We start from the raw sequence: 1014879 nt of genomic DNA, 5'->3' as shown, positions 1-1014879 counted from the left end.
AATAAGGTGTAAACAACGGGTGTATTATAAGTGCTCGAAGGGGACTGCAGGGTAGCAGATACAGACCCAAGTGCAATGGTTGTCAGGAGGCAGTGTGGGTGTGTGGCTGGGAGGGCAAGGATCTGGGCCCGATATCAGAGGGTAACCAGGTGCCCGATGCCAAAGCAGACAGTTTAGCAGGGGAGAGGAAGAGCGAAGGCAGAAGCAAAGAGGAAGGTCTTGAGGTGCTTCCGGAACCGGAGATGGTTCTCCTCAAGTTTCAGAGAGGCAGGGAGGCTGTTCCAGATGTATGCCCCAGCAGAGGAAAGGGATCTACCCCCAACTTGTTGCTTGGAGAAGCGACTGATCCTGAGGGAGTTGGAGGTGAAGGAGCGAAGAGCTCAAGTAGGAAGGTATTTACAGAGGGAGAGTTCAAGGTATTGCGGAACCAGGCACCAGAAAGCCTTGTGGACAATGCAAAGGGTCTTGAATTTAATCCTTGCAGATGCTGGGAGCCAATGAAGGGATTTCAGGGCTGGAGAGATACGATCGCAGGGCTTGAGGCCAAGGACAAGTCTCACAGTCCTGTTCTGGATGAGCTGCAGAGGGCGGAGAGTGGTTGCAGGCAAATTGACAAAGAGGCTGTTGCAATAGTCTAGCCTAGAGAGAACCAGAGCTCTGGAAACAGTGAGCTAATGGGGGAAGGAGAGGCAAAGAAGAATACCTCTGAGGAGGTGCAGTTGGTAGTTAGACTTTTTTTGAGACGTCAGAGATGTGTGGAGAAAAGGAAAGCGTGGAGTCGAAGATGACCCAGAGGTTCTTAGCCTCGCAAGTGGGAGCAGGGAGAGGGCCAAGGGAGGCCGGCCAGAGAGTGACAGGAAAGGAAGGTGCAGGTGTGCCGATGAGGAGGATTTCTGTCTTACTGGCATTAAGGAAGAGGTTGTTGGCGGCGCACCACACCTGGATTTCAGACACACAGTCAGAGATGAGAGAGGGAGAAGAGGTGGCAGAGGGGAGCCTGAAAACAAGTTGGTTGTCATCCACATAGCACTGAAAGTTTCAGCAGAGAGCAGAAATGCAGTGGGCTAGCGGTGCCAGGTATTGGTTGAAAAGCCAAGGAGAGAGGTTAGACCCCTGGGGAACGCCACAGGTAGAAAGTGAGATAGAGGAAAGGAAGGACCCAAGTTGGACCTAGGAGGGTCGGTTGGAGAGAAAGGGTGTCAGCCAGGCCAGGGCCTGATCAGTGATACCAAGCTTATCACAGAGGCGATTGAGCAGGATGACATGGTTGACCATGTGAAAGGCAGAAGAAAGATCAAGTAGGATGAGGACAGATGGGATATTAGAATGAAGGGTGGAGAGCAGGTCTTCACGGATGTTCAGGAGAGCACTTTCCATGCTTCTGGCAGCTCTGAAGCCAGACTGATGGTCATGGAGACAACCAACAGAATCGGAGTGAAGATTAAGCTGGGAGATGGCCAGCTTTTCCAGGAGTTTGCCCAGGAAAGGAGTGATAGAGATCGGGTGATAGTTAGCCGGGTAATAGGGGTCGGCTATGGGTTTCTTGAGAAGAGGGTGCACAAGAGAGTGCTTCAGAGGGGAGGGGAAGGCTACAGAGTCGAAGGAGTGGTTGCAGAAGTAGGCCAGAGCAGGAGCAAGGGTGTCGATGTGGTCCTTGATGGTTTTGGATGAACAGGAAATAACCTGTTTTGACGATACTTTCATAGATTGGACTTTCTGAAAATCTCTTCAAGGGAGAACAGAGGAAAAAATGAGAAAGAAGGAGGAGAGGCGGCTGCAGGGGGGCCAAAGGTAGCAGAGAGAGAAGCGGGAGGAGGAGGAGAGGACGAGAGGGTGGACAGGATGTCCTGGGTTTTGAGATGAAATGAAAGGCAAAGGCCATGCAGATGGCCTCGGAGGCGACAGGAGAGGTAAAGACTGCAGCAGGGTTGGCCAGCTCCTTGCAGATTTTAAAGAGTACGGCCAAGTTGTTAGATGCCACAAAGATGCAGGCTTGGATGTGGGCTCCCTTCTTTGTGCGGACAAGGAGCTGGTATTGCCTTTGTAGCAGGCGCAGGCCAGTTTGTCAGAGGATGCACAAGAAGCCCGCCATTTCCTCTCAGCCACCCTACACTTGCGTTTAAGGGTAACTAGGTCAGAGTCATACCAAGAGTTGCACTTGGTTTTGGGCTTCAAGCGGATGTTCATGACAGGGGCAAGAACATCAAGAGTATCAGAGATAGAAGAGTAGAGCATGGAAAGGGCTGTGTCAGGATGTGAGTCAGCCAGAGGAGGAGGAGGGGGAGAGAAAGTGGAAGTGGAAGCCTCAACTAACACGCTTCATGGGTCGGATGACCGAGAAGGTACATGGCAGTGTTGGAGTTGGCTTGGCCTGATGGGTAGAGAGGGAGAGATGGGAGGAAATGAGAGAGTGATCACTCCAGGAGAGAGGAGTGGTCAGAGGGATAGAGAGGGGGAGGTCTGAAGAGATCAGAGCATCCAGAGTGGGCCCAGCAGAGTGAGTTGGGCCAGAGGGGAGAATAGAAAGAGAGAGAGAGTCACAGAGGTCGCGAAAGCATCCAGATGGATGTTGAAGTCTCTAAGAACGAGGAGTTGAATAGTTGAGGCCAGGAGGGAGGAAGTGAGGTCCGCCCACTCAGAGAGGAAGGAGGTGATTTGACCAGGTGGCTGATAGATAGTAGCCATGGTAAGTGAGTGGCAAGGAGAGAGAGAAAGCCTCAGACAAGGCATTTGAAAGAGGAGTAGGCCTGCATAGGAATGACAGAGGCAGGAATCCACTCTGGGAAGATCAAGGCTACACTGTAAAGCTCACCTGATTCCCGCAGAGGCGCCGGTCTTGACTGGGTGAATGCCGTATCTTCAAAGGTGATGTGTAACACACGGTTGGCTCTTTGGGCTGGACCTCTGTGCACTGTATGTCTGACTCGAAGAGTAAGATGTCTTAGTTAAGTGAACGCCGAGCTCTCCATCTGCCTCGGGGCAGGGTGCCGTAACCAGTTTCTTCACTGGATAAGGGTGCAGGCCTCTTGACCTCAGAGGACTGCTGTCCGTCGTTAACTGCACAAACGGTAAGTTCTGGGCACTTCAAATGTCTTAAAAGTCTTTTGTAATGATATCTCTTGTTTTGCAGGGTTCCGGCGATGGCGGATGGCGGGCTGATGAGAGTTGAGGATCGCACCCGCGTGAGGAATAGAAGCGCCTGGAAGCACGTAAGTAAGCGCTTGTAGCCTGCTTCACGATGCGCACTAACTGTCCTTTTTATCTTGCAGGTACAAGTTCGGAGCTTTAGAGAAGCTGAAGGGTGCTGGAATACCCACTGGATTCGGCGTGGAAGGAGTAATGGCACGTGAGTAATAAAGTTGCCCAATGTCTTTAAACGCACCTTCTTTTGTCTTTCAGATGCGGGATGCAGCGCCGAAGGCCTCCGGAGCGTGCGAAGAGCTGGTAAGCTTTTGTCTTTCAGATACCGGAATGCAGTGCGAAGACCTCCGGAGCATGCGAAGAGTAGGTAAATCTTTGTCTTTCAGATGCTGGAATGCAGCGCGAGGCGTTGGTGACAAATGATGGACCAGGTAAGAGATGCGCTGCCACTGAAGACCGTAGTGCTAACCTGTTCTTTCTTTGTCTTTACAGGTGCTGCTGAAGACTGGATTCCAGGATGGTAAGCCTTTGTTCCCTTAGGCCCAGGATCAGAAGCAGAAGACACGATGAGCGTTCTGCTGCAGAGAATGCAGAATAACTCAAAGCAAGATTCATCCATCGGGTGTGGTTTAAATAGCCTCCTGTAGTGCTTAGGTATCTCCTTCCACAGCCTTGCCTAGGTGAGAAAAGAGTTCCTGCTTTCCAGAAGAGTTCCAGTGTTCTGAACCTAGGGAGTGGCTCCTGCCCCACCCAACAGGAAAAGTAGTCCCAAACAGAAGAGTTCCAGTGTTCTGAACCTAGGGAGTGGCTCCTGCCCCACCCAACAGGGAAAGTAGTCCCAAACAGAAGAGGATCAGGGGCTCAACTGGCAGGTAAGTAAGCAGCATGGTCTGCTGCAGGTAAGTCCACCCAAGCATTATGAGCCTGGTGCTTCCAGCGCTGGGACTGGGCATCTTTATGAGCCTGGTGCCACTGGCGCCAGGACAGGGTCCAAAAGGTCCCAATTGGGACTGGCTGAGACTCGGAACCGGGGTTATGGGTCTGCTTCCAAGGGAGTCGGGCAAGTCCTGATCTTTTGGAAGCAGAGATCATGACAGCACCCCCCCTCAAGGCCCCTCCCAAACCGGGCTTCTCCGGGGGTTTGGGCTTGTTAGGAAATGTTCGATGAAATCTTTTGATTAGACGAGGGGCGTGGACATATTCTGCAGGTTCCCAGGATCTTTCTTGGGGACCGTTGCCTTTCCAGTCAATCAGGTAAAATAGTTTAGATTTGGAGATCTTGGAATCCAGGATGCTTTTGACTTCAAACTCGAGTTCTCCATCAACTAGAATAGGTTTTGGAGATTTAGTTAGTCGGGTTTGAGGTTGCACGGGTTTTAATAGAGAGACGTGGAAGACCGGATGTATCTTCATGTGAGGGGGCAAGTCCAACTTGACCGCTACTGGATTTACTATGGTAGTGATGGAATAGGGACCAAGGTATCTTGGGTTGAATGTGAGTGGTCCTTTTAGAGGTAGATATTTGGTGGATAACCAGACTTGATCTCCTACTTGATATTGGGGGGCTTCTTTCCGATGTTGGTCTGCTCCTTTCTTGTATTGTTCTTTAGCCCTTTGAAGGTGAGAAACGGCTTCCTTAAAGGCTTGGGTGATTGTAGAATGCAGGTGGTCTACTGCTGGTGTTCCAAGATCTTGGAGTGGATCCAACTCCGAGGTTCGAGGGTGACTACCGTATAAAAGAAAAAACGGGGTCTTCCCAGTTCCCGAGTGGACAGAGTTATTGTAGGCATATTCGGCTATCCAAAGGATATCTTTCCAAGTTTTTTCAGTTTGTTGTAGCATGCAGCGCAAATACTGTTCCAGAGTTTGATTGGTCCTCTCGGTTTTTCCGTCGTTTTGAGGGTGGTGGCTGGTCGAAAGTCTCACATCAATTTGAGCCGATCGACAGCAACTTCGCCAAAAATTAGAAATAAATTGACTACCTCGATCCGAAATGAGAACTGAAGGAAAACCGTGCAGTCGGACGATGTTTTCGAGAAATTCTCGGGCCAGAGTTGCTGCTGCTGGTAAGCCTTTGAGTGGAATGAAATGCGCCATCTTGGAGAATAGGTCCACGATTACTAGGATCGTATTGTATCCGGAGCATGGAGGTAGATCGGTGATGAAGTCCATAGAAAGCGTATGCCAAGGGCGAGGTGGGATGTCAATAGGGCGTAAGAGGCCGGCTGGTTTTTCCTTTTGACTCTTGTTTTGGGCGCATACTCCACAGGACATTATAAAGTCTCTGATATCTTTTTTCCAAGACGGCCACCAGAAGTAGCGCTTGATCTTTTCCGAGGTCTTGGTCATACCGGGATGTCCTTCCATTAAAGAATCATGATAACAAGAGATTACCTTTTTCTGTAAATCTGTGCTGGGCAGGTATAACCGTTCTTGGAAATATAATAGGTTGTCCTTCACCGTAAAGTCCTTTCCCTGCAGATGCCAATTCTCTATGTCTGCTGGAGTTACCAGTAGCCTGGCTTTATCCTTAACTTCCTCTATGGATTGTGTGGCGATTACACCTAGAATTCTTTGTTCGGGAATGATAGGTACAGGTTTAGGATTGATCAAATGTTCTTCCACTCCCATCCGAGAAAGGGCATCAGCTTTACCGTTTTTTGTACCAGGTCGATAGGTAATTATGAAGTCAAACTCGGCAAAGAATAGTGCCCAACGGAGTTGCCTAGAGGATTGAGCTTTTGTGGTTTTCAAATATTGCAGGTTTCGGTGATCTGTAATCACAGTAACGGTGTGTCGGGACCCCAGAAGATAATGCCGCCAAGCCTTAAAGGCGGACTTGATAGCTAGAAGTTCCTTATCAGTAATAGTGTAATTGATTTCAGGAAGCGAGAATTTGCGGGACCAAAATGCCACGGGATGCAACTGATTGGTTACTGGGTCCTTTTGTGATAGAACTGCCCCCATGGCAAGGCTCGAAGCATCAGTTTCAACGATGTAGGGGAGTTCTGGGCGAGGATGTTTTAAGATCGGTGCAGAGATAAATCTAGTCTTCAAATTCTGGAAAGCTTGTTCCGCCTCGGTAGACCATTCAAAACGTTTGTTTTTCTTTAGCAAGGCGGTGATGGACTGGACTATTCGAGAGAATTCGGGGATAAACCTGCGGTAAAAGTTAGCGAAGCCTAACATGCTTTGAACACCTTTTACGGAGGATGGCGATGGCCATTTGAGAATTGCATCGACCTTCTTTGAATCCATACGCACTCCGCTAGGTGATAATATGAATCCCAAGAATTCAACTTCAGTCACGTTGAAAACACAGTTTTCCAACTTAACGAAAAGTTTGTGTTGACGCAATCTCTCGAGGACCATTTTCACGTGTTTCCGATGTTCAGATTCCGATGAAGAATAAACGAGGATGTCGTCAATGTAAACAACAACACACACATCTATGAGCTCTCTGAGGACATTGTTCATAAAATATTGAAAGGCGGCCGGGGCATTGCAAAGTCCGAAGGGCATGACCTGATATTCAAATAGCCCATACTTGTTGCGGAAGGCCGTCTTCCATTCATCGCCCTCTTTTACTCGTACCAAGTGGTAGGCTCCTCTAAGATCCAGCTTTGTATATATGCATGCTTTTCTGACTTGGTCCAGGAGTTCAGGGATCAAAGGTAACGGATATCTATTCTTAACGGTGATCTGGTTCAGGGCGCGATAATCTATACAAGTTCTAAGGTCCCCTTCTTTTTTTGGAACGAAGAACAAAGCTGAGGAAGCAGGGGACTTGGAAGGACGAATAAACCCATTCGCTAGGTATTGGTCCAGGTATTGTCGGAGGTGAAGATTCTCAGGCTCGGTGAGGGCATAAATTCTACTACAAGGAGGAGTAGATCCAGGTATCAGGTCTATCTGGCAGTCATAAGACCTATGAGGAGGTAGAGAGTTAGCGTGATCCTTCCGGAAAACATCTTGGAATTCTAGGTATTCAGGAGGTAACTGGGGAGCCTCCGAGGAAATTGCTGCCAGTGCAACACCAGGTCGAGGGTGACAAGTAGAGACACATTCTGGAAACTGAACCGTTCTTGCTCGCCAATCGATCTGAGGATTGTGCTTCTCTAACCAAGGAATTCCTAGAATAATCTGGAACTGAGGGGCCTTGATCACATCGAACACGATCTTCTCATGGTGTCCATCTTGACTTACTAGCGTCACTTCTTGGGTGGTATGCGTTACTGGTCCGGAGGCTATCTCCGTACCATCCACCGTAGTAATGACGTCCTTTACGGCCTTTGGACAAAGAGTCAGATTCATCCTCAAAACCATTTCATGATCCACATAATTGCTGATGGCACAGCTGTCGACGTAAGCTTCAATCGCATGTAATCGATCCGGATGTTCAGGGCTAATGAGGACCATAGGTATCACGAAATGCGAGGTCACGGAACTGGTTTTAACGCTCGGCAAGAGGACCTCTATTCTTGTCGGGCGAGGTTGTTTCCCTGCTCAGAGTTTGTGACCCTGGTAACTGCAGCTCCTACTGCCTTCTTGGCTGGTTTCACCGGACAGTCTCGAAGAAAGTGCCCCGAGTTTCCGCAATAGAGGCATAATTGCAGCTGTTTTCTCCTTTCCCGCTCCTTTTGTGTTAGTGGTCCTTTCAGGCCCCCTATTTGCATGGGTTCCCCGGAGTCTACTCCTTTGGTAGGAGTTGGTGGTTTGGAAAATACTCGAGCATCAAACTTGGAACGATCGGCCTTCCTGTTCTGCAGTCTGTGGTCAATTTGAACGACTAAGTCAATATAGTCCGAACAGTCTTGCGGGGGATTCACTACTTGGGCTAACACATCTTTGAGCTCTCCACGTAGACCTCTATAAAACAGCGTAATCCTTTTGTCCTCAGGCCATCGAGTTTCCACTATCAGTCTGTTGAAAGACGCAATATAAGCCAAAAGGTCTTGATTACCCTGTCGCAATGAAAGGAGCTCATTGTCCAAGGCCTGCCCCTGTGAATGTCTTGCAAACAGTTTTTCCATACTGAGCTGAAAAGCTTGAAAATCATGGAGAACCGGATCATCTTGATTAACTAGAGGGATCGACCAGTCTGCCGCATTGCCACTGAGGTACGAAAGCACGAAAGCTCCCTTAGCTTGATCAGTTGGAAAGGCTGCTGGCCGGCATAAGAAGTGCAACCGGCACTGATTAATAAATACTGCAAACCTCTTTGGGTCACCAGAAAATCGTTCGGGCGGAGCCAGAGGTACATTCCCAGGTAGGTTGATCTGCACTGGGTTCGTAGAGGATGTTGAAGGAAGATTTGCCCCTGATGCGGGTAACAGAGTTTGTCCGGCTTGTGACTGTAGCAATTGTCTAGCGAGGTTGTCTGTTCGCTCTTTGGAAATAATCAGTTCCCTTCTTAGAGCATTCGTTTCCTGACGGGCTGCATACACTTCTGCTCTTAGTTCCCCAAGTAACTGGGCTAGCTGGTCGGTATCTGAGGTTTCCATAGCGCCTGGGTGGGAGTTTTGCGGTTGGCTTTGCGTTCTGTAACGCTCACCTGATTCCCGCAGAGACGCTGGTCTTGACTGGGTGAATGCCGTATCTTCAAAGGTGATGTGTAACACACGGTTGGCTCTTTGGGCTGGACCTCTGTGCACTGTATGTCTGACTCGAAGAGTAAGATGTCTTAGGTAAGTGAACGCCGAGCTCTCCATCTGCCTCGGGGCAGGGTGCCGTAACCAGTTTCTTCACTGGATAAGGGTGCAGGCCTCTTGACCTCAGAGGACTGCTGTCCGTTGTTAACTGCACAAACGGTAAGTTCTGGGCACTTCAAATGTCTTAAAAGTCTTTTGTAATGATATCTCTTGTTTTGCAGGGTTCCGGCGATGGCGGATGGCGGGCTGATGAGAGTTGAGGATCGAACCCGCGTGAGGAATAGAAGCGCCTGGAAGCACGTAAGTAAGCGCTTGTAGCCTGCTTCACGATGCGCACTAACTGTCCCTTTTATCTTGCAGGTACAAGTTCGGAGCTTTAGAGAAGCTGAAGGGTGCTGGAATACCCACTGGATTCGGCGTGGAAGGAGTAATGGCACGTGAGTAATAAAGTTGCCCGATGTCTTTAAACGTACCTTCTTTTGTCTTTCAGATGCGGGATGCAGCGCCGAAGGCCTCCGGAGCGTGCGAAGAGCTGGTAAGCTTTTGTCTTTCAGATGCCGGAATGCAGTGCGAAGACCTCCGGAGCATGCGAAGAGTAGGTAAGTCTTTGTCTTTCAGATGCCGGAATGCAGTGCGAGGCGTTGGTGACAACCGATGGAGCAGGTAAGAGATGCGCTGCCACTGAAGACCGTAGTGCTAACCTGTTCTTTCTTTGTCTTTACAAGTCCTGCTGAAGACTGGATTCCAGGATGGTAAGCCTTTGTTCCCTTAGGCCCAGGATCAGAAGCAGAAGACACGATGAGCGTTCTGCTGCAGAGAATGCAGAATAACGCAAAGCAAGATTCATCCATCGGGTGTGGTTTAAATAGCCTCCTGTAGTGCTTAGGTGTCTCCTTCCACAGCCTCGCCTAGGTGAGAAAAGAGTTCCTGCTTTCCAGAAGAGTTCCAGTGTTCTGAACCTAGGGAGTGGCTCCTGCCCCACCCAGCAGGGAAAGTAGTCCCAAACAGAAGAGGATCAGGGGCTCAACTGGCAGGTAAGTAAGCAGCATGGTCTGCTGCAGGTAAGTCCACCCAAGCATTATGAGCCCGGCGCTTCCAGCGCTGGGACTGGGCATCTTTATGAGCCTGGTGCCACTGGCGCCAGGACAGGGTCCAAAAGGTCCCAATTGGGACTGGCTGGCACTCGGAACCGGGGTTATGGGTCTGCTTCCAAGGGAGTCGGGCAAGTCCTGATCTTTTGGAAGCAGAGATCATGACATACACCCCCTCCAGAACGGTTGGATCTGGGCACGGAGAGGATCTCACAGTCATCGGGAGGAGAGTGTCAAAGCTTGTGACAATTGACAATGTGACAATTGTGACAAACCTGTGGTGCTCCATGTCGTCTTGCTTGTAAGGCGAGCACGTTGCCCCTGAGCTATCCTCCCGAAATCTTGAGCAATGGTTGTTATATTGGTATTGCCGGGTTTTTAAATACTCTTTTGCTTGGTATTGTTTGTATGCTTTTGTTTGGACTAAAGCTTCACCACAGGGATTTTGGCCCTTCCACCAACTCACAAGCTTGCTTGCACAGTCACTTTGGTTTAATAAGTAAAACATTTGTTGGTTTTGTACGGTTCAGTATTCAGAATTGTAATCACTGCTTCTCTCACTCACACGCGAGTGAAACTGCCTGCCGTGGATAGTGTCAGAGCGATCCGGAGTCACTTGCAAGCTGTGAACTCACAAGGTAAGTCGCTCAATCTAGCTCCGCTTGGTGTTCGCAGGTCTTCTGTCATTGTGGCTCCTCGCGGTCAGGCAAACAGCCTCGTCTGGTCCACCTCCGCTCACGCCACTCGAAATTGGAGCTTCCTCCACTCGGCAGAGGCTCAGGTGCAACCCAGCCACCTAAAGACTTTAACGAGGGTACACTTCCCTTGCTACTTCCTCTTCCTGCTGCGCAACCTCTGCACAACAAGCCTTCCATGGGCAAGCGTCCCGTTCTTACGCTTCCCACTGTGCAACCTCTGCAACAGGAATAGCTTGAGGCAAAGACCCTCACAGGACTTGACACCGCTCTTGGCTGCACAATGGTCCCGGCGTCTTCTCTAGTGCCAGCTTCACTTTCCTCTGCAGCCTGCACTGCTTTCTCCTCTCCTGCTGCTCCTGCTGTTCATGTTCTCCCTCTTCCTGCACCTGAGGGGGCTTTTTATGCCTCTCAGTCTCCCTCAGGTGTAGGTCGTTTACACTAATTAGCTGATTGCTCCCACAGCAATATTCCTCTGCATCCCTTTTCCTCGTCCCAGTACTGAAGAATTATGGGACTTGAAGTCCCTGCCAACCAAGTTAGTTTTCCTAACTTCTTCTACCTTACAATAAGCCATTCCAAGATTGGGGGTTCAGAGAAAATTAAACAAGGGAGTTTCTCCTTCCTCCTGGCCGGTTCCCACCCCATGTGATCCTCCCGCAGAACACCACCCCCAGGGTTGGGATCAGGAAGCATCTGCCTTCCCCTGGCCACACGTGAAGGGTCCCAGGTCAAGATTCTGGGGGGAATCACTACTGATTCATCATACTATATGGACATCCATCGCTGCTGTAAAATCCTTTCCCAGGTTCTTTTTGTCGCCTACAAGGAATCACTCCCCATACTCTGTTACATCCTGCACTCTGTCACATCACACTGCTACACCAACCTCATCTCTTCTCTCCATTTTTACTGTCACAAACTATCCAGGACCATCAGTTTTTACCCTTCTTCATTCTTTCGTCTCTCACTGCAAAAGGCTTAAAAATCTGTGATCTCACTAGCCTCCTTTCCCTCCCACCCCTCAGTACCTTCTCTCCACTATCCCCCATTCACTCAGATTTTTTCTACACTTCCCATCCTCTGCTCTGCCAACCCTTCCTGTGCGCCCACAGACCCCTTCATACCCTAGACCTGGAGCCCCAATCAATGCCTGCGGGCCTTCGCCACCATATTTAAATAAATAAATAAACTTTAAATACATAAAATCCCCTCAACCGTCCTACCAATGAAATGCTAGAAAAACATCACAACTGAAAACACGTCACCATCCACACCGTTGACCAAACAGCAGGAATTCACACAAGGGACCGGCCTCAAACCCCACGGAACGACTGCTGACTACCCATCTCAACCAAACAAAACCACTTTATCACCTAACCAAACCAACACTGAGGCTGCTCGACAGACAAGCAACACTACACCACCGCAAATAGAAAATGCACCACCAGTGCCCCAACAAGGAGCACCCCAACCACAAGAACAACACATAGGTTGAGACCACCACATTCAAGGTGTGGGAGCGACACCCCCACAAAGGGTACTGGGGTCCCCCCAACACACAATGGCAAAGCACACTTGACCAAATGGCAAAAAAACATGTGAGTGCGGGGTCCACCTCCACAGAAACAAACTAATGAGGTACACTACACTCAACAACATTTCTCCAGCCACAACCATGAACGCAAATGGCACGGGCACATAATACCTCCCCAAAGTGCTGTGGTGTGCCATGTGCTGGCAGCTCGCAGCCCAGGTGGCTGGCACTACCCTGCCACACAAAACACAAACAAAACTGTCCAACCCCACAAGGTGGTTTGCCAGGCCACCCAGTGAGCACAACACACACCACATACGCAAGTAACCCCCAGTAAGTCCATGCCCTATCCTCACGTCCATATTCTGAAAGACCTGTGGAGGCAAAAGTTAAACCAACATGCAAGAACAAACCAAATTTCAACTTCCTTCAACTAACAGAGGACATGTCTTTACCAAAATACACCAGACACGTCCCAGACCCACCACAATCCACAACGTACCAATGGACAATTTACACCCAAACAGGCTTCACTTCATATAACACTGTTGATCAATATTCACGGTTCAGCATGGACAGCTCCCTGAAAAATGACAAAGCCCTGATCTAGCTTGTGGAAAACTGCCATATATTGACTTCTTGAATCACCCAGGTCAGCCCCACAACTGAGGCAAAAACCCCAGAGCTCTTCCCAGCGAACAGTCAATTCCTGCTTCCCAGAGACACAGTCAGGATACAGCATAGTTCCATCCACACCATACCCGGAGCAGCTGTCAAGCTGGTGCCTGTGACCCCGACCCCAACACACGTTGGGCCCAACCTCCATCACTGCCAACTTGACTGTTTCAGGTACCAGCTGTTCACTGAGCTGACTGTGCCCACATGGGTCTCCAAACACAGCACCCAGCTGTTCACTATGCTGACAGCACACACACAGCTCTCCTGAAACAACTCCCAGCTCCGGCTCGGATAGCATTCCATGCTGGGCGCCGCACTAGATGTTACCTGCCGCTTTTTCTTTTCAGCAGCATTACCATCAGGACACATCTCCTCCTCTGAGACTCAGTTCAAACCCTTTGAGGCGTGCAGCGGCAAACCGTTGTACAGTGTGTGATGCTGTCCATCCCCTTCAATGGCACATCATTCGACATCCTCAGCCATTAGCCACGTCACAACATCCTCTCTGATTGGCCGCTGAAGCCTCAATGCCATCATTCAAGCCCCAGCCTCCAAACTGCAAGGAGCTCTCAAACACTATCTCAACATTCCAGAGGCAGGCATTCTACAAGCATTCCAGAGCACCCAGGCTCACAACACAGGAACAGGGGAGAAAGCAAGACATAACACATTACCAAAGTGCTGTGGTGTGCCATGTGCTGGCAGCTAGCAGCTCAGGTGGCTGGCACTACCCTGCCACACAAAACACAAACAAAACTGTCCAACCCCACAAGGTGGTTTGCCAGGCCACCCAGTGAGCACAACACACACCACATACACAAGTAACCCCCAGTAAGTCCATGCCCTATTCTCACGTCCATATTCTGAAAGACCTGTGGAGGCAAAAGTTAAATCAACATGCAAGAACAAACCAAATTTCAACTTCCTTCAACTAACAGAGGACATGTCTTTACCAAAATACACCAGACACGTCCCAAATCCACCACAATCCACAACGTACCAATGGACAACTTACACCCAAACAGGCTTCACTTCATATAACACTGTTGATCAATATTCACGGTTCAGCATGGACAGCTCCCTGCAAAATGACAAAGCCCTGATCTAGCTTGTGGAAAACTGCCATATATTGACTTCTTGAATCACCCAGGTCAGCCCCACAACTGAGGCAAAAACCCCAGAGCTCTTCCCAGCGAACAGTCAATTCCTGCTTCCCAGAGACGCAGTCAGGATACAGCATAGTTCCATCCACACCATACCCGGAGCAGCTGTCAAGCTGGTACCTGTGACCCCGACCCCAACACACGTTGGGCCCAACCTCCATCACTGCCAACTTGACTGTTTCAGGTACCAGCTGTTCACTGAGCTGACTGTGCCCACATGGGTCTCCAAACACAGCACCCAGCTGTTCACTATGCTGACAGCACACACACAGCTCTCCTGAAACAACTCCCAGCTCCGGCTCGGATAGCATTCCATGCTGGGCGCCGCACTAGATGTTACCTGCCGCTTTTTCTTTTCAGCAGCATTACCATCAGGACACATCTCCTCCTCTGAGACTCAGTTCAAACCCTTAGAGGCGTGCAGCGGCAAACCGTTGTACAGTGTGTGATGCTGTCCATCCCCTTCAATGGCACATCATTCGACATCCTCAGCCATTAGCCACGTCACAACATCCTCTCTGATTGGCCGCTGAAGCCTCAATGCCATCATTCAAGCCCCAGCCTCCAAACTGCAAGGAGCTCTCAAACACTATCTCAACATTCCAGAGGCAGGCATTCTACAAGCATTCCAGAGCACCCAGGCTCACAACACAGGAACAGGGGAGAAAGCAAGACATAACACATTACACAGAGAAAACAATGAAACAGCTTTCTTCATGATGCACATCTAGGTTTCTCCTAGGAAGAGATGATGTGTCTGATTTTTAAGGGCCCCTTCTTAGGGATTCAAGCTTCCTTGTTTGCATGAAATGTGTTTATAAGCTGCTGAGCCACCTTGAAGACCTTTTATGATCCTTGCTGTGTCACATACGAGGCTGGGCCCTGTCCACTTGAAGACCTCTTTCCAACCAAGTAGTGAAAAGGCAGGGTGGTCCTACATTTGTCAAAGTTGCTGCAGCAGAGCTTTTCTATAAGAAATGATCTGGTCAGCATGAAGCAATCCATTGTTGCACTCTTATGCTCAAGGCTTGCAGAGAGAAAAAAGACATAAATCTGACCTGTATCTAAACTCAAGGTGATCAGCACAGACAAGATGAAGCTGCAACATTTAAGTGAAGAAGAAACATGTGAAATGTTACCACTTCCTGAAACAAGGATATGGAAGTGATAATGGAAAACCTGACTATGAACACAACTAAACAGTTACTGCTCCCTCTAGTGTTCAGTAAGGTGTAGTCACCCTCCAGTAATATTTTGAAATATATAATTTCCCTTCATGTCAATCAAATCAAAAGTGCTACAATTCTACCTTTATGTGACTAGAGTATATTTAGGTAGATGAGGAGTTTCTAGTACAATATAGATGTCATCACAAAGTCCCACTTTGAGTTTACTTATTAGCTGCCTTTTTACTGAATTTTGGGCAGTAATGGGTTAATGAAAGCACATTGTTCAACCTTCCCCATTTCCAAAATGTTCTTCACGTGTGTTTGCATAATTTTCAGGTGAGTTTTGCTGCCGTTCTATATATTAGGGTACCGTTCCGGCCCGTTCCGGGTACTTTTTCATGTGAAAATGTAGTTTTTGGGCTGTAATGGGTTAATGACAGCGTATTGGTGCACCTTTCTCATTTCAAAATGTTCTTCATGTGTGTTTGCATCATTTTCAGGTGCTTTTTGCTGCCATTTTATATGTTAGGGTACCGTTCCGGGTTTATTTTCGTGTGAAAATATAGATTTTGGGCAGTAATGGGTTAATGACAGCACATTGTTCAACCTATCCCATTTCCAAAATGTTCTTCATGTGTGTTTGCATCATTTTCAGGTGAGTTTTGCTGCCATTTTATATATTAGGGTACCGTTCTGGCCGGTTCCGTGTACTTTTTCATGTGAAAATGTAGATTTTGGGCAGTAATGGGTTAATATTGGTGCACCTTTCTCATTTCAAAATGTTCTTCATGTGTGTTTGCATTATTTTCAGGTGATTTTTGCTGCCTTTTTATATGTTAGGGTACCGTTCCGGCCCGTTCTGGGTACTTTTTCGTGTGAAGATGTAGATTTTGGGCAGTAATGGGTTAATGACAACATATTGGTGCACCTTTCTCATTTCAAAATGTTCTTCATGTGTGTTTGCATTATTTTCAGGTGATTTTTGCTGCCTTTTTTTATGTTAGGGTACCGTTCTGGCCGTTCCGGGTACTTTTTCGTGATAAAATGTAGATTTTGGGCAGTAATGGGTTAATGACAACATATTGGTGCACCTTTCTCATTTCAAAATGTTCTTCATGTGTGTTTTCATCATTTTCAGGTGAGTTTCGCTGCCGTTTTATATATTAGGGTAGCGTTCCGGCCCGTTACATGTACTTTTTCGTGATACAATGTAGATTTTGGGCAGTAATGGGTTAATGACAACATATTGGTGCACCTTTCTCATTTCAAAATGTTCTTCATGTGTGTTTACATCATTTTGAGGTGATTTTGGCTGCCTTTTTATATGTTAGGGTACCGTTCCGGCCCGTTCCGGGTACTTTTTCGTGTGAAAATGTAGATTTTGGGCAGTAATGGGTTAATGACAGCATATTGGTGCACCTTTCTCATTTCAACATGTTCTTCATGTGTGTTTGCATCATTTTCAGGTGAGTTTTGCTGCCGTTTTATATATTAGGGTAGCGTTCCGGCCCGTTCCGGGTACTTTTTCGTGTTAAAATGTAGATTTTGGGCAGTAATGGGTTAATGACAGCACATTGTTCATCCTTTGCCATTTCAAAATGTTCTTCATGTGTGTTTGCATCATTTTCAGGTGCTTTTTGCTGCCATTTTATATGTTAGGGTACTGTTCCGGCCCGTTCCAGGTTTTTTTTCGTGTGAAAATATAGATTTTGGGCAGTCATGGGTTAATGACAGCACATTGTTCAACCTATCCCATTTCCAAAATGTTCTTCATGTGTTTTTGCATCATTTTCAGGTGAGTTTTGCTGCCATTTTATAGGTTAGGGTACCGTTCCGGCGCGTTCCAGGTTTTACACACACCCGCATCGTACCGTGTAAAAAGAAATTTCTGCCGCAAGTGAACTGACAAGTAAGTACTTTACCTCCTAACCCCTTTATCATTATAGATAGGGGTCCTCACGAGCAGAGACTTCCTGCCTAAATACTTTGACGGGATCTTAGTTACCCCACTCTGTAGATATACTGCATTGTGACAACGTAGTGAATTACACACCTGTTTTTTTTCAGAAGCCTGTTTAAACATTATGTGCCAGTTCTCGCCTACAGGCCCTGTTACAATAATCTGTTACAAGGTTCCTCTCTAATCAAACCCAAGAGGGGGGCCTGCATTAACAAAAATATTCTGTCTGAATACCATTAAGGTACCGTAGTCCTTTATTATTATCTTTTATAAATGGACTATAATCGAATAATTAGAATGTATAATACATCTAAACCTCTTGGTAATCTCTGTGGTATTTGCTTATCCACAGACCTCGTCAAAGCATTTGTGTGTGAAGTGCCTCCCCAATTCAAAGGATGTACAAAGGTGGTTGTTCACCCAACTAATCAATCATAAAGACACGCATCCTGATACGTCATTTCTTGTAAGTTTTTTTCCTTTTTCATTTTGAAATAAATTCAAAGCAACAATATGTTTAAAAGCTAAAATAAATGATAGAACACTCATTAGTTCCCTCTTTCCCATTTTTCTAGGGAGCTAGACACTGGATGTATCCAGTACTCTTAATCTCAGATGTCCTAAATTACAGCATATGGACAGCAGGTGGGTGTGTTGTTCGACTGTTTAAGAATTGAATGGGTCATCACCTCTGAATAACTAGATAGGAAGCACTTTTTCTCTTTGTTCAAGTTTTTAAAAGAATTTCTTTAATCTTTTATTTACTTTTATAGATCATTGCATCTATTAAAGAGGAACGAAAATAATCTTCTAGAATCATTAATCTATGTCCTGAAGATGGCCTAATACTACAACTTGTGACCTCCCCAGACAAAGGTGGTACACTCTAGAAGGCTGAAACATATGTCGACGAAAAGGGAAACCCAATGTATTTTCCCCATGTCTTCCATGCATATATAACCAACTGTTATGCCTAAAGAAGATTTAAATTCTGATGTACCCCGCTATTGTATGAATGGTATGAATGGTGATCAAATGATCTAATGTTGAAATGTGTTTTTAAACATGTTTTTTATAAAAAATTATTAAAGAGACATTTATTTTGTTAATAAAAAAAACGCAGTGCTCAAATAATTGCCTCGACAGAGGTATTGGTTCTACCTATCAATAAGGTAACCCTCCACACCCTCCCCTGGGGTTCATACAGGATATTTAGAGAGGGGTAGGCACTCTTACAGGTAGTCATCAGGGCAGAAGAAGGGCGGCCCATGGTTCCATTTTTAGCTGGAGCCAAGATAGTTTCATATCCGTCTAGGATTGGAGTTTTTGTTAGCCATGTTTCCTGGAAACACAAGATGTCGTAGGCGGCTAAGTTGACGTCTCCTTTAACTGTCAGATGAAGGAATCCCCTTGTGTTCCAGCAACCTAGCCTTAAGTCAGTGGTGATATAATCGTGTCGTAGATCCTCCTGTCCAGATGGTTCCACAAATTTGGGTTGCTATTTAGAGCGAAGAAGTGTTAATGCTTTCGGGAGCCAGGACCAGAAGCCTTGATCGTTAGATCTAGTTTCACTAGGGACGACCGGCGTGATATTTCTATGTATGTCTTGAGTGTATGTCTTGAGTAATAGTTTTTTTTGTTTCTACGTGATCCTTTTGTTTTGCCAATAGGCAGGAGGATTCTGCCTTTTTTGTTTGCGAACGAGAAGGATTTTGTTCAACTCTTGTAACAGCTGTCAGGTAGGTCTTCGAGTCAGCACATAATTTGTGTTTCGATAGTCGGAGCTTCGCATGGGTGTGTTTAAAGCGAGCACCGACGTCCTCGTTAACTTCAGTGTAAGGTGCCGGGCGATGGTCATGTCTCTGAGCTTGTCAATGGAATTCGTTAATTGTCGTTCGATTGGATAATCATTTACTGGGTGATGTCTTCCTTAGAGGTCTCTCTGATGACAGATTTTGATCTTTGCATTCAGTTAAATAATAATCCGGTTTTAGGATTTCATCTTACTCCCGCCTTAAATGATCTTGATGACATATGCAGGTGACCTGTTGCCTTCCATGACTGTGTTTAAGTCTTCAGTATTGATTTGTTGCAGCTTTGGAATGTAGTGGAACAGTTTCAATACCGATCTTCTATTTAGGGTCACATCATGGTGATTCTCGGGAATTTGTTCTAATTTCAAGATCCACCTGGAGGGGGTTTTCTCCACAACCCTAGGCTCCCAGTATTTCTCTGTTCTCAATCTATATCAAGTATTATAGATTGCTTCTTTATGGCTCACTGAGTCTTTCCTGGATAAAGGTGATTTAAAGGCTGGTGTTGAGGCAGATGGTTTTCTTCACGTTTCTTGTTTAACTGTAGCTCTTGGTTAGAAGTCTTAAGTTTCCGGATGTTCTGTGTGACTGTTTGTTTATATGACTCCTTAAGTCGTTCATGGGGGGCGCTTGGTCCCTGGGTTGTTTCCTTGATCAGTTTGTTTCTTCGTTCCTCCAATGTGAGCAAGGGCGTCGAAGCAAAGACTTTGTGGCTAGGGATGTTTGAGTCACTATGCTTGAGGTCAAACATCACTTTCCTCTGATTTTCTGGGACTACTTTGTTGTTATTGTGCACTTGGACATCTTCATCAAGTTGTTGACTAATATTCATTAGAGATTTGTTCGCCAGGAAGTCATCTGTAGATGTAGGCGAGGAATGTTGGCCTGTGACGGGGGTCGTCCCACCTTGAGGTAGGCATTTAAAGTCCGGTTGGATCATCAGCGAGATCGAAGATGATGGCATGGTTTTAAAATGATTTTCAATGCAGAAATTTACTGGCGTTGCTTTTGAGACTTATTTAGGCCTGGCGCCTGAAGTCTTTTCTTGCGGCTTTTCCGGCCTTATCTTGGAGTTTTCGATTATTTCGTAAGCTTGTCGGCGACCCCGTTTAGTGACTGTTTATTAGCTTGCTGTTGAGCGGACTCATCAACAATGAGTATGAGTCCTTTGTCTTTAGCTGTTGAAGTCAGTTTTATTTTATTTGCTATATTGTTTGTGGCCTCACCAACAGCAAGACCTGTAGGGGACTGGTTTGTTGTAGTCAAGTCAATAAGAGGTACAGGCCTAGTGACTGAGGCCGGTTTTTCTAAGGAAAGATCGACATGCTTTTCCGGTTCCGCTTGGATCTTCTCCATGGTCTGTAGCTGTGCTGTTAAGGCTTCAAGAATTGAGTTTGAGTATTTGGCTCTTTCCTCTTGCACCGTTGTATATCCTTCTAGATAGATTAGCTTAGTGTGGATCATAGCTTGGAGCATTGTGTGATCTTTCATTGTGTCATAGATCGATTCATAAAGCTTAATGAAAGGCGCTAGAGAGATAGTGATAGCCGACATGATGGAGAAAACATCTGTTTTTTTCTGAGTGTCTTTAGTTAATGCTCGAGGCTGTGTTTGAGGTTTGTGCAATTGAAGAGGAGGTAGTGGTGGTCCTAGAATTTCTCTGGGATTCTTTGGTTAAGGGGCAAGTCCAAAGAAAACCTACGGTGGGGGCTCCGAGGTGGATTTGTTTGGGTGGAGTCTACCATGGATTCTGGCTGTGTGAGACCACAGGCCAGTGGTGTAGTTGGAGTCAGAGTCTCTTGGTTATCTGGTTCAGTGGTACCCTTACTTGGGCCCATAGATTTTGGGCCTAGGGCGTTCGGCACCTTGAGTCTTGGTTGGCTTTTAGATCTTTCTCAGTCAACCTGCTTTCTTGAGGAAAAGAATTGATTAACTTCGAGCTGGTCTGGCTATAGGAGGGGCTTCCAATGTTGTTGGGTGCTCCAAAATATTTCCGTCATTGATGGTTTGCTTCTGTGGGTCACTTAGTAAGTTGGATGCTCGCTCCCGGCTTTTTTGTTGCGATGTTGCTATTCTTGATGCAGCTGTTTGAGGCGGGACCGTTGGTAGGGGATCTTTCGATGGCACATCGTTTCCTGGGTCTAAGGGTACCAGGATTTCTAGGAGGGAAGGGGTGCCATCATAGTTTCCTTTAGTCCAGAGTTTGTGCCGTTCATTCCTGATTTTGTTGTAGTCTTGTCATCAGTTCTTCTGAGTTTATGGGCCGGTTGATTGTCTAGGACTGCCTCTAAAATGTCAGCATCCGACAGTTCACTACCGTTGCTGGTAAAATGGTTTGTCTGTTTGTTAAAGAAATTTGCCAGCAGAGTTAGGGGAGATGTTCTCCTTGCACCTTTATTCGAGATTATAGTTTTTTTGTTGTGTGGACAGGTTTTGTTTTTTGATATCCAGTAAGATGAACTTTGTTTTTGTTTAACGTTTTTGGGGGATTCCAAATGTTTGTTTTGCCAAATTGGGTTTCCAGCGTCGGTCTCGTTTCTTAGGGTTGGCTAGAGCTGAGTCTGATGTCCCCAATTGAGCATCTGCTGCGTTCTGTATGAGGTTGTGGTTGCTGGAGGTGGAGCCTCTATCCTCGATGCTCCCCACAGAGGAGGAGCCAGGCTCCGGGTCTGCTGGTTCCAACGTCTCACCCACACGGAGGACAGAAGATCCCTCTGCTGCCGTTGCATGGACCAGCACACGCACCGGAAAGACAACGGGCCCCCCGTCGTAGGCTCCGCTCGAGGACAACTTTTGGGCGGGTGCCTCCATGGGCGGCGTGGTCTCTACGTCGCAGGAGGCGGTGTCGGAGATCTTGCTGGCACAATCGAACTCAGGGCCCTGAACTGAAGCGGACGCTGTGTCCTTCGGCGCCACCTGGGTGAGAGCCTGATTGAAAGAGAGCACCACCGCGACACTGCACACCACGTCAGCGGCCTCCCCCGAGCTCCCTCCGGGGTAGACGGTAAGCAAGCTGAAAGTGGGCTACTGGCCGCGGGAGGTAATGATGGTTGTTTCAGAGTAGAAACTTCTTGTTGGTTAGTCAGAAGTTGATGGGAGGGGGACGTCTACGGTATGACCAAACTCAGAGTGGAGACTGAGGCTCTGTTTTCCGTGTGTTGACTTTACTTTGTAGCTGGGGTACCGGAGTACAGTTTGATGGATCAAGAATAGAATCCATATCAATGTTCGTTTGCAGGCGGGTGCTTGCGAGCAATCTCGCTTCTTCACTGTGAGGAGATGTTTGTCGGGTGGCAGCCTTTGCAGCCAAGCCTGCCATGACTGCAGGACTGCCACTCACTGCCGCTCCGTGCCCGCGCTGCGGAAGCCTGCAGTCTTTGTAGTAGGGTCAAGAATAGGCTCCTCCTTTCAAAATGAGTAGCAGGAAAGACAGACCAACAGAGAGGGTGCTGCAGGACTGCCACTCACCGCCACTCGGCGTCCACTCCGTGGTAGCCTGCAGTCTTTGTAGTAGGGTGAAGAATAGGCTCCTCCTTTCAAAATTAGTAGCAGGAAATATAGACCAACAGAGAGGGTGCTGCAGGACAGCCACTCACCGCCACTCCGTTATCAGAATTGCCAATAAAATCTGGAATGCGGCAAGTTCTCTCCACCAGTGACGGATATGAACGTAACACCAACTCAAAATACGTAAGTATATGCCTAGAAAGGTCATCACTGGGTAACACCATGAGTAACACTGAACAAGAACTCTGTATAGAAGGAATCAGGGTACTGTATCCTTTTCCAATTGCTGTGTCCACAATCAAAATTTGGCATATCCTTATGGTTATAAAGGCTTGAGTGTGCCTCAGTCCAAAGTTAATAAACCTTTCTCACTTTTCTTGTTATCAAGGCTTAAGCATGCCTTAGTCCAAAGTCAATAACCTACTGTGGCTTTCAAGAATGCAGACCTTCTGTTGCTCGGCAACTAGGATTCACAAGGTGTTTGAATGTGTCCTTTTACCCTTTTATTTATATGCTCAATAGGGTGTGTCCAAATTAAGCCACAGTCCAACTAAAAAGTTCTTCACTCTTTCCACTTGTCGGTTTATGCGTCCTTCTTCCTCATCATGGATCTTGTCTGCACGTGCTGTGGTTCTTCCCCGATGTTTGTAGCTTCTTCGTGGTGGGGTGTAAGCAGAGGCATCTCTCTGGTGTAGATTTTGGTGTCTCCCAGGAAGATCCAAGCTCACCTACCCTGCACTTTGACAGCAAATGGCATCACGTCCTCTACAACGAAAGGACCGTGGAATCTGGGTTTGTCCCACTTTTTCCTTGTGTGATTACAAATCAGGACTTTATCTCCTGGGTAGATTCTTGGACATAGAAATTCGGGAGTTTGGATTGTTGAAGCATCTCCTTCTGTGTTCTGTATTGCCTTACACCCTCGTCGCTGCAACTTTCCTGAAATAACAGAAAAACTAGATGTTAAAAAATTCAATTAGTTTTGTAATTGAAGTCCTAATATTTCTGACGTTGGCTGAGCATCACTTCTAACTCAGGATGGAGGCATTAGAGGAGTCTTCATTCATCTCTCTGTCACAATCTTGTGCGGCGTAAGATGGTCGTCAGAACCTGGTTGGTTCCTTAATGCATACAATGTCAGTGATATGCAGTACAACCACCCTTTTTTCAAATTAAGCTTCAACTTAGCTATTCTTTCTTTTAACAGGCCATTGAGCTTTTCTCAGATACTGTTTCTTTGTGGATGATAAGCCGAAGACAACTTGTGTTTTATACCAAGCAGCAAGGTGATCTGCTCGAAAATTGTATTAACAAAGTGAGGTCCATTGCCCAATCTTATTACTTCACACACTCCCCATCTAGGAAACACTTCACGCACCAAAAACTTGGCTGCACAGCTAGAGTCTGGGTGCGTACATGGACCCGCCTCTATCCATCTGGAAAAAGGACATACTACAACTAATAGGTATCTATATCCATTACAAACTTGTATCATGTCGACATAGTCGATATGCAAGTGCTGAAAAGGGTCATTGGGTCTTGGGATGACCCCCCTCACTATGCGCAGTATATGGCCAGCCGTGAATTGCTGGCAAATAATACAATTTACCATAAAAAATGCAACATGCTCCATTAGGTTCAGTACAAACCAATCCTCAGCAATGGTTACAACAAGATTCTCCCTAGTTGTATGCACTGGGTAGTGTAGTTGTTCCAGCGCTACCCTTAATAAGGCTATAGTCATCATTGGATTACCAGTGTTGTCATGTCACCATAATGCTTCAGAGGGGTTTAAAGAACACCCTCTTTGCTTCCACAAGTTCTTTTCCTCTTGCGGTGCCTCCCCTTGGAGCTCCAATAGTTGTGTTTTAGGCATATGATTATATCCCTCGTTCACACTTGTCATCACAGTCATTCTTTCATTCACATCAATAGTTTGGATATTCATCATCCCTATATCTGTATTTGCTATGTGCTTGGCTTCAGCGTCTGCTGCTTGATTTCCACACAAGATAAAATCTGTCCCTTTCATGTGAGCTGCGCATTTAACGACTGCTATGCCCAGCGGACGTTGTAGTGTCTTAATGAGCCTGTCCATAAGACTGCGTGCTGCACTGGTGTGCCGTCTGCCTGGAGGTAGCCACTCCTTTTCCAGCATGCTAATCCTGTGTGTACTGTCGATGTCACACAGGCGGAGTCGCTGCACACAATCACTTACTGGTCTGCATGATTCTCGACTGCGAGTATCAACACCAATAATTTTGCAGCTTGCACTGAATAATGTAATGATAATCGAGTACTAACGAGTATTCAAAATTCTCCATTTGCCAAATGTTTCACTACCGCGGCGCCTGTATATATTTGCCCATCATTTTGATCGATTCGCGAAGAGCTGTCAATGAAGACAATCTTTCCCCCCGCAAGTGCATTCTCTTTTACTCTAGGGAGCTCATCACAGAAATCTTCATAGTTCGCACAATCGTGTGTAGGTTCTCCTTTGGTAATTGGCTCAGCTATAAACATAGCTGGAAGCACTATTTTACATCACACTATTTTAATTGCTGGAGTCAATATGATGACCTCATAGGCAGAAGCTCTTTGAGTAGTGAACGTGCCTTTTGGTTTTTCTAAAATTGCAAATAATGCATGTTCAACAAATAACGTCATGGAGCATCCCATCACTGTTTGTAGCCTTTTCTATGGTGAATGCGGCGGCTGCTCAACTTTGTTTGCATGGAAAGTGACCTCTCATTACTGGGTCAAAAATTCCACTGTAATATGCAAGGGGTTTGTACCCCAATGTGGTACTCTGTGTGAGTACTGCTGTCATAAAAGTACCATCTGTACGCGAGAATAAAAATAATTGCTCTGCATAATTGTGAATCCCTAAAACTGGAGCCATGCAAATGGCTTTTTTCAATTCATCAAACCCTTCTTCCATTGCCTCAGTCCACACGATTTTCTCTTGCGTTGCCTGTGCTTCCTTCAAGGCCTGTAGAGCGGCCTAGTATACGAGCTGTAGTCAAAGACCCATGCTCTGACATATTTACATAGTCCTAGAAAACTCTGCATCTGTTTTATCGTGTGTGTGGCTTCGCTGTTTTTAAAATGGCCTCAGCTCTTTCAGGAGTAACTTTCTTTCCCTCATGTGAAATCAATTGGCCTATGTACAACACTTCGTGTTGGCAATATTGTAACTTTTCCTTGTCAACCTTATATCCTTTGTCAGCAAGTATAATCTTTAGCTGAACAGAATTGCGTCTGCACTCTTCCTCTGTGGTGCTGCAAACTAAAATGTCATCATGTATTGCAACACAACGCTTTCTAAAGCAATATTGCTCAAGTCTATCTGGAGGACTCTATTAAATATTGATGGGGACTCACAGTACCCCTGAGGCAACCTCGTGCTTTTTAATCTTACTTGTCTAAAAGTGAATGAAGTTAAATCTTGTGAGTCTTTGTGCAATAGGATTGAGAAAAATGCATTTTTGAAGTCAATCACTGTGAAATATTGTGCATCAACAGGTATATTACATAGAATTGTAGACAGGTTCGGGACTAGAGGGAACTCGGCCTCTACAATCTTGTTTATTGGGCGAAGGTCTTGGATTAGCCTCCACGACCCCCCTTTCCCCTTTTTCACTGGGTAAATCAAAGTATTACATGGTGACTCTGATGTCACTAAGATACCTTGGTCCATCATGGTGGAAATTGTATTGAAAATGCCTTCATCTGCCTCTCGAGACATGGGATATTGTTGTGCTTCAGGTAAAATCGATCCTGGTTTCAATTTAATCTTCACTTCCCCAACTCCTTTCAGTAAGCCTAAGTCATGGGGGCCAGTGGTCCATAATGAAATTGGCACTTTTGCCATATCTTTATCAAAATATTCAAGATGCTTCTTTGCTAACGTCATTCTCTGCGGGAGCTCTCTTAATCGCTTTGACCCAATAAGTAATGCATAGTTCAATATCATAAAATCATCAGATCTGTCATTTCCAAACAAATCTTCATCAGTGACATCAGTCACTCTGTGGCCTTCCTCAATGGCAATCTTTGTGCTCCATCATCTACCCTTATCATCAGTTGCATCAAGCAAAGCCATATTTCCTCGGACTATAGCTGCTTCTAAGGCTGAGGGGAAAATTTGCCCCTCTTCTTCATCCATAGGTATCTGTGGTCTGAATAGAAATTCATCTGGTATTCTCATGGTTCTGCCTAAAAGACCTGGCAGCCATGTTAACAGAATGCGTATCCAATAATGGAACACTTTGGGTTCTAATGGTATTGCTCTAGGTGCTATTTGTCCTGCGTATGCCCTGATCATTTTGCACACGTTTAAATAGTGCATTCCCCGTGTTGAGCATACTATATCATAGTCTGTAAAGGAAATGGTCATATTAATTTTTGTCATTAGATTTCTCGTCCTAATATGTTGACATGTGTTTGCCTCGAATAAAGCAGTGGCACCTTCATATTACACTCTCCTATGGAGACTGGTAATTCTTCTGTAAAACGAACACGACTTGTTTCTCCTGTAAAGCCCTGAGTATTCATCGCATCACCAGACATTGAAAATGTGCCCTCACGTATACACAAACATGTTGCACCCGTGTACACTAAGAAGGAAAAAGCTTGCCGCCTACTATTACGTCTATCCTTGGCTCCTCACGAGGATTCGGCGTAATAGATAGGACTGAACACATCAGGTCTCCCAGAGAGCTGTCCTATTGCGGGTACAGCCTCACTCCATCACTCGTGAATGGATTTCCTCCATCAACAGTGACACCTCCTATTCTACGCGTCATAGGTTGCTCTGTGTTTGTGTTCTGCTGAAGCTGCATAGGAGATTGCTGCAATTGTCCTTGTGGTTAATTACCTGTCACTTGCTGTGGTTGCAAGCCTTGTTGCACTCTCGACGCTTGCTGCTGCACTGTTTGATCTTGCACAACTCCATTTCCGCTCTTCTGCGAATATGCAGGTGGATTTGGCATTCCTTGTCTTGAAAACTGAGCATTCTGTACCATTCCTTGGCTTCTACACATGCGAGCTATGTGCCCTGCCATTCTACATGTCCAACATACAAGAGGTTGTCTTCCCATCTGCCCATATTGCATGATTGTTTTCATTACCATTTTGCATATTCTGAAACCCTTGTTGTCCATTCTGAAAACTTCCCTGATTATTCTGCCAATACCCTTGATTACCTTGCCAACCTCTTCCTCGATATCCCCTTCCTCTTGGAGTATATCCATTATTTGTCTGATCAAACTGTCTTTGGTTACTTACTTGCAGCATGTGTACTGCTTGCTGCGGGTTTGATCCGCCCACGTTAGTTAACATTGCCCCTTCAATGGCGTACTTGGATTACCTTTTCGGAACTAACTTTGCTTCTTCACCTTTACGTGCATCATCCTTTTTTTGTGATTCTTATCCTGCAGGAGTCTCCAATAATGTTCAATGGTTAACTGAATTTCCGTCCATGGTTTTGCTTCTATCCCCACTCATTTCTTGAGCTGTTTTTGCACCTGCTCTGGCAGCCCTTGGCATAATATATGATAAAATACAGGTATAGACTTCCACCAAGCCTCACGTGTTTCAAGCGCCCATGCGTCTTGAAAATTTTGAATACAAAGCAACGGATCCTCTCCCTCTTCCATTTTTCTTGTCATTATAGGTGCAATATCAGAGGTATCCGGATATAGTACTCGAAGCGCTTTTCAAATTGTTGCTCTACAATTGTTAAACGGTACTCCATCATGTGCGGTGCTGACTGTAGTCACACCAGGGTAACCTGCCTGTGTCCATACATCATCAGCTCTTTCACCAAGTATGGTGATTAGAAGACCTTTAATATCCACTATAGCTAATGTATTCCCTCCTGTCATTTTTCTAACTCATGTATCAATTTTCCAGCGCCGGAAGTTAAATTCGAGAGTTTACATTTTAAGTTTTCCCTGTCCATCTGGGGCCATGGTATATACTGTGGCCTGGCTCCTCCTTTTTCTAACAAAAGGGCACTGTGATGCTCCAAACTCATTCTCATCTCTCATCATTTGTCTATCTACCACTGGAGTAATATTCCGACATTGCCGTCTACCTGGCAATGATCTTAGCCTGCTTACATAGGGCTGGGACTCCCCCCTCTGACCATGGGGTGGCCCCTTATGTCGGTCTGACTGTGTCAGTGGCTCTGATGCCTTGGACATAGGTATCTTTAAATATGACCAGACGGATGTTCGTCTAGATCACATAAATCACTTCTAACCTCCTGGAATAGGTTCCCTTTCTTCGTCTGATACTTCTTGTGCCCAACTCGTACAACTCCTCTCATCATCATCTCCATTTAACGTTAATCTGTCTAAAGACAGCTCCTTCTGTCTCATACTACCTGAAGCTTCCTCTGTGTCATACAACGGAGTACTTTCGAGGCAATCATTTTTTCCCTTCCTTTGTGCTTCTTTCTGGGCTTGCATTGCGTGGTATACTTTATCAATCGTTTCCCCAATGCTTTGCCAGTCAAACTCATCTTCTAGATTTATTCTAGACGTACCTGGTAATGGCTTGGACTCGGGAAAGAAGTCCTCTGTCTTCCCATGCTACCCGTGGATTGGGATCTCTTACTTCCCTTTCCAGATACTCAAGATCGCATGCTCTCTGTCTCCTTTTGCGTTCCATGTTGTCATCGACTTCTCTGCGCTTTCTCGCCTCTTCTCTTATTGTATCTTCATCTTTCTTTTTCATATCCCTTCGTTCATGTGCCCTTCGTTTTTCCACATCTCATCTCTATTCTTTTCTCTCTTCTCCTTTCATGTTCATCAGCTTCTATTCTTTTCTCTTTCAGCTTTTCTTTTTCATCGGCTGTTCTTCTTTTATGATCACACTTTCTTTGCTCTTCTGCTCTCTCGTTTTTTAGCTTGCTCATCTTGATATAACTGTTCTTGTCTATCTTTTCTTCTCGCTCCTTCATTTCTCAATCGTTCCTCCCTCTCTTTGTCTTTTCTATCTTTTTCGTCTTTATCTCCCCTTTGTCTTACATCTTCGATGCCTTTACCATTGAGTTTAAGAACCATTTGTTCTGTACGAGCGCTATCTCATCAGTTTTATCCTTATCGCCGTTCCAACTCTTTATTTCTCACCTATGTCTAGAGATGTACTTGCTTGATCACTTCTCTCCTTATCACGTCTCTCCTTGTCCCTCGGGACTTTGGAGGTTATAGCTTTCTCAGCATCTTTCTCTGGGCCCTCGTCACTACTTTGCGTAGGTGACTCGTATGACAGATTGCTATATCCAGTTGCTGCTTTAAGTTCTAATCTCATCTTTCATTTCAAACGAGCGGGCCGAGCAGAAGGCTCTTCACCCCACCTTTGCATATATTGAGTATCCAATATAATGGAGGCTCCTCCTTCTTCTCGTGTTCATACATTTTCCAAAGCTCTAGACTCGCTAGGCGCTTTTCTAACTTTTTTCCTGTATACAAAGCATGCAAATATGTCATCATATGCTGCAGAACTGATCTCAATAATGATCAGCCTTGTGGCCATGGCATAAACATTTTGTGTGGGGTCCCTTTAACCCATTCTGCACTGTACTGTTTAAGTTTAAGCTTGTGCTTTGGTAGCTGTTTGCAAAGATGCACTAATGGCGTAACTTCTTCCATTTCACATTTTTTACTTCTCTTTTTACTACCACTTCGTTTATGATTTAGTTGCAGTTTTCAATTTTATGTTTCAATCAACATACACTTATGAGCGAGCAGCAATCGTCGCATGCTCCAATCCTGTCACAATGCAACTTTTTACTTTAATCTTGCTAAAAAACAACCATCAAAGTTTAATCTTAAAATAATCACTTTTCACGTCTTAACTTCACGTTTCTTTATTACTTAAAGCATTTCTTTTTTTTACTCTGTCATCACCCCTTGCAACTACATAAAACAAAACAGACAGACTCGACCGGCCACATGTACGTACAACTCACGATCCTCTCTTAGGACTCGTCTTACCGTCTAAATTCTGCTCCGATTGGAACTTAAGCCAATTCCTTTAAGAAAGTATTTAAACTAATCTTGTCTTCTATAAGGGGGTCTGAATTAAACCTTCTGCTAGCACTCTTTAAAGTCTAGGAACAGGGCGTATCCTCATAGCGTGGCTACACCTCACAACTATTTTCCTCATATATTACTTGGCAACACTCAAGTCAATATCTTTTTCCCCATATACATATATATTACGCTCTGTTCTTGCATTATATTTTATCCCGCCTCCCTCCGTTTCTCTCCGTTATTTACTATGCATGCATCTCTTTTGCCACACTCTTTGGTCTTATTCACTCACCGTTCGCATGTTTTTCGTCTTTGGACCCTCGGGATCACCGCCTTTGTTACTGCCTCTTCGAGCCGCTTTCTGATCCGCTTCTCGTAGATGTGGGAGGGGTTCCTATAGAAACTAGGAGTCTCGTCAACCGTCCTTGCTAGGATTATGTCCTATTCTAACCACTATCCACGAGGGGGTTCATGTCCTGTCAGCCGAATGGCAAAGGTCGTGTGATATTGCCAGTAAAGTTACTTATGTCGAAGGCCGATGGTATCTTATCTAACCATCAACCTCTGCTACCAACTGAACTGGAGGCTTCCAGCCCTTTAAGATGAGCAGCAGTACCCTGGAGATGGATGGGATGCAGATTTGAATCAAACATCAATAATTCAGACGACACAAATAGCTTGCCAAAAGTTTGTCTGTTTTAATGCAAGTAATTAAAACAGGGAGTACAAGGAACATCAGCAATCGCTCGATACTCAACTCTCTACATTTCATAAAAAGCTGGGTTCTTAAACCCAAAATTGGTCATAGCTGACGTGCTGACCTGCGTCATTACCAACCTCATCCTACGTGGCAAACTTCTAAAACCTATCAGGAAGCGGGATTGGTTCTAAGTGAATAACTAAGCAGAGGTGTTATATCTGTATAGAGTAACGGAGAGAAATAATTGGATACTTAACATCAGGTAGGGCAACTAAGCCCTCTCTTGAAAATGGCCACTATGAACGTCACTAAATGTACGACGTCCCATTGGCTACACAAACTATAAGACCCCCAACTACGTGGTCCTCTACAATTGGTTGGCTACTAACCCCCGTCAGAAACTTTCCACCTACGTGAGCAGCATGCAGGCTGAACAACCAGGTGCGGGTAAGCTTGCCTTGATACCAGTTCCCACCAATTAAAACTCTAATCCATCATCACCTTAATGGTCGTTGGCCTTGAGTCTGTACTGTTCTCTGAGAATCTTTAAGAAGTATGGGTACTGTCTGGCTCCCATGCGTAGGTGTGATCTTCTCATGCGTCCAACTTCCTTCCATCACGTGACTGGACACCACGATTTGAGCCTGTTTGTGTATTTGATTATATTCTCCAATCCTCTGACGTCTTTTCTTTTCGCTTTCACCTTCTTGAACAGGAGCTTCTGTTCTATCACATTAATTGTATCCAATGTCAGCCAATTCTAGTTCTGATAAGACTTTGGCTTTCTTGGCTCAGCCAACTTCTTAGCTGAAATATATTCTTTTTAATTCAATTGCTTTTGTAACTGCGACACTTAATTGAGGCCTTCCTCGTTTCTCAAGACTGCTTTATACATAGTGGAACATTCATTCTTTATTTAATCCATATGTATCTATGAGGTATTTGTATATGTTGGCGCTTGCCGCAATCTATTCACTAGAAGTATGTGGCCAGCTTCATGATTGCTTTGCTGCTTGTGTTTCATTGCATCTGTACATGTTTAAACTAACTAAATATATTCATCACGTTTGTGGCATATGTTTCTTCATCTTGAATCCAAGATATCACTTATCCTTGGTACTTCTTTGTTCTTTATAAATCTTCTGCCTTTCTGGTCTGGTTATCTTCCTATCTGGGTGTCGATTCACTTTATATGACGTCACCATTCATCCGGTTCATCGAGTTTCTTTGTTTCATCAGGAATCTCGTTCAAATGGTCATCATATTGTCTTGGATGTAGATATGGTTTCCTCAATGTGTACTTCACTTCCCATATTCTTTTAGGTATAGGTATTCTTATGGGTACTGCAGAGTCGTTGCTCTTCTTCCTGCTTTCTTATTGGTGCAGTGTACGTCACATACTTGGTCAACAAGGCTGAAACACGTATATGGGGTTGCTGTTGGTACTCGTGTTCAGAGGAGAATTGTCTAGCATTTCGGTGCTGGACTGCTCCTGGGCAGGACAAAGACTGATTTGCACAGACATTTCTTCTCTGTGAAAGAGACAGTGAGCTAAAGACTTGGTAGAGTCTCTCCCAGGGGCCATCCACCCAAGAACAGGTCATTGGGCTATGTCCATGCTGCTAGAGACTCCCAGACCCCCCTTTGTTTTGCATAAATTAACTTTGGGTCTCACCCTAAGTTACCAGGGTGATCCAGACGTGGACCCCTTGCTCACTGTTCTTAGAGAGGCACAGCTCCACCTCACTGATGATGCCCAACAAGGCTGAAACACGTGTATGGGGTTGTTGTTGGTACTCCTGTTCAGAGGAGAATTGACTAGCATTTCAGTGCTGGACTTCCCCTGGGCAGGACAAAGACTGATATGCATGGAAATGTCTTCTCTGTGAAAGGGACAGTGAGCTAAAGACTTGGTAGAGTCTCTCCCAGGGGCCACCCACCCAAGAACAGGTCATTGGGCTATGTTCGTGCTGGTAGAGAGGCTAGCAGACCACCCGTTGTTTTACGTCACATGCTTTGGCTCATACTTTTCAAGTAATGTAGGCAGGGCCGGTGGAGTGGGGGTACTTGGCTCCTCCTCTACAAGGGGCTACTAGATAACCCCCAGCATTCCACATAAGTTGGTGTGTGCTGGACCTACAAAGAGAAAAGGTAAGTAAAGCAGGGATGTCATTTCACCAAAATGCCAGGGCTAGTGTAAGTGACATCACACAATCCTTGACCTCTGATGACATCAAAGGAAGTGATGTCATTTGACCCCACCACGAAGTGACATTACAGGAAGCGTTGGAACACAACCTTTCACCCATTGACAAAACAGGAAGTGGCATCACATAGCATTGTTTCTGTACAACATGAAAAATATGTTTACAATATCACTTTAAAATGATATACATTTCATACAAGAATGGATCACCATATGTATCGTTAATATCAGCGCGCATAGACCCATTTAGCAAATTACTGTGGATGCAAGCAGATGTCCAAGGCCAAACGATTATGATGTGTTCTTATACACCACTTGCGCTTAGGCGCTTCATATAAAACAAATATACAAACAATATCACCCAACCTGTGTTGGTACTAATTGGGGGTGTACTGAACTTCAGCTTCGAGTAAGTATTCAGCCGAATTCCGGCTGAAAAAAAGCTATTCGGCTCTGGCCGAATAGTTTCTTGCTATTCAGCTCTTGCCGAATACTTTGACATTCTCATTTGAATACAATGCAACATGAACTCAGAAAGGCAAATATAGACTTCAGTTTGCAAAACTGAATAGAATTAGACCAGACAAATTGCTATTACACAGCTGAAGAATATCTTATATTGTAATCTGCTCTTTAGGGCATGTTTTGTTACAGATTCTTAGACAAAAAGGTGCTAATCTTTTATACTTGGCGTGCAACAATACAGGAACATCTTTTCTTTTGGCAATGTTTATATATTCCCTTGCACTATACTGCACTGTCCCTCCCCCCCTTCACATGCACTTGCGCGATCTGAATGACACCTGGCCTAGTAAGATCGCTGTCTCTGCTCCCTTTGTTCCCCCTCCCTTGCCTCGTCCCGCCTTGAAACACTTGTGTGTAGGCGCATTATAAATGCCATATCATATCATAAGCAATGTGCATTTTTTTCAGTTGGAAAAAACAAACTGAAAGAAATGTGCATACTTTCAGTTCCTGTCATGTCACTTCCCAATGCGTACGTCATAGTCCCCCCTTTTCTTTTTTTATGGACTTAAGTCCTGAGTTTAACATTATCTGATATTTTATCAGGAATTATAAATTGCATATTTTTGTGTATTGGCGAGAAAGAGTGGCTAGGATAAGTTAAAAGTGAGCAGCATTTGTTTGGGTGGGGTGAATAGTTGTGAGATGGAGTTCACACATTTCAGATTTCCTCTTGACTCGTGTCCTGCATGAACCATTTTATACATTTATATGTGAACTGCAAAGAAGTTTGTTTCAAAACTCGACCGCATCGACTTTGCAACTTGATAGAAAGGCAGTCCTTTTGCATTTGTGAAGCCTCCTACTTTAACTGGCACTGAATATGCAACAATCTTCTGTACATTTGGTCCCTTCATTTTGGTTAAATCTGCTTTATTTCTGGCTTTTATACTTTAAATAAAGATGCTAGATTATTTACAATGAAGAGCAATAAAAGTATAGAATGCATTTAAAATGGTCCTTCATTTGTTTTTTTAATACGTTTTTTTTTTTTTAAGTTTGGAACATGATTTATTAAATAAAGCAACTATTCGGCTTCATATTCGGCTTCGGCCGAATAGTTGACAAACTTTTCGGTATTCGGCCGAGTACTAAATATGCTATTCGGTACAGCCCTACTACTAATGTATAAAACTCAGCAGGACGAAAGGTTGAGTTGACCATGCCGGGAGCCGAACCTGCAACATGCAGATGACACGCACATTGCAGCAGCGAGCACACAACCCACTGAGCTATCTTGGCAGCTATAGCTATCAGAAAATCAGCCACTCCAGAAACAAAGAGCCACATGCTACTGGCCCAAGGAGCCACATGCTGCTTGCCACAGGCCAGGATCCTCAATTAAAAAAGAAAAACATGTTTTTTCTTTTGTTTTAGGGGTAGCAAGGGAGACCACAGGGGTAGCAAGAGAGACTTCAGGGGTCGCAAAGCAAGAGAGAACCCTGGGGTCGCAGTTGCGACCCCAAAATGACATCCCTGAAGTAAAGTCAATTTCACTTTACTATTCTTGGGAACTGTAGTTCGCACAAGAAAAGGTAGTTAAACCTTATGAGAAATCTAAAAGGATTTCTCTGTGACACTGCTCTGAAAGTGCTGCGTATTACTGTACAAAAAGCAGAGGCCTATGTAGTTTGTCAGACTCCAAAAACAGTGAAAACACAAAATCCAAATCAGGTAAAAACACATGAGAGAGTGAGAAAAAGGTCTCACTCACTCCAGGGTTAGCACAGAAATGAGAAATCTCCCTAACAGCATGTCCACAAGCACATATGTCCATCCCCTCCACTACTAAATTAATTACCCACACGCCGTTCCGTTCTGTGTTGGCCTGTGATTAGCTCTCAAAAGTCAAATCACTCCTCAAAACAGAGACCATGAAAAAGTCATCTTCTGCCACTGCTGCTCACAAGAGCACCTTTCATTACGGCTCTGAAATTTCCATTTCCTGAGCGAACCATATCACTAATTCATTTAGAGATGTAAGTAATAGCTGTAGCCTTCACAAAATCAGCACCTGTCAGTACCTGTTTTGCACCCCACTCTCTCGTCCCTGCTGTTAGCCCTGTTGGATCCTGTCACGGCTCATAAGCAGCCAGAGACAGGGAGTGTGAGGCCCGCGTGGGTAGGCCTCGCTGACACAGCTCCAGCAGGAGCTAATGATACGCAGACACATTGAGCTCGGTTCACTGCCCCAGAACTGCCTCTGCGGGGCGGGAGTGGGGCCTTTATTGGACGCTGTGCGTCACCGCGTAGCGGGACGCAAGGCGGACAGAACATTCCTCCTTTATTTTAACTTGAACCAAATAAACATAACACACTTTTGAAACTCTTAAACCAAACGGGTTCTCCCACTCCTGGAACTGGGCTCTACTGTCCCGTCGGGTGTCTCACCTTCAATGTCCTGCTCACCCATTTCTGGTTCACTCAACAGCTCATGGGTTCCTTCGTCTGTGTCGTCTCTGCCCTGTGTGTTCTCGGGTTCCGCATCATTCGGCATGTGACCATCTTCTTCTTGGGGGTATTCACCATGAGTCCACAGTTTTCTTGGCACTGCTTTTAACCATGACGCATTTCTCGTCACTTGTTTATGTCCTCTTTGTACAGTTATCATCGTTCCTTGTCGTTTGCTGACTGTCCAATGGGCTGCCTCATAGCGGGTGTCCAACTTGGATCTAGACGGATTCCTCATCATGACCACCTGGTCACCCACTCAGTGATCGGATTGTTTGCCCCCTCTTGGCGCTCATGTGTGCGTTGGCTCCAGTCCTTCTTGCTTCTGTCCGCTCGTTGTCGATCGTGTCGGGGCTTCTGCTGGGGTGATGTGGTATGGAGGAATTTATGACAGTGCCAAACATTAGGTCTGCCGGCGGGACGCCAGTCGTGCTGTGAGGTGTGACCCTATAGTTTCGCAGGAACCGATAGAGGTCAACCTGCCAGGGGCTAGCGTTGACCCTCGACAGTCGCAGGACCTTGTTGAGTGTCCTCATAAATCATTCCACATCAGCATTTGCCTGCGGCCATCGTGGCATGATGTGGTGGTAGCGGATGTTGAGCTCTTGGAGGTATTTTTTGAACTCCTCCCCTTGAAAGGGTGGGCCATTGTCGCTCCTGATTCTCGTTGGCAGTCCGTGAGTCGCGAAAATGTTTTCAATCGCGGGGATGACCACCTCAGCTGCCGTGGAGTTGACAATCTCGACCTCTTGGTACCGAGAGTGGTCGTCTATGGCCACTAGTAGGTAGATGCCTTCTTGTAATTTGCAAAAGTCGATGCTTATTGCGTCCCATCTGCCAGACCCTCGAGCTGCCGATTGGATGTGTTCCGGGTCGGCTGGAGCCCCTGTTATTTGGCATGGAAGGCAGGTGCTGATCAGTCTTTCGACTTTGTCGTCTATCTGGGGGAACCATACGCGATGCCTGATTCGGGCTTTTGTTCGTACCATTCCTTGATGGCCCTCGTGTGCTAAAGCCACTATTCTGTTGTGGATGCTTAGGGGGATAATTATTCGGGTTCCCCTGAGTAGTAACCCTTGTTCCGTGATGGACAGGTCTTGCTGGATCGTAAAGATTCCTGTGAGGAAGTTCTTCGCCTCTGCTGTCTTGTTGTGGTTGTTCCTCAGGAATGACCTCCATTCCCCTGATATTATGGTGTCCTTTATCAAGTTGCAACACGGGTCCTATTGTGTTTCCTCCACGATGTCATCCAGGTTGATGGCCCTGGGCCTCATAGTTTGCACTATCTGGCAGATGTGATCCTCCGTCTCTTCTCCCACATGGATTTCCTGGGTTATTGCCGCTCTTGGGTGCCTTGACAGGATGTCTGCCGGGTTTCCACTGCCAGGCTGGTATGCCAGTTCAAAATTGTATTGCTGGAGGTGTAATAGCCATTTGGCGATCCTAGCCGGTGGGTGGGAGGACATGCCCATGAATATGGGCAGCAACGGTTTGTGGTCCGTGTAGGTTGTAATTCTGCCATACAGGTAGATGTGGAAATGGCAACACCCCCATAGCACTGCTATTGCCTCTTTTTCAATGTGGGAATATCGTTGCTCCGTTGGTGTTAGCGCTGCGGAGGCATCTGCAATCGGCCTTTGCTCACCCGCCTTCGTCACCTGTGTGAGGATGGCCCCTAGGCCTACTGGGCTAGCGTCTACATACAGTTCCGTTGGGAGCGTAGTGTCATAGTAGGCCATTGTAGTGTCCACTGACAGTGATGCTTTTATGTGCTCAAAAGCTTCTTGGCAGGCATGTCCCCATTCCCATTTTGTGCTGGCTTTGATGAGTTCTCGAAGGGGTTCCGACAGTGTGGCCAGATTTGGGATAAACCTCCCGCAGTAAGTCGCCATTCCCAAAAAACTGCACCTCAGTTGGCGTGGTGGGTGGGTTAGCGGCTTGGATTTCTGCGACATTCTGGGGGTCCGCTGAGATGCCTGTGCTGCTGAAGATACAGCCAAAGAAGGATATCTCGTTTTTTAGGAATTCACATTTCCCTTTATGAATAGTTAGTCCTGCCCCTTCTAGCCTGTTGAGGAGCATGTGTAGCCTTTTCATGTGTTCTTCTCTGTTGCTGGCATGAATCAAGATATCGTCACTGACATTTAGGACACTTGGTATGCCGCATATTACTTCCTGTATTGTTTGTTGGAAAATCTCGGCGGCCGAGGAGATCCCAAAACTCAGGCGCTTGTACCTTCGCAGGCCAATGTGTGTTGAGAATGTTGTTATATACCGGGAGTCCCTGTGTAGCTTCAACTGGTGATAGCCCGCGTTCAGGTCCACCTTGGAGAATATTTGGGAGGCGCATGTCTATGTAAATTCGAACCTTGCCTGGTTGTTTTGGCTTTTTGGTGACTACCATGGGGGAGACCCATGGTGTGGGTCCCGTCACCTCTTCAATTATGCCGGCTTTCTCCAACGCCCTGAGCTCTTTTTCTACTTGTTCGCACATGTGAAACGGAGTTCTTCTGTGCCGTACTGCTCTTGGTTGGACCGATTCGTCGATGTGGAGTCTGATTGATTTCCCCTTTAGGCATCCTATCCCTTTTTGTAGATTGGGGTATTTCTCCAGGCCCTCTCGCCCTCTTGTGAGTCTGTCACTTCGCAGATGAAGCTCACCAGCCCCAAGTCTTCTGCGGCATCTCCACTCAGGAGGCATTCAATGCCCGCGTTCACCACATAGATTTTGGATTGTAGCACAGTTTCTCCGTGGCTGAGGGTGGTGCGGAACCTGCCTACGACGGGTAGTGGGGTCTTGCACCCGTATGTGAATAGCAATGTGTCCGTCGCCTTTAGGTCCGGTTGTGGCTGGAGTGTTCTGAAAGTGGTCATTGGCATAACATTCACAGATGCCCCAATGTTTATTGTTATTAATACTTGCTGTTTATTGTTATTAATACTTGCTGGAGCATGTGGTTTCCGCCAGTTTCATCCCTCGTTGATTGTTGATTCGTGATCTGGGCTACGGTGGCTGTTGTGAGGGCTGGCTGTAGTTTCTGAAGGGTTGTGCCCATGTGTGCTGCTCTGGCGTGAGCTAATTCCCTCTGGCGACCCAACTCAAGGATTCGGGTTAACGAGATGCCCTTTTCACTCAGTACCATGTTAGCCTCCGTATTGTCATAGAACCATCACTCAGTACCATCCTTCTCAGTTTCTTTGATTGGATGCCGTTGATGAGCTGTCTCCGAATTTCCTTCTCAATGTCTGTGAATTTGCACGATATCGCCAGCTTCCTGAGCCTGGTGTGGTAGGCATCTAAGGTCTCCTCTTCCAGTTGGATGGTAGTACAAAACATGAATGTTTCGTGATCTGGATTGAGCTGTGGGAGAAAATGGGCCGTTAGGGCATCCTTCACTTGCTGGTAAATGTCCTGGCTGTCATCAATTGTCAGAGAATTGAAAGTACGTAGCACTTCATCCCCCACGTTCAGCAATAGGTGTGATCTCATTTTTCTCGCAGTGGTGATGTCCTTACACTCCATTGCCATCTCAAATTTTTGAATCCATAGTTGTCATCTTGGGCCAATAGATGAACGGTCAGTGTATGGGTCAAAGGGATATATCAATACTGAAGAGCCACCTCTTCACTCCCTGTCTCGTAAGCAGCCGGAGACAGGGAGTGTGAGGCCCGCGTGGGTAGGCCTCGCTGACGCAGCTTCAGCGGGAGCTAATGATACGCAGACACATTCAGCTCGGTTCACTGCCCCGGAACTGCCTACGCGGGGCGGTGGTGGGGCGTTTATTGTACGCCTTGCGTCACCACGTAGACATAACAAGCCCCATCCTCTTTCGGTCTGGGGTGGACTGGCAGTTTATCATGTTGGAGTCAGGCGTGGCTTGCTTGCTCGGCTTAGCAGTAAGACGTAAAGCAGCTGAACATTAATGATCCGAACAGGGTAAATTGTGCAGGGATCAGGTTTTAGGCCATGCAGGGACAGAGAGTGTGGTCAACCCCGACTGAATTCACTGCCAACCTAACTAGTCGCCGTCAATTGACAAGTCATTAATGTGCTGATGAAGTCAGGTGCTCTAGGAGGCATTGCCCACACATTTACCAGGTTAGCCCGCAGCCCTAGAAGGTGGGTGCGAAAAGATCTGAAGAGAATGAGGTAGGAGACCATCGGCCCCTATAGTTAGGGTTAGGAATGCATGCAGTAAACATAATCTGTTGATTGTGTGACTCTCCAAACTCTCCTTGAGGCATATTAATTTCAATGCAAAGTTCATGCCCGATCAGTACCCCACTGTGTTAGGATTGCCGTTGCAACTTTGAAAGCTTTAGAGCTATGAGTCACATTTTCTTCAGTTGAGCAACTTCCTGTGCCCACTTCACGTTCTGTTTTATTTCTCTTTTGCAGTGTCGTGGGAAGAAAGCACGTTTCTGGTCCCCTGCTCCCCCAACCAGTGTGCTCAATCCTTTTTAGTGGAACCTTAAGGGTATGTACTCTACCAACTGTGTACTGTCTTTTTACTGTTCATACTGCATAGCCATTGTTATGAAAATTGTCCCTAAGGAATGAAATTCGGTTTATATAAGGCTGCGACCCACGTTTCCCAACTCAGATGTTGCCTCCCGCATTGCACAAGTTCCATGCTAGCCAAGTATCAGCTTTGTTGAGATTAAAAGGGTTTCGACCCTTCCCTGGAAATGTTCGCAGGGGCTCGACCCTCCCCAATAGGGCAGAGACTGGTGTGAGAAAGGAACTTAGACTGGGATGGCAATAGCCTTTTTCCCCATCTCTCTGTTCAGAGCAGTCATTTAGTCAAGACTCTGGCAGAGACAGCAGTGAGTGTCTGCTTGGGATGGGCAAAAATCCTACATAGAGTAAGGGATTGCTTAATGTGTAACTGCTTTCAGGTAAACACCACAAATTAATCTTGTTCACAAATAAACCTATTTTCTTCAACTTTCTGAAGCTATCGAGTCCGTTTCCATGAGGTTTGTTTACACTTTTTGTCAGAACGCCCATTTTATTTACGTTATGTATCCAATCCTTTCAATATAATCACTGCGCACTGTTGACTGGGCACGCATACACGCACAGAGATCCTTTTCTTGAGACCCAGATGCTCCTTCTTCGAGGCTCTCATATGGGAGAGAAAACATTCTCTCCTGAAACGAGAAGCAGGATGACCCTAGGACTCCAACGAAGTAACAGATGTTGCAGCCATGTTATCTTCATATGTGAAATCTGGGGCTGTCTGAATGAGTATATGTGGTTCATGGTTGCAATCACGTGAATGTTAGGGAGGTGTTTAAATGAACACCGGCACCAGTGCGCATTGTGTATTCAGTGAATCGAGCATAAACATCTTGTATCACAGATATATTTGTCAAATATGAAGATCTGTAACCATTCTTATGTTCCAAATATTGGCCCTCATTACAAGTCAGGCGTTGGACCATGGTGCTATTAGCACCATGGTCCATGCCGGATTCCGCCATGGTGGATGGCGGAATTACCGCCCCATTCCAAAGTGAGTGGGGCGGTAATTCCCCATTCACCATTTGCCCTTCCCCATTCCCATTTTTGCCCCATAGGGCATAATGGGGATGGGGAAGGCGCTAATTACGGCACCGTAAATTACGGTGCCGTAATTAGCACCAAGGTCGCTTAGCGCCTTGGACTTTAACGCCTGCAAAAAGCAGGCGTTAAAGTGTGAATCAGGCGTTAAGGGTTAATGGCGCCGACAGCGCTGTTAAACCCTTAACGCCTGACTTGTAATGAGGGCCATTGGCTTTGATTGTAAGCAAGGCAGCCAGAAACCTGTATTGGAGCTATTCATCTTTCTTCCCCTTTACTTTACTGTTATTTCAAAAGAGTACAGTAGGAACACACCAGCTTGTCCATCTTTGAAGTATAACGTTCTGTCAGAAAATTAGTTACATGGCTATTCTGCTTTGCTTAGCAAGGCTGGTGTAATGTTCTCACGATTACCACAATAAATACTAGGATTGAATATTAAAAGACGTTTTACAATATTAGTAAACTTTGAGTCCTTTTTATTAGCTTCTCTTGCAAGGGATATCCCAGTTGCGACTAGTCCATAATGTGTGAGGGGCGTCGACCCACCAGGTATTGGCCCTCTCTTGCCCATTATGGAGGAGCCAGCCCAGTTAAATGCTGAGTGCTCCCTCCACAGTTTTTTTCAGCAGAGGGAGCACTCTGAATTGTCAAAGGGAAACATTGATACAATTCCCCAGCCGCACAAGCTCAATAAGCTCCTGCACCTCCTCGCACATATAGACAGAACAGCCTGAAGTGGGGCATCTGCTCACCTACGCTCAGGCGAATGCACGCATGTGCAGGATCCAGTAAGCTTCCTGTTTCCTGTTCATGCTAGCAGGGGCTGGAGTGCTGGAGAGGAAACTTCAGGACCCGCGCCAGAAGGTACGTTTATTTAAATTGTGTATGGATGCGGGCATGCTTGTGTTGTTAGGTGAATGTATAATGATGGCTGCTGGTGTAAATGAGAGAGCGATTGCTGTGTGTGTATAGTGTGCAAATGTGTTTGTTTGTAGGTTCATTTATTTATTATTTGATATGTGTATGGATGCGTGTATGAGTGAGTGCATGATGATGGGTGCTTGTGTGAATGAGAGAGTGCTTGCTGTGTGAATGTTGTGTTAATGTGTGTGTGTGTTAGTGTGTGTGTGTGTGTGTGCTGGTCTGTAGAGCCGATTTTGGCGAGTGGGGGGAGGAGGTTTGTAACAACAAAGGCATTTTAAAAATGCCTTTGTTGCACAATACCCCTCCCCACCGGCCAAAATCAGCTCTTCTTCTGAGGTGCTGTGGGGCCCAGGGGACAGATATGATATTTATTTACTGGACGTAGTTGATAGATGTCTAGTAAAAAATACCATACCTGCTCCCTGTGGCCCCCCAGACGCCTTGCATACACACATAATCACTTTGATTGTGTGATTGTGTTTGGCGCTGTGTGGTACAGGGGACAGGGATGGCATTTTTTTACTGGACGTCTATCATAGATGTTTAGTAGAAAAGACCACACTTGCTCCCCTGAGCGCCCTGGCGCCTTGTATAGGCACATAATCACTTTGATTGTGTACTTGAGTTTGGCAATGTGGGGCGCAGGGGACAGGGATGGCCATGTTTTACTGGACATCTATCATAGATGTCAAGTCAAAAATACCATGCCTGCCCCCTGGGCACTCCAGATCCTCCCATACACACGTTAATTGTGTGCGTGTGTTAGGTGCTGTGGAGCCCAGGGGTCAGTCATGATATTTATTACTGGACATTTATGATAGATGTCCAGTAAAAAATAACACGCCCGCCCCCTGCACTCCCTGTGCCTGGCATACACCCATAACAACATTGATTGTGAGCGTGTGTGAGGGGCTGGAGACCCAGGGAACAGGCATGTCATTTTCTTTTACTGGGCATCTATGATAGATGTCCAGTAAAAAAATACCATGCCTAGCCCCCTTGCACCTCGCATACACACAATCACATTCCTCATGTGCGGGTGAGGCACTGGGGCCCAGGAGGCAGGCATGGCATTTTTTACTGGGTATGCCCAGTAAAGAATGCCAGCCCAGTCCGCTGGGATTCCTTGCGCCTCACATGCATTGTCATGCCTTACCCCTAAGCCCGCCAGCGCCTCACATGTACACATAGTTGATTATCTGTGTATGTGATGTGCTGGAGGGCAATGGGGGAAGGAATGTAATTTATTAATGGCTAAATATAGCCATGACTGGGCACCCCAGCACCTCGCACACACACAATTAAAGTGTGCTTGTGAGGTACTCGGGCCTCAGGGTGCAGGAATGGCAGTTTTTACTGCGCATCTGTGCCAAGTAAAAATGCAATGGCTGTACTCTGGGACCCTAACTCCTTACATGCATCTGCCAACTGGCAGGCCAGCGCCTCGCACTCAGACATAATCACATTAATCATAAATGTGATTATGACTGAGTGCAAGGTGCCGGTGCACCATTGAGCAGGCATGGCATTTTGTACTGGGCATGGTTGATAAAGCAAGCATGATAAGTGATATTATGTAGCTAGACTGGCATTTTAATGCAGCCAGTGTAGCAATTTCTTATTGTGGTATGACATTCTATATTGGGCAGCTTTGATAAAGCAAGCATGATAAGTGTCAATATGTTGCTAGACTGGCATTTCAATGCAGTCAGTCTAGCCATTTCTTACAGAGGCATGACATTTTGTATTGGGCATTTTGATAAAGCAAGCAGGATCAGTGGTATTATTCTTACTGTTGCATGACATTTTGTATTGGGCATCTTTGATAAAACAAGCATAAGTGTTATTATGTAGCTAGACTGGCATTTCAATGCAGCCAGTCTAGTCATTTCTTATTGTGGTATGACATTTTGTTTTGGGCATCTTTGATAAAGAAAGCATGATAAGTGCTATTATGAAGCAAGACTGACACTGTTATGCAACCAGTCTAGCCATTTATTTTTGTGGTATGCCAATTTCTATACTGGGCATCTTTGATGAAGCAAGCAAGATAAGTGTTATTATGTAGCTCAAGTGGCATTTTAGTGCTGCCAGTTTGGACATGTTTTCATATTTTGATATGTATTTTTAATGGTAGAGCCAACTGGAATATGTTCTTAAGTGGGGATACTGCCATATAACAAACATGGACATGTTTTCATATAGTATTATTTCTGGCATTATGTGCAAAGCAAATATAAGTATGCTCGTACATGGGAATACTAGGGTATAATGGTGCTGTCAGATGGAAATGTATGGGCACAGCCAGTGTGAAAAGGTTTTATACTGGCACATATTGTGGCAAAAGGCATCATGAAAGTGTGTTGGATAAATGCTCCTGTGCACTGTTGGTGACTTGCATCTATTAGATTTTTTCATGAGTTACCCTACAAAGCCAATTGCCAACTGTTTGGCTTTTTACCCAATTTTCCTAAAATGTGTGCTCTAAAAGGCACCATTTTAACCCATTATATAAAGAAATTCACAGGGGGTGAACCCCCCAGAAACTCGCTTGATTAGAGCAGGCTCCCTCGCTATACTCGGTCGCTGTGGCATATCTGGGATAAATATTTACTCCCCTCCAGTTAACAAATTCAACAGCAGCCACTGGAATATACACCATTGTGTCTCTTAAAATGTCTGTCCTTCTTTTTAGAGAGGGTCACACTAAGATTACAAACAATTATCAGTTTCTTCAGAGCAGCAAGGCGATGTTTAATTTGTTGTGCTGTCCACTGGTTGGTAGTGCTGCTGAACCTGAACATACACTATGCAGATCGTGGGGTAGCAAATCATGCTGCTTGGCAATATTAAGTCCTTCCACCATCTCCAGAACTTATGGACAATGATACAGGCTCTCATAATTGCATGCATTGATGGAGGTAACAACCTCCTTTGACGGTTATCAGCAGTATTCCTGGCTCCCCTCAAAGCAGTCCATGATACCGCAACCTGGCTTAGCACCAATTCTAAAAAAAATGCCACGTCACCCACATCCTGCATGCTCTTCACTAGCTCTCTGCCCTTTAAGGATCCTTTCAAAAATTGCCAGTATCACCTACAAAGCACCCACGATCCAGATGCAGGACTATCATTTGGGTATGCTAGGGGTCGCAACTGTAACCCCTACCAACCTCATGTGACCCCTGACACTGCCTCTTTGACCCCTGGGGATGGGCTCAGATTTAAAAAAGAAATCATTTCTATTTGCAGTCACTCTGACTTTAAAAAGAAATTATTGGTGTTGGCTTTCTGTAACGGAAATAATTTCTTGTTGAAGTCAGAGTGACTTAAAAAATAAATAATTGCATTTTGGTAATATGCGATCGCCCCCCCCCCCCGCCCCGGACATGGATGGTTCTGGCTCCTCTGGTCTGCAGCGCATGACAGGATCCAGAGGTGATTCCTTGCATGCGTGCTGGAGCATGGGAGCCAGAGTCATGCCTGCAGAGGAGGGTAACAGATTTTGCAGGGTAATTAAATTAATTCTTTTAGATGTAAAAATGGTTGCCAGACATTTCGTCGAAAAAAATTGGTCGACCAGACAAATGGTCGAACCAATTTGGTCAAAAACCAAATGGTCGAAATTTTTTATTTTTTTATTTTAACCCTTTTTTTTTTTTTTTTTTGGGGGGGTCCCCCCCCAACCCCCTTTTTTTCTCTAAAAACCCCTTTTTTAACTAAACAAAAACCCGAAAAATAAATATATAAATAAAAAAAAAAATTCGACCATTTGGTTTTCGACCAAATTGCGTCGACCAAATTGCAGTCGACCAGTTTTTTTTCGCCGAGTTGACTGGACACCGTAAAAATGTATCTGTATGTATATTATGTAATTTAAGTGTGTGAATGAATGGGTAAATGAGCAAGTGGTGTGTGAATGTGTGTGCTTGTTTTAAATATCTGGGGTACTTACCAGTAATCTTTATTACTCCTAGTCCCACTCTTCCTCATCCCAGTGCTTGCCTATGATTTTGAGCCCCACAGCCGCAGAGAGCAAACACCTGGTAAGAGTGATTGCACCCCTTGCATGCTCCTCCTAGTTAGTCCTCCATTTTCCGTTTCCCCATTCCCCATTCATCTCCATCCCGACCCTCCTCTCTCCACTCCCCCTTCCCGCCCATCCTTTTCCTGATTGGTTGCTGAGGTGCCCATGGGTCTGGAGCACCTGGACTGCACCAGAGAGTTTCTTGCTGCCGCCATTTTGCTAGCCCCATTTATGCTCTGCAGAAGCAGAGAGCAAACACCTGGTAAGAGTGATTTCACGCCTTGCGTGCTCCTTGTAGTTAGCCCTCCATTTTACCTTTAACCATTCCCAATCCACCTCCATCCCGACCCTCCTCTCTCCACTCTCCCTTCCTGCCCATCCTCTTCCTGATTGGTTGCTGAGGTGTTCTGTATTTGTATTTGGTATTTTCCTGATTGCGCCAACTGTGCCCATGTGTCTGGAACACACGGACTGCACCAGAGAGTTTCTCGCTGGCTCCAGATTGCCAGCCCCATTTGTGCCCCACACCACAAAGAGCAAACACTGGGTAAGAGCATTTGCACCCTTTGCATGCTCCTCGTTGTTGCCCACCATTTTCCCTTTCCCCATTTCCTATCCATCTCCATCCTGACCCTCCTCTCTCCACTCTCCCTTCCTGACCGTCCCTTTTCCTGATTGGTTGCTGAAGCACCCACCTGTCCAGAACACCCAGACATCAGAATCCACTCACTTGGGAAGCTCCCACTGCCTGTGTGCCTGTTTGCCGTGGGTGCCTTACAAACAAGTCTAATGCAACCACCAAATAAGGTGGTAGGAATGGGGAGCATGGTCAGTTCTGTGCTTTTTACATCCTGCCACTGCTTTGCTACTTTATTAATTTATTACTACCATGGGATTCCTACCACTGTGTTGAATTTTGCTGCTCTCCAAAGCTAGCCAATGTATTGCATTTAGATGAATTTCGATGGTAGCCAATTTATTGCATTTAGATGAATTTTCTACGGTAGCCAGTGTATTGTATTTAGATGAATTTTCAAGGCTAGTCAATGCAATTGCACTTAGATACATTTCGGGTGTAGCCACTGTATTGAACATAGCTTAACTTTGATGCAATTGTCCACTAAGCCCACTAACTAACCCTGCTAATAAATCTACAATATCCTGCTTACTCACCCATGAACACAGAACAAAACACACCATACATCTACCATAGCAAAAACTTAAAACCAACGCAAACTGCACACACTGCGCATCACCCAACAAGAAACAAAACAAACCACCCACAAATCTCCACATACATACTCATAAACCAAACACCACATAATGACTGCCAACTAAAAACAAGCCAGCACTCAGTAACCATTTTTTCTGGACAGAAGCTACCAACAGCACATCAAAGCTTTCTTACGCTTTTTCCTCTCAATCCCACTAAGTCCTCCCAGACCTTCAGTTCTTTTAAGATCCGATGGTGCTGGGAGAGCCTGAAAATAGCAGTGGTTGATGGAAGAAGTCACAATAACATAACATAACCTATGAAACGCCTTGCCTCATGCATAGGAAGAGGGATGTTGTGGCAATAATGGGCATAGGAGTTGATTTTGAGGGTTGGAGGAGAGTGGGAGGGAGAGGGGACGTGTGGGAAGGGTTGGGCAGGATGGGGGTCCTCTAATACATAAAGGTCCTCAGAGAGATGAGGAAAATATTTTATTTGAAGTGGAACAAATATGAATATGAAAAGAAAAATAAATGTATTCTACAGGTCTACAAAAATAAAATTAAAGGGTTTAAGATAACATTACATGTTAAAGAAAATCAAGCGATCATTAGTGCCTTGTGGAAAAAGGACACTAGACATATCTGGGCAAGTATTCGACAACCGCATATCTCTAGGTGTGAACAGCCAGCTAACACTATTCCAGCGGAAGTCTGGGATAAATACTTCAGTGTTAAATATACATTGCCTGAACGATTTATGAAAATTACCAAAATGCCTTTAACGAATCAGGGGTCATGTGCAATGAAATGGACTAAAGAGGACATAGTGTGGCTATCGTTAAACTATCAAGTTCAAGAGCAGCAGGCCCTGACGGTATCCCGCCATGTATGTATAAAGCAGATCCATTGCTCTGGGCGGGTATCTTAAAGATAAAGTACGACCTGCTCTTTCAAACTCACTCGATTCCAGCATCATGGGTTACCTCGATTATAATACCAGTATTAAAAAAGGGGGACCCATGTAACCCGGCAAATTATAGACCTATATCATTAATGGATACATCTGCAAACGTTTTTGCGATACTTCTTTTGCATGATTTGGAGAAATATATCGAACATCATGGTCTATATTCTAAATGTCAAAATTGTTTTAGGAGAGGGATGGGAACTGCGCTTAATGCGTCTATAATATCTCATTTATTGGCTGAAACAAAAAATAAAGGTGCATGCCTAATTTACATGTCCTATATAGATCTGTCTAATGCCTTTGACTCAGTTGTGCGTAATCTATTATGGGAGAAGCTGGCATCCTTTGGAATATCTGGGCTATTGATTTACTGGCTTATCCAGCTCCACACGAACACTGCCTATAAGATTAGATTGACAGCACAGTGGGCAATGACAAAAGCTATATTTACAGAATTGGGATTGAAACAAGGATGTAACTTGGCTGCCACCTTGTTCAATCTTTACTTATCGGACTTGGAAAAAATGTGGTATGATGCAAAGGTTTTTCCAGCTCGCTTGGGTACCTTGATGCTTCATTTTTTGGGATTTGCCGATGACATAATCCTATTTGACCTCACTCCAGCAGGGCTGCAAACTATAATGCAGATATTCGAAAGCTTTGCCCATGCACATAATTTACAAACTAATGCAAATAAAACAACAATGATGGTATTCAATGCGGGCAAGAAATTTAAACAATATAGATGGAAACTGAACAATGTCTTTTTAACACCCATGGTGGAGACGATATATCTAGGATACTTTGTCCCAAATGCAGCCTCAATTAATCTATGGTATGAAAGACTTAAACTCAAAGCCCAACCTCTTCTCAGCCAAATGAAGCTAATATCTGGTAAGTATTATAGATTCTCTCTCCGCCCCTTGCTAGAGTTTCTGAATTTGAAAGTTGAGCCTGTTATCCTATATACCCTTGATGTGTGTGTCCACGATATGAGTACTCAACTTGATATCCTCCAGGGAAGATTAATGAAAACAGCATTGCGTATTCCCTTGGCAATTCCGAATTGCATTGTGCGAAATGAATTCGGATTGGTGTCTCTATCATGTAGAAGTAAATGGCGCTCACTCTCCAACTATGCAAAAATGTTAGGACCACCCAAGAACTCCTTATATCAGGATTATACAAATATCATTTTAATTGATGGTAATAAATCTGTAATGAAGTACCATATGAAAATGCAACTTCTATTGAAGGAACTTGCAGTCCAACCTGAAGACCTATGCCTTAGACCGGCACACGTAAAGAAAAAATTATTTGAGAGGGATTGGACAAGTACGATGGAGGCAATCTCTGGCTTTTCGACTTATAGGGAATATGCAAAATTTACCAAAAAAAGGGAGAATTTGAGTATGTACATTGCACTGTTTCCATGTCAAATGGTGCAGAGTCAGTATATACGGTTTAAATTGAATCAATTTCCAACAAGGCAAAGGATAAAGTACTGGGGAAATGATCGGTGTAAAACCGTTGAGACAAAGTGTTGTTATCCATTATGCAATGAACCTGCCGAAACTTTAAAGCTTTTCATTCTTGAATGTGTACATTTTAAAGATGATAGAACCAAAACACTGTTGCAGTTTGTAAATGTTGACTTTGAGAATGCAACTAAATTTATCTGGAACTGGATGATGAATGGTCGATTGAAGCCCCTAATCTTCGCATTGGCTAGACTATTGAAAACTGTCGACCTGGAATTAGCTTTGTTTAACTGAATGTGGTAAATGAAATATTAGCAGCATTAGATGGTAAGAGATGAAACATGTAAAAATCATGAAATTTATATTGCATGAAAGATGAAGTTCAACATATTTATTTTTGTTTGTTTATATATATGGTAAAGTAATGATTGTATAATTTTATAGAATTCGATCTGTTGGATATGAAACATTTTATGTATTTATTTTAAATTTTGTAAAGGCTTTTTGTTAGCCACATACAATAAAAATTAAAAAAAAAGGTCATTATTGATAAAGCAGGCATGATGTGTATTAGTGGCGAGACTGGCATTTTGGTACATCCAGTCTAGACATCTCTTACTGTTGCATGACATTTTTACTGCACATCTATAATAAAGTAAGCATGATAAGTGTTATTACCTGTCTAGCCTGGCATTTGGGTGCAGCCAGTATAGCCTTTTCGTACTGTCATAGTATATTCTCTGAGGAAAAAGAACTAGAAGGAATTTTAGTTTGAGGCATGCTCACGCTATGCTCTTATAAAAAGGCTGCATATGGTATTCATATTCTCATAAGGTTTTCATGCATGCTGGGTTTGGTAACTACAATACTAAGGTAAGACCCCCGATACCAGCCTGCACAACCTTTTGAAATCAGTGTAGCATTGTCCTTGCTCACTTTAATGTGATTTGAAAACCATATATTTTCCTTTAGGTGGAAAAGATTTTGACCTTTAGAAGGACAATCGCCTTTATCCAGGTAACCTCTTGTACCATGTCAGTGGTACCCACTAGTTTAGTGATCTAGTCTAATTTAGACATCCCTAATTTCCGCCTAATTAATTTTCAGATATATATATATATATATATATATATATATATATATATATATATATATATATATATAGGCTTCTCTGCCAGGTAAACTTTACTTTTCAATTGCCAATGATAGACATGTGCTTTATTTCACGATTTACAAAGGCATTTCCTAATATGTTGTCATTGCTTTGTTTTGTCTCTGTCACTTCATGATTTGAATCTAATGTGGTATGTACACATTTATTATAAATATTTTTCCATAATTTACTTATTTTTGACTTGCTCTATGTTTGATTTATGTTATTGTTTGATTTATGCTATTGGCTGTCACTATTTGTTAACGCAATATTAGTGTCCAAGGCCTGAAGACGGACTATGTCCGAAATGCATTGGCATATAAGCTTGGGAAACTTGACATCTGGATGCATATTGCCTTTTCATGAAATTAAATAATTGAAAACTCTTCGAATTCCATTTTTTGAATACCTTATGAACACCTTATGAGAATATGAATACCATATGCAGCTTTTTCATAAGAGCCCAGCGTGAGCATACCTCGAACTAGAATTCCTTCTAGTTCTTTTTCCTGTGATTTACGCAAGCTTGTACAAAGTGCCACGACACCCCCGGGCTGTTGTGTGCTCTACAAATTTGAATAAATAAATAAATAAAGGCTTTAAGGCATGCTCTGATTAACTCAGCGATCTTAATAAACATTTACCTTGCATCAGTGGTGGCCACTCTACTCTCCTTTGTTTCTTTCATAGTATTTTTTCTGGACACATAATGAAGTAAGCATCTTAAGTGTGATTATGTGGCTAGACTAGCATTTTGGTGCAGCAAGTCTAGCAATGTCTTACATCTTGGCTTGACATTTTATACTGGGCGTCTCTGATAAAGCAATTATAAGTATAATTACCTGGTTCAACTGGTATTTGGGTGCAGCCACTCTAGTCTTTCCTTACTGTGGAATGGTACATTTTTCTGTTAATCTATGATAAAGTAAGCATGATAAGTGTTATTGTGTGGTTAGATTGGCATTTTGGTCCAACATATCTAGGTATGTCTTACTGTGGCATGGCATCTTTTTACTGTGCATCAACAAGGCTACAGCAAACATGATAAGTGTTATTACGTGTTTAGCCTACATAGTGCAGCCAGTTTTGACATGTTTTATTATTTTGGCATTGCATTTTTAATAGCTAAGAAGTAAGATAGCTTAGCGATTTGAGCGCTCGCTGTTGCAATCTGTGTGATATGCAGGTTGCAGGTTCGAATCCCGGCAAGGCCAACTAAGTCTTTCATTCTTCTGAGGTTGATAAATGAGTACCAACTTGAGTTGGAATGATAATTGTATTCAAATATGTGCTATGTATAGTGCTTTGGCGAAATCGCTATATAAATAACCAATCATTATCGTGAATCAAAGTATTAATGCTCCGGTGCATTGTTGGTGACTTGCATCTGTTGGGTTTTTGGATACTGTAATATCGCAGCAGCTGGCAATGTAGGGGCTCTACTTATCATATAGTGACACTACCTGACACGCAGCTATAACTGGAATAACATGGAAGTAACTGGCCATACAATGCTGAAGTGGCATATCTATGACAGTGCCCTGGCCAAGGTTGATTCTATTGGGTCTAACCCTATCGTATCATGACCCAATGCATGGCATATGAATATGAAGGAAGCACCGTTGTTAAAAAGTGTTTGGTATCTAAAATATCCTTGTCTGCTTTGGTACTAGTTGGTATTTAATTTTGTTTACATTTAGGTACTTTGTTTTACGCGCGCAAGCCACTGATGTCACCACGGTTAAAGAGGAACTGATGCTATCCTAGTTAAAGGTCATGTGACATCACTTCCTGTGATGGCATCAGGCATGTGATATCACTTCCGCTGACGCCAGCATTTAGGTGAATTGATGACCCTGCCCATACGCCCACCTACTTTGCAGACAAGCTTAACACTTGGGTGGTACACGCTCCTCTAGGAGCCAGACCATTGATAGGCTGGAAACTACACTAGCCCACAGTTAAAACCTCAGGACATGGTCCATCTTCTGCTGGCATGCTCTCGGCATACTGGAACACCATCCCGGTAGCAATAAGGGTTGTTCCATGGCTCCTGCAGTTCAGGAAAGTGCTAAAAGCCTGCTCTCCAATAAATTCCTAGGCATGACATAGGTAACTGTGTCCCCTGTTCTGCTGCCATTCCGGACCCATTACCCTCCTGTTTCATGAACTGTTGCACAGCATTCTATTGTTCTCAAGCTAGGTTTACACTATATAAAACAAAAATACATAAATACAATATTCACAATATGTACCAACACTATAAATTAACAGAAAATAGGAGCACATTCAATTGTAGCCCTTGCGGTCTGGTCTTCTGGTCCCTTACAAGGTCTGTCAGACCTCCTGCACCTCCCGCAGAGCCTTTCTGTGTGTGCCTCACTTTATTCTATATGGATACTGTGCCTTCAGTGTGATGCTGACATTCCTGCAGGACACACATGGTGACACATGTTTGTCTCTGAATGCCAGGCCAGGTCCCACTCAGCTGATGCGTCTGTCACTGCTGTTCTCATTCTACTCTTAACCATAAAAATCACAGCATTCTGTAACTTCTTCAAGATATCTGTGTTGCTTCCCTGGGCCGCTGCTCGAGTAAATGCACTTCTGACAACGTGACCTTTGCTTGTGTAGGGGCAGAGAAAGAGAGAGAGAGAGAGAGAGAGAGAGAGAGAGATTGGGAGTGCGAGAGAGAAAGAGAGCATAGACAAAGAGAGCATAAAAGCATGAGAGTGAGAGAGAAAGAGAAAGAGAGAGAGACGGCTAAATATGATGTACTGGGTACAACTAGTAACAAGTTGCATGTCAATACCAAAGACTAGGAGCAGTCTTGCGCTATCACATGGCTAGGCACCAGAGGAGAATATACAGGAAATCTCAAAATGCCCCATGTCAGATGGGATGTGCTTGTACAGTTCTATTACTCTGCATTCTATTTCTTGCTGTCCTGAATTTATAGTGTGAAAATAAAATATAGAGTACTGTTCAAGAATACAGAGTGACATGAGCTAAATGCCAAAGCTTTCACAACACCTTAAACCGGACATGTGACATCTTGAGAGCTTAATTTCTGAATATTTCTGAAAAATTATTTTAATTTGGAGTGACCCTTACAGGGACCGAAATTGAGATTGAATAAGCAGGAGCTAAAATGAGCTGCTGGGCATCCAACATTAATTAATGACCAGGAGCTACCATTGTAGAACCAGGAGCTAGTGCATAGCTTTCTGCAAATCTAACTTCCAAATAAGATGAAAACGTATCATTTTGTCCCTTATTTATGACCCATCACGTTGAAATGTTGGATAAATATATCCTGTCTATTTATAGTTTGTCCCAAATAAATAGAGTTAAATTCATACAGGTGTTTGTTCAGCATCAGTTGGCCCGGGGAGCCACAAGTGACTCTTGGTAGCTGTTGGTGCCAAGCTAACCAGGCACTTCTAGGCTACAAGCATGAGCTAAATAGATCCTAGCTCCCCTCAATTTCGAACTCTGCCCTTAGCCACGCTTCATCTGGACTACTGTGATGTTTGGGACCAACAAGATGGGGTCTGGAGAATATTATCTTAACCAGAACAAAAAGGGACAACTCACTCGCGAACCTGACCCCACTATGACTTGTTTGGGACATGAGTACCATTCTCTGTGACATCCATTACTGCTTTGTCAAAGGCGGTCCCTTAAGACTACGCCGAGCCAGTTCCTCCATGAAGTCTATAAGTCTATAAGTTGACGGTTAGGGTCTCTGTGTTGTGAATTTGATCAAAAGAGTCTCATTTTAAGAAGTACTTTGATACGTTTTGGCAAACTTTCTAATGCCATATTCCTGAGAAGAGGTCAATGAATTGTTTTATAATTGTGGGCTTTGATTGTCATCAGTGGAATAATGTCCAGAGTCTTTGTTGTTGGTTTGTAGAGTCTGTAGAGTCTGAAAGGTGCATTGAGAGAAATGTCTTCACTCCATCTAGGCCACAATGTGCTTCTACCACAACAATGATTTGAGGAGCGTAAGCTCACTACCAGATACCTCATTCAACTGGCAATGTGTATTTTATTTGATCTATTGTATTTACAGAAATGTATATAGCGCTTTTATCCAAAGTGCTTAACAAAAGAGAGGATTTCGGTACAAGCAAGGCACATAAGAGCAAGATCACAAGCCAATACAGCAATAATGTTACATCAAGAGCTAAGAAACAGATTGAAGATGATGGAGTTTTAGATGTAGTTTGAATTGGGAAACATTAGAAGTATAGTGAATTAGAAGAGTAACAGAGTTTCAGATCAGAGAGAAGGTGCGAGCAGTTGAATGGAGCGTAAGCGGGAAGCAGCAAAAGGAGCCCGGAGAGCAGAAAGGCGAAACTGAGAGGCAGAAGGTAAGCCTCTAGAGGGATGCTATAAAGAGACCAAGGAACATAACTACGCGGCAACCAAAGCATGAATACATTTGAAAACTATAGAAATTAAACTCCAGACGTTGCCTAATTGGGAGCCAATGGAGCTTTGCCAGATAGGGAGAAATGCTGGCAGACCAGGGAAGACAAAACAGAATACGAACCAAAGAGTGGAGAATGGAGCGCAGAGGGAGAAGTGCAATATTAGGTAAGCCAACATAGAGGGAACAGTAGTAATAAAGACAGGACAACACTATAGATTGGAGAAGAGTTTTAGTGGAAGAAAAAGGTAATAGAAACCTAATTTTGCTAATATTAATCAAATAAAAATCACACAAATGAACAATGAAAGCAATTTTGGGTTGTAAAGAAAAAGAGGAAGCAAAAATAACACCTAGGTTGCAAGCGCTCGGGACGAATCACAAGCTGGAGAGGAGGAAAAGAAATGGTCAAAGGAGAAGGAATAGATGGCCTAGTCAGAAAATATAAGGTTTCCATCTTTGTTAGACTGAGGCAGAGAAATCTAGAAGCCATCCAGTATGGAACAGCAGAAAGACAAGAAGAAAGGTGAGTGTAAATAGCATTGGTGAAAGAAGGAAAAGAGAGATAGATCTGCGTGTCATCGCCATATAGATATACTTGGTAACCGGAGTCAAGGATCAAATAAGCAAACGGAGAGGTGTACAGACAAAAAAGAAGAGGGCCAAGAACAGAGCCCTGGATTACCCCATATGTGAGAGGAAGCGACTGAGACTAAGGACCTTTCCAAGAGATTGTAAATGAATGTCCAGGCAAGTAGGAGTAAAACCAGCAAAGAGACGAGTCAGAAAGACCAAGCGTAAGGAGTGTTGAAAGAATAATAGGTTGATCCACAGTGTTGAAAGCTGCGCTAAAATCAAGAAGAACGAGAATGGAAGAGAGTTTCAGATGACAATGCAGTCTCAGTAGAAAAACCAGGAAGCCTGATTGAGAAGGGGGAAGAAGATTGTAAGTAGTGAGACAGAGCTAAGTTGCGAGTAAACAAGGTGCTCAAGAATTTTCGAGAGATAGGGGAAGAGAGAGAGAGGCCAGAAATTAGAAGGATAAGCAGGAGTAAGGGAAGTTTTTTTTTAGAAGCGGTATAACAGTCACAGCTTTGAAGCTAGACAGAAATCTAGCAGAAGAAAGGGGCAGATTAAAAAGAGAAGTCAGAAAAGGAATAAACAAAGAAATCATTGATTTGACAAGAAAAGTGTGAAGAGGGTCTGAAGGGGCAGCAGTAGGATGAGAGCGTGAAATGACTGTAGCAATTTCGATCTCAGAATTGGCAGAAAAGGAGAAAGAAGAATGGTCAGGAGGTAACGCTGTGGAAGGGGTAGTTGGAGGCAAAGGCGGACCAAAAGGGGACAGAACAGTAATAAAGAATCTAATCTTCTCAATTGTTGAGAAAAAGAAGGTAGCAAGATCAGAGGCAGTGAGAGACGACAAGCATGAGGGATCGGAAGGTGGGACAAGAAATGTATTCATGGTGGTATGTAAAGGTTTAGGCAAGGAACTTTGAGCTTGAATCAATGATTGAAAATAGTCTACTTTAGCTTCCTTAAGAAGCTGAGAGATTGCAACAGCTCAGAGAATAGAGACAAATTAGTAAGGGACGTACATTTGAGCCAGTGGCATTCAGCTCTTCAAAGTTGGATCCTCAGTAACTAAGGGACTCAGCAAACCAAGGGGGAGGAGGATTCCCTTTGCATTTTAATTTAGACGGGATAAAGAGCATCAAGAGATGAGGTAATGGCATGATGCAGATCATTGACAGTGCAATCAATGCCAAGAGAGGAAGGATCAAAAGACCTAGGAAGATGAGAGGAAATGGAGTTAATAACACAATGATCAAGATTCCGGTAGTCACGATGAAGAAACATAGCAGACAATGGAACAGTAGAAGGAGACAGATGCAAGGAAATTGAAAAAGGTGAAGGGAAATGTTCTGCAGAAGGAAACATTAGGGACTGGATATAGTTGTAGAGGGAACAATCAGCCAAGATAAAGATCCGGTCAAGAACCCCACCCTTGACGTGCATGGGCAGGAAAGAAAGCAAGTTTAAATTATAGGCAAGAGAAGAGAAGACCAGAGGACAATAAGAAGAGTCAACTAAAGGGACATGGATGTTAAAGTCACCAAAGTCAATAAGAGGTGTAGCGAGGTTAGGGAGTATGGAAAGCAAGAGCCAAAGTCACCATAAAAGGACAGAGTTCAGGCCATGATATAAATCAGCCAGGGGTAGTGTGTTTTATCAGATGCTGAGCATAGTGTAACCACAGAGTGAGATTGAATACAAGAGCTGGGAGAAAATACAACTATGTGAATATAGGCCTGCTTCCTTTCATCTTGCGTCAAAGAAAGTTTGCACTGGTGTTGCAGGGAGACCTCTGATGAAGACCTCTGTAGCACTCTGCCTTTAAAAGAAAATATGTGTACAGGTGCAGGCGCTTAATGCTTGCAATGCTGGTCCTACGTCATTGCTGGCCGTTGGTTGGTACGTAACCAGGAGCTGGCCGGGGCACCCGGCTCAAATTGTTCGAGGGAAGTGCTGTCATTGCCCCACCCAGACCGTGAAACGACCTCCAAAGCAGCAGTGTGTAAGCTTGAAGGAAAGGTAAAACAAAAAATTGTTTTAGCTAGTGTGTATGAGTGCATTGCATTGTGTGTGTATGTGTACATGTGTGTGCGTGTAAACGATTTTGAATGAGTATGTGCCCTCATGTGTTTGTGAGAGTGAGATTGACTTTGTGTGTGTGTGCATGTGTTTCTCTGTGCAAGGGTGATGCCTGCATTTGTTTGGTGTGGGGTGCCTGCATTATGAAAATGATATGATAATGCCAGCTTATTTTCTGATTTCAATGTCATCAAAATGCCCTATTAGTAATTCTGGTATATATTGTGCCTGAAGTGACATGAAAGTGATTTAAGGTGACCATATTGACATAGAATATGTCCACATATTCATGAAAGCTATTTACAGTGACCATTACTGATGTAGAATGTGGCTGCATATTCATGAACACGGTTACAGTGGCCATACTGGCATAGTTTAGGTCTTTGGAGCTTCATAAAAGTGATCCCGGTTGTCATACTGGCATAGATTGTGGCCACAGCTTCATGAAATTGATTTACAGTTACCATTACTGGCAAGTCTCAGCTTGTCTTGCAGTGGACGCCTGGATATGTCAAGACAGTTTACTACTGAATAACTCAAAGATTGAAACCTTCCCACCTTTTCATCTGGCTATACTTCCATTGGATGTCAGTTGTCCTACTAACTTCTAATTGCTTCCAACACCATAGTGAAATATGTAGAACAATAACATTTTTATGACAATATTGAATCTGTTTTCCAAATGTATTTCTACAATCTCAGAGTGCTTATATGCATACTTCCACTTCTTTCATTCTCAGCAAAAGAAATGCTAATAAATAGTACCATTGCTTAGACTATTATAATTTGCTGTTGCAGGAGCTTTCCAAAATGCAATCATTTATGTGTAATGCATGCACAGGGAAGCCGCCAGGTGGATCATGGTCCTTTTTACTGTCTTGCTATGCAACATCTGCTTTTAAATATTTACATTGGTTGGCAGTCAATAGGAGAATCACATTTAAATCTCTGTTTGATATTCAAGTTTCTAGAGGTCACACCATTAATTATTGTTACCTTCTAAATTCAAAAAGTATTCCTCAGCCCGTCCCTTACATTCTGATCTTGAGAACTGCTTGGCAAGCCCCGCATTTCGTTGTAAACGTACTGGTGGGATTGCCCTCTCTGTGCAGTGCTTTGAAACACCTAAACCTCTATATTTACAAGTACAATCTGACTTTACAACGTTTAGAAAGGCCGTGCACACCTGGCTTTTTGATTTATAATCCCCATCATGTGGCCTGGACTTTGGCCCTCATTACGACCCTTGCGGAAATCGAAAAACGATGGCGGAAATGCAATACCGCCATCGAATAGCGCTCGGTGCGATCATGACCCGTCACCGTAAAGTACAATGCCATTAGCGACACCGTAGTGAACGCCAACGCTAACTGCACCAAGTACGCGCACGCGCGCCATGCCAAACCGTAATTACCACCATGGCGCAACGGTACGCGAATTCTGACCCTAGCGGACATGCACCTAACGCCATCAAGCATGGCGGAAAGTACCATTCCGCCATGGTGAGAAGTACGGCATCGCGAACCAACCGTAAACGGCCCTACTGAGTGCCTGTACACCACTCCCTGGCCACATTGTACAACTCCTCGTAGGTGCAATGAAGTCACACAATGCAACCAGTGAAATGTACAAGTCATCCATGCCTGCCAACGAACAAATGAATCTAGGGGCTCCAAGTGCCTTGTGAGTGGCCATCCATAATTGCCATGGCACCATTGCCGCACTGATGCAGCACAGGCATGTGAAGGGTCAAGTCCAGCAACATGAACAGAAAAATGAGACAAACAAAAACAGGCCCCCCCATCGACTGACACCAGTGTAAGGCAACATTCAAAGCAGTATCCTGAGTGAGACTGCACCAGCCCTGTACTCCTGCCAGTAAACAAACCAACCATCAGCATAAGCATGTACCACACAAGTTGGCAGAGTGACTGAGCAGCCAGGCTCATCTCAAGAGGGGCCAATGGGAGCTGCAGGGCACAGATGGCACGAATACAGAAGCCATTAAAATGGACATGACCACAGTCTCCCTCCAAGAAACGCACGCAAACACAGGCACCTGTGACCAGCCATATTCTGATAATCACATCATTCCACCAATCCACCTGGCTGACCGGCATCTGTTACACAAAAGCTAATCCCCCGCCCCTGAGCATGACATCATTAAAACAGTCATATTGGCAGCCCCTATCCCTGACCTCACTGGGCTTCGTAGGCAAACGCGCCCAGTACAGTACCACGCAACTATACTCCGAAGCTGGAACCCAATGCAGATCTCCTCACAATACATCGCTCCACAAATAGGAATATGCTACATCACTTGCAAAGAAGAACGCTACACGGTTCATATCAGAATAGAAATTTAATGCACAACAAAATCACCAAGCCCATACAGCCATTAGGTCATGAACTCCAAAATATATTTCATCATTGTGGGCTGCATCCGCAATAAATGACCAGCTTCTTCTTGTGTGACGCCCTGTTCCTTCATGGTACACAGGGGCTACATTCACGTTCAAAAAGGCAACATGGAAGCGCCTAGAACCGCAGGGCCGTCCCATTAGGTAGGCACTAGTCCAGCTGAAAGGCCGAAATGTTGCTCCTAGCCACTAGTACTGCGTAAGGGCATGTGGCCCATTGGCGATCGTCCCATAAGATCGTAATGGTGCTCCACTGATTAACACGAAGCAGCAGGTGTCGGGAGTTAAATCCATCTGCAGGAGTGGCATACAGATGGCAGTGGCAAAAGGGGAGGAGATACCTGTCACCCAAATGAAATGAAAAAGAATAGTATGGGCATCCGAACTTCATTTGAATTACTCACTTCAATGATCACACTAAATCCACAGCCATATGCATGCTAGCCCACTCCAAAGGATTATTTCCACCCAAAAACCACTTGCGAATCATAACTATATATATCGAGGTGAAAACACTATTACAAACGAGTGTTTTTGTGCATGTGTCTGTTAAAACAGAATCCATCAGATGGGATTAGTAACGTGCATAGACACAAGTGTTTGAAGGCGCGTCGAGACAGGGAGGGTTCAACAAGGGCAGATAGACGATGGTCCCACTATGGCAGCACTGCATCACATAACGCAGGGGAGGTGGATAGATTCCAAAAAGCCCTGTACATGGCAAACTCTGTATTAAATCATCTGTCCATGCATCCATACATCATTCCTTCATCCCGTAATGAAAATGCCTGATTTTATACTCACATAACATGTGAAATTTCCATTGAGTCTGTGCGTTATGCAGTCTGCAAAATCCACTGTGCTCCAGCCCGTAATTCCAGTGTTGTGAAGTAACATGTATTTGGGAACGTCCGGCCTCATCGTCCACTATGCTATTGCGCATCCCATACTATTCATATCAATCATTGCATTCTCGCCATGGCCCCTGTCCCAAGGACATTGAACAATAGAACGTTATATTTGCAGTCAGACCTGTGGGCATCTCCTCGCCGCTAGGTGAAAACCGAAAGCGCCGTCCTTCGAATTCCTCATTTGCAACATCACGTCGAAAAGGCATCTGTGACCGCTTGAAATCACAAATTCATCCATCTAGTGCGGCAGTGTGTGAAAATGGCAACTGGCTTCACTCCCAAATGGGACGCCCCGCCTGTCGGTGAACCTCGGTACAGTGTTGCATGAGGGTCCACCGTTAATCGAGTACTACATTCCACTGACCCTTCACAAGTCTGTTCGCGACTGCAAAGATAGTATGTGAAACAATGGGACCATAGCAGAATGAACATATCAACCAATATTACACTGCCATCGGGAACAAATACATGATTGTAATAGCAAGATGCCATTCGTCGAATTGCAGCGTTGTGTGCGGGACGTGCTCGCCCAAAGGGGATTGCAGCTTGCACAGGTGGAATGAATCACCACAGGTGGAGGCTATACAGCCTGAAAACACATAAATTGCACACCCAAACCCCTCCCACAACCACACCCACTCCGAAATGCTACCGGCAGGACTAGCGATGTTGGCCCTGGGGGACCTGATAGCACTGCAAGTACTCCAACTTCAAGAAGAAGACGAACCCCAACTACTACAACAACCGGCCGCACGGAGGAGACGCAGGAGGAGGAGGAGGGCAAGGCAGGGCCAGCAAGGGCCGCCAGCACAGCCACTACCACCACGCAGGCAGCCCGCAATCCCACGCCTCCGAGCACATCCGTTCAACCTCACTGATGAGCAGATCCACACCCTCTACCGTTTGGACCGGGACACCATAACCGCCATTGTGGACATGACACAGGCTGACCTTGTCAGCATGATAGATAGCCCAACCGCCATCCCACCCCTACTGAAGGTGGTGTCTGTACTCCACTTCCTGGCCACAGGCACCTACCAGCACACAGTCGGACAGTTGCATGGCATTTCACAGCCAGTGTTCTCACGGACACTATTGCAAGTGCTCGATGCCCTCCTGAGGCACGCAGACGACTACATCTCTCTACCACGCTCGGAGCAGGAAATTACGAACACAAAAGTGGGATTCCATGCACTTGGCGGCATACCGGGTTGCATTGGTGCCATCGACTGCACCCATGTGGAATTGGTCATCCCACATGCCATGGAGGCCCAGTACCGCAACCGAAAACAATTTCATTCTCTGAATGTACAAATGGTGTGTGACTCCAACAGGATCATTACACATTGTTGTGCCCGATTTCCTGGATCAACCCATGATTCTATGGTCTTGAGGAACTCTACAATACCACGCTACATGGAGCGACACGCAGGGAACAGATCCTGGCTACTCGGTGAGTCTCATTTCAAGCATGATAATGTGGGGTATGTGATGCGGCAATGACCTGGCAGGAAGGGGGGGGGGTGCGTACGTAGCAATGTCATTCCACAAACATCCTTTATTGTCCACATACAGGTGATGCCGGGTATCCACTGAAGAGATGGCTCCTTACACCACTCCGGAACCCACAGGACCAGCATGAGGAGGACTACAACCATGCCCACTCACGTACCCGTGTAGTCATAGAACAGGCATTCGGCCTACTGAAGACTCGTTTCCGCTGCCTCAGCAGGTCTGGCGGGGCACTCCTGTACCGCCATGAGAAGGTTGCAAAGATGGTCATGGCATGTGTCATGCTACACAACATGTGCGTACGTAGAAATGTGCCCATGCCCCCTGACGCAGAACTGCAAGCACCTGAAGATGGTCATGATGAGGGTGGGGATGTGGCAGCACCTCAAGGAGTCTGCGAGGCACAGGAGGGCCGTGACATTCGTCAGCATATCATAGATGCATGCTTCTAGCACTCACGCCTGGTGGCTGATACATGGACACGGGACTTGTGGCACTGTGTGTGTCTGGAACATGCACAATATGGACTGTACGCCTATAATGGCCTCGTACACAAAGATCAATGTCCACACATCTCATCGGATGATCGTGCATTGTTTATGGCATATGTGAAATTATGTTACACACCCCATTGACCCGCCACCCAAGTGAGCCCAACACACCCCCTCCACCCTCCTACCTCCCCCCCGAACACCAGTGTCCAAAGATGCTCATTGTCAGTGGGCAGTCGCTATTGCAAGCCCCCTCTCTGGGTATCAGGGGCACCCCTGCCTGTGGAGCGCAGGTTCCTCCCAGATCTACGTTGGGGGCTGCCCTGGACGGAATTTGCAACGGATGATGTCTCTGCCTGCTCACGTCCATGCATGTCCCTAAGGGTTTGTGAGAGCTCAGTGAGCACACGGCGCACAGCGGCAAGTTCAGCACATACGTCTTTGGACGTCGCATGCAGTTCCCCCCTCAGGCTCTCGGTGCTTCTCTCCATTTGTACTCTCAGGCTCTCGGTGCTTCTCTCCATTTCTACTCTCAGGCTCTCGGTGCTTCTCTCCATTTGTGCCCTTAGTGTCTCTGTACTTCTCTCCATTTCTGCCCTAAGTGTCTCAGTTGATGTTTCTATGGCTGCCTTAGTACCCCCACATTCATCAGCATGGTCCTTGAGGAGCGTGGCCAGATGCTGCTGTTGCACGATCACCTGGTCGAGGGACTGTTGCCTCTGCTGTGCCATGGCCATTTGCGGTGGTGTCACAGAGGGGCTGGTCACCTCATGTTGCCTTGCCACAGGGCTTGTGGGGGATGGCCAGTCGTCGTCTTGTGGGTGCCCCTGCGTGGTATCCTCATGGTGTACGGGATGGAACAGACAGGGGGATTGAGACAGGTCATGGATGGATCTTACTTCGACATCCCCGTTTTCTGTGTCGGAGCATGCTGCCATTAATGCAGTGTCACCTATGGTGCTGCTGCCACCAGAAGCAGTGCCTTCTGTGGCATCCATTGGGGGGACCTGTGGTGGTGCTGTTGTGGGCATGCTGGCTGCTGGGGTGCCTGTTGAAGTTCCCTCCTGTGTGCTGCCACTTGATTTGTGCTGCTGCCGTGTCTTGATCCGTGCAGCTGAGGTGGAGGGTCTTTGGCCGTTGGTCTTGGCCCTCTTTGCAGGTGTGCTGGTAGGGGTGTCCTGGAGCTCGTCATTTGAATCGGACCCTGTGGTGGAGTAAAGGAGGGCGAGCGTTATTAATGGGTCTGTGGAAATTGGAATGGCAATGTATCACATGCATTGGGGTGGTACCTGAGGGTGATTTGGGTTGGGGCCTTGGAGGTGGTTTCATTTTTGTGTGGATTGAGGATGCAGTTGTTTTGCAGCCTGCAGTTAGGGTGTGCCTGCTGCACGTGTAGAGGGTGTTTTTAGGATTTTTAATTATTTATGTATTTAATGTGACTTTTAAAGTGTGCTATCAGGCCTATGTATGTGGACGTTCTCCTGGACATGTGTTACTGTTGCACTATGTGGACACATGGTACTTCACATGATTGGACATTGTGGATTTAGCATTGTTTTATTTGGCCCACCTACCTGATTCTTCGGATGTCTGCACTCCTTTCTCCATCCCTCCGACTCCCTCTATACTCTCCATTCCAATGGTGGAGGCACAGATTTCTTCCCAGGGGGTCAACTTGATGGGTGATTCCGATCCTCCCGCGGTAGCTGTGGCAATGTTACGGTTGGCGGATAGTATGCTCCGTACGCGTATCCGCAAGTCGTCCCATCGCTTTCTGCATTGCTGTGGGTTGCGGGGTGCGGTCCCCACCGCACTTACCCGCTGTGCCACCAGGGCCCATATGGCCTTCATGTTCGCAAGTGCCGTCCCGGTCATTTGCGTCGAGAAGACGACGGCAGCATTCTCCTGGAGGGTCTCTGTGAGCACGGTGAGTTCCTCACGGGAGAAGTGGACCTGCCGCTTGCGGTCGCACGCTTCTTTCGCTACTTTTCCCATTTTTATTGGTTTCACTAGGGTGGATGACGGGTTGGGATGAGTCTCAGGGTAGTATTTTTAATGGTTGTGTGGAAATTGTGTTTTTATAGGTGTACGGCGTGCTGTTTCCCGTTCCGGGACCATGTTTTTACTTCCGTTTCCGTATATTTACGGTCACCGTACTTTCCGATTGCCGCTCATTGCGGTGACCGCTAAGATGGGTGGCGGAATTGCACCTAGGGCGCCGTACGGCGGCGGTGAGGGCCGTTTTGGGGACATTTCCGCCATCGCAGACTTTGCACTTCCGCCATGGCGTGGTGCTCGTGCCCGATGGGTCGGAATTAGCCGCACTTTGCTCCGTCGTGCAATGGCGGAAACGCTATTTACGCTATGGCGGTCAGGTCAGTCACTTTCCGCCAGGGTCGTAATGAGGGCCTTTGTGTTTTACTGTGGGCAATGTGGAAATGTTCTGCTTCAGAGCCTTGATTCCAGTAATGATCTGTGTGCGCTGTGAAATTAAAATAAATGTAAATAGATTGTGGCTACCGCCTCATGAAATAGATTTAAAGTAACCATACTGGCATAGATTGCAGACACAGCTTCATGAAGGGATTTACAGTGGGATTGCTGGCATATATATTGTAGACACAGTTGTATGAAAGTGGCAATGGATAGTGTATGCTGTGGACAAAGGCATAATGCTCCTGTGCTGGGTGCTCCCCTCTGATTGGTGCATACGGTGTTGTCCTCTGGACTACCCGATTGCTGCTCTCCCCGCTCGCTTCTTTATCCAGCCAAGCAGGTGTGAGCAGAACGCCGGCAGTCCAGCTTGCTGCTAAGATCCCAGCACAGTCCACGGGGCCACCTTTCAGTTTTATTTTTTGTTGTTGAATTAGCGCTTCGAGCGCGTTGTTTTCTCCCTCCCTCCTCCCCCTTCAGCCACTTCCTGGTCCCCACTTCCCTCCCGCCACTCTGCCAGCTCACCCCCCCACCCTCCCATTGGGTGTTTACCTGGTCTTAACTGACCCTCCTGGGCAGCCCCCGTGCCCGGCAGTCCCCCCATGGCTAAGGGCCCCTAAGGCAAAGGGCGGCTCCCACGGCTGCGGCTCCTGTGGTGTCTGTAGGTGTCTGCAGGGGACGCCAGTTGCCAGGCAGTCTCCCTGGTCAGTCCCACTAGCCTTCCTGTCTACCCCAACTCAGACTCTTAAACACGACTGTTCTGTCCCCTGTGTTGCTGTAATACGCACTGCTTCTGTATTTAATATTTTTGTGCCCTGCGAAAAACTAGGGCTTTTCTCCCCTTTCAGGATTATCAAACTAGGTGGTTTCTCCACATGTTGCTGTAATGCTGTAATACACACTGCTTCTGTATTTAATATTTTTGTGCGCTGTGAAAAACTAGGGCTTTTCTCCCCTTTCAGGATTCTCAAACTTAGGTGGTTTCTCCACATGTTGCTGTAATGCTGTAATCCACAGTGCTTCTGTATTTAATATTTTTGTGCGCTGTGAAAAACTAGGGCTTTTCTCCTCTTTCAGGATTCTCAAACTTAGGTGATTTCTCCTCATGTTGCTGTAATACGCACTGCTTCTGTATTTAATATTTTTGTGTGCTGTGAAAAACTAGGGCTTTTCTCCTCTTTCAGGATTCTCAAATTTAGGTGGCTTCTCACCGGTTCTAAAGTTGAGCATTCTGAGCTCTTTAACCCTGAGAGTCTGTCTTATTGCGCAACTTGACTGCGACTTGCTATCTTGTCAGCCTTCTCTCGCCAGTGTCTCCCCCTCTCCCACCTACTCTATGGTGCTCTCTGTCTCTCCTATCTGCTCTAACTGCTTCTCTATCGACTATCCTGCTCTCCTCACTAAATCTGGTAGGAAGAAGTTTAAAAAGGACATCCTGGTCTCCAACCCAGGTCTCCCTATCGCTGACACCTACACCAGTGCCTCCTCCAAGGAAACTCTCACTTTTTGTCATGCCTTCACCTGACTTATGGACTCTTCATATATTCTCTGTGCTCTCTCCTTTCTCCTCTTCTCCCATTAATGGTGGCACCCATTGGGACGTCCTCCTGGCCTCCTTCCACTCCTCGAAGGTCATCATTAATGTTTACTCTAATGGGACAGTCCTGGTCCAAGGCTTTCGGGCCAACCTCCACCTCTTTGATAGATGCTTCCCACGCCTCATCAACTTACTTTCTTCTCCTGCTGTCCCCCCTCCTCTTTCCTCGGCTACCTTGTCTTCCCCCTCCCTCTCTGCCCCCTCTCGGGCTCCTTCTACACCTACGCAGGGCTTACCACTGATCTGTACCCCTCCCCGGAAGTCCTTCAAGGATGGCAACCTTCTCTGCATTGCCACTCTTAATTCTCGCTCTGCTGTCAAACATTCCTCAGATATCTGCCGTCTTCTTGAAGAACTTGACCTTGATGTCCTCAGTCTCACTGAGACATGGTTCACGGCCAGTACTGTCACCAGCTTTGACACGCTCCTACCTGACGGCTACAAGATCCTCTCTGAGCCTAGGCCCAACAGATCCGGTGGGGGTGTTGCCCTTATCTTCCCTGAGTGGATTCCTGCCTCCGTCACTCCTATGCAGACCTATCCCTCTTTTGAATGCGTTGTCTGCCGGCTCTCTCTCTAACCCAGCCATTCCCTTACTGTGGCTACTATCTATCGACCACCTGGTCAGATTTCTTCCTTCCTCTGAGGACCTCTCCTCCTCACTCCTGGCCTCAACCACTCAACTCCTCCTTCTTGGAGACTTCAACATCCACCTGGATGCCTCCTGTCCCCCCTCTGGACTCTTTCGCGACCTCTGTGACTCTCTCTCACTCACCATTCTCCCCTCTGGCCCGACCCATTCCGCAGGGCACACTCTCGATGTTCTGATCTCGTCTGACCTCCCCCTCTGATCTCGTCTGACCTCCCCCTCGCTGTACCTCTCTCCACTCCTCTCTCCTGGAGTGATCACTTTCTCCTGTCCTCCCACCTCACCCTCCCTACCCCCCAGGCCAAGCCACCTCCATCACTGCCACCCACCTTCTCAGTCATCTGACCCATGAAGCGCGTGTCAGTTGAGGCTTTCGCCACCACCTTCTCACCCCCTGTCTCCCCTTTGGCTGACTCTCACCCTGACACAGCCCTCTCCATGCTCCACTCTTCTATATCTGATATCCTTGCCCCTGTCATGAGAATCCGCCTGAAGCCCAAAGCCAAGTGTAACTCCTGGTATGACTCAGATCTTGTCATCCTAAAACGCAAGTGCAGGGTGGCCAAGAGGAAATGGCGTGCTTCATGTTCATCCTCTGACAAACTGGCCTGCCGCCTGCTGCAAAGGCAATACCGGCTCTCTGTCCTCACCAAGAAGAGAGCTCATATCCAAGCCTGCATCTCTGCGGCATCTAACAACTCAGCTGAGCTCTTTAAAATCTGCAAGGAACTAGCAGATCCTGCTGCAGTCGCTACCTCTCCTGTACCTTCCCAGGCCCTCTGCACGGCACTGGCTTTTCACTTCATTTCAAAAACACAGGACATCTTGTCCTCACTCTCCTACTATTGCCTCCCTCCCTCCATTCCCTGCTCTTCCTCTGTCCCATCCTCAGTCACCCTCCTCCCTCCTTCTCTGCCTTTCCCCTTTTCTCTGCAGATGAGTTTTCTAGACAAGTCTGATCTATGTTAATGTTAATGTTAAAGGACATTTGTACCGCGCACTATCACCACCGTAGTGGTCCCTTGGTGCTCTGGCGGTTCTGAAAGAGGAGGGGAGGTTGAGTTAGTGGGAGGAAGCAGGAAAAGTGCAAGAGAGCAGTGATGTGCTGTTGGCGGCCTCAGCCCGGTGGGTCCGTTGGCTGGGCCTGGGGTGTTTGCGGCCGGTAGTCGTCGTGTACTGTTGTGCAAGGCTATGTGTGTTTTTATTTTGTTGTTGCAATGTAGTCAAGTTTGTGCGGTTTGTTGTGCTGTAGGTTTTGGTTGTGTTTGGTTTGGAGTTTGAGAGGTGTATGCAGAAAGGGAAATTGTTAGAAGGGTTGGTTAGTTTGCGTCTCTATCCTGAATTGAAGCGTAGTCTCCCCTGTTGCGGCTCTGTCCTGATCTGGGTCTGACTGGCATACAGGTTCCATACTCCTCTAGTCCCCACCTCTAACCTGCTCTCTGATAGCTCCCCTTATCCTCCATTTAGACTCTAGTGGCCAGTGCATCTGCCAATGACATGCTAACATTCACAATTCCATCTAGATGCGACGCAGGCTAGTGTTCACAATTCTATCTAAGTGTGGACATGCAAGTATTGACAGTTCTATCTAAGTGCAGACATGCTAACTTCGCAAATCTATCCAGACGCGACGTAGGCTAATGTTCGCAGTTCTATCTAAGTGTGGACATGCTAGTATTCACAGTTCTATCTAAGTGTGGACATGCTAACTGTTAGGGAGAATTATCTGTTTAGGCTGAGTTTCCTAACCTAGTGAGTCCCCCAGCAGCTTTGCTGGATTTTTGGTGTTTATTTTTTTCTCCTGCCAAGAGTGAGACTCTTTTACCCTCACTCTTGGACATGATTTGAGTGTGACTCTTTGATTCTAGATGTGTTCAACGGGCTATGGGGTCTTTTACTCCATAGGGCTTCAGGTGTTTTTGTGATGTGTTACACAGCACCCTCAGTGCAGTAACACAGGGGTGTCATAGAGACCCCCCAGTATAGACTCCATACCCCGGGACAAACTACTGTCTCCCAGGGCATGTAAAGTCACCATTGACTTTACTAGTCTCAAATTCTGAACAGAACCAGTACAAACCATCATATTGTGGACGTACTGGCCGGGACAATTTGATTTCCCCGGGGTCTGTTAGTCGAGGGGGCACGTCTCCGTCCCCCCTGAACGAGTTTTGGCTGGTGGCAGTGGATACTACTTTTTATATTCGACCGCGAATATATCCCTATGGGATTTCCCATTGTTCGAGGCTACCAACTTTAATTATTTAATTCCTATAGCCTCGAACATACCGCCGGTTTATTTATTTAATATTAAATCCCCGGTTGGTATTTTTTGCCACGACTCGGTTCTAAAATGGCGTTTGTGTTCGCTTCTGTGACTCCAACCCAAGTTGAGCTCTTTGTTCCACTTTTTGTCGGGCTTCTCCACAGAAGTCCTCCAAAGTGGTGCCACTCTGTCTGGGGTACTTAGGAGGGGTGGAGGGGGATTTAGGCACCCTGGACTGAGTTGCCTAGGCAACTCAAGTCGCACTCCGTCCTGAGTGGCCCAAGTGGTGAGCCGGGCCGGCTCACCACTTAGCATGTTTGAGTGACAGCTCGGCTGAGTGAATGGGGGTTTTCTGCATAAAAGCAGGGCTTTGGGGACTGGAACTTCAGAAGTCGCCACAGGACCTAAGAATCCCACAAGGGAGAAGCTGAGCCAACCTGCTACGAGGACACCACCGGTGGAGCCCTGCTGAACCGTCTCACCACTTTTCCCAACGACAGAGGAGATCTCCAGCCCGGAGAGTCTTCTTCCTTCGACTGGTGGGGATAACCAGTCTGCTTCCTTTTTCGCTTCCTGGAGCATCTCGTGGCCGCCTTGCCTGTGCCAAGCACCCCGGCAACCGGGATACCACGTTTTACCACTACCGCAAATCAAAGGGTAGTACCTTTAACCAGAAAACTCTGCGGCTGGTTTCTTCCCTGGCAGAGCAACGACCTTCATCTTTCCTCCACGCCGAGATCTTCTCTTCCTCTGGACGACACCGCGACTTGCAACCGCTACCAGGAACAACTGCCCCCGCTGGAGAATCCTTTCCACACAAGGTACCGTGTTCCGCCTGGCTTCCCTGGCAACCGACTGTACGGGGTAGATTTAGCCCCCGGCTTTTGACCCTGGGTTAGCCTGGGACACCCTGGCTAAACTTTTCTGAGCCTAACTAAAACCTTCCTGAACTCCCTGCAAGACTTTTTAAGCCTGTTGTCATTGTGTGATCTTGGGTGCATTTGTGCCCTGCTCTCTCCAAGAGTGGGCCCGGCCTATGGACTTTGGCTCACAAGTAACTTTTTGACTTTCCTGCCTTGCTTAATAGTTCCTAAGTATTAGTGTGGTGTATTTTCCTACATTCTGCCTTTTTCCCTCCCTTTTTCGTTAACTTATTGGAGTGCCATCTATAGTTAAGCACTCACCTCTGTCTGGAAATAAGTGGTGTTAACTGAGACTTGTCTGATAAGGAATAAGGGATGTATATATAAAAATAGTAACTGTGTTTAGAGTGATTTACAATAATAGTGCTGGAGTGTTTCAATAAGTGTGTTTTTAAATAAATAATGATGTACCTTGATACCAAAGCTCTGGTCAGTGTTTGCTTGTGCTATTGTATCTGAGTGCCTATTGTGTATACTTTGCATACTGCCTAACTCTTCTTGAGGGAAGTCTGACTGCTCAGCCACAGCTAGCAGGTAAATCTGGGTGGTACAGACTGCTACCAAGTGGGTTTACTGCCAACACCTGTAGTCCTAAATCTTTTGCAGTGGTCCCCAAGGGAACTGCACAGGTTTCTGCCTAACACTAACATTCACAATTCCATCTAGATGCAACGCAGGCTAATGTTCCCAGTTCTATCTAAGTGTGAAGATGCTAATATTCACAAATCTATCCAGACGCGGCGTAGGCTAATGTTTCCAGTTTGATCTAAGTGTGGACATGCTAGTATTCACAATTCCATCTAGATGCTACGCAGGCTAATGTTCACAATTCTATCTAAGTGTGGACATGCTAGTATTCACACTTCCATCTAGATGCTACGCAGACCAATGTTCACAATTCTATCTAAGTGTGGGCATGCTAATATTATGGCACTCTATGTTATTTGGAAGTAAGATAGAGTGGCAGGGGTTTTCTGGAGTAGAGTGATTGCTCTACTCCCCACCCCTGTTCCTCCAAAACTATCAATGATCACATCGACTCCCTGGCTCCTGCCCTGGCTGATTTCTGCAATCACTCCTTCGCCACTAGAGTCTTCCCATCCCCACTGAAGCACTCCCTTGTGCACCCTCTTCTTAAGAAACCCTCTGCCGACCCCTCCTGCCCGGCTAACTATCGCCCTATCTCCATCACTCCCTTCCTGGGCAAGCTCCTGGATAAACTGGCCATCTCCCAGCTTAATCTCCACACTGAATCTGTTGGTTGTCTCCATGACCATCAGTCTGGCTTCACAGCTGCCAGAAGCACGGAAACTGCTCTCCTCAACATCTGTGAAGACCTGCTCTCCAACCTTGACTCTAACACCGTGTGTCTCTCATCTTGCTTGATCTCTCTTCTGACTTTGATACTGTCAACCATGCCATCCTGCTCAACTGTCTCCGTGATAACCTGGGAATCATGGGTCAGGCCCTGGAGTGGCTGACCTCTTTCGTCTCCGACCGACCCTCCCAGGTCGAACTTGGGTCCTTCCTCTCCGATATCTTTGTCTCTACCTGTGGTGTACCCCCAGGGGTCTAACCTCTCTCCCTGGCTGTTTAAGCAATACCTGGCACTCTTAGCCCACCGCATCACCCTTCTCTGCCCCAATTTTCAGTGCTATGCAGATGATACCCAGCTCGTTTTCAGGCTACCCTTGGCCTCCTTCTCTCCTTCCCTCATCTCTGTCTGTCTGCTATCCAGGAGTGGTGTGCCGCCAATGACCTCTGCCTCAATGCCAGTGAGACTGAGATTTTACTCATTGGCACACCCACTCCCTCCTTCCCTGCAGCTCTCTGGCCGGCCTCTCTTGGCCCTCTTCCTGCTCCCACCTCCATGGCTAAAAACCTCAGGGTCATCTTCGACTCCACACTCTCCTTCTCTCCTCACATCTCTGACATCTCTAAGAAGTCACACTACCAACTACCCAGAAGCTCACCGTCTCCAGAGCCCTGGTTCTCTCTAAGCTGGACTATTGTAACAGCCTCTATCTAAATCTTCCTGCCTCTACTCTCCACCCTCTGCAACTTATCCAGAACAGGACTGCAAGACTTGTTCTTGGCCTCCAGCCCAGGTATCGTATCTCTCCAGGACTGAAATCTCTGCACTGGCTCTCAGTGGCTGCGAGGATTAAGTTAAAAACCCTCTGCATTGTCCACAAGGCCTCCTGGAGCCGCATTACTTTCAACTCTCTCTTCCCAAATATCTTCCTTCTCGAGCTCTTCGTGCCTCCCTAAAACTTGAGGAGAACCATCTCCGGTTCCGGAAGCACCTCAAAACCTTCCTCTATGCTTCTGTATTCTCTCCCCCTCTCCCCGGCTGAATTCCTGGCTGAAACTGCACTGGTTATCTGGCCACCCGTTCTGATCTCGGGCCCAGGCACACCTGCACTGCCTCCTTGGCAACCCCCGCACCTGGGGACTGTTACACTGTATCCCTATAGTCCCGCACCAGCACTTATGTTGCTCTTACCGTGCACTTGCCACCATCTGGCCTTTTTTGTATTTATCTTATTTATTCTACTATCCCTGTACTGCACTTTCCCCTCTCCCTTCCCCCACGCACCATTCCTTTTTCCCCTTTCCCATGCACTTGCGCGATCTGAATGTCACCTGGCCTAGTAGGATCGTTGTCTGTCTTCCCCTCTGTTCCCCCTGCCTTGCCTCGTCGTGCCTCGAAACACGTGTGTATAGGCACGTTATAAATGCCATATATCATATCATTGATGGAGATATGGCATCTGCTTGATTATTTTCATGTATTACCCAAGAAAAACAATAGTAAATTGCATTGCTTTTACACTATTTTTCTCATAAATGTGTGCAATTCAACAATGTTCTTGGGGGTGTACCGTCCTTAACTGCACTCCTTTAACTATGACCCTCTCTCTATGTTTAATTTTCACCTGCCGCAATTGAACTGGAATTGTTACTGTGCCAGTTGTCCATCAGGAAAGGACCACTTGACCCCCCCTGCCCCCCACCCAGTCAACAAAAGCTGCCTCTGCCACTGGTATGCCCATAATAATGTATGTGTGCCAACTGTCAGGTGCCACAGCTCTCTCTTCTTTTTACAAATAGACAGAAATCCTCTTGAAATCCCAGTAGCCACAGATGCCACTGTTAGTGTCATTAGTGGAAAGGATTACCACACACTCAAAAAGTTCTCTTCACTTTGCCAATCTCATGCTGATATTTAACCATATGGGACCGATTCTCTACATTCATGTCTGGGATTGCTCTCAGCCATGTGTATAGAGATCACAAAGCCAAGCAGCTTTCTATATAATTTATTTCTTTTCACAATTATATCAGTCCACCAAACCCGGAGGCATCTAGGCGCTAGTTAAAGAAAGTGCATATCACACGCAAAGTGCAAGAACACGCATATTCGTTACAGACAACGTGACTGGCAAAGCCTTACCTCATGGTGCAGGGGGCTACTTCAGACCTGTAGACAAGCATAAAAGACAAGATATATGTGTGCCTACACACTGGCAAAGCCTCACCTCATGGTGCTGGGGGCTACTTCATGCCTGTAGACATGCATCAGAGACAAAATAAGTGTGTGAATACAGACTCGCAAAGCCTCATCTCATGGTGAGAGGGACTACATCAGGTTTACTGGAGGGCATAGTAAGAGTTATTTAGGAAGATGCATTACAGTATTGCTGTTGTAAAAAATGCAAAGAACGTATATGAAAGAAAATCGTGACACTAGTTGAACACATCAGCCAAATCACGACGAGGACACAGCGAGTCAATCAGGTGCTATACGTTGCAGCAAGCAGGTGTGGGGAACAAACAAGCATTGGCAGATGCTAAGACAACAAGGTATGAGATGAAGGATCATTTAATACAGAGGGTCCAGACAGGGCATGCTGGCAAAGCTGTGCCCAGTGTGAGTGGGGGCCACATGAGCTATGCACAGGCATCAAACATAGACATTCAGACCAGCAATGCAAATGGAATCTGCCCACATACTGCACCGTCCTAGGACAACCTCACTATCTGATATAGATGAGATGATCACACAACATTTCTCTTTGAAGGTCTAGGTAAGCTAAATAAAATCATCAAATAATGCTGCACATAGATGAAACACTCAATGCGGTACACAACAACATCATCCCCTTCATCAATCTGCAGCACGGTGAAGATTAATTGCATGCTTTCCTGGACTAGGATACCATAGGACCAGAAAAAAGGCCCACTCTATGGGTTTTACTCATTGTACCAATTACAAAGAAAGGGGTTTGAAGGGCACATCTACATCTGGTTTGACACCCAACTAGGCTATACCGGGGCGAACAACACCAGGCCCTGAGATTAACATGCATGATACATCTTCTAAATGGATCAACAGTCTTTTTGAAGATTGATTTTGATGAAGGATACCACAGATTGAAACTGGACCCATCATAACATACATTGCCGGTTTTGCCATCCATGTGGGGTTATTCAGGTACAAATGCCTCAGCTTCAGGGTCTTATTGGCAGCCAAGATATTTAGGAAGAAATCCACAAGATCATACACTGCATATCTCAGTACCTCAACTGCAGTGATGATATTCTAGTATTTGGCACCATGCAGGAAGCCCACAATGAGATGCACGAAGATTCTGCATGGCATTGGAAGGTGCCAACCTATCACTGGATGAAGACAAGTGAGAACCATATAAGCACACTCTGAAATTCTTCAGGTACCTCTTTTTCAAGGAAGGAATGAGGCAAGACCTAGAGAAAGTTCAGGCCCTCACTTTGGCTACCAACACGTAAAATCGATTAGAATTACACACTTTTCACAGAATGGCAAGTTATTGAATCGGGGATATTCAAGAATTTGCATTAATCAGTGACACCTTACACCAGTTCACCAAACAGAACCAGGACTAGGCTCTCACAATAGTTTCTGGTAACCCGAATGTAAAAATGTCCCAGCACATTGCTCAATGGGGCTTATGATTATAAAAATATAATTTGGAGATCAGGCATCACCCGGGAAAGACGGAAATCTAACCACAAGAGCACTTATACATTAATTATATAGAGCACAATGCATGACCTGAGTACTGAAACAAAGTCTGACCCTTCATCTGGGTAGTCACAAAATGTCTTCAATCCGGACAAATCTGCACAGCAAATGGCTCCCTCCACTGTCAACATTGCTGGAAAAGCCTTGAAGATGTTTGGTCTTGTCAGAGATAAAATCTTAATGACCAATTCGGAAATATTACAGGATTGTTATCCCAAATTCCTTGCATCATACAATTGTCAAACTGGCTCATGAAGGGCACCCCAGAATAGTATCTGTTATGGAGAAAAGGTCCCAAAGATGGTGTTGCTGGTGAAAAGGACCTTGAAGAATGATCACATTTGCCTAAGCGTAGCACCTTGTACGTTTTTGTCTGAGCCCCAACCCCTTTAGCAGTTGGCATCTGGGAAGAAGTTGCAGTTGTGTTCTGAGGGCCAGCTCACACTGGTGCTAATGTAATGGTTATATTGGGTGAGTTTCCTAGATATACTGATTTGAAGTTTATCCCATCTTCTTTTATCACATCAGTCATCCTGCTGCCGGAAAAGATATTTGCTGCCTATAGAAACCCAAAGTAATCAAGACTAATAATGAACAGACTTTCAGTGGACATGACTTCCAGTTATTCCTCAAGTACCTAGGTTTGCATCACTGCAGAGTGACTCTGGTGTCACCCCAATCAAATGAGTTGGTGCAATGAATCATGGGTAACCTTAATGTTAACACTTTAAATTTGCTCCATAGGGAAAGGGTTTTCAATTTTTCAAGAAGGGATTATCACAACACCTCACACTGTATGACTGGAAAAGGCCCATCTGAACTGATGTTTGGAAGGACAAGATAGACACGTAGCCAGCATGAAGATATATGTGTATATGTGAGGAGGAGCCCGAGTTTCACACTTGGAGAATTTATTTGTGAAACAGAGACAAACTCGCAAGTCACTGCCTCCTTTCAACCCCCAGCCATTGACAGCCACTGAAATAAATGGTTCTATGGTAACGGCAGAAATAGGTGACATCGCAATCACCAGATATTCCTCTTTATTTAAAAATACCAATGAACAGCATGACACTACTACAGCGGACTAGGCTAATCGGATATTGAGGTCAGTGATGAATTGTCAGAAGAAAACTACATTCTTTGAGATACTGGAACCCTTCTTTCTCACTCTCTGCTACTATCTGCCCACTTTCTTCATTTCCCCCACTCTACCTTTTCTCCTGTCCTTATCTCTTTAGCTCCCTATTCATTTTCCTTTGCCACTAAGCATGGGCCGGATGGTTCCAGCAAAACTGAAACCCAAGGAATTTCCAGAGGATTCAACCCAGTTGAACTTTACAGGGATTTCCTGAGGTTCGATTTAAGAGGTTTGACTTTCATTACATATAAAGATAGATACATAGAAAGTTGGAACTGGCATTTGAAGAGGTTAGTTAGAAAAAGGATTTGTAGGATAGTTAGGTTAGAGTTAAATCAATAACAGGTGCTAGGTAGATTTAGGGAGCTAGGGTGGAATTGTTTTGTGGGTTGGGGATACCTGAATTTTGGGTGTGTGGTGGTGTACATTTTGGGTGGAGGTTAATACAACCCCCATTCATTCTGTAGGAGGCCAAAGCACTGAGAAACCTATGTGCCTTTACTAAGCCGAAGCAAAGCTATACCAGTGAGGATCCCATGTGAATTTACTATGCATATAAAAAGTCCAAAGGACATAGATTCCCATGTGAACTGGGTAGTCAGAGGAGAAGGCCAAAGCAATGAGAACCCTACATGCATTCACTAGGGTGCGGAAAAGGCCATAGCACTGAGAACCCCATATGCATTCTTTGAAGGGAAGTGGTGAGTTAAATTAACCAGCATGAATCTACTGCTTTACCCACACGTGATAGGGGATGAGCTAAGGGTCGGTGAAGAATGCACCTGTTGCATTTTTTTAAATATATTTCAGAAGCAGCTTTTTAAGATGGGGAAGCCAGATTGTACACCGGTCAATCAGTAGCTGCAGAGCTACTCCTCTTAAAAAAATCTGGGGCATCTGTCTCAAAAGCCTCTGGTGCATTAGGAAGAAAACATATTTTGCGTGCAGTGCAGGAGGAGGATTTATGTCACCTGCAACATGACTTAGAAGATATGACGTCAGCTCAGCAACACAGATATAAATCCACATATGAGGACGAAAATTCCCCACCTCTGATTTCCCTGGAAATAGATGACAATGATCAGTGCCATTTTAACCACATTTGGGTCCCTGGGCACGGACATCTTTGGGTGCCCCCCTCCACGAAACCAAAGGAATTAAGTAATCAAGAATATCTTGTTGCATCCCCCTATCCCCTCATCCTGATCACAACCTATAGGTTCAAAATTAGCATGTTTACTCCCTTTAAGTCCCCTTATCCTCTTCATTCTTGCTCTAATCAGAATAATGAACTAGTAGCATTTGAAGGCCAACATTATCAGTGTACAAAGAGGTTACTTCTGTTCTAGTATAGATACAGGATACTTGTTATCAATAGCATCCAGGAAGGTATGCAGCCTGTAGTAAAAATGCGGCCCGCATGTAAAAGGTACATGTAACACAGAATAGATGGAGAACTCACATTAGCTGCCTCACAGAATGCAAAAGTGCTCAAGCATGGATAGAGGAGACCAATTGGAAGGAAGGAGAAATCTACACATACCATGGCATGGATAGTGGATGCAGATAAGCTACCAGGAAGGTGTCTGTATCCAGAGAGACAGGGATAAGAAATGGGATATGGTTTTCAAATAGTGTTGCCATTAGAGATCAAAGGAACAAGTGCTGTGGTGTGCAATATATCACTGCTCACTATTATAATGGAAGCAACACTATAGCGAGTGAACCTATGGGTGAGGCTTTTATGAAGATCACACCCTGCAAAGGAAATCACTCTGAAGGGCTGACAATTGTGAAAAGGTTAGGGACTGCCAATTTTGAGAGGTTAGGCAATACAAGATTAAATGAGATGCCCAGGATCCCACATTGGTTAAGGAGTGGATTTGTGCCAACTCTGCAATTTCTGCACTTGAACACTTTCTTTTCCAGTTCTTATCATGAACTAAAACAATCTCATTTTATAAAACTGACTTGGAAAGTACACATCACTTTACCAACCATGGCCATTTATAAAAACAAAATATTATAGAAGGCTGTTACACAAAATGGGAATGATTCTAACTTCATTCTCTCATCATCAAGGTAAATATATAAATACCAGCATACCAATCGATGTGATTTATTTAACACATTAAATCTGGGGTTTTCTTTCGTATTTTAAAGCTTTAAATACTTCCAAAACAATGGCTTGTGACATTGTCATTTATAAACGTGCATAAAAACCTTTGACTTTTACAAAAAACAGTTTATGCCATCGTTGGAGGTGATTGCCTAGGTTTTACAACACTCCATCTGAACAAACCAATTTCTAGACCTTCACCATATAGATGATATGTTAGTTTTTATAGCAACCCCTATCTGGTGCAAGTTCATTGCAGATAATAGCACCTGTTGTGCTATAAAACCAAATACATATGCAGGTAGGTTTATACACTTCAAACATGGGAAAGGCTCAGCCAGCTTTGCTGGAATGTGCTATTCTAATCTTTCATATGAACACATATCACTGCAATGAGTGCTTGGCACACTGAGCTACCTTCTAAAGGATTGTGCCATTCAATTTATCAATATGCATTTCAACTTTAGCTATTGCACTTGATAAACATAATTCCCACAGGAAGGAAAGAATGCCACAGAGGTATGCAGTTAGGAACACACAAACTATGTATACCACAGTCGACACAGAAGACATTACATGCATAATTGATCAAGGCAGAATGCACTTGTCAAAACAGACAGGCAATGGGCTCAGAACCTCAGCAACATGGCATAAAATATCCTGACACGTGCTATTTAAGTTTGGTGAACAATGGAATCTCACTTCTGTAGATCAGACAGCCTTGTGGGGGCCCTGGGCAAGTGCCCCTTTTTCCCCTTCCATAAAAACGACTCTGACAATGATGATGAAAAAGATTACTCTGCATCCCCTGATTTAAAATCAGCACTCAGACACCTCTTCTTTGAAATCATTTGCCAGCAGGCCATCTTGTCAATGCAAGACGACATGAGGTCCCACAGGGGAGTTTATCTCTGGGAGAAATTAAAGAAGGCTATAATTGTAATTGTTTATTTGTAAGGCGCTTATACACAGGTGAAGTGCTTCAAAGCACATTGGCTCAATCGTTGTGGTTTGCAAATGGGTTTTGGTTTAGCTGATAATGGATTTAGTTTTGTTGCTGCGCTGAGGGAACGAAAAACCATGAAAGAGTTCTGCTTTGTCCATGCCCTCTATCTTGTGGCCAGCCACATAATAAACCAGTACCCAATACAAAATGAGATAAGTGTGGCCCAGAAGATCTGTGCCCACATTAGCCATACCTAAAAGTGCTCATAATATGTTATGAACGCTGCAAGCCCACCTACAGCACTCTTACAACCAGCTGAAAAATACAATATCAAATTCTCCAAATGCTAGAGGATTTGTGAGAACAGTGCAACACTTTGAATGACTATTGCAATAGCAAGAGCCGGTAAATGGATGGTGCACCCTTACCTCAGACACAGTGGAAAATGTTGGACGATGTTTGCACTTTCCTTCAACCATTTGAAGAGACCATGTAGTGTGTTAGCCTGTATGCTACATCACTCAGAATGTTGCTTCCACTGGCCTATCTGCAGTAATTAGAAGTAACCAGCAAAATACATGAGCTGTCTAGCAATACAGAAGCAAGGGAACTGGTTATGAATCTGTACTCCACACTCAGACAGGGTCCATGCATTGTTGGCATGAAGGTGAATATGGAGTACATCCTGGTATTTATTTCATGGCCCACCTTTTGAAGTCAAGGTGGCAACATATAAATGACATGTGCCTGTGAATGTGGAAAATGGTGCAGATTGTCATTCGCAAGAGGACATGCTAGCCATAAGCATAACCATATAAGTATGCACTTACGAGGCATTTAAAATCCCACCTGGAATAAGAAGAACGAGCCAAAGGTTTGGGAACTCCCCCACTGCAAAGAAGTTCCTCTGACAGTGCATGCACACTCGGACTCCACAACTCCTGACACTTGTTCGCTGAACCAAGATGAACTTTCAGAAAGTGGAAAACCATAAGAGGATGTTTGACAGACTCCGCCCATAGTCTGGCTTGCTATGTGCTTCGGTGTCCCCATGACATTTTATCAGGCATACGACAGACCAAATGGTAGATGCATATTTTCTCGACACATGCCATCTGGGTAGTGGTGATGATCTGATGCAATTCTGGCTTGGCAAGAGGTCAGTGTACCTATCTGTACTTATTGAATTAGCTGTAGAAAGCGTGAGTTGCCCCCACCCGGCTAGCCTGAAATGTGAATGGGTTTTTAGCAATTCTGGGACTATTGTATGGGACCACAGAAAATGCATCAATGAGAGGGCTTACTAAATTAACAACCATCTTATTGGCAAACACTGTGGCAGCAGCAAACACTAGTCCCACCACTTGGAAGACCACACAACTGATTGCTCAGATGATGAAGATTAGTGTGCGAGACATCTACAGTCAAATGGATTGTGTGCCATGGGGAAAGGTTATGGAAACTAAGAATACGACAAAAGTGGATGATTGCATTGCAAAAGGGTATTGTTAGTTTTCCCATCATCCTAAATGTATTTGGCTCTTTCAACCACTCTTCGAGTCATCGTGCCAGCTAACACAATTGGAGGTTCTACCACAGTTTATTTGTCTCAACCAATTAGCTGCGATACTAATGCCTTTTTTAGCTCTCTTGCATTGGACTAGGGATGGGCGAAAATCCCGCCGTGAAATGGTATTGGCGAAATATGACAACAATTCTGTTTCGCTTCTGTTTTCTACCATCTCTGCTGCACTTTTGGTATTTAATGTTCTTGCGGTGGAATTTCATTTTTTGCGGAACCATATGAAACCCACAAAAACAACATTTCTGAGAAAAACATCATTTAAAGGGACGAAACACTCTTTTCCCCCCAAAATTTCATTTTTGAGTGAAATTGGTGCGTTGTGCAAAATTTGCCATGTATCTGCCAATTTTCCCGTGAAACAGAACTGGCCATTTTCCTGTACCCCTGCATTGCACAATGTTCACCCTTTTAGTAGCCTCCTGCCCAGTCACCTTGTAGAGTTTGAAGGGTTTTGTTTCTTTTTCCTGCTAAGAGTGAGACTTTTTTTCCCACTCTTAGGCATAATTGCTATGTGTGTTCTAGGCTATTTTTTGTGTTTAATGTCTATGGGGTTTATCTCACCCTCATAGGAACCATCTTTTTACACATGTGTTACACAGCACCATCAGTGCAGTAACATAGGGGTGTTGTAGCGACCCCCAAACATAGACTCCATACCCTGGGACTGACTACTGTCTCTCAGGGCATGTAAAGTCCCCATTGACTTTACTAGTTAATTTTTATGAACTAAACCAGTACAACCCATCTTACTATGGAGGTACTGGGAAGGGTTAATAGTTTTTCCCCTGGTGTTCATTTTCGAGAGGGTACCGTACAGTCCCTCTCTCTGGCTGGTGGCAGTGGTTACTACCGAAAATATTCGACCGCAAATATTTCCCTATGGGATTTTCCCATTGTTCGAGGCTACCACTTTTTCTGACAGCCTCTTTTATACCGCCGGTTTATTTTATTATTAAATTTACTCTGGTAGGTTTTATTTGCCATAACTTTAATATAAATTCTTTCTCGTGTCTTTCTCTAAACTCCTAACCCAGGTCAGGGATCCTTTGTTCGTCCTTTGGAGGGCTTCTGCCAAGAAGCCCTTCTTTCGGTGCCACTGAGTCTGGGGTGGGTCCGTTGTGTGGGAGGGGGAGTAGGACCCCTGGACAGGGTTGCCGCAGCAACCCATGTCGCACACTAACCTGATAGGCTGGAGGGTCTCCCGCCAAAATGAGCACTCCACTGTGTGAGTGACAGCTAGGCTGTATGAATGGGGATCTTTTTGCCTAAAAGCAGGGTCCTGAGGACTGGAAGAGCAAGCCGTCGCCAGTGGAACTACAGAACCGACGAGGAGAGAAGCCAAAGACATCTGCAACTAACTGAACCACCGGTGAAGCCCTGCTGCAGCGTCTCACCACTTTTCTCCACACAACGAGAGATCTTTATCTGAAAGAGCCTTCTTCCTTTGAGCTGGTGGGGCCAACCAGTTTGCCAATCGCCTTCTTGGACCTGCCTTGGTCGAATCGCCAGTGCCCAGCATTTGGAGGTCGGATAGCCAGGCAGCCAGCCACCTGGACCGCGATTTAAAGGAGCGTACCTTTTATTCGTTGGGCAGCACCGCGGCTGGTTTCATCCCTGGGTAGTGCAGTCGCTCGAACCTTCCTCCACGACAAGAGTCCCTCTTCTTCTGCTGGATCACCCGAACTGCAGGAACTACCAGGAACAACCGCCACCGCAGAAGCGTCTTCTTCTTTCTTCCGCCAGGCCTCCATTTTCGTGCGGTAGCTCAAAGGTGTTTTAAATCCTTTACCTACCTGTTGGGATGGTCGCCCCTATCGTTTAACATTGTCTTTCGCCTTCTGCACCCACCTTTTCAAATCGTTAACCAAAGACTTGACTGCAGCTACAAGAACATTTTGCTCCTGGGCCCTTGCCCTGTTCCATTGACTCTGGCACAGGCCTATTGACTCTGGCTAAATTTGTTAGAACTGCCTTCTCTAGATTGCTTCTCAACTAGAACTGTGTTGGTGCACTTATTTCTTATAACCACCTTTTCCTTCCTACTTCGAAAACTAGTGAAGTGCCACTTTGCTCGGTTTTCATATAAGTACACTCTATGCTAATGTACTGCCTTGCCTAACTTGTTCACAAACTTATTGGGAAGTGTTGCTAAGGTGCCTAAGAAGACATTTCGGTATAACTTGTCCCTTCCCTCCCTTGTGAGAAATTGCTAGAGTGCCATTTGTGTTTGGTTTTCACTGTGCCGTTTTGCTTAGTTTTCACTCTTGCTCAAACTTGTCTACAATTTAACTAGGGAGTTGTCTATACTTTTCTTGACTGATTTTAACTTGGTTTATTAACTGTGATTAATGTGTTGAACTAGAAGTGTGTAAAATAAATATATTTGTTTTAATACAAAGCTTTGGTCAGTGTTTCCTTGTGCCTTAGCACTGTAGTCCTATTGTGTAAACCCTGAATACTGCTCATCTCCCTCTTGAGATAAGTCTGACTGCTTAGCCACAGCTACCAACTAAATCTTTGTGGTACTGACTGATACCAAAGGGGATTTATTGCTCATACCTGTAGTCTTAATCTTCTGTAGTGCTCCCTAAGGGAACTGCACAGGATTCTGCCTAACACAGAGGTCACGCAGTGCATGCTGTGTGTGCTGGCATTCCTCATCTATCGGTTTTGCATGTTCTGCCCAAATAGCACCACAAAATGATTTCCACCACCGGCACCGATAGATGTGTACTGCTTGTGGTTTTAAAAAGGACATGCTATCTGATGATATCACTAGGTCAGACTATGCTGTGCAAGACTTGAGGGGTTAGGTAGATGACTCGGGGGCCAGCATGAGTGTCATGTGGCACTCATTTGCAGCCACTTTCCCCACTGTGGGGGGGTGCTGCTTCTGTGGCACGTAATGTGTGCTCCTTGAACTTGACCCAAAGGGAAAAGAGAAAAGTACGAGAGGATTTTCTTTTGTTTCTCTTTACTTAATTTCTAAGGACATAAGGATGAAAAAGAAGCTTAAAGAGGGAGACTAAAGAACACACACCAACAGACACAAGGGGATACAATAGGGAAAACCACATTAACAAGCAAAACCTGAAGCTCAACAAAGCCCCCAATTCATGAGCCTGTCCCTTCCACTACTCACTCGATAGTCAAACAAAACCCACATAGGAAGCAGAAAGCAATCTAGGAATGTTAAAGGCCCTCAAACCCATTTTACTGCTGCTGAGGCCCTTTATTGGATAGTTGAATTCCTTTCTCTCGTGTTTATCGCCGGCCATGACGAATTTAGCAAGAAAAGCTCCCCCTTTTTACAGAGCACATTATGGGAAGTTCGGGCACACCTAGTGACCACCTCCTCGCTTTTTACATGTCTCCCCTTTGCCTCTCTTTCAATATGCTGAATGCAGTTTTGTTTTATAACTCAGTGCCTTTTTTTCATTTTCCTCAACCTGATAAAAAAGATAAAATAACTCTGGTGGGCTGAAAACTGGACACACATAAAGACTAGTAGACATTTTGACATTCCATTCGAGTAACAAGCAGCTTGTGGAACAATGCAGAAGTTTGCAGATATTTGGACTGGACGTCTGGAAATGTAGGAAGACTCAGGAGTATTGTCACGTTCTCCCCACAATACCTACTGATATGTTCTCTTACCAGTCATTCTTACCATCTAAACTGTAGAGAGTTTTCTGGGCAGTTAAATTCGAGTCTAATTGCAGATACATTTTTTTGCATTTCATTGATTGTATTACAAGTCTGTCCTTTATATGTAATGTTTCAATCCCTTCCCGAATATAGTAATTGTTGTGATTTAGATTTATTGCGAAACAACTTCAACCCGTCTATTTAAATAAAAGTAAAAATAAAGGGGCAGATGTCCAATTCTTAGTGTGTGGCATCTGGTCTTAAGTTCACCATAGACTCTGGAATGTGGGAACAGGCAGTCAAGTAAAATGTTTTGAAACGTGAAGGAAACCAAAGAAACCAAGCTGAACCATTCTGATCTGAGTATCCTAGTTTGACAGACACACTAATTTGAGAAGGTTTAAAGTAATGAGTACAACCATATGAGTCATAAGTCGAAGTGCATGGGTATGATCTGATCTGATTAATATGTTTGAGGCTAGTCACCTACCGGGGACCATTGACAACAGTAGAGAGACTGCGGAAGACCGGGTTAATGTTTTAAAGAAAAATATTTATTTATTTATTGTGCCACTAGTCATACATAGACGTTTTTACACAATTCACATGAAGTTAGTAAAACAACAAATAGAGCAATAAAAGGAAAAGAAAATGAGCATCAATTTGTTACATTCTCGTTAAAAGAAAAATCTCTCTATTATAGACAGATTTTTATGAAAATGCATTTTGTTTAACAATTTCAGCAGCTCTATTAATAAGAGGAGTTCCTTACTAGCTGACAATCAGTGCCAGAAATCTTGAGAAATATTTCGCTCTTATGGGAAAGCTGGCTGTGCAAGTTATGAGAAGGTGTCTTACATCTTGGATGTACCTTTCTCCACATAAATCACATTCACCCTCTTTAGGTTGTAGATTTTCCCATATTCTAGTGGTTTCCTTTGTTTTGACCAGATTTAAGCGAAAACGTAAAAGTTCAGTACGCCATTTAGGATCTGGAATTCTTCTTAAATAGGGAAACACATATTTGCTTGAATTCACGCACACAGTGACATTTGGTTGTGCTTTTAAGATCGCACAATGAGGCTCTTGTTGAATTCCAATCGGTTCTCATGAAGGCTTGTTTGACTTTGTTTGGATTTGTGACCAAAATATCACTAGTTACTTTGACCTGCTGAAGGATTTCATCAGCGTCTCTTTGCAATTTAGACAAGAATGAACTATTCTAGGATTTTATATGGTCTCTTAAGTTCTCACACAATGAGTACTTGCATGGATCTATAATTGATCGATATACGAGTAGTAACTTTCAAAGTATGATTGTAGCGATTGAAGTCCTAATTCATATCTAGGGCGTGCTATGGGAAGAGACATGGGAAGTGATAGAGGTTTTTCCATATCCGACCTTCTAGTAGTGCCCAGTTGGATTTGCGTGCGCTTGGATTAATTTCCATCCCATACAGAATCGCTGGTATTACTTTACCCGTATACAATTTTAACAGGGGGAGAAGCGAGAATCTGCGTAAGGTTTGCATTCCTTTTTTTAGTTGACTTATATATTGTGTGGCTTTTATCTCAAGTTCATCAGTCAGATCTTTCAGTGATTGTGTTGTTCTGAGATTAAAGCCTAGATATTTTGTTTTTGTCACAATAGGCAAAATGCACTTATTCAAGTTCCATTTAAATATTTGTCTTTTTTTAGCATGCTTACCAAAGATCAGTATATTTGATTTCATGAGGTTGATTACTAGTTCATTCACTTCTGCATATTGTTCCATGGCCTTTATTAGGTGATGTAACCCAATTGGAAGAGTGATCAATCAAGGCTATATCATCAGCGTACGCTAAGAAGTGGACCGGACTTTGACCTATTTTGGGGGCAATAAGAGTGTGTGCAAGCAGGTGGTCCACCAGATCTGCTAGATAGAGGATAAACATAAATGCAGCCAGGATACTACCTTGTCTTACTCCATTAACGATAGGTATATCAGGTGTAAATTCTCCTTTTATAATTAGTCTAACTTGTGAGATGGTGTGTTGGTGGAGGGCTGGTATGATGGCAAGCAGGCCTTCTGGAATGCCCCATGATCTAAGTTTGTTCCACAATTTCCCCCTGTTTACCAGATTGAAAGCTTTTGTTAGATCAATTAGGGCAATATATGTTGGTTTTAATTTATTGAACTTACTTAGATCTTTTAGAGTGTAAAGAATGAGCCCGTTAAGTGTGGTGCAGAGACCTTTTCGAAAACCTGTTTGGTGTCTGGGAAGGATGGTTTTTCTTTCAGCCCATTTCTCTAGATCTTTTAGGACCAAGCTAGAGAAGATCTTACTGTCACAGTCTAAGAGGGCAATGGCGCGGTAGTTGGAAGGATCTGTTCTATTACCCTTTTTATAAATGAGAATGATGATTGGTTGCCTCCAAGACTTCGGAAGGGACATAGATCGGATAATGTTTTCATACAGATTATTCAAAATGCTAGCCTAAATTGTTGTGTTGGATTTTAGGATAACATTTGTTAGTCCATTTGGGCCAGTGGCCCTAGATCTCGATGCTTTGATGATAAGACACTCTGTCATCCTTAGTCATAGTAAGTTCCCATTTGGTGCTAACTCTGTGAAGGATTTGTTTTTGGTTTCATCAAGTAACTCTACCCATTTGTTGGTGGAAATTATGGATGTTTGTTGCATACTTTGTGATTGAGTTTGGCCATTAATTATCAACCAGAAATTTCTGGGCTGAGTCGGGAGCAAGGCTTGTAACATCATTTGGCCATCAGAGATGTTGCATGTTGTTCTTTGAGTTTGCAACCAATACCGTTATTTATTATTAAGTTTTTTATTTTTATCTATTATGATTCTCTCAGCCAGACCTTCTTTTTTGAGTGCTCTAATGCTTTTTCTGAGTTGTTTTTTTATGTATGTTTCCTCATCAAAGGAATGCAAGTGGGATTTAGTATTGGGCATCTTTTTCGCTTGTGAACAGTCAAGATCCAATAAGAATTCAACAAATCTGCCCGGGGCATATAAATTGGTTATTTCCATTTCCTGTCCTCCTTCTAATATATGGGTACATTTAGAATTCCATTTTTTGCCTTGTTTTATAAAGCTTACTACCTGGTTCCCTTGATTGGACACTTGGAGATGGGTTGAGAAAGATTTAAGGTAAAAATTAGCCTGTAGGGATTTGTGGTCACTATATTTCATGTCGACAACGCTAAACTGTATGCAATAATGGAATAGTTCTACTGACATTAGACCCAACTTTACCATTTGACCATGTGTGTGCTGGAATCAAATCATTACAGATCATTGCACATGTTGCCATTAAGAATGGTTAAGTTCCAATCAGAAAACAGTGTGTCCCACATTTCACCGTGAGGAGACCGGGACTATGCAACTTCTCAAGAATTCACAGAGAATTCACAGAGACATTAGTAGTCATTTGTGGCAACTATCCATTAGCATTGTGCAAGGTATTATTCTTCTTAAAAGGCCTTAAAGAGGTTCCAATTATGGTCCTTTGCTATATGTCCATAAATAAAAGGTGTGACAAACGCCCATCTCTTTGCGTGTCACTTTAGGACCAAATGCTGATGCCCTTTGATATTTTGTCCCAATCCCATTTTTGCCTTGATTATGGGTTTTGCATTTTACTAATCAGGTGGTGGATGCCAGAGGGCTCTGCAGGTCCTGGTAGCCCATGTTGTGGTGACTAGGAGGGCATGGGTATGAGCGCATATCTGCTCACTGTATGGTGGGCGCACAGGTGTTCATCAAGCACATGATTGGAATTACTTTCCCTATTTTGCAAGTACTTGGGCATATGTGGAACACACCAGGATATGTAGCAGGAGATCATAGGAATACCTGGAAATGATTTTTGAGTCCTTGGACAGATCATGCAAGTGCATGACATGTGGTTGGGGAGGATTCCTTAGACCTTGGTGGTTAATGCACAACCTCTTTAACATAAGTATGTATTCTTCTATTAACCAATGGAGGATTTTAGGGCTGCAGTGCAATAAGGTTTTAAGGCTAGGATGAATCTGGCTGCTTTCATAGGGTGTAGCTGGAGTTTGTGGATAAGGTTTTTGCTTAGTTCTAAAAAGATGCCATAAGTGTAGTGTAGTCTTCACAGAACTACTGCTCTGGTCAACTGAACCATTTATATAATTTCAGCATATGCTACGAAGTTCTTGATGACATGAAGAGAGGGTGATATTTTAAGGGATTTTTGTGATACTAGGTTAATCTGCTGAAGAAATGTTACGTTTGTATCAAAGAGTATGTCTTTATTTTACATTTTTCCACTGGCTATGTGGATCTGTCCATCAAGATGGCTATTTGAAAGCAATGGATTCAGGAGAAGGGAAAGAAAATAATCAATGTTTTTGCTGCATTCAGGCAGTAGTTATTATCAAGCATCCAGTCCATTGACCTTTTGTAAGAACCTTTTATTTGAAGGTACAAGTGAATTATTGTTATATGGTGATCAACGGTATATACATTGAATAACAATAGAGAATTGATGGAGTTCTGCGATACCCAACATGTTAATCTAAAAGTTGCAAACTTGATGTCCCCTATTCTTACATGGGTTGACTGGTTTGTACATAGTTGAAAAACCATATCAAGGCACTGCCCTCTATCCTCTCTATGCCCAGGTGGCATGAATAGTTGGGCATTTGATGAAATACCTGGCATTCAAGGAGAAGTAACAGAGAATATGTTGACACAAAGAAATATTTGGAATTCCAGGGCACATGATACCTTACCAGCAAATGATATATTAATATGCTTTTCTACTGTGCCAGGAGGGTATCTGGATATGTGATGATGCAAGGCATATGGTGGGACTGTATGCCTTTAAAATATGTAAACCTGGCATATGGTGTATATTCTTGAGCATATCATTATCAGTGCCTGGGAAGTGGTGCATGTCACTGTTGTTATGATGACAGTACCTTGCATCTGGTGTTTGAACGTAAACAAATCATAGACATGTCTGACATATAATTGCTGGAGATTAGTTGGAGTACCAGGGTATATTACGAATGCAAACTGGGCAAATAAAGGCAACAGATTTAGACTCAGGGTTCATTGGCGTATAGTGCCATTTTCTGGCAAATGGTGCTAGAACTCGGCTATCTATAAGGCACATTTAGTAAGTACTGCCAGCCAAATCTACTTGTTGACATATCTCTCTGTTCCAATGGTCATTCAGCATTGCAGACACTTCCTGCGCTTGGGTCCCTCCCTCCCCCCTGTCAACTCAAAGACAGTGGGGTAGAGGACCCTTCCTTAGAAATCCATATTTAACTTGATGGATGCCAGAATTCTGAATATGTGTTAATACGTTGTGTTATTCAATCCAACACTTGTCCGTAGAGTGAACTGTGACCCAGTTCAGGGTACAAACCAGACCACAGTGTGTGGAAAGAAGAAGGGAAATGGTAAAATCTAAAAAGGAGCAGGGAAAAGTATGAAAATAAAACAGATAGCTCACATCCGTAAGGGGGGATAACATACCACCTGAAAATAATTGCTTGGATGTTTGTAATGTTGTCAGTGTATAATGGTCCCAAAAAGCGTTGAGGCTGTATTTATTGTACACTCCCCTTTACTCTGGTAGGTAATAGTTCAATGTATTTAGATAAATGGAAGTTATGAATGTTTGATAGTCTTGAAACGTGCTCAAGAGTCCCTAAGAGTTGTGGAGACTTCAGACAAGATATTCTTATTGAATATTCCCTCTTCAGAATAGCTTGCGGAAACTGGGACAGAGGAGTTCAAGCAAAAACGTGGCTGTCTTCAGAGTGCATGTTGGGGAACACAAAAGGAGAATGAGACAAAGACACTCCCCCACCCTGAGCCATAAAGGAATGGCCTTCGGCGAGGGAGAGAAAGTAAGTTCCATATTTATAAATTGAAATAGGTCAGACCATTACAAATTTGAGATAGTGGGCCAGAAGTAATAATCCTGCACCACTGACCAATAAAATGTTATGTCTGTCTGGCAGCCCCATCTATTTTTATGTGTACAACAACATGCATGGAATAGTTGACATTTGTATGTACGTGTATGCCACTGCGTTTATGTGTGCATCTATATGTGTCTGTGCATCCATTTATGTACATATGTGGCTTCTTTTTTTTTTTTTATTTATTTGCATTTAGTTCATTTACAAGAAAAATTTCGAGTAGAACCTTTGCAAAAGAAGAAGTTAAAATCCATGTAAAAAAAAAAAAAAAAAAAAGAAAAATTTAAACATTTGAAATTACATTATTTTACATTAGCACACAGTACTTTAAAATACAATTTAAAATACAGGTGCAAGAGAAAATATACCAATCAATTTACCAACTAGGCATTTCATTCTCCACTCAAAATAAGTTCTTTTTCTAGATGCTTACAAAAACTTACTAATTCATAAATTAAGCGGTTGTGAGCTCCTTGCATCATACGAGTCCATAAAAACTCGAGGCAATCCTCAAACCCTATATCAACAAATTTCATAAATCTTGCTGTACGTATTTTGTTAAAATGGGGACAATAGAGTATGAGATGCTTCAATGTTTCGTGTGGTTCATTGCACTCATCAAATCGACATCCCACAGCAAATGTAGTGGCATTTGTTCGCCAGTTCTTTGTTCTGTCTCTGGTATGATAAAGATTAAATCTAAATCGAATATATGCTTTCCTGGTAGTTTCACAGGGGAATAAAGTGATGTGTGCATAGCGAGGAATGCGCTGTTTAACAAAAGCACCATATTCTTCATAAGATTTGTATGTCATAATCCGATCAATAGTTACACACCAGTCTAAATCAAAGAGTTTTTTTTTTGCATGGCACGGGCGAAGATGGACATCATTCACTGTAATATTCACTTCACTTAAAAGTTGTTGCATTTTCAGTTGATAATTATAAAAGGAAGGAAGACAGTGGGTACCAAGCATCTTATTCAAATCCACATATAGTGAATTAGTCGGTGGGTAATTCATTTTTGCAAAATGAGACAACTGTCTCCATTTCCATCTAGACGATAGTGCCACCAACCCCAATTTGTGACGTATGATGGCATTAGGAATGGACATAGGCAAAAACATTGCTGCTTTTAAAAGTGAACCTTGTAAACAATCCAACATATTAGACATATCACACAAACAAATATCTAGTGCATAAAGAATGATACTCTCAGTCTTCAAGGACATGAATTCAATTAATGGAGTTAATGAAAATTTGCAGAACCGGGTATAGATCCTTTTCATTTGCGAAAGGAGTGTCCTGGTTTTGCATTTAATAATGTCTGTCCATACCTTGAAGGAATTCTGATCAGAGAGATGATACCCCAAATAAATAGCGTTATTAATACAAGATATCTGCGTATCCATAATATGCCATCTAAAATTGCCTTTTTTCTGCTTCACTCCAAATTTCATAATGGCAGTCTTTGCCGGGTTGGGGGTCAAATTATGGTCCTTTGCAAATTCTTCAAAAAGTGTTAATTTCGTTTGTAAACCTACAGGAGTAGGGTCAAACAAGATAATATCATCTGCAAAGGCGATCCATTGCAAAGATATACTCCCAACCTTCACAGAAAACAGGTTCATATTTTCCCAGTTTTTATCCAGATCCGCCATGTATAGATTAAACAGGGTTGCTGCAAGGTTGCAGCCCTGTTTTAATCCCAGTGCTGTTCCTATTGGAGCAGTGGTGCCCCCATCCTGTGATATTTTTATTCTATAAGATGTATTGGTGTGCAATTTCATAATCCAATACATTAAATCTTTTGGAATTCCGAAAGCTAACATTTTCATCCACAATAAATTGCGGACAACATTATCAAAGGCCGCACTCATATCAATCATTGCGATATATACCGGATTAGAGTTCTTATTTTTTGCTCCAGCAATAACGTGCGCAAGGATAGTTGCATTTAGAGTGGTACTCATATTCTTTCTGAAACCCGTTTGAAATTTAGAATAAAGACCCTTGGACTCAATAATTTTCTCCAAATCGTGAAGAAGTAGAATCGCAAAGATTTTAGCCTCGGTATCGATTAGAGAAATCGGGCGATAATTTTCAGGGCGGGAAGGATCACCGCTCTTAAATATGGGGACTATGTTTGCAGTTAACCAAGAAAGTGGAATTTTCCCAGAGTTGAAGATGGTTTCAAATTTGGTATTTATAATTTCTGCCCACATGGCAGGGTCCGCTTTATAGAGACAAGAGGGAAGCCCGTCTGGTCCTGCAGCCTTAGAATACGACAGCCTTGAGATTGCCCAAATTATGTTACTAACGCTCCAATTGAACTGAGGGATCCTGGTAGAATCTAGCAATATACCAGGAAGAAATTGGAACTTATAAGGTAGTTGATATTTGGCAGTTATATACGTCTGCCATGTCTGATCAGAAATACAATTCGGCATAGATAACACGGCATTTTTTGGATCAGCTTTTAGAGTACGCCATATAACTCGAGTGTCGTGTGACGTGATAGCACGGATTAGAGTACAATTCTCCTCATTATATCTTGAGATCCGGGCGAATCTTAAGTTTTGTTTGTACTGAGAGGTGATTTGATTCCACCTTTCTCTGAGTCTTTCAGTGCCTAAAACATTATATTTCAATTGTCTTAGGGCTTTGTTTTTTTCCCTTTTCAACAGTTTGCATTTCTGATCGTAAGTATGAGCATGTTTCGCACTACTGCGGTTTTTACAAAATTTGAGCAAAACGGTGTCAACTATTTTGGAGTAATCCCTATCAGATAGTTTTATTCTTAAATTGGCTCCATATTGGTCAACTCGCAGTGTTTCTCGAGATATGTGTTTAACAATCTGATCGCACAAGCCATTGTTCCACCTGATTGAGTGCTGGGGGCGATCAATTTCTACAGCTGTTAGTGAACTATTTGCCCCTAGCGATTGACATTTCAATTTCAATGATGTTATAAGTTGTGCATGATCACCAATCAATATAGGATCTATTACTAATGGGGCCATGTAAGCTATAAGATTACGAGATACAAAAATAAAATCTATCATTGATTTCTTAACTCCTCTTTCCCATGTAGTTTTTGATTTCATATCGTGTGTTGCCAAGAGATCCATGTCCCAATCAGTTAAGAGTTCTCTAAACTTGGCTCCTCTAATGCATGTTAAGGTTGCGAGTTTAGATAGACTAGTTTCATTCACATTTCTACAGTCACTATTAAAATCGCCACCAAGAATGATCTCACAGTTCTGATATATACTAGCGGAGAGTTCCAAGCATGCTTCAAGATCGTCAAACATCTCTTCAATAGTTAAATTGGCAGGGTTCCAATATAGTGAGATGATAATTACTGATGGATATCTGATTGAGGGTATATTAAGATGAACCCCTAGTAAGCTCGGAGAGTTCCAAACTAAATTAGGTTGGACTTTAAATGAAGTATTTATTGCAATCGATAAGCCCCCAGATGGGCGGCCTGATAAATGTCTCTTAGCTAATGAGTTAAAAGTAACATAACCAGGGATAAGTAGAGGTTCTGTTTTCATCGACTCTTGAATTATAATTATAGTTGGTCTTTCATCACTGATAAGATTAAGATGCCAGTTCATTAAATTCACAAAGCCACACGAATTCCAGGATATGATTTTAAGTTCTTTGTGATTAGATAGCTATGTGACTGGTTTTGTAGGTAATGAAGTAGTATTAGAAGACAAAATGGCCAAGAGCATGGGTTCAAGCCAAGGAAGGCCATTTGTTTGAGCTCCAACTTTCAGAATCTCAGCCAAATCAAGTCCAGAGCCCATATTTGTTTTAACAATGGGTACGTTCATATCAGTACAATTTCCATCGATCACTTTTGGTGGATCTAGGAATAAAGCAGCATCATCCTCGGATCCGAAGGTAAGTAATACCAAACCCTCTCTTTTTATTTCCTCCCGATTGGACCAAATAAATTTCATTACTGCCTCAGAACCAAGATAACATAGGGCCCTGAAGTTGTTGATTCTGGCCAGAGAGACTCTGGTAATATCATTGGATTTAACCATTCTCAATTGAGGTATTTTTGAGAAAAGGGAGAAGATAAATGAACGGTTAATACGTTTATCTACCAATTCCTCAGCATTTCCTTCAAATCCTATAATGTATTCCTTCTTCTCGTCTGACTGCAAGGGCCTGTGTGAGATTGGCGCTGAGACAACTGGAATTCCTGCTTCAACAGCAGGATTAATTAATAAATTATTAGGTTGTTTTAATAAGATCTTGCTATGATTGTTTGTATTCTGATTGTCCATATGGAAAGTTTTACTCAGAGCTGCAGAGGCTTCGCCATTTTTATACAAGAAAGGATTGGTATTCATATTTTGTGATAGTGTTCTGCTTTGCGCAGGGCCATGTATGAATATACGATTTGGAGTCAATACATTATCAATTGATCCAGTTTGATCGAAACAGCTGAACTTAGGACTCTCCTTATGAAACACGGCCGATGCCTCAACCAAAGTAGTTCTTTTTCCCGTGCCATTTACTGGAATTACCGACTTAATCATATTCACCTCCTCTTCTATGGAATTAGTTATTTCATCTACCTCTACCTTCCCTATTTTACCAATACCATTTACAGAAACTAAGGGTATATTTTTGGGCTGTTGGGAGATATTGTTCACGGAGAGTTCAGTAGTCACATCCCTCGAACATACTTCACTATAGGTTTTCCTAGTTAATGAAATCGAATTGTCACTACCATGAAGGCCCGGGTGAATAATGTTGTTTTTCATCGTACGACATCTCCCTATAATCGGGAAAAAGTCCCTTAAGTTACTTTTTACTACAGGGCCGATAGCAGGTTCGATTAGAGTTGTTGCACATCCATTGTCCTGATTGTCTAACACCTTTAGAGACATTTCACATAATTTTGATTTGATCAAAGGTTTAGAAATCGTAATTTCCTCAGAAGTGCTATTCACTGGATTAACGATGCCAGATTTAAGATTAGCCATCTGAGGAGGGACGGCACTCGTCATTAGTGACTTGGTAATAATACCGTTTTGACTTACTCCCTCCGATGGATTAGTAACCGGGGTAAGAACATCTTGGCTTTCTTTGGACAGTTGTCCTACATCAATATGATCTTCATCAATTAATTCTATGCTAGGAACCGTGTAAGTATCCTTTCCACGGCCATCATTCTTATGTAATAGTGCTTCCTTCCTACGCTTAGCATATCTCTTAACAGCTCGCAAGTGATTTTTTTTAACTCGACGGGACATAAAAGTAAAAGGTTCCTCAGTACCGCAGTGTTCTGTCGCTGTTTTTTTTTGTGATTCGATTTCTTCAAGGAGAGCAGATGGGCTATCAGGGAACTGCATTAAAGGTTCCATTTTGGAGAAGTGAGTTGTAATTGTGAAATTCAGTGCATCGACTGATGCCTTAATTTCTTTCAAGTCATTGGCCCTCATTACAACTGAGGTGCTAAGTGCACCAACTTTACCACCATGGTGTAAACTACGTTTACACCATGGTGGATGGTGGATTTACCGCCCCATTACAAGGTGAGTGGGGCGGTAAATCCCCATTTCCCATTTTCCCTTCCCCATTCCCATTTTTGCCCCATAGGGCATAATGGGAGTGGGGAAGGCGCTAATTACGGCACCGTAAATTACGGTGCCGTAATTAGCACCAAGGTGCCTTAGCACCATGGAACTTAACGCCTGCAAAAAGCAGGCGTTAAGGTGGGAATCAGGCGTTAAGGGTTAACGGTGGCGTTAACCCTTAACGCCTGAGTTGTAATGAGGGCCATTGTCACACTTACATTTCACAGGTTCAATTAATGCGTCCTGATTGCACTGTTTCAAGCTGTTTACATATGAAACGTACCTCCCTGCCTCTTCATTGCTATGACCTTGTCCACTAATTTCAGATTGAATGGATCTTAGGGTGTCCACTGCAGTGATAAACCCCTCGATTTTATCCATTTTGGAACAAAGATAATGCAAGATGGCCTTAGATTCCTTTAATTCAAGATGAGTGAGCTCATGACCCTTGTCCAGAAGATCTAGAATTTTGGTGATCACCGGAAGAGGGGTTGGGGATTGATTTTCAATTCCGCGCACACTATTCGTACCTACTCCAAGATCCTCAATTGGTACTTTATTTGAAACATTAAATTGATCAGGCGAGAATGAAAGCGTGCGCGGAATTGCTCCATTTAGTACCTCATCCGATACATCATCTTCTATTTTAGCATGATAACTCCTATTAGTATTTCCTGTGGTGCCCAAGTTTGTTGTGCCATATACTAGTGGAGTCATCATACTAATAGTTTGATTGACTTGTGCATTTAATGCAGCCATCTTCTGCAAGGTAGTGCTAAATTGCACTTTGTTAGGGGTACATGAATCCGATCGAATCATACTATCATTCGTATTTACATCTACAATCTCTTTTTCCTCAACCTTTGTTGGGGCATACATGGAAACAGAGGATGTAGCGTGGACTTGGGCTACATGAGTAGAGCAATTACCAGTATCTAAACAAGCCACAGGGACAGTAGGTATATTGTCATCTACCATGTCAATTAATGGCACTTCATGATATGAAGTTCGACCTTTACATACCGTAGAATCAATGCTCGAAGATGTTAAAATATTAGTTATTGCCTCAATGTAACGCCCACTTCGCAGGCCATTGGCCATTGTAAAGAGGAGGTACACCAAATATAAAAATACTTTTACAAAATATCAACTTAAAAGGCAAACACCTTTCCTAATGATGGGTCAGAGAATTAGAACGTGATGTAACAACCTTCTCAAAGCAAGCAAAAAATTCAGCACTGTGCGCTATCACGAAACAATACTTCTCAAGAACTTAGCTCGTGCCAGGTGCCCAGGTCACAGCCAAACAGCACAACAGCGACTCCAGCCCTTACTGCCTCCAGGGCTTAACGCCGCAGGGGTGGTTGTGCCGGCGATTTCAGTGCTGGGTGAAGTCACGTGACCAAACACGTGTCAGAGTACAGCTCCGCCCCCTCCAGGAAGCGGTTACTGCAGCAAGAGCAACGCTCGCAGTGCTGCCAACGGGGTGCGCAGGGTGAGAATGATGAACAGACACAGCACTCCTTGTAAAAGTGAATGAATCCGCCTCACGGGCGGTTGTGCCGGCGATTTCAGTGCTGGGTGAAGTCACGTGACCAAACACGTGTCAGAGTACAGCTCCGCCCCCTCCAGGAAGCGGTTACTGCAGCAAGAGCAACGCTCGCAGTGCTGCCAACGGGGTGCGCAGGGTGAGAATGATGAACAGACACAGCACTCCTTGTAAAAGTGAATGAATCCGCCTCACGGGCGGTTGTGCCGGCGATTTCAGTGCTGGGTGAAGTCACGTGACCAAACACGTGTCAGAGTACAGCTCCGCCCCCTCCAGGAAGTGGTTACTGCAGCAAGAGCAACGCTCGCAGTGCTGCCAACGGGGTGCGCAGGGTGAGAATGATGAACAGACACAGCACTCCTTGTAAAAGTGAATGAATCCGCCTCACGGGCGGTTGTGCCGGCGATTTCAGTGCTGGGTGAAGTCACGTGACCAAACACGTGTCAGAGTACAGCTCCGCCCCCTCCAGGAAGCGGTTACTGCAGCAAGAGCAACGCTCGCAGTGCTGCCAACGGGGTGCGCAGGGTGAGAATGATGAACAGACACAGCACTCCTTGTAAAAGTGAATGAATCCGCCTCACGGGCGGTTGTGCCGGCGATTTCAGTGCTGGGTGAAGTCACGTGACCAAACACGTGTCAGAGAACAGCTCCGCCCCCTCCAGGAAGCGGTTACTGCAGCAAGAGCAACGCTCGCAGTGCTGCCAACGGGGTGCGCAGGGTGAGAATGATGAACAGACACAGCACTCCTTGTAAAAGTGAATGAATGTGGCTTTTTTATATGTGAGTCTTAGTGCACATACATATTTTTGTGAGTCCATGGATGTGTGTGCCAAACTGCATGTTTATGTATATGTAAGTGATTTTGTGCGCATGTGTCTTGGCGAGTATGTGTGTACTGTAGCAATATAGTGACAAATGACTTGTGTCATGCAGGGGTAGAGGGATGAGTAGTGGCTAAACCGCCTACTCAGCCCTCACCCTTCTACAAAACAAGAGTGAACACAATTATAAAGGTAAAACAAACACAATTAAGAAATATACTTACTTCACTTTTTGTGGCAATATGGGCCGAGGGAAGGCTATACTGTCAAGAAGGGTGTGAAAATGAAACAGTTGTGAATTTTAGTCATGCATGAGATTGAGCAATTCATGAAGCCGTGTGATCTTTAGGCACGATAGAATGTAAATAGTAAAATACATTGAAATGTGTACATGTGGTGAGCATATATCAACAAGTATGAAAATATGTTACCGTTCACTTTGCACGTCTGTGCTTCAAGCCAGACTAACTTTGTTATTTTGGCACAACCGGGTAGACTATAATAACTCCTGGTCTGCAATCTCTGGGATGTGTTCCAATAGTTCTTTTTGTTTTGGTAAATAGTACCATATATTCTAATGCACTATAGCAAAGTCCTGAATGACTACAATGAACTACACAGCATCCAGGCAAGGGCAGATGGGAGGGAGATTGTGTGACTAATGGACTTCGAGATAAAATAAATGTGTTGTGCCGTTAGAGTTAACACAAAAGCTTTTTGCCATTAAGAGATTAAAAAAGCAACATTGTGCTTTTGGTAAATAACTGTTCTAAATCTATAAAAGGACAGTTTCTGGGAGTGTGGCGGTTACTGCCGTTTGTGTCCCTGGATGATGCAGCCTGGAGGCAGAGCCGAAGGACCCAGGAACCAGCCGGAACTACTCCCTCCTTGCTGGCCCATGAAGAGGGGAGGGGGATCCCTCAATTATTTCTTCTTGGATTTTGAAGCATCTGAAATTGCATTTTTGGGCTCCAGAGAATCAGAAGGCTTTTCTTTTAGTTTTTTGAGAGAACCTTTTTTCTTTAACTTTATTTAACGTGCTTGACTTTACAACAGGGAGCAAAGAGTATTATATAAACACTCCTTACATAGCATCAACAGGATAAGATCAGACAGAGCGACCACACAAGATCCAGAAAGAAGAACCTGTAAACTTTACAGCATGAAGGTTAATGCCAAAAAAACACTTAGAGGTATACTGACAAGGTCAATGATCAGGGGATGGTAGAGTGTCACTATCTCCCTCAACCGCAACAGTCAGAATGCAGATAGGACCGAAAGGTGACCCAAATGTTCCTGGGCCTACTCGTAGCCGGTTGGATAGTGAACCAACGCTCCTCTAAATCGGAAGCCCATGTAACGGCCTGAAGCCATTGTGCAAAAGTGGGGGCCACAGGGCGCAACCAAAGCAGCAATATACAGCGAGTTGCGAACAACATACAGAGACCAGCTAGCTTCCTGTGGTTACGGCAGGCGCAGGGGAACTCATGAAACAAACAAGTCATTGGGGTTGGTGCAATTGCACAGTCCAGCATCTGGGATATAGCATCACAGACCCCTTCCCAGAAGGCAGCGAGTTTTGGACAAGCCCAGAGAATGTGGATACAACCATCATTGTCGGTGCTGCATCTAGGGCACACAGGGGGCCGATCCCTTGACATATGGTGTATCCTAGCCGGGGTGTAGTCGTATCTGTGTAGCACTTTCAATTGAAACAGCCAGAACCTTGAATAAAAGGAGACTTCCTAAGTACGGCTTAGGATTCCGAGTTCTAGTCAGTTATGACAATTCCCAAGTCCCGAATCCATGCACCCCGGAGCCTGTCCAGTGAACGACCTGCTCTTTCCTGAAGAACGTACAGTCTGGCCACCCCTCCACGCATCAAGGAGCCTTACATAATCACAGATAATAGTGAATCGTCAGGGCGAAGCAAGGGGAATTTCTGCCAGTTGCCTTTGATCGCCCGGTGCAGGCCTGCGTATTGCAGCCATCGAGAGGGACGTCCTATCAGGATTCGGGTAAGTCTCGCCAATCAGTAAAGGATCCTATAGTGTACAGATCCTGTATAACACCAAAGCCTGCTGCCGACTAGTGGTGAACCGTCAAACTATTCATGAGGGGAGTCCCAGGAAGGAAGCTCCACAGGGGGAGTTACCATGGAATGGATGGGCGGTGCCCACCTGCTTCCAAAGTCTGCACCACGCCATCATCGTGGCCCAGGCGGGATTGGTGGGCTCCAATTTCAAACACGAGGAGGGGAGAACCAAAGAAAGGATATCTAGATTCCCAGCTGCCAGGCGCTCCAGTTTGACGTGGGGATGAGATCTGCCCGGCTCAAACTGGAACGCGCCAAAGTGAGCTTGGGCTGCAATCCAGTAACGTTCAAAATTAGGGGCAGAAAACCCTCACTGTGCAAGGGGGGTAGCTAACGTACCCAACTTCAAGCAGACCATACCAGAGTGCCACAGGAAAGTATTGATCGCTAGAGTGTGTGCCTTAAAGAACTCAATCACTGGCCAAAGCGGGACGTTTTGAAATCTATGTAGAGGTTGTGGGATTATCACCATTTTGAGGAGTGCCACCCTGCCGGCCAATGTAATCGGAAGTCTAGCCCAGCTTTCACACTTCTGCATAAGCAAAGTGAGGTAATTTCCATAATTGTGGTCATACAGTGAGGTCCGGTGACGCGTGGCTACAACCCCAAGGTACTTTATCTCTGATTGCGACCAAGTAAACCCTACCAGGTCTCGGGGGCTATGATGGTGTCTTTCAAGGGGAACAGTGGAACAGTGTGGATTTTGTACAGTTAAATTTTAACCCGGATAGTTCACCAAAGAGGATAACGTCATTTATTATCGGTGCCAGGTTCTCCTCAGGGAGTGGATATAAAGCAATGTATCATCTGCATAGAGTGAGATGATATATGGGTCCCCAGTGAGTCTTATACCCCTATGTGCATCCAAGTGGCAGATCCTGTCCGCCTGCGGTTCAATGGCTAATGTAAATATCAGGGGGTAGAAGCGGCAACCTTTCTGGTGCCCCTGCCAATCTCAAACTGGGTGGAACACTGATCCTCCTAACTACAGGGGATGCATAAAGTAATTTCACCCAAGACAGGAAGCAGGGGCCAAAATTACCCTTCTCTAGTACTGCCCACAGGAACCTCCAGGAGACCGAATCGAATGCCTCCTGCCTGTCCAATGTTGCTGCAACAGCCTGTGTCTCCGGATCGATCCGTGCCAGGATATCAAACAAGCGATGCAGATTAAGGGCGGTGGAGCGACCTGGGATAAAACCCGCCTGGTCGGGATGGATGATAAATGACATATACGCGGTTAACCAGAGGGCCATCACCATGGCAAATATCTTGACATCACAATTAATAAGGGAGAGGGGCCAGTATGAGCCGCATTGCATAGCTGGCTTGTCAGGTTTCAGTAATACAGAAATAATTGCCTCGCGGAGTGAGGGGGGAAGTTTCCCAACCAACCGCACGCCTCCTCCAACACGGCCACTAGCCGGGATACCAGGCGCCCCTTCTATCACTTATAAAACTCAGTAGTGAATCCATTGGCCGCGGGAGCCTCCCCGTCGATAGTGAGTCTATTGCTTCTAATATTTCCTGCTGCTGTCAGTTGGCGATCAAGTGCCTCCTTCGTTTCTGTTGACAACACAGAGAGCAGGAGACTGTCAAGAAAGGATTCAATATCTGCCAATGGGGAAGTGTCCACATTTGCATAGAGCGCATCATAGAAAGAGCGAAATTCCTCATTCATTTCTTGACCCCAGAGGGCAAGTGTACCATCTGTTCTATCAATTGCCGGAATATGAGGAGTACCCCCCTCCTGTCGGACAAATCTGGCCAATAGCCGGCCGGGACGCTCCCCCTCACTGTATTGTCTGGCAGTCTGTGGATCATCCAGGAACTTGCGTTCCTGATCTGCATGGGCCTGAAAGGAATCCAATGCAGCCCCCAACATCACCAAGCGTAACAGTGGTCGGAGATGAGGCATATTGCGTTTTCAAGCCGGGCTAGTAGGAGCTTGCTCTCCCCGATGGATTTACGGATCATTCTGAGGATCCCGGCCTCCTTCGCTAAAGCGACTCCACGTATGTAGACTTTGAAAGCCTCCCAAAGATAGACCTGAGTATCTACCCACCCAGTATTGAACTCAAAATAGTCGTCAATACTCGACCCCCGCTCCGATTCAAACACCAGATCTAACAAAGCGTTTGGTTTCCGTCTCCATGTGCGTTTTGACACGCCGCCGCCTGTCCCCCAGCGAGACAGTAACCAGGGAGTGATCCGAAAAGGTCCTAGGCAGAATGGACATCTGCATTATACATCTGATGAGTATGTCGGACACTAGCCATCTATCGATACGAGAATGTGAATCATGCGCCGACGAATAAAAGGAGAAGACACAGGAATTAGGCTGTAGCAGTCTCCATGCGCCAACTACCCTCAGCGAGGCCTGCACCTCTATGATGATCTTAGCAGCTCTAGAAAACTGGCGTACTTTGGTACCAGACCTATCAGGATCATTGCCCACCATGGTTTTAGAATCACTGCCCCACAGAATAGGGATTACAGGGAACCCAGCCAATAAGGAAGAGAGTTGCAAATAAAATTCAGGATCATCAATATTTGGACTGTATACATTAAGTAAAACCACCCCCTGCCCCAGTACAGGGCCGTTTTAAGCATTTTTGGGGCCCGGGGCAGGGACACCTGTGGGTCCCCCCTCCACCAAACAAAAACGAATTAAGGGGTCTGAATATCTGGTCACGCCACCCCCCCCACCCATCATCACGATCATCACACATAGCTTGATGCGATGCCTCGCAAAATAAGCATAGGTTCTCCCCTTCAGTCCCATCACCCTCTTTATTCTTGCTGTAATCAGAATGATAAAGAAGTAGCATTTCAAGGACAACTTTAGCAATCCACAATAAGGGTACTCGTGTTGTAGAATAGGTACAGGACACTTTTCATCACTAGCAGTCACGAGGAAGGTATACTTGCCATACTATGAATGCAGGACACAGATAAAATGAAAAAGGTGCACATAATCCAGAATAGACAACTCGGATTAGCCGCCTCAGATAATGCAAAAGTGCTTAAGCATGGATGCAGGAGATCAATTGGAAGTAAGAAGAAAGCTACACATATAGCATAGATGGTGAATGAAGATTAGAAGCTTCTAAGAAGGTGTCTGAGACTGAGATTAAAAGGGTATATTTTTCAAGTAGTGTTTCCATTGGAGAGCAAAGAAATAAGTGGTTGTGTGCAATATATAAATGCTCACTATTATTATAGGGGAAGTAAGACTAGCCATTGAAAGCAAGTGTGAGGCTTTTTTGAAGACCATACCCTGAGAACAAAATCACTCTGAAGGGTGACATTTTTAAAAGGTAATGGGACTGGTAATTTTAACAGATTAGGAAATATGAGTTGAAATGAGATGAGGATCACACATTGGTTAGGCAGTGATGCTGGGATTCGGGCCCCTTCTGCAAATTCTGCCATTTTCTTTTCCAGTTCTTACCATGAACTAAGACAATGCAATGTTATAGAAGTGACATGGAAAGTACACAAATCGCATGACCCAACATGACCGTTTTTTAAAAACAAATTTTTATAGAAGCGTATTATGCTAAACGGGGATGATTCTAGCTTCATGGTATCCATCAAGGGAAGTATTGAAGTGCTAGCAGTCTAACTGATGTGATCTTAAAAAGATTTTATCTGGATTTCTCTTTTGTATTTTAAAGCTTTAAATACGCTAAAAACAAAGGTTTGTGAAATTGTTATTTATAAATGTGCAGATAAACCTTTGAATTGGACAAAAAAGAGAACTGTTTTTCTGTCAAATAAGCAGAACTTAAAATGTGCTTGCCAGAGGCCTGCAATCTCCGGTAACTTTCTTTTGTGTAGAACCCCTCCCACTCAAATGGCCTATTTAAAAGGAAAGATCAGGTAATGGGCTAAACAATGCCACCAGCATGTGAGAAGGCAAACCTTTTTTCACAGAAGACAGCACAGTACTATCAGTGATATAAGATGATTTGTCCAGGATCACTGTATCATCTGCAAACAAAGCCAGGGCACGAGAATGAATGCCTTGGTTTCACAGTCTTGAATATGGTTACCTTATCACCTCTCTAGACTAAAACCTATGCTCATCATTAGGGTGGCTGCCTAGCTTTCTGAAGAAACCGATTTCTAATTTCTAGACTGTCACCATACTGATGCTTTTTGTTTTTATAGCAACTGCTATCTGGTGCAGTTACATTGCCAATAATAGCACCTGATGTGTTGCAAAACAAAGTACATATGCATGCAGGTTAATTGACGTCAGACATAGGAAAGGCTGAGTCGGCGTCGCTGGAATTGGTTTTGTAATCTTGCATATGAACACAGACATCTCTGCAATGAGTGCTTAACACACTAAGCTATCATCTGAACCATTGCAGCTCTCAAATGTATCAATATGCATTTCAACTTAGGCTGATGCACATGATCAACAGGGTCCCCACAGAAAGGTAAGAATGCTACAGGAGGTGTGCTATAGTGAAAGCGCAAACTATGTATACTACAGTGAACACAGAAAGCATTAAATGATGAATTAATCAGAGCAGAACGTTCTCGTCAACAAAAAACAAGCAATAGGTTTAACCTCAGCAGCATACCATAAAATATACCAATGTGTGCCATTTATGTTTGGTCAACAATGGAAACTGACTTCAAAAGATCATGCAGCCTTGTGGGGCCCCCTCCAAGGTGGGGGCCCGGGGCAAGTGCCCCTTTTGCCCTCCCATAAAGACGTCTCTGCCCCAGTAGTGAGCCATACAATAAGACATGTCGTCCGTGGGGGTATATATGTGTCGCCCTGTGGTCCGTGGGGGTATATATGTGTCCCCCTGTGGGTAAACTTGATGGAGTTATGAACTAGGATCATTACCCTGCGGCTTTGAGTGGAGTAGGTGGTGTAATAGCGCTGGGGACCCCATGTTCTGGCATACCTATCACAACCCCTAGCCAATGCGTGTGTCTCCTGCAAGAAGAGAACCTCAACCTTATGTTGTTCTACATATAGTTGCAACTTGCGATTTTAACAGGATTGCCCAGTCTTCTGACATTCCAGCTCATGCATACTAGGCCTTCATCCGCCATCTAGTCGGTATGCACATATCAACAGGATCACAACCCGGTAACTAAATGTCAGCCAAGATCTGGACCGGGCTGGAATGGGTTGATTAATAGTGTAACTAAATATAAGACACATTTTAACTGGTTTCCACAATCGCAAGTCAAGCATATTTTTAAACTTTAGTTGCTCCCACCACCCCCTCCCCCATGCCCCCTCAATTAAAGGAGTGAAACCCCAATTGAACATCAACCACAACAGCAATAGCAGCACTGCATGGGGGCTGTGTGCTGGCCATTGTCGGCTTCAACACTAACGCAGAACGTAGAGAAGCATAATATGGTGCACATCTCTGAATTATCAAAGTAACACTGCAGGGAACATAAGTGAAACCTGTGCGGACTTCCATCCATTTTATGGGCAAGGCATCACATAGAGGAGGGTCGGGAGGGGTCCGCACAGTGTGGCACCCATGGGGATCTCATGCAGTTAGATGAGCAAGGCCACATTTTAAGGAGAATCAGGAAGGGTACGCACAGAGCCGTGAGGAATAGCAGCTAGCCAGGGAAATGCTCATCAAGGAACCTGAAGGCCTCCTCCGGGATGGTGAAAAAGAAGACCTTGTCCGCATGTTCGATTCTCAGCTTTGCTGGGTATAACATGGAGTATTTAACTCCTAGCTCCCGAAGATGTTTCTTGGCGGACAGAAAAGTCTTGCTCTCCTGTTGGATAGCAACGGCAAAATACGGGTACAAGTGTATCCTGGCAGAGCCAAGTAGTAGCTCGCCCTTGGCTCTGGCCGCTCGAAACAGAGCATCTCTGTCGCGATAGTTTAAAACTCTGGCTATGATAGGCCATGGGGGAGCTCCGGGCTTGGATTTCACAGCCAGGGATCGGTGGGCCTGTTCAATCGCAAACTGAGGAGAGAGTTTAGGGCCGTCCAGCAGAGAGAGAACGATGCGTTCCACATAATCCTCCATGGGGCCATCAATTTTATCTTCGGGAATGCCTATTATGCGCAGGTTATTGCGCCTTGACCTGAACTACATGTCCTCGTTCTTTTACTAACCACCTGGACCTGTCTGGACAGCAATGCCACCTCGGACCTGAGTGTCGTGATGTTATCTTCTGTCAAGCCGACCCTAGATTCCACCTCCGTGACCCGGGTGTCAGTCCTCTCCATCTGGGCTTTCATAGAGCTGATTGTCTCACTCATATTGTCCAGCTTCGTGTGCAGTACTGTGAACCCCTCCCGCATATACTCCATCATCTTTTGAAGTTCTGTGGGTTTGGATGACGCTACGGGGGGGGGACTTCGGCTTTTGGTTGCGCCTCAACATGCATCGGTGTTGACTTGGCAAACATGTTAATAGAGCTCTGCTTCCTGCCTGCCACCTTAGTCATGGCCGCACAAAGTTATATATGAAACTATAAGGGTGCTTCAGTGAGGGGTTGGCACTGGTAAGGGGGAAGAAGAGGTGATCAGGACCTACCCTCAGTATGCGGAGTGAGGGCATCAACCAGTAGGACAGTACAGTTCGATGGGCCAAGAGTCTAGGCGCACCGGAAGAGCAGCGGGGGTGTTAAGTAGAGTATGGTTGTGTGAAGACCACCTGGCAGTGTGGACCCGCAAGCAGCTGACCAAGGGAATCCGAGAATAAGAAGCAGGGGGCAGCTGCAGTGACACCAAGTCCAGAGCAAGGAAGCAGAATGTGCCAAGGGGCTGTGAGGTGGCTGGCGGTTGTGACAGTGAGGTAGATAATGATCCCACTCCCGAGAGGCGGTCAAAGATGGTGCACAAAACCTTTACCCCACAAGCATTCAAGACATGAGCTGGTGAATCATACTCTATGTGACAAGTCAGTACGTACTGACAATACCCAGAGGTCCGGGTTGCACAGGGAGCAACTTCGGGTGGAGAGAGGCAAGTCGACCTTAAAGTGCAGATCGTGCCTTCCAGTGGCACAGGCGTTGCACCTGCTGTGGGAGTTGGGGCCAGAGGAGATAGCAGAAGGATGAAATCCGGGTGGAGGGAGGGCCTTGGCGGTGAGCCAGAGACAGCGCAGTGGGGAGATAGGGGCCACCCGCATGCGTCTCACTCACCGCAGCAGGTAGTCTAGCCGCCGGTCGCTAACCGTGGTAGATGTGGCTCAACCATCATCCGGTGAGCTCCGGAGTTGTTTGCAGGTGGGTTCCCCACCAGGTTGCAGGCCGCTGCTCTGACGACCCAGGGCCCCGCAATGTAGATGGCAAGATGGGCCAGAGCACTGGGTAGAAGAGCTAGTTGTGCACTTAGAGCGCTGGGGGCAGGACCACAAGCACAGCCCAGAGCAGCCAGGCCAGGGAGTAGGTGGCCCGGGGACTGGCACCCAGCAGCAATAATCCATGGGCACAGGTACTGGCAATGCAAAGCCGGCCGCCCCGCATATTTAGGTAGGCAGACGGAAGTTCACGCGCCACAATAGCTGCAATCCAGACTGTCCCGCGGACTAAGCCATGAAAGTGGGCAAAGTTACAGTGTCGAGTCTGGAGCCGCATCGATGTTGGGCCTGGGGGGCCGTGTCTCCAGACACCCTGCCGGTTCCCCAATGGCAGAGGCACGTCAGAGCCGCAGAGTGGTCACTGGATCCAATGCCAGGTAAGGATGTGGCCTCCAGGCACCGGGGCAGAGGCATGCACGGTGCAGGGCACGAATGATGAGGCAAGCAGCCAATGCAGCGGCTCCTCCGCACCGAAACGGAGGCGGGGTCTGGCTGAGCCGTCCCCGGCCTCCCGAGTCCCTAGTTAGAAAGGGCGGGCAGGGCCCTGAAGGCAAGCAGGCCGGGCCACAGTGGGGAGACCCCTCAGGATGTGGAAATGGGGCTGCGAGCAGTCGGGTGCCTAATCCCCGAGCTGCACCAGTTTTAAAGTGTCACAGTGCACACAAATAGGTAGAATGCGCCGTGTGAAGCCGCCAGGCGAACAGAGCTTAACCCTCACACACCCATCTTAACTTGCATGCAACAGCGCCCCCAGAACTTTTATTTTTGACTGAGATGCATAGGGAAGTGCTGCTACCTATGGAAATCAGCTCACCACCCAAGGAACTATTTTATTCAGATTTGGCTATTGTTTGCATCATGATCAAACTCCAATTTACACTAAGGGCCTGATTCACAGAGCGTTTTCCTATGGGATTGCCCCATTATAAAACACTTCTGTGAATCAGGCCTTGAGTCTTTTAAGGCATTTTTACCTTTTTTGCTATTTTTTGCTATGATACCATGATGATTTTGATAGATGGTTTTTACAATTGGATTTGATATTTTTCTGGATGTGTAAGGATTGTCAGACCACAAGCCTTCATCCAGGCTCCAGGCATCCAGCCGTCAGCTCTCCTCTCCCTACTATCAGAGGACTACAGTGAATATGAGAGCCAGTTTAACCCATTTTTAATATCACATTGGGAATGATGAAAGGTATTGAGAAGGCAGTTCATTTTATGAGGCTATGTAGTGATAATTGATGAGGTAGTGAGTTACTATTAAGTAACAAATATGTTTTTGAGATGGTTGATTCGACTTGAGTAGACATATAGGCTACGCAATGATGGCTGTATTTTCATTTATAACATTTTGCATATTGAGTGTGTTATGTGTAGTCACACTAATAGTGGCAATGCTTTTTATTCCTCATTTCTCATAATAAAGAGAATTAGACTTTACAGGGAAGTATGAGAGCATTTATTGAGTGTTCATTATTGAGAATCAAGTCAGAAGCATTTGTGCATATGTATTAAGTGTGGGGCAGCTATTTGAAGTACTGTATATTGTTTTACTGCATATGGTACATGTTTTGATGAGGAAGGGGCTAGTAGAAGGTTAGTAGACCATCAATAAAATGCATGACATTAGTAAATCCTATGTGGATGAGTGAGGGTGGATAGCCCATTGCAGCGGTGTGTTGCCTACTCCATTTTTTGATACACAGGGATAGGTGTATGCTTTGCTCTACCTCTATTCCTACCACAGCTTCTACTGAGGGGTGCCTAACACACTCCCCTTGGGGTGGAGGAAAGTCTCTGTGAGATAGAGCTGATAACTCACGACACAGTAGCAACCCAAAAAAGCAAAGTAAAACAATGCAAAATAAAGGAAAGCCCAGTCAAGGTACTATATAAAATATATATTCTTTAATTAAAAAGGCCATATGCAGTATCAGAGCTAGCAAATCTACTAGCCCACTCACATTGGCGAGGAGATTTTATGAAGGACGAATACCATTTGAATGGTACTCAACCTTGCTAGCAAGTATGGGGAGGTTTGAAACTTTTATTTGACATTTACTGCAAAAGAACTTTATTTGCAATAAATGGCAAATGAAGGTTTCAGTGTGCATGGCTGGCTTTTCAGTGGCAGCATTGTGCAAAATATGAAGTGTGCTTATGCAGACAGGCACCATTTTCCAGAAAACACTGGTAAATATTTTATCTCCAGTCACCATTGGGCGAGTGCATTTCTCTTAGTTCTAGTAAACAAAGGAATTTGCCCTGCAGGTCCAGTGAGATTTTTAGGAATTATGCAAGGCCTGTATATTAATATTAATTAAATAGAAAAACAACTGCAAAAAAACAACTCTGTAGAAAGAACACAGAATATGCACAAATAAAAAGATGCAGCACTCTGGGTAATGAAACATGGGTGAAAAGAAAATCAAAAACCACAATGTTCTTTAAAAATGATAGGTTCATGCATGCGGATTCTATTCTCAAAACGGTTCAGAGTCACAGGTAGGGATAGACTTCTTGCTCTGTGAGCATACACTTTTTTTATACAAAAAGAAAGTCCAGTATTTCAACCGGTGTCACTAAACACTCTTACCCCATCAAAGGTGGAGTCAATTATCACAACATTTTATTTAAATCTAAGGCATTTCATAAAAACCATCATAAAAATGATCATAATACATAAAACATATACAATAGTTAAAACCACACAAGTAAGAACACTGAATAATGTTGCAGTCATTTCTTTAGGATCATACACTCTGATTCCTATGCCACACTATTGATGGCCTATTTCCTATTGGTGTAATGTAAACAACCCGACTTGTACAAGTTTCTGTCCTTAAGATACAATAATGTAGGACATTGTTCAGGGGAAATTGTCTTGTGCCGGAATTAATAATTCTTCTTTAGGGGAGAACCCTGTTAATCAAAAACAATGGACACCCTATTAGTATCTAGTAATCCAGTATTAGTCTTACTCTACATAAAATTAAACCCTCATCCCTAAAATGGTGAACAACAGGTATGACTCTGACTACATACCTCTCTTCCCATTAATGAATCTTGGGCCTGTTCTGTAATTCGCTGCAGATTCCCAATTTCTTCAGGAATTCTTGCGTTTCCTTATTCTCTCTTTTCTATGGTAATGTGTGATACAGGCAAAATTAGTATACGGGCAACATTAGTATGTGGGGACTTTACACAATCCCATTTCTATTCACTAACAATAAACAATATTATAGTCAATCTTACCTATCTCAATGATGGTCTGTAATGCAGTAAGGTAAGCACTCTCAGTCCTGTGTCAAATATTCCACAAAGGACTCTCCCATATCAGTGGTAAGTGGAAACTTTGCACCACCCTTTATGGGTCAATAATCTGAAAAGAGACAGAATCCCTATTTAGTGACCTCTCATCATGGCATAATCTCCCCCAAACATCAAAAAGATAGACCCCGAATGTCGCCAATCTGTATGTTAATATGTTGTAGGAAACGGTGGTCTATAATGAACGCAATCCCTTCCAGAATAATATTGTATGTTGGTTGCGTTATATAGACGACGTTTTCATTATCTGGAAAGGGAATGAAGAGGAAACGGACCATTTTTTACAGTGGCTTAATCAACAAAATAGATACCTGAAGTTTACTAGCAATGTAAGTAATAAGGAAGTTAACTACTTAGATATTTGTATATACCATCAGAACGGGTCTTTATTGGTCCGACCGTATACCAAAGCCACTGACAAAAATGCGTTGTTGCACTTCAGAAGTCATCATGCCCAACATGTTAAGAACAATCTCCCTTTTGGGCAATTTTTGCGACTGAAAAAGAACAGTAGCACCAATGAATCATATGAGGATGGAGCTAATAATTTGATCACTAAATTGGTACATCGAGGCTATCCCACCCCCTTGGTTAAAAAAGCAGCCAAGAGAGCGTTCAACAACAATCGAGAATCTCTCCTTGATCATCAAATTCAGAGAGAAAGAAAGATAAAGGAGACGCCCCTTGTATTTGTTAATACATTCAGCAATTTGTCATATAAAATTAAGGGCATTGTAACAAGGAATTGGAATAAGATCATGACCAAGGAAGTAGGTAGGCCCATTGTAGCTTTCAAAAAAAGCACCACTGTAAGAAATCTGATAATGAGAAATGATGTGAGCATCAAAAAGAAACCTTTGCAACAAACAAACCTATGGGGTCTCCCCCCAGTAGTTGGGCATTTCCCTTGTGGAAACTGTTGTATGTGCACCCAAACAAAGAAAACAGTGAATGTAGATTTGGGTCTGGATAGGATGTGGAACATCAATGAACATACGAATTGAAACACAAATAATGTTATTTATTTGATCGTATGTCCATGCAAACGAATTTACATTGGTAAAACGAACAGGAAATGCAGAATTAGAATGATTGAGCATAGAAGCTGCATTAGAAACAAGGTGGAACAGGCCCCTATGGTCAAGCACTTTATAGAAATGAAACATTCACATAATGACTTTGAATGGTGTATTTTGAAACACATCAAAGGTCAGTCACAGGTGATTATCAATAAAAGATTATTGCATCTAGAACAGAAACTAATTTTTCTGTCCAAAAGTCATATCAAGGGATTGAACGAAGGAGTTGAGTGGCATAATGCCTAGGAGGTGTGCAGAGATTAATTACAAATATTCATTGGTCTCTCTTTTTCCCCCCTCTCCTACGTTCATAATAACTAGACCTTGTAGAGGAAGACTAGGATGTTTGGTCCCTATGACTCCGTATTGTGCGGTGCAGTTGTGTTTTCTGGTGTTACCCCTTGTTTTCTGAATAATGTAATACTAAAGGGTTTGCAATATTATGTAATGCCTATGTGAGTAATGTGACAATTGCTGAGATTATGTTCATTTATCTTTGTCTATGCATTTGTCTTTATCAATGCTTTGTCCCGTGTTTGGATTGTGTAAAAACATAGCTGTTGTAACTCTATGTAATGTCAATGGGAGTAATGTCACAGAGTTTTCTGGGGAGACTGGGGCCACCAATTGTTAAATGGTGTCCATTGTATCTTTTTGAAAGAACGTATGTGAGTCTGATATATGGATTACTGGCATCAATGCATTAATGGATGCATACTAACCAAAAGGAAAAACTCGCACTGAAGTTTGATGTCTTTACCCTTTATTCCCTGAGAGCAATGGACACGCTGTGATGATTATCACTGTTTTGGCGATGGTTCACGGATTTCACACGTGGTGCCTAAATATATGGGATTTTCCGCCGGGATGTGTACGTTCGCGGCGCCGTGACGTCATTGCGTGGTGCGAGTGCGCGATGACGTCACGTCTTGACCCGCTAATCTCGCGCGAGTTCACTAGTGCTGGCGGGTATTTAAAGAGAGGCTTTTTTACCCGCGAATCTATATGCGAATCTCCAGATGCTGATGATGACACAGGAATAGTGGGCAGGAAAAAGTGACATTTTAAAGTAAGTAAGGAAAAGGGCCTCTATCTTTTTGATGTTTGGGGGAGATTATGCCATGATATATGGGGAGATGAGAGGTCACTAAATAGGGATTCTGTCTCTTTTCAGATTATTGACCCATAAAGGGTGGTGGAAAGTTTCTACTTACCACTGATATGGGAGAGTCCTTTGTGGAATATTTGACACAGGACTGAGAGTGCTTACCTTACTGCATTACAGACCATCATTGAGATAGGTAAGATTGACTATAATATTGTTTATTGTTAGTGAATAGAAATGGGATTGTGTAAAGTCCCCACATACTAATTTTGCCCGTATACTAATTTTGCCCGTATCACACATTACCATAGAAAAGAGAGAATAAGGAAACGCCAGAATTCCTGAAGAAATTGGGAATCTGCAGCGAATTACAGAACAGGCCCAAGATTCATTAATGGGAAGAGAGGTATGTAGTCAGATTCATACCTGTTGTTCACCCTCTTAGGGATGAGGGTTTAATTTTATGTAAAGTAAGACTAATACTGGATTACTAGATACTAATAGGGTGTCCATTGTTTTTGATTAACAGGGTTCTCCCCTAAAGAAGAATTATTAATTCCGGCACAAGACAATTTCCCCTGAAGAATGTCCTACATTATTGTATCTTAAGGACAGAAACTTGTACAAGTCGGGTTGTTTACATTACACCAATAGGAAATAGGCCATCAATAGTGTGGCATAGGAATCAGAGTGTATCATCATCATGTATGCGGATTACAGTGATCTAACCAGTCTCCAGGGCACATAAATGGACCGGGGCTGGGGGGCATTTATCCATTAATAGAAATGTTGCTGTTCTTGGTGGTTCGACAACGGTGAATTAGGCTTCTTAACACTGTGCCGATGGTTCAATTCGGGTTTGAATGCAGCAGCCGCACGTCCAGATGACATGCAGTTTTCGAGTCGAGGTCGAACTGAAGGTCAATTGCGGTTCAAAGTGATGCACGAGCAATGCGGATCAGGGAAGGCACCAGGTTGGTGATAGTGTCTTTTCTACATTGTTACAGTGATGTGTTTTTTAATGTTAACAATTCAACTATATATACCACCACTCGTGAATGAATCATACACTCAGACAGTGACACAGAAAGGCCAGCCACCCCAAGCATCCATACACACATCGCCAATTCACCTATCTGTAAACTGTACAACACATATACTTGAAACACACTTAACCGACTGCCTTTGTCACTTGTTTTAATTGAGGTATATTGCCACATTTGGGGCATGTCCTCACCTGTCCTAGTACAGTGCATGCCCCCAGAGTAGGATAATATGGTCACCAAAGACTTTTTTGGGAGCAGGTTTTAAAGATATGGCCAAGGGACCACAGAACCAAGATGGAAACAAGAATGGACATTTTCTGTTTAGCCTCCATCAATAGGCTTCATATATTTCAAAATACTTACATTCGGTAACGCTTTTTTTTAAAGAATGTTAGCAGAGTTTTGACATACAAAAGGATTTCAAGTTGAAATCATGTGTATATGTGTTTCTTTTTGTTCCAATTACACTGCCCGACACACTGATTGACTCATATAAGTGGTTAGCTGGACATAGGGAATGGCAGGCAAGATCAGACCACTGCCCCCCACATAGCTTGACTCTGCCCCATTGCCAGCAGCGTTTGGGGAAAATATGCAAATAGTTGTTGATGCACATTCATGATGGTTGTAAATCTAGTAAAAATTTATTTGAAGATTCAGGCAGCCTACCATAGGTTTAGGGCGCTCTTTTAACAGAGTAATTCACTTTATAAAAGTTACAAGATGCCCACCAGCTCTAAAAATGTGCTAAGTACTGCATCCAAGACCTGTTGCTCTCTTGAACTAGTTTCATATGCAGATTAATTGTAAGGCACATCTCCATGGATTTATGTTTTTCTTGGATTTTACTGTCCTTCAGTTCAAAGGAGTGTATCTACACTTCAACCTTCGTTGGGTAAGAGGTGCTGATTCTCTTGTTGAGCTATCCTATCAGGCTACAAACGGCTGTTTGCTTTTGTCAGGCTGAACGCAACAGGGCATGGTCATGATACTGGAAATCAGGAAAATCCTGAAACAGTCCTTGTCATTGACATTTGTATTCTCAGCTGAGACAGAATGTTCCCTTGGACACAATTGATTGGCCGCATATTGATTGCAGACCTATCACTTTATTTGTAGTCTCGCCTGCTGCTCTGCCAAAAAAAGATAGGAAAAATAACTTGTGGAGAAGTATGTTTCAAATCTTCTTAATTAAAATATGCGTGCACTGTTTCTTACATTAGTGAATGGACACACAACTGCTGGATTGTGAAATCAAAAATGAAGGAGCTGTTCTTTTCTAATCGTTCAGGAGGTTGCATTTGTATTGCTGCCATCTCAATGAGTTGAGTGGCACAGCATATCTGCAGTGCAATGTCTGGTCAAGTTCACCATTTTAATTAGGGATTTATCTAATCTTTTTTCTCATCAAGACAAGCATTTCTAGCGAGAGATAAGAGTGACATGGTGAAATATAACACTCAAGTGCAATACTTCAAGTGTATGTAAATAGTTTCTCTAGTTATTTGGAGAAAGTGTTTTAATAAAAGATGTCGAGATTGATATCTGCCACTTGAGGATACCACATGTAAATACTTCCTGTCTTAGATAGGTTTGTTTTCAGTCTTAAAACCAGGAGCTGTTGGGGGCACTGTGCTTTGTCTATTATTAAAAATACGTTCTGCGAAGGCTGGCATTAGGACTGTATAAAAAATGATCGGTTTGCTTGCATGTGACATTCTTCGGTTCCCTAAAACATGGTAGCTCTATACATCAAGGAAAGGTGCTTACACTCTGTGATAGAATGCTATCTGGCGTGTGTGTGAAAGCCCTAGCATTTTTATTTTTGTTACTAGATAAAATGATTCAGGTACTTCTGATTCTGAATGGGGGGCCTGCTAACCACCATCTTTCATAAATGTCCCATGCCAATTTTTTAGTGCACCTATGTTCCCTTGCACCAGTCTTCTAGCATGAGCAGCTCCTGCTCTTTGGTGGCACAGGACAGGTACAAGGGTCACCTGTGCATTCCCGACAGCTGCTGGGACCACAGCCCCTGCAGACAGAGGTAGAATTGTAACTTCTGCACCTCTGAGCTAAAATATACCAATTGTCTTCCTAATCAGTCTGGTGGCTGCATAATCTCTAGAATGTGCCATACCTCATTATGGTATGATGCCTGATAAGTGTATACAGTTATTAAAACCAGAGAAATTCAATACCATCCAAATATCAATCCTGTGAACCCAGGCCCAGTGAAGGCAAAGTAGATTACTGGCCATCCTGGATATCTCCACTGGTGCCAGTGTCACAATAGCCATTTTACTGCCTCTATTGTTTTCCATGGAGGAAGGGTAACACCTTCCCTCAAGACCAAGGACCTCTTAGCAGGAGGTATCCTGGGAATCACTGCTTTAAAGGCAGCACTGACATAACAAAGCTATCCACACACCAGGGTGCTGCACACCCGAGAGCCTTTGAAATCAACAGACATGGGAAAGGGGTGGAGTTAGAGTCACCAGAGAGGGAAGGTGGGTATGAAAATGGATTTCTGTCAGAGCTCTCTCCCTTCCTGCCCTCTCCATTTCGCACAGTGCAAGGCACTCCGGGTATGATGTCGGAAGTCAAGGGCCACTTATTACCACAACAGTGATTGGACTGCTTACAGTAGGCTTGCTCCCCTGTGACATTTTTGCATTTATAAGGAAGTGGTCTGCCACTCCTTTCTACAATCTGTATTGGACATCAGGAAGAAGGGAAATACACTTTTGGACCCCTATTAGGAGTGCAGTCCATTCCGGAGTCCTCCAACATAGAGGTGAAGACAGAACACATCCAACCCAAATCTCTGCTCCCTAACCACCCCAAGGGCACATGGGATGTGAACTGCTGCTGGACTAAGGCCTCAGCCTCTGCCTGGACCAGGACCTTATCACTTCAGGTGAAGGAACACCTGCAGTTTTCAGCCAAGCTCCGTAGGTTAAAGGACTCACCTTGTTTGAGAGCCCCTGGTTTGGGACTCACAGCACCCAGGAAACCCAAGAGCAGCTTCAATTCTGTTTTGCTACTTGGAGCCGTCTTAGAGCTGCTTTGACCATGCCTGATGTCTTCAAACTACCTTAGGACCCAAGGTGTTGCTTTTGGCACTCTAAGACACCTTTGAACATACTGTTTTCTGCAACTCAAACCTTACAGATGCCAGCTCATCCCATTGCCATGGACCATCTTGAAGAACCTAAACTGCATGCTCGACCTTCGAGGGAGCAACTGATTGAAGAGCCAAGTCAAACTAATGGAAGACATTGAACTCGCCATCACAAATGTCAAACTATAAAGTTAATGTTTCTAAGTCATTGATCTTTCCAATCTTGCCAACATGTCCTAGAGGTCTTCTTGGAGTTGATCAGGATATCTGGGCAGAGAATGGATTTAAATATCTGGGTATTATAGTTTCCAGGAATGTAAATAGCCCTTTACCTCATAATATCGGAATTAAACTTAAAGAGATAACAGCATAAAGCTTGAAGTGGGGAAAGCTGAACCGCACATTGTGGGGAAAGATCAATGCAATTAAGATGACCCTGTTTCCTAAGCTGCTTTATGTCTTCAGTATGCTCACTTTTCGTCTGACAGTTATTTTGTTGCGTGATATGAATAAGGTCTTTCATCACATTTTGTGGGGGATTTGGGGCGAACTAGAATTCCTGGAGACGTAATCATGAAGCCGGTGCACTTAGGAGGTTTTGGTTTTCTTAATGTTGTCTTGTACCATAGGGCCTTTACCTTATGCACCCTACACTTTTGGCTGCAGGATGATGATGCTTGTTGCCCGAACTGTGTCAATATAGAGAGGGCCTCTGTGTATCCAATCCATCTGGACTGCCGCCTTAGCATGGAGAAAAAGTTGGTTGTTGACAAGACCACTCTGTGAGAGATATTGTAACACTCACCTGGTTCCCACGGGGGCGCTGGTCTAGTCTGGATTGCTGTGGCCTCTTCTAGCGTGATGCGCTGGACCCAGAACACCGATTGGACAGGACCTCCAAATCGTGCTTGCCTGGCCCGTAGGAATATCCTTCTGCAGATGAGAAAGGGGATTAACAGTCTGCAGAATAGTGTGCTAGCTCCCCCCTTTCCCCCTCCCCCCTTCGTTCCTCTCTAACTTCCTCCAAACCCCGGTTTAAGCTCACCTTATGGTTTGGAAGGATGAACTCTCCATCCTGCTTCTGGTGCAGGGGCGTGTGTTCGTCCACTGGTACTTCACTGGTTTTCAGAATGGCGCTGGCAAAATCCACTTGACTTTCCTGTGCGATGCGCCGTAAGTATGAAAGTTCAAAGTTCAAGTGAGGCCCCCTTTATGTTGTCTTTCTAACCTGTGATCTGTCCTTTATTTCAGGTGCAGAATGAAGGCGATGTGTCGAGGGGTTAAACTGCCGAGGTGAGTAGTGATGAGGGCGATCCCTCTAAATGTCCTTATCATTCCCCAGAAATGTCTCTTGTCCTTTCCCCATAGGGGCCGGGGTACGGTACCTGCCAACGGGGCGGCGCCGACCCGAAATGTGGAAGAAAAGCCGGTAAGTATTATGGCTGTTAATCTGGCTTTCCTTCTGTGTTCCTTCTGCTCACCTTTTTGATCTTCCTCTCTCCCCTAGGTGCAGAGATGTTGTGTCCGATGCTGACAGCCGCGATGGAGACAGGAGATGTCTCGAGGACAGGTGAGTGAAGCGTGGCGCTGCAGCGAGCAACGCAATGCTTTTAAATGGAAGTCTTTCTTCAGGGATGCTGGCGAGAAGATTCCGGATGCAGGTAAGAAGTTTGAAATAGTCCTTGGTTTTCACCTTTCTCTTCTCTTCCTTCCTTGCAGGTCTTCCAGGTTCGAGGCGGGCGTGGCTGGAGTCCAGGAGCAGGAGCAGACACGGTGAGCGTTAAGCTGCAGGAAGCAGAACAACGCGAAGCATGAGCTGCTGTCTGGGCGTGGCTTAAATAGCCTCCAAAGAAGTCCCAGGTATGTATCCTTCCCCAACTAGGTATGTATCCTTCCTTGGCCACGCCCGAGTGAAAAAATAGTCCCTATGAAATAATAGTCCCTTTCAGGTCTCAGGGAGGCCTGAAGCGTGCAGCATGGTCTGCATCAGGTAAGTGCACAAAACACCTCCCTTTATGAGCCTGGCGCCTATGGCGCCAGGACTGATGTCCAACATGAGCCTGGCGCCAAAGGCGCCAGGACTGAGTCCAAAGAGCCCCTATAAGGGGCCCCTGGGCTTTTACCCGAGGGCATGATGCCTGCTTCCGGGAGTGCTGGGCCTGGCCTGGTGCTCCGGGGATAGGCATCATGACAGATATCTTGAAAGATTGGAAAAAGTGCTGTGATTGCTCTGGAGTCAAATACCTTCTGAGCTCAGAGTCCTCAATCTGGAAAAAGCCAGCATTCGATGTAACAGTCAAACACTGTTATGGCCCTCTTGGCAATCGATGGGTATTTGGAAAGTGGAACAAATCTATGATGGTACTTCGTTACTCAGTTTTGATTTAATTATAAGCTGCGCCTATCAGAAATCCATCGTTACTGTGTGCTTTGTGAGGTGTTTGACCTGTTGTTTGCTCCTCTGAACACGACCTTGCATGCTGTCCCCAATATATGACACTTATCTAGAAGTGCGTCCCTCTCGGCTTCTACTTTATACAAACTTCTTGCGCCGGCAAATGTCACTTCTGCTTCAAAAAAAGGTAGAGAGACATGGGGCCTCATTATGAGTTTGCCGGTCCAGTAACAACGGTGCTAGTAAGGCTACCAGCACCTTTGTTACCGGACCGGCACCCTCAGAGTCTGCGGGCGGCTGGCGTCCCGCCCGCCTGGTCTGGTGGGTGGGGCGGCAGCCTCCCGCAGTCTTTCACGGTAGGACCCGGTGCTACCGTCATCCCCATTTCCATTAAGTCCTTTGGGACTCAAATGGGAATGGGGATTAACGATTTCCCAGTGCCTGACTTCCAGGAACACCGGGTTTGTAATCCCCCGGTGTTTCCGTGAAGTCAGGCGTCGGAAAAAATCACAACTCTGGCGGCAGCCTGCCGGTTTTACCGGCCCGGCTACCGCCACAGTTGTAATGAGGCCCATGGTGTTCAGATTTGAACTTTTGTTCTTTCAGATAGGGAATGGAATCATATTTGGGCAGGTCCTAATAGATATAAAATCGATCTAGATCTACGGTTTACTCAACAACGGGTCGTGCACTGTATCTATTGGACTCCTTCAAAGATGAAGCATTGTGATCTTTTAGATGATGATTCATGTTGGAATTGTAAGTCACATTTTGGTTCTGGTTTACATATGTTTTGGTTTTGTCAAAAAATGTGTGATTTCTTGGAAGCTGTGTTGCAGCGTATAGATCTTGTATTGAATCTTCCGTTCCCTCGAACTGCGTTGTTGTGTGTGTTGGGTCTGTTTCCTGTTAACCTTGGTTTGTCAGTTGACTCCCTCTTTTGAGCATACAGGGCATGGATGGTGGTGAAGTTCCAAATATTAAAATGTTAGAAAAATTTAACTAGGCCTTCTGTTGATGACTGGTTGCATGAGCTTTCTACTCTTTCAAGTAGGGAGTTTGTTACTTATCAGAGATTGGAAAAAACTGACAAATACTCTGCAATTTGGAATGTGTTTAATGAGTTATATACTTACGGACCCCCTTTTTTTTCTCTTTCTTTTTTCTTCGCTTCTCTCTCACTGTTTTCCATTATCTGTCCTTTATTTGTAAATATGACTTGTCTATTTTTAGGATACATTGATTTGGTTATATTTGTCACTTGTTTAGCTTGTATTATACCTGTTGTTCTGCTTTGAAAAATCTAAATAATAAAATTGGAAAGGAAAAAATAAAATCAAAAAAGAAAATGATGACTTCACCCAGTAGAAGCCATTGTTTCACTGGTGACTTGACCACTACTGAACCTTCCGAAGTCAGGCAGCTGCACCATTGAACCAACTCGATGCGACAGCCGCTGGGATCACATCGATTTAAACCATCTCAACATCAGCTCAACTGCATCTAAAACACCAAGAAGTCCAGGTCACTGCTGTCAAACTCCCTAAAGTTAAGAACAAGGTACTGTTAAGATGCCCTGTCCCACTGGCTCTATTTCTGGGACCCTAGTGACTTGTAAACTGCTTTTTTGTCTGAACACCCCAGCTGAAATACCAAGAGTGCCATACAATTCTTCAGTCTGTGTTCTCTGGGTTTTCTGCTAAGTGTAGTGTTTTTTGTTAGCTAGTGGCATTTTTTGCTTTACATATATAAAAATATTGGTGTAACCTATCATCCATAGGAAAAGCAAAGATTCTATGGTGAATAACTTTTGAGCCATAGGACGGATCAGCGCAGCGTTTGATATTTCTATGTTAGGACCCTGTCCCCCCAGCACTGGAAAGTTATGTGCACATCCGTGATACAGTTCAAAAGATATAAAGGGTTTAAAAAGAGATGAATTTATCAAATTACTATTCATTTTCCTATAAGGACATTTTTTAATGTTGGCTCATGCGAATACCCCAAACCGCTGGACGGATTTGCGTCAAATAAGGTCGGGCATGAAGCGCTCGAGGAAATCCTTTTTTGTTTTGGGGCAAATCTGTCCAGTGTTTTTTTTTTTTGGCACAGAACGGGGTGCCCTTGTAGCCAAAATGTTAGTAATATCTCCCATGATGCATTAATGTTGCCAAGCTTTTTCAGTTCTGAAAGTGCGGCATTATGCAATTCAAGAATCAAGTTCCGAATTGACATTGGAAAGTTCCCTAAAATTACATAAAGGGTGTTATTTAGGGTGTTTTGAGGGCATTGAGCATGTGTGCAGGTTGAGTATGGATCATTGGTGAAGGTGTGGCGCTTGGGGATTGCATATTTTTTATTTCCCAAGCGTTTCACCGAGATCAAGCAGCAGCACAAACATGGGAAAAAAATTGAAAACATACTCAAACTATGATACATTGAGATGTGGTCGTTTTAAAAAATATTGTATTCGATCAGAATTGTTATTGTTATTGATGTGAGCTTTTCAAAAACCGTTTTCCCCAGATTTTATCTACTAATTAAATGTTTGTATTTATTTATTATTATACCTCTATTATACCTCTTTGATGGAGTTCAGCCGAACAAAGTATTTTGACTGACTGACTGAGATCTGGTATTCAGTGTAGTTGCTAGCTAGGGCAAGGTGAATATTTCAAGTTAATTTTAGAAGTTTTTTGTGAAAATATATATTAAAAAAACTAAATTAACTTAAAATGCGTAGGAAGGTTGTATTAAGGTGATTTTACGCTCTGCGTTTTTCTTTTGAGATCAAGAACTGTTTTATTTAACTTTGCTTTGTCAATATAAAGTGCGTCACTGAGACGTGTTGATGGCAGAGCCATAGTTACATTGCGTTTTGCTTTGATTGGATGAGGTTTTCATGTGAGCTGAAGATACGCTTCTCGATTCAGTGTTCTCTTCGGAGCGGTTGTCGATGTCAGGCTTTGTACAGAAGTTGTAAAAGGTGATTTTAGGATTGTTTAATGTTTGATTTGTTTGAAGGGATAATGTAAGGGGTATAAACGAGGTAGATTGGTGTTGTCAGCTTTGGGAAATAGGCAGTGGTCACTGAGATAAATCCACACTATTTGCCATGATTTCTCGATTTGTAAAAAGTGACTAACAGAGAGTATACAATGTAAAAAAAGGTGAATCATCAAATGTAAAAAATTAGATTGAGATCTGTTTCATAAAAGTTTATTTTCGGAAAATGTTTGATTGGGTGAGGTTTTCAAATGATCTCAAAGAACGCTTCTCGATTGAGTGTTCTCTTCGGCGGTTCTCAAAATCAGGCTTTGCAAAGTTTATTTTCCCAAAGTAAAAGATGTAGGAGTATTGTTCGAGAGTTGTGATTCTCGATTCAGATTGTATATTGATGGTGTTGTGTTAACTTTGTTATGTTTATATTTATATGAAAAATAGTTCCGGAGGATTGGGCAGTGGTGTAGCATAATCTAAGGTAAGTTTAGCTTGTTTTCTATTACGTCATGGAAGGGGGCATTAGCCAATCAGGATTCTTGAACATGGGTTGTTTTCTCTGATATAAGTTTGGGTTACGAGTAGCCCGAGTGCTGCTGGCCTGTGCCCCTTTCCCCTATGCATCCTACTCTCCCTTCTCCTCCCTCAACTCTTAGCACCTGTGTTGTTTCCTAGGCAGGTGCTAAGGGTGTTTAATTTAAAAAAAAAAAAGAAAAAGTATGACCTTGCGGTGTAGTGCTGTTCCGTGCCATGCTTTACGAAGTCAGTTTCTCTGTTTTTGATGCCACGGTCATGAACAGAGAAATTGATTTCAGAAATTAGGGTATGGCGCCAAAGTGCGCTGCAAGGTAAGTGTCTTTTTTCAATTAAAGACCCTTAGCACTTGGTATGAAACTACATAGGTGTTAATTGAGATATAATCATGGCTGAGAACCGAGACCTCCGGTAATGGTATTGCTGCCTGTGTTAAGGAACCCTTGTTTCGTTTGGGCCTTTAATTTTGGTGGTGGGTGGTTACCAGTATGGTTAGCCCATTGCCATGATCCTTAATGTTAAACCCACCTCTGCAAAGTTTAGATCTGTTTTTAAACTTTTATAGTGTTTCTGAAAAGAACCATTGTGGAGTCAAGGAGGACATGGGAGGGGGAGGCAGTGGACGTAGACAAGATAGGTGAAAAGTACACAATATTTTTAACAATTTATTTTTTGTGTTTTTTAATTAACAGTTAAAAACTCTCAAAAAAACAAAAACAAACTACTGCCAGTGCCCTGCAGTAGGTTGCAGGGCATTGGAACAAAGGCAGATTGCCTGTTGCCGGAAACTACTCCTGAAACGTTCATCTACTTATCGCCAGTGGTATTGAATCAGGTGGTTGACACATTAAGTTGTGCCCAGGTTCTGCACAGAAAATGTGGAGAGTCCTCTCTTGTACACCTTGCCACAAAAAGTGCACTGCCCCTTCTCAACATCTGACAATTGATTGTCTTTAGGCACCTTAAAGTACTACCAGCACAGGGAAGGTTATCTACTCCTGCAGCAGTACTTCTTGTGTGGAGCTGGCTGCTCTACCCACTCAGCGTCTTCCGGGTCTTCTGGGACAGTGACTAGGCCAATCTCTTCATCGCTGGAGGGTGCCTCAGGATGTTGTGTTGCCATCTCCACAAAATAATCAAAAAGAAAAATCAAAAGAAAAAAATGAAAACAAAAAGGATAAGAAAATCCTTAAAAAGCGAATTAAAAACTAAAATGAATGCAAAACAAACCATCAGAAAACAAAGTACAGCAAAGCGCGTACACACATGAAAAAGGTTTGGTGAGGAAAAAGTGCTCTCAGGACAAAAAGGACAGTCAAAGTTTGCACTGTGGCTATCTGAATGTCTTCAAACCAATGCAAAAGTGTAAGGTTTTCTGTGTATATATATATATATATATATGTATATATATGTGATTCACGATCTGTTTGTCTACGAACCGATCAGCTCTCCAATTGAATACCATCCACATTCCCTTAGGCCAATCCGTTTGCAGACTTTTTTGTACTTGTGAATCGCGATTCAAAAATTAAGTAGTGTGTTTTTATTCTTTTTATATTAAGGATTTTTTAATATGTTAAGTGCCAATTTGGTTGTTGTTTAGATCAGGTGTGGCAAATACGTATTTCTACGAATGTTATATGTATGTTTTTCCGTTTATGAATTTTCAGACAAATTTTAGCACTGCTCAAAATGCTGTTTGAATCACGAAGTGAAGCAAAATAGTGCATTTTTCTCTGTTTTTGTTGAACGTTTTAGAAAAAAGAGTGCAATTGTCAAGGTTTTTTGTAGTTTTTACATTCTCCCTTCACATCGAATAAAGTTATTGCAAGATTAAGATGCAGTTTTAATTCCACTGAGTCTATACGCGGTTCTCTAACTGCATTGATTTTTTGTGTATTCTTCCTCGTCTCGGTATCGTCTAAACAATTCGCAACCTTGTGAGTTTGCGCTTCATTTTGTGTGGGGGTATAAACAAGGTACACTTTAAAAACATCATTTTATCGGCTTCTCAATTCATATAGTATGTTCATAATTTTCCTTTTTTGTTAACTTTCGATTTCAAAAGTCAGACATCCAATCTAAACAATATATGAAACTCATGCACATGTGATTGGAAATGAGTTACTAATGAAAATAAGCAATATTTTGAAATGTGTATGTAATTCAGATGTGCTGACAACCGATCTTTTATTTCTACATGGAATGTGCATTCCAATAAAGTATTGGGACAAGTAAGACGGCTGTATGGGTATGAGATCTAGATTCTGGATGAGTGCTTGAATTGGACATAAGAGAAAGCAAGAGTTTCACATATTATGAGTAGTGTTTTCACTACATGTGAACAATGTTCAATTAATACAGTATTTACTTATTTTATAAATACTGTTCATGAATCTATATCTCCTATCAGCATGTCCCACTTCCTCGTCCCAGTACTTTCGTAGATCTCGATCTGAGTATTATTTTTGGAAAATAAATGTTCTTATTTAAGGCTGCGATTAATGTCCAACAAGGGAATAGAGCAGCCTGCAGATCTCACTGGAGCGCATATTCCACGTGCCGAGAAACCCATGCTAAGATGGCCTACAGGGAAGCGTGCATCTCTGTGCCAGCAACTCCAGAAGCACACAAGGTGCGGATTGGCCAGGCAAAACAGAAAGTGAGCCCCCCACCCGAAACTGGATGGGGCAGCGGGCCACGACCAAAGGCCAGGACGCAAAGCTGGTAACAGACATCTCTGTAGCTCTGCTGCGCTTAATGTCCAACAAGGGACAACAGCAGCTTGCAGATTTTACTGGAGCTCATATTCCATGAGCTGAGAAAACCCCTGCTAAAATGGCCGACAGGGAAGTGAGTATCTCCCTGTTGGCAACACCAGAAGCACACCAAGTTGCTGATTGGCCAGACGAAACGGAAAACGAGCCCCCCCACCCGAAGCCGAATGGCATAGCCAGCCACAACCAAAGGCCAGGACACAAGGCTGCTAACCGACCTCTCTGCAGCTCACCATAGACCTAGGCCCACCCGCCGGCGGATGCAGACTCTCACCATGCCAAGAATAACGAATGCCAGCTCAAATTCCCAAGAAATCTTTAGAATCCTCAGAGAGTTAGAAACACTGCCCCCTGCCCCCCCTAGCACTATTTCTAAAGATGAGGCATGGTGCATAGACATCCAGAATGCTATGTGAACAAAAGTTACCTCTCTACAACAGAAAATATAAAATAAACAAGCTTTAAGTTGCGTGACTGCTTGGAGAAAGTGGTTAGTTGGATGTCAGCCAATTGGCTGCATCTGAATGGAAATAAAACCGAGGTACTGGTGGTCGGGCCCCATGTAAGGGACTACCTCTGGAATACACAATATTGGCCTCAGTCACTTGGTCCATGCCCAGCCCCTTGTGCCTATGTAAAGAGTCTGGGAGTGAAGCTCCTCCCAAATGGATCACGCGAAGCCCAGATTTCTGCCATCTGTAGTGCGGGTTTCGGAAGACTGAAAGCTTTGAGGAACTTTCTTCCCCTGCTTCCCTCAGAAAATCGCATTACAGTGGTGACATCTACTATAATGGGCACCCTGGATTACTGTAATGGTATCTACTTGGGACAACCGAAGTACCAGATCCAGCGGCTGCAAGTCCTTCAGAATTCAGCAGCCCGACTGGCGCTTAACGCACCGCGTCTGACTCCCTCTGTTGCTCTTCTACATCGGCTGCATTGGCTGCCAGTGGCAGTGCGGATTGAGTTTAAGATTCTCTGCATTGTCCACTGAGCCGTGCACAATGTCGGTCCTCATAATCTTAAAAGAAACTGGATAGGTATTGTACAGTACGAAATTTGAGTTCAGAATCTGTTACTTCTAATGATTCCTAAATACCATCAAAAGCGTCTGGGTGGCCGATCCTTTTCAGTCCTGGCCTCTAGCTTGTGGAATGCCCTTCCACTATATCTGAGAGCACTGGCTGAGTATTTTCCCTTTAGGAAAGCACTGAAGACTCACTTGTTCTAGTCCCTTTGCTTTCGTTTAGTTTTACCTGAGGCAATTGATTGTGTGAGCTGTTTTCCTCCCAGCGCCGAGATGTCTTTGGGCCATAGTTCACGCTCTTATACATTTTATAATAATAATTATTATTATTATTATTTCCACTTCAACCCCACATGTCCACGAATTACCAACGCGCACCCTCCTTCCACTTCAGAGAAGTGTCTGAAGCAGAAATGGCCAACATACTTAGGAAGCACAAACCCTCTAAATGGGGGGACATCTACCCTGCTAACATCATCAAAGACTGCTCTGAATCCCTATTCCCATTCATCACAAGATGTATCCATGCCTCCTTCTCAACAAGTTAAGTCCCAGCCAGTCTAAAAGAATCATAGGTACTTCCCTTAAAAGAAAAAAAAACTTGTTTGCCCATCAGCACCCAATAACTACAGTCCCATCACAACAGTCCCCTCCCTGCTTAAGATCCTGGAGAGGGCAGCCTACAAGCAATTACAAATCTTCAAACAATACAACCACATTCTGGGGGTGCACCAATCAGTTTTCCGACTAGGTCATTTGATGGAATCAGCATTACTGGATCTAAAAAATCAGTTTGATGGCTTCATAGACGAAGGCAAGCCATCCCTCCTACTTCTCTGGGACCTCTCTTCCGCTTTCTTCTTGGTGGACCACAGCACCCTCTACAACCATCTTATGGCCTCCGCCAACTTCTCCTGTGAAGTCACGACTTGGATAGCCTCTTTCTTGGAAGGCAGATTCATGAGAGTCTTTTCATATACTGCCAGCGCCTCTCCCATCCGCATTCCGCATGGAATTCTCCAAGGCACATGTGTTTCCCCCTTCCTCTATAACATTTTTACCAAACCCCTCTTTGACCACCTGGCATAGCCTACACCAACTATGCCAATGACACTCAAATCCTCCTCCCACTATTAGGCATCTATGACACACTCTCCCTTACCATCAACAGAATATACTCCACTATGCAAGCCTGGATGGCTATGAACTACCTATGCCTCAATGATGACAAGGCGGAGTCACCAGCCATGCTGAAAAAACTCAATGAACAATTCTCAGCCTTCATGAAAGATGGCATCAACATCCCAGTTTTAGCAACTGTAAAGACGCTGGACATCTACCTGGATGCTGCGCTGTCCCTCTCGAGACAGGTGAATATGATTACCTCATTTAATGCAGCCAGACAATACCTCACACCAACCAGCTGCCTCACCATCGCCAGAGCAATCAGAGGAGTGATACTCGACCACTGCAATGTTCTCTTTGCTGCGACATCAAAACAAAACATCAACAAAATGCAGGTAATTCAAAACAATGGCCTTCGCGCAGCACTCAAAATCCCGAGAAAAGATCACATCTCAGCAGCCAGAAAGGAGGCACATTGGCTCCCAATCCCAGAAAGAATTATATTCAACACACTCTCCATCACGCACAAATGTGTTACTAAAACTACCCCGGAATACCTGTTACAGAAAATTGTGAGACCCACATCCACCAGACTGGTGACTGCCATCCACGCCCACCTTTAAAAAAGTTAGAGGAGGGGCTCCATCTTCCCTACAGTTGCAGTAAAACATTGGAATGCTCTACCACCCTTCCGTTATGGCAGAGGAATCTTACTGGCCGTTCCAGAAGGCCCTAAAATCGTGGCTTTTCACTTAATTGACATTTTGGATGGCTGACCACATTCAGGGAAATGTCCTTGCATGTTTGGTTGGCATCCTGCCCGGCACTCTCCACTCTTGCTATTATGTCTATGTGTGTAACTGGTTTCCTTAACAGCGCCCTGATGCCCTCGGGTTTAGGCACTTAACAAATGTAATAAGAAATAAATAGATATTTACAGGTAGTCCTTAAAAGGAGTTCTGTGTTTGTTATATTTAAGGTATATTTGTGTATCAACTCACTCTTCCTCGTCACAGTCCCCCACTAACCATGGTTTGCTATTCTTCATCACAGTCCCCAACTATCCAATCTCACTCTTCCTTTTCAAAGTTTCTATTTCTAACTACCGCACTTCACTCTTCTTTGTCACAGTCCCCAACTACATAACTTTAGTCTTCCTCATCAGTTTGCCAATAACCACACCTCACTCTTTCACGTCACAGTACACCATTACTAATTCTTTCTTATCTAGTGGACACAAAAAAAAGAAATACTTGATAAACCTGATGTTGTGTAGCTCAAGAACAGATACTGATAACAAATGATACGACATTTAGAGTGTGTGGGTCGCTCCTCCATGCTCCACCACCCTCTGCACAACCTTGGGCACACCAGAGATTCCATCTGCTTTCTGCTCACTCATTTCTCCTGAACAGTGGGAGCACGATCGGCAGTGCATTTCTGCTCAGTTGCACCTTTATTGGCGAGTGGGACATTATTCTGTGTGCGGTCTGCTTCAATCATTGTGCGCTGCACCTTTACAATCAGGCCTCAGAGCAGTACCCATTTTGCAAGTTGGTGTTTGTAATGCCCATCCTCTTCCGGAGCACTAGAGTGCCTCAAAGGGTTGCCCTGGAGCCATGTAAACATGGCTACTGATTGGCCCGTTACTCCTTCTTCCCGCCAATGAGACGCTGGCAGGCATGGAAGCCGGCCCCCAACCTGAAGGCTCACACCTCAAGGCCCTGTCTGTTCCTCAATGCAGCCTTTTCTTCTCCTTTATCCAGAGCGCGTGGGTCGCTCCTCCGTACTCCACTACCCTTCGCACAACCTTGGGCGCACTGGAGATTCCATCTGCTTTCTGCTCATTCATTTCTGCTCAGTTGCACCTTCGCTGGTGAGTGGGACGTTATTCTGTGTGCGGTGTGCTTCAATAATTGTGCACCTTTACAATCAGGCCTCGGAGCAGTGCAAGTTGGTGTTTGTAATGGCCGCCATCTTCCTCAGCACTGGAGTGCCTCTGTGACTGAAAGGTCCATGAGATATCTGAGGGTTGCCATGGAGCCATGTAAGCATGGCTTCTGATTGGCCCGTTACTCCTTCTTCCCGCCAATGAGATGCCGGCAGGCGTGGAAGCCGGCTCCCAATCCGACAGCCCACACCTCACAGCCCTGTCTGTTCCTGTCCTGGCCTGGACGTGCCCTGGGCAATATCTCATGGACCTTTCAGTCAACCTGCTTGCACAAAAAATATTCAGGCACAACACTCTGCCGACTGATCTCTTCCCGATCCTTCGCCATCAAGTGAGTTAACTGGCTGCCTCTGCCCCACAGTCTTTTTCTGCCTGCCAAGTCTTCACCTCAATAATGCCCCAAGCTACTCTGTGACTTTGTTTCTCTTCCTGCACTGTTTCCCACTGCATCATCCACTGCATTGTCACGCCTCACCCCTGTGCCCCTCATAGTTGGTTGTTTGTATGAAAATTGTTCTTAGCTGTGCCCTCTTGTTGCCTAGAAAGTGCCTGTAGGTATGAAAATCATTCTTAGCTGCATCCCCTTGATGCCTGCCTGCATGAAAATCGTTCTTAGCTGTGCCCCATTGATGCCTAGAAAGTGCCTGTCTGTTTGAAAATCGTTCTTAGCTGTGCCCCATGGATGCCTAGAAAGTGCCTGTTTGCATGAAAATCGTTCTTAGGTGCGCCCCCTGGATGCCTAGTAATTGCCTGTTTGTATGAAAATCATTTTAGCTGTGCCCCCTGGATGCCTAAAAAGTGCCTGTTTGTATGAAAATGTTTCATACCTGTGCCCCCTGGATGCCTAGAAAGTGCCTGTATGAAAATCGTTCTTAGCTGTGCCCCCTTGTTGCCTAGAAAGTGCCCGTCTGTATGAAAATCATTTTTAGCTGTGCCCCCTGGATGTCTAGAAAGTGCTTGTCTGTATGAAAATCGTTCTTAGCTGTGCCCCCTTGATGCCTAGAAAGTGCCTGTTTGTATCAAAATCGTATTAGCTGTGCCCCCTTGATGTCTAGAAAGTGCCTGTCTGACCAGTTAACCCACTCTTGTCACCCTCCATTCCCTAAACCCAGTGTCCTCACGCCCCACCCTGTATGTATAACTAAGGGGGTTGGTAGCCGCCGGAAAAATTAGACCATTCTCAAATTGTGGAATGTAGTATTGTTTGTAAGAAACTGTAGTGGTGTTGGAATTAATCACCTTAACCCCAGCGTACTAAATATTCAAATTCTCTCCGCATTTTAGAGACATCACTAATGTTGTTAGAATAAATCATAACGACTTTTCTACATCCCTTACTTCAGGGGACATGTGTTTATTTACATGTATTATAAGTAAAAATCAAAGAAACAACATATAAGCATACAAAAAATTATTGACATTACATATAGTCAAGGAATGGAGACATCGTTTGGAACCAGATTTCCCCATATCTAAGTCAAAACATAGGATCTGGAAATGGAAAACAATGCTGGATTTAGTAGTAGATTATTTTCTGTATAAAAACCATTCTTGAAAATCAATTAGCTCCTAATATTCAAAAACAGAAAAAAAGAGAGAAGAAAAACCAACTAGACAAACGTGATTTTTGCTAATATAGTGATCTTCAAGTGAAGCAATGCTGGATTGTAATCCATACAGTAATAACACAACAGATTTATGATGCAATATTAACAAAACAGTAATGGCCAAGATTCAATACATTCAAGGTATGTGGCCTAACTTTTCTATCCCCTAAGGGCTGTTGAATCAGGAAAAGTTCTATTTGTGGTGGAATCTTGCGTATTGATAGGGTGGTTGCCAATCCTTGGTCACGCCCCACCCTGCCACCCCATACAAGTGCCTAGTGATTCAGCCTGGTAAGTGTCCTCATCACCATTGCAGCAAGCTATGTCACTCTCTATCCCTCCTATACTCTCGAACTGCTTCTCTATTTCCCATCCCTCTCCAATCACTACATCTGGCTGGAAGAAACTTAATTAGGACATACTGGGCTCCAACCCAGGCCTTCCTATTGCAGACACTTATTTCATGGCTTCCGCCAGAGAGGCTCTCACTGACATCCTCTTTGTCGTTCCCTCCCCTGACCTATAGACTCAGTACATAGTCACGTTTCTCTCTCCTATCGCTTCTTCTCCCATCAATGGTGGCACCCGCTGGGAGGTCCTCCTCAACCTCTTCGCCATTTCCATGGTCATCATCAATGTTTATCTGAATGGTACTGTCATGGTGCAGGGCCCTCTACCCAACCTTCTTCTCTTTGACAGGCTCTTACCTCACCTCTCAAACCTTACCTCTCCTCATGAACAGGCTCCCTTGCCCACTGCGCCTGCCTCCTCCTCTGTACAGGCTACCCTGCCTGCTGTGCCTTCCTCCTCCTCTGCACAAGTCCCCTTACCTACTGTGCTCTCCTCTTCCTCTGCACAGGCTCCTTGCCTGTTGTGTCCTCCTCCTCCTCAGCACTGACACCCTGGCCCTGTCTTACTGGCCCTCTTCCCCTGTCGGCCTTGCCTCCCCTGCCATCCTCCACTATTCCTCGGGCTCTCCTGCCACCCCCAGGGGGACCACAGTACCCTGCGCCCCCCCCCCCCATCGGACCTTGCAATTCGTGCAAGTCAGACATCTGTGTATTGCCACGGGTGTCTTCTTTTAAGAAATGCATGGGATTCCCTGTTTTCCTTGCGACACCCCAGGACCAAATCTGTAGGTTGGCTCCCAAAACCCTTTGGTGGATAGCAGTAGTTTAGCCTTTTCCCTTTGCAACTAGGTAGGTGCGCCCACACATGTGAGATACTGTTTTCGTCGGGACACCTGTGGGAATGCGGGAAGGTAGGACATGTGGTGTTGGTGGCGTGTTTCGGTGGGTGGTCCGAGGGAAATGTCTGAAAATTGTGTTTCTATTGCCAAATTTCAGACTTTGCCGGGGATTGTGGGTAATACATTATGGTGCGATTTGCGCAAGTCAGACCTCTGTGGATTTCCACTGGTGTCTTCTTTTTGGAAATGCATGGGGTTCCCTGTTTTCCTTGATGGCTGCAACACCCCAGGCCCAAATCTGTAGGTTGGCTCCCCAAACCCTTTGGGGGATAGCAGTGGTTTAGCCTTTTCCCTTTGCGCCCAGGTACGTGCACCCACACATGTGAGGTACCGTTTTTGTTGGGACACCTGTGGGAATACAGGAAGGTAGGACATGTGTTGTTGGTGGCAGTTTTCGGTGGGTGGGCAGAGTGAAATACCCCAAAATTGTGGGTTTTTTTGCCAAATTTCTGACTTTGCCAGGGATTGTGGGTAAAAAATTCTGGGGCGATTCACGCAATCAGACCTCCCTGTTCTCCTTAGTTTCTTCGACACCCGAGGCCCGAATCTGTAGGTTGTCCATATGAGCAAATGTTACTCTCACCTGGTATCCACGGGGACGCCACTCACCCCTGGTTGGATGATATGCGCCTCGAACCCTCTCCCCGATCCCTGGGTAGTGCCTACGATGGAAGTTGAGCCTGAAATACAGGAGGGCTGGATTCAAGAATTAACTGTCTCTGGTAGGGTGTCTTCCCACCTCCCTTGGATTCAAAACCTTCTGTTGGCCCTCTCCTCACCTTAATTCCTTAGAAGGCGTGCTCTTTGTCCTGCTCTTCGTGGCAGGGATGCGTAGTCTCGTGTGGGCGTGAGCGACCAAGTTGCTTCACTGGTGCGAGCCCTTTTGATTGTCTTTAAGGTAGGTCTTGCTGCTTTGCAGTCTTTGTATTCTATTCTGTTCTTTCCTTCCTTCCTCTTATTGTTATTAATGTCTTATTTCTTCTCTTTAGGTGTGCAAAGAGATTTCTGCGTTTTCTTGCGGGTTGGAGCTGAGCACAAGATGGTAAATGAAGGCGTGGTGTGCGCGATGCTGTCCAGTAAGTGACCAGCTGTGTTGCCTTGTATATGCTAAACTGTGACTTTCCCCTTCCTTCGTAGGCCGCGGTGCTCTTCGCCGGTTGCAGGGATGTTCCAGAATGATGCTGAACAAGATGCGACTAATCCGGTAAGAATCTTGTGATTTTCGTTGTTAATGTGGAAGCGTGAGTATGCACTCTCTAATGCTGTTCTTCTCTCTCCCCTTTTCAGGTTGCTGCGTCCCGGGAAGCATGCAGTGCCCCGATGATGGAGTTCGCCGGATCGAATGTCTCCAGGTAAGCAGAATCAGGAGCTGACGATGGGCTGAAGACAGGATGCTACTCACAGGTAAGATTCCAATAACGATGTTCTTTTTCTCTCTGCAGGCACGCGGTTCCAAGAATAGCTGGCATCAAACAATACTGGAGACCCAACTGGACACGGTGAGCGTTACGCTGCAAACAGCAAAATAACGCAAAGCGTGTTCTGATGTTTGGGTGTGGTTTATATAGTTTTCAGGTAAAGTAGTCCAGGTAAAGTAGTCCCAGGCCAGCCACACCCTAAACACTGTACCGCATAGCTCAGTTCTTGGGAACTGAGCTATGCGAGTGCCTCCATGTTGACTGAAGCCCCCATGAAAGTAGTTCCAAGTAAAATAGTCCCAACCTAAAGGTGTTCTCCATAGTGATTATGAGCCTGGTGCCAAAGGCGCCAGGACTGACTCCAAGAGAGTCACTGGTGAGATTTTAAGGCCTTTAAGTCCATAATGGAACCCCGAAACCTGGCCTTACATGGCAGGCTGACTTGCCAGTGGGGGTCAGGGGTGGGGATCATGACAGCAAAATTCCCCAAAATCTGCTCTGCCGGAACACTTGGGGTTACCAGTGGTTTAGCCTTTTCCCTTTGCGCTCGGGTAGGTGCACCCACACGTGAGGTACATATTTTCTCGGGACACCTGTGGAAATGTGGGAAGGTAGGACATATTTTGTTGGCTGCGTGTTTCGGTGTGTTTGCAGAGAAAAATGTCGCAAAATTGTGGGGTTTTGTTGCCAAATTTCGGACTTTGCCGGGTATTATGGGTAATAAATTATGGGGCGAGACATGCAAGTAAGACCTCTGTGGATTCCCACGGGTGTCTTCTTTTCGGAAATGCATGGGGTTCCTTGTTTTCCTTGGTGGCTTCGACACCCTAGGCCCAAATCTGTAGGTTGTCCACATGAGCAAAATTCCTCAAAATCTGCTCTGCCGAAAACCTTGGGGTTAACAGTGGTTTACCCTTTTCCCTTTGCGCCCAGGTAGGTGCACCCACACATGTGAGGTACTGTTTTCATCGGGACACCTCTGGAAACGCAGCAAGGTAGGACATGTGTTGTTGGTGGCGTATTTCGGTGGGTGGGCAGAGTGAAATGTCTGAAAATTGAGTGTTTGTTGCCAAATTTTGGACTTTGCCAGGGATTGTGGGTAATACATTCTGGGGCGATTCGCGCAAGTGAATCTCGGTGGATTTCCACGGGTGTCTTCTTTTTGGAAATGCATGGGGTTCCCTGTTTTCCTTGGTGACTTCGACACCCTAGGCCCAAATCTGAAGGTTGTTCACATGGGCAAAATTCCTCAAAATCTGCTCTGCCGAAAGACTTGTGGTTACCAGTAGTTTAGCCTTTTCCCTTTGCGCCCAGGTAGGTGCAACCACACATGTGAGGTACCCAGGGGTGTTGCTAGCTCTGGAAAAGATTCGGGACTACACTAATGTCGGGATTGTCGGGACTCGGGGCTAGCTAGCCTTTTGGTTGTAGACCCTGAGATTCTATCCAGGGCTACAACCAAAAGACCCGGGGCTATAGCCTCCTAAGCCCCACCCTAGCAACGGCTCTGGAGGTACTGTTTTTGTTGGGACACCTGTGGGAACGCAGGAAGGTATGACATTTGTTGTGTTTACGTGGTTTTCATAACGTTTCATCACATTTGCTGTTGCACACAACCCTTTAATTTCCCAAATGTGACCTACGTTTAGTCACTGCTTTGGACACTATACACTTTTATAACCTACACAAGTCACCCACCATTTAAAAGGTCTGCCTGTGCTCTTTCAAAAAATGTATGCTTGCCCTTCCTCACCTCATTTGTTTTCCTTATTTACACATGCTAAGTACGTCTGGTTAGGCTGTAAGCATAAAAATACTGTGTACCATGGCTCCGTTTTCGGGTTGTGGTATTGCTTGTTTTGTGAAACATTACAAAAAATGTGTGATTTCCTAACTGAAAGAGTCGGGGCATGTAGCGAAGCTTTGTTTTTCTCAAAATTCACAGAGCCATTGCCTTACCGGGCCAACAATGTCCACCACATACCTTTTCTTTCAGTCATTTTCACGGTTTTTCCACAAACTATGGAATTATTCCTTGCTTAGTTGTTGCCTGACCTGCGCAAATCACCCCTTCCTAAACTTAGAATTTTCTCTACTTTTCAGAAACGTATGCCTTTCTGTCTCACCATTCAGCTTTCCTACCCTTCTCTTCCATTCCATCCACGCATGTCCTGTTGGACAAAAAAGGCCTACCTCTCACAAAACAGCTGGTTAGCATATCAAAATATGTTTCTTTGGTTTCCACTCAACCTGTTCTTGAAAGCCTGGAAATTGGGAAATTCAGCACAGCAAACCATTTGTTCCTAGCACTTACATGGAAAAAAACACAGGTTTCTTTGTGCATCATTTTATTGGAATTTTCTGAAAAAACACATTTTCTCCCTTTTTGGTTATTTCCTCTGACCCCCCTAAAGCAAACTAGGATTCCTTGGTGGCATTACGACCGCCTACATATGGGAAGAAAAGGGGCAATATTTGGCCGAGATATCTCATGTAACAAAAAAGTTACAAGGGATTGAACGGCGATATACCAAAATCACTGAAAAAGGCCTTGGCACGGGGGCAGGAGGAACACATGGCAGTTAAGGGGTTATACAAGCAAAAGTATGAGTCATCTTTGTGCAATTTGAGGGTTGGGTAACATGAATCACGGTGCAACAGAACCCATGTTAGTTTTTGCCACACATTTATCATTTAATGCAACTGACATCTATCCCGAGATTGTATTATTTGATAACCCTTTTCTGATACAGCATAAAGTAAAATCATTTAGGGTGGTCATTGATTCTGTGCTCTCCATGGAATGACGTGTTAATGTCATTAGTAGCTCAGTTAATTATTATCTAATCATTTTAATTCAATTGAGACCTATGTTGTCAGAAACACATGATGCCATCTTAGGAGCAAAATTTGACTAGTGGAACTCCCGCTTTGTGGGCATCTCATAAAATGCTGCTTACAAGTACTGCAAAACATTACACCCAGAAACATGTCCCACACAGCTAGGTGGAATCGCATGTCTTCTGTGTTAAAGAAACCTAATAACAAGTTTTAATAGCCAAAAATAAGGGGGTCAGCAAAGAACTCTGCTGCTCGAGAACGTTCAGATGAAAAGTTATACAAGCAGGTTATAAGGCAACACATTGTCATAACTAAGTCTTACATACAGTAAAAACCTGCATGGCTGGTTGGTGAGACCCTATACATGGGCGGCCCCCTCCAGGGGATGCCAGGCTGTAATTGGCCCCAGCCCCGTCCATCCATCTTCCATCACGAGGGGTCAGCTGGGCTCATCTCTCCAGGGAATGAAGGTCACGTTCCTAAATATCTTCCTTCTCGAGCTCTTCGCTCATCCGCCTCCAACTCCCTCAGGGTCAGTCGCTTCTCCAAGCAACGAGTTGGTGGTAGATCTCTATCTTCGGCTGGGGCCTCCCTCTGGAACAGCCTCCCTGCCTCTCTGAAACTTGAAGAGAACCATCTCCGGTTCTGGAAGCACCTCAAGACCTTCCTCTTTGCTTCTGCTTTTTCTCCTCCTCTCGCCTGCTGAACTCCTGACTGAAACTGCACTCGTCACCTGGCTACCCTGTGATCTCGGGCCTAGGTCCCCTCCCCCGCCAGTTGCACACCTGCACTGCCTCCCGGGCAACACCTGCACTTGGGTGCTGTTTCTGTATCCCTACAGTCCCCTACCAGCTCTTGACACTTGATGTCTGCTCTTACCCCTGCACTTGCCACTAGCGGGCCGCACTTTTTTACCTATTGTTCTTATTTATTTTAATAATTTTATTTTACTTTATTTATTTTACTGTTGAAGCTATGTATTGCACTGCCCCTTCCTCTCCACACTTTTCCCTTTCCCCCTCCTCTGCACTTGCGCGATCTCAATGTCACCTGGCCTAGTAAGATCGTTGTCTTTGTCTTCCCTCTGTTCCCCTCACTTGTCTCGTCGCGCCATGATACACGTGTATAGGTGCGTTATAAATGCCATATCATATCATTAGTTACTATTTGTTAGGCAGAATTATATGCAGTACCCTTTGGGAACACCACACACAATTAAGACTACAAGTGACAGTACAAATTCACCTTTGGTACAAGCTGTACTACACAGTAAAGTGGTAGTGATGGCTGAGCAGCCAGACTTTTCTCAAGAGCAAGTGAGCAGGATCAATAGTTACACAAAGGACAGCAATTACTATGATTCAAACAAACACTGACTCAAGGTTTCTGAGTAAAAGAATATACATTTATTTACACATCAGTTATAAAACATTTCACTAAAGTAAAGCAGTTGGAAAATCACACTCTTAATACACCACACCACTCCCAATAGATTCTGGACAAGTTAAGGTCAAAATGAAGTGTGAGCAAAATGGCACTCCAATGATTTAAAAAGGAGGGAAAAGCAAAGTTAGAATAAAATTGAGCAGCGCCAACAGGTAAGTAAGCAGGGCAATCTAGAAAGAGGAACTACAGTGATGGAATCAAATTAAAAAGGCTTAGAGCCAAAGTCAATAGGACAAAAGTCTTTTGCTCAAGATGACACAGTTCAGGGTAGTTTGCGGTTAAGTCTTTGCCAAGAGTTCCGGACGAAGTTGGTCGATAGAAAAGTTAGTTTAAAGAGTTGAGAAGGATTAGCCCTCGGATTGGCGAAAGGTTTCACACACCTTCACTGCGCCTAGACGAACAACCGGATTTGCACAGTACCTTTAAATGGAGAAGAAGCTGTAGCTGAGGCGGACGTTCCTGGCAGGTCCTGCAGGCTCACGGTTCCTGAAGCGACTGTCGGACTGAAATGAAGTAGGAAGACTGGAGGGTCCTGCACTGCCCAGGGAAGAAACCAGCAGCAGAGCAAAGCAACAAATAAAAGGTGCGCTCCTTAAAACCCAAGCAAGGTCCGACCTTCCTGGCTATCCCGTTCACTGTAGCTCTGTACAGCAAATATGACCAGAGGAGGGAGTCCTGACTTGCAGTTTGGGTGAACTGGTTGGTCCCACCAGCTCAGGGGAAGACGATTCCTGGTAGATCCTCTCTATCATTAGAGTCTGAAGATTCGGACCTGCAGCAGAGCTTCACCGGGTGGTTCAGTCATGGTAGTGGTCCTCTTCTGTCACTCCTCGTCAGTTCTTTTGTTCCAGTGGCAACTCTGCCTTTCCAGTCCCAGGGACCTGCTTTTTATGCAGTTTTCCCACATTCACACAGCCTGGCTGTCAATCACACAGCAGGGTGGCTGTTCCGGCGGGACAGTCACCTAGCCAATCAAACAGGAGTGCGACTTGGGTTACCAAGGGAACCCATGGCAGGGGTCCTAAAACCCCTCCCTCACATCCTGCCTACCCAGACTTTCAGGTGCCTAAGGAGGGCTTCTGGCAGAAGCCTGCAAAAGGACGGTGAACAAAGGAACCAAACCTAGTTTGGCACGCGGAGTAAAACACGAGAACGACATTTTCAAAAAGAAATGGCGAATAAACCCAGCCGGAACCGTATAAAAAAGTATATGGTCTAGCGGGTTTAAGTTGAGGCTACCAAGATAGCCTACAACAAAACCAAGTTTATTTAAAATAACCGCAGTAGGAAAAATAGGGTAGTTACCACTGCCACCAGCCAAGTCTTAATGAAAAGGGAGCGAAACAGTGCTCCAAGAGAAACAGACAAAAAGGGATAAGTATTAACCCTTTCCAGTACTATATGTAGGATAGTTTGTACTGGGTCTGTGGATTTAAAGAGACTAATAAAGTCAATGGCAACTTTACATGTTCTGGGAGACAGTAGTCCCAGAAAATGGAGACTGAGTTGGAAAGTCTAAAAGACAACCCTGTGTTACCGCACTGAAGGTGCTGTGTAACACACAGTAAAATGATGATGCCTGTGGAGTGTGTGAGGCTCCACAGTCTATGAACACAAAAACAAATGTTACACACTGTAACGCTCACCTGATTCCCGCAGAGGCGCCGGTCTTGACTGGGTGAATGCCGTATCTTCAAAGGTGATGTGTAACACACGGTTGGCTCTTTGGGCTGGACCTCTGTGCACTGTATGTCTGACTCGAAGAGTAAGATGTCTGCAGATAGAAAATATGGGATTAATGAACTGGGGTTATTGGGTGCCTCTCTCGTCTTCCCTTTCTCTTCTCCTGTAGAACCCCAAAGGTTAACACCCTCACCTTAGGTAAGTGAACGCCAAGCTCTCCATCTGCCTTCGGGGCAGGGTGCCGTAACCAGTTTCTTCACTGGATAAGGGTGCAGGCCTCTTGACCTCAGAGGACTGCTGTCCGTCGTTAACTGCACGAACGGTAAGTTCTGGGCACTTCAAATGTCTTAAAAGTCTTTTGTAATGATATCTCTTGTTTTGCAGGGTTCCGGCGATGGCGGATGGCGGGCTGATGAGAGTTGAGGATCGAACCCGCGTGAGGAATAGAAGCGCCTGGAAGCACGTAAGTAAGCGCTTGTAGCCTGCTTCACGATGCGCACTAACTGTCCCTTTTATCTTGCAGGTACAAGTTCGGAGCTTTAGAGAAGCTGAAGGGTGCTGGAATACCCACTGGATTCGGCGTGGGAAGGAGTAATGGCACGTCAGTAATAAAGTTGCCCAATGTCTTTAAACGCATCTTCTTTTGTCTTTCAGATGCGGGATGCAGCGCCGAAGGCCTCCGGAGCGTGCGAAGAGCTGGTAAGCTTTTGTCTTTCAGATGCCGGAATGCAGTGCGAAGACCTCCGGAGCATGCAAAGAGTAGGTAAGCCTTTGTCTTTCAGATGCCGGAATGCAGCGCGAGGCGTTGGTGACAGCCGATGGACCAGGTAAGAGATGCGCTGCCACTGAAGACCGTAGTGCTAACCTGTTCTTTCTTTGTCTTTACAGGTGCTGCTGAAGACTGGATTCCAGGATGGTAAGCCTTTGTTCCCTTAGGACCAGGATCAGAAGCAGAAGACACGATGAGCGTTCTGCTGCAGAGAATGCAGAATAACGCAAAGCAAGATTCATCCATCGGGTGTGGTTTAAGTAGCCTCCTGTAGTGCTTAGGTGTCTCCTTCCACAGCCACGCCTAGGTAAGAAAAGAGTTCCTGCTTTCCAGAAGAGTTCCAGTGTTCTGAACCTAGGGAGTGGCTCCTGCTCCACCCAACAGGAAAAGTTGTCCCAAACAGAAGAGGATCAGGGGTTCAACTGGCAGGTAAGTAAGCAGCATGGTCTGCTGCAGGTAAGTCCACCCAAGCATTATGAGCCCGGCGCTTCCAGCGCTGGGACTGGGCATCTTTATGAGCCTGGTGCCACTGGCGCCAGGACAGGGTCCAAAAGGTCCCAATTGGGACTGGCTGGCACTCGGAACCGGGGTTATGGGTCTGCTTCCAAGGGAGTCGGGCAAGTCCTGATCTTTTGGAAGCAGAGATCATGACAGCATGACACACACACACACACAGCAATACACATGTAAGAGTGGGAAAAAAGGCTCACACTCTTACCAGGTGAAAAAGATACATCCTAGAAATCCAGCAAAGCTGCTGAGGGACTCAGTAGGTAAGGGAATAAGCCATTCTGGAGAATTCTCCCTAACACTATTGTAAGACAATGCTACTCTATCATTATGGCATGCACCTGGGAAACTCGGGGACTGGCACAGGGGGAGGCTCAGGATCATGCTGACCCAGACATTCTTCACTCAGTTCATATTGCACTCTTCGCACCCAAGGTTGACAGCCCTTGCTTTGGACTATAATGTATTCCTCCATGTACCTCGTATTACAAAGTAAGTCATTATGAAATAATGTGAAATGGTCTTATTCTTTCAGATCTTTTATGACCACTGTGTTTATTGTTGGTGGTCTGAGGTCACCTACTATTGTGGAATTCAGGGGCCTTGGACTGGGTCAGTTGTGGTTGTCATAACTCTGGGTGGGCTGGGTGGGGGTTGGAGGTCTGCCTTTGGCATGACTGTGATGAATGTGCACCATGAGGCGCCTGGTGCTGTCTTGCAGCCTTGCAGGGTGCATTAGTTTTTGGGATGACAAGTATTCACAACAGTTAAGGAACAAAGGGAAGTTTCTGTGGAAATTAGCAGAGTAGGTTCTTCTACCATCAGGGCTTGGGCCTGTATTTACTGCAGGACCGAATGTATCTACAATAACTACAAGGATGGTGCTTATTTTTATGCGTGCACTAAGTCGATACATTTGTATGTTATGTAATATTGTGTTTGTGCAGGGTTTCTCAGCACGCCCCCTGATCCTTGGTACAGCGCAAGCGTATCTATGGATTTCCCCTCATACTAAAATGCTTAGGGGGTGGGAGAGGTTAATTTCCTTCCCAACACATGGATTGATTTTAAATTGCTGACCATCATTCATAAAGTTTATTTTGAAGTGATTCCAACTTACCTAAGAAAACACGTCAAATTACATACCTTCAGCCATACACAGAGAGCCAGAAATTGACTTACCATAGATATCTTAAATGTATCTGCGAATGGCAGGAAGCCAGCAGAACTTTGTTGCTTTCTCTTCCAGCCCATGAGGTGGCTTGCGACTTATTGTAGGCCTTTCAGCTAATCAGTGTTCATTAGTGAAATGAAGTTCAGTAATGCCCTTTGAATCAAGTGACAATACACTTCTCAATAATCATCCATTGATCCGTATCTGTAATTCCCACTCTCCCTCGCATTTCATGATGTCTTGAATAGGACAGCGCCTTGTCTACGATTACTAATGGGTTTTAGCAGCGGTTAGTTATCTGCTTTTGACATGTTAACACTACTGGATCATCTCACAGTAATCACAAAATGTCATACAATCATTTCTGGAATTAAAATGTAGTTTGTTTTCTTTACACTTTTGAGTGAACAAGCCAGAAGACCTTTTTGTAAGCTGCAAACATTGGCCATACTTTTCAAACTAAAACATGTCAAATCACTCAGAAGCGGAAACACTCCCAAATATGTGAATTGCACAGGTCATTGATGCACTAGGGCAGGAATCCAATGCATAAAAAAGATTGTTTTTTATTGGTTTCTTTCTTTAAAAAAACGTCCATCGGTGCTAGGTAACATTGAAAAGGAGGTATTTATTTTTTGTTATTGGCCCCCATTAGGACCCTGGCGTTAAGGGGTTAACTGCGCCGTAAAAGGTTGCAGCGCCGTTAACCCCTTAACGCCTTACTATGAGGTCCCTTTGTGGCTCCCGACCTTAACGGCTGGTCTGGACCAGCCGTTAAAGTAGGGACCCGCAAAGGGACCTTGAAGGTAATTACGGTACCGCAATTTGCGGTACCATAATTACCGCCTTCCCCATTCCCATTGAGCCCTATGGGGCAAAAATGGGAATGGGGAAGGGCCAATGGTGAATGGGGAATTACCGCCCCGTCAACCTTGGAATGGGGTGGTAATTCCCCATTTCACCATGGCGGAGTCGTAAGTTACCGGCAATAACCATGGCGCTAATAGCGCCATTGGTTAACGCTGGGGTCCTACTGAGGGCCATTGTCTTTCTTATAGCAGCATATGCTGTGTCGCACTATTTATTGTCCTACAATCACCAATACACGGCTTTCTTTATTTCTCTACCTGGTATATGTATGGGTGATTGGGCAAATCATGGTAATACTTGGCAAACAGTGTGAGTACCTGGACATTGGATGACAAAGCTTTGTGTAGGGTAGCAGTATCTTTAAATATTATGGTTGCCATGTGTTGTGCATACCTGGAATATATATGTATGAACGTATGAATCTGAGATATATTCACAAAATGAATCTGGCTAGCAAGCAACAAACCACTGTGCAAGACATGGGGAAGCTACAGAGAGAGTGAAGGACAGGCAGGGAAAGAGGATTGGTTGGGAGAACAGGGGGGTAGGTGCTGTCATGGGGTTAATGGGCAATGAAGTGTTCCTTGAAGGACAGGCTCTTCAATTCCTTCATGAAGTGCAGAAGAAAAGGGACATATGTGATGTGCATTGTTATTTTATTTCAGTGTGGCCGGTACATAGCAGAGGAAGGTCTGGTTTGTGGGTTTCTTCGTTCTTTCATCTTGTAGATTCTAGTTTAGTGATGCTGTTACTTTTGTTGATGTGGAGGCCTCCAGAGATGTTATTTTCATTCGGATAGGATGGAACTGCTATTGTCTTCTATGTTATCCAGGTCATCTTGAAGGTTATGCAGACATGAAGGGGAAATGAGTATAGATTACTATTATTATTTATTTTTATAATGGGCGGCACGCCCAAAGGCCTCAGTATGGAGGAAGACAGAAGCCTGATCGAACAAGAAGAAGGGAGATCAAGCGAGGAAACAGGCAGACAAGGGAAGAAAAACGAATCATTGAAATTAAAAAGGTGTGTTTTTTAATGCTCTGTTGATGCAAGAGACACATGGAAGATTCAAATTTGACGGTGAAGAGAGTTCCATAAAGTTGGAGCATACACTTGAAAACAAGTGCCACCAAAATTGTTCAGATTGTGTCTAGTTACAAAATGTTTACTGCCCTACTGGACGGAAGAGTACTGTTAGGCAGAATCATATAAAGTACCCTTTGGGAACACCACACACAATTAAGACTACAAGTGACAGTACAAATTCACCTTTGGTACAAGCCTGTACTGCACAGTAAAGTGGTAGTGATGGCTGAGCAGCCAGACTTATCTCAAGAGTATAGTGAGCAGTACCAATAGTTACACAAAGGACAGCAGTTACTACGGTTCAAACAAACACTGACTCAACGTTTCTGAGTAAAAGAATATACATTTATTTACACATCAGTTGTAAAACAATTCACCAAAGTAAAGCAGTAGAAAAATCACACTCTTAATATACTAAACCCTACCCAATAGATTCTGGACAAGTTAAGCTCAAAATGAAGTGTTTCTTGAGGTCATTAGATTTAGCCAGGCAGTGCCTCTCACTTCCGCTGGCAGCCTGTGATCTTCTGATGACTTATTTGCACCTTGTTTGCTGCAAGTTGCATTGAGGTCTTTGCAAATTAGAAGATGTGCCACTTGGTGTTCTACATATGCGTTGTCAATTGCATTTTCAATCATCACAAGGAAGCTATTGTTTGAAATCGCTTGAGGGTTCCAATATGTGTTCATAATGATAACTGGAATAGATGAATATTTCCCTGTTTCCCTATTGAGATGGTTCCAGGTCACTAGGGCTATCAGAAGGAATAGGTTTTCTGTCAGGATTCTTTCCAAATGTATTCCACTGTTTGAACGAATTGCCAGGAGCAGACCAGAAGACGGACGTCCCTTGTCCCCTTTTTTGGCCGATAAAGTTGCCAATTCGAAGCCATCCAGCCAAGTTTCCTGGAAACAAAGAATGTCGAACGAGCCCAAGGCGACATCTCCAGGGACCATCAAGTGTTAAAAGCATCGCGTGTCCCAAGAACCCAGCCTCAGGGCCATAGGCAATGAGATTTGATCTTGATGTTTACGGCTTGCGAGTTGCTATTTTCTTAGACGAGCTGTTAAAGCCTTAGTAATCCATGCCCAAAGTTGTTGCATGGGAGCAATTTTGTCTTTTTCCTTTGTGTTTGTACTTTGCTAGAAGGGGTCCTGGATAATGGTTCTTTTTATTTTTGCCAGTGAGCGCTTGGAAATCTTCCCGTCTCAAGTGTGTCCTTGAAAGTTAAAGTGTCTATTTTCTCAGGACTACGTCTGGATTTGTCCAGAGATATAGTAGATCTAATTTTCAAGTCTCTTTTCATTTTTCTAGTTGTTGATTTCACATCATTTTTTTCCAGGGTGCCATTTACCACAGTATATTTCCTTGATCCACGTTGTTTACTGTCATCTTCTGTGTTGTCTGTGTAATTTGCTTTGCATTTGCGAGTCTTTGATAGTTGTGTGCTACCTTTGCATTTGGCCAAAGGTGTCGAAGTATGGAAAGTTCCTGTTAATTCTACTAAGTCATAGCCCAACCTTAGAAGTTTGCCAGATTAAGCTCTTAGCATGCTTTCCACATACACTAGTTATGGGAGAAGAATGGAATTAAGTCCAAATCTGAACAGAAAATCCCCTTGTCACATGACTAAATATGTTGGACCTATCCAATAAGGGAATGTTTTCACTGGGCGTGTTAACCTCTAAAGGGATTTAATTTAGCCGCTACATATGCCCAAACCCACCTGAAATAGGGAGAGCTCTGGAATTCTGGATAGTCTGCAGGTGGGGAAATAAATAAATGCTGATGTGGAGTAATACCTTGAGATGATGGGGAGACTCACTATGATGGCCTTATCCAGAGGAAACCTGGGGAACAACTTTGCCTAAATAGGACCAGACTCCCTGAGAAGAATTTCTAAACAGACCCTCAGAGGCATTGCTGACTGGATGGAGTTCCTGTAGCTGTTAGATGTCATGCCAATACAGTGCTTTTAAAAGACACACCCAAATGTGAGTATAAAAACCCCTGGTAGCAATCAAAGATCTTTTGGAGAAATTCTTTACCAGCTAAACCAGTGAATAGGGTGGGATGTGGAAAGTCACAGGTGTATTTTAAAACTGGAATTGTTAACTGGTGTACAACATTTTATAGTTTACAGAGGATTATTAAACGTTTGACCTATAAAAAACATAGTTAAATAAAGAGAGAAATGACAAGTACATACAGACCATGCTAGTGTGATGAGAGGAGGTTTAGTTTGTTCATTTCCATTCCCCAAAAATGAATCCAATTTAAATGAGTATTTAAATCGTTCAGATAACATTTCCCTGAAAAGAACAGACCCTTCATTAAGTGGACTCTGTTTGCCAAGGAGGAGTGGGAGTTAGTTTCTATACCTTCAAAAAATATGTTCATGTTTATATCAATTTGTACGGGACTGATATGTTGTGCTCTCTAAAAATGAATGCACAGTTCCTGAAAAACAACCCTAAAGATTACTTGTGCAACACATTAAACTGCATATTTCACATGTAAGCTGACACTGGAAACCAACAGAAACCTATACTTGTAGTTGATCACCATGTAAATGAGAATTTTAGTAGAGGTCAATGCATATGCTGTAGATTTTCTATGACACCAATACTTGTACATGGTGTAAGAGAAACTCTAGCTAAATGTGGTCAATTAGAAGCAACAAGCGGCTATATAGAAAGTACTTCCCCTATTGATGTCTAGAAATATTTATATATATTTGATTTATATGAATAGATATTTGTGTGTTTTGTAAACTAGTGAGAAAAAGCAGACAGGTCGAGTTTCTTCTGTTTCAAGCTGCCTTTGATCGTATAACATTATTGGTGACTTCCCCAGCATAATGTTAGAGGACAAAATTTCGTTTTGGTTTGCTATTTAAATAAAACTGAATATTAAGCCAAAATACAACTTGTTTCTTCTCCCAGAATTCTGGGGTAGGATTGTGTAAAAGGGGGTGTTAGATCAGGGATGCCACTTTGGCAGAATTATTCTATAAATCAATAAATCCTCTAATGGTATCCAGACCTCAGTCTGCAGAAGAAAAAGGAACAGGAACAATATAAGTGGAGGGGACGAGGGAGTAGGTATGAAACGGAGGAAGGGAAGGATGCAACTCGGGAAAGAATGTTTGGTAGTTTGGGTGCATGCAGGTCCTGGTATGTGTAACATAGATTCCTAATGCTGAAAATAATATGTCCTAATGCTGATGTAAACTTTCAATTCGTAAGGTACTAGCCTCACTTGCCCCCATTTGTGAATGAAGTACAGGGCATGATGTGAACAAACACATAAAAAAACAACTTCATATTTAACAAATGTATAGGCTACATATAGCACTACAATTTCGCACCAATGACATCCATGTGCTGTATAAGAGATATTTGACATTGACAATAAGGGCTTTGTTTTTTAATACATATTTAAATTACAAGGAAAGGTTGACCAGATTCGCTATATATTAAATAACCTATTAAAAGTACTCATTCACATTCCACAAGGAAGCAGTTAAACCAGTAACATAACCATACCAATTTAGCCCTAATTGCTTTTTCTCTGTTTGATCCTGGTCCTGTATACTTGGTGTAGTCTAAAACACGCATCCTGTGCCAATATTTCAGTGGGAGGACAGGCTGCTTAAGAGTGGTGAATTCAAAGTGCTTCCAACAATAAAATCAAAAGCAGTTAGCTGCTCCTATGCGTGTCTGAGATTACTATTCAAGTTTTTACTAGGGCGATGAAACATGAACGCTCTTGAGTAAAATCTTAGAGGAATTTGTGAAAAAAGACATGTGCATTGTAAAGCAAATGGCATGTTCCAAATCTGACTGGTGTTTTTACTTTGAAAAAGGGTATTATAAGTCCCCCTATAAGGGAGGTACATCACTCAAGATGTTTTGACCTAATCTGTTGCATTTTTTGGGAATCCTGAGACTCATTGTGCTGCATTTTATTCCTTCTTTTTCTTAATTCTGGATAATTAAAGTTGTGTCAATAGGATCATCTATCATTCGTGGGCAGGGATTATCTGAAAATAGAAGGGGTTGGGTGCTTTGAAAGGAGAAATCCCCTTCAAGAGTAAATAAAATTGACAGGTTTATCTCCAAGTACACACATAATTGTTTAAACCCTCATCCCCCATCCCACTCTGCAGCCCTCAAATTAGCATCTCACCCCAGCAGCAGTCATGGTGCTCAGTAATGGGATCTGTGGGATTCAGTCTTTCAAACCCACCAGCATCCCCAAGGTAACAGGTTTGCAGAGTCCCAGCTGCTGAAGATCTCCTTTCTGATGCCACTAAACTATATTACCTAATGCCACCACTGAGAAGAAACATTCTAAAGCCATCAAGATAACAGACACATGAATAAGTGGTGGTTTCCTTCTTTCATACAAGTTGAAGGTGCACCCAACAGCATGCTGCTTTCCTAGCCCTCTTCGCCTCAACCCCACCCTCTGGCTGCAGAGGCAGTATTGGCTGGAATTCCTTGTGGGTGATGGCATTTTTCACCCAGTCCTGCTCTATCATCGGAGCGAAATGCAAGTAGATGTGGGAGAGACAGCTCAAACTTTTATCCAGAACCCAGTCTAACTCTAGTACAGAGCCAAGGGGCACTGGGGGCTGAGCCGAGACCTGTTGAGACACTCATGGTCATCACAACTGCTTCTCGCCTACAGTAAATAAAATAAATTCATATGAAAAGCTTACCTGGTCTGTGGCAGGCAGCGTCTGGCTGACATCTCCTGTGCCCTCCCAGTATGGATTCAGGTTCTGGGAGGTAATCTTTCTGATGCCTGTGCGTACCCTTCCTCGCTTGCCTACTCACAAGAATGTAGGTGAGCAGGAGTCACGCTATAGGTGTATCAATTGAAAAAATAGTTTTGCCTTTTCCCACTCTGGACTATTCTCCATATCAGAAGGGACCTGCTCTTAGCAACACATTGGGCATCATTACGGGTCTGGCGGTAACCGTGCCAGTGCTACCTGCAGGTTGCCACTGGACCTGTAATGATTTACCGGCACCTGACTTCCTGGTAACACCGGGGGATTACAACACCAGCGGTCCGGAAAGCCAGGCGCTGGTAAATTGTAACTCCCCATTCCCGACTCTATGGGAATGGGGAACACTGAAGCACTGACACCATTATTAACGGTGCCGGTGCTTCCCTGACGGTCTGCCTACCGTGGCAGCTGTGTCTGGCAGGGTTAGACATTTTGGGTACAGCGGCTCTGGCAGGCAGAACTATAGTAGGCCAGTCCAGAAACAATGGTGCTGGTAAGCTTATCAGCACCGTTGTTTCCGGACTGGCATACTTATAATGAGGCCCATTGTAATCAGTAGACTTCTTTGGTTTCGTGCATGGGAATAATTTTGTCATGATTTTGTATTTCAGGGAATTACCCTGAGCACTGCTTGGGTGCCTGTTTCTATGTGCTCTTTGTTGAGAGCACCTGTGTATAGAGGGAAGCTTTGTGTGCCTGCCATGCACGGATGCTTTGGCCATGACTGTAATGGGCTCCTGGAGACCATGAAAATGGCAGCAGTGCGCGGTTGAAATCACAACACAGAACATATAAACATTAGTTGGAGAGGTGTAGCGTTCTGATGTTTGATGACAATTGGAGGTTGTTCATTTGCTATGTATGTGTGACTTAGTTGCTATGTGTATTGTGTATTTGAATATAGAAATTGAGCATGTTAGTGCAGGAAGCAGTCAGTGGAGGTCTTGCTGGGTATTTGGGCATCTGTTTGGTTCGGCCTTATCTATATCAGACACTCTAGTAGGGTTGGTGGTTTAGGACTTTTCACATCTTCCAAACCTTATTTATTTATTTTATTTATTTGCATTTTTAAAGCGCTCACACAGCCCGGGGGCATTGAGGCGCTGTTACAGATTTTTTGTTGTTGTTGTTGTCTGTCTTAGTTGCATATTTATGATGTGCATAAATACCCAGAGGTTTCCAAGCACGGACCTGGGGATCGAACCTGTGTTGCTTCGTGTCATCTTGCTTCCAAGGTGAGCACGTTGCCACTGAGCTATCCTCCCAGGAGCTATCTCCTACTCCCCTATCTCCTGCTTGTTCTTCCTCTTTTGAACACACTATCTCCACAACCACTCCCTATGGCGTTAATATTATATCTCTCTATCAGCCACCTGGTCCTGCTGGTCAATTTACAGACCATCTCTCCGAACTAATTGACTCCCTTCCTCCACATCATCAACTCGTTGTCACTGGTGACTGTAACCTCCTCTCTCTCTCTCCACACCTCTATCCACTGACTTTAGATCTCTTCTCCTTAACCAGTTGCTCTCCACTGTCCACTCTCTGCCCACCCATACATATGGAAACTCCCTTGTCTGTATCCTCATCTCCTCTTAACTCTCCATCTTTAATATCTCCAGCGCTCATTCTCCCTCTGATCATTCCATTGTTTTTGCCTCAATCTCCACTCCAACTTCCACCCCACTCTCTCCATCTACCACTTCCATTACCAAGCACAAGTTTCCCTCCTCCAGATTCCCTATCTAACTATATGATTTACACCACTGTGCCCTCAAATGCAAGATTCACCGATCCATCCACTGATAAAGCCTTCACTAACTTTAAGACTCCTCTTAATGCTCCCTTCTCCTCTCATGTCCCTCTTACTACATTCACCCCTAAACCCTCCCCTCCACAGCCTTGGGCAGAAACAATAAGGAAAATCATTTCCATTTGGCAAAGATCTAGAGACTCCTTGGATCTCCAACTCTACCTGACTGCTCTTCACAACGACTCCTCTGCTCTCGACTTTGCCAAATATTACTTCTATCTCTGAGTGTAAAAAATTAGGGGTGAGGCGGGCACTCTAGTTCCCAGCTTAGATACCTGCTGCAATTTACTGTGTTCTTCTCCTCCAAGCGCTGTCATGTCTCTCACAATCATCAGGGAGGCAGTCTTTTCAGGTGTTGCTATTTAGTCGCCATTTTGTTCTCAAAGGATTCTGGTAGCTGTAGTTATTCTGGTTACCAGGAACCAACTCCTCCATTAGCACAATGCGAATCCCATGGTGAGGGGAGGGGGGAAAACCAACTCCTCCATTAGCACAATGCGAATCCCATGGTGAGGGTAGGGGGGAAAACCATCAATATGGCTCTCCTAAGTGGGGCATGGTGACCCCGGTGCCGCTGCCTCTGGAGCCCGGAACTCCCTGACCAATATGTTAAAATGTACGGGTGAGGCGCACACTCTAGTTCCCAGCTTAGATACCTGTTGCAATTTACCGTGTTCTTCTCCTCCAAGCGCTTTCATGTCTCTCACAATCACCAGGGAGGCAGTCTTTTCACCCCTACTTCTTAAATACTTTTTTACATATGACTTCTATCTCTATCTCATTTTGCCTCATTCCTCTGAACCTCCAAAAATCCCTCCGCTCAATTCCCTCACCTCCTAAACACGCCTCCATCTCCTCTGCTCTTTCTAGTAATGATATTGCTCCCTCATATGCTTCAAAACATTTGAAATACCCAAGCAAATTATGTTATATCCCCCCACCTGCTAACTTTTCTTCACCACCTCTACCCTCCTCTCCTATGACAATGTATTCCTTTGTCCCCACTAACCCTAATGAGATTCTTTAATTTCTCCTCAGGGTTAATCATGTGTGCGCCCCATCGACACTCTATCCTCACACATAGTGAAACACATAGCTGCCAGTGTAGCTCTATATCTTTACCTAGTGTCACCAGAGCGCTAGGCCCCTATTAAGTATCACTTATAAGTAATAATGCAGCTCATACAAAAGCTACATTGTTCATGACCAAATATAATAAACAACAAATCCACATAAACTGGATGTGTGCCAGTTAAAAGTTCTTTTAATAGGTAGCCGGATAGCCAACGCGCATTTCGACCTGACACCACAGGTCTTCTTCAGGGATAACAGAACCAATTATCATTCAACCAAAACATTACTGTAGAAGAGGGCCCAATGCTCTCCCTTGGGTCTTGGAATCTCTGGATCAGGAAAGGCATTCTGAAGACCAAGTATGGAAGCAGGTAAAAACTCAGGCTGGATTTCAAAAGGCATCTTTGTTCTTTCAGGGTACAGCACGGCAGAATACACCAGTCATCATACATCAGGACTCCAACTGATATCTAACAAGCTCTGAATTATGCCTCCTTATATTCAGTTTGCAGCTGGCACAGTCCTCCATTTCATGATGCAGTTCAGATCATAGGTTTAGGCACTCAAAGACAAGCCCCTTCCCCTTCTAGAGTTGGTTGACTGAACTGTCACTCATCAAGTTCCTATGTCATACCTATGCATGCAACTAATTAAAATTGTGTGTGATACACTTGACCTTTACAATGAATCCTTTTAAGTATCAAGAGAGAACATTACTGATGTCAACCCTGAGATATTTTTAGCAAGCAGCACCATGCCTCCCTGTCACAGGAGCCAAGTATGGGCTTCAACTGTGTGCCTTCTCCGTGAACCCAGCACTGTTGCTTATTGACCAGATGTCTTTACTGTTGCTGCCTTGCCTTGAACACCAAGTGCGTCACTATCAAATAATTGCTGATAAGTCTGAAGAAACTGTCTGGATTTGTCCTTGCCTCAATGAACTGCTATGAGGTAATCATGTCATTATTTCAGCATGATTTTACAGAAATCCACTATTTGTATGCCCAGCACCCTTTTAGAGTTATTCATAACTCAGTTCCTATTTAATTTCAAGCTTAGAAATTTGGTAGCTATGATAAATGTATAGTATTCAACATACCATCTTGCTGGGCATGGCATTCTGACCCCACAAAAGAGATCGCCCTCAAAGCGCTTTTCTGAAAGGCACTACATTTCTGGTTTTCACATCATTAGAGTCATTGATCAACCTGACAGGTTATCTACAATTGGTTTGAGAGGGGTTGGGTCTTCCTCCTATACATTCAGTTGAGGGGTGGGGTGGGACCTACCCTCTGTACATTACAGTGATCAAACATAGACCTATATGTAATTTAATAATCAATACATTACCCAACAATGGTATGTTCACATTTCACAATAATTGTTGTGTTAAAACATGGATTCAGAAACCAAGACATCGACAAACCAGCGTGGAATCAAGAGGTTGTTGGAAAAGACAGAACATACATAAAGAGCTTCTTAAACAGAACCAACAAAACGGGGACTCACCCAGTAGACAGTCCTAAATTATGTCAAACAATTTTTGAATTACATCTCCATATCAATTTGAGGCTAGTGCTTGCAAAGGCTAGTCACTAAGGATAAACCAAAGAAGAAGTCTAGAGTATGCTGACAATAAATTTATTGTTGAAAGCACAGTTCTTAATGAATCAGAATTTTTATACTTTTGACAAAAATGAATAAAAGCAATTGGAAGAAATTGAAGAAAAACATAAGACATAACATTCATCATGAATACATAAAGTACAAAAGAACAACATATTCATCAAATCGCAAACGTGGTTTGTTCAAGAGCATTTAATGAGAAGAATAAAACAATCCTTGCAGGATACCAATTGTTCCTACAGCATGGGGCCTACCAGGGTGTATGAAAAATTACCCTGGTGGGTGTAGAGAAAAAATTAAATTAGCTAAATTCTGCAGATAAACATGCAAATTTAGCTAATTGAATTTTTTCTCTACAGTGGTTTTTACTTGATATTGGGGGGCTTCCTTCCGATGTTGGTCTGCTCCTTTCTTGTATTGTTCTTTAGCCCTTTGAAGGTGAGAAACGGCTTCCTTAAAGGCTTGGGTGATTGTAGAATGCAGGTGGTCTACTGCTGGTGTTCCAAGATCTTGGAGTGGATCCAACTCCGAGGTTCGAGGGTGACTACCGTATAAAAGAAAAAACGGGGTCTTCCCAGTTCCCGAGTGGACAGAGTTATTGTAGGCATATTCGGCTATCCAAAGGATATCTTTCCAAGTTTTTTCAGTTTGTTGTAGCATGCAGCGCAAATACTGTTCCAGAGTTTGATTGGTCCTCTCGGTTTGTCCGTCGGTTTGAGGGTGGTGGCTGGTCGAAAGTCTCACATCAATTTGAGCCGACCGACAGCAACTTCGCCAAAAATGAGAAATAAATTGACTACCTCGATCCGAAATGAGAACCGAAGGAAAACCATGCAGTCGGACGATGTTTTCGAGGAATTCTCTGGCCAGAGTTGTTGCTGTTGGTAAGCTACTAGGATCGTATTGTATCCGGAGCATGGAGGTAGATCGGTGATGAAGTCCATAGAAAGCGTATGCCAAGGGCGAGGTGGGATGTCAATAGGGCGTAAGAGGCCGGCTGGTTTTTCCTTTTGACTCTTGTTTTGGGCGCATACTCCACAGGACATTATAAAGTCTCTGATATCTTTTTTCCAAGACGGCCACCAGAAGTAGCGCTTGATCTTTTCCGAGGTCTTGGTCATACCGGGATGTCCTTCCATTAAAGAATCGTGATAACAAGAGATTACCTTTTTCTGTAAATCTGTGCTGGGCAGGTATAACCGTTCTTGGAAATATAATAGGTTGTCCTTCACCGTAAAGTCCTTTCCCTGCAGATGCCAATTCTGTATGTCTGCTGGAGTTACCAGTAGCCTGGCTTTATCCTTAACTTCCTCTATAGATTGTGTGGCGATTACACCTAGAATTCTTTTTCGGGAATGATAGGTACAGGTTTAGGATTGATCAAATGTTCTTCCACTCCCATTCGAGAAAGGGCATCAGCTTTACTGTTTTTTGTACCAGGTCGATAGGTAATTATGAAGTCAAACTCGGCAAAGAATAGTGCCCAACGGAGTTGCCTAGAGGATTGAGCTTTTGCGGTTTTCAAATATTGCAGGTTTCGGTGATCTGTAATCACAGTAACGGTGTGTCTGGCCCCCAGAAGATAATGCTGCCAAGCCTTAAAGGCGGACTTGATAGCTAGAAGTTCCTTATCAGTAATAGTGTAATTGATTTCAGGAGGCGAGAATTTGCGGGACCAAAATGCCACGGGATGCAACTGATTGGTTACTGGGTCCTTTTGTGATAGAACTGCCCCCATGGCAAGGCTCGAAGCATCAGTTTCAACGATGTAGGGGAGTTCTGGGCGAGGATGTTTTGAGATCGGTGCAGAGATAAATCTAGTCTTCAAATTCTGGAAAGCTTGTTCCGCCTCGGTAGACCATTCAAAACGTTTGTTTTTCTTTAACAAGGCGGTGATGGGCTGGACTATTCGAGAGAATTCGGGGATAAACCTGCGGTAAAAGTTAGCGAAGCCTAACATGCTTTGAACAACTTTTACGGAGGATGGCGATGGCCATTTGAGAATTGCATCAACCTTCTTTGAATCCATACGCACTCCGCTAGGTGATAATATGAATCCCAAGAATTCAACTTCAGTCACGTTGAAAACACATTTTTCCAACTTAGCGAAAAGTTTGTGTTGACGCAATCTCTCGAGGACCATTTTCACGTGTTTCCGATGTTCAGTTTCCGATGAAGAATAAACGAGGATGTCGTCAATGTAAACAACAACACACACATCTATGAGCTCTCTGAGGACATCGTTCATAAAATATTGAAAGTTGGCCGGGGCATTGCAAAGTCCGAAGGGCATGACCTGATATTCGAATAGCCCATACTTGGTGCGGAAGGCCGTCTTCCATTCATCGCCCTCTTTTACTCGTACCAAGTGGTAGGCTCCTCTAAGATCCAGCTTTGTATATATGCATGCTTTTCTGACTTGGTCCAGGAGTTCAGGGATCAAAGGTAACGGATATCTATTCTTAACGGTGATCTGGTTCAGGGCGCGATAATCTATACAAGTTCTAAGGTCCCCTTCTTTTTTTGGAACGAAGAACAAAGCTGAGGAAGCAGGGGACTTGGAAGGACGAATAAACCCATTCGCTAGGTATTGATCCAGGTATTGTCGGAGGTGAAGATTCTCAGGCTCGGTGAGGGCATAAATTCTACTACAAGGAGGAGTAGATCCAGGTATCAGGTCTATCTGGCAGTCATAAGACCTATGAGGAGGTAGAGAGTTAGCCTGATCCTTCCGGAAAACATCTTGGAATTCTAGGTATTCAGGAGGTAACTGGGGAGCCTCCGAGGAAATTGCTGCCAGTGCAACACCAGGTCGAGGGTGACAAGTAGAGACACATTCTGGAAACTGAACCGTTCTTGCTCGCCAATCGATCTGAGGATTGTGCTTCTCTAACCAAGGAATTCCTAGAATAATCTGGAACTGAGGGGCCTTGATCACATCGAACACGATCTTCTCATGGTGTCCATCTTGACTTACTAGCGTCACTTCTTGGGTGGTATGCATTACTGGTCCGGAGGCTATCTCCGTACCATCCACCGTAGTAATAACGTCCTTTACAGCCTTTGGACAAAGAGTCAGATTCATCCTCAAAACCATTTCATGATCCACATAATTGCCGATGGAACCGCTGTCGACGTAAGCTTCAATCGCATGTAATCGATCCGGATGTTCAGGGCTAATGAGGACCATAGGTATCACGAAATGCGAGGTCACGGAACTGGTTTTAACGCTCGGCAAGAGGACCTCTATTCTTGTCGGGCGAGGTCGTTTCCCTGCTCAGAGTTTGTGACCCTGGTAACTGCAGCTCCTACTGCCTTCTTGGCTGGTTTCACCGGACAGTCTCGAAGAAAGTGCCCCGAGTTTCCGCAATAGAGGCATAATTGCAGCTGTTTTCTCCTTTCCCGCTCCTTTTGTGTTAGTGGTCCTTTCAGGCCCCCTATTTGCATGGGTTCCCCGGAGTCTACTCCTTTGGTAGGAGTTGGTGGTTTGGAAAATACTCGAGCATCAAACTTGGAACGATCGGCCTTCCTGTTCTGCAGTCTGTGGTCAATTTGAACGACTAAGTCAATATAGTCCGAACAGTCTTGCGGGGGATTCACTACTTGGGCTAACACATCTTTGAGCTCTCCACGTAGACCTCTATAAAACAGCGTAATCCTTTTGTCCTCAGGCCATCGAGTTTCCACTATCAGTCTGTTGAAAGACGCAATATAAGCCAAAAGGTCTTGATTACCCTGTCGCAATGAGAGGAGCTCATTGTCCAAGGCCTGCCCCTGTGAATGTCTTGCAAACAGTTTTTCCATACTGAGCTGAAAAGCTTGAAAATCATGGAGAACCGGATCATCTTGATTAACTAGAGGGATCGACCAGTTTGCCGCATTGCCACTAAGGTACGAAAGCACGAAAGCTACCTTAGCTTGATCAGTTGGAAAGGCTGCTGGCCGGCATAAGAAGTGCAACCGGCACTGATTAATAAATACTGCAAACCTCTTTGGGTCACCAGAAAATCGTTCGGGCGGAGCCAGAGGTACATTCCCAGGTAGGTTGATCTGCACTGGGTTCGTAGAGGATGTTGAAGGAAGATTTGCCCCTGATGCGGGTAACGGAGTTTGTCCGGCTTGTGACTGTAGCAATTGTCTAGCGAGATCGTCTGTTCGCTCCTTGGAAATAATCAGTTCCCTTCTTAGTGCATTCGTTTCCTGACGGGCTGCATGCACTTCTGCTCTTAGTTCCCCAAGTAACTGGGATAGCTGGTTGGTATCCGAGGTTTCCATAGCGCCTGGGTGGGAGTTTTACGGTAGGCTTTGCGTTCTGTAACGCTCACCTGATTCCCGCAGAGGCGCCGGTCTTGACTGGGTGAATACCGTATCTTCAAAGGTGATGTGTAACACATGGTTGGCTCTTTGGGCTGGACCTCTGTGCACTGTATGTCTGACTCGAAGAGTAAGATGTCTGCAGACAGAAAATATGGGATTAATGAACTGGGGTTATTGGGTGCCTCTCTCCACTTCCCTTTCTCTTCTCCTGTAGAACCCCAAAGGTTAACGCCCTCACCTTAGGTAAGTGAACGCCGAGCTCTCCATCTGCCTCGGGGCAGGGTGCCGTAACCAGTTTCTTCACTGGATAAGGGTGCAGGCCTCTTGACCTCAGAGGACTGCTATCCGTCGTTAACTGCACGAACGGTAAGTTCTGGGCACTTCAAATGTCTTAAAAGTCTTTTGTAATGATATCTCTTGTTTTGCAGGGTTCCGGCGATGGCGGATGGCGGGCTGATGAGAGTTGAGGATCGAACCCGCGTGAGGAATAGAAGCGCCTGGAAGCACGTAAGTAAGCGCTTGTAGCCTGCTTCACGATGCGCACTAACTGTCCCTTTTATCTTGCAGGTACAAGTTCGGAGCTTTAGAGAAGCTGAAGGGTGCTGGAATACCCACTGGATTCAGCGTGGGAAGGAGTAATGGCACGTGAGTAATAAGGTTGCCCAATGTCTTTAAACGCACCTTCTTTTGTCTTTCAGATGCGGGATGCTGCGCCGAAGGCCTCCGGAGCGTGCGAAGAGCTGGTAAGCTTTTGTCTTTCAGATGCCGGAATGCAGTGCGAAGACCTCCGGAGCATGCGAAGAGTAGGTAAGCCTTTGTCTTTCAGATGCCGGAATGCAGCGCGAGGCGTTGGTGACAGCCGATGGACCAGGTAAGAGATGCGATGCCACTGAAGACCGTAGTGCTAACCTGTTCTTTCTTTGTCTTTACAGGTGCTGCTGAAGACTGGATTCCAGGATGGTAAGCCTTTGTTCCATTAGGCCCAGGATCAGAAGCAGAAGACACAATGAGCGTTCTGCTGCAGAGGATGCAGAATAACGCAAAGCAAGGTTCATCCACCGGGTGTGGTTTAAATAGCCTCCTGTAGTGCGTAGGTGTCTCCTTCCACAGCCTCGCCTAGGTAAGAAAAGAGTTCCTGCTTTCCAGAAGAGTTCCAGTGTTCTGAACCTAGGGAGTGGCTCCTGCCCCACCCAATAGGAAAAGTAGTCCCAAACAGAAGAGGATCAGGGGCTCAACTGGCAGGTAAGTAAGCAGCATGGTCTGCTGCAGGTAAATCCACCCAAGCATTATGAGCCCGGCGCTTCCAGCGCTGGGACTGGGCATCTTTATGAGCCTTGTGCCACTGGCGCCAGGACAGGGTCCAAAAGGTCCCAATTGGGACTGGCTGGCACTCGGAACCGGGGTTATGGGTCTGCTTCCAAGGGAGTCGGGCAAGTCCTGATCTTTTGGAAGCAGAGATCATGACAGAGTCCTTCAGACCTCAATAGTCATGTAGGCATCATATATTTCCAGCTTATCCTGTAATTATATGTTGCAAAACATCGCAGGTATGCCCCACCCCATGGGGGCTAATAGTACTATCACCCCATTGATGTTACCTTAAACCAGGATCCTAGGTGCTGATAAATCGGATTTTTGTAATTCCAATGTGTACCAAGTGATCTAGCTGAGCTAGCCAATCATGCAATAATTATCCTGTGAATAGATCATAGTATGCCTAATAAGCTATCATGGAACCAATAAATGTCCACTAAATGGATAACCATCACCTATTTCACACAACATAATACTAATGTCCCTTACCTTAAACTTTCAGGCTAAGCTAATAGAACAGGTCTAGTGTTGTATTATACAGAGCCACATTTCTGAAAAGCTGAAAGACAATAAACATGACAGATCGTTCTCTTAAATCAGCTACTTCTTCTATAATATGAAATGAGAGTTACACTAGTAGCCAAATACATTCAGGAAATCGTTAAACAGATAGACCATTTTCAGAATGTACCGATTACCATATGACTTGGATATCACCACACAAGCAAAACCTTATTAAAATTGATCAACCTTCTAACACCAAAATCGGGCAAACTTGAGGTCACATAATTCTACTTACTAATAGAATGGAGCCAATGCTCTCCAACACCCGCAAATACAGGCCATGCGACATTCTGCATTCCATCGTCGCCACCATTTTCCTTGTGCTCCTATACTTATGTTGTCAGTGATGTCAGACGCCAAGTATCCAACGTCACAATCTATTTCCGTACCAAAATAAACAACGCTACATACGTGTGCACACCCATTCACGCTCAGTGACACAAATGATAATGCGCTCCTGCTTAAACCTCTTATGTCCACTATACATATTTTTCTCACTAGTACCAATGTGTACTCAATTAAGTAAAAACTTCAAAGCATTTCAACACTCACGTGCATCTCATAACTATACCCACAAGTATTATTAAGTTACAGTTCCTGGTCAGTCAAAAATAACAATCTAGCATCATGTATTCCAAGGTTCTGTAGCTCGGTGGTTTGCTAAAACCAGCAGCATAAAAGCAGAAGATTGTCACCTATTTAATCTCTTGGCTTGCAAGTAGTATTACTTAAAATATAGACTAATGTCAATAACAGTGTGCACTCCAAAAATGACACATTATGTATACCTGAAACCCCTCTTTGCGGCACACAAATAAGAAACATTTTGTAAAAGGTACACTCCCTTATTCAACCCACACCGTCTAAGAAATGGGCTTTAAGGTTGCAGTAGTGGTGGACGCATACCATAACATATCTTCTGTATAATATTTTAGAGAAACCAAATATAACATTTGCGAAAGGCACACAGAATTAAACTAACTGATATGTTTTGCTTCAAACATGACCACCTTATAACTGTATATTGTTTCAAAATCCAAATGGCAGCCCCAAGGCATTTTAATATACATCTCTAGTCATGTATTATTTCACATAGTCATTGATTAGTTATGCAATATATTGATACACGTTCATGTGGATGTGTCTACATCCAGATATCCATGTTCTATCGCAAATTCTTTTTCATGTCAGAAGGTACATGCAGAAATTATAGACATAATGTTGTTTAATGTATATTCCTACTATTACACAACAATGGCCAAAATACCGACCATATTTCACCAGGCTGTGTTTACATCTCTCAACGGTGATTATAAAAAATGCCCCCATCCCGAGATCAGAGTTAAGGCCTTTAAGCACAGTCCGATATTTGCAAATGGTTTTCGCCTCCATCTGTCTCAGTACTTTTTCTCTGTCTCCCCCTCTGGGGTCTTTCTTTACAGTTTTCACACCAATGATCCATACATCCGCCTTGTTTTCCATTTGGTTACTCTCCCGTCAATGAATAGAAACGGGCAACCTGGGATCGTCTTTGTTCAGGGTACTCAGATGTTCCCTCATACGTATCCTGAGTTCCCGAATTGTACTACCAATGTACTATTGTCCGCAGACACATAGTGTAAACCTCATATTTGGTTATGCAATTGATAAAGTCAGAAATGTTCAATTCCTCTTTGATATTGATCTTAACACTCTTACATTCCTGTGTGTATTGGCACATGCTACACGATCCACATTTTTGAAATCCTTTTAGGTTATTATGTAGCCAAATGAGATGGACTCAATTGGTTCCTTAGGGTAGGTGCTTGAGTATATCCAAACGGTGGTTTGTCTTTAATGTAAGATTGTAAATATGGATCAAGTGTAAGAATGTGCCAATGCATGTGGAAAATTGGGTATCATTTTTGTTGCTCTCAGCAAAGTATTTGGTAATCATTCTGACCACTTGAAAATCTGACATTTTCTTTGTTTTGGTTTGAAGTAGGCCTCTACCACTGAGACCAGCACTTTTCCTTTTAGCTGTTACAAGTGTTTCTCTTTGGTACCCACATTCACTAAAGCAGCCGTCCCTTACAGTGCATTCCCTTTCAAATTCTAATGGTTCCCTGCAATTTCATCTCGCCCTAATGTATTTACTGAGTGGTATATTTGTAATCACAGTGGGTTTATGACAGCTGCTTGCCAACAGTACAGTGTTGGCCTCCTTAGGTTTTCTAAAGATTTTGGACATGGGTTTACCATCTTTTGAGTATAAATGTACATCAAAGAATCAATTTCAGTTGGATGCACATTGCCTGTAAACTGAATGCCAAAATCATTTTCATTTAACAAACTAACAAATTGCATCAGGTATGGTTCATTACCTTGCCAGATCCAGAAAAAACATCAATGGACCTGGTCCAACGTTTTATGTGCGATGTATAGGCGTGGTCTGAGTATACATAAGTGTCTTCAAAGTACCCCATAAAGAGGTTGACCAAAGGGGGTGTATAATTAGCCCCCATGGCCACCCCTCTGGTTTGTTTGTATGTATTGTTATTGAACAAGAATGCATTCTTCTGTAAAGTGAAATCAACCATTTCTTTCAACATTGCTACATGCATAGAATAAGATGCAGATCTGCTGGCAACAGTATATTCAATGGTCTTTAGAGCTAATTTATTCTGCTACTGGCATCCTCATCCTTAAGGAACCTTGGCTAGATCCTTACTGTCCTGCCAACTTTCATCCTGTCTCTCTTATTCCTCACTAATCCAAAAATCTAAGAGCGTGTAGTTTTCAACTGACTCACTGAGTTCCTGGATATACACAACCCCTTGGATCCTCTTCAATCTGTCTTGTCTTCTGACCTCTGCACACTACTGAGTCAGCTCTCCCCAATGTCAGCGACTGCATCTCTTCAGCTTGTCATGCTAACCATTCATTTATTCATATTCTTCTTGACCTCTGCTGCCTTTGATACCGTCAGCCATTCTGACCTTCTCTCAATTCTATCTCTCCTAGGCATCAGGGACAAGGCCCTTGCTTGGTTTGCTTCATATCACACCCCAAACATTTGCAAGTGTCCTGGAGCAGCCTTAAATCTCCCCTCACCCGATCTTACTGTTGGTGTTCCCCAAAGGTCAGTACTGGCTCCACTTCTCTTCACTCTCTATACCTCTGTTCTTGGCTCCTTGATCGCCTCCTTTTGCTTCTCCTATCAACTCTTTGCTTATGACACTCAGACCTTCTTCTCCTTTCCTTCCTTAATTGATGAGCTATGGTAAATAAATTCAAGCTGTCTGCCATCAAATACTGGATGGCATCTCACTCGCTCATGCTCAACTCCACTAAGACTGAAGTTCTCTAATTCCCATCCAAACAGGCTGTCTGTTACTCTGTCCCTCTTCTGTTCTTCTCTCCTGACTACCTTCCCTACTCTACTTCTCCTCGAAATCTTGCTGTCGTCTTCGACCCATCTCACACTTTCTCACTCTTCAATCCAAATATACCACTGTGACTTAATCTCTTCAACATCAGAAAAATAAGGCATTTTCTACCGTTCAACACTGCTAAGCACCTAATCTCCTCCTTAGCATTCTCTCGATCTGACTACTGTGCCACTCTATGGCCTTCCCAATATTCTTTTTTTAACTTTGCTGTTCGTACAATCTTCAACCTTCACTGCTTCACCGCTTCACCTCCATTTTACACATCTGGTACACCAGGGAAATAGCCCTGAGCCTCAAACATTCGTTAATCTGAGCTTTATGAGGTTTATTTATAATTGGAAATCCAAGATAAATCAAATTATCCACTCTGGCCAATTTATCCTTCCCAAGCATTCATTTAAAATTAGTATTTTTTTCCTAGCAGTTAATTGCATTATCTGTTTTCCCTGAGTTGATTATTAATGAATTAACCTTTGAAAATTCAGAAAATGCATTGATCCATCTTTGCAGCCTGATTGGCGTACAATCAAATAATAAGAATTTGTCGGCATATGCAAGCCATATAAACTTAAAGGCATACAGTTTAGGTGAAACAAAAGCATCCTGATTTATGGACTCATTGATATTCGATACAAAGAACTTGCACACACAGGGTGCCTATATGCAACCTCAGTCCTGTTTGTGTCACAATTTGCTGCATTAATGTTCCTTCATGATCAAGCCTAACCTGTCTATTTAAATGCTCATGCAGGCCAATGATCTGTCTCAACAGCCCAATCGGGATAGGCCATTTGTAAAGCTTTGTCCATAAATAATTTCTATTTACTGTGTCAAAGGCAGAGGACAAGTCTATAGAAGCCACACAAATAGAATCATATTTCTGTGTCCATGCAAGCACTTGCAGACACTTCTGGACAAAGACATTCAAATTCGTGCCATGTTGCTTTCTAAAACGAGTTTGCCATTTTTTTATTCTACCTGCACTCATCGCCCAACTCTCAATATGGATTCAGAGCAAGGATGAGAACACCTTACTATCAACATCCAAGATGGTGATAGGGCGATCGTTTTTTGGGTCAGTCCTAGGCCCCCGCTTGTAAATTGGAATTATATAGGATGTCCTCCATGAGGTTGTGAATCTCCCCAGACTATTTTCCTAAACAATACCATTGATATGATATGATTTATTTATATAGCGCCTATACACAATGTGTTTCAAAGCGCTTCCAGTCAAGAGCTGGACCAAGGGAAAATACAACGACATTCTTACAGGTCATGAACGGTAAGGATGTGAAATTAACTATCGCACTCGGCCTGATGACATTTCAGATAGTGCCGGAGGGGGAGGGGGGAACAAGTAAGGGGATGGTGGAGGAGACAGACGAGGTTGCTATCATACTAGGTCCAGGGACAATTCTGATAGAGTAAGTGCATAGAAGAAAGTAAAGGGAGGAGATAGGGAAAGGGAGGTAACTGCAGCTAGCCCCACTGGCACAGTCACAAGAAACTAATAATTCTTCCAGTCCGTTGACAGGAATTTGACTCTTATGAGACAAGACTCAACAGATTGTGAGGACTCGTCAGATCCAGGCTCTGAGTTCATGGATGGAGACGAGGACACAGACGACAGTGAGAGTGACAGCAACAACAGAAGCACTCCCACCTTGCGCAACCCATCTAGAAGGGTAATTTGCAGACAGTCGAGATGGATTGAAGAAATGGGATAGATTCCCAGGTTTGTTTGTTAAGTAAGGGGGAGATGTAATGTCCCCTTTCCATGTCCACCCAGGACAAGTACTCCTCCCATCCCCTTTCCATTATGGTGGGTGCAGCCCACCATATATATGCAGAGGCGGGGTTGCTGCAAGTTTTAGTTTGCAGTTAGAGAATAAAGAAGATAATAGACCAAACAACTGGATCGCCTTAGAAAGAATGTTTGACAACTTATTTGGACCATGTGCCTTAGAGTTACTCAGTTTCTGAATTATTTCTTGAGTTACATCTTAATTAAACTCTAACCTCCACTCATCACTGTCTTCCGGAACTGGTTTTAACGCTCGGCAAGAGGACCTCTATTCTTGTCGGGCGAGGTTGTTTCCCTGCTCAGAGTTTGTGACCCTGGTAACTGCAGCTCCTACTGCCTTCTTGGCTGGTTTCACCGGACAGTCTCGAAGAAAGTGCCCCGAGTTTCCGCAATAGAGGCATAATTGCAGCCGTTTTCTCCTTTCCCGCTCCTTTTGTGTTAGTGGTCCTTTCAGGCCCCCTATTTGCATGGGTTCCCGGAGTCTACTCCTTTGGTAGGAGTTGGTGGTTTGGAAAATACTCGAGCATCAAACTTGGAACGATCGGCCTTCCTGTTCTGCAGTCTGTGGTCAATTTGAACGACTAAGTCAATATAGTCCGAACAGTCTTGCGGGGGATTCACTACTTGGGCTAACACATCTTTGAGCTCTCCACGTAGACCTCTATAAAACAGCGTAATCCTTTTGTCCTCAGGCCATCGAGTTTCCACTATCAGTCTGTTGAAAGACGCAATATAAGCCAAAAGGTCTTGATTACCCTGTCGCAATGAGAGGAGCTCATTGTCCAAGGCCTGCCCCTGTGAATGTCTTGCAAACAGTTTTTCCATACTGAGCTGAAAAGCTTGAAAATCATGGAGAACCGGATCATCTTGATTAACTAGAGGGATCGACCAGTCTGCCGCATTGCCACTAAGGTACGAAAGCACGAAAGCTACCTTAGCTTGATCAGTTGGAAAGGCTGCTGGCCGGCATAAGAAGTGGAACCGGCACTGATTAATAAATACTGCAAACCTCTTTGGGTCACCAGAAAATCGTTCGGGCGGAGCCAGAGGTACATTCCCAGGTAGGTTGATCTGCACTGGGTTCGTAGAGGATGTTGAAGGAAGATTTGCCCCTGATGCGGGTAACGGAGTTTGTCCGGCTTGTGACTGTAGCAATTGTCTAGCGAGATCGTCTGTTCGCTCCTTGGAAATAATCAGTTCCCTTCTTAGTGCATTCGTTTCCTGACGGGCTGCATGCTCTTCTGCTCTTAGTTCCCCAAGTAACTGGGATAGCTGGTTGGTATCCGAGGTTTCCATAGCGCCTGGGTGGGAGTTTTGCGGTAGGCTTTGCGTTCTGTAACGCTCACCTGATTCCCGCAGAGGCGCCGGTCTTGACTGGGTGAATACCGTATCTTCAAAGGTGATGTGTAACACACGATTGGCTCTTTGGGCTGGACCTCTGTGCACTGTATGTCTGACTCGAAGAGTAAGATGTCTGCAGACAGAAAATATGGGATTAATGAACTGGGGTTATTGGGTGCCTCTCTCCACTTCCCTTTCTCTTCTCCTGTAGAACCCCAAAGGTTAACGCCCTCACCTTAGGTAAGTGAACGCCGAGCTCTCCATCTGCCTCGGGGCAGGGTGCCGTAACCAGTTTCTTCACTGGATAAGGGTGCAGGCCTCTTGACCTCAGAGGACTGCTATCCGTCGTTAACTGCACGAACGGTAAGTTCTGGGCACTTCAAATGTCTTAAAAGTCTTTTGTAATGATATCTCTTGTTTTGCAGGGTTCCGGCGATGGCAGATGGCGGGCTGATGAGAGTTGAGGATCGAACCCGCGTGAGGAATAGAAGCGCCTGGAAGCACGTAAGTAAGCGCTTGTAGCCTGCTTCACGATGCGCACTAACTGTCCCTTTTATCTTGCAGGTACAAGTTCGGAGCTTTAGAGAAGCTGAAGGGTGCTGGAATACCCACTGGATTCAGCGTGGGAAGGAGTAATGGCACGTGAGTAATAAGGTTGCCCAATATCTTTAAATGCACCTTCTTTTGTCTTTCAGATGCGGGATGCTGCGCCGAAGGCCTCCGGAGCGTGCGAAGAGCTGGTAAGCTTTTGTCTTTCAGATGCCGGAATGCAGTGCGAAGACCTCCGGAGCATGCGAAGAGTAGGTAAGCCTTTGTCTTTCAGATGCCGGAATGCAGCGCGAGGCGTTGGTGACAGCCGATGGACCAGGTAAGAGATGCGATGCCACTGAAGACCGTAGTGCTAACCTGTTCTTTCTTTGTCTTTACAGGTGCTGCTGAAGACTGGATTCCAGGATGGAAAGCCTTTGTTCCATTAGGCCCAGGATCAGAAGCAGAAGACACAATGAGCGTTCTGCTGCAGAGGATGCAGAATAACGCAAAGCAAGATTCATCCATCGGGTGTGGTTTAAATAGCCTCCTGTAGTGCTTAGGTGTCTCCTTCCACAGCCTCGCCTAGGTAAGAAAAGAGTTCCTGCTTTCCAGAAGAGTTCCAGTGTTCTGAACCTAGGGAGTGGCTCCTGCCCCACCCAATAGGAAAAGTAGTCCCAAACAGAAGAGGATCAGGGGCTCAACTGGCAGGTAAGTAAGCAGCATGGTCTGCTGCAGGTAAATCCACCCAAGCATTATGAGCCCGGCGCTTCCAGCGCTGGGACTGGGCATCTTTATGAGCCTGGTGCCACTGGCGCCAGGACAGGGTCCAAAAGGTCCCAATTGGGACTGGCTGGCACTCGGAACCGGGGTTATGGGTCTGCTTCCAAGGGAGTCGGGCAAGTCCTGATCTTTTGGAAGCAGAGATCATGACAGAGTCCTTCAGACCTCAATAGTCATGTAGGCATCATATATTTCCAGCTTATCCTGTAATTATATGTTGCAAAACATCGCAGGTATGCCCCACCCCATGGGGGCTAATAGTACTATCACCCCATTGATGTTACCTTAAACCAGGATCCTAGGTGCTGATAAATCGGATTTTTGTAATTCCAATGTGTACCAAGTGATCTAGCTGAGCTAGCCAATCATGCAATAATTATCCTGTGAATAGATCATAGTATGCCTAATAAGCTATCATGGAACCAATAAATGTCCACTAAATGGATAACCATCACCTATTTCACACAACATAATACTAATGTCCCTTACCTTAAACTTTCAGGCTAAGCTAATAGAACAGGTCTAGTGTTGTATTATACAGAGCCACATTTCTGAAAAGCTGAAAGACAATAAACATGACAGATCGTTCTCTTAAATCAGCTACTTCTTCTATAATATGAAATGAGAGTTACACTAGTAGCCAAATACATTCAGGAAATCGTTAAACAGATAGACCATTTTCAGAATGTACCGATTACCATATGACTTGGATATCACCACACAAGCAAAACCTTATTAAAATTGATCAACCTTCTAACACCAAAATCGGGCAAACTTGAGGTCACATAATTCTACTTACTAATAGAATGGAGCCAATGCTCTCCAACACCCGCAAATACAGGCCATGCGACATTCTGCATTCCATCGTCGCCACCATTTTCCTTGTGCTCCTATACTTATGTTGTCAGTGATGTCAGACGCCAAGTATCCAACCTCACAATCTATTTCCGTACCAAAATAAACAACGCTACATACGTGTGCACACCCATTCACGCTCAGTGACACAAATGATAATGCGCTCCTGCTTAAACCTCTTATGTCCACTATACATATTTTTCTCACTAGTACCAATGTGTACTCAATTAAGTAAAAACTTCAAAGCATTTCAACACTCACGTGCTTCTCATAACTATACCCACAAGTATTATTAAGTTACAGTTCCTGGTCAGTCAAAAATAACAATCTAGCATCATGTATTCCAAGGTTCTGTAGCTCGGTGGTTTGCTAAAACCAGCAGCATAAAAGCAGAAGATTGTCACCTATTTAATCTCTTGGCTTGCAAGTAGTATTACTTAAAATATAGACTAATGTCAATAACAGTGTGCACTCCAAAAATGACACATTATGTATACCTGAAACCCCTCTTTGCGGCACACAAATAAGAAACATTTTGTAAAAGGTACACTCCCTTATTCAACCCACACCGTCTAAGAAATGGGCTTTAAGGTTGCAGTAGTGGTGGACGCATCCCATAACCTATCGTCTGTATGATATTTTAGAGAAACCAAATATAACATTTGCGAAAGGCACACAGAATTAAACTAACTGATATGTTTTGCTTCAAACATGACCACCTTATAACTGTATATTGTTTCAAAATCCAAATGGCTGCCCCAAGGCATTTTAATATACATCTCTAGTCATGTATTATTTCACATAGTCATTGATTAGTTATGCAATATATTGATACACGTTCATGTGGATGTATCTACATCCAGATATCCATGTTCTATCGCAAATTCTTTTTCATGTCAGAAGGTACATGCAGAAACTGTAGACATAATGTTGCTTAATGTCTATTTCTACTATTACAGAACAATGGCCAAAACACCGACTGTATTTCACCAGGCTGTGTTTACATCTCTCAACCGTGATTATAAAAAATGCCCCCATTCCGAGATCAGAGTTAAGGCCTTTAAGCACAGTCCGATATTTGCAAATGGTTTTCGCCTCCATCTGTCTCAGTACTTTTTCTCTGTCTCCCCCTCTGGGGTCTTTCTTTACAGTTTTCACACCAATGATCCATACATCCGCCTTGTTGTCCATTTGGTTACTCTCCCGTCAATGAATAGAAACGGGCAACCTGGGATCGTCTTTGTTCAGGGTACTCAGATGTTCCCTTATACGTATCCTGAGTTCCCGAATTGTACTACCAATGTACTATTGTCCGCAGACACATAGTGTAAACCTCATATTTGGTTCTGCAATTGATAAAGTCAGAAATGTTCAATTCCTCTTTGATAATGATCTTAACACTCTTACATTCCTGTGTGTATTGGCACATGCTACACGATCCACATTTTTTAAATCCTTTTAGGTTATTATGTAGCCAAATGAGATGGACTCAATTGGTTCCTTAGGGTAGGTGCTTGAGTATATCCAAACAGTGGTTTGTCTTTAATGTAAGATTGTAAATATGGATCAAGTGTAAGAATGTGCCAATGCATGTGGAAACTTTGGTATCATTTTTTTGCTCTCAGCAAAGTATTTGGTAATCATTCTGACCACTTGAAAATCTGACATTTTCTTTGTTTTGGTTTGAAGTAGGCTTCTACCACTGAGACTAGCACTTTTCCTTTTAGCTGTTACAAGTGTTTCTCTTTGGTACCCACATTCACTAAAGCAGCCGTCCCTTACAGTGCATTCCCTTTCAAATTCTAATGGTTCCATGCAATTTCTTCTCGCCCTAATGTATTTACTGAGTGGTATATTTTTAATCACACTGGGTTTATGACAGCTGCTTGCCAACAGTACAGTGTTGGCCTCCGTAGGTTTTCTAAAGGTTTTGGACATGGGTTTACCATCTTTTGAGTATAAATGTACATCAAAGAATCAATTTCAGTTGGCTGTACGTTGCCTGTAAACTGAACGCCAAAATCATTTTCATTTAACAAACTAACAAATTGCATCAGGTTTGGTTCATTACCTTGCCAGATCCCGAAAAAAACATCAATGGACCTGGTCCAACGTTTTATGGGCGATGTATAGAAGTGGTCTGAGTATACATAAGTGTCCTCAAAGTACCCCATAAAGAGGTTGACCAAAGGGGGTGTATAATTAGCCCCCATGGCCACCCCTCAGGTTTGTTTGTATGTATTGTTATTGAACAAGAATGTATTATTCTGTAAAGTGAAATCAACCATTTCTTTCAACATTGCTACATGCATAGAATAAGATGCAGATCTTCTGGCAACAGTATATTCAATGGTCTTTAGAGCTAATTTATTCTGCTACTGTCATCCTCATCCTTAAGGAACCTTGGCTAGATCCTTACTGTCCTGCCAACTTTCATCCTGTCTCTCTTCTTCCTCACTAATCCAAAAATCTAAGAGCGTGTAGTTTTCAACTGACTCACTGAGTTCCTGGATATACACAACCCCTTGGATCCTCTTCAATCTGTCTTGTCTTCCGACCTCTGCACACTACTGAGTCAGCTCTCCTCAATGTCAGCGACTGCATCTCTTCAGCTTGTCATGCTAACCATTCATTTATTCTTATTCTTCTTGACCTCTGCTGCCTTTGATACTGTCAGCCATTCTGACCTTCTCTCAATTCTATCTCTCCTAGGCATCAGGGACAAGACCCTTGCTTGGTTTGCTTCATATCACACCCCAAACATTTGCAAGTGTCCTGGAGCAGCCTTAAATCTCCCCTCACCCGATCTTACTGTTGGTGTTCCCCAAAGGTCAGTACTGGGTCCACTTCTCTTCACTCTCTATACCTCTGTTCTTGGCTCCTTGATCGCCTCCTTTGGCTTCTCCTATCAACTCTTTGCTTATGACACTCAGATCTTCTTCTCCTTTCCTTCCTTAATTGATGAGCTACGGTAAATAAATTCAAGCTGTCTGCCATCAAATACTGGATGGCATCTCACTCGCTCATGCTCAACTCCACTAAGACTGAAGTTCTCTAATTCCCATCCAAACAGGCTATCATCTGTTACTCTGTCCCTCTTCTGTTCTTCTCTCCTGACTACCTTCCCTACTCTGCTTCTCCTCAAAATCTTGCTGTCGTCTTCGACCCATCTCACACTTTCTCACTCTTCGTATCCAAATATACCACTGTGACTTAATCTCTTCAATATCAGAAAAATAAGGCATCTTCTACCGTTCAACACTGCTAAGCACCTAATCTCCTCCTTAGCATTCTCTCGATCTGACTACTGTGCCACTCTACTCTATGGCCTTCCCAATATTCTTTTTTTAACTTTGCTGTTTGTACACTCTTCAACCTTCACTGCTTCACCACTTCACCTCCATTTTACACATCTGGTACACCAGGGAAATAGCCCTGAGCCTCAAACATTCCTTAATCTGAGCTTTATGAGGTTTATTTATAATTGGAAATCCAAGATAAATCAAATTATCCACTCTGGCCAATTTATCCTTCCCAAGCATTCATTTAAAATTAGTAATTCTTTCCTAGCAGTTAATTGCATTATCTGTTTTCCCTGAGTTGATTATTAATGAATTAACCTTTGAAAATTCAGAAAATGCATTGATCCATCTTTGCAGCCTGAATGGCGTACAATCAAATAATAAGAATTTGTCGGCATATGCGAGCCATATTACGAGTCGGGCGGTACAGGGTTAACGGCACCGGTAAAGGTGTCGGTGCCGTCAACCCCGTACCGCCCAATTCTGAGTTCCCCTCGCGGGACCCGCTCTGCATGTCTGGTCTCACCAGACGTGCAGAGCGGGTCCCGCGGGGGGAAGAGGGAGCAAACAACGGGGCAACTCGTAATGGCCCGTTGTTTGCTCCCTCTCCCATTCCCATTCAGCCCTATGGGGGCTGAAATGGGAATGGGGAAGGACCGGGTCCGTGTCCTTGGAGGGAGGAATTACCGGGCCTTCTGAACTCCGAATGGCCCGGTAATTCCTCATTCTGTGGACCCAGACCCAGACGCGATTTTGGCGGCAGCTATGCCGCCAATAGCGGCATGGCTACCGCCGAGGTCGTAATGAGGCCCAGTGTGTCAACTTTTCGTGTCCAAGCAAAATTCTTTTTGCTTGCATGGAATTTTAATTCCATTTAGGCAAGAGAGTGAATTCATGATCGTAACTGAGTATATCATCTTTTTTGTGGCCGGAGAAAATATTTGTTGCATTGGAGGTACTAGGAGATTGCATTCAATGGGCCTCATTAAGAGTTTGGAGGTAGCCATGCCCTTAACAAGGGCATGGCTGCCCCCAAACTCGGGTCCGGCTCCGGGTCCCAAGAACGGGGAATTACCGGGCCATTCTGACCTTGGAAGGCCAAGTAAATCCCCCTGCGCGGGACCCAGAGCCGGTACGTCCCCATTCCCAGTTGAGCCCCCATAGGGCTCAATGGGAATGAAGAGGATGGTAGCAGCGGTACCGTTCATAATGGTACCGTTGCTACCATCCAGTTTTGCTTGGGGTGCTGCTCTGCACGCCTGGTCTGACCAGGCGTGCAGCGCGGCACCCACGAGCAAAACTTGTAATGTTGCGGTATGGCAACAACGGCACCGGTAGCACTACCAGCGGCGTTGTTGCCTTACCTCAACAAACGTAATGAGGCCCAATGTCTGTAACTAAGTATGACATCTTTTTGCTGCTAGACCACATACCCAATGCTTGCACAGTTGTGAAACAATCATAGAATACATTTTAGGCAATTGTGTGCATTTAGAGGTTTAACTGAGCACCTTGGGCCTCATTCCGAGTATGGCGGTAAGGGATAGCGGCCACCGCTAACGAGAGCGGTGGCAGTAATCCCTTACCGCCATACTCCGAGTTCCCTTAGCGCCATGGTGCTTTTAACACCTGCTTTTAGCAGGCGTTAAATACCATGGCGCTAAGGGACCTTGATGTTAATTACGCCACCGTAATTTACGGTGGCGTAATTGACGCCTTCCCCACTCCCATTATGCCCTATGGGGCAAGAATGGGAATGGGGAAGGGTAAATGGGGATTGGGGAATTACCGCCCCGCCAACCTTGGAATGGGGCGGTAATTCCGCCAACCACCAAGGCGCTGCCGGTCCGGGTACGGCGTCAACCAAGGCGTTAATAGCGCCATTGGTTAGCGCCGTACTCGGAATGAGGCCCCTTGTCTTTTTGTGGCCAAAGTAAATGGTTGTTGCTTGCATTGGAAATGCCTTGTTTTTTGTGGGCAGAAAATATACTTGTTACTTGTGAAGTTACAAATTAAAAAATTAGGATGCTGTATTGGCAAGGGAGGGCATTTACTATCTGTAACTGATTTCGTCATCTTTTTGTTGCTAAAGAAACGAATTCCTGCTTGTGTAGAAACGTTCTTTGGATGATGCTATAAATCAGTGTGATTGGAAAGAGGATCGCCTGGATTGCCAACCCGTCTGGAGCCCTTAAATGAGCAAGGGGAGGCACATGGCCAGAGGGAGTTTTATAGTTTCCATAGCAGATGCTGTGTGTCGCGAGGAGACCAGAATTGTGCATGATGCATTACAGGCATCAACATCACTGTTGCATTGAGCAGCAGGTGGTGTGCAAGAGGTTTTAGAGCATGCACAGGTATTGCCACTGTAGGGGGATGAGGAGGTTCAGTCCCCTATTCCTGGTGAGAAAGGGGAGAGGTTCAAACCTCATCTACCGGCAAGCGATGACAAACAACACACAGAACGAGGGAGGAGAAACAACACGCCATATAGAGGAGTGTGATGAGCCATGAGAAACAGCAATTAGCAGAGGAGCTTGAAGAGCCAGGAAACACAGCACACAATTTCGAGGAGCTGATGGAGCAGCTGAAACAACATAGAAATTAGAAGAGCTGGATATGGGCTCTTTATGATCTCCCCCTCCATGCAGATCCAATGAGTATGAGAATAATGATTATGTTGAGCTAAGGATTATAACTCACCTGAGTCAAAGAATAGTGTCCTCATGCCGAGGAGGAGGCCAATAATGCAGAGTTAGAGAGATGGGGGAAGACAAAGCTACTCTTCCATGTGAGTACAATGTCTTTCAAACACAACCTGTAAAATGTATAAGTGCAAGATCCAGCAAGATCTTGGCACCTGCACTCTGAGCAAGAAAACTGCAAGCCATTGGAAGACTAGGACCAACACGGGTACCACATGGGCCTGATCACGACTTTGGCAGTAACGCCGGCGGTATAACCGCCGGCGGTATTAGCCCTACCGCTGAACTCCCCGGCGCTGATAGCGCCGGATCACGAGTTCGGCGGTAATGTAATTCCCCATTCCCCATTGAGCCCATTCGGGAATGCCCCATTCCCCATTGGGCTCAATGGGGAAAATGTGCGCTCTTACCGCTGGCGGATTTCCCGCCGGCAGTAATAGCGCGAATTTACAGCGGATTTCCCCCCAGCTCAGAGCTGAGTCCTGATTTGGCGGACCCTTAAATCCGGCAGTAATAGCGCTACCGCCGGATTTAAGGCTTACCGCCAAAGTCGTGATCACGCCCAATTATTGTTGTCTTCTGTCCAATGTGATTCAGCACCATGCAGAAAGTGGGATGAACACACACGATCTCAACCGCATCTCTCCCCCAGCAGCCAATCACAATATTACCTGCAGCCGATACTGTCACCCCAGAATGATTGCTGCTCTACTAACATTGTACTGAATGCCAAGCCCCACTCTGCTTCCTGCATGATCCTACAACTTCCCTAAGCTACAGGTCAGTGTAATGAAGATGTTCGAGATTACACAAACAGATCACGGGTCGCCAGGGAGAATGTGCATTCTCAATGCTAACATGGAAGTCATGATTTTAATTATAAATGGGATGGTTCTTAATTGGCCATAATTTCTCGCTCATTTATGTTTAAGATTTTGAGACCATATGTCCTCTTTGCTTTTAATTAATTCTTGATCTAAAAAATGGTTCTTGATCTGTAGAGTTTACTATTAATCGATAAACGTGTATGATTTAGGTGTACAGTTGATTTTTTTTAATCTTTTATGTTCTTGATAATGCATAAACCCCTTGATGTCTTCGGGTTTAGTGCGCTTTACCAAATGCAAAACATGCATTAATAAATTAAATAAAAAGTTTTGCACAAGCAAAATTATACACAAAAAATAATTGTGTGTGTGGGTCCCTTGCCACATTCTTTTGTGAAACCCTTGTTTTTAGTCAGTTCATGAGTGAAGTGCATAAAATTACTTTACTATGATGAGGTCTTCTTGTGTAGTGTGGCAATCAGCTTGTGGGCCAGAAAATCCACTTCACTATAGACATTTCATCCAGTAGACAGAGCATTCACTTTCAGGACATGACCACACATGTGTGAAATTCCCTTGCCATGTCAGTTGCCAGGGGTCTGGATCCCTAAGGAAGGAATTACACCATTACTGCTCCCCCATCACAGCGACCTCCGAAGGTTTCGACTTTTTATTTTTATATCTATCCCCTTTACACCACATATATATGTGTGGGGAGTAATGGTATATAATGCAAGTAGGGGGTCTGTGGGAGGTCTCCCCCCACATACATACAAACATTCTCCTAGCAGGCACCTCAGCAAAAAACCTAAACCGGCTCCAGACTGTACAAAACAATGCGTTCAGAGAGGCCCTCAACATCCCCAAGAGAGATCACATCACTCAAGCCAGAAGAGATGCCCACTGGCAGCCAGTCTAGGAGATAATTACTTTTAAGACTCTCACCTTAACCCACAAATGCCTCAGCCTCTCTGCCCCCTCCTACCTTTCCGAAACCATCAACTGAGACATCTCCGCAAGCCCCAGAAGGTCACAGCACACTTACCAACAACGCATACCGCCCATCAAAAGGGCCAAAGCAGGAGGTATAGGTTTCCCCTACCTAGCTCCCAAACTTTGGAATGCCCTGCCCAAATTCCTTCGAGCTGAAACCTCCCTCACTACTTTCCGCAAAGGCCTCAAGACTACATTATTTAAGTGACTCAACCGCTGCTACCAACTGAACTCCCCTGATATTGACTGTAACTAAGTTTGCATAATTTAACAGACTGTAACTGAATCTGTTTTCCATGCTGTTTTTGCCTGTAACAGTTTTTCGCTCCACTGTTCATGTAACAGCGCCACAATGCCTCAGGGCTGCTGTGCGCTATATAAATGTTAATAAGTAAATAAATACATATGTGGTGTAAAGGGGGTCAAAATAAAAAAAAGCCGGCAATTTCGGAGTTGCAGTGATGAGGGCCGCGGTATTTGTAAAGATCCCCTAAGTAATCGTAGATGACTGCAAGTGCAGGAGGACTGGTGCTGGGACACTTTGTATTTGCGAGGATTTGAAGGCAGAGGCCATAGGGGATTGGCATCTAGGAAGAGATGCATTTGGTGGACTTCTAATGGCTAAGGCCACAACGCCAATAGCTCAGATTTGTTGCTGTCGACAATGGGTTCAATATCTAATCTGCCCTTTGAATTGGCAAGATCATGCATGTTGCAGGCATTGCGCAAGTCTGTAATGCATTTCATTAGCAATTGCCAGCCTGTGAAGAACATTTATTTATTTATTGTGCATTTGTAAGGCGTTTATACAGCAAGTCAATTGTGTTTCAAAGTGCCCACGGGGCAACAGGGAGGGAACATGGGAATGAAATGTGAATATAACAATGAAAGAGAGAGGCGGTCCTAGTAGACCTTGTGAGCATTCAGAACATGTAAGTGAAGAGAGAGAAGGGATGAGAGGGGTTAAGTGCTAGGAGTACCATGGGGGGAGGTGCTAGGGTGGGGAAAGCAGCTAAGTGACTTGGTGAGAATGGTCAACTGCCAATAAATAAGTAAGTGCGGGCCTGTGGTAGCACAGGCCAGTGGGTGCCGAGGCAAGTGCTGGGAGCGGGTGGAAGCTGAGATGATTGGGTGTGTGAGGCCAGGACCCAGGTGGACACAGAAGGGTCCTGGTCACCAAACTCAGAAACTGTGGGATTTAGCAGAAGAGGGAGGAAGGGAAGGAGGAGGTAAACAGGAAGGTCTTGAGAAGCTTCCAGAATTTGAGCAGATCCGGCTGAAGACAAAGAGGGAGGGGGAGGCTGTTCCATAGGAGAGAGCAAGCCAGCCGAGGAAAGAGAACAACCACCTGCTCACTGCTTAGTGAAGTGCTTGAGACACAGAAAATTGGTGCCGTAGGAGTGTAAAGATCTGGAGGGAGAGTATTTAGTGAGAGTCAGGAAGACATTAGCAAATAATGAAGTGTATTTTGTAACCATTCAGCTGGAATGTGAACATCCCTAAGAGATTGAAGCACTGTTCTGGTTACAATTACATATCCAGTTTGGTGCTGCCCATTTTAAAACCCAATGGTACTTATCGTTTTTATTGTGGAGTTTACAATTTTGAATGCATATTCAAGCCTCGGGAGAACAGCTCCGGAGCAACACGCTCGCCTTGGAAGCAAGACGACGTGGAGCAACACAGGTTAGATCCACGGTCCACGCTTAGAAACCTCTGGGTATTAAGCACATTATAAATAACCAATTACATTGTAAGACAGAGGCAGTCCAAAAACAACACAGTTCTGGACTTCTAGCCAATTTACACAGGTGCAAATATAAAACAAACCTTGATCTAGGCAATGGGTATTTCACACAACCTTTAAGTGTAGAAAGCCAGAAATATACTGCATTCACTTTTAAGGGAACGCATTTCCAATTCACTAGAATAATGCAGCGGTATAAGAATTCGCCCAGCACATTCTCAAGTGGAATACAGAGTTTGCTGGCAGACATTCCTAACTGTTGGCAATATGTAGATGACATTTACATCACGCATGAGAATCTCAATGAACACTTGCAACAAGTAGACGTAGTCATTCACACATTGGCTGCAAAAGGGTATCTGATTAATTTCAAGAAATCAAGAATAACTCCTCGTGAGGTTACCTTCTAAGGATGCACTCTTACAGATGAGGGCAGAGGCTTGTCAGCAGATTTTCTTGAGAAGTGTGCCAGGATACAGCCTCCTAACACACTCAGACAATTGCAAGCAATTTTAGGGCTTTTGAATTTTGGCAGATCTTATGTGTCTAAATTTTGCTGAGCTAGTGAAAACATTGTATGCTTTGATAAAACCAAATTTCAAAGCAGCTGATTGGTTGCCAGAACACACTCACATTCTGCACCATGTGTACTCATTAATGACTCAAAATGTTCCTTTGCAAGACGGAAATACAGAAGAACACGTAGTAATAAACCTGTTGGTGGGAAATAATGCTTTCACATACACAGTTTGAAATCTAGGGGAGACTGAACCAATTGCATATAAGTCACATGTATATTCCACACCTGAATTAAGATTTACACCTGAGGAAAAGATTCTTTCTTCAGTTTAGATGATTATTCAGAAATAGAAGTTGTTGGCGGCAAATAGAACTATACACATAAATACACCTTTAGCTCAACTTGAGGCTACCACAAAATCTAGCGTGCCCAATGCAAAGGCATTACATACTAGATGGATTCAATGGTCAGCATCTCAACATGCTCCAGATGTAAAGTATCATTATAAAGCAGAATTGCAAAGAATAAGTGGATTGACTTGGACAATGGATACAGAGCCATACACCACACTTCCTGACATGCCATTGTTTGATTGTTTCCAAATAATTTACTGGGATGGCTCTGCCATACCAGCTGTTGGAACACATTCCAAATATGCTGCTGCATGTGCAGCAGTGGTAGGACATTTTACACATGAAGAAGAATTTATATGTACTGATAATGTAACAAAGCATCTGGGAGACATGTCTGCCCAGACTGCTGAATTGCATGGAGTGCTGCTTGCATTGTGCTTCGCAGACTCGGAGAAGCCCACACTAGTAGTCTCAGATTCAGATTACATTGTCAGGGCTTATAACACTGATTTGCATTTGTGCATTCAAAATAACTTTTGAGACATTAGGCATAAAACTGTTGCTTCCAGTCAACTCTGGAAACTAGTCTGGGACCTTAAACATACTTACCCTTTGCTATGGGTGATTCACACAATACCACATGCTAAAGGGCACATTCATAGCACTGGCAATGCATTAGCAGATAAATATGCCAAAAAGCACACAGTGAGAAAAACGATAACAGCCATACCTCGCTCAGCAACTGAAATGGATGAGGAAATAAAAGAAGCTTGTTTGGGTATTATACCAAGGCCGAAAGGTTTCCCAAGTAATTAGATTGATAACATTGAGAATAATAAAGCAGTAGTCACAGTTCCTATGGAAAAAGGGGAACCTATTCAAAGTTGAATCCCTAATAGAGCAGACAGGGAAAAGCTAATAGCAGCCACACATGCTGTACTTGCAGCTACCCATGTTGGGGTTACTGCAACTGCACAGCTGCTCCTTGACAGGTATTGGTGGCCAGGATTAAGGCAACAGGTTAAAGTATACATAGCAAACTGTGACACATGTCTGAAGACAAATGTGGACCACAGCAAAAAACCTAAAGAGGCACCATTAAGAAAGGCAACCTCACCTTTTGAGATTCAATATGTGGATCATTTAGGCCCACTACCAGCAATAAATACATAAAAATATATTCTAGTAATAGTGGATTCTTGAATTAGGTTCACCTGGATGATTCTTCAAAAGAGAGAAGACTGCAAATCAGTCATACAGGCACTCTAGAGTGTAGTAGCCATGGCAGAAACTCAAACGCTCCAAGCTGATAATGGTGCAGCTTTCACAGGGTGGGCCTTGAGAAAGGCATTAGAGGATTGGGGATCAGAGCGGCACTTTTCTAAACCTGTATTATCCAGAAATGAAATGGGCTCATAGGAAGGGCAAACCACTGAATAATGTTGTGCCTGACTAAATGCATCCTTTCGAGGGGGTAACGGGTAGACCATGTGCATCTAGTTAGCAGAAGCTTAAATAATTCACCAAGCCAGTCTCTATGCAACGGTAAGACTGCACTTGAACTCTTGTTTGGGAGGAAAATGTTTATGCCTGCTCTGCGCACTCCCCCCAGCCCCCTCTCTAGGCAAGAGCAACTTCTGGCGACAATGCTGTTGAGGGAATCCCTCCAGGTGGAAGCTGCTGAGGCCAGTCCTGAGACCACTCTCAAAGCAGGAGATTGGGTACTGGAGAAGATCCATGATAAGACTCTGCTTGATCCGTCCTACAGACCAGCAGTAAAAGTAATCAGATTGAAAGGTTCCAAAACTGCTTTCCTGCCTGCAGTACCACCCAAGAGAGGCACCAGACAAGTTTCTGTGGATCACCTGAACCCCGCTCCAGATGGTTACTGCAAGGTTTCCATGCAATCTTCCTCTTCCAGTTGAGGATTCCGCAGAAGAAGAAGAGATGGAGATCTGACAAATGATGATGATTGGCGTTCAAGAGGAGGAAGAATATGCCACTCGACTACAACAGAAAGCCTTTCTGGTTGGTAAAGTAATGAAAGAATTATTTTGGACAGGCTTTCTGAAACAGTGTTATATAATGCTGGCAGTATACTCCCTTCTACTGTGGCTGAGCCTCGCTGTGTTTCTCATCTCACTGACTTCGGGGCATTTTTTGAGCAAGGTTTCCACTCCACCTGCAAGCAAAGAAGTTGTTCCAAATCCTTTAAGGTGTTCACACATGTTAGAGAAAAGAGTGGTCCCAGAGCAAGGAACTCCAGCCTCAATACAAATGTTTCCTCTAACCATGGGTCATGTGTGTATGCCATCATTTAAGACGTTAAATGGCCTAGTCAAGCAGCTGCAAGTTCACAATTCTTCTGTGTTTGATGAATCCAGACTGTTTGCACCCAGTAATCCTGTGTCCAGAACATATAGAGAACTGTTAAGAACTAGGCTTCAGATATTTGCGCAAAATGTATTGTTTGATGTTTTTGATGATGTTGAGGATCTCCAGGAGATGGGGTCCCATGTGTGTAATGTGTGATATTACAATGCCTTTTTACTTGACAAACGTGAGCCCATCCTGTGGCCCAAGCACACTTTCTGGGAACATTGTGCAGTGCCTTTCCAAACCGATAGTCCTGAATTCCAAGTACAGTTCCCATATATTTCACTGAGACCATACCAAGCAGGGGATTACATTTTTTTAAATCAGTATAAATTCCCTCCAGAGCCAAATGATGCACAGCACATGTATGTTGCATATTCAGTTATTTTTGACAGAGAATACTTTTCAAACATGACTGAACAAATATGGCAGGAAACTGTCCCTCTGTGGTCTACGTGGGGTCAGCAGATATGGCAAATCAAAGGTGCTCACACGTTAGACATGGCATGTAGATTCCCACATTTGATGTATTTTATAAATTATACGCAGTTCCAGACCACTTGCAGTAATAGGAACTTGAGCTTCTACCCTGACTGAAAGAGGGAAGAAGGTGAATTCTGGGGTGCGGCCTATTGAGAAGAAAAAGAACGCAATGGCACCAAGCATATTACCTATGCATTAGGGAGTCACGATTATAGGCGGTTCAAGCAAATTAATGCAATAAAAGAAAAGCAGGAACCAGTGTGGGTCCATATAGGGCTTGGAATTCTATAACACTTCCCTGACACAAGCTATATCCATAGATAAGCTGTGCCAATGGATGCTTTCGCGGCTGCACCTGAGTGAGGTGATGCAATCTCTAGACAACTTCATAAAAATAGGAGAATTGCACAGCTATCATGCAGTCAGCTACTATTCTGAGGTGCACGCAGAGTGGGCGTGTCAGGAGATCAGCTACCTGCACCACCTCTGACCCTAGAGTACCTTCTGAGGTGGGACAAGCATCAATAACAGGTAAAACTTACACTTGGTCACAAGCAATAATGCAAATCCTACAGACAGAAAGTGAGGCAGTAAGACTAGGATTTCATGCATCAGATTCTAATGATCAAGCGCTAGAGCAGGGCTTCTATACACTAAGAGATGTCATTACAGATACAGTGGGATTGGTGCAGAATTACCTGTCTATGATTAGAAGCGACCAAGAAGCTGCAGTAAGTCTTTCTGTGGTAACAGATTTTCTGGACACTCTTACCAGAGGAGTCCCAGATTGGAATGTAATTTCTTTGCCAGAACAAATAAATGCACTTAACTTGTCCAAGGTTGCAATACCCCAGGCAATGTCAGTCTCTACGTTCTTGTTGCTTAGTGTACTTACAAAAGGTCTTGCAGCATCATCTGCCTGGGTACCAGGCTTGACTAATTGGATTTTGCATGGTCTGTTAAATATTCCCCTTCAGACGACACCTTCCATTGTATGTCAGGAACTGCATTCCTGGGGTAATGTGCACTTGGTTAATGACACTTGGATCAGTGCCTTATTCACATGAATGTGTGTCATTTTCAGGTCCTGAAATAACACTGTACTCATTACGTGAATGCAAAGTCTCCACTCGCATAGTTTGAGCGCATGCTGCGCAAGTGAACTCCTGTGACAGTAACACTAAATGCACACTTCATGTTAAACCAGTTGCATTTTTCAACAGTCAAGTACACAGCTTATTTAATGGCTCAAATCTGGCACAATTCATTGAGTCCTGTTGTCATGTTGCAATTGGGGTTCCAACCCTGGTTACTGAGAGTACACAAGTTAAGTGCTGTGGGTTTATTCTGAATCCGCCCAGGCCATCACAATTCAAATTCCTACACTGGCCTAGTCTCAAATTAAGACTACAATTGCCAAAATTGAGCTTGCATATGACATGCCTGCAAAACATGCGTCTAAGAGTGTTCAGCAGTGAAGAGTCTTATCTTGAAGCACACTCCGCAGTGGTCAAACAGATTGCATCTCTACAAGCCTCCGAAGATACAATGGAAGAGACCATGCACTCTTTAATCGACAGCTCATAGTTAACTGGCATGAATACTGGTTTTTCTGTAGTTACTATGATTGCCACAAAATATCTCAAAAAGGGCTGACCACGCTGGACACATTCATTAAAACACAGACTTATTAGCCAATTAGTTCATTTTGTGGACTTCTGCTAATACATGGACTTTCTCTTTGTGCTGCTGTAGACACTGAACTTTGTCCGTGCACAGAGACGTGGGTGGCATCCAGAGATTCTTCCTTCAAGTGTTCTACTGTGATTTCCTTGAACCCCCCAAAAGCCACGGTTCGCCATGGGAGCATGTCAATGAAAAGGAAACTGCTCAGAGAACGACGAAAGCAACGACTATGTCCAGATGTCTCCCGTGAGACCAACACACCAGCAAGTAAAACAGCTGAGCCTCCAGTCGCAAAGCCTAAGTCAAGCCAGACACAGGATGAAACATGCCTACTCTCAAACCCTGGGGCCCAGGGAGTTTCCACAGTCGAGACAATTGATGGATACCTGTGGTTCGAGGAGTGCATGGCAAAATAAGCCAATCCCCAAGTCTTTGCAGAAATCTGACATGCAAAGCTTGTTTCCTTCACCACTTTGCTTCCTAACGCACATCAAAAGAAGATTAGCAACAAACCCTAAGTTAAGAAAGCCTGAAATGTTGTTGAATCCGCCACTACTGGCATCACAATCAGGGTCCACAGAACTGAAAATATACTGCATTAAAACTCAAGGTATACGTTTGAGCACACAGCCTATATACGTATTGGATGACCTCCACTTGCAAATCACTGTGGGTAACAGAGGCACTCACATTTTGGTCTACCTAAAGGAGCACCAATTTAAACTGTGGACGTTTTACACATGTGGTTATGAGCTGAAGATCACATGTTCTAAAGTGCATTGGGTCAGAAAGTCAGGAGCCAAGCTATGCTGGTTGTTAATTTCTAATGGATTCTCAAAGAATCCCTTGTCTTACATTGAAACTATTGGCAGTACGGAGTTTGAATTAACCTAAATACCTCACATTAAATACATGCATTCATTCATGTATTCCTTGCTAGTTCCAGTAACAGTATATTGGATGTATTCATGTATGCTTGTGTTAGCCATAACCGCTGTTTAAAGTGTGATGCATTTGTTCATTTGATTTTTTCTAGCACCTACAATATGTTTCCAGGCGCTCATGCATTCATCAAGCAACTTGTTTACTTGTGCATTTAGTAATCATTACTCACCATTGCTAGGATGTGTATGCTTTATTTTTGCCACCAACATAGGCGGCCTGTTTTGCAAATATAGCTCCTACAAGTTTTTAATGATGGCTTCACAGTGCTACAAACCTCTGCTCTATGACAACTGTCTTGAGGGGGGTGACATGAACTAAGACTAATTTAAGTGTAAGACAGCTTTTCATATCTTACACGACCTGAAGCCATTGTAGCCATGAAAGGTGTTCTTCAAACATACAGCACACTTTAACATAAAAGGTTTGTGTCTGACACTTGCTGAACAAATATTCGTAGGCTCTGCAAGATTAGCCAATGTCCATGAAATGGTGCTTTCCTGTTCTGGCAGGTTGGCCGACGACAAATGACAGCTAACAGCCTTTTTTTAGCTTCACACCGTTAGGTGTTAGCTTTGAATTCACACCAATAGGTGTTATCTGAGAGCAGCCTTTTAACCTCACACGGGTAAAGTGTTATACCTGATAAGGATTCAAGAACAGGAAATTGACAGACATGAAGCATCTTTCACATTTGCAAAGTTAAAGCCCATAGGACACCATACAAAGCACTGGCTAACAAGTGAGAGAGATGTCTCTTGACAACAGACAGCTGACTAATATAGCATGTAGAAGCTTACCATGCGTAATGTTGCAGAACTTCACGAATGCCATAGAGTACAGTGAAGGCATTTACCAAACGGGTGCAGAGATCTCACTTTGAGGTGCAAAAACCCACCTAATGTAGTTCAACATAGGAGGCCTACCTCGAACTAACACAGTGACATGCTAGCTCTAACCCTCACTGTTCCAATCAGTGGATATGACGAACGCACACGTGCAGGGCCACCATGTTACTTGATACATATATTGCCCAGCACAAAAAGGGAAAACAGGAAGCACAGCAGACCAGCCAGTCCATTGAAGCTGGATGGGCGGAGGAGTGCAGAGCAGCGGCAGCATAGGAGCAAGGCAGCCAGTTCCAGCTAAGCGGAACTCATCAACTCAAGAAGGAGCTGTTTCATTTGAAGCACACTCCGCTCTAAAATGTGAGTGACAAGTGGAAGCTTGCTGAGTGCATGGAGACTGATGGCGTATACTCTATTCTAGTATAGTACAGTATTGCGTACTATGGTTTAGTATAGTTTTGCATAGCTTAAAGTAGTAGTGCACTCAAAAATATTATTGTCCCAAGCGTTCGGGCATGTGTATTTAAGCATACGTTGATCGCTTGTAAAAACTTTTCCTATGCACCTTACCGTGGTTTTCCTCACTTTCATATATGCAAAATCAGGCAGCAGGACGTGGCCATTTTGTGCTAATCTTATCCGTTGCTGCATTGCCCTAAGCTCAAGTGCCCTTTCGGCACTAAATCATAGTCCCCGCCCCTGAAGCTGTCATCACCATTCCTAGCGATATTCTCTGCCTGTCTCCGTGATGCTACTGTGCAGCGTAGCCAAACGCAGCCAATCATCACCTACGTCCAGATGTCAGTTGATGCAGAACCCGGAATATCAACACACATCCTTTCACAGAACAGCACGTCCCAATTCTGAATACAAAACACTATCTTTAATGGAAACCGCAATAATCTGCAGTTTAGAATGTGCTTTTATTTCAGAATAAACGCTCAGAGAACATCCGCCAATTTCCATATTCAACCAAATGTTTTGTTTCTTTCTTTGTTCTCGATACACAAATGTTTATCGTGAGTCACAGTGTTCCTTTCGATATAAGCCCATTGGATGGAGGCACTGTGATTTGCAAGGCTTCGGCATCAGCTTGTTGCTACACCACCGTAAACGATGTCAAGGTACTCCTTATTGCTGGTACCGTGAAAGGGCTTATGGGCCCGGGGCGATCATCCCAAAACAGCATGATGGTCATCCAACCATTGAGGTATATAATCAACTGCCGGCTGAAGAAGCCATCAATTGGTATCTGGAAATGATGACATTCGTAGTAGGGCAGGATGTGGCTGTGTAGAAAACATAACAGAAATGTGTCTCAGTAGCCGTTCTTTATTCTATTCTAATTGATCCATTACTTATGCACCGTGTGAAAACTAAGGATGAACACAAGCGAGAAACAATGCAAACACAGAGAAAACAACGGGCAATGTTGGAGTCAACGGTGTGATTGAGAGGTTAGTGCTATGCAGTGTGTTTAGCTCGCAATGGGAGGCCGATGCAGAAGTTGACGGAAGAATTCGAATAACACATAGACAGCATTTTAACATAACATTAGCCTAGAATTGGGCGTTGGTGGAACCTGTGCGAACATAGACGTGGACTCCATGCATTTCGGTGCTGGACTGCCCACCTGCCTGGGACAAATACATGTACACACCAGTTGTTTCTGAGTCACCTCACCAGTTCCCAAAAACGACAAGCCATTAGCCAGCCAGCCATACCGGTCATAAAATGAAACCTTGACTCCTTTGTCTACAAATTCGTCTACAGTAAAACGTACATCATAATCAGCATTTCCATTCTCTTGGCGTAACGCGGAGTGTCTGTTCAGATCAACGATTTTTCATAAAATGAAATGAAATGTTAATTTGTCCAGTTATCGAATGCTGACCCTTATCATATTTGACGTTTTTACATACCTCATCCCATTCCTTTCCTTACGAATCCTTCCTTTATTTCCAAGGACAAAAAAACAATACTGGCTTATGCCTAGCTTGCTTTTGGTAAATGGAAGAGACAAATAACATCGGCAGGATGCAAGGGAGTAGACAGCTCAAGACATTGACCTTGAGGCCCACGGCATCGATTCCCATGTGCACCACTGTAGCATTCGAAATATTTATGAAAAACAAACAAATTGTTTGCTGGCATACACCAATGCCACGTTAGATTTCCAGAGATTTACTCATTTTCTGAAAACACTCAGAATTCCAAATCCACCTGTCAGCTGAGCAGGTTTCCAGTTTTCTTCTAGCGAGTTCCATGCACAGGGAGCACCAACAGCCCCCACCTTTGCAAATGCTGCGCACAGCGAACAGTGACTGCCCCCCCACCTTTTTACTCCGGTGCCTGTGTCAGACTAGCCTATTTGTCACGGCTGGTCCACCGCAAAGTGTTATAATTCAAACAGTGTATTGGGAGATCTTGGAAGAGCAATACCCCTGTACCGCCCACCCCTGCAATCATTTGGAAATGGAATGTGTTTGATATAATGTTTTACAGGGCGGCATAGTTATCGATATTCTGAATCTCTCTGAATGTTTTATTCTTCTCAATGCCACTCTCCTGGTCTCATTCCCTTATGGATGTGTGCAGTTATTATTATTATATTTTGTATTTTGGGGACCCTGTGCCTTCAGACCCTACCCCCACACCACCTCAAATTCACCTCCCATATACCTAATATGGAGTGCTCAAACAGGCACCTCTTGCAACACAAATTGACAAACAGGGTACATCTGGAAAGACATTGTTTGTATGCTTTATTTGGACAATTTATACTTTTGATAGCTTTGAAATTCAAGTTACATATGTTTTCCATTGTACATGTATAATGTATCAAAATTGTTGAACATATAAATAGCTGATAATCATTTGTATCGGGAAGCAAACTGTTCCACAAGTCCTGCTTTCGGTGTACAGGGCACGTTTGCAATGTTTTATGGCAATGTATGGGCCTCATTACAACCCTGGCGTTGGACCATGGTGCTATTAGCACCATGGGCCATGCCGGATTCTGCCATGGTGGATGGCGGATTTACTGCCCCATTCCAAGGTTGGCGGGGCGGTAAATCCCCATTCACCATGGCACCTTCCCCATTCCCATTTTTGGCCCATAGGGCGCAATGGGAATGGGGAAGGCGCTAATTACGGCACCGTAAATTACGGTGCCGTAATTAGCACCAAGGTCCCTTAGCGGGTTGGACTTTAACGCCTGCAAAAGCAGGCGTTAAAGTGTGAATCGGGCGTTAAGGGTTTAACGGCGCTGCAGCCTTTTACGGCGCTGCTAACCCCTTAATGCCAGGGTTGTAATGAGGCTGTGTCCTAGGAACCAAACCACGAACAATTCTATGAGTATGCATCGTCAACACAGTCAAAATCAGATCTTTCACGAAATTGAATTCCATTTCCTGGTATATTGGCTTGACCACCCAGATTTTGGTTCTTTTCCAAAGGCCATTTCGTATCGAAGCATCCCAAATTTTCCAGCAGTTCTAGATTGTTGTCTGCCTATGTTCTCGTTATGCGCTAATAACGCAAGTAGTGTGCGAGATTCCATACCCTGTATACCGTAATGCAATCCCCTGGGCCGGTACTTTAGGCACATATTGTGGAACACCCCCAAATCTCCTGTGTGACAGAATTCTGTGAGTCCCTTCAGATCTCTTGATAGAGTTTTATCAAACACGATCTTCTCAAGAGCTTTGTGTGCAGGTGAAGATGGAACCAACCACTTCTTCTTGCGTTCCTGCTCCTCCGATTTAGGTCCATGTTCGCATTTGTGAAACTTTTGGTTTTCTGTCCATGAGTGAACGTTGGAGCAGTGGCGCATCAATGAGCGCCATTTTTAAATTAGAATTTCTACAGACCCATTACAAGTTTTGGAGCTCCACCAAAGGTGGTTGCTGAAAGACTGGGACCACTGCAAAATATTTTCAGAACCCTTTTTTATACCAGCAGCTGTGTTTTTTTATTGATTGATTTAGCTACGTGCCCGACATCAAATTGATGCCAAATGTTTGGAAATTGCTCGCGCATGACCTTGCAATTGAAACATGTCTGTCGGTGGCTATGAGGTCTATTTGCCTTCCCCTCGATTGGAGATATTGCAGGGATTTTTATAAAACCATATTTCTCCATGGCCACTGAGGATTTTTATTCGGACACCTGCATGACCACAGAACTCACTATTTTTTACTGTCCATGTCCTGAAAGTGGTATGTGCAGTACTTTGCCAAAAAAAAAAAACGGCGCTGTCACACTGTCCATCGCCAGCTAGCCTGAACTGTTTGCCAGAGAATGTCCGTTCAATTGACATTCATTCAATTTTCCAAGCTTCACTGATTGCAGGGAATAAAAATTCACGTTGAAATTTAAAATACTGCGTTTTAGCGAGGAACTGAAGTCCCACAAATGTACAGAAACTGGACAACTTACTAAAGCTCTAACCACTGAAAAGCAAAGCTGCTGTACACAGTAGATTTCCAGCTGGCACTTTGCCCAGCATCGTTTGAGCAGACCATGAAATGGTGCATGGAGCAGGGCACAGGAGACTTTGATTTTCACGTTTGTGCCTTGTGATACACGAGTAACATACACCAATGGCTTCCCGCATTCTACCCTCCTCAATGGATGGGCACAATTCAGCATCAGTATAATCTGTACTAGGCAGCTGTCAAATACAATGTATTTGTGCTCCTTTACTAGACTACCGTCCTGCGTCAATGTGGTTTCTAACTGATGGACATATCCGGCGAACTGCCCACACTGAAGTCGAGATCTTTGGCAAGGTCCTCGGTCAATTCCGTTGAAGCTTCAGTCTCTGTTATATCATCTTGTGTTAATTGTTCACGAATTTAAGAAACCACCAATGGCGGGTGTAGATTGTGTGATGGGGTCAGTGAGTAATTCAAGAGCATCTTCCCTATATTCAGTGTCATCTTCATCTTGTCCATTTGTCACATTGTAGCAATGGTCCAACAACACATTGCTTGCTTTGCCGGTCACATTCCATTCATTTTCTGGAAATTGGGCATAAGCATCTTTAGTCTGCTTATTGACTGGAACACGCTGCACCTCAAATAGTAGTTGATCCATGGTGAGATCTGTTTGACAAGCAGCATCCTTGGTTTGATATGTTGTCTGTGTGCTCATAGTTCTTATGCTTCTGGGCCTCTAGGAGATGGGTTGTAAAAATAAGTAAATCCAACATGTTGTATATAACACTTTAAATAAAAAATACATGTTATGAAGAAAACACCAGCACAAAACACTTTTCGCAACGAATGTGTCTGTAACTTGCCCTGGTTTTCTTGTATTTCTGTGCAATCATCTTCATCGTCTGTGCAAGCGTCTTTTTCGGTGTGACGACCGCCCCTGCAAGCTGGTCCACCATCTCTGATCCATGTGCCTCCTCTTCTAATTCACCTCCTTGTATACATCCCTTAAATCGAATATTCATGTTTAAAAAACAAAAACAACGTATTTGGAATCAAATTCTTTCAATGCACAAGTCGCTTACATACATACAGTCGTAAACAGTGTACGTCATTTAATCTAAATGGACATTTTGAATTTCGCCTGATTGATGGCTAGTGCACTCGATCAGAGATCGCCAATCCAAAGCTAACTTATTCTAATGTTGCACTGAAGCATTTGGCATTGCATTCTGCATACCTCAGACTCGGGAACAGCTCCAAAGGATGATGTAACTGTTGTCGAGGTACCATCATCACCCTGTAACACAGTACTTGTTTTAGAATGGATGAAAACAGCAAAATTGAACAGAGACTATTGGATGCAGACATGTGGTAAATATATATGAAAATGCAAAATTGATACTCTATGTAAACAAATGGCGGGATACATAAACTATTTCATATTATTTAGAATTCCATGTATAATACATTCGTGTTATCATAAAAGTACCTGATAGGCGCTCAAAGTGGTTGTGGACTCCGGGAAAGAAAAGGATGCAGAATCTAGCTCCTTCATTTTCAGTGAATTGCCACGAAGATATAAAGTGAAAATTAGATTTGCATTAGATATGTGGGAAGATCCAACTGTCAATAATATGAACTTCTGCAAGTCTGTATGGCTCACCATTGGTATACTTGAATTTTTGGTGTTGTCGTCAGTATCGAGGCTCTGTGCTTCAGCCAATATGCTCTTGTAAAAGAATTGAAATGTGAAACAACCGATTACGATAAGATTATGCTTATTTCCAAGTGCACTATTGCATAGTCATCTCTGATGCTCATAAAACCAGGGACAGATGTTTAGCAAAATGTGATATATTTCTAAAGCAATACAATCTGGTAAATATGCAAAGTTTAGTAAGAAACAATTACACCAAAAGCACAAATCCGCTCATGTAGTTATCTGTTCGGTACCCCAAGGCCTATAGCTAATTCATCATCTACAGCTAATTCATCATCGTGAACTCACCTAGTCCCGCGTGTACATCAATAGAGTTGGAATTGCATTCGGAAGCAATTTATGAGAGGTTCTGAGTCAACGCTTCTTTGTGTACTGCGATGGGTTGTACATATCCGGGGCAAAGTGATTGCTGCATACGCAGTATTTATTGCCCTTTAAGTCCATCGAGACTGCCAGCTCGTCTGGCGCAAATCCACAATATCTGACCCATTCTCTTAATAGATCTATATTTTTCGGGAATGTATGCATTATTGTGCCCTCAGGTTTGGAATGGGTCTTAGAACGGCAGTGGGCAACCATACACGCAGACATTTGGCCTCATTACACGGATGGCGGAGAACCATGGCGCTATTAGCGCCATGGTTCATGCTGGTAAAACACTGGCACCGCCTTGGCGGAAAGGGGAATTAACGCCCCATTCCAAGGTTGGCGGGGCGGTAATTCCCCCTTCCACCATTGCCCTTCCCCATTCCCATTTTTGGCCCATAGGGCTCAATGGGAATGGGGAAGGCGCTAATTATGGTACCGCAAATTGCGGTACCGTAATTAGCTCCCTGGGTCCCTTTGCGGGTTGTTTTTTAATGCCTGCAAAAAGCAGGCGTTAAATCCCCCAACCCGCAAAGGGACCTCGTAGTAAGGCGGTAAGGATTTACCGGTACTGGTATTTTACCGGTACCGGTAAATCCTTACCGCCATCCGTGTAATCAGGCCCATTGTTGAAAAACATGTTAAAAAAAAGTACATATGGTTACAATGATGTTTTACACGAATGCGTGATTGTGATGGAATTATATCATAATGTTTCTATGCAATGTTTGTTTTGGTCACAGAAGCAAAACCTGTGTAGGGTAGTCGACTATACAATAGGGTAACTTTCATACAGAATTGATTGAGGTGACGTCAATCGTAACATGTTAGTCGTCCGTTCAATGTACTTTCTTGCATCAAAACAGAAAAATTCTTATAGACATGGCCAGCTAAGGATGCAGTTCTATCCCAAATGACAATGTTGACACTTTCTATATACCGAGAACAGAACCAATTAAATAGAAGACAATGGTAAAGGCAATGAGATGAATGAACATTACACTACTGGGTACATTTGTTCGAAATAGATAGAATTTTACAGAGATCAAAAAGAGACGATCAGGTGACCGGACATACGTTGACTAGCAATCAATGAGATTCAGCAAGCCAGGTAGTTAGTAGCAGGAGACAAGGTAGCGCGATCCAGAGTTGACTTCCAGTGCTCATAGATGCTCACAGGTAGCACTATCACGAGTTGACTTCCAGTGCTCACAGATGTTGGCAGGGTAAATATCTAGGGGTTTAAAAAGAATTAGAAAAGCGGGTGTGTATGTGAATGAGTGACGTGTTTATGGCATGGTCTTACGCGGATTGAAGGGGCGCGGTCGGCATCAAGGCAACAGGCCTGCAGACACTGAGTCTCGGGATGCCCTGAGTACAATGGCCGCTTTGCGGAAGATAACTTTGAAGTGTGGAAGGTGTAGCGCAGCTCGGACGTTCCCATCCTGCCAGCACCCTCGGGAGGGCAGGGCCAAAGGTGCAAACTGCCATTGATACTGGAGGGGGGATGGATGCCCAAGAGGCATGGGGAAATGAGCCGGCAAAAACTGCTGAATGGAGGCGACACACTTATGTGGACTGAAGGGGCGCGGTCTGCATCAACGCAACAGACCTGCAGACACTAGGTCTAGGGATGCCCTGACTACAATGCCCGCTTTGCGGAAGATAACTTTGAAGTGTGGAAGGTGTAGCACAGCTCGTACGTTCCCATCCTGCCAGCACCCTCGGGAGGGTAGGGCCACAGGTGCAAACTGCCATTGATACTGGAGGGGGGATGGATGCCCAAGAGGCATGGGGAAAGTGGCCGGAAAAAACTGCTGAATGGAGGCGACACACCTATAAGTACTTCCTGCCAGTGTAACGAAGGAGGGGTGTTTTGCCTCATCACTGGTGCCAGAAGAGAAATCCTGGCAACAATAGAAGAGGGCATACTGCAGGACCCGGTCCGAATCCATTTTGTATAAACCTCTGACTCCATTTTGGATAGGCCGCGTTCAGATTAATGTGAAGCCTCCTCTCCCCTTTTGCAGCGCCGTGAACAGCGAACACAGCCGGCCTCCACCTTTTACTCCCCCTGAGCCTGTGCCAGACAAACTCATTTCACATGGATGTACTGGCTTGAATTGTTGCTAGCAAACAGTGTTTTCCACTGAGTTCATCTGCCTTGTGTGTGACCGGGCCAAATGCTGCTCTGCAACCCATCCATCTTCACAAAGCTGCTGTTGAGCCTTTCACCCTGTCCTGTGGAAGTTATCGCATTGTTGCTCCATGTGCCCATATATTCTCACTTTGATGTAGCAGAAGCGTGAGCCTTATCCACTGACCGTCCTAGAGTGCCCCCAATATAACCTATCCACAAGTCCTCATATATTTTGCTAAGACCAACACGCGTCACTTCACTCGTTCTTGCCTGATGGCACCAGTACATATAAATCTCAAATGTAATCCTCTAATCACGCACCAGGAAAGTAAGACCATTGCACCCCTTACGCCCACAAAGGCCTGGAAATGAAACGTGTTTATATGTAGTTACAATTTATAGGTATCCCCACATTCTAGGGGTTGTACACGATTTTCATTATTCATTGTGTGTCAGAAAATGTTATGTAGTTTGGAAAGTCAGGATTGACCAACACCCGCGGAATTGACCTGACCTTCACATCGGCCAGATGAGCGCGGCCGACCCACGTGCAGCAGAGTTCTCTGTGTGCTGACTTTACATAAAGCCTTTATACTTCTCTCAACCACTCTCCCAGTCTCATTCCCTTCTGGATGTGTCCATTTACTAAAGCTTATATTTGTATTTTGGGGACTATGTACACTCACCAGCCCTGCCAAGACAAGTTAGCGTGTCCTTGATTCACAGAACATTGAAACAACTATTCATTAAAATTTCACATTTTATTTTATTTGGTTGCTGATGTTGAAGTCACATATGTACTAAGCATTGTACACTTCGGGTTACTGCACAGTGTGGGAGAATCCCCTGTACTGTCCGCTGTCGCTGGGGAATTTGGCGCAAATGGCTCCAATGACACAGGCCAGTATTTTTCGTCGAACGCGGTGTCCAAGCCTCCCAAAAAGCCACCATGTAAACGAACGATAGGCCACCATCCTGTACCACCCGTGGAAGAGAAACATAGAAGCTGTAACTTTATGTGAACATGATAAGTGTACAAACCTTAGTTGAACATGCAAACTTGTATTCTATGGCATAGTAGCCAGAACAAATGTAACTTCATGGATCAATGAACATGGGCGTCAAAGTGTGGACACATCACATAAATGAACACCCATGCAATCCATAACGTTTGGGGGACATAGAAATATTGTTTCTTGGTTCTACATGAAAGACACATAAAATGACCACTCTGATTTGAGCAGAGCGCGAGAGAACTATTGAATTGCCAGACTACATTCATTTGGCAGTGATAGATCAAAGTTACCACAGTATAGGAGACATCCATGTCCTAAGTTACATCACATCTAGAGCACACTTCCTCATTACTTGGATTGCCAGGGCGAACTGTTGCTCGAAGTTCGTGCATAAGCACCATCATAATCCTCAACACGGACCTTGTGAGGCAGGCTGCCCTGAAGTCATGCAGCTTGGTAACGCATAGCGGTGGTGTGTCTTCTTCCGATATGTAGGCCAAGCATCCACAGTTTTCTCAGCAGCAGCAGTTCTCCACCTCGGTTGGCATGACCCCGTACCGATTGCAGGTACACCAGATGGAGACGTCGTCCATGCGACTAGGCTCAGGCTCTTGATCGCGGGATTCGTCTTCCTAACTGTCGTCTGAAGCCCCTTCATTTCCACATCTTTCTCTTTCCACTAATTCTGCCTCGGAATACTCTGGCTCATACTAGTAGGGCATTATTGATGCCATGATGCGACAAAATTAAAATCGATAGTAAAGCTGGCACTAGTATCTGTTCACATGGGCTACGAGCAAGGAGGATAGCTGAAAAGAGCAAAAACGAGTCACAGTTTATTCGAAAAAAGACTGTGAAACGACTGAACAAGCAACGCTGATGTTGTCTGATGAGAACCGGTCTGTTTATACTTCTTGAGGAAAGAAGCGTCCTGCCATTTCCATGGAGACATGCCATTAGCAGAGAACGTTGACACGAGACATGCATTTGCATTGTGAAATGGTCAGTTCGCATCGAGTGATGTCAGCTTCAGGAGCGGGGACTATGATTTAGTGCCAAAAGGGCACCTGAGCTTAGGGCGATGCAGCAACAGAGAAGATTAGCACAAAATGGCTGCGCTTTGCTGCCTGATTTCGAATATGCAAAAGTGAGAAAAACCACAGTAAGGTGCATAGGAAAAGTTTTTACGATCGATCAACGTATGCTTAAATACACATGCCCGAACGCTTGAGACAATAATATTTTTGAGTGCACTACTCCTTTAATGAGAGATAAAGGTTAGCCATGCTGTTAAACTAAAACCACCACTTGTTCCAGTACTTACACATTCAAACATCCTCTTTGCTCACATGGCAATCTTGTTCATAGGTGTGATGTTATGTTATGTTATATCTGCTTTTGCTTTATATTGTTTAATGAAAATAAGATAGGGGGTCATATTAAATGCATTAACATGATAACTCCTGTGTCAAGTGTATGATTTAGAGTAATGCCTCAGAGTGGTATCTCTTTGAGTCTAAGAACTTTACAATTCCTGACTGTATATGTGTAATCATGTTGATAACCATATGAACCGAGGCATGCCTGTTTTTTAGCGCTGAGACACAGCCTAGGGTAATTTTTGACATGAATGACTGGTGGCTAGGGTTCTGTTTTCACAACCTCAAACAAGGTGGAGATAAGAGGCACATGGTCACGCCCAATCATAGGTAATCAAGACAGTTTGGTTTTCCCTGAAGCTTGAGAGGGATGTGCTCGCAACCTTGTGTGTGGGTTCCTCCATAGCCGTAATGAAGATAACATGGAATACCTCCTGTCCTCATTTCTCCACCCACTTTCCAAATCGTAGAGGCTGATTTTCAGTCACATGAAAACTTTAAGAACCCATCAAAACAAGATATTTTCAGTGTGTGCAAGGAGACACTGATGCAGTGTCTGGAAAAAGGTACTTAAAGAAGGGCGTCAGGACGAAACTGCAACAACCTCCATGATCAGCCCACCACCACCAAAGAGGTAAAGGCTTTGTCTTCATCATCTAAGAATACACCAACTGAGCAGTATTCTGTGATCACTACTGATTATAGTGAAATGATGCAGATAGAGAGCCTGTTGGATACACTCCTCACTCAATTACTAATCATAAATGTGAATGGGCAACACCAGCTCTCGTGGTCTGTTCTCGGCTTTCAGCGGCTCTGCCACGCTGGTTTCTTCCTGCATGTCGGCTCCCGCCTTGACCACTCAGTTGGCTCCCTTCCTTCCACCAGACGTCGGGTTTCCCAGCCTTCAGGTGAGTTTTGGCTATTTTCTGCCTTTTCGGTTGCCAACTTCCCTTGGCAGGCACCAAGGTCTGCAGCACGTCCTCTCTGTTCAACTTCGCTTCTAAGCTCAATCCTCCTCTGGGGCAGGACTGACCCTGATGAAAGTTCTTTGTCGGTTTTTATGGTAAGGCGACTCTCGAATCTCATATAGCTGGTATGTTTGTCTTGGTATGTTTGTCTTGGTTCCGCATAGGGCATAGATACAAAAGTCACTTGTAAGCCCCCCCGGTTTTTATGGTAAGTCGACTCTCAAATCTCATATAGCTGATATGTTTGTCCTGGTATGTTTGTCTTGGTTCCGCATGGGGCATAGATACACAAGTCACTTGTAAACCCTCCCTGTCGACATATTGTGTTGGGAACAGGCTCCTTGTTAGAACCTTTGTCCAAATTTGCAGACAAATATCTCAAACCCTTTGTTTTGAATATGTACTCATTTGTTCAGGATACAACTGAGATTATTAACTTAATCGAGGAATTTCCTTTTGATAATAAGCTCCAATTGTTGGTGAGGCTTGATATTGTCTTGTTGTATACGTGCATTAGTCAAGGTGCCACCTTGTCAGTACTTGAGGAATTGTTAGTGGCCAAACTATCGTATGAAACCACACCGAATAGTTTTATATTGTGGTGTGCAGAAATGGCCCTTACAGAGAACCATATTCAGTGGCCAATTTGGATGTTGAATCCTTTGAATTATCAGTAATTTACAATGAAACCAATCTCTTTTTGCCTAACCTCCATTTATGGAGGCGTTACATCGACGACATCCTGATTATTTGGGATGGGGACTCTGAGACTTTCCAAAGTTTTTTTACAATGGATTAATGAACAGAACATCTTCTTGAAATTTACACCTCTGTGTAGTCCAACTGAAATTAGTTTTTTGGATATTACTATCTGGGCGGGTGCATCTAAGAATGTATTACGAGTGAAACTGTTAAAAACGGATAGGAACTCCTTGAGCTTGTTTAACAGCTGCCATCCTCGGCACACAAGAGAAAATCTTCCCATAGGCCAATTCTTAAGATTGAAGTGTAATAGCTCTGTTAAAGAGACTTTTGAGTCTGAAGCGGCAGCCTTATGCTCTAAATTGAAATGAAGGGGATATCCTAATTGTATTGTTAAGAAGGCTTGTAAACGGGTGGGAAATAACAATAGGCCCTTTTAGAGTATGTCAAATAAGGTCAATGGTATTATTAAAAAGAATTGGCATATTTTCAATGGCTGTGAATGTCCTTTAGATTCACCATTATGTGCATTTAAACGTGGTGCCAACCTAAATGATCTTTTGATATAAACTGATATTTCAAGACCTGACCAGTTACAATTGCTATTACTGAATCCTGGGGGATATCAAAACTGGTGGGGTATATAGTATGTGTAGCAGTTGTAGTTCCACTAATAGAACAAACAAGGTGAATTTAGGTCTCGAGATGTTGGACACAACAACAATTCACTAATTGTAATTCATGTATTACAGAACATAGGAGCTATATACAGCACCTTTAATGTTGCACTTTAATGCTATGGGGCATTCATATAACTCTTTGAGATGGACTGTGTTACTTACTGCAGGTTACACCTTTCGGTACCACACCTGAGGATAAAAGAAGACTATATGAAAAAGAACAGCGCCTGATCTTCTTATGTAATACAATTGAGTGCAGACTCAATGAGACTATTGATTGGTTAAATCTTTGGTAGTCTACTATTGATGGTACCGTACTGTGTAGATTAAATTTAAAAGAACTAATATGTCAATTGACAGTGTATGTGCTTAAAAATAATGAGTAATGCATTGTGGCACGTAGATATTTCGTCTAGCTGGGGTTCACAGGGTATGAAACTGAAACCGTGCATGAGTTGCCCCTTTTAAAATGATTTACAGTGTTAATATCATTGAAGTGTGAATACAGACAGACTACGTAATTAGGAATCCTGGCATCTCATCATAGAGAGCGTGAGTGTTAAATTAATTAGAGGATTACATGCGCGACAAACTACTGAACAAATGCACTTTTGTATTTAGTTATTCTGTTTTGCAGTAATTGGTTGCTGTACAGAATAGAAACTGCAAATGATGTGTCTCTTCCAAAATAGCCGACAGTTTGTGAAGCGAGTACCATAGAGGTCGATACACGGGTAGATTTTCTAGTGTGGAGACGTGTCGTCTCGTTCCCCAAAACACGAGTTTTATAAATCTAAAATGGCGTTGGTTCGTCGTAAGCCCTGTGATAAGAATCCAAGTAGGAGACAGTACGGATCGTAAATGCAACTTTGTCCAATATTTTGAGGTAAATAAAAAAGCCACGTTACTGTGTGGGTGCTTTTTTGATAGGGGACGTATAGGTCATTCAAGTACGTTAATGTATCTGCCTTCTATTTTTTATTGGTATTGGTGTGGTTTGTATCAAAACAACTAACAGCATGCATTCAACGATAAAATAAGGGCAGACTTGTGGAGAAGAAACCACGAGATGCAGTTTTAACTGCGATTTACAGTGGGTGTTTATCGACCGCCGGTTTACTGTTGACCTTGGATTATGTAACATACATTGGTAACGGTTCTCAAGAAGAGTACGATTTTGTATAGAGTTGCAAGCAGATTTTTTTATGCCTATACTAATTGCTATATCGAATGCGGCTGTGTGTTTCCCACATCAGTTATAACCACATCTTGGCTATTTCAGCACCACCAAGAGTGGTTTATTTAAATAATATGATGATATTGTTTGTGAGAATCTTTAGAACAAACGCAACTTCAGTTACACTACATTTATAGATTTTGAATGTTTGCTTATAAGATTGGTTTTAAAGAGATTTTTTGGCTCACTTCCCTTTCCCTTGGTGTTTTCTGCCTTTTTTGCTTACAGATCACTACCTACTTATAAGGCCCTCTAACCCACCGCTTGTGTGTAATCACTTAAAGATTTAGCGGTAAGTTCCCATAAAGTCATTTGGTTTCTTTTGGAGGAACTCTTATAAATGATATAAACAGCATTAATTACAGCTGTTTATACTGTTTGCCCAAGTTGTTTTTTATTTACAAACAATCACCTCTGGAACTTTCTACGCTGGACATCCAGTTGTGATTTGTTGAATGTCGAGAACAATCTGTCGTTACACATGATTTTCCCTTGAAGAAGTTCTGATAATGGTTTTTGATTTAGGCAAGAATGAAACATGTTGGGTGTTGAGTTACTGTCAAATTCGGCAGTACGTTAGAACTGGACATGTATGTCGATTTAGGACCTGGATATAGGTACCCGGTAAAAGTATGATGTTTTGTTGCTAGATTAATGTATGTTTAAATCAACTGAATACTAGCAGATGTTAACGTCATAGTAAGGGCAATTAGAACCCTGCTAATGTTCTCATTATTAAATGAATTTATTTGGGTATTATACGCAATATTGCAGCAGTCACTTTAACAAAATCGTTGTGATAAATGCAAGTGGTTGTTTTATGTGTTTTTAGAAAAAGAAGAATGTAATAAATAAAGAAGTTTTTTTTAACTAAATAGGCTGTTGAAATAATGAAATTGTTTGTATTTTTAACACTGTAATTTAGATTTGATACACATTAGGAGTATGACTCACTCTGAAGATGACTAGCGTTAAGTGAGTTCTTGTATTAACAAGAGGTAGTCTACCTGGTTAGTCCTTAGGAAACAATAGTGAGGTGTTGGGATCCTTTATGAATAGTTGTGGTGTCTTTAAGGGTCAGATCCCAGCATCTTTAAATACCCTTGGTCCCTCTAAAGTTGATTCGGTTCCACATATGAATTGATTGATATTTTATTTCTATTGCGCTCGTACACAGGTGTTACAGAGCGCAACAAGGCAAGGGACGGGAACAGGGGAGAACAAAACAGCGATCTTACTAGGCCCAGTGACATTGAGAACGCGCAAGTGCATGGGAGAGGGGGAGGGGAAAAGTGCATGGAAGGGGGAGAAGTGGAAAGTGCGAAGCAGAGGAGAAACAGATAAATAACAATAAATAAATAATAAAGGCAACAAACAGTGGTAAATCAGCCAGCAATTTGCAAGTGCTAGGTTTAAGGCAGCAGACAGGGCAGGTCTGATAAGTGCAGGAAGCAAAAGGGGGAGTCTGTAACGGTACAGATACAGACCCCAGTGCAAGGGGTGGCCCGGAGGCAGTGCGGGAGGGTGGCAGGATGAGCAGGTACGAGGGTGGCAAGATGAGCAGGTGCCTGGGCCCGAAGGACAGAGGGTGGCCAGGTGCACGGTGCCAAGAGAGAAGAGATCAGCAGGGGAGAGGGGGGGGGAGAAGGCAGAAGAAAAGAGGAAGGTCTTGAGGTGCTTCCGGAACCGGAGATGATTCTCCTCAGGTTTTAGAGTGGCAGGGAGGCTGTTCCGGAGGGAGGCCCCAGCTGAAGACAGAGATCTACCCCCAGCTCGTTTCTTAGAGAAACGACTGACCCTGAGGGAGTTGGAGGTAGAGGAGCGAAGAGCTCGAGAGGGGAGGTATTTGCGGAGGGAAAGCTGAAGGTATTTTGGACCCAGGCCCCAGAAACCCTTGTGGACAATGCAGAAGGTTTTAATTTTAATCCTTGCATCCACTGGGAGCCAGTGGAGAGATTTCAGAGCTGGAGAGATACGATCCCAGGGCTTGAGGCCAAGGACAAGTCTCGCAGTTCTGTTCTGGATTAGTTGTAGAGGGTGGAGAGTAGAGGCAGGTAGATTTAGAAAGAGTCTGTTACAATAGTCCAATCTAGAGAGAACCAGAGCTTGGGATACCATGAGCTTCTGGGGGAAGGAGAGGAAAGGCGGAGTACCTCTGAGGAGGTGCAGTCGGAAATGTGACTTTTTAGAGACCTCTGAGATGTGGACGTAGAAGGAAAGGGTGGAGTCAAAGATGACCCCGAGGTTCTTAGCCTCGCAGGTGGGGGTAGGAGGAGGGCCAAGGGAGGCCAGCCAGAGAGTGAGGGGAAAGGATGGGGCTCTTCATAGCCCTGCTCTTCTTTGTGTTACTGCTTGTGGAGCCATCCACTTCCAATATTTCCTCACTGTTCCTCGACACAGTATTGTCTATGTGATAGACAGGGTTATTATGCATGCATCAACTAACAGAAGAAAGTGGAGACATAGAGGGTGGAGATGCTTGAGCCCTATCTGTGTTGTGGAGTGGATAATGTAGGGCAGAATGGTAGTTGACATACAGCGTTCTCACTTGGTAGTGTTCTCTTCTCCCGCAGAGGGGGCCCCTCCCATGGGAGCCTCCCACTGAGCACCACCCCCAGGGGTACTATCAGGTAGAGGCCTAACCTCCCTGGCCCCATGGGAAGGGCCTCCTCTGGGGGAGAAATGGCGACATCAAGGGATTCGTCACACACCCTTCTCCTAATGTCGCTGGTTTTCTCATTTTCGATGGGATATCGGGACACATAATCAACATTTCCTTGATCCTTTCCCTTACTATGCTCAACAGGGAAGTAGAAGGGTTGAACATCCAGGATCTAGCCCATTACATGGGGGTTTACGGATGCTTAACCAAGTGAGAGGTGCGTGATCAGTGATCAAACTGAATCGTCTTCCTGTAAGGTGATATTTCAGGTATCCCACTGCCCACTTGATGGCTAAAACCTCTAACTCGTTGGCAGCATAATTGCGTTCCTGAAAAACAGTTTTCGGGAAATATACAGTACAGGATGCTCAATACATTCATATTCTTGTGTTAGTACTGCTCCGAGTCCAACTTTAGAAGCATCCATTTGTAGAAGGAATTCTTTCACGTAATTAGGGACTTTTAGCATAGGTTCACTACATCAGATGGCTATTATGGTGCTAAAGCAGGCCTGATCTTCTTTTTGCCATTTTAGATTCTGAGGTTCAGTATTCTTTAGTTTATCCGTTAAAGGGGCAATGAGGGTGGCATAGTTGGAGGTAAACCTTCTGTAGTATCCCACCAACCATAAAGGCCCTTAAATCCCATTTCGTTTTTGGTATTGGGGTTTAATGGTCAGCCCAGACTTTTTTTGTTTGCAGTTGGACTAAGCCATTTGCTATGAAGAACACCAGATAACATACTGCAGACTGTGTGAGATGGCACTTTTTGTGGTTTACAGTGAGACCTGCTTGTCTCAACACCTGAATTACCTTATGCAGGTGGATGATATGTTCCCCCCAGGTTTTACTGTTTATAACAATATCGTTCAAATAGGTGCCACAAAACTCTGAGAAGGGACAAAGGACTCTGGAAAGTTGCTGGGGCTCCATGAAGTCCAAAAGGCAGGACTTTGAAATGAAATACATCTCTAGGGGTGGAAAAAGCTGTCTTCTCTCGTCCGCTGGATTTAACAGCACCTGCCAATAGCGTTTTATAAAGTCAATGCTGAATCTCCACAACTGTTCTGGTCTAGCCACCAGGACTATTGGCGATGACCAGGGACTTTGAGAAGGTTCGATGATATCTGAAGACCGCATATTTTTCACCTCCTGAATGACTATTTCTTTCTGGATTTCAGGAATCCTGTGAGCTTTTAAATTAATGATCTTTCCTGGAGAAGTACAGATGTAATGGAAGACCTTTTGCACTCTTCCTGGTTCATCAGCTCATTAGATAGTGTACATCTTTTTTTTAAAACAAGGGGCAGTCTGATGGTATGAGTCCATGGTTCTCGGATTCTTCTGATAGTAGACTGGCCATTACAACTGAGGTGGTTTTACGGGGTTTTCTCTCCATTCGTTTGAACAATTGAAACTGGTATATCTGGGTCTTATTTCAATGTTCAGGTTGGGCAATATGGTAGTTACATAGTCCTACTTGTTCTACCACTTCGTATGGCTCATATCAACAGGATAGGATTTTATTATCTAAAGTGGCAAGCAACACAAAAACCTTCTGTTCAATAGAAAAAGAACAGGCTATCGATTTATTTTTGTCATAGTGAGTTTTTCATTGTCCCTGTGTTCTAGACAAATGGGAATGAACAGTATCCCTCATTAAGGTCATATGTTCGCTGCTCATTTGCGCTGTTTGGTACAATGGTACAATAGACCCTTCCCTTTCCTCCCATGTTTCTCTTAACTTATCAAATATGTCTCGCAGTCTCTTCCGTGTAGCAGTTCAAATGGGGAGAGTCTTAGGGAGGACTGTGGGGCTTTTCAGATTGCAAAAATGGCCCATGCGATCATTATGTCCCAATTTTTACCATCCACATCCGTGTGTTTTCTTAGGAGGCTGAAAGGGCCTTATTAACTAGTTCTACTAAGCCATCTGTCTGGGCATGGTATACGGATGTCTGTAGTTTTCGCATTTGAAGAATTTGTTTTACCTTGCCCGGGATCCTGCTAATAAATTTAGAGCCTTGATCTGTCAGAACTTCCTTTGGGAAGCCTACCCAGGATAGGGAAGGAATAAGGTGTTTTAATATCTGTTGGGCTATGTTGTTGCACATAGGAAAAGCCTCTGGGTACCGGGTGGCGTAATCAAGGATGTATTTGTTCCCCAGTCTATCTGGTTCAAGTGTTCCTGTAACATCCATACCGATTCTAGAGGAAGGTATGTCTATGATAGGTAAGGGTTGCAATGGAGCTGAGGAAGGACGATTTGGGGGTGGTTTTCTGACAGATGGAACAGAACACAATAACATTTTTCACATCAGCATACACCCCTGACTAGTAAAACCTATTCACCACTTGGCTTTGTGTCTTAGTGTTTCCCGGGTGTCCGGAGGTAAGATGAGTGGGCAACCTCTCATACCACTCTGCAGCAACGTCCCGGAATAACAATTTGGTACTGAGGAACTCCCTATGAGCTATTATCTCCTCTATACAATATCCCTTGTCTGATTGAAAAGAATGGGCCTTCTTTCCCTCTACCCTGTTTCTCAGGGAGCACATTTAAGAATGCTTTGGATGAGATGGGATCGTTCCTCTGCGCGAATGCTATATCAGGGATGATCTCAGTATATTCTGTGCTAGATGTCTTGGGAGGTTCAGGGTCTTTATTGGCCTCTCCAAATCCCTTTGCACACTTTCGATGTGTTATTCCACCTTGACATCGAGGAGTGTGGGAAAGAATGTTCTTTCCAGGACCCCTTGGGCAATCTTTTCAATTGCCTTGATATGATGTGGGTATTTGCCATTATTATTAATTGATACCTTCACATCCCCTCTATAATCAGGATCTACCATGCCAGCCATTATGTCTAGCCCATACCTCCAGACCAAACCTTATTTAGAAAATAACCCGATATATGTTCCTGGAGGCGCAATAAGTATCAGGTCAGTTGGAACAAGTTCTCTCTGTCCAGGATCTACTGTTATATCCCATTACTGGAGATGTCAAATCCTATAGACTCGGGAGTGACGATGGTAGGGATAGAGGATCGGTCACTAAGTCTAGTGAACTTAAGGGTTCCCCAGTCTTTATCAGTAGGCTAGATCCCAATTCCTGACACCATATGCAAGGGTGCAGAAGTAGACCCCAGACACAAAGGTGGCATGCTTGTTGGCATAAACTTTTCTTTAACAGAAAATAAAGAAGAACCCTATCTGTCCCTATATCTAAGAGGGGTTTCCCTGCCTCATACAAAACTAAGGATTTTTGATTGATTTCGATTTTATTTGCTTGTATAGCGCGCTGAACCCTGAGGTAGCTAGGTGCTTGGCTTAAAGGAAGTGTTACAGACATGTTATACATCATGAGGGGAAAAAAAAGGTGCATGAGTAAATACAGAAATGGTACAATGGTGAAAGGGCTAGATACAATAAATAGTAGGAGTTCATTGAGTGCTAGAATTTACAGGTCGCACTCATCGAGAGGTACAGTGGTATACAATTTACATATTTACATATTTACAAAGATAAACAGGTAGAGTGGTTGTAAGTTAGGAATTGGCAGTCAGAGAGAGGAGCCAGGATTTCACTTTGAATCTTAACGCTAGGCAGGAATGTTCATCTCTGAGCGCCGGGGGCAGGGAGTTCCATGTTTTCGCTGCTAGAACAGGGAAGCTGATTCCCTTTGATTTTTGGAGTCTGAATTTGGGAATGCTCAAGCAGTGGGCATATTTGGTTAAGGTGGTCCTTGAAGTGTTGTTCCATGCAAATTTGTCGGACAGATATTTGGTGGCAGTACTGTTGAGACATTTGTGTGTGATCATGAGTGTTCTGAAGGTGATTCTGTCCTTTATGGGTAACCATTTGGCCAACTGTCTGGCCTGGGAGATGTGGTCGAAACGTGGGATATTGAGAGCAGCTCTAAGAGCGTTATTTTGCAATATTTTGAGCTTTTGGATGTTTTGTTTGCTGGTGCCTAGATAGAGGGAGTTGCAGTAGTCGATTTTAGAAAGTATAAGGGCTCTGGCCAGTGTGATGCAGCTTTGTGTAGACAGGAATGGTCTGCAGGCAGTTATTAGCTTAGCGGTGTAGGCCTATGAAGAGGCTGTGGAGTTTACTTGTCTTGATAGGGACATGTGGAATCGAGATAGACCCCTAAAGTTTTGACATTGTTGGATACCTTGATAACATTTCCATCTATATTGAAGGAGATGTATTGTGGGTTAGGTTTGTTGAGGCGTTGTCTGGATCCAATGGGTAGAAGCTCTGTTTTGTCGTCAAGACACAAACCATGCTTGGCCATCCAGTCTTGTATTTTGCTGTAGATTTCATTGAGGCGGGATGAATCGGTCTCGTATGTGCCAGAGAGTGTGATGAGGATCTTAGTATCATCAGCGTAGTTGGTGTATGGGACATTCATGTCATGTAGAAGGTCGAATAACATCTTGGTAAAGATGTTATAGAGAGTGGGGGAGACACAGGAGCCTTGGGGAACTGTGCATGTTATGGGCGAAGGGCCTGCTGATGCTGTGTCTGAAAAGACCCTCATGGATCTTTCAGATAGGAAGGTTTGGATCCATTTGGCTGCGTTGCAGGGAAAAGGAAGCTGAGGAGGTTAGGTGCGAGGTTAAGATGCTGTGGTCAACTAAGTCGAAGGCCACAGAGAGGTCCCAGAGTAGGAGTAGGGAAGGGTGGCCTTTGTCTTTTGCCTCATCCATTTGGATCTTCAGATCGAGCAGGGCTGTCTCCATGCCATGTCTTGGTCTGGAGCCAGACTGACGGAGGCCTAGAAGGTTGTGGGATTCAAGGTGGTTCTGAATTTGAATATATGCAGCTTTATCAAGGATTTTTAGCAGGAATGGAACGGTGGTGATGGGGCAGTAATTTGTGGGAATGTTGGGGTCTAGAGTGGGTTTCTCAATCACAGGTTTGATCCAGGCATCTTTGAGATTCTTGGGAACAGTACATGAGGCAAAGGAGGAGTTGATCAATGATGTGATGAAGGGGGCAAAGTATTTGGCTCCTTCTTTGAGGATGGAAGCTGGGCAGATATCTCCTTCACATTTGGAGGGTTTGAGACTGGAAATTATGGATTCAACCTGTGTAGTGGTGACCAGAGAGAATTGAAAGAGGTTAGTGTTGTTAGAGCGTTCATTGTGGTAGGCAATGGTGGTGCCTTTGGCAGCTAGGAGAGTTCTCTTTAGTTTCAATTTTGGTTTGGAGTAGCGTTATTTTGTCCAAAAGTGCCTTCTTGATGTTAGCACACCATGAGGCATCTTTGTGACCCGTGGACTGTGAAGGAGTGGAGGATTCCAATTCCCTGAGGATTGTGAAGAGTTCATTCACATTCGAGCTGGCATTTTGGATTCTGTTGTTAAATTTATCGCTTTTTGTTTTGATGATGGCTGTTTTGTAATTGGTTGCGGCTGTTTTGAAGACGGACATGTTTTGGGGAGTAGGGTCCTTAATCCATTTAGATTCTAGTGATCTTTTAGCTTTCCTCAGTGCTTTTAATTCTGGGGTGAACCATTTGTTTATGTGGCTAGGTTGTTTGGCTTTCCTGGTTTTGAGGGGAGCTATTTGGTCAAGTGCTAGCAGAAGGTTTTTGTTGAACACGTTGACTAGTGTTTCTGGGTCTGAATTGAATCACTGTCAGAGATGGGATTGATGATGGGCTAAATGAGAGGCCGGAGAGTCTCCAAGGTGATGGACTTATTGTTTCTACTAATGGATGCGGGTGATTTAGCCTGCGGGGTCTGGGTAAGAGGGGAGGCTTCTAGTTCAAAGTGAATGATGTGGTGGTCTGACCAGGCATAAGGGTTATTAGATAGTATGTTAGGTTGCAGTTTAGGTGAGCGACCCAATTGAGGCTTCTACCTTTGCAATGGGTGGGCTCAGATATGAGTTGGTTGAATCCTAGGTTGAGAAGGGATTGTTCTATCGTTACGGCGTGATAGTCTAATGGGTCTTTGTATCCAATGTTTAGATCTCCTAGGAGTAAGATTTTGGAGGAGTGTTTAGTTTGGTGTGAGAGTACTTTAGCCTTGTCTTCTTCAAAGGTTGAGGTTAAGCCTCGCGGCTTGCTAGATCAAGTGTATTAGTATTGTGCTTTGGGAGGAGATGGGCAGTTTTGGGGACATGAGCTCCCCTGAGGGAAGGGCAGCAAGGTGAATTCTCGTAGGCCTAGTTGTGATTTGGAAATGATGGAAATACCTCCCCCTTTGCTAGTAGTCCTGTCTGTTCTCACAATGTTATAGTTTTCTGGTATAGCAAGCATGAGGTGAGGACCAGCTGCTGCATGGAGCCACGTTTCTGTGATAGCAAGGAGATCTAGGTTGTTGGCTAGTATGAGGTCTGCTATTTCCAAAGCGTGTGCTATGAGGGATCTGGCATTTATGAGGGCACATTTCAGATTAGATATTGGGGGTTGTGGAGGGTTTTGGGAGGGGTATGGCTTGAGTGGAGGCGTGCAGTGTTTGTCGAGTTGCTTGTTGTGGGTGAAGAGTGAGGAGCTTGGAGTGTTGGGTTTAGTGAAGTGTGGTGAGTTGCGGTATCCTAGCAGGTGGTTTCTGTGAATGGTGTTGGGCAAATTGTGTGTGATGTGGAGGGCGGCTGGGTAGTGTGGTGAGGTGGTGGGAGAATGTATGTCTGTCTTTAGGTCTATAGGGAATGTGGAGGCGATACTGTGGAGGAGGACATATAGAGTGAGGATGATGTCAGGTGCCATGGGGGTGCTATGCCGTGGGGGTGGTGCACTGGGGTTAGGTAGCATACAGTTAGTTGGCACCCTGTGCACAATAGAGTATACGTAGGTAAGCGATTCCAGTCTAAGACTTAGTTTCGTAAGAGGGTGTATTTGCTTCTGGGGACTGAATCAATAAAGGCAGTTTTGAAGTACTTCACCTATGTAGGCTATTTTGCTTTCAGTGGCTTGCGTGTTATGGCAACACAAACAGGGTGCATGACAAATATAGGCTATATTGCTTTCAATAGGGTACATGTCAAATGCAGGCTATTTCAACCTATGGCAACACAAACAGGGTGCATGACAAATATAGGCTATTTTGCTTTCAATAGGGTACGTGTCAAATGCAGACTATTTCAACCTATGGCAACCCAAACAGGGTGCATGACAAATATAGGCTATTTTGCTTTCAATAGGGTACGTGTCAAATGCAGGCTATTTCAACCTATGGCAACACAAACAGGGTGCATGACAAATATAGGCTATTTTGCTTTCAATAGGGTACGTGTGAAATGCAGGCTATTTCAACCTATGGCAACACAAACAGGGTGCATGACAAATATAGGCTATTTTGCTTTCATTCGAGTACGTGTTAAATGCAAGCTGTTTCCCTATGTGGCAGATCTAGTGAGGCAGTTCTGGGTACATGTGATTTGCTCGCATTAGAGTACAATAAGTAATGCGTTGCATCCGACTGTCGGGTCGTGTCATAGGTTGGTGAAACGTTCTGTTTGACTTACGGTTGGGATGGGAGGTCGATTCTGAGGGGGACAAAGCAAGCGAGCAGGAGAATGAAGCGTCTGGTTGTTTTCTGACGAGCGTCAGGCAAGTAGTGATGACGCTGCAAGAGGGGTTTTGGACTTATGATACTTATGGCTGGGTCGAGGGTATGACTGAGAGCCCCCTCGCGGCTCCGATGCGGCCCAAGACAGGCAGTAGCCTTATTATATGGGCCTTAGTATGGAGGGCCGGCTCTCGCCATCCGGCGATGATGCTGAGTTTAAGAGGAGGAGCAGGGCCACTGATTTGGCAAGGCTGCTCTCTGCGTTGCTAGGCAGCGAAATAAACAAAAATAGCGGTGGCCATTTTCAGTGCGCTGGTCTTGCGGATCACAATGGCGGCGGCAGCTTACCGAAGGGTGCCACCATGTAGATGCTGGTGCTGGATGCTGTTAACCAGACAGCAGAATGCTGTGGGTGCTGAGCAGGGATTGATCAGGAGTTGGCTGTGCAGAGTATAGCGCTGCCGGTTCTCTCTGGGACTTGACTCCGGTATGCAGCATGGGCCAGTGAAGCATGAGAAGGTTCCTGCCCTCCCAAGAAGAAGGTACGAACGAAATGGGTGCTTAAGACAGGCCGTAGCCTTATTATACGGGCCTTATTATGGAGGGCCGGCTCTCGCTATCCGGCGATGACGCTGAGCTTAAGAGGAAGAGCAGGGCCACTGTTTGGGCATGGCTGCTCCCAGCGTTGCTAGGCAGTGAAATAAACAAAAATAGCGGCGCCCAATTTCAGTGCGCTAGTCACGTGGATCTCAATGTCAGCGGTAGCTTACCGAAGGGTGCCACCATGTAGATGCTGGTGCTGGATGCTGTTATGCAGACAGCGGAATGCTGTGGATGCTGAGCAGGGATTGATCAGGGGTCGGCTGTGCAGGGTAAGCGTTGCCGGTTCCGTCTGGGACTTGGCTCCGGTATGCAGCGTGGGCCATTGAAGCATGAGAGGGCTCCTGCCCTCCCACGAAGAAGACAGGCTGTAGCCTTATTATACGGGGTTTAGTATGGAGGGCTGGCTTTCGCCATCCGGCGATGACGCTGAGCTTAAGAGGAGGAGTAGGGCCACTGATTGGGCAAGGCTACTCTCAGCATTGCTAGGCAGCGAAATAAACAAAAATAGCAGCGGCCATTTTCAGTGCGCTAGTCTCATGGATCTCAATGTCAGCGCAGCTTACCGAAGGGTGCCACAATGTAGATGCTGGATGCTGTTATGCAGACAGCGGAATGCCTCAACGTGGCTACATGAAAATCATCAACCAGTTGACATAAAGAGCTTTACACAATTCCCTTTGTGTTTCAGGTCAAGTGGGTCAATTTACCTGGGGACTAATTCGGGCTGCGCCAAAGTGGTGAAGAATGCAGTGCTGATGCAGGGATAAGCATTGGTGACGGATATCTGGTGGGCCTGCAGATCCAAAACATATGTCCAGCTTCCACCTGACTGGAGTGGAGTTTGCACTCTCGTCACTTTGCACAGCCCCGCACTAGTGGTGCCTCGAAAAAGCACTGCCACTAAGATCGCACTGCAGGGCGAAATGGTGCAGCAAAATGAGCAGCAAAACATGCTGCTAGAAATAATGAGGAAAAGGAAACAAGAACGTAATTACTTCTCAAAAAGAGTGTATAGAACTTGGCTGCAATCCCAGATGCGAACCGCTTGTTCTCTAGAGCTGCCACGTTCTTTACTTCATTGGTGCGTCCACAAGTGCAGGCTGCAGCAAATTCGAAATGGCTGCAGCTGACGCGGTATGAGTTACTGCAGCTGGCTAACTGAAGAGCAACAGGTTTTAATGCAATTAAGGAGGGGATGATGGCTTTGCGCTTGGTGGCCCTTCAAAATTGCGTTGTTTTAGACCTCCTAACTGCCATCCCAAAGTTGTTTGGCAGCTATCATTCACCCTGGCTGCCACATTTTGTTGAAAACCCACCAATCCTTCGGCACTACACAGCATAAACCCTCCCTCCCATGTGTCCCCATACCACACTGCTCCCTCTTTTCTCATCAGTTTCCTTGAATGACACCAGGGGACACTTTGCCCTTATTTAATTGTGCACTGCAATCTTTTATGGTCTTTTATTTGCAATTCCCCCCTTTCAGGACCTTCTGTCGCACATTCTATTACCTTGTACCGAGTTTACTCTTTTTCCATCATTTTTGTTAGTTTCACCAAATTATTTTTGTATACCTACTCCCCTTCATCCACCCACTGCACTACTACTTTCTTCCTCTGAAATACACTTCTAGTTTTGCAGAGTGACAGGTGCATTAGGCATACTGCTTCCTCAGAAAACCTTGGGCACTCTTACTATGTGTGGAATGAGAGATCACACATAGCAAGTGCCGTTTTCTCTCTCTCTTCCCACACACATCATTTCATTGTACCAGATATTTCCAGTCAATGAATTGTGCTCTTTTTCAATGCCATGGTGAAAGCCCTCCCCATTCATCACATTACTTTTTCCCTGTTTCTTTTTCATTCATTTGTATTTCACTTTTTTCTTTAAAAATCAAATAAAGCAACAATATTAATACTGCACTAAAATATCATCACGCTCCAAAAAATTTAACATTTCTTTTTCTTTGCTACACCTTTTTCATTAAACACTTCTTCGCCACCCTTTTTTGCAGTTTTTTTAAAACATCTAATGGCTGTAAAAATAATTGAAAGAAAGTTCAGAGATACTTTCCCTTATGTTGTGCTTTGGGTGGTGGTGCTCTTGTCTTCACGAACATCGGTGATATGAACACATCCCCACTGAACTTCTACCTTGACTGCCATTCGTGTTGAATAGATGATGGTGTGTGGGCCTCCATCCACTTTCGAATTTGTTTTTTTACCAGAACTTTGCCTCCTGGATAAAGAAGTGCTGCTTCCGGGAACTATCCTTTTTCCTCACCAGATTGTCCCGTTTGTGCTTTTGGCTTTAACTACAATGATATATATCGATGGGATTTGGTAAATTCTTTGAGATACATATCAAATTCCCCCCAGAATAGAAGCAGAAGACTGTGCATCGGAGATTGTACGCGAAGGTAGGATTGGTGCATGCGTTCTCTGCCCTGTAACAATCTTGTGAGGTGTGAGGTGGTGGTCTCCTCCAGGCATATTTCTCAGCGCAAACAAAGCAAGAGGCAAGCAGTGCACCTATAACTTTTCAAGAATTTGCGCAAGCTTTACCAATCGCACCTTAAGCAGTCCATTCATTTTTTCTACCAAGCCTTTGGCTTGAGAATGGTAAACCGTACATAGTTTATGCTTTATCGCCAGGAGTTTTGTCATTTCCTTTATCAAATCATTAGCAAAGGGCTGACTATTGTCAGAACGAATTTCATCCGGAATTCCCAACCTCGGGAGCACCTTCTCACCAGAAATGTGGCTGCAGAGTGGGTGTCATTATGGGCATAGGGGCCAGCCTCAAGCCAATGTGAGAATGGACACACAAGTACAAGCATGTACTTATAAGAAGCACATCTCTCTTGCATATCAACATAATCAATCTGCAAGTGCCAGAAGGGGTCTTCCGGTTGCGGCAATGTTCCCTGTATAACTCTGAATGTCTGACCTGGCAGAAATCTCTGGAAGGTCAAACATGTTATTTACAGACTCTGCAACCTGCTCATACAACTTTGGCACAAACCAGCCTTCACATATCCCTGCAGCCACACACTCTTTCGATACGTAGGCAGGTTAGTGAAGCTGCTCCAATGCCAATTATAACAATTTTCTAGGCATAACAACCTTCACTGTGCTATCATGTCATCAGACCAAATCAGTAAAGAACATCCTCTTAGTATCCACAATTCCTTTACAGCATCTGATGCTTCTACCTGCAATGCCATTATCTGCAATATTGGGGTTGTATTAAAGTTTTCTGGCAAAGCATATTTTTCTTTGCTCACTTTTAATACTGCTCTTAGAGGTATTTTTTTATTTTCACCAGGGTACAGCAAATGCGAATCCTCTGGCAGATATGCTGCTTCTTTTGCTTCTCTGTCTGCTCTTTCATTTCCTATTGAGATAAAGTTGTGCCCTCCTGTGTGGGCTTTACTTTTTATTAGTGCTAACTCTACTGGGATGGGTAACATTTCTATTAGTCTACTCAGTAATCATGCATGCTGAAATGGCATGCCATCACTTCTTTTAAACCCTCTCCTTTCACATCTTGCTAACCCTGAGTGCACTGTGGAAGTCACATAGGCCGAATCAGAAAGAAGGTTCACTGCCTGGCCCTCTGACATGTTTAGTGCCTCAATCAAGTCCACCAGCTCTGCTGCCTGTGCTGAGTAATGGTTTGGCAGGTGCATCTGTGAGTACACTACCAGCTCTTCCCCTTTGTGTACACCTTGTCTATGTACCACCACTGCACAACCTGAATGCTTTTGCCCTGTGGTCTGGTAAATGCTGGAACTTCTGTCAATGAAAATCATGCCCCCCTTCTGTCACTTCTTCCTTAACCAGGGGTTTACCTTCACTGCTGTCTGTTTGCTATGCAGTCATGTACATAATCCCATTCATCTATTTTCTCTGCAATTAACTCTGCTAGGATAACGGTCCTGTATTTCACCACCTCTATTGCTGGGTTTGATAGTGTTACCTCATATCCTGAAGATCTCGGAGTTGTCAGTGTTGATTTAGTTTTTTCTAGTATTGCAAATAATGCATGTTCCACGTACAAAATCACTGGGCACCCCATAGTTCTGTGGAAGCCGGCTTGATTGCAAATGCAGCCGCAGCAAGTGCCTGCTCACATGGGAAATGTCCCTGCATCACTGCATCTAGTGATCCACTGTAATATGCAATTGGCTTGCGTACTTGTCCCTTTTTCTGTGTCAGTACTGCTGTCATTACTTATCCATCAGCATTTGAGAACAAGTGAAACCTTTCTCTGTAATTGGGTGTAGCTAGCAATGGTGCATGTGCCAACGCGAGTTTTAGCTCATTAAAGCTTTCGCCCCTTTTGAGCTGTCCATTTTATGTGCGTCTTACTTTTCTGTGCTTCTTTCAGTGCTTGCAACAATGGCCTAGTGTATGTGGAATAATCAAAAACCCATGCTCTGCAGTAATTGCACAAGCCCAAAAATTGCTACATTTCTTTTGGTTGTGTTTTGTGTATGGCTTCTAGTCTTTCTAGCGTTATTTCTCTCCCATATGCTGACACAATCTGACCCAAGTGCAACACTTCTTTTTGACGGTATTGTAATTTCTCTGTCCACTGTTTATCCTTTGTCTGCTAGCAAGGTCAGTAGTGTCACTGAGTCCCTTCTACACTCTTCTGTTGTGCTGCACAACAATAAGTCATCAATGTACTGTATTACTGTGAGTGCAACCTGCAAATTGCTCAAGTACACCTGTATTACTCTGTTAAAGATGCTAGGTTCTTCGCAGTACCCGTGAGGCATTCTAGTGTGTTTGAATCTGGTCCCACGATACGTAAAAGCAGTGAGATACCTGGAGTCTGGATGTAGTGCAATGGAGAAAAGGCATTTTTTAAAATCCACTACTGTGAAATAGTGTGCCTCTGCAGGAATGTTGCAAGAAATCATTGCAGGTTTTGGGACCAATGGATATTCTGCCTCAATAATATCATTCAGAGGGCATACATCCTGTATGAAATGCCATGCCCCTCCTTTTGCTTTGTTAATCAGATAGCTAGCTGTGTTGCAAGGTGATGAACTCCCCTGTATCATGCCTTGCTGCCTATATATACCTCATGAGTGGGTACTGTTTTACTCGTGGCAATAGTGCTCCTTCTTTTAACTTGATGTGTACTGCCCCAGCCCCTTTAAGTATTCCTATATCATGGGATCCTGTTGGCCACAAGCTTTTGGGCACCTTTTCTAATTCTTCCTGCAGATATTGTGCCTTCTTTTTTGTTATCTGAGTCATCTGGGGTACTTCCCTTTTTTACGTGTACTGGACAAGGTATGCTCAGCTCGCACACTACCTCTTTTTGTCTTTTGTTGCAAACAACTCTGTCACTTACTCCAGTCAATATCAGTGTGGGATCAATGCATAAAAAGGATAGGGAGTGAAGACAAAATAAACCAAGGCCACTTCCATGTTGTGTTCATCAGTAGCACCCAGTATAATCATGTATTTCCTTCCACTACTTCCTCCAGGTACAGTAGTGTGTGTGTCTGATCTAACAGAGGAGGAACACTGTGGCCTGAATAAGAATTCCTTGGACAGCTGAAACACCTTCCCTTAAATCCCTGGCAACCATCCCATCAATACGTGTACCCCATCAGAAACACCTCTGTGTGTGGGTATCCCTCTCATTGTGCTGTGTGCATAGTATGCCTGGATCAGTACTGCCACCCGAGCTGGATACATTCCAGATGTGGTGCAGCCCATCTCCTTCTCTGAGAATGAAATTGTGGCATTTAATTTGCTGAGTAGGTCCCTCTCCAAAATGTTAATGAGAGGGCCTTTTGAAGACAGCAGCAGTGCTACAATGTGCAATGCCCTATTGTGAGGGGTACATCTTTTGTTAGAGGGACTTTCAAAATTATCACAGAAAAGCCTTGTGTGTCCAAACCTTTGTTAGATAATGCACATCCTTCTTCCTTGATGCATGATCTGGTTGCCCCAGTACCTTTAGGGAAGGAAAATCCCCTATGTCCTATCTGAACTCCCTCTGGTTCCTCCCAGGGTCTTCAGTTACTGCTAGAACACAACAGACTTGCACTCCATGTGGGCATCCCTATTGGGAAAATATGTTTGTGGATGACGTAAATGGGTTACCACCCACCATTGTCACTCCTGTGTACTGAGGCACTGTATTCTGTACCAATATTGTTACTCCTTCTTGTATCTGTGTCTGCACTGTCGCCGAAAGTACATTAATTGTACCTGGAGCTCATGCCGTTTCCCCACCTTGTACCTGCCCTTGGCCCTGGGTGGGTACACCCTGTGCTTGTGTGGGCTGTATCTGTAGTTGCTGTTGCTGTGGCATTACTTGCATCTGCTGGGAGTGTGTTGTATGTATGTCTGCTGTTTTTGCCCTACCTGTGTGATAAGTGGGCATGTGCGTGCAAAATGTCAAAGATTCCCACATGTGAAACACCGTACTCCAAAAGGTGGTGTCATCCCCCTGTATCCCATTCCCCTTGCATAATATCCTAACCCCGACTGATACTGTCCCATGTACCCATTTACTCTGCCAGCATGCATGACCCCTGGCTGCTGCATGTTTATGAATGCAGGTTGTTGCTGCATATGTACCGTTCCCCACTGCTGATTGGGTGGTATCTGAGTGTAACCTCCTTACTGCATTACTGTTGCCACTGGGAGCCCCCTTGCTGGTCTTGTGGAACGACAACTGGCCTGTGAGTACTGCTCCCTCGATATGTATTTTGGCAATTTTTTTCTGAACCAATTTATTTTCTGCCTTTGTTGCATTATCGGTTGTTTCCTTATCCTTCTCCTGCTTCCTTTTGCAATAGTGTACAATTGTAACCTGTATTTCAGGGCACCCTTTTGCCTCAACTCCCACCATTTTTTTTTTTAAAGAAGTCTGCACACCTGCAGGGGTATTTATTTCATCCCATGACTGTTCATTTTCCTGTGTCCACATTTCTTGTATGGGTCATACTTATTCCGCTGTATCCTCATCATGCTTCATTTTATGAGCTAATATTGAGCCCATATCTGATGTATCTGATACAGCTCCCTCAGAGTCTTCCATACATGTGCTTGATAATTGTTAAAGGGTGCTTCATCGTGTATATTGGAACTGAATTTTACCCGCCATATCCAGCCTGTTGCCATATTTTGTCACTTTCCCCTACCAACACTGCCAATAAACTCTTTATATCCCCTATGGGCAATGGGATTCACGCTGTCTCTTTTTCAAAAACATAAATCCATCTGCTTGCCCCTGCCATTAAGGAAGGTAAACTAAACTTTAAACCAGATTGTCCCTATCCATTGTCTGCCATGGTATGTAGTGAACCTCGACCCTCGCTTTCTGGAAGAAAAGGGGCATTTGTGTGTGCGCTCTGCGTTTATTACCGTATTGTGGTCATTTGGCCACCGCTATTCTCATTTTCCTGCTCCGAAGTCTATTTCCTGCAGTCTCTTCTCTTCCCTCGTCTTCTCTCTCACTACTCCTTTCCTGTCTGTCAAATTGCATGGGTGTAGTTCATCATCCCCATGATCGCTGTCACCACTGTCTTCCCAGTCTGATCTGGTGTGCCCTTCTTCTGACGTATAAGTTTCGCTATTGTCCGAGTCATGTCCCCAATTGTCTATTTTAAACTTTATCCATCCTGCTGCCCACCCCTCTTTGCTGGCTCCCTTCCCGTGTTCTTTTCCTTTTTCCTATATCTCCCTTTCCATGGCTTTTTCTGCTTCCTTGAACAAACCATCAAGTTGCTGCTGTGCGCTCTTTTTAATGTAATTTAAGTATTTCCATCTGCCCTTCTCGTCCTTGCTAATTGTGCTCGTATTACCCTCCTCTTTCCTTTTTATGTGTTCCTTCCTTGTCTTGAGGCACTCGTTTAGGATTCGTATTACCTGCAGCTGGTTCTAATAATGGGCATATCGTATAGGGAGGGGGCGGTGCACTTCCGCGCTCCTCCTCTCCTTTCCCTTTCTGTCACTTTTTCTTTTTCTTTGTACAATTTCCAAAGCCCTAAAATGTCCTGCCTCTTTTTAAGCTTTGCACCTTTGTATGTAGCCGACAAGAATACATACTGTCAATATCTTGATCGAACGTTCCCTCCCCTGGACATTCTTTATTACACTTTCCCACTGTGTCATGCACCCATTCAAAATGGTACTTGATTATTTTATCATGATATTGGGGCATTTTTCTGCACATGTGATTAAGTGGATGATCCATCCAATAGGATGTCATTGACCCTGCCTTAATCCTTTTAATCAAAATATTATTTTCTCCCTTTTTCTTCTTTTCCTTCACAGTTTTAAAACCTTTAAACTCTCACTCTTTCTTCAATCAGTCCCATTTTTTCAATGTTATACTTACCACTTCACTCTAATGCCCTATTTTCATTGCAATCAATGCTTCCACACACTGCCCTTCTCCAAAGGCCTACCTTGTTATAGCGTATTAGTACAAAAATGGCCTTCTCCCCAGGCCCACCACCTTAACAACAATGCCTTAGGTTAGTACGTTAGAAAAAGCAGTTACTCCTTCCCTCAATCCACTGCATCATTAACTCGCATCACGCAGCTTTGTAGCTATTTACAAGTTAGCTCGGCTCTGGTGCGACCGTGTTTTCCACAGCCACATAAAACAAATAATATCACAACTTTTTGCAACTCAAAGACAAACCGTTGCTGTTTACTGAACATGCGCACAAATTGTCAACCCCTTTCCCAAACACGAAAAGAAAAATGTATTCAACTATACCAATTGCCTGCACTATGTGCAACTCTTTTCTAACAAGGTCCGCCACTCCGCAACCCTCGGCTCTAGTGCAGATGTGCCACTGTCCACCTGCTCCCTATTGGGAATGTAGACCTAACATCTAAGGCTACTACGTAAATGGCCCTCCGCCACTAATGAATCCCTCCCACCCCTTGTGCTTTCATGCATGGGTACACTTACGTATCCTTCTAGGAGATTGTTCACTTCTCTCGACCTCAAAGTCTACCTTTAAAGGCCAGCCCTCAGTCGGAGTGAACGCAGCGCCAGACCAGGTGGTCCTTTGGGAACTTGTGTCAACGGAGCTCCTCAGATTCAAGCTATTTGCACTGGCCAACAGACACTGTCCCGCACGCTGCACTCTGCTGGAGCACGGCTTGAATCTCCACGCCCGGTTGAAAGGCTGAGATATCTCGCTGGGGCCTCCAAAAATGTGTCTGGGGTCTTCTCGAAACTCACAAAGAAAAATTGCAAAAGTATTCATTATTTATTCATTTAATTCTTTATTTGTTTTGGTTAAAAAAATGTCAAGCTTTTCAAAATACAAAAGAAATTCAAAATCTCAATGTACCTTTTTTAAAAACTTTTTTTTAAACAATAAATGAGTTAATTTCATACCAATTTCAATACATATAAATCAAGAAATTATTGAAATCCTCTCAAAACAAGTGGGCTTCATAAAACTTTCTAAAAATCCCCCTAAAGGAACCCTGGATATCTGGTCTCACTTAGACTCTCTCAACAATAGCAATCTATCTCAAACCCTTTATTATAAAAACTGTCCTTCCTGAGTTTTGTTAGAGCCACACATTCTGTGAACCGATTCTCTAAGGTTTCAATGTTTGAGCCGTCATTACAAAAGCGACATATACTGTTTTGGTCATGCTCCTTTGCCCTTATTGCTAGCACTCTTTTCGTAGGCCATAGATCAAACCGAATACGTAGTAAAGCATTTCGATAATCAGGGTCAGGAAACGTAAATAAATATTTTGGAAGTTATTTCCTCAGTTTGGGAATAAAGCAGCCAATTTTCATAATCCTGTATTTCTGACATGACTCCCGGAGGTTTATCCATTCTTGTTTGTACAATTTTAACTTGGCCCCAACAGGATTTTCTAACAATAGCTTTTCCTGAATAACCGCTTTTTCCAAAATTGATAAACAGTAATTCTTCCAAACTTTAAAAAAGTTATCATAACTGGCAGAAGTCGCTACTGCTAATATTAGAATCAAGGTATTAGATTAGTATCTTATTTAGTAGATCTTTCTTATAAGGTAGTTCGCCTATACTACTATTCTTTGACCACTTCTAACGTCTCCTTTCCAATCTTCCATTTATATTTTGTTGATTGCGGTCTTTTGGTAGATGAAAAAATCAAAATATTCGATTTCACAGAGTTAATTATAAGTTGGTTTTCTACCACATACATTTTTAAGGCTTCTAACTGCCTTTGCAAAACTATCTGTGTCTGATCAATGACAAATAAGTCATTGGCAAAGAGTAGGCTTGAAATCCTTGTGTCTCCTATTTTAGGGGCAAATGCGTGTGCAATATCTAAGGCTCTGCCTAGATCATGTATTTAAAAGTTAAAGAGCGTCGCAGCTAAAGCACATACCTGTCTCAGGCCTCGGAATGTTGGTATTTCTTCAGTTAAGAGCACATCCTGTTTTCGTTTTACTTTAACCAAGGTTTTTTTATACAGCTGTTGGATCAAATATAGAAGGGCAGGGGGCATTCCACGTTCTTTTTTTTATTTTTTTTTTATTGTTGTTTTGATCAGTAAAACCTGACCTTTCAACAAGAGAAAATAATCATGACATTACAAACTTTTAAAATGTAAAATTATACATCCATTTTTCCAATCATTGATACAGAGTTAAAAAAAAAAAAGGAGTAATTATACAATTGTTAAGCTCACTATTAACATGTTGCATATTAATTATTACTCAATCAGAACAAGGCTCATTCTCCAGCATAAGATACATGTAATCATCACAACTAAGCTGTTTCAATAGCATCTATTTCTGGCAACTTGATTTCTAAAGCATTTAGAAAATTTACAAGTGCGTACCTCAGTTGTTTTGAGTGGCCTTGGAATAACATTGACCATAATTCATCATGCATCACTATGGGCTTGTTAATCAAATGCTTAAAATACATTATTCTAGATGGTAAAAGGGTGACGCATTCAATCACTAGATGTTTCATTGTTTCTACCCCTTGGTGACAAAATCGACAAGTTTGAGCTAATATCTTCTTCCATCTAAACAAAATTTCTCTTGTGGGCCAGATATTCAATCTAAAACGCAAAAAGTCAGTGCGATGTTTAGGGTGTGGTGATTGGTTTAGATATTTTTCTATATGTCCCTGTTTTTTTAAGGCAAAAGGATTTGACCCAAATTTAATTATTTTCAAGCACGCTTCACGGGTTTTGATCCAATCTGATTCCCATAATTTATCTTTCGCTTTGTTGGGGTTTTCAATGAGTAAGGCTTCCGAGATGTCAGTGCCTGTCAATATTTTTGAGACATTAGCCCGCCATTTCTTTGGAAAGTGCTCCTCTGCTGCTAATAGGTAGTTAGATATAATATCGAGTAACCCATTAGTGCTCTCTTTCATGATGCACTTTCTAAACAAAAGGCATAATTTCCCTTTAAATGCAGCGTAGAGTGATATAAGACCTAATTCATATCTAATGATTGAAATAGACTCAGAATTAGGGAGCATAAGCGCTCTTTTCCAAAACTTGCTTTCGTAGTTAGCCCAGTATTTATATGTTAAACATATCTCCACTTCAGATCCATATAAGATGGTGGGCACAAATTTTTGCTTATAATATATAACCAATGGTTTAATAGTAAATTTGCAATATTTTGCCCGAATTAGTTGGAGTTGAGATAATGCGTTCTGAAGCTTCGATTGTAAAAGGTGATCTTGTGTTTTATCCGAAAATCTACTAAAGACACAAATTCCCAAGTAGATATAGGAATTTACAAGCTGCAGATTAGTGCCCTGTAGTTGCCAACGACACTGGCTCTGACCATTATTGCTGCCGAATTGCATTACCTGGGTTTTATTGGTATTGATACTAATGCAATTTCGTTCCGCATATATATCCAAGGCACTTAGCATATTACATAGGCCGGAGGGTGTCTTGGATACTAACACCATGTCGTCGGCGTACAAGAGCCAAGGAATAGCTACACCTTGTAGTTTAGGAGAATCAACAATCAAACCTTCAATACATAAACCAAAATCTAATAGAAAAATATTAAACAAGGCTGACGCCAATAAACATCCTTGTTTCAATCCCCTCGTAGTTTGTATGGGCTCAGACAACAGACCCTCGTTATTCGGGCAAATTGAAATGGATGTATTTGAATGTAACTGTATAATCCATTTAAATATGTTCCATGGACACCCTGCATCCATTAGTTTCTTGAATAATAGTTCCCTCGGGACTCAATCGAAAGCTGCCTTGAAATCAACAAAGGCCATGTAAATTGCTAGGTTGCGTTGCATATTCAAATGGATAATGGCTTTCAGAGTTATCAAATTAACAGCAGTACCGAGTCCACGGACAAAACCTGTTTGAAAGGAATCTCGCAGGCACAGTTGATCTAACCAGCGGTTAAATTCACCCAGGATCAATCGGGCAAAATTTTTTCCATGGCAGTCCAGCAACGCAATAGGTCTATACGAGGCTGGATCCGTTCTGTCTCCTTTCTTAAAAATCGGAAGAATAATTGATGTTTGCCAATTCGGCGGCACCAGGCAAGTAAGCATAATGTGATTAAACATGTCAAACAAAATATCTGCCCATAGATGTTTATACTGTTTGATCGTGACATTGTGTAATCCATCCGGTCCAGCTGCTCTAGACTCACTCAATTTGGATATAAGAAACAATATATCCTCACGATCAAAGTTGACAATATGATTAGCCACACTGCCGTCCCATGTTAGACCAAGATCAGTAAAGGGTGAAGTATATATAATGCCATAAAACTCATTCCAAGATTCATGCGAAATGGAGTTAACCTGTAGTGAATGTTGAATTTTCAACCCAGTATTATTTAATAATGCCCATATACCTGCTGATGACTTAAGGATGATTTGTTTTAACATGGCCTCCCCATCATATTGATATTGGGTCGCACGCCGATTTCTAATGCAGATTTTATACGCCCTTTTTAATTGTTTAATCTGATCTTGGTTAGCTACTGGGACGTCAGCGTGCCTATTTAACAGATCTTTGATATGCCTTCTTAGTTCACATTTCTTGCGTTTTACTTCTAGATCAAAGGCATGTTGATGTAACTGAGTAGAACCTTTATAACGGGACCTCTGATTTGCAAAACGCTGGATGGCATGTATGTAACAACCGCTAAGACAGTCAGCGTCGTCAGCGTATTGTGCCAACAAGGTATCTCTAAGCTGATGCAATTTCCACTTGGACCAATGTACACGATTACCAACATTATTGAGCCGTAAATTTGCCACATTCATATTTAAAGGAAGTGGTTTTGTTTTAGGCCATTCATATGTTAGTTGTAACCAACTATGATCACTGAAGTGGGTCTGCTTAATAGAAAATTTAGATATATTGTTCAGAAATTTGGCATTAACAAAGATATAATCCAACGTTGCAAAGCAGTGGAAATTGTGCCAAGTAGTTTTAGGGGGAACATCTCCAGATATTGATCCATTGACCATTAAAAAATTACGGTCAGCCATTAAAGTTAGCCAACGACATTCATCAGATAAGGGGCACCATTGTTTTGGAGCAAAAAGATGCAAGTTTAAATCCCCCATTATGAGTGTGTTGGTAATGGTCACATCCAATGAAAGTTGGTCAAGGATCCTTCTGATAGTATCGAAGAATTCATTTGAAGAAATATGTTTTTTCCCCCAATAGATATTTACCAAGGCACAAAAACTGTTGTCAACGCAAATTTTTACATATTGAAAACATGGTGGAAAAGTCTTATGCCAAATAATTTCTATATTCTTATCCTTGCGGAAGGCCATAAAGAGCCCTGCCATCGGACGACCTTTAACTGCCTTCACCGCTGGAACCATCAAGATGTTGTATGTGTCCCAGGTTGGAACATTACGAAGCCATGTTTCCTGAAACACTAGGATATCAAATTGTGAGAGGTCCTTGTTTTCATTATTAAGAAAATGTTTATGCCCTCTTGTGTTCCAGGAAAGTAGACTAACTGAGTCGAACTTCTGAACTAGTTATGAGCCCACATGATCCCTACTGCGGGACCAAGCATTATGCATAGGCCCCATCTCTGATGTCTTAGAGGCCATCTTTTCACCATATATGCGATTTTTAGAATGATCATCATTTAATTGTGCCTGATCCTCATGGGATACATCTTGTGTCACTATAAAGCCCAAGTTGTAAAAGGCAGTACGAGCCAGCCATAATGTGTTTAGTTCCACTCTTGACTGCACAAATAAACGTGCTTCTGTGAGGTCGCGATCGTTGGTAAACTCGACCAAACTAATGTCAGCTGATGTAATGTCTTCAAGAGCGGCAATATCGGCACAAATATTCAATATGCTGGCTCGATTGAGATCATATGTAGGAAAGGGGTGGCCACGACATCTTATCAGAAGACGGTAATGATTTTTAAATTGAGCATTACCAATGTGCCTGGATGATCTAGATATGAGCTCGCTCTGTTGTCTCGTACTGGAGGCTATAGAACCCCTAGATCCTACCTCCATGGGTTTGCGCAAGGGTATGTTCTGTGCTTTCATCGGTCCCTTTATTAAAGGATCAATGTTAGGTAGACCCTTTTGAGAATTCTGAGTGTTAAGATCAGATGTATTTGGTGAACCTTGTTTTAATAACTTACTAGATTCATTTTCACTAGCATACCTTTCAAAGGATGCACGAATCTCCTCTCGTAGATCCTGTAAAAGGTCAACAGAGTGCTGTATCTGAATTTTTCCCCTCACCTCTTGTAAGTCAGTGGAATTAGTTTGTTCAATCTTGCTCTTGTTAGCTGAAGCACTGTAACGCTGTACGAGAGCCTCACTGGCTTTAATCTGCTTGTCAAAGGAGGCTCTTAATTCTGCTCGTACTTCTTGAATAATGTCAATAGGTGTTCTTGACAAGTTTACAGCCACTGTGGAGTCAAGTATACAAGCAGTACCTGTGTCTATGGCCTGCATCCCTTCTTTGGTGGCTAGTGGGTGGAGACCTTCAGTGGAAACAGATTGAGTCAAGGACTCCACTCTTGGAGACCGAATACTATGATGTATTTGATTAGTAGTTGAAGAATCTACTACTTCGAACAAATCATCTAATGGTTGATACTTTAAAGTTTCCTGTCTAGGGGACTGAATTTCAGTATCATCATATAATTTTCGCTTTTTTCTGGCCGATACTGCCAACTTAATGACTTTCTTCGCTTTTATCTTTGTGTTTGTGGTGCAAGATGATTGAGACTTTTTAGTTGCTGGTTCACCTAAGGTGCAACCCAAAGTTGCTACAGGCGGATTTTTAGAGTTACCAAACAACGGGGCAAATGATACACCCAACACTTTTGGGGTTATCCCATTTTTCATTACAGAGGCTGGAAGCGAAGAGGGTTCTTGTACAATGGGCAATGTGATTTGACCTTCCAATATGGACTCGGACGAAATGCCCGTGGGAAAATGAGATCTAACATCAAGAGTGGTGTTGGAGAATGATTGTTTAGATGTCAAGTTTGATGACAACACAACAGACTCTATGCATGGATTTGTCTGTATAGATTGACTAATCATTTTATGAATACTAGGCCTGGGGAACAAAGTGCGTGCCTTTTGTTCTTCCTTCAAGAGCATGTGTAACATATGCAGTTCACTATTTTGCGAACGCATCTTTTCATCAAGGGTTTCATACAATTTAGCCAAGGATAAGAGAGCGGTATTCATGGCACCCAATGTATTATTTAGTGCCGGAGCCTCGGGAAAGGAGAATCTATTTTCTTTGTATGGTATCTGGCTATCGCGAATAAAGTAAGGATGACTATGGTCGGGTTCTGAAAATCTGGTGCGCCTAGGTGTAGGAGCTACAAAGGAAGTATTGGATATTGGAGATGGCGATTTATCAAATAACACCGGTGATTTATATAAGTCAGGATTTTTAGACTCTGTTGGTGGAAGAGAGTTTGACTTATGGGCCAGATCATAACACCCGCTTGTTTGAGACTGTAAGTTTTCAGTTAGTTGAATCAAATCGCCCGTATTTGAACAAATATAAAGAACATCATGGGATTTGAGTTCATGAGGGCTAGACGCCAGGATGGAAGCCAATGTATCATCTCCAAACTCCCCCACCGTTGTTAATTTGGCGGACTCAGTACGTAATATGCGCTGTGCTTCAACATAGCACAGAGGCACCAGGGGGGGGAACATTTAGAGATTGAACATTCGCAATAACCGCAACAGGCATAGATGGTTGTGTAGTATCTATTTCGCCTGCTGAATAAGCCATAGAGATTGTGGCGTCGGCCACCTCTAATCCTAAATGAGGTAGCTGACCAATTGCAGTACCAGCAATATGGTCCGGCACATCCTGTTCAGAGCAAATTGGGCTTGTGACCAAGTTGCTCTCAGGATCTTTTAAAGCCACATCTGCGGGTGAATGAACTTCAGCCACAGCTGTAGGGACAACTGTCGCCTCAACCATGTTAGCGCAATTAACATGAGGATCCGGGACCAGGTCAGTCACCGGGATAGTGGGAGTCGGCGGCTGAATGTTACGCTGAATGCGTAACGTTTGCTTTCCTGAACCAATAACTCCTGATGTATAGAATGATCGAATGTCCACATTAAGTGAGGTTGCTCGGAGCCTCTCTTTTTGTTCTTTGGACCGTGTACTTAAGAGGACCTTGTCTGTTCGAGAGGGCAATGGATTGTAAATATTAACAAATAATTCAGGCATGCCAGATGTCAATGAATTAATCTGGCGTGCCATGAAAGTAATAATGAAAACTAAATTAAGAGAAAATGAAAAATAATAAAAATTTAAGAAAAAGACCTACAACAAACAAAAATAAAGAGAAGAAAACTTACAAGACCACCCGCACCCGCTTTCCCCCTAGACAGCGAGACAGCAATACACTTTAGCAATTCACTTTGCTATTTGCGCGCGCATTCACGCATGCGCGAGGTTTTTAAACAAAACTCGTGGGATAGGTGGGATCGGGGAGCTACACAGGAAACAAAAAACATAAAAGGAATGATGTCACTAACAGTCCACAAATCAGGGCCTCAGAATGTAGCCCAAAGTCCAAAGTCCAAGGCTTCTCCTACCCAATGAGAGCAATCCGATGGATCCATCAGGGCGAGGTCAGCACAATGCAACGGGACAGAGGATTCGTCCGGCGAAAACTTCTGGCAACCCGGCAAGCCCCAGCGAGACAGCAATACACTTTAGCAATTCACTTTGCTATTTGCGCACGCATTCGCGCATGCGCAAGGTTTTTAAACAAAACTCGTGGGATAGGTGGGATCGGGGAGCTACACAGGAAACAAAAAACACAAAAGGAATGATGTCACTAACAGTCCATAAATCAGGGCCTCAGAATGTAGCCCAAAGTCCAAAGTCCAGAGCTGCTCCTACCCAATGAGAGCAATCCAATGGATCCAACAGGGCGAGGTCAGCACAATGCACCGGGACAGAGGATTCGTCTGGCGAAAACTTCTGGCAACCCGGCAAGCCCCAGCGAGACAGCAATACACTTTAGCAATTCACTTTGCTATTCACGCGCGCATTCGCGCATGCGCAAGTTTTTTAAACAAAACTCGTGGGATAGGTGGGATCGGGGAGCCAATGAGAGCAATCCGATGGATCCAACAGGGTGAGGTCAGCACAATGCAGCGGGACAGAGGATTCGCCCGGCGAAAACTTCTGGCAACCCTGCAAGCCCCAGCGAGACAGCAATACACTTTAGCAATTCACTTTGCTATTCCACGTTCTCTAGTTTTTTTCCACAGTATATTACTCGAGATTAGGTCCAAAGCCTGTATAAAATCAACAAACGCCATATAAATATTCTGGTGACATTTCAAGGCTTGCTCTTTTTGATCTGTGATAGTCATCAGGTTCACACCAATACCTACGCCTGCTATGAAACCCGACTGGCAAAAGTCCATTATGCCCTCATTCTTTAACCATTCTGTCAACCTTAGCAGGATCAGACGTACAATGATTTTGCCTGGAATATCAAGAAGGGCAATAGGTTGATAGTTGATTGGGTCGTTCCTATTGCCCTTCTTAAACAGAGGTATGATGACCGAAGTCAGCCAGAATATTGGGATAACACCGGTCAAAAGTATTTTCTGGAATATCAGAAGCAAAAGCCTTGCCCATTCCTCGGGATTAGCTTTTAAAATATCATTTGTCAACCCATCTGGCCCTTGGGCCCTCGATGAACTCAAACTCTTGACCAGAGTTACAATGTCATCATAATCTATCGTAACTATATTCAGATTTGCACTATCTTTCTTCAACAGGCAAACATCATCATCACTTTTAGCAAACACTCTTGAGAAATGCCTTACCCAAGTTTTCTCATTAATAGTATTTAAAATAGTAGAGGCGGTGGCATCCACGGGAGAAGATTTCAATAGCCTCCATATTTCAGAACTAGATTTGAACGTTAAGGCTTTCAACATTTTCTCTCCTTGAACCGATTTTGCTCTTTCTCTGTGATGACGTAGACTATTTTTGTATTTAGTACGAAGATTTCTTAAATACTCAATCAGGTTATCAGGTTTGGCACAAATATGCCTCCTTGTCAACGTTCTTCTTTCGGTTTTTAAAATTTTGGACAACAGGATCATAAATGGATTCATGTGTTATTTGAACCCGACTACCAGTCTTATGGACCAGTTGTATTATTTTCAGAAAATCTATATAGGTCAGCTAGTGGGTCTGCACACTTTTTTTCCAAATCTCTAGGTAAGAATTTTTCCAATTTCCTTAGATTAAATGGATTCCATCTAATTCGATTGCTCCTATGAAGCTCTAGAGGTGTTTTATAGAACTCATTCTTTCTTTCAGAAGATATACACCATGAAATCTCGAGCATGTTGTGGTCGCTAGATATTTTAGGAAGAACAGCAAAATGGTTTACTCTAATTAATGCATTGTCTGAGACAAACGCATAATCCAGAGTTGCTTTTGAGGATTCTCTGGACCATGTAGGTTTAGGCAGAGTATCCTTTTCTGAAGAACCATTTAATACTTTAAATCTTCTCATTTGTATTAGGTCCAGTCATGATTTGGCTCGTGGTGATAGGTTATTGCTATTCACTCCAATACATTTAAAATTTAAATCCCCTACTATTAGTGTCATACCTATTACAACATACTAGGCTATTAAATCAAGCATATCCATTGTTAATTGGAGGAAAAGAGTATCTGATAGCATCACATGATTCCAATATAAGTTTAATATCGCTATTTGAGATGTTATAGCATTATCTTTATCTCTAAATATTCGTCTTTGACAATTGTAAACATGGATGTGGTGAGGCCCAAGCCATCAACATACTATTCGTATCCAGCTTAGCAGCAGTCAATAGACCTGCAGATGGTCTCCCCTTTCCAGAATGGACTGCCGGGATCCAAACCAGTTCATAACCAGGTAGAAGCGGTTCGTTAACAACCAGGTTTCATTTAAAGCAATGATGTCTGCATTTTCAAAAGGACTATTGGATGGTTTCAGCAAATGTTTATAACCTCAGGTATTCCAGTTTACCAATTTAATTGATGTTAATTAATATAACTTTTGACATTCATGTTTGACTTGCTTATTGGTATCATGAAATGCCTTGGTCAACCACTCCCACCCTGAAAAATTGTCCGGGGAGTGATCTGATTCAAAATGCACTATTCTAGCTAGATTATCTGAGTCGCTGCTACAGTTTATGTACATACCATCTTTTTAATTATAATTAAATTCCTTTTTGAGCTGAACATTTTCTCTTCTAGCCGCAGTAATCTGCTTTATCTGTAAATGGAAACCTGCTTCAGCTAAAGTTTGTTTTTCCTTCCATATTAAATCTTTTTTTTTCTTTTTTTTAAACAATTTTATTGATTTTATTACAAACAAACAACTTACAACAAAACTGATTTTTTGGGAATCTTAAAGACTCTATATCGCAGGATCTAATTAACTGCAGTTTCGGAAAGGTTTTGAATACAGTCATCAGCGTGGTTCTGTTAGTGAAGGGGTCTCCTCTGTGCCGCCCACCCATTGTCACAATCAAATCATCAGAGGATTTTAAGGTTTATTACTCAAATTATTTTTTCAATCGGTAAGTCAGGGATAAGTGTGTTTTCTTGGGATTTTTTCGCTAGATTTTTTTTGGCCAAAGTGCCATCTACCTTTCTCATCTAAAGTGAGGAACTGGCTTTCGTCATACTCGCAGTGGCTACTAATCCTGCCCCTGCACCTTGTGCCTCCTCACGCTTCCGCTGCTTCCAACTCTTGGCCCCCCTCCACTGGAACTCCCTACCTCTCCCTATCCGCTCCACCCCCACCTACCCATCTTTCCACTCCTCCCTGAAAGCCCTTCTTCTCCACTCTCCCCTCTGACTCTCCTTCCCTACCTCTCCCCCACAAAACCCTTCCCCCTTCCCCTTCCCCCCTCCCTCTCCCTCCTCCCGATGCCCTTATATTGGATGCTGTAACCACCCGTGGGTGTCAAGACCATCTGGGAATACCCCCCCTCCTTTTGAGTAAATTGTTCTATGTACTGTACCACTGGTTTGTTTCAAGTTTGTAAATATGCTTCTTTCTTTTGTACTGTTGTCATACTGTAAAGTGCTTTGGAGTAAAGCGCTATATAAACTCAATAAACATAATCTTAAGGTCATCCAAGGCCTATGAATTAGTTCTTATTTGTTCACCCTCTACAAGGCACTCTTCTTCATCATGTTGTGGGGGAAGGGACGATATTGAGTATGCAGAGAAATTCATTAGTGCTTCTTAATCCGTTGGTTCAATACTATTAATTACTTTTTTTGTCTCTTTGTTGTTTAAATCAATTTCTGTAAAATGTTCTAACTGCTTCTGGGCTTTCTTTATTTTTTGCTTGGATATCTTATTTTGATCATGTACAGGGGTTGATAATTGATCTATACATTGTTTAGCAGTATTAGATCTATTTTGTTTAGCCACCAATTGTTTTTTAGTTTTTGTTTGCATATTTTTCATTTCAAGCATTTTTGATTTCCTTTTGCGCACCTTCCGAGCTTTGAAAACTTCAAAGAAGGGTTCATCATCTTTTACAGCCTCACTCACATTTACAACGCTTGCATCCGATATGACCTCTTTAGACTCAAGCGTTTATGTGAAGTTTTGCTTTGACTCAAACCCTGACTCAGGTCATCTTCTACAATTAACGGTAGTGTGCTCGAAACATCAGTCAACATCCTAGCCTCATCAGTTTGCTGACCCACGTCCCTTAAAAGTTCTGAATTAACCTTGGTGTCTCGAATGTTACTTAATTAACTTTTCACGTTTGTTTTTGATAGATTTCTTTCTGAGATTATTGCATGCGCTAACCAGTCAATCTTTGCGCATAACAATTTGCCTACGTCTTCTTGAACTGACATCTTAGCAGCAAGTATTTCATAAAGTTTTGTCACTGCAAATAAGCAATTATTTATGGCATTCAAAGTGGCTTCCTGAGAAACCAAGATAGTAGGTCTTAAACCAAAAGACTGCCTCGTGTGGGCTTTGCAAAAGACTCAGGCGAGGATGTGGACACGTCTATCGTTGAATTTGCCCAGTTTTGGCCAAGAATTGGAGATTGTGAGAGATTTAGCTCATTTCTTATAGGCTGTCTATCAATTTGGGTTTCAAACACTATACTCTCTTCAATTGCTTGAGTGATAGCCTGTTGGGTTTGGTATTTTTTTTTGTTAACAATTTCCTCAGTTTGCTCTGCTAATGATAGCTGGTTTGCACTATCATAGTTCTGGCTCAGGGCTTGGTATAGTACCCGTGAGTACAACATGGGTCGTTCTGTGATATCTGCAGCATGGAATAGAGCCTTTGTTGATGGAAAAGAATCAATTATATTAGAGGCTAAGCTTTTATCCCCAGAATTTCCAATTTGCATCTTTAAGCTTGGTGAGCAATTTTCATTGGCCTTTGGTTCATTAATTTCATTATTCCAGCTATTATGTGTGTTTACAGCCAATATTTCTTCGTCAATAATGATAGCATTTATAGCTGGAGCATGCTCTTTTCTAAGCGACTCTGGATGATTCTCGGGGTTACAAATACAGTAATTCTTAGGCATAACAACATTATCAAGATTTTGATTTTTTGTGGAGGCATGCCTGCTCCATAAGCGCCTAACGTCCATCGTTGGAGTTTTGGAACGCTTTTTCCCATGTTTCATAGCACTTTGCAAATTATTTACCTTCCGTATTGTGGTATCCCACACGTGGACCTCCTTACCCTCGCAGGTGTACCCACATTAATAAATGATGCGGACACAAGGAGCTGGGGTGCAACACGTCTTCTCTTTATTGTATAACTAACTGAACTCCCGCCCGTGGCGGTGACTCCTCCTCCTCCTGTCACGTGGGGCGCAGCCCACTCAATAACACTCACAGAGAGAGGACTGTTCCTCTCTATGATAACTGGTGACGACACCACACCCTCCCGTCACTAAACAGTCAGTTGCGTTCTCAGCCCATTTCTTCAATGAGGCGAGTGGGCTTTCTCCTGATTCTCTGTGGACGGTGATCCATGTTTGGGGAGACTGTCATCTGCTCTTCGGACGTCACGTCATCTCCAGAGTCTTCTCTGTCTCCCTCATAAGGGGCGTCCCATTGGGAGAAGGTATCACACATGCTCGATCTTCTGGATGGATGAAAACTAGGCATCCTTCGGAAGTGCGACGAGTTTCGCGTTATGGACCGGTGATGCCCTTCAGCCGTGATGAGAGACCCTTTTCTTCTTGTGATGATGAGGGGCTCCTCACTGAACGGCGTCACATTCTTACGCTGTTGCTGCTGTCGGACCACTACCATGTCCCCTGGCGCCAGGTCACTCTCTCTGGCTCTGTTCTTGCGGTCAGCTGCTTCCTTCATGTGTTCTTTCATGAGGGAATCTCTAGTTCTCATCTCCGCGTCCCTTTCGTACTGTCCTTCATGGTCGGGTGCGTGCGGTAGTCGTGTTTTGATTATTCGCCCAAACATCACCTCCGAAGGTGACTTCCCCGTGGTGCTGTGTGGGGTGTTCCTGTAATCACGCATGAGTTGGTACAGCAATTTTTCAACAGGCTCGCCTGTGAGGCGTGCGATCTGAGTTGTGCGTTTGATGTTGCTCATGAACCTTTCCACGGTTCCATTTGCTTGAGGCCACAAAGGTGTTACTTTGCGATGTCGGAATCCCATGTATTCTGAGAATCTTCGAAAGTCTTGTCCCGTGAAAGGTGGTCCGTTATCGGACTTTACAACCTTCGGTATGCCATAGATTGCGAACATCCGATCGAGGGCCGGGATGGTGTGATGTGCAGCGGTGGACGGGATGATCTGTAGGTCTGGATATCTCGAGTATTCGTCTATGGCTACCAGGATGTATTCACCCCCTTCCATGGGCCCAAAATGGTCGACGGCTATCTCCTCCCATGTTCCTTCGGGTAGTTCGGTCATTCTTAGGGGTTCTGGGACGGTGTGTGGCTTCACAATGGCACAGGTGGGACAGTGTTGTAGCAGTTCTTCCACTGAGACGTCAAGTTGGGGAAACCATAGCTTTTGCCTCAACATCCTTTTGGTGGATACGATTCCCCTGTGTCCTTCATGAGCTAGTTCTAGCACTTTCTGTCGCAGGGCTCGTGGTATTACCAATTTTGTCCCTTTTAGTAATAGTCCTTCCTCTGACTTCGCAAGTTCTTCCTTAACGGCCAGCAGACACGTGATGTCAACCTTTACGTCTTCACTCATTGTTTCTCGAATCTGTTTTGCGTGTTTCCATCGTCCTGTCTCCAGGCACCTCAAAATGGTTTGTATTCCCTGATCCAGGTTGGACTCTCTCGTTATCTGGTCCATGTCAAGTCCTTGAGGTGCGTTACTGTGAATAACATATCTGATGTACTGATCAGCAATGGACGTTTCGGGTTCGCTCTTGTCCTTGGGGTGCCGGGAAAGGAAGTCCGCGGGGTTTTGGTCTTTCCCTGGGCGGTGTATGATGGTGAATCGGTAGTCCTGTAGCCTGAGTGCCCACCTGGCTATCCTTGGTGGCATTTTCGCTTGTGGGTTGCCATAAATGAAAGTGAGCGCTTGGTGGTCGGTCACAACAGTGAAAGGCTTCCCATATAAGAAAAGGTGGAAGTGTTCGCACGCCCAGACGACTGCCAGTCCTTCCTTTTCTGCTTGAGAATAGGCTTGTTCGGTTTTTGATAGGCTCCTACTAGCATATGACACTATGTGTTTCCCACCTCCTTCTCTGTCATCTAGTTGTGTGAGAATGGCACCTAATCCAACGGGACTGGCGTCCACGACAAGTTCTGTTGCCTTCTTGGGATCGAAATACGCCAGGTATCTGGCATCCGAGATGCGGTCTTTTATGATCTGGAATGCTTCTTGGCATTTGGCGGACCACACAAACTCAGTGTTTGCTTTCGTCAGAGCTCTGAGGGGTTCACTGATGGACGCAAAGTCGCATATGTACCTCATGCAGTAGCTTGCGAGCCCCAAGAATGACCTGAGGTCCGATGATGTTGCTGGTGGTTCAGCTTCCCTGAGCGCACTGACCTTCTCAGGGTCAGGTGTCATGCCCTTCTCTGAGAATATGTGTCCGAAGAATCTGAGTGTCTTTCTACGGAATTCGCATTTTTCTTTGTTGAGTGTTAGTCGGGCTTCCTCTAGAGCCATGCAGACTCTCATCAGAGTGTCGTCGTGTTGTTCCTGAGTTTGGCCAAACACTAGAATGTCATCGCTGTAATTCAAGCAGTTGGGCACATGCTTGATGACGTTGTGGATCTCTTCTTGAAAGATTTCGGCCGCCGAGGACACTCCAAAGCTGAGACGCTTGTAGCGGAACAAACCCAGGTGAGTTACGAAAGTCGTTATGTATCGCGAGTTCTTGCTGAGCTCCAGCTGATGATATCCTTTGTTTAGGTCTAACTTCGAGAATATTGTCGCCCCATTCAGGAGATGCACCATGTCCGTTATCCGGGGAGCTTGATGTCGTTCTCTTAGGATGGCTTCATTTGGCCTTCTCATGTCCACGCATATCCTAATGTCCTGAGAATCTCTTTTGGGCACCGGCACAATAGGAGAAACCCATGGTGTGGGGCCTTCCGCGGGCTCAATGATGTCAGCTTCCAGTAGCTTGGTTAGTTCGTTTTCAACTTGCTGTTGAATGTTGATGGGGATGCCCCTGTAATGTTGGGCTACGGGAGTGACGTCGGGGTCGATGTGAAGTTCGATCTGCTTTCCCTTTAGTTTTCCTAAACCTTTGAACAGTGCCGGGAATATCTGATCTATGCTTGCCGTCGGATCTAGGTACTTGTGCACCATGAGGCGGTATAGTATGTGGATGAGTCCCATCTCTAGGGCTGACCGATAGCTCAAGATGCATCCGCTTTCAGTGGCGGCTTCCAGCACGTGCATGGGGATGTTTTTCTTATGTTCTTTGTATTGGCATGATGCCATGAAGAACCCTTTGCAGGCAAGGGGTGTTTTTGAGCCGTAAGGATAAATGAGGGCTCGGGCTGGCTGTAAACGAGGAGCATTCGGTATGCTTTGGTATACCTCTTCGCTTATCACATTCACAGTTGCTCCCGTATCTATTAGGAATTCTGCAGCTGTTTGGTTTATCCGTATTCTTAGCATCGGGCTGTGTTTCTTTGCCGTGTCGTTTCCAAGGGCATATAGATATCCCTTGCTCCGCGGTGCTTCTTGTGGTGTTTCTGGTCTGCGGGATCTTTCTTCCGAGGATGCGCTTGACGCACTTTCTGATTGTGACTGTTCTATGAGGCATCTCACATATCTTCTCGGTCGTCTCCTCGCTTTTGGCTGGGTGGTTTTGCTCCCTCTCCATTCCCTCCTTTCTTGTCTTCTTTCTGGTTGGTCGTCATGAAAACGGCGCCGTCCTTGTTCGTGGGAGTGGTGTGCTGCCCTGTTATAGTGAGCGGGTTGGTGCTGTCCTGGTTCCATCGAGGGCTTTCCATTTCTGCCGGCCCCTTTCATTTTGCTGCGAAATATCAGGCATACGGACTGGTAGTGGTTGTCGCCACCACATGCGGAGCATGTCTGTCCCATGGCTGGACATGTCCCTTCGTGTGGGTATTCATGACCGCACCGGTAGCAGAACGGGTCTTGAGTGGTTCTCGTCGTGCCCTCCAGCTTGTTAATGCTTTCTTGTTTGCCGTGCGTGATCTTTATGTCGTCCAGGCCTTCCACCTGCGCTGCTAGGGCGGCGTCGGATCTCGCAAGGCGCAGGATTTCTTCTAGGTTTCTCGGCTGTTGTAGTAGTCGCTTCCGAAAGTCCGCGCTTTCACACCCTACTATGATTTGCGACCTGAGGGCCTCTTCATTTGAGTAATTGTTGAAGTCACAGTGCTTCATCTTCGATCTCAGCCTCATGACGAATGCGTCTATGGATTCTCCTTTGTTTTGTTTGGTGGTGTGGAACACATGCCGTTCGTAGTCAACGTTTGTGTGAGGTGTGAAATATTCAGTGAGCGCTGTCTTTAGCTTGACATAGGTGTCTATGGTGTCTTCCGGCATCTCCTCAAGGATGTCACGTACATTGGAACCAACCGCATGATTTAAAAGGTTTAGTTTCTGTTCGTCCTCCAGTGGTCCCGCGGCCTTAAGGCATACTTCAAAGTCTCTCAACCATCTTCTCCACCTTGACCCGAGGGCGCTTGTCTCTGTGAGGTCAAAATTCGCTGGTAGTTGAGCTAGCAGGCTGTCCGTCATTTTTCTGTGCTGGGACGTTGAGGATCCCTCCTCTTGTGCTGGTGTCACTGGGATTGTGAGCGACACCCTACGGGCTGGAGTCGCTGTGGTGGTGGGTGACTCCTCTTCTGATCCGCTCATGAGCTTGATCTGGACTTGCCTGTCGTTACCACGTGCAGTGGCTTCTGACCGCCACTAGGGGGAGGCACTGTGTTGGGAGATCTGTTCGAGTGCGGTGGCGTCTGACCGCCACTAGGGGGGGGGCACTGTTGTTGGGAGAACTGCTCTCCTTGTACCAGATGGGTGCGGATGGCTGTGTGTGGTTCTACAAGGCTTCGTGTGTGTGCCTTCTGAAAACGTAGTTGGCGTCGGGGCTCTTGCTTACCCTTATTGCAGGTGTTAGGAGTGGGCACACTGTGTCCGATGCCGTTGGCGGGAGGCCACACACTCCTCAACCGCCCGGTGGTGCAGATGCGGGGAGTCACGGCTCCACCCGCGCCTCGATGCGCTCGCTCTTCGTTGCCGTTGGCGGGAGGCTACACACTCCTCGACCGCCCGGTGGTGCAAATGCGGGGAGTCACGGCTCCACCCGCGCCTCGATGCGCACGCTCTTGCCGTTGGCGGGAGAGGGATCTTCCAATTCTCCCGCCCGGATTGAGCGTATCACGGGGAGCTGCGGCTCCTGTTCCGCCCGTGGGGTAAGCGCTCCGGCGCCTATCATCAACACGGGGAGCTGCGGCACTTGCTCCACCCGCGGAGTGGGCGCTTCGTGGCCACTTCTCGCTGGGCTCACCCGCTCCGGTCCACAATCTTCAGGGTGCCGGAGGGCGAAGTCATCCAGGCGTCCTTCGCTATGACCAGAGGCGGCGGGCACGGCGGGTGCGTGTCCGCCTCGTCGCCAGATGTGGTATCCCACACGTGGACCTCCTTACCCTCGCAGGTGTACCCACATTAATAAATGATGCGGACACAAGGAGCTGGGGTGCAACACGTCTTCTCTTTATTGTATAACTAACTGAACTCCCGCCCGTGGCGGTGACTCCTCCTCCTCCTGTCACGTGGGGCGCAGCCCACTCAATAACACTCACAGAGAGAGGACTGTTCCTCTCTATGATAACTGGTGACGACACCACACGTATATCCAAATCAGTTAGGCCTTCTTTGTCCATTCTAGTCAAATTCGTTGCATGCAGGAGCATTGTTGACGTTAGTTTATACATATTATTCTAGGTTTTTAGCAGGATAGAATTTATATTACACAAAGTGTAATGACAAAATGTACGTACTGATATAGGGGTGTAATGTCACAAGGAGTCGCCGTCAGCTGTAAGCTAGCTAGCCACCAAGCCAGCAAACAGCCAAACAGCCAAACAGCACTCGTCCTCAGCAGTCACACGATTGCTCGAGTGTGCCTGCACTGCGTGAAAAGGCGCTTTCAAAGACCCGCCCCTAAATCTAGAACTTTTATATACTACAAGAAAATTAGGAGGAATACATTTGCGACATGAACAAATCTCCCCACACAAAGCTGATCGTTGTTCGCAATTTGAACCCTTAGAGAAAAGCATACATTATGTTCTTTGACTGGGTCCACAAACCTTCCTACACCACCCGCAATTGCCCACTGTCACATCACAATCCAACCCCCATTTCACACAGCATAGTGTTCATTCATTGAAACATTTGAGACAACAAGAGGAACTTTAATCATCTGCCCTGGTCGCCTCATCCTCGTTCACACGAACAGCGTTTCCCGCCATGACACTGTCAGAGCCTTGAACCACGGACACACTGCTATACAAATGTTGCATATCAGGGACACTCTAGCCCTTTTCCCAGACAAAATGTACTAAAGGGCAATTTAGAACCGCTGCGGTTCTTCCCGGCACCATTAGAAAATCGTATTTTAAAAGTAATTCTTGAATTATAAAATGTTTGTGCATTAATAGCCTGCTGGCGAAACCTGTGAGCTCTAATCGATGACCTCTAAAAATAACAACCCTTGTTTACTTCATATACTGCTAGCCTGGCATCACAGAATCAGCAATGGGTTACCAGCAACTGCGACTTTGTCGCACATTAAGAAGCTTACACACGTTTTCTGCAAAAGCAAGCTAGCTTTTAAGGCCTATTTACTGCGTTTCTTACTGCCACTAAATTGAATTATACTTACCTGCGCCCCAGCACTTCTACAATAGTTTTATTATGTGTTTTATTTCCATTGAGAAGGAGCCCCCTCACCTTTTATCGTGCAACTCTTGCAGCTGAAAAGTGCGTTTCATTTTACTGCGTTGAACTTGCATCTTTATTACAGTTTCCTGAAAGTGTTTAAATTCCTTTGCGACAAACTCCATTTCTTGGTGCCAACTAGACATTTGGCCTCATCACGAGTCTGGCGCTAACCCTTAAATGCGGTGGTAATGTTATTACCGCCGCATTTAAGGTTCTGCCAAATCACGGGTTTGGCTGCATTTACCCCCAGCTCTGAGCTGAGGGTAAATGTGCCGGGAATTTGACGATTTTTGGCGCAATTACCATGCGGTAATACCGCTGACGGTAGTTGTGCTGAAAATTCCTCATTGGGTCCAGTGGAGAATGGGGAATTCCCGAATGGGCCCAATGGGCAATTACCATTCCACCAAACCTGTGATCCACTGCTAATAGCGCCGGGGGTTTGGTGGTAACACTATTACTCTTGGCCCCCCTCCACTGGAACTCCCTTCCTCTCCCTATCCACTCCACCCCCACCTACCCATCTTTCCACTCCTCCCTGAAAGCCCTTCTTCTCCACTCTCCCCCCTGACTCTCCTTCCCTACCTCTCCCCCACAAAACCCTTCCCCGTTCCCCTTCCCCCCTCCCTCTCCCTCCTCCCGATGCCCTTATATTGGATGCTGTAACCACCCGTGGGTGTCAAGACCATCTGGGAATACCCCCCCTCTCCTTTTGAGTAAATTGTTCTATGTACTGTACCACTGGTTTGTTTCAAGTTTGTAAATATGCTTCTTTCTTTTGTACTGTTGTCATACTGTAAAGTGCTTTGGAGTAAAGCGCTATATAAACTCAATAAACATAATCGTAAGGTCATCCAAGGCCTATGAATTAGTTCTTATTTGTTCACCCTCTACAAGGCACTCTTCTTCATCATGTTGTGGGGGAAGGGACGATATTGAGTATGCAGAGAAATTCATTAGTGCTTCTTCATCCGTTGGTTCAATACTATTAATTACTTTTTTTGTCTCTTTGTTGTTTAAATCAATTTCTGTAAAATGTTCTAACTGCTTCTGGGCTTTCTTTATTTTTTGCTTGGATATCTTATTTTGATCATGTACAGGGGTTGATAATTGATCTATACATTTTTTAGCAGTATTAGATCTATTTTGTTTAGCCACCAATTGTTTTTTAGTTTTTGTTTGCATATTTTTCATTTCAAGCATTTTTGATTTCCTTTTGCGCACCTTCCGAGCTTTGAAAACTTCAAAGAAGGGTTCATCATCTTTTACAGCCTCACTCACATTTACAACGCTTGCATCCGATATGACTCCTTTAGACTCAAGCGTTTATGTGAAGTTTTGCTTTGACTCAAACCCTGACTCAGGTCATCTTCTACAATTAACGGTAGTGTGCTCGAAACATCAGTCAACATCCTAGCCTCATCAGTTTGCTGACCCACGTCCCTTAAAAGTTCTGAATTAACCTTGGTGTCTCGAATGTTACTTAATTAACTTTTCACGTTTGTTTTTGATAGATTTCTTTCTGAGATTATTGCATGCGCTAACCAGTCAATCTTTGCGCATAACAATTTGCCTACGTCTTCTTGAACTGACATCTTAGCAGCAAGTATTTCATAAAGTTTTGTCACTGCAAATAAGCAATTATTTATGGCATTCAAAGTGGCTTCCTGAGAAACCAAGATAGTAGGTCTTAAACCAAAAGACTGCCTCGTGTGGGCTTTGCAAAAGACTCAGGCGAGGATGTGGACACGTCTATCGTTGAATTTGCCCAGTTTTGGCCAAGAATTGGAGATTGTGAGAGATTTAGCTCATTTCTTATAGGCTGTCTATCAATTTGGGTTTCAAACACTATACTCTCTTCAATTGCTTGAGTGATAGCCTGTTGGGTTTGGTATTTTTTTTTGTTAACAATTTCCTCAGTTTGCTCTCCTAATGATAGCTGGTTTGCACTATCATAGTTCTGGCTCAGGGCTTGGTATAGTACCCGTGAGTACAACATGGGTCGTTCTGTGATATCTGCAGCATGGAATAGAGCCTTTGTTGATGGAAAAGAATCAATTATATTAGAGGCTAAGCTTTTATCCCCAGAATTTCCAATTTGCATCTTTAAGCTTGGTGAGCAATTTTCATTGGCCTTTGGTTCATTAATTTCATTATTCCAGCTATTATGTGTGTTTACAGCCAATATTTCTTCGTCAATAATGATAGCATTTATAGCTGGAGCATGCTCTTTTCTAAGCGACTCTGGATGATTCTCGGGGTTACAAATACAGTAATTCTTAGGCATAACAACATTATCAAGATTTTGATTTTTTGTGGAGGCATTCCTGCTCCATAAGCGCCTAACGTCCATCGTTGGAGTTTTGGAACGCTTTTTCCCATGTTTCATAGCACTTTGCAAATTATTTACCTTCCGTATATCCAAATCAGTTAGGCCTTCTTTGTCCATTCTAGTCAAATTCGTTGCATGCAGCAGCATTGTTGACGTTAGTTTATACATATTATTCTAGGTTTTTAGCAGGATAGAATTTATATTACACAAAGTGTAATGACAAAATGTACGTACTGATATAGGGGTGTAATGTCACAAGGAGTCGCCGTCAGCTGTAAGCTAGCTAGCCACCAAGCCAGCAAACAGCCAAACAGCCAAACAGCACTCGTCCTCAGCAGTCACACGATTGCTCGAGTGTGCCTGCACTGCGTGAAAAGGCGCTTTCAAAGACCCGCCCCTAAATCTAGAACTTTTATATACTACAAGAAAATTAGGAGGAATACATTTGCGACATGAACAAATCTCCCCACACAAAGCTGATCGTTGTTCGCAATTTGAACCCTTAGAGAAAAGCATACATTATGTTCTTTGACTGGGTCCACAAACCTTCCTACACCACCCGCAATTGCCCACTGTCACATCACAATCCAACCCCCATTTCACACAGCATAGTGTTCATTCATTGAAACATTTGAGACAACAAGAGGAACTTTAATCATCTGCCCTGGTCGCCTCATCCTCGTTCACACGAACAGCGTTTCCCGCCATGACACTGTCAGAGCCTTGAACCACGGACACACTGCTATACAAATGTTGCATATCAGGGACACTCTAGCCCTTTTCCCAGACAAAATGTACTAAAGGGCAATTTAGAACCGCTGCGGTTCTTCCCGGAACCATTAGAAAATCGTATTTTAAAAGTAATTCTTGAATTATAAAATGTTTATGCATTAATAGCCTGCTGGCGAAACCTGTGAGCTCTAATCGATGACCTCTAAAAATAACAACCCTTGTTTACTTCATATACTGCTAGCCTGGCATCACAGAATCAGCAATGGGTTACCAGCAACTGCGACTTTGTCGCACATTAAGAAGCTAACACACGTTTTCTGCAAAAGCAAGCTAGCTTTTAAGGCCTATTTACTGCGTTTCTTACTGCCACTAAATTGAATTATACTTACCTGCGCCCCAGCACTTCTACAATAGTTTTATTATGTGTTTTATTTCCATTGAGAAGGAGCCCCCTCACCTTTTATCGTGCAACTCTTGCAGCTGAAAAGTGCGTTTCATTTTACTGCGTTGAACTTGCATCTTTATTACAGTTTCCTGAAAGTGTTTAAATTCCTTTGCGACAAACTCCATTTCTTGGTGCCAACTAGACATTTGGCCTCATCACGAGTCTGGCGCTAACCCTTAAATGCGGTGGTAATGTTATTACCGCCGCATTTAAGGTTCTGCCAAATCACGGGTTTGGCTGCATTTACCCCCAGCTCTGAGCTGAGGGTAAATGTGCCGGGAATTTGACGATTTTTGGCGCAATTACCATGCGGTAATACCGCTGACGGTAGTTGTGCTGAAAATTCCTCATTGGGTCCAGTGGAGAATGGGGAATTCCCGAATGGGCCCAATGGGCAATTACCATTCCACCAAACCTGTGATCCACTGCTAATAGCGCCGGGGGTTTGGTGGTAACACTATTAGCCCTGGCGGTTTACCGGCAGTAATACCATTGGTTTACCGCCCAACTCGTGATGAGGCCCACTGTGTAAACCTTTGCGGTGGAACCGAGATCCTCAGAGCGCTAAATAACTGACAGAAGCGAATTAATATTTGCACGACTCGGGAACAATTTTTATTATCCAAATTGTAAATTTAAAACTCAGATTTGTATTATTATTGATTAGTACTGGTTTTTAACTATGTTTGACATGTCTATTGTGTTGTTTCTTACAGCCACTAAATGCAATTATACTTACCTGCGCCCCAGCACTTCTACATTAGTTTTATTATGTGTTTTATTTCATAACCATTGAGAAGGAGCCCCCTCACCTTTTATCGTGCAACTCTTGCAGATGAAAAGTGCGTTTCATATTACTGCGTTGAACTTGCATCTTTATTACAGTTTCCTGAACGTGTTTAAATTCCTTTGCGACAAACTCCATTTCTTGGTGCCAACTAGACATTTGGCCTCATCACGAGTCTGGCGGTAACCCTTAAATGCAGTGGTAATGTTATTACCGCCGCATTTAAGGTTCTGCCAAATCACGGGTTTGGCTGCATTTACCTCCAGCTCTGAGCTGGGGGTAAATATGCCGCGAATTGGCCGATTTGTGGCACGATTACCATGCAGTAATACCACCAACGGTAGTTGCACTGAAAATTCCCCATTGGGTCCAATGGGGAATGAGGAATTCCCGAATGGGCCCAGTGGGGAATTACTGTTCCGCCAAACCCATGATCCGCTGCCAATAGCGCAGGGGGGTTTGGTGGTAACGCTATTAGCGGTAATAACACTGGGTTACCGCCCAACTCGTGATGAGGCCCACTGTGTAAGAAAGGGTCGACCGTCTGATGAATTTGAATGGCCTTTGCGGTGGAACTCAGATCCCCAGAGCACTACATAACTGGCAGAAGCGAATTAATATTTGCACGACTCGGGAACAATTTTTATGATCCAAATTGTGAATTTAAAGCTCAGATTTGTATTATTATTGATTAGTACTGGTTTTTAACTATGTTTGACATGTCTTTTGTGTCTTTTATTGATGTGCATTGTATTTGTCGACTTATATGGAATTTTATCTGAAATAAAGTACAAACGAACGAATACAATTTAGTACAAGGTCGGGGGGCAGCTCAAGTGTGCCATGGCGTCTGGGTTAATGAGGAAGCCTATTGTCTCAACAAAAGCAGGGTTGGTCCCACCAAAGTTCTTTGATCGCATCTGGAACAGGAGGGTGTACATCACGTGATGGTCCTAAATTTATGAGCTTATCAATAAGAACCCACCAATCACACAATTGGGTTAGGCAGTGATGATGTAGGGGATCATGCATTATGGAAATGTGGGTAACTTAGATGTGGCCAATTGGTCAAGGAACTATAGGGGGATTACCATGCTCTATAGGTGGTAGCCATTGAGGGTGGGGGGATTATGTTGTACTCATTATTATGCATAGTAATGTTAATCTGCGGGTTTTCTGCTATAATAGGTGTAACGTCTTGAGATAAGATGAGCTCTCTGTCAGTTTGGTTCTACAGAACCGTCTGGGACCCTTTTTGCATGTAATAAAGCTTGTTTTCCTTGCAAAGAGGTGCAGTGGTTATTTTGGTCACTTGGATTGGTTTTATTCTATGTGTTTTGGGCTGCCATCATTTCAAACATTTTACCCCTTTTACCTCCCTCACTCTTGGGCTGCTCTGCTTGCTTAGCTTATCCTACATAGGTAGTAGAAGTGGCTGGAGATAAGAGTTGCCCAGATCTATGTGTCAAGAAGGATACAAGGGATTCTAGTCCACTAAAGTCTTATAAGACCTAAGTCCACCAAGCAAATGATTTGTTGGGAAAGGGGTGCTTTCAGCTGGAAATTAGCAGTCAGTCCATAGGTAAAATCGACATAGTATGTGGGTTTGGGGGTAGATTGATGACTGCTGGTAGTGGCGCGCCTGCTGCAAAATAAAGAGAAAAACAGGCTGATAAAGAGAGAGAGAAAGAGTGAGACAGAGGAACAGACAGGGAGCATAACAAAAGAGGCACCCACAAATATAGGCACACAAACCAAGAGAGACACAGTCAGAGAAAGACACATAACAAAGACTAGTAGACAGTGAAGGAATGACATATAGAGACCAACATGCACACACAGAAGAAGCCAGAATCAAAGAGAAACATAGGCTGAGGGAGAGCCACAGATTGAGAGAGCGACACCATGGGAAAGAGAGAAACTGAGTCAGAAAAGGGATGCAATGGCTTAACTGCTTCTCATGATCACTGGAAAAAGATTCTTTCCTTGGAGTTGCGTGTTCTGCTTGATACTCATACAAGGTTGAACTGAGCTTCCTGTAGGGAAAGGCCGCAAAAAGGGGAAGACATGCCTGCGAAGAACGAACCCTAGGACGGTTTGTATGATGGCAAATAAACAAACAAGGAGAACAAACATCTTCCTGCAGAAATGTGGGATCAATAAAAAGACACACAAGGCCTTTCCCCTTTACAGCCCTTTAAGTACAGCCTGCCCTGCTGAATTTTCCTGTTGAAAAAATCCTTGTCTGGAAATTGCATTGTTTTTTCCCTTTCTGCTTATGAAGACAGAATGTTGCGAATGCAGTCAGTACCAGTAGTTATTGACTGCACTCTTCACATTTTGATTGGCTGAGAGGAGATCTGTAATCTCTATGTGCTACCTGTGTTAGTTGTATTTAGTAGACACTGACATGGGTCATATCTGGATCATTTCAGCACAGTGTTCTTAGTGTGGCATACCTCTACGCCAAAGCAATCTCTTAAACATACAGACATGTAAATGCTAATATTGTGATCAGTCACTAATAACGAAGCAATGACACTTATCAAGTGTCCGTTGAGTGCTCTTTGTCTCTGGCCATCAGCCATTGCAGTATTACCTTTCTGGCAGATTCACTTTTCTACACAAACAAACACTGTCTGAACCATTGTGAAAATATGTTTTCATTTCACCAAGGCACCCCCCCTCCAATGTAACACCCCCTAGTATACAATTCCACCCCACAACTCTATGACAAGAAACAAGCTGCATTTAGAAGTGAAACCATCATTTATTTAGCTCAATTCAAACCAAGGTGGTACCCAAACCTTATGCTGTGGAAGTTACCACAGTAACTTACAGGTAGAGTAGAGGGGGCTATTCTACAGTAAAATTCTCACTAGTTCACAAAACACATCAATCATTCCCATGAACCAATTACTGTTATGTTTCATCGTTAATTCTAAATAATTCAACATAAATTCTAAGCAGCACATTATATTTGAATGTTTTCATTGCTGCTTTTCGGCCAATGTGTTTAAATACCTTGCATAGCATATATATATACAAATGTATGTTAATGAATCACAGATTCTTAAAACACTTCATTTTATCCAATGTCAATAACAAGTAGTGGTGTTAGAGAAAGGTTACATGATCATCAACATTACTATGAATCACATTTGGTGTGAATAACCCCCATGTCTAGATGTGGTGTTGTGGGTTTCTAGCATGTGCATAAAAGTGAAATACAAGTTATGGTGGGTTGCATCCAAATCTACAGGCTTCGGTTCAGGGAAGCTGTGCTATCCATTTAGAACACACAGCATATGTATTAATAACCCCTAAATAGGAATACACTTTTCAGATTTTCTGACCGTATAATAGGTATGCCCCTACTTCACTTCTCAGTTTGGGTCATACTATAGTGGAGATCTCTCGTTTCAGCAGAGTGCGATAGGCAAGGTTTGAATGTTCATTTAACATTGCAGCATTTTAACTGGAATTGAAATGGCCTGGCTCAACTCCCTTTCACCCCAATACTATTTTTAAATGACTAGCACTGACAGATCTATATTTATAAATTCTCTGTTTGGCTATGGTGCATTGGCCACAGTTTCAAAGCCCCACTTCTTGACTATACGCATGAAAAAATGGGATTACATTTACTTGGCTATGATTTAGGGCCTCATTACGAGTTGGGCAGTATTCTGGTGGCAAATCTGTCAGAATACTGCCAAACGGAATTACTGGTACCGCCACTTGGTCTGGCATATTTACTGACGGATTAAAAGTGGTAGTCCCCATTCATTTGGAGTCCATTTGGAGTCATAGGACTCAATGGGGGATTTCAGTGGAATTACCGTGGCAGGAATATTGCCACTGGTAATTTTGCTGATTTGGCCGATTTTCCAGCTGGAGGTAAATCACACACTTCAGGGCCAAACTCTTAGTATGGCAGAGAACCATACTTTTAATGTGCCCCTCTCTGTGCTGCGAAGAAATGCCATTTGTGCGCATCGATGAGTGCTCAATGAGCGCAGTTAGGCTCCTTTGGCCTCTGGTGTCTGGCAGAACTGTATCTGAGAGCTATTATTGGTTGTTTGGACTTCTTACTGAAACAACTACTGAGTCGCGACTTTGGCCACGCCCCTTTTCCACCAAAAAACGTTTTGAACTGGCACGTGTGCATTGAGGACTGCTCAACGAGTGCAGTTAGGCAGTTGGGCAGGGGCCGGGGCATGTGCGGTATGCTGTGGAATATTCTCTTTTGCTTATTTGTTTAAATTGTATGCACCTCCGTTAGATTGAAAGAGAAAGCCCACAGAAATGTAAAGGGAGGCGGCTTGATGGACAGTAATTGACTCAGTGGGTAGATTATACACGGTTATTGTGTTCAGAAGATGTCTTATGCTTATACACTGAAAACGGCAATGCCTAACAACGTATCATCCCAGGCGCCATCTGATGTAGCAACTACTGCAGTAATAACAAGTGGGAAGGACGGATGTGCCGATAGGTGCTCGCATCCAAGCCATCATGAGAGTTTGAAATCCTTAAGTTCTGACATCAGGAGCTACTGGGTTAAACGAATAATGGCGGGGAGTGGGGAGAGTGCAGTCATTACAAAGCCGGTCCATTTAAATCCCGGCACCCTCCCCCTCCCCCCCGATGCAAGGGGCTCCTGACGGATTTTACGGAAATCTCTGTCTCTGTTATGCTCACGGAGCTCCAGCGGGCTGGCAGCCATATCATCTCTGGTAGACCTACAGTGGATCCCCAGAACCGCCAAACGACATTCGCCTTGGTACATGGACAGAAGGGATTAATCCCATACACTTTGGGAGAGATGCTGGGCCAATCTGGTGACAACAATGTAACAGAAATTACTTCACCCGTGGCTCTCCTGGAAAATCTGAATGGGTTAGAAGGGTGGGTGGAGGTACTAGGCAAAAGTCATTTTTGGAAGGCGTGCTGGTAGAAGAGACGCAACAATTACCGCCATTCTCACCCGTACCATTGAAACTATCACAGTCACCTATACTTTGCCCGACTCCCTAAAAACATCCTCATGTTCCTCAGTATCTTACATTAATCCAACGCTGCAGAGATCTATGGGGCAGGCTCAAGGGCAGGCTTCCATGATCGAGGTCACACTAACAGCTATGAATACCGCCTTAATGGCTTTAGCAAAACTTTATGAAACGATAGATTGTAAAATAGCGGCACAGGGAGACCTTTTAACTGCATTAACAGTGAAAATAATGTTAATTGAAGCTCTGTCTGATCGGGGAGAAGTAATACCCTTGGATCTGATTGAAAATCCAAAAGCAAAAAGGGTGACCTCTATTATGGATGGTGCTCCGGTGAGATTGAATCAGGATGTACAATGCCCCATTCTTTTTGTGACAATGGAGTCAATGAAGATAAGGTTACCACCTAAGTTAATCATGAAATAGCAAACCTGAAACCAACAGGGTCAATGGGCAAGAACTTCAGGTCGAAATAGGGATTACCGGTTCTTCATTGCAGGAGCCTGTATATGACATTTTCTCTAAAGAAAAAGAGGGAGTGTAATGTTAAAAAAAATCAAAAAAAAATCAAAGATCCCTCTCGAGATCAACTTTTTTCGAATCAAGAAAATGTATGAGAAATCTGACTACTCCGCCGAAGGAAATGTCAAACCAAGGGTCAGGAAAAAAAGTATGTTGAAAGGCAAAACCAAAAAGAACAGGAAAATAAAGCCCCAAAAAGTGACAATAGCGGAAGCTAATCTATGTGAGGGCCTTGCCCATAACCGGAAGCTATAGACGAAATACTAGAGGAAATAGACCTACTCAATCTTATTGTCCATTCTGATGTAGTAGAAATTGCGGGCATGAAACAACTATGTAGAGTGGAGGGGGGTCACCCCAGGCAGGATGAAATGGAAAATTCGAATAATTCTTCCATGATGGGTGAATTTCTGACGTTAGAAGAGAGAAGAAATAGACTGTTAAGAAACCGAAAACAACAACAAAGTCCCATGGCGATATCTGGTCAGATAGCAAGATAATAGGTCGCCAAAGGAACCATCGGGTATATATTTACAAACTTCATGGTCAGACAAACAGACAGAATGATAGAGGGCGTAAGGCAGGTAAAATCTGGGATGTACCTCCTGCAGCGAGTAATCAAAAGGAGGAGGATATTTATCCCTCTCCACAAGGGAGGAAACATTATTGCAGCCTGATACTAGAGTGTAGGGGCGGTTCATATGAGGAATTTGTCCTGAATAGGGCGAGTATAATGAATATATTTTCTGACATACAGTCTCTGGAGGAGGTGCAGTCGTCGGACATTGCCCAGGTCGAATTCCTAAGTGACTATGACCTGGTCAAGGTAAGACTGGCGGTACAGTCCCTACTGGTCACTAAAGTATAACTGAAGGTTAAAAGGGATTTTCTTGAACTGGGTTTCACATTGAGCGAATAGAGGACACAGTTCTCAGCTGACGTTAGAAGATGGGACGACCTGTCTCCTGTGCAGGCTGAGAAAAGGGCCTTTAGGCCTTGAGGGAGGATAGGGAGCACACAGGGAGCAGTGTTGATAGCATCTAGACCAGTTGAGTTCTTGGAGCAGGAGGACTGCAAGTACTCCATGGTGTTTGAGAGCCATCTAAGGAACAACAGACATCCTCAAAAGTAAACGCTAAAGAACTCAGACTCTTGACCCTGGAAGCTGGTGACATGGAATACTAGGGATTTGAAACATTTGCTGAAGGATGAAGGTAACCCTCTACGAAATTTAGATATAGTCATGCTACAAGAAACTTGGTTGGTGAATCCTCTGGTTTGGGAGGGTTATGCAGTCCTACTTCTGCTGGTGATAAAGCAGAAGAAAGGTAGGACGGCAGCTGAATTATTAACATCATCTAACAAAGACAGAGGCTTCAGCCTACAACGCGGGGACTCCCCAAATCCCTTTACTCAGCTCACAAAACTAACATGTCCAACTAGTCAATTTGCCTTGTTAAATGTGCACTGTAACCATGTATCAATTTCAGATGACTTGTTCTTACAGGGGTTAGAGGATATGTTAGACAGGATACATCAAGATCCAAATATCACTGCAACTATAATAGAGGGAGATTTAAACACAAAATGTTTACCTGAAAATACAGCTAAACTTACGGATTCTGCTCTACGATGGCTGGCACTTATGGACAGTAGGGAACTTGTTATGTTGAATGGGGCCCTAAAGGGTGATATACCATACAAGCCGACTTAGAGTAGATAGGGCAGTTGTCCACTATTGATTATATCTTCATACAGAGAAGTATGCTCATGTCAATTAAGGAGTTCAAAGTCTTTTCCTGCAGACCCATAGTGACCATGGGCTGCTATTTCTGAGTTGGGATGGGCCCAGGATGGCCCGGCAACCCACCTACCATGGCTTTTGTGGGGAACTGACAGGGGCAGGAATAAGTTCAAATAGACTCTGGCTTCCTTAGGGAATTTAGAGGCTTGTTTATAACAAGAGGGGCCTTGGCTAAATTCAGATATGGTAAAGTTGAATGGTCTTTATGTAGTGGTGTACAGTCTTTTCACTCAGCAGACAGATTTTGCCCAGCGGCCACTATTTAAGCATAGACATGTTTTCGATATGAAAATAAGAGAGAGGAAAGCTCGGTTAAAGAGGGACGTGAAGGCAATTTCCCACTTAAACTTAACCAGGAGGTTAGTGGAAACCAGGAAATGTAAACTTGTTTACAAGAACTGGTTGAAATCACATCATGCCTTCATGTACCAACAGGATGGGGAAGTGATGCTACGCTCTCTGCAATCTAAGAATAGTGTGCATATGTGGACATTACTGAATAAAGCAAGTAGTATCCTCCAAGGGTCTTTCAAAATAAATCCAATCCAACCGGTAGTATGGGTAAAATACATTCAGGAGCTGTATGCGCCATATCATCTTGGAACTGGGCAGGTTAATTATGGCTGGCTAAAATAGGGGGAAAAAAGTTAGTGTTTGACTTGAACAACATATCATTTCAAATACAAAAGCTGAGTTTGTCCAGGGCGCCGGGGCAAGAATCTTCTATACCATTTTTGCCCAGGTCCTATATCAGAAGGAAATCCCTCACTGTTGGAAGAAGTCAATTATTATACCGATATTTAAGAAGGGTTTGTTTGTTTTATTCACTTATAATGCGCACCAGACCCGAAGGTAACCGGACGAAGCAGTACAGAAAATGCAAAGCTTAAGTTACAAGGAAAGGGTCATGAGTTACATACAGAATACCAAATACAATATATTACAGGTAGGCTGTTTACAAAACATATACAACAATATATTACAATTGCAGTTTACAAAACAGGCAAAATGAGTACAAAGTACCATAAGGACATTCTATGTATAGGTATTAAATGGACATTAGCTCATCGGCCAGGTGGGCAGAATGAGGAGGTCGTGAGGGAAGAGAGAGCAGGATAGTGATGTGTCTATGCTCGGGTCTCGTGGGGAGGGGTTGGCGCCAGAGGGCTAGTCATTGGCAGACCTCAGCAGATTAATGTAGTTGGGTGATCGAGAGTGTCCACAAAATTACAGTCGAATTGCGTTACTGGACACTGCAGGCAAGATTTGTGCCCGTCTGCTTCTCAGAGATATTACTGGCTGGATACAGGGGAACACTCTGGGGGATAAGTTGCAGTCTGGCTTTGTTCCAGTTTTGGGAACCTCAATAAATCTGCGTGGTCTTTCCCTGGTTAAGAAGAGAGCTATTAGGGAAGCAACCCATCTACATGGCTTTTATTGATTTTTCAAAATGGCCTTTGACTCAATTTGCAGAGAGGCATTATTATTGAAGATGAAAGAGGCTGGCAGCCCAGCATATTCTTGCATTAGTATCGCAATTGTATTCAAATACTTCTATTCAGATTAGGCTGACACAACAAGGTCTTTTATCCCAATCAATTTCAACATTTCGAGGCTTGAAACAAGCCTGTATTATGGCACCCGCCCTTTTTAACTTCTTTTTAGCAGACATTAGATCTTACTTAAAAGATGTCAGTGCTTATCCGCTGACATTGGGGACTGAGCCTTTGCTTTGGCTCCTTTATGCGGATGACATGATTTTCTGGATAAGATGCCGATGGGCCTCCACAACTCTTTGGGGGCTTTCGAAAAGCACGCTATTCAGAATAATCTATCAATAAATGTGGACAAAACTAACATCCATTTTTTGTTCCAAAGGGTCAGAAGGGACGCTTGTTTAAGTGTTGTCTTTAAAATAGTTCTTTGAACCTTGTGAAAGAATAATGGTACCTGGGAATGAGTACTAATAGTTGTAATTAAGAGCTACCCTATAAAACAGATCTGAGAAGGAACATTTCTGTGGCGGTTTCACCGGCAGCAATAATTCATATGAAATATGGAAATGTTTCCTGTAAACCGCTACTTATCTTTTACAAGCAAAAGGTGGTCCCAATTTTAAAATACGGATCAGAAACAAAGTTGGTAGAAGTGAAGGCAACCCCCGACACTCTCACAAAAGAGAGAATACAACCCGTTAGGGAAGAAAGGCCCAAGCCGATCTTGTAAGGAGTGGGTGAGGAGTGGTTTACTGTGGTTGCTGTCTGGTTTCCATTGCTGTGATCAACTGGAGGAGCTTACGGTGAGCACAACAGACTCAAGTGTTTAAAATTGCCATTACCGCGTGGAGCGGGTGAGGAGTGGTTTACTGTGGTTGACTGAGGTTGGCCGAAGTGACCAGTGTCTTTATTCTCCTTCTTCTGTGTTTGAAGAAGGTGAGATAAAACATTGTACTGTTTCTTGGCATGTGCGAGTTAAACCTACGCATGTAATGAAACAAAATGTGCGTAGTAACAGTACACGTATGGGGAAACGAGGCCGTAGCCCCCAACATGGGATAAAAATAATGGCCCGGTTCTGGAAGAGGCTAAAACTACCCCCCTTGACCTCCTCCATCATGATAGATCAGCATAAATCTCTCACGTTGATGCGGGTGCTTTCCCACAGTTTAACCTCAGAGTGTGCGAGAAGCTAACAAACTCCCGATCAGTGGAGGCAGAACAGGGACTCGTGCTGGCATCAGAGAAATTACATGGTAGAGCGATCCCTCGGAATCGCCCTACAAGAGGCCCATTTGATTAAGTCATTTTTGACCAAACAAAAGCAGCTCAGCAGAGATCGAGGTGCTATAAAGAAAAATCAAAATTTATCAGAGAGAGAACAGAGAGCTGTCTTGACACTGCTCACGACCATCTATAATAATTGGATTCGCCTGCATAAGAACTCCATGCAGCTTGGTTAACTATGTTTAAAATACTCCACTAATTCTGGGCTCACTATTGCCGAGGCATGGCGGACCAGCCAATGGTTGAATTAAAACCCATTACAGAAACAGTGTGGCTTGTCCACATCAAATAATCTTTTTATGATGACAATCTGCAGGTAGAACCGCTGATTAACCGTGGCGGGTCAATTGAAATTGACCTTTGACACTTTAGGCATAAACATAATAATCAAGCACATGCAGTCATCCAGAGCGCCTGGGCCCAATGGAGTCCCAATACTGTTTATAAAACAAATCCGGATTATTGATCCCAGGTGCTAGAATGCGGCTTTAGGGAACTAAAACGCATTTGTAGTTTTCCTAAAGGATGGACAAAATCGGACCTGGTTCCCATTCACAAATAAGGAGACCGATTAGACCCCTCGAATTTTAGACTTTTGGCAATGTTATACTCCTGTGCAAAGATATTTGCCTCCTTATTGTTGAATAAGTTACAATTTTGGGCAGAAACAAACCTTTGACTAAATAAATACCAAACAGGGTTTAGGAAGTTGCACTGCACAGTATTGAGCTTGCGTATTGCAATATTTTACTGCTGAGATGACTTCTAGAAAGAGAAACTTATATCTGTGCTACATGGCCTTCTCCAGAGCATTTGATACCATTTCTAGACCGTTGCTATGGGAAAAACTTAGAAATTGGGGCATTGACCCCTCCCTGCTATGGTTTATTATGGCATTTTATCAGGACACTAGTGTGTCAATTCGACCAGTTCCTTGGTAATTTTTAATGCTGCTCTGTGTGTGTGGAAAAAATCATGAATAAGGATAGATAATGGCTTAAAGGACTTAACTGCATTTTAATGGCTATTTAAAGACAAATTGATGCATTTAAGATGACTTGTTCTGGAAATGTGTAACTGCATGAATATATTAACCATAAATTGGCACATTACTATAATGGTCACCTCATTTTAATGTTTTTATGTGGATAGAAATTTTAAGGATTAATTGATTGTTTAGCTATTGTACTGTATTTCATGATTTTATGATGATTTGTATGTGTGCTTAACGTTGTATTTTAACTAAATGCACAATAATATTTTTTTTAAAAAGTAAGGTTAACAAGTTTTAATCTCACACGCAGATGATCCCCAAATCTTTATTTGACACTATATGGCAACATTTCGAGGTGGTGTGCAACAGAACACCACTGCTTTGGCGTTTGCTCGTATTTTTGCATGTGCAGGTCAAATCATATTCATCATTCAAAGTTCGTGGTGAGCTCCCCACTGTTTGTAGGGAATGGTGTCATATATTGTCTACAGAACGTGTTGCATTGCATTTCACAGGCTCCATATTTCTAGTTTAAGGTGTTCGGTAAAGCACATTATGTTTTAAAGCAGGAAAGTACCACACTTTGTGTTTATTGTTGTAAAAAGTACATCATATATAAACACAACAAGGCAACATCTCAGCATTTTGCACCCTAATTTCGCCAGTCAACTGAAATCCCAGACACTCGACAAGATTCTGCATTGCTAACCCCTACTCTGTGTCTAATCTCTTGTCTGTCCCACTGTAGTCTATCAAAATGAGCTTGTTTCTAATCATTAGTCACCAAATTCACTGAACATTTTCAACACTCTTACACCCTCTCATTTTGATGCATAATTCATTAAAAAGCACAATCAAATGTAAGGAGTAATGTAGGTAGCAGAGCTCTGAAGTATGTGAATGTGATAATGCTTTTTTGGAAGTGCCTGTTTCTAATATGGTACTGAATAAACCATAGCATTTTATTATGAAATGGGCATACATAAGTCTTTTTGTATGTTGCTGATAATTATTAATATCGCTCTTGAGAACAATCTAAGAGACACTTTCTTTTCCTTGACAGGCGCTTGGACACAATGGCATCACCAATAGGCAATGGAATGTGTGTAATTACACAATACAATCCATCTGGAAATGCGTACCCAGCAGAACAGAGTGCACAAATGGTGCAGACAGCCGGATTTCTTTGGAGATTCATAAAGGGGGAACCGAAGGCCCTTGGTGTAAGTTCTGTTCTCAGAAAACGAGTTACTACCTCAAAAACATGAATAGGGAGTATTGCAGATGGTGGAACATGTGATGTTATACATTTTACATGTAGAAAATACTTAAAAGATTTGCAGACATATAACGACCATATGTAGAATGGTACTGAAAAAACTGAATTATGTAAATTACATAATGTAGTAATGTACACAGTCCAAAACGTTCACTCCATTGCCAATGTGTGTGTTCCAGGTTTATATTGGCCATATACCAAAATGGTGAAAGCCCCTCTAATGGGAATACAGAAGACTTAATAACCTGGTCTCTCAGGTTATGCCCACAGAAGAGGGTCTACAGTGCCCTTTTAGCTCGCTATCTGTGCTGTGCCAAAGGAGAACTATTAATTTGCATATCAGTATGTTCCCTCCAAGAAGGACAGTTCGGCACTAAAATGCAAGGTTATTCTCCTCAGAACAAGAGTTCCAACAAAAACCTCAGGCACGTGTTTCTACACAATTGGGCATACTCAGCACACAAGATATAGCATCTCTCTGAACACAGAAAGCAACTGGTCCACATGTGGATTACACATACTAATTTAAAGTTAGTCCCCACATGTTCAAACATTCGCCAAAAGTATGAGAACCCATTTATTGACAACCGATAAGGCCGTTAACCTGTTCTGTCGGTTGGTGCCCATACAATCATGTTTTAGTTTGGTGACATTGCAGAGGAGAATAACCATTTGCATATCGGTCTGCTCTCACCCACAAGGACAGTCCAGCCCTTAATGATCAGATTCCTTCTTAGAGATTCTGAAAGGGTGAACGAAAGGCCAAGGGAGTACATACATTCTGATTTCAGAAAATGGGTTGCTCCCTCGGAAATATGAGCACAGAATAATGTAGATGGTGGGACTTGCGATCTTGTCTATGCTGTATTCAAACACTAATATGTACCACATCCTGTAGGCAATTAATACTGTAGAATACACTTTGCCACAACATTTTCATCCCCATCTCCACATACATCACAACAAGTTACAGCATCCAACACAAGGGCCTCTATGGGAAAACTACTGGGGTGGCTCACTATTTTCCACAAAACCTCATGGACATGCATCATCCATGTGTGCACCGCACATGAATATATGGAACTCCTCACTTTCCACTTCACACTCACCTACACCCAAACAGCTACCTTGCACCTGATTACCTAGAACCTGCAAAGCCTTTATTGAGGAAATGACAGACCTCACCACAATAGTATCCATCAACAATGCAACTAACATTTTCCACATAGATCCAACATCCCAAACGTGCGAGAAAATACAAGTTAACAAAGCCCCTATAGCATGAGACAGGAACCACACAGAAGGCCAGGCACCTAGCCAATATGCAAAACACACAGGCCTTAGGTGAGGCAGACAAAGGGATAGATACATTTCTGAGAACCTCCTATGATGAAATGTAGACAGCAACATACAGCACACACACATACACTTAGAATATCGCTCAAGTAGAATAATGGAAAAAATGACAAGCAATAGAGCATTAGGCCTAAACACGCACAAGTAAGCAGGATAAAGACACAGGGCCTCATTCCGAGTTTGGAGGTAGCCATGGTGCTATTTGCGCCATGGCTGCCTCCAAAATCGTGTCCAGGTCCGGTCTGGTGGATAGGGGACTTACCGGGACATTCCGCCCTAGGCGGACCCGGTAAGTCCCCATTCCAAATGCCATTCCCCATTCCCATTTGAGCCCCCATAGGGCTCAATGGGAAGGGGGAAGGTGCTAATAACGGGCCCACTAATTGCAGGCCCTTTATTAGCTCCAAGGTCCCTTAACGGGTCCCGTAAAGAACGTGTGGTCAGATCACACATCCTTTACGGTTCCCGCTAAGGGACCTTGGAATTGGGCGGTAAGGGATTACCGGCACCGGTCTCCTTACCGGTGCCCGTTATCCCTTAGTGCCCACCTCGGAATGAGGCCCACAGTGTGCACTCCAAAGAGCAATAAGAGCTTTTGTTAGAAATACTGAAGATAGTAATCACAAAAACATATTATAAGCCAATCTGACATTCATTAGTTGTATAACATATAGAGTAGGCCTCACGGCAAAAGCAGCTTCATAGGCTATTAAGAATTAATAGGCCCCAGAAATACATGGATTATTCCACACAGCAAAACACATCCAGCTTGGTACATCTTAGGAAGACACACATACAAGGTCAGTGCACTCGGACAGGGTGTAAAGCTGCGCTGCGATTTGTCAGAACACAGAGGCACAGCTCATTCCCAGGCTTCGAACGGGAAAGCAGTGATTCAATCAAATATTGTAATATTGAGCAGACCCCATGAGGGAAGATGTAAGAGCTCCACACGGATTGGCTAGGAATAGGAGGTACAGCAATTTCTGAGGCGTGGAACAAGTGAAACATATAACAAACAATGTCCCTACCCAATGTTTTAGAGACTAAGAAGACGAAGGCCACAGCCCGGTGAGAACGAGGTAATGAGCAGAAGTGTGCACAAGACAAAGTCGTTTAGGGTAAAGGCACACACTGCCATCTGTAGGAAAACATCCACCAAAGAGTGGGATCACGAATACCGAGCAACATGAGCACCCCAACCAAGAAAGAGACAGGCATTCATGATTACAGAAGAGTGGAGTTCATTAAGTATTATATGGAATATAATAAGGAATACATAAGACACCCTGACACCCATTAAATTATATGTGTCCATAAGTATTAGGACAACTCATGCACACTCGCACATAAATACACAATTTAGATGTGCACAAGGTCCCATAGCAAAAGACCAGAAGCACATCCCATGAGCTCATGCAGAGGAGGAGGTTTGAGAAGGGCAATATGTTTCCAATGAGAAGTCGCAGTATTAACTGTCAGTTGAACAGTCACAATGGTGGGAACGGAAAGTTGGTGTCAACTTTTGGGTCCCACGAGAAAGGATGTGAAGTATTCTTTTTGTTACCACACTGTTCACACCTCACAAAGTTATTGGTCAATTGTGGTGGAAGCAACCCACCCAGGAACACTCAAGACGGAACAACCAATGATCAACTGAGTTATATGTTGTAACATGCCAACCTGTCTACTGTCCAATTAAAACTGTGAGAAACTAGACAACCCCATTGTTAGACCATAAAATCATCACAGAAACAAAAGAAAGGCAACACACCCGAGCTGCTTGTTACCAACTCTCACACAGCCATACTCCCTGCTGTACCACTCAAATCTTCCTCATTAAGGCCAAGCCAAACCAACCAAGACAACCACTTCTCTTTCACGAATGTTGTCAGGCAGAATCCTGGGCAGTGCCCTTATGGACCACTACACAAGGTTTAGACTACAGGTGGTAGTACAATTTCACCTTTGGTACAAGCCTGTACTAGACAGTTAGAGTGGTAGCAGTAGCGGAGCAGCCAGGCTTATCTCAAGAGCAAATGAGCAGTAGTAGAGATTACACAAAGGACTATAATCACTGTGACTCAAGTAAACACTGACTCAAGGTTTCTGGTTGAAAGGTAAAAGTACATTTATTTTTAGACCATCTGTTCACAAAACACTTCACTTCTATTAAATTAAAACCACACTTCAAATACACTACAAACAACCAATTCCCCTTGTGCAGCGCAATTCAAGGTAAGTACCTTTGGATTTGACAGACCGGTGTTGTGAAACAAAGACATTACTGGGGGTTATCACGCGATCACTTTTTGACAGTAATGACAGTTCGGTCTTACGAAAGAGAAGCGTACCCGCGAGCAGAAATGTTACCGTAGTCAAACACACTTAGCACATTAATTAACACAAGAGAGTTGGGGATAAAAATCATAGGCAATACTTTTGTCAAGGCAAATAGAATGTAGAGACACTTTCTAAAACGTAGATAAAAGTCAATAAGCCTCCGCCAGTGTCAATGGGACAGGGATCCTGTTGTCGAGGATCACAAGGTTAGAACAGTTCACGATTTGAGATTGCCAGGAGTACTTAGATATTTTCAAAAGGGAAGCAAAAGTTATAAGAGGGAAGGAAGATAAGGACAAGCCTTTGGTGAGGAGAAAGGGGTTCACCCTAGTTCCTTGAAGTCAGACACAGTGCCTTATTCGTATGAAGAAGAGCTGGTGCCACGGCAGTTGTTCCTGGTAGTTCCTGCAGACTCACGTTTCCTGAAGCTTCAGTCGTGGGGACAAGAAGGACGACGTCTGGAGTGATCTGCACTACCCAGGGATGAAGCCAGCAGCAGCAATGCAACGGTGAATAAAAGGTGCGCTCCTTTAAAACAGGAGAGGCTCTTCAGATGGCTATCCGGACCACTACAGCTGTGTGCAGCGATTCCGACCAAGAAGGGGATCCTCTGCCTGTGGAAGGTGAGCTGGTTGATCCCATCAGGCTCAAGGGAAGAAGACTCCGGACTGGATATTCTCTTGTCGTTGAAGGGTAGATAGCTCAGGATGGCAGCAGGGCTTCACCGGAACTCAGGAGTTGCAGCAGCCGTCTTCTTCTCCGCATCTCTTCGGTTCTTTGCAATTCCAGTGGCAACTCTGACTTCCAGCTCAAGAGTCCTGCCTTTAATGCCAAAATCCCCCATTCACACAGCCTGGCTGTCAATCACTCAGCAGGGGGGTTGTCCGGCCCGGACAACCACCTAAGCCAATCAAGACAAAGTGCGACTTGGGTCTCCAAGGAGACCCTGTGCAGGGGGTGACTACACCTCTCCCTCACATTCAGCCCACCTAGACACCCAGACACTAAAGAAGGGCTTCTGGACAGAAGCCCGCCAAAGGTCGGCGAACAAAGGAGGCAAACCTGGTTTGCCGCGCAAAGTAAAACACAAGAAGGACTTTAACAAAATAAAATGGCGATAAAACCCAACTGGTGCCGAAATAAAATGTATTTGGTCAAGCGGGTTTAAGTTTGAGGCTAATATAATAGCCTGAAACAGTACCACGTTTATATAGTATAATCGCGGTACAAAAGTTAGGGTAGATACCACTGCCACCGGCCAAGTCTTAGTGTTAAGAGAGCAAAATAAAGCTCAGAGAGGCACAGACAAAAAGGGATCGGAACTGACCCTTTCCAATACTCCATGTAAGATGGGGTGTACTGGGTCTGTAGTTTTAAATGGCTTCATAAAGTAAATGGCAACTTTACCTGTTTCTGAGGGACAGTAGTCAGCCCCAGAAAAATGGAGCCAGAAGGAAGTCTCAAAGACAACCCTGTGTCACTGCACGGAAGGTGCTGTGTAACACACACACACACATGTGGGGCTCGTGGAGTGGTGTAGCTCCAGAGTCCCAGATCACCCAAACAGTAGAAATACACATGGCAAAACACATGTAAGAGTGGGAAACAAGGCTCACCCTCTTACCAGGTGGAAAAAATAAACACCAAAAATCCAGCAAATCTGCTGAGGGACTCACTAGTTGTGGGAAATTAGCCATAAATGAGAATTCTCCCTAACAAATGTCTCCATGAATGCACTGGAAGTAAACCTTATCACCTTGGTCTCCATGTCCTTGGACAACGTTGATGCCAGCTCAGCACAATCACACACTTAGTTAAGGTGTGCACCACTGAAACTTTGTCTCAACATACATAAACCATCCACACTTTAGTACACACAGGAACTCATCGTGATCAAGTTGACCATCTATGTAAAAGAAAGGTTCTGGACAAAATCCAATCAACGTGAAGATCTCATCATCGTGAGAACCTTCTGATCAGCATGCATGATGCGCATCACAAAAGAAAAAGAAAACACTACACAATAACCATCATTAACGCATCCAACAAGAGCAGTGATATCGTTCAAAATTAAATCTTAATTGATTTTTGAAAGTGAAAAAGTCAGACAAATCACAAAAAGAACCATTAGACATTGACAACAATAATATCACCACTTACCTCGTATCCTGGGCCACCAACACTCCCACTTCATTTCCTTGCCTTTCCCCCCTCCCTCTTCTAGGTACAGTATCTTACATCACCAGTGGTATGGACTCAAGAAAAGCACAGGGGCAACGCGCTAGTCTTGGAAGCAAGACCACGTAGAGCAACAGAGGTTTGAATCACGGATCCGCTCTTAGAAACCAAACTCAGGTACGGTATTAAGCACGTTATAAAAAAACAATTAAATAGAAATAGATAAATAAAATTGTCAGGGAATGTACAGTGACATCTAACCAAACACTTTCCATTATTTTCTAGAAAAGGGGAGCCACCATTCCTCTATGCTGCATCTGGATTCATCCAGCAAGTACGTGAGATATTCCATAGTATATAAGTCTCTAGACCTATGAAGCCATTCCCTCTTTGTGGGGACTGAAGCCCTTTTCCACTGCTGTGCAATGCAAATCTTGGCAGCTATTACCAGTGTATGGGACATGTGGTTTCGGTGTAGCTCATCCTCCTCATCTTCCCCCAAACCCAGTAATATCTGCAAGGGGGAGACAATCCTACAAATCCCATCCAGCTCCCACACCCAGCACATAACATTAGTACCTGCATCTTATCACACTCCCATCACATGTGCCAGAAATCTGCTCTTTTGTGATTACACTTCTAGCAATTCGGTTTTACTCCCGGATATATCCTAGCCAATTTTTGACGAGGAACATGCCACCTATGTAGATGTTTAGTCACCTTCCATCTATACTGCAAGGATACGACACCTTGGGAAACCTTCTAGCACATATCAGCCCGTAGTGACTCCCAAATTTCTCTACCCAAGTCTCTCCCCATCCAGCCGTGTTTTCACAGCGCTAACCTTTCATGCACATAATAGTCTCAAATAGTCCCCCATGTTGTCTGTGTGTGTTCGTTATGTGTGGTTTGTGTTCATGATTAGGTTTCATCCAGTGCTGAATTACAGGGTAAATTTGAATAAAGAACGGCTCCTAAAATATATTTTTATTCTGTTATCTACACAGATATATTGTTCTGTTCTGCGAATGCCATAGTTTCCAGCTACCATGGGATGGATTCTTCAATCAACAATGGCAGATATGCCAAAACTGATCTTTTAGCATTACCGTCATGTGGGACCGATATGCCCCTTAGCGGTACCAGTGACAAGGAGCAACCTGTCATCATTTATGGTGTAGCAAGAAGCTCATGCCATAGCGTTGCGATTGAAGGTGCGTCGAAGCTGCATCTTCTCCCAAAGGGAACACCATGTGCATCATTAGAAAGCTTTGCTGGTGTAACCGAAGGACACACAACAATTGGACGTTGATCACAATCAGCGTATCATGATAATGTGGTTTTGTGAGCATTATTTGATGAATAAAAGCACTTGCTATAGTGCAGATTAATTATGTTTTCTTTAAAAATATTTGCAAATCCGATTTGGAACACGCTATGAGAGGATGTGTGTGTTGATCTTCCGGATTCTGCTTTAACTGACGTTATGGCATGGGTGATGACTTGGCGCGTTTGGCTATGCTGCCCACTAACGTCATGAAAAAAGGTAGAGCATATCGTTTGGAAAAGTGATGTCAGCTTCAGGGGCAGGCGATCTGTATTCTTGCCGTAAGCGCCCTTGATGTTAATGCAATGGCTCAACGGATAAGATTAGCACAAGATGGCAGTGCCCAACACGTTGTTTTCGCATGTGTAAAAGTGAGGAAAACTAAGGTAAGATGCATAGGGAAACTTTTTACGATTGATTACAGTATGCTTAAAAACACATGCCTGAACGCTCGGGACAGTACAATTTTTGAGCGCACTTCCCCTTTAAGTCCCTCCACCTACTTTGGCGACGAAACATTAATTTTCCAAAACCTTTGTGCCTCTGTCACTTTCTTTTGTAACCCCGGTTGAGCAAAGGCCTTCTTAAATTTGTCCTTAATCTGCTGTTGGCCCTCAGATGCCAGTTGTGGAGACTGCCCCTGTAGCTCATGCAGCACTGACTCCAGCAAGTCACCCTGCTTCACATCATATCATGCACACCAACTTCAAAAGAAAGGGCAAACGGATTTCTTCATTGGTATCGTATTCAGTCAGATGAAGCCGGGACACTAAGGGTCTGCATTTTTGCCTTTTATCCAGGGTATGCAATGACAGGTCCTGAAATAACTTAATGGAGGATACTTCCTGTTCAAATGTCTCTCCTGGTCCTCAAGACATCCTCCTTGTCCTTGTAATGTTGGCACTTGGCCACCACTGACTTGGGACCCAAACCTGGCCCAGCTTCTCGATGAATCCTGTCAAAGTGAATCGTCCTGTTGTCATCACCATCCAGTAATACCCTGAGCATATCTCCCACACATCTTCTTAGGACTGCAGGAGACTCTGTCATCCTGCAGCAGCCCCCACAACCGTATGTTATTCTGACACTCCCTGTTTTTAATGTCATAGATCTTACTTCTCACTCTCAATTCCAACTCCTTTAGCCACACATCCATGATCTCTGCAGAGAGCAGATTATTTGCAAGGGCTTCAAGCCTGTCTTCCGCCTTCTCCACTCTCTCCTTGATCATCAACATTGAGGATTGTACCTCAGCTCGAAAGGCCTTGATTTCAGTCAGGACTCCCTGAATATCATTTTGCAAGGCTTCAAGAACCCCTGTCTGGCACTCCACAGTCATGCTGATGGTGTCCTTCGAGGTCAACTTTCCAAGATGAGGAACAGCTGTGTTTTACACACACACACAGCATCCACGTGACCTCTGCAGATGTTGGGGAGCAGGTCCAAGCCACTGCGCAGCCCGGGGCCTTGGCACTCAAACAGAGCGGATCAGGGTCAGGATGTGGCACTCCACCTCCTCTTTAGCACCCCTATCTGTGCAGCATCCCTCAAGTTCAGCCTGCCAACTACCCCTCACTCCACAGGCCTGTGGGATCTCCACACTCAGGTATGGGGTGGTGGATGAGGGACGGCTAGCGTGCGGTAGGAATCCACACGTTTCACTGGGTAAATCAGTATCCCTCTTTCCCCACACATGTTCAAGGTTCCACAGTCCCCTCGCTCCACACCGTAGAGTACACTGGGTCCAGAGCGTCACTTTGCTGTCCATCTTCATGCACCGTTCAACTAGCAAGGCCCCATAGGCCACATCTATTAGGGGTGGGGAATTCAGGGAACACAAGGCCGGTAGTCATCCATGCCTCAGTGCTGCCTCCACTACTCACTGCGATCCCCAGGCACCAACTCAACCACCACCCGAGTGAAACAGGCACTGGGTAGCTCGGGTCTGTGGGGTAACTAAACCACTGCAGGGTTCATGCAGCTATCTTCATCTGTGGGGTGGTATGAGAGCCAGCCGCCGCGTGGAAATCCACCTGATGAACTGGGTACTCAAGCAGCCCCCTCTCCACACACACCATACCTGCTCAGGCTGCCACGGTCCACTAGCCCCTTATCACCCAGGCCACAGAGTCCAGAACCCCATTCCTCTGCCCTCCTTCATTGCACGTTTCAGCCAGCAAGATCCCACAAGAGACACATCTTCGGGCCGGGGTTGGGCTCAAAGGAGCACAATGCCAGCAGTCATCTATGAGTGAGCCGTTCATGCAGCCATCTTCATCCACAATCCTTAGTGGTCTCCAGAGATACTTTTCAAGTCATGAAGTACTTCTTAACCTGCTACCGGACAATGCAATACTACACCCCACTAACAAATTTAAAATCATCAACAGCTTCTTCACAGACAAAATAGACAGGATTTGGCAACCCATATTCAGTGCAAGTACTCCAGAAGACCTGACCAGCACACTTAGAGCCTTCAAACTCACTATTTACAAAGAGGACATTCTCCCATTCTGTGCTGTGAAGATCAAGGTGATACACTCCCATTACTTCCCAAATGAACTAACAATAGGACAGATCCTCCCATGCTGTAGAAACCCACATTCAGCCTGAATAACCTGGCAAGCTATTACTGCATCCTGCATCTCTCCTCAGCAAAGTGATTGAGAAGAATGTTGCCATAAAGTTCCAGGAATGGATTACTCAGCACAATCTCCTACAGGACTACCAGTCCAGTCTCTGACCATGAAGCAGCACAGAGACTGCCACGATCCAAGTTTTCGATTACACTCTACACATCCTGGTAAAGGGGACACCTGCTTACTCGTCTTTATCAACCTTTCTGCTGGCTATGATACCATTGATCTTCAAGTACACAAAGCCCTCCTTGACTTCCTTTCCACAAGCATGAGATTCTATATAACCGTCTTGCAATGATTCACCTCATACCACTCCAACAGAGACCAATTTGTCTGGATGCGGCCCAACAGACCCCACTCTGTCCATTAACTTGCAGAGTTCCATAAGGCTCCATCTTGTCTAATGTCACCATAAAACCTGTACATGTAACCTGTGAGACAACTCTTTGCCACCACCAACATCAAGATACACCTATACACATATGACACACAGCTTCACCTAAAGATCAATTGCATCAATGACATACATTGTCTCAAGCACTGGCCGTCCCCCATCCAAGCCTGAATGTCAAGCCTGAAGTTCTGCTCTACAAAGACTGAATTAATTTGCCTATGAAAGTGCCTGAACAATATCAAACACCACAGAACATGAGAAGACAGACATAGAGCTGAAGATTAAGGTTGGGAAAAGTAGTGTCAAGGGACTTGAAACTACCATAGGGCACTTACCTATGGAGCCTTTGTTCATCCCAGTCTAAGCCAATACACCAACATCACAGACACCTCTAAAACTCAATGTGAGATGGGGTAAAGCTTGCCAATATACAGAAGGGTGAAAATCATACATTGTATACTGCTGAACATACTAAGATAATACCAGAGAGAAACAACTCCTTAGGGTTGTCTGAAACCGACAAAGAACAACTTATAAATAGTGTTTAAATGGGAATAATTGGTAACACAAAGACTGAAAAATAAAAGATAACAAGCAGGAAAAAATACCATAACCCTACTCACCCCAGATCATGTTTCTGACACCAAAGTGAAATTGTCAAAATGCCTAAATCCTGTAAAAGGGGTGTGAACTATGCAAAGTCTGTAAGCTGGAAAGCAGGGGGAGGGTGGAACTGTGCATGGTCTTTAATGCCAGGCTACAATTACGTTCGTATCTTATCCTGTTTCCGACTGTAGGAGGGCGAGACTCTATCCACACTTCAGAAGGACGTAATGTCTATAGAATGTGTCACAACACATCTTTATAATACATGCAGTTACTGAAAACAAGGAAGGTACATAGCATGCTCCTTTGCTCGAATGTACGCAGTGATGTTTCTGAAACATAAAAAGCATTAAGCTGCATTTCACGTTTGATGCCTACAATGTAAAAAGTGACGTTTTAACACATGCAGCAAATGAAAATATGGAAGCCAGAAATGTATGTAATATTTAATGGCTGCAGTTTGCCACATGACATATTTGAACATGGACAAAAGTTAATTGCAAATTAATGTAGCAAATTAGGAATGTCTTGGTCCCAAAGGAGCAGCATTGCCGGAATCACTGCCAAACCGGAACTTAATTTTAGCAATACTAATTAGGACCTCATTATGAGTTTGGCACTGATTCAGTGGTAAATCCGCTGCAGTTCCATGAAACTCGATTAGCATTACTTCCACATGGTCTCTTGGAGTTGCCACAGTATTACAAGTGGTTGTAGGGTGGTGCAGTTCCCCATCTATGGAGTGCATAGTGCTCCATGGGTATTTTTGGTGAATTTACCATTGGCTGAATAACAACATGGTAAATCTGCCGAGTTTGAGGTTAAGTGGAGGATTTACCTCCAGCAACAATCAACAAACACCTGTAATTTCGTAGTGCGTGAAAAAACGATGGTAATTTCGTCACCACCAAAAAACTTGTAATGAAGTCTATATTAAGCCATGAAAGGGGTAGTTCGATCAGAAATGTTATTGTCCCAATCGATCGGACATGTATTTTTGATCATAGATCGATTCATCTTAAAAAAAAATCCTATGCATCTTACGTTAGTTTTCCTCACTTTTATACATGCAAAAAGCTTTTTATTTAATCATTTATTGTATTATGTACACGTCTTTACCAAACTATATTTAAATTATACTTTAACATGCCATGTTCTTTACATGTGTCCTTGCAATTTAATATATATTTTGTCCCAATTAATCTTGTTTTTGCACAAATGTTTTTTCTTTTTTTGCTTGTTTTTAGTTGACGTTGGGCCTCATTATAAGCTTGCCGGTCTGGTAGCAACGGTGCCGGTAAGCTAGCGGCACTGTTTCTACCAGACCGGCAAGCTAAGAGTTCTGCGGGCGGGCCCCCTCCCGCCCACAAGGTCTGTTTCGGCGAGCGGACTGGCACCCGCCCGCAGACACTGACGGTAGCACCGGCACCATTCTGAAAGGTGCCAGTGCTACCGTCCTCTCCATTCCCATGAGAATGGGGCGTAAAATATTCCGGCACCCGGCATAGGGGAATTACCTGGTCCGGCGGGGCTGGAATGCCCCGGTAGATCCCCATTGCCGGGTGTCTGAAAAAAATTACTCCGTAGGCAGCCGTGCCGTTTTTACCCGCACGGCTACTGCCGGACTCATAATGGGGCCCATTGAATTTTGTGTAAAACTTATTTTCATTAATGAATACAAACAAAAGTATTTCTATTTATCTAACTTTTCATCTTTTACAATATTCAGGAACCATGGCCACTATTCAGCCCTACATATGCAGGCCTGAATAGTCGGAAGAGGAAATCACTGAAAGAGAAAAAAGGCGAGACCATGGGGAATCAGATGCTAGTCGTGACGATAAATCACCGGAGCCTGAACCCAGTCGCATGTAAGACGTTTCCACCTGGTGTACCTGCTATAGTTGTGAGCTTATGCCAAGTGTGTTGGAGACCTGCTGCTGCCAACATTATTGAAGAAGACACACCGCTGCTATGTGTTACCGAGCTGTATGACTTCAGGGCAGCCTTCCTTACAAGATTTTTGTTGCGAATGATGATGGTCCTTATGCACGAACTTTGATCTACAGTTCAGCCGTGTAATCCAAGTAACAACTAAAATCACTGAATATATGTTGTGTGTTTGACAACCGAGATGGCTAACATTTCATGTTGTTCACCTATATCATTGTAATTTATATGGGTCCGTGACGAAAGCATTTTTCTTTACATTGAATACATTTCTTTTTCTAATCTCAAACCCTAATATTCAGCTTTACCATCAAAGTCCAAGCAATTAGCTTTTTTTCAATTGGAAGTAAAAAAAAAAAATGGCTTCAACTGTCTTCCAAACTGTTTTTCATCAAATGGGTGTTACCGTTTTCAATTGATCCCCACTTGATATATCAAGCACTGTTGGTATTTTCCACGAAAATTTACTTTTTAAAGCATCACAGTGTGAGAGACGGGCCTCAACGACCGGTGGGGGGTGTCTGTACTTCCGCTCCTTATATGGTGGAGGAGAGGCACAGGAGACCCCAGCCAAGATTCTCTATTCGGTAGCAATGGTCGAGCAATCACGGCCTAGCTTCTCAGGAGGTGATGCAGGCTGGTTCTTAAGTACAGTGTATCCCCAAGCCCCCACAAAGGAATATCCACACTCTGTATTGGTTAGAACACAGTCTTTATATAATCAATAGTTAAGGTTATGTACATTCATCATGATAACTCACTTTGTACTCCGGCAAAATCTACAATGACAAATATTTACAATCCTAAAGTGGTACCACCCTAGATCTCATTGAAGTGCATGAACAATACTGTACAATGCCACACAGACCAATAGAGTGAAACCAGCAATAGAGAGAGGAGAGAGAATAAGAGGGTTGAGCAATAGGCAGGATACTGGCCCCTACCACTGGGCACAGTTCTGTGTGGAGATCCCCCCACCTGGGCAACCTGTAAAGAAAGATATAGCACCAGCCCAGTCCATATATTGCTCTGCAAGTCTTATTCTCTCCTATAATGTTTTTACCCCCCCAATGTACCTGGTGGAGTCGAGCTCCTCGAAGGCGTCGACAAACGTCGAGGGACTCGCTGTTCGTCGACGGGGAATCGACGGCCCTTCTTGAATGCCTTCCCTTTCAAGCGGGAGGCACGGGGCGTCAAACGTCCATCGACAAACGAGGTAGAACGATGTCGAAGAGGCGGCAGCTTCGTCCGAGCGGTGCTCGTCGGCGTCGAGACATCGGCGTCCTGCAAGGCGGAGGTGTGCGGGGCACCTCGATGACAATAGTTCTGGACCGCAAAGATTGTAGAGACGGAAACCCAACAAGGGCGTCGAATCGTCCAAGTCTTTGAGGTCGTCGGGTGGCGGGAAACCCACCGGCAGGTTACTCCTCGGCGCGTTGGTCGTCCTCGACTTTCTCCGGCAGGATAAGCGGTCGACGAAGTGGTCGAGAGAGTCCTTCGATTGAATGTTCTTAGGCAAAGGAGCAGACGGCTCCGGTCGTCGGCGGCACGGCGTCAAGTGGTTCCCACGGCTGGGCAACACAACTTCGACGGGCCTCCAGCGGTTTCACAAACCTGCGAACCCTGGTCGACGGCAATGGACTTCGACGGCGTCGATGTCCGGGTGCTTCACTTCCATCTCCTCAGCGGTCCCGTCTCGGGTCGACAACCTTTCAGGGGTCTGTCTTCCAGGGCGCTTCAGCGAAGATGGAGCGGTGCTCGATGGTCCCTCGGAGCACGGGAAGAGGGCGCCTTACCAGGTCCTCTCTCGGGTCAGCCCTCGACGATCTCGTCAGCCTTCAGATCGGTCGAAGCAAATGCCACAGCAAGTCTTCTTCTTCCAGCTGGACGTCAAGGATCAGCAGTTCCAGTTACTCGTAGAGTGGAGACTCAGCTCCCTGGCTGCTTCAGGAGCACCAAGGTCCCTTCTGAACCAATGGTTCCTTCTGAACACTGAACACTTTCCAGTGGTGAGAGGTCCCCAGATATACTATCCTCACTCTCATCCACGCTGCTGGCACACACTCAGCAGCCAATCATAGTGCAGGGCATTCATGCAGTCAGTCAGCCAATCAGGCACACAGTGCATTCAGGCCACACTCCTCCCTTCCAGACACTCACAACAAGAAATGTGGATTGGGACAAGTACCCAGCCATTCAACACTACACACTGCATTCAGGCCAGTTTCGGGCAGGGCTGTCTCAGTCTTTGTCTCTCATGCCAGAAACCAGACAACCACAACAAGGAGTGTATATTGGTCACACACTCCATTCACCCAGGTCCCACCCACAGGAGGTACCCACAACATACAGTCACTGGGAAGGCTCCAGCCAGTCTAGCTGGGCCTTCACAACAACACCATATATGGAACTTCCACCCAACAGCCAGTCAGGGGGAAGGGACAGAGACAGGGCTTCCCAGGACTTTGGGAAAACAAGATAACAGGCAATAGAAAGCAAGAGGCCACAGGGGCCATCTTGTTTCCTATCAGGAATCAACAGATCCCAATGGCAGGGCCGGGGTATCCCAAAATGGAGGACACCCAGAGCACCTGTCAATTTCAGCACGGAGCTGCCACCCGCCCATACCCTGCTCTGGGGCCACCCACAGGTGCCCAAAAACATACACTAGGGGCACAGGGTTGTACCCCTACCCATGGGTGCCATAAGGGTATCCCATGGGTCTGTTTACCAAACCAAAAGAGAGAGCTGCACTGCCAGGAGTCCCACATGGACTCCGGGGCAGAAAACATAACAGAACACACGGTAAAAACAGAGAAAGGACAAGGATTCAGAGGCCCTGTCCCTCAGATGCATTTCCAGCATCACACACAGTGCCTTACATTTAAAAAGGTATTTGAAATACATGCAATTATTGGGTTCATTTAAGTAAACTATTTCTGTATCTCTTTCACAGGTTGTAGAGGCTTGTGGCCTATCATGCGTTTACATGGTGGATTCATGAAAGACTTGGATTCCGTGTTCGATGAGTGATACCTGTCTGTGTGGTTCGTGCCATTCTTGACTAATTCCCAAGTGACTCTGGACAATACTGCGGATTTATGCAGGCAGTACCTAGACCGCAGCAGTACAATTTGTAGTTTGTCATTGCAACCCACTTTACAAAAACTAATAAAAGAAATAAAAAACTGATTGTATATGAAAAATTGTTGCAAATTATTTGTAACTACACACCACATACAGAAATATAAGAGAATATGTGAAATATTGGTGTTCTTGAACAAGTTTACTGGCCTATTGCACTCCCCTCCTCCACATCCATCCGCCCTCTGGTATCAATGGCAGTTCTCACCTCGCAAGGGGGCTGGCTGCGTGGGAACGCGCAAGGTGCTGAATACAATGTACACCTCAAAGAGCTCTTTGGCACGGGGACCATTGACCACATGGACTCCCCAGACCCAGTGTCTCCAGACTCCCTTTTGAAGGCTTTGTCCTTGTCATCTACATATCTATGTGTCCTTTGACTAGTTTACGGGCTTATTGCGCTCCCTTCATTCACACCCATCCATCTGCCCTCCACTATAAATGACAATTTGCATCTTTGGCTCGGGCTGCCAAGGGGGCTTCAATGTCAGGATGGAAGCGGTCCGAATTTGTCATAGAGGCCTGGTGGTTGTGAACGAACACATCACACACACACACCCACTTCTGTAAACCTTTATAAACACTGTGGAAGTTACCAAGAAAACATCTCTGAAATTGACTAGGGATGTCGACCATCTATCCACTTTTTTCCTTGCTTGCTGAATCGTCTCATCTGTTCTTCAAAATAATGGTTAGCCGACTTTTACCGTTGTTTCCTTTTGTGTCAATGTTATGTGCTCTGCCACTTTCTATTGCTTTATACTCAATGTACACCCTATTCTCAATTTAATACATGTAAAAAGTCTACACCATTAGCAACCGTCCTATGTATTTGTATCTCTCTAACTAGCTCATCGCCCACTTGATGCATCAATATGTAAATAAGAGACAGAGCTACATGTACAGGTGCTAGTCACAAAATAATTTATTTGACCTACAGAAGGGACCTGACACATATAAAAAATTACCACACAATTTTTAATAATAAATCTCTAAGTTAAAAAACATGATTAAATTCAGCGGTCCACAATACAAAGATTTCAAAACTTCACAAGAAAAACATAGGAATACGTAATAGGCAATCAATTGCTAACTAAAACAAATTCAAGAAAATAATTGTATACACTTCGGGCAATCTGTTGTGCATCAAAATCCATTTGGATTAATATGCCATTTTTATAACATCTCTGTTTTCAATCCAGAGGGTTGTCTCGACATGTTTCTGTTCACAAACATAAATAACGAACATTCATCAGGAGAAAACAGTTTCAACGGAAAACCTAGTTCTTATAGATTCACAGACTTGATCTGAGTCAATTTCATAGCACCTGTAGGTTAAAAATATAAAAACAAAGTGTAAGCTGATGAATAGCTAATGTAATTTGTAGAGTTCCAATTAAATGAAATAGAGACCCAAAATAGGTGGATTACCTTATGGTATACTCGTGGGGGCTCACAACTTCAAAAAAGTTCAGTTGAAAGTAGGAAGGAGAATCAGTCCTACAAAGTATTAGAATATAAGAAAAGCAGCTCAGTCAATTTAAACTGAAAAGCAATATCCGTGCTCACAATACTAAAGCTGAACGCATAGACAACAACACCACCACACGGTGAAGTGCTGGCGCTCAGGAGTCTCTAGAAAAATCACTAACCTGCGGTTGGACTGGGAGGCAGGTGAAGAGAGGCCAGGCTCAGGAAAAAGTATCCAGTGTCCTCTCGAAGTATGGCGCTACACAAATATTAAGTAGGCCTAACAGCGACCCCGATAGGTGTGCTGCAAAAAGATGGGATCACAGGCTTAACACTAGAAACATCAGGGACTAGCCCACCAGGTGAATCAACAGATGGATAAGGGAAGAAAAAGTACAATAATTAAAGTGCAAACACTAAAGGTGATGGAAAATGCCACAATTTTACACAAAATAGCACAAAGCATGGTGCCGACAAATGCAGAAAGCGTGTAAGCCACTGCCTTCCACAGGGGTGCCTACAGCGTTAGGAATACCTCGATTAGAGAGTGCCGCAAGTGAGGAAGCCAGATAACAGGTACCAATAGACCATGCAAGTATAGAATGCAGAAAATTGCCAAAAAAAATTTAAAAAATGAAACAAGCGATATCCCATGGACCACAAAGTGGAGGGGGACACCATTGAAGTAAATGCCAGTGTTTAAATCGACCCCAGTACAGCCAGAAAGAGAGAAACCGAGGGTTAGAGACACGTACCTGTTATGAAAAAGCCACGGTACAAAGGTACTGAAACAGCCACAGAAACAGGAGTTAGGTATTCAAACTGCGGCGTAAACTTTGCGTTCCAGTAATGCAAGGATGCAAAGATTCAAGAATGCAGCTCTGGGGAAACATGGAACGAAAATCTGTCAGGTCTCACAGAAGCGTATGTGCTAGTGGAGCTAGAATGAATCGATCGACTGAAGGATCAGGCATACATCAGTGCCGCGGACCAGTTCGGAAATGTGCAGAGTCACGCGAAAGAAGCTGCGTTAGCTGGAGAAGGGCCGCTAAGGCAGAGTGAAGCAGTGTACGTGTTGGCATGGAAACGGCATAGTCCGTTTTCCATGTCATGGCTACGGGCGGCGATACACACTTAGTACGGAGTAGGAGGCGAAAAGGAGCGGCCATATTGGAAAGGCAGGAGGGGCTCTGTCAATAGGTAAACACCAAGACTAACCTGGTCTAAGGACCATAGGAACAGCCCTCGCAACACAGGGAAATAGACTAAGTAGAGGTGCAAAAGTGAAAGCAGGCGCAATCATCCTAATCAGGAAAAGATTGGTACAATATTCGAAAAAGAATTAGAAAAATATTTGGAAAAATTCTTGGAAAAATTCCCTGGGCTGGAGGATGGTAGAGTGCTTACCACGTGGGCACGGTGCTGAAGAGAGCACAATATGCGCGTACACTGGGCACAAGTAAAAAGAGATTGAAATGAAGTGCCCCAGTGAAGGGACAGTGCGTAGACACTAGAGCGCTGGGATGTTGTAACCATGAGGGTCGGCCAAAATAGTCACACAAGGACTCTCAACCAGGAGAACGTTATTAGGAGCAAGGAGTAGGGTCAATATTACTAGAATAAGCACTAAGGCGAGCATAGAGTAACCCCTAAGAGGACAGGCGGCCCATAGGGAAGGATAGCAGATAAATCACCCTCTATTCCCAATGGACGCAGGCAGCGGCAAGGCCCGTAAACAAAGATCCTACCTGTAGGGATATTAAGGAAAGAGCCGAAAAAGGGTTCAAGGCTGTATTTTATGCCATTCAACTGAATCGTTCAAGCCTGTGACACCACTATGTAGCATATAGATCAATTTTCGTTCACATTTAAACAGCTTTTTTTCAAGAGATTGCAAATTGCCCCCTTTCAAAGATATTAAAACAGTCCACGTAAAGTATCGTGATTATGTTTCGCAGAACAAAAATGCTCGACCAGAGGCGCATTCTCAATTTTGTTTTTTATACAACTACGGTGCTCCATTATGCGGGTTTTGACTTTCCGATTGGTTTTACCCACATATAGCAATCCACATTTGCATGTAATGAGATATACCACAAACTCAGTATTGCAGTTGGTAAGGTTTTTCCGGGTCCAGGGTTTGGGGCAACCTATATCGATTTCTTTACTCCTAGAAGTGAGTTTGCAAACCCCACAAGAACCATAAGGATAATGTCCCGTGGCTTCAGGCAGGCCCCACAAGGTGGTGTGTTTGGGATCCGGGGTGGTGATGTATTTCAATTTGCTGTTGCTCACTCTATTCCCTACAGTTGTACTTTTTTATAGGCAAAAATAGGGAGTAGTAGAGGTTGGGAAGACGTGTTAAAGATTTTCCAATGCTTCTTAATAATGTTTGTAATCTTAAGACTCTTTTCCGTGAAGGTGCTCACACAGACTATTCGTTCCTCTTTTTCTTTGGCCGGTTTGTGTTCCAAAAGAGCTTCTCTGTTATTATTAAAAGCCCTTTTGGCGGCTTTCTTAACTAGCTGTTTTGGATAGCCTCTTTGTCTTAATTTGTTAGTTAGAGCGCCACCCTCTATCTCATATGTATCTTTATCTGAACTGTTCCGTTTTAAGCGTAAAAATTGGCCAAAAGGCAAATTATCACGCAAATGTTTAACGTGATGACTAGAATAGTCTAGTAACGAGTTTATGGTAGGGTTTTACTTTTAATAAACCATTCTGAGAGAAGATAGATCTAGATAATTGGTTGATACCTCGCTAGCTGTCATTGTGAATTGAAGATGAGGGTTCAGAGTATTCAACCAAATAAAGAAATTATCAGCAGTGGTCCGTGCCCCTTCCCATACCAAAAGAATGTCATCCATGTAGCGACACCACTTTTTAATGTTCTTAGTAAAGGGGTTGTTAGTGCTATATATGTGTGATTTTCAAAAGTTTCCACATACAGGTTGCCACACTAGGGGCCATTGTCGCGCCCATGGCGGTCCCTTCGATCTGCTGAAAAAAGGTCCCATTAAACTCAAAATATGTCCATTTAAGGGCTAGCTCTATACACCAAACAATGATAGAGGTGGGGACAGGATCCTGATCCTCACGTGTAAGTAGTATCTCTTCAATTGTGTCCAATGAGGCCTGTTGCAGTATGTTGGCATAGAGGGAGATGATGTCAAATCCTAATAATAACGAGTTGGAAGGGTCAAATTCCAGATTCTCAAAAATGTTGATAACGTCCCTGGAGTCTTTGAGGTATGAATGCATTTTCTGTACATAGATTTGGAGGTAGTGATCGGCAAATGTAGAAAGTGGTTCAAGTACAGAGTTTATCCCAGCCTCTATAGGTCATCCAGGTGGATTGATCAGGGTTTTGTGTATTTTGGGCAAAGTATAGAAAGTTGGAATACTCTGGTTTCTATTATTCAAAAAATCTGCCTCTTGTTTCAAAATCCACTCTCTATCTTTGGCTTTAGAGATCTTTTCTGAAATTAGCTGTTGTAGTTCTTTAGTAGGGTCCTCCTGGAGTTGATGATAGTAGTGTGTGTTGCTGAGTTGTTTATCACACTCCTTGATGTAATCGGTGCGGCTCAAGATCACAATACCTCCGCCTTTATCAGCTTTCTTAATGATGATGGTAGGATTAGTAGAAAGTGAATTCAGTGCTCGTTGTTCATCTTTGGTTAGGTTTTGAAATGGTCTCTGAAGGTTAGCTTCAATGGCGGCAATGTCAGCACAGACCTTCTTTTCAAAGATAAGAGATTCAGGGGAGAAGCTGTGAGTAGGTGGTTAGAAAGTGGAAGGGTTCCGTAAACCAGTACAATTGGTGGGTCCAATACCAGATGACTCTGTCTCCGATGCAAAAAATTCCCTTAGATGGATCTTTCTCATGAGTTTGTTAAACTCAATGCGAAATTCGAAAGGGTCGTGTTCTTTGGTGATCACGTATCCAAGTCCTTTATTAAGAACTTTTTGTTCGACATCTGTCAAGGTATAGTTGGATAAGTTTATCAAAAGCGATTCCCGCTCCGGGTCTGCTTTGCCCCTTCGTCCCAGTTGTTTCGGTTTTGGGCCTGGTATAAAAAACGGCCTTGATTGCCTCTCCTTCCTCCATTGCCTTGGCGTCTCATAGGTTGTCATCTGCCTCTCTTGTTGCCCAGTTTGGTTCCTGCTGATGTTCCTTCCCCTGGGTCATCAGGATCGCTGTTGTCGTTGCTAGTACTGTACGATGCATACATCACTTCTAACTTTCAGTGTTATGCGGATAACACTCAGCTCTCTTTCAGGCTCCCCTCAGGCTCCTACCTCTATCATTCCTGAGTGTCTATCCGCGATTCGGGATTGGTGCGCCTCAAACGATCTCTGCCTTATTGCCAGTAAGACTCAGATCCTTCTCATTGAGACCCCTGCTTCTGCTTTCCATCTCTCAATAGCCACCCTCCTTGGGCTTTCTACCTTTGCCTTCTTGTGATGCAAAAAACCTAGGTGTCATCTTCGAATCAACTCTCTCCTTCTCTCCCCTCATCCTCGTCTGTTTGTTTGCACCTTCCAGCAGGTGAGTGGTGAGTGCTGCGTGCGTCTTGTTGTGCCCTTTCCGCCCCCATTCTGTTAAAAAGTAAAATCTCTGAGCCCCCAGGCCCCGGTTTCCATCCTTTTTACCTGCATTTGGTTAGAAAAGTTAAACTTCTGAGCCCCCAGGCCCTCGTTTCCAGCCACTTTGCACGCATTTTGTGCTACAAAAGTTCAACTTCTGAGCCCGAGACCCCCATTTCCCCCAGCTGCATCTCCCTTCCGGATTCCCGCCCACTGCCCCTGATTGGGCCCAGCTGACCGTGTAGCCTGAGTCTAGTGACTCTTACCGTCATCCTCACCTGTTTGTTTGCACCTTCCAGCAGGTGAGTGCTGCGTGCGTCTTGTTGTGCCCTTTCCACCCGCATTCTGTTAAAAAGTAAAATCTTTGAGCCCCCAGACCCTGGTCTCCATCCACTTTTGCACGCATTTGTTATCCACTTTGCTCGCTATTTTGTGCAACAAAAGTTATACTTCTGACGCCCCAGCCCCCCGTTTCCATCCTCTTTTGCCTGCATTTGTTATCCACTTTGCACGATTTTTGTGCAACAAAAGTCAACTTCTGAGCCCCCAGGCCCTCGTTTCCATCCACTTTCCATGCATTTTGTGCTACAAAAGTTAAGCTTCTGAGCCCCAATTCCCCGGTTTCCATCCATTTTGCCTGCATTTGGTTAAAAAACATTAAACTTCTGAGCCCCCAGGCCCCCGTTTCCCCTGGCTGCATCTCCCTTCCGGATTCGCGCCCACTACCCCTGATTGGGCCCAGCTGACTGTGTAGTCTGAGTCTAGTGACTCGTACCATCATCCTCGCCTGTTTGTTTGCACCTTCCAGCAGGTGAGTGCTGCGTGCGTCTTGTTGTGCCCTTTTCGCCCGCATTCTGTTAAAAAGTAAAATCTGTGAGCCCTCAGGCCCCGGTTTCAATCCACTTTTGCACGCATTTTTTATCCACTTTGCACGCTTTTTGTGCATCAAAAGTCAACTTCGGGGCCCCCGGACTCCCGATTACATCCAATTTTGCCCGCATTTGTTTAAAAACAGTTAAACTTCTGAGCCCCCAGGCCCTCGTTTCCAGCCACTTTGCACTCATTTTGTGCAACAAAAGTCAACTTCTGAGCCCCCATGGCCCCGGTTTCCATCCACTTTTGCACGCATTTGTTATCCACTTTGCACGCTATTTTGTGCAACAAAAGTTATGCTTCTGAGCCCCCAGACCCCCGTTTCCATCCACTTTTGCCCGCATTTGTTATGCACTTTGCACACCTTTTGTGCAACAAAAGTTAAACTTCTGAGCCCCCAGGCACCTGTTTCTCTCGGCTGCATCTCCCTTCCGGATTCCTGCCCACTGACCCTGATTGGGCCCAGCTGACCGTGTTGTCTGAGTCTAGTGACTCGTACCATCATCCTCGCCTGTTTGTTTGCACCTTCCAGCAGGTGAGTGCTGCGTGCGTCTTGTTGTGCCCTTTCCGCCGCAGATCCGCACTGCCCCCTCTGTGCACCCACCCTCTTCCCGCTCGCACATCCCGATCCCTGTGTCCCGCCTCCCCCTGCCCGTGATTGGTCCATTCTCCCATTACAGAAGGGCTACTGCCCCCGCCGCACCACGCTAACCTTATTTGTTTTTTTTGAGGCAGGAGAGTGTTGGTGGGCCAAGAGCCTCCTGGGCCTTCCTTTGCCGCCAATTCTCCCCCAGACCTGCGCTGCCCCCTCTGTGCACCCACCCTCTCCCCGCTCGCACTTCCCGATCCCTGTGTGTCCTGCCTCCCCCACCCGCCCCTGTCCCTGACTGGCCATCACCCAGACAAAATGGCCACCCCAGGGCAGCCCTCGTGGCTAAGGGCCCCGAGGCAAAGGGCGGCTCCTACTTTGGCAGCTACAGAAAGTTTCAGCAGGTGTCAGCAAGTGAAGCCAGCAGCGGACAAACACCAACAAAACTGTAAGTGTGGCATTGGTGGGGTGTAGAGCAATAACTCTACTCCAGAAAACTCCTGCCACTCTACCTTACCTTCCCATAATGTAAACTGCCAAATAATTACACCATGCACACCTAGAGAGATCCGAGCACCAACCTAATTCAATGATGGGCTGTAAATGTTGTCCTGCAAAACTTTGTAAAATACATGCAATAATAACTAGTGCCACTCCCAGAGACAATAGTGAAAATTAGCCAGATTGAGACGGGTGTAACAATGTTAGCATGTCCCACTCTTAGCTTGAATTGTGAATAATAGCATGCATCACACTTAGACGGAATTGTGAATGTTGGCATATGCCTCTCCTAGATAGAATTGTGACTGGTAGTATGTCCCTAACCTGGGTGCATTGTGAATGATGGCATTGTCCCACTCTTGGTTGGAGTTGCGAAGGATAGCATGTACCACATTTAGGCACAATTGTGATAAATAGGATGTGCCCTAATAGCGTCACTGTGTTAATGTTGAATCTACAAAGTAAGCCTCATTAGCATGACTGGGTTAAAGTTGAACTTAGAAAGTGTGCCCTAATAGCGTCACTGTGACAAAGTTGAACTTAGAAATTGTTCCTAATAGCGTCACTGTGGTAAAGTTGATCTTAGAAAGTGTTCCTAATAGTGTGACTGTGGTAAAGTTGAACTTAGAAAGTGTGCCCTAATAGAGCCACTGTGGTAAAGTTGAACTTAGAAAGTGTGCCCTAATAGCGTCACTGTGGTAAAGTTGAACTTAGAAAGTGTTCCTAATAGCGTCACTGTGGTAAAGTTGAACTTAGAAAGTGTGCCCTAATAACGTCACTGTGGTAAAGTTGAACTTAGAAAGTGCTCCTATTAGCATCACTGTGTTAATGTTGAATTTAGACGGTATTCCCTACATCGAGTGTGCCCTAATAGCGTCACTGTGGTAAAGTTGAATCTAGAAAGTGTGCCTAATAGCGTCACTGTGTTAAAGTTGAACTTAGAAAGTGTTCTTAATAGCGTCACTGTGTTAAACTTGAACTCAAAAAGTGCTTTAATAGCGTCACTGTGGTAAAGTTGAACTTAGAAAGTGTGCCCTAATAGTGTCACTGGGCCTCATTACGAGGCGGGCGGTAAGGGATTACGGCACCGGTAAGGGCACCGGTGCCGGTAATCCCTTACCGCCCTACTACGTGTTCCCTTTGTGGGTCCTCCCTTAACGCCTGGTTTTTCCAGGCGTTAAGGACGGGATCTGCAAAGGGACTCTGGAGCTAATAAAGGTACCGCAATTTGCAGTACCGTTATTAGTGCCTTCCCCATTCCCATTGAGCCCTATGGGGGCTCAAATGGGGAAGGGCCCTGGTGAATGGGGAATTACCGGTCCCGCCAACCTTGGAATAGACCGGTAATTGCTCCATTCACCAGGGCGGAGTCGGAACGAGTTTGGAGGCAGCCATGGCACTAATAGCGCCATGGCTACCTCCAACCTCGCAATGCGGCCCACTGTGTTAAAGTTTAACTTAGAAAGTGTGCCTAATAGTGTCACATTGGTAAAGTTGAACTTAGAAAGTGTTCCTAATAGTGTCACTGTGGTAAAGTTGAACTTAGAAAGTGTACCTTAATAGAGTCACTGTGGTAAAGCTGAACTTAGAAAGTACGCCCTAGTAGCGTCACTGTGTTAATGTTGAATCTAGAAAGTACACCCTAATAGCGTCACTGTGTTAATGTTGAATCTACAAAGTATGCCCACTAGCACGACCGGGTTAAAGTTGAACGTAGAAAGTGTTCCTAATAGTGTCACTGTGGTAAAGTTGACTTAGAAAGTGTTCCTAATAGTGTCACTGTGGTAAAGTTGAACTTAGAAAGTGTGCCCTAATAGCGTCACTGTGGTAAAGTTGAACTTAGAAAGTGCTCCTATTAGTATCACTGTGTTAATGTTGAATTTCGAGGGTATTCCCTACATTGAGTGTGCCCTAATAGCGTCACTGTGGTAAAGTTGAATCTAGAAAGTGTGCCTAGTAGCGTCACTGTGTTAATGTTGAATCTAGAAAGTACACTCTAATAGCTTCACTGTGCTAATGTAGAATCTACAAAGTATGCCCCACTTGCACGAACGGGTTAAAGTTGAACGTAGAAAGTGTTCCTAATAGTGTCACTGTGGTAAAGTTGAACTTAGAAAGTGTACCCTAATAGAGTCACTGTGGTAAAGCTGAACTTAGAAAGTACGCCCTAGTAGCGTCACTGTGTTAATGTTGAATCTAGAAAGTACACCCTAATAGTGTCACTGTGTTAATGTTGAATCTAGAAAGTACACTGTAATAGCTTCACTGTGCTAATGTAGAATCTACAAAGTATGCCCCAATTGCACGAACGGGTTAAAGTTGAACGTAGAAAGTGTTCCTAATAGTGTCACTGTGGTAAAGGTGAACTTAGAAAGTGTGCCCTAATAGCGCCACTGTGGTAAAGTTGAATCTAGAAAGTGTGCCTAACAGCGTCACTGTGTTAAAGTTGAACTTAGAAAGTGTTCCCTAACAGCGTCACTGTGTTAAAGTTGAACTTAGAAAGTGTGCCTTATAGCGTCACTGTGTTAAAGTTGAATTTAGAAAGTGTTCCTAATAGCGGCACTGTGGCAAAGTCGAACTTAGAAAGTGTGCCCTAGTAGAGTCACTGTGGTAAAGTTGAACTTAGAAAGTGTGCCCTAATAGCGTCACTGTGTTAAAGTTGAACTTAGAAAGTGTTCTTAATAGCGTCACTGTGGTAAAGTTGAACTTAGAAAGTGTTCCTAATAGCGTCACTGTGTTAAAGTTGAACTCCAAAAATGTGCCTAATAGTTTCACTGTGGTAAAGTTGAACTTAGAAAGTGTTCCTCATAGCGTCACTGTGTTAAAGTTGAACTTAGAAAGTGTTCTTAATAGCGTCACTGTGTTAAACTTGAACTTATAAAGTGTGCCTAATAGCGTCACTGTGGTAAAGTTGAACTTAGAAAGTGTTCCTAATAGCGTCACTGTGTTAAAGTTGAACTCAAAAAGTGCTTTAATAGCGTCACTGTGGTAAAGTTGAACTTAGAAAGTGTGCCCTAATAGTGTCACAGGGCCTCATTACGAGGCGGGCGGTAAGGGATTACGGCACCGGTAAGGGCACCGGTGCCGGTAATCCCTTACCGCCCTACTACGTGTTCCCTTTGTGGGTCCTCCCTTAACGCCTGTTTTTTCCAGGCGTTAAGGACGGTACCCGCAAAGGGACTCTGGAGCTAATAAAGGTACCGCAATTTGCGGTACCGTTATTAGTGCCTTCCCCATTCCCATTGAGCCCTATGGGGGCTCAAATGGGGAAGGGCCCTGGTGAATGGGGAATTACAGGTCCCGCCAACCTTGGAATGGACCGGTAATTGCTCCATTCAACAGGGCGGAGTCGGAACGAGTTTGGAGGCAGCCATGGCGCTAACAGCACCATAGCTACCTCCAACCTCATAATGCGGCCCACTGTGTTAAAGTTGAACTTAGAAAGTGTGCCTAATAGTGTCACTTTAGTAAAGTTGAACTTAGAAAGTGTTCCTAATAGTGTCACTGTGGTAAAGTTGAACTTAGAAAGTGTGCCCTAATAGAGCCACTGTGGTAAAGGTGAACTTAGAAAGTGTGCCCTAATAGCGCCACTGTGGTAAAGTTGAATCGAGAAAGTGTGCCTAACAGCGTCACTGTGTTAAAGTTGAACTTAGAAAGTGTTCCCTAACAGCGTCACTGTGTTAAAGTTGAACTTAGAAAGTGTGCCTTATAGCGTCACTGTGGTAAAGTTGAACTTAGAAAGTGTGCCTAATAACGTCACTGTGTTAAAGTTGAACTTAGAAAGTGTTCCTAATAGCGTCACGGTGGTAAAGTTGAACTTAGAAAGTGTTCCTAATAGCGGCACTGTGGCAAAGTCGAACTTAGAAAGTGTGCCCTAGTAGAGTCACTGTGGTAAAGTTGAACTTAGAAAGTGTGCCCTAATAGCGTCACTGTGTTAAAGTTGAACTTAGAAAGTGGGCCCTAATAGCGTCACTGTGTTAAAGTTGAACTTAGAAAGTGTTCTTAATAGCGTCACTGTGGTAAACTTGAACTTATAAAGTGTGCCTAATAGCGTCACTGTGGTAAAGTTGAATCTAGAAAGTGTGCCTAATAGCGTCACTGTGTTAAAGTTGAACTTAGAAAGTGTGCCCTAATAGCGTCACTGTGTTAAAGTTGAACTTAGAAAGTGTTCTTAATAGCGTCACTGTGGTAAACTTGAACTTATAAAGTGTGCCTAATAGCGTCACTGTGGTAAAGTTGAACTTAGAAAGTGTTCCTAATAGCGTCACTGTGTTAAAGTTGAACTCAAAAAGTGCTTTAATAGCGTCACTGTGGTAAAGTTGAACTTAGAAAGTGTGCCCTAATAGTGTCACAGGGCCTCATTATGAGGCGGGCGGTAAGGGATTACGGCACCGGTAAGGGCACCGGTGCCGGTAATCCCTTACCGCCGTACTACGTGTTCCCTTTGTGGGTCCTCCCTTAACGCCTGTTTTTTCCAGGCGTTAAGGACGGTACCCGCAAAGGGACTCTGGAGCTAATAAAGGTACCGCAATTTGCGGTACTGTTATTAGTGCCTTCCCCATTCCCATTGAGCCCGATGGGGGCTCAAATGGGGAAGGGCCCTGGTGAATGGGGAATTACAGGTCCCGCCAACCTTGGAATGGACCGGTAATTGCTCCATTCAACAGGGCGGAGTCGGAACGAGTTTGGAGGCAGCCATGGCGCTAATAGCGCCATGGCTACCTCCAACCTCGTAATGCGGCCCACTGTGTTAAAGTTGAACTTAGAAAGTGTGCCTAGTAGTGTCACTTTGGTAAAGTTGAATTTAGAAAGTGTTCCTAATAGTGTCACTGTGGTAAAGTTGAACTTAGAAAGTGTACCCTAATAGAGTCACTATGGTAAAGCTGAACTTAGAAAGTACGCCCTAGTAGCGTCACTGTGTTAATGTTGAATCTAGAAAGTACACCCTAATAGTGTCACTGTGTTAATGTTGAATCTAGAAAGTACACTCTAATAGCTTCACTGTGCTAATGTAAAATCTACAAAGTATGCCCCACTTGCACGAACGGGTTAAAGTTGAACGTAGAAAGTGTTCCTAATCGTGTCACTATGGTAAAGTTGAACTTAGAAAGTGTACCCTAATAGAGTCACTGTGGTAAAGCTGAACTTAGAAAGTACGCCCTAGTAGCGTCACTGTGTTAATGTTGAATCTAGAAAGTACACCCTAATAGTGTCACTGTGTTAATGTTGAATCTAGAAAGTACACCCTAATAGCTTCACTGTGCTAATGTAGAATCTACAAAGTATGCCCCAGTTGCACGAACGGGATAAAGTTGCACGTAGAAAGTGTTCCTAATAGTGTCACTGTGGTAAAGGTGAACTTAGAAAGTGTGCCCTAATAGCGCCACTGTGGTAAAGTTGAATCTAGAAAGTGTGCCTAACAGCGTCACTGTGTTAAAGTTGAACTTAGAAAGTGTTCCCTAACAGCGTCACTGTGTTAAAGTTGAACTTAGAAAGTGTGCCTTATAGCGTCACTGTGTTAAAGTTGAATTTAGAAAGTGTTCCTAATAGCGGCACTGTGGCAAAGTCGAACTTAGAAAGTGTGCCCTAGTAGAGTCACTGTGGTAAAGTTGAACTTAGAAAGTGTTCTTAATAGCGTCACTGTGGTAAAGTTGAACTTAGAAAGTGTTCCTAATAGCGTCACTGTGTTAAAGTTGAACTCCAAAAATGTGCCTAATAGTTTCACTGAGGTAAAGCTGAACTTAGAAAGTGTTCCTAATAACGTCACTGTGTTAAAGGTGAACTTAGAAAATGTGCCTAATAGTGTCACTGTGTTAAAGTTGAACTTAGAAAGTGTTCCTAATAGCGTCACTGTGTTAAAGTTGAATTTAGAAAGTGTTCCTAATAACGTCACTGTGTTAAAGGTGAACTTAGAAAATGTGCCTAATAGTGTCACTGTGTTAAAGTTGAACTTAGAAAGTGTTCCTAATAGCGTCACTGTGTTAAAGTTGAACTCAAAAAATGTGCCCTAATAGCGTCACTGTGTTAAAGTTGAACTTAGAAAGTGTGCTCTAATAGCATCACTGTGTTAAAGTTGAACTTAGAAAGTGTTCCTAATAGCGTCACTGTGTTAAAGTTGAATTTAGAAAGTGTGCCTAATAGTGTCACTGTGGTAAAGTTGAACTTAGAAAGTGTTCCTAATAGCGTCACTATGTTAAAGTTGAATTTAGAAAGTGTGCCTAATAGCGTCACTGTGTTAAAGTTAAACTTAGAAAGTGTGCCATAATAGCGTCACTGTAGTAAAGTTGAACTTGTGTGCCCTAATAGCGTCACTGTGGTAAAGTTGAACTTAGAAAGTGTTCCTAATAGCGTCACTGTGGTAAAGTTGAATTTAGAAAGTGTTCATATTAGCATCACTGTGTTAATGTTGAATTTAGAGGGTATTCCCTACATCATTGAGTGTGCCCTAATAGCGTCACTGTGGTAAAGTTGAACTTAGAAAGTGTGCCCTAATATCGTCACTGTGTTAAAGTTGAATCTAGAAAGTGAGCCTAATAGCGTTGCTGTGTTAAAAGTTGAACTTAGAAAGTGTGCCTAGTAGCATCACTGTGTTAAAGTTGAACTTACAAAGTACGCCCTAATAGTGTCACTGTGTTAATGTTGAATCTAGAAAGTACACCCTAATAGCGTCCCTGAGTTAATGTTGAATCTAGAAAGTACACCCTAATAGCGTAACTGTGTTAATGTAGAATCTACAAAGTATGCCCCACTAGCACGACCGGGTTAAAGTTGAACGTAGAAAGTGTTCCTAATAGTGTCACTGTGGTAAAGTTGAACTTAGAAAGTGTGCCCTAATAGAGCCACTGTGGTAAAGGTGAACTTAGAAAGTGTGCCCTAATAACGCGACTGTGGTAAAGTTGAATCTAGAAAGTGTGCCTAACAGCGTCACTGTGTTAAAGTTGAACTTAGAAAGTGTTCCCTAACAGCGTCACTGTGTTAAAGTTGAACTTAGAAAGTGTGCCTTATAGCGTCACTGTGTTAAAGTTGAATTTAGAAAGTGTTCCTAATAGCGGCACTGTGGCAAAGTCGAACTTAGAAAGTGTGCCCTAGTAGAGTCACTGTGGTAAAGTTGAACTTAGAAAGTGTTCTTAATAGCGTCACTGTGGTAAAGTTGAACTTAGAAAGTGTTCCTAATAGCGTCACTGTGTTAAAGTTGAACTCCAAAAATATGCCTAATAGTTTCACTGAGGTAAAGCTGAACTTAGAAAGTGTTCCTAATAACGTCAATGTGGTAAAGTTGAACTTAGAAAGTGTTCCTAATAGCGTCACTGTGTTAAAGTTGAACTCAAAAAATGTACCCTAATAGCGTCACTGTGTTAAAGTTGAACTTAGAAAGTGTGCTCTAATAGCATCACTGTGTTAAAGTTGAACTTAGAAAGTGTTCCTAATAGCGTCACTGTGTTAAAGTTGAATTTAGAAAGTGTGCCTAATAGTGTCACTGTGGTAAAGTTGAACTTAGAAAGTGTTCCTAATAGCGTCACTATGTTAAAGTTGAATTTAGAAAGTGTGCCTAATAGCGTCACTGTGTTAAAGTTAAACTTAGAAAGTGTGCCATAATAGCGTCACTGTAGTAAAGTTGAACTTGTGTGCCCTAATAGCGTCACTGTGGTAAAGTTGAACTTAGAAAGTGTTCCTAATAGCGTCACTGTGGTAAAGTTGAATTTAGAAAGTGTTCATATTAGCATCACTGTGTTAATGTTGAATTTAGAGGGTATTCCCTACATCATTGAGTGTGCCCTAATAGCGTCACTGTGGTAAAGTTGAACTTAGAAAGTGTGCCCTAATATCGTCACTGTGTTAAAGTTGAATCTAGAAAGTGAGCCTAATAGCGTTGCTGTGTTAAAAGTTGAACTTAGAAAGTGTGCCTAGTAGCATCACTGTGTTAAAGTTGAACTTACAAAGTACGCCCTAATAGTGTCACTGTGTTAATGTTGAATCTAGAAAGTACACCCTAATAGCGTCCCTGAGTTAATGTTGAATCTAGAAAGTACACCCTAATAGCGTAACTGTGTTAATGTAGAATCTACAAAGTATGCCCCACTAGCACGACCAGGTTAAAGTTGAACGTAGAAAGTGTTCCTAATAGTGTCACTGTGGTAAAGTTGAACTTAGAAAGTGTGCCCTAATAGAGCCACTGTGGTAAAGGTGAACTTAGAAAGTGTGCCCTAATAGCGCGACTGTGGTAAAGTTGAATCTAGAAAGTGTGCCTAACAGCGTCACTGTGTTAAAGTTGAACTTAGAAAGTGTTCCCTAACAGCGTCACTGTGTTAAAGTTGAACTTAGAAAGTGTGCCTTATAGCGTCACTGTGGTAAAGTTGAACTTAGAAAGTGTGCCTAATAACGCCACTGCGTTAAAGTTGAACTTAGAAAGTGTTCCTAATAGCATCACTGTGGTAAAGTTGAACTTAGAAAGTGTTCCTAATAGCGGCACTGTGGCAAAGTCGAACTTAGAAAGTGTGCCCTCGTAGAGTCACTGTGGTAAAGTTGAACTTAGAAAGTGTGCCCTAATAGCGTCACTGTGTTAAAGTTGAACTTAGAAAGTGTTCTTAATAGCGTCACTTTGGTAAAGTTGAACTTAGAAAGTGTTCCTAATAGCGTCACTGTGTTAAAGTTGAACTTAGAAAATGTGCCCTAATAGCGTCACTGTGTTAAAGTTGAACTTAGAAAGTGTGCCCTAATAGCATCACTGTGTTAAAGTTGAACTTAGAAAGTGTTCCCAATAGCGTCACTGTGTTAAAGTTGAATTTAGCAAGTGTACTTAATAGCGTCAATGTGGTAAAGTTGAACTTAGAAAGTGTTCCTAATAGAGTCACTGTGTTAAAGTTGAACTCAAAAAATGTGCCCTAATAGCATCACTGTGTTAAAGTTGAACTTAGAAAGTGTGCTCTAATAGCATCACTGTGTTAAAGTTGAACTTAGAAAGTGTTCCTAATAGCGTCACTGTGTTAAAGTTGAATTTAGAAAGTGTGCCTAATAGTGTCACTGTGGTAAAGTTGAACTTAGAAAGTGTTCCTAATAGCGTCACTGTGTTAAATTTGAATTTAGAAAGTGTGCCTAATAGCGTCACTGTGTTAAAGTTGAACTTAGAAAGTGTGCCCTAATAGCGTCACTGTGGTAAAGTTGAACTTGTGTGCCCTAATAGCATCACTGTGGTAAAGTTGATCTTAGAAAGTGTTCCTAATAGCGTCACTGTGGTAAAGTTGAACTTAGAAAGTGTACCCTAATAGCATCACTGTGGTAAAGTTGAACTTAGAAAGTGTTCCTAATAGCGTCACTGTGGTAAAGTTGAACTTAGAAAGTGTTCATATTAGCATCACTGTGTTAATGTTGAATTTAGAGGGTATTCCCTACATCATTGATTGTGCCCTAATAGCGTCACTGTGGTGAAGTTGAACTTAGAAAGTGTACCCTAATAGCGTCATTGTGTTAAAGTTGAATCTAGAAAGTGTACCCTAATAGCGTCACTGTGTTAAAGTTGAATCTAGAAAGTGAGCCTAATAGCGTCGCTGTGTTAAAAGTTGAACTTAGAAAGTGTGCCTAGTAGCATCACTGTGTTAAAGTTGAACTTACAAAGTACGCCCTAATAGCGTCACTGTGTTAATGTTGAATCTAGAAAGTACACCCTAATAGCGTCCCTGTGTTAATGTTGAATCTAGAAAGTACACCCTAATAGCTTAACTGTGTTAATGTAGAATCTACAAAGTATGCCCCACTAGCACGACCGGGTTAAAGTTGAACTTGGAAAGTGCGCCCTAATAGCGTCACTGTTTAAAGTTGAACTTAGAAAGTGTGCCCCAATAGCGTCACTGTGTTAAAGTTAAACTTAGAAGTTTGTTTATTTGTTTTGTTTGTTTTATTCACTTTTTGTGCTCGCCAGACCTAGGGGTAGCAGGGCGCAGTGGCAAGGAAATGCGAAACTTACAAGGTTACATCATAGCAAAATGAACATTAGAAATTACATTAGGGTCACACAAATAATTACAAAATATGCAGGTTCAAATAGGTCAATCAGAATTGCAATTGTATAGAGTGAAGGTCTAGTGATTAATACCAGTAGGAGGTAGGTAAAACCGGTCAACTGAGGTCAGTCGAGGTAAGGAAATGAATGACTTTTTTCCTGAAACAAAGGTCGGGCAGGTCCGCTCTAAGGTCTTGTGGTAGTGAGTTCCAGGTTGTAGCAGCCCTTACCGGGAAGCTATTTCCTCCAATAGTAGTGAGTCTAAAGTTCGGTATTGTCAAGCAATTAGAATTGCCAACTCTAGTAGGTCTAAGAGATGTTCTCCTGTGGAATTTGTCAGTCAGGTAACTAGGGGCAGAGTTATTAAGGGCTTTGTGGGTCAGGGATAGCATCTTGAGTTTTATTTTGTTCTCCGTGGTCAACCAGTTGTGATGGCGTCTGGCGGAAGAGATATGGGACCTTTTATTAATGCCTAGTGCTGCTCTCAGGGCATTATTTTGTAATGTTTGTAGTCTTTGGGTTATTTTTTTTATTAGCTCCAGAGTATAGAGCATTACATTAACCAATCCTGGAGAGAATTAAGGCTCTAGCCAGGATTAGGCAACTCTTTTTGGAAAGGGATGGTTTACCAGCTCTTATCAGTTTGCACATGTAGGCCGTGGAGGAGGCAAGGGATTTTAGCTGTTTATCAAGTGATAGGGTAGAATCAAGATAGAATCCCAGGGTTTTTACATCCTTGGATACTTGGATGATGTTCCCATCTATGTTGAAGGAGTAGAATTCCTGTCCTAGTTTTTTTATATTGGCTTGGGTACCCAGGATAATCAACTCTGTCTTATCATCATTTAGACAAAGGCTGTGAGTGGCCATCCATGCCTGGATGATAAGGTATACCTTGTTCACCAATTCCGTGTCTTTAGCATGATCCCCAGAAAGCGGGAGGAGGATCTGTGTATCATCTGCATAATTAGTGTAGGTGATACCAAGATGGTCCAGATCATCAAACAGGGGCTTGGTGAAGATATTGTATAGAGTTGGGGATACACAAGAGCCCTGGGGAACACCACAAGAGATAGGGGTGGGATCTGCCACTGCTGAGGGGGAGAAGACTCATCGATCTCTCGCTCAGGAATGACTTGATCCATCCAATGGCTTCCGAAGAGAAATTGGCGGCGGAGTCCAGGTGACTGCAGAGGACTTTGTGATCCACCAAATCAAAGGCAGCTGAGAGGTCCAGGAGTAGTAGGGGTACTGTTCTCCCTTTGTCTCTCAGCTCATCAATTTGAGACTTCAAGTCAATGAGGGCAGTTTCTGTTCCGTGTAGGGGATGGAAGCCCGATTGTCTTTCTCCTAATAGGTTATGTAATTCTAGGTGCATTTGAATTTGGTTGTATGCGGCTTTGTCCAGAATCTTAAGAAGAAACGGTACCGTAGTAATAGGGCAGTAATTAGTAGGGATGAGGGGGTCTAATGTCTGCTTTTGAAGGAGAGGGAGTACCCAGGACTGTTTAAGCTTGGCAGGGATGGTGCCTGAGGCGAAGGAGGCGTTAATCAATTTGGCGATAAAGGGAGATAATTCTCTGGCAGCGTCTTTTATTAACTGTGCTGGGCAAATGTCACCTTTACAATTTGATGGTTTAAGCGACAGGATAACTTTTTCTACTTCCAAGGTGGTCATTTTGGAGAAGTGGAAGGTATTACTGTGCGCCAGTGGGTTATTGGTGTGAGGCATTTTAGGCAAATCCTGAATTTTTAGTACTTCTTTTTTTTGCTGGATTTTATTTTGGAGTGTAATAATTTTATTTGCTAAGGCTTGCTGGATGTCCGTGCACCAAGGTTTGTCCTTAGTACAGGTGTCCTGAATGGCAATGGGAGACTCGAGTTCCTTTAGAATGGAAAAAAGCTCTTTCATGCTGGAATTAGATTTAGCTATGCGGTCATCATATGAGTTACGTTATGCCTGGCAAACTTCTTTTTTGTACAGTGAGGAGAGAGTGGATAGTTTAGCTTTGTTATCGACTGATGGGCAGAGCCTCCAGGTGGTTTCGCTCTTTCTTTTCAGAATGCATAAATCTCTTAGCTGTGGAGTAAACCATTTGTTTAGATGAGCTTTCGGTTTGCTTGGTCTAAGTTTGAGAGGAGCCACTTTATCTAGGGTCGTGAGCATGATAGTATTAAATTCTTGCACTAGGATGCTAGGGTTTAGATTAGCTGATAGAGCGTTAAGGGTTGGTAATATAGCTGGGATCACTTTCTCTACAGTGATACATTTTTTATTTCTGGTTAAGCAAGGTGGCGCTAGTGGAAGGGCCGTAGGGTTAGGTCTGGCGGTAGCTAGGTTAAAGGACACCAGGGAATGGTCTGTCCAGGGTAAGGGCATTATAGATGAAATAGTGGCTGTACAGTTGCAGTCAGCTATCCAATCTAATGTTCTTCCCTTCAGGTGGGTAGGCTTATCAACTCTTTGAGTTAGGCCAAGTGCGTGAATAGTGTTGGCTACCAATGTAGCATTGGTATCTGTGGTGTCATGGAGACCTAAATTAAAGTCCCCAAGAAGGATTGATTGAGAACAAGGTTTGAGGTTATTTGTAAGTAGGTTATGGAGATCCTCTTCAAAGGTGCCTATAGGGCAAGGGGGTCTATATAAGAGGTGATTGATGAGTGTTTGATTATTATTTAGTCAGAGTTTGGCAGATAGGGTCTCACAAGATTGAATCGATTGGGTGGGTACTAATCTGAGTGAAAGGCTTGTTTTAGAGATTATAGCGATGCCGCCACCTCTAGCACCTTCTCGGTCGTGTCTAACTATCGTGTAGCCATCAGGGATGGCTAGCATGAGCGAAGGTCCTGCTGCATTGTGTAGCCAGGCCTCAGTGATAGCGAGAAAGTCAAGGTTGCCTTCTGTAATTATGTCGGCAATGTCTAGGGCATGGGCGACAAGCGATCTCACGTCAATAGTTGGGGTCTTAGTGACCTCTATGGCTTGAGGAGGTAGAATAGTAGACATATTGGGTGTTTTTGACTTATTGTTCTGAGTTAGGCAGTTATAGGAATTAGGTTGTGAAGGTTGTCTAGTACGACGAGGTTTACAGACCTGCTTGAGGTTAGTTTTAATGTTGGTAGAGGGCAGAGATCTGCGGAGGGGTTCATGCAGTTTAGATAGTCTAGCACGGAGTCTGAAGTTTCTGCTAGGTGCATCACATGGGTGAGCTATCGCGGTGGCTGTCTCAAGGGGCTCATAACTCGGACGTAAATATTGGTCAGCAGAGTTGTCGTTCAGGTGTACTACAGACGTCAAAAGTGGCAAGGAGTTAGGTACGTTAACATCTGGCATGATGAGTAAATGTAGGATAGTCCTCAGTAGGGTTGTGTAAATGGCTGGTAGATACATAATTGTATAGTGGTGACCTATCTAGAATACCACATTAGTAACCGGTACATGTGCAGGCGATCAATGACTCAAAGGTAATTACTCAAATATGGTCGACTAGGTAAGTACATGTGCAGGCAACCAATGACTCAAAGGCAATTACTCAAATATGGTTGACTAGGTAAGTACATGTGCAGGCGATCAATGATTCAAAGGCAATTACTCAAATATGGTCGACTAGGTAAGTACATGTGCAGGCAACCAATGACTCAAAGGCAATTACTCACATATGGTCCACTAGATAAGTACATGTGCAGGCAATCAATGACTCAAAGGCACTTATTCAAATATGGTCGACTAGGTAAGTACATGTGCAGGCGATCAATGACTCAAAGGTAATTACTCAAATATGGTTGACTAGGTAAGTACATGTGCAGGCAACCAATGACTCAAAGGCAATTACTCAAATATGGTTGACTAGGTAAGTACATATGCAGGCGATCAATGATTCAAAGGCAATTACTCAAATATGGTCGACTAGGTAAGTACATGTGCAGGCAATCAATGACTCAAAGGCAATTACTCAAATATGGTCCACTAGATAAGTACATGTGCAGGCAATCAATGACTCAAAGGCACTTATTCAAATATGGTCGACTAGGTAAGTACATGTGCAGGCAATCAATGACTCAAAGGCAATACTCAAGTATGGCTGACTGGGTAAGTACATATGCAGGTAATCAATGACTCAAGTCAATCCAGTATGGCCTTCTAGGTGAGTACAGGCACTCAGTGACTCAAAGGCAATTGCTCAGGTATGGCCGACTAGGTAAGTACATATGAAATCAATGATTCAGAGGCAATACTCGAATACAGTACAATTGTCACGTAATGGTTGGGTGGCTGCCGTGACCAAAGTGGTGTGGGCCAGTGGCGGTAGGTGTGTAGGGCGACAGCCAGGTGGTAGGGTTTATCGCCTAGGGGTGAGAGTTAGCCAACTTGGGGATCAGTGGGTGTGCGTATTATGCTGGTGGTGGGCTTCCCCGTTGACCTCAGGCGCTGGAAGGCAATAGTGAGTGGTCCTGGGGCAGCGGGTCCTCCATGCTGGTGCTCTCCTGTGTGGGCCAGGGGGACTGGCAGAGGCAGAATCGGCACGAAACAGGCACAAACAGGTGTTGGCCTTACCTCCTGTGGGCCTTAGAGTGAGTGGGCCGGCTTCGCCTGTCGGCGGCCAATGGGGGAAGAGATGGGCCCGGTGGCCAATCAGATGGCTGCAAAAGGCCTAGTTAGGCAGAGGGGCTTCGGGCATCAAACGGGCGGCCTTCTTGGAGTTAGCAGGTATCTCGTGTACCTTAATGGTGGCAGGGGCTACCTGAAGCTTTCTGGGTGATCCTCATGGAGAAGTATGCCCTAATAGCGTCACTATATTAGAGTTGAAATAAGATGGTATTCCCAACATCATTGAATGTGCCCTATAGCGTCACTGTGTTAAAAGCAGAATTTAGAAGGTATTCCCAACATCATTGCCCAGTCGCATACACTTTAACGATTACCACAATATCACACTACTACGCATACTCTCTCCTATACACCACCATTCAATTAGAACACAGCAGTACTATGCCACATTCGGTAAAGCTGTTCTCATACTAACATGACTCATCAAACTACCCATCATCCTAATAAAACACAGCTAGCTAGCACATACCGGCTAGCTTTGGCGTCTCCTCAGGCCTACCGCAGCCAGAACTCAGTCTGGATGTCCACCCTCCAGACTGAACACATTCAACTGATCTCCTCAGCACCACACCTAACGCTAAGAAGCAGCTATCGTGCAACAACCACACCAGCTGCACACATATCTGGTGCGCCCACGCACTTTACGACTCTCTCTCTCTCAACTGACTTGAACTGCGGTTCCCGAGGGCGTTCAACCTACCAGCGCCTTGAGATCATAGCAATGATACATAACGCGCTATACAAATGCAAAATAACCTAACATAACAGAGCATGTCAAGAAGGACCACTCCCAGCTGCACCTCCTCAGAGGTCTTCTACCTTTTCTCACTTTACCCCAGAAGCTCACTGTCTCGAGTGCCTTGGTCCTCTCCAGGCGCGACTACTGCAACAGCCTCTTTCTCAATCTGCAGACCTCTACTCTTTGCCCTCTGCAACTAATCCATAACAGGGCTGCTAGACATATTCTTTGCCTCAAGTCCAGGCACTGCATCTTTCCATCCCTGAATTTTCTTCACTGGCTCCTGGTGACTATAAGAATCAAGTTGAAGACCCTCTTCATCGTCCACAATCCTTCCTGGGGCCCCATTTCTTTGCCTTCCTTGCTAGCCTACCTGTCTGATGCACCGACTGGTTGCTTGGCTACCCTCAGAGTCTCACTGGGTAACAGGCCCCTCCATGACCAGTGTTCCTTGCACTGTCTCTGGGCCTAACATGCACTTATGGGCTGTAACTGTAACCCCTACAGCCCCCCTGCCTCCTTGCACTTACCCAGAGCCACTCTGCTCTGACTGAACATACCCAGAGCCATGCTGCCCTGATCCCACTTCCCCTACCTTCTCCCTTGCACTTCTCCCTCTGCATTCCACCTACACTTCATGTTGTTGCACTTACACGATCCGAGTGACATATGGGCTTGTCTTGTCTTCCCACTATCTTCCCTACCTTGTCTTATGGCTTCTGTAAACAATTTCAAAATGTTGTTTTTCAGCTTGGTTTTGTGGTCGGCAAATCAGAATCGAATGTTCCAAGGAAAATATTGCAAAAAAGGATAAATAAATATATATTTTTTAATCTAAATCAGTTGTTTATGAAGTATTGTGTTGATTTTACATTTTATTTAAACTGTTTTTATTGGTTTTACAACATATAACTTATAACAATCCCTTCTTCCTCCCCATTGCCCATCCTCCCTCCCTCCCCCGGGGTCTTCCGTGCGCCCTCCGTGCTGTCCGAGGCGTTCCTTCACCCGTTAAACATGTCCAAAATCCTTATTTTATGTGGACACCACTGCTCCATATAGTCGCTCTGAAGGTAATCAAGGGTTGCTCCCCAGTCTTCCCCGAATTTTTGGTGGGTTCCTTGTATGTTATTCGCTCCATGGTTATATGTGCCCATACTTATCCAGTCGTGGGCTACGGGCGGGTTCTTTTGTTTCCATTTTTGGGCTATTTCTAGCCACGTGCCTATCAATAGGCCCATAAAGTTCCGTTTCTGCGTTCTGGTTAGTTGTTTGTCTTTGGGGTCCCATAGCCCGCATAGCATACTTCCTCCTCTATTGTTTGCAGTGATGGGAACATAAGTTTCACATGTGATCGGACATCTCCCCAGTATTTCTGTAGATTCGGGCATTCCCACCAGACGTGTCGCCAGTACCCTTCCCCACCACACTCCCTCCAGCATTTGTTCTGGGAGTTCCGAAAGATTTGATGGAGTCTCTCAGATGTATAGTGCCATTGTACCAGGATTTTCATCCACATTTCTTTTGTCTTTACTGCCTTTGTTAATTTTGTTATCATCGCCTATATGTGTTCCCATTGTATTCTGGGGATCGTTTTCTGTAGGGTCTTCTCTCATCTTTTGATATATGTCCATTTTATTTCTTCCCAGGATGAATTTTTATATTTGTAGGTGTTTGACACAAACTTATTCGTTCCGGTGTGCGTCATTATGTATTGTTCGAACAGAGTTAGCTCCCTTGTTGCAGCTTCTCTGATTCTGGGTGTGCTTAGCCAATGGGACAGTTGGTCTTATTTGTATCTGTCTTTGGTGTTCAGATTCAGCAGCATCGTGCTTTCCTCGAACTACCTTATCTTTTGATCCTGGTACAGATCCCCGACCATTTTACATCCAGCCTCTTCCCACTTCTGGAATGCAATTTTTTCCATTCCCAGTGGGAATTCGGGATTTTTGAATAGGAGCATGAAGGGGGCCGGATCTTTAGTTAGTTAGTGTTCCTTTCTGTGTCGCTTGATCCCAGATCTCTAGCGTTGCTTTCATTATTTCACTGATTTGTGTATTCGGGTGTCTATATTTCTTCCCTAGCCAGAGCAGATGTCTGGTGGGCGTTGTCGCCACTGCTCTATCTTGTGCCGCCCTTATTTTCTGGGAGTTGTCCGGTATCCATTCCTTCAATACCCATATCTGAGCTGCTTCGTAGTATTTCTTGAAATGTGGGAGCGCGCAGCCTCCTTCGTTCCTTGGGGCCGTGAGCACTGCTGATGATACCGTCAGGGTTTTCCCTTGCCAAACGTAGGCCATTATAATTTGCGTTAGAGTTTTGAAGAATGTTGGTGGAATCCTCATCAGTATTGCTTGGAAGAGATATAATAATTTTGGAAGAATGGTCATTTTGATAGCCGTTATCCTCCCCCACCATGATATCGTTCGGGGGTTCCATCTGGACAGGTCTCGTTTTATATGCTGTAGTAGTTTGGGGTAATTTTGTGCGTATAGGTCTTGTATTTTCCCTGTCATGGTGATTCCCAAGTATTTAACCCCTGTTTTTGCTATCTTCAGTTGCAGGTCTGTTGCTGCCTTAGGTATTTGCGTTGTGTCTCCTGCCAGTATTAGGACTTCAGATTTCTGCTTATTAATTTTTAATACTGACACTAAGCCAAATGTTTCAATCTCTTGCATGAGGATTGGGAGGGATATCTCTGGTTCCCCTAGTGTTACCAGCATGTCATCAGCATAGGCTGCGATTTTGTGAGTTTGACCTGCCATTTCTATGCCCTTTATTCCTTGTTTGTCCCTTATTCGCGCAAGTAATGCAAGAATATTGCATATAATAAGGGCGACAGCAGGCACCCCTGTTTCATTCCCTCCTGATTGTGATTTTGTTGGTTAGGGTTCCATTCATGGCCACTCTAATATTTGGGGTGTTATAATTTGCCTTTACCATCTTTATAAAGTTGTCTCCTACTCCCATTTTCCTCAGAGTTTGGAAGAGGACGACCATTCTACTCGGTCAACCGCTTTTTCTGCGTCCAAGGCCAAAACTATCACAGGGGTCTGTGTTATAACTGTTTTCTCTACCAGATGGATGACCCTCCTAACATTGTTGTGTGTTTGTCTCTCTTGGACAAATCCGGATTGATCTTAATGGATCAACCTGGGGAGTACCTGATTTAGCCTAGAAGCCAATATTTTAGTGTACAATTTCGCATCTTGATTTATGAGGGCTATCGGTCTGTATGAACTGGAGGCTTGTGGATCTTTCCCTTGTTTGTGGATTACCAACATCTTTGCCTCATTCATGGATTGGGTGATATTCCCACTCTCCCTAAAGGAGTTGAATAGTGTTGTTAGAACCGGAGCCAGTGTATCCCTGTATGTCTTATAGAATTGTGCGGTCAAGCCGTCTGTTACGCTCACCTGGTATCCACGGGGATGCCATCCAGCTGCGGGGACTCTGGTGCCCTTCTCAGTCGCTCCCTGGTATAATCAGCGGGGAAGTTCTGCCTGGAAAACAGGTGGGCAATGTTCAAGACTGAGCAACTGGGGTAAGAGCCTCCCATCACCCTGTATGCCCGCAGCCCCTCCCCGGACCTTTCCTCACCTAGTTACTTCACTGATGCTGCCCTTTAGAGTCTTTCAGGTAGGTCTTATTACTGTTATACTGCAAGCCTTTCTTGGATTCAATAATGTCTTTTCTCTCTCCTTAGGTTCGCGGAAGTTCGCTGAGGAACGTTGGCTGAATTTGGACTCACCGGCAGGTGATGGTGTTTCGAGAGCGCCTTGATGATGTAAGTAGGCGCTATGCACAGCGCTATGATGCCTTGCCTTCGCTAACCTGTTGTCTTTTGTTCCCGTAGGTTGCGGTGCTCACCCGGAGCAAGAAGAAGTCCCAAGGTGGTTCTGGTCGATGGGCGACTTGAGAGGTAAGCTGCCGGCACAATTGTAAATGTCTAATGTCTTGTTTCTCTCCTTTTGCAGATCCGACGGTCTGGGGGGCTCGCTGTTCATTGGATGCTGTTGGCAGGAGCAGAGGGCAGCTAGCGGTGGAATCACAGGTAATCTGCTGCTAATAACATGAGCGTCACGTTGCGGGATTGCAAAGTACGCTAAGCGTGTTCTCCAAGTCGGGTGTGGTTTAAATAGCATCAAGAAAGTAGTCCGGGTAAAATAGTCCCCAGGCTACCACACCCAAAACACTATACCGCATAGCTTGGTTCCAAAGAGCCAAGCTATGTGGATGCCTCCATGTTGACTGGCATTGAAATAAAGTAGTCCCCAAGCACAAGTCTCCATTAAGTATGAGCCTGGCACCAAAGGCGCCAGGACTGGCCCCAAGAGGGCCTAGGCAAAGGATGACTAAGCTTGTTGGGGGCCCGAGCCGAGACCCCTCGTGGCCTATGGGCCTGCTGGGGGGGTTCCAGGAAGTGGGTTGTGACAGCACCCCCGCCACCCCCCCCCCCAAGGCCCCTCTCAAGGTGTTCCTTCTGTCCGGCCCTGGTTTAGTTGGAAAGTTGCGATGATATGTTCTGATCAGACGTGGTGCATGAATGTTTTCACAGTGTTCCCAGGATCTGTCTTGGGGTCCAAATCCTTTCCAATCGACTAGGTAGTATAACCTTCCCCTCGAATACTTGGAATCCAAGATGCTTCTGACTTCGAATTCTGGTTCTCCATCAATAATTATGGGTTTTGGTGGTGTCCCAATCTGTGTACCGGGCTGCATCGGTTTTAATAGAGACATGAAATTCTGGGTGAATCTGTAGGTTCGGTGGTAAGTCTAGTTTGACGGCCGCTGGATTGATAATTGCCTTGATGGTGTAAGGTCCTAAGTATCTGGGTTGAAAAGTCTGGGTTCCCTTGATGGGTACAAACTTGGCAGCCAGCCAAACCTTGTCTCCTACCTGATAGACTGGGGCCTTTTTCTGGTGTTGGTCGGCAAATTGCTTTTGTTTTTCTTTGGCGAAAATAAGATGTTCTTTGGCCTTTTTGAAAGCCTGAGTGATGTTGGTGTGAACAGTACTGCTGGAATTCCCAAATTTGTTGGGGCATCTAGTTCTGAGGTACGTGGGTGTCTACCATAAAGGGTATAAAAGGGTGTTTGTCCGGTACTGGAGTGCAAGGAGTTGTTTTATGCGTACTCGGCTAGCCATAAAAATCTTTCCAGTCTCTTAGTTCATGGTGTAACATGCACCGTAGGTATTGTTTGAGGGTCTGGTTGGTCCTCTCGGTTTGACCGTCCGTTTGAGGGTGATGGCTAGTGGATAGCCTGATGTCAATTTGTGCCATTGCACAACATTTTTTCCAGAAGTTGGAGATTAACTGGCTACCTCGATCGGAGATCAGGACTGATGGGAAGCCATGTAGTTTTACAATACCATCCAGGAACACTTTGGCTAGAGTGGGTGCGTCAGGGAGGCCTTTGAGTGGAAAAATGTGCGCCATCTTTGAGAACAAGTCCACGACTACCAGGATGGTGCTAAACCCTTAACTGGGAGGTAGGTCAGTGATGAAGTCGAGGGAAAGAGTGTGCCAGGGAGTGGGAGGAATATCTAAAAGGTTGCAGAAGACCGGATGGTTTTTGTTTTTGCGACTTATTTTGCGCACAGGCTCCGCAGGACTGAACATATTGGATGACATCCTTATGCCAGGCAGCCTCCAGAAGTTCTGTTCTACCTTGACTAGAGTCTTGGTGATTCCTGGGTGCCCTTCGATCAAGGAATCATGATAACTAGCAACCATTTGTTGTTGTAAGTCTTTGGTGGGTACGTACAAACGATCCTTAAAAAAGGGTAAGTGATCTTTAATGGAATATTGTTCTCCTTGCGCTTGCCATGCGAGGGAGGCATCTGGGTTCATGGTTTGTTGAATCTTCTCTCTCAGCTCAATTTGGGTTAAGGCCATAGTGAAGCCCAAGAGCTTGTCTTCTGGTATGATGGGGACTGGATCTGGGGGTGCATACACCAAGTCATCAGTGCCTGTACGAGAGAGTGCGTCAGCTTTTCCATTCTTGACCCATGGTCGAAAAGTGATGACATAGTCGTATTCGGCGAAGAAAAGGGCCCACCACAATTGGCGTGAAGACTGGGCTTTAGCTGTCTTAAGGTATTGCAGGTTTCGGTGGTCTGTGATAACTGTAATGGTGTGTCTGGCCCCCAGAATGTAGTGCCGCCAGGCCTTAAAGGCGGATTTGATCGCAAAGAGTTTTTTGTCCGTAATGGCATAATTCATCTCCGGGGGAGAACATTTCTTCGACCAAAAGGCCACTGGATGTAGCTGGCCTGTTACTGGATCTCTTTGCGAGAGGACAGCTCCCATCGCTAAGCTGGAAGCGTCTGTTTCCACGATATAAGGAAGAACGGGGCGAGGATGTCGCAGGATTGGCGCGGAGGTGAACCTTTTCTTGAGTTCCTGAAAAGCCTTCTCTGATTCTTCGGTCCAGGCAAATTTCTTGTTATTTTTTCTTAGCAATATGGTGATCGGGTGTACGACCTGTGAGAAGTCTGGTATGAACCGGCGATAGAAGTTTGCAAAGCCCAACATGCTCTGTACCCCTTTTATGACGTTGGTGATGGCCATTTCAAAACGGCGTCCACTTTATGCAGGTCCATTCTGATGCCTCCTGGAGTAAGAATAAAACCCAGAAACTCAACTTCGGTGACGTGAAAAAAGCACTTCTCCAGCTTTGCATATGAACAATGTTCCCGGAGCTTGGAGAGGGCTTAACGGGCGTGCTTGATGTGATCCTGTTTTGAAGTTGAGTACACTAAGATATCATCTATGTACACTAGGGCGCAGGCATCAATTAACTCTCTCAAAACGTCATTCATAAAATACTGAAACGCTGCAGGAGCGTTGCATAACCCAAAGGGCATGACTTGATATTCGAACAAACCATATTTGGTGCGGAAAGCAGTTTTCCATTCGTCTCTGCTTCTGACCCGCACCAGGTGGTAGGCTCCTCGAAGGTCCAGTTTGGTGTAAATTTGGGCATCTTTGACCTGGTCCAGCATTTCTGGGATGAGCAGCAAGGGGTAACGTTTCTTTACAGTGATCTGGTTTAATGCGCGGTAGTCAATACAGGTTCTTAGGTCCCCTTCTTTTTTCGGTACGACGAACAAAGGACTAGCTGCAGGGGACTTGGATGGGCGGATGAATCCATTTACGAGGTACTGGTCTAAATAAGCCTTCAGATGAAGGTTTTCGGGTTCCTTGAGGGCATAGATTCTGGCCCGCAAGGAACCTGAGCACCGGGAACAAGGTCGATCTGGCAGTCATAGGGCCTGTGCGACGGCAGCGTGTTTGCTTGGTCCTTCTGGAATACATCCTGGAAATCTTGTTATTCCTCAGGCAAGGTACTAGTTACTCCCAAAGTTGCCACTTCAGGGGTCGTAGAGATACTGAAAGCAGGTTTCTGTTCTTGGTAATAACAGGCTGGAGAGCAGTCGCTGGGAAAGGTTAATTTTCCTGCCTGCCAGTCAATCAAAGGGTTGTGAGCAACTAACCATGGCATCCCTAGTATGAGCCGGAATTGAGGTGCCTTGATGAGATTGAACGAAATAAATTCCCGATGTCCGTCCTGGCACAGCAAGGTTATCTCGGCTGTGCGCTGGGTTACGGGTCCGGAAGCGATTTCTGTCCCATCCACCGTGGTTACCTTGTCTGTAGTCTGCTTGGAACACAGGGGAAGCCCCATCTCTGCAGCTAGGTTCTGATCTATGTAATTCCCAACTGCTCCGCTGTCGATGTATGCTTCAATGGCATGCATTCTTGACGACCGTTGGTTATTAATTAAGATCACCGGAATTGCAAAGTGTGAGGTCGGTGGCTCTTTTCCCTCACTCGACAAACTGACCTCTACGTTTGCCGAGTTGGGCAGTTTCCTCACTGACACTCCTTCCCTTCATCTTTTTCCGTGGCTCCAACAATCTTCCTCAGAGGTTTCACTGGGCAGTCCTTCAGGAAATGCCCTGACTTTCCGCAGTACAGACATAGTTGTTGTCTCCTTTTCTCTCGCTCTTGTTTTGTTAGTGGGGGTCGTACCCCTCTGATTTGCATGGGCTCCACAGTATTTTCTTGCACCCGAGTTACATTGTCTCTAGGCCTAACGTACACTGGCCGAGGGTCCATTTTAGAATGGTCTGCTTTTCGGTCTTGCAACCGGTGGTCCAGTTGCACAACCAAGTCTATGAATTCAGAACAATCTCTGGGAGGATTAACCACTTGAGCTAGAACGTCTTTTAATTCACCTTGTAAGCCCCGATGAAACAACGTGGTTCTTTTGTTTTCAGGCCACCTAGCCTCAGCAACCAATCGCTTGAGAGTAGCGATGTACGTTAACAAATCCTGATTCCCCTGTCGGAGGGAAAGGAGTTCATTGTCTACAGCTTGTTCTCGGGTATGGCGAGCAAAGAGTTTTTCCATTTCCCTCTGAAATTCTCCAAAGTTATGTAATAAAGGGTTATCATGGGACACCAATGGTACAGACCAATCTGCGGCGCTGCCACTTAGGTATGATAAAACAAAGGCTACCCGGCTTGGTCATTTGGGGATGCTCCCGGCCTGCAAAGAAAATTAAGGCGACATTGATTCATGAAAGCTGCGTATTTTCGTGGATCACCAGCAAACCTCTCCGGTGGTGCCAAAGGAACTGCACCTGGTAACACAACTTGTACCGGAGTAGAGACAGTGGATGACATGCTGGGATTTTGCATGGGTGGGTTGTTCCCAGGTAGAGGCATCTGACCCGCTTGTGATTGCAAGACTTGCCTGCTGATATCTTCGGTATGCTCTTTAGTCACCAATAAGTCTCTCCGGAGAGCGTTAGTCTCCTGTCTGGCAGAGTGAACCTCGGCACGAAGTTCTCCCAACAATTGGGCCAAATGGTCTAATTCTGATGTTTCCATGGCGCCCAGGGTGATTGGTTTGGCAGGCTTTGCGTTCTGTTACGCTCACCTGGTATCTACGGGGACGCCAACCAGCTGCAGGGACTCTGGTGCCCTTCTCAGCTGCTCCCTAGTATAATCAGCGGGGAAGTTCTGCCTGGAAAACAGGTGGGCAATGTTCAAGACTGAGCCTCCCAACACCCCGTATGCTCGCAGCCCCTCCCCGGACCTTTCCTCACCTTGTTATGGATTTTGGCGTGCTCTCCGTCCTGCCTTCTTGGCAGGGGCGCGTCGTCCTTTGTGGGCGAGTGCGATCTAGTTACTTCACTGATGCTGCCCTTTAGAGTCTTTCAGGTAGGTCTTATTACTGTTGTACTGTAAGCCTTTCTTGGATTCAATAATGTCTTTTCTCTCTCCTTAGGTTCGCGGAAGTTCGCTGAGGAGCGTTGGCTGAATTTGGACTCACCGGCAGGTGATGGTGTTTCAAGAGAGCCTTGATGCGGTAAGTAGGCGCTATGCGCAGCGCTATGATGCCTTGCCTTCGCTAACCTGTTGTCTTTTGTTCCCGTAGGTTCCGGTGCTCACCCGGAGCAAGAAGAAGTCCCAAGGCGGTGCTGGTCGATGGGCGACTTGAGAGGTAAGCTGCCGGCACAACTGTAAATGTCTAATGTCTTGTTTCTCTCCTTTTGCAGATCCGACGGTCCGGGAGGCTCGCTGTTCCTTGGATGCTGTTGGCAGGAGCAGAGGGCAGCTAGCGGCGGAATCACAGGTAAGCTGCTGCTAATAACGATGTCCCTTTTTGTTTTTTCAGGTGCTGTTCTTCCGAGGTTCGCAGATGCTGCTGAAGACGGTGAGTGTCACGTTGCAGGATTACAAAGTAACGCGAAGCGTGTTCTCCAAGTCGGGTGTGGTTTAAATAGCATCAAGAAAGTAGTCCGGGTAAAATAGTCCCTAGGCTACCACACCCAAAACCCTATACCGCATAGCTTGGTTCCAAAGAGCCAAGCTATGTGGATGCCTCCATGTTGACTGGCATTGAAATAAAGTAGTCCCCAAGCACAAGTCTCCATTAGGTATGAGCCTGGCGCCAAAGGCGCCAGGACTGGCCCCAAGAGGGCCTAGGAAAAGGATGCCTAAGCTTGTTGGGGACCCGAGCTGAGACCCCTCCTGGCCCATGGACCTGCCGGGGGGGTTCCAGGAAGTGTGTCGTGACACCGTCTGGGCCTGGGGCCTTGTTCATAGGGAGTTCTTTGATTGCTATTTGGACTTCCTCCTGCGTTATGTCTTCCTCCATTATTTGTCTTTCAGGTTCCAACAAGGCCGGGAGATTTTTAGGGAGAATTCTCATACATGGTTGATTTCCCTTACCTAAAGAGTCCCCCAGGAGCTTTGCTGGATTTCTAGGATTTATTTTCACCTGGTAAGAGTGTGAGCCTTTTTTCTTACATGTGTTTTGCTATGTGTATTTCTACTTTCTGTGTGATCTTGGGCACTGGAGCCTCACCTACTCCATGTGCACCTTCAATGCAGTGACAGAGGGTTGTCTTTTTGAGACTTCCCCCCTTACTCCATTTTCTGGGGCTGACTACTGTTCCCCAGAAACAGGTAAAGTTGCAATTAACTTTACATAGTCACTTTAAACCACAGACCCAGTACACCCCATCTTACATGGAGTATTGGAAAGGGTTAACTCTTATCCCTTTTTGTCTGTGCCTCTTGGAGCCTTGTTTTGCTCCCTTAACATAAGACTTGGCTGGTGGCAGTGGTATCTACCCTAACTTTTCTACCGCAGTTATCTTACATAACGTGGTAATCTTTTATGCTTTTATATTAGCCTCAAACATAAAACCTGCTTGACCATATATGTTTTATTTCGGCTCCGGCTGGGTTTCGTTGGCATTTCTTTTTGTTAAAGTCTTTCTCGTGCTTTTCTCTGCGCGCCAAACCGGGGATGACTCCTTTGTTCGCCGTCTTTTCGCGGGCTTCTGCACAGAAGCCCGCCTTAAGGCGCCTGATAGTCTAGGTAGGCAGGATGTGAGGGAGGGATCTTCAGACCCCTGCCATGGGTTCCCTTGGAAACCCAAGTCGCACTCTTGTCTGATTGGCTAAGGGGACTGGCCTTGCCAGGCCAGCCACCCTGCTGTGTGATTGACAGCCAGGCTGTATGAATGGGGGAAAACTGCATAAAAGCAGGTCTCTGGGACTGGAAGAGCAGAGTCGCCACTGGAATGAAAGAACCAACGAGGAACTGGAAGAAGCGGACCCCAACGACTGAACCGCCCGGTGAAGCCCTGCTGCAGGTCCGAATCTCCGAATCTGACGACAGAGAAGATCCTCCAGGAAACTTCTTCCCTTGAGCTGGTGAGACCAACCAGTTCACCCAAACTACAAGCCAGGACCCCTCCTCTGGTCGAATTCGCTGTACAGAGCTACAGTGGGCCGGATAGCCAGGAAGGTCGGACCCTGCTTGGGTTTTAAGGAGCGCACCTTTTATTCGTTGTTTAGCGCTGCTGGTTTCTTCCCTGGTTAGTGCAGGACCCTCCAGTCTTCCTACTTCTGATCAGTCCGACAGTCGCTTCAGGAACCGTGAGCCTGCAGGAACTACCAGGAACTTCTGCCTCAGCTACAGCCCCCTCTCCGTTTTAAGGTACTGTGCAAATCCGGTTGTGCGTTTCGCTCAGCCATGGTGAAAGTGTTTGAAATCTTTCTCCAATCCGAGGGCTTGTCCTTCTCTTCTCTTTGAACTAACTTTTCTACCAACCAACCTCGTCCGGAATCTGTGCCACGAACATTACCGGGAACTACCCTGAACTGTGTGATCTTGAGCAAAAGACTTTTGACCAATTGACTTTGGCCCCAAGCCTTTTCTAGCTTATCTCCTCACTGTAGTCTCTCTTGTTCAACTGCTCAGAATACTTACCTGTTGGTTTTGCCTTTCTTTCCCTTTTAATTTGCTGGAGTGCCATTTTGCTTCCACTTCATTTTGTGAGCTTAACTTGACTGGAATTTAAGGGAAGTGGTGTGGTGTATTTATGATTGTGATTTTGACCTTGCTTAGAATAGTAAAATGTTATACAACTGTGGAGTAAATAAATATACTCCACTAAGCCCGAGCGCGCAAAGGGCATCGACTATCCTGCTGTTGTGCTGTGGCTGCTTCTACTGTTGGGAGGAGTGAGGAGAACAAGAACGAGGAGAGCGAGGAGCGGCGCATTGAAGGAGAGGGAAGTGCGGTCCTAGTTCCGCCCTTAGCCCGCCCCCGGGCACCGCCTCCAGGAAGTGCCATAAAGGTTCTTCCCAAGCACCCTTGCGGCGCTAAGCCCGAGCGCGCAAAGGGCATCGACTATCCTGCTGTTGTGCTGTTTGGCTGCTGGGCTGCGTAAGCAAGTATTACACTATAAAAGCCAACTGCTACGACAGGCAGAGCTGAGGAAATAAAAACCCACACCGAGGAGCTGCACTACAAGATGAAATCTACGGCTGTGCACATGGACTCATCAGGAACAGCTGTGCGCACTCGCCTGCAGGTAAGGCAAAAATTTACATCACTCCCAGAGGCAAATGGTAGCCCGGAGTGTGTACAGAACATGCCGTCATTGAAACAATCTCGTCTACCCTTTTGCCCCAAGAAGCGGGAAAGCTCATCTACGGGGGCCACTACGATCGATATAGGTAGTGGAAAAAGGTTGAGTATGGCTACAGAAGACCCCGTGCGATTAGTTCCAAAAACACCTGCTCTACCTAAGGCTTGTACAGCTTCCACTCTCGAAGCACCTATAAGCCACTCCCCCCCCTCCCCTGAAACATCGAACCTGTATGAGGAGGGCGCCGATCAGGCTAAGAATTTAGAGCTAACTCCCGGTGAAGGCTATCTGAGCAAAATGACCAAAACTGTGTCCCCAGGAGACAAAGGAAAAAGTTTAATTGAAGTTAATCAGACGGTAGGAGTGCCATCCGAGAAAGGTCCAGCTCTCTCGGCTAATCCGAGCCTTTAAAAGAAGACGGATACACAAGACCTACCTAGAAACTCTGATAATTGGAGAGACTCACGTGGTCCGATTTCACCTGTAATTTCCCCAAGAAAAGAAATTGACTCTGTAAACATGCCAATTTTTGAGGTAGCCAATTATGGAATTGCACCTATACGGAACATGTGTGAAAGCATTCTGGACGAAAATACTAGTCGGGACGCGGCTTTGGCCTCCCCTACTTTGACTTTAATGGATACTACAAACAGATCTTTATTGTGTGAGTCTACCGAGGAAAAGGAGGATCAAGAGTTCACAAATGATTTAGAACTATGGGAGAAAACTTCGCTGGAATCAAATAAGGAAACAGAGGAAAAAAAAGCAGCACCTAAGAGAGATGGAGGAATCCACAACGATAAGCGAAATCTTCCAGCCATACAGGGAAGAGAACAGATGTCAGTGGCCCAAGGACAAGAGCCCCCAAAATAACACCCAGCAGAGGATTACTGCCCTGTTACCTAATGACCCAACGGCCCATCAATCTCCTCCTTGGAACCTCCATAAAGATATACCGGAGACACCCTACCCTAAAGGGACGCTCCCCCCAAAGGCCAGACTAGAAAAGAAAACCCTGTGGAATTTTGGAAGCGAAACTCCGCTAAAAACTACAGGCACTGAAGGAACGACTATGTTGCCTCTAGCTAAACTGAGCAACTCAAATTTAGCTAGCAAAATCATGCAAGACCTCACCCTTTTGACGGGGAAAATTGAGAGAGAAAAAAGGAGGAGTTTCTCGATAATAAGCGAGAAAATGGCTGAACTTGAAAAGGACCAAACCAAAGGGAGTGCCGTGGAGTTGGAGGTTGTGGGGGCCGAGCTCCTCGTAACAAAAACCCAAAGAGACCCCAGGCCACTGACCCAATCACAAAGATCTCTCGAAGACAGACTCCTAAGCTCAAAACCGCAAGGCCATTTTGTAGAACCTCAAGTGACGACAAAGATAACTCAGACGCCTGTGCTGGATGGCCAAGAGCAGTGTTGCAAAACTCTTACGAAAGACCAAACTATACAGCTAATAAAAGACACGTACCAAATGGACAGAGAAAAGGATATGAATCACCTTCAGCAAATGATCATGACCTCGCTGAACATCACACTGGCTCCATACCTAAAATTGTATGAGATGATAAATGACTCTGTGAAAGAAATGACTGCTACTAACATACAAATTAAAGAGGCAAATATACAAACAGATCTGTCCCTGAGGAACTTGAATGTACGAATGGACAAAGAAGCCGAAAAATCGCTCACATGGCAAAATCGCCTCACGGATCTGGCAAGGAGAGATGCCAATGATAAGTCCCTATTGATGGAGGCGGTTCTGGAAGACTGCAAGTGGATGCGAAACCAATGTAAACAGAGAAAAGAGGAGACAAGCTCGGTTGAAAATCCGCGTCGAGGCAAAGGACCCATGAAACTAAGTCAAAACAAGCCACATCAACCTTTGCAAACTGAGCAAATGACCGAAGAGGTAATATTGATCTCTCCTGGCTGTAAGGGGACGGGAACTCCTGACTCTAAACTTCAACCAAAAAAAACAAACTTTGCCATCTTTAGAGGTGGGGCATCCAAGGATCTGCTCTCAGACAAGAAAAATGAACTGAAGGATAAACCTAACGAAAATAGTAAAAAAACTAAAAATGAAGGATTAAAATGGAAGACAAATGGCTCTAGGGCATTCTTAAGGAATCTAAGAACGCCTCCAAGAAGAGAAAACTCCCAACAGGCAAAGAAGCCGAGGAGAGAACTGGCAATGAGAGACACGAACATTTTGATGGATACTGATGCTAAGGTTGTGGGAGGGGGGATCCACCCCACTCCCGCCCCGAAGGCCAATGTCGATGAAGCAGACCAACGAGCAGATCTAAGTGATCTGATTGACATGATGGAAGAATATAGGGAGGATGAAGAATGGCAATGCATCAGCCCATCAGAATGGGAAACTCTGGACAACTGGGAGATGGTGGAGAGGAGCTCTAATCCCTCTAATTGTAAGATTCCCCAACGAGATACCCGCCGATTATCTTAAAGGAGACAAAAAGCCGACCGGACCCACTTGAAATGGAAAAATTCAGTGAGGCTGATGACAACTTTGCTAACTTCAAAACCCTAGAGCAAAAAAGATTAGAGCTGGCTGCTAAAGAAAGGAGGGTACAATTTCAACTCGAAAACTCTCACCGAAAACAGGATGGAAAGAACAGAATTAAAGAAACACAGAAGAGCAATAAAGGAACGAAAGCGTCCGCCCCTCCCCTGAGGCCAGCTCCATCAAAAGAATGCCGTTTGAAATTAGAGACGACACTAAATGGACCAAGAAGGGCTTTGCTCAATAGGAGATACATCGTCTCGCTTTGTAACCAAACATCAGCTCTACGCACGATATCTACCGAGGACATCAAAGTTGTGGAATTCCCAAGAGAACTAAGAATGGACCAAGTTATATTGCATCTCAACTCAAATGATATTAAGCAGAAATTTCTGAAAGCAACTGACATCCTAAAAAAAAAGGGATTCCGCCTGACAGAATTGGAGGATGATATTAAGCATGACAATAGCAATATATCCTCAAAGGATAGAAGAAAAGGAAATAATGAGCCCTCATCCCGTACCGAAGAAGAGTCTAGGGGGAAAAGGTGGGAAAATAAGGGTCAAGTAAATGAAGGAAATAATAGGAAGATTCCAAAAGAAACCTTAAAAGAAAGCAACAAGAACCCTGAAACCTATTTACACAGCATCAAAGGAAATGTCGATTACTTAAAATCTTTGAGGTTCACGGTTGATAATTCACAAAACCCAAGGAAGGATACAATAACGAAAAACAAATTTGAAAATAAATCAAATGTTTGGACCCCTACGTCAAATGACCATAACTCAAAAAAGAAACAATAGAATAAGGAAACTGGGCTTGGATCCGTTCGCTGTGCCTCATGGAACACCAGAGGATTCCATCACCTGTTCTCGACGGAAAGCGCTTTCTTGACCAAATATGATCTCATTTGTATCCAAGAATCATGGCTGTGTGATCCTCCAATATGCGAAGGATTTGAAGTCTATTTCAATCCGGCAAAGAAGGGGCTGAGAGGTCGACCGTTTGCTGGCCTAATGGTACTAAAAAAGATCGATAGCAACTTACAAATACTCAAGCACGAAATTCCAAATCCTTACGTCCAAATATTGAAAATTACCTCTACAACAGAAAATCAGGAGGAGCCGACTAAATTGCTATTGATTAACACATACTGGAGGGAAAACATGCCAAACCCAGGGTCATACTTAAAATCAATCACGAACGCTATTGACAAGTCCATGACGGAGGAAGATGATCAGCTTATACTGCTGAATGGTGATTTAAACATCAAGCTCCTAGACAAAGGGGCAAAATTAAAGAGATTGAAAATCTCACAGGAAAAGAAAGCCAATGGATGACGGAAATGGGCATACGGGATATGATGATGTTAAATAGCCAAACAAAGGGTGACCTATTGGGGGCTGATACTTGGCATAGTGGAAAATTGAGAGCCTGCTTGGACTACTGTTTTGTGGGAAGAGATACGCTGGCCTGGATAAACTCGTTTCGAGTCATCAAGCAAGCAAATAGTGATCACTCTCTTCTGGAAACTGAACTTGTATGGGATTCAAGAACTCTCCCTAAGGGAGAAAAGGTGATGGAAACTGAGATATCATGGGGAAGAAACAGACTGCGACTGAAAGATCAGATCATACCTACACTGGTGAAAAACTTCCAGGAAGCTGTAGAAAAGGGAGAGGAGGTGGTCGATTACAAATGGCTGTTCAAAGCCTATGAGGTTCAGTATGATCCATCTAAGCTGAAGCAGATAAAAAAGAAACAAGCCTTCAATGAATTTGTAGTCGCCAGACGAAAAAGATACAGAGCCGACCTTAGGCGTATTAAAAAATCCCATAGCCTGGACAAACGCGATCTGGAAAGGAAATGTCGTCAAACTTACAAGAATTGGTTAAAATCAACCAGATATCAACGAACTCAAAGTGACGCAGAACACATGATGGCAGCCTTAGCAGCAAATAACACAAAAAGTACCTGGGATCTAATCAACAACAGAGACTCTAATCAGTCGGCCATAGGTATTAACCAAGTCTCCGAGAAAAACTGGTTCGACCATTACTCTGCCCTGTTTAAAGGAAAAACCGAGACAAAGATTATTGGAAAAAGACCAGGAAACGCTGCGTGGTCATTGAACTTTGATAAAGAAGACATTCAAATGCTGATTAAAAAATTAAGCTCTTCCAGGGCTGCCGGCCCAGACGGCATTTCCAATAAAATGCTGAAAGCAAGCATGGAAGGTTGGTCTGACCTAATTTACGCACTCTTCAAGCAAGTAGTGAGAACCAAACAAATACCAAGTTCATGGACGGAGGCCTACATCGTGCCTATTTTTAAAAAAGGTGACCGCGGCAATCCTAGAAATTACAGGCCGATTGCGCTACTTGACTCCATTGGCAAGCTTTTTGCATCCAATCTCCTACGTGATTTAAAGAATTGGGCAGTTCAAGCCGGAATTCTAGACGAGAGACAGACTGCCTTCGTGAGTGGAGTGGGCACTAGTCTTAACCTGTTCCTGATCAATATATTAAAAGCGAAGGCCTTAAAAGGGAAAACACCAATATACCTGGCCTTTATAGATCTAGAACAGGCGTTTGATGGAATAAATAGAGAACGGCTATGGGCCAAACTGAGCAATTGGGGATGCCCTGTGGACCTATTGGAGGCAATCCAGGCACTATACACCGATACCTCAATTCAAGTTCAGATCAATGCAGATGGTGGTCTATCAAGGAGGATCAAGACATCTCGAGGTATTAAGCAGGGATGTGCCCTCGCCCCTTTTCTCTTCATACTTTATATGGCTGACATGAAATCCTCACAAGATCGGATCCGGGCTTTCCCTCCGAAGGTAAATGGCATAGAAATACCATGGATGCTATACGCGGATGACGCAGTGCTTTTAGACCAGACGCCGATAGGTCTTCAGCGCAGGATCGAGGCCTTCAATGAATATCTGAAAGCCAATGATATGAAAATAAATGCAAAAAAATCTATGATTTTGACCTTGAAATCAGCCTGTGGAAATAAATCGGCAGGGAAAATACCGTCTTGGTCATTAGATAAAGAAAAATTGGCAGTGGTCGATACTACGATCTACCTCGGGATAAGAATTAATAGAAGCAAGAATGAGCGGGATCACTATACTCTGATCCGAGAAAAACTAAAAAGTCTGGTTAATCAAGGGCTACTTGTACACCGCAGATATGGAAAATTTTCTCTATTGCCGATTATAACCTTCTATAAGCAAAAGGTAATAGCAGTAATCACATATGGAGCCGAGGCACTTTTAGCCCTAAGATGGGAGGTCTGGAACCACTGCGAAGCCTATTTTTGGCGAAAGATCTTACGCCTACCAAATTCGCTACCTTTGGATCTTATAAGAATGGAATTAAGACTGCAATCTATTTCTTCAATTACAACGTGGAAATCATTATCACTCTATAGAAAGTGCATTTTAGACAATCCGCCTGTACCATTCAGAATCCTAGCAAAACCAGGCGTTTTCTATTGTGACTCAATTCTTCAAGACTGGAAAAAGAGCTGTGAAGAAATCTTAAAACACCTGACAATTTCCGATGACACTCTGAAAAATAATCCAGAAAAGGCTAAAAGAATAAATCGGGAAAAAGATTGGGAGGAAACTCAGGAAAAGAAATTAGCACGTGATCTATGTCACAACATCATCTGGGAACGCAAAGTTCTGAATCTGCTACCGCCATATCTGATGAAATTTCCCTCTCAGCACTATCGAGATCTGCTTATGCGCTGTAGATTTAACATCTGGCAGTCGAGAGAAATAAGGTGGCGTAGAAGGCAAATTGACAAATCACAAGCATACTGTAGATTCTGCAGAAAGAAGGGCCAACTGGAAACTATAAGGCATGTTATGCTAAATTGTCCAAACCTGAAATTGATTCGTCTGATGTATATGGGAAATTATACAAGTCTGATCACGGAGGAGAACGAAGAAGAGTATTGGGAAAGGCTCATCACAGCTGAGAAAGTGGGCCGTACCTTGGACGCAATGAAATTTGTTGAATCCTTGAACCTGGAGTGGGAGGAGGGAGAGTCGGAGGTGGACGCCTCCTAAACAGTTGGTGAATCTGGCCTAGGGGTGATCATTCAGAGACCCTTTGAACCCTCTGAACTCTACCCTATTTTTGGGGGGCCTCCACCTCTTAGAGGAGGGATTGCTAAAGGAATGTTAAAGGTTTAACTTTGTCTAACCAATAAAACAAAAAATAAATAAATAAATAAATATATATTCTTTTACTTAGAAACCTTGAGTCAGTGTTTGCCTGAATCATAGTAATTGCTGTCCTTTGTGTAACTATTTGTACTGCTCACTTACTCTTGAGATAAGTCTGGCTGCTCTGCTACTGCTACCACTATAACTGTGTAGTACAGGCTTTTACCAAAGGTGAAATCGTACTGTCACATGTATTCTTAATTGTGTGTAGTGTTCCCAAAGGGTACTGCATATAATTCTGCCTAACAGTGGTGTACAGCGGTGAGGATAAAAGTATAGTAATTACACTTAGAGTGCTGCTATTACCTTGGATCAACTAAACACAAGGCTAATATCACTAAAAAGCAACCATAATCATGTCTGATATGGAAAGCCACAGTTGGGAGACCCTCCTGAGTTACACTGCTGATTACTTAAGAAACTTGTGTAAAGAAAGGAAACTCTGCCAAAGGCAAAAAGATTGAATTAATTGAAAAGTTGTTAAAGAGTCAAAGTCTAGGGAGTGGGTCTGAAATACCTGACTCTCTAGCAAATGTGGAAAGAGAGGATGATACCATGTCTATTAATGAGGAGTTGGAAGAGGAAGATGTGTCTCTTAATGTAGTCCACCCTGGCCCCTTGCCTGCTCAGCAACCTCAACCCTTGTCCACTGGGACCCCCACAGGTCCTACACTCAGTCCTGAATCCATTGCTCTAGAGAAAATGAGGCTTGAGCTGGAATTCAAACGTTTAAATGCTCAAACTGAACAAAAACACCAAGAACCTAAGCTCAGAGAAATGGAGTTGAATCATGAACTTGAAATGAAAAGATTGTCTCTTGAAAATGCTTCTCTCCCAGAGTCTTCTAGGTCTTCCAGTCCTAAGAGACCCCGTATGCCTATAGAAATTGTGGGTATGTATGAGGTTAAGCTTGATATTTTAGATTGTTTGGCAATGTTTGAATATAACCATGGTATTCAGGGTCTCACAGGGAATCAATTGCTTCCCTGGCTCTTCTCTAGGCTACCCACTGTTGCATCTGATATTGTAATGGAGTTGGGGGAGGTGGATAGGATGGATTATGAGTGTGTGAAGCTAGCTTTAATTGCTAGATTCGGGAAGACCCCTTCCCAGTACCTTACGAGGTTTAGGACTCTCAAAAAACATGATGGCACCCCTTGGGCTACCTGGGTATGTGAATGTTTGCAAAACTTAGATGGTTGGATTAAGGGTTACAGAGTAAACACTTATGAAGGAATGAGACATCTTGTTATGTTGGAGTCTATTTTTGATGTCTGCTCTCCTGAGCTCAGACAGCACTTGGCTGATTCTGAGGAGATAGATCAAAATAAGATAGCTAAGGCTGCTGACTTGTGGGTTGCCAACAAGGCTACTCACACGGATTCTGGAGCTACTCAGAAAAAGGATGAGGGGAAACAACCAAAGAAAGACAACAAAGAGAATTCTAATACCTCCAATCCAAAAGAGGGCCACAAACAGCAACATAAGGGTAAACAACAAGGGAAACCAAATCAGGCTAGTGCACCATCTGGACCCAAACCAGATGGAGGTCAGAACAAACCCCCATTCATCAAAACATTTGGGAAATGTTATGTTTGTGGGTCAACTGACCATGTGAAAGGGGATCCCAGATGTAAGGGTAAACCTTCAGGGGTCCACACTGTCTCCTTAGCCTTCTCCCGAGAGGAAGAAGTAACTATGGCAAGTGGAAATGTTCACCTGTTGGCTGATGAACCCATGAGAGTCTCCGCCAGTGTTTCTTTAGTATCCCTGGGCTTGTGGGAACAACAGAATTTAGATGTCTATAATTCCATCCCAGATAATACTAAAGAGTATTATAAAGATAGTGTTCTTGTGAATGGTCAGGAAACCCCTCCCACCAGAGACACTGGAGCCAGCATAACTATGGTGGATGAATCATTTTTCAAGGTGGAGGATGTTGCTAAGGCACCCACACACCTCACCAAGTTAGCTGGAGGCCCTGTGCAAATGCTTCCCCAGTTACCAGCTCTCATCCAGTGTAATGATATGACTGTCAAGTGTGCAGAGTGAAGTGCCTGGGAGAGTCCTGTTGGGTAATGACCTTAAAACTCTCTGAGTTGTGTCAAGCACCCCAGGCCTCCCATTAAGAGGAAACAGGAGCTCATAAGGTCTGCAAGGGAGAGAATCTTGAGAGGCTCTCCAGAGGAGATGATGGAAGAAAATATCACTCCCACTCCACAGGAGTTGCTCACTGCCATTTCTAGAAAAAACAGAGGCAAAGGGGAAACCCAAGACCTCCAGGAAAAGGTCAGACAGCACCCCTGTGCTACCAACAAGGACATCACCAAGATTGTCCAAAGTCACTCCTGTGACTACTCCACCTGCTGAGGCAGAGTGTGTGGGGCAACCTTGTGTGGTTGAACAAGCATCTGAAGAGTCAGATCTGGAAGAAGACACTGTCTTAGTTGGTTAGTTGGAGATCTTGACCCTGTTGAACATCCTGAGCTGCAGTCTTTACAGGCAGAAGGTGGACCCAACAGCGCAGACTTTAGCAAAGGACAGAGAGAGTGTCCTACTCTTGAAAGTCTTCGAAAGCAGGCTGCTGACCAACTTGATGGGCAAGAAGTTGGAAAGCACAGGTTAAGCTGGGAAGATGGCCTCTTCTACAGTGAACCAACTGAGTCGACCCCTGGGGACTGAAAAAGAATTGTAGTGCCCCTTGCTAACGGACTCCAGTTTCTACAGTTAGCCCACGAGATACCTTTGGCTGGTCACTTGAGTTTCAAGAAGACCAAGGAAAGGCTCTCTTGCTACTTCTACTGGCCTAAGGTGGGTTCAGAAGTGGACAAATTCTGTAGGAGCTGTCAAACTTGCCAAACCTCTGGCAAGAGTGGAGCCATGAATGTGGCACCCTTGGTGCCTCTCCCAGTGGTGGGAGTTTCTTTTGAGAGGGTGGGCATTGACATTGTCGGTCCCCTTGAAACTCCCACATCTTCAGGGAACAGGTTTATCCTTGTTGTAGTAGACCATGCTACAAGATACCAAGAAGCCATACCTATGTGAACTGTTACGGCTCAGGCTGTGGCTAAGGCTCTACTTGGTATTTTTAACAGAGTAGGGTTTCCTAAGGAAGTGATATCCGACAGGGGTTCCAATTTTATGTCCTACTACATGCAAGCCATGTGGAAAAACTGTGGTGTCACTTACAAGTTCTCTACAGCCTACCACCACAGACAAATAGACCGGTAGAGAGGTTTAATCGTACTATGAAGAGCATGATAGGTGCTTTAGAAGAAATCCTTAGGAAAAAGTGGGACCTTCTACTACCATGCCTTCCCTTTGCATATAGAGAAGCCCCTCAGGAGGGAGTTGGTTAAAGTCCCTTTGAGCTTCTCTATGGCCATCCAGTCAGAGGTCCATTGGCCCTGATCAAGGAGGGGTTGGAGAGTGCTCCTTCCCCCAAGCCAGTTAGAGTGATTGACTATGTGATAGGTCTCCGGAGGAGAATGTCCCACATGATGGCAGAAGCAAGTGATAACTTGAAAGCAGGTGAGGCTCTGGTCAAACATTGGCATGACCAGAAGGCCAACATGGTTGAGTTTTCTCAATACCAGCTTGTACTAGTTATGGTACCAATAAGGCAGAGGGCCTTGCAGGACAAGTGGATAGGACCCTTCAAGGTTGTGGGCAAACTTGGAGAGGTAAACTATCTGGTGAACTTAGGCAGACCTAAGGAGGCTCCCAGAGTATTTCACACCAACCGTTTAAAAGCTTCTGTCTCGAGACCGGATGTAGGAGCTTTGCTTCTAGCTTCAGCTCAAGAGGAAGAGGAGAGTGAACCTCTACCTGACCTCCTCAGAGGCCAACCTTTAGATGAACAGATAGAAGGAGTTAATCTCTCTTCTCAGCTGACTTCTGAACAACAGGAGTGCAAAGTTCTGTTGAATCAGTTTGCCTCCCTTTTTTCTCTATCACCTTGAGAGTAGTTCGAAGTTCTGGGTCCGTGTCCATGTCTGCAACTGTTCCTGGGCCTCTGCATATTGTTGTGCTTCTTCATCGAGGTTTTGCGTTATTTTTTCTAGGGTGTCTGTCCTTTCCCCCAGACTAGATATCTCAGTTTTGAGTTCTTGCACTACTGTTTTCATGTCCGTTTTCATTGTCTCAAATTGGGATTGCATTGTTGCCATAAACTGGGATTGGAATTCCCCAAACTAGGTTTTCATATCTTCCCTTGTTGCCATGTCGTTGGACTCAATTCCCGCTCCCTCTTTGGCTGTGTGTGCCTCTTGACTCTTCTTCCTCGTGGAGGCTGAGGGGGTTGCCGCTTCCACACCCCACAGCTGTGGCAGGCACTGGTCCAACTTCTTCTGAGGTATTTGTGGGGTGGCTTGCGCAAGTTTCCCACTAGATTTGGACATAGATGCAGGTAAATTTATTTCCACGTGGCCCTGTGCCTCGATGTGTCCACCCCTGAGAGAAGCTCTGAATCTGTGTGCCACCGTTGTTTTTGTGGGGTTCTTTGCCTCCCCATCATACTGTCTCGACCATCCCAGGTGGCGGGTTCTTCCTATGTTATGGGTCTCTGTGAATCCTGACTGCGTTTGAATTGGATTTACCTGGTGCTTCTGCTCATCTTCTTTGCCGGGTGGTTATGGCTAGTGTTTCTTTGCATGTTGTGTGCTCTGTTGGGGCGTTTGGCTTCGATCTTGGACAGTTTAACTCTCCTCCTTTCTGGCGGTATCCGAGGGCCCCGAAGTATTTCAGCACCTTTGGGTTGTATGGATTTTTTGGGCTTGCCGATTCTGCTTCCCATTATGGTTTCCGGCCCCGTTCGTAGCAGTTCCTCGTCCTGCTGCCCCCTTTGTGCCCGATTTCCCCCCTGGATCTCTGGTCTGCTCAGTTCTGTTTTTTTTTAATTCCAGTTGTTCTCCCTCCTGTCCGTGGAGGGGCATGCGTGATGGAGGATGGCGGGGAGGGGCAGCGATGGAGAACACACTGTCCCACTTACCCCTGCTCCTTGCTTCGTATGTATTCACGGGGGGAGGGGGATTGAGCCTGCTGGGCTTCTCCTTAGCCCATATGCGGGTTATAATCCTCTTCTTTCTGCCTCCCCCTCGATCCGGGCCTCTGCAGTATCGTACCTTGTTCCTCCGAGCGGGCCTGTCTGTAGTGCCACTCCGGTTGCTTCCTGCGCGATCCCGTGGTGTTGGCTGGATCCAGATCGGGTTGGGGCCCTCTCCTCTCCGGCTCTCAATCTGTGCCCTGTGTTTCCTCCGCTGTCCTGGAGGGTGTCGGGTCCCAGCTGCCCGGGCCGCCCCTCACTGCCGCACTCCGATGGTGTCTCGTAACGGAGCTGCGGCTCGCGGCTGTTTTCGTTGTGTGGAGCTCCGCGTCCTAAATTGCCCGCAGTCTGATGTCGGCTGGGGCTTCTGCCTTTTCGCGGGTGCCCGCTCTCTGCCGGCAGCAACGTGAAGCGACGGGCACTTCTCCCTTCCTCTCTCCCCAGAGCCTTCCTGTCCCCTGTATCAGCTTCTTCCCAACCGTCCATGTATTGACAACGGCCGCGACGGGGGTCTTCTCCCCCGCGTGTCCCCGGCGTCTAGGTGAATATTTTCTCAGCTGCTCCGGGGTTCACGAAGGACGCAGCTTTTCTCCACTCTACTGTGCTGTCTGCGCGCCACAGTGTCGGCTTTATTGGGGTGCTTTATTGTCGCGGCCTGGAGGGGAGAGGACAGAGCGCGCTCAGGTACGTCCTCCCTGCATCGCCGCCATCTTGGAATTCCTTGATTTTACATTTTGAGGGTGTAATTCCTATAAAATGTATGTGTACAAAATAATTAAGCATGTTCCTTTTCATCCATTTGAGACGTAGGAAGAAGAGGAGCATGACAACAACTTAAACTGATGAAGTGGCTTGGCAAACTGATGCCAATTGGGAGCAGCTACTTTTTGAAGCTCAGCATGGTCCAATCAAAATTCAGAGATGTGATACAGATGTCCAGTGTCCAGCGTTTGAATGGAATGTCATCGGTGACCCATGTCAGGTAATCATGGATCGTTGTTACAGCAAAAAAGGCTCAAGGAAGATACAGAATTAACATACGAGTGTTGAGAACGTATCCACCACCATGGAATCACAAACCACGGTATAGCAGAGCGATTGGCTGTTACGGGAGCCAAAATACATTGTATTTGACTGCTGCCTGACTCAGATTATGAAAATGATGGATGTGATCAAAAATGACATAGGATGGTTTGGGGGGAGCCATTGGTGAACTTTACTCGTGTAATTAGAGGCACAAACCTAAAGGTCAAGGGTAGCTGTGTACACAACCATTACACATTTGCATGGTCTGCTCAACCTATACTTGGAAAAGTACCTGATGGAAATGTACTTTGTTCAGCTGCTTTGCTGTTTAGCGGATCAACGTTCAGCAAACTTTCAAGTTGCTGTACATTTGTAGGACTTGAGTTCCTTAAAAAAGCCAATACTACAGCTATCAGAAGAAATGCTTGTACCCGTCGATTTACTAGGCATGGACGCAGCAAGAAATTTCTTTGGAAAATGCTTTACGTGGAAAAAGGCTCAGGCTTGCGGGTGATGGACAGTGTGACAGTCCTGGTCTTTCAGCTAAATACTGCACTTACCACTTCCAAGACATGGAAACAAAAGAAATAGTGAGTTCAGTCGTCGTGCAAGTGTCTGAATGTACATCTTAGGTTGCAATGGAAAAATATGGGTTTATTAAATTCATTGAACGTCTGCAGTCCAGAGGAATGCAAATAGGCCTGATAACCACTGACGGGCACGTGGCAATATCCAAGCTCATGCGAGAGCAGTTCCCACACATACAGCATTGGTGGGATGTATGGCATGTTGCAAAATCAATTTCTAAAAAAGCCATGGCCTTCAGCCATGACCAGTGGCCGAGCCCACTGTATATTATACAACACTACCAGGCCTTCAGCCATTTAAAACACTACCAAGTCACATGGCCAGTGATTTTTCACTCCTGACCTCACTGTAGCTGTAGAAATATCCTTTTTCATTTACTTTTTTACCGTAACCGCAGCTATAATAGCAATGTACTATATAAAGCTGTGTAAAGATAGTTTTGAATAACCGTGATTATCAGGAAAAACAGCAAAAACAAAATATGTTTTGCTGGATCCCCCACTTACTCACCAACTGCCCCTCTCAAGGCAATGTACCCCACTCCCACAAACTCCCATTTGTCTCCATGCCCCCTCAAACATTAGTTCTGTGTGATGCACTTTCATTGCCTGATCTGGTTTTGTCTGGAAGCTGTGATTATCGGACCGAATAACCGCGACTACACGAAAAGGTTTGTGCTGCAAACTCAGTGCCTCGGCCACCCCCAACTCCCAAATTTCACATGGTGCTCTCCCTCCCCCACCTCTATCATGATGCCATTTTAAGTCTACAAATGACATTTTTCTGCTTTTCATTCCGATATTCATGGGTACAGCTGCAGCTACCTCTCAAATCGGAAAAAAAGATAGCAGCCTTTTTACTGCAATGCAGCATGGGAGATATCTCTATTTTTCAGGGAATATTAAAAAAGCTAATGGTCAGAATAACTCCAAACCACAAAAGGATTGCAAGTCAACACTTTGTACCCAAGTTGTTTCTGGCCTGGTCCAAATCCATCCTGGGGTTTTTGCTATACGCTTTACCAAAAATGGACTGTTTTTGTCTATGGGAAAATGATTCGGTACTAGGGGAAAAAAGGGCTTTTTTTGTTTTCCTATTTAGGGGGGCCAGCGACAAACTTCTCTTATGTTTCAGCCAAATTCATCATCCGAGTCAAAAATGATTAGCAATTCATGTTTTCGATTTCCTATGGTACTCAGTAGTGATCTTAATTATAGGGTGGTGATTGGTGCCCTATAATATATATATGTATTTCTGAGGCTTGTGTAATCTGCTTAGATCACATGCTGTGCACAGGCCTACATCTAGTGGAAGCTGCGAAGTATTACAGTTGTTGTTTTTCGAAATTCGAAAACAGACGTCGCAAGAGCGTACCAGTAATACTATCCCTAGTGTGACGTCCACTGTGCCCATGGTCCCTCGCATGTCGAGGTACCTCAGATTGTTTTTTTCTGCCATCGTAGACGGACGCTATTTCGCAGAGTTCTCCTTTCGGCTTATCGCCATTGATTTATACAAATTACTGATTGTTTTTCTTACTATCCTTTATAATCTTAATCGTCGACTATCAAGATTATCCGACAGCGCTGAAGAAACGACCGTTTAAGACTCCCGTCGATGGATCCGTCTGGCTTTGAAAGGCCACTTTGGGCTTCTGCCGACACAGTAGGCAGCGAGGGGGGAGGACATTCAAGAATGTATATGCCCCTTTTCGTACATTATACTCGCCCAGCTGCCGTATCATTCCGTTATGGATCCCTTTTAAATTTTGCCTTAAGTGCAACAAAAAGTTCCTGTGGGTCAACAAGCACCTTGTGTGCAAACTTTGTCTCCCTTGGGACCAGATTGAAGGGACCTGTCAAGCGAATAACTCTTCAAACCCAAGATGTTGAAGGACCGCTTAACCAAATGCTGGGCCCACCACGCCATGCAGGTCGAGGCCACCATGGATGTGGAGGAGACTTTCAGCGACGGCAGCAACACTGCATTATCCAACGGCGAAACTCCGGTTTCCCAAGCGCAGGCCCTCGACCCCATCAGACAGGCTGGTGGCCTTGTTACCGGGACAACAGCCGGCGGCAGGAATGCTCTCACAACCCCTTCCACTAAGCACACAACCCACGGCCGAGACTCGACACGTGTGTCGAACAAAGGCCAACGCACAACGTCTACGGAGCGGTCCGTAGAAGATCGAGATCGCCACATGGCAGGCCTCGACTGTCGAAAGACAGAACAGACGTTGTGAGCAAAACCATTCCCGAATGTTGCACGTCAGCAGACGAGACTTCGGATCAGCCAGTAATCAAAATTCAACGTTCTTCGTCGAAAACGGTAAAAAAAACCTATACAGGCGGGACTAGCCCATTTGGTAAAAAAAGCACGTCCCAGAGGGTCTAGTTAAAGGTAGGGAGTCCAAAAAGAAGTCTTCTAAGACCCCTCATAGGGAAAGGTCCCAGGAGGATAGGTCCCCTCACAAGATTAAGGACCCATAGGCACACAATTCCATGTCTTCAGCTCTAAAGAAAAAGAACCAGCTTTCATCTCAAGTCCCATGCACTCCACAAGATCAGGCACTTCCAGTTGACCCTATGTCCATTCCTAGCTCTGCCAAATGGTCATGTGAGGATATTGATAGGGTCATGAGGAGGAAGACCTTCATGGAAAACCTTTATGAAAAATACCCTAATTATTTCAACAGTTTTCAGTCCACCCGACCCACAACAGCAGCCTCTGGTTCTCAGATCCCTGAACCCCCTTCTAAAAGGTCTCGCCCCAATACCATAGTGCAAGAACCCCCAGTCATTGACCTGTATGACCCGGACACTGACAATGAGGTCCTCTATGCATATGAAAAAGACAGCAGACCCTTGGGGATGATGATGAGGTTGACCCAGATCCAGACATGTATAACATGGATTCTCCCGTCAATCAGGATCCTCCTGTGATGGATTCACCTATAGATAACCAGCCACTAGTAAATGACGGGCTTGTCAAGGCGGCTGAGTATTTCCAAATACCAACGCAGGAAACTCAACAGGACAAGGATTTTGTTGACAATATTTTGGGGGATAAGAAGGCTGTTACTCAATTCATCCCCCTCCTGCACTCTATTCAGCGAAAGATACAACCCTTGCTGGAAACACCTAATCAGACGCGAGCAGTTAACCCCCACATAGAAAAGCTTTTCAGACCTGGCCCATCAGACCCCCTATACATCAGGGGACAGCTCAAGCCTGACTCTCTTGTTGTTACAACAACTACCAGGAAGAGAGCTGGCACACCCCCGGTCTCCTCTGAGGCACCTCCGGACAAGTAGAGTAAGAAGCTGTATACGATGGGGAGGAAAGTGGCCTCTTCCGCTGCCTTTCAGGCTAGGATAGCTAATAACTCCACCCTTTTAGCTAGTTATAACTTCCATAAATGCGATGAGGTCTCAGCTTTGTTATCATCAGCCCCTGAACCCCTCAAGACACAATTGGCCCTTGTGGCATCAGAAGGAATGTCAGTTTCAAGCTGCTTGTTAAAAAGTAATGTTGATGCCGCAGACAAATCCGGCAGAATCATAGCAGAGGGAACCATTATTGAACGTCACGCTTGGTTACGCCAATATGGCTTCAAGCAGGAGACGCAAGCCACTCTGCTCAATATGCCCAATTTACTCTTTGGAAAGGCCGTTGGGGACGCCTTGAAAACTAAAAAAGAGGAATATGATACACTGAAGTCATTGGGCCAGCTGACCAACAAACCCACTGGCCAGAGGGGTAACAGTAATTTTTGTCACTCACGCAGACAAAATTCCCAGAGGGGTTCAAGCTACAATCAAAATCAGGGAACATCCTGAAGGAATAATCAAGGCCAGGCCTCTCAAAGTTACCAGAGAGGTCCACGCAGATCCCGCTTCAGGTACCCTCCCATGCCTCACCAGTAGGAGGGCGCGTTTTCCAACTTCACCCAAGCATGGGAGGGAATCACCTCAGACAGATGGATGCTGTCCACTGTGGTGGGCAGGTATTGTATAGAGCTCCTCGAGCGACCTCGGAACCATCCCCAGCGCCAGAAAACCCACTCCAAAAAAGACCAACGTATCCTCCTCGAGGAAATCGCCACGCTGCTCCAAAAGGACACCATAGAAATTGCCCCGGCCAACCAGGTAAACAAGGTTATTTATTCAACCTACTTCCTTGTGCCAAAGAAAGATCTAACAATGCGCCCAGTATTAGATTTAAGTCCCGCAAACAAATATGTCAAGCCACAAAAGTTCTGCATGACTACGCTACAAGAGGTAATCCCTCTGCTAAAAAGGGGGGACTACATGGCAACACTGGCTATGAAAGATGCCTATTTTCATATTTCAATGTTCCCATCGGACACAAGATTCTTGCGTTTCAAGATAGCGCCAGCACTACCAATTCAAAGTGCTGCCCTTCGGAATAGCATCTGCTCCAAGGGTATTATGTAAGGGTTTTCCCTTCAACAGATTTTCTCTTGTCCACCAGAAAATAATAAATTGGATGAGGTTTTAAGGCCTTTGACCTGGCCCTAACTGGAAGGCTGACTTGCCAGTGTGGGCCAGGGGCAAGGGTCATGACAGCACTCCTCCACAAGGCCCCTCTCACGGTGGCACTTCTGCCTGGTCCTGGTTTGGCTGCGTAATCCTGATGGAACTTTTTAATTAAGCGAGGTGAATGGATGTATTCACTAGGTTCCCATGATCTGTCTTGAGGGCCGTATCCCTTCCAATCAACTAAGTAGTATAGTTTGGATCTGGTGTATTTTGAGTCTAGGATATCCTTTACTTCAAACTCTGGTTCTCCGTCAACTAATACTGGTTTTGTTTGTGTTGTAACCCGAGTACCGGGTTGTACCGGTTTCAGGAGTGATACGTGAAACACAGGATGAATCTGCATAGTGGGTGGTAGGGCTAATTTAACTGCCACTGGATTTATTTTGGATTCAATAGAATAAGGTCCCAGATATCAGGGACAAAAGGTCTGAGTCCCTTTTATGGGCACATATTTGGATGCTAACCAGACCTTGTCACCAATTTGATAGTTGGGGGCTTTACTACGATGTTGGTCAGCAAATTTCTTTTGTCTGTTCTTGGCTTGGAGTAAATGTTCTGCTGCTTCTTTGAAGGCCTGGGAATAGTCGTATGTAGGGTTTTAACCACTGGCATTTCCAAAGGGGTTGGGAGATCCAATTCTGAAGTATGTGGATGTCTACTATATATGGTGTAGAAAGGGGTTTGTCCAGTGCTGGTGTGTAATGAATTATTATAGGCATATTCAGCTATCGATAACAACTCCTTCCAATTTCTTTCCGCTTGATGTAACATGCAACGTAAGTATTGCTCGAGGGTTTGGTTTGTTCTTTCTGTTTGGCCATCTGTTTGAGGATGGTGACTTGTGGATAGTCGAATGTCAATTTGGCCAATTGAACAGCATTTCCTCCAGAAGTTGGATACAAACTGACTACCTCGATCTGAGATCAAGACCGATGGAAAGCCATGTAGCTGTACGATTTCCTCCAGCAATACTTTTGCTAAATTGGATGCATTTGGAAGACCCTTAAAAGGAATAAAGTGTTCCATTTCAGAGAACAAGTCTACAACTACTAAGATGGTGTTGAATCCTTGACTGGGAGGTAGATCTGTAATGAAATCAAGGGACAGTGTGTGCCATGGTGCAGGAGGAATTTACAATGGTTGGAGAAGACCAGCTGGTTTCTGCTTTTGGGACTTGTTTTGTGCACACACACTGCAAGATTGGATAAATTGTATGATGTCTTTACGCCATGTGGGCCACCAATAGTTTGGTTTTACTTTAGCTAGAGTTTTGGCAATTCCAGGATGATCTTCAATCAGGGAATCGTGATAACCCGAAATAACCTGCTCTTGTAAATCTTTACTTGGCAAGTATAGACGGTTCCTAAAATATGGTAACTGGTCTTTAATGGTGTAATGTTCTCCTTGAGTACACCACTCTTGTGAGAAAGTGGGATCCATTAAGAGTTGGATCTTGTTTTGGAGTTCACCCTGTGTCAATGTTGTCGTAAAACCCAGGAGTTTGTCTTCTGGAATGATGGCTACTGGATCTGGAGTTATGTATACCTTTTCATCAACACCCATGCGGGACAAGGCGTCAGCCTTTCCGTTTCGAACTCCTGGCCGGTAGGTGATCACATAGTCATATTCAGCGAAGAAAAGAGCCCACCGCAGTTGACGGGATGATTGAGCCTTTGCTGTTTTTAGGTATTGCAGGTTTCGATGATCATTTATGACCGTGACAGTATGTCTAGCACCAAGGAGATAGTGTCGCCATGACTTGAAAGCTGATTTTATAGCCAAGAGTTCTTTGTCTGTGATAGCATAGTTGAGTTCGGGAGGTGAGCATTTTCGTGACCAGAAGGCCACAGGGTGTAACTGGCCAGTTGCTGAGTCCCTTTGCGAGAGAACAGCTCCCATAGCCATGCTATAGGTATCTGTTTCAACTATATAAGAGAGGTCTGGGCGAGGATGCCGTAGAACTTGAGCAGAAGTGAATTTTTACTTAAGTTCTTGAAAGGCCTTTTCTGCTTCTTCGGTCCAATGGAACTTTTTATTGTTTTTTCTCAATAGTGATGTAATTGGATGCACTATTTGGGAAAAATCTGGGATGAAAAGTTTGCAAAGCCCAACATACACTGGATTCCTTTAAATGAAGTTGGTGACGGGCAGTTAAGAATGGCATCTACCTTGTGCCTATCCATTCTGATATCTTTTGGTGTGAGGATAAAACCGAGGAACTCCACTTCGGTGACATGAAAAGAGCATTTTTCGAGTTTAGCATACAGTTTATGTTGGCGGAGTTTAGTAAGGACGGAGCGGACATGCCTGACATGGTCTTCTTTTGTAGCAGAATACACTAAGATGTCATCAATGTAAACCAGGGCGCAATCGGCGATGAACTCCCGCAAAACATAATTAATAAAGTACTAGAATGCAGCGGGAGCGTTGCAAAGTCCAAAAGGCATTACCTGGTATTCATACAAGCCGTATTTGCTACGAAAGGTGGTTTTCCATTCGTCTCCTTTCTTCACTCAAACAAGATGGTACGCCGCCGTAAGTTCCAGTTTGGTATAGATTTGGGCGTCTTTGACTTGATCCAATAATTTGGGAATAAGGGGCAGTGGATAACGTTTTTTTACTGTGATCTGGTTTAATGCGCGATAGTCGATGCAAGTCCTCAAATCTCCTTCCTGCTTAGGTACGAAGAATAAGGGACTGGCTGTCGGTGATTTAGACAGGCGGATAAATCCATTTGCCAGGTACTGATCAAGATAAGATTTCCAAATGGAGGTTTTCTGGTTCAGTAAGTGCATAGATTCGGCCACATGGAATTTGCGCACCAGGTATGAGGTTGATCTGACAATCGTAGGGCCTGTGCAGTGGTAGAGTATTTGCTTGTTCTTTCTGGAACACGTCTTGAAAATCTTGGTATTCATTTGGTAGAGTACTAGTCACACCTAGTACAATTGCCGCCATACTGGGAGTAGCAGATGTACATAAGTCTGTTTTCCCCTTTTCTTTGTAATAACAGGTGCAAGCACAATCATCGGAAAAGGCCAACTTCTTGGCATGCCAATCTATTAGAGGGTTGTGAGCTACCAACCACGGCATCCCTAAGATTAGTTGAAACTGAGGAGCTTTGATGAGATCGAATGCGATAGATTCTCGGTGTACATCCTGGCACAGTAGGGTTAGTGCTGCTGTAAATTGGGTTACTGGTCCGGAAGCTATTTATGTCCCATCAACAGTAGTAACTTTTTCAGTAGTCGATTTAGAGCATAAGGGAAGCCCCATCTCTGCTGCCAGATCTTGGTCTACATAATTCCCAACTGCTCCGCTGTCTATGTATGCTTCGACAACATGCATCCGAGACGGTTGTTGGTGATTGATCAAAATTACTGGTAATGCAAAGTGTGAGGTCTGTGGCTCGTCCTTCTCGCTCGACAAGCGGACCTTGCCGGGCTTGGTAGTTTTCCGACTCCTTGTTATTATCTTCCTTCTCTGTGGCTCCAACAGTTCTCCTTGGTGGTTTCACTGGACATTCTTTGAGGAAGTGGCCTGATTTTCCGCAATATAAGCATAATTTCTGTTGCCTTCTATTGTCTCGTTCAGTTTTAGTTAAAGGGGGCTGAACACCTCCGATTTGCATGGGTTCTACCGTGTTTCCCAATGTACATGGAACATTATCCTTTGACCGGACATGCACAGCTCGAGTGTCTAACCTTATCCGGTCCGCTTTTCGGTCTTGTAATCTGTGATCTAATTGCACCACAAGGTTGATGAATTCTGATGAATTCTGCACAGTCTTTAGGTGGGTTAACCACTTGAGCAAGGACATCCTTTAGTTCCCCTCGTAAACCCTGATGAACTAGTGTGGTCCTTTTTTCCTCAGGCCACCCAGCTTCAACGACTGGTCTGTTAAATGTTGCTATATATGTAAGCAAGTCTTGACTTCCTTGACGGAGTGACAAAAGTTTGTTATCTAATGCTTGACCTTGGGTATGACGAGCAAAGCGTTTTTCCATTTCCATCTGAAAACCCCCAAAGTCATGTAACAACGGGGCATCCTGACTTACCAATGGTACCGACCAATCCGCAGCACTGCCGCTCAGATATGACAAAACAAAAGCAACCCGCGCTTGGTCGTTAGGAAAAGCCCCAGGTCTGCAAAGGAAATGAAGACGACACTGGTTCATGAACGTTGCATACTTCTTGGGGTCATGGGGCAAGGGTCATGACAGGATCTGCCAGGAACTTCTGCCACAGCTCCAGCATTCTTCTTCTTCTAAGGTACTGTTCAAACCCGGTTGTTCGTTCTATCCGACCGCAGTGAAAGTGTTTTAAATCTTTCGCCAATCCGAGGACTTGTCCTTCTCTACTCTTTTAAGTAAATTTTCTTCAGACTAACTTAGTTTCGAACTCTTGGCAAAGACTTAAACGTGAACTACTCTGAACTGTGTGATCATCTGCAAAGACTCTGAAAAATTAACATTGGCCCAGGCCTATTGATTTGAATCCTCATTGTATTAAGCCTTTTCTAGATTGCCCTGCCTACTTACTTGTTGGTGCTGCTTGATTTTGAATAACTTTGTCTTTCCCTCCCTTTTTAACCCACCCCCACAAATATTTTATTTAAAAAGGTTTGTTTTTAGTAAAAAATTGAAAAAACAATACAGTCACTTCTTCCTCGAAAACATTAGATTCAGTCACTTCTATGGTATCGTCCTACCTTCCTAAGGATGGGTCCTTATCACTTGGGACAATAACTCACGATAACGACTCCTCCCTCAGGGTATAAGGCTATATTATAGATGATAATGGGAAAATTCTAACTGACCCTTTGGGTATTTTGTACTCGTGTATCCATTATTACAGTACATTGAATAGCCAGCGCAACCCCAAAACTGCTGGAGACATAGGTTTATTCCTTAAAGATCCACTTTTAGAAGAGTAATTGTTACCAACATTTTAACTGCAGCAGGCAGCCATAATGAATGAATCGGGAAATCTGGAATGCCATTAAAGGGATAGCAACAGGCAAAGCTCCTAGGGAAGGTTGAATTTCTTGGGAGGTTTATAAATCTATATGGCCTGTCCTGGGGAAGCACCCAATTTAGGTCATTCAAAATATTTCAAAGGAGGGACACCTCTGCCAAGTGGCAACTATTGTGCACTGGAATATTACCCGAGTAGGACAAAGATCCTATATGTCATGCATTCTGTAGAACTTTCATATCGCTTAATATTGAGAGTTAAACTCTTGCTTCTACTGTAGCCCAAATTGTTACAGATTTGGTGGTTGTTGAAGAAAATTGGTTCATTCCGAGGCTTAGTACTACCAAACAAATGAAATAGGCCTAAGATTTGATCGATATAGCTGCTTCAAGAGATAACACAAGTGACCCTTATCTTCTTGGATGCTGAGGAAGGGTTTCATAGGGTGTTTTAAGCAAGCAGCGATAAGAAGAATGACATTTCCAGCAGAGTTTTATGTTGCTGTTTAGTGCTTTGTCTGAGGCCCCTAGAGCTAAAGTAGGTATAGATTGTGATTTGTGAGGGACATCATTATTGCTACGAAGGCGTCTCCTTTCAACACTTCTTTTTGTCCTATTTTTGGAACGACTTGCAGCTCTAAACAGAAACAGTTCAGAGAGTCCTCCTTGTATCACAGTACATTTTAGAGATTTTAAATTTACATTAAATGCAGATGATACATGGTTACATCAGAGCTGCCTCAATCCTTCTCTGCAATTTATCACTTAGTCTACAATCTTCGGCTACACGTGTGGGTATACACTTTATGTCAATAAAAAACAACTAATGGCCTGAAATAAGGATGATAATAATATAGAAATTTAAAAGACGATTACTTATCTACGGGTATACATAAAGGAATGTTCATCAGATAACTAAACCATTGAAGGCATAGTAAATGTTCTCTATTTTTATGCTGTGACAAAAAATGGTTTAAAAAAATAAGTATGATATAAATTGGGTGTCAGCTGACCCAACACATCTGCTTCACTGAACAGAAAAATAAGCTAATACTAGTGCACAGAGCAAAGGATGCAGCAATTTGATTTTGAATGTTTCTCTTGTTGTTTTTCTGATCTTCTCTTCCTCTCTCTTCTGTTCACAGGTGGTGCAGATTATGATCGGGATCATGAATATTTTGTTAGGCGGTATTCTGGTTGCCACGGGATATCCACCCATTGCTATTATATGTGGTGTCGTATTTTGGGGGGGCATCCTTGTAAGTATGTCTCTTTAAATCATCATTTAAGTAAATCATTAAACAAGGAATCATTAAAGAAGACATTACTTTTTATGGACAATTTCACTTTTTCCTTTGTCGTTATCTGTATTTGGCAGAGCATATTCCTATTGCATTAGAGTTAGGTAAAAAATAATAAAAAGCCAAATCAAAAGATAACTGATTGTTCTTCCACCTAAAAGATAAAAAAAATGCTATCATGTCCTTATATTGCTCAACAAAACAGGTGATGGTTGGAAGGTTCAGAATTAATCTTTATCTCTCGCTTCACTCTGGGCACCCCTACATACCATCGTTCTTCAGCCTGCTAAGCCATTACAGAAAGGGGAAAGACCAGTTGCAAATCAGGGTTGGTTCCACCCCAAAAGGGGCATTCAGACCAAACTTCTTGGTCACATCTCTTCTGCACCAGACCACAAGCAACTCCAGACATGTTTCGGCCTCATTGGCATCATCAGTGAGGTGTAGCTTTGGTCTCTAGGCCCAGCAGGCTTGCCACCCATGTCTGGGTATACCCGTCCAACTCTGACAATAGGACAAAAAATAGGTTATGGCTGAAAGTTTTAGAATTAATCTTAACTTCTGGCATCACTCTGGGCAACCCTCCAGACCATTGTACTTCAGCCTGCCAAGCCATTACAGAAAGGAGAAATACCATTTGCAAATCAGGCCTGGACCCACCCCAAAAGAGGCAGTCCAGACCAAACTGCTTGGTCACATTCCTTCTGCATGAGATTGCAAGCGACCCCAGATATGCTTCTGCCTCATTAGGCATAATAAGTGATGTATAGCTTGGGTCTCTAGGCCCAACAGGCTCAGAACCCACATATGGGTAGAGCTGTCCCACTTGGGTTGACTATCTTGTCCTCATACCATCATGAAAATTTGAAACTGTGCATACCGAATAGAAACATTAGTCTGCAATGAGCATCAATTGACAGACACATGCATATAAATATGGTGTGTTCAAATATTCCCATTATAAAATTACATATAACGATTGGTTTTCCAGACTAGTTGCGAACCCTACCCAGACAGATTGTTGGGAAGGGGGGAACCCCGTCCCACCCCCCTAGGGGCTTTATAGTGAGGCGAGATGCATTTGAATCACTGTGATGGGCCAGGGGGGAGGGGAGCAGTGAAATCAATATAATCAACCCACATAGTGTAGCGCAGGGCGCAAGCAACATTATTATTTTGCGTAGATATTAGTAATAATAGGTACCAGGTAAGGCCAGCGCAGCAAATGTGGCATTGCATGCATTAGGCCCACATTGCGAGACAAGGGAAATCTCCAACTATGCCCGAGCTCCCATGAAGATAGCCCACACCCCAACCGCCACAACGCCTATTCATTGTTCTAACAGTGTTGTAAAGATGTGTTTTTTACTCAAGAGGAATGTGCCCTACAAGGCCGTGATCACAGACCGGCACCTGGTCTGCATGTTATGTCACACTGGCCAAAGTATAACCCGGCCCATCCCCAGGCGACCGCAAGTTATAGCTCATATAACTGACTAAACCTCAAGACCCCTGAATTCCATGGCACGAGGTGCCCTTTGACCACCAGCCCCAAGTAACAACGTCCCGGGAGGATAGCTCAGCGGCAGCGTGCGCGTCTTGGAAGCAAGACGACAGGAAGCAACAACAGGTTCGATCCCCGGGTCCGCGCTTAGAAACCTCTGGGTGTTTAAGCGCGTTATAAATACGTAACTAAGACAAAAAAGAAACACAATTACGCAACTAAGAAAAACAAACAATTCCTGTAACAGCGACTCGATGCCTGCGGGCTGTGTGAGCGCTTTATAAATGTTAAATAAATAAATAAATAAATAACAAGTCCTGGAATGTTCAAAGAGGATGGACAGGGCACGCCATTGTAGCGAGGTGCTGGGAGGGATAAATTATAGTTTAAAATAAGGGTGGGGACCTTGGAGCCGGATGGCGCAGAATGGAGTGAGTGAAATGTGTGTGTGAAGGTTAAAGTGTCCCAGAACCTTCTTTGTGCTCTACTTGAGGCCTGCCAGGTGCACAGTATAGTGATAAAACTGCATTATGTCAGAAGTGTAGTTCATTTGTTCTTTGACCTTCGAACGTGAGAAGATCATCACTACAGCACCCACGTGATGGAAGACGGATGGATTGGGCTGGAACCAATGGCCTGGCATCTCTTATGGAGCTGGTGGATCATGTATAGGCACCCACCAACCAGCCGTCTGGGATGTTACTATGTGTATTGCATCATGTATGATGGTGTTTCACTTTATAAGATTCTGCTTGTACTCCTTTTTGGCAGAACGTTCTTAGCAGCAGAGTTCTTTGCTTTTGCTCTCATCTGTGTGTGAGATTAAAACTTGTCATCCTTACAAGATCGACTTGGGGCTTTCTTCCCGAGCGGGTTGTATTCTCTCTGATGTGATCATTCAGGGACTTGCCTTCAATTTGTGACCACAGCGTGATCCCAGCGCCCCCTGTATTTGCGGAGGCCTCGAGGTGGATTCTCCAGAAGGAGCCACACCCACCTACAGCGACTGGTTCCGAGTGGTTTAGCAGGAGCCATTTTAAGAGAAATCCTCTCTGCTCTTTGAAGCAGGGCGCAGCTGCGAGGAGAGTGTGGGTCTGTGTTGGAACCCTGTGATGGAGGAGTTCGGGTGAACACGCACATGTGAGTAGACTCTTGTAAGCGATAACAAGTAGGGGACAGATGAATGGGGAAGTGTGAGATGTGTGAGCACATGGAGAGCGAGGTTGTTGGTGTGACGTGGGTGAGGTTTGTGTTATTTTTTGTTTGTACTGTGAAGAGATTATTTCAAAGAGATTTTTTCGGTAAGGCATTATAAGGTAAGGCAAAACTAAGGTGGGGAGCCCCTCCTCGGAAGGGGAGGGGAGTTGGTACCACAAGACAGTATATTTTTTAAAGGAGGAATATAGAAATAAAACTAATAATTATAATAGGCCTGGAATAAGTAGTGATTGTTATTTTAGCTTGTTATTCTGTTGTATTGTATTCATGTTTTGTTGGGTAAAGAACAGGCCCTCGAAGGGGCAGTAATTGTGTATGTTGCAGTGTGGTCTGGCATTGGATGGTTTCACAGAGTGGTATATGTGTGCAAGGAAAGGGGACATAAAAGGGTGGGGATTGATGTTCATTCTTTTTGGTTACAAGCAAGCAGCAGCGTTCGTGGCAAGTTAGCTGGACTTTGCGGGGTCAGTAAGAGATAGACATTACTAGCATGGGGGAGGATTACAAAATAGAGCACATGTATAAGGCCCTACCACTGTATCGTGACAGGGTGGATAAATATCATAAGCATGGCCAGGGCAGGGCTCACACAATAAGAGTATTTTGGAACACATGTCCACATTTTTAGTAGCTAAGTATAAGGGGAAGCAGCTCCAGAAGAGAGGCATATGTTCGAAGACACAGAGGACCAAGGGGATGGAGGAGAGGTGCAGAGACAGAGAGATGGAAGGTGCAGGAAAGGAGAAGGAGAGGGCGGGGAAACAGCAGAGCGTGGGCGATTATATCCCTTGACATCGTGTCCTGCAGAAGAGTACTCAAACCCAATCTATGTACCCATTGCTATAGGGACCCCTCCTGCTATGGTAGGGGCCCCTTCAGCACCAGTAACATCACAGGCTACCGCTCCCACACCACCATGCGCACACCCGCTTGAAATATCGGTATCCGCGTATGTCAGGTCAAGAGATTTTGAGAACAGGTTGGCAGAGTTGTTAACAGAATTGTACAGGATACAAGAATCCTCAAGAGAGGTGAGAGATGTACGGGCACCGGAAGATGGATTAGGAGAATGGAGATCAGGAGATTTATTGCTTAGAATGAATTGGGGAGGAATAAAAAATGTATGTGTCGTAAAGGAAGGAGGCAGGGTAAGTGGATGTATTTTGGAGCAGATACGATGGTGGGAGATATCGAGAGGGAGGATGATAGTGACTCGTTCACTGAGGACCAGGGTGAAGAAGAAAGGGACAAAGTGGCGGCTGAGAGTACCCCCCGAGCAGGAGGCATATGGGGGAGGAGCAGGTTGAGGAATAGAACCGACCGGATTGCGACAGTAAGAAAAAGGGGAAGTGTAAAGAAGGGCATGAGAAGTGGGGTAAAGATGCAGATTCCCCCAATACATAAGGGGGTGGGGAGAACACAGTATGTGCACTGGCTCCAGATGGATAAGAATAATTTAATTAAGTCCCTCCCACAGCTCACAGCAGGAGCAAGCAAGTGGGTATACAAATTTGAAAAGCAAACAGCAGGGGTGCCCTTGGCAAAAGGGGATCTTAAGAGCTTGATTGTTGCTATAATCAGAGACCAGGCTGGGGACGTATGGGTTAAAGCTGGGTATCCAGGAATAACCTTGGGGATGAAGAACATGATGAGCACTTTTTAACGCAATTGGGGCCTGAGTGTGGGGTGCGTTACAGAGGTCTTTCCCGGATACCCCCGATTTGCAGTCCCTAGTGCAGTGTATAATGGGGGATGATGAGGATCCAGCTAAATTCATTCTTAAATTACAAGAGATGTGGAGAGCTGAGACGGGAGGACTGTGGGATCACTCAATATCCTTCTTCTACTTTATTGTAAAAAGAGGGTTGCCAAATGAAGTGCAGAATGCTTTACATAAAATTGTATGTATCCAGGCAAAGGGGTGGCCGAAATACAGAGTATAATAGTGCATCATTGCAAAAGGATTAAGGAACTGGAGAGGGAAACAGCTCAAAGGAGTCAGGTGGAGGAAGCGAACTGGTAGAAAAGAAATTGGCAAAAGTTGTCGCCCAAGCCCCTGTTTCGACGCCAGTACAGGTGGAGCCGACAGAAAGCACCCAGCAGGTCGTGAGCGCCACTATTGCCGCATTCTGGGCTGAAGGAAGACAAGGACAGTGGGGCGGGGGACAACAGTATCCCGGCCCACAGTGGCAACAAGGAGGACCGCATCGAGGAATAGCGAGATTTCGAGGACCAAGAGGAGGTGGTTTTGGACCCAGGGTCAAGGATATCAGAACCAAGGGTATCCACAGGGGCAACACCAAACACATAACCAGCAGCCTCAAGCATCTGACATGCAAGTGCAGCATCTGCCACAGCAACAGCAGGGTGGTGCTGCCCTCTTGAGCAGAGTACCAAGTGGGGCTACTGCTCCCTTTAGAGGAGCAGCAGGGATGGGGCAATCCCTTCTCGTTCCCTGGAACAAACACATATCTTGATTAGGACAGCCCACAGAGAGCACTCGCATGTCCGGTATTGTCAACGACCATCCACCCTGAAGAGGAACATTTTTATGGTGGAATCGGGTGCAACAAAATCATGTATCATGGAGGGAAATGTTCCCTTATCAGGAACATATCTTGATGGGCAGGGATTCTCTGAGTCTATTTCCAAGGTTCCATACACTGAGGAGCTGGACTTAAAGGTGGGAGGCAACGTAGTTGGGGTGCCCTTACTATATTCTGAACGTTCCCCTGTTAATTGACTAGGTAGGGACCTGCTCAGCAAATTAAACCTGACAATATCATTTACAGATAGTGGTATAGTTTGCTCCACGCATGGGGTGTGCAGTATGAGAGTGATGTTGATAACACACACAATGACAAGGGAGGTGGTGGTTGGCGTGACTCCCATGGAACCTGATATGTTCATTTATGGTGTTACTGTGCTCATGGAGATGGTGCCCCAGATTGCCAAACAGTGTTGGCGAGTGCCCACAGATTTTATTTTTCGTCCAGCAGTGTCACATGAGGTGGTGGTGGGAACAATATTGTCGCTGGATTTTCAGGTATTGCTGATTTGCGACAAAAGGGTTGTTGTGTTAGGAATTGACAGGGACTGGTGTGAGTGGCTCACAGTGCTCTGTGTAGATCCAATGGTACAGCTAAAGGAAATGACAGATGACGAGTTGTTTGAGAATAACAACAAAGATGGAGAGATAATATTAGAGATCTGTATCCCCTGTGACATAATGGTACAGTACCAAAGGGTGCAGTACCCCAATATTAACTCCACCCTATTTTTTGACAAAGACACATGCTTCTACAGCTGTGGATCACAAATCCACATGATGTTGGATTACTGAAAGACATGACCCCTCAGCTTATAACACTAAAGCCAGTTGCGGTGCTGCCCAGGGTAAGACAATATCCATTATCAAGAGAGGCAGAGGAGGGTATTAGAAAAACAATAAAGGTCTTATTGGACATGGGGATCATTGTGCCATCGACATCTCTGTGTAATACAGTGATATACCCTGTAAAGAAATCAACAGGGGGCAATTAGAGAATGATCCAAGATTTTGCGCCCCCACAATGACGTGGTGCAAAAATAATTTCCAGCTGTTCTGAATCCTGCGACAATTTTTTGCAGCATCCCCAAAGAGGCCAAACACTTCACTGTAGCGGATTTGAAAAATACATTCTTTTCAATACCACTCCATCCTGAGTCGAGGTACCTCACAGCATTTACACAGGGCCAGCTGCGGTTACCAGAGAGGTACTGTGAGAGCCCAGGTATTTTTAACAGGATATTGCATGCTGATTTAGGGAACATTCAGAAGCCTAGCACGATTATCCAGCACATGGACAACCTGCTAATGTGTAGTGACAGTGAACTGCACTGCCGAAGGGACTCCATTGCACTTCTACATTTGCTGGCCTGTAAGGGGTACACGGTCGACAAGGCCAAGTTGCAATGTTGTCAACAGGTGGTGCTCTATCTGGGGCTGTTTATATCTGCGAATGGTAAAAGAATACTACCCGATAGGGCAGCATCAGTACACGACACCCCCTGACCCACTTTAGTTAAAGAAATGCAGAGGTTTCTGGGCCTGTGCAACTACTGTAAGGAATAGATCTTTGATTACGCAGCATACACGAGGTACGCAGCATACACAAGCCCACTCTTGCAGGCTCTTAATGAAGCACAAAAAACAAAGGACCATAAGTTACAGTGGACAGCAGACATGATCAAACAATTCAACGATTTAAAAGAAGTCAATAGTTCGGCGCCAGTACTGGCCACCCCAGATTACACACAGGAATTTGACTTGTTTTCACATTCAGATGGCCAGCTTATGACAGCAGTACTGACTCGGAAGAGCACAATGGGCCATAAGCCATTGTCCTATTATAGCAGTACTTTGGATGCAGTGATGCAAGGGCAGTTCACGTGTGAACAAGCTTTAGCAGCTGCTGCTTTTGCGATAGAGACAACTTCTACAATTGTAATGGGTTGTTCAGTTACGTTGTACGTGGAACATTCTTTGTTGGCCATTCTAGAAAGGTCCAAATCTACTCTGACTACACAAAGATCTTCAGCGTATGAGGTTATCATCTCTAAACCCCATATTCATCTGGTTAAATGCAAAACAGTGAGCCCTGACACCTTTTTAACAGACATGCCTACTGCAGAGGACTTAACGATCCACAACTGTGCCCCATATGAGGGGGAGGAGGATGACATCCCCAAAGTATGGTACTGTGCATTAACAGAGGCTGAGATACTTTTCGTTAATGGGTCTTCCACAATAGATCAACAGAACTGGCAAAGACGGACAGGGGCAGCAGTGGTACGACTTGAGGAAGGAAAGTACAAGATGGTGGTCATGAAAAGGTTTCCCATGCATTATTCTGCACAGGCAGCGGAACTCATAGTGCTCATTGAATCATTGACAGCGTCCAAAGGGTGCTATGTCAGAATATATTCAGACTCTGCATACTTCACAACAACAGTGTACGCCAGTCTATCCTTCTGGAAGGAGGGGGGTTTCGGAGGGCGGATGGATCCCCAGTGCAACATGCGGTACTGTTAGAAATACTGATATAATTATTGTCCCAGCCATCTGCTGTGGCAGTCGTCAAATGCGCCGCCCACACTAACGGGACAGACAAAATATCTATGGGGAATGCAGCTGCCGATGCGGCAGCCAAAATGGCAGCGTATCTGCCAAATGAAATAGCCACTGAATACGTTGCGACAGCCCCACCGGTAAGCGAACATCCAACACCTTACACAGCACGGCCCGTCTCCCAGATTATCGAGCTACAAAGAAGGGCACCTGAAAAGGAGAAAAAGCTGTGGCCACGGAGAGGTTGCAAGCAATCCCGACAGATCCGTTATGGAGGCAAGAGAGCCCCAGGAAGACAGTAATGCCCCAGGAGCTGTTAGCCATAAACTTTGAACAGTTATACTACCCATCGCACAGCTTGAAGCAGCACATAGCAGCAGATATACAGGAGGACTGGTGTATACCAATTATCTAGGAAAGCATTACAGAAATGGTCGTACATTGCACCACATGTCGAAGTTTCAGTACTGGGATGACACTACGGATGTTACGGGGCACCTTGCCCCGCCCTACTGGGCCGTTCCGCTAATTACACATAGATTACGCTGACATGGGTGAGCACTGTAAAGGCTCTATTTACCTCATTGTAGTGGTTTGCCCTTTCACAAGTTGGGTGGAATCAGGGCCGTGTGCACATCCGGATGCCGTGTGTGCTGCCAGATTTTTAGTATGTGAGGTTTTCCCTCGATGGTGTGTGTGCGAGGTTCTAAGGTCAGACAACGGCACACTTTTTTCAATACATTATTTTAGCATGTCACAGCACTACTCGGCATTAAGCACAGGATGTGTTCAATTTACCACCACATGCCAACGGCATTGTGGAGAGGATCAATGGGCTCTTCGAAAGTACTGGGTGCACTGTTTGCCCCTGGCCCTCTTCAGTTTCTGCACATCACCATTTGTCACCTCACGAAGTGGTCACTGATCGGCATATGCACACCCCTATATCCCCTATAAGACAAGCTTCAGACACACATAGGGCAGCAGCAGTGCTAGGCAATGAGTTTAAAGATTATTTGACCACTCTAACTAGGGCAATTAAATATGTTTCCCGACAGAGTGCACCTCTCAGGATTGAGACAACAGAAACACTGGATGTCGTGACTACTGCAGCGATAGATCCCGAGCATATGAACACACAACCGCTGCTACCTGGGAACTTCATATACGTCCGCAATTTTGTGCGCAGGTGGAATAACCCTCGGTGCCAGGGGCCCTAAGAGTTGGTGTTTTGTACTCCCCTCACAGTGAAAGTGAAGGAATTGCACTATTGGGTCCAACTCTTTGACATTCGTAGGGCACCTCCAGATAGTACACTGGTACACCAGTTATTTTAAAAGGAAAATACTTGTAACCCATCTACCTCACCGGCATGTCCAGGTGTAATACGTGTGTGGTAGCACCCTCCAGTGGCATGCCGATGCTTAGCTGCTAGCTCCGTATCTTTCTTTTTTTAGGAGCACTTTATTTTTCTTTCTTCTCTCTTTCATTTCTTTCTTCTCTCTCTCTCTCTCTTTTCCTCTTTCTTTGTGTAAAAGATATGTCTTGTGTGTCTCTCCTTTTTTGCTGCTTGTGTTCTCATTTCAGGAAAGTAGAAGATGGACGGGACTAATGTAAATAATGTGTTAAGTAGGGACCCAAGGTGTAGATGCACGAATGAGAAAATATGGACTTATGTTTATTATTTTGGGTTGACCATTATCGCAGGTCTGTGTGTGATATGGGAATAGAGTCTTACCTGTAACTCCATTTCTCCAGCATTGGTATCTTTCATGGATTCACATGCTTAGAATATTCCCCGTCGTCAGGCTGGGAATCCTCGGTAAGTTATATAGACATTTTCCATAGGAAAAAATGCCAACACTTTTGTGTCCTATCTACGTCGTTTTGGGCCGCGCACGCCGGCGCCACTAGGACGTAGTGGTATATATAGCTCCGCCCTCGCGGCTCCCTCAGATTTCAGCCCCCAAAGTAGTATGGGGGGATCTCTGGTTTGCATGCTCAGGGGAGGCCGGAGGGCGCATGAGAATCCATGAAAGATACCAATGCTGGAGAAATGGAGTTACAGGTAAGGAACTATTCCCTTCTCCAGCATTGGATCTTTCATGGATTCACATGCTTAGAATAGATTGTATAGCAGTATCCCCCTACATTGGAGGCGTGTATGCAAACCAACATCACAACTAGCACAGTGCCCACTTACTATGGCAACACATTACATTACAGCATGTTCACTGCACAAGCACAGTGCCCACTTACTATGGTAACACATTACATTAAAGCATGCTCACTGAAAAAGACACGACACTTGAAAGCCTAGTTGCCGAAGGATGCAACCCCACTTGGGGCTTACCTTATTGGAACAGGTGACGTAGTACTGCCCGCCCCATCTGTGTATCTTCAGCATGTTGCTGTGCGAGACAGTAATGTCGGGTAAACGTATGTGGTACTGACCAGGAAGCCGCCTGGCACATATCCCCCAGCGGAATTCTGGACCACAAAGCTGTAGACGACGATGTAGATCTTGTCGAATGGGCCCTTGGACGCTTTTCTAGCGGCTTTCCGGCCTTGGAATGACAATAAGAAATGGCCGAAGACACCCATCTGGATAGTCCTTGTTTTGAAATCGCTTTACCCCTCGCTGCAGGACCATAAGCTACGAAGAGTTGTCTCGTGTCTCTGAAGCTTTGAGTGTGATGGAGATAAAATTTCAAAGCTCTTTTCACGTCCAATGTATGGAGAGTCTTCTCTGCCACTGAAGACGGTGTTGGAAAGAATGTAGGCAACACTATAGCAGCGTGTTTATGGAACATGGAAGGTACTTTAGGTATGAAATGCGGGTTAGTGGCCAGCACGACTTTATTACTGAAAAACCTCAAATACGGAGGGTCGATCACTAGAGCTTGTATTTCCGACATCATTATTGCTACGAAGGCGTCTCCTTTCAACACTTCTTTTTGTCCTATTTTTGGAACGACTTGCAGCTCTAAACAGAAACAGTTCAGAGAGTCCTCCTTGTATCACAGTACATTTTAGAGATTTTAAATTTACATTAAATGCAGATGATACATGGTTACATCAGAGCTGCCTCAATCCTTCTCTGCAATTTATCACTTAGTCTACAATCTTCGGCTACACGTGTGGGTATACACTTTATGTCAATAAAAAACAACTAATGGCCTGAAATAAGGATGATAATAATATAGAAATTTAAAAGACGATTACTTATCTACGGGTATACATAAAGGAATGTTCATCAGATAACTAAACCATTGAAGGCATAGTAAATGTTCTCTATTTTTATGCTGTGACAAAAAATGGTTTAAAAAAATAAGTATGATATAAATTGGGTGTCAGCTGACCCAACACATCTGCTTCACTGAACAGAAAAATAAGCTAATACTAGTGCACAGAGCAAAGGATGCAGCAATTTGATTTTGAATGTTTCTCTTGTTGTTTTTCTGATCTTCTCTTCCTCTCTCTTCTGTTCACAGGTGGTGCAGATTATGATCGGGATCATGAATATTTTGTTAGGCGGTATTCTGGTTGCCACGGGATATCCACCCATTGCTATTATATGTGGTGTCGTATTTTGGGGGGGCATCCTTGTAAGTATGTCTCTTTAAATCATCATTTAAGTAAATCATTAAACAAGGAATCATTAAAGAAGACATTACTTTTTATGGACAATTTCACTTTTTCCTTTGTCGTTATCTGTATTTGGCAGAGCATATTCCTATTGCATTAGAGTTAGGTAAAAAATAATAAAAAGCCAAATCAAAAGATAACTGATTGTTCTTCCACCTAAAAGATAAAAAAAATGCTATCATGTCCTTATATTGCTCAACAAAACAGGTGATGGTTGGAAGGTTCAGAATTAATCTTTATCTCTCGCTTCACTCTGGGCACCCCTACATACCATCGTTCTTCAGCCTGCTAAGCCATTACAGAAAGGGGAAAGACCAGTTGCAAATCAGGGTTGGTTCCACCCCAAAAGGGGCATTCAGACCAAACTTCTTGGTCACATCTCTTCTGCACCAGACCACAAGCAACTCCAGACATGTTTCGGCCTCATTGGCATCATCAGTGAGGTGTAGCTTTGGTCTCTAGGCCCAGCAGGCTTGCCACCCATGTCTGGGTATACCCGTCCAACTCTGACAATAGGACAAAAAATAGGTTATGGCTGAAAGTTTTAGAATTAATCTTAACTTCTGGCATCACTCTGGGCAACCCTCCAGACCATTGTACTTCAGCCTGCCAAGCCATTACAGAAAGGAGAAATACCATTTGCAAATCAGGCCTGGACCCACCCCAAAAGAGGCAGTCCAGACCAAACTGCTTGGTCACATTCCTTCTGCATGAGATTGCAAGCGACCCCAGATATGCTTCTGCCTCATTAGGCATAATAAGTGATGTATAGCTTGGGTCTCTAGGCCCAACAGGCTCAGAACCCACATATGGGTAGAGCTGTCCCACTTGGGTTGACTATCTTGTCCTCATACCATCATGAAAATTTGAAACTGTGCATACCGAATAGAAACATTAGTCTGCAATGAGCATCAATTGACAGACACATGCATATAAATATGGTGTGTTCAAATATTCCCATTATAAAATTACATATAACGATTGGTTTTCCAGACTAGTTGCGAACCCTACCCAGACAGATTGTTGGGAAGGGGGGAACCCCGTCCCACCCCCCTAGGGGCTTTATAGTGAGGCGAGATGCATTTGAATCACTGTGATGGGCCAGGGGGGAGGGGAGCAGTGAAATCAATATAATCAACCCACATAGTGTAGCGCAGGGCGCAAGCAACATTATTATTTTGCGTAGATATTAGTAATAATAGGTACCAGGTAAGGCCAGCGCAGCAAATGTGGCATTGCATGCATTAGGCCCACATTGCGAGACAAGGGAAATCTCCAACTATGCCCGAGCTCCCATGAAGATAGCCCACACCCCAACCGCCACAACGCCTATTCATTGTTCTAACAGTGTTGTAAAGATGTGTTTTTTACTCAAGAGGAATGTGCCCTACAAGGCCGTGATCACAGACCGGCACCTGGTCTGCATGTTATGTCACACTGGCCAAAGTATAACCCGGCCCATCCCCAGGCGACCGCAAGTTATAGCTCATATAACTGACTAAACCTCAAGACCCCTGAATTCCATGGCACGAGGTGCCCTTTGACCACCAGCCCCAAGTAACAACGTCCCGGGAGGATAGCTCAGCGGCAGCGTGCGCGTCTTGGAAGCAAGACGACAGGAAGCAACAACAGGTTCGATCCCCGGGTCCGCGCTTAGAAACCTCTGGGTGTTTAAGCGCGTTATAAATACGTAACTAAGACAAAAAAGAAACACAATTACGCAACTAAGAAAAACAAACAATTCCTGTAACAGCGACTCGATGCCTGCGGGCTGTGTGAGCGCTTTATAAATGTTAAATAAATAAATAAATAAATAACAAGTCCTGGAATGTTCAAAGAGGATGGACAGGGCACGCCATTGTAGCGAGGTGCTGGGAGGGATAAATTATAGTTTAAAATAAGGGTGGGGACCTTGGAGCCGGATGGCGCAGAATGGAGTGAGTGAAATGTGTGTGTGAAGGTTAAAGTGTCCCAGAACCTTCTTTGTGCTCTACTTGAGGCCTGCCAGGTGCACAGTATAGTGATAAAACTGCATTATGTCAGAAGTGTAGTTCATTTGTTCTTTGACCTTCGAACGTGAGAAGATCATCACTACAGCACCCACGTGATGGAAGACGGATGGATTGGGCTGGAACCAATGGCCTGGCATCTCTTATGGAGCTGGTGGATCATGTATAGGCACCCACCAACCAGCCGTCTGGGATGTTACTATGTGTATTGCATCATGTATGATGGTGTTTCACTTTATAAGATTCTGCTTGTACTCCTTTTTGGCAGAACGTTCTTAGCAGCAGAGTTCTTTGCTTTTGCTCTCATCTGTGTGTGAGATTAAAACTTGTCATCCTTACAAGATCGACTTGGGGCTTTCTTCCCGAGCGGGTTGTATTCTCTCTGATGTGATCATTCAGGGACTTGCCTTCAATTTGTGACCACAGCGTGATCCCAGCGCCCCCTGTATTTGCGGAGGCCTCGAGGTGGATTCTCCAGAAGGAGCCACACCCACCTACAGCGACTGGTTCCGAGTGGTTTAGCAGGAGCCATTTTAAGAGAAATCCTCTCTGCTCTTTGAAGCAGGGCGCAGCTGCGAGGAGAGTGTGGGTCTGTGTTGGAACCCTGTGATGGAGGAGTTCGGGTGAACACGCACATGTGAGTAGACTCTTGTAAGCGATAACAAGTAGGGGACAGATGAATGGGGAAGTGTGAGATGTGTGAGCACATGGAGAGCGAGGTTGTTGGTGTGACGTGGGTGAGGTTTGTGTTATTTTTTGTTTGTACTGTGAAGAGATTATTTCAAAGAGATTTTTTCGGTAAGGCATTATAAGGTAAGGCAAAACTAAGGTGGGGAGCCCCTCCTCGGAAGGGGAGGGGAGTTGGTACCACAAGACAGTATATTTTTTAAAGGAGGAATATAGAAATAAAACTAATAATTATAATAGGCCTGGAATAAGTAGTGATTGTTATTTTAGCTTGTTATTCTGTTGTATTGTATTCATGTTTTGTTGGGTAAAGAACAGGCCCTCGAAGGGGCAGTAATTGTGTATGTTGCAGTGTGGTCTGGCATTGGATGGTTTCACAGAGTGGTATATGTGTGCAAGGAAAGGGGACATAAAAGGGTGGGGATTGATGTTCATTCTTTTTGGTTACAAGCAAGCAGCAGCGTTCGTGGCAAGTTAGCTGGACTTTGCGGGGTCAGTAAGAGATAGACATTACTAGCATGGGGGAGGATTACAAAATAGAGCACATGTATAAGGCCCTACCACTGTATCGTGACAGGGTGGATAAATATCATAAGCATGGCCAGGGCAGGGCTCACACAATAAGAGTATTTTGGAACACATGTCCACATTTTTAGTAGCTAAGTATAAGGGGAAGCAGCTCCAGAAGAGAGGCATATGTTCGAAGACACAGAGGACCAAGGGGATGGAGGAGAGGTGCAGAGACAGAGAGATGGAAGGTGCAGGAAAGGAGAAGGAGAGGGCGGGGAAACAGCAGAGCGTGGGCGATTATATCCCTTGACATCGTGTCCTGCAGAAGAGTACTCAAACCCAATCTATGTACCCATTGCTATAGGGACCCCTCCTGCTATGGTAGGGGCCCCTTCAGCACCAGTAACATCACAGGCTACCGCTCCCACACCACCATGCGCACACCCGCTTGAAATATCGGTATCCGCGTATGTCAGGTCAAGAGATTTTGAGAACAGGTTGGCAGAGTTGTTAACAGAATTGTACAGGATACAAGAATCCTCAAGAGAGGTGAGAGATGTACGGGCACCGGAAGATGGATTAGGAGAATGGAGATCAGGAGATTTATTGCTTAGAATGAATTGGGGAGGAATAAAAAATGTATGTGTCGTAAAGGAAGGAGGCAGGGTAAGTGGATGTATTTTGGAGCAGATACGATGGTGGGAGATATCGAGAGGGAGGATGATAGTGACTCGTTCACTGAGGACCAGGGTGAAGAAGAAAGGGACAAAGTGGCGGCTGAGAGTACCCCCCGAGCAGGAGGCATATGGGGGAGGAGCAGGTTGAGGAATAGAACCGACCGGATTGCGACAGTAAGAAAAAGGGGAAGTGTAAAGAAGGGCATGAGAAGTGGGGTAAAGATGCAGATTCCCCCAATACATAAGGGGGTGGGGAGAACACAGTATGTGCACTGGCTCCAGATGGATAAGAATAATTTAATTAAGTCCCTCCCACAGCTCACAGCAGGAGCAAGCAAGTGGGTATACAAATTTGAAAAGCAAACAGCAGGGGTGCCCTTGGCAAAAGGGGATCTTAAGAGCTTGATTGTTGCTATAATCAGAGACCAGGCTGGGGACGTATGGGTTAAAGCTGGGTATCCAGGAATAACCTTGGGGATGAAGAACATGATGAGCACTTTTTAACGCAATTGGGGCCTGAGTGTGGGGTGCGTTACAGAGGTCTTTCCCGGATACCCCCGATTTGCAGTCCCTAGTGCAGTGTATAATGGGGGATGATGAGGATCCAGCTAAATTCATTCTTAAATTACAAGAGATGTGGAGAGCTGAGACGGGAGGACTGTGGGATCACTCAATATCCTTCTTCTACTTTATTGTAAAAAGAGGGTTGCCAAATGAAGTGCAGAATGCTTTACATAAAATTGTATGTATCCAGGCAAAGGGGTGGCCGAAATACAGAGTATAATAGTGCATCATTGCAAAAGGATTAAGGAACTGGAGAGGGAAACAGCTCAAAGGAGTCAGGTGGAGGAAGCGAACTGGTAGAAAAGAAATTGGCAAAAGTTGTCGCCCAAGCCCCTGTTTCGACGCCAGTACAGGTGGAGCCGACAGAAAGCACCCAGCAGGTCGTGAGCGCCACTATTGCCGCATTCTGGGCTGAAGGAAGACAAGGACAGTGGGGCGGGGGACAACAGTATCCCGGCCCACAGTGGCAACAAGGAGGACCGCATCGAGGAATAGCGAGATTTCGAGGACCAAGAGGAGGTGGTTTTGGACCCAGGGTCAAGGATATCAGAACCAAGGGTATCCACAGGGGCAACACCAAACACATAACCAGCAGCCTCAAGCATCTGACATGCAAGTGCAGCATCTGCCACAGCAACAGCAGGGTGGTGCTGCCCTCTTGAGCAGAGTACCAAGTGGGGCTACTGCTCCCTTTAGAGGAGCAGCAGGGATGGGGCAATCCCTTCTCGTTCCCTGGAACAAACACATATCTTGATTAGGACAGCCCACAGAGAGCACTCGCATGTCCGGTATTGTCAACGACCATCCACCCTGAAGAGGAACATTTTTATGGTGGAATCGGGTGCAACAAAATCATGTATCATGGAGGGAAATGTTCCCTTATCAGGAACATATCTTGATGGGCAGGGATTCTCTGAGTCTATTTCCAAGGTTCCATACACTGAGGAGCTGGACTTAAAGGTGGGAGGCAACGTAGTTGGGGTGCCCTTACTATATTCTGAACGTTCCCCTGTTAATTGACTAGGTAGGGACCTGCTCAGCAAATTAAACCTGACAATATCATTTACAGATAGTGGTATAGTTTGCTCCACGCATGGGGTGTGCAGTATGAGAGTGATGTTGATAACACACACAATGACAAGGGAGGTGGTGGTTGGCGTGACTCCCATGGAACCTGATATGTTCATTTATGGTGTTACTGTGCTCATGGAGATGGTGCCCCAGATTGCCAAACAGTGTTGGCGAGTGCCCACAGATTTTATTTTTCGTCCAGCAGTGTCACATGAGGTGGTGGTGGGAACAATATTGTCGCTGGATTTTCAGGTATTGCTGATTTGCGACAAAAGGGTTGTTGTGTTAGGAATTGACAGGGACTGGTGTGAGTGGCTCACAGTGCTCTGTGTAGATCCAATGGTACAGCTAAAGGAAATGACAGATGACGAGTTGTTTGAGAATAACAACAAAGATGGAGAGATAATATTAGAGATCTGTATCCCCTGTGACATAATGGTACAGTACCAAAGGGTGCAGTACCCCAATATTAACTCCACCCTATTTTTTGACAAAGACACATGCTTCTACAGCTGTGGATCACAAATCCACATGATGTTGGATTACTGAAAGACATGACCCCTCAGCTTATAACACTAAAGCCAGTTGCGGTGCTGCCCAGGGTAAGACAATATCCATTATCAAGAGAGGCAGAGGAGGGTATTAGAAAAACAATAAAGGTCTTATTGGACATGGGGATCATTGTGCCATCGACATCTCTGTGTAATACAGTGATATACCCTGTAAAGAAATCAACAGGGGGCAATTAGAGAATGATCCAAGATTTTGCGCCCCCACAATGACGTGGTGCAAAAATAATTTCCAGCTGTTCTGAATCCTGCGACAATTTTTTGCAGCATCCCCAAAGAGGCCAAACACTTCACTGTAGCGGATTTGAAAAATACATTCTTTTCAATACCACTCCATCCTGAGTCGAGGTACCTCACAGCATTTACACAGGGCCAGCTGCGGTTACCAGAGAGGTACTGTGAGAGCCCAGGTATTTTTAACAGGATATTGCATGCTGATTTAGGGAACATTCAGAAGCCTAGCACGATTATCCAGCACATGGACAACCTGCTAATGTGTAGTGACAGTGAACTGCACTGCCGAAGGGACTCCATTGCACTTCTACATTTGCTGGCCTGTAAGGGGTACACGGTCGACAAGGCCAAGTTGCAATGTTGTCAACAGGTGGTGCTCTATCTGGGGCTGTTTATATCTGCGAATGGTAAAAGAATACTACCCGATAGGGCAGCATCAGTACACGACACCCCCTGACCCACTTTAGTTAAAGAAATGCAGAGGTTTCTGGGCCTGTGCAACTACTGTAAGGAATAGATCTTTGATTACGCAGCATACACGAGGTACGCAGCATACACAAGCCCACTCTTGCAGGCTCTTAATGAAGCACAAAAAACAAAGGACCATAAGTTACAGTGGACAGCAGACATGATCAAACAATTCAACGATTTAAAAGAAGTCAATAGTTCGGCGCCAGTACTGGCCACCCCAGATTACACACAGGAATTTGACTTGTTTTCACATTCAGATGGCCAGCTTATGACAGCAGTACTGACTCGGAAGAGCACAATGGGCCATAAGCCATTGTCCTATTATAGCAGTACTTTGGATGCAGTGATGCAAGGGCAGTTCACGTGTGAACAAGCTTTAGCAGCTGCTGCTTTTGCGATAGAGACAACTTCTACAATTGTAATGGGTTGTTCAGTTACGTTGTACGTGGAACATTCTTTGTTGGCCATTCTAGAAAGGTCCAAATCTACTCTGACTACACAAAGATCTTCAGCGTATGAGGTTATCATCTCTAAACCCCATATTCATCTGGTTAAATGCAAAACAGTGAGCCCTGACACCTTTTTAACAGACATGCCTACTGCAGAGGACTTAACGATCCACAACTGTGCCCCATATGAGGGGGAGGAGGATGACATCCCCAAAGTATGGTACTGTGCATTAACAGAGGCTGAGATACTTTTCGTTAATGGGTCTTCCACAATAGATCAACAGAACTGGCAAAGACGGACAGGGGCAGCAGTGGTACGACTTGAGGAAGGAAAGTACAAGATGGTGGTCATGAAAAGGTTTCCCATGCATTATTCTGCACAGGCAGCGGAACTCATAGTGCTCATTGAATCATTGACAGCGTCCAAAGGGTGCTATGTCAGAATATATTCAGACTCTGCATACTTCACAACAACAGTGTACGCCAGTCTATCCTTCTGGAAGGAGGGGGGTTTCGGAGGGCGGATGGATCCCCAGTGCAACATGCGGTACTGTTAGAAATACTGATATAATTATTGTCCCAGCCATCTGCTGTGGCAGTCGTCAAATGCGCCGCCCACACTAACGGGACAGACAAAATATCTATGGGGAATGCAGCTGCCGATGCGGCAGCCAAAATGGCAGCGTATCTGCCAAATGAAATAGCCACTGAATACGTTGCGACAGCCCCACCGGTAAGCGAACATCCAACACCTTACACAGCACGGCCCGTCTCCCAGATTATCGAGCTACAAAGAAGGGCACCTGAAAAGGAGAAAAAGCTGTGGCCACGGAGAGGTTGCAAGCAATCCCGACAGATCCGTTATGGAGGCAAGAGAGCCCCAGGAAGACAGTAATGCCCCAGGAGCTGTTAGCCATAAACTTTGAACAGTTATACTACCCATCGCACAGCTTGAAGCAGCACATAGCAGCAGATATACAGGAGGACTGGTGTATACCAATTATCTAGGAAAGCATTACAGAAATGGTCGTACATTGCACCACATGTCGAAGTTTCAGTACTGGGATGACACTACGGATGTTACGGGGCACCTTGCCCCGCCCTACTGGGCCGTTCCGCTAATTACACATAGATTACGCTGACATGGGTGAGCACTGTAAAGGCTCTATTTACCTCATTGTAGTGGTTTGCCCTTTCACAAGTTGGGTGGAATCAGGGCCGTGTGCACATCCGGATGCCGTGTGTGCTGCCAGATTTTTAGTATGTGAGGTTTTCCCTCGATGGTGTGTGTGCGAGGTTCTAAGGTCAGACAACGGCACACTTTTTTCAATACATTATTTTAGCATGTCACAGCACTACTCGGCATTAAGCACAGGATGTGTTCAATTTACCACCACATGCCAACGGCATTGTGGAGAGGATCAATGGGCTCTTCGAAAGTACTGGGTGCACTGTTTGCCCCTGGCCCTCTTCAGTTTCTGCACATCACCATTTGTCACCTCACGAAGTGGTCACTGATCGGCATATGCACACCCCTATATCCCCTATAAGACAAGCTTCAGACACACATAGGGCAGCAGCAGTGCTAGGCAATGAGTTTAAAGATTATTTGACCACTCTAACTAGGGCAATTAAATATGTTTCCCGACAGAGTGCACCTCTCAGGATTGAGACAACAGAAACACTGGATGTCGTGACTACTGCAGCGATAGATCCCGAGCATATGAACACACAACCGCTGCTACCTGGGAACTTCATATACGTCCGCAATTTTGTGCGCAGGTGGAATAACCCTCGGTGCCAGGGGCCCTAAGAGTTGGTGTTTTGTACTCCCCTCACAGTGAAAGTGAAGGAATTGCACTATTGGGTCCAACTCTTTGACATTCGTAGGGCACCTCCAGATAGTACACTGGTACACCAGTTATTTTAAAAGGAAAATACTTGTAACCCATCTACCTCACCGGCATGTCCAGGTGTAATACGTGTGTGGTAGCACCCTCCAGTGGCATGCCGATGCTTAGCTGCTAGCTCCGTATCTTTCTTTTTTTAGGAGCACTTTATTTTTCTTTCTTCTCTCTTTCATTTCTTTCTTCTCTCTCTCTCTCTCTTTTCCTCTTTCTTTGTGTAAAAGATATGTCTTGTGTGTCTCTCCTTTTTTGCTGCTTGTGTTCTCATTTCAGGAAAGTAGAAGATGGACGGGACTAATGTAAATAATGTGTTAAGTAGGGACCCAAGGTGTAGATGCACGAATGAGAAAATATGGACTTATGTTTATTATTTTGGGTTGACCATTATCGCAGGTCTGTGTGTGATATGGGAATAGAGTCTTACCTGTAACTCCATTTCTCCAGCATTGGTATCTTTCATGGATTCACATGCTTAGAATATTCCCCGTCGTCAGGCTGGGAATCCTCGGTAAGTTATATAGACATTTTCCATAGGAAAAAATGCCAACACTTTTGTGTCCTATCTACGTCGTTTTGGGCCGCGCACGCCGGCGCCACTAGGACGTAGTGGTATATATAGCTCCGCCCTCGCGGCTCCCTCAGATTTCAGCCCCCAAAGTAGTATGGGGGGATCTCTGGTTTGCATGCTCAGGGGAGGCCGGAGGGCGCATGAGAATCCATGAAAGATACCAATGCTGGAGAAATGGAGTTACAGGTAAGGAACTATTCCCTTCTCCAGCATTGGATCTTTCATGGATTCACATGCTTAGAATAGATTGTATAGCAGTATCCCCCTACATTGGAGGCGTGTATGCAAACCAACATCACAACTAGCACAGTGCCCACTTACTATGGCAACACATTACATTACAGCATGTTCACTGCACAAGCACAGTGCCCACTTACTATGGTAACACATTACATTAAAGCATGCTCACTGAAAAAGACACGACACTTGAAAGCCTAGTTGCCGAAGGATGCAACCCCACTTGGGGCTTACCTTATTGGAACAGGTGACGTAGTACTGCCCGCCCCATCTGTGTATCTTCAGCATGTTGCTGTGCGAGACAGTAATGTCGGGTAAACGTATGTGGTACTGACCAGGAAGCCGCCTGGCACATATCCCCCAGCGGAATTCTGGACCACAAAGCTGTAGACGACGATGTAGATCTTGTCGAATGGGCCCTTGGACGCTTTTCTAGCGGCTTTCCGGCCTTGGAATGACAATAAGAAATGGCCGAAGACACCCATCTGGATAGTCCTTGTTTTGAAATCGCTTTACCCCTCGCTGCAGGACCATAAGCTACGAAGAGTTGTCTCGTGTCTCTGAAGCTTTGAGTGTGATGGAGATAAAATTTCAAAGCTCTTTTCACGTCCAATGTATGGAGAGTCTTCTCTGCCACTGAAGACGGTGTTGGAAAGAATGTAGGCAACACTATAGCAGCGTGTTTATGGAACATGGAAGGTACTTTAGGTATGAAATGCGGGTTAGTGGCCAGCACGACTTTATTACTGAAAAACCTCAAATACGGAGGGTCGATCACTAGAGCTTGTATTTCCGACAGGCGACGAGCAGAAGTAATGGGCAGCAGGAAAGCCAATTTCCAAGACAAAACTTTTAATGATGTCGATGACATTGGTTCAAAAGGGGGTTTCATCAGGGCTGCCAGGACCAGGTTCAGACTCCAGATCGGAGGAAAGGTTAGAAACAACCCTTTAAGGAAGTGTTTAACTAGGCGGTCACTGAACAGTGGAGTAGAATGTCTCTTCCGAGTAAATCTCGAGATGGCAGCCAGATGCACCTTTATGGATGAGACGGATAACCCGTTATTTGCCAGGAGCAACAAGTATGGTAGGAGTTGTTCCGGTGTGATTGCCCGCGGGACCAGACCTGGTTGACCTGCGCACCATATGCAGAACCTTTTCCATTTGTATGTGCATGAAGTGTTCGTGGAAGGTGCCCTTGCGCTTGCAAAATACGACGGCAATCCGCCGGAATCGCTAACTCGACAAACTCGGCGAAATCAGGAGCCAGGCCGTCAGACTGAGGTTGTCCGTGTCGTGATGCCAAACGGTCCCTTTCTCCTGAGACAGAAGGTTGGGGATCTTCTGGAACCTCTTTGGTTCTGCCGCTGAGAGGTGAAGTAGAACCACACTGGAGACAGTCCCCTCACTAGCCAATCGTCCAAATAAGGGTACACATGGTGACCTTCCTTTCTTAACCAGGCTGCTATTGGAGCCAGACATTTGGTGAACGTCCTGGGGGACGATTTTAGGCCGAACGGGAGGACCTTGAACTGATAGTGGGTTCGTCCGACGACGAACCGCAGAAATCTGTTGTTCCGTCGACGCATCGGGATATGGAAGTATGCGTCCTGAAGGTCTAGCGACGACAAATAATCTCCGGGTTGTATCGATCGGTTCACCTCCTGAAGCGTTAGCATTTTGAATTTTAAATTCTTGAGCAGTTTGTTGAGCACTCATTGATCCAGAATGGGACGCCATTTTCCATTTGGTTTCTTGACGACAAACTACCGGGAGTACACTCCCTGTCCTTTTTCTGCCACCAGGACCAGTTCTATAGCCCCTTTCTGCAGCATAAGCGCCACCTCCTGTAGTAGTATTTGAAGGTGGGGCTGGGCCGAGGACACCGGTGGAATATGTGGTGGCTTGTCCTTGAACTGTAGAGAATGTCCCAGATGAATCGTGTCCAAAACCCATCGGTCTGTTGTTATGCGCTCCCACCCGTCGATGCAACGAGACACTCGGCTCCCCAGGACGCCTTGAAGCATGTCATTGTTGGCTCTTGGTTTGTTTATCTTTCGTCGACGAAGGGTAGGCACCCCGCCGTCTGGAGGTTTGGTAATCTCTGCCTCTATGAGAAGATTGGGCCGCACACCTGTAACCTTGGGACGAGTAGGAGGGTCTGCTGAAACCTCGGTCTCTAGATGACCCAAACCGGGAGTTACCAGAGGCCCCTCTGAAAGGACGAAAGGAACAAAAATTCCTACCACTCTGGAGGGCTCCGAGTGACCGTGCCGTGTCAGTATCCTCTTTCATGCCCTTCAAGGCCTCATCAACTTTTTCACCGAACAGTTGCTCCCCTTCACACGGCATATCCAAGACTTTATATTGCACCTCCGGTCTGAACGTAGTGCACTTGAGCCAGGCTTGTCTACGTAGAACTACGCCATTATTGATTTGCTTAAAACCGGACTCGGCTAGGTCGATGGCAATGTTTATAGCATGGTTGGAGGCCTCCTCTCCTTCCTGCACTAGCAACATTGCGGACTTTCTATGTTCCTCGGGCAAATGCACCAAGATAGGAGCCAGTCGGTGCCACATTTCCCTGTCATACCTAGACATAATCGCCAAGGAGTTGGCTGCTTTAACTGTAGTAGCGCCGACGGACAGCACCTTTTTGCCGAAAGCGTCCTAGCCTCATTGTCTGGAGGGGTCGTGCATTTTTGTTGAGACCTGGCCTTTCTCGCCACCACCGCCGATACCACCGACTCTGGTGAAGGTTGAGACGTCAGGCACTTGGGAGTTGATTCCGGAGCCTTGAACTTCTTCTCCAAACGACCTTTCACTGCCGGTTCAGAGAACGGGTGCCGCATGGTCTTCAGGCCCTCTTGCCAGACATGATCCAAAATCGGGATGGCGAATATGGATTTCCTTCTCTTGCCCATATGATCAAAAGAAAACAATCCTTTTTCTCCTCTTCATGGACTAGGCCAAACTCCGAACACGCCTTACTCATCATGGCATGGAATGCACCCACGTCATCAGGTGGCGATGGCTGTGCCGGGCTTCTCGGAGCTTCCATCTCCGCTTCAGAGTCCCAAGTTGGGTCCCTTGAGGGGGATAGTGAAATGTCTGAACCTGATCCCTCACGGTCAGAGTCCTGTAGTTCTCCTTCTTCTTGCAGGGTAGGGCATTCCGGCGCGTAGGAAGCGGCCGTAATCCTGGTCGCCGAGCGAGGAGCCGGGCCCGGCTCGTCGACGACAGCCGTAGACTGTCTCCGTATCGGGGCCCCAGGCTGGGGTATTTGTGTGTCCAAACGCTGTAATAGTTTTTGTAGCGTTTTTAGCACCTCCAGGGACAGAACCGCCTGGGGGTTCAGTAATGACGAGGTAGTAGGGATGGAACCCACACCCAAGAGCGACATCGCGCTGGTCAGCTGCAGACCCAGGTCGATTGGGCGCGCGACCGTGTCGCGTTCCTCGTCAGCCGACGAGATGGAGAAAGTCACCTCTGGTTGAAGCAGGGCCTCCGGCGGGACGGGATCGAAAACCTCTGGTTGCCATCCCTTCGACAGGACCACCGTCGACGATATGTTTCCTACCGCCGCAGTCTGACATGCGGGAGGAGCCGCTGGTGACGCAGGCGTCGACGAGACGGTCGTCGGCGAAGCCAGTGGCGCAGGGCCTTGAGGTGTTCCCGCCGCTTTTGGGGCCGACTTGCTGGCCGCGGCCTCTCGACTGAAGGTAGACTTATGACGGTCTCCTGAGGAGGATTTAGATGGTTCCTTTCTCTCCTTTTTAGATGAGGAGGAAGAAGACGACGCCTTGTGTGAAGAGGAGGAGGCCTTCGAATGTTTCTCCGAATGTTTCTCCGAGGGTCGTCTTTTGGCCGACTCCGAGGTTCATTTTTCGGCAGCACGTGCCTTCTTCGTCGGGGGTTCCGACTTACTTTTTTGAGGCCGTGGAGCCCACCTCCGATGCCGGGTACGCACCCGCTCCATCATTGAGCCAATCGACCAGGCGTCTTTTTCGATCTTTGAGGGTTTTTTGGGAGAAACCCTGACAGATTTCGCAAGTATCCGCCGTGTGGTGAGGATGAAGGCAGTAAATGCAGTCCATATGACCATCCCCTTCGTACACCTTCTTAAGGCCGCACGTAGCACACGGACGAAACAACGCCTTTCCAGACATTCTCTTAAGAAGAACAAACAGATATGCAAGGTAATCCCACCACTTTGGAAGACGGTTGAAATGTGAGGGAGCCGCGGGGGCGGAGCTATATATACCACTACGTCCTAGAGGCGCCGGCGTGCGCGGCACAAAACGACATAGATAGGACACAAAAGTGTCGGAATTGTTTCCTATGGAAAATGTCTATATAACTTACCAAGGATTCCCAGCCTGACGACTGGGAATATTCTAAGCATGTGAATCCATGAAAGATCCAATGCTGGAGAATGACAGTATTATTGGGATTGTATTGGGGAGAGGATGTTATAGGAGAGGTCCTATAAAGGGGGGAATGGGATTGTATATTATCCAAACGGGAAAATACACATACATGTTAATAATATTAGCAGAGCTACATATATTAGTAATAATGCGAACACTAATCATAACAATGTAAATGGATATAGCAAACACACCACAACAGTGGGGGTAACAGTGAAAAGGTTGTTTTCAGCAAGGAGGAGATTGTCTACCATTACGAAGCAACATAATGGTATTTCTGAGAGCACTGTTAAAGCTGCCATCCCTGAAAGCATGTATAGAATAATGAAAAGGGAGTTACGAAAAAAGTATGATGCATATCAAGCGCTGGGTTTGGATGTGATTGGGGATATCCGCCATCCCGAGTTTACCAACTCATGGTATTCCGACATGAGTGGTATGGGAAGAAACACTGTGAATGGAAGCTGTTATGTGTGTTCACTCATTCCACACACGTTAGGGGTTCCCAAGGTGTGCTATGCAGCATAATAGGAACAGCAAGTAGTGGGCCCAGATCTTGTGCAGTGCAGCAGCGATTTAAAAGACATCAAGTGTATGGAGCTGCCATATTTGATGGTGAAAGGGTGTAAACATGTCAATAATAACTGGCAGGACACCACAATGCCTTGCTTGGTAGAAGGACTTTTAACATACAGCAAGGATGATGTAATAGCACAGGTGGACAATTTCTGTGCACAAATCTGGACAGAGCATATCATAAAGCTGACATGGATTGCAACAATGGAAAAGCCGGTGTGAGAACACAAGGAAGAAGATTATAGAATTTGTTTCTGCAGCAACGGTACAGCCTTTGTTGGCTCGAACGAATGTTCCAATAAGACTCTCCTGATAACAGACCTGAAGAAGGGAATAGCAGCGATGATGCATTACAACTGGGTCCGTGGCCAAAAAGCTTACTTGCACTTCCCACCATCATGGAGGGGCTGTTGTTTGCTGGCCACACTGCACTCAGCACTATTAGTAATCCCAGAAGAACATCTGAAGGGGGAGCACTGCCTGCTGAGGGGCAACTAATCTCCCACAGTCGAAAATGTAGATAAGGGGTGGTTGTCCACACAAGAGCTCCACGTCCTGCCAGGAAATGGACAGTTCCAACAACCAAAGAGGATGAAAAGATCGAATTACATATCTAAAGATTCTTCTAGATTGCTCGCTGAAATACCAGAAAAATACAAGCTCTTCAGCTAGGCAGAATCCTTTTTTTGCATCTTTACTTTTGCCGGGAGTGCAGGCTGTAGCAAATGCCAAATGGTTGCGGATCGTGAGATGGGCCAGCTCGCGAACGATACAGAGAACGGGTTCAATGTGATCAAGGTTGAGTTGCGTGCATTGAGACTCATGACGATGCAAAACCGATATGTGTTGGACATGTTAACAGCAATGGAAGGTGGGGTTTGCAAAAAGTGTGGCGATTCCTGCTGCGCAATCATGCCTCCAAAGGATGGGGAGAATGCATAATTATTCCACATCATCACAGCGGTCCATGGCCTGGGTGTTTGCCTGAAGAAGGAGGGAGGAGTAGAGTACAATGATTGGTTTACCTTGGCATTTAGCTGGGCCCCGTCGTGGCTTGAAGCGACTATGAAGTTGTTAATGCCCATCATCTTGTTCATCCATGTAATTTTTTGCACCTGTCAACTGGTCCTTCGATGCTGTGCCAATGTGGCACCTAATAGCGCAAGAATTATGGTATCAATTGGGGTTTCAAAAGCACCTTGCAAGACAAAAGATATTGAAGTACAGAATGATATCCTGCAAAGTGGCCCTGAGTATGAAATGCTCCCCATCCCATACAGAGATGAATTTGACCATCTATACCACACTATCATTTCTCCGGTCAGTATGCAGGGTGTGGGTACCGATAAAGGGAACACAGCCATATGTGGAAGCAGAGGGGTATTAAAGATTTTGTTACTGTAGAAGTAACTAAAGAGGGGAATGTTGGGAAGGAGGCAGCCCCGTCCCACCCCCATAGGCACTGTGATAGGCCAGGGGGACGGTGAAATCAATATAATGAAATATAATCAACCCACATAGTGTAGCGCAGGGTGCGAGCAACATTACTATTTTGCATAGATATTAGTAATCATAGGTAGAAGGTAAGGCCAGCGCAACAAATGCAGCATTGCATGCATTAGGCCCAAATTGCGAGACAAGGGAAATCTCCAGCTATGCCCAAGCACCCATGAGGACAGCCCACACCCCCAACTGCCACAATGCCTATTCATTGTTCCAACAGTGTTGTAAAGATGTGGTTTTTACTCAAGAGGAAGGTGCCCTACAAGGCTGTGATCACAGACCGGCGCCTGGTATGCATGTTATTTCACACTGGCCAAAGCATGATCCGGACCACCCCCAGGCAAACACGAGTTATAGCCATATAACTGACTAAACCTCAGACCCCTAAATTCCATGGCACCAAGAGCCCTTTGACCACCAACCCCAAAGTAACAAGTCCTGAAATGTTCAAAGAGAACAGACAGGGCACATTGTTAAAGAGACAATCACGTGATTTGTACTGCGAAATGCTGGGAGGGATAAATTATAGTTAAAAATGAGGGTGGAGACCTTGAAGCCGGATGGCGTGGAAGGGAGTGAGTGAAATGTGTGTGTGAAGGTTATGTCCCGGAACCTCCTTTGTGCTCGTCCTGAGGCCTTCCAGGTGCACAGTATAGTGATAAAACTGCATTATGTTATAAGTGTAGTTAATTTGTTCTTTGACCTTCGGCGGATCATGTATAAGCGCCCACCAACCAGCCGCGCGGGATGTTACTATATGTATTATGTCATGTATGACGATGTTTTACTTTACAAGATTCTGCTTGTTCTCCTTGTTGGCAGAACGTTCTTAGCAGCAGAGTTCTTTGCTGTTGCTCTCATCTGCGTGTGAGATTAACACTTGTTATCCTTACAAGATCAACCAGTGGCACTACGAGTCTTTTTTTAAAAGACTGCCAATTTTCTGGTTTAAGAATGTTTTCTTAAGCTTTCATTAAACTAGAAAGGTTGTGCTGCAGTCTCGAAAATGCCTTTTTTATAAAGGAAGCAGCTTTTAACGTTACGTCACTGGTACCCTATTCTAACTCCTCTATTGAAGGGCTAAAGCTGTGCTTTTGAGAGCAGAATGGTCTCGCAGTGCCAGCCCTACATTTCTCATGGTTGCTAAGGCTGTTGTCAAGCAGTAAATCAGGTACATTCTAAAGTCATGGCTTTGATGCCAGATGCAACATTAGTACTTTATCAGAATATGGTGCTTTTAAAGATAATGTTCATTCTTCATGAATGAACACTTTCTTGTTTTTGCATGCACCTCAGAATCGGTCCCTGAGTGATTTACTGAGTGAGGCACTACCTCACTGGTGCCCTATTTTAACTCCTCTTATTGAAGGGCTAAAGCTGTGCTTTGAGAGCAGAATCCACTCACAGTGCCAGCCTTGCATTTCTCATGGTCGCTAAGGCTGTTGTCAAGCAGTAAATCAGGTACATTCTAAAGTCATGGCTTTGATGCCAGACACCACATTAGCACTTTATCAGAATATGGTGCTTTTAAAGATAGTGTTCATCCTTCATGAATGAACACTTTATTGTTTTTGCATGCACCTCAGAATCGGGCCCTGAGTGATTTTTAAAAAACGAGAACACTAGATGGTCTTTTTGCGAAGAGGACATGTTAAAAGACTTCACAACAGGACTCAACTATTAATGGTGTATTTTAATATCAGACTTTGTAAATATCCAATTTTTCATTGTTGAGTTACAGTTTAAGGGGCAATTGTTCCAGGGTTATGTAATTCAACATGTAATGGGAATCGTTGGAGGAGAAACTGCATGCTATATTTTAAGGAGAACCGGATAGCTTTAAACTTAACATGCATCTCTGATGAGAAAGAACTCCTCCTGGACAAGGGTTTGCTATTCCTCCAACCAACTCATGCCATAATCCTTTTGAAGTCACAAATCGAGTTCCACAATGTGGCTAATAATTATGGAAAATGAATTACATCTGTTACTTAGCACTCTGACACTGTCTCCCCAGTCATAGCAGCGCTATGTAAAACATCACCACCTTTGCCTCCTCTTGTTGTTGGTGACTGCGACTGCCAATTGTTGGCTGAAGGTTTCCATGTGCAATACAAAGGTTTGAATATTAAGTTATCCAGTCTGCATACAGAAGTAGCAGAAGACATAACAGGAGGAGTTGGCCAGTGAATCTCAGGGAAGGGAGCGGCTGCTCCCTCTAGGAGTCATTTTATAGTATATCGTAATTGCATTCAGAGGACAACCAACACTTGCACTTAGGTGCTGCTTGTCCCCTGCACGCCATTTGAAACATTTGCAAAGGAGAGCGTAGTTGTGAAGAGTAAAGCAAGGTAAAATCGCGTTTACTCCTCAAATGTATGCTCCATGCTTTGAAAAAAATCTATAGTGAGAAAATTAGCCTTTACAGTCAGTGTTTTATAAAGTATATCTATGTAATCCTCCTGCCTTTTACCAGGTGTAAAAGCGAAACATATTCCATAGAAATCCATTGGATTTATGCCTGCATGAAAATGTCATGCAGGCGTAAAACTGAGTGCACTTCCAAGACGGAGGAGGAAGTCAAAGCAGAGATACAAACTCTGCTTTGTACCCCCTTTAACGCATTGAAAGGGCACAACAATGCCCTGGAGTGTAAAAGTAAGACGTAAATGGCTCGAGTCAAGACTTGCTTTTTATGCCTTACATTTTCACTTCACATCATTGAAAACGACCCCCTTTCTCCGTTACTGAGAAAGTCTATGGATTATGGGCTCTGCACTCCTTGAACACTGTCCGGCAAGATACAGTATTGTGCGTGCCAGTGAGTGGTAGTGTTGCCACTTTTGGTAGAGAAACAAAAGGATGCCCACTTCAGATTCCAGTGTCCTATGATGCACTGGGATCCACAAGGACACTGGGATCCACAAGTGAGGGTATGTGCCTATGGATGCCATCGCTGTCAGAAATGATAGCCGCAGTCGCTGGTAGCAATGATGGCTTATTGTTCTTCAAAAATTATAGTTACACCCTCTGCAGGATGAGGACTTCATGCCATGAAGAAACAATGGACTGAGCTTTTGCTTAAATTATAGTTGCACTCACTGACAAAACTTAAGATACGACTCACGGCTAAAATAATAAATTGATCGATATCATTCCATTGATAACACTGCAGAAATTATTGCCACAGTCCTTGGCAGGAAAGGTCGCTGCTCTGAAGGCAAATGTGATGTCAACACTCATGGAATGATTGTTTCATGTTTACACGAACATGTTAAAAACAGTCTTTTGCGTAGATCTTGCAGCACCCTTTAGCACCAACCCTGGCAACCTTAGCACTCCTGGACATACATGTTGGCCAAACTCTGAGGCTCTCATGGTGACTGCCCTGCAGGCCATTGCTGATGGCTAAACTCATCAGCAGAAATGATAGCTACACTTCGAGACACATTATTTACACACTCCTTAGCGTAAAAAAGGACGCACTGACTTAAATGCATGCTCTATTTCCAGTCCCTAACAATTACTTTGTTTAAAGTCTTTTATTATGGCAAGAATTTCTTAAAGAAAGTATGTGTTTTGGCTTTAATGTGTTTTCCCTTACTGTCACTAATTAGGACAGTGCTCATAAAATGTAATAATGACTGCACTACCAGGCATACCCCATAACATGACACTCGAACTCTAATGATGCCTCTACTTCTGGCAATTCCCATGGTCAGACCATCTGCCCTAGCTCCTTCTTTTTCAAAGGCACCTATTCTAACCTAGTTATAGGCACAGTATTTGCAAAGGATCTCTGGGGCTTGGTTAAGGAGCAATTCTCAGGAACTGCATTACCCATATCAACTTGCAGGCATAGTCACAGACCAATGAACAAATGGGTGAGCTTAGCTTTCGACCCTGTGGCCCTGACAATTCCGAAAAGTAGCATCACTCTCAGGCCCAAGGTCACCAAATGAAGAAGAAACATTCTGCACTCAAGCAAAGTTGCATTCAACAGCAACATTTCAGAACAAATAGACCTATGTACAACAGCTCATAGTGCCAAAATGTCATACTACACACACAAAACAGCCTTGACACACCAGATGCAGAAAGCACTGTTCTAGCTCTTAAGGAAATCCTGCAATCCATGATACAGAAGCAACAATGTAATTTCCCCACAGGCACCCTGTGACCATTCTTCAATGTCTTACCCACACAACCAGATTCATCAACTGATCAGCCCGAATTAATCAATCCCTCTCATACAACGATAATCCTCTTTGCTCTTACCTCTCCAGCAGATACACCGATACAGCATCCCTCTGTCTGAGTCACCCAGACATTTCTATTAATATTATTATTAATAATAATACGGTATTTATGGAGCGCAGACCTACCTTTGGGAAGCAACGGGCGCTTTACAATCATAGGGGGAAGATTAAGGTTAGGGAGCATTGAAATAAGGGAGTGGGAATCTAAAAACAGGGGAAGGAGGGCAATAGTCAGCAATGGATCTACAAGTAACATGGGGAGGACACAGTGGGGATCAGTAATACCCAGTATCAGGTAAGGTGGGGAGTGGATGGTATATGGACCTAGGTGTTAGAGAGGGGCCATTCCTTGAAGAGGAGGTTCTTGAGACACAGCTATAGAAGAACTACTCGACCTTGTGAAAGGTAGTAGGTGAGCCCTGTCACCTGATAACTAAGACCTCCATTTTGTGTCTATGGAAATACAAAGAATCCCTCCTCCTGCAACAGACTTGTTCTCCCTATTCAGTGCATCTCTGCAGCATGGACTGGTGGCCAGCAACTGCAGGATTGCTTATATTAAACTCCTTCTCAGGACATCCACCATAGACTCAAATGTACACAAGAGATTTTGATAATTTTCCAATATCCCTTCACCTGAGAAAGTGCTTGAGCTTTTCGCTTCGACGAAACATCGGCTACATTGGATCCAGCTCTTTGCTTTATCCACCCCTGATAGATTACTTGCCCATGAGGCACAGTGGGATAGTGCTAAAATCCATGTGGGGTGTTTGAGTGCCTCGCTAACAATCACACTGCTCTGAATCTCCAAAATGATATACAGCTGTTCAGCCTTGTGGATCACTCTAGCCAGAGCAACTGGCTGGGGGATGGCAGCATCCTTAGAATCACACTCAATAAGCTATCCTCCATCCTGCCTTATAGATGTTAATTCATACATATGCCACATAATCTTACGCCCCATCCCCTTTCCTCCATACTGCATAGGCGTCCCTTCCAAGGGACAGGAGACGGAACCTTTTTCACCAGTAAGACCCTTCTTCCCCTTTAAATTTAGAGGTGCACAGGGATGCGGCCCTGTCTCCGCCCTCTGGCGCCACACCTCAGTCCCCTTTTCCGCGTTGACGGGAACGGCCCGAATTCACCAGCACTGCTGGGTTTGGTTTCGGCCATGTAATTCCACATGCGGATACTTCTTCTTCTGTCTTTTTATCATTCAGGTACTTGGTCCTCAGGCGTCGCGTTCCTCCCCGGCGCATGTCGACTTCTACAGGGTTCAGCAAGTGTCCATCCTGCGAAGGGCTCTTTCCATTCAGACCCCCATGCCCACTAACTACGTTGCCTTGGCCCCGACCACGGCTGGCAAACTTGTATCACGTGCAACGCGCTTTCCTCTAGGTCTCTGAAGAACAGACTAGCCAGGTGGAGGGAGCTCTTCCAGAGATCGCCTCCAGAGGACCTAAAGGACTTTGTCTGCCATCGATCCAGGCCCAAGGTAGGGCCACTCTTCTCCATCGGACCCCGCAAGGGAGACTCCTTCCAAGGACTCGCCCGCGCAGGAGAGACCGCTCAGGTTCTCGCACCAGCACTTGTACCGATGCTACTTCAGCAACCGGCCGACAGGTCGAGGTGTCAGTGGATCCTCCCGGTGACAGAGTTGAGGGACCGGAAGGTTTGTTTATTGGGTCTGCACCCGAGGGGCCATGCCCTAGTACTGGCAACATGTCAGAGGGGGCGCCTAAATGCGGTTCTATCGGCGGATCCGCCGAGGGTGAAACACCTACCAGGTCTCGGCTTGAGGAGCAGGGTAGGCCTCATGATCCACACTCAAGAGTCCTGGAACGAATGTCAAGGTGGGACTAGTGTCAACCAGGTACGTGGCCTGCAGCCTATCCTTCATTTGCCCAGGGCAGGTTTCCACTGCATACATATGGGCAGGGCATGCAACGGCTACAGCAGCCTCCTGCTACGCCATCAATATCACCTACAACCCCGCCGGCCTGCATGGACAGGTTCTTTGAAAGTTTCTCGGGCCCATGCAATCTCCTCGGATGGGGGTCATCCTCAGGGAGACCATCAGGGACGTGCTCCCGCCAATGGCTCCGATGCCGCAGGCTCCAGCCCAGGCGCCCCTGGCCCCTGTGCTGCCTCCGACACCCACTCCAGGCCCCCAACCGATAGTGCAGGGGGTTCCGTACCAGCCTCTGCCACAGCCTCTGGCTCCGTTCTCCACACCTCAGCCTCCGGCTCCCAACACCCCATCACCGGTACCAGATCCCCTGGACTCCCAGGTGGACACAGATGAGGAAGAATACCCCGACACACCATCATCAGCCAAGGCCTTCCACGAACGTCTTGCAGGGCTGGCAGCGTACTTGGGCCTTCCTCAACCTGAGGTCGAGCAACCAGCAGAGGGGGTCCTCGCAGTAGTCCTCACACTACACCCTTTTGCAAGGACTGGAATCCCGATGCAGAAGGACGTTGTCGCCTTGGCCAAGAAGGGTTGATTCAAGCCCCACTCTATCCAGCCGGTGAATCGACGCCTGGACTCCAAGTACAGGCAGATGGAAGGGGATACGCTCTTGCTAGCGGCCCATCCTCAGCTGCACTACTCGGTGACAGCTGCACTCCTCAGTGATTCCTGCAGCATCACTATACTCCAAGACTCTATCGTCCTCGGCCTCCATGTCTGCGGCGCTGCTAGGCAAGAAGGAGAAGATCTTGGAGGCGTACGGGAATAAGCTGTAGTCCAACGCATCCTTGCATCTTCGTCAAGCCAACGGGGTTGCCATGATGCAGCCTTTAACCAGAGGTTGTGGCTGGAAATTGCGGATTTCCTCCCAGAACCTGCGGTGCAGAGCTAATCACGTTTCAAGGCAGGACTGGCTGAAGCCAAGATGGTGGTGCAGGACATCATGGAGTCCACCATGGCCCACATTGATACTTCTGGCCGGGCCATCTGCATTGTCACGGACATGAGAAGAACTGCCTGGCTCCATGCTACTAAATTCAACCCGGACATCCAGGAACGTATCTTAGACTTGCCATTTCGAAGGGGGGGGACCTCTTCCACTCCACTACGGACGAGGAGCTGGATAAAAAGAAAAACAGCTTGCAGACGGCCAAGTCTTTATCCATCCTGACAAAGAGCATGCCCAAATCGCGCACCCAGTCGCAGCAGCGCTCAGACAAGGGGCGTACGTATGGAGGGTTCTGCAGCTTCCAGGAGCAGAGGTCCAAACAAATAGGGGGAGTAAGGACTTTTTCCAGTCCCCCTCCTCTGCAATAGCCTTTGAGGGAAAGAAGTCATGACACGCCCCTCCGGGTCCATGTGTCTCGAGTGGGTGGCAGGCTTGCTCTCCAAGCACATTTCTGGTGCCAGAAGTTTACGCACCCCTGGATCCTCTCCATAGTATCCATGGGGTACCGCCTACCCAACCCAGCCTCTCCTCCCTCTTTCCCTCCACTCCCACAGATTGGGACAGCAACTCTTTTGGCAGAGATCGGGTCGCTCATCGAGAGCCAGGCAGTGGAGGAAGTCCCAGCCTCCCAGCGAGGTTTGGGCTTCTACTCCAGGATTTTCACCATTCAGAAAAGACGTGGCTGCCCTGAGAGTTGTGCTGGACCTTTCCACCCTCAATCTCTCCCTACCTCTACAAAAATTGAAGATGGTTACGCCAGCTTTTATAGCAGAGACATTGTGCAAGGGAGACTGGTTGTGCTCCCTGTATCTGAAAGACGCGTACTTACACGTCCCGATTTGGCAGCCTCATCATTCCTTTCTACGCTTTAGGATCATGGGCTACCATTTCCAATACAAGGTGCTCCCTTTCGGCCTAAAACTCGGCCCCCAGGGTGTTTACCAGATTGATGAATACATTGGCGGCCCTCCTCAGGGCTCAGGGCCTCCACATCTACCCATACCTAGACGACTGGATCATCAGGGTGACATCTCCAGAGGCGGTGCACCATATTTCCCACGCTCTTATGAACACGCTGCACGATCTGGGCTTTTCGCTCAATCTCAAGAAGTTGCAGCTACAGCCTACGCAGAGACTGACCTTCTTGGGCCTCATATTGGACACTTGCTCCGAGAGAATATTTCCTTCAGAGGACAAGATCACAGCCATCAAGAGGGCAACTACTCACTTTCTCAGCAGAGACGTGACATCGGCCTGGTGGTACCAACACCTACTGGGTCTCATGGCAGCGGTCCTATTGGCCATCCCCCACACGAGACTCATGATGAGGAGGATGCAGCTGCATTTCACGGCATCATGGAGCCAGGAGCGGGGTTCTCAGGCCGAGATGATCAACGTCCTACATCTCTTCACCCGGACCTCACCTGGTGGTCCAGGGACTGCAACCTGCGGGTGGGCAACCCTTTCCGGCAACCTCCCCCGCAGGTCACCATTACTACGGACTCCTCTCTCGAGGGCTGGGGGCCACCCTGGACAACCACTGCATGCACTGCACCTGGACTCGGCAGGAGCAGGAGTTCCACATCAATTGGCTGGAACTGAAGGCCATCTGGCTAGCACTCAGAGCCTTCCTGCCGCTTATTGGGGCAAGGTTGTCCTCATTCAGACAGACAACTCGACCAGCATGTACTATGTCAACAAACAGGGAGGTACCAGATCCCCTCCGCTGTGCAGACTGGCACTCAGAATATGGGAATGGGCCCCGGAAAACAACATCTACCTCAGGGCAGTCCACCTTCCGGGGGAATCCAACCTGGAGGCGGACAGGCTCAGCAGGTTGGGAGCAGACAATTACGAGTGGCAACTAAATGACCTTGTGCTGCAGGAGATCTTCAGCAGCTGGGGACACCCCCAGGTGGGCCTCTTTGGCACAACAAGAAGTGCCAACAGTTCGCCTCCTGGCAGTGGCAGGGCCCCGGCTCCATGGGCGACGCATTTCAGATCAGATTCAGTGGAACGGCATCACAGCATACGCCTTTCCGCCCACATCGCTGACACACAGAGTGATATGCAGGATCAAGGAGTCTCGCCACCTCAGCATCATATTAATAGCTCCATGGTGGCCAGCCAGGCCATGGTTCTCAAAGCTGCTCAGCCTCTCGGAGAGACCACCTATTCACGTTTCGACATGCCCAGCACATCTTTTGGCACAGCAGGGGGGGCAGGGTCATCCACCCCGCACCACAGAAACTAGTTCTCACTGCGTGGTTCCTGAGCAAGTCACGCTAGGGCAGCTCAGCCTCTCGCCGGCTAATCTAGAGATCATCCAGGGCGCAAGGAGCAAGACTACCAGGGCCCAGTATAAGAGCAAATGGACCAGGTTCTGCCATTGGGCAGACTCTTAGAATATTGACCCCCTTGCATGTACATTGGACAACGTGCTCTCCTTCTCGGCACACCTCGCCCACTCAGGCGTGCAGGTTGACACTTGCCGCACGTACCTAGCAGCCATCGGGGCTAACAGGAACTCAGAGGAAGAGATCTTCTCTTCTAACCCTATTGTCAAGAAGCCAGACTCTACCCACTTATCAAGAGGCCACACCCGGTAAGGGACCTCAATATAGTCTTGGGTGCCCTGGCTCACAAACCATTCGAGCCCATGGCGTCCGCGGACATCAGGCTGGTCACCATTAAGACGGCCTTGCTAGTCGGCCTCACCTCGGCTCGCAGAGTCAGTGAAATCCAGGCGCTGGTCGCCTCAGAATCGTATATTACATTTCACAAGGATAAAGTAGTCCTGTGGACACACCCAGCATTCCTGCCTAAGGTGCTCTCTGCTTTCCATCTAAACGAGGAAATAGTGCTGCCTATGTTTTTTGCTGAACGTAAAGACGAGGCACAGAGAGTTCTGCACTGTCTTGATGTAAAGCATACCCTGAAATTCTACTTGGACAGGACCAAGGGCTTCCGCAAGTCGGATGCCCTATTAATCACCTTCAGAGGTTCAAGACTGGGTTACTAAGGCCTCCATAGCCTGGTAAATGGTCTCGGCCATCAAAGAAGCATACGAGGGACCGCATAAGCCACTTACGGCCAACATGCACGCCCTCACAATCAGAGCCAAGGCAACAGCCATCGCATTCCAGCGGCATGTCCCCTGGCAAGTCATAAGCAGGGCGGCCACCTGGGCCACCCCTTTGGCTTTCTGCAAGCAGTATTGTTTGGACGCCGGCTCTAGATCAGACGCAGCTTTTGGAAAGGCGGTTCTTAGAAACCTGTTTGCTTAATGAGGGTCTCCTCTCCACCCTGCGGCTACATTCAGTTGTAATCGCCCATGCAGTATGGAGGAAAGGGGACGGGACGTAAGAGTAATTATGAGTTATTCACCTAGTGACTAACGTACTCTTAGTCCCCTTTCCTCCATACGTCCCACCATCCTCCCCCTTATAAAACTGGTGTCATTAGGCAATGGTATTCTATTGTCGACGTGTCTATGGGGACTGAGGTGTGGCGCTGGAGGGTGGAGAAAGGGCAGCACATGCACCCAGGGCCGCACCCCTGTGCACCTCTAAATTTAAAGGGGAAGAAGGTTTTTCTGGTGAAAAAGGTTCTGTCTCCCATGAACCACATGCTGCTCCGTCACGCAGACTGCCTCAGAAAAAGATTAAAAAGATGGTGGTTAGATTGTTTCCTCTCCTTCATTTGAGAGACTGCATTTCATCAGCTCCGCACACATTATACTGGCTGTCTGTCATCCAAAGGCTGCATGTCTGAATAGCAGAAAGAGCCTTCTATGGCAGTGAAGGGCATGTTCATGATAGACAAATGAGTTCATCCTCACCCCTGCCCAGGCTTTGCCCAGCAGAAATGATGGGCATGCTATCTTTTATGGGGAAAAAAACATACAGCTAGTAAATATTTCACTGTCTTTGCTGCTGGGGTTTGGATCTCACGCCCACTGGAAAGCTGCAAAATTCCTGAGCACTGGAACTTCCAGAAGATCTTAAAAACATGAATCTACCCAAATGAGGTAATACAACCTGCAACATAACACACCCACAAATCCCACTACACCATCCAACCCTGAATAGTATTTTCTACTTCATATTATCTGTGCATCTCACTTCAGTTAACCTCACCCCAAGCACACACAAACAACACCACAATTTCATGGCACCCACCAGTGTCAGTGCATTACCGCACATCCACCCATCCAATCCCAGAGTGTGCATTATCACCTGTGAACCTCACATTTCACGCACTTCACCATTGATACAACAGACTAACATCACTGCAGACGTTTCCTGCTTTGAGATCATTCCCATCACTCTCTTCTACTTAAATCGCCTCATTAACACCTGCACTCATCATAACACTCTGCGTAATCACACAGCGCGGTAGACACACCTAACAGAATACTCTCTTGCACCTGCAACTAACCGCAATTACACATCAACCTCATGACATCTTCTGTCCATGTACCAACTACGACCTTAACATATTACAAAAGTGTCTTACATCACAACCTAGCCACGCATCAACCTCATTCCGTACCCTACACCATATATGATATACTTCATGGTTGCAAACCAGCTACACCCCACGACCAAATACTACTACACACACACTAACTTCAAACCTCCTCGCACACTGCTTCATTAATCCATCCCTCCCTTTAGTATGAATTCCTAAACACATCCATACCAGAATATGCATACGTGTACCATACTGTGCAAACACCTTGACATACCAAAGCTAACCAACCAAGCTAAACAACTCTAGTATCAGTTTATTATTAATTACATGAACCCTCCCACTCCCATTTTATTTATCAAACATAATTATATCCTGGCAATTTATGCTCATGAGCCTGGTCTTCACGGCCAATGTTCTGCATTTGACTTTGCTTCTTACTGTACCTCAAGAACTGATGTACTCGGCTCTTTCTTTTCCCCTACTTCTCATATACACACTTAACCCTCATCTCACTTCGTCTTTCTCCTCTTTTACTTTTCTTACTGAGACTGATCTCAATCTACTAGCGCAACTTGGCAATTCTACTTAGACTTCTTGCAATTCTCTCTCAACAGCACTTATTTCCTCATTGTTTTCTTTATTACTTACTTGTCAAGCCTCTTAAGGTTTCCTTTGTTTTTTTTGTATATACCCCCTCTCGCTTAAGCATATGCTAGTCTTGTCTATTCTCAATAAACCTTCTCCTCACCCAACTCATCCCTGCTGGGGAAACACACCTTACACTTAACTACACAGTACATCAACATTAATTTAAAAAAGAAGAAAATATTACAATATACATAACTATACATTAACATTCATAATCCAACATTAAAACAGCATCAAAAATATAAAATATAAAATGAGTCCCTCACTTCATAAAAAATTCTGTTTTTGCTTTATTTAATTCATCCATTAGATAGAAAATTAATTCCTAATAAAAACGCATTGGGCTTTTTAAATGTATCCATTTGATATAAGATTAGTTCTTTTTAGTACCCAGCGAGGGGGGGTGTGGAGGCCTCCCAGCCAATGGGTAGGTTCAGAGTGGGGGCGTTACCAGATGGTAATCCTGTGCCCTGAGCCTCCTCAGGGCTGGAGGCCAGAATCTCCCCCACCGGGGAATGAAGTAATTGGCAACCCCTTCCCCACCCTCCCCTCCCCCACCCCCCTTTACCTCATATTTCCCTGCATCCCCCTCCTGCCTCACTTACCTTATTCATTCTGGTCCGGATCAGGAGCGGACGCGCTGGGGACACTTCTGTCTGTGGCACGTCCTCTCCTGATCTGTGACACACACCCCCATGGAAAGGGAGAAGGGACTATATGTAGTGCCTTCTTATGTTCTCTGGCAGCCATTTATTCCTTTACTCTTGTCCAATCTTTTTGATGGATGCCATTGCAAGGGAGAACAGACGTCATTTTCCATTCCACAGTGGCCATTTTCTCCCCCTTTTTTCAGTTGTGAAATGCCAGAGTGTCTCGCAACTGAAGAAAGAAGCTTTTAGTATCCCGGGGGAGGCCACTTAAATTCAGCATAATGTAATTCTCCTCCATAACACATGAACATTCCCATCACATGTCAAGTGGAGCCTTATGGCACCCCTCCCTGTCTCTATTGTTTCCACATTTATTGGGGAAAAAAAAAATAAATAGCGTCCATGTAGTTATCGTTAAGTTGGTGTTTTCATAGGAAGAGCATTTTTTGGGTGGCTTATAACTTCGCTCCCTCTGGACGAATCCTCACCAAACTTTGAAAAAAGTATATGGCCCACTCTGATTTTTTTTTGCAAAGCTTGGAGAGGTTTGGTCCGGGGGGGCAAAGTTCTAGGGGCGGGGGTCCCAAAACTTTTGTTTTTTCCCATAGACATAATGGGAAAGAACTTTGCGCAGGCCTCAGCCCAAACCGCTGGACGGATTTACACCAAATTTGCAGCAGGAGCGGGGGCTTGGTCCCGATAGCGTGCTTTTGCAAATTTGGTGTAAATCCGTCCAGTCGTTTTTTTTTAAATGACCAAAATGTAAGACAAAATAATTAGTGATATCTCGGTTTGCTTCGCGGACGGACTTCCCGGATTGCTCCGCGGACAGTGACCTTATTGGCCGAGCGGCTTGCGCGATGTCTGCGGACATCTGACGTGTTTGCTGATTGGACGGCGTGGTGCGTGAAGCGCGTCAGATTTTCTGTGGCGCCCGCCATCTTGCATTCGCGGACGACCGCGGACAGCGCGGTGAAACTTGGATTAAAAATTGTATTTAGTGGAGTGTGTTGGTGTGTTAGAGTGTTTGGGGAGGGTGGGGGAGTATGAGATAGGTTCAATGTTCTGTTTTTTTATGTGTTAGACACTTTTGTTGTGTTCTATTTTTCTGTGGACAACACGGCTGCTCTGAAATGTTCGTAAATAAACAGAATGGATTCAGTGTCAAGTTGAAAGTGTTCTAAGAATGCTCGTGGGGTCCTGGAATGTTCGCAGGGGGTGTCCTGAAGACTTTGTCTGTATTGTTCGTTGTCAAGCTGAAAGTGTTCTAAGAACACCCGCGGTGTCCTGAAATGTTCGTACACAAAGAAAATGGGGGTGTTCTGAGGATGTTGTCCTTATTGTTCGCTGGCAAGTTGAATGTGTTCTAAGAACACTTGCGGTGTCCTGCAATGTTTGAAAATAATCAAAATGGGGGTCTTCTGAGGACGTTCTCCGTATTGTGTGCCTGCTTAGCTGTATCCAATGAGGGAATGGCACAGAGAATGAAGTGGAAATGGTAGAAGGGCTGTCTAAGAGTTATGCGGTCTGCGGACATGGCGTGCTACATCCGGGGTTTTCCAGCAAATCCAGCATGGAAAGAAGACTGTAGGGATCAGCCAATCAGATGTTGAGGTTGTGGATTTGTGTTCAAAGAGACTGTGGGCCTCATTACAACCCTGGCGTTGGACCATGGTGCTATTAGCACCATGGTCCATGCCGGATTCTGCCATGGTGGATAGCGGATTTACCACCCCATTCCAAGGTTGGCGGGGCGGTAAATCCCCATTCACCATGGCCCCTTCCCCATTCCCATTTTTGGCCCATAGGGCTCAATGGGAATGGGGAAGGCGCTAATTACGGCACCATAAATTACGGTGCCGTAATTAGCACCAAGGTCCCTTAGCGGGTTGGACTTTAACGCCTGCAAAAAGCAGGCGTTAAAGTGTGAATCGGGCGTTAAGGGTTTAACGGCGCTGCAGCCTTTTACGGCGCCGTTAACCCCTTAATGCCAGGGTTGTAATGAGGCCCTGTGTGTAGTGAAGATGGCAGAAGTGGAGAAAGTCAGGGTGTTGGTGCTCGGAGATATGTTTGTGCATGGTTTACAACAGTATGCTCAATGCAGGCATGTTGCAAAGAATTTTGATGTTAAAGGAGTGGAGGTCGTGTGGAGCACTGTGCCTGATTGCAATGTACAGGGAATTGTACAAGTTTGTGAAGATATGGGCAGGATCAACAGTCCCCATGTGGTAGTTTTGCACTATGGTGCTTTCCGTTTGGGCTATGTCAGTGCCCCTACTTTGTTGGTAGATTTGGAACACTTGGTTCAAGCAGTAATGAACATCCTTCCAAATGCCAAAGTCTTTTGTTCTGGATTAGTACCTAGGGCAATATGGGACAATAGTTCTGTTTTTTGTCCTCAGCAAAACAATGCTAGGTGTGTAATCAACCGAGGCATGTGTGCTTTCATGCTTAGAGCTGGTATGTTCTTCTGTAAGAATGAGAATATTGATTCCAGTAATGCTGTTTATTTTAAAGAAGATGGCATTTCCTTATCTTTTATGGGAAATGCCATTCTGTTTTGGAATGTAAGGGTTGCTTTGGAGAAGGTTATGTGAAGATTTTAGGAGTAAAGTAAAAATAAAAAAAGAAAATACAAAATAACAGGTGTCTGTCAAGCATCTGCAAAAAAACCCCCAAAAAAACGGCTCTTTTCAGAGCCAACCTCAAAGGGGAAATGGGGCACACTATTTAAATTTACATTCACCAAGCTCAGATTTTCTATATGTCCGCGGACATGGCGGTAGTCTGCGGACATCGAAATCACTAGCTAGGGGTTCAGTATTTTCTGTGTTACATGTTTATAAAGTCAGGGATATTATGGTTAAGTTGTGCTACTAAAAACATGAAATTGAGTGAAAAAACGTTGTTAAAAGGGACGTTATGGTTAAGTTGCGCTACTAAAAACCTATGAAATTCAGTGAAAAAACCTTGTTAAAAGGGACGTTATGGTTAAGTTGCGCTACTAAAAACCTATGAAATTCAGTGAAAAAACTTTGTTAAAAGGGACGTTACGGTTCAAAGTAAAACCGAAAACCCCCTGAAATTCGGCAGTTATGGTAAAATAAGCAACCATAACTCGCGCCACCGTGCACTGCTAACACTAACACCCAGGACATCAAAGATGACATCACAAATGTCATTGATGACATCACTGATGACATCACATGGCTGGCTCTCCCTTTTTTCCTTTTCTGACATATCTAAGCCACATAGTTTTCTTCAGTAACAGTCAGGAAGTAAAAATTGAAAAGGTACTATATTTGTAGACTTAGGGTCAAGTCATATCATATGAAACATATATATAGCGGAAGACACAGGCTTGAAAGAGAGCAATCCTTTCTGTGCATGAAGATAATCAGTTAGGTTATGAACTCTTTCTGCTACTACTTCTGCTTTTTTCCTTAATTCTCTGTCTCTGTATATACTCATATTTGTATGTGTTGTTGTCTCTTTGTGTTTTGTCTGTATTAAGTGTAATTATGTATTAAGTGGGTTTTATTAGCTACTTATTACATGTTTCACAGTACGCAAAACTCTAATAAGAAAGCAGTTATCATTTCATTATTCTACATGGCAAGATTATGAATATTGCACCTTCATTATGTATACTGCACACACTGCCTAAGTTTCTGCATGAGTTGCTTAGTATACTGGATAGAACTTCATAATAGAATGCTATTTATATCAATGCATTGCTTAATGCACTAATTAGCTCATGATATTTATTCAAATGATCCTTCACACTTTTTGGTCAACATTATAAGAATCCCTCCTACAGAGTTTTCATGAAAAGTAAATGCACATATGATGTCACCATAACGTCCTTTTAACAAAGTTTTTTTTACTGAATTTGATAGGTTTTTAGTAGCACAACTTAACCATAACGTCCCTTTTAACAAAGTTTTTTCACTGATATATATATATATATACATATATATATATATATACATATATATATATATATATATATATATATATATATATATATATATATGGTTAAGTTGCGCTACTAAAAACCTATCCAATTCAGTAAAAAAACTTTCTTGCAGGGACATTATGGTTCCAAGTAAAACCGAAAAACCCTTGAAATTCGCCAGTTATGGTACGCTAAGCAACCATAACTCGCGCCACCACCGTGCACTGCTAAAACTAACACCCAGGACATCAAAGATGACATCACAAATGTCATTGATGACATCACTGATGACATCATATGTCTGGCTCCCTCTATTTTCCTTTACTGACATATCTAGGCCAGTAACAGTCAGGAACTAAAAACTCATAATGTCATTATTCATATTCAAGTACTATATTTGTAGAGTTATTTTTCAAATATGTTCTTACAGTAATTCACTTGGATTTCACTCACAGTATATGAAACATATACATAGGGGAAAACACAGATTTGGAAAACAGCAATGGTTTCTATGTATGAAGATAATCAGTAAAGTTATCAACACTTTCTTATAGTTCTGCTTTTTTTTAAAATAACTTTACTTTCCTGGATATGCTCATATGTGTATACATTGTATGCACACTACTTTCCTTAGGGTCCTGTCACATTATATGATAGTTATACATAGCGAAGTAGTAGCTTTGAAGCACAGCGATCATTTCTGTGTATAAAGTTAAACAGTTGAGATATGAAGATTGGCTGGTAATACTGTTGTTTACTTAATTTTCCCTGTATATGCTCATATTTGTATGTGTTGTTGTTATTTGTGTTTTGTTTTGAATAATGCAATTATGTAGTAAGTGGGTTTTATTAGCTAGTTATCAAATGTTGCCTAGTAGACAAAACTGAAGCATGTATCATTTTACTATTCAACATGGTAAGATTAATAATATTCCACATCCATCATGTATGTTGCACACAATGCCTATGTTTCTACATGAGTAGCTTAGTATACTAGAAAGAACCTGATAATGGAATGGTATTCGCATGAATGCATTACTTAATGCACTACGTACCTCATGAAATTTATTCCAATAACTCTGCACACTTTTTGATCAACATTACTATAAGAATCCCTTGTACAGACTTTTTATGAAAATAAATGCACATTTGATGTCATCATTGATGTCATCAAAGACATTTGTGATGTCATCTTTGATGTCCTGGGTGTTAGTTTTAGCAGTGCACGGTGGTGGCGCAAGTTATGGTTGCTTAGCGTACCATAACTGGCGAATTTCAAGGGTTTTTCGGTTTTACTTGGAACAGTAGACCTAGACTTAATTTTCCCTGTATATGCTCATATTTGTATGTGTTGTTGTTATTTGTGTTTCGTTTTGAATAATGCAATTATTTAGTAAGTGGGTTTTATTAGCTAGTTATCAAATGCTGCCTAGTAGACAAAACTGAAGCATGTATCATTTTACTATTCAACATGGTAAGATTAATAATATTCCACATCCATCATGTATGTTGCACACAATGCCTATGTTTCTACATGAGTAGCTTAGTATACTAGAAAGAACCTGATAATGGAATGGTATTCGCATGAATGCATTACTTAATGCACTACGTACCTCATGAAATTTATTCCAATAACTCTGCACACTTTTTGATCAACATTACTATAAGAATCCCTTGTACAGACTTTTTATGAAAATAAATGCACATTTGATGTCATCATTGATGTCATCAATGACATTTGTGATGTCATCTTTGATGTCCTGGGTGTTAGTTTTAGCAGTGCACGGTGGTGGCGCAAGTTATGGTTGCTTAGCGTACCATAACTGGCGAATTTCAAGGGTTTTTCGGTTTTACTTGGAATGATAACGTCCCTGTAACAACATTTTTTTACTCAATTGGATAGGTTTTTAGTAGCGCAACTTAACCATAACGTCCCTTTAACAAAGTTTGTTTACTGAATTTCATAGGTTTTTAGTAGTGCAACTTAACCATAACATCTCTTTAAAAAAGTGTTTTTACTGAATATACATTTTCATAGTGTAAATGTGATAGATGTGTAGATGTGTAATAGGGTTCCTTTACTTTATGTACAAATAACTTAGAACATACCAAACACCCCGCCAATGACTTTGATGTCCGCGGACGGTCACGGACGACATCAACACTACCCAAACATGCAGGGGGTATCTGAAATTGTTCTATCATACCATATAAACAGTACGCAAGTTGAAAAAGCAGCACATATACACATTATATATGCAGTGGAACCTACATATTTAACACATCAACTAGCCATTGAAATATGATATGTAATAAAATGGATTATACCATAAAAAAGACATACCTCCAACATAATTACCTCACAGAAACTGCACAGCTAGAAGCAACAGTAGACCTAGACAACACATCGAATACAATTTACCAGAAACTAGTAAGTAAACTTCATTTTTTGTATAGATAGCTCTGCTTTGTGTGTGAGGTACAGTATAATTAATATATTTTTGTTTTTCACGCAGAAATGTGCAGTACTTTGGAGTGGTTGGAATAAAATTTTCCACATGGGGAAATGTCTGAAGACAGTGATAATAATGGTAGACACTTGTCTATTCAAGGAAATTAATAATCATTACCTAATGTGTACTTAATATTTATATGTTTATTTTTTGCAGACCATACAAACATTGAAAATGTGACTCCAAAAGATACAATGGAAAAGACTCTCGAACACATTGAACAGAAAGTAGACATGCTAAAGGAAAATTTCAGTGGTGTGAAACAGTTAGTAGAAGACCACATCAAAGAAAAAAATAATTACCATTGTCCCACCTGTACCTGTGCCCCCTCTCCATGTCCCAGTGAAGTATCCCCAAACCGTGAACAACAAAATAGACGTTTTGATGAGACCTCCATCCCTTCATCCCCTCCCATCCATCCTCTCCAAAACCCTAAATCCCTGTTTTTATATCGGTTTATGCTTCCTCCTCTCTTTCATAATTTGTATATATGTATATAATTAAACAATTGTTATGTTTCTTGTAAAGAAATTCTTTGTGTCTCATTTTTTTTTAAAAAGCAATTAAAATGTCTGCGGACAGCGCGCCTTTCCGGCCTGTCCGTAATTAACAAAATGTAGATGTCCTAAGGACACTACACCTCTCTGTACCATTCACAACCAAGATGGAACTGTTCTTAGAACACACCAGCTGTCCGGGATGTCCGTAAATCAACAAATAGAAGTGTCCTAAGGACACTATACCTCTCCGCGCCGTTTGCAACCAAGATGAAACTGTTCTTAGAACACACCAGGTGTCTGGGTTGTCCGTAAATGAATAAAATGGAAGTGTCCTAAGGACACTATACCTGTCCGTACCGTTCGCAACCAAGATGGAACTGTCTGTAGAACAGGCGCGGTGTGCGGGATGTCCGTAGTCAAACAAAATGGAGGTGTCCTAAGGACACCATACCTGGCCGTACAGTCTGCAGAACATCTACGCACATGCACACCATACCCGTAAATCCTGCGAACATTGCGCCTGTCCGTAACTGTCCGTCTCACTTGTGTCGCACTTTTAATTCGTTTCAGGACCCGAACACTGTCTGTAGAACACCCGCGTGCATGCGCATGACCGCTCTTGCGCATTTGCTGGCCTACGGACACCTGTTCCCTTTGCGGACATGTTCCCGACGTCATCATGTGACCGCACCCACGCTGAGCGTGTGTCCTAATTTGCGGACTCTGTCCAGATGCCCAACATTTTAAAAGAACTTATTCAGCCAATACAAAATATTTTACTATAAAAAATCACCATTTCTCATGTCCCAGACAATGGCCCTGGCTTTCCACATATTTTTTTGTAACATTTTGAACACTTTTGAGTGTTTGATATGGTCGCAAGGCACACCCCTCCACCCCTATAAAAGGCCACACCCCCAAGCTGATCTTCATTGTTCTTGTGGCTATTTCAGATTGACTTTTGCGGCCTTTAGTGCTCTAGCTGAGATTACCTCATCAACCCTAATGGCATCTATGGCTGCTGTTGCTACATCAGCCTTAGCACCACCCCCAAACCCTCCACCACCACCACCTCCCCAAGGGCCTGCAGAGGGGAACACACGTGAGGATGTGGAGAACGAGGATGAAGAGGAACAAGAGAATGAGGTGGAGGAACTCCCTACTACCAGCACTTGCCGGGAGTCTTGGGTGTGGTGGTTGTTTACCGTTTATGGTTACGTACCAAAAGCACGTGCGGAGACGGTCACCTGTAACAAGTGCAAATTGGTGCTGAGTCGTGGGAAAAGTGGTTCGTACAGCTTTGGTACGACATCCATGAAGCGACATGTAACTTTGTTCCACTGTGCGGACATTCGCAAGGTCGTACCTTGTGAAGAACGTAGTAGGTTGAGTTCCTACAGAGCATCCTCCGTTTCCGATCCTCTCACCACAAGAGACATTCCTGTGGGAGAGCGCATCGATCCAGCTTCTTCACAGGCCATTTGCGATGCTGTTGACCCTTACCATTCGAGGGTCACAAGATTGTGTATGTACTGCGATGCAGTACTCTGCATATGGGAGAGTCTTCTAAGTGCTTTCGAGACTACGGTCACGGACCACCAGAAGACCTGCTACCTACCTATATAAGGCCCACCCTACATCTTCCTCTCTCCACCTGCCCTTTCTTTTCCCCGTGGTTGGTGTCCCTTCCTTACCCTCCTTTCCCCTCCTCTCCTAGTGTGTCGTGTACATTGTGTGTAAAAAAGCCAAACAAAGTATAAAAGAACAAAAATCTGCAAAGAAAAAGGCTCTTTTCAGAGCCGCCTTTCTCAGTTTAAAAATAGAACTACCAAATAAACAGTGCAGGCCCCTAAGCATTTTTTAAAAGTCCGCGGACAGTCCCAGAAAAGATACAATTTTGAGGTGCTGCCCTAGCAAAACCAATGCACTTTTCTTTGGGAGTAAGTGGTGGCTCTGAAAAGAGCCTTCTGGTGGCGTTTTGTGTGTTTGAAAATCTTGGATTCGTCAACATCTAATGCATAATAAATGACTATAATTCCAAGAAAGTTTGCAATGCATTTTGTACATTTCTAAGAAAAATCTGATTGCCAGCATATGTAAGATGGACTCCATCTCTGCGAAAAATGAATGTGCTACGAAACATAATATTTTCATTGTGGAAAGAGGACATGCCAACATTTCTTAGAAAGGCACAAACAGCCTTATTGACATTGCGCTTCGCTTTCTCCATTTGTGGACCAAATGAAGAAGAACGCAGCCACATTTGTCTTTGCGCAATACGAGAAAAAATTACTTGGGAATTTGAAACATGTCCATGACCTTCTCAAGTCCTTCTTTCATTGCAAATTGCAAAGAAATTCCAGACACATGTCCTAAACTGTTCCCTCCACAATTAATTATAATTATGTCAGGATGACGCTCTGTCTGTAAAGTAGCACAGAGAGGTAACAAGTCCAGCCACTTCATTCCATGCACTCCATGGCAGTAAACTTCCACATGAGGAAATCCAAGATCTGCAGATACACCACAAAGGTCTGCATGCGCCTCCAACCAATGTATCCATGAGTCTCTCAAAATCCAGATAATCTGTTTTCGAGAACACACAGCCATAGCTATCTGTTCTTCGCTCAGGAAAAAGACGTCCTCACTCACAAGACAATTCATAGAATTTCGCACAAAAGTGGCGCACACGCGGATGGCGCAGTGTTCCCGTGCGATACACTGCGCCAGCCGCGTGCAAAAAAATCCATTGCATCGCACAGCGTATTCATGGATTTTAGCCTCCAAAACCAGCCATGGCGCAGAGTGGGACAGCGACCCTGCAGCAGCGCCAGTTACGCCCCCAAGAACGCCCTCGTGCAAGGAAAAGCCATCAAAATTCCCAATTAATCGCAAATGTCTGCGCTAACCCTGGACCAGTTCACAGGGCTGCCAAACAGCAAACGCCAAGCGGGGAACGTGTATTTCAGTGGTTCGCAGGAAGTTTCACACGCGAATGTCCTGGGTACGTGTACATCAGGGGTGCGCATGAAGTAATACACGCAAATCCATCAGGGCACGTGTATTGCAGGGGTGCGCGAGAAATATCACACGCACATTCAGCAGGGTATGTGTATTTCCGGGGTGCGCGGGAAGTATCACACGCGATTCCATCAGGGCACGTGTATTTCAGGGGTGTGCGGGGAGTACTACACGTGAATTGGCCGTGTGGGTCCTCCCAGGTGTTCCCTTTACACCCTCCACGGCCCCTGCAGGCAGCCCACACCACAGGGGACTACCCTGTACCCCTGCTCATGTCCCGCAGGCAGCCCATCCACCATGGGCATGCCCCCCAGCCAACCCACATGTCACCTTGCACCACTGATCAACAACACATGTCTCCCAGCACCCTCAGCCCCCAGCACTGTGGGGCACCTGCCAGCAGGCCCCCACACATGTCCAACTCATGTCCCCCCTGCACCCCCACCCCCCAGCCCTGTGGTGCACCCTCCACCAGGCCCCCACTCATGTCTCCCAGCACCCCCACACCCCCGCAGTGCAGGGCACCCTCCACCAGGCCCCACTCATGTCCAACTCATGTCCCCCTGCACCCCCACCCCCCTGCATCCAGGGCCACCCTCCACCAGGCCCCCACACATGTCCAACTCATGTCCCCCTGCACCCCCACCCCTCCCAGCATCCAGGGGCACCCTCCACCAGGCCCCCACTCCTGTCTCCCTGCACCCCCACCCCCCAGCATCCAGGGGCACCCTCCACCAGGCCCCCTCTCCTGTCTACCACCCCCCACCCCCCAGCAGTGAGATTCGCCTGGGTACGTGTATTTCAGGGGTGCGCGTGTAGTCTGACACGCAAATTCATCAGGGTACATGTATTATGGGTCCGCATGAACTTCCACACGCGATATAAGCAGGGTACGTGTATTACAGGGTTCGCGGGAAGTTCCACACGCAATTGCCCTGGGTACGTGTATTCCGGGGTTGCTTGGGAAGTTCCACACGCGATTGCCCTGGGTACGTGTATTTCGGGTTGCTTGGGAAGTTCCACACGCGATTGCCCTGGGTACGTGTATTTCGGGGTGCACGGGAAGTTCCACACGCGATTGCCCTGTGTACGTGTATTTCGGGGTGCACGGGAAGTCCCACACGCGATTTCAGCAGGGTACGTGTATTCCAAGGTGCGCGGGAAATTCCACACGCGATTGTCCGTGGTGCGTGTATTTCTGGTTGCGCGTGAAGTGTCACACGCGATATCAGCAGGGTACGTGTATTCCAAGGTGCGCGGGAAGTTCCACACGTGATTGTCCGTGGTGCGTGTATTTCTGGTTGCGTGAAGTTTCACACTCGATTTCAGCAGGGTACGTGTATTCTAAGGTGCGCGGGAAATTCCACACGCGAATCCAGCAGCCTACGTGTATTCCGGGGGTGCTGTGGAGTCCTACACGTGAATCGGCCGTGTGGGTCCTCCCAGCTGTTCACTCTACACCCTCCACGGCCCCTGCAGGCGACCCACACCACAGGGGACTACCCTGCACATGTCCCGCAGACAGCCCATCCACCATGGCCATGCCCCCCAGCCAATCCACATGTCACCTTGCACCACTGCCCACCAACACATGTCTCCCAGCTCCCCCACCCCCCCAGCACTGTGGGGCACCCTCCACCAGGCCCCCACTCATGTCCAACTCATGTCCCCCTGCACCCCCACCCCCCAGCACTGTGGGGAACCCTCCACCAGGCCCCCACTCATGTCCAACTCATGTCCCCCTGCACCCCCACCCCCCAGCACTGTGGTGCACCCTCCACCAGGCCCCCACTCATGTCCCCCTGCTCCCCCATCCCCCAGCACTGTGGGGCACCCTCCACCAGGCCCCCACTCATGTCCCCCTGCACCCCCACCCCCCAGCACTGTAGGGCACCCTCCACCAGGCCCCCACTCCTGTTCCCCTGCACCCCCACCCCCAGCACTGTGGGGCACCCTCCACCAGGCCCCCACTCATGTCCAACTCATGTCCCCCTGCACCATCACCCCCCTGCATCCAGGGGCACCCTCCACCAGGCCCCACTCATGTCCAACCATGTCCCCCTGCACCCCCACCCCCCCAGCACTGTGGGGCACCCTCCACCAGGCCCCCACCCATGTCCAACTCATGTCCCCCTGCACCCCCACCCCCCCTGCATCCAGAGGCACCCTCCACCAGGCCCCACTCATGTCCAACTCATGTCCCCCTGCACCCCCACCCCGCAGCACTGTGGGGCACCCTCCACGAGTTCCCCACTCCTGTCCACCTGCACCCCCACCCCCCAGCACTGTGGGGCACCCTCCACCAGGCCCCCACTCATGTCCAACTCATGTCCCCCTGCACCCCCACCCCCCAGCACTGTAGGGCACCCTCCACCAGGCCCCCACTCCTGTCCCCCTGCACCCCCACCCCCCAGCACTGTAGGGCACCCTCCACCAGGCCCCCACTCCTGTCCCTCTGCACCCCCATCCCCCAGCACTGTAGGGCACCCTCCACCAGGCCCCCACTCCTGTCTCCCAGCACCGCCACCCCCCAGCAGTCAGGGGCACCTGCCAGCAGGCCCCCACACATGTCCCCCAGCCAACACGTCATCACAATTTAGATCCCTGGCCCTTATGGGCAGCCTCCACATGCCAAACACCCACCCAAGTATTGCATCCACCCACTTAGAAATGCCAATTACATGATGCAACCCCAATGGCAAGTATGTAAATGAACACATGTCCCTCACATACACACAATGGGTGTAAGTGAATGTCAAAACCCATATCATGACATGCATGAAACCAATGAGATGATACTACACATTGAAGTATGATGAAAAAATATGTATTAAAAGCAACATAAATGGAATCAAAAATAAACAAACGAAAATGGGAATTTAAAATAAAAAGCAGCATCTCCGTAAAATAATGTAAAACCACAAATCATAATCCAAAGGAAAGGTGTCCAAAGTCACAGTTCACAAAAGTAAATCCAATGGAAAATTAAAACCAAAAACCATTGCTCCATGGGTAAAATCAAAATATTTAAAAAAAAAAATCCCAACAGTCAACTATATACAGATAAACAATCCAGGGTCCATGATCCCAACAGCAGAAATGAAACCTATCTAATAACACTACCTAATAAATAAAAACTATATAAAATGTGCTCCATTGTCCAAAAGGTCCAAAAAATATAAAAAAGCAAAGGAAATCTAACACTAACTTCAGAACTATTTACAAGGGCAGCGGGCCAGTCCGACGGCTCACTTCGGGATGTTCCGGGCCAGGGCATCATCGAACTCCTGCTCAATGTCCCGGAGGCGGTCCTCCTCCATGGCCCCGAGGGTCCGCAGGGCCGACGAGATGTTCACCTCCAACTCCCTGTGGATTGCCTCGAGGCACTCGGCCCGCCTCAGGGCCCTCTGCATGGAGTTCTCCGCCCTGACCATCGTGAGCCGTGCCTCTTCCGCCCGCTGCCACTCCGCATCTATGGCGTGGCCCAACCTCTGCCACACGGAAGACACTTCCCGTCCTGGGTCCTCCTGCCCTCCGGCCGATGCCTGCCCCTCCGATGTCGAAGGCCCCGAGCCTTCTTGGCTCCCACCTCGTTGCTGCTGCTGCTGTGCCTGTGCCCGTGCCCTGGCTCCTGCTGCCTGCACATCCTCCACCGGCTGGGGTGCAGTCGCTGATGTGGCCACCCCTGCTGGACGTCCGACTCCCGACTGTGGCAGGGATGCCTCCTCCACCAGCCTGGCCGCACCATCAGAGGCAGCTCCACAGGGCACCCAGGTGACAAATGGGTGGGAAGATGGCACGGAGGACGACTGGCGCATAGGGTGTTCAGTTGAGGAGGAGGTCGGAGCAAGCTGCAGCAAACGGAGGAATCCGGCCTGGTTGACCTGTCCCGGTAGGCTGACGCAGTCAATGAGCCATTCGAGATGACATGCAGTCTCCTCATGAAAAGACTGCAGGTCACCTCGCATGGCCCGTTGACGCAACGCCACACCAGTCAGGACAGGCTCAACCCGTACCTGGATAGCCACGTCCGCAGGCAGAGGAAGGCCAGTTGTTGTGAGCTCATCCCCTGCCTGAAAACGGGTCTGGACGTAGGCATCCCTGCTGGTGCAAGATGATGCAGTGACAGGATCAGGGACAGGATTGCACACAGGCACCTCCGCGGCAGCCTGTGCTGCCTCCTGTCCCTGGTCCTGCACTGCAACACTAGCACCAGTGGAATCCCCACCTCCAGACCCCGTCTCTGTCGCTTGCACGGCCTCCTCCTCCACCAAACACCCCACCAACCTGGATGACTCCGTGCCATCTTCCTCCGTTGGGCCCTGTGGGGTCCCAGCTGCCCCTTCTGCTGCCGAGGAGTCCAACTCCGACCTCAGCCTCTTGGACCTCCCCCCGGCAGCTGCGGCCTGGGACGTGGCACCAGACTCCTCACTCCCCGACGAGATCACAACCTGGGAGGGGAGCCGGGCCTTGCGTCTCCGGCTGGCGGTGCGATCCCCTCCGCTGTACTCCACAGCACCTTCTCCGCCCTCTTCATCAGTTGACGCTGCAGACAGGGAGAAATAAAACACAGGCATCAGGGCACTGTATAATGGACACATACACACATGACAGTTGTAAATGAGTGGCATTGGCAAACCTCAGACATGGCATCACAATCGCCAACACACATGTCATTCCAACTCGCACACATGAGCCATACCACAGCCATATCGCAACAGCCAGCACCATCCATACACATACAACAGCATGAGCAGGCAAAGGTGAGCCAGACATCACATGCAACACCGGGAGTGCACTACACATGCACACACTTGCATGCATGTGCACACCTCTGCCAACTGTCGCAGTGTTCAGATTGGCATCCATGTCACATCTGCCAATCAGGCTTCCACATCCCGCTGTCACATGCATCCATGTTGCATCACTGTTGCACCCTTGTCAAATACACACACATTCACATGTACACAGTGCTGATACAAGCAGCTGAAAACAACATCCATGTGTGACATCACGAACATGCCTACTTACATACACATTCATCCAAACATGTGTGCCCACACAACTGCATTTGGCATGCAAGCCTAAACACACAAGAACCATCCATGTCTCACACATGACAGCCCTCGCATGTGTTAGCCTCACGGCCCTGTACACCCCCCCATACTTGGCCCCATAAAAACTAATGTGCAACCTGCACACTACTGGCACATCACCACACGCACAGCTCACAATCATGATGCATGTACACTTACCGCTCGACTCCAGACAGGTCTGCCTCTCAAGTACCTGGACGTGGAGCGCTGGGGATATGCGTTCCAGGACCCTCATCTGATCGTCCGACAAGTGGCCCCGGCGCCCCTTAGCATCTGCTGCCTTCAAGAGGCGCCAGGCCTTGTTGAGGGTCCTGGACCTGAAGTCCTCCCAGCGCTTCTTGACATGATGGACTAGTCGGACTGCCACCCCCTCCGCATTGATGGCTGTCACAATGTCCGTCCAGATCTGAGTCCGTACTTCCTTGTCGGTGCGCAAACTTCCGAAGAGGGCATCATACTGCCCCAGGACTTGCTCCACCAGGACACCAACTTCGGTGGCAGTGAAGCTGGTGCCCCTCTGCCTCTCTGGCCGGGGGTTGTCAGTGGTGCCAGATGTTGCAGTGCCCGACATGACAACCCCAGAGGCAGGAGTGGGTGGGCAACTGGGTCCTGGGGCTGGTCTGTGGAGCGATGGAATCCCAGTCGGGAGTCTTCGGTTCCAGCAGGGGTGGTCACAGCAACAGCACCCCTAGCTGATGTGCAGGCAGAAAATGGCAGGGCACGTGGGCAGCAGGCAATCGGGCAGCAGCAGATGGCAGGTGGGAGCGTGCTCAGGGCTCTGGGGGGCAGTAATTCGGCCTTCTGGGCAGGATCGTGGTCTTCTGTGTGCTTACGCGTGGCCAGCTTGATACAGAGTGATTTGGCACGTAAAAATCCAGCACGTCTGCGTGTAATTCGAGGAAAGGGCCTTAGAGCGTAAGCGCGTCAGCACACGTACGCAAATTCATTAGCCCAAAGGCCACCAGCGCGTATGCGCGTCTGTGACGTGCGTGCGCGGGCGTTTCCCTGTACACAGGTGAATGTTACACGTCCAATGGCTGCACCTCAGAGTGTCAGCCTCAGAGTGTCAGCTCGTGTAATTGGAGGAAGGGGAGTGACGCTGGAGGTGTGGGCAGGTTTAAAAGGTACGTGTAGAACGCCATTTCCTTGTACGTGCTTTTCGTGAAGAGCGAGTGGGTGAAATCTGTACTTCTTGTCGGTTCACACGCGATTTACTTCACAGCATTCCAAGTTCGTACTCCCTGTTACCTCTGACAGCTTTTTCTCTTTTTGTCTTTTTCCTGGGCCTGTTTCCTCAAACAGCATTCACTTCTCCTGTTGTCCTGTCTCCTCAGACAGCGTACAATTCTTCTTTTGGCGGGGGTGCTGCCAACGCGCACACGTGTGTATTTTTCACGCGTTATTTCCTGGCAGACGGTGAGTCGCGCACGTATTTGACATCTGTGCTTGCCCCGTGTGTTGCCTACCCCTTCAGAGGTCAGTCTAGGCTGCGTGTGACACGCATACATTCATTTTTGTGTTTCTGGGTGCCACAGCGTAGTGCAGGTTTATTTTTCCACGCACGTGGTCTAGGAGGGGTTGCGTGCACATTATCTCCCTTTTTCGGGGTGCCTATGCGTTGCGTGACCCGTCATCTTCCCCCAGGGGTCACATACAGCCTTGCTAGAGCACTAGGGTACGAATTCCATCTAGTACCCTACCCCTTTGACCCCCAATTGCCCAGGACAATAGTTTACTGCAACTCCCATACGCACAACTACATCAGTGCCATGGTTGGGAGGCGAGCACGCGGTAAGGGTGGCAAAGGTGGATGAGCCACAAGAGGTGGCCATGGTGGATACGGTAGGGGACGTGGCCGGGACTTGCAGGGTGCCCCTAGCCCCCCATGTGTGGTTGACCAGTCAGGGACACCCATGCCCCCCCTGGTTGAGGGTAACGTGGCTGACACCATCCCTGCTCAGCCCTTGTTGGACCAGCCCATTGTGGCAACAGGCCTGACACAGGGTGACTCCATGGCTGACTTCCAGGTCAGCAGGTCTAGGCCACATGTGGCAGTGCACGTTGGTGTCACCAGCCCACGTGGCTCAGGGGCAGCTATGTCATCTGCTGCCATGAGTAGGCAGGATGGGGAGGCTGCAGGGGCAGCTGTGGCTCCATCCACCCCAGCTCAGAGTCTCCCAGCCAGGACAGTGTCGGTCCTAGTCCATCCTGCTGACGTTCCCCCTGACGACATCACACTTCAGCTAATGCCTGCACCAAGTCCCATGGTGAGTGTTCATTCCCACACTCCTGGTCCACAGTCCACCGGGGCTCCTGCCCCTAGTGTCCAGAGCGGCGTAGGACACTCAGTATCACCCCCACCTTCCAAGCGGAAGAGGAAGAGTGCTCGTCCAGTACAGGCTGATGCCCCAGACACAGCTACACACTCCGGCCCACCAAGGAAGCCCAGCTTCAATCAGGCTGAATTTGATGCACTTGTGGAGCATGTGTCCGCAGATGACAGCAAAATGGTGATTACTGCAGGATGCAAGACCACACCTGCACAACGTCAGGCACACTGGCAGACCATCGCGGAACTCATACGTGCCCTTGGATTCGTGAGGCGCACAGCTAATGATTGCTACAAGCGCTGGAATGACCTGAAGCGCAGGGCAAAGAAAAAGCTGGCCTCAAGTCATGCCGCAACTCTAGTGACTGGAGGTGGGTCTCCAGCAGAGGACATAGAACTCACTCCACATAAGTATGTTGCTGGGACCTACGTCACAGAGGAACAGATCCAAGGCGTGGGAGACCTGCCAGATTACGAGGCATTGTCCGGTGAGTGCACATGCATGTGTGTGTCATCCATGTGCATGGTGTGTGTGTGAGTGCTTCTGATTGAGTGCCAGGTGAGGTGGTGTGTGCCTGAGTGGTTTGGGTCACCCATGTGCTTCATCCAATACATTCTGCGCACCAGGATTTGGGTGTTGCAGTATCCCTTCTGGCAACAGTAGACATTCAGCCCAACCTCACGCCAGTTGCACTTGAAGTGTCATCTTGCCACAACATAGTTGCATGTTATTCTGTGTTCATTCAGGCTGATTGTCTGCATTCCCCTTCTTTCACTAGGCATTTCTCAGTCCTATTGTCACATGTGTGACATGGCTACGGTACATGCCATCTGTGTGATGGCATGTGTCATGTATGTGTATTGGACATGCCAACCACAGGCCAATGTGTGATGGCACTGCTAGCCAGCATGCAGCAAATGTGTTGGTCTTCCATCTTGGTGTCATCAATGTGTGCCATTTGCCTCCCCTTCACACACAGTGACAGTGCATGCATGGGAGGGATATAGTCATGTGGGACATGTGTCAATGAAGTACTGTTTCTGTTGCTTCTCAGCCCTAATTGTGTGCCATGGTGCTAATACCTGTTCCCATTTCTTTTCTTTCATGTCTTTTCAGGGGATGACGCACTTGATACTGCTGGGGTTGGGGAGATGGTGCAGACCCAGGAGGGGTCTCAGGCCCGACCGGGCACCAGTGAGGGACGTGGTGTGGTGGTGGGTGAGAACCCACACTTGCTGCAGACCATCATCTCTAGGGGTGTCTCTGGGTGCACCTCCCCCGAGCTCTATTCAGGTGTCGATTCGGATGATGAGACCTACGTGCAGTCGCAGGTAAGTGTTTCTGGAAGGGATTCTGTACTGTCCAACCCACCTGCACCAGTGGTAGAACCCTCAATGGGGATGTCAGTGTCGGTAGGTCCGCCTTTGGTGGTTACGGATGCAGGGTCACACTCCGCTACATCTGATCCTGTTCTTGGGCCAGAAGATCAGAGTGGGAATGCAGTCCTGCAGCCTCAGGCAGTGCCAGCACAGCAAGGCGCAGTTCGCCTTGCCCCAGACAGGTGTGGTGCCCGCCGACGCGGTGGCCGTATGCCTGGCAATACTGCATGGGAGCAATCCATATACGGTATGGCAAACCAACAGGCAGCATCAACTGAGATGATGGCTCAGGCCATGGATAGGGTGGCCACTTCCATTGTCCCCCAAGAAAGGCTGATTGAACAACTACAGCAGGCAACAGACTCCATTAGCCAGTCACCTAGGGAGGACATGTTGGCGTCCAACAGGGACAGGCGGGCGGCACTGGAGACTCTGCGGGAAGCCACTTCTATTGAGTCCCAGGGCCACAGGGAAGCCCTGATGGTGGAACTCCGTCAGCTCAGGGTAACTCTGGTTGAGCTTGAGGCTTCAGCTAACACGAGGACAGAACAGCGGCTGGAGCGTCTCACACGTACGCTCTCAGCTGAGATGCAGGCAACTAGGGAGGAGGTCCGGGCCTCCCGTGAGTTGTTGCATGGGGACCTCCGCACAATTATCCTCCAGAACCAGACCTTCCACACCCGCATGCTTGCAGCCATGGAGGACCAGACTAGGGCTTTGCGTGGGCTGCCTCCCATAGTGCCACCACCTCCTGATGCAGCTGCAGAGGGTGAGGAGAGCGACAGCAGCGATTCTCCCACAATAGGGTAGCCGTGCAGGCCATGAGCCCATGGAGGTGTTTTTTTTTTCGCAAGATCCACACAGGTGGGTTTTGGTGTGCACCCTGTCCTCGGACCTCCTGGGTGGCCTCCCCACCCCCCCGGCCCCATTCATGGCCATTTTTGATTTTTGATTTTTGTTTTTGATTTTTGATTTCTGATTTTTTGGACAGTGTGTTGCCTTGTGTGGCTCCCGTGGGCATATGCTGTATTGTGGCTGGGCACATGCAGGCTTGTCCTAAATTTGGGTCAGATGCTTGGGTTTGTGTGACACACACCCCTCCTGCTTCCCGTTTCCATGGGCTTGCAAAGGGTGTGCCCAAGTGACATTGACTTACACTGTGACGTTGGACTCCCATTTGATGTGTGGGCAGTCTGTAGTCAATATTGTGTATACTTTCCTAGTGCACATTGTTGTTGCATTGTACACTGCATGGTGTATTGATATGTGCCTGTGCATCCATCTCATCCTCCTAATTTGCAGGTCCATTTGTCATGTCTTCACAAGGCGGTCTACTTTGGAACTGGAGTCCATGTTGTAAGCAGTGCACCTACACTTTTGAGTGGCGCTAACACTGTACAGTTGGAAGTTTTCGAAGTGCTGGCATTATCAGGTAGTGAGGCTACCAATTTTTTAAGTCCGTACTGTCATGTTTATGGTAGGTTGGAGGTTGTGTAGGTGATTAGTATTATTGGTAAATATTTGGTAATGTGTGTTGTTGGTCCTGCATTACTGTGAGCATTTCATGTGTGTCCAGTCTACATTAGGGACACTGTAGTTTGTGACACTTGGGTCATGTTGTGGGGATTAATTTGTTTGCTCTCACATAGCATGACATGCCATGGTGTGTTGTGTGGCCGTGCCGGGGAGGGGTTGGGTGACATGGCACTGTTCTCATGTTGTATTTTGCAAGTGGGTATTCATTTTTGCAGCATGGAAGTGTGTCTTTTGATGACACTGCATTGGTGGTGTTTGTGTAGGCAGGGATGCACACATTGTGACACTTCCAGATGAACAATCTCAGGCTGCTATGGTTCTGACAGTTGACTGTCCCTTAATTCATCATAATTGTCAGATTGAGTCATCATTGATTGTCAGATGGTATGTGCCAGGGCTCTGTGCACTCCACAGTGGTGTGATTTCTATGTGAAGTAATTAGCCACCAGCTGCGTACGGGCTGCCTCACCCTGTGCCCTTTCCCCTCCCATGCGCAGCGGGCGTGCATGTGGTTGGGGATGTGGGGGCACCACCTTGTCCACAGCCAGGCCCCGGTGTGTTGCAACATTGTGCAGGATACATGCTGCCACTATGATCCTGCACACTACTGGGGGAGCGTATAACAGCTGCCCGCCAGAACGGTCAAGGGAGCGAAAGCGTGACTTGAGCACTCCGAATGTGCGCTCCACTATGCCCCGTGTTGCAATATGGGCTGTGTTGTATCTTACCTCTGGAGGCGTGATGGGGTTCCGAATTGGCGTCATCATGTGGGTGCTCAGAGGGTACGCACTGTCCCCTGGGGAGGTGGTGATGGGGATCATTAGTGGGGTATTGACATTACTCTGTATCTGTCATGCATGCGTGTGCTGTGACATTTATACTCACCAAGCAGCCATGCATCGCCATGCCGCCCAGCTTCCATGTCTCGGTTTAGGGTTGACATCCTGTAAATGAAGCTGTCGTGGGTGGACCCTGGATAGTTGGCATATACTGAGGTGATGATTCCCTTGGAATCACATACTACCTGGACGTTGATGGAATGCCAGTGCTTGCGGTTTCTGTAGATGTGCTCAGATGCCCTGGGGGGACGTAGAGCCACATGGATGCAATCAATGGCACCTAGCACTTTGGGGAATTGTGCCACCCTGTAGAAATCCTGGCCGACAGCATGCCTTTCTGCAGGTGTTCTGGGCAGGTGCAGGTGTTCTGTGCCTGCGGACTGATGGGCGTGCAGTGATGATAGCCAACACCTGGTGTAGGCATCGTGACTGCGTGGCCTTTGACACCCCCCCACTATGGCACTTGTCCGCTGAAATGATCCGGTAGCCAAGAAGTGCAGTACATTGAGAACTTTCTCCAGGGGGCTGTGTGCTTGGGAGCACAGGGTGGGTGATGTGAGGTCATCCTCCCACTCACTGACCAGGTCGAGTATTATGTGTGGTGGAAACCTGTACCTCCCATACACCTGGTCATCAGGCATACCAAATAGGCTGGTTCTGGGTTTGAAGATTCTGGCCCTGACTATCCTTCTCCTCCTCCTGCGGTATCCCAAGGCCACTGCTGCTAGGAACGGTATATTCATCCTGGCGTCTGAGCTTGTTTGTTGTTTGCGCACTCTTTTATGCTGCGCGGGATGTGCGCCTGCTTCATGCTGGCGTACGTGTTTCCGGATTGGACCTTTTTTTTTTGCGCGTTGTAGGCGACTGTGTAAATCTTCTCGCCCACCCCAGGAACACACGTAACACGCTTTCCCAGGCCCAGTCGCGAGTAGATATTCCCGCCCACCCCTGAAATACACATACCCTGCAAATTCGTGTGTGGAACTTCCTGCGCACCCCGAAATACACGTGCCCAGGGCAATCGCGTGTGGAACTTCCCGCGAACCCCGTAATACACGTACCCTGCTGATATCGCGTGTGGAGGTTCACGCGGACCCATAATACACGTACCCTGATGAAATTGCGTGTAAGACTACCTGCGCACCCCTGGAATAGACGTACCCAGGCAAATCGCACTGCTGGGGGGTGGGGGGCGTTGGGAAACATGAGTGGGGGCCTGGTGGAGGGTGCCCCACAGTGCTGGCGGTGGGGGTGCAGGGGGACATGAGTTGGACATGAGTGGGGGCCTGGTGGAGGGTGCCCTACAGTGCTGGGGGTGGGGGTGCAGGGGGACAGGAGTGGGGGCCTGGTGGAGGGTGCCCTGCACTGCTGGGGGGTAGGGGTGCTGGGAGACATGCATTGGTGGACAGTAGTGCAAGGTGACATGTGGGTTGGCTGGGGGGCATGGCCATGGTGGATGGGCTGCCTGCGGGACATGTGCAGGGGTGCAGGGTAGTCCCTTGTGGTGTGGGCCGCCTGCAGGGGCCGTGGAGGGTGTAGAGGGTATAGAGGGAACAGCTGGGAGGACCCACACAGCCAATTCACGTGTGGGACTCCCCGGCACCCCCGAAATACACATAGGCTGCTGGATTCGCGTGTGGAACTTCACGCACACACCGAAATACACGTACCCTGCAAATTCCCATGTGGAACTTCCCGCACACCCCGGAATACACGTGCCCAGGCCAATCGCGTGTGGAACTTCCCGCGAACCCCGCAATACACACACACGATATTTTTCACACAGCGGGTGTCCGTGTTTGTCGGTACCCCTTTGCACCTCATTTGTCCTAGAGGGCCACAGTATGGATCATTCATCATAGCTGTATATGGCTGCTTTTTGTTAGCGCACATTTTGGCGCACATTTATTTCAGGCGCAGGGACGCTACCGCCTGCTTTCTTGTGGCGTACTTGTTTGGCTCTGTGCGCGTCTTTGACCGTGCGCTTGTTTGCCCTATTCGATTCCATGAATACGAGTTGGAGGCGAGCGTGTTGGCGTTCCGCGCACTTGCCTCCTGTACTTCCCCCGTGACGCCCATATTTTCACGCGTTGTTCCCCATTCCGAGTGTTACGCCCCGTGTTACGCCTACTTTTGTAATATGCGCCACGCTATGTGCGATTTCGCAGCGGCCGTGGGGCATGCCGTTGGATGGCCTGTGCACCGGCGTGCGCCGCGCACTTTTCCAGCGCACATCCAATAGATTTCTCGCGCACGACTTCCATGAATCGATGTGCGCTGGTTTCCCTGCGATTTTCGCACTTTTACTGCGAATCGCGCGTTTTGGCATCTCTGCACTGGAATTTTCGGCGCACTTTAATTCCATGAATCTGCCTGTGAATCTCTCTGTACACAACACACCCACTAAACTTTACTGACCAATCCCTAGCTCCGCTCATTCTCATTTGCATGCCTCTCCACCCCAGAATCCCCATATGTAATACGCGCTGTCCGCAGACTACTGCCATGGCCGCGGACATGTAGAAGATCTGAATGTGGCGAATGTCCATTTAAATAGTGTTCCCCATTTCCCCTTTAAGATGGGCTCTGAAAAGAGCCGTTTTTTTTGTTTTCTTTGCAGATGCCTGACAGACACCTGTTATTTTGGGTTTTTTTGGGGGGGGTTTTCTTCTTATTTTACATCTAAAATCTTCACATAACCTGTTCCAAAGCAACCCTTCCATTCCAAAAGAACATGGCATTTCCCAAAAAAAGATAACACCATCTGCTTCAAAATAAGCCGCATTACTCAAAACAATATTCTCTTTGTTACAGAAAAACATACCAGCTCTTAGCATGAAAGCACACATGCCTCGACTGGTTGCACACCTAGCAATGTTTTGCTGAGGACAAAAAACAGAAGTGTTGTCCCATATTGCTCTAGGTAGTAATCCAGAAAAAAATACGCATTTGGAAGGATGTTGATTACTGCTTCAACCAACTGTTCCAAATCTGCCAACAAAGTAGGGGAACTCACATAGCCCAAATGGAAAGCACCATAGTGCAAAACTACCACATGGGGACTGTTCATCCTACGCATATCTCTGCAAACTTGGAGAATTTCCTTTACATTGCAGTCAGTCACAGCGCTCCACACCACCTCCACTCCTCTAACATCGAAATTGATTGCCACATGCCTACTTTGAGAATACTGCTGTAAACCATGGACAAACATATCGCCGAACACAAACACCCTGACTTTCTCCACCTCTGCCATCTTCACTACACACACTCTCTTTCTACACAAATCTAATTGGCTGATCCCCACAGTCCCCTTTCCATGCTGGATTTGCTCGAAAACCCTCTATGCAGCACGCCCTACCTGCGGAATGGCGGGGGGTCCGCGCAGTTCGTAACTCTTAGCCAGCCCTTCAACACTTTCCACATCACTCTCGATTCCATTCCCTCATTGGATACAACTATGCAGTCACACAACCATCCACCAATCACATCCAAGACCTCTACATTTAACTCCATCATCCGAGTTCTGCACTTCAATTGTACTGTTGATCACTCTGAATACAAGTCTCATATCATCGGAAACCTACAACTACAAAAACTACTGTACAAGTCTCGAGGATTTCTACTTACAGCTCCATGCATATCCACATGCATGATTACAAAGTACACGGATGCATATTTTATTCGGAGTACATGTACAACTCTTATGATTCCATATAAACAGAGTAATGCCACTAAATCTGCATAGCCAATACATACATGTCAATGCTCCCGATTTAAGCACGAGACTCGATTTTTCATTGAAAAATGTCACCATTTTTTACTGTCTCCCGCCTAAATTAATGCTAATCCCAATGCAATCGTATGCGAAAAATAAATGTTCCCGATTGCTCTGGTGAAATCACCCTCTCAGGTACTCCCGATTGTTTGCATGTCTAGTTACAATATGAAATTATTCAAATTTTTCCCATCTACTATAATGAACTATCACTTCCAAACCTCTCTCCTATCTACAACATAGCTGTAAAAAAACAAGTGAATTTCATGAACTTAAAATTCTACTCATTTGCGAAGCATGTTGAACTAATATACTGTAAATAACATATAAAGGCTGCACATAGTCAAATGAAATGCATGCATACACTATGTTCAGATATCAAACAAGAATACTGCCACAAAAACATAAAAATCAACGTGTACATTAACATGTGCTATAAACACACAAAATTACTAACTTCTTCCTTTTACAATTGCAGTGAAGACCACTCTCCTGTAAATCAGCAGCATCGAAACTACAAACAACATATCTGAAGAAACCTGCTCAATCCACAAAAAAAGTAACTACAATACTACCTTTATATTCTTAATGTTCCTCAAAGACACTGGGCCTCATTACGACCCAGGCGGTCCGGAAATAGCGGTGGCGGTAAATCCGCCGCCACCGTTGTTTCCGGACCGCCTGAGTCCGACCCCTGCAGGCGGGAGGTGATGTTCCCGCCAGGTCTGACCTGCAGGCGGACGAGGAAACACCGGCAGCATTACGAGATGCTGCCGGTGTTTCCATGATCCCCATTCCCATCGAGTCCCATAGTTTCTTCTCTCAGAATGCATGTCTCTCCGTCTTTGCATTCTGGTTGACTGTTATTCTTTTTTCAACTGAGTCTAGGCGCCCCTAGCATGACTTCGACTAGCATGCACACACTCCGCGCACGTGCACCTACTATGCGCCTTTTAATTTTGGCATACGTGTACCTTTAATACACTATTGCCTACTGTGAGCAACTCAAACGAGTTTTAATTCCATGGATCGGTCATTTTTATCAGAATACAGGTATCCTTGCCATTGCATTCTGTTCACCGTCCTGTATAATCACTCATAATCACTCATGTTACTTAGACTAGTCTATCATGGCGCACGTTTTTCCACTTAATTTTGCTGTGATTTGCCCGTACACGGGCGTTTTCGCTGTTGCTTTCCCTCCCTGGTCCAAGTTGACCCAGGACACAGAGGGTCGTCGTTTGGCTCCAGTCCCTCGCATAGCAGTGAACGCGCTGGTGAGTCAATGCTGACAATTTGCACATGAACCCTACCTGCGAGCAGCACTTTTTCGATCATTCCTTGCTACTTCGGATGATCGCAGAGATAGCCCACTTAACTGGTTAATTGACCCCTTGTTGTTTTCTTTGTTTCCTTCACGCAATTCTACTCCTGGAACATTGCCCGTGCTACAGCAATACAATAATTTACAGATACGTTTTTCGTGCAACTGCAAAGTAATGGTATGTCAATTTATAATTTCATATGACTTTTATGTGTTAATTTAGCCAGTCAGGTTCTTTTTAACATAGACATCCCTTCTCTGTTTTTCAGGGAGCCTACGTCTAATTAACCTAAACATTTAGTCTCAACCACTGGTAAGCAGGGTCCAATTTTTTCTCTTGTGCAGTAAAATTACAGACCCAGGCGGTAAGTTACCGCCTGGGTCGTACCCTTACCACCATGGTGTAAACTAGGTTTACACCATGGTGGATGGCGGATTTACCGCCCCATTCCAAGGTGAGTGGGGCGGTAAATCCCCATTTCCCATTTTACCCTTCCCCATTCCCATTTTTGCCCCATAGGGCATAATGGGAGTGGGGAAGGCACTAATTACGCCACCGTAAATTACGGTGGCGTAATTAGCACCAACGTCCCTTAGCGCCATGGATTTTAACGCCTGCAAAAAGCAGGCGTTAAACTCACCATGGCACAAAGGGACCTCGGAATCAGGCGTTAAGGATCGGCTCTGTTTTTCAGGGAGCCCACGTCTAATTAACCTAAACATTTAGTCTCAACCACTGGTAAGCGGGGTCCAATTTTTTCTCTTGTGCAGTAAAATTACAGACTTTGTATTACTGAATTCAATTATTTCCAATTTATCTCCTAGCACAACCATTTTACTTTTGCCTTTTCTCCAGTACCTAGACTTTATACAAGCCAAGATTAAGGTAAAATTATACTAGTCTGTGGCTCTACACATGTATCTCTGGCTGATCACCATGAGCATCCCCCCTACTTTTACTTAATAATTTTGTTTCTTTTCTTCCCCCCCCTGTTTCTCTAATGTGTTATGTTTTCTCCCACCGAATTGCGCATCTTATGTTAATTTTATTTCTCTTGTCTGAACTGGGTTGAATTGAAATGTGCATTCGGTGTATTTGTCTATTATCATAACTTATACTTCTGTTTGGTATACCCTAACTGCCTTACTTGCCCTGGGTCTGGGTTCTTGTCTGTTTTATTATTGAACCACGCTCGATATATGTTTTTGCTTTACAAATACGTCTTATAATTTTGTACAAGCAGCCTCAGTAGAAGAGCTGGAAGCTTGAAACACGTGTCAGGCTGCAACAGCACCGATTAAAACCACTTAATTAATCTGCAATATGCTTGCTATTTTATGTGTGTGCGCAGTTTGAGAGCAAACCCATTCTTCTCTTAATTCCTGTTTCCAGTGGGTAATTGGCAGGTTCCCACTCTTGCTCTCAGCCGCAGCCCTTCCACAGCCACAGAAGTTGCCATCCATGCGCTGTACCCTGCCGGCCCTTCTCTGCCATTTTTTCCCTTTTAGGTGGAATATGTATTCCACATTTTGTCTAAATCTGGGATCTTCAGAATACATTCGTAATGAGCGGTATTCTGATGCTGTTATCTGAGTGGGTCTATCATCGTACCTTCCTCCTTTGCCAGTAGGAAATAGTAGAGGAAAAGCACGTGCTTCTATAAGTTTTTCCCTTATGCTCATTGGTGGACTTTTGTTTTGTCACATTTGGTACGTTTCTAGAGCATCATCTATGCTGTCATTAGAGTGCAATGGATGAATTGTATAATGGTCTAAAATATTGGATACTGCAGCAGTATCCAGAAGTTCAGATTGACTAGTTTCTGGTGACTCTTGAATTATTTCAGTTGTTTCCCTTAAGCTTTCTTCAATATTTATTTCTTTATAGTATTCATTATTGTCTTTCAGATATTGCAAGGCTTGTCTAACTTTATGTAAGTCCACAAGTTGTTGCCACATTTTTTTGTCTTTTGTTGGTACACCATTTACTAAGACAATTAAAGATTGCTCTATTGGATGTTGCACTCCTAGAGTGTGCACATTCTCTGTCAGATCTAATGGTAAATAAACTACTTTGCCACAAATGCCTTTCACCAATTCAGAGGGAGGTACTTTTGCTGTTTTTGGTTGAAGGCGTATTATTGCTCGAAACGGGTGTACTGTTTGAATTATGATGCTCTCATACAAATTGAGTTGTTGCAGGGGTTTTGGTAGTGGGTATAATTCCAAGTTATTTGTGATAGCATGTGAAGGAGTTTGGTTGTTGTCAAGTTGTGTAGTGCAGTAACTGCAAACTAAAGGGTTCACTTATTTCGTATTTGTTTTCTGCTAAAAGGTAGAGAGCTAATTCAAACTATTTGGAATCTTCATTGTCTTCTATTTTGTATGTTACGTCTATAGTTTTTGTGTTACTTTTGTAAAAAGTTCTGCGGCAACACACACACACATGGTTTGGTACTTTTTTTGTATGTGTGTAGTAGAAGGTTGCCATGTGCAGAATTGTTGCTAGTCTGTTCTAAAGCTATTGCATTTTGTAAGTGGCTTTCACTTCCAAAATATTTTCTCTGGATACGGTCGATTTCTTCTTGTAGGTATTTGGGTGTACCATGCAGAATTGGCTAGTTCTAAAGCAGGACTTTTAGCATAGTACAGTTTATACACTAGATTTCTTACATTTGAATGATGTGTTGATAACTTGCCCCCATTGCAACTCCAATAAGTTGTCTATAGTAGGTGTTATTAAAAAGAAATACATTGTTGGAAAGAGCAACAGTTAGTAAGTCTTTGATCATTTCAATATGTTCGAAAAACGAAGCTGAATGGGCACGAAAGATGAAGTCAATACTACTAATTGCTTGCTGGTGGTTGATGGATGTATAAAGGGCTTTTACATCAAGTGTAACCAAGACAAGATTGGGTAACATAGGTAGTCGATCAAGTATCTGTTACCCTTATTGGAGTTGCAATGGGGGCAAGTTATGCCCCTGCTTTAGCTAACATTTTTATGCATAACTATGAACAACAAGTTGTTTTTTCTAACCAACTATTCACACCACATATTCATATGTGGAAACGTTACATTGATGATGTGCTTTTGGTTTGGAATGGTTCCATTGAGTATTTGAATTAATTTGTTGCTTACCTTAATTCCAACAACTGGGGCATTCAATTCACACACACACATAGCTTCACATGCGTACCATTTTTAGACCTTACTATCAGTATCTCAGACAATCAGTTTGTAACTAAAACTTTTAGAAAATCCACATCCGTGAATGCAGTTCTGCATGCCACTAGTTGCCATAGGAAAACTGTAGTTTCCAACATACCCAAGGGCGAATTCATTCGGGCACGTCGGAACTGTCCGTTGACGAATGACTTTGACCAGGAATGTTCATTGATACGCCAAAGGTTTTTAGCCAGAGGGTATGATTTACGTTCAGTGGCAAAAGCAGAACATGATGTACGTGACATGAAGAGATGCGATCTACTCACACCGAAAGTACGGAATGAGAATGTTCACTCACAGAAACTTAAATTTATTACCAGATTTAACTCAGATAGTTCAGTGTTTTACAATATAATCAAACGACATTGGCACATCCTACAACTCGATCGTGATATTACCCCCTGGGTGGACAATTTACCAAGTTTTATTTATACCAAGGCAAACAACCTTAAGAATATACTTTCTCCCTCATTTATGTCAATCCCACCCAAGCAACATACTTGGTTACACCAACCTCCATGTCCTGGCTTTCACAAATGTGGGGGTTGCTCTATGTGTTCCCATGCACTTGATACCACCTCTATTGACTTCGGACATTTAGGTACACACAAGATTGTGTCTTTTATTAATTGCAATTCAAAGTTTTGCATTTACTGTATTAAATGTGTTTGTGGCCTTTACTACATTGGTAGTACCATACGCCCGTTGAAAATTCGCATCAGGGAACATTTGTATTCAATTGCTCAATCTGATTCCAAATACCCCTTAGCCTTGCACTGGCAAACAGCCCACCAAATGGACAACAGGGCAATGATTCAATTTGCTGGGATCATGAAGGTGTCCCTCCCACAACGTGGGGGCAACCAGATACTGAAACTCAGGCAATTAGAAGCCCGTTTGATTTGCCAATATCGGACTGTAGAGTTTGGCCTGAACACAGACCATGAACTATCTGTCTTTTTGTAATTGTATGTTGTTCAAAAGTCATTTTACATGTGCATTTTAGGTTTCTTTCACATGTTATGTCCAACAGGTATTGTTCATTTATATTGACGTGAGTGGTGATCAGCCGATGTTTACATGCGGTTCTCTAAGACCTATCACGAGCTCTCGCTCTCTTGCTTAGCAAGTAATTTTTACACCGAACTTCTTTCGGGTCATTACCCAATTAATTGGCTATGCTCTTGCAAGCTCTATCTGTCCCATTTTCTTTCTTTATATAATATCCAATTTAATTTACCTCAGACGTCCGCCTCATTTACGGTCTTTGCTAGCACTTGGCACATGTGTATCTATAATACACTACTGCCATCTGTGCGCAGCCTTTTTGAATTTAAATTTCACTAGATTAGTTTCTTCTCTCAGAATGCATGTCTCTCCGTCTTTGCATTCTGGTTGACTAAATTTCTTTTTTCAACTGAGTCTAGGCGCCCCTCGCATGACTTCGACTAGAACGCACACACTCCGCACACGTGCACCTACTATGCGCCTTTTAATTTTGGCATACGTGTACCTTTAATACACTATTGCCTACTGTGAGCAACTCAAACGAGTTTTAATTCCATGGATCGGTCATTTTTATCAGAATACAGGTTTCCTTGCCATTGCATTCTGTTCGCCGTCCTGTATAATCACTCATGTTACCTAGACTAGTCTATCATGGCGCACGTTTTTCCACTTAATTTTGCTGTGATTTGCCCGTGCACGGGCGTTTTCGCTGTTGCTTCCCTTCCTGGTCCAAGTTAACCCAGGACACAGAGGGTCGTCGTTTGGCTCCAGTCCCTCGCATAGCAGTGAACGCGCAGGTGAGTCAATGCTGACAATTTGCACATGAACCCTACCTGCGAGCAGCACTTTTTCGATCATTCCTTGCTACTTCGGATGATCGCAGAAATAGCCCACTTACCTGGTTAATTGACCCCTTGTTGTTTTCTTTGTTTCCTTCACACAATTCTACTCCTGGAACATTGCACGTGCTACAGCAATAAAATAATTTACAGATACGTTTTTCGTGCAACTGCAAAGTAATGGTATGTCAATTTATAATTTCATATGACTTTTATGTGTTAATTTAGCCAGTCAGGTTCTTTTTAACATAGGCATGCCTTCTCTGTTTTTCAGGGAGCCCACGTCTAATTAACCTAAACATTTAGTCTCAACCACTGGTAAGCGGGGTCCAATTTTTTCTAGTAAAATTACAGACTTTGTATTACTGAATTCAATTATTTCCAACTTATCTCCTAGCACAACCATTTTACTTTTGCCTTTTCTCAAGTACCTAGACTTTATACACGCCAAGATTAAGGTAAAATTATACTAGTCTGTGGCTCTACACATGTATCTCTGGCTGATCACCATGAGCATCCCCCCTTCTTTTACTTAATAATTTTGTTTCTTTTCTCCCCCCCCTCTGTTTCTCTAATGTGTTATGTTTTCTCCCACCGAATTGCGCATCTTATGTTAATTTTATTTCTCTTGTCTGAACTGGGTTGAATTGAAATGTGCATTCAGTGTATTTGTCTATTATCATAACTTATACTTCTGTTTGGTATACCCTAACTGGCTTACTTGCCCTGGGTCTGGGTTCTTGTCTGTTTTATTATTGAACCACGCTCGATATATGTTTTTGCTTTACAAATACGTCTTATAATTTTGTACAAGCAGCCTCAGTAGAAGAGCTGGAAGCTCGAAACACGTACCAGGCTGCAACGGCACTGATTAAAACCACTTAATTAATCTGCAATATGCTTGCTATTTTATGTGTGTGCGCAGTTTGAGAACAAACCCATTCTTCCCTTAATACATATTCCACCTACTCTTGAGTTGCACACATATTGAAATCGGGAACCCACTTTCAAAATATGTCAGCTACGCAATTAATACAAAAAGTGCAAGCAAAAGATGAGGTTTTACAATCAAGCATAACAAATCTGTTTGCAAACATGCGTGGTACGAAAGAATACTGGTTCCGACGTCACAGAGATGTACGTTGTATGATCAGAAACCTTGGACCACCCACTTGGTTTGTTATATTAAGTTGTGCAGAATATGCATGGGAAGATTTACATGATTTTCTACGCATATCGAAAAAACAACAAAACAAACATAGATATACTAACACCTGGAGAACTTTGCTCTCTAGATCCTGTTATTGTTTCAAGATATTTCCACCATTGTTTCATTGCTATGCTACACTTTCTTTGTAATAAAACTGTTCCTCCCCTCGGAGAAGTGCAACACTTCTTATGGAGAAAAGAATACAAAGCCAGAGGAGCACCACTTATCCACATGCTTTTATGGATTAAAGGTACTCCTAAATTTGGCCAGGACAGTGATGCCACTTTTTTGGAGTTCATCCAAAAATATGTCCCTTGTGAAATCCCTTCACAAACGAGACATAGTGACCTTCATGCACAAATTGTACAATTTCAAAGACATAAATGTGGCAAATATTGTCATCGCAAATACAAAAACAAACGGAAATACTGCACCAAATGCTGCTTTGATTTCCCTAGACCAGTTACAGAAACAGTGAAGTGAACAACTTCATGTCTTCAGTTAGACATAGTGTTAAAGGTAAATCATCTAAGAACATGTATTACATGAAAAGAACAGAAGAATCAAAATATATCAATGATTACAATGCAATCATTGCCCTCTTATGGAATGCAAACATAGATGTGCAGTACATTGCAGACACTTCCACTGCAGTTGCACAATATGTTACAGCCTACTTAACAAAAGCAGAAAAAAGAGAGCTTCAAGACCTCTGGAATGACCTATTATCAGACAAAACACTATTTCAGAAATTGTACAGCTTAGGCATAAAAATGCTCTCTCATAGAGAATGTGACGCCTATGAAGCTGCAGATCATTTAACCGGTACTGCTTTGTATGGAAAATCTGAAAATATAGTATGGCTAAGTCTTGGTCCTGCTAAATCTAGAAAAAAGAGTTCTAAAATCATATGAGGACATAGAAACAATAGCCAAAAATGATCCCAACAGCCAAAACATTTTGAAAAACAATTTTACTAGCTACATACTACCCGAACAGGAGTACCACTTTGGAAATCATGTGTCTATACCACGTAGCCCAAAACTTTGCATTCAAAAATAATATAAAACCTGATGAAAACAAAAGTAGATATAGAGCGACAGATTGTGAAGGCAGTTTAGTGAAACTTACCAAACGAAGCTTAATTAATCTTGTCAAATTGTCATTAAAAACTCCTCAACAGAAAGAACTATATAACATGTCCCTGCTACAACTTTTTAAACCGTGGAGAAAAGAAGAAGAGATACTAGATAACTATGACTGCTATGAAGACGCTTTCAAAGCAAATGAAAGCACTATCACCAACGTGAACTTTACGCAGTACAAAACAATGTTGCACAATGAACAGCAATACGAAGAAGAACTCCTGGCCCAACTAGATAAGGACACTTCCGACAGTAGTCAACCTTCTGTAACAGGAAGCCAAGAACCACTGGTACAGCCTCTAATAGCAAATGAGGCAGAATTAGCTATGACAGAAGTAGAAAACACCATGTGTCACTATGAAGAGGATACAGAAGACTTAACTGTACTACAATCAAAACTTAACAAAGACCAGCGCACCATTTTTGAAGAAGTAACAAAAGAAATTGCACATGGTGTACAACACGAAAATAAAGAATGTACCTGCCAAAATTACAAACCTAACTGCTATACGTCAGTGGTGAAGCTGGTTCAGGCAAAACATTCTTAATCAAAATCATCAGCAAGTTCCTTCAACAATTGACAAACAACAAACTGTCAGCTGTTGTAACTGCCCCCACAGGTTTAGCTGCCTACAACGTAGGCGGTGTCACTTTACACCGATTACTACTCCTTCCAGTAGAACACCAAAACAAATTAGACTATTACAAACTTTCTACAGAAGCTGCAATGGAACTACGCAGAGTATTAAAACAAATGAAAATGCTACTAATAGATGAAGTGAGCATGGTCTCCAACCTAATGTTGTCTTTGATTCACCTCAGATTGCAAGAAGTACTTAAAACAAACTACGAAGAACTCTTTGAAGGAAAACACATTATTGTTTTCGGAGAACTTCTTCAATTGACACCAGTGAAATGTGAACCTATTTTTAAAACCTTAGGACACAAACTCTGCCGTAAAACTGTTGGCAGCATAGGAAATGTCAACCTTTGGCAACATTTCCAATACAGAGAATTAACAGAAAACATGCGCCAATCTGCAGACCTCACTTACGCCAACATTTTAAAAAGTATTAGAGTTGGTGTACTATCTCAAGAAGCACAAGCAATATTGAAAACCCGATACATGCATGCACCTTATGGCGATAACGCATGTGCTACTGATGTTATGGAACAATTAGCGCACAAAAATGGCAATTGTATGGCCTTAATGCCAACTCTTGCAAGCTGTTCCAAATTCAATGAAACAATGTTGAAAAAAGAAATGCAACCAATAATTGAAATTTGCTCCACAGACAAACTGGACGTACATGGTATGACACTACCCATGTGTCAACAAGCCACAACAAGATTAAATACCTTAGAAACTTCTATCTCCAACACAGCTGGGTTGGAGAAAATATTAAAATTATCCTTAAACTGTAGAGTAATGCTTAAACGTAACCTTGACGCGGAGCAAGGACTAAATGGAGCACTGGGTACAGTTGTTGGCTTTCAAACATACCCACGTGACAACAACATTCAGTTTGTCAATATTCTCTTTGACAAACTTTCAGAAGTAAAAAGGATAGGGCGCTCAACAGCTCGATTCCTTCTCTTCAAGACTGTACGCAGAGAACAATTTTCTCTAACTCTTGCATATGCAGTCAACATTCATAAATCCCAAGGTTCTTACCCTAGACAAAGCATTGATAGATATTGGTAACACAGTCTTTAAAGAAGGCATGAGCTACGTAGCACTATCATGCTTACGTACACTTGAGGGTCTATTTCTAATCAACTTTGATCCAAGTAAAGTAAACGCTGATATTCCTTGCATTTTAGAATACAATAGAGTACGTTCACTATACACCCCCCATCTAAAATCATATCCTCTTACACAAAAAGGAAAACGTTGTTAAAGAAAATTAATTCAAACTGAAATGCAACAATTACCACAACCAAAGAAGAACCTACATCCTGGCCACAGCCACCACAGTATATCAAAACCATGGTGGCTTATAACTTCACTGCTTATAGCATATGACACCCATAGTGGCTTATAACTTCAGTACTTATAACTTTGGTCTCGGCCATGCACCCAAGACTCTACGTCCTGCCCACAACCACCGCAGTATATTAAACCCATGGTGGCTTATAACTTCAGTGCTTATAACTTTGGTCTTCGGCCATGCACCCAAGACTCTAGGTCCTGGACACAACTACTGCAGCATATCACACCCATTGTGGCTTATAACTTCAGTACTTATAACTTTGGTCTTCGGCCATGCACCCAAGACTCTAGGTCCTGGCCACAACCATCGCAGCATATCACACCCATTGTGTCTTATAACTTCAGTACTTATAACTTTGGCCTTTCGGCCATGCACTCAAGACTCTAGGCCCTCCCCACAACCACCTGATAGATATTCGATTCTATGGGTGTATCTATGGCTGTGATATGCTGCGGTGGTTGTGGCCAGGGCCTAGAGACTACGCTTATAACTTCACTACTTATAACTTTGGTCTACGTCCTGGCCACAACCACCACAGTATATTAAAACCATGGTGGCTTATAACTTCACTGCTTATAGCATATCACACCCATAGTGGCTTATTATAACTTCAGTACTTATAACTTTTTTTATTTTTATTGTTTATGGTTTAAAAAAAACCTTTACAAAATGACAGGTACAATATATATATATATATTTTTTTACATTCACCTTACAATAACATAATAATTACATTTAAAAGCACATATAAAATTCATTTCTATCAAATTCACACATCACAATAAATAGAAAACCCACTATAACATCACATATAAAAGAAAACAAGATTAGGAAAAAAAACAAAGAAAATATATTTTTTTTTCAAACATTGACTTAATCATTCATAATTTGAAATGCAAAACTCAATATAACCTATTGCAGAAGAAAACAATACGCGCTAAGTCTTAGTACCACTCAGAACCCGAAATACAATAAAACTAGGTGGAAAACCCTGGAGAAGTGTCTAGATTATACAACCAAGCCGACCGCAATGGTCGTCCCCTCTTTAAGCACATTATATTTCATGGACAATGCAGACTCAAGAGGAACCAAAAAAGTAATTAAGGACAATATCAGTCGTTGGCTTGAACCCCACATCAACCTTTGCCACAAGGACTCTTTCCAAGTTACAGAATCATTATACAAGTAAGCTCCAAATGACAGTTTTCGTTGTACTTCAAAAAATGAACAAAATAGGGTCAAGTGTTTTAAAGTTTCCAATAGATTGCCATGGCAGAAACGACAGCTACCGATCAAACTATCAGAGCTATCATATGACCACAATTTCAACCTTTCGTTGGTAATTAATTGGTTGCATTTGAACCTTAAGTAGGTCTTTCTTGCAATATTGCACGGAAATATTTCCAAGTAACACGCTCGGTCACCAAATTTCCTAATGAATTTCGCGTATTCATAATACATTTTACTTTTACTAATGGGGTCAACCAGAATACACCAAAAGTATAGTTGAACTTTCTTTTTGCATGCAGGAATTCCCAATATTAAGTCCCCCTTATCATTCAGGGTTTCTGTTAAAAGATTGTCCATGTGATCCTTAAACTTAACCATGGACGGGGGTGACCTTCTTTCAATAATTTTGCTAGGTCTTCATATAAACTCTTTTTTGGAGGTGTTAAGATTTTAACATAATTATTTATTTGTCGCCAATGCCATTTGACTGACAGGGGTAGAATGCCTATTTCATGGCATATCAGCATGTTAGGAGAGGACAATGCCAGCCCTAGAACCTGTTTCCACATCTTACCCTGTGCACAATCAAGAAACTCTTCTATCCCATAGGTGCAGATGTCAAGTGCATATAAAAGTATAGGTTCAACTTTTAATAAATAAAACTGAATAGTGGGCAATAAAGAAAATCTACTATACCTATGGTATACAATCCTCATCTGTGAGGTGAGAGATTTGAATTTGTTATTAATCAATTCCTTCCACATCCCTATAGAGTATACAGCTGAAAGTTGATAACCTAAATAACGAATAGCGTTAACTTTTGGTATAATGGTCTCATTGAGACACCAGGTAAATCTAGCAGTTCTTTTCTTTCCATCAGCAATTGCAATGATGTAGGATTTAGACGGGTTCACTTGGAGATTATTTCTGTGGGCATAGGAAAAAAATGCCGAAAGTTTTGCCTGAATACCAAACAGAGTTCTGTCCATAAGCAAAAGATCATCGGTAAAGGCAAGCCAATTGATAACCAGACTACCCAGCTTTACTGGAAATATCACCAAGTCCACCCATGCGGATTCTAAATCAGCTAAGTATAAGTTAAAAAGGACAGCTGCTAAGTTGCAGCCCTGTTTCAGGCCAATTTGTGTGGGTATTTTATCTGTCATTGTTCCAACCTTAGACAATCGAATACGATATGTCGTATTCTGATGTAGAAGTGCAATCATGGCAACAAGATATCTCGGGAACCCATAGGTGATCATCTTATTCCAAAGCACAGCTCGAATAATTGAGTCAAAATCAGAGGTTAAGTCTAGGGCAGCCATGTATATCAGACCGGACCGTTCAGATTTAGTTTGGGCATGAAGGTGTGCTAGAATGAAGGCATTAAGCGAACACCCTAACTGCTTACGAAAACCCACCTGGAAACGAGACAGCACATCCAATTGGACAATATTTTCCTGGATGGATTCTAATAGCAAGTAAGAAAAAATCTTTGCTGAAACATCCATCAGGGTAATAGGCCTGAAATGATTCGGGTCATCCCAACTCCCTTTCTTATAAATAGGGATGATGTTTGACGAACACCAGCTGGATGGAATAGAACCAGAAAGATAAATACTGTCAAATTTGTTCTCTAAGATCCTGGCCCAAAAGGGCGGGTTCAGCTTAATCAAGCATGGAGGGATACCATCCGGGCCTGGTGCTCGAGAGCACTTTATTTTACCAATCGCCCGAATAATGTCATCATATACCCAGGGTGAGGATTTTAGGATCAAACTCTTATAATTAGGGTCTACAATATCGGCAAAACTCCTTGGAAGTTCATATTTTGCTTGAATCTAAGTGGACCAGGCTGTAGCAGAGACCGCAGCTTCATTCAAGGTCCCACCCATACCCGTCAAGACTCTCGGAGCCGACCATATATTACAAGAGTCATAATTCAAAAGATGGCGAAGCATGGTCTGATTATCTGCAATCATAATTTCATGTTTCATGTCCTTCAACCTATTTCGGTATCTTTGAGCAATTTTTAATTTAAGCATCGAGTAAGCAACACCAACTAAATGAGGTGGTCCTAAGTCACGAATGGTTCGACGCTTTTCTTTGCGAAGCTCTGCCACACGTGCATTATAGGTATGCCGATGAGTCGGTGGGGAAGAATGCAATGGGGCTAAAGACATCAAGTTACCAACATGAATCTGGAGTCTAGAAGTGTTAATCCAATCAGCCAAAAGGCAATCCGGACCAGCTCTAGTGTCAGGAAAGTAAATCATAGTATCATCACTTAAAGAGGCCATCATTCTCAAGCATAATTTGTTATTCCACCGTACACTGATATGAGGGCGATCGGGAATAACCAAGGTTAAGGCCGGATCACATGCAAAATACTTGATCCCAAAATTTAGAGTGAGAACTAAGGCCATATGGTCACCTAGAAGTGGGTTACGTATGATCAACTTATCAACATATGCTAACAGTGGACTAGAAACAAAGAAATAGTCAATCAGCGAGGACGCTGCACCACGAGACCAGGTATAATTGAATGAATCAAAGTTGGGAGGTACCATTTGGATATCCCAGGAAAGGAGATGATCGACCCACCGCTTCCCTAGCTTTCTTGAAGGGGTAGCAAAACAAGTGGTACCGTAAGTGGAGAATTCAATGCATAACTCATTAAAGTCGCCTCCCATGATTACAAAGATTCCTGGATCTTCGGATATGGCATCTACCAGGACTGCATCCAATGTGTCAAATAACTCGCACAATGTACAGTTAATTTTATTCCAGTATAGGCAAATTACCAACAGTGTGCAAGCAGCATCACCTATGTGACTTACTTTAACTGCTAATATTGAATAATCGGAAAAAAAAAAGTTTTGAAGAGAGCCTACTTGATTTATCTATAAGGACCGCAAGACCACCAGAAGGGCGGCCATGCGAGCCTTTTAAAGCAGGCTGTACATAGGTAAAATAACCTGGCACATCAAAATGTGACAGATACATGGTTTCTTGAATGAGAATAATCACGGGGCGCAACTCTATGTCAAGATGTGAAAACCAAAGCCTGAAGTTCTTTAGGCCACAGGCATTCCAAGACATTAGAGTCAGCCCCCTACCCTTACTCTATTTATTACCCATGTTCTGGGAGATAGTAGGTTGAACACCCTGGGCATTCAATTTGGAGCTAGAGAACGCTGTTGCAAAGGTCATAAATCGTCTAAACAACTCATCACTAAGAGGGGCAGGGAGGTAACCTTCAATCCCACCCATTTGTGCCATAGGTCTTGCCAGCGGTTTTTCGACAAATATTTTAGCTAGCTCCTCGTTCAAGAATATAAATGGGGTTAAGCCTATTAGTTCAAAATCAGTGCGTTGGGCCCAAATCATCTTCATGATAATATGGGAGTGATACCCACAGATCATCCTATTATTATCATTGGGGGATAGTCTAACCCAATCAATATCATCAGATCTTATGGTTCTCAATGCAGGAATTGCCTGAAAGGCCTTGAGAATGGCTGATCTATTAAGGCTCATCTTCCCATTAGAGACATCATGGCATTCCCAGCCCATGATGGACGGCATCTCGTGCGAAAGAAGGGGACCCTCATCCTCTGTGAATGAGGTGTCATAGGTATTTAGATTTTTTCCTTGAACAACCCCCTCTTTTGAACGGTATGAATCGGAAGATTGGTTCGAAGGCTGAGGAACCAGATCACCCACCTGTGATTCAAGTACATTCTTCTTTTCTGGTGCAGCCACTTTCGTGCTACCCTTGGGGAGTAGAGTGGGTGGTCTAACCCCATCCCCGCTCTTAATGGTGTGCGAGGCTTTTTTGATTGATATGGTAGGGTAATAATTCAGCAAATTCAGCTGTTTCATATTCACATATTCTGGTATGCCCTCTTGAGGAATGTTTTTTGCAGTAACTGGGGTGACCAGTTTCTTACAGGCATTCTTACCGTCCTCCGAGTCACGGTTCCCGTAGCACTTCGATGCCCCATGAGTGGGCTTAGATACCGCCAGGTACAATAACTCCTTTGATTCAGGGTTAAGTTGCTCAAAATCAATAGCTTCTTCATCAATGGTAATAGGATTATGCAAATTCCCAGGGTCAGTGGAGGTTGGATTTGCTTTCAGAAAATCCTTTTTATTTTTTTTTATGGCAGCACATCGATTTTTTTCCTGGTGGAATTTCCTTTTTTGGATTCTGGCAGCCATTTTTCTTTGTTTTCTAGTCATAGGGGCGTTCGGTAGTATCTGGGGGTCAGTAGAAAGGGGCTGATTAGCCGAAGCAGGACCATTAATTTTAGATTCTTCATCAAGGTCAATTAGATTTGTTAGGTCGGACGGGCTAGAGATCAAGTCATTGCCATCCGATTTACTAGATCCCATACAATCAGGTATGGGGTCAAGAGCCTCAACAGCTGTCAGCCCCTTGGTCAACAAGTGAATAGCCAAAGCATTCTCTGAGATCGCATGCATCTGCTGATATATCATTGAGTCAAGATTTGATATATCACTATTTTTGGGTACAGCAGTAATGGCAGCAAACAGTGGTTTAACCGCACCGGACATTCTCGGGTCAGCTAGTGTTTGTGTAGCCTGATGAACACCAATTGGCCGAGGCTCTACAGACTCTGCGTTAGGTAGAGTTTGGGTCATTTGATCTAAATTATGAATATCCAGTTTCCTTTTTTGGCAAGTTAAAGTAGCAACAGCGTCACAGGCAAATAAGAAGCCTTCAATTTTACTGATTTTAGACAAGATATCGACTAGAATGCCTTTTAAAATACCTATTCCGTCGTGGGTCTGTTCGTGCCCCTTATCCAATAGGTTTAAGAGTCTAGTCATTACCGGGAAATCAGCAGCCATAGATTCAGCATCAGTGACCTGTAAATCAGTGTGAATACCCATTTCGGCATGTCTAGCCCCCGGGTTGTGAGATGATGAAAACATTGCAATTTCATGGTCAGATAGTGATAACACCCCCGTCTGGACATGGTTTGCTTTATTGTCAGTAGGAGAACTGGATTTAACATTGACATAATCTTTCCCGCGGAAGAGTTTTATGTGGAATAGAGGACCTTACCCTCTCCATTGGCAAATAACCCTCCGCAGAGTGAAAAAGATGAACGTTCTCCATACCATATCTTGTTTGGGTAACAGGCGTAGAAGGGCCCATAGAAAACCTCATACGTTTCCCCAAGACAGCCTCAATACCAGGGGCTATCATAGATACATCAGCAAACTTGGGCCCAATCACGGGACATCCCGAAGTAGCAGGTAATATTGCCTCATTGTAGGGTAAGTGTGGGATAATAGGCAGATCACTCACCACAGCCCCCACACTTTTATTCAGGTCTTCAATTTTAAATGTAGGAATATTCTCCTGAACCTCAAAAGAACCCTGCCTCCCTGCCATAATCAACGGGTGGACAATAGGGACGCTCTCTGACAGAATGGTACAATTAAGGGCTGTAACACAAGGTGAGCGGGGCAACCCTTCACATAGGGATCTCCCAGCCGAGGTCAGCCCCATACTCATACTAACAGATGATGTAGCCCCTCCATTACCGTCAAGTGCAAGCCTAACTGGATTATCGCAAGGTTCCAAGGGAGAATCACAAGATTTCCACCCACTACGCAGGCCATTCACCATACCTTAAGGGTTGCCCTGGCTACACTATGACGAATTTAGGAACAGTGTATGAGCCTTAGTGTAGAAGCAATATCTATTAAGCAATAAAATGCAGGCTCAATGAATAATACCTTGATATCAGCCCAGCCCGTGTCCCGTCTAACAGTCCAACAGTCTGTGCACTTCCAATGCACTTCCGGGATGCGCACGCGGATGCGCGTGCACCCGGCCTAAGAGGACTGTTTAGAATCGTCAGGGGGCATGGCCAGCACCGAACCAATCACCGAGCCTATAGGGAAAAGAAGGAGAAAAAAAACTTAGTTCAAATGTCGGAGCTTGGTACACACTCCTCTTCCAACAGCAGCCAAACACAACAGCACCGGCGCGGTGCGCAGCACAATACAAGTCCCAAAAATCACCTGTGGTGAAAGAAAATCCTAAACACCAGTTTAGCACAAGACGCGTTTCCCCGCACGCGTGGCTTCCTCTTGCCGACTAGCGCAGGGGAGATGAATAGTCCTGAGTCCACGAGGCAAACAACAGGAAAAGTCCAATGCGGGCAGATGAAGCAAGCGGGCAGTACAACAGTCTGTGCACTTCCAATGCACTTCCGGGATACTTATAACTTTGGTCTTGGGTGCATGGCCTTTGGCCATATACCCAAGACTCTACGTCCTGCCCACAACCACCGCAGTATATGAAACCCATGGTGGCTTATAACTTCAGTGCTTATAACTTTGGTGTTGGATGCATGGCCTTCGGCCATGCACCCAAGACTCTAGGTCCTGGCCACAACCACCGCAGCATATCACACCCATTGTGGCTTATAACTTCACTACTTATAACTTTGGTATTGGGTACATGGCCTTCGGCCATGCACCCAAGACTCTAGGCCCTCCCCACAACCACCTGATAGATATTCGATTCTATGGGTGTATCTATGGCTGTGATATGATGCGGTGGTTGTGGCCAGGGCCTAGAGTCTTGGGTATCTGGCCTACAGCCTATGGCCTGCGGCCATGCACCCAAGACTCTAGGGCTTGGCCACAACCACCGCAACATATCACACCCATGGTGGCTTATAACTCATTATCACACCCATAGAATCAAACATTTTAACTGCATCATATACTCAATTTGCACCCAAGACACTAGGCCCTTCCCACAACACCCTGATAGATATTCGATTCTATTGGTGTCATCTATGGTTGTGATATGCTGCGGTGGTTGTGGCCAGGGTGTAGAATCTTGGGTGTATGGCCTACGGCCTGCGACAATGCACCCACAACTCTACGGCCTGGCCACAACCACCGCAGCATATCACAACCATGGTGGCGTATAACTCATTATCACACCCATAGAATCAAACATTTTAACTGCGGCATATACTCAATTTTAAAGTCCGCTGACACCACGCGTTTCCTTAGAATAGTTTCAACTTGTCTGCGTGCAGCACGGACGGCAATACTATCCTTAGGACACCCCTCATTTTCAGTAATTACGAACATCCCGGACAGCGCGGGCATGGCTAATACATCGGTAGCGCCTGCCACCTAAACAAATGCAGTATTTCACCCATCTCTTCCTCCCTAAACCTCCCCAAGCACTCTTACACACCAAAACACTCCCAAAACTACATTTCGCCTCTGTTCGCCTCCGCACTGTCGCCGGATCCAAGATGCCCGGCGCATCGGAACAATCTGATGCACATCACGCCTCACTCCAGCCAATCGGCGGACACGTCGCATATCCGCGGACATGACGCCAGCCCATTACCCAATCGGTGTCCTGCCCGCGGAGCGAACAGGGAAGTGTCTCTGCGGAGCGGACATAGATATCACTAATTTTTTTAGACCTACTTTTTGGTCGTTTTAAAGAAAACTACTGACCAGATTGTCACCATTTACAAAAGCACACTTTCGGGACCAAGCCCCTGCTCCTGCCACAAATTTGGTGAAAATCCGTCCAGCGGTTTGGGCTGTAGGCATGCGCAAAGTTTTTCCCCCATTCAGTCTATGGGAAAAAAGACGTTTTGGGACCCCCCTTATAACTTTTCCCCCCCTGGACCAAAGTTTGCAAAAATTCAGAGTGGGCCATAAACTTTTTTTGCAAAGTTTGGTGAGGATTCGTCCAGGGGAAGCGGAGTTATAAGCCGGCCAAAAAGTGCTCTTCCTATGGAAACAGCAACTTAACCATAACTACACAGCCACTACCATGGCTGTGTAATATATATATATATATAAAGGAGGAAAGATGAACCGCACTCCCGCAAGCCAGGCATAGATTGCAAAACTCCAAAAATTCTGGATGTAAACAAAAAAAGCACACTCTGTGTATAATACGGATACCTTTAATGTTCAACAAGAAAAAATATACTTGTACACATAAACATGTGGTACAAAAATGCAACAAAACACAGACAAACAGAGGCAGGACGCCATGGTATGCGACCTGCAAACAACGTGTTTCGCGCTACACTGAGCGCTTGATCACGACTGGGGAAAGAAAAAAGACTGGTTAAAATGCACACAGTGGAAAACAGTCCTATTACTCTGTTAGTTACAATGACAAGTCATAGCTGAGGATTGAAAAGCAGGCGGCCATGATGGAAAGGGGTAAAAGTGCATGACATAATATAGTTGAATGCATGGGCGAGCTAAACGCAGCCAGTGTTGGAAATCAGCACAGCACAAATAATAAAATAACAGATTAAACGCATAGTGCACAGTGATGGTCGGATTCTGCATGGAGTTAGAAATCAACGACCCCCACGTATGTTCTGATGTGCAGATGTAAGTGCGTAGTCTTTGGATATAGATGGTCTAGTGCTCAAAATAACAACATTGCATAAATACAACTGAACATGCACATAATGAAATATAGAATCTCAAGTTGGCAACCAGGACAAAACAATACATGAAGGGTGAAAGTTGGATACTAAAAAAACATACCATCTCATGCAAGGCATATACATTATCATAGAGTTGTACAAAATATATGACGGGTGCCAACAACCACAATAAAACCTTTGTTATTAAAAGGAGACATAATGCTAAAATGCAAGTGCATGGATCACAGTAAGCTAATTATCATGGAAGGTAATACAGTACTAAAACCAACATGCAGCAAACAGCAAATCCCAAATATAGCATTGCTAAAATTAACACATATATATATAAACAGTTGTAGCAAAAAATTAAAAACTGTATATATAGATAATAAAACTTCAATCCCTAATCATATAGAGAAGCCAAGATTTCAATGTCCAGCAACCTCAAAAGACCACCCAGCCTCGGCTACTGACACATACAGAGGTGGACGTTAATGTGTTTTATGATAAAGGCAAGTGTTATGTGTTGTGTAAAGTGCAAGTGCAAGTAATATTACCAAAGAAAGTGCATACATAGCAAGACAACAATGTGTCTATCAAGCCTCATAGTGGCGAAGCCACAGTAAAGTGCGAGTGCAAAGGCAGCAAGAACAGGTCATATTCCCAATATAGCAGCAAGTAAAGTGCAAGTGCAAAAGCAACAAGAACAGGTAATATTCCAATATAGCAGCAAGACACCAAAGTGTCCATCAAGCCTCATATTGGTAATATCGTATGAACACAATAACACGCTAAGCCAATGATAACATTAGATGAATCAATTGATAAAATGGGCAAAGCCAGCTTCAAAGAGCAGAAACACAACACAATAAGCATACACCACCAGAGAAAGGGGATATACAAAGGACTGCAGATAAAACCCAAAGTGGGACCACAATTATGTGCAAAAACAATCCCCATGAATTGCAGAGTGCATGGCCAAATCAAAATTAGAAACAGCTCATATTTAAACAGATGAAAGAAAATTTAGACAAAACATCTCAAAACTAAAGAAACTAGAGAGAAACAAGAAATGAAAGTCCAACTGGACATGCAGATCAAAACAATAAGGAACAAGAAACAACAGAGAAGGGAGACAATTCAAGAGTGGTAAAAGAATGCCAAGGATGAAGGGCCTAAGTGCCCAGAAAAGTGTATAACTCCTCATCGATATTGTGACCCCTTGGGTACTTAGTGTCGAAATCCAGAATAAATCTGGTTTCTAGCTGTCTCAATTTCAAGATCCGGTCACCACCCCTGGGATGAGCAGGCACATGCGCCACTGCAAAAAAAGTTAACAGTTTAAGATCATTCTGGTGTTCCAGTTTAAAATGCTTGGCCATTGGATATGCCGGATCAGAGTTCTTAATGGCTCTCAAGTGTTGCAACATTCTCAACTTCAATTTGCATGTGGTGCTCCCAACATACCATCTCATGCATGGGAATGAGAGCACATATACAACAAAGGTGGTATCACAGTTGATCGAGAATTTTATCTTCTGCTGGATTTTAGTCACTGGATGTATAAATGATTTTTGTGCAGTGGCATGTGCACAAACTTTGCACTTCATGCATTTTGTGAACCCAAAGGTGGAGACAGGGAGCCAAGTCGTAGATGACAAGTTTTTGCCACCTGGCGATAACAAACTGGACACTAGTTTATCTCTTAGGGAGGGCACACGTTTGTATGTAAGAGTAGGACGATTAGCCAGTATAGGCCTAAGATCATTGTCTAGAGTGAGCACATACCAATGTTTCTCAATGATTTTCCGAATGTTATTTGAGGCAGTATCAAACGTAATGATCAATCTCGGGTCATCATTGATTTTGGTTTTGGGAGTGGTGTCATACAGCAATTTGTCTCTGGACATTTCACGTGCTCAGATATATGCCATTTTGTTGTTTTTCTTATTATATCCTTGTTTCACAAAGTTAGCAGCTGTCAGTGCACAGTGGTCGTCAAAACACGTAATATTAGTACAGTTACGGCGGTACCGGATAAATTCACCATATGGAATAGATTTCTTACATGCCGGAGGATGACAACTATTGGCATGAAGTGGCAAACCGTTATTGGTAGGTTTTTTGTGGAGTGCCATATAAAAACCTGTACTGTCCAGTGTGACAATGACATCCAAATAGACAATCTCAGAATGGCTGTGACATTCAGTAAAGCAAAGGTTGACCTTGTTGTTATTAATGCTTTTGACAAAAGATAACCACTCATTTTCTGAACCCTTCCAAATAACAAACACATCATCGATGTACCGCCACCAAGAAACAATCTGTGTTGGAAAACAAGATGAAAGCAAGTCAGAAAGAAAAGTAGCTTCCCACCACCCCATCGTAAGGTTAGCATAAGATGGTGCGAAGGTATTTCCCATGGCAGTCCCTCTGACCTGCCGATAGAAAGACCCTTCAAAGAGAAAGACATTGTTTTGTAGACAGAACAAAAGCATATCTATAATCATAGAACTGTGCCCAAGATAGTTCAGAGAGCGAGTGTCCAAATAATATTTGCATGCATTAACACCGACAGTGTGGTTAATCGAGGTATATAAAGAAACCACGTCTAGTGTAGCCAAAATTAAACCCTCTTCCCAAGGTGTGTTAGTGATATGTTGAAGAAAATCCTTAGTATCCCTCAGGTAGGATGGCAACACTGATACGAATAGAAACAAAGTTTCGTCAATGAATTGGGCCAAATGTTCCAACAGTGAGCCACATAAAGTAACAATTGGCCTGCCTGGATTTATGTATCTTCGGAAGGAAATTACTGGTAGGTATGGTGTAACATGCAGGGGTAAGAAACTTAATTAGATCATCCTCCATTAAATCTTCTCGCCCATTTGGTAAACAAGGCAATAAGTTCTGTTCTTATTTCTTCAAAGGGGTCCTTGGAGAGCTTACTATAACACAGATGATCATGTAATTGCTGATGTGCCTCTGCCACATATTTAGTTCTATCCTGGATAACAATGTTTGAGCCTTTATCGGCTGGCTTAATGACAATATTCGATAGTTCTTGAAGTTCATTGATAGCCAAACGCTGTGCAGCAGTGAGGTTCTGCTTAGAAATACTGTTTTTTTGACGCAGTTTTCTGAAATCACTGATACAAAGGTCTTGAAATTCCTCAATGGATCCCCCCACGGGAAATTGATGGTTGAATCTCGATTTGTTCTTTAATTTTGTACGTATGTCCCAATTAGGATTAATATCGAAATCAAAGAGATCAACCTTCGTGGGGTCAAATTTATCATCATCGAGGCATGCCAGATCCATGAGTGAAGGAATATCCGAAATGAGAAGATCAGTACCTCCAGTGCGGGGTGTAGAATATTTAGGAGTGATTGAATTGATGGCAAAAAACATTTTTAGTTTAATTTTTCGCAGAAATTTGTCAAAGTCTATGCGTGCTTGTACATAGTTGTAGGTCATTGTTGGACAAAAGGTGAGCCCTAGAGACAAGAGCGAGGTTTGAGGTTTAGTAAGGACGAGAGATTAATAATTTGGCAGCACTTCATGTTGTTGGTTATTGATTTTTTGCCCCAGAGCGCGTTGATCTGCCCTGTTGCTGCCCCTTTAGACCGGTTCCCACGTCAGCCTCGGCGAATAACTTTCTTGCCTGTGATTTCTGTCCTTTTCCTTTTCCTGTTGGTTTGCCACGACCTCTGCCTCTTTTTTGATATTTTTTGATATATATATATATTCAGTAAAAGAAAGTTGTTAAAAGGACGTTATGGTTTACAAGTAAAATTCAAAACCCCCTGAAATTCGCCAGTTATGGTAAGCTAAGCAACCATAACTCGCGCCACCACCGTGCACGGCTCAGACTAACACCCAGGATTTCGTCATTCTTCACTTTTTCAGACGGTTGCTCATTCGTCTCCGAAAGTGCCAAGCAAATCTGTTCCACCAATTTTAGGGCACTCACTGTCTGCCCAAGTTTATCAACCATCATTAGACGCTCCCACCATTCTTCCTCGACTATTGCCTCCAATGGCATCGAGGTGGTCTTCAAGTAAATGTTCCTTATTTTTTTGAATCTCGGGCAGGAAAGTGACAGATGCCTCATAGTTTCTAGGATTTCCGGTTTTCTGCAGAAGCGGCAACCTGCCTCTTGAGCGGTGAGTTGTTTCCTGAGGTACTGCACTTCTCTTGACAGCAATAAATTGAGTCTGCATCGCATCAGGAGGTTGCAATAGTGGGCTGACGGAAATCTTGTAAGATATGGAGGGGGATGATTTAGTTGTTTCTTTTCCCAAATTATATTATGACAATAGATATTTTGCGCCTTATGCAGGTCCGTATCAATCCAGTCCTTCTCGCAAAGCAGTTTCTTGACCTTTTCTGGGTTGTCTTTGAGAGTCTCTGTTAGGATATTTTTTTGTTGTAGTATGTCTTTACATTTCTGTCTCCACTTACATAGGAGTTTCTCAGGCTTGTTGTTTCCTGGATTTGCCAATATCTCAAATGGCATAGGTGGTGAGTCCAATACACATTTGCGATAGAGGGAGATGGTTTTCATAGTACTATCAAGGCCATAGATTGTAGCCTTAACTCATGTCTGATTGTTTCAGTTTTTAGGCAGTTTGGTAGTCATAGTATTTTATGCCAGAAATAGGCCTCCAGCTTCCCCCATTCTGTCCAGGAGAGATTTAGGCAGGTCTCAGCACCATGGGTCAAAATGGGTACAACCTTTTGTTTCTTTTCTTCCTTGCCCCTAGGGCAGATTGCATAACCAGGATCATCGACTTGTCGGCATTGATTTTCATATTATTTATATCAAGATAGTTTTTGAATTCCGCAATTCGGCGCTGAAGTCCGATTGCCGTTAGGTCGATGAAAACAATATCGTCCGCGTAGAGAATCCAAGCGACTTCTGTCCCTTCGAGTTTTGGTGGAAAGTCTCAGACTTTTTCCTTGGACTCTTTTATGTCTGCCAGATACAGTATAAACAGAAAAGGAGCAAGCGCACAGCCTTGTTTAATGCCCTTGGACGTCAGGATTTTATCCGTTGTATCCCCTCCTTTTGAGACAATTATTTTTATTGAAGTACCCGAGTAAAGTGTTTTTATTGCTTCCAAGAGATCCCCAGGGCATTGCCAGTTTTCAAGTTTGGTCCATAGTTGTTGTCTGCTAACTGCATCAAAGGCCTGTTCGAGGTCCATAAATCCTAGGTAGATATTTCCTTTTGTTTCGAGGGCTCGCAATTTTAGGAGGTTCAGTAGAAAAATGTTCAGCGAAGTACCCACTCCAGTTAGAAACGCCATCTGGCGCTTGTCCAGAATTTCTGCCTTAATAGCCCATTTTTTCAAGTTTCCTAGTAGGATTGAGGTGAATATCTTACCTATTGAGTCTAAAAGGGCAATCGGCCTGTAGTTTCTTGGGTTTGTCCGATCGCCTTTCTTAAATATTGGGACTATCAGGGCTTCCTTCCATGATTGCGGGATATTTCTAGTTTTCAAGATCTGTTGAAACAAAGGCAGAATGAAATCCACCCATGCTTCCCTGTTTTGTTTCAGCATATGGTTCGAAATGCTGTCAGGGCCGGCCGCTCTGGAAGAGCTCAGGTGTTTAATTCGAAATAGGATGTTGTCTCTATCGATCTCAATCATCCATGGTGATGCTGTGAGCTTTTTCGTTGGAAGTTTGGTATTTTTGCCCGCTCTAAATAAAGCCGTAAAATGCTTCACCCAGTCTTCCTTTGAGACATGGCTGGTAGTTAGCGCGATCTGGAAGTCATTGCCCTTATTTATGATTTCCCAAAGTGATCTTGTATTGGCGGTACTTATTGCGGCAAGCATGTGTTCTGCGTCAGCCTGGGCTCTCCGGATCTTAGAGGATTTTAGCCAAATCTTGTACCTTTGTTTACATTTCTTGCCTCGGTATTAGGCAAGTTTCTTCCAGATAATCTTCTTAGCTCAGCACGCAGTTCTCGTCATCTTTTTTTTTTTTTAATTCGTCTTTTTATTCGTTTTTGAAATAAAAGTTTGACAATCATATACAAGCATTTGCAACCGAACGGTCAGGTACAAAAAAAATAATATCACATCGATAGCAAAACAGTGTATAAAACGTTTGGGATCTGATGCACATTGCATAAACTTTGAGTAGGTTCATCAAACCCAACTACCCCTTCCCTCCCCCGTACCCCCCTTGCACATAGTACCGTCTGAAGGGCTGGCAGAGACCAGTATCTATTTCCGAACCAATATTAACTACCTGACATCAGGTACATAGACATATTAGAACTTGCAAGTTTAGCCTAGCAGCGAGATTCAGCCATCAACCAAAATGCCTCCAAACATTGTAACGCTTTGCACACATTTTTTATATCACATATTTAGCCCGAAATTCCGACCATGCATTCTCCACTGAGGTGCGACCTCCGTGTAGGACCGCTGTGAGGTTGTCCATTCTATATATATTCAAGGAAACACTCAGCCATTCAGTCTTATTAGGGAGCCTTGCTCTTTTCCACACCATGGTAAGGCACGCTCGAGCGGCCAGGAGTAATCCCATAATCATTTTAGGTGCTTTCTTAATTGTGTCTTCTGTTTCAACCAAGCCAAACAAGATCAGAAGTGGGTGTACCTCTCTGTCATCATCATCCAGCTCCTTGATCCAGCTGAGGACCTCCGTCCAGTAGGCTTGGACCGCCTCACACCCCCACCACATATGCCAATAATCGGCCCGTTTTTCGCAACCCCTCCAGCAATGTGGGCTTATTCCTTGGTACATTTTGGCCAACCGGACCGGGACATATAGCCATCTGTATAACAACTTGACGGCATGCAATTTATATTGGCAGGATATGGAAGATTTTGCTGTCCTTCTACAAATTTGGAGCCATAGCTTTTGCGAAATCTGCCTTCCCATGTCTGATTCCCACCTGTTCCTCAGTGTGTGTGATGGTGTGATATCAACCTCAATCAAAGCTGAGTACATTGCACTTATCAAGCCCTTTGAACTCGTACATGTGTTGAGAATGCTTTCAAACGGGGTGAGATCCCTTTGTAGTTGTTCCTTGCATACCGCCCTTGTCATCACCCCCTTGAGTCTGAGATATAGGAAAACCGAGAGTGGGCCTATGTGGAGCGCCTCCTGTAAGTCCTGAATTGTAATAAAGGCACCATCTCTCCAGAGTTGACCAGCCCTCTCTAATTCCACATCGTACCATGTCTCGAAGCTCCCTGGGTCTGGGGTAGCGTCTCAAATCCCCGGTGACCATACGTGTCCAAGTGGAGATGGCCAAGTTGTTACTCCCACCATTTTCTTGCCTGGTGTCCAGATTGCCCATATTGTTCCAATAATAGGGTGGTTTTTAACACTATTTCACAATTGGGGCCCCGGAACCCATAGCCATTCGCTTAGAATGAATGGCCGGAGATGGTAGTTGTCTAGGGCTATCCACTGTGGCTCTGACTTTTGCCTGATGTGCGGGACAAGGACACGTAGTTGGGCTGCCCTGTTATATGCTTCTATATCCGGGAGGCCCACTGCCGCGTTGTCCTTCCGGAGCTTTAGCAAGGATCTGGGGACTCTCGGCTTCTGGCCCTGCCACAGGAAGGCTGAGAGGGTTTTTCTCATGCTCGTAAAGTATTCTTTGGGCATTTGAATGGGGAGCATTTGGAACAGATTAAGTATTTTAGGGAGAATCACCATTTTTATTGCATTTAGTCGGCCCAACAGGAGATGATGAGTCTAGACCACCTTTGGATGTCCTTTTGGAGAGAGAGCGATAGTGGGGGAAATTTAGCCTCATAAAGGGAGTCAAGGTCTTGGGTCACATTAATGCCCAGATAACGAAGCGTGGTGAGGCTGACCTTTACTCCTAAGGGAGTGAATCGGTCTGCCTCAGACTCTCCACTTTTGTCAAGTGGAAGGAGGATCGACTTTCCGGTGTTGATTTTAAGGCCAGCAAGTTCCCCATATTCTTCGATGATACGGATCGCGGCCGAGACAGAACTTAGGGGGTCAGTTAGGTGCAGTAGTATATCATCCGCATAGAGGCCTAGTTTGTATTCGCAATCTCCTACCACAATGCCTTTTACTTTAGTATCCTGCCTCAATCTCTATGCCAACGGCTCAAGAGAGAGCACGAATAGTATTGCTGACAGTGGACAACCCTGCCTCGTTCCCCTTTCCAAAGGGAACCATCGCGAATAGCCCCCGTTTACTGTCACTGACGTTGTGGGAGATGTGTACAGAGCCGTAATGGCACGGCGTAACTTTGGCCCCAACCTGTTCCAGACTAGTACTCTTTCTAAGAAGCCCCAGGCAACCCTGTCAAAGGCCTTCTCAGCATCTAGTGAAAGAAGAGATGGGTCCCCTCCCATTCCCTGCGCCTCGTAAATAAGGTGTAAAGTTTTCCTCATGGTGTCTGCACCCTGTCTCCCGATGACAAAGCCAACCTGGTCGGAGAGAATTCATCGTGGTAAGTATGTTTCGAGTCGGGCTGCAATGACTCTCGCGTATATTTTAGCATCTATATTCAGAAGAGAGATGGGGCGGTAGGAACTACAACGTGTGGGATCTCTCCCTTCCTTCGGAATGACAGCGAGAAGGGCGGGGGCGCCTGGCCTGTTTTGAAAATGTGATTCAATAAGGATGCAAGGAAGGGGGCGATGAGTGTAGAGAAAGCCTTGTAGAATCCGGGTGTGAAACCATCGTCTCCCGGGCCCTTCCCAGTAGTTAGACCTTTTATGGCCTCTGTGACTTCTTCTTCAGTGACTGGCGTGTCTAAGGATTCGGCTTCTGTGGGTGTGAGTGTGGGGATCCTAACTTCTCTAAGGTAAGTGTCAATGCTTCCTAGGGGAGGGGGTGTGTCGCATGTGTATATATCCCCATAAAAGTAGGCCAATGCCTCCTGTACCCCCTCAGGAGACGTGACGATCGTGTCTGTGTGAGGGTGCCATCAGCCCTTTCAATACGATCTACCCATCTTTCAGCTTTCTGTGCCCAAAGACGAGCCGCCAGAAGAGCATCTGCTTTATCGCCCTTTTCATAGTATTTTTGTTTTAAATATCGTAGGGTTCGGGCTGTTTTACCAACCATGAGTAGTCGGAGCTCTTCCCTGAGCCGTCTGGCTTCGGCCATGTGTTTGGGTCTCTCACACGGGGAAGATTGTACTAATTTCTGGGCTATGTGGAGCTTTTCCCTGATGTTTTTTTTCTATCAGTGCATGTTCTCTCTTTTTTGGGCCCCTTCCCTAATGAGTACCCCCCTCCAGGTGGCCTTAGCAGCTTCCCATACGTGTACCTTCCCGACCTTCCCCGTGTCATTGGTAACAAAAAATTGTTCAATCTCAGTTTCAAGGGTTTCCTTGAAGACCGAGTCAGTCCATAGGGAATCGTTGCACCTCCATTTGGAGTTTCGAGGGGTCAAGTCGTCCCAGCACATATCGACCACGACCATGTCATGATCTGACCACGCGGTGGGATGAATATTTGCCGCACTAAGTATCCGCAGGAGGCCGTCCTTAAGGAAGATATAATCAATATGCGTAAGAAGGTCGTGGGGGAGGGAGTGGAAGGTGAAGCATCTATCTGCTGGGTGCAGGTGACGCCAACTGTCAGTGAGACCATATAGGTCAAGGGTAAGTTTAATTTCAGCTACATCTTGAGAGGTGGATGGGTTATGCGCATCTCCCCTGGTTTGTCTATCCATCGACCTGTCCATCCAGGTGTTAGTCACCCCCAAGAGCTATGTGTCCCTGTGCCATGGTGAAGACTTTCTCCGTAATCTTGTGGAGGAACCTATTCTGCCCCTGGGTAGGTGCATAAAGTGTAGCCAGTGTGAAAATTGTGCCGCGAATGTTCCCAACCACCACGAGAGCCCTTCCCTCGTTATCCGTCCACGTGTCAAGAGTCGCCATCCGGAGACTTTTGCGAATAAGAATCCCTACTCCCCCTTTTTTTGTGATATTGGAGCACCAGAAAGAAGGGCCCACCTCACGAGATGGAATAAGTTTCTCCTCCCCTCTGCGGTATCTTGTCTCTTGGAGAAACAGGATGTCTATGTTCGACCGCCTAAATTCCCTGGCCACCATGTAACGTTTTGTGGGGGAGTTCAGTCCCTTTACATTCAGTGTGCATATGCGTAGCGTATTGTTAGTGGATGCGAATGCGGGAGACATCACAGAGTTTATGTGAATATTTCAATGGTTGAATCGCCTGCTTCATGGCCCTTGACTTGATTGATAGGACGGGGCATGATCCGTCTTTCTCAGATTGGGACCCAACATGTCCTAGGGAGGCCAGTGCGTGACCCGCCCAGTACGCCTTCAGTTCCTTCGTAAACTTGCATCGTGTTCTTCCGCCCCCCAGGTTTGTCTTCCATTGTACTACGTATCGATCCATCCCACCCACCCACCCCTTCCCTCCCCCCCATGCAGTCGGTGTCCGGTCCTTCCAGGTTAACATCACCCAGTCGGCCTCGGACCACCAATGGGAACCGCAAAACAAGCGGTCCTATCAACGTATAAACCAATATAACAGTGAGCTCCCAACTTTGCACTCATAACATTCATCAAAACCAACTTGTAAATACGACTTCCAGCCTCGATCTTGGGCATCTGTCCAGTGTCTAACAGTAAGACAAGTGTTCGACCCTTATGCCGGGCATATCAGTGGCCACACCGGGAGTCAGATCGACATCAAGTGAGCTAAGTTACTCCACCCATTGTGAGGCGACACTCATGCTCCCGGGCCTCACCTTGTTATCACCTCAGTGTTTCTTTTGCGTTATGTGGCATGATGTGAGAATCCATGCCTCCGATTAATGTTCCATATCCTGGGAATTGTTCATCCTATGGAATTTTCTGGATCCTTGGATTCTTCTCCACCTCGGGCCCTTGGTGTGCCACTCACCCTCCTCCTTTTTGGACTCCGCAGGGAGGAACCCTGCCGCTGAGGACCTAATAGGTCCGCTATACAGTCGGTGATGTCCCTCTCCGAGCCGAGTCTCATCGCCGAGCCTTCCCATTCAAAGGTGAGGGAGAACGGGTAACCCCATCTGTATCTAACGCCTTTGTTCTTTAGCATCTTCGTGATCGGGGAACACTTCTTCCTCAGTGCCAGCGTGAGTGATGATAAATCCTGGTAGAGTGAAATATTGGAGTCTTCGAGTGAAAGTTGTGTGGTATTCCTGGCCTTCTCCAGGATTCTTACTCTGTCAGCATAATTGTGAAATCGGGCCAGTACCAACCTCGGGCCTCCCGGCCTACCCCCAGCTCTGTGAATATGGTCTATTCTGGGTTCATCCACCGAATCATCCTTGAAGAGGAGCTTTACAATCTTGTGTAGGGTCTGCTTTAGATTGAATTCAGTTTCACCTTCTCTCTCGGGAACACCAAAGACCCTTATGTTGTTGCAGCATTCCCTATTTTCAAGATCATCAACCTTGAGGCGTATTTCTTCCTCTTTATGTTCTCTGCGATGCAGTGATCCATTTGCGCCTCCAATGTGTTCAGAGAGGTTTGATTATGCTCAACCTGGCCTAGCCTGCCATCCATTTTGTCCATCCTTTGTGTAATTTTGTCTATTTTGCTGCGAATGTCCGCTCTCATGCCTCTCATCTCGGTGAGTAGATCAGCGACATCCGCCTTGGTAGCCACTGCATCGGACCCCGCCGTCAACATTTTGGACTCAGTGGAAGATTTCGAAGGTTCGATGGCTGGCGTGAACCTGTATTTTGCGAGTTTACCCTTAGGGTTCATGGAGGACGGGTTGCAGGTGGATGAGGGCTACGCCACCGGGGTGGTCATTCGAGTGTAATACTCTTGTGCGTGTGGGCTGTTATCCCACGTTGGCCAGGGGAGGCATCGAGGCGAAGAACTTTTGTGACTGACGAGCGGCTTTCCACATGAGATCAGGCACCACTTGACTCCTTCTTGTATCTTGTTTCGTTTTATTCTGGTGGGGGTTCGTCCGTGGCGTAGTGTAACTGAAAACTCTGAAGATATGTCTCCAGGAAGAGGGGCAGCTAGGCACGGGCAGGGTACGGCCCTCCTGGATTCGCCACGTGCGCTAAAACCATTCCAGGTGGAAGGCCGGCGAGCTTGGGAGCGTGTATGTGTGGTCAGAGGAGGGCACACGCCCTGACAAGCAGGGGCCCAACCCTCAAGCCTTCATCGCCCGAGCAGGTTCCGTAAGCGCCCCTTATCGCAAGGTGACCGTAGTTTGTTCCTCCGAATATTCAGGCCGGAATTCCCATCCTCCAGAACCCCACCCCAGCTGTGAGCGGCCTGTGCGCCTTGCTGATTTTTCCTTCTCGGGGGGGGGAGTGGAAGGTGGCCCCTCAATATCGGATCACTTATGTTCAAGGCTCGAGGAGACACACGCCCCAGGTATGGGGGCCCAACCCTCAGTCCTGGTGACCATCCGATATGCCGGTGGATTTGGTGCAAGATCTGTTAGTGTGGCAGGGTTGAGGCACTTACTAGGCGGTGCCCCGCGTATGTTGATCCAAATGCATAGTGGGGGGGTATCCTCGCCCTCGGGTGCCTTTAGACTCCTATTTCTCGTTCTGAACGGGACAGTCTCTTGCCTGGTGGAGTCCTTCAGACAGGGGGTGAGGGACGACCGCCTACCTTATCTCGTCGGGGGGGGCCATTCCGGGTCCCGCACGGGGAGAGGGCTCATCACGCAGTGCCCGACCCACACCGACGGGCCGCGACACGAGTGGGGCCGAGCGAGGCTCCCTCAGCCGTGTAGGGGCCGCTGCGCAGATCTGCTCTCCCCTCAAGCGTGTGTTCAGGCGCGGGGGTGCGCTTTCTGTTTGTTGCTGCGCACGTCGTGGACAGGGCCTCAGAACGTATGTTGTTTTCTCGGCGAAGACTCCTCCGATTTTCTTTGGGTTTTTCCCCAGATGGGGGGGTCGCCTTCGGACGTGTCCTGCTCCGTAACCGGCTCTGGGGGGGGTCGTAAAAGTGGGGGCTCAGAGCCACTTTTGGGACCTCAGGTGCGGAGCTCACACGAAGAGCAGTCTCCTCCGTGCACCCCCTGGTGGCCGATCTTCTCTTCATCTTTTAACCAGATCTTCATTATAGCCATGTTTTCTCACCACTGTCACAGAATTATTCGATTGTCTCTTGATTTCATATTCCTTCAAAAGCCATCTATATTCCATTGATTTTTCAAAAGGTTTGATATTATCTTCTAGATGTTGGGTGAGTTTTGGGATAGCTAAGGCTTTATTTCTGAGTCTGTTAGTGCTCCGCGATAGTTCAAATGGGCACATAGTTTGTTGGCTTGAGTCCTTGGCTTTCCAGCGGAGTTCCACTTCCAATAGTCCATGGTCACTGGTTAGCTGTTTTTTAAGAGTGAATAATTGAATCCACTTAAGTGTGTTACTTGCCACAAAGCAGTAGTCCAGCAGGCACTACTTTGTAGTAGTCCAGGCAGGTGCTACTTTGATTACCAAACCAGGTGTCTGCATCTGGGATGTCACCCTGCGTCTGCCCGTTAAGCATTACCATTTCTCTAATAGTCATTTCAGTGATCCATCTGTTTTCCCATGGTTCCAGGATTGTTCTTTGCTTCATTCTCCCTTTTTTATCAAGGAGCTTTAGATTCAAATCTCCACAGACTAGAATCAACTGATTTGGGTCTTCCAGCATAGAGTCGTCAATAACTTCCATAATATCTGAGTGGTATTTCTCCGTTTCACACTCTTCACTACTCCGGTAGGTGTTAATAAGGAGAAGTCTGATCTCATCACTCCCTCTATTTTCTCCCTCTATTTTTAACCAATTTCAGCACCTGAGTGAATGGATTAGGGGTTTGATGCATTCGGACCTGCAGTTCGCTATCCTCTTTGATTAAGGTCATGAGACCCGCGCAAGGTCTTCCCAGAGGTCCTTTCAATGCGGGATTGATATAAATTTGATATCCTTCGCATATCAGCCTTTTTATCACCCATGATTCCTGCAGGCAGATAATTTCAAAATCTCTCAGAAAGTCACATTCCCCGGAGTAGACATGACTAAAAACCATGGTGTTCCAGGAGGCCAGGAGAGATCTTGCTTCAATGCCATCCTTCAGACTCTATTGCTTCTTTTTTTCCCACGGGGTGTCAGGCTTTCTTGAGGTCTTTTCATCTCGGACTTTTTTAGAGGGATTAGTTCCTGGTTGATTCCCTTTAGATCTCGAGTTGTCGACAGTGGACCTTAGTTTTGTCAAGGTGGTGTCGGCAGCTTTCTGTTGGTCATCTCACCCAGAGCACTTACCAGATGAATTATTCATCTGTAGTTGGGTTTTATCAGCGGGCCGGTCATGTCGGGTGCGAGAATACTCCTTTTCTCTGTATCTTCCTTCACCATCCTCGATGTTCTTGAGACTAAAGCCCAGGTCCTACAACTTGTCCTTTGTTTTCATCACCATATCCATTATTTTCTGCGATCTAAAGTGAATGGTTATAAGATCCATTCTGTGCTCATCTGTGAATTCAATGATCGCTATATCGTCAGGTTCTAGGCTCCCTGAAGCAATCACCTGGTGAAGCAGAATGATTGTGTTTTTCCTATTAAGGAGAATCTTCTTATGATCTTTTGTAGATCTTTCTAATTTCACTTGAAATGTTTTTATGGTTTTTTCCTTCAAGTGGTCTGACCGGGACGGTCTCTCTTTGACCCCTTTTGGAGTTCTCTCTGGTTCCTTCTCTTTTGACTTCTCAGTCTTATAAGTTCATCTGTTATCAGTTTTTCTCTCATGTCGTCTTTGAGTTCTTCGATGCTACAAATTTCTCAGGAGATCCTGTTTTTTTTTTATACGAGTCATCCTGTTCTTTTGTAAGCGAGAAATATTCATTTTCCTTCCGGGTAGGTCTTCTTTCTGGTTGATGCTGATATTTGCTTTGCAGTGTTCTTTTGTCGTCAAGTTCCCGCAGGAGATCATTTAGTTTTCCCTCCAACACGGTGGCAGTTTTTTGCCATACCCCAGTGTCTTACGGTCGTACCTCCATTTTTCTTCCTCCTCCAATGTGTATTTTACCTTAGTTGTTTTCTCCTTAGTATCTTCCTGATTCGAGCATTCATCTATTACTTGCCAGTCCGTCAGGCTGATGTTCTCCCAGGATTCCTCTTCCTGATTGGTTTTGATTATTTCAATCAGGCCACTTAGGCAATCCGATGAATCTAAGTCTACTACTGAGCCTTGTTCCTTCTGCTTACGGGTCCGCTCTTCAGAAGTGCCCTGTAGGGAATGGTCATACGATTTTTTACTGAGTTTTATTTCTCGTCTCACTTTTTTGCTGGTGGAAGCCTTTCATCCTGGGTTGGATTGTGTAAATTCCTTAGAAAAGCCCGAGAGCCATTTGCTTTGCGTTTAACAGATTGTTTTTTTGTTTTCTTTTGAGGAGGTATCAGGATCGGTGGCAGTAGGATTGGTTCAGCTATCCCTTTAGCGGGGTGCATCAATTGGTTTGGGTCTTGGAACAATGAGTAACTTGGTTTAGGTTTGTTTACATCCATTTTCGCATTGCAGGCTTTCTTTCCTTCCCTCAAACCTCCCAGGCCTTTCCCTAGGATCATTCGCCCCCCCTTATGTTTAGGGGGGGTCTTCATTGTTGGAGGCTTAGAGAGGGACTTGCCTTGCTGGGTAGCTGATGTATTACTGCATAGGGAGGCCTTTGCTTCAGTAGATTTCCTAATCCACTTATGATTTTCCAAAATGGCCTCCATGAGTAGTTGCTTGTCGTTCGACTCCTGTCTTGCCAGATCGCACAGACGATTTTGCCACCTGCAAGAGTTATCAGATTCCTTTTCGGTTCGGGCATCCAATTTGGTCACAAAACATGTTAGTTCGTTTATCTGCTCCTTTATGTGCAGGTTTGATGCATGTACCGAATTCAGTGAATCATTAATATTCTCATATAACTTTAGAAATGGAGCAATTGCGATGTTAAGGACTGACATCACTACATTTTGATTGTAGATTAAGTCATCCATTCTTCCTTTGCTACAAAGTTCACAGATTTTTTTTAAGGTGGATTCATCAATCATCAACGGGGGAGCATCTTTGTCCCCGTTGGACACATATTGTCTTATAGATTCCTCTGATTTTCTCGCTTCCTCATCTGGTTGGTTTGCCTCTTGGGTAGTTATAGTCAAAGGGTAGAGGCTAGAGGGAGGTTCCTCATCAAGGGCTGCAATTTTATCCATGATGAATGAAAGACTTCTCCTTTTTTCCGACATTATACTCCCTGTGAGATTCGAGATATCTTGAATCAATTTATTGGCCAGGCAAGCATTAGATGGTAAAGGTGTTCCTAGCCCCGGGGGCCCCCTCGATGAAACAGGGGATATAGAGACCATCAATGTTGGTGCTGAGATCATGGCATCGGATGGGTAGTGGGCTACGTTCTGGCAAGCTTCTTCACAGAAGTCCTGTTGAGCCACCATTGGCTCCACCCACATCTTATTCTGTTCCTTTGTCAGGTCAATACAATGGGGAGGTCCTCCCCGTCCTGGGCCTTGCTACGATCCAAGAGATCTTTACACTCTTCCTCAGATATAATTCCTCCTTGATCCAATTGAGCATTTGAGATTGGCTGGTTCGATCTTGGTGGCTCTACATCAAAAATGGGAAGATTCGATGATGGCGTAAGCCCCAATACAACTAGTTTCGGAATGATTTCCTGTTCTTCTGGAGTCATTACAACTAGTTTCGTCCTTAAGTCCTGCGATACCTCAGTTTGAATTTTAGATTGTAGCATTTTGGGGGGGTGGATCACTGATGGCAATTGGATCAATCCTCCCTTTCAAATTAAATAGTTTTTGGGGGGGACTTACCATTGTAAAGCCTTCCTGGTTGTTACCTGGCTGCTCCCCCAGCCTTGGTGGGGAGGTAGTATCCTCCATCAAGGAGTTTCCCATCGCGTCCAGTATGATGGCAGGAGAGGACGACTGACTGGCCTCCCAACATGTGACTGATATGGCGGGCGGGGGTCACTTTCCATAGTGGTTTGATCTGTTGGTTTCAGCCCCTCCCCTTGTTTCAAGAACAATCCTGCAGTCAATGTGGGCAGTTCACCCCGGGGTTGCACCTCTTCCATAGCCTTAGAGCTGTCCATCAGAGGTGAATTGTCCAAGTTCCCCAATCAGATCGGGGGCCAAGCAACCCCCTCCTTTTCCAGGCATTTGTTGGCAAACGGCAGACAGGATTGTTTTAAGTACAAGGGGGCTTTTAGACTAGGTCTAAGGACGGGCGACTTCATAGTCGAAGGAGCAGGGCAGGAGGCTAGGCGCTGCCTTACCTGTTGCCTGGTCTTGATTCTGGTCTCAGTCTCGGCAGCCGTCAGGTTGCTCATTTCGTGCGGGCTTGTACCCGTAGTGCAGCTCCTCTTGATGATAAGATAAAGCGGGGAATAGCAAACACTTCACACTCACTAGCGCCGGCGCCCCTGGCAACACCGACAACACGACTTGCGCCCCACTTCCGCTCCGCTGACGCAGTAGTGGGTGCTTTTGAGTGTTGGTCTGTTTCACCTCAGACTTCACTCCTGTAAAAACGTCCGAAAATAGAGTCAGTTTTCTGACTTTGCAGCACAGCAAAAAGTAGAGGCAGCAGCAAGGGGGTCCTGCACCAGCACCGACAACAGCACGTGTGCACCATTATTTGGAGGGGAAATAGTTGAAATTCAGCATTTTATTCTCTAGTCTCTTACCTATATGATGGACAAAACAATTGAACACTATTATTTTCTTCCAAATATCTGGGAAGCAACAAAGAACTGCTAATTGGAGGAAATGAATTTGCGTGACATTACAAAAAAAGTTGGTAATTCTAGAATGGCCACTGAAGGAGTATCAGCTTGAGAGAGCAGCTCCTGTCCTCCACCCTATCAACCATCTGAAGCCTAGCTGAAATGTAAAGTAAAAAGAAGATAGAGACCCTGGATAACCCCCTTTCTAAAAAAACCTAAGCAGATCAATGAAGATCCAGAAGAGGATACACTAAGCAAGTGATGTGAAGGGTGTCAAGGCTACATTGACTGACTTGTCTGGGAAGATCAGCAGTTTGGAGACTCACATGGTGGATGTGGAAGGTAGGACATCTGGTTTGGAAAGGGAAGCTTCTGGAAGCTACAGAGCATATAAAGAGCTGCAAGAAGGGATGTCCGGAGTCCAAGTGAAAAACATGAATTTAGAAATAAAGGCTAGAAGCAACAACATTCGCCTGATTGGCATTTCTCAGAGGCCGGAACCCAACCTGATTGCTTTGGTTGTTAACATTTTACAAGGAAGCTTACCTGGATGTGGTATACAAATGAGCGACTTGGATGTAACATTTAGAGCAGGCAAACAAGAAGCTGGGAAAACAAGGCAAATAATCATCAAGTTTGTGAAGACCTCCATGAAGGAAAATGTACTGCACCTTGCTCGACAGGAGTCTCATTAGGAGTTTGGAGGTAACCATGGCACTAATAGCGCCGTGGCTGCCTCCAAACCCTTACCGACTCCGCCCTGGTGAATGGAGCTATTACCGCCCCATTCCAAGGTTGGCAGGGCGGTGATTCCCCATTCACCAGGGCCCTTCCCCATTCCCATTTGAGCCCCCAGAGGGCTCAATGGGAATGGGGAAGGCGCTAATAACGGTACCGCAAATTGCGGTGCCGTTATTAGCTCCAAAGTCCCTTTGCGGGTCCTGTCCTTAACTCCTGGTAAAACCAGGCGTTAAGGGAGGACCCGCAAAGGGAACTCGTAGTAGGGCGGTAAAGGATTACCGGTACCGGTGCCCTTAACGGTACCAGTAATCCCTTACCGCCCAGGTCATAATGAGGCCCAAGGGAACTTGATTCATATCTACCCTGACTTTCCAAAGGATGTTGCAATTTAAAGGAAGGCATTTGGGGATGCAGGCCTATGGCACACGAGATTATAAGGCGAAGGTAATTGTTCCCCTGTCGTCAGGCCACATACAGGCTTACATATATTGCTTGATCTTTGAATGTTTTTCATCTGTGTTGCAACGCAACAACCCAAATGCTGTATTAGTTATGACTGTACTTATGTGGAGGGACATGATGTGAGTCATTTGTTTCATTCCCATTGGATACAGGACATTTTCAAAAGGTATGGTTATGCATGGAGGTAGTGTGTTGTACAGTTGATATGAAGTCTGATGCACAATTCATGTTTGTGTACCTGATCATTATTGCATGCCTTTCTTTATCATTTGGATACAATTTGAATCATATTAAACAATATTATATTATATTATATTGGAGTATATGATGTAATTGGAGGATGCATTGAACTGGTTTACCTTATAGAGTGAATCCCTGAACATCCCAACCTGCATGTGACAAGAAATTGGACGCATGGTGGAACGATTGCGCACATTCGCCCATACACTCACTGACAGATGCAATCCAACATTCAGGCCCAGATATGGTGGTTGTCAATGCACACACATTATATAGTGGCACACCCAGACACACAACTAGGTGATTATTATTATCGTCACCCGGTTGTTTGGCATCTGATGATTTTACGTGCTTCACCCTTCTGTTGTGGTGTTGGAATACTGCCTTTATGGGGGCCTGGGTGTAAGTTGTGTTGATATTACTGTTGTTATCCATCATTCCATTGGTTTAGGAGAAATTGTTTGGGTGGATGTGATGGGGTGAACTGGTGAAGCTGCAGAGGTTTTGCGAGCCTGGATAATCAATTTGGTTTGCATGTGGAGTTGGACTAAGTGACACTTGTGAGTGTATTTGACCAATACTTTCGGGCTGCCTATAGCAGGAAATCCATATGGTAGCCCTATCTGGCTTATTGTTTTTTCTTTTTATGGGAGACTTGCTCGCCCTTGATTGTGCATTTATGCAGTTACCTTTTGGAGGGTCTTGAGCACAGAATTATATGAGGGGTGATTGTGTCTCTTTCTGCATAATGCCGTCCTTGTGAGAAGGGGCTCCTGAAGAGGTGGTGCTTTCACTGTTCTGAGTGGCACAGACACACAATGTTTTTGGTAACCGCTTTATCTACATGGACATTTCCTTTTATGCGCTCCTTTATGGGTTGCCCTGGTACTAACAATCCTTTGTTGGGGATTGGAATTGAGTGAGTCAGTTATTTATTTATTAGTGTACGCATTAAATGAGGCAAGCGCAAAACAGTAAAGCTCTGCTGAACCTTCTAGGACGATTGCAATGACCTCAAATCCTCTCTCAGTATGGGTCGGTTTGACCTAAATTCTGTCAATCTCAGACCAAGCCTCATTGCTATGGGGGAATGATGTCTGGGGTATCATCAATTTATTGAACAACCATACGTGTAGACCGGGTGCACTCATTTTTTCGCTACTAGCTTTACGCTCTTTACCTCCGAACATTGGGTTGTCTGCTTATGCTCTTTAGTAAGGCTTGGAGCGAGATTCTTGCAATTTTGAAACCATAAGTTCTAGTTGAACCACGGGTGTGCTTTGTTGATAACCACTGATGTACTCTACATGTTACAATAGATATACCTTGTAGATAGGTTGATGCCTCAACTCTGATTCCAGTTCACAATATGTAGATGTCATTACTTGGGAACTGGAGACGTGTAAAGGGCACAAGTTCTTTTCGCACAATGGTGTCAGCTGTTATATATATTTATAGAGTGGGGCCGGGGGCTGGGGTTGGTGGTTTTCTTTGTGCAGTTGTTACTGAGAATATGTATTTATTGTATTTGGCTCAGTGTTACATCCGACTGGTGTGCCATCTATTTGTAACTAGTGCCAGAGTTATCTGGTTAACTCATGCCCGCGTGGGGTTTGGGTTCTTACCTTTCCATTTTCCTTTTTCTGATCTTTCTTTTCTTCTCACTGTTCTTTATTGATCACACTGTTTTTTTACTCTAATTAAGATTGGCAGCATGTACTATAGATCTGTAAATCACCTTATATTGTTTCATGGAATGTGAATGGTATAAAGACTGTTGTGAAACAAACAAAAGTTTTATCTTATTTGAAATCCACGTCTTGCGACATTGCGTTCCTCCAAGAGACACACCTGGACGATAAAGAAGCTGAGAAACTCCAACGGGGGTGGGTAGGCAAAACCTTTTTTTCAAACTATCGGACCCGCAAAAGAGGCTTTTCAATACTAATTAAGAAAAACCTGCCCCTGACAGTTCTCTCCAGCAAAGCAGACAAAGAAGGAAGAATTATTTGTGTTTTGGTTCAAGTACAAGATACAACAATGTTGTTATGCAAGGTGTATGCACCCAACTCGGATGATCCCCTTTTTTCCACGAGCTTGCGTAATTGCTTCAAAGCTATAATGTTGGCGAAATCGTGTTGGCTGGTGATTTTAACCAAGTGTTGGATCCGGCGTTGGACCGCTCAAATGAAGACTGTTCACATGTCCCGAAGAAGAGTAAGATGTCTTTTGAAAGTCTGATAAATGAGTTCCATCTGGCGGACATATGGCGCTTGGAGCACCCGTCTGAAAGAGACTATAGCTTCCACTCATCATGCCATAATACCTATTACCGTATTGACTTGTTTCTGACTTTGGGGCGGGTAACATCAAGCTGTTTTGATTCAAGTACCGGGCTCATTGCTATATCAGACCATGCACCTGTGTCCCTACGTCTTTCCTTGCAACATACTCTGGTCAAATCATCAAGATGGAGAATGAATTCAATTATTCTGCTAAACGAACAGATTAAAGATGAAATTGTGGAAGAAATTGAAGACTTCAATCGAATTAATAGGACAGATGATGTCGCAGTCTCTACAGTCTGGGAAGCAATGAAATGTTTCATTCATGGTGTGCTGATGTCTAAAACTGGCAAACATAAGAGGATGAAGGCTAAAGAAATTCAGAACTTGCCTGCAGAAGCTAAGCGTCTGTACAATCAATTTGCTTCAAGCCGTGGCAAAAGGACTAGGTTTCAAATGAGGAAGGCAAAATATGAGTTAAATAAATTAATATCAGAACAGGTAGTTCAGGCAGAGGATAAACTATTTCGAGAATGGGGAGAAAGCTGGTCAATGCAATTAGAACTCTAAATTATGTCTTGAAAACACAACAAAGACAAATAAATGCACTGTTCCACAACTTTTATGAAAAACTCTATAGATCAGATCTGACCTGCAAGATAGATGCAATAGAAAATGTCCTAAATTCATAGGAAATTTCTAAACTGACAAGTGATCAAATGGCCAGTCTTGAAGGGAGAATGGTAGTTGAAGATATTCGTCTGGCCATCTCCAAACTTACTGTGGGCAAGTGCCAGGCTTGGATGGATTGCCTGTAGAGTTTTATAAGATTCTACCTGACACGGCTCTGCAACTTCTTTATGATGTTTATAACAACGCTTTTGAGAATGAATCCTTGCCAGACACGATGCGGCACACTCTGATAACAGTCTTAAAGAAAAAAGGTAGATCCCTTACAAGATGTGGAAATTATAGGCCAATCAGTTTAATTAATACTGACTGCAAGATTCTGGCAAAGTCCTTAGCTATGAGATTGGAACCAGTGATACCTTCGCTAATTCATGGGAACCAAGTCGGCTTTATCAATGGAAGAGCTGTGGCTGATAATCTGAGATGCCTGCTATTAACAATTGAACATGGACATAGACAACTGAATGCCGCTGCAGTGGTATCGCTGGACGCTGAGAAGGCATTTGATCGCGTGGAGTGGGCCTTCCTGTTCTCATGCTTAGACAAAATGAGATTTGACCAGGATTTCAAGCGCTGGGTGCGGCTGTTATACACAAATCCATCTGCAAGCGTACTTACAAATGGCCTTATTTCGGACGCTTTCCGGCTTCATAGGGGTACCAAACAAGGTTGCCCACTCTCACCATTGTTATTCATCTTGTCGATGGAGCCATTGGCAGTGCTACTGCGAGCTGATGACAGTCTTCCAACAATAATTGGGAAGGATCATGAAAATGTACTCTGGCTCTATGCAGATGATCTACTGGTGGCCCTGCAGGATCCAGCAATCTGCATACCTCACCTAATTTGAGATATCCAACAATTCTCCTTAGTGTCTGGTTATAAGGTGAATTGGGATAAGTCTGAAATCCTCCCAGTGAACAATATTTGCTTGTGACACACCTGTGCTCAATTCCTGTTCACCTGGTGTCCAGAAAGGATGAAATATCTGCGTATTTGGATAAGTCCAGAAGTGACAAAGTTGGCAAAAATAAATCTTACAATGATTTTACCGAAACTTCAATCAGACCTAGATAGGTAGGGACTCTTAAAACTATCCACATGGGCGAAGATCAATTGTATAAAAATGAACTTAGCACCATGGGTAAATTATATCTTATCAATGCTTCCCATCAAAGTACCTTAGACACCTTTTCAAGGAAATTGACAGGATGATGCAAAAGTTAATCTGGGATGGGAAGCCACCAATACTCGCGTTGTGGAAAATGCAGCTTCCCTTAAAGCAAGGGGGAAACAGTTTACCAAACTTCACTGACTATCATCTGGCATTCACGACTGGACATTTATGCAAGGTCATCGAAACAGATGGAGATCAAGCAGCAAGTATAGCATTGGCGAGAAGTGCATTATCACAGTTAGATCTGAAGACCCTAGTGACAACGAGGAAAAGTTCCTCTAAAGGGATAAATCCACTGACTGCTTTCTTGCATGAAGGCTGGCGAAATATATCTAATTGCATGGGTACTGAGCCTCACTTATTCCCTGATGCTTCGATCTGGCTCAACCCAGCTTTAAAATCACAGGGAAAGTCCTATTTTGGCCAGGGTGGTTTCTAACGGGAATAAAATACATTAAAGATCTGGTTGAAGATTACAAATGGATATCGTTTGCACAATTAGGCCGCTCATTTAACATGTCTGATTGCACTTACGCGGAATATAGAAAATTGAAGAACACTATTGCTGCAAGTGTAGACGTATCTCAATTGGCAACTCAAAGTATAGCTTGGTCAGGTTTACAGACTTGCAGAAGTGCATTTCATCCCGCTATAACTATGTATGGAATCTTAAAGGCTTGTCGTAAAGGAGACCCGAGGTTGCCGACCATCTGGGCTGAAGAACTAGGGGAAGTCATTCATCAGGGTTGCTGGCAGCGATGCTGTAGTCATACACGCCTAGTGAGTATTGACTGGGGCCTAAGACCTTCGCAAACCAAGCTACTTTTTAGGTCTTACTGGACGCCAGTATGATTATTTAAGAGACAACTTATGGAGAATGAACAATGTTGGAAGTGCAAAAATGCAAGGGGCACCCTCTGTCATTTTATCTGGTTTTGTCTAAAGACTAAGGCATTTTGGGAGGGGGTCTGTGAAAGGTTGGGTTTTATCCTGTGTTGTACAATCCCAATGACTGTCACTCTACTGGTACTGGGGGATGTATCTCTAGTAGAAGATGTTCCATTCAACAAGAAAATCTGGCTTCTCTGAGCTTGCATGATTGCGAAAGAAATTATATGAAGATCCTGGAAATCGTCTAGCTCCTTTTGTATCGATGACTGGGTGGAGGAGCTGCTCACCGTCTCCACCTATGAGAAAGCTATCTACAAGCAGGCAGGAGACATTGATACATTTTGGAACATATGGGGGAGCTTCCTTGATGTATATGGCTAATGTATACGTAAAAGTCTTGTTTTCTGTATAGACCATTGCTATCATATATATAGGATTATATGATGTTTTAGCTGGTTCATGCTTTGTGCTGTTGAATTTGCTTATGTTTTCTATCTGTAACTTTCTAATGACTCTCTTTCTCCCTTTCCTTTTTCTGTCTTCTCTTCTTTCCCTTGACTTCATTAATTAGAATTTATTAGCTTATTTATTATTGTTGTTGACCAGTTGTGTTGTTTAATCCATTTATGTTCCACTGTTGGATATTAGACTGGTTATTGTAATATTTTATTTGAATATGTTACAAAATAAAAAATAAGACAATTTAATTATAGCAAATTATACTATGTATTGGTTAATTTTGAATTGTTCTTGTATATGCCAGTCATTTTTGTACTGAATAACTACATGTTTATAAAATCAACTAATCAAATATTTTGCATTAAATGTATTTGAATTAATTGAAAGAAAATAATTGGTAATTGTGTTTTTAAACATTTTTATTTTGCCTTCAAAAGAGCAGTGTATATTTGTTTTTTACATTCCCTGGCCAGTGTAGTCAGCGTGACTGAACGTTCTAGTTTAGACTGTGCTGCTTGTGGACAGGGACTGCCAAATCAGTGAACATAAAGGACAGCATTTGGGATCAGAGCAATAATGCAAAATTAATGAAGTAAGTTCTCTTCGCCACATGATCCTAGGGCAAATCATATAAGCATACTTGTTAAACTTGGATTTCATAACATAAAAGTGTTGATTAACTCTTCTGTAAAGCACAAATATATGCCTGGACTCAGCTTGATGCAATACCTACTGAAGGTAGGCGGGCACTGCGTCACTCTAATGTTGGTCTTAGGCCTCTGTAGAATGGAACATCTCCTAGACCATCAACAGGCTTCATCGTCACCCTCTGGAGTGACGCCTGTGCGTACCGCAGGATTTGTGTCACAGCGATGGTGTTGCAGAGCCAGTAGGGCACCAGAAAAAAGGGTAAGCACACTGAATAGTGCAGTTAAATGGAAAGGAAGCAAGGTTACTGGCCAATTCCGGTTCTGATCTTACATTTATCACAATAGTAAGCACATACAAGAAAGATAGCAGGCAAATTTCAAAGTGAGAACAGTAGATTTTGAATTAAGGTTTTATGGAGGCTCGCTAGTCAAGCTATTAGGAATAACAACCACGCCTTATTGAATTCATGCTGGGCATACATCTGAACCCCAGCAACAAAGACCAAGTACTAAACATGGACGGCCAACTGTTGCAAGACATAGTCGACCACCATAAAGAGCTGTGGTCCTGGTGTTTTTTTACATGGCCCACTGGCATGGCCATCACCACTAGACCAGGTGGGTCCTTCCCTTCTCCTATCACAGTCCTGCTGAAAGAGAGGAGTATTAGACAACCTCCTTCCATATATGTTACACAATTAAACAATTAAACAGGAGATAGTTTACAGGTTTGAGTTTCTGCTTCAATAATGCACACCACATGTAGGGGAGTTTTTAAACCCTTGTTGGTAATTATATTAAAAAATGTTGATCTGTCAAACATCCCACAGCTTATTACCTTCAGCCCTCAACATCTAAATATCCTTCTACTGCCTCTTGATATCATGGTTAAGGGATAAGCCTCTTGGGTAACCCCATGTGCATGGTGGGCATAAAACAGCCCTAATCCACTACCTCCCTAGACTTCCAGACATCCCATATTTGTCACCATCCTAAATTATCATAACAAACATTTTCTGACCAAACTGCTAATGGCAGCTGTGGTCTTCCCTGACTTTAGTTGAATTGTTTCCCTAAGAGGCCTCTTCCCGTAGTCGTCATCATCTAGATATGTTTCTCTTCCCTCTGACACAGTAGTTTATGTCCCTTGAATGCTCCAGCTTGTCTGTAGGCCATATGTGACATTGCCCTTGGTCTTGCACAGGTGGCCGCAAGGGTTTCCATCTGTGGCAAGCAACCGCAACCCAGGAATTTCGTTTGCGGTGGTGACATAACTGTTTTCCTCTGTGGCAGTGTCATGACTGTTTTCCTCCCTAGTGGTATTGTGTTCATGCAGCCCCTCTGCTCCTATGGAGGGACTTGAAAAGGTGGGCAGGCACTGGCAAGTCTTTAGTCAACCTTTGGCTAGGCTCGCCTACCTGGGTAGTGACACTAGTGTGCACAGAAGACTGTTCTCACATGTCGGAAAAAGTACAATCCACAAAATCAAAGTCACTTAAGGAGTCATAACAGTGACATATGAACTTTCCTCGGTACTAGTCAATGAACGTCAAGCTCTTAAAGACTTGCTGCTCAAACTTCAAAAATAAGGTGTCATTGAGCTATTGGAGGCCTCTGAACATCTAAGCCCCATCATACTTATTAAAATAAACATCTACTTTCACTCACCAAAGAAAGGATTTGTGGAGCGTATTGGCGGCCACAAATGGACTCTGATGTAGACAATTCCATAGTGCATTGCCAAGAGTGTGACACAAGTGGCAAAAGACTGAAACTGAGCCATTTCTAGACATAGAAACACTACCCTCACACTGGCAAAAGTTTCTCTTGATTGATTGGGCCCATTACTGGAGTTTCTTCTTTCTATTTCATGAGAGGCATATGTGCCACTTTGGCCCTGATAGCTTTGTGGTTGCCTGACATAAGGGAAGACACATCCATTCCCATACAGCCATCCTGTGGAGAGTGAGGGACAAACAAAACAAGAGAAAGATGCAATATGACAAGCAAAACGCTGTTCAAATGTCTTGACATAAAAGAGGAAACAACCTTTTTCTAACTTAAGACAGAAAAGTTGGGAACATAGCAAGAGTAGCACTTTACAATAGAAAAAACAAAGAACAAAAGGGTCTACGTGAGCATGTATATCCCCAATTGTGCCCTTCAGTCTCAAAGGATATCCATGACACACACATATTGCTCAGAAATCCAGTGACATTCACTTGGAACACTCAAGGACTGAGAATGACACCAGCGCCTGTGATGTATCAAAGCACGCAGCGAAAAGGATTGTTGGTGAATAATGAACTTCTATAACTCTCACCACAACCCAGGTCTGGGAGATCCTGTGACCATGCGTATCGATGGCATACGATCTAGTAACAATTAAGTTTATGACACTGACATAAAGTCACATGTCGTGGATGGGGATTTTTACTTAAAACTAGTTGATTGTGCAACGGAACAACAGGTAGCCAAGAGGAGAATCTATCCCTGGGTATCCCACTTCCAGTTATGTCAGGTGTGAATTCAAACCCTCTGCGTAGACCTTTTTGCTCTAGGCTGATGGAGCTTGGTTTTAAATCTCTAAACGTCATTCAGACACTGGGGAGAATGACCTACTGTAATATGAGATCCAGATCCACCATTGACTATTTTTGGTAGAAGTGTATATTTGGTCCCGGTTGAAGAATTTGCAATCAAGTGCAGATTAGAGTGCAACCATGATCCACTAATATTAACGTTGCAGGTTAGTGGCAATGATCCGGGAAATGACACAACTCAATCCTCAACAGAAAAGATGGCAGTTCTCAAGTGAGAATTGGTCGATAATGATTCGATGTCATCACATATTATTACACATTCTTTGAATGATATAGAATGTGCATTAGATTTGGCGTCTTAACCAGAAAAACATATTTGCACTGGAGAATATTATGAGGACAGCTTCTTGTGATTTTGTTAACTGCAGCATGACTAATGGCCAGTGGTTAAAGCGTGAGTCCTGGTTTGACAAAAGATGCAAGAAGATTCTCCTCACTACATTAAAAATCTGATCTGGGAGGAATCTCAAATAGTTTGGGCAAGACAAAACTATAAAAATGCTGTGAAGGAGATGAAATTAGAACTACAAGGAGAAAGCTGGTCCTTCTTAAAACAGGCTGCTGTCTCTGACAATTCCAGGGAATTTTGGAAGGTTGTCAAGGCATGGACCAGTCAACGTTTTTGTTGTTGTTCAAGGTGTAGTTATTGGCTCAGGGGACTGGTTAGAACATTATGTTGCATTACAATACCTGAGAATCAATACAATTCATTAGGATAGTAATAAAAGTACCCATGCTTCCTTTAAGGAGGGACAAACGCAGAATGTTTGGCCTTTACCTTAACCGAAAATGAAGATGCTTTGGTCAACCTTGCAAATGAGAAGGCTGCAGGCTCAGATGCAATCATGATTGAATTATTTAAATATGAGATAAAGATCTGGGCTGTAATTTTTACAGTATTGTTTAATGTGTTTCATTCTGCACAAATATTCCCTCTTAGTACGAAGGATGATATAATAGTTCAATTGTTCAAGAAAGCAGATCAACACAATCATAATTGTTAATGGGCAATCTCACTTCTTGATACATCAGCAAAAGTGTTTGTCACAGTGTTATACCCTACAGTATTAGACTGGCCAAGAGAGCAAAATGCTCTATCTAATTTCCAATGAGAGTTCTATGAGGGAAAGGGGACTGTGGACCAAGTCCTTAATCTAATACTGATCCTCAATAAGTAAGTGTATGGTTATAAATCTGGAATCTATCTAGGTTTCATGAACCTCGCTCATGCATTTGACTGTGTTAATCACAACAAGTTGTTGATCACTCTGCGTGAGACAGGAATGCCTGTCTCACTATTATTACCGCTAATTTAAATGCATAGGGGTCTTTCAGCATGAGTTGGCTATAGTCAGAGGGGGGACTTAACCCCACATTTTCCTGAGTTATGGGATGACGACTGGGCTGTGTGCTGGCCCCATTACGTTTTGATCTTCAAGTCAGCTCTTCAATTGTGAACTTTTGCAAATGGACAATTGATACACCACAAATGGGGATCACAATATTTCTGCACTGGCTTGTGGTCTTAAATGTGAGGACCCATAAAGCCCTCCAAGTCCTCGTAAAGGGATATAAGGATTATATGAACCAGAGAGATCTTAAACTAAATGTGGCCAAATCAAAGGTAATGTGTTTGAGTAAGTATAGACACTCACTATGTCCCAAAGTGGTTACTGGTGGAAATCTTGAACAGGCAAGTTAATACTATGTCCCAAAATGGTTACTGGTGGAAATCTTGAACAGGCAAGTTAATTTATTTATCTAGGAGTAACCATAAGTGCGGACCTAAAATGGAACATGCCCATTAGAAATCAGGCCACAAAGTAAATGGACCGACCAAGATATGCTCAGTGTCTTCCATAACTTCTATGAAGTGTTACTTAGGGCCAGACCACTGCAAGGTGAGCAGGCTAAACACTCCCTATTAGAGAATGTCCCTCTGTACCAACTGTCCACCAGTGCCAGGGAACAAATTAATATACCATTTACACTTGAGGATATCATGACCGTAATTAAAGAATTCCTGAAAGGTAAGACTCAGGGACCTGACGGGCTAACAACAGAGTTTTACCCAGAATACAGTGCTGTGCTGGCCCCTCGTCTCCTACGGGTCTGGTTTGAATCACTAGAGAACTTGGTCCTACCTCCGTGAAGCCACAATGATGATACTCCTCAAGCCCGATAAACCTATCAATCTTTGCGGGTCATACAGACCCCTGTCAATCATGAATGTCGATACAAAGATTTTTGTGAAGGTACTAGCGAACCGCGTACTCCCTCTGATGCCTCAACAGGTACAAAGTGATCAAACAGGCTTTATTTCAGGGAGATCAATGACACTTAACAATCATCGCTTGTTCAACATTATGGCAGGACTAGCACCGGAGGCTCCTGCGGCAGCAGTAACCTTCGATGCGCAGAAAGCATTTGACATGATGTCATGGGAGAATCTATTCACTCTATTGGGGAAGATGAGACTTGGCACCACCATGATCAGTTACATCAAACTCCTGCATGCCCACGCAGTGGCAAGAGTCCTGGTGAATTCCCAAGTCTCTGAACAGTTCCCTTGTAACAGAGGCACCCGACAGGGCTGCCCACTGTCACCACTATCATTTGCCCTTACCAATTAACTGATGGCAGACTTAATCAGGCAACACCATAGGCACCGGGGAATGCAGTTGACGGGACCCCCAGAAATAATTTCCCTCTATGTAGATGACGTACCACTTTATGTCAGAGACCCACAAGTGAATCTTGATCCAATGATGCGCGATATTACACATGTTGGAGAGTACTTAGGCTTTGTGGTGCACTACACCACATCTGACATCTTCCCGTTAAGAGCCATCACAGGGGAAACACAGAGGGACTTCCCCCTGAGATGGGCACTTGATCAGATCAAATATCTGGGGGTCAATTATATCAAGGAAGAAGAGCACACTCTTTCATTATAACTATGCTGCTCACGAGCGTTATGTGGGGGAAAAAATAAGTAGGTAGAAACTGGCGCACATATCGCTAGCAGGTAGATTGGCCATAGTTAAAATGATATTTCTCCCCAAATTAATATAAATCTTTACCAATGTCTTTTTGTGTTTGTTCGTGGTTACATTTGTAGCAACGTTAGAAAGGGAAAAGACAATGGGCCTCATTACGACCCAGGCGGTAAGGGGTTAACGGCAGCGTTAACAGCGCCGACCCTTACCGCCTGAGTACGAGGTCCCTTAGCGCCATGGCGCTTTTAACACCTGCTTTTAGCAGGTGTTAAAATCCATGGCGCTAAGGGACCATGGAGTTAATTACGCCACCGTAATTTACGGTGGCGTAATTAACGCCTTCCCCACTCCCATTATGCCCTATGGGGCAAAAATGGGAATGGGGAAGGGTAAATGGGGATTGGGGACTTACCGCCCCGCCAAGGTCGGAATGGGGCGGTAAGTCCGCCAACCACCATGGCGTAAACGTAGTTTACGCCATGGTGGTAAAGTCACGGCCCAGGCGGTAACTTACCGCCTGGGTCGTAATGAGGCCCAATGGCCCTCATTACACTGGCGGTAACCCATGGTGCTATTAGCACCATGGTTGCTGCCGGTGTTGTAACGAGTCCGCCAATGTTCAATGGGGAATTACCACCCCATTCCATGGTTGGCGGGGCGGTAATTCCCCATTGAACATTGGCCCTTCCCCATTCCCATTTTTGCCCCATAGGGCTCAATGGGACTGGGGAAGGCGGTAATTACAGTACCGCAAATTGAGGTACCGTAATTACCTCGAAGGTCCCTTTGCGGGTCCCTACTTTAACGGCTGGTCCAGACCAGCCGTTCAGGTCGGGTACCGTAAAGGGACCTCGTAATTAGGCGCTAAGTGGTTAACGGTGCCGCAGCCTTTAACGGTGCTGTAAACCCCTTAGCGCCAGGGTCGTGATGACCCCAATGTTATTGTACTATTGGTTACTGCGCACTCATGCGGTTTTCAACGGTTTATACGGTAATGCATTTACTCTACAAACACATATAGTAAAGTCACTTAAAGAGAGGAAAATGGTTAGTTAGTGTAACATAAGCTTAGTTCAAGGTTTTACAGACGGTTTCTTCGTCTAGTCAGTCCTTTAAGTCCAAGAACGCACCCGTAGCTAAAGGCAGTTCAGAGAGGGCTTGAAGTCTTGACAAGCAGTGAATTACAAAGCGTTCCTGTGGATTTCTTCCAGTTTCTAGTGTTATTGAAGCAGCAAGTTAACAACTAACAAGGGAGACCTTAAGACGGACTTGAGATGGGGACACAAGCAGCGGCGTGGGTCTGAGGTGAGAGAGGTTTGCCCTGGACACCTCTACTTGCACTCCAACGCTCTGGAGCGACTTCTTGGAATCAGGTAAGCAATACCTTTTCCCCCAAAGTACCTTAAGGTAGAAGGAAATGTTCGTGCTGGATGCTCCGAGATGTCGCATCTCTGGACCTGACCTCCAAATTCTTTGGTCTGACTGAAGACAGGACAATGGACAGGATCTTATTTCTTTATTATTTTTATTTTTTATTTGAATTTGGCTTAAAAAAACATTTACCAAATCCTACATTTTTCTTCAATATTATGATATGTAAGAACTGCATTTTTCAGTAACAGTCCATTAAAACGTGTGGTAGAACAAAGATTTTCCTACCACAGTTATTCTTTCTTTACGATCTTTAAACTGTCAATTAAGATAACAATTTCTGTATCAACAAGGACAACCAGTGATCAGCCAATATTGATGGTTGCTCATTGACACAATTTCCCAGTATTTTAGTCCCCAATTCTGATAATGCTGGGCAAAATAATACTAGATGCTTTGGGGATTCCATAAAGTCATTACACTTGCAGTCTGCAGATCAAATCGGTCCGACTCATTTTTGTCCTCACTCCCCAGATTTCTCCTGTTGGATATAAGTACAGACGAAAACGCATGAACTGTGAGCGGTAATATCTGCTTGGAAATTTTGACAGGTATTTAGGTAGTGTATTGAGTGTGCGAGTTTCAGGAACAGCTTTCCCATACAGTTTGTAAACCTGTCTTTCTTGCTGCGTCCTAATCCAATCTTGGGACCACAAGTTATGTTTAACCCTTGTGGGATTGTTGATCAAGGTTTCCTCTGACGTTTCCAGGTCTACTAAAATTGACGTGCAAATACACTTCCATTCTCGCAGAGTACTTTCCGAGCCCTCAGAAAGGGCTTCTTGCAGTAATTTAAAGCCTAATTTAGGCTTGGGAAGTATGCATTTACGGAATAGGTCCAGGGACTTCCAAACTACCATCGTGTACATTGAAGTTAAAACAATCTCCATCCTTATTGCTTGGATTGGTGTACCTCTAGGTAAGTCAAGCACCCTCTTCCAGAATAAGCCTTCCAAGACCAGCCAAACTTCCGCCGGAAATGCAAAGAAAGCCTCCGCTCCATAAGTAAGGATTGGCACCACCTTCATGTGGTAGAATGCTATCACTGGAGTAATGGAGAATTCACAATATCTTTTCAAGATTACCCGTGCCTGAGTGGCTAACTTCTTGCCCTTGCTTCGTAGTATGGCCTCTCTTGGTGCATATTTTACACTGACATTCAGGCACATTCCCAAATAGATAAGGGAGTTTACTATGGTGAGCTTCTCATTGTTCAAGAACCAAGAATGTTTACTGCCATTACTGCTGCTTGTGAAATCCAGTGTCCGTATTCTTGATTTCTTAGCATTGACCTTAAGGCCATTCTCTCGAACATAATCTTGGAGTGCATCTAACTGTTTTTGGAGACCAATAAGTGTTTGATCTATTAAAACATAGAGCAATCTGTCCAATGGCTGTCCAGCTAGTTTTGGTGGAAAGCTTCTCACTTTATTGAAAGTTTTTTGAACATCTGAGATGAACAGGTTGAATAATGATGGAGCGAGTGAACAGCCTTGTTTCAGTCCCTTCTTTGTAGTTATTGGCTCGGAGAGGAGTCCACTCCTGTCCAATCTGACTCTTAAAGATGTCCCAGAGTAAAGGTCTTTTGTAGCTTTGATTCCATCTTTAGGGCACTCCCAAACTTTTAGCTTGTCCCACAGCTTTGCACGATGAACAGCTTTTATACTAGGTAGATTTTGACGTCTTTCTTCTCCTTTGCTCGTGCTTTTAGGATATTAATCAGGAAGACATTTAAGGCTGTACACACTCCTTTGATGAAACCTGATTGCCTCTTATCGAAGTTCTCAGATTTCATGCTCCAGCTTGAAAGGGCCTTTAAGATCAATGTGGCAAAGATCTTCCCTGCCACGTCCAGGAGGGCAATAGGCCGGTAGTTATTGGGAACTGAGCTATCTCACTTTTTTAATATTGGCACCACGATTGAAGATTTCCACAACAAAGGAACTCTTCTTGATTTTTTTATGTACTCCAACAATTCCCACAGAAAAGATGCCCAAAGCTCCAGATTCTCTTTTTTAGCATTACATGTGTCATTCCGTCAGGCCCCGGGACCCCCAAGTTGCTTGCTTTCTTAATCAGGTCAAGGATATCTTCTTTGTCGGTTGAAAAGGTCCATACTTCGCATCTCAGCACACAATCTCTCTTTGCCAGTTCATTAGTTGTAAAAAGCGAGGAAAAGTGATCCACCCAGTCACTGGCAGAAACAGCATTTGTCATTAATGCCCCCTGAGGCGCATTTAACAAATTAATCATTTGCCTGATTTTTCTAGTATTTTTGGACGTAATGTTTTTCAGCATATTTTCTGCATCTTGCTGCAGCAACCAGTTTTTACGAGATCTCACCCAATGCAATGGTTTTGTTTTAATGTTTTGATGGAAGACAGCACATCCTTTGGCACCGTCCTTTTAAGGGCCTTCAATCTGGAATTCAGGATCTTTTTTCTCCTTGCCATTTCCTCATCGTAGGTGTGCCGACAAGAGAAAGTTCTTTTAGGATCTGATTTCTTGAATTCAACAAAATCCATCAACAATTTAGGGTAATCTGAGGCTTGTTCTATTGGCACCACAATTGACTGATGGAATTGTGCCATGAACCTGTTGGTTAGCTGTTCTATTTTCTGGGTACATGATCAATCTGTTTCCCCCAGGTGCCACTCCCAACGTCGTAGAATACATTTCTGTCAGCCTCGAGGTCAGGGCTGAGCAGGTAAGCTTCAATATGTTGTGATCACTCAACTTTGTATCCAGCACTTCCAAGGACTTAACTTGGGTGTGCATGTTGCGTGACACAAAGATGTAATCTGAGATTTTTTCTTCCTGACCATTTACCATGTAATTTTTGTAGCGGTGTCACCCTTGTTATATCCATTCAATATATTGATGTTTCTTAAGAGCAAGTCCTCTCGCCACCCCAATCCTCTATTTTCAGCAGGAGTAGCGGATTGATCTGTGTTCTTTATTAAAGAGTTGTTTTGATCAAAACAATGAATGTTCAGATCACTGCATAGTATTATAAAGGGGTCGGGCCATAATTCCATGGACCTATCCAAAGGTCCATAATTGTGGCCGGGAACTGAAGTGCCTCTGGAGCTGACATGTTCCAGTAACGGTTAAACACTATCAGTATCTTAGATCTTAAAAAGTCTACCCCACTCACTTCGGAAGCTGGATATAGGGGCAGGGGTTTTCCATTGTCAATACCTTCAGGTTTGCTACATGTTTTAGTGATATTAGTAGAGCTGACATTGGTCTACCTTTCAAACCTTTCACTGCAGGATTGAGATAAATGGTGTATCCTGCCAATATAGGCACTTTCCTCAGTCACGTTTCTTGCAAACTGATCATGTCATAAGAATCGTAAATTAAGTCACCCTTTCCAAATAAATGCATGAAGCCTCTTGAATTCCAGCTTCCAACAGTAAACACTTTGGGTTCTGCTTTCTTGCACAGTTATGATCTGTTGCTTTTAGTGGCCAACGTCTCTGCGAGCCAATTCCAGTTGTCTTGTTCTGTGATAGCGATCTTTTCCTCTTTACTGGACAATCTGGAATGATTTCCTGGCTGCCATCCATTTTGATGGTAAAAGTGGGTTCTCTTTTTTCAAGCCTCCACTTCTGTTGGATATCCCCTTTTTGGTGATCTCTTTCCTTCTACCGACCGGGTCCACAGTTGTTACTTCATGTCGTGTTTTGGAACCATCTTTCCCTGCTACTACTTTTGAAGCAATCTCCCTCAGGTCGAAACGCATCGGTAACAAATGCAGTGCTTCCTTCAGTAATTGCTCTGAGACAAAGTTAGATGTTAGATAAATAATCAGCATGTCAAGTCTCTCTTCTTCTGGGAAGTCAATTAATTTTAGGTCATTAGTTATCAATCTAAGTTTTGGAATGTGATGTATTAATCGTAAAACATTTGCTCGATTCAATGTTAGACCATCTTCGATATGGAAAATCCTCTTCAAAAGTAGACAGGACCCTTTGGCCGGGGCTTCTCTAGGCCTCACATTTTGGACTTGCTTTGGACTTCCCTGTTCGTTATGCTTGGTATGATTTTCATCTCTAGATTGTTCACATCCATGCAAGAGTGCCTGTCTACTTTGTTCAAGAGTTCTGAAGGGAGAATGCTGGTGCTTCTTACGTGCCGAGTCGTGAGCCATGTAGCAGACTTCAGTACAGGATGTCGCCAAAGTCTTGTTGAAAGTACTTCTGTTACTATTTATATATGCAATCGGCCTAGCAAAAGTTTCATGTCTTGCAACCCACACTCTGATTTATAGCACGTAATGCTTCTAGTCAGTGACTTTACTGCGTTCACCTGGGAGGATGGGACCACTGTTTTTGAAGTTTCTCTACATCACTGGTTTCTTCCTGATAAACCTCATTGTCCGCCCAACCTGAAGTCACAATTATACTTTGACTGGCGTAGCTCAAGGGCGTCCGGCCACCCTTCTGCACGAACACCTTTCTTTTGTTTTCCAGAATTCAAAAAGGGGATGACATGATAGGTATTTATAACGCGCTAAATACCTTGAGGTTTCTAAGCGCTGACTCGCGGATCGAACCTGTGTTGCTCCGTGTCGTCTTGCTTCCAAGGTGAGCATGTTGCCACTGAGCTATCCTCCCGAGACATGCTACACTTGCGGTCAGTCTCGGTCTGAGTTCTTTAGGTTTAGGCATCTAGACCATGATATAACATACTTAGCTACCTATTCAGGTTCTTCACCATTTGCTGAAGTTGGCATCTGTATGTCTCTCAATCGCTGGTTTATGGTTACCTGAATCCAGCTCTTCATCATTTGCTTAATTGAAGTACGAACAGCCTCGGGAGTCCTGCTGTGGGTGTTCTCTGTCAATAGAAAAGGGCGATTATTAGCCTCAGTATCTTTTTTTTTTTACTTTGGTTTTATTCGCATTTTCTTAATATAACAAACGGGTTCATTATGAGTACAGATTAAACACCGTCAACAATCCCTTGAACCCAACCCCTTCCCCCCCTCCTCCCCCCACCCCAACCCCGTCCCGCCCCCCCCACTGAATTGTTCAATCGAAAACTGTAACCGCGAGAGCTTTCATATGACCACTTCTTCTCGTTGCCTGAGAGCTGGACTGTTCGTTCACATCCGTGTGGCTGTATTTCCTTTGCTGTCCCCGGGACCGTGGGTCTCACAGTTCACCTTGGATTCCACTCATTCCATTTCCTGTCCCTCCCACTACTGAGTGACCACGTGGTGTCAATGGGGGCGTCCCAACCCCATGCCTGATGGACACCGTACCAATTCGCTTGGAAAGTGCCAGACTCATTATTGACCATCGCCGTCAGTTTGTCCATGAGGAACATGTTCTTCAATTTTTTCAACCAGTCCGCCTTAGAGGGGTTTGCGGGCTCTTCCATCTCTGCGCCAGGGCCACCCTACCCGCCCGCAACATTGTTTCCCACACTCTTGGGTACCTGTGTATTTCCGCTTCCTCCGGGGAGAGGCCCAACAGCATCGTTAACGGTTTGTGTGGGAGTAGTTCTTCGGTGACCTCTGCAATCCACCCCCTTACGTTCTCCCAAAACATCTGAACCCTTGGGCAGTACCACCACATGTGGCCCCTCGTTCCCACCTGGCTGCATCCCCTTGGGCATCTGGGTAACACCCCTGGGATCATCTATGACAGTTTCACTGTGTCCCTATGCCACCCCTGGAGGATCTTGAAATTGTGTTCCATGACTGACGTGAATAGGTTCCCATGGAATGCTATTTTAAATATCCTGGACCATGCATCTTCTGAAAGGACTTCCCCGGCCAGGTCATTCCAAAACCCACGAAATCCCCTCCTCCCCTCTAAGTTCTCGGTATTCAATATTTTGTACATCTTGGACACTGCCCCCTTCCTTGTTGTCGCCGTGTCCAATAATTTCTCAAAGGGGGTCAGCTGTCTCCGCAGGAACATTTGCCCCGCCCATTCCATCCCCATGTCCGACCAGGACTGAGCATTCTTGAACCCCCTACTACCGAGACCGAGTGGGCGACCCCAGAGTGAGGACATCGGGGAGGGCCATGAGGTAAGGTGTGAGGTCTGGGGCCCCTCTTTCCAGATTGACCAGAGTACTTCCAAGGTTGGATGGGCCTTCAGTCTGCTCGGGATGAACCTGCGCAGCATCCACAAAAGGTCACATACTTTCAGAGGGTGGGCATCCATGTCTTCTAGGTAGGACCAGTAGGTACCCATCCCCTCTTTCATATGTTCCAGTAGTACACGCAACTGGGCGGCCCAGTAATAGAGAAGGAAGTCCGGTAGCCCGAAACCCCCCTCCTCCCTGGGTAAAGTCAGAGTAGCTCTCCCTATCCTCGGGGTCTTTTCCTGCCATACGAACTCTCGTACTGCCCTCTGTAGATGTCGGAAGGTTTGGTTAGGAACCCCAGCCGGGAGAGCCGTGAAGAGGTACAGCAGTCTCGGCAGGATATTCATTTTTACCGCCGTCATACGACCACACCAGGACAGGATCATCCCACCCCATCTCCTAAGGTCTGATGCAATGCCTGCCATTGCGGGACCATAGTTAATTGGGGCCAGCTTGGAAAGGTCTCTAGAGAGGAGAACACCCAAGTATCGAATGGAGTCTTTCCCCACTACAATCCCCTTATACCTATCCAAGGGGTCCAGTCTCGGGTCCCGAACCCTCGTAGGGAGTAGCACTGATTTTGACATGTTTATTTTTAACCCAGAGAACTGCCCAAAGGCTGTCATCAAGGATAGGAGAGGGGGAAGCGAGGAGCCGGGGTCCACCAAGTATGCCAGGATGTCATCAGTGAACAGGGAGAGCTTAAACTCCACTTCAACTCTTTTAATCCCCTTAATATCAGGGTGGGCTCTCACTGCTATGGCTAGGGGTTCCATCGTTAGGACATATATCAGAGGGGAAAGTGGGCATCCCTGCCTTGTCCCCCGCGAGAGGGGGAATGGTTCCAACAACTCTCCGTTCACCTGTACCCTTGCCGTTGGAGCTCTGTATAATGCTGACACCCAGTTATTTATGTGTACCCCAAAGCCCATTTTTTGGAGGAGGAGTTCCATATATCTCCACTCGACCCTGTCAAAAGCTTTGTCAGATTCTAGAGAAAGCAGGCTTACCTCGAGATCTGACTCTTAGGCATAGTGGATCAGGTCTATCGTCTTTCTGATATTGTCCGAGCCTTGCCTGCCCCCTATAAATCCCACTTGATCATCATGAACCAGCCTTGGCATTATCCCTTCCATTCGTCTCCCCACCACCTTGGTCAGGATCTTAAAGTCTATATTAAGAAGAGATATTGTGCGGTAGGAGGAGCATTCCGTCGGATCTTTACCCTCTTTGGGCAGACCCACTGTGATGGCCCTCATCATGGTATCTGGTAGGATTCCCCCCTCTAACACCGCATTGAACACCTTCTCCAGGTGTGGAGAAAGAGTGGACTGAAACCTCTTATAAAAGTATACTGAGAATCCATCCTCTACAGGAGACGTCCCCACCTTCATCCTACTAATCGCCTGTTCCACCTCTTCTTCTGTCACTAGTCCCTCCAAACCTTCTGCCATTTCCCCTGTCAAGGCTGGAACCTGGATGGAATTCAGGAACCCCTCAATCTGGGCATCGTCCCCGTCATATTGTGATGAGTATAATTGTTTATAATATCGGCGGAAGGCCGATCCTATGTTTGGGGTATCATAACCCATAGACCCCCGTTCATTCCTCACCACCTTTACCATCCTACTTCTCTGGACTTCCCTCAGCTTCCAGGCTAGAATCCTATCTGCTCTACCTCCCTTCTCATAATATTTTTGTTTCACCAGTTGCAGACTCTTCTCAGTCTTGTGCAATAGGAGGTCTTTCAACTGGAGTTTGTAGTCTTCCAAGGAGGCCATCTGCTCTCTCTCTAGGGGCTCCTCTGGGGGACCTCCCGGCTGGAATTGGGCTATCTTTACCCTCAAAGACCTCTCCTGGGCTTCCCTCTCCCTTTTTTTTGGGCTCCCATCTTAATGAGGACTCCCCGCATGGTCGCCTTCAAGGCGTCCCACAGTGTGTGTGTGCCCACCTCGCCAGTGTCATTTAGTTCAAAGTATTCTGTTATGGCGTCTAACACCTCCTGCGCCAAGATTTTATCTTTCAACAGGGAGTTGTTGCATTTCCAGCGCCCTCTACGGTCACCCCGCCAACTCCCCGCTATGTTGACACAGACCAGGTCATGGTCGGACCAGGGAACTGGGTCGACCCTATGGCCAGAAACATATGGACGTAGGGGCTCGTCGACTAGGATGTAGTCTATCCGGAAGTATGATGCATGAATTGCAGAGTAGTATGTAAATGAGGGGGCTCCGGTCCTGGGGTTTGGGATTGTGTCTACCAGGCCCAGTTCCGCATTGCCCTTCTGGAAGGTTCGAGCCATGGCTTCGTCCGCGACCCTGGTGCATTGGGGCCCCATGCATTTCCTATCAGTGTCCGGGTCCAAGACCATATTGAAATCCCCTCCCACTACCATCATACCATGAACAAAGAGTTTATGTCCCTCATTTCGTCCCAAAATTGCGCCTGGCCCCCGTTCGGGCTATACACAACCACAAGGGTAAGAGGGGAGCCCCGCAATGAGTCCTTCACCAACAGATATCGGCCCTCCGGGTCTTTCAACATGGCCTCCTTTTCAAAACCGACATCCCTTGCCATCAGTATGGCCACCCCCCTTTGTTTGGTCTTGTGCGATGCGCTAAATACCTCTCCGATCCCCCCCCCACATTTTTGGTTCCTTCCCCTGGGCCCAGTGTGTCTCTTGTAGAAAGAGCAGGTCAGGTTTGGCCCTTCTAAATTCCCTGCAAACCAAGGACCTCTTGGTTGGGCTATTCAAACCCCGCACCTTAAGGGAGCCCACTCCCAGGGCAGACAGGTTTTCGGCCATTATCTAGGTCTACTTGTCTCTCTGTCAGCCTCCACACAGCACTGCTCTCTCCCAGATCCGATTGAATAATGCTCTGCCCCCTGTTACCCCCCCTCGATCCCCCCAGGTGGGCCTCAAACGTTTCCCCAACTGCCCCCTGAGCCCCATTTCAAATATAACAACCCCAACTTTTCCCGTACCCCTCCCTCCCCCCTTGTCCAGCCAAATAGTTCCACCATTACTGGTAATTGGCCGGACCACCAGCCTGCCGCCTTCTGCTAGGCTGTTGTCGGAGTTCGTTCCTCCTTGAGCCCCCCTTCAAGTCGCACCCCCAGAGGTCCCCATATACTTGCTGTTCAAGGGGACCCTGTGTGTTGTTGGACCCCACGATCTTTGGATCCTACTCGCTTTTGGGCCGGACTGGCTCACTCATCTTCAGTCCGGGTCTTTGCGCTCTATGTCCTTCGTTGGAGACGGCGAGTTTAATTTTCTGTATTTCCTTGAGTTTGTCTTCTTTCTCCTGTCTCCCTGTGGCCTGTGGCCGCCAGCACCTTCTGCGGCCATCCCCGTGGGTTCCCTCCGGGGGGTCGGTTCCTTCACGTATTCTCGGATGGCTTCCCTTATGTCGTCTTCCGTGACCAGGGTCGTCCGCTGGCCCATATACTTAAAGGTGAGGGAGAAGGGGTAGCCCCATCTGTAGCGCACTCCCTTCTCCTTTAGCAGCTGCGTTAGGGGGCAGCACATTCTGCGTTTGGCCAGTGTGTATGAAGTGAGGTCTTGGAAGATGGACACCTGATCGTTATTGTATGTGATCTCCCGCGCCTTTCTGGCCTCTTCTAACATCTTTGCCATTGCCATTTCCGTGAAGTAATGGAACCGGACCAAGCTGGACCGGGGGCCCCCCGCTCTGCCCCCTGCTCTGTGCACCCTATTGAACGTTGGTTCGGTTATCATCTCATCCGTGAAAAGAAGGGTAATGATTTCTCTCACCACCCTGGCCAGGTCTGTCCCCGTTTCTCCGTCCGTCTCCGGAACCCCAAAGAATCTGAGGTTGTTCCTCCGTTCCCTATTTTCCAAATCATCCATTTTCCTGGCCCTTTCCTCATCCCTCTTCTCCAAGGTGGATACTCTCAAGTTCATTTGCATCTCTTGGGTCACAGAGGACGATTGGTTAGTTTCTAGCTGTAGCAGTCTGTCCTCAACCTTGTCCACCCTTTGGTCCATTTTTTCCATTTTTTGGGCAATGTCCGAACGCATGTCTCTGATTTCAAGCAGGACTGAGGCAAAACCCTTTTCCATTGCTGTGGTGGAAAGTGATGGGGTCTCCGACTGGGCCATCCCACTCTCTCGTTCCACGTCGCGGTTCTCGCACCTTGCCTCCCGGAATCGGTATTCCTGTAGAGTTTTATGCCAGCTCATCTGGCCACCCCTGCGTTCTCCGTGGACTCTGTCACTGGGGTGAGCGCCCATTCCTTTCCAAACTTCTTTGCCTCAGAAGGAATGTCCCTCGGCGGGCACTCACCCCACCAGTCCCGGGTGGGGGCCACACACCCTGGCTGCTCCCCCCGAGTTCCTCCGGGCCCTCCCTGCACTCCCAGGGAGAGGGGACGCGGTCGCGGTCGCTGGGTTCCTCGTGGGCAGAGCCACGGGGTGGCCGCTCAGGGGGTTCCTGTAGTAGGGCCTCCTGGCCTTTTTTCAGTTGCCAATGTCCCCCCATTCACCCGGCAGGCGGGCACACGCCCCGGGCATGGGCTTGGGGGCCACCACCTACGCGGGGTCTGGACGCCGGGCCTCCGCCCTTTCACTTCATGTCCCGCGTCGATTGCGGCATTCTCTCCTTGCTGAGTGCCCCAGGGAGGGGGTAGACCGCGGCCCCAGTGGCCGGGGGGCCGCGCCACAGAACCCCCCGGGCTGGGCTAGAGCCCCGCAGGCCCCAAGTGTCCACCGGTGTCATGGAGAATGACAAACAGGCTCCCCCCCCTCAGAGTGCGGGCCGCCCGAGAGGGCCAGCGAGCCCAGGCCTTTGATGTTTCTGCCCAGGGGGGCCCGTCGATGGAGGCAGCGGGTTGGGGCTTCGGCACCCACCACGCTCTGGTCTGAGTCCGGGTTCCGAGGCCGAGTGGGGGATGGGGGCCTCCGGAGCAAGTCTCTTCCGGGGGGAGGGGCTCCTGCCTCGCTCTGGCAATGCTCCTTCCCGTCACGGGTCTCCGTAGCCGGGTTCTCCACTGCTCCTCCGGCGTCGGTTCGGGAGGGGCTGGGAAGGAGGAATAGCTTCTCCAGTGGGCACATGCGGCCTCAGTGTTCCGCAACGCTCCACGTGTCCTGGGGCAGCTCTACTCACACGCGGCTCCCCTCTCGAGGGGACGGTCATGTATTCCGTCCCCCAGGGGACTACAGACGCCGCTCTTTCGACCCGAGGGGGCCCTGGGGGTTCACCGCCTCCGCCGTCTACACTTTTCCTGGTGGGGAGGTCCGGGGGGGCTCAATCCCTCGCAACAGCCCAGCTTTGGCGGGAGCGCTGCACTTAGGCTGCCATAGCCTGTGCGCCCCCTGGTGGCTCAGCTTCAGTATCTTTAATGTCTGACATTGTATAGATGGATATGTCCCTTAGATCATCTGCTACATCAATGCTTGAGGTTAAATGGTTTGGTTGTGACTCATCATGATGCATACTTTTTGTGTGAGTTTGAGGTCTTTCCTGGCCTTCTTTGATTGTGTTCCCTTTTCCAAAATTAAAGGTCTAGCATTGCTTTGTAGTGTCAAATTTCCTACGAACAATCTACTCTCATTCGATCTGGACTTATGTGGAGTTTTAAAATTCTTCGTTTTTTTCTGAGCGGCCACCAGATTTTTCCTTCAGGGTTTCTGCTTTTTTAGTGACTATGAAATACTCTTTTACTGATTTAGTTAGCTCCTTAGGTGCAATGCCAGTTTCATCCGATGTACCCTTTGCAAGGACACCATTTATTACCATTTCTTGTTCCTGGTCCAACAAGCTGTTTACTCCCAAGTCCTCCACAATCTCTCCATCATCGCTATCACTCTTATTGCCCTCCTCAGCGTTGTCCATTTCCATCTGATTTACGTTGTCTTTCGTATTTGTGGTCACTATTAAACATTCTTTCTCACTAGCAGCACAAATTGGGTGGTTTGTCTTCTTCCTACCCAGTGGTTTTGCTTCTTCTTTATCTCAGTGAGTGAATGTACTCGATTCCCTTAGGCAGCTTTGATCTCAGCAGGCTATATAGGCTTGATGACTTTGCCATGTTTTTCTCTATTTGGAAATCCGAAGTTGCTAATGATCTTTGGAGTCTTCTTTTGTTTTTTTCGTCAATGATAGGGTCCAAGATGCTATGCAATATGTTTGTGACCTGCGCTGTCGTCTTATCCAATTGTCCTGTGTGGCTGTTCTAAAAACTTCGACAAACAGTATTTGTGAGTGTACCATCGCAATAACAGTTGTTTGATCTCTCAGTTGGTCGTTAAGATTTTCATATAATTGCATGAATGGCGCCATGGTGATCGTTATGGCCGCTATCATGTTGGCGTCAATACTTGGTTTTTGGTAGCAGGTATCCTTTGCTTGCTTAAAGTCCTGGGCAGGTTGCCAATTTATAGACTTTAATTTTATTAGGTCACCCAAGTCATCTTCACAGGAGGAGTCCAAGTCTGAGTGCCCAGACTTTGAAGTTAGCTTGCTCTTTTGTTGTTTTCCTTTTGTGATCTTCTCTGAGATTGGTTAGCGGGGAGCATAGACTTCTCCAATGTGCTGTTTAGATCTGTTTTTTAGCAGATAGGCTGCCTCCTGTCTTGGATCTAGTCTTTTTCTAGCTTCAGTAGTGCAATCTCAGTTTTCCAGAGATTCCCTCATCTCAGCTCTATCCCCTGTAACAGATGGAAAAGGTAATACCCTCGATCCCACCGTATTCAGTACCTCGCCCATGCTCCCACTTGAGACATGAAAGTCAACACTTAGGTCTTGTCCTACTTTTTGTTCAGAGCCCCTTTCATCATTAAGCCGTATGTCGGCATCCAGAAGAGTTTTGTCCTGGGCAGATGCTCCTGACTGTTTTTTGTGCTTTCCGAGAGCACACAGTCCGGGACCTCTCCCTTGTCCTCCTTTTGTTGGTTTCGCTGGGCTGTCGAGTCTAAGGTTGTATCAAGGGCAGATTTCCAGTAATGAAAACGTTGATTTGCAAACATATTACTCGAAGTCAGTCCATTCGGATGTCAAATTGACTTTGATAATGAATGATGAATCTGGTTTGTTTTTTCAATGTTTTTGAGCCCAGAGTTGTTCATCCTCATCATTCTGAAAATGGGTTTCCTTGCGGGGGTATGTGACCTCCTCTTGTACTACTTACTACACACTCCAAGTGGAGTTGTTCCACCAACCGTCCTATTAGTCCCTCCGGCTGTGCTTTCATTCCTGGACTTTTGAAGCTTGGAACACCCATTGAATTGTCAGTAATGGGTTTATTCACGTCCTCTCTTTGTTTTGCAAGAATGCCAAAGTGGGCGAGGGAGGGAGATTCTGAGTCAAACCATGTAGGTTCAGCCGTTTGTCATCTAATGGAGTGCAAGCTTTTAGAGTTGTGTCAGAGTTGTGTTTTGGCACTGACTTCAGAACGGCAATGGAGCTAGAGGTAGGGTTCACAGCTGTGCTGACTTTGTGTGCTGCTGTGAACGGAGTCTCCATATCAATGTCAGTGTCATTTCCTTTATTCTTATAGTTATCTTTGATGTTGCTGAAGATGTTAATGTTGGTATGGGCAATTTGGCAAGGAGTCGAGCCTCCGATCTCACCCTCATCTACCACCACCTCCTCCGACCCCGTCTCTTTCAGGTTATCAATATACTGCATTGAACTTGCAGTGATTTCAACTTCTATGTTGAACGGGCATACATCTGTGCGTGATTTCTCATGCTGTCTCCCCGTCTAGTGATTTTAGCTGCTTCTGGGTAAATGTCACTGATACAGGCAGTAGCGCTTGGGAGCTCCTTCCCCGCACTCACCTTACTATTTCAGTGCCGCTGCTCTCCCACTGGTGCCTCCAGCGTCAGCAGCACTTCAGACAGGGGTACTTCTTCTGTTGACGGAAACATGTTCTGGGCACCATGTCCTTCAGGTTGGCTGCCACGACTCGTGGCTCCTCCACTCATCACACTCGCCACAACTGCTAGAGACTGCAAAATCTCGGCGAAAACTTTGCGAATACTCCGCGTTGCAGCAAGGCCCTGTGGTTGTGCCTTTTAAATAATTTAAAGTAAAGTAAAGGTTTTTAGGTTTAAAGCTCTTCCTTCCCTTCAATGGAAATAGCAGACAGACCAACGGGGAGACTGCCAGAGACTGCAAAAATGCAGCGAACGCTCTGCATTGCGGCAATGTTTTTAGGTTGAAAGCTCCTCCTTCCCTTCAATGGAAACAGCAGACAGACCAACAGGGAAACTGCAAAAACTTGGCAGAAACTCCACCAGATGGGATCTCTTTGCAGCAGTCTCGAGGGAGGACGTGTAGTATGACTTTCAGCAACTTCTGGGGTCACTCTGCGGTTTTGGTGCCTTTTCTGCAGCACCAACAAAGGACACGGATTGCCCAGTCAATCTTCTTTGATTCCTGCAGTCCCGCACTTTGTTGAGGGGTTCTGCGGGAGTTAGATCAGATCTCTGGAGTGTTCTTATGAGTTCAGCAAAGATTTGGACGGATTCAGCTTTTCCTTAGCGATGCACTCAAAATGGGCAGCAATTATTTTGGTATTGGGGTTCCGCAGATCAGGAAACACCTCGGACCTCGGGAGATGGCTTGTTTCAAAGTTCATCTTGGGATTGGTTGTTCGCAAAAGCCAAAGGAAAGGAATCGTCCTCGTCGGAGCTCCTCTGTCGCACAGAAAACGGGGCCAGGACAGCAGTGGCTGTTTCACAGTGTTGCAAAGGGTCTGTAGGCATCTTCTTCAGTTACTTCAGCTGCCAGTGGTCGACTTGCTTTTCACTCCGGAAGCCTCACCGTTTATATAGTTCCAGCACACACTCCTCTGCAATCTCTCTCAGCATTTTACAGAAAGGGGCGTTTGGCTGTCCAATCAGGACAGCCAGACCCCCTGTGGGAGCTGGACCGATTCAGGCACTCTGACAGACAAAGGGCAGGGGGTGGAAAACTCCTCCCCCCACTTCCTGCCTGCCCAGACACCCTGGAGCCTATGCAGGGATACCCCAGGGTTCCCATCAAAGGTAAATACACAATAGTTGGTAGAACACGTCCACTGCCACCAGCCATAACTTGGTGACTAAAAAAGTCACAGGAGCAGAGAGAAGGGGGATACTAGGTATCCCTTTGGCACTCCACTGAAGGTGGTGTGTGCCAATCTCTCAGACTATAGAGTTTTGGGAGGGATACTAACTATCTATCTATCCTTAAGAACTAAAGTTACTTGAGGATATAGAAAAAGAATGTTGAAGGAGGACCCCAAGGGTCCCCAGCAGCACTGCCAATTGGAGCTGTGTGCTGCAGTTGTAAAAAAAAAACAGTTGCCTTTAAGAGCTATGGAGCAGAGAGACTCCATAGTATAGGTAGAGTACAGAGAATAGAGTTCCAAAAGACTGAGCCCACAAGAATGAATGAGAGGAAAAGGGCTCCACTCATTCAGTATTGAAAGAAAAAGGTCCAGAAGTCCAGCAAAAAAGTGCTGGGGGTCTCACTAGGAGAGGGGATGAAGCATACAAATGATAAATCTCCCTAACAGAGGTAGGTCCATTAGCAGCCTGCTCCTGATATGTGGACTTTTCCATTATATTTATGTTTTCAGGTAATACTATGATCTCAAGGCGACGGGACTTCGTATACACTCTGGGATAGAGAAACTGCTTCTGGGTACAAAGGTAAAACTATACAAATTAACCACCCTGTTTAAAATGGTATATGGTTACTGAACTATCCTGCCTGGGAGGTAAATAATGCGATAACGCTGAAATCAGGTGACACTCTGTAGTTACATAAAAGGAACCTTTAGTTGAAGCAGCAGTTAGAGGAATGTAGAAGCAGGAGACCTGCATACAGCAAACCTACCGGATCATGCATATCTTTAAATCTACACCAGCTGACTCTCTCAGAATGATCTCACCACGCACTGCTGATGTCATACCACCAACATTCTACATTCACTCAGCAGGCAGATACAGATGGGATACTACAGTTGCTTTTAACTAATATTTGTGCAAAAAAGACATCAGTGATAGTGGATCTTTTTATACTATAAATGTGCATGTCGTGGGAAGGCCCTTTGATACACACCCTCGATGTAAGGGGTTGCTCTGCTTGCTTGTTGTTGTAACTCGGCTAGATGAGTTTTCAAAATACTGTCTGTTCAACCTTTATATGTTGGGAGAAATACAAAGCCATCATCACCGCCTAGTGCTCTGAATGCAGAATATATGATCAGTTCGGTTAAGTGAAAACCTTGAGCATATTTATGAAACAAATGTTTTACAAATCATTTTTTCTTCCTCCATTAGTTCATAATCTCTGGAAGTCTGTCCATCTCAGCAGAGAAGAAAGTAACTGACTGTCTGGTGAGTATTGCTTGATAAAACTGGCAGAATTGTCTCTCATTTAGCCACTCTGATGTGTAGCAGTTTTATTGAGAACAACGGATTTCCCCTTATTATTACTGATCATGTGGCAGAAGGTGGGTACATACAATAAAACAAACCTGAAACGTGTAGTGATGACAAGTTATTTTCCTCGTAGTTTATTTTTTTGTAAAGATGAATTTGTGTCTGTGTACTATGTTCCATATGAGATGAAGGGGGAGATGTGAAGATAAGCTGCAAATAATTTCTTCTTATCAAGGTTCAGAGCGTGGTAGGAATCCTGCATGACCACTATAGCAAATGAGATATTACTACTATTATTATTACCAATTGTAATTCTATACTATTTATTACTATTTTTAGTACTAGTATGTACCCAAGTCCTGGGACTGTGGAAATGAGTGGTGACCTGCTTTTTTAATCTCAGATTTCCATTACGTACTTCAGCTAAATGCTATCAATGCATCATGTATGTAGTGTATCCTTCACTGTAGCCTATTTTGTTTTCCTCTCAATATCCGTACAACTGTCCCACAATAGACTATCCTTATAAATGTATCAGTTATGTTGCACCTCCCACTATATTCCCTTGTAGACTGCCCCATTGCTTCTCAGGTAGGCCGCATTATATAAAACCCAGCACACAGACACATGCATACACATTCTGGTGACATTTGTTCAACACACATCTTGCTGTGTAGAAGTGGTGACGTGTGGAAAGTAAGGGAACAGTGTGAACTGCCAAGATGGCTAAGGGGCAGAAAGCAACCTCAAACCATATTCTTTCATCATTATGATGTCACAGTGCTGGTTCATCTACATATAATTAAAAGCCATAAGTATTATTTCTTAATGTCATGATTGTTTAATTCAGGCCAGTGGTAGTGAAGCAATGACAGTTATTTTTTTACTGTATCCAAGGCTACGCAAGAGAAAATGGTATTACTGTGGAGATAAGGGGAACATAGGAAGATAATCAAAAAGGAAACATAGACTTCCTTAAGAGGTTCTTCAAAATAGTAGTTAAGGTAATAGATTCAATTATCTTCCATCCAAAGGATAAAAAGATGTGTTAACTAGACATGCGCGCTTTAGGAAGGCAAATAATGTGTGGGAAGTGCAACATAGCGAGGATGTTTCGACGTGTTATATGTTTAGGGGCAGATGTATCACTTTCTTTTTATAGGTAGACATGTTTGTTTATGGAGAGAATTACAAAAGGATATAATAGTACAACTGTTTGGATGAATGTTGGTTGGCAGTCTCTGTATATGTGATTGGGTTCATGTGAGGGTGTGTTTTGTATATGTGGGTACGCTTGTGTGGATAAGAAAAGATGGATGGATATAGCTGTGTAGATAGACTGTGTGGATTGAGGAAAGTAATTTGATTTATCGATGAGTGGGTAGATGAATGTATGGGTACTACTTACTGGACGCTGTATAGGTGACAATGGATGCAAGGGATACTACTAGTGCTGGGTACTTCTCCTCCTGGGATCTCTGAAAAACCTGTCCTGATGTCCAAGTGCACAGGTTGCGCCACCTACCTTGCCATCATTAGGGAGGTGCATCTTTTGATGAGAGGAACAGATGGGCTTACTGTATCCGTCTTTTGCTCTGATGACAGGTCTGTCTGGTCTATGCTCCACTTTCTCTGTCTCTGTCCAGCTACATATTTGTCATGATGCCTACCCCCGGGCATCAGGACCAAGCCCGTCAGCTCCGGGAGCGGGCATCCAGATGCTTATTAAAACCACAACAGCCCCGGCTGGGGGCTGTTTGGGTTCAGTCCTGGCGCCTTAGGCACCAGGCTCATAGACTTTACTTACCTGATGCAGACCATGCTGCTAGTGAGTCCAAGCCAACGTGAGGCCTGGGTGGGACTATTTTGCTACAGGGACTATTTTTTACTCGGGCGTGGTTCTAGGGAACTTCTTACCTGGAACTACTTTGGAGGCTATTTAAACCACGCCCGATCAGCAACACACGCTTCGCGTTATTCTGCATCCAGCAGCGTAACGCTCACCGTGCCTGCAAGTCAGCTTCCAGACCTCTGCCACACCCGTCCTGAATCCGGAGCTCCTAGAGAAGAAGGAAAGTAAAGGCAAGGTTAGAAAACAAACTTTATTCCAGTTTCTCACCTGATTCCGGAACCATCACATCTCAGCACCTGGAAAGGACATTCTTTCTACACGCGTCGCATCGCCAGCTGCAGCGCCGCGCCATACTCACCAGTCCTCACAGCACCTTTCGATCCGGCGCTGCCTCTATCTTTTCTTCGACCGGCTCCAACATCTGGGGACAAAAGAAACAACCAGGTGAGCCGAGAGATCCAACCAATACAATCTCTCTTCCCACCATAGACTTACTTGATTTACCACCAGAGGCATTATTCTTTATCTCTTCACAATCTTCAAACGCCGCATCTGAAAACGGAGAGAAAACAACACGTTAAACAGATGCCTCATTTACCGGAAAGCATCGGGTAATACAGACTCTTACCTGAACGCCATTTACCACCACGAGACTTTTCTCAAACTCCACTGCAAGATAGGAAAGGAATGGGACACAAGTGAACATCGGACATATTGAACTTTATGTACTCTATACTTACTGATCTTCGCCAGGAATCTCAGAGTCAACTCTCGTCCAGAACTCCCCAACGCCTTTTAACCAGTGAAGCAACTGGTGTCTACGCGCCCCTGCAATCCACGCAGGATGGAGAGCTCATCTTTCAAGAATATAAGGTGAGAGTACTGGAAGGGGATTTCGGAGGTGGTTAGTGGGGAGAGCATGGAGGTGCCATCTCTAGAATCCACGGGTGGCTAAATTCCTCTCTCCACTTGCAGGAGAATCATTCTACGGGTCAAGCTGACGAGATTAGGATGGCCAGTCCAGTCTGTCATCTCTGCACTACGCATCACGTTGGTGGAGGCCGCAGCAGTCCGGGTCCGACCGACGCCCCTGTGGGAGCCAGGTGAGCGTAACAATATTGCTGTTCTGGAAAACACCACTCACTGCTCACCCAATCATTCAAACAGCACCCTTCAAGAAAATCTGGGATCTGCATTGACAATCACTATTGACCAATAACAAATAAGCCGAGGAAGGATCCAATCAGTAAACAGCATATTTCACAAGAAGCAGAAATAGCAACCAATCACTGTTGGTGCATATATTTTAAAAAATGCTGAGTAGCTGTGTCGTTTTGTGATGAACAGAAAAAGGAGACGAAGGTAGCCACACAGCAGGAGCAGTTTTACAGCATAACCACTCTCAGCTATTTAGTTTTACAATACCCTAAACTAAATACACAGGTGTTAGTGTGTGGAGTAGCTTATGTTGCAGTGATTATATTGGCCCCACCTGCCTCTTCCCTAGCTCCACCAGTGCATCTATGTGCCCTTTAAAACAAGGTTTCCCTGCTGAGGAGCTCATGTTGCACTGAGCCGTAACATGAATGGAAGGCGTAGTAAAAGCCTTGAGTAAGGCTTTAACGCCTTGCATTCACGCCACGGCTCATTTTCATTCATTTGGTGACAAAGAGGAGTGGTGGAATGCAACTGTTCATTTCCGCCGCCTCCCTTCCTCTCTGCCATACAAATGCTCTAGCATCTGCTTGGATTATCATGCCTGTGCAAATGCTGGCGATCCATATGGGGTCCGCCCGCTTTATACACCAGCTTAAAGCAGGCAACACCATAGGAATCCATTGTACACGCTGCCTGCCATGCTCACATGGCAGAACTCGTGTACAATGAAACCCTACCCAACTTTCTCGCATGTCAGGCAGGGTTAAATTGTAACCGTGAGTGTCGCTTGCCATGGAAGTATGGCAAGTGGCACTTGAAATGAAAGTTAAACGCTGCCCATGCCAGGAAGCATTTACTCACTTTGCACAGGGGAATGCAAAAGGGCAACCCAAAAGGCGGTGTACACATGTGTATGCTGCCTTTTGCCCTTCACTTTTGCACGATGCCGTGCAAATGACGAAGATTTGGCAACAGGGAGCTGTTTACGTTGCAGTGCAAGCGTAACGGCTGCCCGTTGTCAAAAGACACTTTAAAAATAAAATTAGCTTATATTTGTACCTTTTTAGTAATCAAGACATCTAGGTGTACTCCTAGATGCTGACATTTGCTCGTCTAACAAGTTGACACAGTAGTAAAGTAATACCTTTTCCTACAGCTCCTTCCCATGCACTTACGCGTTCTCAATGTCACTGGGCCTGGTAAGATCGTTGTTTTTCTCCTCCCTTGTTTCCCCTCCCTTGTTTGGTCGCTCTCTGAAACACTTGTGTATGAGCACGATATAAATAAAATATCAATATCAATTAAGACATTTCTGGCATTCCTCTTACCAGGTAGCCACACCCATGATAAACGTGTGAGTAGGCAGAACCTAATGCACTCTACTCATGCCTCGTGAGTACCAAACAACAGATACAAGGTGCAGAACACAGTAGGGGGCCACGCCTTTGACCTATAAATGCCAGCCTGTTTTGACCCAACTGAGAAACCAAAACTAGCATTAAGTGGAAACAGGAATCAACCTCAACACCCTGTGTCTTAATGACGAATACATAAATGACACCACCCACGCTCTGTTTCACTCACAACATTCTCTCCAGCTCAAAAACATTTGCTCAACTACCAATGCTAGCAGTGCTGATAAGATATATGCGCTTAGAACATTGTATTTTGCTCTGCACATGCGCCCTAGTCAGGTACAGTTAAATTTGCTTGTTTTTTTTTAGAACACATTGTTGGCTAAAGCACATTAAGAATGTTCCATAATCCACCTCAGAGACTAATTTACCACGGATAGTAATAATATGATCATTCAGATAATCACTCGGCAGAAGCCCAACGCATAGAAGTCAATCTCATTGAACATGGGTCTCGCTGCATTGCTGCTGTCCTGACACCCTTCAATAATTTGTGCCATTCCAATCAAAGTAACGTTTGCGCCCACTTTCTCCTCCTCAGGGACAGTGGTTGCTGGTTTTGTGAGCCATTTGGTTCCTCTCTGGGTTGGCCTTGAACTAAAGACGAAAGGGAAACAAATCAAAGAGTAGCTTGTTCATTTATTTGGCTTTGTTACCGGCCCGGCAAAGCCCTCTTCCACTTCAATTGAACTGTTTTCTTGTAATTTGCCCCTGCCCTTCACTCAACTAATCCTGACATCTCCTGTCCCTCCATTGCTGTTTTCATCCAGCTATCGCCTCATTTATTTGGATGTTGTTACTTGTCCACCAATAATCATCCGCTCTAGGTAACAATGTGAACCACCCATCCCTATCACCCTCAGCTGCCTTCTCTGGGGCCTTTGCAATTGCCATATGGCCTGTCTCTTGTCCCCTCATCTTTGAATACATCGGTAACATCCTGAAACGTGTGTGTTGCTGACCACCGTCAGCCAGGGGTGGCCATGTATCCTCAATTCTAAAATGTAATGTATTAGGGGATTCCCACTTCCCTAGAAAACTCTGACAATATAAAGTTGTCAATAGAGAAAGACTCAAAATCATTCCTCCACACTCAACATTAGGGGAAATAACATCGGCAGAAATTAGGGATGTATATGCCATGTCCTCACTATTTACTGAAAATAATATCTGCAAAGCCATCATTCATATGGCAAGAGGCAAGGCACCAGGTCCAAATATGAAGGCAGTGGAAATCTTCAAACACACCAGCAATTGGTGGACTAGGTCGTCAATGGCAGTCTTTTCTTTCTAAGTCAGAAATGGGACCTAACCCGTGTCCTGGTCAAATTCCAACATTATTCCTTTATATAAGAAAGACCCCGTCCATGAGATCTCGGCATATAGACCGATTTGTCTGATAGATATTGACTGTAATATCTTCTTTCATGTCATCCTGTCTTAACTAAACAGGTGGATTGCGGGGAATAGCATTTTAAAATGGGTGCAGGGTGCTTTCAGAAGTGGGCTATCAACTATAGACCAGGTCTTTGTCCTTGGGCACATAGCCAATACATATGCTCTAGCCAAGAAGTCGCCTATCTATGCAGCATTCTGGACTTCTCATTGTCCTTCGATCTGGTCATCAGAGAGAGGGTAGGGGTCACACCTCCAGAGCTGAGAATAAATAGCACACTCCTGCACATCATCAGGGCTTCTATTTTAGAACAAATGTGCAGATCAGATAATACTGCCCAGGTGGTCAACCTACAGAAAAAATGCCCACAAAAAGAGGATTTGAACAGGGTTGCCTGTTAGCACCAGTCCTCTTCTGTTTATATATCACTGACCTGCCAAATGTGTGGAGGAATCCTCTAAAGCCACACCTGCAATATGTTGCAAGCCACTGCCAATGTTATTATATGCAGACTATTCGATCCTTTTGTCCAGGACACCAGTGACAGACTATTGCAAGGAGCACCATTTAATTTTAAACAAAGGTCAATCAAAAGTCATGATTATTGACAATTTTAAAATGGATGGTGATCCAATAGAGGTTATAAATTGTTTCAACTGCCTCAGGATCTGTATCTCCTCAAATATGGCCTGGAAAGTACAAGTAGAGATGGCAACTAGGAAAGCAGTAGCAGCAGGGAAGGCCATAAAAAAACGAGTCATTAAATACATGGATAATTTCGCAGCTGAAATTGAAACAGTTTTCAGAGGGACATTTTGCAGAGTAGTGACCTGTGGTGCGGAGATCTGGGATCTGGACAGAAATGTCAAGTAGGCATAAGTGAACACCATTTCTGGAAACATGTACTGTACGTACCCCAAGGTTTACTAAATGCCATTCCTCATGCTGAGGTTGGTTCCCAAAGTCAACAACAAAGGGTGGGGAACTACCCAGCAAATACCGCTGACTGTAAAATCAGCCGACGCTATTACAGTTGGCCACACGAGGCACAAACCCAGCTGCATAACAAGTCCATGTCCAGCACTTATAATGCCGGAAACACATAGGCAAATGAACACAGGTGCCTGAAATGAAGCCACGGGTGATCCCAATACAAAAGGCACACCCCTACCCCAAACACGGTTTTCCACACCAAGCTGCCATTGACCACTGTGAGCTGGGACAGGCAGTTGCTCATGCTGCTTCTGGAAACAGAGAGGCAGGAGGAGCAGGTCAGGGAACTGAGAGCATGGGGAGGAGGAGGAGGAGAAGGAGAAGAGCACAAGCAAGGTGTTCACAGGCCCTCACCCTGGACCCTCACTGACACCCAGTTGGTGACACTGTACCACCTGAACAGGGAGACCATCACAGAGCTGCTCACAACAATCCAGGATGACATAGGGAGCAGGGTTAACATCCGTACAGCTATGCTCCCAATGCCAAAGCTAGTGTTAGTATTACAATTTCTAGCTACAGGCACGTGGCCATGATGCACAGCATGGCACAGCCCATATTCTTTGCAGTGTTGGACCAGGTGCCAGGAGATGGATGTCCTCCTGCGTCATGTGCAACACCACATCACACTGCCACCACCCCAGCCCAGGTGTATGCCATGAAGACACGGTTCTCTGACATAGCACACATGCAAAATGTGATAGCCCTGGACCGCACCCATGTGGCATTGGTGGCACCTGTGGCCCACAAAGCAGTGTACAGAAACTGCAAACACTACCACTCCCTCAATGTGCAGGTGACTTGTGACCCCGACCTCATCATCACACACTGCTGTGCCCGCTACCTAGGTTCCACCCACGATTCCATGGTGCTATGGAACAGCACACTCCCAGGATACATGGAGAGGCACTGTGGACTACGGACGTGGATTGTGGGTGAATACAGGTTGCCGCATGCATGCGCTGTGCTGCACCTGACCAAATGAGGGGGTGGTTGTGGACGTGAAACCGACACAAAGCATTGCGTGATAAATGTCTGCAAGAGTTTGACCTGGCCACCTCCAATACCAGCGTCACAGTACACCCCAGGGAGCATGCATGTGTTGCACCCAACATGAGGGATGAGCCCATGTACACATATATTAGGATTTGTAAACACCAACATGGCTACAGCTATCAGAATGCAACAGGCAAAAACAACAACGACGACTAAAAAAAGTGCCACATAGAACCTCGCAAAAGAAACTCTGCCAGTACCACTGACATGCACCCATGTACACCTACCCCCAATGGGGAACCACTGTACCCAGAGGCGTACAGATTGCCCATAGTCAACCCACTATGCCCAATGCACCAGAGCAATACACCCACACAGGAATACCACCATATCGTCATCACATGTCACCGACAGACACAGCACGTAACACCAGCTTGTAGGGCACAGGGCACCTGAGCATCACACGAATGACACAGTATGCACGGATATTTGACAGACACATTCCATGGATTGATGCTGCATATACCTCAGGACGATGTCCATCACCATGATACTGTAAAAGTCCACCGCCCCACGTTACACAGTGTTTAATGGCAGTGTCTCTCCCCATGCAGGTGACTCTGGATATCCGCATCTGCCTTGGCTTATGACCCCTGTCAGGGATCTCGAAACACTGCAAGAGACAGCGTACAACCAATCACACAGCTGGACCTGCATATGCATTGAGCGCACCTTAGGCCTGCTAAAGACACGTTTCTGCTGCTTTTATCGCATTGGGGTGGGGCACTGATGTACGCGCCTGAAAAAGTTAGCCGAATTGTGCCACTGTTGCATGTTGCACAATATCTGCATGCAACGAAATGTACTGCTACCCCCTGATGTAGACATGCCACCCCCAGAGGATGCGCATGCTAATCATGATGCAGGGGCTGCAGTACGCATCAACAGAGATAATGTTAGGGATGGCAGAGTTGCCCCCCAGGCTGTCATGGACAATTTTTTCTAACACATCTACGTGGCACAAGACATTTACCACTGAGCGAAACACACCATTGTGAATAAACACGGCTTTGACACAATCAGCGATGTCCTCCCATTTGATGCAGTTGAACAGATTTATTGCTACCAACTCCCCAGCACACTATCCCCCCTCCCACCACCAACTCCCCAGCACACTATCCCCCTTGTCCCTCCCACCACCAACTCCCCAGCATGGCCACTCATGGCGGCCAGTGTCCCGGAGTCATTCATATTCTGGGCCTCTTCCCACCCCTGCCTGCCCATGATGACTATGCACGAAGAAGGCGCTGGGACTGTCTTTTGAATGCCCTGCTGTGAACCCTACGTGGGTTTTGTCGAGGTGGATGGGATAGAGCCTGTTACTAGGTTCTGCTGCCGCTGCAACTCATTGCCCTGCCGGATGTCTTCCCCTACGGCAGAGACACCCTCCATCATCTCCCAGACATGTTGTGCATAGTGTGTCATCTTGGCCATGTTCCGCCCATTTGACGCACAGCCCTGCAGGTGGCCCTCTGGATACTCTCCCTGATGGCCTGCAGTTGGTCAGAGTGAGTATGCACAATGGCCTCCATCTCACGCTGTCTGCACTCCATGTCATCCAGCCTTTGCAGCACCACGTTGCGTGACAGACTACGCTGTCAGGGAGGTGGGATCTGCACTGGGCTAGGACTGTATGCGGGTGAGCCATAGGATGGAGTGTCCTCATCGGGCTCTGATGTTGCTTGAAGCTGGTGGCATCCAGGGCTTCCTGGGGAGTGTAGACCTTGGCCAGGCGCATACTCTGGGCAGGTGTCCCCCTGTGGCTCCACAGTGGCACTGGCAGCAGTTGTCGGCTCTGTGTCCGTGCATACGGCTGCAGTGTAGGTACAGCTTGCCGTGCACTGCTACTGGTGGCTGCTGGTGATCATGCAGGGCCTGCGGTGCCACCTGCAGGCTTGGCCTTGCTGGCTTGCACGGCGGTCCATGCGCCAAGGTGAGAATCGTGTGCACCTTTGTGGGGTTGTTAGACCAGAAACGACCCTATAGTATTTATAATATGTTGGTCAGAAACCAATCGCATCATGTGACAAACATCGCGATCAAAGAATCGTCAATGTAACCAAAGGGTGTCCATTTTGTATAATGCCGGCCATTTGCTTTTTTCCTTTCTGTCAAAACGCTTTGCAAATGTATTCTATGCCACGGCCTGAATGCTGAAATACTAACACAGACAGGAATGTCAAACTATGCAGAAATACATTGTTTTTCTCTCTCACTAAGTCCTTGAAGCTGAGCAGAAGCCACATCTAATCAGTGGTCCAGGTGCCAGCCTGTCTTGCAAACGCTGTAGTAAAAGGCAGTTAAACCATAAATTATATTCTCCTAGCGATGCTCCTTCACGATGAGTGGTATTTTCTGCTTCATAACTGTCTGAACCTTAGCTCATGAACCGAGACACACAGATAACTTACTAAGGAATGTTTCTGTGCTAAGAACATTATATCTTTGCCGAGCTAAGAGCTCTATGTTCCCCATAACAGAAAGCTGTCTCTGCTGCCTTTGCTAGAATAGCTATGTTTAGACTGAATGAAGACTTGTCATAACATGTCATAATTGTCATGATTGTCAATCACCGAACACACGTCGTGAGGCGTTGGGACCCAGTCGGCTGACTGAGAATACTTTGAAATAAACCAGACTTATTTGGAAATCGAACCTCGTGTCTGACGTGTCACTATAGTGTATGGTTATTGTGCCTTAGTTTCCATATGCGGTCTTTATGGCCTAGCAGGGTGGTGGTGGCAGACTTTGAGGGCCTTGGAGAGCCACTCCTTGATGGGCCTGCAACGTCCTCCTCCAAGGCCTCTGGCAATGCGTGAGTGCCTGTAGGGGACAAAGGAAGTGTTGTCAGGTATTGTTCACCCACGTGTGTTGGCATGCAAGACACAATTGCAATGGTACAGAGTGTGACCCCACACATATGGGCAGAATGGCATGGTTACCCATGGGTGGATGCATGTGGGCCCACTGTCATGTGGTTGCCTGTTGGGTGTGAGACCCATGGCCTGTGTTTGTGTAGGGCAGGGCCGGCTTATGTCTGACAGGCATTCATGTGGACCGTCATGGCCCCACATCCCCTCCCTGGGTGGCACTGACATGATGGAGTTGGGGGAGTGTGAAGTGGGAAAATGGAACACAAGGCTCCCACCAATCCCCTCACACCCCTGGCCTAGAGGATCACGGCCCAGGCACCCGCCACGAGAGGAGTTTGCCCATCTACCAGACGACCAACTACCCTGGTACAAGAACATACGGATGTGCCCACCAGCCTGTCCTGCCCATGCCGACAACTGCGGCATGGATGAACTCGACTGAACCATGCAACAGTAAATGAACACATCGTTAGAGATGCCATGACGACCTAGCCACAGGTCAGCACACCCGTGCAAACATGCACACTGGACACTCCCACACCAATCCACACGAAGAACATATTCAGTGCTATGACGCAGGTGACGGACATACTCACTGACGCGCATCTTTATTATTTTTCACATAGGCTTTTCAAAATGCAGAAACGCAAGACGCACAATGAACTCATCTAAAATGCTTGCTCACGCTTCTCCTAAACCCATGCATTATAACGAGAAATATAACGAAGACACGATACTGGGGATAAAGCAATATGATACCATAACCTAAAGCGCTGTGTATCAAACGTTTCCACCTATGCACCAGGCCCAAGTAGGCCGCAAGCAAGAGCTTCCATGAACATTGAATGAGCAAGAGTACAGTTGCTGACCCTGCAGAATGAGCCCGGCGATAGCAGACAGTCAAGGGCACAATGTTGCAAACTCGTATGCCGCAAGCCGACACCGAGGTCACACCTGCAATTAAAACCAGGCCCACAGTGGAAAATACAATATTAATTGTGCAGAATTCTGCCTCGACCACGGTCCCACCTCACGTGACCGAGCCAAACCTGACAGGGTGCCAGGCCCAGGAGGAGGGAGGCACCGGACCTCCCCCGTTTCAAGACACAGGCAGATACAATTAAGTGATTCAATGGACATCTGCGGCGGTGGGAGTAGTCGGCCTTCCAGCATATGAATAAATCTTCACATTGTCTGCACATACCCATAGTGAAACATTGTTGCAAATGACAGGTGCACCGCGAGCTGGGGGGGCTCGCGTGTGGACCAATCAGAACATGGGGCTCTTATCACTGACGCCATTAACATTGACCAATCCTCAGAGGTCTTCATGTAACAATTTTCATGTATCAATTTGAAGGGACAACCCAAGTATACCACCTGACTAACCCTCGACCACTAACAATGCTCTCTATACGTATGCTATACTAACCCTACCACTCGAGGAGCCAATCCAGAGTGGCGGTAGGCTTTTGCTAAATTTTCCCAGGGGACGCAAGTAGCGCGTCATACTAAGATAAAAAGGGCCTGCGAGCCCATCGACAGAGAGAGTGTCAGGACGGACGCGTACGATCCTTGACCCGTCCCTGCCGTTTTGTTTAATAAACAGCAGAATCACCTTGCTTCTTGCGTGTGTCTCATACTCATTTTTTGGGATATACGGGAGGAGTTGGGGCCTCCCTGCCCGGAGGTCCGCGGACGGCCCAGCCGACCCCGGGAGAATTTCCCCCCGACAAGTGGCTTATTCCATGGCACTGTCACAGATCAATGGGGCAATGCTGCGCTGCCAGCAGGGCTGTACTGTGGTGCACAGTGATTGGCAAGCTGTGCACATGTCTGTGTGTGTGACATGTACTTCCCTGTGGCTTGTCTGCTGTGCGCTCATGGGGTAGACTTACTGGGACAGCTTCTTGCTGCAGTGACTGCTGCATGGTGTCATGGTCCTTCACGCACATCATTCATGCTGGCACATAGTGCGCCATTAGGGATGTGGTGCGCATGGCATATGTTTTGATCACTTGTCTGACCTTCCTGCTGCTGTGACGCTTAGGAGTGCCCTTGGTTCCATGCCCCATGGCTGATGTGGAGGGTGGCTGATGTGCCAACCCTTCAATCTGTCCTGTCGGCATGCTCAGCTTCAGGATATGCTGACTTGTGTCCCTGTTCACTGGGGCTTCTTATGCTGGGTTGTCATTTATGCTTGCATTTTGGGGGGGTCATCTGCCTCCTGTCTGTTGACTTCCGCCTCCACCGTGCCGACTCCATCTATCCCCTCGCTCCAGCACCGTGCTGCATTTCTCCTCCCAGGCGGTGAGTGCCAGTGGCTCAACAGTGCCTTCTCCTGTCGCCAAGGTCTCACGGCCATGTTGGGACAGCAGTCCCTGCACCTGTACCCTCAGGTTGTTCCACCCTTTGCAGCTGTCCTCACCATCACTGGGTACACATGCTACTGCTGACACCTTCTGGGCAATGGTGTTCCATATTGCTGTATGCCGCTGCCACTGGTCTTCCTCTGCCTGCTTCCGTACAGCTGCTCACAGTGTGAGGACCACAAGCTCCTCCTCATTAAATGTTGGCTTTCTCAGCAGATGTTCATACTCTTGTTAAGTAAGCTTCTAGCCTCTGGCTGGGGTAAAGAAATACTGTCCCATCAGCAAGTGTCTATATTTCCTTCCGAGGTTTTAAGTCTGTTAAATGTATCATACCACATTTTAGGTATTATTACTATTTCAAGCTTTCAGACCTCCAATAAATCCCTAATCCCAATGATTCTAGGAACTTGGGTATAAAACCCAACCCTGCTCAGCAGGCTGGGGTATTGTCTTCTGGCAATGGGGCATTGCATTTGGAGGGATTATTTTGTGGAACTGAAACTTTGTGTGGTATAGCCAGAGTACACTGAGGAGAAGGGGAAGGGAGCCTTTGGGTTTTGTTCCCATGGGTAAAGAAAGGGGTGAAAAAACTTGGCAATGTCATATAGGGTTGCCACCCCAAACCCCGCCCCAAACGTCCAACATTGCCCACCAAAATCACCCAAATATTTTTTTTCTTTTTTCATGTTGCTTTCTATTTATTTCTAATAGCTAACTACATCACTATCAAAGTCAACGTCAAATGGATTGTGTTATCGAGGTTTCTGCAAATATTAAAACAATAAACATGAAAATATTGTATGCATAAAATCATTAATATACTCCTAAAGCACTATAATACACTTCAGCTTAACAGGTTAAAGCATAATGGCTATTATTACTCAGTTTCTTAGGTATCAAACAACCTATTGGTCAGTAACTCGGATAGCAATTTAAATGGCAGCTCCAAAAGTGCCTGTTGTGCAAGCACTAGACTTTAATATTCTTAAGCTCCTCCACCCTGTAATATGTGTTTGAAAAGACTTCCTTCTTAAAGTCAGCAATTTGGTCATGCACCTTAGGTCAAAATAGACAAATTACATATACGAGTATATGTGTATGTTGGGGTAGGAGAGTAGGAGGTGGGGTGTGAAGGTGAGTGGGTGGTCACGAGGGTAAGGGGAACTTAGGGGAGCCCATTAAAAAACTAAAGGAAATGGTGGGATACAGGTCAGCTAAAAGTGCACAACGAAAGCGCAAACCTTTAAAAAAAATCTGTGCAAACACGTACAACCCTCGACCCTATTTAGATGTGATTTTCCATGCTCTTCCCAAAAGAAAAAGCATCAAGCTAAAGTGACTAATTAGATGATTACCTTGGCTCATTGATTTCCTTGGCTTATAGCAGCCCATCCTGAACCCCCAGAATCTAGGATCTGTACTGAAGAAATCATGTGACAATTGATAATTCTACTTTTCTATCTCTGTTTTTTCTGCATCCAACATTCCACCTCTTCAGACATGGTCAATGTGTTTGTACAATCTTCTGGTTTCCTAAGTGAAACAACCTGTCCTCCTCTCTTAGTGTGTATGGGGGGGATTGCTACAGGAGACTTTTAATGGTAGGGCTGTGGGAATCGTGGCTAGAGTGGTTGAATACACAGAATCTGATGGTGCCATATGGCTATTATTCCTTGTTTGCAGCCAGATTCCGCAAATTATAAAAAAAGGGTTTCCTTACCACTCATCCCTGCATCTTTTATCAGGGTGTCTCATCCTGGATTCTGTAAAATCATGATGGAGTTCCTTCAGTTTCTAGTTCAATCTGCCGATTTCCATCTTTTTTCCTCGCACTATGCAATAGTATCCATTACTGAATTGCACAATGGCATACAATTGAACCAATACTGCTTTCTGCATCTTTGCTTTATCAAAATCATGTCATACTTGTGCAGTCATGAATATCTAGGGTCTGAATAGCTTCAAACCCTTTCATAACGCAGCTGTTTTAGAGGCTCACAGTACTTTTTGTTATTCTTTGGACTTTCAGTGTGCATAAATGCAGCAAGCATTCTCCCTTAGTTATGTAATACTATATCCGTATCCATCTCAGGTACAGGACTACCTGCCTTGATGACATACTTACCAATACATTTCCACACTTTTTCTCTTCTTCCCTGATGGTCGAAGTAGTAACAGAGTCTGAAATGTCTAATGAACAGTCTGTTGTCTGTTCTCTCTCTCTCAAGGGCATTGACATCTGAATACCAGTATTAGCAGGGCGGATACATATATGGGAAAAATGTCACTTACACACAGCCGAGCTGGTTTTGCTCGGCACAGAGGCTCCTTGGCAGGTCTCTACCCTCATTTCTACTAAGTCTGGGATCAGGCTTCGCTGATCAAGCAGGGTCCTTCCCGCTCTGCCTGCTGCCTCTTCTCCCGGCACCAAGTGCCCCAACTACTGGACCAGACTAGAGTGGGTGGACAATCACCTCTCTAGAGCAACTGCTGACATCCCACTGTTTCGAAGGATATACAAGGAAGGTGATACAAGTGCAGGAAACATGGACCAGAAGGTCAAGAAACATGGGAGAGAGAAAGATGCAACCAGAGGTAGAGAGAGAAAGACAGACACAGAGAGCGAGATTGGGAAGGGATCAAGAAACTGTTAGGCAGAATCATGTGCAGTGCCCTTAGGGACCACTACACACAATTAAGACTACAGGTGGCAAAACAAGTTTTACCTTTGGTACAAGCCCGTACTACTATGTTAGAGTGGTAGCAGTAGCGGAGCAGCCAGGCTTATCTCAAGAGTATATGAGCAGTATCAGAGATTACACAAAGGGACCACAATTACTGTGACTCAAGCAAACACTGACTCAAGTTTTAGGTAAAAAATATAAGTACATTTATTTTTAAAACATTTGTTATCAACACGACACTTCTATTTATTCAAAAACCACACGTAAAATATACTACAACTAACCAATTCACTTTGTACAGTATTATTTGAGGTAAGTACCCTGTGTTTGAATGGACCGGTGTTACGAAACAGAACACGTTACCGTGAATACAATTGCAATCACTTGTCTACTAGATAAACGCGTATCCGCGGCAAGAAATGCTACCGGGGCATAAACACACTTAGCACCCGAGATACCCAGAGCGAGTTGGGGGCAAAAATCACAGGCAATATGATAGTTAGGCAGACAGAATCGAAGAAGACACTTAGACAGGAATTCAAGAGTCAAAGGGCCGGAGCCAAAGTCAAATGACACCGGTTGCCTGTTGTCGAGGATCACACAGTCGGACAATTCGAGATTCAACGTTGCCAAGAGTACTTTGATATTGTCAATGTTCAGAAGAAAAAGGTATAAGAAGGAGGGAAAAGTAAGGACAAGCCTTAAAGTAGAGAAATAGGGATTTCACCCACAATTCTTCAAACAGGACACAGTACCTTTCTCAAAGAACGAAGCTGGTGCCACGGCATTTGTTCCTGTTGGTTTCCTGCAGACCCACGCTTTCCTGCAGCTTCAGCACGAAGAAGGATGATGAGGGGGTCCGCACCACACAGGGATGAGGCCGGCAGCAGCGAGAATGAATAAAAGGTGCGCTCCTTAAAAACAGGAGAGGGTCTTCAGGTGGCTGTCCGGACCACTACAGCAGTGTGCAGCGATTTCAACCACGAAGGCAACCTCTGGCTGACGAAGATGAGCTGGTTATTCCCACCCGGCTCAAGGGAAGAAGACTCCGGTCTGGATCTCCTCTTAGTCGTTGGAGGGTAGATAGTTCAGGACTGCAGCAGGGCTTCACCGGTACGGGGTAGTTGCAGCAGTCGACCTCTCCTCCACTTCTCTTCGGTTCCTTGTAGTTCCAGTGGCGACTCTGACTTCCAGCCCAAGAGACCTGCCTTTTATGCGCAAAACCCTCATTCACACAGCCTGGCTGTCAATCACCCAGCAGGGGGCTTGTCCACCCTGGCCAATCATGACAAAGTGCGACTTGGGTTTCCTAGGATACCGTGTGCAGGGGGTGACTACACCCCTCCCTCACATTCAGCCCACCTAGACACCCAGGCGCCTTGAGGAGGGCTTCTAGGTAGAAGCCTGCCAAAAGACAGTGAACAAAGAAGGCAAACCTAGTTTGCCGCACAAAGTAAAACACAAGAAGGAGTTTAACAAAAAGAAATGGCGAATAAACTGCACCAGAGCCAAACGAAAAAGGATTTGGTCAAGCGGGTTTAAGTTTGAGGCTAACACATAGCCTACAATATTACCACGGTTATAGAAGATAACCGCGGTAGAAATTTAGGGTAGATACCGCTGCCACCAGCCATGTCTAAATGTTAAAAGAGCGAAACAATGCTCTAGGAGGTACAGATAAAAAGAGTTAAGAGTTAACCCTTCCAGCACTCCATGTAAGATGGTGTGTACTGGATCTGTGGTTAAATTTGACTAAGTAAAGTTAATGGTAACTTTACCCTTTTCTGGGGGACAGTATTCACCTCAGAAAAGGAGTCGGTGGGAGTCTGAACGACAACCGTGTGCCACTGCACAGAAGGTGCTTTGTGACACATACAAAGAAGGGGGCTACTGAAGTGGTGTACTCCAGGGCTCATAACCTTAAAAACAGGTAAACACATAACAAAATACAAGTAAGAGTGGGGGAAAAGCTCACACTCTTACCAAGTGGAAAGAAATAACTCCAGAGATCCAGCAAAGCTGCTGAGAGACTCACTAGTTAAGGGAAATTAGCCATAGAATGAGAATTCTCCCTAACAGAAACAAAAGGGAAGAGGGTCATGATCGAAGGGGAGGTAGGCAAAACTAATGAATGATGACTGTAAAACGACTCATCACCTCTGGTATTGCTCTGTGCAACCCTCCAGACCATAGTTATTCAGCCTGCCATGCCAAAGCACAAGGGTAAAGACTATATTCAAATAAGGCCTGGTCTCAAAAGGGCATGTCCAGTCCATACTGCTAGGTCACAGTCCCTCTTCATGAGATCTTAAGCAACATTGGACATATTTCTGTCTCACTGGGCATCATCAGTGAAGTGTAGCTTGTGTCTCTAGGTATAAAATCCTGAGGATCCATGTCTGGGCACAACCATCCCTCTCAGGGTGACAAAAGCTAAATTGAAGAGTGATGTCTGGAAGGTTTGAATTTATCATAACCTTTTTATTTGCACTTGACATCACTCCAGACAATTGTTTTCCAGTCAGCCAAGCCATCACAGAAGGGGCGAGGCTATATATATTTGTTTTCTGTTTTAAATGTATTCCTGTGTTTTGGCTATCATGAACTCTTACACAATTTTATTAAAACAGATGTTTTATAATACATAATAAGATTAAAAATAAATCAAACATAAACCAATTCAACACAATCATCACCATGTTTAAAATTCTAATCATATAAGAGATTCTATTCATACAATTCTAATCATATCATTTTTTGTCTCCTAAAAAAGAGACATTAAAATAGTACAAAAACAATTACTCAGTGCACTTTAATGCTGCTAATGATAAAGAAACCCACGAACCATTTAGAATCTGAGCCCAGAAATGTTTTTGATTATAACACCTTTTATTCAATAAAAATCTATTAAAGTGCTTGTGCCTAATGAGATGAGATGAAGGGCATTTCATAACTAGGTGCTCAAACATCTCCAATTGATTCTCATCCTTACATAATATACAGCATCTCAATCTTTTCTCTAGCCCCGTTCTAGCTCCCTCCACTTCCATAGGTGGAAGGAGATTAAACTGAAATCTTTGGAATGTTGCCCTCCACTTAGGACATGCCCCCCCCCCCGAGGGATGAGACGGACCCAGACACAGTGGTGACGACGGGCACTGGCATGGACGACGACGGCGGGTTGGGGGACCTCCCGTCTCCACCTCCCTGATCCTCCCCTCCTGACCAAATCGGCTTGTTTCACGCCATGATTTCCAGGGCTTCAGAGCTCTTCCAGCTCGTTCCAGAAAAGAAGAAGGAGGGCTTCCTATATCAACGCTGCGAGGTGAAGAGAAAGACTGTCCTTTCGGTCCCACTGCTGGATGACATCTGGGACGAGGGCTTGTCTCTCATGAAGAACCCTTCCACGGCCGTGGCGAAGAAGGACCGTTATGAGAAGAAGTATAGGGTGCCAGACTTCGCTAGGGTCCCCAAGCTGGCCCTTCCACGTCCAAGCAGGATTGAACCGGCCGTGGCGTCGGGTCCCCACCAGTGCACCCCGGTGGGAGGCCGCCTGGTGAAATTCGTCGGCGTGTGGAAGACCATCTCCACTGACTGATGGGTACTGGATGCTCTCGCCCACGACACACCCTGGAGTTTCAAATGAAGTGTCCCACCATACCACTGGTGGCCTGGCAGGAGAATCACATCCCTCAGCTGCTGCTGGAGGTACGGACCATACTAAAGAAAGGCGCGATAGAGCTTGTCCCAAAGAGGCTCCGGGGCTCCAGAGTGTGCTCAAGGTACTTCCTTGTGAAAAAGAAGACCGGAGGCTAAAGGACCATCTTCAGAACATGCTCGGACAGCTCCAAGAGGGAGACTTTCTGTCATCGCTGGACTTGGAGGGTGCTTACTTCCACATACCTATCCACAAGGGACACTGCAAGTTTCTGCGCTTCATGGTGCAAGGGAAGCATTACCAGTTCAAGGCTCTTCCCTTTGGACTGAAGTTGGCTCCAAGGGTTTTCACCAAGTGCCTGGCGCCGGTGGCGGAGCGGCTGTGTCTTCAGGGGATCCACGTCTACCCGTATTTGGAAGACTGGCTCCTCTGGGCCAGCTCGAGGGATATCGCCGTTGATCACACGGCAAGGACCATCCGCCACCTTGCGGAACTGGGGTTCTCAGTGAACTATGCAAAGTCCTGCTTGATTCCATCACATGACGCACTGTTTCTGGGGTCCCGACTCAACACGGTGTCATGCCTGGTGGCTCCTTCGGAGGAAAGGATAGCGGCCATCTTGGGCATGGTGCAACGGCTGTTAGCACTGAAGATCGCCACAGTGAGGACCATCAAGTCCCTGCTCAGCATGATGGCGTCATGCATCTAGCTCGTCCGACTCTGCAGGCTACGGATGCGTCCACTACAGGATTTCTGTAACGCTCACCTGATTCCCACGGAGGCGCCGGTCTTGGCAGGATGGTGTCTGTGACTCGAAAAGTGAAGTGCAGGACTCGATTGGCTTCCGGGGCTGAGCCTCTTCGCACTGTGTGTCTAACTCGAAGAGTGAGATATCTGCAGGTGAAAGAATATGGGGTTAATGATCTGGGGTTGTCGGGTATCTCTCTCCCTTTCCCTTCCTCGCTTTTCCGTGGAGCCCCAAGGTCAACGTGCTCACCTTAGATAGGTGAATGTTGGACTCTCCATCTGCGTCTGGTGCAGGGTGCCGTTGCCAGTTCCTTCACTGGGTGAAACATAGGCCTCTTAACCTCAGAGGATTGCTACCGTCGTTAACTGCACGAACGGTGAGTTTCCGGACACCTTTTAAGTCCTTACAGTCTTTAGGTGCGTGGGCACATTAATGTGGAACAGGGCTCTGTATAATGCTTTTTCTATTTGTCTTGCAGGGCTCTTGAGGTAGAAGATGGTGTGAAGAAAGCCGAAGTTCGAGCCAGAGTCTTGGAATGACGCGCTTGGAAATGCGTAAGTAAATGCCGGTTGCCTGCTTTTCAAAAGCTCTCTAACTGTCTCTTTTCCCTTGCAGTTGTGAGTTTGGGTGTTGAAGAGACGCTGGAAACGCCGGAGTATTTGCAGGCGCCCTATTGTGGCGGGCGCGATGGCGCGTAAGTAAAATACCTGTCTAATGTCTCTTCTTTTGTCTTTCAGGTGCAGGATTGCAGCGTTGAAGAAAACCGGAATTCGCGGAGTACCGGTAAGTAATTCCACACAGGAATAACTATGCTTTTGTCTTCACAGGCGGAGGAGCAGCGTGAAGAGATGGCAGCTGCCGATGGATCAGGTGAGGAAAGCGCTGTGCGTGAAGGTTGCCATGCTAACCTGTTGTTTCTTGTCTTTGCAGGTGCTACTGAAGGCTGGATACAGGAATGGTAAGCGTTTGTTCTTGCAGGTTCAGGATCGGAAAGAAGAAAACTGGAACAGACACGGTGAGCGTTCTGCTGCGTATGCAGAATAACGCGAAGCACGTTTCATCAATCGGGTGTGGTTTAAATAGCCTTGGAGTGATGAGGCGTCTTCCTCCACGGCCTCGCCTAGGTAAGAAAAGAGTTCCTGTTCCAGAAGAGTTCCAGTGTTGTATCCAGGGAGTGGAGCTTGCCCCACCCAGGTAAGAAAGTAATCCCGGCTCACAGAGGATTCCTATGTGGCTGGTAAGTAAGCAGCATGGTCTGCTGCAGGTAAGTCCACCCAAGCATCTTCATACAAATTATGAGCCCGGCGCTTCCAGTGCCGGGACCAGTGACTTTGATGAGCCTGGTGCCACCGGCGCCAGGACAAGGTCCAAAAGGTCCCAGTGGGGACCGGCTGGTGCCTAGGATGAAGGTTAGGGGCCTGCTTCCAAGGACGTTGGGCTGGTCCTAGCTCCTTGGAAGCAGTGATCATGACAATTTCCTCGATGGCCGTTGGATACAAGTGTCTGGAAACTTCCTAGACAAAATCACGCTCGACGAGAGCTTCCGTCGGGCGATAAGGTGGTGGGGAGTTTGTGCACATCTGTCCGGAGGTGTGGATTTCCAGACCTCACCGCACTAGGAGACGGTCACGATGGACGCCTCTATGGACGGTTGGGGAGCTCACACCGGAAGTCTTCACACAAGAGCCCTTTGGCTACCGGAGGAGAAGACATTGCACATCAACGTGCTGGAGCTGCGAGCTGTGTTTTGGGCCTTCAAGTCCTTCCTTCCATCCCTCAAGGGCAAGGTGGTGCGGGTCTTCACAGACAATACCACCACAATGTTTTACATCAGGAAACAGGGGGGCAACAGACCCCCAGCACTTTCCAAAGAAGCACAGGACTTATTGCACTGGGCCATAGCCCAGGGGATGTTTCTCATCCCATTTCATCTGGCAGGGTGAAGAACACCATCGCAGACTCTCTCAGCATGGAGCTGCACTCTTGCCATGAATGGGAGCTTCGGCAGGGCCAAGTGGACCTCCTGTTCCGCAGATGGGGCAATGCCCAGATCGATCTATTTGCAACGGCGACGAACACCAAGTACCAGAGGTTCGCCAGCAGGTTTCCCCAGCCGGGGAGTATGGGGGACGCGTTCTCATTCCCATGGGACGGCCTGTTTCTGTATGCGTTCCCTCCGTTGCTTCTTCGACTCATCAGTCAACTCAGACTGTCCAGGTGCAGGATGATCTTCGTCTCACCAGTGTGGCTGAGACAGATATGGTACCCGGACCTTCTCAGCATGTCAGCGTCCCATCCAGTCAAGTTTCCAGTGGTTGCAGATCTTCTCGCCAGGGAAGGAGGCGCAATTCTGCACCACGACCCAGGATCGCTGAACCTGAAGGCCTGGCTCCTGCAGCGTTACAGTTCGGTGGATACGATCTCCCTGCAGACTGCAAGGAGGTGCTTGCCAAGGCCAGGGCTTCGTCTACACTAAAATGCTAAGGACATAAGTGGAAGAGGTTTGCCGTTTGGTGCCGTGCACAGAAGGTCGACCCTCTACGGGTCATGGCTCTGCAGGTGCTGCCGTATTTGCTGTTGCTGGCCAATGCAGGACTGGCCCATGCCTCCATCAAAGTTAATCTGGTGGCTATCTCCCGCTGTACCAGATCTCCGGGACGGTCGTCGTTGTGGTCGCACCGTCTGGTCAAGGAGTTCTTCAAAGGACTGTTCTGTTCATTCCCGCTGGTGAAGGCTCCGGGCCCAGCGTGGGAACTCAATGTGGTGCTGACTAGGCTCACGGGCCCACCATTCGAACCTATGCATTCAGATATGCTGAAGTTTTTGTCGTGGAAGACAGCGTTCCTTGTGGCCATCACCTCTGCACTACGAGTGGGAGGGATTCAGGCCCTGTCCTGTAAGCCACCTTACTTGACTTTTCACGGCACAAGGGTGGTGTTGTGGACGCACCCCTCTTCATGCCCAAGGTGCCATCAGACTTTCATCTAAACGAGCCATTGGTGTTACCTGTGTTTTTTTTCCGATGGCTGAAAGGACTTTGCACTCTCTGGATGTGGCTAGAGTGCTGAAGTTCTATGTGGATTGCAACATCGCAACTTTTTGTGAACTTTGGCCCTCTCCAAGGCTTCCATTTCCAGGTGGTTCTCCGACTGCATCACCCATTGTCACTGGTTGGCGAACCGACCGTTGCCTGGCCGTCCGAGAGCCCATTCGACCAGAGCGATCACTGCTACTACGGCGTTCCTGTCTGGTGTGCCCCTGATGAACATCTGCAGGGCTGCAATGTGGAGGTCAACGCACACCTTCACGAGATTCTACTGCGTCGACAGGGATTCCAGTGAGGAGTCCAGAGTCGGCCAAGCAGTGCTGCGCAACCTGTTCGCTTCAACGTGAGCCTGGTGAGGAGGTAAGAGATGCTTCTGTTGAGCCTTGCCCACTCCGTGGTTGTGCATGTCTGTACTGCTATATATTCTTTATTCATGAGCATGTGAATCCATGCTAGACCCCATGCTGGAGAAGGAACAAGTTACTTACCTGTAACTGTTGTTCTCCAGCATGGGTCTGGCATGGATTCACATGCGAACCCTCCCTCCTACCCCTCTGCGGCTCTTCTCTTGGTCCTACTGCCACTTTACGTGCTACCAAATCTGAAGATGGCTGCCAGAGGAGGGGCTTAGGTAGAGGGCAGTCATTAACTGGGGGAAGTATGACCCAGAGCTCAGTGTTAGGCCTTGGGGAACACTGCAAGAAGATTAAGACTACAGGAGTAAGCAGTAAACCCAATTGGTAGCAGTCTGCACCACCCAGATTTACTTGGTAGCTGTGGCTGAGCAGTCAGACTTCTCTCAAGATGAGTAGGGCAGTATACAGAGGATACACAATAGGGCTAAAAACACAGTAGAGCAAGCAAACACTGACCAGAGCTTGGTATCAAAAGTACATCATTATTTATTTAAAACACACTTTAGGAAATACACTAAGCACTATAGATCAAAGCAAGTTCAAACACAATCAGAACAGTATACACACCTCCCTTAATAATTATTAGACAAGTCTAGGTCAAAACACCACTATTTGTAAAAACAGATGTGAGCGCGTAACTTAAATGGCACTCCAATAATTACGTTAAAGGGAGAGAAAAGGCAGGTCATGAAAATAAAACATTTCCCAACACTTTTCTAAGACCACAGCAAGTTAGTGAAGGCAGAGTCTACTGTAGAGCCAAAGTTCATAGGCCAGGCCCACTTTAAATGGAGCAAGGTGGAATGTGCCCAAGATCACACAGTTTAAAATGCACTAAAGTCTTTGCAAAAATGTTCAAAAGAGGTTGGTTTGATGCGAAAGGTAAAGTTAGAAGGTCTGGGGGCCAACCCAGTTGGAAAGCCAAGGATTTATGGGTCACCTTTAGCAAACCGTGGAAAGGGAGGCCAGGTGGAACACAGTACCTTTAAAAGTGAGGAAGCTCCAGCGGTGGCAGTTGTTCCTGGCAGCGGGTGCAGTTCATGGTTTCGACCAGGGGAAGAGAAGATCTTGTCGAGGAGGAAACTTGGAGTCGTTCTGTTAAAAGGTGCGTTCCTTTTATTCGCGGTCACAGTGGTGAAGCTTGGCTATCCGGCCGCCGGGGTGCTTGGCACTGGCGATTCGACCAAGGGACGTCCTGGAAGGCGAATGGTGAACTGGTTGTTCCCACCAGCTCAAAGGGAGAAGACTCTTACAGCAGAAGATCTTCTCTTGTCGTCGCGGAAGTGGTGAGGTCGTTGCAGCAGGGCTCCACCGGTGGTGTCGTCGTTGCAGATGGCTCAGCTTCTCCCCTCTTCGAATTTCTTAGGTCCTGTGGCGACATCTGAAGTTCCAGTGCCAAAAGCCCTGCGTTTATGCAGAAAAACCCCCATTCAACAGCCTAGCTGTCACTCATACATGCAAAGTGGTGAGCCGGGCGGCTCACCACTGGGCCAATCAGAATAGAGTGCGACTTGGGTTGCTAAGGCAACGCAGTCCAGGGTGCCAATTCCCCCACCCACACATCCAGTGGAACCCAGACAGAGTGGCACCAATTGGAGGGCTTCTGTGGAGAAGCCCGCCAAAAAGTGGAACAAAAGGCCCGACCTTGGTTGGAGTTACAGAGACGGCCACAAACGCCATTTTGGAAAAGAGTTCTTGCGAAAAGACCCAAACGGTGATTTTATATTAAATAAATAAACCGGCGGTATCTTTAACATTGCACTAAAAAAGAGGTGCGTTTACAATCAATGGGAAAATCCCATAGGAAATATTCCGGTGGAATATTTCGCGTGGTAACCACTGCCACCAGCCAGAAACTCGACAAGGGGGGACTGGACAGTGCCCCCTTGGAAACAGACCCAGGGGCAATCTAATTAACCCCTTCCAGTACTTCCACAATATGATGGTTTGTACTGGTTCTGTTCACAATTTTGGACTAGTAAAGCCAATGGTGACTTTACATGCCCTGGGAGAAAGTAGTCAGCCCCAGGGTATGGAGTCTATGTTTGGGGGTCACAATGACACTCCGGTGTTACTGCACTGAGGGTGCTGTGTAACACATACACTAAAACAGATGATACCCTATGGAGTAAAAGACCCCATAGCCCAAAAGCACACAATATGTCAAAGACATAACTCAAATCATGCCTAAGAGTGGGAGGAAAAGAGTCTCACTCTTAGCAGGAGAAAAAAACAAACCCCAAAAATCCAGCAAAGCTGCTGGGGGACTCACTAGGTTTGGGAAATTAGCCTTATAAGAGAATTCTCCCTAACACTCAGTGATTGGGTGTTAGGAGAAAGACAGTTCAGAAATGAAACTGAAACTGTTTTTTTCTTTACCGCGAATACCCCGCCTGACGACGGGGAATATTCATGAGCATGTGAATCCATGCCAGACCCATGCTGGAGAACAACAGTTACAGGTAAGTAACTTGTTCCTTTTCCAGCCAGTCATTAAAGCTCTAGACATTCAATCTACAAAACAGTAATCTTTCCGGTGGCTCATGTATTTTCTTGAGGAAGGCCAATAATTTCCTTTTCATTCAGGCCAACATGGGGAGAAGCCCAAGTTCAAATCTAATAAGTGGAACTGGAGCACAATTGAGCAGTCCCATGATCTTTCTCAATAGGCAACCTTCAAGCACCCGCCAGTCCTTATCTTGATATTCAAATAGTAGATCTATATCATAAAGTAATGTCAGTATCACCTTGGGTCTATAATAATTAATCTGTGGAGACAAGAATATAGGTACATTTGCTTGGTCCCACCACAAAAGGGGCAGTCCAGCCTGAACTACTGCTAGGTGAAATCACCTCTGCATGATATAAATAAATGATATGGTGAGTCATTTATAACACGCCTGTACACAAGTGTTTCAGGAGACCACAAGCAACTCCTGACATATTTGAGCAACAAGGTGAGGAAGGGTCATGAAACAAATTGGCAAGAAAGGACGGGTGGGGGGGGGTGTTAAGAAGGATTTCTGAACTCTGACCTGGAAGGGCAGAGGTTCAGAAGGCCAACCTAGTTTCTTGGAACAGGGTAACCTCTGGACAAGCCAGACCAATCAGGGTAGCTATGGCAGGCGGTCAAGACTAAGTCTCAGGAGGGGTGAGGGTGACTGAAAGACCTCAATAAGCACACAAAGCAAGGACACTTACAAATTACTCCAGACAGGTGTTATATTATATATTGGAGAAGATCTTAGTGATAATTAGCCAGATCCTGATGATCTTCCTTGTTGAAAATGGGGATACAAATGGACTGTGTCCAATGAAGTCGGCACCTTATGTGTGGCATAAATAGAGTCAAAGTAAGGTTTGAGCCAGGCTGCCCACCCAGTTGTGTCCTTTTTAATCAAAAAGGGAGGGAGCCCGTCTGGACCCGGAGCCCTTGGGGGCTTAAGTTTGTTAATAGCCCATATTATATCCTCTGTCGTACAAGGACATGGGTCATAACTCCCGATGTTGTCATGGTCGAACAGGGAGGTATTGGAATCCAACGAAAGATTGAATTTACCCACAACAAAAGAGACCCATGTATTTTCTGGTATTACATCAGCCTCAAATGAGGACATAGCATACCCTTTGGGATTGATTGTCTTCCAGAATTGTCTGTTGTCACCTTTCCAGGGCATCCTCAACATGTGTTAATTATCTTTTAGATGGAGTTTGTGTCTTAGGCTTTCACAAGATTCTTATGTCATTGACATTCACGCCTTTTAAGACTAACAAACTCCCCTGCAGATGCGGCTCTTTGGATTCCTGATTCTACTATCAAACAAATGGGCATAAGGTCCCTTAACTCACCCCTCTCTTTCAGAAGTAACCCTGCGTATACATTCCCCAATACACAGGTCCAGTGGCCTATGAGCCACAGACACCCTGGGATCCCCATATTGATCTTCTCTGGCGTGGCTGACCTCTTTCCTTTCCAATCGACCCTCCCAGGTCCAACTTGGGTCCTTCCTCTCTGACATATTTTTCTCCACCTGTGGTGTTCCCCAGGGATCTAATCTCTCTCCCTTGCTGTTCAACCAGTATCTGGCACTCCTTGCCCACCGCATCGCCGCTCTCTGCCCCTACTTTCAGTGCTATGCGGACGACACCCAACTCATTTTCAGGCTACCCTCGGCCTCCTCCTCTCCTTCCCTCATCTCTGACTGTCTGTCTGCCATCCAGGAATGGTGTGCCGCCAATGACCTCTGCCTTAATGCTAGTAAGACTGAGATTATACTCATCGGCACACCCACTCCCTCCTTCCCTGTAGCTCTCTGGCCAGCCTCTCTTGGCCCTCCTCCTGCTCCTACCTGCAAGGCAAAAAACCTCGGGGTCATCTTCGACTCCACACTCTCCTTCTCTCCTTCTCTCCTCATATATCTGACATCTCTAAGAAGTCACACTACCAGCTGCACCTCCTCAGAGGTATTCTTCCCTTCCTCTCCTTCCCCCAGAAGCTCACTGTCTCCCGAGCCCTGGTTCTCTCGAAGCTGGACTACTGTAACAGCCTCTATCTTAATCTGCCTGCCTCCACTCTCCGCCCCCTGCAACTCATCCAGAACAGAACTGAACTGCGAGACTTGTCCTTGGCCTGAAGCCCAGGGACCGTATCTCTCCAGGATTGAAATCTCTACACTGGCTCCTAGTGGCTGCAAGGATTAAGTTCAAACCCTCTGCATTGTCCACAAGGCCTTCTGGGGCCTAAATACCTTCAACTCTTCCTAAATATCTTCCTTCCCGAGCCCTTCGCTCATCCATCTCCAACTCCCTCAGGGTCAGCCGCTTCTCGAAGCAACGAGCTGGGGGTAGATCTCTCGCCGTGGCAGGGGCCTCCCTCTGGAACAGCCTTCCTGCCTCCCTGAAACTTGAGGAGAACCATCTCCGGTTCAGGAAGCACCTCAAAACCTTCCTCTTTGCTTCTGCTTTCTCTCTCCCTTTCCCCTGCTAAATTCTCGACTGAATCTGCATCTAATCTGCAACTGGGCCACACTCACCGACCTCGGTCCTGGGCCCAGCCACTCTCCTCTTGCACTGCCTCCCTGGCAACCCCTGCACTGAGGGACTGTTTCTGTATCCTTACAGCCCCCCCCCCTTTCCCAGCACTTGTCTGCACTTACCTTGCACTTGCCAGCAGCTGGCCCTATTTATTTACTTTATTCTACTTACTTGAACTTCCCCCTCCCCTTCCCCTTGCACTTTTCCCTTCCCCCTTCCCCTGCGCGGTCTGAATGACACCTGGCCTAGTAGGATCGTTGTCTGTCTTCCCCTTGTTCCCCCCTCCCTGCCTCGTCGCGCCTTGAAACACTTGTGTATAGGCGCGTTACAAATGCCATATCATATCATATCATATCATATCTGCTACAGTGGGCACTAGGCAGTAAGTAGTTCCTGAGTTTGTTGTACATTTTACAATACTGCATCATAAATGGTTAGCCTATGGACAGCAGAACTATGCCCTGAATCATGCATGTGGCTTAAGGCAGCAGAACTATCCCCCTAATTCACATATACTTGAGTCCCTAAAGGGCCTTCATGCCCCAAGAAGGTAGAAAATGATCAGTGAACCAAAATGAGCAAAACTTGACAAAACCATGTATGTTTTCATAGATTTTGGAACTAGAGTTAAAACTACAGAAAACATTTTTTTGACACTCATCCCAGATATCATGCAAATTGTATAAAGTGTAGATATTAGAGTACAAATAAGTCAACCCCACCTTTCCCCATAAAGGCATCTCCTCTCCCCTTCTTTGGCCTTTTGTAGCATACTTTCATAAATAAACTTCTTAAAGATAGAAAAATAATTTAAACCAAAGAAGCAGAAACAATAATTGAAATGAAGTAAGAAATCAACCGTATTTAAGAACAGACCAACGCAGCTCAAAAATAAACCAGTTGCAACAACGTGTGCCCTCGTGTGTGCCCGTTTGTGTTGCAGATTCGCTAACATTAACTTTGTGAGTTTTTGTTAATTCTCAGTGTTTCTAGTATGAGAACTACTGATATTAGGAGCAAGACATTTGGCACATAAATTTACTTTATAATGAAGATTTAAAATGTCAACATCTTCGGTTTGTGAGATATGTGTATCCTTCAAAATAAATACACCCCCCCTTTCCACGTCTCAACTGGATTTTTGGAAAATGGTAAGACACGTGTTTCTCTATTTTTGAAGAAGAATCTAAATGACATTTTTCAAGTCTGTAACATCTTTGGTTTTTGAGATATAGGTAATTCACCCCCCCTTTTCACCATTTTAGGGATGGAATTTCCAAAAACCCTTCCTTAGTGGGTGCCTACATCATGAAAACTGTCACACTCACCTGGGTCTCTGCAGGAGCGATGAAGCCTTCTAGACCCTTCCCTGCTTCCTTGGGACCCCAAGCGTTGGACCGAAGACCACCTGCCAATAAAGAGGTAAGATGCTTAATCTGCCAAGATCTGGACCCTGAGCCCTCCTTTTCGTCCCCCTGTAGTGTGCTGTGGTGGTAAGGAGTATGGCTCACCTTAGGGATTAATTAGACAAACTCTCCATCCTGAACAAGGCAGGGGCGCTATGTCTCTGAAGCCCACGGATCAGTTACTCCACTTGATCCTGGGTCTGGTATCACTGTTCTGTCACTCACTGAATTTCTTCACCCAGCGGGATTTCTGGCGTCCTGTTGCAGGTAAGTTCGAGTTTCCAGTTGCTTCACTGGATCCGGTGCTGTTCCCAGTCCGTAGATTTGTGAGTATCTGAAGGTAAGTGTTCGAGGTGACTCTGAGCGGCCCTAGTTTTAGGTTATGGGGAGTTTTACATGCCAGCGCGCGTGAGAAAAAGAGTTGCTGATGCAAGTCTAATCCTTGTTCTCTCTCCACAGGTTTCTCAGAAGAGTTCACTGAGAGAAGGAAGCTCGCGAAAACTCACAATGCGGCTCTGTATTCACCCAGGAGTTCAGGTAAGTTGTGCTGCAGCTTGCATGCGAGCTTGCGCGGGCGAAGCAGGAGTCGGATCAAAGCGCAAGCACTTACGGGTATTGTCTTTCCTTTTCTCTTAGGTGCAGAGTTCAGGAGCATGCGTGCAGCGGTTCCGTAGCTGGAAGCAGATCGAGGTAGCTGAAGTTCAAGGTGTCCCACTCGAGGGCCGGAGTGAGCAGGATCGCTGTGAGTGTGTTGCTTGAAGCTACAGATGCAACACGAAACACGGGTCTGCCTTTGGGCATGGCTTTTAAAGCCAACCACGCCCGGAGGCTAGAGCGTGCTGCAAGATGTAATGAAGGGTTGCCAGAGGCCATATTGGATGTACAGGAAGTGTGGTTGAACCAATCAGGCTCATCTAAGGGGGCCGGGGCCAGTTGTAAGGTGACCCTTATTGAGAGAGAGTGGAATGGGAGCAGTGGATGCCTGCAGTGCATGTCTAGTGTGCCAGGTCCCAACCCATCTTGCCCCTGCCTGTTCCCCAGTATATATGACAAAAACAATGTACCGTTCACATTTAAAGTTCCTAGGTTAAACGGGTTGAGCTGGGTGTTGATGAGTCCGTCAGTCAGGCTTTTATATATATAGATATAGATAGAAACAGTTCTCATATGATAGAAAGTAAAAAAGGGAATACAAATAAATGATTAAAACTAAATTGGACACCAAGCATATATACACATTAAACAAATCAGAACAATACAATTGAGCTCCATTGTCAGAGTCACCCAAGGATTGCAGAGTAGTTAAAAAATCAACCCTATTCCTTCCCCGGGCTATAGCAATTTAAACAAAATTAAATTAATATAAAGACAAAGCACCAGTGTAAATTAAAAGCTAAATAAACCAATGTGTTCCCAAAACATATTGACCAAACCATTTAGAATCCTCCCGACTGTGGCACCAAAGAGATATTTACACTTTTAGGTGGGCTAGCAAACATACACCAATCCTCAGGTGTGCATGTTTGTCTTTTAATTTCATAGGTGAATACATTTTCTAATTCGGGAGGTGGAATTTTTCGACTTTGTCAACATACCCGTTTTCTTGTGTTTACGGCACTGCTGACTTATTAATGTGATTTCGTTACCTATTGAGTTCTGGGATTATTAAATTTGTATTTAATTATTTGTATGGTCCCAACACACCTAAAGTACAAATACAAATGTACACAATTACAAATACGATAACTACAGAGAAAGTTTGAGTATCCTAAGTACATTTACAACACAACATCCAATTAATGAGTTAACTCCATGTTTCAGATCCGGTAAACAGTCATCATTTTGTCTTTATAAAACTGAACTTTAACCTAACAAAAATTACGAACACAATGCTCAAAAAATCATCAAGCTATTATTCTGAAAAATGTATAATTATGTTGCTGATGTATAATTGCTACCACTCTTAAACCTTCAGATACAACTTAAGTCATAGGTTGTTCATTCAAATCCCAGCCATACTGCATCGTATTGCAGCAGTCCACTAATTAGCGTATGTCCCTATGAGTCCCTAGGGCCCCTGGTAAGAGCTGTGTTTAAGCTCTCTTAGAAAGGCTGGGGGAGGGATTGAATCCACTAGGTCATGACCTTTGTATCTTTCACAAGTTCAACAGCATCTAGAAGGTTCTTTGGTGATTTGATGATTCAGTCTCAGGTTTAAAGCAGCGAGCTGGCTCAATGAGAGTGGATCACGGCCGCCTGTATCAACAAACATGGACATCTTGATGCTTCAACAACATTTTTGTAAGATGTGAAAGATCTGGTTCAGGTCTCTCAATGCACAGAGTCAGCTTGATGGGGTTTGATTGGTGGGGATGGCTTGGCAGACACAACAGCTCATGTGGGGCTAGGTGCTCAGAAGGCAATCAGGTGTTTGAAGTGTTGGCATCTAGATCGTTGGTTCAATAGTGGCGCAAAGGGTCTAACCTGCCTACAAGGCTCCAGCTAAAATGAGAATCAGGAGTTCTAGAGGTAAATCCCCTGAGCTTAATAGAGTACTGGGTGTCTTTAAGGGAAGCTTTCTGGAGCTTGAGCTTTCTTCTGAACCAACTTCACAGGGTGAATGTATGTTTCCTACAGGTCACTGTCTTCCAGCTGTGTAATGAGTACTCAGGTGTCCTGGTCAAAGGGTGAAAGTATCCTCAGTGTAGCCAGGTTCCAAATTGTTGATCATTCTCTTATGATTCGACACTGGCATCTTTGGGTATTTCCTGTTTAGCGCTAGATTGGCATTGGTCCTATCTTTGGGCTTGCTCCTCTTCAGTTTTCTGGCCTCGTTCTTTATCCTCATCTATGTATTGTTCTCTTGGTGTCCCTCAGGGCTCAGTATTGGGTCCCTTGCTTATTACTTTATACACAACCTCCTTGCGGCCTTAATCAGCCAGTTTGAGTTTTACACCCATTTATATGCTGATGATACTCAAATCTTCTTTTCGTTTCCTTCCTTTAATGATTCGTTACATGATCAGCTTTCATCCTATCTTTCTTATCTTTCTTCTGTTAAATCTTGGAAGTCGGCTCATTTTCTTAAACTCAGCCCTCCTCTTTATCTTCCTCTTTGTGATCACGCACATAATCTTGGCTTTATTTTTTATTCTGTTCTCTCCTTTCTTGACCAAATCCTTTCAGTAGTTTTCAGTTGTTAAGTATTCAAAACATTTGTGATCTTTTGACTTTCTCCTCTACCAAACTTCTGATTCAAACTCGAAATCTTTCTCGACTGAACTACTGGTGTTCAATATTTTGGACTACAGAATTATGCACATATTACTTATCATTCCAGTTGATATTATTCTGTTCGGATCTTTTTTAACTTGGGTTATTCAGTGAATATTTCTCCCTATGTACCCAAATGAAATGGCTTCCTATTTCTGCTCGTTTTCAGTTCCACTTTCTTTGCCTTGTTTTCAAGTGTCTTCATTTTCATGCTACTATCTGTCAGATCTTATTTCATTATATCACCCTTCTCTTTCCATGAGTCCTGCTGCTCATTTTCTTCTTAATGTTCCTTGCCCTCTTTGCTCCCCTTCCTGTTCTCGTTCTTTTGAGCATCTTGCACCAAAATTATGCAATGCTCTCCCATTGGATGTATGTCTTCCCCCACATTGCTTTTGAACTTATTGCACCCAAAGGATGGGAATGCTCTCCCTTTGGATGTATGTCGTTCTCCCACATTGTTTATCTTCAAACATCGCTTAAAGCTAAATTTACTATCTCTAGCTTTTGCATCTTAAATTGACCTATTTTGCTGGTAGTCTATATTTGTGCCTGTTTCACATTTACATTTATTTTGTGCCAACCTTTTTTGATTCTTGTAAAGCACTTTGGGTAAAAGCGCTATATGAAAATCAAAGAACTTAAATAAATACAATTATTTCAGTGAAATCTCTTATGTAGCTCATGTATGGCAAGCAGAGAATCATCTGTCTCTTTCATTTGATTGATTCTATGGAAGGAGACTTTGAGCTGTTTGCAACAAAAATCACAAGACTGGTGGGTTCACACTTCATTCATAGTAAAAGCAAAGACGGAATGTTTTGCTACTAAGCCTGCTGACGGTAGATGACTTCTCAGAGGTGTCAAAACTCCTTTAATTTCCAGACGCCTCAACCCCCAATGGAGTTACTTTGGGGCATAGCAAACCATGGAAGAAGTTCTCCACATACTGGAAGGAAACCTTCTAGGTCCCATCTCCCAGACTGCACTGGCTCAGCCCATGTTCTGCCTCCTGGAGAACAAAATGGTTTCTGCCTGTAATTACCTCTCATAGCTTGATCAAACTCTTCCGAAGGCTTGATTGAGATGTTTCTAGTTGACCCCAAACAACCTCTCCGAAGGTGAGTGAGGGGTAAAAGTCCCACTTGAGACTCACAGAGGGTTTCCTGGCAGGCACTGAAACCAAATTATATATTCTACACATGCGTAAGAGAGGAATGCTGTCAGCAAATGTTTCTTTCATCTGATCAGCCAATGAGTGTGAGGTTTGTAACTTAAAATCACTAGATTTCGCTATACCATTATTTCTTTTCACACCACAATATTCTTCTTCATCAGAGTAATGATTTATGTTTATATTTGCTGGCATCCAATTTGCAGGATTCAAGGTCATGGCCACCAAATGTAAGACAAGACTGGAAATGGCAAAGGAATTTAACGTATGGTTTTATGAATTGAAATAAAACCATATTAGTGCCAGGCAAATTCAGGATTTAGCAGAATTTCTTGAGCAAAAATGCATCTCTTTGATTTCCCTTATGTCATGTAGAGAAGAAAGATAACATGAGTAACTGCTACACAGTCTCTTCATGTGCACATGTGACACACATGTAACTTTGTGCGTGAAATGTGGCCAACTTATATTTGAACTGCTGTTGTGACTTTGGCCTGTGCACATATATCTTATATATGGATGCCAGTGATTCTGTTAGGTGCTCACTGGGCTTAGACTCAACTGGTGTGTAACCACTGACACCACGCGTTAGCCATAAAAGTGTTCCTGTTTAGCAGATCATGCTTAACTGAAACGAAACCACCTTCTGTTTGTTTAGAAAGTAGAACACCACAGATGACATTCTTTCACAATGACTCAGTAAGAACCTGCAGCAAATCTGCCTGCATTTGATAGTGGATGATGTCACACCCAGCATAACACACAATATGCCAGATCTGCTAAGCTGAAACGTATTAAGCAACAGGCTAGCTGCAAAAAGTCATATGCAATACCATGGGCAGATTCCAAGACTCCATCAGCCAACTCAATGGGAGGTCACAGAAGGGTAAAGTGATAATGTGCAAGGGTGGATGCCCATAGGGACCGCTAGGGTAGTGTTGCCTTACATTTTTTCTGGACCCTCAACGCCCCTAAAGGTAAACCAGCAACACTGAAAAGTTAGTTGCATTTTGGGGCTCGTGATTTTAATTTGCAACAATCTTTCATTATTTTCAAATGCAAAGACTTGAGGTATCACATATGCCTTGCACAGCATTTTACATTTATGAAGGATGGTGAATAGCTCAGTGGCAATGCGCTTGTCTTGGTAAGCAAGATGACGCAGAACAACACAGGTTCGAATCGCGGACCCGCGCTTACAATCCTTTTTGGTATTAAGCGGGTTACATGAGTGATAACACCGCCTTCAGGGGGACAGGAAAATCTGGTGGATGAAAGATAATGAAGGCCTCTTTGCCCTTCCTTCTGTGGCCCTGTCTCAGGCTGGGGACGGAGTCAGAACGCTGACTCTGCCTGATCCAAGAACATGAAGGATAAAAGGTGAAGGACCTCTCTTAAACCTTGACTCTCTTCCTCAAACCTGGTGATACCTGGAGGAAGCCCACTCCTCAGGGAGGATCACTGCTGTGGCCTAAATATGTTAATATTAAAGGAAATGTTGCATGTACATGATTTGTGGGTACATGTGTTCCTGTGAGAATGTGCACGAGAGAGAATTATTGGAAAAGGGTGCATGCGTGTGAATGGCAGTGTATCTGCTTGAGTAAGCATGCATGTTTGTGTGTTGTATGAGTGTGCTTGTGAATTAGAAAGCAGTGTGAATGTTCTTGGTTCACATGTAATTGAGAATGCAGGGAATAGTCTGAGTGCATGTGTGTATAATTGATTGATAGATGCTGTATTGAGCATGACTGCTTGTGTGGAAGGTGGGCGTTAAGAATATATGTGTGCATGGAAGGCTGAGGGGCATTGGTACATGCAGTCAGGAAGTATCAAGGACATTCTTTCCTACTATTGAATGGCATTTGCATTCTATAAAGGCTTTAAGGGCAAAGCCAGCATGTTAAATGTTATTACAAGGGTGCATTGCAGCAGGCAAAAACATGTTTTCTTAGTGTGGCATGGCATTTTATGCTGTTGTTAAGGACAAAGCCAACATGATGAGTGCCCAAACATTATTTGGGGTTGGCATGTGCACAGCTAGCAATTACATATTTTTTTACTTTAACATGGCATTTTATATTGGTGTTAAGGGCAAAGCCAACATGGTAAGTGTTCCAACAGTGATCGGGTGTATATTCGTGCAACCAGCAAAGACATGTTTTCTTAATGTTGGCATGTAAAATGTGTGCAGCTAGCAAAGACATGTTTTTCTTACTGTGGAAAGGCAATTCATACTGATGTTAAGGGGAATGCCAGCATGATGAGCGTTTTTACAAGGGGGTAGGAAGCATTTTAGCAGCTAGCAAAGGCATGTTTTCCTATTGTGGCTTGTTATTTTTCCTTGCATTAAGGGCAAAGCCAACATGATAAGTGTTCTTACATGGCCATACTGCCTACATTTGTGCAACCAGTCTGGGCTGGTTTTCCTATTGTGTAATAGCCATTTTAATTAGCATTAAAGGCAAATCCAACATGATGAGTGTCCATTTATATAGGGGTGTATTTGTGCAGCCAACAAGGGCGTGTTTTCTCACTATTGCATGACATTTATTACCGGCATTAAGGGCAAAACTATCAGGAGTATGTATGCGGATAATGGCATATATTGGCATAGCCAGCAAGAACTTGTTATCTTATAGTATCATTACTGGCATTATAGCCAAAGCAGACACAAATATATTTTAATACTGTCATATATTAGTGAAGCCAGCATGGACGAGCATGGGCAGAGTCAGAATTAAAACATATTTTTGGGCATGTATGGGCAGTCAGAATTAAAATATATTTTTGGGCATGTATGGGCAGTCAAAATTAAAATATATTTGTTTTCATTTGCAGAGTGGTGACTTGTATGTCATACTTTTATGCAAAAACTATAGGAGGAAAATATACTTTCAGATGCCTTAAAAGGGCCACATTTTAATTGATACCAATCAGTGTTTGAAATTAAATATTTAATACATCAGATACATCTTACATTCAATATACAATACATCACAAGAGCGATCCCCGTAAGAATTTTCCAAGACATATTAGGTGCGCTTTACAAATGTCAAAATAAATAAATAAATATGGAATCAAACTGAACCTCTATTTAAGACCATCAGACTCTGAAATACATTTAAACCAGAAAACGACCCTTTTACTGCAGACCTAAAACACGCCCAGAGTGAATAGCTTTAGAGAGACAAAACTATCTATGCGAAATATAGACCATATTTAAAAATACACACGACCCTTCATCTTTTTGACATGTGTTTCCATTTTCAAACATCATTGTACATTCTTTCATTTCTCGGGTATACCGCTTCTCTAGCATGCTCTGCTCCGTACGTGCACATGCTTCAGTCCTCTAGAACCATCAATAGCTGGCCCATCTTCGTGGAGGTTTATAGTGATTTTTTCATCATTAAATATTTAAATTAATTTAATCTCTGGGGATCCATGTGGCATATACAAAATGTAATGCAGAGAAATAATATCTTAGCAAGTGAATACATTCTATGCAATATTGTTTCAATTTATTTTAAAGTGAAAAACATCCCATTTTACTATCATATAAACAAAACTCATACCTTACACCACAAGATGCTTAGATAAACTTTCTAGGGACAACTGTGTTTTCATGAATGTAAAGCTCCTTAGAAGTATCTAAAAGGAGTAATGAGAGCAGACTACCTCAACAGTTCAAGTTGCCGGAGATGTTATTCAAGCAATTACATTGAGCACAAATGGTGTTTGTGAAAGCAGAAACAAATACATGTATGCCCAAAGGAAATACCTTTGTGGAGACATATCAGTGGTTGCACTAACAGTGTTGATAGGATGTCCTGTTGGCAATTTATATTTTCTTATCTACAAAAAGACTCAGTGTGAAGCTTAATACGCATTGGTTTCCAACATATTCATCCATTCACAACAGGAAATGCCTGTCCCTAACTCTCTCAAAATGTTACCTTATTTGTATGGCTGCATATCATGTCCCACCCTGAAACGTGTGGCTTTCGAGACACAAGAAAATGCCTATTTTAACCCAAATGTTGGGAAAACTCTAAGGTTTAACATGGCTCCCTGACAGGAATTACGTCAGAATGTACTATGGATACATTATGTTAGCAGGAGAAAACGTCTTTCGGTGCATGCTTGCTGTTTCTAGCGAAACTGAAAGAAAAGCATGACCATCCGCTCTGATCCAAAAGGTATGTAATGAGCGCAATACGTCTCAGCAGGAATAACATCCGTCCGTGTGCGCATGCGTACAAAGAACAAGGCCCTTTATTGCCCGATAAAAGGGAATTGACAACATTAGGCTGGTTCCGAAAAAACGAATCAACTTGCTCGCACAAAACTGTCACCTAAAAAAGGATCACACGTCAAACAACAGGAGACTGCAGACAAGATGAAGAAATCTCCCAAAGTGGATATAGCTCTGAGATCTCATCGCCTGATTTGCCAGGAGATAAAACTCAAAGCATTGCTGAACGTCTGTTATTCAGTGATATGTTGAATTAGCAAAACCCATTTTTTATTTTCTGAAATCCTGAACCATTCCATATTTTCATTTAGACCTAGAACACGACTTTCAGTCAAACAAATGTATCTTTGTTCCTGTTCAGCTAGGTCGACTTCCAGGGTATTTTTTATATGCTCACACATCACACATTTGACACAAGGATGGTATCCGATCACAGGTTGGAGCCCCAAGGTGTCAATTACAGCCTGATCTTTCTTTGCTTGTGGCTGAATGTCATTCCTCATTACAAGATGTCTGATGGTGGCACTGTTCTAGTACGCAAAGAGTGGAACCTCCAATTTTTTATTGGGTTTTAAAAGAAATTCTGCAGTTATTATATATAATCTTCATTTTATTTGATAGATTGGTGAATGTATTGACAAAGCCTAACTTGCTGTCTTTATCTCAGTTGGCTTTGGGCTCTAGGTGAGCTTCCCTTCTCTCTTCGCTACACCTTTAACCTGCTGGAAAGGGTGCCCTTGTCTAGTCAACTTGTCATTGAGGCAATTAGCCTCTTCAATGAATGCATCCTTTATGCTACTATTCTTATAAAGTTTAAAGATTGTCCAAAAGGAACATTTTCGTTAACATGCCTAGCATGATGGCTCTCATAATGTAGCAATGCATTCCTGCCTGTCGGTTTGTGAAATTGTTTGTTTTGCAGACACCCATTTTGCATATAGATCATGAGAACCAAAAAAACTAATTTCCACATTATTGACTGTGTGAATTTAAAATAGCGATTTCTAGAATGAATTCACTCTAGTAACACCATTGCACTAGATCTTGCTCCTTTGCAAAATGATAATGATGTCATCAATATACCTTTTCCATTGAATGATGTTCTCTCTGAAGTGGTTGGAATCTGAAAAGATCTCAATGCCCCTCAAACTTGTCAACATATACATTTGCTAAATGGGGGGCCATCGTAACACCCATTGCCGTGCCCTCACATTCCTGGTATAAATTCCCCATGAATTGGAAATAATTATATTGTAATGCCATCACCACACACCAGAAAATGAAAGAATTGGGAACAGGGTGGTCATCTTTCCTTAGCCACAGTTTCTCTTCAGTTAGTTTTAGTGTGGCGGCTTGTGGGATTTTGGTGTACAGGGATTCTGTGTCCGAACTGATGAACCAGTTTTCACTGGAATCAAACTTGTGACCTTCTAGAAATATTGTGGCACTAGTTGTATCCCTTAAGTACATGTTCATGTCAGCCACCAAAGGTTGAAGGTAGACATCAGCACATTTCGACAGCGGTTCAAGTATAGAAGATATCCCCAAAGCTATCAGTCTCCTTGGTGGATTATCCAGTATTTTATGAGGAGAAAGCAAAAGAAAGGAAATGGATAAGTCCTGAAGAAGTTGATTTTCTGGTCAGAAAGGATTATATAGTCCTTTTTTCTACATACACCCGTAAATACATACAAATCTGATTAATCCACCAGGGAGACCGATTGTTTCATGGATATCTTCTATACTTGAACCTCTATCAAAATGTGTGAAAAAGATGAACAGTTGTGTGTATGTTTAAATGTGGTCTATATTTTGTTGAGGATTGTGTTCTCTCTTCATCACTTTGGGGGCAATGCCAGAGTTTTAGCACTGCACCACTAGGGAGTTTTTTTGTTTAAATAGATATCAGAGTCTGTTGTTCTTAAAGAGTGGTTGGGTTTGATTCCATGTGTCTTGAGAAATTCTTACGTGGGATTGATTTTGTGGTTTATTATATATTAAATGTAAGATGTATCCAATGTATTAAATATTGAGTTTCCAACATTTATTGGTATACATTAAAATGTGGCCCTTGAGGGCACCTAAATGTGTATTTTACTCCTACGTTTTTTGCATAAAGGTACATTTGTTAGTCAGGAGTAACAAGCTAACTAACGCAACAGTGTGAGGATGACGTGGTAAAGTTTGCTTCGTGGAATACAGGTGGGCCTTCACATCTGTTTAATAACCAAAATTCCACCTTAAACAATTACGACATCATTTTGTTGCAAGAAACTTGGCAGACTATGTCCCCAATTTGGCACGAACGTATTATGCATTTTACCCCTGCCTTTCAAGGGGACAAAGGCCGCCCTATGGCGGGTTTGATCACGAGTATTAAAACTAGCTCCGAGCTTAAAATTATAGCCACTTATTCACTGCATCCCTTTATGCAATTGACTATAATTTCCATTTGTTCCGCCCTGTATGCGTTGGTTAACATCTACTGGAACTGGCAGGGGATTGATGATCTGAAATTTTTTAATGATGTTGCTTGTCTGCTAGACTATGTTACCATGCTCCCAGATGTGGTCCATACGGTGTAGCTGGGGATCTTAATTTGCACCTGTTTTCACCTGGTAAAGCTGGTGAATCTGTCAGACAAACTCAATGGAAACATACAATGTCTTCACGTGGCCTAATCATGCTTAATGGATCATACATGGGTGATAGTCCGCCAAATTTTACTTGGCACCGTGGGCAGGCCCGAGCCATCATTGACTATGTGTATGTTGATTCCAAATTGATGTCACAAGTAAATAACTTTCAGACAGTTCCAGTTTCAGACAGTGATCACCACATATTAGCCAGTTCCTGGCATAGTCCCTCAAGAGGTTCAGTAAATCTGTTGACAAAGTACCCTGGGACTGTGCGGGCCAACACTCAGGCAAATCGGATAAGGTGGTCCGAAGAAAGCTTAACTCAATTCGCTAACTCGCTTACATCTGCATTTGCCCACTCTTGACTAACTGGGGAAGGTTCAAATGTGTGTTACTTTGATCTTATGCAGAAAAATCTAGTAAATAAGCGGAATCCTCATAAACCCTTAGAAGTGAAAAGACACACGTTCAATGTACAGGTCAAAAACTAAATAAGTGAATATCGAGCACTGAGACGGAAAGATGCACGGTTGCCAGTTAAGTTCAGAACAGCTGCTTTGGTTAAAGCAAAGACAAACTATAGAAATTGGGTGCGGAAACATCATGCCATACTTTGGCAAAAGGATGGGGAACACATGCTTAAACTAATGTGTAAACAAAATACTGCGCAAATTTGGGCAACTCTCAACGAAGTTGTTAGCACTCCTCAAACGTTAATCCAGGGCCATAATATATCTGAATTGGCCTGGATAAAGCATTTTAGGACAATGTATGCCTCACCAGTTCCTGTCCCTATAGGACAGGAGGAGGTCCGGGTCCCAAAATTCCATCTTGAGATACTAAGAACGGATATACGCTATTACATTTCCTCAATAAGCCAATCCAGAGCCCCAGGTCCCGATGGGTTATCAAATAAGACCTTTAAACTTAACATTGATCTATGGACTGAGATATTGTTCCAAATTTTTCAACACATTAATGTTACGCAAATGATTCCCAATTCTTGGAAGCATTCAATTATTATTCCACTGTTCAAAAAAGGCGATTGTAGTCAACCACAAAGTTACAGACCAATAGCCATGTTGGATGCTCCGGGCAAACTTTACAGTCGCTTTATACCACAACAGTTGAATGAATGGACAAAGCTTGCAGGTAAAAGAGATCCCTTTCAGGCGGGCTTTGTCTCGGGGTTGGGAACTTCCCCTAATATGCTCCTCCTTAATCTAATTAAGAGCAAGTATGCTGGACGCAAACAACATTTATACATAGCGTTCGTTGACTTTAGTAACATTTTCGACTCTGTTGATCACCAGTTGCTGTTCAAAACACTTGAGCAATATGGCTGTCCCGAATCCATACTTGCTCTTATTAAATTACTGCACACAGATACCTCCCTCCAAGTCAGATTGTCTTTGGATGGCACACTGTCTGCATCGATTCCAACTCATTGAGGACTTAAACAGGGGTGTATCCTGGCCTCAACAATATTCAACTTGTTTTTGTTAGATATAGGTATGAAATTCGCAGACGCTATCTCTGATGCTCCTAAATAGGGCTCACAGAAAATCATCTTGTTTTTTATACGCGGATGACCTTGTATTATTGTCTTGCTCTCCGTATGGGTTGCAAAATCTGTTGGATAAACTTCAAGCCTATGTGTGTGAGAATCATCTCACTATTAACCTTGCCAAAACACAAACAGTAACTTGCATATCTAGTGTTAAAAAGAGGACTTCTAGTACAAATGGACTATTCAAGATCAGGAGGTAGTCAAAGTCTCTCAATACAAATATTTGGGTCTCCCATTCACAAAGTGGCAAAATGAGCATATTTATTTGGCACTTTTGGATGCAAAAGTGCGCTCATTAACTTCTCAAGCAAACATTTTGCTGTACAGATATGGGAAATTTACGTTAAATCACATTTTAAGTTTTTATCAACAGAAAGTGGTCCCCATTATCATCTATGGAGCTGAAACAAGAACTCCAAAAGAGAGATCGTTTTGGGATCATTACGAATCCCTGTTTTGGAAAACTGTTTTAAAGCTTCCTAAATGTACCCCATTACCTTTGATTCGGCATGAATTGGAAACCGTGTCATTGCATAGTCAAGTAGCATGGAAGTTTTGCTCTCTGTACAGAAAATGTATTATAAGTGCCAATGTTCCAAATGTGTTGGGTATCGTTGCAAATCACATACTTACTCCTTGTATTGTTTTTGCTAAAAAATGGAATAACTATGTGTTAGAGGCCTTATCTAGTGCTGACATCTCTTTTGAACTTCTATTATTGAATCCAAACAAAGCTAAACTGAAACTTTACCAGGCAGATTGGATATACACCCGCAGTCAATGCTTGGTCTATGTGGATAGTGATTCCATAATGCGGTCTCATAGAAAACTATGCACTATGGAATCTTATCTAGTGAAATGGCCGTCTAACTACATTAGATCACAAATGTTGCGCATTCGACTGAATCTGTGTGCCACAAGACAGATTCTAGGAAGAAGACGGATCATCCCTAAAGACGAAACATACTGCCATTATTGCAAGGATGTTTGTCAAATTGAAACATTGTGTCATTTGGTTGTTGATTGTCCAGCCCTGATGGTAATTCGGGACAACTGTTTAAGATGTGTAGTCCTCTCTCACTACTTCGACCTAGTGAGGAAATTTGGGCCTATCTTCTAAAACCTCCATTCAAATAGCACTGGTCCAATTTGTTAATGCAGTCATTCCTTCTTGATCATTGTGAGTTTCAAACTGGTGTTATTTTAAATCATGTGACCAAGTTAGATCATGACTGTGGGGTAAGGAAGAGGTAACCTGTCTGCTAGCAGGAGGTCAGAGAGTATAGTTGTTTTGCTTTTGCTTCGTTGTATATAGTTGCATGTGTTTTATGTTGAATGTGAGAAATGTTTATGGTGCTGAACATTGAAATACGCACTGATGAATTTCTTTTAAATTGTTAAAATAGAAAATTCTTGTTGTAATGTAAAGATTTTGTAAGGTTGAAATCTTCAACCAACCAAAATAAAAAAATAAAAAAAAATAAGGAGGGTCTGAAACCTCACATTGTCCAATTATTTGACTTTGATGCCATTACAACAGTACTGAGGCATGCAGGGGGATGCCCAAGAGATGAACGGGGTAATGGGGGTTAAGTTAGGCACAAACTTCCTCATGAGCTACCTGTATTGCTTGGCCAAACCCCTCAAACTGGTGGTTGGGTGGACCAGCTGAGTGGCAGGGCCTGGTCACGTCACCAGCAGCTTACTCAATGCTGTTTGCCTGGAGCTGGCCTAGAGTCCTTAATTAGATGCCTGGAAGGTGGGAAAACTGCTAGGTGTTTCGTTTTCTGGTCAACCTTTGGTTCACCTGAATATCAAATCAGGTTATCAGTTAGAAGCACCACAATCTATCAACAGAATAAAATGTATATTGTTGACATATTTAAAGGAGGCCATCTGTAGGGCGACACAATGAAATGGAGAGAGAGTGCCTGACGAAGCAATTTTCGGATGAAGTAGTAATTGAATGGAAGGGACCACCTACGTGCACTTGGGGTCCCTCCCTGCAACTGTACACATTTGGATGGTGTATTGTAAAACAAAGTGTTAAAATAGAGGGAATCGCTTCAACATCTTTATTTTACACTTTGTTTGGTAAAAAGTGTAAAGGCTGCCTGCCATTTATGCATGGCTGAAAGCAGGTGTTAACACAGGCAGATTTCAGAGGACTTTTAGGGAGAATTCTCCAGAATGGCTAATTTCCCTTACCTGTTGAGTCCCTCGGCAGCTTTGCTGGATTTCTAGGGTTTAATCTTTTTACCTGGTAAGAGTGTGAGCTTTTTTCCCACTCTTACATGTGTTTTGCTGTCTGTTGTACATTTTATGCTCATGGGCTATGGAATCTCACCCAGTCCATAGGCATCATCTTTTTACTGTGTGTCACACAGCACCTTCGGTGAAGTGACACAGGGTTGTCTTTTCAGACTTCCCACTTTAAACTCCATTTTCTGGGACTGACTACTGTCTCCCAGAACATGTAAAGTTGCCATTGACTTTACTAGTCTTTTTAAATTTACATACCCAGTACAAACTATCTTCCAACAGAGTACTGGAGGGGTTAATAGTTATCCCCTTTTGTCTGATTCTCATGGGACATTTTTATGTTCCCCTTTCTCTAAGATTTGGCTGGTGGCAGTGGTATCTACCATTTTTATTCTACCGCAAGCTTTGAAAATAGCCTCGGTAACGTTAGAGGCTATGGTGGTAGCTTCAAACTCTAACCCGCTGGACCCCTTTTATTTTTATTTGGTTCCGGTTGGGTTGATTTGCCATTTCTTGTTGTAAAGGTCTTTCTCGTGTTTCACCAGGTTTGGTTCCTTTGTTCGCCGTCCTTTTCTGTTAGGCAGAATCCTGTGCAGTTCCCTTAGGGAGCACTACAGAAGATTAAGACTAAAGGTATGGGCAATAAATCCCCTTTGGTATCAGTCTGTACCACAAAGATTTAGTTGGTAGCTGTGGCTAAGCAGTCATACTTATCTCAAGAGGGAGATGAGCATTATTCAGGGTTTACACAATAGGACTACAATGCTAGGGTACAAGGAAACACTGACCAAAGCTTCGTATTAAAAAGAATATATATATATATTTATTACAAACTTCCAGTTCAACACATTAATCAAAGTTATAAAAGCAAGTTAAAATCAGTCAAGAAAAGTATACACATCTCCCTAGTTAAATTGTAGACAAGTTTGAGCAAGAGTGAAAACTGAGCAAAACGGCATAGTGAAAACCAAACACAAATGGCACTCTATCAATTCCTCACAAGGGAGGGAAAACACAAGTTATACAGAAATATCTTCTTACACACCCTATCAACACTTCCCATAAGTTTGTGAACAAGTTTAGGCAAGGCAGCACTTTAGTTTGTATAATACTTAAATGAAAACCGAGCAAAATGGAACTTCACAAGTTTTAAAAGTGGGAAGAAGAAGGTGGTTATAAGAAGTGGGTGCACCAACACAGTTCTAGTTGAGAAGCAATCTAGAGAAGGCAGTTCTAACAAATTCAACCAGAGTCAATAGGCCTGTGCCAGAGTCAGTGGTACAGGGCAAAGAGCCCAGGAGCAAAATGTTCTTGTAGCTGCAGTCAAGTCTTTGTTAAACGATTCTAAAAGGTGGATGCAGAAGGTGAAAGACAATGTTAGAGGATAGGGGCGGCCAATCCAACAGGTAGGTAAAGGATTTAAAACACCTTTAGGGCTACTAACGAAAAAGGGCGGCCTGGCGGAACAAAGTACCTTAAAATGAAGAAGAGACTCCTGCGGTGGTGGTTGTTCCTGGCAGTTCCTGCAGTTTGGGAGATCCAGCAGACGAAGAGAGGCTCTCGTCGTGGAGGAAGGTTCGAGTTACTGCACTGCCCAGGGATGAAACCAGCCGCGGTACTGCCCAACGAATTAAAGGTACGCTCCTTTAAATCGCAGTCCAGGTGGACGGGTGCCTGGATTTCCGGTCTCCGAGTACAGGGTACTGGCGATTCGACCAAGGCAGATCCAGGAGGGCGATTGGCAAACTGGAGCTCAAGGGAAGAAGGCTCTTGCAGATGAAGATCTTCTCTCGTCGTGTGGAGAAAAGTGGTGAGACGCTGCAGCAGGGCTTCACCGGTGGTTCAGTTGTTGCAGATGTCTTTGGCTTCTCTCCTCTTTGGCTTCTTAGTTCCAGTGGCGACGTCTTGCTCTTCCAGTCCTCAGGACCCTGCTTTTATGCAAAAAGATCCCCATTCATACAGCCTAGCTGTCACTCACACAGTGGAGTGGTCATCCTGGCGGGAGACCCTGCAGTCTATCAGGGCAGAGTGCGACATGGGTTGCTGAGGCAACCCTGTCCAGGGGTCCTACTCCCCCTCCCACACAATGGTTCCACCCCAGACTCAGTGGCGCTGAAAGGAGGTCTTCTTGGCGGAAGCCCGCCAAAAGGATGAACAAAGGATCCCCGATCTGGGCTAGGAGTTTAGAGAAAGACAATAATTTATATAAAAGTTCTGGCAAATAATACCTACTGGAGTAAAGTTAATATAAAAATAAACCAGCGGTATGCTAGAGGCTGTCAGTAAATGTGGTAGCCTTGAACAATGGGAAAATCCCATAGGGAAATATTTGCGGTCGAATATTTTTGGTAGTAACCACTGCCACCACCCAGAAACTTTTGAGAGAGGGACTGTACGGTACCCTCTCGAAAATGAACATAAGGGAAAAACTATTAACCCTTGCCAGTACCTCCATAGTAAGATGGGTTGTACTGGTTTTGTTCATAAAGATTGACTAGTAAAGTCAATGGGGACTTTACATGCCCTGGGAGACAGTAGTCAGTCCCAGGGTATGGAGTCTATGTTTGGGGGTCACTACGACACCCCTGTGTCACTGCACGGAGGGTGCTGTGTAACACATGTGGCTAAAGATGGTTCCAATGGGGGTGAGATAAACCCCATAGACATTAAACACAAAAAATAGCCTAGAACACACATAGCAAATATGCCCAAGAGTGGGAAAAAGAGTCACATTCTTAGCAGGAGAAGAAAACAAACCCTTCAAATCCAGCAAAGCTGCTGGGGGACTCTATAGGTAAGGGAAATTAGCCATGGAATGAGAATTCTCCCCAACAGGCTCCTGCACATAAGCCCTCCTTAGGCACCTGAGTGTCTGGGTGGACAGGATGTGAGGGAGTTGTTTGAGGCCCCCTGCACAGGGTCTTCTTGGAGACCCAATTCGCACTCTAGTTTGATTGGCTAGGTGGCTGTCCTGGCAGGACAGCCACCATGATGTGTGATTGACAACCAGGCTGTGTGAATGGGGGATTTGGTGCATAAAAAGCCAGTCTCTGGGACTGGAAGGCAGAGTCGCCACTGGATCGAGAGAACTGAAGAGAAGCTGAAGGAAGACGACTGCTGCAACTACTGGACATCCTGGTAAAGCCCTGCTGCAGGTGCGAATCACCCGAAACTTCAACGACAGAGAAGATCTACAAGGAATCTTCTTCCCTTGAGCTTGATGGGACCAACCAGCTCACCAAACACCAAATGCCGGCGTCCCTCTCCTGGTCGAATTTGCTGTGCATCGCTGCAGTGAACTGGATAGCCAGGAGGAACAGAACCTGTTTTGGTTTTAGGGAGCACACCTTTTATTCAAAGTTTTGCTCCGCTGCTGGCTTCTTACCTGGGCAGTGCAGGACCCTCCAGACGTCCTCCTTCTTGACACCACAACAGTCTCTTCAAGAACCGTGAGCCTGCAGGAACTGCCAGGAACAACTGCCTCAGCTACAGCATTCTTCTCCATTTAAGGGACTGTGCAAATCCGGTCATTCGTTCCGGCTGACCGCAGTGAAAGTGCTTGAAATCTTTTACCTCTTCGAATGGCTTGTCCTTCTCTTCTCCTTTGAATAACTTTCCAATGACCAACTTCGTTTTGAACTCTTGGAAAAGACTTAACCGCAAACTACTCTGAACTGTGTGATCCTCTGCAAAGACTCTGAACCATTAACATTGGCCCAGGCCTATTCATTTGAATCCTAGTTGTAGTAGCCTTTTCTAGATTGCCCTGCCTATAAGCTGTTTGTGTTGTTGATTTTGAATAACCTTGTCTTTCCTCCCTTTTAAATTGCTAAAGTGCTATTTTGCTCACACTTCATTTTGAGCTTAACTTGTCCAGAATTGATTGGGTGTTGTGTAGTATATTAAGACTGTGATGTTCTGCTGCTTTATGATAGTGAACTGTTTTATAACTGACGGTGTAAATAAATGCATATTCTTTTACTCAGAAACCTTGAATCAGAGTTTGCTTGAATCATAGTAATTGTTGTCCTTTGTGTAACTTCTTGTACTGATCACTTTACTCTTGAGATAAGTCTGGCTGCTCACCCATCGCTACCACTTTACTGTGTAGTACAGGCTTGTACCAAAGGTGAAATTGTACTTACACTTGTAGTATTAATTGTATGTGGTGTTCCCACAGGGTATTGCATATGATTCTGCCTAACAAGGACTCCATTAGTTTCATGCATGCATGAAAGTATTATGTTAGCATAAAACCAAACCTTTGTGCAGGAAATGTTTATCCTGCTCCATATCCTGGCGACTCGAAAAGGAGCCACGTGCAATTTAAAGAGTCAATTATGCCTATTATTACCACCAGAGACCTGCACATCAGTAGTTCAGTACAGGGAGTGTGCTTACAGTGCCAGCTCAAGCAGAATGAATTCTGAAATATCTGAATATCAGAAAAAATAATAATATATGGAAACAAACACAATAAAACAGTAGCATGTGCTTTTGTGATTGCACTTGCATGGACTTTGCGTCCATGCAAGTGCAATTAGCACTGGGACAAAAGCTGCCCTACCTCAAAAGCCATATTGTATCAATGCATTCTTGCGTAAGGGACAGGGACGGTAAATATTGCCTTGGTGCAAAAATGCATTGAAATAATATGGTTTCATGTTGAAGTAGAACAATTATTGCCATAGTGCAAATTGCATGTGCACCGGCGCACATTTTCTGTAGTACCACCCGCAGGGTAGTATTATCTGGGCGATATTGCAGATATATTTGTACCGGTGCAAGTGCAATTAGCAATATGGCATAACATATTCTTTCAATCTTTCGATACATTTTTGCACCAGGGCAATGTTTGCTATTGTCCTAGCATCAGTGCCTAACTTGCTTACAATAACATGTTTTTGAACTAGGGGAATTTTTGCCTTTGTGCTAATTGCACTTCCACGGATGCAAACTTTCTGTCATATGGCCCCTGCAATTTTAGAGTAATTGAGAAAATGTACAAACTATGTGGAACACCATGAATCTCGGGAGGACAGCTCAGGGGCAACGCGCTTGCCTTGGAAGGAAGACGACGCGGTGCAACCCCCGGGTCCGCGTTATAAATAACCAATTACAATGTATACCTGTCATCCCGTTCGGTAGGTTTCTGTACGTTCATTTTGCTTTCCTGCTTTGTTTTACCTCCAAGCTTGTCTCCACATGGCTGTCCATTTCAATTGAAAGGAAACGTGTTTGCCAGTCTTCACCCACCTACCCGACTGGCGTTGTTGCCACATTTAAGTCCAACGCTACCATGCACCCTCATGTAACATTTCCCATTTCTGTGTTTTTCCAGGTGAAAGGAAGTTTGGCAATGAATGTCATCAGTGCCGTTGCCTCAGGAATTGAATTCATCTTCTGCATTATCGATTTAATAATATCAAGAGATGTATATCGAAGTAACTGCTCTTATTCATATTACAACTATTACTGCGTGCAAACTGCTTTTCTGGTAAATAAGCTTATTGTTTTGCGTATTCTGAGCTTTGTTTTGTACCATCTAACTCTTTCGGCCATATTATTGTATCTTTTGTTCCAAATCCTTCTCCTCGCTCAGTGTCCATGTGACATTCTGTCCTGGCCTTTCCTTGCAACCAATACTATGGGCCTGATTTACAAGGCGTTTTTCATTGGGGGTTTCCCATTGAAATTCGCTTTTAAAAATCAGGCCCATTGTCTGCCTCTAGCGTCACCTTGTGTGCACTTGATGGAAAACGGTATTTAGCAGCCAGGCTTTGGCTCTGACTGCGGAAGAATTGTATTCTGAGGTGGGAGGAGCGCAGGCTGCTCTTTTCACTACGTCTTCAGCCAAATATCTTTGAAAAGCAACAGCAATTAAGTGCACATATAGAGAAATGGGGCCTATGCGAGTAGGCTGTCTTGATTTACTCTGTATGGGGCTACAATGATATTCTGTAATGTATAATGAGGCGGTATGACCCGCAGCGGCTTCACTCAGGCCCTGAATTTTGGCATCAGTGTCGTTCTTGGTAGGGGCAGCCCGCCGCCACGGGTTATATTGCCATTAACACCTGTGTAGTTCCCTGTGTGGGTGCTAATAGTGTTAAATGTATTTTTTTTTAAACAAAGAAACTTAACTTGCTGCACGGCCAGGTGCCACGCCATAGGTTTCCAAGTCTATTTTCAGTGTTGTGACGTCATCAAAAAATGAAACAGACATGGAAAAAGAGGGGAAAATACCGTGCAGCACTGCACCCCTCCGGAACATACGTTTCTTTTTTATTTTTTCACTAGGGGCTGTTTTTGGAATTGGGTGAGATAATCCTCATAAAGGCACTGTGATCAATTTACATCCCAAGGATGCACAGAGAATGTTTTGTAAATGCTCCAACTGCAAAGGTCACATTTCTCCTTCAACAGTTGATGAGATGATTCATGGTATTCAGTTAGTTTTTCTATTTGCATCCCCTAAGGCACGCCACCTGTGAGTAATTATAATTATTATAATTGTTCTTTTATAACATGCTTAATACCTGAGATCGGTTTCTAAATGCGAAACCGGAATTCAAACCTTTTTTACTATGCTTGTCTTGCTTCCAAGACAAACATGTTGCCCCTGAGCTATCCTCCCGGCCCTCCTGAGATTGGTTAAGGATAGGATAAAAGGGGTGCCTACCATCTAATTATAGCTCTTTATAAGCAGCAAATCATTTCCAATGTTTAAAGCTCCAATAAGCCATTAGGGTTCATGTAGCTTTAGGGGTCTCTACCTCCTTTTCGTCTTCAGATGTTTTGGACTACAATTCCCATCAGCCCTGCAATCCTGGCCAATGTTGAGGGATTCTGGGAGTTGTAGTCCAGATGTTCAGGGGAGCCACATGTTGCAAACCCTTGCTTTAGGGATAAAGAGATAAAATGTCTCTCCTTTCTAAGTTTGAATGCTTTAGCGACCAAATGAGTTTCACATTCTTCATGCCCATGACGTGATCTTACCTCTTCTCTTGGTTCCATTGGTTGAGAATGCATCTTGACGTTTTCCACAGTGATTTACACCCTGCAAGAGGACCTGCATAATGAGGATTGCTACTGTCCATGATATTTCTGCCATGCAGAAATTAGTGGCAAGGTAGTCGTCTTCCAAACACGACATAACCATGATGACTTAAGAGTACGGAACTTCTTCCTCTCACTGAGGACTGACATTTCAATGTAGAATCCAGACAGATTATTAGAACATTTTGTAGCCTGATTCTTGCAACAGTAATCACTAGTCAGGGAGTATTTGACTAAGATGTAAATCTTAGAATTGCAGCAGTGTATTGTGTATACAATCCATGGCATTTTCTGTCATCTGTTCATTGATTGAGTCCGTGGTCTGCCAAAATCTATATACAATATTTATTTATTCTGCAGTATTTACGTTTCAGCGCCTTTCCACTTTTTGTTGGGTTTGGACATCATGTGACTTTGCACCTTATTCCTCATGACTCTGAAGTTCTGAAGAGTGGCCTTTGAAAAGTGACTCAGTGGTTATAAGTCATCAGCATAACCCTTGCAACATGAGGGTTGTGTATGTCACTGAAAAGCAAGGGGATCTCTTTGAAAAGAAAGATGACCTTACCATCAATGAACTCACTAACCGTTGTCTTTTTAGGCACACAGTTGGCCAGGTTTCTGTTTGCCTACAGGCAACAATCTTCAGACAGTTTATCATTCCCTGCTGCTGCAGGCTTGTTGGGCCTGACCATATATATTGTGTGGCTGGTTTGCTATAGTTCACCTCAGCCCTTCATGACTGTATCTGAAGTCATTAGTGCCCCATGGCCTGCATGTGGGCCTGTGCATTGTTGGACCATTCATGTATTAGCAATGTTGCTCAATGCACATATCATAAACATCTGGATATCATCTGGCATATGGCGCAGAGTTTTTATTGATCTGATGACAACTAAATTCATTTTTGTTCTGATGTCTCCCCTAGACATGATTTCTTTCCATTATAACATACTTGGATGATGTCGCCACCACATTAAAAGGAAATAAGCTGTTAATCAAACTGAACATAGGGCTCCTAATCATATGTTTTGAGAGCTGCCTGTGATTTGGCCTCAGAGAAGTTGCTATTATTTATTAGTACCCGGCGAGGGCGCAATCAGAATGAAAGAGCCATTCTAATTGGCCCTTGCCGAGTCATTACCAGGCCGGGAATCCCTCCATCGGGATTCCACGGCCTTTGTCTCCGGCGGGGGCATGGCAGCCCCCCGGCTAATGAGGAGGCTCGAAGCGGGGCCATCCCCGCTCCGAGCCTCCCCGCGGCTGAGAGGCAACCTTCGCCCCCCGCCGGGGACTCGGGTAAGTCTTATTTTTTTATTTTTTTATTCCCTGCCCTCCCTAAACTTACCTTCTTGTTCCTTTGTCCCCGGCGGGGGACGAGGGAAGCCTCCAGCCGTGTGGAGACTCGGAGCGGGGCCATCCCCGCTCCGCGCCTCCACACAGCTGGGGGCTTCCCTCGTCCCCCGCCGTGGACGCATGGAGGTTATTTCTTTTTCCACCGTCCCACTCCCGCCCTCCCAACCACACTTACCTTCGTTTTGATCCTTTTTCGGGAGCTGAGGCACTGGGAACACTTGTGTTCCTAGCACGTCCGCTGGTGGGCTAAGGCTGAATTTGTTGCATCTTGAGCTGGGCAGATCAGCTGGGCTCATCAGGGAGGGGCGGGAGGTCATGCCATGTCCACATGGTTATCAATCTAACTAAGCTAATCTTCACACTCTTGATGGGCATGCACGATTTAATACATAACATGAAATGGAACATAGTAAATTGACATCCGTGAATCAACATTAAGGGGGCTCATTTTTTGGCCTAGACCTCGGGGGCATTTTGTCCAGGTGCCTTATCTTTATGGGTTGTCTCAAGGTATATTTGTCACACGCTTCTTGGATCAAAAAGGGTGTCCCATTTGTTAGTACGTGGAGAATATATGGTTGCACTAGATTAGTTATATGGGGGGCAATGCAGGGTGGCCCACGGACAGGGGTCCCACAACTGCTACATCACGTGCGGTTCATGCACGCAATAACTCTTGGCAGTGGGGGCTGTTGGAACTGGGGCAGGTTTGTGTTGAATGAGCATAATCATGCATATCACCAGAATGAAGGGGGGTCTAGGTGACCCTTCCTCCCTTGCAATGAGAATCCTGCCTTAGTAATTGCCCATACCATCTAAATAAAAATGGAATCTTCATTTTCTAATCATGATATCAGAATCTAGGAATGTAAACCCATGTTAACCTTGCTTCTCCCTTACACAATCATTTCCTGCTAGTTTGAGTCCTATATTTATATATTTGTTTATTGTGATATGGTTTTAAAATGTAAACCCTTCATGAGCAATCAATTATCAGATAAAATAAATACATAATTTAAAACATCCTTAAAAGGAAGATTAGAACGAAATCCATACTAAATTACATATTAGACACTAATCACAATAAAATACTTCAACCATTCAAATACACCACTTTCTCACATCGGCCCAAAATGCTTCATCCATAAAAAGTGACATGTACAACCTCAATCCTTGTAAAATGTCTCTGGATCTACAAATACCAATCCAAATAATAAGGAAATATAACACGAGGAGCGGGCATTACCAGTCGGTTAATGCCCCTGGGGCCATAGTTAGTTTAACAGAGCCTGGGGGGCATTACTCTGAGGGTTATATTGCCATTAGTACCCTGGCACGTTGTACCAGGGTACTAATTGCAATATTTCTTGAGTCAAGAAACGGCACTGCAACCGTTTCTCGACTCCAGAAAAAAAAGCACAAAAATGTTGCCAGGGATTGGGGAGAAGGAACTACATGTAGTCTCTTCTTCCTTTCCATGGCGGCCATTAAAATCAATGTAAAAAAAATAAACAAAAAAAAATGGCCGCAATGGAAGGGGTGACAGGACTAGACGTATTCCCTTCTCCCTTTTCATGTCGGCCACTCGCAGAAAGTCCTACAGAGCGGTGGTGCTCGGAGCCTTCTGGGCAAGGTAATGTCCGGGTGAGGGCCAATGAGCTTGCTTTTTACAAGCTCAATTACCCTCGCTGGGTACTAATGTATAATAAGCCTAACATTCATAATCACAGGAATACCAAAGATATACATGCAAGCTATCTAAAATAATACCCACCAAAGCAGACTTTGTATGATCTGCAGGAGGAACATCAAGAGACTATATCATATTATCATAAACCAGTTGAGGTCTCAACTTTGCCCTGTACTTTGGTACTTGAGAACTATAAATCACCAAAGTTTGTCTCAATGCAAACTATAGGCAGCTACCTTAATCTACTCTCATATCGCCATTGTTTCTTCTAATAAAATACAAAACCTCTGTTATAAAGGTAACCAACAGTATGGTCAGAGATAATTTCCTACCACTCAATAATCTCACCCAGAGTGCCTCAGATATTACTCCAGCACCAGAATAGATACATCTCTCAAAGTATTTCTTTCTACTTTCTGTAAGAGCAGTACAATCTATTGCCAAGTTCCTCGAAGTTTCTTCATATTTCATTTTTCATAGCCTACAATTACGCAAAAGCTGGGGGATGTTTCTATGCAAACCTATTACTTCTATTGCATGAAGAAGGTTTAATCGAAATCTTAATTAACAGTTCCTAAGGGATGGAGACAGGAGTTTGTTTTATGAAGGCCATGTGTGATCTCTGTGTGGACGAATATTTAGTATGCTCTTTGTATAATTAGCGACTGAGCTAAGATACCCCAATTCTCTATAATATCCAGCTCTTTAGTTTTCTTTTTGGCTAATTTTGCGTATTCCCGGGCTAATCTTACCTCTAAATTGGCTGGTTCAAGGTATCCTTCACATCATGACATATACTCCTGCAGTAGCACTTCATTTCCTTGCTTGGCTATCATTTCCCCTTCATATCACATAACCTAAAATAGAGGTTTAACTTCCATTTTATCACTGAAGTCCAAGAACGAAGGCCCCACTCAAGCCTAATTACTGCAAACAGGAGTGACACTAGAAATCCCAAAACAGATTGCCAAATCTTGTTAACCATTTCCAATTACCAGATTCCATTAACTCCAGCCCATATAGGATACTAAGAGTTAGTTAAAGGTTGAAGGGAACAGCAACAATATTTTTCCAGCAGAACTTTCATTTGTGCTATAAAATAACTCACTTTTTAAGTGAGTTTATCTTTAAGGAAAGTAATACTTTTCCTATTTGCGATTAATAAAACCTAGATATGTAAAGAAATTTACTTCCTCAATGTTTACTTCATTAACATATAATTCAAAGTCCTTATATTGCTTTTGTCTCTTAAAATTAATAATCTTAGTGTTTGAGGAATTTATTTCCAAATTATTTTATTTTGCAAAACTCACAAAATAATCCAGGCTATGTTGATGGCCTTTTGGCATGGTATCTAATAAAATGACATTGTCAATGTAGGCTAGCCAGCCAATTGACAGGGTTCCTATTTTATCAAGTGAGTAGATTGGACTTTGAGAGCACCTCCTTTATATCACACATATACAGATTGAGGAGACAGGGTGCGAGGCTGCACCCCTGTCTGAAACCTGAACAGCAGCATACTTCTTTTCATAATGAACCTTCTGAGTCCTGTCTCATTTGTAAGGTACTATCTGTGTGAAACTTAATTAAAATATGAAACAAGTCCAACAGACTGTACCATGATACTAAATTTCCTGCAGAGTCTATTCCTGACAACCCTTTCAAAGGCTGCCGATATATGAAGACATGTGGAATATTAAGCACTTCTTAGTTATTAGTGCTTTACACTGGCATAATTTGCACACTAGGCCAATCAACGATTTCCCCATGTTCTTACGAAAGCCTGTTGATAAATACTGAGTCTTCCTGTTCCAACAGGCCAATTAGCATATACCTGTAAACTTATTTCAGCCTGCAGACCTTTTCTGACCCCCCCCAATAGCATCACTTTAGCCAGAACCCTCATCATGTCCAAGATAGAGAAGCAGATTCATGGAATTAATGTGCACTGAAATTTTCGTGCAAGCGTGCGAATCGCAGTGCAAGTGCGAAAATCGCAACGAAACCCGCGCACAGCAATTCATGGAAGTCTGTGTGCGTGTAAATCCCTGGATGTGCGCTAAAATTCTGCGTGGTGCACGCTAGCACCCATGTCTCCAAACAGCGTGCGCTAACCGCACAGCGAAAGTGCACATAGCGCAGCGCACACAACAAAAGTAGGCGGAACAGTGGGGCGTAACACGTGGAATGGAGAACAACGTGTGAAAATGTGGGCGTCACGGGGGAAGTACAGGAGACAAATGCGCGGAACGCCCACATGCGCCTCTACAACACGTATTCATGGAATCGAACGGGGCTAATGCGTGTGCCAAAAAAGATGCGCTAATCCGGAAACATGTATGCCAGCAGGAAGCAGCAGTGGTCGTGGGATACTGCAGGAGGAGGAGGAGGATAGTCATGCCCAGAACGTTTACACCCAGAACCAGCCTTTTTGGGATGCCTGATGACCAGGTGTATGGGAGGTACAGGTTTCCACCTCACATAATACTCGACCTGGTGAGTGAGTGGGAGGATGACCTCACATCACCCACCCTGTGCTCCCAAGCACTCAGCCCCCTGGAGAAGGTCCTCATTGTACTGCACTTTGAGCAGACAAGTGCTATAGTGGGGGGGGGTGTCACAGGCCACGCAGTCACGCTGCCTACACCAGGTGTTGGCCATCATGACTGCACGCCCATCAGCCCGCAAGCACATATACCTGCCCAGAACACCTGCAGAAAAGCAGGCTGCGGTCCAGGATTTCTATGGGGTGGCACAATTCCCTAAAGTGCTAGGTGCCATTGATTGCACCCATGTGGCTCTACATTCCCCCAGGGCATCTGTGCACATCTATAGAAACTGCAAGCACTGGCATTCCATCAACTTGCAGGTAGTATGTGATGCCAAGGGAATCATCACCTCAGTATATGCCAACTATCCAGGGTCCACCCACGACAGTTTCATTTACAGAATGTCAACCCTAAACCGGGACCTAGAAGCTGGGCGGCATGGCGATACATGGCTGCTTGGTGAGTATAAATGCCACTGCACATGCATGCATGTCAGATACTGAGTAATGTCACAACCCCACTAATGATACCCATCACCACCTCCCCAGGGGACAGTACCTACCCTCTGAGCACCCACATGATGACGCCAATTCGGAACCCCACCACGCCACCCGAGGTAAGATACAACACAGCCCATATTGCAACCCGGGGCATAGTGGAGCGCACATTCAGAGTGCTCAAGTCACGCTTTCGCTCCCTTGACCGCTCTGGTGGGCAGCTGTTATATGCTCCCCCAGTAGTGTGCAGGATCAAAGTCAGCATGTGTCCTGCACAACGTTGCAACATGCCGGGGCCTGCCGGTGGACATGGTGGTATCCCCACATCCCCAACCACATGCACCCCCGCTGCGCATGGGAGGGGAAAGGGCACGTGGTGAGGCAGCCCGTATGCAGCTGGTGGCTAATTACTTCACATAAAATCACACCCCTGTGGAGTGCACACAGCCCTGGCGCATACCAGCTGACAATCTATGATGATGACATAAGGGACTCTCAACTGTCACAACCCTACCATCCTGAGATTGGTCACCTGGAAGTGTTACATTGTGTGCATCCCTACCTACCCAAACACCACCAATGCTGTGTCATCAAAAGACATACATCTATGCTGCGAAATTCATTACCCCCTTGCTAAATACAACATGAGAACAGCGCCATGTCACCCAACCCCTCCCCAGCTCCACCACCAAACACACCATGGCATGTCATGCAATGTGAAAGCAAACAAAGCAATGCACAAGACCTGACACAAGTGTCACAAAGTACACTGTCCCTAATGGAAACTGCCCACACACAATATGCTCCCAGTAGTGTATAACTAACAGCACACATTACCAAATACTTACCACCAACACAATGCTGCAACATACCATGGAAAAATGCAAAAACATGACAGTACAAAGTTCAAGTAGTGGTAGTCTTACAACCTGAATACGTCAGCACATCGACCCCTTACAACTGTAGAGTGTTGCTGCCACGCAAATGTCTCAGTGTACTGCATACAACATGAACTGCATCTGCAAAGTAGACGGCCTTGTGAAGACATGAGGAAGGAACCTGCAGAATAGGAGGAAGACATGGATGCCCAAGCACATATCAATACACCATGCAGTGTACAATACAACAACAATATCCACTAGGGATGTCTACACAGTATTGACTACAGACTGCCCACACAGTTCATGGGAGCCCAACGTCACTGTGTAATTCACTATCACTTGGTCACACCCTTTGCAAGCCCATGGAAATGGGAAGCAGGAGGGGTGTGTGTCTCACGAACACAAGCATCTAACCCAAACTCAGGACAAGCCTGCATGTGCCCAGCCGGAATACAGCGGATGCCCACGGGAGCCACACAAGGCAACACACTGTAAAAAAAAAAAATCAAAAATCAAAAATGGCCATGTGTGGGCCAGGGGCGGTGGGGGAGGCCACCCAGGAGGTTCGAGGACAGGGTGAACACCAACACCCACCTGCGTGGATGTTGCGGAAAAAAATACCTCCTTGGGCTCATGGCCTGCACGGCTATGCCATTGTGGGGGAACTGCTGTCGCTCTGCTCATCCTCTGCTGCTGCATCAGGAGGCGGTGGCACTATGGGTGGCAGCCCACGCAAAGCTCTGGTATGGTCCTCCATGGCAGCAAGCATGCGGGTCTGGAAGGTCTGATTCTGGAGGATTAAAGTGCGGAGATCCCCATGCAGCACATCACGGGTTGCCTGCATTTCAGCACGCATGGCCTCGCGTGATGCCCGGATCTCCTCACGTGTTGCATGCAGCTCAGCTGAGAGCGAACGTGTGAGCTGCTCCAGCTGCTGTTCTGCCCTAACATTTCGGGAAGCCTCAAGTTCAAGCAGACCCTGCCTGAGGTTATGGAGTTCTACCCTCAGGGCTTCCCTGTGGCCCTGGGACTGTATTTATATGGATTCGCGCAGAGTCTCCAGTGCCGCCCGTCTGTCCCTGTTGGACGCCAACATGTCTTCCCTGTGTGATTGGCAAATGGAGTCTGTTGCCTGCTGTTGTTGCTCCATCTGCCTTTCAGGGGGGATAATGGAAGTGGCCACCCTCTTCATTGCCTGAGCCATCATTTCTACTGATGCTGCCTGTTGGGTTGCCATACCGTACATGGAGTTTTCCCATACAGTATTGCCTGGTGGCGCATGGCCACCGCGTCGACGGGCACCACACCTGTTTGGGGCAAGGCGATCTGCACCTTGCTGTGCTGTCACTGCCTGAGGCATGCAGGTCTGCATTCCCCCTCTGATCTGCTGGCCCAGGAACAGGATCAGATGCTGTGGAGTGTGACCCTGCATCTGTAACCGCCAAAGGCGGACCTACCAACACTGACATTCCCATAGAGGGTTCTACCCCTGTTCCAGGTGGGTTGGACAGAACAGAATCCCTGCCAGAAACACTTACCTGCAACTGCACATAAGTCTCATCATCCGACTCAGCACCTGAATAGAGGTCTGGGGAGGTGCCCCCAGAGGCCCCCCTGGACAGTATGGTCTGCAGTAACATTGGGTTTTCATCCACCACCACACCACGTCCCCCAATGGGCCCGGTCGTGCCTGAGATTCCTCCTGGGTCTGCACCATCTCCTCAACCTCAACAGCACCAAGTGCGTCATCACCTGCAAAAACATGAAAGACAACAAATGGAAACAGGCATGAGCAGCATAGCACACACATAGGCCGTGACAAGCCAGAGATCCAGTACATGAATTACACATGTCCCACATGACTATAACCCTGCCATGCATGCACTGTCAAAGAGTTGGAAGTGGAGTCAAAAAGGCAGACACTGGGGAGAGCAAGATGGATATGCAACACATTTGAAGCATGTTGGGTAGCACTGGCATCACACATCAGGCTGTGAGTGGCATGTCCAATACACATACATGACACATGCCACCACACAGATGTCAAGTAGCATAGCCATGGTAAATTACAAAACTACAGCAATATGTCAGTGAATGAGTACTGTCACACATCCATGTCACATCGACATAATGCGAAGATTGATGCTGAATAGTGTTGCAAAATATGTGCCACACACTGAAACACATCCAGTGTCCAATAACACAGTCATTGTGGGCTGATCAATGATTGGTCACTTTAACATTACAGGAAACATCTGTCATCTTCCACATGCAAACAGGCCCTAATAAAACATTTCTGCAGCCCAATACTCCATCGGCCCGAATGGTGTAATCATTAACATAACCAGGTAAAAATAGTGGCCCAGTGTGGGCTGTAAACAATGACCGAAGCATATCACATATGTTGCAATAGGGCAGAATATGGGAGAGTGGAAACAATCAGACTGAATGAACACTTACAAAATCTGAACAATGTAGTTGCAAGATGACAGTTCAAGGTAAAGTGCACTAATGTGGGCCTAATTGGCAACTGTGGGCAGAAGGGATACAGTCATACCCAAATCTAAGGCACGTGAATGTATGGGAGGAAGCAAATGGGTGACCCATAACACTCAGGAGTACACACCCTCACCTGGCACTCAATTAACATACACATCACCCAAACAACATACACATGGATTACACACACACACACACGCATAGGCACTCACCAGACAATGCATCGTAATCAGGTAGATCTCTCACACCTTGGATAAGTTCCTCTGTGACGAAGGTCCCAGCAACAGACTCATGTTCAGTGAGTTTGTTGTCCTCTTGTGGAGACCCACCGCCAGTCACCAGAGTAGCGGCATGATTTGAGGCCAGCTTGTTCTTTGCTCTGCGTTTCAGGTCATTCCACCACTTGTAGCAATCATCAGCTGTGCGCCTCACAAATCCAAGGGCACTTATGCGGTCCGCGATGGTCTGCCAGTGTGCCCTTCTTTGACCAGGTGTGGTCTTGCACCCTGCAGTCACCAACATTTCGCGGCTATGTGCCGACACATAGCTCACAAGTGCATCAAGTTCCGGGTCATTAAAGCTAGGCTTCCTTGACATGCCGGAGTGTGTAGCCGTGTCTGGGGTCTCAGCCTGTTGTGCCAGAGCACCCTTATTCCTCTTTTTCAAAGGTGGAGCGGAGCCTGAGTGGCTTGCGCCGCTCTGGTCAGTAGGGGCAGAAGCCCCGGTGGACTGGGTAGTAGGAGTGTGCGAATGCACAATGACCATAGGCCTTGGTGCAGGCATTGGCAGAAAGAAGTGTGATGTTGGCAGAACGTCAGTTTGATGGACCTGGACCGACACTGTCCTGGCTGGGAGACTCAGAGCTGGGGTGGATGGAGCTGCAGCTGCCCCTGCAGCCTCCCCACCCTACCTACTTGGGGCAGCAGATGACATAGCTGCCCCAGATCCACGGGGCTTGGTGACACCAACTTGCACCGCCACACGTGGCCTAGACTTGCTGACCTGGAAGTCAGCCTGGGAGTCATCCTGTGCCTGGTCAGGTGCCACAATGGGCTGGTCCAACATGGGCTGAGTTGGGATGGTGTCAGCTACGTTTCCCTCAACCATGGGGGGGCATGGGTGTCCCTGATTGGTCCTCCACACATGGGGGTCTAGGGGCACCCTGCAAATCCCGGCCACGTCCCCTACCACGCCCACCACGGCCACCTTTTGAAGGTCGGCCACCTTTTGCCTCCCTTACCGCTTGGTCGCCTCCCAACCATGGCACTGATGTTGTTGTGCGTATGGGAGTAGCAGTAAACTATTGTCCTGGGCAATTGGGGGTGAAAGGGGTAGGGTACTAGATGGAATTTGTACCCTAGTGTTCTAACAAAGCTGTCTGTGACCCCTCGGGGAAGATGACGGTCACGCAACGCACAGGCAGCCCAAAATCAAAAGATAACGTGCACGCAACCCCTCGTAGACCACGTGCGTGAAAAAATGAACCCGCACTACGCTGTGGCACCCAGAAGCACAAAAATAAGCGTACGCGTAATACACGCAGCCTACAATGACCTCTGAAGGGGTACGCGACACACGGGGCAAGCACAGTTGGTAAATACGTGCGCGACTCACCGTCTGCCTGAAAAAAGAATGTGAAAAAGCAACACCCCCGCCAAAAGAAGAATTGTACGCTGTCTGAGGAGACAGGACAAAAGGAGAAGTGAACGCTGTATGTGGAAACAGGTCCAACCAGAAAAAAAGAACGCTGTCAGAGGTAACAGGGAGTACGAACTTGAAACGCTGTGAAGTAATCGCGTGTGAACCGACAAGAAGTACAGAATTCACCCACTCGCTCTCCACGAAAAGCATGTACAAATAAATGGCGTCCTACACGTGCCTTTTAAACCGGCCCACATGTAAAATGTCACTTACGCGTGTACGCGCTAATCTCCTTTACTCCAATTACACAAGTTGACACTCGGACGTGCAGTTCTTGGACGTGTACACATGCACCCGTGCTGAGGGAAAGGCACGCGTGTCACGTCACAGACACGTAGGCCCTTTCCTCGGATTACACGCATTCACACGCAAACGTGCAGTTTTTTCACGTGCCATGAAACACTTAGCCCACGAGGGAAACGCCCGCGCGTGTCACGTCACAGACGCGCTTATGCGCTAAGGACCTTTGGTCCAATGAAAACACATACGTGTGCTGACGCGCTTACGCGCTAAGGGCCTTTCCTCGAATTACACAATGACGTGCAATTTATTCACGTGCCAAATCATTCCGTATCAAGCTGGCCATGCGAAAACACACGGAAGACCACGCCCCTGCCCTGAAGGCCATTTTCCTGCCCCCCAGAGCCCCGAGCACGCTCCCACCTGCCATCTGCTGCTGCCTGACTGCCTGCTGCCCATGTGCCCTGCTATTTGGTGCCTGCGCATCAGCCATCTGCAAGGGTCCAGTTGCTGTGTCCACCCCGGCTGGAACAGAAGACTCCCGACTGGGATACCATCGCTCCACAGCGCAGCCCCAGGACCCAGTTGCCCACCCATGCCTGCCTCGTGGGTTGCCATGTCGGGGCAAACACCATCTGAGACCACTGGCGACCCCCCAGCCAGAGAGGCAGAGGGCCACCAGCTTCAGTCAGAAGGAAGTTGGTGTCCTGGTGGAGCATGTCCTGGGGCATTATGATGCCCTCTTCAGAACATCACGCGCCAACAAGAAAGGACGGCGGAGGATCTGGGATGACGTAGTGGTTTCCATCAACGCGGAGGTGGTGGCAACCCGCGACATCAAGCACGTCAAGAAGCGCTGGGAGGACTTCAGGTCCAGGACCCTCATAAAGGCCCGGCTGAATGAATGCGTAGAGCATGAAGCAGTCAGGAGTGCATGCCTGGGGCAGTCAAGAGTGCATGCCTGGGGCAGTCAAAGTGCATGCGTGAAGCAGAGAAGAGGGCATGCGTAGTGCGGACAAGTGGACAGTCGTGTGGCAGACAAGAGCGCATGCGCGGAGCAGACTAGACCGCGCAGGGCGGACCAGAGTGTATTTGGACCTGACTGGGGTGCATAGAATGGATAGCTGTTCATGGTACGGACTGGAACGCATAAATATTGTGTGACGTATATAGTATGGTTTAGAATGCAAAGAACGTTTGAAAGAGCATATAACTCATCATATCACACCACCATGTTTACTCTCTCCTTTACATCATCACTCTAGAACACAGAGATACTATGACACCATTCGGCATAACTGTTCTCATACCAACATCCGCCGGTCACCCCACATCATTCTAAGTTGACACTGCTGGTCTCACACCCCCCAGCCAGGCGTTCTCCTCAGGTCTAACGCAGTCGTTCTGGATAAAACCTGCCTGAACTAACACATTCTCCTGACCTCTCAACCACCACACCTACCACTAAGAAGCAGCTACTACACGCATATCGCACAAGCTGTGCACCTACCCGGTGCTCACATGCACGTTTTGACTCTCTCTACTCGCTCTACTGATTTGAACTTCGGTTCCCAAGGGCGTTCAACCTACCAGCGCCTTCAGACCATACCAATGGTATATAAGGCGCTATATAAATGCAAAATAACATAACATAACATGAGTAACATCCAGATGAGGGTACTGGAACACGTAGGCCCAGCGCTCCACGCCCAGATCCTGCGGAGGCATAACCGTCTGGAGTTGAGCGGTAAGTGGCCAAGCATTGGTGTGTGAGACAGGGCATGTTGCAGTGTGCTGGTAGTCTGATACTTGCCTGTATGTGTGACATAGGCCATGTATGGATGTGTGTGTGCAGGGACATCATGGTCATGCATGTGAGAGACCAGTAATGTGTGAACCACATGGTTGGTGCATGAGTTACAATGCAACATGGCGAGCTGTATACGGAATGCACACATGAAAACACGCCAGTCTCTGTTCTTGGACATAGAGGGGTGCTGATGTCATGTACATGTATGGTGCACATGTGTGTGTGTGTCTGAGAAGTGTGTGTGTGACTTTGAAACGCCATGGATGCATGTGACTTTGAATGCAACATCTTGGTTAACAGAGGCCCTTGTACATGGATGCTGATGTTGATTGCAGGCTCCGGGAATGTTTCTGCATGTGTGTTGCGTGCATTCACCCATGTGTTGTGGAGGGACAGGATGGAAGTGACATTTGCCAGTGCCACTCATGTGTTTTTGCTTCCTGTGTAGGGAAATGTTGTACTTTACCCTGATGCTTGTGTTCTATGTCTCCCTCTACGCAACGTCAAGTGAAGAAGAGGGCGGAGATGGCGCTGTGGAGCCAAGCGGCGGGGATGCCTCCACCGGGCGGCGACGCAAGGCCCAGCCACCCTCCCAGAAATTTCCATCATCCGGGAGCGAGGGGGCTGGTGCTACGTCTGCCACTACGGCTGTAGCGGAAGGGCCCACAGGGGCTTCCAATGGCGGAAGACGGTGCAGAGACATCCAGGTTGGTGGTCTCCACAGAGGAGGAGGAGCCCGCTACTGAGCCACACATGGGGCCTGGTGAGGGTAGTACCATTGGTGCAAGTGGTGCAGTTCAGGGCCAGGGTCAGGAGGCAGCACAGGTCACCGCGGAGGGGCCTGTGCATGTCGCTGTCCTTGACCCTGTGACTGCACCACCATGCACCAGCAGGGATGCCCCGTCCCAGGCCCGTCCGCAGGTAGGGGAAAGTGCCATGTCATCTGCCTCTCCACTACCTGCAGATGAGGGGTCCCACGACCATATGGGCTCCGTCCTGGTTGGTGTTGCGTTGCGCACGCGTGTCATTCGTGATGACGTGCGTTCTTCCTGGGTGGAGAACGCACGCCATCACGAAGAGCAGCGTCGTGACGTGGCACTGCTGGGAGGGGCCCTGGTCGGTGAGTTCCTACATGTGTCGCACACTCTGGCCGACCTCTCCTCCTCTGTGGAGACTATGCGCCAGTCGTTCTCCCCACCGTCTTCCGGCCCAGATTCCACTAGGGCCCCCTGTGGACCTGGCCCAACCAACACAGCCAGCTTGGTGGAGCTCACATCCCTGCCACAGTCGGGAGTCGGCGGTCCAGCAGGGGTGGAAACCACAACTGGAGACCAGCTGATGGAGGATGTGCAGGCACCATCGGACAGGGCACATCGACAGCAGCAGCAGCAGCAGGAGCAGGCTCTAGGTGGGAGCAATGATGGCTCGGGGCCATCAACATCGGAGGGGCAGGCATCGGCCGGAGGGCAGGAGGACCCAGGAATGGGAGTGTCTTCCATGTGGCAGCGGTTGGGCCAACAGATAGGTGGGGAGCGGCGGCGGGCGGAAGAGGCGCGGCTCACCATGGTCAGGGCGGAGTTCTCCATGCGTCGGGCGTTGAGGCGGGCAGAGTGCCTCGAGGCAACTCGCAGGGAGTTGGAACAGGCCATGAGTGCCTCCCTGCGAGACCTCGGGGCCAGGACAGATGCCCGCCTCCGGCAAATAGACATGGAGTTCGATGATGTCTTGGCCGATAACATCACGCAGTGAGCCGCAGGACTTGCCCGCCGACATTGTAAATAGTTTGTAGTGTTAGGTTTCCTTCTCGTTTTTCTTTATTTTGGGGCTTTCGGACTATGCCCCACACTTTTGTATATATGTTTTTTGTTAGGTAGGTTATTAGATAGGTTTAATTTATTTTGTTGGGCTCATGGACCCTTGAAAATGGATTGTACATAGTTGGACGTTGGATTTATTTGGACTTTTTTATTTCATTTCACCATGGATGAATGGATTTTCCTTTTTGCGTTTAATTTGGATTTGGTTTGGTGGACAGAGACTTTTGGAAATTTTTCTTTTGGATCACTTTGGATTTCTTCTGCATTTCATTAGTTTTTTATTGGACTTGCATTTCATTTCATGGTTGCCATTATTTTATGCTTTCATTTCTTTACATTGATTTTCATATTAATATGTTTTGATATTTTACTTCAATGTGTGGGATTCGCTCATTGGGCTCATGCATGTCAAAAAGTGGGTTTACTTGTTGAATGGCAACCTGTGTGTGTGTGTGTGTGTGTGTGACAGACATGTGTTGATGTACATAGTTGACTTTTGGTTTGTGTCATGAGATCGGCATGTCACTGCTGGGGGGGTGAGTGGGTGGGGGGACATGAGTGGGACATGAGTGGGGGAAATGAGTGGGGGCCTGCTGGCAGGTGCCCCTGACTGCTGGGGGGTGGGGGTGCAGGGGGACATGAGTGGGGGCCTGCTGGCAGGTGCCCCTGACTGCTGTGGGGTGGGGGTGCAGGGGGACATGAGTGGGGGCCTGCTGGCAGGTGCCCCTGACTGCTGGGGGTGGGGGTGCAGGGGGACATGAGTGGGGGCCTGCTGGCAGGTGCCCCTGACTGCTGGGGGGTGGGGGTGCAGGGGGACATGAGTGGTACATGAGTTGGGGCCTGCTGGCAGGTGCCCCTGACTGCTGGGGGGTGGGGGTGCAGGGGGACATGAGTGGGGGCCTGCTGGCAGGTGCCCCTGACTGCTGGGGGGTGGGGGTGCAGGGGGACATGAGTGGGGGCCTGCTGGCAGGTGCCTCTGACTGCTGGGGGTGGGGGTGCTGGGGGACATGAGTTGCTGATCAGTAGTACAAGGTGACATGTGGCTTGGCTGGGGGGCATGCCCATGGTGGATGGGCTGCCTGCGGGACAGGACCAGGGGTGCAGGGTAGTCCCCTGTGGTGTGGGCTGCCTGCAGGGGCAGTGGAGGTTGTAGAGGGAACACCTGGGAGGACCCACACTGCCAATTCACGGGTAGGACTCCCCGCGCACCCCCGAAATTCACGTAACCCACTCTGACAGCAAAATCGTGTGTGAAACTTCCCGCGCATCCCAGTTATACACATACCCCACTCGCACAGGGCCAATCGCGTGTGAAACTTCCCGCGCACCCCCAGAATTACACGTACCCCACTCGAACAGGGCCAATCGCGTATGAAACTTCCCGCGCACCCCCAAATTTCACGTACCCCGCTCCGATCGCATGTGAAACTTCCTGCGCACCCCAGGAATACACACACCCCACTCGCACAGGGCCTATCGCGTGTGAAACTTCCTGCGCACCCCAGGAATACATGTACCCCACTCGCACAGGGCCAATCGCGTGTGAAACTTCCCGCGAACCCCAGTAATACACAGACCCCACTCGCACAGGGCCAATTGCGTGTGAAACTTCCCGCGCACCCCAGGAATACACGTACCCCACTCGCACAGGGCCAATCGCGTGTGTAACTTCCTGCGCACCCCAGTTATACACGTAGCCCACTCGCACAGGGCCAATCGCGTGTGAAACTTCCCGTGCACCCCCGATTTACACGTACCCCGCTCTGATCACGTGTGAAACCTCCCGCGCACCCCAGGAATACACGTACCCCACTCGCACAGGGCCAATCGCGTGTGAAACTTCCCACGCACCCCCGATTTACACGTACCCCGCTTCGATTGCGTGTGAAACCTCCCGCGCACCCCAGGAATACACGTACCCCACTCGCACAGGGCCAATCACATGTGAAACTTCCCGCGCACCCAAGAATTACACATACCCTGCTACGATCGCGTGTGAAACCTCCTGCACACCACAGGAATACACGCACCAGACTTGCACAGGGCCTATCACGTGTGAAACTTCCCGCGCACCCCTGAGTTACACGTACCCCGCTCCGATCGCATGTGAAACTTCCCGCCCACACCTGAAATACACGTACCACGCTCCGATCGCGTGTGAAACTTCCCGCGAACCCCAGTAATACACGTTCCCCGCTTGCCGTGTACTGTGTGACGGCCCTGTATACTGGTACAGGGTTAGCGCAGCCCTTTGCACTGGATTGGGGATTTTGATGGCTTTTCCTTGCGCGAGGGGCGTTCTTGGGGGCATAACTGGCGCCACTGTGCGCCACGGCTGGTTTTGGTAGCTAAAATCCATGAATACGCTGTGCGCGGAAATGGATTTTAGCACACGCGGCTGGCGCAGAGATTTGCACGCACACACTGTGCGCCAGCTGCGTGTGCCACTTGTGCGCTAAATTCTATTAATTACCCTCAGAGTATTGTAGTGCCCTTTATTTGGGGACAAGCCAGTCTAACTTCAACAAATCGCAAATTACTCAGAACAATGCTATCAGAGCGGCATTAAACATTCACAGAAACCAACATATTTCCAAATTCAGAACCAATCTACATTGGCTCCCTGTCAAACAGAGAATTTAATTGAAAACACTTGCCATAACTCACAAGTGCCTGGCCAACAAGGCCCCCCTTTACCTATCCAAACGCCTTTCTCTCCACACATCTACCCGACCTCAAAGAATTGCTCAGGCACACATCTTATATCTGCCCAGATTCAAACTTCAAAAAGCTGGGGGTGTGAGCTTCCCTGTCTTGGCTTCCAAGCTCTGGAACTCTCTCCCCACTGCCATCAGATCTGAGCCCTCCTTCAACTCCTTTAAGCAGAAAACCAAATCATGGCTGTCCGCTCTAATCTGATTCATTCTCTTGATTTCTGTCATGGCCTTAGAGTTCTCTGCCTCCAGCCATAGTTCTCTGGCTCCACTACCCTATTGTAAATTATGCCTTGTTTAACTTATGCTGCCTTAATGATAACTCGCTCTTGATTGTATGATTATGTAACACGTTGATCCAAGTTCACTTATTACTGTATGTACCTGCAACTGTTTACAGCTTGATCCAAGCTCACGTTCTATTGTATATGTATGTAACTGTGTTCTGTACGTTTTTCGTGCCCTGATGCCTCTGGGCCTGGCACGCTCTACAAATAAATAAAATGCAAAATACAAATACATATAAGTCAGATCTTTCAAAGCAAATGCTGTATTGCCTCTGTAGTTTTATAAATTCATAAAATAGGCCTGTAACTGAGGGGGGAGGCTCTATCTCCATTGATGTAGATGCAACCAATTATGGGTTTATGCTTGTATTAAGGAACTATCCAGTTAGAGTGTATACAATCATCACAATTCTACACCACAGTGTAGTATCAGCCTTTAGAGTAACACTTGGTACACCAACTGGGCCATAGGCCCTTGCATTTTTCAAACACCCTCAACCCGCCATGTAAATCATCACTATTTAAGTTCAAAGCCCAATTCTGCAAACTATGAGGCTATAGAAAGGATATCTCGTCAGAAGTTTGGGAATAGAGTTGCAAGAAATGATCAACCCAAACGCACTATTGAATACAATTTGCTTCAGTATAAGGCTGTTTTCCAATATCATTGTCTAGCAAGTCCCAAATGCGTCTAGGTTCCTTTTGGAAGAGCAGGTTAATCATGTGTTTGCCTGCTTTTACACAGTCATTTATTTTGTACATTGTCCGCTGGTTCTTATTTATTTTAATTTAATTGTGTAGCTCATGTATCTACACCCCTCTTAATGCTGCTTTTATTTCCCTTTTGTGATTCCTGATTATTATATCGATGGGGTGCCTATGGGCCGCCAGAAAGGGTTTTTGATTCCAACACCTAGGTTAAGGAAACCAATTTAGCCAATCTCTTAGTGTATAGTTAAAATGTGTGGGCAATGTGTGGGCAAACATTTCCATAACTTTTCTTTCCAATTATCCCACTTTTCATAAATATAATTATACATTTGGGTTATAGTTGTAGGATACCATTTCAACCTGGTACTTTCATTATTCACAACCAAATTGCTGAACATACTATCAATACATATTTCCCTTTTAAAACACCTCCCGAGTTAAAGCTTTCACAAATGGAAAAGAGGAAAATAAAATAGATTGTTGAGTGATATCAATCTAGACCACATCTGCTGACTAGGACAATCTCCCGATACATTTCCATTTGTTTTCAACAGGTTCCTATTCTTGAATATTTGTAATATGTCTGCATGCCAGTGAGAAAACAGGTTTATATTTTTGTCATAATGTTTCTTAGCATATGAAAATTTGAAGTGGATTTTACCTGTTTTATCATGTGTTCACAAAAGAGGACCTGTTTGTACCTCCGAGTCAAAGATGGGAATCACAGAAGAGGGACATGATCAAGAGAAATGGTCAGTTTAAGGAATTGGCCTTTGCAAAGTGGGGGAAGTTAGATGAAGGCCAATGGTTTGCCATGTGTTTGAAAGGAGTGGTTGTGGAAACCTACTTTCATCTTCTTTGAAACATAGTATTCAACAACAGCTTTCAGTTTATACAACTGGCTCTTTCAGAGAACTATAAATCCACAGATAATATATACAATTGTAGATGTGTAGGTGTCAACGTATGGATTTTCTGAGCCCAGGGTTTCTGAGAGTTTGCATGCTGGTTTGCTCATATAGTTATGTTATCAAAGACAATTAAGAGTGAAATTGCAGTTGTCTCCGGTGTCAGTAAGAGAATTGAGGAAGAAACTATAATTTGCCTGATATGTCCTCAGCTGCAATGTTGTATTGTGTATACCTACAACCCCCGAACCAGCAGGGAAATGGGCGAAAAGAGTCAGGTGGGAATCATAGAAACCCTTATTAAAAACACCTGCCCTCCCATCTCACCTCAGCCTCCAGGTTTCTCTCTTGCCTAGAAATATAACAAAGCCCAGCCCCTCTTGGGTGTCTCCCTTGACTTCATCAAGGTTTTTCCCCTCGTTCTGCAGCCGCTGCCCTGGACTTGCAGATGTCCCTGAGAAAATCAAGAAAAGTGTCGCATAGTTCTCATTCAATGATGCTGGTAACACGCGATGGGCAACAGTGGCTCTCTAATATGCCTGCAATATTACAATCCACTCAATCATGTGTCTTCTCATCCGTTCTTTGTAGATAATGCTGACAGGTGTTTTGGTTCTTCTTCTCATTCTGTCTCTACTGGAAATGTGTATCTCAATTGCCACCTCTGCGTTTGGATGCAAAGCGGTCTGTCATGCAGGTTCAGAAGCATCACAGGTAAATATTCATATGCTGATGGCAGTTCTTATATTCCAGTCTTTGCTTCCTACCCATATTAATTTAAGATCAAGTCTGGTAGTCTGGGGATATGACTCACTGTTTGTTCTAGGGTTTACTGAAGATTGCAAAATAAAGTATAACCCCAAAAAAGCAGGTTTTGCCAGAGGGAAAACAGATAATATATATATTTTGTGATTTCAGAAGCAGTGATGGCTGATGTGAAAGACAAACTAGGATTCATTGTGGTGCCCACGACAGCGAGATTAAGATGCTTGAAGACATGTTGTTGTTGCTTTGTAAAGCAATAGACAGGGAAATTGAACTCAATATAGTATTATTAACTAAAGAGGAGAAGTATTTAAACTTTAGGAGTTTGGCATGATGATCTGCTATGGCGGGGATGTTTACGTATGTGTATAATTTGTGAAAATGTCTGCCATGTGATCAGCATGTAAAATATAAAAGTAAAACTGTACAACTGTGAGCTACCTCAGATTCATAGGTTATGTAATGTTATTTCATATGTGTGTACTGCCTACACAGCGCTTCGAAGGCTCTTCAGAAGACTTGTCTGTGCAATCTTGAAAATAAAGAGCATTACATTGCATGTGAGCAATAATTAGAATTTAGCGACTATTCAATTGCTAGCAGATATTACTAGTTTAAAGACAAGCAGTGTGTTCAGACACAGAGAGGACAGCTATGCCAGTTGCTATGTGACAGCTGGACCGAATTTTTCCTGGGACTCAACTGTATTCTATGAGTTGAAGTGCAAAAGGCGGATGTGTGCTGTTGCATCTGTACCTTGCACCTAAATCTGGTTAAAACCAAGTACTAACAAAGGCAAGCATTTTGCCTTTTGTTTTGGTATGATGAAATATACCGTAAGAGGTCTTATATAGTGCCCATCCGGCCCTATTGGTGTCCTCACTGCTCATGGTTCTATAAAGAAAAAAAGGGTTGTGGGGGATCATTAGTGGGACCGTTGTTGATGGGTGCAGGTCGGAAGTATCCAGTTAATGAGTGCCAATCTGATTTCTATGGGTTTGGCAGAGTATATTATCCATGGGGAAGAGCCCAAGATCTGATCGACAACAGTGCATTGGGCCTTGTTAGCCACTGATATGAGAGAGTGCGACAGGGGGCACTTAGTTTTAGCTTGGTTAGTGTTGCTGTGCTAATGGCTAGGCGTTTGGTGGACGTCTGTGAGGATTTTGTGTGTGTAATGTAAAGTGATAGGAGACCTTAGAGCGGGGTTGGTTAGTCAGAGGAAGGTGGGAGTAGACCTTACAAGACCATTGAAGTGTGTGTCTAGTTGCCATATGCCAGTACCAGGATTTATGAATTTGTACATGTCAGGTTAAGCTTTTAATCTTGTGGTGATGGGAGATATAACACCCCATCAGCGGATGCAATAGTCATGTTTGCTTTCTGGATGTTATAATCACTCACACAACCGAGGGCCCTCGATGTGTGAGCATACTAACTGAACCACAAACATTCAGAAGCAGACCATTCCAAGATGGTTGCTGGGAAAAAGCCCTCTAAGATTAGCTTGTGTAGAGCATTCCCCTTCCCATTTTGTATTCACTTCTAGGAGGAAAGAAGAAGACACAAGTTCAACAGAGGGAACAGAGAATGGGAGACATGAGGATGGCACTGGGGATTGGTGCAGATGCACATCCAGAAATCAGAAACGTTATAGAACACTGGGGAATGTTCTCACATTCATATACACCTGGTTTGCTGGTTCACACATGCCTAGTAACAGACACTGCCTCTTCCCATGTGACAAGTAAGAAGTAAGTGAGAGGTACTTTTCGATTCTGTCAGGTGTGATGGGGCACATTTCTTATTAGTGTATCTAGTGAGCATGGACCCAGCTACAAGAAGCAACAGAGCACTTTTGAAATCATACGGATAAGGATACAGTGAGTTAAGCAGAGATACAAGGGAGCGTGGAGCTAACAACAGCGTGTGGGGGGCAATTTGGCAGCAAGGGTCTTAGAAACAGCCAGTGGAGGAAACAGGGGAGCAGATCATCCAGTCTCAGTTTGGGTGGGGATTGGGATTTAAGGGGATGTCCATGTTAAGGAGGATCCATTCCTTGAAGTAGAGGATCTTGAGCTCATTCCTGAAATGTAGAAGTGAGGGTGGATAATTGGATGTTGACAGAGAGAAGGTTCGAGTTTCTAAGGCCGTGGACAGAGAGGGCCTGTCTTCTGGTTCTTTCTTATTTGCACAAAGTCTGTACATGTCCTTACCTTTGGTGGATCATAAGCCTCAAGAGACGCTGTGTTTTCAGTGAGGTAGCATGAGGACTTCAGGGTGACAGCCTTGTAGGTGATGCAGCAAGATTTGAAATTGATACTTGCTTGCAGCAGGAGCCACTGCAGTTTGATGAGGATCATGTAGATTTGGTTAATTTGCATGGTCCTTTGGTGAAACATGCTGCAGCATGTAGGACACATCTCAGGGTTGCCAGGGTAGTTGCTGGAATCCTTCCATAAGGGCATTGCCACCATCCAGATGGGAGTGGACCAAAGTTTAGAAAGCAGATCTGAATTTGTTTTCTGAGATGAAGAGCTTGATTTTTCACAGGAGAGAAACTTGGCACCAAGCTGTCTGTATCTTGCTCGCTATGTGCTGTTTGAAGGAGAGGTGTCTGTCGATGGTGAACACAAGAGACTTGCCGCAGGTGGCCAGCTTGTTTCTGAAGCCATCAAGGTTCATAGTGGAGAGCCAGGTCTGTTATGTTCAGTGTTGTTGGTCAGTAGTAGGAATTCGTGCTTGGAGGAGTTGAGCTTCAGGTAAGCACTGGACAGTAAGGATTGGATCATCGTGAGGTAGTTTTTGAGTATGTGGATGTCCGTGATGGAGGATCTCTTGAGGTAGAGCTGCCTGTCATCTGCGTATTGGTGGATTTGAATGTTGTGTGGAGAAATGAGGGCTCTAAGTGGTTTCATGTAAAGATTGAAGATCACAGGGGAAAGGATGGATGCTTGCCAGGTGATGGGTAGAGTTGGTGATCTGGAGGAATACATTTGGATGAATTGATGGTGGTTAGAAAGGTTGGAATTGGACCAGCTGAGGACAATATTGTTGATGCCTTTGCAGCAATGTAGAACATCAGTGACTGTCTTAGTGTCTACTGTGTCGAATGCTGCTCACAGGTCAAAGAGAAGCAGGTGGCAAAGAGTCCACCATTGAGAATTTTAAGGGCATCATTGTTCTCCTCGATGGTAGTAATTTTTTTGTGATGCATCTGAAGCCAGATTGGTAGACCTGAAGGAGGTTGTTGGCATCAATATGTTGGAGGAGGTGTGTGGCTACTGCTTTCTGAAGGATATTACCTAGGAAGTGAAGATGGTGATGGGGCGGTAGTTGCAGAGGTTGTCAGGATCCAGTGTTGATTTCTTGAGAAGCAGGAGGATTTGTCCAGTCTTAAGGGTCGAGGGGAAGGTACCTTGATTTTGGAAGCTTTTGACATTTCACAGGTAAGGGGGAGTGCTTCAGTCGGAAGGATCTTGAGTACGAAGGCAGGGAGTATGTCATCCATGTACAATATGGCCTTGAGGGATGCTAGTGTGGTAGAGGGGTCTTTCATAGTGAGTGTCTTGAAAGTTGTCCAGTTAGTTGTGGTTTTGTGAGGTGGGCTGTGTAGTGTGCTGTCAGTTGTGGCATTGGAGTCTATGTGTTGGTGGTTCATGCTGATCAGAGTTGATGGCTGTGGATGGCAGTGGATTTTTTTGGTGGATTGGCATACAGGTGGATTGGGCAGAAGGTTGATGCAGTGCTTGATGGTTTGGAAGAGGACTCTGCTTTTGTTGTTTCCCTTTGCAATGGTGTATTGGTAGTAGTTGGAATTGGAAGTGTTGATCAGTCGTCTTTCTGTAACACAGGTCTTTTCTTGTTGTCTGATGGTTCTTTAGTTGAAGTTGAGTTCTTTAGTGTACCAGGGGGTTGAACGTTTCGGCATGAGGGTGCATTATTTCATTGGGGCATGGAGGTTGTTGTGGATGTGGGGGTGGTGTTGAGTTCTTGGAGAAGCGAGTGGCAGTCCTGGTTTGTTTGATGTAAATTGGCACATATAAAGTGGAGGTTGGTGAGGTCTTCCATGAAAGCCTCCTCTGGGAAGTTCTAGAATGAACTGAAGCCTTCTGAGGAAGAGACGGAGCTGCACACCTGCTACAGTAGATCCTTTGGTGGAGCTGAAGGTCCAGCACTCCCTGTGAAACTGCTGATGGTGTGCAGCAGCACTCATTGCCCAGTCTGCTACAGCCTGTTACTAATCGCTACAAGTGACAACTATAAGAGCATGTTCACTTCAGAGACCTGTCATGAGGAGGGAGGAACAGAACACTCGGAGTACAACAGCTTTTGTTCAGATTTAAACATAGGGATGTGTTTGATAGTAAAAAAGTTGTAAAACAAACCGATCAAACGTCACTGGCAGACCAGATGATCTGAACCATCAAGAAGGGTTCTCCCTCAACCAGCAGTGGGCATGGCCCACAGAACACTTGGTCCAGGGGTTTATATGGACAACTTCAAAATAGGTGAAAGTTTTACTTGGAATTTAATCTTTCTTTGCTGCTCATAACATTTGTTTCCACATGTTCCTAATTGATTGCTATTATCAAACATGTTATAGTCTACAAGATGCTTTCAGAAATGTTAAGTTGTTTTCAGGGACTTACACCCGATGAAATTGTTCTCATAAGGCCAGCTCTACCATGTCTGTAAGTAGGAATGACATTGAGCATATGGCGCTACCAGTCCAAGTAGGGGTTGAATACTGTGCTTTAAAAAAATGATACCAAGAGCCAATAAAAGTATTGTGAAATGGTATGAAGTGTACTCCATAAATAAATCTGTCTACACTTACATCGACAACTATTGGTATCACACTGGAAAGGAATTTCATTTACAGAACATCTCCCTCCGGCGCTCAACTGTAAGTAAAGTGAGAGCACGAGCATAGCATAAGTTTAAAGGAAACAATTAGGACAAGGAAGTGCAATGGCAGAGTGGCCATAGTGTGTCCCCAATACTTACATTTTTAGGAAATAATTAGAGCGAAGGAGCCATGGTGGAGTGCATCCCGCCGATGGAGGATGTAGTGCTCTCATGTCGGTCCTTCTTAAATACCGAAAAGGCTTGGTGACGCATAACGGTGCATGCGCAGCAGCCCAGTGCTGCATGCGCATTCGCCTGACGCTGGGCTGAAGCGGCAGCCATTTGGAAAAAGTGCGTCGTAGTTCTGACGCCACACCCGTACATGCGTGGTGGCGCCAGAACAAAGTAAACATCATGACGTTATACCGCGCATGCGCGGTAAGATTAGCAGCGTATAGATGAAGTTTAAAATCTAATAATGCTAAAAACTAAGCAAGAAGATCAAGTGAATAGATGATGTAGTGTCACGCTTACACGGAAAGGTGCTAATAAAGTAAAAATACCTATACTTTTAAGGACCAGGGAAGAGGAACTATGAAGAACTGAGTGAGTCTATTATTCAAATAATGCCAACTACTGGGTATAAATTTGGAACAAATAGAAATAGAAAAGGATAAACAGGGATAAACAAGTGGTACAGTGACCACATTAAAACCACTGGATCAAAAATAGAAAAAAATACAAAAAATAAATAAAGGTTTCATTCTAAAAGTCTGTCAGTCATGTATATTCGAACCTGATCAGTACTGGTTTTGTCCTGTCCCTATAGGGACGTACAATCTTTTAGATGCAAATGTGCATACATGGAGAGAACGATAAAAAGGTACATCAGATCAATTAAAGCGCAACTTGATGCAACCTAAAGTAGAGGAAGTTAACACAGGTTACAACAAATCATAACATCAGGTTGGAAACATATAGAGCATGGCAATGTTGTCCATGCCAATTAGGTGCTTTATAAGAAAGGGCCCAGGTAGTAGTCCTCGTTCATACCAAGCGGGGACAGTGAGTCAAGGCAGTGAATCCAAAAGAGTTCTCTCTGGGATAACAATTTCTGTAGGTCACCTCCTCTAGGGAGTGGGTGTTTAACCTCAAGTATTACCATTCTCATTTGTGCCACTGTGTGCTGGTGATCTCTAAAGTGTCTGTATACTGGTGATTTTATATTTTTAGTACGGATGTTAGATTTGTGCTCTGTCCATCTTTCTTTAGATTTTCTGGTGGATTTCCCAACATAATATTTTCCACAAGGACAGCGTAGAGCATAAATCACATTTTTAGAATCACAAGTTGCATATTGTCTCAGTGGAATCTTCTTGCCAGTGTTACCATGTCGAATGTGATCACCTTTTATCACATTGGAGCAGTGCTGGCAATTGAGGCATGGGTAAGTACCGTTTTTAGGTTTGTTCAGAGCATTTTGATTAGTGGGTTTGAGTTTTTTTGCTTTAATCAGTTTATCGCGAAAGTTTCTGCCTCTCTTGTATGCCAGCATCAGTGGTTCTGGAAAGAGGTGGTTCAGTTGGGGGTCTGTTTTGATGATATCCCAGTTTTTATATATTATCCTCTTTATTTGAAAGCTTTGGCTAGAGTATTTCAATGAGTGGATTAAGCTTGTTTTTTCATTTTGACTTTTGGGTCCAGGAGGTCCTCACGGCTCTGTAGTTCTGTTCTGAGTATGGCTTTGTCAATAAGGTCCCCTGGGAAGCATCTGTCTTTAAATCTGGATTTCTTGATGGTATATTCCTCCTGCAGTTTATCAACTTCTGAAGTGATTCTTTTAACTCTGAGGAGTTGGCTGTAGTTTAGGTTTTCCTTTAAATGTTTAGGATGAAAACTTTGAAAATGCAGGCTGCTATTAACATCTGTCAGTTTCCTGTAGATCTGTGTCTTCAGACCCTCATTGGTGATCTCGATGGTGACATCTAAAAAATTCTACTTATATCAATAGTAAACTTGATTCTGTCATTGCAATTGTTAAGGTATTCCCAAAATAGCAGAAGTTCTGATTCCGTACCTTTCCATATAACAAACAAATCTTCAATGTAACTGAACCAACTTTTGATTTTATCTTTCCAAATTGCATTGTCCAGGACATGGGTGTGTTAAAAAAATACATAAATATGTTGGCATAGGAGGGTGCCACAGATGACCCCATTGAAGTACCCGAGGTTTGCAGAAAGAATTGTCCATTAAATCTGAAGTAATTGTTAAAGAGGATAATGTTTATAAGTTCTATGGCAAAAACTTTATGGATATTAACTTCATCATGCTTTAATAGGAACCATTCCAGACCGTCAATTCCTTGGTTATGTGGGATTGAAGTATAAAGACTACTCACATCTATTGTAAAGAGTAGTAAATTAGGTTCATCCATGTTCAAATGTTTTATATTCTGTAAAATGTGAGTAGTGTCCTTTAAGTAGGTTTCTGTTTTTTGAACCAAGGGTTGCAGTGCTGTGTCAAGATACACAGCCAGGGGATGGAAAATGCTTTCTGTTCCTGTGACGATAGGTCTCAGTGGTGGGTCAGTTCTATTCTTATGAATTTTTGGGAGGCCATAGAACACAGGGGTTACCGGATTGTTGTTGATAAAAAATGTACTTGTGTTTTCAGATATCCAGTCCGAATTTTCAGCTTTTTCAATGTTTTTTTTGATAGTTTCCTTGATTTTGTTGATAGGGTCGTTGTCCATTTTGAGGTAAGTGTCCTGATCCAATAGTAGTTTTAAGCAATCTTCATTGTAAAACGAGGTGTCCATAATCACCAGAGCACCGCCTTTGTCTGCTTTTTTGATGGCAATGCTATTATCCTCAGCTAGATCTTTAATAATTTTAAGCTGGTGTTTCTTGATATTTTGTTTGCTTGAGGTGGTGAATTTAAGGCATTTGAGAGCTCTAGTAGTCTTAATTTTGAACAGGTTTGTTAGAGGGTGATTAACTTGTGGATGAAAGTGACTTTTGTTTTTCATTTCAAGATATGGACATTTATCCTTTTCAACCGTTTCTGTCGTCAGATTATCAAAAAATTATGCTTTCTATTCTTGTAGATACAAGTACAAACTAAGATGTACTCTTTTCTATTTTTTTTAGAAATTTGAAGAATTGTTATATTGCCCCTGAAGAAGAGTGTGAACTCGAAATGCGTTGTGCTTTACTTTGTACAATAAATGACTATGTTCTTTTGATTTAAAAATTCAGAGATGGTATTTCTTATAACTATCTTACAAATTGAATTGTTTATTACTAAAGAAACTATATCAAATTGTCTATATGAATCTTTGACCACTTCATCAAATATTTGATCTGTTGTTCAGATACTAGAAAGTGTGCAGGGGACGGGAGTTCCTAAAATTCTTTTAGGAACAACCACTTCTTTCTTTGATATCCAACCTAGATGCCAAGGTTGAGCCTTTCTCCCCCGCACCTCAAAAACCCTGTAAAATATCCTCCGAAACTCTTTAGGTCCTTACTAATATCTTTCTCTAGAAATCCACTCAATACAGGTGTGCCCTGGTGTTTTCTTGCACTTCTTATTGAGCATATGGCCTTAGGAACGTGCATATGGAATGGATGGGATCACACCAGAGTAATTGTGAGTCCAAATAACGGAAAATGGTAAACTACTCTTTCATTAACAGTTATCTAACACAGTAAGGTTACAATGAACATCAACGGACGGACGCTCAGTCTCTCAATGATCTCTACACAAAATATGTTTTTTATATGAAAAATATGTCAGAGTGATGTCATACTATGTGGCAATAGTAAAAAACCTATCAAGTGTCGGGATTGGTTAAGGGAGATATCTAAGTATACTTTTCTATAAGAGCTTGGATTGTTATTGGTTGTTCGTTATTAGGTGAACAACTTATGGCTACCTCTAAAAACATGTAATTTCAGGAACATTAGCTACACCATTTCTCCTTGGTTTTTAAACTATAAGGTCCTTCGTTATATGGACTAATACAATTGGTTGGCACGCTTGTGTCATGTCTGGAACATTCAGTTCATTTAGCAGCATGTAACCCCAGACCCAGGTGCAAGGAGATAGGACATGAAACTGCCCCATCACCCAATTAGCCCAGGATCTCTCATCGCCCATACCTTCGGCCATGAAATTGTCTTTGTACTTGGTCTTGTAGAGAATTCTCATCTTTGGGAATGCACGGGAGTGAGGGCACTCGCTATTGTGTCTGGGGCTCCAAGCTATACTCAGTGTTCTTTCTTTGTACCTTAACAAGCGAAGATTCATCCTCTGCACGCTCGTTCCTTTCCAGAATAGATAGCTGACCTTGGTTGTTTCAGTCTTGACTCCAGGTCAGACAGCCTCACCTTGCAGCTCTGTGAGCCTATTATTGTTGCTGCAACACAGTTTTCCATTCCAACTTCATGGGCTCTGGCTTACTAAATTCATGGTACTAAAGTCCAGTTTCTGTACAATGGCGGCTTTGCCTGCATTCTATTCACTACTTATAGCTAGCTTCTATGAGGAATTAATCTATCTTGCTTTTCAGCATCTGTACATGTAGTGAAGTGTCAAAATGTTGGTTATTGCATAGGTTTCTTCTTGTCTATGTCCATAGTTCATTTGACTACTTGCGCCATGGTTTGTCTTCTAGGACTTATACCGTGTCATACTTTTTTATCTTGAGACATCAAGCACACTTCTTTATGATGTCATCAATTCATTTGTTAGCTTATTTTGATACTCCTTCAGGTTTTTCCTCCTGTAGATTATCATTATGTCGGGTACATTTTGGTAGGGTTGTCTCAATGGGTATCTTCTTTCAAACACTTGCTGCAGTATTGGTATTATGGCTGGTGTTAGGCATGGCACAATCTCATTTCTCCAATATACGGGAGGTAGAGGGGTGGGATCATCTGCAGATGTACACAGTTGCTCCTCTATATTGCCCCCTCTGGTCGAGTCCTTTACCACCTCCTCCATTCTCTCAGGGTTCTTGTATTTTCTCTTGAAGAATTGTCTCTTTGGTGTCCATATCTTCATCACCCCCCTCATGGTGCCTGCTTTTTCAATGTGTTTGTCCACGCTCCAGGTCATGTAATTACATTGTCCATTTGGGGTACAGTACATCCTTCGTCCCATGTATTTTTTATGATCCTTTGGATGCCAGAACTTTGTTCCCTCAGGTGCTACAATGCGGCCATTATGTAATCTCTGATGGTGTCATCAGTTAGTTTCTTTGCTTCTGGGTCATCCTTGGCATCAGTCATGATCTTCATTCCTACTGCTTTTTTGGCAGTTTTCTTACATTGTGCAATTATTATCCTTATCATACAGAATCCACATATGATTATCACCAATATTACTCCAGGGAACTTGAACATGTTTGCCATCAGGTAAGGAATCCATGAGAACAGAAAGGCGCACCAACTGTCATCTTTAATGCTGATGTCTCGTCCACTATTTTTATGTATTGATCTGTCAACATCGTTATGGCCTCTGTCTATGTCCTGTTCTCTCCGTCATGAGATAGTATGAATGTTCAACATTATGGCCCGATCTTGGTGCAAACACCTTCGTCCATTGCTGTGATCATGTCAAGGACATACCTGTTCTGGAGGGTCATCAGCCTTATGGCCCTCAATTCTTCTTTTATTGTGTTAAATCCCTTTATGGTGGCATTGATTATTTGCAGCAGCTCCCATTGGTAATTTGTAACCATCTGGCGTTTACAGCAGTCTGGATTCCAAGCATGAACATAGATGTGAAGAACACTGCAGTTTTACATCAGGAATATCATCAAAAGCTGCTTTTGATTTTGCTGAGACGTAATTTAATGTCTTCTTTGCCAGAGTTCTATTGATCTTCTTCTTTTCTTAGGTGACCATCTACCTTTGGGAACTCTTCAATCTTCAGGTCACTTTGTGGGATCATTAATGCTGGAACATGGATGCATACAAGAGAGCACACTCCACCCCAATTCCTGGGTAACTTCATATATGCTCTAGATCCACAGGCCCAATACCTTTCCTTTAGGCCATCCATCCCTCTCTTCATTCCTGGAACGTCCATGGTGCTTTTACACCCCTTATTATGTCTGACATAATTATTTCCCTTGCTTTGAAAGCACATAGTCGCATTTGTTAACAGGCCTATGGATACTGGCCCAGCTTCTTCCTCCACACATGTCAGTAGTTTAGAGTATTTAGACCATGACTTAAAGCACTCATTGTTCACTTTCTGCACTCCTTGCACTGCTTCTGTTCTTAGTAGATGAGCTGCACATGACATCATTCCATCTTCCCATACTTTACTGGTATGTACTCGCCCATAGATCAGCAGCTGTGACCATTCCCAGCATCCAGGCATTCCAGTTTTCTCTGTCATGTCAGAACAGTTCATTCTCTTCATTTCTTCAACAATCATCTTGTCCTGGCCTGCAGCAGGATACACAAGCATCCTGTCAGTCCATCCAGGTTCCATCTCCATTTGTGTTGTTTTGATATAATCATCCTGGTATGGAAACAATCGTCTTGATCTCCATCACAATGTCGCCCAGCTGCCTTGGAACTGTTCTCTAATAGTACATGCTGTTAGATGACTGAGGCATTTTGCATCTTGCGCCGGCAGATCATCTGAAATAAAGGTTTTGACAGTATTCATGGCATAGGGGATGAGAGAGCAGACATAGCAATTTTCATCAGATGCTCTTTCCCCCATCTTTTTCATGTGCTGATACCACATATTATTCCCCAAGTGATCTGCATTATCAATGTAAGTATCTTCTTCTCCATCTCTCTTATATCGTTTAACATGCTCAAACTGATTAACATAATTATCATCATTTGTACCTGCCCTGGGAAGAATCATAGATGAACTTTTTTTAATTCGATCAGTAGGAAAATATATTTTCAGAAATGTTAGCTACAGAAAGATAACGAGAATGCACATGCATATGTATATTACGCATAAAAGTCTGGAGAACAATTTGTTGTGCCATCCCAAAGCTTGCTGAGCTAGTGCTCTCTCTATAATCACATTACCCTCTTCTTGAATCATTTTTACTCCAAGTATTCAATTTCGCATCTGTAATTGTGCAATTTGCTCAATGATTGCTGTCAATAGTCTCCTTATCACTGGACTATTCTTGGGGTCATGTAAAAAGGTGTGAATATTAATGTCACTCCTAACAAGGGCATGGTAGGACTGAAGTATGAACTCAAATAGCAACCACGAGACTGTTTATGTTAGTGCCAACAGGTATCATGTATTTTATCAATTAAAATCGATATCCTCCATGAAATTAATCTGGATATTGATCTCTCTTCCAATTTCTAATCAAGAACTGACGTTTAGGCATAATACTGATGTATTATTCATTTCTTCAATACATTTCTAAAAGTTTGTTTCACCCTCTGGAATTACTCCGCAAGTCTTTGCACTTCCTGCTAAAATATATAAGGATATAAGGAGTGTCCATTGAATTCCAGTCCAATAGAAATGTGTGCTAATCACTTGCTGCTTTATCGTCCTTCTTCTTGGTCATCGATCGAGTCTGCACGTGTGGACATTCTTCTTCTTGTCTTGCTACTAGGTCAGCAACCGTTGGAGGGAGGCCAAGCTCGTCTTCCCGATACCTTAACTGCAGAAGGGGAGACTTCCTCAACAATAAAGGGGTCATTGAACCTGGGTTCGGGACACCTTCTACTGAAGTTCTTTATAAGTATCAGGTCACCAACATATAACTTTGGTGGTGGCAACAGTTCACTAGGATTGGTCGCTATATTGTCCTCTTTTGTGTTCCTAGACCTCTCCCTACGATCTTGACTTGATCTGAAATGAAAGAAATACTGTTAGTCATACATGTCAAATAATAGTGCATTTCTTCACCTAAAGTCTTCGCTAAACTCTGGGCATCACTCTAGAACCTAGATGGAGGTGTAAGAGGCGTCTCATATGACGCCCAGTCACTAACTCGTGTGGGGTGAGGTAGTGGTCATAGCCTGGCTGATTCCGATTGAATATAGCCATCCCTTTTTTAAAGGCAATTTAATCTTGGCAGTCCTCTCTTTGAGGAGGCCATTGAGTCTCTCACATACAACCTTTGCTTGTGGGTGATATGCAGAAGAAAACATGTGCTTTATATTTAATAGAAGCCCTATTTGTTCGAATAGTTCATTAACAAAATGTGGCCCATTATCAGATCTTAGTACTTTGCACACACCCCACCACGGGAAAGCTTTGTACACTAAAATCTTTGCTGCGCAAGGGGCTTCAGGGTGTGCACACCGACCAGCTTCGATCCACCTAGAGAAGGGACACACCACCACAAATAGATATCTGTAACCATTACATGTCTGCGGCATACCGATGTAGTCGATATGTAAATGATGAAACAGACCATTCGGTCGAGGTATTACTCCTCTAATTGTTCTTAGTGTATACCCGGTAGTAAACTATTGACACACAATGCAATTCACAAAGAACTGTGCAACGTGTTCCCACAAATTAAGAATGAACTAGTCTTCTGCAACAGTGGCAGCAAGACTTTCTCTCGTTATATGCGCGCGGTCATGCAGTTGTTTGAGTGCGACTTTCAATAATGCAGTTGGCATTACTGGCTTTCCAGTGCTTTCCTGTTGCCATAAAGCTTCTGTGGGGGATAAAGAACACCCCCTTCGCTTCCATAGATCTTGCTCTTCCTGTGGTGCTCTTCCCTGAATTTCTATTAGTTCGGTAATTGACAGCATATTAAACCCTTCTCGTATTAACATGGCTCTAGTTAAATTTTCTTTGATATCTTCAGTATCAAAACTCGAAATATCTGAAGAATATGTAACCCTTTTAGCTTCTATGTTTGTGGCTTCATTTCCATGAGAGATAAAATCTGTTTAGTATGGGCTGCAGATGTTATGACCGCTATGGCCACTGGGAGTTGTAATACCTTGATGAGCCTGGCCAATAAGGACGCATGCTGTACTGGAGAGCCGTCCATGCTAAGATAGCTCCTCCTTTTCCAACGTGACAGCCCTGCATGTACGGTTGACGTCACATAGGTGGAGTCACTGTACACCGTCACTTCCTGGCCTTCATGTTTCTCGAGTCAGACAATAAGCGCTACTAATTCTGCTGCTTACGCCGAAAGGTGAGACGTTAGTCTTGCACTTGCCACTACCACAAATTCACCATTTAATCTGTGTCTTAATGCTACAGATCCTGAATGCCTCTCCCCATGAGTTTGGTCAATTTTCGAAGAACAATCAATAAAAAGAATCTCCCCTCCTGCCAAAGCATTTTCTTTCACACATTCAACATAATTTGCACAGTCATGCACATGATCACCTTCTTTTACAGGTTCAGCCTCAAACGTTTCTGGGTTCACTATTTTACATCTTACGATTTTAATTGCTGGATTGGAGATCATTACTTTATTTTATTTTTTCATTTTTATTTATGTAGGGCCAGCATGGTGGAGGTGTTGATTATTTGAAGAGTATAGTCTTCAGCTGTTTCCTGAAGGATTGGATATTACTTTCCAGTCTGATACTGCAAGGTAATTTATTCCAATCGGAAGTTGCCATGCTAGGAAATGCTCGTCCTAGGCCTGTGGACTTACCAGGGAAGCTATATTTAAGTAATCCTTGTTTTGTGGATCTTAAACTCCGGCTCGGCTCATACCAGCTGAATTCCTTCATAAACTGAAGCTATTTGGGATGTTAACGTGCCCTTGGGTTTCTCTAAAATGGTACATAAGGCATGCTCCACGTAAAGAGTCATGGAACAGCCCATGACAATACTTGTGGACTTCTCAATTGCAAATATGACAGCTGCTAAAGATTGTTTGCAGGAGAAATGTCCTCTCATAACTGGGTCTAAAATCCAGCAGTAATATGCCAAAGGTGTGTAACCCAATGTTGTCCTTTGTGTAAGCACTGCTGTCATTACAGCCCCATTTGTGCATGAGAATTAATACAATTCCTCGCAATAGTTGGGAATCCCTAAAACTGGAGCTATACAAATTGCTTTTTTCAACTCCTCAAATCCTTCCTCCATTTCTTCAGTCCATTCGATCTTTTCCTTACCAACTTGTGCTTTCTTTAATAGTGGCAAAAGTGGCCTGGTATATCTGCAGTAATTGCACACGCCCAGAAACTGCTGCATCTGTCTCACTTTGTTTGAATTTGGTGTCACTTTCTTCCCTTCATGTGAAATTAACTCACCTATGTACAACACCACTTCCTGGCAATACTGTAATTTCTCCTTGTCCACCTTATGTCCTTTGTCTGATAAAATAGCCATTAGTTCGATGTAGTCTCGCCTACGCTCTCTTGTACTGCAAATCCATATGTCATCTACGTATTGTATCACTGCACTCTTAAGATCGATATTACCTAAATCCATCTGTAGGACCCTATTAAAGATCGAGCCCTTGAGGAAGGCAAGTATGTTTTAGTCTAATGTAAAGGAAATCAGATCTTGTGAGTCCTTATGCAACGGAATGGAGAAAAACACATTTTTCAAATCGATCACTGTGAAATACTGAGCTTCCACTGGGATGCTGCACAATATTGTTGCAGGATTAGGAAATAAAGGAAACTCTGCCTCTACAATCTTTTTAAGAGGGCGCAAATCCTGGATAAATCTCCACGACTCACCTTAGATTTTTTTAATCGGATACATTGCCGTATTGCACAATGACTCCGATGGCACTAGGATCCCCTGATTCATCAGTGCTGAAATAGTCTTGACTATACCTTCATCAGCTTCTCGGGACATGGGGTACTGTTCCGCTTGGGGTATAATTGCTCCTGGTTTAAGCTTTATTCTAACCTCCCCTAGTCCCTTCAATAAACCTACATCATAGGGGCTACATCCAAAGGACACTTGGCATCTTTAGAGGGCTTTCTGGAAAAATGCTGGTTGCTGCGGCATTATCGCCATTCATTGTGGGATTACTCTCTTCTCGATCCTTATCCAGTATGTAATGCTCATAAAAAACACCACTTCATCATCGATAAGTTCTTCTCTGAACATGTCTTCATCTGTTATGTCACACACTCTGTCTTCCCAAAATGTTAACTGGTGTCTGTCATGAATATAACAAAGGTACGGACATGTCACATTCCCCTATGGAGACCGGTAATTTATAATTAAAAGGAACTAAATCCGTCGCACCAGAGAACCCTTGAGCATTCATGGCAATACCTGACATCAGGTATTTCTCCTCCCATATACACGAACGAGTTTCCCCAGTGTCTACAAGAAAAGAAAAAGATGTACCCCCGATCGTCAGATCAACCCTTGGTTCCTCTTGGGGGTCTGGTGTCACAGATAGTACTGAACCCATTGTCACCCTGTGACTTGTCCTATTGAGTGTACAAGCTCATTCCAATCCCCGTGAAAGGTGTCTTCCTACCACAGTGACACCTCCATTCTAGGCTTCAGAACTTGTCCTGTGTTCGCATATTGTTGTGTCTGCCCACATGCTTTTTGCAACTGCCCATGCAGTGGGTGCATTTGTACTTGTCCCTGCTGTTGTACCTGCTGTACAGCGCTTGTGCCTGATAGGATGTGTAATCCTGGGCAAAGCTCGCTCTTGTTTGTGTGCAATATGGTGGTGTCCCCGCTCTTGAAAACTTGCCATTTTGTACACTCCCTCAGCTCCTGCACACGTGCGCAATATGCCCTGGTATTCCAAGGTTATTTTGAAATCCACCTTGGTTGTTCTAAAATCCACCTCCTCTTCCCCTAAAACCATACCTCTGCCTCGTGGCGCAAACCCATACCCACATTCATCCATCCCAAAGCCTTCTCTGCTTGTCAATACTGCCCCTTATATGGCAAGTTTTGGCAATTTTTTCTGAACTAATTTGGCTTCCGCAATTTTTCTATTTTCATCCTTCTTTTTGTTCTTCTCTTGTAATAACCGACAGTGATGTACTATAGTCAACTGTAGCACCACCCATGCCTTCGCTTCAATCCCCACTTGTTTTTTCGTCTGTCTTTGTACTGGTCCTGGTAACCCCTGACATAAAATATGATAAAATAGTGCCACTGTCTTATCCCACAGTTCACGAGTTTCAAGCTGCAATTTCTCCTGAATATCCTGAATATAAGCAATAGGGTCTTCATCTTCCTTCATTTTTTTTACGTGCCATAATTGCACCCATATCCGATGTGTTGGAATACTGTACTCTGAGAGCCCGCCAAACTCCTTCTGTACTACAATTATTAAATGGCGCTCCATCATGGGCTGTGTTTTGTGCAGTCACACTTGAGTACCTCACTCTCCTCCATATGTCATCAGCCCTCTCCCTAAGAATGGCTGCTAGGAAACCTTTTATGTCTCCTATGGCCAGCATGTTTCCTCCTGTCATTTTCTCTAATTTGTATATCCATTTTCCCAGCCCCTGAAGTGAAACTAGGGAGATTGCATTTTAAGTTATCCTTATCCATCTGTGGCCATGGAATGTATTGCGGTCTTGCAGCCGCTTTCTCTAGCAAGGGGAACTGTGTGAACCCCATCCCATAGTTGTATCCCACTATTAGTCTGTCTAATCGTCCCTATCCGCCTTCTTGCTGGTAGCAACCTTAACCTGCTTACATGTGGTGGAGACTCTCCCTTCTCACTATATGATCATCTTGGGGAAACTCAGGGTATGCTATCGGATCTGGCATCCTTTCTTTAGGATGTTCCAGATCTGACCATCTTACTTCTTTATCCATCTATTGGCTACTCAGGGGGCCGCACACACCCTCTCCTTCTGCTTCACGACCTGACCCTCTGTCCTCGTCTGACATTTCTAGACCCCAACTAGTGTGACTATCATCCTCCTCGCCTTTATCTAGATATATTCTGCTCAAAGACAGTGCTCGGCGTTCATCACTAAACATGTGTTCCTCCTCAATTTGTGGTTGCGGTATCACGGATCGATTAGTGCTCCCTCGAGTTCCATACTCGCTATCCCGTCTTAATTGCTGATAGATCTTATTGATCCTTTCCCCAATGCCTTCTGCATCATATCTTTCTTCTTACAGCGTTGCTCTAGGTGTTTCTGGCATTATCTCCTTTATTGGGAGAATCTCTCCCACTCTATCCCATCATATTTCTACACTGCCTCATGTGTTCCTAGAGGATGAGACTGGCATGCAGACCTCGCTGCCTCCAATTCTGTTCTCGCATCCCATCTAGCTTTTTCCTCCTCCTGCCTTTGTTCTTCCCTCCTTACTCCTTGTCTTCGTTCCTCTTCTTCTCTCATTCTCTGTAACCTTTCCTCCTTCACTCTTTGTGCTACTTTCTCCTCTCTGTTTCTTTCCTTTCTGTCCCTTTCTTTTATCTCTCTCTGTCTACAGTCGTACTTTCTTTGTTCCTCTGCCCGTTTCTCATCTTTTTCTTGTTCCTTCCTGAATATCTGTTCCCGTCGATCCCTGCTTTTCCTTCCTTGCTCATCCTCCCTCAATCCCTTTTCTCATTCCCTGTCCTTCTTTTCTTGCTCATCCTTATCTTCTCTTTGCCTAACTTCCTTGATGCTTTTCCCATCTAACTTAAGTAGTATCTGTCCTCCCATCCACTCATTCTGTACGAGCGTTACCGCATCAGCCCTGTCCTTTTCTCCCTTCCATCGCTTAATTTCTCGATCTATGTCTGTTGATAAATTCAACCTGTCACCTATTTCTTTCTTTTCTCATATAAACATGCAATCATCTTCCTTTCTCGTACTCTCTTCTGGACTGTCATCACTACTGTAAGCGGGGTGTTCATATGTCGGGTTACCATACCCCGCCGCTGCTTTTAGTTCCGTTAATGGATAGACTCCTATTTCCTTTGTAGTTACGCTCTTAATCTCAGACAAGGTAAGAGTAGCTGAGGGTTCAATGCCCTCCCCCTTATGCTGATTAAGCATCCACGCCTCCGGTGACGGGTCCTCCTTTTCCTCTTGTTACATCTTCCGAAGTTCTAAAATTGTCAGTCTTTTCTCTAATTTCTTTCCTGTGTACACAGCGTGCACGTATGTGGTCATGTGTTGCAATACTGCTTTTGACAATGATCCCCTTTGTGACCATAGCATGAACATTTTATACGCGTTGCCCTTTACCCATTCTGCAATGTAATGTTTAAGCTTGGGCGCATGTTTTGGCAGTGTCTTACAAAGATGCATGAGAGGAGTGTCCTCCATTATGACAAGTCTTAATTGATTGTCGATATTTACCAGATCGTTAAATAAACTTTTTATTTCAACTCAAATCGCCACTTATCGTGTTTTAACACAACAAATATGAGCAAGCACCATCAATCACCACTCAATCCTCTTTTGTTTCACTAATATATCTGTCTTTTGATTTGCACCAATCGCTTACTACATCTTTACTGCAAACACTGTTACTTTCAACTTTTCGTTGTTCTATTACTTCTTGATATTTTGTCACAACAAATAATATTTAAAATAACCACCCATTACACATTAATAACCCCTGTGATTACCTTCCCTTCATTATTAATCATTTATAATAAGGGGTATATTTCTCCCGCCTCTACTTATTTTACCCTATACAGGGTTTAAGATATAACCTTTCACGGTCCTGACTGTGTATTTTCTCTTTTATCACTGCTCCCGTTGGAGTTTGAGATGTCTTCTTCCAATTCCCTGGAACTAGGATTTTAGGCGCTATCTTTATCTACACAAAATTTCCCGTTACTCAAAATATCACAATCCCGCCCCTTTATATTGCCATTTCCATTAGTCTACTTACATTCGTTAATTGACTTGAGGCCTTCGGTATCAGGGATTTTTTCAAAGAGGGCCCTGCCCACTTCTCAATTCTTCTTCAAGTTTATTTCTATCAGCCGCTCTCCACAGGAAACACTGCGATCTTCCAGCTAATGGTGGAGGATGCCTGATCGTCCGGAATGTTCGAGCAGAACTCTTTTGGATCTTGAAACCATCCGCACTGCTACCACATGAGCATATGACCCTTAAGAAGGTGCATATGGATTGGATGTGATCACACCAGAGTAATTCTGAGTCCAATTAATTAAACCAACTAAGGAAGATGGGAAAGTACTGTTTTATTATTATCTAAAACAGGTAGGTTACAACGAACATCAACGGACATACGCTCAGTCTCTCAATGATCTCAAAATATGGTTTTCATATGAAAAATACATCAGAGCGACATCATACTACATGGCAATAGTAAAAAACCTATCAAGGGTCGGGATTGGTTAAGGGAGACATCTAAGTATACTTTTCTATAGGAGCTAGGATTGTTTTGGTTATTCGTTATCAGGTGAACAACGTATGCCTACTTCTAAAAACATGTAATTTCAGAAACATTAGAAAAACAGTTTCTCCTTGGTTTTTAAACTATAAGGTCCTTCGTTATATGGACTAATACAATTGGTTGGCACGTTTGTGCCATGTCTGGACCATTCAATTCATTTAGCAGCATGTAAGCCCAGACGAAGGTGCAAGGAGATAGGGCATGAAACTACCCCACCACCCAATTAGCCCAGCATCTCTAATCGCCCATGCCTTCTGCCATGACATTTTCTTTGTACTTGGCCTTGTAGAGAATTCTCATCTTTGGGAATGCACAAGAGTGAGGGCACTCACTATCGTGCCTGGGATTCCAAGTTCGAACTCTATTTTTCCCCCTGGACTCACGTGACAGGAGACCATGATCTGGTCCATTTTGTAGCTTTTAAATGCTCTAAATGAACTAAAACTTGGCATCCTTTGTGTACTTTATTTGCACCTTAACAAGGGAAGATTCACCCGCTGCATGCTGGCTCCTTTCCAGAATAGATAGTTGACACTGGTTGTTTCAGTCTTGACTCCAGGCCAGACAGCCTCGCCACGCAGCTCGATTAGCCTATTATTCTTGCTGCGATACAGTTTTCCATTCCCGCTTCATGGGTTCTGGCCTACTAAATTCATGATACCAAAGTCCAGTTTCTGTACAAAGGCGGCTTTGCCTGCATTCTGTTCACTACTTATGGCTGGATTCTATGATGACTTCATCTATCTTGTGTTTAGTCTGTACATGTATTGAACTTCTGTTTTCATCAACATATTGGTTATTGCGTAGGTTTCTTGTCTACAATGATAGTTTATTTGACCTCTTGTGTCATCATTTGTCCTCTGGTACTCATACCTTGTTATACTTTTTTATCTTGAGACATCGTGCACACTTCTTTATGACATCATCAATTAATTTGTTTGCTTCTTTTCATACTACTTTAGATTTTTCCTCCTGTAGGTTATCATCACACCAAGGGTAAATTCGGTAGGATTGTCTCAATGGGTATCTTCTTTTAAACACTTGCTGCGGTATGGAGGTAGGGCGGATCACCTGCAGATGTACACAGTTGCTCCTCTACAACATCTTCAGAATGATTCCAATTAATGCAATTCGATCCATTAAAGCTTTGGTTTGCCTCCTATTTAATAATAGTGCCACTCTTGTAGCATCAATAGTTCCATCAAGTGGTCGCTCTCATCCCAGGTCAATATTGCATAGTGAAAACATTGAAATGAGTCGGTTGTGTTCATAAATGTATAGTCAATAATAGCTGACCTTCTGAACCCTCACTCTGGGTTCTCGACTGTTATATCAGAGGGTGTGTGACCAGTAACCGAAAGACATACATTATATGTATTATGTTATTTCATATTTTCTTTGCTTCTTGTCACCATGTGAAAGCTGCAGCAGAGTTATTAACTAATTGTGAAATAGTATGACGTTGTAGTTATTTACTACGCTGGCACAATTTTAGAAGGCGTCCATTGCACCAAGAGTCTAGTTTGCTTCACCCGTTTCTTGTAAAGCCATCAGGCAAGAATATGCAATGAATGTGTGAGCGTACTTCGAAAAGCACTCACTTGCACTTTTGCTAGATTTCTCTGCAATTCCATGGATGGAATACTTGAACACCCAATGAGTGCACCAATCCAGCATGACAGCTATTTATCGCCCGCAGAAGCCAGAGATGAGGAGTCCTTTTTCACTCTCTGGGAAGCCAAACCCAGAGTAGCAGCTGGACCTTATTTCTAAGCCACTATATCTTGTTTCGCATCCTGCTGTCACTCTCACGTCACACTCATCTTTCACGATGCTTAACATTATTTTGCATTCCTCCTTTCAATCTTGTTTTCACAATCTGACTTTACCCCCCTCACACCATCCATCCATTAGGGTGACCAGACGTCGCAGTTTTGCAGGTACTGTCCTGGGATTTGATGCTCTCCACCTCATTCCAACGATTTTTGTAAATTGTAAAAACCATATCCAGGTTTTGCAGAAATAGACGGGTCTGCGTGATAATGAAAAACTAAAAAATTCTGGAAGATGTTCTATCGTAGATGATGATTGCTCAACCCTGCCCCCTTGTGACCATTAAGGAACATTCTTCCAAACAGCTTTACTGAGTAATTGGAGAGCAATGGATGGGGTCTCTTGCTGTGCATGACCTGCATTTTTCCTTTCAGTAGATGATTTGAAAGGAAATAAGGAGACGCTTTAAAGGAAATCTAAATCGATTTTCACAATGCCCTGCACGCTGGCTGCATATCAGCAAAAGCATTTTTTAACACAACAAATTAATTAAATTAAAAAAATATGTTTATTTAAGTTAAGTCTAAGAAACAAAAAGGTGTTGCTTTTAGCAAATGCGTATCAAGGCAATCTATGTTTGGCTATTTCGGACGTGTCCTACTGGTCTTGATGTTCAGAAAGAAAGCAATTGCTGCAATGTGGTGCATATCGAAAGATATTTAGATTGACTACTGGTTTATTGTAGGCAGCAACGGCTAATTGTACATGCTAGGGGAACATTTGTCCATGTTATTTGGAGTTATAAGATGCTTACAGTGAGAAATGGAAATTATTGTGTAATCAACTCGTTCAGTGGGGTCACATGGTGCTCTCTCTATGCGTTCTGAAACATTTTTTATGTTTTTATATAGTGCTTTGTGTAGGATTCTTTCAGTTGCCAAGCACACTATTAAAATTTACTATTAATAACTTAATAGCACCTAAAGTCCTTCTAATTTAGATGCTTACATTTTAGTATCTCCTTGGTGTTGATGGCACACCTGTGGTGTAGTGCCACTTTTGTGTCAACAGTCAATGGCAAACTGTTGTCCTACTTCTATGTTGGTGATGTGTCCTGCTTTTTCATTTTGAAAATATGGCTTCCCTACCCTCCTTACATCTCGTGTTCTGTTCATTCCATTCTGCCAATCGCGTTATACATTCCACATGTAGTTTTGGTTGCTATGGGGACTTAGGGACAGCCGGAAGTGGAGAGGGGGAAGCAGAATTTGGTTGTTGGTGCCGAGGTTGTTTTACTTATGAAAATACTTGTATCTCCTTCAGTAAGACTGCAGACTCTTGGACTCTTTTATAGTGGCGATGAGCTCGACATTCAGCAGCCAGAACAGCCCTGGGTGCTGGTATCATTAGAGGAACACAGGGGTATCATACTCTGTCCCTTCATCTCGTATCTGATGAGATGCCTCCCCTGAACTCCCAGAGGAAGGTTACTCACTGCTTCCATGGATCCACCACTCTGATTGCCCTAGCCTGCAGACCCTCTCTGATCCAGGGACTGCAGATTCAGAATGTAGGCCCCACTCCAAGTTATTCACACTGCCTTCAAGTGGCCGGGCATACTTATGGTCTAAGTCACTTAAATGCATATTGCTTACCAGCCAACGTTACAAGCCTTTTGCGATCAACAAGAACCTGAAACAAGGGAGGGATCTGCCCTCGGAGACATGTAAATGAGGGTGACCTTTTGAATTTACGTGACCTGAATTTCTCACTAATGAAATGACCCCACATTAAATATAGAATAGGAATACATCTAAAAAAACACAGTTCACTGACACCTGTTTTGGGGTTTGTCACAGTAAAAAGAAAAACATACCTAACATTCTGGGTCCTGCTTTGTTTTTGCACTGACCTGGTGAACCACAGTCAAGTGAAAGGACTGTAAAGAAGGATTTTGTTAGGACATTTTGGGTGTGCATGGATGTAATATCTCCATTGATCGGAGTCATGCTTTATTGTTCCATTGTCTGGGGCAAGAGGGAGAGGCTATTTTTAAAAGAGTTTTGGAGCTTTCTGCTCATGAACCAGATGGACCCATTGCTTTTTTAGCATTAATCTTGCTGTCGGATAAACAATTTTTGGTGAAAGAGAACAAAACATTAGCTAAATACTACTTTGGCACATGTAAACAGAGCAAAGGAGAAATGAGAGAAAAAATTCATCATAGCCAATGTGACCTTGGACATTGTCAAGATGAGCACCCCAGGAACCAGCTGATTATTAAGTGTGCAAGGCGCGGAGCCATTTGGAGAGAAAATGACCCTTCTCTCGAAGAAGTGAGTGAAATTGCCAAGATGATTGATCACATGATTGAGACTTATATTAAGGAGTTAAAACCCATGCCTGTGACATACAAAGCTGTTGGAGAGGTTAACGTTGTATCAAAAGCATACATGGACAACAACAATTGCAAACAAATGTGGAGTTAGGAAAAGACCGGACTAAACCAAGAAACCCAGATTCATGGAAGATTCTCAAAGTTTAGTTCCCAGAAAACGCTTCAATAGCAGTAACAAAGCAGAGAGTTTAGAAAAAAAGAACAATCTTGCAAGAAGATATCTCTAAGTCAGGTTATGCTCAACCAAACTTAAATGAAGAAATCCACTCAGTCAGGGCAGTAAATGGCTCCACTGAAATAGTCAAACCTCACATGTCAATGAAGCGCAATCGCACTGAAAAAAACATGTTTATTGATAGTGATTGTACGTTGATGAATGGGCAAAGTTTAAATAATGTACACTCAAAGAAACCCAGGTCATTGCAAATGCCTATTTTGAAGGACCCATTTGGGTAAATTCTCTGCTGATTTTGGGTTTAAAGATTTTATATACTGTGGGAATGTGCATGTGAGAAGAAAAGGGGAACATTTGCTCTCTTGCAGTGATCAGACCTGTGGAGAGATTTCCACTTCTGAGGATAAATTAACTAATTTCAGAGATTTCGGGAGCCGTCTGAAATCTCTGATGGTGTCATCAGTTAGTTTCTTTGCTTCTGGTTCATCCTTGGCATCAGTCATGATATTCATTCCTGCTGCTTTTTTGGCAGTTTTCTTACATTGTGCAATTATTATCCTTATCATACAGAATCCACATATGATTATCACCAATATTACTCCAGGAAACTTGAACATGTTTGCCATCCAGTAAGGAATCCATGAGAACAGGAAGGCGCACCAACTGTCATCTTCAATGCTGATGTCTCGTCCACTATTTTTATGTATTGATCTGTCAACATCGTTATGGCCTCTGTCAATGTCCTGTTCTCTCCGTCATGAGATAGTATGAATGTTCAACATGATGGCCCGATCTTGGTGCAAACACCTTCGTCCATAGCTGTGATCATGCCAAGGAGGGTCATCAGCCTTATGGCCCTCAATTCTTCTTTTATTGTGTTAAATCCCTTTATGGTGGCATTGATTATTTGCAGCAGCTCCCATTGGTAATTTGTAACCATCTGGCGTTTACAGCAGTCTGGATTCCAAGCATGAACATAGATGTGAAGAACACTGCAGTTTTACATCAGGAATATCATTAAAAGCTGCTTTTGATTTTGCTAAGAAGTAATTTGATGTCTTCTTTGCCAGAGTTCTATTGACTTTCTTCTTTTCTTAGGTGACCATCTACCTTTGGGAACTCTTCAATCTTCAGGTCACTTTGTGGGATCATTAATGCTGGAACATGGATGCATACACAAGAGCACACTCCACCCCAATTCCTGGGTAACTTCATATATGCTCTAGATCCACAGGCCCAATAGCTTTCCTTTAGGCCATCCATCCCTCTCTTCATTCCTGGAACGTCCATGGTGTTTTTACACCCCTTATTATGTCTGACATAATTATTTCCCTTGCTTTGAAAGCACATAGTCGCATTTGTTAACAGGCCTATGGATACTGGCCCAGCTTCATCCTCCACACATGTCAGTAGTTTAGAGTATTTAGACCATGACTTCAAGCACTCATTGTTCACTTTCTGCACTCCCTGCACTGCTTCTGTTCTTAGTAGATGAGCTGCACATGACATCATTCCATCTTCCCATACTTTACTGGTATGTACTCGCCCATAGATCAGCAGCTGTGACCATTCCCAGCATCCAGGCATTCCAGTTTTCTCTGTCATGTCAGAACAGTTCATTCTCTTCATTTCTTCAACAATCATCTTGTCCTGGCCTGCAGCAGGATACACAAGCATCCTGTCAGTCCATCCAGGTTCCATCACCATTTGTGTTGTTTTGATATAATCATCCTGGTATGGAAACAATCGTCTTGATCTCCATCACAACATCGCCCAGCTGCCTTGGAACTGTTCTCTAATAGTACATATTGTTAGATGACTGAGGCATTTTGCATCTTCCGCCGGCAGATCATCTGAAATAAAGGTTTTGACAGTATTCATGGCATAGGGGATGAGAGAGCAGATATAGCAATTTTCATCAGATGCTCTTTCCCCCATCTTTTTCATGTGCTGATACCACATATTATTCCCCAAGTGATCTGCATTATGAATGTAAGTATCTTCTTCTCCATCTCTCTTATATCGTTTAACATGCTCAAACTGATTAACATAATTATCATCATTTGTACCTGCACTGGGAAGAATCATAGATGAACTTTTTTCAATTCGATCAGTAGGAAAATACATTTTCAGAAATGTTAGCTACAGAAAGATAACGAGAATGCACATGCATATGTATATTACGCATAAAAGTCTGGAGAACAATTTGTTGTGCCATCCCAACGCTTGCTGAGCTAGTGCTCTCTCTATAATCACATTACCCTCTTCTTGAATTATTTTTACTCCAAGTATTCAATTTTGCATCTGTAATCTTGCAATTTGCTCAATGATTGCTGACAATAGTCTCCTTATCACTGGACTATTCTTGGGGTCATGTAAAAAGGTGTGAATATTAATGTCACTCCTAACAAGGGCAGGGTAGGACTGAAGTATGAACTCAAAAATAGCAACCACGAGACTGTTTATGTTAGTGCCAACAGGTATCATGTATTTTATCAATTAAAATCGATATCCTCCATGAAATTAATCTGGATATTGATCTCTCTTCCAATTTCTAATCAAGAACTGACGTTTAGGCATAATACTGATGTATTATTCATTTCTTCAATACATTTCTAAAAGTTTGTTTCACCCTCTGGAATTACTGCGCAAGTCTTTGCACTTCCTGCTAAAATATATAAGGAGTGTCCATTGAATTCCAGTCCAATAGAAATGTGGGCTAATCACTTGCTGCTTTTTCATCCTTCTTCTTGGTCATCGATCGAGTCTGCACGCGTGGACAATCTTCTTCTTGTCTTGCTACTAGGTCAGCAACCGTTGGAGGGAGGGTCTCACCTTTATAAACCTTCCCTTCACATAGATGCAGCCAAGCTCGTCTTCCCGATACCTTAACTGCAGAAGGGGAGACTTCCTCAACAATAAAGGGGTCATTGAACCTGGGTTTGGGACACCTTCTACTGAAGTTCTTTATAAGTATCAGGTCACCAACATATAACTTTGGTGGTGGCAACAGTTCACTTGGATTGGTCGCTGGATTGTCCTCTTTTGTGTTCCTAGACCTCTCCCTACGATCTTGACTTGATCTGAAATGAAAGAAATACTGTTAGTCATACATGTCAAATAATAGTGCATTTCTTCACCTAAAGTCTTTGCTACACTCTGGGCATCACTCCAGAACCTAGATGGAGGTGTAAGAGGCGTTCTCAAATGACGCCCAGTCACTAACTCGTGTGGGGTGAGGTAGTGGTCATAACCTGGCTGATTCCGATGCAATATAGCCATCCTTTTTTAAAGGCAATTTAATCTTGGCAGTCCTCTCTTTGAGGAGGCCATTGAGTCTCTCACTTATAACCTTCTCTTGTGGGTGATATGCAGAAGTAAACATGTGCTTTATATTTAATAGAAGCCCTATTTGTTCGAATAGTTCATTAACAAAATGTGGTCCATTATCAGATCTTAGTACTTTGCACACACCCCACCATGGGAAAGCTTTGTACACTAAAATCTTTGCTGCGCAAGGGGCGTCAGGGTGTGCACACCGACCAGCTTCGATCCACCTAGAGAAGGGACACACCACCACAAATAGATATCTGTAACCATTACATGTCTGCGGCATATCGATGTAGTCGATATGTAAATGATGAAACAGACCATTCGGTCGAGGTATTACTCCTCTAATTGTTCTTAGTGTATACCCGGTAGTAAACTATTGACACACAATGCAATTCACAAAGAACTGGCAACGTGTTCCCGCAAATTAGGAATGAACTAGTCTTCTGCAACAGTGGCAGCAAGACTTTCTCACGTTATATGCGCGCGGTCATGCAGTTGTTTGAGTGCGACTTTCAATAATGCAGTTGGCATTACTGGCTTTCCAGTGCTTTCCTGTTGCCATAAAGCTTCTGTGGGGAATAAAGAACACCCCCTTCGCTTCCATAGATCTTGCTCTTCCTGTGGTGCTCTTCCCTGAATCTCTATTAGTTTGGTAATTGAAATCATATTAAACCCTTCTCGTATTAACATGGCTCTAGTTAAATTTTCTTTGATATCTTCAGTATCAAAACTGGAAATATCTGAAGAATATGTAACCCTTTTAGCTTCTATGTTTGTGGCTTCATTTCCATGAGAGATAAAATCTGTTTAGTATGGGCTGCAGATGTTATGACCGCTATGGCCACTGGGAGTTGTAATACCTTGATGAGCCTGGCCAATAAGGACGCATGTTGTACTGGAGAGCCGTCCATGCTAAGATAGCTCCTCCTTTTCCAACGTGACGGCCCTGCATGTACGGTTGACGTCACATAGGTGGAGTCACTGTACACCGTCACTTCCTGTCCTTCATGTTTCTCGAGTCAGACAATAAGCGCTACTAATTCTGCTGCTTGCGCTGAAAGGTGAGACGTTAGTCTTGCACTTGCCACTACCTCAAATTCACCATTTAATCTGTGTCTTAATGCTACAGATCCTGAATGCCTCTCCCCACGAGTCTGGTCAATTTTCGAAGAACAATCAATAAAAAGAATCTCCCCTCCTGCCAAAGCATTTTCTTTCACACATTCAACATAATTTGCACAGTCATGCACATAATCACCTTCTTTTACAGGTTCAGCCTCAAACGTTCTGGGTTCACTATTTTACATCTTACGATTTTAATTGCTGGATTGGAGATCATTACTTAATTTTATTTTTTTACTTTTATTGATGTATTTATAACGCGCCGAAAGCTCGCAAGCATCAGGGCACGACAGAGACACAAAGACGGAGAGTTCACAGGACAATACAAATAGAAAGGCAAAAGAAGAAAAAAGAAAGGAGCATTACAAGAGGGCCAGCATGGTGGAGGTGTTGATTATTTGAAGAGTATAGTCTTCAGCTGTTTCCTGAAGGATTGGATATTACTTTCCAGTCTGATACTGCAAGGTAATTTATTCCAATGGGAAGTTGCCATGCTAGGAAATGCTCGTCCTAGGCCTTTGGATTTACCAGGGAAGCTATATTTAAGTAATCCTTGTTTTGTGGATCTTAAACTCCAGCTCGGCTCATACCAGCTGAATTCCTTCATAAACTGAAGCTATTTGGGGTGTTAACGTGCCCTTGGGTTTCTCTAAAATGGTACATAAGGCATGCTCCACGTAAAGAGTCATAGAACAGCCCATGACAATACTTGTGGACTTCTCAATTGCAAATATGACAGCTGCTAAAGATTGTTCGCAGGGGAAATGTCCTCTTATAACTGGGTCTAAAATCCTGCAGTAATATGCTAAAGGTTTGTAACCCAATGTTGTCCTTTGTGTAAGCACTGCTGTCATTACAGCCCCATTTGTGCATGAGAATTAATACAATTCCTCGTAATAGTTGGGAATCCCTAAAACTGGAGCTATACAAATTGCTTTTTTCAACTCCTCAAATCCTTCCTCCATTTCTTCAGTCCATTCTATCTTTGCCTTACCAACTTGTGCTTTCTTTAATGGTGGCAAAAGTGGCCTGGTATATCTGCAGTAATTGCACAAGCCCAGAAACTGCTGCATCTGTCTCACTTTGTTTGGTTTTGGTGTCACTTTCTTCCCTTCATGTGACATTAACTCACCTATGTACAACACCACTTCCTGGCAATACTGTAATTTCTCCTTGTCCACCTTATGTCCTTTGTCTGCTAAAATAGTCATTAGTTGGATGGGGTCCTGCCTACGCTCTCTTGTACTGCAAATCCATATGTCATCTACGTATTGTATCACTGCACTCTTAAGATCGATATTACCTAAATCCATCTGTAGGACCCTATTAAAGATCGAGCCCTTGAGGAAGACGAGTATGTTGTAGTCTAATATAAAGGAAATCAGATCTTGTGAGTCCTTATGCAATGGAATGGAGAAAAACACATTTTTCAAATCGATCACTGTGAAATACTGAGCTTCCACTGGGATGCTGCACAATATTGTTGCAGGATTAGGAAATAAAGGAAACTCTGCCTCTACAATCTTTTTAAGAGGGCGCAAATCCTGGATAAATCTCCACGACTCACCTTAGATTTTTTTAATCGGATACATTGCCGTATTGCACAATGACTCCGATGGCACTAGGATCCCCTGATTCATCAGTGCTGAAATAGTTTTGACTATACCTTCATCAGCTTCTCGGGACATGGGGTACTGTTCCGCTTGGGGTATAATTGCTCCTGGTTTAAGCTTTATTCTAACCTCCCCTAGTCCCTTCAATAAACCTACATCATAGGGGCCCATAGTCCAAAGGACACTTGGCATCTTTAAAGGGCTTTCTGGAAAAATGCTGGTTGCTGCCGCATTATCGCCATTCACTGTCTTCTCGATCCTTATCCAGTATGTAATGCTCATAAAGAACACCACTACATCATCGATAAGTTCTTCTCTGAACATGTCTTCATCTGTTATGTCACTCAATCTGTACCCCTCTTCAATAGCTATCACTAGTCTCCATGATCTACCTTTGTCATCCACCCCTTCAAGCATTGCTATCTTGCCTCTTACTCTAGTTGCTTCCCACTCTATAGGAATAGTCTGCCCATCTTGCTCATCCATAGGTATTCATGGTCTAAATATAAACTCACCAGGTATCCTCACAATCTTCCCTACCAGCCCAGGTAGCCATGTAAACAAAATACTTACTACATATAGAAAAACCGCTGGATCTACCGGGAAGCCTCGCGGAGCCACTTGCCCTGTGAACGCCAGTATGAACTCTCTGATGTTCAAATAGTGTATTCCTGCAGTGGAGCACACTGTTCCTTAATCAGTAAATGAAATCATCAAATTAAGTTTTGTCATTAAATGTCTTCCCAAAATGTTAACTGGTGTCTGTCATGAATATAACAAAGGTACGGACATGTCACATTCCCCTATGGAGACCGGTAATTTATAACTAAAAGGAACTAAATCCGTCGCTCCAGAGAACCCTTGAGCATTCATGGCAATACCTGACATCAGGTATTTCTCCTCCCATATACACGAACGAGTTGCCCCAGTGTCTACATGAAAAGAAAAAGGTATACCCTCTATCGTCAGATCAACCCTTGGTTCCTCTTGGGGGTCTGGTGTCACAGATAGTACTGAACCCATTGTCACCCTGTGACTTGTCCTATTGAGTGTACAAGCTCATTCCAATCCCCGTGAAAGGTGTCCTCGTACCACAGTGACACCTCCATTCTAGGCTTCCGAACTTGTCCTGTGTTTGCATATTGTTGTGTCTGCCCAGGTGCTTTTTGCGACTGCCCATGCAGTGGGTGCATTTGTACTTGTCCCTGCTGTTGTACCTGCTGTACAGCGCTTGTGCCTGATAGGATGTGTAATCCTGGGCAAAGCTCGCTCTTGTTTGTGTGCAATATGGTGGTGTCCCCGCTCTTGAAAACTTGCCATTTTGTACACTCCCTCAGCTCCTGCACACGTGCGCAATATGCCCTGGTATTCCAAGGTTATTTTGAAATCCACCTTGGTTGTTCTAAAATACACCTCCTCTTCCCCTAAAACCCATACCTCTGCCTCGTGGTGCAAACCCATACCCACATTGATCCATCCCAAAGCCTTCTCTGCTTGTCAATGCTGCCCCTTATATGGCAAGTTTTGGCAATTTTTTCTGAACTAATTTGGCTTCCACAATTTTTCTATTTTCATCCTTCTTTTTGTTCTTCTCTTGTAATAACCGACAGTGATGTACTATAGTCAACTGTAGCACCACCCATGCCTTCGCTTCAATCCCCACTTGTTTTTTTGTCTGTCTTTGTACTGGTCCTGGTAACCCCTGACATAAAATATGATAAAATAGTGCCACTGTCTTTTCCCACAGTTCACAAGTTTCAAGCTGCAATTTCTCCTGACTATCCTGAATATAAGCAATAGGGTCTTCATCTTCCTTCATTTTACGTGTCATAATTGCACCCATATCCGATGTGTTGGAATACTGTACTCTGAGAGCCCGCCAAACTCCTTCTGTACTACAATTATTAAATGGCGCTCCATCATGGTCTGTGTTTTGCGCAGTCACACTTGAGTACCTCACTCTCCTCCATATGTCATCAGCCCTCTCCCTAAGAATGGCTGCCAGGAAACCTTTTATGTCTCCTATGGCCAGCATGTTTCCTCCTGTCATTTTCTCTAATTTGTATATCCATTTTCCCAGCCCCTGAATTGAAACCAGGGAGATTGCATTTTAAGTTATCCTTATCCATCTGTGGCCATGGAATGTATTGCGGTCTTGCAGCCGCTTTCTCTAGCAAGGGGAACTGTGTGAACCTCATCCCATAGTCGTATCCCACTATTAGTCTGTCTAATCGTCCCTATCCGCCTTCTTGCTGGTAGCAACCTTAACCTGCTTACATATGTTGGAGACTCGTCTTTCTCACTATATGATCATCTTGGGGAAACTCAGGGTATGCTATCGGATCTGGCGTCCTTTCTTTAGGATGTTCCAGATCTGACCATCTTACTTCTTTATCCATCTATTGGCTACTCAGGGGGCCGCACACACCCTCTCCTTCTGCTTCACGACCTGACCCTCTGTCCTCGTCTGACATTTCTAGACCCCAACTAGTGTGACTATCATCCTCCTCGCCTTTATCTAGATATATTTTGCTCAAAGACAGTGCTCGGCATTCATCACTAAACATGTGTTCCTCCTCAATTTGTGGTTGCGGTATCACGGATCGATTAGTGCTCCCTCGAGTTCCATACTCGCTATGCCATCTTAATTGCTGATAGATCTTATTGATCCTTTCCCCAATACCTTCTGCATCATATCTTTCTTCTTACAGCGTTGCTCTAGGTGTTTCTGGCATTATCTCCTTTATTGGGAGAATCTCTCCCACTCTATCCCATCGTATTTCTACACTGCCTCATGTGTTCCTAGAGGATGAGACTGGCATCCAGACCTTGCTGCCTCCTATTCTGTTCTATTTCATCATCTACTTCCCATCGCTTTCTCGCATCCCATCTAGCTTTTTCCTCCTCCTGCCTTTGTTCTTCCCTCCTTACTCCTTGCCTTCGTTCCTCTTCTTCTCTCATTCTCTGTAACCTTTCCTCCTTCACTCTTTGTGCTACTTTCTCCTCTCTGTTTCTTTCCTTTCTGTCCCTTTCTTTTATCTCTTTCTGTCTACAGTCGTACTTTCTTTGTTCCTCTGCCCGTTTTTCATCTTTTTCTTGTTCCTTCCTGTATATCTGTTCCCGTCGATCCCTGCTTTTCCTTCCTTGCTCATCCTCCCTCAATCTCTTTTCTCATTCCCTGTCCTTCTTTTCTTGCTCATCCTTATCTTCTCTTTGCCTAACTTCCTTGATGCTTTTCCCATCTAACTTAAGTAGTATCTGTCCTCCCAACCACTCATTCTGTACGAGCGTTACCGCATCAGCCCTGTCCTTTTCTCCCTTCCATCGCTTAATTTCTCGATCTATGTCTGTTGATAAATTCAACCTGTCACCTATTTCTTTCTTTTCTCTTATAAACATGCAATCATCTTCCTTTCTCGTACTCTCTTCTGGACTGTCATCACTACTGTAAGCGGGGTGTTCATATGTCGGGTTACCATACCCCGCCGCTGCTTTTAGTTCCATTAATGGATAGACTCCTATTTCCTTTGTAGTTACGCTCTTAATCTCAGACAAGGTAAGAGTAGCTGAGGGTTCAATGCCCTCCCCCTTATGCTGATTAAGCATCCACGCCTCCGGTGACGGGTCCTCCTTTTCCTCTTGTTACATCTTCCAAAGTTCTAAAATTGGCAGTCTTTTCTCCAATTTCTTTCCTGTGTACACAGCGTGCACGTATGTGGTCATGTGTTGCAATACTGCTTTTGACAATGATCCCCTTTGTGACCATATCTTGAACATTTTATCCATGTTGCCCTTTACCCATTCTGCAATGTAATGTTTAAGCTTGGGCGCATGTTTTGGCAGTGTCTTACAAAGATGCATGAGAGGAGTGTCCTCCATTATGACAAGTCTTAATTGACTGTCGATATTTACCAGATTGTTAAATAAACGTTTTATTTCAACTCAAATCGCCACTTATCGTGTTTTAACACAACCAATATGAGCAAGCACCATCAATCACCACTCAATCCTCTTTTGTTTCACTAATATATCTGTCTTTTGATTTGCACCAATCGCTTACTACATCTTTACTGCAAACACTGTTACTTTCAACTTTTTGTTGTTCTATTACTTCTTGATATTTTGTCACAACAAATAATATTTAAAATAACCACCCTTTACACATTAATAACCACTGTGATCACCTTCCCTTCATTATTAATCATTTATAATAAGGGGTATATTTCTCCCGCCTCTACGTATTTTACCCTATACAGGGTTTAAGACATAACCTTTCACGGTCCTGACCGTGTATTTTCTCTTTTATCACTGCTCCCGTTGGAGTTTGAGATGTCTTCTTCCAATTCCCTTGAACTAGGATTTTAGGCGCTATCTTTATCTACACAAAAAATCCCGTTACTCAAAATATCACATTCCCGCCCCTTTATATTGCCATTTCCATTAGTCTACTTACATTTGTTAATTGACTTGAGGCCTTCGGTATCGACTCTTCCTTCAATCCATCCACTTTGCCTTCCGGCCGCAGAGCGACCGTGTAAACTGAGCAGGGATTTTTTCAAAGAGGGCCCTGCCCACTTCTCAATTCTTCTTGCAAGTTTATTTCTATCAGCCGCTCTCCACAGGAAACACTGCGATCTTCCAGCTAATGGTGGAGGATGCCTGATCGTCCGAAATGTTCGAGCAGAACTCTTTTGGATCTTGAAACCATCCGCACTGCTACCACGTGAGCATATGGCCCTTAAGAAGGTGCATATGGATTGGATGTGATCACACCAGAGTAATTCTGAGTCCAATTAATTAAACCAACTCAGGAAGATGGGAAAGTACTGTTTTATTATTATCTAAAACAGGTAGGTTACAGCGAACATCAACGGACATACGCTCAGTCTCTCAATGATCTCAAAATATGTTTTTTATATGAAAAATACATCAGAGCGACATCATACTACATGGCAATAGTAAAAAACCTATCAAGGGTCGGGATTGGTTAAGGGAGACATCTAAGTATACTTTTCTATAGGAGCTAGGATTGTTATTGGTTATTCTTTATCAGGTGAACAACGTATGCCTACTTCTAAAAACATGTAATTTCAGAAACATTAGATAAACAGTTTCTCCTTGGTTTTTAAACTATAAGGTCCTTCGTTATATGGACTAATAAAATTGGTTGGCACGTTTGTGCCATGTCTGGACCATTCAGTTCATTTAGCAGCATGTAAGCCCAGACGAAGGTGCAAGGAGATAGGGCATGAAACTACCCCACCACCCAATTAGCCCAGCATCTCTAATCGCCCATGCCTTCTGCCATGACATTTTCTTTGTACTTGGCCTTGTAGAGAATTCTCATCTTTGGGAATGCACGGGAGTGAGGGCACTCACTATCGTGCCTGGGATTCCAAGTTCGAACTCTATTTTTCTCCTTGGCTCATGTGACAGGAGACCATGATCTGGTCCATTTTGCAGCTTTTAAATGCTCTAAATGAACTAAAACTTGGCATCCTTTTTGTACTTTATTTGCACCTTTAACAAGGGAAGATTCACCCGCTGCATGCTGGCTCCTTTCCAGAATAGATAGTTGACACTGGTTGTTTCAGTCTTGACTCCAGGCCAGACAGCCTCGCCACGTAGCTCCATGAGCCTATTATTCTTGCTGCAACACAGTTTTCCATTCCCGCTTCATGGGTTCTGGCCTACTAAATTCATGATACCAATGTCCAGTTTCTGTACAATGGCGGCTTTGCCTGCATTCTATTCACTACTTATAGCTGGATTCTATGATGACTTCATCTATCTTGTGTTACGTCTGTACATGTATTGAACTTCTGTTTTCGTCAACATATTGGTTATTGCGTAGGTTGCTTGTCTACAATGATAGTTTATTTGACCTCTTGTGTCATCATTTGTCCTCTGGTACTCATACCTTGTTATACGTTTTTATCTTGTGACATTGTGCACACTTCTTTATGACGTCATCAATTCATTTGTTTGCCTCTTTTCATACTACTTTAGATTTTTCCTCCTGTAGGTTATCATCACACCGAGGGTAAATTCGGTAGGATTGTCTCAATGGGTATCTTCTTTCAAACACTTGCTGCGGTATGGAGGTAGGGCGGATCACCTGCAGATGTACACAGTTGCTCCTCTACAACATCTTCAGAATGATTCCAATTAATGCAATTCGATCCATTAAAGCTTTGGTTTGCCTCCTATTTAATAATAGTGCCACTCTTGTAGCATCAATAGTTCCATCAAGTGGTCGCTCTCATCCCAGGTCAATATTGCATAGTGAAAACATTGAAATGAGTCGGTTGTGTTCATAAATGTATAGTCAATAATAGCTGACCTTCTGAACCCTCACTCTGGGTTCTCGACTGTTATATCAGAGGGTGTGTGACCAGTAACCGAAAGACATACATTATTTGTATTATGTTATTTCATATTTTCTTTGCTTCTTGTCACCATGTGATAGCTGCAGCAGAGTTATTAACGAATTGTGAAATAGTATGACGTTGTAGTTATTTACTACGCTGGCACAATTTTAGAAGGCGTCCATTGCACCAAGAGTCTAGTTTGCTTCACCCATGTCTTGTAAAGCCATCAGGCAAGAATATGCAATGAATGTGTGAGCGCACTTCGAAAAGCACTCACTTGCACTTTTGCTAGCTTTCTCTGCAATTCCATGGATGGAATACTTGAACACCCAATGAGTGCACCAATCCAGCATGACAGGCTATTTATCGCCCGCAGAAGCCAGAGATGAGGAGTCCTTTTTCACTCTCTGGGAAGCCAAACCCAGAGTAGCAGCTGGACCTTATTTCTAAGCCACTATATCTTGTTTCGCATCCTGCTGTCACTCTCACGTCACACTCATCTTTCACGATGCTTAACATTATTTTGTATTCCTCCTTTCAATCTTGTTTTCACAATCTGACTTTACCCCCCTCACACCATCCATCCATTAGGGTGACCAGACGTCGCAGTTTTGCAGGTACTGTCCTGGGATTTGATGCTCTCCACCTCATTCCAACAATTATTTTTAATGTAAAAACCATATCCAGGTTTTGCAGAAATAGACGGGTCTGCGTGAAAATGAAAAAACTAAAACATTCTGGAAGATGTTCTATCGTAGATGATGATTGCTCAACCCTGTCCCCTTGTGACCATTAAGGAACATTCTTCCAAACAGCTTTACTGAGTCATTGGAGAGCAATGGATGGGGTCTCTTGCTGTGCATGACCTGCATTTTACCTTTCAGTAGATGATTTGAAAGGAAATAAGGAGACGCTCTAAAGGAAATCTAAATCGATTTTCACAATGCCCTGCATGCTGGCTGCATATCAGCCAATGCATTTTTTAACACAACAAATTAATTAAATTGAAAAAAGATGTTTTTTTAAGTTAAGTCTAAGAAACAAAAAGGTGTTGCTTTTAGCAAATGCGTATCAAGGCAATCTATGTTTGGCTATTTCTGACGTGTCCTACTGGTCTTGATTTTCAGAAAGAAAGCAATTGCTGCAGTGTGGTGCATATCGAAAGATATTTAGATTGACTACTGGTTTATTGTATCCAGCAACGGCTAATTGTAGATGCTAGGGGAACATTTGTCCATGTTATTTGGAGTTATAAGATGCTTACAGTGAGAAATGGAAATTATTGTGTAATCAACTCGTTCAGTGGGGTCACATGGTGCTCTCTCTATCCGTTCTGAATTTTTTTAATGTTTTTATATAGTGCTTTGTGTAGGATTCTTTCAGTTGCCAAGCACACTATTAAAATGTACTATTAATAACTTAATAGCACCTAGAGTCCTTCTAATTTAGATGCTTACATTTTAGTATCTCCTTGGTGTTGATGGCACACCTGTGGTGTAGTGCCACTTTTGTGTCAACAGTCAATGGCAAACTGTTGTCCTACTTTTATGTTGGTGATGTGTCCCGCTTTTTCATTTTGAAAATATGGCTGCCCTACCCTCCTTACATCTCGTGTTCTGTTCATTCCATTCTGCCAATCGCGTTATACATTCCACATGTAGTTTTGGTTGCTATGGGGACTTAGAGACAGCCGGAAGTGGAGAGGAGGAAGCAGAATTTGGTTGTTGGTGCCGAGGTTGTTTTACTTATGAAGATACTTGTAGCTCCTTCAGTAAGACTGCAGACTCTTGGACTCTTTTATAGTGGTGATGAGCTCGACATTCAGCAGCCAGAACAGCCCTGGGTGCTGGTATCATTACGGGAACACAGGGGTATCATACTCTGTCCCTTCATCTGGTATCTGATGAGATGCCTCCCCTGAACTCCCAGAGGAAGGTTACTCACTGCTTCCATGGATCCACCACTCTGATTGCCCTAGCCTGCAGACCCTCTGTGATCCAGGGACTGCAGATTCAGAATGTAGGCCCCACTCCAAGTTATTCACACTGCCTTCAAGTGGCCGGGCATGCTTTTGGTCTAAGTCACTTAAATGCATATTGCTTACCAGCCAACGTTACAAGCCTTTTGAGATCAACAAGAACCTGAAACAAGGGAGGGATCTGCCCTCTGAGACATGTAAATGAGGGTGACCTTTTGAATTTACGTGACCTGAATTTCTCACTAATGAAATGACCCCACATTAAATATAGAATAGGAATACATCTAAAAAAACACAGTTCACTGACACCTGTTTTGGGGTTTGTCACAGTAAAAAGGAAAACATACCTAACATTCTGTGTCCTGCTTTGTTTTTGCACTGACCTGGTGAACCCACAGTCAAGTGAAAGGACTGTAAAGAAGGATTTTGTTAGGACATTTTGGGTGTGCATGGATGTAATATCTCCAATGATCGGAGTCATGCTTTATTGTTCCATTGTCTGGGGCAAGAGGGAGAGGCTATTTTTAAAAGAGTTTTGGAGCTTTCTGCTCATGAACCAGATGGACCCATCGCCTTTTTAGCATTAATCTTGCTGTCGGATAAACCATTTTTGGTGAAAGAGAACAAAACATTAGCTAAAACTACTTTGGCACATGTAAACAGAGCAAAGGAGAAATGAGAGAAAAAATTCATCATAGCCAATGTGACTTTGGACATTGTCAAGATGAGCACCTCAGGAACCAGCTGATTATTAAGTGTGCAAGGCGCGGAGCCATTTGGAGAGAAAATGACCCTTCTCTCGAAGAAGTGAGTGAAATTGCCAAGATGATTGATCACATGATTGAGACTTATATTAAGGAGTTAAAACCTATGCCTGTGACATACAAAGCTGTTGGAGAGATTAACATTGTATCAAAAGCATACATGGACAACAACAATTGCAAACAAATGTGGAGTTCGGAAAAGACCGGACTAAACCAAGAAACCCAGATTCATGGAAGATTCTCAAAGTTTAGTTCCCAGAAAACGCTTCAATAGCAGTAACAAAGCAGAGAGTTTAGAAAAAAAGAACAATCTTGCAAGAAGATATCTCTAAGTCAGGTTATGCTCAACCAAACTTAAATGAAGAAATCCACTCAGTCAGGGCAGTAAATGGCTCCACTGAAAGAGTCAAACCTCACATGTCAATGAAGCGCAATCGCACTGAAAAAAACATGTTTATTGATAGTGATTGTACGTTGATGAATGGGCAAAGTTTAAATAATGTACACTCAAAGAAACCCAGGTCATTGCAAATGCCTATTTTGAAGGACCCATAGGCATTTGGGTAAATTCTCTGCTGATTTTGGGTTTAAAGATTTTATATACTGTGGGAATGTGCATGTGAGAATAAAAGGGGAACATTTGCTCTCTTGCAGTGATCAGACCTGTGGAGAGATTTCCACTTCTGAGGATAAATTAAATCATTTCAGAGATTTCGGGAGCCGTTATGAATTCTCTCCATGATCTTAAGTCAGCGTACCTTTGGATCTGTAACCACGTAGCCAATGTTGAAGTAATTTGGGCCACCAGACACAGATCAGGACTGGTAAATTAGTTACAGGTAAGTTTATTAGTTACTTCGTAGAGAAATACACTGGGACATCCACCCAGCCCAGCTCAGGACGTCCAACTGACTCCCGTAGAACCCAGCACTACAGATCACCACCAACACTCCACATTCCCAAGCAGTGACATCACAGTCCCAGTGACATCACCCACAACACTGCTCACTTCCCAGTGAACACACACACCAAGTTATAACAAATGTCTATACTCTGACTTAATTTGCTTACAAAGGATAACTAAGGAAGCCGGATTTGAGTGGATACACATGGATTTCAAAAGGCTTCTCAGTTTTTTTTTTTGTCAAAAATATTGCGATCAAACTGATTAAGGTGAGTTCTACTATCAGTTGGTTTAACATTGTGAAATCATCTGTGTTTTGTTAGGAAAGGTCATAGTATTTCAATTAGTAATACTTAACTCATATTCGTCCAGGTACTTGTTCAATTCCTCTGTGTCATTATTCCTTTGGGTGGCTATTGCATTCTCAGGAAGTGAGAGCTCAGAACCCATTTTTGTAAAACATGCATTGGCACTATTGAGATTACAAGCCTTCCAAGAGATGCGATTATCACTTGTATTTGTGTTAAGGTTGCCAATGAGGTCTAGTACTTGTCTATGAGAACTAGAGGCACATGTCATGGTCAGTGGAAGGTGGTCACTCTCATCCCTACAATCTATTCTTAAGCCCAAGATCAGGGAGAAAAAGTGAGCCTAGATGAAGCAATAATCAAGTATAGAGGCACTGGAGTCGGTAACTCTGGTGTAAAACGCCACAGTCAAGGTTAGGCTTGACTGAAAGGGTACGTTGACTGACCCGTTACCCACGTTCAGCAGAATGAAATAGGACTGCATCCTAGCCACGTTTCTATTCAACTTTTATATGGCTGATCTATCCTTACATTCAGCCACCGCACACTTATATCTACCTAGAGATTGCACTACACAAATTTCATGGCTAACCTATGCAAATGATGTATTGCTAATAAAACTATCTCCTAGGTGTTTGCAAGCACTGTTAACTCAGCTATGGAACTATTGCAAGGCACACCTTATCATTAACCCAGAAAAAACCTAAGTTATAACATTTGTGCCAAGAAGGAGGAGGTCCACCCCTAAATACACCTGGACCCTGAACGGAATGACCATTGAGTGTGTTTCCCAATACAAGTATCTTGGTGTCATCATTGACCAATACCTTAAGTGGGATACACACTTGGAGACAAACGCCAACAGTTAGGAACATAACACACTTTGCAATACAGCATGACGGATTTTCTGACTTCTTTAATAACTATATGCAAATCGAAAATAGTTGCTAAACCTATGTGCTGGGTCGTACTCTGGGGTGGGAAGAGAGAGAGAAAGCGTTGCAAAAACTTGAGGGCTTCTACATCAAATCCATCATGACTTTTCCCACCAGACCTCCGGCGGAATTCCTTTTGGGTGAAATTAGCATTTGCACAGTGATGTCTCAGAAACTACTCCAGAGACTTATTCATCACTGGAAGTTTAACATCTTTGCATACAGGAGCAGCTGAGATGGCAAGCAATTGCAAGAAAGCCATTTGTAAGGACATTTTGACAGAGGGATGCACATGGGGTCAGCATTTGAATCTCAATCCATCAAGCATTGCTAGGTCCAAATAAATATAAAAGGTAATTGAAGGAAGTCATCATTAAAATGGATAGAGAGCAAAATTGGATTCATTCAGCCTCTAAATCGACCTCTAGAGATAACATTGGCTACTGCTCTGCTCCCCCTCAACCGGCACTATATTTAAAAGAATTTCCCAACTTATACTTTCGCTCAGAACACAAGAGAGTGAAATGTAATTTAATTGACAGACTAGATGTCATTGGGGCCAAGTCTTCTGTGATAAGGGAAGAACGAACCAGTAGGTTGTGTAAGACTGGAGAAGTAGAGACAGTTAAACACTTACTTTGCTCCTGCAGGACACTAACTGAACTAAAACTAAAAGCACTACCTGCAAAGGGGAGGTCTTCATGATCTAAGATGCAGATACCTTATGGATGTATTATCTCAAAAGGCAACCAGATTCCCCTTATTTACCATCTTACCAGACTTTGGTTAACTATCAAATGCTTACTAAAAGAGAAAGACGGTCCGCTACTCGTCCCGTTAATCAATATAACAGGATATTGGTCTTAGTCTCGTTTGGCTTAAAAGGGTTGTTTTTATTCATTTAACTTTGATATGTATGCTTTAGCTTGAAGGGATTTTTTATTAGGGTAATCATCATATTTTTGGGATAAAAAGCCAACTGTTTGGCAGTATTATAATAAAAAAATAGCATTTAATTTTCACGTTGCCAGTCTCCTCGAGAAGCAACAGATACTAAAGGCCTAAACTACGGTCCACTTAATGTCATTAGTTACTCCTGAGTTAGCAGTGCCAACATTTGTAGTCTATCTAAACCCAAAACACCAATAGCATTGCTCTGCTGGCAGCGACTAATCTGTCAGTAGGCTCCTTTTGAAGGAATTTGATTTGTCCACACATGATGGGGTGAATTCACATTGGTCACTGCTATGCATCGATGTGCACATGGTGGGAAGCGGTAATGGCCGCTGCCTTAAGATAACACATGGGGGCTGCCATTACACAGATCCCTACCCTCTCTACCTGCCCTTTGCAAATGTAAGAGCGGGCTGAATCTGAGATACACGAAGAAGCCCTGCACGGAGCGGAGAAATGTACAGATTGGATTTCCTGCCCTCGTTCACGCTCCATGCAGAGAATCCAAACGAAATGGCATGGATGTGGCAAAACATGCTGTTCTGCATGATTTCCTGCATCTGTGCACATTTCCGTGCTTATGAAAATGAGCACCTACGGTTTTACCCTTTCTCCACTGTTAGCGAAGTAACAAAAATAACTCCTTCATGAAATTAGTATTTCTTCATTAAAAAAAGATCAGACCAAAGGCCAATAATGACCAGTGTTCAATAAAGACCTAATACCAAACCATTCTAGGGTGATACACTTTCAGTAAAATTGCACATGAGAATGAGAGTGCCCTTTACATACACCAACATGTAGTCTATGCTTTTATTCTGCAAGGTAACCAACTGGGGCCTGTTTAAGAGGTCTTCTTCAGAAGGGTCAAATAATCATACCAGCACACTACAGAAGGGTTAACTCTCTACTGGTTGAATCCTCCTGAGACAGAGTTGCTGTTTTCCTGACATTTGTTTATTTAGTTTCTCACTATGGTCATTTGTGCAACCTAAGATATCAAAGCAGGTCTCCAAAAATGTCTTAAAAGCTACAATTAAAGATAGGCAAAACCATACCAATACATATTTACATGCAAAGCTTATGCCAGTTCCCTTAAAATATCTCTAAGCACTTAAAATATGTTCCACATTACAGGTATGGGCTACCGCCCTAGAGGGCACCTGGATTTCCCAATTTAGCTTATGGCAACTGTGTTTCTGCCTACGCGACTGCACCTTGTATCTTCCAATGACGTATGTGGCCAATGTCCTGATATCAGGTAATATTATCCCCATATATATGGTCGCTGTAAATAATATCGCCGGGAAAAGGTTGCAGCGATATTATATGGGTGACCATATATATGGGGACAGGGGCAAAACATGTTCCATGCAATAATGTCGCCACAAAAAACAGCAATTTTTCGGTGATATTTTTGCATGGCGAGATTTTTGTGGCGACATTATTACATGGAACCAATTTCCTTCATGCTGATCACCTTGTTGAACACAGACAATGTGATAGACCATGGAAAAGACCCCATTATGACCACTTTACAGCAAGATACACCAAGCACACAGCTTTCACATTCGTCCTTAGAGTAGGCGAGGCCATGCTGGGAGACTATGCACCATTTGTGGATATCTTTCCTTTGGAATGTGGACACAGCACTCTTGCAAATGTAGCTAGCTACTAGGCGCAGAAAAGCTGGCACCTGATTCAGTCCTGTGTCACCAAATTACCTTTCCAGTCCTTGGCACCTTCCTCGCAGCAGGGTGATAGGATTTTCCAGTTGGAATGGTGTTGAAGCTGTTAACTGGATGGGACACCATTTCTTACTCAGTACTGCAGGACCCCTCTTCATTGTACTCCTTAGGTGAGCACTGCTTGTTTGTGAAGAGACCCTTGTGTCACCAACATTTGGTAAAGACTTTTGATGCCAGTGAAAAGGAAGTGCCAGGCATCATCCGCACTCCAGCCACCCCCTTTGAAGTGCCAGGAACGTTCACGCCAAAATATGTGACATATGGAGAACAGATAAAACAGCAGAGAGCCGCAGTTGGGCTCTGCCCATTGCCTATCGGAATAACAGCACCTATTGAAGTACTGACACCTAAGCAAACCTGGACAGTAAGGTACCCACTGAGAAATCCATATCTACAGACACGACAAAAGGACGTTTGTCAGAATGGAATACCAAAAGAAGATACTAAAAGAAGACGACTGGTGACGTCATGAGAAATCGGACTGACGCACATATAGAATATATAATGACCTAAGAATGCTGATAGAGACGAAATACCATGGATAAGTGACATCTTGAGCCTAAGGTGAAACAGTTGATTTCAAGCTGAAGAAACGTATACCATAGGCCTGATGAAGACATTAAGTCAGTTAAACGTGTAGATACGCATGAAACCGCAAGAAGCAAAGAAATCATGAAGCTTGCTTACGCTAAGTAGTGAAATAGATTGCGGCAAGCGCCAACTGGCAGAATTAAATCAAATACATGAAATTGCATGAAGAAGAGGCCGATTTCACAGTGTCCTAGTTACGTGGAAAGGCAGGCAGAAAGGGATGAGACTTTCACACCTATGCATGGAGCCTTGTTGTACCCATACTCCTTAACTTTCTCAGACCAAGAAGCAGACTCAAGGCCAAACTACAAAGCAGTAATTGAAACACAGCCACTGAGGTGATGAATGGCTGTAACATAAATTGAAGGGAAGCTGGGGTGCAGACTTACTCCCTGCACCTGGCTAATTAGTCTGCATTCCAGCATTGATGATTCCAAAAGGTGACCTGAATATTGACAGTTTCCCGAAAGCAGATGCTCATATGAGGTAGAAGAGATCTGTGGAACTGATGAGCCGAATAAAGAGAGAAAACTACTTCTCTGCCAAGTCAGAAGAAGCCTTTCATGAAATCCCATATGAACACAGGTTGTTCAGATTGACCTCATCAGTACTCATGACAATCCTGATGCCAAGAGTTCAAGATGGAGCCAATATTAAATGGTTGCAGATAAGCAGAAGTTACTGCAGACCATCATCACAACAATAAAGGGATTCAATGCAATCAAAGAAGAGTCAAGAGCAATTTGACTAATGACTCTCCAGAACAAATATGTCCTTGACATGATCACAGCTATGGACGGAGGTGTTTGTGCAAAAATCGGAGAATCATGTTGCACATTTACACCATCTCATGATGACGAAAATTGAACCTTAACAGAAGCCATAGGTATGCTGACAAAACTACAGAATCATATGATTGATGAAGCCGACGAAGTTGATGACAGTTGGTTTGGATCACTGTTTTCATGGGTTCTACAATGGATGACCGATGCATTCAAGTTCCTGGGAGCCCTGTTGGTGATGATATTGCTTGGATTCTCTGTTATCAAGATAATAATCTCTCAGTGCCAGAAAACTTTAAAAAAAGGCCATAGGAATGAAAATCATGATTGAGATCGAGTCAGGATGGAAACGAAGCACTTGACTGACGAAGAAATAAGAGACTTTGTGAAGGCCAGCAGTTATGCACCAGAAGGAACAAAGTTTCGGTATCCAAAGAAACATAGAAAATACGTGGGAAAATAGATCTATTGCAATCCAAGTGGAGAATGTCAACTAATGACATGGAACAAAGACGAGCACGTAAGAACAGCAGGATGTTTAAAGGGAGTAATAAAGATATGGACCCTAAAGGAACAGTTCTGCAGACCTAGATGTCTAGATCCAGAGGATGACAGAAAAGTAAATACAGACAAAGAAGTAAGAGTGGTTGATGAATCGCCCAGAGGGGGGAGTGAAGAGGAAGTGCCAGGCATCATCCGCACTCCAGCCACCCCCTTCGAAGGGCCAGGAACGTTCACACCAAAATATGTGACGTATGGAGAACAGATAAATCAGCAGAGAGCCGCGGTTGGGCTCTGCCCAGTGCCTATCGGAATAACAGCACCTATTGAAATACCGACACCTAAGCACGACAGTAAGGTACCCACTGAGAAATCCATATCTACAGACATGACAAAAGGACGTTTGTCAGAATGGAATACCCGAAGAAACCAAGAAGATACTAAAAGAAGACGACTGGTGATGTCATGAGAAATTGGACTGACCTAAGAATGCTGTATAATGACCTAGGAATGCTGGTAAAGAGACGAAATACCATGGATAAGTGACATCTTGAGCCTAAGGTAAAACAGTTGATTTCAAGATGAAGAAACGTATGCCATAGGCCCGATGAAGACATTAAGTCAGTTAAACGTGTGCATATGCAAGAAACCACAAGAAGCAAAGAAATTGTGAAGCTTGCTTATGCTTAGTAGTGAAATAGATTGCGGCAAGCGCCAACAATGCATATATCTACCTCAAAAGCACTTTATAGATGAGTGAAAATCCACTACGCACATGAGCAGAATTGAATAGAGATTACTAAAGGTCTAAAGAGGAGAGGGCTGCAGCAAACAAATCAAGAATTAAAGACGGAGAGAAACCCAACTGAAGGTAACCATGCAAAGAAGCCAAGGTCGTATCAGGCTGGAATAGGCTAGCAATGCCTACAATTAAAGAGAAAAAAACAGAGTCTCCTGTTCAGCAAGGTCGAGAAAAGCCTGCAGATGGTAGATGACTGGCAGAATTAAATCAAATACACGCAATTGCATGAAGAAGAGCCCGATTTCACAGTGAACAAGAAGCAGACTCAAGGCCAAACTACAAAGCAGTAATTGACACATGGCCACTGAGGTGATGAATGGCTGTAACATACATTCAAGGGAAGCTGGGGTGCAGATTTACTCCCTGCACTTGGCTAATTATTCTGCTTGCTGCTAAGCGCAAGTGGAAAAGAATGTGTGGGATCGATGCCAACCCAATCATAGTGGACCATGTAATCTAGGGTCCTATAGAGAGTAGAGCCAATGGGACTTTGTACTTTTTGTGACATTTACAGTAGCCAGTTTGAAGGAAGGGCTTAGGTGCCCCACCTGACATTATTACCCAATCCCCTCTCCCCGTTATCATATACAGATATAGTACCCATGTTAAAGTTACCTTCCTATAACCAATCAAGTTGCATGTTAGGTTTTTAAGATTACACGTCAATGATGACAAGTTTTTGGTATAAATTATGTTTTTTTCTGAAATTAATTGGAGTTTAAGTGAGAAGGAAGATCGGTCAGTTGCTGATGTTCATTGAACTCCCTAATATTTGTACTTCTTTTGCCAAACTATTGAGTTGTCATTATTATGAATGAGAGTATGAATCTGCATCCCCATCTATCTCGAGGGTGCTGCTACTCATCTTACAGGGCTGTTTGGAGACCCCCAGTCTCATGGGCCGGCTGGGCTACATCCAGTTCACCAGTGTCCCAGCTCACATTTTGTAAAGCTATAAGTGTCTTTGCCCAAGACGAAAATGCACAAGATGGCCCAAAGACTATCACCATGGTAAAGATGAATAAGAGTCTTTTTTATTTTTTATTTATTGTGCTTCTAGTCATATTGTGACTTTTTACGCAGATGTTATTATCAACTAATCATAGAAAACAGTAAAACAAATAATATGCAATACTTCATCAAATTACAAAGTGATTAAGCAAAGGGTGATGACAAGCTAAAAGTTCACATCTCACTAGATCTGTTCACAGAGCAATTTTTATAAGCGATAGTTCATTAAGTAATTTCAGTAACCTGATTGATAAGAAGACTTTCTTACAGCCGAAAGCCTGTGCCAGAAATCTTGAGTGTTAAGCCACTCTGTATGGTGCACTAATCTTGCAAAACATTTCTCTCTTATTGTTATAGTGGCTGAGCAAGTTATTAGGAAATGTCTAATATCTTGGGCATGTCCTTCGCCACATAGGTCACATCCACCTTCTTTTTTGTCTAAGATGTGCCAGATTCTCAAGGTCTCGTTTGTTTTCACTAAATTCAATCGAAGGCGTAGTAATTCGGCACGCCATTTGGGGTTGGGAAATCTTAAATGTGGCAAGATGCATTTGCTTGATTTTTAACAAACACTACATTTGTTAGAACTTTTTAGGTCACTGAGTAGAGCTCTGGTTGTAATCCAATCAGTTCTTAGGAGAGCATGCTTTGCTTTGTCGATACATGAGTATAAGCCTAATTCATACCTGAGGCGTGCAATGGGGAGGGTCATTGGCAAACATAGAGTTTTTTCCATATTTGACCTTCAATTGTCGGCCAATTCAGTTTGTGAGCAAGATTGCAGGAATCACTTTCCCTTTATAAAACTTTAGTAAGGGTACTAACGAAAATCTGCAAAGACTTTTCTGAATCGTTTTTTGTTGACTTATGTATTGAGTGACTTGAGGTTCTAAGTCAACCTTAGATCTTTCATCGATTGTAGTTCTGAGATTGGAGCACAGATATTTAATTTTTTTTACAACTGGAATAATCTGGGCATTCATATGCCAGTTTAGAACTTTTCTTTTTTTTTTAATGGTGGCTAAATATCATTATATGAGACTAAGGGGCTGATTCATGGAATTATTTGCACCGAAAAACACGGATTTGTGCGCCATTCTGCCTGCAAATCCCTGTCTAACAAACGGGATTTGCGGGCAGAATGGCGCACACATCCCCGTTTTTCGGCGCAAATAAGTCCATGAATCAGCCCCTTAGTGGGATTGATTATTAATTAATTTATCTTTGGATATTGTTCCATGGCATTGAGCAGGTATTGAGCAGGTATTGTAGACCCACAGGGGTATGATCTATCAAGGCAACAATGTCAACTTATTTGAAGAAATGCACACAGGTGTTACCAATTCTGGAGCATAGAAGTGAATGAGCTGATAGAAAGTTTGCCAAATCTGCTAAATAGAGATTGAAAACATATGCAGCTAATATGCACCCTTGTCTTACCCCCTTTGTAGAGGATATTTCTGGAGAAAGGTCACCTCTAAGATTAAATCTAACACGCAAAGTTGTGTGTTGATGAAGGCCAACTGTGATTGCAAGCAGACCCTCAGGAATACCCCAGCATCTTAATTTGGAACACAATTGGACTCTATTCACCAGAAGGCTTTAATAAGGTCAATGAATGCAACATATGTAGGATTTGATTTAGATCGAGAACTTTGATTGTCTAATGTAGAGAGGATCAGGCCATTAAGAATGGTAGATAGGCCTTGCCGAAAGCCGGTCTGTTTTTTAGCGAGAATGTTTTTGCTATCAACCCACTTCACTAGGTATTTAAACACTAACCCTGAGAAGATGTTGCATTTGCAATCTAGGATGGCTATTGGGCGGTAGTTACATGGATCCTTTCTGTCCCCCTTTTTATAAATCGGTATAACAATTGCTCGTTTCCATGACGCAGGTAATGTTTGATTTTTTTATGATGTTTGCAAAGGGGCCGCCAAGAATGCTGGACCAAGTTGGGGCATCTAATGTTAAGATCATGTTTGTTAGACCATTGGGGCCGGCACCTCTGGATCATGAAGAATTCATAATTAGAGACTCTAAGGGCCTCATTATGAGACCGCAGGTAGCTGTGTCGGTAAAAAAGGCATGGCTGCCGCCAAAGTCATTTTTTGTTCTGGCACCCAGCAGTGGGGACTTACTGGGGCATTACAGCCCCGGCAGTCCCGGTAATTCCCTATTGCCGGGTGCCAGAAAAAATTACTCCCCATTCCCATTCGAGTCCCATTGGACTCAATGGGAATGGGAAGGACGGATGCACAGGCACCATTCGTGAATGGTGCCGGTGCATCCATCCAGGTCTGCCAGCGGGTGCCGTTCCGTAAGAACTGGTAGTTTGCTGGTCCGGTAACAACGGTGCCAGTAGCTTACCAGCATTGTTGTTACTGGACCAGCAACCTTGTAATGAGGCCGTATGTCATTTTTAGATATATTAAGTGACCAAGTGGTAATGTCTCTACTAGTGGGTACTGCGAGCATTGGATGTTTGGGAGGTTTCTCTGAAATACTTTACCCACAAGTGACCGGCGATAGGGCATGATTGTTGCATCCCTTGTGATTGAGTTTGGCTGTTAATTATTAGCCAGATGTTTCTAGCTTGTGTAGGAAAAAGACCTTTTAGCAATATTTGGCCATCGGGAATATTTTGCGTTTGTATTTGTATTATTTGTATTTATTTATTTATAACGCGCAAACAAAGGTTACAGATATGCAGGTATAACAGAGAATCATAAACATTTACACATGGGATCCGATATGCAGGTATAACAAAGAATCATTATATACATTTACAAGAGGATCTTATATACATTATATACATGCGTTAGTCTCTGCATGCGTGACCAGTGACAGTAATTATTGCTAGGTTCTTTTTGTTTTCGTTCCAAGTTTTTTTGATCTTGACTTTCTTTTTTTTTAAGGGCTCGAAGGAGCTGATATTTTTATGTAGGTAGACTCATCAAAATTGTGGAGGTTGGACTTGAATTTGGATTTATTTTTGGGTTGGGGTAGTCTAGATCCCAGAGAAATTGAACATATCTACCAGGAACACTTAGGTGATTTATTGCAGCTTCATGGCCAGATTCGAATATGTTGCTTAATTTTGAATTGAGTTCTTTCCCTTGTTTGACAAAACTCACTGCCCGATGCCCTTGACTAGATATTTGAAGATGATTCAAGTACATAGTAAGAAGCTATCGATCGTAAACTTTGCCTGCAATCATCTGTGATCGCTATGTTTCATGTATACCACATTGAATTGGGAGCATTAATTATTAATTATATTGACACAATTATGTAATAAATAGTCGACACAGCATTTCCATTTGACCATGTGGATACTGTGACCACTTAATTACTCACATTCTCATTCAGAATCATCATATTCCAGTCAGAGAACCAAGAGTCCCACAATTATCCATTGATCTTTTTAGAGTTTAGTTTTGCTCTTTGTCTTACAGCAGGGGAAAAATATTCATTAAATTCGCCTCCCATTATGACGAGATCATCATAATGAAAAATATATATTTTAGTCATGCTTAATGACAGATATTCAAGAACTGACAGGATACTCTTATTTGATGCATTCCAGTATATGTTGATTAGAATCAAACCTCTTTGAGTTTCGCCCCATTTGATTATGCATCTAATGACCAAAACTCCTGGAATATCTTGACCTATGCAGTTAACATCTTGTGGAATTGCCATAGCATTTTGGTGCTGGACTGCCCATGTGGGTGGGACAAAGACTGATATGCAAACGGATATTTCCCATCTGTGAAAGGTACAGTGAGCAAAAAGCAGATGGCTGCGAACTCTCAATGTGGTTTACAACCACTGAACAGGTTATCATGCCTTGTTCTTCCGAGAGAGGGGCGCCTGCTACCTTTGTTGAATTCTTTGAAGGAACTTGGGGTTGGTCACCCTAGGTTACCTGGGGGCAACCAGACGTGGACTCCCTGCTCACTGTGCTTAGAGAGGCTCAGCTTCACCTCACTGATGATGCCCAACAAGGCTGAAACACGTGTATGGGGTTGCTGGTGGTACTCTTGTTCAGAGAGGAATTGCCATAGCATTTCGGTGCTGGACTGCCCATGTGGGTGGGACAACGACTGATATGCAAATGGATATTTCCCATCTGTGAAAGGTACAGTGAGCAAAAAGCAGATGGCTGCGAACTCTCAATGTGGTTTACAACCACTGAACAGGTTATCATGCCTTGTTCTTCAGAGAGAGGGACGCATGCTACCTTTGTTGAATTCTTTGAAGGAACTTGGGGTTGGTCACCCTAGGTTACCTGGGGGCAACAAGACGTGGACTCCCTGCTGACTGTGCTTAGAGAGGCTCAACCTCACCTCACTGATGATGCCCAACAAGGCTGAAACACGTGTATGGGGTTGCTGGTGGTACTCTTGTTCAGAGAGGAATTGCCATAGCATTTCGGTGCTGGACTGCCCATGTGGGTGGGACAAAAACTGATATGCAAATGGATATTTCCCATCTGTGAAAGGTACAGTGAGCAAAAAGCAGATGGCTGCGAACTCTCAATGTGGTTTACAACCACTGAACAGGTTATCATGCCTTGTTCTTCCGAGAGAGGGGCGCCTGCTACCTTTGTTGAACATCTTGTGCTGTATTATTGCAGATAGCTATTAACAGACCCCCAGACGTTCTGCCTCTATTAGGACAGGTGGGGAGTTGATTTATTGTTGTAAAGCCGTCCAGTTGGACATTGTGCATGAGCCACGTTTCTTGATGAAAGATGAAATATTTTTCTTTGAAGATCATCTTGCTCGTGTCGATGTCTTCAAAGGAAGAGTGACCTCTTGTGTTCCAAATTAGGATTGAGAAGTCAGCTTTTTTTTGTCTTCCTTACAGCAGGTCTTCATTTGTATTGAGCCTTTGTAGCACTTCGGACAGAATGTCTGGAAGGAGAATCCACAATTTTGATTTCTCATTGGACAATATGGTTTTAGTTTCATTTTTCGATTCCAGGTCTTTTGGAATTATGATCCTGTGGCTGATATTTGTTGCTTTGATTTGATTTATCGGCTCACATCGATCCCGGTTGACTGAAGTTGATACCTCAGAGGCTTTTGAGATTGTAGAAGATTTACTGTTTTCAATATGCTCAGTTTCTTCATTGCCTATACCATTTTATTGGGTTTCATTTAGAAAAATTGGCGCTGTGAGCAGCGGCTTTTGCGGAATTGTCTGCCATTCTCCTGTTTGGCAGCCAGAACTGATCTTCAGCATCGATTCAGCTTGTTGAGGTGTAGTTGATTTCACTTCTATACATTCAGGGGAGTCGTCGCTACAACTATTTTTCTTTTACTTCCCCTGAGCTGCTGAGGTGTCAGATGTATGTGCAGCACTACTTTTGGGTGGATGGCATTCAGATTTAGAGATTTTGTTCAGAACTTTGATAACATTGTTTTTACTTGATTTCCTTTGTTTCTTCTGCTTTAATTGTACACAACGCTTGGTTGTGTTATACTTATCTTCCTCTGATATCTTCAGATTTTTCCTATGTCCTTTTTTCTTTTTTTCCCTCTTGATGATTTTTTATAGTGGGCTGTACTTCAGATTTATCTTGGTTCAAAATCCTCTGTCAATTTCTCCACATCATCATTTGCGAATGTAGGAGAATGGGCAGACCTGTTGCTCTGAGATCTACCAGTTTCGGTTTGGTCCAGTTCTTGATCATCCACCATTTGTGCCAGTTGCTGAGAGTGATGTGCTGTCCCCATAAAAGTATTCATTCATATCCACCAAAGTGGTTTCCTTTAGTTATTGTTCAATTTCTGGAAGTTCAAAAGTGTTTTTTTTGTCCTTCGATGTGTTTTCATTCTGGCCTTTTTGTGTGTTGAGTTCCTTTTTAGCTCATTAAGTCAGTTTGTATTATCTTTACTGAATGCATACAAAAAGTCTATCAGATTTTTTATTTGAACATTGAGCGCGGTTGTTAGACCTACCAAGGAGGATTCACATCTCCCTACTTCCTTAGAGACTTGCCTGAGAATGCCAGAGTAGATGTGTACCTCGTTTTTCAAAGAGTCAAACACGTTAACTAGGGAGTTCAAGACGAAGCTTAGCACTTTCAAGGTGGTTTCCTGTGACAGATCTGTTGTTATGTTACTTTCCGGGGGAGTATTACTCTGCTGTGAGATGGGAGGTTTCTCTCTAATATGTGTGCTTCCACTGGATGGAGCGAACTGAATGTTGTGTGGGGTCATCGGATTGTGGTAGGTTTGCCCACCTTCAGTTTGTTCCTAATGCTACAGAGGTGGGTTTCTTTGTAGGTCCCAAGGCTTTTTGGCAGGTGCATTCTCATTTGCGGGAGGTTCCAAATCCTCTACCGCATCAAATTGTCGTTCTAATCTTAATCCTGTTATATATACAGGATATAGTTATATTAACTATATCCTGTTAATGCATCAAGACTCTGCGATAGATGTTTGCCTCCTGCCAGTTCACATATTGTTAGTTTCATTTTTGAGGTTAATAGAGTTTGTTGAGTTCGGAGTTACTAAAGTAACTGACATGGCTTGCTGGTTTGGTATACTACATTGGTTGCTCTGAATCTCTCCAGATGGATCGAACTCAGGTGCTCTCAAGTCGTCTTTCATGGAAGCGCTTCTTAAATTGTACATGGTAACTGCATACGCTTTGCATTGTGTTGCTTTCATCAACATAGTTCAATGTGCCAGTCTCTTATCTTTCAATTTCTGTTATCAGTTTTCAGGTCATTCTAGTATATCTGTTAATGACTATCAAAACAAAACTAACAATAATCCCAATTTTTGTAGCCCATGATTGCAGTGCAGTATTCCAGCTCTCAAGACCCAAGGTTCCATCCAACCCAGAATGCAGGGCTACTACTTGGCCAAGGCATGCCTACGGCACAAGGAGTGCCAGCGGGACTCGGCGTGCCACCATCTTACAACTTGTCAATGGCACAAGGGTTTCCAAGTGCACCAAAGGCGGCAAGGGCACCAACACCAATGGCAGAAACACCACCATCATACTACAAGAATGTGAACGATGTTGCTCATTTTCCCTGAACTGAGGGGAATTAACCATGCCTAGACATGGAAATGTGATGCTAACTGCTAACAAAAGGAATGCTCTATATAAATGATGGTTGATTTGCAAAGCACATATGTATGACACGTATTTCAATAATTAGGCAAGCTTCTTCTTGAATGATGCTTTAAGTACATTGCTTTTTGTCTGAAAACAAATAAGGGTACCAAAAAAAGTTCTCATTTTTCATCATTTTACAAATTAACAAAATATTTGATGTAGGGATTTAAATAAGGGAAATACTATCCCAAAAGGAAAGTTGCCATTTTTGGGTGATGTGACTAGAATTTAATAAAAATACCTGCATCTTCTTGGCTGAGCTAAGCTATGGTTGTTCTGTTGTCTCACGTTTAAATAAAAGTATATTATTTGGAGATGTTTGATTCCGTTTGTTAATCACCATGTTATGCTATTGAAATATACTTGAAATAGGTGGTATGGTACTGTGAAGATACCGTGTTTAAAACATGAAATAAAGAAATAAAAGTATAGAAGTGCATGTCTTCTTATTTCACACAGGTATTCATTGTACAGAACAGAAACGGTGACGAAATTAGTGACCAACAGAGTTACAAAAAAAGACAATGCTCCTGTAAACCTAATTCTGTCGGGATGTTTGTGCATTGGGGACCAAGCATCTACACAGGCATCGTCACCAGCTTACCAGATATCCAGCAAACGTGTGTGCAGGGCAAGAACGCCATCTTGGCTGAGCTACTGGATCCCAATAGAGTGAATGACGTGTGCAACCACCCCATCCTCAGACTCTCAAAATCAGAATATATGGTTAAATGTTACAAAAATGACAATGCTAGTGTTGTGAAGAATGACATGAGCACCAAGCCCAGTGTGCAATTTGTACTTGAGTGTTTCAAGAAATGGAACCCTGGTACCGCAGGCATATTTGTCAAATATAAAGATCCAATTTGATTTGTATGTTCCCAAAATGCTATTTGATTTTGCACAGACATATTTCGAAGGAATGCCAGATTATCCATCATGGAATGGTAACCTTCTATCACAAAATATCACATATAGTTATTATAAGTTTTGATGCTTTACTCTGTTTACTAAGCTACCATTATTATTACGATTAAAATATATGCTTGAAGTGATCATTAGAAATGAACATTTCAACCCTTTAAAAAGGCCCAGTCAGCAATGCTAGTACAATGATATCATTTCCCATTTTTGCATAGTCCATTTAGCAAAGAGCACCGCACCCCTGACCCCACTAAAGATATCTGTGTTCTTCCTCGTGCATCTGTCAGCAACAGCTGGGTTGGGTCTTGCAGTGGCACACCTGACATCGAAACTCTTTCCTACAGTGAAAGAAACCAGAAGATAGAGTGGGACAAGAGAGAGGGGGAGGGAAAAGGAGCACAGAGAGAGAGAGAGTGAATGCAAGAGAGAAGGGCAGCATTAGATTGCTGCCTGATGCATTGGATACAGCTAGTGTGTTTATACATCAGAAACTTTCAATCAGTTACATAGAGTGCATATTATATAGTTACATACTAAGGCATGAGTTTTACACCATAGATCGATACCTAGGTTGGATTGGTAAATTAGCACCATGCCCCCCATTGCATCTATTAGTACCCTATAAATGTATTATCAATCTGTAGAATGTGTCACACTTCACATTTTGGTACAAAATACTTTTTACACAGCAAAGTGCCTCGAGTAGTTAGCATAAATTGTGATTGTATGATGTCTCTAGTTTATTGTATAATCAGCCGCATATTGTCCATCATGTGGATCATTTGCTGATTTCTCTAATCTGATTACGCACAGGTGCACGCATGAGGTAGAACCAAACATGATGGCAATTCCGTCCGAGCTGTCGTCTCCCAACGTTTGGGGGGGGGGGCAGGAATCCTAGTCACAACGAGAAGGTGACAGGGGCCCATACAGGTCTATTCAAAGAATCCACTTCCTGTGGTCGGTGGAATATCTACCCCTCTTCCTTCCTACTAGGTAACTAGGCGCATATGAGCCGTCAAAGTTGCATGCCCCGCCTTACATTTCAGGAAGTCATTCAAAGAATCCACTTCCTGTGGTTTGTGGAATATCTACCCATCGTCCTTCCTACTAGGCTCATATGAGCCATCTTAGTTGCATGCCCCTCATTGCAGTTCAGGAAGTCATTCAAAGAATCCACTTCCTGTGGTCGGTGGAATATCTACCCATCGTCCTTCCTACTAGGTAACTAGGCATATATGAGCCGTCAAAGTTGCATGCCCTCCTTGCATTTCAGGAAGTCTTCCTGGGAATTCATACTTGCGTGCAGGAAAAGGGCCAATAAGGTTAAGTTGACTAAAATGGGCCTCTTAGTGCCTGGGAGGGTCAAAGCAACACATGTCTGCCAGTGCATGGCTAGAAGTAAGGAAGACGTAATCTGATCAGAATATGCCCCCCATACAGCCCGTCCTCTGCTGCTAATGGCTGAGAAAATGTTTTCAAGCTGTTGTGCCCAGCCCTGCAAAGAATACATTGAAAAAGTAGACTTTCAATGTAATGTTAATTACAGGGAGCGACTGCAGACCTAACAGGTACGGGTCTGTGGCCTTCTCTGTGTGACTTTGATTGTTTTGTGGTAGGGATTTAAATAAGGTAGGGTAATCCAAGTAGCCCCAAGTTTGTGCTTTTTTACATCCCTATCACAAAGCAAGCAGTAATGCTGGTCGCCATGTGCTCACACGGAAGCGGGCAATGCAATGAATCCATGTGGGTGGATTCTGCTGCCATTTTACAGGGGATAAATGCAGGCACAATATATTGCGGTTCAATCCTCTACAGTGGCATCAAAATTAGATGTGGTGCAGATGCTGATGGATTTCATGCAAGGAGCAGGACGATGGAGCAGGGGTAACAGGCAAACAACTATGTTCCATGCCCCAGCTGTGTGCGTGAAATCCCACCCACCCTAACAGAATTTGTGGTCCCATCTGTTAATTCTGCTCAGGTTCATACAACACTCTAAACAAAATGAGTATTTGGTTGTGAGCTCTGTCCTGAAAGATTGATCATGATTTAGGTTCATCTGCGGAAAGTGGCTTTTTGACAGTTCCTGAAAGATTCTTGCACATGCTCTGCCCAAGAGCCCAAACAGAGAGTATTAATAAAAAGCTGGACTATGGGCAGTCCTGCCGGGTTCTGTGCCTTTTTACAACATTCCCACAAAACAAGCTTTAATGCACAGCTAGTTATTGGTTGTATATTTTTAGAGAATGTTTTACAGACATTTCCATTTACACAGATATCGTTGTGAAACGGTTAATTACCCTTAAACACTGTTATCATGGCCTAAAACCAAATCAGCATTAAGGAAGGATTTACATGGGAAGCTATAATTCCTAATCCAAAACCAGAAATATCATGATTAATATTTACAATAACAAAGTAATCATGTTCAAGCCAAATATGACAGCATGCTAACATTAGCAACAATTTTGCCAGATCTACTGAAGGTCACATATGGTCAACTCTCTCCAAGCACACGCAAGCTGGCATTACTAGCCTCCTATTGAGAACTCACTCAACCAGGAAGCCTATGACCAAGGAAAACTCCTGCACTTTAAAAATAAGCATTGGCAATGCCAACAGTTTGGGCTTTTGTGTAGGCATAGGGAAGGCACTTGGCAGGCACAGCCATAGTGGTTTTAACTGCCCATGGATGGTAATAGGTGCTAAATGGTGCGAGTACCTGGGCATCTATTAGCAGTGCCTGGCAAATGCCTAACACACAGATGCCAAAGGTGTTGGCTTTCACAATGCTTGTTTTTAACAGGACTTCAGTGACAGACACGGAGACTGCTTATAAATCGAGTGGCTGAAGGCAATCTGGTTAAGACATTTTTATTACACCAGTAGCAGGTTTACAACTACAATTAAGTCATTAACTCTCAGAAGACTGCTTTGAAAAAACACTGCCTGGCACTTGAGTGCAAAGTTTGATGGTAAGGCTTGAGTCATTTTGTATGTGTTATTAATATAACAACAATCTACAAACAATTTACAGACAATAAAACAATCCCATCATAATCCAATTCATCATGAAAATTCATGCATTAATTATCCTAAAAGCAAACATTTAATTTAAAATTAGGCAAACAAATAAAACCACAACCACCCAATTTCAGTTTTTTAAAATTCACAGATAATGACAATTACAAAATTAAATAAGATGACACATTTTCAAAAACCTAACACCAGTAAGAGGTAGTGTACATCATGTCCCCTCATTTTGCGGAATATAAAATATAAAATCCGTAAATATAAGAGTGCAGGACACAGCAATAAAACATTATATACATTCTCCCTAGTATACACATCATTACAATATCTTCAATGTGCCAATTCCAATGCAATACCCCTTAGGTTTGTGAAAGGTAATTGAGGTATTTTGGGCCAGGAGGGCCAGGAACTGCGTGGGAATTGGCCATAGGAATATGCATGGCCATGGGCTGTCAATGTGTGGGCAAATAACCAAACAACACCTACAGACCCTGTGTCCCTCCTCATATGTCATTCCTCCCTATCTGTACTCTAATGCAATCGTTTCGGCTTATAGGTGTGAGTGGACATTGGATCATGTGATCCAACAAAAACCGTATTTGGAGCAATAAATAAATCATTGTTTGAATATCAACGCCTGATTGTTCCTTGCTGAAAATTGGCGAATTGGGGGAGAAAACATGTCTGAATTTCAACATGTGCCTTCCCCGTGGGGAGCCCGAGAGCCCCAAATGGGAAAGCAGATTTAAGCAGAAACACAATGCGGTTGTGTTTGAAAACGCTGCGGTTTTTCTTTCTAAGTTTCTCACCACAGCGTTTTCAAACACAATAACGTTGTATTTATGTTTGCGGTAGCTTCAACAGCTACCGCAAACATAAATACAATGTTTTTAAAGCTGCAGTTTTATTTCTAAGTTTTCCGGGCTCCACCAGCCCGGAAAACTTAGAAAAGAAACCGCAGCTAGTGCTTATTTAAAAAAAATAATAATAATGGCACTTACCGAGATTCAGCTGCAGCTTTTTTGCCTGTAGTCTCCGGTCCGTGTCCTCCGAGTCCCGGCCCCAATGAAGGAAAAGCCACCCAGTGGTAGCTTTTGTTTACTAGAGCTGGCTGGATTTTCTTTCATTAGTGCTGCAAAAGCCAGCACAGGCGGGCATCCATTTCACAAAATGGATGCACCCATGTGCTTGCTTTTCCAATTTTTGAGCTTGAATTGCTCAAAATTTTACATAGGAGTATATTTGTTTTATTATCGCCCATCTTTTTGGGCAATAAACATTTTTGGGTGAACCATTCCTTTAAGATAAACAGACAAATGTCCCATTCTATGGGGGAAATCTAAGGAAAGAGGAAGATTTTCAGAAGCTCTCAAGTCTCAATCGAAAGACTTTAAAGAAACTCCTATTGGGATAAAACAGCACAGTTGAAACCCCAAACACACATGTTACCAAGACCACTCCAATTTCAAACTAATTTGAAATCTAAACATGGACCAAGCTATCTAGATGAATGCAAATATTTAATCAGTAGGCATGTTTATATCTAATCAATGAATTTGAATTGAATTTTCTGTTATAAATCCCTCCTGATGAGCCAATAGATTTGGTGAAACACGTGCAGAGGGTACTACTATTTAAGAACAATTTTTAGAGGATCATTTTTGGAATGAAAAAGCCTCATGATACAACAAACATGATTTTTGGAACATCATTTAACCTATAGTTAGCGTTAACTTCAGGTGCGCTACAAGGTGACTTGAAAATTCTGTTCTTCATAATATGGGGGAAATCTAGCGTACTCCTGGTACAGTGAATAATTTGACAACGATTCAAGCGTCATTCTCCAATCATCCCTAAACAATTTAGATTTAACCGCTTCCATATTGCCCGTTAGCTCCAATTCTGTAGAGCCAATTCTCTCCAACCGATTAAGCATTTTTGCCCTGTACAAGTTGACTGAGGGCACAGTGCAATTATCCATAATCTGATGCAGGTCTGTATATAAAGTTGGGTGGCGATTAAGAAACTTGAAGTAGGTCAATAGCTGTCTCCAATATAAGCTAGTCTGTAAGGAGATCAGATTCAGCTCATGTCGAATAATTACATTTGTGACTGAGGGATCGGGACTCAAAACCTTTTTCCAAAGGGAACCCTGCTTGATATCCAGACAAGGCCCACATTTATGGTGGCCATGTCTAGTGCATACAGCAACACAGGCTCAGTCTTGCCCAAGTAGTATTTAAAGCAGGAAGAACGGAAAATGCACAGTTTCCTAAGAATGCGCTTCATGTGGGATAGTAAGGGAGACATCTTACTATCTTCCCTTTAGTGTTGCTTTCCACATCTCAATTGACATTGTGTTCGATAAGTTGTAACCCAAATATCGAATAGAGGCCACCCTCTCAACCATTTCTGTCAAGGACCATCGCAAAACCTTGGGCTTTTTCTTTTTAGAAAAGATGACCAACTTCAATTTCGCCCCATTCGTCACAAAGTTATTCAATAAGGTATAGGAATAGAAGATTTTAAGTTTCCGTTGGAGGCCTTGAGAGTCCTATCAAAAAGGATATTGTGCCCAAAGGCCAACAAATGGATTCTTAGGTGACCCAACTTGATCGGTATCAAATCGTTGCAGCCCCACAGGTCCTCAACATCACTAATGAACCTGAATGGGCTTAGAAAAATCCCCTTCCTTATTCAGACAGATTCTCAGTGTTGAGCTGTGATGCAGAGAAGCAATAAGCTGTACAAGCTTGCGAGGAACACCCAGCCTCAGAAGCTTATCCCACAGTCGCTGTCACACAAAACAATCAAATTCTGATGACAAATCCAGGGAGGCCATATAGATATTTCCCTCCTGGGAGGCCTTAACACTGAGTAGCAGATGTTTAACTAAAGACTCATTCAGACGTGTGCCCATCTGTTGCCGAAAACCCACCTAGAAACGGGATAGGATATTCACTTTACTTAGGAAGATATTGAGATCTCTGAGCAGCAGAATGGAAAAGACCTTGCAAGAGGAATCAATCAGGGAGATTGGCCGGATACTTGGGGTCACCCTTCTTAAAAATCGAGATAATAGTGGATTGTGCTCAAGAGGTTGGTGCTATATTTTTGGCATATATTAGCGCCAAAATGAAGTTTAAGGAAGTGTCGGGTCCTTTTTGATAAAAAATAGTGGCAATCCATGAGGACCCAGTGCCTTAGAGGGTTTACATTTGTTGATAGCCCAGACTTAGTCCTCTACAGCCCAGGGGCAAGGACCATCATACACTGGATTGCCTAACTAATTTTGGTTCTTTGATTGTAAAATATATCATGCAGTGATCACTGACATGAGGATCATGTAGAAAGAAGTTGGAACACCTAGATTTAAGAGGGGTGGAGACAAAAAAGTAATCGATTCATGATGTTAAAGTAGCCCTATGCCATATAAAGAAATCCCTGGCGTGCTTAACTTCTAATTGTTGCATGTCCCAAATAGACATGAAGTTATCCAACACAAGGCCCCTCGTAGGTTTTTTTGTGGTCAGTTTTGGGATACAAGAGAGGAGATTGAGTTCCTGAACCTTGGCACAATGGGCATTAAAGTTCCCCCCACCCCACAATCATATCATGCTGACAGCCTGGAGTCAAATGTCTGAGTTAAAAAAGAGTGAAAAACAGAAATAGATTGTTTGGCTGGATTCCAATACATGTTAACTGGCAAAACATCACTGATTCCCTTCGGAAAACAGGCATGCCACGCTAGAATACCCTCACCAGCAAACCACAAGGAAGGTGTGATTTGCAACCCAGTGTATAGTGCAATAGCAATGCCTCCACTGGGTCTCCCCTTTGCCCCACACGTTGCCTGACATGAAAAAGTGTAATACCCCTCCAGAACAAATGATCCCATATACATTGTTTCTTGTATGAACAAGATATTAAAATTACGCAACTCAAGGGAGTGCTGCCACGTGTACCAGAAATTATTCATCCCACATGTGTTCCACGGGTTACATGTGATTTTATCGAATACAAAATAACTAATCCCATTACAACTAATACTGTGACAATGAATTCCAAAATAACAAATTCCTTTTTTATTGTTTTTTTTGGGGGGGATCCAATGCCTCCTTTTCTTATTCCTAATACTTTCCCCCAACCCCAAAACAACTATTCCCACTCCCAACCCCGTTTTTAGTTTTTTTCCAAATTTGTTATTTTAGAATTAGTTATTTTCGATTTGATGTAACTGGATTAGTTATTTTGTGATTCATTATAATAACTGCATACCGTTCCACGATAGAATCTTGATTCCCCCATTGCTAGGGCTGATTAATTTCAGCCGTAAGGAATACAAAGTTTTAAATGCACGACTGGATCCAGGACCAAAATCTGTGCCTCTTTCGTCTTTGTAATAAGTGGCAACTCTGCTTAAATGGTGGCTAATACACGTGAGGTCATATCATCCAAAATAGCTGGCAATTTCGGTGCAGTAACAGGTGGTGATAAAAATATCTTAGCTGCCTCAGTAGACTGAAGTACGAATAAGTCATAACCCAATCATTGAAAGATGTCCCTCAGTGACCAAACCAGATTGGAAACAATCTCAGAGAAAAAATGTGAGGCCATACGGTTATTAGTGCCATAGAAAGAGAAATAAATTCAATATGCCCAGAGTGTAAAGACCTCAGTGGGGGAATTTGAGTGAATAGGTCCAATACCCTGGTCCTCTTCAGCCGCATGGAGCCATGTCTCTGTTTATTCACCTCCCAGCCAATGATCTTAGAGGTACACGCCACATTGGGATCCATCGAAGGCAACTGAACCCATGACGGATCCGTCAGGCTCGTGTACGAGGGGCATGATGCGGGACAGTTTTGATCTATGCCTCCCTGTGGAGTATCACCATTCAAACCCACTGCTCTAGTTGCTGGAGTAATAGATTGGTCCTGATTGTCAGTCGGGTTGGCATAAACCAGAGGCAGCTGAGGCCCATGTGGCACTGTTGCCATGTGCAGATTGTTGATCTTAGGATTTCTGCTATGTGTTATCCAAAAGGAGATAATTTTAGACTGATGAGCTCTTCTCAATGCCTCAGTCAAATTCAAAGCAGAAAGAGCTGTTTTCCCCTCTGTAAGCGCTGCTTGGTCATTAACTGTGGATTACCCACTGGGCTAGTAGGCCGATCAACCATTGTTGGCACAAATTTGACCTGGCTGTTCTTAACCAATTTGTTCTGCCTCAGTGTCACCCCCTCCCTGGTCGTGGTTGTTGGGCCATTGACATGCACATTGAGGTCAATGATGCCAATGGCAGACAGCTGACTTGCATGTTTTTGGGAGGCACTAGCGGGTCTGGGTTTAGGTGGAGGTTGATTTTTAGATTCTTTCCCTTTATAAGCTATCCTCTTTTTTTTCCTAGTCAGATGGTTGTAGCAGGGAGGAAACAAATAGTCCTTTGCCGAGCCTTGAAAAGAGCCCCCAGCCACGTTGCTATCCTCCCCCACTGCTGCAGTCTCTGTGGGAATTCTGCATGCGCCCCTGGCTGCATTAAGCCTCCAATGCACTACACCAACAGCGTTGGAGAATTGGGTGACTCGTGGTATCCAGACCTGGTGTGCCCATGCAATCTGTCACCAATATAGGGATGCTTGGGACAGGTTTATTCAGCCTAGTTGTATCGACCCTCCCTGGTTTGGGGGCCAAGGGATGAAAATCACAATTGCCAATATCTCGACTAGAAAGCCCCCTCAGATATCCCTCCACAAGATAATTTTTCATTTATGATATGATGTGGCTTTTATAACGCGCCTATACAAAAGTGTTTCAAGGTGCGAAACTGCACTTATTGAATTCAAAGTGTTGGTGTTGGACCTTAACGCACTGGAGACCAGTTCTTGTTGGTCATATCGATAATATTTGAAGACAATTTCCCCCAAATAGGCTGTTCTCTAGCCCTATACGTCTCCAGTGGAGGAGGTTTATTCCAAAAGTCTCCCGCCGGAGATGAAGAGAGCGGAGAATGCAGGACCTCTCGCACCACAGATCTATTGTCTGCCTGCACATCTGCTGTCTGTGAAGCCATGTTTTTTCTTATATCAGATATCATCAGCTGGCGCCTTAGTATCTCTTCCCTCCTCCCCAATAGGTAGCCCCCTAGATTGAAAGCCTTGGTGAACAAATACAGGAAATGTTCTCACAAACTTAGGATGGATATCAAGAGATATATCATGGTTATTAATGTCACTCACAGTACCTTCCTGACAACCTATAGATTGCTGAGCCTCTGAGTCCTGGTGGATATCCACTTCTGGGAGATTATTGGTCTCCACTTTCCCTTGCCCCCCATAACCCTTTTACAGATCATAGGAGTAGGGACAAGCAGTTTGGTCAGTTCGCACAAGACAGCAATTCCAAATTTGTGGTCTCTTTTACAACGCCCCTTCTCTCCGCTGTTAAATTTAAAATAGAGTCATCAGACAGGTTTACAGGAGAGTTACCATAAACATTGGTGTCCAGCACTTCATGTCCCAAATTAGTGTCCACATATTTCAACTCCACCACCTTGGCTAGTGGGTCTTTAAACCTAAAGGAATGTACCTGGTGGGAGCCAAAAACAAAGGCATCTGCCATAGAAGTTTGTCGATAAAGACTAGGTGGAGCAGAATGTGGGAAAATCTGAAAATCACCCTGTGATTTCCAGGTAGAGGGTGGAAAAGCAGCATGAAATCGCACCTGTTTGCAAATAGGAGCTGCCAGGAGTTTGTGCAGATTTTCGGAGGAATGGGTCTTTGTAGAAGCCTGAGCCCGAGGATGTTTTGGGATGCCAACCCCACCTCTGCTACCTCCATCATCTTTGTCCTGTTATCAGCAATCCCCAGTATTGAAATTGGAACTTCTTCCTCCCATCGCATCAACACACCCACCCACGAAAAAGGCTGTATATTAGATTGGATAGCCGACATTAACTGCGTTTGCAGACATCATATCTAATACCCCTTCACCATGGTCCGACCACAACACCTTAATCTTCTCCACCACCACAACCTCCAAGCGCACCAAAATGCCCTCACCTACACCACCATCTAGAAGCATAAAAAACATCAATCGTGACAATATACTACCCCTCCTAGCACCATTAACTAACTTTGCTTACCGGGAAGATGACCCATCACCAGTAGTCACACTCTTCAATAAAACCATGCTAACAGCAATGGATACAGCCGCACCTCTGAAATCTAAGAATATGAAACCTAAAGCTCACACCAACACATGGATTACCACAGAATTACAAACATTGCGAGCAACCAAAAGGCCCGCCGAATGCAACTTGCGAAAATCACCAACATCTACAAACAAAACCACCTTCCAAATGTCAGCTGATAACTAGAAGAAAGCTATGACTGAAGCAAAAAGCAATCTCTACAACATGAGAATCCAGAATGCTCAATCACGGCCCAGGGAACTATTCGCCATCCTCCGCAAGCTCGAATCACCCGCCCCTGACCACTCCATCAAAGACCAACTTTGGTGCACCAATGTTCAAAAAGCTCTAGTAGACAAAATCACCCTCCTGCAAAATAAAATAGAAATCAAAAAATCCAAACTTAACCTTGTCCCGAACTGTCAACCTATACCTGAGACTCAAGAACCACCCATGTCCAATACATTCTCGTTTAGTCCTGTGTCTACTACAGAAACTGTCAACATCATCAAAGGACTAAAACCTTCCAAATGCAAAGGAGACCTCTGCCCTGCCACTCTAATAAAAGAATGCACACACGAGCTAGCTCCCCTATCACTGTCATCATCAACAGCGCATTCTCCGCCAGCGCTATACCCAACGACCTAAAGGAAGCTTGGGTACTACGCTGCTAAAAAAAACACATTGGACCCCAACATCCCAACACATTTTTTACCTATCAGCACAGTACCATTTTTGTTAAAAATCCTTGACCGCGCAGCGTACCTGCAAATCGAACAATTCTTGAAAGCTAACAAACTACTAGGATTAAGACAGTCAGGGTTCAGACCTGGCCATGGCACAGAGACAGCCTTCCTGGATCTAAAAATACAAATGGACCAATTAATAGATAGAGGAGACCTCAGCATCCTTCTCCTATTAGACCTCCCTGCTGCCTTTGACCTGGTAAACCACAAAATCCTATGTCATCACCTTGAAACAACCATCCATTTCTCATCTGAAGCCATCAAATGGATAAACTTATTTCTCTCCAACTGCACAACGAGAGTCTTCTCTCCCACATCAGCAGTCCCCCCCTAACCAAGTAACATGCAGTGTTCCACAAGGTTCATGTGTATCACCAACACTGTACAACGCCTTCACGAAACTTGTATTTGACAAATTCGACAATATGGGCATCACATACACTAATTACGCGGATGGAACGCAAATTCTAATTCCAATTACTGGCTGCCATGATACAGACACCCAAAACCTCAATGAAATATACCCTGCCATCCAGGCCTGGATGGCACAAAACGAATTATGCCTTAATGATGACAAGACAGAGTTAATCCTAATATGAAACAAATCTAAATTAGATAATTTCCCAAAACAATATGATTCCTTCAATATCGATGGCAACACAATAAAGGTCGCTCAAGAAATAAAAACATTAGGGGTCTATATCGACTCATCCCTCTCCCTTACCAGACAGGTCAATGCTATTGTATCATCTGCAGCCTGCATGTCCAAACTTATCAGATCCAGCAGACCGTTCCTATCTACTGACAATAGCATCACACTAGCAAGAGCTGTGATCCTCTCGAGGATAGACTACTGCAACTCACTGTTCGCAGGCACCAGTACTAGAAACATCAAACTTCAAGTAGTACATAGCAATGCCATCAGAGCAGCATTGAACATACCTAAGAATGAGCACATCACATCCACCAGACGGCTTATACACTGGCTCCCTGTCTACGACAGGATCAAATTCAAAATTCACAGACTGACCCACAAATGCCTTACCAACAAGGCTCCAATCTATCTCAGCAACCAAATCACCAGAACCCAATCCAACAGACCCAATCGCTCTCTATATTCTAACCTTATCACCACCCCAAGATTTAAGAGAATGAAAGCTGGAGGGTCCAGCTTCCCGGTAGTGGCAGCTAATCTATGGAACTCCCTACCACCTCACCTCAGAAATGACCCATCCCTGTGGTCATTCCGAAAAAGTCTGAAAACCAGACTATTCAGCTTAGACTTGCAAAAATAATACACTAGCTACAGATGATCCTGCCCCAGGAGGTATTCATCAAGCACCATGAACCACACAGGCACAGAAACTTCATTACTGTAACCCACTAATCAATGTTCCTTCACTACAATAACCTGCTAATTACTGTTACCTGCAACCCTGCTAATGACTGTTACCCGCAAACCAATTATAACTGTCTTGATGAATGTAACTGTATTCAGTAGCATGCATGATGCGCCATCCTGTAACACGTATGTTGTAATACCATGCAACCACCACCTTAAGTATTGACAATGTAACCATTATCTTAAGTACTGTTGCGCCTTGATGCCTCTGGGCTAAGCGCGCCTTATAAATGCCAAATAAATAAGTAAGGGGGACTTGTCCATGGGATTTGTTCCATTGCCCACAGGATTAAGCCGCTGCGCACTAGTGTCGCAGTATTGATGTACATTGTGTAGTATAGGCTTTGGTGACTGCAAAAAGCCATTAACTGGATAAGAAGGAAATTAAGGTCTGCCCAAGAATAGCACAGCCCCGGACCTCAGTGTGCGCTGTGACATAGTGGGGAGCACAAAAAAGAAACTGACTTGAAAGTCTTCCGCCCGCAAATATTTGCAATGTGGCCAAAATGTCACAAGCTAAGGCTGCGTAGGTTTCACAGTCAGCTGACTGAAAGGCAATATGCCCACAGTCATCAGCCCTCTCAAGATTGTATGCTGTTAAGGTATCCAAGATGTATTTTACTGCTGTAAGATCCCCCAGGATAGACTGACTCCAAGGCGTTCACCCACAGTCGTCAGCCATCATATTACAGTACTTTCAATCCAATGAAGATTTATTCCAAGAGAGTACATTAACGCCTTGCCCACACAAAATTCGGAGATAACAGGTATTAACAGTAGTAGACGGCTTACCATAATTCGGGTTCGTTTTTGGCTGCAGCAAACAAACCTCTTAGTTCCGGTGTTTGGATGTCCCAGTCTCCTTGGTTCCCGACTCAGGGTCGCACAGTCTGCACAGACTGCAGTGACTGCCTCTCCGCCACCTCTCCTCGCCATTCCACGGGAGGAAGAGGTTTTGTTGTTTTGGCAGCTTCTCCTCATCAGAAACACTGCAAACAGACTTTTGTAGTCTGTGCTTCTTACATTTTTCTGAACACATCGACATACCAATAAAGTATTTGGGTCTACAGTGAATTATGCCACTATTATAACTTCATCCCAGAACATTGAAACACACACACTATCAAATTTTTTGTCATTCACCCACCACTCACTGACCCACAGCACATAAATACATCTGACACACACTTCACACATGCAAAATACACATCACATTTAAAAAAAGAAAAAGACTTGTTACCTGTTTTTCCAGCTTCGGTCCGTCACTCCAGGCCACCCTCGGTTCCTCTGTGCTGCTCACAAACAAGAACCATGAAGCTTCCTGTTTCCTGTATATAACCCTACTGAGTGCTTCCTTCTCGTGCTGCAAGCCCCAGCCCAGCCTTCACCCTGATGGGTGAGGACTGGGCCGGGCCCCCCAGACCTGGTGTGGCGGAACCCTTGCTACTCCAGTGCCCAGGAGCTTCCATTAAAAAAAATATTTTTTTTAATACAGGGTAGGAAAGGAGACCGCAGGGGTCGCAACTGTGACCCCTGATGCCCCCCAAATGACATCCCTGAATGTTTCTGAGTTTGTAAATCCATTGGAGACTGCTTTGTTTGTGATGCAGGTGGTTTTAAAGAGAATCCTTGCAGGAGGGGAAGGAGAGCCTGTGGAGATCATGTAGGATGGGCGTGATGTGGTCGTATCTATAGGCACCCATGATACGACGGGCTGCGCCATGGCAGGTAGCTTTGAGGGGAGCTAGGTATATGGCTGGGAGCCTGGCAAGAAGGTTGTTACCCCTGTCAATGTGTGAGATGACCAGTGCCTGGAGTACTGTACGGAAGTTAGCTGGGGGATGAAGGGTTTGATTTTCCCAAGTGTGGAGATTTGGAGCCAGGCAGTTTGGGCTTTTTAGGCCACAAGTGTTTGGAGTGAGAGAGACCGCAGTTGACAAGCAAGCCTAGGCATTCAGTCGGTCAGCTTTGGGGTGAATCTGATATGATATGATAGGTTATTTATAACACGCTTAATACCCAAAGGTTTCTAAGTGTGGACCCGGGGATCAAACCTGTGTTGTTCCGTGTCATCTTCCTTCCAAGGCAAGCATGTTGCCCCTGAGCTATCTTCATGTTGTCGAGCCAGATTTGGACGATCTGTTGTTTTGAGGGGGGCTGATAAGGACAAACTCAGCTTTATTGGGATTGAGTTTTAGGTAGGTGGATGACATCCAGGTATGGATGGTGTCCTTGCAGCAGCAGAGATGAGAGATGTCTTGAGGGATCAGTCACCAGCCGCGTGTCATCAGCGTACTGATGGGTGGTGATGCTGGGTTCATTTAAGAGGTTTCCCCGGAGCTCCATATAAAGGTTGAAGATAATGGGTGAGAGAATGGAGCCCTGCGGCACGCCACAAGATACCAGTAGGTGTTTGGACCTGAACTGACCCATTTGGATGGCTTAGAATCTGTTGGCGAGGTATGAGGAGAACCAGCCATCGACTTTTCCTGTGAGGCCCATTCTGCTGGTGAAGATTGAGATGAGGCTGGGGTGGTCGACTGTGTCCAACACTGCTGAAAGGTCGAGACAGGAGTCATCTCTGTCTGGAGGATGTAGTGCGTCATCTATCACCCAAATTGTGGCATTTTCCTTGAACCCTGATTGGTAGTTGCTGAGTTGGTCAATTTTGGCTAACAATTGATTGGCTACAGCCTTTTCGATGAGTTTCCCTATGAAAGGGAGGCCTGTGATGAGACTGTAGTTTTCTAGGTCATCATGATCGAGTGAGGACTTTTTCAAGAGGGGGCGAATAAGCCCTAGTTTTAGAGAGTCGCTTAAGGAGCCTTCAGTGAGAGAGGCATCGACGATATTAAGAAGTGTGCAGAGGGCGCGGCCTTGGAGCTGTTTGATGATGGAGACTGGTAGGGTGTGGGTTTGAGGGATGCTATGGTGTCAGAGAGGTCCTTAATGGTTAGCAGGGTGAAGTCTGATCAGTGGGGGAGTTGCCGGTGCAGGGTGGGAGATGCTCCTTGAAGTCCTTTGCAGAGACGATAAAGTCCCTGATTTGGGCAATTTTTCAAGGAACAAGCTGTTAATGTTATTGCATTTCACCTGCAAAACCGGGACCTTGGGGTCCTGGGTAAGACTGGCACAGTGTCTGACAATGTCAAAGAGGTTTCTGCTCCTGTCCGGGGCATCCTCAATTATGGGGGCTTAATAAGCTGATTTGGCATCAATAATCAGCTTTTTGCACGAGGTTCTCAGGGTTTTGAGTGAGAGAGACTCCGGATGGCAATGTTTACACCATCATTTTTCCACTAGCCTGATTGCCCGTTTTTTGGCCCTGAGGTCAGGAGTGTACCAAGGGGTGGATGGTCTAACCTTGATCTGTGTGGTTAGTGGGGCATAGGTGTTAACCAGGTCAGTGGCAGCAAGAGAGAAGGCTTCAAGTAGGTCCGAAGCATGTCCAGTGGAGGGGACCGTAGCCAGAGCTGGCTCAAGGAGGTCCACAGGGAAGTGTTTGAAGTGAAGTGGCGGGTGATCTCAGGGCATTAGTCTGTCCCTTATGGGGCTGTTTGTATTGTTGCAGGTTCAGAAGGATTGCCAAGTGGCCGGCACAAAAGAGGAGTACCAGAGAGGTGAAGACGAGGTTGAGCGTGTGCCCTCCTGTATGGGTTGGAGAGAGGATGATTTGTTGGAGGTTGCATGAGTTAGCTAATGCGTAGAGTGGGTCACGTAGGTGTTTAAAGTGTGGGGTCTCCAGGATGTTGAAGTCCCAGAGGAGGTGGCATTACTAGAACATCCTGATGGGCATGTGTAACATACTGTGTTATAGATTGGACACCTGGGGGCATCCAAATAACACTGAAGGGTGATGGATGAAAGGTTTGAATCCACTATTGTCATGGCAATGATCTGGCCATTATTTTCTAGCATGCCAAATATTGCCGAAGGATCATATGAAAGTAGATTTTATCCCATTCCAAAAGTGGCAGTCCAGCCCAAACTGCTGGGTCCCATTCCTTCTGCACGTGTCCACAAGCAACTCCAGACATGTTGCAAGCTGATTGACCATCATCAGAGAGGTGTAGCTTGGGTGTTTAGACCCACCAGGTTCAGGATCCACAGTTGGACATACTCCTTTCACTCAGTTTTGGTGTGAACGGCTAAAACATTTTGAATCAATTACATTCACAAGCATTGTTTTTGGAAACCCTTGAGACCATCTATTTTCAGCCTTCAAAGCCATTACAGAAGGGGAAAGACCATATGCAAATCAGACTTTTCCTCACCAAAAAGGGGAAGTCCACCCTAGTTCATATCCCTTCTAGACAAGACTAATAACAACCTCAGACATTTTTCAGATGTATTGGGCATGCCAGTGAGGAGTAACTTGGGTCTCAAGGCCAAGCAGGCTAGAGACTCTTGTTTAGGTATACCCGTCCCATTCGGGTGACTTTAAACAAAACTGAAATGTGATAGCTGGGTGATTGTGAATCAAAACCATTGGTTTTGCTCAGGGCAAAACATCCAGACCCTTGTTTTTCATCCTGCTAAGCCATAACATAAGGGAAAGACCATATGCAAATCAGTCTTTGTCCCACCACAAAAAGCAATCAAGGACTGTTAGAACACGTCTCTTCTGCTCGAGGCCCCAAGCAAACCCATACATGTTTCAGGCTCATTGGCAATCAGCAGTGTAAGGACATTCAAACAATTGTAGTAGATGGTGCATGCGTCCACCACTTACCACATGAGTAACTGAGGACACTCCAGACAACCTCACTGCATTCTAGCCACAAACTCAGCCACTTCAATTTTCTGGGCAATCGCGGGGGGATCCTAGGGCACAGTTTCGGAATTAAAGAAATCCCAGTCCACAGACATGTGTGGTGCACGTTACCAAAACACCTGCTTCTCACTCCTTGCTGAACCAAAAATCATGTAGAACCATACAATCCTTTCACCCAAAGGCCATTACATCTGTCAAGCTACCATCACTCTCTTAATATCACAGGATACCGGGATGAGCGCAACACCAGAGTCACCTATGCCCAAACAATGGGACTGAATACCATATGTAATGCCACTGTCAAGCCTGTCACATCGGAGAACGGGGTAAATTAACCCCCTGAACACCCCAAGAAATAAACCTGAATTGAAGACAAACAATCATGAATTGAAGACAAATGCTCATGCCACCATATCCCCAATTTACACAGGGGGCTGGTGAAGCAAGTATCATCACCCTCATCTCTAAAGTCTTTAAATGCCACCAATCCAGACTACTACTGACAGATCCCTGTCCCCTTGGCTGTTGTATACTTACATCAAGCCCTTCACCCCCTTATTCAATTTCCACATACATTCCAACACTATGTAGATGATATCCAAATTGCCTTTAATATGGATTCCTCCCATTAAATTATTTCAAAAAGCCCCCCAACTCAGTCAATCATCTACGTCTCATTTGCAGCAAAACAGATGTTCCCTTTATTAGCTCTTCTCCTCTGACTACTGTTAGAATGGATTTCTAAACTCTGCTCAGAACAGAAATGTAGGAGGCCACCCTTGTTAGTGAAACAGGGTACACTTCTGGGAAGTTAGCAGGACAATTCAAGGTAACTAGGAGAGCACCCAAGGCTAAGTCTCCGAAGTAGTGGGGGTGATCTGAGATCTTGAATAAGCACCACAGTAGGACGGCAAAAATTACCCTTAGACAGTAGTATATTAAAAATATACAATGTATTAGGCCCATTCAAGGGCGTATTCTCAGAAGACAAGCTCTATGAAAACACTTTAAAATGATTCAACAGCACTCCTGATGTAGTTAACTTACTGTGTTGCTAATGTACATATGTCTACTGTAAATTCTGTATTGCATGTAATTACTGTATCCTATGTAACTAAGATTTTGGGCCTCATTACGACCCAGGCGGTAAGGGGTTTACGGCAGCGTAAACAGCGCCGACCCTTACCGCCTGAGTACGAGGTCCCTTTAGCAGGTGTTAAAATCCATGGCGCTAAGGGACCATGGAGTTAATTACGCCACCGTAATTTACGGTGGCGTAATTAACGCCTTCCCCACTCCCATTATGCCCTATGGGGCAAAAATGGGAATGGGGAAGGGTAAATGGGGATTGGGGACTTACCGCCCCGCCAAGGTCGGAATGGGGCGGTAAGTCCGCCAACCACCATGGCGTAAATGTAGTTTACGCCATGGTGGTAAAGTCACGGCCCAGGCGGTAACTTACCGCCTGGGTCGTAATGAGGCCCTTTATCTGTAACAAGCGCCACGATGCCCACGGGCTGACGTGCGCTCTACACATCCGAATAAATAAATAAATAAATAGTTGTTTAATGCTAACCAGAAATATCTTGCACTCTACCGTGCTGTGATTGTTTATTGAACGCACCTACTTCCGCTCTTTCTTGTTCTAGTGTATTACCCTGCTATGTACCCTCATCACCTTGCCATTTTAAATAACTCTGCTCTAATATGGTGCATTGTAAGACAACAATAAAGAAATGTGCCCACAGATATCAATGGTGTGGTGACCTCTTTCTGGTGTATGATTGTCTGTGAGAGTTTTAATCTGTATCTGGTATCAATGTGTCTGTGAGGGAGGAATTTTGTGTTGTAGTGTACTGGTCAGTAAGGACCTGGCATCTTTTCCAGCTGTGGGGGACTAGTGCCACTAGTCTGTTTGATATTTGGAAAACTGTGATTACAGGGCACCAGGGGAGCCCTTTTGTCAGGTGAGGGTCACTGTGTGGAACAGCATCAGAAGGTGTTGTTGACCTGTGTGGATTGTAGGTGTGCAGAGTGCCTGGGTGGCAGTAGTCTGTGGAGGTAGTGTCCTGCGAGCTGCAGTGTGTGGGGAGCCGGTGAACTGTAGTAACTGTGAGGAGTAGGCACGTTTGAGAGTCTCTGCTGTTGGGCAAATTCATGAGGCGGATGGAATAAGGTGGATGACAGATGGGGTTTAGAGGATGACTCTTGGAGCAGGTAGGACTATTTGAAGGTGCCCATGGTTGTGGTTTGTGGAATAAAGACTGACATTGTGACAGCAATGTAAGGGCTTACAAGTGAATACATTGTGGTTTTGTGATGTTTAGCCCCATAGCCAATGAAGCAGGGGTGGAGGGAAACAAGCAAGTTCTTTTTGGCTATAGTAATGTGTTCATCCAGTCTTAATGAGGTGTCTGTCTTGCTAATGCTATGCAGGGTGATCATTTTTTTGGGTGGGTTGGTTGTGGGCAAAGGATCTAAACACTGTTATGAATGGTTAGGAGTCCATTTCAGGAAACCTTTATGGGTGGAACGTAATAGTCATGGATGCATATTGTTACTGTACCATTAATGTGTTGTGCTTATGTAACCCTTCGTAAAGTATAGTTGGTGCAACCTGCAGGTGGAATAGCAGTAGATGGACTAAACCTTTTCTGTGACTACCCCAGTTTTTTTCTAGGATTAGGGGCTGGGCCCAAAAGAACTGGTGCCCCTTATTCGGACCTGTGCCTCCAACAATAGTGATAATGAGGGGCATGCTCACCGATTCCCCACCTATAATTGAAAGCGTAAACAACTATCTAATTAAATTCTTCAATGCATACAGTTGGAGTAAAGAAAACCTCTAATAAAGCAGTTTAAGTGAAACTTCTTTAACACCTCTTTCAGATCCTTTATATAGATGAATAGATAAAACATTGTATACTCCCAACTGCAGTACAATAAAACAGTCAATGAATAAAAGTCATGTTTAAAATAAGATGCAGTTCCTAAATAAAACCTAGCACTAAATAAGCAACACAAGCTAATTCTGAAATATAAATAAGAAAGCAGTGCTAGAATAATAAAACAGTCAATTCCAATTTATGTTACAAAATATTTCAAGGTGAGTCCCAAAAAAACTGTGCACAAAACATGTGAATACTAATATATCCAGCAACAATTAGCTTCTTATTCTTTTTCTGTAGCTTAATTCCTTTACCTAGTCCCTCCTTCACATGCAGTTTTGCTTAAAGTCACTTACTCAATCCCAGCACCTTTTTTGACTTGGCAATGCTTTGCTAGACCTCAGAATTCACTCTAGTTTTAAGATTCACTACTAACTGAATGTAGCTGTAGACTTCCAAAAAGAAAACACTATAATAAAAAACATACCATAAAGTTGTAAAATCCAAAGGAAACGTTAAAGTGCCGCCGGGCCCAAAATAATTGTAAAGGGTTATGTATCTTTACTGCAATACCTTCTCCTCGTTGTACAGCAATATTGGGGTTGCTAGGGACATGGTGGGAGCTTCGAGTAGGATTCCCCCCTTCAGGTGCTCTTTTCGTACAACCAACAGGGTGGAGTGCAGCTTTGCTAGCGAACAGTAGCCCCTCAAGAAGGCGGGAGGTTCAAGTATGCTTGCTGGCTGCAAATCCAATAACAGTCCATCAGCGCAGCAGTACCTTTCTTGAGGACGAGTACTACGACAGTTTGGTTACAGTGTTTATTCGAGCCAACAGAGATTGTTAAACTGAAATAACAAAGTTCATATGATTTCTGTTGGTGCACTTTCACTGGTCTCTCGAGGGCTGCAATACATATTCATTTTTTTATGTGTTCTGTCCATGTTAACTCGCATGTTTGCTCCACGAGTGTTGCAGTTTTCTCAGATAACCCTAGAAGTCCTTCGGCCCTGCATGCATGTGTTGTTTCTTGGGCCGTTGTTGACATATCTCGCCCCTTTGATTACTAGTTGTGGTTCCTTCAGGCAGTTGGGGTTATTGGAACTGGTCATGCATTTTTGGGGCTCAGAATCGATGAGTTCTAGATGAATGTTGCATGCCTGGAAAGTGCTGTTGATCCTACATAGCGCAAGATGAAATAGGCATTGGGTCTCTATCATGGGTACTTCTTGCGGAACTAAGACCTTGGGTGCCCCAGATGAGTGCGCTATTAAGGAACAGATGTAACAACTCCCATTACTCGCTCATCTTCCCATTGCACTGATGTCAGAGCACCAACTGTTAGAGTGTTCAGGATGACGAATATCTGTCACTGCATTTAGTCCTAAGCAATGATATCCATCATATTCACGTTGTCGCACTTGCCGTTTCTTTCTGCTACTACGCACTGCATGCCTTTTCATTATTGTCCTTCTACTGCTGGTCATATTTACATTACTGCTCCCATTACACAAAGAGTTTTTTACATTCGGTATTAGTATTTAAAATATTTTACTAATACATATAGTGGTTTGGGAGTTGCTACTATTTGTGATGGTGACATTATTCATTGATCCAATGTTCATCAAAATGGTTGTTTTTGAAATATTGAATTGTTCACTGTCATTCCTCCTTTCATTTGTGTTTAGGTTTGGGCTAGGACCTGTCATTATGACAGGGGAGGAGGTTGGGAGGAATTTAATCACCACAAGGCTTCTAGGGGCGACCTCAGCAATAGTGGATGGTACTTCAGATACATTGGAAGGAAGCATAGTGACATTAAAATGTACTTCTGTACCTGTTAAAAGTGATCCGTTGACATTGGAAGGTATACTCATATTCCATATTCTTGTAGTCTCCTCCCCCTTCTTTTAGATGGCCCACCCAGATAAAAGACATTCCCCAATAAATTCCCAGTGCAAACATCATTACAGTAAACAAAATGGCCGTAAAATGAAGACCGCAATTATAACTATACATCTTAGTGCTACTGATGCTAGTTCTATATTAATTTGAAAAATCTCTTTCTATCATTACTTGATGAATATCTCAGTGGTGTCATCTCCATCATTGTTGCACCTGTAGATTTTGTAGAAGAAAAACGGGGAGGGGAAGGAAAAGCTAAGTGGTGGGGAAGTGAAAGAGAGAGAGAGAGTTTTAATTTACCTAGCTCGTGCTCTAAAAGCAATGCATGTACTCTGTATCTTTTCACATGCACTAATATGGACAGCATAGAGCTACATTATTGAGGTAGTTGTTTGTTGTTCACTGTGGACACTTGGTGTTGCGTCAGGTGATGCCCTGCAAATGTCTGAAAGGTGTATCCAGTACCCTAGCCCCTTCATCTTTACCCCAAAGGGGGGTGGAATACACAATCTCGTAGGGTCCATGGAACCTGGGTTTGTTCCATTTTCACACAAACCTCCTAACATAGACCATTTCTCCCTGTAACAGTGGTTGCAAGGGTGTAACATCGGGTTGTGGTTCAGTTGATGCTTGTGCATCTTGTGTGTGTGGTGGAGCCGTTTGTTTTGCAATACTTTTTATTGCACATGTCAGTTGGGACAGGTATTGTTTGAATTCTTCCCCTAGAATTGCAGCTGATGCTCTTTGTACTGGTGACAGGGGTGTTTGCATGCATCGGCCAGACAGTATTTAGTGGGGGAACTGGTGGTGGTCCTTACTGGGCTCTGTGCGCAGATTAAACAGGGCCATGGGCAGGCAATACACACAATTTTTCTTCAGGGTATTGCATAGCTTGGATTGTCTGCTTTTAAGTAGGCCGTTGCTCCTCTCCACGACGCCATTTGCTTGTGGGTGGAAAATTGAACACATACAATGTTTTATTCCTAACAGGGCTGTTATTTCTTTGTCCAGCTCATTGAAAAAATGGGTGCCATCATCTGATCTCAAAACGTCACATAATCCCCAATGGAGGAATACCTCTCTGATGAGAAATGTTGTGGCACGCTTGGCATCTGGGTTGGCACACAGGCCAGCCTCAACCTTCCTCGAGAATGGGCATACCACCACAATTTGATATTGTGCCCTATTGCATCATCATCCCATGTTTGCATAGTCAATGTGCAGCTCACGGAAAGGGCCGACAGGGAGGGGCAATGTTCCTCTCAGCATTCTCAGCGTCATGCCTGTACTAAATACTTGACACGTTGTGCATTGGACCACCATCGTTGCTAGGTACTCTTGTAAATTGTGAATAAATCAATCCTCCTGGATGTCTGTTGCAATGTGCTGTTTCGAGCTGTGGGATGGGAAGTGCAATTGCTTTAACACTGTGAACAGTAACTCCATGGGCATTACCACCTTCCCTGTGCTCTGTTGTCTCCATAAGAGATCGGTGGGTGATTGCACGCACCCATGTTTGAGTCATATTTCCTTTTCTTCGGGGGTACCCTATGCTGTATCTCAATAATCTGCACAATAGGGAGAGCCATTTATGCATCTGTGTCTGGCCTGGTGTTTACAGTGGTCACAAGGTATTCTGCTGATGTTGGTACTGAGAGGTATGCTTCATCCTTTGCTGCAGCATCGGCGGCTGCGTTTCCCAGTGAGATTTCGTCTGTATTGTGTGTATGTTCTGGGCATTTGACACCCGCCACCACAGAGGGCTCTGGAAATCAATGTGTTAAGCAGGGCAGCAGGCTGTACTGGTGAGCCATCTGCTCTTCTGAACCCCCTCCTTTTCCAGCACGAAAGACCTGCATTCACCGTGGTGGTGACGTAGGCAGAGTCTGAATAGATGGTAACATAGCACCCTTTAGAGGCTTGCATGGCTTCTATTAGCGCTACTTGTTCAGCTGCTTGTGCGGAATAATGCAGGGGTAGTCTTTTCATGACTAGTGTTTCATATTCCGCCTCTTCCAGGCATCCCACTGCTGCCCCAACATATCTTACCCCTGTTCCCTGGTCAATTGATGCTGACCAGTCAATAAAGAGCACCTCTCCCTCTTCTATCTTTGGCTTTGGGGATATCATCACATTCCCCTTCTTATGCTGTACAATCATGCTGCTGCAAGTCTTCAGCCGTGCATGGCTAAGTGAGGAAACTGGAAGGATTTACTGTCTTGCATCTTACGACATGGATGTGGGGGCTAGACAGTATGATCTCATATGCTGATGCCTTTTGTATTGTGAGTGTAGACTTGGAGTGGTCTAGTATTGCAAAAATGTAGTGTTCCACGTAAAACCTTACTGAGCACCCCATAACAATTGTGGTGCTCTTTTCAATAGCAAAGGCTGCAGCAGCAAGAGCTTGTTCAGATGCAAATTGTCCTTGCATGACGAAATGAAACGTGCCACTGTAATATGCTAGTGGTTTATGGCCCATTGTGCTCTTTTGTGTGAGTACTGCTGTCATGAGTGTGCCATTTGAGTGGGAGAAGATGTAAAAATTCATGTGTGTAATCTGGGGTGCTGTTGAAATTAATTCTTTTAAGTCATTGAAACTAGCGATCATCTCTGAGGTCCATTCAATTTTGTTGCTCTCTCTCTGTGCCTCCTTAAGGCCCTGTAGGAGCGGCCTTGTGTATGCTGCATAGTCTAAGATCCAAGCCCTACAATAGTTGCACAATCCTAAGAATTTTTGCATTTCCTTCGCTGTGGGTGTACTGGGAGTGGCACGTACTGTAGCTGCCCTGTCAGGAATTATCCGTTTTCCATCTTTGGAAATCAGTTGCCCTAGGTAAAGCACTTTGAGTTGACAGTACTGGAGTTTCGCCTTATCAACCTTGTACCCTTTTCTCGCTAACAACTGTAGTAATGCAATGGAGTCCCTTTGACAGCTTTGCTCGCTGTTGCTGTAGACCAGTACGTCATCTACGTATTGAATTATCATGCCTGGTACATGGATGTTCCCTAGATCTTCCTGTAATATTCTATTAAAAATACTGGGTCTCTCACAGTATCCTTGGGGCAAGCGACGGTGTTCATAGTGTTTCCTGCCAAGGGTAAATGCTGTTAGGTACTGTGAGTCTGGATGGAGGGGTACTGAGAAGAATGTATTCTTCAAATCAACCACAGTGAAATGGGTAGCCTCCTTGGGAATGCTACACAAAATTGATGCCCGGTTGGGAACAAGTAGAAACTCTTTCTGTACAATATCATTAAGAGGTCGCAAATCCTGGATCATCCTCCAACTGCCCCGTTGCCTTTTCAATGGGGTATATGGCCGTATTGCATGGTGAGGTAGAGGGCACTATGATCCCTTGATGCAATAGGACCTGCAGTGTTTCATGAACTCCCTTCTCTACCTCGCTGGACAGTAGGTATTTGACCCGCGGGGGTATCGCTCCTTGTTTGAGTGTTATCTTTACAGGGGTCACTTCTTGCAACATCTCTACATCACGCAGGTTGCTTGACCATAGACGTGTAGGGACATATTGCAAATCTGTCTCGCTGAATTGGGCATGGTCCACTAACAACAGCAATGAGGGTCCTTTGCACTTTTCTGTACTGTACCATTCTTTCACACGGTATAAAAATCTTGAGTATTATTTCCCCATCATTATTGCCATCCTCAAAAAGCTCTTCATCAGACAATTCTCTCAGGGGCACATTGGGATTGATACACCATACAGTGTGCCATTGGCACCCGTGGGGGTAAGTGCCCAGAACTACAATCCTTTTAGCAGACACAAGAAGCATTCCAAGTCTAGTGATAAGATAGTGCCAGCCACCAGCTCGGGGAGCACTACAGGTCGGACAATGAAGTCAGTGGGTACTCTCCATTCTTTTCATGTAATCTGGGGGACCACTCGGGCCAGTACCTTGATGCCATAAACAAACATGTTGGGATTGACAGGGATGCCTCTCACTACCACTTCACTGGCCACTGCATGTATTACTAGCATTGCTCTTAGAGAGCACATGCCAGGCATGGCACAGACAATCCCTCTGTCTGTAAAAGAGATTGGGCCTCATTACGACCCAGGCGGTAAGGGGTTTACGGCAGCGTAAACAGCGCCGACCCTTACCGCCTGATTCCGAGGTCCCTTAGCGCCATGGAGGATTTAACACCTGCTTTTAGCAGGTGTTAAAATCCATGGCGCTAAGGGACCTTGTTGTTAATTACGCCACCGTAATTTAGGGTGGCGTAATTAACGCCTTCCCCACTTCCATTATGCCCTATGGGGCAAAAATGGGAATGGGGAAGGGTAAATGGGGATTGGGGACTTACCGCCCCGCCAACCTCGGAATGGGGCGGTAAGTCCGCCAACCACCATGGCGTAAACATAGTTTACGCCATGGTGGTAAAGGTACGACCCAGGCGGTAACTTACCGCCTGGGTCGTAATGAGGCCCATTGTCATGTTCAATTTGCTAAGCAGATCCCTACCGAGCAAGTTGACAGGAGAACTTTCCGACTAGAGGAGGGGAGCTCGTACAACCTTCCCTCCCACTTTGACGTCTAGATCGTTTGTTTAAGGAACCATCAAAACAGCCCCAGAGAATCCCTGCGTGTCGAGAGTCTTTCCTGATAGCGGGAAGTTTCCTTCACTAATGCACAAGTCCACCATGAAGATTAATTGTTTATTCCCTATCTCTGCCCCCACCAGTGGTGGATCCTCTTCTGGATGTAAGGTCATTGACAGGACTGGACATGCAAGTGCTCTCTGTGGGATGTCCTAGTCAGGGTATGTATCTGTCCCCCTACCACTGTTGCTCCTTGATATGGGGCCGCTGCTCCGTTGGGTGCAGTAGCAAAAGGGTATCTGCTCTCGGCAGGTTGCTGGTTCGGGCGGGACTGGTGTGGCTGCATTGCTTGCTGCTGGTGTGGTGAGTGGTAAGGGCCGGGGTTTGGGGAGGTAACTGCATGTAGGCCTGGTGAATCTTGTATGGAATTGTTACGCTCACCTGACTCCCACGGAGGCGCTGGCCTGGTTCGCACTGCTGTGACCTCTTCTAAGGTGATGCGCAGGGTTCGGAAGACGGACTGGACCGGGCCCCCAAATCTGGCTTGTCTGGCTCGCAGAAGTATCCTTCTGTAGGCGAAAATAGGGGCTTAACTGTCTGCGGGGTAATGCAATCGGCCTCCCACTTTCCCCTCGCACCCTCCTTGAAACCCTTCTGTGATTCCTCGTAGCGTCTCACCTTAGGGTCTGGAAGGACGAGCTCTCCATCCTGCTTCTGATGCAGGGGCGCGTTGGTATCCAGTTACTTCACTGGATTTTCGGATTGGTGAGAACCAAACTTGCTTGGCTTCAGGTAAGTTTTTTGATAAGAGGTTCCCCTTGTGTCCATGCATTAATGTACTAATGCTAGTGTCTTTTTCCCCATAGGGGCCGGGGTACGGAATGCCGGGGAACAGGCATCGTCCCGAGATGAGAGGTGAAATCCTTGTAGAAATCAGGTAAGTCTTTAATGAGCGTTTTTTGGTAATGTCTTTTCATTCGCTCATTAACGCTGATGTCTCTTTTTCCCCTTAGGGGCCGGGGTCCGGAAATGCCAGGATGCGGCGCGGACCCGAAATGAAGAGGGAATGAATCAACAGGCAAGTCTTAACATGGAGATTTAGCTTTCCTTATTCCCTTCTCTCTCTCACCTTTTGTTCTGGTCTTTTTCTCCCTAGGCGCTGGGGCGTGACTGCGAATCCGGATGATCACTGCTAAACATGGAGGCGCCCTGTAAAGGTGAGTGGAATGCGGCGCTGCAGCGATCGACGCAATGAGCTTTTAAATAAAAGTCTTCTTTTTCAGGATTGTTGGTGAGATGTCTCCGGGATGCGGGTTTAGCAGGTAAGGACTTTTCTTTCTTCTGTTCTCTTCTTCTCTTCCTTTGCAGGTGATCCAGGATGCTGGCAGGCGTGGCAGAAGTCAGGATGCAGGAGCAGACACGGTGAGCGTCCAGCTGCTAGATGCAGAACAACGTGAAGCATGTGTGGCTGTTCGGGTGGGGTTTAAATAGCCTTGGAAGAAGTTCCAGGTATGTATCCTTCCTCCAATCAGGTATGTATCCTTCCCCGACCACGCCCGGATGGTAAATTAGTCCCACAGGTAAAGTAGTTCCTTTCAGGCCTCAAGGAGGCCGGGATCCTGCAGCATGGTCTGCACCAGGTAAGTGCACCCAAGCACTCCCATAATGAGCCTGGCGCCTATGGCGCCAGGAATGATGTCTTTTATGAGCCTGGCGCCATAGGCGCCAGGACACTGTCCAAAGGGCCCCTATATGGGGTTGCTGGGTCCTTCCTTGGGGACTGGATGTCCGCTTTCGGGGACGCAGGGCTTGAACCGGCTCCCCGGGAGCGGGCATCATGACAGCACTCCCCCCCAAGGCCCCTACCAAGGTTGTTTCCTCCGGGGGTTTTGGTTTGTCTGGGAAGAATCGGTGGAATTTCCTGACTAATCGAGGTGCATGCACATGGTCGCTGGGTTCCCACGACCTCTCCTGAGGTCCGTACCCCTTCCAATCAATTAGGTAGAACAGTTTTGACCTAAACATTTTTGAGTCTAAAATATTCTTCACTTCGAATTCGGGCTCCCCATCTATTAGAATAGATTCTGGAGGTTTGAGTAGTCGGGTTCCGGGTACCACTGGTTTCAGAAGTGACACATGAAAAACAGGGTGAATTCGCATACTCGCTGGTAAATCAAGTTTAACAGCCACTGGGTTAATTATTGCCGTAATAGAATAAGGTCCCAGATATTTTGGGTTAAAAGTTCGAGGCCCTTTGAGTGGTAAATGTCTGGTAGCTAACCACACTTGATCCCCAATCTGATACGGAGGTGCTTCACTCCGATGTAGATCAGCATTCTTCTTGTATTTTCTCTTGGCTTGTTGTAAATGCGTAGTTGCCTCCTTGAAGGCTTGGGTAATTGTAGAATGCAGATGTTCTACTGCAGGCCTTCCGAGGTTCTGAGGTGAGTCAAGGTTTGAGGTTAGAGGGTGATGCCCAAAGAAAGTATAAAAAGGACTGTGGCCAGTTCTGGAGTGTACCGAATTATTATATGCGTATTCGGCTATCCAAAGATGTCTTTCCAGTTGCTTTCAGATTGCTGTAACATACACCGTAAGTACTGCTCAAGGGTCTGATTTGTCCTCTCGGTCTGACCATCGGTCTGAGGGTGGTGACTGGTCGATAATCTTACGTCGATCTGCGCCATTTGACAACATTTGTGCCAGAAGTGGGAAATGAATTGGCTTCCCGGTCAGAGATTAGTATAGATGGGAATCCATGTAGCCGAACAATATTTTCAAGGAATTCTTTGGCTAGGACAGAAGCTGAAGGTAAACCTTTCAAAGGAATAAAGTGGGCCATTTTGGAAAACAAATCCACAATTACCAGAATAGTATTGTACCCAGAACAAGGAGGCAGGCCCGTAATAAAATCCATTGATAGGGTGTGCCAGGGTGCTGGCGGTATGTCTAAAGGTTGAAGGAGACCGGCTGGTCTTTTCTTTTGACTTTTATTTTGGGCGCAAACACCACAGGACATCACAAAAGATTTAACATCTTTTCGCCAAGAGGACCACCAAAATTGTCGTTTCACCTTTTCCTCTGTCTTGGCAATACCGGGGTGTCCCTCTATTAATGTATCATGATAACCGGAAATAACTAGTTCGTGTAATTCCTTATGTGGCAGGAATAAGCGTCCTTGGAAATAAGGTAAACCATTATCTATGGTAAAGTCAGATCCCTTTTGAATCCAATCCTGTAAGGTTGTAGGGTCCAGGAGTTGTTTCACTCTGGCTTGAATGTCTTCAAGCGTCTGTAACGAAGTCATGCCTAGAATCCTCTGTTCGGGAATTATTGGTACTGGTTCTGAGTTTTATCAGATTCTCCCATTCCAATTCGGGATAAGGCATCTGCTTTGCCATTCTTGCAGCCAGGTCGATAGGTAATCACGAAATCAAGTTCAGCGAAAAACAAAGCCCATCGGAGCTGCCGTGATGACTGAGCCTTGGCGGTTTTCAAATACTGTAAATTCCGGTGATCAGTGATCACTGTGATGGTATGTTGAGCGCCAAGCAGATAATGCCGCCAGGCTTTAAAAGCGGACTTAATGGCTAACAGTTCTTTGTCTGTGATTGCATAATTAATCTCGGGTGCCGAGAATTTTCTGGACCAAAATGCTACGGGATGCAGTTGGTTGGTTTCGGGATCTCTTTGGAACAGGACAGCTCCCATGGCTAGTGCATCAGTCTCAATGACATAAGGGAGATCTGGACGCGGGTGTTTCAATATAGGTGCGGAGGTAAACTTAGCTTTTAAATATTGAAAGGCCTGCTCGGCTTCTTCAGACCATTCAAAACGTTTATTTTTCCTCAAGAATGCAGTAATGGGTTGTACCACGCGTGAAAATTCCGGGATAAACCTGCGATAGAAATTGGCAAAGCCGAGCATGCCTTGAACCCCTTTTACAGAGCTAGGTGATGGCCATTTGAAGATGGCATCCACTTTTCTTGAGTCCATTCGGACTCCTTTGGGTGTCAGGATGAAACCTAGAAACTCGACTTCTGTGGCATGGAAAAGACATTTCTCCAATTTAGCAAATAGTTTGTGTTGGCACAGTTTTTCAAGTACTGCCCTGACGTGTTTTCTGTGATCAGATTCCGAAGAGGAGTACACCAGAATGTCATCGATATATACGACAACACAAACATCGATGAGTCCCCGAAGGACATCATTCATGAAGTATTGAAAGGCAGCCGGCGCGTTACACAATCCGAAAGGCATCACCTGGTACTCGAATAATCCGTATTTAGTACGGAAGGCAGTTTTCCATTCGTCGCCTTCTTTAACTCGTACCAGATGATAAGCCCCCCGGAGATCTAACTTGGTGTATATGCAAGCGTCCTTCACCTGGTCAAGGAGTTCAGGGATCAGAGGCAGAGGATAACGGTTTTTAACCGTTATCTGGTTCAATGCGCGGTAATCAATACAAGTTCTAAGGTTGCCTTCTTTTTTGGGCACGAAGAACAAAGCCGAGGATGCCGGGGACTTTGACGGGCGAATAAAACCATTAGCTAGGTATTGATCCAAATATTGTCTGAAATGCAGGTTCTCAGGTTCGGTAAGGGCATAAATCCTGCTACAAGGGGGTTGTGCACCGGGCACCAGATCGATTTGGCAATCGTACGATCTGTGAGGAGGTAACGTGTTGGCCTGTTCCTTTTGGAAGACGTCCTGAAAGTCTTGGTATTCTGGAGGTAGTTGCATGGAGGCAGAGGTTACAGATGCTAGATTAATCTTCAGGTTTTCTGGGTAGCAGGTTTGTGTACAATCCGGGAAGGTTATTCTCTTAGCTCGCCAATCAATTCGAGGATTATGTGTCTCTAACCAAGGGATTCCAAGAATAACCTGAAACTGTGGAGCCCTGATTACATCAAACACAACACCCTCCCGATGGCCATCGGGACCAATAAGAGTCACCTCAGTAGTGTAATGTGTTACCGGTCCAGAGGCAATTTCAGTTCCATCGACTGTGGTGATGACATCTTTGCTGGTTTTAGGACAGAGAGGGAGGTTAATCCTAGAGACCAATTCAAGATCCACATAGTTTCCAATAGCCCCACTATCGATGTATGCCTTTATTGCATGCAACCGCTTAGGCTATTCTAGATCTACGAGAACCATTGGCACAATGAAATGCGAGGTCTGAGAGTTAGTTTTCAAGCTCGGCACGCGGACCCTACACTTGTCGGGCGGAGTCATTTCCCGAAACTGAGTCTTCATGGTTTTTATCAGCGGCTCCTACCGCCTTTCGGGGCGGATTTGCCGGGCAATCTCCTAGAAAGTGTCCAGAATTCCCACAATAAAGACATCATTTTAACTGCCGCCTCCTTTCACGTTCCTTTTGAGTTAAGGGTCCTTTAACCCCTACAATTTGCATAGGCTCAGAGACATCAACTCCCTTGGGATTAGCATGGGTCTTGACCAACACCCGGGTCTCAAACCTGCACCGATCTGCTTTTCTGTTTTGAAGTCTGTGGTCCAATTGGACCACTAAGTCTATTTACTCTGTGCATTCTTGGGGCGGATTTACAACTTGGGCCAAGACATCTTTAAGTTCTCCGCGTAGGCCTCGATAAAACAACGTGACTCTTTTATCCTCTGGCCTCCCCGTTTCCACAATTAGTCTATTAAAGGTTGCAATATAGGATAGGAGGTCCTGATTGCCCTGTCGCAGGGATAGAAGTTCGTCATCCAGAGCCTGCCCCTGAGAGTGTCGAGCAAATAACCTTTCCATGCTTGCTTGAAACCTTTGAAAATCACGGAGAATCGGGTCATCTTGAGTAACCAGTGGAACTGACCAATCAGCAGCGCAGCCGCTGAGAAATGACAATACAAAGGCTACCTTGGTCTGATCATTAGGGAAGGCCCCAGGTCTGCATAGGAAGTGCAAACGACACTGATTCATGAATACGGCGAATCGTTTGGGGTCCCCAGCAAAGCATTCGGGTGGGGCCAGCGGCATGTTTCCAGGTAGATTAATCTGCACAGGGTTACTGGAAACCACAGGAGCGGGGTTCCCTCCGGAACCGGGTAGAGGAGTTTGCCCAGCTGACCTTGCAAAAGCTGTCTGGCCAGGTCATCAGTTCTTTCCTTTCATATTATTAATTCCCTCCTGAGGGCATTAGTCTCTTGGCGAGCGGCTTGTACTTCGGCCCGTAATTCCCCCAGTAATTGGGCCAACTGATCAGTCTCAGAACTTACCATAGCGCCTGGGTGGGAATTTGTAGGAAGGCTTCGCGTTCTGTTACGCTCACCTGACTCCCACGGAGGTGCTGGCCTGGTTCACGCTGCTGTGACCTCTTCTAAGGTGATGCGCAGGGTTCGGAAGACGGACTGGACCGGGCCCCCAAATCTGGCTTGTCTGGCTCGCAGAAGTATCCTTTTGTAGGCGAAAATAGGGGATTAACTGTCTGCGGGGTAATGCAATCGGCCTCCCACTTTCCCCTATCACCCTCCTTGAAACCCTTCTGTGATTCCTCGTAGCGTCTCACCTTAGGGTCTGGAAGGACGAGCTCTCCATCACGCTTCTGATGCAGGGGCGCGTTGGTATCCAGTTACTTCACTGGATTTTCGGATTGGTGAGAACCAAACTTGCTTGGCTTCAAATAAGTTTTTTGATAAGAGGTTCCCCTTGTGTCCATGCATTAATGTACTAATGCTAGTGTATTTTTCCCCATAGGGGCCGGGGTACGGAAGGCCGGGGAACAGGCACCGACCCGAGATGAGAGGTGAAATCCTTGTAGAAATCAGGTAAGTCTTTAATGAGCGTTTTTTGGTAATGTCTTTTCATTCGCTCATTAACGCTGATGTCTCTTTTTCCCCTTAGGGGCCGGGGTCCGGAAATGCCAGGATGCGGCGCGGACCCGAAATGAAGAGGGAATGAATCAACAGGTAAGTCTTAACATGGAGATTTATCTTTCCTTATTCCCTTCTCTCTCTCACCTTTTGTTCTGGTCTTTTTCTCCCTAGGCGCTGGGGCGTGACTGCGAATCCGGATGATCGCTGTTGAACATGGAGGCGCCCTGTAAAGGTGAGTGGAATGCGGCGCTGCAGCGATCGACACGATGAGCTTTTAAATAAAAGTCTTCCTCTTCAGGATTGTCGGCGAGATGTCTCCGGGATGCGGGTTTAGCAGGTAAGGACTTTTCCTTCTTCTGTTCTCTTCTTCTCTTCCTTTGCAGGTGATCCAGGATGCTGGCAGGCGTGGCAGAAGTCAGGATGCAGGAGCAGACACGGTGAGCGTCCAGCTGCTAGATGCAGAACAACGCGAAGCACGTGTGGCTGTTCGGGTGGGGTTTAAATAGCCTTGGAAGAAGTTCCAGGTATGTATCCTTCCTCCAATCAGGTATGTATCCTTCCCCGACCACGCCCGGATGGTATATTAGTCCCACAGGTAAAGTAGTTCCTTTAAGGCCTCAAGAAGGCCGGGATCCTGCAGCATGGTCTGCATCAGGTAAGTGCACCCAAGCACTCCCATAATGAGCCTGGCGCCTATGGCGCCAGGACTGATGTCTTTTATGAGCCTGGCGCCATAGGCGCCAGGACACTGTCCAAAGGGCCCCTATATGGGGTTGCTGGGTCCTTCCTTGGGGACTGGATGTCCGCTCTTGGGGACGCAGGGCTTGAACCGGCTCCCCGGGAGCGGGCATCATGACAGGAATTGATGACATTCCCTGAGCTGGCCCTTGAGGGCTACCTGGGTGGGCATACTCATACTGTTGTTGGTTATAGTTCTAATTCCCTCCCTGCCTGCTGCGACATTCTCTTGAAAAGTGCCCCCACCTCCCACACGACCAGCACTGTCCCGGTCCGCCACCCCTTTGTCCTTGTCCTCCAAATGCCACTCCTCTAGACCCTCAAAACCCAACCTTGACCTCGTTGTTGCCCTTCTTGCCACTGGGGTCCTGCAAAGTGCTAGTTTCCTCCCCGCTGTCCTTGTCCGCCGTCAGCCCCAACCGCAGCTATCCTTGCCTGGGTCGCAATGGAGGTGTATCCTTCCTCTACCATCTGCTGTAGGGGCAGCCCTGTCGAAACTACCTTCACTAGTATATTTTAGACTAGTTTTGCTTCCTCCACCTGCCTCCTCTGGACCGTTTCCTTCCCTCGCTCTTTGATCCTCCTACAATGGTGAACTATGATACTTTGAATCTCGGGCAAGCCCTTTGCTTCCACCCCCGTTATCTTGTCAAGCGCTTTCTGCACTTCTCTGGAGAATCCCCTTTTTACAATGAAATAAAACAATGAAGGTGATTGATCCCAGACGCTGCCCATTTATGCTCTCCACATCTCTTGAAGCCTAAGAATATATTGCGCAACATCTTCCTCATCCCCTTTGTGCATTGCATTATTGATTGAAAATCTGGGGTGTCTACGAATGTGTGTCGCAACACATCCCATACGCACGCTCTGATCTTGTTGAATGATGCGCCATCATGGGCATTGTTACTTAGTGTTACTCCTGGGTACCCAGCTTTAACCCACACTGTCATTGCTTGATCACCCACTGTGGCTACCAAGAGACTCTTAACGTTCCCTATTGCTAAGGGTACCCCTACTGTGTTTTTCTCAAATACATAAATCCATTTTCCCGCCCCCGTTGTCAGTGGTGGAATTGCCTTGAGGAGGTTATTTTTGTCCATTTGTGCCCAGGGTACAGACTATGGTCGCCCTGTGCTCTTGTGTATTAGGGGCATTTGCAGTTTCGCCTTTCCTTTTCCACCCTTAATTGCACCTCCCCTTTTCCGTGCGAGTGCTATTCTACCAAATCTTTCCTTTTATCTTCTGTCCCATACACTCTCTAGTCTTGGTGTGGCCTGGGGTGCCTGCTCGGCCCCTCCCTCTCCATCTTCTTCCGTGTCATCAAAGTCGCTCCAGCATTCCTCAGCCCTCCTCAGGGGCCCTACATTCTCATATCCGAAGCTGTCTGTCTCTCTGTCCCACTTTACATGGATGGTTCTTATCGGCGCACTGTCTATTCTGAACAGGAAGTCGCCTGACTTCCATTTGTCCCTGGGTGGCTGTTGGGGTGGTCCCGCAGGCAACATTGGGACCTCTGTCACCCTCGTAGCTTCACAGGCTGCCCGTAGTCTTGTCAGGTAAGTGCATGTTGAGGCTAATGCTACCTCTCGGTCTCTTGTGCTCACCCCTGTCTGGATCCCTACCTCTGGGGGTGAGACGTATGGTGTGGTGGTGCCGTACCTGGGCTGGCCACTTTAGTGCCTGCCAACACATAGGTCAGGTTTGTATACCCTTCTGCTGGGCGCGTTGCTAGCAGGTACATTCCCTTTTTCGTTTCCCCATTCTTTCCAATCTCCTCTACATTCGCTTTTCTGTCACTGTCAGATGTTGCCCCATCCCCTTTCGGGACCTCTGTCTTTTCAAACACTCTCCAGAGGTCTATCTAATATTTCCCTCCTATTTTGCAATGGTCAGGTATATGGACATATGGTCCAGGGCGCATCTGTCAAAAGACCCATGCTCTGACCAGGAGTGGGGCATTCCTTCTCCTTTAGTCTCAGTCACCCATTTATTGTGGTACTTTTTGATTTTCTTTTTTTTTTTTAAACTTTGTTTATTGCCAGAAAGTTAAGTCAGGCACAGTACAGACTACACGGCAGCAACCAATCAATTTTGCATCACCAACATCATCACTAAACGACTAGGCACATCTTCATCGGAAAAGAACAGTTAGTGACTTGGAATGGATCAGATTGGGCGAATAGGAGGGATAATTACATTTTCATGGCGTAGCGGGCCGTGTCTGGGAAGGGGTAGCCGGCCATTCCACAGCATCTCTATTGTTCAGGTAACTACAGAATTCTGTCCATATATTTTTGGGTCGTGATGTGGTTGGCAGGGATCCAATGTATTCCTCTTCGCACATTTGTATCCATGTAAGGGCTTTGAGCCACATCGCAAAGGTGGTGGGGTTGCGGCGCTTCCAGCATTACAATATGCACTTTTTAGCAACAATGGCGCTCACATTCAAAAATGTAGACATTTTCTTCGCACTCCCCCCCCCCTAGATACCAAACAATGGGGCAAGTGGGTCCATATCGACCGGGGACTCTATTATTTCGGAGAGGGCCTCAGCCACGGCTACCCAGAATGTGTTGATCATAGGGCAGGCCCAGAACATGTGGATATGGTCTGCTTCGGGACATTTGCATTTAGGGCATACATGAGATAGGGAACCCGTGAATTTCGCCACTCTATAAGGTGTATAGTAGAGCCTGTTGAGGAACTTGAATTGTATGCAGCGGAATCTAGCGCTGAGGGAGACCATGCGCATATGTACACACATTTTACCCCATAGACCATCGGTTATTTCCATTTCGAGCTCCCTAGCCCATGCCTCTCGAGGTTTGAGGGACCCAGACACTGTTCCTCCCAGCTGCATCGTATACAAATTGGATAGCACCCCCTTGGAGCCTGCGGAGTTTGCTATGTACCGGAGTGTGGGTGATTCTGGGGGCTCGTCTGGATATGAGGGCCACATAGCCCGGACTGCAGCTCGAAGCCTGTAGTACTGTAGCATCTCAAGCCGGGAGTTAGTGTGCTCTGGGCACCATGTTTGAGGGGTGATGAACTTACCACCTGGGAAGAGATCAGTCAGGCCCCGATAGCCGAGATGTTCCCAGTGTCGCGAGAGATGCTGGTCTTGAGTGGGGGAGAGTCCAGGAAACTGCCACAGGGGAAGCCACTTATAGTACGGGTTGCATTCTTGTTCGTAGTACAGAATAGCATTCCACGCCCTTATCGTGGTGGTCACTGGGTCTGCATGGGCGTCCGTTTGGAGCGTGCGGTGCAACAATAGGGTCATGATGTTGGTCCCTCCCCCTGCCATTTTCTCGAGTTTTACATGTGGAGGTGGGTTCTGGAATGCGTACCAGTGAGAGGCTTGTTGGGCCTGCGCCGCGTTCCAGTACAGTCGTAGGTCTGGAGCAGCGAACCCCCCTTTGTCATATGGTGCAGTCATGTGTTGCCACTTCATGCAGACCGACCCCGAATGCCAGAGAAAGTGGGCGCATTCTGAGTGGAGCCTCTTAAAGTATTGCTTCCCGGGCCAGATTGGAACATTAGTGAAGACGTAAAGGAGTTTGGGAACCACTATCATCTTAATCAGGGAAAGTTTGGCTGCCAAGGATAACGGCAAGTGTCGCCACTTGGAGAATTTGGATATAATGAGCTGAGACGCAGCCTCATAATTGTCCTTTAGTAGGGACGGTTTGGTTAGTGACACCTGAACCCCGAGATATCTGATTCCATCCGGGGACCAACGCAGGGGTACTCGCATGTTGGTTGTCGTGTTGCTGCGGTCAGAGGGAAAATTTCCGATTTAGAGTAGTTTATTGTAAACCCAGAGTACCTGCCTATTTTAGTGATGTCGCGGATGATCGGGTCCAGAAATGTGGAGGGGTTTCTGATATAGAGGAGGACATCATCCGCATAGAGTGAGATGACTTTGGGGGTGTCAATCAACTGGATGCCTTTATTGAAGTGGCGCCCTCTAACATGGTCGGCCATGGGCTTGATGGCGAGCGCAAAGAGGAGGGGGGAAAATGGGCAGCCCTGACGGGTCCCACGGTGTAGTCTGAAGAGGGAGGAGGGAACAGAGTTTACAAGGACCCTAGCTAATGGATCTGTATATAAGAGCTTTATGTAAGAGAGCATGTTTGGGCCTACACCCATCTTCTCTAGCACTGCCCACAGATATTGCCACGAGACCATATCAAAGGCCTTTTGGGCATCTATAGTTACCGCTACAGCATCGGCGTTCGGGTCAATCCTGGCCATCACATTAAATAGGCGACGGATGTTGAGTGTCGTGGACCTACCGGGGATGAACCCACTCTGGTCCAGCTAAACCATGTGGGTCATGAAGGGGAGAAACCTATTTGCAATTATCTTGGCATAGATTTTCATGTCAGTATTAATGAGGGATAGGGGTTTATAGGACCCATACTCCTCCGGGGGTTTTCCAGGTTTGGGGAGAACTGTTATCAAGGCTTCCCTTTAGGAGGGGGGGAGGATGTGTGCTCGAAGCGCCTCAGTCCAGACCCCATGCAGCACTGGTGCCAGAGCAGCCACATGCTCCTGGTAAAACTCAGAGGTGAGTCCGTCCGGGCCAGGAGCCTTGTTTTTGGGGAGATCTGATATCACCTGGACTATCTCCTCTAGAGTGAACGGGGCTTCCAGACGCTCTCTGGTGTCCTGGGAAATAATAGTCAAGGAGGTCATCCAAGTCCTGATCCGAGTGTCCAGGCTGGGGACCATATAGATTAGCATAAAAATTAGCAAATATGTCAAGGATGGACCGGTCAGACCACTGCCTCAGTCCTTGCTCATCCATGATGCAATCAATCCGAGTCCTGCCACCTACCGTTCGGACCAGCATAGCCAGTGTTCTACCCGGTCTGTCCCCCTCTCCATACCTACGGGCAGCTACAGGACGAGCAAGGTATTGCACCTCCCTCATAGCATGTGACTCGAACTGTTCCAGCTCGGCTCTAATCCCTGCTAGGGTCGCCGGGGACAGAGTGGCAAGATATTCCCGTTCAAGGGCTTTGAGCTTAACGTCTGAGATATTTAGGGCCTGTCTTACAGCTTTCAGGACACCTGCTTCTTTGGAGATGCACATCCCCCTGATGTAAACCTTGAATACCTCCCACCTGACCCCCTCCGTTGTGTCAGCCGTACTGTTTACCTCAAAGAATGTGGTAATGTCCGCTAATATTTCGGCTTTGAATACTATGTCCGCCAGGACAGCAGACTTAAAGCGCCAGGCGGGTCGTGTTGGCCCTGTGTTACCAATCTGGATCTGCAGTAGTACAGGGGAATGATCAGATAGCGTGCGCGCAAGGATCCTGACGTCAGAGACTCTACCCACTAAACCACCAGAGAGCAAGAACAGATCAATTAGCGAGGAGCTATCATGTACTGTGGAATAGAAAGTATAGTCCCTATCGTGGGGGTGGAGAGTCCTCCATATGTCGTTTAAATTTTCGAGAGTTCATGTGTATGCGGAGTCGCCCAGCAGCACTCGTAGTGGCTCTGCGGGAGGTTGTCGTTCTGTCTAGTACATTGCCGATTATCAGATTCATGTCTCCCCACCATATGATGGGGATATCTATATATCTTATTAGAATGAATGAAGGCCACATTGTCGAAATATTCGGGGGAGTCGGTATTGGGCGCATATAAGTTGACCAGTAGGTAGTCTTCATGATCTAAGGTACAGTGTAGGATGACATATCTGCCTTCTGTGTCAATGTAGGACGTGTGGAGCGTGAAGTTTAAGGACTTATGGATAAGAGTCAGGACTCCTCTAGCTTGAGTGGAGTATTGAGTATAGTATCTATTGGGACCCCAGGAATGTGCTATATTGGACGATAAGTGTTTCAGAGCATGTGTCTCCTGTAATAGGAGGACCTTGACCCCATGCCTTTGCGCATAGGCCGCAATCCTGCGAGACTTTGTAAAATTTGTCAGCCCCCTAAGATTCCATGACATTATTTTGACCGCCATGTTACTAACTTACGGAACATCCCAAGTAAAGCATCTGTCGTTGATTCCCGCCGTGTTTGCTGCACCGGCATAAGGGTGCCACCCCTTAGACCTAGTCTCAACTACTCTGCCATTTTGTGTATAACCTACCCCAACTTCCGCACCCCCCACCCTCACAGCCCTGTCCCAACCAGCAGTGTTTGAAAACCCACCCATACATTGATAAACCGCGCACCTTCCCCAACTCGGTCGCGCAGGGGAACTCGCCCAACCGGGGCCAAAACACAAACATTTAGGCTCAGAAGAGAATGCAGCTGCAGTGGGGGCTGCCGCTGCCGTTCTGCCCACATGTGCTAGGATCAACTTCAATAATATCATATAGACTGGAAATCAGCTGATGAACAAACGGTTGCAAAGAGAGGATAGTAGAACACATAGATCGCAAAGGGAAGACCCTCATGGTTTAGAGCAGCAAAGTCATAGGGTGCACCTCCAAGGCTAGTGTTCAACAGTGCTGTTCAGTTTTGCGGAGTTCAGGCCCAGTGGGTGGTGCTATAGTTAAGTGAGCCAGCATGCGTCTCTGTCAGTAAATTATGCCCTCGCTGCAGTTTTTGCTGGCCCCCAAAGTGTCCGTCACGGAACAGAGAGGGGGGAGCCCAGAGCCTGGCAGGGAGGCCAACAGTCATTACACCACCACCTCTGGGGTCTGCTACAGGAGTCTGAGGATTCAGATATTAGTCGTCCTCCATACGTTCCTCAGGAGGATCAGCCAGTGATATCTGCGCCTCGATGAACTTGACGGCCTCATCCGGAACCGTGAAAAAGTAGTGTTTGTTGCGGTGGGTGAATTTGAGGCGAGCAGGGAAAAGCATTGCATACTCGATTTTACGCTCTTTCAACTGTTTATTCACCCCATTGAATTGTCGTCTCTCCGCTTGCACTGCCACTGAAAAATCCGGGAAAATCCTGATGACTTGTGAATCCATTCTAAGTTCCCCTTTCTCCCTGGCCAATCGGAGGGTATGGTCCCTGTCCTTATAGCTCAGTAGTTTGGCGATTATTGGTCTAGGGAAATCTCCAGGTTTAGGCCGGTGTGCCAGGGAGCGGTGAGCCCTTTCCACGGAGAAGAATGGTGAGAGTGCTGAGTTGTCTAGGAGGTCTCTAATGAGTTGTTCGACCGTGACTTCCATTCGACCTTTCAGGGCCGATTCGGGAACCCCCACAATGCGGACATTATTTCTACGAGACCTCGATTCAAGGTCATCGCACTTAGCTTTGACCTGCTTCATGTCACGGACGAGGTCTGAGACTGTGTTTTGCAGGGTATGAACGTTATCTTCATTGGTCCCTATCCTTTGCTCCGCCTCAGTGATTCTGGCCCCATGTTGATCAATCTTCGTTCTCAGGGAGGCCACGTTCCAGCTTTTCGTGGAAGGCAGCAAAGTGTTTGGCCATGGATTCCATCATCGTGGCGAGGTCTGGTTGAGGGGGGTCTGGACTGCATTCTTCCTCCTCCTGTGGCACAGAGGATGATGCCTGGTCTTCCCTGGGCGCTATCTTGGCGAACCTGTCCATGGCGCCCACTTTACCGTTGGGCCGCGTCTTGCTGGGCATTGCAGAGGAGGGAATTAGCGCCTGCGTGGCTAGGATCGGTGGTGGCCACAGGACAGTTCCACGATGGTGGGGTGGCAGTCAAGCCGCGACCAAAGCCCGTGCGTCACCCAAGCACAGCAGGCGCGGTGTTGTGGAGCCAGGGTGTAGAGGCCAGTTGGTAACGAGGCAATGGTGGCGGAGCTGCAGTTGGGGATGAGGTAGGAGGGGCCCGCTAGGTTTGCGTTCTGCTTAGCTCTCCGAGTGTGGTTGGGCGCCCTGAGCAATGTGCCGCTAGTAAGGCAAGAAGGGGCTTCTTTCTAGTTCTCTCAATGCAGGTTGATTGGGTTGGGAGTCGCAGCCCGGGAGTTGCAGCCGGCCCTGGGGACCAGTGAGGCGGCAGGCACACGAGGATGACCCCTCTCCAGGGGATGACAATGAGAGTCTATGACCAGGGGAAAGCCTGTGGATGGCTGAGGAGCCCCAGCCTGCGGTGCAGGGAAGTGCAGGGGGCCCCCGCTCACATAGAGGGTAGGTGACACAGATCAGGCGCAGACACCCACCTCACAGCCTTCAGGGCGGCCGGACCCGTGTCCTCCACGATACTTGGCTCCTCCACCGGGGGTTGGGGCCTGCCCTCTCGAGGTCAGGCCCAGATCCGGGGCCAATGCGGCATAGGCGCGCGGGCAGCCAGCGCGGAGCGCCACCGCCGCCTCAGAGGGGGCTCCCGTATACCGCCTTGGGCCAGTCACTTCTACGGGGCAGCGCTGGGAGGCCTCCGGATGGATCCGGCCGTCCAGAGCCACAGCGGGCCGCCGAGGGGGCAGCGCCCGCGCCTCGGAGGTGGTGATGGGTGCCCGCGCCGTGCGGCGGGAGATCAAGGCCGGGACATGAGCAGGATGGTGGCTGCAACAGGCGAGGGCCAGCTCTTCAGGGCTCCCGCTAGGGAATGTCTTCAGCAGGCGATGAGGCAGCGAAGGTTGCCCGCATCCAGCGTCCTCGCAGGGCCAGCGAGAGCAGCGTGTCTGGCGGGGGTGAGCAGTCTCCACCAGGGCTCGCAGGGAGGCCGCGAGGTGCCACAGGGCCCAAGTTCCGCCACACCGTCCCCAAGCTCCGTTTTCAATCCGGATTGTTACCACGCAATGGTAAGCAGATTAACGCTGATGTCCAACAGATTCCGGCAGGCAGAGACGGAGCTCTCTGGCTAGGCAGCCATTTTCTTCGGCTGCTCAACAGCGCCCCCCGTATTTTTGGATTTTCTCACAGTACAGGGGCAAGGCTTTACATATATGGTCTAGAGGTGTGTCTGTCCCCATGGCCATGTCCGGAGGGTGTTTTGAGTCGGGGCTATACTTGTACTACTATGTTGCAGTCAAAACAGAAATGTGTCCAGACTAGGTAAAACATATGCACCTTAATCGTGTCTCTAATACCAGTCAATACTGTCAATAATCTCACAGATAAATCATCAATTTACTTTTCTCCCCCCGTGTTCACCACCATAGCTTTTCCATACACTCCCTACACGCTCCCCTGATACGCTCGCACACGTGACACATGCCCATTCTGGTCCTCCTCCGTGCACGTTAAAATACACCAAAAAAATGAACTAAAATAACAAGCTAAAATAACAACCACCACTTCTCCCGAGCTCCCTAATTATACAGAGCTCCTATATTTCTCCTTATATTTGTTTCCGTGCACTGGTTGAAACAGGGCACTGTGGCGCCACCGGCCCCCCCTTACTTTGGGGGACTCTTGTATTCCTTTTTCCATATCCTTAATATCCTTAAAAAAAGTACATCAAAAATCGCAATAAAAAACGTCCACAATCTACAAACCACAATACACTCTCACTTTCATTCACTGCGTGTTCACCCTTTCCACACTGCTCTACACAGCCAACCCTACTTTGTTATCTCTTGAAGGCTATACTCACGTGTTTACGTTCTTCCGAAAGCCTCCGTTCACGGGGGATCCACAGCAGGCCTGGGTCTCTCCCTGGGGTCGCACCCTGCTCCAATGAGAAGGCAGGATGTCTGCAAAGAGGGCACCCACAAGGCCCCTCAGCATACACGTTTTGGAACTGGTCACCGTAGGTGAGCACAGCCCTTCTGAATAGGCAACCTGGATAACCCTGCAGGTACGGGGACAATGGAATCACGTCACAGTGGTCACCAAATGAAGGCAAGTCCATTTTTACGCACAGTCCAGAATAAAGACAACCCTCTAGGGAAATAGCATTGCAAGGATAAGAAGTTTTAAGTGTACACAATACAAATATCAGCAAAGGACTCTGCTGCTCGAGAGTGCTCTGATTAATGAAACGACAAACTGTAGCTTAAAATGTCATGTGGCGTCATCGTATGCAGTACGAACTGGTGTTACTGATTGGATAGGCAGTTTAGTTAGGCTTGCTCCATAGGTGATGCCAGGCTACAAGCGGTTAGTTCTGTTGCTGTCGATCAGGATCCACGTGTGTCAGCTGGGCTCATCTTAGTCTTGGGTGAAGGTCAGGCTATTCGTATAATACAAAGTTACATCTGAACTAACACGCTAAGCTCCCTATTCCATCACTGTGGCATGCAACTGGGCAGCAGGGGAAATGGTGCAAGGGGGAAGGAAGGATAAAATAAGTCAGGATGACCCACACATTCAGGGCTTCATTGATACCTCACTTCCCACACTCAAGGTCTCCACACTGGGTTTGATCTTTAATGTATCCCTCCCTGTACCTCGTGCTACAAAGGTTGTATTTTGTGTTGGAAGAAACACATCTGCGTATGCTTGGATCTTTTATGGACGTTTGATTTGTGTTAGGACAGGAGGGTCGCTGATTTATCAGGGAATGCAGAGGTGTGGGATCGAGTCAGTGGTGAGGGCCTAACTTTGGACTCACTGGGTGGTGGTTTGTGGGTTATATTTTGGGTTTATACCTAACTTTGTTGTATTTTTTATTATGGTGGTAAAGAGTGGTAATTATATGGTGGTAGTATCACTTGTGGTAATTTGTTGGGGTATTTCCTTTTACAGTGGTGAGACTAACTTCAGAATATTGCCTAACAGTTGTTTCTACCAGGGCCACTCACCATAACAGTCTACTGCACTTGATACACTCCGTGTGGGTAACTTATACCTTCTCTTCTCGCAGTATTTTATATACAATACTGCAATATGTCCTTGTGGCTGAGTTTCAAAATCATGAAACAAACAAATTGAAATACTGCACATTCATTCACTTTCTAGCTAGATAGTTCACAGCAATTATTTCTCTTTGGGATATTTCTAGTCGCGTGCCTGCCTCTTTGTGTAGGTCAAATAAAATGACTGACTGCCACAAAAATGCACCAGAACACCAAGTGACGTTATAATGTGTTGTTTTATCGTAACAGTTAAATGTAGCATTTACACATGACAACAGTTATGCATACATCAGGTTTTACAGTGCGAGAGTATTACATGATCAATGGCACATTTCGAAAATAAAATAAGCTGTGACCAGTCTTACAATCCGACCTTGAAAGCGAGGAACCTGGCAAGAGATGCACTTTGAGGCAAGAGAGAGCAAAACAGCAATGACATTCATATAATTTTGAAATTGCATGCACTTTGAACATCGAAAGCACCTACAATGGAATGCCCTATTTCCCTGGCTAAGTGACCGACAGGCAATCCAACACCCCTCTCTTTAGACCAATATTTACCCTGATATGCTGGTGATATTTCTGGCTCAGTTGAACATGGGAATCCCCATCAGACTTTTTCTCCTGTCTCCTGATGGGAATCCCCATCAGACTTTTTCTCCTGTCTCCCTTAGGGTCAGCCACTCAGATAAGGGGCCTCATTAAGAGGTTGGAGGTAACCATGGAGCTATTAGCTCCATGGCTGCCTCCATACCCTTACCGACACCGCCCTGGTGAATGGAGCAATTACTGGCCCATTCCAAGGTTGGCGGGACCGGTAATTCCCCATTCACCAGGGCCCTTCCCCATTCCCATTTGAGCCCCGATAGGGCTCAATGGGAATGGGGAAGGCGCTAATAACGGTACCACAAATTGCAGTACCGTTATTAGCTCCAGAGTCCCTTTGGTAAAACCAGGCAGCCTTAGCGGGACCCACAAAGGGACCTCGTAGTAGGGCGGTAAGGAATTACCGGCACTGGTGCCCCTACCGGTGCCAGTAATCCCTTACCACCCGCCTCATAATGAGGCCCAAGGGCTGCTAAGGCACCAGGCAGCTTGCAAGCACTGAGCACTGTTCCCCAGTCAGCCCCTTATTCCACCGTCTCTCTCAGTGCAGTGTCCAAGGATGTCTGAACCGACTACACCCACTCACAGCCTTTTTAATAGGTTCTTCTGTCACTCAAGGGAAATCCTTCCCCTTGCTGATCAACCCACTGAAACCACATGATTCCATTGTTAGAGAGCAAGAAGATACACCTCTTTTTGAATTTGCTGCTCACACAATGGCCTTTTTAGAATAACAGAACTTCGCATTTGTATAACTTACTGCACAAAACTCAGTCTGAATTCCATTTTACAAAGCACCATGCATTTTCCAAAACTTTCCAGGTTATTTCCACATAGACTAATTTGTACTATATTTACTAAGGGACATGTTACATGTTACTTGGAATGGATCAGTATGTTAATATATTAGTATTAGTTTTAATGCAATTCAGTCAATTGATATATCATCCTGAAATAATGTGCAATTTAAAGCATGTGCTCTGTATTTCTGTCTGAAACTCACACTGCAGCTACATGAGCTACATGTGCAGTACCACACTACAATGATAAGCCCCTACCATTCAGAGCCCCTGCAATTCAGAGCCCCCAGCTACAACTCCTACATGTGAGAGGCCTAGTGGCAGTTTAGTGAAGATGGATGGACATGCTACGGCGCTGGGGTTGTCTCATGATCTTGCAGGCGCATTCCTTTCAAAGAAACTACATTTTTGCAACAGTGAAGGAACAAGGGGGAAGTGAACTTCCATGAGAACTGGCTGTGCTGTTTCTTAATGAACTGGGTTCATGGAGTTTGGCGGGTGCAGCGATTATACAAGCCTGTGCTTTTTGGCCTACTACAAAATGGAATTCGGTTCTATGTGTTTTTTAGCACCGCGCACCTGCTATTGGTGCTATATTGCTTCTATATTGTGTTTATTTAGTGGTTTTCACCCCCCTACTACATTTAATCGCCTCATATGGGGTTCGCCTCATCTGAAAGCGCCTACGGGGGTGGGATATACTCATTTCCATCGCAACATTATAGCAGGCCTGGTGGGGCTGGCTCAGGTGCTGGATTATTTTGTCTCTGGCATAGGCAACACTGTACATTCACAGAGCTGTTCATGCAGCTTCTGTTGGTAGATGTTCTTCTGTTTTTAATGAGGTTAATGGTGCCAAGGCTGTTTCCTTCTACAATGATTATTTGTTATTTATAATACTGAAGAGGTTTCTAATTCGAACCTGCGTTGCGCTGTTTTGATCCAAGGCGAGCATGTTGCCACTGAGCCATACTACCCATTTGGCTAGGTGCCTGTAAGGGATAGGCTCTAGTTGCAGCTGAGGATGTGCAGAGGCCAACAGCACTTTGGCCTCTCCCTTTTTATGGCCTTTTTTGTCTTAGAAGGCCTGACGAAGCTGGCACAGAATGGCATTCGAATGCCACAAAGTTCAGGGAGGTTGGACTAAATTCCTTGTAATGATTACTCTTTAAGTGTCCAGACTTCCATTGTTTTCTTTCATTACAGTTTCTTTTGCTCTACAAGAAAGAGTCTGGCTTTGGTTGATACCATGGATCTCAAGGGCCAGGCTTGTACAGGGAACTTCTTTTACGGAGCCATGCACAGGGAATCCTTCACTTTATTGCAGTTACTTTCAGGTATAATATACTACTGAGGGGTTGCTGTTGCTAGCATACAATACGTTATGCAGGCAGGGAACCCAGGCTGTGTGTGGCTCTATTTATTTAAGGAAACGATAACCATCAGCAGGGAACAATCAAAATGCAAACGCTGTTTTATTTTGTAATATAAATAGTGTAAGGCACAATCCACCTCTCTCCAATGTCCTGTTTTCTCTCTTCTTTCACCCTTGGTGGGGGTTCTTTTCAAATGCAAGAATGTTGGCAGGGGGGCTTGACACAACTCTGCAGTCGAACAGTTAATGCAACCTGGAAGTTCAAGTGGGGCACGAGTCGGTCATGGGACCTGAATATGGGCTAGAGTTGTATAATGTGTATTTTCACTCACACTCTGACACCAAACACTGTGCAATTCGGCCAGGAAGATCAACAGACTCTTAGAGGAACGCAGTGTGCGACCGATTTCCTTTCCCTCTGAATGTTAACGCTTGACCCAGACTACTGGGCCTGTGTTCAGGTCCCGGTTTAGGTGGTGCTGCTGCTGCTGTGTGAAAGGCAGCTCACTTGAGACCATGGTCACTAGGGTCTGACTGATGTAGATTCTTACCGACCTTAGTACAGGCCTTTGAGGTACGGATAACATTGATTTATTTATTTTGCTTACTGCCTCAACAGAGCAGGACTCCAGCAGTGCTGAGGACCATGCATCAGTAAGGAGTGCCCCCAATTTACTCTGTCTAGTCTAATACATGCACTGACTGGGCTAGTGGTAAGGATAACGACACAGGGACGTCATTTGGGAGTTGCCAGGGGTCGCATCTGGGACCCCTGTGGTCTCCCTTGCTACTCCTAAAAATAAAATATTTAAAAACAATTTTTGTAAATGTTTTAAATATGTTTAGGTGTAAGCTCCTGGGCTGTGACCAGCGCCATGTGGCTTTGTTTCTGGGGGTGGGGGGCTAGCGTTCTTGTTCAGGCCAAGTGTAATTCGTGGATCGGTGACCCTAAATAAGAAAGAATAGGAATACCAAATAATGTGTCTTTCTGGAATTCTATACGATAATTGCTAGACTTATTAAAGGTTTATTGCAGGCACACTTCAGGGGGTGAGTCACCGATTTGGTCTGTTCTTAAACACCTCAACTCAGCCTTTCATCCTTCTGAGGTCGATAAATGAGTACCAACACAGGTTGGGTGATAGTGTATGTTTTTGTGTTCTATATAAAGCGCTTAAGCGTAAGTGCCATATAATAACATTGACTTTGGTCGTCTGCTTGCATTTACAGTAATTTGGTAATATGCACCTATAAACACTGATATTAACGATACATATGGTGATCCATTCTTGTATGAAATTATAGTGATATCGTAACCATATTTTTGTAGTGTACTTATGAACAATGCCATTGATGCCAATGCCTGTTTTGTCAAGGGGTGAAATGTCGTGTTCCATTGCTTCCTGTGATGTCACTGTGGGGTGGCGTCACATGGCATCACTTCCTGTGATGTCATCGGTGGTCAAGGATCACGTGCTGTCACTTCCGCTACCCCTGGTATTTTGGCGAAATGTCCCTGAATGGCTAAGTAAAAAAATTAAAGCAGTGGGAGGATCCTATGGACGGGTGAGAGAAGGCAGGCTTCACTTTCTCTCTGATGGTTCCTATGTGCAGATTTTGATGGCATCATAGCTTTTTGCTGTACAGTTGATCAGGGCAGTGGGGCTCACTGGGATCTTGGACTGAGAGAATACCCCGCCGCCCCCTTCTCTGAGTGACACTTCTTTTGACTCACTGGATTGCCTTGGGAATAACCGCCCTCCTCTTCATAATTTATTTCTTCTCTATATGGATAGGCAGCAGAGACACTGTAGACTTCTCACTTGCATGCGCTCCTACCTGGCACAATGGCAGCGTTGTGACCAAAACCGCTAAGACAGGGCTCGTCTTCATGCTCAGCATTGGAATGAAGGCCAGTGTGGGGCCTTTTACTGGTGCAAGCCAATATGCAGGGTACAATAATGGCCTAATACAGGCCTTTATAGGGGAGGAAACTGGACTACTCTCAGCAGTCCACCGAGGCACACAGTCCTCCCCCAGGGATAGAACAGGCCTTATTGCTCCTGACAGATTCTCCCAGGGTAGCAATCCTGCCCACTCTTACATCCTCTCCGAACTCCCGCTGAAGAACACAGGCTTTTCCTGACAGGCAGCCAGTGGGCAGCACCAACCGATGCTGTTCCCAGAGGGGTAAGAACGGGAGTCACACATGTACATCAGATTGTACCCTGAGTCACCGTTTTGGAACATACCAAGCCCAGCCACTATGTGGGTGGCCAATCAGGTAAGTAATGTGGAAATCTAAAATGGTGTCAGTTTAGATGTTTGTCCTCTAGGAGTAAGTAATAGCTGTGCACAATGAACACGTCATTCGAAGCAGCTTATGTCAGGGAACAGTTACATTGAAAAACATTGCCAAAGCAGCTCATTACAATATAATGCATTGCATTACATTTTACGTTAAATTCACAAAAAGTGTGAACATAAAAGTGTTACATAAAACACATTTAATGACACCACTCTACACAACCTATTGATCCCTGATTTTTCAAGGGGCTAAGACTAGGTATTTGGTTTCCTGCATGGTCGGGTGTGCATTATAGGATATTGTTTTGCTTCGCTTTTGGGTGGAGTCCCTGAAGTTCTGGGAATGTTGTAGATTAAGTAGGTAGGTTTTTGAGATTATATTTAGAAATGTTCTTTTGCTGTTTAGGGGAACAGAAATGTTCCAAGTTATTCTCCCAGTTTCCTGGGTGCATGGCACATGTGTGTGTGCTTATGTGTGTGTGAGAGACACACATAGAGAGAAAGACATATAATGCAGGGCCTGCGGTAGCTGGCCTGTAGATATGGTTAAGTTGCTCAACCCATAGGAAGAGCACTTTTTGGGTGGCTTATAGTTTTGCCCCCCCTGGATGAAGCCTCATGAAACTTTGCAGACAAAGTATATGGCCTCATCAGATTGATTCTGCAAAGTCTAGTGAGGTTTTTTTTAAGGGGGGCCAAAGTTATAAGGAGGTCCCAAAATGTGTGGTTTTTTTCCATAGACGCAATGGAAAACAGCTGGACGGATCTTCGCCAAATTTGCAGCAGGAGCGGCGGCTTAGTCCCAGAAGCGTGCTTTTGTAAATTTGGTGTAAATCTGTCCAGTAGTTTTTTTTTTAAACGCCCAAAAAGTAGGTAAAAAGAAATTTGTGATGTCTTGCTTCGGTCCGTGGACTCACTTCCCTTTCCGGTCCGCGGACGGGCCTCTGATTGGCTCAGGGGGTGGCGTGATGTCCGAGGACATCCAACGCGCCCGCTGATTTGATGGTGAAATGCGTGCAGTGCGTCAGATTTTTGGAAACGCCCCCCCCTGAGGGGGTAAAAACGTATTGAAAAGCACAACATTGCACTTGTCAAACTAATGAATCAATCTGTGGGGATCTGAGGGGTGATGAGGATGGGATGGGATATGGCCTTAAAAAGCCAAAAAATGGGCGTTGTTCTTTTCTGATTTTCACAAACAGTCCGAGGCAGTCCTCTAATGTTCGCAAACATCTGAGATGTTCGAGGGCATCTATACTTATTTCTGCATTACAGGGTTGCTGAAAAGCAGTTTTTGGATGGCTTATAACTTTGACGCCACTGAATGGAACTGCATGAATTTTGGGAATTTAATTCTAGACCTACCTCTGAATGGTTATGCAAAGTGTGGTGCTGTTTAGAGGCGGGGCCCAAATATTTTAAAGGCTTATAAATGTGGTGATATTTGACAAATCTGCACAACTGTTTGAAAAATGATTGTAGACCTAGATATGAATGGTTTTGCAAAGTTTGGTGGGATTTTGTCAAGAGGGGGAACATTTAGAGGGAGTTCTCAACATTTTTTATATGACTTATATGACTTATAACTTTGTTGCCGTTTGATGAATGTGGACACAACTTTTCAGAATGGATTTTTTCAAGTGGGGCTAAGTTATATGACTATTGTATGTATGTACATTTTGACACTTTTGAAAAAAATAAAACATGGGCGGATTTGCAGCAAACACGTGTAAGGCGCATTGGCAATTTTTTTTAAAGTCTCATAATGTAGGTACATCAAATGGTGATATACCTTTGGTGACTGAGGTATATCATGTGGCCATGGACAGTGGCCAGTTTGTTCGGGTCATGCCATGACCTGGACAATCTGGCTACTGGCCATGACCACGAGGGACCAGCAATGGGCTTAAAGTGGGCATGGCCACCAGGGACCGGCTATGTGATAACGGTTTTTCGAAATTGGGATAATTTTGAATGGGAAAAAAAAATCTGCTTGTGGGTACAGGTTAAAGTGCTGGAATAATTGCAGCAAATATGCACGAGGAGGGTCAGCAAGAACTTGAAAGCATGGTTTTGCAAATATGTTCTGTGTTTTACTTTTTTTTAAGTGCAAAATGTAAGTACACATCACAGTGATATAGCATTGGTGTCTGGCTAATGGGTCTGGCCGTGAGCAAGGAGAAATGTGTACTGTAATTTGCTTATTGGGGCATGCAGCATGGCCAAAGCAATAGGTTTGAATGTGAAAAAATATTCTGCTTGCGGTTACAGCCTGAAGTGGTGGACTGGATTACAACAACCATGCGTGGTGAGCATTAGCACGGACCTGAAAACATGTTTTTGGAAATATGTCTTGTGTTTTATTTTTCGAAAGTGTAAAAATCTAAGTAGAAAAATTAGTGATATACATTAGGTGTCTGGGTAGTGGGTCTGGCCCTCGGCAAATGCAAATATGTACTCTGATTTTCTTATTGGGGAATGCGACATGGCCGAAGCCTATGCACCATAGATTTGGAGACTGGCCATGGCTGCAAGCCATTAATTACATTGTTAGGGTATAGTGGACACTGAGCTAGGATGCAGGGCGGTGCAGTGAATAATAGGGGTAGTTTGCTTTGGCTGGGGTCCAGGTGGAACCTTATGCCGTCGGCAATTGAACAATGATTTTCATCCCCAGCATGCACTGCTGCTAACGACACACATAAGCATGTGTTGCAAAAAATATGTTTCTTAAAGGAGGTTTATAGTTCTTTCATATATATGAAAAGAGGAATTATTAATAGCTTATATACAGTGATGTAAAACCATGAAACATTTTCACTTATAAAAGCCTATTAAATTGACAGAACAAACTTTGTTAAAAGGATGTTACAGTTAAAATGCCTCTGCATTGTCCACAAGGATTTCTGGGGCCTGGGTCCTAAATACCTTTAGTTATCCCTCTGCAAATACCTCCCCTCTCGAGCTCTTCGCTTCTCTACCTCTAACTCCCTCAGGGTCAGTCACTTTTCAAAGAAATGAGCTTGGGGTAGATCTCTGTGTTCGGCTTGGCCCTCCCTCTGGAACAGCCTGCCTGCCACTCTAAAACTTGAGGAGAACCATCCCCGGTTCCGGAAGCACCTCAAGACCTTTCTCTTTGCTTCTGCCTTCGCTCCCCCTCTTCCCTGCTGACCTGTTCTCTCTTGGTTCCGTGCACTTGGCCACCCTCTGTCCTCCGGGCCCAGGCACCTGCTCACCCTGCCACCCTCTCGCACTGCCTCCGGGCCACCCCTTGCACTGGGGTCTGTATCTGTACCCACACAGTCACCCCCCTTTTTCTTCCTGCACTTATCAGACCTACCCTGTCTGCTCCCTAAACCCGGCACTTGCCAATTGATGGCTGCACTACCATGGTTTGTTGCCTTTATTATTTATTTATTTATAATTATTTATCTGTTTCTCCTTTGCTCCGCACTTCCCACTTCTCCCCCTTCCATGCACTTTTCCCCTCCCCCTCTCCCATGCACTCTTGCTTTCTCAATGTCACTGGGCCTAGTAAGATCGTTGTTTTCTATACCCCTGTTCCCCTCCCTTGCCTTGTCGCGCTCTGAAACACTTGTGTAAGAGCGCGATAGAAATAAAATATCAATATCAATATCACCCTTGGGACTCCTCTGCTCCAGCAGTTAGACAGTGGCGTATCATCTTGGCACCCCTTGGGTTTTCCCTCCTGGGTTCTCATGAGCACTTGCCCATCCGTACTGCCCCTTCTATTTATGCACTTCTCTCACTGCACAATGCATATGTGCATTTATAGGAGCATTGTGTACAATTTATTTGTATAAGTAAGGGAAATGCAGATGCAAAAGATTTGTAGACGATTGTTAAGTGGCAGTTGGTGTGTTGAAGCTTAATATGGTCATAAGGTTATATGTACAGTTTTTGGAAGTAACTGGTGGATGGATGTGTTACTGTTTGAAAACAGGCATTGAGGGCGTGTTACAAATATAAAATTAAAAATGGTAGAAGGGCTGGCATGTGCGATGGTGTGCACGTGCCATCTGGGTCTTTTAATGATCTATGGCCTGGAAACGGGGCTGTGGAGGCCGTGGATAGTTATAAAAGTCCATTGATTATGGTCTTTGTTGTATATTAGAGAAATGTATTTGGGACAGAAAATTGTCCTTTTATATTTTTCTCTAGTACACAATTGTCCATTAGCACCCTGGGTGGGGGAGCCAGCCCTCTGGCGACTAGGAACGCGGGCTTGACAGCATTCCAAGCCGCCTAATGGCTGGCTCTTCCTGCTGCCATCTTCTCCCCGTCTCCACCCTCCGCCCCATTTTTTTTTCACCCCCAACCATCCCTACTTACCTTATTTCAGCTGCAATGGGTGCCGCTGTAGGAAGGAAATCCCTTTTTTTTAGCAACCCGGTTACCGTTTTGGCAACCCGGGGTGCTTATGGCCTTCATCCTGCGTTGCAGGGGCTGAAACGGGGAATTACGTCCCAGAGCTCTTATTATCTGCCCTCGCTTCGCTTGGGCCGTTATCCCCCAACCCAGCCCCTGGAACAAGGGGTGGACACCACATTATTTCCATTAGCATAGCACAAAATGCTAATGGAAATGTTTATTGAGAAATGTAAAGTAGAAGGAGTCTATAAGACTTTTTTAGTTCTATATCTTTACTTTAAGAACCACCTTTTTATTGCTGGAGAGGTCATAAAGTAAGGTGGGGAGGGAAATGAGGGAACAGACACCAACTACTAATGTGTAGGGGAAGGTGGACAGTGGAAGATGTTGCGCATATGTTACATCTAAGGTAGGGGTTAGTGTTCCTCATGCTCTCTGATTACAGCTTCAAAAGCACTTCGAAATTGCTCCCCCCTGCAGAGTGGTGTCTTGCAGTATATACAGAGCACTGTTGTCTTCAAAAGATATGGATCAACAGCCTCTTTTATCGCTTGCAAGGTAGCTGGTGGAATTTTGTGTCCCACAGAAGTAGGCTGTGTGGTTACAGTATTGGTTGAGGAAGATGAGATGGAGGAAGACAGCCTACTACTTTCTAAGAAAGGAACAACTTTTCCATGAGCATTGGAGTTGTTGGATTTGGTGTGACGGACCATGGAGGTGATCCTTTAGGAGTACAGTCCAGGTAGTCTGCGACTGAGTACAGTGTGTGGCCTTCAGTCGTGTCCACTCTTTATTATAGGGTATATATAAAGGGTACCTGCTGAGACTTGATCCTCCAGGTTAGCTAATGGCAATATAAAATATAACAATGTGTTGTTTTAGTATGAATATAAAATGTATGTTTTAGAATAAACAAATAAGTCTAAATACCATTAAATAGTTCAACGACTTGGGTGTGACATAAAAAGCCTTGGTTATTGTTACATTTTATATTGCCACTGTATATTGTATACACTACCAGCCACTAGCCATGGCCTACAGCATAGTACTGGCCAGTGGTTAGGGCTTTAGGGCGTTCCCACCATTTATTCTAACATTTAAATGGGCCACTAGCCATGGTCTTCGGCACAATACTGGCCAGTGGCTTCATCCTTCGGCCATGTCCTCTGCATATTCTAAAATACTAATGTGCCAATAGCTATGGCCTTCGGCCGTGCCCACTGTAAATTTTAAAACAGTAGCAAACCACTAGGTATGGCTTTCAGCAGTCCCCACTATATATTTTACAACACTAACCGCCCACTAGCTGTAGCCTTTGGTGATGGCCAGTGAACACAGCCTTCATCATGGCCAACTCGACATCCTAAATTGCTATTAAGATAATCAAAGTTTTTTCATGGGCTAACTTATACATTATGTTATGTCTAATGCCATTATTGATGTAATTTCTTAGATACAGTGTAATTAGTCACCAGTGATTGCATCAGTGAAGTTATATGTGATGTCATCAGTGATCTCATAGAGCATGTAATTAGTGATGACATCTGTGATGTCATCATTGTGGTCATAGGCTGCACAAAAGGGGGTGCGAAGTTGAGGTGGCTTTAACTGAATTTCAGTGGTATGGTGTGTTAATGTCTCACCTTAAGGTCCATGCAACTAAAGTTTTTTCCTTGAATTTCAAGGGTTTTGTTATTTCATAGACAAAATAGCATTGGACCATTTTTTTAGGCAATGTGCAGTGAGATTAAATAATTTGCCAAGGACCACACACTTCGGTTAAGCAGCATGCTGCAAGCCCCTTGTTTTATGGACGGTCTCTTGGTGACTGTTGTGATACAACGCACAACCCCAACTAACCGCATTTGATCAGCACAGAAAAGGGGAAAAAATGACCTGCTACAAATGAAGTTCAATTAACCTTCCACTTAGAAAGTATTGCGAAAGACAAACTAGCATTGGACTTTAAAAAAAGTAATGAACACCAAAAAAATAACCTGAGAGAGGAAATATTCCAATAAATGTGCTGGCAAAGTATAAAAGGACCTCACCTTTTAAAACCCACAATATGTCATTAAATATTCCCATGAAAATAAAATCTCAATACAAAATAAGAGCGTGTGGTCGTGTGGGTAAGTGTCTGCACTGGGACCATGACAACCTAGGGAAAATCCTGGTAGCTAAATAGCTTGCTTGTCAACCTAAAAAAAACCCAAGGGGTTGCGTCCAATCTGTAAAAAGGTTACGCTGTCCACCCACATGTGTCCTTTACTTGTGGCCTGAATAGCAATCACAATCAGTGGCAAATAACTGCACCAGTATCCAGGATTGCAAACTCTATTGCCACATCATGGGAAAAATACTTATGACTTACTTGCCCTCTCAAAATGTCCCCTCCTCACCCCCATGTCTGGTTTTCAAAAATACTCTGCTTTATAAAGATAACTTGAAAAGTACAGATGCCATAGTGCCACTCAAATACATAAATCCTTATAGAACTATTTTTGGCAAAAAGTATACTCCCTGCATCTTGACTGGGAGACTACAAATACCAGAATGTATCTCAGCAAAAGGCCAAACAATAGTTTCTTCAGAGCTCTCAGACAGCACTGGGAACATAGAAGATATTTAAACCATATTGGGGCATATTATAAATCTATAACAACAGGTCATTCTCGTTTGATGAAGAGAAAGTCATTAAAGTGTTACAGTAACGTTGCACTAAGACTACACTCAATATATCTTAAAATAGAACTTTACAGGACTACCTACCAAACATATATCTACATTTGTCTTTTTTTAAAAAACATTTTCTTCATGCTTGTGGCTATGGAACAGGCACCCAGGGCCCATGGAAATTCATTGTAGACGCAGCTACCATGGACAATGTGATTGGGTAAACTGCAGGCAGGGTTAATCGTTTCAACGACTGGAGGACATCTCTGTGGTGTGAGAAACGAAAAGGTGTCTCGCCCGCTGTCCTCAGAGACTTTTCATCCAGGTGGCCAGGACACAGCCAATACTTTTGGATCCAGTTCCTGGGGTTGGACCAGTGCAGGAGGATCACCTGGGTGAGGGGTCTTCAGGGAGTGGGGGTGAGGCAGCTGATGGTGAGACGCAGTATTCTCCCCTTTTTTGTGCAATCAACCCCTCCTATTTTTTAGGGTCCTATGTCCCGCCCCCCCTTTATGCACAAACACTAGGCCTAGGAAGAGTGAGACTGAGAGTAACAAGACTAACTCTTATACATCGTACTGGACATGTCCCGCTAATCGGGTCAGGCAAAGTCAGGCACTTGACTTCAAGTGCATACACCTGATTCCAATTAGTTCTACTCACATGGATAAAAGACAGAACATAGAGACACACTCTGAGCAAGGTAGAACACAAGTACGAGCAGAACTTCTGGGGCGAAGGCGAACCTACTGGAAAAGAGCGATGGGCCAAGGGATGAGAGCAGCAGGGCGAAAAACCCCAAGAGTTCCGTACAGGAGGTCAGTGCCTCCACAAGGCCACAAAAGATACGTGGAGAAGGCCAGAGAAAATCGGAAAAAGCAAGAAAGAACCGCACACAGCCGGTGAGTTAGCAAGCAACCTGAGATACCGGTGTATGCTAAGAAAGATTAAGGTTTGCAACAATATATTGCAAGTGAAGGCTGCATGCGTGTGGATGAGACGTGAGGAAAAGCAGACTTCGAGTGAACTTTAAGATAAAGAAAGCTGTGGAATATGCGATACTGAATAACGGAGTGGTCTGGCGAAAAGGAGTAGCCCACTTGAAAGTCTCAGTAAAAGGTGCATTGTTTAAAGTGATAAAAGTGAACAAACTGTAAAAGTGAAAGTCAATGAGAGAAGGGGAGAGGAAAAGTTGAACATTAAATTCTGTCTTGAAGTGATTCTGCGGTGGTCTGAAAAGGAAGCCCACACATTCAAAAGTCTTTGACAACCGAAAAAGCGGTCTGAGCCCGATTAATGGAGACCCGAAGTGTAAAAAGCTTCGGGAGGGGAGCCCCGCCAAGTGTTGTTGAACTCTGAAAGGTCTGAACCCGCCAGATGGGGACCAACGTTGAACTGTGCAAGGTCTGTGCCCGGCACGGGGGCCCAACATTGAACTCTTGTTTCTCTTGAAGAGGTTTGAGCCCGACAGAGGGGCACCGGTGTGAACTTTTTGTTTTGTTATTTGGGCAAGACTGGAACAAGTGCTTTTAACGTGGAAGACCAGGCGGGCCTCGATCCACTTTCTGAACTGTTTCAGTGTTAAAGCCCGATCCAGTGTCTCATCCTGCCTATAGAGACTGCCTTATTCAATGCTGTCTAAACATGGGGAGGAGAGCTGATTCAGCCACATTTTGGCTTTGTCGAACACTGATTTTTCTATTATATACATATCTCCTTTACACACTTTTTTGTCCAAAGAGTTAGGGCAGGCATTAGGTTTTATTAGCATAGTCCATTTTGATTTGACAGACACGAATAAGACTGTTTTTCCTTATTATTTAATGGTTGAGACAAATCCCATTCTAGTTGTAGTGCAAAGTAGGAGTTTTTCCAAACCCATGAAGTTAATCCACGTTAATATACCATAAACAAATGTGTTTTGTTTAAACACGCTGCATTATTCATCTATTTATACAGTCTGTGCTTTTTATATAAAGGGCCGTTTTGGGCGAGAGGGAAGGAAGAGTGTGGAAATGGGTATTATAGAACATTAGGGTTTGATACATATATCAATAGGTTAAAAAAAGGGCACCCTTTTTTTTTAATTTTCCTTTTAGTTTTTATAACTTACATTTTTGACAAAAAGGGAGACAAAAAAATGCCACATAAGAAAGATGCCTACTGGTGGCAGTGAACCTGCTGTTTACATATGATTCTTACCCATCCACGTAGGGTGGCATCTCCTGCCACAACCCAATTGTGACATACGCAACACATAACTTTGCAGCAGTGGAGGAGGTTCAGTAGTAGTCCTTGGGGTACGAGCTGAGGATGCATTTGTTTCTGGTGATGATGTAGCCAGAAGGACAGAAGATGTTGTAGCGACAGAGGTGGAGGTGTTTCCTAGACACCGCTGTACGGACTGGGGTGCGTGTGCCTTTTGTTTATGTTTAAAATGAGCTAGCCAGTATGTTTCATCGACATCATCCCAGTGAACTCTCACAAGGTGCTAAATTAGCACCGAAGTCTCCAGACTTTGAGACAGTGCTGACGCTGGACCACTCTGCAGTGTTTTTGTGCACAAAATGCACATGACATCCTCTACCTCCTTCCTTCTATGATTGTTGTTGCACCATACAATATATCCAGCTGTCCGCTGTTGTCTTCATTGCACACTGCTACTCGCAGGGAGGTAAAGCAGTAGAGACCCAAACCACCTCCTCATCACTGCTGTGTTCAGACTACATGTTGAAAAAGGGTGGAAAATGAAATAATTAAAAAAAGATACCACAAAAAAAGACTTTGCCACTTCAAATGAAAAAACTATTTAAAAAAAGAAATTAAAAAATGAAATGATTAATGTATACAAACTACCAAACACAAGAAACTGGAATGAGGTTTAGGAGTAAGGGAGGTCAATGAACAAACTATTTAAAAATAAATACAATAAAATAACACATGTATACAAACCACAAAACACAAGACAAAGGAAAGATGTTTAGGAGTGATGGAGGGCAAAATGGGATTTGAGAAATAAAGTCTGCACCGTGTGCACAGTTGTTGGATGATTACACAAATGTGTCAGGAACCAAGATCCAAAAAGCAATGAGGAAAAATAATGGGGCTTTCTGAAAGATATAGACAGTATCCGTGGCTTTGTCCACAAACCAACCACTATGTGCATTTCGTAGCCAAGGTTATGACAAATTTGCACTTGCAGCATTGGCCATTCAGAATGCACGCTGCGGGAGTGTGGGTACGCATGACATATATATATATACGGATTAACAAATCAGCCAATGATAGCACAAGATGCTTTGACATGGCTACATCCACTGTGTACAACGAAATCTCTTCAAAATTGACCAATCCAGCGAGGTGGTTCATTGATGCGGCTACGCGCATTCGTGCATTGCGGGCTGACCAATCGGATTGCACTCACTATATAGCCACGCCAAGGACCTGGCCCAATCAGGCAGCGTGTTTTATTGACATTGTTGCACCCACGCCGTAATCTGCGTGTGCAAAATTGACCAGTGACATGACATACAACTGCATCAACAGCCACATCCAATCATTTGTCGAGTTTCGTAGCTATGTCTATGATGATAACCTGAATGTGCAAAATTAACCAATCAGAGAGTGCAGTTCATTGACGTGGCTATGCCCATGCCATATGACGAAATCCACACGTGCAGAATTAACCAATCAGAAAGTGCGCTTTGGCTGTGTGTGTGTACACATGACATATATCCACGTCAGCAAATCAGCCAATGACAGCACAAGATGCTTAGATGCGCTACACCCATTCCATATGACGAGATCCGTGAGTTTGAAATTCATCAATCAGAACATGCAAGATTTCGTAATCACGGATATTCAACACACTCAAAGCAAGTCACATAATATTTGTCATTGCTTTCAGTCCCCTCTTGTTATTTGTTCTGTTTGAATATTCTTTGTTTTATTTTATTTTTTAAACATTTTTTTATTTTTTGTGGCATTGAACTTTTTGTGTTGCCATTTTTGTTGCTTTATATTTTCCTCCCCTGTCACACTTTTAACAGCATATCTGACCCAACTGGCAGCAGTGTGGCCGATGTAGACTGGGTTCCGAATCTGTCCCAACCATGTGAGAGGGCTACAAGAATGAAGACTATATCAGACAGCTGGAGGAACTTTCATGTAAAGGCACACTGTTGCAGAAAAGAGACTGAGGAGGTGCAATGCACCTTACGCCAGAAGATGCTATGATGGGGCCCTTCAAATGTTCCACGACAGAGCTTGGGGATATCTGTGCTTATTAATCATCTAGTAGGGGTCCACTGAGATGATGTTGACGATGCATACAGGCAAGCCCATCAGCACCACAAGATCTGGATGCATGGGTCTCCTTCATTATATCGGTGAGTAACTGCATCAGCACCTGCATCCATCATTGCAACACCTCGAACCAATATAGAAGCCACATCTTCCCCTGCTGATACCTCACATCTACCTGCTGCCATTCTACTGGCACCCAATTTATCAGTTATGAAAATCATGTGCAAGATAAGCCGCAAATCGGTTTCCATTGGAGGTGCCACAATAGAGGATTGGCAAAAGAGCATGTGTGAACATTAGATTCATTGCAATCCCTAGAATTCTTTTTAAAGTGCCAATTTGTACCCCCCATTTTTGCAAAATACAGAAATAGTAAGAAAAAAAACAAATACAAAAATAAAGATATGTTCCTTTTTGTTTTAATTCCCTTTGTTACATCTTTTATCCTAATGTTTTTTCCTTCCCTGTTTCACCCCGCTCACTTCATCCCCCTTTTAAGGGCCACCCACTAAGTTATAAAAATATATGAAATGAAACACAGACTCCAAAATTAGATCACAGCATATTATGTAATCTATTTTATTCAGTTTGAATCACAGCAATTTATGTTATAAAATGTGTCTTCGTAGCCAGGCTATAGTTCTGTGATAGCTGTGGCTACAAAACAAATAGAAACCTTGGCCTGAAGTGCGCCATGCAGATAGCCACGACTGGATTTGCCGCCTTGTGATCGACGCTCTCCTAGCCGCAGTTACAAATTTATATTAAAAAAAGAAAATTACTTAAGTGTATATATATGTGCGTATTCTGTAGTACTTGTAAGTTGGATTTTGAAATATAAATAGTGTAAGAGAAAGTGGGAATAGGGTACAGAAGCATGAATAGATTCTGAAATTGTAGAATGGGTGGATAGGGGTCAGAAAGGTGTTAATAGACAGGTTAGGGTTATAAAGGGTTTGAATATGGGAAGAGGCGATAGGAGTACAATGAGGGTGGACAAAGTGTCAGTAGGATGAGTGGGTGGGGGTAATCAGGGTTAGATAAGCTGGGTGAGGATAAATAGGGGGAGTATGGTGGGTGTTTGCAGTAGAGAGTGTGGGGTAGTGAGAGCTCCTTGTGAAAAAAGGGGTAAATAGATTTAATAGCAGTAAGATGATTGGGTAGGGGTCAGGAGGTTGGGGGTATTCTGAGCAGGCTAGAGAGAGTGGGGGTAAGCAGTATGAATGAGGGAAGAGACAGTAAAGGTGCAATGGTGGTAGAAAAGGTGTCAGTAGGATCAGTGGGTAGGGATAGTGAAGATTAGGTAACATGGGGTAAGGATATAGAGGAGAGAGTATGGTGGGTGGTTGGGGTAGAGAGGGTAGGGGCAGGCTTGGTGGATGTAGAGAGGTAGGATATGTTTTATATTTTCCTCCGCTGTCAGACTTTTAACATCATGTCTAACAGAAGTGGTTTGAGGATGAGTGGTTTGAGTTCCAAATCTGAAACTCACTACAGAAGAGTCCTACAGGAATTAAGACTTGTCCAGACAGGGATGAACTGGGTAGGGTATAGAGGGTGTGGATATGGTATATTTATAAGGGATGACACAGTAGAAGTACAATAAGGGTAGTAAAAGTGTCAGTATGATGAGTGAGTGGGTGGGTGTACTCAGGGCTAGATAAAATGGGTGGGGATAAACAGGGAGAGTATGGTGGGTGGTTGCAGTAGAGAGGAAGGGGTAGGTTGAGTAAACATAGAGAAGGTGGGATATTAAACAGCAACATAGGTAGAAAAACTACCCAAGGCCACAGTGATAAATCCACAGTGATTAGTTATGTCAGAATTTGCGCTGAAACGATGTGGCCCTTCAACTGTTCCACCACAGAGCTCGGGTACATCTGCCCTTATCAATCATCTACTACATGTTCACTAGAATAATGTTGAAATTACATACAGGAAGGCCCATGAGTACCGCAAGCTGAGGATGCATGGGCCTCGTTCATTACGTTGGGGAGTATCTGTACCTCCTCCATCACCAATATTGGCAAGTAAAACTTGGTGAGAGCAGGTGTACTATGTTGCCACTGCATATAATCTCAAAGCAGTGCTTATACAATAGTGTATCTTTATGTATAGAGAAATGTGCTAATTTTTAGGATAGCTATTTATGAGAGCATCAGAATATATGAACAAGGATGGCTATATTTAATAGCAACTCAGTATAACAATGACAATGCATAGGTGTATGAACAGCAGTAACATATTTTTAACTCGGCAAAGTTAAAAAGAATGCACTTTCTCAACATTTATATGTTACAATTAACTGCCACTTGATATGAGAAGAGGAAAATAGTGGCAATATATGCCAACTGATAGCAGTGGTTAATACAGATGATACACACAACACTGGTAATACACCTTTTAATATGTGAATGTTTACTAACACTTACTTTCACATCGGCCACACGGTATACAAGCATTTCGTCGAATGATTTTACATCGTGGGACTTTTCATCGCCAACCCTTTCATTGCCAAAAAATTTTTTTTACAAACTTTTTTATGGGGGGTGTTTGGTGCGGTTTGGGGTATGATTATTTAAGTAAGGGGGGTTTGGGGGCGGCGAAGCCCCCCCATAAATAAAAAAAAGAATAAAAAAGGAGTTTTTGGCGATGAAAGGGTGGCGATGAAAAGTCCCACGATGTAAAATCATTCGGCGAAATAACGTAGAACCCGGCCACACACTCAGCATGTGCATAGAGTGAGATCTGCAATCAGAATGAGAAAAGTTTACAAAATGGTGGCTTTTGTACTTTCCAAAATCTATAGCTCAAATACAGAACTATATAGTAAGCAAGGTACTAAAATGGCCGACACATTTTCACTGCAACCTATCACAGGCAAGTACACAATTACAACAATAAAACCAACCAATTGCAAACACTGAAACCCATACAAAACGTTTTTTTCCCCAACCCTCTTTTTATCGAACCGGCTATGCAACCCGCAGCTATAAATACCCCCTCATAGGTGCTGATACACGTACATATTTTACTAACTCAAAACCTGTAAAAATTCAAATGAGACAAGGGTAGAGGTGAGAACATGGAATCAAAAATACATTTAAAATTGTGTGGTCTAACATCCACAGAATAATATGATTATTGCACAGAAATGTATGGCTTGAAACCCACGTCTATTTACACAGCAGTGCTTACAGTAGCAGCCAATCAACTGAAGCAACACGTTAACGTAGCTATGTGCGTCTGTCTGCATGCTTTATACCTGCAGCTATAGCAACTTCTAGTTGTGTGTCTTTGTTTTTTAGCCATGGCTATCTGAATAAACTGTGAGAAAAAAATACTTTCTTGCCCTCCCAAGCCTTCACCAAGTACCCTCAACATCAATACCAACTCCCCCCACTCCCCTGATGTCCTCCTGCACATTCCTCCTATAACACTTGTTTCTGTGACACACTTGCCATCAAAAGGTCGGGTAGCCACAGCTATGCAAACCGGAAAAATACACGTACCATTGACCTGTATATAGTCACGATTACACAGGACTCATCAGATAGCTGCGACGACAGGTGCCGCGCAGTGATTGGTGCTTATGTAGCTGCGGGTATGCCCTCCAGCCATTGCTGCGATTAACCGCGCGTGCGGTTCACCCAATTGCATTGCTTATTACGTAGCTGCGACTATTAATTAATACAAATATTATAATAATTTAGATATGTATATATGTGTGTGTATTCAGTATTCCTTCTAAATTGTATTGTGGGATATATCCAGTATACAAGATGGTGGAATAATGGTGCAGAAATATGAATCGATTCTGTAGTGTTAGAGTAGGTGGATAGGGGTCAAGAGGGTGAGATATGCTGGCTAAGGATACAGAAGGTGTGGGTATGGTGTATGGATGGGAAAAGAGATGGTTTGGATATTATTGTGGCACAAAAGATGTAAGTAGGGTGAGTAGGTGGGGGTATGCTGGGTGGTTTGCCATGGCTAATGGGCACCCCTTCGACCGTGCCCACAGTCAATTTTAGATCACTTCCAGACCACTAGCCATGGCCTTCGCCCAATGTATTTTTTAAATCACTAGCAGACCACTGGCCATGGCTAATGGGCACCCTTTTGACCGTGCCCACTGTCCATTTTAGAACACTACCAGACCACTAGCCATGGGCTTTGGCCATCACTATATTTTTTAAATCACTAGCAGTCCACTAGCCATGGCCTTTGGCCACAGCCCGTGGGCACTGCCTTTTCCTGTGCACAATGTCAATTTGTGAACATTACCAGACCACTACCCATGACCTTTGGCCCTGGGGAGTGGGCCCGGCCTGTGGCCGTGCACCTTGTACTTTATAAATCACTACCTCATCACTAGCCATGGCCTTCGGCCGTTTCCAATGTCCATTTTAGAACACTACCAGCCCACTAGATATGACCTTCGGATATGGCCATGGATAGTGGAAACAGCCTCCGTCCGTGCCCACTCTATATTTTAAAACATTTGTACATTCCCATTAATCTCCCCTATAATACTATATCCCCCATAATGCCATTTTCTATGGTATTGTGAATCCCTTCTCTTCTAATAAATATATGCTCTTGGGCTTTGTAACGGGAATGCACCAAGTTAAGCCAGTCCTGAGTTCCCCAATGCGTAACATTCAGAGATCTTCTTTACCTAAAGTTTTTTCATTGAATTTTAAGGGTTTTGTCATTACATAGATTTTTTCCACTGCACTAGCCATGGCCTTCGGCTGTGCCCACTATATATTTTAAAACACTTGCAACCCATCGCTCAAAGACTGATTTTGACCTATTTTGGCATCAGTATTGCAATTTATAAAAGATGCCAGGCTTTGTGAACTCACCATTTTTTGAGGTAATGCACAGTGAGATTAAATTATTTTCCAAGGATCACACACTTTAGTTAAGCAGCGTGCTACACACCACTTGTTTTATGGCTGGTCTCTTGGTGACTGTTGTGATACATTGCACAACCCCAACTAACCACATACCCAGGTACTTTTTCTCCCATAGCGAAAATCAAAAGCTGGCACCCATGAATATACGCACAGTAAGTGAACATATATCTTAAAGTGAAATACACATATGTATTTCAATTGACCTTCCCCTTAGAAGAAAGAGTGCAAGACAAAATAGCATTGGACTTTTTTTTTAAAAAATTTTTTATTTGTATTAATTGTATTACAATTTTTACAAAAGAAGAAGACCAAAGTTCCATATTGGGTGCTCTTCATCTTCACTTAAAATCCAACGTTCTTTCTTGTATGGGCTCCGGGTGTCTTTTCCCCATAAAAAGAGTCCAAATTAACTATCCAATTATCCAAACCAATGTTTTTCATAAATGAGGTTACAGCGATCACCTAATGTGTTTTTTCATCGCTCATCAGGAAGGACCACCATGCTTCTTCATCTAGCGTTTTAAATGTTCTCATGATTTTTCCCAGATAGGCTTCTCTGGCAGTCTGTGTGCCACTACAGATCAACAGTAGATGTCGCAAAGTTCCTATTTGATTAATGTTTTTGCAAAAGCGACAATCGTTTGTGATGGATTTGTCTCTAATGGCCATTATTTTTCTGGTTTTCAGCAGGTTTAGGCGCATTCGCATGAAGGTCCTGCTCAGCTATTTGTTAGGACATTTTTTCAGGTACCCTCTTACTTCATTAACCTACTTTCGATCAGTAGATACCTTCACAGCAAGTGTATAGGACGCCACCTCTTCTAAGGTTTTACTCCAGTCTAGGTCTGTTAACTTCTTTATTGTTTTGCAAGGATTAATTATGAGCTCCTCTTCTGATGAGCATATTTCTTCCAGTAAGAGGGTGTTGTCCGAAGCCCATTGGACATTTAAAAAGTAATGAACACCAGAAAAATAACTTTAAAGAGGAAATGTTCCAATACATATGCTGGCAAAGCATAAAAGGTGTTCAACTTTTAAAACTAGCAATCTGTAGTGAAATGTTCCCTGGAAAACAAAATACAAATACGATACACATGATTGTGGTTTTGTGGTTAAGCCATGCTGCTCTAAGTGGTCTTGTAACTTGGGCTCAATTATTAGGCAACATGGCCTGAGGGGGCTGGTCCCTTCCTTGCTTTGAAGCTAAGTAAGGTCAGTCCCGGTTACTGCATGGATGAGAGTTCCGGATGCCTGTTGGCCATGGCCAGTGACTTTTCATCTCTGACATCACTCTTGCTGTAAAAATATATATATATATATTATTTTTTCGCTTTTATTCTGTAATTGCGGCTATGAACAACAAATACCCTTGGTTATACCCTCCGTTATTATTTTGTAGTCCTTATACCCGCGGTTATCGGGAAAAAAATGGTGAAACCCAAAACTGCTTCTCTGCCCTCCCAGACCCTCACCAAGGGCCCCCTCAAGTGAGCATGCTCCCCACCCGCTGATAGCCCCCATCCCCTGCCCTCACTTATTCCCCTATAGCACTCACTGTTTCTGTGATGCAGTTTGCTATTAAATGTCGGCTATTTGTGGCTATTCTGTCCGATAGCCGAAGCTACAGAAAAGCTTTGTGTCACAAACTGAGTCCCTACACATCCTCCAACTCCCAAATGTAACTTGGGGTCCTATTACCTCTACCCTAAAGGCATTTCCCTTATTTTTCACCTGGAATGAAATTTTCCTGCTTTTTGTTTTCAGCTAACTGAGATTATAGGCACGGCTGTTTCTCGCATTGAGAGCAAAAAAAAGATGTCTGATGTTTCATTTATAATCAGCCGGTTTCTTAGCAATTTACTTTAGATATAGCTAACTATTTTGGAGAAGGGGGGAACCCCCTTCTCCAGTAAATTCTAAAAAAAAGTACTGTACGGAATAACCCCCAACCACAAAAGAATTGTGAGTGAACTCTTCGTGCCCAAGCTATTTTGGACCGGATCCAAATCTGCAGAGCTGTTTTGACTGTGTGAGCTGGCAAAACGTGACCTTTTTTGTCTGTGGGAAAATGAATTTTGAAAAGTTTTTTTATTTCTTAATAACTTTTTTATTTTTCAAAGAATCTTTCTAAAATGTTCCAGTCTGGGGTGGAGCCTGTGTCAAACTTTTTTTGTGTACACATTTTCAGCCAAATGCGTCACACGAGTCAAAAGTTATTGGCAATTAATTTTTTCGATTTTCTATGTAACTCCGTTTTAACTTAACTCTAGGATGGCGACGAGAGAGAGATAGCGAGCGAGAGAGAGATGGAGACCGATGAATGATGTGCTTGGCAGTTGTATATATTAGTGAGGCTTGCATGGCTGTTACAAGGCTGTTGTGGGGAAAACGATATACTGGATATGTGTACATGCTAATGGGGCCTGTGCTTGCATCATACATGCTGTGGTGGCAGGCATACAAATGTCAGTACAGGGACAATACTAGTGTGTATGTGTATTTTGTGAATTTAAGTAGGCATGTGAGTGCACGGAATTTGCAAAGGAATTTGCATCCTAATTGAATGCACGCTCACACACTCCTTCGTATAGAGCAATATGTGTTAAAAGCACTTGATTTCCACCACTTTGAGGGAAGGTAAAAAGTGCTAGGGGTGTTCTGGGAAAAATGTTTGCAGGACGTTGGTGATCAGGCAGTGGCTTTAGTGTCAAGGTGGTTGGGCGATTGACATGACACACCACCGGGGCAGAGGAGTAATTTGCGCTAGGGCAGCTTGATCAAATGCAGGCACACCCACAACTTAGTATAGCACAATAGGAGTCACATGCATTTTAATGCAGTCCATTAGCACCACTTTGATGTAAGGTGGAAAGTACTTTGTGTCGGCTCATGGAAAATTGATTTTAGGGTTTGGTGATCAATGTGATATAATCCCATGTGTGAGACTTGGGGATTCGACTGGGGCAAACCTAGCACATCATGTCACTCTCTGTTCCATGATGTGGGGGCCCCCGGGAGATACAAAGAGAATCCCCCAGAGTCCCCAGTCCATCATCAGTCTGAAAAGTATGCCGCAATGCTTGGACTCTGAAACTGCTGCTAGGGACTATAGGTTTGAAGAAACAATAGTACCCCCAGAAAGGTGGTTCTCTTAATTGACACCCTTTAGGAAATAAAGTACACGTGGAAAAGGAAGCCCTAACTTTCACTCATTCACAGGGAGGCAGGCTATTTCTCTTTTTAGATATAAGGCTGGGTAACCCAAATGTACATAGTCTGCCTCTGCCAAGTGCAGATTCCTAGCTATGTACCCACCTTGGAGTTCAAATAATCCCTTCCTACATGGGGAAACAGACCCTGTGGCAATTCATGGCAAATCCAAGTCTTCCTTTGTACAGGCAGATCCTGGGTGATACCAAGGCAGGAGTTGTACTATAGAGAGGGAATTAACAGAGAATGAATACTCCCCAACATGAATGGACGGCAGTGATAACACAAGGCTGGGAAACCACAATCAGGGCAACTCACAATGCTCATGCACCGAAGATAGAGACAGGGATGGCAAAGCGACAAGTATACTGAATGGGCACCTGTCTGCCCGCTTGCAGTGCAGAGCTTCCATTGCTTAATTGCTGGGATTCAGCAGTTCACCACCAGCTGCACAACACTGAAATCATTCCCAGACTATATTATTCCAAGATGGAGCCCAGGGAAGATGGAGCTATTGCGAGCAGACCTGTGCAGGTCTCCAATCGCACATCAAACACAAGACGAGCACAAGTCACAATGCTTTTGTGACAAAATGACTTCTTCCCTGCAGGAGTACAAGGATAAGCAGTGCCTAAGCAGCCCCCAAACTGATACAAATCAAGGGTAATTCTTTTTTTAAATGTATTTATGAGGTGATATAACTTACAGTAAGCCTTTCACCTTCCCAAAAAAGACTTCACAAAATGTATAAAATAACAAAATGACAACATAGCAAAAAGAAGAGGGAAGGGGAAAGGAATAAGAGCAAGAAGAAGAAGAGTAAAGCAATAGGAAAGAAACAGCATTTCCCTTTTCTTCACTATTCCTTCAAGTTTTTGCTAGAACTGCCTAGATCGCATCAATACATTTAAACACTTAAACACTTTCTCCAAGTAGGCAGTCAGAGCAATAATCATGGATATCCTTTCCCCTTGCATCAGAATGATCCACCATTCATCAGGACTGATCGTCTTAATGTCCCCAAAGAAGGCCCCCAGTAGCTGAGATTTAAGCAGTGTCACAGCCTCACAGGACAGAACCAGATGTTTTAGGGTTTCTTTCTCAGTCTTTATTTTACATAGTCTACAGTTGGCACTCCTTTTGCAGCTCTTGTCCAGTGATGACAAAACCTCTAGTGTAGGGTACAGGTTCAAACGAAATCTCATATATTTAATTCTTATGAGACTACTTGGACACCTTGACAGGTATCTGGGGAGTATGTTGTAAGGTCTGCAAACTGAGATTCCTTGTGAACAGAGTTTAAACCGGCTGGATATTTCTTGTGTCAAGATCCAATCTTGTATCCAGATTTTGGCCTTTTTCTGAATCAGGATTAGTCAATAATTGTTCTTCATTTGTTTCTAGACTTTCCAAAATGTTGATGCATGCACTTCTCCATTCCTGCAGGCCTTGATCACAACCAACCTCGAGTGTCCCTTTTAGTATGCCAAAATCTCTTACTGGGGCTGCTGATATGCACTTTTCGAAACAGTGCTCGAATTTTCCATGTAGCCTACGCACACATAGAGATTAGTCTCAACTCCTATCTCAACACTGAGATAGCGACACAGTTTGGGAGGTTCAATACTTTTTTCCAGAGCAAACTTTCTAGAAAAGACCAATTTCTTTTGGGAAGTGCCAGGAAAGCTTCAGCGCTGAATGTCACCATTGGGACTACCTTCATTTTATAGAAGGTCATCACTGGAACATGGTGATTTTGCCAGATTTTTTTAATCATTCTTCCTTGAGTAGCCGAGGAAATAAAAGCAAATGCTTTTATTTTGTTTCTCAACATGGTTTCCTGAGTGATATCCCCAAGGCCTATGTTTATGCACCTCCCAAGGTAGATGATGGAGTTCACTCCCAACAGCCTTTCATTATTTAGATGCCACATTTTTCCAATCAAGTTCTTACCCTTTGCGGATTGTATAATCAGAATCCTTGATTTCTTTGCGTTAACTTTTAGACCATTATCCTGTACGTAGGTATTTAGTGCGTTCAATTGCCGCTGTAGGCCCACAGGTGTTTGGTGAATTAAGATCAGGTAATCCGCGTAAAATAAATGGTCAATCCGCACTCGGTCAATATTTGGGGGGAAGCTTCTCACTTTTCTCAAAGCAGCCGGTAGATCATATAAGAACAGATTAAGCAAGGCTGGAGCCGGCAGACAGCCCTGTTTTAGTCCTCTTGATGTTGGTATCGAGCGTGACAGCGAGCCCCTTTGAGCCAACCTTATCTGAAGCTTTGTGTCAGTGTATAGGTCTTTAATGGTTTCCAGTATGTCCCATGGGCACCCCCATTTATCCAATTTGGACCAAAGATGATGTCTGTTTATTAAGTCAAAAGCCTGAACTAGGTCGATGAAGGCCAAATAATTCTTAGTTAATCGTGAGGTTGATTAAGAACATATTCAGTGATGTGCTCATTCCATTGACAAAACCTGACTGCCAGATATCGAAATGAACAGCCCTGATTGTCCATGCTTCCAGGCCTCCCAGGACCAGTTTGGCAAACACCTTTCCCACCACGTCCAAGAGGGCGATCGCTGGTAATTGCTGGGATCCACCTTATCATCCTTCTTAAATATTGGTACCACTATAGATGTCTTCCAGGAAGCCGGAACCTGCTTTAACCTTTTGATCCTTTCAAAATGTACCCCCAAAAACTTGGCCCACAGTTCAGGTTCCTCCTTAAGCATGGCGTTTGTCAACCCATCTGGTCCTGGGGCCCTCGAGCTGCTGGCCTTTTTAATAAGCATCAACATCTCCTCTTCGTCTATGCAGAATGCCATTCAGAGTTTGGACTCATGACTCCTCAGCACACCTCTACCTCTATCACGTTGAACACTTTCGTGAAGTGGTAAATCCACTCATTCTTTGCCGCTCTATTACATTGTAATGCCTATAAAGGGGTGTTTATTGAGTTTAGTAGTTTCCCGAAGTCTCCCATTTGCTTACTCGAGATTTTCCTCAACATTTCCTCTGCGTCTTCCTGCAAAGTTTTGAATTTACGTGGTTTGGCCTCGTTTTTATATTGTTGTTTCCTAGTTTTTACCTGGTCAGCACTGATAGAGCAATTCCGTGCTTTTAATTTCTTTAGATCTCGTCTCAGTCGTCACCTCTCCTCTACTAGTTGTAAATCGTAGCAAAGTTTGTATGCAAAGGTGGCTTTTGCCCCTTCACTTTGTTTTAGGATATAGCACGATGTTGCAGTCAATCCCTTCTTGTTTGATTTAATATATTTAACCTGTTTAGTCAACCTCTTTATTTTTATAGCATTCATTTTTAGCCGGTTTTGGCCTTGCGTGATGGCGACCGTGCAGGGATAGCTTTCTACTGAAGGTTGGATCCTTCTAGTACATGTCAGCTTGACTATGTTGTGGTCACTAAGTGATGACAACATTACTACAAGGGTGGACAACCAAGGTGTACATTTCCTCACACATAGAAATAATCCAAAACCTTCTTCAAGCCACTGCGCTTCCATGTTGGTAGAGCTGGAATGTCTCCCCTGGTCTGACCATTTAACAAGTAAAGGTCTCGCTGCTCTGCCTTTTCTGCCCATCGTAAGCCCTTTTTGTTCTGCATCTGTCAGGTTTTCTTTTTTTGTCTGGGCCGGAGCTGTGATGATCCTTCAAGATTGACAAGTTAAAGTCCCTGCATATGAGGATTATTGGCTCAACAAGTGTTTCCACCAGCATATCCACCAGCTCCATGATCCCCTTAATGAAAGCAGAGTTGCCAATTCCTGCAGTTACGTTATGTTATAGGTATTTGTGTAAGCGCACGTTCAGCCAAAGGCATTTTGGCGCTGAAGGAGGTGAGAGACATGCTATTAGGAGGATGATTAGAAAAGCAAATTCCGGCGGAAGATAAGGTAATCATTGGTATCACGTAAGGGAAGAGGTAGAGTATTCCAGGCTTGAGCGGCGGGCACCGAAAAAGCACGACCTCCGGGCCCATCTGAAGCTAGGTACGGCCACCCGTCGGGCAGTTTGGGAGCATCGGGTGCGTGCAGGAAGATACGGGGGGAACTTCACTTGCAGATATTCTGCTCCCACCCCATAGAAGGACCGATGGACAATACACATGGATTTAAACAAAATCCGCTGGGCAACAGGGAGCCAGTGTAGTTTTCTCTGCAAGGGAGTCATATGGGCTCCAAAGGGAGGGTGAATGATGGATCATGCAGCTGCGTTTTGGAGTAGCTGCAGCAGCCTAATAAGATGTTGCACACAATCAACCCTTAGGGTTGTTCATCCTTAGCCCAAAACACTTGATCTGTGCAACTTGAGTGTAGCTATTTTGGTTCCATGTTTCTACAAAGTTACATTTCTCTATTTTTTATTAGCATTAGTAGGCCCAATGCCGATCTTCCCTTAGGTCCCTTCATGGCCGAGTTCAAAAGGGCAGTGAAACCACCCAGGACCAGTGGTTTCCTTAGCCAAGTTTCCTGTAGGCAAATGATCTCAAAGTTGTCCCAGATAATCTCCTCCCTGCCAAACAAGTGAGCAAAGCCCCTAGTGTTCCTCTTGCTTGATAATTGCTGATGGGGTAGTGAGGCTCCTTTCTTTTTGGCGACCAAAGCTTCAGCCAACCATTCCCAAGATTCTTTATGTTCCAAGACACGTTCTTTGTCCTTATATAAGGTTATTTCCCTTTCTGCCACATAGGAATTGCCCACTGTGATGCGGAGAGGAGACTTGTCCACATCCCCCCAATTGTCAGGTTAGTTTGTCTTTCTTGTGCTTTTTTCCAATTTGAGGGCTGATTTAAACTCCATTTCGTTGTTTAGTTTCCTCACCTCGCAACCTTTTATGGTCTCCTCCCTGGACTCTGGGTTTTTCAACAGGGCGAATCCCAATGATGAGAAGACCAGGGCCACCTCCAATATTGCTTCCGTATTTAGATTGTCTTCCAGATGTACCACAACTTTATCCAGTCTCTCCTCGTATGGGAATTGCACCTTTGCGATATCATTTGTTGTAACCATTCTCCGTTTTGGTATCCATTGCAGCATTCTTAGGACATTTCCTCTGTTATTGGCAAGGGTTATTGGCAATGACTTGATACCGGTCCCTGATATGTCATTTACCAATTCTAGAACGCACAGAATTAGCAGTGTACTGTTAGCACACACCTAATTAAAGTGGGACCACACCTAATTGAAGTGGGACATTCAAGAGAATATTAGGGTGAGCGTTACAAGACAAATTATTTCGTAGATTGAAATAAATATTAATTGAATAACATTGCTAACTGTTTGGATTAATTGATGCATCCAGCTTTCAAACATAACGGCTGTCACCTGAGAGACTGAAGTAATATGAAATAATGCTAATTTTTAGATGTGACACTTTGGTCACTATGCACTATTTAGGTGATTTGGAAATGTATGTTATGCTATTTATTAAAGGGTAGATTGCGAAACAGAGTTTTGAAACAATCTTTGTTTATGAAATGAAATGATGTTTGGGGGTTCTTCTATTCTGCCTTTCTGTAACTAAGCTTTAGTTGCTAATCCAATGAGGAGTATACTTATTTTGTTTTATACTTATTGATTCTTAATTTGTTCTGCCCCCCTTTTCTTTTTTGTCTCCTCTTCACTGCTCGGTACACAATTGGATAATAATTAATTTGTTGTTATGGTAAATGTCATGTATTTGGCAATGGGTTGTTATGCACTTTTTGCTTTCATATGTTTATTGTAATTTGATTGAAACATTGATCAAGGTTGCTGAATTGGGTTTTGCCTTGAAAAGGACCATGTTGGTCGAACCACGTGTTGGCAAATTATAGCAACTAACAAGTGTGCAATGTGGAGCAACAGACAATTATTGATTAAAATAGACAACATATACAAGCAATTTGGTTTATTGTATGCTGTGATAACTTTAGCATTGAATACTAGTCTTACATACTTGGGAAGAAGCACATTAGATGAAGGCACAATTAGGTTAAATCTGTGCATTTTTTAGGCATGGGGTTGTCTCATAGGTGCCAGAATCTGCAGCTCTTTATCTTATATTCAGAACTAGAGCTATTTATAATTAACCTGAGCGCCCAAAATTACCTGGGTTAGTCCCCACCCTCTTGTCTATTTTTATCTAGTTTGCCTTGGACTGCGGTTACAAAGCCCTCCACGAAAACCATTTTTGAGTGTAACATAGCTGTCACAGTGGTATGATCTTTTAGTTGATCGTTAATTGCCTCATATCAGTTTATAAATGGTGCCATGACTATTGACAATGCAGCCACGGTGCTGGCATTTATAGGCGATCCGCCATCATCTGTTTTATCCTGAACACCCAACTCCTTTAGGTCTTCTTGCTTCGATATATCGAGGCATGAGGCGGGGGAATGCACCAGAAGAGGCACATCAGCTGAACATTTGTTTTCCATATCAATCTGACGCCGCTTTCTCCCCTCCATTCCACCCTGGGATTGCAATGTTTTGTTATTATCGCTCCTCCTGAGCAGACATACTGAAGGCTTTAAAGCTTTTTTAAGCATCGGGCCCTTGAGTGGTCTCACTAATTGTTGGCTAGTATTTTTTGGGAGTTCTCTTCCATAACCTGTTTTTGGGAGTTCTCTTCCATAACCTGTTTCACTGGGCCTGTCTGTAGCCCAGTCTGTTTCACGGGGGTACCCGCTTGTTTCTCAGACTATCAATCTGGTTCTGGTTCTCTCCAAGTTCGTCCAGTGGGGTATTAATTAGCATGGATTTCCATGCAGTGCCTTTGTTCAGTGAGTTAACACTAGATTGGTCATTATTTTCCTCTGATGTCCTTTCCAATTGATTCCAAATTGCTAGCAGAGTTGCATCCTCTACCTCCTCGATTCCCATTCTTTTCTAGGGCATTGCTGTTTTAGGGGCCTTTGTATCCTTCGATCTTAAATTATTGTAATGAAATATTTGCATGCCCAAAACCTCACTTATTCCAAAATTCATTGGTTTCAGTACGTTGTTCCTTCAGAGCGGGCAGGTTTTATCAGGTGCGATGCCCCCCATATTTCTGTCACACAATGGCTTTGTAAAAGGTTCATTCGAGGCATGGGCTTTCCTGTAGCCTCTTCAGTTGCTCTTTAGCATATGAGTGGCCCCAGCTGTTCCTGGGCATCCTGGGCTTTTAGCTAAAAAGTTACATAAATGTGCCATTATCTCCAGTTTGTCCGGCTTTAACAAGTCTGTTGTGGCAATTAAACCATCAATTGGATCCAAATCCAATGATTGAAGTACTGAGGGTGACTCCAATAGGTATTCTGATGGAACAGTCAACTCGGCTGTGCACATCCTTTGTCGTTTTGCGAGATTACCTTTGGGGACTTCCCGCGATGGCCCCTCCAAGTTCTCAACACTCTCTCTCGCTTTGAGCTGCGGGCCCAAGAGACGCTTGGTCTAGATCTTGAAGGCCGCCAACCCCCTGTGAGCAGACCTGCACAGGCGATAAGGAGAGTGGGGATTTAAGGACCCGTATTTCTCTCTATAGGAGGCTGTTGAAGCTGTGACCAGAACTTCCACCACAAACGGCACTGGGGGCGTGTGAGTTGTGCATACAAGCGCAATCTGAACTGTTCATCACAACCACTATTCTGTCCACTATCGGTCACCAGTTCATTTACATTGTTCAATGCACTCATCCCACAGGTCCCAGGTCAGATTTTCATTTCAGACCTTTTTAGGAGCTGCAAGTTCTCATGCGGGTCTTCCATCACGGTCGGCGGCACACGCTCAGGTGAACCTGGTGACCATTCCTGACACCTGTGCTCCCGCAGCTGCCTTTCAGCGAACAGCTGAGAACTGCTCTCACTCTGCTCTCACTCGCAAGAGTAATCCCAATCATAAAGGTAAAACAGGCACAGTTAAGAGATGTACCTCCTTTGCCATTTGTGGTAGCGTGGGTCAAGGGAAGCTAAACTCTCAAGACAGGTGTGAATGAGATTCATTAGCATCCCAATGAGAAAATATAAGAGTCCAAAATAATGTGAATGCCCAATTCGAGGTTCTATACAAATATAAAATACTTTAACTAAAAAGACACCATCTGCAAAAATAACTAACTAGAAAATCACTACACAAAACCCACCCCTCAGGAAAGAACACAGAATATGCACAAATAGAAATATGTAACACTCTAGGTAATGAATAGGGGGTGAAATGCAAATAATAATTACAATGTTATTTAAAAGGATAAGGTTTTGTAGCAGAAATAGGTTTAAGTGACCTTACCCCTCTCTAGGGCCTACAACTGAACAGTTATAGGGGGCAGTTATAAGTTAATAATACCTTTCTGAGATTCTTGGCGGTTTGACTGCATCAAGCTAGGCTTCTTGGTGCTGTGCGAGCCGATCGAGCCACATTGGGGTGCAGCAGATCTGTAACCACTAGCGGGGAGTCAGCGTTGTTTGTTTGGAACGTTTGCTAAGAGCAGTTCAAGAGCAGTGTGCGGGCGAGGCTGCTCGATTTGGTTCACCAGGGTCGGTTTGAATAGCTGGTCCAATTTGAATTACTGTAACTGCTGTTTGGGGTTGACGTGTGACACTACAGCTATTCAAGATGAGGTCCGGTGATGGTTCGAAGCTGTGATCCTGATGATCTGATGTGCGGTCTGACAAGGAGGCGCCTGATGTTGAGGTGGTTTGAGTCATTTGGTAACCACTGGGATGGGTCGATTCGTGACGAGATGCTTCCAGCGGTTGAAGAAGGAGTCTGACAAATGAGCAGTTGGTTCGAGCCGAACAGATGACAGGCTCTGCTTGGGACACTACATCATCAAACGGAAGCTTGCTGTGGTTCAAAGAGATGCTCAATGAAGAGCGGATCGTGAGCGCAACCAGGGTCGGTTCGACTGTTGTGTGTGACAGCCAAGATCCTGGTGACTGGATACACAGTTCAAGTCCGGCGGTTCGAACGTTGCAGGTGCAGCTTCTTGTTTGAGCCAAGTTAACGACATGCTCTGCTAGTGTATTGCGGCAGAGAATTGGTTTGAAAGATGCAACACAGTGGTTTGCAGATCAGGCGAGTGCCAATGCAGCACCAAAAGGGCATGTTGCTTCAAATGAGTCAAACGACATTTCACCCAAAAGTGCTTTGTTCTAAAGGCTGTGGAGGGGACAGGAAGGAAAGATGAAGGCAGAGAGAAACAAGATGTTGGAACTTTCCACCGGCTGTAAGGAGCTCTGTTTTCAGTAACCACACCCCCTTCCCTTCTCAATAGACTCAAAGGCCATCTTTGTATGCAGCACCCTGGTGTGAGGCTTCTCCTTTTTTGACTGGGTGAGCCCTTTGATTCTTTTTTTTTATCATAAAGCAATACAATGTAATTTATTATTCACCAAGGAGGACATAATTAAGCCACTTGCTCCTCCACCAGTTCTCACTCCACCTAGCACGCACCTAAACTCCTGTGAAAGTTTAAAAAATCTTTATTTTTAACTTTTATGTCAACACAGTACAACTACACACCCGCATTAGGGTGAACTTAACTTGCACCAAATCCCACTCGTCCCGCCCCCCCCAACCCCCGACATCCTGCTCCAAAGTTCAGTGCACATTGTGTTGCGTATTGCAACGCCCCAGTTCAATGTCTCAGTGAGGTTGAGGTATTAAGCTAGATAAACTGCCGAATATGGCCTCCTCCTCTAACTGACGATTTCTGGGGGGGACGGGGCATCCTCTGCTTCATTCATCAGAAAGGTTACCAGGGGGACCCAGATGTCCGGCGGGCGGGCATGAAGGGGCAACAGTTTAATGAAGTCTGTTTCAACATCTTGGCAGTACAGAATGTCTTTACGCCAAGCAGCGACCGCGGGGGGGGGGGCCCACGACCCCAGGCCATGGCAATCCGCCTCCGAGCAAGAGTCAACAGCAGGCCAGCCAATTTTCTTATTGGTGCTGACATGAACCTCGTCATACCGAGCAGGGCTGCTGTCTGGGCGGGCTGCACGGTTTCTCCCACGATCGTGGCTGTTGTCTCCATAACTTGGCTCCAGAATAGGGACAGTTTGGGGCAGTCCCATGCGAGGTGCACAAAGTCTGCCGAGGGTGAACCACATCTTTCACATTTTGCAGATGCCTCAGGGTGTTTTTTTCGCTGGCGTGTAGTAGGTTTGGTGAAGGAAATTAAAATGGATTAGCTTAAAGCGGGAGTTGAGAGCTATCTTCTGCGTTTGTCTCAGAATGAAGGTGCAGTCTTCCTCAGGGATGAATGTACGTAGGGACTTTTCCCATCTGGTTTTTGCACGGGAGTCGCTGGTGGTCGTGTCGGTGATAATAGATTTGTAGATCTGCGATACCAGTCTGCCTTCTCCCTGTGCTTGTATTGTGTTATGGAGTAACTGCCAGGTTTGTGGTTGCTTTGGAAAGTCAGGTAGACTTGCTTGCAGAGTGTATCGAGTTCTAAAGTAGATGAAAATGTCAAGTGTGGTATTGCCGCCCCTCTGTCTGGCCTTTTGTGGGGTTATGAAACTGTCCTCAATGAAGAAATCTCCCAGGGAGTTTATGTGGAGCTTTTCAACCCATTGGTGGTAAACTTTCTCGGATGTCAGCGGCACCCCTGGTATGAATTTCGCAGGAAGAAGGGGTGAGTACCGCGTTTGCACTCCATATTTTTGGGTGAGTTTTTTCCAAATCTTGTACGTCACAAGCATCACATTCATGGTGTTATTGGGGACCGGTGTCTGGCCGAATATAACAGCACTCAACAGGTTGGGTGTCGCCAGGGCCCGTTCCACTTGCACGTGGGGTCTGATTGGTTGTGTGGCGTACCAATGACTGAGGAACTGTGCTTGTGCCACCCAGAAGTATTTCTCCAGATCTGGAAGGGCTAGTCCACCGCTTGACACCGGAAGACATAGGGCCTCATTACGAGTCAGGCGTTAAGGGGTTAACGGCGCCGTAAACGGCGCCGACCCTTAACGCCTGATTACATGGTCCCTTAGCGCCATGGTGATTTTAACGCCTGCTTTTTGCAGGCGTTAAAATCCATGGCGCTAAGGGACCATGGTGCTAATTACGCCACCGTAATTTACGGTGCTGTAATTAGCGCCTTCCCCTCTCCCATTATGCCCTATGGGGCAAAAATGGGAATGGGGAAGGGTAAAATGGGAAATGGGGATTTACCGCCCCACTCACCTTAGAATGGGGCGGTAAATCCGCCATCCACCATGGTGTAAACATAGTTTACACCATGGTGGTAAGGGTACGACCCAGGCGGTAACTTACCGCCTGGGTCGTAATGAGGCCCATAGTGTTGAATGCGCCACTCTGGCCGTTTTACCCGCCCATATTAATTCAAGAACCAAGCTTTTCAATCTTTTCAGATACGATTGTGGCAGCAGTATGGGAATGTTCGTGAATAAGTACAGTAGTTTCGGTAGTATCACCATCTTGACTAGGGAGGCTCTTCCCCAGAGAGTCAATGGCAGAGACTTCCATCGTGCCACTTTTTCTTGCAAGAATTTGGTGACTTCTTCGCAATTGTCTCGGAACACCTCTTGGTGAGTCAGTGCCAACTGAATCCCTAGGTACCAGACCTTGGATCTTTTCCATGTGAACTGAAAGTCGTCTGCAAACGCCCTGGTCGATGGGGTCAATGGGAATATGATGGATTTTGACTGGTTGATTTTTAAACCTGAGGCTGCTCCGAATTTAATGACTTCTCTCATTATTGGATTTAGATTTTCTTCGAGGTCGCGCACAAACAGCGCTATTTCATCTGCGTATAGAGATGTGATGAGCTTGTGTGGTCCTATGTTAAGTCCTCTCTGTTGCCTCAGTTCCCTGAGGTTGGACGCCAAGGGCTCCATTATTAGGGCAAAAATCAGCGCCGAAAGTGGGAAACCCTGTCTTGTTCCGTGTTGTAATTCCACGGGGGCCGAATTCGCTGTTCTCACAATGATGTTAGCCTGTGGATTGGTGTAGAGCAGGGACACTAGCTTGATGAATCGGGCACCCAGTCCCATCCTGGTGAGCACTGCGAACAGGAAGGGCAACTCCACCGAATCAAATGCCTTCTCGTCATCGAGAAGAGCCGCGACTGCCTGCTGAGCGGGATCCAGTGCTGCGATAACGCTGAACATTCTTCTGATTCCAAAGGTTGTGTTGCGGCCCGGAATGAACCCTGCCTGATCTGCCAGGACCAAGGCGGGCATTAGTGGCATCAACCTGTTCCCAAGTATCTTTGCTAGAATTTTATTGTCAAGGTTAAGCAAGGAGATGGGACGATAGGATGCACAGTCATCTGGAGGCTTGCCGGGTTTGTGTAAAAGGATGATGTTAGCAGCACAGAGGGATAGGGGAAGTGTCTTCTTTTCAAGTGCCTCCTCATATACTGCCACTAGGAGGGGGGCAAGGGTATTAGCGAATGCTTTGTGAGATTTCCCCGTTAGGCCATCTGGTCCAGGTGCTTTGGAGTTCAGAAGGGTCTGATGACTTCTATGATCTCCTCTGGCGTGATCATTTCATTGAGTGGTTCCCGCAGATGGCTCTCGACCCAGTACAGCTCTGTATCTTCAAGATACTCCAGTAGAGAATTTGAGTCACTTTTATGCTTTATGCTGTAAAGGTCTTGGTAGAAGAGCCTGAATTCCTCAGCCATTCCTTCGTCTGTGTGGATCATCTTACCTTGTTTGGAACAAATGCCTTCTATAGGGGGTAGCTTGTTATCTGCTCTTATCAGGTTTGCCAGAAGGGCGCCGGGTTTTTGGCCTTCACCATACTGCCTGATTTGGTTGTTACGGGCTAGAAATTTTAATTCTCGTTACGCTGTGGTATTAAAGATCTGAAGTTCCTCTTTCGGGGCCGCTTTTATTTTGGGGTCGCCTGTACTTATGATTTGTCGTTCCACGTCCTTAAGGTGCCTTTCGCTGGTTGCCAGCTCACGCCTGATGAGTTTTAGATTACCATTCTCCTTAGCGAGGCAGATCCCCCTAGTGAAACATTTCAGCGTTTCCCAGACTGTGCCGGGGGAGGAGACCGACCCTGTGTTCACTTCCAGGAACGTGGCGATTTCTTCTCTCAGCTCGGCTGCAAATACCTCATCTCGCATGGATCCGTTTTTGAAGCGCCAGCGCTGGAATGGGGATTTAAAATTGGCTGGATTGAGATTGAGGCTTATCGGGGATTGATCGGATAACGTTCTTGGGAGGATACAGCAAGAGTCGCTCACCAGCGGACCCCGTGCAGAGATGAAAAAGTAGTCGATCCTGGAGCTCGTGTTATGTACTGCCGAATGAAAGGTGTATTCTTGCCGCTCTCCATTAGCTGCTCTCCATGCGTCCTTCAGATCGAATGCCCTGCAAATTTCTTTTATTTGAAAACAGGCTTTGGGCATGTCAGGGCCGAGGGGCACGGGTCGTGATCGGGCGTGAACAAATGGCGCGTGTCCAAACTAATAACTTTAAAACTTTTCCCATAGCACGGACAACCCCCAACTTGTCCGTCGGGATCCCCCCAACTTGAATGTGGGAACAAATGCTGTGCTAGGGGCGCTTGGGGCTTCCCCAACGCCTCTGCCCTGCCGTGTTTACTATATTGCGCTTGTTCCGGTTGGCTCCTAGTGATTGACTGGGGTGATTGCTGGGTGCTGTTTCTTTATGGAGGATTCCTGGGGTTTCTTTCTCTCTGGGGACGGAGGTGATGAGGATGTTGATCAGGGCAACCGTTCTGGTCTAGGAACGTGTGGGCTTCTTCCGGGGACTGGACTTGTGTTTTACTCTGAGCCGTGCCGGGAACAGCATTGAGTAGACCAGCTGGTTGTCTCAAAGACTTTGCCTGACGTTGGTGAAAGCTCTTCTCTGTGCTTGGACAGCGGCCGAGAAGTTGGGGTAGAAGTTGATTTTGTCCCCGTCGTGGAGCAGTTCTCCCTTCTCCCTGGCTAGGCGGAGAATGGCGTCCCGGTCTCTGTAATTTAGTAATCTCACAATAATGGGTCTGGACGGGGCACCAGGGGCTGGTCTGGCAACGGAGTCCTGTGCGCTCTCTCTATCATAAACAGTTGTAAGAACGCTTCTCGGCCAAAGAGAGAGATGCAAAGTGATTCAACATAATCTTCCATCTTCGTCTGGGGTTCATGTTCTCTTACTCCAATGATTCGGATATTGTTTCGTCTGGAACGGCCTTCTAACTCTTCGCACTTGGCCATGGTTGTGGTCATTTGGCTTTCAAGTCTGGCTACCTTGCTCGATAGGGCCGTTGCGCCGTCGTCCAGGTCGGAGACCCGCTGTTCAACCTCTGTTAATCGCTCCGTGTGGGTATCGATGCAGTGTTGCTCATGGGTCTGACACATATGTGATAACAATTTGGGGTGGCTGTTAATAATTATGAGAAATACCATCCACAATACCTTATCTCAGGAATGGCTTATTTGTAAAGCTTAACATGCCACCAGGATCGCAACTCTCATAGCTATGTAGTTTTTGGAACAGGGGTGCATGTCTTAAATGTAGCCCCTGCACTGCAGTGACTTTGCTGTCACAGCAGCTGTCAAATGGGCATCTGTGACCACTGAACCTGTTCTGTACCACTAGAGAACAGGCAATGCAAATCAAGATTCTGATCCAGCAGGGCACAGATGTACATTATCTGTGCCCTGCTGGATCAGTATCTTTCTCTGCAGTGCCTGTTCTCAAGATCAGATTTGCAGATTTCTCTTCCTGAGATGAAATTACCCATACCATTTTATTTGTTTAATAAAAATTAAAAAAGGCGGAGCTTCTACACCCCAGCCAAATGGAAATCCATCACAGCTTGCTTGCAGGAACTCATCAGCTGTTAGTCGTTATTGACTTAAACAACCCATGTATTTCTTCATTGGTGTATAAATGGGGGAAGAAAAACAAAGGAGTGTGGTGGTCAGGAGTTGGAGGCGAGAGGGCTTAGGCAGCGCATGGGTGAGAAAGAAAACGGAAAGCAAAATAAAAGGAAACAGAGGTAATCAAGACGGAGTAGGTAATCAGTTTGAAGGAGCAGACCATCATGCTAGAAATGAGGAGAGGATATGACAAAGGAGAGGAATATTCAGGAAGGAGGGAGGAGACAATCAAGGGAGAAGGGAGAAAATAAGAGGGGAGGACATGACAAAGGAGGAGAAAGAAGCAGTTTGGAGTAGGGGGGAAATCAACAACAGAGAGAGGAGGAGAGGATGTTATACAAGAGGGAAGTGCAATTTGAATAAGGGAAATAACTAGCAGAAGAGAGAGGTGGAGGATTAGCAAAGCAGGAAGAGGAGTTGCGGAAGATGAAAGTTGAAATAAGATGGGTAGGTGGAAAGAAGGGGAGAAGATAGAGAATAGAGTATTGTGACATATCAAGGAGGAGAAGTGAGATGAATACCGGATGAAGGTCTTCAAAGAGCCTAACATCAATCTTGCAGAAGAGAAAGTGATAAGTGGGAAATATTAGATCACTTAGTCTGGCTGTTTGGCTGATTGACTCTTCATCAGAGAAAGTGAGTGTCCCTTTCCCAGATGTTAACTGTTCATACCCACTCGGAAATTCACTGGGAGGATCCAGAAACTGATGCTCAACTGACTCAACAGACTACCTGGAAGGAGAACCATGTGTGCATGTACTCAATTACAGAATAATATACAGAATCAAGTAACAAATGAAATGAAAGTTCCTGAAGTTTTCAGTCACATGGATAACCCATCCATGATGACACAAGTTAGGAGGGGAAAGTAGCTTTTCACTCCGTCCCATTCTTACAAAAAATTCTTGACAGAGTGGCCTATCTACAAATCCAGGATTACCTCGAGACAAACCATTTATTAGGAACTCACCAATCTGGCTTCCGACCACAACACGGGACAGAAACGGCCCTTGTTGATCTCAAGTGCCAGATAGACGAACTCAAAGATAAAGGTAAGGCTGCCATTCTTCTTCTCCTTGACCTCTCCGCTGCCTTTGACCTGGTTGACCACAAAATCCTGTGCAACCATTTGTCATCGGCAGCACACTTCTCCCACTCTGCGGTCACATGGATCCAATCCTTCCTGGACAATAGGACCATGCGGGTCTTCTCAGCCCTAGCAGCGGCCGACCCTATCCCCATTACTTGTGGTGTCCCACAAGGATTTTGTGTCTCACCTACTTTGTATAATATATTTACAAAGCCCCTATTCAACAAGCTGGACCATCTGGGTGTCACCTACACGAATTACGCAGATGACACCCAGATACTCCTCACACTATCCGGTAATTACAACTCGGACGCCAACTGGATCAATGAAGTCTTCTCCATCATTCAGCCATGGATGGCCACACATGGCCTTTGCCTGAATGTTGACAAGACCGAACTGCTCCTTGTCGGCTCACCCAACACCATCCGGAAACTCTGTCCCAGCTACACCAGCTTCACCATTGACGGCAACACCATCCCCATCGCCAAGAGTGTAAAAACCCTTGGTTTCTACCTAGACACGAATACCAACCTAGCCAAACAAATTAATATGACTGCCTCAGCCACTGCCTACACTGGTAAACTAATTAGGGCCTGCAGACCGCTGATCTCCCCCAACAACTGCCTCACTTTAGCCAGAGCACTCATTCAATCCAAACTGGATTACTGTAATAGCCTTTATGTAGGCACCAATAAAACGGTAATCAATAAATTGCAAGTTCTACAAAATAACGCACTCTGTGCCGCCCTAAATATTCCCAGAAGAGAACATATCTCCGCTACAAGAATCTCATGCAAATGGCTCTCCATCCAACAAAAAATAGACCTAAAAACCATATGCCTCACCTACAAAGCTCTTAACCACCTAGCCCCGCCCTATCTCACTAACAAATTTACATTAAGACAGAATACCAGAACCACTAGATCCTCTAATACATTACAGCTGACGGTGCCCAAATACTCCCTCAAAAGAGCTGGTGGATCCAGCTTCCCAGCTCTAGCCTCACAACTATGGAACACCATTCCACTGGATATCAAATCCACACCCACCTTCCAATCCTTCAGAACTAAGGTCATCTCTTGGTTACTCAACAAATAACCAACCATTTATGTATGCATACCTAATGTACGAATGTATCCTTTATTATGTTTGCCTATTATTATCTATGCACTAACTGCTTTCTTGTTAACTATACATATGCCTCATTACTGTACTATTGTTCCCTACTGTTGCCTGTAACTTGATGTTCAAAGCGCACATATACCCCTGGGTCAGTAGCGCTATACAAATAAATAAACAAACAAACAAACAAACAAACAAACTCTAGATTCAATAGCCACAGACCTTGACCATGATGTGCAAGATGAGGATAGAAAAATGAAACTATCAGAAGACCTGAACCTCAATCCAACATCAACATCCACTCGCTCAGCTGGAAACCTGGGTTAAGACCCTAGCAGTAGCAAGACAATACTGGAAATAAATACTGTGGTAGTTGGTGTCTAGTCACCTGAATGTCATTAACAAAAAGAAAGGTGGTGGCTCAGTCCATGACAGGAACCTCACCCAGCATTGGCAGTGCTGCAAATGTACTGCAACCGAGAGGATCCCAGGGCATTTTTCACTAATTTCTAAAGAATTGTTGAGACTACTAAATGGGAAAGAGGCCACTGGGTAAAATGCATAACCCTCTTGACCACAGTGTTGCAGGCCACTAATCATGTGTTAAGTCCAGATGGACAAGACACCAAGAACTGAGAACTAAAGAAAGGAATTCTTAAGGGCACAGACATGAATCCGAATACAATCTTCAGTGTCTCAGAAACCTTTGAGTACAACCTGTGGAGACACTGAGGCAGTTATGTTATAAAATATGATACAAACCATGACCCCCTTTCTTCCAAACACCATGTACACCAGTTGCATCAATCAAGCTGGGAACTAGTAGGGCAAGCAGCGATGGGAGATCAGAGTGTTTTCAAATCCTAGCCGTTCCACTCGATTTGCTATGATCCCAAAAAGAGAGACTGAATCCATAGTCTTACCAATTTGGACCCTTCTGAAAACACCACCAAAGGGTGCACTTTATCAGAGTCCACTATCCAGGGGCACAGGAGGGGTGGGTGGAAATGGGGGATGCCTTTTCACTAGTAGCATAGCCCAACAAGCAGTCAAATGTTAGGGCAATATGGCCTTTAGTTGCCTGGACACAGAAGAACTGACGGATACTGGAAATAAAGGGAATAAAGGGGTTTCTGCATGTTCCAATGCTGAAAACAACACAGAAGCCCACTACACGGGCGTGGCAGGACACAGAAAATTCTGGTCCATATTCTGTTCCATATATTCATTTATAAACATTATCCGGTGAAGAGGAGCGAGACAACTTTTACAGAACATGTGCTGATGGATTGATTGATCTGTAATTGAACTGGTAAAACATCTGTGGACAGTGAAGATATGCCACAGAGCTCTGCTTTAAAAAGTATATTCTGGTTCCAATCTTGCACTGAGAACCAAGATATATCTGGTCTAGGCATCACAGGTATAGTTAAGATACCTGCAAAACCTGTATGTCAAATGGGCAAAAAGGACTGCAGTGATGACCTGTTTAACATCGAGAACAGGTTAAGCTGATGTCTGATACAGCGATGAACACCATCCCTTCAGCAGCTCTTTTGGGGAGTGCTGTTACTGCTGGTAGGTGGCAGATCTATATTATGGACTGGAAAGCCCCCCCTCCCCCTGTTTTCTGCACTTATCAGACTCTCCCTGTCAGTTGCCTTAAACCTAGCACTTGCCACTTGCTGGCTGCACTACCACTGTCTGTTGCTTTTATTATTTATTTATTTGTGTTTTATTTATTTTTATTCCTTTTGCTAAGCACTTTCCACCTCTCCCCCCCTCCCATGCACTATTCCCTTTTCACTCTACCATTAACTTGCACGTTCTCAATGTCACTGGGCCTAGTAAGATCACTGTTTTGTTCTCCCTTGTTCCTCTCCCTTGCCTCGTCACGCTCTGAAACACTTGTGGACGAGCGCGATACAAATAAAATATCAATATCAATACTATATAAAAAGCTGCCTGATTACTGACATATGACACCTGTGCTTTAAAATTCTACCCTCACTTGAATCTTTTTTCTTTGAGACCCAGTCCATTCCACCAAACTACAATGAGCAATGTGTGGGGCAGAGCCCTAATTACCTCAGCCCAAATCGGGTCCACCACCTGAGGAATGAGTCCACGTTTTGTACAGAAAGCAAGGTTTATTGTACAAATGATCTAGGGAGCAGTTAAATGGTACTATCGGACCAACCTAACCCAAGTCTCAATGAACTACATCAATTGATACTTTTTTATACTTTTTAATGAAAGTTGAAACACTCCCAGATATTTTATTACACCCACCCCTCAAACATGATTGGACAAAACATTTACAAAGAAGTTCCATCTTTTCCCAATTAATTCTCTTTCATTGGTCATCGACAATCTTTCCTGCCATCTTTGTCCGCCTTTGCTGGGGATTGGTCCGTGGTAGGTTGTGACATCATGGCATAATAAACATTTGCATACAACATAATTCATTACTTAGTAACAACTGGCCTAGAGCCTTTTAACCTTAAGTGTGACTGCACATGGCCCGGTCAGATATTTTAGCAATACGAGAAAGGGCTGACCAAACAGGTTCTCTTTGAACTACTGAATGTGATCTCATCCACCCCAGCCTCCTGGATCCTTTTAAGACATTATGCCTCATTACAAGTGACCCAGTCCGGAAATACATTTACCGGCACGCTTTATGGACCGGGTCACTGCGAGTCTGCCGCTAGGGGCAATGAACTACCGGCATGCCTGACCTGCCAGGATTTCAGGCCCCTACCGGTAGTTTTTTCACTGAAGCACCAGCAGTGTTTCTAACAGTGCCAGTGCTTCAATGTTCCCATCCCCATGGAGTCCTATGCGACTCCATGGGAATGGGAACTTATCATACCGCCGCCTCTTGCAGAACTGGGATGTCAGGCGGTGGCAACGGTAATACAGGGTTGACGGCAAACTGATGGTAGCACCAGCGGTTTACTGCCAATCTCGTAATCACGGTCATTCTAGTTCATGCAACCAACACTCCAGAACGTACAGCCTCTAGTTTCCTCCTGAGAAAAACAATTGAACACTGCACCCCATTGTTATTGCCGGCCAAAGCAAATGTTCAAACGCCTCTGTGCGCCTTCAATCCAATGGGCAAGATTACATCCGTTGCTTGCAGAACTGGCAAACAATAAATCTGCGTCCTGCTTGATAGCTGACCTTCTAATGGATGACTCATTCTTCCTCTGTCAACCCCCAAGCACGCAAAAAACGGAATCTCCCAGCAACTTAAAATGTATCATGCAACTGCTAACCGCAAAGTCTGAATAAACTCACAAGACCCCACCAAATGCAGATTTATATAAACTTCCTCCTTATTAAAACTGTTTTTATATGTTTACCTGTGAGTATGTCTTATAAATATTATTCCTTATCGACTGCGGGATCTCAGAACAGGCCCCCCTCTGCATGCGCATTGAAACCCTCTCCTTTTCCCAGTTCCATGTACTTCAGAGCACCCCGTCTGTTGATCGAGTTCATGTTTCTTGTGCGGTTTTAACATTGTATTATTCTACGCGTGTGCAAATCATATATGTATCTATTCTATAAAAAAATTAACACTAAAAGTAACCCATCCCATCCATAATTAACTACACTCAAAACATATGAAATTGCAATATCGCACGCGTTCACCGCCACCCCAGTCATCAATACGGCACGTGCAACATGCATCCCTTGTAATCATGGGGACCCTTCCTAACCACCCCAACACATGCTTAACATGTTAACATGTGTTTTTTTGTATTTGTAAAGAATACACACAGAACAAATGCATTCTTTTTTTGTTCGTTTTAAATACCTCATTTGAAAATAGCACACATCATACTAATTGAATATGGTTAAAGCAGGTACATATTTATAGATTTCATGGATCAAACATGTTGCATTTATCAAGTAAATTCTAATGCCTTTAGCCCATCACGTGTCTCACTCCAAATTACCAAGCTGTAATCTTACTTATATTGAATGTATAGGCCCTGAAGAGACTCCTTATTATTATTGAAACATGTGTTGGTCTAAAGACATTAAAATGTAAATGATGCAAGGCAACATGTTTGCTCCATGAAATATATAAAGATTTACACACCTAAACCATATTGAGTTAAATTGAGTATATTGTATATTGAGTTAGTACGATGCATATTATTTTGAAATGAATTTGTTGAATGTGCATTCTACACAAATACATTTGAAACCCTAAACTGTATGAATATGTACGTTGAGGATCAGTCGCATTTGTGCAGATTGCTGACAAATACAGAAGATTAAATATATATATATTTTTAAATGTGTGCAATGAATCTCTGAACTCCATCTATGTGGGTTGTTATGTTTTTACATGTTTTAAAAATGTTTTGATGTTTGAAAATTGTGGGCTATTTTTTAAATCAAAGGAAGGATCAAATGAAAATAAAATAACAGAGATTATTTTGTTTGAGCCAAAACATCTTTTGTGTTACACTACTCGCATTCCACTGCCACCTTGCATTTTTGGCAAACAAATGACCTTTGTCCCTAAGCTTAAGAATTTGTGCATCCTATGGCAGTCAATTTTAGGTTGTTAGTCTATATTCTACTCATCACGCTTGCTACAGCATGCTCTTCCATTTGTAGCCCCAACAAATCACACTGTGGTAACTCCAGGCTGTATTATAGGAATGGCACGCGTACTGGCATCCCTGCAAAACAAATTCTCTGCCTGGAGATAGCACAAAACGCAGCAGTTCGATCTATTTTTAAAGTCTCAAAAGCATCACCAGTATCTTCTTTGTGGAGGATGCTGGATTGGTTACCTGTTAGATAGAGGATTAATTTCAAGGTCCTCTGTCTGGCTTTCAAATGTCTGAATGGCCTCACCCTGGCCTACCTGTCCAAAAAGATGGTACAATATCGTCAAACTCCCTCGCTTCGTTTATCTTACAAGAATTCTTTGGTGATCCCTGCTTCTCGGTTTGTTCACTGAGGGGACAGGCGCTTCTCGATATATGGCTCTCGGTTATAGAATTCTTTACCTGTTTCCATTCAATGCCTGAAGTCATTGGAGGTCATTACGACCTTGGCAGAAAGGGGTAAACAGCGCCGGTAAAGGTGCTGGAGCTGTCAACCCCTTACCGCCTCATTACGAGTTCTGCTTGCGAGATCCGCTAAGGACGCCTGGTTTTACCAAGTGGCCTTACCGGGTTACACGAGCAGCCGAGCATGCTAACAACGGGCCCGTTATTAACGGGCCCGTTGTTAGCCTGCTCCCCATTCCCCTTTAGCCCTATGGGGGCTCGAATGGGAATGTGGATGTACTGGGTCCGGGTTCCTTGAATGAGGAATTACTGGGCCCTCCAAGGTCGGAATGGCCCGGTAATTCCTCATTCAAGGAGCACGGACCCGGTACCCGGTAAGGAGGTAGCCATGCCGCTAATAGCGGCATGGTTACCTCCTACCTCGTAATGACCCCCATTGACTGCATATCTAGAAGGCTTTCAAAACCTACCTCTTTTTGTAAGGGAATTGTGTATTAGTGGATTAGTATACATTTCCTATAGATTAACAGTTGTTCACCGGTATTTTCATCCTCCCTGCAACATTCTGCACTTAGATGCAGCTAAGCCTGTCTGGAGCTTGATAGAAATACCTCAAATTAAATAAATCAAATAAATGAAACATAAAATGCCCCCCCCACCACAAACAAACATAAATGTATTGACAGTTCCGTGTATTGCCATGCAACAACAACAAAATCAGCATTTGCAATTTTAGCCAGGAAGATGCTTCAAAGAATGTTTAAGACCACTAACCAATCTTGCCTCTACAACCATTCTTCATGGCTAATATTCTGTCCACAACCTACACAATATGTCCCGAGTGCTGGGCAATATTGTCCATGTACTAGCCATCTGGGACACTGGTTCCAGAAACCCGCACCCCCTTGGATGCTGCGTGTGAGTGTGTCTGGGCCTTCTGGTATTGTTATGATACCGTAGGAGTAGGACCTTGTTTAATGGAAGGACATAGTTTTGCTTACAACAATTACATTCTTTAGCAGTGTCCTGTAAGCAGTCAGCCCCAGCCATCTCCCTTGTTTGGGTTGAAGGCGTGGAAACCATCAAACACTTCCATGTGATAGCATTGGATGTGTTTCAGGAGAACCTTTATATCCACTGAATAGGTGGACAAACCTTGGCTGCTCCTGACTGGCCCCCTACACAAAGTCCACTGGATTGTTCAGGTTTATGCCTTTCATGGTAAAGCCCCTGCAGCTATCTTAAAACAGTCCCAGGCCTTGGGGCATGATCGCATCCTCATCTCCTCCATGTACCTCTGAAGGGGCTCCAGTACCTTGCACACTTATTATACGTAGTGCCTCCTGCCCCAAGCCCTTCATTACTGACTGTGCCACCATCTCCTCCATCACCCTCAAAGCTGAATACTACTCCTCCCACTTTCCTTCACCACCACTCTCAACCACATGCTTCTCTCCCTTACTCTCATCCCACCCTTCATATGTCTCACTATCACCATCACTCCCACAATCACTCACAGATGCACCATCATCACCAGACCCACCACTAGTACTAGAAACAAGGAGGCAGATGGTCTGTGTGCCTCTTCAAATCCAATAGGTAATATAGCTGTGCCTTCACCTCTTCAGATTCAAGATAGGTGGACAACAGTTTCATGGTTTTCTATGCCCCTGCATCAAGATCACTGTACTCACTGATGGGCGGCACTGCATATTCAGCTCAAACCCTGCGCATCTCTCAACCAAAACACAACAAAATATTTCCCTATCAAAATATGTCCCTAACAAAATTAAACAAAAACGAATTTCATACAACACATAGGGCCTCATTACACGGTTGACGGTAACCTGCCGGTGCCACCAGCGGGTTGCTGCCAACCCTGTAACACTGTTTCTCCCGCCTTACTTCCCGGTGCCACTGGGACATTACCAGTCCTGGCAGGCCGGGAAGTCTGGCGACGGAAAATATTAGTCTCCATTCCCCATGAGCCCAAATGATTTTGTTTGTTTGAAAATTGGTGCTGAGTACTCGTGAGCAGCACACATCTCAAAAATTGGAAGCCCTGCCAGATATCACACCATGCTCTTAACAGAGCAATACTTGCTCCATGAATAGCCATGTTTTCCCTGCATTTCATATGCTACAACTAGTCGATCTATAAAATATATCCTATAATAATTGTGCAGTGCTAATATGTGTCATATCAGTCAAACTCTACACCTGGTTTTGTTTCTTGCCTACAGCTTTCTTTGAGAGTCTGCCAGACTTAAGCAGGCTTTCCCATAATCTGCACCTGGTTATCTATATGACTCTGTCTGCTCAGTTGAGCTCCATGTTTGCTGTGTGAAATGTGAATAAACCTTGTGATGGATTACTATTCCATGGGAAATGTGGAGCAACATGATATGGCAACATGTGCCCTAGATAAAACCTTGCGACTTCCTTTACCAGACTGATGGAGCCAATAAGAGCCACCATATCTCTAGATGTCCAAGGCACCAAAGTCCAATCTCCCAGGGAGTGGGACCCCAAAAGATGTTCCCATAGCTGAAAGGAAACAGAATAATTAAAGATTCTAAGGACCCCACAGGAGTCGCCTCAGCAGAAGCCACAGAAGGCCACTCGGTCACAAAGGAGAGTGTTAAATGCAGGCTTCCACAAATATTGACATCATTCACGTCCCTCCTGTTAATGGGGGTCGTTCAGGGGTAAAGATGCAGAGAGGCGCAGAGATAAATTGGGGCAGAATGGAACCTTAAACAGAGAACCTCAAACAAATGAATCCCGCTGGCGGACTTAATTGCCATTGGCATTTAAAAAATGAGTTCTGGCATGCATCTCAATAAAGGCATCCTCTCTATGCCTGATGCAGCACGCATCAACAGCATTCGACCGCTCTAAAGTCACGGCACTCCTTATGCCTTTGACCACCTATACAAGTCATACATAGGGTTGGAACAAATGGTCCCACTTTGCTCATAGGATATATATGTATGCCCTAAATTGGGGGACGGTGGTAAAAAGGGGCCAATCTGTGTGCACCTCAAGTCTCCAAGTCTCAGGCAAGGTGGCCAAAACATTTTCTGTGGTCCATGGTGCAGCGAGGATTGAGTGCAAGCATCTACCACATTGCCTGAATCCGTTTTGTAGGAGCATCTTGGCGAGAGAGACATGAGTTGCCAAATCATTACAGATGGGCAGGAATAGTTATCACAGTGCTGGCTCCGCAGAGCAGGCATCAAGCAGTATTGTCAAAGTTTCTCATACAGAGCCCAGCACAGAATACCAACATAGGAAAGGTTCATTTATAGTGTAAATGTGCTCCAGGCTACAAGCGCCTTCTCTTGACAAATAGTTTGAGAGCAACTTAAAAATACTTGGAATACCAAGTGACCATTTAAAGATCCCACAATGCATCAGTGTTAACACATCACAAAAGTACAAGCACAGAGCTAAAGGTAAACATTCCAACACAAAATGAATCAACAGAGAAAAAAACAACAGTCTAAAACTTAAAGTACTTGAAGAAGATCACGTGTTAAAAACAATATACGATAAAAGAAAGTCACGTTACGCCGGATTTTGGAAGTTAATCCTCCACTTCAATGTCAAACTCAGGATTCACCCGTGCTGCAATGCAGTAAAAATGGTTATAATGTTGTTATATTTATAAGGCTTATATTTTTTTATTGCAGTGAAAAATGTACCTTAAAATTGGCAGGTGCAATGTAGTATTAGCTTTTCGCAAAAGGTTGGAGCTCATGTGATTTGGCAACGAAACGGTATTACTAACACATTTGATTTTGCCTCCTTTTAATGTAAATATAATTAATTGTTGACAGTGTAGAGGAACAGCTATGGTTGATATTCATATTTATATCTCGAAAAAATACAATGACTTTGCTTTCTATTTCTGCTACTCCACTTAGAAGGCTTACACTTTTAGTTGCCTTAAAATACTGTCTTAAAATGACTGACAGAAAGGCTAAAATGTAGACTTATCTTTTCTCAGGAAAATGGAACTCATGTGACTTCCTGTCTCTGCATTCCTATAAAGAAAAGGCTGCACTATGCCCGGTTTTGGCAACGTTTGTCTCAGCACTCCACTAGTGAGAGCAAGGTGAGGTTTTCTTACTTAACTAAGATGATATTCTTACAGTTCAGGAAGAGCATACATATCAAGAGACCCACAATCTTATTGTTGTTTTGCAGTTTATTTGAGCAGAGTAAAGTGATCGTCTGTAACCCAGACCTTTAATATATTTGAGCAAAAAATCACTTGAATACCTATTTCAGGTACATATTAAAGTCCCCAACTATCTCTCAACACCACAGCATTTATATGTATCAGAGTACCGTTCTCTGGTACACATGCATATGCACTGCCTAAAATGTGCCATTTTTTCACAGGCAGAGCAATGCAAAACAAATAAGATATTGGTTTCATATCTTTAACCTAAACCAATGAAACTATTTTAAAATCCAGGTCCTAGGTTCACTACTATATCATTAATTTTATTAATGCCCCATACATCCTCCATTGACCATATGAGTACAGATATTCTGATTTTCAAAAGTAATTTTTATTTACTGAACTCATTGAAAGCCATGCATGACAATAATGGAATTTGAACCTGACATATACTCCTAATACTATATATATGCTTTACATCTTAAGGCATCAGGCTGCATTACTCCTGTAGAATGATCTGCAGTCGGTGTCAATGAGGACAGAGATTTGTGGGTAGATCCCTATCCTCTGCAGGTGGCTCCCTCTGGAACAGTTTACCTGCCTCTTTCCATCTTGAGCCGGACCTCCTTAAGTTCCAGAAACGTCCTCTTCTCCTCCTCTTACTCTCTCCCTCTCCCCTGCTAACCACCTTCTCTTCTCTCCTACTTCCTTCTTTCGTTCTCTTCCCCAACCTGCTCAGTTTGCCGACTGGTCACCTGGTGCACCTCCAGAGCCTCACAGGTCCCAGGCTCCCACTCCAGTCCTGCACTTGCCTCCGGGCCTCTGCACTCCACCTTGTACTACTGTACTTGGATTACCTTCCATGAGGGTGGCAACCACTCTGTACTTAACCCAGGCCCCTGCTGGACTGGGCGCACTCATCCCCCTCCCCCTCCTTCGCACTTCATGTCTGCTCACTTGCATGACCTTGAATGTACTAGGCTTAGCATGTTTGTCTGTCCTGTCCTCCTCTGTCTCCCCTCCCTAGCTTGGTTGTGCCTAATGTACTCATGCATAGGCGCACTGAATACCAAACTTTTTGTCTTTGTATGTCCTTCTCCCTATGCCCTCCCTTCAATCCCCACTCTTTGTCACACACTTATACCAGTTGAAATGCCTCTGACCTAGTATGCTAGTTATTGTTGTAGATCATTCAGAATGATCAAGGCCTAAGAATGATGATGATATCCCCTTGTCCCCTTCGCGCCTTGAAGCACTTTGAAGCACTTCACTTGTGTATAAGCGCTTTACAAATAAACAATGACAATTACAATTACCTGAACCTCCAGACTGACACAAGAAGCCGTTAATACTGCACATCAGGACCCCTCTCTGGTACACAAAATCCCAAAGTACTCTCACTTTCTGTCAGCCCTGGCATTGAACCCTTTGTGTATATTCAATGTTCTATGGCAACAACACCGCTCAACATCTTACTGGCATGCCTTCTAGTATGGCAAGCATCCCTCTGCAGTTCTCTCACAGAGAGTAGTAGGGCCGAGCTCAGGCCACACTCGTGCATGACCTGCTTACGCTAGCTTGCAGAGCATCCACCTGCACCTCACTTCAGTGCTATGCTTGCACATTACGGGTTTGGTGGTATTTCATCTGGAAATACCATCAAACTTATTTAGAGTCATGTATAGTAATGCATAGCCTGTTCTTTCCCATGTTGGGGTTCCCAGACTCCACAGGGGGAATGCAATAACACAGCATGGGTAATGCTCATGCACAAACACCCTGCTCCCTGTTTCCTCCGATAAATTTGCCGCGTTTGCAAAATGAAATAGATTAACTTACACATAAATGAAACCACTTAAATCAAACCAAGTGAAAAAGCATAAGTAATAATTATAATAATAAGAAGAAGAAGAAGAAGAATAACCACAACACACAAAACAATACTGAAAAGGAACCCTAGGTCTCAAGGAGAAAATATTAAATCTCATATCTAAATATCTGTCGTGGCCGAATTGGCAAACCTTTCCCTTTAATTCATTTATTAAGTGTTTTTGTGCAGTGCTTTTATTCCTTTACACCCACCACAGAGAGCGCAGAATAAGTGAGAGTGTGAGGACATGGCAAAGATATTAGCCATTCGGTTGAGATGTGCCAAGCCGAAATGCAGGTAGGTCACAATACAGTCATGCTGAAGTGCAGTCATGTTTGTAGAGTAGTGGAAGGGTGCCTCTTAGAAGTTGTGCATAATGAAATACAGTTTTGGCGGCAAAAAGGTTACTTGGTGAACAAAGGACAGCTTGGCCTCAAGTATTTCATATTGGGCTGAACAGATAGCAGCAGAGGGATAATGGAGCTAAGCCAGCTGAAAGGAAGGCCTATTGGGGTGATGAGACAAAGCAAAAGGATGTATGTCTTCAATGCACTGAGATAGTATTTGCTCGTGTTGTTCCTGTGTGACACATTGATACCCTCCATGTCCCACATGTTCCTGGACCCCTGGACGCCCTTATGGATTTTCCTCACACACGCCAGACAACTCTTGTCCGTACCTTTTTGAAAAACATAGTTTTGTCCCTTCTCATCCACCGTGGTATGTGCTTGGAAGTGCCACGACCAATCTGGCTTTGCTCCTAAGACATTTGGGGAGGACAAGTGATTTTGGGATGGTCAATGACCCTAATGACCTCTCACTCCAAAATCCACTTCACTTCGTTTGAGAATGCCTGCCGTTTGGCTTCTGGCGAGCTATACGTGTGAAGTTGTACTGATTTTGTGGATGCTGCCTTGATATGGTTTACATATTCTTTCACATGTACTGGCTTATCCGCAAAGACGTTGGTGAAGTGAGTCTGGTAGCCATGCAGGTTGTTCATTTGGATTGCTTACAATGTATCCTGTATTACTTTCTGTAGGGTGGTCGTTAACCTGAGCATGGGCTAAATCTTTGTACTGACTATCACGGCAGACGTAATGGGTATTTATATTCCTTAAACCAGTTGTTGCAATAGACTTGGGAGTTCTTCTGGTGGTCTCCTTGCTGTAATCAATAGTGAAGGTCACTCCGGACCTTTGTGACCCAGGATGGTCCATGCACTTGCAAAACAATTTGTCAGTGGTAGGAGGTAAAACCAGCAACCGGTATCCCAGTTTGAACATCCTCAGTTAGGCCTGGCGATCATACATGCACTTCTGCCTATCTTTACTAGCTTGTTAATGTTGGTTAAGGTGCTGATAGATAGCTTGAAGTTTGCTTTAATTGTATAGTTGGCTATGATTCAAAGTATGAGAAATGTGGTTTTCTATAAATACCATTGAACCTTGTGTTTGGATTAACCCAATTTAATGAAGAACCATTTTAAGGCTTTTCTTCCCTATTTCTTTAAGCCAATCTACTTCACAGCTCTGTATATACTCTCTAACTCAGTGCATGCATTTGATGTATTCACTGTATTAAAGTATTATACTTTTTTCTGATGCCTCACAGATCCCCCTAAAACGTGTTTCCTGGCTTCTCACCCACAGCTACTATGTATGAGCGAGGGGCCGCCAAAGGAAATGAACACAGGCGTCTAAGAGATTCCTTCCAATATGAGGGAAGTGGCATGAACAGAAATAGAGTGTAACAACGTAACCCACTGAATGTTCATACTGAGATATTCATATAAACATACATTTTACCTACTATGCAGACAATAATTTATGATGTTGGCACAGGAACAATTAGGAGGGGTTATTCAGAAATTCTTTAGAAAAGTATTTAGCACATAACTGCTGTGTATATGGGACTTTATTCACTATGAACAAAAGAGGCCCACCACTTAAGAAGTGAGTACACGGTTGTACATAAAGCAATTTTATTGTATAATTCTCTGTGGAGCAATTAGATGGTGTTGCAGGACCAAACTAACCAAAGTCTCAACAAACCACATCAGTTAAAATCTTTTATACAGTTTTGCAACAGTTAAAAACTCCCAAATACTTTATTGCAATCCACCCCAAAAAATGATTCAACAAAACCCTCTTCAAAGAAATCCAATTTATTTCCCCAATTTCTATGTTTTCATTGGCCAGTTTTATCTTAATAATTATCTTCAGATCATATCCATAACACACCTATTCTTATGATTTGACCGTAGTAGGTCATGATGTAAACACAGGGTTAAACATTGGTATTGAAACATAATTAATTACTAGCAATAACTGGCCTAAGCCTTTTAAACCCTAACTCTTGATTTGCACATGTCTCGCATGAATTTTCCTCGCGATGTGAGGAAGGCTTGTGAATTATTTCTCCCACTGAAATCGTGAATAGTGAATGATTTCTCCCAGATAGTGATGCTGTCTCATTCCCCAGGTCACTGTTCCATTGAAACTTTCCAATCTACAAAAGCTTCCACTTCATCGCGCAATTGAAACTATTGAATAGTTTTAGGCACTGGCTTACCCTGTACTTTACTACTGACCAAAATAAATAACGAAACTCCTTCTGTCACGCTCTCAGGCAGTAGGAAATTACATCTGCTATCTACGATACTTATCAGACCATAAAAACTCACAGCTATTTTCTAAAGCTGTACTGACTGCAAAGGTTGAAGTTACTCATTCACTGCCCTTCTGACAACCTGGCAAGGTTAGTTTAAAAGGCAAAGTACGTTTTGCAAAAGGGGTTCCAACTGCAGTGTTCCTGCATGAATTTCTGATGTATATTATTGTACATGCATAATTTTACATTTGGTGGGTTAAACATTTTATCTTTCTGCGTGCATGCAAGCTAATATGTATCAATTTCTAGACCAACAAGAATACTAAAGTAACATATCGTATCCATGATTAGCTACACTTTGAATCCTATGAAATTGCAACATAGCACCCAGCTCGCTGCCACCCTGAGTTAATCATACGGTGCGTGCAAGATGAAGCACTCATAATTAAGGGGACCTTTCCTGACCACCCCAACATTCCCCCCTTTGGTTAATACTTTAACTAACAAATCATAACCATGTTCTTGGGGAACAACCCTACGACCACCGCTCACCCTGGTCTCAATTTGGGCATACTCCTCCGCCAAAGAAACCCAACTCATCCCCCACCATTCCTGCAATCTACCCACTGCTCCACACAAGCATGCCATTTTGGTTGAGGTCACTGTCAGATCCCAGTCGCATGCAGAGGTAGCACACACTCCTACCTCCCCCCAGAGGTCTCTTGGGGCCTGCACTAGTGAATACACATAGCAGCCACAACCCCTGTGGGGAAAGAGGGTTAGGGTCTGGGGATTGGATGGGTAGAGGGATGTAGGGTAACTGGGTAAAGGGTTAGGTAGAGGATATGGATGGGGAAGGGGTGTTAGGGATAGAGATGCTCCTTAGCTTGTGCTTCTGCTTGCTGTTGCCTCGATGCCTACACATGCATACTGCACCATACACTCATGCACACTGTGAACTCAATGGTGGCCCCAGACAATAATCACAACGAACCTCACACTGTAATGATACCAGTAAAACTCTGCCCAGTTACTTCACTAGGCATTATATTATCCTAGTTAATTCACCAGACTGTACTGATCCCGTTGCCTCACTGGGTATAGTTGGCCAGGTCATGTACCTCTCGGTTGTTAGCTTGCACTAATATTCCATAACACATCATATGTTATAGTACAATAGCATTATAATTTGCACTTAGCTTTGTGGCTTGTTGCCTCCATTCTACAGGCATGTTTGGTGCGGTACAGAGACTGGAGCAGGCTGTGGGCGCTAAGCCGTTGTCTAAGGGGCTACAGAAAACAAAATGATTAGGCTGTGGAGGACCAGTGCTGTAGTGAGGGCCTTCTTTGAGCATTGAAAGCTCTCTTCAGCCGCCACATCCCACCCGAATGATGTCCCTTTACGCAGCAGTCGAGTAATGGATATGACATTGTCTGCAAAGTCCTGGATGAACCGGGGATAGAAATTTGTGAATCATAGCACTGTTTGTACTTCTTTTACTGATTACAGCAATGGCCAATCCATAATAGCTTGTACTTTCGTGCTGTCAATTCTGACTCCCTCTGGTGATAGGCTGAACCCCAGGAACTCTACGGTGGTGCATTGTAAAGCACACTTCTCCAGTTTATCATACAAGTGATATTCCCAGAGACGTTTTAACACCACCTTGACGTGCTAGGTATGCTGTTCCATTGAAGAGGATTAAATCAAGAAATCATCTATGTACACAACAGCAAACACGTCCAGGTACCCTCGAAGGACTTTGTCCAGGAAGTCCTGGAAGGCAGCGTGTGTGTGTTGCAGAGAGCGAATGGCATGACTTGATACTCGTACAATCCAAATTTAATTCTGAAGGCAGTCTTCCATTCATCTCCATCACACATATGCACCAGATGGTATGCACCCCATAGGTCCAGTTTTGTGAAACTGTAGCCCCCTGAACGTGATCTAATAACACCAGGATGAACGGTAGTGGGTACCTGTTCTTAAATGTAATTCTGTTGACAGCCCGGTAGTCAATGCAGGTACGTAGATCTCCTGTCTTCTTTGGTCAAAAGAACAACAGTGAGGATACAGTGGTGGTCCAATGGCAGATGAAGACATTTTGCAGATTACTATCTATTTAGTCCTTCAGGTACTTGTTTTCTGCCTAAGTTAGGGCATAAATCCGACTACACGGCAGAGCAGCTCCTGGCTCCAAGTCGATGCAGCAATCAAAGGAGCGATGAGGTAGTTGGACTCAGCAGCCGCTTTACTGAAGACGTCCCTGAATCCTCATACTCAGGTGGTAGTGCAGTCGCACAGCTGCTGGTGACTCATACTGGTTCTGTCAAGGCTTTGGTTTCCTCTCCATGCTTTCTGGTACCGGGCATGGTGGATAGGTACATTGTTCCTTGAGCCCAGTGGGTTGCGGGATTATGCAGACGTAGCCAGGGCAATCCGAGTATCAAATGGAACTGTGGAGAGCTATGACATCTAAACTGATAATTTCGCTATGTCCCTGGGCATCCAGAATAACCTCTTCTGTCTGGTGTGTAATGAGTCTGATACGATGGGGTGACCCGTCTAAGGATTGTACCGCTTCTTGGTGCTCTTTTCGGCGCATCAGCAGCTCAAGTTCCAGTACATATTTTTTGTCTATGGAGTTGCCCGTGGCCCCTCAGTCCACCATGGATGGTACTGGAATTTTTCTGTTATGGTGACGCAGCCACCCAAACAGGGTGACATACGAGTTTACGGATTGCGTTGTACTAGCAGAATGATGCACTAGGGTGTTCTCAGTCCGTGGGCTTGGCAGTTCCACCCTAACTATTGACAAGCATTGGAGTTTCCTGTTCCCTTGGGCTTGTTCATGCAGTCGCTCCCAAAGTGCCTGGCCTTGCCACAGTATAGGCATATCTTTTCACGCTGTCGCTTTTCCTTCTCTTCCTTGGTTAACGGTCCCCTAAGCGTCCCGATCTCCATTGGCTCACTGTGCGCTGCTGTCTTCTCGGTTCCTTTTGCCGATCGCTGGTAATCTAACCATGCAGGAACATGCCTGGACTCCCATCGTCTCTTGTCTTGCTTCCGTTCACTTTGGCGATGATCCAAGCACAGGGCTAGATCTATCATTGCTGGGAAACCGTGTGGTTGTGGATCCACTTGTGCTATAAGGTCTTCTAGCTCCTCACAGAGGCCTTGGTAGAACAGCACAAGTCTCTTGTCATGGGTCCATTCTGTTTCCACCACTAGCCCATTGAAAATGGTGACATAAATCTTAGGGAGAATTCTCAAGAATGTGCTAATTTCCCTTATATTTTGAGACCCCCAACAAATTTGCTGGATTTCTAGGATTTGATTTTTTACCTGGGAAGAGTGTGTTTTACTTTTGTGTTCTTTGGTTATGGAGTTTTAAAACAACTCCACAGGCATCATCATTTTCTTCACCTTCAGTGCAGTGGCACAGGGATGTCTTTCAGACTTCCCAAGGTTTAAATACCTTCTCTGGGACTGACTACTGTCTCCCAGAGCATGTAAACTTACATTGACTTTACTAGTCTCTTGAAATGTACAGACCCAGCACACACTATCTTCCTATAGAGTGCTGGAGGGGTTGCCTAGCATCCCCTCAGTTAAAACACTCATGTAACAGTCAAATGTTACCCTTTCCTACTTGAAATGGCTGGTGGCAGTGGTTTACCTGTCTTCTAACTTCCTCCCGCTCTTTATCTCTTTTCTGCCTTAGTAGCACTACCTCTTAGCGATCCTTTCTTTTTTCCCATTCTTGCACGTCTACCACTCTTCTCAGTCTATCCTCTATCCTAGCAGGAAGAGGCCTAACTTCTTCTTCCTCTCTAATTTTCAATCCTTCCTCTGCTCTTCTGACTACACGCCTCACTCTTTCTTGCTCCTGCACCCTTAATAAATCTGCCAAATTAACAGTCGGGGGAGTTATCCCCTTCCCGCTCTCCGTTTTCTACCTCTCTGTAGCCCTAACCATTGAAGGAGTTATCCTTCCACTTTCCTCAAAATCCCAGTTCTTAGAAATGTTTACTGATAGAGGTGTTACCCGTGTCCGTCTTGCAACCACTGGAGTAGCCTCTTGGAAAAAAGGAAAAAAGGTGGTATGAACTCAGGGTCTGTGTACCCCTCTGCGGGCAATGAAGGATAGCACCCATATGAGGGAATTCCTGCACCCTCCTTATTCGGAAGGTATCTATGGTTGGACTTACCCTAAGATAACACCACACCCCACCTTCAGGTAAGGGCTCAAGCCAACCAGACCGGCAAACTAAAGTGGATCAGAACATGCCTCACACTGTGCGTGTGGGGTAAGGTAACCCCTCACACCTCTAAAATAACAAACTAGGTCAAAAATATATACAGAGGGCTTACAACACAGAAAAGTTCAACCACTCTATCAAAAACAACCACTTTTCCAATCCATGCAGCCTCCATTAATTTCACGTCCACACTCCAAGTCTACCATTACCAAAAAACCCTTAAATCAAAGAAACAACCCATTTTTTACACCTATTTCCCCCTTGCTTTACACCCGAAACGTACACTCACGTGAACGCAATGTGCTCCCATGTCCTGCAGACCTCTTTTTCACTGTGCATGGAAGACTGTTCCTGGTCGTGAGGTGGCACAGCTGCGAGGTGTGGACAAAAGACCCCCAACATCTCAGAATGTCTGGGCTCACCTTAACCCAAACAGGCCCACCACTTAAGAAATGAGTACACAGTTGTATGCAGTTGTACATAAAGCAAGTTTATTGTACACTTATCTGGGGAGCAGTTAGATGGTGTTGCAGGACCAAACTAACCTTAGTCTCAACACACCACTTCAGTTCACATGTTTTATTCAGTTTTACAACAGTTAAACCACTCCCAAATACTTTATTGTAATCCACCCCCAAACATGATTGGACAAAACCCTCTTCAAAGAAATCCCATCTTTTCCTAATTCCTACCTTTTCTTTGTCCGGTTTTATCTTAATAATTATCTTTGGATCATATTCATAACACACCTCATCTTATGATTCCCTCTTCTTATGATTCGCCGTAGTAGACCATGACATCAACACATGGTTAAACATTGGTATTGAAACATATTTCATTACTCGCAATAACTGGCCTAAGCCGAATGAACCCTAACACTTGATTTGCACAAGGCTTGCATGAATATTCCCCCCCGATATGAGGAAGGCTGGGTGAATGAAGTCTCTTCATTACTGATGCTATCTCTTTCTTCAGGTTACCGTTCCATTGAAACTTTCCAATCTACAAAAGCTCCCACTACACCGCACAATTGAAACTATTGAATCATTTTAGGCACTGGCTTACCCCGCATTTTACTACTGACCAAAATAAATAACAAAACTCCTTCTGTCATGCTCTCAGACAGCAGGAGATTACATCTACTATCTACGATACTTAATAGACCATAAAAAGTTATGGCTGTTTTCTACAGTTGTTCTGACCGCAAAGGTTGAAGTTACTCAGTCACCTGCCTTCTGAAAACCTTGCAAGCTTAGTTTAAAAGTGAAAGTACAATTTGCAAAAGGGGTCCCAACTACTGTGTTCCTGCATGAATTCCCCATGTATTTACATTATTGTACATGTATGTTTTTACATTTGGTGGGTTTAACATTTTATCTTTCATGCGGGCATGCAAGCTAATGTTTATCTATTTCTAGACCAAGAGGAGCACTAAAGTAACATATCCCTTCCATAATTAACTACACTTTGATACCTATGAAATTGCAACATGGCACCCTGCTCGCTGCCACCCCCACTTAGTCATACTTTGCATGCAAAATGAACCCCTCTTAATCATGAGGACTTTTCCTGACCACTCCAACACTGCAGTTATTTGTAAGTGCTCCCATAGACACAGGTGATTTTGTAGATGTGTCCACAACTCCCATTGTTCAGCCGCTACCATTGACCCAAGCAAGAAGGGTTTCTAGAGGGCACAACATCTGAGACACTACACTGGGTTTCTAACTGCTCCTTCAGTGACACCAGCTGCAGGATCTGCATTGTACTTTTTCTTTTATTGCCCAGTGTTTCTGCCTCATTGTGGCAATGTTGCGAGGGAGCGGAAGTTGACTTGAGCAGATGCCTTATCTGGCCAGGAAAGCATGATTTGGCTTCTCTCTGACCATTTGAAGATGCCTGCAATCCATGGACTTTGGCACAGCACTGCTGGTAGTAAGGGTCAAGTTCTAAAAAAGGAAAATGGGTGTAGATTTATTAACATACACAATGGGATGTGACATCACCAGAAATTAGCATATCAAGGTGAAATATGCACATTTCATTCAATTGGCTTTGCATAGCCATACAAATTGCACAGGACGAATAGCATTTGCCTTTCATAAAATCAACACACACAAAAAACCAAGAGAGGATATTTTCGTGTAATAGTGTTGTGAAAGGTGTGCATGTTTTAAACTCCAAGAATCAATAACATAGTTCTGCCTTGGACATGCAGTCCCGAGATGTGATATTTCACCTTAAATTGTATGCTATTGTTCATCAGCTTATTTGGTACAGTGGTGAAGAGCCCAGCCTGCGAACATGGTGATGGTAGTTCAAATCACAAGGACAGTGTAAATTCATAAGTTAAAAAAAAAAACAGTCAGTGCTTCTGGCTTTACACACAGTCTCTAAAATACCCACGGGAAGGCGTACCCTCGACTTGAGCCCATGTGTTTGGAAGAGTAGAGCTTCCTCACTATTCCTCTTCAGTTCAGTGCCTTTTTCTGAATTTTGGGACTCATCCCCACATTACGTTTCATATTGTGCAGAAACTTGGGTTAATTAGGAATCTCCGTGCTGAGGTGTCCCTCAGCTCTCATTCCCATGGCTGTATCCATTCAAACCTCTGCCGGCCAAACAAGCAGTAGTGGCCACACATTTATACCTTTAGCCATCTTCCTAAGATTTCTCCTCAGGTGTGGTGTTGAGGTTACATTGAGATGACATTCACAGACATGCTATAGCAATGAAGCCTACATAGACGCATGTGATAGGGGGAAACAATGGCTCTTTGTGAGGTTTACGGCATTGCAGGGATTCCCCTCCCATAAGCGCTCATCAGGGAAAAGACAATAAGCCAGTGAGGGGCAAAGGGAAAACGCAGAAAACTCATTCCACGGGCACAGCCTAGGACTTTCGGACTCACTTTCAGACTGACAGTCTTGAAATAATGTAAACACAAGTGATTTACAACAACAAATATGCCAATTGAAAACTGCACATTTGTGAATAAAGAGAAATGCCCTTGTGAGTAATCTACAATGTTTCCAGGTGTAATCATGCTTACTCCCAGAAAATAGCTTTGTGAATTGGCCCTTAAGATGGCTACCTTAAGCTGCTTGTCACAAGGAAAGAATTTGTTCCCTTTATATATAGGATGGCAGAGTCTTTCTATAATATGAGGTCCCTTGCACTGGTAAAAGCAATGTTTCAGGAAAGAGAGTCATTCAATATACTGATAACATATTCCGAATGAATGGTGTAGACCTGGGAACATCCCAATTTACATCCATTCCAGCATTTGTCCGTCTAGCTATAACCCCTCAGATCAAATAACTAGAACAGAGGTGAGAACAAATAATAGCTGTAGGCTGACAGGGCTAAGACTTTAAGCAGATTTAATGTTGCATAAGTAGCTATAAGCATTAGATGGAAAACACTGATATTATTGTGGCAATATAAATCCTTATCTTAGTGGCTGCTTTGAAAAACAACCACACATTATGCAGTAAAAGGATACTTAAATGAAGACGTCCTCATCCTCCTTCCTGAATACCACCCTGTTTTCACAGTCATTTTTGTGGTGATTTATTCAGTTAATATTTGACTGCCGCTCATTAAAACTGGTTGAAAAAGTGTACAATGTGTCAATGCTGTTGAATGTCCATATGGGGCCCTACATTATTTTCCAAAGGAAATTTGAAAATGAAAGCCTCTATGTTTGTTCCCATATACATGATGAGACTGGGTCCTGAACAGAGTTAATCTACTTAATTAACGCAGCAGACCTTTCATGCAGCAAGCTTGATGGATAATCCTCATCCAGTTAATTATTCAAGGATCAAATGTTGTCCCTTCCAGCTCACAGTACTAAAGGGTATGTCATGTTCTCTGTCGAAATTCAGGATGACATTAAAAGGGCCAACAGCACAATTTAATCACTTTTAATTCAGGTTCATTGTTATTTTACTTACCTTGAAGCTGATTTTCATACTGAAACTTCTGCAGCCCATTTCACATTGAGCTGAAGTATTATTATTAACATCATTACAAAGAGCTACCTTATGCAGAACACATCGTGCTTTATAGACTAAAATGTTCATGCTGGGAATTATATGTGCTAGCCAAGATACGTTACACTACAGAGGGGCTGATTCATAAAGAAGTTACCAGGAGTAACTCTGACTTAACCTTCACTTGCACCTAGACAGGACCCATAAAAGAAGTTAAGATGGGTATAAGTACTGCTGATATGTTCCTGATTACTCTGAGCAATTCCCGACTAAGTAAGAGTGAGTCATAGTAAACTATTTTGTTAATCAAAGTGGCTCTCTCCCGGTGTAAGTCAACGGCAAGTCAAAGTGACTAATGGTAACTTTGTGAATTGGCCACAGTCATAATATAGATATTTCAGTTGCAATGCCCAACTGTACTGCATACTTGCCATATCCTTTACTTCAGTAAAGGGGCTACTGATTTTATATTCACATTTCCCTCCCTTGCATTTGCTGTCCTTTTGAGAGCTATTCAATTCCATAACTGATCCATGGCCTTGTACAGAAATGATCACCCCTGCCCCCTGCACATTACCATTGTAGCTACACCTGGGTGAGGCTACAATAAAGTAATCTGGTTATAAAGTTCACTTTATTTACATAGACATCAAACCAAGACAGTAGCCAAGCAAACCTTTGGTTTGGCTAATACTTGCTTGGCCATCAGCACTGTAGTTTCCATCATAATATTATTTGCTACTTCCAGAAACGGGTAATAATTCCTAGTTAGTCCATACGTTGAACCAATGTAAGCAGGACATACAATATCTTTACCATGTGTCTCCCATATACAGGTTCAGCCTCATCTCACACTTTCGTGTAATTTGGACAAACATTGAGAAGTAATTTAACCCCACCATCTGGTCTCTTAAGTCCAGAAATTCGTGCATATCGTCGAATTCATAATTGAATCCATCCAGGGAATTTCCTCTGGAAACATAAAGTTTGGAAAAACCTCATACTGTTCCTCAGCCTAAATCAACTAGTTACGTCAGTTTACCTCCTTGCTTGTTAATTGCTTACCTTGTAGTTGATTTCATTTCAAAGACCTTCCCATCATTCTTACTTCTTCCTCGCGCTAACCCCATTTCATCTTCTTGAAGCAACTACTTTTGGGTTTTCTGCTAATACTGCCATTATTCCCCATTCCTCTCTGCCAACACTGCTCAGCTGCTGTGTTGCTGCTCTCCATCTTCTCCCTCTTTATCCTGGATGATTCTATCTTTCATGCACTTCTTTTCTCATGCCTTTCTAGTTGATTAATTGTCCGTCCTACCTCCCCAATAGTTCACCAGGTTACTCGAGGATGTCCTCCATATTGTCTCTACCTTTTCGTTCATCTTTGGATGTCCATTCCCATCTTCTGCGTGTAGCTAAAGTTCATCCTTGTGAGATCCCTTCACTTAATCACACAAGAGTGATCATAAATGCTAACTTCCCAATATATAAACTCTGTTTTTCTTCTTGCCCATCCCCTCCTCTTCCTTGGGTGATTTACCCTGATCCTCTACTTTGCCTTCACTCCCTTCCCCTACCTTTCTTTAGAACATGGTCATAGCCCGCGTCTCTGCGGCATCTAACAACTCGGCCGAACTCTTTAAAATCTGCAATGAACTGGCCAATCCTGCTGCAGTCTCTACCTCTCCTGTCCCTTCCCAGGCCCTCTGCAAAGCCCTGGCTTCTCATTTAATCTCTAAAACTCAGGACATCCTGTCCTCTCTCTCTTCCTCTCCCCCTCCTCCCTCGACTCCCTGCTCTTCCTCTGGCCCTTCTTCAGCTGCCTCTCCTCCCTCCTTCTCTGCCTTTCCCCTGTTCTCCCCGGATGAGTTTTTTAGACAAGTCTGATCTATGAAAGTCTCATCAAAACAGGTTCATCACTGTTCCTCCAAAGCTATCAAGGACCACATTGACTCCCTGGCTCCTGCTCTGGTCGAGTTCTGCAAACACTCCTTCACCACAGGTGTCTTCCCATCCCCCCTGAAGCACTCCCTTGTGCACCCTCTTCTTAAGAAACCCTCTGCTGACCCGTCCTGCCCGGCTAACTATCGGTCACACTCCATCACTCCTTTCCTGGGCAAACTCCTAGAAAAGCTGGCCATCCCCCAGCTCAATCTCCACACTGAATCTGTTGGTTGTCTTCATGATCATCAGTCTGGCTTCTGAGCTGCCAGAAGCACAGAAACTGCTCTCCTGAACATCCGTGAAGACCTGCTCTCCAACCTCGATTCCAACACCACCTGTGTCCTCATCAGGCTTGATCTCTCCTCTGCCTTTGAAACGGTCAACCACGCCATCCTGCTCAACCGTCTCTGTGATGACCTGGGTATCACTGGTCAGGCCCTGGCATGGCTGGCTTCTTTCCTCTCTGATCGACCCTCCCAGGTCCAACTTGGGTCCTTCCTCTCCTCTCTCTCTATCTCTACCTGTGGTGTTCCCCAGATGTCTAACCTCTCTCCATGGCTGTTCAACCAATACCTGGCACTTCTTGCCCAATGCATTGCCGCTCTCTACCCTAACTTCCAGTGCTACGCGGATGACACTCAGCTCATTTTCAGGCTACCCTCAGCTACATCTTCTCCTTCACTCATCTCTGACTGTCTGTCTGCTATCCAGGAGTGGTGTGCCGCCAATTATCTCTGCCTTAATGCCAGTGAGACTGAGATTCACCTCATCAGCACACCCGCTTCCCCCTTTCCTGCCACTCTCTTGCTGGCCTCTCTTGGCCCTCTTTCTGCTCCCACCTGCAAGGCTTAAAACCTTGGGGTCATCTTCGACTCCACACTCTCCTTCTCTCCTCACATCTCTGATGTCTCTAAGAAGTCACACTACCAGCTGCACCTCCTCAGAGGTATTCTTCCTTTCCTCTCCTTCCCCCAGAAGCTCACTGTCTCCAGAGCTCTGGTTCTCTCTAGGCTGGACTATTGCAACAGCCTCTTTCTAAATCTGCCCGCTTCTACTCTCTGCCCTCCGCAACTCATCCAGAATAGGACTGCAAGACTTTGTCCTTCGCCTCAAGCCCAGGGATCGTATCTCTCCAGGACTGAAATCTCTGCACTGGCTCCCAGTGGCTGTGAGGATTAAGTTAAAAACCCTCTGCATTGTCCACAAAGCCTTCTGGACCTTGGGGCCTCAATACCTTCAACTATCTCTTCCTAAATATCTTCCTTCTCTTGCTCTTCGCTCATCTGCCTCCAACTGCTTCAGGGTCAGTCGCTTCTCCAAGCAACAAGTTGGTGGTAGATCTCTCTCTTTGGCTGGGGCCTCCCTCTGGAACAGCCTCCCTGCCTCCCTGAAACTTGAGGAGAACCATCTGTGGTTCCGGAAGCACCTTAAAACCTTCCTCTTTGCTTCTGCTTTCTCTCCCCCTCTCCCCTGCTGAATTCCTGGCTTAAACTGAAACTGCACTGGTTCCTGGCCACCCTTCTGATCTCAGGCCCACGCCACGCCAATTGCACACCTGCACTGCCTCCCTGGCAACCCCCTCACCTGTGGACTGTTTTCTGTATCCCCACAGTCCCCTACCAGCACTTATCTCTGAACTTACATTGCACTTGCCACCAGCTGGCCGTATTTTTTTATTTATCTTATTTATTCTATTATCCCATGTACTGCAATTTCCCTGCACCCTTCCCCCCGCACTTTTCCCCTTACCGCTTCCCATGCACTTGTGCGATCTGAATGACACCTGGCCTAGTAAGATTGTTGTCTGTCTTCCCTCTGTTGCCCCTCCCTTGCCTCGTCGCGCCTCAAAACACCTGTGTATAGGCGCCTTATAAATGCCATATCATATCATATCATTCTGTTTCTGGTTTTCTTACCCTTTTTTCTTTTCTCCTGACACTGGCATGTCTCTTTTACTTTGAATTTCTCTTGCTGCCTATTCTTTTTCTTGAGTGTGATTCTTTATTACCATCCTCAATAGTATATTCTCTTTTTTTATCCTTCCCCTTACCTCATAGATTTGAGACACGTGCTCTCTGCTCATAATATATCCCCCTGCCTTTTCCCGTATTCCTGTCTTTCTGCAGAAAGTCCTGTGTACCTCAGATCAATTGTAACTATCGTTTCCGGGGCTTTGTCTGCCTCCCTCCAAAGTTGCGTCGTTGCCATGCATGGATAATGTTGCCAGTCTCTTTGTGGGATCCTGCTTTTCAAAGCTTAGGCATCTTACCCTTCTGGTTCTCCCCACCTTTCTTTATATGTCCCCTTCCTCGTCTTACCCTCCATCTATACAAATGGGGAACAGGCATTTGATTTCTCCATCAAGTCTACATCTTCCCGATCTCAGGTTTGTCTAGCTAAGCTACCCAATCTCTTTATTGCTGCTTGTTGAGAATATCAAGTGTGGTTGTGCAGGAATGAGGTGTCACACACATTTGAAAGTCTCTATTTGAGATTAAGTATTATTGATTTTGTGATCAAAATGTGTAAAATGAGTTGGGGTATGCCAGGCCATCGGCAAACTTTTAGACAGAGTAGTGCGTATTTGTGATCAAGAGAAAGGTCTCTCAGGTATAAACGCTAAGGTTCGGGAGGACTGAACACCATAAACACAATAGCAAACCGTGGCCTAACGCGCCATTCCAAATATGTATTACTGAGCTAGCATATTGGTGAGAGATATTTAGCCCTGTTGAACTTGCCTATTGTAATAGCGTATGGTGTATAGTTTCTGAGTTAGGCTATGGTTGCCTAATGAATCCAGTAATGCCCATTCAGACCGACATTGTTACAGGCCTGATCCCTCATTGTCTGTAAGGCCAGACACCACAAACACAACATGGATCCTGCCTATAGTAGATGAGAGGCCGACTGAAGCAAACAGATCACATGAATACATGTGCTTGAGATGGGGGAGGGCAGTTATACTTTCAGGCCTCATATGCTGTCTCTAACTGAGTGCTTGACCTAGCTTGATGTGTTCCTGCACGCTTGAGAAGCTTGCTGATGCACAGTCTATCCTCAGTCAATCACTTTCTCACCTCTCTGTGTTCTTTTCAGTGCTTGTCAGACTCAGTGCTTCTCATGCTATTGCTTGCATCATCCACCCTGATGCAAGATCAGACAATTCGACACATTGGTGCAGGGTATATGAATTAATGCCAGGTGGTGTGCAGTTGCCGTCTATGTAGGAGTGGCTTGCTGGAAATCCCTTAAGTGCCAAGGACGAGGTATCTCGTCCTTGGGATTACTTCCCTGGTGCCAAGGACGAGATAGATCGTCCTTGGCACTTAAGGGGTTAATGAAGGAGAAAAGGTTAGAAGACTTTGAATGGTGAAATACCGAAATCACCAGAAAAGGCCTTGGCACTGGGGGGAAAACCCATGGGAGTTAAAAAAAGATATTTAATTCTTTACCAATGACTTCAGTACATATGTAACCCTATGCACAAATTCCGGCTCAGTGTGGGCAGTCAGTCCGGCGTACAATCTGACAGATAACCACTCAGCTTGCCTTTTCCTAGTGATGTTGTGAGTGACACACAAACATATTTATGTCAAACCATTTGCAGGGGGACTTAACACCAAATATGACGGTGTCTCTTGGATTCTGAAATACAATTTCCAATTTGCAAAGATCCTGGGATGACACTTCCCTGGTCAGCCAGCCTCATTAACAGATCAAATAATGTATTTGATGTAATATCTCCAACCATCCGATTAAAAAGTTTGATTACTGGAGATTTTGATCTGTGGGTTAATGTTTCAATTAAAAGTAGTCACAGTCCATTGTAAGCATAGGAATAGTGAAATACAATTCACATATTGGCAGAAAAATACTTAAACGTTTACCTGTGCAGCAACATTTGAACATAATTTAGGTTCAGAAAGTACTACATATTCCATCCAGCAATAAAATAATATCTACCTGCTTTTGCTGTAATTCGAGCAGCCCAAGGGAGAATGAATCAGGCCAAACAACAGTACCAAGTGAAGGGTGCTTCATAAATTGTGGAAGACATGCAATGGGTGTATATGTTACTCCAGCAAAACAAAAGAGGTGGGTAACTCTCCAGACCATCGTTCTTTGCCTGCCAAGCCATTACAGAAGGGGAAAGATTATGCACAAATCAGGCTTGGTACCACGCCAACAGGGGCAGTCCAGCACAAACCGCTTGGTGACATCCCTTCTGCACGACGCCACACGCATCCCCAGACATGTTTTGGCCTCATCAGGAGTAGCTTGGGTCTCCCGGCCCAGCAGGCACAGGACCCATCTCTTGGCATACCCGTCCCCCTGAGGGGGATTATAGCAAAAAAAAAGAGGTGATGGCTGCCAGGTTTAGAATGAGTCTTAACCTCTGGCATTGCTCTGGGCAGCCATCCAAACCATTGTTCTTCAGCTTCCAAGCCATTACAAAAGGGGAAAGACCATATGTAAATCAGGGTTGGTACCAATACCATTTTGCCAAACTTACTTTGCTTGGTCCCATCCACATCCTCTACTACTCTGTTAAAAATGAGCAATAATCACTGCACTTCTAAATACAATGCTTATGGCACAAATACTAAGCCAACTAACAACCAGGGACATATACACAGTTCTGTGGTCATTTTTATGCATGCAAAATGCTCTTTGATTTTCTGAAATGCCGCCAGACAACCTCAGTGGTGCTATGTGCCTCCATCTGTTGTGGGGCCGGCGGCAGTCACGCTGCCGGCCTCATTGTTGCTGGGTGGCCCAGCACCATGCTGGTTTGCCAGGGTCACACGGTCTTACAGAGGTGGTGCAGGGCAGGGCCCTGAGAGGCTGTGGGATACAGTCTGTGTGCCGGAGCACCATGGATGCCTGGAGCATCCATGATATGTGTGCCTGGGCTGGATCCGGGGCACCAGGCTGGTCTGGGGGAGCCCAGACCAGCAAGGACCTGCAGGGCTGTGGTCACACAGCATGGGGCCTGCAGGCCAGGGCCGCAGGACCGTAATCACACAGTGTAGGCATGCCAGCCCACAATAAGAGACCGACACAGGTATTCCATAGTTAGTCTGCAGCCGTTCTGCTGCACGTGCCTGCAGGGGCTCCTTTTATTAGCTTGGACCATTACACAGTCATGGCCCTACTTAAAGGGGCAATACACGTGGAAGGGGCACATCCCCTTAAAGGGGCAATACACATGGGAGGGTCATACATAAAACTCCTCCTTGTTCATAATGAAGAAAACAAACGTTGCCGAGACATACATGAATTCCCCCCTTACAGAACAACAAAATACTTATTTTAGAAATTGCAGGGTAGACAGATAATAGGATATGCCACTGACACATACATAGCTACCTCAGGTAGTTACCGACATAACACATACTAACCCATTCTAAACAGACTCAGCAGGTGACAGTTGTGGTCGGTGAACTGGTGGTGGAATCTAGGCAGTTCTACCACAGTTTACAAAACCCTTTATTAACCTGGGGTTCGGAACTGCAACTACTGAGAAAGACTCCATGTTTGGCGGCCGACACGATATGCACACCTAGTAACTGCGGGATCACAGCTTCACATTATTGTTCCTTACTGAGACTACTTTAAGTATGTAGCTACTATGCAGGTTCACAGCATCAAAACACACGTTTACTGAGTCCTTTTTAAGCAATTGCAGGACTGTAGGAGACCGGTTTGTTTTCCATCAGTGTCCGATCAGGAGTCACTTCCCGGGTCTAGGTCCATTGATGGTACAGTTCATGGATGGCAAAGCAACACCTGGTGGGTAACAGGGACTACATCAGCATAGTCCCTTGATGTTCGGAGCAGGGCAGCGAGACACAGATCACAGGGCGTCCAGGTTGCTCCATGTGCTGTTGATAGGACACAGCGTGACAGGACATCATTTACCCCCTTCTTCGGTGATGTTCCCCCAGTCCGGAGTGTCTCTTTCCTCTAGGGGCGCAGGAGGGCACACAAGCACTTATGATGAGCTGCAACCCATACCTTGCCCGTTGCACTGCTCCTTGGCGTTCGGGGGGCAGGGCTGCATGGTTTGGGCAGACACAGGTTGTTGGCTGAGCTCAGGGGGTCTGGCAGGTATCTCCCCCAAGCCCACGTTAGCCTGGTCCTTCGATGGCATGGCATGCAAGGCGACATTAGTGGGAGGCAGTCAGGGTGTCATTAGTGGCAGGCAGTCAGGGCCACTCGTAGGACAGGCAGGTAGGGTGACTGTAGCGTCCCGTTGTTTGGGCCACCTGCAGGACAGGCAGGGGGACGCTAGCGGCAGGCAGTCCAAGAACCTTCGTGGCATGGTGTCGAGGCCACTTGCAGGGCAGGCAGGTTGACCGTGGTGGCACAGTGTTGGGGGTCGCTTGCTGCCTAGGTCTCTCCCTCCTCCAGGCAGGAGATGTTCCCCTTCTCTCCCCCAGGTAGGCGTCTACGCACTCGAGGCACTTGTGCAGGGAGGTGATTACAGGTGCAGTGCCGGTGCACTGTGCAGTACTTCACACCAATGCTTGTGAGCCTGGGGACTATTGGGCCTCCTTTGCCATTCTACATGGAACACTGCATTCTTTTTTTTTTCCATTGCCCTGACGTGGGGCTCCTCGGATTCTCTGCAGGGCCCAGGATCTTTAGAGGGCCATCCTCTTTACTTGAATCCACTCCGGGAGGGAGCACGCATTGTTTTCCCTTCTGCTCCTGCCCGAGCACAGTAGCACTCACCGCCAGCGGCCCGGGGTCTTGCACGGGTGACTTCCTCTTTTCTTTGCTCCCAGCTGGAGCACTTCTTTTGATGTCACCGCTGAGCTCGGGATCACTGTGGGGGCTCCGGCGGCGGCACAATAGCAAACCGTGCTGCCACCTGCAGGGGGGGTACCTGTCATTTGCTCTGGACCGGAGCATGAGGTCTTCTGCTGGGCTGCAGCCCAGGACTTTGATGCGGGCTGCTGGCACAGCTGACAAACATTGCCGGTGCCGTTTGCTTTCCCCAGCGGGAGGTTGTTTCGTTGCGGACGGGGGCGCTCCATTCTTTCTTCCCCCACAGCGGCAGGTGCTGCAGGGAGTGTCGCAGGCTGTCTCCTTCCCTGTAGCATGGCGGGGGCTGCAACATCTCCTCTTCTTTGGCCACATGCTGGCTCCCTCTTTGCGGCTGTGGCCGCACCATTTTCCTCCCCCCACAGCTGATGATGCCGCGGGGGGTTTCAGGCTGGCTCTCTCCCTGGCCGCACGAGCACCCTCATTGCAGAGGGCCGTGGCCAGGGAGGATTGCAGGCAGGGCTCCTCTGCCCCTTGTCTTCTCCGTCCTCTTACGGGAGGCAAACGCCACGCTTCAATTGTTCCTCCACTCGGGGGTAGGGGGCCACTCTGCACACTGTTTTTCTTTGTGGTGGAATGCCGTGGGTGGCCGGGGCAGCAAAAACTCTCCCACGCTGGGAGGTGTCATTTATTTGTGTGGCAGCGGGCGCTCCATTGCTTCTCCCCTGGGGGCACCCCTACTTTTCTTTTGCAGCGGAAGCCGCGGTGGGGCATCTTACACTTCTTCTTGCGGGCGGAGGTTTGCAGACATGCTTGGATCCCGGCCACACGAGCACCCTCCTTCCGGGGCGAAGTCATGCCGGGGCATCCCCGCTGTCGTGGCCTGCCGCTCCTCCTCCACTCTCCCTCCTCTTCTTTCCCACGGAGGAAGAAAAAAAACACAAAAGGAGGGAGAAGGACGGAGCGGAGACATCACAGGGCTCGCCTTCTCGTCGCCATTGTTGTGGGGCCGGCGACGGTCATGCTGCTGGCCTCATTGGTGCTAGGGGGCCCAGCACCATGCTAGTTTGCCGGGGTCACCCGGCCTTACAGAGGTGGTGCAGGGCAGGGCTCTGAGAGGCTGTGGGGCACAGCCTGGGTGCCAGAGCACCATGGATGCCTGGAGCATCCAGGAAGGTGGGTGCCTGGGCTGGACCCAGGGCACCAGGCTGGTCTGGGGAGCCCAGACCAGCGTGGACCTAAAGGGCTGTGGTCACACAGCATGGGGCCTGCAGGCCAGGGCCGCAGGACCGTGATCACACGGTGTAGGCCTGCGGACCCACAATGAGAGACGGACACAGGTATTCCATAGTTGGAGTCTGCAGCCATTCTGCTGCACGTGCTTGCAGGGGCTCCTTTTATTAGTTTGGGCCATGACACAGTCATGGCCCATCTTAAAGGGGCAATACACGTGGGAGGGACGCATCCCCTTAAAGGGGCAATACACATGGGAGGGTCATACATAACACCATCCTTTTTGGCATATGGGTGTTTTGAAATAGCGCAATAGGCTTTAATCATGTGGTTTTTTTAGCAAGATAATAGTGATTGGTTATTTATAACGTGCTTAACACCAAGAGGCTTCTAAGCACGGAACCGAGGATTGAACCTGTGTTGCTCTGCATCGTCTTGCTTCTAAGACAGTGGCGCTCATTACACGGAAGGCGGCCTTGGCGGAAAGGGGATTTACCGCCCCATTCCAAGGTTGGAGGGGCGGTAAATCCCCCTTCCGCCATTGCCCTTCCCCATTCCCATTTCTGCCCCATAGGGCTCTATGGGAATGGGGAAGGCGCTAATTACGGCACCGCAATTTTGCGGTGCCGTAATTAGCTCCGAGGTCCCTTAGCGGGTTGGTACTTAACGCCTGCAAGAAGCAGGCGTTAATTCCTCCAACCCGCAAAGGGACCTCGTAGTACGGCGGTAAGGGTTAACGGTCACCGTTGCCATTAACGGTGACCGTTAACCCTTACCGCCGTCCGTGTAATGAGGCCCAGTGTGTTGCTCCTGAGCTATCCAGCAGAGACAGATATCTTTTGTATTATCACTAGATTATATAGTGGAAGTGGTCTTTAGAAAAGAACGTTGTGAAATTGTACACAATGGGCTTCATTACGAGTTTGGAGGTAGCCATGCCCTTAATAAGGGCATGGCTACACCTAAACTCGGGTCCGGCACCGGGTCCCGCGAAAGGGGAAACCGGGCCATTCCGACCTTGGAGGGCCCAGTAATTTTCCTTTCGCGGGACCCGGTGCCGGTACGTCCCCATTGCCATTTGAGCCCCCATAGGGCTCAATGGGAATGGGGAGGATGGTAGCAGCGGTACCGTTAATAATGGTACCATTGCTACCATCCTGATCTGCTCGCGGGTGCTGTTCTGCACGTCTGGTCTGACCAGGCGTGCAGAGCGGCCCCCACGAGTAGAACTCGTAATGTGGCGGCAAGGTAACAACGCCTTACCGCCACAGTTATAATGAGGCCCAATGTTATTTCACAATGTTAGTACAGTGAACTGCTTTCTTTTCTAACGGCTTTTTCAGAGAAAAAAACATAGCCCGCTCAGTTCAAGTTTTAAGTGTTTTGTCTCTGGTTGCGCTGATGTCAGCAAAAGCTGGGGTGGCTCTGACAAACAGAAACCCAGGAAGCTGACAACACAAACCCTGCTCTGAGAGAGAGAGAGAGAGAGAGAGAGAGAGAGAGCGAGAGACAGACACACAGAGACACAATGCAAGTGAGAAAGTGAGTGTGACAGAGAGAAATGAGAGAGAATACATTGAGACAGAGGAAGAAAGAGATAGGAGAGAGAAAAAGAGACCAGAGAGAGAGAGAGAGAGAGAGAGAGAGAGAGAGAGAGAGAGATGAGGGAAGGAGAGTGTTATTTGTTCGGAAAGATTCTTGAAGTTCTTGAAGTCCGTTTGGAGGACTGTAGGAGGTCCTTAAAGTTGCATTTCCCCTTCAAATTGCCATAGGACATGTTTGCTCTCATCTATGGAATACAATTCTGGATGGATTTGTATCTGGGCCAATTTGAGTGCTTTGTTCGGTTTAGTGAAACTCTGTACATTAAAAAAAAGAGCATTTTGACTTATGTATATTTTGGCAGCTAAATCTGCAGATCCACCATATTAAATTGAAATGATGAGGCAAAGGAAATGAAATCTGATTGGTAGGTTCACGATCTACAGCTATTTAATAAATCAACTGCAAAAGGCACCCACTAGACCTACCCTTCCTTCTTGCGGCTATAACAAACTTACGGTACGCAGCCACAAGTTAAAAAACTTTGGGGGTACTTGTTTTCATGTCTATGCCCCAACACTGTGGAACTCTCTCCCTCCTTACATCTGTAATCTCCTCTGCCTCACCAGCTTCAAGAAAGCACTAAAAACATACCTCTTTAATTCTAATGACTAGGTTTATCCCCGTTCTGCCTTAACTCTTCTGTTTTTTTCCTGATTCTGCTCCTTCTTTATTATGTGCTGAGTATTAAATAATAATAATAATATCTGTCGATACTCTCGGATCCACTACGTCAGAATGGGGTTGCCATTTAATTGGCTGATGATCCCATGGTGGATCCGCTGATTCAATGAATCACTGATCCAGCACTGCAAAAAGCAACCCCTGTGGCATGCTTTCACCCGAGACTGGGACAGAATATGCCCCAAAGGGGTGGAATATGCCCTTTTTATGCAAACAAGATGATTTAGATCGTGGGATCCAAGAGCAGGTAAGTATGCTGGAAACGTATGATAAAGCGTGATATGGCAACCCCAGTGTGAGTGAGATTATGCCCTAGAGTGGCTTAATAGGGATGTTTTTGGTAACTGACCGTTTCCGGGCCCACAGAGCCATGGACCCTGGAGCAATGCAGTGCACAGCAAAAAATGAAAAGGGTCATATTGTGTGGTAGTGCAGGCGCTGGCTGATGCTGATCTTTCTCTTGATGTTCTCACCCAGAATCCGATCAGGGCGTAAACCAAATTATTACAACTAGATTGGGCTAAAACGAAAGAGAAATGTTTGGGTTATCGTGACTTCAGGAATAGCCCATTTTCGCATAAAAGATTCTGCACCTTAGAACCATATTTACAAAGATCTCCCTCTTTGTCACATCGCTCAGATGTTATGCGATTGAGATTTAATATATGTTAACTAAAGACATTCAAGCCAAACGAAAATGCATCCAACCACATGAAAATGTATGTCGGTTTTGCCAAATCACAGACCAGCTGGAAACATTACAACATTTATTGATCAATTGCAAACATTTGACTGCGAACCGCTTACAATACTTAAAAACACTTGTTCAAGAGTATGGGAATCTATCACCTGAATTGTTATGGCAATTCATATTCTGTGGAAACATAACCTCCCTTAGACTTGGGACAACTAGATTCCTGCATGCCCTGAAACTAGAAGAAATGAGACTGACAGCGGTTTAATGGGAATGTAGTCCTCTTCAGCATGACAGCTAAGCGAGTTTTGTAGGCGACACGTCAGCAGTCTGGTTTTCTTTTTAATAATGACTGGCGATGAGGTACAATGAATTATCTGCTGGCTTGTGGTCTCATAGATATAGACAGGAATGGAGCTTACCCTATTGTGGATTGGTACATTCTTGATGAATTTTTATGTAGTATGAAAAATGGGTAAATTAATTATGTCACTTCAATCTTGTAATGAATTGTATTTTAGATTATTTTTTAAAACAAATGTTTGTTTTTAGACTATTTTCTCTATTTCCTGTTTTATATGGGATTTAATGTGTTAATTATTGTAAAGTTGATGTATGTCATCTAAATCAAGAAAAAAAAAGAAAAAAAAAGAACACGGTCATACTTAAGTGTGGCCTGGGGAATGGGTGAAGGATCTAGAAAGTTACTATACAGATTTAGGAGTCTCCAATTGGCTCTGCTAACTAAGAAATTAATACCCAGTTAATATTGGATCACCGCCAACTATACTGAGGTTGAAATATTAAGTAGGGTTGTGTGTTACTTTACTTGTATTGCTTTATTTCGACAAGATGGTCATAAAAGCAGTTTAAGAAAAGTAAAAAAAACACATTAGTTACATCGTCACAATCGCTTAGCTCATAATTACTCCACTAAAATTACACAATCAGTGCTTTACCTTAAAACCAAATAAAAACAGGTCAACATTATACAGACAACAGCAGCGTGTACAGAAAGATGTCTTTACCCCATAGCACTATTCAGCAACTCAGCCTTCCTCATATACATTTCTCTTGCCCAGCTCAGATAGGTTTTAGTGGCAATCACAAGCTCCTTATCTGAGGCATCCAGGCAAATTGTTATAGCACCAACTAGGGACCTACATCCACGGCTTAGGAACAGGGGCTTCAGGGAGCGCTTCCTCAGAAGCATGGTGGCCGGACAGAGTAACAAATGGTGTTGTACTGTCTCTTCAGACTCAACACAAAGGATACCTGACGCGGAAACAGCAATATTCCATATATGCCGAAATACAGCAGGCAAGATTCCAATACGGAACTTTAAATATAATGCTCTTTCCCACCTGGGCGAAACATAGTCTAGGTATTCTTCGGAGCCCATCTGCGTCTTTATTGAAAGATATCCGGCCAGCTGCTCAGAAGCCCTGGATCTTCCCCAGATGTCCTCCTGCGCCTTTGCCCGTGCTGCGCTCTTGATTTCTTCCTTTGCAACCAGTGTGATGATTGAGGGATTTGAACAGCAATCCTCCATACCCAGCAAACCCAGATATCCTTTCACATGGGCAGCCAACTTTAAGGAGCTGCCCCCCTGCTGGGACAAAACATCTGTAACTGCCTCTTTGTATGTACGAAGGTGAGGATTAGACCTCAGGTGATCCCAGTAAAGGACCGGCCGTAACTTACAGATCATCGGAAACCCCTCCAATCCAGTTTCCAAAAGCACTGGGATGTTCGGAGCCCCAGTGGACAACCCAAGGATATTCTTCAGAAATGTTGTCTCAGCCACTGCAAGGGACTTGGTCTCCACGTGCCCCAGAGGTCTACCCCCAAACAATGGTGCCTGGCATGCCCCATTCCCATGTTCGTTGGTGAATCTAGTGAGGGCACAGCTATATCTAGCCAAGGTGAGGTTGGCCTTCTTAACCTGCATTTTCCAACTGCCTGATGCCATAACTCTCAGGCCTAGATAATCATAGAACTGAACCTGCTCAATTGCACCCCCATCTAGAAAGAGAGATAAGGGCTTGTGCTTCTTCTTAGAATTGGCATTGAAGATCATAGGCTTGGTTTTTGTGATATTCAAGGCAAGCCCATTCTTCTTTGCGAAAACACAAACATTTCCAGTTGTTTGTACACACCAGCCAGTGTGAGAGAGAGGAGCACAGCATCATCAGCAATCAACAATGCAGGAAACTTGTCGCCTGCTAGCAAAGGGGCATTGGTCTGTGCGGTCAACAACCTCTTCAAAACTTCATTAATGAAAATGCAGAACAGCCTCAGTGCCAACAGACATCTCTGGTGGACTCCCTTCTGTATAGCAATACTACAGAAAGTGCTTCCCTCTTGGCTCCAGCGGACCACCGGCGAGTTCCCTGTGTAAAGACTCTGAATTGCTGAAAACAGAGCCACAGGGATCCCAAGCTCCTCCAAGACCTTTCACAAACGTGCCCGTGGGACCGTATCAAAAGCCGTGCGGAGGTCCACAAACACAGCATAGACGTGGACCTTTCGCAGAACAGAATACTTTTCACAGATCATGCACAGCCGAAGACTTTGGTCTATCGTGCTCAGGCCCTCACAAAATCCCGCCTGACAATGATCAATTAGACCAGAGCTCAAAACCCACTCATCCAAGTGGAATAAAAGTGCCCTGCAAACGTCTTCCCCCCACCATCCAGCTAGAAAATCGGTCTAAAGTTGACCTGGTCATTGAGCGCACCCTTTTTAAGTATTGGGACTATTTCAGCCCCAGTCCAAAACCCCGGAACCATGGTGCTGGCCAACACAGCGTTCTATAACTTGGTCAAATAGGGCACCCATATTGAAGACTCATTCCTGAAAAAATCTATCAGGACTCTATCTGGGCCCGGGGCGTTGTCCCGCTTCGGACGCGCCAACACGGGCTTCACCTGGTCCTCTGTGAGCGTTATGGGAGATAGGGGTAGAGCCGGGACCAGAACAAAGCAATCGCCAGCAGTGCAGAACTCCATCGAAGTCCCGGGGTCATCGCAGTAAAGGGTACCATAAAAATCTGCCCATACTGATTCCGGAATTTATACATACAGCTGGGTTTGGCTCCCCCATTGTAGACCCCCAATCTTGGACCAATGTCCCCTAGAATCCCACGGTAATTGCTTCCAGGAGATCCCCCCATAGCTCCTCGTGCCAGCCCCTTTTTATTTCGCTCAACAACGTGCGGTAAGCAGATCTTGCCTGTCTAACCACAATGCATGTCAGGGGCCCTTTACACTTAGAAGCAGCTATAAGGCACCCCTTGGCTTTCCGACACTCCCTGTCGTACCGTTGTGTATTGCTTATTCTCCTCCTGTATCTTCCTTTTTTGTGATCCTGCCCCACCCTGTGCGCATCCCTAATTGTGTGCGACAAGGCTGTGCTTCTCTCTCTCTTTCCTCAGGCCCTTCTCATCCCCCCTACCTCCTTCGCACCCTCTATAGTGCTTGCTGTTTCTCCCATCTTCTCTAACCGCTACTCTATCTCCTATCCTATCCCTCTCACTAAGTCTGGAAGGAAGAATTTCAAGAGGGACATCCTGGTTGCCAACCCTGGCCTCCCTATTGCTGATACCTACCTCAGTGGCTTCTCCAGACAGACCCTTACCGACATCCTCTTTGTCGTTCCCTCTGCAGCCCTATGGACCAATCATAAGGTTTCTTTTCTCTTCCCTTTTTCCTCCTCTCCAATTAATGGTGGTACTCGGTGTGAGGCCCTCCTGTCTCCCTTCCACTCCTCCAAGAACATCATGAATGTCTACCTGAATGGCACCATCTTGGTCCAGGACCCTCATCCCAATCTCCTCCTTTACGATAGGCGTTTCCCACATCTTATCAATGTCCTTCCTTCGTGTGCTACTCCTACATACACCCCTCTGGCTCCTCCGCCACCTCTCTCTTCCGCCACCTCTCTGGCACCCTCCCCATTTCTCTGACTACTCTGCCACACCCTTCCTCTGCCACGTCTCTGGCAACCTTGCCACCCTCTCTGTCTACTCTGTCATCTCCTTCTTCCTCCTCTGCCCACTCTCCGGACCCTCTACCACCTACGCAGAGCATACCTCATGCCTGTACCCCTCCACTGAAAGTGTTTGAATGTGGCAATCTGCTCCAAGTCACTACTCTCAACACTCGCTCTACTGTCAAACAGTCCTCCGACATCTGCCAACTCCTCGAAGAACTTTATCTGGATGTCCTCAGTCTCACCAAGACATGGTTCACGGCCAGCTCTGTCACATGTTTTGACACTCTCCTCCCTGTTGGCTACAAGATCTTCTCCGAACCCAGAACTAATTGTCCAGGAGGTGAAGTAGCCCTGAACTTCCTGCAGTCGTTCTCTGCCTCTGTCATTGTTACGCAGGCCTACTCCTCCTTCGAATGCCTGGTCTGCAGGCTCTCTATCTTACCTGGCCTCTTTCTTACTGTGGCCACCACTTACAGGCCACCTGGCAGGTCACCCTCTTCCTCTCTCAGTGGACTGATCTCTCCTCCTCTCTCCTTGTCTCTACCTTTTGACTTCTCCCCGGAGACCTCAACATCCACCTGGATGTTTCTTACCCCTCCTTGTGGCTCTTTTGCAATCTCTCATACTCTCTCTCTCGTTCTATTTTACCCTCTGGCCCCACACACTCTGCAGGGCACAGCCTGGACGTTCTCATCTCTTCAGACATCCCCCTCTCTAACCCTCTCACCACTCCTCTCTTTTGGACTGACCACTTTCTTCTCTCCTCCCACCTGATGCTCTCTGTCCCCACAGTGAAGCAAACCCCTGCACTGCCACCCATCTTCTCTGTCATCCGGGCCATGAAGCATGTGTCACCTCCACTTTCTCTCCTCCTCCTGTGCCTGTGGCAGACTCACACTCTGATACAGGCCTCTCTAACCTGCATCTCTCTATCTCTAACACTATTGGTGTCCATGCCCCTGTCATGACGATCCATTTGAAGCCCACCTCCATGTGCAACTCTGGGTATGACTCCGACCTAGCGACCCTTAAATGCAAGTGCAGGGTGGTTGAGAGGAAGTGGAGGGCATCAGGTGCAGCCTCTGACAAACTGGCCTGCCGCCTGCTCCAATGGCAATACAGACTCTCTGTCCTGTCCAAGAAGAGAGTCTACACCCAAGCCCGCATCTCTGCAGCCTCTAATAACACGGCTAACCTCTTCAAAATTTGCAAGAAGCTGGCCAGTCCTGCTGCAGTCTCACTTCACCACTAAAACTCAGGGCGTCCTGTCTTCTCCTCTTCCTCCACCTCTACCTCTTTCTGCCCCTCTCTAGCAGCCTCTCCCTCTCCTCCTCCTTTCTCCTTTTACCCATGTGTTCAGTCCCGACGATGTTTCTAGACAAGTCCAATCCATGAACGTTTCACCTAAGCAGATGCTCCCCTGCTCCTCCAGAACCATCAAGGAACACATTGACACCCTTGCTCCAGCCTTGTTGATTTCTGCAATCATTCTTTTGCCACTGGAACTTTCCCCTCTGCCCTAACACACTCTCTTGTGTATCCCCTACTTAAGAAGCCTTGTGCAGATCATTCCTCTCTGGCAAACTACCGCCTGATCTCTATCACTCCTTTCCCGGGCAAATTCCTGAAAAACTGGCCATCTCCCAGCGTACTCTCCATACTCAATCTGTTGATTGTCTCCATGACCATCAGTCTGCCTTTAGAGCAGCCAGAAGCGCATAAACTGCTCTCATTTATTTTATTTTATTTATTTGCATTTATAAAGTGCACTGGCAGCTCAGAGGCATCGAGGCGTTGTTAAAAGAAAATGACTTAGTTACAGGTTGCAAACATTGCTACTGTTTACATGAGGCATAGCGGTTACATGAGTTGTATAGTATATAGGTGAACATAGTTATTTGAGTAGGATACAGTGATACATGCAGGAGGGCTCAACGCATTTAGAGTCCTGTGAGTATTTTCAGATGAACGGTCGTGTTTTGACTTCTTTTCAGAAGGCTAAGTGGGATGAGATTCCTCTGAGGTTGGAAGAGAGTTCCACTGGGTTGCGGCGATGAAACGGAAGCTGGACCCTCCCGTTTGCTTTTATGGCTTTCGGCACTGAGAGTAGGTTGGTGTATGGGGTTCTAATTGATCTTTTAGTGAGTGGTCTGGTGAATCTTTAAGACAGGTATTGAGGTGCTGCGTGGTGGATGCATTTGTGGGTGAGGGCTAGTGTGTTCTCAATAAGATGCGTTCTTTAACAGGTAACCAAAGGGCTTGTTTCCTGCCACTTGAGATGTGTTCCCTTCTGGGGATACCAATGGCAGCCCGGAGTGCATTATTTTGTATGATTTGTAATTTTTCTATGTTATTGGTGGAGGTCCCGACCAGGAGGGCGTTGCAGTAATCGAGGCGTGCCCCAATTATAGCTCTGGCCATAGTTAGGCAGTTTTGCTTTGAAAGGAAGGGTCTGGCTGCAGTGAGGAGTTTGGAGTGGTAGGCCACTGAAGAGGCTATGACATTTACTTGCCTTGTCATAGAGAGGTTGGAGTCTAGATAGACTCCCAAGGTTTTTACAGGCTGGGAGACTGGGATTGGTATGTTGTCTATGGTAAAGACATTGTATTGGTTGTTGAGTTTGTTGTGTTTCTGGTGACCCTGTTAGGAGTAGTTCTGTCTTGTCTCCATTTAGACAGAGCCAGTCCCGTGCCATCCACGTTTGGATTGTGGATTAGGTGGAGTTTAGGGTTTTAGAGTCAATCTCGTAGTCACCCGAGAGTGCTAGGAGCACCTGTGTATCATCGGCGTAATTTGTATATGTGATGCCTAATGAGTCGAGGATGCTGACCAGTGTCCTGGTAAAAATGTTGTACAAGGTCGTGAGATGCGTGAACCCTGGTGGGACACCACAGTGGATGGTGCAATGGTGCACCCTGGCTAGGTCTGAGAAGACTCTCATAGCTCTACCTTGAAGAATGTGGTGATCCATGCTGTAGCGTTGGGTGAGAAGTGTGCGGACATTGAGAGGTGTTAGCACAAGGTTTCATGGTGGATGAGATTCAAGGCCACCGAGAGGTCGAGGAGGAGTAGTAGGCTGGTTTGCCTGAGTCTCTAATGTCGTCCATTTGGTTCTTTGGGTCTAATAAGACTCTTTTGGTTCCATGACCTAGGCGGAAGCCAGACTGGTGGAGAACGAAAAGGCTGTTACCTTTGAGAAACTGTTGGACTTGCAGGTAGGCTTCTTTGTCTAGAATCTTCAGGAGAAAGGGAACAGTGATGATGAGCCTGTAGTTACATGGTGCGGTTGGGTCTAGTACGGGTTTCTTTAAGAAGGGGCGGACCCATGCTTCCTTGAGGGAGGTCGGGACAAGCCCAGTTGAAAATGAGGCGTTGATAAAGACGGTGAGTAAGGATCCAAGGGTGGAGGCGCATTCTTTAATGAGCGTAGCTGGGTATATGTCCCCTTTGCAGTTAGATGGTTTGATGGAGTTCATGAGTATAATGACTTCCTATTCGATGACTTATTTAAAGGAGAAAAGAGGTGAGTTTTCAGACGTGTCGACCGGGATGTGCGGTGCTTGGTGGTTGAGTGAGTGTTGGTTGGCTTGGATTTTATTGTGTAGCGTGTCAATCTTGGATGCTATTGCACCAGGCTTCATCTTTTGTGATGGGTTGGGGGAGGGGAGTAGGTGTTTCTAGCTCTCTGAAAATGGAGAAGATCTCTTTGGTATTAGAATTGGCTGAGTCTGTCCTGGTGTTAATTGAGGTGGCTTTGGCTTTGATGATGGCCAGTTTGTATTCTTTTGCAATTTTGTTGAACTCGCTTTTAGTGGAGTCCTAAAGGTTGGCTTTGCAGGTGGAGAGTGCTTCCCTTTTTTTCTAGGAGATCAGGGGTGAACCAGACTTTACAGTGCTTGGTGCGTTTTGCTTTCCCTAGGGTGAGTGAGGCTAGGGTGTCTATAGCTTGTGCGATGAGGGAGTTGAATGTCTGTACTAGAGATTCAGGGTCATTTGAAAAGGGCGGCCTGAGGGTGGGAACTGTGAGGTGGGGTAAGAGTCCCTTTAGTGAGTTGATGTGCGCCTCTTGGAAGAGCTGACCGGAGGGGGGTCGTGGGTTTGTGGTCTGGGTTAGCTGTGGGGATATCGAAGAGAATTACATGGTGGTCAGTCCAGGGCAAGGGTTTGTTTGACTGGATGGCGACAGGGCAGTTGTGGTGGGCTATACAATCGAGGGTGAGACCCTTGATGTGGGTGGGGTCAGAGATACCTTGTTTGAACCCTACGGTTCCTAATGCTCTGTCTAGTGTGTTGGCTGGAGGGTCTTTCAGGTCATTTAGGCCATGGTTGAAGTTTCCTAGGAGGTTGACCTTGGAAGATTCTTTAAGTTGTCTGTGAGAAGGTGAGTGAGGGTGGCTTGAAAGTCTGTTACAGGTCCCGGGGGCATTAGATGATGTGAAGGGTGATGATGCAGCTAGGGGAGGGGTTGAGTTTGAGGAGTAGGGGGTTGCTGTTGTTTTCTGTTGATTTATCTATCTTTCTGATGGGGATTGAGTCTTTTGCTATGAGGGCGACTCCCCCGCCTTTGGAGTGAGGGTGATTCTGCCAATAAATGTTGTACCCAGTGGGGAGGGCGAGTGATAGTGCCGGGCCAGATGTTTCATGGAGCCATGTTTCACTGATTGCCAGGAGATCGAGGTTATCAGAGGTGATGAGATCTTGAATGTTAAGTGTGTGGGCTGGGAGAGACTCGGTAATGATGAGGGCGCAACTGAGCAGTAGGGGAGGTGTTGTGCTAGAGGTGGTTGTGTGGGGGATTAGGTCTAATCGTGGCGGTCGAGAGTGCAGATGTATGCAAAGATTGGTTGGGTATGGGAGGTTTCCTAGGTATAAGTGGTTGCCTGAGGGTGCATGTGCTTTAACCGGCAGGTCAATGTGCGGAACCCCAGGCAATGAATCAAGCAATTCACTAGGTAGTTCATTCATATGGCTGATCAAGGGCATCTGAACTTCAGGCAATGTCCCGTGCTTTTTAGTGGGTGAGTGTTGCACTGCCGAAGTTTCAGTAGCCTTACTGGTATTGCTAGTATTAGCTTTTTGGTGGTTTGGGGCGAGAGGTGATTGGTGTCTAAATAGAGGTGATTGCTTACTTTCCTTAGTGGGTAGGGTAAGTGGAGGAGCCATCTCTGAGTACAAGTGAGTTCAAAATGCTAGTTGTTTGTTCCGCCGAGAGGTGGTGCATGGGGCAGAGTAGGACGCAGGATGTTTACGGTGGTCTTCAGGTAAGTCCAGGGTGGTTTCATCAGGGGAATGCAGCGGTAAAAAAGGAGGTGTTTTAGGTAGGAAGTGTGTTGGAGGGATGTTGTGTGGATCATTGTGTACAGGGGCCATTTGTAGTCTGTGTTGACTATGTGTCATGATGCCTACCCCCGGAGCACCAGGCCAGGCCCAGCACCCCCGGAAGCAGGCATCATGCCCTCGGGTAAAAGCCCAGCGGCCCCTTATAGGGGCTCTTTGGACTCAGTCCTGGCGCCTTTGGCGCCAGGCTCATGTTGGACATCAGTCCTGGCGCCATAGGCGCCAGGCTCATAAAGGGAGGTGTTTTGTGCACTTACCTGATGCAGACCATGCTGCACGCTTCAGGCCTCCCTGAGACCTGAAAGGGACTATTTTTTCATAGGGACTATTTTTTCACTCGGGCGTGGCCAGGGAAGGATACATACCTAGTTGGGGAAGGATGCATACCTGGGACTTCTTTGGTGGCTATTTAAGCCACGCCCAGACAGCAGCTCATGCTTCGCGTTGTTCTGCTTCCTGCAGCTTAACGCTCACCGTGTCTGCTCCTGCTCCTGGACTCCAGCCACGCCCGCCTCGAACCTGGAAGACCTGCAAGGAAGGAAGAGAAGAGAAAGGTGAAAACCAAGGACTATTTCAAACTTCTTACCTGCATCCGGAATCTTCTCGCCAGCATCCCTGAAGAAAGACTTCCATTTAAAAGCATTGCGTTGCTCGCTGCAGCGCCACGCTTCACTCACCTGTCCTCGAGACATCTCCCGACTCGATCGCGGCTGTCAGCATCGGACGCCACATCTCTGCACCTAGGGGAGAGAGGAAGAAACAAAAGGTGAGCAGAAGGAACACAGAAGGAAAGCCTGATTAACAGCATAATACTTACCGGCTTTTCTTCCACATTTCGGGTCGGTGCCGCCCCGTTGGCAGGTACCGTACCCCAGCCCCTATGGGGAAAGGACAAGAGACATTTCTGGGGAATGATAAGGACATTTAGAGGGATCGCCCTCATCACTACTCACCTCGGCAGTTTAACCCCTCGACGCATCGCCTTCATTCTGCACCTGAAATAAAGGACAGATCACAGGTTAGAAAGACAACATAAAGGGGGCCTCACTTGAACTTTGAACTTTCATACTTACGGCTCATCGCTCAGGAAAGTCAAGTGGATTTTGCCAGCGCCATTCTGAAAACCAGTGAAGTAACTGGACGAACGCGCGCCCATGTACCAGAAGCAGGATGGAGAGTTCATCCTTCCAAACCATAACAAGGATATTCCTATGGGCCAGGCAAGCACGATTTGGAGGTCCTGTCCAATCGGTGTTCCGGGTCCTGCGCATCACGCTAGAAGAGGCCACAGCAATCCAGACTAGACCAGCGCCCCCGTGGGAACCAGGTGAGCGTTACACTATGGGAGGCTAAGGCGCAATGTCTAGGTGCAAAACATGCTAGGGTTAGTTGTAAGATAGGCTAGGGCACAATATCTAGGTGCACAACAGGCTAGGGCACATTGTCTGAAAGCAAAACAGGGTAGGGCCCAGTATCTAGGTGCAAAACAGGCTAGGTGCAAAACAGGCTAGGTGCAAAACAGTCTGGGGCACAGTATCTCGATGCAAGATAGGCTAGGGCACAATATTTAGATGTAGAGATCAGGTAAGGGTGTAATATCTAAATGCATAAATCAGGCTAGGGTATGATGTCAGAAGCATACATCGGATAAGGGGCTGCACAGTAGCTAGAGTGTATAAATCAGACAATGGGAGAGGTTTAACAGGTGAGGCTTATATGTTGGATTTAGGTGCAGTGTCCATGGAGGACATCACATAATGTCTTTAGTAGGTAGTCTGCACAAGGTAATGCAACAATGAACAATGCATGACTAGAAGGGTAGATTCCCTATTGTACAGGGGCATTGGTGAATCATTTTCTATAACAGGGTAATCATGACACAATCGAGTCACCTTGAAGTAGAGTAGTGAGTCAGATAGTGATAGACAACAGGAACAGGTGCTGAGATGTTGAGTGTTCCGTGCGGACGATGAAGGAGATAGCAGAGCAGTGCACTTGAGGCACTATTGCACGTATAAGATACCGAACAGTTAGCAGGATTTCTTGGGCATAGGAGGTAATTGCCAGGCAAGTTGTTTGCAGTGCACATAGCTCCCAGTGTCAGAAGGTGCTCTAGTGGGGGTTAAGAACAGGGGTGATCACCTCGGTCTGTGGCAAGGCTAATGAGTGAGTGGGGAGTACAGGTGGTGAGGGATGCAGCAAGTGAGAAGTCGCTGAATTGGGATGAATAGCATAGTCATATACTAGCGAGGTTATTGATAAAGGGTGGCAAGGGCCGCACAACGTAGGACACAGTGATTACCTTAAAATCATTGAGGGGTTTGCAGTAGGTTGTTCCCCAGTCTCCCGGTCAACACGGACAGGCACAGGCAGGGGCCTTGAGTGTGGGCCTTTGGTGGGGCCCCTTTGGTGGGGGCCAGCGTTCGCCCTGCAAGCTCCCGGATTGGCTGCTTTGGTTGTGAGGCCAACCAATCAAAGCAACTTAATGTTACAACAAGGAAGTGGATTGGCTACAAGTGGCGCGGCAGCCATCTGCAGATTGTAAAACAAACAGCTGTGAAGACCTGATCTCTAAACTCGACTCTAGTCTTCCTTCTGTCCTCATCCTCCTTGACCTTTCCTCTTCTTTTGACACGGTCAACCATGTCATCCTGATCAATCGTCTCTGTGACAACCTGGGCATCACGGATCAGGCCCTAACCTGGTTGACCTCCTTCCTCTTTGATCTACCCTCCCAGGTCCAACTGGGGTCCTTTCTCTCCACCATCTCTCTCTCTCCACATGTGGTGTTCCCCAGGGATCTAATCTCTGACCCTGGTTCTTCAACCTTTACTTGGTACCTCTGGCCCACCTCATCTCTACATTCTCTCCTAACTTTCAGTGTTATGCAGATGACACTCGGCTCTCCTTCAGGCTCCCCTTTGCCTCCTCTCCTCTCTCGCTCATTCCTGACTATCTATCCATAATTCAGGAATGGTGTGCCTCCAATGATCTCTGCCTTAATGCCAGTAAGACCCAGTTTCTTCTCATTGGGACCCCTGCACCCACTTTCCCTTCTTCGCTCTGGCCGCCCTCCTTGGGCCCTCCACCTTTGCTCACCATCTCCAGAGCCCTTTTCTCTCTAGGCTGGACTACTACAACAACCACTTTTTAAATCTTCCTTCCTCTACTCTTCGCCATCTGCACATAATCCAGAAGAGGACTGCAAGACTTGTCCTTGGTCGCAAACCCAGGGGTCGTAGCTCTCCAGCCCTGAAATCTCTGCATTGCCTGCCAGTGGCTGCAAGGCTCATGTTCAAGACCCTCTGCATTGCCCACAAGGCTTTCTGCAGCTGGGGACCACACTACATCCAAGCCCTCTGCTCATCCACCTCCAACTCTCTGAGGTTGAGACGCTTTTCCAGTCAGAGAGAGCTGATGTCCCCCTCTGGAACAGCCTCCCTGCCTCTCTTAAACTTGAGCAGGACCACCTCAGGTACCAGAAGCAACTCAAGACCTTTCTTTTCGCTTCTGCTTTCTTTCTCTCTCTCCCCTGCTGATGTTCTTGTCTGCTGCAGTAACTGGTTACCTGGCCTCCCTCTGAACCTTATGAGGACCAGTCTCCTTCATGACCAGTAGCCCCATTCACTGCCTCTGGGCCTACCGCGCACTAGGGACTGTATCTGCAACCGTACAGTCCCCTGCCTCCTTGCACATACTTGGAGCTGGCCACTGGGGACTGTTCTCTGTATCCCTACAGTCCTACCACAAGCACTTGACACCTGATGCCTGCACTTATCCTTTTCCCTTGCACTTGCAACCAGCTCGCCATACTTTATTTTGTTATTTATTCTATTGTCCCATGTATTGCACTGTCCCCTTCGCCTCCCCCCGTACTTTCCCCTCCCCATGCACTTGCGTGATTTGAATGACACCTGGCCTAGTAGGATCGTTGTCTGTCTTCCCTCTGTTCCCCCTCCCTTGCCTCATTGCGCCTTGAAACACTTGTGTATAGGTGCGTTATAAATGCCATATCATATCACTACAGTGGCACTTACTTGAGCTTTGTTTATTGCACTCTCCCCTTCCCTCCCCCTGGCCCTTCTCTCTCCCTTCCCCTTACATGATCTGAATGACAAAAGGCCTAGTAAGATCGTTTGTTTTGTTCCCCTTTGTCCCCCCCTTCCTTGTATTCTCGCGCCTAGAAACACTTGTGTACCAGCGCGTTATAAATGGCTTATCATATCATATCATACCAAGTACACAGCACCAATAATTACCGTCTGATATTGGTAGATTTTCCAGAACTCTAAAAAAGTGGATCTCTATTTCATATAACATCTTTTGGATGATCTTTCCCCTCAAAGAACTTTAAGATAGGAAGTAAGGAACATTTTCCAAATCAGGTATCTAACCGGATTGACTGGTAGCCAATGCTGTGACCTGTGCATGCAAGCACTCTCTAATTTGGGATCTGTGAGGTTTGGAAATAATGTGGAAATCAAGGTAGATAAAACTCTTGACTCTTTTGAGAAATTCATTTTGTACAGACCATTTGAAAGTGGACATGTGCTTTTTTAAAGTACAGTGCATGACTTTTGTTTTGCTAGAATTAATTTTGAGGAAGTGGTCAATTGCAAAAGTATTAAAAGCAGATAAAAGACGTTTAAGACCAATCTCGGTGCAATCAAATATTAAAAGGTTGTCAGCATAACTTAGCCAGACGATTTTCAGACTGTTAAGTTTAGGCGAGGCCAGTGCTGCAGGCATGAGGTCATCTCCAATATCTGACATAAATAGATTAAAAAGACAGGGGGCCAGAGCGCACCCTTGTCTAATGCCCCTGGATGTCCGAATTTTGGTGGACAGACTACCCCCAGCACTTAGCCTCACGCGGACTACGATTTGTTCATGGAGACCAAAAATTTGACGCAGTAGTCCCTCAGGTAGGCTACAATTTTGCAATTTAGCCCAAGGTTAATTTCAATCTATTGTATCAAACGCTGCATACAGGTCAATAGTGGCGACAAAAATGGAATTGTGTTTTCTAGACCAGGTTAAGATTTGAACACATTCTGTATTACACCATTTAAGTTGGTATTCATTCGCCTACGAAAAAAAGCCTATCTGCCATTTTTGTAGTTGTCCAGACTCAGCTGCCCACGACTCAAGGCGACCCAGAATAAGAAAGGCAAAAACCTTACTGTTTGCATCCAATATACATATTAGTGCATAGTTTTTAGAATCTCACCTTGGGCCCTTTTTATATATCAAACTATAAGTGCCACCTGCCATGATTAAGAAATTGATAATGCACCAGAATATGCTCAAATAAAATGGATAAAATAATTGACCTCTCCCGTTTGGCTCTTTTAAACAATGCCTTAAATAGTGCTGCTCAACAGACGATAACGAGACAGCTCATTCTTTGCAGATGCACTTGAGTAATGGGTCATCCATTTGGATTCAGAAACCGGGTTGGTTTAAGCTTGGGCTGAATAGTAACATCAACATTGATCCTCCCCCAAAATGCTGCATAGTTTGTAGTCTTCAACATTGCCAACAATGTTCTCGCCATCTCTTTGATACAGAACTATTCTGTGGCCCCCTCAACCAATTTTTGTAATATGACTTTGCCTTGCTTATGTTGACTAAAATGGATGATAAAGGCAGATCTTTTTTGCCTTTTATTACTTATTACTGTTGTTTTCTGTCAGTAACCCCTTGGGCGAAAACATGAATGGGTTTGGGCGTAGTCCTATTATTCATGGGTTGATGACTGAGGATGAAGCTCAAGAATTCATCCAAATAGGGTTCAAATGCATCAACAGATAAGGAGTCTATTTTCCATTTTAAAGAAGAATCTTCGAGACAAAATACAACCGCCTCATTTACCGCTTAATATTTTTGGGATTCTGTGATATTTTATTGCACGCTGGATTTATCAAGAGATCACGAGGCCCGTCTAGACTCACACTCGCGACCCTATGGTCAATTGGTCAATCTCTGCAAACAGCATACAATGGTCTGTTAAGGTAGTAGATTCTATGTTCAAATAGTTACATCGTTTAAGTACCCAATTTAACGAAAATGTGTGATCTATCGTGGAGAACTGAATTCTGTTGCTCCATGAATAGTTGTGAAGGACATCTCCTGGGACGGAACCATTGAAAACTTTAAGCCCTAAACCATTCAGAGCTCACATTTTTCTTTAGGTCAAGTTCTATGCAGCTGGCATCACAATCTCCTAATACAATCGGAGAGCCACCACTGAATTATTTACACCAATCATTCACAAAGGTGATTAATTTATTCAATGCGACATCTAACTCAGCAACCCCCTTGTGCCAATAAACATTTATAAACATAAAATCTTGCTTCAGCATGCCTTCTTTTACCATGACGTGTGAGGCTAGAGAGCCTCGCAAGATAACTGTCACACTTACAATTGTTAACCCAGGGCTACATTTTATTAGGGTAAGTAATCCCCCCGAGGGATGACCCCCAAGGTCCATTCTGTGCTGATTGAAAGTGGGAGACAAATTAGATTACATTGGTAAAATAATTTCCTAATGCACAATTGTTTAATAGCTTTCGATGGCCCCTAGTGTTCCAGGACAGGAATAAGAGTTCATTTAATTTGGACTACAACTGATCACCCTTTTTCCAGATTGTAAAAACACTCCCGTTAACCACAACCAGCCTTGATCTTGACCATATTAGCAGCATTGCTCTGTAGCAGGCTAACATCCCTCCCCATCTTACCTCTACAATCCGCTGAGACCAAAATCTTGCTAAGCAGGGGGGATGACACCTTGGTCGGGTTGACATTCCTATTTTCCGCACCAGAATACATGGAGACATCGAAACCCAATTGCTTCAAGCAATGTGCTTCTTTCATAATAGTATCTATCACAAGTTTTTATTTAATGAACATTATGGCCCGCTCATTTTGATACAAGTCTATAAAGTCGATGCTATTGATATCTACTGAGGAGAAAGCCTGAAGGTTAGGAACTTCACTCATGAGCCACATTATATTTGATCTGCTCAATAGGATATCACAGTTCTCTGGTAGTAAGCTGTTAACACAGATTTTGAATGGGCCTCTTGTCGACCAAGGTGACCCATCATCATTTCCAGTCGTAAGACCGTGAGGGCCCACTCTTGCAGTCAGCAGCAGTGGTTCCCAATCACGCATCCTGTGTGGACATTTAGAATCTTTCAAAACACTCAGAGGTACTCTCTGATGCTGTATTTTATTGCTTTCCAAGAAGCCCTGATAGTTATGTATTTCACAATCAGAACATGACCAGAGGAATTAAAAGCTGTGGATGCAGAAAAAACTAGTTAATTGGTCGGGGTTCAATCTATTCCGAGTTAGAGATCCCACCTGTCATTGCAAAACCGATGCAATTTCTGACTGTTGTATTTCACTGGCATACATTGGAATCTTAGATCTATCCACTACCAAATTCACTTTTACAGGCCTTCCTGGATGGAGCATATTAGGGCATTCTTCGGTAAGCTCACATTTACCCCCAGGAACTCCTTTATCTTACTTTGCATCCCAACATGCTCAAATTTAAATAGTTACTCCAGCATGGTAGAATTGAATTTAGATTCAGTTTTCAGGCCTTCATATAAGGAGATCAAATCACATAGTACTTATTTCATACAGTAATCCCTCTTGTCCTTCCATGGTGTATTCACAAATTTGAGTGTCCACCCTTTTAAGTAGGGCAAAGTGTAGAGGAATATGAAGTAATTGAGTAATCAGGGTCATGTGTTGACATGTTCAACATATCAGGTATTTGATTAAGAGAGTCATACTCTAAGGAAGGAGGACCCTGATAGTCTGCAACACTTAAGAGCACTTCGTCTGAAGGTGGACAGGTGAAGTTGGATTCAGTGACTGTAGCAGTTGGAAGGTGGATTTGGTGACTGCGGTTCAGTTGGCTTCACTTGCACTGGCAATGTTTCTTGATATTTTAACATCTTCTGTGATCCTGAGCATATTGTACATGCAAAAAAAGTTGGATAACAATGGATAACAATGTACTGTCAGTTTAACTAATTATAAGGTTTTCCTCAGAGTTTTCTATGTGAAATCGCAGCCAAAGGGAAGCAACCACTGTGTCATTTCAGGCTCTCTCCCTGTCTACGTGATCCCAAAACTGACTCTCATGCCTAGTCGCTGGTATAGTTATACAAAGCAGATTCTAATTCTGTTTTTGATGAGGTGATTGGTAACCAAACGGGTACTTGACAGAGATTTTCCTGCATTGTGCCAAAGTAATTTTGGATGTCTTGAGACCTTGTGGTTTTATGCGTAATGTTTTCTACAGGCATTACGTCAATAGATGACTCCCTGACCATAGCAAGATCACCACACTGTGAGCCACAAGTACTAGTTACCGTTCTCCTGGCAGGCGGTTTCTTAAGAATGGCAGCGACTAACAGTTGATTTACCAGGAACTTACTAGAAGAATTCTTGGAGGCCTTTTCCTTAGATTTATTTTTTTGTTTCTTTGTGTGGGGTCACTTTCTTTCTTGTGTTAGCTCTGGTTTTCAACCCAGTGCCCTTTGATGGGGAATCATCAGGGGTTGCTGGATCCACACATATTATATCCTCCTTGGTACTCTCCCTTTCCAGCACAGATGCTGACACTGCCCACACAACTTCTGAGACATCTACCTCCATCACACTCACTTACTCATTTGAGTCGGGTAGATTTAGGTTCGAAAGGAGCTATTGGATTGGGTTCTCGATAAATTTCACTGCTAATCAGCTTGATACGGATAAGAACAATGTCAACACGCTCCCCTAAGTGAGCAATATCATCTCCATTCCCAAACTGGCCCATTCTTTTTTGTGTACCCTTGCCACCACCAGGCTTTCCTGGATTGAGCATACTAGGGCCTTATTGGGTAAGCTCACATTCACCCCACATGAACTTCTTTATTTTACTTTGCATCCTAACATGCTCAAATTTAAATAGTGATTCCAGCATGGTAGAATTAATTTTAGATTCAGTTTCCAGGCCTTCATATAAGGAGACCAAATCACATAGTACTTGTTTCAGACAGTAATCCCTTTTCTCCTTCTGTGGCGTATTCACAAATGTTAGTGTCCACCCTTTTAAGTTGGGTAGACAAGTGTCTTGGTGGAACTGGGCATGGTGTAGAGGAATACGAAGTAATTGAGGAATCAGAGTCATGCGTTAACATGCTCAACATATCAGGTATTTGATCAAGAGAACATATCAGGTATTTGATCAAGAGAGTCATACTATAAGGAAGGAGGACCCTGATAGTCTGCAACACTTAAGAGCACTTTTTCCGAAGGTGGACAGGTGGAAGTTGGATTCAGTGACTGCGGCAGTTGGAAGGTGGATTTGGTGTCTGCAGTTCAGTTGGCCTCGCTTGTACTAGCAATGTTTCTTGATTTTTTAACATCTTCTGTGATTTTGCCTCACTGAGCTTATTGTACATGCAAAAAAAGTTGGATAACAATGTACTGTCAGCTTAATTAATGACAAGGTTTTCCTCAGAATCTTCTATGTGAAATCGAAGCCAAATGGAAGGTACCACTCTGTCATTTTGTCTCTCTGCCTGGCCGTGTGATCCCAAGACTGACTCTCATCTACATTTATTAATCAATTAACAAGGATCAGGGAAAAATAGGATGGTCATTAACAAATGGTCTTTAGTGTAGGCCAGCCTCTAGCTCAATCCAGAATGGCAACGAGAGTTAAGACAGTCTTACTGGCAAAGTCCTGCTCGCTTTCCGCTGCAAATTGCTGTAAAGTGCTCTTTGTCTCCGCGTGCTCTGGTGAAATAAATACTGCTGAGCAGGGCTGAAGACACACCCACCAAGGCAATCAGCAAGAACAGGTACGGTCTGTGCAAGGCTCCTCTGCTGCAAAGTGCTCTTGGCCTCCACCGCTCTTCATGCTCAATGCAAATCAATGCAAAGATGCTTTCTCTTTGCTGTGAGTGCTGTAGCCCTATCTCAGATACAGCTGACGTTAGACCATGGTTCGCAGTGCCCATACAATGGTCTAATGGACATATGTTTGATCGTGCGTATTCTGTGAAGACATAGCTATTTAATAAAGAATGGGAAATGAGAGCAAGTTTTACTGTGCCATTTCTATTTCCATAAAAATATTGCAAATGTAAAATCCCTGCAATCACTCATTCTGAAATTGCACAGTGAAATTCAAATGTGATTTGAAATGGGGAAGGTGGTGTGATGAATCTGATGAAGTCGTCACTGATCTCCCCACGGTAGCCTTCTCCCATGTGGCCATGGGGCAGCAGCCGCTACCTGATCCTGACCCCAGGGGCGGCTTTGCGAGGGAAAATCACATGGGAGGAGATAGCCTCTCGGGAGAGGTCATGGCTCCATTGAGTGAGATATGCTATCCCTCATATTCCCTTGAAAATAACCTCCCCATGTCTGAAACCCTCATAGCATATTGTCATGCATCTGTTGCTTTTCCTATAAAGATTATGGAAACCCCTTCCATTAAATCTATGGACCAACCTTGCCAATCTGATGAAATCCCCTTTTTCAGTTCTACTTGTTAATCAAACACAATTAACTTGTCATCATAGCTTTTTGAAAATGCTTATTTGAATTCCAGAAATCAGTTGTCAATATTAGACTTTGATTCCCAGAATCCTCAGAATATTGGGATGAGAAAGAGGGAATGGAGCAAATGAGACAGCAATCAAAATGTGTGCTATAGTCTTTTCTGGCACACACCTGTGCCTGGGAATGTAAGCAACTCAATCCAGGAATGAAGGTCAGCTGCTGTGGCGACCGGCGAGAAAAGACTGCACCTCTCTGCAAGGGGCAGAGAATCGAGGAGCTGAGACAGGTGTGGGACCAGGAGGCTCACCAACAGAGAAAGAAGCTGCTGAGCCAGAAGTAGCTGTGGGAATACCAGGAGCCAGCAAGTGACACCTGGGCATTCGCGGGTGAAGGAAAGCAGTGTTTCCTTTACCGGAGCCAAGAGAAAATCAGGGGTGCCAAGTGGAAGCCACACAGGGCCGATGAACGAAGGAAAGGCAGCTGTGAGAAGAAGGCATACCGGAATCCTTTGTCCACAGACCGTAAGAGAACTCACCACCAGGAGAGACTGGTGAGTCCACCCAGAAGCAGAAGGTACACAGGGTGTATCAGACAGCATGCCGAGTGTGAACAATGGCAAAGGGCTTACATGAGAATGAGATAAAGAATGGACATATTGAAAGTAGAGACCTTAAGTCTCAAGCAACCCCTCTTCTAATGTGTCAATGTACACAGTGCAAATACTTACATAGCAATAAGACGATAACATATCAAAGGGATACGTTATCCAACGTAAAATATAAGCAACTTTAGGAGCAGGAAAAGACCCTGAGTGAATCAGAAGTCCTAGCTGGAGAGTACACCAGGCAATATCAAGTGTGTTAAACCAGAGTTCCTGGCAGGAGAGTATACCAGGCAATATCAAGTGTGTGAAACCAGAAGTCCTGGCAGGAGAGTATTCCAGGCAATTGAGAAGGCTTGTGTTAAGCAAGAAAGCAGAAACCACATCACCTGAGACAGAAAAATACAAGGCGTCAGGAAAGGAAACCAAAATTGTAAAACCTGAAAGTATTTGTGTACATGTTTGGTAGTTGGCCAGGAGAGGCCCGAATAACTATTGTGAACAAATCACCTTTGTTTAGATAATTTTTCCTTTATAGCAAAGATGAGTCCAGGGGAAAGGAACTACCCTCTGGAACCAAGAATCTTCTTACATGAAAAACCTTTTTTTGAATCATCGTTCCTTTATGAACACTTTTTCCCAACCTTTCAAAGTTAAAGACATTTCCCTTTTCAACTTTTAGTTTAGTTTATAGTGTGAGGGTCAGAATGGAACTTTGGACTCAGGACAGTTTTGTTTTTGACATCCTGACATGGACAGATCCTTTGTTTTTGTTTAGGTAGGAAATTCTTCTTAGAGCAGGATCAAATAGGCCTTTTCCCAACCCCTTTTATTTTTAATAAAAGTCCTTAACTACAAACATGGCAATCTTCTGTCTGGCTTTCATTTCTGACTCCTCATATATGGTGGCAGAAATGGGATTCTGACTCAGCTGACACAAACTGGGGAAAACATCAGAATTCCACAGTAGTTGTGCTACAGATATCTTAAATGGTACTTACTGTCCATCAACTCCAAGAAGAGGATTTAATCTATGAAACTCCCGCTGATGAAATTATCCTGAATTTCAAGCAAAGAATCTTGAATAAATTTCACTTCTGTATTAGAGACCAACGGCTCCTTTATCGAGGCCACCCTTTATTAGATACCCTTAAACTATCAGACTATGATATAAAGCCAGACAGTAAACTCAATCTAGTAATCAAAGCAGAGATAGACCTTCCCCAATAACATAATTAGGGGCTTTATCACGAGTTGGCTGTTATTCAGGCCTTAAATCTGCCGGGCGGTTTTAGGATTGCCGCCAGGACCTGTGGCTGTAATCCCGCCACATCATGAGTATGCGGGCACGTGCACCCGCCCCTGATGGTAACGCTAATATCGCCCAATGGATACATAATCCGGAAATGGCCTTATGGGCTGAAAAACCAGTGAAAATAGCGCTACCGCCATGAACGGCAAAAGCGTGTGCTATTAGCGCATGCTAATAGCGCCGGCGGGAAACATGTCATTGCCACAATGGGAAACCCAGCAGTGGCCATTTTGGAAATCACAATCCATCAAATATCAGAGCTCCTGCCATCCATCCACACATTCTGAGGAGCAAATATGTCACATGAGTGGGCAAGGGGTAAGGCGGCCCAAGATCACCTCAGGAAACCCAAGTTCCTGGAGGGAGAATTGATGTGCCTTGTGGAGGAAGTGGTAGCACATCATGCTGAGCTCTATGGGGCCAAACAAAAAATGACCTCCTCACAACGGCACAACCAGATCTGGCTGCCAGAAGGTGTCAGCGGTAGGGGACTGCAGAAAGCAGTGGAATGACTTGCGGGTACAGTCAATACTTTTCAAGCAACGAACAGACTGCCAGATCACAGGGGGAGGCTCACCACCACCACTGGACCTGACACTGTGGAAGGAGTCTGCAGTACGGTCATCGATATGGAGGGGATATAGGGAGTAGGAGGAGCCTAGGCTGGCGCTGGCGCTCAGGAGGCAGAAGGTGAGTGAACCCCCCAATGGAAATGTGACACCAAAATGCCAACCACAGCAACCCCCAGTGCAAATACCCAGGAGCCGGAATTGTGACTGGGGACAGTATGTGGGAGCCAACACAGGCACCTATGGCAGCACACATGTGCCAGTGCACCTATGCCACCCATGTGAGGCTGAGCAGTCGGGAGAGAAGACAAGGGACACATCCAACCACCATGCACCATTCAGCCATTTTGGGGGCACATTAGTACCCCATTGACAGCTGGCTGTGTGAAGTACCAGCGACCCCAAACCCCATCATCAAGAGCAACAGTCCATCTGGCCCTGTGCATCAGATGCATGCGAGACAAGCACTGTCTAGGCCACCAATGTACCCCTGCCATGCCACCACAGCAAACCCACATGCCCAAGTGCCCCCCCTCCAGCACCAGGCCCCATATTTCCCAATCCAAATCCCCAATCTGCTATCAGATGCAAGCAGGCCAGGCCCATGCGTTAGTCCAAATTCACTGTGCCACACTCCCCCCGTAACTACTGCCATGAATGCCAAAACACGTGAAAGAATGTGTCCTAATGCCATCCTCTATGTCCCCTACAGGCACACAGCATCACCTGAGGCATCAGGGGAAGATGAAGAAGTGGGGCTGTCCACCCATGCACCCACTTGCACTACCACCAGCACCACCACCCTGCATAGGGGCCATTAAGGCATGCCAAGGTGCAAGACGCACCCCACTTCTTTCCACCACAGCAAGGGCACACACAGTGTAGGAGGACAGCCCACCAGGGGCACACCAAGTGCAGGAAACCAGCCCACCAGGGGCACACTTGCACCTAATGTCCACACCATCGTGGCTGAACTGGAGGAGGCTGAGGACACAGCCCCGATTACCTCCACCCTGGAGGAGGAGGGGCGAGCAGCCCCAGCAGGGATGACCAGAATGGGGCTGCTGCCCCAACACAAGTTGACAACCAGCCCCAGCCATCGCAAACACCACCCGAGAGCCCAGCCCATGTTGACGAGTGCAGTCCAAGCCTACAGGGCCCGGCACAGAGGCGACGCACCCACACCCCTGAGTCAGATGTAGACACCAGTTCCTATGGGTCCCCAGCCTCAAGGCGACATACCCCTCCCCTACACACCAGACTGCAGCCTTGGGCACTGTAATGGAGGTAGAGGGTGAGGGAGCTCTGCAAGGGGCTCTCTGCCTTCACAGAGCAGATGCTGTAGTCAAATGCCCTCCACTGCCAGCAACTGGAGATGGCAGCCTCAATTCCATCATCCTTCATCACCCCCATGGAGGAATCCCCACAGGGAACGCCTAGGCAGAGGTCCCAGCACCAGCTGTGTTAGAGCTCCCCAGATGCCGGGGGTCGCGGGAAGAGGGCACCGCCATCTTGAATGGATTGTGTACTGTTGACCTGTGTGCACATCACATGGACACATCGTTGAGTGGTGGAGGGGAAACTGTGTGCTGGAGTGTTGGTGGTGGGTGGGGGTTAGGAGGGACTGTGTGCTGGGGTATTGGTGCTGGGTGGTGGAGGGGGAACTATGTGCTGTCGTGTTGGTGGTGAGTGGGGGTATGGGGGCGGGGTTAGTACAAGTCACATTAAAGCCTGTTGAACTCAGAATAATGCTAGGACATTCATGATTGTGTACTTGTGCTCTTTATTCAATATGTGCAGGTCGTGTACTGGGTCAGGTCACTGTGCTAAAAGTAATAGTCTATCAGTGCCTGTCGGGCCAGTCTCCCTTCCCTCACCTCATCCCTGTGTGTGTCAGCTCTGGCCGCATGGTCATCTTCCTCATCTTCCCCTGGTGTTGCCTGTCAGCGTTGGAGGGTAGGGGCACATTTCACCTGAGGCAAATGTTGTGGAGCATTGCACATACCTAGACAATGTTGCCTACTTTGTCTGGGGAATACATCATGCCCCCCCCCCGAGTGCAATCTAGGCACCTGAATCACACCTTTAAGAGTTCAAAGGTGCATTCTTTGTAGGTGCCTGTCGGCTGTGGTCATGGTTGTAGGCGTTGTCATGTGGTGTTTGTGGGTCACACACAAGGGGCGCATCGGTCACGGCAGCTGTGAGTATCTGGAGTCACATGCATGGGGTGGAATAAAGACATCAGTCATTTGTCTCATGCATGGGTCTGCAGTCTCAATATATTTGGCCATTATGAGACATGGGCATTACTGTGTGCATCAGGGCCATGCAATGTCTATGTGTGATGGGTGTGCTTCCTTTGTATATCATGCCATGCATTACTTGTCCTGGACATGTACCCTGTGTTGTTCTGGTGACTGTTCTATGGCGGGTGAGGGTTTACTGCATATGGGGTGCCAGCTGTGGCACGGTGGACATGCTGTTAAGTGCTGTTGTGTGGATCTGAGCTGCAGCACATTGAAGGTGCATTGTGGTTGATGTGGTCTGATGTGTTAGTGTGCTGGCAGTGCTGTGTGTCCATCACCATGTGTGGTAGATGTGTGCATGCACCCTTGGATGCCCCTGTAAATGGTGCCGGTGCTGCACAGGTGCTGCCAGTGCCTCCTCTTGACATGCAATGCTTCCTGTGCCTAACGCCCCTTTTTTAGTTCTGTGATTCAACGTGCATGTTTGGCTGGGTGTCTCCTCACCACCCTCCAGATCCGATGTCCCCTGTGTCGCTCAATTTATCCCGGCAGGGTTCTGATCGGGTGGAGCGGTATTCGTGGCGCTAATACTGTGAATGCTGGATTTGAGGTCTACCGCCCAACTCGTGATGAAGCCCTTAGAATACCTCCCCAGGTCCCTATTAGAAAAGAAAATCTAGGGGAGTGTCCTCCACAGAAAGAAGCACCTCAGGCAGTAGAGGAAGAGGTATTCTCTTTTTCAACCTCATTTCTGTAGTTTTGAACAGGACATTGCTTTTGTTGAAGAGGAGGTTGCCAATGTAATCCCTGAGATAACAGAACATTTTGAGGTGGCTACTATAGAAAATCTGTTTACACAGTTAACTGCCCGCATTCTTTTTGTTTTAGGTGGGCCTGCTTCTAAAAGGCAGATTAGATTTATGAAACAAAAAAGGGGGTGAACCAGGCTACCGCTCCCTTAGGCGTCAACAAGAAGGACACACAGATGGGAACCGGGGTAGAGGACTGGACCTGCCAAAGGCCTTGTCTAGATATAGAGCACAAGCACCCCCCAGAATAATGGCCATCCCTCAGAACTGCCAGATGTCCACAAACAGGACCCCTAAATCCATCAGAAATTTGCTGACTAGTGTGGTCTTCGAGAGGCCTCGGAGAAGTTCTGGGGAGGGGCAGCTGATAAGGGGGGAGAAAGGAGTGAAATAACCTGTGATTTGTGATACGAGGAGTATGAAGTGATGCCAACAAACTTAAGTCGCATGCCAAGGAGACATAATGGGGGCACTCGCATGTCTGGGATCAACAGAAGTGTTTCTATATTCTAGAGGGCCAATTTAACCTCAGACGAATCCACTGAGCTCATGTTAATGACCGGGCGCACACAATGTTGTTAGGCAGAATCACATGCAGTACCCTTTGGGACCACTACATGCAATTAAGACTACAAGTGTCGGTACAATTTCACCTTTGGTACAAGCCTGTACTACACAGTATTGTGGTAGCAGTGGCTGAGCAGCTAGAGTTATCTTACAGTAAAGTGAGCAGTACAAGAGGTTACACAATTACAGTGATTCAAATAACCAGTTACTCAAGGTTTCTTGGTAAAAGAAAATACATTTATTTACACAGTTGTTTAGAAAACATTACACTAGCAAGAGCAGCTCAATATCATATACTAATATACTACGAACACACAACCAATAAGTTATTGAACAAGTTCAGCTCCCCTGAAGTGGAAGCAAAATGGCACTTCAATTACTTTTAAAATAGATAAAAAGACTAGGTTAATAAAGGGCACACATACTTTCATAGGCAGGGCAAAGGGTTTCAGTTCACTACAACCAGCAATTCAATTCAATAGGCCTGGGCCAAAGTCACTAGTTCAGAGTCTTGCATAGGATAGCACAGTTCTGGTAGTTTAGATGTTAGTTTAGGGAAGGACAAACCTTCAAAGTTGGGAAAGTTTTACAAACTTTCACCGTGGCCGAAAAAATTTCCTGACCGCATTTAAAGTGAAGAAGAGCTGTAGCTGAGGCAGTTGTTCCTGGTAGTTCCTGCAGATCTTGCTGTTCCTGAGCTTCAGTCATGGGGACAAGAAGGAGGACGTCGGAAGGTTCCTGCACTGCCCAGGGAAGAGGCCACAAGCTTGGCAAAACCTCGGTTTAAGATGTGAGTGCCTTAAATACCGCAAACTGGTATCCTTCCCATTGGCTATCCGGTTTTCCACAGCACTCTGCAGAAAATTCAACCAGTATGGGGACGTGTCCAGGTGGCTTACGAGTTGGTTGTTTCTGTGATGTTGGGCATGTGCATATGCGGGAGCCCAACATTAGGGGCAGGCCTGTTAGGGCCGTATGGCGCAGCGCGTCGCTGCGCAAGAACAGACACAGCCGTTCGTTAGGTTGCATAAACCCAGACTGGCGTTCTTACGCCAGTTCAGGTGGTTCCTTTATTTCCGCTTCCTTTTCCATGTCACCTGACCGGCTATTCCCCGGCACGTGACACCACATTCCTCCCCAACTTGGAATGCTTTTCCCCACACTTAACAACAACATATCACAACAGGTGTAGTCTATTCTAGTCTCTCGGATTTCTCCAGGGCAAGCTCACTTGCTGGTATATACCGTCTACCACTTATCCTGGCAGACGGGATTATTGTTTAGGCCTCTCCCTCAGATGGTATCGGGTATGGCTTCTCTCTGGCTCATCCGTTTGAGGGCTCACGGGTTGGGCTTCATCTTCTTGCCGGTTGGGTGTCATTGATTACCTTGGCACTTTGTGGGGTCCGGGTGTCCGTGGGCCTTGCGGTCGGCATGGCGATCTTTTTCCTTCTCTCGCGGTTCTTGGGCTTTCTCCCATAGCTCATGTGGTACTTTTCTGAAGTGGGAGATGTTCCTCGTCACTGTTTCACTTCCTCTGGTGGCAGTGATCATGCTGTGATTCGCGGTACTGACTGTCCAGGGTTGAAATTCGAAGTTGAGGGACATCTTCTTGGGGGTGGATCGGTTCTTGACGATGACTGTGTCTCCGGGTATTAGCTCCCGGTGGCTGACTCCTTTTCATTTCGTCTCGCCCTTTTTGCATTTATGGTTGGGAGGTCTGGCTCTGGCGCTACCCATCTGGGGTGTATGGGAAGTTCTGCCTCTATGGGTACTCCAAACCTGAGTGCCGCTGGCCTGATTCCTGTCGAGGAGTGCGGGGTCTGCCTGTGCGTCCTCAGAAAACGATACACTGCTTTCAGCCAGGAATGCAATACACTGCTTTCAGCCAGGAATGTCCCCTTTTCCTTTGCAATGCGGATAACCTTGATGAGCGACCCCATGAATCATTCAGCATCAGCATTTGCCTGTGGCCATCCTGGGGTGATCCGCTTGTGTCTTATGTTGAGATATTTGAAAAATTGGCGTAGTTCTTGGCTGATGAAAGGCGGGCCGTTGTCACTTTTGATTTTCGATGGGATCCCATGTATTGCAAATATCTTCTCCAATGCGAGAGTCATGGTCTCGGTATTGGTGGATGCCACGTGTTCGACTTCGGGATATCTGCTGAATTCGTCGATTAGGACGAGTAAGTAGCCTTCTCCAGCAATGGTGCAGTAATCGATACTGACAGCTTCCCACCTTTCGTTGCTTCTCGGGGTGCCGATAAAGGGTTCTGGGTTCTCGGCTCTCCGGGTGGCTTGGCAGGCTGCGCAGGGTCCTACCAGCTCCATCAATCGCTGCTGCATGTTGGGTAACCACTTCCTGGATTTTAGGTAGGCTGTTTTCACGATACCTTGATGGCCACTGTGGGCTAGTTTGAGAGCTCTTTCTTCTAGTGATGCAGGCAGCACGATGCAGTGGCCTTTGAGTATCACCCCTTCGGGGGCTACAGTCAGTTTGTGGCAGATCCCGAACAGTGACTGAAGTTTTACTGGGGCGGCTGCAGTGCGTTGAGCCATGGAGGTAAGGAAGTTCTTCCAATTCCCTGATTGGATGGTGGTTATGGTGTGGGTTAGAATAGTGTCCATATCAGTCTCGTTGGCTATCTCTTGCAGGGTCAGGGCCTGCGGTCAGGTACAGGCTACCATGTGGCACAGATGTTCATCCGTCTCCATCGCGTGGTGCTCTTCCTGGTCTGTGGCGAGCCGTGGGTGTCGAGACAGGTAGTCTGATGGGTTGTATGTCCCTGGTCATTATTCTACCTCTATTTTGTAGGGCTGGAGTTGTAGCATCCACTTTTCTATGCGTGCTGGTGGATGGGGTGCTGATCCCTTGAAGATTGAGATAAGTGGTTTGTGGTCCGAGAATAATTTTGATTGTTTTCCCAGCAGGTAGACTTTGAAGTGTCTGCATCCCCACAGGACTGCGAGGGCCTCTTTCTCTATGTGTGCGTAATTCTGTTCCATTTTGGTTAACGCACGACTGGCAAAAGCAATTGGGTGGATTTTACCATCGGTGTCAGTCTGGGTGAGCACGGCTCCTAGGCCGACTGGGCTGGTGTCGACTAGGAGTTCCGTATGTCTCTCTATGTTGAAAAAGGCCATGGTTGTGGAGGCAGATAGAGTGTCATTGATCTGTTGAAATGCTTGTTGGTGGGCAGGCGACCATTCCCACTTTTGGTCCTTCTTAGTTAGTTCGCGGAGGGGACTTACAATGGTTGCGATGTCTGGAATGAATCTCGCACAGTACGTTGCCATTCCCATGAAGCTCCTTACTTATGTGGCTGATAGCGGGGGCCTGGTGTTTTTGATGTATCCGAAGAAGCATAGCTCTTCCTTTCCAAACTCACACTTTTTTTCGGCGTTCAGGATTAGTCCGGCTTCCTCTAGCCTGCGTAGGACCGCCTTGAGGCGCTTGAAGTGTTCATCTTCATTGGATACATACACGATGATGTCATCGCTGATGTTGGTTGTCCCTTCCAGCCCAGTGAGGGCCTTCCGAATTTCATGCTGGAATACTTCAGCAGCTGATGATATTCCGAAGTTTAGTCGCTTGTAGCGTCGCAGGTGGGAGAAGAATGTGGTGATGTATCTCGACTCCCTGGCTAGCTTGAGTTGATGGTAGCCGGGCCTGAGGTCGAGTTTGCTGAATATGGTTGCCCCCGTTAGGTCTACAATGAGTTTGTCTATGGTCGGTGTGATGTGGCATTCCCACCCTATGGCTGCATTGGGGAGCCTCATGTCAATACAGATCCATACTGCGTTGGGTTGCTTGGGTTTCTTCTCGACTACCATGGAGGATGCCCATGTGGTTTGCCCTGATGTCTTTTCTATGATGCCCGCTTTTTCTAGTTTGTCCAGTTCTTTTTCCACGGCTTCCCTCATGTGGAATGGTACTCGGCGATGGCGTACTGCCTTTGGTTCGATGGTGGGGTCAATGAGGAGTTTGATGGATCTGCCCCTTAGGCAGCCGATGCCTTGGAATACCTTGTGATGTTGTTCTTGTACGTCGTCAATCTACTTGTGTTGGATGCTGAAGGCAAAGTGGATTAGTTTCAGCTTCTCTGCCGTTGTGCAGCTTTGTAGTGTTTCGCAACCGGCGTCGACAATGTAGACTCGTGCTCAGCACATGGTGTTGTTGTGGGAGAAGTCAGATTTGAAACGACCCTTGCACTGGCAGAGGTTTCTTGCAGCCGTATGGATATAGCCTGATTTTCCTTACTTGGGGTTTGGGCTTCGGGTGAAATTTGTTGAACGCTGATGCTAGCATTTCATTGACGGTGTCTATTACCACGCGCAGTGGTTCTCCGTCGGAGATGACCGTGCACGATGGTCTCTTTCATTGTCTGTATCGTTGCGGCTCTACTGCTGAGATGAGGTGCACGCGGTGCAATCGTTTGCTGGCTTTCTTTCTTTTGTCGCTGTCCCTTCTGTCGGGGGATGCGCTGTCCTCGCTGTCTTCACTTTTGCTGGTGTCTGGTGACCTCTGGGTGTGATCTACTGCCCTTGCCCTTCCCTTCTTGCTTGGTTGCTGATGTGTTTCTCGGGAGGGCAAATTTCTTTCAGCGTTCTTGCGTCTGCCGCGGTGTTTGCTCTCGGTCACTTCTGTTTGGCGGATTTAGGCAGACTGCTGCATAGTGATTAAGGCGGTTGCATTTGCGGCATGTTGATCCCAATGCAGGGCAAGACTCTCCCGTGTGCCATGGGCTGCCGCACCATTTACACGCATTGTCTCTCCCTTGCGGCGCTTGTGGCTTGGGGGCGTTTCCTCTTCGCTCACCGTGTTCTCGTGCATTCTGGTGCCTTGATATGGCTGCAACGTCATCCGTTGGTTTCAGATTATCGAGCAGGAGTCTTTGGATAGCTGCTTCAATTACCACCACCTGGTCTTCTGTTTATTCACGAAGGTGCGCCATTTCTAGGATTCAGGAGAGGCGTACATTTCTCTCTGACAAGAGGGCCATCCTCCTCAGTTTTTCAGATGAGATTCCGTTTATAATCTGGAGGCGAATGGTGAATTCTTCGTTGGGGAACTCACAGCCGACTGCCATTTCGCGTAGGCGTGGGTTGAATTTATCCACAGTCCCGTTTTCCCGCTGTCTGGCCCTGCAGAAATGGAAGCGTTCATAGTCAGGATTGAGATCAGGCCTGAACATGTTAGTGAGTGCGTTCTTTTCAGCGTCTTAGTTGTTTGCATCTCAGCGGTCTGGGATTGCGTTGAACAGGCGTAACGCTGCTGCTCTGATGTTGAGCAGGAGGAATGTGCGTTTCTTCTTTGCTATTGTGATCTCCCTTGCGTCGAGGTGCATTTCGAATTGCTGCAGCCAGATCTCCTAGCGAATAGCTGCCCCCATGGTGAGAGGGTCAAAAGGAGGCATGAGGGTGGTTAGCGCTGGGTCAGGGTGATCTGGGATGGCATTCCTCCCTGCGGACGGGCTCGCGCTGGCTCTCGAGGGGCTCGTCTCTGCGCTGGACATGGTTAGCGTAGTGGTGTTTCCACTCGTGGGAATTGGGAGATATGTGGTGCTCTTCCTTGGGGGGGTGCACTATGTGATCCCAGGCTAATTTGATCCCACTCACCGGTGTACAGGGTTGATGTTTTGAGTGTTTGCCAATGTCCTTTCGGTAAGTGCAGCACTATCCCCCTGGCCTGTGCTAGCTGCAGCACTGTCTTCCTGGCCTGTGGTGTTTGTGGAATTTTGTTACTTGCCGTGGTTGTGATTACTGGCATGTCCACGCTTCATACGGAACGTTGCTGAGAGCGCGCGGGGCTCTTTTCTGGTCCTTGTCGCCAGTGTGATGTTGGGCGTGTGCATATGCGGGAGCCCAACATTAGGTGCAGGCCTTTTAGGGCCGCATGGCGCAGCGCGTCTCTGCGCAAGAACAGACACAGCCGCTCGTTAGGTTGCATAAACCTGGACTGGCGTTCTTACGCCAGTTCCGGTGGTTCCTTTATTTCCGCTTTCTTTTCCATGTCACTGACCGGCTATTCCCCGGCACGTGACATCACAGTTCCCACCAAACTCAAGGGAAGAAGTTAACCTTGAAGGGCTTCTCTATCGATGGAGTTTCAGGCAATTCGGACCTGCGGCAGGGCTTCACCAGTGGACCAGGAGTTGCAGCAGTCGTCTTCCTTCAGCTTGTCTTCGTTTCTTTCGTTGCAATGGTCGACTCTGCTTTCCAGGTCCCAGAAGCCTGGTTTTAAACAGGTTTCCCCCCTTCATTACAGCCTGGCTGTCACTCACACAGCAGGGTGGCTGTCCTTTCCAGACAGCCAGCCCACCAATCATGCCAGAGTGCATTCAGGTCTCCTAGGAGACTAAGCACAGGGAGTTTTGGGCACCTCCCTCACATCCTGTCCACCCAAGACACTCAGGTGCCAGAGGAGGGCTTCAGCACTGAAGGCCAACGAACAAATCGACCAAAACTGGTTTGGCATGCAGAGTTGGACACTAGAAGGACCTTTCCTAAAAGAAATGGCAAAAAAAATCGACCAGAGTCTGTTTTTACAGATAGGTCTTGGGCGCCATATTGGAAAACATGGCTGACCCGATTTTTAGCTACCGGTGTTCACGGTCGGGAAACATCATGGTAGTTTTTTTAAAACCACTGTAACCAGCCATTTACAGTAGGACAGGGTAACATCTGACTGTTACATGAGCGTTCAGACTCAGGGGATGCTAGGCAACCCCTCGAGCACTCTATAGTAAGATAGTGTGTGCTGGGTCTGTAAATTTAAAAAGACTAGTAAAGTCAATTTAACTTTACAGGCTCTGGGAGACAGTAGTCAGTCCCAGAGAAGGTATTTAAACCTTGGGAAGTCTGAAAGACATCCCTGTACCACTGCACTGAACTGCTGTGTGACACATGAGAAAAAGATGATGCCTATGGAGTTGTTTTAAAACTCCATAACCAAAGAACACAAAGTAAAACACACATCGAAATACATGGGAGAGTGGGAAAAAAAGGCTCACACTCTTCCCAGGTAAAAAATCTAATCCTAGAAATCCAGCAAAGTTTTCTGGGGTCTCAATAGGTAAGGGAAATTGGCACATTTTGAGAATTCTCCCTAACACTCGTCCCCCCCAGACTAAGGGACAGGAGGATTTAATCCACTCCTGGATGAATCTCCTTACTCCAGTCAGTCAAACATCCTGGAGAGACCATCAGCATTTTGGTGGTGACACCCAGACCTGTGTTCAATAATGAAATTAAACCCTTGCAGGCTGATTGAGCATCTTAGTAGTTTAGGGTTTTCCCCTTTCATTTGCACCAACCACCTCAAGGGTTGGTGGTCAGTCTGAATCACAAAAGTAGATCCTTACAAGTATGGTCTAAACTTCTTCAGTGACCACACACTAGCAAAGCACTCACGCTCAATGGTTGCCCACCTTATTTCTGGTTCCTTCAGGTGCTCCCTACCTTTCTCATCCAGCTGACTCAGAACTGCACCTATACCTTGAAGCATATGTTTGCACAATGAAGGTTTGGTTGCAGTTAGGAGCTCCTAGGACTGGAGCTTGACTAAGGGCTTTCTTTAGGCCTTCAAATGCTTGAGTGCACTCCTCATTCCACCTGATCTTCTAAGGAAATTTGGGTGAGGAGACTACATTCAAGGGAGAAGCTATGGTCCCATAGTTCTCTATGACGCTCCTATCGTAACCAGTGAGGCCTAGGAAGGCTCTCACCTGGGTTTGAGTAGTAGGGGTGGCCCTGTTTTGTACAGCTTGTACCTTGCTATGCAATGGCCTGATTTCACCTCTTCCTACCTCATGTCCAAGGTAGACCACTTCACTCTGACCAATTTTACACTTAGTCGCCTTTATGGTCAGATGGGCCTGCTCAAGAGCCTGCAAAACATATCCTAAGTGGTCCACATGTTCTTTCCAAGTAGGGCTGAACACTGCAATGTCATCCAAGTATGCCATGCAGAAGTCCTCCATCCCATTCAGAACCTGGTTAACAATCCTTTGGAATGTTGTAGATGCATTCTTTAGTCCAGAAGGCATTACCTTAAACTGGTAGAGGCCTGCTGGGGTTGGGAATGCAGTTTTCTCCTTGGCATGGTCTGTCAGTGCTATTTGCCTGAAGTGAGATCAAATGTACTGAGGTACTTGGCTGAACCAAGTTTGTCCACTAGTTCATCTGTCCTTGGTAAAGGGTGGGCATCAGTCTTTGTGACTGCATTAAGAGCTCTATAGTCCACACAGAATCTATTTGGCCCTAGTACAACTGGACTAGACCATGGACTGGTAGAGGGCTCTATTACCCCGAGATCAAGCATCTTGTTGACCTCCTCATTAATGTGGGATGTTACATGATCTGACATCCTGTAACCTCTTCTCTTAACAGGTAAACAGTCAGCAGTGAAGATATCATGCTGGCCCCAAGGGGTCAAGCCTGGTGATAGTGAAAACAGGGAGGCAAACTGATTTAACAGAAACTTGTACTCCTCCTGTTGTTCAGGTGTCAAATCAGAAGAGAGATTAACTCCTTCTATTTTGTCATCTAAAGGCTGTCCTTTGAGTAGGTCAGGTAGATGTTCACTCTCCTCCTCCTCTTGAGCTGAAGCTAGAAGCAAAGCTCCTACATCTGGTCTTGAGACATAAGCTTTTAGATGGTTGGTGTGAAAGACTCTGGGAGCCTCCTTAGGATTGCTTAAGTCCACCAGATAGTTGACCTCTCCAAGTTTTCCCACAACTTTGAATGGTCCTATCCATTTGTCCTGTAAGGCCCTCTGCCTTGTAGGTACCCTAACTACAACTAGCTGGTCTTGAATAAACTCAACCATGTTGGCCTTCTGGTAATGCCAGTGTTTCACCAAAGCGTGCCCTGCTTTCAAGTTATTTGATGCTTCTGCTTTCATGTGTGACATTCTCCTCTGGAGACCTATCACACAGTCAGTGACTCTCACTGGCTTGGGGGAAGGAGCACTCTCCAACCCCTCCTTTATTAGGGCCAAGGGGCCTCTAACTGGATGGCCATAAAGAAGTTCGAAGGGATTAAATCCAACTCCCTCCTGGGGGACTTCCTTATAAACAAAGAGAAGGCATGGCAGCAGAAAGTCCCACTTTCTTCTAAGGGGTTCCCCTAAAGGACCTATCATGGTCTTCATTGTATGATTAAACCTCTCTACCAATCCATTTGTCTGAGGATGGTAGGCAGTTGAGAACTTGTAAGTTACTCCACAGTTTTTCCACAGGGCCTGCATGAAGTGGGACATAACATTGGATCTCCTGTCAGAGATAACTTCCTTAGGAAAACCTACCCTGGTAAAAATACCAAGGTAGGCCTCAGCAACAGCCTGAGCCGTAACAGTTCTCATAGGTATTGCTTCAGGATACCTAGAAGCATGGTCTACTACAACCGGGATAAACCTGTTTCCTGAAGATGTTCGAGGGTCTGAGGGACCAACAATGTCGATTCCTACGCTCTCAAAAGGGACTCCCACTACTGGGAGAGGCACCAAGGGTGCCACATTCTTGGCTCCACGCTTGCCAGAGGTTTGGCAAGTGTGACAGTGCCTACAAAACTTATCTACATCAGACCCCAACTTAGGCCAGTAGAAATATAAGGAGAGCCTTTCCTTGGCCTTCTTGAAACTAAAGTGACCAGCCAAACGTATCTCATGGGCTAACTGTAGGAACTGGAGTCTGCTTTCCAGAGGCACTACAAGTCTTCTGTAGTCCCCTGGGATAGACAAAGTCAGTTCAATGTAGAATAGGCCAACTTCCCAGTACGACCTATGCTCCCCTGGCTCTTGCCCATCCAGCTGGGAAGCTGCCTGTTGGTGAAGACCTTCAAGAGTAGGGCACTCTCTTTGCCCTCTGCTGAAGTCTGCCCTACAGGGTCCACCTTCTGCCAGTAAAGACTGCAGCTCAAGATGGTCTGCAGGATCCAGATCTCCAACAGGAGCAAGGTCCTCTTCCAGCTCTGATTCCCCAGCAGCTGATTCAACCACACTACGTTGTTCCACACACTCAGCCTCAGCTGGTGGAGGATTCACAGGTGTAATTTTTGACAGTCCCCTAGGGGATGTCCTTGTTGGTAGCACGAGAGTGCTGGCTGGTTTCTTTCTGGAGGTTTTACGTTTCCCCTTTTCCTCCTTCTTCTTTGAGATTGCAGTCAGTAAGTCCTGTGGACTGGGAGTTATAGTTTCCTCTATAATCTCCTCTTGAGAGCCCTTTAAGGTACTCTCTCTGGCCTTCCTAGTCTGCTTCTGTTTCCTTTTGCTGGGAGGCATGGGACTGCTTGATACAACTCCAAGAGTGTTTAAGTCATTCCCCAACAGGACTCGCAGAGGTACTTCACTCTGCACACCTACAGGTATCTTGACAGTTATGTCATTGCACTGGATGAGAGCTAGAAACTAGGGAAGCATTTGCACCAGGCCTCCAACAAGCTTAGTAAGGTATTTGGGTGCCTTAGCAACATCCTCTACCTTGGAAAAAGATTCATCAACTGCCTGCAGGACTCGGGATCGGGCGGTCCGGAATTAACAGTGGCAGCGGGTTTACTGCCACTGTTAATTCCGGACCGCCCGACCTGTAATGAGGACCCCTGTCTTTATAATACTCTTTAGTATTGTCTGGAATGGAATTGTAGACATCTAAGTTCTGTTGTTCCCATAGTCCCAGGCATACTAAAGAAGCACTGGCTGAGACTTTCATGGGTTCCTCAGCCAGTAAGTGAAAGTTTCCACTTGCCATTGGTACTTCATCCTCTCGGGAGAGGGCTAAGGATACAGTGTGGACCCCTGAAGGTTTACCCTTACATCTGGAATCCCCTTTCACATGGTCAGACGAAGATTTGCTTTATAATGACTTGTTTTCCTTGAAATAACCCAGAGAGCTCTGTGGCAGTTGGTTTCTTTAGCATCCTTGTCACCTTTTTCCTTTTTGTATACAAAATAAATGTGTTTTCTTTTCAAAAAGGTGCACCAAGCCTTTTTTCTTAGAGGATTGTTTTTTTCTCTGTCTGGTCATCTGGAGGTCTGCCTTTGGTGACCTTGAAGTGATCCGAGCCTCTCTGCAGTGACAGAGGATTCCTGACCGCACATCTGGCAGAGCTTAGCCCACCTACAGAGATCAGTCCGCTGTGCACAAATTGGAGAAGTTTACAGGAGCTGTGTTGCCTGTATTCCTGTCTACTCTTTGGAGCCCGAATTGTGCAGGCAGTTGATGGGACCTCACAAAGGGAGAGCACCTATATGTAAGTGCACCATTTCTGGTGGAAATGTGAGTGTTGGAGAGTGTTGAAAAGAGTGGTAACGTGGTGAGAGTGGTGTAATTATGGAGTGGAAAGACCACATAGGATTTTGTATTTTGACCTTTTTTTAGTATTATTATATGTAGTAAGGAGGAAAATTGAGTTACGGGATCCTTCCCGATTGGTGGAAGAAGACAGCCTGTATGACTAAGAAGAAAAGAGGAATAAGGGTAGAGGCTCTATGCATTGAGTGGGCCTTGGATTTCTCTGCCTGATTTAAAGGGGGTGTGAGAATGAAAAGTAGTTTTTTGATATTTTTATTGTGGTGGTGTGGACAGAGGAGGGGTCCGGTTGTGTTGTGTGTGAATATTGTAGTGGCATCAAGTGAGGGTGCGGATGTTGTGTTTGAGGGACTATGGGATGTAGTGCTAAGAGATAAGAGTGAGGTGTGTGCGTGTGGAGTTTGGCAAAGGGGAATGGAGGGATATTGGAAACAGGAAAGGGGTGAGGTAACGGACATCAAGGCACTGCTGGTTTGGAGCCCGAATAAGTAAGGCATTGTATACCATTTTAATAGGGGCGGCTGAAATGGAGCCAGCGAACCCCATTGCACAGCTCTCCCATTGTTTAGGGCGAAGATTAGGAAGTACCACAGGAATATGTGGCCAAGATGGGAAGTGGCATGTTTAAACCATGGCCTGAACACGGAACAAATGACAAAGACATTCTGGGTCATATGTACACATTCCTAGCAGTAAAATATAAAGGGTAGAAATTAAAGAATAGAAACGAAGAATTGGAGTCATGGAAGATGGTAGAGGATTTAAAAGATGCCCCCCTGGCCTGCGAAGACGGAGGGTGGACCACCCTTGTCATGTGTCCTGACCCCAAATGGGGTGCAAGTGGATCTAGGTCACCTGGCCTAAGCTCCACCCACAAGGTGCCTTTCAGGTGGCTGCTCTCTTTCCCCACTTAGCAAGCCCTGCCTACCTGGTGCCTTACTGGTTGCTGCTCTTTTTCCCTACATAAGGAGTCCTCCAGCCTCTTTTCCTTTGCAGATGGGGAGCAGGTGCAAGTGGATCTTGGTCACCTGGCCTAAGCCACATCCACCTGGCACCCTCCAGGTTTCTGCTCTTTTTCCCCACTTAGCAAGCCCTGCCCACCTGGCGCCTTCCTGGTTGCTGCTCTTATTCCCTACTTAAGGAGCCTTCCAGCCTCTTTTCCTTTGCAGATGGGGAGCAGGTGCAAGTGGATCTAGCTCACCTGGCCTAAGCCCTGCCCACTTGGCGCCTTCCAGGTTGCCGCTCTTTTTCCCTACTTAAGGAGCCCTCCGGCCTCTTTTCCTTTGCAGATGGGGAGCAGGTGCAAGTGGATCTAGCTCACCTGGCCTACGCCCCGCCCACCTGGCGCCTTCCAGGTTGCCGCTCTTTTTCTCTACTTAAGGAACCCTCCAGCCTCTTTTCCTTTGCAGATGGGGAGCAGGTGCCACCTGGCCTAAGCATCACCCACCTTCTTAGCCCTGCCTCTTCCTTCCTGCTCTTAACTCTTACATCAAGCGTGTCTCTCGCTCATGCGTCCGAAGTGAAGGGCTGACGAAGAAAAGGGCAATTCCTGTTTGTATCCTGGGCTGACAAAGAAAAGGGCAATTCCTGTGTGGATCTGGGCAGACGAAGAAAAGAGCAATTACTGTTTGGACCTTGGCTGACGAAGAAAAGGGCAATTCCTGTTTGGACCTGGTCAGGCGAAGAAAAGGGCAATTCCTGTTTGGACCTATTTGGACCAGGAGGACCCAGGGACCGACCCCCTGCTCAGACAGCAGGTAAGCATGAAACAACATGTGTTCACTCCCTCTGTCCCCACAGTCCATCCCCACCCCCTCTTGTCCCCTCATGATGTTCTCTTGTGTCCCCCCCCTTCTCGCACACAGGTGTTGCCTGTTTTGCTTGATTCTTCTACCCTGCTCCCCTCCCCAGCTTACTTCTGCAGGAGTCTGTCCTGATACATTCTGGTTTCACTATCACCGTCTTGTGGCCCATGCTGGATTTGACTTTTATGGAATTCATTGATTCATGGTGCGTCACCCTTTCTCAACTCTCATGCTGAACTTCCTTTGCATCTTGTACTCATGGTGGCCCTGAATCATGCTGTTCCCATCTTCATCTTGTATCCTGTCTTGCAACATTATGTGTTACTACTGACTTCTGTAATTTTACTCGCTCTCCCCTCTTGCTTCTCCACTCTTTTTGACTGGTTGCTCTCTGTTCTCTCCTCCTCTCCCTTTCTCCCTTTCTCCCTTTTCCCTTTCTCCTCCCCTCACTTTCTTCTATGGACTTACCCTATCAGAATTGTCCCTGGACCTAGCATGATAGCAACCTCGTCTGTCTCCTCCACCCTCCCCTTACTTGTTTGTCCCCCCCAGTACTATCTAAAATGTCGTCAGGCCTAGTACAATTGTCACTTGTTTTGTTCCTCCCCTCCCTTTCTGCACCCCTCTCCCTCACCTTTTTTTTCCTCTGACTCTACCAGTAATGTGGTCAGGCCTAGGACGGTAGTCGCCTGTCTGTTTCCATTTCCTTCCCACTCTACCCCTCCCTTCCTTATCTATGCCTCATCTCTTGCACTATCTGAAATGTCATCAGGCTGAGTACAATAGTTAAATTCACATCCTTACTGTTCATGGCCTGTAAGAATGTCATTGTATTTTCCCTTGTTCCCTCCCTTGCCTTGAAGCGCTTTGAAACACATTGGCGCTATATAAATAAAATATAATTTATCATATATCATATATACCACACCTTCCCACATCAGTCACAACACAAACAGCACAACCCCCCATTGTGATGTTATCCCATACGTGCAGTGCCAGGGTACTGAAGCCGCTCAAGCTCAAGAACAGAGGGGCTTAGAGCAGAAGCCACAGAAAGAGTTAGGAGAAGCTTTAAGCAGGACAGAGGAAGAGTTAGTGAGATTGAAGTTGGAAAGAGGGGATGAGCAAAGGGCACCCATTGGGATAGACGATTGGAGAGCGGGAGACATTTTGTTTACGATTGACAGTAAAGCAATTAATGATTTATACCTTGAGAAGGGAAGTAAGGGTCAGCAATCTGAAGGTCCATGTGGGGGAAGGCTCTGGGTGGGGAGTTTGGATTATGGTTTGGTGCGGTCCGGCGACAATATGGGAGCAGGGGAGGAGGAATCAGACACGATAACCTAGTTGGGAGATGAAAAGGTCTGGCCCTTGATATCGCCGTGGGTAAAAGGTTTGTGGGGGCCTAGATTAAGGAACTGCTATGGGCGCATGGCGCTCGTGAAGAGAAAGCAGCTGGGCAAAAAGGTGACAAAGATGGTGGGGGCACAGTTTCCGTTGTTGCACAAAGCACCAGGGAGGGTACAGTATGTACTGTGGCCACACATGGATAGGAATTATAAGCACTACCGCCCCTCACAACTGGAGTGGGAAAGTGCATTTATGCAGATGACAGGCATTACCCTGGCTGTGGGTGATATAAAGAGCTTGTTTGTCACAATATTGAGAGACCAGGCAGAAGACATTTGGGCTAAAGCAGCGCATCCTGGGGTGTGATGATTAGGGGATGACAACCACAATGGTGCATATTATGATAAAATCAGGGCCCAGGTGTGGATGGCGCTGCAGCGCACATACCCTGATGCACTAGATCTCCAGTCAATAATCCAATGTACTATGCAGGATGACAAGGACTCATCTCAGTGTATCCTGTAAATACAAGAGATGCAGAGGGCTGAATGGGTGAACCATGGGATTGGTCGATTGCATTTTTCTATTTTGTGGTTAAGAAAGTACTCCCCAAGGAGGTGCAGAAAACACTCAATAAGATAGTGGGGATTGAAGCGAAGGGGTGGTTGGAGAAACACTCTATAATTGTACACCATTGTAAGAGATTGAAAGAGATGAACAAGGAAACAGAGGGTGCAAACAGAGGAAGCAAAATTAGTTTAAAAATGTTAGTAAAACTGTCAGTGGACCGCAAGAAGTGGATACGACTGGAACGGCGGGTATCAGTCACAGTATGAGGGATGGTCCCTGGTAGGGTATCCCAGGGGGACAAGGGGATTTGGAGGACCCTGGGAGAAAGAGGTGGTTTTGGTGGGATGTGCCCAAGAAGGGGGAACATGGGGGAAAGTTGGACATGTGGGAGGATGAGTCATTTCTCACAGGAGTGTAGGAGAAGGCAGGCGGCTGCATACAACCAGCAAATGCCCCCATGTGTACAAGGCGCCTGCCCCATTTCCACAGCCTATTGCTGCCCCACCACAATCTCCACAGTTGCAAGCGCCAGCACCCAGGATGCAATAAACCCAGCATAGCCACCGGTCCCTCTAGTACCCAACAATAATGCAGTGCCTCATGGCATGATAAGAAGCTATCAGAAGCCAGTGTATTCAGAGGTAATCCTTTCGTCTTTCCATGGACGAATACTTACCCAGATTAGGACAGCTCACAGGGAACCTGAGTGTGCCCTTTCCTGTCAGTCACTGCCAACCCAGAAGAAGAACCATTGGTGGGCGTTGAGATAGGAAGTAACCATTCATTTTCATGGTAGACACAGGTGTAACAAAATCATGTATACAAAAAAAGCATTTCCCTTTGTCAGGTGAGGTAATGACACACCAGGTTTATCTGAGAATTAATATAAATTCCGCTCCCAGAAGGAACTGCCTATGAAGGTAGGTAGCAGTGTGGTACATTGTTGTTTTCAACTGCATTCTCTGTAAACTGGTTGGGGAGAGATGTGCTGAGTAAGTTAAACATGGCAATTTCTTTCACTGGGGAAAGGTAGGGTGTTCCATCCCAGGAATATGCTATTTAAAGGAAAAGTGCGTTCAGAAATCTGATGGGCTTAAAATATGGGCAATAAAACAAAAACATAATAAACATCTTTTTAATTAAAGTTCCTATGTAAAATGTTTAACAAATAATTGTTAAACCCCTTTAAAATCAGGCACTAGGATGTGTCAATTTTGTGAAATGGACAAGCCTCCTTTGCTTGAGTTAATCTCTGCCCTTGCGGCACTAATGCAACAAAAGCCACCTGCTGGTAGCTTTTATTACAGCAGCGGCTTTTGCTTCATTAGTGAGACGTGGAGAGCAGAGAAGTGCTTTTATAAATACCATGTTGGACATTTGTACCTTGCACTATCACCACCGGAGTGGTCCCCAGGCGCTCTGGTGGATCTGAAAGGGAAAGAGGGTGGGATGGGTTAGTAGGACTGAGCGGGAGAAGAGCAAGAGACCTGTGATGTGCTGTTGGCAGAATCAGTTCGTTTAACACTGTTCGCTGAGCTTAAGTGTGCTTTTCGGTGGGTTGCCATCATGTGCTGTTGTGCGAGGCTATGTGTGGTTTGTTTCGTTGTTGTGGTGTAGTAATATGCGGTTTGTTGTGCTTAGAGATATGGTTTTGTTTGGTTTGAGTATGAGAGGTATATGCAGAGGGGTTAGGTTTTTAGTAGGGTTGGTTAATGGCATCACTATCTAGATGTGGCACATGTTAAACTTCCAATTCGAACTAGAAGTGACGCCTGTTAATCTTCACAATTCTATCTAGATGTGACACATGCCAATCTTCATTATTCTATCTAGATGTGACACATGATTACTCTACAATTCTATCTGAATGTGACAGAAGCTTATCTTCAGTTCTATCTAGTTGTGATGCATGCTATTCTTCATAATTATATCTAGATGTGATGCAAGATTATCTTCACAATTCGATCTAGTTGCGATGCTTGCTGATCTAGACAATTCTGTGTGGATGTGGTGCATGTTAATCAATTCACAAAACTCTCCTATCCCTGCATGCTCAAATGCAAACTGTGGGTGACCAACACAATTTGCATGATGCAACGTGTGGTTACCTTACACAATGAGGCTGGTTGCAGGATGGTTACCTTTTACAAGTGTGGTAAATGCTGACTATGGCTGATAGAAACAGGGAGGCAGAGTGGCTGTGGGGAGTAGGATAAATGGTGATGCTGCAGGTGAGTAGTAGAGGGGTTATCCAGAATGGCTAGCTAACATATTGGCTTTAGTGCAGGATATGATCAGCAAGCAATTGCAGGCCATGTGCATCATACTAAAGCTGTGGCAGTCCATAGGGAAGCAGCATTGGTTGTTCTCCCTTCCTGGACCAGATGTGAGATATTGCTAACTGGCACAGTTAAGACACAGTTCACCTAGATGAGAGAGGTGGCTAAGTTACACAGTTTGCCTAGGTGTGGTGGGCTAACACAGTGTGTCTGTATGCAAGCTTTAAGGTGAAGTAGCAGTAAAAAGAGAGGTGGGGCAGTTTAGTGGGGTCACCCCCTGCTGCGCACCCTATCTGCACCACACTTACCTTATCAGTCACAGCTGGTTGACGGCTGCTGGCTTCTTGCTTCTCTGGCTGACACCGGCAGACACAATCTGGAGCTGCTTCTGCAGGATGTTGCCCTTTGCCTCAGGTCCTTAGTCGAGTGGCTGCACGGGTAGGGGCTGACCTAGTGGAGACTGTGATATTCCAGAAACTGTGCAATCAGGGGTGGGGTAATGGGGAAACGGGTTCAGCTGGCGGAAAGAGACGTGCACATCATCGCCCACGAGATGCAGATGGAATGGGCTGCACACACTTCCACAAGTGCCTACAAGGCACACAGGTGCTTTGTGGGTCTTCCAGCAACTGGGCTAGTATCTGAGAAGACACCCATTGGCACCTTTTTCAACAACCTATCTCCTTTTTGGTGGCATTGCTTGTTAATTATTGCTTTTTGCCCCAGCTACATTACCCAAAGTGCCTACATCATCTATATTCTGTATATTCTGTGTTTTTCCCAAAGGTGTGTTTCTTTTTTAGTGTTTCTATAGTTGTGTTATTGGTGTTTTTAATCAAAGTGTTTCTCTTTTTCTAGAACCTTGGACAGACATAGCTTTGTTTTGGACTGTTTTAATATTGCTGATTGGTTTGCAACTGCTATCACATTCACACCCCAATTTAGAATATAGCTTCCCAAAAGCCTGCATTACCACAAAAGGTAAGGGATGTTTACCTCTTGACTGTGCCTGTTTCACAATGATTGGGTTCAGTGTTGGTTTGTAGTAGTGTGAGGCTGCTGCTGTCTACTACTTGACCACTTTTCTGAGCAGCTTATTAGTCAATCAGGTGTTCTCTTGTGAAGTGGAATTTACCCATTATTTGATGTCATATCTGTGTTAACTCTCTTTGCGAATGGGCTGCTCACTGCTTCTCCAAGCTTAGGTCTTAGGCAGTGCCACTCAGTTTTAGGATGCATTCCAATTACTATACGACAAAACATTAAAAAGGCAAGGCTTATGAAGTAACAATTTGGACCATGCCAACCCTGGATCAGGGGGTGGGGGGTACTGAAAGGGAATAGAGCACCAGAGCCATTGATGGTTCGATCACAGATTTGATGGTGGTGGAGCAGGCAAACTCTAAAGAGACCACTTCTTCCTTGCAGTGGTACTGTATGTAAGGTGGCCTGGCATTCCTCCTACTAACAACTTGGTGATCATGCTGATACTCTGTGATAAATGTAAGCTTTACAAATAACAGGCAAGCCCATGCAGCAAGAGGACTTAATGGTCAGATCACCATGCATAGCGGACTTCATCAATGCAAAGGTTTTAGCACTAGGTATGGACATTTACCCTGAAACCCATCACAAAGACAGCCATGTCTTTCTGATCGGGTTTAATGCCCTCCACTCAGAGTTATAGATCTGATATACATTGGGATCAACAAAATCATCATCATCTTCTTATAAATTAGCTGTACCTCAGACAAGATTCTCAATAAGGTAGCAATGGATGAGCCAAGGCCTAGCTTCTCGGGAGGTGATGCGGGCTGGTTCTTAAGTACAGTGTAGTCCCCAAGCACCCACAAAGGAATGTCTGCACACTGTATCAGTTAAAATATTAATATTCAAGTTTATATACAATATCACAATAACGCACTTTGTACTCAGTTATCTATAATGGCAAATATATACAGTTCTACATGGTACATCAATTACTATTAGATCTCTTTAAAGTGCATCAACAGTACGGTTAAATGGCACACAAATCAAGCCGTAAAGGAAACCAACAGTGGAGGAAAGAGGAAAGCAGTTGATATGAACAATTGGCAGAAATACTGGTCACTACCATTAAACACAGCTCTGTGTGGAGATCCCCCCACCTGGGCAACCTGTAGAATAAAGATACAAGCCCAGTCCATATATTGTTCACAAGAGACTTCCCCAAAGTACCTGGCGTTGTAGCGTTCCTCGTCGGTGAATCAACGGCCCTTCTTGAGTGCCCTCCCTTTAAGGCAGGAGTCACGGGTCGTCGAACGTCCGACGCAGAACAGGCTGAGCTACGACGGTGAAGTGGCAGCTTCGTTCATAAAGGTGCTCGTTGACGGGGAAGCGTAAACGTCCTGCAACGAAGAGGCATGCGGGGCCCCTCGGTGTCTGGAGTTTGAAGAAATGTGGCCCAGAAAGTGCGTCGAGTCGGCGGCGTCTCTGTGGTCTTTGGGTGGTGGTTAAACCCACTGGTGGATGCTCCTTGGTGCGTCGACGGTCAGGCCTTCTTCAGCAGGATACAGCGGTGACGATGCAGACAAGTGCATCCTTGGATTTGAACGTTCTTAGGCAAACGGGAGCACGGCAGCTCCTGTCGCTGATGGCGGTCGTCGGCAGTGCCGGACAACAGTCCGGGCGCTTCTCCTTGGGAATCCACAGCATTCCCCGTCTCGGGTCGGCAGCCTAGAATGTATGTCTACCTGGGAGCTTTGGCAAAGATCAGCTAGTGCACAATGGTCCCTCGTAGCTCGGGAAGAGGGCGCCTTGGTCCTCTCTGGGTCAGTCCTTGGAGACACAGCAGCTTTCAGATTGTGAAGGAGAGCAACAGCAATTCTTCTCGTCCAGCAGGCCGTCAAGGTCAGCTTCAGTTACTCCAGTTACTCGTCGTAGTAGACTTCAGCTTCTGAACACGATTCCTAGCAGTGAGAGGTCCCCAGATATACTGTTGATCTCCCATTCATTCCGCTGGATCATACTCAAGCATCCAATCACGGCGAAGGACATTCAGGCAAGCAGGCAGCCAATCAGGCAAAAAGTGAATTCAGGCCATTTACTTCTCTCCAGACACTCACAACAAGTTATGTTTATTGGGACAAGTACCCAGCCATTCAACACTCCACACTGCATTCATACCGGTTCCGGGCAGGGCTGTCTCAGTCATTGTGTCACACACCAGATACGAGACACTGACAACATAGAATGCGTATTCGTCACACACTCCATTCACCCAGGTCCCACCCACAGGCGTACCCACAACACAACGGTTGTTGGGAAGTCTCCAGCCAGTCTGGTCAGCACATCCCCACACTACCATATACAGAACTTCCACCCAACAGCCAATCAGGGGGAAGGGACAGAGTCAGGGCTTCCCAGGACTTCGGGAAGATCAAGATAACAGGCGATGGAAGGCAAGAGGCCATGGGGGCCATGTTGTCTCCATCAGGAATCTACCGATTTCAATGACAGGGCCTGGGTATCCCAAAATGGAGGACGCTCAGGGCAACCGTCAATTCAGCACGGAGCTGCCCCCAGCCCGTACCCTGCTCTGTGGGCCACCCACAGGTGCCCAAAACATACACTAGGGGCACAGGGTTGCACTCCTACCCATGGGTATCCCATGGGTCTGTTCACCAAAACCAAAAGAGAGAGCTGCACCACCAGGAGTCCCACATGAACTCCTGCATGGAAAACACGACAGAACACACGATAAAAAGCAGTAAAGGACAACGATACGGAGGCCCTGTCCCTCCGATGCATTTCCAGCATCACACCTCTAACCTCTGAAAAACCTCCCCTCTTTCTGTTCCACTCCACAATTGGACCATACGTGTTGGGCCACTCTCCCTGCTCCTCCTATGTATTAATTATCAGTCTGGTACACCTGAAGTGTTGCAAGGCAACACTTGGTAAGCTCGTGCGTCTGTGTGGTGCAGAAGTCCCTTAAAGTTGATTCCTCAATACCTTCCCAGAAGCCCCACCCAATGCCTAGGTAAAGTTCTCTGCTGGTTTTCCAGCCCTTCTGGTGTGAGGCACCAGTGCTCTATTATTTCGGGTCATTAGGGTGTGAGTGTCTTCATTTATTTCCCCTGTTCTGGGGATCACATTTGTAGCAGTTTGTAGCAGTTTGTGCACAACTGCAACGATTCTACCTGATTCTCAAGCTTTAAGACCACCTTGTGTAGCCTATCCTGTTTCACATCATTCTTCAATGTTCTTTTCTCAATTTTAAAATAACATCTTAGGGAAAATAATTCAGACATCCTGCTGTCTCAGCGTGTTATTTGTGTGCATGCCATTGGCTGGAATTCATGGTTCTCTTCAGATCGGATTTTAACAACTCGCCTTCCAACTCTTACTGCACCTCATTGGCAAAGATCATCACTCCCTTGTACTGATGTCGCTGCAGAGAGTGGGAGCAGGTAGATATCTCCGAAATTTGGTAGGCGTAATGTGTTACTTTTCTTTTCCACAACTCGATTTGGTGACGAAAAGAAAAGGTCAAAACGTTTCTCTGTAACCTGATGGGAGGTACCTTTCTTTTAGACACTCCTTCCAATTTCAGGACATCTGCTCCATTGTTAATGTCACTCCACTTCTTACTGTGTGTCTCCACCAGTTCCAGCACCAGCTGAATTTGTGGATGCCCCACTACTGCCTAACCCAACAATGGATCTGTTTGCTGAACATGCCTGCACCCTCAATGACTCTAGCCTTCATATTCCCAACCAGAAGGGCGAGTGTTGTCTTGGCCTCTGCTTGCTGCCCACAGAAAATACAACAGGTACTTTGGAAATTTTCCCCTGCTTGCTGTGCTTCATAGGTCACTCTCATCTCTTGCTTCCACTGCCAAACCATTCTAGTTGAAACTCCACTAGAGGTACTGGGCCTTCAGCACTGGCATCCTAGGAGATGGGAGGTGAGCCACTAAGGCACTGGAAGCCAACATTGTGAATGGGCTTTAATACCACTCCAGTGTGGGTGGAGCTGGAGAGGGGGATGGAGAAACACATCACTCACACTATCACATTTCACTCTGTCCTTAGATGGCGTGATGTCCAGAGCACTCAATCAGACTCTCCAAGTTACCATTCATGGCAGGCCAAAAACATAAAGTGTGGTGTCAGTACAATCTAATAAATCAAGCCGCACCCTTATTTGGCTTGGACTGAGCATGCAAAGACCAACACCACCAAAGGCACATGTCTCTGCTCATTACTAACAAGTGGCGGATGAGCATCTGATGCGATTGAGTGCGTAACAGATGAGCCTGGGAGCGGGTGAACGCACGAAACAAATGAATGAATGGACCAGAGCGCATGATTAGCGTACTCCTCCATGCTAGATGGAGGAGTACGCTATACGGAAGAATTCGCCGACCCGATGAATTAGTGCATAAGAGCAGATGAGAAACAAAACACATCGCACGGACCGGACCGGACCCCCCTGAACTGCGTAATGTGCAGACTTTGATGTGAAATGCAAGGAATCGTTGTAAGAGCATACTTCATTTCACACCCCACGCTTACTCTCTCCTTACACCACCACTCAAGTAGAACACAGAGATACTATGACACCATTCGGTATATCTGTTCTCATATCAACATCCGCCGCTCACTCCCCATCACTCTAAGTAAACATTGCTGGTTTCTCACCCCCAGCCAAGCGTTCCCGTCAGGCCTAACGCTGCCTCACTCGGACTGGATAATCTCCTGCCAGATCGAACACATACTCCTGATTCCTCAACCACCACACCTATCGCCAGGAAGCAGCTACCACAGAAATTCCGCACCAGCTGCACACATACCTGGTGCGCACACGCACCTTTGACCCTCTCTAATCTCTCCACTGACCCGAACCTCGGTTCCCAAGGGCGTTCAACCTACCAGCGCCTTCAGACCATACCAATGGTATATAAGGCGCTATATAAATGCAAAAAAATAACAATAATCTCTGAAAACACCACATTTCTCTCCAACATATCCATCAGCGTAACATACTCTCCTTATTTCTACTCCATTCAAGACACAGCCTGCTTTAAAAGCTTGCAGCACATTCTTTCTCTCAAGATGCCAGAAAAGATACTAGTCCCATTCAGGAACAGACGCATCCACATCATGCTTAAAGCATTGCACACACAGAAGACCCAACCAAAGAAAGAAGAAACAACCACCATCAAGCATCTGCCCACCCAAATACTCAGATAGAACATTACATTAGAACAATTGTAAATAAACAAATATCGAGAAATCAGGATAATACACCACAGATCACACGCTTTCTCACCAAAAAAAATCTGCCTATAAGTTTCACTCTAATCAATAAAACAAATCCAGCTACAAAAAGAACCTGCTCAGCCTCATCGAAGTTAAATGCAGTGTAATCCAGAAAACCCATTTACTCTGGTTTTAGCCAACAGAAACAGTCTTTATGGGGCAACATGATATAAGTGAATAAAAACATGGAAGCAATTCTGTACTCCTTAAACATTCATTAACAGTGCCCACACATGCATTCTGACACACCCTGTATGGAGTTATCTGCAACAAAAACATCACAACTGTGGCACTCATAATACTTGTACTGTGGGAAGATTACCTCACTATCTTGTTCAACATATTCACCTAGTTACACTATTTCCAAAACATATCAAGTCTTCCCTGACATTGATCAGACCACAGAAGAGAATGAAACTAGCCTTGCTTCTCACCAAACTAGAAACGTTTACATGCCAGCAGAATTCAGCAAAAAGACAAAAACACCACATGGACAGGCCCACTACCTCCATTAATAGATCTCACACATTCTCAATGTACTGGCCCTAGAGGAGCTTTTCAAATGCTCTGAAAAAACAATCCCCTGTGTTCTTCACACCAAACTCACAATCTCAAGAAGGACAACAGGAGACCAGAGCAAATCTTGAGAGAAAAATAATTGCTCACAGACAAAATGATCTGCTACTGAAAACTCTAGATTTACAGCGGAGGAATGATAAAGCAAAAGAAATCTCACTATGCATAGACCACGTGGATTCTGCACAACATGACCCGAAAGAAATATTGAAAATTAGGAAAGAATTAGAAGTCCCTCTAACCTTTAACCTGCAACACCTCATCAACCCCATTCCATTAACTCTTCAATCAATCTCCTTACAATTCTAAGAAAAGACAGATCCAAGAATCCTTTGAGAGAAGAGACCCAACTACATATCAAACTGGGCAATGGAGCCAGCACATAGTAAAACCTCCATACTAACAATAGGGTGTTCCCCCATTTCTTGATGGAATACTACATGAGCACAGTCAAGGTCAGAAACCCAGCAAGATCCTTCAAAGGCTTATTCATATTAAACATCTACGCTGCCATTACCCATCCACTTGGGCTTGCCCACTCTTCCAAAAACTTGTCAACTCATCAGTAATGCAATTACCCTGCAGTTCCTTCCTGCTCCAATCTGGCAGCGGCGATCGAGGAGCAGCTGAACAGCTGATCGCTGCTCAGGATTCCAACAAGAGAACTCCTGGCCCATGATCCATGGCCCCCATGTTGGTAAGGCCCCCACCCGGAATTGGGGTGTGTGCTCCACCTTTTCGCTCTACAATTGCACAATTATGGATATAACAACAAAAATCAGATGCAATCATTTTTAAAGCATTTTTATTTCTCTACACATGCTGCATCCGCATGCTCTGTTTGCGAAGCTGATGTGTAATACAAATTTTGGCCTTCTAATATGGGCGCTCCCTTGTGCTGCAAGCCCCTCTATTGTTGTGCCTGGCCTGCTCCTGCTCCCATTGGCTAGCCTTTCCATCATTAGCCAATCAATCTAACCGGGAGGCAGGAGCCAGCCTGTCTGCTCTAAGGCCTGCATTGAAGGCCCTGTCTGTCCCTGTCCAAACTTGTACATGCCCCATTCTGTGATTTCCGTTGTACTCCAATATATTAATCATCTTCTTGCACATCGCTGCTGTAGTTAATGACTCTAAGAGCCAGCCCATCAGATGACCTCAGCGACATCCCCAGACCTGTCCTGTTCCTCTGAGTCTCACTAGTCATCAACTAAGATAAGGCCTTATGCCTATCAGTGACATAATGTCTATTGACTTTATCTTTTGTGATTTTTGTTCACTCTTCTGTTGCCTTTCTACTAACTGAAAATGTTATATCCTGCACATTGTTCTAACTCTGTGTCACATCTACACCATATTAATGTTTGACTACTTCACCCTTGGCTGTACTTTCCTTCAGATGCCCCCATATGATCTCTGTGTCTGTTACACCCTCCATCACTTATTCTTGCTTACACTAAGCCCTACTTTGCTGGCTGCCCTAAGACCTCACTGTAATTCCCTCCTACCAGCTTACCTATAGCATGTGTCCCACTTGCTCCCAACCCACCTGCAACTGCTTGTTTAATTTATCATACCTACTTGCAACTGCAAATTTTGATGTAGCACCACGTACCATGAGGTGAGGCTTTCCAAATTGTGTATCCTAAAGTAAGTTGCATTTTACCTACTGGTAACTGTACATTTTGACGTAGCACCCCGTACCATGAGTTGAGGCCTTCTGAAGTGTGTTCCTAAAATTAAGTTGCATTTTACCTACTTGTAATGGCACATTTTGATGCAGCACCCTGTACCATGAGGTGAAGCTTTCCAAAGTGTGTTCCTAAATTAAATTGCATCTTATCTACTTGCAACTGCATATTTTGATGTAGCACCCCATACCATGAGGCAAGGCTTTCCAAAGTGTGTTCCTAAATTAAATCCCATTTTACCTACTTGTAAATGCATATCTTGATGTAGCACCCCGCACCATGAGGTGAGGCTTTCCAAAGTGTGTTCCTAAAGTTAAGTCGCATCTTACCTACTTGTAACTGCATATCTTGATGTAGCACCCTGCACCATGAGGTGAGGCTTTACAAAGTGTGTTCCTTTAATATGTTGTTTCTACCCTCTGTAACTACATACTTGATGTAGCATGCTATGACTGTAACCTGTTATCATTTTAAGAAACAAATGTAACCAATCTCTTAAATTAAAAGCGCCTAGATACCTCTGGTCTTTGTGTGCTATACAAATGACAAAATAAATATATAAATAAGTAAATAAATACATACATCTCAAAAACCACTTAAATGAAGCGTTTACTATAGACAACTACAGCTAAAACCAATGATGTTGTGAGTTACCACCCCACCTCCAACACACCCTTCACTGCAACAATCCTTGAAAAATGAATCTACAATTACCAGGATCCCATGGAAACCAACAACATCTTTCACAAATAACTGCACAAAGCTATGAGCGGAATGGAATCCACCCTTCCAGCCATGTGGGACAAACTAAAAAGACAACGGCAACAGAAACGCACCAGGTGCACTCTTCTGTCTGGACAGTTCTGCATCCTTCAACGCTGTCAGCAAACACATCAGATTACATTTAACCAGGCTATGTTGGATCACGTTTTTGTCTTGGGATAGGAAAGAGACTGTGCACATGACCTCCTTTAGCTCACAGCCCCACAACATTACCTGAGGTGTACACCAACGATGCAGCATGTTACCACTACTTTACAACATCTACATGACCTCCACTGATGGAAATCATCAGCAACTCGGGCCTCACATGTTTCAAATTAGGGGAAGATACTCAAATTATCTACAAACTCAGCCTTATTGGAACCATACTTTAAACTGGTCCTTGGCAGCTGCCTCTCACATAGATGAAGATAAATGTACTAAAACGCAACCCAAACAAAATGGAATTTATAATGTATGGCACCACAAAAACCAGCTTCTAATCAATCGTTCCCCTAAAAAGATGGGACGCCACTCACCAACAACAGCAATGATTAAGAACCTCAGATTCTATAGCACCCTTAACATCGAAACCACAAGTTAAAGCCATAACAAGATGCTACTTCATTCAACTTTGAACCATACACACATCATGCCATACCTGACATTCCCACACAGAATCAAGGCAATCATTGACCAAGTATTTTGTAGGCTTGAGTATACTAACAGCCTCTTTCGAGGCCTCCTAACATATTGACTCAACTGCCTATACGTCTAGGCTCCACCTAAGACCATAAAAATAGAATCACCCAACTCTTCAAGCACTCAACGGGCTCCCGGGTCAAAGACAGGTTAATGTATAAAACCTTCTGTATCACCCACAAGGCCTTCAAGGGCAGAGGCTTTGAGTCTTCGAAGAAGAAATGTATCCAATACAAGTTGTTCAAAATGCTTAGTTCCAGCAAAGGGACTTTGGTAGCATTGTTATGCTTTACCTGGATACACCAAGCAGGCTCTTCCTTCCCTTTCCTGTCAATTATGCCAGGGAGCTCAATGCCCAGGTGGCTGATGTAGATCACCTGTTCTTAAGGCAATCTCATAATACCCGGCTGTTTGCAGGTCTGCAACACACAAATTAACACTGCACCCCTTAATGACCGAACCAATTCGAACCTCACAACTTACTAGCCAATGAATGCTGGACTCAAAGAATCATCAAAACCACTGCATGGACATGTAACTCCTGCAGCTCAGACCACTCGGACTTTAACAACGTAATAGCATCATCACCTGGGACCTAAAAACCAACCAAAGCACCAACCTCGTAAACCATGATGAAATAGAGATGGGCCCCATTTTGATTAGCCTTTCTGGCACGTGCAAATATACTTCTACACAATATTCAAACCATGAATACCTTTGAGATCAAAACAGTCGAGGTAGTCTATCTAACATTGTCTCCCACTCTAGCATAAGGCACTGGCACAATTCTACAAACTGCATCAAATGAAACCCATAACAGTGAGAACAACTCATACTGATGGACAACAACACAAAAGGACCTCAGCTCTTAGCCAGATGGCTGAGCGGAACCCTACCAGTTCAGCCTTGTCTTAACCCTTATAACAGGACTCCTCAAGAGCCCCCAAATTACCTCACCCCTTCCCCAACTAGGACACTTTGGAAACTGCTAGCTCCCATATATTACACACAACGACCCTGATTAACATGGTGACTCCATGCCTGCTACCACCACCCTACTATCTTAACTGCAGTGGAGCATCTCAGATCTCAGTGCATGTCCTGCTACGTCTTTAACTCAATCACATATCCCACACCACCTGCAGACTGGCACCTCTCCCCATGTCCCGGCACTGTCAACTCAGAGATGTTGGCCTTTCCTCTGCAGATAAGGCATATAGCCATGTGTCATGACCACAATCCAAGTAGATCCATACTGGCACTTAAGACTCTGGTACTTCCAGCTTGGGCTCATCAACACCATAGGTGTTCCCCCTGCCTATATCTCTAACCCACTAACACCACACCTTTCCTTTTTTTGAAGTACCACACTTTATGAGGCTGCCAATAAGTACCATAGGTCGGCAATACAATACCACATCACATTGCATTACAGATACTGGCCACAGCCCAGACAGCTTGCAAAACATTTGGAACACAGAAAGTCTGGTCCCTTCAGATCTACACACCTAAACATTGGATCAAAACAATCTTGTGCTGCCTCAACTGCTCATAGGCACCCATTCCCTAATCAACTGTCTGTAGTAGATCCCAAAGCATCAAGAGACCATAACAATGGCAGTTGTTGTGCTTTATGAGATGACATAATATAAGAGACAAATAGAAGAGCTTATTTTCTTTGATGGTCACCCACGCCCCTATTTTGCACATTATGTGCACTGCATGACTCTATGGTTCTGATCTTTGTGCTTTTTATTAAATGGTCCAACACCTGTAGCCTGGGCCTTTTTACTGCATGGTTTCTCCACCAGTGTCCCCAGCTCCATTAGTACTGGCAGGCATCTCTCCTCTGCCTCCTCTACTCCCCTCTCAGACTTGAGCCGGACCACCTTAAGTTCCAGAAACTCCTCAAAAGTCTGCTTTTCTCTACCTCTTTTCCCCTTCCCCTTCCTTGCTAATCATCCCACTGCCACGGAGACTGGTGGCCTAGTCTGCATGAATCGCACAGGTTACCAGGCTTTACAACCAGTCGACACCAGCACTCCCCGGCCCCACTCAGCACTGCCCTCTGCCTGGTGGCTGTGCATCCCACCCTGGGATTCGTCTGCCCTAGCACTTAGCCTAAGGCCCTCCCTTAGCCCCCTTGGCACTTCCTTCTGGGCCCCACTAGCACTTGTCCATGCCTTGCTCCTTCCCCCTTGCCCTCTCCCCATCCCTCTCCTGCACTTCTCCTCACTGCAGTTGTACGTCCGAATGCCACAAGACCGATTAGGACCACGATTGTATATTTACTGTTTTTTGCCAATGTTATTTTTCCCCTTGTTCCATCCCCATTGTGCCTTGTGGCACCTTGAAACACCATTCGGTTGTATAGGCACCTAACAAATGCTCAATAAATAAATATATAAATACATTCATATGTGGATTTTTTAAAGTCTTACAGCCCATATGTTGGGTTCTCTGAACTTGTTTTCATCAAACCATGTGCCCAATTAAATGCAATGAAGCTCCAAGAGCCAACAGCTGTGTGAAACCATGCAAGTTTACAGCAAGCTTTTTGCATAAGAGGTCTCCTTTTATTTTCAAATGTAACAAATCATCACCTCTCTTGAATTCTGAAAGTATACATTTTTCAATCAAGTTTGTCAACTTCACACATTTTAATTCAGTTTGGGGTCCTTTGCTTGCATTTGGCATTTAACTTGGTAGAATAAAACAGATCCACGTGTTAGCAATACTCAACAGCCCTTCGTTAATGTGCACCAATATAGTTATTATACATCAACGCTAATGTCTTTTTAATACTCCTCACTGGCTTAATTCATCAAAAGCTGCAATTTAGTTTTAAAAAATTCTGGTTCTGTCGTTCACTTTAAAATATTTAATTGCATTTGACTGATTCATTTTTCTATATCTGTTGAGACTGCTTCTGGTTTGAAAAACGCATACTTTGTTATAATTGACAAACGTTTCTCTCTTAGGTAGTATTGTGAAGTGAAAGAACCTGTAGTGCCCGATGACTAACTTTAAATTATGAAATATTTTCTATGAGAAAGAAGTGACCTTGTCCTACCGCCTGGTGGCAGTCGTGGACCATATGAACCCTAGAACATTCCCGAGACTTGACGCACAGGCAAGGGCGCACAAAGGGGCATTAATGCCAAAACGTTGAGTTACTCGACGTTTGATCCTGGCATGTGTGTCTTGGTTAAGATGAAAAACACCCTTCTCTATAATGTTCCCCCTTTCTGAAACGTGGACACAGAGCTAAAAAAAAAATATATATATACATTATTTAAACAAAATTTGAACCTTATTTTCACACAATTGCTGATTGTGATTTATGTAAAGTGCAGAAAATCTTAACCCATATATTGTGCGGTCATGCAGGGAAGTGGTTTTGATGTTCTGATTTGGAGTCTGACATGGAGTCAGATCTATGTAAAGGTTTCCCCATGCTGTTTGCATACCAACAAAATCATTGAAAACAGAGCACCCGCCTTCCACTTTTTATTATACTTCGGTTCCTGGTTCTATGCACACAATCAGGCCTGCCCCTCGATGCAAAATATGTGATTGGATTGGATATTAAAATCAGCTTGAGCTCATAAGCTTTCACGCTAGTAGATGCTGTGAAAACTCAATAATGATTAGATGCATATTTCTATAATTAAGTCTATGCAACTGTTTGGCCATATTGAAAAAAAATAATAATTGTGAAGGCTCAGAAGGCTCATTCTTTTTTTAGTACGCTCCGAGCACAGCTCAAAACGGTAATTAGCATAATGTATTCTAAGAATTCAGTTTAGACATTCAGAAATGCAAATGCATGTTTTTCAAAATCACAGTCCATTGTAAACAATGCATTTCTCTTAGTCATCATTGTATGTACTTGTACAGGTATAATGGTCAGCTGATGAAAACGGCATGCACTGCTTTGATGCTTCGAACAATGGGGAATGTGAAGTGTGATAGAATCTGACACAAACACTGCGCAACAGAACTGGGATTGTGTTATTTCGAATGTAAAGCTGCATCACTTGAGATTTACATTCAATAATGTGCGCTAATCATAATATACGAATCTTCAAATCTATCTAGAATATTTCAAGACTTAAATAAAATCAATGTAAATCTGTACATCTGTTGGAGTGCTACGTGATTTCCTGAAACTTAGCTGGCCGATCCCTGGCCATGAGTATCCTCCTCCCAAACCCTGTTTGGTGAATCAATCCATTCTCCTGTGCACGCCCCTCTGATGAACTGATGAACCCATATGCATGAATACTGTAGGCCGAACCCCGACCCTCACACGAAATGATTTATCTCACAACAGTTTGTCAAGTGTTGGCAATAAAAGGCCATAGGATTTTATTGTACAGATATGGTTATGCAGATACACAAATAATCACATATCATACTAATATCATACTTTTGGGCACCGGGTCCCGAGGTAACCCCGTCTGGCCCGTGCCAACTTCTCATGTCCCACGACCTGTTGTGGACACCGTACAGTGCCCTGTACTTCTTTTCCTTTGTTCTTCTCCCTTATTAGTAGGGTGGGAGGGTTTTGTGGTAAAGAAGCAAAGTTCGGAAGATGCGGAGTGAACAGCGAACCTCCTGTCAGTTTGGGTCTCCGTTCAGGGTCCACAAACAGATTGTGTTTTCTTAGAGCATTCTGCTCTTATTTATAAGACCCAGGGAAGCCCTGGGTCTTTGATGTGTATAGTAGTGGGGGCTGTGCGCCAGCCCCCAGCCAGATAGCCGACATGTCTGCCCCCCTGAGGAAGGGGCAGGTCTTTGAACCTGGCCCTGCGTGCCTGTTGGTTTTCCGTAGGTGCTTAGCACCTTGTTGTTTGGAGGAAGGGCGAGGCGCATGTTCGCACCTCACCCTTCCTCGGCATTGTGTGAGAGAGACAACGTGTCTCTGCGCTTGTGGGTAGAGGAGCAGGTGTGGGGGCGGGAGCTGCCCCTCTCCTAGCCTGCCAAATGGTAACATCATTTACTCTGCCTCGGCTTGGGCGGCCCTGCGTCATTGCCCACAATGTGTTTAATCTAATCTGCTACCTGCTGATATCTGAAACATGTGGTATCTATCTGTGATCTTTTCCAAACTCTATCCTGCTCTTCCATTGCAGCTTCACCCAAATGTGTATATTAATTATTAATGGAGGGATTGCCCCCTCATACTACCCTGCATGTACCCCTCCAGACACATCCTCCCCCTTTGTCCTTGAATTCATGGTTTTACCCCTGTATCCCACTTGACCCATACTGCATGGCCATGCTGTGACAGAATGCCATCTTACAAGGGCACGAAAGCCCTACCTTGTTTGGTTGTTGAAACACTTGTGTATAGGCGTGTTACAAATGCCATATCATATCATATCATTATTAATATAACATGATGCAGGTAATTATGTTTCTGAAAGGGAGGTCTGCTAAACAGAACACTCTTTCAAAATGTTCCATGCAAAACTATAGTGCACACAAGTGTCTTGATGTAACCAGTTTACTAACATGACAACACCAGCTCTGTTGTGGCTCGGAACAAGTTCGAAGGTCACCTGGGTAGTCTTGACAGATGATGTGATGCAAAGTCGATGCAGGCAGAGGTAGCAATCTAAATTATGCACCTCTGATCTAAATTATAATACTTGTCTACCTTAATCAGTCTGGTGACAAGTACATCCCTAAATGTAAATTGTAGAGGAGCAGCTGTGTACATCTGCAGGCGATCCCGCCCCCTTACCTATTCGGTATTGGAGACATGAGATTGTGCAGTGCCTGACACCAGCCATAATACCAATATCGCAGCAAGTGTTTGAAAGAAGATACCCGTTGAGACAACCCTACCAAATGTACCCTTGACGGGATGACAACCGACAGGAGGAAGACCCTGAAGGAGTATAAAAAGAAGCTAAATGGGTCAATTAATGACATCATAAAGAAGTGTTCATGATGTCTCAAAATAAAGAAGTATGACAAATTATGAGTCTTAACAATGACGCAAGAGGACAAATGAGCTATCAACGTAGACAAGAAGAAGACTACAGAGTAAATAAGATTTTGCAGAAAACAGAAGTTCAACACTTGTACATATGCTGAAACGCAAGCTAGATTAAGTCATCATAGAGGCCAGCTATAAGTAGTAAATAGAATGCACGCGAAGCAGCCATTATAAAGAGCTGTGCATTGGTATCATGATATAAGTAAGCCAGAAAACCATGAAGGAAGATGGAAAGTTGTGTTGCAGCGTAATAGCAGGCTTGTGGAGCTGTGTGGCGAGGCTGCCTGGCCCAAAGTCAAGACTGAAGAAACCAAGGTCAGCTATCTATTCTGAAAAGGAGCGAGCATGCAGAGGATTAATCCTCTCTTATTAGGGTGCAAGAAAGAATACCAAGGATGCCAAGTTTTAATTCATTTACAGCATTTCAAACCTACAAAATGGACCAGATCATGTTCGCCTGTCACATGAGCCGTGGATGGAACTAGAGTTCGAACTTGGAGTCCCAAACACGATAGCGAGTGCCCTCACTCCTGTGCATTCCCAAGGATGAGAATACTCTACAAGGCCAAGTGCAAAGATAATTTTATGGCAGAAGGAATGGCAAATGAGAGATGCAGGGCTAATTGGGTGGTGAGGTAGTGTCATGTCCTATCTCCCTGCACCTGGTTCTGGGCTTACGTGCTGCTAAATTAACCGAATGTTTCAGAGATGGGACAAGCGTGCCAGCCAATTATATCAGTCCTATCAGTCCATATAACAAAGGACCTTATAGTTTGTAGGACCAATAAGAAACTATTTATCTAATGTTTCTGAAATTATATGTTTTTAAAGGTCGGCATACATTGTCCTCTTGATAGTGGACAGCCAGTAACAATCCCAGCTCCTATACAATTGTATATCTAGATGTTTCCCTTAACCAATCCTGACCCTTGATAGATTTTCTCACTATTGCCAGGTAGTATGACATCACTCTGACGCATTATCACTATAAGAATTGTATTGTTTGTGAAGATCATTGAGAGACTGAGCGTACGTCCGTTGATGTTGGTTGTAACCTCCCTGTTTTAGGGAATTGTTCATAAAACAGCACGTTGACATCTTCCTGAGTTAGTTCTGTTATTTGGACTCAGAAGTACTCTGGTGTAATCCCATCCATTCCATATGCACGTTCCTAAGTCGCAAATTGCGGGCCCGTTATTAGCTCCATGGTCCCTTAACGGGTCCCGCTAAGGCCGGCTGGTAAAACCAGCCGGCCCTGCTGGGGCCTGCTAAGGGACCTCGTTATATGGCAGTAGGGGGTTAACGGCACCAGCATCCTTACCGGCAGGGTCGGACTGGGACAAGAAATAGGCCCGGACACCCAAAAAAAGTGGTCCACCCCTCGCCTCAAAAAAAGTGGCCCTCAGAACCATCATCCGTGAATCGCGTCAATTCACGACTATACCGAAAATGCTAATAATGGAGGGTTCATGTGTCTGTTGCACGTTATGTTTTGTGTAAACGCTTGAGAAAGTGATAGCATTCCTTTTTGTTCTTTTTTTTTAAAACAACATCATCACATAGCTAAATACTTATTTTGCAGAACCAGATTCAAACCATGTCTATTCGTTGCCACCAGGAATGAAAATAGAGTTGCATTTAATAAGCAGTACAGCCAAATGATGACACTGGAAAGTACCTTGCCTGTTGCATGTATGCTCAAATATTACATTTCAACACAACTCATAAAAAAGCATAACTTTGCATACAGTTCTGTGATGGGTCCACAGCTTCGAGGCGCAGGAGTGGCATGAACCACCTTCCCACTGCGATTTTGGGAACTGCTGCAAGTCGATGCTTATACATGGCTCTGCATCCCCAGCAGGGAAGGAGGGTTAGGGTGACGATGGTTGGATAGGAAGGGGGAAGTAGGTAAACTGGAATGAGTTTTAGGGAGAGTTTATTGATAGGGTGGGGATGTTAGGGTAAGGTTTTAACCCCTGTGCACGCTTGCAGCGAGCTGTTACACTCATAGAAACACACATCCCTGCTTCTGACTCTACACACATATACAATATCGTCTATAGCAGTATACAAAGGCACAGCAACATAATAAACACACATGAGGTAGTGCAACACTTAGCTTAGGTTGTCTCCAGAGTGTCCCTTGTTGCCAGCTATTTTGCTCTGCCAGAATGTGTCGTAGTAGCTGTTCAAATGGTGCAAGAGAGTGCTACAATTAGTGCACATATCAAACACTGCCACATGTGGCTGTTCAGTTACGGCTAGTAGTTTTGACTATTGTTGCTGAATCAATATTGTTTAAATTGCGCAATTTGCATTACGTTTCATCATAAAATCCCCCCTTGGGTACTATTCAGTCTGACACAAAAGGAATTAATTGCTATTTGCAACTGGTCCACATTTTTCGTTGGTACCCGAGCGAATTGTATGCCCAGCCAGCCCAGTCTGACCCTAGACCCTGTATAGTCATAGGGGTCATTAGGAGTTTGGAGGTAGCCATGGTGCTATTAGCGCCATGGCTGCCTCCAAACTCGTGTCTGGGTCCGGGTTCCCCTGAATGGGGACTTACTGGGTCATTTCAACCTTGGAGGACCCGGTAAATCCCCATTCAAAAGGGCTCAATGGGAATGGGGAGGGAGCTAATAACGGGCCTGTTATTAGCTCCCCGGTACCTTAGCGGCTCCCGCTAAGGACGGCTGGTTTTACCAGCCGGCCTTAGTGGGACCCACTAAGGGACCTTGTAATGCGGAGGTAAGGGGTTACCTACACCGGCATCCTTACCGGAGCCGTTAACCCCTTACTGCCGCACTTGTAATGACCCCCATATTGTGTCTAGTAGTCTAGAAGCAAAGGCACGTGCTTGGCATGTCATTTTGATGTCTTGCAGGTGTGTGGCCCAGGTGTCAGTGACATAGAGGGTGCATGGCATAGCATTGTTTTTACGGAACAAGTTGCTAATTTGAAATTTGTCAATAAAGATAATCAATGCTTGGCCTGATACATGAGGGAACATGACTAACAAAGTGGATCCCAACTAATGGGCACAATGAAAACTATCTCAGTTGTGAGGTTACTTGCTCTGATGAAATATGTAACTGCCGACCTACCTAATGTAAGTATGTGGTCAGCTGAACTCACAAGCCATTTTATCAGTGGCAAGAAATTAGGTTTCAAGAGGTGCTGCAGGGAGATTTGACTATAACTTATTCCGTTGTATCTGTAGCGCTAATCGTACTATAATAAAGTGGACTGGATCGACTGCTCACATATGACATTGAACGCCTTTGCTTATAGCATTTGTATAATTATGGTATGCACTGATTTTGTTTTTCGCCATTACAATTATGGTGCTGCAAGCGAGAGAAAAAAGGTCACGTAAGCACGGCTGAATAGATTACGGAAACATGTATGGTTGTAGGTTTATCACTGTTGGAAACATAGATGCAGTTTATTACTGTGCTTTATGCAAAGAAAATATGCCGGATGTTAAAAAAAATACAAAAACAAGCAGACCACTTTATAAGTAACGAGGGACTTGAAATGCACACAGATAAGCAGAACAGTATCACGTCATAAATGTACGGATGTTTTCGGGGGATTCCTGAAGAGGACCTTGCTTTCGCAACCCATTTGTCATGAATTGCTGTGTGCTGGGCAAACCTTAACTAACAATAGGGGGAAAGCAACGAAAATGCTATTTGTGCACCAGCGCTTTGATGCACACTGCCGGACCTGACAAGAGCAACACACATAGGGGAGTCCCCCAAATGAACCATTCAACAATTGATTTAATGTCCCAGTCTTAGCTCATACTGGGTCCCATTCCATAGGCTATTTAAATCACCACACAGAATGTTACACACAGTGCTACGTATTTGTCATTTTATATAAAATGTTTATAATTTATTTCATAGGCCATTGGTCCTACGTTGACAAAATAAAACAAACCACATACCAATATATTTCATTATGAAAGATGCATATATACACCTAATAGCATTTATGTGATTTAATCATAAAACCAAGGGTGACACTGAAAACATTCTATGATCAGGAGGAGAGTGGGCACAAACACTATATTCCTGGCCCTATCTGGTTAATAAGTAACAGATATCCTCCATGGAGCAGTGTCACCTATTTCATGTTGTAAAATTGATTATACATGGCAAAATAAATTATGCATGACCGAAAAAAACACATCCCAGGTCTACGTCCATTGTGGCGTTGTTGAACCATGTAGCATAACTCGATGACGCAGAGTAATGCAAGGGATGTTTCGGCAGGGCATCAATTATACTGCCTTCATCAGGACCCCAAAGGAAATGGAGCTCTGTAGATGTGATAGATAATAATATTACTGTCATATAAAACATATTAAATACCCAGCACCCCAAAAAATGCAGCTGCTGGAAAGGTAATATGTGAATACGTGAGGAAAAAAGAGAGATCCTCCACCAACAAAACACCAAACGACTGTGTGTAAACAGAAGTCCGCACCTAGCCAGGGTGGTGACATCTACATAAAAACAGCCTCCACTTGAACGTATCATTCACTATCCCCTACCCCGTCACCGGGCAGAAGGGGGGCAGTGAAAAGATAAACGATCAATGAAAACAGTAAGAAGGGAAATAAAAAGACACATTGATATTAAACCCCCAAATGGCTGTGTGTGGTGGTACTGTGTCCAAGAACCGGCATGCCAAGTGCCCCAAACAAGCTGGGCCCAAAACTATAAAGTCCGCAGTGCCCGTAGCAGAGTACATAAAGGGCTATATAGGCCCTCAACTTACTTTAAGGGATAGAACGATCCTCCAAGAAAAGATTTTCGCTGTCACAAAAGCGGCAAGCAGAAGGAAAAGCTTCTGGCCCTGCAAATATGGAAACAAAATAACCCCCTCCAATGAAACCTATTCAAAAGGAGATAGCAACAAGGAAAGCCATACCTATCACCCCCTTTGCATCTATAAGGGGCCTCACAGTTGCTCACCTTAGTAGAAGGGCTGGGTATGTCAGAAGAAATTATCCCTCTAATATCCCTTGTTGGTGGAGGATCTCTCTTTTTTCCTCACGTATTCACATATTACCTTTCCAGCAGCTGCATTTTTTGGGGTGCTGGGTATTTAATATGTTTTTATATGACAGTAATATTATTATCTATCACATCTACAGAGCTCCATTTCCCTTGGGGTCCTGATGAAGGCAGTATAATTGATGCCCTGCCGAAACGTCCCTTGCATTACTCTGCGTCATCGAGTTATGCTACATGGTTCAACAACGCCACCATGGACGTAGAACTGGGATGTGTTTTTTTCGGTCATGCATAATTTATTTTGCCATGTATAATCAATTTTACAACATGAAATAGGTGACCCTGCTCCATGGAGGATATCTGTAACTTATTAGCCAGATAGGGCCAGGGAGATAGTGTTTGTGCCCACTCTCCTCCTGATCATAGAATGTTTTCAGTGTCGCCCTTGGTTTTATGATTAAATCACATAAATGCTATTAGGTGTATATATGCATCTTTCATATTGACATATATTTGTATGTTGTTTGTTTTATTTTGTCAATGTAGGACCAATGGCCTATGAAATAAATTATAAACATTTTATATAAAATGACAAATACGTAGCACTGTGTGTAACATTCTGTGTGGTGATTTAAATAGCCTATGGAATGGGACCCAGTATGAGCTAAGACTGGGACATTAAATCAATTGTTGAATGGTTCATTAGGGGGACTCCCCTATGTGTGTTGATTTCGTTACTCATTTGTCCCCTGTATGCTTTTGAGTATTTATCCCTTGTGTGGCAAGACCTGACAAGAGTTCTGCACTAGCACCTGGGAAAGCATGGGTGGGGGGGAGAGAAACACTCTGATGCTATGCTTCTGTGGAGCAAACTGTCACACAGTCTGGCACACCAATACATGGCGCGCTAACATACTTGTCAAACTGCTCAGTGTGTGCTTCAAGCACTGAAGCTTTGCAAACTTCACAGCTATGCGAAGTCCCACCAGAATAACTGGTTTTGTAAACCATCAATAGTTGAGGTGGGTGTTACTATATAAAGGGTAATGCTAAGTGGCGCATGCCCCCTCTCACCCCACACACAAACAAACATATCTTCTATGACTCACTCACCAAACGGGTAGCCCTTGCTGGATGGGATTACAGATGGGATGAGCCTCCCCGGTTTAAGTTTTAGGTTTAAATCCTAAAACAACTGCAATCCTGGTGTGTGTGTGTGTGTCCGAGGATGCGTGACATTCCTGGAATTCCAGAGAAGGTTGAGGGATTAATAGAAAGGAGAGGCATAGAGGATACCCACATATGCTACAATCTGAAGCCATGGGCTGGGGGAGAGACTTCTTCTTTGGACACCAAGGGCAATCCGGGAATGCAAAAGACTGCTCCTCCATGTGACCTTGGGCATGCCCTCCCACCGGCTCTTCTGCGTCCAAGGCTGCTCGGCGGGCCCTATAGCGGTGTGTGCCTGTGGGCCACGGCCAGCAGTGGGTCACTGGCCCAGGAGTCCAGACCGGCTGCACCACGGGCCGGCACAGACTGCAGGCAGGCACTACAGCTGCCGGCGCCAGGCACCTGCTGAGCCACGCTGGGGGCAAAGTTGAACAAAGTCAAGTGACAGTGATGTACTGCCTCTGGGTCCGTGTGTGCGCCCAAATTAAAATGCCCAGGCCCAGGCATCACCTCACCCCACCCTCACTGACTGGAGAGGTGTCGCTGACCCACCTCTCTCTCCCCTCAGTTCTCCTCTTTAACTGTCGCGCTGTGTGCTGCCTGGAAATCTACGGCTCCAGCCCCCAGGGCATTCAGACAACAAAGTTGCTTTCAACTTTGCATGTGTGTGCAACAACAATTTGTTGTTTACACAGTGCACCTGCAAAGTTGAAAGCAACTTGCAGCACAGTGTCTGTGCAGTGTGCGAGGTCAAGCTCAGCCCACACTAGTAGCCCAGGGTGCCGGCTGCGCTGTTAGAATTCACAGCCTGGAGCGGCCTGACTAGCGCCAGCCACGATGCCAGTGGCGGCGGCAGATGCCAGTGCCAGGCCACTGAGACAGGCCAGCGAGCACAGCCCCTCCTTTATAATTCATCAAAGCAAGGTAACCAACGTGTGTATTACCTTACTTTGATGAATGCTGCAGGTCTGCAGCCAATCAATCCCAATCCACTGCAGTGCGAGCTGGCTCGGGCCCGGCAGCCAAAGTAACTTACGTTACTTAAAGTAACATAAGTTACAAAACCAATAAAAACCAGGATTGCACACAAAATAAAACGGCCCAGGGTGGCTTGTTATAAAACCGGCCCACTGGTGCACAAAAGCTTTCGGCCGATTGGCCGGTAGGCCAGTCCAGCCAGCTTACCGGTGCCGTTAACCCGCTACTGCCAGGGTCGGAATGACCCCCTAAATGCTTTGTGGACGTTTTTGCCTCCATTGTGAATTTCAGGTGTTTAAGAACAGACTAATCAGTGACTCACACCTTGAAGTGTTCTTGAAATAAACCTTTAACCAGTTATTGTATAGGATTCCAGAAAGACCAATTATTTGTTATTCCTATTCTCTCTTATTTAGGGTCACTGCTCAAAGTGTTGCATGTGTGGAACCCCCTGTTTTTTTAAGAGGCCTGAACAAGAAAACCAGCCTTTCCAGAAAGAAAGAGCCACATCGTGCTAGCCGCAGCCCACGAGCTTCAATTTATTTTGTGAGAAAAAATATTATATATATATATATATATATATATATATATATATATATATATTTTTTTTTTTTAAATATATATATTTTAGGGGTATTAAGGGAGACCACAAGGGTCGCAGGTGCTACCAAATGATGTCCCTGTGCATATAGAATGTCGAAAATTCTTGCAGTGGACTCATATGTCAGTTTTGACTATTAGGTGGTGCTGTAAAGCCACCTGCAAGCCAAAACTACTGGCATAGGAATATAAGCTAGGAGAGTATGACATGTATGATATGCGAGAAAGGAGGCATAGTCTATAGGTGTTATTTGGCTACGTCCTCACCTAGTTCCCACTCATGTGCCTGTTAAGGGCAATGACTTTTTCATCCATCCCATCTGGCTACCACCGCAACAGTCTCCTATGTAGGGGTGATTGGTCCATAATTGGCAACGGGGCATCGACCCACCAATTTTAAAGGAGCCTCCGCCAAGCTGGCCCAGAAAAAACAATGAGCGATTCCTACACTGCAAAAAGCAGCTGAGGGAGCACTCCTGGGCGGGCTTGAACTGTCAATGGGAAATGCGATTACCCTTTGACAGTTCATACACCAGTGGCAATTCCCAATGGGCAATGAAAGGCATGGGGCGTTTTGCTTCTGCAGCCTTGCATGGCCCATTGTGGATACAGGCTGGGGTATTGCAGCTCTTAATGCATGAGGGTTGCTCCTGCGCCTCCACGCACGCACAGATCTGTTGGATGTCCTCCAGCGGATGTTCAGGTTCAGGTGCGCTTGTGCTGGAACCAGGAAGCATTCCCTACTTCCTGGTTCCTGTTCATGTGACGTAGGAGCAGGGGTGCATTACAGGACCTGCAGGAGCACATTCACGACTGGGCTGTAGGTAAGAAATATAAAAGTACCTGTGGATGCATGAATGATAGTGTATGTTGTGTGGGTGCACATGTGGATGAGAGAATGCATGTGTATGTGTGCAAGCATGAATGTGTTTGTATGGGTGCATGAAAGATGCTCTCTCCCCACATCAGACAGCCACTCACAGGCCTCTGATGTAGAGGTGCAGGGGCAGGGGATCCCCCAAATCAGATTCCCGCTCACCAGTACAATGAACAGCATTCTCTGTGCTGTTGAGTGAGTCTTTGATTTTGGGATGAATCAAATTAGAAACCTGCACACCTGCACAGTGAGTGTTGCTTAACGTGCTGGTGAGTGGGCCTTTGATTTGATTCATCAAAGCAGAGACCCGCTCACCAGCATGGTGAGCAGCGCTCTCAGTGCTGGTGAAGGGACCTTTTATTTAGTGCATCAGAGCAGAGACCTGGTCATCAACATGGTGAGTGGCGCTCTCTGTGCTGGTGATTGGGCCTTTGATTTGGGAATGAATTAGAGGCCCACACACCAGCATAGTTTGTGGCGCTCACCATGCTGTTGACCGGGCCTTTGATTTGGGGGCAACCCCTTCCGCTGAACCACCAAATCAGAGCTGGCCTCTTACGCAGTGACAGGGGATGCATTTTTTACTGGGCACCAATATTAAAGCAAACATTATTCAATGTTTGCTTTCAAAATGAAGCACAGTAGAAAAATGCCATTCCAGAGGCATAAATTGCAACCTTACTGGCTGCAGCAATGAAGTCCAGTTTAGCCACGTACCAACACTTATCATCTTTGCATGATAAGTATTTTTACGTGGCTACAGTGAAATGCATTACAGCAGCTAGTCTGATTACATTTTCTGCTTCTGGCAAGGCATTTTTTACTGGCCATTTATGATAAAGCAAGCATGATAAGTGTTATTATGTGGCTAGACTGGCATTTTGGTGCAGCGAGTCTAGCCATATCTTACTGTGGCATGGAACTTTTATTGCGCATCCAGGAAAAAACAAACATTTGAAGGCAAAGCCAACAGGAACATGTTCTTATGTGCAAGTGCATGTACTGGCATATATTGATTGAGCCAGCTTGAACGTGTTTTCCTATATTATCAGTACTGGCATTATGTACAAGGCAAACATGAGTGTATTCTTATATGGGAACACTGACATGGGTAGCTGCAGCCAGCATGGAACTGTATGGGCTCAGCCAGTGTGAATATGGTTTTTATTCTGGCATTTATTGTGGGGAAAGGCATCATGAAAATGCCTTGAGAAATGCACCTGTATACTGTTAGTGACTTTCATCTATGGGATATTTCATGTGTTACCCTACAAAACCGATTGCAAGCTGTCTTGCTTTTTTAAAATATTTTTTTTTACAGATAAGTGTCTTGTACAATGCACCATTTTCACTCATTATTCAGAATCATTTCTCGGGGAGAGAATCCCCTGAACACACTTGGTTTGGGCTCCCTTGCTACGGTATGTCGCTCACACGTTGATGTGAAAAATATTTACACAGGTCCAAATAAATAATTCACCAGCCACCACTGAAACTATCTGCTGCTGTGGACCTGCCATTTTTATTGTTAAGCAGTCTTCTGAAAAGTAATGGATTATTAGCATCTGTATAACAGCTCTTGCTGCTCAAAAAGGTGTGCCGTCAAATGCTTGATCTATAAGAATTTTTTTTTTTTTGTTTTTTTTTTTGTTTTAATTGTGTTACAATTTTTACAAAAATATGGCATGAGTAGTCTTCATACATCATACATCAAGCGTCCGGATTCCTTTTAATAAGCTTAGGCTTGAGGAAATTCCTCCTGCTCGAGCTTCAAGGATTTAAGGAAGAGTGTTACTCCTATAACACATCTGATATTGTTCCCGTTCGTCAGGAGTGTCCAGAGGTTTTCCTCGTCGAGGGTGAGGTGGTTTTCCAATGGATCTGCAAGGTATTTGTCTCTTTTTGTTTTGAGCCCGGAACATTCCATTAGCAGGTGTTTTGAGCTTTCTATGGCATTTATAGATTGACAGAAGCGGCAGGAACTCGATGGTACTTGGTTGCGAATTGCCAAAATTTCGTTGGTTTTTATTTGGTTCAGCTTGAATCTTAGAAACAGACGACTTAGGTTCTTGTCTGGAAACCTCAGTAGGTAGCCACGCGTAGCATTTAGCTTCATTGGAGCAGTTGGTAGTTTTGCTGTGATGGAATACGACCAAGCCACTTCTTGAGTGTGAATCCAGTCTGCTTCTAAAAGTTTTTGCGACACTCGATTTGGATTGTGTATGAGTGTCTCAACAGGAAGATCCAATTCTTCCAACATTTTCCGGTTGAATTGTTCCCAGTTTACAAGCGTCCGATTATTTCCCTCGGAAAGTTCTTTCCGTATGAGGTCCAGTACTCTGGCTTCTGGATTATTTATTACCTTACGGTATAACATCAGGGTGGCTCTCAATTTTATTGCCAGCAGTGAGGAAGTACATAGCTCTCGTCTTATTAGTGCAATTGGAGTAGATTGGGCTAAACCAAGGACCCTTCGCCAAAAGAAAGCTTCCAATTTCTCCCAGATGGTGTTCGGAGCTAGCAGCATTGCGTCCATCCCATAGATGAGGGCCTGAACAACCTTGGCTTTGTAAAATCTCACGATAGGTACAATCGAAAAACGGCCGTGTTTCTTGTCCACGGCCTTGGCTTGGGCTGTGAGATTTTTTAGCTTTGCCCAGAGTGTTTCAAGCATAGTTTTTTCCTCTTTATCGTTACTGATTGTGATCCCAAGGTATTTAAAGGCTTCCACTCTTTCCAGCTTCCTTCCGTCACAATGCCAGGTAAACTTGGAATTCCACTTTAAGGATCTGCCCAGGATGAGCACTTTAGTCTTTGCAGTATTTAGGCGTAAGTTGTTTTCCGACATATATGTTACCATATTGTCCAATTGTCGTTGGAGGCCTATAGGAGTTAAATCCATCAGGATGATATCATCCGCGTACAGTAGTCGATCTATCTTCTCCCCTCCCATTGTCGGGGGAAAATGTCTGATCGTGAGGGTGGAATCTTCGTAATCGGCGATATAAGAGTTGTACAGCGATGGGGCCAAAGGACAGCCCTGCTTGACTCCTCGTGCTGTTTCAATTTCTTCCGAGAGTCGACCATCTGCACTCAAACAAACTCGGATTGATGTCCCTTGATGTAGAGCCTTGATTGGGTTTAGGATTGACTCCGGACAGCCTTTAGATTCCAATTTCACCCAAAGGCGCTCCCTATCTACCTGGTCAAACGCTTGTACCAGGTCGATAAAAACGATATAGATTGGATTGCCACTTTGAAGAGCCTTTCCCTTTAGGACACTCATGAGTAGGATGTTCGTTGAAGTTCCAGAGTTTCTAATGAAACCATTCTGGAATGGGTCCATTGCTTTTGACGAACGCGTCCACTCTTGGAACGCATCTAGGGCCAGGGACGCAAAAACTTTCCCCATTACGTCCAAGAGGGCGATGGGCCTGTATTGGTTCGGGTCGTCGGTCGCACCTCTCTTGTAGATGGGCACAATGTTGGCTATTCGCCATGTTGGTGGTATTGCTCTTTTTCTGTTACAATTAGCGAAGAGCTCACTCATGATGTTGGCCCAGCACTCAGGATTTTTTTTCAGTTCCAGATTACTGATCCCGTCGGGTCCAGGAGCCCTCGAGTTGTTTAATTTCTTTAATTTGTCTAAGATAGACTCTTTATCATCAGGAATAGACCATGGGCTTGTCTTTTTGTGACGGTCGCTCTTAGAAATTTCAGTTACGTTCACTGCATTAATGGGTGCGAATAATTTTGAAAAATGGTCGATCCAGCGCGCCTCACCCACATTGTTCTGGATACTCTCATTGGTGTTCTTTTGTGTTCCTTTGATCAAGTTCCAGAACTCTTTAGGCTTCTTGCCACAGATGGTTGACAGCATTTGCTGAGAATCGTTCAGGTACAGCTGGTAACGGTGATTTTGAAGCCAGCTTCTGTAGTGCCGGGCCGATTTTAGCCACTTTTCGTTGTTCTCTGAGGATGGAGTTCTTTGTGCTAATCTTTTAAGTCTTCTGAGTTCCTTCCTTTTCACTACCAGATCTTTATTATAAGCATGGGGATAAGATTGATCTTTCTTCTCCGCCGATGCTTTTACTGGGTCCATTAGAAACCTGGTTAGTAGGGGTGTGTAGTCCAGGTCAAACTCTTTTCTTTTTGACGCTTTAGATCTTGGAATTTGAGAGCCAACAAATTGGGCTTCCAGTTCCCGTATACCCTTTGCAGATATTTTGACTCGCTTGCCTTTTTCTGTTGTCTCCAATGGCAGATTCTTCAGAGTCGTTTGGGGTTTGGCGGCCCATACTTCTGTCACCAAGAGATTATGGTCACTAAAAGTTGTTGGCCTTATTGTAAAGGAGCAGATCTCTGGCAAGATATCTCTCGAGACGAATATATGGTCTATCGTTCCTTTTTGTTCGTCTCGTTGCCATGAAGGAATTGCCAGATTTGCCTTATTTCGCTGCCAGTGCAGGTTGTGCATATCTCGTTCGGCCATGATCTTGTCAAGAAAAATGCCTCTCTCCCGCGCGGGAGACTTTAGTTTTGGCGATGTAGAATGGTTGCCAATTCCTTCACATATGGCGTTGAAATCCCCGCCTATAATGGTACTATGGTCGTTCCATATCTTCTGTGCTTCCTCAAAAGCATTTTGAAGTTCATTAATGAAGTCTTCGTTGGTTGTTGCCTGAGGGTTCCAGTAGACGTTGACCAAAAGAATCAAACTTTCCTTTTGATTCAGTGTGTAGGGTTTTCTTGTAAGAAGCAAGGCTTGTATCCAGTAAGGAGTTTTTAGTATTTTAAAAATGTCCAGGCCTGATCCTGCTTTGATGGCGGTAATGAGGCCTGCTGATGGTCTTCCCGATTCACCTTTTCTAGCACACGTGAATGCTATGTCGTAACCATCTAGTTGGGGTTTAGTAGTTAACCAGGTCTCCTGGAGGCAGAGTGCATCAAAATTTCCCAGATTAACGTCGGTTTCTCTTGTTAAATGTGCAAAGCCTCTCGTATTCCAACTGCCAAGTCTTAGTGGATGTGGCGATGGAGTTTGTGTCTTCCGTACTTTTGGCTTTCCCAAGCACATAAAGATCTTCATTCCCCTCAATCGTTGCTAGTGGTTTTTTCGATTTGAAGCTTCAGCTCTGTGCCATGTCCAAGATTCCACTTCATTTGAACTTAGTCTACCATCATTGTTGGGAGACCGGTTATTACCGTTAGATTGTAGGGGTTGTTTGTTTCGATGAGTGTTTTGTTCCCGGTGCGCGTCTTTTTGTGGAATTATCTCGGGTCTTTTTCTCTCTTTTTGATTATCCACTCCAGTTCTTAGATTGGGTGGACTACGATTCATCCAACCTGGCTGTACGTGAGGCATTTTGCTGATGTATCTAGTGCTCATTTGCGGGGTGGCCTTTATATTTCTCTTGTCTCTTTCAGTTCGTGTGAATAAATCCTTTTTTACGTGAACCTGTTTGGGGTCAGTTAGTTCAAATCCCATTGATAGTAGATTTTCGGATTCTCTCAGTATGTATCGTTTAGTATTTTCCGAGTGGAGATGTATATAAGAATAATCAGTTCTCCCGATGGTGCTTGGTTCTACTATCCACAGGTCTTTATTTTCAATCTGCTTCAGACTTGTGATTTGGGTCAAAATTTTTAAAATATTTGATCTGTTCATAGTTATATCCTCTTGCTTTGAGTTGATGTTTTTCAGTCTTAACATATGGGCGGTTAGGATTTGTTTTGCTGCTTTTTTCCGTTCTTGGTCTTGTTCTAATGTGCTTTCTCCTTTTTTTTTCTGGTTCACCTCAGTAATGTATTGGAGGTAAGAGTCTGAGGTCTTTTTTTTGTTATCGTGGCTAAGTTTACGAGCCTTTTTCCGCTCTCCTTTATCCGCCTGACCTCGAGTGTGAGCCGGAGTAGACCAGATTTTGTTTTCCTTCCATATATTTGTAACGTGTCTACATCTCTCGTTTGATCTTTGTTCTTTCTGGATGTTAGGCCTTGAACTCGAAGTGGATGTGGAGTCAACTTTTTGCGGTCTTTGATTTTTCACTGTTACTTCTATTGGTGAGTCAGGAATTTCGTACATAAAGACCTTGTGTGGTGGTTCATTTTTGGGAGAGTCCATGATCGCTCTGTGTACCTTTCTCTTTGACGATTTTGTTGGGTAATTTTCGGATCCTGTCTTATCCACAGTCACAAGACTCCCATCCGACTGCTCCAAAACCATAAGAACTGGCTCTTTTTCCTTTGCACAGTTAGATCGCTTTTCACTCTCATCAGTAGTTCGAGTAGCTGTTTTCTTCACTGCTTTCTTTGCAAGACCGTTTTTCCTAACGGCAACCTTTAGCTGCTTCAGAGGTATTTGAGAAACCAAAGAAGTAGTTGGTCTATTCCCTTCCTTCTTCGAAGTTTGATTAACAATTGATTTTTGTTGCGAGAATATTCCAAATGTAAAGTTCTTTGGCTTTGCAGTGGTGTCTTTACTGGGGTTCCCGACTTTGTCCCCAGTCTGGATGTAGGAAAAGGGATTAGCTGTTTCTTGGTTTGCCCCCATCGTGACTGCTTCGTTTTCCGTCACCATATGATTCTCTCCTTCGTCAAGAATAGCTATAATAGCGTCCAGTGGCTCACCGCCTTGTTCGATGTTAAAAGTGTTGGTGACTCTATCATCATGTGCCAATGACCCAACCGTTTCGTCCTGTCTGATAGAGGGGGCTATCTGATCTGTGTTGGGATTTTGTGATTGTTTGTTCTCTGGTTCTTCAACTGGCGGATGGGATCCATAGACAATACCGCGGCGACAGGTTTCAACCTGTCCTTTTTTTTGCGTGCTTCTTTCCATTTCAGGGTTTTGGGCCCCCATAATGTAGCCTTCCAAATATTGCAATTTAGATTGCATTACGGAAAGCATAAACATCTGGTCCCGAAGCGTGTCATTTATAGTCTCGTACATCTTTGTGAATGGCGCCATTGCTATCGTCACTGACGACATTAATGTTGATTGATCCATACTTTGCTGCACGAGGTTTAGTGAATGTGACTGTGACTGTTGAGTTTCCTCGAGACTCCGCGTCACAGATCGTGCGCGATGTAGTAGAATTGTTTTTCCCCTGTTGATCTCATGTTCCTTTGGGGAAACAATTGGGCCTCGCTCAGCTGGAGGCGGCACTGCTCCGGCGTCCATCGCTAGCTTCTCATCTGCCTGTGGTCTCTTGTTCTTAGCGCTTTTTGGGTCCGTGTCTCGTGGTTCTTTAGTAAAGCTGCCTTCTATAATTGTGGTTTCATGTGAATATGTATTAGACTCTAGGGTCAAGATCTCTTCTTCAATTCTCTCCTTTTCTGTCCTTAGTTCAGCCTCCAGTGAGGCTTGGGAGCTTGTTTCAGTGGTCTTTCCCATTGATTCACTCAATTCAGTCATCTTCTTGTGATTATTAGAGTAGTGCCATCTTAGAGGAGTAAAGGACCCTCCTTGTGCTTTGGCTGATAGACTGATCGGTGGATCTGGACTTGCAGTGGCCTCTGCTATAAGGCACTCAGGTCTTAGTATATTTGTTTCTGCTTCACCTAGACTCTCAAGGATTTCACAGTCTGACAGCTCATGACCTTGATTTAGATTTAGCTCCAGTTTCGTTCTAAAAAAATCGTTCATGGCTGCCACTTTGCAGCCTTTGATGGGACTAGCTTTTGGCCCCCGTTTCTTTTTTGGTAGAGCTTTCGGTCTTGGAGTCGTTCTACTTCTCACTTTGTTATAATTATGTCGGTGCGGTTTACAGATCGTCGTTAAGGATATGATATCCAGGCTCTCGTTATCCGTTCCCGTTTTTTCTTGTTTCTTTTTCGATTGGGTTTTCATTTGGAAATAAGCAACGGTCGGTTTTACCAGGGTCTTAGTTGCAGTACCCGATTCCGTGATGGTTTCAATGTCCTCGGTATTTCCATCCACTGAGTAATCGAAAACCGCCGGATTTCGGTGTGCAGTTTTACAATTGGATGCGTCTCTAGATTTTTCATTGGCCCCGGATAGCATCAGCCGGGGTTCCTTTAAATTGCACTCTTGATTTTCTGGTGCTGATGCAGTATGGATTTGCGCAGCACATAAAGATTTCGTTGCAGGCCCCAACAGCTTAGACGTAGCATCTTGGTCATTGCCTCTAGTGTTTGGGTGTTCTGAAAACTCGTCGTCGGTGACCGCTGCCGTCCTTGGACGTTGTCCCACATATGTCTCAGATTGATCTTTTTCTCCCTTGGGGCTATTGCAGTTCGCATCAGCAGTAGGCAATACATCGCGAGCTGTACGATTTCTAGCAGTCTGGTTCTCCTCCCCCTCTCGGCGCACACGTGCGGATCAGGGGGGCGACATTGTTGGTACAATAATTCTTCTCCGCTGAGTCTCTGCTAGCGAGTTGCCTCTCAAGTCCATCAAAAGCGAAGGCCTGCCTTGTTCCATTTCCAGTGTGAGGCAGGGCGCTTCGTCGCAGGAATTGTCCAGCAAGAGTCTCGCGGTCTTGGGTTTAGGTGTCACAGGAGGCTCGGCTTGATCAGACGAGATAGTGCGCTTCGGCACCCGCTTGAGAGCAGTGCTCTTCTCTCCACGCTTCCGAAGAGGTCCTCTTCCAGGACAGGTCTCCTTCAGAGGTCTAAGCACCCGATGATTTGTTGCAGTCTCCACCTCCAAAATCGAACAGGTAAGGGGAGGGGAAGGCGGTGAAAGAATAAGGGAAGTAGGTAGGGTAACGGGAAAACAGGTTTCGTGAAGGGGAGACTTTTCCAGCATGGGAGGCGGGGAGAGTGAGCGGGCAGCGGGGAGGGCTAAAAAGTCACAGGCTGAAGGATCCTTTACGGGACCCTCCGCTCCCCGCAAGTGATAGATAGAGGGTGGCGTACCTGATTGAGGTGAGTCCACCATTGTAGCTGGCTGTTCATTCACAATGTTCGTTGCGAGTGTAGTCCTCTCAGGCTCACCTGTACACGAATGTGTATCCATATCGGTAGCTTTTCCCTTAGTCCACGCTCAGACCGCGGTCTGCCGCTGTCTGCAACCTCACTCTGCTGCTCACTCCGCGGCCGCTCCGCGGGTGGGAGGCCCCTTTGTAGACAGGTATGCTGGGAAAAAGTGGAGAAACAGCAGAAAGACTCCGGTCTGCCGCTGTCTGCAACCTCACTCTGCTGCTCACTCCGCGGCCGCTCCGCGGGTGGGAGGCCCCTTTGTAGACAGGTATGCTGGGAAAAAGTGGAGAAACAGCAGAAAGACTCCGGTCTGCCGCTGTCTGCAACCTCACTCTGCTGCTCACTCCGCGGCCGCTCCGCGGGTGGGAGGCCCCTTTGTAGACAGGTATGCTGGGAAAAAGTGGAGAAACAGCAGAAAGACTCCGGTCTGCCGCTGTCTGCAACCTCACTCTGCTGCTCACTCCGACTCTATAAGAAATGTCCTCTTGCAACCAGTATAAACTTCATAATCCTCCAATGCTCATTTAATGGCACTTGCTGCTCCTCTTGTTTAGCGACCCGCATGGCAGCAACACGTCTTAATGGAATATGCAACTACTGGGTACATGTGTGGGCTTGCTGTATCCACATAGACATCCTATTTAATGTTGATTGCTTAGTTGAGCCATGGCCATGGCCCACATATAGATTTCTCTGATTCTTTTCCTGATTGTTTCTAAAGGAGTAGCTAAATCGTATTTTACCAAAATGCTAAACCACCTAATTTTGGAGAGCGGAAATACATGACAAGTGGCTTTTCAATGAACACCAATTTACTTTGTATTCTGGGACGTGTACTTTAGTTGTCCTCAAAAGAAGCATGTGCCAACTCTCAGAATGTGAATCAGTGTTATCTATAATGTCAGGACTTGTGCAAGATGCCACATTGCGTAAATGGCATAGGTCCACTTGTCAGTTGTCAGCTACATTGTATTTTATCTATTTCTTTATTGTATTTCATTGAGGCAGATGGATGTCAGGAAATGGCAAACACAGTAAACAGTAACATAGGATAGTGGCAAGCTATGTGTAAGGTAGCTGTACAATAAGCAATGTTGGACTGAGTAAATAAGACTGGGAAATGGAGCAGTGGTGTGGGAACATAAAACAGAGGTGTAAATCTTAAAAAGTGCCTAGGATCAATAATAATGCACTAACAATTTACATTAGAGTGCTCCTAGGTGATGAGGCTACAGGAAGTTGGTTAGGCGGTCAAACTTGGTAAGGAGAGGGAGTACCGAAGGCCCTTTTAGATGGTAGCAGACAGAGTTTAGGTTTTGTAATGGCAAGGTCCCGCATTGGAATGCATTGATGTCAGGACGGGAGAGAGGATTCCATTGGAGCGGGGCTAGTAAAGAAAGGGACTGCAAGCAGGAACAGGCATAGGGGAAAGCAGGGGGTTGCTATGTTGCAGTGGGTAAAGGTGCAGAGAATTCTGGTATGGGAGGAAAGATAGAGACAGTTGGTATTTTTATTATTATTAATAGGGCATTCATTGAGTGTGGAACTAGCTTTAGGAAGCAATGGAGCACTTTACAAGTCATGGGGAAAGGACACAGTGAGGGAAGCAGGGATACAAGGGAGCAGGGAGCTAACAATGGGGGAGGAGAAGGAGAGACAATTTGGCAACAAGGGATCTACAAGCAAGTAGGGAAGGAAACAGGAGGAGCAGATCACCCAATTAAGTTAGGTGAGGAGTAGAATGTGTGGACCCAGTTCTTAAGGAGAAGCCATTCCTTGAAGTGGTGGGTCTTGTGCTCCTTCCTGAAATGTAGAAGCGAGTGCATCCGTGTTAGTGAGGTGGAGGTTCGAAATTTTGGGGGTGTAGCTAGAGAAGGCCTGTATTCTGGTTCTTTACTTTCCTGCACCAGTGGAATTCAAGTCTGCCCATGTCCTTAATACTGGTGGATCATAGGCCTCCGGAGATGCTGATGTTCTCAGTGAGGTAGCTTTGGCACTTCAGGGTGACAGCCTTGTTGATGATGCAGCAGGATTAGAAGATAATACGTACTTGCATCAGGAGCAAGTGCAGTTCATTGAGTGTCGAGGTGGTGTGGTCTAATTTGCATAATCTTGAGTCGTGCTGCAGCTTATAGAACACTTTTCAGGGGTGCCAGGGTAGTCGCGGTAAGGCATTCCTTAAGGGCACTGTTGCCATCCATGTGAGAGATGACCAAGGGTTGGACAGCAAATCTGAACAGCTTGATTTTCCACAGCAGAAAAAGTTGGTTTTTGTCCATATCGAAAATAAAGGACTTTGTGCAGATGGCCAGCAGGGTTGTGAAGCCCTCGAGGTTCATAGCAGAGAGCCAGGCCTGGATGTCAGCGTTTTTGGTGTTGTTGATCAGCAGAAGGAATTCAGTCTTGGAAGGGTTCAGCTTCAGGTAAGCACTGTACTTACAGGGCTGGATCAATGTGAGGCAGATCTTGAGTCTGGCAATGTTTTCAGTGGAGGATATCTTGCAGTCGAGCTGCATCTCGTCTGCATATTGGTGGATATGGACATTGTGTGAAGCCAGGAGGGTAGGAATACAAAGAGCAATCGATTTGGTTTAGCGATCCATCCATCTTGGTGTTTGCATGTAGAGGTGGGAGAGGATCTGGGTAGATTGCAAAGTATTCATGTAAAAAAGTTGCGATCTTTGTTTAGGGGAGTGAAAGAGTAGAGGGGGATACCAAGGAGAGAAGGCATACACAGCAGCAAAATGTTCTGGTGACTAGAGTAGAAATTAGATTTTTTGTAGAGTGGTGGGTGTGGGGCACGTGTGCTTTTTTAACGTTAAAGAGGTTCAGCTGGGCTGCAGTAGCAGAGCTAATTAACTGGAAGAGTTTCAGGTCACCTATCAAACAGAACCATGAGTGAATGTGTGGTGCGGTGGTTCAAAGGAAAGTTAATAGGGCAAAAGAGTGTGGGGTTGGTGACATGGTCAGGTAGATCAATGACTTCTATCTTGGAGGAGTTGGAAATGAGGCAATGTAGAGCAATCCAGTGTCAAATTGCAGAGGTGAAGGAGGAGAAAGAGAAGAATATATGGACATCATCATCACTTACTCTCTGCAAACAAGGTTATGTTATGTTCTGTTAGCCTATGTCTAAGACACTATTCAGTCTTAATCACTGTGTGATCCCACTTCTGAATTATACAGGTCCGTCTCCAATAATGTTATCTGCATCGGCTCTACCAATGACAAATTCAATGTTGCTACGGTAAAGCCATTTCCAAAATCCTCATTTTAAAAATGTACCCCAATGTTGCTCACCAAGACAGGACATAACAAATAGCCATTATACCACGTCTTCTCTCAAGCTTCTCAGTGACTGCTGAGAAAATTCTGAAGCATGTGTCCTCATATAGTTCTTTTATAGTAAAATCAGCTCACCCAAACTGCAAATAAGTTTCTGAAGCACAGTGAATCCCATGTACTGTGAATATTTGGCTGCTTCGAGGTTTGACTTAAACTCTACCCTTTTTATGTGGCCAAAGATAGTTGCCAAAATTATGCATTGTTCATTATAGTCATCATGAGACCAGCTGCCTTTTTCCTGTCTTTAATAATACTATTCTCTTCTGGGGGAAACGAGATTGGAGGGTTAGACTTTTATGACACTGAATCTAGCCCCCTGCTGTCATTAAATACTGTCTTTCAAGCCTTTATCAGGCTTTATGACATCATTGCTCTGGAAGTAAAAGTAAACACCATCACCTTGGACAAGATACATAAAAGACTTGGAGAAGGGGGCACCATTCATCCTCAGGACCGAGGTTCGGGGGCCAGTCAGGGGGCAAACCAGTAGGGAACAAGTTCCTGTGGGTTCCTCAGCCTCCCATCCCGACCCGAAGTCTGCCCTGATAGTTGGTGAACAGGGCTCTGGGGACATACTCCCCAGGATGGACGGCTCAACACATATCCCCCTCAAGGAAGAGCAGATGTGAACAAGAAGAAATAAAACAATATGAAGATTCGGGGTAAAGACCGCAACAGGGGCTCTAGAAAAATCCTAAGAACAGACCAAAGGGAGGCTCCAAAAACAAACATGGCATCACCTCCCTAGCAGAGGCAGAAGGGTCAGCCATGGCGCCCTCTTCTATCACCCCAGTCGTGGTGAAGGATCCTGCCCAATACGGCATCAAAGCTTTACAGCAGAAGTCCAATGGAGGCACTGATCTTGAGGCAAACTCGGTAACAAGGATGGCGACCCTTCATAAAGCTACCAATCCAGTTAAGGAAGGTCTGCCACATTTGAAGAGAATAACAGCGACGGCCCGGTGCAACCAGCGGCCTCAAGTCCAGAGCTTGGTGAAAGTGTTGGCTGTAGCTCAAGGCCCTCAGTGTCCTGTTGAAACCCGGGAGTAGATGAGCTGGGAAGAAGGGAAAAACAAGCACCAGGGGGTACCCGGGCAGAAACGGGGAATTGGACCTATTGTTTTTGAATCCGTCTTCGAGGGGGAAGACAATATCCCCATAATTAGGTGCTTTATTCTGACCCTGCTGAGTGTTATTCCAGGCCTAAGGTCTATATCCTCAGCAGACATATGATTTGTGCATTTGTTCAATTGCCAAACGGTAGGAAAATGTGCAGTCTTCTTCCACTCCAAATTGTTTGAAGAGGTAGTAAGTAGTTGCCAAGAAGAGCTCCTGCTTCTTGGTTTCGAAACTTACTATCCGAATGTGGAGGACGCAGAGGAATTTGTCAGAGGAAAGGTGAACCTGACTTTAAAATGCTTCTTTGAAAATTAACCTACGGGGCAGGTTGGCTAGAATAATAACACTCGTGGATGGGGGTGGATAACCAAATCGCTCATTAATCTGCTCAATAGCAAGGCTGGGGTTCTGATCAATCCCCCGTGACAATCTGCAGATGGAATTCCAGTGGACACAAGTCGTTCCCATGCACTGACTCAAATACTTTGTTTAAGGTGGCAGATATTATTTTTCTACAGGAGACATGGTTTCCTCCTAATTAACATCTACTTTATTCACAAAGTAGTGTTTTTCAAAGAGTGGCCGATGAAATTGAAAATGTCATACTGGAATGAGAGAAAGATTTTGAAGAAGGCCAGGGTACATCTGCTACACTTCCTACTTCATGTGGTGTTGTTGAAGGACTTTCACTTATCCAATCTGCTAATATCTACCTAAATATTTCTTTTTGGTTGTAGCCACGCCCCCTACACGTGACACGCTGTAAAATCACATGAGTGCGCGCAACAACATGCGCGCACCTTCGGAGAGTACCAAGAGAGTACGGACTGCTGACCTGCCAGCCCTGCTGCTACCGCGTCCTGGATATTTCTTCAACTCTAGCTTCACAAGACCAATCTTGCCACCAGGGTACATCTGCTACACTTCCTACTTCATGTGGTCTACATGTGACATGCTATAAAATCACGTGAGCGCGCGCACCAGTGCAGAGTACCAAGAGAGTACTGACTGTTGACCACTGCTCCGTGGGGCTTTTGGGGCCACATTCATGTCTGCAGTTTGTTTGAAATAGACATAATTCCATGTTTGTTTACACAATACCTTCTTGCTGCAATCTGACTTTTGAAGCATGAATTTTATGTATCGCTTGGCTTCGGGTATGCCTAACCCGGCACCTGTCCCCATGCTTAAACATGCTATTACATCACCGAAGACCACAGTGCAAGCTGCCCACCCCTGCGCCCAACTACTCCAGCGTAGTTGTTATGCCACTGTGGACATTAGAAACTTTCTAGCTTCGAAACAAAATGTAGAGATACCTCTAATCCTGAGACCGGCCACCTTCACAATAGCAGACTTAACACTGCCCACCTCCATGCTGAGCTCTCGACCAGCTTCTTCCAGCAATCCCCCGTACACTCTATCGACCCTTACAATGCAGAATTGCTCAACCACAGGTGAAGGCGAACAAGAGTCTGAAACCTATCATGCACCGAATTTCACTACTGAATCCTCTTCGACTATTCAAGCATGTGCAATCATGCACAATATAGATTCCTCAGCTATTCCACCACTATATTCCCAAATTGTAAAAGGTAATAATAAGTATATTTTGCCAGATTTTGATGTAAAAACCATAGATTGGCAGTCACCATCTAATCCGAATCAATCTACACAGCTTCTGGTTGCGCATACAGAAGTGGTACAAGATCATTCGGCTCAATTGCTCCCTACAACAGAGCAACAGTCGAGACTCTCCCAGTCCCCAATTTTCTTCACCAATGAACAATCGGTTCAAATGTATCTGCATCTGATTCCGAGTCTTCCTTAGTTGCCTCCTTCACCAAACCCATACCAAGACCATTGTTTGGGTTTCCCCAGCCATCTCTTTCATCACTCAAGCCGACTCTCACAGCCATAAATGCGAGTATTTTATTGTAACAAAGTTGCATGAATTACTACAACACCAGTCAATGTCACACTCCAATTTATTGCAAACCCTAACAGCTAAAATGTATTGGGTAGCCTGGAAGCTTGCGGATAATTTGAAACCGGATAATTCAAATGCCCTCAATGTTACCAAGAGCATAACCAAGCCTGGGCACATAACCGAGATGATGCCGTAGATGGGAACGGAAAGCAATTTAATCATTGAAATTCATTGCCCGAGTCTATGATCCCGGTGACTCCTTCTCTGCTCCCCCCGCATCCAGATGGAGAGGGAAGCCCTGCGATACCTGAATTACTAGAAATCACTAACAGTGAACTCCCATTATACAATGTATTTCGGACAAAACAACAAAGCAAGAAAAAATGAAAGAACAGAAATAGAAAAAGAAATGTACTCTTATATCGATTAATGAGACCCCAAAAAGAAGTCTCCAAATTTGGTTATGCAATTTAAAAAATGAGAGGTCCAAAACAAAGAAGTTTATAAATAATATAAAGAGCGCGACTCAAGCTGAGCCTTCATCTCTAGACGATCTTACAATAGATGAAGTACAATCCATTTAAAGTGGGAGAATGGGAGAAAACTCTCCCCCCAATCTCCTCGCGCCCCTGGCCTAGAGGATCGAGACCCAGACACCCGCCACAAGATGAATTTGCTTATCTACCAGACGACCAAATACCTTGGGTCAGGAACATACGGATGTGCCCACCAGCCTGCCCGCCAGCCTGCCCTGCTCAAGCCGACACCTGCGGCATGGATGAACTCGACTAAGCCCTTCAACAATAAGGAAATACATCGTTAGAGATGCCATGACAACCTAGCCAACTGTCAAGACCACCCGTACAACCATGCACACTGGACACCCCCAAACCAATCCACACGAAGAACATGATCAGTGCTATGACGTAGGTGACGGACACACCCACTGACGCGCATCTTTATTATTTTTCACATAGGTTCTCCGAAATGCAGAAACGCAAGACGCACAAAGCACTCGTTTACATGCTTGCTGATGCTTCTCCCGACCCTTGCATTGCAATGAAAATACAACAAAGACATGATACTGCCTGTGAAGCAATGTGACACCGCAACTTAAGTGCAGTGCATTAAACAACCCCACCGATGCGCCAGGCCCTAGTAGGCCGCAAGCAAGAGCCTCCATGAACACTGGGTGAGCAAGAGTACAATTGCTGACCCTGCAGAACGAGCCCAGCGAGAAATGATAGCCAAGGGAGCGATGTTGAAACTCGTATGCTTCCAGCCGACGCCAAGGTCGCACCTGTAAGCAAAGCCAGACACGCAGAGGCAAATACAACTTTAAATGTGCAGAATTCTGCCTCAGCCACGGTCTCTCCTCACGTGACCAAGCCACACCTGACAGGGTGCCAGACCCACGAGGGAGAAGTCGCCTGGGTCCCACGTCTGGGACACAGGCTGCAACAATGAAATGACCCAATAGACACCTACAGCGATGGGAATGGTCTGCTCTCAGGCATATGAGCAAATCCACGCATTGTCTGCACGAACACATAGTTACAAATTGTTGCAAATGACAGGTACACCGCGAGCTGGGAACAACGATGGTCCCAGGCTGGGGGGCTCGCGAGTGGACCAATCAGAACATGGGGCACTCATCACTGACACCACTAACATTAGCCAATCATTAGGGGTCTTCGTGTAACAATTTTCAAGTATCTAATAGAAGGAACAACCCAAGTGTACCACCTGACTGACCCTTAACCACTAACAGCGTTCTCTATACGTATGCTATACTAACCCTACCACTCGAGGAACCAATCCAGAGTGGCGATAGGTTTTTTGCTAACTTTCCCAGGTGACGCAAGTAGCGTGTCATACTGAGGCAAAAAGGGGCCTGCGAGCACCACAAATTTCGAGAGTCTGGACGGACGCGTAAGATCCTAGACCCATCCCTGCCGTTATTCAATAAACAGCAGAACCACCTTGCTTCTTGTGTGTGTCTCATACTCATTTTTTGGGATACGCGGGAGGAGTTGGGGCCTCCCAGCCCAGAGGTCCGCGGAAGGCTCAGCCGACCCCGGGAAAAACTCCCCGACACATTGATCAAGTTCCAACGACTCCTGACCCTATGCTCCCTTATACAGATCATCCGGCATTATCTAAAGGTAAGGGTGTGCCGTACTGTTAATAATAATGATTGTTTACTGCCTATAAATCACACCCATTCTGAGGCTGATGTTGAACTTATCTGTGTACTCAACATCATCTTGACCAATAATGGAAATTGTTCATCAGATTTTGCGTGGTCCAAAAGATACAATGAACAAACCCAAACAAGTCTTTTGTGTTAATATGGATATAAAATCTCCACCTTTTCAAACTTTAGAGCAGAAGAGGGTGGCTTCTCTGGGAAAGAGCTCCTCCCACAACTTAAAATCAAATAATGCTCATGAATCCCTCACTTCAGTACTTATTTTGAATCAAGCACATATAATGTCTAACGAGTTAGCTAATAAGCCACCAGATGCTTGTTAAACAGAACCCATTACACTGAACTCAGAAATGTTAATGATAACGATGCTGGATAGACTTTACTCAGATCCATATCCTAATATATCTACTCTTCTGACTATTCTACACTGTACTCCAGACCTTGAACATATTGGATCTGAAGACATACACTCACTAAAATTCCCTGATCCAATGAAATTGGACAAAGTCGAGTTAAACATCCCCTCGAAAATTGTAAAAAATCTGATATGGCAGAAAAGATACGTCCTCCAACAAAATGGACTAATCATAGAAGCCAGCAAACCACTATTACCTATAAATATACTTGAAGTCCACCAAGCAGGACCACATGGGCCATACCTACCAGACAGCAAACGTTTAGAGCAAAGATGCTGTAATTATAGAGGCGAAAAACAACTAAACTTATAACCTACAGCTGCTCCAATTCAACCGAAATCCAGATGGACATGGATATCTGGAGGAACTCAATCCACCAAGAATTTCCCGATAGAGTAGCGTCAGAACTCTAACTCCAATCCTTTACACTCTTTCTCATTAGCTGTGTGGAACACAAGAAGGTTTTCACATCGGCTCTGCGCGAAGGCAAAGTTTCTAATTGCCTATGATGCTATGTTACAGGAAACTTGTCTCACCTCAGAACCGACAAGGCCGAACCACCAAATAGCCTGGGTACCGGCATCCAAAGCTGCTAGAGGTCGCCCAGCCGCCGGCCAGTTAATTGCAACTAGAATTGATGCACACATTAATTTAGAAGAATGGCAGTCCCCGGATGCAGGCATTCAGCTAGTCAAATTAACATGAAAAAATGCTCATCATCCATTTTATCCAAAAACAGCACTTATTAATATATACTGGAACTCTCTGTCCTCTGACGAAGAGCAGTTCATCAATAAAATAGTCACTATTAGATCTAATTCTTTTAGACCCTCTTGTCACCACCAATACTATAGCTGGGGACTTCAGTGTAAATTGTCTTCCAACAAGCAGTAACAAATATATGTTGCATGCTGTTACCTGGAACTCGTGTATGGAGATAAGAGAATTTGTAATGTTAAATGGTTTGACCCCTCAAGATACACCGCCAGCTCCCACGTGGTCTAGAGGTTTGTCTACCTCTATACTAGACTATGTTTTCATATCTGATAGCGCGAATAACCAAAATGCATCCTTTAAATTAATTTCAAATACAACTAGTGACCATCAGATATTAGAAACATGATAGATATCTCATAATACTGAACCCTCACAATATTATACCCATCCAGTTGACCTTGACCTTAGTGGTAATCGATTGCAGTGGTACCCTGGTAACTTAGCCACATTGCTACACAAGATAGCTAAAGCTTATACTGAAACAGAGATAACCACACATCCCAATTACACTGAATATATGAACATAATTATACAGAATACGAATGATCCCTCCGGTACAATATTTAAACATAAATATAATTTCCTCCCAGCTATTGTGGATCTCAAGAAAAAACTGCGACAATCAATGATATCACTCTCACCAATTACTAATGCTGTCCAAAGATCAAGACTAAAAACAATTTATAGAAACAAAATCAGACAAATTATAGCAATGCAAAAGCAAGAAGACACAGAAACAATGCTAAGCGCGATAATGATGAAATCTGCCTCACAAATCTGGCGTCTAATTAATAATGATCACTCAAACGATAATCATTCATTAGAATTAACCTCTATTGATGAAGAACACTGGATCAAACATTTCAGCGAACTGCTCAATAAACATACCATAGCAAAATCACATTTTTTCTTCTCCGCTAACGATCTAAACCATATCACCTTCGATACCTTTGATATTATTCTCCTGATTAAGAGCTTAAGCTCTTCTAGAGCCCCTGGCCCAGACAATTTATCCAAAGCAATACTAAAAGATTATCCTGTACAGTGGGCAAATATCCAAGAAATTATTTTTATTTTATTTTTTTCCAATTTATTTTATTAGGTTTTGAAAAAACACAATACACAAAATTTACCTTTCAGTTGAAACGTACCAGGACTCGGAATGTAGAACCTTTCCCTCCCCTCCCACCAACATTACAACATGAAATTATGAACCAAGTTTTCATATATCCCCCCCTTTCTCCTGAAACATTGACCTCTCACATTGATAAGCTCCTTGTTTGTGTCCTCTATACTAGCGTGCATAGTCTTGGTGAGCACTTTCAGAGTTAGTAACTATTTACTCTGTAGCAGTAAAATAAATGGTGTTGTTCCCTGGTGGCTTTCGGGTGGTTGTTCTCTCCGGTGGGGTCCTTACCATATATTTAGAGTTATACACACAAGAGTAGACCAGCTATCATGCCCCCTCAGAAGGTTCACGTGAGTTTATATCAATGCACTCATTCACAAAGTCATTCCACAGTATTTCATATTATGCAGCCTTCCCGTGAAGGGATGCTGTGATTCTCTCCATTACACATATATTTGTGGCAACTGTGACCCATTCTTTCTTACTCGGGAGGGATTCAGCTTTCCTCCTAATCACTAGACAGGCCCTCCAAAAGGAGCAGGGCTATTATTCCAGTTAACCTTCTCATCTCACCTACACATTCTTCTAAACCAAATAGAATTAAAAGGGGTGATACCTCTCGGATGATCCCATCAACCTGCTTAATCCATCCCAGAACTTCGTCCCAGTACGCCCTCACCCGGGGGCACTGCCACCACATATGCCAGTAGTTGGCCTTTTCCCCACATTGACGCCAGCACATGGGACTAGCAGACTGAAACATTTTGGACAGCCTATCAGGGTCATAATGCCACCTGTGGAGGAGTTTGATGGCATGCAGTTTGTATTGCGCCGCTATGGATGTCTGCGAGGCCCCCTGCAGATCTTCGCCCATACTTCTGGGTCTAGTTCCAATTTAAAGTCCCGCTCCCACTTTTCCCTTAGTTGGGCAGTGGACCCCTTCCCTGCCTCTATCAAAGCTTTATACATGGCCGAAATCAAATTCTTTGTTTGCGTCGTGGTATTAAGTAATTTCTCAAATGGGGTGAGGTCTTGCTGTATCCTCTCCTTCCATTCACTCCTCATGAGTACCCCCTTAAGTTGCAGGAAGGAAAAAACTGATAATGGGTGTATCCCCAGAGACTCCTCTAGTTCGGTGATCGTTAGGAAGTGTCTGCCTCTCCAGAGTTGTCCCACCCTTTCGAGTCCCGACTCGAACCATGTCTGGAACCGGTCGAGGTTAGGGATCTCCTCACGAATTCCCGGTGCCCATATATGACTCAGAGGGGACAGCCACGTGGTTATTCTCACATATCCACCCCTTCTCTCCATATGTCCATTAACGTACCGAGTATTTGGTGATTCTGGAGCCTTCTGAGCAATTTATCTCTCGGGACCCATAGTCACTCTGAGACGGTGGCCGGTGCTAGGTTATGATTATCAAGATGTACCCATCATGTACCCAGATGTACCATCTTGGAAGTCTGTTCGCCCTCTCAGATGGGGGATCATGACCCTTAACTGGATGGCCTGACAATATTTTTTGAGGTCGGGAAGACCCACTCCCCCTTTTTCCTTGGGCAAGACAAGGGTGTCGTAGGCTATCCTTGCCTTTTTCCCATGCCATAAGAACTATAGGATGGCTCTTTTGGTTTCTCTGTAGAATGTCTCTGGGAGTTGCAGGGGAAGCATTTGGAACAGATAGAGAAATCTCGTGAGGCACACCATCTTGACTGCATTGAGCCTTCCGATCCATGAGATTGTGAGGTCCTGCCACTTATTTAAATCTGCATGGAAACCGGCTATAAGGCTGGGGAAGTTGGCTTCATATAGTGTGTTCAAGTTCTGTGTTAAGTTTATCCCTTAGATCCCTATTTCAAGGCCAAGAGTGATCAACCTGTTGGTGGTTTCTGGGTTAGGATCTTGTAGTGAGAATACTATTGATTTGGATCTATTAATTTTGAAACCCTAAAGTGCTCCATTGGTATCAACGTCATGGGGTTCGGTATATGTAGGAGGATATCATCAGCATAAAGAGCAACCTTACATTCCTTGCAACTTACCTGTAGGCCCTCAACCGGCTGATCCATTCTAAGCATTTGAGCGAGGGGCTCCAGGGAGAGTGCGAACAGTATCGCCGAAAGGGGACAGCCCTGTCTTGTGCCTCTCTCCAGATGGAACCATCTAGAGTACTCTGAGTTGGCAACCACTGATGTGATGTATAAACCGCTTTGACCCCTTTCCTAAAAGTTTGACCAAGTCCCACCTTTTCTAGCACTGCCTCTAGGAAATCCCATTCCACTCTGTCAAACGCTTTCTCCGCGTCCACTGATAGGAGAGCAGGGTCCCCCGCCATTTTTGCAGACTCATGAATTAAGTGTAGTGTCTTACGCATGGTGTCAGCTCCCTGCCTCCCTAAGATGAATCCCACCTGATCAGAGTGTATTAGTCGAGGCGCATGGACTTCAAGTCTGGCAGCCAGTACATGGTAGGATCCACACTGGGCAGGGTTTCTGTCTTCCTTGGGGATCACCGAAGTGAGGGCCTCCGAGAAGAAGTCCGGAGCTACCCCCGTCAGAAGTATATCATGAAATATATCTACTATAAAAGGGAGTAGAGAGCATATGAACGTCTTATAGAAGCTGGCAGTATATCCGTCATTGCCAGGTGCTTTCCCCATCGGTAGCCTCTTGATCACCTTCTCAATCTCCTCACTTGTAATTGGGTAATCTAATAATTCCATGCCCTTGTGGAGGAGCCGTGGCATGTCCACCCCTTGTAAATATCGGCTTGTCACATTTCCAATTCGTATAAACTCTCATAGAACTCTGCCAACGTCTCTATGATTTCCTTTGGGGATGTTGCCAACACAACCTCCTCTCTCTCTATGCTGTTAATTCGCTGGTTCTGCAAGTTGCCCTCTTAGTCTAGCCGCAAGTAGAGCATCTGCTTTGTCTCCCTTTTCGTAGTGTTTTTGTTTAAGGAACTGTAATTTGCAAATAATCTGGGCTTCCTCCAAGAGCCGGAGCTCTTCTCTTTTCTGCCTAGCTTTGGCTACCTTTTCTGCATGGCCCTCATTAGAATCACAGGCAGCAGCGTCCAACTGTGTAATCTTCTCTCTCAGCCCATTCTCTAACAGCGCCCTTTCTCGCTTCTTACTTGCTCCTTGCCGAATCAGTATCCCCCTCCATGTTGCCTTGCTAGCCTCCCACACCGTTCTTTTGGGTACTTCTCCTGTATCGTTGAGCTCAAAGTATTCCTCTATCCCTTTTCTCATTTCCTCACGAAAGACATGGTCTTTCCATAGAGTCTCATTACAGTGCCATTTCGCCCCTTTATGTGGTAAAGTTAGCAGATTTGCCTCGACAGTGACCATATCGTGATCTGATCAGGAAATTTGAACTATTTCAGAAGCAGTCGCAACTTGACCCACTCCCTCAGAGAGGTATAGGTAGTCTGTTCTGGTGAACGTGGAATGGGATGCTGAATAAAAAGTGTATCCCAACTCGTTGGGGTGTAATGCTAGTCAGATGTCCTGTAGCCCAATTTTCTCATCATCTCAACAACTCCTGCTAGGCCACCATCTGTGGGTTCACGTGATTCTGGATTACCAGACTTTCTGTCTAACTCACAGTCTGCACATAAGTTAAAGTCCCCCCTAATATTATGTAGCCCGTGGCCTCCAGCATTATCTTTGGAATTGTACGCTGTAAGAACCTAGATTGCCCCGTATTTGGAGAATAGATTGTCGCAAATGTGCAGATTCTATTGCATACTTTCCCCACAATCACGAGAGCTCTCCCCTCCGTGTTCACCCATACCCAGGCTCCCTCCAGCTTCAACCCCTTCTTCACTAGTATCCCCACTCCCGCTCTCTGCAGAGGGCCGGAGCCCCAGTATTCCATTCCCAATCTGGGGTGCAGGACCCTGCATTCTTCGGCCCTTATGTACTTAGTCCCTTGGAGGAAGAGTACATCCAATCGGGCCCTCTTGAACTCCATGCAGACAAGTGATCGGTTCGAGGGCGAATTCAGGCCCTTTACATTGAGCGTACCCACTCGGAAAGGCTCACCCTTTCAGGGCTTCAGGTGTTGTCGCCATTTCTTATTTCTTGCATGTACCATTCACTCCATGAACCTATGCCACTATCCCTTTCACCGTTCCTCGTTGCCCACTACCCAACTCTGGGGCGGTCTGTTTCAGTTCCCTCCTCCCCCCTCAACTTTCCCCCTCCCCCACCCTTCCCTTTCGGTGTCCAATCCCACCGGGTCATCTATACCAGGCCGGTCTCGGACCACCAGTGAAGACCGCCTTTCTTACAGCCCCATTTCATAACATTCAACTTAACCTTAAGCCCCAACTCCCCCCGTCAATCTCATAACAAATGAAGCCTATTAGAGAGTACCTCGCCCCTAGCGCTATAGGTTGTGACCTGGACAATCACACTCCTCCTTCAAGATTGCACCCCTCCAACAGCGTTTCACAAGGTTGCACATGTCTATGGTCAGGTCTCACCTAGCTGCGGAATGGGCGCCTCATCAATCTTGACGTGCCTCCTCCAGTGTTTCATGTTTGCCTCTCCAAAGGCGTCAGATATTTTGTCAGCACGTATCTTTGTGCACAAATTCTCGCGCTCAGAGCACATATTGTGGTATTCTATTTAGTGTTCCATGTCCGGTGATGTATTCAACCTTCTGAATTTCCTCGATCCGGGTATTCGTCTCCGTCTTGGGCCTTTGATTCGCCATTCCTATCATCTGTCCTTCTTCCTTCATGGTTTACTTCCCCTCCTTGTTCGCCTGGCAGGTCAGTTGTAGAGGTCTGGATATCTCTTTCTGATTTGAGTCTAATCGTGCTCCCTTCCTATTCAAATGTTAGTGAGAAGCGATATCCCCACCGATTTATCGGATGCCCTTCTCCTTCAGCCATTTAGTGAGCAGGACACATTTTCTTCTCATTGCCAGTGTGAGAGTCGACAAATCTTGGTAGATCGATACCCTTGCTGTGCCCAAGGTGATCTGTGTGCTACTCTTGGCCTTCTCCAGCACCCTGGCTTTATCTGTATAGTTGTGGAACTGTGCCAAGACCGACTTCGGTCCGCCCACAGTACCTCCAGCTCTGTGTATACAATCTATTTTGGGCTCATCCATGGAGTCGTCTTCGAACAGGAGTTTCATACATTTATGTAGGGCTCTGTTCAGGTCTAAGTCCGTTTTGCCTTCCTGTTCTGGAATGCCAAAAATATGTATGTTGTTACGTCGCTCTCGATTCTCTAAATCATCAATTTGTAGGCAGAACTCCTCCTCTCTAGCTTCAATGTCTGTGATTCTCTGGTCCATTTGAGATTCCAGTGTGCCAAGAGAGGTTTGGTTATGTTTGACCTCCTCAAGTCTCTCTTCCACCTTGTCTATTCTTTGCGTTATTTTGTCAACCTTTCCGCCTATGTCAGCTCTCATGCTTTTCATTTCATTCAGTAGATCTGCGACTTCCACCTTGGTCGCGGCCGCATCTGCTCCTGGATTCGCCATTCCAAGGTCTGAGGAGCTGGCCGTGTCAGAGCCATGTTGGCAGAACTTGTATGGTGCGAGTTTCTCCCTGATGTCCATACGACCGGGATACTGGGCACTTCAATTGGCTGTTCTTGTGCTGTTATGTCTTCCTTCTTCGTGTGTTGTCTCGGGGAGTGTGTAGACTCCCCAATTGGAGAAGAGGGCACATGCCCCAAGAATGGGGGCCCAACCTTCCCGTGGATGAGGCATCAAGTTCAGAGAATCGTATGAGGTGTTCCGTGTCCTGGCAGACTTCGGTATTGTGTTCGGTGTTGGGGCATAGAGGTCGGCACATGCGCGCAGGGGCCCAACTCTCTCACGCCTTACTGTGGACGGGATTGGATTGGATGTACACAGATGCTAGGGTCTTTCCACTTTTTCAGTTTTTCTGGCGTTCAGCTCCATTTCTCCAAGTGGAGCTGCAGTATACCTGGGTCCACTGTGATCATTAGAATCTGTTCATACCCCAGGGGACAGGCTGTACTTCTTTTAGGTATACCAGTAGGTGGTTTTCGCTATACTGCGGTATAGGATGAAGTGTCAGGGTGTGTGGGAGTCACCTGTTTGTTGCCCCAACGCTGCCACTGTAATTGCATGCGGGATCAGGGACGTCTGCTCCCTTGTGTCACTCCTCCCCTATGCTCTGAACAGTACCTCAGAGCGTGTTTCTACGTGGCCCGCCGTGTCTCCAGATGCTTTCAGGTGTTTTCAGAATGATTCCAGCAATTAAGTTGGTTTCAAAGCACTCAAAGTGCATGCGTAAATTCTGCCCCTTAGTTTGCGTATTATGGTATTCTTGTTATCTGCCAGGCATACAAGGTCCTCATTAATATGCACGTGCCCTCACCAGTACTGGGTGGGTAACCTGTGGCACTTGTTACTTTAATTAGTTCCGTGGGCGGGGGAACACATCATAGTTCTTGAGACGTATGAGGAGTCTTTTTTGTGGAAGTGAGGCTAGGCAGGTCTCCCCAAGCTCCGGTACTTTTCGCCTCCTTGGTGGGACTTCCTTGAATCTCACCTCCTCCGTCCTCTGCCCGCCCGCATGACTTGTGGCTGAACAGCGTATGGTGGGGAGGGTAGGTCGCTGTGTGGGCCATGCTGCACAATGTCAGGGGCCTTAGGGTGTCAAGCGGATTGGAACGAGAATGGGTCCTAAGGCACCATTATGGTGGTGTTCCCCTCTCCAGGCGGGGAGGGATCTATAAACCGGCAGACGCGACTGTTACAATTGGTAGTGAGCGCCGGGTCCCTGGAGGCCACACTGTGAGTCCGAAGCCTCGGAAAGTCGAGTCCTCTGGAGGCAGGTCCGCGGGGACACACCGGCGGGAACCAGTGGAGAGAGGCGCCCTCTGCGGAAGTCGGAGGCAGAGTGTTGTTTCACCGGTTTACCGCCTCGGGGCCCTCACTTCGCCAAGCTGTATTTAGTATGTTCCTTGTTCCCTTTAATCAGCTCAGGTCTCGGGGAGGTCCGCTGTCTTCCGTTGTCCTGCGGGGGCAGGGCAGTGACTTCCAGGGGGAGCACTATTCCAGCGACAGGGAAATCCCAAACATTGTAGAAACCTCTGATGGTGATCTGATGACGACGGCCCAGCTTCGATCCACTGGCACGCACCGAACCTTTGTGTCTGTGGCGCAGTCTGATGGCAGAGGGAGAATTGCAGTTTTCTCGATGAATTCAGCCCCAATTTTCTTTGGGTTTTTTCTCAGGTGCTGGGGGGCACATTCAGACGGCAGGTTCCACTGATTGCAATGCTGGGGGGGATCCCTCAGTGGGGGCTCAAGCTGCTTTTTGGGGCTGCAGAGCAGAGCTCACACAGAACAGATGCCCATCTGTGTGCCCCCTGGTGGCCAGTTAGAGATTATTTTTAAACAAATAATCCGCAGGTATAATTCCACCTTCATGGCAAGAAGCAATTGTAATCCCAATATTCAAAAAGGGGGATAGAAGCAACCCAAATAATGATAGGCTGATAGCTCTCACAGATGTACCGGGTAACATTTTCCCCAGATTAATACTCTGTGACTTAACTAAATGGCTAGTCTTTAATAATCTCTTAGATAAATTCCAATCAGGATTCATAAAAGGAGTCAGAACTGTTTTAAACTTATTGTTAGTATCAGCAATCAAAAGACAAGCAATTAGAACCAAACAGCCAGTTTGTATTGCCCTAATTGATTTTAAACAGGCATTTGATTCGATATCCCATGAAATACTATGTCCCAAACTTCTGATTGCTAAATTAACCCCATATATGATTTATTTTATGCATCAATTTTATTCAAATACATCTATTAAAATCAAACTTACAACTGATGGTCTTTTATCAAAATCTATTTTAACCTCTGTCGGTCTTAAACAAGGTTGTATTTTTGTGTCAATTTTATTTAATTTTTAATTTAATAATTTGAGCACTACATTTGAATCAATTAGGTAATTCCCACCGAAACTAGGGTCAACCGAGATTCCATTCCTCTTGTACGCTGATGATTTAGTTATTTTCGATAAAACCCCAATTGGATTACAAAGAAAGTTAACAGCTTTAGGAGCATATGCTGATGCCAATTTTCTAACAATAAATACTTACAAATCCAATGTATTAGTATTTCATCATCATCTACCCAAGTCGTGATACAAATTTAAATGGTCCCTTTCCAGAGCTCCACTTACTCAAACTACGCAATATAAGTATCTAGGAATTAATATTAACACACACCCCTCCGACCAGCCATACAAAAGTGAGCTGAAAACAAGAATGAGATTACTTACAACGCAAGGGAAAACCCTTATGCGCAAATATGGCAAGTTCTCCTACCAACCAGCGCTAACCTTTTATAAGCAGAAAGTGATTCCGGTAATCAACTACGGAGCCCAAACAAAATGTCCTATTGATTCCCCTAGATGGTATATCTTAGAAGATATATATTGGAAAAGTATCCTATCTTCCCCTGTCTACTCCTATTTCAATTATTAGATATGAGTTAGGACTAATCTCATTAGATGCATGTGTATTGTGGCAAATAGTCGCGGCATACAGAACATGTTTTATGTGCCTCAATTCGACCCACAATCTGCTACCATCATTAAAAAATGTACTTGAAACCTTGGCATCTGGTCCTTTAAAGACATGGAAAGTACGCTGCCAAACAATCTTTTAATGTTTTGAATTGTGTAATTTAGTGAAAGGTTTCTATTCAAACCACATCATAATAAATAAATACAATTTCAATATATTGTTGAAGTGTACATGGAAATATTGTTTTTATCAGTTATGGCAAGTTCATTTGAATATCTGGAAGATAACTGTCCCCCCCAGGGACAATACTATTGAAAGACGGTGGCATTGGTAAGTAAATATAGTCTAAATGTTAGAGATGTGTTAAGTGCTTTGGTTGGTAAGTATAACATTACCTTGTACGTCTGTTGTAACTTATTAGACAATTATAACACTTGAAATGTAGGCTCTGTGTTTTGTAAAGGTTGTAGTATAATATTTGAGTGCTGATGCCTCAACAGTAAGCCTTTGGAAAGAGATATATGTTACTTTCAAGTACAACTAGGTCATGGTTACCTTATTTGCCATTGTACTAAACTAGCATGGTTAGGTGCATACCATCAGGATTTATTTAGTGCTGGATGATCTTTTCCATTTGTTGGTTGTAGATTTAGACATAAAACTGGGACATGTTTTACACACTATACAGCACATTTGATGAGTAGAATAGTTTCTAGATCTGTTTTAATAAAGGAAACAATTGAAAATGAAACAATTGTTCAATAAACAAGTGGTTAATGTCCATTGTTTTCTGTTATTAATAAATACATTTAGTGCAACTGTGAAGATGGTTGGGAACGATGAACAGGAGGGAGATCATCAAAGTCAAGTGAAAGCAATCAAGGAGAGAGTGGAGAAATCAAAGATAGTGTTAAAAATGTGTATCTTGATTTCAAATAAAATTCTCAATTTGTTGATACAAGTCATTGTCCATGATGTACATGTGAGGATGTTCCTCAATCATATAATAATGGCAATTTGGATTTACCGAGGTTTGATGAATAATTTCTCCCTTCAAAAATTAAATTCCTCATCGTCAAGTAACATGGTTTATAAACTTTGAAGAGTTTGAAAGAGTGGTCTGTGGAGAATATATAGGTGGTATGAGGCCTTTACATTTCTCAAGCAATTTGAGATTTCATTTATGCATTTTTTACAAATGGGTCATTAAGAACCAGGTGATGTACCTATTCTACGCCAGAACACTGCAGTGTTACTACTAAATGCAGACCTAAAACATAGGGTTACAAGTCAAATTTACAATTAAATAATTTGGAATAGAATTGTTTGTTAAAGGTTCAAAGGGCATTTAGATCCCTTAGGAATTAATTGCATTATTGTCAGCATGAAAATGGCATGCTAGAAGTAATGTAACAACCCTTTGAATTTTTCATCCAAGGATGGTAAAGCTATAGGACATGTAAAGTGTGTCATGTTCTGCCAACTTTGAAAAATGCGATCAAATCCTACGGTTTTGTGAAACTGGCCCAGAAAGAGAAATGCGACTTTCGCTGCAATAGGTTGGAAATGTAAAATGAGGTACTATTGTATTGTCAAGGCATAAATTAGTTTTCAAAAATTGATTAGCAGAATTTGCTAATTAAAATATTTTTGATTAGCAAATAAACTTATTTGATTAGCAATTTTGTACTCCTATTTTCAATGTCACCCAAAGTTAGTTTTACCCCGAGTCAAACAATTAGCAAGAATACAGCATTTCTATGTACCTCTCAAGTAATACTTTAGTGCAATGAGTGTCTGTAAAATGTAAAGGTTCACTGCATGAATGGACCACATAAATAGACCTGATTTAAAAAAAGCTCTGATTTTTTTTCAGTTCAAGGCTCTATGCAGCTGGGTCATGCAGCAGTCAGTGGTGCATAGTGCAGTGTCCATCAAATTGTCAACAAGACATCAATAAAGATGCAATTGTGAGTGTGTCATTTTTATTTTATTATCAAGTTTCATTTAGCTAGTGTTCTGGGATTTAACAGTCACAAGCAACTCCCCAAGATGAAGACAGCAGCTACAAGGAGTTTGTGACAAATTGGGGACATTAGTTATCTTATTCTGCAGAACCAAATGTCCAGATGCCAGTCTCGTGGTCTGCCCAGGTCAGTGAGGTCCTGATGCAGCACCTACCAGTTACTAGTGCCGTAAAGTCTCATGCATCTGAGAGACAAATGGGCCCAGCAAGTTAACATACCCATCCATTTTTGGTCTGGCTTATTGCAAGTCAACAAAAAGTTAGATGATTTCAAAGATCAAAATAAATAATCTAAAGAGGGAGTGCCATCAGACACCTAAAAGCCAATAGAAAAATCATCAGGGTGCCCAAGAGGTCGGAAATCTCTTCTCTAAACCTATGGCACACAGGCACCACATTTTGTGACTCCGTGGCATTGTGGGAAGAATTGAGTGGCAAGTTAGCAGCAAATTGTGCAATGTAATGCCCATCAGGCCACCAACACTGCCGAAGGATAAATAATGCACATTTCTATTCTTGCCAGCACACTGGTGTGGCTGGGTTGGGTCAAATGATTTGCCCAGGATCACCCAGTTTGGTTAAGCAGTGAAGCCAGAATTTGCCAGTAATTTAAGCAACTTGCCACATACCTTCCAAGCTCCAATTAGTACACACATTTGTTTTGGTTCAAGAACTACAAATGGTTCTTTATTTGCAAATAACACAAATCACTTGAAGCAACCACCTTTGGGGGAGTATTTGCAATACCCTGAATACAGCCCGGCCACCCTCACCAATAACACATCCTGCTTGCAGAAGGCCTTTGAATAGTCTACAATTAAAAAGATATTTCTAGAACAAAAGGTTGGGCTAGGCTTTGCTTACCTCTCAGGCACGTTGTTATCAAGTCACAGTGGGATGGTCCTCTCTGCCTAATATTCCTTTACACTCAGACCAATTCCTACAAAATAGGCAAAAAGCAACTCATTACCCACAACAATGCACACTCACTCTGGGGGGGGGCTCGAAAGTCAACAGGGCCCCTCAGCACCCGCTATGGAGTGAAAATATTTCTCCCACCCGAACAGGTCAGAGAAATAAATGCTAGCGCAGCCACTTGCTAACACCCAGCCCAGCAATCAGGGACAGCGTTGGGGCCTTTCGCCTTTACAAACAAAAGAGGACTCGAGCCTCTGGGGGGAGGGAGTCCAGCAACTTCCCCCATGTTTCCAGTCCGCAAAGCACAGCAAAAAAAGTCAGAATTTTCGTTCAAGGGCTTTTAATATGCACTTTGCAATGCTCACATTAAAGTTATGGCCAGTGTAAAGCTTCCTACTGGCTCTGGCTGCCTGCCTCGTGATAAATTCGGCAGCTAATCTCCATGCACCATTGCAGGCTCGGACTGGCCTATAGGGCAATACGCCCATGGCTTAACCAAAAACGCAAAATGCTTGTGTGGGCCCATTTTTTGGATCAAAGTGGGCCACCTTTTTTGCCAATGTGGGCCAGTTTGATGCGTTACTGGACTATATTGTGACTAATAGTTTTGACCAGTGTTGTTAAATAAATATTCACTAAAATGTACAATTTGCATCACATTTGATCAGATACCTACCCCTTCGGTTATTCAAACAGCCTCACAAAAGGAATGAATTCCCATTTGCTACTGTGGAGCACGTTTTAGTTGGTGCCCGAGACAATTATTCTATGCCCCAGTCTGACCCTGCCCCACTTTCCACCCTCAGCAGTGGGGGGCTGAGGGAGGCACACATCTTGAGCCGGGCCCATTGCTGCTCACAGAAACATTTTTCAAAGGCCTTCTGTGAGCAGGCTGCGTTATTACTGCGAGTGCTGGATGTTAGAGAGTGGTGGCAATAATATTTCTCCCGCCCTCACTTGTTCAAAAATAAAACACAGCACATTTGCAAAACCATGCTTTCAAATTCTTGCCAATGCTCCTTGTACAAGTTTTCTGGAAATCCACCCATGTTTTATTTTTTCAAAAGTGTCAAATGTATGCACATACAATAGTCATATAACCTAGCCGCCACTTGAAAAAATACATTCAGACTCTATGAAAACATTTATATCTAGATCTAAAATTTTTTTGCAAACATTTGTTGTTGCACACCTATGTATAGATTCATCAAATGGCACCCCATTTGTAAGTCTTTAAAATAATTTGGAACCCCCCTATATGTTGCCCCCTCTTGACAGAATCACACCAAACTTTGCAAAAACATTTAAATCTAGATCTATGATCTATTTACAAACCTTTGTGTTGATTGTCAAATGGCACCACATTTATAAGCCTTTAAAATAATTTGTGACCCCCCCTCTAATTGTGCCCCCTCTTTACACAATACCACCAAACTTCACAAAAGCATGTATACCTAAATCGATTACGAGTTCCCCAACTTAAGTGTAGATGCGTCAAATGGCACCTCATTTACAAGTCTTTATATTATTTTGTGACCCCTCCTCTAATTATGCCCCCTCTTGACAGAATCCCAACAAACTTTGCAGACTCATTCTGAATCAGGAGGTAGGGAGTGGGTTCTAGTAAATGAATGCTCCTGTGCTGAGCTCTGTGTATTTGTAGTTATTTTTCCGTTGTTCTTTGCAAGGCCACAGGGAGGAAGGGGCAAACCCAATGCCCCTTGCAGAAATGTTGTACAAAGAGGTCCTGGTTACCTTGCAGTTAGACGTGATATATTAGGCCCTTGTAAATAATGAGGATCTCACGCAGGTTGCTGTGTTTAAATATGTGATTTTATTGTCCATGATAAAGACCCTTTGGGGTTGAAACACATGTCGGTTGACCACCCTCTTTCTAACTATGTGTCCACATCATGGACAATAAAATCACATATTAAAACACAGCAACCTGCGTGAGATCCTCATTATTTACAAAGGTCTAATATATCACGTCTAACTGCAAGGTAACCAGGACCTCATTCGGAATCAGGGCAGGAATATAAGTGCACCATTTCATGCAGTTTAATTAAGTGGCGCCAAAGTTATAAGACACCCAAGAACTGCTTTTCACCAACCCTGTAATGCAGAGGTGCCCAAGAACTTCACAGGGCTGTTCGCGAGTGATTGCAGGCTTTTGCAGCAAAAAACACCTGTTTTTTGCTTCTTGCAGCCATATCCCATCCCATCATCACCCCTCACTTCCCCAGAGATTATTTGATAAGTTTGACAAGTGCAATGTTGTGTTTTTTAATATGTTTTTACTGCGATATCCACGGACACCGGCCGCTGTCCGCGAATCCAAGATGCTGTGCATTTCCAAAAATCTGATGCACTTCACGCTTATCACCATCCAATCAGCGGGAGCGTCCGATGTCCGCGGACACCACGTTGCCCTCTAAGCCCATCAGAGTCCTGTCCGCGGACCGAACAGGGAAATGGGTCAGCGGTTTTTGGACTTACATTTTGATTGTTTTTAAAAAAAACTACTGGATGGATTTACACCAAAATAACAAAAGCATGCTTTCAGGACCAAGCCGCCACCCCTGCCGCAAATTTGTTGAAAATGCGTCCAGCAGTTTGGGCTGTAGTAGTGAGCAAAGTTTTTCGCCATTCAGTCTATAGAAAAAAAAGAAATGTTGGGACCCCCCTATAACTTTGCCCCCCCTTGACTAAACTTTGCCAAAATATTCAGAGCGGGTCATATACTTTTTTTGCAAAGTTTGATGAGGATTCATCCAGGGGGAGCGAAGTTATAAGCCGCCCAAAAGGTGCTCTTCCTATGGGTTTAGCAACTTAACCATAACTACTGGCCCGCTACCGCAGGCCCAGTAATATATATATATATATATATATATATACACATATATATAAATATATCAAGAAAAAAAGAGGAGCGGGTGAACCGCACTCCCGCGGGCCAATGGCGGATGCCAAACTCCAAAAGAATTGACAAAACAGACACCATGTAATAAATACAGATGTAAAGTTTTAATGGTTAAAAGGAAAAAAGGTTGCGCAAAAAAAATTGAAATGCACAAAAGGCAGCAGCACAAAAACACAGACAGAGGCAGGATGCTGGGTGCACGACCTGCAGACAACGTGTTTCGCGCTACACTGAGCGCTTGATCCAGGGGGAGCGAAGTTATAAGCCTCCCAAAAGGTGCTCTTCATATGGGTTTAGCAACTTAACCATAACTACTGGCCCACTACCGCAGGCCCAGTAAAATATATATATATATATATATATATATATATATATATATATATATATATATATATATATATATTCAGTGAAAAACCTTAGTTAAAGAGACATTAAGGTGAAAATGTAACAGGGTTTACCCCAAAATATTGGAAAAAAAGACTGAATGCACAAGTAGTGTGCATTCGTCCTGGTACAAAAGATTGAATCCCATAATGCTGAAAAGGGGGGCGGGAGTTGCCGGGGTGTCTCCTGCTCCCCTAATTTAGTATTATGGGTTGCAGGGATTGCGTGGCTGTCCCCTGCATACATTAGATGCCCAGCGGGGGACAAAGAACCAAAATCCAAAAAGCTTGAATTACTAAATGAGAACAAGTGGGCTTTGCAATTTTGTAATTCAAGTTTTTGCATTGGTTTTTTTAACGTAGATCACAACAAACTACTTGAAATTCGGCAGACAATTCAGGCAAAGCCACCTTAACTACTGTTGCACAGTGTATGGCAATGATGATGATATCACAAATTACATCACAGATGACATCACTGATGATATCACTGGTGACATCACTAATTATACCATATATGACATCACTGATTACACCACTGAAGGCTTCAATGATGACATAAGACATGAGACCGCTCATGTATGTCAAAATATTGCTGTCACTTGTTAATATGTATTGGATTTGTGCTGCTTTTTTATAGTATTTAAAGTATGCATTATTGAGTAGATGTTAGTTAGCATAAATGACATTGCATTTTAGATAATTTAAAATCTAACTATTGCAATTTAAATCTTGAAAAGTAAGTAATGTTTATAAATTGTGCATATATTTGTTATTTGTTAAATTACATGTTACTAAATATTTTAATTGTATTTCTTGTTTGAGTTATTCAGTGTATGTTTTATTAGTATGTGCACTATATTTTTTATATTATGTTTGAAATGTATTTATTTATATATTTGTAAATGTAAAATGTATTTTGTATTTTTTAATGTACATTAGATTATTTATGAAATGTTTATGTACCATTGTGTTATTTTAAATGTATGTTTAAGTGCATTTTTTAATAGGTTGAGTGTTTTTTTTATTTTGTAATACAACTGTTGTAGTGGATTATATGGATAGATATTGTAATGTATGTTTTTAATTATATATGTTTTCTATTAGAAAGGGATTTTGCAATTTGTTTTAAAAGTTTTTGATAAAAGTACATTATACTTACTTTTTAATAATTTTATGTAATTTTGAATGACTTTTTAATATGCATTTGATTTTAAGATTTTTTAAAGTATTGTATATTGCACATATTTGGGTGCGTTAAGGTTACCATGATATTTGATTTAAATGTAATTATTTTTTATAAATGTATTGATAATATTTAAATTATGTTGTTACCTTAATGTTATTATTTCAAATGTTTGTAAACTATGCTTTTTTTCATTTAACTTTAATTATTTTGTAAACATTTATATTTCAAATAATTTCCTGTGTTTTCTAGGTTGTGTAATTGATTGTGAAATATATGCAAGTTCAATTTAATTATATTATATTATATATTTAATAAAAATATATGTTAAATGTTATTGTTGGAATTGTGTTATTTTGATGTACTTTTGTAAAATTGAAATTATTTACATATATGTGAAATATATGTGAAAATGGAAAAATTATTTTTGATTTTTGTGACAGCCACCACATCACCCCTTAAAGCCGTCCCTTACATCCAATTTTAAAAAGAACATTTGAAAAAGCGTCCAATTGGAAATACCACATTTAAAAATGTTAAAATTTGAATTAGTTTATTTATGTTTATTAGCTTTTAGAAAAATACCAATTAAAAGTGCATGTACTTATAATAAGAACATTTGACGTACTTGTTCAAATATGTTTTTGGTATGAATGTGAAAATCGTCAGAATCTGAGGAAGTATATAAAAGTAGACTTACATGTTATTAATATAAAAATCATACATGTTTTGTTTGTTTATTTGTTTGTTTATTATATTTCTATAGCGCTCCAGACCCGGGAGTATAAGGGCGCTTAGTACAAGTTACAATGCACAGTACATGGTAATAATCAGTAATAGTAGTGGAACAACAAGTATACATGATTTATGTACATATATATATATATATATGCAGAATATACAGACAGTAGAGGTAATAGCAACCAATAATGACAGAAATGAGCCATGTACAATATATACAGTTTATAGCTAAGGTCTAACTTGAAGGTTGACATTTTGTCAGAAGCCACCCAATGGCCAGCTTCCTGAACGATTGGAAGGATTTGGACGCCTTAATATTCAGAGGCAGGGTGTTCCAGAGTTGGGAGGCGAGGACAGAGAAGCTCGAACCTCCGGCTCTTTTAGAGGTATATCTAGGTACTGTGAGACATAGGGTGTCAGAGGATCTCGTAGTTCTAGGGGAAGATTTCAGAGTAAATTTGTTAGTAAGGTAGGGAGGGGCTAGCTGGTTGAGTGCTTTGTAGGTGAAGCAGAGGGTTTTTAGATAGATTTTATGTTGGATGGTGAGCCATTTGCATGATGTTCTGGAGGCCGAGATGTGCTCATGCCTGGGAATGTTTAGTGCTGCCCGTAGCGCATTATTTTGAAGGACTTGGAGTTTACTAATTATTGCGTGATTGGCACCTAGGTAGAGGCTATTTTTATGTAAAATATGTTTTTTAAATTATTATGCTTTAAAATGGATTGAATTAAAATATTTTGTTTTTGTTGTGATTTTTTTATGCACTTTTGTCAAATTGAAATTATTTATGTGTGTCAAAATGGAAATATAATTTTTATGACGGCCGCCACATCACCCCTTAACTCTGTCCCTGACCTCCAGTTTGAATAAGAAACTTTGAAAAAGAGTCCAATTGAAATACCAACTTTCACATTTACAATTACAGTGTATTTGTGTATAATAGCTATTAGGAAAATACCAATTAAAGGTTCTTGTACTTATAAGAATACTAGTATGTTCTTGTTCAATTTACTGTAGATATTGCTATGACAATCGCCAGAAAATGAGGAAGTATGTAAAAGTAGACATATATGTTATTCATATTTTTAAAAAACTATATTTGTTTGTATTGTTTATGTTGGTACTTTTAAATGTTTTAAAATAGTGAAAACTGTTTGTGTTGTTAATATGATTTCTAAACCTTTAAGCACAATTAAAAACTATATTATATGTTGTGTACCTTTTTAATGTTAATGGTTCATATTTTTAAATTGGTCTAAAATGTATACTATTGCGTTCATATGATTTGGTATGACCTAATGTTTACTTTTTAAGCATGTGTTAATTGATGATATTTTAATATATTTTAATATTTGCTGATGAGTAGCTGCATTTGTTTCTCCAACTGCATTTATTGTTTCAGCCTAAAAAGGAATAAGCACACCCAGGATCAATAGTTGGTCAATTTGGAAGTGACACACAATCACCAACTTGATATGTTTTAGGAACTTTAGAAGGCAGAGGTTGTTTTATTTCTACACTTTCAGTAACAATATGTTTCCTTTTAGTATTTGCTTTTTGTGTTGTAGTAACTACAGCTGAACTGTTTACTTTTTTTATTGAAGATTGTCCCATACTTTAATTTTCATGAACATTTCTAAAATATATTTCCTCATGTTTATTTCACATACATGCTAACATTGCAGCGTTTCTTAAATTATATTTCTGAGGGTTACCCCTTTTTAATTAATATTTTCAGTTGGTGCAAATTACTTCAGTTACGTTTCACACATCATCTGGGGCAGGAGTTTGAAAGTAGTCCAAATCCAAGATCTTAATTTTCCAAATGGAAAGATTCCAAAGGTAGTCATATTTCTCGGATGTTGATTTTTGTTTTTACTATTAGTAGTGATTGAAATGCTCTGACTACTGTCAGTACTACAAGTATTTACTTGTGATATTTGTGCAGTTTTTGAGGTTTTTAAAATACTACTACTTAAAAGTGATGAAGTTTTAAGTGTTGTTTTGCTGATGTTATACTATTTGTTATTGGGATATTATTTATTGTAGTTTTAGTTGTATCCAAAATGTTATTTTTAGAAGCAGAAGTAGCAGAAGTGCTAAGATTGTTTTGTTGGGTTTAATAAAACGTAGTCTGCACTGTTAAAATGGTATTAGTTGTAGTAGTACTCTGGGTAGTAATAGGCAATATATTTGCATTCACTTTTTGGATTTGTGGACATTTAACAATTGGAATTGTAGTATGTTTATCATTAGGTGAGGTATGATTTGTTTTTGTGGTGCCATAGCACATTTAATTATTAAAGCAGTGCTAGAAATATTAATAGGCACTAAAGGTTGTATTTGTATTTTGACAGGCAAAGTTTGTACTGTTGAAATACATTTTGTCCTATTTTGAGTGCTTTTTATTAATTTGTATTTGTCAACATCAGGTGATTCGCATGGTGATTTTAATTCATGAGATGTGGTACAGGTAGCCTCATTGTTAACACTGGGAATACTTAAAAGTGTAATACCTATTTCTGTGTTTTTTGTACATTCTTCAAGGACTTGTGGAAATAGATGGTGAGATTTGAATGGGTGCAATAAATGTTGGTGTTTATGTTGTAAATTGTTCTTTCTAAAATACATTTTGGACTACTTCTTGTATAATATTAGCAATAGTTGGGGCAGTTGGAATGTTGTCAGTTGTAATGTTTATTTGAACTTCCTTTTGGCTATTCATATGTGCGCTTTTATATTGTTTTTTGTTTCTATTCTTTTTTTTAACAATCTTTGCAGTGTTTTTCTTATGTTTTCTCTTTTCTTTTCAGGCTTTCTTTTCATCCTTGTGTTTTGTTGCTGAAATAAAATAACAGTGTATACAATGATTATTACAAGATTTTAGATTGTATTTTACATTTTTTAATTTAATATACATTTGTGTTTGTGTTGCTTGTAATAAACATCAATTGTATTAATATTTTCTATGGTTTTTATAATAAATTATACTTACAAGATGTATGATGATGTTTGCGTTTTTTTGTCTTGTTCCTATCTTCTTTTAAAGATGATGTTTCACCTATACTAAAGAAGACATGTTAAAATATGACATTTTGTGCTAGTATAATATCCTAATGCCTCTATTCGTATTGACATTTTGTACATTGTACTATTAATATTGTGTTAGTTGCTTTATGTGTTTTATCATTTATTTAGGCATTTGAATGAAGAGGCACTAATTTGATGGATTGCAGTGTCTAGTGGCTAGACGAGCCGCAAATACTTTTGTTAAACATATATTTATTTATTTATTTATTTATTTTATTTATTACAGTTGTTAGACGCCCAGACCCTGAGGTATCACGGCGTAGTTGCAGGCAATTTGGTTATTACAATGTTTGCAGTTAGACAGTGGATAGTAAAACGGTGAATACAGTACATGGTAATATCAGGGTACATACAGAGCAGGTTGGCATAGATGCAGTTTGGTTGGGCTAGCTGGGTCTGTTAGAATTGATCGAATAGCCAGGTTTTAAGTGATTTTTTGAAACACTGGAAGGATTCATCATTCTTGATATTTGTCGGGAGAGCATTCCAGTGTCTGGGGGCCAGGACCTTGGAGCTGCTGCCCCCTGCTCTCATGCTTTTGTAGCGTGGGATTTCAATGAGTGAGTAATAGCTAAATCTGAGAGTTCTGGTGGAGGATTTTTTCATGACTGTGTTGTTGATGTATTTAGGGGCTTTGTTGGCGATGCATTTATGTGTAATGCAAAGAGTTTTGAATATGATTCTCGCTTTGATGGGTAACCAGTGATTTTGTTGGAGATGTGGTTGGTCTTTTTTATTCATAGTGCTGCATGTAGGGCTTTGTTCTGCATAAATTGGAGTTTGGGGAGGTTAGTATTGGACATGCCTAAGAGGAGTTCATTGCAGTAGTCCAACATTGAGAGTATTAAGGTTCTCGCTAGGGTGACGCAGTTTGTAGGCCTGAGGAATTTGCGACTTAGAGAAAGGAGCTTGGCAGTGTAGGAGGTGGCTGAGGAATGGGCATTTACTTTTTTTGACAGTGTTAGATTGCCGTCTCAGTAGACCCCAAGAGTTTCAACCTGTTTGAGTACTGGGATCGTGGTGCCATCAATGTTGAATGATGCAAAGTCAGACTGCAGGGAGTTGATTTTGGTTGAAGACCCAACTATAAGCAGCTCTGTTTTTTCATCATTAAGACAGAGGCTGTTATGGGCCATCCAATTTTGAATTAATGCATAGATTTGATTGATAAGCAGTGTATCCTGCTCATGGTTGCCTGTAAGTGGGATGAGGATCTGGGTGTCATCTGCGAAGTTGGTGTAGATGACACCCATATCATCAAGGGCTGCGAATAGCAATTTAATGTAGGCATTATAAAGGGTGGGTGATAGGCAGGATCCTTGGGGAACGCCTATGGGTACTGGGATGGGGTCAGCTGACTCTTTGCCGATAGACACTCTTGATGTCCTGTCAGATAAGAAGGATTCGACCCATTTGGTGGCATCCTTTGAGAAATAAAAATCGTTAGATAGAGTGCCGCAGAGTTTGTCGTGGTCAACTAAATCGAATGTGGCAGAGAGATCTAACAGCATTAGAAGACAGTTTGCCTGCTTACCTAGTGGCATCCATTTGGATTTTCAAGTTGAGAACTGCAGTTTCAGTGCTGTGGTTTGGGCGAAAACCTGATTGTCGGGCACCCAGCAGTTGGTGTTGTTCTAGATGGTTTTGGATTTGGGTATATGCTATTTTATCTATTATTTTCAATAGGAATGGGACCGTTGTTATTGGTCGGTAATTTATGGGGATAGATGGGTCTAATAGGCCAAACACAATTACTGTTGTAGGCAGAGTAATTGAGCTGATAAGTTCGTGGGAGATCTCAAATCGGATTTTGCGCACATGTGACGGTGGCTGGTGACCTTAACATGCAAATGGAGCCTCTATTAGATCTGGGTGACCTTTGGGATGATCAAGACTCAGCATGGAATATCCCGCTAGTAAATGCCCAGAGTCTGACAAAGGCACATAAACTGGCTATAGAGATGGCCTGCTCGTTTTATGCACTGAAGTTAAGAGCATGTAATGGCCGGCTCCCTAAAGGCCAACCTGCAGGAAAACCTTTTTTTCTGTCTGAATAGTTTTACACTTATTGATTACATTTTTGTCTTAGCTAGAGACTGAAAATGGGTGAGAGAATTTAAGATTCTGGAAAGGCGGGACAGTGATCACACGGCTCTGGTCACCACTCTGGCCTGGGGGTGTCTCTGCCAATAGACCAGGTAGCAAACCAAACTCAAGCTATTTTGGTGGTGGGCCATGCCCACAGAGCTGTCAACACGAAGCCGGGGCTTTATAATGCCATACTCCCACATATTCAATCTATTTGCAGCGAGGGAGCTGCTGATATTGAAACAATTAGCAAATTTAAGATCTTAATAGATGCTATTCTGCCCTTTTTAACAATCTATAAATGAATGGTCAAAAGGAGAGCTTTACCCCTATCTCCCTGGTATGGCCAAGCATGTGTCAAAGCTTAAACCAATCTGCTAGCCTGCATGTCAGCGGGTTTGGCATTAAACAGGACCAACTACGGGATCACAGATCTGTATATAAAATACTAATCAAAAGTAAGAAGGTAGAGTATCTCAAACACGAGTGAATGTGCTTAGAGACTGCCTTGGACAAGGGGGATAGCACTGCATTTTGGAAACTTGTCTCTGGTATTGAAATAGACACTGGTAGGGAACTAGAGTGTGACAACATCCCAGACAGATGAGTTAAGTATTGTACAACTCTCTATGGAGGGGCCAAAAGATGATGCATTGTTGGGTGGCAACATGCCCCACCTGGGGATAGACGGTGTGGCCATGGCCATAAGGTCACAAAGAGGGGGCCAGGCCCTGACAGAGTTCCAGCCAATATGTTCAAGGATGAATTGGCAATATGGGCACCCCTTTTGTGGAGGCTGTTTTTGGCGTGTATGAATACAGTTTCCATTCTGGAAATATGGTGCCAGGCTGCAAATGTCCCAATATTTAAAAAGGGTGAGAAAGATCTTCACACCAATTATGTAGTGAAGCCACCTGATTCTATTTTAATGAATGCTGGTGGTAACATCATTGGCTGTGAAAGAGGATCAGACATATGTTTTCATGTTAAAAGTGATCTGATATGTATAGCAGGATTATTCCCAGCAACCCAAACTATGTTTTTGTGTTTGGCAGCAAGTACAGTGTGGATGCAGGGAATTGTAAATTAAAGGAAACTGAATTGGGCTGGCACAACTGTAAAAAACTTTAAAAGTAACATTGACACTATTTTTCAGATGGATGGATGGAGTACATTTGACTGATGAGGGTATTCATTTATTTTTAGTCAATGTTCTTTAAGACCTACATTATGTTTCCCATTAATGTGCTCCTTTACTTTTGTCTTTTATTTATACCATATACATTTTTGTTAATAAATTGTGATGTGTTTCCTTGGCTAAATTATGTTTTTATTTGAATATGCTGTGTCTGGTTAGGGTAATGTTGGGAGAATATTGTTCCTGGAATTATGTGTTTTCTTGCTTGAGTGTACATTGGAATGTGTATGCTGAGGGGGTTCAGGGTATGTTTTGAATATGTATGAAACGCATATTTTTCTTTTATTTTTATTGTTTAAAGTGCAGACCTAGCTCGAGAGCAGCAGAGCACTGTACCGAGTGTGGATAGCCCACATTTGGGCTATCATCTTTTAACAGTAGCACAGCACTGTGAGGTCTGTGCATCAATATGCGTGTCCATTGGAATTAGTCCTTGGCCAGTTGTTGTTGAAAGAGCTATGTTTTGAGAGATTTGCGAAATTGGAGAATTGTGGGGGAATTCCGAGCCAACACCGGGATTGAGTTCCATAGTGTGGGTGCATGACAAGAGAATGATTGTTTGAGGGTCCTTCCTTTGCGGACGAGTTGTGATTCAGGGTGGTCGGTCGATTTGTGCCACCAGGTATGTGGAGCTTAGACGCCAGGTACACTGGTGTGCTACTTGTGACTGCTGTGTAGATGACACATGCAGTCTTGAGCAGTATCTTGGCTTCGAATGGAAGCCAATGTAGTTTGTGCAGGATGGGTGTAATTTGGTCAAATTTCCATGCTCCTTTAATAAGCGTGGTGGACTGCTTTTAGGGGAGCCAAGGGAGCAGCTGTCAGGAGAGAATTTCCCCATCGACATGCGAGACCACAAGGGCCTGCACTATGGTCCAGAAGTTCTGCGGCGTGATGAAGGGTATGATTTTTCAAAGGGTAGAAATTCTGAGCCAGGCTATTTGAGCCTTCTTAGTTATTTGTTTCTGGAATGACAGGGTGCTGTCAATGGGGAAGCCTCAAGTTTGTGGATCAAATCCTTCAAGGCGCATATCATTGACCCATTGGTGGACAAATAGTTTTTTAGCAGGTGGACCGATGAGGATGAATTCAGTCTTGGATGGGTTTAGTTTGAGGTAGGCAGTCGATATCCATGACTAGATGACGGAAAGGTAAGCGCGGAGTCGAACAACGCCCTGTGCACTATTTGCTCTCATGTACAACTGAGTATCGTCTGTGTATTGGTGGCTGGCTATAAACGGATCTTTGAGGAGCATGCCCAAAGGATCCATATAAAGGTTATAAGGAATTGGTGAGAGGATGGTGCCTTGGAGGACTCCACAGGAGACCTGGAGTCCATTAGAACGCCACAAGTTCATTTGAACAGCATGTGGCAGGTGTCTGCCTGAAAGGTGAGGAGGTAAACCAATTCAGAATAGTGCCTGAGAATCCCATCTTGTCAGCAGAGAGGGAGAGAAGGATGCGGTGGTTGACAGTGTGGAATACATCCGAGAGGTCATGGAGGACGTGGAGGCATGAGTAACCTTTATCTATGATTTGGAGGGCATCATCCACCAACTGGTTGTTGACTGTCTCGATGCTACACTTGGGGCAGAACCCTGTCATTTAGGAGGCAGAGTTGTTCAATTCTGTTGAGTAGTTGTGTAGCAACAATTTTTACCAAGATTTTGCCAATAAACCGGAGGTTCTGCACAGTAATGCAGTATTTGCCTGTTGATGCAGTAATGTGAACATATTTGAAAATTAAAGTCTTGGTTATACCCACTGTCACTCCCCATGTGACCCCTCCTCCTTTTTAAGTTCCCCCTCACTTAAACTATGTAAATCCCTTTAGACCTTCTCCATTATTTAATTTCCCTCGCTCTTTCCCATGACATACTTGTTTTCAACTGCATATTTTATTGTTCCCTGCTAATAATAGGACAGAATTCACCTAAGCACAAATCTCACTCCACAAAATGATACCCTGTAAGTTTCCTCTAGCACTTCTTGCCCAAGAACAGGAAGCTGCTGCTGCAGCTGCCACACAGCAGAGGAGGCCGTGGATGAGAGGGTATTTTGCCATAAGATCTCCCTCTTTGGTATGTCAGATGAGGAGTTCTTGCAACAGTATTGCTTCCCTTCTCATTTGATCATGAACTGCTGCAGGAGAGGGGGAGACCTCCAACTCACTACTGCACGTTCTCATGCCATCAGGCCTTCTGTCACATCGGTCTGTCATTCCTGCACCAGTCGTGGAACAGCAGTTCACGTGATATGAGTGACAGTGATTTTTTTTCTGTACAATTCAGGACAATGTGGAGGGACTGGTGAGTTGTGCATGTGAAGGGGTCAAGATGGATGTGCATTTTTAAATGGCAAGATGCTGGTGTGGGGCAGGTGGTGGAGGAAGAGGAGGAAGAGTAGTAGGAAGAGAAAGATGGTAATCAGAGGTGCGCTGTGGTGGCTGATTTCTGGTCTGCCCATATCTTTATTTGGGTGTCATCTCACCCTGAGATGCCTGCTATGTCTGCGCTTGGGTGCCTCCCAAGTCAGCCTGCAGGAATCCTGCGGTACACAATGTGGGCTGCCTCTGCCTGTGCAACCATCTCTGCCCACACAGATGCCATTGTGTGCATCAGCCTGTTGTCATCTCGTCCTTTAATATGTCTCTCGCTATCATGACAGCCTGAGTCAAGATGCACATGCTGGTGATGGGTCTGTGCACATAACCCCGCAGAGACTCACAAACCTAGATGGTCTGCTCAGCATGCTTACCCTCGTCCCTAAGTGTCTGAACAACTTTTCCCTGCTGTGCCTGGAGGATGTTCACCCAGTCTGATTGGCTCCTCCTGGATAAACCTTTGGCTGAGGTGGAATTTGGTCTGCCTGGGGTGGGTGGCAGCGCAGTATGCATGTCTGAGGGGTGGGCGGGGCAAAGGGTTGAGAGTGGGGACCTGTAGGAGTGATCTTCATTACTTGGTCACTCCTCTGCATCCAGATGGATCTGTCAGGATGAGGGCCAGGATTTGCTCTACCTTAGGAGTCAGTCGCACTTTGTGGGCCAGTCGGTTGCCTCTCAGGGCATCGGCGAGGGGAATAATGAAATGTTTCAACTTTATCCTGCACTTATTGTCCCCTCACTTCTTCTTCCCATCCTCCACACTGTTTGACTCCATCCCAGGGCATTGATGTCTTATGCAACCCTTTCCCAGAGGATAAGGGTGTAGTAGTATCCTAGTGTTTTGATAAAGATTTCCAAATATCTCTGTACATATCCTTCCAACTCCTCTTTTCCACAAAGGTTGGGGGGTGTCCATCATGCTGGCTAACATGGTCTCAGAGGTGAATAAGCACAATGTTGTAGTGACTTATATTATGTGGACATGGGGTAGGTGAAAGTGCTTGCAGCTGATAGTGATGGGTGTGTTTTTCTGGCTTGTTGAGCATGTTGCAGGTGTCGAAATAAATGCATTAAAGAGACTGATGTATGTACCACAGGCAGTTTGCACCCTTGATAGTTTACATGTGTCAGCCTACTGTAATTATGATAGTTATGTATCTAATAATGGCTTGTCATTTGGTTGCTAGTCTCAATGAATGAGGTGCAGACGATGTGCCCCTAAAAAGAGGACCTCATAGCTCTAGTTAGCTGTTCATTGAATGAGGTGTAATACTTTTTTTATACTAGCTATCTGCATGCATGTTAACATATTTGACATTATTGGCCTGTTTCACCTGTGGAATCTGATTGGATTTGGATTCTGGTGTATGTAAAAAGATTGCTTCATAGCCCAAATTATCCACCAGGCCGGTAGAAACAATTGGATTCTATTTCAATAGAGCTTCATTTTACAAACACAAACATACACTTAAATTGCACACAAGTGCTATCAGTTTACACTGCACACTCAATACAAAATGGAATTGGTTTTATGGAAACTAAGTCTCACTTTGCACTCAATTGTACTGTAGAACACAGTGCATTTTATCTTACACTGCTCGTGTCTCTTTTAAAAGAGCATCCCCTTTTTGATCCCAGACCAACTACTCCAGGGAATGATCATTGGCAGGATTAAAAACCAGTCTGGGTTTACTTTGGGGATTTATGTACTTACTTTAAATGTCGTTTCTCATTTTTGGAAGTGGCTTGGGGCCTCTCAGATTGGAATCAATCCCTGGACAAGTCCCCCAAGCTGATCTGCACAGGTTTCCATATGGACTGCTCATCTCCTCAGAATAGGTATCATGCTTTCTGCAGTGATGCTTTCTGCAGTGATGATAAGTGTGTGAAGGTGCACTCCCTATCATATAAACACATAATAGGTAGTATTAAGGAAATGCTACGTGTGATTCACATTTTGTTATTTATGGCCTCTACTGACCTTGTGGTATATTTTATGTTGAACAGATCCCCAGGAAGGCTAACGAACACTAAAATGAACACGAGAACAATTTTCAAACTAATAATGCAAAGTCACCTGTTACAAGACACTTTGTCGAACATAGACACTCAGTTGCCCAACTGAGATGCGTAATCCTTGAGGTACTACACAGAGCACCTATCCTTAACAATATCCTCCTGAGCTATAGTTGATGGATCAATTGGAATCGCTATTCCCAAATGGTATGAATGAAGATTTTTGTTCGGACCATACCGCTAGAACATCGTCTGTCTTGATTATAACATGGCTGCACTATGAAGCCAATTTACTCCTAAGTAACCTAATTAAAATTACTGTCAGTTAACTGTGAGGTACACATGATATTACAATTACTTCGGACTTGAGCTCTAATTAATTTCCATATCATAACAACTTAGATTTGGCTTTTGGTAGTTCTTACTCTTTGGAAAAGTTTCTACAATTGTATACTGGTTCGATGCAAAATCATGTTGTTACCTGATTTCACGCCCGTTCTGAAATACTTAAGTAACCACATAAATGATTGTTCTTTTACAACTTTGTGTCCATTCTTTTTTACCTAGTTCATTGTATAAGGACTCTTTAAATCTAAATGTCCCTATTGTTGTTCTGTGAGATCGTTGCTACCAATTTGCATCTGATCACTCTTTATAATTTAATTTGATGATCTACTATATCTTTAGACATATAATGTGTGTTAATTTCTCTATATACCAAATTAAGATTATGTTTGATTTATAGTTACTTCTTCAGTACTTTAACTTCATTTCATGTACTGCCATAAAATGTAAAGATGCAATATTAATTTGATTGCCATATTCGATTTCTAATTTTCCCATGAGGTAATTTAGAGCTATTATCTTGTTATTGCTACACACGCTACTTGACATTTGTTAGTAGTCCTGAGCTTTAATTTATTCTATTAAATACATGATGTCGCCTTGTCTTTAATATGTCCACTATTGAAGTTCTATACAACTACGTGCTGACGTTGTGACGTCATTATGTCATCATATCATTGAAGTATTTACACTATTTAAATAGTGGCCATATTGATTTCATGTCGTTTTGGAGTACCGCCGTCCTGCCGGATTAGCTTTTTTGATATCCATAGAAAATACTTGTGAGAGTCTCTTAAACTGGTAATGTTTATCTATTATTGGCATCTCTGCACTCTATTAGGGTATCAATACAAGCTGATATCTTCTTTACATTGAATTATTCTCCTTTCAAGATTTAAAAACCATCACAAGGAAATGACATTCGAAACAGGCTTTTGCTCGACAAGTTATTAAGGTAAACACAACTTTTTAGTAGTTGGTTTTATACTACTCCATGGGTTGTGCCTACACTTCTCTTTCATCTACATGCTTACTATACTGGTTGACATCTTGAATTTATGAGACAATCCTGAAACCTTGGTCCATTTTACTCAATATAGAAGGTATGTGATACTTACTCTCCTGTGTTTAACTTACCGCAGTATAAATAAAAACATTATATGGGTTAATGTGAGTGCACCCTTTGTCATACATTATCTTTCAGACTAGTTGGTGAAACAACCATGTGAATAAATATTTGATGGGTGGCTAAAAGAACAATGTATTTACCACACTCTTTGGTAATTGTATATTTATGAATAGATAACTATTTAGTAACAAAAAGAGGGAAAGGTGGGCACCACCAGTTAGTTAACTTCTTAATGTTCATATTAGGTACCTGTATAGTGTTAAGTTGTGTGAGGAGCACTGCAGAAACAACCTGAGCACAAGGGAAATAAATACTATCTTTAGTTTTTTAGAGTCTAAACTCTAGAAATCTGTCTGCTCACAATCTGCTCAAATCAGCTGCAAATGTAACTTACAGTTTGTCCACCTTATCCTGGTCTATAATATTACGCATCAGACCATTATTTATAAAAAAGTGCACATCAGTTTAATATTCCCAAATGAGAAAGAATGTTAATATATAATATGGGTATGCCCATGCATGTTGGACAATTTCCGTCTTCACGGCAAACCCCACATGTAATCCCCTCCTAGTACATCAACATGTATTCCCCCTATGGGACTTGATACAATTGTCCAAGAAGACTGTGATATACACAAGACACATCCCCACCTCCCTCATCCTTCCACCCCACACAGAGTCCTACAATCACACACACTTTCATACATCTTTGTAAAATAGGTGACCAGACGGCCCTAGAAAGTACTGGGATGTGGAAGAGTGTGGATTACCTCTGTGAATCACCTAAAGAAATTGGGATGAAGAAGAATGCAAGAAACCCACTTGAGAGTAAGAACATCAATACTGAGACGAGGAGGAGGCACAGAGTAATGTGGAGTGACCCACGGAACCAACATGAGCGATCCAGACAATGTGGAAAAAAACAGGTACACTCCAAGCATTAAAAGGGAAGAGGGACTTTACAACCTGTCAGGTTCTCTTTTCAGGAGCCGGGAAGTTCAAATGTGGCTGAAGCAACAGAGACACCAGGAGTGCAGTAGCAGAGGTACTGGGCCGCAGGCAGAGGCATCTCTAGTAGACCTGCCATAGACTAACCAGAGAAGGAGGCAGAAAGCAGGACAACCAGCCGATGTGGGGAGCTGGTGTGGGCAGAGAACTGCAAGCGCACTGTCCCGAAGTTGAGGAACGCAACAAGGAAACAGTGGTTTCTGGCGCAGTCACAAGAGGCCCAAGAGGGAGAGAGAAGCCCACAAACTCCCAGAGGTCACCGGTAAGAAGCCTGGAGCGGACCGGATAACCAGGATGGTTGGTGGGAACCCTGAGAGGCAGCGAGTTCTAGAATGCCCAAGGGGTAACAAACTGCCTCCAAAGCCATTTTCATAGTCACAGTACCTGGCAGGAGAGTATACCAGGTCAAGAGAAGAGAATATCAAAGTTCTGGACCTGCACCCATTTATGAGGAATTGCCTCCTAATCCATCTTTATAGTCACATTACATGGCAGGTAGTGAATCAGGTGGGTTGTGATCATTAAGAAATCCTGAGTAATACCAATGGAGGAAAGATACCATGTGGCATTTTGAACTGTGTAAACATGAAAGAGGCCAGGGGAACAAACATGCCCGCTGACATTTTGAACTGTGAAAGCCTGAGAGAAGACAGGGGAAGAAGCATATCCCTTGATGTTGTAAAAGTATCTGGGATCCATACACAATAACCCATTGTGAAGCGGTCTGGGACCCGCATATTAGAAACCCGTGTCAAGGTGTCTGGGACCTGCATAAAGAGAGCCAAGAGAAGGGAGTCATTCTCTTGGCTTTGGGAGAAACCGAAAGAGAACAATGGGAAGGAAGTAATTTCCCCTAGTGCTTGTGAACATTGTGACAAAGGCCAAGAGAAGGGGATCATTCTCTTGGCATTGCGAGAAGCCAAAAGAGAACCAGGGAAGGGAGTCATTCCAAGCTAAATTCTGAGAAGAGCAGACCGGGCCATCCGGCCAGGTAAACTGACCAACAGGGTGACAACCATGGAAACAATGAGTCTTAATTCACGCCCAACCCAAAACCGCCAGCAGGCAGCAACCACCAACAACATAGCCTTGGTAAAGACCCTGAGAGGTCAAAAGACGTATCAGCTGATCGCCAAATCCATGCAGATAAAATGCATGCAACCCATTGCAATCAAAGAGCCTAAGAGTAAACATGATTTTCCAATTCTTTCTGAGCACAAGGTAGCCGTGAACATTATTTGGTCTGGTCATTCCCTTAAATAGTTGTAAAATGTGGGTGGTATCCCAGATGTAGGTAGTTGTTTTTTGGACAATAGGCTACCAAAATGACATAGGCGAGTGCTATGGTGGCTCTCATAGATGTTCCTGACACTTGGCGATAATATTGGTCCTTGTCCCGGAAATATACATTTTCGGAAATTAATTGGAGCAAACTCTGAATAACTTCTTCAGATGCACCAATGTGTCTCTCCTTTAGTAAAAAACATTCTACTTCTTCAATTCCTAAATCATGCAGAATAGACGTATATCAACATTTTACATCTATTGTGAACATTGTGGTCTGGTCCATGTGCCATTCCCTTAACGAGTCGTAAAATGTGGGTGGTAGCCTGGATGTAGGTAGTTATTGGGACAATAGGTTACAAAAAAAGTCTATGGGCCTCATTACACGGAAGGCGGTGATCCAGGGTGCTATTAGCACCCTGGACCATGCCGGTAAATTACCGGCACCGCCTTGGCGGTAAGGGGATTTACCGCCCCATTCCAAGGTCGGTGGGGCGGTAAATCCCCCTTCCGCCATTGCCCTTCCCCATTCCCATTTCTGCCCCATAGGGCTCTATGGGAATGGGGAAGGCGCTAATTACGGCACCGCAATTTTGCGGTGCCGTAATTAGCTCCGAGGTCCCTTAGCGTGTTGGTTTTTAACGCCTGCAAAAAACAGGCGTTAAAGCACTAACCCGCTAAGGGACCTCGTAGTACGGCGGTAAGGGTTAACGGTCACCGTTGCCATTAACGGTGACCGTTAACCCTTACCGCCGTCCGTGTAATGAGGCCCTATGTATTTGCCCAATGGCTGAAGTAGCCCATTAGTTGCTGCTACAATGGGCCTTCCAGGTGGTTCTGTAGGATGTTTATGAAACTTAGGTAATGTTGTGGGGTGAAAATACAGCCCCATGGTGACAGAGATTGAGCAGCCATGGAAGGCCCTATTAACAGAATGAAGCTAGTTGATGCTGATACTTATGGAAAGATGCAGGCCAGTTCAAAACTTTAACTTCCGACATAAGGCCTAGAGAAGGAACATAAATGTGCCTCCCTCAACTTCAAAATGGAAAGGCACTCAGCTGAAGGAGAGTGTGCCTCCGAACTGTAATATTGCTAACTGTGTCCAATGGATTCCAAAAGACATGTGGTGCTGCAGATGCTGACTTTGAGTAAACTGGGAAAAGGCACATTTTGACAAATTCAAAACTGCAGCAGTACACATGGGAAAAGATACATTGAAATGTGGTGCATTTGAAAAATGCAAAGGAGGAATTGTGCCTTACATTAAAAAACTGAAGCCAAGCGACATTTTTCAGATAAAGACACTTAGGGGTAATTCATAGAATTCAGCGTACAAGTGGCGCACACGGCTGTCGCACAATGTGCGCGTGCGACTTTCTGCGCCAGCCGTGTGCGCTAAAATCCATGCCTGCGCACAGCGTATTCATGGATTTTAGCTTCCAAAACCAGCCGTGGCGCAGAGTGGAGCAGCGACCCTGCAGCAGCGCCAGTTACGCCCCCAACCCCTCCCCGTGCGCCATGCACAGAGCATAATTCCTGTACATGGCGCCCAGGCCCCCAACCACGAAAACGCCTGTTAAACTCCCCGCGCACCCCTCCGAATACACGTACCCGGCTGCACGGGGAGTCTCACACGCGATTAGACGGGGTACGTGTATAACTGGGGTTCGCGGGAAGTTTCACATGCGATTGGAGCGGGGTATGTGCATTTCGGGGGTGCGCGAGAAGTTTCACATGCGTTTGGAGCAGGGTACGTGTATTTCGGGGGTGCGCGGGCAGTTTCACACGCGATAGGCCCTGTGTGAGTGGGGTACATGTATTTTGGGGGTACGCGGGAAGTTTCACACGTGATTGGAGCAGGGTACGTGTATTTCGGGGGTGCGTGGGAAGTTTCACACGCGATAGGCCCTGTGCGAGTGGGGTACGTGCATTTCGGGGGTACGCAGGAAGTTTCACACGCGATAGGCCCTGTGCGAGTGGGGTACGTGTATTTCGGGGTACACGGGAAGTTTCACACGTGATTGGAGCGGGGTATGTGTATTTTGGGGGTTCGCGGGAAGTTTCACACGCGATAGGCCCTGTGCGAGTGGGATACGTGTATTTCGGGGGTGCGCGGGAAGTTTGAAACGCGATAGGTCCTGTGCGAGTGGGGTACGTGTATTACTGGGGTTCGTGGGAAGTTTCACATGCGATAGGCCCTGTGCTAGTGGGGTATGTGTATTTCGGGGGTGTGTGGGTAGTTTCACACGCGATAGGCCCTGTGCGAGTGGGGTACGTGTATTACTGGGGTTTGCGGGAAGTTTCACACGCGATAGGCCCTGTGCGAGTGGGGTACGTGTATTTCAGGGGTTCGCAGGAAGTTTCACACGCGATAGACCCTGTGCAGTGGGGTACGTGTATTCCGGGGGTGCGTGAGAAGTTTCACATGCAATTTCGCTGTCAGAGCGGGGTACGTGTATCCAGTGGGGTGCGCGTGGAGTCCCACATGTGAATTAGCACTGTAGGTCTTCCCAGGTGTCCCCTATACCCCCTCGATGGCCCCTGCAGGCAGCCCACACCACAGGGGACTACCCTGCACCCCTGGTCATGTGCCGCAGGCAGTCCATCCACCATGGGTATGCCCCCCAGCCATGCCACATGTCAACTTGCACTAGTGATCACCAACTCATGTCCCCCAGCACCCCCACCCCCCAGCAGTCAGGGGCACCTGTCAGCAGGCCCCCACACATGTCCCCCAGCACCCCCACCCCCCAACATTCAGGGGCACCTGCCAGCAGGCCCCCACACATGTCCCCCAGCACGGCCACCCCCCAGCAGTCAGGGGCACCTGCCAGCAGGCCCCCACACATGTCCCCCAGCACCCCCACCCCCCAGCATTTAGGGGCACCTGTCATCAGGCCCCAATCATGTCCCCCAGCACCCCCACCCCCCAGCAGTCGGGGGCACCTGCCAGCAGGCCCCCACACATGTCCCCCAGCACCCCCACCCCCCAGCAGTCAGGGGCACCTGCCAGCAGGCCCCCACACATGTCCCCCAGCTCCCCCACCCCTCAGCAGTCAGGGGCACCTGCCAGCAGGCCCCCACACATGTCCCCCAGCACCCACACCCCCCAGCATTCAGGGGCACCTGCCAGCAGGCCCCCACACATGTCCCCCAGCAGTCAGGGTCACCTGCCAGCAGGCCCCCACACGTGTCCCCCCCACCCTCACCCCCCAGCACCCCCACCCCCCAGCAGTCAGGGGCACCTGCCAGCAGGCCCTCACACATGTCCCCCAGCACCCCCACCCCCCAGCAGTCAAGGGCACCTGCCAGCAGGACCCCACTCATGACCCACACATGTCCCCCAGCACCCCCACCTCCCCGTATTCAGGGGCACCTGCCAGCTGGCCCCCACTCATGTCCCCCTGCCCCTATGTCATGACAATCCTCAATCATGGGCCTTATGGGCAGCCACATCACACCCCACGCCACCCCAGCCCAAAGACACAACCAAGTATTGCATCCACCCACATAGAAATGCCCATTACATGATAAAACCCGAATGGCAATTATGTAAATGAACACATGTCCGTCACACACACGCAATGGGTGCAAGTGAATGTGAAAACCCACATCATGACATGCATGAAATCAATGAGAGAATACCACACATCGAAGTATGAAACAAAAATGTATTGAACCCAAAATGAATGTAGTGAAAAGAAAACAAACAATAATGTGAAGAAGAAATAAAACGCAGCATGTCCGGAAAATAATCAAAAATATGAAATCAGAATCCAAAGAAATCCAAATGAAAATGTGTCGAAAGTCTCAGTCCAACAAAGCAAATCCAAGGGAAAAAAATATGTGAAATCCATTGCTCCATGGTGAAATGAAAAAAAAAAGACAAATTCACTGTTCAACTATATACAAATCACCAATCCAGGGTCCATGAGCCCAACAAATTAAATGAAACCTACAAAAAAGACTACCTAATAAAGAACTATATACAAAAACGTGGTGCATTGTCCAAGCGCCCCAAAATAAACAAAAACAGGAAGGAAACCTAACACTATCTAACTATATACAATGGCGGCGGGCAAGTCCTGCGGCTCACTCTGTGCTGTCCCGGGCCAGGGCAACATCGAACTCCATGTCGATGTCCCAGAGGTGGGCCTCTGCCCTGGCCCCGAGGTCTCGCAGGGAGGCACTCATGGCCTGTTCCAACTCCCTGCGAATTGCCCCGAGACACTCTGCCCGCCTCAACGCCCGACGCATGGAGAACTCCGCCCTGACCATGGTGAGCCGCCACTCTGCTTCTATCCGCTGGCCCAACCGCTGCCACACGGAAGACACTCCCATTCCTGGGCCCTCCTGCCCTCTGGCCGATGCCTGCTCCTCCTCCTCTGTGGAGACCACCAACCTGGATGTCTCCGTGCGGGTTCACCCGGCCCTTCCGCCACAGCCGTAGTGGCAGACGCGGCACCAGCCCCCTTGCTCCCGGATGATGGCAAGTCCTGGGAGGGTGGCTGGACCTTGCGTCGCCGCCCGGTGGAGGCATCCCCGCCGCTTGGCTCCACAGCGCCGTCTCTGCCCTCTTCTTCACTTCACGCTGCGTAGAGGGAGACATAGAACACAAGCATCAGGGTACAGTACAAAATTCCCCTAGACAGGAAGCAATAACACATGAGTTGCAGTGTCTAACGTCACTTCCATCCTGTCCCTCCACAACACATGGGTGAATGCACGCAACACACATGCATGAACAGGCACGGCGCCTGCAATCAATATCAGCATCCATGTACAAGGGCCTCTATTAACCAAAATCTTGCCTTCAAACTCACATGCATCATGGCTCACACTGATCCCATGCACACACATCACTGGAGGGGCATGCATCATGCCTTGCCCAACACAGACACAGTGGATAGACACAGTGCATACAACGGTGACCGCACTGCATGAGTGAATGTACACATCATCACAGACTTGTGTCATGAATCCATGGCTTACCTAAGTCACCCACACACTTTTCAGACAGCAGCACCCATCCCTCACACCCCCACCATATGCAAGAACAGACACTGGCATGCTTTCATGTGTGCATTTGCCATACAGCTACCCATGTTGCATTGTAACTCATGCACCAACCATGTGGTTCACACATTACTGGTCTCACATGCATGACCATGATGTCCCTGCACACACACATCCATACATGGCCTATGTCACACATACAGGCAAGTATCAGACTACCAGCACACTGCAACATGCCCTGTCTCACACAACAATGCTCGGCCACTTACCGCTCAACTCCAGACGGGTCTTCCTCTGCAGGATCTGGGCATGGAGCGCTGGGCCTACGCGTTCCAGGACCCTCATCTGGATGTCACTCATGCTGACCCTGCCCCCTCCGCGAGGCGCCGGGCATCGTGGAGGGTCCTGGACCTCAAGTCCTCCCAGCGCTTCTTGACGTGCTTGATGTCACGGGTAGACACCCCCTCCGCGTTTATGGCAAACACTACGTCGTCCCAGATCCTCTCCCGTCCTTCCTTGTTGGCGTGTGATGTTCCGAAGAGGGCATCAAAATGCCCCAGGACATGCTCCACCAGGACACCAACATCCTTCACACTGAAGCTGGTGGCCCTCTGCCTCTCTGGCTGGGGGTCGCCAGTGGTCTCAGATGGTGTTTGCCCCGACATGGCGACCCCCGAGGCAGGCGTGGGTGGGCAACTGGGTCCTGGGGCTGGGCTGTGGAGCGATGGTATCCCAGTCGGGAGTCTTCTGTTCCAGCAGGGGTGGACACAGCAACTGGAACCCTGGCTGACGTGCAGGCACCAAATAGCAGGGCACGTGGGCAGCAGGCATGCAGGCAGCAGCAGATGGCAGGTGGGAGCGTGCTCGGGGCTCTGGGGGGCAGTAATTTGGCCTTTTGGGCAGGAGCATGGTCTTCCGTTTGTTGTTGCGTGGCCAGCTTGGTACAGAGTGATTTGGCACGTGAAAAAATTGCACATCAGCGTGTAATTGGAGGAAAGGCCCTTAGTGCGTAAGTGCGTCAGCACACGTATGCGAGTTCATTGGACCAAAGGCCCTTAGCGCTTAAGCGCTTCTGTGATGTTATGCGCGCGGGTGTTTCCCTCGTGATGTGGGCATAGCGGTTCAGCGCGCGTGAAAAAACTGCATGTCCGCGTGTGAATGCGTGTAATCCGAGGAAAGGGCCTACACGCGTAAGTGACGTGATGCATGCGGGCGTTTCCCTCAGCACGGGTGAAAGGTGAGCGGGCCTGCAGTTCGTTGTACGTGCCTTTCGTGGAGACGTACGTGTGTTCCTGCTTCGTGTTGTTTCACGCGCCATCACAACTTCACAGCTATCAAGGACGTATCTCCTCTTTTGGCGGGGGTATTGGCTACGCATGTTTTTCTGCATCGCGCTAGTCAGACAGTGAGTCGCGCATGCTATTTTTCCCACTGCGGGTGCCCCTGTGTATCGCACCCGTTTTCAAGGTCATAGTAGCCTGCATGTCCCAAGCGTACGTGTTTTTCGTGTTACTGGGTGCCACCGCGTACTGTGGGAGGTTGATTCCACGCACGTAGGCTGCAGGGTTGCTTGCGCTGTTTTACTGCAGTTTTGGGGTGCCTGAGCATTGCGTGACCCGTCACTACATCACCGGGGCAACATACATCCTTGCATGTGCAGGGGGGCTGTTAACATCTTGCATCCCATCCCCTTCACCCCAATTGCCCAGGTCAATTGTGGTGTACACCTCCCATTGACACTACTCCTTCTGTGCCGGCACTACTACATCCGTGCCATGGTTGGGCAGCCACCAAAGGTGAGGGGCGCCTCAGCTGGGCCTTCTCCTTGTGGCGGGCGTGGTCGGGGACGTGGCCGGGGTGACCAGGGAGTAGGGGGACTCCAGGGTGTCCAGGGTGGCCGCAGAGGGGGAAGAGGCAGGGGTGCGCCACTTGAGCACAATGTTGTGCCATGTGTCGGTGCAGTCATGCCACCACCCCCTGTGGTTCTGGGAGATGCAGCTTCTGCATCTGGCACTGGCGCCCGTGTGACCCGGCAGTCCGTTCCATCGACTGCCACAGGCCCAAGGGTAGTGGTAGCAGCAGCTGTGGACACCACCACCCAGGCTCAGGGTCTGCCAGCGCAGGCTGCGTTGGCACTTGAAGAGCCCTTGGAAGATTTCCAACAGGCCAGGAGGGAAACCGTAGTGGCACGCAGGGCTGCCCTGACCAAGACATGTGTCCCTGGGGCAGTTATGTCATCTGCTGCCCCGAACAGCCGGGTGTTGGCAAGTGCAGGGACAGATGCACCCAACAACACCCCGGTTGTGAGTCAGCCAACCAGGACAGTTGCGGTCAATGACCCTGCCACAGCGGATGTTGCTGCGCAGGGTCCATTTGAGGGCACCCAGCTGCCACTGACACAAGTCAGGCCTTGGTCGTCCCTCCACCTGCCACTCCCTTGGCTCAATCCACCGAACCCACTGGCCATACTGATCAGGGCGGCATTAGCCAGCCAGGGCCTGCGCCACAATCCAAGAGGAGGAAGGTTGCACCTGCAGCCCAGGCTGGGACCCCACACACAGCCACGACCTCCTGCACATCGAGGAAGAAGCCTTTCTGCAAACAGGAACTGGACTTCCTCGTGGACTACGTGCGGGACTACAGCCGTGACATGCTAGTGGGTGCTAATTGTCAGGCTGCCCACCGTGATACCCACTGGAAGCAAGTTGCGGAACATGTGAATGCATTCTGCCATGAGGTGCGCACGGCGCAAGAGTGCAAAAAGCGTTGGAATGACCTCAAACGCAGCGCTAAGGCTAAGCGTGCCTCAAATGACAACTTGACTCTGGTGACTGGCAGTGGGCCTGCACCAGAGGAGGAAGACCTCACTCCGCATGAGTCACTCGTTGCAGAGTTCATACCATCTGAATCGGTCGAAGGAGTGGGAGAGATGCCAGACTTTGATGCCCAGTCCAGTGAGTGTTGATGCGTGTTTGTCGAGGACGTGTATGTTTTACTTGTGTGATGTGTTGTGCATGACTGCCACTACATGTCACGTGTACATGGTTCTGATGTACAAGTAATGCAATGCTTCCCTGATGCATGTCTACTCTGCTGGATGGTGGACATGTGGAGCAGACGGGGATTGTCCGCATCACCACTATTGCACCCTACTCACATGCTCGTTACCAGCATGCCCCTCCGGTCCATGTTCCAGCTCACTGGCACTTCTGCATGTCTGCATGACTGCCACTACATGTCACGTGTACATGGTTCTGATGTGCAAGTAATGCAATGCTTCCCTGATGCATGTCTACTCTGCTGGATGGTGGACATGTGGAGCAGACGGGGATTGTCCGCATCACCACTATTGCACCCTACTCACATGCTGGTTACCAGCATGCCCCTCCGGTCCATGTTCCAGCTCACTGGCACTTCTGCATGAAGCGTGGGGTGACCTTCCTCTCAGCCCAGGAACTATGAATAGCATGATTGACGTGCATGTGTCCTCTGCCTGCAAGAGGGTACTCAATGTAGGCATGGTCCCGCTCTGCACCCCAATTCCACCTTAGCACTGGTCTGCTACAATATTGCTGTTGGGTACTTCCCTGTTCATGCCTCCTGTGTACATGCTAACATCCAGCGGCCAATCTGCCAGACATATGCTGTGTGGTACATCCTTAGTACTTGATGCAGGGTGTCTCACTTGGACTGTGCAGAGGTCAGATGCCCCGCAGGGACATGAAGGCCCATTCATGCTCCATGTGCATTCCACGCATGCCCCTATGTGTCCATGACTGGATGATCACTGTAATACAAGTCCTGGATGATGTACATTGCATGGCATTTCATCTGCCTTCCCATGTCAACTGTGGCTCAGCACTGCGTTGCACACATGTTTAGGGTCTGACAATCTGTGTGGGTCACAGGACTCAGCCTGTTTAATGGCCAATGACTCTGTCCAACTGGTGTATTGTCTTCTTCACACGTGGGTGTACTTCAGAGGTTTCATCATGTGTCCTGCTTACTGTCCCATCATCATTTGCTGTGTTGTCAGTTGACTCACATGATGCTGTTGATGGTAGTCAACACTGTCTGTCAATATACAGGTCTATGGTCAGCCTTTTGATACCATGCTAGGCATCCCTGCTTTTGCACTTGGGGGGAGGGGTGGTTTACTTGTAGACATGCTACCCATAGAATGCACATTGCATGTGATGCCTGAAGTTGACCTTGCACTGCCTTCACATTTTCTGACACACACCATGAAGTCCTTGTACATGTAGATAGTGAGTAACATACATATTTGCTGCACTGCATAGACCCACTTCAGTGCAAACTGCCACCTTTCCACAGGTCTAATCACAGAAGCAATTTCAAGTTGACCCAGCATGCATGCCATGTTCTATTTTGTGTGTCACATGTCTGCCTGATGTGTTTGGTGTTGGTGTGTGTGTGTGTTGTGTGCTTCCAACATGTGTAGTGACCTTTTTTCTCTCTATTTTTCAGGTGATGACGCAATGGAGCCGGAGAATGGTGTTGTCATGCCAGGCAAAGGGTTGTTATCACTACATCAACCCAGCACAAGTGGGGGTCGTGGGGTGGTAGGCCACCAAAACCCCCAAGTGCTACAGTCCATCTTGTCTCTGGCTGCCTATGAGTCCAGCCCTGATGAACACTCTGACGACCATGTCCAGTTGGATGAGCATCAGGGGTGAGTGATTCTGATGTGGACACTCCTCTGTCCGCGACACCTGCACTAAGGGGTCAGACAGTCTTGAAACCTCCGCCCGTGGTGGATCGGGACGCAGGGTCACCCTCCACACCAGTCACTGATGTGCCTGGGACATCACGTCGACGGGGGCATGTAGTCGTGCAGCCGCGGGCGGTGCCAACACAACGAGGACACCCGGTCCTTGGGTCCCGCAGGGGTCAAGCCCAGCAACGCGGTCACTGCGCGCAACCGCAGTATACTGAGTTGGAGCAAGACATGACTGCCAATTCTGAACGGCAGGGGGCAGCAATGGAGAACATCGCTGAGAGCATGGAGCCTGTGGCCCGATCCGTGCTCCCCCCTGCTAGGCAGGTGCTTGTCCAGCAGCAGATGGCACGGTCCATGGCCCGCTCGCTCAGGCTGGGCATGGCAGCCTCAGACAGGGCACGCCAGGCTGAAATGTCTCTGCGTCAAGCAATTGCTGCTCACGCAGAGGCACACATGAAGGCCCTGAGGGAGGAGTATGCTTCGGTCAGATCCACTCTGGGTGTCCTTCTGATGTCCTGAGGGAGTGGGCAGAGGAGAGGTTTGCACAGCTTGAGCGTACCATCTCGGCTGAGCTACATGCTTGAAGGGAGGTGCAGCGGTTGTCCAGCCAGGCCTTGCAGGAGGAACTCCGTGTTACACATGCTACCTTGCAAGAGGAAGCACGTGTATCATGGGAGGTTCTGCATGCAGACCTACGTGTCATCGCCACACAGAACCAGGCTCACCCGTCCGGCAGACTTGCTGCCGATGAGGGGAAAGCTGCGGCTAGGCGTGGAAGAGCCAGACTCGGACGACAATCTATTTCCCACATAGGTCGGGCTGTGCAGGCGTTGAGCCCATGGAGGTTTTTTTTTTTCCTCAGCATCATCGCATGTGGGTGTTGGGCAGCACCCTGTACCTCCCCCCTCCTGGGTGCCTCCCTCCCCCCGGGTCGTATGTGGCCATTTTTGATTTTTCTTTTAGTTTAGTCAGTTAAGTTTCTGTTTGATAGTTAGTTTAAATAGGTAATGTAGGTTTTTCATAGTTAGTGTAATTAGTTAATATAGTTTAAAATTGCTTGTCTATTGTGCTTTCATGTGACAGTGTGGTCCTTTGTGGCTTTTGAAAGCATCCACTGTCTGTTCCAGCTGGGCCCTTCAAGCTTGTCTTGTGTATGTGTTTGCTGCTTGGGGTCCTTGACTCACATATGCCACTCCTGCTTCCCTTATCCATGGGCTCGCAAGGATGGTTCGGTGTAACAGCCTATTACACAAGGGCTTTGGACTGTCATATATGTGGCATGTCTGCTGCTGTGGAACTTGTGTTAACACCCCTAGTGGGGATGATTGGGGTGTAATTGACCACTGTTCTTCTTTTGCTAGATGGGGTGTTTCATGATTCATGTGTACATTCATTGCTATCCATTGTGTAGTATGTTTCTTATCTTTACTGTACATGTGCTTGTTGCAATTCATGCCGTAGATAGTGTGTTCCACACTTCGGCTGTGAAAGACGGACTGATGGTGTGATTTCTGATGTACGTCTCTGACAAGGTCCAGTCATGAAATGCCTGAAGAGACACACACAGATGAATCTAAAGCATTAATCATGTGTTTCAATGCCTTTCTGCAGGGGGATGAGCCTCCAGACCACCTTTGCCAGCAGACATGGGCCATTGGATGTCTTGAATCTGGACACGTTTTGGTGGTGCCACCATGCGCATGTGTGCGCAAGCAGAGGCACAGGGATTGCGATCATACATCCGAAAACTGCTGACGTGTTTCAAGGGACTCCAGGCAAGGTGAGCAGCACAGGGGGGTCACAACACAGCAAACCTTCCACCAGGCCAGTTGCACATGCATGCTTAGTAGCAGCACTGACGGTGAGCTTGGACAAATATTGGTGTTGAAGCGCACAAAACAGTTCAGATGTGTTAGTGGACTGATGGCTAGTTGATGGAAAAGTTGTCTGGGGCACCTGCAGGGGCAGTGGCACATACCCTCCGGTCCACCATGGTCCATTGAGGCACTTGTATTAGCCATGTAGCGTTCCGAGACATGGAAAGAAGCAGCTCACAGGGACAAACAGCAAGGGACAGACTCGGGTGCAGTGCATTTCATTTCCAAGTAGAATTTGAAACATGCACTGCCTACTTTATTTTGGTCATGGTGGTACACAACTTGTTCTGAAGTCATACCTTGCTATATGCATCTGTCTGCTTACCCAGGGAACATTGCATGTTGTGTGAATCGTGACACATTGGTGTTCCATTTGCCACGCACCCACCGGAGCCTGACTTACTGCATTGACTGTTTATGAACCATCACAGGGGTAATGTTACGTTTGGGTACGAAGCATCCACACAAGATTGTCTGTTTGTAGAGTAGTCTGTTACTTTGGGGCATATTTGGTGGTGTGTTTGTGTGTTTTGGGCACGCACAGATTATTAACTGTGGCTCTCTTTGCAGCATTCAACTGCTCCTGTTAACGGACCTGAGAGTGCGCAGGCAGGAGGCCAGCACTCACCCCAGAGATAAGTTTCTCTTTGACTTCCATTTGAGTAATTTGCTGCTATGTGCATGATGAACATGTTTGGTCAAATTGTGTATGTGTTAATGTGAGTACTACATTTTTGTGCATTCCCTACTTTTCCGTGTCAATCGTACTCCCCTCTCCTGCCCCTCATTCCGGTTATCCAGTATGCCAATGCCTGTCCCCACTGCATATCCCTAACCCTCCTTCCCCACCAGGGTCTCAGAGGCCTGTGTGAGTTTGACCTTGCAGGCACCCAGACCACGGTGGGGGTGGTTGGTTCGTGCCATTCCTGCGCCTGTACACGGGAGCTGTGACAGTACACATCCGTTCGTGGCGCATCATTCTATGTTATGTACCACACATGATACACATCCTGTTGTGACATTGTTTTACTGTGCTACCTTGGTTGTTGACATCATTGTGGTAGTACTTGGCCTTTGTGGCGTACTGCTACTTCAAGTCATCTACTGGAGGCTGTTCTGGTTTGTTTTACTGCCTGCAGGCTATTTGCTTGGCTTCTGTGTTGGCCTGCTTTGAGTTCTCTTGGATTCGGTGCTTTTGCAAATCAAGGTGGACTCTGAGGGTGCTGGCAACTTTTTACACACAAGGTGGGAGATGGTGACAAAGGGGAAGGGTGATCCTGTGGCCAGGTGAAATTCAGGGATGAAGGCTGAATAACCCAGGTGCAGTTGTTCAGTGGGTCGTGGTGATTTGTGAGGGAGGGGGGTGTTTTGTTGTTGATAGTTGCCTTGCCCTGCAGTGTGATGGGCACCCTAACATTGTAATTGTGGTATCCTATGTACATGATGTATTCTGCTGATCAATGCCTGTTCATGTGTTTATCTTTCAGGTGTGAGGGGATAGTTGTGGGTTGTCATGCTGGGGTATACACATTGTGAATGTTCACATGTGATGTGTAGAGGACACTGATGGTCACTTGATTGCACATGCATATGTTGAGTGCATGTCCCTACTGACCCACACACTCGCACTATAATCCACTACATGTACAACCACCCTTCCATGTCCACGTGTACACTCTGTTTGCCTTCTGGTGCCCACTGTGTCCCTGCAGCACATGTTCTATGGCCAATTGTGGATCCTGTACATGCCTAATTTGCTTTTTGATGTAGTTTGTCCCTTAGATGTGATGCTCAGGGTGTGCATCACACACAATGGCTGTTCACTGTGCTGTGCGCTGAGCAGTGTGTTGCAGGAGGTGGATATGGCACACAGAAGCTGCAGTGTTGATTTTGCAATGCACATTGTGCATGTAGACAGGCATTCATTGTTATATTACAACTACAACTTTTGGAATGCATTTGGGTATGACTTATTTTGGGTGGGAAGTTATTGGTCAGTCATTTCATCTGATTCCATGTCAGGCATCATTGTCTGATGCCAATTTACATTTTTCACATAGCAATGTGTACCTTATTGGTACTGTGTTGGTGTATGGCTATTGCTTGCCATGTCATGTTGTGGTTTGGGAGGGTTTGAGTGACATACCAGTGATAGTCATGGCCTGTTTTGCAGGTCTGTGTGATTCACACCTTGCATGTGTGCCTTTTGGTCACACGGGATTGGTTGTGTTTAAGTAGCTAGGGATGCACACAATGTGGGAATTCCATGGCAACAATCTCAGGGTGGTAAGGTTGTGACAGTTGACTGTCTCTTTGTCATCATCGATTGTCACCTGGTATGTGCCAGGCCTGTCTGCACTCCTCAGGGTTGGGAGTTTAGGTGAAAAATGTGGCCACAAGCTGGCTCCGGGCTTCCTCGCCACGTGCCCTATCCCCTCCCATGGGCAGCGCCTGTGCCTGTGGTTGGGGATCTGGGTGCATCACCATGTCCACCGGTACGCCCTGCCGTGTTGCAACATTGTGCAGGACACATGCTGCCACAATGATCCTGCACACTACTGGGGGTGCATAGAGTAGCTGCCCGCCAGAGCGGTCAAGGGAGCGGAAGCGTGACTTGATCACTCCGAATGTGCGCTCCACTATGGCCCTGGTTGCAATATGGGCCGCGTTGTATCTTACCTGGGGTGGTTTGGTGGGGTTCCGGATTGGCGTCATCATGTGGTTGCTCAGAGGGTAGGCACTGTCCCCTGGAGAGGTGACAATGGTTGTGATTATTGGGGTTTGTGTATTTGTGTGTGTCTGTGACATGCATGCATGTGCACGGGCATTTGTACTCACCTAGGAGCCATGTGTCGCCATGCTGCCCCGCTTCCAGGGCCCGGCTCAGGGCGGACATTCTGTATATGAAACTGTCATGGGTGGAGCCAGTGTAGTTTGCATAGACAGAGGTGATGATTCCCTTTGCATCGCATACCACCTGTACATTGATGGAATGCCAGTGCTTGCGGTTTCGGTAGATGTGCTCAGTGGCCCTAGGTGGACGTAGGGCCACATGGGTGCAATCTATGGCACCGAGCACTTTGGGGAAGTGTGCCACCCTGTAAAAGTCCTGGACAACGGCCTGCCTTTCTGCGGGTGTTCCGGGCATGTATATGCGCCTGCGGACTGAGGGGCACGCTGTCATGATTGCCAAGACCTGGTGTAGGCAGCGTGACTGCGTGGCCTGTGAGACCCCACCCGACTATGGCAGTAGTCCGCTGAAAAGACCCAGTGGCCAAAAAATGCAGGACATTGAGCACCTTCTCCAAGGGGCTCAATGCTTGGGAGCAGAGGGTGGGGGATGTAAGGTCATCTTCCCACTCCCTGACCAGGTCTAGGATGATACGGGGTGGAAACCTATACCTGCCATAGACCTGGTCGTCAGGCATCCCAAAAAGGCTTGTCCGTGGTGAAAAAATGCGTGCCCTGGCTATTCTCCTCCTCCTGCGGTGTCCCACGATCAGTGCTGTGACAAATGGGGCATTCATCTCAGCTGTATGTACGTGTTTGTTGTTTGCGCACACTTTTATACTGTGTATAGATAAGACAGCCAGCAGTCAGGCCTCCCCATTAACTGTGCATTAACTCCGAACAGAAACCTTTGAAGACACTTAATGGCAGGGTGGAATAACATGAGCTAAGCAGATGTTCAGGTCACATGTGACCGGGGAGAAATGAAACTCAGGGGTGTTGGTGGGAATATGAAACTATGATCTCCCATATTTATGCATTGCTATTGATTAACATTGGACTTAATAACCGGAGAACCGTGCGTCGCAGTGAGCTCATCCAAGACTCACATTAAAGATCACAGAATGCCTGTCAGTTAATTAATTGTAATCTATAGAATGAGAGTTAGGAAGACAACTGTGATCCTGAACTTCTCATAATTCAGAGGAATTTGAAAGTCTGTGAACTGATAGAATGCAAAATTAATGGTTTAATAGTGAAGTGGCATATTTTTCAGTTATCTGAAAAAAGAAGGTAGTTGCCATGTTGTGAGATTTTTTAGAAAACAACAGAAGGTAAAAACCTGTCATTTTTTTTTTTTTTTTTTTTTTTGTTTTTATAATCTGAAAGATTTTTTAACAAAGGTTTCAAAGGTTTCAGGGTGGTTAGACTTTAAAATTTCAGAGCGTCAGGAGCATCTAGAAGTAGAAAAGGGAAATGTCCTGCATGTTTGGTGGTCATGTTGATGGAACTTGTCGTGCGGTCTGCAGCGGAAGAAGCACGTTTAAGATGTAGGTCATGATATTTATTGTTGCAAGCTGCCATGACTGTTTGTCACCGTCTATCAGTTTGTTCCAGTACGATTCCTCATCTTGCAAGGTGAAGTTTGTGAAAATTTCTTTCAGATAAGTGCGGCGGATGTCCGTCGTTATCGGGCAAGACAGAAGAAGGTGACGTATTGTTTCCTTGGCTGTGTTACAGAGCCGGCAGTTGCTGGTAGAGGATAAGTGTCTGATCGCTAAGATTTCATTTGTTTCCAGAAGGTTAAGTCGAGTTCTTAAGTAGTAGATTCTCGCAGCCCTAGTTGGGAATAGTTTCAGGTATGGTTGGACAGAGTCAAGTTTCTTGCAAAACGCTGGAAGGTGGTTAGTGAGTTTATATCGGGTAGCAGAATCGATGGTGGTAATCCAGTCCAGTTCCTTGATTTTTTTGGTGACTCTGACTGGGTTGCAGATGAGGTCCTCCGTGCTGCAGGCAACTGAGTCTAAGATGGATAAAATTTTTGTTTCCCAACGAATTAGCATTTGGCAGGTTCCGAGACGAAGTTCTTCACTTATCAACTTGTAGGCGTATAAAGCGTCTTTCTGGATGCACTTCCGATAGAGCAAGACACTGCTGCAATCGACAATTGATTTTAATGATGAAAGAGTAAGTTCACGTCTGATCAGTATTATTGGCGTGGATTTAGGGAGACCTAGGACTGTTCTCCAAAAGGTTGCTTCCAGGTTTTGCCACGGATCTTGGGAGAGGCTTGGCATTGCGTTGACGCCGTATGTCAAAGATGGTATAACTTTCTTTTTATAGAAGTCTCGTACTGGTATAATCGAGAATCTGCCGAATTTAATGTCAATGGCTTTTCCTTGTATAGCTAGTTTTGTGGCTTTTCCCTGTAGTGTCTCTTTCATCGCGTTGTCTCTTTGTGAACTGTCTAGGATGACCCCTAGGTATTTGAAGGTCAAAACTTTCTCGACAGTTGTTGAGCCTAGTTTTAAGGGTGGAATGGGTTTCTTTTTCGTAGATTTCTCTATGACCATCATTTTGGTTTTTGCTTGGTTGATTTCCAGATTGTTTACCGTCATGTATTGTTGTAGGTTTGTGAGTTGGCGTTGTAGGCCTATTGGGGTATTGTCTAGAAGAATCAAATCGTCGGCATATAGGAGATGACTGATCTGATCGCCTCCGAGTTTAGGAGGGAAGGCTCGAATCTCTTTTTCTGTGTCTTGGAAGTCGCCTAAGTAGGACCAAAACAGAGCTGGGGCCAGGGGGCAGCCCTGTTTGACTCCTCTGGCTGTTGTTATCTCATCTGTTAGCAGTCCTTGTTTGTTCAGGCGTACCCGCATAGAAGTGTTAGCATGTAGGGCTTTGATGGGGTTTAGTATGTCTGGCGGACATTTCCATTGGACCAGTTTCATCCATAGTCTTTCCCGATCCACCTTATCGAAAGCCTGGGTTAAATCAACAAAGGCGATGTATAGGCGTGGGCGTCCCTCGATGATTTTACTTTTCAAGGTACTCAATATTAATATGTTGGCGTTTGTACCCAGGTTTTTTTTAAAGCCGGTTTGTAAGTTGTCCTGACAGGGGGCTTCGTTCGCCCATGCTGTAAAATGGTTTAACAGTAGGGACCCAAACAACTTTCCTATCGAATCAAGAAGAGCGATCGGTCGGTAGCTGGTAGGGTCTGACCTGTTTCCCTTCTTGAAGATGGGTACCACGTTCGCACGTTTCCACGTTGGGGGAATAGATTTTGTGGTGGAGCAGCGTCTGTCATTTTGAAATAATGCATCTTCCTCCTCTGCCATTATCCATAATACAGACCTCTAAACTCCTTGCCCTATCAGCTGCCCGTAGGCGAATTAGAGGAAGGGGGAGAAAGAGAGATGTCCAATCCATAGCATGGGAATATTCATAATATGTAAGTGTCATCAGGGCTATATAATACCAATTTGCAATGTAAAAGGGTAGAGAGACAGAAGGGAAAAAAGAGAGGAGAGCATACTGACAACAACAGAGAGGAGAGAGAAGGAAGGCTGACACCCAGGAGACCCTCGGACACTTGCTGGGTACTTTTGCCTGGAAGCTGGGAGTCCTATTTGAGAGAGAGGCCTACAATCTGACTGTAGGGACCTTGCTGTGAATAGAAACCAGAGGTGTGAGCTGCCTACCTATTCCTGAATGATGGTCTGAAATTCGGCTGGCTTCTTGAGCTAAGAACCGAGATCTCCCATTTAAGTAGATATATCCCAAAGTTATCAATTGTGTGGGGAGCTACCTTCCTTAATCCCTTTCCATTAGTGGCTGGGGGGCAACACTGGATAGACCCTGACCATATTTGACTAAAAAGATAACTTAATTAATTCCTCATTAAAAAAAACCCTGTCCATTTAAATGGAATTGTGTTGGGAACTACCTTCCCTAATGCTGTCAATTTAATTGTGGGTTGGGGGGTAAAACTGTGTAGACTTTAGCACATTTAATTCAAGTTAATTCACTCAATTCCCATATAGAAAAGATCACGGGATGAGTTTTGTTAGTATTCAAAACGAACACATTTCATACCCAGTGTGTTATATCCATCATAGCCAATAAAGTATTTGGGTGACTCTACCTTTCTGAAACCCCGGACTTCCTTACAGAATGGGGGTGTTCATAATCCCAAAATAAGTAACCGTAAAACTCTGCCTTTCAAGTGAATGTAGAGTGTGCAAAACAAAATTTCCCATGTATCCACTTGCATCCCAAATTAGAATTCCAAGTCCCTCCAGACTGTTCAAATAAAGAGCCCACAACGATTTGTCCATTGAGTTCCTTTCCCAAACTTTGCCTTTCAAATAAAAAACCCAAAACGATGTTCCCATTGAGTTTCTTCCCCAAACCTTGCCTTTCAAATAAAAAGCCCAAAACTATTTTCTCATAGGCCCTGATTCATGGATTGTTTGCGCTGAAAAAAGGGGATGTGCGCACCATTTTGCCCGCAAATCCCTGTTTAACAAATGGGGATTTGCGGGCAGAATAGCGCACAAATACTGTTTTTGTCGGTGCAAATAAACCATGAATCAGGGCCATAGAGTTAATTTCCCAAACTTTGCCTTTCAAATAAATAGGCCGGAACAATTTTCCCATTGAGTTCCTTTCCCAAACCTTGCCTCTCAAATAATAAGGCCGAAACGATTTTCCAATTGAATTCCTTTCCCAAACCTTACCTTTCAAATAAAAAGGCCAAAAGGATTTTCCCATTGAGTTCCTTTCTCAAACCTTGCCTTTCAAATAAAAGGCCCAAAACGATGTTCCCATTGCGTTCCATTCCCAAATCCAAAATTATTTTCCTACTGCATTCTTTGTTCCTTGCCTTCCAACTAAGGGGTCATATATAACCGATGCCTGGGGCTGGAGGTTTCTGGGAGAGAAGAGCATTGTGATAACCCAAGCAATCACTGTGGGTTGTTTAAAATGTCATACTTGTTAATGTGCATAGATATCCTATGTGTGTTTTGATTTTGAGTTTGTATTCAACCTGTGTTTGTTGTAGCAACTGAAAGTCTATTAAAAAATACATGTCAGTAAATTGATGCCAATAATTTGCATTTGTGATTATTGTGTTGTGTCACGGAGCTGGTGGCTGGTGCTTTTGTGTTGTGTGTTAGTTAGTGAAGCAATTTAAATAAATATACACTGTTATTTATATACACCGGCCTGGTTTCTAGCTTGTTGGTGATACAGAGGGTATCTGCTGTATGGTGTTATACAGGTTGGAGGCCTAACCACATTTGAATCTGCTAAGCACTTTGTAGTGTGACACCTTGATCGGGGGGAAAGGAACTCCCTGAGTTGAGAGTGACTGTCCAATAAACCATGACAATGTGTAAGAGTGAGTGATGTTGGGATGTTGAGTGTACAAACATTTATTGGTGCTGTGGTTGGTCCAGTCCTCTTCCTCTGTCATGTTAAGTATTTCAGTTAAATTCAACATAATTAACTGAGTAGGGTCCGATGCCAATTTGGCATATGGGGCAACATCCATTAACTGTCTCTCAAACTCTCTGCCAGAATCAATGGCATTCATAAGAATTAAGGCCCCTTACTTGTCAGCTGGGGAGATGGTAAGACTGCTATCGCTATATAGACTCTTAATATGATAAATACCAATTTGTTGGTTGAAGATTAGAGAGTTTAGGATGTTTATAAGAAATATTCTCTAAATCTCACAAAACTTGTTTATGAAAAATGTCAATTGATGTAACATTAATGGGGGCCATAAACAGGCTTTTAGTCTTAAACTCTTGCATCCCATCCACTGAATTGTCCAAACTCATGTCTTTGCTAATGTCTGTATTCTCAACAAAAAATATCCTTAAGTTTCAATTTCAAAATGAACCGGAAAAGTTCTATCTTGGTCACGAAAAGAGATGTGCTATGCGTAGGAACAAAGTTCAACCCCTTTTGTAGTATCTTAGCTTCTTCTCTGCTCAACTCTCTGTTTCATAAATGAATGACTAGATTCTTCTCAGCTGTAGACAAGTTGTCACCCTTGCATTTCCTCTACCTCCTTCACGTTCTTTTCTGCCCATGTCTTTCCTAAAAAAGTCACACATGAAGTATAAGCTTGTGCTGTAGAGACCTGTACTGTGTGCCTGTGCCTCGGCACCTCTGTTGTCAGTTGTTCTTATCTGAGTGTCGAATTCACCTGCCAGGTCTGAATTGTAACTCAATACATTCGAGGGGCTACTTCATTAAGTGTCTCTCTGTTGTGGTCTGAATTTCTTCATCCATGTATATACCTCATCATTGAGGTAGTCATAGGTGTCACGTTTAAACTTCCTTACCTTCTTGGTTTTTAACTCACTGTTGTACCCCTCTAGTCTATGATGATGTTCAATAAAATGGCATCCAACTCTTCCTTGCCTAATGACTCACAATGTTCTTTCTGTATTTCTTCAATGTCAAGAGTGATGGATTCCAAATTTTTAGAAAGCTCCTGTATTGTTAACAATATTAAATCAAGGGAACTTTTGTTGAGAATCTGCTCCCATTTCTTAACACACTCTTGATTCTCTTTACATAACGTTGGTCATAATTGAATTTGAGGTCTCTCAGGATCCATTGGTTCTTATAATATCTACCCAGAGTTTTTGCAAGCAATTCATTATTGATCTCCTTATGTACAAGGTGTTCTAATGGTTTGATCCGTTTGGATGAATTAACCAGTGTCGTAGATGTAGATATGGCTGTGTCTTTGATTAAATTAAGGATTGTGTCAGCGTCCTCAGAAGAGAAACCTAATGTTTCTGCCCTTTTATTAGTCAGATGTTCAATATATTTAAAGGACATGTTTAGAGGATGTGTCTCCACCTATGATGTGCTCCGCAAGAACTAATAACAAAGAGGGGAAAATCTGGGAACCACCAGTGTTACAGTGCGCTATGCCCATGCCACCCCACCACATACCTTTTAACTCCTGGCGATTGTATCCCAGGTGGTGCGGGTGGGCGCCGCGGCTTCTGGGGTTGTATTGTTGCCTGCAATATTGGGAGGCACCAGTGAAGTGTCCTGAGAGTGTGCTTCATTCTGCCAGATGTTTCCGGGGTCCAGGGCGCGTCGTGTCTATGTCATGACATGGCTTTCAAGGCTCGGGTCACTTGACCCTTTCCCAGCTTGCAACAACTACTGCCGGTGAATTAGATGCTATTTAAGGCAGCCTGCCCCTCAACCCAGTGCGTCTTATGGTTCCCATGGTCAGGCCTGCTTCTTTGTTGCTCCATGGTCTTTTGGGATCCTTCCCTTGCTCTCTTGTCAGCCAGCTTGGTTCCCATTCTGCTTCTTGTTAACCAGCAAACTCTTCTCAACCTGCTCTGTTTGCCTTTTCACTACTTGTTGTTTCCAGTCTGCTGTTCCTCCTTCCTGGCCCCTGTTTCTCTTTTCCACTCTGTGTCTTTCTTGTCTGTCAGTGTGTGGCTCCTCTGTCAGACCATCATCATTAACCAGAACTTCCCAGTCCATTGGGACCCCTGTGGTTCTGCTGTCTTTGCACCACGTTGAATCTGGGAGGCAGCTTAGCCTGTGGTGTGGGGGATCCAGTCTCTGACCCTACCCAGGTTAACCTCTGCTTGTAACAGAAGGGGGCTGGGTCACCTGCCTGCATAGTCCCTGGTTCATCCTGAACGATTCGCAACCCAGTCCCTCCAAGAAGAAAGGGAAAGGAAGGATCATCAGAGCCAGGACCTGGTATGCAATGCCCCAGTGATCAAGCCCTTAAGAAAATAAGACACCAAAGATCCAGACAGAAAATGGAGACATTACAAGAGCTGCGGGATGAAATGCAGGCTCTACGCTTGGAGGTTGTTTCATTAAAATAAGTAAACATCAGTCTTTGTGCAGCTATTGCTCATGACGCTGCAGCAACAGCTTCCGAAAGCACTGTAGCTCATTCTTCCTCGATAAAATTCGATGGGGACCCAAGGAAGTTAACTGAATTTTTAAACCATTGTAAGGTACAGTTCCTGTTCAGGCTGGCTCTCTTTGCCCATGTCAAAGCGTGGATAAGTTACACCCTGAGCAACCTGAAGGGGAACCGCATTCGCCTGGGCTGTGGCCTACGTGTCCGCAAACAGTCCTATACTTAATAGCTTTCAAGACTTTGAAAAGGCATTTCTTGACACGTACCAATCTCCAAACCAGATCTCAAAAACCCAGAATCAATTAATGGAGATCAAACAGGGCTCCCAGGAACTGCTCATGTACATCAGACGTTTTCACCAGTTGGCTACTGATGCTCAATGGCCGGTCGCGACACAACAAACCCTGTTCAAACATGGACTACGTGAAGAACTGAAGGAAAGGATGAGCTTGTGCATCATGTGGAACCAGAGGACCTCAATGCTTTGATTGAATTGATTCTTCGCATAGAGCATCGCCTCACAGAAAGAACGGGAGAAAGAAGACAAATACAGCAACATCTCCCACCGATCCAACCCATCCAGCCTTAGTCTCTGATTGCCTCTGCTGAGCCCCAAGCAGAACCTATGCATTTAGGGGTAGCTGGGTCCCTTGACTGAGGAAGAAAAGAAAAGAAGAAGAACAAACTGACTATGTCTATACTGTGGTGGCCCTGGGCATTTTTTAGGATCCTGTCTGATATGTCCACACAGGGTGGCGGAAAACTAGTCGGCTTGCTGTCTGATGGGCAGACAACAGCAAGCCCATCTGGTTCCTCATCTCATCCCAATGCCAACCAGGGGCTAATGCCTACATCTCGTTTCCTAGTCCTGGAAATTCAATTGTTCAATGTTGAGACACACCAGGGGATCACTACCACAGCCTTGTTTAACTCAGGAGCCTCTAATAACTCCATGGACCGGGAATAGGCAACCCTACATGGTATACCATTGATAGAGAAGGCATGTCCAGCAGCAGTTTCCCTAATTGATGGGTCCTTGATCTCTTTAGGTCCTGTTAACCTTCACTAAGTGCCTGTTGATGTACTAATTAACCAGCACCAGGAATGGATCATTTCAACATCCTGCAAACCCTGTCATATCCACTGGTCTTTGGTCTCCCCTGGTTAACCTATCATAATCCATACATTAACTGGGACACAAAAACCATAATGTTCCGATCTGATACATGCACTACCCAGTATTGTGTTAAGCAGACCGGGGATACATGTGTGTTCTCTACGTTGCTTGATTCCACCAGTGCTGTACCCAATGCTTGTGCCATTCATGGAGTCCCTGCTGTATATTAAGGGTTCAAGAGAGTCTTCACCGAACCCAAAAACATCCCCCTTCCTCTGCACCGACCATTTGACTGCTCCATTACACTCCTGCCGACAAGGACATTCCTCATGCAAGAATGTACTCCTTATCGCCGCGTGAACGGCAGGAACTCCAGCACTACTTAAAGGATTTTCTCCAGAAAGGATATATTTTTCCTTCCCAGTCTCCAGCCGGCACACCCCCATTCTTCGTACCCAAGAAGGATGGCACTTTTAGGCCCTGTGTGAACTATAAAGAATTGAACAGCATCACCGTGAAGGATCAGTATCCCCTGACTCTTATCAGGGACATTCAAGAATCCCTGAAGGGTGTCTGCTACTTTACGAAACTGGATTTGAGGGGTGCCTATCATCTAGTCCAGATTAAGAGTGGCGATGAATGGAAGACGCCATTCAAAACTCCCCAGGGACACCTTGAATACCGGGTGATGCCGTTTGGGCTCTGTAATGCGCCCTCGGTCTTCCAGTGGTTTATGGACACTATCTTCTCTGACCTCATAGGAATAACCATGTGGCCGTACCTTGATGATATTCTCATCTTCTCTTCCATGCTCGAGGAACACCAGAAACATGTGGCTCAGGTTCTACAGGGCTTGGAGTCCAATCATTTGTATGCCAATCCCTCCAAATGCATGTATCATCAGTACAAGGTCGACTTCCCAGGACACACCAGAAGAATACATGGTATACAGATGGATGACAGCAAGATCCAAGCCATGAAGGACTGACTGTCAGGGCTGGGGCAGGTCCGAGGGTAAATGCCCTTATAGTTAGCCTGGGGGGCGGGCAAGCAACCAGAAAGCACCACACCAGGTACTTCAGGCGTGTTCTCCACCCTTTCCGTAGAACCGGGGTCCAGGGATGGAGAACAGCCCGAAGACTTCATTTCCCAGCAGGCCGCTCACCGCTTGGGCCTGCTCGGAGGAGGACTGCCACGCCCCTGACCACGCCCGCATCAACGCGCATGCGCGAGCCGCGCCCGTGGGGAGCCGCTCGCAATCCTGACCGGCGTCCGAGAAAGACGTGTTTTCAGGAGCTCCGGAGGCAAGCTTACGCGGGGCGATTTCGCCTGACGCCTGCAAAACCCCAGGCCCCGCGTACAAGGCAGAGATAAGTACCCAGCCTTAATCTGTATTACTTACCCGAGGCACGCAGTGAAACGGCGCTGAGGCTCATCAGCTCACCAGCCCACCGCGAGCCGGAGCGCATAAAACGCCTGCAGGGAACGCTGGCAGTTAAACGTTCCTAACCATGCATGAGAACTAACACCAACCGCATGTTTTATTTAATTAACAGTGAAGTCGCATGACTCCGGACCGGCGCTTCTCGCCGTACAGGGTACTCAGAAAACTAATTAATCAAGCGTACTGCGCGCACTGTTACTGACTCAAGTTTTGCTCTTGCAGAGAGACAGGAACTCTGGGAGAAGTTCGTGGCCAAATCAGCACGAAAAGGGCAGAAAACTCATGCACCAATCGAAGCTAAGTATTTATTTGTTTTGGGCAAAACCTCATCGGCACTGCATGCTATGAATGCAGGATTGGGAGGGCAGTTAGGCACTAGCTACAGAAATTGCATGAAGTAATGCAGCCTTGAAATACCGCATGGTGTAATGTGGATAAACTGCAGCTAAAGTGTTTCTTGTAATGTACTGGTTAGGGGCTCCAGTACAAAGGCCCGAGGTGAACCAAGGTGTTCAGTTAAGAGTGTGAGGTGAGAGTAGGAGTGCGTGGGCGGAGTTTTCAAAGGAGTCGAGGAGCATGTAACCCGACATCCCCCTTCCTATCCAGAACCTCTACCCAACCCTTTTTCCGGTGTTCCTACAATTCCCCTACCTATCCAACCAACGGACCCTAACCCTCTTTCCCCGAAGGGTCAAAGTTTCCTGCGTTGTCTATCTCCAGGTGCTGCGACCTAACGGGGAGGGAGGCGTTCTAGCTGCGTTTGTGCTGCCTCTACGCCTGGAAGGAGCAAGTCTGACAGAATTGCGAGCCCAAGTATATTAGAGGCGCCCAGGCAGCACAACCATGGCGGAAGTGGTAGCGCTACTCCAAGAACTAAAAGCGGAGCTGGCGGCAACAAGGCAGGATTATCAGACCCTGGCGGGACAGGTACATACCTTAACGGTGCAGAATCAGGCCCAGACCACTCCCTTACCCAGAGCCCCTCCACCAGTCCCCGTACAGGTACAGGTAGCTACTGAACCATCTCTACCCTTGGCAGCTCCGGAACGATACCATGGAGACCCCCAGAACTTCAATCAGTTCATTATGCAGTGTCAGTTGCATTTTTTAACAAAACCCGTTGTGTTCAGGACAGCTCAGGCTCGTACGGCATTCGTGATCTCCTATCTCACCGGGGATGCCGCTTCATGGGCCACGCCTCTAGTCCGCAAGGATGATGCCTTGCTCTACAGCTGGGAACATTTCTTGGAGGAGTTTGGTAGGATATTCAATCGTAGGGCCGCTTCATTGCTCAAGGATAAGGAGTTGACAACACTACGACAAGGAAACAAAGATCTAGTCACTTATGTTACCACATTTAATCGACTAGCTATGGAAACGGATTGGCCACAGGAGAAAAGGATGGCTTTATTTTATCAGGGTCTTAGGGAGGAACTGAAGGATCTGGTAGCTCAGGTGGACCCCCAACCAGACGATTGCTCAACTATGATTGACCTCGTTCTTCGTTTAGATCAGAGACAAAATGAACGGAGACAGGATCGACGCCGTTGGGAAAACAAACCAATGGTGAGATTGGATCAACAGAAGCCCATTCGGGTGTCAGACAAGGGGACTGATGAACCAATGCAAATAGGGTCCATTCGGGGACCTCTCTCTAAGGAAGAGAGGGAAAAGAGGAGAAAGGAGAAATTATGCTTATATTGCGGAAAAGCTGGCCATTTTGTACGAGAATGTCCCAACAAACCATCCAAGGGTGGGGCGTCGGGAAACGCGCTAGCTCGCCCATGAGGGTGGCAGGAGCGAGCAACATGGAAAACACCCCACACGTGCTGGCAAACGTGCGCACAAATCAGATCACCCATGTGACCCTAGAAGGATGTCTACAATGGCAAGGAAAGTGTGTTTCGGTGACCTTGATGGTAGATTCCGGCGCCACAGGAAACTTCGTGGATGTGCAGATGGCCAAGAGGTTGGGCCTCCCGGTAAGCGCAAAGACAGTTCCTGAGGAAGTGAAGTCAGTAGATGGTTCACCTTTGGTCTCAGGGCCGGTTACCCAGCAGACGATACCTTTGCTGCTGGAATGCAGCACAATGCATCAGGAAACGCTCAGTTTTGACGTCATCGCAGCCCCACAGTTTGGCTTCATACTGGGGCTCACTTGATTGAGGCTCCACAACCCATCCGTCGATTGGAATGCCGGCACAGTCCAGTTCAACTCCGGTTATTGTCAGACACACTGTCATATAGACCCACCAAAGCCCTTGACCCATTACGTGGGAAGCAGTGAGGTAACAGGTTTGCCAGCAGAGTACGAGGAGTACAGGGATGTTTTTAGCAAGGCAGCAGCTGAAACTTTGCCTCCGCACCGGCCTTTTGATTGTCGGATTGACCTAGAAGCAGGCGCAGTGCTACCCTGCAGTCGGATATACGCCCTCACCGAAGCCGAAAACAAGTATTTAAAAGAATACATAGAATCTAACTTGGCCAATGGTTTCATCAGGCACTCCACATCTCCGGTTTCTTCCCCCTTATTCTTCGTCCCCAAAAAGACCGGGGACCTAAGAACTTGTATAGACTACAGGGCGATAAACAAAATAACCACCAAAAATCGTTATCCCCTGCCCCTGATACCCGTGCTGTTGGACCAGGTACGTGGATCTACTGTCTATACCAAATTGGACCTCAGGGGGGCCTACCACCTAGTGAGAGTACGAAAAGGGGATGAATGGAAAACGGCCTTTCGGACCAAGTTTGGTCTCTATGAATATCAAGTTATGCCGTTTGGGTTGTGCAATGCACCAGCAGCTTTTCAGCATTTCCTGGACGAAGTTTTGCGTGGGTATCTGGATGTGTTTGCCATAGTCTACATCGATGACATCTTGATTTATTCTCAAAACTTGGAAGAACATCGAAAACACGTGCGAGCAGTACTCCAAAGGTTACGTGAACATCACCTCTACGCCAAGCTCGAGAAGTGTGAATTTCATCAGACTACTATCGAGTTCCTTGGATTCGTTCTGTCACCACAGGGGGTCACAATGGGCAGGAAAAAAGTGCAATCTATCATAGACTGGCCATCCCCGAAATCAGTCAAGGACATCCAATCAGTTCTCGGCTTTGCAAACTTCTATCGCCGCTTCATAGATGGCTTCGCAAAAAAGGTGCAGCCCATTACCAGACTTCTCCGGAAAGGAGTTCCGTTCTCATGGGATGCGAAGGCTGCTGAGGGATTTGAGGCACTCAAGAAAGCGTTTGTCACCGCTCCAGTACTAAAGCACCCGGACCCGAGTAAACCATACGTCATCGAGACCGACGCTTCTAGCTATGCAGTGGGGGCGATCTTGTCACAAAGAGACGAAAACGGGCAATTACACCCAGTCGCCTACTACTCGCGGATGTTACTCCCAGCGGAGCAAAATTACGCCATCGCCGACAAAGAATTGTTGGCAGTGAAAACAGCGTTCGATGAGTGGCGTCATTATCTTTTGGGGGCCCAGCACACCGTGACTATCTACAGCGACCACCGAAATCTGCAGTTCTTAAAATCAGCCAAAGCCCTTAGTCCCAGACAACTCCGATGGGCAATGCAATTCTCGGAATATGACTTTGTGATAACGTACCGTCCAGGAGCAGAAAATCGAAAAGCGGACATACTCTCAAGATACCCAGAACCAAGCATAGACCCATCAGAGACAAGAAAAGAAGAACCCAGACCCATGGTGGACCCAGGTCGGGTAATTGGGAGTGTAACAGTCGATTCAATGTTTGACAATATCAGGGCAGCTATGTCGGCTCAACAACTGGCTCAATGGGAGATGCAAAATGAAGACCAGTCGGTGAAAGAAGGACTACCGTTCTACAAAACCGCACTATATCTACCAACAATACCATTACGTCAACAGGCAATACAATGGTGCCACGATTCCCCGTTTGTAGGCCATCCCGGTACAGTCAAGACCATAGAACTAGTGAGACGTCATTTTTGGTGGCCAACCATTTGTAACGACGTCCGGCAATACATAATCGCATGTGAAGTGTGTCTCAGAAACAAATCTGATCGCCAAAAACCAACTGGACTCCTACAACCACTACCAACGCCACCTACCCCATGGCATACTGTTTCGATGGATTTGATCGTTGAACTACCTCAGAGTAACGGCTTTACAGCGGTTTTGGTTGTGGTAGACTATCTAACCAAGATGGCGCACTTCATACCCTGCAAAGGAACCCCATCAGCAAGTACACTGGCCAGTCTGTTTTCACAACAGGTGATTCGTTTGCATGGATTACCGTACGGAATTGTTTCAGACCGAGGCTCGCAATTCTGTCAGACTTGCTCCTTCCAGGCGTAGAGGCAGCACAAACGCAGCTAGAACGCCTCCCTCCCCGTTAGGTCGCAGCACCTGGAGATAGACAACACAGGAAACTTTGACCCTTCGGGGAAAGAGGGTTAGGGTCCGTTGGTTGGATAGGTAGGGGAATTGTAGGAACACCGGAAAAAGGGTTGGGTAGAGGTTCTGGATAGGAAGGGGGATGTCGGGTTACATGCTCCTCGACTCCTCCGCCAATTTCATCTCCAATACCCTAGTAAACCAGGGCCTGCAGGAGGGAGGGGGAGTACTGTCAGGGCTGGGGCAGGTCCGAGGGTAAATGCCCTTATAGTTAGCCTGGGGGGCGGGCAAGCAACCAGAAAGCACCACACCAGGTACTTCAGGCGTGTTCTCCACCCTTTCCGTAGAACCGGGGTCCAGGGATGGAGAACAGCCCGAAGACTTCATTTCCCAGCAGGCCGCTCACCGCTTGGGCCTGCTCGGAGGAGGACTGCCACGCCCCTGACCACGCCCGCATCAACGCGCATGCGCGAGCCGCGCCCGTGGGGAGCCGCTCGCAATCCTGACCGGCGTCCGAGAAAGACGTGTTTTCAGGAGCTCCGGAGGCAAGCTTACGCGGGGCGATTTCGCCTGACGCCTGCAAAACCCCAGGCCCCGCGTACAAGGCAGAGATAAGTACCCAGCCTTAATCTGTATTACTTACCCGAGGCACGCAGTGAAACGGCGCTGAGGCTCATCAGCTCACCAGCCCACCGCGAGCCGGAGCGCATAAAACGCCTGCAGGGAACGCTGGCAGTTAAACGTTCCTAACCATGCATGAGAACTAACACCGACCGCATGTTTTATTTAATTAACAGTGAAGTCGCATGACTCCGGACCGGCGCTTCTCGCCGTACAGGGTACTCAGAAAACTAATTAATCAAGCGTACTGCGCGCACTGTTACTGACTCAAGTTTTGCTCTTGCAGAGAGACAGGAACTCTGGGAGAAGTTCGTGGCCAAATCAGCACGAAAAGGGCAGAAAACTCATGCACCAATCGAAGCTAAGTATTTATTTGTTTTGGGCAAAACCTCATCGGCACTGCATGCTATGAATGCAGGATTGGGAGGGCAGTTAGGCACTAGCTACAGAAATTGCATGAAGTAATGCAGCCTTGAAATACCGCATGGTGTAATGTGGATAAACTGCAGCTAAAGTGTTTCTTGTAATGTACTGGTTAGGGGCTCCAGTACAAAGGCCCGAGGTGAACCAAGGTGTTCAGTTAAGAGTGTGAGGTGAGAGTAGGAGTGCGTGGGCGGAGTTTTCAAAGGAGTCGAGGAGCATGTAACCCGACATCCCCCTTCCTATCCAGAACCTCTACCCAACCCTTTTTCCGGTGTTCCTACAATTCCCCTACCTATCCAACCAACGGACCCTAACCCTCTTTCCCCGAAGGGTCAAAGTTTCCTGCGTTGTCTATCTCCAGGTGCTGCGACCTAACGGGGAGGGAGGCGTTCTAGCTGCGTTTGTGCTGCCTCTACGCCTGGAAGGAGCAAGTCTGACACTGACAAAGTCCAAACAACCGCAAGGCAGCACAAAGTTTCCTGGGTTTTGCGAACTACTATCGGGATTTCATTGCCGACTTTACTCGATTGTGCTTGGACATAACTCAGGTACTACGCACCACCAAGTTTTTCACTGGGGTCGTCGGCTGAACTGGCCTCCCAGAAGATGAAGAAAGCCTTCGTGTCTGCTCCTGTACTTCGTCATCCCGATGATTCGGCCCCTTTCTTCATCGAATCCGATGCATCTGACAAAGCAATTGGGCCAATATTAATGTAAACCGATGTCAAGTCCTTGGATGAACATCCTATCGCCTGCTACTCTTGCAAATGAACCCCTAGCTAGGTCAAGTATTCTGTGATTAAGGAGTTGTTGGCCATCAAAGGAGCGTTCGAACAATGGAGACATCATATCCAGGGAGCACAACACACCTTGACTGTCTGTACAGATAACCAAAACCTTTAACATCTGCAATCCTTACCATGTCATAACAATCAACAAGATCGGTGGACCTTCTTCTTCTCCCAATATGACTTTGTCCTTACCCTCATTCCTGGCTCCTCCAATATACGTGCTGACGCCTTGTCCAGATCTCCAAAGCTATGCCTGGAGAGTACCCCGCAACCATTCTGCACCATAAGCATTTCGGGGCCACATGTGTTCGCTCTGCCACTACCATAGATCCTGCAGTACCAAACCTTTTGAACCAACAGGACGTGCATTCCAAGGATGGCCTGGTGTTCTACCATAAGCGATTGTATATACCCACTCCTGGGCTACGAAAGCAAATCCTTTTTGAATGTCACAATGCACTCCAAGCAGGAAATGGGGGTATCAAAACTACTATGGAACTGGTATCCCACACCTTTTTGTGGCTAGGGTTAAACAGACATGTTACATGATATGTGGAGTCCTGTCCAGTGTGTGCTCAGTTGGAAACATCTTGCCAGAAAGCTATTGGCCTGCTGCAACCCACCGAGGAACCACCCAGACCCTGGCACACCAGTGCTGTAGATTTCATTGTAGAACTCCCGAAATCAGATAACAGTACCTGCATAATGGTGGTCTTCGATTGTTTTCTTAAGTTAGCCCACTTTTTACCCTTAACAGGACTGCCTACTGCCATTCAAATGGCCAATCAGCTCCTTTACGAGATCTGTCGCCTACATGGTTTGCCTTCCAAGATCATCTCAGACTGTGGGTCACAGTTCATCGCTCGATTTCAGACACAGCTTTGCAAGCATCTGGAGATACAAAGGGGACTTAGTTCTGGCTATCATCCCCAGACTACTGGCTAGACAGAGAAGACCATTCAGATGCTTGAACAATACCTCTGATGCTATGCCAATGCAATGCAGAATAATTGGTCCTCTTGTTTAGATCTGTCCGAAAACGCCTACAATTCTTGGCATTCATCAATCCGGAATGTACCCTTTTTGTCACTTTTGGTCAGCATCCCTCTCCGTCCCCCATGGAATCCGTTACGGATAGCCTGGTACCCTAAGCAGATTCCATGATACGACACATTCAGCAGAAGCATCTGCTTACAGATTCCGTTCTGGAGGTCACCAAGGCCTATGCCAAGTAGCAGGTGGATAAACACTGACGTCTGGAAACATCATACAAGAGAGGAGACCAGGTATGGTTGTCATCAAGGAACTTGCCCTTTACGAAACCTGCCTGTCAAATTGGCTCCCAAGTATTGGGGCCCTTTTATGGTCCTGAAGAAGTTGTCGTCAGTGGCCTACAAACTTCAACTGCCTGCTACGTGGTGTGTACACCCTGTTTTACACATCTCTCTATGGAAGCCTTTCGTGCCTGATACTTACAGACACATGCCTGCCCGGCCTGCTCCAGTGGACATCAGTGGTTCTCCTGAATAGGTGGACCGATCCATCTGCGATTCCTGTTTCCGCAGTGCTCGTCTGTATTTTCTTATTGACTGGGAAGGCTACGCCCCTGCGGATTGTACCTGTGAGCCAGCATCCCAAGTCCATGCTCCTCGCCTGGTTTGGTTGTTTCACCTTCGTTTTCCCTCGAAGCTGGCTTTCCTGAGGACCCCCAGAGGGGAGCGGAGTGTTACATTGAGCTATGACCGCAGCTCGCACCATGTAGCTGTGAACTCCTGGTGATTGTATCCCAGGTGGTGCGGGAGGGTGCCACAGCTTCTGGGGGTCGCCCTGTTGCCTGCGATCACGGTAGGCACCAGCGAAATGTTGAACAAGTGCTCTTTGTTCTGTCAGATGTTTCTGCGGTCTGGGCCACATCGTGCGTACGTCATGACACAGCCTTCAAGGATCAGGTCACCTGACCACTTTCCTGGTCTGCAGCATCTTGGTTGCGTGGTAACTACTACTGCTGGTGAATTAGACGCTATTTAAGGGGAATCATCCAAAAAGACCGATATCAAAAGTCTGCATGGGAGATTTGGCCACATTTCGGCCATTCAAAAATATCGAACAGCCGAAAAGTTCGAACAAATCCCCCATTCAGTGGCGGGGTCTGCGGGAGTGTCCCCTGCACCCTTGCTCAGTATATTGTGAATGGGGTTTGCGGGGGTGTCCCCCGCAGACAGTCCTGAAAAAAAAAGAAAGGGACCTGCGGCGGGACACAGCGAGTTGGCAGCAAGGTAAGTAGGGGGGTGGAGGTGCGGGTGGGGGTATTCATGGGGCAGGCCCAAGTCGTAAATGTTCAGGGGAGAAAAGACTGAAGGTTATTTCAGAAAAATTATCTTTGGTCTTTTCTCCCCCGAACGTTTCCGTCTCAGGGTTTCAACCCCAATCCATTTAAGGAAGTCTGTCCCTCAACCCAGTGCGTATTATCGCTCCCATGGTCAGGTCTGATTCTTTGTCTCTCTGTGGTCTTTTGGGATCCTTCCCTTGCTCTCTTGTCAGCCAGCTTGGTTCCCATTCTGCTTCTTGTTAACCAGCAAACTCTTCACAACCTGCTCTGTTTGCCCTTTCACTACTTGTTCCTTCCAGTCTGCCTTTCCTCCTTCTTGGTCCTGTTTCTCTTTTTCCACTCTGCGCCTTTCTTGTCTATCAGTGTATGGCTCCTCTGTCAGACCATCATCATTGATCAGAACTTCCCGGTCCAGAGGGACCCCTGTGGTTCTGGTGCCTTTGCACCACGTTAAATTCAGCTTAGCCTGTGGTGTGGGGGAACCGGTCCCCGACCCTGTCCAGGTTAACATCTGCTTGGGACGTAAGGGGGCTGGGTCTCCTGTCTGCATAGATGCCTGTTCATCCTGGACGATTTGCGACATGGTGCCTCCAAGAAGAAAGGGAAAGGATCATCAAAGCCACGACCTGGTAAACAGGACCCCAGTGATCAAGCCCTTAACAACCAGAGTGTTAAATTCTTAATATCAATATTAGGTACTTATATAGTGTTAAGTTGTATGAGGAGCACTGCGGAAAAAAAACATGGACACAGGAAATAAAATACTATCTTTAATTTTCTAGTCTAAACTCTAGAAATCTGTGTGCTCACAGTCTGCACAAATGAGCTGCAAATGTAACTTAAGGTTTGTTCACTTTATCCTGGTGTATAATAATATTACACACCAGACCATTATTTATAAAAAGTGCACAACATTTCAATTTTCCCAATTGAGGAAGGCTGTTAACATATATTATGGGTATGCGTATGCATTTCGGACAATGTCTGTCTTCACGACAAACCCAATATGTAATCGCCTCCTAATCAATCAACATGCATTTATCCCCAATACACAGACCAATACCAAAATGAATTCAATGATTAGACACCAATTTAAAAGAGAAAAGGAAAAACACAACAAAGACGTGATTACACTCTTCCATACATAATGTATATGTATGTCTACAATTTTTAGAACTTAACTCGCCCATAGCCCTCGAAGCGCATATAGTAACAAAAAAGAGGTAACATAGACGGAATTCGATAGAGCAGGAAAAGCTGGACCAATATCTGACTTAATCAGGGGCAAGGTTAAAGGAAAGAGTTTTAACACCCTTCTTAAAGGTGGTGAGTGAATATGCCTGGCTAAAATGCGGGGGTAACTTATTCCAAGCCGCTGGTGCTTGAAGATGTAACGTGGAGCCACCAAATCAAGTATGCTTGAATATTGGCTGTGCAAGTTTAATCTAATCATCTGATTAATAATGGTGTGTATTTTTTCACTTGAACCTGTCAGGATCATGTACTGCAGGGTCATATACTGCATACCGCATTTGTTATTTGTGTGGCATTTGAGAACACAGCAACTGCCCATTGAATCACACAATGATGCATTTTAATCTTGTCAATTTTCAATTTATTTCTTAGAACACAGCTGTTATTCAGTTAGCTGAATCATCAATCTTTCAGATTCGGGCCTCTTTGAACTTTTGAAGATAGAATCCCATTTTAAACGGATGCTCCTTGCATCTTCTGCTTTCCTTGGTATTGGCAAAAGCCCAGGCTTTAGATGTAATGAACTCCAAGGCCCTTGGAATGGTTATAGTTTGTGGTGTTTTTGCATTTGTTGATTACTATCTCTCAGGTATGCGATGATTATCTGCACCTCGCAGATAACCCCTTTGACATAGTAATGAGAAGAAGGTAGAATTCATATGAAAAATGCATAATTATTTGCTGGTGCCTCTCTCACTTAAACTTTCATTTTCCCATGACTGAGCCAACCAGCTCCTTTGGCAATTTTTGGAATTCAGTTTGTCCAAGGGAAACAGTCTTGGATTCCATTTACTTTAATTTATTTTTATTTTATTGTTCATTCATAACACGCGAATGCAGGATCAGGATTTGAATCCGTGTTGCACCACGCTATCTTGCTTTCAAGACAAATACGTTGCACCTGAGCTATCCTTCCAACAATGGGCAAGTAGTATGTGTTACAAGGCTCCCGTTTCCTCTGGCGCCCCCGTGAGCTCGCCACCACACAGACACACACTGGGCACGTGCATACGGTTCGGGCCCCCCGGTCGCTCTGCGGTGGCCGGGAACGTCCGCTTTATTTATACCACACGCGGTGGAGTGGCATCACTCCGCAGTGTGTGTACGTCCTTAAAGGGGCAGACACCACAGTATGATCCATGCAATTTTGATTTGTTTTATTACAGAGTGCAAATAAAATCCAGAAATTCGGTTGGACCCGGGTTTCCATGTTACACCTGTGACCAAATTAATCATGAACGCTGCCTGTCCTATGGAATCTGGCTGATTTTTTTCTGATGCAAAAACATACGAACCCTACGCATCTACACCTAAATCAAAATCACATGCTGGTGGAAATATTGTTGGATTTGTTTATCATCGGGATAGAAGAATCAGAAATTATGATCTGTGCCCCTGCAATGACAAATATGTCCAGCAGAATTGTTATGGTAAGTAAAAACATACATGAATCGTTTCACTGCATTATTTGATGATGATTTTCACACACTGCACACAAGCTACTCACAGCTGAAAAAGACAACAATTATGTTTAGTTCAGGAAGGAGAGTCTACCTTGTTATGCATTTTTAACTGGAGATAATTTGTAGTTTATATTTGCATTTATTGTGATTTATAAAAATGCTCTTGCCAACGCGTTTTACACACGAACATGGCCAATACAATATAAAATGATTAATGACAATTATAATGGCACAGTAATTAGGATATCAGAGAGAGAAAATTTGATTTCAATTGAGAGTAAAAGAAGGGCCTGAGCGGATGTCAAGAGGGAGAGCGTTCCAAGTTTAAGGGCCATTTGTGAACATCTCTGAAAACGTGTTTGGCCACAATGCCGTTAAGCTAAGAAAATGAGCTTGAGAGCAGAGGGTAGATGAGTTAAATAATAAGAAATCAATAAATAGAGATAGAAGGGACCAAGGGCCTCATTACACGTTGTGCGGTAAAAATAGGAATTTACCGGCATGGCGTAATTAGCGTGTCCGCCCTCGCAAGAGGCCGCCAATTGCCTGTCATTACGAGTTCGCGGGCACGAGCATAGCGCCATGCCGGTAATGATCCTACCGCCATGCCGCAAAAGTCCCCAAAAAGTCCCTTAACGGCATCGTCGAAAGGGCTGTTAGCACTTCCGACCTGCCGCCACATGCAAATAGCGGTCACCGCAATTAGCGGACATCAGCATTAGCTGTCACCGCTAATAGCGGTGAACGTTATTTTGCGGAACCGGAAATAGCGTCATCGCACAGGAACGGGAAACAGCACGGCGGCCATCTTTAAAAACACAATCCATTGCCATCCTTCTTATCCAGGACACCTTACCAGGAAACACGTTCGGAAATCCTTCCAGGACACTGTAAAGATGCCCAAGGCCGTGAAAAAATCGTCAGAGCGGCAACGCAAGGAGAAATTCAGCAAGGAGGAGCTCATAATGCTCACTCGGACACTAGCAGAAAATGCACAGGTGGTCTTCTGCAACGACATGCGGCGGGAGACCATCCTGAAGAAGAAGGCCATCTGGGAAGAGGCAGCCCACAAGGTCAGCACGGTATGCACCACCACCCACACAATTAAAGACTGCCGAAAGAGGTGGGACAACCTCCGGCTACGTGTGTAAACAGCAACCTGGCTACGGGCACAGGAGGAGGCAGCGAATCGCCGATTAAGCTCAGTGAGTGGGAGGAGACCTGTGCATCGATAATCGGCGTGGAATCCATCGAGGGAGTTGGACAAATGGAGCATGGCGTGGCCATTTCGTCTGATGGAGGTGAGTGTATGCATCAAACAATGCACAGTGAAGTGTGATGGTCCCCCCAATCATGTGTCCATATGAATGCTGTGGATCCAGCCACAAACAAACATGCATGCATCACCACATGCCCGTTCAACACAGAGCCATTCATGCATGACCCACCCAACATCCCCATTACCTGCATCCACACTAAAGAGCCCTAAATGCATAGAACGGCATGACGTATTCATTCAGCATAAGGCAGGTCGACCCATAAATGATGATTTTCCCCATTTCTCGCCCGTACAGGATCACACACAGAAACTGAGGAGGCACGCATTTCCACACCTGCTCCCACATCCAGCAAAAAACCCAGGAGGGATGCCACAGGGGACACCGCCACATCCTTAAGGGCAGCCAGGAGGAGTGACCATGACCACAGGGACAAAGGCAGCAGGAGCACCAGTTGCACGCAGCCACAGGCCATGCCTGCTGCCGTCGTGGCACCCACGGGAGTGTGTCTCCCAGCAAGTGAAGGCAGCATTGAGGGAATGCACTCTGCTGCCACCAGCTCAATGGGTGAGGCAGCAGCCACTGCCCCACTTTCGGTTGAGGAGGAAGCACCTGGCATTGAGGATCTAAGCCAGAGCCCCAGACCAACACGCCCCTTACTGGCAAGCCTGAGGTTGTCATCAGGTCTGGGAAGCCAAGGAGAATCACCCACCCCCACCCTTGAAGGGCCATGGAGCCCCCAGGTATTCTCACCTGATGCAAGTGCCATGGATCCAGGCACATCAGCCATCCCACCAGCACCCACCATGCGACATGACCTAACATCCATATTTCAGAGGCAGACCGAGATGACTGGTCTAGTTGGGCAGCATGTGGCTGAGACAGGCCGCCTGAGGGAGGACATCGGTACATTTGCACAGCAGACGAGGGAGGCCATGGAGGCATGCACCAACAGAATCTGCAATGAAATGGCCCAACTCAGGCAGGCCATGAACCGCATAGCAGATGCAGTTGAGCGCCGATGCTCACTCCCAACCCAGGATGAACCGGGCCCCACCTCCTCTGGGAGTTCACGGCAAAGTAGCCCCCTACGCCGGTCTCTGCGCAACCTGCGGCGCACCACTTCACAACCACCAGATGACGGAGCAGGCACTGGCAATTAGGGCCAGCAAGGACTGGGTGCCACATGTGGAGAAGGACACATTCACGCCATGAGGCTCACATGGGGGTGTAGTGGGGGGAGGGGGGTAAGGGTGATTTTGGGAGTGTTGTGGGGGGGAGGGGGATAAGGATGATTTTGGGAGTGTTGTGGGGGGAGGGGGGTAAGGGTGATTTTGGGAGTGTTGTGGGGGAGGGGGGTAAGGATGTTTTCACAGTTGGGGCCCTGAACTTATTGTTGTCTTTTGTTCACAATACACTGTTTGAAAGTTTACACTGGCTTGGTATTCATCATTGTGTGTGTGTACTGTATTGGGGAGATGGTTCTTTGTGGGACTGACCACATGCATCAGGGCAGTAATACCCATCTTTATCCATTACAGTCATACCTTGTATGACATGCAATCTGATGCATCAGATGCTGAAGCACATTGTGTCCTGCCTGGTCATTGCCACTTGCATGTCCCTGCGGGCCTTTTGAGCTATCCTCATCACCATCCACATCATCCTCATCTTGTGCTTGCATGTCAGGTGGCATAGTCACATTCCGCCTGATGTAATTTCAGTCCCGCAACACACATGCCATGGTTTACTTCGGCACTTTGTCATGGCCGTACAGGTGGGCTTCACCCAGCACGCTTAGGGACCGGTGCTGTGTGTTGTAGAGGCCGGATGCCTGCTCTATCACAGTGCAGGAACGGCTATGTGCAATTTTCTTGTCCTCTTCCTGCTGGTTCTGTGGTATTTCTGGGTGCCCTGCTGGTGCTTGCTGCGCCTGTCTTGCCCTACTCCTACTCCTACTCCTCCTGCGTCTCCTCTGTGCTTCGTGTTGTTGATGGTGCCGCACTACAATCACATCCTCCAGCCCATGTAATGCGGGCAGTATTGGAAGCATTTTTGTGTGGGAAGGGGTGTGGGAAGGGGTCTGGTGTGCCTTTTGTGCTGCCACAGTCTCCATCCCCTACACCTGTGCTCGATGTGTCCACCTGTGGCAGGTGGACTGCTCAGGTCTCTTAACGGGTGGTTTGCGATGCCGGTATTAGCGCCATGGCGGTAGGGTGTTTTGGGGTCTTTACCATGCCGCTATTACCATGTCCGCCTACCTTGTGATGGGATGCTATTATCGACATGCCGCAATTTCTCCGACCTGGGGGTCGCGCGCCCACGGACTTGCCGCTATTAGTGCCACCGTACTTAAGGATGGCGCTAATAGAGGCAAGTCCGGGTCGTAATTGGATAGGAAATTTAGCGTTACCAGTATTCACTTACCGGTAACGTTATTTCCTTACCGCCGTCCATGTAATGAGGCCCTTGCAAGTCTATGAAGGCATTAATAAACAATGCAGAGAAAATTGAACAGACGCTGCGAGTCAAAGGGTGACCAGGAGATAGAAAGAAGGGAGGCAGAGATAGAAGTACAAGGAGAAAGAAGACAAAGAAGCTGGGTGGCAGAGTTAGAGAATAACAAGCGAGTTGATTGGCTGGAAGTCCATAAAGAAGAGTAAAGCAATAATCAAGCCCAGAAGAAATAAAGGGAGAAAGTAGAAGCTTGGTAGCATACAAGGAAAGAAATGGACAAGCTTTACGAATATTTTTCGAATGGTAGTTGCAGGCAGTGTTAGAAATATAGGTAAAAAATGAAAGAGATGAATCAAACATAGGAAAGGGAAAAGAGTGGAGGGGAAAAGGAAGGAAGTAGGGGGAACAAGACAAGGAAGAGAGGCAGGAAAAAAGCAAGTTCAGTTTTAGTACTAGTGATATGGAGAAAATGAGAATTCATCCAGGCCTGCACAGCGAGAAGACGACCAGAAAGAGAAGAATAAGTCTTGTCAAAGAAAGCAAATGAAAGAATAATGTGTGAAGCATCAGCAGAGAAATTACAGGATAAATCATAGGGAGAGCTAAGAGAAGAGAGAAGAATTGTTTAATAAGAGAAAAGAAGAGGACCCTGAATTTTGAAGGAAATGTTAAGTGTGCAGTTGTGAATTAATTGATAAATGGCATCTCTGTATTGTGGTGGCATTGTGTGGGTGATGTACAATTGCAGTGCGATGGGTGTGTGTAAATAAAGTCTAAAATGATGCTGTTTATTGATCTGGAGGCTGTTTGTAATTGTTGATGTGTGTTCTATTCCTTCTGTGATTGATCTGGAGGCTGTTTAGTTAATGTGGATGCATGTGCTCTTCGGGTATGTGATGTGCATGAGCTGGATGCTGTTTATTTATGTGGACTCAGAGTCACCTTTGTGGATGAATATCCTCTTGCAATATATGCGTCGGATAATGCTATCGAGTAAGGTGATGTATTGTTTTAATATCTTTATAACGGCAGTGGCTTTGGTGTTTCCTTTGTAAGATGTAAGATGTGTGATACTGCATCTGGTGAAGTTGTTTGCATCGTGGTGGAATGGTGTCTTAGTGATGTCATGTATTGTTGGTAACTGAAATGTTGAGGACTAGTGAGATGTATGTATGGTCTAGTGAGATGTATATATAGTCTAGTGAATTAACGTTCTTTAACGTTCTTTAAGCAATATACACCAAGGAAGGGGGCTTTATCAGATGTTAATTGCCCAGGTTACAGGCCCATCAAATCAAGGCCCTTTTTGGACATCCCAGCACTGTTACGGGTGTGCTAAGTCCCCCTGTCCCCCGACCCCCCTTTAGGGTGTCTATAGATGTGAGTATCCCGAGAGGAGTAAGGCAAATGGGTGACCCAAAGTAGAACCCTGAAATGTTCCTGGGAAAGACAAGCACTGCTAGTATTTAAAGATGCAGAGTGGGAGCGAGGATGAGGCATGAGAAGACGTCAGAGAGTGGAGCATAAGATGAGGACAGTGCATGGAAGGAGCAAGAGTGGGGAGGGCTTTGCAGTGGACAGAGAACATTGAGAGAGTTATCAGGTGCAGGGGTGGTGACAAGAGACGTGCTGACATACGAGGCTTACGCAGAGAAGGCAGGAGTGCAGAAAGTGGTTGCCGTTCTGCAACGTCAGAGATGACAATCGAACTCCCAAGATAAGGCCCGTGAAGAGCCAATGGGAGGGCGGGAAGGGTGAGATGAGGCACTAACATAATCTGCAATTTACTTCGAACTGAGTTTTGTAACCAACAAATTAAGAATGTGCCGATTTGTAACTGCGACTAAACAGTGATGTATACCATTTAACAATTTTTCATTAATTCAATGTTATATTGAAATGCAAATTCTGCAATTTTATATTGTTGGACTTAACGGCAAATAAACTGTAGCTTCCTAGATTGAACATTTAACAATTTAGTTAGAGTATATTTTTACGAAAAGTAGTTTTCTGTTTCATTCAGGATATTTTATGTTTGCAACATATTTAATTTGATTTTCATTCCAATTACAGGAGATGTCACTAAACAGATTAACCTTGCAACATTTTCCATCTATCCTAGGATGTTGGTCAGGAGAATAACATTTTACAGTACAATTGCAATACTTGAGCTTCACCCAAAAATAATAGAATTCTGTGCCACACCATAACCTTTCCAGTGTTCTGAAAATGGATTTGTAAGCCAGCCTGCGTCTTCCATTTATAGCTTCAGTAACGTGGGTGGAAGAGGTGAAAAGTACAAGCAGTGATAATGCAGAGTACTGCAATGACCTCTCACCCCTGAAATATTGAAATTAGCAATCGGTTTTGTGCAAGCATAGCTTTTCGTTATAGCAATGACGTGTCCACTCAAAACAGTTCGTATGAAATTCATGGCAGGTGTTGAAATACATGTCAGAAGGGAAATTGTTTTCATTTAAAAAAAAAGAAAAGAAAAAGTAGCACCTTACATTTCCACAAGTAATAAAGGAACCCAGTTGCACCGAGCTGAGGAGATTGTAATGCAAGCTTGAGCAGCTTTCAATACAACTATCACATCAATCGAATGCACGCCTTAGAGTTGTCAAGTTCATTTCTGTATCCAAACACTGACAGACAAAATATCTACCATGGTGACTTTGTGAGTTCTGCCTGTATTACAACCTTCTGTGGCTCTAAGGCCGTTTCAGTTTTTTGTTTTTTTATTAACCTTTGTTGCTTTTAGGTACATTTACTTACAAATTGGTGACAACTTCTTCAATATGTAATAAACTGATTATTACTCATACCCAGGGTTGGCTGGGGCATAAAGACAGACAAGTCATGAAAAAAGACAGACATGAATGATAAAATGGCCAACAATCACACATTACAATGTGTCACCTTTCACAACAGACTGTTTGAGTACTACCAAAGAGGGTGTTTTGGGTAGATTATCTTGCAAATAATGCATTTGAAAGCATAGTTGCATTGCAAAAGTGGTTCAAACTAGTCTAGTAACTTATGAAAATAGCTCAACGCTCAAGATTCGCCTGGAGTGCCTGACCCTGCCTGGACTTTGTTGGTCCCGCCCCCTGCCACCGGAAGTGTACTTAATCCACTTCCTGCGCGCATTTGCGCGCGCATATTAAGTACGCGCTATAAGTAGCGCTGTTTGCTGGCCATCCTTGCTGCTCAACGCTCAAGATTCGCCTGGAGTGCCTGACCCTGCCTGGACTTTGTTGGTCCCGCCCCCTGCCACCGGAAGTGTACTTAGTCCACTTCCTGCGCGCATTTGCGCGCGCGCATTAAGTACGCGCTATAAGTAGCGCTGTTTGCTGGCCATCCTTGCTGCTCAACGCTCAAGATTCGCCTGGAGTGCCTGACCCTGCCTGGACTTTGGTACATACTCAACCTGCCTTCTTCATTGACATTATACTCTTTACCTCAAGTATATTCTACTTATATATGTTCATTTTTCTTATTATTTTAGTTGGTCCCGCCCCCTGCCACCGGAAGTGTACTTAATCCACTTCCTGCGCGCATTTGCGCGCGCGCATTAAGTACGCGCTATAAGTAGTGCTGTTTGCTGTTCGCTGCTTCGTAGTGAGGTGAGGCTACCCCTAATGGCCCACATCACTCTTTAGGTTTCCCACCTGCTTTGTGATGCATATATAGTTTAACACCCTTTTTGCTCTATGTAATGTGCTAACCCAGTTGTGGCTGGCCTTGCTCCTCATACGATTGCTCGCCTCAAATACCTAAAGAGAAAGTTATTTGATTATCTTGGTCTACCCCGATCTCTACCTCCTGTAAGGCTATTGCCGTAAAAATGGCAAATGGATTAAGAAGCATCAAGGGCAAACTCACAGCTCCCCTTCCGCTCTCAGTAACCTCCATTGATGCTCTGGTATGCCCGGGAACAACCTCTTACATTGAATCATCTGCCCTGCAAGCTCTAGAGACTACATCCATTCAAAAGGCGCCGTGCACTCTCCGCTCTGCGGAACATGTTGTGCAAATAAACGCTCACAATAACTCACCACCTTCACTACTCTCTTCGCCTCCGGTTTCTCCGGTGCCTTCACTCTCCTCTCCCTCAATCAGTCCTGAAGTACGAAAGGCTATCGATGACTTTAAAAGCTGCTCTGAGTCCCCCCTGGTTTCCGGGACTGAGCAATGCCAATTCGATCTTACCTTGGCGAAAATGGAGGCTTTGGACAAGGCTGTTTGTCGTTCGATTGGCTCCCTAACACCGATAGTCTCTAATTGCGTAAAAAATCGCATGGCTCTCCAATCTCATGCGCCTCACTATCCCAAAACTTGCTTGGATATGAGTGCTGGTTTGGCCAATGTTATTAATAAAAAACTCTCTTTTCCGCACATAATGCTCACACCTGAATCCACTGTCTTAGATAACAAAGCGGACCCTTCCTCAGTACCGCCTGCTGATTATCAAACCAGGAACTCCTGTGAGGAGAACCAATCTCAATAATCTCCCTACTCGTTTCCAGTGATTATCCGTATCTTAGATCTCTTGGATAAAGGTCATGATTTGACCCATCTTGCACTGAGGGAGATAAAGTCAACGCAATCACTGATATCTTCAAAGATGGATCGGATCGAAGGCTTCATTGTTGCAGCCGAAACGCTTAAAAATTTCCACAATGTATGTCCTACGACCCATCCACCTGTTATTAACTCACTTATGAAAAATAAAAGCATTCAGTGCTGCCTAGACGGGACTCCCGTTCCGCCTGTTACACCCTTGCAAACACCACTAGATTCTGCCTCGTGCAAATGTCACAATTCTTCCTGCGACATGAAATCTACCATAGAGAAAATGAATACGCTAATAGCTCTACTTTCATCTGAAGTTCCAACATCTTTGAATGGCTCTGACAGCCCCTCTGTTCTTCTGACAGCTCTCGAAGATATGCAATCTGAACCTCCGGTTCCTGCTTCCAGTGGTATTGATGCTGGTTTCATGTCGCGGAGAGCTAAGAAACTTCATCAAAGAGCTGTCAAAAGAAATGCTAAAAGAAAGAAGAACACTTACATAAAAAAATCCAATCCTGTAATTGATTCAAATATTAAGATCGCTGTTGAACCATCAATTGTTGGGGATCATATTGACCTGAATCAACTTTCGAAAGAAAGTCAAGCTGCCCTATGCCCATCCATACCATCAGATACGTCTGCAAGTCCTGTGGCAGTTCATTCTTGTGAGATGACTGGGCTACCTGCTAGAATTCCCCCAACTGTTGACGCTAGAGTGACCACTCCTGATATTAATCGAGTCGAAAAACAGCAAATTGACTCCATTGAAACATCCATCCTAAAACGCAAAACGAAAAATAATAACGCAAAACCAATTAATTCACTGCTCGAAGGTCAAGTATCATCACCACTAGTAGGAACCAAATCTAACCTGGCTACCTACTTCCCGGTCTGCGGGAGGAATCGTACCACCCGACATGATGAAATCGCACTTGCTGATCGTCCATCTAGTTCCATTCCCAGAACATATAGTGAAGTATGTGCATCATTCTCTGGAACTAAGGGAAATGTCAACACTAGTAATCCTAGGAACGATGTCAAGGCTCGGGACATTGCACCAAACACCTCCAGTTTATCATCTTTCATCACTAGTAACCCAATGAATGATGTCGAGGATCGGGACAATGCACCAAACGCCTCCAGTTCACCACCTGTGCAATTAATACCTGCACGCTCTACTAACTTACAATCTAGCAGCGTTAAGGTGATATTACCTGCACTTAATCAAGCGAGCAATGATTCTAATCACTATCCTATCCTGCACGACAATAATGATCTCCCCAGTCGATCTAGCCCTGGGATGTTCGGTAACGGACTAGGAAAGGTAAAATCGTTGGCTCCTCAACCTGCTATGGAACCTTCTATGCTGTCTTCGAACGATCAGCCACAATGCTCTATTCCTCCATCTCTCGTCCCTACCCGCACCTTGAAACAGGACTTTCTAACAGATAACTGCAACTCTGATTTTCGTACTAATACCATGTTATCCCATCATGAAATCTTAGACATTCTTAGGAAAGAACTCCATGAAAGATCATCGCAACCTAATTCTGCCAATGTAATTTCTCATCAAGATCGACCTATGATCTCTCACCATGGCCCCTACAGAGAAATCGCCTTTGATCCCCTCCCAATATCCCGTGCCCAGTCAACTGTCACTAATGAACAAATCATCCTAGAAAAGCACCACCTATTAGGATTTGAGGGGAAAAGCGATTTACTTGGTAAGAACCGGATTAATCGTGCCTTTATCTTGGCACTATTCAATCGCATCCCACAACTACGGATGTTTAAATCGGCAGATATTCTGAGAGTGTCATTAGCCACGGATAACAATTATCGTGCCGTTATCCAACTAGCTTCAGAGGCTGTAAAGCAATATCTATGGTCCAATAAGGAGGGTATCTATGAAGAAGGCCTCACTTTGAACTTATTGGAAAATGAACAAGAGGCTACCAAATTTATTGAATTTAAATGTCCTCAAGCCTTGAGCCCGCAATTACACGCTCCATCGCAGGCTCAGAATCATGGTGCAGCCAATGATGTAATCACTGAGCTTCTGCTTAAAGTAGGCATTTCTCACGACCTCCCATGGCTCGTCCCCATGCTTAATTCCCTTTTAAGAACTACGGACTGCTCCCCCATTTCATAGCCGTCCTCCAAAACTCGACTCTCTTTTCAATCGTGGAATTCTTGTGGCTACATTAACCTTATGAAATGGCACTCAACTCTTGATTGCCTTAGTCGTCCATCAATACTCATGTTTCAGGAGACTATGCGAACCACTTCCATTACTTTGCCAGATTAGTCAACGTATTATATTCCTGCTATGCGAGCTCCTATCGGTCGTCCATCTGGAGGTATTATGATAGCTATAGACAACGCTCTCATATTTAACTCAAAAATTGTCTGGCGCGATAATAATCTTCTTGCAATATTACTGGAAACTAACAGCTATAATTATCGCCATTTAATTGTCATGACCATTTATTGGAATCCGTCTACTACCCCAATTGATGTGATGATTGAGGCAGTTGAGAACTGTTTAGAATTTGTAACTCACGAATACGATAATATTGAAATCAACCTCGGTGGTGATTTTAACTGCGATTGTAGAACCCCCAATGAATCTGGTCGATCTCCTAGAAACCCACTTTCGAAAACTAGAGGTAATACATGGAGGACCTTTTTAAAAGATTGGGATCTAGATCTTATTCCACCAGCTGACCCGTCAAATTGGACCACATGGTCAAGGGATGGAAAAAGGTCTACAATTGACTTCATATTTGTTAGCCACAATTTGCTTCTACGATCATCTCCACTAAGTATCTCCATGTTGCCTTTCGGTGACCACACTGTACTATCAGGCAACTTGAAATTCGACATTCCCATTACTGGAGTTGACTATGCTACGGCATTGTGCGAAGTAGATCGTCCTACGACTTCTATCAGATGGTCTATGAATCTGTGTAAGCAATTTACTCAATTTGTAAAGTCAACTATTGCACGCTGGAACACCTCGGAACGAATACCCACGACTGTACTTGAGCAGCGATATGTCGAAATAACGCATGCTGCCCTAACACACTTTAGCAAAAAGAAAAAAACCGATACTACAAATCGTCATTTCTTTGACCCTCTATGCAAAGTACAGAAGCGGGAGAAAAACAGGGCTCTTAGAGCTTTGAAAAAATCGACTGGCCTTTCGCGTGAACGATATCTCGCGCGGCGTAACTCGATTGTGTCAGCATACAAACGTAGTTTGAAGCAGATAAGATTAATAAGACACAATGAAATAAATTGCAAACTTGTTAGAGCCATTGTATCTCATGATACCCAAACTATATGGCGAACGATCAAGACCCATACCTCGCAAGTATCGTTTACTATGCCGAATGTTATATCGGAAGCTACCTGGTATGAATATATCAGTCACAAATTCAAGATTCCCATGCGATTTTTGAACATAACATCGTCTGCTCTAAGATATTATGACCTGCCACGGTTGGCTTGGACTATCGCTGACATTAAGCGGGCGATATCTAATCTTAATTATTCTAAATCATCTGGCCCTGATGGCCTGCCTCCTTGTCTATACAAAGATGACCCGGATATGTGGGCTTGTATCTTACACACTAAGTTTCAATATATCCTTAATACAGGAGTTATTCCTGTCTCATGGCTAACTGCCAATATCATTCCGATCTTCAAAAAAGGAGATGCAACGTTACCGCAGAATTATCAACCTATTGCCTTAATCGACACTGCGGCCAAACTATTCGCCTCCCTCCTTCTTCATGACTTGGAGAATCACATCGAAGTACTTGGACTATACTCCAAATACCAAACTGGCTTTAGGAAAGGTATGTCTACCTCGCTTAACGCCATGATGATGGCATTTTCCATCGCAGAAGCTAAGAAACTTACATCCAATCCTGTTTACATTGCTCTCATCGACATGTCCTCAGCCTTCGACACAGTGATTCGGGACTTACTATGGGCAAAACTTATTCATATGGGCATTCCTTCTGTCTTTATCTATTGGCTCAAAGCCTTACACACTAACACCTCTTACAGAATTAAGCTCACTTCAGAGGGACATATTACTAAACCTATCAGCACAGAGGTAGGCCTAAAGCAAGGCTGTAACCTCGCTGCTACCCTCTTTAATTTATACCTCTCCGATCTCGATAAAGGTTGGGATGCAAAAAATCTCTTTTCTGTTAAAATCGGCTTGATCCGGCTCAAATGGCTTGCCTTTGCAGATGATATTATCTTATTTGACCCCACTCCATCAGGACTTCAACTCAAACTACGGCTATTTGAGGAATTTGCATTAGCACACAATTTGACCCCCAACCCTGCCAAAACAGCAGTAATGCAATTTGGTGTTCGGAAGCGAACTGGCAAGTCGCAATGGCACATCATGCAGACTCCTATCCCTCTCATTACGGAAACGATTTATCTGGGCTATTACTTAACAGAGAAAAATTCTACCCTAATGTGGACTGACCTACTTAAAAAAAAGATCAGACCCCTGATATCACAATTGAAGGTAATTTACGCGAAATACTGTAAGTTTTCTCTAACTCCCCTCATCGAATTTCTAACTCTAAAAATTGAAAGTGTAATTCTGTACTCTCTCGACATATGTATGGGTGAGATGGGCCAAATTCTGGATCAATTGCAAGGAACTGCTCTGAAACGTGCCATGTCGCTTCCGTTATCCATACCCAATGCAATCTTGAGGCATGAGTTAGGTTTAGTCGCTCTTTCCACTCGATGGAAATGGCGACTTCTAACCAATTACGCTAAGATTGAGCATCCTAGAGCGAACTCCTTATATGTTGAGTTGAATCGTACCATTAACCTGCTGCCCACATCCTCTATGACTCTTTATGTGACAAAAATGGCTGCTATACTTAGGACGGCCAACATCACTGTGGATGACGTTCATTACAGACCAGGATATGCCAAAAAAAACTGTTTGAACTCGATTGGTGTACCTCTCTTGACAGCATGAGATCATACAAACTTTACAAGGAATATCACTTGTTCACACGCAAACGTATCCCCAGATACGATTATATTGAGCTCTTTCCCTGTAATTCTACCCGGAAGATGTTTCTCTGGTTTAAATTTAATTTGTTCCATACCAAAGAAAGAGTAGTAAAATGGGTTGGGCATAAGTTGTATGCGTCGAGCCCTCATTGCAGATTTCCTACGTGCACTGCATCCATTGAAACATTAAAACATTTGATTTTATATTGTCCCCATTTTAAGAATCAAAGAACGATTTTATTCATGGAATTTGTAGATATCAATTTTACTGATTGCCTGCCTTTCCTTTGGGCTAGATTGATGCAAGGCAACCACAAACCGCTCATATATGCTTTAACGAAATTATGTAATGTAATTGTAAGAGAATTGGAAAAAGATTGCTATATGAATATTTCTTGAATCATGCATTCGCTTTTCTCTACCTTTTGCAAACCTGTATATGATCGATGATCCATGCCCATTTTAATGAGGAGATATTTTTATCTTCTATTTTCTTTAATTCCCCTTTCTTTTCTCTCCTTCATCTAGCAATATGTCATAGGAACTCTTGGTCTGTAATTTTATTTGAAGGATGGTCTCTTTTTTATCCCTTTTCTATGCTTACATACTGTAATGCTCGATGTCCGAAGGTATCTTATGTTTTGTCTCTCTCAATATATTGGACTGTATTTCTCTCTATTTTGTAAAGACTCTCCTACCTCCCAGGAGCGTCAAACACAAATAAACAAATAAAAAAAAAAAAATAGCCCACTCTGGCCAACATTCTGGCCAAAGCTTCTAGCCCATTCTAGAAACAAGTGCTTGCACTTCGTCTATTGCTATATAGGACAATCCAATCCTGGACCTAGCAATGCCAACAGAGATAAAAATAGGTACTGCTCTTTCTCTGGATCATTTGTAATCGAACAAATGATAAACCAATATTTTTATAATAGTACAAATAATTTACAAGTATAACTTTAACCTATTTTCTTCCAATGCACAGTTGAATCTACTACAAGTTTGAACATTTTCAATGCAATGAGTGGACTTCAACCAGCAAACTTGCCATGGGTAAACCCATGCTCCAGTCTCTGAGCTACAACATATTCATTTGGAAAGCATAGCTTTTTGCATTATAACATAGGTGTCAAAGGTCTAAAGGATGAAGATGCACCTGTGAACCAGCAATGCGATTGAGATTAACATAGGCACTGGTCTCACTCTCTCTGAGTAATTTGTAATGGAAATAATCATTAAAAATATTTGTATAACAGGAAAAATAATTATCAAAACTTTACCAAATTGCTGCCAATGCACAGCTGAGCAGAGCAGCTGGATTCTAATGAGTGGACTTGAACCTGCAACATTTCAATTCATAAACCTATGATCTTACCTCTGAGCTACTGGATATCCCTTCAGAAAGCATATCTTTTTGAATTATGACATAGCTGTCAAAGGTGTAATGGCTGTAGATTCCTCTGGGAACAAGCAATGCTGTTTGGGATAAACACAGGTTCTTCTCACTCTCTCTAAATCATTTGTAATGGAATAATGAGGAAAACACATTTTTTTATAAGGGTCAACACTCCCAGTCCTGGACTGTTGTAGGTTGGGGCTGCTGATTAGTGGTATTTGATGCCGGGAAATGTGCAACATTATATAAATACAATTGTTTAATAATTGTTTAATCATGTTTTAATAAGTTTTGACTTGTAACATTGAAAGTGTTTTTAGCACACAAATTACATGATTGTAGCAGGAGACTTCCTAGCAATGAAACCTACCTGCCTCTAGTTTATTTGATGCTTTGAGGAGCGGTGGGGTGGGCTGAACTCGACCGGTACAATTGTACTGTGGAGATGAGATTGAGCATAGAAACTGCATCTCCCATGTGGAGTACCGTCACACGTTGATTGTGACACATACTTTGGGCAACACAGGCCTTAACTGGCCTGCGTCAGTGCAAAGTGCAGACGTGAGACCTATTTAGCCCTGTTTGTGGCCGGTGCGATGGTCAGCGGGTGACCCTACCTGTTTGGTGCCAGTTTCAGCACTATACATACACGGATGCCCTCTGGTCAGTTTATTGCGTATTATTATTGGATCTGGTTTGTCTGCCCGCAGTGCAACTGCTCGGGCCGCTGTTTTGACTGTTTAATAAAAACAGGGGCCCGAGCAATTTTTGTTCCCCGCTGCCAATGTTAAGGATGCAGTGAACACCAAAGCATCCCCAAGCCCCCCAAATACCGAACATGGGGAGCGGGGGACAGCCCTGCAGCCCCTGCTTCTCATGTTCGGTATTTTTGTATTCAACACCCAATTAGATCAAAACAGCCATATGGACAGGTTACCTTATTATTTAGGTTTGCTTTTGTCATTACCAGGGATCACGTTAGTGACGTGTCTGGTATTAAGTATGATGGAAATATGTCACAAAGTTTGAGAGGCCAGACTGGTTCCCTCTAAAAAAATAATGGCCCTAATTCTACAGATTTGCGGTCTCCTCTACGTGTTTCCCTAAAGTCTGCCTTGCTGATCTTTTTTTTTAAACTGAAACTTGGTTCAATGATACCTCTCATTCCTTTTTACTCTAGCAACAAAATGTGGTGCTTTCTGGCTGAAAATCTAGCCCGTACCAAAAGCATGTGCTGGCACTTCAGACCCTATTGCCCTTTAGACCAATACGAGCCTACCTCCATCCCCATCATCCCTCCACATCACACCAGGCCTCACCAGTGCCATCCATCTTCCAGTTTCGGGAGGATAGCTTGCCTTGGAAGCAAGACAACACGGAACACCACAGGTTAGATCCCCGGGTCCGTGCTTAGAAACCTCTGGGTATTAAGTGTGTTATAAATCACATATATCATATCATTTGAGATCATGCATCTTCTGATAGGAAGCTTGACCACAACTCTTTAAATGACCTGTTCTTTTGCTGCCTTTTCATCACAACAGTCTCAATAAGAGAAGTGGTGAGTAGGTCCTGTACCCAACTTTTGTTAGGGTGTTGTTTTAGTTCCATTTTCTTAGTGTTTTTCTTTTGGCCGACATTGCTGCTGTGAACAACCCTTATTTCTGTGGGTGTGGCAACATAACTACAAGCCTATTTGTAGGCCTACAACTTGGTGTATTGCCTCTGTAACCTTCCTCCGAAAGCTGTCAATGCTGCTGAGTTCCCATATCATACATTACATGGTCTCTCTCCCATGGTTACATCCCCAGCAAGTGTGTGTGTGTCACTCGTTCATCATGTATACATTCTCTCAGGTGTCCGGGTCACTCTGTTCAATAATTTAATCCATAACACTCCTTCCTACCAGTGCAGTGATGTCAACTGTAAATTCTCACATATATCCTTCAGTGTTATATCATCAAATGTCATTCCGATGTGACCACCCCCTAAGCAGTTTAGCATCGCCCCTGAGCTCTCTGCAACAGGCCAAACACTTCTGATGCCAAATATACCTGCTTCCAAAGATCGCTCAAATCAACCAATCAGTGTATTTTCTGGAGTTCCCCTATCCGACATGCTCACCGCTCTCCCAAAAGCAGATCTGAGAGCCTGATAGTCACCATAAGTGCAACCTTCAAGCCCTTTAGTTTCTCAAAGAGGATCAATTTTCCTGCATCTATGAGGTCCCCTATTGATCTTATTCTATTCAGGTACCAGGCAGACAAAAGGAGAGTTATCTGAGACAACCAGACTTCTGGGTTGAGCCACACTGAGGCCCTCTGATTATGTATAGATCAAAGACGATCATTCTTGACATCTCTCACCAACACTGTCTCAAATGTTCCGTCTACACAGATGGTTTCTCTCTGTTTTGTCTCACATTCATCAATAATGCCATTGGCTTCGAGGGTCACCTATGCTTCTGCCCATCTGTTACCCTTGTCTGCTAAGAAATCCAGGGTTTGTTCTGTATTAAATGACTAAATGATATCTGGCAAAGTTGGGAACATTCATATCCCCTCTGCCCTTTGGCAGCTGTCATTTCCATAAAGCTAACGGCTAGATTTTTTTTTTGGGCCAGAGGAATCCCTGTATCTCTCTGTTAAGTGTCTCAAGGACCTTCTTCCAAAGACAAAGTGGGAGCATTGCCAAAATGTACTTTATCCTTGGAATCACTGCCTGTGACGAATTGCCATTTGGCATTGGTGTAGACAACCTGGCTTTTTAAAAACATTTATTTACTTAATAAAATTATGCGGGTAATTCCATATCTGAAACGGAGATCTGCTGATTATATTCCCCTTTCATAAGCTCCATTCCAAAAGCATAGTGTGTACCTGGGTCCTGTGGCATCAGTATCCTGATTTGCAGCGCCTGCCCTACCAGCGACAAAGAGCAGGTTCAGAGGTCACAGGTGCCCGTTTGACAGCTGCGGTGACAGGCAAGTCACTGCAGTGCAGGGCCTGAAGTTAAGATATGCACCCCGGCTCCGAAACCCTACAATTATCAGTCTACCACCTGGTGGTAGATTAATTTTTAAATATAAGCCATACCTGAGTTAGTATAAGGTGGATGTATGCTCATAACTATTACAGCCACATCCAATTTGATATCACACTTGTGTCAGCTCCTGTGTGCCAGCTCGGCTGTGGAAGATGAAGTGTATTCTGGCCAGGCGGCCAGTGTCTGCCAAATGACAGGACAGTAACCTGAATGACCATGCCTCTTCTTTGATCTCTTCGTGAAGGCTACCTTCAGTACAATCACATGTAGGCTTTTGCCTTTAAAAAAATGGGTCTTACACTACTTCTTTGATTCATCTTTGGACTCCAACCTTCCAAGAAGATTTCATTGGACCTCTGTCGGGACAGTTGAACTACCACTGAGGCAAAGAGTGTCCAAGGCAGAGGCAGAGGTAAGCTCTGTTTGCTAACCATCCCCAGGGACCAGAAGGGGTGAACTGCTGCTGGAACAAGCACCTGACTCTCTGCCAGTCACTGCAGTGCCCAGGACCTTACCGTGCTGAAGGACACCTGAAGTTGAGTGCCAATCTCACCCGTGTTTGGGAGCATGAGAAAAAGGCTCATCTTGTTCCATAGCTCCCGGATTGGGACTCACAGTACCCTGAGAGCCAAGACAGCTATAATGCTACTTTTATGCCAGTGAACTGCTTGGAACTATGTTTTCAAGAACCGTTCAATGCATTCAATCTACCAGGACCCTCCAGTGCTGGCTTTTGCACTCTCCCGATCTTCACATTGCTCACTCAGTGACAGGAAATCTGGTTCAGTGCGACCAAACTGATAAAAACTGTCAAAAATGTACTATTGACTATTATCTGCCCCCTTTGTCCAGTTCTGGGCCCTACAGACTGGCTAGTTCACCATTTCCATGTTTGCACTCAAGAAATATGTCCTTTTTAAAGAAATTGTGTTTTTGACTTGCCTTACACCCCTGCTGCATTACTCAGAGTTCTGCATTGTGCTATACTTGCTTATTCTCTCTTCCTTCCTCAGGGTTGGGTTTTGTGTTTTTTTCAATTTAGTTACTTTGTAGATGGTGTATTTAATTAAGGTGATTGGACATTTCCTTTATTGTGGACTGTTATGCTTTGCTGTTTGGGTTGCTACTGGATCACCTTCAGATATGATATGATATGATATGATAAGTTATTTATAACGCGCTTAATACCCAGAGGTTTCTAAGCGCAGACCCAGGGATCGAACCTGTGGTGCTCCGTGTCGTCTTGCTTCCAAGGCGAGCATGTTGCCTACTGAGCTATCCTCCCGAGACTTGATCCCTCTTAAGAGCATAACCTTCCCTCAGCCGACTGTACCACAAAAGGCAAAGGAGGTATATCTCTGTGCCTGTTTTATCTTTATGATTGTGTTGGCTCTTGTAGATGTGTGAAGTATTGTTGCCCCTCCTTATCCTTATACTCCTGCAGAGCAGGATTCACTTCTTCACACAGTCCTCTTTTGGGCATTCACTTTTTTCCCCCACAGCAACAACTTCAAAGCTGGCCATTCAGGTCTGTTTTAAGGTTAGCAACTACATGCAATATGTGCTCCCTGATTATTTGTGTGTGGTCTTGAGTAATCCAGATGCCAAGACAGTTTATATTTTTCGAAAGAACACTGTCTGAAGCCGAACCCTGAACACGTCCCCTTCTGATTAGTTAAAACATGTAAAAGTTATTGAGAAAGCAAAATAACAGGGCAAAAACGGCTCAACAAAATTAATAAGAACCAACTTGGGCACAAAGAGTTGACTCGATTTCTAAGATGGGTTCTGGCATTGTTCCATCCAGTAGTTTTTAAAATATTTGATGGGGAAGGGTGTGCACCCTTCTCCCAAAATTATAGCTATATCTCCCAGGGTGCGTTGCAGCAGAGAGGCTGAGAAGCTTTTCAGAAATGAAAAAGCAGCAATTTTTCCCCAGAATTCTATAACTAATAACTTTTGACTTGCTGGGTGGATTTGGATGAAATTTTCAAAACCAAACGTTTGTGAAGGGCGTTCCCACCCCAAAACTTGAGGGAACAATACCATAATAGATCAAAATGTTATCAAGAAAACAAAATCCATCCAGTTTTCTGTCCATTCATTTGCCCATGGAGAAAAAGTGCAGTTTTTGAACTGTCATAGTGAGAAAACCACGAAGCAGATTTGGGCAAGATAAGAAATATCTTGGGCACAAAGTGTTGACTTAATTTCCATGATTGGCTTGAGGGTAATCCATCTAGTAGTTTTTAAAATATTCGACAGAGAACGGGCAGCCCCCTGCTCCTTAAAAGCTTTATATCGGTCTTGGTGCTTTGCAGCGGGGAAGCTGAGCGAAGCTAATAACTTTTGAATTGCTGGATGGATTTTTATGACAATTCTTAAACAAACAGTTTGTCAAGGGCCCCCCAAACTGGAAATGTTGCAAACAATTAGTTAAAAAATGAAAACGCTATTTAGAAAACATAAAAACACAGTTTTCATACTACTCCCATTAATTTTCCCATAGAGAAAAAGTGCAACTGTAGCGCAAAAACTGCTGGGCAGATTTTGGCCAATTTTTGGAATTAACTCATCCATGACATTACAGAGTCTAATATTGTTCTCGACATCAGAAAGAGACTCAACATTTTTCTGTTTATGCAGTCACTCCGAGGGGAACACTGATTGTTTTCAACAACAGTGCTTACATGGCCTTCCCGCAGGCGCTATATAAATAGCAATAGCAACAGGTCAGGAGCAACATCAGGCTAGAGGTCAGGAGTGGGAAACAAGACACCATGTGAAGTTCGGGATTTGGGGCGTGGGTTGGGGAGCCATTTACAGGTAGACATTTTTCTGTTTACCTGGGGAAGGCTGCATGAATCTCACGAGATGCGCTCTGAACAAAATGTGCATTACACAAAGCAATGAGTTTTCTGTATTTAGAGCCATTGTTCTCATTGGATTATCAGGCATTCTATCATCTGCCAGTGTATGGATCAGTTTCCTCATGTTTGTTGCCTCATATCAGATCCTCACAGCCCCTTGCCGGTTCAGGTTCGCTACCCTAGGTAGTATTTCTTCTAACCTTCTCGCCATGGATTTTGCCAATATTTAACAATTGGGTTGATGCCACTTACTGGTCCTGAACTTCCAGGTAGCGTTACTGCTTTCTTTTTTCAAAAGGTCTGCTATGTGAGTGATAGGGGTTAATAGAAAAGGGCTAGGGAGGCAAAAAGCAATTGAGTGGAAAGAGGGGACCTGTAGAAAAGAAGGAGGATACATGTTGAGTGCCTGTGAGGACGTGGAAGAAAAGGCTTTCTTTGTTGCAACGTCTTCATCATACAAAGAACCATTTGTTGCTTCCAAAGTTGTTGGTTTCCAAATATGTTGATTTCCAAATATGTTGGTCCTCCAGTAAACCTTTGTTCTACGGGCTGCAACTGATTTTGTTGAGTTTGAGTAAAGCAAACCTGATAAAAACATACTGACATTCTTTAATGGCTGAAGAAAGGCCATTTAATTGAGAGCCAAATGATTGCAAAAATAAAGGAACCAACTTTAGACAAAGGGCCTCATCACGAGTTAGGCGGTATCTTTATTTGCGTTAGTACCCACTTGTCTGGCGGTATTACCGCTGGCCGTAATTGCACCAAAAATAGGCATTTTTTGGCGAGTTTAACCCCATCACTGAGCTGGGGGTAAACTTGCTTGCCTTGAGATTTCGTCAGAGCGGACAATGCAGCGGTAACCCTGTTACCACCGCATTTAAGGGCTACTGCCCAATTCGTGATGAGGCTAAAATAATGTTTGCATGCAATAACGAAAGTTTGTTTTGTGCTTTGCTGTGTCTACTTATTACTTTTAAGAACATTCATTACAAGTTAATACAACTGATTTGGTTTATGTACTGCCTTGATTTAATATTGTTTGGAGGGGTTGTAGTGCAGGTTTCCCAGGATAGGGGTGCATTCTAGTGTTTCACCCTGAGCACTTTGTTGTCTAGAGACTGACCTGCGGACACTTCTCCCTGAGTCACCCATTATTTTTTCTTCATATTTCGGTACTCCTGTGGACCACAGCTAAATAAATATCTGGTTACATGATACCATACTTTAACACTTTGAAACATTTCTTAAATTATACATGACCTGTATTGCTCCAAAAAACATTTACTTACAGTGCTACAAAAACTACAGCGATTGGATTTTTTACCATTGAAAACATGAAACAACTGTAATTTTTAGAAAGCAAATATTAATGACAGAGACAGGCTTTGTTGTCCATAGTTCTTTTAGGAATGTCACAAAAAAAGATGCTGTCGGCAGTCAGATAAGTTGCATGACGACAGAGAAAGTTGCATGCTGCCAGAAAACAGGTCTTTTAGTTTTCCTGTTTATCTTTGATACAGTTCACATGCAAAGTGCAAAAAGAAAATAGATTCCCTGTCACATAAATGTATTTTCTGTGTGCACACAGTAAGATATTGTTTGGCCTCTTTTCTCTTGCACATAAATCATCACACTAACTCTATTTTCAGCAAAGTTGTTTGCTACAGACCATGAAAGAAGAATGCTCAGTTTTTTAATTTTTTTTATTAATATTGTACATTTTAGTTTAAAAAAACTTTTTACACCATCATAACAATTACATTCCATCAACATTAATTCATATCATAAATACCAAAAAGATAAACCTCTATCATATATACAAAGATAATGATTGTTTTCTAATTACGAAAATCACATAAACACATTTCAGATAAAGCATGCTAGAAAAGAACAATCACTCGTCCTTTCCCAACAAAAGCATTACAATAATATCAACAATTTACATAATAATTTCGATATAATCAGCAATTTCTAGAAAGAAAAAAATATATAATCATTTTTTACCTGTATATAAATGGAATCCCAGAAATAACATTCCTAGCTGGCCATTGCTTTCCAGTTATCTGCCTCCAACTAAGCAAGGCTTCATTGATATCTATATCCTTATCAGGACCCATTTAATTAGCCATTCTCTTCAGCAACATAATCAACCTCAACTATATCTGGAGCCAATAGATTCCACAACTGTAATTCAATTATCGCAATAAAGCCACAATGTTTTAACATAAAAGAATTGTTTGGATTCATCATACACTTTAACCATTTAAGACTGTCTTGCTAAAGACATACATCTAACAGTGGTATCTCCCAAATGTGCTATCCTTGTTTCTTCAAAGAATGGACAATATTACCAAATATTTTAAGGTTTCCGGTGCTGTTCACTTAAGCAGAATCTACAGCTGACTGACGCACTTTTAATCCAATGCCGGATACGTTCAAGCGCGTGAAGCTGGTTCATTCTAAACCGCATGTATAGAACACAGATTTCATCACACGGAAAGCAAAGAATGTATCTCAGCCTGGGGAGTCTTTTATGAGTATAACTCCCAAATTCCCTATATAACCGGTGAGTACCAATATCATCCATGGATAAACACCAATCATATTAATACTGTTTTTTTTTTTGATATGCCGGATGTAGACAGAGATCTTCTTCTTTGGTAATACCTATGTTAGACAAGATCTCCTCCATTCTTTTTTGAAATGTGACCACCGACCGAGGATTGGACTTGGTGATCATAGAAGCAAACTCCTGATAGTGGGAATTTTGAGGAGGGTTTACCATTTTTACATAGGAGTTAAATTGTCTCCACTGGAATCGCACTGCTAGGCTAGATAATCCCAGTTCAATCCTAATACAGGAATTGGGAATTGATTTAGCCAACCCCAATACCTTCTTCCAGATTGATCCTTGTACTGACTGCTCACCGTTTGGTTAGTTCACAGACAAATATTTGATCAAAATAACATGTTTTTAATGGCAGATAAGTACACAGGCACGTCTCTCAAAAAAGTTGTAAAATTCATCTGTATTGGGCCCTTTGTGATGAGGGGCCCTGGTGCAGATTAACCTTTTGCTCTATGGTTAAATTCCCTTTCCTTGTTCCATAGTATGAGACTCATACCATTTGTGCCTACTATAGAGGATTGTGTAAAAGGAGCTTGGCGGTCTGGCTGCAAACCTCCAGGGAAAACAGAGGCACTGTCAATGATAGGAGTGCAGTATACCCTTGAGGAACAACCCTTGCATGAACATCCTTGGTCAGGCACCCTAAATGATGTCACATATTTTAACTTTCCCCCTGTTCCAAGGATTCTACTCCTCATTTAATACATCTAGCGTTCCGTCCACCTTGAAGGAGGTCTGGATAACACCTATTTTGAAGAAACCCACTCTGGACCCCAAAGACGTTAACAGCTGTCGACCAATCACTAATGCTTCTTTTCTTTTGAATATCTTACACAAGGTTGCATACTTACAGCTTCAAGACATTATAAACTTCTCAGCATTTGTCAATCATGGTTTCAAGCCAAGCATGGCACAGAAATGGCCTTCATTGACCTACATAACAACTTATCTGAAAAAGTTGAGAAGGATAAGCTTGCATTTCCGGTCCTGCTTGAATTGTCATCCACTTTTGATCTGGTTGACCACTCTCTCCTCCTCGACGGGATTAGACACCTTGTCAAATGTTTGGACTCTGCTATTGAATGGCTTGACTCATTTCTTGGTCCAAGAACAGCTCCTGTTGCTATTGGGAACTTTCAAGCCCCACCAGAGCTTTTCTCCTCTCTTTCGCCTATCTTATTCAACATTTATACCCGTCCATTGCTTGACATGCTTGATAGTGCTGGTATTGGCTACACTAATTATACAGACGATACTCCACTGGTCTTGGAACTAGAGGCAGACTACACCACTGACCTCTCCTCTGTTAAACATCTTCGCCATCATTCAAACTTGCATGACTTTTAAGTAACTAGCATTGAACAGTGAGAAAACAGAGCTTTTGATTGTCGGCTCATCCAAGAGAATCAAAAAATATGACACTCGGTACTCACATTTTTTAATATCAAATTGTCTTATTCCAGTTAGCCGGCATGTAAAAACACTTGCCGTTATTTTAGACTCTGGTATAAACATGAGTCAACATGTTGCCCATGTTAAATCTTGCTGTTCCTACACTAACAAGCTCTTGAGGCAGATTAAACCATATCTTTCCTCTGAGCACATTGTCTCATTGGCAACTGCACTCATTAACTCTCACCTAGATTATTGTAATGGTCTTCTTTCTGGCATCTCCATGAAGAACATTCATAATCTTCAGGTAACTTAAAATAATACTGTCTGGACAATTTGCAATCTGGGCATGAAGGACCATGTTACTCAATCACAAGAGAACCTCCATTGGCTCCCTGTATATCATCGGATTTCTCACAAAATTCTCACTCTCTCATATAAATGTCAGACTAACTAACTCCTCAGTTACTTATCCAATATGGTGTCTAAGGCTCCAGTTCCTCGTATACTGAGATTAATGGACTACGCCAGGCTCTTTGTCCCTCGTTGAAGATTAAGAACTTTGTAGTCGTTGTTTTCCGTCCAAGCCTTTGCAACTCTTTAGTGGAGTCCTTTCGCAACTTTTCCTCTCTCACTGGATTCAAGAAAGGCATTAAGACATTCTTCTTCAACTCTAATATTTAGATTGTTTGTTTGCATGCTGCTGCTGCTTCCTCGTTAATAACCTCTGATTGTGTCTGACATTCCTTCGAATTTTCCTTTGTTTCCTCCGCCGTGCTGCTCTCTACAAGAATTTAAAAACATAACGTAGCATAACATCCCATGACATGTACCCCAGAATTCCATGGTGTGTGCCCTACCACTCCAACACCATCAAATGACACTGCCAGCACTCTTATGACTTCTTCCCCTTCACGCTTTACCAATAATCCCAGTGCCCCCATTCTCCCCCTGACGCAATGCCCACCCTACTTGACTGTTGCGCACCTTATTATTTCCCTCATGACACCACTCATGGCAACATGGTCAATGGAAGCTTCACCAAAAGCACTGCAACCTTGTACTAGACATTTTCAACCAAGTAACACCCACTCTCCTTTCAAATCCTTTTTCTGGTTGCTCACCAGGTGCTTGCTTTGTAGGAGGCTAATACATGGCTCTATATTACATCAACCATCACTCCAAGTCGAGGGCACTTCATTTTACATCGACCATGAGACAGCACACACTGTAACATCATAATGTTAATAAAATGTGGCACGCATTTCAATAAAGCAGTCTTTTTTTACATTCTTGTAGTAATTCAAATGTTTGATTGTTGGTAGAAATATTGCTGTCAAGGGCTTTTGCTCACTGGACAGGCAATCTAAACGTGTCCAACGTCTTGCAAGGGATGACGCATGAACTGGGCCAACAAGCTTTGAAACAAATTGATTCCCCAAATGTAGATGAGCTTCAAGACCATAGTATCAATGGGTAAACAAAAATAGCAAAATAAAATGTAAAAAGTCAACCACTCAAAAAGGCATTAAAGGAGGTGAGTTTCAAACCCATCTCCCTTTGCTGCTTCCTTTTTCTAGGCAAGCATCCCAACCACGTTACAGCCAAAGGCCTAACTTAGGCCAGTAGAAGCATACATAAGCTTAAGTAAATCCTGGCACATCAGCATACAATCACTGTGCCTTCACCCAAAACCTTGGACATGGGGTTTTATTTGTTTATTTATGTATTTATTGTATTTGTACATTTATATAAGCACACAAAGTCCATGGGCATCTAGGTGCTGGCTACAGGAATAAACAGATTAAACAAAAAAGGGGGAAGGGGAAAGGTGGAACAGTAATTGAATAGGTGGGTTTTAATCTTTTTTCTGAACATTTTGGGTGGGAGATCGTTCCTGAAGACAGGTGCCCGGATGGGGAAGCTGGAGCCCCCAGACCTTTACAGTTAAATCTCGGTGTGAAGAGGCGGTACGACGTCCTTTCATCGACACCCGGTTTCTCGATGGGTGTTTTTACAAAGAGTTTTTGCAGAAAAAACTAATCAAGTTTTTTTTGGGGGGTGGGAAAGGGCGTATAAAGCGTTGGGGGGTCGGGAATAACAAAAAATATGTAGGGGAAGAAGGTTGGGTGGAACCCCCCATAAATAATACAAAAACAAATGTAAATTATTTTTTAGGCAAAAAGTCTTTGTAAAAACACCCGTCGAAAAAACGGGTGTCGATGAAATGACATAGAACCAAAGAGGCAATGCTTAAAGGTCGATCTCAGGGGCTGACTGAGGAAAGCTTATTGATTTTCTGAGTGAGGTAGGCAGGGGCATCGTTCGCCAGGCATCAGTGGGCAATGGACAGAATCTTGAAGTTGATTCTTTCCTAAACCGGGAGCCAATGGGCAGATTTCCTGGCTTCTGTGATGTGATCATGTTTGCCAATGTCAAGCACTGCCCGGCAGGCATTGTTCTGTATTACCTGTAACTTATTCAAGTTTTTTTCCAATGTGCCACTGAGATGGGAGTTACAGTAGCCAAGTTTTGGACCGACGAGAGCACGGGCTATCTCGAGTCGGTTCTTAGCAGACAAGAAAGGTTTGCAGGGATTAATGAGCTTGGTGGCCTAGTCAAGGTACATACCCAGAGTTGGTTAAAGATTTTTTTGCATGCCCAGGATAAGGTAAGATTCAGGGAATTCCTGGATTTGAAGGTAGGCAACCCAGTCAATTTTCAAAAGGAAGGGAATGATGGAAATGGGTCAGTATTTGGTCAGGAATGCTGTGGCAAGGGATGGCTTTTTCGGCAGAGGGTAGATCCAGGATTCTTTCAGAGAGGGTGGGACAATGCAAGTGTCAAAGGATGTGTTAATGATGCAGAGATGAGAGGGAGAAGTGGTTCCACATATTATTTTATCGTGGAGGCTGTGAAAATGTCTCCTATGCATCATGAGGGCTTGAGGTCCTTGATGATGTTAGCAAGGGCAGAGACACTGATGGGGTTGAACTGGAAGAGGGGGATGTCGTTGGGTGCTTCATGAAGAGGGGCAGCAGGGATGGTGGCTGGCATTTGAGATAATTTGGCTAGTATCTTGGCTTGCAGCTGAGAGATTTTACCAGTGAGGTGTATTGGACCGAGTTCCACTATGCACTGTCTTTTAGGATGGATACTGTAGGGGTGAAGGGGGTCTCAAGCTCTCAGAGGATGGTTAAAGGTCTGCGTGAGCTAGAGGACGCCTTGGAGATTCTGTCATTGTAGGGGGCAGCTTTGGTGGCATGAATGGTGCATTTGTAGAGGAGGGAGATTTTAGAGAGGTGGGCTTTGCTGTTTGCAGATGGGTCTTTATTCCATGCAGCTTCAGCCACTCCTTTTTTGGCTCAGAGGTCTCGAAGATCTGGGGTGAACCATGGGTCTCGGTGTAGAGCATTTTTGGTTTTTCAGACTTTAAGAGGGGCCAGAAAATCAATGGTGTTCTTTAATAAGTTATTGGGCCTCATTACGACCCAGGCAGTAAGTTACCGCCTGGGTCGTACCTTTACCACCATGGCGTAAACTGCGTTTACGCCATGGTGGTTGGCGGATTTACCGCCCCATTCCGAGGTTGGCGGGGCGGTAAGTCCCCAATCCCCATTTACCTTTCCCCATTACCATTTTTGCCCCATAGGGCATAATGGGAGTGGGGAAGGCGTTAATTACGCCACCGTAAATTAAGGTGGCGTAATTAACAACAAGGTCCCTTAGCGCCATGGATTTTAACACCTGCTAAAAGCAGGTGTTAAATCCTCCATGGCGCTAAGGGACCTCGGAATCTGGCGGTAAGGGTCGGCACTGTTTACGCCGCCGTAAACCCCTTACCGCCTGGGTCCTAATGAGGCCAATTGTAGTGGTGTACTAGAACATCTGCGTCTTGGACCACAGGAAGGGGGAGGTTGAAGAGAGGGATGATCTGAGCACTATTCAAGTTACGGTGCTGCGGGCTAGAATAGTAGCTGGGGTGGTCGCTGGTGAGGCCAGGAGTAGTTTGCATCTGGTGGGGCTAGGAGTGGTATAGGTTATAGAATGATGGTAGGATGATGGTAGGACCACAGGCAAGGTAGGTTGGAGAGGACAGTGGTGTTCCATCTTCCGTTGATGCTTCCATCTAGTGCTACATCATTAAATGTGTGGCGAGGTGCTGTTAGTTCCTCTTGAGGCCTATTGGTGATGAGAACAAAATAAATAAAATAAGCAGAGATCAAATGCAGAAGAAAATGCTCTTATATTGGGGAAAATGTCATAGGCAATTATGGTGCCTCCTCCCTGTCACTTTCATAGTATCATGAAACGTAATTTCATTCGCCTTCCCACACACACACACACTCCCAAATATGCCTTTATAAATGTTCAGGCACACCATTAGCCCTTGAATGCCATCACGCATGTGGGCACTACTTAGGTATATCTCGGTGTGGAAGTCTGCACACACAAGATACATGAAGCACTAGTGAAAGCAAAGTACATGCTGCCATGATATGCATTTTGCTCCAATATATGCTCATATTTATCAAGCAACACACAGGCAGTCAGTGACATAGTCACCCATCAACAACTGACACTACAACAGGGATGCACATGAGTTCCACTAGGACAGGCAGAGGATGGTCACAGGCAGAGGATGGTCCAGCACATGGTACTGCCTGGCAAGAATAAACTATGGAGGGGTCCCCAAGACAAACCACAAACTCCTATTGCAATGTACCATCATCAGCACACATGGACTTCAGTCACATGCTATCATGCATATGTTTTTGAAAGATCACAATCTATTATTGCCATTCCATGGATGTTTCTTTCAGCGCTAACCAGCCAGAAGACCTCACCATGTGTCTCCTCCCTCCACAGCTCATCCTCACTCTCACTAGAGTTTGAATGGGCAAGTGGCCTGGGCAGCTCCGACAAGCTACTCTAGCAAACCTCATCAATATCACCCTTGGCTCTATGCCACACCCATGGACCACACACACACACCCTCTCATGTTGATCAATGCTCGCTCAGTAGTCACTCACGCTGCAGAGATCACTGACCTCATCTCGTGCAACAACCGTGATGCCATGTTCATCACTGAAACATGGTTTTCCCCATACTCCCAACATGTTTTCGACATCCTTCTACCCAAAGGCTACTGCATCCAACATGCCGACCGACCAGAAAGGGCAGGAGATAGATTGGCAATCTCCTGCAGGAGTGATTGCCCGTGCTCCATCATCCCCTCTCCCAGAACAAGCTTGTTTGAATCACTGACCTGTTGGTTCTCTTTATCGCACAAGGAATCCATCACCTTCCACCTCATCTACAGACCACCTGACATGAGTGACTCTTTCATTGCCGGCATCTCCAACCTATTCTCCTCTGTCAAATTATCACACTCTAATAATGTCTTTCTCAGAGATTTTAACATCCCAAAGTCAGAGACTGACAACCACACTCAAACCATGCTTTTTGCACTGAGCGGTTCCATGGGCCTTAAGCAAATTGTGCTCTCCCCCATGCACAACAAAGGCAACACCCTAGACTTAGTCTTCAAATCATCCCTCCACATCACCTATGCAGATCTATCCCACTTGACTGGTCTGACCATTCCGCCATCACATTATTGGTCATCCACTCAAGTACAGCCCCCAAAGGTCTGGCTAAATGCCCCCTCACTCAACGCTGCTTATTCAAAACCGTCCCGGTCAATGAGCTAGAAGAACACTTTACAGACTTTCCCACCAGAGGGAATGCCTTGGGTCTCTTACAATTATTCAACAACTCTGCTATGAAACTGGTGGACACTCATGGCCCCCCTAAAAACCAGCCGGACTAAGACCAAACCATCCACCATTTGGTGTATCCCCAAGCTAGCCGCCAACAAATGTTCAATCAGAGCCCTAGCGGTAGCGCAAAAAACATAACCCGCGAGAACTCACCATATTCATATCTCTCTGCGCCAACCCCAGGAGTCTAATTACAGAGTCCAAAGCTGCTTACTATTCCACCACCATTGCGGCTGCCTCCAACAGGAGCAAATTCCTCATTGAAGTAGTAAAGCATTGTACCAAACCCTCACCCGACCCCGAGCTACCAGCAACTCAGGAAAGATGAGATGGGATCAACACATTTTTTATTGAAAAAAATGACAAAATCCAATCAACCACTGACAGTATTAGGGCCCCTTGCACCCTGGCACATACACTGCCCCTCAGTGCTGAATTCTCTCTTCCTTCTCCACTTGATATACAAAAAATTGTTGCCTCCCTCTAACCTACTTCTTACTCTGATGATATAGGGCCTCATCATAGCCCTTAAATACGGCGGTAACATTATTTCTGCTGCATTTAAGGGCTGGAACAATCACAAGTTGGGTGGAAAGTTGACGTTTTACCTCAAGCTTTTTGCTGGAGGTAAAAATCTCCACCTTATTCTCCTAATAGAACCCTAGCGATAATGCTATTTGCATCTGTGGTATCCGAGGGCAATTACCACCAGGATACTGCCAAGCCTGTGATGAAGCCCATAATTGATGGGCCCAGCAATCAACACGCTCCTCAGCATCATTAATGCCCCCCTCACAGAAGGGTAATTCCCAGACACCCTCAGGACTGGTCTCAAATGACCTCTTTTGAAAAAAACAACCCTTATACCAGACAACCTTGCCAACTACCGCCCCATTATGAACCTCTTGTTTATTGGCAAAATCTTGGAAAAAGTAGTTGCTACACAACTACTTACCAGAATCGAACAACTTTGCCTCTTAAATGAGTAGCAGTCAAGGATAATCCAGGTTGTGGATGACGCCCTCCAAATCATGAATAAGGCTGACTCATGCCTCCACGTCATCCCTGACCTCTTGACTGCATTTCACACTGTGGACCACTGCATCCTTCTCTCCCTCTTTGCCGACAGGATGGGATTCTCCGGCACAGCCCTGAATTGGTTTACCTCCTACATCTCAGGCAGACACCAGGCTGTCCAGATGAACTTGTTGCGCTCTAACTGACTTCAGGTCTCCTGCGGAGTCCCCCAAGGATACATCCTCTCACCAATACTTTTTAACCTTTACATGGAGCCTTTGGGCACCCTCCTGAAAGATCCCAATATAGGCATTCACCAATATGTGGATGATACTCAGTTGTAGATAAGAGTAAATAGCATGCAGGACATCATTCTTTCTGCAATTACCTAGTCATCATCAAATCCTGGGTGTTGACTGCATACCTCAAACTAAACCCATCCAAGACTGAATGTGTCCTCACTGGTCTGTCCGCTAAAAAACAACTTGTCCAACAATGTCCACAACTCTCGGACTCTGAAAAATCCTTAGATTTAACCAATGTCAGCAGCCTGTCCTTCCAATAACACATAGCCAAGAAGACCAAGGACCAATTCAAATGGATGTACATACCAATGCACAGACCTCAACTCAGAGTACAACGCTACTGTTAAAAGATGCTAGTCCAAATGGGCTACCAACACTCTGTAAAATGCTCTGCTGATCTCGAGCTAGGTCTGAGCTTTAAATAATAAAATAAGTCATACTGATTGTCTCAAACGTCCAAGTGGACACAGATTCTAGTTGAGGGAAGGGTCATAGGCTATCACTTCCTAAATAGAGGAATCAACTGTGCATCAGCGGTGGAGTGAATGGCGGACATTGTCATCAAAGACACATGGCCAAAGTTGTGGATGTTGTGTTATGTTTCTCTGCTTTTGTACTGCGCCAAATCACCACCGCAGTAGATGCACTGATTCTTGTCTGTGGTATATTGTGCCCCCCCACCTGGGGAAGCCTGACTGCAGTCTGCTGGGAAGGAGAGCCAGAGTGAAGTGAGAGGGAGGGTAAGTAGGGAAGGAGTTTGCAGATGCAGGGACCAGGGAGGGATACCAAGGAAGTCAGGAAGGGGGAAATGCTTTTCATTAGTGTGGATTTTTTTTTTTAGATTTATTTATTCTTTTTCCAAAAACCTTTAGCTGAACCAAGTATAAATAATAACCCGCTTATTATCCCTTCTCAAATCAACATACCAGGAAACTTCCCCAACGAACAGGTTCTCTTACCCAGAAAGTTGCTTAAATCTAAACGCTCCTCTTAAGTAAAAACTGGAGCTTATCTATACTCATGTCATAAAGAAGGCACCCATTGCTTAGCTTAATTTAATTTATCCTGTACATTGTCAGCATTCAGTGCTCTGATATCCCAGACAAATCTCCAATAGCTACTGTGCAGGTACACTATGTTGGGTACATATCTGGTATAAGTACACATTTGTTAGCACGGTTTCTCAAGTGAATGCTCCTGCGTTTTCACCACACACACTATGGTGAAGTATAATCCCAAATTCAACTGCCTCACTATTTCAAGTGGGCTGGCCATATGCTCGCCATAAGCATTAGGTATTCACAAGTCGGCTATCAGTCTCTTCGCCACCACAAAGCACAGTAGCAGACAAATATCCACTTGTCCTTCCCTTTCTGCCTAACAACCCCAATAGACATACTTCAGACACACATTAATCATCACCATTCCTCACTTTTCCCAGTATCTCATTACTTCATTCCAAAATATAGCGATGTTAGGGCATGTCCACATCACCACATCACACGCTTGCCTGATCTCTATGGCACCTAGGACAATCCCCTGAGTTACTTGTGTTAATCCTCTGTCAAATCATCAGTGTAACATATGTTCTATGTAGTACATTGAACTGAGTTAGGGGGAATATTGCGTAGCGGGCTCACCTTCCTAACCTCAGCAGACTTTTATAAATCAGAACCAACTATCTTACTTGGCTTTTCAATGCTGCCCTGTCATCCGATAGTGTGCCCCAAACATGAACCAATGACAAAATTGGCCCACTTTATAAGACGTGTGTCAGGGAGGACCTGGGCAATTATCGGCCCATCTCCTTGCTGGATGCTGGGGGTAAGTTGTTTGCCAAAGCCTAACTCATGCACCTAGAATCCTGGATAGAGGATACAAATCAAATTCATCATCTACAGGCTGGGTTTCAATCGGGTGTAAGCACAATTGATCAGAGCTTGAGATTAAGTACTATGTGACAAATATGTGACATTGAGAGGTATGAACTCGTATGTAATTTTCATTGAACTCAAGACAGCGTTCAGCAGGGTACTAAGGGTTAGGTTGTAGAATATTCTGCCAGATATGGACATACCAGATGGAGTGCGCCAGGGGTGCGTTCTCGGGCTGAAACCTTTCTGCCTCTTTATTAATGGGAGAATTTCAAAATTGGTTGAATTGCAGTGTGATGCCCCAGCATTGGCTAGGGAAAGATGTCCTATTTTAATCTTTGCTGACGATGCAGCACTTATTTCTTTAACTCCAACTGGTTCAAAGCAGTGCTGAAAATGGGTTGACAATTAACATAAAGAAGACTAGAGCTAAAGTATTCAAGAAAACTAACTCTAAAGGGAAAAATAAATTGAGCTTAAAGCTTAATGAGGAGCATGTTGAGCATGTTGAGCAAGTCAAAGTGTCCGACTACCTAGGTGTTAGGTTTATAAAAATTGTATTGCTAAATTTGCCCATAATTTTGGAAATGGGGCTGTCTGTGGGGAAGAAGTAATTGCAGCCAGCTCTCCTAAGAACAGCGACGTAGGACACAGCTTGTCCTCAGTGACAAGCGGTTTTATGCAACCGATGCTAACCGCCGGAGATCCCTACAATTGAAACGCCACGGCAGCCGTGTCCGATTTGCGACCAGGATGCCTCGAGCCCAACAAGACATTGCGACCTCGAGCATTTGCAGATACGCGAATACCAAACCCTCATCAAGGTGAGAGATCCACTATTAACTATGGATACATCAAAATACACACACAGTCTGCTAATCTCTGATCGACCTTGTAAACCTTTGCTACTATGCACAGTGACTGTAGCCCTTTGTCATTACAGCGCCAATGCGAACGCACTGATGCTCTCTGGGTACTAGGACCAAAGCAAGATCTGAACGTCCCTGCACCGCTACCATGCGTGTATGAAAAACTGCAAGGTAGGACTTCACTTCGCATTACACATGCCGGTTGTCCAATTGATCGCTGAATGCGAGACATTGAACCATTATAAAAAATACTTCTCACTGTTCCCCTTGTTTAGTTCGATTTCCTAATACACAATATCCATCCGAAAGGGAGAATAACAGATGACTATAGGGGAACCTTCCTCCTACACTACACCAACAGGTGCATCTTACGCCACGCTACACTACCCACCCGCGGAAGGCAATCCATGAGATACATGCGAGGTGGGTACCCTTGCATTTCTTTAAGCATTTACACAGTAGGTTCCTGTTGTAATATTGGATTTTAATCCTAGATGGCTTACTTTAGCGACAGTAAAAGCATATCCTTATGCTTTTCTCCTAACTAGGCACCATGAAGGACACACACAAGAGTCCCAAAAACCACTAACCTCAGTTTGTTCGCCCTCAAGAAACCAAAGCAGGTAGCCATTCACCCACAACGGTTTCCAGCTCATACTTTGAGCATCAATAGATAAACAGCAACAATAGCTTACTCTATCTATGTTTGTGTTATATCTGACAGGTTAGGAATATGTGTTAGAAAAACTACGTGTGAACACTTGCAAACACCTTAGCGTATTTGACGCTCTTTTAAATTGCTGGGTGATGTACTCCTGAAGAATGTTCGACATTTATGTACTTAAGAACTGAAACATGTTGAGACTATAACCTGTGAAATGAATACACAGTGTCAAGAGATCAATATGAGCACTAGGCTCATGTATGCCTTCTGGTTCTTCTTTATTACGAACTACAAGACAACCATGTTATAAAGTTGACTTACATTTCTTGTATGTTTTGTTACCCAGGCCACCGCTGTGGAAATTATAAACGACAGGACTAGTGAATAGCACCTGGTTTTTGTGTATTAGAAAATGAATTATTGTATTGATGATTACATTGTTTTTAATAATAGTGAAAGTTCTATTTGCATAATATTGTCAGTCCTCTAATCTGCCAGACCTGTCTCTATCTCATGATTGTTAAAAACTAACCCTACCCGGAAATAGATAGAGATAGAGACCGCACTCAGTTATTTGCTTTATGAGTGCACCTCAGGGTTCCTCCCTAATATTCTGATACCAAGGAGGACGCCTGCAAAAAGTGATGATGATTTAGGGCTGAGGGGAAGACTATAATCAGCTAACTTGAATGAGCTTTGGAACAGGGCATCCATTCACTCAATGGTCAGTAGATGGTACACATAATACAGACATTTCATTCACAGAATTAAAAAGAATACAAAAAAGTAATTGAGCTCCATTCATATTCGGTAAATCATTTTTACAAATAATTATCAATAGCTCCATCTTAAACTCTTAGTCTAAAATTATTAAATCAAGAAGTCTCCAAAATGTAACAGACTAAAGGTACATTAAGCAAGGCTTAAAACAGTATTGCGGGTCCGCATTGTGTAAAGTGCTTTCTTTTTCATAGCGGGGAAAGTGTTTTAATCTGTAGCTTGCTGTAGCTCGGATAAAAAAACCTAATAAAGTGCAGTTCAGTTTCTGCGTTATCAGGGTAACATAGTTAAAAGGACTCCCCATAAGCTCTTCCTCTACATTTACACGTTGCAGCATTCAAATGCAATAGACTAAGCCTGAACCTGGTCAGGCGTGAACGAGATAGCAGGTTCTTATTCCACAATAGTACCCCGGCGAGAGTATTCTGATTGGCTCTCGCCAGGTCCCTACTCGGCCGGGAATCCCTCTGTGGGGATTCCACAGCCTTTGTCCCCGGCGGGAGGTGTGGCAGCCCCTCATCCAATGAGGAGGCTCGAAGTGGGGCCATCCCCGCTCCGAGCCTCCCCGCGGCTGAGAGGCTGCCTTCGCCCCCCGCCGGGGACCCGGGTAAGTCTTTATTAATTTTTTTTATTTTTCCCTTCCCTCCCCCCCACCCACCCCCCCAACTTACCTTCTTGATCCTGCGTCCCCGGCGGGGGACGAGGGAAGCCTTCAGCCGTGTGGAGACTCGGAGCGGGGCCATCCCCGCTCTGCTCCTCCACACGGCTGGGGGCTTCCCTCGTCCCCCGCCGGGGACGCAGGTACTTTTTTATTTGTTTTCCCCCGACCCACTCCCGCCTTTTTCGGGAGCGGACGCGCTGGGAACACTTGTGTTCCCAGCGCGTCCGCTCCCGATGGCCGCCATGGAAAGGGAAAACGGACTCCGTTTTCCCTTTCCATGGCGGCGGCCATTTTCTTGGTCGTTTTATTTTTCTCTCCCAATATGCTGCAGCGTTGAAATGCCGCAGCGTTTCGGGACATAAAAAAATAGCTTTCAGTACCCCGGTCACGCACATTTTGCGGGCTGGGATACTAATAGCAAAAGAACCCTCGCGGCGGGGTCATTACCGACTCTGGTAATGCCCCGGGGCCTTCGGTAAGGCCCTCGCTTCGCTCGGGTTCTACTGCTTACATAGATAACACTCTGGACCGAATGTGGATTTAAGTGGCAGGTGCAAGGGGTTTGAGGATTTTCTCATCTCATTATACTTTCTTTGTGATTCATGAACTTTATTATAGTGCAGCTTTAAAGACTATTTCGTCTGTGTGTGTTCAAGAGCCACGCCTTTAGGCCAAGTTTGATTGCAAGCCTTATGTACAGTTTAGCCAATTAATTTAGTGCCCAAAATTGTTGTTTGACAGATCTTAAAAAACACCATGGAGCTCATGAGACTTTTACATGTGTTTGCTGTAAGCCCCATTTTCATTTATTTGTATGTCTGAGAGGAGAGGCAGATCATAGCTTACGATTGCGTCACTCCCTTGCTCTCCGCCATACAAATATTCCAGCATTTTTGCTGTTATAGATTTTCATGCTGGTGCAAATGGTGGGAATCCCTATGGAGTCTGTTGGCTTTTTGCACCAACAAAAAGCAGGCAGATTCCATTGGGATCCATAGTAAACTCTCCCTGCCAGGCGTACATGGCAGGCAGAGTTTACTCAAATTGCACGACGAAGTGCAAAATGGAGGGCAAAAGGTGACCTACATGCTCGTACACTGCCTATTGCCCTCCCCTTTTGCACTCTGCTGTTCAAATGACGAATATTTGGTGGTGGGGACCTGGCTATGCTAAAGTGTGAAGGTAACAGATCCCCAAGCTTTTGTTAATTTGTGTTTCCTTGGGTTGTGTCCTTGTAATATGATTCATTTATGATTTATGAAATGTGCTCTTTCGATGAACTGTTAAACGTGTGTGTGCTATTGTTGATAAGAAATAGCCAAGTTTCTATCAAATCAAAATCAATACAATATTTTATTTAAAAGAATACAGTTCATAAACAAGTGGCATGCGTTATTACAAATCTGGAGGTAACCAAGAACGATAAGTTTACCGACCATGCATGAAGGAAATATTTGTAGTCCGATTGCGCACTGAATAACCCAGCACCCAAACACGCCGGCAGGAGGCCACAAGTGCAAAGCACTCTGGTGGTACAGAAACGATGTGTGGCGTTTCTCAGCAGTAGGAATGTTCTATTGCTTCCCAGAGAGGTTTACAGGTTACAAATGCCAAACATTCATTCACACATAGGGAGCAGCAGGTGTGAGAGCATTGCCCGTGCCAAAGTGGATTGTTGGAGTGGGGAGAAGGGTGAGGGGCTTCGGAGGAGGCTGGACCGGAGAAGATGGCATACCTCGTGGCTGAACAATGGTTGATTGGGGTTGCCCTCCTCGCAGGAAGAACTAGAAAAGGGCTAAGAACACCACCACCAGCATTCAGGGGAGGCAAAATAGCAGCAGCATTAGGCAGGCCTGGGTCTCTGCTGGGTGTGGATATCTATTTTGTTACCTAAATAACGAGCAGTGTTCAGTGCACAGTACACCCCCTTGTTTGGGACATAAAAGAACCCCACTAAAGATGCAAAGCCCCACTTCCATGGCTGGCTCTGCTGGCTGTGGTGCAGAGAAATGGTGAGGTGCCGTAGGCAAATGTAAGTGGGGCTGGTATGTTGACGGTGCAGCGAGAGCACAAGGGTGGTGGCAGAGTGCTTCATTGTAAGCAGGCTGGAGTGGGTGCGTGAGAAGCGGCCACTTTACTCTGAACCTGGGTTTACATCGTTAGATTCAACAGTGTTTTGAACAACCTGAATGGCTGCCACCCCTACAGGGTGCTAAGTAGGCAATAATGCCACATTCCAAGGGCCACTACTGGTAGGTAACAGTTCATGGCCCAATTAAAAGCCCAGACTAAAACAAGGGCCTTGAAAGAGTGCCAAAGGATGTTACTACCCAATTATTGTCTCAGAAGGGGGGAATTTGTGCTATTAGAACTCCCATAGATGCTGATGTTCTAAGAGCAGATGAAGTGTTAAAAATTCAGAGCGTGGCAAGCTCGCGCATCAGCTACACATTGCTAATTTAAAAAAAAACACTGTGGAACCTGAGCACGGGTTGAATTCAGTCCTCTTCCAGGTCCATTGCCAATTTCTAGTAGAGGCGGGCCTGGTAGTGTGATGTTGATGGAGCATGACGGTTTTCAGCCGCAGCTGAGGGCGAGGATCAAGGGGCAGTCGGAGAGACATATTGGCAAAAAAGTACAGAGCCGGTGGGGTGTGTGGCAGAGGGTGGAGGTTGCAAGGAACAGTAAGGGTGCTCGGACTGAGCATACACGTCACAGCCTGGGAGACACAAATGCCCACGTTTCAGGGCAGCTGATTAGCTAGCCAATGTTCCCAGAGTTATTAATGTTAATACCCCACAAGGGCCCAGACTGTTGCATAAACAGAAACAACAATGACAAATGTTTTACCCCGCGTGCCTGGGACCTTGGGGGTAAATACTGCCACAATACCTGAAATTTAGGATGCATGCATATGTCAATTTAGCAAAACTGCATAATTTGTCTTTCTCTTACATATATCTACATCCTAAGGGCATACAAAGGATTACCGTAATTTAAATTATACATAGTATAGCGTTTAGCATGCTTATACATCATTTAAATATAATGTTTAATAGAAAAAAAGGAACCTATGTGGTAAGGCATGCGGTCTTGTGAAGGTGAGATCCTGGTAATTTGCTCAGATAACAAATCTGATTCGAAGGGGAATATTGCAGGTTTTTCCGTGTTCTAAAGTGTTATACACACTCTGTTCTAAAATAGTATAGGTTGAATCAAGGGATCAGTCTCCATCATAAGTACACCGCCTCTAAAACTATTTTAAAATAATTTGTTATAAAAATGGAAATACCAGATGCCATATCAAATATTACTATGAGGAAATGCTACCTGGCAAGGGTGTAAACGCCCTGGATATTATGTTTTTTACTATGCCAACCATAACCTCTTTATTAAGCTCCAGCCAAAAGCATAGTGACTCATGTTCCTTGCTGCATCCAACTCCTTCTCTGAAGCCCATGCTCTTCAGTGCGTAAGAGCAGGTTCCAAGGTTACAGGTGACCTCTTGAGAGTTGATGTAAGATCCAAGTCACTGCAGCATGTGTGTGTTTAAATCTGCACCTACGTTCCAAAACGACATAGTTATGATGAAATATCATCATAGTGGTGGTTAAATCTTTAAACATAAGGAATAGCTGAGCTGGGGGTATTGTAGCTTGTAATGCACATTATTATAAAGCCACATCTGATGTCTATCACATATATGTCCACTCGTGGAAAAGGCTGTGTGTAGTCTCGCTAGACTGTCAGTCTCTGCTACAAACAGAAGGACAATATCCAGTGGGAGCTGATGCTCTTTTCATTTGTGAGGTCAGGCAACATCTCTCTCTAGCAGGACAACCCTCAGTAAGAGCTGTCCTGGGAAAGAGGAATGAAAAGGCACACCTTAAATGAAAGGACTAGCCTCACACTAGGGTGATGCATAGCAAAAGGCCTTAGATGCTATTGATCTGAGAAGAGGATGGGTTTATTGTAGTCAAAGAGAGCTCAGCACAATTGGGGAAGGATTCCACCACCTTGCGTTCCTCTGCATCTTTCCTTCCTTCCTGTCTCCTATACCTCCTTTAGCACAAAGCACTCTGGATAGGTTATGTTATCTTATACAGCATTTGTACTGCTCCCTTCACTACCGTAGTGGTCTTTCTGCACTTACACCTTGTCCAAAATCAGATCTTATTGTGACCTCACACAGGGTTCTACCAGATCTTGGTCTGAGGGTAGGAAAAGGTGGGGATGGAATAAACTGGATTAGGGGATAGGACAAACATGATTCTGGAGAAGGTAATAAAGAGGGAGAGGAAAATAAGACACATTGATTTTGTGGGTGAAAGAATAAGGGAAAGGGTGGTGGGGCATGATTGATTGTGTGGCTTCATGTATGATAACTGATGGTCGTTATCAGTTGAAGTTCATAGGTAATGTGTTGTTCGATTTATAGAGATGGCATAATCTGGCCCAGTTAAGTCTGGGAACTAGATCAAGTTGGTGTTGGTGTTGTGATGGACCTGAGAGGGGCCCAAGAAGGCCCTTCTATTGTGAGGGATTTTACCAGCTTGTTTGTACCACCACCCATGTTGCAGGGCAGAGTACTGGCTTTGCCAAGCCAGCTGAATAAGGAATCAGCACCAAGTGGTAGGAGGCATAAAGGTGAATGCCTCGGGAGACATGAGGAGAGTGCAGGAAGGGGGGAAGATAGTCAGTCCAGTGATATTCATTTGACATGCCTATCTCTAAGTTAAGGGTTGATCAGCTAGAGGTACTTGTAGCTAGCCAATTATGGTGTGTTTAAACGTAGAATGTCTATCACACCGAGATAATATCAGTAGTATGTGCCTGCTCTGTGTGTTAGGAGGAGCCTAGTATTTGCATGGCATGATGCAACCATGCAATGATTACTTTTCACAAGGGTAGGGACTGGACCCTTTAAAGTAGACTTATTTTCATCCAGTCCCATTTGAGTATTGCCATCTGGCAAAGGTGTAGAAGCCCTAGCTCTTTTGATTTTGATTAATTAATACAATGCTGTTTGCAATTCCATCTCAGAAAAGGGGGGCCTGCTAATCAGACCCCCTTTAAAAAGTTCCATGCCAAAATGGAGACTGTTTGACAGCTGCCATTACAGCCAATTCACTGCAGTGCAGAGGCTGCATTTAATGCATTTAAATGTACCCCGATGTCCCAACAACATATAATTATGAGAGCTACCATCCTTTTGGCAGTTGTAAACTTTAAATATAAGCCACACATGAGTTTAAGGTATGGTGGCTAGTATTTCACAAGTAATCCACATCTAATTGACATGAACCATGTGTAAACACTGTTATCCCAAGCCATCTGTGGTTGGACTGCCTCTATTCCGTCCAGACTGGTTGTCTCTGCTGCACCAAGCAGGACTTTTGTAGCGTGGTTGCCTCTTTCATCCTTTCTGGGGTCAGGTAACACATATCTCCAGCAAGACAACCCCTCAGCAGGAATTTTCCTGGGAAACCAAAAACAAAGGGCACACCCTACACAAGGACCTTTGATGCTGTGTGCAAGGGATAGGGGGCATGGTTAGTGTAGAGAGAGGGGGTTCAGCACAAGTAGGTAAGGGTTCTCTCATATTACTTCTCTATGCACCTCACTATCCTACCTGTCGCCTCCACTTCCTTTAGTACAAAGCACTTTGGGTATGAGGTCAAAAGGCAAAGATCACTTGTCTCAAGGACAGGGATTGGACCATTTAAAGAAGGCACTTTTGTCCAATCACCTATATTTTTGACCAATTGCCTATATAAGAGGGGGTCTTCCACTTCTTCCCTGATTTATCTTTGGACTTAAAGACTCGAAGAATTTGTTTGGACCTGGTTGGGAGAGCTGCCTTTCCAGAGTCCTCCAGTTGTGAGTTGAAGGCAGGCGTTTGAAAGTTATAGAGCCTTGATTGGACATACCTTTATTTTGGACTTTTGCACTTTGCTGTTTGGGTCACTACTGTTTCAAATTCAGACCCCTCTTAAGAGTACAACCTGCCCTCTGCCTACTTTATCACAAAAGGTGAAGGCGGTATATCTCTTAACTGTGCCTGTTTCACATTAATGATTGTAATCACACTATCTTTGTAGAAGTTTGAGCTCTGAGTAGATGGTTTAACCACTACCTTTCCTTTCCTTATACTCCTGTAGGGCTGAAGTTGTTTTGTCAAACACATGGGGCCATATGCCCTATAAAAGAGTGGGTCCCCCACCCTTTATTTGATTTACTTTTGGACCATCCAGGACATAAGGAAAAATTAATCTTGACCCTGTTGGGAGAGCAGTCCTATCCAAAACTCTCTGCCAGGCGTTCCAATGCAGGGAAATTCTCTGCTGGACCTGCCTCTCTGCCAGCTACACTGGTATACTGTCACAACCTCTGCCCTTATTGCCCAAGCCCCCACCAACTCAGAGACACGTCCACACACACATGCCCCAAGGATCTCTCATTGGACTATCAGGTCCCCCCAACATCTCTTCAGCACAACTTATAAGAAAGGATCTAGCTGGACCAGAGCATGGCATTCCTGGATCCAATTACATCAGTCATGGCTCACTCAACATGGAGAGAAAACAACCCAGAAGTGTATTGAGAGCAGCAGTCTAGTTTCTGCTTAATCCCTGGGTGTGGCTGGCTATTTAAGCCACACCCAGGCATACGGCCACGCTTAGTGTTACTCTGCCTAGAGGCAGCGGAACGCTCACCGTGTTCTCAGAAGCCTGCAGCAATACTTGGGAATCCCGCGACCAGTTCAATTTGCTCGGAAGAGGGAGCCCCTCTTTCATCAGCAGAGCCTCGTAGAGTCTATACTTACCTGCTTCTGCTGCGCGACGGCCCTGGCTCCTCCCCGTCGATTCTGCTACCCAGCTGCTGCAGACCTCGGGTCCGCGACTACTCCACAGCTCCCCGTTACCGCGGCTTGTCTCTTCCTGCACCCGCTCGTCCACGAGCGGCGCTCCGCCCCAAATCCTGGAAGAGGAAGAAAGAAAAGCACACGGTAAGGTTGCGTGTGCAATAAGACATCAGTCAGTAAAAAGCAAGGCAAGAAAGAAAGGCAAGAAGCCTACCAGAAAACAAAGGACATTGGCAAACAGGGAAAGAAGCAAGAAAGAAAGGCAAGAAGCCTGTCAGAAAACAAAGGACATTGGTAAACAAGGCAAGAAGCAAGAAATAAAAGTAGAGAAGCCTGTAGAAAGGCAAAGTCAGTAGTAAGCAAGATGGAAGCAAGAAGATATAACAAGACAAAAGCCAGCAAACAGGCAAGAAATGTGTGCAGTGAATCAACACTCTCAATAGCGCAGCAGCACACTCCAAGCCACAGCAGGTCTGGGCTGGACTACACATCAGTGAAGTAACTGATGATATTGGACTATTGCGCCCCTGCTGATGATTGAAAGCAGGACGCAGAGTCTACCTTCCAACTACTGAAGAAGCAGTCATCCTAGAGGGCATTCAAGTAAAAGGTACCGAACAGAGGTTCCTGATACTCCCGCAGAGCTAAGGTGAGCGTAACAGAATGCGAAGCCAGCTTTGAAACCTCTGCCCGGGTATCATGGAGACTTCCGATACTGACCAGTTAGCACAGTTGTTAGGGGAATTGTGGGCAGAATCCATGCCGCTCGGCAGGAAACAAACGCATTGCGGAGAGAGATAGTCGTTAATAGGGACCGAACTGAGGCGTTAGCACGACAAATGCTACAGCACCAAGCCGGGCAGGCCCCATTACCAAGCAGCCAGCCTTCTGTCGCACCATCAACAGCCCCGGTGCAGGTCGTCCTTCCAGGGGCTGTACCGCTAGCCCCACCTGAACGGTTTTCTGGAGACCCTAACAAATTCGCAGTTTTCATGAACCAGTGCTGCCTGCATTTTTTTGTGGACCGGGGGCGTTTCCCAATGAGCTGTTACGAGTTGCCTTCATTTTGTCTTATCTGGGGGGAAGTGCAGCGGACTGGTCCATTCCTCTGGTGAATTGGGATGACCCATTGTTACATAATTTCGCGGGTTTTCAACGGGAGCTAGAGAAGTTGTTTGCCTGACACACTAGGGGCCAGACTCTGGACAATGAGCTCCTGTTGCTACGAGAAGTAAATCAGGTCTACTGACCTACATAGCCACGTTTAATAGACTAGTGGCAGAGACCAACTGGCCTGAAGAAAAGAGGACCACCCTCTTTCATTGGGGGCTGCGAGGGGAATTAAAGGACGTTCTTACCCAAGCCATGAATCCTCTCGATGATTGTGCAGACTTCATTGATCTTTGGGTGCGCTTGATCATAGAATGCAGGACCGAAAGGCTGACCGAGCCCGATCGGAAGGAAGAACAATGTTTGTGTGTCCATGGGAGCCACAACTGCGCCAGCCAGAGAGCCAACCAGAACCTATGAAAATCGGCGGAGTACGGGACCCCTTAACCAAAGCCGAACAGGAAAAAAGCCGACAGCAACAGCTGTGTTTATTTTGCGCCAAGGCAGGACATTTCCAACGGGATTGTCCGGTGAAACCACCCAGAAGGACACTAGGAGCACTGGATACAAAACAACCCAAGTCCGACTTGGAAAACTCCAACGCCCAGCAAATGTAGAGGTCCATTTGTCAAGCCAGGAGAAGGACTCACAGACCTCTCATCTCACTGCCCCAGTGATCCTGATTAGCCAGCCGCAGCCCTCTCGCATGCATTCTCTCGAGGCATACATCGACAGTGGGGCAGTAGGCAACTACATTGATCAGGGCCTAGCGGGCCAAATAGGTCTCCTCACACATCCAAAAGCAATGTCGGAAAACGTCCCGGCAGTAGATGGTACCCAGCTATCCTCTGGACCGGTAACCCACTGCATTGAAGTCGTAACACTCCTTTGCCAGGATGGCCACAGAGAAGATATCGCCTTTGACCTAATAAGCGCTCCTGGGGATTCCGTGGTTAGAGGTCCATAACCCGCGAATTGATTGGCGAGCGAGGATGTTAACCTTCTCAGAAGAGTGCTCTTATTCCTGTTACAAAATCATGGTTATGCAGAAAGAGCCAAGACAATGTATCTCAAGGAAGAAAGACGTGCCCGGTCTACTAGGTGTTCTGCCTTCAGCATATGCCGATTACCAGGACGTATTCCAGAAAGAGCAGGTCAACACGCTGCCACCACATCGGCCATATGATTGGCAGATAGACCTTATCCCTGGCACCCAGGTCCCATGCAGCCATATTTACGCGCTGACCGAACAGGTGAACACCCACCTGAAGGCTTATCTAGAGCAGTACCTGGCAAATGGTTTTATCCGGCCATCCAAGTCTCCAGCAGCCTCACCTCTCTTCTTCGTTCCAAAGAAAGAGAGGGACCTCAGAGCCTGCATTGATTATCGGCTGCTGAATCAGATTACCATCAAAAACCGATACCCCTTGCCGCTCATTCCAGAGTGTTGGACCAGGTGAAGGACGCACGGATCTATACCAAGCTGGACCTACGAGGGGCGTATCACCTGGTGCGGGTCAAAAGTGGGGATGAGCAGAAGACAGCATTACGGACAAAATACGGTCTTTATGAGTACCAGGTGATGCCCTTCGGACTATTTAATTCCCTGGCTGCTTTTCAGAACTTTATGAACGATGTGCTAAGGGATTTACTAGACGTCTGTGTCAAGGTATACATCATTGAAATCCTGGTGTATTCCACCTCCGAACAGAAGCACGTCAACCATGTGCGGGCCATCCTAGACAGGCTTAGAAGCCATTGACTCTATGCAAAACTAGAGAAATGTTCTTTTCATGTGTCTGAAGTAGCGTTCTTAGGATTCATCCTTACCCCTCAAGGAATCAGAATGGACAACATGAAAGTGGACGCAATCTTGAATTGGCCGTCCCCCACTTCCATCAAGGGAATCCAGAGCTTCCTTGGCTTTGCACATTTCTATCATCGTTTCATACCGGGCTTCTCTCAAATTGGTCATCTGATCACCTCCCTTTTATGAAAGAACAAGCGCTTTGACTGGCCAGCAGAGGCAGAAACCGCTTTCCAAGCCTTGAAATTAAAATTCACCTCAGCCCCGATCTTACGCCACCCGAGACACAACCTTCCCTACATAGTTGAAACTGATGCCTCCAGTACCGCTATGGGTGCAGTCCTCTCACAGAAAGAAGGTGACACCGGTCAGTTACATCCGGGCGCATTCTTGTCCAAGAAGTTTACCCCAGCTGAAATAAACTATGAGATCACTGATAAAGAAATCCTTGCAATCAAAGCCGCCTTCAAATGGAGACATTATCTCTTAGGAGCCCGACACACGGCCACCGTTATCACAGACCATCGCAATTTGCAATACCTGAAGACAGCAAAATCTCAATCGTCTCGTCAGCTCCAATGGGCGTTAGTTTTTACGGAGTACGACTATGTTATTAAATATCATCCGGGGGTGCGCAACGGTAAGGCCGATGCCCTGTCGCGGCTGGGCGATGAAGACAACACATATGCGAAAACCGAACAAATTACCATAATACCTGAAAGCAAGATTCTTGGAGCCGCAACAACCGCACCACTGGACGATCTGAAGACCGATATATTGCACTACATGAGTAAAGAGTAACTTCAAACATGGGTCACCAAGAGCAGTCAACACACACTGAGTAATGGTCTACCATGTTTTAGAAAACGGATATACCTTCCGACAGCAGCCCAACGAGAGAGGGTCATTATTACCTATCACAACACTTTACTAGAAGGACATCCTGGGATAGCCAAGACCTTGGCCTGCTATGCTCACCTGGTTCCCACAGGGGCATCGGTCGGACCCGGACAGCTGCTGTCTCCACCAACGTGATGCGTAGTGCCGAGATGATTGTCTGGACTGGCCCGCCGAATCTCGTCTGTTTGATCCGTAGAAGTATTCTCCTGCAGGTGGAGAAAGGGATTTAGCCACCCGTGGATTTTAGTGATGGCCCCCTCCCACTGTTCTCGTTCTCCCCTCTTGTCACCTCCGATATCCCCTTTTAGTAACCTCACCTTATGTTTTTAAATGATGAGCTCTCCATCCTGCATGGCATGCAGGGGCGCGTAGATACCAGTTACTTCACTTGTTTGAAGGTGCTGGAGGAGTTCCGGATGAATATTGACTCCGGGGTTTATAAAGTTCAAAGAGTTCAATATGTCCGATGATCATTCTTATTCCATTCCCTTGTTGAATTGCAACTGGTTCAAAAGAATATTGCCTGGAGGCAGCTGATGGCGTTCAGGTAAGAGTCTGTATTACCCAACACTGTCCGGTAAAAGTTGCATGAGTTTAACTTGCTGTTTTCTCCCTTTATAGGTGCGGCAAATGAAGATGAGGCGTATTAAAGAGTAATGCCTCCGGTGGTAAATCAGGTAAGCCTATGGTGGTAAGAGATTGTATTTGTCGGCTCTTTTAGCTCACCTTGTTGTTTCTTTTGTTTTCCCCCAGGTGCTGGAGTTCGGCGAAGAAAATGATGGAGGCAGCGCCGGATCAAAAAATGCTGTGAGGACTGGTGAGTATGGTGCGGCGCTGCAGCTGGCGATGCGATGCTGCGATGCGATGCGTGCAGAAATAATGTCCTTTTCAAGTTCGAAGACGTGATGGATCCGGAATCAGGTAAGGATTGAAATAAGGTCGGTGTTCTAACCTTTCCTTCTTGTTTTCTCTTTTGCTAGGAGCTCTGGATTCGAGACGGGCGTGGCTGAAGACTGGATGCTGACTGCAGGCACGGTGAGCGTTACACTGCTGGATGCAGAATAATGCGAAGCGTGTGTTGCTGATCGGGCATGGTTTAAATAGCCTCCAAAGTAGTTCCAGGTAAGAAGTTCCCCAGAACCACACCCGAGTAAAAAATAGTCCCTGTAACAAAATAGTCCCATCGAAGCCTCACGTTGGCTTGGATTCAGTTGCAGCATGGTCTGCATGAGGTAAGTAATGTCTATGAGCCTGGCGCCTATGGCGCCAGGACTGATTTCTATTATGAGCCTGGTGCCTAAGGTGCCAGGACTGAACCCACACAGCCCCTAGCCAGGGCTGCTGGGGTTTTAATAAATATCTGGATGCCTGCTCCCGGGGCTGATGGGCTTGGTCCAGATGCCCGGGGGTAGGCATCATGACATGGCCAAAATTCGAAGAACCTATTGTTGGCCCACTTGGCGAAAAGACGTTATTCATTTTGTGCTCTCATGTGGCGTCTGCACGCAAAACAAATCTCAAAAACAGAAACCAGTGGGCCTCTTACATCCGTTAGCTGTTCCACCCACAGCTTGGCATACTTTGTCCCTTGATTTCAATACTGACCTTCCCCCCTGTAATGGCTACCATACAATACTGGTTGTTGTAGATCTGTTCTCGAAGATGGCCCACTTCATTCCCCTGAAAGGACTACCCACAGCACTCACCATGGCAAATGTCTTCCTGGAACAGATAGTCAGGCTACATGGTTTCCCAACCATTTTACTATCAGACCGAGGCAGTCAATTTGTCTCTAAATTCTGGCGGAAATGTTGCGAATTGGCACAGGTGGATATACGTCTATCAACCAGTCACCATCCACAAACCGATGGCCAAAAGGAACGCACTAATCAGACGCTTGAGCAGTACCTCAGATGCCTGCTTCACCAATCAGAGAAAACTTGGAAGGATGTCATATGGATCGCGGAATATGCTTACAACAACTTGCAGCATTCCACTACTGGGCAAAGCCGATTTTACATTCTGTACGGGCAACATCCACGAACGTCAGTTCTCGATCCACCAGAAGAGCTGGAAATGCCAGCAGTAAAGACTCTGCATACAACCATCAAACAAGCATTTAAGGAGGCCACAGAACAAATGGCAAAAGCCAAAGAAAGACAGAAGAATTTTGCAGATCAACGCCGAAAGGCAGCACCGAAATATCAAGTTGGAGATGCTGTATGGTTAGCCTCCAAACATATTCCAATGAAGGGCCCCCGAACATCTCGTCCAAGGTACTTAGGCCCATACATCATCGAGTCAATCATCAATCCGGTGGCAGTAAAATTAACCCTACCGGCAAGTATGCGAATCCACCCAGTGTTCCATGTTTCCCTCCTGAAACCTGTTCAGCCTAACACACGGTTACAAGCACCCCCAACACCTACAATCATGGATAGGGAACTAGAATATGAAGTCAGACAGATACTAGACTCCAAGATTGTTAAGTCCAGACTGTATTATTTAATTGAGTGGAAAGGATATGGCCCGCAAGATGCATCCTGAGAACCTAGTGAACATGTCCACGCTCCTTGGCCGATTAGGCGGTTCCATTCACACATCCAACCAAACATGGGCCTGGGGTTTCCAACCTGAGGGGGGACTTAGGAGGGAGTACTGTCACAACCTCTGCCCTTATTGCCCCTGCCCCTACCAACTCTGAGACACGTCCACACACACATGCCCCAAGGATCTCTCATTGGACTATTAGGTCCCCCCAACATCTCCTCAGCACAAGTTATAAGAAAGGATCTAGCTGGACCAGAGCATGGCATTCCTGGATCCAATTACATCAGTCATCGCTCACTCAACATGGAGAGAAAACAATCCAGAAGCATATTGAGAGCAGCAGTCTAGTTTCTGCTTAATCCCTGGGTGTGGCTGGCTATTTAAGCCACACCGAGGCATACAGCCAGGCTTCGCGTTACTCCGACTAGAGGCAGCGGAATGCTCACTGTGTTCTCAGAAGCCAGCAGCAACACTTGGGAATCCCATGACCAGTTCAACGTGCCTGGAAGAGGGAGCACCTCTTTCATCAGCAGAGCCTCGTAGAGTCTATACTTACCTGCTTCTGCTCCGCAATGGCCCTGGCTCCTCCCCGTCGATTCCGCTACCCAGTTGCTGCGGCCCTCGGGTCCGCAACTACTCCACAGCTCCCAGCTACCGCGGCTCGTCTGTTCCTGCACCCGCTCGTCCACGAGCGGCGCTCCACCCCGAATCCTGCAAGAGGAAGAAAAAAAGCACATGGTAAGGTTGCGTGTGCAATAAGACCTCAGTCAGTAAAAAGCAAGGCAAAAAAGAAAGGCAAGAAGCCTACCAGAAAACAAAGGACATTGGCAAACAGGGAAAGAAGCAAGAAAGAAAGGCAAGGAGCCTGTCAGAAAACAAAGGACACTGGCAAACAAGGCAAGAAGCAAGAAAGAAAGGCAGAGAATTCTGTGGAAAGGCAAAGTCAGTAGTAAGCAAGACGGAAGCAAGGAGATATAACAAGACAAAAGCCAGCAAACAGGCAAGAAATGTGTGCAGTGAATCAACACTCTCAATAGCACAGCAGCACACTCCAAGCCACAGCAGGTCTGGGCTGGACTACACATCAGTGAAGTAACTGATGATATTGAACTATTGCGCCCCTGCTGAGGATTGAAATCAGGACGGAGAGTCCACCTTCCAACTACTGAAGATGCAGTCATCCTACAGGGCAGTCAAGAAAAAGGTACAGAACGGAGGTTCCTGATACTCCCGCAGAGCTAAGGTGAGCATAACATATACATGACCTCACTGGAGGTGAAAGATCCCTGCATGTGTCTGCCAGCCTTCCCCTTGTTTTGAGAACAAGAACACGATTTCATCTTGTCCCTGAGCCCCTAAATTGTGACTCAGAGCATTATGATAACCAAAACAACCAGGATCCCTGTTTTTCACCATCAAATCAATTTGAGCCATGTTTGAACCTCATATGATACCCTTCAAACCAACAGGAACCAATGGTTTTGGTTTTGGCACTTTCTCCACCTTTGAACCACTTCTGTTGCACCATTGTACCTGTTTCCTCAGCATCATACCAGGTAGAATTAGACCTGTTTGTCATGAACAACCAGTTTACATTTGCAGACATTTGTGAACCGCCACCACTCAAACATCTCACAGGGCCACAGCTCAAAACCACTGGACCTCGACTCGAACCACCGCAGCATCTCATCACATATTGACCGAAAGCAGCAGTTACCAATTTCTTGAACTGACTCGACCTTCAGCCGAATCTTGGTGAGCCATCTGAACTGCAACGCTGGACCACCGGCTTCGGACTGCACTGAATACCTGCTTCAAACTGATTCGAGGCTAGCTGGTCGCATGGACTCGCCACATCCGAACCTAGTTCGACCTGCACCCACAAGACCTCAAAGAATGGTTTGACACTGTTGATCTCTGTAATCTTGCATTCAGATACTTTGAAGTGACCCTGTCCCCCTTATCCACCTTTCGGGACTCTAGAGACTGGTTATGTCCCTTTTGCATCTTTTTTCTACAAGACATTTCCTTTTTGAACTCCTTGTTGAATTTCTTGCCTGTTGTTCCTCCCACATTTCTATGTCTTTCTTTACAGGAGTGGGTTTTTGATAGTGTTTTAGATAGTTGAGTGTCCAATTGATGTGTGTAATTAAAGCATATATATATAAATATATATATTTATAGAGCCTTGGTTGGACATTCTCTTATTTTGGAACTGTTGTATTATTGCTGTTTGAGTTGCAACTGGTTCACATTCACACCCCCTTCTGAGAGCATAGTCTTTCCCTGGCCCACTTTACTGCAAAATGAGAAGGAAGTATATCTCTTGGCTGTCTGTTTTACCTTTATGATTGGGATTACCGTTGGTTTGTAGTATTGTGGGAGCTAAGTAAGCGGTTTATCTACTACTCATCTTTGTACTCCTGTAGAGCAGAAGACATTTCTTCACAATTACTGCATGTGATATAAATATTACTAAATACATTGATTTTCACCTCACATACAAAATGTTTACACATGAAAATATGTATTTTGGTTAAAGTTGTGGCTATACACGCATTTCTGCAACAATTCACATCACTGCTGCCTCATAGAACGCAAATGTGGATAAGACTCATTTTTATTTTTTATTTTATTGTTTCATTGTCTTATTTTATTGTATCATAGAGTTAAATAAATAACTTTTAATACATTGCAGCAGAAAAAAAAACATTTCACATAAGCAGAACATCCCGCCAGCTAGATGAAACTAGCTCATTTGGAGAAAAATGGAGCAAAGATTGTCCCCCTAAAGCACACTGATCCTACAAAAACGCATTGCTTATTTTTTAATGTAGCTCGTATTGGAAACTAAATAAAATGTTGCTTAAATACAAAAGAGAAAAGGCGTTGCCTTATAACAACACCTAACGAGAGATGTGGAAATACCCCCAAAACTGTTTGAGATTTGACACTCACCAGAAACATTCATGCAAGCAGGCCCAAAAGGAAGGGGGTTGTAATCAACTTTAATTGGAATAACAGAATGAAAGCCCTTTTGTATTCAACTGAACCAAAGAGCAAATGGGTGAGAAAGATATTCAACAAACTGAACTGGAAAAGTGAAAAGATTGAAAAAAATCATGGTGTGATTCATTGGGAAGTTGCCATGCTTTCAGAGTCCATGTTAGGACCAAGATTCACTTGTGAATGATAAAATAATATATTATTTGTTTTCAAAGATTGTATCTTAAAATGTAGTTCATTTAACTCATGAGAAACAATGTTAAAAGAACAATCCGAGCCATTCATTCTATTAGTTTGTATAATCCTGCAATCTGTTGAAGTGGGAGAATGGGAGAAAAAGCTCCCCCCAATCTCCTCGCGACCATGGCCTAGAGGATCGCGGCCCAGACACCCACCACAAGATGAATTTGTCTATTTACCAGACGACCAAATACCCTGGTTCAAGAACATAAGGATATGCCCACCAGCCTGCCCTACTGAAGCCAACACCTGCGGCATGGATGAACTCGACTAAGACCTCAACAACAAGCACCCACATCGTTAGAGATGCCATAACGACCTAGCCAACTGCCAAGAACACACGTGCCACCATGTACACTGGTCACTCACGCACCAACCCACACAAAGAATATATTTAGTGCTATGACGTAGGTGACGGATACACCCACTGACGCGCATCTTTATTATTTTTCACATAGGGTTTTCCGTAATGCAGAAACGCAAGACGCATAAAGCACTCGCGTATACGCTTGCTGACGCTTCTCCCACCCCTCGCATCGTGATGAGACTATAACAAAGACGTAATACTGCCTATGAAGCCATGTCAAACTGCAACACAGGTGCCGTGCACTACACATCCCCACCCATGAACCAGGCCCAAGTAGGCCGCAAGCAAGAACCGCCATGAACACTGAATGAGCGAGAGTACAAGTGCTGATCACGCAGAACGAGCGAAGCGAGAGCTCACAGCCAAGGGGGCGATGTTGCAACTCGTATGCTACCAGCCGGCGCCAAGGCCACACCTGTAAGCAAAGCCAAGCACACAGAAGCAAAATACAACTTTAAATGTGCAGAATTCCGCCCCAGCCACGGTCTCTCCACACGTGACCAAGTCAACCTGACAAGGTGCCAGACCCACGAGGAAGAAGTCACCTGGGTCCCACGTCTGGGACACAGGTTGCAACAATGAGATGACCAGATGGACACCTACAGCGATGGGACTGGCTTGCTCTCAAGCCTATGAGCAAATCCGCACATTGTCTGCACGAACACATAGTTACACATTGTTGCTAGTGACAGGTACACCGCAAGCTGGGAACAACGATGGTCCCAGACTGAGGGGCTCGCGGGAGGACCAATCAGAACATGGGGGCACTCATCACTGATGCCACTAACATTAGCCAATCATCAAGGGTCTTCGTGTAACAATTTTCAACTATCTAATAGAAGGGACAACCCAAGTATACCACCTGACTCATCCTCAACCACTAATATTGCTCTCTATATGTATGCTATACTAACCCTACCACTCGAGGAACCAATCCGGAGTGACAATAGGTTTTTTGCTAACTTTCCCAGGTGACGCAAGTAGCGTGTCATACTGCGGCAAAAAGGGGCTGCGAGCCCAACGAATTTTGAGAGTCTGGACGGACTCGTACGATCCTAGACCCATCCCTGCCGTTGTTTTAATAAACAGCAGAACCGCCTTGCTTCTTGTGTGTGTCTCATACTCATATTTGGGGAACACGGGAGGAGTTGGGGCCTCCCAGCCCGGAGGTCCGCGGACGGCTCAGCCGACCCCGGGATAATCACCCTGACAAGTTGGAGGCACTGCTGAGATCTGTTTACGATCTACCTTTTCATTTTTCCAAGGCCTCTCATTGCGAGGAGGCCCGGCGGCGCGGGCCCCCTCTGCCGCTGCCCCCTTTTTGAGGACTACAGGACCATCGCGGAACTGCGAGAAGACCGGACAGCGCAATCCAGATATTGGCCCTCGGGAGCCGGTTGAGAAGTATCCCGCCCGCGGTTGGCGAGTGTCCAGATGTGGTCCAGATGAGGGGAGGTTGCAAGCCGCTTGGAGGGGTGCACGCAGTCGAGCGGCCCCGCATCAAGAGAACTTGGTGAGTATGTCACACCCAACAAGCAATGTGAGATTGTGAGGGAGGGGGGAGGAGTGCAATAAGGGCGGTGGGAGGTGTTACTAAGGTGTGCGGCGAAGATTTGATCAATTAGTGTTGACGGTGAAGTGAATGGTAGCAGGACAGGCGCGAGAGCCGTCCGCTACCACGTCACGGAGAAGGGTGGGTGGAGCAAGAAAGCACCACGTGCGGTTGCTCGTAGACACTGATTGGCCTAGGTTGTGGCCACCTGTAAGGGGGGTGTGTGTGTGGCTTCCTACGAATTGGCGGTTATTGATCAATGAGTAGGTGAGGATCCCTATTGATCGAGCAGTGAAACTCGATAGATAGATGACGTTTTCCTGTAGGTGGTAGCTAACTTGTTGCCTAGTATGGAAGATAATTGGCTGGTTAAGCCCTCCCATTGAGGGGCGTATCACACGCGAGGCGACGCAGCGTGCGCAGTCCGATTATATTGTTGGTTACCTTGTTCCAGGTTAACAAGAGGACAGCTGTGGGGTTAACGGGGACAAACAGTAAAAACTTATTGCGAGCTTTCTGAAGTGTAAAAGATCTTACCAGTAGTTTTTGGAAGAGGTCGGTGACGTCACCCGTAGGGCTTTCATAGGATACCTTGACCACACAGCATTGTTGAAGGGTGGTGGGGAAGTGAATAGAGGGTAGGGGGTGCGCACAGAGGTTGTCGGCCACCCCAAATACGGGACAGGTGGAGAGGGGGAAGTGACCGTGCACGGAGAACGCCGGCCACGCCGAGTGAGGTAGGAGGAGGAGGGGAGGAGAAAAGTGGGACGGCTGTATAAGCACGTCACACAGGGCACGCAGCCGCAGGGGGCTTTGTGCGCCGTGGCCGCAGGGGGCCGTAATGGTATTAAGGAAGAAAAGCAAATACAGGAAAAGACAGCATATTTGCAATTGTTATATTTGACTGTTTTTCTTTTAGCGGACGGTCGCAAGTCCCCAAACTACGGGGCCAGGTAATGACAACTATACTGAAGGGAGCTAACAACACAGTGTAACCATGTAATACGGGTTAGGATCGGGAGGGTGGGGGAATACCCTCACTACCCCACTCCAGTATATGTGTAAAACACTATCGCCCCAAAGGGAAAAACTGATCAAATACAGCATAGAATGGACACAAGGGACAGACAACAAAATGACGACACCTGGCCGCCTAACGGCAGTTTCGACCTGTACGTCCAACATTCACTACTGACACATATACATAACACATACAAGGGGAAGAAGTTGGCGCATCACGTGGAGGTGTTTAACTTATGGAGGATGTTCCAGGGGTCCCGACCAGGACCAACCCGGATGTTCACTGTGGAGGAAACGAAGGAGGGGAGGCGGTAAGGCAACAACTAACGGCGGCTGAGGGATATTCGAACCCCGCGTACAGCCCACCACCATATACAGCTACAGGTAGCTACACAGGGGGGGAGGAGGTGACAAGTACGGTAGGCCCAACTTATATGAAGATGCATGCAAAGGAAGGGAAGAATAGTGAAGAACCAATCCCAACCATAGGACACGACAAGTGGGTAGCCGCGGAGGTGCTGTTAAAATTGCGAGGGACACTAACGGGAGAGGAAAAGGAGATAGTACGGAGACTGAACCAGGACAATGAGGGTAGCAGTGAAATAAGAGATGAGGAAGATAAAAGGAGAGAAGGGGAGCTGTTACGAGCAGAGGAGGAGATGTTGGAGGAACGATTGGCAGAATTAAGGAATGAGCAAAACGCCCTGATCAAACAGCTTGAGAAAGAGGAACGAGGGAGAAGGAGGGAAAGGAAGGAAAGTAAGGATGAGTTCGAAAAAATGAGGGAACAAACTGAAGAACGGAAGCGGGAAGCTGAAAGGATGAAGGCGATAGCAGAAAGGGTATCTCGAGCAGCACAGCGTGACAGGAAAATAGAGGAAGAAGAGAAAGAAAAGGAAATGGAAATATGGAAGAAGAAAATACTATCAGAAAGCACCAAGAAATACGAGGAAGGTAAAGTAATAGGAAACATATTAGAAAGGGAGAGAGAGAGATGGGAAAGGAGGAGAGAGGAAGAAAGGATATTAGAGAAGGTGAGTAGTGAGGTGATGGAGGAATTAAAAAAGAAAAGAGAGGAAATAGGTGGTGAAATAGTGGAGAAGAGAGAAGGGGAAAGAAGAGAGAGGAAAGGGGAGAGTGCGGTAAGGACATATGTACGTCGGGATGCAGAAGTAGCCACAACATCAGCGCAAAGGGGAGCAATTGGTAAAGGAGAAGAGGAAGGAACGGATTTAATAGACTTAAAAACAGTGACGATTAGGGGGAAAAGGACAGATTGGGGGTTATCGCTCCTGGATGAATTTTGCAGCGAAGAAGAAGAAGGAATGGGGGGAGAAGGAAGAAGCGGCGATAGGGAAAGCTTAGACAAATTGTACATCACCTGCACCAACCGGAATCACCATGGGCATGCAGAAGGAAGGAAGAAGTGGGGGGAAGTGAGGAGAAAGAACGAGAAGTGGCGGGAAGGCAAACACGTGCAGCTACACCCGCATCATTCCGGCCAACATGTCCGCCCACACCCGCTCCTGAACACACCCCCAGGCTTAGAGATCTCCCTGGACATAGGCAGGAAGAACGGACGCACACACCCACATGAGATAAAGAAAATAATAAGAGAAGGGGAAGAAATTAAGGGGAAGCTACAACGAGCAGCGGTAATATGGACATGACAGATGATCTAGATGACACAGAAGAAGAAGAGGGGTATACAGACTCCACACCGCGACAACTGGGGGGACAGATGGGACACAATCTAATGCCGCTATTGGAGAGGGGAGGGGTTAGACCACAATACGTCCCTTGGAAACATGCCGATAAGGAAAATATAAAGTGGAGGCTCCCATCACTAAGTGGAGGAGCGGGAAAATGGATATATGAGAGGGAAAAGCACACTGCAGGACAGAAACTAGCAGTAGGAGACGTGAAGGGTCTATTAATATCAATATTAGGGGATGCGGCAGATGACATCTGGAAGAGAGCGGGTTTCCCCGGGGTCACAATAACAAACACATCACATGACGGGGCGCCATTTGCGAATTGCAGGCATGCATTATGGCAAGCTCTGAGGGTACAATACCCAGACACCTCAGATATAGGAGCAATTACGTCATGCAAGATGCGTGAGAACGAAGATCCTGTTGATTATATCCAGGAGATTCAGGAGAAGTGACGTATGGAAACTAGAGAGCAATGAGACAAGACACCGGCAATATTTTATCACATACTAATACAAGGGCTCCCGGAGATAGTACAAAACAATTGAAGAAAGTAGTGGGGATGGAAGCCAAGGCCTGGCCGGAAATACAATTGACAATAGTACACCATTGTAGGATGTGGTAAGAAAAGATGAAACAAAAGGAAGAAGAAAGAAATGCGGAAGAGGCTAAATTAGTGCAGAAAAAACTGACTAAATACACCATAGAAGGAGCACTAATAACTACACCAACAACAATGACACCAAACCCCACACAAGTAGTGGCCGCACAGGATCCCTCACAACTACAAATAGCACCACTTACACAATCACCACGACTTATAACACAACAGCTGCCACCACCCCCACCATACACGTCTAACCTAGGAGGAGGGTACATGTACCAGGAAATGGATATTATAATAACCTCAGGGGAAGGGGAGGAATGATGAGGGGGGGATATGGCCAACCTGCACAACAGCAAGGTGGAGGATTCCAGAGTTTCTACCCCACTGGGCAACCAGGGTACCAAGATAATGCAGGAAGTTTCCCATGGCGACCAGGGAACCACCTGTATGTTGGGTTTGTGGGATGTTAGGACACATGTCACGTACATTGAGAATGAGACCCTCCCCACTAGCATGGGGGGAACAAGGACAACAAGGGCCTATGAGGGAGCAGCAGGTTTACCAACAACCACAGGGGCTACAACAGAGCAGCACACAGCAGCAATTAGCAACACAACAAGAGCTGCAGACATATTCACTACCGCAACAACAGGTGGCAGTAACACAACAACACCAAGTGCAGCCAGTGCAGCAGCCCACTCAAATACAGGACCATAAGTTAACCTCCACCGATACACAGCTACAGCAAACACAATTGGGAAGGGTGACTATCCTGGGACACAACCCTTACACAGGAAGTGGTCAGTCATTATACCCACAATAGGACAGCCCACAGACGTCCTTGGTGTGTCCCATCCTGTCGATAACACCTAATAGTGCAGAGGAACCACGCATTGAGGTAACGATAGGTGACAAAAAATTATCATTCCTTGTTGACACTGGGGCAACCAGGTCTTTCATAAGGGAGGGTAGATTTAAAATGTCAGGTGAGGCCATGAACACCCAAGGATTTTCTGAGGCTAGGGGGTTGGTTACCTTTACTGATAACATCTCCTTATCTATTGGAGATTATGACATGTCTGTCCCGCTCCTGTATTCAAGGGAGTCGCCAGTGAACATACTTGGGAGGGACATAATGAGCAGATTAAATATGACAATCTCCTTCACGGAGGATGGCATAATTTGCTCTACACCAGGAATAAACATGCTTACTGCAAGCGTACTGTGGCCAGACAGTAGCTCGGGCTGAGCCAGTGGATGGCGAACTGTTCCAGTACGGAACAGACATGGCATTCACCTGGATGCCAGGAATAGAAGGAAAGATCTGGAGGAGGCCAGCAGCATAGCATATTTGTTCAGGCCTGAGACACCAGCCAATGAACCAGAAGGGAAGGTGATTTCGGTAAGCATCAAGAGTATTATAGCAACTGCTGATTATATCGCAGTACATGCCCAAGACCGGGAAGGGAGAGCATGGAGGGCAGTGATAGCCCTGGCTGAGGGATGCAGGCCCACCCAGGTGTCCGATGAAGAGCTCTTTTCAGAAGAAAGGGAAGAAGGGGAGATGGTATTTATGATGAGTGTAGATATATGGCTAAGAGTGACATATAAGCAAGTGGCACAGAAAATGGCCATGGCACTTGAGGCACCCGCATGTACCCCAGTTCCATTCTACGAGGAAGAAATGGCTAAAGTTCCAGCATCACTGTGGACCACCAGTCCCTATGACGTGGGCTGCATAAAGAGTATCGGGGGAGTAAGAATAAAGCTGAAGAAGGGTGCAATACTACCTAGAGTGAAACAATACCCACTATCAAAAGAGGCAGATGAGGGCATATATGAAACCATAACGGCCCTGATAAATAATGGCATATTGGTACCATCAGAATCACCATGTAACACTGCCGTGTACCCAGTGCGCAAGGCTAAAGGAGGGTCTTGGCGCTTTATGCAGGACCTCAGACCCTTGAATAACATTGTAGGAGCAGAATACCCCATAGCAGCAAACCCAGCCACAATATTATGTGGAATTGCGGCAGAGGCCTCACGGTTCACCGTGATTGACCTCAAAAATGCCTTTTTCTCAATACCTCTGCACCCAGATTCACAAGACTTGACAAGCTTCACATACAGGAACACAAAATGGAAACACACCAGGTTATCACAAGGGTACTGCGAGTCACCCTCAATTTTCAACAGAGTAATACAGATGGACTTGGGAAACATTGAATTAGAAAGTACGGTGCTGCAATATGTTGACGATATAATAATTTGCAGCACAAGCGAGAAAAGGTGCAGGGAGGACTCAATGAAAATGCTGACAGTGTTGGCTGAAAAGGGTTACAAGGTAGACAAAGAAAAGTTACAGTACTGTCAGGAACAGGTACTATACATTGGTCAACTACTATCCCAACACAGAAGAAAGATTGCACCACAAAGAGCACAAGCTATATCCAACACGCCACTACCACAAACGGTGAGGGAGCTGCAGTAGTTCCTGGGATTATGCAACTACTGAAGAGCATGGGTTTTTGACTACAGCTCATACATAGGACCCCTACTGGAGGCATTGAGAGAAGCACACAAAGGGGAGAAAACATTGGGATGGACAAGGGAAATGAAGGAGGCATTTGACGAGTTGAAGCATGCCATATCCACTGTTCCGGTACTAGCCACCCCAGATTATGAACGACAGTTCTTTATCTTTTCGCATTGCGACTCAGCAGTAATGAAAGCAGTATTGACTCAGAAAACCAGCATGGGACACAAGCCAATAGCGTTCTACAGCGGTTACTTGGATCCTGTCATGCTAGGACATTTCCCTTGCGAACAGAGTCTCGCCGCAGCTGCATTTGCGGTAGAGAAATCATCATCGATTACAATGGGGTGCCCAACCACACTATTTGTGGAGCATGCGCTATTTGCAATATTGAATAAGCCTAAGTCCACACTAACCACACAGAGGGCGTCAGGTTATGAGATCATCTTGTCTAGACCCGAACTGTCACATGTCAGATGCAGTATAGTTAACCCAGCCAGATTTATAGCGGAAGTTATTGAGGAAGGTGATTATGCTCACGATTGTACACAGACTACCGAAACGTACTCATGCACTAGAAAAGTTGAAGAGGATGCACTTAAGGGTGGGGAGATTTTGTACAGTGATGGGTCATCAACAATAGACCAAAGTGATGGGATAAGAAGAACTGGGGCAGCAGTTGTAAAAATGACAGAAGATTTGATGTATGTCCCGGTGAAATGCGTGGAGTTACCACAGCATTATTCAGCTCAAGCAGCAGAATTGGTTGCACTGATCTTGGCGTTGAAGGAAAGCGTTGACAAAAGAGTTACTATATATTCTGATAGCACATATGTCACGTCAACCGTCCACTCGGGGCTGATAAAATGGCAGAGAAGAGGGTTTAGGAGAGCTGATGGCACCCCAGTGCAACATGCTCTCTTGTTAGCAGAATTAATTGAAGTAATTAATGATCCCCAAGAGATAGCTTTGGTTAAATGCCCGGCACACACTAATGGAGACGACCATATCTCGAAAGGGAATGAAACAGTAGACGCACATGCCAAGCATGCAGCATACTTTGGTGAAGCATGGAACCCCCCAGAGTCAGAGAGAGGGAGAGGGAGGGGGATGGCAAAACAGATGATGATGAAAGAAGGGTACACCCATCTCCCCGCAACACAGATAATGGAATTACAGGCAGCCGCACCAATGGCAGAAAAGGAACTATGGATAAAAAGAGGATGTACGATGTCCCCAACTGAGGCACTGTGGCGTCAAAATAACACTTGAAAGGTGGTCATGCCGTTGGCACTGTTGAACACCGCCCTGGCCCAGCTCCATCACCCAGCACATACAGGAAAGGAAGTAATTGCAGCACGAATTAGGGAAGATTGGTTCTGCCCCGAGTTAAATTCTCATGTAACAGATTTCATAAGCAATTGCCTCACATGCCAAAAGTTTACGGCCGGTCACACGCTGCAATTGATAAAAGGTACTATACCCTGGCCAGAGGGACCCTTCCTACACATTCATATTGACTACGTTGATATGATCAATGTATGTCAAGGACATAGGTATATGAGAGGTTTTCCCCAGGTGGGGTGTGTGCGAAGTGCTGAGGTCAGATAACGGCCCACACTTTGCTAATGAAATGTTTCAGCACATTACGTCCTTGCTGGGTATTAAGCATACATTTGCATGTGCATATCACCCGCAGGCCAACGGTATATGTGAACGCCTGAATGGCCTATTGAAAGAAGAAATCACAAAAATTCAGCAGACGACCAAGAAGAGCTGGTTGTACTGTCTTCCGCTAGCTCTATTTGAGCTAAGGAATAGGCCAGGGTCTGATCACCACCTCACTCCCCACGAGGTGGTGACAGGACGTCAAATGCGCCTTCCTCTAACGCCTACATCAACAGCATTCACAGACCATGAAAACACTGCAACTGTTCTTGGTGACAAAATGTATCAATATGTGTCTTCTTTGATTAGTAGTGTAGCGTTTGTATCTCAGCAGCTCGAGCGCACGCGGGACGGGTCGAAGAGTTCTCAACAAGAAGACACCAACAAGGAACTGGGAAAGGAAGGACTATGCACTATTGCTAAAGGTGACCATGTGCTACTCCGCAACTTTAATAGAAAGGGAACGGCCCACGCTTTACTGGTCCTCATTTGGTAGAGGAGGTAGCTACCAGAGCGGTGAAATTGCAGGATAAGCGTGCCCGGAATCACCTACACGACGTGAAAATCTACAAACTCCAGACCCGCCCTAGCGTTAACGACAGGGCCATTGGAAGAGCAACGGCATCAACAGCATCGGCTACAGAGAAGGAGACATCGACCACAGCTGATGACAGTAGTGTCACTACACCTGATCACCCCCCAGATTCCCCAGAGGCAACTACTGAGATAAACATTGGACGCTTACCCACAGCCCATCCCATGGTCACGAGATCACAAAGTAAACAAACTTCTGCCAATTGAGCCCCAACCCCGTCCCCTCTAAGGTCACCCCCGATTGAAGGACGTTGTATAACAAACTTGGGTATTGCACACACACACACATATAAAACACTTGTATGTTTTCTCTTTTTCTTCTCTCGCAAATGCAGGTACCATGTATAATTGTATTGTTAAGAAAATAAGTAACTAACAGTGTAATCTGCCCAGGAGTAGATGCTGCCCACGGATGATAACACCCCTGAAGCCCTATCACACCCATTCGTATATCATATAAAAGACCAAAGTACCTAAAAAGAAGGAGGGTACGCGTATATTACACCGCATTTGTTTTGGCCATAGAACAATCATTTCCCCACATTCGCGATTACTTACCGGCTCTAAGAGATAGATCACTAAGATCAGCGTGGGAACAGCTCTTCGCCTGGGCACTGAACGATTACTTGATAGGGAGAGCTTAATAACAACGACTAACAATAATAATAAGCGTATTGAGGATTTTCAGGCAGGCACCTTTAACGTTGCAAGAATAAGCTGCCGGACTGCAGCAAGGTAAGAGCAAAATGCCGGTGAGACTAGCTCTTGTAATAAAAATGATAGGAGTATTGGTCATCACTGGTCTGTTGGCTGCCTCTGTATGGCAGAAAAGTTATGCTATCAATATTATGGCTGCACCCAAAACTAACATGCCCCCTCCCATGGCTGCAACAGGTATGACGTCAGGTGGTACTAGCAACCCTACGCATAAGGGAAGTAGAGTTAAACGGAGCACATATACAGATAACAAGGGTATTGATAATTACATAACAGATTCAGCACACGTCTCAAACAACATGTGGTACCAGCACATGACCCAAATTGGTAAGCAGACAACAGAAGATAGCTGTTATGTGTGCTCATGAGCGCTTCACGAACATTCGTCGCCACAGAAATACAGGAAAAGACGGCGCGATGTATAGTATATCTGGCACTATTTCAAACGAGAGGACGATTTCAAGGAACGGTGGTGAGAATGCAGTGGGAAACAAGAGACACATACCCATACGAAAACAATTTCCTCAAGTCATATTTGAGTTACCATAAGAGCAGGTTACACGCTGAAGCGTTCAGATACATGACAAGTGGCCCTGAAAAGGGAGAAACGAAGAAAATAACACTACAATACCTACCATGTGATTGGTACGCCACTGAAGTTCCTGCTATACAAGGATGTTGGGAAAGGCCACTGATAACAATAACAGGGTAGGTATACATGAATAACGAATGGGAAATAGGAGTGGTCGGTAGCAACATGATAACAAGAGAAAATATTACCACCATACAGGAACACAACGACAGATGTTGGACGACATGGGACAACTACGTACCCATGCTGACATGGATGGAGAAGGATGAAGACCCAATAAGCATACTACCGCTGACCGCGCCCAAGTTATGCTACCAACACAGAGGAGATGTGGAGGTGGGATATAACACCAACTGTGGAAGTGTGTTAGAATTACCAGAGGGGGGTGCTGGAACGGCAGTGGTAATGGATCACTATTGGGCCTGCGGAGATAAGGCATATCACACCCTGCCCCTGTTGTGGAATGGTATATGCACAATGTTACACATCAACGTACCATCACTAGTGGTGCCCCAAAAAAATGTCAACATGGCCAATTTCCCCAAAATGGATGAAGGGAACAAGAGGAAGAGGAGATCCGTACAATCACAGGAGGGAGAGAACAACAACAATAATGTCCTAACAAGGATAAAGAGACAAGGAGAACCCCTGACAGGAAACTACCTGTGGGGAAGGTCGGAAACAGCACTCACTTCTATTCCACCAGAACATAGATTATTCAGCAGGGCTGCAATGTTCTTCTCGTCAATAATACACCCAGGACTGCAAGCTTATGCAAACGCTAAATGGCTCCAGATCACCCGATGGGAACTAATGATGACGATTAATTCAACAGTAAACGGATTCAATGCCATAAAAGAGGAACTGCGAGCGGTAAGAATGGTAGCACTACAGAACAGATATGTACTGGATCTTCTCACAGCAATGGAAGGAGGAGTTTGTGCAAAAATAGGACAATCATGCTGCACATTTATTCCTGCTAGCGATGCAGATAATGGTACATTTACCGAAGCAGTATCACAACTGGCCCAGATGCACTCCAAGATGATGGAAGAAAGGAAAGAAGTAAAGAAGGATGATAGCTGGTTTTCATTGTTATGGTCATGGATGCCATCATGGCTGTCGGACGGGCTGAAGATAATAGTTGGATGCATAATACTGGCTGCAGCTGTATTGATTGTAATAAGGTTTTGGAAGGCCAGGAAGGTACGCACTACAGACGAAATGATCGAAATGGTTGGCATGCACCCCTTGATGCCAACTGACGATGACCACCACACCGACGTGATAATAAAGGAAAGAGAGAAACTGCGCAAACAGATCATCACCAATCACTTAGACCCACCATCCGTAAAGCTTGAGAACCCAAAAAACCAGAGGAGCTATATCGGAAGATGGGTATACTGCAAACCGGGAGGGAGCTGTGTATATATGTACTGGTCATTTGAAGACCATGTCAACCACTAGGGACACCTGGGAGGAGTGACCGAAATATGGAGAGTAAAAGGAGATAAAGAAAAAGATATGTTTGTGGTCGACAAGTCGAACAGAGGGGGGACTGAAGTGGGAGAATGGGAGAAAAAGCTCCCCCCAATCTCTTTGCGACCATGGCCTAGAGGATCGCGGCCCAGACACCCACCACGAGATGAATGTGTCTATTTACCAGACGACCAAATACCCTGGTTCAAGAACATAAGGATATGCCCACCAGCCTGCCCTACTCAAGCCGACACCTGCGGCATGGATGAACTCGAATAAGACCTCAACAACAAGCACCCACATCGTTAGAGATGCCATAATGACCTAGCCAACTGCCAAGAACACATGTGCCACCATGCACACTGGTCACTCACGCACCAACCCACACGAAGAATATATTCAGTGATATGATGTAGGTGACGGATACACCCACTGAAGCGCATCTTTATTATTTTTCACATAGGGTTTTCCGTAATGCAGAAACGCAAGACGCATAAAGCACTCGCGTATATGCTTGCTGACGCTTCTCCCACCCCTCGCATCGTGATGAGAATATAACGAAGACGTAATACTGCCTATGAAGCCATGTCAAACCGCAACATAGGTGCCGTGCACTACACATCCCCACCCATGAACCAGGCCCAAGTAGGCCGCAAGCAAGAACCACCATGAACACTGAATGAGCAAGAGTACAAGTGCTGATCGTGCAGAACAAGCCCAGTGAGAGCTCACAGCCAAGGGGGCGATGTTGCAACTCGTATGCTACCAGCCGGCGCCAACGTCACACCTGTAAGCAAAGCCAAGCACACAGAAGCAAAATACAACTTTAAATGTGCAGAATTCCGCCCCAGCCACAGTCTCTCCACACGTGACCAAGCCAACCTGACAAGGTGCCAGACCCACGAGGAAGAAGTCGCCTGGGTCCCACGTCTGGGACATAGGTTGCAACAATGAGATGACCAGATGGACACTTACAGCGATGGGAATGGCCTGCTCTCAAGCCTCTGAGCAAATCTGCACATTGTCTGCACGAGCACATAGTTACACATTGTTGCTAGTGACAGGTACACCGCGAGCTGGGAACAACGATGGTCCCAGACTGGGGGGCTCGCGGGAGGACCAATCAGAACATGGGGGCACTCATCACTGACGCCACTAACATTAGCCAATCATCAGGGGTCTTCGTGTAACAATTTTCAACTATCTAATAGAAGGGACAACCCAAGTATACCAGCTGACTCATCCTCAACCACTAATATTGCTCTCTATATGTATGCTATACTAACCCTACCACTCGAGGAACCAATCCGGAGTGGCAATAGGCTTTTTGCTAACTTTCCCAGGTGACGCAAGTAGCGTGTCATACTGCGGCAAAAAGGGCCTGCGAGCCCAACGAATTTTGAGAGTCTGGACGGACACGTACGATCCTAGACCCATCCCTGCCGTTGTTTGAATAAACAGCAGAACCGCCTTGCTTCTTGTGTGTGTCTCATACTCATTTTTGGGGAACACGGGAGGAGTTGGGGCCTCCCAGCCCGGAGGTCCGCAGACAGCTCAGCCGACCCCGGGATAATCACCCCGACAAGTTGGAGGCACTGCTGAGATGTTCAATTTGAAATGGTTCCCGCATTTGCTAGCAAAAACAGTGATCATGTTTGTTGTGATCCTTACTGTTGTATTGTGCCTGTCTGAAGTGAGGTAGCTTGTGATGTCAGGAGGAATGTTTATGAGTGGATGAGGGAATGTTATGAGTCAGTGTTCTGTGTTGTGGCAGTTACAGCTGGCTGGCCCTGGGTGATGGGAGCCAGTGTTTGTCCTAGTTAATGTCCTTTATGTCCTCATGTGGAACTGTAACTATTAAGCTGGAATAAACTTACATGAAGTTAATCCTAAAAAGCCTGCAACCTGCTTTTTAACACACCTTCACTGGCGGGTATTACATGTGTATTGGTAATTGCTGCACTGCCCTACAGGCCAAACCAATCCTGCTCCTTCCTAAAGGTGCTGTCCCCACCCCATCTCTTTGGAATCCCCTATATCCCTTCCTTCCACATTAGCCCTTTGGAGACACTTGCAATCAGGTGCTATACAAAATAACAATAACATAACATTAAAATAAAACTATACCTCAGGTGAGTGACCGGTTTATATGAAATCGCCAGGGGGATGAATCTCTTTCTCCACCTCATCCATGATATTTCGAGCAGTTTGTAAGAAGCTTCCAGTTTGTTCTTGGTGAAGAGAAGTGTTTTAATAGGAAAGACTTCAGATGCACAGTAAATTCAATCAATTGTACATCAGTTGAGCAGTGCAATCTTAGGGACTTTAGGAACAACAAAACCTTCGCATATCACGACATGAAAACATGTAATTGGTCCTGGAATCAAATGGGGGGACTACTGATGCAATGTGGTGTGCCACAACCATGTGCGTGCTAGCGTCCTGACACAAAGAAAAACAGCTGCACGTTGCTGTGAAATAGCATCATTTCAGCAATCAAGCCCCCACTTAGTATTTGAATGTTCAGAAGTGACCCCAGACAGATAACTTTCAGGCATGGCACTTTCTGGCGGTGGCAGCTACTTCTTTTGGAAAGTAATGCTTCAGTTGCCATGACTACCGGGCAGCGATTCGGCCGTTGCATTGAAAGGGATTGCATTTGCAACTGTAATTTTTGCTGAAAAGCTAACAGTCATTTTTCCATAATTTAATAGGACAGCTTGAAATGGAAGCAGCAGCAGCATCTAATGCAACAGGTGGTGAAACACGCCCAGGGCGCTTTCACAGGCAGCGTTAGGACCATCCATATAATTACAGACACGAGGAAGAAGAAAGTAGAGGCCTTCATTTGTAAATGTCAGCCTTTATTTGGAATACATGTTCTGATCCTATTAAAAGGAATTGCAGGAGGCGAGGTGGGTCTGCTAAGGAGAACATCTCCTTTTGTTTACAATTAAGTCGTGTTGGAAATACTGCAGCCAGGCACTCAGCCGAAATATACATTTTCTGTAAACATGTTTGCACTTGTGTCATATGTAACACATTCAACAACCAACGTTCAGCTTCTCTTCATAATGACTCACTAAACAGGCAACTCCACATGTGTGCACATATATCATCTATAAAGAGCCTTATCTCATTGAATTGGACAAAGTGCTGTACATTCATCCGAATCGTTGATTTTCCAAGCATTCAGCATTCTCTGCAGACTTCTGGAATACACAGTGCGCTGTTTCACTGACATAAGGAAGTTCCCTCATGTACTTGAGCACCATCCCTATGCAAACAAGCAGAGACAATGCCAACAGATTCGGCTTTTGTGTAGTCATGGGAAAGGCACTAACTAGGCACTGCCATAGCGGTATTAACTGCCCATCAATAATAGCTGGTGCAAAATGGTGAGAGGACATGGGGATCTATTTGCAGTGACTGACAATGCCTAATACTTATACACAAGCCAAAACTGTTGGCTTTGCCAATGGCTGTTTTTGACAGGACTTCAAAGAAGAGCACCCATAGTACTCATAATACTTATGAATAAAGTGGCTGAAGCCAGACCTTGTTAACACATTTCTATTACACCAGTAGCACCTTTACGACTCCAGTTAAGTCATTGGGCCTCATTCCGAGTATGGCGGTAAGGGATAGCGGCCACCGGTAACGAGACCGGTGGCGGTAATCCCTTACCGCCATACTCCGAGTTCCCTTTGCGCCCTCGCCCTTAACGCCTGCTTTGAGCAGGTGTTAAAGTCGAGGGCGCAAAGGGGCCTCCAAGCCAATAACGGTGACCGTAATGAACGGTCACCGTTATTTGCATCTTCCCCATTCCCATTGAGCCCTATGGGGGCTCATTTGGGAATGGGGAAGAGCCTTGGTGAATGGGGAATTACTGCCCCGCCAACCTTGGAATGGGGCGGTAATTCCGCCATCCACCAAGGCGCTGCCGGTCCGGGTACGGCATCAACCAAGGCGTTAATAGCGCCATTGGTTAGCGCCGTACTCGGAATGAGGCCCATTAACTATTAGAAGTCTGGTTTGTAAAAAAACACTGGCAGACACTTGGAATACAAAGTTTGATTGTAAGTCTTGTATAAAGCAAGCCAACGAGTGTCCCTGAGGAGGTGTTGTGGGTGAGGAGGAGAAGGAACTGGGTGGGAATGGTAATAGGGATTAGCATCGCCATGGGTAGTCAATGGGTGAGCAAATAACCAAAGAACACCTACAAGCGTTGTGTCCCTCTTCATATGCCATTTCTCCCTAGGCATACTCTAATGCAGTGGTCTTCAAACTTTTTTGGCCTGGGACTCCCTGAGCAAAATGTGGGCAGCCCGGGAACCCCCAAAAATGCCAAATGGACAGTAAGTCCAAATAGCTATGAACTATCACGTGCCGTCACTGCACCCGGCTCCCAGTATAATCCCTGGGCTCCCCTGCCTGCTCCCATCACAGTCTCTGGACTCCCTCATCCCACTCCTAGCCCAGTTCCTGGGCTCTCCCCACCCCGCCCCACAACAGACCCTGGGCTCTCCCCATCCTACTCCCACCACTATCCCATGCCTCCCCCCCATCTTGCTCTCATCACAGTCCCTGGGCACCCTCCATCCAGCTCCCAACACAGTCCCAGGGCCCGCAGCGGCTGGTGAATTTTTTAAGTGGAGGGGCATAAATATTTTTCCCATATATGCCATGGTAACCGAGCGTAGTGAGGGAGCCCGAACCAATCAAGGGAAGTTGGAGGGGTTCTCCCCACAGCAATTATTTTTAAAGAATGGGGTAACATGCTGCATTTTAGAGCAGACTTTTTTAAAAAGAATTGGTTACAAAGCCAAACAGTTTGCAATTGGCACTGGAGGGGCCCAGGAGGCAGGCATGATATTATTTACCAGATATTGGTGACAGCTGCTGTATTTCTCTATGATCCATCTATGTTCTAAAAACTCAGAATGTCACTAACACGTAGTATTCTAAGAAACAATTCCCCAAGATTAATAGAATTTAAAAAGGCTGAAAGGAATGTTTCACAAATGCACAGGATATGATGACCCTTTTACCCAATGAGAACATTATTAAATATACTTTTCAAACAGCCACAGCTATTTAGTAGGGGTTGGAATATATCAGGAATCCGATACGGGCTGCTGAATCCAAACACTGCAGGTCGCCTGCGTGCTAGCCGTAATACTGCGAGTCTGTCGGAGTCTCAGCTGCATCATATTGAGACTCAGTTCGTAAATATACCTCTGTTTCTACTTTGCAGCTGAGCAAGTATCCCTCGGAGAGCGGGAATGGTGGCATATTTGAAGGATTTTATCAAAGTCGGTGGAAGACACATGCTTGAAGTCAGAAAGCAGGATCTAAGCACTAACAATGGTGATTGCAAAAAATAGCATTCACATCTCCAGTGTAGATTCTAAACTCCCCCCAAAATTGCATTAAAAAAATTGCATCTAAAAACAAAATGAGTTTTAAAAAAAGTGTTTATTTTAATTAAATTCAGACTGTGGGTGTGCAACCCCCTGGACATGAGGTTGCGGCCCCCAGGGTCCGCGGCCCATAGTTTGAATACCACAGTTCTAAAGATAAAGTTTCGACTAATAGCCCAATAAAAGAAGGAAATCCGCAACTGGCCTAGCACATGTTCCAATTAATGAACAAGCACCAAGTTAAAGGGCCAAATGTTAGGGAGAATTCTCATGATATGGCTAATTTCCCTCACCTAGTGAGTCCCCCAGCAGCTTTGCTGGATTTCTGGAGTTTATTTTATTTTTTCCACTTGGTAAGAGTGTGAGCCTTTTGCCCACTTTTACCAGTGTTTTGCCAGGTGTATTTCAACTGCTTGTGTGTTCTTGGGCTCTGGAGCACACCACTCCATGAGCCCCAGTTTTGTGTGTGTTACACAGCACCTTCAGTGCAGTAACACAGGGTTGTCTTTGAGACTTCCCTCTGACTCCATTTTCTGGGGCTGACTACCGTCCCCCAGAAATAGGTAAAGTTGCCATTAACTTTACATATGGCCTCATTACAACCCAGGCGGTAAGTTCCCTGCTTTACCACCATGGTGTAAACTCCGTTTAGACCATGGTGGATGGCGGATTTACCGCCCCATTCCAAGGTGAGTGGGGCGGTAAATCCCCATTCCCCATTTACCCTTCCCCATTCCCATTTTTGCCCCATAGGGCATAATGGGAGTGGGGAAGGCGCTAATTACGGCACCGTAAATTACGGTGCCATAATTAGCACCAAGGTGGGTTAGCGCCTTGCATTTTAACGGCTGCTAAAAGCAGGCGTTAAAATGGTAATCAGGCAATAAGGGTTAACGACGCCGACGGCGCCGTTAAACCCTTAACGCCTGGGTTGTAATGAGGCCCAAGTCACCTTTAAAAACTACAGACCCAGTACACCCCATCTTACATGGAGTATTGGAAAGGGTTAATTCCTATCCCTTTTCGTCTGTGCCTCCTAGAGCTTTGTTTTGCTCTTTTAACATTTAGACTTGGCTGGTGGCAGTGGTATCTACCCTAACTTTTCTACTGCAATTATACTATATAAACGTGGTATTGTTCCAGGCTATTATATTAGCTTCGAACATAAACCCGCTTAACCAAATACTCTTTCTTTTGGCTCCGATAGGGTTTATTCGCCATTTCTTTTTGTTAAAGTCCTTCTTGTGTTTTACTTTGCGCGGCAAACCAGGTTTGCCTTCTTTGTTCACCGTCTTTTGGCAGGCAGAAGCCCTCCTCTTGGCGCCTGGGTGTCTAGGTCAGCTGAATGTGAGGGAGGGATGTAGTCACCCACTCCACAGAGTATCTAGGAAACACAAGTCACACTTTGCCATGATTGGCTGGGGTGGTTGTCTGGGCCGGACAACCCCCCTGCTGCTTGATTGACAGCCAGGCTGTGTGAATGGGGGATTTTCGCATAAAATGCTGGTCTCTTGGGCTGGAAGTCAGAGTTGCCACTGAAACTACAAGGAACCGAAGAGAAGCGGAGAAGAAGACGGCTGCTGCAACTACCAAGTCCTGGTGAAGCCCTGCTGCAGTACTGAGCTATCTACCCTTCGATGACCAGAGAAGATCCAGCCCGGAGTCTTATTCCCTTGAGCCTGGTGGGGTCAACCAGCTCATCTTCCACAGCCAGAGGATCCTCTTCATGGTCGAAATCGCTGCACACCGCTGTAGTGGTCCGGATAGCCATCTGAAGAACCTCTCCTGTTTTAAAGGAGCGTACCTTTTATTCACCGTCGCTGCTGCTGGCCTCATCCCTGGTAGTGCAGCTCACTCTAGACGTGCTCCTTCTTCTCCCCACGACTGAAGAGCCAGGAACTGTGAGTCTGCAGGAGACTACCAGGAACAACTGCCATAGCACCAGCTTCATCCGAGAATAAGGTACTGTGTCCGACTTGGAGGAACTAGGGTGAATCTGTCATGGGTACCAGGCAGGTAGTTGGGGCAACCTGGGTGGAGGCTTGGCAGGCCTGGCATAGGCACACAATGAACCCATAACAAATCCGTCCTTTCATTCCTTCCTAGTGTTTGTAGTAACTTCCTGGTTACCACTTCCTGTTGTCAAACAGGATGTGCATGATAACTCATGAGCTCTCTAGTGTTTGGGTGTGGCAGGCTATATAAGCCACACTCACATTCTTCCAGTGCTTCATGTTACTTACTGTGAGCTGTATCAGCAACACACTGCCGTGCTCTGGATCATCCTGTTTCTACTTACCTGCTCCGGATCATTCTGCTTCTGCTTACCTGCTCCAGGTCATCCTACTTCTGCTTACCCGCTCCGGATCATTCAGCTTCAGTTTACCTGGTTCTTACTCCACGCGGCAGATATCTCCAGTCAAGAGGGGACTTCTACACGGGCACCTGTGAGAACAAAGAAGAACAGCGCTAACACGCGCACATCAGTAACACTCCGCATGCTCACCGAATCTTCCTGTGACGCTGGAATCCAGGTTAATTGCACAAACGCACAAACCCCTGTAAGAAAGAAGAGACATGATTCATTGCGCTCACTCCAATAATGCGGACACTTATTTCACTGTGCTCTTTCTCTCTCTCTACGCGGTGCATACTTACCAAAAGCCTCCATGCAAACCTACCTAACCACCAATTCTCCAGTAGCGCTGAACCCGGACTCGAGCTGGTAATACCACATAATTTCTCCTGCAAGGGAAAGGGAGAGACATTACCAGGCGCGCTCGAATTGAAGGCGCTGCGCAAACCTACCAGCAGATAACTTCTTCATGCAGCACTACTCACCCACAAAAATACCGGCAAACAAAGACAATACGGACAATTTTGGACACTCAACATTCTCCACGCAACATTCACTTGTGGGAAGGACTTTCTAGCCAGTGAAGAAACTGGCGCCTTGAACTCTCGGCCTCGCTGTGAAGGCATAAAACAGCGTTTGGCATCTGAACTCAGCCTACAGACATTGGGCCTCATTATGACACTGGCGCTAATGGGTTAACAGTGCCGTAAAAGGCTGCGGTGCCGTTAACCCATTAGCGCCTGATTACGAGGTCTCTTTGCGGGACACGACCTTAACGGCTGGTCTACACCAGCCGTTAAAGTAGGGACCCGCAAAGGGACCTTGGTGCTAAGTACGGTACCGCAATTTGCGGTACCGTACTTAGCGCCTTCCCCATTCCCATTGGGCCTATGGGGCAAAAATGGAAATCGGGAAGGGCCATGGAGAAAGGGGGAATTACCGCCCCACCAACCTTGTAATGGGGTGGTAATTCCCCCTTTCTCCATGGCGGAGTCGGTAAGTTACCGGCATGGACCAATGTGCTATCAGCACCATGGTTTTCCGCCTGGGTCGTAATGAGGCCCATTGGCACCAATCACATGAGTGAATTGCGCCCCTGCAAATGCAGGATGGAGTGCACACCCTACTAAAGATCAAGATAAGCCCATAGGTGCACACAGTAAAGAGAAGGGAAGGGCCCAGGGGAATCGGGTGAATTCAGGTCTGAGTGTACACCTTGTATTTGACAGGTATTCCTCCGGGTGAAACAGGTGAAGTGAAGGCTCGTGGTCAAGGGAGGCTCGTCCATCGCTCCTGCAGAGACACAGGTGAGTGTGACAGAACACAAAGCCATCCTCAATACCTCTGTCCGAGCGATGGAAACCTCTGAGGTAGACCAGCTTTCCCTATTGTTAGGTGAACTACGGGCCGAGGTGCATGCAGCCCGCTCAGACACAAATGCCTTAAGGCGCGAACTGGTAGTCAACAGGGACAAAACAGACAATTTGGCAAGACAGCTCATACAGACTCAAGCTGGTCTTACACCCCTACCAGGTGGAGTTCCTCAGGGGCAGACTACCATGGCACCTGTAGCCACACCCGTTCAGCTATTTCTTCCAGGCAACATCCCTTTAGCACCCCCGGAACGCTGCTCTGGGGATCCCAAGAAATTTGGAGCATTCATGAATCAATGCCGGCTACATTTCATATGCAAACCAGACACCTTTCTGAACGACCAAGTTAAAGTAGCTTTTGTCCTCTCCTATTTATGAGGGCACGCGGCGGACTGGTCTGTCCCGTTAGTGCTTATGGACGACCATTTACTGAGAAATTACCCAGGTTTTCAGCGTGAACTGGAAAAACTATTTGCCCATCGGACTCGAGATCAGGCCCTGGATGATGAGCTACTCTCTCTGTGACAGAGTGGTCAGGATCTTATCCAGTGGCGGCTGCTATCGTAGGGCGGCCGGGCGCCGCCCCCCCCAGAAAAAAAAAAGAAGCTTGAAGAGATTCAATCAGAGCTTCTCTGATTGAATCTCTTTTAGCTTCTAGTCGTGCTGCATTTCCTTTGCCAACAGCATGGGGGCGCTGTGGCAAGGAAACAAATATACCATAGGACGGGCAGCCCGGCTTTCACAGCGGGGCGTGTCCCAATTTAGTAAAAATTGTTCTATAGTAGAGTACGTGGAGCTCGTAGCTCCACGTACTCTACGTAGCCCTCAGAATTAGAAGCCTGGCGGGGCGCTTCAGGGGTGGCCCGCCATTAGAAAATGTGTGCAAACAGCGCACTTTGGTTTCCCAATCCCTCCCCTGCCATGGATACAGTAATGCCATTGGCTGGCAAACAGCCAATGACATTACTGTATCTATGACTGGCGGCGCAGGGTGCGTACGTGCGCCTGCGCCGCCTTCACACGTCTGGGTCTGTTTCTCTTTCTAAATCTCCCGACGACGCAACGTCGGACACGAGTGCTGCTGCTCTGCACCAGGCTAGCCGCCACGCCAGCCTAGAGCCCAGCGGCGCCGCAGATCTGGTAAGTACACCCCCCATCCCCCATGTTTGTTTGTTCTGTTTGGGCCCGGGGAGTCGGGGAGTGTGTTTTACTTACGCTGTCTGTCCCCTCCCCGGGCCCAAACTATCGTGACCGTCCACCACGGGCAGGCCAGGCCCAGTCAACACTGAACGACGTGTAGGCCATGGCCTACACGTCGTTCAGTGTTGGCTGCCAGTGCCGAGCTGACTGCCAGTCAAGTCGAGCCCCCACCAAGGCAGGGGCAGCCCTGGGGCCTTTTACCCCCCGTCCGTGCCGGCACTGCCGTGGGCCGTGGCCCAACTTGCCTTGGGCCACGCGGCCGGACCGGGCAAGGCAGGGCAGGCGTGCGCTGCTGCCTGCTGCGGCCCGCATCGCATCTGCTAATAGTGCGCCGTTTTATATTTTCAGCATTTTTGGACAAAGAATACAGAAAATATAAAACGAGAAATGGCACACGTCACCAGGGAGAGCCCTGGCAGGGAGAGGGCCTCTCCCTGCCAGGGCTCTCCCTCGTGGTGACTTGTGCCGTTTCTCGTTTTATATTTTCGGCATTTTTTGTCAAAAAATGCCGAAAATATAAAACGGTGCACAATTAGCAGATGCAGTGGTCGCGGGGGCTGCGGCTCGTGTGAGTAGCTTGCTTACATCTGTGCAGACTGCAGTGCAGATCAGGCTGCCTGACGCAGGTTCCAATGAGTCCCGGCAGGACCAAACTCGGCCTTTCATCCTTCCCAGGTCGATAAATGATGCCACTCAGTGAGTCTCCAGTGGGCGATCTACAAGTTGGCAATGGGTCAAAGAGGCAAGTGATCACTGTCTGGCGGTTAGGTGCATATGCAGAGGCTGTTCTGGCCGCTTCAAGCTTCAGCGTGAATGTTGTGATAGAAAATCCAATCAAAGCCAAAACAATGTTGTTCGAAAATGACTGGATGCAGATGATTGCCACTGCCAGTATGAGATCTCATGCACTGTATAAGAACCACTGGGAGGTCTGCCGACGTATTTCATATGGTATGATAGGTTATGATATGATAGGTTATTTATTACGCGCTTAATACCCAGAGATTTCTAAGTGTGCTACCGGGGATCGAACCTGTTTGCTCCGTGGCGTCTTGCTTCCAAGGCGAGCACGTTGGGGATTTAACAAAATATCCCAGTCCATATTGGTGGATGCAATTTCTCAGTTTCAGAATGAATGTTATACAAACTGTGGAAATTGCAAATATCTGTTCTGGCAAGACACTGCCTAGTGTATGCTCTCTGCGCCAGGTGAGGGACAGTGTGCAGACTAGAAAGCACATTGTAATGGAATGCACTGCACTTGTTTGTTTGTTTGTTTGTTTATTTATTTGTATAGCGCTCTTGACCCAGGGGTATATGTGCGCTTTGAACATCAGGTTACAGGTAACAGAAGGGGACAATAGTACAGTAGTAGTAAGGCATAAGAAGGTTGACAGGAAGGCAGTTAGTGCATAGATAATAATAGGCAAATAACATAGGAAACATTTGAACATTAGGTATGCATACATACATAGTTGGTAGGTTATTTGTTGAGTAACCAAGTGATGACCTTAGTTCTGAAGGGTTGGAAAGTGGGTGTAGATTTGATATCCAGTGGAATAGTGTTCCAAAGTTGTGATGCCAGAGCTGGGAAGCTGGATCCACCGGCTCTTTTGAGGGAGTATTTGGGCACTGTTAGTTGCAGTGTGTTAGACGATCTGGTAGTTCTAGGGTTCTGTCTTAATGTAAATTTGTTAGAGAGATAGGCTGGGGCAAGATGGTTAAGAGCTTTGTATGTAAGGCATATGGTTTTCAGGTCTATTTTTTGTTGGATGGATAGCCATTTGCATGCAGTTCTAGTGGCGGAGATGCGTTCTCTTCTGGGGAGATTTAGGGCGGCACGGAGTGCGTTGTTTTGTAGGACTTGTAATTTATTGATTACTGTTTTGTTGGCACCTACATAGAGGCTATTACAGTAGTCAAGTTTGGATTGAATGAGTGCTCTGGCTAAAATGAGGCAGTTGTTAGGGGAGATCAATGGTCTGCAGGCCCTAATTAATTTACCAGTGTAGGCAGTGGCTGAGGCAGTCATATTAATTTGTTTAGCTAGGTTGGTATTCGTGTCTAGATAGAAACCGAGGGTTTTTACGCTCTTGGCGATGGGTATGGTGTTACCGTCAATAGTAAAGCTAGTGTAGCCGGGACAGAGTTTTCGGATGGTGTTAGGTGAGCCGACAAGAAGCAGTTCGGTCTTATCATCATTCAGGCACAGGCCATGTGTGGCCATCCATGCCTGAATGATGGAGAAGACTTCATTGATCCATTTGGCGTCCACGTTGTAATTACCTGATAAAGTGAGGAGTATCTGGGTGTCATCTGCGTAGTTCGTGTAGGTGACACCCAGATTGTCCAGCTTATCGAATAGGGGCTTTGTGAATATATTGTACAGAGTGGGTGAGACTCAGGATCCTTGTGGGACACCGCAGGTGATGGGGATGGGGTCAGCCGCTGCTAGGGGAGAGAAGACCCGCATGGTCCTATTGTCCAGGAAAGATTGGATCCATGTGACCGCAGAGTGGGAGAAGTGTGCTGCCGATGACAAATGGTTGCACAGGATTTTATGGTCGACCAGGTCAAAGGCAGCGGAAAGGTCAAAGAGAAGAAGGATGGCAGCCTTGCCTTTATCTTTGAGTTCGTCTATCTGGCACTTGAGATCAACAAGGGCCGTTTCTGTCCCGTGTTGTGGTCGAAAGCCAGATTGGCGAGTTCCTAGTAAATGATTTGCCTCAAGGTAGTCCTGGATTTGTAAATAGGCCACTCTATCCAGAATTTTTAGTAAGAATGGGACGGTGGTAATGGGTCTATAATTCGTGGGGATGTCAGGGTCGAGAGTAGTTTTTTTTAGTAGAGGTAGGACCCAGGATTGTTTCAGATTACTGGGGACCAAGTTATTGGAGAAAGACAGGTTTATTAGTTTAGTGATGAATGGGGAGAGATCCCTAGCTGCATCTTTTATGATCTGTGCGGGGCAGCTGTACCCCTTGCAGTTCGAGGGTTTCAAGGATGCTATGATTTTCTGAACCTCTGGTATGGATACCTTTTTGAAGGTGAAGCCTGAGCTAGTGTCAGTAAGTGGAGGCGGAATGGGACTGGAGGTAGGATCAAGAGTGAGTTGTTGTCGTTTGTTGTCAATTTTAGTTTGGAGCCATGAGATTTTGTTAGCTAGGGCATTCTGTATCCCTGTGCACCAAGGTTTATCCTTGGTGCAAGAGTCAGTGGGAGCAATGGGGTTTTCTAATTCCTTTAGTATGTTAAAGAGCTCCTTAGTACTGGAGCTTGCCTGGGAGATCCTAGTGGTGAGAGATTCTTTCTTGGCGCGTGTAATCTCATTTTTGTAGAGAGTGGAGATATTGGTGAGATTAGTTCTGTTATTTACAGAAGGCACTGATTTCCATAGTGCTTCGAGTTTGTTTTTTTGTTGACGGAGAGTTTTGAGCTCCGGGGTTTACCATGTGTTCAGGTGCGCTTTAGGTTTCCCTTTACGCAGTTTCAGTGGGGCAATGATGTCGATGGCTTTGGCCATGAAATCGTTGTAGAAGTTGACCAATTGGTTCAAGTCCGTTGTAGCAGGTAGTGCGTTCAAAGTAGGGATCACCAAAGGTATTAAGGCTTCCGCTGTGATGTTGCTCTTTTTCCTGGTTGAGCAGGCAGGTGCAATGGGCCTTTTATGCACTAAATTGCTGGTATTAATGTCAAATGGGAGGAGGTAATGGTCGGTCCAGATGAGTTGTGTGGGATCTTTCACAGTGATGTTGCAGTTAAGGGCAGTTATCCAGTCAAGGATTCTGCCCTTCGAGTGGGTGGGTTTGGAGCAGAGTTGTTGGAGGCCATGCTCCTCTAATGCCATGGCCAGGGCAATGGCTGGGGTGTCGAGAGGGTCGTTAAACCCAAGATTAAAGTCTCCAAGTATAATCATTTGTGCTGATGGTTTGGAACTTTCAGCAACTAGTGAGTTGATGTCTTCCTCAAATGAGCCAGGTGGGCCCGGGGGTCGGTAAATTAAATGCAGCGTGATAGTGTTTTTAGGGGACGTTTGTAATTTGATTGCGAGATGCTCACAGGATTTGAGTGGAGGAGAGGAAGCTAGTCTGATGTCAAGCGTGGACTTAAAAATAATGGCTACACCGCCTCCTCGAGCGTTCGGTCTATCTGCTCTAAGGATGGTGTAGTTATCAGGTATGGCTAGGGTGAGAGATGGTCCTGCAGCATCGTGCAGCCAGGTTTCGGTTACAGCAAGGAAGTCCAGGTTGTTTGTTAGAATAATGTCTGCGACTTCTATGGAGTGGGCGACTAATGATCTAACATTTAGGAGAGCTCCTTTAGGAATAGGAGGGATAGCGTTGATAGGTGTTACAGTATGAGGGTTGGTCTTATTAGGTGATTTGGCTGGGCCTTTGCTAGATCTGTGGTGGGTTCTGTCGCCTAGTCTAATGTTCCGATCGGAAGGGATGAAGGTAGTGGTTGGAGAGATGGTTGGGTTAGCCATTGTGGAGGTGCTGTAGTCGAGAGTGGGGCATGATGCTCTCGTGTCAGTGGGGGTCCACTTGTGGACAGCTGAGTGCGTAATAGCTGGGACCTCCGGGGAGTGTGCATGGCTATGGGTAGGATAGGCGGATTTTGGTTCAGGGAGGAAGGCCGGTGTGGTGGGCAGGAATGGTGTGGGGCAGGTGATCGGGTGATGTCTTGGGCAGGCAGGTCTGACTAGACCATTGTTGTAGGCTAAGTAACTATTGCCAGTGCAATGTATGTTGCTTTGCATGACACAGAAGGGGAACATGATCGCGGTCAGGCAAAGTAGCGTGGTGGGGCGAGGGTAATGTACAGAGGAGTGGCGAGTAGGGGGCATTGGTGATATAGGTGGGGCATAACACAATGCAAATGTGGTCTGGAGGCGACCATAGGGCACAACACAATGCAAATGTGGTCTGGAGGCGACCATAGGGCACAACACAATGCACAATGCAAATGAGGTCTGGGGGCGATCATGGGGCACAACACAGTGCAAATGAGGTCAGAAGGCACACAACACAGTGCAAATGAGGTCAGAAGGCACACAACACAGTGCAAATGAGGTCTGGAGGCGACCATAGGGCACAACACAGTGCAAATGAGGTCTGGAGGCGACCATAGGGCACAACACAATGCACAATGCAAATGAGTTCTGGGGGCGACCATAGGGCACAACACAGTGCAATTGAGGTCAGAAGGCACACAACACAGTGCAAATGAGGTCAGAAGGCACACAACACAGTGCAAATGTGGTCTGGAGGCGACCATAGGGCACAACACAATGCACATGAGGTCTGGAGGCGACCATAGGGCACAACACAATGCAAATGAGGTCTGGAGGCGACCATAGGGCACAACACAATGCAAATGAGGTCTGGAGGCGACCATAGGGCACAACACAATGCAAATAAGGTCTGGAGGCGACCATAGGGCACAACACAATGAAAATGAGGTCTGGAGGAGACCATAGGGCACAACACAATGCAAATGTGGTCTCGAGGCGACCATAGGGCACAACACAATGCACAATGCAAATGAGGTCTGGGGGCGACCATAGGGCACAACACAATGCAAATGAGGTCTGGAGGCGACCATAGGGCACAACACAATGCAAATGAGGTCTGGAGGCGACCATAGGGCACAACACAATGCAAATGAGGTCTGGAGGCGACCATAGGGCACAACACAATGCAAATGTGGTCTGGAGGCGACCATAGGGCACAACACAATGTAAATGTGGTCTGCACAATGCAAATGAGGTCTGGCGGCGACCATAGGGCACAACACAATGCAAATGTGGTCTGGAGGCGACCATAGGGCACAACACAATGCAAATGCAATTGTGAGGGCAGGTAGGTTGTGGGCTCGGCGGAGCGTTGATGTAGCAGGCACAGTGTTACCTTGGCCGGTGAATGCGGTGGAGCAGGGGGTCTGGCAGACGGCAGAGTCGGCAGTTAACAGGCAGAGAACAGGCTCCAGCCTTGTTCCCGTGGGCCTTGGAAGGAGGTGGCCGGCTTCGCCTGCCGGCGTCCAATGGCAGGGGTTGTGGACGCTGTAGACAATCAGGCAGGGCAAGGCTACTGATGTGTGCCTGGTAAGGCACAGAGTGAAGCAGGCCTGAAAGCGGCGGCCTTCTTGGAAGGGGGTACCTCGTGTGCCTCGGTGCAGGATACGGGGCAAAACGTGCTATGGCAGGTGCAGGGCAGGTGCAGGTTGCCTGGGTCCTTAATGGGGCAACTCAGAGCACTTGTGAGCATTTATGTAGCAATTTTGCTAAATCGAACTTGGATGGATTAAAAATGAGCGCAATGTGGCAGCGCTTACCGGGTAGCAGCAGCTGATCCTGGATGGCTTCCTGGCCCGGCCCGCTGCTCCTGCAGTGTCAGGGCCTTGAGGGATGAGCTCCTGCTCATCAGATGGAGTCCACAGCAACTCCCAGGCAGAGAACAGGCTCCTCTTAATGATGCAGGGTGACACTGGTCAGCAGATTCGTGCATGATGTTACATGGAGCTCAAGTAAAGACTTCTGGTATAGGGTCATAAGCAGCCACAAAACTTCCCCGTTGATTCCTTTGATAATAATGTTAGGCTCGGATTGATAATCATTAAAGAAAACTGAATGTTCGGGAAAGCAGAGGAAAGGGAAATTAAAGAGTAATATGTTTTTATTATGGAAATGTTGAATTACATTTTTAGTATTTTGTTGCTTATTTTCTCCTTTTTTCTTTTTACAACATGATGAAGCAGTATTTATAAGTGGCTAAAAAAGGAGCACCACGCAACTTTGAGAAACTGAAGCAATGGCAACTCAGCGAGGCAGACAGCCATTAAAGGTAGGACAAATGTCGCATTAATTAAGTGGTTAAAAACGAAAGTAATATTTTAGCTTAGTTCCCCCTTTCAGAAAATGCCTAAAATCCCACCTTAGTAAGAGGATGAGCGCATGTGAATGCCAGTAACAGCATGACAAACATATATTTCCATCATTACTGACTATATAATGAATTTCTTTATGCATACACCATAGTACCAGCTATTCTCAATACAAGCTGCTGTAAAATACACCATCACACTTGCACACGTAAGAATAGTGTAGCACCATTAATATGTAAAACCGAATGCTTTTTTCATATTTCGGTGGGTTTTTTGGACAGTAAATTGCACATTTTGTAGGCCATTTTTCCAAAATCCCCCTTGGGGGGGGGATTGGGCTCGCGCGCTGCGCGCGCTTGCTACTGAATTCGCCCTGGAAAATGTACGCCCCACCAGCTTTCAAACTCACCAGCCGCCACTGATCTTATCTCATATGTCGCCACATTCAATCGCTTAATAGCCGAATCAGGTTGGCCAGAGGAGAAATGAATAACATTATTTTATTGAGGACTGAGATGAGATGTCTTGGTGCAAGTAGTTAAACCTCCTGAAGATTGCAGTGAATACATCGACCTAAATATGCAACTAGACCACCGGTTGCAGGATTGCAAGGCCGACCGAACCAGATCAGAGCATAGACCAGTGTATGTCCAAACAAAGGAAGCATCCCATCGACAGGCCTCAGAAATACACTCAGAGCCTATGCAATTCTGTGTTCTCAGGGGACCACTCACCAAGGCGGAGAGAGAACAGAGGCGTCAGGAAAAACTTTGCTTATACTGCGGCCAATGTGGTCACTTCCTCCGGAACTGCATGATTAAACCCCCATGGAAGACAGTGGGGGTACTAGATAACACAGGGGAAGACACAGGTGCGGTAGCGGAAAACTCCAACGCCTGGCAGATGTAGAGGTCAGTCTGTCGAGCCAGGAGCGGAGTACTCAGATCTCACATTTCAGTATTCCTGTGGTTATGGTAGACCCTTCACAGCCCACCCGAATGCATGCCCTCAAGGCTTTCATAGACAGTGGGGCTATTGGGAACTACCTGGACATAAACACAGCAAAGACCTTGGGATTAGCATTCCACCGTAAGGACACTGCAGAAACCGTGACAGCTGTGGATGGCACACAACTCCTTTCAGTGCCAGTAACACAGTGTACTTCCACCATCACCTTAATCTGCCAAGATGGCCAAAGAGAAAGCATTAGATTCGACCTTATTGTTGCACCCCAGTTCCAGCTGATTCTTGGGATACAGTGGCTAGAGACGCACAACCCAAAGATAGATTGGAAAGCTTGAACCTTACTCTTTTCCACCAAATACACCTCTTGTTACGACATCAAAGGGATCAAAGGAAGCCCATTGTTAGCTTCACAGTAAAAGATAGCAGGTTTAGGCTTGGTGGGCACTTTACCAGAGGAATACCAGGAGTTCCAGGATGTGTTCGCAAAGGAGCAAGCTTATTCACTGGCACCACATCGAGTTTACGACTGCCAGATCAACCTGCAACCAGGGGCAAAGATACCGTGCAGCCGCATTTATGCATTAACCGAGGAAGAAAACACTCATCTACGGACCTACTTGGATCAATACCCGGGCAATGGCTTCATTAGACCATCTAAGTCACCAGCCGCCTCGCCACTCTTCTTCGTACCGAAGAAAGAGGGGGACTTAAGAACGCGTATTGATTACCGGGCCCTAAATCAACTCACCATAAAAAATAAGTACCCGTTACCTCTGATACCAGTACTCATAGACCAGGTGAGACAAGCGAAGATTTTCACCAAACTAGACTTACGGGGCGCATATCACCTGGTATACATGAAGAAAGGGGACGAGTGGAAGACTGCGTTCAATACTGTTATGATGCCTACCCCCGGGGAACCAGACCAGGTCCAGCAACCCAGGAAGCAGGCATCAAGTTACTTTGAGCAAGCCCAAAAACCCCTGCTAGGGGCTGTTTGGGTGCGGTCCTGGCGCCTCTGGCGCCAGGCTCGTATGGAGAGTCAGTCTTGGCGCCATAGGCGCCAGGCTCATAGAATAGAACTTGGGGGTGGGGGTATTTACGCTTGACCCCACGGGTGGTTAATTCCCTTTCTCCATTTACAGAAGAATATTCCTACGGGCCAAGCAAACGAAGCTAGGTGGGCCAGTCCAGTCCGTCATCTCGGCCCTATGCGTCACATTGGTGGAGACCGCAGCTGTCCAGTTCCGATCGACGCCTCTGTGGAAGCCAGGTGAGCGTAACAGAACGCGAAGCCTACCCACAAATTCCCACCCGGGCGTTATGGATACCTCAGAGACTGACCAATTGGCCCAATTACTAGGGGAACTGAGGGCTGAAGTGCATTCCGCCCGTCAAGAACCAATGCTCTTAGGAGAGAACTGATTTTGTCAAAGGAGCGAACTGATGACCTTGCTAGGCAACTATTGCAAAGCTAGGCTGGACAAGCACCCCTACCTAGTTCCGGGGGAAATCCAGCTCCTGTGTTATCGAGTAACCCTGTGCAAATAAATCTACCAGGAAATATTCCATTAGCTCCACCCGAATGCTTTGCCGGAGATCCCAAAAGGTTTGCTGTGTTTATGAACCAATGCCGCTTGAACTTTTTATGCAGACCTGGAGCCTTCCCAAACGATCAAGCCAAGGTAGCCTTTGTATTGTCATATCTAAGCGGCAGTGCAGCTGATTGGTCAATTCCACTAGTTACTCAGGATGACCCAATTCTTCGGGATTTTCAGGGCTTTCAAACTAGCATGGAAAGACTATTTGCCCGGCACTCCCAAGGACAGGCCCTGGATAACAAACTTTTGTCCCTACGACAGGGTAACCAGGACCTTCTATCCTACATCGCGACCTTTAATAGGTTGATAGTGGAAACTGAATGGCCTGAGGTAAAACAAATCACGTTATTTCATCAAGGGCTTCGAGGAGAACTCAAGGATGTCTTGGCTCAAGTCGTGAACCCACCTCAAGATTGCGCTGAATATATAGACTTAGTGGTCCAGTTAGATCACAGACTTCAGAACAGAAAGGCTGATCGAGCCAAGTTTGAGAATCGGGTGTTGGTCAAAACCCACGCTAACCCCAAAGGAGCAGATGCTTCAGAACCCATGCAAATCGGAGGGGTTAAAGGACCCTTAACCCAGAAGGAAAGAGAAAGGAGATGGCAAATGCAATTGTGTCATTACTGTGGAACCCCTGGGCATTTTCTACGGGATTGCCCTGTAAAACCACCCAAGAAGGTGGTAGGATCTGCTGATAAAAGCCATATGGAGTCAGACTCGGGAAACAACCACGCCTGACAAGCGTAGAGGTCCGCTTGCCGACCTTGAAGAAGGATACTCAGACCTCGCATTTCATCATACCAATGGTCCTCGTAGATCCAGGGCAGCCATCGCGTATGCATGCAGTAAGAGCATACATTGATAGCCGGGCCATGGGAAACTATGTGGACTATGAACTGGCTTCCAGGATGAATCTACCTCTCTGCCAAAAAACCACCTCAGATGTCATCACCACAGTCGATGAAACTGAAATTGCCTCTGGGCCTGTAACTCATTCCACTGCAGAGATGACACTATTGGGTCAGGATGGGCATCGAGAGACTATTGTGTTTGATCTAATCAAAGCCCCGCAGTTCCAAATAATACTGGGGATACCTTGGTTGGAAACACATAATCCTTGTATTGATTGGCGAGAGAAGAGAATAACCTTCCCGGATTGTGCACAAACCTGTTACCCAAAGAAAAATCAGAACGCAGGCCTGGCCACAGTAACCACAGCAGTCATGCAACTACCTGCAGAATACCAAGAATTCCAGGATGTCTTCCAGAAGGAACAGGCAAACACCTTACCTCCTCACAGATCGTACGATTGTCAAATCGATCTCATACCCGGTGCACAACCCCCCTGTAGCAGGATCTATGCCCTTACGGAACCTGAGAACCCTCACCTACGACAATACTTAGACCAGTACCTTGCCAATGGCTTTATTCGCCCATCCAAATACCCTGTATCTTCAGCTTTGTTCTTCGTGCCCAAAAAGGAAGGTGACCTCAGAACATGCATGGACTACCACGCATTGAACCAGATAACTGTTAAGAACCGATACCCATTGTCTCTGATCCCTGAACTACTAGACCAAGTGAAGGACGCTTGTATATATACTAAATTAGATCTCCGGGGGGCATACCATCTGGTACGTGTAAAAGAGGGCGACGAATGGAAGACTGCTTTCGGCACTAAGTATGGGTTATTCGAATACCAGGTGATGCCTTTCAGGTTGTGCAATGCACCAGCAGCCTTCCAATACTTCATGAACAATGTCCTTTGTGAACTCATTGACGTTTGTGTTGTCGTGTATATCGATGATATTCTAGTACACTCCTCTTCAGAATCTGTCCATGTGACGCACGTCCGAGCAGTCCTTGAGAAATTGTGCCAGCACAAACTATATGCAAAACTAGAAAAATGCGTTTTTCAGGCTACAGAAGTTGAATTCCTTGGGTTTATCCTGACCCCAAAGGGAGTCCGAATGGACTCACGAAAGGTGGACTCAATCCTTAAGTGGCCATCACCAAGTTCAGTTAAAGGAGTACAAAGCATGCTCGGCTTTGCCAATTTCTACCGCAGATTCATCCCAATTTTTTCACATGTCGTACATCCCATCACAGCACTCTTGCGAAAAAATTAACGTGGACTGAAGAAGCTGAAAAAGCCTTCCAAGAGCTGAAAGCGAAATTCACGTCTGCACCTGTGTTAAAGCACCCGCGCCCTGAACTCCCATACATAGTGAAAACTGATGCATCCAGTCTAGCCATGGGAGTTGTCCTGTGTCAAAAGGACCCTGAAACTGGCCAGCTTCACCCAGTAGCATTTTGTTCCAGAAAATTCTCGGCACCCGAGTTAAACTATGCGGTTACCGACAAGGAGTTATTAGCCATTAAATCCGCCTTCAAGGCTTGGCAGCACTATCTTCTCGGTGGCAGGCATACCATTACTACTGTGATCACTGATCACCAGAATTTACAGTATTTAAAAACAGCCAAAGCCCAATCGTCACATCAACTCCGATGGGCATTGTTCTTTGCCGAGTTTGATTTTGTGATAACCTATCGACCAGGTTGTAACAATGGTAAAGCAGACGCCTTACCCCGAATAGGGATGGGAGAGGCAGAAGTAAACCCAGAACCAGAACCCATAATTTCTGAACAAAGTGTTCTTGGCATGACTACTCTACAGACACTAGAGGACATTCAGGTAAAGATCCAGCAACTCTTTGATCCTACAGCCCTGGAGGACTGGGTAAAGAAAGGCCCAGACTACTATGTCACCAATGATCTGCCTTATTACCAAGGGCAGCTATTTCTGCAACAGAAAGAACTACAAGAGCTAGTCATTTCCCGTTATCATGATACCCTAATGGAGGGGCACCCAGGTATTGCAAAAACTGAAGCTAAAATTAAAAGACAATTCTGGTGCCCCACCTGGTGAAAGGATATTAGATCATTTGTGATGTCTTGTGGCATTTGCGTCCAAAACAAAAGTCAAAAGAAAAAACAAGCCGGACTCTTACAACCTTTAGACATTCCGCCTACACCATGGCACACCTTATTGTTAGACTTTATTACCGATCTACCTCCTTGTAATGGGGTTAACACCATTCTAGTTATTGTGAATCTCTTTTCCAAGATGGCCCACTTTATTCCTTTAAAAGGACTACCTTCAGCCTCAATTCTGGCCAAAGAATTCCTCGAAAACATTGTTCGCATACATGGATTTCCGTCCGTGTTGGTCTCTGACCAGGGCAGTCAATTCATTTCACATTTTTGGAAGAAATGTTGTCAATTGGCGCAAATCGACGTGAGATTATCAACCAGTCACCACCCCCAGACCGATGGTCAAACGGAGAGGACCAACCAGACTCTTGAACAATACCTGCGTTGTATGTTACAGCAGACTGAGAGTAATTGGAAGGACATTCTTTGGATCGCCGAATATGCATACAATTATTCAGTACATTCTGGAACTGGACAAAGCCCCTTTTGTACCCTATATGGGCACCACCCTCGAACCTCAGACCTTGACTCATCCCAACACTTAGAAATGCCTGCAGTGGACCATTAACACGCTACAATTACACAAGCCTTTAAGGAGGCAACTGCACATTTAAAACAGGCGAAGGAGAAATACAAGAAAGATGCTGATCGGCATAGAAGTGATACTCCACAGTACCAGATAGGGGACCAAGTATGCTTGGCCACTAAACACATACCTCTCAAGGGAACGCAGACCTTTAATCCTAGATATTTGGGACCTTACTCTATTAAGGCCATTATCAACCCGGTGGCCGTCAAGTTGGACTTACCTGCTAATATGCAAATTCACCCCGTCTTTCATGTGTCAGTTTTGAAGCCAGTGCATCCTGGGACAAGACTAACCAAGCCACCAGACCCCATCCTTATAGACGGGGAACCCGAATTTGAAGTTAAGAACATCGTGGACTGCAAGATGGTGAAATCAAAACTTTTTTATTTAATCGACTGGAAGGGTTAAGGACCACAGGAAAGGTCTTGGGAACCTAGTGACCATGTGCATGCAACTCGATTGGTGAAAAGATTCCACCAAAATTTCCCAGACAAACCAAAACCACGGGAAGAACGACTTTAGGAGGGGCCTTGGGGGGGAGTGCTGTCATGATGCCTACCCCCGCGAAACCAGACCAGGACTAGCAAACCCGGAAGCAGGCATCAAGTTACTTTGAGCAAGCCCAAAAACCCCTGCTAGGGGCTGTTTGGGTGCGGTCCTGCTGTCTATGGCGCCAGGCTCATATGAAGAGTCAGTCAGTTCATAGAATAGAACTTACCTGATGCAGACCATGCTGCAAGCTTACCTAATGCAGACCATGCTGCAGAGCTCCAAGCCAAATGAGGCTTGGAAGGGACTATTTTACCTAGGGACTATTTTTTACTCGGGTGGGGCTGGGGAGGAATACTTACCTGAGACTACTTTGGAGGCTATTTAAACCACGCCCGAAGAGCAGCACACGCTTCGCGTTATTCTGCATCCAGCAGCGTAACGCTCACCGTGTCTGCAAGCCTGCATCCAGTCTTCTGCCACGCCCGCCTCAAGTCTGCAGCTCCTAGAAAAAGGGAGGAACAGAAGGAGAAGAGGTTAGAATAAGAGCAAAACCTTCGATCATTACCTGAATGTCGGATCCACCGCGCTTCGAGCTGGAAGAAAGAAGCATTTTACACACGCCGCCTCGCCTGCTGCAGCGCCGCGCTGAACTCACCAGCCTTCGCAGCATCCTCACGAACCACCGCATCCTTCTGCACGTTCCCGCCGCACTCTGGCACCTAAGGGGAACACAAGAACAGCAAAGGTGAGCCAAGGGAATAAACAGAGGCAATAGTAACTACCCCAATAGACTAACCTGATTACCGCCGGGGGTACTATTCCTCTTCACGGGTCGGCGCAGTCTCCATTGCATCCTCGCCGTACCCCGGCCCCTAAGGGGAACAAAAGGACAACAAGGTGAGACGAAGGGACAAACAAGGGGAACTCTTCTCACCACAATAGACTTACCTAATTTTACTGCCGGAGGCATTATTCCCCGAACTTCATATTTTCTCTCCACATCTGAATAAGGGAGCAAGCCACAGGTTACATTCTGGCCTTATTTTATTGAACTGCGTAGGATAAGCCAAATCCTTACCTGAACTTCGTCAGCTACCACGAGGAACTCTTCGCTGGGGTCAAGCTGCAAACTGCATGGAATCGGACAAGAGTGAAAGTCAGACATGTGAACTCTTACGAACCACATACTTTTCGGAGTCAATATTGCTCTGGAACTCACCAATTCCTACGAGCCAGTGAAGCAACTGGTTATCAACGCGCCCCTGCGCTCAATGCAGGATGGAGAGCTCATCTTTTCAAACCATCAGGTGAGACTATAAGAGGGGACATCAAAGGTGATCTGTGGGGAGAACAGTGGGGGTTGGGGGGATTTACGCTCAACCCCACGGGTGGTTAATTCCCTTTCTCCATTTACAGAAGAATATTCCTATGGGCCAAGCAAACAAAGCTAGGTGGGCCAGTCCAGTCCGTCATCTCGGCACTACGCGTCACATTGGTGGAGACCGTAGCTGTCCATTTCCGATCGATGCCTCTGTGGGAGCTAGGTGAGCATAACACATAACCGCTATGGCTTGTACGAATATCAGGTCATGCCCTTTGGGCTTTGCAATGCCCCGGCTGCGTTCCACCATTTTATGAATGATGTGTTATGGGAACTCCTCGATGTCTGCGCAGTCGTCTACATCGATGACATTCTGATCTACTCCACCAAACCCAAGAGCACGTAACCCACGTGCGAGCTGTACTCCGCAAACTGCGTGAAAACCAACTGTACGCAAAGCTAGAAAAATGCTCTTTCCACGTCACCGAGGTGGAGTTTCTGGGATATGTACTGACACCACAGGGGATCAAGATGGACAATAGAAAAGTGGAGGCAATCCTCACTTGGTCCTCACCCACATCTGTAAAGGGAATACAGAGTTTCCTAGTGTTTGCAAACTTTTATCGATGCTTCATACCAGGATTCTCACATATTGTACATCCAATAACGTCCTTTTTGAGCAAACATCGAAAGATCGAATGGAGACCAACGGTGGAAGAAGCTTTCCGAGCTCTCAGGGAAAAATTCACCTCAGCCCCAATTCTGCAACACCCACAGCCCGATTTACCATACATCCTGGAAACAGACGCTTCAAGAATTGCCATGGGGGCCGTATTGTCTCAACAAAATCCTGAAACCGGATGCCTTCACCCCATTGCTTTTTGGTCAATGAAATTTTCCCCAGCAGCATTAATCTATGCAATTCCTGAGAAAGAACTCCTAGCAATAAAAAGCGCACTGTGTGAATGGCGATATTACTTACTAGGAGCAAAACAGATCATCGGAACTTGCAATACATACACTCAGTAAAAGCTCAGTCTTCTAGGCAGCTTCGTTGGGCCCTATCCTTAATGGAATATGACTTTGAAATCACCTACCACCCCGTAGTTAAGAACGGGAAAGTGGATGCGTTATCCTGCATTGGCACAGGAGAGGAAGTCTACAATGCCCCTAACCCGTTGGAGATCATACCCTGCCATAAAATTCTCTGCCTCTGCATTGGCCCATCTCCGTTAAATACTCTGCAGGAAACAATAAAAGAAAATATGTCTGAAGAAGACCTACTGGCTTGGGACACGAAGGGAGATCAGTTCACCATTCAAGACAAATGATCATACTTCCAAAAATCCCTCTATGTTCCATCTAAGGATCTGCAACAAGCAATCATATCAGACTACCACAACTTGCTGTTAGAAGCCCATCCGGGTATAGCCAAAACCATGAAGAAAGTAAGCAAATCTTATTGGTGGCCAACTTGGCGAGAAGATATTGCCACCTACATAGGCACATGTGAGGTGTGTGCATAATACAAAACATCCAGACAAAAACCAGCCGGCCTCCTTCAGCCAATCACCATTCCCCCAGCGCCCTGGCACACAGTATCAATGGACTTTGTCACTGATCTACCTCCTAACTCAGGTTATAATACCATCCTCGTAGTAGTGGACCTCTTCTCCAAAATGGCCCATTTCACAGCTCTAAAAGGTATTCCCTCAGCTCAGACCCTGGCGCAGGTTTTTCTAGACCGAATCATCAAGTTACATGGATATCCTACCATAATCGTTTCTGACAGAGGCAGCAATTTGTATCTCGTTTTTGGAAAAAATGTTGTGCCATGGCAAGAGTAGAAGTCCGTCTGTCTTCTAGTCACCACCCTCAAACGGACGGCCAAACCGAGCGCACGAACCAGCCCATGGAACAGTATTTGCACTGTCTACTACACCAAACAAGCCAAAGCTGGACAGAAATTCTATGGATGGCAGAGTATGCCTACAACAACTCAACACATTCATCAACCCAAGCAACAGAATCTACATGCCAGCATCATGAAAGCAGCCAGAGAAGCCAGCAGGAACCTACAGCAAGCCAAAGAAACACAGAAAAGAAACGCTGATCGCCATCGACGAAAAGCCCAGGATTATCAAGTGGGAGACTCGGTCTGGCTGGCAACTAGACACATTGCTTTAAAGGGTTCCAAGAAATTTCAGCCTAGATACATCGGCCCTTATACAATAGAAAAAGTAATTAATCCAGCAGCCATGAGTCTGGCGTTACCTCAACATATGTGTATACATCCTGTATTTCACGTGTCACTATTAAAACCAGCACACCCAGGAACCCGAACTTCCACACATCCGCACACATACAAGTGGGTGAAGAAGCACCACAATATGAAGTAAAGAACATATTAGATTCCAAACAAGTACGAAAAACCCTATATTATTTAATTGACTGGAAGGGGTATGGACCCTAGGAAAGATCATGAGAATCCAGCACGCACGTGCATCCCCCCCGATTGGCCCGGAAATTCCATCGGGACCATCCTGAGAAACCAAAGCCCTCATACACACCATTGGGAAGGGTCTTGAGGGGGAAGACTGTCATGGGTATCAGGCAGGTAGTTGGGGCAAGCTGGGTGGAGGCTTGGCAGGTCTGGCATAGGCACATAAAGAACCCATAACGAATCCCTCCTTTCATTCCTTCCTAGTGTTTGTAGTAACTTCCAGGTTACCACTTCCTGTTGCCAAACAGGAAGTGCATGATAACTCATGAGCTCACTAGTGTTTGGGTGCGGCTGGCTATATAAGCCACACCCAAGATTCTTCCAGTGCTTCGTGTTGCTTACTGTGAGCTGAATCAGCAACACACTTGCCGTGCTCTGGATCATCCTGTTTCTGCTTACCTGCTCCGGATCATCCTGCTTCTGCTTACCTGCTCCGGATGATCCTGCTTCTGCGTACCTGCTCCGATCATCCTACTTCTGCTTACCCGCTCCGGATCATTCAGCTTCAGCTTACCTGGTCCTTACTCCATGCCGCAGCTATCTCCAGTCAAGAGGGGACTTCTACACCAGCACCTGTAAGAACAAAGAAGAACAGCACAAACACGCACACATCAGTAACGCTGCGCATACTCACCGAATCTCCCGCAACGCTGGAATCCAGGTTAGTTGCACGGGCGCACAAACCCCTGTAAGAAAGAAGAGACATTATTCATTGCGCTCGCTCCAATAACACGGACACTTATTTCACTGCGCTCTCTCTCTCTCTACGCGGTGCATTCTTACCAAAAACCTCCATGCAAACTTACCTAACCCCCAAGTCTCCAGTAGCACTGAACCCGGACTCGAGGCGCTAATACCTCATAATTTCTCCTGCAAGGGAAAGGGAGAGACATTACCAGGCGCGCTAGAATTGAAGGCGCTGCGCAAACCTACCAGCAGCTAGCTTCCACACGCACTGCTACTCACCCACAAAAATACCAGCAAACAAAGACAATACGTACAATTTTGGACACTCAACATTCTCCTTGCAACGTTCACTTGTGGGAAGGACTTTCTAGCCAGTGAAGAAACTGGCCCCTTGAACTCTTGGCCTCACTGTGAAGGCATAAAACAGCGTTTGGCATCTGAACTCAGCCTACAGACATTGGCACCAATCACATGAGTGAATCGTGCCCCTGCAAATGTAGGATGGAGTGCACACCCTACTAAAGATCAAGGTAAGCCCATAGGGGGACATCACAGCACACAGTAAAGAGAAGGGAAGGGCCCAGGGGAATCGGGTGAATTCAGGTCTGAGTGTACACCTTGTATTTGACAGGTATTCCTCCGGGTGAAACAGGGGAAGTGAAGACTCGGGGTCAAGGGAGGCTCGTCCATCGCTCCTGCAGAGACACAGGTGAGTGTGACAGAATCCCTTTGCTCCTCATCCAAGGCTCGTCCTTGTCTTTTCTCCTTCTTATAACTTTTGCTTCCTTTTTGACAATATCCAAGTACTCCCCTCCATCCTTGAATCTTGAACTATCTGACTGTGTGATCCTCGACAACAGGAGCCCTGTTCCACCTAACACTGGCGCAGGCCTATTGACTTTTATCTTTGGGTTAGAAAGTGTTCTCCGATTCTGTCTGCCTTGACAAAAGTATTGCTGATGATTTTTGCCCCCAACTCTCTTTTGGTAGCTTAGGTGCTAAGTGTGGTTTTACCCCAGTAACATTTCGTCCCGCGGGTACACGTATCTTTAGTAAGACCGAACTGTCGTTACTGTCAAAAAGTGATTGCATTCCCGATAACGTCTTTTGTTTCACAACACCTGTCCAGAAAATCATAAGGTACTTACCTTGAGTTATTTCATCCAAAGTGAATTGGTTGTGTGTAGTGTATTTTACATGTGGTTCTAATTTTAATAGAGGTGAAGTGTTTTGCAAACAAATGGTCAAAAATAAATGTACTTTTACTTTTTAACCAAAAACCTTGAGTCAGTGTTTGCTTGAGTCACAGTAATTGTGGTTCCTTTGTGTAATCTCTACTACTGCTCATTTGCTCTTGAGATAAGTCTGGCTGCTCCGCTACTGCTACCACTTTAACAGTGTAGTACGGGCTTGTACCAAAGGTGAACTTGTATTGCCACTTGTAGTCAGAATTGTGTGTAGTGGTCTCTAAGGGCACTGCACAGGATTCTGCCTAACACCAATTGCACACACACGTCTGGGTCAAAATGTGGATTCCCTTCAGTTGGCAATATTCATACAACAGAAGCTGGCCTCACAAATTGGTTTTGCCCAGACGTGGGTGTCGTGCCTGCTGGGCCTAGAGACCCAAGCTACTCCTCACTGATGAGGCCCAACAAGGGTGAAACATGTTTGGGGATGCTTGTTGTCTCATGCAGAAGGAATGTGACTAGCAGTTTGGGGTGGAACCAAGCCTGATTTGCATATGGTCTTTACCCTTCTGTAATGGCTTGGCAGATTTTCGCAACCCCTGTTGCAGACGCTTATTCAGAGGAAAGCATGAGAGATGCCATGCTGTTACACATTCCTTGGTGAAAAAGAGATGTCAATATTAAACATGCATTTGCAGGGAATTTGTGTTTAGGTTTTCCTTTTATGTTATCACACTTTTTACAGGGAGTTCTCCCTGGCAGACCTTTTTGCACCTCTACATCTTCCCACAACGTTACACTCGAGACACCCTCATTTACATTAAAGTGCCTTTCTCTAAAATGTCCAATTTGACTTCTCCTCTCCATTCTCTTCCTACACAACTTCAATCTGCATTCCCACCCCGACTGCATAGGACCTCCGAACTTGACAACCACTACCCCCCTTAAGTTTACCACCACCGTTCCTTTAGATATGCTTGCAGCCACTGTGAAAATATTTGGATTTGGTGATAACCTACTACTGCTCACACCTATTTAATACTAACCGTATAGCTGTTGGATAGACCTAGAGTACAGAAATAGGGAACATCCGGGCCAATTTCACCTAATGAGAGGCACAAGACAGGGTTGTTCCCTAACTCCGCCGTTATTTGCAGTAGTCATGGAGCCACTTTCGCGGATGACTAGAGACAGAATGCAGGGAAAAGTGATTGTGAGAAACAGAGTTAAATCCATCGGGCCTCATTACGACCCAGGCGGTAAGTTACCGCCTGGGTCGTACCTTTACCACCATGGCGTAAACTACGTTTACGCCATGGTGGTTGGCGGACTTACCGCCCCATTCCGAGGTTGGCGGGGCCGTAAGTCCCCATTAACCCATTTACCCTTCCCCATTCCCATTTTTGCCCCATAGGGCATAATGGGAGTGGGGAAGGCATTAATTACGCCACCGTAAATTACGGTGGCGTAATTAACAACAAGGTCCCTTAGCGCCATGGATTTTAACACCTGCTAAAAGCAGGTGTTAAATCCTCCATGGCGCTAAGGGACCTCGGAATCAGGCGGTAAGGGTCGGCGCTGTTTACGCCGCCGTAAACCCCTTACCGCCTGGGTCCTAATGAGGCCCATAGTCTTCATCTATGTAGATGATATTTTACTATGTATTAGATACCCACAACACACCATCTGCCAGAGGTAATTGGCAGAGTAGATCAGTTGAGGTCCGGGTTTAAAAGTAAACTGGGTTTATAAGAGCGCCCACATTACCTTGATATAAGCACCACTTTGGAATTGGCATCTGATGTCAAATATCTAGCTATGCAAAACAGGGGGGTTCTGGGAGTCTCTTTACCGGCCTCAGTCGAAGGGGGAGTCTCAACCAGATTTTTTAGCTCACTATTCCTTTCACAGAAGAGAGGTATCCACAACAATTCTGTCTTTGTCCTGCGCAAGGGCAGTCCAGCACAGAAATGCTAGGCAATTCTCTTCTGAACAAGAGTACCAACAGCAACTCCAGGCACATGTTTTGGCCTGAATTGGCCTCATCTTGTGTTCTGCTAAAGTCACCCCGAGTGGAACGGGTATGCCCAGATGTGGGTCCCATTCCTGCTGGGCCTGGAGACACAAGCTACTCCTCACTGATGAGGCCCAACAAGGCTGAAACATGTTTGGGGATGCTTGTGGTCTCGTGCAGAAGGGATGTGACTTAGCAGTTTGTCCTGGACTGTCCCTTTTGGGGTGGGACCAAGCCTGATTTGCATATGGTCTTTCCCCTTCTGTAATGGCTTGGCAGTTGAAAAACAATGGTCTGGAGGGTTGCCCAGAGCAATGCCAGTGGTTAAGATTGATTCTAAACCTTTCAGCCATCACCTCTTTTGTTTTGCTAAAGTCACCTTGAGTGGGATGGGCAGTCCCAGACGTGGCTCCTGTGCCTGCTGGGCCTAGTGACCCAATCTATTCCTCACTGATGAGGCCCAACAAGGCTGAAACATGTTTGGGGATGCTTGTGGTCTCGTGCAGAAGGGATGTCACTTAGCAGTTTGGGCTGGATTGCCCCTTTTGGGGTGGGGCCAAGCCTGGTTTGCATATGGTCTTTCCTCTTCTGCAATGGCTTGGCAGGCGAAGAAAGATGGTCTGGAGGGTTGCCCAGAGCAATGCCAGTGGTTGAGATTGCTTCTAAACCTTCCAGCCATCAATTCATGTGTTTTGCTAAAAATCCAGCTACAACAGAGTAACAAGCACACAACAAAGCACAATCTGGCATAATCTGTTTACTATATTGGTGCTCTTTGAAAAGAAAGTAGATGCATGGATTAAATTGTCAATAACCATGAAGGGTACAATTGCACTAGCAAAGATAATTATGGTTCATAATTTCTATATGGTATGGTATATACAAGCATGCCTTTTGTCCCCCAGAATTATGATGGACCCTTTCATAAGGGCAGGGGGAACAGGTTGCTTGCTAGTGCTGGATGTATACCTGTGTTTCAGCATGCAGCACAATGCAGTGACACATGGCCACCTACAAACATTTGTAATGAGCGCATTTAATCACAGCATGTTGAACATCATCATGACTCCATTTAAAAAGATCATACTAGTTGAGCAGTCAGAGTTGAGAGCTTTAACTCAACCAATGATCATTGAACCCTCCATTTGTACAACTGAATGGTTGTTGAACATATGTAAATGATATATCGTAATATTTTTCATTTGATTTGTTTATTGTTATATATTAGCCTACCAGGCTTTTCATAACAAATTCCATACATATTATCATTACCTCAATCCACTGAAACAATACAAATCTATCTTATACAACAAGGAGGAACTTTAAATCAATTTATCCCAGCACACACCATTCACCCTATTAAAAACAGTACATATAAATTGAATGAAATACCCATCTCCTAACCATTCAGCAAAGCGTATGCCCAACAGTAGCAGTGCTCCCCTTGTTTATCATTTCCACCATCTGTTTTATCAACAACCACAGCTGCATCAGATGGTATATCAGTTGGGCGTAATCCCCTTTTATAAAAGCAGACCACTGAGATCACGTGCCAAATTACCAAGTGATGTAATACCAACAGTCCGAAACAATCTTATATCTTAAAATTTTAATTTCATTTAAGAGTTGATTGAGTTCTTAGAAATATTAGAAGGAGCAGGAGACATATCATTGATTTTTTAATTTTAAATGAACATTAATTTAGTACCTAAAAATGATACGCTGATCACAGGCTGACATTACAAAATTATCTTTCAATTTACAATGACGAGCAGAGAGCTCTCAGAAATGTTCAATAATCATAATTGTACATTTATTAGCGATGTTTAACCATCACGTTCAAGTACCTCTTATTAACTTGTGAGGAAGAAGTGCAGGATGGAGATTTAAAGCAACTGTTGGGAGGATTGAGTAGGTGTAGGCTTTGATAAGAGCAGTAGGTGAAATTAGGAGGATCCGGTGTTAACGTTGAAATAATCCCACCTCTGGCTGCATCCTAACCAGAGACCTGCCCGTGTTCACAGTTCACTCTCTGCTCCCAGTATGTTGAAAAAAGATGCAGAGTGGAGTCATATCCTGGTACCAGAATACATAAATTATACGGAGGGCTGCAAAACAGGCAAAGTGTGCCAAACTGAATTTTAAAATATTTTTACCTATGGTGTTACAATTCTTTGTCAAAATTACACACACAGTGAAGTGGTGAATTGTAGGCTATTACAAATCCATTATAATGTACATACTATACTCATTATTCTGTTTGAATGAAAAACAGCCCAGTGACTCTTCTTGCTGATAAAAACCTTCTACCGAACATTATACAAAAAGTACATGCCTCAAAATCTCAGTACATTACTTTATGTGCACACATGAGTACCAATAGAGCTACCTTTCAATAATAATTATATGCACTGTCTACTCTTCCATTGCTGCATCACAGAATGACTTGTTGGGGAGATGTTGGACCCCCACCAGGGCTTCTGGGGGGCCAGGGTATGGCAGGCCCCAACACCTCCCATTTTGCCCAAGAAGGAAATGCAGCAGAGTCCAAAAAAGAAGTAGCATATTCCAAACTGTTTTATTTCTGGGCAGCAAAAAAAACACACACAGGGCTTCATGCACAGAGAAACTCCAGGCACCGTCTCCCCCGGGGCTGGCTTGCAAGCCAGCTTTGTAACACACTGCAGGCTGACATCACAAAATTGGACCAGCTCCTAGAAACCTATCTCATCCTGAGATTGGCTGCTAAGTGATAGGTGACCTATAGTGCCCTTACAAGGAAGCCTGATCATTGGACATTTGGACCTTGGTGTCAGTGGGTGGCTTGGCTGCTCCTCCCTCATTACCTAATTCTAAAATTGTTGCATTGTGAATTTGTTCTCATTAGTTTTAGCTGAACAGGCTTTTTGCCCCTGGGCCCTCGGCATTCATTGGACAGAGCTGAGCCATTCTTGTTACAATTATGTTTCAAATTATGTCTAGAGCTTGCAAAAATGTATTTCGTTCCCAGAGAAAACACACTGGGCCCTGGGTGTGCTGCTCTGAAATACTCGTATTTGTGAAGAATTAAAAATGCTTGTCTGCCAGATTTCACTATCGTTCAAAGAAAGGAATCTTATCTTACTGCAAGGCCTTGAGCTGCTCCTGGGTTTGCGAGGCGTTGCTAAAGTGAGCATGAATCCCCACTGCGGCTGGTGATCAGTGAGACAAGTGTACTTGGCTGTAATTTTCCAGAAGCATGGCTTTACACTGTGCCATTTGATTAGGTTAATTCATATGAGCATCGACAAGTCTTTAAACAGGAATTCTTGTGCTTTGTAGATTCTGGTATTGCTGCATTGAGGCTAATGTAGCATGTAGGTTGCAGTGTTGTTGAAGTGGGTGTCTTTCAGCATATTTGTCACCCATGGGCGCACTGGGGCTTGGTGCAAAATGATAAGTGCATTCCTTATTCTTCCTGCTGTTCTATCTGTTGATGTGCTTGGGGTGAGGGGGCAGGGGTTTGATCGCGATTTTGCCTCTTCAGACTGAAATCAAGGCACGGAATACTCATAGGTCACTGTGCGAAAGGTTCTTATATTATGTTCGAGATTCTTATGGCGCACAGACTGGCATCTGGGTAGTGGAAAACCACCGTTCTTCGCCTGCCAAGCCATTACAAAAGGGGAAAGACCATATGCAAATCAGGCTTGGTCACACCCCCAAAGGGGTAGTCCAGCCCAAACTGCTAGGTCACATCCCTTCTGCACGAGACCACAAGCATCCGCAGGCATGTTTCAGCCTTGTTGGGCGTCATCAGTGAGGAGTAGCTTGGGTCTCTATATGGGTACCTTTATGGGTACCAGGCACACAGCACACGACAGAATGTCGGAATTTGAGTGGAGCAAAGAGGAACAATCTCTTGACCTCTCTGCCAGCTTTAAGGCTTTAAGGAGGTGCTGGGAAATTCGCTGGTCAATGCAGTGCCACAAGGGGTTAGACCCCTTCAAGAGAGACTAGAGACTCTAGAGGCTTTACTGAATCATCCAAAATATAGCACCAAAGGGACTGAAGGCACGCCCACCGGACCCTCAGATTCAGGGTGTAAGGGGAGTAACAAGGGCTGCAAGAGGAAATCCTTTGATGACCCCCAGGACTCAGCAGATGGGGCGAAAGAGAAGGCCCCGGAGGTAACCGACGCCTTCGAAAAGCTGAAAGAAGATTATATGCAGCACCAGGCAGTGCCAAACCTCACAACCCCCACTCCTGGGGAAGACAATGAAGGAGAGGGAGACCCAGGCTTGGAAGAGGAGCCAGTAGAAGGAGACCTTTCCTCACACGAGGCAGAGGAGCCAGTCAAGGAAGAATGGGCGAAGCCCAGCGGGAGAAAGAGAGCCCGCAAGGAGAAACACTTAGAGGAGGATCAAGAGAACATGTTCGATCCGGATAGCTTCGGCCGAGGGCAAGGCTTTACGCCAGGTAAGGACAACTGCCTACCCTCCAGTAGGGGGGAGAACAAGTATGTTTTGGAGGAATTGGCATGCGCTTTCCAGGATGCCTGCATTTTGCAAACCATAAGAGGTCTGCAGCTAGAGTATGCAGCCACCAGTGCAAGAGCGCAGACCCCATCAACAGCCGTTAGCAGTAGCAGAGCAGGTATGCCTAGATGGTGAGCTATCTCAATTAGCACAGAAAGGGGCCATAGAGAGGTGCACAAGTACCCCCAACTTTGTTAGCAACATGTTCCTCATGCACAGAAAGGAGAAAGTATGGCCTGTGATACATCTGAAAGAGCTGCACGGATGGATAGTGTACCATCACTTCAAGATGGAAGGAATACATCAGCTCAGAGATTGCCTGAGAGCGGGGGATTGGCTGATGAGGTTAGATCTGAAAAATGCCTAAATGACGATCCCAGTACAGAATCACTTCAGAGCGTTTCTAGCTTTTTGCTAGAAGCAGTTCTGGCAATTCAGGACTATGCCCTTCGGGCTTGCATCAGCGCCCTAGGCCTTCACCAAATTGATGAAACCAATGGCAGCTAGAGAAAGGAGAAAGGTATAAGATTGATCATATACCTAGACGACCTTCTCCTACTAGCAGAGGATCGAGAAACGGTAATATATCAGACGAGTTGGGTACAAGACCTGCTTGAGTCTTTAGGATTCCTTGTGAACACAGAGAAATCAGATACCAAGTCGGCACAGAGACTAGACTTTTTGGGTTTCGTGTTGGACACAAGGAAAGCTACTCTGGAATTGCCATCCAGGAAAATACGAGATATCAAGAGAGAGCTCAGATTATGTTTGAAGAAACAAATGATCTCACTCAGAGTTCTTGCAAGGATTGTAGGGCTGTTAGCAGCATCAATTGAAGCCATATTTCCAGGTCCCTTGCACTATCGAGCATTACAAAGATTGAAAATAAGGTACCTACAACAGGGATTGAAGTATCATCAACTGATACCATTACGGAACTGGAATGGTGGTTGCAGAATATGGACGCTTGGAATGGGCGTGCCATTTTCGGAGACCGACCAGATCTGATCATAGAATCAGATGCCAGCCATCTGGGCTGGGGAGCAAGATGTGGAGAGTTGCAGACAGGAGGCAAATGGAGCGAAGAGAAACTCCGCCTACACATAAACTGTCTCGAGCTTCTAGCAGGCTCATTCGCAATCAAAGCGTTAACGAGGGACAAGGTAAACTCATGCGTACTGCTGAAGATGGTCAACATTTCAGCAGTCAGATACATAAATCACCTGAGTGGAACAAGATCCAAGATGTTAGCCAAGCTAACGAAGGACTTTTGGCATTTTTGCCTCCAATCAGGGTGCGTCAGTGTCAGCAGAATATCTGCCCGGAGCACTGAATGTGGTAGCAGACTGGAACCTCCGATACCTCATGGACTCCAGCGACTGGAAACTGGAACCAACAGTATTTCAAATGTTGGATCAGAGGTGGGGTCCAGTTCACGTGGATCTGTTTGCATCTCACCTCAATACACAGACAGCCGATTACTTCAGCTGGAGGTTAGACCCAGGAGCACAAGGGACAGACACGTTCCTACAAGACTGGTTGAGCAGTCTCCACTATGCTTTTCCCCCTTCACGATGCTGAGCAGAGTTCTAGCGAAATGTTGGAAGGAGAAAGCCTCTTGGGGAACGCTAACTGCACTATCGCCTCGGTAAGAAGGAGAGGACTCTTGCTCAAGATCGACCCAAACCTGAGCGATCTCGCATTCTATGAAGCCGGTGAAGCGGCACAGGGTATCCTTTTCAGAGACACTTTCGGGAAGGAGATGGGCCGGTTCGTCAGCACCAACAGTTCATTGGAGAAAGCACAAGCTTCCATCCGAAAAATATTCCCAAACAGAGTTTTTGCCCGGACCGGTCGTTTCAGGGGTCGTACGACCAGTCAGCAGCAAGGATGGAGAAGACCCCCAAATCCAAGTGCACAATACTGGGAGAACAGGCAGCAGGACGCTTTCTTCCCAGCCAGAGGCAGAGCCCCCAAGGGACACAGAGGAAGAGGCTTCGACCGAGGGCAAGGCTTTACGCCAGGTAAGGACAACTGCCTACCCTCCAGTAGGGGGGAGAACAAGTATGTTTTGGAGGGATTGGTATGCGCTTTCCAGGACGCCTGCATTTTGCAAACCATAAGAGGTCTGCAGCTAGAGTATGCAGCCACCAGTGCAAGAGCGCAGACCCCATCAACAGCGGTTAGCAGTAGCAGAGCAGATATGCCTAGAAGGTGAGCTATCTCAATTAGCGCAGAAAGGGGCCATAGAGAGGTGCACAAGTACCCCCAACTTTGTTAGCAACATGTTCCTCATGCACAGAAAGGAGAAAGTATGGCCTGTGATACATCTGAAAGAGCTGAACGGATGGGTAGTGTACCATCACTTCAAGATGGAAGGAATACATTAGCGCAGAGTTTGCCTGAGAGCGGGGGATTGGCTGACGAGGTTAGATCTGAAAGATGCCCAAATGACGATCCCAGTACAGAATCACTTCAGAGCATTTCTAGCTTTTTGCTGGAAGAAGCAGTTCTGGCAATTCAGGACGATGCCCTTCGGGCTTGCATCAGCGCCCTGGGCCTTCACCAAATTGATGAAACCAATGGCAGCAGCGATAAGGGAGAAAGGTATAAGATTGATCATATACCTAGACGACCTTCTCCTACTAGCAGAGGATCGAGAAACGGTAATATATCAGACAAGTTGGGTACAAGACCTGCTTGAGTCTTTAGGATTCCTTGTGAACACAGAGAAATCAGATACCAAGTCGGCACAGAGACTAGACTTTTTGGGTTTCGTGTTGGACACAAGGAAAGCTACTCTGGAATTGCCATCCAGGAAAATACGAGATATCAAGAGAGAGCTCAGATTATGTTTGAAGAAACAAGTGATCTCACTCAGAGTTCTTGCAAGGATTGTAGGGCTGTTAGCAGCATCCATTGAAGCCATATTTCCAGGTCCCTTGCACTATCGAGCATTACAAAGATTGAAAATAAGGCACCTACAACAGGGATTGAAGTATCATCAACTGATACCATTACGGAACTGGAATGGTCGTTGCAGAATATGGACGCTTGGAATGGGCATGCCATTTTCGGAGACCGACCAGATCTGATCATAGAATTAGATGCCAGCCATCTGGGCTGGGGAGCAAGATGCAGAGAGTTGCAGACAGGAGGCAAATGGAGCAAAGAGAAACTCCGCCTACACATAAACTGTCTCGAGCTTCTAGCAGGCTCATTCGCAATCAAAGCGTTAACGAGGGACAAGGTAAACTCATGCGTACTGCTGAAGATGGTCAACATTTCAGCAGTCAGATACATAAATCACCTGAGTGGAACAAGATCCAAGATGTTAGCCAAGCTAACAAAGGATTTTTGGCATTTTTGCCTCCAATCAGGGTGCGTCAGTGTCAGCAGAATATCTGCCCGGAGCACTGAATGTGGTAGCAGACTGGAACCTCCGATACCTCATGGACTCCAGCGACTGGAAACTGGAACCAACAGTATTTCAAATGTTGGATCAGAAGTGGGGTCCAGTTCACGTGGATCTGTTTGCATCTCACCTCAATACACAGACAGCCGATTACTTCAGCTGGAGGTTAGACCCAGGAGCACAAGGGACAGACACGTTCCTACAAGACTGGTCGAGCAGTCTCCACTATGCTTTTCCCCCTTCACGATGCTGAGCAGAGTTCTAGCGAAATGTTGGAAGGAGAAAGCCTCTTGGGGAACGCTAACTGCACTATCGCCTCGGTAAGAAGGAGAGGACTCTTGCTCAAGATCGACCCAAACCTGAGCGATCTCTCATTTTATGAAGCCGGTGAAGCGGCACAGGGTATCCTTTTCAGAGACACTTTCGGGAAGGAGATGGGCCGGTTCGTCGGCACCAACACTTCATTGGAGACAGCACAAGCTTCCATCCGAAAAATATTCCCAAACAGAGTTTTTGCCGGGACCGGTCGTTTCAGGGGTCGTACGACCGGTCGGCAGCAAGGATGGAGAAGACCCCCAAATCCAAGTGCACAATACTGGGAGAACAGGCAGCAGGACGCTTTCTTCCCAGCCAGAGGCAGAGCCCCCAGGGGACACAGAGGAAGAGGCTTCGACCGAGGGCAAGGCTTTACGCCAGGTAAGGACAACTGCCTACCCTCCTGTAGGGGGGAGAACAAGTATGTTTTGGAGGAATTGGCATGCGCTTTCCAGGACACCTGCATTTTGCAAACCATAAGAGGTCTGCAGCTAGAGTATGCAGCCACCAGTGCAAGAGCACAGACCCCATCAACAGCGGTTAGCAGTAGCAGAGCAGATATGCCTAGAAGGTGAGCTATCTCAATTAGCGCAGAAAAGGGCCATAGAGAGGTGCACAAGTACCCCCAACTTTGTTAGCAACATGTTCCTCATGCACAGAAAGGAGAAAGTATGGCCTGTGTTACATCTGAAAGAGCTGAACGGATGGGTAGTGTACCATCACTTCAAGATGGAAGGAATACATTAGCGCAGAGTTTGCCTGAGAGCGGGGGATTGGCTGACGAGGTTAGATCTGAAAGATGCCCAAATGACGATCCCAGTACAGAATCACTTCAGAGCGTTTCTAGCTTTTTGCTGGAAGAAGCAGTTCTGGCAATTCAGGACGATGCCCTTCGGGCTTGCATCAGCGCCCTGGGCCTTCACCAAATTGATGAAACCAATGGCAGCAGCGATAAGGGAGAAAGGTATAAGATTGATCATATACCTAGACGACCTTCTCCTACTAGCAGAGGATCGAGAAACGGTAATATATCAGACAAGTTGGGTACAAGACCTGCTTGAGTCTTTAGGATTCCTTGTGAACACAAGAAATCAGATACCAAGTCGGCACAGAGACTAGACTTTTTGGGTTTCGTGTTGGACACAAGGAAAGCTACTCTGGAATTGCCATCCAGGAAAATACGAGATATCAAGAGAGAGCTCAGATTATGTTTGAAGAAACAAGTGATCTCACTCAGAGTTCTTGCAAGGATTGTAGGGCTGTTAGCAGCATCCATTGAAGCCATATTTCCAGGTCCCTTGTACTATCGAGCATTACAAAGATTGAAAATAAGGCACCTACAACAGGGATTGAAGTATCATCAACTGATACCATTACGGAACTGGAATGGTCGTTGCAGAATATGGACGCTTGGAATGGGCATGCCATTTTCGGAGACCGACCAGATCTGATCATAGAATTAGATGCCAGCCATCTGGGCTGGGGAGCAAGATGCAGAGAGTTGCAGACAGGAGGCAAATGGAGCGAAGAGAAACTCCGCCTACACATAAACTGTCTCGAGCTTCTAGCAGGCTCATTCGCAATCAAAGCGTTAACGAGGGACAAGGTAAACTCATGCGTACTGCTGAAGATGGTCAACATTTCAGCAGTCAGATACATAAATCACCTGAGTGGAACAAGATCCAAGATGTTAGCCAAGCTAACGAAGGATTTTTGGCATTTTTGCCTCCAATCAGGGCGCGTCAGTGACAGCAGAATATCTGCCCAGAGCACTAAATGTGGTAGCAGACTGGAACTTCCGATACCTCATGGACTCCAGCGACTGGAAACTGGAACCAACAGTATTTCAAATGTTGGATCAGAGGTGGGGTCCAGTTCACATGGATCTGTTTGCATCTGACCTCAATACACAGACAGCCGATTACTTCAGCTGGAGGTTAGACCCAGGAGCACAAGGGACAGACACGTTCCTACAAGACTGGTCGAGCAGTCTCCACTATGCTTTTCCCCTTCACGATGCTGAGCAGAGTTCTAGCGAAATGTTGGAAGGAGAAAGCAGAGCTGATATTAGTAGCGCCGCTGTGGAAGTCACAGGTGTGGTTCCCGGAGCAGATGGAGCTCACGATAGACCTGCCGAGTGTTCTTCCTGAAGGAGAACGACTACTCACGGGCCCAGCTGGGTCATGTCGTCCTCTGAGAGTGAGAGGGCCACTCCCGCTCATTGTGTGCAGGATATCAGGAGACGCTGGGAGCTGCCAGGCATTTTGATGCAAGCTGCAGAGCTCATTGCAGAATCCTGGCTCCCTCCACTAGGAGGACCTACAACGCGGCTTGGGCCAAATGGACTAGCTTTTGTAAAGGGAGAAGTCTTCATCCCATTTCAGCACCTGTAGTGGCCATACTGAATTTTCTCGCACAGCTCCTACAAGACGGAAAGGCATTTCGCACCATAGGAGTGTACAGATCAGCAATCTCGGCAGGACACTTGCCGATTGAGGGAGTACCAGCGGGGGAGCATCCAGCAGTGGTTAGACTGATCAGAGGGGCTAGGTTTAAAGTACCACCAGAGCCTATGCACAAGACTCTATGGGACGTTACATCAGTTCTGCGGTTATTGGAGAGCTGGCCAATGGACAGATATTTATCCCTTAAGCAGCTGTCAGGGAAACTTGCAATGCTGCTGTGTCTCATATCCTGTAAGAGAGTATCAGATATCAGAGCGTTGGAGATTAATAGAAGAAATTTTGGGCCATAGGGAGTAACTTTCTCATAAAAAGGGGAACTAAGACGGGAACTTCTTCAGTTCTCTACCCATATTTCCTGAATAACATTAAATGGTGCTTAGCAAGCTGTATCAAGAGTATGAGGCTAGGACACATGAGAATAGAGCGGTGAGTACCACTTAAAAGCTGATAGCGCGTAGGAAGCCATTTCACACTGTGAAGACAGCAACCATTGGCAGATGGGTCAGAGGAATAATGGTAGCGGCAGGGATTGAACTGAAAAAGTATGGAGCTCACTCCGTAAGAGAAGCAACGGCCTCCAAAGCGTTTATGGCAGGAGCATCGTTGCAGGAAACTATGCTAGTAGCAGATTGGGCTAATGATCGCACCTTTAAGGAATTTTACTTTAAGCCAGATGAGAATATAGCTGTTGCGGTATTGGGAAAGCTTTAAACAAGCATAATTCTCGCCTCCAGTCTTGCCATAGAATAAAGATTACCCCTGCTAACAGCGCAGGGAGTATTCATTCTATTAAAGACTAGGAGGCCAGAATTAATTTCCCGCCGAGCATTTATTGTTCATCATATGTATTGTGAATGGTAATGCGTGATGATATGATAACAATGCATAGATGCCACCCTTATGTTCTGATTTGTATCTTCCTTAGGAGAAGAGCAGAAGAATAGTTGAGTAAGAGAGCAAGCAGCCTGAGGAGTTATCAGCAGCCAGTTGGAGTGGATAAGGATTTTGCACTATTAGCGACTCAAAGTTGCCGATTCTAAGTGACAGTCAGAGCACGTAAAAAAGAGGAGGAGCTCTGGGACAGGATGTTGTCAAAGCTGAGCTGGAGAGATGGAGGACTACAGAGACTATGGGAGTTGTAGTTTTAAAAGAAGAAAGTCACTTTGGACATTTCAAAAGTTGTTGATTTTGTTATAGTTTGTTGAAACTGCTGAAGAGTGGTAATAAAGAAGTTGAAGCATAATGCTCGCCTCCTAGTCTTTAATAGAATTAATACTCCAGGGGGGGCGCTGTTGCGCACAACGAAGTTGGCCGACTGATCCCTGAGCTCCGGCTTCCATGAATCCTCGCAGTTGATCATCCTGATTTGGGGCCGCCCTCGAAGTAAACAAAACACAATGTTGTGTGGTGGACAGTTGCGGGCTCCTTCTGGCTGATTCTGGGGCTGGTGCGCTGAACCGTGCGGCAGATACGCCGCTCTGAAGATCCGGCGGACTGAGGCCAGGACGCTGGCCACCTGCGGGCTCCGTGCGACTTCCCCTCGGAGCCGCGGGGGGGGCGTACGCGGCAACACGTCCTGGAGATGAGCGGAGCGCTGTGACCGGCGGATCAGCGCAACGTGTGGACCTGGCAGGGCCTAGTGACTGCGGGGGCTCCCTGCTGGTATCGACCCACGGCCCCGCGGGTTGGAGACTGGGGCCGTGGTGAGCTCCGTCGGCGGCCGTGTGCGGTGAGGACGACCGCTGCGCCATGCTGTGCGGACCGCTGCTGAGCCGCCCGTTGGTCCTGCTGGGTGGCCGCCCCCCCGATCTCCCTGGGGGCTGCGTGGGGCCCAGATCCCGCAGAAATCATCCGCGGCGCTGCCTGGTGTCTCCTGCTGAATGGGACGCCCCCTCCCCCGAGGGCCCCCTGCCACAACACAAGTAAGATCCAGTGGGGCAGCCTGTGAGGGAGGTTCGCGCCTCACGGGGAGCTGGCTTTGGAGGGGATAAATACATCGAATGCAGCTTCCCCCGGTCAGTGGCTTCTGTTGGGGGTGTGAGGCATTGTTTGAAGCCGCTTATACGGCGAAACAACTGAGGGTGCGGGCCTGCTAGCTACGACCTGAACCTTGGGCTGTTCTCCTGGTGACAACACGAGGCCTTAAGTGGCTGGGACACTGGACTGGGGCACCATAACACTAGCCCCGTGGCTGAACTAGGTGGCTATGTCCAGCTGCCTCTATTGATCTGTGGTGGGTTACACCACATACAGTACCGCTTGATCCTGAGAGACTCGTTATCACCCTCCTACACTGTACCCACAAGTCCTCCTTGCTGGTGCCACTAACTCCTTGTTTCACTTGAGTCAATCATCACCAGACCTTGCGGCCCGATTGCTTCCTGATCACACTAGATCAACCCTCCTATATTAACACTTTCCGAGCCCCTACCACACGACGACTGAGTTCGGATACGCCGCCAGCCCTATGTAGCGCCTCTAAGACACGTGAATATAAGGGACACTGGAGGTATTAGAGAACCCGGCCCACCCTCCTCTGCATATGGGCCGCCACGAGCAGAAGGGAGTACGCTCCAAGAAAACCAGCCCAATGGACTCCTTTGATAGTGCCCAGCCTAGCGGGTCCGCAGAGCCCCCGTCGCAGCAGCTAGTTAGTCCAACCGAATTGCCAATGGAGGAGAGGGTGGATAGACTGATGACTATGGTCCAAAATGGCTTTCTGGCGGTGAACACAAAATTGGATGACATAGGGGCAACAATCAGTTCCTTAAAGGCGAGGGTGGACAAGGAGAGCGCTCGCATTACTGAGGCCGAGAGCAGAATCGCTACCAATGAAGACTCGATAGCACAACATGGCCGCGATATTGCCCAACTGAAGGGGGACCTCTGGAAAACCCTTGATAAATGCAAGGATTTGGAATCTCGCTCTAGGAGGAATAACATACGTCTGGTCGGGGTGGTCGAAACTTTTGGTAAGGGATCCATGGAACGCCAAGTAGAAGCCCTTTTGAAAGAACTCCTGGGCCCGGATTCATTCTCGGACCACTTCCTTGTGGAGCGAGCACACCGTACATCAGCACCTCCGCCCAAACCCGGAGCGCCGCCTCGCACAATAATTGCCTGTCTTCTCAGCTACAGGGACAGAGACGCTATCCTGCGAATATCCAGGGAAAAGGGCACTTTATTAAATGATAACAACAGGATACATATATATCCGGACTTTTCCACGAATGTCCAAACACTGAGAAGATCTTATGAACCCGTCAAGAGGCAACTGATGCTTCGCCAGGTCCCATACTCCATTGTCTATCCGGCGAAAATGAGAATACAGCATGGTGGCCGGGCTCATTTCTTTGAAAATCCAACTGACGCCATGTTGTACGTTGAGGCCTCCATCCCTTTGCCGGCCTGGGACCGTGCTGGGAACCACAATCTGCCGCCCCGGAGTGCAGCGGAACCCGACGGCCCCAAGGGTTGATGCGTCTTCCTTGATACCACACTACTATAATGCTTTAATCCGTTGGCCGTTGGGCGGCCCTGAATATTAATGTTTGTTTAAATGAAGCTGTGCAGATCTCTTGGGTTAGAGGCCGTGTGAGTGCAGCTCATACCGCCAGGAGTGTTCCTAGGTTATGGTTCTAGGGGTACATCGTCCAGTTGGGGTTGATGATGCGGATGGGGGTTGGGGGCGGAATAGAGGTATGGTTGGGCCGGATGATATGTCGGGTTTGTTGGGGGAACTCACGTTCAGTGTTGTTATGATTAAATCAGAGAGCGGTTCTGCAGCAAGACTTCCATTTTTCTCGCGGAAGGGGCGGGAGTGTGGACCCCCACCCAGTTTGTGGTACGAACATGACACAGGTTAATAAGGGTTTGGACATTAAGCTCCTTTCCTGGAATATCCGGGGATTAAATAACCCGATAAAAGCAAGGAAGATCTCAGCGTATGTGGCACGCCACAACCCTCACATTCTGTTTCTGCAGGAGACACATGCGCTTGGGCAGGTCAATGTTAAATTTTTGCCGAGGTGGGGGCCCCACAGGTATTACACAGATTACTCGACACAATCCAGGGGAGTACTGACTCTTATACACCCCAGGCTCTGCTTTAAATACCACTCCAGTAAAATAGACCCACAGGGTAGATACGTGCTGGTGTCAGGGGAATTGGCGGGGTATCAGACGATCCTGATAAATACATATGGTCCCAACCTAGACGATCCACCGTTCTACTGTACAATAATGGATGTGCTAACTCCATCTGGGGAGGCGCGAATACTCTGGGGTGGCGATTTCAATATGATACTGGACCAATCCCTGGATCGCTCGTCGACGGTCCCCAGGACTCCCTCCAGGGCCGCACTTGTTGTTAAACAATTGATGGAACAGATGGGCATGTTTGACACATGGCGTGCATTACATCCAAGTGAGAGGAAATACACTTTCTATTCGTCGGTGCACGATTCTCATTCGCGCTGTAAGAGGATTCAATTCAGCACTACAGCCAAGTCAACGCCTAGTCTAGAATACTGAATGAAAACCCTTATTGATATATCTTTATGTCCAGTTCATGCGTTCTGGATGACTACCCCTATATAACACCCCTCTCTTGGAATCCCCCTGACCCCACTGAGCCAAGAAGTAGTTCTGTTTTGCAAGTTAAAAGGTTTAATTGATAATTTAAACAATAGATATATATATCACACTTTATAATAAATTAATAATTGAATATCACACTTAATCTGATATGATAAAGATTAACAACGGAGAATCTGGCACTAGCACACTTCTTGATAATCACTAAGGAGTTGACATGAAATGGATAAGGTAGCAACAATACTTTTATGGTTTCAAATGGATGCAATGTGGAATGAAATGCAGTAAAGAAAATAACTTGATAGGATTTCAGCAAAAGACAATGTAATCACTTTCTTGTACAATTTACCCCCCCTTTTATGCAATGCAAGGAAATGGAAGGAAGGCACACAATTCTCAGAAATGCAATTCAAATGTAATTCAGTTCACCCAGCAACTTAGACTACAGAAGTTGAAACACAGGCAAAAGTGCTTTGATATGTGCTGGCAATGGAGTGAAAAATATGCTAAAATGCTCTTAATTCCCTCTAGGAGGTTCAGGGTGAGTGAAATCAAGTTAATATTAGTCCAGGCTCACTCTTGCAATGATTCAGGGATGATTAGCAGGTTAAACGAATTTCTGGCAAATGGAAGGCAAGCAGCAGCAGATTTTTACACGTGGAGAAATTTGCAAATCGCGGCAAAATTCGCGGGTGCGCCGGGCGCGATTACAGAGGAACTACAAGGACTATCACTATCGGTTTGGGGTCCTAGGAAAGCCTAGGATCTCAGCTTCCAGATGAAAGTTACTGCACTGAGATATGAGCGATTAAATAAAGGTCGTTTTTCAGATTTTAAATTTTAAAGTTCAAAAAGACAAGTGCAGCTTGCAACTAGAAAATGACAAGTGACAGCTTTACAAATGACAGGTGACAGTTAGAAGGCAGTTCTACTTAGATTAAAATAGCTTGGAGTATATTATTTTAACTAAGAGATTGGTTCTGCACAGTTTTCTAGGTACTCACACTATATTCTTGAGTTAAATGGGCCTCGCCACGGATCTGGTCAGGTTTTAGACTGGACTCTGGTCTCTGCACTTCACAGTGATCTGGGTCAGCTCTCTCTGGTTCTGCTAACAGGTCAGCTCTACTCTGCTGGTCTGGATCTCTGAAGGTTGATGGAGGTAAAGTATGGATTTTCCCGGCAGAGCTTCCAGCTTCAAATGGATTTGAAGGTCCCTATCTGTCCTGTCTGTCTGCTTTTATGTGTTTTTTTAATGGGTGTGTGTGAGCAGCATCACTAGCCAGCCCCTCTCCACTTATCATTGGCCAAGCTTTCATTTCTCCCCTGATTGGGGGAGCTAAGTTGTGTCAGAGTGATGTCATTTTACAGCCTGCAGAAAGTCCACTCCTCCTGTCAACTTGCACACAAATCTAGATTTGAACCAAATACATATTTGCAGAGGTACATATTGTTTTAAAATCATATGCACCCATCATGCATTACAGGAGGTATACCCTGTCCAAATCTGCTCTTCCTGAGAGCTTGCATTCAGAAATGGCAATATTTTGCACTTTTTAACTGGTTTGCAATACCGGACATTACCCCAAATGTACACACATGTGCGCAAGGAGTATGGACATTAGTTGATGAAGTGTCAGATTTTTCACATGCACACACTTTGAGTAATATCCTCTTTTCCGCTAAAACCCCCCTGAACATACCACCGGTTCTAAAAACCTCTTAAAATGTGGGCAGAAAAATCACAAGAATTATGGTATCATTTATAAAATTTTCACATGTCCGCTCTATGAGTTATTCATCTTTTTAGAGTTAGGTTCTGGCCCCAAAGGGGTGTGGTTTTCCTCCAGCACAAGGTTGAATTTCTGGTTTTTCCAGTTCTGCCAAGCCAGCTTGCTCTCACAGGCAGTGCTCCTCCCCTTTGCTTCAGGAGGAAGCTACTTTTACAACATCTGCAATAAACCATCTGCCTGGGTCAGGACAGGGCTTTGTTCAGAGCTCCTGTATTCTGTGGGGGCTCCCCTTAATTCAATTATCAGAGAGATGGCATATCCTTAGTATGGCCAGCAAAAGGCAGATAGGCCTGGGAACACAGCTGTGACTCAAGTTTCACTCTTGATGGGGGTAGTTGCCAGGCAGAATTCAGTTTCTCAAGCCAGGTTTCAGATAAAATGTCACTTTTTGTTCCCCAGTTTAAGTCAAGACATTTTTTTTACATATGCAGCTAGAATGCTGATTCTAAGTTTAAAACTATGACATTTAAACAATTGCAACCTATGTGACACTCAGAAATAGGTCACTCATTTCTTTTAAACATGTAGATTTTTTAGTGTCTTTCAGTCCAAATTTACTTAAACTGCTGAAATCCACAGCTCAGCCAGTCTTGTTATAAACCTTCAAGTCACTTCAGAATATAACTTTACATTGGATCCACCTCTCAGTAAGTCTTTCTTTGGCCTGTTTTGGGTTCATTTATTCAGTTTTACAAAAAGTAAAATCTGGTGTTGTTTTAAAATGCCGGCTTTTGGATAGTGGTGAGTACTGGTAATGCACCCATTTTTGGGATTTAAGAAATGAATTCTCCACAGTTATGGGTTTGCTTTTGGCAATCAGCATTGCCATTCCCAATGGTTTCAGACTACTGTGTGGGTAGTCCAATGGTGGTTTTAGGCAGTGTCCTTCTGTGCCCATAACATCGGCAAAAATGAGTGGCAGCCTATTCTTCATGCATTTCCCTGTGCATTTTCTGGGAAGCTCTGGCCATCATGATGTTTTCCATGTCAGTACTGCACAGTTTTGAGGTAGGGCTTGGATGCGTGGATAAAAACATCCCACAGCGCATTGACTACTGGATCATTAGTCAATCCCTAGCTGGAGCGGTCTCTCGATGCGATATACATCCTCGTACCCTATCGGATCACTCGCCGATAACACTTGATATCAACTTGAGTGACGTTTCCCCCCCGGCGAAAAGATGGAGAATGCCCCCCACAATCCTAAGAGACCCTAAAATATGTGAGTCGCTACATACTGAGATTGCAGAGTTTCTGGGGTTAAATGAGGGTTTGGTTTCCACTTAAGCGATCCTGTTTGACTCATTTAAGGTCTGGGTCCGGGGAGCCATCCTGGGTAAGTCAACATGTATGTTGAAGTCGGTACGGGAGGAATTGGGCGCGACTGAGGTTAAGCTTGACTTATTACAGACTGAATATAGTGTTACACAGAACAAGGAAACCCTTTTGCAACTTCACACTACATTGGGAGAATTCCATAAGTGAGCCCATAGAGAAGTCCTGTATATGGCTGCACCAGCCAAAGCCCGACGATATGGGGAAAGTAATAAGGCTGGGAGATTCCTCGGCAACATGCTTAGAACTGATAGGCACCATAATCCGATCCCTAGAATACAGACCCCTAATGGAACACTGGTGAATGGAGAACAGGACATCAACTACGCATTCATGGAGTTTTATTCCTCCCTCTATTCCAACCAGGATCAAAAAAACAAAGAGGATACGTTCCGATATTTGGACAACCTCGACCTTCCCACATTAACTTCTGAGACCCGAAGTACATTGGATGGGCCAATCACTGTGGATGAGATTGTGGAGTCCATAAAAGCTTTATCGAACGGTCGCTTCCCTGGCTCTGATGGCCTACCTGCGGAATTATATAAACAGTTCAGTGATCTACTGGCCCCGATACTGTTAAAAGTATGGGAGGAGGCGATGGGCCTGCGGGTGCTTCCGGAATCGATGCGAGAGGTGATTATCACTGTCCTCCTCAAACTTCGCAGACCGGCACAAGGCATGGCATCCTATAGACCCCTATCCTTAATTAATACCGATGCAAACATTTTTGCAAAAGTGCTGGCCACCAGACTTCTCCCGTACATGCCGATCCTAGTCCACCCCGATCAGGCGGGCTTTATTCCAGCTCGGTCTACTGCTCTCAATTTGAGGCACCTATTTAATATTATGGCACAAATAGACCCAGATGCCAAGGCGGCCGTGGTCGCATTAGATGCAGAGAAGGCTTTTGATTCAGTGTCCTGGACCTATCTCTTTCTGGTACTAGAACGGTTTGGCCTTGGTCAGTACTACACTAACTGTGTGCGTCTACTGTATACACAGCCGACGGCTAAGGTTTTGACCAACACCACTCTCTCCCCGGATTTCCATCTACATAGGGGGACTGGGCAGGGATGCCCCTTTTCGCCCATACTTTTTGCTCTGACTATCGAACCAATGGCAGAATACATACGTCAACACCACACACATAGAGGGCTCAGGATGACCGGCCCTCCTCAGATAATTTCCTTATATCCAGACGACACCCTAATATTCCCTCTAACGGACGGCATGGGAGACCTAACTGAAGTAGAGGGATTTAGATCTGCCCCCACTAAAGTAAGGTACCTAGGGATACTGGTTGCCAGAGATAAAGACCTGTTGTACATGCACAATCATGGGGAACTGCTGTCTACCCTTTTGACTAAATTTCAACTGTGGGCCAACCTTCCGCTATCCCTATACGGGAGGGTGGCATTACTCAAGATGGTGGTTCTCCCCAAGCGCCTTTACTACTTTAATAATATCCCTGTCTGGCCCGGTAAGCCCTTCTTCGCTAAACTTATATCTCTTGCCTCCTAGTTTATTTGGAATGGGAAGACAGCCAGGATGGGTTGGGATAAAATGGTTGAACCTTTTGCGCAGGGTGGTATCGCTGCACCAGACTTTGAGTTATATTATTTATGTGCCCAAGCTCAATTTGCTAAACATTGGTTTGACCCTGAGGACACAGCCCCACACATATTGATCGAGAAACACTCTGTCCGCCCAAATGAAATACGTTCAGTCCTCCTCAACCCACGCTATGGGGACATATGCCCGTTTGACCCAGTATATACGACCACTCATGCATGGACCAAGTGTAACGCTTACCTGATTCCCGCAGAGGCGCCGGTCTTGACTGGGTGAATGCCGTATCTTCAAAGGTGAGGTGTAACACACGGTTGGCTCTTTGGGCTGGACCTCTGTGCACTGTATGTCTGACTCGAAGAGTAAGATGTCTGCAGATAGAAAATATGGGATTAATGAACTGGGGTTATTGGGTGCCTCTCTCCTCTTCCCTTTCTCTTCTCCTGTAGAACCCCAAAGGTTAACGCCCTCACCTTAGGTAAGTGAACGCCAAGCTCTCCATCTGCCTCGGGGCAGGGTGCCGTAACCAGTTTCTTCACTGGATAAGGGTGCAGGCCTCTTGACCTCAGAGGACTGCTGTCCGTCGTTAACTGCACGAACGGTAAGTTCTGGGCACTTCAAATGTCTTAAAAGTCTTTTGTAATGATATCTCTTGTTTTGCAGGGTTCCGGCGATGGCGGATGGCGGGCTGATGAGAGTTGAGGATCGAACCCGCGTGAGGAATAGAAGCGCCTGGAAGCACGTAAGTAAGCGCTTGTAGCCTGCTTCACGATGCGCACTAACTGTCCCTTTTATCTTGCAGGTACCAGTTCGGAGCTTTAGAGAAGCTGAAGGGTGCTGGAATACCCACTGGATTCGGCGTGGGAAGGAGTAATGGCACGTGAGTAATAAAGTTGCCCAATGTCTTTAAATGCACCTTCTTTTGTCTTTCAGATGCGGGATGCAGCGCCGAAGGCCTCCGGAGCGTGCGAAGAGCTGGTAAGCTTTTGTCTTTCAGATGCCGGAATGCAGTGCGAAGACCTCCGGAGCATGCGAAGAGTAGGTAAGCCTTTGTCTTTCAGATGCCGGAATGCAGCGCGAGGCGTTGGTGACAGCCGATGGACCAGGTAAGAGATGCGCTGCCACTGAAGACCGTAGTACTAACCTGTTCTTTCTTTGTCTTTACAGGTGCTGCTGAAGACTGGATTCCAGGATGGTAAGCCTTTCTTCCCTTAGGCCCAGGATCAGAAGCAGAAGACACAATGAGCGTTCTGCTGCAGAGAATGCAGAATAACGCAAAGCAAGATTCATCCATCGGGTGTCGTTTAAATAGCCTCCTGTAGTGCTTAGGTGTCTCCTTCCACAGCCTCGCCTAAGAAAAGAGTTCCTGCTTTCCAGAAGAGTTCCAGTGTTCTGAACCTAGGGCGTGGCTCCTGCCCCACCCAACAGGAAAAGTAGTCCCAAACAGAAGAGGATCAGGGGCTCAACTGGCAGGTAAGTAAGCAGCATGGTCTGCTGCAGGTAAGTCCACCCAAGCATTATGAGCCCGGCGCTTCCAGCGCTGGGACTGGGCATCTTTATGAGCCTGGTGCCACTGGCGCCAGAACAGGGTCCAAAAGGTCCCAATTGGGACTGGCTGGCACTCGGAACCGGGGTTATGGGTCTGCTTCCAAGGGAGTTGGGCAAGTCCTGATCTTTTGGAAGCAGAGATCATGACACCAAGATATATAAGAGGATTGGCCTGGAATCCCCCTATGACCAGGAAGATCCCTTGTGGGACTTTTCTAGCATCTCCCCCATGTTCGATCGGGCCCTTCAGCAATCCTGGGATCCCAACAAACTTTTCACACTACGTGACATGTTCCCTGATGGGAAGTTCTGTGACCTCAAGGATTTTGTTGAAGTGGTGGGAAGGGGACAGCTTAAACGCCTCCAATATTACAGGATGAGGGCGGCCTTCTCTGCAAAATGGCCAACATTCCCACAGGAACCTCAGTCCCATGAGTGTATCAGGACAATAGTGTCCACAAATAGTTACGGCAAGGGGGTCTCCATGCTATACACCCTGGTGCAGGCCCACTCCCCTTCACGCAACACGATGAGGGAGGTCTGGGAGCGAGATACAGGCACTCAGATAGATGAGGTCTGCTGGGCCCGGTACTGTCAATTAACCCGATCAGTGTCCATGAACTCTGGGCTTAGGCTAATCCAGTTTAAAGTCTTGAACCAACTACATTACTCCCCTTCCAGAGTGGCTAAATTTGTGGATAACTGTACAGGTGCCTGCCCTAAATGTGACGCCCCCGATGCGGGGCTCTAACATATGCATTGGTCATGTCCATTGGTTGTTGAATTCTGGAGGGAGGTGGCGGAACTTCTCAAAGACATTACGGCCATCCAGGCAAACCTCTCGCCCTTGAAATAAATTCTGGGCGACATAGGAAAGGTGAAGGAAACCACAAGCAGGTTATTTAATATATCATGCATCATCGCTAAACGTTGTATTCTTAAATGTTGGAAGTCCCCTACCGCCCCGACCAGGGCCACCTTCTTGAAAGAACTTTGTATGGTGAATGACGATGAGGAACTATTTGTACTGTCGGTCCCGTCGCCCTCTCGGCCCAAGGACATTTGGACATTGCTGCGCCTCTACATGTGTGGCCTTGACTCAGACTCAGATGTAGCGCCTGAATCCTCACCTTGACCTGTAAATTCTATTTATCTTGTATGTGGTGTCATCATACCTGTAACACAGATGCCTTAATTCTCTCTTTTGCTCTTTTCCTTGTGCGTTGTAAGAAATTCAGAGCCTGTACAGATGTGTGTATGTTACTGTCGTGCTGCTGACCTGCTCTCTTAATAAAAATATGTTAAAAAAAATAGAATTAATACTCCCTGCACAGTTAGCAGGGGTAATCTTTATTACTTGTTCTACTAATCCAACCACTATGCAATGATATTGAAGAATACTGAGGCAATGCCGATTATTTAACGAGAACAAATTGAACTGGACAATGAAAACAATTTCTAATTATCTTTTGTTTCAAAAACATTGGTAATGGCGTATTTTGGTAACCAGAGCTTGATGTAACGTTTTACCGCTAAGGGTAGTTACTGGTAAATGTATTCTAAACAATGTTGCTGCTATAAATGAATTAAACTTTTTACTTTGCCAATGGGAGCTGGAGGATATAATGCACCATCTACGTTTTCGTCCAAATTATTGTAATATGAGGCATACAACTAGAATACTGTTACTATGACAAATGGGATTTAGGCAATGCAGACCTGCCTTGACCTGTTTGCTAGTGGCCATCCCATAATTGTAGCTTGGACATTGCTTAACTATTTGTAGAGTGCCCTAAAACTGAGGAATGTTTTGACGAATTGTATTCAATAATTAGATTTGTTCAAACTCTTAAATTGAATGTATGATAGGTTTGTGCATTTGAATATATTATTTTTGTCTTACTATTCACTGACTTAACATCTGATTCATGAGTTACTGTGCTGCATGAGGGCTTACCTCTAAGACCCCCTCTACTTTTTCCTGCCTCCCACTCTCGGACTCCGTTTCTCTCTACCTCTGTCACCCCCTTGATCCTTTCCTTTCTCAGGATATTTCCTGTAATCAATTTCTTTGTTTCCATTTATACCTACTGCCCCCTCAGCCAAAGTTTCACTCATTCACTGCATCACACCCTCCACCACTCTGGCTAACCTTCAAACATCACACTTACTCACTCATACACTCACACAAAGGAGCATTCCGAAATTAGCATTTAGATGGCATGGGAGTAGTTAATGGTAGCAAAGCAGAGGATACGGTCTACAGTAAATCCAGAAGATAGAACAGAAAAGTGAAATCTAATTTACAATTGACATGGTAAGTTTGGTGACTGGAAATTGTTTGAACAGATATATGTGAAACCGGTATGCACGCCGTTTTTTTCAGTATGAATAAGATAGTATTCTACACCCATGAAGCACCATTTATAGATCAAATGGACCCAAGCTGCAGATAGGATGCCACTAGACACGTTGCTCTCTTAGTAGTATTTTAAAACAATTATTGTGTCTCGCCGTCATTTCTAAGTTGGCTCCACCTTTCATTTCAGAGGAGCACTCACGGCACACGCAGACCTTGGATACTTACCAGTGAATACACCTACTACAAATAAAGGTAGGAAAAAATATATGACAATCCATACATTATAGGGAAGGTTCACCACTTAGAAAGAGAAGACAATTTCTCCTTTTATCCTCCTTATACTGTGACGAGAGACCTATAAAACAACTGTCACCTATGTGCTCAACATGCAAAGGGTACAGTTGTCAAAAGACAAGTACCACCCTCTAACCATTTGTAATATATAACTAATAGGAGAAAAACCAACCAATTCCTTCCACGGATAGGTGGCTGTTTTATGCACAATGATTTATAGACAAGGCATTACTGAATTCATTAAGTTTATAAATTTATATATTCATAACTAGCGACACATAAAAAGATGTGTACAAATACAACATGTTAAATTGTTAAAATCTGAAATATCAAATAAACACTGCACCATCCAAAGACCAATATATTTCAACATTCATCTCATAGGGGGTCATTACGACCCTGGCGTTAAGGGTTTAATGGCGCCGTAAAAGGTGTCGGCGCCGTAAAACCCTTAACTCCTGATTACGAGGTTTTACCAGCCGTTAAAGTAGGGTGCTGCAAAGGGACCTCGGTGCTTATTACGGTACCTCAATTTGCGGTACCATACATAGCACCTTCCCCAGTCCCATTGAGCCCTATGGGGCGAAAATGGGAATGGGGAAGGGCCATGGTGGAATGGGGAAATACCGCCCCGCCAACCTTGGAATGGGGCGGTATTTCCCCATTCCACCATGGCGGACTCGTTACAACACCAGCACCAACCATGGTGCTAATAGCGCCACGGTTTAGCGCCGGGGTTGTAATGAGGGCCATAATCTTTCATTCCCATTCAAACCAAAATCATTCATACCTGTGCAAGTCAACACAGTCTCTATTGTGTGTTCCGAAAACAGAACAAACCAGTCTATACCAATAAACCTTAAGACTCTAAACCATCTTTGTAGTCTTATAAAGTGCATAGCTAAACCCGAGCGCGCAAAGGGCATCGACTCAACGGAGTATCCTGCTGTTGTGCTGTGGCTGCACTTACGGCCCTAATCAGCTGTTGCTGTTGCTGCGAGGAGAGCGAGGAGAGCGAGGAGCGGCGCACAGAAGGAGAGAGAAGGAGAGAGAAGTGCGAATCCAGCTCCGCCCCTTTCCCGCCCCCGTGCACCGCCTCCAGGAAGTATATAAGGACTTCCCAAGCACCCTTGCGGCGCTAAGCCCGAGCGCGCAAAGGGCATCGACTCAACGGAGTATCCTGCTGTTGTGCTGTGGCTGCACTTACGGCCCTAATCAGCTGTTGCTGTTGCTGCGAGGAGAGCGAGGAGAGCGAGGAGCGGCGCACAGAAGGAGAGAGAAGGAGAGAGAAGTGCGAATCCAGCTCCGCCCCTTTCCCGCCCCCGTGCACCGCCTCCAGGAAGTATATAAGGACTTCCCAAGCACCCTTGCGGCGCTAAGCCCGAGCGCGCAAAGGGCATCGACTCAACGGAGTATCCTGCTGTTGTGCTGTTTGGCTGCTGGGCTGCGTAAGTAATAGCCTACTGTAACGACAGGCGGAGCTGAGGAAAGAAAGCCCACACGGAGGAGCTGCACTACAGGATGAAACCTACGGCTATACACATGGAGTCACAAGGAACAGCCGTGCGAACTCGCCTGCAGGTAAGGCAAAAATTTACATCACTTCCGGAAGCAAATGCCAGCCCAGAGTGTGTACAGAATATGTCAACGCTGAAACAATCTCGCCTACCTTTCTGCACCAAGAAGCGGAAAAGCTCATCTATGGGGGCCCCAACGATCGAAATAGGTAGTGAGAAAAGGCTGGGCATGGCTATAGAAGACCCTGAGCGGCTAGCCCCAAAATTGCCTGTTCTACCTATGGCTCACACAGTTCCTACGGTCAAAGAACCTATAAGCCACCCTCCTCCCCCCTTTGAAACATCGAACCCGCACGAGGATGTCGACCAGGCTAAGAAGTCTGATTTAATTTCTGGTGAAAGATATCTGAGTAAAACGACCAACATCGTGTCCCCAAGAGACAAAGAAAAAAGCTTAGTTGAAGCAAACCAAATGGTAGGGGTATCATCCGAGAAAAGCCCAGTTCTCTCGGCTAATTTGAGCCCTGAAGAGTCAACGGATACATTAGATCAACCTAGCAACCTTGAAATATGGAGAGACTCACGTGATTCGATACCACCTGCAATTTCCCTAAGGAAGGGAATTGATACTATACACATGCCGACTTATGATGCAGCCAATTATGGAACTGCACCTATACTAAATATGTGCGAAAGCATTTCGGATGAAAACTCCAGTCTGCCATTGACCTCCCCCACTTTGACTCTAAAGGAAATTACAAACAGACCTTTACTGTATGAGTCTGTCTGGGAAAAGGAGGTTCAAGGGACCACAAAAGACTTAGAATTATGGGAGAAAGCTTCACCAGATCCCAGTAGGGAAACAGAGAAAAATAAACAACATCTGAAAGCCATGGAAGAACCCACAACATTATGTGACGTCTTCCAGCCGTACAGGGAAGAGAACAGAGGTCTGTGGCTCAAGGAAAAGACCCCCCAAAATAACATCCAGCAGGAGGCAACTGCCCTGATACCAAACGACCTAACGGTCCATCAATCCCCTTCTTGGACCCTCCATAGAGATATGCCGGAGTCGCCCTATCCAAAGGGGATGCTCCCCCAAAGGCCAGACTAGAAAAGGAAACCCTGTGGAATTTTGAAAGCGAAATTCCGTCAAAAATTACAAGTACTGAGGGAAAGACAAGGTTGCCACTAGCTAACCTGAGCAACTCAAATTTAGCTAGTAAAATCATGCAAGACCTCACCCTTTTGACGGGGAAAATAGAGAGAGAAAAAAGGAGGAGCTTCTCGATAATAAGCGAAAAAATGGCTGAGCTCGAAAAGGATCAAATAAAAGGGAGCTCTCTGGAGTCGGAGGTCGCGGAGGCTGAGCTCCTCGTTGCAAAACCCCAAAGAGATCCTAGGCCACTGACCCTATTACAAAGATCTTTAACGGAGAGGAGAAATCCATGCCTCGAAGAGAGACCGACAAGCTCAAAACCACAAGGCCATACTGTGTTGGACGGTCAAGAGCAGTGTTCTGAAACTTCTATGAAAGACCAAATTACACACCTAATTAAAGACGCTTACCAAATGACCAGAGAAAAGGATATGAAACACCTTCAGCAAGTGATTATGACCTCTCTGAACATCACACTGGCCCCATACCTAAAACTGTACGAGATGATAAATGATTCTGTGAAAGAGATGACCACTACTAACATACAAATCAAAGAGGCAAACATACAAACAGAATTGTCCTTGAGGAATTTAAATGTACGAATGGACAAAGAAGCCGAAAAATCGCTCACATGGCAAAATCGCCTTACGGATCTAGCAAGGAGAGATGCTAACGATAAGTCCCTATTGATGGAGGCGGTTCTGGAAGACTGCAAGTGGATGCGAAATCTATGCAAACAGGATAAAGATGAGATAAGCTCGGTTGAAAATCCACGTCGAGGTAAAGGTCCCATGAAACTGAGCAAAATTAAACCATATCAACCTATGCAAAATGAGCAAATGACCAAAGAGGTAATATTGATCTCTCCTGGCTGTAAGGGGACGAGAACCTTTGATATTAAACTACAATCAGAAAAAACAAACTTCGCTATCTTTAGAGGTGGGACATCCAAAGACCTGCTCTTAGATAAGGAAAGTGAGCTGAAGACAAAACCTAATGAAAATGGAAAAAAAACTAAAAATGAAGGCTTAAAACGGAAGACAAATGGCTCGAGGGCTTTTTTAAGGAATCTAAGAACACCACCAAGACTAGAAAATCCCCAACAGGCAAAGAAGCCGAGGAGAGAACTGGCAATGGGAGATACAAACATTTCGGCAGATACGAATACAAAGGAAGTGGGAGGGGGGCAAGACCCGACTCCGACCAAGAAGGTAAATGGAGATGAGTCATACCAACGAGAAGAACTAAGTGATTTGATCGACATTATAGAAGACTATAGAGAGGATGAAAAATGGCAATGCATCAGCCCATCAGAATGGGAAACTATGGACAATTGGGAGTTGGTGGAGAGGAATTCTATCCCCCCCAATCGTAAGTTACCCCAACGAGATATCCTGCCGACAATCTTAAAAGAGGAAAAAACCCGATCTGACTCGTGGGAAATAGAAGAATCCAACGAGGCTGATGACAACTCTGCTAACTTCAAAACCTTAGAGCAAAAAAGACAAATGTTGGCTACCAAAGAAAAAAGGGTACAATTTCACCCTGAAAACTTTCATCTAAAACAAGATGGTAAAAATAGAATTAAAGAAACAAAGAAGAGCACTAAAGAAACAAAAGCGACCGCTCCCCCCTCGAGGACAGCTCCATCAAAAGAATGCTGTCTGAAATTAGTGACGACATCAAATGGTCCAAGAAGGGCTTTGCTCAACAGGAGCTACGTGGTCTCACTTTGCAACCAAACACCAGCTCTACGCATGATAACTACTAAAGATATCAAAATTGTGGAATTCCCAAAAGAACAGAAAATGGACCAAGTTATATTACATCTCAACTCAAATGACATCAAGCAGAAATTTCTGAAGGCTGCTGATATTCTAAAAAGAAAGGGATTCCGCATAACAGAATTGGAGGATGACTTTAAGCCTGATAGTACCGATATAACCGCAAAGGATAGAAAAAAGGAAAAGAATGAGTACTCATCCGATACCGAAAAAGAATCAACGGAGAAAAGGCGGGGAGAAAATGGTCAAGAAAAAGAGGAAAACAAGAGGAAGACTTCGAAAGAAAACGAAAAAGAAGGTATCAAAAACCCCAAAAGCCACTTACACAGCACTAAAGAAAACGTCGAAAACTTAAAAACCTTGAGGTTCACGGTTGACAATTCACAAAACCCAAGAAAGGACAAAATAAATGAAAACAAAATTGAGATTAAATCAAATGTTCGGTACCCCTTGTCAAATGATCACAACTCAAAAAAGAAACAATAGATTGAGGAAGCTGGACAGGGATCCGTTCGCTGTGCCTCATGGAATACCAGAGGATTCCATCATCTGTTCTCGACGGAAAGCGCTTTCTTGATTAAATATGATCTCATCTGTATCCAAGAATCATGGCTGTGTGAACCCCCGATATGTGAAGGATTTGAAGTCTTCTTCAATCCGGCAAAGAAGGGGCTAAAAGGTCGACCGTTTGCTGGCTTACTGGTACTAAAAAAAATCGATAGCAACCTTCAAATACTCGAGTACGAAATGCCAAATCCTTATGTCCAAATATTGAAAATAGCCTCTACAATAGAAAATCAGGAAGAGACGACTAAATTGCTATTGATAAACACATACTGGAGGGAAAAAATGCCAAACCCAGGGGCATACCTAAAATCAATCACGAAAGCGATTGACAAGTCCATGACGGAGGAGGAAGATCAGCTTATATTATTGAATGGTGATTTAAACATCAAGCTCCTAGACACAAGGGGAAAAATTAAAGAGATAGAAAACCTTATAGGAAAAGAAAGCCAATGGATGACGGAAATGGGCACACGGGATATGAGGATGCTAAATAGCCAAACAAAGGGTGATCTAATGGGGGCCGACACTTGGCACAATGGAAAATTGAGAGCTTGCTTGGACTATTGCTTTGTGGGAAGAAATACGCTGGCCCGGATAAATTCGTTCCGAGTGATCAAGCAAGCAAATAGTGATCACTCTCTTCTGGAAACCGAGCTTGCATGGAATTCAAGATCTCTCCCAAGGGGAAGAAAAGTGATGGAAACTGAGATATCATGGGGAAGAAACAGACTGCGACTTAAAGACCAGACTATTCCAATACTGGTGAAAAACTTCCAGGAAGCTGTAGAAAAGGGCAAAGAGGTGGTCGATTATAAATGGCTGTTTAAAGCCTATGAGGTCCAGTATGATCCATCTAAGCTGAAGCAAATAAAGAAGAAACACGCCTTTAATGAATTTGTAGTCGCCAGAAGAAAAAGATACATAGCTGACCTTAGGCGTATTAAAAAATCTCATAGCCTAGACAAATGCGATCGGGAAAGAAAATGCCGTCAAATCTACAAGAACTGGTTAAAATCAACCAGATATCAAAGAACTCAAAGTGACGCAGAACACATGATGGCAGCCTTAGCAGCTAACAATACCAAAAGTACATGGGATCTTATTAATAACAGAGACTCAAACCAATCGGCCATAGGTACTAACCAAGTCTCCGAGAAAAACTGGTTCGACCATTATACTGCCCTGTTCAAAGGAAAAACTGAGGGTAAGGTTGCGGTAAAAACAACAGGAAACGCTACGTGGTCATTGAACTTTGATAAAGAAGAAATCCAAATGCTGATCAAAAAACTAAGCTCTTCTAGGGCGGCTGGACCAGACGGCGTCTCCAACAAAATGTTAAAAGAAAGCATGGAAGGCTGGTCTGATTTAATTCACGCCCTCTTTAAACAAATAGCGAGAACTAAACAAATACCTAGTACGTGGACGGAGGCCTACATTGTGCCTATTTTTAAAAAAGGTGATCGTGGCAACCCTAGAAATTACAGGCCGATTGCGCTACTAGACTCCATTGGCAAGCTCTTTGCCTCCATCCTTCTACGTGATTTAAAGAACTGGGCAGCTCAAGCCGGAATTCTAGACGAGCGACAAACTGCCTTTGTGAGTGGAGTGGGCACCTGCCTTAACCTGTTCCTGATCAATATACTAAAAGCGAAGGCCCTAAAAGGGAAAACAACTATCTACCTGGCCTTTATTGATCTCGAGCAGGCGTTTGATGGAATAAACAGAGAACGGCTCTGGGCTAAACTGAACGCTTGGGGATGCCCTGTGGACCTACTGGAGGCAATCCAGGCATTGTACACCGACACCTCAATCCAAGTTCAGATTAATGCAGACGGTGGACTATCAAGGAAGATCAAGACATCCCGAGGCATTAAGCAGGGATGTGCCCTCGCCCCTTTTCTCTTCATACTTTACATGGCTGACATGAAATCCTCACAAGATCGGATTCGGGCCTTCCCTCCGAAGATCAATGGCATAGATATACCATGGATGCTCTATGCGGATGATGTAGTGTTCATGGATCAGACGCCGATAGGTCTTCAGCGTAGGATTGAGGCCTTTAATGAATATCTGAAAATGAATGATATGAAAGTAAATGCAAAAAAATCAATGATCCTGACCATGAAATCAAGTCACGGAAAGAAATCGGCAGGGAAAATATACTCATGGTCGTTAAATAAAGAAAAACTGGCAGTGGTCGATACTACGATCTACCTTGGGATAAGAATTAACCGAAGCTATAATGAGCAGGCACACTATACTCTGATCAGAGGAAAACTAAAAAGTCTGGTTAACCAAGGGCTACTTGTACATCGCAGATATGGGAAATTCTCTTTATTGCCGGTTATAACCTTCTACAAGCAAAAGGTAGTAGCAGTCATCACATATGGAGCTGAGGCTCTTTTAGCCCTACGTTGGGAGGTCTGGAACCAATGTGAAGCCTACTTCTGGCGAAAGATTTTGCGCCTTCCGAATTCATTACCCCTGGAACTTATAAGAATGGAATTAAGACTGCAATCCATCATTTCAATCACGACGTGGAAATCATTATCCCTCTATAGAAAGTGCATCTTAGATAATCCACCTGCACCATTCAGAATCCTAGCAAAGCTAGGCGATTCCAGTAGTGATTCAATTCTCCAAGACTGGAAAAAGAGGTGTGAAGATACTTTGAAACACCTGTCGATCTCCGAAGATACTCTGAAAAACAATCCAGAAAAGGCTAAAAGAACAAATCGGGAAAAAGATTGGGAGGAAACACAGGAAAAGAAATTAGCACGAGACCTATGTCACAATGTCATCTGGGAACGCAAAGTCCTGAATTTATTACCTCCATATTTGATGAAATTCCCCTCACAGCACTATCGAGATCTGCTCATGCGCTGTAGGTTTAACATCTGGCACTCGAGAGAAATAAGGTGGCGCAGAAGGCAAATTGACAAATCACTAGCACACTGTAGATTTTGCAGAAAGAAGACCCAATTGGAAACTATAAGGCATGTGATGTTGACCTGCCCGAACCTTAAACTGATTCGGTTGATGTATATGGGAAATTATACGAGCCTGATCACGGAGGAGAATGAAGAAGAGTACTGGGAAAGGCTCATCACAGCTGAGAAAGTGGGCCGTACCTTGGATGCTCTGAAATTTGTTGAATCTTTGAATCTGGAGCGGGAGGAGGGGGAATCTGAGGTGGATGCCACCCAAATAACTAGTGCCTCTGGCCTAGGGACGATCATCTAGAGACTTTGGAACTCGACCCTAATTTTAGGGGGGCCTCCACCTCTTTGAGGAGGGATTGTTAAGGGAATGTTAAAGGTTTAACTTTGTCAAACCAATAAAACAAAAAAAAAAAAAAAAAGTGCATCAATATGTGTTCTAAAAAGAGTATGGCCCTCATTACAAATCAGGCGTTAAGGGTTTAACAGCGCCGTCGACGCCGTTAACCCTTAACGCCTGATTCACACTTTAACGCCTGCTTTTTGCAGGCGTTAAAGTCCAAGGCGCTAAGCGACCTTGGTGCTAATTACGGGACCGTAATTTACGGTGCCGTAATTAGCGCCTTCCCCATTATGCCCTATGGGGCAAAAATGGGAATGGGGAAGGGCAAATGGTGAATGGGGAATTACCGCCCCACTAACCTTGGAATGGGGCGGTAATTCCGCCATCCACCATGCCGGACTCCTGCATGGACCATGGTGCTAGTAGCACCATGGTCCTGCGTCGGAGTCGTAATGAGGCCCTATGTATTAACACATTTCTTTCAATATATACATTTGCTGTAATGTTTCTGTATAACCAAGTAGAGTCCAAGACCGGAATGGAGTGGAACCTCTGTGCTCAAGACAGCCCTAATTAAGAAAACAGACCATCACGCCAGTAGCTACCATCAGGTATGTGGAGCACCCCATACATAAGGTTCTAACACATGGACTGAGCCAAGTATATGATATATCAACATCATCCTTTTATTTTTTTTATTTTAGAAATAGACCCAGTGTGGTCCGGATTTTAGTTCTACGCCAGAACCAGAACGTGTTCACTTTTGTTTAGCAGTCCTGAGGAAAGCATGAGGGATGCAATGCATATGACATCTCTGTAATCACTGTGCAGACATCCCTCATGCTGGAAACACGAATAGTGTCGACTTATAAAAGTGTATTGAAATAAAACAACACACTAAGTCACTGTATACTAACCTCACAAAACTGATATTTGGATCAACTTATGTAAGAGTTGAATATATCGAAATTGTAGGCAAACTTGTGTCCCATTTGTAAATTGTACTATATAATGATATAATGAATAAACTTCTGTTTTACCAGTGTGAGATAATGACCTGCTATAAGAAGACAATCTGTTATAAGAAGACAGACTAATCAATACGTCCTCCTTTTTGAGGTGCACCACATATACCTAACAGTGGGAAACAGTGTCCAAACAGTTTCCCAAACTCTAAATAAAGGACTTATTACTTAAATGCTTTACTTATTTATTTTTTTTCAAAATTTTCACAGAGCATAACAGAAAGGAGATTGAGCAATCAGTACAGAAATAACAGCAAGAATAAGATGAAAGCGATGTGGTATACATATGGTGTATATGGTGAACATATTGGTTACACTGGAATGTCTGAAGACCAAGGTTGAGGTTGGATCATACTTTTATTAGCTATACAGAGACATGGAAGGAGGGGCTCATAACAAGCGTTTTACATAACATTTTCTGAAACATTTTAAAAACTCTTTAAAACAATGCAGATGACTGGAAGTGTGCAGGTGTATTCAAGCCTGTGCTGGCAACATGCACACATAAATCAGAATCCAGTGCATTTCAAGTCATAAAAAAACGTTATATACATCTGGACATTTGGATTTATGTGTGGTGTCTCTAAAAACAAATTAGAGAAGGGAAATGCCTGCATGGATAGGTGGGATCTATGTGGTCACTGCTCCACCCATAATGTCCACCAGAAAACTGCTGACTTCCATTACGGTACCCAGCAGTGATCACATAGATCACTTGTTCCCCACATCCCCTAACCACTTCCCCCTACCCACTTACCTTTTCGGTGGCACACTTCTGTGTGTAGCGCCGACTCCCCTCTATCTCTGCGCCGTCCATTTTCTCCCACTAATATGGGTCGTAACTGGCATTGCAGTGTCCTTTTTTCTAAAATCCTTTAATTAATTGTCCCCCGCTACCATCTAATGAAAGCGGGGGACAACCCTGCAACCCCGACTCCCATTACACCGAACAAGGGGAGCGGGGGACACCCCGTAGCCCCCGCTCCCCTTATTCAGAGTAATTGGATTTGCAATGTTTGAACGGCACAAAGGCGCAGTAATGTTAGTGGTTGCAATTCTTTAGGTGACATTTTGGTATGATTCCAAAAGAGAGAGATGGGAGATTCTGGGCAGAATGAAGATTACCCCTGCTAACTGCGCAGGGAGTATTAATTCTATTAAAGACTACGAGGAGAGCATTATGCTTCAACTTCTTTATTTACTACTCCTCAGCAGTTTCAACAAACTAACAAAACCAACAACAACACTGAAAAATGTCCCAACAGACTTTTTTCTTTCTCTGAACTACAATCCCCATAGTCTCTGTAGTCCATCTCATTCCTAGCTCAGCTTATGACCACATCCTGTCCCTGAGCTCTTCCTCTCTTTTACTCGCTCTGAAAAAAGTCACTCTTTAACTCCACACAAAGTCCTGCAACTGGCGAAGACTTGAACCACTTCCATCGAAAGATGAATATTCTTAACTCCAGGTCATTACGACGGCTAGACTTTCACCACAATTGTTCTTCTGCTCTTCCCCTAAGGATAATAGAAAGCAAAGAAATCAGGGTGGCGTCCATGTATTGATGATCTCATAACAGTCTTATTACATGTCAACATCAACATTTCCTGTGTAATACATGTTTGGGCAGGAATTTAATGCTCGCCTCCTAGTTTTTAATAGAATTAATACTCGCTGCACAGTTAGCAGGGGCAATCCTCATTCTATGACAAGACTGGAGGCGAGCATTATGCTTGTTCAAAGATTCCCATCACTGTGACCGCTAAACCCTCGGCCGGCTTGAAATAAAACTCTTTGAATGTTCGATCATTCGACCAATCTGCTGTTAGCATGATATCTCTAAGGGATACTCCTGTCTTAAAAGCTTTAGATGCCATGGCACCACGTACTGAATGGGCCCCGTACTTCCCCACATCTATCCCAGCTGCTTGCATTATTTATTTCACCCATCTGGCAATCGTGGCTGTGGATACGCCCTGGAAAGGCTTTCTGCACGCTATCAGCAATTGCGTGGTATGTGCGGCCCTGTGTTCCGCTGTTCTACTTTCATATTCTCTGACGCAGTTTGCAACGCACCAATTAGGTCTGTTTGGAAAATATGGGTAGTGCATAACACCATTGCTAATTTCCCTGACAACTGTTTCAGGGATAGATATCTGTTTCCGGGCCAGCTCTCCAAGAGCTTAAGTACGACCAGCACGTCCCAGACTGTCTTGTATCGAGGCACTGGAAGTGCTTTAAATCTGGCTTCTCGGATGAGCCTGGCTACCACTGGGTGCTCACCAGCTGGTAAACCCTCAATAAATAAGTGGCCTGCCGAAATTGCGGGTCTGTACACTCCTATTGTGCAGAACGCTTTTCCGCCTTGCAATAGCTGCGCTAAAAATGTTAAAATCATCAATATAGGTGCAGAAATGGGATGAACACCTCTCCCCTTGCACCAGCTAGTCCACTTGGCCCAAGCCGCGTCGTAGCTCCTTCTCGTGGACGGAGCCCAGGATTCTGCGATAGGCTGGGCAGCTTGTGCCGAAATGCCCGGCAGAGCCCAGCGTCTCCTGATATCCTGCACGCGATGAGCGGCAGTGTCCCTCTCACTCTCAGAGGATGACATGACCCAACTGGGTCCGTGAGCAGGTGTTCTCCTTCTGGGAGTATTCTTGGAAAGTCCACTACCAGTTCCATGAGAGTTGGGAACCACACTTGAGATTTCCAGAGCGGCGTCACTAACAGCAGCTCTGCCTTCTCCCTCCGACACTTCGCTAGAACTCTGCTCAGCATCATGAATGGGGGAAAAGCGTAATGGGGACCTCTGTTCCATTCTTGCAGGAATGCATCTGTCTCTCGAGCACCCAGGTCCAGTCTCCAGCTGAAGTATGCTGCTGTCTGGGCGTTCAACCGGGATGCAAAGAGGTCTATGTGTAGCGGACCCCATCTCTTGTTCATCCTCTGAAACACTGCTGGATCCAGCCTCCAATCGCTGGAGTCCGTGAGGTAGCGTGAGTTCCAATCCGCTATCACATTCATCATTCCGGGCAGGTACTCTGCCGTGACTGAGGTCTCTGATTGCAGGTAAAAATGCCAAAAATCTTTCGGTAGCTTGGCTAGCATTCTGGATCTGGTGCTGCCTAGATGGTTTATATATCGCAATGCTGATATGTTGTCCATCTTTAGCAAAACGCACAACCTCATTCTCCCCTTCGTCAAGGCTCTGATCGCAAAGGACCCTGCTAGAAGCTCTAGCCAATTGATGTGGAGGCGGAGTTCCTCTTCGCTCCATTTCCCTCCTGTCTGCAGGTCCCCGCATCTTGCTCCCCAGCCTAGCCGGCTGGCGTCGGACTCTATGATCAGATCCGGTCGGTCTTCGAAAATGGCTCGCCCATTCCAGGTGTCCATATTCTTCAACCACCATTCCAGCTCCGTCTTGGATTCTAGATCCAATGGTACTGATTGATGATATCTCAAACCCTGCTGGAGGTGTCTGATCTTTAGCCTCTGCAAGGCCTGATAATGTAACGGTCCGGGAAATATGGCTTGAATGGAAGCTGCTAGAAGCCCTACTATTCTCGCCAGGGTTCTGAGGGATACTACTTGTCTCTGGGGGGTCTTCTTCCTCCTTGGTTATGGCCAGTCGAACGACCCCTGTGGCGACTGGCCCCGCCAAAAACTCGATTGGGAAAGATCTTACGGATTGAGGCTTGCGCCTTCTCCAGTGACACGTAGGTGCCGACAGAGTGGCCCATTTCCTTACCGAAAGTCTCTCCGAATAGGAGCCCTCGTGCTGCTTCTCCGGCCTCATAGGAGGCGGGATCACTGAGCTTCGCATCAATCTTCAATAGCAGTCCTCTACGGCGTTCTGAGGCAATGGCGCAGTTCGCATTCCCTAGGAGGCAAACTGCTCTCTGCGCCCAGCCTGCTAGTGCGTCGGGGTCTACTTCTTACCCCGTATCTCTGGCTCTTTCTGCTAGGTCCATGATTTTCACTAGTGGACTGGCTAGGTCAAGAACTTTCTCCTGGCAACTCCTCTAGGATCTATCAATACCCTTGCAGGGATCCTTGGCTGTCTTTGACACGAACCTCAGCATCTTGGGGTCTAATTCCGATGTTTCAGCTACTTTTCTTGGAAGATCCGGTCTAGGGCACTTCGCTCGAAGGCACTGCTGGACTTCTTTGTCCAATGCTTTCCTCAATCTTTTGGTCATATACTGCGCCACTCTTGGTGACGGCTGCCAATCGGTCGACCTCGGATTAAGGATGCTCTTTTTGCGGATTCTCTTCCCTCCACTGGGTTTATCATCCTCTTCCTCCCTTGATTCCTCCTCATCTTGAGAGGGAGGTTCACCTTCCTCCAACTCCTCTTCTGAGCCTGGGTACTCCTCTCCATCATCATCCTCCCCTAGAGTGGGGGTCGTGAGGTCTGGCACTGTCTGACGCAGCAAATACACTTCTCGGAGCTTTGCGAAGGCGTCGACGACCTCCGGGGCCTTCTCTTTTGCCCCATCTGAAGGGCCCTGGGGGTCAGAGTGTTTTTCCTCTTTACTAGGCCTTAGTACTCGCCTTAGACCCTGACTCAGAGGGTTCTGTGGGCGTGCATTCTGTCCGTTTGGTGCTGTCTGTGGGCTGATGTAACATAGCCTCTAAGGACTCCAGCCTGTCTTGCAGGGGTTTAACCCCTTGAGCCACTGCATCTATGAGTGAACTTCCCAGCACCTCTTTGAAGCTGGCAGCTAAATCCGATGACTGCTCCTCTTCACTCCACTCAAATTCCGACATTCTGTGAGGATGCTGTGTTCCTGGTATACCTGAAAAGGTGTCTTAGCACGCCCTTACACGATAGATGCTACTGGTGCTCTTGTTACACCAGGATGTCAGAGTACAGAAATCTGTCCTTTGTTTATTGTTCTTATTATTAATATTATTATTTTATTTACTTTATTTATTTTTTTATTTTTATTTATTATTTTTTTTTAATATGGCTGCACCAGACTTAAATATTTCTTGCCTGTGCCTGGGATGGGTGTTGTGTTCTACGAACCTCCTGGTCGTGAGGGCACTGTGTGTTTGACAGGCTACGAGCCTGCTGTGGTCTGAATACACTTCTGTGTACTGTTGGCTCTGACACAAGCTCGCAGAGGCGCGTTGTCAGGGCGCTCCGCTTTGCTGCTGCGAGCGATTCCGCTCGAAGAAAAAGGCTACAATGTAGCTTTCATCCAAATCACCGCCGGGGCCGGCTTCTTGAGAGCGATCAGCTCTGCGTCGCTGAAAACATGCGACGCGGAAGCGAGCTCTGCGGCGGGCTCCTCCCTTCCAAGGGAGGGGGTCAGGGAACTGTGCTTGCCCCTGAGCGCGGTTGGCTCTGCCTCCGCGAAGGAGGGGGCTACCGTGCAGGCCTCTCTGAGCTCCGTAAGAGCGTGGCTCCTCCAGCCGCTCGAACACCCACAGCGCTGGCTAACCACCCCCAAGATGCCTGTCATACGGCACGGGGTGGTCGCGCCGTGGGTAGCGCTCGCCTGAACGGGGGAAAGTAAAAATCCAACCTGAAGATGGCAAATAAACTACTCACACCCGACTCGCCGCTGCGTAGGCAATGAAAAGTCTGAGTTAAAGATAAGTTCAGTGCTGCGTATTATTTTACAATCTAAGTTTAAGATCTTGCATAAAACTACACATCTCGGACATAAACCATAACTCCCTAAACCAGGTCATATTACATAATCTATATAAAACGGGGAGATAACCAGAAATAGTACTTATCTGCTTGAAGAGCAGTAAAAGAAGAGGAAGAGCTCAGGGACAGGATGTGGTCATAAACTGAGCTAGGAATGAGATGGACTACAGAGACTATCGGGATTGGCGTTCAGAGAAAGAAAAAAGCCTGTTGGGACATTTTTCAGTGTTGTTGTTGGTTTTGTTAGTTTCTTGAAACTGCTGAGGAGTAGTAAATAAAGAAGTTGAAGCATAATGCTCGCCGCCAGTCTTGTCATAGAATGACAGAGTAAGATATTGAGTATTTTGGAAATTTAAAAGGTCAACTCCCGAAAACCATGAGCAGTAAAGTTTTGTAAAATGTAATGAGGACCCGGAGTGGAATTCAGAGATTCTTACAGACAAGCAGTACCAAGGGCTACCAGGCAATAATCTCTTTCCTGCCCACAGATTGCGATGTCTGAACCACCACTCTGAGCGCCTTCCTTTGTCCTGACCATCCCCTAACCTGGTTCTCCTCCACTGCTGATGCAGGCTCCATCTTCCTTGAGCTCCGTCATCCTTGCGTCTCTGTTACTCACCAATCCGGTGATCAGGTGGAGAGATGACGTAAGTGATAAAGTCCTCGTCCTCCGACTTGATTGAAGAGCCTGGTTTCTCCTGAACCCAGGCCTCCTCTCTTGAGGGAAAAATCTTTTCTAAGATATGCCTAGGGTCGGACTGGGACAAGAAATAGGCCCGAACATCCCAAAAAAAAGTGGCCCACCCCTCGCCCCAAAAAGTGGCTCCCCCTGCGCCTGAAAAAAGGTGGCCCTCAAACCATCATCCGTGAATCGTGAATCGTGTCAATTCACGACTTTCCAGAAAATGCTACCTAAGGAGGGTTCATGTGTCTGTTATATTGCAACACAACTCCTAAAATAACACAACTTTGCATACAGTTCCGTGACCGGGCCCACATCTCTGAGGAGCCGGGGTGGCATTCACCCCTTGACAAAACAGGAAGTGGCATCAAATAGCATTGTTCCTAAGTACACTACGAAAAATATGCTCATGATTTCACTAATGTTATATACATTTCATACAAGAATGGGTCACCATATGTATCATTAATATCTGTGTGTATAGACCCATATTGTCAAAATACTGTGAATGCAAGTAGACGTTCAAGGCCAAATGATAATATGTTATTGTATAGCACTTACGCTTACGCCCTTTTTTATAGAACAAATATGCATACAATTTACACATAAGCTCTTTTTTATAGAACAAATATGCATACAATATCACCCAGCCTGTGTTGGTACTCATTTATCGACCTCAGAAGGATGAAAGGCTGACATGGTTCGAACCTGCAACCTGCAGATCACACACTCATTGCAGCAGCAAGCGGTCAACCCACTGAGCTATCATATCGGCTACAGTAAAATTAGCAATTATTCTATAGTGTGGTGTGGATACCATTAAACTGGTCAAATGTGGCCGCATGTTAAGCCTGCGTGCATCTACTTTTCAGGCTTCAGGGTGCATGCAACAGAGCGCTGGTCGAACCCACGTCTCCATAGGGACAGCATGTCTCACCTCCGCGTACACCCACTATACCCACCTCCCCTACCTTGTGTGTGGGACTGGACAGCAGAGGCACATTCGCCTATTGGACTGTTCAGATGGGCATGTGCAGCCCTTAACGTGTGTGTGGTGCGCCTCAGTCCAGCCACCCTCCCAACTCTTGAAGAGAAGCCTACAACACCCACAGAACACTCCCAAACCAAGACAGCTCATAGAAGGAGCTTCACGTCCATGTAAAATAATTCATGGTGTTAAAGTAACTTTTTTATTTTTTATTTTTTTTATTTATAGTTACAAAGTAACTTTTACAAAACAACAGGAACATTCTTATTTTCTCTTAACTTTTCCTTTGAACATATAAAGAAACATAGAAACATAGACAAGCACAGCAATACTAACAAAGAAGTCTCAAGATTCCATAT

At 45.1% G+C, this 1014879-nt stretch overlaps 1 protein-coding gene across 2 annotated transcripts; it reads left to right on the top strand.

The window, feature by feature from the left end:
- Window positions 1-40713: 40713 nt before the first annotated feature.
- LOC138497705 (membrane-spanning 4-domains subfamily A member 4A-like) lies at window positions 40714-598790 on the top strand. Of its 2 annotated transcripts, XM_069621328.1 has the most exons (8): window positions 40714-40811; window positions 258901-259060; window positions 335006-335119; window positions 346488-346601; window positions 470239-470295; window positions 520965-521120; window positions 542937-543059; window positions 598140-598790. In XM_069621328.1, exons 2-8 carry the CDS (start codon window positions 258914-258916, stop codon window positions 598392-598394), a joined length of 966 nt encoding a protein of 321 aa, XP_069477429.1. In that variant the 5' UTR covers window positions 40714-40811; window positions 258901-258913; the 3' UTR covers window positions 598395-598790. The 2 variants fall into 2 exon arrangements, with proteins under 2 accessions (XP_069477429.1, XP_069477430.1); XM_069621329.1 differs by lacking the exon at window positions 520965-521120.
- The last annotated feature ends 416089 nt before the right edge of the window (window positions 598791-1014879 follow it).

This window comes from Ambystoma mexicanum, chromosome 5q, assembly GCF_040938575.1.
Source record: "Ambystoma mexicanum isolate Mex_15411 chromosome 5q, UKY_AmexF1_1, whole genome shotgun sequence".
In the NCBI taxonomy this organism is placed as follows: Eukaryota; Metazoa; Chordata; class Amphibia; order Caudata; family Ambystomatidae; genus Ambystoma; species Ambystoma mexicanum.
This window is presented reverse-complemented; position numbering and strand designations above follow the sequence as displayed.

Bases quoted from the DNA above. Each gene is read 5' to 3' on its own strand.
- LOC138497705 (XM_069621328.1), top strand. From the start codon at position 258,914: ATGGCATCACCAATAGGCAATGGAATGTGTGTAATTACACAATACAAT. The intron at 335,120-346,487 runs GTAAGTATGTCT...TTCTGTTCACAG, and splicing joins TATTTTGGGGGGGCATCCTT to GTGGTGCAGATTATGATCGG. The intron at 543,060-598,139 runs GTAAATATTCAT...CAATTTTTGTAG, and splicing joins CAGGTTCAGAAGCATCACAG to CCCATGATTGCAGTGCAGTA.